This window comes from Drosophila sechellia, chromosome 3L (genome assembly GCF_004382195.2).
Source record: "Drosophila sechellia strain sech25 chromosome 3L, ASM438219v1, whole genome shotgun sequence".
NCBI lineage: Eukaryota > Metazoa > Arthropoda > Insecta > Diptera > Drosophilidae > Drosophila > Drosophila sechellia.
In genome coordinates this window covers 26,578,261-27,696,621 of record NC_045951.1, presented here as the reverse complement: position 1 = coordinate 27,696,621, position 1,118,361 = coordinate 26,578,261, and the positions used below count along the sequence as shown (strand labels likewise).

At 39.9% G+C, this 1,118,361-nt stretch overlaps 9 protein-coding genes and 5 pseudogenes across 12 annotated transcripts; 8 read left to right on the top strand and 6 right to left on the bottom strand.

Moving 5' to 3' along the window:
• Positions 1 to 18,070: 18,070 nt before the first annotated feature.
• Positions 18,071 to 18,827, top strand: LOC116800960 (cytochrome c oxidase subunit 2-like). The gene is given in 1 exon segment (XM_032717880.1): positions 18,071 to 18,827. A coding segment is annotated over 1 exon segment (699 nt). The 5' UTR covers positions 18,071 to 18,085; the 3' UTR covers positions 18,785 to 18,827.
• A 10,761-nt stretch (positions 18,828 to 29,588) lies between these two features.
• LOC116801010 lies at positions 29,589 to 31,671 on the bottom strand (annotated as a pseudogene).
• A 6-nt stretch (positions 31,672 to 31,677) lies between these two features.
• Positions 31,678 to 33,482, top strand: LOC116801009 (annotated as a pseudogene). Its single transcript, XR_004361715.1, has 2 exons — positions 31,678 to 31,682; positions 32,614 to 33,482. The product of XR_004361715.1 is annotated as an NADH-ubiquinone oxidoreductase chain 6-like (transcript).
• Positions 33,404 to 34,391, top strand: LOC116801008 (annotated as a pseudogene). The gene is made up of 2 exons (XR_004361714.1): positions 33,404 to 33,479; positions 33,555 to 34,391. The product of XR_004361714.1 is annotated as a cytochrome b-like (transcript).
• A 34,431-nt stretch (positions 34,392 to 68,822) lies between these two features.
• LOC6621246 (uncharacterized protein C3orf38 homolog) lies at positions 68,823 to 69,812 on the top strand. Its single transcript, XM_032718113.1, has 2 exons — positions 68,823 to 69,463; positions 69,809 to 69,812. The coding sequence occupies exons 1-2, from the start codon at positions 68,910 to 68,912 to the stop codon at positions 69,810 to 69,812; spliced, it is 558 nt and encodes a 185-aa protein (XP_032574004.1). The 5' UTR covers positions 68,823 to 68,909.
• Positions 69,813 to 69,836: 24 nt separating this feature from the next.
• On the bottom strand, positions 69,837 to 70,811 carry LOC116801006 (uncharacterized protein C3orf38 homolog). The gene has a single exon (XM_032718106.1). It carries the CDS (start codon positions 70,722 to 70,724, stop codon positions 69,837 to 69,839), a length of 888 nt encoding a protein of 295 aa, XP_032573997.1. The 5' UTR covers positions 70,725 to 70,811.
• An 8,145-nt stretch (positions 70,812 to 78,956) lies between these two features.
• LOC6620691 lies at positions 78,957 to 87,163 on the top strand (annotated as a pseudogene).
• An 11,349-nt stretch (positions 87,164 to 98,512) lies between these two features.
• Positions 98,513 to 99,194, bottom strand: LOC116801098. The gene is made up of 2 exons (XM_032718721.1): positions 98,639 to 99,194; positions 98,513 to 98,583 (listed from the first exon to the last, which is right to left on the bottom strand). Exons 1-2 carry the CDS (start codon positions 99,089 to 99,091, stop codon positions 98,572 to 98,574), a joined length of 465 nt encoding a protein of 154 aa, XP_032574612.1. The 5' UTR covers positions 99,092 to 99,194; the 3' UTR covers positions 98,513 to 98,571.
• Positions 99,195 to 143,778: 44,584 nt separating this feature from the next.
• Positions 143,779 to 805,490, top strand: LOC116800951 (myosin-I heavy chain). Of its 2 annotated transcripts, XM_032717811.1 has the most exons (12): positions 143,779 to 144,248; positions 297,010 to 297,125; positions 309,328 to 309,390; positions 354,502 to 354,609; positions 376,870 to 377,014; positions 392,997 to 393,571; positions 508,298 to 508,540; positions 571,616 to 571,981; positions 665,375 to 665,496; positions 686,660 to 687,179; positions 740,467 to 740,579; positions 805,427 to 805,490. In XM_032717811.1, exons 2-12 carry the CDS (start codon positions 297,012 to 297,014, stop codon positions 805,428 to 805,430), a joined length of 2,373 nt encoding a protein of 790 aa, XP_032573702.1. In that variant the 5' UTR covers positions 143,779 to 144,248; positions 297,010 to 297,011; the 3' UTR covers positions 805,431 to 805,490. The 2 variants fall into 2 exon arrangements, with proteins under 2 accessions (XP_032573702.1, XP_032573703.1); XM_032717812.1 differs by lacking the exons at positions 686,660 to 687,179; positions 805,427 to 805,490 and having other exon boundaries at positions 740,467 to 740,550.
• On the top strand, positions 184,024 to 186,664 carry LOC116800953. Its single transcript, XM_032717815.1, has 2 exons — positions 184,024 to 185,427; positions 185,483 to 186,664. Exons 1-2 carry the CDS (start codon positions 184,216 to 184,218, stop codon positions 185,492 to 185,494), a joined length of 1,224 nt encoding a protein of 407 aa, XP_032573706.1. The 5' UTR covers positions 184,024 to 184,215; the 3' UTR covers positions 185,495 to 186,664.
• Positions 599,543 to 606,266, bottom strand: LOC116800949. Its single transcript, XM_032717809.1, has 2 exons — positions 601,325 to 606,266; positions 599,543 to 599,886 (listed from the first exon to the last, which is right to left on the bottom strand). The coding sequence occupies exons 1-2, from the start codon at positions 606,192 to 606,194 to the stop codon at positions 599,615 to 599,617; spliced, it is 5,142 nt and encodes a 1,713-aa protein (XP_032573700.1). The 5' UTR covers positions 606,195 to 606,266; the 3' UTR covers positions 599,543 to 599,614.
• On the bottom strand, positions 610,348 to 611,164 carry LOC116800954 (vacuolar protein sorting-associated protein 41 homolog). Its single transcript, XM_032717816.1, has 2 exons — positions 610,655 to 611,164; positions 610,348 to 610,588 (listed from the first exon to the last, which is right to left on the bottom strand). Exons 1-2 carry the CDS (start codon positions 610,932 to 610,934, stop codon positions 610,386 to 610,388), a joined length of 483 nt encoding a protein of 160 aa, XP_032573707.1. The 5' UTR covers positions 610,935 to 611,164; the 3' UTR covers positions 610,348 to 610,385.
• Positions 805,491 to 1,011,235: 205,745 nt separating the features above from the next.
• LOC116800950 lies at positions 1,011,236 to 1,015,927 on the bottom strand (annotated as a pseudogene).
• Positions 1,015,928 to 1,080,163: 64,236 nt separating this feature from the next.
• Positions 1,080,164 to 1,081,772, top strand: LOC116800952. Its single transcript, XM_032717814.1, has 2 exons — positions 1,080,164 to 1,081,569; positions 1,081,625 to 1,081,772. The coding sequence occupies exons 1-2, from the start codon at positions 1,080,358 to 1,080,360 to the stop codon at positions 1,081,634 to 1,081,636; spliced, it is 1,224 nt and encodes a 407-aa protein (XP_032573705.1). The 5' UTR covers positions 1,080,164 to 1,080,357; the 3' UTR covers positions 1,081,637 to 1,081,772.
• The last annotated feature ends 36,589 nt before the right edge of the window (positions 1,081,773 to 1,118,361 follow it).

The window sequence follows — 1,118,361 nt, the reverse complement described above, 5'->3', positions numbered from 1 at the left end:
CGTCATCGGTACTTACATACGCTGGCCAACGAATCGCCAAAGCCTCTTATATACACTTATATATTTGAGCATACAATACCAACTACAATCCAATACATTCGCGTACTGTACCGCCTCGTTGGCATGGAATTAAACGCTGATCACCATGCCACTGTGGTATAAACAAACAAAGCACCAAAGTCTCTTTAATACATTGTACACTCAAACGTACACCGCCATACGTCGGCGAAGAATCAAAACATAAGCAAATATCATATTTCAAATCAAGCGAGGCTCATTCTGCGTACCACAGCGACAACAACGCTGCATGTGTAGTTACGCACCCATGTCTGGGTAGCTGAGGTAAGGGGTAAACGCTTGAATATCGTCAAGTGTTCTCGCCTTTCACTCTTCTACAATGGGTTGCTACGCTCATGTATTGCACATTCAAAATAACCAAGACAATGTACCAAAGAAGTCGACATATATATAAATATTTTGTTTCCCTTCATTGTGTAATTTTGTATATCAAACAAATACTAATATCAATCACATTGCAGAGCATAAAAGGAAAAATATAAAGCCAAAGATAGACACCTATACACATCATATATACACACCCATACACTCTAGTAAACAAAAAATTTGTTCATTATTTTTCGATCATACATAATATATTAAGTAACTCAAACTTAATGTCAAAAAAGTTCGTTTACAACCTTAGGAAGACTACACGTTCAGTTGTTGGAGTTCCACCAAACATTAATAGGCCCCCACACCCCGTTAGACGTCCTGACTCCCTTCCCCCGATTTCGGAAGAACCCAAATCAATACCTTCCCAAACCCCCATAATGGACTCGGGAAACGATTCTGCCCGTCCCACTCCATCCCCTCTGGCGCCCACTGTCAGTGGTCTTAGCTCCTTAATTTCAACTACGTTCAAGCCTAAAGATATTATGGCATTTGTTGAGCATTTGCCAACCTTTGATGGTACACCTCGTCAATTAGATAGGTTTATCACTAGCGTAGAAGAAATCCTGATGCTCATCAGGGGAGCTGACCAAACACCGTATGGTCTGCTCACTTTGAGGACCATCAGGAACAAAATCATTGATAGGGCCGACGAAGCCTTGGAACTGGCGAATTCCGCCTTGGTTTGGGATGAGATTAAAAACAACCTCATCCGCCTTTACTCGAGCAAGAAAAGTGAGGCCAACTTGTTAAGCGAGCTTAACACATTTTCGGACAACCTGACCTTGGGCCATCTGTTCTTTGGTATATCAAAGGTGAGAAGCCAACTCTTCTCCATACTCAAGAACAGCGAACACAACAACGCCGTTGTAGATGCAAAAAAGGTTGTCTACAACGAGGTTTGCTTTTATGACTGGTTTGAAGGAACCTCTCAAGACTTTCGTCAGCATAAAGTCCCCTTCTACACTTGAACAGGCATACGAGCAATGCCAAATAGAGCAGACCTTATACAGGGCACAAAACAAGCGAACCAACAGACCAGAGCAGAGACCCAATGGACCAGACAATAAAACCTACCGAAATAGCTACGACAACAATTACCGCGGCGGACGAAACGACCGAAATGACCGTAGGGGACCATACACTAACTCTAACTCTAGCCAAAATAGACCATTTAATTCACACAATCGCACACCCCAATCCGGCACCAATGACAACCTGGCCTTCCGAGCACCTTCACATAGTTTGAATAATATAGAGGAGAACCCTCAACCTGATTCAAATTTTCAACAAACGGCCTCGGGAAACCAACAGGGTACATAAGCCCAGCCACGCACAGCCCTTCGCTTCCTTTTATAAAAATCAAACTATGCCAGACAAACCCCCTGAAGTTTTTAATTGACACAGGCTCTACACACTCCTTCATCGACCCAAAATATGTCGACCCTAAACACGCCCATAACACTCAAAACAGCCCTGAACAGTTTTAAAATCTATCAAAACGTCTCTATACCATTTCCACCAGAATTCCAAATCACGGGCAAAATGAACCTTCTACCTTTCAAGTTCCACTCTTATTTTGACGGCTTGATAGGAATGGACTTATTATCTTACCTAAAAACAGAAATAGATTTACCTAACCTAAATCTAAAAACCCCAAGTACCATTATACCCTTATGGACCCACAGTAACTTAACTTCAAAAATATTTAATATCTCTGGACATACGAAAACTATTTTGCCACTACCAGTGGAAACCAAACAGGGCGACTTCTACATCGATTCAATTACAATCAATAATTACTTAATAATATCAGACGGGATTCATAATTCCCAAAACAATATTGCTAATTTCGTTATCACAAACTATAGCGAGATCGATCAGTTATTATACCTCGAGAGCCCGATAAAAAGCATGCCATACTCCACAGCCAACAAGGTTGAACTTTTTAGTATCACTTCAGACACCCCACAGCCCCAAAACTCCGCAGCGTTGCGGACGTCGATCACCTCTCCTCTGAAGAGAAACAAGGCCTACTTTCACTTTGCAAAAGTTATCTAGATATCTTCTACAATGAAGACAAATCATTGACCTTCACCAACAAGATTACACACACGATTAAAACCACGGACGACACCCCCATTCATACATCCATGAGGAGGAAGTCAAAAAACAAATAGAGGCAATGTTAAATCAGGACATTATCAAATCCAGTTGTTCCCCGTGGAGCGCCCCGTCTGGGTTGTTCCAAAGAAAATCAGTCCTACGGGAGAGCAAAAATGGCGTCTAGTTATCGACTATAGAAAACTCAACGAGAAGACTATATCCGATAGATATACGACAAAGCCAAAATTGCATTTACAGTAGAGGGGGGTCACGATGAATTCATTAGAATGCCGTTTGGCCTCAAAAACGCCCCAGCCACCTTCCAAATGGTGATGGACAATATTTTTGGAGACCTTATCGGAACTATTTGCCTAGTTTACCTAGACGATATAATAATTTTCTCAACCTCCTTACAAGAACACCTCATACACTTGAAAACTATTTTTGGAAGACTCAGATCTGCCTACTTTAAAGTACAACTCACCAAATCCTACTTCCTCAGGCGGGAGACAGAATTCCTTGGCCACATCGTTTCACAAGAAGGTGTTAAGCCAAATCCCAATAAGATCGAAGCCATAAAAAACTTTCCATGTCCCCACAGTAAAAAGTCAATTAAGTCTTTCCTAGGTTTGTTGGGATACTACAGAAAATTCATCAGAGATTTTGCGAGACTTACCCAACCCATGACAAAAAAATTAAAGGGTAACAATAAATCGATCATAATAGATGACGAATTCAAAAAGGCCTTTGAATATTGCAAAACTTTACTTTCTAACGACCCAATCCTCCAATACCCGGACTTTACAAAACCTTTTACACTAACCGCGGACGCAAGTAATTTCGCAATAGGAGCTGTCCTATCCCAAGGTCCGGTGCATAGTGATAAGCCCGTACGTTTTGCTAGTAAACCAAAGACACTAGAATAACAAGATGCGTAACGGCCATACATTCGTTTGGCACTATGCAGCCACTTTTTTTGTGAAGGCCAAATTTGCTCTCTTTCCGCTCGCTCACGCTGAGAGCGTAAGAAATGTAAAAATAGAATTTGCTTGCTTGTGTGAGTAAAAACAAGACACGAGAACGCGTATATGTGTGCGTGTTGTGCTAGAAGACGATTTTCGGGCCGAAATCAATTCTGATCGAAGAAACGAATTTACATATTTGGAGTTGTGGCCAATTTCGTAGCAATATGATGAAATAAAATAAAAATTCCCTGACTATTATAATTTTATAGTTTTTTATATTCGTTTGTTAAAATCGCCGCTCGAATTAGCTACCGTTTACATATTTATATTTTATTCTTATTTTATTTATATTATGTTATATTAATTAATTATTTGTAATATATGTAATATTCGGTACCCAGGGAACACCACGGGGAGGCCATTAGAATTGTAATGGGGTCCTTCGAGTCGTCTTGAAATATTTTAATGTATAACATTAAAACATTTCCATGTTCCCCAATTAAGTTATTTTTCTAACTATTGTTTTTTTTTTTTTTATATTTTGCGTCCAGTTTTCAGTCGCCAATTATTTAAATATAAATTTTTTTATTTATGAGATAGAATGCTGAGCTTAGCTTGCTTTTTTTGTTTATCAGCTATCACAGTCCACTTGCAATGCTTAAAAAGCAAAACTTTTATAAGTTTGTTTAACAAATCTGTTCTATGTGCATAACATTCATTATTTTCATAAAACCATAATGAGAAGGCACTACTTTCATTTGTGCACTTAATGCATTGCTCAACAATAAATTTTTTTATACACATTTGTTTTTTATTATTATTAAAAATATTTTCGAAAACTTTAATGTGTATTTTGCAAATATTAAAAAATAAATCAGATGGTGCCTTTAATTTCCCGAAGTCCGAGTCTATTGAGTAGTTTTTCTCATGTATGAAAAGCTCTGATGGAGCTGTTAAATGCTCGGTTTCTTTTAAAATTACCGATCTGCATTTATCCATATATATCCATATATCCAACAAAATATCTACTGGAAGTTAGTTCAATGGGTACATCATTGCACAAAAAGTTATCTATATTTTGGTCAAAGTACCTCTCATTGTCTTGCAGAATTTTGGAAAATGATACAGAGTATTCTTGTTGCTGTATTTCTTTTTTTCAATGAAAGGCTGAATTATTATCGAATCGAACTCTATTGGCAACATAACATCATCAATTTCATAAAAAATTATTAATTTTATTAATAAATAATAAAAATAATAATTTTATTAATAAATAATAAAAATAATAATATTTCATAATAATATTTCATAAAAAATAATAATACGTAGTAGAAAATAAAAATTAATAAAATAAATAAAAATATGAAAACAGTTCGTTGCAAAAGTCATATCGTCAGGCACGAAGTGCGGACACAAGCACTCAACAATCATTGCCTTATTAATTTTTCTCACGCCGCAAGCTGAATACCCTAATGACAAGTATTCTAATATAAAGTCATTTTCGAAATTTATTTTGTGATGTACATAGATTCGTCTATTACTATTTCTAAGCTTTATTTAAATAATAATAACGTTGAGGCCATGCAAAACAAGAATTTTTCGCATGGTGCCAATTGATAAAAAATAATATAGATTTACAGTCAACGAACTTCTAAGGTGAAGGGCATATTTTGTCAAATTTACAATACATGAGCATACGTGTGCACACATACAGTTGTATGCTATCACTGTAAGCGTAGAAAAGAGCTGTTTGCTGTAGCGCTCTCCGCTCTTTCTCTCTCGAACAAAAACTCAAGAGAGCCTGGAGCCACCTCTAGAGCCACGGCCAAAAAATCGCGTGCCAAAAATTTGTATGGCCGTTACTCATCTTGTTATTCTAGTGTCTTTGGTAAAACCCTGTCAACTGCGGAAACAAATTATTCCACAATTGAGAAGGAAATGCTGGCCATTATATGGGCGGTTCAATACTTCAGACCCTACCTCTTTGGCAGGAGATTCACCATAGTCACCGATCACAAACCATTAACTTGGTTAATGAATTTCAAACAACCAAATTCTAAAATAGTTAGGTGGAGACTCCAGCTTCAGGAGCTTCGATTTCTAAGTCGTCTACAAGAAAGGTTCTCAAAATGTAATCGCTGATGCTCTCAGTAGACCAGAGGCCTCTGTCAACCATAACGAAGCCCTATCGATTCCTCAAAATGTTTGCCCCATTTCAGAAAAACCCCTTAATGATTTTAATATTCAGCTCCTGTTCAAAATAACCCCAAATACAAATTACGCCACACTGACCCCGTTTAAACACAAACTTAGGAGGGAATTCTGTAAACCCGATTTTCAGTATGACGACGTAGTTTGCATTCTTAGGCAGTCGTAAAAACCAAACAAGACATGCGCGGTATTTGCTCCCGACCACATTTTGCAAATGGTGGAACAAGCCTACCAAACCTACTTCTCAGCCCACAGTAAATTTAAACTCATTAGATGTTTGATCTTCCTCCCCGAAATAACTGATTGTACGGAGATCGAAAAAATTATAACTGACTATCACTGTAATAGTAACCATCGAGGGATCGATGAAACATATTTACACATAAAACGACAACAGTTCTTCCCACATATAAAAGAGAGAAACATGTTTAAAATTAAAATATGACAGACAATCTCAAAAGATCACCTACCAAATACCCGAACTACCTTCAAAACCGTTGGACATCTTACATATAGATATTTATACCATTAACAAAAATTATAACCTTACTATTATCGATAAATTTTCTAAGTTTGCGGCTGCCTACCCTATAGCTAATAGGAATTGTATTAACGTAGTTAAAGCCTTAAAACATTTCATTTCTCAATTTGGTATCCCCAAAAAGCTGATCTATGATCAGGGAGCAGAATTCGCTAGTGATATGTTCAATAAGTTCAATAATTTAACATTGACCTACACGTTACGTCCTTTCAACAATCCTCTAGTAACTCTCCCGTTGAACGGCTTCACTCGACACTAACTGAGATTTACAGAATAATACTTGACGCCAGAAAACAACAGAAACTCAGTAGCGAACATGACGAGATAATGTCCGAAACCTTAATCACATATAATAACGCTATTCATTCTGCGACTAAACATACCCCCTTTGAACTATTTAACGGACGTACTCATATATTCAACCAAGCAATCCAGTTCAATAATGAACACGACTACTTAACAAAATTAAATGAATTTCGCGAGAAGTTGACGTAGTTAGGAGAACCCTAAAATTAAATGAAACCCGAACAGACCCTGTAGACCTACAACCAGACACTTTAGTCCTTAGAAAGAAAAACTGACGTAATAAGATTACACCCAGGTTTTCGATTACTACTAGGAATCAAAAACTACACAAATCATAAATTCGAAAAACAGTCTTGAAAAAGGACAAAAGCAACAACGTACCTAACCCTGATAATAACTGACCCCACTACCTCTTAACTTACCATTTCAGGTTCACCCTTGTGCCAACTCAGGCTATGCATGTCCATTATTTAAATGATAACACCCCTATAGCCAGGATAGAACTAGGGAAAGCCTTACTAATTGAAAGGTACAAAATAATTAGTCATGTAATTAACTTACAAGACTACAGCAGATGTATGGAACAATTTCATCTGACCATTAATAAATTTAACCCCGACTCCACTTTGACGGACTCCGTCACAATTTTAAAAGCCAAATTAACCCAAGCCCAAGTAAAGCTCAAAGCCCTTACACCATCATATAGAAACAAACGTGGTTTGGTTAACGGATTGGGTAGTCTAGTAAAGGTTGTTACCGGCAATATGGATGCCAACGACGATAAAGAAATACATGAAGAACTTGACAATATAAAGAAAAATTCCGAAGTCATTAATGACAATCTCCAAAAACAAGTAATGTTTAACAACGAAATACTTATAATTATAAATATCACGGACCATATAAATAATGAGCAAATTTTGATAAGCAAATTCTTTGATACCTCACCAAACAAAATCTACAAACACTTAAACTTACAAGATACCCTTCTGGAAGAAATACAATATTTAAATAGGATTAATTATAACATAGAATTATTCATTAACCACTTAAATGACTTAACAGAAAGTATGCTATTGGCGAAAATAAATATAATTCCCAAGTTCATCCTAAATGAACAAGAAATAGATAAAATAAAAACAATACTGGAAAAACAAAATATCACAGTCAAAAATGAACAAAGTATATATAATTTCCTACAAATGAATACGCTAAACTACGAACAAAAAATAATTTTTAATATCAAAGTCCCAATTTTTAAACAACCTTTTTATGCCCTCGCCAGACTAGTTCCATTACCAATAAATAACACATATTTTGTAATAACCCCAAATTACCTAGCTTATAATATTAATAATAAAAAATACCATATGACCCGTAAATGCCCCAAACTGGATAATACATTCTTGTGCGACGAGGACTTTTACGTTGATACACCACAGAACAACACATGCCTGGAACACCTTTTGAACGGAGAAAACAGTTCCTGCAATGTACGGGAAACCGGCCCCATCACCGACGTGTTCGAGGCAGAGAGAGGTTACATCTTCGCGTTCAACGTGAACAAACTGAAGTTATCCCTAACAAACGGCTCTGAGCTCTCAATAATGGGGTCAGCCATCATCAGATACATTAACGAAACAATACAGATTAACGGTATCGATTACGACGGCACGGTTGACACGTTCCCTGAACAGACGGATTTTGCTCTTCCCCCCATGCGAGAAGTAACTAGGAATATCACTATTACGGTACTAAGCCTAGAAAAACTGCACCTCGAAGCCACCCAAACAATGGATTAAATCCTGGCCGTCCATCACAATACCATACAGCACACCTGGACACTCTACACTCTGCTCGGATTGGTAGCGTCCCTAGCAGTCATCTTATGGCTGCACCGACGAACGAAACACATCGTCCACATCCACGAGGATCATCACGTACCAATCTACGCGCCATCCATACCTTCGCTATGACCGTCACTTCGAACTGGGGAGGGAGGAGTTACCACCCCACCCCCTAAACCCCCACGCCTCTAAACAAATCGTCGGACACTCAACCGGGAAGACGGCAACTGGAACACCTCATCCGGCCGAATGCTGACATTGCACACAAAGTTGCACTGCAACATTGTCCCCGGCTAGCCTAATGCCGAGTCGGCATGTTCATTATGTTTACAATTAAGAACCTATGTACTTATGTATAAGATGGAAACCGAGTACTCAAGTAGCCTCTTTCTGACAATAAACTCCACTCTGGTTTTGAACTTCAAGAAAGTCGGTCGCATTTTATTGAAAGTCCACATATATCTGCTGAAAGCTAAAAGCCCTCATACATTTACACATCATATCTTTGCAAAAGGCTCCACCCTCGAGTGCACGGACTTAACTCGCGCGCAGCCTCCAAACACAACCCAGCGCAGACGATTTTTTTGAAGCACTTTATCTGACCTACGCACAGCAGCTCATAAAACAGGCTAGCTCCTATTAACAGGTCAACACGCTGAGCTTTATGAAATTCCGGGTCGGCGAGCTGCAGGTTTTCTGGAATCTTCCAGTCCCCAATGTCCACATTAGAACTTGGCTGGCGATCCGTGATATTGGGAACGATAACTGCTGTTATGCTCGTTGAGAAGTCCGAAGTGACAGACCGAATCGCTATTCCTACCGAGAATCCATCAGTCGCGAAATTGAAATCCCCGATTCCAGTGACGGAGCCGGACGACCTCGACCTCTTAAGTTGCAGTGATTTGCAAACCGAGAGGTGACCAAGTGTTGACCGATTCTGCTCCAGAACGGTTGCAGTGGCTAGCAGCACAATGTCACTACCGAGATCCTGGGAAATTAGAGTAGAAGAAGTCGAAAGCGGGGCAGAAGGTTCAGTGTGGGAGCTTGAAGACACCGTAACATGTGGCTGCGAGGAAGGCGGACCATCTAGATGGAGCAGCGTATGATGCCTGATCCCACAGGTGCGGCAGCGGCTCGAGCTGCATTGCCTATGATGCAGCCAGCGATTTGCTCAGTGGTGCCCAAACCCTTCAACGTACGAATGTGAGCGTTAAATTTGTCCGACAATTCCCGAAGCGATGCCACTGAACCATTCCGTACTACCTTTAAACCCAGAATCTCGGTGATGTGCGCCTGAAAAACGAGACGCCGACTATCAAACCTTTTTTGAAGCAACTCTAAAGCCGCTTCGTAATTACTGTTTGAGATCTCCAATGATTGGATAGTTTCCAGGGCTGAATCCCTCAAACATGACCGCAGATGTTGAAATTTCTCAATGTTGGAGAGGTCTGAATGGCTGTCGATTATGCTCGTGAACACGGAGTAAAAATCCGCCCAGTTTGCGTAGCCTCCGCCAAACGTTGGCAGCTGCACAGGAGGCAACGGCATCGGCCTCGGCCGCGGCTGCGTTTGAGGACCACTACACTGGTGGGGCACAAAACCTTCCGCAAGCGTTGATTGCGGCACGAAATGCACATTGCGTTTGGCTATTTCCGCGCGCACACAAGCCTTGAATTCAACGATGAATTCATCGAAAGACTGGCTCATTTCACTGCCAATTTCGTCGAAGTCCAATTCCTCCAGTTCTGCATGCAGAACATTGAAGGCACTTTGCAGCTCATTAATATGCTCCAGCCTCACCGTAAGAGTGGGTTCGTCGTATCCGCTTAGCGTCTCATTAGACAGCGAAGTTTGTAGCCTCTTTAAAAAGGTCACCCTGTTTTTGTCACCTTCAGCGGGCATAGCAACAAATCGCCTTTAATTCGGTTCAGCGGGAAGATGAGAACAAAATAAATGCCGAAAATGCAAGCAGAGTCAATGCACGTAACGATATATGTAGCAACGTATGTATGTATATACCATATGTAATGCTAGCTCGCTTAAACACAGCCACTATCACCGAAATCACCACTCACTTGCTCAACCGATTGCGATTTAATGTATTTATATTTATTTATAAACGGGATAAGTGCATTAATTAATGCATGCAAATTAACACTATAACATCGGGGTCATCAATGCACACTGGTTTTTTATGTGTTTTTTTTGGCAGAAAGTCAAAAAATTTTTTTAACGGAATAAAAAAATTTATAGTTTCTTTATATTTAGGATAGTCTAATTAGATAAAAAAAAGTCGATTTTTACTTTTTTATGCAACACTGGCTTATTGTCCACCTCTCAAAGACAGGTGATTGTCGATAGCATGCGTAAGACAGAATTGGCGGCAAATCACTTTGCAACATTTGTGGTTAATATTTCCTCAGAGAATTAAAAAGTTTAAGGTGGTGTCATGGAAAACAGTAGGCCAGGTATGTAGATTTGTAGTTTAGTAAAATTTTTGTGTATGTTATATGTTTTTGTGTAGTTGTATCCTGTTTTGTTTATGTTCCTTTTTTATAGTCAACTTAACAAATGTAGCTGTGTTTCGTGGAATATAACTTTTGTATGGCAAACCACTTCAAAAGAATTTTAACGGCAAGTTATTAACTAACATGTGTATAATATTATACAACTAGTTTCATAGGCACCTTTTTGTTCCTTTTTGAAAAAATTACGTTTTTGTAGATGAATACTTGTTTGGGCATGCAGAGCTGCTAGACATTTGGAGCAACAATAGTCGCTCTGAGGATGCAGTTAGACAGCATATATTTAAAAAAAATTGGTCAGAATAATTTAAATGAATGTTGTATTTCATTGATAAATAAAAAAGTTAAGTCCTTTGATTACATAAGGAAATATTTGCCAGGTTGCAATAGATCGTTGGAGGTTGAAGAAAAAAACACTTCAAATGGCTGGCATCTAGTATTAGTATAATCGCTGATTGGAAAACTCCAAACAAAGTTGGTCGTCCAAAACTAGTTTATGAAAAGGCTAGTGCCATTAAAATTAGTAGACAATGAAAAAAAATAATTTGGATCAACAGATCGCTACGGTTTTGTCGTCCTTTTAAAATTGAATTTATTAAGGAAACTCGAGAGCTTATATTAGCAGAAAAAGAAAACTTGGATACCCAGATTTGTAATCTGCACATATATTTGCATAAAATAAACAACATTAAAATATTTGTAAAATATGTCGGTCAAATGACACTAATAGACGGCAAAGTCTTAAACATATTAACAGGATGTAACTCTTGCAAATGTTGCCCGATTTGCGGAGCAAAGTCAACGCATTTAATGAATGTGAATGACTTTAATTAAGATATTTTTGATGCTAAATATGATGCTTATATAATATAATTAAATATAGATAAAAATTTTTTTTTTTTGGTAAGGTAAATATTTTTATGGCATATCGGCCAGATCGTTTATATGGCAGATATATGAAAGCTGACCAAATCACTTGAAACTATGTGAATCATCTTGGGGGAAGAAAAGAGTAACACAAAACAAATTTGGTGAAGATAGGTCATCATTTCGAATTTCTGCCAAAAAAAACGCATAAAAAAACACATGTTTAGCTATTGAGCTTTTTCAATAGCTGTTGCGAATAATAAAAGCCGAAGAAAGTTTGTTTATTTTACGACACTGTTTATTTTGCGAATTGTTTACGGCAGCTAGGGCCGACAAAGAGCTATATCGAATGCACAAGTTTAGTCTTTTCCGAAACACGAAGAAGTGGCAATTGGCGGGACAGACAGCCGAAATGCAGCGCCCAAGCTTAACGTAGGTAGATAACAAAAAAGAACAAGGAATGAGCGCCGTATAGATAAATGCGTGCGAGAACAGCGGTTTGCACTATGGGCATCGCAACTGCTACCACTGCCTAATTCGGCTTACAATATTAAAGAGTATGAGATTAGTCTACTGCACAGTTTTGGCGACTACATGACCCAACATACGGTTCCAAAGATCTCTTAAATAAAAACAAGAAACAGAGGAATAAAGCTCAAACCGCTAGCTAAAAAACACATACCATATACGCACTAAATACTGCTTTAAATTTATTGGAAGAAACACGATATGAACTAATAGCACTGTCAACTAATGAAATAAATTTACAACCACAAGAAACTACTCAAATACACATTCAGACCAAAAGACCAGAGAGGGCTTAATGTAATTCTTCGAAACGTCCATCATGTTACAGACAAAGACGATATTATCAATCAAGGGCATAAAGTTATAAACTCTTCGGGAAAAAATACCTTTAACAGGAACAACTAATCAAACGACACAATAAAGTACAACAAATAACGTAGTAAGCTTAAAGACGCCAGCTATATTCCATGTCGAAGTCTTAAATAAAAACCTAGTAACTAGCCATCAATCCAACTCAACAACTCAACCTACTATTGTACCTGATATACAGCCTGCTTCAACTCAATTAAGCCAAACAGCAAAAAATGATTTTGACGAACTTAAACAAATGAAACAATTAATAGTCCAAATGACAAATATGATGAACATTTTCACGCTTTTATTATCTAGACTTGACAAATAAACATCTAACAATCGCCATCTGGAATGCTAACGGACTTTTAAGCCATTTACTTGAACTAAAAACATTCATACATTCATCATATAAGCATACGTAACTATTATATTTTCTCTACTAATCAACCGGACGGTAAGGCCCATGGTGATAATAATTAAATAAAGCATTAAGTGCATAGAGCTCGATGGATTCAAAAAGGACTTCATACAGGCAACTACCAAAGGCACTAGAATAACAAGATGCGTAACGGCCATACAAATTTTTGGCACGCGATTTTTTGGCCGTGGCTCTAGAGGTGGCTCCAGGCTCTCTTGAGTTTTTGTTCGAGAGAGAAAGAGCGGAGTGCGCTACAGCAAACAGCTCTTTTCTACGCTTACAGTGATAGCATACAACTGTATGTGTGCACACGTATGCTCATGTATTGTAAATTTGACAAAATATGCCCTTCACCTTAGAAGTTCGTTGACTGTAAATCTATATTATTTTTTATCAATTGGCACCATGCGAAAAATTCTTGTTTTGCATGGCCTCAACGTTATTATTATTTAAATAAAGCTTAGAAATAGTAATAGACGAATCTATGTACATCACAAAATAAATTTCGAAAATGACTTTATATTAGAATACTTGTCATTAGGGTATTCAGCTTGCGGCGTGAGAAAAATTAATAAGGCAATGATTGTTGAGTGCTTGTGTCCGCACTTCGTGCCTGACGATATGACTTTTGCAACGAACTGTTTTCATATTTTTATTTATTTTATTAATTTTTATTTTCTACTACGTATTATTATTTTTTATGAAATATTATTATGAAATATTATTATTTTTATTATTTATTAATAAACAATTATAATTTTAAAATTTTTTTTAAATTCGTTTGTTAAGATCGCCGCTCGAATTAGCTACCTTTTACATATTTATATTTATGTTAATAATTAATTATTATGTGTTAAATATATACACTACTTTTATTTGTGCACTAATGCTCAACAATAAATTTTTTTATTCACATTTGTTTTTTATTCTTTTTAAAAATATTTCAAAAACTTTAATGTGTATTTTACAAATATTAATAAAAAGATCAGATGAGGACTTTAGTTTTCCGAATTATTAAAAACTTAAGTAATAAAAATTAATAAAATAAATAAAAATATGAAAACTGTTTATTGTAAAAGTCATATCTGGAGGCTCAAAGTGCGGACACAAGTACTCAACAATCACTGCATTATTAATTTTTCTCACGTCGCAAGCTGAATACCCTAATGGCCAGTATTCTAATATAAAGACATTTTCGAAATTTATTTTGTGATGTACACAGATTCGGCTATTACTATTTTTAAGCTTTATTTAAATAATAATAACGTTAAGGCAATGCAAAACAAGAATTTGTCGCATGGTGCCAATTGATAAAAAATAATATAGATTTAAAGTCAACGAACTTCTAAGGTGAAGAGCATATTTACAATGCATGAGCATACATGTGAACACACACATACAGTTGTCTGCTATCACTGTATGCGTAGAAAAGAGGTGTAACTGTAGCGCTCTCCGCTCTTTCTCTCTCGAACAAAAACTCGATCGTATGGCGTTAAGCATCTTGTTATTCTAGTGTCTTTGCTACTACTGTATCGACCTCAGACAAAACGGGTCCAATAAATATATCAGTTTATTGCCCGCCTAAATTTAATAATACAAAAGACCAATACCTCGATTTTCTAAAATCGGTACTTGGCAGGAGGTGACTATAATGCCAAACACATAACTTGGGGGTCCAGACTTACCACTGCAAAGGAACGTCAACAGTATGAAGCAATTAGCACTGGTGTTCACACTATAAACTTGTGCGGACACTTAATGAGTTCAATTCGGGTGTTTGAATCTAACTGACTCGCTGCTGCGAGGGCTTCGCCTTTTATTCATTCTTACATAGGTTCTTATCATCGTCCTCACCATCGTTTTCGCTCCTTACAGTGACTAATGGACGCGAGTTTAGCACTGCTTCATATGTAAAGCTGTTTTCACCAATAACTCGGTTAGGTGATGCTTCACTGATTTTACACCGGCTTCCCATAAACCTACCATTTGGGGGCTTCCCGGGGGAATAAAGTGCCACTTGTTGCCTTCTTTTTCTAGTGTAGGTGCTAACTCATTATTGTTTTTAATGGCAGCTACATATTCTTTGTCCAATACTCTTGAAGCTCCCACGAAGTTTGTTCCATTATATGAGTCTATGTTCTCACTCTTGCCTCGTATTGCAAAGAACCGTCGAAGAGCCCCCAGGAATTTGTCTGACGAAAGGTCGCTAACAGCTTCCAGATGTATCGCTTTTGTTGCCTTTCAAACAAATACACTATTGTATCCTTTACACGTTTTTTGACCTCTTCCCTTTGAGCAGCGGTCTGGAACGGTCTGGCGGAGTCGATTCCAGTATTTTGAAACGAGTAATCAGCCGTTTCTCAATAAAGTGGTAAATTTCCCATCAGTTGACTGGACATATCTTGCTTATATCGTATGCATATGTTGGCGCATACTTCTGTAAGCTAGTGTATGTGCTAGAATATTTCACAAGAATAGTAATTTCATCATTTTGGGAAATCATTGGTATTTCATCATATTGCATTATTGCATACTGCGTTGCTATTGGTCGGCTTTATTTTTGTAGCTTTAGCATCTCCCGTTTCAGCGCGGCGGCAGCGTGTGGTCGCTGTCGCCGAGTGTGGTTCGAAGGTAAGCACGGAGAAGAAGTGAGTGACCTTCGGTGCCTTCGAAACTTGCTGCGTGAAATGGAAAGTAATAATTGTTGTCCGAAATCAGAAGTGGGATCACAACAATTCGGTACAAAGTTTACGGGCGATAGTCGAAAGGAAATAAAGAAAATAAAGTGGTAGCTGAATTATTAAAAGCGTCGGTGCCTGGCGTACGTTTTCACAACGAACCTAAAGATACGAGCAGAGCTACAACAACAACTCAGAGCCCACTTGTTCGTCAGAAATGCCGAAAAGAAAGTCAGAAAAAGAAAAAAAAAAGAAAAGAAGTCAGAAAAGAAGAGTCACAAAATGCAAACACCGATTAGATGCCATAGTTGTGGTAAACTCGGTCACAAGGCGAGAGAAACGAGACGAGACCAGGCGATAGCAGCGGCAGATCTAAAGTTACGTGTTTCAAATGTGGCAACGTTGGACATATTGCATCGGCAAGCGGTTTCCATTTTTTCTTTGATTCTCATTCCGAATGCTCGTTAATAAAAGAGACAATAAGCGAGAAGCTTGCCGGCAAGAGACGCCATGATCTTGTAGTTTTGAGAGGCATATTGTTAAGAGTAATTTGCAAATTCGGTCCAATTTATGAATTTAATCTTGAATTGTTATTTCACGTAGTTGATAAGAAATGCCTTAAATATGATATGATGATTGGGCAAGATATTTTTCAGCTTGGTTTGAGAGTAATGTTAAAAAGTAACAGTTTCAATTTTTACAAAACTTAAACGGTATTATCGATAAATGACGATAGCATTTTAAATAAGGTCGACTCAATTGCTAGTGATAAATCTAAACTTAATGCTATATTGGCCAAATTGTCAAATAGGCTTTGTATTGACTATCGTGAGTTGAACGCAAATACAGTGTCAGATAAGTATCCGTTGCCGTTAATATCAGACCAGATTGATCGCTTACGTGGCGGGAAATATTTTTCCAGTTTGGATATGGTTTTTATGGTTTTTATCAGATGCCAATTCACCCCGATTCTGTTGAGAGAACAGCTTTTATGACCCCTGAAGGTCAATATGTCTTTTTGGCAATGATGTTCGGATTAAAGAATGCGTCATCTGTTTTTCAGCGTGCCATAGTCCATGCCCTGGTGAATTTAGTTAATACCTATGCGGTTGTCTATATTGATGATGTGTTGATTGTCTCAGATTTTGAAGAGGAAGCGTTCGAAAGATTGGAGAAAGTGCTAAGCGTGTTATCAATGTCAGGGTTTTCTTTCAATGTAAAAAAATGTCAATTTCTGCGAAAGGAAATAGAACACTTCGGTTTCGTTGTAAAGGAGGGTGAACTGAAGCCAAATCCACGAAAAATTCAGGCATTATCTCATCTTCCAGAACCAGGTTCAATCACACAGATACGACAGTTCATCCTTCTTCAGGCAGTTCGTCCATAGATTTTCCGAAGTGATGAAACCATTGTACCAATTAACCACGTACCACGTTAGCAGAATCTAAATACCACTCTTATGAGCTCGAAACATTGGCAGTCTTTAATGCCATCAAGTGCTTGAGTGCCGTCATTACATAATCGGTAAACAGTTTAATGTGATAGGAATGCAAAGTATGATAAGGCCAGAGTTGATAAAAAGCATGCCCGTATGGTAAAATATAAGATTGGTGATCATGTGTTATTAAAGAGTGGAGAAAGACACCAAACTAAATTAGATCCTAAATACAAAGTACCGTTTCTTATAGTAGAGTTGCTAGATGGAGATCGTTACATGTTGAAATCATTAACGACTAAGCGAATGTACAAGTATCCACATGATAGTGTACGCAGTTTGCCCGATGAAAGAGAGACTCGTGAGTTAATAGAAGAGCTTGACGACGGCAACAGGGAAGAAAACGTAGAAAAAGTGTAAGATAGTGTAGTAGTGTAAGATAGCCAGACGATTGAGCTTGAGTAGTAGAGAGACTGTACTCTAATCGTTAAGTTGAAGAATATCCTACTAAGCTAATCTCTGATGAAATGTATGGTTGATAGCCAAATTGTTGGGTTTGTGCGGAAGACAGCGTTGACTCTAGAGGAGATTGAGAAAGTTTATCCCGCCAAACTAACATTTGAAAACACAAGAAGTGTAAGAAAATTTTCTAATTTGGGAAAGTTTAGTATAACAACGACAAGTAATTTATCCAATTCAATTAAATTCATCTATTGAATCATATCAAAATACTCCACCAGCTGAACATAGATATTCTGAATTACCACTTTTAACAAATTAATTTCTAATATGGCAGATTATTGCAATAGATTTAAGCTCTATATATAAAGTATTTTACTTTTATTAGAAAATAAATGTCTACATGAGCTAATTTAGGTTTACAAGATAGAGTTTCTCCTTTAATGGAACAATTAATTTTTTTCCACGACCACGCATTATTAATTTTAGTAATAATTACAGTATTAGTAGGATACTTAATATTTATATTATTTTTTAAAAATTATGTAAATAGATTTCTTTTACATGGACAACTTATTGAAATAATTTGAACTATTTTACCAGCAATTATTTTATTATTTATTGCTCTTCCTTCTTTACGTTTACTTTATTTATTAGATGAATTTAATGAACCATCTGTAACTTTAAAAAGAATTGGTCATCGATGATATTGAAACTACGAATATTCAGATTTTAATAATATTGAATTTGATTCATATATGATTCCAACAAATGAATTAACAACTGATGGATTTCGATTATTAGATAATGATAACCGAGTAATTTTACCTATAAACTCTCAAACTCCAGTTTTAGTAAAAGCTGCTGACGTTATTCATTCTTGAACAGTACCTGCTTTAGGAGTAAAAGTTGATGGTACACCAGGACGATTAAACCAAACTAATTTCTTTATTAATCGACCAGGTTTATTTTATGGTCAATGTTCAGAAATTTGTGGGGCTAATCATAGATTTATGCCAATTGTAATTGAAAGTGTCCCTGTAAATTACTTTATCAAATGAATTTCTAGAAATAGTTCTTCATTAGATGACTGAAAGCAAGTACTGGTCTCTTATACCATTTTATAGTAAATTAGCACTTACTTCTAATGATAAAAAAATTAGTTAAAACTATAACATTAGTATGTCAAACTAAAATTATTAAACATTTAATATTTTTTAATTCCACAAATAGCACCAATTAGATTAGATTATTATTATTTATTTATTTTTTGTATTACATTTATTTTATTTTGTTCTATTAATTATTATTCTTATATGCCAAATTCACATAAATCTAATGAATTAAAAAAAAATTAATTTAAATTCAATAAACTGAAAATGATAAGAAATTTATTTTCTGTATTCGACCCTTCAGCTATTTTTAATTTTTCACTTAATTGATTAAGAACATTTTTAGGACTTTTAATAATTACATAAATTTACTGATTAATACCTTCTCGTTATAATATTTTATGAAATTCAATTTTATTAACTCTTCATAAAGAATTTAAAACTTCTTCATTTTAATTTTATTTAATAATTTTATAGGATTATTTTCATATATTTTTACAAGAACAAGTCATTTAACTTTAACTTTATCTTTAGCTTTACCTTTATGATTATGTTTTATACTATATGGTTGAATTAATCATACACAACATATATTTGCTCACTTAGTTCCTCAAGGAACACCCGCTGTTCTTATACCTTTTATAGTATGTATTGAAACTATTAGAAATATTATTCGACCTGGAACATTAGCTGTTCGATTAACTGCTAATATAATTGCTGGACATTTATTATTAACTCTTTTAGGAAATACAGGACCTTCTATATCTTATTTATTAGTAACATTTTTATTAATAGCTCAAATTGCTTTATTAGTGTTAGAATCAGCTGTAGCTATAATTCAATCTTATGTATTTGCTGTATTAAGAACTTTATATTCTAGAGAAGTAAATTAATGTCTACACCCTCAAATCACCCTTTTCATTTAGTGGATTACAGTCCATGACCATTAACAGGAGCTATTGGAGCTATAACAACTGTATCAGGTATAGTAAAATGATTTCATCAATATGATATATCATTATTTTTATTAGATAATATTATTACTATTTTAACAGTATACCTACCAATGATGACGAGATGTATCACGAGAAGGAACATATCAAGGTTTACATACTTATGCAGTAACTATTGGTTTACGTTGAGGAATAATTTTATTTATTTTATCAGAAGTTATATTTTTTGTAAGATTTTTTTGAACTTTTATTCATAGAAGTTTATCACCCGCTATTGAATTAGGAGCATCATGACCTCCTATAGGAATTATTTCATTTAATCCATTCCAAATTCCTCTATTAAATACATCTATTTTATTAGCTTCAGGAGTCACTGTAACCTGAGCTCACCATAGCCTTATAGAAAATAATGATTCAAAAACTACTCAAGGTTTATTTTTTACAGTTTTATTAGGAGTATATTTTACAATACTTTAAGCCTATGAATATATTGAAGATCCATTTACTATCGCAGATTCAGTTTATGGATCAACATTTTATATAGCAACAGGATTTCATGGAATTCATGTATTAATTGGAACAACTTTTTTATTAGTATGTTTATTACGACATTTAAATAATCATTTTTCAAAAAATCATCATTTTGGATTTGATGTAGTTTGATTATTTTTATATATCACAATTTACTGGTGAGGAAGATAATTTATTATTAATTTCATTAATATTAATTAAACCAAATTTATTAATAATTATTTATCTATATAGTATAAATGTATATTTGACTTCCAATCATAACGTCTATTAATTAATAGTATAGATAATTTTTTCTATTGTTTTTATTGCTTTATTAATTTTATTAATTACAACCATTGTTATAATTTTAGCTTCAATTTTATCAAAAAAAAGCTTTAATTGATCGAGAAAAAAGATCCCCATTCGAATGCGAATTTGACCGAAAATTTTCGTCTCGATTACCATTTTCCTTACGTTTTTTTTTAATTACTATTATTTTTTTTTATTTTTAATGTAGAAATTGCATTAATTTTACCTATAATTATTATTATAAAATATTCTAATATTATAAGTTGAACAATTACTTCCATTATTTTTATTTTAATTTTATTAATTGGTTTATATCATGAATGAAATCAAGAGCTCAATGAAGCTGGGTTCGGAAAAATCGAATTTTTGAAATTTAAAAGCTGGAATCGTTTGCCCATTTTTTGCCCATGTTTGCCCACCAATTAGTTTTTTTTGCCCACGTCCAGTTTTTGAGATATGAATTTTCGAACAAGTTCGAAAATTTTCGAAGATCAAAAATTTCACTTTTTTCAAAATTTTTTTTTTTTAATCGCAATAACTTCGTTTGCCCACGTTTGCCCACCCTTTAGAATTTTGAAATTTTCGAAAATTTTCGAAGATCAAAAATTTCACTTTTTTCAATTTTTTTTTTTTAAATCGCAATAACATCGTTTGCCCACGTTTGCCCACCCTTTAGAATTTTGAAAAAATTTATACTTTAGAAAATATAAGACATTCAAGTTTACCTCGGTCTACTGAGAGAATAAAGCGTTTGACCATCTATTAAAACGAAATATTAACAATAAAAATCGTTTGCCCAACCATTATTATAAGTTTTTATCGTTTGCCCACCCTTCAAAATACTGTTTAAAAAATTTTTTTTTCGATTGCCCACACTTAAAAAATATCTAATTCCGTTTGCCCACCCCTTTAAAATAAAAATTTTCAATAAAAAACGTTTGCCCACCCTTTAAAAATAATTTATCTCGTTTGCCCACCTCTTAAAACTATAAAAATTCGATTGCCCATCCTTTAAAATAAGTTTTTTTTCGTTTGCCCATCCTTTAAAATTAGTTTATTTCGTTCGCCCACCCTTCAAAATTAGTTTATTTCGTTTGCCCACCCTTCGAAATTAGTTTTTTTTCGTTTGCCCACTCTTAAAAATAAAAAATTTCGATTGCCCACCTCTTAAAAATAAATAATTTCGTTTGCCCATCCTTTAAAATTAAATTTTAACGTTTGCCCACCCTTCGAAATTAGTTTTTTTTCGTTTGCCCACCCTTCGAAATTAGTTTTTTTTCGTTTGCCCACTCTTAAAAATAAAAAATTTCGATTGCCCACCTCTTAAAAATAAATAATTTCGTTTGCCCATCCTTTAAAATTAAATTTTAACGTTTGCCCACCCTTCGAAATTAGTTTTTTTCGTTTGCCCACCCTTCGAAATTAGTTTTTTTCGTTTGCCCACTCTTAAAAATAAAAAATTTCGATTGCCCACCTCTTAAAAATAAATAATTTCGTTTGCCCATCCTTTAAAATTAAATTTTAACGTTTGCCCACCCTTCGAAATTAGTTTTTTTTCGTTTGCCCACCCTTCGAAATTAGTTTTTTTCGTTTGCCCACTCTTAAAAATAAAAAATTTCGATTGCCCACCTCTTAAAAATAAATAATTTCGTTTGCCCATCCTTTAAAATTAAATTTTAACGTTTGCCCACCCTTCGAAATTAGTTTTTTTCGTTTGCCCACCCTTCGAAATTAGTTTTTTTCGTTTGCCCACTCTTAAAAATAAAAAATTTCGATTGCCCACCTCTTAAAAATAAATAATTTCGTTTGCCCATCCTTTAAAATTAAATTTTAACGTTTGCCCACCCTTCGAAATTAGTTTTTTTCGTTTGCCCACCCTTCGAAATTAGTTTTTTTCGTTTGCCCACTCTTAAAAATAAAAAATTTCGATTGCCCACCTCTTAAAAATAAATAATTTCGTTTGCCCATCCTTTAAAATTAAATTTTAACGTTTGCCCACCCTTCGAAATTAGTTTTTTTCGTTTGCCCACCCTTCGAAATTAGTTTTTTTTCGTTTGCCCACTCTTAAAAATAAAAAATTTCGATTGCCCACCTCTTAAAAATAAATAATTTCGTTTGCCCATCCTTTAAAATTAAATTTTAACGTTTGCCCACCCTTCGAAATTAGTTTTTTTCGTTTGCCCACCCTTCGAAATTAGTTTTTTTCGTTTGCCCACTCTTAAAAATAAAAAATTTCGATTGCCCACCTCTTAAAAATAAATAATTTCGTTTGCCCATCCTTTAAAATTAAATTTTAACGTTTGCCCACCCTTCGAAATTAGTTTTTTTTCGTTTGCCCACCCTTCGAAATTAGTTTTTTTCGTTTGCCCACTCTTAAAAATAAAAAATTTCGATTGCCCACCTCTTAAAAATAAATAATTTCGTTTGCCCATCCTTTAAAATTAAATTTTAACGTTTGCCCACCCTTCGAAATTAGTTTTTTTCGTTTGCCCACCCTTCGAAATTAGTTTTTTTCGTTTGCCCACTCTTAAAAATAAAAAATTTCGATTGCCCACCTCTTAAAAATAAATAATTTCGTTTGCCCATCCTTTAAAATTAAATTTTAACGTTTGCCCACCCTTCGAAATTAGTTTTTTTCGTTTGCCCACCCTTCGAAATTAGTTTTTTTCGTTTGCCCACTCTTAAAAATAAAAAATTTCGATTGCCCACCTCTTAAAAATAAATAATTTCGTTTGCCCATCCTTTAAAATTAAATTTTAACGTTTGCCCACCCTTCGAAATTAGTTTTTTTCGTTTGCCCACCCTTCGAAATTAGTTTTTTTCGTTTGCCCACTCTTAAAAATAAAAAATTTCGATTGCCCACCTCTTAAAAATAAATAATTTCGTTTGCCCATCCTTTAAAATTAAATTTTAACGTTTGCCCACCCTTCGAAATTAGTTTTTTTCGTTTGCCCACCCTTCGAAATTAGTTTTTTTCGTTTGCCCACTCTTAAAAATAAAAAATTTTAATTGCCCACCTCTTAAAACTAAATAAATTCGTTTGCCCACCCTAAACTCTTAAGAATAAATAAATTCGATTGCCCGCCATATAAACACGTGTATGCGCTACTTGCCTAGTTTTAGGATCTGCCTATATAACACGTGCAGACGCACAGGTGTTTGTGGGTTTATATAGACCCAAAATTGGTTCCGATTGCCAATCTTGCATAATTTTCAAAAACCACTTTATGATAGGGTCTGATTTTTTACCTGTAACAAAGGGTTACATTTTTTAGGAATGGTTTTTTACATGGCAGGTCACTTGTCGGTATTTGAAAATCGCTCTCCTCCTATTAGGTATAAAAGTGAAAAAGGGTTAAATTTTGTAAAATAATTCATTTAATTGTATTTTTAAACAACGCTTGCAAAGGACTTAAGATTGTAATTTCAACAACAATTATTTGATACACTTTTAAACAAAGCTTAAGTCTTAAAAATAAACATTAATTTTTCCGGGTGTATATCAAAATGTGGAGTGTCATTTTGGTATTCAGAGCTGAGAACTTTTTCCATTGCCTGCACATATCGTTGTGCACTTCCCAAGATCCAGTGACTCTGCGGCAATATGCAATGTAATGTCCAATTTCCCCTCCCATCGCAGGAACATATTCGATGGCACCACTTAAAATATATTTCTTTTCCTGTATTAAAATTTCCTCCGGTACTTGAAGTAAAGTGGTCGTTCCTGGTGTACCGTTATGATGAATCTGATGAAAAGCATCCATTGCAAATTCTATATCAAGTATGACATGCGGTCCTGGCTCCCTTTCAAGGATCTGTTGTCCGCCGCATATTTTGCATTCTCCATCCGTTGTTGCGAAAAACTCATCAATAAAAGGGATCACTACCTTCTGGACGTCGAGGTGGCCAACTTTTTCGACATCTATAACCTCCAGCCGATGAAGGATAGATTTTTGGTTCCCGCAATCATTGTTGTTTTGTTTATGGGTCCGATGACTTGACGCACTGGGTACTCCATTCAGTGCTTTTTCAATAAAAGACCCAATATTTGCGTCGCATTTTATAATCTGGTGTTTTTCTTCAAAAAAACTTTTTAGAACCAGACCTCTGTCGCAGTATAGACTGGACGAAACTCCCTCGACGGCATACTTTTTCACCAATTCTACCGTCAAGTTGTCAGTGTAGAAATCATCCAATTGGCTTTTGTAATAAAAATTGTCTATGTACGCGGTCGACAATATTTCCACGAGAGAGTCAAACGGACAAGTATTTTTGAATTGCAATAGTTGTTTGCCAATCCAGACGGGTCCCATTGATCCACCATTATGTAAAATTTCGTCCTGTTTCCTTCGATGTGGGCGATTGTATAATAATTCCACATTGGGACATTTTTTTAGATATTTTCCTCTTGGTCTTTCATTGGTCTGTTCAACGAAATCCATTTCCTTGTTTTCATCTTCATTGTCATTGTCTTCAGCATCATTTCCTTCCGTGGGCTTTATCGTTTTATTCTTCACCTTCCAGTTTTCTTCTTCTAAAAGGTATTCCACTTCGCTTTCTTCAAGTATTTCCTCCAGGAATCCCTTGGTTTCCTTACGGCACATTTTCTTAGGTGCGTTTTCTTTTATAAAGCTGGGAATTTTAACGGTCTTGCGTTTCATCGCGGCTCGTTCTAGCTTGCAAACAGCTTCGATGCATCGGATATGTTGCACCACGAATTTATCCGCTCTCACTGGTCGGTGGAATATGCTCATGTCCGTGTTTTTTAAATCCTTGAAATAGGCTTCCACAAGAGCCGAAGAGCCGACATCATATTTGGAACAGAACTTTTCCTTCATCACGTTTGTCCATAAAACAAAATATTTGCACAACTTAATTAATGGTGGCATTAGCTCGGGTAGGAAATACGGATTTGGGCGACAGTTGACCGAATTGCAATTTAACGCTTCTTCTTCGGCAGCGATTTTTATATTAGAGATAAAGTCCGTAACATCCTCGTCAATTTCCTCCTGGTCATCTGGTATGTATTTGTGAGAGCGTGAGAGCGGATAAATTCGTGGTGCAACATATCCGATGCATCGAAGCTGTTTGCAAGCTAGAACGAGCCGCGATGAAACGCAAGACCGTTAAAATTCCCAGCTTTATAAAAGAAAACGCACCTAAGAAAATGTGCCGTAAGGAAACCAAGGGATTCCTGGAGGAAATACTTGAAGAAAGCGAAGTGGAATACCTTTTAGAAGAAGAAAACTGGAAGGTGAAGAATAAAACGATAAAGCCCACGGAAGGAAATGATGCTGAAGACAATGACAATGAAGATGAAAACAAGGAAATGGATTTCGTTGAACAGACCAATGAAAGACCAAGAGGAAAATATCTAAAAAAATGTCCCAATGTGGAATTATTATACAATCGCCCACATCGAAGGAAACAGGACGAAATTTTACATAATGGTGGATCAATGGGACCCGTCTGGATTGGCAAACAACTATTGCAATTCAAAAATACTTGTCCGTTTGACTCTCTCGTGGAAATATTGTCGACCGCGTACATAGACAATTTTTATTACAAAAGCCAATTGGATGATTTCTACACTGACAACTTGACGGTAGAATTGGTGAAAAAGTATGCCGTCGAGGGAGTTTCGTCCAGTCTATACTGCGACAGAGGTCTGGTTCTAAAAAGTTTTTTTGAAGAAAAACACCAGATTATAAAATGCGACGCAAATATTGGGTCTTTTATTGAAAAAGCACTGAATGGAGTACCCAGTGCGTCAAGTCATCGGACCCATAAACAAAACAACAATGATTGCGGGAACCAAAAATCTATCCTTCATCGGCTGGAGGTTATAGATGTCGAAAAAGTTGGCCACCTCGACGTCCAGAAGGTAGTGATCCCTTTTATTGATGAGTTTTTCGCAACAACGGATGGAGAATGCAAAATATGCGGCGGACAACAGATCCTTGAAAGGGAGCCAGGACCGCATGTCATACTTGATATAGAATTTGCAATGGATGCTTTTCATCAGATTCATCATAACGGTACACCAGGAACGACCACTTTACTTCAAGTACCGGAGGAAATTTTAATACAGGAAAAGAAATATATTTTAAGTGGTGCCATCGAATATGTTCCTGCGATGGGAGGGGAAATTGGACATTACATTGCATATTGCCGCAGAGTCACTGGATCTTGGGAAGTGCACAACGATATGTGCAGGCAATGGAAAAAGTTCTCAGCTCTGAATACCAAAATGACACTCCACATTTTGATATACACCCGGAAAAATTAATGTTTATTTTTAAGACTTAAGCTTTGTTTAAAAGTGTATCAAATAATTGTTGTTGAAATTACAATCTTAAGTCCTTTGCAAGCGTTGTTTAAAAATACAATTAAATGAATTATTTTACAAAATTTAACCCTTTTTCACTTTTATACCTAATAGGAGGAGAGCGATTTTCAAATACCGACAAGTGACCTGCCATGTAAAAAACCATTCCTAAAAAATGTAACCCTTTGTTACAGGTAAAAAATCAGACCCTATCATAAAGTGGTTTTTGAAAATTATGCAAGATTGGCAATCGGAACCAATTTTGGGTCTATATAAACCCACAAACACCTGTGCGTCTGCACGTGTTATATAGGCAGATCCTAAAACTAGGCAAGTAGCGCATACACGTGTTTATATGGCGGGCAATCGAATTTATTTATTCTTAAGAGTTTAGGGTGGGCAAACGAATTTATTTAGTTTTAAGAGGTGGGCAATTAAAATTTTTTATTTTTAAGAGTGGGCAAACGAAAAAAACTAATTTCGAAGGGTGGGCAAACGAAAAAAACTAATTTCGAAGGGTGGGCAAACGTTAAAATTTAATTTTAAAGGATGGGCAAACGAAATTATTTATTTTTAAGAGGTGGGCAATCGAAATTTTTTATTTTTAAGAGTGGGCAAACGAAAAAAACTAATTTCGAAGGGTGGGCAAACGAAAAAAACTAATTTCGAAGGGTGGGCAAACGTTAAAATTTAATTTTAAAGGATGGGCAAACGAAATTATTTATTTTTAAGAGGTGGGCAATCGAAATTTTTTATTTTTAAGAGTGGGCAAACGAAAAAAACTAATTTCGAAGGGTGGGCAAACGAAAAAAAACTAATTTCGAAGGGTGGGCAAACGTTAAAATTTAATTTTAAAGGATGGGCAAACGAAATTATTTATTTTTAAGAGGTGGGCAATCGAAATTTTTTATTTTTAAGAGTGGGCAAACGAAAAAAACTAATTTCGAAGGGTGGGCAAACGAAAAAAACTAATTTCGAAGGGTGGGCAAACGTTAAAATTTAATTTTAAAGGATGGGCAAACGAAATTATTTATTTTTAAGAGGTGGGCAATCGAAATTTTTTATTTTTAAGAGTGGGCAAACGAAAAAAACTAATTTCGAAGGGTGGGCAAACGAAAAAAACTAATTTCGAAGGGTGGGCAAACGTTAAAATTTAATTTTAAAGGATGGGCAAACGAAATTATTTATTTTTAAGAGGTGGGCAATCGAAATTTTTTATTTTTAAGAGTGGGCAAACGAAAAAAACTAATTTCGAAGGGTGGGCAAACGAAATAAACTAATTTTGAAGGGTGGGCGAACGAAATAAACTAATTTTAAAGGATGGGCAAACGAAAAAAACTTATTTTAAAGGATGGGCAATCGAATTTTTATAGTTTTAAGAGGTGGGCAAACGAGATAAATTATTTTTAAAGGGTGGGCAAACGTTTTTTATTGAAAATTTTTATTTTAAAGGGGTGGGCAAACGGAATTAGATATTTTTTAAGTGTGGGCAATCGAAAAAAAAATTTTTTAAACAGTATTTTGAAGGGTGGGCAAACGATAAAAACTTATAATAATGGTTGGGCAAACGATTTTTATTGTTAATATTTCGTTTTAATAGATGGTCAAACGCTTTATTCTCTCAGTAGACCGAGGTAAACTTGAATGTCTTATATTTTCTAAAGTATAAATTTTTTCAAAATTCTAAAGGGTGGGCAAACGTGGGCAAACGATGTTATTGCGATTTAAAAAAAAAAAATTGAAAAAAGTGAAATTTTTGATCTTCGAAAATTTTCGAAAATTTCAAAATTCTAAAGGGTGGGCAAACGTAGGCAAACGAAGTTATTGCGATTAAAAAAAAAAAATTTTGAAAAAAGTGAAATTTTTGATCTTCGAAAATTTTCGAACTTGTTCGAAAATTCATATCTCAAAAACTGGACGTGGGCAAAAAAAACTAATTGGTGGGCAAACATGGGCAAAAAATGGGCAAACGATTCCAGCTTTTAAATTTCAAAAATTCGATTTTTCCGAACCCAGCTTCATTGAGCTGAAATCAAGGTATATTAAATTGATCAAATTAATTATATATAACAGTTAATTATAACATTTGATTTGCATTCAAAAAGTATTGAATATTCAATCTACCTTATTAATTGAATATGAAGCGATTGATTGCAGTTAGTTTCGACGTAACCTTAGGTAATTATTATACCCTTATTCTTTAATTGAAGTCAAAAAGAGGCGAATCACTGTTGATATAATTGAATTTTAAATTCCAATTAAGGAAGTATAGTGATTAAGTAAAAGCTGCTAACTTTTTTCTTTTAATGATTAAATTCCATTTATACTTCTATTTATATAGTTTAAATAAAACCTTACATTTACATTGTAATAATAAAATACTATATTTTTATAAATTACTAAAATTAATTTAATAATCTCCGTGACATCTTCAATGTCGAACTCTAAATATAAGCTATTTGGATATAAAAATAATAAAAAATTTATTAAAATTAAAATTCAAAATACAAACAATATTAAATAATTTTTTCAAGAATTATTATGTATTAAAAATAAAGTTTTAGAATAAGTAGATAATTTTTGATATAAATGTTGACCTCCAAAATATTCTGTTCAACTTTGATCAAAACTTTTTACAATTAATTGACCATAATTCAAAGGATAAAAAATTATTCCGTAAGTTCTAATATAAGGTATAAGTCATATAGACCCTAAAAAAGTTCTCAAATTATATAAAAACAAAGATTTATTTAAAAAATATAAATTTCTTTAAGAAATTAAATACCCAAATAAACCTCCTACAATACATACAAATAATGTTAATATTTTATATAAACAGGTAAACAAATTATATAGGGGAAAGGAAAAGTTAATCAATTTAATATTCTACTTCCAATAATTCTCATAATTAATAATCCTATTATTCCACGAAGTATAACTCAACTTTCATCACTTAATATATTTAAACTACCACAATTTAAATCCCCAGTTATTGAATAATAAACTAATCGAAATGAATATCTAACAGTTAAACCTGTAGAAAAATAATATAAAAAAAAATGAAAACATATTAAGATTTCTAATTCTAACAATTTCTAAAATTATATCCTTAGAACAAAATCCAGCTAAAAAAGGTATTCCACATAAAGCTAAATTAGATACATTAAAACAGGCTGAAGTTAAAGGTATATGAATTCTTAATCCTCCTATTAAACGAATATCTTGAGAATTATTTATATTATGAATAATATAAATAATAATGCTTTAAATAAAGCATGAGTTAATAAGTGAAATATAGCTAATTTAAAAAATCCTATAGACAAAATTCTTATTATTAAACCTAATTGAAAATAATAATAATAATTTTTTTAAAATCAAATTCAAAATAAGCTCCTAATCCTAATTTTCGTTATAGCAGCAAATATTAATTATATAATCTACCAATTATTATATTTCAAATTATTTTGTATAATTTCTAAATAAAAAATATAATTTCATCTACCATCAAGCAATAGCAAGAAGAAAAGCTACTTCTCTAAATCGATTAGATAAAGCAGTTAATATACCAGCATTATAAGATTTAATATTTTGAAAATAAATAACTAAACAATAAGAAACAAGTCCTAACCCATCTCATCCTAATAAAATTCTAATTAAATTTGGTCTAATAATTAATAATATTATTGATAAAACAAACATTAATACTAATATAATAAATCGATTAATGTTATTGTCATTTCTTATATATCCTTTTCTATAAAAAAATTACTAAAGAAGCAATTGTAAGAACAAAAGATATAAATAATAAACTTATTCAATCAAAAAGGAAAGTTATAACAATTCTTGAAGAATTTAAAGAAACTACTTCCCATTCAATAAAATAAATTATATTATTTAAGAAAAAATACAAACTTAATAAAAAACATGATAAACTAATAGAAATTAAATTAATAAATCTAATTCTACAAATTGATAAATATTTCACGATCCAAAATGAATTATTTCATATCACTAACACTACAAATTAGTATTTTTTTAAACTATTTAAATATAATCATAACATAAATGATTCTCTTTTTAAAATTAATAAATTTAAAGGTAATCAATGTAAAAATATTAATAAATATTCCCCAATTTTTCCTCTTCTAAATGAATATACTACAGAAAAAAATTTCCCATGTTGACTAAAAGAGTATAAATATAAAGTATAAGCAGCTCTAAAAAAAGATAAAAATGATAATATAATCATAGAAATTCAAGATCAAGAAACAATTCTATTTAATAAAGAAATTTCTCTTTAATAAATTTAATGTAGGAGGAGCTGCTATATTAGATGATCTTAATAAAAATCATCATAAAGTTATTGAAGGTATACAATTTAATAAACCTTTATTAATTAATATTCTTGGACTTCCAAGACGTTCATAAGATACATTAGCTAAACAAAATAACCCAGAAGAACATAAACCATGAGCAATTATTAATGTATAAGAACCACATAAACCTCAATAAGTCATAGTTAAAAGTCCTGATAAAACAATTCCTATATGAGCAACAGATGAATAAGCAATTAAAGCCTTTAAATCAGTTTGACGTAAACAAACTAATCTAACTTATACACCTCCTACTAATCTAATTCTAATTCAAACAAATCTATATTTCAAATTTATTAATTGTAAAAAAGCAATAACTCGTAATATTCCATAACCCCTAATTTTAATAAACCTGCTAATATTACCAGAAACCAGAAACTGGACCTTCAACATGAGCTTATGAGGTAGGTAATCATAAATGAACTAAAAATATCGGTATTTTTACTAAAAAAGCACATAATAAACAAAAATATAACAAATCATAATTAAACATAAAATTAATTATTAAATAAAAATGTATGGAACCAATTTTATTTATAACATAAAAAATACAGATCAGTATAGGTAAAGAAACTAATAAAGTATAAAACAATAAAAATACACCAGCTTGTAAACGTTCTAGTTGATAACCTCAACCTAAAATCAAAAATAATGTAGGAATTAATCTTATTTCATAAAATAAATAAAATATAAACAATCTTATTCTTGAAAAACTTAAAATTAATAATAATAATAAAATAACAATATTAAAAATAAATTTTTATAATTACTATATTTATTAATTCTTTCTCTAAATTAATCCATAAGATAATATGTCACAACCTAAAAAATAACAAATTTCTGATCAATAATTTATAAAATTATTTATTAGTAAAAAACTAAATCTAATAAAAAATATTATAATTTGTACCATTCAATATATATTATTTATAAAACAAAGAAGAGTTAAAAATAATAGAAAAAAAATAATTTTTAACATTATATAATTTTAAAAGATTGAAAATATTCATTACCAGTACGAATTATAGAAACTAAAATTGATAAACCTAAATCTCCTTCAAATACTCTAAATATGAAAAATATTATTCTAAAATAATTTTCATAATTTAATATATTTAAATAAATAAATAATATAAAAAATAATATTAAAACAATAAATTATAAACTTAAAAGTATTTAAAGTAAATGTTTTCGATTAGAAACAAAACAAAATAACCCTAAAAAAAATTATGGGTAAACTTCAATATAAAATTATAATCATTAGTTTTAATAGTTTAATAAAAACATTGGTCTTCTAAATTAAAAATAAGATTATTTCTTTTAAAACTTCAATAGAAAAGAAATTTCTTTTTCATTAATCCCCAAAATTAATATTTTAAATAAACTACCTCTTGAAATTATTCAATTAATACTATACTCATTAATTATTACTACTTCTATTATTTTTCTAAATATAATTCATCCACTAGCTTTAGGATTAACTTTATTAATTCAAAAAATTTTTTTATGTTTATTAATAACTAAATGTTTTTGATATTCATATATTTTATTTTTAATTTTTTTAGGGGAATACTTGTATTATTTATTTACGTGACATCTTTAGCTTCTAATATTTAATTTATCAATTAAATTAACTATATTTTCTTCATTTATTTTACTTTTTATAATAATTTTATCATTTATTATTGATAAAACTTCTTCTTCTTTATTTTTAATAAATAATGATATACAATCTATTATTAATATAAATTCTTATTTTATAGAAAATTCTTTATCTTTAAATAAATTATATAATTTTCCTACAAATTTTATTACTTTTTTATTAAAAAATCTTTATTAATTACCTTAATTGTTGTTGTAAAAATTACAAAATTATTTAAAGGACCTATTCGAATAATATCTTAATTAATGAATAAACCTTTACGAAATTCTCACCCTTTATTTAAAATTGCTAATAATGCTTTAGTAGATTTACCAGCTCCAATTAATATCTCAAGATGATGAAATTTTGGATCATTACTTGGATTATGCTTAATTATTCAAATTTTAACCGGATTATTTTTAGCTATACATTATACTGCTGATATTAATTTAGCTTTTTATAGTGTTAATCATATCTGTCGAGATGTTAATTATGGTTGATTATTACGAACCTTACACGCTAACGGTGCATCATTTTTTTTATTTGTATTTATTTACATGTAGGGCGAGGGATTTATTATGGTTCATATATATTTACTCCAACTTGATTATTTGGGTAATTATTTTATTTTTAGTGATAGGAAGAGCTTATATATGGTTCATATATATTTACTCCAACTTGATTATTTGGGTAATTATTTTATTTTTAGTGATAGGAACAGCTTTTATAGGATATTTATTACCTTGAGGACAAATATAATTTTGAGGAGCCACTGTAATTACTAATTTATTGTCAGCTATTTCTTATTTAGGTATAGATCTAGGTCAATGATTATGAGGTGGATTTGCTGTTGATAATGCTAGTTTAACTCGATTTTTACATTTCCTTTTATTTTACCATTTATTGTTCTTGCTATAACTATAATTCAATTATTATTTCATCATCAAATAGGTTCTAATAACCCTATTGGATTAAATTCTAATATTGATAAAATTCCTTTTCATCCATATTTGACATTTAAGGATATTGTGGGATTTATTGTATTAATTAGACCAAATTTATTAGGAGATCCTGATAATTTTATCCCAGCTAATCCTTTAGTTACACCTGCTCATATTCAACCAGAATGATATTTTTTATTTGCTTATGCTATTTTACGATCAATCCCAAATAAATTAGGAGGAGTTATTGCATTAGTTTTATCAATCGCAATTTTAATACCTTACCTTTTTATAATTTAAGAAAATTATATTTTGATCTATATTAGTTATAGTAATTTTATTAACTTGAATTGGAGCTCGACCAGTTGAAGAACCTTATGTATTAATTGGACAAATTCTAACTGTTGTATATTTCTTATATTATTTAGTAAATCCATTAATCACAAAATGATGAGATAATTTATTAAATTAAATAGTTAATGAGCTTAAATAAGCATATGTTTTGAAAACATAAGATAGAATTTAATTTTTATTAACTTTTACTAAAAAAAAATCATTATAATAAAGAAAACAATAAAATTTTAAATCCAATAAAAAATAATAAATAATTTAAAGAAAAAAAAAAAACATTTTCGAGCTAATTATATTAATTTATCATAACGAAACCGAGGTAAAGTACCTCGAGCTCAAATAAAAACAAAAGAAATAAAAGTTAATTTTACATAAAATAATAAATTAAATACATCACACCCTAACAAAATAACACAAAATAATATTCTTATAAATAAAATTCTTGCATATTCAGCTATAAAAATTAAAGCAAAACCTCCTCTTCTATATTCTACATTAAACCCTGAAACTAATTCTTATTCTCCTTCAGCAAAATCAAAAGGAGTCCGATAATGAAATAGTTAATCATACTAAAGCCATAGGAAGTAAAATAATTTAAAATCATATATAAACTTGCTAAAAAAAAAATAAATTATATTATAACTTCCAATTAAAAAAATAAAAGATAATAAAATTAAAGCTAAACCAACTTCTTAAGAAATAGTTTGAGCTACAGCTCGTAAACCTCCTAATTAAGCATAATTAGAATTAGAAGATCAACCAGCTACTATAACTGTATAAACCCCAATCTACTACAACATAAAAAAAAAAAAACCCCAATAAAAATCACATAAATAAATTCTAAATTTATTGCACTAATCTGCCAAAATAGTTTTATATTAATAATATTCTTATAAAAAATATTATTATTTTGATATTTGGTCCTTTCCTTTAAAATATCATAATTTTTTTAAAGATAGAAACGAACCTGGCTTACACCGGTTTGAACTCAGATCATGTAAGAATTTGAAAGTCGAACAGACTTAAAATTTGAACGGCTACACCCAAAATTATATCTTAATCCAACAACGAGGTCGCAATCTTTTTTATCGATATGAACTCTACAAAAAAATTACCCTGTAATCCCTAAAGTAACTTAATTTTTTAATCATTATTAATGGATCATTTATTCATAAATTAATGTTTTTAAAAATTAAAAGTTTTTTAAATTTTAATATCACCCCAATAAAATATTTTTTTTATTAAAATTTAAAAATCTTTATAATTAAAATATAAAAAAATATAGAGATTTATAGGATCTTCTCGTCTTTTAAATAAATTTTAGCTTTTTGACTAAAAAATAAAATTCTATAAAAATTTGAAATAAACAGTTTATATTTCCAACCATTCATTCCAGCCTTCAATTAAAAGACTAATGATTTGCTAACTTTGCACAGTCAAAATACTGCGGCCATTTAAAATTTTGAGTGGGCAGGTTACCCTTTATATATAATTCAAAAAGACATGTTTTTGTTAAACAGGCGAATATTATTTTTGCCGAATTCTTTATTTAAACTTTTCATAAAAATTAATTTTAACATTATTATATACTAATTATATCATTATTATTTAATTTTAATAATTAAAATTAACATTTTAATAAATAATTAAAATTTAATAAATAATTTAATTTATAAAATAAATTATAACATATTTTTTAATAATTGCTAATTTGAAGCATATATTTATTAAATTTATTTAATATTTTTAAAATTTTATTTTATAGCTTATCCCATAAAATATTAAAATTATAAACTAATTAATTAAATAAATAATTAAGTACATTTATAATTTCTAAATTAAATTTATTTCTTAAAAAACTAGATACCTTTAAAAACGAATAACATTTCATTTCTTATATAATATTATAAATAATTTTGTTACATTAACTTAAATATTATATAAACTCTTTTAAAATCGAGAAAAATAAATTTTTATTTTTTATTTAATAAACGCTGATATCAAGGTACAATAAATTATGTTTTCTTTTTAAATAAAATTTTTTCAAATTATTTCAATTTTCTTTTACAATACTAATAAACTATTATTAAAATTATTTTTTCTTTAAACAATACTAAAACTTTAAATTTTATAGTTATTTCTAATAATTAATAAAAAATAATAAAAATTAATAAATAAAAACTAAATCAATTTATATTGATTTGCACAAAAATCTTTTCATTGTAAATGAAATACTTTACTTAATAAGCTTTAAATTGTCATTCTAGATACACTTTCCAGTACATCTACTATGTTACGACTTATCTTACCTTTATAATAAGAGCGACGGGCGATGTGTACATATTTTAGAGCTAAAATCAAATTATTAATCTTTATAATTTTACTACTAAATCCACTTTCAAAAATTTTTTCATAATTTTATCCATATAAATAAATTTATTGTAACACATTATTACTTAAATATAAGCTACATATATAGTTTCTAGTGAATCTACTTGGAACCTACTACTTGGACTCTCAACATCCCCACGAATAAGCTTACAAATAAAGACTTCCAAGCATAGTTCTACGGCAAGCTAGGGATGGTAAATTAATTTAAATTAGTCTACTGGAATAAGGAGGTAATATATGGTTTGCATCCCAATTTAGGCGCCGCAAGGCAAAAAGTAAGAAGTTTTTTTGGACCGATTCAATGCGGTCCGAGTGGACTGCGTATTGTGGACTCCAAACAGGTGATCCGTACTCGAGAATCGGAGGGACTAACGAAATAAATAAGGTTTTAGTCAAGTAAGGGTAATCAAATTCCTTAGACCACCTTTTTATAAAACCAAGCACATCCCTGACCTTATTGACAATAGACGAAATATGGTCACAAAATTTTAGTTTTGGGTCCAGAAGAACAACAAGATCATCAACTCTTGTTATTCTGTCCAGAGTCGTGCGTATTGGGTTGGCACGACAAAAGGTCATAGCTTTACACTTGGAGCCATTTAAGGTCTAATATATTATCACGGCGTCATATTTTAAATCGGTCTAGATCGGATTGTAAGTCCAAATGGCAAGAAGTGTCCTACATAAGTACACGCGAATGTTTTATTATTAAGGGGAGGTCGTTAATGAATAAGGTAAAAAGAAGCGGACCAAGATGGCTCCCTTGTGGGACACCGTATGTGACTCGGAGAATAGAAGATAACGAATTTTTAAAGAGGACTTGTTATGTCCTGCCATTCAGATAGCTTGAAATCCAATTTAGAAGATCAACAGGGATACCTATAAAATCAAGTTTTTTTATTAGAATGTAATGATTAACAGAGTCAAATGCTTTACTAAAATCAGTGTAGATGACATCTGTTTGAAGATTATTTTTGAAACCCTGTATTACGAAAGAAGTTAGCTCCAAGAGGTTAGTGGTTGTAGATCTGCGTTTCATAAAACCGTGTTGACACGGTGATATGATTGATCTACAGAGGTGCTGCAAATGAGGAGTGATAACATTTTCGAAAAGTTTTGGGATAGCCGACAATTTAGAGATTCCTCTGTAATTGCTTGCATCCAGTTTGCTACCTTTTTTATGAAGAGGAATCACAAAGGACTCCTTCCATATATGAGGGAATTGTGAAGATTCCAAAGATAAGGTAAACAGTTTCAGTAGAGGCTTGCACAAGGCTACCGCACAGAATCTGAGCACACAGCCAGGGATTCCATCGGACCTGGCGAATAGACCGGTTTAACACGCTGAAGATCGTTAAGCAGTGAGCTTTCGTTTATAGTGGGGCAAAATATTATATTCGACTTAGATACCACATAAGAGTATGGCTGTTCGGAATGAGGTAAAGTTGAATATGTTGTTTGAAAAAACTTGGCGAATAGAGTGTAGTGTTTTCAAAAAATAGCGAGGAAGGGTAAGAACTTGTTTTTCGCTTAGTGCTAACGAAATTATAAAACTGTTTCGGATCCTGTGCAAACTGGAACTTACAACGGTTTAAATAATTTTTGTAGCACTGAGCATTAAGCACGGTAAAGTTTAACCGAGCACTTAAATATTTACAAAGGATGGACTGAGAACCGGTATTTTTAAATTTCATATAGAGTCTGGACTTTACATTTCTTAGGTGTGTCAACTCTTTATTAATCCAAGGAGGTTTAGAGATTGACGGATAGTACATCGGAACACAAGAGTCAAAAAATGATTTAATTGCGGTATAAAACATATTAATCGCATCCGCCATTATGTTGCAGGAGTAAAGATCGGACCAATTAAAGCCAGCTATAAAATTGTTTAGCCTCCGAAAATTTGCCTTGCGAAAACAGGGAATTCGCTTTGTTGACTTCTCTGAATTTACTTTTAATACCATACCTAAGTCGATTTCCACCTCGAAAGTATTACTTAAATATAAGCTACACCTTGATCTGATATAAATTTTTATTAAATTTATTGAATATTATTATTCTTATAAAATATTCTGATAACGACGGTATATAAACTGATTACAAACTCAAGTAAGGTCCGTCGTGGATTATCGATTACAAAACAGGTTCCTCTAGATAGACTAAAATACCGCCAAATTTTTTAAGTTTCAAGAACATACTACATACTACATACTACATTAGCAATTAATTTACATTTTAAATAAAAGGGTATCTAATCCTAGTTTTTTATTAAAATTTTTTAACTTCACTTATATTTTTATATAATAATTTAAATATAAAATTTCACTCAATATATTTAATTTTATTATTAACAATAAATTCAATTTAATTAATACTAAAAAAATTTATTTGTATTAGTGGTATAACCGCGACTGCTGGCACCAATTTGGTCAATACTTTTTAATATTGCTATTTCTAAATTTCTTTAATATAATTAATTACTGCGATTAAATTTTTATATTTATTTTAAAATAAATATAAAATCGTACCAAAATTTACATATAAATCAAATTAATAACTAATTTTTAAGCCAAATTAAAACTTTAAATTTTTATTTTGATTTTATAATCTATTTTTTTTTTAATAAATTGTGTCTGTTATTTTGTTAACATTGTTAACATTTGTTGTTATTTTATTTAATAATTACAAAAACATTTATAAATAAAAAAAATTTCAAAAATTAATTTTTTCTTTTAATTTATTAAATTTTAACAATTTATAATTAAAAAGAAAAATTTTACAAAAAATATATTTTTTTTAAATTAAAATTAAATAAATTTATAATTTAAAAATTAAAAATCTTTTTTAAAATTTTTTTTTTAAATATTAAAAAAAAATTAAAGTAAAGATTTTTAAAAAATTATAGACTTATTCTTTTCAAACAACTAAAAAAAATTTTTTTTTAACATTTATAAAATTTTTTTTAAATATTAAAAAAAAAATATTTTTAAAAAAAAAATTCTTTTATAAAAATATTATTTTTACAAAACTAAAAATTTAGGTTTTTTTAAAAAATTATTAAATATTTCATTAATAAATAAAAAATAATTTTATTTTTAATTAAAATTTTATAAAAAATAAATTTAATAAATAATTTATTTTAATCACTAAATCTGAAAATATAATATTTATAATGTTAATAAATAATTTATTTAATATATTAAAAAATTTATTAATATTTTTAAATTTTTATAATTAAAATAAACAATTTATCATTATATAAAAATAAATAAAATCAATTTATTATACATATATATATAATTTAATGTTTGCAATACTCATATGTGAAAAAATTATAATTTTATTTCACTGAATGATTAGAATTTTTTATTTTTGTTTGTAGTATGTGCCTATGCAATATTAGTATAAGAGCATTGCCCACTCGAAGGCAAAAAGTATAAGTGCATGGTCAGCATCCACACGCCGACCAAATGCATATTACATACGTACATACATATCTCGCTCTCCCGATAAGCTCAGATATAAGCTCAGATAAGCTCCGCCGCTGGCGTACCCGGCAGCGCAGCTACGCTAATTAGCCTAAGTCCAAATATATTGAATACTGTAAGATCAGACACTCTGTAGACCTTGAGCTGGCAGAACCATTTCTGCCTACTCTACTCTTGAGCTGGCTGAACCATTTCTGCCTACTCTAAGATATAAGAAGAAAAGTAAAGAAATAAAAAGGTGGCCTGACGGCTGCACTTAAGAACAAGGCAAACACGTGTTTTAACTTGGTGGACCTTTTTCTTTACATGGCGGCCGTGACAGTCGTCCAACGCTGGACGAATTGACCCAAGTTAGTGTCAAGACACACAAGGAATAATTAAATGGAACCAAAACTAGCCTAAGGAAGAAGGAAGAATTGACCAAGCTGGAATACTGGACTGGAAGAAGACACCTTTTCTTTACATGGAATTGGAATTCCCAAAACTAAGGAAGAATCTGAGTGAGTAGAGTTCTATTGAGTATGGGAAAACACCGTGGCGGTTTGAAAACTAAGCTGAATAAACGTATAGCCCACTTAAAGTGGCTAATATACGGTCAGCAAACGCCACCGGTTTGGTCGACAGCTCTAAAGCTACAAGCAGAGCTAGACCACTTGCGGGAATATCAGCAAGAATTAAGGACCCATAAACTCGAGAAAACTCACTCAGATAACATTAAAAATATACCCGAAATTAATGAAATTCCAAAACACCAGGCATGTCCAGCACCAGCACCAGCATTAACAAAGCCAAAAAAGTCCTGCCCCCCTGGCTGCGAAGGAATCTGGAGTCCCCACTGCCTGGGGACTTGTGAGCGTCCATCGACGTCTTCAGCGGCGAAGAAATAGACAGCAGCGAGGGAGTGTCAGCGTGCCACCCCCGGCGACGCCCAGCTGACACCCAACAGATAGACAGCAGCGAGGGAGTGTCAGCGTGCCAACCCCGGCGACGCCCAGCTGACACCTGATGAGCATCATCAACAGCAGAATATAATAATAAATATATATAAATATATAGTAAATATAAAATATACAGATAAGAAAAATTGTAAGAAATATTGTAAAACGGAGTATATACTATTATATGCCCTGTTAACCCAATATGGCCCGTGAAGCCATAGCTAGAATCAGGCAGGCAACAATGTAAAATACAATTTTTTTTTTACTCTTGCGAACATTGAAAGATTTTATAAATAGATAATTCCAAACATAAATGTCTATAGAGACAAATGAAATAAGTAAAACTGAAATCCAATGCATTAATAAAAATATACAAACTGCATAAAGTGTCTTAAGAAACGATACCGTAGCGCTGCTTACGGTATAGATAATATTTAAGGAAGATCTTTAATAAAGTCAATTATGAATGAAAAAACGAGAAAAATTATATGAAGAAAAAATAATAAATAAAAAAAAAATATAAAACGTAATATTGAATTTATCTGGATTAGAACAAAAAAAAATATACAAATGCATAAATTTGAAGTTATGAGTATACCAAAGCATGGACTGGGAAAAGCTTGTTGATCAGATAAAAGATCCAAATGAAAATTTCAGAAAATCCTATAAGTGCTTAACGCAAAACAGATCAATACAAGCTGTAACAATTAATAAGAATGCCCAAGTCTTGGTAAATAGTTATAATGAAATCAGAGAGTTGATCCAACAAAATAGAAAGAATTTGGAACGCAAACAGTGTGCTAAGGCTTTGGAACTACTGGTGACATTAAGAGGAAAATTAATACTTATAAAAAATAAATTCAGTCTCCAGATAGAAATTCCAACCATAGTAAACACCCCACTAAGAGCAAATTTGAATGAAGACAGCACTAACTCTGACGAGGAAGATAGGACTATAGTCAAGGAAGACATTAAAGAGGAAGATCTTCACGATCTAACTATACCAGCAAAATTAATGCTGAAGAACGACGATAAAACAAATAACGCAGCCGACTCCGAAAATAACTTAACCATGGCAGAAGAAGCAGCTGCCATTAGGTCTTACATTAGGGAAGTCGCTTGCACAGTGCCAGAATTTGATGGGCAAAAGATCCATTTACAAAGATTCATTAAGGCAATCAAATTGGTAGACCTAGCTAAGGGACCATTTGAAGACATTGCAGTTGAGGTCATTAAGTCAAAAATGGTTGGCACAATTTTGAACTCAGTTGACAATGAAACGACAATTCCAGCAATTATAAACAAATTGCAGAAAGTAGTTGTCGGTGAGACATCCAGTAATGTCAAAGCAAAGCTAGCAACAGTTCAGCAGAGAGGTAAAACTGCAACGCAATTTACCGCTGAAGTTGATAGCCTGAGAAAACTTTTAGAAGCCTCCTATATCGATGAGGGTATACCTCTAGAACATGCCACTGGTCTAAGCACCAAAGAGGCAATTGAAACCATGATACATCGTGCTGAGCACGAAAGTATCAAAACAGTACTGGAAGCAGGGACTTGCACCACTATGGATGCAGCGATAAGCGCATACATAAGAACGAGCACAAGAGTTACCGGTGACATCAATAAAGTGATGTATTTTAGAGGTAACAGACCCAACAGAGGATACGGAAATGCCAATAGAGGTAGTAACCGCGGTAGAGGCTTTAATAACAATAGTATTAGAGGCAACTACCATAACGGTTACCAAAATAACGGTTACCAAAATAACGGTTACCAGAATAACGGTTATCAAAACCGCTATAATGGAAATAATAACCGTTGTAATGGCTATAACAGAGGCCGTTATAATGGAAACAGAGGCCGTAACAACAGTCAGAATAACTACAACAGAAACAATGCCAATGTACGAGTAATCCAAGAACAGGAAAACTCGCAACACCCTTTAGGTACTCAGTAGAAGAAGATCATAGAGTATACACCATCAATTATAATCTCAACATATTTTCTACATTCATTCATGCCAAAACAGGCGTAAAACTAGTTTTTCTACTTGATACAGGTGCAGATATCTCTATTCTCAAAGAGAACTCTGACACATTTTCTAATATTCAAATAACCAATAAAATAAACATTCAAGGCATAAGCCAACAGAAAATTCAGTCTCGAGGACAGACTTTTATTGAGATACAGACAGGTAAATACATTATCCCACACGATTTTCATTTAGTAGATAAAAACTTTCCAATACCGTGTGATGGAATAATCGGAATAGATTTCATAAAAAAATATAATTGCCAAATCGATTTAAACCAAGAAGAAGATTGGTTTATAATTAGACCAAACAATTTGAAATTTCCAATATATATTCCCATAGCATACAGCTCTGGTATTAACACAACGTTATTACCAGCAAGATCCCAAGTTGTCCGAAGATTAATAGTATCATCAAAAGATGATAACATTTTAATTCCAAACCAGGAAATTCAAACTGGTATTTATGTTGCAAACACAATCGCAACATCAAGTAATACATTTGTCCGAATTTTAAATACAACCGATTCCGACCAATTAGTCAATATGGACACTCTAAAATATGAGCCACTTTCGAACTACAATGTAGTTCAGGCAAATAGTGAACACAGAAATAAAACTGTCTTATCTCAATTAAAGAAAAATTTCCCCGAATTGTTTAAATCACAATTAGAAAATATATGCAGCGAATATATAGATATATTTGCATTAGAATCAGAACCTATAACAGTTAATAATTTTTATAAACAACAGTTGAGATTAAAAGATGATGAGCCGGTATACACGAAAAATTATAGAAGTCCTCATAGTAGAAGAAATGCAAGCCCAAATTCAGAAATTAATAAAAGATAAAATAGTTGAACCATCAGTTTCACAGTACAATAGCCCTTTGCTATTAGTACCCAAAAAGTCAAGCCCGAATTCTGATAAAAAGAAATGGAGATTAGTAATAGACTATCGCCAAATTAATAAGAAACTTTTAGCTGACAAATTTCCACTACCGAGAATAGATGATATTTTGGACCAACTTGGTCGAGCAAAATATTTCTCCTGCCTTGATTTAATGTCAGGTTTTCATCAAATCGAACTGGATGAAGGCTCGAGAGATATAACATCTTTCTCAACCAGCAATGGCTCATATCGTTTCACGCGATTGCCATTTGGCTTAAAAATAGCGCCTAATTCATTCCAAAGAATGATGACTATAGCATTCTCCGGAATAGAACCGTCTCAAGCATTCCTTTATATGGATGACTTAATAGTCATAGGTTGTTCCGAAAAACATATGCTTAAAAACCTCACTGAAGTTTTTGGTAAATGCAGGGAATACAACCTAAAGTTGCATCCTGAAAAATGTTCATTTTTCATGCATGAAGTCACATTTTTGGGACACAAATGCACAGACAAAGGAATTTTGCCGGATGACAAAAAATATGATGTCATTCAGAACTACCCAGTTCCACATGATGCGGACAGCGCTAGACGTTTTGTAGCATTTTGCAATTACTACAGACGTTTTATCAAAAATTTCGCCGACAATTCGCGGCACATAACAAGATTATGTAAAAAGAATGTTCCATTCGAGTGGACAGATGAATGTCAAAAAGCATTCATACATTTAAAATCTCAGCTAATTAACCCAACACTCTTGCAGTACCCAGACTTCAACAAAGAATTTTGCATAACAACAGATGCAAGCAAGCAAGCGTGTGGCGCAGTTTTAACTCAAAACCATAATGGCCACCAACTCCCAGTTGCTTATGCATCCAGAGCTTTTACGAAAGGTGAAAGCAATAAGAGTACAACAGAACAAGAGTTAGCAGCAATTCATTGGGCAATAGTACATTTCAGACCATACATTTACGGAAAACATTTCACTGTGAAAACAGACCATAGACCATTGACATATTTATTCTCGATGGTGAACCCCAGCTCTAAATTAACTAGAATAAGGCTTGAACTAGAGGAATATAATTTTACAGTAGAGTATCTAAAGGGCAAGGACAATCATGTAGCAGATGCGTTATCAAGAATAACCATCAAAGAGCTAAAAGATATAACTGGAAATATATTAAAAGTCACTACAAGATATCAAAGTAGACAAAAATCCTGCGCAGGAAAAGAACAATTGGATTTGCAAAAGCAAACCAAAGAAATAGCTTCAGAGCCCAACGTATACGAAGTCATAGCAAATGACGAGGTACGAAAAGTAGTGACATTGCAATTGAATGACACGATATGTTTATTTAAACATGGAAAGAAAATCATTGCAAGATATGATGTTGGTGATCTTTATACTAATGGAATTCTTGATTTAGATCAATTTCTCCAAAGGCTTGAATTGCAAGCCGGTATATATGATATCAGCCAAATCAAAATGGCACCGTGGAAGAAAATCTTTGAACACGTTTCAATAGATAAATTTAAAAATATGGGCAATAAAATATTAAAGAATTTAAAAGTAGCGCTACTTATCCCGGTGACCCAAATAAATAATGAAAAAGAAAAAGAAGCTATATTGTCTACATTACATGACGATCCAATACAAGGAGGGCATACAGGCATTACAAAAACCTTGGCCAAGGTCAAAAGACATTATTACTGGAAAAATATGAGTAAAAACATAAAAGAGTACGTAAGAAAATGTCAAAAATGCCAAAAAGCAAAAACAACAAAGCACACAAAGACTCCAATGACTATAACTGAAACACCAGAACATGCCTTCGATAGAGTTGTTGTGGACACAATTGGTCCACTACCCAAGTCAGAAAATGGTAACGAGTACGCAGTCACTCTCATATGTGATTTAACAAAGTACTTAGTTGCCATACCAATAGCAAATAAAAGCGCAAAAACAGTCGCAAAAGCTATATTTGAATCTTTTATTCTAAAGTACGGTCCAATGAAGACGTTCATAACGGACATGGGAACAGAGTACAAGAATTCAATAATTACTGACCTGTGTAAATATTTGAAAATAAAAAATATAACATCAACAGCTCATCACCACCAGACAGTTGGAGTAGTAGAAAGAAGTCATAGAACTTTAAACGAGTATATACGATCCTACATATCGACGGACAAAACCGATTGGGACGTATGGCTTCAATATTTCGTATACTGCTTCAACACGACCCCATCTATGGTAGAACAAGTAATTTACCAAAACATTTTAATAAACTACATAGCATAGAACCAATATATAACATGGATGATTACGCTAAGGAGAGTAAATATAGGTTGGAGGTAGCATATGCTCGAGCAAGAAAACTTCTTGAAGCACACAAAGAAAAAAATAAAGAAAATTATGACTTAAAAGTAATAGACATAGAATTAGAAGTAGGAGATAAAGTTTTACTTAGAAATGAGGTAGGTCATAAATTAGACTTTAAATATACGGGGCCCTATAAGATAGAAAGCATAGGAGATAATAACAATATTACGCTACTTACTAATAAAAACAAAAAACAAATAGTTCATAAAGATAGATTAAAGAAATTTCATTCATGATTGAATTTAAACTTATATTTTCCTTAATCATTTATACAAATTTTCCATACACTACGTATATTTTTATCTTTGCATTACAAAATCAACTATTGTTGTTCAAACAAAAACACAAACAAAATAAAAATAAAAATAAAATAATTTGCATTTAATAATCAAAATAACTTCACTAGGTTACGTTATTTTTCAAAAGGAGGGAGATGTAGTATGTGCCTATGCAATATTAGTATAAGAGCATTGCCCACTCGAAGGCAAAAAGTATAAGTGCATGGTCAGCATCCACACGCCGACCAAATGCATATTACATACGTACATACATATCTCGCTCTCCCGATAAGCTCAGATATAAGCTCAGATAAGCTCCGCCGCTGGCGTACCCGGCAGCGCAGCTACGCTAATTAGCCTAAGTCCAAATATATTGAATACTGTAAGATCAGACACTCTGTAGACCTTGAGCTGGCAGAACCATTTCTGCCTACTCTACTCTTGAGCTGGCTGAACCATTTCTGCCTACTCTAAGATATAAGAAGAAAAGTAAAGAAATAAAAAGGTGGCCTGACGGCCTGCACTTAAGAACAAGGCAAACACGTGTTTTAACTTGGTGGACCTTTTTCTTTACATGTTGAAGAACACCGACCGATTACAATTAGGTCTCAAACTGAACTCATCTAATTATTCTGATTTGATTGACGTTCAAGCCTCGGTATCGAGCTTTTCTGATATGGACTTTGGACTTAAGGGATCTGATCAAGTGAAGAGAAAGTGCTTTGGAGTTGCTGACTTTAATTGTTTTTGGATTTCTCTTGGATTCTAGTGCATTCGCTCTTGGATACAAGTGCTCTTAGATTCTTATAGTTTTGTTTATTGAAATCTAATACTTTTGTTTTCGGGATTGCGAGTCCGAGCTTTGAACGTGGGGACATGACGATGGGGCTTAGGCAAGGAATGTTTAAATTATGGGACGGATGTTTAGTCTACCAGTGGGTGACTTATTTGGAGTTGGGAATTTTCCACTCAACCCAATCTTGAGGATCATATTATTCTTATCTGGAATCCATTAGGTACATCCGGAGTAGTGTAGGGTGTATTTGGGTGTGCTGTGTAGGCAGGTGCTTAAGTCTTAGGGACTTATGGATATGTCACTCCCCTAACCTTTGAATTTGGCCTGTCCTCAGGTCGTTAAATTTGGATATAGCATAATATTATTTCGTAGTTTAATATTTTCATTGACATTAGTTTCTATGTGCGGATGATCTTCTTTTTTTTTACAATATTTGACAATGATTTTCTTAGGTATATTTTTAAGCTAATAATAAAAGTTATAGTGTTTTACATGGGATTTTATCATTTCTTTTGTTGGTAAGTGATTTATTGGCCTTCAATTAAAAGACTAATGATTTTGCTAACTTTGCACAGTCAAAATACTGCGGCCATTTAAAATTTTGAGTGGGCAGGTTACCCTTTATATATAATTCAAAAAGACATGTTTTTGTTAAACAGGCGAATATTATTTTTGCCGAATTCTTTATTTAAACTTTTCATAAAAATTAATTTTAACATTATTATATACTAATTATATCATTATTGCTTAATTTTAATAATTAAAATTAACATTTTAATAAATAATTAAAATTTAATAAATTATTTAATTTATAAAATAAATTATAACATATTTTTTAATAATTGCTAATTTGAAGCATATATTTATTAAATTTATTTAATATTTTTAAAATTTTATTTTATAGCTTATCCCATAAAATATTAAAATTATAAACTAATTAATTAAATAAATAATTAAGTACATTTATAATATCTAAATTAAATTTATTTCTTAAAAAACTAGATACCTTTAAAAACGAATAACATTTCATTTCTTATATAATATTATAAATAATTTTGTTACATTAACTTAAATATTATATAAACTCTTTTAAAATCGAGAAAAATAAATTTTTATTTTTTATTTAATAAACGCTGATATCAAGGTACAATAAATTAAGTTTTCTTTTTAAATAAAATTTTTTCAAATAATTTCAATTTTCTTTTACAATACTAATAAACTATTATTAAAATTATTTTTTCTTTAAACAATACTAAAACTTTAAATTTTATAGTTATTTCTAATAATTTAATAAAAAATAATAAAAATTAATAAATAAAAACTAAATCAATTTATATTGATTTGCACAAAAATCTTTTCATTGTAAATGAAATACTTTACTTTATAAGCTTTAAATTGTCATTCTAGATACACTTTCCAGTACATCTACTATGTTACGACTTATCTTACCTTTATAATAAGAGCGACGGGCGATGTGTACATATTTTAGAGCTAAAATCAAATTATTAATCTTTACAATTTTACTACTAAATCCACTTTAAAAATTTTTTCATAATTTTATCCATATAAATAAATTTATTGTAACCCATTATTACTTAAATATAAGCTACATATATAGTTTCTAGTGAATCTACTTGGAACCTACTACTTGGACTCTCAACATCCCCACGAATAAGCTTACAAATAAAAACTGTTCCAAGCATAGTTCTACGGCAAGCTAGGGATGGTAAATTAATTTAAATTAGTCTACTGGAATAAGGAGGTAATATATGGTTTGCATCCCAATTTAGGCGCCGCAAGGCAAAAAGTAAGAACTTTTTTTGGACCGATTCAATGCGGTCCGAGTGGACTGCGTATTGTGGACTCCAAACAGGTGATCCGTACTCGAGAATCGGAGGGACTAACGAAATAAATAAGGTTTTAGTCAAGTAAGGGTCATCAAATTCCTTAGACCACCTTTTTATAAAACCAAGCACATCCCTGACCTTATTGACAATAGACGAAATATGGTCACAAAATTTTAGTTTTGGGTCCAGAAGAACAACAAGATCATCAACTCTTGTTATTCTGTCCAGAGTCGTGCGTATTGGGTTGGCACGACAAAAGGTCATAGCTTTACACTTGGAGCCATTTAAGGTCTAATATATTATCACGGCGTCATATTTTAAATCGGTCTAGATCGGATTGTAAGTCCAAATGGCAAGAAGTGTCCTACATAAGTACACGCGAATGTTTTATTATTAAGGGGAGGTCGTTAATGAATAAGGTAAAAAGAAGCGGACCAAGATGGCTCCCTTGTGGGACACCGGATGTGACTCGGAGAATAGAAGATAACGAATTTTTAAAGAGGACTTGTTATGTCCTGCCATTCAGATAGCTTGAAATCCAATTTAGAAGATCAACAGAGATATCTATAAAATCAAGTTTTTTTATAAGAAGGTAATGATTAACAGAGTCAAATGCTTTACTAAAATCAGTGTAGATGACATCTGTTTGAAGATTATTTTTGAAACCCTGTATTACGAAAGAAGTTAGCTCCAAGAGGTTAGTGGTTGTAGATCTGCGTTTCATAAAACCGTGTTGACACGGTGATATGATTGATCTACAGAGGTGCTGCAAATGAGGAGTGATAACATTTTCGAAAAGTTTTGGGATAGCCGACATTTTAGAGATTCCTCTGTAATTGCTTGCATCCAGTTTGCTACCTTTTTTATGAAGAGGAATCACAAAGGACTCCTTCCATATATGAGGGAATTGTGAAGATTCCAAAGATAAGGTAAACAGTTTCAGTAGAGGCTTGCACAAGGCTACCGCACAGAATCTGAGCACACAGCCAGGGATTCCATCGGGACCTGGCGAATAGACCGGTTTAACACGCTGAAGATCGTTAAGCAGTGAGCTTTCGTTTATAGTGGGGCAAAATATTATATTCGACTTAGATACCACATAAGAGTATGGCTGTTCGGAATGAGGTAAAGTTGAATATGTTGTTTGAAAAAACTTGGCGAATAGAGTGTAGTGTTTTCAAAAAATAGCGAGGAAGGGTAAGAACTTGTTTTTCGCTTAGTGCTAACGAAATTATAAAACTGTTTCGGATCCTGTGCAAACTGGAACTTACAACGGTTTAAATAATTTTTGTAGCACTGAGCATTAAGCACGGTAAAGTTTAACCGAGCGCTTAAATATTTACAAAGGATGGACTGAGAACCGGTATTTTTAAATTTCATATAGAGTCTGGACTTTACATTTCTTAGGTGTGTCAACTCTTTATTAATCCAAGGAGGTTTAGAGATTGACGGATAGTACATCGGAACACAAGAGTCAAAAAATGATTTAATTGCGGTATAAAACATATTAATCGCATCCGCCATTATGTTGCAGGAGTAAAGATCGGACCAATTAAAGCCAGCTATAAAATTGTTTAGCCTCCGAAAATTTGCCTTGCGAAAACAGGGAATTCGCTTTGTTGACTTCTCTGAATTTACTTTTAATACCATACCTAAGTCGATTTCCACCTCGAAAGTATTACTTAAATATAAGCTACACCTTGATCTGATATAAATTTTTATTAAATTTATTGAATATTATTATTCTTATAAAATATTCTGATAACGACGGTATATAAACTGATTACAAACTCAAGTAAGGTCCGTCGTGGATTATCGATTACAAAACAGGTTCCTCTAGATAGACTAAAATACCGCCAAATTTTTTAAGTTTCAAGAACATAACTATTACTACATTAGCAATTAATTTACATTTTAAATAAAAGGGTATCTAATCCTAGTTTTTTATTAAAATTTTTAACTTCAATGACATGGGAAAGCCACAGGAAATTAAAGCAGACATAGATTCAGCTTTTATGTGCATAGCTTTGCAAAACTGGTTAAGATCCGAAGGTGTTTAAATTTCTGTAACAACAAGTAAAAATGGTGTATCCGATATAGAAAGATTTCATAAAACCGTAAACGAAAAACTAAGAATTATTGGAAACGAAAAAAATATTGAAGATAGGTGTACAAAATTCGAAACAATATTATATGTATACAATCACAAAACCAAACATAATAGTACTAAACGATATCCAGCGGAAATTTTGCTATATGCAGGTAGTTCAGACTTTAACGTACAAAAAAACAAAATTGATAAGATAGAATACCTTAATAAGAATAGGCATAATTTTGAATTTGACACAAAATATAGACAGGCTCCAGAGTAAAGAGTAAAATTACTAACCCATTTAAGAAGACAGGAAAAATTGAACAAGTGGATAGTAAACATTTTGAAGAGACAAATCGCGGCAGGAAAATCGTACATTATAAATCAAAGTTTAAGAAACAGAAAAAATTCAATAAAAGTAAATACGATAATTCCAGAACAACCAATGAAGAGCAAGCTACACAACACATTCCTAATAATGCTTAGTTGCATCTTATCATTTACCACCATGGTTAAATGCAGCAATATCGATGTAAACCCAATAAGCGCGAAAAATGAATATCTTATATTCCAAACTGGAACAATGGAAATTCCAACCAGCTACGAATACCACTATTTGAGTATAAACATAACAAAGACAATGCGAATGTTCGAAAACCTAGTAACTGAAGCAAATGATTATCCCAATGTACCACAGATACAATATTTAGTCTATAAACTAAAACGGGAAATAAATGGTTTAAGAATTATTCAGCGAAGCAAAAGAGGTCTTTTAAACGTAGTAGGAAAAGCTTATAAATACTTATTCGGAACATTAGATGAAGACTTCAGGAAAGAGCTAGAAGAATTTCGGAGAAATTCGGAGAAAATTATGAAATGAAATTTTGATTATTTCCCACGTTCCTAGCGAAGTCACTAAAGTTCCGATATTTCAAATAGTTCCGTACCCAGATGAACATAACTATATTCTAACCGAGCAAATATTCGATAAATTTTATATATTCAATAACCAAGTATTTCATAAGGATACAGATAAAGTAATATTAGACAAATGTATTGTTGAACTTATAAAACAAGAGCAAACTCAATGCAAATACACTAAAACCCATAGAAATTTTCAAATAAATTACATAGAACCAAATATACTTTTAACATGGAATATTCCTGAAACAATTGTCAACCAAGATTGTACAAAACACTATTAAAATTAAAAATTGTACTATGCAAATAGATGAGTTCTTAATTTCAAATAATCTAGCAGATTTTACACAAACAATTTATATCACCAACAATGTTACACGCTTAGAACCAATAAATCACTTACCAACAAAAGAAATGATAAAATCCCATGTAAAACACTATAACTTTTATTATTAGCTTAAAAATATACCTAAGAAAATCATTGTCAAATATTGTAAAAAAAAAAGAAGATCATCCGCACATAGAAACTAATGTCAATGAAAATATTCAACTACGAAATAATATTATGCTATATCCAAATTTAACGACCTGAGGACAGGCCAAATTCAAAGGTTGGGGGAGTGACATATCCATAAGTCCCTAAGACTTAAGCACATGCCTACACAGCACACCCAAATACACCCTACACTACTCCGGATGTACCTAATGGATTCCAGATAAGAATAATATGATCCTCAAGATTGGGTTGAGTGGAAAATTCCCAACTCCAAATAAGTCACCCACTGGTAGACTAAACATCCGTCCCATAATTTAAACATTCCTTGCCTAAGCCCCATCGTCATGTCCCCACGTTCAAAGCTCGTACTCGCAATCCCGAAAACAAAAGTATTAGATTTCAATAAACAAAACTATAAGAATCTAAGAGCACTTGTATCCAAGAGCGAATGCACTAGAATCCAAGAGAAATCCAAAAACAATTAAAGTCAGCAACTCCAAAGCACTTTCTCTTCACTTGATCAGATCCCTTAAGTCCAAAGTCCATATCAGAAAAGCTCGATACCGAGGCTTGAACGTCAATCAAATCAGAATAATTAGATGAGTTCAGTTTGAGACCTAATTGTAATCGGTCGGTGTTCTTCAACAAAAATAAAAAATTCTAATCATTCAGTGAAATAAAATTATAATTTTTTCACATATGAGTATTGCAAACATTAAATTATATATATATGTATAATAAATTGATTTTATTTATTTTTATATAATGATAAATTGTTTATTTTAATTATAAAAATTTAAAAATATTAATAAATTTTTTAATATATTAAATAAATTATTTATTAACATAATAAATATTATATTTTCAGATTTAGTGATTAAAATAAATTATTTATTAAATTTATTTTTTATAAAATTTTAATTAAAAATAAAATTATTTTTTATTTATTAATTTTTTAAAAATTTATTACTTTTTTATTTATTTATGAAATATTTAATAATTTTTTAAAAAAACCTAAATTTTTAGTTTTGTAAAAATAATATTTTTATAAAAGAATTTTTTTTTTTTAAATATTTTTTTTTTTTAATATTTAAAAAAAAATTTTATAAATGTTAAAAAAAAATTTTTTTTAGTTGTTTGAAAAGAATTAGTCTATAATTTTTTAAAAATCTTTACTTTAATTTTTTTTAATATTTAAAAAAAAAATTTAAAAAAAGATTTTTAATTTTTAAATTATAAATTTATTTAATTTTAATTTAAAAAAAATATATTTTTTGTAAAGTTTTTCTTTTTTATTATAAATTGTTAAAATTTAATAAATTAAAATAAAAAATTAATTTTTGAAATTTTTTTTATTTATAAATGTTTTTGTAATTATTAAATAAAATAACAACAAATGTTAACAATGTTAACAAAATAACAAAATAACAGACACAATTTATTAAAAAAAAAAATAGATTATAAAATCAAAATAAAAATTTAAAGTTTTATTTTGGCTTAAAAATTAGTTATTAATTTGATTTATATGTAAATTTTTGTACGATTTTATATTTATTTTAAAATAAATATAAAAATTTAATCGCAGTAATTAATTTTATTAAAGAAATTTAGAAATAGCAATATTAATAAGTATTGACCAAATTGGTGCCAGCAGTCGCGGTTATACCACTAATACAAATAAATTTTTTTAGTATTAATTAAATTGAATTTATTGTTAATAATAAAATTAAATATATTGAGTGAAATTTTATATTTAAATTATTATATAAAAATATAAGTGAATATAATAAGTGAAAATCATTGAATATTTTGGTAATGGCTCTTTTTGCTTCTAGCCAATCTGTACTTTTTACTTCTACTAGGGAGGAAAATTTCGAATAAATATCAATACAAGAAAGGAAGATCTGGTTTCCCGTGAGATAAAAATCTATCACGTATTTTTCTCTTGTGTTAAATATTTCGGGTGTTCTTTCGTATGTCAGTTTTGTGTCTCTTTGTTCTGTTTTTGCCAGATTACAGATTTCACATTCATTTATAATATTTTGGATTAGCTTTTGACTATCAGAGTAATAGTATTTTTCTTTGAACCAATTAACGGTTTTTTCAATACCTGGATGTAAAAGTTCCTTATGTTTCTGTAGGATTAAGTCCTTAAATTCCGCATAAGTTAGTATGTCAATTAGCTTGCTTGTACATCTCAATAGTTTTGTGAAATTGTTAGGGCTTATGATTTCGGTAAATGCCCTCTGAAAAATCAGAAAATTGCACTTTTATTGGTGCACACATATTCCTTAATGAGGTTTTTGTCGAATTCAAGTGTCATCTCTTTATAGATTATTTTAATCTTTAATTTTTGAAAGAAGTGAGTGACTTCTTTTGTCACTGTCGCCTTTTTCTATCTCTATTTGTCTAGAGAAGAAATTAACTGGTCTCTCTGTTATGGATATATAATTAAAATTATCTTCATTGGCACTATGTATAGTTGCGTTTGCGCTGTTTGCGACTTCGCCAACCATGACTTCTTCTATCTTTGTGCGGGTAAGAGCATCCGCGACGAAATTTTCTTTGCCTGGAAGATATTTTATTTTATAATCAAATTCATTAAGTTTGATTTTCCACCTTTGTAGTTTCATGTTTGGTTCTTTGATATTATTGAGCCATACCAATGGCTTGTGATCACTCATTATTTCAAATGGCCTTCCGAATAAGTATGACCTGAAATATTTTGTCGCCCAAACTATAGCTAACAATTCTTTTTCAATAGTAGCATAGTTAATTTCGTGTTCGTTTAGCGTTCTGCTGGCATAACAAACGGGCTTATGGTTCTGTGATAACACTGCACCAATAGCTACATTACTTGCGTCAGTTGTTAGAGAAAAGGGCCTTGAAAAATCAGGGTAGATTAATATCGGGTCTGATGTTATCAAAACCTTTAGTCTATCAAATGATTCGATGTAGTCTTTGCATTTCTTATATATTACAGCACCTTTTTTTAATTTGAGGGTCATGGGTTTAACTATTTTTGCAAAGTTAGGAATAAACTTGCGATAGAATCCACATAATCCCAAAAATGATTTTATTTGTTTAGGTGTCTTGGGTAATGGAATTGGGTTAGGTTTTATGCCGTTTGTTGTGACAATGTGTGCTAGGAATTCAGTTTCTTTCTTCATGAATTCACATTTATCTAGCTGCAATTTCAAGTTGGCTTCTCTGAGTTTTTCAAAGACTTTCTTTAGAGATAAAATGTGTTCTTCCAATGAAGTAGAGTAAACAATAATATCGCCTAAATAAAATAAACAATCTTTGTAGATCAAATCTTACAGAAGATTATTCATGCATCTCTGAAAAGTAGCTGGAGCATTTTTTAGCCCAAAGGGCATACGAGCTTAGTAGAAAAAGCAGTTTTTGCAATAGAATTTTCATCCATCTGTATTTGGTGAAAACCTTTAGCTAGATCTATTGTTGTAAAGTATTGGCATCTACCCAATTTGTCCAATATCTCGTCCATTCGGGGAATGGGAAATTTGTCATTAACAGTTATCTCATTTAGATTCCTGTAATCGACTAACAACCTGAAGAGGCGTCTGCCTTCTTGGGGACCACCCAGATAGGAGAACAGTAAGGGTATTTTTATTTGCGAACAATCCCTTGTTCTATCATTTCTTTAATTTGTTTGTTGACTTCTTGGTCAACGCTTTGGGGGTACTTGTAGGGTTTACGTTATACTGGATCTTCATGTTGAGTCTGGATGACATGTTTAATTGTACTTGTGAAGGTCAAATTTTCGCCCTCTTTGTACTGAATGTCTCTATATTCGTATAGGAACTTCTTTAAACATTCAACTTTCTCTACATTTAAAAGTTCGAGTCTATACTCGTTACATTCGCGTAACTCATTGTTAATCGCGAAGTTGACTATATCGTCCTCAACGGACATGTAATCGAGATGTGTTACATCATTGTCCACTGTGTCACTAACAACATTTGAAATGAGGCATTTACATTATGCGGTCTCCTTCTTATTTTGTTGACGCTTTGGTTTAAGGCCCTTAGATGTGTTCTTAACCTTTTGCATCTTTGTATTGATTTTCTCCACTGGGGCAGAATCAATCATTTGATGCGGGTCAAAGCATTTGGATGCGGTCTTGCCCTTCTTTTCTACATACAAAAATTTAAATGTTTTCGAGCCTAAAATTACTCTATTATTATCATAGTTTATCTTAGCTTTTGTATCTTCTAAATACTTTCGACCTAACAGGAAATCATAATTGTCTGAAAATTTGTGGATATAGAATTTTTGAACAGACGGACAGACTGAAGTGGGTTTTATTATTATACTCTTCGTTAGTTTAATTGGCCCTTTAATAGTGTATACTGTTAGATTCTCTTCGTTTTCTTTTATATTGTCAAAATTTTCCCCTATAATATTTAATGATGATCCTGTGTCGATCATTCCTTTGTAAATTTTATTCTGATAACTTATTTCTACATAGGGACTGAGTGTCCGAGGCAGCTTGATGAAAATTTACATCCATTCTGCACTGGTCACTTTGACTCTGGGGTTGTCTTTTTATCGGTTTTTGACTATTAAAATTATTTGAAGTCGAGGGTTGGAAGTTAAATCCCTTCTATATGTGTCATAATTTCCTCTTAGATGATTTGGTATGAAACGAGGTGAATACTGGTTTTGATTTATACCAAAAATTGGTTCGAATTTTGAGGGGGTACTGTATTTCTAATTTCTCTATAAACTTACTGATGCTTCCTGGGTATGGTGTTTCTTCTAATTGCTTTATGATGGTTGTATATGGTCTGTGGTCCTTGAATGCCATTGCCAATGCTTCCTTTATGTCCATCCATGTTGTCGCTCTTTCCTGGGTTACGACTTCTAATGCTGCATCCACTAGTAACCGCTTCACTGCTCCATATACGACGTGTGCTTGTCTCGCATCTTGTGTTGGATATAAATTAAGTAATTGTTCTAGTTGATTCACGAATCCAGATAGTCTGCCAGGTGTGCCATCGTAGTAGTTTAATTCTTTTATTTGATTTAGTAGTTGAGGTTTTTAGGTATTTGGTTTTTAAACTATAAGTTTAAGTTTAGATTAAGGAATTGAAAGTTTTTAATTAACTTTGGTTCCGACCGAAGGGGATTTTATTTAAGTTCCACTTTCACGTAGATTCTTTTGCGGATCTCAAAATAATGTTATAATCACTGTTTTAATTCGCACATCCTGGATAGTTAGTTGTATAATCCTTCAATAGATCATCCTGTATATCCTTCAATAGATCACTACCGTACTAAAAGGACTCTTTATTTAACAGATCCTACCGACTGCGCCAATTAAATGTTTGCAATACTAATACGTGAAAAAATTATAATTTTATTTCACTGAATGATTACAATTTTTTATTTTTGGTGAAGAACACCGACCGATTACTATTAGGTCCCAAACTGAACTCATCTAATTATTCTGATTTAATTGACGTTCAAGCCTCGGTATCGAGCTTTTCTGATATGGACTTTGGACTTAAGGGATCTGATCAAGTGAAGAGAAAGATCTTTGGAGTTGCTGACTTTAATTGTCTTTGGATTTCTCTTGGATTCTAGTGCATTCGCTCTTGGATACAAGTGCTCTTAGATTCTTATAGTTTTGTTTATTGAAATCTAATACTTTTGTTTTCGGGATTGCGAGTCCGAGCTTTGGACGTGGGGACATGACGATGGTGTGAGGGCTTAGGCAAGGAATGTTTAAATTATGGGACGGATGTCCTGGTCTGGTTAATTGCATACCTAACTCTATATCTTCTATGCATTCTGTGAACTGTTGATGGTTGAATATAAGTATCGCAATTTGTTGGTTTAGTTCTTTTTCTAACTTGAGCTTATTAATTATGTCAATACCGCTGTTGATTATGTCGACAATCATATTTAGATCATGGCTTTTTACGGAGTCTTCTGACATGTTATTAATTTTTTCTTCTAGCTCTTCCCTGTCATCTTCATCTAATGTACCGAATAAGTATTTATAAGCTTTTCCTACTACGTTTAAAAGACCTCTTTTGCTTCGCTGAATAATTCTTAAACCATTTATTTCCCGTTTTAGTTTATCGACTAAATATTGTATCTGCGGTACATTGGTATAATCATTTGCTTCAGTTACTAGGTTTTCGAACATTAGCATTGTCTTTGTTATGTTTATACTCAAATAGTGGTATTCGTAGCTGGTTGGAATTTCCATTGTTTCAGTTTGGAATATAAGATATACATTTTTCGCGCTTATTGGGTTTACTTCGATATTGCTGCATTTAACCATGGTGGTAAATGATAATATGCAACTAAGCATTATTAGGAATGTGCTGTGTATCTTGCTCTTCATTGGTTGTTCTGGAATTATCGTATTTACTTTTATTGAATTTTTTCCGTTTCTTAAACTTTGATTGACATTATAAATGTACGATTTTCCTGCCGCGATTTGTCTCTTCAAAATGTTTACTATCCACTTGTTCAATTTTTCCTGTCTGTTTAAATGGGTTATTAATTTTACTCTTTACAAGTGGAGCCTGTCTATATTTTGTGTCAAATTCATAATTATGCCTATTCTTATTAAGGTATTCTATCTTATCAATTTTATTTTGTTGTACGTTAAAGTCTGGACTACATGCATATAGAAAAATTTCGTTTACGGTTTTATAAAATCTTTATATATCGGATACACGGTTTTTACTTGTTGTTACAGAAATTTTAACACCTTCGGATCTTAACCAGTTTTGCAAAGCTATGCACATAAAAGCTGAATCTATGTCTGCTTTAATTTCCTGTGGCTTTCCCATGTCATTGAATATTTTGGTAATGGCTCTTTTTGCTTCTAGCCAATCTGTACTTTTTACTTCTACTAGGGAGGAAAATTTCGAATAAATATCAATACAAGAAAGGAAGATCTGGTTTCCCGTGAGATAAAAATCTATCACGTATTTTTCCCTTGTGTTAAATATTTCGGGTGTTCTTTCGTATGTCAGTTTTGTGTCTCTTTGTTCTGTTTTTGCCAGATTACAGATTTCACATTCATTTATAATATTTTGGATTAGCTTTTGACTATCAGAGTAATAGTATTTTTCTTTGAACCAATTAACGGTTTTTTCAATACCTGGATGTAAAAGTTCCTTATGTTTCTGTAGGATTAAGATTTCACATTCATTTATAATATTTTGGATTAGCTTTTGACTATCAGAGTAATAGTATTTTTCTTTGAACCAATTAACGGTTTTTTCAATACCTGGATGTAAAAGTTCCTTATGTTTCTGTAGGATTAAGTCCTTAAATTCCGCATAAGTTAGTATGTCAATTAGCTTGCTTGTACATCTCAATAGTTTTGTGAAATTGTTAGGGCTTATGATTTCGGTAAATGCCCTCTGAAAAATCAGAAAATTGCACTTTTATTGGTGCACACATATTCCTTAATGAGGTTTTTGTCGAATTCAAGTGTCATCTCTTTATAGATTATTTTAATCTTTAATTTTTGAAAGAAGTGAGTGACTTCTTTTGTCACTGTCGCCTTTTTCTATCTCTATTTGTCTAGAGAAGAAATTAACTGGTCTCTCTGTTATGGATATATAATTAAAATTATCTTCATTGGCACTATGTATAGTTGCGTTTGCGCTGTTTGCGACTTCGCCAACCATGACTTCTTCTATCTTTGTGCGGGTAAGAGCATCCGCGACGAAATTTTCTTTGCCTGGAAGATATTTTATTTTATAATCAAATTCATTAAGTTTGATTTTCCACCTTTATAGTTTCATGTTTGGTTCTTTGATATTATTGAGCCATACCAATGGCTTGTGATCACTCATTATTTCAAATGGCCTTCCGAATAAGTATGACCTGAAATATTTTGTCGCCCAACTTTAGCTAACAATTCTTTTTCAATAGTAGCATAGTTAATTTCGTGTTCGTTTAGCGTTCTGCTGGCATAACAAACGGGCTTATGGTTCTGTGATAACACTGCACCAATAGCTACATTACTTGCGTCAGTTGTTAGAGAAAAGGGCCTTGAAAAATCAGGGTAGATTAATATCGGGTCTGATGTTATCAAAACCTTTAGTCTATCAAATGATTCGATGTAGTCTTTGCATTTCTTATATATTACAGCACCTTTTTTTAATTTGAGGGTCATGGGTTTAACTATTTTTGCAAAGTTAGGAATAAACTTGCGATAGAATCCACATAATCCCAAAAATGATTTTATTTGTTTAGGTGTCTTGGGTAATGGAATTGGGTTAGGTTTTATGCCGTTTGTTGTGACAATGTGTGCTAGGAATTCAGTTTCTTTCTTCATGAATTCACATTTATCTAGCTGCAATTTCAAGTTGGCTTCTCTGAGTTTTTCAAAGACTTTCTTTAGAGATAAAATGTGTTCTTCCAATGAAGTAGAGTAAACAATAATATCGTCTAAATAAAATAAACAATCTTTGTAGATCAAATCTTACAGAAGATTATTCATGCATCTCTGAAAAGTAGCTGGAGCATTTTTTAGCCCAAAGGGCATACGAGCTTAGTAGAAAAAGCAGTTTTTGCAATAGAATTTTCATCCATCTGTATTTGGTGAAAACCTTTAGCTAGATCTATTGTTGTAAAGTATTGGCATCTACCCAATTTGTCCAATATCTCGTCCATTCGGGGAATGGGAAATTTGTCATTAACAGTTATCTCATTTAGATTCCTGTAATCGACTAACAACCTGAAGAGGCGTCTGCCTTCTTGGGGACCACCCAGATAGGAGAACAGTAAGGGTATTTTTATTTGCGAACAATCCCTTGTTCTATCATTTCTTTAATTTGTTTGTTGACTTCTTGGTCAACGCTTTGGGGGTACTTGTAGGGTTTACGTTATACTGGATCTTCATGTTGAGTCTGGATGACATGTTTAATTGTACTTGTGAAGGTCAAATTTTCGCCCTCTTTGTACTGAATGTCTCTATATTCGTATAGGAACTTCTTTAAACATTCAACTTTCTCTACATTTAAATGTTCGAGTCTATACTCGTTACATTCGCGTAACTCATTGTTAATCGCGAAGTTGACTATATCGTCGTCAACGGACATGTAATCGAGATGTGTTACATCATTGTCCACTGTGTCACTAACAACATTTGAAATGAGGCATTTACATTATGCGGTCTCCTTCTTTTGTTGTTGACGCTTTGGTTTAAGGCCCTTAGATGTGGTCTTAACCTTTTGCATCTTTGTATTGATTTTCTCCACTGGGGCAGAATCAATCATTTGATGCGGGTCAAAGCATTTGGATGCGGTCTCGCCCTTCTTTTCTACATACAAAAATTTAAATGTTTTCGAGCCTAAAATTACTGTGTTATTATCATAGTTTATCTTAGCTTTTGTATCTTCTAAATACTTTCGACCTAACAGGAAATCATAATTGTCTGAAAATTTGTGGATATAGAATTTTTGAACAGACGGACAGACTGAAGTGGGTTTTATTATTATACTCTTCGTTAGTTTAATTGGCCCTTTAATAGTGTATACTGTTAGATTCTCTGCGTTTTCTTTTATATTTTCAAAATTTTCCCCTATAATATTTAATGATGATCCTGTGTCGATCATTCCTTTGTAAATTTTATTATGATAACTTATTTCTACATAGGGACTGGTGTGTCCTTCTGTGTCACTTGAGTGTCCGAGGCAGCTTGATGAAAATTTACATCCATTCTGCACTGGTCACTTTGACTCTGGGGTTGTCTTTTTATCGGTTTTTGACTATTAAAATTGTTTGAAGTCGAGGGTTGGAAGTTAAGGGGGTTATTTTGTTGGGCTTTTGTTAAATCCCTTCTATATGTGTGATAATTTCCTCTTAGATGATTTAGTATGAAACGAGGTGAATACTGGTTTTGATTTATACCAAAAATTGGTTCGAATTTTGAGGGGGTACTGTATTTCTAATTTCTCTATAAACTTACTGATGCTTCCTGGGTATGGTGTTTCTTCTAATTGCTTTATGATGGTTGTATATGGTCTGTGGTCCTTGAATGCCATTGCCAATGCTTCCTTTATGTCCATCCATGTTGTCGCTCTTTCCTGGGTTACGACTTCTAATGCTGCATCCACTAGTAACCGCTTCACTGCTCCATATACGACGTGTGCTTGTCTCGCATCTTGTGTTGGATATAAATTAAGTAATTGTTCTAGTTGATTCACGAATCCAGATAGTCTGCCAGGTGTGCCATCGTAGTAGTTTAATTCTTTTATTTGATATAGTAGTTGAGGTTTTTAGGTATTTGGTTTTTAAACTATAAGTTTAAGTTTAGATTAAGGAATTGAAAGTTTTAATTAACTTTGGTTCCGACCGAAGGGGATTTTATTTAAGTTCCACTTTCACGTAGATTCTTTTGCGGATCTCAAAATAATGTTATAATCACTGTTTAATTCGCACATCCTGGATAGTTAGTTGTATAATCCTTCAATAGATCATCCTGTATATCCTTCAATAGATCACTACCGTACTAAAAGGACTCTTTATTTAACAGATCCTACCGACTGCGCCAATTAAATGTTTGCAATACTAATACTTGAAAAAATTATAATTTTATTTCACTGAATGATTACAATTTTTTATTTTTGGTGAAGAACACCGACCGATTACTATTAGGTCCCAAACTGAACTCATCTAATTATTCTGATTTAATTGACGTTCAAGCCTCGGTATCGAGCTTTTCTGATATGGACTTTGGACTTAAGGGATCTGATCAAGTGAAGAGAAAGATCTTTGGAGTTGCTGACTTTAATTGTCTTTGGATTTCTCTTGGATTCTAGTGCATTCGCTCTTGGATACAAGTGCTCTTAGATTCTTATAGTTTTGTTTATTGAAATCTAATACTTTTGTTTTCGGGATTGCGAGTCCGAGCTTTGGACGTGGGGACATGACGATGGTGTGAGGGCTTAGGCAAGGAATGTTTAAATTATGGGACGGATGTCCTGGTCTGGTTAATTGCATACCTAACTCTATATCTTCTATGTATTCTGTGAACTGTTGATGGTTGAATATAAGTATCGCAATTTGTTGGTTTAGTTCTTTTTCTAACTTGAGCTTATTAATTATGTCAATACCGCTGTTGATTATGTCGACAATCATATTTAGATCATGGCTTTTTACGGAGTCTTCTGACATGTTATTAATTTTTTCTTCTAGCTCTTCCCTGTCATCTTCATCTAATGTACCGAATAAGTATTTATAAGCTTTTCCTACTAAGTTTAAAAGACCTCTTTTGCTTCGCTGAATAATTCTTAAACCATTTATTTCCCGTTTTAGTTTATCGACTAAATATTGTATCTGCGGTACATTGGGATAATCATTTGCTTCAGTTACTAGGTTTTCGAACATTAGCATTGTCTTTGTTATGTTTATACTCAAATAGTGGTATTCGTAGCTGGTTGGAATTTCCATTGTTTCAGTTTGGAATATAAGATATACATTTTTCGCGCTTATTGGGTTTACTTCGATATTGCTGCATTTAACCATGGTGGTAAATGATAATATGCAACTAAGCATTATTAGGAATGTGCTGTGTATCTTGCTCTTCATTGGTTGTTCTGGAATTATCGTATTTACTTTTATTGAATTTTTTCCGTTTCTTAAACTTTGATTGACATTATAAATGTACGATTTTCCTGCCGCGATTTGTCTCTTCAAAATGTTTACTATCCACTTGTTCAATTTTTCCTGTCTGTTTAAATGGGTTATTAATTTTACTCTTTACAAGTGGAGCCTGTCTATATTTTGTGTCAAATTCATAATTATGCCTATTCTTATTAAGGTATTCTATCTTATCAATTTTATTTTGTTGTACGTTAAAGTCTGGACTACATGCATATAGAAAAATTTCGTTTACGGTTTTATAAAATCTTTATATATCGGATACACGGTTTTTACTTGTTGTTACAGAAATTTTAACACCTTCGGATCTTAACCAGTTTTGCAAAGCTATGCACATAAAAGCTGAATCGTTGTCTGCTTTAATTTCCTGTGGCTTTCCCATGTCTTTTAATATTTTGGTAATAGCTCTTTTTGCTTCTAGCCAATCTGTACTTTTTACTTCTACTAGGGAGGAAAATTTCGAATAAATATCAATACAAGAAAGGAAGATCTGGTTTCCCGTGAGATAAAAATCTATCACGTATTTTTCCCTTGTGTTAAATATTTCGGGTGTTCTTTCGTATGTCAGTTTTGTGTCTCTTTGTTCTGTTTTTGCCAGATTACAGATTTCACATTCATTTATAATATTTTGGATTAGCTTTTGACTATCAGAGTAATAGTATTTTTCTTTAAACCAATTAACGGTTTTTCCATACCTGGATGTAAAAGTTCCTTATATTTCTTTAGGATTAACTCCTTAAATTCCGCATAAGTTAGTATATCAATTAGCTTGGTTGTACATCTCAATAGTTTTGTGAAATTGTTAGGGCCTATGATATCGGTAAATGCCCTCTGAAAAATCAGAAAATTGCACTTTTATTGGTGCACACATATTCCTTAATGAGGTTTTTGGCGATCTTTATAGATTATTTTAATCTTTAATTTTTGAAAGAAGTGAGTGACTCTTGTGTCACTGTCGCCTTTTTCTATCTCTATTTGTCTAAAGAAGAAATTAACTGGTCTCTCTGTTATGGATATATAATTGAAATTATCTTCATTGGCACTATTTTTTTTTTTTTTTTTAATTCGTTTATGGAATTTCCATTGTATGTTAAACTATATACAATAAAAACATTAAAACATTTAGGAGGGCAAATCCCGGACTCCCCGCGGTATGGCCGTGAAGCATTGCTTGCGAGGACGTTCAGGATATGCTCACTCGTGGACCCTCCTGGCTCTCTCGGCTCTTCTGAGCTCGGTGGTTATCGCTGCGGCGAAGCTGTTGACCGCTTGCCATTCCGCCTCCCCCTGCAGCATGAATGGGACTAGGTTGTCCGCATTCAGTCTGCCGCCAAGTACGGCTTCCAGAGAGCTCCGTTCCCTAGCGTATTTAACGCACGAGAAGAGAACGTGCTCAGCTGTTTCGCTCCGACCACCACCGCACCATGGACAGTCATCCGCATCCTCGTGTCCAAAGCGCTTCAGGTAGCTGCGAAAGCAACCGTGCCCGCTGATCAGCTGCGTTAGATGGAACGTATATGCCATGCTTCCGCTCTAGCCACGGCTTGAGGTTGGGTATCAGCTGCTGCGTCCAGCGACCCTTAGGCTCGTTGGTCCACCTGTGCTGCCATGTCTCCAGGGTGTGCTGCCTTGCTTCAGCTCGTATTGCTTTCTTGGCGCCGGGGGAGAGTCTTCGACCGTGGGTTTGGTTGAAGACCACTTCGTTTTCCTGCGCTAACAGGTCCAGAGGCGGTATCCCTGCGATCACCAATGCCGCCGCGTTGGAAACTGTTCTGAAGGCGCAGCAGACACGTAGGGCCGAGAGTCTGTGGGTAGCATTTAGGCCCTGGCATAGCTTTCGGTTCCAAGCGCTTTTGCCCACACCGGGGCGGCATATAGCATGGTCGCTCGGGTAGGCGAAGTATCCCGTCGTACATGATGTTCCATAGAAGCGGGCAGAGGACCGAGCCTTGCGGGACTCCACCGGTGACCTGGTGCCTGAAGACGCCTTCCGACGACTCGCACAGTAGACCCGATCAGAAAAATAATTGCGTATGATCTGACTAGGTAGGCTGGGACGCTGAAGCCAATTAGTGCTTCTAGGATCCGGTCCCATCTCGCTGTGTTGAAGGCGTTCCTGATGTCTAGAGTGACCATGAGGCAGTACTCTTTGCTGCCACCCTTCCATCTGGTGCCGTCAATTGCTTGGGCCGCTACTTCGACCACTCTGTTGACGTCGACGTGCCTTCCTGAATCCAAACTGGGACCGTGAGAGGTCACCCGCGTCGGCGATAGTCTCTCTGCCGAATGCACATCAGTTTCTCCAGGAGCTTGCCAGTTCCATCGATGAGGCATATTGGCCGGAACGATGAAGGCTCCTCGGGTGATTTCCCTGGTTTTGGGAGGAGAAGCAGCTTTTGGATTTTCCAGCAACTCGGGAAAACTCCTTCCTCCAGGCACTTGGTGAATGCCTTCGCAAACGAGTCTGGCTGGAGGTAGAGAGCAAGCCGAGCGCCCTGTCGGGATGCCGTCCGGGGTCCTTCAGCAGTTTTGCCAGCTCCAGGATCTCGTCACTGCTGACCGTGGCGTCGGATTCGACGTGGTCCCCTGTGGCTGGGTCGGCTGGGCGTAACCCATCCATCACAGGGAACAGGTGTTCCCCTACACTGCGGAGCTTCGCTGGGTCCAGTAGCTTAGGAGTCCTTGTGTACGCCTTCTTGACCACCACCTTGTAGGCACTCCCCATGGGTCGCTGTCGGCAGAATCGCATAGGTCGAGGAAGCATTTGCGCTCTCCCTTATGGCTATCTTAAGCGTTTTTCTGCGGGCTCTGTACTCGGAATGGCGTTTGGCAAAGGACTCCGCACCTCTCGCGCGTTGGTAGCGACGTCTGTCGGAGAGGCACTCACGACGAGCCGTCTCTATCTCCTGGTTCCACCAGTAGACAGGGGCTCTTTGTCGGCTATGCGACCTGCTCGATTGCATGCTGGCGTCGCACGCGGCCTTCAGCCGCCTCATCAGCTCCACTGCCGTCAGCTCGGCTCCTTGTCTGCTCGCCATGGGTAGGAACTGCTCTCGAAACACCTGCGTGTCCAGAGAGTCCGTCTTGTATTTAATCCTGGCCTGGGCTGGTGTCTGGGCTTGGGACGAGGGTGGGCATCCCAGGTCGCAGATGATGGCCAAGTGGTCGCTGCCAGTGTAGTCCTCGCTGAGTGTCCACCTCGCTAGCCTGTACGACGAGCCGCTAGTGAAGGTGAGGTCCACCACAGAGCCCAGTCCGGCGCGCCTGAACGTGTGCCGTTTTCCATGGTTAAGAAGAGCCAGGTCCAACGTCGCGAATGCCTCCAGCACCATCCTGCCTCTCGCATTGGTGGTTGAGCTGCCCCAGCTCTCTGACCATGCGTTGAAGTCGCCCGCTATTAGAACCTGGGTGCGGCCTCTAGCATCCGCTGCCAGTCTGTCCAGTGCCTGGCTGAATGCGATTAGGGTCAGGCTGGGAGCTAGGTATACGCTGTACACCCACCATCTGCCTACCCTGGCCCTAACAAATTCGATGTCCGAAAGAACATCGGTTATTTGCTGGGTTTCTCTGCTGCACCTCCAGATCGCTGCTTTCTTGGTGCGGTCGAAAGCCCAGTCTGGGCTAGCCGCCGTTCGGTAGGGCTCGCTAAGTAGCGCGAGCTCCACTCTGCGTTCACGCACCGTCTGCACTAGCAGGTCTTGGGCTGCCGTGCAGTGATTCAGGTTTAGCTGAATCAGCCGCATCATTGCAGTTCCTTTGGTGCTCCTTTACCCGCCAATGGGCACTTCCGGGTGCCCATTTGGTGGTTGGTCGCTTGGCTACCTCTGTTTGCGCACAAGAAGCACTTAGCTTCGTTAGGGCACTCGGCGGCTTTGTGTCCCGCGGTCCCCCATCTGAAGCAGCACTGGCTTCTGTCAACGGTGCTTCTGCAGTGGGCCGCTATGTGGCCTTCTTCCAGGCATCTGAAGCATCTTTGGCGTGGCTCCAGCTCCTTGATCAAGCATTGGGACCATCCTACCCTCAGCTTGCCACGCTTGATCAGCTGGTCCGTCAGATTGGCTGGGACAGCTATCACCGCAGTCTTCCCTCGGTACTGCGTTTGCCGGAGGCTCTTGATAGCCCTTGCTGCAGGGATCTCTGCCTGGGCCTCCTCCTGCTGCCTGGTGCCACGGTGCGTGTGCGAGATGTGATGCTGGGCCCAGTGAAATCCGATACGGAAAGCTCATTCTGGGCGAAAATTGTCAGTGAATCGAAATTAACAGAAATTTCGGAAATTCCGCTAGTTCAACACAATTTAAAACAACCTAAAATTGTCAGTGAAAACAGGGGAACAAAGGGATAAAAGTTCGTAGCGTGTGCGTGTGATAAAAGTTGAGTGGGTCTGTGAGAGTGTGTGTGCGCGCAAAAAGAATAGAGAAAGCAAAGCATCCCGAAGGAGTGGCACACAAAGTGTTTGCATAACTTAATAATTATTCGACATGATGATTTCAGACAGTCAGAAAAAAGGACTGCGGGAGTTACTTCTAAATGACAATAACTTAACTGTCCTGCTACAGTTGGCCAAATGCGCCACCAAAAATGTGTGCAAAACCGAAGACCCGGAGGAAGCCCTTCGTCTGATCACTACACACATTCCAGACATTTACGTACTGCTTTCCAAGCGCGCTATAACGAAGGAACTCCTCTTTACGTATTTGAGCAATCGACGCGCTGACGCAGCCACAGACTTTAGCAAGGCAGACCTCATAGAAAAGGTTATACAGTATTGGAAGCAGGAGCATCAATCAAGCATAGAGCTTTCCGGAGACCAGACATCCAGCTCACTTCATAATCAGAGCGAAGAGGATTATCCCATTAACAAGATTGCGCGCAAGTTCGGCGAGTGGTTCTTCGAACGCTTCAACGCAGACGCCCTCAGTCTGGTGGATTTGTGGGCAGATGCGACCCTACATCTCACGATCAGAGCCAGTGATGGAATCAATGAGTGGGAGTGTACGACGGCTGCCGAGGTGTTATCGGCAGAACAGAACATGTTCGAACAGAACATGTTCGTCCCCCGGCTCAGCTGCTACTGGCCACTTACGCCGATGACACTGCCATGCTGGCGTCTCATCCTTCACTGCAATCTGCCTCTAACGCAGTCCAGGAATGGCTGCACGCAATCGAAAAATGGACTGCCAAATGGAATGTGGCCATTAACTCCTCAAAGTCAGCCTGTGTAACTTTTTCCCTGCGACCCGGAACCTGCACAGATCTGACCTTCGATGGAAGCCCTATCACCAATGCTAGTTCGCACTGCTACCTAGGAGTTCATCTAGATCGGAGACTGACCTGGAGGGCCCACATCACGTCGGTCAAATCTAAGTCACTGGCGAAGCTAAAAAAGCTCGACTGTGAGTACAAAGTCAATCCTTAGGCAGAATATCTTGAGAAATCTTCAAGTCATCAGTGGATACAGGCAGCTCCAGAGCTGTGTGCAGAATTTCGCTCGAGCACAGATAGGGGGCTGGGGGCTGAGCTTCCCTTTTACGTAAGCACTTCACTTTTTTGGGTTTCCAGTTGTTGTCAGCCAAGGGGTCCCGCAGTAGCCCGAAGGCACATTCAAAGATTCCGACGCAGCTGTCACGGGAGTGCAGAGTGCCGCAGCAGATCACTAAGAACTGCCCGTACGAGTCCATTCGACCTTGAATTCCGGCGTGCGTCAGGTTCGGATTAAAGTAAAAGTCAAACTGCTGCTTAGCGCTCGTTAGTGCCGATAACACCTCGGCAGCCGTCGTACACTCCCACTCATTGATTCCATCACTGGCTCTGATCGTGAGATGTAGGGTCGCATCTGCCCACAAATCCACCAGACTGAGGGCGTCTGCGTTGAAGCGTTCGAAGAACCACTCGCCGAACTTGCGCGCAATCTTGTTAATGGGATAATCCTCTTCGCTCTGATTATGAAGTGAGCTGGATGTCTGGTCTCCGGAAAGCTCTATGCTTGATTGATGCTCCTGCTTCCAATACTGTATAACCTTTTCTATGAGGTCTGCCTTGCTAAAGTCTGTGGCTGCGTCAGCGCGTCGATTGCTCAAATACGTAAAGAGGAGTTCCTTCGTTATAGCGCGCTTGGAAAGCAGTACGTAAATGTCTGGAATGTGTGTAGTGATCAGACGAAGGGCCTCCTCCGGGTCTTCGGTTTTGCACACATTTTTGGTGGCGCATTTGGCCAACTGTAGCAGGACAGTTAAGTTATTGTCATTTAGAAGTAACTCCCGCAGTCCTTTTTTCTGACTGTCTGAAATCATCATGTCGAATAATTATTAAGTTATGCAAACACTTTGTGTGCCACTCCTTCGGGATGCTTTGCTTTCTCTATTCTTTTTGCGCGCACACACACTCTCACAGACCCACTCAACTTTTATCACACGCACACGCTACGAACTTTTATCCCTTTGTTCCCCTGTTTTCACTGACAATTTTAGGTTGTTTTAAATTGTGTTGAACTAGCGGAATTTCCGAAATTTCTGTTAATTTCGATTCACTGACAATTTTCGCCCAGAATGAGCTTTCCGTATCGGATTTCACTGGGCCCAGCATCACATCTCGCACACGCACCGTGGCACCAGGCAGCAGGAGGAGGCCCAGGCAGAGATCCCTGCAGCAAGGGCTATCAAGAGCCTCCGGCAAACGCAGTACCGAGGGAAGACTGCGGTGATAGCTGTCCCAGCCAATCTGACGGACCAGCTGATCAAGCGTGGCAAGCTGAGGGTAGGATGGTCCCAATGCTTGATCAAGGAGCTGGAGCCACGCCAAAGATGCTTCAGATGCCTGGAAGAAGGCCACATAGCGGCCCACTGCAGAAGCACCGTTGACAGAAGCCAGTGCTGCTTCAGATGGGGGACCGCGGGACACAAATCCGCCGAGTGCCCTAACGAAGCTAAGTGCTTCTTGTGCGCAAACAGAGGTAGCCAAGCGACCAACCACCAAATGGGCACCCGGAAGTGCCCATTGGCGGGTAAAGGAGCACCAAAGGAACTGCAATGATGCGGCTGATTCAGCTAAACCTGAATCACTGCACGGCAGCCCAAGACCTGCTAGTGCAGACGGTGCGTGAACGCAGAGTGGAGCTCGCGCTACTTAGCGAGCCCTACCGAACGGCGGCTAGCCCAGACTGGGCTTTCGACCGCACCAAGAAAGCAGCGATCTGGAGGTGCAGCAGAGAAACCCAGCAAATAACCGATGTTCTTTCGGACATCGGATTTGTTAGGGCCAGGGTAGGCAGATGGTGGGTGTACAGCGTATACCTAGCTCCCAGCCTGACCCTAATCGCATTCAGCCAGGCACTGGACAGACTGGCAGCGGATGCTAGAGGCCGCACCCAGGTTCTAATAGCGGGCGACTTCAACGCATGGTCAGAGAGCTGGGGCAGCTCAACCACCAATGCGAGAGGCAGGATGGTGCTGGAGGCATTCGCGACGTTGGACCTGGCTCTTCTTAACCATGGAAAACGGCACACGTTCAGGCGCGCCGGACTGGGCTCTGTGGTGGACCTCACCTTCACTAGCGGCTCGTCGTACAGGCTAGCGAGGTGGACACTCAGCGAGGACTACACTGGCAGCGACCACTTGGCCATCATCTGCGACCTGGGATGCCCACCCTCGTCCCAAGCCCAGACACCAGCCCAGGCCAGGATTAAATACAAGACGGACTCTCTGGACACGCAGGTGTTTCGAGAGCAGTTCCTACCCATGGCGAGCAGACAAGGAGCCGAGCTGACGGCAGTGGAGCTGATGAGGCGGCTGAAGGCCGCGTGCGACGCCAGCATGCAATCGAGCAGGTCGCATAGCCGACAAAGAGCCCCTGTCTACTGGTGGAACCAGGAGATAGAGACGGCTCGTCGTGAGTGCCTCTCCGACAGACGTCGCTACCAACGCGCGAGAGGTGCGGAGTCCTTTGCCAAACGCCATTCCGAGTACAGAGCCCGCAGAAAAACGCTTAAGATAGCCATAAGGGAGAGCAAGCGCAAATGCTTCCTCGACCTATGCGATTCTGCCGACAGCGACCCATGAGCCTTCATCGTTCCGGCCAATATGCCTCATCGATGGAACTGGCAAGCTCCTGGAGAAACTGATGTGCATTCGGCTTGAGAGGACTATCGCCGACGCGGGTGACCTCTCACGGTCCCAGTTTGGATTCAGGAAAGCGCGGTCCACCGTCGACGCTGTCAACAGAGTGGTCGAAGTAGCGGCCCAAGCAATTGACGGCACCAGATGGAAGGGTGTCAGCAAAGAGTACTGCCTCATGGTCACTCTAGACATCAGGAACGCCTTCAACACAGCGAGATGGGACCGGATCCTAGAAGCACTAATTGGCTTCAGCGTCCCAGCCTACCTAGTCAGGATCATACGCAGATATTTTTCTGATCGGGTCTTACTGTGCGAGTCGTCGGAAGGCGTCTTCAGGCACCAGTTCACCGGTGGAGTCCCGCAAGGCTCGGTCCTCGGCCCGCTTCTGTGGAACACCATGTACGACGGGATACTTCGCCTACCGCTGGTCGGGAGGAGCGAGATCGTAGGCTTCGCGGACGACGTGGCCTTGCTCGTTGTTGACAAGTATCCCGGCAAGGCCGAAGAAAGCTGTAACCAAAACATCAGGGCCATCGAACATTGGCTCAGTTCAATGGGGCTAGAGCTGGCGTCGGAGAAGACTGAGGCTGTCCTGATTAGCTCAAGGAAAGCGGTGGAGACGACCACTGTCGAAGTAGGCTGTACCAAGGTGTCCTCCTCTCGGGCAATCAAGTACCTGGGAGTCATGATAGACACCAGGTTTTCGTTCCGAGAACACCTTGCCTACGCTAACTCGAAAGCAGCAGGAGTAAATCGGGCGCTTTCAAATATAATGTTGAACTCCCGAGGCCCAAAACAGGCGAGCAGAAGGCTGCTGACGAGCGTCACCCGAGCGACCATGCTATATGCCGCCCCGGTGTGGGCAAAAGCGCTTGGAACCGAAAGCTATGACCAGGGCCTAAATGCTACCCACAGACTTTCGGCCCTACGTGTCTGCTGCGCCTTCAGAACAGTTTCCAACGCGGCGGCATTGGTGATCGCAGGGATACCGCCTCTGGACCTGTTAGCGCAGGAAAACGAAGTGGTCTACAACCAAACCCACGGTCGAAGACTCTCCCCCGGCGCCAAGAAGGCAATACGAGCTGAATCAAGGCAGCACACCCTGGAGACATGGCAGCACAGGTGGACCAACGAGCCCAAGGGTCGCTGGACGCAGCAGCTGATACCCAACCTCAAGCCGTGGCTAGAGCGGAAGCATGGCGATATTACGTTCCACCTAACGCAGCTGATCAGCGGGCACGGTTGCTTTCGTAGCTACCTGAAGCGCTTTGGACACGAGGATGCGGATGACTGTCCATGGTGCGGAGGTGGTCGGAGCGAAACAGCTGAGCACGTTCTCTTCTCGTGCGTTAAATACGCTAGGGAACGGAGCTCTCTGGAAACCGTACTTGGCGGCAGACTGAATACGGACAACCTAGTCCCATTCATGCTGCAGGGGGAGGCGGAATGGCAAGCGGTCAACAGCTTCGCCGCAGCGATAACCACCGAGCTCAGAAGAGCCCAGAGAGCCAGGAGGGTCCACGAGTGAGCAAATCCTGATCGTCCTCGCGAAGCAATGCTTCACGGCCATACCGCGGGGAGTCCTGGATTTGCCCTCCTAAATGTTATTATGTTGTATTGTATATAGTTTATCATAAGGATTCAATAAACGAATTAAAAAAAAAAAAAAACCAGCCAGCAGGAGCTGTGTTGTCTACTTTTCAACGCCCGCTCACGCCCACGACGCCTGGCTTTTCCGCTGTTCCTGCCTTGCTTTTCCGGGGCTGCGAAGGACAACGTGGCGCTTTGCGCGTTGCTCGTCTACTGAAAAATCGCCTCGGCTCCTCCGAAAATCCCTTAACCTTTGTGCTTTAAGCTCCCCGAAGGAGCTTTCCAAGCTGGCCCAAAGCTGAGCCACGCCTGCGCTGTGGCATGTAAAAACTTCTTCCCGGAGAGCGGTTTTCTCTTTGCCTCTCAGCTGTTTGGCGTCGCACGCGATTCCGGTCAGCTGACTGCCGCCGCCCGTGGCGATGCCGCTGCGCTGCTGCCGCGACGCCAGCGCCGACATGGACGTCTGCATCTGTTTGCATGCCAACCACTTGTGGCTGTCTGCCGCGTTGTTTTCGCATTTCCCACGCATGTGACTGAGCTCAAAGCTTTTCATACGGCTTGACCGCCGAGCGCTGCTTTACGCACCGGTTAGTCCGATAACTGATGGCTTTTAGAGCCGTAGGCAGTCGCCTGACTGGCTTAAATCTTTCCAAATTGACAGGCCGATAGCGAGCAATCTGCGTAAGACAATAAATGTGACTACGGCAGTGAGCTAGGTCAGTCCATGCAATATGTTGACAATGAAATTATAATGGTAAATTAAAAAAAGACAACTTTATGTACATACAAAGTAAAAACAAATCTTTCATACCAATGCAAAACATTTATAATACGATTATATAATTACTTATATTCCTAAGAATATATTTTATATTTAACACACACCTAAGAACTAAACGAAAACGATAAAAATGTTTCAGCTCAATCTAATTTGTTTAGATCTTCATATCTTCATATAATTACTTATATTCTTAAGAATATATTTTATATTTAACACACACCTAAGAACTAAACGAAAACGATAAAAATGTTTCAGCTCAATCTAATTTGTTTAGATCTTCATATCGTTATTCCAAGAGAAAATGTAAACATTTAATTGAATTTTACATTGGCTTTTCAAAGAGCAAATATGGAATTTCGAAATTCTGAGGAGCATTTGAAAATATAAATAAAAAATACATACATGCAAATTCAAGAATTAATCAGCACAAAATTTAGATATGGAAGCAGCTTTCACTAATTTGCTTACTTTAAACACTTTAAAAGCAGGGAAATACATAGTTAAGAATAAATACTGCTGCACAGAAAAAAAATTTGAAAAATGCTAGCATGAAATTTGAAAGAAAATATCGATCACTTAGCAAGGATTGCTATGCACTTATATCTTAAGGGTCGATTTCTTAATGTAACTATGAGTTGTATTATCTGTCAAAAAGGGCTAACATAAGATTTAGAAATCGCTTCTAACTTAATGTTATAAAAGAGCTTAGTGTTATGTTGTTTTCACGCAACAGTTTTTACGTTAATCGTTTGATTTTATCTTATTTTTTAATCTGAAGAAAACATAAAAAATTGAAACCGGAAAGTGAAGCTTTTATTTATCCTGTCTTCATATGCAACGCATTATTTTCGGCAGAGCGCATTCCTTTACTGCCAGGCCAAACTAATCTAGGTAAAACAGATTTTATGAAATGCTTGCATAGCTACTCGTAGTAGCTTTGCTACCCAAACAAAGGCTGGTCGAGGGGCCCACATTCGCTGGAGCTGCAGGCGAAAGTCGCACCCGGTGGGCGAAATCGCATTAAGCCAAAGACTCGGGGCGGAGGTGAAAGAAAGAGAAATCAAATCTGCACATGCCCGAGCCAAAAAGGCAAAACCCATGGCAGGCAGATGCACTCAAGTGGAGGCACAAAGGTGGCTTTATCGAATGCGCCACTACTAACCCAGCTAATTCGCAGCGCTGATGCGTAAAGCATGTCGAATGGATGCAGAAAGGGTTGGCCCAAGGAGAAGCCATAGCCATGAATGAAAAGAAAAGTTGAGCGAAAGTGCTGCGTTTTCCACTCGAAATGAAAAGAGGAAAAGCGGAAAAGCTTTCGCAAGCTCAGGGCCAGCTTTTTGGTCCAATTGCGGCGAACTTGAGCCAACATTTTCTCTCCAGCGCTCAGTGTTCGCAGACCGTTTTCGTTGCTCGGGCTGCTGCAAATGGAAATCGAAGAGCTGCCCACAGAATCCGCACAATTAATCATCCCAGCTTGTTATTTATATAAGAGAGTGTAAGTGCTTGTGGGCCACTTGGCCGTTTGGCTACTTGGTCGGGCTGAAAATGTGCACCTGGAAAAACAGATCCCACGGAAACCTGGCTGTGCCAGCTTCCGCAAACTGTGAAACGAAAACGAAAAATAGGCAAAATATCTCGCAGATACTGAGGGCCCCGTGTGTGTATCCACATTTTGAGTGTGATTTTGTTTAAGGTAACTGCCGGATTATTGCCTAATTTGATTGAAGCGCTCGTTGGCCAAATTTATATTCGGAATAAATTCGATTTAATTGCCGAACAGCGGTGGTCGATGGCCACAGCCACGGATTAGGCAAAAGTTTATTGTGAATAAAGCGTAATTGCTTTGTTGGCAAACAGATTTAGGCGTCATCCGGAGAATGTGAAAATTCTCGGCGCCCTAAGAATCAATTGATTGGAATGGCTGAGTTGGTGGCGCCGCCGCCTCCCCTTCATCCGAATTCCATGGTCCTTGTCGCTGAAGGTTGAGGTGGAGGTCCTCGTTTCCTGCCTTCACTCAGCTGCTTCCTTCCATGACTGCTAACGAGATGATCACATTTGAGCAGATGGCTGTGCCATGCCATGCTGAAGTTATGAATTTCTCATTTCCGCGGGTGAAGTGGTGGTGTCTTACCCAGAATTCTCGAGGCTAAAACCCCTGTCTTAACTGAAGTTTGGTGCGGAATTTCGGTAATTGTTATGCCAATCAATCTGATTAACTGGGACCACACAGCAATCAAATGGGTTCGTCCCTTAAGCATGTGCTCTGCTCATTAGTATGCAAATGAAGTATATCCCATAAGCCAATCTAATCACCAGAAACAAATATATTTGAACAATAAAATTGGGGAATTGTGAGTAAGTTTGGCGCGCCAAAAATAAACCAACAAATAAATAAATAAATAACAGGTTTAAGTGAAATATATAAAATAAACAGAACAACAATTTATGTTAAGCATAAATAAAGTTAATGTACAATCAATGGATATATAAAATTCTTTCTAAAAATAAGCAATCAGAAAAAAAATAACTGCTATGAATATATGATGATCTTCATAAAATCAGGAAATCCATAGTGAAGATTTTTGTTTTTATTCCTTGGACAACGAATTAAAAATGTGAAATGCGAATAGTATGCTTAATTGCACATATGCTGTCACAAGTTTTATTTGAACCAAGAAAGTGGGAAATAAAAGCCTGACATTGACGTAGAACATTGAACAACTTTCAGGAATCCTTCAAACAAAAATCTTAGCACAAACTTTTATGCCTTGCTTCCATGGAACTTGCCAAACAATGGAAGCATTTGCCTCATTCTATTGTGACTTAATATGCCAAAGTACATTCCTATTTGTTGTTCCCATTCGCCGAACAACCATTATGGATGGATAGCAAGGGGGAAATAAAAAAAAAGCATAAAAGCGTCGACACAAAAATCGTGAAAAGTGACAACTTTAGTTGGTACACTCTCAGAATGCGGACATCAAGGAGAAATGTTTATTGGAAATATTGGGCAGTCGACTTTAATGTCTCGACAAGGGTGGAAATATTACCCATACGCCGGGGTGTCCCACGATACAAAGTAATGTGGGGTGATTGACCGACTTTTCATAAATATTTTATAACCAGCTAATGCTGAAAGCCTTTGGAGCATTTGGCGACATTTTTGTGTCTTAGCGTGCAGCAGGGAAATCAATTAAGGAATTTAGATATAAATATTTTAGGCGCTTTAACGGAAATTGTTGTGTGTGAAACAACATAGGTTTGGAGAAATAAATAACCTACAATGTAATATTACTCGAAATGGGAATATATTAAAAAACATAAGTTTATTAAAAATACTGAACTCTCTATGAACTCAGTTATTAAACTAAAGATCTGGGACTTAATATGCAGATACAACAAACGTGCAACTTTTTTACAGTTTTTAAATTTAAATTTTCTGATATCTAATGTGCTAAGATAAGGCCTAGCTAATCCACTAATGTAATTGGATTATTTTTGAAATCATTAAGCGCTTGGGTTCAACATTCTAACTCTCGGTGGATTATTTTTGAATCAGACAGTAACGGTGCGTGTCGTCACTACGTGACCCGACGTGCTTCGTTTTCCCAATTCATATATTATTCAAAAATGGCTTAATGTCTAATATATTTCATAAAAATATAACCATTTTTAGAGTACATATATGGCTAAAACATGCATTTAACGCACGTTCATATACGATAATCATCCTGAGAGCGTTCTTTGTTTTCCCCCGAGATGTAAGCGAACTCACGTTGCTTTTGCCCTTTCCAATCCCCGCAGGACATAACGAGGCTGACAAATCAGTGCAATTAACTCGCGTAACCGACTGCGCCTCCAAACAATAGCTCCCAACTCAGGAAAAGCTACGGCCAGAGAAAAAGCAACAGGCGCAGGCACGTGGGGAGCATCGGGTGGAGAGCCATTGTTGCGCCACCTGGCGGCAGCTACTGTACACACTCGGCACCCTCGACTTGGATACCAATCCCTTCGCGAGCCCCTACCCACATAGGGCTTCAGACATGGGCGACAATATAATTGGCTCGGCGAGCTTCCTGCACTTGGGGAACATTGTGTCCCTCTATGCGGAGGGCAGCGTTTGCGGTTTCTTGAGCACACTCGGGTAAGTCCCATTGTCCCGGCTGAACGAGAACGTAACGAGTGTGCCACCCGGAGGTTAATCTCCTGTTGTTGAATACTGCACTAAACATCTGGTTTCTTTCGCCAGCCTGGTCGATGATCGCACAGTGGTGTGTCCCGAGCCCGGATACCTCTGCTGTCCGCCTAAGAAGTTCAGGGGTAAGACGGGATAACTTATAGTTGATATTCACTATATTTATGGTATATTTGCAGACTGCCTCATCAAAATATGCCCCATGAATCGCTATTCAACAACGCGCAGAAACAATTTTGGAAAGCAGCTAAGCAATCGGCCAGCTCCAATACGGATCCCAATCTTCTCAAGCGTTTGCATGTAAGCTCAAGAATATCTATAATATTTAGTCGTTTAAAAATGTATATTGTGTTTCACAGCATGCGGCGGAGATCGAGAAGAAACAAAACGAGACGGAGAACAAGAAGCTGCTGGGCACCTCAATCCAATATGGACGGGCTGTGGTGCAGCTACTGCATCTGAAGTCCAACAAATATTTGACAGTTAACAAGCGACTGCCGTCGCTGCTGGAGAAGAATGCCATGCGCGTTTATCTGGATGCCAACGGGAACGAGGGCTCGTGGTTCTACATCAAGCCCTTCTACAAGCTTCGCTCCATCGGCGACTACGTGGTGGTGGGTGACAAGGTTATTCTAAGTCCGGTGAACGCGGATCAGCAGAACCTCCATGTGGCAGCCAACTACGAACTGCCCGGCAATCCCGGCTGCAAGGAGGTCAACGTTCTAAACTCGTCGACCTCCTGGAAGATCTCGCTGTTCATGGAGCACAAGGAGAACCAGGAGCACATTCTCAAGGGTGGCGACGTGGTGCGTCTATTTCATGCCGAACAGGAGAAGTTTCTCACCATGGACGAGTACAAGAAGCAGTACCACGTCTTTCTGCGCACCACCGGACGCACCAGTGCCACGGCGGCCACCAGCAGCAAGGCGCTCTGGGAGATCGAGGTAATCCAGCACGACTCCTGCCGTGGCGGCGCCGGCGATTGGAACTCCCTCTACCGTTTCAAGCACCTGGCTACGGGACACTACCTGGCGGCCGAAGCGGAAATCGATGTGTCGGCCGGCGCGATGTCTGCCACTTCTGCATCAGGAAACGATCTGCATTTGGGCGATTGTAGCAAGGACTCTGGCCTCAGCTGCTCCACCATGAACTCTACCATAAACGGTATGTGGCATATAACCCAAATAACATGTAACTATTCCTAATTGTTATATCTTTCAGACAAGCCCAAGGGAAAGCAGTACCGCCTCGTGTCCGTTCCTTATTCTCCGGACATTGCCTCGGTGTTTGTTCTGGACGCCACCACAATGGCACGACCCGACAGTCTGGTCCCACAGTCCAGCTATGTGCGCCTGCAGCACATTTGCTCCAACACCTGGGTCCATGCCACTTCGATACCAATCGATGCCGACGATGACAAGCCGGTGATGTCGATGGTCTGCTGCTCACCCATCAAGGAGGACAAGGAGGCCTTTGCGCTGATTCCCGTCTCCCCGGTGGAGGTTCGCGACGGTTACCAGCAAGCTGGACAACGGCAGCATCTCCATCAACGAGCGACGGGCACTGATCTCGCTGCTGCAAGATATAGTGTACTTTATAGCCGGAATGGAGAACGAACAGAACAAGACAAAGGCTCTGGAATTCACCATCAAGAACCCAATCAGAGATCGGCAGAAATTGCTGCGCGAACAGTACATCCTTAAGCAGCTGTTCAAGATCTTACAGGGTCCTTTTCAAGAGCACACAGCCGGACATGGGCCGTTCCTGCGGTTGGATGAGCTCAGTGATCCGAAGAACAGTCCTTACAAGAATATCTTTCGTCTGTGCTACCGTATCGTGAGGTTGTCGCAACAAGATTACCGGAAGAACCAGGAGTACATTGCCAAGCACTTTGACCTGATTCAGAAGCAGATCGGATACGATATTCTGGCAGAGGACACCATCACGGCCCTACTGCACAACAACCGAAAGCTACTGGAGAAACACATAACGGCCGCAGAAATTGAAACCTTCGTCGGTCTGGTGGGGAAGAATATGCACAACTGGGACTCGCGGTTTTTCGACTACCTCTCAGACTTGTGCGTGTCCAATCGCACGGCAATCGCGGTCACCCAGGAGTTGATTCGAAAGAGCGTGCTAAGCGACAAGAACAAGGACATACTGATCGAGACGCAAGTAAGAGCACTGCGGACCGGATCCGGCCCAGCGCGCTGCTACAAGGGCACCTCCGAGGACGTGTGCCTGGCCACGCTCGCCGAGGACGCCGGCGACGATGTGAATCGGTCTGATGGGCAGTCTACGTCCACCACAACCACCTGGGACAGTGCCAGCCTGAACGAGGACGATGGCAGCCCATCTACGGGGGATAAGTACGAAATCCACCTCAAGTGGACGGGACAACCGGTGGGTACTTATACATCTCTAGTTTCAGTTACTTAAATTGCGTAATTTGTAAGATCAAAACTGAAGATGATATTAGTTCGCAGTTAGTAATTACCCATATTTTACCATTGACTTGCAGACATCCCGGTCCATGGCTGATTTGGCCAGTTGCGATGGCGGCGAGCTGGAGGCGGCTATTCTGAACTACTATCGCCACCAGTTGAATCTGTTCTCCAACATGTGCCTGGATATTGACTTAATCCTGAAGTAAGTCTGGAAACAAATGGAGCAACTGGCATTGCAAACCTTACTTTTTTGCAGATGCATGTCGGATGAAACCATGCCCGATTGATGTTGCACCTTCACGTGGATCGCGATCCCCAGGAACCAGTGACACCTGTGAAGTATGCCCGCCTTTGGAGCGAGATACCCTCGAAGATGTCCATACAGGAGTAAGTACGAATCGAAGTACGCTTGATTAGAGGTGCTATATATCTCTCCTCATGCAGCTACGATGGCAAGAACCAGCAGCCAGATAAAAACAAGCAAGCCTGTCGCGCCAAGTTCAACACAACCATCGCCTTTGTGGAGAACTACTTATGCAATGTGGCCACCAAGGTGTGGCTCTTCACAGATCAAGAACAAAACAAACTCACCTTCGAGGTAAGTCTGAACCCAGATGTGAAATATCAATTGGAACTGATCATTGAACTGCCTTTCCAGGTTGTTAAGCTCGCAAGGGATCTGATTTATTTCGGATTCTACAGCTTTAGCGATCTTCTAAGACTCACCAAGACGCTTCTGTCCATCCTGGACTGCGTCTCCGATACTTCGTCAGGTGCCTTTGCCAGCACGGATATTGATTGTAAGTCCTGTATATTCTTAAAATAATGACACCTTTAGAGTCTTAAGCTCTACAGAGGGTAAGACTTTTCAACTGCCTGAAACTCCGTAAAAAGTACCCTAAATATTATGGATATTGTATAAAACGTTTTTTCAATGTAAATGGCAAATATTCTTACCAGCTTTGAAAGATAATGGTTTTAAAGTGCCAACCATCTGTAATAATGAGTTGCTTCTTATGAAGATTAACCATATTAGTTATGGTGTAGATAAAACATACTCTTACTTCTACTTCATTTACTTACTCTTATTAAACCCCATTACTTGCAGCCGAAGGTGGAGTTCTACGCTCTATTGGGGACATAAACACAGTAATGACATCTTTGGCCCTGGGATCAGTTGGCCAGGCCATAGCTGTCAGCAGCAGTCGCAACAACAGGCACAGCAGACGCCTGGCAGCTCCAATGAGACCGATCCCCTAGATAGTGCCGAGTCTGTGGCCGCCGGAGCTGCCGCAGCCGCCGCCACCGCTTCCCGCCAGAAGAACATCGACCTGGAGTCCATCGGCGTGCAGGCGGAGGGAATCTTCGACTGCGAGCGGAGTGATGCAGCTAACCTGGACCTGGATGGCCAGGGCGGACGTACTTTTCTGCGTGTCCTACTCCACCTTATCATGCACGACTACGCTCCCCTGGTCTCGGGTGCCCTGCACCTTCTGTTCCGGCACTTCAGTCAGCGCCAGGAGGTCCTCCAGGCCTTTCGACAGGTGCGTTGCTAATTGTTATTTTGCTGTCATATCATCTTTGCAATATTTGTGGTCCTGGTGTGATAATATCTAAAGCTATAATAAGCAAGCGGTAGTTCCATATATTTATTCATAACGCACATCTATTTAACTATTCATCGATGCTCGCTTCATTTAATTAATGAGCTAGTTTAACCCGTTAGCAGTAGGTATCATAAAGTAAAAATTTATAAAATTAAAGATATAAAATGCTAAATATGTAGACTTATTTGCAACTAACTAACCAATTGATCTAATGCTCATTTCTGTCTTGTGTTTGCATGGGCTAACTCTCTATCTCTTTTTTAAATCGTGACTCTACCTTACTAATCCGATACCATTATACTAATATAATCGTATATTCACGGAATCGAACTCATGATCTAGTTTAAAAAAACACAACTAACAAAGTGGACTTACAACGCATACCGTACCGACCGATCTTTTGATTATGTACCCATGATTTTGAAGAACTCTCGCTTAACCAGGCAGTTCGAGACTAACCAGGCTATGTCCTCCGTCTCCGCTTTCAGGTGCAACTCCTGGTATCGGACAGTGACGTGGAGTCCTATAAGCAAATCAAGTCCGATCTGGAAATCCTTCGCCAGAGCGTGGAAAAGTCGGAGCTGTGGGTATACAAGGCGAAGGCCACCGATGAGTTGGTGGCCACCGACGCAGGCGGAGATGCTGTTAGCCTGGAGTACAATGCCGCCCTGTCGCAGGAGCAGCGAAACGAGTACCGAAAGGTCAAGGAGATTCTCATACGCATGAACAAATTTTGCGTAACTGCCTCCGGTCCTGGTTCGGTGGTCAAGCCACGCAAGCATGAGCAACGACTGCTCCGCAATGTTGGCGTCCACACCGTCGTCCTCGATCTCCTCCAGAATCCGTTCGACGAGAAGGACGACGAGCTGATGAAGGAGCTCATGTGTCTGGCCCACGAGTTCCTGCAGAACTTTTGTCTGGGCAATCAGCAGAACCAAGTCCTGCTGCACAACCACCTCGACCTGTTCCTGAATCCGGGCGTAAGTTCCTATTTTGCTTTTTCCAGTTACATATAAAACTTGCACCTTCACAAGAAGGATCCTTGATGGTTCTATTATTTGGCGCAGTTATAGGGAATCTGTAAAAGGATTCCAAATATTTATGCATTTTGTATGCGTTAGTATAATAATCTACATTCGATGTATGTGTTTCTTACGTACTTTTCTTAAAAGGAAGAAACTACTGATATCTTTCTTGTTCGCCGATTTCATATATATAGATTTAAGATTCTAAAAAGTTATTTCAATTCACTTTAGACTGGAAACAGATCTACAACCAAAACAAAAACTATTCACTGGAGAAAGGTTAATCTTTCCAATAATATATTCAAAGCTGCTATATATCCATTTGACATTGGATCTTTTAAATTAATAGGATGCCTTTATTAATTACAATTATAATTACAATTGCCAGTGTACCTATGCCACCTCCTAAAATGCTCGTCATTTTATGTATTATTGTCCAAGAAATGCGATTTTTACACTTGTTTGCCTTACAGATTCTGGAGGCGAAGACTGTATGCGCCATCTTCAAGGACAACTTGGCCCTGTGCAACGAGGTGACGGACAAGGTGGTGCAGCACTTCGTGCACTGCATCGAGATCCATGGCCGTCACGTAGCCTACCTGCAGTTCCTGCAGACCATAGTGCGGGCGGAGAACCAGTTCATCCGCCGCTGCCAGGACATGGTGATGCAGGAGCTCATCAACTCCGGCGAGGATGTGCTGGTCGTCTACAACGACAAGGGTTCCTTCAACCACTTCGTTCAGATGATGCAGCAGCAGATGCTGCGCATGGAAAAGCTCAGCGACGACAGCCCCTTGAAGTATCACCATGGGCAAGAACGTCTACACGGAGATTAAGTGCAACAACCTTCTCTCTCTGGACGACATAGTGACTATCATCTGCCACCCATTGTGTATGCCGGAGGTTAAGGAAGCCTACGTGGATTTTCTCAACCATTGCTACATCGATACGGAGGTCGAGATGAAGGAGATCTACGCCTCCGGGCACATGTGGAGCCTGTTCGAGAAGAGCTTCTTGGTGGACATCAACCAGCTCATCACGAACCCCACCGCCGCCAGCAACAAGACGCTCCAGGCGTACGTCCTGAATGGGGTAACCAATCTTTTGGGCAGCTTCTTTGCCAGTCCGTTTTCGGATCAGAGTGCCATCGTGCAGTCCCGCCAGTTGATCTTCGTGCAGATGCTACAGGCTGCGCACGGAATCACCCAGTGCCGCTGGCTGTCGCTAGGTGATTGTTTCAACGTGGAAAACTGCATCCGCACGCTCACAGAGTCGTCCAAAATGCGTAGCATCGCCCTGCCAGCCGAGCTGGAGCAGCCACAATGTCCAGCAAGACGGCTATGCTAACCCGACAGACCACTAAATGGCTGCTGGCCCCAAAGCAGCCCAAGTACGAGGCTCAGCAGGTGGCCAGTCTGATGCGCTGGGACCGCTCAATCATCGAGGGGTTTGAAGGACATAGTGTCTCTCTTGGAGGATCAACTAAAGCCGGTGGTGGAGGCGGAACTATCTCTGCTAGTGGATATACTGTACCGCTCAGAGCTGCTCTTCCCCGCCGGAACAGAGACCCGGAAGCGCTGCGAAAGCGGTGGATTCATCCGAAAGCTAATCAAGCACACCGAAAAGCTGCTGGAGGAGAAGGAGGAGCGCATGTGTGTAAAGGTTCTTCGCACGCTGCGTGAAATGATGGCCATTGATGTGAACTACGGCGAGAAGGGCGATGCACTGCGACAGACACTTTTGCTGCGCTACTTCCAGAGCAAAAGCACGCCCAGGTTGCCGGAGGATGAGGTTCCTCTTCTTGCCGCTCCTTTGATGGATCCTTCAAAGCAAAACCACCTAGTGACCCACGGACCAGGGGCGATGTATTTGCAGCGCGCGGGCAAAACGCTTCACGAGATGCAGAACCACTTGGACAGAGAAGGCGCCTCGGATCTTGTGGTCGAGCTGGTTATCAAGTCCGTTCATTCGCCCAATATTTTTGTCGAGGCTGTGGAATTGGGCATTGCACTTCTGGAAGGCGGCAACCCCATTATACAGAAGGGTATGTTCCAGAAGTTCCTCAGTGACGACTTCAACCAGGCCTTCTTTAAAGTCTTCTTTGAGAAGATGAAGGATGCACAGCAAGAGATCAAGTCCACCGTCACTGTGAACACCACCGACATTGCGGCTAAAGCCCACGAGCACAAACAGGACACCAATCTGGAGCTAGACAAGATCGCTCGCAAGCATGGCCTCAAGGGCAACGGAGTGGTGATCACTGAGGAACTAAAGCGGGAACTCCACAATGCCGGACTGGCAACGGCCCGTGCCTACGGGAATGCACGAAACATCCAATCCGGCGAGGAGAGCTCTGCCATCAGTGTGAACAATCCGCTGGAGGATATACTGGCCGAGAAGCTGGAAAAGCACAAGGACAGTCGGGATCAGCGGAACCAATTGTCAAACAAGGTGCTGGTCATACAACTTATCTTGCGGTTCCTTCAGCTGCTCTGCAAAAACCACTATCCGGACATGCAGAACCTGCTGAGGAACCAGAACAAGAAGACGAACAACAACCTGGTATCGGAGACTCTTATGTTTCTGGGCTGCATTTGTGGCTCCACGACCGGCGGCTTGGGCTTACTAGGCCTGTACATAAACGAGCATAACGTTGCCCTGATCAACCAGACGTTGGAGGCCCTCACGGAATACTGCCAAGGACCGTGCAACGAGAACCAGAACTGCATAGCCACGCACGAATCAAATGGGCTGGACATCATCACGGCGCTTATTCTGAACAATATCAATCCACTGGGCGAGAACCGCATGGATCTGGTCTTGGAGCTGAAGAACAATGCCTCCAAGCTGCTCCTGGCCATTATGGAAAGTCGGGGAGACAGCGAAAACGCGGAACGCATTCTTTACAACATGAACCCCTGTAGTATGTGCCTATGCAATATTAAGAACAATTAAATAAAATAGCATATTAACATATGGCAGCACTTTGTTGCTATGTTTATGTTTATGTTTATGCACGCAGTTAGGCCCAGGGCGGATGTAACATGATCGCCCACTCGAAGGCCACAAAGTATAAGTGAATTGCCCACTTGAAGGCCAAAAAGTATAAGTGCATGGTCAGCATTCACACGCCGACCAAATGCATATTACATACGTACATACATAGCTCGCTCTCCCGATAAGCCTAGATATATAAGATATACATAAGAACGCCGCTCCGCCGCTGGCGTACCCGGCAGCGCAGCTACGCGGATTAGCCTAAGTCCAAATATATTCAAAACTGTAAAAACAGATACTCTGTAGACGTTGAGCTGGCAGAACCATTTCTGCCTACTCTAAAATCAAAAGAATAAATTGAATAAATATAAAGTCAGCCCGACGGCTGCATTCAACTCAAAACGGACTTGTGTTCTTAATTGGAGTTCATCATTACATGGCGACCGTGACAGTCGTCCAACGCTGGACGAATAGACTGAAGTAAAAGAAACAAAAAACAAGCTGGAACTGGAACTTGGATTGGATTATCGGGCAGTGAGAGGCGAAACAGCGGCAGTCGTGCGGACATCTCTCTAGTCGAGAACTAAGATCAAAAGGAAAACTGGAATGGAATTGCCAAGGAAAAATCTGAGTGAGTAGAGTTTTATTAAGTATGGGAAAACACCGTGGCGGCTTAAAAACTAAGCTGAATAAACGTATAGCCCACGTAAGGTGGCTAATATACGGTCAGCAAACGCCACCGGTTTGGTCGAAAGCTCTAAAGCTACAATGCAGAGCTAGACCACTTGCTGCAATATCAGCAAGAATTAAAGACCCATAAACTAGAGAAAACTCACTCAGATAATATTAAAAATATACCAAAAATTAATGAAGTTCCTAAATACAAGGCATATCCAGCACCGGCACCACCACTAACTAAACCGAAGAAGTCCTGCCCCCCTGGCTGCGATGGAATCTGGAGTCCCCACTGCCTGGGGACTTGTGAGCGGCCTTCGACGTCTTCAGCGGCGAAGCAACAGACAGCAGCGAGGGAGTGTCAGCGTGCCACCCTCGGCGACGCCCAGCTGACACCAGATGAACATCAGCAGCAGTATAACATTAAATAAATGAAATAGATATAAAATATATATATAAGAAATTGTAAGAAATATTGTAAAACGGAGCATATACTACTATGCCCTGTTAACCCAATATGGCCCGTGAAGCCATAGCTAGAATCAGGCAGGCAATAATGTAAAATACAATTTCTTTCTTTTTAACGAACATTGAAAATTTTTTTTCCAAATATAAATGTCTATAGAGACAAATGAAATAAGTAAAAATAAAGATATAAATATATACAAAGAAGATTCAAAAAAAAAATTATAAAATTAGTATACCCAAAATGGGTCTAATAGATACAAAAACTGTGGACTCTACAGCCAATGTCATAAATAAAGTTGAAGTCCAAAATGCAGACTTGTTCTGGATAACCATAATACTAATTGTAATTGCACTAATTATGGTATCCAATGCATTAATAAAAATATACAAATTGCACAACAAGTGCCTTAAGAAACGATACCGTAGCACTGCTAACGGTACAGATAATATTTAAGAAAGATTTTGAAAAACTCAATCATGAATGAATTTGAAATTTGAATGAATTTTTGAAAAAAAAATAATAAATAAAAATACAAACGTAATATTTACTTTATCTAGATTAGAATTAAAAAAAAAAAAGAAATACAAATGCATAAATTTGAAGATATGAGTATACCACAGCATGGACTGGGAAAAGCTTGTTGATCAGATAAAAGATCCAAATGAAAATTTCAGAAAATCCTATAAATGCTTAACGCAAAACAGATCAATACAAGCTGTAACAATTAATAAGAATGCCCAAATCTTGGTAAATAGTTATAATGAAATCAGAGAGCTGATCCAACAAAATAGAAAGAATTTGGAAAGCAAACAGTGTGCTAAAGCTTTGGAACTACTGGTGACATTAAGAGAAAAATTAATATTTATAAAAAATAAATTCAGTCTCCAGATACAAATTCCAACCATAGTAAACACTCCACTAAGAATAAATTTGAATGAAGACAGCACTAACTCTGACGAAGAAGATAGGACTACAGTCAATGAAGGTATTAAAGAGGAAGGTCTTCACGATCTAACTTTACCAGCAAAATTAATGCTGAAGGACGAAGATAAAACAAACAACGCAGCTGACTCCGTAAATAAAGTAACCATGGCAGAACAAGCAGCAGCCATTAGGTCGTACATTAAGGAAGTCGCTTGCACAGTGCCAGAATTTGATGGACAAAAGATCCATTTACAAAGATTCATTAAGGCAATCAAATTGGTAGACCTAGCTAAAGGACCATATGAAGACATTGCAGTTGAGGTCATTAAGTCAAAAATAATTGGCACAATTTTGAACTCAGTTGAAAATGAAACGACGATTCCGGCAATTATAAACAAATTGCAGAAAGTAGTCGTAGGTGAAACTTCCAGTAATGTAAAGGCAAAACTAGCAACAGTTCAGCAAAGAGGTAAAACTGCAATGCAATTTACCGCTGAAGTTGATAGACTGAGAAAGCTATTAGAAGCTACCTTTATCGATGAGGGTATACCTCTCGAACATGCCACTGGTCTAAGCACTAAAGAGGCAATAGACACAATGATAAATCGTGCTGAGCACGAAAGTATAAAAACAGTACTGGAAGCAGGGACTTGCACCACTATGGATGCAGCGATTAGCGCATACATAAGAACGAGCGCAAGAGTTACCGGTGACATCAATAAAGTGATGTACTTTAGAGGTAACAGATCCAACAGAGGATACGGAAATGCCAATAGAGGTGGTAACCGAGGTAGAGGCTTCAATAACAATAGTAATAGAGGCAACTACAATAACGGTTACCAAAATAACGGTTACCAGAATAACGGTTACCAAAACCGCTATAATGGAAATAATAATAATAACCGCTATAATGGCTATAACAGAGGCCGCAATAATGGAAATAGAGGCCGTAACAACAATCAGAACAACTATAACGGAAATAATGCAAATGTACGAATAATCCAAGAGCAGGGAAACTCGCAACAGCCTTTAGGTACTCAGTAAAAGAAGATCGTAGGAGTATACACCATCAATTATAATCTCAACATATTTTCTACATTCATTCATGCCGAAACAGGCGTAAAACTAGTTTTTCTACTTGATACAGGTGCAGATATCTCTATTCTCAAAGAGAACTCTGAAAAATTTTCTAATATTCAAATAACTAACAAAATAAACATTTAAGGCATAAGCCAACAGAAAATCTCTATTCTTAAAGAGAACTCTGACAAATTTTCTAATATTCAAATAACTAACAAAATAAACATTTAAGATACAGACAGGTAAATACAATATCCCACACGACTTTCATTTAGTAGATAAAAATTTTCCCATACCGTGTGATGGAATAATAGGAATAGATTTCATTAAAAAATATAATTGCCAAATTGATTTAAACCCAGAAGAAGATTGGTTTATAATTAGACCAAACAATTTGAAATTTCCAATTTATATTCCCATAACATACAGCTCTGGTATTAACACAACTTTATTACCAGCAAGATCCCAAGTTGTCCGTAGATTAATAGTATCATCCAAAGATGATAACATTTTAATTCCAAACCAGGAAATTCAAACTGGTATTTATGTTGCAAATACAATCGCAACATCAAGTAATACAGTTGTCCGAATTTTAAACACGACAGATTCTGACCAATTAGTCAATATGGACACTATAAAATATGAGCCACTTTCGAACTAAAATGTAGTTCAGGCAAATAGTGAAAATAGAAATAAAACTGTCTTATCTCAATTAAAGAAAAAATTCCCCGAATTGTTCAAATCAAAATTAGAAAATATATGCAGCGAATATATAGATATATTTGCATTAGACTCAGAACCAATAACAGTTAATAATTTTTATAAACAACAGTTGTGATTAAAAGATGATGAGCCGGTATACACGAAAAATTATAGAAGTCCTCTTAGTCAAGTAGAAGAAATGCAAGCCCAAGTTCAGAAATTAATAAAAGATAAAATAGTTGAACCATCAGTTTCACAGTACAATAGCCCTTTGCTATTAGTACCTAAAAAGTCAAGCCCAAATTCAGATAAAAAGAAATGGAGATTAGTAATAGACTACCGCTAAATTAATAAGAAACTTTTTTAGCTGACAAATTTCCACTACCGAGAATAGATGATATTTTGGACCAACTTGGTCGAGCAAAATATTTCTCCTGCCTTGATTTAATGTCAGGTTTTCATCAAATCGAACTAGATGAAGGCTCGAGAGATATAACATCTTTCTCAACCAACAATGGCTCATATCGTTTAACGCGATTGCCATTTGGCTTAAAAATAGCGCCTAATTCATTCCAGAGAATGATGACTATAGCATTCTCCGGAATAGAATCGTCTCAGGCATTCCTTTATATGGATGACTTAATAGTCATTGGTTGTTCCGAAAAACCTATGCTTAAAAACCTCACTGAAGTTTTTTGTAAATGCAGGGAATACAACCTAAAGTTACATCCTGAAAAATGTTCATTTTTCATGCATGAAGTCACATTTTTGGGACATAAATGCACAGACAAAGGAATTTTGCCGGATGACAAAAAATATGATGTCATTCAGAACTACCCAGTTCCACATGATGCGGACAGCGCTAGACGTTTTGTAGCATTTTGCAATTACTACAGACGTTTTATCAAAAATTTCGCCGACTATTAGCGGCACATAACAAGATTATGTAAAAAGAATGTTCCATTCGAGTGGGCAGATGAATGTCAAAAAGCATTCATACATTTAAAATCTCAGCTAATTAACCCAACACTCTTGCAGTACCCTGACTTCAGCAAAGAATTTAGCATAATAACAGATGCAAGCAAGCAAGCGTGCGGCGCAGTTTTAACTCAAAACCATAATGGCCACCAACTCCCAGTTGCTTATGCATCAAGAGCTTTTACGAAAGGTGAAAGCAATAAGAGTACAACAGAACAAGAACATATTTTGAACATGTTCTGTTTGAACATGTTCTGTTTGAACATGTTCTGTTCGAACATGTTCTGTTTGAACATGTTCTGTTTGAACATGTTCTGTTCTGTTCGATCATGTTCTGTTCAAACATGTTCTGTTCGAACATGTTCTGTTCGGACATGTTCTGTTCCAACATGTTCTGTTCGAACATGTTCTGTTCGAACATGTTCTGTTCGAACATGTTCTGTTCAAACATGTTCTGTTCGAACATGTTCTGTTCGGTCATGTTTTGTTCAATCATGTTCTGTTCGAACATATTCTGTTCGAACATGTTATGTTCGAACATGTTCTGTCCGAACATGTTCTGTTCGAACATGTTCTGTTCGAACATGTTCTGTTCGAACATGTTCTGTTCGAACAGGTTCTGTTCGAACATGTTCTGTTTGAACATGTTCTGTTCTGTTCGATCATGTTCTGTTCAAACATGTTCTGTTCGATCATGTTCTGTTCGGACATGTTCTGTTCCAACATGTTCTGTTCGAACATGTTCTGTTCGAACATGTTCTGTTCAAATATATTCTGTTCAAACATGTTCTGTTCGAACATGTTCTGTTCGAACATGTTCTGTTCGAACATGTTCTGTTCGAACATGTTCTGTTCAAACATGTTCTGTTCAAATATGTTCTGTTCGAAAATGTTCTGTTCGAACATGTTCTGTGTAAACATGTTATGTTCGAACATGTTCTGTTTGAAAATGTTCTCTTCGAACATGTTCTGTTCGAACATGTTCTGTTTGAACATGTTCTGTTCGAACATGTTCTGTTTGAACATGTTCTGTTTGAACATGTTCTGTTCTGTTCGATCATGTTCTGTTCAAACATGTTCTGTTCGAACATGTTCTGTTCGGACATGTTCTGTTCGAACACGTTCTGTTCGAACATGTTCTGTTCGCACATGTTCTGTTCGAACATGTTCTGTTCAAACATGTTCTGTTCGAAAATGTTCTCTTCGAACATGTTCTGTTTGAACATGTTCTGTTCTGTTCGATCATGTTCTGTTCGAACATGTTCTATTCAAACATGTTGTGTTCGAACATGTTCTATTCGAACATGTTCTATTCAAACATGTTGTGTTCGAACATGTTCTATTCGAACATGTTCTGTTCGAACATGTTATGTTCGAACATGTTCTGTTCGGACATGTTCTGTTCCAACATGTTCTGTTCGAACATGTTATGTTCGAACATGTTCTGTTCGAACATGTTCTGTTCAAACATGTTCTGTTCGAACATGTTCTGTTCGATCATGTTCTGTTCGAACATGTTCTGTTCAAACATGTTCTGTTCGAACATGTTCTGTTCGGACATGTTCTGTTCCAACATGTTCTGTTCGAACATGTTCTGTTCTGTTCTATTCGAACATGTTATGTTCTATTTTGTTCGAACATGTTCCTTTCAAATATATTCTGTTCAAACATGTTCTGTTTGAACATGTTCTGTTCTGTTCGATCATGTTCTGTTCGATCATGTTCTGTTCGAACATGTTCTGTTCAAACATGTTCTGTTCGAACATATTCTGTTCGAACATGTTCTGTTCAAACATGTTCTGTTCGAACATGTTCTGTTCGGACATGTTCTGTTCCAACATGTTCTGTTCGAACATGTTCTGTTCGAACATGTTCTGTTCGAGCATGTTCTGTTCGAACATGTTCTATTCGAACATGTTCTGTTCGAACATGTTCTGTTCAAATATATTCTGTTCAAACATGTTCTGTTCGAACATGTTCTGTTCGAACATGTTCGAAAATGTTCTGTTCGAAAATGTCCTGTTCAAACATGTTCTGTTCGAACATTTTCTGTTCAAACATGTTCTATTCGAACATGTTCTGTTCGGACATGTTCTGTTCCAACATGTTCTGTTCGAACATGTTCTGTTCGAACATGTTCTGTTCTGTTCTATTCGAACATGTTATGTTCTGTTTTGTTCGAACATGTTCTTTTCAAACATATTCTGTTCAAACATGTTCTGTTCGAACATGTTCTGTCCGAAAATGTTCTCTTCGAACATGTTCTGTTTGAACATGTTCTGTTCTGTTCGATCATGTTCTGTTCGATCATGTTCTGTTCGAACATGTTCTGTTCGGACATGTTCTGTTCGAACATGTTCTGTTCGAACATGTTCTGTTCGAACATGTTCTGTTCGAACATGTTCTGTTCGAACATGTTCTGTTCGAACATGTTCTGTTCGAAAATGTTCTGTTCAAATATATTCTGTTCAAACATGTTCTGTTCGAACATGTTCGAAAATGTTCTGTTCGAAAATGTCCTGTTCAAACATGTTCTGTTCGAACATTTTCTGTTCAAACATGTTCTGTTCGAACATGTTCCGTTCAAACATGTTCTGTTCGAACATGTTCTGTTCGAACATGTTCTGTTCGAACATGTTCTGTTTGAAAATGTTCTGTTCGAACATGTTCTGTTCGAACATGTTCTGTTTGAAAATGTTCTGTTCGAACATGTTCTGTTCGAACATGTTCTGTTCGGACATGTTTTGTTCAAACATGTTCTGTTCGAACATGTTTTTTTTGTTCTGTTCGAACATGTTCTGTTCGAACATGTTCTGTTCGAACAGGTTCTGTTCGAACATGTTCTGTTTGAACATGTTCTGTTCTGTTCGATCATGTTCTGTTCAAACATGTTCTGTTCGATCATGTTCTGTTCGGACATGTTCTGTTCCAACATGTTCTGTTCGAACATGTTCTGTTCGAACATGTTCTGTTCAAATATATTCTGTTCAAACATGTTCTGTTCGAACATGTTCTGTTCGAACATGTTCTGTTCGAACATGTTCTGTTCAAACATGTTCTGTTCAAATATGTTCTGTTCGAAAATGTTCTGTTCGAACATGTTCTGTGTAAACATGTTATGTTCGAACATGTTCTGTTTGAAAATGTTCTCTTCGAACATGTTCTGTTCGAACATGTTCTGTTTGAACATGTTCTGTTCGAACATGTTCTGTTTGAACATGTTCTGTTTGAACATGTTCTGTTCTGTTCGATCATGTTCTGTTCAAACATGTTCTGTTCGAACATGTTCTGTTCGGACATGTTCTGTTCGAACACGTTCTGTTCGAACATGTTCTGTTCGCACATGTTCTGTTCGAACATGTTCTGTTCAAACATGTTCTGTTCGAAAATGTTCTCTTCGAACATGTTCTGTTTGAACATGTTCTGTTCTGTTCGATCATGTTCTGTTCGAACATGTTCTATTCAAACATGTTGTGTTCGAACATGTTCTATTCGAACATGTTCTATTCAAACATGTTGTGTTCGAACATGTTCTATTCGAACATGTTCTGTTCGAACATGTTATGTTCGAACATGTTCTGTTCGGACATGTTCTGTTCCAACATGTTCTGTTCGAACATGTTATGTTCGAACATGTTCTGTTCGAACATGTTCTGTTCAAACATGTTCTGTTCGAACATGTTCTGTTCGATCATGTTCTGTTCGAACATGTTCTGTTCAAACATGTTCTGTTCGAACATGTTCTGTTCGGACATGTTCTGTTCCAACATGTTCTGTTCGAACATGTTCTGTTCTGTTCTATTCGAACATGTTATGTTCTATTTTGTTCGAACATGTTCCTTTCAAATATATTCTGTTCAAACATGTTCTGTTTGAACATGTTCTGTTCGAACATGTTCGAAAATGTTCTGTTCGAAAATGTCCTGTTCAAACATGTTCTGTTCGAACATTTTCTGTTCAAACATGTTCTGTTCGAACATGTTCTGTTCGGACATGTTCTGTTCCAACATGTTCTGTTCGAACATGTTCTGTTCGAACATGTTCTGTTCTGTTCTATTCGAACATGTTATGTTCTGTTTTGTTCGAACATGTTCTTTTCAAACATATTCTGTTCAAACATGTTCTGTTCGAACATGTTCTGTCCGAAAATGTTCTCTTCGAACATGTTCTGTTTGAACATGTTCTGTTCTGTTCGATCATGTTCTGTTCGATCATGTTCTGTTCGAACATGTTCTGTTCGGACATGTTCTGTTCGAACATGTTCTGTTCGAACATGTTCTGTTCGAACATGTTCTGTTCGAACATGTTCTGTTCGAACATGTTCTGTTCGAACATGTTCTGTTCGAACATGTTCTGTTCGAACATGTTCTGTTCAAATATATTCTGTTCAAACATGTTCTGTTCGAACATGTTCGAAAATGTTCTGTTCGAAAATGTCCTGTTCAAACATGTTCTGTTCGAACATTTTCTGTTCAAACATGTTCTGTTCGAACATGTTCCGTTCAAACATGTTCTGTTCGAACATGTTCTGTTCGAACATGTTCTGTTCGAACATGTTCTGTTTGAAAATGTTCTGTTCGAACATGTTCTGTTCGAACATGTTCTGTTTGAAAATGTTCTGTTCGAACATGTTCTGTTCGAACATGTTCTGTTCGAACATGTTCTGTTCGAAAATTTTCTCTTCGAACATGTTCTGTTCGAACATGTTCTGTTTTGTTCTATTCGAACATGATCTGTTCTGTTCTGTTCGAACATGTTCTGTTCGAACATGTTCTGTTCGAACATGTTCTGTTCGAACATGTTCTGTTCGAACATGTTCTGTTTGAAAATGTTCTGTTCGAACATGTTCTGTTCGAACATGTTCTGTTCGAACATGTTCTGTTCGAACATGTTCTGTTCGAACATGTTCTGTTCGAACATGTTCTGTTCAAACATGATCTGTTCGAACATGTTCTGTTCAAACATGATCTGTTCGAACATGTTCCGTTTGAACATGTTCCGTTCAAATATGTTCTGTTCGAACATGTTCTGTGCAAACATGTTCTGTTCGAACATGTTCTGTTCAATCATGTTCTGTTCGAACAGAACAGAGAACAGAACATGTTCAAAAAAAAACATGTTCGAACAGAACATGTTTGAACAAAACATGTCCGAACAGAACATGTTCGAACAGAACATGTTTGAACAGAACATGTTCGAACAGAACATGATCGAACAGAACATGATCGAACAGAACATGTTAGAACAGAACATGTTCGAACAGAACATGTTTGAACGGAACAAGCTCGAACAGAACATGTTTGAACAGGACATTTTCGAACAGAACATTTTCGAACATGTTCGAACAGAACATGTTCGAACAGAACATGTTCGAATAGAACATGTTCGAACAGAACATTTTTGAACAGGACATGTTCGAACAGAACATGTTCGAATAGAACATGTTCGAACAGAACATGTTTGAACGGAATATGTTTGAAAAGAACATGTTCGAACAAAACAGAACATAACATGTTCGAATAGAACAGAACAGATCATGTTCGAATAGAACAGAACATACATAGCCGTATGTCTCCTGTTTTCTTTTTGACTAAAACAATAGGTGAAGCATATTCTGATTCACTAGGTTGAATAATTCCCTCTTTTAAAAAGTCATCTAATAGTTTTTGTAATTTTTTTTTTTCTGAGTAGGCAAGTCTTCTTAGGGCGCAGCTAAATGGTTTTGACGTTTCTAAACAAAGTTGTATTTCGCATTTGACTAAAGGCTCGGTAGGCTTATTAACGCTTAAGTAGTTGCGTTTAATAATCTCCTTTAAATGACTGTTTAAGGCTTGGTTATTGTTTTCGCCGCATATGAAGTTCATTTGCTCATCCTCTAAGTGATCAATGCTACAAATTTCTCTAACAGCTTCTTCATAACTGGGCACAACCGCAGCATAAAGTCCGGAATCCGTCGTGAAGTTGGCTAAAGGCATAACTGTTTCGATGACCGTTTTGCTACCTGCTTCGTTAAAAGTTTGACTAACTATACTACTCGCTTCGTTGGCTGTTTTACTAACTGTCTTATTAACTGTTTCATTATCCATTTGACTAACTGTTTCATCAACCTCTTCGTTAACTGTCTCACTAACTGTTTTGCTAACTGTCTCACTAACTGTTTCACTAACTGTTTCACTAACTAATTCACTAACTGTTTCACTAACTAATTCACTAACTGTTTCACTAACAATAGAACTGACTGTTTTACTATTTGCTTTTCTATATCTTTTACTATCGACTGGGTTGACCGATATCCTTCCCAAGGCGTCTGGATCCAGTTTCAACTGGCACGCTTCCATGAAATTTCGTCCAAGAACTACATTATGACTCATAGACTCGTCTGGGACCACGTACAAATAAAAATAACATTTAACTTTTTCTTTTATAATGTAACATAAGATTTTTCCATGTATTGTTAGTTGGCTTTTATTCAGCCCGAAATAGGTTTCTGAAACGGATTCTAAATTAATTTCCTTGGATACATTGCTTAACTTTGTAAATGATATTGGACTCCCTGTGTCTATGAGGCATTCTGTAATTAATGGGATTTTATAGCTATTGTGAAAAAAAATCTTGACAAGTCTTACATAATTGTTGATATTGGCGCTCTTGCGCTCCGGGCATTGTCCGACGAAGTGTCCAAATGCCGCACAGGCATAGCAGGATCCGGGCTCGCTCTTTGGCTTGAGACACTCCCTGGCGAAGTGCCCTTTGGAGTTGCAATTGGCACAACGTAAGTCCTTATTGGCTGCACCTCCTCCAGTAAGGCGCTTTGATGAACTGCTCCCTGTTTTGTGCTTCGGCAGACGGACTTCCGAGAAAGCCCGCAGAATTTGCATCGGCTCGGAGAAACACTGTATGCGCGCCTGGTTGCGCAACGCTGGTGCTGGGATTCCTTCAATGATGTTTTCCAGGTGCTCCTCTAGATCGATGTTGATGTCGTTGGCCAGCATCACCTTGTCCTCGAAGTAAACAGCAAATTTCTCATCCGGATGCCATTCGCGTTTTTGAAATGCGTTCCTCAGTTCCCCTTTTGACATCTTGACCTCGAATGTCAAGATTAACTGTTCGCACAGCTGGTCGGTCGATTCTAGGATGCGTGTGGCGCTTGCGTGCAGCCAGCGCTGTGCGTTTCCTTTTAGTTTGGCAATTAACAGCATGTGCATGCATCCGTCGTCCAAATTGTAAATCTTTCCGATGGTCTGAAACTGCGTGACCCAATTGCGCGCACATAAGCCGCCGTCAAACTCCATCGTTACCGCTTTTGCCAAGGCAAGCAATGTTGCAGGAGATTCCAGAAGCTTGTTTACATTTCGACTCTGGTGCTGAACAACACTACCAGCGGTTTCTTTTCCAACACTGGTATGACCCATATCGATGTTATCGGCGGCGATAGTCACCTTGGTGCTGTTAACATTGGCGTCGGTGCTGTTAACATTGGCGTCGGTGCGCATATGTTAACATTGCCGTGGTTTCCGTTGCTGTTGTTCTCGATGACGTCATTGATCTGGCGAGCATGAGCAGACTTGCTCTTGTTCGCGTCGTCGATATCCGCTTGGATCCTCTGCAGCACAGCCATGTTTGCCTCTATCTCGTCCCGAAGCTTTTTTAGAGTGCCTCTCTCTGCATCCACCAACGATAGCTGATCCAGATCGAGGTTCTCCGGGGATTCTGACTGCAATGACTGCTCGTCGAACGGGATCGTGCGTGTGTCTCCACCCTGTGGCTCTCTCTGCTTTGGCCAGGCTGCAGCTCCATCCAATTCCTCCACCTCTTCTGCTGCTGATCCGTTATTTGGCGGTGAATCGCCACGCGTTTCTGGGGAAATGGCCTGCAGAATGCCACCGAATGCCGCGTCTCGCGTATTCCTCTTTTTTTATGCTCTCTGAAGTGTGTATGCTTTTGTGAGTGAGCTAGGTATACATTCTTATCTCTTAATGCTAGCTTATAAGTAAGAGCGAGATAACAATAATATTCTTATTCCTAACGGGGATATGATCGTATGCTTCTCTCTGTCACTATGGGCTTCATACCTAAGACTATGCTACTACATGGTACAGTGGGCCTTATGAGTGTTCATCCTACCACAATAATTCGTTATATAAAAAAAAAAAAAAAAAAAAAAAAAAAAAAAAAAAAAAAAAAAAAAAAAAAAAAAAAAAAAAAAAAAAAAAAAAAAAAAAAAAAAAAAAAAAAAAAAAAAAAAAAAAAAAAAAAAAAATATTTAAAATAAGTAAGTACTTATGTTGTTTTGATAATAGACAATCAAAAAATATTTAATATTAATTAGCGGTTATTAACTACAACATGAAATTTATAACAATTGCTAATAAATATACATACCAAATTATGCTATTGGTGAAAGTTATAATGGTTTAGTTTCAATTATAAGTTCCCTCTGGAAGCCAATACGCTATATGACCTACGACGTAATTTTAGGAGCTATGCGAATGTACAATCAGCGAAAAGGATGTCATAAATCACCGACCATAGAATAAGAGGTTTGTATCCAAATAGTTCTTTATATTTTTAAAATAAGTTCTTATGTTGGTTTTATAATCGACAATCAAAATCAAAAAATATTTAATATTAATTAGCGGTAATTAACTACCAACATGAAATTTAAAACAATTGCTAATAGATATAAATTATCATTTTAATAGATTTTCAATATATTTATTAGTGTAGGTTTATTAATTATAATAGGGCACTTAATGAGGCGAATTGTAGGTACGTGGCTATGACCGACGCTTCTCATCTCCCAAAATCGACTGACTTAAGTATAGCAAGAGTTCTTATATCTAAAGCTTAACAAGTTACAGTTTCTTATAGGTAAAGCTCGATCTATAAATGGGAAAAACACTTGAGGCTTACGACTATATTTCGTCTGTTTGGTGATTGTGATTCTAAGACGAAGGCTTTCCACAGATTTTTTACAATTGGCAAATCTATTTGAAAGCGGATCTTACGGGTAACATTGGTTGTGCACTAAGTTCCCATACTGCCAACTTGGTACGGCGTTAAACCATCGAAGGGAAGGCAGCTCTGCGTATCTGGATGATCCGAGAAGTTCGTAAATGCTGCTGATTCTCCATGTCATGGGTTCGCAACAAGGTTCTGGAGATGATCGTACCGAACTTGGAAAAAATCTTTATTGTAACCGTCGACTTGTTGACGACGATGATGCTGATGTTGGTTGAACTAGTTGACCATCAAAACGTATGTGTTGAACGCACTCTGGATGGCGTCTGATGGCAGATATTATTCAGTTCGTCGTTTCAGTACCCAGGCGCAGAAATAGTTGCCGCATCTTTACGTCCTTAGCAGATACTACGTTGATAGATCTTAATTCCCTCTTCTACTCTTCTCATCTACTTAAGAGGTAGTTACAGTTTTAATACTAAAGTTTTGACAATAATTAAGTATAACAATTATAATTTTATAATAAAGTTCATTCAGATATTTTTGATATTAAAGTATGTAGTAAAACGCTTATTGATTGCAAGTATTGATTTTCCTATTTAGTTGAACAGAATCAGAAAAGATTAGTGTTTTTTTTTTTATCAGCGCTATACTGTTATTATGCCGTTTTGGTAATGCATTTATTTTCTATGGTAGTTTCAGGAAATATTTGTGGTTGCGTGGACTTTAAGTTTTTAAATCATTCGGGTCTAGCATTTCATCACATACCTTTCTAAAGGCATTTCATCACATAAACTTTTCTAAAGAGGATGAAGCGGAAATAATACAAAATGTTTAAAGATTAAATAAGTAGGATTTGACAAATATTTAATTGAAAAATTTTTGCAAACTCTTTTACTCGTGTCCAGATTTCACGTTTGTATTTTGCTAACTTGGCGATGGTCACAAAAGGAAAAGAAATACTAAACCTAGCGTAGTTTATTTTTATGAACGACCCTCCCTTTTATGAGGACCGTTGTCCCGAGGTCTGCTTTGATTAGTTCATCCCTATACCGTGGGCTTAGTTTATTTCCCAAGCGATTGTTTTGTTTTACCATGACCACCTCAAAGGTTCTGTCTAGTCTTGTTACATTTTCTCTTCTTAGCTGTTTTTGCTGAGCTTCGTTAACCATTTCTACTATCTCGTTAGCCAATTCGGGAGGAGTTGAATGAATAATGTCGATCGGTCTTCTATTGACTGAGTGCACCGTCTTATTGTATTCTATTGTTGCCTGAAGAATAAGGTTGACTGTATCATTCATTCCACTGTCAAGTTTCAGGCATCGAGCTATTTCTAAAAGCGTGCTGTGAAACCTGGAGGTGGAGGTGCGTTCGCTATGTCAACATTAAAACGATTTTTCAAAAGTGACTTGATTGACTCGGAATTTATGGACGGTTCATTGTCACAAAATATTGTCTTTGAATGGGGATAAAAGTTCATTAGTTGCATAATTGCAGGTTCTAAATCAGTTATCGTTCGAGAGCCGATTGGTTGCACAATAGCGAATTTGGAAAATTTGTCAATACATGTCAAAAAGTAATTCCTGTCCGTAGAAAATATATCAATATGCAATGTCTCGCCTACATGTGACGGAATAGGTGTTCTCCCGAGGATTTGCTTTTGCGGATGGCGGTCGTATTTGGCTTTTTGACAAACCAAGCACTTAGCAACAAAGGTAGCGGCTATTTGTGACATTTTAGGGAAAAAGTAGTATTGAAGAATTTGTTTTACATTCTCCTGTGCTGCCCTATGCGCTCTGTTGTGCTCCAAAGACACTATTTCCCGTTGCTCAGTTCGATTAAAAATGTCGCTAACCATTTTCATAGTGTGTCGGAAGGTCCTTGCTGGAAACTCATTTACAAGACTGTTTTGAATGAAAGCTAGTACAGGTAATTCGCAGTGTATCGCATTCACTACATCCGGCTTAACCACATCACGAATTCTTCCGATTAAGGTCTCTTTGTCTAGAAATTGTATTAGATGCCTTGTCTTGCTTCCGAAAATAACAAAAGTTCGAGTTGAGTCTGCGGTGCCCTCATCTATTACAATTTGGTTTCTAAAACAGTTAACCGGCTTGTCGATAGTTTCGATTGTAAAAGTCAATGAAATTTCGCTATGTATTGTTGCAATGTCTGACTGGGGTTCGTCCTCTAGGACATGAATAACCTGCCTGGATAGTGCATCGGCAACATAGTTCTCCTTGCCAGGTTTATAGAAAATTTTAGCATTATGTTCGTCTATAAACGCCTTCCATCTCTTGATTTTTGCATTTGGATTCCTATCTGACACGGCGTATGTTAACGGTTGGTGATCTGTAAAAATGTTTAAGTTTTTGACACCATATAGATAGTTCCTAAGAGACTTTAAAGCCCAAACGATGGCCAAAAGTTCTCGTTCATTTGTTGCGAAATTAAGTTCTCTATCCTGTAAAGTTCTCGAAATCATTGTAACAGGCTTGCCATCCTGTGATAAGACTGCCCCCAGGCCAAAATCCGAAGCGTCTGTTGTTAAGTCAAAGGCTTTTCTATAATCGGGATACAATAACATTACATTTTCGGAGACAAGAACATTTTTAAGCTTCTCAAAAGCAGAACATTGTCTTTCATCGAAAGAAATTGGTATCTTTTTAGACTGGCTTGCGGAAACCTTTCCGTTTTCACCCTTCAGAATGTCAGTGAGTGGTCTAGCAATAGAGGCGAAGTCCTTAATAAAGCAGCGGTAATAACTTGCTAGCCCTAAAAACGATCGAACACTAAACAGATTAGTAGGTTGATTATATTTCTGAATAGCCTCTACTTTGCTAGGACTGGTTGTGATACCTCCACTTGACACCATAAATCCGAGATACTCGACGCTTTCCTTGAAGAAAAACGATTTCTCTTTAGAAACCCTCATGTTTGCCTCAGACAGTCTGTCTAGTACCCAAGAAACGTCGTTTACGTGGTCCTCAATTCCGTTTGAAAATATTATTACGTCATCAACGTAAACGTAACATGACTTTCCTATACGGTCCCTAAGAACATCATCAATAGCACGTTGAAAAATACTTGGGGCATTTTTCAAGCCAAACGGCAAAAGGCAAAACTCGTATTTTCCATTTCCTACTGAAAAGGCAGTTTTCTCCCTATCCTTTTCTGCGAGAAGAATTTGGTGAAACCCCGATTTAAGGTCAAGGGTTGTACCTTTTTTATCGACTACCCAAACCGGATTGTTGTAAGGTGACGACGAGGGCCTGATAATTCCGTCCTTTAACAAAGCATTTGTCTCCTTATTCACAAAATCTGATACGCCCATGGGGTACGGATAGAGTTTTGAGTAAATGGGTTGGTCGTCCGCAGTACGTATTGTGGCAACAATGTTGGTATTATACGGCAGTGCTTCTTCCGGTTCCGCAAAGACGGCCAATCGGTTTCGAAGCATTGTATGGAATTTATTAGATATCTGATTTGGAACCACAATATTCTCTATGCTGGTGAAATTTACGCTGTCACATCTTAAAAACTAAAATATTCAACGTTTTGTTCTTAAAATCTAACGTTGCATTTCCCTGTTTCAAAAGGTCAAGTCCTATTATTGCGTCAAAACTAGAGAGACTTGGAAGAATAAAGAATTGAACAGATGTGTTAAATAGCTTAATAAAGCATTTCTGTTTGACGGTGTTGCAACCATGAAGCGATTTTACCGTGAATTTATTTTGTATGGTACCGGCATTATGTTTTTTAATTCAGGGAGGGGCTGTATGTAATTTTTCGAAGCCCCGGTGTCAATCAAAAGTTTTATGGTTCTCCCTGCTATCTCTCTTTCTATGTACGGTAGCAGGGATTTGTGGCTAAAAAATGAACATGATCGTAATTCACTAGTTCGTCCTCATAATCATCAACCTCCGCTTCTGCCTCCTTTTGATAACCGTCTGTGTCTTCCTCACATTGACCTTTCTCATGAGGTAAGTAGTTGATCCTCTGCTGTTTTGGCCCTGTAAACCGTGCACTGCCACTCGTTGGTCTCTTTGATGCTTGCGCATACCCAACATGTCCTGAGCCTGACTTGTGTTTTGCTGTTGGGGTTGCGATGCGAATTGATTTTGTGTTTGAAATGAATTTTGTGGTTGGGATGGCCTTGAATATTGTTGTTGAGATGGCCAAGAATTTTGCTGTTGGGATGGCCAAATATTTCCCTGAGTCGCAAATGGAGCTTGTCCAAAATTTCCAGTTCTTCTAGATCGCATGGATACATCAGGATTTGTTAACTGGACTGGATCTTGTCTTTGCTGGTTATCATAAGTATGCACCTGACGCTTGCTAAAATATGGGTTTTTAGTTTGCATGGGCATGATTGAATTTCTATCCTTATCGCTGTGCTTTTGTTCGATTTTCTGACCCCTGTCTCCAATATTTTTAGAATAAATAAGGGCGAATTGGTAACGCCCATGGTTCGACTCGACCTCTTGCGCTAAAGCGAGAGCAGTTGGTAAATCTTTTGGACCTTTTGCAAAAAGAATGTCGCTCAACGATTTCTTAGCTCCGGTTACAAATACACGTAACGCGTCCGCCCTGTACTTTTCATTCAGTGACATCGCCAAGGCACTATCAAATGTCATTATTGTCTTGTTGGTAAGTAGGGTCAGTTTTTTCTCGACTTCATCGTAGAATTCAGTAAGAGTCATGTCTCCCTGTCGCAATGTTGATAGCTCTTGTTCGATTAGATAGATCGGCCTTTTGTCAGAATATGTGAAATCAAGACGGCTGATAATTGCTTTGAAATGTAACGGAGTATTAAAAGAAGCCAATACTGTATTCGCTGGACCTTTTATTTTATTTCGCATAATACCAAGAGCTTGGTAAAATGTTGAACTACGAGGGACGTACTTGTAGAGGCGACTGAAGCAGTGGGTGAGAAAAATCTCGATGAATAATCGATAGGGCGGTCAGCTGTGACACACTAAAGTGAGGTCTTACTAGATGTAGCAAGAAGTAGCTAGAATATACTAGACTGGATGCAACCCTTATTAGCTGCACCCGATAAGTTTGGTATTATTCGGTTATCGGAGAAAAAGTGTTGTTCAGCTGATCGTGGTTTCCACCGATGGCCTACGCCTCGACTAATGTTTCCGGTTTGCCTCCTTTTCGATCTGAACAGTCAGCGCGTCAAGTTGCGAAAGTGCGTCGAAAAAATTTTAACTTGCGGTTATACGGAAATTTTTTGTCGCGCGAAATATCGAAAATACGGCGTTCCTTCGCCTATAGTGGTGCGCGAAATAAGTCCGGCGTGTGTTTCACGGCGATATTAAGCCGAAGAGATCGGCGTTTGTCACGGCCATCTCACCGCCGCTTTGCCGCCAAATCCTCGCTTCGACCGGGAAAAATTGCAGGTTAGTGAATTTCGAAATATTGGTGGACGGTAGTTTGATACGGGAATATAATCGCAGCCGAAATTGAAGCCCGGAGGGTTTTCGCTGGACATCTTATACTTTCGCATCACTGCCCGGGTCCCACGATTTTACGGAGCCGCCACCGGCGGGCAGAAGGAGAGACGGCAACTGCGCCAGGCCGAGTAGTGGAGCGCCTTTCCAGCAAGCCGGGGCGAAGGACCAGCCGCAGCAGCAGAACGGCGACCGCCTAAGCCGGGGCCACCAGGAGGGATCTTTAAACAAATAAAAATGCAGCCTAAGTAGTGCTTAGAGTGAATGGAATTTTTTTTTTGGCTTGATTGGCAGTCCAGAATGTCGAGATTAAATTAAATCAAAGTTGAATCGATCAAAATTTCTAATTATACGCTAAAATATGCCGAAAGCCAGACCTAACCTTGCTAGAGAGTATTAATCCAACCGGATCGCCATCTTGGACATAGAGTGGCAGAAATTAAAATTTTTCTATGTAGTTTAGGTTTAACGTTACGCTATAAGAATATGTACTCGAGTAGGAAACTCGGTCATGCTGGTTAATGATTTTTTCTTGGATTTAAATTGAATTCTTATTAGTGAATTAAAATTTTTATATAGTAAGTGATTTAACCTAAGCTAATTGATTTTTTTTAGAAGAGTTCTCTTTCGGAAAGTGCTCATTTAAATTTTCGAGTAGGGATTTATAAAAGTTTGATCGCAGTCGTGTAATCCAAAATTATGCCTCCTTATAGTGTTTGTGGGAAAAAAAAGCCACCTTTTCGTTTCAGCTCATCTGCGCCGGGAGATCGATCTTTCGCCGAGGAGTGAAAAGTTGAGTGAGTCTCATTGATAAAACTTTATTTTATTGGAAATATTCGGTAGTAAACCGATTAAATTTTGATAGAGGTCATCTTATATTGTATACACACTGCAAATAAAAAAAGTAATAAGAATGGAGTGGCGAGAGCAGCTATTTGAAATATAAAGAGAAAAAGACAAAAAAATAAAAAAAAAGATCTAACCGAATTTACTCGCGGCTCTCTCTCAAACAGAATTAATTTTTCTTCTCGTTAAAGATTCGTTATAAAGAAAACTCAAAGAAAAAATAAATAAAATTAATAATGCACAGAACGAGATAATAGAGAGAACGAAAATTATTAAAGATTTAAATGAAAGCTTTGTTCCTTCCAAAAAAACATATTTAGCCACTAGTAATTTTAACTTTTAATTGTAATGATCTCGAACATCGAATTGAACTACATTTTCTGATCTCGCAACTGAGAGAATAACCTTGCTTTAGATTCCTTTGAGTTATACAAGTCTGTATTTTTTTATATTTACTTGGTTCCTTTAGCATGTACTTATTTTTAGATATAAATATTGTTATTAATTATTAAGCATTGATTGATTTTGAAAATATGAATTTCTAAAAAAACCTAAATACTGACTCGGCTGATGTTTCTCCTGACGTAGGGCACTAAAGGGGCCACTAGAGCTATGCTCTTAAGGAAAGTGGTCTAAGGTAGGGTAGGGCAATGCGCGAACACGATTCCACCTGTGCTTCGCAGGCGAAAAATTCTCAAACTTTCCTACCATTCTAGAACTGTCCGCTTCCGAAGGTATTAATTTGCTTCCTCCGATTTTTGTATTCTAGCTCCTTCATTTTGTTGTTGTTGCAAGCACGCTCAATTTCTTGATCTTATTAATTGTTGTCTGTAACGAAAAGAGAGCTGTACAAGCAAGAGCACCACACCCATTGCCATGAGCTAGAGCCGGCCTCTAAAGCGTGCGCCCGCAAGTACAGGTTCTCCAGTCTTTCATCATTTTAATTCGTTATACGTTACAGTTTAGTTAAGTATAATAATAAATAAGATAAAGTGGCGCCCAACGTGTGGGGCCTTAGTGAGTTTTTTTTTTAATTCATTAAGACTCGCGAATTAATATCTTCAATCCTTTCTGTACATTTTCTGTCTCACTTCCAAAAATTTTTGTGTTTAGAATTGGTTGTGGAGTACACGTCAAGTCAATACTAATATTGCTGTCTGGCCATAACTAAGACTGATCCCAAAAATTTTCCTAAGTGTAGGAAAAGAAATGTGGATTTTGCTGAGTAAAACAGAGTAACAGTAACTTCGGTTAGGTTCCTGTCCCGGTTTTATCTACTTCCTTGAGCTAACTAAACGCTATTCTAAAAAAAAAGAGATCATAAACGTAACATGACGGAAAATCTTTGCGTTACTCAAGAGAAATGCAAGATCCTCATATAGTTGACGATTTTCCTATTTTTTACTATTCGTTTTAAATAAGATAGAGTTTCCTATAGGTTGGAATATTCGTGCCAAGGAAAAGGCACGATCCAGGACTTAACTGTTACACCTACTGGTGGTGTTGAAATTTAGTCTAACATGGAATATCTTATTTTAACGAAACTCCTTCTACGCCTTCGTGAGAATTTTGAGCCAAAATAATAGACAGCCCTACGAAAGGAGAACATCAAGCCAAGAGTTCAGTTTTATTATCTTTTCGAACCTTATCGTTGATATTTTACGTATAAGTTTATTCTATTTTTGCTCGCCATTTTGAAGCTGTAATTTTTCGCAAGTATGATGGGGTTAGACCGATCACCAACTAGGAAATCTACTAGTGTCTCAAACCCTGTCTGTAAATTATGTGCAGCCGAGATCAGCACACAAGATTTGTATGTGACAACCTGTCACCATGAATTTCACAGGGAGTGCATTGGCAATCATTTTAAAAAAAGTGAGATCTGTCCGAGGTGCAAACTAATCTGTAGGCCTCCAGCCGAAGCGACCGAAAGGGTAGGGAGAGAAACTCGCAGTAAAACTAAAAATCTTCCAGCCGCAACAGTAGACGGGGGTCCTTCGACATCAGCCAGCGGTGCTAACGCAAATGAAGCTAGTTCAAGCGCTGTAAGTGCTAATGCAGCTTTGTTAGCCATGGAGCGTAGGCTTCTAGCAACGTTGTCCGAGAAGATGGCTGATTTAGTACAAAACGCTATCACCTCAAGCATGCAGCGAATAATGCCCACTCCGAGTCCGGCTGTAGTCGTTACAGCTAGTGAAATGTCCGCTGATCACCCAAATGCCTATGAGAGGCAGTATTTAGCATCGCCAAATCCAGTTCCTTCTCCTCGAAGCGCTTCTTCCGATTTGTTTGATCGGCCATATAAAGTCGTCCACATATTAAATGGTTGGAAAATAAAATATTCTGGTGTAGGAGTGTCAGTGGACAACTTTATATACAGAGTCGAAGCGCTTACAAGGCAGACGTTGAATGGAAATTTCAACTTGTTATGTAGGAACATAAGTGTATTGTTTGAAGGCAAGGCTAACGACTTCTTTTGGCGCTATCATAAAGCCAACGGTGAAATTCTGTGGGAGAGGTTTTGCACAGCCCTACGACTGCAATTTCGACAGAGTCGCGACGATGGGGATATAGAAGAACAGATCAGGAATACCAAACAAAAACCAAATGAAACTTTTGATAGTTTCTACGACACGGTATCCGAGTTAGTTGACCAGCTAGAACAGCCTTGGACAGCCAACAAACTTGTCCGCGTGCTAAGAAATAACCTTCGTCCTGAGATCCGCCACGAAATTCTAAACTTAGATGTCCGAACGGTGTCGGAGTTGAGAGAGATTTGTAAGCGAAGGGAGGCATTCCTGGCTGACGTCAGAAGATGTAGTAGCTACGCGAAAGATACTCCGTTTAAACGTGAGATCTCCGAGGTCTGTCAGGAGAGTGAAGATGAGGTGAGGTCAACATACGGAGCTGAGAACGACATCGAAGCTTTTTCCCTAGTGTGTTGGAATTGCCGATTCGAAGGTCACCGATACCAAGAATGTGTAGCCGAAAGACGAGTGTTTTGTTACGGGTGTGGTGCAGCAAACACCTACAAACCAAGTTGTAGAAAATGCTCAAAAAAACTTCAAGGCCGGCATGTCGAAGTTGCCAGTCAAACCGAAGACTTCGAACGCTGCACGGAATCAGTCAACAATGACCGATCAGTAGAGAACACTGATAAAAGTGTGTCTCTACCCCTCCCTGACGTACCAATTAAACCGGCTATTAGACTGCTTCACAGCAAAATTTCGGAATTACGGAACGTCTGCATTTCGGATTCTAGAAAAACTCCAGCAATTCTTAAACGAAAATCTCGCAGTACTCGACGCTTGAAATTGTTCTTGAAGAATGTCAAAAAATGTAAGGCCAGTTTGGATTACATCAGTTCTATTCCGACAGGACCTCGAGACCCTCGACCGTTCTTACCGATTCGCTTACTGAATCGCCTGGTCTACGGATTGTTGGATTCAGGCGCATCGATTAGTTGTATTGGAGGAGGGTTAGTGCAAGCTGCGATGGAAGACAAGAAGCTTAAGTCGTTGATAGGAGAAGCTGCGACAGCCGACGGGAATTCTCAACGTATAGTAGGACTGCTAAAAATAGAAGTGGACTACGGTGACATCAAAAAGCTTTTGAAGTTGTATGTCGTGCCATCGTTAAAACAGGATCTCTATTTGGGAATTGACTTTTGGAAACTATATGACCTCCTTCCTGCTAATTTGAAAATAGCTGAGATATTGTCGCCTGAGCCCAACCAGCAAACGGTGGTGGATCAGCACGAATTATGTGAAGGTGACAAAGCCAAGTTGGCCAATGTAATCAACTGTTTTCCTTCCTTTAGCCAAGAAGGGCTAGGTAAGACGAATTTGGTCTCTCATTCATTCGATGTGGGCACCGCTAGGCCTGTGAAGCAACGGCATTTCCCTGTCTCCCCCGCCGTCAAAAAAGCAATGTATGCGGAAATCGACCGGATGTTACGCTTAGGGGTGATAGAGGAGTCTGAGAGTGCTTGGTCTTCGCCGATCGTGATGGTGACTAAACCAGGCAAAGTCAGAATTTGTCTTGACTGTCGCAAGGTTAATAGTTTTACGGAGAAGGATGCATATCCGTTACCCCAAATAAACGGGATACTGAGTCGTTTGCCGAGAGCTGAGTACATATCGAGCCTAGATCTGAAGGATGCATATTGGCAGGTCCCTTTGGATCCAAAGTCTCGGGACAAAACAGCTTTTAACGTCCCGGGTAGACCGTTATATCAGTTTAAAGTCATGCCTTTCGGGTTGTGTAACGCCACGAGCACTATGTCACGGTTAATGGACAAAGTAGTGCCGGCTCATTTGAGAAACGAGGTTTTTATCTATTTAGACGACCTACTGATAGTATCTTCTTGTTTTGAGAGCCATTTGAATGTACTGAGGGAGTTAGCCCTGCAGATAAAGCGCGCGGGCTTAACGCTAAACGTCGCCAAAAGTCACTTTTGTATGCGACGAGTACGCTATTTGGGCCACATAATCGGAGACGGTGGAATTCGCACAGAAATTATACCGTCACAGAGCAGGAGTGTTTGGCCGCAATAGTAGCTCTCAAAAACTTCAGAGCATACGTGGAAGGACTCCCTTTTAAAATAATAACCGACCATGCTTCGCTCAAGTGGCTAATGTCTAATCACGATCTAAATTCACGACTGGCGCGATGGCCATTAGCTTTGCAGAGATTCAAGTTCGAGATTGAACACCGTAAGGGTTCTTTAAATGTCGTCCCGGATACATTGTCTCGTGTAAACGAGGAGATTGTAGCCGCGATGGACTTGCAAGAAGACTTAATTGTTGATTTCGATTCTGAATTTTTCCAGTCCGGTGACTACGTAAAGTTGGTAGAGACCGTAAAGGAAAATACCTCGAATTTTCCTAATCTCAAGGTGGAGAGCGGGTTTTTATATAGAAAAGCCGAGCACCTGACTGGAGAACGAATGCATGACGAATACGCCTGGAAACTTTGGGTCCCCAAAGAGTTGGTATCGAAGATTCTGGCTCGCGCGCACGATAGTCCGTTAGCTGCGCATGGTGGCATACACAAAGCCTTGGAAAGAATACGGCGATATTACTTCTGGCCCGGTCTCGTTTCGGACGTGAGGGCTTATATTAGTGCGTGTGAGTTTTGTAAGAGTACAAAATCTCCAAATTTCACTCTCAGACCACCATTGGGAAAAGCGCCTGAGTCTCAGCGATTCTTTCAGCGTTTGTTCATTGATTTTCTCGGACCGTATCCTAGGTCTAGGAGCGGCAACATAGGTATCTTTATTGTCCTGGATCATTTTTCGAAATACGTGTTCTTGAAACCCGTAAAGAAGATTGATTCCAGCGTCGTCATAAAGTATCTGGAAGACGAGTTGTTCATGACGTTCGGAGTGCCCGAAGTGATACTGTCTGACAATGGTTCCCAATTTCGAGCTAGGACGTTCCAGAAACTTATGGAGAAGTACGGCGTTAAGCACACGCTGACCGCTGTTCACTCGCCTCAGGCAAATGCTTCGGAGCGCGTGAACAGATCAGTAATTGCTGCAATCAGGGCCTATCTGCGTCGCGACCAGAGGGACTGGGATGAGTTTCTCAGCCAAATATGTTGTGCGTTGAGGTCGGCGGTGCATTCTAGCATTGGTACCAGTCCCTATTATATGGTATTTGGGCAGCACATGATCACGTCAGGGTCGACGTATTCGTTGATCAGACGCCTAAATCTCCTGGACGATCGTTCTCTAAAGTTCGACCGGCACGAATCTTTCGAGATAATGCGGAAGCAAGCTGTTGATCAGATGAGAAACAAGCACAACGAGAACGAGAAGCGGTATAATATCCGTTCTCGTGTGGTATCGTTTGTCGAAGGGCAAGAAGTTTATCGGCGGAATTTCAAGCCAAGCTGTTTCCAAACCGGTTACAACGCCAAGTTTGGACCGACGTTCGTGAAGTCTCGAGTTCGGAAGAAGATCGGTAACGCGTATTACGAGCTGGAGGATCTCCAAGGACGAGTTGTGGGTACCTATCATGCCAAGGACATTCGGCAGTAAGGTGCTTCCAGTCGGTCTCAGCCTAGTGTGTCTATGAGTACCCTAGTCTGAGTATAGAGGGGGGTTTTGTAGAGGCGACTGAAGCAGTGGGTGAGAAAAATCTCGATGAATAATCGATAGGGCGGTCAGCTGTGACACACTAAAGTGAGGTCTTACTAGATGTAGCAAGAAGTAGCTAGAATATACTAGACTGGATGCAACCCTTATTAGCTGCACCCGATAAGTTTGGTATTATTCGGTTATCGGAGAAAAAGTGTTGTTCAGCTGATCGTGGTTTCCGCCGATGGCCTACGCCTCGACTAATGTTTCCGGTTTGCCTCCTTTTCGATCTGAACAGTCAGCGCGTCAAGTTGCGAAAGTGCGTCGAAAAAATTTTAACTTGCGGTTATACGGAAATTTTTTGTCGCGCGAAATATCGAAAATACGGCGTTCCTTCGCCTATAGTGGTGCGCGAAATAAGTCCGGCGTGTGTTTCACGGCGATATTAAGCCGAAGAGATCGGCGTTTGTCACGGCCATCTCACCGCCGCTTTGCCGCCAAATCCTCGCTTCGACCGGGAAAAATTGCAGGTTAGTGAATTTCGAAATATTGGTGGACGGTAGTTTGATACGGGAATATAATCGCAGCCGAAATTGAAGCCCGGAGGGTTTTCGCTGGACATCTTATACTTTCGCATCACTGCCCGGGTCCCACGATTTTACGGAGCCGCCACCGGCGGGCAGAAGGAGAGACGGCAACTGCGCCAGGCCGAGTAGTGGAGCGCCTTTCCAGCAAGCCGGGGCGAAGGACCAGCCGCAGCAGCAGAACGGCGACCGCCTAAGCCGGGGCCACCAGGAGGGATCTTTAAACAAAAATAAAAATGCAGCCTAAGTAGTGCTTAGAGTGAGGTTAGAGTGAATGGAATTTTTTTTTTGGCTTGATTGGCAGTCCAGAATGTCGAGATTAAATTAAATCAAAGTTGAATCGATCAAAATTTCTAATTATACGCTAAAATATGCCGAAAGCCAGACCTAACCTTGCTAGAGAGTATTAATCCAACCGGATCGCCATCTTGGACATAGAGTGGCAGAAATTAAAATTTTTCTATGTAGTTTAGGTTTAACGTTACGCTATAAGAATATGTACTCGAGTAGGAAACTCGGTCATGCTGGTTAATGATTTTTTCTTGGATTTAAATTGAATTCTTATTAGTGAATTAAAATTTTTATATAGTAAGTGATTTAACCTAAGCTAATTGATTTTTTTTAGAAGAGTTCTCTTTCGGAAAGTGCTCATTTAAATTTTCGAGTAGGGATTTATAAAAGTTTGATCGCAGTCGTGTAATCCAAAATTATGCCTCCTTATAGTGTTTGTGGGAAAAAAAAGCCACCTTTTCGTTTCAGCTCATCTGCGCCGGGAGATCGATCTTTCGCCGAGGAGTGAAAAGTTGAGTGAGTTTCATTGATAAAACTTTATTTTATTGGAAATATTCGGTAGTAAACCGATTAAATTTTGATAGAGGTCATCTTATATTGTATACACACTGCAAATAAAAAAAGTAATAAGAATGGAGTGGCGAGAGCAGCTATTTGAAATATAAAGAGAAAAAGACAAAAAAATAAAAAAAAAGATCTAACCGAATTTACTCGCGGCTCTCTCTCAAACAGAATTAATTTTTCTTCTCGTTAAAGATTCGTTATAAAGAAAACTCAAAGAAAAAATAAATAAAATTAATAATTCACAGAACGAGATAATAGAGAGAACGAAAATTATTAAAGATTTAAATGAAAGCTTTGTTCCTTCCAAAAACATATTTAGCCACTAGTAATTTTAACTTTTAATTGTAATGATCTCGAACATCGAATTGAACTACATTTTCTGATCTCGCAACTGAGAGAATAACCTTGCTTTAGATTCCTTTGAGTTATACAAGTCTGTATTTTTTTATATTTACTTGGTTCCTTTAGCATGTACTTATTTTTAGATATAAATATTGTTATTAATTATTAAGCATTGATTGATTTTGAAAATATGAATTTCTAAAAAAACCTAAATACTGACTCGGCTGATGTTTCTCCTGACGTAGGGCACTAAAGGGGCCACTAGAGCTATGCTCTTAAGGAAAGTGGTCTAAGGTAGGGTAGGGCAATGCGCGAACACGATTCCACCTGTGCTTCGCAGGCGAAAAATTCTCAAACTTTCCTACCATTCTAGAACTGTCCGCTTCCGAAGGTATTAATTTGCTTCCTCCGATTTTTGTATTCTAGCTCCTTCATTTTGTTGTTGTTGCAAGCACGCTCAATTTCTTGATCTTATTAATTGTTGTCTGTAACGAAAAGAGAGCTGTACAAGCAAGAGCACCACACCCATTGCCATGAGCTAGAGCCGGCCTCTAAAGCGTGCGCCCGCAAGTACAGGTTCTCCAATCTTTCATCATTTTAATTCGTTATACGTTACAGTTTAGTTAAGTATAATAATAAATAAGATAAAGTGGCGCCCAACGTGTGGGGCCTTAGTGAGTTTTTTTTTTTAATTCATTAAGACTCGCGAATTAATATCTTCAATCCTTTCTGTACATTTTCTGTCTCACTTCCAAAAATTTTTGTGTTTAGAATTGGTTGTGGAGTACACGTCAAGTCAATACTAATATTGCTGCCTGGCCATAACTAAGACTGATCCCAAAAATTTTCCTAAGTGTAGGAAAAGAAATGTGGATTTTGCTGAGTAAAACAGAGTAACAGTAACTTCGGTTAGGTTCCTGTCCCGGTTTTATCTACTTCCTTGAGCTAACTAAACGCTATTCTAAAAAAAAAGAGATCATAAACGTAACATGACGGAAAATCTTTGCGTTACTCAAGAGAAATGCAAGATCCTCATATAGTTGACGATTTTCCTATTTTTTACTATTCGTTTTAAATAAGATAGAGTTTCCTATAGGTTGGAATATTCGTGCCAAGGAAAAGGCACGATCCAGGACTTAACTGTTACACCTACTGGTGGTGTTGAAATTTAGTCTAACATGGAATATCTTATTTTAACGAAACTCCTTCTACGCCTTCGTGAGAATTTTGAGCCAAAATAATAGACAGCCCTACGAAAGGAGAACATCAAGCCAAGAGTTCAGTTTTATTATCTTTTCGAACCTTATCGTTGATATTTTACGTATAAGTTTATTCTATTTTTGCTCGCCATTTTGAAGCTGTAATTTTTCGCAAGTATGATGGGGTTAGACCGATCACCAACTAGGAAATCTACTAGTGTCTCAAACCCTGTCTGTAAATTATGTGCAGCCGAGATCAGCACACAAGATTTGTATGTGACAACCTGTCACCATGAATTTCACAGGGAGTGCATTGGCAATCATTTTAAAAAAAGTGAGATCTGTCCGAGGTGCAAACTAATCTGTAGGCCTCCAGCCGAAGCGACCGAAAGGGTAGGGAGAGAAACTCGCAGTAAAACTAAAAATCTTCCAGCCGCAACAGTAGACGGGGGTCCTTCGACATCAGCCAGCGGTGCTAACGCAAATGAAGCTAGTTCAAGCGCTGTAAGTGCTAATGCAGCTTTGTTAGCCATGGAGCGTAGGCTTCTAGCAACGTTGTCCGAGAAGATGGCTGATTTAGTACAAAACGCTATCACCTCAAGCATGCAGCGAATAATGCCCACTCCGAGTCCGGCTGTAGTCGTTACAGCTAGTGAAATGTCCGCTGATCACCCAAATGCCTATGAGAGGCAGTATTTAGCATCGCCAAATCCAGTTCCTTCTCCTCGAAGCGCTTCTTCCGATTTGTTTGATCGGCCATATAAAGTCGTCCACATATTAAATGGTTGGAAAATAAAATATTCTGGTGTAGGAGTGTCAGTGGACAACTTTATATACAGAGTCGAAGCGCTTACAAGGCAGACGTTGAATGGAAATTTCAACTTGTTATGTAGGAACATAAGTGTATTGTTTGAAGGCAAGGCTAACGACTTCTTTTGGCGCTATCATAAAGCCAACGGTGAAATTCTGTGGGAGAGGTTTTGCACAGCCCTACGACTGCAATTTCGACAGAGTCGCGACGATGGGGACATAGAAGAACAGATCAGGAATACCAAACAAAAACCAAATGAAACTTTTGATAGTTTCTACGACACGGTATCCGAGTTAGTTGACCAGCTAGAACAGCCTTGGACAGCCAACAAACTTGTCCGCGTGCTAAGAAATAACCTTCGTCCTGAGATCCGCCACGAAATTCTAAACTTAGATGTCCGAACGGTGTCGGAGTTGAGAGAGATTTGTAAGCGAAGGGAGGCATTCCTGGCTGACGTCAGAAGATGTAGTAGCTACGCGAAAGATACTCCGTTTAAACGTGAGATCTCCGAGGTCTGTCAGGAGAGTGAAGATGAGGTGAGGTCAACATACGGAGCTGAGAACGACATCGAAGCTTTTTCCCTAGTGTGTTGGAATTGCCGATTCGAAGGTCACCGATACCAAGAATGTGTAGCCGAAAGACGAGTGTTTTGTTACGGGTGTGGTGCAGCAAACACCTACAAACCAAGTTGTAGAAAATGCTCAAAAAAACTTCAAGGCCGGCATGTCGAAGTTGCCAGTCAAACCGAAGACTTCGAACGCTGCACGGAATCAGTCAACAATGACCGATCAGTAGAGAACACTGATAAAAGTGTGTCTCTACCCCTCCCTGACGTACCAATTAAACCGGCTATTAGACTGCTTCACAGCAAAATTTCGGAATTACGGAACGTCTGCATTTCGGATTCTAGAAAAACTCCAGCAATTCTTAAACGAAAATCTCGCAGTACTCGACGCTTGAAATTGTTCTTGAAGAATGTCAAAAAATGTAAGGCCAGTTTGGATTACATCAGTTCTATTCCGACAGGACCTCGAGACCCTCGACCGTTCTTACCGATTCGCTTACTGAATCGCCTGGTCTACGGATTGTTGGATTCAGGCGCATCGATTAGTTGTATTGGAGGAGGGTTAGTGCAAGCTGCGATGGAAGACAAGAAGCTTAAGTCGTTGATAGGAGAAGCTGCGACAGCCGACGGGAATTCTCAACGTATAGTAGGACTGCTAAAAATAGAAGTGGACTACGGTGACATCAAAAAGCTTTTGAAGTTGTATGTCGTGCCATCGTTAAAACAGGATCTCTATTTGGGAATTGACTTTTGGAAACTATATGACCTCCTTCCTGCTAATTTGAAAATAGCTGAGATATTGTCGCCTGAGCCCAACCAGCAAACGGTGGTGGATCAGCACGAATTATGTGAAGGTGACAAAGCCAAGTTGGCCAATGTAATCAACTGTTTTCCTTCCTTTAGCCAAGAAGGGCTAGGTAAGACGAATTTGGTCTCTCATTCATTCGATGTGGGCACCGCTAGGCCTGTGAAGCAACGGCATTTCCCTGTCTCCCCCGCCGTCAAAAAAGCAATGTATGCGGAAATCGACCGGATGTTACGCTTAGGGGTGATAGAGGAGTCTGAGAGTGCTTGGTCTTCGCCGATCGTGATGGTGACTAAACCAGGCAAAGTCAGAATTTGTCTTGACTGTCGCAAGGTTAATAGTTTTACGGAGAAGGATGCATATCCGTTACCCCAAATAAACGGGATACTGAGTCGTTTGCCGAGAGCTGAGTACATATCGAGCCTAGATCTGAAGGATGCATATTGGCAGGTCCCTTTGGATCCAAAGTCTCGGGACAAAACAGCTTTTAACGTCCCGGGTAGACCGTTATATCAGTTTAAAGTCATGCCTTTCGGGTTGTGTAACGCCACGAGCACTATGTCACGGTTAATGGACAAAGTAGTGCCGGCTCATTTGAGAAACGAGGTTTTTATCTATTTAGACGACCTACTGATAGTATCTTCTTGTTTTGAGAGCCATTTGAATGTACTGAGGGAGTTAGCCCTGCAGATAAAGCGCGCGGGCTTAACGCTAAACGTCGCCAAAAGTCACTTTTGTATGCGACGAGTACGCTATTTGGGCCACATAATCGGAGACGGTGGAATTCGCACAGAAATTATACCGTCACAGAGCAGGAGTGTTTGGCCGCAATAGTAGCTCTCAAAAACTTCAGAGCATACGTGGAAGGACTCCCTTTTAAAATAATAACCGACCATGCTTCGCTCAAGTGGCTAATGTCTAATCACGATCTAAATTCACGACTGGCGCGATGGCCATTAGCTTTGCAGAGATTCAAGTTCGAGATTGAACACCGTAAGGGTTCTTTAAATGTCGTCCCGGATACATTGTCTCGTGTAAACGAGGAGATTGTAGCCGCGATGGACTTGCAAGAAGACTTAATTGTTGATTTCGATTCTGAATTTTTCCAGTCCGGTGACTACGTAAAGTTGGTAGAGACCGTAAAGGAAAATACCTCGAATTTACCTAATCTCAAGGTGGAGAGCGGGTTTTTATATAGAAAAGCCGAGCACCTGACTGGAGAACGAATGCATGACGAATACGCCTGGAAACTTTGGGTCCCCAAAGAGTTGGTATCGAAGATTCTGGCTCGCGCGCACGATAGTCCGTTAGCTGCGCATGGTGGCATACACAAAGCCTTGGAAAGAATACGGCGATATTACTTCTGGCCCGGTCTCGTTTCGGACGTGAGGGCTTATATTAGTGCGTGTGAGTTTTGTAAGAGTACAAAATCTCCAAATTTCACTCTCAGACCACCATTGGGAAAAGCGCCTGAGTCTCAGCGATTCTTTCAGCGTTTGTTCATTGATTTTCTCGGACCGTATCCTAGGTCTAGGAGCGGCAACATAGGTATCTTTATTGTCCTGGATCATTTTTCGAAATACGTGTTCTTGAAACCCGTAAAGAAGATTGATTCCAGCGTCGTCATAAAGTATCTGGAAGACGAGTTGTTCATGACGTTCGGAGTGCCCGAAGTGATACTGTCTGACAATGGTTCCCAATTTCGAGCTAGGACGTTCCAGAAACTTATGGAGAAGTACGGCGTTAAGCACACGCTGACCGCTGTTCACTCGCCTCAGGCAAATGCTTCGGAGCGCGTGAACAGATCAGTAATTGCTGCAATCAGGGCCTATCTGCGTCGCGACCAGAGGGACTGGGATGAGTTTCTCAGCCGAATATGTTGTGCGTTGAGGTCGGCGGTGCATTCTAGCATTGGTACCAGTCCCTATTATATGGTATTTGGGCAGCACATGATCACGTCAGGGTCGACGTATTCGTTGATCAGACGCCTAAATCTCCTGGACGATCGTTCTCTAAAGTTCGACCGGCACGAATCTTTCGAGATAATGCGGAAGCAAGCTGTTGATCAGATGAGAAACAAGCACAACGAGAACGAGAAGCGGTATAATATCCGTTCTCGTGTGGTATCGTTTGTCGAAGGGCAAGAAGTTTATCGGCGGAATTTCAAGCCAAGCTGTTTCCAAACCGGTTACAACGCCAAGTTTGGACCGACGTTCGTGAAGTCTCGAGTTCGGAAGAAGATCGGTAACGCGTATTACGAGCTGGAGGATCTCCAAGGACGAGTTGTGGGTACCTATCATGCCAAGGACATTCGGCAGTAAGGTGCTTCCAGTCGGTCTCAGCCTAGTGTGTCTATGAGTACCCTAGTCTGAGTATAGAGGGGGGTTTTGTAGAGGCGACTGAAGCAGTGGGTGAGAAAAATCTCGATGAATAATCGATAGGGCGGTCAGCTGTGACACACTAAAGTGAGGTCTTACTAGATGTAGCAAGAAGTAGCTAGAATATACTAGACTGGATGCAACCCTTATTAGCTGCACCCGATAAGTTTCGTATTATTCGGTTATCGGAGAAAAAGTGTTGTTCAGCTGATCGTGGTTTCCGCCGATGGCCTACGCCTCGACTAATGTTTCCGGTTTGCCTTCTTTTCGATCTGAACAGTCAGCGCGTCAAGTTGCGAAAGTGCGTCGAAAAAATTTTAACTTGCGGTTATACGGAAATTTTTTGTCGCGCGAAATATCGAAAATACGGCGTTCCTTCGCCTATAGTGGTGCGCGAAATAAGTCCGGCGTGTGTTTCACGGCGATATTAAGCCGAAGAGATCGGCGTTTGTCACGGCCATCTCACCGCCGCTTTGCCGCCAAATCCTCGCTTCGACCGGGACAAATTGCAGGTTAGTGAATTTCGAAATATTGGTGGACGGTAGTTTGATACGGGAATATAATCGCAGCCGAAATTGAAGCCTGGAGGGTTTTCGCTGGACATCTTATACTTTCGCATCACTGCCCGGGTCCCACGATTTTACGGAGCCGCCACCGGCGGGCAGAAGGAGAGACGGCAACTGCGCCAGGCTGAGTAGTGGAGCGCCTTTCCAGCAAGCCGGGGCGAAGAACCAGCCCCAGCAGCAGAACGGCGACCGCCTAAGCCGGGGCCACCAGGAGGGATCTTTAAACAAATAAAAATGCAGCCTAAGTAGTGCTTAGAGTGAGGTTAGAGTGAATGGAATTTTTTTTTTGGCTTGATTGGCAGTCCAGAATGTCGAGATTAAATTAAATCAAAGTTGAATCGATCAAAATTTATAATTATACGCTAAAATATGCCGAAAGCCAGACCTAACCTTGCTAGAGAGTATTAATCCAACCGGATCGCCATCTTGGACATAGAGTGGCAGAAATTAAAATTTTTCTATGTAGTTTAGGTTTAACGTTACGCTATAAGAATATGTACTCGAGTAGGAAACTCGGTCATGCTGGTTAATGATTTTTTCTTGGATTTAAATTGAATTCTTATTAGTGAATTAAAATTTTTATATAGTAAGTGATTTAACCTAAGCTAATTGATTTTTTTTAGAAGAGTTCTCTTTCGGAAAGTGCTCATTTAAATTTTCGAGTAGGGATTTATAAAAGTTTGATCGCAGTCGTGTAATCCAAAATTATGCCTCCTTATAGTGTTTGTGGGAAAAAAAAGCCACCTTTTCGTTTCAGCTCATCTGCGCCGGGAGATCGATCTTTCGCCGAGGAGTGAAAAGTTGAGTGAGTCTCATTGATAAAACTTTATTTTATTGGAAATATTCGGTAGTAAACCGATTAAATTTTGATAGAGGTCATCTTATATTGTATACACACTGCAAATAAAAAAAGTAATAAGAATGGAGTGGCGAGAGCAGCTATTTGAAATATAAAGAGAAAAAGACAAAAAAATAAAAAAAAAGATCTAACCGAATTTACTCGCGGCTCTCTCTCAAACAGAATTAATTTTTCTTCTCGTTAAAGATTCGTTATAAAGAAAACTCAAAGAAAAAATAAATAAAATTAATAATTCACAGAACGAGATAATAGAGAGAACGAAAATTATTAAAGATTTAAATGAAAGCTTTGTTCCTTCCAAAAAAACATATTTAGCCACTAGTAATTTTAACTTTTAATTGTAATGATCTCGAACATCGAATTGAACTACATTTTCTGATCTCGCAACTGAGAGAATAACCAAATGAAACTTTTGATAGTTTCTACGACACGGTATCCGAGTTAGTTGACCAGCTAGAACAGCCTTGGACAGCCAACAAACTTGTCCGCGTGCTAAGAAATAACCTTCGTCCTGAGATCCGCCACGAAATTCTAAACTTAGATGTCCGAACGGTGTCGGAGTTGAGAGAGATTTTTAAGCGAAGGGAGGCATTCCTGGCTGACGTCAGAAGATGTAGTAGCTACGCGAAAGATACTCCGTTTAAACGTGAGATCTCCGAGGTCTGTCAGGAGAGTGAAGATGAGGTGAGGTCAACATACGGAGCTGAGAACGACATCGAAGCTTTTTCCCTAGTGTGTTGGAATTGCCGAGTCGAAGGTCACCGATACCAAGAATGTGTAGCCGAAAGACGAGTGTTTTGTTACGGGTGTGGTGCAGCAAACACCTACAAACCAAGTTGTAGAAAATGCTCAAAAAAACTTCAAGGCCGGCATGTCGAAGTTGCCAGTCAAACCGAAGACTTCGAACGCTGCACGGAATCAGTCAACAATGACCGATCAGTAGAGAACACTGATAAAAGTGTGTCTCTACCCCTCCCTGACGTACCAATTAAACCGGCTATTAGACTGCTTCACAGCAAAATTTCGGAATTACGGAACGTCTGCATTTCGGATTCTAGAAAAACTCCAGCAATTCTTAAACGAAAATCTCGCAGTACTCGACGCTTGAAATTGTTCTGGAAGAATGTCAAAAAATGTAAGGCCAGTTTGGATTACATCAGTTCTATTCCGACAGGACCTCGAGACCCTCGACCGTTCTTACCGATTCGCTTATTGTTGGATTCAGGCGCATCGATTAGTTGTATTGGAGGAGGGTTAGTGCAAGCTGCGATGGAAGACAAGAAGCTTAAGTCGTTGATAGGAGAAGCTGCGACAGCCGACGGGAATTCTCAACGTATAGTAGGACTGCTAAAAATAGAAGTGGACTACGGTGACATCAAAAAGCTTTTGAAGTTGTATGTCGTGCCATCGTTAAAACAGGATCTCTATTTGGGAATTGACTTTTGGAAACTATATGACCTCCTTCCTGCTAATTTGAAAATAGCTGAGATATTGTCGCCTGAGCCCAACCAGCAAACGGTGGTGGATCAGCACGAATTATGTGAAGGTGACAAAGCCAAGTTGGTCAATGTAATCAACTGTTTTCCTTCCTTTAGCCAAGAAGGGCTAGGTAAGACGAATTTGGTCTCTCATTCATTCGATGTGGGCACCGCTAGGCCTGTGAAGCAACGGCATTTCCCTGTCTCCCCCGCCGTCAAAAAAGCAATGTATGCGGAAATCGACCGGATGTTACGCTTAGGGGTGATAGAGGAGTCTGAGAGTGCTTGGTCTTCGCCGATCGTGATGGTGACTAAACCAGGCAAAGTCAGAATTTGTCTTGACTGTCGCAAGGTTAATAGTTTTACGGAGAAGGATGCATATCCGTTACCCCAAATAAACGGGATACTGAGTCGTTTGCCGAGAGCTGAGTACATATCGAGCCTAGATCTGAAGGATGCATATTGGCAGGTCCCTTTGGATCCAAAGTCTCGGGACAAAACAGCTTTTAACGTCCCGGGTAGACCGTTATATCAGTTTAAAGTCATGCCTTTCGGGTTGTGTAACGGTTGTGTCACGGTTAATGGACAAAGTAGTGCCGGCTCATTTGAGAAACGAGGTTTTTATCTATTTAGACGACCTACTGATAGTATCTTCTTGTTTTGAGAGCCATTTGAATGTACTGAGGGAGTTAGCCCTGCAGATAAAGCGCGCGGGCTTAACGCTAAACGTCGCCAAAAGTCACTTTTGTATGCGACGAGTACGCTATTTGGGCCACATTATCGGAGACGGTGGAATTCGCACAGAAATTATACCGTCACAGAGCAGGAGTGTTTGGCCGCAATAGTAGCTCTCAAAAACTTCAGAGCATACGTGGAAGGACTCCCTTTTAAAATAATAACCGACCATGCTTCGCTCAAGTGGCTAATGTCTAATCACGATCTAAATTCACGACTGGCGCGATGGGCATTAGCTTTGCAGAGATTCAAGTTCGAGATTGAACACCGTAAGGGTTCTTTAAATGTCGTCCCGGATACATTGTCTCGTGTAAACGAGGAGATTGTAGCCGCGATGGACTTGCAAGAAGACTTAATTGTTGATTTCGATTCTGAATTTTTCTAGTCCGGTGACTACGTAAAGTTGTTAGAGACCGTAAAGGAAAATACCTCGAATTTTCCTAATCTCAAGGTGGAGAGCGGGTTTTTATATAGAAAAGCCGAGCACCTGACTGGAGAACGAATGCATGACGAATACGCCTGGAAACTTTGGGTCCCCAAAGAGTTGGTATCGAAGATTCTGGCTCGCGCGCACGATAGTCCGTTAGCTGCGCATGGTGGCATACACAAAGCCTTGGAAAGAATACGGCGATATTACTTCTGGCCCGGTCTCGTTTCGGACGTGAGGGCTTATATTAGTGCGTGTGAGTTTTGTAAGAGTACAAAATCTCCAAATTTCACTCTCAGACCACCATTGGGAAAAGCGCCTGAGTCTCAGCGATTCTTTCAGCGTTTGTTCATTGATTTTCTCGGACCGTATCCTAGGTCTAGGAGCGGCAACATAGGTATCTTTATTGTCCTGGATCATTTTTCGAAATACGTGTTCTTGAAACCCGTAAAGAAGATTGATTCCAGCGTCGTCATAAAGTATCTGGAAGACGAGTTGTTCATGACGTTCGGAGTGCCCGAAGTGATACTGTCTGACAATGGTTCCCAATTTCGAGCTAGAACGTTCCAGAAACTTATGGAGCAGTACGGCGTTAAGCACACGCTGACCGCTGTTCACTCGCCAGGCAAATGCTTCGGAGCGCTTGAACAGATCAGTAATTGCTGCAATCAGGGCCTATCTGCGTCGCGACCAGAGGGACTGGGATGAGTTTCTCAGCCGAATATGTTGTGCGTTGAGATCGGCGGTGCATTCTAGCATTGGTACCAGTCCCTATTATATGGTATTTGGGCAGCACATGATCACGTCAGGGTCGACGTATTCGTTGATCAGACGCCTAAATCTCCTGGACGATCGTTCTCTAAAGTTCGACCGGCACGAATCTTTCGAGATAATGCGGAAGCAAGCTGTTGATCAGATGAGAAACAAGCACAACGAGAACGAGAAGCGGTATAATATCCGTTCTCGTGTGGTATCGTTTGTCGAAGGGCAAGAAGTTTATCGGCGGAATTTCAAGCCAAGCTGTTTTCAAACCGGTTACAACGCCAAGTTTGGACCGACGTTCGTGAAGTCTCGAGTTCGGAAGAAGATCGGCAACGCGTATTACGAGCTGGAGGATCTCCAAGGACGAGTTGTGGGTACCTATCATGCCAAGGACATTCGGCAGTAAGGTGCTTCCAGTCGGTCTCAGCCTAGTGTGTCTATGAGTACCCTAGTCTGAGTATAGAGGGGGGTTTTGTAGAGGCGACTGAAGCAGTGGGTGAGAAAAATCTCGATGAATAATCGATAGGGCGGTCAGCTGTGACACACTAAAGTGAGGTCTTACTAGATGTAGCAAGAAGTAGCTAGAATATACTAGACTGGATGCAACCCTTATTAGCTGCACCCGATAAGTTTGGTATTATTCGGTTATCGGAGAAAAAGTGTTGTTCAGCTGATCGTGGTTTCCGCCGATGGCCTACGCCTCGACTAATGTTTCCGGTTTGCCTTCTTTTCGATCTGAACAGTCAGCGCGTCAAGTTGCGAAAGTGCGTCGAAAAAATTTTAACTTGCGGTTATACGGAAATTTTTTGTCGCGCGAAATATCGAAAATACGGCGTTCCTTCGCCTATAGTGGTGCGCGAAATAAGTCCGGCGTGTGTTTCACGGCGATATTAAGCCGAAGAGATCGGCGTTTGTCACGGCCATCTCACCGCCGCTTTGCCGCCAAATCCTCGCTTCGACCGGGACAAATTGCAGGTTAGTGAATTTCGAAATATTGGTGGACGGTAGTTTGATACGGGAATATAATCGCAGCCGAAATTGAAGCCCGGAGGGTTTTCGCTGGACATCTTATACTTTCGCATCACTGCCCGGGTCCCACGATTTTACGGAGCCGCCACCGGCGGGCAGAAGGAGAGACGGCAACTGCGCCAGGCCGAGTAGTGGAGCGCCTTTCCAGCAAGCCGGGGCGAAGAACCAGCCCCAGCAGCAGAACGGCGACCGCCTAAGCCGGGGCCACCAGGAGGGATCTTTAAACAAATAAAAATGCATCCTAAGTAGTGCTTAGAGTGAGGTTAGAGTGAATGGAATTTTTTTTTTGGCTTGATTGGCAGTCCAGAATGTCGAGATTAAATTAAATCAAAGTTGAATCGATAAAAATTTCTAATTATACGCTAAAATATGCCGAAAGCCAGACCTAACCTTGCTAGAGAGTATTAATCCAACCGGATCGCCATCTTGGACATAGAGTGGCAGAAATTAAAATTTTTCTATGTAGTTTAAGTTTAACGTTACGCTATAAGAATATGTACTCGAGTAGGAAACTCGGTCATGCTGGTTAATGATTTTTTCTTGGATTTAAATTGAATTCTTATTAGTGAATTAAAATTTTTATATAGTAAGTGATTTAACCTAAGCTAATTAATTTTTTTTAGAAGAGTTCTCTTTCGGAAAGTGCTCATTTAAATTTTCGAGTAAGGATTTATAAAAGTTTGATCGCAGTCGTGTAATCCAAAATTATGCCTCCTTATAGTGTTTGTGGGAAAAAAAAGCCACCTTTTCGTTTCAGCTCATCTGCGCCGGGAGATCGATCTTTCGCCGAGGAGTGAAAAGTTGAGTGAGTCTCATTGATAAAACTTTATTTTATTGGAAATATTCGGTAGTAAACCGATTAAATTTTGATAGAGGTCATCTTATATTGTATACACACTGCAAATAAAAAAAGTAATAAGAATGGAGTGGCGAGAGCAGCTATTTGAAATATAAAGAGAAAAAGACAAAAAAATAAAAAAAAAGATCTAACCGAATTTACTCGCGGCTCTCTCTCAAACAGAATTAATTTTTCTTCTCGTTAAAGATTCGTTATAAAGAAAACTCAAAGAAAAAAATAAATAAAATTAATAATTCACAGAACGAGATAATAGAGAGAACGAAAATTATTAAAGATTTAAATGAAAGCTTTGTTCCTTCCAAAAAAACATATTTAGCCACTAGTAATTTTAACTTTTAATTGTAATGATCTCGAACATCGAATTGAACTACATTTTCTGATCTCGCAACTGAGAGAATAACCAAATGAAACTTTTGATAGTTTCTACGACACGGTATCCGAGTTAGTTGACCAGCTAGAACAGCCTTGGACAGCCAACAAACTTGTCCGCGTGCTAAGAAATAACCTTCGTCCTGAGATCCGCCACGAAATTCTAAACTTAGATGTCCGAACGGTGTCGGAGTTGAGAGAGATTTTTAAGCGAAGGGAGGCATTCCTGGCTGACGTCAGAAGATGTAGTAGCTACGCGAAAGATACTCCGTTTAAACGTGAGATCTCCGAGGTCTGTCAGGAGAGTGAAGATGAGGTGAGGTCAACATACGGAGCTGAGAACGACATCGAAGCTTTTTCCCTAGTGTGTTGGAATTGCCGAGTCGAAGGTCACCGATACCAAGAATGTGTAGCCGAAAGACGAGTGTTTTGTTACGGGTGTGGTGCAGCAAACACCTACAAACCAAGTTGTAGAAAATGCTCAAAAAAACTTCAAGGCCGGCATGTCGAAGTTGCCAGTCAAACCGAAGACTTCGAACGCTGCACGGAATCAGTCAACAATGACCGATCAGTAGAGAACACTGATAAAAGTGTGTCTCTACCCCTCCCTGACGTACCAATTAAACCGGCTATTAGACTGCTTCACAGCAAAATTTCGGAATTACGGAACGTCTGCATTTCGGATTCTAGAAAAACTCCAGCAATTCTTAAACGAAAATCTCGCAGTACTCGACGCTTGAAATTGTTCTGGAAGAATGTCAAAAAATGTAAGGCCAGTTTGGATTACATCAGTTCTATTCCGACAGGACCTCGAGACCCTCGACCGTTCTTACCGATTCGCTTATTGTTGGATTCAGGCGCATCGATTAGTTGTATTGGAGGAGGGTTAGTGCAAGCTGCGATGGAAGACAAGAAGTTTAAGTCGTTGATAGGAGAAGCTGCGACAGCCGACGGGAATTCTCAACGTATAGTAGGACTGCTAAAAATAGAAGTGGACTACGGTGACATCAAAAAGCTTTTGAAGTTGTATGTCGTGCCATCGTTAAAACAGGATCTCTATTTGGGAATTGACTTTTGGAAACTATATGACCTCCTTCCTGCTAATTTGAAAATAGCTGAGATATTGTCGCCTGAGCCCAACCAGCAAACGGTGGTGGATCAGCACGAATTATGTGAAGGTGACAAAGCCAAGTTGGTCAATGTAATCAACTGTTTTCCTTCCTTTAGCCAAGAAGGGCTAGGTAAGACGAATTTGGTCTCTCATTCATTCGATGTGGGCACCGCTAGGCCTGTGAAGCAACGGCATTTCCCTGTCTCCCCCGCCGTCAAAAAAGCAATGTATGCGGAAATCGACCGGATGTTACGCTTAGGGGTGATAGAGGAGTCTGAGAGTGCTTGGTCTTCGCCGATCGTGATGGTGACTAAACCAGGCAAAGTCAGAATTTGTCTTGACTGTCGCAAGGTTAATAGTTTTACGGAGAAGGATGCATATCCGTTACCCCAAATAAACGGGATACTGAGTCGTTTGCCGAGAGCTGAGTACATATCGAGCCTAGATCTGAAGGATGCATATTGGCAGGTCCCTTTGGATCCAAAGTCTCGGGACAAAACAGCTTTTAACGTCCCGGGTAGACCGTTATATCAGTTTAAAGTCATGCCTTTCGGGTTGTGTAACGCCACGAGCACTATGTCACGGTTAATGGACAAAGTAGTGCCGGCTCATTTGAGAAACGAGGTTTTTATCTATTTAGACGACCTACTGATAGTATCTTCTTGTTTTGAGAGCCATTTGAATGTACTGAGGGAGTTAGCCCTGCAGATAAAGCGCGCGGGCTTAACGCTAAACGTCGCCAAAAGTCACTTTTGTATGCGACGAGTACGCTATTTGGGCCACATTATCGGAGACGGTGGAATTCGCACAGAAATTATACCGTCACAGAGCAGGAGTGTTTGGCCGCAATAGTAGCTCTCAAAAACTTCAGAGCATACGTGGAAGGACTCCCTTTTAAAATAATAACCGACCATGCTTCGCTCAAGTGGCTAATGTCTAATCACGATCTAAATTCACGACTGGCGCGATGGGCATTAGCTTTGCAGAGATTCAAGTTCGAGATTGAACACCGTAAGGGTTCTTTAAATGTCGTCCCGGATACATTGTCTCGTGTAAACGAGGAGATTGTAGCCGCGATGGACTTGCAAGAAGACTTAATTGTTGATTTCGATTCTGAATTTTTCTAGTCCGGTGACTACGTAAAGTTGGTAGAGACCGTAAAGGAAAATACCTCGAATTTTCCTAATCTCAAGGTGGAGAGCGGGTTTTTATATAGAAAAGCCGAGCACCTGACTGGAGAACGAATGCATGACGAATACGCCTGGAAACTTTGGGTCCCCAAAGAGTTGGTATCGAAGATTCTGGCTCGCGCGCACGATAGTCCGTTAGCTGCGCATGGTGGCATACACAAAGCCTTGGAAAGAATACGGCGATATTACTTCTGGCCCGGTCTCGTTTCGGACGTGAGGGCTTATATTAGTGCGTGTGAGTTTTGTAAGAGTACAAAATCTCCAAATTTCACTCTCAGACCACCATTGGGAAAAGCGCCTGAGTCTCAGCGATTCTTTCAGCGTTTGTTCATTGATTTTCTCGGACCGTATCCTAGGTCTAGGAGCGGCAACATAGGTATCTTTATTGTCCTGGATCATTTTTCGAAATACGTGTTCTTGAAACCCGTAAAGAAGATTGATTCCAGCGTCGTCATAAAGTATCTGGAAGACGAGTTGTTCATGACGTTCGGAGTGCCCGAAGTGATACTGTCTGACAATGGTTCCCAATTTCGAGCTAGAACGTTCCAGAAACTTATGGAGCAGTACGGCGTTAAGCACACGCTGACCGCTGTTCACTCGCCAGGCAAATGCTTCGGAGCGCTTGAACAGATCAGTAATTGCTGCAATCAGGGCCTATCTGCGTCGCGACCAGAGGGACTGGGATGAGTTTCTCAGCCGAATATGTTGTGCGTTGAGATCGGCGGTGCATTCTAGCATTGGTACCAGTCCCTATTATATGGTATTTGGGCAGCACATGATCACGTCAGGGTCGACGTATTCGTTGATCAGACGCCTAAATCTCCTGGACGATCGTTCTCTAAAGTTCGACCGGCACGAATCTTTCGAGATAATGCGGAAGCAAGCTGTTGATCAGATGAGAAACAAGCACAACGAGAACGAGAAGCGGTATAATATCCGTTCTCGTGTGGTATCGTTTGTCGAAGGGCAAGAAGTTTATCGGCGGAATTTCAAGCCAAGCTGTTTTCAAACCGGTTACAACGCCAAGTTTGGACCGACGTTCGTGAAGTCTCGAGTTCGGAAGAAGATCGGCAACGCGTATTACGAGCTGGAGGATCTCCAAGGACGAGTTGTGGGTACCTATCATGCCAAGGACATTCGGCAGTAAGGTGCTTCCAGTCGGTCTCAGCCTAGTGTGTCTATGAGTACCCTAGTCTGAGTATAGAGGGGGGTTTTGTAGAGGCGACTGAAGCAGTGGGTGAGAAAAATCTCGATGAATAATCGATAGGGCGGTCAGCTGTGACACACTAAAGTGAGGTCTTACTAGATGTAGCAAGAAGTAGCTAGAATATACTAGACTGGATGCAACCCTTATTAGCTGCACCCGATAAGTTTGGTATTATTCGGTTATCGGAGAAAAAGTGTTGTTCAGCTGATCGTGGTTTCCGCCGATGGCCTACGCCTCGACTAATGTTTCCGGTTTGCCTTCTTTTCGATCTGAACAGTCAGCGCGTCAAGTTGCGAAAGTGCGTCGAAAAAATTTTAACTTGCGGTTATACGGAAATTTTTTGTCGCGCGAAATATCGAAAATACGGCGTTCCTTCGCCTATAGTGGTGCGCGAAATAAGTCCGGCGTGTGTTTCACGGCGATATTAAGCCGAAGAGATCGGCGTTTGTCACGGCCATCTCACCGCCGCTTTGCCGCCAAATCCTCGCTTCGACCGGGACAAATTGCAGGTTAGTGAATTTCGAAATATTGGTGGACGGTAGTTTGATACGGGAATATAATCGCAGCCGAAATTGAAGCCTGGAGGGTTTTCGCTGGACATCTTATACTTTCGCATCACTGCCCGGGTCCCACGATTTTACGGAGCCGCCACCGGCGGGCAGAAGGAGAGACGGCAACTGCGCCAGGCTGAGTAGTGGAGCGCCTTTCCAGCAAGCCGGGGCGAAGAACCAGCCCCAGCAGCAGAACGGCGACCGCCTAAGCCGGGGCCACCAGGAGGGATCTTTAAACAAATAAAAATGCATCCTAAGTAGTGCTTAGAGTGAGGTTAGAGTGAATGGAATTTTTTTTTTGGCTTGATTGGCAGTCCAGAATGTCGAGATTAAATTAAATCAAAGTTGAATCGATCAAAATTTCTAATTATACGCTAAAATATGCCGAAAGCCAGACCTAACCTTGCTAGAGAGTATTAATCCAACCGGATCGCCATCTTGGACATAGAGTGGCAGAAATTAAAATTTTTCTATGTAGTTTAGGTTTAACGTTACGCTATAAGAATATGTACTCGAGTAGGAAACTCGGTCATGCTGGTTAATGATTTTTTCTTGGATTTAAATTGAATTCTTATTAGTGAATTAAAATTTTTATATAGTAAGTGATTTAACCTAAGCTAATTGATTTTTTTTAGAAGAGTTCTCTTTCGGAAAGTGCTCATTTAAATTTTCGAGTAGGGATTTATAAAAGTTTGATCGCAGTCGTGTAATCCAAAATTATGCCTCCTTATAGTGTTTGTGGGAAAAAAAAGCCACCTTTTCGTTTCAGCTCATCTGCGCCGGGAGATCGATCTTTCGCCGAGGAGTGAAAAGTTGAGTGAGTCTCATTGATAAAACTTTATTTTATTGGAAATATTCGGTAGTAAACCGATTAAATTTTGATAGAGGTCATCTTATATTGTATACACACTGCAAATAAAAAAAGTAATAAGAATGGAGTGGCGAGAGCAGCTATTTGAAATATAAAGAGAAAAAGACAAAAAAATAAAAAAAAAGATCTAACCGAATTTACTCGCGGCTCTCTCTCAAACAGAATTAATTTTTCTTCTCGTTAAAGATTCGTTATAAAGAAAACTCAAAGAAAAAATAAATAAAATTAATAATTCACAGAACGAGATAATAGAGAGAACGAAAATTATTAAAGATTTAAATGAAAGCTTTGTTCCTTCCAAAAACATATTTAGCCACTAGTAATTTTAACTTTTAATTGTAATGATCTCGAACATCGAATTGAACTACATTTTCTGATCTCGCAACTGAGAGAATAACCTTGCTTTAGATTCCATTGAGTTATACAAGTCTGTATTTTTTTATATTTACTTGGTTCCTTTAGCATGTACTTATTTTTAGATATAAATATTGTTATTAATTATTAAGCATTGATTGATTTTGAAAATATGAATTTCTAAAAAAACCTAAATACTGACTCGGCTGATGTTTCTCCTGACGTAGGGCACTAAAGGGGCCACTAGAGCTATGCTCTTAAGGAAAGTGGTCTAAGGTAGGGTAGGGCAATGCGCGAACACGATTCCACCTGTGCTTCGCAGGCGAAAAATTCTCAAACTTTCCTACCATTCTAGAACTGTCCGCTTCCGAAGGTATTAATTTGCTTCCTCCGATTTTTGTATTCTAGCTCCTTCATTTTGTTGTTGTTGCAAGCACGCTCAATTTCTTGATCTTATTAATTGTTGTCTGTAACGAAAAGAGAGCTGTACAAGCAAGAGCACCACACCCATTGCCATGAGCTAGAGCCGGCCTCTAAAGCGTGCGCCCGCAAGTACAGGTTCTCCAGTCTTTCATCATTTTAATTCGTTACTCGTTACATAGTCTTTGAAAACTTTAAAAGCGACATGAGCCGCTTTTCTCCACGACACATATGTTTCACTTTTGCCCTCAAAATCTGGCAGAGATTTAATTATATCTAGAGGCTCGTTACAGACAACACCTTGTCTAATTTCAGCATCTACATATGTTTCCACCTCTGGGGTGTTCACTGTTAATTTCCCGATTCGCTCATTCATCTCCTGCAATTGCTTTTCAAATGATTGTTTTTGGACTGCGAGCGCACCGGCAACAGCACTCTCTACGATCGCTTTTAACTGAGCATCAAATTCCATTTCGCTAGTTGTCTTTGTTTTTGACCACCAATTATCTGATGACTTATTATTTTTTTCTGCTCTGTTTTGCCTACTTGCCTGGTGCGCTGACCATTTATCTAAGCTTGACACGAGGTTGTCTAAAAGGTTATCACTGTCACTCATGTATTTTTATTATCAATACTCTTTGCATAGGTTATGTAATAATAATAATATTTTTAATTCGTTCAATAAGCGTTTTACTTACAATATAATAATAGTGCTTAACAAACAATTTTAAGGTAGATGGTCTTAGTAATTAATATTATATTTTATATTTAGCCAATGCCGCTGGTTTTGTCTCCGGATCCTCCTTTTGTTATTTATTTATAATTATTCAGTTATCGTAGGTTTTTATATCCGTTTGGTCGCCAATTATCATTTTAATAGATTTTCAATATATTTATTAGTGTAGGTTTATTAATTATAATAGGGCTTTCGCGGTCTGCACTTAATGAGACGAATAGTAAGTACGTGGCGATGACCGACGCTTCTAATCTTGCAAAATCGACTGACTTAAGTATAGCAAGAGTTCTTATCTCTAAAGCTTAACAAGTTACAGTTTCTTATAGGTAAAGCTCGATCTATAAATGGGAAAAACACTTGAGGCTTACGACTATATTTCGTCTGTTTGGTGATTGTGTTAACTTATACATGACAATATATGCTAAGGTGAACACAAAATGTACTTCATAAAAATATTGACAATATAGAATTTTTAACATAAAATTCCAATTCGTAGGAAATCTACGTCCTGGAGATGATGTTCATGTATTGATGAAGTGGTTTTGAAAAAAAACACTTTGTTGATAAGTTCGCGCCGTCATCGTTATCTCAATCGAATGATGTCACGCGGACTCGATGTGGCATAAAATAAATAAATGACAAGCTCCACTCACACACATGCAAGCAGCAGACTCCACACACACATATACACACACACACTTCAGGGAGACAAAAGATTATCCCAAAGGCTGCAAACTGAAGATGGCACACACACACAATGAGAGAATAAGTAATTAAATTAGAAATTAAACTAAGCAAATGGAAAATTTTGCAAATAAAAATTTGTGCTCCCTTCTCCTCGATTCTCATTAGTGGCACGTAAGCTACACGGAACAGTGCAAATATTGTTTTTGTTTCTAGTATATATTTCTAGTGTTTGTCAACTTAATATTTTTAACATATATTTTCCGAATATTATTAGAATATTTTTAAGTAAACTTAATCTTTTTGGTATATTTTTAGTTTATAATTTTTGATAATTTTATATATAATGTTTTTTGAAATTAGGCCAGTTCTAGTCTTGGCCACGTCATCGTTAATGCTAATTAGTTTTGTTTTAATTACATGTACCCTCTGGGAGCCAATAAGCTAGATGACCTGCGATGTAGTTTCAGGAGCTGCGCGGATTTAAGATTAGAAAAAAGGATGACGTAAATCAATGACCAAAGAATAAAAGGTTCGTATCTGAATAATTCGTTATATTTTTAAAATAAGTAAGTACTTATGTTGTTTTGATAATCGACAATCAAAATCAAATAAAATTTAATATTAATTAGCGGTTATTAACTACAACATGAAATTTATAAAAATTGCTAATAGATATACATAACAAAATATGCTATTGTGAAGGTTATAATGGTCTAGTTTCAATAATAAGTTCCCTCTGGAAGCCAATGCGCTAGATGACCGATGACCTACGACGTAATTTTAGGAGCTATGCGAATGTACAATCAGCGGAAAGGATGTCATAAATCAAGGACCATAGAATAAGAGGTTTGTATCTAAATAATTCGATATATTTTTAAAATAGGTTTTTATATTGTTTTAATAATCGACAATCAAAATAAAAAATATTTAATATAAATTAGCGGTAATTAACTAGCAACATGAAATTAAAACAATTGCTAATAGATATACATGACTAAATATGCTAAGGTGTACACAAAATTTACTTCATAAAAATATTAACAATATCGAATTTAATATAAAATTCCAATTCGTAGGAAATGTACTTACCAGAGATGGTATTCATATATTGATGACGTGGTCCATTTGATATTAAGTCAGTTCTATTCTTGGCCACGTCATCGTTAATGCTAATTAAAACTTATTCCCATTGTGTTTACAAATAAAACTAAACTTGTAATGGTTTTCTTTTAATTTCATGTACCCTCTGGAAGCCAATATGCTAGATGACCTGCGATGTAATTTCAGGAGCTGCGCGGATGTAAAATTAGCACAAAGGATGTCGTAAATCAAGGACCAAAGAATAAAAGGTTCGAATCTGAATCAAAAAATATTTAATATTAATTAGCGGTTATTAACTACAACATGAAATTTATAACAATTGCTAATAGATATATATAACAAAATATGCTATGGTGAAAGTTATAATGGTTTAGTTTCAATTATAAGTTCCCTCTGGAAGCCAATACGCTATATGACCTCCGACGTAATTTTAGGAGCTATGCGAATGTACAATCAGCGAAAAGGATGTCATAAATCAAGGACCATAGAATAAGAGGTTTGTATCTAAATAATTCGATATATTTTTAAAATAAGTTGTGTTGTGTTGCGTAAAAAGTTGCATTATTTAACGTAAAAAAATTTTTAAATTACAACGTGCTCGTCAATGCTGTTGCTGCTTCGATTGACGTCTTGATGGACGTTTGGAATCGTCACTGCGCTCATTGCTAAGAATCTAATTTGAAGCAGGCTTTTTCTTTTTCAGGCCTACTGGCCGCCACGCCAGTAGGTATTACAAGGGAATTAACGCGGCACCAACGGTGGTACGCGCCGTAATTGTGACACACTCCACGCGAGGGCGTCTGGAAACAGGCTCTTAGTTAGGCCATGTCTCTGCTAAGAGTGCTGGCTAATCGTAGTTGGGCTTGAGCTGGTAACTCTCAAAAATTTCTACACCTCCGGGCCGGACTAAGGTGTCATTCGACCCGTGCCGAAAGTCTGCCAGGCTGGGGGTCCGTGTAATAACTAGCCCAGTCGATAACGGAGAGTCCGGGCAAGTGGCGTCCGCCCGGTCTAGTTAGCCTTACCCGGGTACAGCAGATCTCTGACCGGGCGGACCTTTTATTTCTCTGCAACTCGTGGGTACTATGAGCAATAGACCAAATAATTTTAAAATACCACAGGCCTTGACTGCGGGTAATCTCGCAAGACATTACGAGGACCGTCTCCTTGACGGAGAGCGGCCTACTTCGGTGGTAACTCCAAAAAATGCTAATAAACGGAATGCGCCAACGGCGCAAGCACGCCCAGTTGCGGGAGGGAAGTATCGGGCAGCCACACCGAGTCACTCGAATGTGGTCCAAGCCGGCCAAGCGGGACGGGCTAAAAACCCATTACCGCAACTTGGTCAGCCTGGGGCCCGGGATGACCCTAACCGTAAGGGGCTGAGCAGGGCCAGAACGAAAAGGTATCATAGTTACCTTCAGCAGGGCAAGTCACCCGCAGAAGCTTTGTCTCTGGCCAAGACACCGCAGCCGCTTGAGCAAAAGCCCAACTCTGCTTCGAAGCGGGCAAACACCACCCTGACGCCTCCGACGGAAACGCCTAAGAGGCAGAAGGTGGAGAAGAGCAGGCCACTGACTGCTCCCTTAGATGGTCCAAGTACCTCAAGGGCTGCAAAGGCAACTGAGCTACGCAAGCCATCATATGCGACCGTAACTGGGGCCATTAAGGTTGCGGTCGTACCAGAGGGGTACCCAAAGTCATCCTCAGCAGTGAGAACCTCTCACAGCTCGAGGACGCACTACTGGAGGAAATAGTCCTCTCCGGTTGGGATTCTCCAATCAAGTTTGGAGGAATCCACTTCAGGGTGGGCCACCTGATAGTGGACTGCCGCGACGCAACCACTGCTGAGTGGCTGCAATCAGCAGTCGCCAGCCTCAGTAAGTGGAGCGGTGTCTCCCTGGAGGTAAGGATGGGCGACGACCTGCCATCGTCACACAACATCACCATCTTCTGCCCCAGGACAGGGGACAAAACAACAAAGTGGGCCATGGAATTGATCAAGAAACAGAATGACTTGTACACTGAGAACTGTCGTCTCATATCAAGGAAGAATGAGGGTGGTGGCTCGCTCCTCAGCCTTGGCATTGATGCGCCAAGATTATATCTAGTGACCACAAGCTGAGCTTCAGGTTTGGAGACATCTAAAGAAGGCCAAAGCGATCAAATCCGGCACAAGACAGGTTGAGACTCCTCGAAATCCACCAGTCTCCGCGGAGAAAGAGAAGCCCAATAAGCTCTCCTAATCCAGCGAGGATCTGGCGGATGATGAGGATCTTGATGCGACCATCATTGAGATGGGGGATAAGACCCCGTTATCCTCTCAAGAGATAGGCATGGAACTAGACGTGCTGAGTAAGGAAGATGCGATACCGGTGGATGGTGATCTGGGTATCTCCAGATCAGCAACGCCGACGATGGAGCTGATCATCTAATGGTCGGAAGTACAGGGATAGCTCAGGTTAACATCCATAGCGCCAAGGCGGCCTCGGCTGTGCTGGCAAGGATGTTCACCAAACAACATCTTGGGCTAGCCCTGGTACAGGAACCCTGGTATAACCAGGGAATAAAAGAACTGTACGTGAAGAACGCCAAGGTAATTTGGGATCAACGGGCCTCTAGCCCTAGAGCCTGTATCCTGGCATGTAGAAGTATTAATTATTATATTCTTACAGAATTTCTCACGCGGGACTATCTACCGATCGTGGTAGAAGATGTGGGAGCAGCCAAGAAGACTGTGGTGGCATCGGTATACTTTGCCGGTGACGAGGCGTGTCCACCGCCCGATATCACTGCACTGGCAGAATACTGCAAGAGGACACACTCACCCATCATCATCGGATGTGATGCAAATGCACATCACGTGATATGGGGCAAGCGACGTGAATAAATGATGTGAATCACTCTTAGAATTTATTTTCTGCTTCTGCTTTATCTACTGCTCCCTTGGCGGAGCCAAGATGGAAGGAAAAAGATGCTCCATGGTGGAACTACCAATTGGAGAAATTACCGAAAGCGACCAGGCGTCTCTTTAACAAAGCAAAAAGAGAAGGCAACTGGGATGCCTACCAGAATAAACTGACCATGTATAACCATGAGATCATGAAAGCCAAACGAAGGAACTATAGAACCTTCTGTGAGGTAAAAGTAAACACATGTGAAGGCGCAAGACTTCACAGAGCAATCTTCAAAGGAGTGCCAGAATAAAATCAGGAGAAACTTGAGCTACTACTGGCAACTCACTTTCCGGGAAGCATGCTTCAAACGGATAGAAATACCCCGGTAACGGCACAAAGTAGACCGGGTGCTACTGTTTGGGCCAAAGCAAAATCAATAGTAACAACGGAGAGATTAAGATGAGCAATTGGTACATTTCAGCCCTACAAATCTCCTGGTCCAGATGGCATTCAGCCAATCCTGCTACAACGAGCGCTAAATCAGCTCGCAGTGCCGATCAGGAAAATACTGATCAGTCTAGCCTTAGGACACATTCCTACTGCCTGGAGTATAGCAAAAGTGGTCTTCATTCCAAAAGCTGGAAAGAAAGACATCACTGATCCGAAGTCGTTCAGACCCATCAGCTTGACATCGTTTTTGCTAAAAACGTTGGAAAAGCTAGTGGACGTCAGCATTAGAAGCACTCTGCTTGTAGAGCATCCGCTCCAACGGACGCAGCATGCTTACAGGGCGGGCAGATCAACTGATACTGCCCTATATCACCTGAAAAGCCTTATTGAGGATTTACTTACTCATAAGGAAGTGGCGTTATGTGCCTTCTTAGACATACAGGGTGCATTCGACAATACTTCCCATGAGGCTGTCAACGCATCCCTGGCAAGAAAAGGGCTACATGCAACTACCAGTAGATGGATCAAATCACTACTGGCATCTAGGCGAGCCATGGCCACTATAGGAGGACAGTCGTCCACAGTATCTACCACAAGGGGATGCCCCCAAGGGGGTGTCCTCTCGCCACTCTTGTGGAGCTTGCTGGTAGACGAGTTGCTGGACAGACTGACCCGCAGAAGTATAATTTGCAGGGCTATGCTGACGATATTGTCATTATAGCCAGAGGTAAATATGAGGAAACACTCTGCGATATCATTCAACTGGGCCTCAACATGACCAGCGAATGGTGCAAGGAAGTAGGCCTGAGCCTAAATCCTAGCAAAACTGTTATTGTTCCTTTCACAAATAGGTACAAGCTACAGAGAATGAGGGCAATAACCCTGTCAGAATGTCGCATAGAGGCCAGCAAAGAAGTTAAGTATCTTGGGATAACCTTCGACTCCAAACTTAGCTTCAAAACTCATGTCGATAACACAATTGATAAGTGCACCAGAGCACTTTTCACGTGTAGGAAAATTGCTGGAAAATCGTGGGGAACCTCACCACGCATAATAAGATGGCTGTACCTCATGGTAGTCAGACCCATACTAACCTATGGAGTAATAGCCTGGGGTGATAGAGCACGCCTTAGCACCACTAAGGTGAAACTTCATAAGTTCCAAAGAATGGCCTGCATATGCATGACAGGAGCAATGCGCACCTGTCCCACTGCAGCCCTAGAAGTACTAATGGAGGTAACGGCGCTTCATATCGTCATTGAAATGAAACGGAAAGCCACCCTAATAAGAATTAAGGGAGCAGGAAATGACTGCAACCTTACAAGAAAGGATGCTAATAGCCTAAAAAGGGATATCCCTTTACTGATGCAACCAAGGGATGAGATGCCAGCTGAGGTTCGCTCAGAACTTCAGCACTCATCTCAGTAATAAAAACAGTTGGACAACCCTGGGGAAAGTACACCCTATGAAACCACAAACAATAAAGTGGTATACAGACGGATCCCTCACCGACGAGGGAAGTGGGCTGGGGGTTGTAGGCCCCAGGTTAAAATACCACGAATCAATGGGCAGATACACCAGCATTTTTCAAGCTGAAGTCTGTGCTATTGGACGCTGTGCGGAGTTTAATTTGCAAAGGAACTATCGTGGCAAGGACATTGCTATACTGTCTGATAGTCAAGCAGCCATAAAGGCGCTCAGCAAAGCTAAGATAACATCTAAGCTAGTAAATGAAGTGAAGACAGCCCTAGACTAACTAGGAGCTGTCAACAAACTCACAATATGCTGGGTCCCGGGACACAGCAACATCCCGGGAAGTGAGCTAGCGGACAACCTAGCCTGGAAAGGGGCAGAGAACCCTCTAATTGGGCCCGAACCATTCTGTGGTGTTGGTCACCACAGAGTACTGGGCTTACTTAAGTCAATAGAGGAAGAAAAACGTCTATCCTGGGAACACCTACCAGGACTTAGGCAGTCCAAGATTCTCCTTCGTGAATATAACCACAAAAGATTCAAGACCTTAATGACACACGGGAAAAACACCGTGCGCATTTTAACTGGCCTTCTTACGGGGCACTGCCGACTTCGCAGTCATTTGCATAAGATTGGCATTGCAGACAGTGAACTCTGTCGCTTCTGTTGCATGGAGGAGGAGAGCTCTGCACATATTATATGTGACTGCACGGCGATTTCCATCAGGAGGAACAGACTCCTGGGCATGTATGTAGTCCCACGGGAAACAATTGCAGCCCTGAACTCCAATAAAATTCTGGCTCTTATACAGTGCATTGGACTTCAGAGAGATCTTTGAGTCATGAAGGGGTAGTACAATAGATCCTACTGTGTCGCAGTACACATAGAAACCCACTTAATAATAATAATAACATAATATTGCCCTGACTATTCCCCAAGTGTATTTATATAATATATAAGCCGTTTTATAGGCTTACATTTATATTTGTATTCATATACGTACTCAAAGTATATAATAATAATAGTACTAAAAGTTGAAGTATTTTTAAAGAATTGTAATACTTGTCGGAGAAGGGAATGATATTTTGAAATAGGCGCCCTATCGATGGTCAACTGTTCACGAGACTTATCGATAGGACGAGTTGTAATCGATTGTGAGATTTCAATAACATTGAGATCGAGTGTGGCACTGATAGTAGGGTGGCCGTGCGTGTCTATCGAGAAGAGAACGAGGAAAAGCACACACACACAGCGGCAAGAATCAAAAAGAGGAAAACTACAGGGACTCGCTTCACAATTTGGATTAAATCTACTCTCCGTCATACTTGTATAATACTATTCATTTAGTAATGTTAATGTTGGTTCTAATAATAATAGTTTAAGCATAAGCTGTCGTTTAGACTTTTTCTTAATTTATTATTATTTCGTTATTTTAACAGTTACGTTTAATCTATTTTATAAGTTGAATATAAATAGTTGAGCAAGCGGCCGATACTTGGCGCTGTTCCATAATACGGTTAATCAGCGAGAATCGAGTTGTGGAGCAGGTCCCAAACAGTGCTAAGCATAGGGTCCAAGGCAAAAGCCCCCTCATCATCGATTCGAATTGCAACAAATTGAATCCTTTTAAATAAATAAAAGAGAACACAAAATAGGGTTAAACAAAAATCGAGATGCCAAACAATCGTTTTCAGTTATCGCTGTGTTAAGTTCCTTGCCAACAATAAGTCCTGACGAAATATTGCTGGTTATTTATACTACTAATTTACTAAAGGAAAATGACAAGAATGGAAAGTGGAGGATGTTATATTCAAACATAAAAAAACAATATCTTGGAACAACTCAAATCAAACGGTAACATGTGATTCCTTTATTATAAAAATACCTAGTGAACAATATGTGTGAATTATTTTTTGGATTGCATTAAAAAAAAATATTCGAGACACACAAGGCTAAAGACAACAATTGGCTTGCGCAATTTATTTATTCCATTTTTATAATCGTTACTCGTGGAGTAAAGGGTATACTAAATACGTTGACAAGTATATAACAGGCAGAAAGAAGCGTTTCCGACCATATAATTCTTAATCTGGATCAAAAGCCGAATCGATATGGCCATGTCCGTCCCCAATATCTACCTATATCCCAGAAAAAGGAGGACATTTCGCGTTCGCAATCCCACCAGCTGAGTAACGGGTATCTGATAATCGGGAAACAGTACTATAGCTTTAGATGACTTCACAAAATACATTTAAAGATAAAATAAATTATAAAAGACTTAATGCCTTTAGCCAAATAGCTAAAACTCTTTTGGCATACAATTTATAAAATAAAATAGTAATAATTGTTTGGTTTCAGTAGCGTCGTGAGCTGATGATAATGGTGGCTTGAAATATTTTTGGTTTTTTGGATCTGTGCCTGGATCTGTCGGTTCTCACAAGCTTCGGCGGGAGTATAAGAATATTGATAACATATACTAGGTTGATGGAAGCAACATCTCACAAGACTCTGAAAGTGTAACATTGCTTCCCTAAAGATAGATCCTCGGACTTGCAAAACATATACTTTATTTTAACATACATAAATGTACATAGATTTTTACATAGAAGGTGTCAACAAATTATTCTTGAGAGATGGATTGCCACCCACTTATTATAAATCTCTGACTTAAAAAAAAATTATTTTAATTTTTTAAATATAATTGTGGAGATTGAAAAGCGTCAAGATACACTTTGAAAACACTTTCCCATCAGCTGAGCCGTATGCTAAACATCTATGTAGAAGATATGCGTTTTGCGCAGGACGTAGAATGCAACTCTTGTGTAAACACCCCTTACTCGTGTAAGTCCTGAATAAGGATACAACGTGTCTCTGCTATCGAGTTCTCTATAAGGGATTCGATCTAGTGTAAAAAGAGCCTAAAAATATGTTAGGTTATACAATCGAGATTTCTTAACTGCACGATTCTTTATAATTTCAACAAATTTGTCTTACCATAGGACCATATGCAAATGTTCTAATGCTTCAATGTGAATCTCTATTTTAACCTTAGTCTCAAGCATAGTTGGAGTGGTGGATATCTTTTCAATCCAAAGTCAATTTGTGAGATTAGAGTTGTTAAAGTTCTACTTAATAATTGTATATATAAAACTGAGTTTTTTGTATATCGGAAGACCCATTTGGAGAGCATTCTACATATCGAATTGGTTTGATAGAGGTATGTTTTTTATTTCCTTATGTATGCCGAACAAAGATACCATAACTGTTTTCAGTTCTACGTATTCATATGTAAGTTTTTAACGAACTATAATTATATTAGTACACACTCTGTCAACAATATAAAACAAAAACCGACAGGATATATTGTGGCTTAAACAGAGCTTTCTTTATTATTATTCCCAGTACAAATAAATTTTTTCAGCAAGCAGCGAACAGCACATCCGAACTTAAATAAGTGGTGTCTGACGCCACAATCTTAAAGTTTGTGTTTGGAATACAATGTTATATGCCAATGATAATTTTAAATGCTTACATTGTTACCACTTAGAACTAGCTTTTTTTAACTATAATGCTATTTATATTTATATCTTTTACCTTGGTATATTTACTATACCTGGGCGTGTAAAAAATATGGTTAATGTAAATAAAAAAATATATATTACATAGTGGAATTAAAAATTAATAATTGAAAATTTAAATGAATCCAAAGTATTTTCTTTAAAGTTACTAAAAACGTCTTTTAAAAAGGAATTTCGTCTGAAACGCTGAAAGCACTCCGTGTGTAAACAGGCCTTATGTTTCCTTTAGTGACGAAAGTTTAGTCTAGTTAAAGACACTAAAATAACATGCGTTACGCCATATGATTTTTTTCAGACGATTTTTTCGGGCTGGCTCTAGAGGTGGCTCGAGGCCAAAGACCCTAGAATAACAAGATGCGTAACGTCTATACATTGGTTTTGCATGCAGCCACTTTTTGGTGACGGCCAAATTGCCCTCTGTCCGCTCGCTTACGCTGAGAGCGTAAGAAATATAAAAATAGAATTTGCTTGCTTGTGTGAGTAAAAACAATAGACGAGAACGTGTATATGTGTGCTAGAAGACCATTTTCGGGACGAAATCAATTCTGATCGAAGAAACGAATTTACATATTTGTAGCAATATGTTGAAATAAAATAATAATTAAAAATTCATGTTGTGACTATTATTATTTTAAAGTTTTTTAATATTCGTTTGTTAATTGCCGCTCGAAGTAGCTACCCTTTACATATTTATATTTATTTTAATAATTAATTACAAACATACATATGTATATACATGTAGGATATTTATTGTTTAATACAATTGTTTATCTTAGCAATATTGTTATATTATGACAGTTTCCTTAATATATTAATTATATTCGGTATTAAATAAAAAGAAGACTCGTGCCAACTCTTGATCTCCGGACGTAAGACGACTACGCAACTTTGTCTTACTCCGGACACGACAACTTTTCGCTTTTAGATCTTTTTAACAACGACTTTCAACCCGACTTTTCTCTACTTCCACTCTCTCTATGCTTGTTCCATTTCTTATGACTACTTGCGCTCACGACGCTACCCTTTGCGATGATTATCGACCATCGACTATCGATAACTATTGTTACATTCGGCCATCCTGATCACTGTCGTCTGACCCAGACGACCATAGATCTTCCTCTGTAGACGCGTACTTCCATTGCTTCATATTTTCTGCACATGTTGCGGTTATTGTAGGGCCTTCCACCTGAGCTGCTTTCCGTACATCGTATCGGCCGGTTCTTTTTACTTTAGTTACTTCATATGGCCCGAGAAAACTGCTAGCTAGTTTTTTGCCAGTCACAGAGTTCGTTTAATAGCCATCCGATCTCCTCCTTTGCGTTTGCGATCATAGCCGTCTTTATACTTTTGCTGCGCCTGCTGAATATGTGTTTTTACCTCCTTGCGTAATTCAGCTCTCTCGGCGGTCAGCAACTTGGCCAGGTGCTCGCGCTCAGCCTTCAGACGCTTGAACTCCTCTGGGTTGCGATTGCTCTTCTCCACCAGCGCATTAGCACGCTGCCGCCACTTGATTGCCTCGGTGCGAGCGAGGTGTTCTCCACAATAATCTCCTCGATCTTCGATGTCAGTTCCTTGTTGCTGCACTGCAGCGGGAACAGTTCCTTTTCCACGCTGCTGATACGATCAGTGAGTTCGGCGGCGCCGAACGGAGCGTAACGCTCCGTTTCAGCAGCACGTCGCGCCCTCTCTGAGCTGGCCAGATCTTCAGACAGCTGTAATACTTCTGCCTCCAGGGCCTTGACCTTGCGCTCGGCCTCCTTGCTCAACGCCTGTAGTTCCTCCTTGACGGCCTTTGCTTCCTCGACGTCTCGCAGCGCGTCCTTGACTTGCGCTTGCAGCTTTTTCACTACGACGACTCGACTGGCAAAGTTCGATGAAGATTTGCGCACAATGCCATCCTGCAACCAGACGTCAACTTCTTTTCTGATCGACTCGGATTCCACAGCTGAGTGACGGCTTGGTTGATAACGAAATGGGCATTCAGCGTTGTTTTCGCCTGGCTTGTACTCTGCTATCATTGACTCGATCACCAGCTTATACTGTGGAGAAGCATCTATGTTACTACCAGTCTCAACAATATTGTATATACTTAGCTCTTTTGATTCAGCGCATTCCGGCTGCGCTGACGCCTTTGTAAAGGTGAACTCTCCGTCATTCAAAGTCACGCAGAACTGCGAAGCAAAGTCAAAGCCAAGTATTACGTCGTTCTCGTTCTTTGAAGTTTATTGCACAAAGACTGACATACGATTGACACATCGGATCCTGTGTCCACAAGGCAGGCGACCTCTGTACCGTTCAGCAAAACTACTTTCATGTGCTTATTATCTTTTATGACTTGAACACTTTTTACAGCTTGTGGACAATTTGAAGATATATGACCGCTGCCTGCACACTTAAAACATTTTGTTTCTGCCTTGCAGTCTTTTCTCATGTGTTCATTAGAGCCGCAGTTGTAGCAACAAATAATTTTTCCATCGGTTATATTTTTTCTGCCACCACTGTATTGCATTTGCGGTTTTCCGATAACACACTTGCTCTCGTACAACTCATATTTTTCCAACAGTTCGCTGTATGATTTGCTGCCGTACAATGCAAATTTTAACTCGCTTTTAATATCCAGCCCGTCAACCAAGCGCTGCAATTTTTTTCATTGTTAGCATGTATTCGTGCATGCTTTCGTCGCTCCTCTTCTTCCTGTGCGTCAACTTTGCATGTACATCGGCATTTTTAGATTTACAATTTCACAATTTTCTGAACTTTACAAATGGGTCAACTTTTTATTGTTTTATCGGTTGAGGCCCCAAATGTAGGATATTTATTGTTTAATACAATTGTTTATCTTAGCAGTATTGTTATATTATGACAGTTAGCTTATTATATTAATTATATTCGGTATTAAATAAAAAGAAGACTCGTGCCAACACTTGATCTCCGGACGTACGACGACTACGCGACTTTTACTCCGGACACGAAAACTTTTCGCTTTTAGATCTTTTTAACAACGACTTTCAACCCGGCTTTTCCCTACTTTCACTCTCTCTAAGCTTGTTCCATTTCTTATGACAACTTGCGCTCACGACGCTACCCTTTGCGATGATTATCGACCATCGCCTATCGATAACTATTGTTACATACATATATTAAATATATGTAATAATCCGTACCCAGGGAACACCACGGGGAGACCATTACAATTGTAATGGGGTCCTATATTTATATGACCTTCGAGATTATTTTTCACCTCTTATCGCAATTACTATATGCGCTTATATTTCCGAACTTTACTATTGCAACAAAACGACTTTAATTGAATATAAACTGGATTATAAAGCGAAAATTTCAAAAAATCGACGAGCTCTGCGTATAGTCAAACATAAGCAAACGGATTAAGAGAAAATAAAAGGAAAAACAAAAAGTTGCCGAGCTATTCTTCCCACGCAAAATTGCGGGCTATTTCAAAATATCAAATTGGAATAAAACAAAATAATTTAACTGAATCTAAATGGAATATTAAATAATAAAAATGAATAATTTACGTAGTAGGAAATAAAAATTTATAAATTAAATAAAAATATGAAAACTGTTTATTGCAAAAGTGATATCTTGGGGCTCGAAGTGCGGACAGAAGCACTCAACTATTATTGCCTTATTAATTTTTTACACGTCGCTAGCTGAATACTCGAATGACAACTATTCTAATATAAAGTACTTTTTGAAATTTATTTTGTGATATTATGTACATAGATTCGGCTATTACTATTTCTATGCTATATTTAAATAATATTAACGTTAAGGCAATGCAACATAAGAATTTTTAACATGGTGCCAATTGATCAAAAATAATATTGATTTAAACTTCTAAGGTAAAGGGCATATTTTGTCAAATATACAATGCATGAGAATACTTGTGCACACATACTGTTGTCGGTTGCCACTGTATGTGTAGAAAAGAGCTGATGGCTGTAGAGCTCTCCGCTCTCTTATTATTTTAATAATAATAAAAACAAGAATTTTTCGCAAGGTGCCAATTGATCAAAAATAATATAGATTTAAAGTCAACGAACTTCTAAGGTGAAGGGCATATCTTGTCAAATTTACAATGCATGAGCATACGTGTGCAAATTAATAAATCCTATCGTCCGGTGGTCCTCTCTTATAGGTGACTCCGTTGTATAGGTGTTATGCGTGTCGTCTCCTTTGGCTGGGCGAAGACGTCTTAGGAAGATTAGGATGGAGGGCGTGACTTTGCCCCCGTGGTCTTTCGATGGCCTTTTGGCTCAACGAGAATGTTTAATTAAAACAAGTGGTGTTTTACGGCCAAGTGCCGGAGTAGCTGGTCTTTATTCTTAAAGTGCAAGCTTAGAACTGAATACAAAAGAATATGAAAAATGTGGATCTACCCTAGCTTCAATGCATCACGCCATAAACCCATGGTCGGCAAGCCGACTCAGCATTTATGCAACACAGCTTGGTACCCCGGATAAGGGGTGTCCAATTGCTGTTGCTGACCGTTCGCAGCGCAGAGCGCTGAACTCCGTTGGGGCGCGTCAGCATTGTTTATATGTGGCAACTTAGTTGTTAACTACCCCCCCCTAAGATTTTGACCGTCCTCGGTTATATTAAGTTTATCGATGGTATGTTGTATCTCAGCGGAAGCTCGCCTTCTCCTTAGTGCCAGAAAAAGGATGAGCGAACCAATCAGACCAACGTTAAGGACTACTCCAGCCACGAACCAAAGTTTGGGGGAACCCGCGGCATCAACCTCGTCTTTGAACCCTTGGATAAAGCGCAGGTTGTCGTTGTTCATGCGGTGTAGCAGAGGCATGCTCAGTGCCGGGTCATGGCCGACGATGTTCAGTAGTGGCGATCTTGCTACGCCAGGCTGCTTGTCTATTGTTTTCCGGAAGTTTACGAACTCCGATCCGTTGATGATAGCTGATCGTTCGAATGTAACAAGATGTGTTCCTTTGACGAGTACCTCTGGGCCGCCGTCCGTGCTGATGCGGGCTGTTGCCTCGTTGATGATGACTATGCCGTCATCTATAGGCATTACTGCCCTAAGGTGGCTGGATTGCGTGTGGCATTGGGCTGTATTTCCCGCATGGAGTGAGCGGGCGCAGGTTTCGCGTCGAGACCGCTCGCAGAAGGTGCTGTGCGTGGTCTCCATGCATTCGGTGACCGAAAAGGTGTCTTCCTCGCACTCTGCTAGGATGTCTTCATCGAGTCGCAGGATTGTCTGGTAATGTGATACTGGGTATACGAGAACCTTCTTACATCTGACCTTCACCCTAGGATAGGCTATTAGTATGTGAATAATGCTATCGGACTGAAGAACCCTAATCTTAGAGGCTTCTAATAAGCTAACTATTGGAGTGTCTTGTTCAATTAATGAGCTTAAATCGGCATGATTAAGGATTGTGGGATTTACTATGTTAGCTTTTGCCAAAGTTATTGTGAGAATTAAATTTTGGATCTCTGTTGTCAGCATTCTATTTCTCGCTAGTAGTGCCTCGTACAGATGCGGGGTGTCGACCAAGTCGTTGTTTCGGGCTTTAATAATTTTGTTCACGGTGTCGGTCAGTTTGTTTATTTGTATTTGGGTTTCGGAATTTATATTAATTTGTCTGGAGTTGGAATCCACTAGCTGAGCTTCGGTCATTTTGATCTTTAGAAAATCTGAGGCGTCGGGAGTTCCCGCAACTACCTTAAGAGCCGTACCTAAGAAGTCTAGGCTTCTAGCGATACGGTGATGTATTTTTAGAACGGACAACAAGTTTATAAGGTGATCTGTATCGACGTCTAACAACTTTCGCATATGCGACTGTGGAAAGGAAGCGGACAATTTCTTTGTTTCATCTACCATGTAAATATAATCAGACAGGTTGCTCGAATGTCTCAGGCAATTACGATGCTCAAACACCAGTACATCTCCGTCTACGACGGGAATGTAGTTGGCGTGGGAAAAGTCGGTAATCCGAGCACTTGCCACTGCCAGGGTGATGAGTGTTATGAGGGCGAACCTGCAAACCAAACGTAGAATAAGACCACGGCATATTAGCTTAAATCAGGCCTACTACTGGAAATTTATATAAATTTGCCTCCTCGCCCTCTAAGTTTAGTTACTGCTATTTAAAGACGAATAAAAAAAACATAAGGAATATCTTAAAGCTAACTAAAAATGGGGGGACCTATTTTAGGTTGTCCTTATGGACCACCCTCCCCTTAATAAGAACAGACGTTCCTAGGTCTGCCTGCACTGTTTGTTCTGTGCACAATGGTGTCAGTTTGTTTCCAAGCCTTTTATTGTTTTTGACAAAAACCTCGTCTCCTACCTCAAAAACACGGTTTTGTCTAGCTGGGTTGCATCTTTCGATGTTGTTCTTCTGGGCCTTTATCAGCTTGTCTCTAACGCCTAGGCAGCGATCATCGGAACCCGAGTGGAGGATCTCGACCGGTTTCTCCTGAGTGACAGAATGTAGGGTCTTATTGTACTCTACCGTTGCCCTTAAGATTAACTCTGTCGTATCGCTGATTTTCTTGTCTAGTTTAAGACACCTGGCGATTTCTGTCAAGGTGCTGTGGAACCTTTCCACTTGGCCGTTTGACGAGCTGTGCAGAGGGGCCGCGTTCACAATGTCAATGTGGTAGCTATTCTTAAGTAGCGAGTTGACGGTTTCAGAGTTAAAGGCGGCTTCATTGTCGCAATATATTGTTCGGATTTTTGGGAACACATTTACGAGTTGAAGCAGGGGCCCCGTGACGTCCACTATTGTTCTGGACAGCACTGGTTGCACTATTGCAAACTTTGAGAATTTGTCAACGCATGTTAAGAATTGCTTCTTATCGGTTGAGAAAATATCAATGTGCAACATTTCGCCGGTATAGCTAGGTATGGGTGTCTCTCCGAGCTCCTGTTTTCTAGGGTGCCTGTCATATTTGGCCTTGGTGCATATTCTGCAATTTGCGACCACTTCCTTTGCTAGGCTGCTCATTTTGGGGAAATAATAGTCGCGCAGTACTTGCTTGGTATTTTCCTGAGCCGCCCTGTGTGCACGATTGTGTTCTGTCGTGATAATTTCCAACTGCTCATTTCTATTGGTAACGTCTATCACCATATTCTTACAGTATCGAAACTGCGTAGCCGGGAAATGAGAAATTAAATCGTGTTGAAAACTTGCCAGGGTGGGCAGATCGCAGTGTATCGCATTCACGACTTCGGGGTTTACTACCTCCTTCAGCGTTTCTAAAATGGTGCTTTTGTCGGTAAAATTGATTAAGTGGCGAGTTTTACTACGAAACAATACCAAGCTTCGCTTCAGTCGGAAACGTGCTTCTTCTATAACAATCTGATTTCTGAAGCAGTTCACCGGTTGGTGTGTCGTTTCGACCGTGTATGTCAATGACAGTTCGCTGTGAATAGTCGCAGCGTCTGACTGAGGCTCATTTTGCAGGGCATTGATGTTCTGCCTAGAAAGAGCGTCAGCCACATGGTTGTCTTTACCCGGTTTGTAGTGGATTTTTGCGTTATGGTCATCAATGTACGCTTTCCATCTTTTTATCTTCGGGTTTGGGTTCCGATCGGACACCGCGAATGTCAACGGCTGATGGTCCGTATAAATATTTATATCGCGAGTGCCGTAGAGGTAGTGCTGTAACTTGCCTAAGGCCCACACTATGGCCAACAATTCTCTTTCATTTGTGGCGTAGTGTGACTCGCTTTCTTTTAGGGTCCTGGAGATCATAGTGATGGGTCTTTTAACTTGCGATAAAACCGCACCAATACCGTTAGCAGAAGCATCCGTCGTTAGATCGAATGGCTTCCTAAAATCGGGGTATCTGAGAATTACATCTTCAGAAGCCAAGACGTTTCTCAGCCTCTCAAATGCATCTCTCTGCAAATCACCGAACTCGATAGGAGTTTTCTTGGACATGTGTTTGCTGATAGAGCCGTTTACTCCTTTCAGCAAGTCCGTCAAGGGCCTCGCGATCGCCGCAAAGTCCTTCACGAAGCAACGGTAATAACTAGCCAAACCCAGAAACGACCTTAGCTCATACAAATTTGTAGGCTCTGGGTATTCCTTTATGGCCTTTACCTTTTCTGGGTCGGTTTTTGCACCTCCATTGGTAACAATGAACCCCAGATATTCAACACTCTGCTTAAAGAAGTGTGTCTTTTCGCTGGATACCTTCATGTTGGCATTGCACAGGCTTTTTAAAACCCAATCTATATGCTTGACGTGGTCATTTTCGTTTTCGGAAAAAATAATGACGTCATCTACGTAAACATAGCACGATTTGCCAATTTGCTCTCGTAGGACGTCGTCGATCGCTCTTTGGAAGATGCTTCCCGCATTCTTCAATCCGAACGGTAACCGACAAAACTCATACTTTCCGCCGTTTACCGAAAAGGAGGTCTTTTCACGGTCATGTTCGGCCAAGTATATCTGGTGGTAACCGGACTTTAGATCTAACGTCGTAAAGTACTTAGCTTTTCCTAAGTTCGCCAGTATCATGGGGATGTTTGGCATTGGGTACTTATCAGCGATGGTCTTTTCGTTAAGTTTCCTAAAGTCTATAACCAAACGCTTATTTTTGTTCCCCAATTCATCGTGGCCTTTTTTGTCCACAACCCAAGTTGGGTTGTTGTACGGCGACTTTGAAGTTCTAATGATGCCTTTCTGCAGTAAGTCTGCGATTTCTCGCTTGACGAACTCAGACACGCCCATGGGATGCGGGTATAGCTTGGAGTATACCGGCTTATCATCTGTAGTGCGAATTGTGGCAACAACAGAGGTGTTAAACGGAAGTGCCTCGTCAGAGGCTGAAAACGCCTTAGATCTGCTTTCGATCATACCTCGAAATTGCGTCTTTACAGGCTCTGGTACGGCGATGTCATTTACGTTAGTAAAATTAACATTATCGCAATTATGATGCTGAAGCTTCTCAGAAACAGAACCATAATTTATCGTACCTTTCTTTGCGTCGAGTTTTGCTCCCACCTGAGCTAGGAGGTCAAACCCTACAATACCATCGAATGGTGACAGTGCGTCCAAAAGGAAGAACGCAGATGTTTTTCCAAAAATATTCATTAAACATTTTTGGTGAACCCTGTTAGAGCCATGAATGGAACTAACCGTGAAAGGGGAATCGACGGGCACCACATGTTTAAGCTCCTTTACGGGCTTGATGTAGTTTTTTGCCGCCCCTGTGTCGATTAAAATTTTTAGCTGCCTCCCTTGCAGCTGTCGTTCAATGAACGGCAGTCGGGAGCGTTCCCTAAAAAATTGATCTGATCATTTTCGTCAGATTCGTCATCTATCTCGGTAATGGCCGCTGCGGCCGCGCCATCATATTCGCTGTCATTTTTATCGTCAGCCTGTTGCATGGTGTTCTGCAATCTCTGACGCCTCTGACCTGTCAAGCGTGCGGAACCGAATCTTTTCTGGCCCCGAGCACTCTCGGCCTTGGCGTTTGTAGGCTGACCGCTTCCAAACGAGATCGGTTGCCTACGTTGGATTACAGTGGAGCCTAACTCCATAGGCTCAGGTGACTGATTCCGAGAGGAGTTATTACTTTGGGCAGAATTATTTTGCTTACCCTGCTTCTTGTAAAAATGGGGGTTTCTGCCTTGGCTATCCTCGGCCCTGCTGTATCTTCCCTGCGGCTCCCTTGAGCGGTTCCGATCTTTTCGGTGCTCATAAGTGCTTGCCTTGTCCTCTAAAGCCCTCGCATATGTGGCGGCAAAATTAGTGCGCTCTATGGTAGCCTCGGATTCCCTAGCCAAGGCTAAAGCTGAGGGCAAATCCTTGGGCTGCGCCGGCAAGACTATGGCCCTCAAGGGCTTCCTAAGACCGGCAATGAACGCGTGGAGAGCATCCTCTCTAACTTCATTGTTAAACAGAATAGCACTACCCGGTTCGTGAGTCATAACGATCTTGTTTGTTATTAACGTCAATCGTTTTTCTACCTCGTCATAATACTGCATTAGGCTAAGGTCTCCTTGCCTAACTGTTTCAAGTCCCTGCCGAAGTACACGCAGCGACGTTTTGTCCGCGTAGGTGCAATCTAGTCGAGCAATAATAGCATCGAAATTTAAGACTGTGTTATGGGCAACTAGTAGCCCTCTCGCTGACCCCCTAATTTTGTTTCTGATAATCGAGACGGCCTGATAATGCGCCTCGCTACCCTCATATCGTTTGAAGATTTCGTACGCGTCTACGGCTGACTGCCGCCATGACACATAGTCGTCCTGCTCCCCCGAAAAATCTGGCAATGTCTTCACAATGTCCAGCTTGACTCCGCATGGTATGTTAGGGTCTGGTTGTATTTTCTGGTATGCCTCTATTTGTGGTGCTTCTACACGCAAGCTCTGCATTTGTTTTTTAACTTCATCTAACTGTGCCTGGAACCTTTGATTTAGTCTGCTTTCCTGTTCGGCCAAAGCCTGGTTAACAGCTCCAGCTATAATAGCTTGTAGCTGTGCGGCGTCCATGGCTGCAGGGCTATCTGTAGTATTCGGACAAAAACCTACTGATTCTAAATCAAACTCGTCGTCACTATCGCGCTCGACTTTAATGTCTCTATATGCCGCCCAACTCATTTACCATTGGTTGACACCTCGCACATATATTTCACTATCTAAGTGCGCGAGAAATGGAAATCGACAAAATTTTCTTTCAAAAGAACAGGCTTGCGCAAAGGAATAATTTATTTACTATTTATTATTTATTATTTATTCCTTTGGGCAGCAATAGCTCACAGTAACTTGGGGTATGCAACGGTAAATAACACTTTGGTAAAAGTATGCAACGGAAATTCAACTTCCTAAAAGCACGCAGCAATAGCTCACAATAACTTGGGGTATGCAACGGTAAATAACACTTTGGAAAAAGTATGCAACGGAAATTCAACTTCCTAAAAGCACGCAACAAATTGTTAGCTTTCTATTTTTTATTTATTTAATAATCGAAGACTGCCGAATTAAATTCACTCATTGAACTTACATATTTTCCTCTCTTAACTACCCTGTTAAGATACTCTAGGTCCGTAATAAACGCTGGGCGCCAATTAATAAATCCTATCGTCCGGTGGTCCTCTCTTATAGGTGACTCCGTTGTATAGGTGTTATGCGTGTCGTCTCCTTTGGCTGGGCGAAGACGTCTTAGGAAGATTAGGATGGAGGGCGTGACTTTGCCCCCGTGGTCTTTCGATGGCCTTTTGGCTCAACGAGAATGTTTAATTAAAACAAGTGGTGTTTTACGGCCAAGTGCCGGAGTAGCTGGTCTTTATTCTTAAAGTGCAAGCTTAGAACTGAATACAAAAGAATATGAAAAATGTGGATCTACCCTAGCTTCAATGCATCACGCCATAAACCCATGGTCGGCAAGCCGACTCAGCATTTATGCAACACAGCTTGGTACCCCGGATAAGGGGTGTCCAATTGCTGTTGCTGACCGTTCGCAGCGCAGAGCGCTGAACTCCGTTGGGGCGCGTCAGCATTGTTTATATGTGGCAACTTAGTTGTTAACTTGCACACATACAGTTGTCTGCTATCATTGTATGCGTAGAAAAGAGCTGGTTGCTGTAGCGCCCTCCGCTCTCTCGCTCTCGAACAAAAATTCGAGAGAGCCTGGAGCCACCTCTAGAGCCACGGCGAAAAAATCGTGTGCCAAAAAATCAGTTGCGGTTTAAACTCCAGAGAGAACAGACGTGTTTTCATCGAGCTCCGTATGAAATCCAGAGTAAACATACGTGTTTTCATCGAGCTCCATATAAAATCAATTGATTTAGTGAAGTAAATAGTTAATAACATAAAATAAATCGAATTCGAAACGAAAACAGAAACCATAGAGTCAATCAAGAAGATCAATATTAACAAGACGTTCGGATACATAAACTTATATAAACTCCACCATTTTTACCATATGTGCAGCCTGTATCCTGACCTGCAAAAGAAGGAGCATCATTTTCGCCTCTGCCTCAGAAGACGTAGTCATCAAGTGAACAGACGTGTTTTCATCGAACTCCTTATAAAATCACTTGATTTAAGTGAAGTAAATAGTTAATAACATAAAATAAATAAATAAATCGAAAGCGAAAGAGACGCTTTTGGCAATGTTAAATTGCTTTACTATAAAATTTTCTGTGTGTAGAATAATAAACTCAAACTAAATAACAAATAAACAACGAACAAATCGATCGTTCTAAAATGAGCCAACGCGAATTGCGCGCTCAGCGGCAAAAAGAGCAAGACGAGCGCCGACTCTCTCTCTCTCTCTCAAGTACCCGTCGTGTCTGATGCCCGCGAGTACCAAATCATCCACCCGGTCAATGACCTAGCACCTGCAGAATGCAAACGCTTATGACTGCACAAAATGAACCCGAACGCACTGAGAACGTATCTCTCAAGCCCTCCCCATTCCAAACGGTGTCAAGTTTTTTATCTACCAGTACAGCAATCACGATATCTACTGCAACTGCACCTTTAGTAACTACAACTGCAACAAAAACTGCAACAGCTCCAACATCAACTCTATGCTCAAAACCGACAGCGGTGTAAAATTTTGCTGTACCAACAACAACAAAAGCAAAAGCACTCACACCGACTCTTGAAAGCGGAAGAGGACAAGAACCAAAACAAAACAAAAAACTTTTTCCAAATAAAGCAAAACGTAAGCCCACAACACAAGCAGACTGGTAATCAGCCGAAAATAAATTGCGCCAACGCCTCCAATGACTCAAGATCAAATAGGTTTGCACTATCGGATGACTGCGAAGTGCAGGAGCAGGGGCAGAAGAAGATAAAGCCGCCACCAATAAGCGCATCAAGTGCGCTTGTTAACAAACTAGCTGCAATTATCGGAGAAAACAAGTTCCATGTTATACCTCTTACTAAGGGTAACATACAAGAAACGATACATACAAGAACCGATCAGTGACCAAGTACCTGGACGAAGCTGGGAAAAGTTACTAAACCTATCAGCTGAAAAGTGCCAAAGGATTGCAGGTTGTCATTAAAGGAATAGAGTCATCAGTGACAGCATCCGAAATTATCGCGGCACTAAAGGAGAAGAACTTCAACGCCAAAACGGTGATCAACATTCTCAACAGGAACAAAGTGCCTCAGCCACTCTTTAAAGTCGAACTGGAGCCATCGAGTCAGAAAAACAACAACAACTGGCGAGGATGCATTGTTTACAAGGAACTCAAGAGTTGCCTAAACAAACGAGTGGATTCCGCTCGAGATCGTATCACACCAACAACTCACAAAGTAATGGAACCGACTACAACTAACATCCCTTCGTTTGCCAGCCACCGAACAATGCCAAATTCTTCCTTTGCAAGTGTACTAAAATCAGGGATCCAAGTACCGACAGCAGTCACCTCCACCGTCCAGCATAAAATTAACCAAATAAACACAAATAAACACACAGAACATGCAATAGCAGTCTATTGGCCTTAAAGCGATTATGCTCTCGATGCAGCAAACCATGAAAGACTTCATGACCTTCATGCAAGCTTATGAGGAACCAAAACATCCTTATTCAAATGCTCGTTTCTTCTAAAACAGGATAATGACTACCTTAACAATAGAACAATAGAACTTGCTCAGTTCTTAGAAGACAGAAACATTGAAGTTATGCTACTCTCAGAGACTCACCTTACCGAAAAGTACAACTTCCAAATACCAGGATATAAATTTTACTTTACGAATCACCCGGATGGCAAGGCCCATGGAGGCACTGGGATACTAATACGATTGCGAATTAAGCACCACCTTCTTGGTAATTGGCAAGAAGACTGCTTACAATGTACCTCTAATGTAAAGAAGAAGCGGCCGCACAACTAAGGTACATCGAGAATCTAACGCCCACAGGCACAAAGAACTCGTTGTGGAAAGATCACAGGAACCTACAGGCACCAACAGAAACGGTTGTACCTCTCCGTAACTCTAGTATTTCAACCAAATCCAACCAGTAACTCATTTACTCTCCCGCCATTAACTGCATCTGACTTAGCACCACAAGATCCTGTACAATTTCGGCCAAGCGAGATAACGAAAGTCACTAAAGAGCAACTGAAGACTGGAAAATCGCCTGGCTACGACTTAATAACCCCGAAAATGATCATCGAGTTCACAATGTGTGCAGTTCTACGAATCTGCTTGCTCTTCAACGCAATTACTAAAAATTTATGCTTCCCTCAAAAGTGGACGAAATCAATTGGGAAAAGAAAACGCAATTACTAAAATTTGATACTTCCCTCAAAAGTGGACGAAATCAATTGGGAAAGACAAAACACAGGCACAAAGATAAATACAGTTATTTGAAAAAGTGCTGCTGCTACACATCAGCCCCACCTCAAAACACACGACACACTCACATCGCACCAATTTGGTTTTCGGGCAAAACATGGAGCCCTTTAACCGCCAGTTAACCGCATCACAACAGAAATTCGTACTGCCTATGAACATCGTGAATACTGCACAGCTCTATTCTTAGTCGTTGCAGAAGCATTCGATAGAGTATGGCTTGTTAACAAACTAGCTGCAATTATCGGAGAAAACAAGTTCCATGTTATACCTCTTACTAAGGGTAACATACAAGAAACGATACATACAAGAACCGATCAGTGACCAAGTACCTGGACGAAGCTGGGAAAAGTTACTAAACCTATCAGCTGAAAAGTGCCAAAGGATTGCAGGTTGTCATTAAAGGAATAGAGTCATCAGTGACAGCATCCGAAATTATCGCGGCACTAAAGGAGAAGAACTTCAACGCCAAAACGGTGATCAACATTCTCAACAGGAACAAAGTGCCTCAGCCACTCTTTAAAGTCGAACTGGAGCCATCGAGTCAGAAAAACAACAACAACTGGCGAGGATGCATTGTTTACAAGGAACTCAAGAGTTGCCTAAACAAACGAGTGGATTCCGCTCGAGATCGTATCACACCAACAACTCACAAAGTAATGGAACCGACTACAACTAACATCCCTTCGTTTGCCAGCCACCGAACAATGCCAAATTCTTCCTTTGCAAGTGTACTAAAATCAGGGATCCAAGTACCGACAGCAGTCACCTCCACCGTCCAGCATAAAATTAACCAAATAAACACAAATAAACACACAGAACATGCAATAGCAGTCTATTGGCCTTAAAGCGATTATGCTCTCGATGCAGCAAACCATGAAAGACTTCATGACCTTCATGCAAGCTTATGAGGAACCAAAACATCCTTATTCAAATGCTCGTTTCTTCTAAAACAGGATAATGACTACCTTAACAATAGAACAATAGAACTTGCTCAGTTCTTAGAAGACAGAAACATTGAAGTTATGCTACTCTCAGAGACTCACCTTACCGAAAAGTACAACTTCCAAATACCAGGATATAAATTTTACTTTACGAATCACCCGGATGGCAAGGCCCATGGAGGCACTGGGATACTAATACGATTGCGAATTAAGCACCACCTTCTTGGTAATTGGCAAGAAGACTGCTTACAATGTACCTCTAATGTAAAGAAGAAGCGGCCGCACAACTAAGGTACATCGAGAATCTAACGCCCACAGGCACAAAGAACTCGTTGTGGAAAGATCACAGGAACCTACAGGCACCAACAGAAACGGTTGTACCTCTCCGTAACTCTAGTATTTCAACCAAATCCAACCAGTAACTCATTTACTCTCCCGCCATTAACTGCATCTGACTTAGCACCACAAGATCCTGTACAATTTCGGCCAAGCGAGATAACGAAAGTCACTAAAGAGCAACTGAAGACTGGAAAATCGCCTGGCTACGACTTAATAACCCCGAAAATGATCATCGAGTTCACAATGTGTGCAGTTCTACGAATCTGCTTGCTCTTCAACGCAATTACTAAAAATTTATGCTTCCCTCAAAAGTGGACGAAATCAATTGGGAAAAGAAAACGCAATTACTAAAATTTGATACTTCCCTCAAAAGTGGACGAAATCAATTGGGAAAGACAAAACACAGGCACAAAGATAAATACAGTTATTTGAAAAAGTGCTGCTGCTACACATCAGCCCCACCTCAAAACACACGACACACTCACATCGCACCAATTTGGTTTTCGGGCAAAACATGGAGCCCTTTAACCGCCAGTTAACCGCATCACAACAGAAATTCGTACTGCCTATGAACATCGTGAATACTGCACAGCTCTATTCTTAGTCGTTGCAGAAGCATTCGATAGAGTATGGCTGTATAGACTTATGTTTAAAATAATCTAACTGCTTCCTCAAAACATACATAAGTTTCTTAAGTCTTACCTAAATAAAAGAGTGTTCGCTGTTAGATGCAGTTCAAGCACTTCGAGCGATTGTACTATAGAAGACGGAGTGCCTCAAGGAAGTGTTCTGGGCCCAATTCTATACACCCTATACACGGCGGAAATCCCAACAAACTACCAGCTATATCCACATTCGCTGATGACACTGCAATACTAAGTCAATCCAGATGCCCAGTAGAAGCTACGATGCAACTAGCACGCCATCTTACTTGTGTAGAACTTACACACTTAGGTATTCATCTGGACAAGCGGCTCACCTGGCGGAAACACATAGAAGCCAAGACGACGCACCTCAGACAAAAAGCAAGGGATCTACACTGGCTTATAAACGTTCGCTCTCCCCTAAGCTTTGTGTACAAAGTCCTCTTATATAACTCCGTTTTAAAACCCATATGGACCTATGGCTCCGAGCTATGAGGCAACGCATCGAGAAGCAACATCGGCATAGTATCATTACTGGAGTTCCATGGTATCTTCGGAACGAGAATATACACAGAGACTTACAAATAAAACTTGTCATTGAGACAATAGCAGAGAAGAAAGTAAAACTACTATGAAAAACGAGCCTCACATCCAAATCCTCTTGCAAGAAAACTTATTCGAGTATGCAGCCAAAGCCGACTGCACCGGAAAGACCAACCAGCCCATCGTTAAATTTGTTAGGCCACACAGCACGAATTATTTCCTAAAATGATATTTAGTTAGCTTAGAATAAGATTTGAAAACTTATTGTTAGTCTCTTAAGCAAAAGGGAAGATTCAATAAATAAGCAAAACATGAAAAAAATCGTATGGCGGTACGCATTTTCTTATTCTAGTGTCTTTGCGACAACTGTATGTGTGCAAATTAAAATTGTTATTGCTTAATTATTTAAAACAATACTTTTTATTTTAATATAATTTTATATTTTCTGGTGATAAACTTTTACACTTACACTATTAAAAGACACTGGTTTTTTGCTTATCCTTAATTGGAAACCGTTCTCGATCTTGCCCCGAATCAGGCTGATCTTATAATTCTTAATCCTAATCCAATCAACCTCGTTCAAAATAGATTTTCTTCAGAAACATAATTGAACTTTCAATTATGTTTAGAATAAAATCTTTTTGCTGAAATTATTTCACTGCATTGTGGAACTGAGATTTGCTGACTGATGCAGTTAGATTGAAGCGCAATAAGTTGATCATGGCTTGGTCCCCAAGCAGAAACTGTGTTTACCTTAAGCTTGGTTATTTATCTTATCGGGTAGCTATGTGCTGGCAAAGGCAATGACAAAAACAAAGTCACAGGAAATGCCGCCGAGATTGGAATTTGAAATTTGTTTATAAACTGGGGTAGAGTGGTATGTTTACGGGTTGGATAACTCTCTCCCATCTAAATTGACGCTCCCCCTTCATTATGAATTTCGTTTATACGCTCTGTTAATTCTGTTAAAAATTCTTCCTTAGTATTTGGTTTCCTAGTTCTGGCTCTTTTTGTTTGGAAACAAATATAATATATCTAATTTTATTATTAATGTAGTGCTCAACTACAAAATGATTAAAATTAATAATATAAATATATATATGTATATATATATTTTTATATATCTATATATAATAAATAATAATTAATATAATAAATAATAAGTGTTGGTGACAAATAAAAGGCAAAGGCAATGCTGCTGAGATTGGAGTTCGAAATTTGTTTATCAAATGGGGCAGGATAATTTACATGTAAACTATGATGGTGATGGCAGCGCGATAGCACAGGCGGCAACACTGCAGGAAACTATCGATAGGATCAGGAGAGCAGTTGGCTGGAATGATCGAAGAAGCAGTTGCAGATCGTGAAGATAGGTGAAGTCGTCGCTAAGTAGTCAAGTCGTGAAGTTGCAGAAGAGAAGTCGAAAAGAACGCACATAAGACAAGAGTTGTGAAAAAGCGGATAAGTTGGTCGGTTTTTTCAGGAACGATTAGTCAAGTCGGACAGTCGTTGAAAGTAGAAGTAGTGTTGCGGGAAGTTCAGTCTGTCAAATATTACACATTTGTCAATTCTCTGAAACTTAACATTGTTATATTAAATAAATATTACATTAATATCACACACATATACATATAAATATACATATACTTATACTGACGTATTTGGGTGGTACCAAATACGGTTTTCTTTGAAATAATTGAAGTGGCCGGTTTCACTTCAATTATTTCAAAGAAAACAGTAATGCACTTTAGTGATTTTCCATAATGTATCCCAGCTGCGCAGCATCCGTTTCTAATAAATAATTCTTTGGCAGCGGCACTCAGACGTTCTTGTAAACATCCTAAAGCCTGAACAGATTTGACTGCTCTCTATGAACACTTCCTAATCTTAAGAACCCTAGAGCGAGGCTCTCCCGAAATACAAATATTGTTCAAATACTTCTCCTCAATCCAATTTGCATTTGATTTTTAGTCTTAAGCTGAGATCAAAAGAATAAAGACGTGAAAACTATATCTCCGATAATTTGTTATTTCTTAGCGTTGTCCTTAATCACGTGACGGGACGTTAGTTCAAATTAAAAAAAAACAACAATTTTACTGGCGCAGTCGGTAGGAAACAAAACTTATCCGAAAAAAGAACTTACGATTGGAAAATAAGTTAAAGTTTCCCAAAATAAATTCGTGAAAACTCTTCAATTTGGATTATAATTCCAATTCGGTTATCTAATAAAAAGGGGAAGTGAAATACGAAACAAAAACATTAAGTCCACAGGCAACTAAGTTTTAAAACCAACATATAAAAATAAAAAAAAGAACCGAAATTTAATAATGCAACAATAAATTAAAAATGTACAATAAAAAAAGTGAAACTAGAAAAATAATAAAAATAATAATAATAAATAATAATAACATTGAATCCGAAACAAAACAAAAAAAAAACACAAAATTTAAAAATTTTACAATAAAAATGTCACAACCAATTATTGCGACAACAACCGTGCAGCTTAAAGACATTTTGCCATTCAAGGGTGATCCAGAAACCCTTGACACCTTCGTCAGCAGAGTGGATTACGTAATTTCGCCCTACCAAACAAATGATGTCCGACAACAGAGGATTCTACTGGGAGCCATCGAAAGAAGCTTGTACGTACAGGTTACACGATCTAAGGGACTTCCGAGCATCGAAGATTGGCCTACCCTTAAAGCAAGAATCATCGCGGAATTTAAAACTCAAACACCAAACTACAAACTTCTAGAGAACTTCAGGGAGACACCATACAGAGGAAACCTAAGAGCATTCTGCGAAGAAGCGGAAAGACGACGTCAATTATTAATTTCGAAACTACACCTGGAAGGTAACCAATCGGATTTTCTTATTTATAATCAGGCTATTAAAGACTCTATTAAGATACTGATAAGGAAACTACCAATACAATTATTCACTATTTTTGCCCATCACGATATTACAGACTTAAGATCCTTAATTACCATTGCACAAAATGAGGGAATTTATGAAGAACACATTAATTTTGAATTTTATAAAAACCAAGAATATCGTAATAAAAATTCAAATTCTAATCAGAATTCGAAAGCACAAAAAATTAATACAAATGTTCAAACTCAATATCGACCAAGTTACTCACAATATTCCCAACCCTTCCAACCTAATTTTACTTTACGAATCACCCGGATGGCAAGGCCCATGGAGGCACTGGGATACTAATACGATTGCGAATTAAGCACCACCTTCTTGGTAATTGGCAAGAAGACTGCTTACAATGTACCTCTATAAACCTCCAATGCCATAATGGTTCTCTCTCTGGTGAAAGTTCTCTCTTCACAAGTTTGGTGAAAGGTTTGTTGCAGCTGGCGATTGGAATGCCAAGCACATGTACTGGGGATCTCGGATAGCGAACTCTCAAGGAAAACAGCTGTACAACGCAATCATCAAACCGCAACACAAACTTAACTATGTTTCCCTGGGAGCGCCTACATACTGGCCAGCAGATCCCATGAAGTTTCCCCCTGGAAACCAAGCAAGACATTGATCAGTTTGCTGGTGATATAGAATCAATATGCTTGTGCTTAAAAAACGACAACATCGAAGGGAGTGTCAGGAGCACACATCACCTGGCGCAAAGAGTAAATTAAAAGCAGCTTCTTGCAGAATTACTAAAGCGCTTAAGAAAGAAGAAGCGGCCGCACAACTAAGGTACATCGAGAATCTAACGCCCACAGGCACAAAGAACTCGTTGTGGAAAGATCACAGGAACCTACAGGCACCAACAGAAACGGTTGTACCTCTCCGTAACTCTAGTATTTCAACCAAATCCAACCAGTAACTCATTTACTCTCCCGCCATTAACTGCATCTGACTTAGCACCACAAGATCCTGTACAATTTCGGCCAAGCGAGATAACGAAAGTCACTAAAGAGCAACTGAAGACTGGAAAATCGCCTGGCTACGACTTAATAACCCCGAAAATGATCATCGAGTTCACAATGTGTGCAGTTCTACGAATCTGCTTGCTCTTCAACGCAATTACTAAAAATTTATGCTTCCCTCAAAAGTGGACGAAATCAATTGGGAAAAGAAAACGCAATTACTAAAATTTGATACTTCCCTCAAAAGTGGACGAAATCAATTGGGAAAGACAAAACACAGGCACAAAGATAAATACAGTTATTTGAAAAAGTGCTGCTGCTACACATCAGCCCCACCTCAAAACACACGACACACTCACATCGCACCAATTTGGTTTTCGGGCAAAACATGGAGCCCTTTAACCGCCAGTTAACCGCATCACAACAGAAATTCGTACTGCCTATGAACATCGTGAATACTGCACAGCTCTATTCTTAGTCGTTGCAGAAGCATTCGATAGAGTATGGCTGTATAGACTTATGTTTAAAATAATCTAACTGCTTCCTCAAAACATACATAAGTTTCTTAAGTCTTACCTAAATAAAAGAGTGTTCGCTGTTAGATGCAGTTCAAGCACTTCGAGCGATTGTACTATAGAAGACGGAGTGCCTCAAGGAAGTGTTCTGGGCCCAATTCTATACACCCTATACACGGCGGAAATCCCAACAAACTACCAGCTATATCCACATTCGCTGATGACACTGCAATACTAAGTCAATCCAGATGCCCAGTAGAAGCTACGATGCAACTAGCACGCCATCTTACTTGTGTAGAACTTACACACTTAGGTATTCATCTGGACAAGCGGCTCACCTGGCGGAAACACATAGAAGCCAAGACGACGCACCTCAGACAAAAAGCAAGGGATCTACACTGGCTTATAAACGTTCGCTCTCCCCTAAGCTTTGTGTACAAAGTCCTCTTATATAACTCCGTTTTAAAACCCATATGGACCTATGGCTCCGAGCTATGAGGCAACGCATCGAGAAGCAACATCGGCATAGTATCATTACTGGAGTTCCATGGTATCTTCGGAACGAGAATATACACAGAGACTTACAAATAAAACTTGTCATTGAGACAATAGCAGAGAAGAAAGTAAAACTACTATGAAAAACGAGCCTCACATCCAAATCCTCTTGCAAGAAAACTTATTCGAGTATGCAGCCAAAGCCGACTGCACCGGAAAGACCAACCAGCCCATCGTTAAATTTGTTAGGCCACACAGCACGAATTATTTCCTAAAATGATATTTAGTTAGCTTAGAATAAGATTTGAAAACTTATTGTTAGTCTCTTAAGCAAAAGGGAAGATTCAATAAATAAGCAAAACATGAAAAAAATCGTATGGCGGTACGCATTTTCTTATTCTAGTGTCTTTGCGACAACTGTATGTGTGCAAATTAAAATTGTTATTGCTTAATTATTTAAAACAATACTTTTTATTTTAATATAATTTTATATTTTCTGGTGATAAACTTTTACACTTACACTATTAAAAGACACTGGTTTTTTGCTTATCCTTAATTGGAAACCGTTCTCGATCTTGCCCCGAATCAGGCTGATCTTATAATTCTTAATCCTAATCCAATCAACCTCGTTCAAAATAGATTTTCTTCAGAAACATAATTGAACTTTCAATTATGTTTAGAATAAAATCTTTTTGCTGAAATTATTTCACTGCATTGTGGAACTGAGATTTGCTGACTGATGCAGTTAGATTGAAGCGCAATAAGTTGATCATGGCTTGGTCCCCAAGCAGAAACTGTGTTTACCTTAAGCTTGGTTATTTATCTTATCGGGTAGCTATGTGCTGGCAAAGGCAATGACAAAAACAAAGTCACAGGAAATGCCGCCGAGATTGGAATTTGAAATTTGTTTATAAACTGGGGTAGAGTGGTATGTTTACGGGTTGGATAACTCTCTCCCATCTAAATTGACGCTCCCCCTTCATTATGAATTTCGTTTATACGCTCTGTTAATTCTGTTAAAAATTCTTCCTTAGTATTTGGTTTCCTAGTTCTGGCTCTTTTTGTTTGGAAACAAATATAATATATCTAATTTTATTATTAATGTAGTGCTCAACTACAAAATGATTAAAATTAATAATATAAATATATATATGTATATATATATTTTTATATATCTATATATAATAAATAATAATTAATATAATAAATAATAAGTGTTGGTGACAAATAAAAGGCAAAGGCAATGCTGCTGAGATTGGAGTTCGAAATTTGTTTATCAAATGGGGCAGGATAATTTACATGTAAACTATGATGGTGATGGCAGCGCGATAGCACAGGCGGCAACACTGCAGGAAACTATCGATAGGATCAGGAGAGCAGTTGGCTGGAATGATCGAAGAAGCAGTTGCAGATCGTGAAGATAGGTGAAGTCGTCGCTAAGTAGTCAAGTCGTGAAGTTGCAGAAGAGAAGTCGAAAAGAACGCACATAAGACAAGAGTTGTGAAAAAGCGGATAAGTTGGTCGGTTTTTTCAGGAACGATTAGTCAAGTCGGACAGTCGTTGAAAGTAGAAGTAGTGTTGCGGGAAGTTCAGTCTGTCAAATATTACACATTTGTCAATTCTCTGAAACTTAACATTGTTATATTAAATAAATATTACATTAATATCACACACATATACATATAAATATACATATACTTATACTGACGTATTTGGGTGGTACCAAATACGGTTTTCTTTGAAATAATTGAAGTGGCCGGTTTCACTTCAATTATTTCAAAGAAAACAGTAATGCACTTTAGTGATTTTCCATAATGTATCCCAGCTGCGCAGCATCCGTTTCTAATAAATAATTCTTTGGCAGCGGCACTCAGACGTTCTTGTAAACATCCTAAAGCCTGAACAGATTTGACTGCTCTCTATGAACACTTCCTAATCTTAAGAACCCTAGAGCGAGGCTCTCCCGAAATACAAATATTGTTCAAATACTTCTCCTCAATCCAATTTGCATTTGATTTTTAGTCTTAAGCTGAGATCAAAAGAATAAAGACGTGAAAACTATATCTCCGATAATTTGTTATTTCTTAGCGTTGTCCTTAATCACGTGACGGGACGTTAGTTCAAATTAAAAAAAAACAACAATTTTACTGGCGCAGTCGGTAGGAAACAAAACTTATCCGAAAAAAGAACTTACGATTGGAAAATAAGTTAAAGTTTCCCAAAATAAATTCGTGAAAACTCTTCAATTTGGATTATAATTCCAATTCGGTTATCTAATAAAAAGGGGAAGTGAAATACGAAACAAAAACATTAAGTCCACAGGCAACTAAGTTTTAAAACCAACATATAAAAATAAAAAAAAGAACCGAAATTTAATAATGCAACAATAAATTAAAAATGTACAATAAAAAAAAGTGAAACTAGAAAAATAATAAAAATAATAATAATAAATAATAATAACATTGAATCCGAAACAAAACAAAAAAAAAACACAAAATTTAAAAATTTTACAATAAAAATGTCACAACCAATTATTGCGACAACAACCGTGCAGCTTAAAGACATTTTGCCATTCAAGGGTGATCCAGAAACCCTTGACACCTTCGTCAGCAGAGTGGATTACGTAATTTCGCCCTACCAAACAAATGATGTCCGACAACAGAGGATTCTACTGGGAGCCATCGAAAGAAGCTTGTACGTACAGGTTACACGATCTAAGGGACTTCCGAGCATCGAAGATTGGCCTACCCTTAAAGCAAGAATCATCGCGGAATTTAAAACTCAAACACCAAACTACAAACTTCTAGAGAACTTCAGGGAGACACCATACAGAGGAAACCTAAGAGCATTCTGCGAAGAAGCGGAAAGACGACGTCAATTATTAATTTCGAAACTACACCTGGAAGGTAACCAATCGGATTTTCTTATTTATAATCAGGCTATTAAAGACTCTATTAAGATACTGATAAGGAAACTACCAATACAATTATTCACTATTTTTGCCCATCACGATATTACAGACTTAAGATCCTTAATTACCATTGCACAAAATGAGGGAATTTATGAAGAACACATTAATTTTGAATTTTATAAAAACCAAGAATATCGTAATAAAAATTCAAATTCTAATCAGAATTCGAAAGCACAAAAAATTAATACAAATGTTCAAACTCAATATCGACCAAGTTACTCACAATATTCCCAACCCTTCCAACCTAATTTTAATCAATACATTCAACCATTTAGACCTAGCTATATACAGCAGATGACTAACAACCCACCAATGTGGCACGCACCTAATTATTTCAGACCCAAGGCATACATAAACACACAACCCATTATTCAAAAAAATCCTTTCCAACAATATCCCCACAAAGCCCAAATCCCCAAACAACGCATTTTAGAGGAAATACATACCCTCGACTACAACAACCCTCTACATATAAAAATACTAACTTCCCGATTGCTAAACGACTAAGACCATCGGACAGTGAACAAACTAAAATGTCTATTGACGAAATTAGATTCCAAGACGCGCATGAATTCGAACAAGTCCAACCTAATTATTACGAGCAACAGTATTATAACCAAATCAATAATCCGTATCAAAATCATGGCTTCATTAAGGAAGGGCAACAACAAGTCCAATCTGTACAAATTAATAACAAACAAAACCAAAATAATTCTGAACTAAACGAAAATTTTCGGTTAACAGCCCCGGACAACACGAATACATAAAAATAGTATACAAAGGGTGCTCACACAAATGCCTTCTAGACACAGGATCCACAATGAATATGATCAATGAAAATATATTTTGTCTTCCCATTCAAAATAGTAGATGTGAAGTTTTAACATCAAATGGCCCTATTACCTTAAACGACTTGATTATGTTACCCAGAAACAATATTTTCAAAAAAACCGAACAATTTTATGTGTACAGATTTTCTAATAATTACGATATGCTAATTGGCAGAAAATTGTTGAAAAATGCTCAATCAGTTATTAATTACAAAAATATTAAAGTTACCCTTTTTGATCAAACATACAAATTAATTACTTAAGAATCCGAAAGAAACCAAAATTTGTATATCCAAAGGACACCAGAATCAATTGCAAGCTCAGATCAGGAATCAATAAAAAAATTATATTTTTCACAGTTTCGATTAGATCACCTAAATCGTATGGCGGTACGCATTTTCTTATTCTAGTGTCTTTGCGACAACTGTATGTGTGCAAATTAAAATTGTTATTGCTTAATTATTTAAAACAATACTTTTTATTTTAATATAATTTTATATTTTCTGGTGATAAACTTTTACACTTACACTATTAAAAGACACTGGTTTTTTGCTTATCCTTAATTGGAAACCGTTCTCGATCTTGCCCCGAATCAGGCTGATCTTATAATTCTTAATCCTAATCCAATCAACCTCGTTCAAAATAGATTTTCTTCAGAAACATAATTGAACTTTCAATTATGTTTAGAATAAAATCTTTTTGCTGAAATTATTTCACTGCATTGTGGAACTGAGATTTGCTGACTGATGCAGTTAGATTGAAGCGCAATAAGTTGATCATGGCTTGGTCCCCAAGCAGAAACTGTGTTTACCTTAAGCTTGGTTATTTATCTTATCGGGTAGCTATGTGCTGGCAAAGGCAATGACAAAAACAAAGTCACAGGAAATGCCGCCGAGATTGGAATTTGAAATTTGTTTATAAACTGGGGTAGAGTGGTATGTTTACGGGTTGGATAACTCTCTCCCATCTAAATTGACGCTCCCCCTTCATTATGAATTTCGTTTATACGCTCTGTTAATTCTGTTAAAAATTCTTCCTTTGGTTTCCTAGTTCTGGCTCTTTTTGTTTGGAAACAAATATAATATATCTAATTTTATTATTAATGTAGTGCTCAACTACAAAATGATTAAAATTAATAATATAAATATATATATGTATATATATATTTTTATATATCTATATATAATAAATAATAATTAATATAATAAATAATAAGTGTTGGTGACAAATAAAAGGCAAAGGCAATGCTGCTGAGATTGGAGTTCGAAATTTGTTTATCAAATGGGGCAGGATAATTTACATGTAAACTATGATGGTGATGGCAGCGCGATAGCACAGGCGGCAACACTGCAGGAAACTATCGATAGGATCAGGAGAGCAGTTGGCTGGAATGATCGAAGAAGCAGTTGCAGATCGTGAAGATAGGTGAAGTCGTCGCTAAGTAGTCAAGTCGTGAAGTTGCAGAAGAGAAGTCGAAAAGAACGCACATAAGACAAGAGTTGTGAAAAAGCGGATAAGTTGGTCGGTTTTTTCAGGAACGATTAGTCAAGTCGGACAGTCGTTGAAAGTAGAAGTAGTGTTGCGGGAAGTTCAGTCTGTCAAATATTACACATTTGTCAATTCTCTGAAACTTAACATTGTTATATTAAATAAATATTACATTAATATCACACACATATACATATAAATATACATATACTTATACTGACGTATTTGGGTGGTACCAAATACGGTTTTCTTTGAAATAATTGAAGTGGCCGGTTTCACTTCAATTATTTCAAAGAAAACAGTAATGCACTTTAGTGATTTTCCATAATGTATCCCAGCTGCGCAGCATCCGTTTCTAATAAATAATTCTTTGGCAGCGGCACTCAGACGTTCTTGTAAACATCCTAAAGCCTGAACAGATTTGACTGCTCTCTATGAACACTTCCTAATCTTAAGAACCCTAGAGCGAGGCTCTCCCGAAATACAAATATTGTTCAAATACTTCTCCTCAATCCAATTTGCATTTGATTTTTAGTCTTAAGCTGAGATCAAAAGAATAAAGACGTGAAAACTATATCTCCGATAATTTGTTATTTCTTAGCGTTGTCCTTAATCACGTGACGGGACGTTAGTTCAAATTAAAAAAAAACAACAATTTTACTGGCGCAGTCGGTAGGAAACAAAACTTATCCGAAAAAAGAACTTACGATTGGAAAATAAGTTAAAGTTTCCCAAAATAAATTCGTGAAAACTCTTCAATTTGGATTATAATTCCAATTCGGTTATCTAATAAAAAGGGGAAGTGAAATACGAAACAAAAACATTAAGTCCACAGGCAACTAAGTTTTAAAACCAACATATAAAAATAAAAAAAAGAACCGAAATTTAATAATGCAACAATAAATTAAAAATGTACAATAAAAAAAAGTGAAACTAGAAAAATAATAAAAATAATAATAATAAATAATAATAACATTGAATCCGAAACAAAACAAAAAAAAACACAAAATTTAAAAATTTTACAATAAAAATGTCACAACCAATTATTGCGACAACAACCGTGCAGCTTAAAGACATTTTGCCATTCAAGGGTGATCCAGAAACCCTTGACACCTTCGTCAGCAGAGTGGATTACGTAATTTCGCCCTACCAAACAAATGATGTCCGACAACAGAGGATTCTACTGGGAGCCATCGAAAGAAGCTTGTACGTACAGGTTACACGATCTAAGGGACTTCCGAGCATCGAAGATTGGCCTACCCTTAAAGCAAGAATCATCGCGGAATTTAAAACTCAAACACCAAACTACAAACTTCTAGAGAACTTCAGGGAGACACCATACAGAGGAAACCTAAGAGCATTCTGCGAAGAAGCGGAAAGACGACGTCAATTATTAATTTCGAAACTACACCTGGAAGGTAACCAATCGGATTTTCTTATTTATAATCAGGCTATTAAAGACTCTATTAAGATACTGATAAGGAAACTACCAATACAATTATTCACTATTTTTGCCCATCACGATATTACAGACTTAAGATCCTTAATTACCATTGCACAAAATGAGGGAATTTATGAAGAACACATTAATTTTGAATTTTATAAAAACCAAGAATATCGTAATAAAAATTCAAATTCTAATCAGAATTCGAAAGCACAAAAAATTAATACAAATGTTCAAACTCAATATCGACCAAGTTACTCACAATATTCCCAACCCTTCCAACCTAATTTTAATCAATACATTCAACCATTTAGACCTAGCTATATACAGCAGATGACTAACAACCCACCAATGTGGCACGCACCTAATTATTTCAGACCCAAGGCATACATAAACACACAACCCATTATTCAAAAAAATCCTTTCCAACAATATCCCCACAAAGCCCAAATCCCCAAACAACGCATTTTAGAGGAAATACATACCCTCGACTACAACAACCCTCTACATATAAAAATACTAACTTCCCGATTGCTAAACGACTAAGACCATCGGACAGTGAACAAACTAAAATGTCTATTGACGAAATTAGATTCCAAGACGCGCATGAATTCGAACAAGTCCAACCTAATTATTACGAGCAACAGTATTATAACCAAATCAATAATCCGTATCAAAATCATGGCTTCATTAAGGAAGGGCAACAACAAGTCCAATCTGTACAAATTAATAACAAACAAAACCAAAATAATTCTGAACTAAACGAAAATTTTCGGTTAACAGCCCCGGACAACACGAATACATAAAAATAGTATACAAAGGGTGCTCACACAAATGCCTTCTAGACACAGGATCCACAATGAATATGATCAATGAAAATATATTTTGTCTTCCCATTCAAAATAGTAGATGTGAAGTTTTAACATCAAATGGCCCTATTACCTTAAACGACTTGATTATGTTACCCAGAAACAATATTTTCAAAAAAAACCGAACAATTTTATGTGTACAGATTTTCTAATAATTACGATATGCTAATTGGCAGAAAATTGTTGAAAAATGCTCAATCAGTTATTAATTACAAAAATATTAAAGTTACCCTTTTTGATCAAACATACAAATTAATTACTTAAGAATCCGAAAGAAACCAAAATTTGTATATCCAAAGGACACCAGAATCAATTGCAAGCTCAGATCAGGAATCAATAAAAAAATTATATTTTTCACAGTTTCGATTAGATCACCTAAATCAGGAGGAAACTTTAAAGTTAAAAGGCTTATTAAATAAATTTAGAAATCTTGAATATAAGGAAGGAGACAAATTAACATTTACAAATACCATTAAACGCGTATTAAATACAACACATAACTCCCCAATTTATTCGAAACAATATTCACTTTCGCAAACACTCGAAATTTATGTAGAAAACCAAGTACAGGAAATGCTAAATCAGGGATTAATTAGGGAAAGTGATTCACCATACAACAGTCCGGATGCTTCTGGCCTAATAAGTGTATGGTAGTAATTGATTATAGAAAGCTAATTGAAATAACCATACCTGAGAGATATCCAAAAAAATATTATCTTCATTAAATCCGATAAAAATAAACTAGAGCATTCAATAATATTCGGTAACTCCATTACCACAATTCAATATGATGTAATCACACTTGAAAAGGCCAAACAAATCTTACTGGATAACTTTATCCATAGCAATATTACCATTTATATTGAAAGCGATGTAGATTTTAAAATTATTCAAAGAGCACACATAGAAATTATTAATACCACCTACACAAAAGTAATTCGCAGTCTTTTCCTATCAAAGAACGTTGGTTCATACGCCGAATTCAAATAAATCACACTTCAATTACTTTTACACCCTGGTATACAGAAAATGACAAAATTATTTAAAGAAAATCACTTCTTTCCAAATAGCCAACTATTAATTCAGAATATAATAAACGAATTCAACATATGTAATTTGGCCAAAACAGAACATACACTGCTGGTCTTAGGTTAGAAGCACCATCGTTTTTTTTTTAAAGAAACTCAATTATTCATTTCCGTGGATGTTCTTATTATCCAAAATGCTTTTTTTTTAATCAAAGTTCGAATCATGTTTGAAAAAAAAATGCTCACAGCTGATTGATTTGCGAAAAAATAACGGTACATTTAAAGATTCTACAAATATCTTTAGCAATCCCACGTGTTTTCGGTTGGTCATTGAATTACACGCAGCTTAAATTTCTTCGTATTGCGAAGTGGACAAGTGTAAGCTTTTGTATTCAAAAGATACAAAAAATAAACAAATAAAGTGTTTCCGAGGTACATTTGAAGAAAAAATGGGTAAAGCTGCTGTTATGAGCTTATTGGAACGACATTGCCAAACGGATAAATTGCAGCTCCAGAACTGTTGACAGATATTTGAAGGATCCAGAGGCATATGGGAATAACTTCAAAGGAAAAATAAAGCACTATCAAAACAAGCAGAACGCCAAATTGTTAGAATTGCTTAGAATTCAGCTAAGTCTGCGTCTAAGATCAAGGAATTGGCCGGAGAAAAAGCAAGCTTATCAACTGTTCAGCGTACAATCAGAAATGCAAAACACCTGAAACGTCTAAAAATCAAGAAAAACCCCCCTTGAATGCAATACGCAAAGGAAAACGGCTTCAATTCGCGAAAGAATAAATGACGAGGACTGTCCAATCTGACACTCGTCTAAATGATTAACGTTCTGTTGTTTTTACTGATAAAAAATGTTTTAATTTAGATGGCCGTAATGGATTTCAATATTATTATCACGATTTGCGGAAAGGTGAGCTATATTTAAGTCGCCACCATAGCCGAGAAGGGGGAATAATGGTGTGGGGTGCTATCACATTTTATGGAACAATTGACTTGATTTTTATAAATCAAAAGATGAACGTCGATCGCTTCAAAACATTGTTGGAGTCCGTTTTTCCAAAATTAAAAGATCTTTTTCCTATTCCTTGGATTTTTCAGCAAGACAATGCTCCTATTCATAATTAAAGTAAAGTCTTTTATTTCGAGTCAAAAAGTAATTATCATGACCTGGTCACTATATTCTCCAGATGTTAACGTAATTGAAAATGCTTGAAAGTATACGAAGGAGGAAAGCAATACGAAGATAAGGAATTAAGGAAACGTTAACTGGAGCTATTAAACGAGCGAGATTTCCTTAAACTACATAGATTCCTTGAATCATTCTACGAAGGACCGGATTTATGAAGTTATAACTAACAAAGGAGGCCGTACTCATTACTGAAATCATTTTTTTTATTGCAAATAAATTTTTTTTTTTGGAGTAACTAATTCTATTTATTAAGATTTCAAAAGGAATCGTTCAGTAATTCCTCTGAACTTAACCTAATGTGTGATAAAGATAAATGAGACCAAGTGGTATCTTAATTATAAAGTACAAAAGAAAATGTAATATGTTATGTTATCCTCCGGGTAAGGAGATCGCTGGGGTGTACCCTCTTCAGTCTTCGGAGAGAGATGGGATCAGCTAGGATAGTTGCTAGTCGGTTCGGGTGGGCCATAAGCCTGTCGGCATAACGGCTGCTGTGGAAATTAAATTGCAAATAAATCAAATAGTAACGCCAAATAATAATTTAATTTAAAATCCAAATGCTTTTCCTTTAAAAATTAAAAAGCCAACGTGCGTCTATTCTAATGACCAAGAAAAGTTCGCCTTATTTTGACTAGCTTTAAGAAAATACGCATACAGTGAAAAACACAATTTTGTTAAATATGTATAATCATTTGAATATTATATTAAAAGTATCATTATATAAGAAATGTTTTTGCATTCCCACTTCTATTCTATCGTCCTTTGATAAGTAAAAAGTTGTATGCAACTTAACTTAGAAACACAAAAATGTCTTTAAAAATCACACCTAAACCGGAACATTGCCGAGAAAAATTTGTACATCTGAGGGAAAACATTGCATCAGTTGCATTGATATTTATTCTAAATTCGCTACACTCGATCAAATTAAAACTAATGATTTAATAGAATGCATAAACGCATTAATGCGCATTTTTAATCAATAAGGTAAACTCAAATTAGTAAAGGCAGACAGAGTCGTAGCTTTCTCCAGTTTAGCTTTGAAGCGATGGCTTGAAGGAGAAGAATTCGAATTACAGCTCCATACAGCAAAAAACGGGGTCGAAAAATTACACAAAACAATAAATGAAAAAATTCGTATAATCAATTCATCTTATGATGAAGAAGTAAAATTAAGCAAGATGGAAACAATCCTTTACCAAAGACACTAGAATAACAAGATGCCTAACGCCATACGATTTTTTGGAACACGATTTTTTCGCCGTGGATCTAGAGGTGGCTCCAGGCTCTTTCGAATTTTTGTTCGAGAGCGAAAGAACGGAGAGCGCTACAGCGAACAGCTCTTTTCTACGCTTACAGTGATAGCAGACAACTGTATGTGTGCACACGTATGCTCATGCATTGTAAATTTGACAAAATATACCCTTCACCTTAGAAGTTCGTTGACTTTAAATCTATATTGTTTTTGATCAATTGGCCCCATGTTTGGCATTGCCTTAATGTTATTATTATTTAAATATAGCTTAAAAATAGTAATAGTTGAATCTATGTACATACATAATATACGAAATTAATTTTACAAATAGCTTTATATTAGAATATTTGTCATTAGAGTATTCGACTTGCGACGTGTGAAAAATTAATAAGGAAATGATAGTTGAGTGCTTGTGTCCGCACTTCGTGCCTCAAGATAAAGAGTTTTCATATTTTTATTTATTTTATAAATTTTTTTTAGTCAATAGACTCGGACTTCGGGAAACTAAAGGCTCATCTGATCTTCTTTTTTAATATTTGTAAAATACACATTCAAGTTTTTGAAATATTTTAAAAATAATAAAAAACAAATGTGTATAAAAAAGTTTATTATTAAGCAATGCATTAAGTGCACAAATAAAGGTAGTCCTCTCTCATTATGGTTTTAAGTAAATAATGAATGTTATATATATTACACATAATTAATTATCAAAATATGTATATGTCGGATCTAAATCACTTTTATACTCGGCATCACTCTCTACCGCGTCGGCGTAACGTTTTTTTTTTTTTTTTTTTTTTTTTTTCGCACGGGTTCCACGGCCAAACCTCCCGCCCAACCGACCGAGGGGCGCTGCCGTGTATCGTACGGCTCGATTCGCGAGAAGATATAGACGCGATATAAAAAATAGAATAGGAACGAGGAAATGAATAGAACGAGGAATGGAATAACTATGTTAAATATTAGTGTTAGTAGGATCTAATTATGTAATAAAAAAGATAAAATCGATTGCTTTAATAGCGGCAGAGAGTCAAGATTACAGATAATAGGATAAAGTCTATTATAGTCAGAACATAAAACTCTGTAAGGGTCATGCAACTCATAATTAGATCTACAATGATTTAAGATAAGGGGTATATAGTTTCTAGTGAATCTACTTGGAACCGAGAAGTTAAGCCGACTAATCAAGTCGGGACTCTCAACATCCCCACGAATAAGCTTACAAATAAAGACTGTTCCAAGCAAAGTCCTACGGTTAGCTAGGGATGGTAAATTAATTAAAAGTAGTCTACTGGAATAAGGAGGTAATATATGGTTTGCATCCCAATTTAGGCGCCGCAAGGCAAAAAGTAAGTAGTTTTTTTGGACCGATTCAATGCGGTCCGAGTGGACTGCGTATTGTGGACTCCAAACAGGTGATCCGTACTCGAGAATCGGACGGACTAACGAAATAAATAAGGTTTTAGTCAAGTAAGGGTCATCAAATTCCTTAGACCACCTTTTTATAAAACCAAGCACACCCCTGGCCTTATTGACAATAGATGAAATATGGTCAGAAAATTTTAGTTTTGGGTCCAGAAGAACACCAAGATCGTCAACTCGTGTTATTCTGTCCAGAGGGCACCCACTTAGAGTGTAAGTCGTGCGTATTGGGTTGGCACGACAAAAGGTCATAACTTTACACTTGGAGCCATTTAAGTCTAATATTTTATCACGGCACCATATTTGAAATCGGTCTAGATCGGATTGTAAGTCCAAATGGCAAGAAGTGTCCTTGTACTGGAGGCATAATTTAACATCGTCTGCGTACATAAGTACACGCGAATGTTTTATTATTAAGGGGAGGTCGTTAATGAATAAGGTAAAAAGAAGCGGACCAAGATGGCTCCCTTGTGGGACACCGGATGTGACTCGGAGAATAGAAGATAACGAATTTTTAAAGAGGACTTGTTGTGTCCTGCCATTCAGATAGCTTGAAATCCAATTTAGAAGATCAACAGGGAAACCTATAAGATCAAGTTTTTTATTAAAAGGTAATGATTAACAGAGTCAAATGCTTTACTAAAATCAGTGTAGATGACATCTGTTTCAAGATTATTTTTGAAACCCTGTATTACGAAAGAAGTTAGCTCCAAGAGGTTAGTGGTTGTAGATCTGCTTTTTATAAAACCGTGTTGAAACGGTGATATGATTGATCTACAAAGGTGCTGCAAATGAGGAGTGATAACATTTTCGAAAAGTTTTGGGATAGCCGACAATTTAGAGATAATTGCTTGCATCCAGTTTGCTACCTTTTTTGTGAAGAGGAATCACAAAGGACTCCTTCCATATATGAGGGAATTGTGAAGATTCCAAAGATAAGGTAAACAGTTTCAGTAGAGGCTTGCACAAGGCTTCCGCACGGAATCTGAGCACACAGCCAGGGATTCCATCGGGACCTGGCGAATAGACCGGTTTAACACGCTGAAGATCGTTAAGCAGTGAGCTTTCGTTTATAGTGGGGCAAAATATTAGATTCGACTTAGATACCGCATAAGAGTATGGCTGTTCGGAATGAGGTAAAGTTGAATATGTTGTTTCAAAAAACTTGGCGAATAGATCGGCTATTGCCTGATCCGATGTAACCGTAGTGTTTTCAAAAAATAGCGAGGAAGGGTCAGAACTTGTTTTTCGCTTAGTGCTAACGAAATTATAAAACTGTTTCGGATCCTGTGCAAACTGGAACTTACAACGGTTTAAATAATTTTTGTAGCACTGAGCATTAAGCACGGTAAACTTTAACCGAGCGCTTAAATATTTACAAAGGATGGACTGAGAACCGGTATTTTTAAATTTCATATAGAGTCTGGACTTTACATTTCTTAGGTGTGTCAACTCTTTATTAAACCAAGGGGGTTTAGAGATTGACGGATAGTACATCGGAACACAAGAGTCAAAAAATGACTTAATTGCGGTATAAAACATATTAATCGCATCCGCCATTATGTTGCAGGAGTAAAGATCGGACCAATTAAAGCCAGCTATAAAATTGTTTAGCCTCCGAAAATTTGCCTTGCGAAAACAGGGAATTCGCTTTGTTGACTTCTCTGAATTTACTTTTAATACCGTACCTATGTCGATTTCCACCTCGAAAGTAGGATGATATTGATCTTCAGGTTGAGTAAGAGGTACTACCCTTTTGACGCGCTTAATTTGGGAGCGAGGCATGTCTGTCTTCTTCGGCGTTCAAAACTTAATGTGCAGAACAAACGTTGCAATAATGCGTAGAACCCACAATACCCGCAATACAAACACACTTTGGAGATTTACTTCACTCCACACACACACTAATGCCAACACACATTATGGCATTTTTGTCAATTCCTTGCTAGTCCCATTCTTAACGGGAATATCTCTCTCTCGCTCTCGCTCCCGCCCGCGACCAGACTACGTTCGGCAGAAACAGTTATTTGCCACGCTGTTGCGAGGTAGAGAATGCGTGTTCTAAGAATATGCAAAACTAAAAAAGTGGACACAAAGTAACAGAAAACGGTCGTTATACTTGAAATTAAAAATAAATCTGCGACACGGCCTTCCTGACCTTGCACACGTCCACGTGGGTTAATAATTCATTACACATTTTCTTCTTAATTCATTTACTTCATTATTATTTTATATGTTTATTCTTTAAGCAACTTAACACATTTCTTCCACGTTTCATTTCTTAGTTTATCATTTAATTTTAAGCCATGAGATCCGGATTACCACCAACTTTTATTCAGAACATACCAAAATCATATTGCTTTTCTGAGAGCGCCACTAGCGCGCGGTTCATCAAACCGGCCAGTCTATACTCTTATTGGCCTAGCTCTCAGCTTACAACTCGACTAACCGGCCAACATACATGGCACGCAGTTGACGCAGTCTATAAGCCGGCCAACTAACCAGCACCAACAATCGTTTCCGGGAATCGAACTAATCTGCAATGCAAATGCAAATGGCGAACCACATTAACGCGGGCACCCATCTGAAGAGAAAGTCGTCTTCGGAATCGATCCGAAGGTTTACAAAATCTTAATCAATTTCAAGATCCCAGCCCTCATTGGCTTGATCCATATCACAGCCCTCACTGGCTTGATCCATATCACAGCCCTCACTGGCTTGATCCATATCACAGCCCTCACTGGCTTGATCCATATCACAGCCCTCACTGGCTTGATCCATATCACAGCCCTCACTGCAGTGCACTGGCTTGATCCACACCGTCTTTTTCTGCACCTTCATCTTCTAATTCTGTGGTAATCCCCTTCTCAGGCTTACTTCGCAAAAATTCATTAGAATATTTATAAGTTCGATTATTGTTTAATGCTTTGAGCTTATATCTATCTCCTGGTAGTACCTCGGCCACCACAAATGGACCTCTAAACTTAGGATCTAGTTTGGTCTGGTGCCGCTCTTCATTTTTGAGTAGGACATGGTCACCAACCTTGTGTCTCACAACAGTAGCTTTGTTCTTGTCAAATCATTCTTTATCAATTTTAGCATTTTTTTCCATGTTACGTTTTGCTATTTCTCTAACTTTTTCAATATCGGTAGTATTTTTGTTGTTTACGATAGGTGTAAGAGCAAACGGCCTTGCTTCTTTTCCAAAAAGTATTTCTAACGGGCTAACTTTAGTCACTCTATTGGGCGTGCTATTAAGAGCCAGTTGAATTTCACATAAAGAATCCTGCCAAGATCCCTGGCCAGTTTCGACCGCAGTTAGCATGTATTTGAGAGTACTCATGACTCGTTCTACTTGGCCATTGGCACGACTAGCACCTGTGGCGATTAAATGCAACTCTATTTTCTGTGCAGAGCAGAAATCACGGAACGCTGTACTCGCAAAACTACGTCCTTGATCAGCGATCAATCAAGATCGGACACCAAATAACGATATTAAAGAACTTACTGAATTAATGCAACTTATAGTATCTAGCTTTATGGTATGGAAAAAAAATTTTGTAAGAGCACGATTATATATTCCTTCTGATAATTTTTGCCGCTAAGTTTCCCGGTAATATCGACATGAACTGTATGCCATGGGATGTCAATCTTAGGAATGGGATGCAGTTCGGCTTGTATTTTGCCAGACGGAGGCTTTGACAACCTGCAAGTAATGCAATTGTCCACAAATTTGCGAACGTATTTGGACATTTTATCAAACCAATAAAACTCGTACATTTTCTCAAGGGTTTTCTCCCATCTAAGGTGCATGATTGACTCGTTCACATTGTTGACAGCAGAATACCTAATGGCTTTGGAATTATATGCAGACAACGAGACTTTCCGTTTCTTTGGATTTTTCTAGACAGAGTCCCAGACCATAGTTCGTAGCTTTTAGCCAAATCTCCGGGCAATTCATCATTACGTAATTTAGACACAATAGAAGCAGTTTCTTCGTCTCTTTGCTGTTCAGCCAACAACCAGCCATCAGATATTTCTGTCAAATTGATATGCTTTTCCACTATACCTGCTGAATTCCTAACACTTTCTGGAACTGGATTCCGGGACAGAAAGTCAACATGGGCCATACGCTGTCCAGGTCTATACTCTATATCAAAATCAAAACATTGCATGTACGACCACCACCTATGAACCAAAGACACTAGAATAACAAGATGCGTAACGCCATATGATTTTTTGGCCGTGGCTCTAGAGGTTGCTCCAGGCTCTCTCGAGTTTTTGTTCGAGAGAGAAAGAGCGGAGAGTGCTACAGCAAACAGCTCTTTTCTACGCATACAGTGATAGCAGACAACTGTATGTGTGCATACGTGTGCTCATGCATTGTAAATTTGACAAAATATGCCCTTCACCTTAGAAGTTCGTTGACTTTAAATCTATATTATTTTTTATCAATTGGCACAATTCGAAAAATTCTTGTTTTGCATTGCCTTAACGTTATTATTATTTAGCTTAGAATTATTTATTATTAAGCTTAGAAATAGTAATAGCCGAATCATAATATCACAAAATAAATTTTAAAAATGACTTTATAGTAGAATATTTGTTATTAGAGTATCCAGCGTGCAACGTGTGAAAAATTATTAAGGCAATGATTGTCGAGTGCTTGTGTCCGCACTTCGTGCCTCGGACTTCGGGAAATTAAAGGCACCATCTGATTTATTTTTTAATATTTGCAAAATACACATTAAGGTTTTCGAAAATATTTTTAAAAATAATAAAAAACAAATGTGTATAAAAACATTTATTGTTGAGCAATGCATTAAGTGCACAAATGAGAGTAGTGCCTTCTCATTATGGTTTTATGAAAATAATGAATGTTATGCACATAGAACAGATCTGTTAAACAAACTTATAAAAGTTTTGCTTTTTAAGCATTGCAAGTGGATTGTGATGATAGCTTATAGACAAAAAAAGCAAGCTAAGCTCAGCATTCTCTCATAAATAAAAAAATGAGCGATATTTAACTAATTGGCGAATGAAAAATGGACGCAAAATATAAAAAAACAATAGTTCAAAAAATAACTTAATTGGGGAACATTAAAATGTTTTGTAGTAGGCTAGAGGTACGCATACATAAGTACAGTATAGCAACATAGTATATAAACATTAAGTGTATAAACATTAAGTCATGGTTCGCTTTCGGGTGGCATTCTCTCTGTTTCGCAACATCTCTGTAGCAACAAGCAGAGAGGCAGATCAGTAACGGAGAGGGAGTCAGTCGATTGCTGAAGTGGAAATGCAAAGTACAGAATAAAGTTAAGAGGCTAAATCCAGCATTACTGTTTTATTTAAATAAGAGGGTTTATAGTACCCCTACAATATCAGAAGTGGGCCGATCACGAGCCAAAAAGAAAAAAAAAAAATGAATATAAGCAATGCATCGACGGAGCAGTTAAAAGGGTGGTTGAGTGAATTAAAAGAACCGACCACGGGAACAAAAAGAGAATTGATTTTGCGTTTGAATAATTTAACAAACGAAAAGCAAAATCAATTGAAATTATTATTAAAAAGCGAGGAAGAATATTTCTACGGAAGCAGCAATAATAATGTTCAAAAAGGAAAAAGAAATAACGCAAAAGACGGAGAGCATAAAGAGGACGAAAGTAACGGCGAAGCTGGAGGTAGCAACGAAGACGGCGATGAGAAGAGCACTGCACGCAACAACAAAAGTAACGGCAAACATGACGACAGAAGCGGGGTACGCAGTTACAAGAACAACAGTGCAGACGGCGCCCGCAACAAAAACAGCGGCGACGGGAATAGCGACGAAAACGAAGTTGGCGGCAACGAAGACGGCGACGAAGATGGCAGCGGTGAGAAAAGCAACAAAGAATTTGACGGGAATAAACGAAATACAGTGGGACAAGCTGGGCAAAATATGGATTTATTATTGCGTATGGCAGCCGATGCAGTGAATGAATTTTCGGGAGATACATGTGCACGCAAATGGATCCTACAAGTGAAAAATATAGCCAGCGTTTATGGAATACATGAACCATATATAAAGATGTTGATCATCAGCAAGATAAAAGGAAAAGCATGCATGTGGTTGCATGCAGATCCAGAACGTGTATTGCTACCAACAGAGCAGTTGGCGGCAGAGTTTATATCAATGTTTGGTGAGAGGAAGTCAAAGTTAGAAACAAGGCGAAAATTTGAGGAACGAAAATGGACAGCTGGCGAAAGCTTTATTGCTTATGTAGACGATAAGGTGATGCTTGCACATGGAATAAAAATGGATGATGAAGAATTGGTGGCGCTCCTCATTGAAGGTATTCCAAATCAAATGCTACGTAACCAAGCCCGTATCCAATGCTTTGAAGACATCCAGCACTTAAAGCGGGCATTTGCGGAAGTGAAGCTACCGAAAATGGATGAAACAGACAAGAAGGTGGCATCGGTGAACAATAATGGCAGCACACTCTTGCGTTGTTTCAATTGCAATTCGAAGGGACACTGGACCAAAGAGTGCAGGAAGCCAAAGCGCGAAAAAGGGTCATGCTATGCCTGTGGTCAGATGGGGCACTTTGCAGCAAAGTGCCTGAAAAACAAGAATGTGGATGAAAACAATTACGTAAGATATTTTGAAATTAATTTTATGAACAATTCTAAATCAAAATTTATTACAGCATGCCTCATAGACACGGGAAGCCCCATTTCGTTCATAAAAATTAGTAAAGTACCTAAAGATGTTATTGGAGTACCAGTTTTAAGTTCATTTTACGGATTAAACAAAAGTTACTTGAAAACATATGGAAAAATATTGTGTTACATTATGAAAAATATGAATAAAATACATTTTAATTTAATAATAGTGGCAAACGAGTCTATGAGTCATGATGTAGTATTGGGAAGAGACTTTATGAAAGCATGCAACTTATGCTTGAATCTGGACACCTTGAAAATGATTACAGTGGATAAAATTGAAAGTCGATGTAACAAGAAAAGCGATAAAATGTTAGAAGAAACAAATATGTACAACAATAGTAAAACAGTTAGCGATAGTGTTAGTCAAGGTAGTAGTAAAAGTCAAATGATTAGTGACAAGGCTAAAAATAAATTAGAGAAAGCTGTCAATGCTGAAATAAGCACAGAGGAGAGGGAATTGCTTGAAATTAATGTAATAGATGACTCAATTGATTACAAAATAGGTGATCAGGTGGATCATAATATGAAATGTCAATTTATTGAGTTGGTAGAAAATTGTTATGTTAATAAAGAAAGACCGAATGAACCGGAGATTCGGTGTGAAATACAATTAAGATTAAATGACCCGAAACCGTTTAGTTGTTCTCCTAGAAGATTAGCATATACTGAAAAAGAAAAGCTGCAGATTATCTTAGATGAGTATCTAAAAAACGGAATTATTAAACCGAGTGATTCAGAGTATGCATCTCCGATAGTGTTAGTGAAAAAGAAAACAGGAGACCTAAGATTATGTGTTGATTACAGAAAACTTAACAAATCAATGGTCAAAGATAATTATCCTTTACCGTTGATTGATGATCTGTTGGATAGATTAGTAAATAAAACGATATTCTCGAAGTTAGATCTTAAACATGGCTACTTTCATGTTTTTGTTAATAAGGAATCAATGAAATATACATCTTTTATGACGCCTTTAGGACAGTTTGAATTTTTAAGGATGCCAATGGGGCTGAAAAATGCACCGGCGGTCTTCCAGAGATTTATTAATAGAATTTTCGAGGATATGATTAGGCAGGATAAAGTTATTGTATATATGGATGACATTATGATAGCTAGCAAAGGAATTAAGGAACATATGGAAGTACTTAGGGAAGTTTTTGACAGGTTGACGAGGAACAAATTAGAGCTGAGAATGGATAAATGTGAGTTTCTGCAATCGAGTGTACAATATTTAGGATTTTTAATAACAAGTAAGGGAATACAGGCCAATGACAAGGGAATAGAAGCAATTAGAGATTTTCCAATACCAGATAAGGTGCATGATGTCAGAAGCTTTTTAGGATTGTGTTCATATTTTAGAAGATTCATTAAGGGGTTTTCAACGATTGCAAAACCTTTATATGACTTATTGAAGAAAGACAAAGAATTTTCGTTTGAAGAAAAAGAGTTAGAATGTTTTGAGACACTTAAGAAAAAGTTAGTGGAAGCTCCAGTGTTAGGGTTATATTGTTATAAGGATGAAATAGAGTTACATACAGATGCAAGTGCACAAGGCTTTGGTGCAGTGTTATTGCAAAAGAAAGAGGATATGAAATGGCACCCTATATTTTATTACTCGAAAGCCACAACAAAGGATGAGGCCAAATATCATAGTTTTGAACTTGAAACATTGGCTATTCTGTATGCATTAAGAAGATTTAGAATCTATGTACAGGGAAAGAGATTTAAAATTGTTACAGATTGCAACGCATTAACTCTAACGTTAAATAGAGTGGAATTAAATCCTAGGATTGCAAGGTGGGCATTAGAACTATTAGAGTACGATTTTGAGTTAGTTCATAAAGCAGGAAAGCATATGCAGCATGTGGATGCATTGAGCAGAAATACGAACATATTAGTGATAGAAACTAATAGCTTTGAAGATAATTTAATTATTTGTCAAGCAAAAGATGAAAAGTTGAAAGATATTAGGAAAAAGTTAGAGAAAACGGAAGATAAAATTTTTGAAATGAGAAATGGTGTACTTTATAGGAAGGCAAATGGTGGAAGATTGTTGTTTTGTGTACCAGAAGAAATGGAAGAAAAAATTTTATATAAATATCACAATGAATTAGGTCACTTAGGGAGAGATAAGGTTATAGATGCTATTGTTAAGACTTATTGGTTTTCGAATATGAAAGAAAAAGTTATTAGGCATATAGGAAATTGTTTAGTCGGGAAAAGAAGAAGGAATGCTGCATAGCGTCCCAAAGGGAAACGTGCCGTTTGAGATAATACATATCGATCATTATGGACCGGTAGATAACGGTAGAATAAATAATCATCTGTTTGTAACAATAGATGGATTCACTAAATATGTTAGGTTATACGCAACAAAAACAACAAACACAAAGGAAGTAATTCTAGCTTTAAAGGATTATTTTAGATCATATAGCAGGCCGAAAGTTATAATATCAGATAGGGGGACCTGTTTTACATCCGAAGATTTTGCAAAATGTATGGAAGAGTATAATATTAAACACATAAAGATAGCGACATGTTCACCCCAGGACAATGGACAGGTAGAAAGAGTCAATAGAATAGTAGGGCCTATGATAGCTAAATTAACAGACATTGAAAAGGGATTGCATTGGGATGCAGTTATTGAAGACGTAGAATTTTCTCTGAATAATACCAAACAAAGAAGTGTAGCGGAATCTCCCAGCAAGATGTTGTTTGGAATTGAACAAAAGGGAAAAGTTGTTGATGAATTAAGACAAAAATTAGAAGAGTTAGATAATGTTAGTGAAATTAGAGACCTGAAAGAAATTAGAAGAAAAGGATCGGAATCGCAATTAAAAGCACAGAGGTATAATGAAAAAAGATATAATAATAAGAAAAAAGAAAGTACGCAGTACAAAGTAGGAGATTACATTATGGTTAAGAATTTCGATAGTACAGGAGGAGTTGCTAGAAAGCTAATACCTAAACATAAGGGTCCATATGTAATAGAGAAGGTATTGAAAAATGATAGGTTTTTAATTAAAGATGTTGAAGGTTTTCAGTTGGCGCGAAATCCATATCAAGGTGTCTGGAGTAGTCAAAATATTAAACATTGGATAGGGAGTAGAAAATAAATTTGTATAATTAAAGATAAGAAAAAAATATATATATATTTTAAGCAAATAGCGAATAAGAACAATGTAATACGTATAAGTTGAAAATTTCGACAAGATCAGGTGATCTTAAATGTCAGGATGGTCGAATTGTAGTAGGCTAGAGGTACGCATACATAAGTACAGTATAGCAACATAGTATATAAACATTAAGTGTATAAACATTAAGTCATGGTTCGCTTTCGGGTGGCATTCTCTCTGTTTCGCAACATCTCTGTAGCAACAAGCAGAGAGGCAGATCAGTAACGGAGAGGGAGTCAGTCGATTGCTGAAGTGGAAATGCAAAGTACAGAATAAAGTTAAGAGGCTAAATCCAGCATTACTGTTTTATTTAAATAAGAGGGTTTATAGTACCCCTACAGTTTTAATGTTAAACATTAAAATATTTCAAGTATAATTAATTATTAACATAAATATAAATATGTAAACGGTAGCTAATTCGAGCGGCGATTTTAACAAACGAATTTTAAAAACTTTAAAATTATAATAGTCAGGGCTTGCATTTTTAATTATTATTTTATATCATCATATTGCTACGAAATTGGCCACAACTCCATATATGCAAATTCGTTTCTTCGATCAGAATTGATTTCGGCCCGAAAATCGTCTTCTAGCACAAGTACGCACACAAATACGCGTTCTCGTCTCTTGTTTTTACTCACACAAGCAAGCAAATTCTTTTTTTTAGATTTTTTACGCTCTCAGCGTAAGCGAGCGGAAAGAGAGCAAATTTGGCCTTCACCAAAAAAGTGACTGCATAGTGCCAAACCAATGTATGGCCGTTACGCATCTTGTTATTCTAGTGTCTTTGTATGAACCCTGGGAGTTAACTCTATTTTTGTACGAGAGGCTTTAAGAGAATTGCAGTCGGTGAACACAACAAAATAACGGTCATGCAAGTAGTGACGAAAGTGTTTTATGGCGTTGTTGACGGCAAGAGTCTCCAATTCGTACGAATGGTAACTCGATTCTGCTGATGACGTCATCTTGCTAAAATATTCGATAACTCGAGGCTTCTTTTCAATTGCAACAAAATAGCTCCACAGCTATCGGCACTGGCATCAGTGTGAAGCTCGATAGCAAATTGTGGGTCAAATATAGTGAGAACAGGTTCATTAGTTAAAATAGATATTACTTGTTGCCGTATTTGCTCGTGCTCCAATTCCCACACAAATGTTTTGCTCTTGGAAGTTAAAGCGTAAAGAGGTTTCAGCAGTTGTGAAAACTTTGGTACAAATTGGCGAAAATACGAGGCGAGTCCAATAAATTGTCTTAATTGATTGATGGACCGCGGAAGTGGCAAATTAACAAGGGCTTGAATTTTTCTAGGGTTTGGTCGAATCTTCTATAACTTCAAAACCCAAATACTCTATACAAGACTTAAGAAACGAGCTTTTTGCAATATTAAAAGAAAGAATCCTGCTTGACTAGGTGTTTGCAATACTACTCGTAGCCTCTCAAGCGCCTCTTCCTTTGTATATGCAACTATCATTACGTCATCCATGTAGACAATTGCGTATGAGTGGGTAAGATCACCTAAGGCACGATTAATGGCTCTTTGGAACACAGCAGGGGCATTTTTGAGTCCGAATGGCATAGTCAAATATTCGAATTGGCCTTCTGGGGTGACGAACGCCGTCCGCTCAATTGAATTCGGGTGAATTTGGATCTGGTGAAACCCGCTTGCCATGTATATACAACTGAAAAACCTGGCACCACTCAGCATAGCGATCTGATCTGAAATAAGCGGCAATGGATATTTTTTGGATACTGTATTTGCATTAAGCAAAGCCTCCACACAGAGGCGGTCTGTACCATTTTTTTTTCGAACAAGCAACAGCTCGCAAAGGGGGAGTGACTAGGTCTCATAATGTTTAATTCTAACAGCTGTTGAATTAGATGCCGATCTTTTGCCTTTTCCTCTACACTCAACCTATACGGGCGTCTTTGAACCGTCTTAATTTGGTCGATCAAGCGAATTTCTAGCTGTCCTGTAGTCACACGGCTTTGTGGAATTCCACTAACAAATGAACCCGAATACTCTTGCAATATTGATAACAATTGGTCTCTATCAGATCCATGCACGTCGGTGTCAAGATTAGCCAAATCAGGATTGCGTTCAGAAACTTCAATGGGTAATATAGATTTTTCGTTAAACATAGTAAGAGCCTTTGATGTAATTGTCACGCCGATTCCCTGGCTCAAAATATCTCGACCAATCAGAGCGTCATACTTGATGTAATCGTCTAACACTACATGAAACAATATTTAAAATGAACGTTCACGTTCAATCACATTTTCCAGTTTCTGTAAAGTGCTACAAACCGTATTACTACCAATACCCTTTAAAATGACTACGCTGCTTATTCTAGTTCCAGACAGTATCTGCGAGGCGGCTTCTTTGATGAGTGAGCATTCAGCTCCGGAATCGAAACAGAATTGGAACGACTCACCAGATTGGAATAAAGCTCCAACGGGCTTGACTTCTTTTACAATGTTGGTTTTGTTAAATGACGAACGCTCCTGACGATCAGGACACACAGTAGAAACATGCCCATCTTTTCCGCACTTGTAGCAGGTCACAGTAGACCGGTCTTTTCCTCCTATGTAACCAGAGTGTTGTTTGCCGGGTTGCTGGGTATAGACTGCCTCTGTTTTCGAGCGACATTCCGCCTTTTTGTGGCCAGTTCTTCCGCAATTACGACACTTGATATGAGAATAGAGCTTAGCTCGTTTTCTTGGCGGCGCTGATGTATTGTTGGGATGCTGCATCAAACGAATAAGCTTTAAGTTCTTGTTGCAATTCGTTCCGAGTGTCGATATTGGTGTTAAAAACTAAACGCCTCAAACGTCTGTCAATTCCAGCAGCATGCGCCAGCGCAACGGATACTGCAATTTGTTCTACACTCAGCGACTTCCACCTGGCCATAAGCGAAGTAACCATTCGGCTTCCGTATAATGACAAGCACTCTCCTTCCATAGGGCATCCATTTAGCAGATTCATAACTGCTGCAGCTAATGTCTCCGTTCCCGCAAAATGTTGCAAAAATAATTATCGGAACTGAGTCCATGTTATGCCAGGAAAGCACGTCTAAGGCAGCCAATGAGATGGACTCCCTTCCAGCGACTTGCTGAGGGTCATCACAAGAGCGCTGCCGCCCAGTTGATTTTCGGACAATATGTAGTCCAGTGTTGAGCACCAGGATTGAGCGTCTGAGCCTGTGCGTTCAGGATTACGCAATCCTGGCAATCCTTTGGCAATACGACAGCATTTGAGTTTTTTGGGTCTCTTTGTGAGTTTTGCACTTCTTTTAACAGTTCAGAAAAATGGCGATTCTGCGATTCTAGAATTGTCACAAATACCTCGTTGTGATTTTGGACAGAGGACTAACGTTTCAAAGGCATACAACTATGATCAAGCAAGCAGTACAAGCTCTTATCGCCGAGAAACAAACTCTCATTGGCAAATAAAGTTCGCCTGTATAAATCCATCCTGACCCCAATTTGGAAGTATGCGTTGCAAATATACGGAATTACGGCCAGAACTAATCTGAATAAAATAAGAGTTGCTCAAAGTAAAGTAGTTAGATCACTATGTAACTCCCCCTGGTACATGAGAACCGGAGATACAGAAAGAGATCTTAATATTCCAAAGATAGGCGATGTTTTGAGGACCCTTGCGGAAAGTTATATGCGGCGACTAGGTTCCCACCCCAACACCCTGGCGAGAAGGCTTATCCATCCCCCGAAAAAAAGAAGGCTAAAAAGATTCCACACTACATGATCTCCCATCGACATATACATATACATATACATATACATATACATATACATATGCATATACATATACATATACATATACATATACATATACATATACATATACATATACATATACATATACATATACATATACATATACATATACATATACAAATATACATATACATATACATATACATATACATATACATATACATATACATATACATATACATATACATATACATATACATATACATATACATATACATATACATATACATATACATATACATATACATATACATATACATATACATATACATATACATATACATATACATATACATATACATATACATATACATATACATAAAAAAAAAATACATATACATATACATATACATATACATATACATATACATATACATATACATATACATATACATATACATATACATATACATATACATATACATATACATATACATATACATATACATATAATAAAAAAATACATATACATATACATATACATATACATATACATATACATATACATATACATATACATATACATATACATAAAAATACATATACATATACAATAATACATATACATATACATATACATAAATACATATACATATACATATACAATAAATACATATACATATACATATACATATACATATACATATACATATACATATACATTTGTCGAAAAAAATTCAGCAAAAACGTGGTCAGTGCTATTTTTGTTACCGCCTCATTTAGCGCCCTTTTGCAGAAAGTGCCCAAAAACAAAAAGAACCGTTACATTGAGAGACTAAAAATTTCTTGCTTAAAGAGACAACATATGGTACTTATTATTCATGCAATCGGACTTTAAAAAAAAAAAACATTCAATACCTTTTTTTAGGAAATCAACTTTCCACCTGCAGTAGTGCTATTATTTTAACCGCAGCTGTACATACACCAGTTATGAACCTTCTTCTTGCGCTCTTCGTCACACCCCCTCCCACCGGCCTGTCTCACACGCGCTTCCTCCGCTTACGCCACTTTACGATCTCTCAACCCCCACTTCACAACGCTGACTTCGTTCCCCGCCCTTATCCATCAGTACAACAATGTACCCAACAACCCGCCGGCTGCGATGTTCTGCTTCTGCAGACGACACTTAGTTGCAGCCTAACTACTGCGCCCGCAAATAACATTGGTAACGCGATCACGCTGCCGACGAACTGCTGCGTCGGCAACTTACGCCTGTTGCTATGGTGCAGAGGAGCCGCCGGACGTTGGATAAGCGACCGCCGACTTAGCACGGCTTATATTTCGGCGACTTGGCCGACTGCTATGCGGAGTCGCCCCTCACCCTGCCCCAGCAGCGAACGCTGCCTGCGATTCTGGAACCGTAGCTCTGATGGGAACCAGGCCCGGTCCCAGCCTTCAGTCTTTTACGGACACACGACCGAGGCACTAGCTGATCACTAATCAAACCTTAAAGAATCTAAAATAAAGTTAACTATAAAGCTGAACCCTGTCGACTATTATTCTGGAGAAACGCAGCATGTTAGCTGTTACATCAAGGTGAGGTATTCGGCAACGAGAGCCGAAAGCCCCGGTGCAAGTATGACATGCGTTAACTGGCGCCCGAACAGGGACCGGCAATGTCCGGCCGATAAAAATGACACGAATAAAAAATTGTGGAAATTTGTGCGCAAAAAATGTGGTGTGCATAAGTCAGATTAAGATCTGAAATTCATAAAGAAAAAAGAAGTGTTGCGTGAGCTGTGAATAAAATGATAAAATAGCAATTACCCGCTGCCGGGGGGAATTACGCCCATCCCAGGGCGCAACAAATATTGCATAATTCAATAAAAGGTGTAAAAATTTTAAAATAAAAATGTAAACCTATGTTGCGCCAAGACATAATCTAAGATAATAAAACAACGACCCGCCACCGGAGGACGCCACGTCGTCCATGCCGAGCGCAAAAGTTGTACTATGCCTATAACGTAACTAAAACACAATCAACCCACTGCGGCTTTACGGCTTGTGGAAAAATTTTTTTTTTCTTCCCCTAAATTGCCAATTCGCGAGTGCAAAAGATTGTGTGGGATAAACCAATAATTAACCGTTGCAGCAGTTTACCTGCGGGAAACAAAGTAATACGAGCGCCCAGCGTGATAAAGTGGTGTGTGGCAGCTTGTTGGATACGTTAAGTGGTGTGGAATGCACCCAAAAAAAACCGCCCGCTTAGTAGGCAAACAGCCAAAAGGGATACTACGGAACCACCGTGCCCAGTGCCGAAGTAAATTAGAGGTCATCAATAAAAGCCTGTAACAGCACGCACGCAAGAAAAAAATATTATAAAAATACACTACAAAAATTGTATAAACACATGCACAACACCACAATTCAAAAGAAAATAAATATAATACAATTTCCTCAATTTCCCGAGATAGAAGGAATAAAATACAAATTCTCTTGTACAACACACTAAGTCACCTTTTTTTTACTTATCCCAATAGAATATTCATACTGTAAGGGTACAACCTATAACGACGATAACCAATAAAGAGCATACAAGGGTGAGTGAAATATTTCATTAAATTTTATTGCCACATTTGCTAGATTCAGTAAAATAAAAAAATACAAAGAAAAACAGATATTCTTTTTTATCAGGTTAAAACCGTTGTCTCACATTTCCGTAAATTAGTAACGAATTCTATTACCCTACATACTTTCTGCATCTTTCCAACGCAAACTAGAAGTCGAAATGGAAGAGACCCTGCGTGCTCTTAGCGAGTCCCTCAATGCCTTGACCAGCGTGGTGACAGGCATTAAGGAAGATATTAGGAAGAATAATGATACGTTGGCTATTTTAGAGCAGGAGCGCGGGAACGCTAACCCTACGATCGATCAACCGCAACCCTAAGAGCTAAAAGAGCTAAAAGAGATATCGGTCCTCCCTGACTGCGTCAAAGAACTGCAAGCGTTCAAAGGACGGCAGGAGGCTTACCTGTCTTGGATAAATAGGGCACAATCAATATTGACCGACTATGACTTGATTAAAACCAGACCCCTGTATAGGGCAATTGTCTTGCATATTAGACAGAAAATAAGGGGACACTCCGACATGGCCTTGGCGGCCTATGGCGTCCAAGACGACGATTGGGACGACATAAAACGAGTCTTGGCGCACTATTGAAAAAGAAATGCTCGCGATAATTTGGTCATTGGACAACCTTCGGGCTTACTTATATGGTGCTGGTATTATTAAAGTATATACTGACCATCAAGCTCTAACGTTTGCCCTGGGCAACAGAAACTTCAATGCGAAGCTAAAACGCTGGAAGGCTCGTATAGAGGAACATAACTGCGAACTCATCTACAAACCTGGGAAATCTAATGTGGTGGCTGACGCGCTTTCACGCATTCCGCCTCAGCTTAACCAGTTGAGTACCGATTTAGATGCTAATCCAGAAGATGATATGCAGTCTTTGGCTACTGCCCATAGCGCTTCACATGACAGTTCACGATTGATTCCCCACGTTGAATCTCCAATCAACGTTTTCAGGAACCAACTCATTTTTGACACAACCAGGTCAGAATACTTATGCGAGCACCCGTTCCCAGGTTATACTCGCCATCTGATTCCTCTCAAAGATGGATCACTTGCCGATTTACCCAACTCGTTACAATCGTATCTACGACCTGTAATAATTAACGGCGTCAAAATCCCGGAAGCATATTTGCAACGTTTTTAGTCCATCTGCTTAGCGAATTTTCTTTTATACAAAATTCGGATAACGCAGCGCCTAGTGGCGGACGTGTCTGGCGCAGGAAATTTGTGAAATAATTGAAAAAGAACACCGTAGAGCACATAGGGGCCCTACGGAGATTCGCCTCCAACTTTTAGAAAAATGTTATTTCCCGCGGATGTCCAGTACGATCCGTCTGCAAACTTCCTCATGTCAGTGTTGCAAACTCTACAAGTATGAGAGACACCCTAATAAACCAAACCTACAACCCACGCCAATTCCTAACTACCCATGTGAAATACTTCACATCGACATTTTCGTGCTCGAAAAAAGGTTATACCTAAGTTGTATTGACAAATTTAGCAAGTTTGCCAAACTTTTCCACCTGCAGTCAAAAGCATCCGTACATTTGCGAGAAACTCTGGTGGAGGCCCTACATTACTTCACCGCCCCTAAGGTCTTGGTTTCGGATAACGAGCGAGTGCTATTATGCCCCACAGTGCTCAACTATCTTCGGTCTCTAGACATCAATCTAGACATCATCCAACCCAGAAGAGTGAAGTAAATGGTCAAGTCGAGAGATTCCACTCTACGTTCCTAGAAATTTATCGTTGTCTTAAAGATGAGCTCCCTACCTTAAAACCCGTTGAACTGGTACACATAGCAGTGGACCGCTATAACACTTCCGTTCACTCAGTAACGAATCGGAAACCAGCAGACGTTTTTTTCGACCGCTCGTCAAGGGTAAACTATCAGGGTCTGACAGATTTCCGGCGGCAGACTTTAGAGGACATCAGGGGCTTAATTGGGCATAAGCAAGTTAGAAGTAATATGGTTCGGAAAAAAATAGGGACGAGCCAAGGTCTTATAGCCCGGGAGATGAAGTTTTTGTTGCAAATAAGCAAATAAAAACAAAAGAAATAGCGAGGTTCAGATGCGAAAAGGTACAGGAAGGCAACAAGGTAACAGTTAAAACCAGATCAGGAAAAACTTTCCACAAATCTGATCTAAGAAATTGAGACGTGGTTTTCACATATAAAAAAGAAACGCGAAAAGAATAACAAAATTAATAAAAGTAGGTTGTGGCAGCTAATGAAATATTCCACCCATTCATACGCTAATTTAACACACATTGACGATATTAAGATTTTATAAAACTATATAAAAATATATAAATAAGAAATGAATTAAAAAATACTGAAAATATAAAAAAAGGTACAGAATATAAGACAAAAAAAAAAAAAAAAAAAAAAAAAAAATAAAAATATATATACACAAAATTTTTATTCTTAGAACAACTTAAACGACCAGATATTTACGAATTGTCTTTTTGTAAGCTCCATTTTTGCATGCGTAGTAAATCCTGCCCACGTTTACAAGTACGAGGGGCCGGTGATCCCCTTGCAGCACGGCGAAGTATGGAGAATCAACGGTGTTTTCAAACTGGCACACCTCGTCGATCTTGCAAGGATGAACAGACTGGCTGAGGAAATCGGACAAGAAACGGTTGCCTTGGCGGATAAGAGAGCCGAAGCTCTTGTCAACTACTACCTCAACACAGCTATGGAAGGAATCAAAAGGCTTTCCGGACGAGCGCGGCGCAAATCTCGCTCACTGGACTGGCTGGGGTCGGCTTGGAAATGGATAGCTGGATCTCCAGATGCTGCTGACTGGAACGCCGTCTTGGTTGCGCAAGGGACGGCTTCGAAGAACAGCGACCAACAATTAAGGATAAACGCGCGCTTGTTCGATGCAACACACGAATCCGTCGAGCAGCTAAACAACGTCATTGCAAAGGTGAATGCGGTGGACAACGATTTGTATACCACTACGACGGTGCTACACAAGTCCATTATCCTATCTAATCAGGTTTCCGAAGTCGTCAGAGCTTGCCAGTTGGCTAAAAGCGGCATAGTCGACTCAAATTTGCTGGACCATGGCGAAATTGAGACCATACTGAGGGAAGTGGACAACCTGCCATATAAGAATGTGATCGAAGCCATCGAGTTCTCTCGGCCAACCGTTGTAACCAATGGAACCTTGTTACTATACATACTAGCGTTCCCTAAGATTGCGGTTGAGAATTACCGCCTTATGCACCTGTGCGTGACAATAGGCAAAGGGAAACAGATTATACTGGAACATCATAAGCTAGCCACAAGCTCGAGCGAAACCTATGCGGTCCTAGGAGATTGCCTTTCTATTGGCAATACCACTGTTTGCCGGGAAGAGGAACTGCAAAAACTGGAGGAAGTATCCCTCGGCTAATGAAGGGCGGCCAGGCTAAATGCTCATATCAAAGAAGTAACCAACGAGTGGTTAAGCAAGTCGACGATGGAATGCTCCTCCTGACCAACTTCAACGGAACTCTGAGAACGGCCGCAAAGAACTACGACTTGATCGGCTCCTTTATCATCCAATTTGACAATGAGACGATAACGGTCAACGGCCAAAACTATTCCAGTTACTCGGTCAGTCATCTAATGGCGGTGCCGGCCGTATTGAGCCACATAACGGCCAGCAACTTTCAACTTTCCCTGGAATACGTCCACGACGTGAGCATGAAGAATTTGGAGAAGATGTCCAACGTGGCGAGTGAGCTACTAGCCTCTTTTCTCACCGAGGCGGCACTCGCTATCTGTATACTCCTAGGCTTTTATTTCCTATGGAAGAAGCTGATGTCCACCAAAGGCATGCCCGATGTCCGCGAGATTGCCGCAAACTTAGAAGCATTGGGCCAAACCGAGCTGGGCAAGGCTCATTAATCTGCGGGACGCAGATCTTGAGGGGGGAGGAGTTATGAACCCTCTTCTTGCGCTCTTCGTCAAGACAAAGATCAACGCTGAAACAACTTTAAATTGAAACACGAACAATTTCGGTGAATGTCTTTATTCCAGGAATGTCATCTTAAGACTACTGTACAGAGTTTTGATCGGCTCGAAGTGAGTCGCGAGAAACGGGAATGTCTAGTCAGTGTATTTGTGGGTGTGGGGTTTGGCTTTTTCTATATGTGTACAAAAGAACGATATGTAAGCAAAAATGTGAATTGGTTTCATGTGTTTGTGCACGAGCGAGATTGTATGTACAATGCTTGTAAGCGTAATATGTGAAGCATATTATGCTACTTCCCTCCCCTTAAAAGGAAGCTTATGCTTGTAATGGGCTTGACGCATATAATCTTGGTAATGCAGTTGAGTTCGTATCTTGTGTTTCTATAATTGTTTTTGTTATTTTTAGTTTGAAGTAGATACAAACTATACAAAAATGTGAGGCTAATGAGTGTACAATGGTGTTAGATTTATTTCGGGATTCAGCTGGTTTTCGTTTAACGTTATTTTTCCTATTTTGATTTTACATTGTTTTATTGTTATTATTTCGTTGCCGTTAAGTGTTACATTTTTTTTTTTTTTTGGCAATCTTGTTCTATAAAAGTATTTTTATATTCCAAGGATATTGTTTGGCTGTGTTCCAAATAAATATTTAAATTCTGTCTATTTGTCTGGTGTAAAGTTATTCCGCCAAGTTCACTTCGCATTTTATTGTATAAAAGGTCAATTTGGAGAATGTTAGTGTAATTAGATATTTTATTGTTAAAATAGTGGGTTAGGTTATCTATCTCATGTGTCTCGGAAAGGTTTACGCAAAGACAATGATGTTCGTATTCTGAAGGGATTTGAATTGATTTATGGGAAAATAAGACGTATCCATGATTAGTATCAATGTTGTTTATTTGAAGTTGTTGGGTTTGGCATACTTTTGTAAAGGTGAGGAGGGGTATTATGATGAACCAGGGGCCTGTGGAATGGGAAGTTTATTAATTTTTTTCTGTTTTTTAATTGGGTCTTTTAGTAATGTGTTTCTCTATTTCTATTGTTGATTTTGTAATGGTCTTCGTCAGTTTGTTCGACGTTCCTTGTTAATTTAAAAGGGTTTTCTAATTTCCCTTTTTGCAACGGTTCCTTTTTATATCTAGTGTCGACGTTGTATTTTGTTCGGTCTTTGTTTAATTCGTTGATTTTAATTTCTTTGTTGTGTTGTGTATGCTGTTTGGATGCTGTTGTCCAGCATAAATAAATATGTGGGCAGGAGTTTGTCCAGTAGTGTCGTGTTTGGTTTTGTGGTTGTAAATGTAAAGGATCGTTTCTACTTTACTGAGTTTACCTTCATTGTCATCGGAATTTTTTATAATACGGATTTTTTCGTTTATCGTTTTGTGGAGCCTTTATATATCTGCAACACCGGTTTTTGTAGTGTTGAGTTGTAATTCTACATTTTAAGTTTCGAGCCAACGTTTGAGGGCTAAGCTAGAAAATGCGCCATCTCTGTCTGCTTTTAGAATTTTAGGGTTTCCCAACTGATTGAATATGCGCATTAGAGCATTTTTACACTCTATACAATCTTTTGTTTTTATCTGCTCAAGGGTGGCAAATTTAGAATAAATGTCAATACAACTCAAATAGTTTTTTTTTTTTTTTAATTTATTTTTTTAGGCTTACGGGGAAGTCTTGAATTCCCTTTTTGTCCTTCTTATCTATTAATTCAGCCCATTTGGGCTCGCCGGCTAACTATAGTTAGCTTTTTCAAATTTACAGTAATTTTACTACAATTACTTAACAATCACATATAACAAATAGGATTTAAGATAAGCGTCAGCTTCTGCTGACCCTTGTCAAAGGAGATCGGGTAATGAGATCCCTCGGTTGTCTTCTATTGAGCCTCCTTGGTGGGCGAGATCTGCTTAGAGCGCTGGCCAGCCTATTTCTGTGGCGCTCCAGCCTGTCATGGTATCTGCTCCAGTGCTGGTTTATTTCGATTTTTACCGTTGCGAGTTTCAGGTCTCTGTGCAGGGTGGTGTTTCGAACAAACCACTCGCAGCCGGTGATAAGTCTTGCTACCTTATTTTGAATAGCCTGGATCCTTTTGATTTGGCTGTCGCATGCCAAGCCCCATATTTGGCACCCATACTTCCAGTTTGGTGCTAAGATCTGTTTGTAAATTGTCTTGGATGGCTTGTTGGATATTGACAATTTACTGCGCGAACAAAGTAGCCAGTAGTGCTTTGCCACCTTAGCACGTAGGCGTAGGCGCGTTCTGATGTCGGTCACATGCTTGGAAAATGTGAGTCTGCGATCCAGAAGCACTCCAAGGTACTTTGCTGCGTTCAACTGTGATACGGGGGCTTCCTCGATGTAGACGGGCGGTGGTGTTCTCCGCTTTAAAGTAAAGCAGACGTTGTTGGATTTAATACTATTGATGGCAATGTTCCAACGTCTTGCCCATTCCGAGAACCGGTATGCAAAGTCCTGGATACCATCGGCTGCGTCGTGCTCGCATCGGGACCTGTAGGTGACGCACACGTCATCGGCAAATGTGGCCAACATTGATTTCCCGTAAAGGCTTACATCCGGCTGCGGGATGTCGTGGCTATACAGGCAGTAGAGCAGGGGGCCGAGGACACTACCTCGTGGAACACCAGCTGCCACGTTGTACTCGGTAACTCAAATAGTGATTCCCTTCAGAGGAGTAGATATCTATTACAAATTTATCGCGGCAATGTTCGGGTTTAGGGGTGATTTTCATTGGCATTTTTGTATTTCGGTGTTCTGTTTTTGCTAAGTTACAAACTTGACATTCGTTAATTATATTTTGGATGAGGAGTTGGCTATTTGGGAAGTAGTATGTTTCGCTGAAAAGTTTTACAGTTTTCTGTATTCCGGGGTGTAAGAGTTTTTCATGTGTGTTTAGAATTAGTTCTTTGAAATTTGTGTGTGAATGTTTTTTAGTAAGATGAGGCTTCGGAAAATATTTGTATATCTTGGATTCATTGTCTCCTTATATTTATTTATTTATTATGATAGATAGAATAGTTTACAAAACTAGACTAACTTAGATAGTATAGCATTAGCTACTGGTCTTACAGCTATATTTATTTACAATGTTATTATATCTTAATTTAGTTAATATCTAATTTGCTAACTAATTGCTGGCTTGTTATGTACAATTGCCTGTTTTCTTTTTAGATTTTGTGGTATAGTTGGGTTTTTTTGAGAAAGAGTATGAGTTTTTGTATGTTATCTGGATTGGGTTTGCTAAGAAGGTCTAGAGGGTTGGTGTTGTTAAATATATCTTGTTTGGCTTGTAGGAGGGATGGGCATGAGTTTAATATGTGGCTTATTGAAATATCACCTTGTCAAAACGGACAAGTTGGTATTGAATTGGGATTTAGGTAGTGTTGGTGGGTTATGTTTGTATGTCCTAGTCGAAGTCGTATTATTTTTATTTGGTCGCGTCTGGTCCAATTTGGGTGAGATTGTTTGAGGTAATTGCATGTGTGTGAGGTGTTCGTGTTAATAGATTGGTACCATGGACTGCAGTTTATTATGTGTTCTTTCTGTTTTGTCGCAAGGTCGGTGTTGGGTCATGCAGCCGCCAAAACTGTGCAGTAGACTAATTTCATACTTGTTAATATTTAAGCCAAATTATCAGTAGCATGCCCATAGTGCAAACCGCTGCTCTCGCGCGCATTTATCTGTACGGCGCTCATTCCTTTGTTGTTGTTAGCTACCTACGCTAAGCTTGGGCGCTGCATTTCGGCTGCCTGCCCGCCAATTGCCTTTTCGTCGCGTTTCGGAAAAGACCAACCTTACCATTGTCGCTATCGTAGATTATCGCTATTTCGCAAAATAAAACTGTCGTAATAAAACAAACTTTTTCGGTTTTTTATTATTCTCAACAGCTATTGAAAAAGCTCAATAGCTCAACATTTGGTGACCCCGACGTGATCAGTGTTAATTTGCATACATTAATTTATGCACTTATCGCGTTTATAAATAAATATATATACATTAAAGCGCAATCGGTTGGACAAGTTAGTGGAGATTTCGGTGTGTTTAAGCGAGTTAGCATTGCGTACATACAAACATTGCTACACATATCGTTGCGTGCATTGACCCCGCTTGCATTTTCGGCATCTATTTTGTGCTCATCTTCCCGCTGAACCGAATCAAAGGCGATTTGTTGCGATGCCCGCTGAAGGTGAAAAAAACAGGGTGACCTTTTTGAAGCGCAAAGCCAATGCGCTGTTCAGCAGGTTGCAGAGGCTACAAACGTCGCTGTCTAATGAGACGCTAAGCGGATACGACGAATCCACTCTTACGGTGAGGCTGGAGCAGATTGATGAGCTGCAAAGTGCCTTCAATGTTCTGCATACAGAACTGGAGGAATTGGACTTCAACGAAATTGGCAGTGAAATGAGCGAGTCTTTCTATGAATTCATCGTTGAAGTCAAGGCTAGTTTGCGCGCGGAAATAGCCAAACGCAATGTGCATTTCGCGCCGCACTCAACGCTTGCGGAAGGTATTGTGCCCCACCAGTGTAGTGGTCCTCAAACGCAGCCGCGTCCGAGGCCGATGCCGTTGCCGCCTGTGCAGCTGCCAACGTTTGGCGGCGGCTACGCAAACTGGGCGGATTTTTACTCCGTGTTCACGAGCATAATCGACAGCCATCCGGACCTCTCCAACGTTGAGAAATTCCAACATCTGCTGTTGGTGCAGCGCGCGCATTTATGGGAGGACCTGCAGTCCCTAAAAACGCTGGGAAGAGTTTCCTCGTCTAGTCCCATATCATCGCTCTCGCCGTTCCTGGATCAATTTGGACTTCTTAGAGTTGGCGGTCGCCTCCGGAATTCGTCGTTGGACTTTGATGGCCGCCACCCGAATAACTGCCACATCTCGGCAGTTATTAACTCCACACCTTTAGTTCCCATTTCAGAGAACCCTGCCGATCTAAATGTCCTCACTCCGGCGCATTTTCTCAATGGTGGTCCGCCTTCGTCGTTTAACGAGCCAGATATAACGGGCCTAAACTATAATCGGCTTGACTCTTGGCAGCGCATCTCCTTTCTTCAGCATATATTTTGGTCGCGATGGAAGGAAGAGTACTTGACGTTGCTCCAGCAGCGTTCCAAGTGGCGCACCCCAAAGCCTGGCGCAGCCGTGGACAACGTCGTTCTTGTTAAGGACGAGAATCTACCCCCAATGAGATGGCCTTTGGCGAGAGTCATGCAGTTGATTCCTGGCAGAGACGGCGTCGCTCGAGTTGCAGAATTGAGGACCGCGTCTAGAGTAATAAGACGGGCAGTGAACAAGCTGTGTCTGCTCCCCCTTGAGGACTCTGTTGGAACACAAGCTTCCAACGGGGGGAGGATGTTGGGTCATGCAGCCGCCAAAACTGTGCAGTAGACTAATTTCATACTTGTTAATATTTAAGCCAAATTATCAGTAGCATGCCCATAGTGCAAACCGCTGCTCTCGCGCGCATTTATCTGTACGGCGCTCATTCCTTTGTTGTTGTTAGCTACCTACGCTAAGCTTGGGCGCTGCATTTCGGCTGCCTGCCCGCCAATTGCCTTTTCGTCGCGTTTCGGAAAAGACCAACCTTACCATTGTCGCTATCGTAGATTATCGCTATTTCGCAAAATAAAACTGTCGTAATAAAACAAACTTTTTCGGTTTTTTATTATTCTCAACAGCTATTGAAAAAGCTCAATAGCTCAACAGTCGGCTTTAAGGTGTTTTTTTATATCTGTGGTATTTATGTTTGGGGTGAGGATAAGTGGCATACTGCTTTCTGATTTTGCAGCTTGATCGGCTAGTTCATTTCCTTTTATTCCTGAATGGCCAGGAATCCACATTATTTTAATTTTAGGTGCGTGTTGCTTTATTAGCGATCGTAATCTGCTTGGGTAAAAATTGTTATTATTTGTGTTTTGAATTGAATCTATTGCTGATGGGGAGTCGGAAAAGATAATAAATTTGCCTCTTCGGTTTTTAGTAAGTTCTATTGCTTCTAGGATGGCGATTGTTTCGGAGGTGAGGACGGATGAATATGGGGCAGTATGCCGCATTTCAAGACGTCTGTCTCCGTTGTAATGGCGAATGATATTGTGTAATTAATTTTTGAACCGTCAGTGAATATGAAATTATGTGTTTTAAGGTTATTCTTTGTGTGTTCGTATACTTTTCTGTATTGATCTGGAGATGTTTGTTCTTTCTTGTGGATTCTGAGTGATGTGTCTATTAGATTGGGGAGGGTCCATGATGGCCTGTGTTTATGGCGTTTTATTGGTTTGTAGGGTAGATTAAGTTCTAGGCTAAGCGTGATTGTTCGGTCTATTGTTGATGTTATTTTCTTATTAGTTTTTTTAGGCTTCAAGAACTTATGTATTTGTGTGTTTTTGGAGAAGATTAGGTTTTGGGATAGTTTGGCTATTTGAAGGTCTCGTTTCATTTCTATGGGGGGAGTATTCGATTCGTAAAGTAAGTTATTTATTGGGGTAGAGCGATAGGCTCCGAGAGCTAGACGGATTGCGGAGTTAAATGGTGTTTTTATTTTGTTTAAAATGCTTTTGGGAGCATGGCCGTACAGAAACAAACCATACTCTAGTTTGGCTATAATTGTTGTTTTTGCGACATTAAGTAGTGTATGCGTGTTGCAATTAAATTTAAGACAAGATAGGCATTTTATTATATTTAGCTTGTTGTGTAGTTTGGGTAGAAGTAGGTTTATGTGTGTGTTCCATTTGTATTCGTTTTTTAAGGTCATTCCTAGAATTTTTAAGGAAGTAACGGTAGGAATTTGGATGTTGTTGCAGCTTATCTTGCATGTGCAGTGGTGTTTTCTGCATATGTGGAGGTGTTGACATTTGGATAGGGATAGCGATGCCCCTGAGTAGGAGCACCAATTTTCTATATCGTCGAATAGATTGTCTAGGTTGGAGTTTGTATTTGTGTTTTTGTTGAAATTTATTATAAGGAAGAAGTCGTCGGCGTATGCATTAAATTTAATTTCTTCATGTAAGGATATGATGTTGGATAATTTATTGAATGCTATGAGGAATAGTATTACGGATATGGGTGAACCTTGGGGATTCCGTTGAATAGGGGTAATGGGTTTGATGTATGATCGACGCGGACAGTTATTTTTCTGTTGCTCATGAAGTTTTTAATGTATTTTATTATTTTGGGGCCCGTTTTCCATTCCTGCAATTGCTGGATTATAGAGTGCACACCTCGATCGAAGGCTCTTGAAAAATCAAGAGTGACGAGGGAGGTGTGCATTTTTGACTTCGTTATGAGATAGTCTACATAGAGTAGACAGTCCGAAGTCGATTTGCCTTTTTTGAATTGGTTGTCGTTAATTAGATTGTTATATGTCACTAGCCACCAGAGCCTTTTCGCTATTATTTTATTAAGTGTTTTTGCTATACAGCAGTTGAGAGAGATGGGTCGGTATAAGGAAGTTTTCGTTTTGTCGGTGTTTGGCTTGAGGATTGGGATGATTAGGCTTGTTTTGTAGGCTTGTGGTATGTGGCTATTGAATATTTCATTAAATAGTTTTGTTATTCTGTTTTTTTGTCGTGTGGGAGCTATTTTTGATCATTTGATTCCATTTAGTCCTGGAGCACATCCTTTTAATGTTTGTAGGGCTGAGCTAAGTTCTAGATAAGTTATGTTTTCTTCTATGGTTTGGGCTATTGGAGAGGGGGTATAGTGATGTAGGTTATTTCTATATTTATTGTCTCCTTATAAGCTTTTTGAATTACTTCGAAAGATCGCTGTTTTTTGAACAGAAATAGTCGAGTAGATATCGTTTGGCTATTTCGGGGGTCATTTCTTCATACGAAAGGTGTATAATTTGTTTTTTGAAGTAAGTTTCTATTTCTGTACTATTGGAACCTTTAGTAAAGATGATTTGCCTTTTATATTGATTAATAGCTTTCTCTGATAGTCCGATCAAATTGTTACTGTCCTCTTCGGCACTATGTTGTGTAGATTCAAAAAAAATGTGTGCTCTATCTTTACTCTAGAAAGTGTGCTTGCTACGTAATTTTCCATTCCTTTTATATATTTTATGTCGAAGTCATATTCCGAAAGTATAATTTTCCATCTTGTTAATTTTGAATTAGGTTCTTTTAGTTTGTGTAGCCAGCACAAGGGTTGATGGTCAGAAGCTACTTCGAAAAGTCGGCTTAACAGATATTGTCGGAAGGTTTTAGTGGCCCAAACTATTGCTAATAATTCTTTTTCTATGGCGCTATAATTTACTTCATGTTCATTTAATGTTCTGCTGATGTAGCTAACAGGGTGTCCGTCTTGTGATAGAACAGCTCCTAAAGCTACATTGCTGGCATCTGTTGTTAATGTAAATTTTCTCTCGAAATTCGGTATTTTTAGGATCGAGTCTTCAGAGATTAATAATTTTAACTTTTGGAATGCTTCTAAGTATTCTGAACTGTTTATATCAATTGTTGCTCATTTCTTTAGGCACTTGGTCAGGGGTTTGGCAATGTCAGAAAAGTTAGGTATGAATTTCCTATAATACCCTGTGAGTCCTAGAAAGGCTTTCTTGGTAACGGATATTTTACTATAGCTTTTATTTTATCCGGGTTTGGTTTAATCCCGTCTTTAGTGATAACATGTCCTAAGAAAGTTGTCTCTTGTTTTAAGAATTCACATTTGTTTAGTTGTAATTTTAAATTTGCCTGTGATAATTTTTCGAAAACAGCCTGTAAGGCTTGAAGATGTTCTTCTAAAGATGTGGAGAAAACTATGATGTCGTCTAGGTCGTTGAAATGTAGCGGCCCAAATTAAGCCCAAATGGCATTCGCGTGTACTCGTAGTGTCCATATTTTGTAGAGAAGGCAGTTTTGACTATTGACTCTGAGTCCATTTCTATCTGATGAAAGCCCTTTGCAAGATCTATTGTTGTGAAATAATTTGACCTCCCTAGTTTTCCTAATATTTCATCTATGTTTGGTATGGGGTATCTGTTGTTTATTCTTATTTCGTTCAATTTCCTATAGTCTATTACGATATTACGATATTATTACTTTGTTGGATAATACCCTGTTCTAACATGTCTTGGATCTGTTTTTCTACCTCCTTTTCATATGTCTGTTGGAAACTATAAACTTTAGAGTAGACGGAGTATTGTGTGTGGTGTTGATAACATTTTTTTCTTGGTTTGTGAACGTGAGCGTGTCACCTTCGTGAAGTTGAATGTCTTGGTATTTTATCAGTAGGTTAATTAATTTTTGTTTTTCTTCTACGTTAAGGTGTTCTAATCGGAACAAGCTTTCTTGAAGTGTGGAGGTTTCTAAATAGGTGGGGTCCTGTAGAAATGAAGGGTCCATTTGGATATGATTCTTTTCTGTAATGTTATTACCGTCTTTTATCTTGTATATTTTGTTAAATAGGGTAGCAGTTTTCTTTTTATAATCGATTATTGCTTTGGCTTCGGAAAACAGTTTGCGTCCAATCAACATGTCATAATGATCCGAGAACTGGTGGATCAAGAACTCTTGGGCAATAGGGAAGTAGTTATTAGGTGGTATATTCGTAAGTGTGTTAATAATTAATGGGCCATTACTAGTGTGGATTAGATGATTGGTTTCTTGTATTGGCGTTTGAAAAATATTTCGCGTGAGCATATTTATCGTAGATCCTGTATCGATTAGACATTTCAATTCAGTATTATTATGTTTTATCATTATATATTGGTTTGATCCGGGGCTACTAACCGAAAATGTTCTGCTTGTTCAAGGTCATCTGGGTCGTTGTCATTTGTTGTTGGTCTTTCCTCTTCTGTTGTCTCTGAATTGTCGTAGTTCTGTTCAGGGGGATACTGAATTGATTCTGGGGTATAATTCCATTGGTAGGGATAAGGCTGAGGTTGTAAATATTCTGGATAGCAAGGATAATAGTAGTTATAATTATAAGGATTTTTGGGTTGATTAGACGTTACTTCCTGGTATCTTAGCTTTTCTGTGCTCATTTTAGACTGTCCACTGCCTGATGATCTCGGTCTTTTTATTGGGTTATTGGCTTGTACGTTTCTGTTTTGAGGATATGTTGTGGTCATGTTAGTGTGGCTAGGTCCAAATCGGTTTTGGTCAAAAATATTTTGCCTGTTAAAAGCTGGGTTTGGTCTGGGTACTTGTGACATGGGTATGTTAGATTGTGGGTAAATGGGTCTATTTTGATATTGAGGAACCAGGCTTGGGTTAAACCTGGGCATATGATAATGTGCTTGGTGATAGGGTTGATAGACGTTATTATAGAATGGTTGGAAGGGTACAAAGGGTCTAGTTTGGTTATTCATTTGTCTATTTTGGGGGTTGGTTGTTATTTTGTTTGGAATTGAAGTTGGCTTTATATTATCTTTACTTGAGGTTGGTGCCTCATAAAAACCTTTTTCTTGTAATATATTTATTAGTGATCTTAGGTTTGGAATATTACAGTTAACTATTCTGAGATAAATGTGGCTTGGAAGTTTTTGAATTAGATTTTCGATGCTGGTTTGTATTATTCTAGTTAAGAGAATGGTTTCGTTAGTATTATTTTCTAGTTCTAATTTACTTATAAGTATTTGTCGTTTTCTTTCGGCTTCTTCGAGGAAATGTTGAATGTTACCTCGATATTGTATGTTCCTGAATTCTTCTAGAAGTTGGTGGTTCGGTGCTTGGGGCTTGTAGTTAAGTATAAGCTGAGTCCTGAGTTCGCTCCAGCTGCTGAGGTTGGTTACTCCGAGGGTGCGGATAACATCGCCACTGATGTTCCGTTCGATGTGTCCAAAGATTATTAACTTTTGTCTTTCATCTGTGGTCTGATACAGAGCCAAGATGAAGTCGACGCGACTGATGACAGTAAACAGGGTGTTAGGATCTCCGTTGAAATACTCGATTGCGTGTATTGGTCTTTCGACTTGAATTATGTTTGAGTCAGACAATTCTATTTGTGCTGTTGGTTGCTGTTTGTTGGTTTGAATTTCTTTTGTTAGTGTATTTATTTAGGTTTGTGATTTGGATAGGATTTGTGTTCTCACTAATGGTTTGTATCTTTGCTTATAGCTTTTCGTATTCAGAGTGGGCACATAAAATCACGGTGCTATCAAAGAAACTAGAATTATTCTAGTGTCTTTGGTGCTATCATAAAGAATGAGCCGATAAAACAAAAGGCTCGCTTGCAGTTAGCTCTGAAAACAGAAATTGCTCACAAGCAACGTTGGGCGCGAAAGGCTTAATTTCCACTTATTTTCACTGTTATTATTATTGCTCGCTTATTTGTGGTTAAGTTTATTTGGTTTTCACTTGTTTAACTGTTATATTTAGTTTTTACTTAGTTTAACGGTTATTTTATAGTTCACTTAGTTGTAGTTACGTTTATTTAGTTTTGCGCACTTAGCTATTTAACTTTGTTTTGAGTAACCTTTTGTGGATTTACTACTCAGTGAATTCAAAGGGGTCTTCTTAAAATTTTATATAATTTTAAGTTTTTTCAATTTCACTATCACTCGGTTTGGGATATGTTGTTGGTTTTGAACTGACTGTACCGATTTACCGACGCGAGCTTTTGAAGTTGTAGTTGTAGTTCTTTATCGAACGATACACAGAAAATTGAATATGTTTAATATCGCATCAATTAGTATCATCCTACCGACTGCGAAACTTACGAAGTTATTAATTTCTTAGTCGAATAAATGATCCGTCAATAACAAAGATCAACGCTGAAACAACTTTAAATTGAAACACGAACAATTTCGGTGAATGTCTTTATTCCAGGAATGTCATCTTAAGACTACTGTACAGAGTTTTGATCGGCTCGAAGTGAGTCGCGAGAAACGGGAATGTCTAGTCAGTGTATTTGTGGGTGTGGGTTTTGGATTTTTCTATATGTGTACAAAAATACGATATGTAAGCAAAAATGTGAATTGGTTTCATGTGTTTGTGCATGAGCGAGATTGTATGTACAATGCTTGTAAGCGTAATATGTGAAGCATATTATGCTACTATATACATATATTAAATTTGTTGTTTTATTTTTGAGTCGAACTAATGTCCCGTCAGTTGACTAAGGACAACGCCAAGAAATAAAAAAAATAGTTTTTAGGAGAAATAGTTTCACGACTTTATTCTTTGGATCTCAGCTTAAGACTAAAAAACAAATGCAAATTGGATTGAGGAGAAGCCTCAAGAAGTAGTTGAACAATATTTGTATTTCGGGAGAGCCTCTCTCTTGGGTTCTTAAGATTAGGAAGTGTTGAAAGAGGGCAGTCAAATCTGCTTAGGTCAGGCTTTAGGATGTTTACAAGAACGGCTGCGCTGCCAAAGATAAACGAATGCTGCGCAGCTGGGATACATTATGGAAAATTACTAGAGTGCATTACTGTTTTCTTTGAAATAATAGAAGTGGCTGGTTTGGACCACCCAAATACGTCACTCCCCTTCCCTTAAAGAGAAGCCTATACTTGGGCTGGGATTGATGGATATAGTGTGGGAAATGGAGTTTCTTCTATTTCTGTTTGTTGTGGTGTGTTTTGATTTTGATTTTTTCTTATTTTAAGTTTTGCATACAGCATCATAAATGGTTTAAATGATACATATCTTAAATATAAGTACAACAAAATTAGTGCAATTATTACAATGATCATTCGTATGTAAAGTGTAATATTGTTCTCTGAAATCATCTCAACAATGTCGTTGTGTTTTACAATTTTTATTTCTGATATATAGTCATGTATACCCTTACATACCCTCTTATTAGATTAAGTTATGTTAGAATACACATGGCGCTAAGCTTTTTGTCTGAGCTTAGCTTTATTTTTAGTCAGTAGATAAGAAGACCTCGATCTGTACACATCATTGAATAAACCCTCAATTTGTTAAGCGAAACCTTTCGTTTTGTTTTAACCCCTCTTTAATCGACAAAGAAGTCGATGGGTGCTTAACTGAGGAGTTCAACCTTCAACCTACAGACGACAACGAAGTCGTTTCTGGAGGCAACGATCTTTTGGACACAACGGTCTCTGCTCGGAAGGCCCTATCAACCTTCCACATAACTGGCGACGAGGATCAACACAGAAAAAATAAGGAAACCAGCCATACGTCAAGAAATTCAATCGGAACCACAGTAAGCTGTTCTTATGTAATTTAAGTCCGGAAATCTTCAATACGTTAACCAATGCACGTGGCCGAGTATAAAGAGGAACATAAAACATAACTGGAAAGCTTTGGAACACCTGCATGTACGGAGTGACGAAACCCAACCTGGAGAAGAAGAACTTAAGCTGATAAAATTTTTTTTTTTCTTCGACAAAGCTCTTTATACTAGCTAAGATAAGAAACTAAAAGCTAACTATTAATACTTGCGAACCTCGAGAGAAAACAAAGAAATCTAAAATGAACGAAAATAGCTTAGCCGCATTTAACTCAACAATGAACTGCATCAAGTTAATACAAAATTTTGATGGTACTGATACAAATCAATTGCCAGATTTAATTACACAAATAGAAAATATCCTTCCTTCTTTTGATGTTTTCGACACGAATACAAAAAATATTTTGTTTGGCTTTATAAAAAATAAATTTGTGGGATTATGCAGGCCAGTGATTCATAGGCATGGAAATATGACAGAGTGGGAAAGTTTTAAACGTGTAATTCTGAAAAATTTCGGGGAAAAAGAAACAAGCGATGTCTTAATGGATATGTTAAAATTGTGTCGAGTGGAATCAACTATAGAAGAATATTATAACAAAATTAATGAAATTTCGAATAGGGTACACAACCGGATACTGATCCATGACGACAAAACATACACCACATTAGAAGTGAACCGAATTGCACTCCGCGTTTTTAGAGACAACTTGCCTGAACCTACAAAAACGTTAATATTCGCGAGAAACCCAAATTCCGTAGAGGATGCCTATAAAATCATTGAAGATGCTCGGCATCAAAGCTACACATTATACGGACCAATTCGAAGAAATAATAGGTACAATAAACCCAACTTCAGAACCAATTTCAGTAATGATAATAGAAATGTAAACGAACCAGTCGTTACAGAAAGAAGCATTGATGAAGCCAATAGGTTTCAACAAAATAATGTTGAACAACAAGAAAATTCAAGAACTGAAGGTACGCCTAGGGTAAATAATAGAAGGCAGGGATATCAATATCAATCGAATAATAGCTCAACTTCTAATTCTGCTCGAGTCTCAACAAATAGTCGAAATGTGCAAAGCTCTGAGCAAAGCAGGCGTAGTTTCGAGCCAATGGATATTAATCAATCAAGTGTAAATTTTCAGATAGAGGATCAAGACGAATACCATATATAGAAGTTCAAGGTAAAAAGAGGCCATTATTATTTATTATTGACACTGGAGCAGAATTCAGTGTAATAAATGATAATTTGTGTCACCCGAAGTGGAAAACAGACCCTCAAAGTCAGCCTGTGTAACTTTTTCCCTGCGACCAGGAACCTGCACAGATCTGACCTTCAATGGAAGCCCTATCACCAATGCTAGATCGCACTGCTACCTAGGAGTTCATCTAGATCGGAGACTGACCTGGGGGGCCCACATCACGTCGGTCAAATCAAAGTCACTGGCGAAGCTAAAAAAGCTCGACTGGCTCTTCCACTCAAGCAAACTTCAAATGAGCTCTAAGGCTCTTTTAATCAAAGCCATTCTCGCTCCAACGTGGAGTTATGCCATCCAGGTGTGGGGAACTGCCGCCAAATCCCAGCTTAATAGGCTCCGTGTGGTCCAGTCAAGAGCTGCACGTCACGCATCTGGGCTCCCCTGGTACGTGACGAACATAGTCATCGAAAGAGATCTGAAAGTTACCCTTCTTGGGGATCAGATTAATTTCCACAGCAGCCGTTATGCCGACAGGCTTATGGCCCACCCGAACCGACTAGCAACTATCCTAGCTGATCCCATCTCTCTCCGAAGACTGAAGAGGGTACACCCCAGCGATCTCCTTACACGGAGGATAACATAACATATTACATTTTCTTTTGTACTTTATAATTAAGATACCACTTGGTCTCATTTATCTTTATCACACATTAGGTTAAGTTCAGAGGAATTACTGAACGATTCCTTTTGAAATCTTAATAAATAGAATTAGTTACTCCAAAAAAAAAGGAAAACAGACATTGACATAGAAGTAAAAGCAATGGGAAACAAAATTAAAATAGGAAAATTATGCAGGTTTCCATGTTTTCAAGAATTTGAAGCTGAAGGTTATATTTGTGAATTTCTAGAGTATAATTTTCACAACTATTTCGATGGGCTAATTGGCTGTAACATACTTAATGACTTGCATGCAGTCATCGATTACTCAAACAAAAAGATTCAACTCAATAATGTTTATTTAGATCTTTTAGTTCAGGAAAACCACTTGGATCTTGGCATACATAACTTAATTCCAATGAACTTAATTTGTCCACAGGCCAGATCCTCAATAAATGAGCTTATACAAAAATTCGAACATATTTTTTACAAAGAAGGCCAAGACCTAAGTTTCACAAGTGAAATCAAACACAGGATTATTACAAAGAATGATCTTCCCATTTATTCGAAAACATACAAATACCCAGAAATTCACAAAGACGAAGTTAACCGGCAAATAGCAGAAATGTTAGATCAAGGAATTATAAGACACTCTAAAAGCCCATATAATAGTCCTTTGTGGGTTGTTCAGAAAAAAATGGACCAGTCCAATAAGCAAAAGTGGCGGCTCGTCGTAGACTACCGTAAACTTAATAAGGAAACCATTGAAGATCGATTCCCGATCCCAAATATAGACGAGATTTTCGACAAATTGGGCGACTGTAAAATTTTTTCAACTTTAGACCTTGCAAAAGGTTTCTATCAGATAGAAATGGACAACAAAGATGTGCACAAAACAGCCTTTTCAACAACCAGTGGCCATTACGAGTTCCTTCGTATGCCTTTCGGACTACGGAACGCACCTTCAACATTTCAAAGGCTAATGAATAATATCCTTAGCCCCTATACCGGACAATTTTGCATTGTTTACATGGATGACATCCTTATATTTTCTAAGAATATAGGGGAACACGTCAATCATTTAAGCTGTATCTTCAGCTGCCTATCTAAGGCAAATTTAAAACTCCAATCAGACAAATGCGAGTTTGCCAGAGAGGAGATTGAATTTCTCGGACATACCATTAATTCAGAAGGTCTAAAGCCAAGTCAGAAGAAAATTGACGCAATTTGTAAGATAAATTTACCGACAAACCAGAAACAAATTAAAAGTTTTCTAGGCATCACAGGTTATTTGAGGCGCTACATAAAAGACTACTCCAAAATTGCCCAGCCCTTAATAAAATACTTAAAGAAAAATTCTAAAATAAACACACATGATCAAGAATACGTAGAAGCTTTTCAAAAACTAAAAATCCTAATAACAAGCGATCCGATAGTCGTTTACCCAGATTTTAACAAACAATTCACGATAGTTACAGACGCAAGTAACTATGCATTAGGCGCCGTGCTCATGCAAGATAATAAAGTAATTTCTTATGCTAGTCGTTCTCTTAAAAATCATGAACTTAATTACAGTACAATAGAAAAAGAGCTTCTTGCAATCTATTGGTCAACAAAATTCTTTAAATATTATATTTATGGAAGAAAGTTTATAATTAAAACCGACCATAGACCCCTAGTTTGGCTTAATAATCTAAAGGAACCCAACCTAAAGTTACAACGTTGGAAAGTGCAATTAAACGAGTTTGATTTTGACATAACATTTATAAAAGGTAAAGAAAACGCTTTAGCAGACGGACTTAGCAGAATTGTCAAAGCATCAACAGAAGAGTATGATAAAAATGCCCAAACAAATATAGAAATTAATAACTTAGATATATTTATGCTAGAGAACACTAACACATTACCGGAAGTTACGCCTAAGACAAAAATTATAAATGAAGATTTCTCGAAAGATCTAATTCATATATTTGCCAACGATATTGACGATTTGGAAACTATTCACAGTGCGGACTCAGACGATCTTAATTTTATTAGTATTACAACTAATTGTCTAAACGTTTTTAAAATCCAAATACAAATAATAGAAGCGGAAAGCGATTTAAGTACCTTCAAAATTTTGCATAACAAGAAAATACGACATATCTTTAAATCAAGCGGAAATCAGGAAAATATGCTTAAGTTCATGCAAGAGAAACTGCCAGAAAAAGGCTTAGTTGTAATATTTTGTGAAAATTTAAGTTTATTTGTAAAATTTCAAGAAATTTATAGGCAGTATTTTTCAAGTAATAAAAATTTAAGAATTCTAAAGTCAGGTACATTGTTAGAAGACATAAATGATAAAGAAAAACTCCTGAAGATTATCGAAAACGAACACATAAAGAATAATCACAGAGGCATTAACGAAATTTTTATATCTATAAGAGAAAAATACTATTATCCAAAAATGCAAAAGTTTATTCAAAATTATATTAACAATTGTAAAATTTGTAATTTAGCCAAATATGATAGACAACCTATAAAATATAATTTTAATATTACAGAAACGCCAGATAAAATAAACGATATAATTCACATAGACATCTGGTATCCTAAAAGAAACATTATGTACGTTACATCAATTGACAAAATGTCTAAATATGCCACTGCTCAACATATTAAAGACAGATCTTGGATTTCTTTGCTTAACGCAATCAAATTAAGAATTCAATACTTAGGAAAGCCGAAAAAGATTGTAACTGATAACGAATTCGATATTGTCGTAATTAAGCAATTTCTCCTCGAAAATAACATAGATATACACTTTACAACTCCTTATAAGAAAACTGGAAACTCTGATGTGGAAAGATTGCACTTAACCCTAAATGAACATATGCGATTGTATAATGCTGATCCAAACAATTTTGACACTATTCAAGAAAATGTTTATAAAGCAATTGTTTGCTATAATAACACAATTCATTCAACCACAAATATTAGACCGATAGATTTATTTAATAATATACTTTGTCACGAAGACATCTCTAAACTATCCGAAAAGCTAGTAAGAAACAAACAAACTTTAAATGCAAAACAGGATAACATAAACGAGTCAAACTTCTCAAATATATTTGTAAAAAATAATCAAGTAGGAAAATCAAATCCAAAATATAAAGAAATAAGTAATTACACTCAATACGGTAACTACTTGATTAATAATAAAGACAATAAACGAAAAATCTATAAGGATCAGGTGAAACGGAAATATAAATATCAAAATGAAGATTGTGAAACCTAACATTTCTGTACTCCTATTATTTACATATGTATTACTTAATGAAATAATTTCAACCACATACTTGAAACTTACGCTGGGGGAGTCATGTATACCCTTACATACCCTCTTATTAGATTAAGTTATGTTAGAATACACATGGCGCTAAGCTTTTTGTCTGAGCTTAGCTTTATTTTTAGTCAGTAGATAAGAAGACCTCGATCTGTACACATCATTGAATAAACCCTCAATTTGTTAAGCGAAACCTTTCGTTTTGTTTTAACCCCTCTTTAATCGACAAAGAAGTCGATGGGTGCTTAACTGAGGAGTTCAACCTTCAACCTACAGACGACAACGAAGTCGTTTCTGGAGGCAACGATCTTTTGGACACAACGGTCTCTGCTCGGAAGGCCCTATCAACCTTCCACATAACTATATTAAGTGGTGTGTATAGTGGTGTCAAATCTATTTCTGGTTTTAACAGATTTTCACTTAATATTATTGATTTCCATTTTGCATTGCATTACTCTTATCATTTTGTTTCCTTCTATTTTTATAGTATTAATTAAATTTTTTAAATTTTTGTTAAGAATTGTTTGGGTTAAGTTCCAGGTTACAATTGTGTTTGGTTCTATGTATTTTATTATTTCGTTCGTGTGTACTGGCTTAAAATTATAAATAGGATTTAAGTGTTTAATAAAATTGGTGACACATTCATTTTTTACTTCTTTATTTTCGGTATTGTAAAAGTTTTTCATGTGATTGAAGTATGATTTCTTATAATTCGGCGTATGAACCAACGTTCTTAATAGGAAAAGACTGCGAATTTCTTTTGTGTAGGTGGTATTAACAATTTCTATGTGTGCTCTTTGAATAATTTCAAAATCTACATCGCTCTCAATATAAATGGTAATGTTTCTATGGATAAAGTGATCGAGTAAAATTAGTTTGGCCTTTTCAAGTGTCATTACATCATATTGAATTGTGGTAATGGAGTTACCGAATATTTTTGAATGCTCTACTTTATTTTTATCGGATTTAATAAAGATTATTTGTTTTTTGAAATAATTTATTGGTTTTTCTGTTAAATGAATAAGGTTGCTATTGTCTTCTTCTGCACTATGTTGAGTATCTTCACTATGATGATTTTCTTCAATTTTAATTCTTGATAATGCATCGCCAACTGAATTTTCTTTCCCTTTAATATAATCTATTTTAAATTGGTATTCGCTTAATCTAACTCTCCATCTTTCTAACTTAGCATTCGGTTTCTTTAAGTGATGAAGCCATCTAAGAGGTTGATGGTCACTGGCAATGAGAAATTGTCGCCATTGAAAAATAAAGTCGAAAAGTTTTTGTGGCCCAAACTATGGCGAGTAATTCTTTTTCCATAGCACTGTAATTAATTCGTGATAGTTAAGTGTTCTACTAATAAAATATATAGGATGACCGTTTTGGGAAAGGACAGCCCCGAGGGCCAAGTTACTTGCATCTGTGGTTAAAACAAATTTCTTTTCAAAATCAGGTAATTGTAAAATTAGGTCACGAATTATAAAAGCCTTAAGTTTTTCGAATGCCTGTACCATATGTACTCAAGTTTTTGTGTAACTATCTTTGCTCCTTTTTTAAGCAGCTGGTCATGGGTTTTCCTATGTCCGCGTAATTTGTAATAAATTTGCGATAATAACCTGTTAATCCAAGGAAAGCTCTTATCTCTTTTACTTTTGTCGGAATTGGGTATGAAACTATGGCATTAACTTTAATATGATTTGGTTTAATACCATCAGGGGTAACAATGTGACCAAGAAAGTTAGCTTCCTTTTTTAAGAACTCACATTTGTCTAGTTGCAATTTTAAATTTGCATACGTAAGCTTTGAAAAAACTAATTGTATTGAATTTAAATGTTCTGTAAGGGATGTTGAAAAAATTTTAATATCATCCAGATACACCAAACAGTGTTTGTTAAGCAACGGTCGAAGGTTATTATTCTTGCACCTTTGAAAAGTTTCCTAAGGCCTAAATGTTTCCTAAATTCCTAAGGCCAAATGGCATTCGAAGGTATTCGTATTGACCGCTTTTGGTGGAGAATGCAGTTTTTTTGAAATTGATTCTTCGTCCATTTCTATTTTATGAAATCCTTTTGCCAGATCGATCGTTGTAAAATATTGGTATTTACCCAGTTTGCCAAGAATTTCGTCCATATTTGGAATTGGATATCTGTCAGGTATGGTTATTTCATTTAACTTTCTATAATCAATTACTACCCTGTACTTATTTATGCCAGAAGCATCCCGTTTTTTTGGTACAACCCAAGTAGAACTATTGTATGGCGAATTACTTTCCCTAATTAATCTAAGGAAAACGAAGTGGACAACGCCAAGAAATAAAAAAATTGTTTTTAGGAGAAATAGTTTCACGACTTTATTCTTTGGATCTCAGCTTAAGACTAAAAATAAAATGCAAATTGGATTGAGGAGAAGCCTCAGTATTTGAACAATATTAGTATTTCGGGAAAGCATCGGAAAAGTGTTGAAAGAGGGCAGTCAAATCTGCTTAGGTCAGGCTTTAGGATGTTTACAAGAACGGCTGCGCTGCCAAAGATAAACGAATGCTGCGCAGCTGGGATACATTATGGAAAATTACTATGCACTCTAGAAATCTGTTTTCTTTGAAATAATAGAAGTGGCTGGTTTGGACCACTCAAATACGTCATTGTATACACTAGTGGGCATAAGTATTTAAACACCATTAGCTTGCAACTGCCGAGCTATGCTTTTTATAGTAATGTCAAATAAATAAGTAAACTATTGTTGATAAAACAAAGAGTGCCATCGCATTGATCTTTTGTTCGAAGAATATCACATTTGTGACTTTTTTTATATCATTTGAACATTTGTTCTTGATACCTTTTTTATTTACTACCTTTTTTATTTTTATTTTTATTTTATTCATAAATGTGTTAAACATAGGGACAACAAAGGAACTGAGCGAATTTATAAAAAATGAAATAATAATAAAGTATAACTTTGGTATTTCGGTACAAAATATCATTGATTATTATTACCAAATAAATAGATATAAAAAAAATCACACAACCAAAAACGTTGCGCGTAGTGGCCGACCACGTAAAACAACTCAAAAGGACGATGGGTATATTTTACTGATGTTTAAGCAAAATGTTCTACAAACTCCCCGATCGGTTGCCAAAGAACTAAAAGAAGGAGAAGAAATCGATATCAGTGAAAGAAAAGTTCGCAGACTTCTTAAGGAAGCCGATTTTGGAACATATTTTAGCAAAGTTATACCACTCCACCCCACAAATGAGTTAAAGCGCCTCGACTTTGCCAAAAAATATGTTGGTCAGCCTGCATCATTCTGGAACAATGTTTTGTGGAGCAACGAAAATTCTTTTGAGTTTCACTGCTCAAAAAAAAAATTTTTGTTAGATTACCGAAGCAATATCGGAAAAAAGTGGCACCAGTATGTCAGAGAGTAAATCATTCAGGAGGGTCTGTTATGTTTTGGGGATGCGTAGCCTTCACTGCCTTGGGAGATTTGGTTCCTGTTGATGGAACCATGAATCAAAGAAAATATTTAGATGTCCTTAATAATCATGCATTCCCCTCTTGTGATAAATTGATTGGAGAGTCCTTCATACTCCAGCAGGATAATGCTCCCTGTCATAAGGCCAAACTGATTACGAAGTTTCTGAAAAATGTTGGCGTAAACACATTGGATTGGCCACCTCAAAGTCCAGACCACGACATAATAGAAAACCTCTGGTCATATTTAAAAAGAAAAAGGCGTGCAAACTTATCTAGAAGTCGCGAAGAAACGATTTTGGAAATTCAAACCTTATGGAAGGATATTTCAATAGATTATATCTACAGCTTGGTACAGTCTGTCTTCAAAGGTGATAGACGCTAAGGGAGGGTATATTTTGTATTAATACATATACATATATAAGTTAGGTTTGGTCCTATTGTCTAGAGGTCCTTCCGATGGGTGGCTCCGGCAGATAGGTGTCCACGTAGATAATTGATCCTTTGGTCCTGATGTTAGTCAGGCGGAATGTCTTCTTACGCAGATTATGGTGGAGGGCGTGACTTTGCCCCCTTTGCTGGACACTGGCCTTCGGGCTCAGCGTGGATAAATTATATCAAATGCATTTGGTTTTACGGCAGAAGCCGGAGTAGCTTGTTCTTTATTTATAAAGTTCTCGCTTAGAACTGAATACAAAAGAGTGGAAAAATATGAATCTACCCTAGCTTTAATGCATCACGCCATAAACCCATGGTCGGCAAGCCGACTCAGCATTTATGCAGCGCATTTCGATACCCCGGAAGATGGGTATCCAATTGCCACTGTTGACCGTTCTTAGCGCAGAGAGCTGAACTCAGTTGAGGCGCGTCAGCATTATTTATCTGGAGCTACTTAGTTGCTAAGGTAATTTTAACGTACACTTATGCTCTGTTATTTGTTAACTACTCCCCCCTTCAGTTTATGACCGTCATCGGTTATATTGAGTTTATCGATGGTTTGTTGTATTTCGATGGAGGCTCGCCTTTTCCTTAATACCAAAAAAAGGATGAGTGAACCAATCAGAGCAACGTTCAGGATTACTCCAGCCGCGAACCAAAGTTTAGGGGAGCCCGCGGCGTCAACCTCGTCCTTGAACCCTTGGATAAAGCGCAGATTGTCGTTGTTCATGCGGTGTAGCAAGGGCATGCTCAATACTGGGTCATGGCCGACGATGTTCAGTAGTGGTGGTCTTGCTACGCCAGGCTGCTTATCTAATGTTTTTTTTTAAATTTATGAATTCCGATCCGTTGACTGTAGCTGACCGCTCGAAGGTTATTAGGTGCGTCCCTTTGACGAGAACCTCTAGGCCGCCGTCCATGCTGACGCGGGCTGTCGCTTCGTTAATGACAACGATGCCATCATCTATAGGCATTACTGCTCCAGGTGGCTGGGTTGAGTGTAGCAGTGGGCCGATATTCCCGCATGGAGCGAGCGGGCGCAGGTTTCGCGTCGCGACCGCTCACAGAAGGTGCTGTGCGTTGTTTCCGTGCACTCTGTGACCGCAAAGGTGCCTTCTTCACATTCCACCAAAATGTCTTCGTCGAGCCGTCGGATTATTTAATTATGTGATACCGGGTATATGAGGACCTTTTTACATCTGACCTTAACTTTAGGGTAGGCTATTAGTATATGGATAATATTATCGGACTGAAGAACTCTAATTTTAGCTGCTTCTAATAAACTAACTATTGGAGTGTCTTGTTCAATTAGTGATTTCAGATCGGCATGACTAAGGATAGTGGGATTTATTATATCAGCCTTAGCCAATGTTATGGTTAGAATTAAATTTTGTATCTCTGTCGTCAGCATTCTATTTCTCGCTAGTAGTGCTTCATACAGGTGCGGGGTGTCAACCAAATTGTTATTCCGGGCCTTTCGGTTCCAAGCGCTTTTGCCCACACCGGGGCGGCATATAGCATAGTCGCTCGGGTGACACTCGTCAGCAGTCTTCTGCTCGCCTGTTTTGGGCCTCGGGAGTTCAACAATATGTTTGATAGCGCCCGGTTTACTCCTGCTGCTTTCGAGCTAACGTAGGCTAGGTGTTCTCGGAACGAAAGCCTGGTGTCTATCATGACTCCCAGGTACTTGATTGCCCGAGAGGAGGACACCGTGGTACAGCCTACTTCGACAGTGGCCGTCTCCACCGCATTGAACTGAGCCTGATGTTTTGGTTACAGCTTTCTTCGGCCTTGCCGGGATACTTGTCAACAACGAGCAAGGCCACGTCGTCCGCGAAGCCTATGATCTCGCTCCTCCCGACCAGCGGTAGGCGAAGTATCCCGTCGTACATGGTGTTCCACAGAAGCGTGCCGAGGACCGAGCCTTGCGGGACTCCACCGGTTACCTGGTGCCTGAAGACGCCTTCCGACGACTCGCACAGTAGGACCCGATCAAAAAAATAGCTGCGGATGATCCTGACTAGGTAGGCTGGGACGCTGAAGCCAATTAGTGCTTCTAGGATCCGGTCCCATCTCGCTGTTTTGAAGGCGTTCCTGATGTCTAGTGTGACCATGAGGCAGTCCTCTTTGCTACCACCCTTCCATCTGGTGCCGTCCATTGCTTGGGCCGCTACTTCGACCACTCTGTTAACAGCGTCGACGGTGGACCGCGCTTTCCTGAATCCAAACTGGGACCGTGAGAGGTCACCCGCATCGGCGATAGCCCTCTCTAGCCGAATGCACACCAGTTTCTCCAGGAGCTTGCCAGTTCCATCGATGAGGCATATTGGCCGGAACGATGAAGGCTCCTCGGGTGGTTTCCCTGGTTTTGGGAGGAGCAGCAGCTTTTGAATTTTCCAGAAACTCGGGAAAACTCCTTCCTCCAGGCACTTGGTGAATGCCTTCGCAAACGAGTCTGGCTGGAGGTAGAGAGCAAGCCGAAGCGCTGATCGGGATGCCGTCGGGCCCGGGGGCCTTGCCGTCCTTCAGCAGTTTTGCCAGCTGGCTCCAGGATCTCATCACTGCTGATCGTGGCGTCGGGATCGACGTGGTCCCCTGTTGCTGGGTCGGCTGGGCGTAACCCATAAATCACAGGGAACAGATGTTCATCGCAGTAGCTTGTGAGTCCTTGTGTACGCCTTCTTGACCACCACCTTGTAGGCACTTCCCCATGGGTCGCTGTCGGAAGAATCGCATAGGTCGAGGAAGCATTAGCGCTTGCTCTCCCTTATGGCTATCTTAAGAGTTTTTCTGCGGGCTCTGTGTGTATTTAGTACGTGTTTAATTGTATTTGTAAAAGTTAATTTGTCTCCCTCCCTATATTCAAGATTTCTAAATTTATTTAATAAGCCTTTTAACTTAAAAGTTTCCTCCTGATTTAGGTGATCTAATCGAAACTGTGAAAAATCTAATTTTTTTATTGATTCCTGATCTGAGCTTGCAATTGATTCTGGTGTCCTTTGGATATACAATTTTGGTTTCTTTCGGATTCTGAAGTAATTAATTTGTATGTTTGATCAAAAAGGGTAACTTTAATATTTTTGTAATTAATAACTGATTGAGCATTTTTCAACAATTTTCTGCCAATTAGCATATCGTAATTATTAGAAAATCTGTGCACATAAAATTGTTCGGTTTTTTTGAAAATACTGTTTCTGGGTAACATAATCAAGTCGTTTAAGGTAATAGGGCCATTTGATGTTAAAACTTCACATCTACTATTTTGAATGGGAAGACAAAATATATTTTCATTGATCATATTCATTGTGGATCCTGTGTCTAGAAGGCATTTGTGTGAGCACCCTTTGTATACTATTTTTATGTATTCGTGTTGTCCGGGGCTGTTAACCGAAAATTTTCGTTTAGTTCAGAATTATTTTGGTTTTGTTTGTTATTAATTTGTACAGATTGGACTTGTTGTTGCCCTTCCTTAATGAAGCCATGATTTTGATACGGATTATTGATTTTGGTTATAATACTGTTGCTCGTAATAATTAGGTTGGACTTGTTCGAATTCATGCGCGTCTTGGAATCTAATTTCGTCAATAGACATTTTAGTTTGTTCACTGTCCGATGGTCTTAGTCGTTTAGCAATCGGGAAGTTAGTATTTTTATATGTAGAGGGTTGTTGTAGTCGAGGGTATGTATTTCCTCTAAAATGCGTTGTTTGGGGATTTGGGCTTTGTGGGGATATTGTTGGAAAGGATTTTTTTGAATAATGGGTTGTGTGTTTATGTATTCCTTGGGTCTGAAATAATTAGGTGCGTGCCACATTGGTGGGTTGTTAGTCATCTGCTGTATATAGCTAGGTCTAAATGGTTGAATGTATTGATTAAAATTAGGTTGGAAGGGTTGGGAATATTGTGAGTAACTTGGTCGATATTGAGTTTGAACATTTGTATTAATTTTTTGTGCTTTCGAATTCTGATTAGAATTTGAATTTTTATTACGATATTCTTGGTTTTTATAAAATTCAAAATTAATGTGTTCTTCATAAATTCCCTCATTTTGTGCAATGGTAATTAAGGATCTTAAGTCTGTAATATCGTGATGGGCAAAAATAGTGAATAATTGTATTGGTAGTTTCCTTATCAGTATCTTAATAGAGTCTTTAATAGCCTGAATATAAATAAGAAAATCCGATTGGTTACCTTCCAGGTGTAGTTTCGAAATTAATAATTGACGTCGTCTTTCCGCTTCTTCGCAGAATGCTCTTAGGTTTCCTCTGTATGGTGTCTCCCTGAAGTTCTCTAGAAGTTTGTAGTTTGGTGTTTGAGTTTTAAATTCCGCGATGATTCTTGCTTTAAGGGTAGGCCAATCTTCGATGTTCGGAAGTCCCAAAGATCGTGTAACCTGTAAATTTGTTAAACATAGGGATAACAAAGGAACTGAGCGAATTTATAAAAAATGAAATAATAATAAAGTATAACTCGGTACAAAATATCATTGATTATTACCAAATAAATAGATATAAAAAAAATCACACAACCAAAAACGTTGCGCGTAGTGGCCGACCACGTAAAACAACTCAAAAGGACGATGGGTATATTTTACTGGTGTTTAAGCAAAATGTTCTACAAACTCCCCGATCGGTTGCCAAAGAACTAAAAGAAGGAGAAGAAATCGATATCAGTGAAAGAAAAGTTCGCAGACTTCTTAAGGAAGCCGATTTTGGAACATATTTTAGCAAAGTTATACCACTCCACCCCACAAATGAGTTAAAGCGCCTCGACTTTGCCAAAAAATATGTTGGTCAGCCTGCATCATTTTGGAACAATGTTTTGTGGAGCAACGAAAATTCTTTTGAGTTTCACTGCTCAAAAAAAATTGTTTGTTAGTTTACCGAAGCAATATCGGAAAAAAGTGGCACCAGTATGTCAGAGAGTTAATCATTCAGGAGGGTCTGTTATGTTTTGGGGATGCGTAGCCTTCACTGGCTTGGGAGATTTGGTTCCTGTTGATGGAACCATGAATCAATAAAAATATTTAGATGTCCTTAATAATCATGCATTCCCCTCTGGTGATAAATTGATTGGAGAGTCCTTCATACTCCAGCAGGATAATGCTCCCTGTCATAAGGCCAAACTGATTACGAAGTTTCTGAAAAATGTTGGCGTAAACACATTGGATTGGCCACCTCAAAGTCCAGACCACGACATAATAGAAAACCTCTGGTCATATTTAAAAAGAAAAAGGCGTGCAAACTTATCTAGAAGTCGCGAAGAAACGATTTTGGAAATTCAAACCTTATGGAAGGATATTTCAATAGATTATATCCACAGCTTGGTACAGTCTGTACCAAAACGTCTTCAAAAGGTGATAGACATATACATATATACATATATCGCATTTATCTTCCCGGGAATCAAGCCGTACGATACACAGCAGCGCCCCTCGGTCGGTTGGTTAGGAGGTGTGGCCGTGGGACTCGAAAAAAAAAATAAAAAAAATAATGAAAACAGTCGTTCTACACGCTCTTTTGTTGTTTTTCAGATATACCTTTTCCCCAACGTCAAAAATTCGAACGATGAAGGCTCCTCGGGTGGTTTCCCTGGTTTTGGGAGGAGCAGCAGCTTTTGAATTTGCCAGAAACTCGGCAAAAACTCCTTCCTCCAGGCACTTGGTGAATGCCTTCGCAAACGAGTCTGGCTGGAGGTAGAGAGCAAGCCGAAGCGCTGATCGGGATGCCGTCGGGCCCGGGGGCCTTGCCGTCCTTCAGCAGTTTTGCCAGCTGGCTCCAGGATCTCATCACTGCTGATCGTGGCGTCGGGATCGACGTGGTCCCCTGTTGCTGGGTCGGCTGGGCGTAACCCATAAATCACAGGGAACAGATGTTCCGCTACACTGCGGAGCATCGCAGTAGCTTGTGAGTCCTTGTGTACGCCTTCTTGACCACCACCTTGTAGGCACTTCCCCATGGGTCGCTGTCGGAAGAATCGCATAGGTCGAGGAAGCATTAGCGCTTGCTCTCCCTTATGGCTATCTTAAGAGTTTTTCTGCGGGCTCTGTGTGTATTTAGTACGTGTTTAATTGTATTTGTAAAAGTTAATTTGTCTCCCTCCTTATATTCAAGATTTCTAAATTTATTTAATAAGCCTTTTAACTTAAAAGTTTCCTCCTGATTTAGGTGATCTAATCGAAACTGTGAAAAATCTAATTTTTTTATTGATTCCTGATCTGAGCTTGCAATTGATTCTGGTGTCCTTTGGATATACAATTTTGGTTTCTTTCGGATTCTGAAGTAATTAATTTGTATGTTTGATCAACTTTAATATTTTTGTAATTAATAACTGATTGAGCATTTTTCAACAATTTACTGCCAATTAGCATATCGTAATTATTAGAAAATCTGTGCACATAAAATTGTTCGGTTTTTTTGAAAATACTGTTTCTGGGTAACATAATCAAGTCGTTTAAGGTAATAGGGCCATTTGATGTTAAAACTTCACATCTACTATTTTGAATGGGAAGACAAAATATATTTTCATTGATCATATTCATTGTGGATCCTGTGTCTAGAAGGCATTTGTGTGAGCACCCTTTGTATACTATTTTTATGTATTCGTGTTGTCCGGGGCTGTTAACCGAAAATTTTCGTTTAGTTCAGAATTATTTTGGTTTTGTTTGTTATTAATTTGTACAGATTGGACTTGTTGTTGCCCTTCCTTAATGAAGCCATGATTTTGATACGGATTATTGATTTTGGTTATAATACTGTTGCTCGTAATAATTAGGTTGGACTTGTTCGAATTCATGCGCGTCTTGGAATCTAATTTCGTCAATAGACATTTTAGTTTGTTCACTGTCCGATGGTCTTAGTCGTTTAGCAATCGGGAAGTTAGTATTTTTATATGTAGAGGGTTGTTGTAGTCGAGGGTATGTATTTCCTCTAAAATGCGTTGTTTGGGGATTTGGGCTTTGTGGGGATATTGTTGGAAAGGATTTTTTTGAATAATGGGTTGTGTGTTTATGTATTCCTTGGGTCTGAAATAATTAGGTGCGTGCCACATTGGTGGGTTGTTAGTCATCTGCTGTATATAGCTAGGTCTAAATGGTTGAATGTATTGATTAAAATTAGGTTGGAAGGGTTGGGAATATTGTGAGTAACTTGGTCGATATTGAGTTTGAACATTTGTATTAATTTTTTGTGCTTTCGAATTCTGATTAGAATTTGAATTTTTATTACGATATTCTTGGTTTTTATAAAATTCAAAATTAATGTGTTCTTCATAAATTCCCTCATTTTGTGCAATGGTAATTAAGGATCTTAAGTCTGTAATATCGTGATGGGCAAAAATAGTGAATAATTTTATTGGTAGTTTTCTTATCAGTATCTTAATAGAGTCTTTAATAGCCTGAATATAAATAAGAAAATCCGATTGGTTACCTTCCAGGTGTAGTTTCGAAATTAATAATTGACGTCGTCTTTCCGCTTCTTCGCAGAATGCTCTTAGGTTTCCTCTGTATGGTGTCTCCCTGAAATTCTCTAGAAGTTTGTAGTTTGGTGTTTGAGTTTTAAATTCCGCGATGATTCTTGCTTTAAGGGTAGGCCAATCTTCGATGTTCGGAAGTCCCAAAGATCGTGTAACCTGTAAATTTGTTAAACATAGGGATAACAAAGGAACTGAGCGAATTTATAAAAAATGAAATAATAATAAAGTATAACTCTGGTATTTCGGTACAAAATATCATTGATTATTACCAAATAAATAGATATAAAAAAAATCACACAACCAAAAACGTTGCGCGTAGTGGCCGACCACGTAAAACAACTCAAAAGGACGAGGGGTATATTTTACTGATGTTTAAGCAAAATGTTCTACAAACTCCCCGATCGGTTGCCAAAGAACTAAAAGAAGGAGAAGAAATCGATATCAGTGAAAGAAAAGTTCGCAGACTTCTTAAGGAAGCCGATTTTGGAACATATTTTAGCAAAGTTATACCACTCCACCCCACAAATGAGTTAAAGCGCCTCGACTTTGCCAAAAAATATGTTGGTCAGCCTGCATCATTCTGGAACAATGTTTTGTGGAGCAACGAAAATTCTTTTGAGTTTCACTGCTAAAAAAAAATTGTTTGTTAGTTTACCGAAGCAATATCGGAAAAAAGTGGCACCAGTATGTCAGAGAGTTAATCATTCAGGAGGGTCTGTTATGTTTTGGGGATGCGTAGCCTTCACTGGCTTGGGAGATTTGGTTCCTGTTGATGGAACCATGAATCAAAGAAAATATTTAGATGTCCTTAATAATCATGCATTCCCCTCTGGTGATAAATTGATTGGAGAGTCCTTCATACTCCAGCAGGATAATGCTCCCTGTCATAAGGCCAAACTGATTACGAAGTTTCTGAAAAATGTTGGCGTAAACACATTGGATTGGCCACCTCAAAGTCCAGACCACGACATAATAGAAAACCTCTGGTCATATTTAAAAAGAAAAAGGCGTGCAAACTTATCTAGAAGTCGCGAAGAAACGATTTTGGAAATTCAAACCTTATGGAAGGATATTTCAATAGATTATATCCACAGCTTGGTACAGTCTGTACCAAAACGTCTTCAAAAGGTGATAGACATATACATATATACATATATCGCATTTATCTTCCCGGGAATCAAGCCGTACGATACACAGCAGCGCCCCTCGGTCGGTTGGTTAGGAGGTGTGGCCGTGGGACTCGAAAAAAAAATAAAAAAAATAATGAAAACAGTCGTTCTACACGCTCTTTTGTTGTTTTTCAGATATACCTTTTCCCCAACGTCAAAAATTCGATTTTGTCCAAACTGGGACCGTGAGAGGTCACCCGCATCGGCGATAGCCCTCTCTAGCCGAATGCACACCAGTTTCTCCAGGAGCTTGCCAGTTCCATCGATGAGGCATATTGGCCGGAACGATGAAGGCTCCTCGGGTGGTTTCCCTGGTTTTGGGAGGAGCAGCAGCTTTTGAATTTGCCAGAAACTCGGCAAAAACTCCTTCCTCCAGGCACTTGGTGAATGCCTTCGCAAACGAGTCTGGCTGGAGGTAGAGAGCAAGCCGAAGCGCTGATCGGGATGCCGTCGGGCCCGGGGGCCTTGCCGTCCTTCAGCAGTTTTGCCAGCTGGCTCCAGGATCTCATCACTGCTGATCGTGGCGTCGGGATCGACGTGGTCCCCTGTTGCTGGGTCGGCTGGGCGTAACCCATAAATCACAGGGAACAGATGTTCCGCTACACTGCGGAGCATCGCAGTAGCTTGTGAGTCCTTGTGTACGCCTTCTTGACCACCACCTTGTAGGCACTTCCCCATGGGTCGCTGTCGGAAGAATCGCATAGGTCGAGGAAGCATTAGCGCTTGCTCTCCCTTATGGCTATCTTAAGAGTTTTTCTGCGGGCTCTGTGTGTATTTAGTACGTGTTTAATTGTATTTGTAAAAGTTAATTTGTCTCCCTCCTTATATTCAAGATTTCTAAATTTATTTAATAAGCCTTTTAACTTAAAAGTTTCCTCCTGATTTAGGTGATCTAATCGAAACTGTGAAAAATCTAATTTTTTTATTGATTCCTGATCTGAGCTTGCAATTGATTCTGGTGTCCTTTGGATATACAAATTTTGGTTTCTTTCGGATTCTGAAGTAATTAATTTGTATGTTTGATCAAAAAGGGTAACTTTAATATTTTTGTAATTAATAACTGATTGAGCATTTTTCAACAATTTTCTGCCAATTAGCATATCGTAATTATTAGAAAATCTGTGCACATAAAATTGTTCGGTTTTTTTGAAAATACTGTTTCTGGGTAACATATTCAAGTCGTTTAAGGTAATAGGGCCATTTGATGTTAAAACTTCACATCTACTATTTTGAATGGGAAGACAAAATATATTTTCATTGATCATATTCATTGTGGATCCTGTGTCTAGAAGGCATTTGTGTGAGCACCCTTTGTATACTATTTTTATGTATTCGTGTTGTCCGGGGCTGTTAACCGAAAATTTTCGTTTAGTTCAGAATTATTTTGGTTTTGTTTGTTATTAATTTGTACAGATTGGACTTGTTGTTGCCCTTCCTTAATGAAGCCATGATTTTGATACGGATTATTGATTTTGGTTATAATACTGTTGCTCGTAATAATTAGGTTGGACTTGTTCGAATTCATGCGCGTCTTGGAATCTAATTTCGTCAATAGACATTTTAGTTTGTTCACTGTCCGATGGTCTTAGTCGTTTAGCAATCGGGAAGTTAGTATTTTTATATGTAGAGGGTTGTTGTAGTCGAGGGTATGTATTTCCTCTAAAATGCGTTGTTTGGGGATTTGGGCTTAGTGGGGATATTGTTGGAAAGGATTTTTTTGAATAATGGGTTGTGTGTTTATGTATTCCTTGGGTCTGAAATAATTAGGTGCGTGCCACATTGGTGGGTTGTTAGTCATCTGCTGTATATAGCTAGGTCTAAATGGTTGAATGTATTGATTAAAATTAGGTTGGAAGGGTTGGGAATATTGTGAGTAACTTGGTCGATATTGAGTTTGAACATTTGTATTAATTTTTTGTGCTTTCGAATTCTGATTAGAATTTGAATTTTTATTACGATATTCTTGGTTTTTATAAAATTCAAAATTAATGTGTTCTTCATAAATTCCCTCATTTTGTGCAATGGTAATTAAGGATCTTAAGTCTGTAATATCGTGATGGGCAAAAATAGTGAATAATTGTATTGGTAGTTTCCTTATCAGTATCTTAATAGAGTCTTTAATAGCCTGAATATAAATAAGAAAATCCGATTGGTTACCTTCCAGGTGTAGTTTCGAAATTAATAATTGACGTCGTCTTTCCGCTTCTTCGCAGAATGCTCTTAGGTTTCCTCTGTATGGTGTCTCCCTGAAGTTCTCTAGAAGTTTGTAGTTTGGTGTTTGAGTTTTAAATTCCGCGATGATTCTTGCTTTAAGGGTAGGCCAATCTTCGATGTTCGGAAGTCCCAAAGATCGTGTAACCTGTAAATTTGTTAAACATAGGGATAACAAAGGAACTGAGCGAATTTATAAAAAATGAAATAATAATAAAGTATAACTCTGGTATTTCGGTACAAAATATCATTGATTATTACCAAATAAATAGATATAAAAAAAATCACACAACCAAAAACGTTGCGCGTAGTGGCCGACCACGTAAAACAACTCAAAAGGACGATGGGTATATTTTACTGATGTTTAAGCAAAATGTTCTACAAACTCCCCGATCGGTTGCCAAAGAACTCAAATAAGGAGAAGAAATCGATATCAGTGAAAGAAAAGTTCGCAGACTTCTTAAGGAAGCCGATTTTGGAACATATTTTAGCAAAGTTATACCACTCCACCCCACAAATGAGTTAAAGCGCCTCGACTTTGCCAAAAAATATGTTGGTCAGCCTGCATCATTCTGGAACAATGTTTTGTGGAGCAACGAAAATTCTTTTGAGTTTCACTGCTCAAAAAAAAATTGTTTGTTAGTTTACCGAAGCAATATCGGAAAAAAGTGGCACCAGTATGTCAGAGAGTTAATCATTCAGGAGGGTCTGTTATGTTTTGGGGATGCGTAGCCTTCACTGGCTTGGGAGATTTGGTTCCTGTTGATGGAACCATGAATCAAAGAAAATATTTAGATGTCCTTAATAATCATGCATTCCCCTCTGGTGATAAATTGATTGGAGAGTCCTTCATACTCCAGCAGGATAATGCTCCCTGTCATAAGGCCAAACTGATTACGAAGTTTCTGAAAAATGTTGGCGTAAACACATTGGATTGGCCACCTCAAAGTCCAGACCACGACATAATAGAAAACCTCTGGTCATATTTAAAAAGAAAAAGGCGTGCAAACTTATCTAGAAGTCGCGAAGAAACGATTTTGGAAATTCAAACCTTATGGAAGGATATTTCAATAGATTATATCCACAGCTTGGTACAGTCTGTACCAAAACGTCTTCAAAAGGTGATAGACATATACATATATACATATATCGCATTTATCTTCCCGGGAATCAAGCCGTACGATACACAGCAGCGCCCCTCGGTCGGTTGGTTAGGAGGTGTGGCCGTGGGACTCGAAAAAAAAATAAAAAAAATAATGAAAACAGTCGTTCTACACGCTCTTTTGTTGTTTTTCAGATATACCTTTTCCCCAACGTCAAAAATTCGATTTTGTCCAAACTGGGACCGTGAGAGGTCACCCGCATCGGCGATAGCCCTCTCTAGCCGAATGCACACCAGTTTCTCCAGGAGCTTGCCAGTTCCATCGATGAGGCATATTGGCCGGAACGATGAAGGCTCCTCGGGTGGTTTCCCTGGTTTTGGGAGGAGCAGCAGCTTTTGAATTTGCCAGAAACTCGGCAAAAACTCCTTCCTCCAGGCACTTGGTGAATGCCTTCGCAAACGAGTCTGGCTGGAGGTAGAGAGCAAGCCGAAGCGCTGATCGGGATGCCGTCGGGCCCGGGGGCCTTGCCGTCCTTCAGCAGTTTTGCCAGCTGGCTCCAGGATCTCATCACTGCTGATCGTGGCGTCGGGATCGACGTGGTCCCCTGTTGCTGGGTCGGCTGGGCGTAACCCATAAATCACAGGGAACAGATGTTCCGCTACACTGCGGAGCATCGCAGTAGCTTGTGAGTCCTTGTGTACGCCTTCTTGACCACCACCTTGTAGGCACTTCCCCATGGGTCGCTGTCGGAAGAATCGCATAGGTCGAGGAAGCATTAGCGCTTGCTCTACCTTATGGCTATCTTAAGAGTTTTTCTGCGGGCTCTGTACGTGTTTAATTGTATTTGTAAAAGTTAATTTGTCTCCCTCCTTATATTCAAGATTTCTAAATTTATTTAATAAGCCGTTTAACTTAAAAGTTTCCTCCTGATTTAGGTGATCTAATCGAAACTGTGAAAAATCTAATTTTTTTATTGATTCCTGATCTGAGCTTGCAATTGATTCTGGTGTCCTTTGGATATACAATTTTGGTTTCTTTCGGATTCTGAAGTAATTAATTTGTATGTTTGATCAAAAAGGGTAACTTTAATATTTTTGTAATTAATAACTGATTGAGCATTTTTCAACAATTTTCTGCCAATTAGCATATCGTAATTATTAGAAAATCTGTGCACATAAAATTGTTCGGTTTTTTTGAAAATACTGTTTCTGGGTAACATAATCAAGTCGTTTAAGGTAATAGGGCCATTTGATGTTAAAACTTCACATCTACTATTTTGAATGGGAAGACAAAATATATTTTCATTGATCATATTCATTGTCGATCCTGTGTCTAGAAGGCATTTGTGTGAGCACCCTTTGTATACTATTTTTATGTATTCGTGTTGTCCGGGGCTGTTAACCGAAAATTTTCGTTTAGTTTAGAATTATTTTGGTTTTGTTTGTTATTAATTTGTACAGATTGGACTTGATGTTGCCCTTCCTTAATGAAGCCATGATTTTGATACGGATTATTGATTTTGGTTATAATACTGTTGCTCGTAATAATTAGGTTGTACTTGTTCGAATTCATGCGCGTCTTGGAATCTAATTTCGTCAATAGACATTTTAGTTTGTTCACTGTCCGATGGTCTTAGTCGTTTAGCAATCGGGAAGTTAGTATTTTTATATGTAGAGGGTTGTTGTAGTCGAGGGAATGTATTTCCTCTAAAATGCGTTGTTTGAGGATTTGGGCTTTGTGGGGATATTGTTGGAAAGGATTTTTTTGAATAATGGGTTGTGTGTTTATGTATTCCTTGGGTCTGAAATAATTAGATGCGTGCCACATTGGTGGGTGGTTAGTCATCTGCTGTATATAGCTAGGTCTAAATGGTTGAATGTATTGATTAAAATTAGGTTGGAAGGGTTGGGAATATTGTGAGTAACTTGGTCGATATTGAGTTTGAACATTTTTATTAATTTTTTGTGCTTTCGAATTCTGATTAGAATTTGAATTTTTATTACGATATTCTTGGTTTTTATAAAATTCAAAATTAATGTGTTCTTCATAAATTCCCTCAGTTTGTGGAATGGTAATTAAGGACCTTAAGTCTGTAATATCGTGATGGGCAAAAATAGTGAATAATTGTATTGGTAGTTTCCTTATCAGTATCTTAATAGAGTCTTTAATAGCCTGAATATAAATAAGAAAATCCGATTGGTTACCTTCCAGGTGTAGTTTCGAAATTAATAATTGACGTCGTCTTTCCGCTTCTTCGCAGAATGCTCTTAGGTTTCCTCTGTATGGTGTCTCCCTGAAGTTCTCTAGAAGTTTGTAGTTTGGTGTTTGAGTTTTAAATTCCGCGATGATTCTTGCTTTAAGGGTAGGCCAATCTTCGATGTTCGGAAGTCCCAAAGATCGTGTAACCTGTAAATTTGTTAAACATAGGGACAACAAAGGAACTGACCGAATTTATAAAAAATGAAATAATAATAAAGTATAACTCTGGTATTTCGGTACAAAATATCATTGATTATTACCAAATAAATAGATATAAAAAAAATCACACAACCAAAAACGTTGCGCGTAGTGGCCGACCACGTAAAACAACTCAAAAGGACGATGGGTATATTTTACTGATGTTTAAGCAAAATGTTCTACAAACTCCCCGATCGGTTGCCAAAGAACTAAAAGAAGGAGAAGCAATATCGGAAAAAAGTGGCACCAGTATGTCAGAGAGTTAATCATTCAGGAGGGTCTGTTATGTTTTGGGGATGCGTAGCCTTCACTGGCTTGGGAGATTTGGTTCCTGTTGATGGAACCATGAATCAAAGAAAATATTTAGATGTCCTTAATAATCATGCATTCCCCTCTGGTGATAAATTGATTGGAGAGTCCTTCATACTCCAGCAGGATAATGCTCCCTGTCATAAGGCCAAACTGATTACGAAGTTTCTGAAAAATGTTGGCGTAAACACATTGGATTGGCCACCTCAAAGTCCAGACCACGACATAATAGAAAACCTCTGGTCATATTTAAAAAGAAAAAGGCGTGCAAACTTATCTAGAAGTCGCGAAGAAACGATTTTGGAAATTCAAACCTTATGGAAGGATATTTCAATAGATTATATCCACAGCTTGGTACAGTCTGTACCAAAACGTCTTCAAAAGGTGATAGACATATACATATATACATATATCGCATTTATCTTCCCGGGAATCAAGCCGTACGATACACAGCAGCGCCCCTCGGTCGGTTGGTTGGGAGGTGTGGCCGTGGGACTCGAAAAAAAAAATAAAAAAAAATAATGAGAACAGTCGTTCTACACGCTCTTTTGTTGTTTTTCAGATATACCTTTTCCCCAACGTCAAAAATTCGATTTTGTCTAGTATGTCTTTAGTAATTTGAGTATTATTGCTAGTCTTTGAGCGTCGTTGGCTGAGTGTAAAGCATATTTTGGTTTTAAATTAGTGACTGAGTGTAATGTCTTACCATACTCTACTATATACTATAGTCAAGATGATCTCGACGGTGTCGACAACCGTTATGTCAATTTTAAAGCACCTAGCTATATCCGTTAGGGTGCTGTGGAATCGCTCCACTTGTCCGTTGGAGCTACTGTGTGAGGGTGCATTATCGATGTGAATGTCATATTGTTTTTTCCATAACGAAGTTACGGTCTTCGAATTGAAGGATACGATATTATCGCAGTATATTGTTTTGGTATTAGGAAAAAAATTCAAAATTTGTAGTATCGGGCTGCTTACATCAACTATGGCCCTAGAAGTAAATGCCTGTACCTCGTCAAATTCATTAGCATCTGTAATATCATTGACGAAGTTTTGCAATGCCAAACTTTGGTTGCTGGGAATGCCGTCACTAAGGCATGCTGGATGCAGTAAGTAAATAGCGTTAACAGCATCTATGTTTAGAACTTCTTTAATCAGTCCGAACAGTGAGTCTTTATTGTCAAATTGGATAATGCGTCAGTTTTTGGTACCGAAAACTATAAAACGTCGTCGTGAGGGCAGGCTTGCTTCTTTCAGGATTACTTGATTCATGTAGCAGTTTAAGGGCTTATCCAAAGACACTAGAATAACAAGATACGATTTTTTGGCACGCGATTTTTTTGCCGTGGCTCTAGAGGTGGCTCCAGGCTCTCTCCAGTTTTTGTTCGAGAGAGAAAAAGCGGAGAGCGCTACAGCAAACAGCTCTTTTCTACGCATACAGTGATAGCAGACAGGCATTGTAAATTTGACAAAATATGCCCTTCACCTTAAAAGTTCGTTGACTTTAAATCTATATTATTTTTTATCAATTGGCACAATTCGAAAAATTCTTGTTTTGCATTGCCTTAACGTTATTATTATTTAAATAAAGCTTAGAAATAGTAATAGCCGAATCATAATATCACAAAATAAATTTTAAAAATGACTTTATAGTAGAATATTTGTTATTAGAGTATTCAGCGTGCGACGTTTTAAAAAATATTAAGGCAATGATTGTCGAGTGCTTGTGTCCGCACTTCGTCCCTCCAGATATGACTCTAAAAATTGATAGTCTTAAACTTAAAAATGAGATAATGGAACGCAAGAGGATTAGTACAGAGAATGAAGAACTTCTACTTTTTCTTATTGCCCACTCTATAGACATTATGCTTGTTATTGAAACACATATGCGCCCTGGACTAAAAGTATACACTCCTGGCTATGAACAATATTATGCCAATCATCCAAGTAACACCGCAAAAGACGGTTCTGCAATCTTCATCAAAGCCAATATTCGCCACATTCAAAATAAATCAACAATGCGCACTGATTTACAAGTCACCAGTCTCGATGTACCAACGAGTGGTGATATTATCAAAATAGCTTTTGTATACCTTCCTCCAAATAAGCGTGGGACTAAAAACGATTTTGATCAGCTACTGATCACATTGGGCCCCAAGTGTTTAGCAGGAGGGGATTACAATGCTAAGCACCAATGGTGGGGCAACCTAAGGGCATGCAGTCGAGGAAAACGTCTACAAGAGGCCATAATAACTACTTCTAGCGAAGTTCTAGCTACAGGTGAACCTACCTTTTACTCATCTAACAGTAGACTGACGCCAACAGCTTTGGACTTTTTTATCGTAAATGGGGTGCCAATAAATAAACTTTCAATTGAAACAAAATACGATCTATCTTCTGACCACCTACCTATAGTACCGACATTAAGCCACACTCCCCAAAATAAATCCAGAAAGAAATCCTTATTAGCTCCCGGCTCCTCTGTCGAAACATTTAGGAATGTCCTAGACAGAAGCATTAACCTAAACATGGACATAAATTATCCAGAAGACATCGAAGTTGCTATAGTGATGTTCATGGACAAAATTCACGTGGCTGCTACACTTGCTACACCAGGAAGCAGAAATTCTCCTACCCAGAGTAGATGCAGTGTACTTCCACAAAACGCTCCAGTTCTCATACATCTCAAACGAAGAGCTAGACGAGAATTTTCCAGAACAGGATACGCAAGCGCTCACAACATTTACAAAAGGTTATCAAATCGTTTTAACAAAGTTCTGGTGAAAAACAAACAAGACCACTTTGCTGGAAAATTCAAGTCCTGATGAATCGACTAACTACTCGCTGTGGAAACTCACGAATAACCTTAAAAGACAAGTTATTCCTAAGGCTCCCATCAGAAATCCGGCTAGTACGGCTCCAGTCAGGAGAAGGCCGATATCTTTGCAAGCAGCTTAGAAGACAGATAGAAAAATAATGAGAACAGTCGTTCTACACGCTCTTTTGTTGTTTTTCAGATATACCTTTTCCCCAACGTCAAAAATTCGATTTTGTCCAAACTGGGACCGTGAGAGGTCACCCGCATCGGCGATAGCCCTCTCTAGCCGAATGCACACCACTTTCTCCAGGAGCTTGCCAGTTCCATCGATGAGGCATATTGGCCGGAACGATGAAGGCTCCTCGGGTGGTTTCCCTGGTTTTGGGAGGAGCAGCAGCTTTTGAATTTGCCAGAAACTCGGCAAAAACTCCTTCCTCCAGGCACTTGGTGAATGCCTTCGCAAACGAGTCTGGCTGGAGGTAGAGAGCAAGCCGAAGCGCTGATCGGGATGCCGTCGGGCCCGGGGGCCTTGCCGTCCTTCAGCAGTTTTGCCAGCTGGCTCCAGGATCTCATCACTGCTGATCGTGGCGTCGGGATCGACGTGGTCCCCTGTGGCTGGGTCGGCTGGGAGTAACCCATAAATCACAGGGAACAGATGTTCCGCTACACTGCGGAGCATCGCAGTAGCTTGTGAGTCCTTGTGTACGCCTTCTTGACCACCACCTTGTAGGCACTTCCCCATGGGTCGCTGTCGGAAGAATCGCATAGGTCGAGGAAGCATTAGCGCTTGCTCTCCCTTATGGCTATCTTAAGAGTTTTTCTGCGGGCTCTGTGTGTATTTAGTACGTGTTTAATTGTATTTGTAAAAGTTAATTTGTCTCCCTCCTTATATTCAAGATTTCTAAATTTATTTAATAAGCCTTTTAACTTAAAAGTTTCCTCCTGATTTAGGTGATCTAATCGAAACTGTGAAAAATCTAATTTTTTTATTGATTCCTGATCTGAGCTTGCAATTGATTCTGGTGTCCTTTGGATATACAAATTTTGGTTTCTTTCGGATTCTGAAGTAATTAATTTGTATGTTTGATCAAAAAGGGTAACTTTAATATTTTTGTAATTAATAACTGATTGAGCATTTTTCAACAATTTTCTGCCAATTAGCATATCGTAATTATTAGAAAATCTGTGCACATAAAATTGTTCGGTTTTTTTGAAAATACTGTTTCTGGGTAACATAATCAAGTCGTTTAAGGTAATGTTAAAACTTCACATCTACTATTTTGAATGGGAAGACAAAATATATTTTCATTGATCATATTCATTGTGGATCCTGTGTCTAGAAGGCATTTGTGTGAGCACCCTTTGTATACTATTTTTATGTATTCGTGTTGTCCGGGGCTGTTAACCGAAAATTTTCGTTTAGTTCAGAATTATTTTGGTTTTGTTTGTTATTAATTTGTACAGATTGGACTTGTTGTTGCCCTTCCTTAATGAAGCCATGATTTTGATACGGATTATTGATTTTGGTTATAATACTGTTTCTCGTAATAATTAGGTTGGACTTGTTCGAATTCATGCGCGTCTTGGAATCTAATTTCGTCAATAGACATTTTAGTTTGTTCACTGTCCGATGGTCTTAGTCGTTTAGCAATCGGGAAGTTAGTATTTTTATATGTAGAGGGTTGTTGTAGTCGAGGGAATGTATTTCCTCTAAAATGCGTTGTTTGGGGATTTGGGCTTTGTGTGGATATTGTTGGAAAGGATTTTTTTGAATAATGGGTTGTGTGTTTATGTATTCCTTGGGTCTGAAATAATTAGGTGCGTGCCACATTGGTGGGTGGTTAGTCATCTGCTGTATATAGCTAGGTCTAAATGGTTGAATGTATTGATTAAAATTAGGTTGGAAGGGTTGGGAATATTGTGAGTAACTTGGTCGATATTGAGTTTGAACATTTGTATTAATTTTTTGTGCTTCGAATTCTGATTAGAATTTGAATTTTTATTACGATATTCTTGGTTTTTATAAAATTCAAAATTAATGTGTTCTTCATAAATTCCCTCATTTTGTGCAATGGTAATTAAGGATCTTAAGTCTGTAATATCGTGATGGGCAAAAATAGTGAATAATTGTATTGGTAGTTTCCTTATCAGTATCTTAATAGAGTCTTTAATAGCCTGAATATAAATAAGAAAATCCGATTGGTTACCTTCCAGGTGTAGTTTCGAAATTAATAATTGACGTCGTCTTTCCGCTTCTTCGCAGAATGCTCTTAGGTTTCCTCTGTATGGTGTCTCCCTGAAGTTCTCTAGAAGTTTGTAGTTTGGTGTTTGAGTTTTAAATTCCGCGATGATTCTTGCTTTAAGGGTAGGCCAATCTTCGATGTTCGGAAGTCCCAAAGATCGTGTAACCTGTAAATTTGTTAAACATAGGGACAACAAAGAAACTGAGCGAATTTATAAAAAATGAAATAATAATAAAGTATAACTCTGGTATTTCGGTACAAAATATCATTGATTATTACCAAATAAATAGATATAAAAAAAATCACACAACCAAAAACGTTGCGCGTAGTGGCCGACCACGTAAAACAACTCAAAAGGACGATGGGTATATTTTACTGATGTTTAAGCAAAATGTTCTACAAACTCCCCGATCGGTTGCCAAAGAACTAAAAGAAGGAGAATAAATCGATATCAGTGAAAGAAAAGTTCGCAGACTTCTTAAGAAAGCCGATTTTGGAACATATTTTAGCAAAGTTATACCACTCCACTCCACAAATGAGTTAAAGCGCCTCGACTTTGCCAAAAAATATGTTGGTCAGCCTGCATCATTCTGGAACAATGTTTTGTGTTCTTTTGAGTTTCACTGCTCAAAAAAAAATTGTTTGTTAGTTTACCGAAGCAATATCGGAAAAAAGTGGCACCAGTATGTCAGAGAGTTAATCATTCAGGAGGGTCTGTTATGTTTTGGGGATGCGTAGCCTTCACTGGCTTGGGAGATTTGGTTCCTGTTGATGGAACCATGAATCAAAGAAAATATTTAGATGTCCTTAATAATCATGCATTCCCCTCTGGTGATAAATTGATTTGAGAGTCCTTCATACTCCAGCAGGATAATGCTCCCTGTCATAAGGCCAAACTGATTACGAAGTTTCTGAAAAATGTTGGCGTAAACACATTGGATTGGCCACCTCAAAGTCCAGACCACGACATAATAGAAAACCTCTGGTCATATTTAAAAAGAAAAAGGCGTGCAAACTTATCTAGAAGTCGCGAAGAAACGATTTTGGAAATTCAAACCTTATGGAAGGATATTTCAATAGATTATATCCACAGCTTGGTACAGTCTGTACCAAAACGTCTTCAAAAGGTGATAGACATATACATATATACATATATCGCATTTATCTTCCCGGGAATCAAGCCGTACGATACACAGCAGCGCCCCTCGGTCGGTTGGTTGGGAGGTGTGGCCGTGGGACTCGAAAAAAAAAATAAAAAAAAATAATGAGAACAGTCGTTCTACACGCTCTTTTGTTGTTTTTCAGATATACCTTTTCCCCAACGTCAAAAATTCGATTTTGTCTAGTATGTCTTTAGTAATTTGAGTATTATTGCTAGTCTTTGAGCGTCGTTGGCTGAGTGTAAAGCATATTTTGGTTTTAAATTAGTGACTGAGTGTAATGTCTTACCATACTCTACTATATACTATAGTCAAGATGATCTCGACGGTGTCGACAACCGTTATGTCAATTTTAAAGCACCTAGCTATATCCGTTAGGGTGCTGTGGAATCGCTCCACTTGTCCGTTGGAGCTACTGTGTGAGGGTGCATTATCGATGTGAATGTCATATTGTTTTTTCCATAACGAAGTTACGGTCTTCGAATTGAAGGATACGATATTATCGCAGTATATTGTTTTGGTATTAGGAAAAAAATTCAAAATTTGTAGTATCGGGCTGCTTACGTCAACTATGGCCCTAGAAGTAAATGCCTGTACCTCGTCAAATTCATTAGCATCTGTAATATCATTGACGAAGTTTTGCAATGCCAAACTTTGGTTGCTGGGAATGCCGTCACTAAGGCATGCTGGATGCAGTAAGTAAATAGCGTTAACAGCATCTATGTTTAGAACTTCTTTAATCAGTCCGAACAGTGAGTCTTTATTGTCAAATTGGATAATGCGTCAGTTTTTGGTACCGAAAACTATAAAACGTCGTCGTGAGGGCAGGCTTGCTTCTTTCAGGATTACTTGATTCATGTAGCAGTTTAAGGGTTTATCCAAAGACACTAGAATAACAAGATACGATTTTTTGGCACGCGATTTTTTTGCCGTGGCTCTAGAGGTGGCTCCAGGCTCTCTCGAGTTTTTGTTCGAGAGGGAAAAAGCAGAGAGCGCTACAGCAAACAGCTCTTTTCTACGCATACAGTGATAGCAGACAGGCATTGTAAATTTGACAAAATATGCCCTTCACCTTAGAAGTTCGTTGACTTTAAATCTATATAATTTTTTATCAATTGGCACAATTCGAAAAATTCTTGTTTTGCATTGCCTTAACGTTATTATTATTTAAATAAAGCTTAGAAATAGTAATAGCCGAATCATAATATCACAAAATAAATTTTAAAAATGACTTTATAGTATGTTAGGGTGATGGGGTTGCTGGTCCTGGAAATTTCCTAGTTTGCTGAAAATCGAACACTCGGAGAAAAGCGAACACTTGACTTTGTAAATGCGCGGGCGCGACCGGGCGTACGTTTATTGATCGTGGTAGTTATTTCACACTAAAGCTTATTCTAATGAGTTGGGTTCTCCCAAGCGCAGCGGAGACTCCTCGGAGACTCTGTGGTGAAGAGCGGGAGAGCGTGAGAGGGAGTGGGGAGCGTAAGAGGGAGCGGAGAGCGGGTGACAGTCCACACCCCGTAACTTGAACATTCCGCCCCCCTTGCAATCACTGGGGTTGCAACATAGCCATCCTACGGCAGGCTGCAGGCACCGGACACGATCCACCCAAACACAGTTTTTTGAGCGACCGGCATTCCCTCGTCGAAGGTCAGGAATCCGGATCGGATAACCTTAGGATAAACATCTGCTCCTAAGACCATGGAGACGGTAGCCGGCCGATGGAACTGGTCATCAGCCAGCATGATGTCCCGGTACTTGGATACTATGGTGTCGCTCAATGCCCGGACAGGTGTGCGGATCCGCACCCTGGGCTCGATCTTGAGCACGACCTCCAGCTTAGTATTCGCGTCGATCCTGGAGCGGATCGTCGTCGTGCAGACCTTCTCGTCGCCAACATTGGTCATCGGAAGCGTAAAGGCTGACGCCAACGAAGCGTCGATGCAGCTCATGGGGCTGCACGGATCGATCAGTGCTGCGGTCTCGAAGGTCTTCGTCCCGGTCTCCAACTTGACCAGCGCTGTGGGAAGGATGTTCACGCTGTGGCGTTGCAGCAACGACGAGAGCGATGGGCCTGGCGTGGTCGATTCCGGGCGTCGTGGCGATGAACTCCTACGCTGAGTTGGCGGATTGTGCCGGCGGGAACGTTGGGACGAGGCCGAAGCTGCTTGCCGGGTTGGCACCGGTTGGAGACGTGAGCGCGCTCGCGACCGCGACAACGAGCTAACCTGCTCGTGCATGTGGAGCAGCGTGTGGTGGGATCGGTCGCACTTCTTGCAACGATCACCGCTTCGGCAGTCTCCCGTGGAATGCTCGTGAGCGAGGCAATTGGCGCAGTATTTGTTAATGAGGACTGCTCGCAAACGCTTTTCAGCGCTGAGCTTTAGGAACCTCGCGCACTTCCGAAGAGGATGGATACCGCGGCAGACTCGGCATCGGTAGGATTGAATACCTCGGGTACGTCTGCTCTCCACGGCACGAGCACTGCGTGCGTTTTGTTGACGAGGGGCCATGCTGCGCGTAGTCGAATGTCGAATGGAGATCGAAAACGAAATGAAAAATAATGGATGATTAGTGGATGATAATGGATAGCTAGTGAACTACAACTAAGGACGATAGGAGCGCCTATTATTGTCGAGATTCGGAAGACTCCGTCGTCCTTGATGACGACCATGTCATCGATGCGGAGATTTGTGGACGGGGCCTGCCATTTGGAGCGCTTGTGGAGTTCTTTGAGGTACTCTTCTTTCCATCGCACACGGAACTGCTGATGAAGAGCTTTCAAATGCTGCCACCGATTAAGAATGGATTTCGTTTCCCCCTTTACTTCGGGTTCCACCGTGGACATAAGGGGTCCCCCGACAAGGAAATGACCTGGCGTCAGAGCCAGCAAATCTGTCGGGTCCTCAGACATGGGAGAGAGTGCCTGGAGTTAAGGCACGCTTCTATTTTTGCCAAGAGCGTGGAGAGCTCTTCGAACGTGTATTTTCGTGTGGCAGTGCATTTGTAAAATAGCGTCTTGAAACTTTTTACGCCTGCTTTCCAAAGGCCTCCCATATGGGGTGCCCCCGGAGGAATAAATTGCCATTGCATCTCTTGATGAATATAGGCATTCGTCACCGACTCTTTTACGGCTTGAAGGAAATCGCGGGAAAGCAGGGTGGCAGCGCCAACAAAGGTTTTGCCATTGTCTGATTGGACTTGACGTGGACACCCTCTTCTGGATACAAAACGAGAGAAAGCGGCAAGAAACTTCTCGGTCGTTAAGTCAGATGTAGGCTCTAAGTGGATGGCCTTGGTGGAGAAACAAACAAAAACTAACACATACCCCTTTGTAATAAGACATGCTCTTCCCGTATAGTTCTTTATATCGAACGGACCGGCGTAATCCATGCCCGTATACGTGAATGGTCGGGAGAACGATGCTCTTTCTTTGGGCAGGACACCCATCAGTTGGCTTTGCAGCCGCTTTTTGTGGATCACACATACTTTGCACGAATTAACTACTGCTTTCATCAGGTTCTTAATTCTCGGAATCCAGTATTTCGACCGGATGAGGCGCACCATTAACTGGTTACCACCATGGAGAGTTATGCGATGAGTGAAATTCGCAAGGAGGCGAGAAAGCAGGCAGTTGTACGGAAGAATCACTGGATGGCGTTCATTGTATTGAAGGCTTTCGGAAGCCGCCACACGGCCGCATGCCCTGATCAGTCCTTGCGGATCTAGAAACGGGTTCATGCTTAGGATGGCACTTGAACTTGGCACTGGACGCTTTTCACTTAGGCAGTGATATTCCACAGGGAATTCTCTGCGCTGAGTGTTCGAAATTAGGAACCGCTCGGCGGCGGCGATTTCAGTGGCCAGCAAATGCACATCAGATGAAGATGTCTGCTTCCTGCACCGCTGAATGAAGCGATGAACATAAGCAAGGACTCGTAGAGCTTTCTCTAGCTTGGAGAAACGTGACAACAACTCTTCAGAAGGAGCTTTTGCAAGATTGACTTTTAGAGCACGCTTTTCCAGGTCGGTCACCGGAGCGTTGTCGACCTGAGTTGGCCATTGGTTGCGTGGATTTTGCAACCAAGTCGGTCCGTGCCACCATAACTGGCTATCGGCTAGATCTTGGAGGGAAACTCCTCTACTTGCCAGGTCTGCTGGATTATGCTCAGATTGAACATGAGACCAATTCTCTGTTTTTGTGGCCTGGGCGATCTTCGTCACCCTATTGGCTACAAATGTAGTCCACTGGCACGCTGGCTTGCTTAACCATGCAAGCACTATCGTGGAGTCCGTCCAACAGTAAAGTTCGGAGTTAATCGTAGGCATCTGCGGAATGATGGCTGCAGCCATTTCGGAAAGCAATAACGCTCCGCACAGCTCCAGTCTTGGGAGCGAAACCGTTTAGACTGGTGCTACCCGGGTTTTCGCGGTTAGGAGTTGCACCATAATGGTGCTGCCCACTTCTACGCGGACATATATTGCCGCCCCATAAGCCTTTTGCCATGCATCGCAAAAGCCATGATGTTCGACCTTGAAATCTGGACGAAACGATAGCCAGCGTGGAATGCGTATCTGCTCTAAAACTGAATAACTTTGGAGAAAATTAAGCCATCGCTGAAAAAGCTCATTTGGAATGTTTTCGTCCCACCCAAGCTCCTGCAGCCAAATCTCCTGCATGAAAATTTTAGCTCGAACGATAAACGGCGCTAACCAGCCTGCAGGGTCGAACAATTTGGCAATTTGGGACAGCACTTGGCGTTTTGTAAAGGACGTTTCGATAGCCAACTCTGGCGGGACGAAGAAGAATTCGTCGGAGGTTGCTTTCCAGCGAATGCCGAGGGTTTTGGCAGTACTTTCTGCATCGATCTCGAGAAAATCAGTATTTAAGAGATGGTTGCTCTGAATGGCCGCTAAAACTTCCTTTTGGTTGGAGGTCCATTTCCTCAATGGAAATCCGGCGGAATTCAGAGCGTCTCGGAGCTCTTGCACCATGAGCTGAGCTTCTTCCGTGGAGTCCGCTCCGGCTAGAACATCATCCACATACATGAAATTTCGAATGACATTGCTAGCTTTTGGATGGCTGAGTTCTACGTCAGCTGCTAGCTGCTGCAGTACTCGGATGGCCAGGAAAGGCGCGCAATTGACTCCAAAGGTTACTGTTTTCAATTCGAAATCTCTGATTTCCCCTCTATGGTTACGGAAAAGTATTCGCTGGAATGGAGGGTGTTTCGGATCTACCCAGATCTGCCGATACATTTTTTCGATATCGGCGTTGAACACGTATCGGAAATAGCGCCACTTCAGAATTTGAATGGTCAAGTCGGACTGTAAGACAGGGCCAGCATGAAGGATATCATTTAAACTGGCACCATTCGATGAAGGGCTGGAGGCATTGAATACTACACGGAGTTTAGTAGTTACGCTCTCCGGTTTTAAGACGGCGTGATGTGGCATATAATAGGCGTTGCAATCATGGGCAGGAAGAACTTGTCGCATGTGCTTTAAGTCGAGATATTCCTGGATCACCGAATCGTATCTCGCTTTTAAGGCCTCATCTCTTTTTAGACGCTGCTCATTTCTTAAGAACTGAGCCAACGCGAAAGACCTAGAATGCCCTAGCCCGGAACCGATATGTTCTCGGTCGCGAAAGGGCAGAGTAACGACATATTTGCCGCACTCGTTTCTCGTGGTCGTTTGGAGGAAATTCTTCTCGCACATGGAATCGGATTCTTTTACCAACTTTGTTGGTATATCCTCCACCTCCCAAAATTTTGTGAGGAGTTTGTCCAGTGAATTATCGTACGCGTGGGAGATCTGCGTCGAAAAAGAGGAAATTCTGCTTTGGGCTGAGGTTGACACTGGCCCAGTTAGTACCCAGCCGAAAATGGTCTCTTGCCCCAAGAGAGAGCCACAGATGTTGGTTTTTGCTCCACTCAGAAGCACCGAAGGCAGGATGTCGGCTCCGATAAGTACATCTATTTGTGCGCTCTCATAGAACTTTGGATCCGCCAATGGAAAATCGGGAAGATCCCGAAGGAAATTTTGCGGAATTGGGTAGGAAGGCAGATTTCCGGCTAGTTGAGGGAGGACATAGGCCGTCGTCTCCAACTGCAACGCGGGCCTAGTCGGAGATCGGATGGTGAAACTGCAGAGCTTCTTGGACTGAGCAGCTACTGTTTGGTTTAAGCCCGAGACTTGGGCTTGAACCACCTGGAATGGCAATCTAATTAGATTGAACAGTCGCTCGGTTATGAAAGTCGCCTCTGATCCGGAGTCGATCAGGGCGCGTGCCTTAAAGTTAGTGCCAAGATGGGAAATATTGATTATGGCAGTGCCAAGAAGGATAGCTCTTGAGCCTGTGGCGAAATAATTCTGAACACCGGCTTGCTCATTTGGAACGAAATTGGCCTGATTAGCGGAAATTGGCCTTGCAGGATTTGAAGGGCTTGAATTGCTGGAACAGAGGTTGTTTCGGTGCAACAACGTGTGATGCCGGCCACGGCAAGTAAAACAATTGTGAGTGCTTTTGCACTCACGAAGCTGATGTCCCTTTGCGAAGCAGTTTAAGCATAACTGCTTCCGTTTAATGTAGGCTGACCGGTCGTCAACCGACATTTGGAGAAAACGCGGACATACTCGGACAGGATGGTTCTCCTTGTTGCACAAGTCGCAACTTTTCAATTTTGGAGCCACTCTCGTCTCATAGGAATTTAATTTTCTAGAGGGCCCACTTGAGTTTATCGCTTTGGAATGCGACTGACTCGGTACGGACGGTCTCACATCATCGATGGCCTCTAAGGTTCGATGACGTTCTGTAAGGAAGGTGTTCAGCTCTCCCCATGTCGGGATGTCGGCTTTCTTATGTAGCGACTGCTCCCATAAGGAGAGAGTTATCTTCGGGAGCTTGGATGAGCACAGATATACCAGCAGGCAGTCCCAGTTCTCAGTGTTGATGCCTGACAGTTCTAAGGCAGTCAAGCAACCTTGAACAGTACTTTGCAGTACCTTCAATGCCGCCCCAGATTCCTGTGGTATCGACTGCACATTAAACAGTATTTTCAATTGACTGTTTACCAACAATCGTTTATTTTCGAAACGCTCTATCAGGTTTTCCCACGCAGAGCGGAAACCCTCGTTGGTGAGAGGCGAAATCGAAACTATGGCATGCGCGTCGCCACTTGTTTTGGCATTTAAATGGAATAACTTTTCAACCGGAGTCAGCCGTGGATTATTGATATAAATGGCTGTGAAAAGATCCCGGAAAGTCGGCCAGCGAAGATAGTCGCCTGTGAAAACTTCTGTATCGCATGGAGGCAACCGACAGCCAGAGGATATGTAGGCCTGGGGCGCAGCGTTCGCGGTTGGGATGGACTGAGAAGTGCCCTGCTCGATTTTATCAACGAGCTGGGCAACACACCTTTCATAGACTGAATAGCAATAATTGTATTTAGCCCTGAGAATAGGCATGTTGCTTGCTGCCGCTTCGCCTGCTGACACAAGGCACTCTGAGCAGAGATCGTATTCCTTTTCAACCTTGTCCCATAGGGTTCGGACTTGGTCGCGACGGACGCCAAGCATCGTGACAGTTGGAGCTGCGGATTCCGGAGTGTTGATCTGAGCCTCAAATTCGCTTAAGCGGTCAGAAACCGAAATGAATTTGGCTAGCGCTAGATCTGAAGCAGCCATATTTTTAGCTATGCGCTGTACTGTGGCTTTGGATGGAGTAGCACAGTCGTCGGAAATCTGCGCAGGCGTTCTCACCGAAATGCTTGGGATTCTTGGACTCTTGGGCCCTTGTGGTGAAAAAATAGACCTGGGCTTGTCAGCGGACAATTTCTTCTTATCGTCCCCGATGGGCATAATCGAAGAAATACGAAATGGAAGGGAAGCGGTTTTGGAGCCCGGTCAAACTTTTGAAAAAGTAGACAGATTCCTCAGACTGCACTTAATAATTTAAGTGGTGTAAAATTTACGAAGTGGAAACGTCGTAGTTTAGACTGATCGGACAGGTGACTCGGAGTGAACAGCGAATTGTATAAATGACCTGTGATTTACGGTAATTGGGTCCACCTTATTTATGGTTGGAACCCTTGGAAATTGGAACACGGTGATATAAAATGTTTATTAGAAGGAAGAAAATTTTATTCTTTTATTTACAACTGGAAACGGAGAAAATGGAATGACTGGAATTGAAGTCTTTTCTCCGCGCTGTAAATACTTCTAAAACAACCACAAACTAATATCCCAGCAATACGAAAAGGAAATATTTGTCGGGTGAACGACTTGTATTTGGCCGTATTATTTATTTATGGATGATTATTTTTTTGAAAATTTTCAAAAAAATTTAAAAAATAATTTAATAAATATTAAAAATGTTTAATTTAATTTAAAATGTATTTATTGTTCGGAAATTAATTTGGAAATTTACGGAAAGACATTGATGGAAAATAAAACGCCTTTTCCGCGTCGGCACTTGGAATAAATTTTATTTGTGGTATGGACTTGCCGACGGGAAACAATCAAAACTTAGGTAAACTTTGGTTATACGCCTTTTCCGCGTCGGCACTTGGGAAACAGGCAATGTAAACTGTGGTTTAAAGGGAATGCAGATAATCTGCGCAATGTATGTCGCTAATATGTGTGATGTATATGGAGATGTGTGCGTATATGTATGTATATGGAGATGTATGCGTATATGTATTTATATGGAGATGTAATGCATGCAATGTATATGGGTAAATGGCGGGTAAATATTTAATTAATATTTTACTTGGAATGGCCAGAGGGTATGTGTTGTTTATTGTTGTATTTGAATGTATAGCGAATTGTGTTAAGCGGACTGCGGAGTTGAAGCAAAAAATGTGCGAAGTTTGCGAAAAGAATTTGGCTTGCGTTGGACACAGTGAAAACGAGAATAGAATTTTTGCCACTTTTGGCAGAGTGTTGGACTTTAGGAATTTTCACTGAACTTGGCACAAATTAATTTCACTTTCTTCACATTTGGAATTTTTCATTTTTTGGACTGAATGAATATTTAAATATATTCGGAAAATTGGGACTTAGAAATTTAGAACGGTGGGTAATATGGCGGCGCCCGTGAGAATGGATAAGTACTTTTCTTTAATTGCCTTTTGTCGGATAAATCCGTTTGATTTGACAATAAATCTCAGAAAATTGAACGAAATTGGATTTTCGAACCTTTTGCTGCAGACCGGCAATTAAAGGGGATGGAAGTTTCGTACTTATCTTATAAGTTGGTCGCTGGTGGACAAACATGAAAAATCCAGGATATCCGTCTTCGAAGGACCAAAATGTTGGGGTGCTGGTGTTGCTGGTCCTGGAAATTTCCTAGTTTGCTGAAAATCGAACACTCGGAGAAAAGCGAACACTTGACTTTGTAAATGCGCGGGCGCGACCGGGCGTACGTTTATTGATCGTGGTAGTTATTTCACACTAAAGCTTATTCTAATGAGTTGGGTTCTCCCAAGCGCAGCGGAGACTCCTCGGAGACTCTGTGGTGAAGAGCGGGAGAGCGTGAGAGGGAGTGGGGAGCGTAAGAGGGAGCGGAGAGCGGGTGACAGTCCACACCCCGTAACTTGAACATAGTAGAATATTTGTTATTGGAGTATTCAGCGTGCGACGTTTTAAAAAATATTAAGGCAATGATTGTCGAGTGCTTGTGTCCGCACTTCGTCCCTCCAGATATGACTCTAAAAATTGATAGTCTTAAACTTAAAAATGAGATAATGGAACGCAAGAGGATTAGTACAGAGAATGAAGAACTTCTACTTTTTCTTACTGCCCACTCTATAGACATTATGCTTGTTATTGAAACACATATGCGCCCTGGACTAAAAGTATACACTCCTGGCTATGAACAATATTATGCCAATCATCCAAGTAACACCGCAAAAGACGGTTCTGCAATCTTCATCAAAGCCAATATTCGCCACATTCAAAATAAATCAACAATGCGCACTGATTTACAAGTCACCAGTCTCGATGTACCAACGAGTGGTGATATTATCAAAATAGCTTCTGTATACCTTCCTCCAAATAAGCGTGGGACTAAAAACGATTTTGATCAGCTACTGATCACATTGGGCCCCAAGTGTTTAAGCACCAATGGTGGGGCAACCTAAGGGCATGCAGTCGAGGAAAACGTCTACAAGAGGCCATAATAACTACTTCTAGCGAAGTTCTAGCTACAGGTGAACCTACCTTTTACTCATCTAACAGTAGACTGACGCCAACAGCTTTGGACTTTTTTATCGTAAATGGGGTGCCAATAAACAAACTTTCAATTGAAACAAAATACGATCTATCTTCTGACCACCTACCTATAGTACCGACATTAAGCCACACTCCCCAAAATAAATCCAGAAAGAAATCCTTATTAGCTCCCGGCTCCTCTGTCGAAACATTTAGGAATGTCCTAGACAGAAGCATTAACCTAAACATGGACATAAATTATCCAGAAGACATCGAAGTTACTATAGTGATGTTCATGGACAAAATTCACGTGGCTGCTACACTTGCTACACCAGGAAGCAGAAATTCTCCTACCCAGAGTAGATGCAGTGTACTTCCACAAAACGCTCCAGTTCTCATACATCTCAAACGAAGAGCTAGACGAGAATTTTCCAGAACAGGATACGCAAGCGTTCACAACATTTACAAAAGGTTATCAAATCGTTTTAACAAAGTTCTGGTGAAAAACAAACAAGACCACTTTGCTGGAAAATTCAAGTCCTGATGAATCGACTAACTACTCGCTGTGGAAACTCACGAATAACCTTAAAAGACAAGTTATTCCTAAGGCTCCCATCAGAAATCCGGCTAGTGCGGCTCCAGTCAGGAGAAGGCCGATATCTTTGCAAGCAGCTTAGAAGACAGATTTAAGCCACTGAATCTTACTCCGGCAGAACAACGAGACTGAGTGCAAACACTCTTGGACCAACCTTTTCAAATGCCCCTTCCCACAAACCCTGTTACTTTGGAAGAGGTAGTAACGCAAATCAAAAAGCTCAAACCTAAAAAATCGCCTGGTGAGGACCTCCTAGATAACAGGACGCTTAAACTCCTTCCCACAAAGCTGTAGTTTTCTTAGTCCTATTGTTCAATAGCGCTCTAAGGCTGGGACACTTTCCAAGCAAATGGGAATCAGCAATCATAACGATGATTCCGAAGCCTGGAAAGCAACCCACTGAAGTAGATGCATATAGGCCCATTTGTCTTCTACCCGCGCTAGGGAAAATGTTGGAAAGGGTAATATTAGAACGCATCCTCAAACTTCCAAGCGTGAGCCAAGCTATTCCAAAGTGGCAGTTCGGTTTCCGAAAAAGTCATGGCACTCCAGAACAGCTACACCGAGTGACAAAATTTGCTTTGGATGCAATGGAGGACAAGATGTATACAACAGCTGTATTCATGGATATACAACAAGCCTTTGATAGGGTCTTGTATGATGATCTTCTAAGTAAGCTTAAGACCATTTTGACGCCACAGCTATTTCTTCTTATCAAAAGCATTCTATCGAACAGACAGTTCAGGGTGGTTGTCGATGGCGACAAATCGTCTACGCGTACAATCTCAGCAGGAGTACCCCAAGGCAGTGTTTTAGGCCCGACTCTTTATTCGCTGTATACTTCTGATATGCCGGATTCCTGGTGCTGTACAGAAGTTGAATACGAAAATGTTCTTATTGCAACCTACGCAGATGACACCGCGGTAATGGTCAGGAGTACAAGCATAAGTGATGCAGCCAGGGGCCTACAGGAATATGTGACGGCCTCCAAGAAGTGGGCAACGGAATGGAATATCGGCATTAATTGCAGAAAATGTGCTTGCGTCACATTCACAAAAAGGCCTTTGAACTGCTCTGGAATTTCCATGCTCGGCTCCACACTTCGACAGGAGTCCTTCTACAAATACCTCGGGGTGATTTTGGACACAGGACTAAAGTTTCAAACGCATACGACTATGATCAAGCAAGCAGTACTTTCAAAGGCTGCAAAAATGTCGTGGCTCTTTTCGTCGAGAAACAAACTCTCATTGGCAAATAAAGTTCGCCTGTATAAATCCATCCTGACCCCAATTTGGGAGTATGCGTTGCAAATATACGGAATTACGGCCAGATCTAATCTGAATAAAATAAGAGTTGCTCAAAGTAAAGTAGTTAGATCACTATGTAACTGCCCCTGCTACATGAGAACCAGAGATATAGAAAGAGATCTTAATATTCCAAAGATAGGCGATGTATTGAGGACCCATGCGGAAAGTTATATGCGGCGACTAGGTTCCCACCCCAACAGCCGATTTTGGAACATATTTTAGCAAAGTTATACCACTAATAACTCCACGAAATGAGTTAAAGCGCCTCGACTTTGCCAAAAAATATGTTGGTCAGCCTGCATCATTCTGGAACAATGTTTTGTGGAGCGATGAAAATTTTGTTGAGTTTCACTGCTCAAAAAAAAAATTTTTGTTAGATTACCGAAGCAATATCGGAAAAAAGTGGCACCAGTATGTCAGAGAGTAAATCATTCAGGAGGGTCTGTTATGTTTTGGGGATGCGTAGCCTTCACTGCCTTGGGAGATTTGGTTCCTGTTGATGGAACCATGAATCAAAGAAAATATTTAGATGTCCTTAATAATCATGCATTCCCCTCTGGTGATAAATTGATTTGAGAGTCCTTCATACTCCAGCAGGATAATGCTCCCTGTCATAAGGCCAAACTGATTACGAAGTTTCTGAAAAATGTTGGCGTAAACACATTGGATTGGCCACCTCAAAGTCCAGACCACGACATAATAGAAAACCTCTGGTCATATTTAAAAAGAAAAAGGCGTGCAAACTTATCTAGAAGTCGCGAAGAAACGATTTTGGAAATTCAAACCTTATGGAAGGATATTTCAATAGATTATATCTACAGCTTGGTACAGTCTGTCTTCAAAGGTGATAGACGCTAAGGGAGGGTATATTTTGTATTAATACATATACATATATAAATTAGGTTTGGTCCTATTGTCCAGAGGTCCTTCCGATGGGTGGCTCCGGCAGATAGGTGTCCACGTAGATAATTGATCCTTTGGTCCTGATGTTAGTCAGGCGGAATGTCTTCTTACGCAGATTATGGTGGAGGGCGTGACTTTGCCCCCTTTGCTGGACACTGGCCTTCGGGCTCAGCGTGGATAAATTATATCAAATGCATTTGGTTTTACGGCAGAAGCCGGAGTAGCTTGTTCTTTATTTATAAAGTGCTCGCTTAGAACTGAATACAAAAGAGTGGAAAAATATGAATCTACCCTAGCTTTAATGCATCACGCCATAAACCCATGGTCGCCAAGCCGACTCAGCATTTATGCAGCGCATTTCGATACCCCGGAAGATGGGTATCCAATTGCCACTGTTGACCGTTCTTAGCGCAGAGCGCTGAACTCAGTTGGGGCGCGTCAGCATTATTTATCTGGAGCTACTTAGTTGCTAGGGTAATTTTAACGTAAACGTATGCTCTGTTATTTGTTAACTACTCCCCCTTCAGTTTATGACCGTCCTCCGTTATATTGAGTTTATCGATGGTTTGTTGTATTTCGATGGAGGCTCGCCTTTTCCTTGTGTTCTGTCGTGACAATCTCTACTGCTCGTTTCTATTGGTAACGTCTATTACAATATTTTTACAATATCGAAACTGCGTAGCCGGGAAATGAGCAATTAAGTCATGTTGAAAACTTGCCAGGGTGGGTAGGTCGCAGTGTATTGCATTTACGACCTCTGGGTTCACGACTTCCTTCATCATTTCCAAAATGGTGCTTTTGTCGGCGAAATTAATAAAGTGACGAGTTTTGCTACAAAATAACACCAAGCTTCGCATTAGTTGGAAACGTGCTTCTTCTATAACAATTTGGTTTCTGAAGCAGTTTACTGGTTGGTCTGTTGCCTCGACCGTGTAGGTCAGTGACATTTCACTGTTAATAGTCGCAGCGTTCGACTGAGGCACATCTTGTAAGGCATTAATGTTCTGCCTGGAAAGAGCGTCAACTACATGGTTGTCTTTACCCGGTTTGTAGTGGATTTTTGCGTTATGATCATAAATATACGCTTTCCATCTTTTTATTTTCGGATTTGGATTTCGATCGGACACCGCGAATGTCAACGGTTGATGGTCCGTATAAATATTAATATCGCGAGCGCCGTATAGGTAGTGTTGTAACTTGCCTAAAGCCAACACTATGGCCAATAATTCTCTTTCATTCGTGGCGTAGTGTGACTCGCTCTCTTTGAGGGTCCTAGAGATCATTGTGATGGGTCTTTTGTCTTGCGATAGAACCGCACCGATACCGTTCGCGGAAGCATCCGTTGTCAGGTCGAATGGCTTCCTGAAATCAGGGTATCTGAGAATTACATCCTCGGAAGCCAAGATATTTCTCAGCCTCTCGAATGCATCTCTCTGCAAGTCACCGAACTCAATAGGAGTCTTCTTAGACATGTGCTTGCTGACAGAACCATTTTCTCCTTTCATCAAGCTTGTCAAAGGTCTCGCGATCGCCGCGAAGTCTTTAACGAAACATCGGTAATAACTGGCTAGACCCAAAAATGATCTAAGCTCATACAGATTTGTAGGCTCTGGGTATTCCTGTATGGCCTTTACTTTTTCTGCGTCGGTTTTTGCACCTCCATTGGTGACAATAAATCCCAGATATTAAACGCTTTGCTTAAAAAAGTGCGTCTTTTCGTTGGATACCTTCATGTTGGCATCACACAGGCTTTTTAAAACCCAGTTTATGTGCCTAACATGGTCGTCTTCATTTTCAGAAAAAAGAAGTCTTCATCTACGTAGGCATAGCACGATCTATTCCCGTAAGACGTCGTCGATCCCTCTTTGGAAGATGCTTCCCGCATTCTTCAGCCCGAACGATAATCGACCAAACTCATACTTTCCGCCGTTTACCGAAAAAGAGGTCTTCTCACGGTCATGCTCGGCCAAGTATATCTGGTGTTAGCCGGACTTTAAATCTAGCGTTGTAAAGTACTTGGCTTTTCCTAAGTTTGCCAGTATCATGGGGATGTTTGGCATTGGATACTTATCATCGATGGTTTTTTCGTTATGTTTCCTAAAGTCTATAACCAGACGCTTATTTTTGTTCCCCAGCTCATCATGGCCTTTTTTGTCCACAACCCATGTTGGATTGTTGTACGGTGACCTTGAGGTTCTAATAATGCCTTTCTGCAGTAAGTCTGCGATTTCTCGCTTAACAAACTCAGATACACCCATGGGGTGCGGGTATAATTTGGAATATACCGGCTTTTTGTCGCTTGTGCAAATTGTGGCAACAACAGAAGTGTTAAACGGCAGTGCCTCGTTAGAGGCTGAAAATGCCTTAGATCTGTTTGCGATCATGTTTAGAAATTGATCTTTTACATATTCTGGTACGGCGATGTCATATACGTTAGTAAAATTTACATTGTCGCAATTATGATGCTGAAGCTTTTCAGAAACAGAACCATAATTTATCGTACCTTTCTCTGCGTCGAGTTTTGCTCCCACTTGAGCTAGCAGGTCCAATCCTATAATACCATCGAATGGTGTTAGCGCGTCTAAAAGAAAGAACGCAGATGTTTTTCCAAAAATGTTCATCAAACATTTCTGGTGACCTCTGTTAGAACCATGAATGGAACTAACTCTGAAAGGGGAATCGACCGGCATCACATTTTTAAGCTCCTTTACGGGCTTGATGTAGTTCTTTGCCGCCCCTGTGTCTAAAAAATTTATCTGATCATCAGACTCTTCGTCTATCTCGGTAACGGCCGCTGCGGCCGCGCCTTCATATTCGCTGTCATTTTTTTCGTCAGCCTGTTGCATGGTGTGTTGCAATCTCTGACGCCTTTGACCGGTCATGCATGCGGAGCCAATTCTTTTGTGGCCCCGAGCACTTACGGCCTTGGTATTTGTAGGCTGACCGCTTTCAAATGGAGTCGGTTGCCTAAATTGAGTCATGCTGGAGCCTAACTCCATAGGCTCAGGCGACTGATTACGGTAGTTGCCCGTGTTCTGTGCAGAACTATTTTGTTGGGGCCTATTTTGCTTTCTGTAGAAATGAGGGTTTTTCCCTTGGTCATTTTCGGCCCTGCTATGTTTTCCCTGCGGGTCCCTTGAGCGGTTTTGATTTTTTCGGTGCTCATAGAGGAGTGTCTTGTCCTCCAAAGCCTTTGCATATGTGGCAGCGAAGGTAGTGCGCTCTATGGTAGCCTCGGATTCCCTAGCCAAAGCTAAAGCTGAGGGCAAATCCTTGGGCTACGCTGGCAAGACTATGGCCCCCAAGGGTTTTCTAAGGCCTGCAATAAAAGCATGGAGAGCATCCTCTCTAACTACATTATTGAACAGAATAGCACTGTCCGGTTCGTGTGTCATAACGAACTTGTTAGTTATCAACGTTAATCGTTTTTCTACGTCGTCGTAATACTGCATTAGGCTAAGTTCCCCTTGCCTAACTGTTTCAAGTCCCTGCCTAAGGACACGCAGCGACGTTTTGTCCGCGTAAGTGCATTCTAATCGAGCAATAATGGCATCGAAATTTAAGGCTGTGTTATGGGCAACTAGTAGCCCTCTTGCTGACCCCCTGATTTTATTTCTGATAATCAAAACGGCCTGATAATGCGCTTCGCTACCATAATACGGCTCGTATGTATGCGTCTACGGCTGATTGCCGCCATGACACATAGTCATCTTGTTCTCCCGTAAAATCCAGCTTGACTTCACATCGAATACTAGGGTCCGGTTTTATCCTTTCGTAAGCTTCTACTTGTGGTGCTTCCACACACAAGCTTTTCATTTGCTGTTTGATCTCATCTAACTGTGTCTGGAATGCCTGTTTCAATCTAACTTCTTGCTGGGCTAAGGCCTGGTTAACGGATCCAGCTATAACTGCTTCTAAATGGGCAGCATCCATGACTGTTGTGTTATTTGTCGAACTAGGCCGAAAGCCTTCTGATTCTAATACCCACCCGTCGTCACTCTCGTATTCGACTTTGATGTCTCTATGTGCCCAACTCATTTACCATTGGTTGGCACCTCGCAATTAAATTTTTCGAGCACGGTTGATTGCTATACGAGGTGCGATAATTACATGCGCGAGAAGTTGAATGCGACGCAAAGACAAAAAAAATTTTTTCAAAACGAAGGGTCTGTGCAAAAATATAATTATTTCTTATTAATTCACGAATGTGAAACAACAAGGTATGCTACACAATTCGATCCTGGTAAAAGTATGCAGTGCAAAATACCACTCTGTAGGGTATGTTATAGAATTTATACTTTAGGTATGCAATGAAAAACAACAAGATAATTTGGGGTATGCTTTCCCCCCGGCTCAGCTGCTCCTGGCCACTTACGCCGATGACACTGCCATGCTGGCGTCTCATCCTTCACTGCAAACTGCCTCCAACGCAGTCCAGGAATGGCTGCATGCAATCAAAAAATGGACTGCCAAATGGAATGTGGCCATTAACTCCTCAAAGTCAGCCTGTGTAACTTTTTCCCTGCGGCCCTATCACCAATGTTAGATCGCACTGCTACCTAGGAGTTCATCTAGATCGGAGACTGACCTGAAGGGCCCACATCACGTCGGTCAAATTTAAATCGACTGGCTCTTCCACTCCAGCAAACTTCAAATTTTTTTTTTTTTTTTTTTTTTTTTTGATGTTTTTATTATTTGATCAACGCACTGTTACCCATGCGGCAACTTAATTTGATCTGCTTAAATTATTTTATTTTACAATATGTCTTGGTTACTTAAGACTAACAGATTTTTAATCCTAAAAATGATAGGGAGAATTATAATAGTTGATATAACATAATAATTATTATTTATTTGATTATTCTAATGAATTTTAAAACTAAGACTTTCTAGGTCAAAACCAGGTCAGGGAGGTCATGAGGGTGGTGTCGCTTGAGTCTTCTTTTGACTCTAGTCCGAGGGTCAGCATTGACCACAGCTGCAGTTCCTATCTTCCTTGCTAGGCTGTTGGGGTGTACATTAAGCCTTTCTATATATTTTTGGGCGATGTTCTGGAGCTTGTCTCCTAATTTGGGCACCTTGAGGTCGCGTTCGATGTCTCTTGTTCTCATATACCAAGGAGCCCCCGAAATTCTTCTTAAGGTCTTCGCCTGTAAGATCCGGATCTTATTAAGGTGACTCTTCGCAGCAATGCCGTATACCTGCAGGCCGTAGTACAGGCAGGGGGCCAATATGGACTTGTATATATTGACCTTGCAGCCAAGCGACAGTTTGTTGCGTGGTGCAATGAGCCAAGACATCCGAGCAACCTTGGTCCTGAACGCTTGCTGAATATTTGTGATGTGCCTGCTGAAGGTGAGCTTCCTATCGAGGGTAATACCAAGGTATTTATAAGCCTGATGGTGTCTGATCAGTCTCCCATTCAGACTGACACCCGGACAGCTACCTGTTCGGTTGGAGAACGTCACATTGGCACACTTCTCAGCGTTGATGCGCACATTCCAGTTCTCAGCCCATTGCTGGAATGCATCCAGGTATTCCTGTAGACCAGAAGTGGCAGCCAGGATACTTTTACTATTCGTGAGCACAGCAGTATCGTCAGCGTAGGTGGCTATGAGCACATCTTCTTCGTCTACCTCTGTGACTGGTGAAATTTCAAATGAGCTCTAAGGCTCTTTTAATCAAAGCCATTCTCGCTCCAACGTGGAGTTATGCCATCCAGGTGTGGGGAGCTGCCGCCAAATCCCAGCTTAATAGGCTCCGTGTGGTCCAGTCGAGAGCTGCACGTCACGCATCTGGGCTCCCCTGATACGTGACGAACTTGGTCATCGAAAGAGATCTGAAAGTTACCCTTCATGGGGATCAGATCAATTTTACAAAGTTAGAAACAAGGCGAAAATTTGAGGAACGAAAATGGACAGCGGGCGAAAGCTTTGTTGCTTATGCAGACGATAAGGTGATGCTTGCACATGGAATAAAAATGGATGATGAAGAATTGGTGGCGCTCCTCATTGAAGGTATTCCGAATCAAATGCTACGTAACCAAGCCCGTATCCAATGCTTTGAAGATAAGCAGACAAGAAGGTGGCATCGGTGAACAATAATAGCAGCACACTCTTGTGTTCTTTCAATTGCAGTTCGAAGGGACATGGGAGATGGAGCACTTTGCAGCAAAGTGCCTGAAAAACAAGAATGGGGATGAAAACAATTACGTAAGATATTTTGAAATTAATTTTATGAACAATTCTAAATCAAAATTTATTACTGCATGCCTCATAGACACGGGAAGCCCCATTTCGGTCATAAAAATTAGTAAAGTACCTAAAGATGTTATTGAAGTACCAGTTTTAAGTTCATTTTACGGATTAAACAAAAGTTCCTTGAAAACATATGGGAAAATATTGTGTTACATTATGAAAAATTTGAATAAAATACACTTTAATTTAATAATAATGGCAAACGAGTCTATGAGTCATGATGTAGTATTGGTAAGAGACTTTATGGAAGCATGCAACTTATGCTTGAATCTGGACACCTTGAAAATGATTACAGTGGATAAAATTGAAAGTCGATGTAAGAAGAAAAGCGATAAAATGTTAGAAGAAACAAATATGTACAACAATAGTAAAACAGTTAGCGATAGTGTTAGTCAAGGTAGTGGTAAAAGTCAAAGGATTAGTGACAAGGTTAAAAATAAATTAGAGAAAGCTGTCAATGCTGAAATAAGCACAGCGGAGAGGGAAATGCTTGAAATTAATGTAATAGATGACTCAATTGATTACAAAATAAGTGATCAGGTGGATCATAATATGAAATGTCAATTTATTGAGTTGGTAGAAAACTGTTATGTTAATAAAGAAAGACCGAATGAACCGGAGATTCGGTGTGAAATACAATTAAGATTAAATGACTCGAAACCGTTTAGTTGTTCTCCTAGAAGATTAGCATATACTGAAAAAGAAAAGCTGCAGATTATCTTAGATGAGTATCTAAAAAACGGAATTATTAAACCGAGTGATTCAGAGTATGCATCTCCGATAGTATTAGTGAAAAAGAAAACAGGAGACCTAAGATTATGTGTTGATTACAGAAAACTTAACAAAACAATGGTCAAAGATAATTATCCTTTACCATTGATTGATGATCTGTTGGATAGATTAGTAAATAAAACGATATTCTCGAAGTTAGATCTTAAACATGGCTACTTTCATGTTTTTGTTAATAAGGAATCAATGAAATTTACATCTTTTATGACGCCTTTAGGACAGTTTGAATTTTTAAGGATGCCAATGGGGCTGAAAAATGCAGCGGCGGTCTTTCAGAGATTTATTAATAGAATTTTCGAGTGTAGGATAAGGCAGGATAAAGTTATTATATATATGGATGACATTATGAAAGCTAGCAAAGGAATTAAGGAACATATGGAAGTACTTAGGGAAGTTTTTGACAGGTTGGCGAGGAACAAATTAGAGCTGAGAATGGATAAATGTGAGTTTCTGCAATCGAGTGTACAATATTTAGGATTTTTAATAACAAGTAAGGGAATACAGGCCAATGACAAGGGAATAGAAGCAATTAGAGATTTTCCAGTACCAGATAAGGTGCATGATGTCAGAAGCTTTTTAGGATTGTGTTCATATTTTAGAAGATTCATTAAGGGGTTTTCAACGATTGCAAAACCTTTTTATGACTTATTGAAGAAAGACAAAGAATTTTCGTTTGAAGAAAAAGAGTTAGAATGTTTTGAGACACTTAAGAAAAAGTTAGTGGAAGCTCCAGTGTTAGGGTTATATTGTTATAAGGATGAAATAGAGTTACATACAGATGCAAGTGCACAAGGCTTTGGTGCAGTGTTATTGCAAAAGAAAGAGGATATTTAATGGCACCCTATATTTTATTACTCGAAAGCCACAACAAAGGATGAGGCCAAATATCATAGTTTTGAACTTGAAACATTGGTTCTTGAAACCATCCTGTATGCATTAAGAAGATTTAGAATCTATGTACAGGGAAAGAGATTTAAAATTGTTACGGATTGCAACGCATTAACTCTAACGTTAAATAGAGTAGAATTAAATCCTAGGATTGCAAGGTGGGCATTAGAACTATTAGAGTACGATTTTGAGTTAGTTGATAAAGCAGGAAAGCATATGCAGCATGTGGATGCATTGAGCAGAAATACGAACATATTAGTGATAGAAACTAATAGTTTTGAAGATAATTTAATTATTTGTCAAGCAAAAGATGAAGAGTAGAAAGATATTAGGAAAAAGTTAGAGAAAACGGAAGATAAAATTTTTGAAATGAGAAATGGTGTACTTTATAGGAAGGCAAATGGTGGAAGATTGTTGTTTTGTGTACCAGAAGAAATGGAAGAAAACATTTTATATAAATAACACAATGGATTAGGTCACTTAGGGAGAGATAAGGTTATAGATGCTATTGTTAAGACTTATTGGTTTTCGAATATGAAAGAAAAAGTTATTAGGCATATAGGAAATTGTTTAAGATGTGTGGCATTTTCACCGGAGTCGGGAAAAGAAGAAGGAATGCTGCATAGCGTCCCAAAGGGAAACGTGCCGTTTGAGATAATACATATCGATCATTATGGACCGGTAGATAACGGTAGAATAAAGAATCATCTGTTTGTAACAATAGATGGATTCACTAAATATGTTAGGTTATACGCAACAAAAACAACAAACACAAAGGAAGTAATTCTAGCTTTAAAGGATTATTTTAGATCATATAGCAGGCCGAAAGTTATAGTATCAGATAGGGGGACCTGTTTTACATCCGAAGATTTTGCAAAATGTATGGAAGAGTATAATATTAAACACATAAAGATAGCGACATGTTCACCCCAGGACAATGGACAGGTAGAAAGAGTCAATAGAATAGTAGGGCCTATGATAGCTAAATTAACAGACATTGAAAAGGGATTGCTTTGGGATGCAGTTATTTAAGTAGAATTTTCTCTGAATTATACCAAACAAAGAACCAAAACGTCTTCAAAAGGTGATAGACATATGCATATATACATATATCGCATTTATCTTCCCGGGAATCAAGCCGTACGATACACAGCAGCGCCCCTCGGTCGGTTAGTTGGGAGGTGTGGCCGTGGGACTCGAAAAAAAAAATAAAAAAAATAATGAGAACAGTCGTTCACACGCTCTTTTGTTGTTTTTCAGATATACCTTTTCCCCAACGTGAAAAATTCGGTTTTGTCTAGTATGTCTTTAGTAATTAGAGTATTATTGCTAGTCTCTGAACGTCGTTGGCTGAGTGTAAAGCATATTTTGGTTGTAAATTAGTAACTGAGTGTAATGTCATACTATACTCTACTGTGTACTATACTCAAGATGATCTCGGCGGTGTCGACAACCGTTATGTCAATTTTAAAGCACCTAGCTATATCCGTTAGGGTGCTGTGGAATCGCTCCACTTGTCCGTTGGAGCTACTGTGTGAGGGTGCATTATCGATGTGAATGTCATATTGTTTTTTCCATAACGAAGTTACGGTCTTCGAATTGAAGGAAGCGATTGTTTTGGTATTAGGAAAAAAATTCAAAAATTGTAGTATCGGGCTGCTTACGTCAACTATGGCCCTAGAAGTAAATGGCTGTACCTCGTCGAATTCATTAGCATCTGTAATATCATTGACGAAGTTTTGCAATACCAAACTTTGGTTGCTGGGAATGCCGTCACTAAGGCATGCTGGATGCACGCTAGTGACGGGAGGTTGCAGTAAAGTAACAGCATCTATGTTTAGAACTTCTTTAATCAGTCCGAACAGTGAGTCTTTATTGTCAAATTGGATAATGCGTCAGTTTTTGGTACCGAAAACTATAAAACGTCGTCGTGAGGGCAGGCTTGCTTCTTTCAGGATTACTTGATTCATGTAGCAGTTTAAGGGTTTATCCAAAGACACTAGAATAACAAGATACGATTTTTTGGCACGCGATTTTTTGGCCGTGGCTCTAGAGGTGGCTCCAGGCTCTCTCGAGTTTTTGTTCGAGAGAGAAAAAGCGAAGAGCGCTACAGCAAACAGCTCTTTTCTACGCATACAGTGATAGCAGACAGGCATTGTAAATTTGACAAAATATGCCCTTCACCTTAGAAGTTCGTTGACTTTAAATCTATATTATTTTTTATCAATTGGCACAATTCGAAAAATTCTTGTTTTGCATCGCCTTAACGTTATTATTATTTAAATAAAGCTTAGAAATAGTAACAGCCGAATCATAATATCACAAAATAAATTTTAAAAATGACTTTATAGTAGAATATTTGTTATTAGAGTATTCAGCGTGCGACGTGTGAAAAAATATTAAGGCAATGATTGTCGAGTGCTTGTGTCCGCACTTCGTGCCTCCAGATATGACTCCAAAAAATGATAGTCTTAAACTTAAAAATCGGATTATGGAACGCAAGAGGATTAGTACAGAAGAATATTCTATCGAACAGACAGTTCAGTGTGGTTGTCGATGGCGACAAATCGTCTACGCGTACAATCTCTGCAGGCGTACCCCAAGGCAGTGTTTTAGGCCCGACTCTTTATTCGCTGTATACTTCTGATATGCCGGATTCCTGGTGCTGTACAGAAGTTGAATACGAAAATGTTCTTATTGCAACCTACGCAGATGACACCGCGGTAATGGTCAGGAGTACAAGCATAAGTGATGCAGCCAGGGGCCTACAGGAATATGTGACGGCCTCCAAGAAGTGGGCAACGGAATGGAATATCGGCATTAATTGCAGAAAAGGTGCTTGCTTCCCATTCACAAAAAGGCCTTTGAACTGCTCTGGAATTTCCATGCTCGGCTCCACACTTCGACAGGAGTCCTTCTACAAATACCTCGGGGTGATTTTGGACACAGGACTAAAGTTTCAAACGCATACGACTATGATCAAGCAAGCAGTACTTTCAAAGGCTGCAAAAATGTCGTGGCTCTTGTCGTCGAGAAACAAACTCTCATTGGCAAATAAAGTTCGCCTGTATAAATCCATCCTGACCCCAATTTGGGAGTATGCGTTGCAAATATACGGAATTACGGCCAGAACTAATCTGAATAAAATAAGAGTTGCTCAAAGTAAAGAAGTTAGATCACTATGTAACTGCCCCTGCTACATGAGAACCAGAGATATAGAAAGAGATCTTAATATTCCAAAGATAGGCGATGTATTGAGGACCCATGCGGAAAGTTATATGCGGCGACTAGGTTCCCACCCCAACAGCCGATTTTGGAACATATTTTAGCAAAGTTATACCACTAATAACTCCACGAAATGAGTTAAAGCGCCTCGACTTTGCCAAAAAATATGTTGGTCAGCCTGCATCATTCTGGAACAATGTTTTGTGGAGCGATGAAAATTTTGTTGAGTTTCACTGCTCAAAAAAAAAATTTTTGTTAGATTACCGAAGCAATATCGGAAAAAAGTGGCACCAGTATGTCAGAGAGTAAATCATTCAGGAGGGTCTGTTATGTTTTGGGGATGCGTAGCCTTCACTGCCTTGGGAGATTTGGTTCCTGTTGATGGAACCATGAATCAAAGAAAATATTTAGATGTCCTTAATAATCATGCATTCCCCTCTTGTGATAAATTGATTGGAGAGTCCTTCATACTCCAGCAGGATAATGCTCCCTGTCATAAGGCCAAACTGATTACGAAGTTTTTGAAAAATGTTGGCGTAAACACATTGGATTGGCCACCTCAAAGTCCAGACCACGACATAATAGAAAACCTCTGGTCATATTTAAAAAGAAAAAGGCGTGCAAACTTATCTAGAAGTCGCGAAGAAACGATTTTGGAAATTCAAACCTTATGGAAGGATATTTCAATAGATTATATCTACAGCTTGGTACAGTCTGTCTTCAAAGGTGATAGACGCTAAGGGAGGGTATATTTTGTATTAATACATATACATATATAAATTAGGTTTGGTCCTATTGTCCAGAGGTCCTTCCGATGGGTGGCTCCGGCAGATAGGTGTCCACGTAGATAATTGATCCTTTGGTCCTGATGTTAGTCAGGCGGAATGTCTTCTTACGCAGATTATGGTGGAGGGCGTGACTTTGCCCCCTTTGCTGGACACTGGCCTTCGGGCTCAGCGCGGATAAATTATATCAAATGCATTTGGTTTTACGGCAGAATCCGGAGTAGCTTGTTCTTTATTTATAAAGTGCTCGCTTAGAACTGAATACAAAAGAGTGGAAAAATATGAATCTACCCTAGCTTTAATGCATCACGCCATAAACCCATGGTCGCCAAGCCGACTCAGCATTTATGCAGCGCATTTCGATACCCCGGAAGATGGGTATCCAATTGTCACTGTTGACCGTTCTTAGCGCAGAGCGCTGAATTCAGTTGGGGCGCGTCAGCATTATTTATCTGGAGCTACTTAGTTGCTAGGGTAATTTTAACGTAAACGTATGCTCTGTTATTTGTTAACTACTCCCCCCTTCAGTTTATGACCGTCCTCCGTTATATTGAGTTTATCGATGGTTTGTTGTATTTCGATGGAGGCTCGCCTTTTCCTTGTGTTCTGTCGTGACAATCTCTACTGCTCGTTTCTATTGGTAACGTCTATTACAATATTTTTACAATATCGAAACTGCGTAGCCGGGAAATGGGCAATTAAGTCATGTTGAAAACTTGCCAGGGTGGGTAGGTCGCAGTGTATTGCATTTACGACCTCGGGGTTCACGACTTCCTTCATCATTTCCAAAATGGTGCTTTTGTCGGCGAAATTAATAAAGTGACGAGTTTTGCTACAAAATAACACCAAGCTTCGCATTAGTTGGGAACGTGCTTCTTCTATAACAATTTGGTTTCTGAAGCAGTTTACTGGTTGGTCTGTTGCCTCGACCGTGTAGGTCAGTGACATTTCACTGTGAATAGTCGCAGCGTTCGACTGAGGCACATCTTGTAAGGCATTAATGTTCTGCCTGGAAAGAGCGTCAACTACATGGTTGTCTTTACCCGGTTTGTAGTGGATTTTTGCGTTATGATCATAAATATACGCTTTCCATCTTTTTATTTTCGGATTTGGATTTCGATCGGACACCGCGAATGTCAACGGTTGATGGTCCGTATAAATATTAATATCGCGAGCGCCGTATAGGTAGTGTTGTAACTTGCCTAAAGCCAACACTATGGCCAATAATTCTCTTTCATTCGTGGCGTAGTGTGACTCGCTCTCTTTGAGGGTCCTAGAGATCATTGTGATGGGTCTTTTGTCTTGCGATAGAACCGCACCGATACCATTCGCGGAAGCATCCGTTGTCAGGTCGAATGGCTTCCTGAAATCAGGGTATCTGAGAATTACATCCTCGGAAGCCAAGACATTTCTCAGCCTCTCGAACGCATCCCTCTGCAAGTCACCGAACTCAATAGAAGTCTTCTTAGACATGTGCTTACTGACAGAGCCATTTTCTCCGTTCATTAAGCTTGTCAAAGGCCTCGCGATCGCCGCGAAGTCTTTAACGAAACATCGGTAATAACTGGCTAGACCCAAAAATGATCTAAGCTCATACAGATTTGTAGGCTCTGGGTATTCCTTTATGGCCTTTACTTTTTCTGCGTCGGTTTTTGCACCTCCATTGGTGACAATAAATCCCAGATATTCAACGCTTTGCTTAAAAAAGTGCGTCTTTTCGATGGATACCTTCATGTTGGCATCACACAGGCTTTTTAAAACCCAGTCTATGTGCCTAACATGGTCGTCTTCATTTTCAGAAAAAATAATGACGTCATCTACGTAGACATAGCACGATTTGCCAATCTGTTCCCGTAAGACGTCGTCGATCGCTCTTTGGAAGATACTTCCCGCATTCTTCAACCCGAACGGTAATCGACAAAACTCATACTTTCCGCCGTTTACCGAAAAAGAGGTCTTCTCACGGTCGTGCTCGGCCAAGTAAATCTGGTGGTAGCCGGACTTTAAATCTAACGTTGTAAAGTACTTGGCTTTTCTTAAGTTTGCCAGTATCATGGGGATGTTTGGCATTGGGTACTTATCAGCGATGGTTTTTTCGTTAAGTTTCCTAAAGTCTATAACCAGACGCTTATTTTTGTTCCCCAGCTCATCATGGCCTTTTTTGTCCACAACCCATGTTGGATTGTTGTACGGTGACCTTGAGGTTCTGATAATGCCTTTCTGCAGTAAGTCTGCGATTTCTCGCTTAACAAACTCAGCTACACCCATGGGGTGCGGGTATAATTTGGAATATACCGGCTTTTCGTCGCTTGTTCGAATTGTGGCAACAACAGAAGTGTTAAACGGCAGTGCCTCGTTAGAGGCTGAAAATGCCTTAGATCTGTTTGCGATCATGTTTCGAAATTGATCTTTAACATGTTCTGGTACGGCGATGTCATTTACGTTAGTAAAATTCACATTGTCGCAATTATGATGCTGAAGCTTTTCAGAAACAGAACTATAATTTATCGTACCTTTCTCTGCGTCGAGTTTTGCTCCCACTTGAGCTAGGAGGTCAAATCCTATAATACCATCGAATGGTGTTAGCGCGTCTAAAAGAAAGAACGCAGATGTTTTTCCAAAAATGTTCATCAAACATTTCTGGTGACCTCTGTTAGAACCATGAATGGAACTAACTCTGAAAGGGGAATCGACCGGCATCACATTTTTAAGCTCCTTTACGGGCTTGATGTAGTTCTTTGCCGCCCCTGTGTCTAAAAAATTTATCTGATCATCAGACTCTTCGTCTATCTCGGTAACGGCCGCTGCGGCCGCGCCTTCATATTCGCTGTCATTTTTTTCGTCAGCCTGTTGCATGGTGTGTTGCAATCTCTGACGCCTTTGACCGGTCATGCATGCGGAGCCAATTCTTTTGTGGCCCCGAGCACTTACGGCCTTGGTATTTGTAGGCTGACCGCTTTCAAATGGAGTCGGTTGCCTAAATTGAGTCATGCTGGAGCCTAACTCCATAGGCTCAGGCGACTGATTACGGTAGTTGCCCGTGTTTTGTGCAGAACTATTTTGTTGGGGCCTATTTTGCTTTCTGTAGAAATGAGGGTTTTTCCCTTGGTCATTTTCGGCCCTGCTATTTTTTCCCTGCGGGTCCCTTGAGCGGTTTTGATTTTTTCGGTGCTCATAGAGGAGTGTCTTGTCCTCCAAAGCCTTTGCATATGTGGCAGCGAAGGTAGTGCGCTCTATGGTAGCCTCGGATTCCCTAGCCAAAGCTAAAGCTGAGGGCAAATCCTTGGGCTACGCTGGCAAGACTATGGCCCCCAAGGGTTTTCTAAGGCCTGCAATAAAAGCATGGAGAGCATCCTCTCTAACTACGTTATTGAACAGAATAGCACTGTCCGGTTCGTGTGTCATAACGAACTTGTTAGTTATCAACGTTAATCGTTTTTCTACGTCGTCGTAATACTGCATTAGGCTAAGTTCCCCTTGCCTAACTGTTTCAAGTCCCTGCCTAAGGACACGCAGCGACGTTTTGTCCGCGTAAGTGCATTCTAATCGAGCAATAATGGCATCGAAATTTAAGGCTGTGTTATGGGCAACTAGTAGCCCTCTTGCTGACCCCCTGATTTTATTTCTGATAATCAAAACGGCCTGATAATGCGCTTCGCTACCATAATACGGCTCGTATGTATGCGTCTACGGCTGATTGCCGCCATGACACATAGTCATCTTGTTCTCCCGTAAAATCCAGCTTGACTTCACATCGAATACTAGGGTCCGGTTTTATCCTTTCGTAAGCTTCTACTTGTGGTGCTTCCACACACAAGCTTTTCATTTGCTGTTTGATCTCATCTAACTGTGTCTGGAATGCCTGTTTCAATCTAACTTCTTGCTGGGCTAAGGCCTGGTTAACGGATCCAGCTATAACTGCTTCTAAATGGGCAGCATCCATGACTGTTGTGTTATTTGTCGAACTAGGCCGAAAGCCTTCTGATTCTAATACCCACCCGTCGTCACTCTCGTATTCGACTTTGATGTCTCTATGTGCCCAACTCATTTACCATTGGTTGGCACCTCGCAATTAAATTTTTCGAGCACGGTTGATTGCTATACGAGGTGCGATAATTACATGCGCGAGAAGTTGAATGCGACGCAAAGACAAAAAAAATTTTTTCAAAACGAAGGGTCTGTGCAAAAATATAATTATTTCTTATTAATTCACGAATGTGAAACAACAAGGTATGCTACACAATTCGCTCCTGGTAAAAGTATGCAGTGCAAAATACCACTCTGTAGGGTATGTTATAGAATTTATACTTTAGGTATGCAATGAAAAACAACAAGATAATTTGGGGTATGCTTTCCCCCCGGCTCAGCTGCTCCTGGCCACTTACGCCGATGACACTGCCATGCTGGCGTCTCATCCTTCACTGCAAACTGCCTCCAACGCAGTCCAGGAATGGCTGCATGCAATCAAAAAATGGACTGCCAAATGGAATGTGGCCATTAACTCCTCAAAGTCAGCCTGTGTAACTTTTTCCCTGCGGCCCTATCACCAATGTTAGATCGCACTGCTACCTAGGAGTTCATCTAGATCGGAGACTGACCTGAAGGGCCCACATCACGTCGGTCAAATTTAAATCACTGGCGAAGCTAAAAAAGCTCGACTGGCTCTTCCACTCCAGCAAACTTCAAATTTTTTTTTTTTTTTTTTTTTTTTTTGATGTTTTTATTATTTGATCAACGCACTGTTACCCATGCGGCAACTTAATTTGATCTGCTTAAATTATTTTATTTTACAATATGTCTTGGTTACTTAAGACTAACAGATTTTTAATTCTAAAAATGATAGGGAGAATTATAATAGTTGATATAACATAATAATTATTATTTATTTGATTATTCTAATGAATTTTAAAACTAAGACTTTCTAGGTCAAAACCAGGTCAGGGAGGTCATGAGGGTGGTGTCGCTTGAGTCTTCTTTTGACTCTAGTCCGAGGGTCAGCATTGACCACAGCTGCAGTTCCTATCTTCCTTGCTAGGCTGTTGGGGTGTACATTAAGCCTTTCTATATATTTTTGGGCGATGTTCTGGAGCTTGTCTCCTAATTTGGGCACCTTGAGGTCGCGTTCGATGTCTCTTGTTCTCATATACCAAGGAGCCCCCGAAATTCTTCTTAAGGTCTTCGCCTGTAAGATCCGGATCTTATTAAGGTGACTCTTCGCAGCAATGCCGTATACCTGCAGGCCGTAGTACAGGCAGGGGGCCAATATGGACTTGTATATATTGACCTTGCAGCCAAGCGACAGTTTGTTGCGTGGTGCAATGAGCCAAGACATCCGAGCAACCTTGGTCCTGAACGCTTGCTGAATATTTGTGATGTGCCTGCTGAAGGTGAGCTTCCTATCGAGGGTAATACCAAGGTATTTATAAGCCTGATGGTGTCTGATCAGTCTCCCATTCAGACTGACACCCGGACAGCTACCTGTTCGGTTGGAGAACGTCACATTGGCACACTTCTCAGCGTTGATGCGCACATTCCAGTTCTCAGCCCATTGCTGGAATGCATCCAGGTATTCCTGTAGACCAGAAGTGGCAGCCAGGATACTTTTACTATTCGTGAGCACAGCAGTATCGTCAGCGTAGGTGGCTATGAGCACATCTTCTTCGTCTACCTCTGTGACTGGTGAAATTTCAAATGAGCTCTAAGGCTCTTTTAATCAAAGCCATTCTCGCTCCAACGTGGAGTTATGCCATCCAGGTGTGGGGAGCTGCCGCCAAATCCCAGCTTAATAGGCTCCGTGTGGTCCAGTCGAGAGCTGCACGTCACGCATCTGGGCTCCCCTGATACGTGACGAACTTGGTCATCGAAAGAGATCTGAAAGTTACCCTTCATGGGGATCAGATCAATTTTACAAAGTTAGAAACAAGGCGAAAATTTGAGGAACGAAAATGGACAGCGGGCGAAAGCTTTGTTGCTTATGCAGACGATAAGGTGATGCTTGCACATGGAATAAAAATGGATGATGAAGAATTGGTGGCGCTCCTCATTGAAGGTATTCCGAATCAAATGCTACGTAACCAAGCCCGTATCCAATGCTTTGAAGATAAGCAGACAAGAAGGTGGCATCGGTGAACAATAATAGCAGCACACTCTTGTGTTCTTTCAATTGCAGTTCGAAGGGACATGGGAGATGGGGCACTTTGCAGCAAAGTGCCTGAAAAACAAGAATGGGGATGAAAACAATTACGTAAGATATTTTGAAATTAATTTTATGAACAATTCTAAATCAAAATTTATTACTGCATGCCTCATAGACACGGGAAGCCCCATTTCGGTCATAAAAATTAGTAAAGTACCTAAAGATGTTATTGAAGTACCAGTTTTAAGTTCATTTTACGGATTAAACAAAAGTTCCTTGAAAACATATGGGAAAATATTGTGTTACATTATGAAAAATTTGAATAAAATACACTTTAATTTAATAATAATGGCAAACGAGTCTATGAGTCATGATGTAGTATTGGTAAGAGACTTTATGGAAGCATGCAACTTATGCTTGAATCTGGACACCTTGAAAATGATTACAGTGGATAAAATTGAAAGTCGATGTAAGAAGAAAAGCGATAAAATGTTAGAAGAAACAAATATGTACAACAATAGTAAAACAGTTAGCGATAGTGTTAGTCAAGGTAGTGGTAAAAGTCAAAGGATTAGTGACAAGGTTAAAAATAAATTAGAGAAAGCTGTCAATGCTGAAATAAGCACAGCGGAGAGGGAAATGCTTGAAATTAATGTAATAGATGACTCAATTGATTACAAAATAAGTGATCAGGTGGATCATAATATGAAATGTCAATTTATTGAGTTGGTAGAAAACTGTTATGTTAATAAAGAAAGACCGAATGAACCGGAGATTCGGTGTGAAATACAATTAAGATTAAATGACTCGAAACCGTTTAGTTGTTCTCCTAGAAGATTAGCATATACTGAAAAAGAAAAGCTGCAGATTATCTTAGATGAGTATCTAAAAAACGGAATTATTAAACCGAGTGATTCAGAGTATGCATCTCCGATAGTATTAGTGAAAAAGAAAACAGGAGACCTAAGATTATGTGTTGATTACAGAAAACTTAACAAAACAATGGTCAAAGATAATTATCCTTTACCATTGATTGATGATCTGTTGGATAGATTAGTAAATAAAACGATATTCTCGAAGTTAGATCTTAAACATGGCTACTTTCATGTTTTTGTTAATAAGGAATCAATGAAATTTACATCTTTTATGACGCCTTTAGGACAGTTTGAATTTTTAAGGATGCCAATGGGGCTGAAAAATGCACCGGCGGTCTTTCAGAGATTTATTAATAGAATTTTCGAGTGTAGGATAAGGCAGGATAAAGTTATTATATATATGGATGACATTATGAAAGCTAGCAAAGGAATTAAGGAACATATGGAAGTACTTAGGGAAGTTTTTGACAGGTTGGCGAGGAACAAATTAGAGCTGAGAATGGATAAATGTGAGTTTCTGCAATCGAGTGTACAATATTTAGGATTTTTAATAACAAGTAAGGGAATACAGGCCAATGACAAGGGAATAGAAGCAATTAGAGATTTTCCAGTACCAGTTAAGGTGCATGATGTCAGAAGCTTTTTAGGATTGTGTTCATATTTTAGAAGATTCATTAAGGGGTTTTCAACGATTGCAAAACCTTTTTATGACTTATTGAAGAAAGACAAAGAATTTTCGTTTGAAGAAAAAGAGTTAGAATGTTTTGAGACACTTAAGAAAAAGTTAGTGGAAGCTCCAGTGTTAGGGTTATATTGTTATAAGGATGAAATAGAGTTACATACAGATGCAAGTGCACAAGGCTTTGGTGCAGTGTTATTGCAAAAGAAAGAGGATATTTAATGGCACCCTATATTTTATTACTCGAAAGCCACAACAAAGGATGAGGCCAAATATCATAGTTTTGAACTTGAAACATTGGCCATCCTGTATGCATTAAGAAGATTTAGAATCTATGTACAGGGAAAGAGATTTAAAATTGTTACGGATTGCAACGCATTAACTCTAACGTTAAATAGAGTAGAATTAAATCCTAGGATTGCAAGGTGGGCATTAGAACTATTAGAGTACGATTTTGAGTTAGTTGATAAAGCAGGAAAGCATATGCAGCATGTGGATGCATTGAGCAGAAATACGAACATATTAGTGATAGAAACTAATAGTTTTGAAGATAATTTAATTATTTGTCAAGCAAAAGATGAAGAGTAGAAAGATATTAGGAAAAAGTTAGAGAAAACGGAAGATAAAATTTTTGAAATGAGAAATGGTGTACTTTATAGGAAGGCAAATGGTGGAAGATTGTTGTTTTGTGTACCAGAAGAAATGGAAGAAAACATTTTATATAAATAACACAATGGATTAGGTCACTTAGGGAGAGATAAGGTTATAGATGCTATTGTTAAGACTTATTGGTTTTCGAATATGAAAGAAAAAGTTATTAGGCATATAGGAAATTGTTTAAGATGTGTGGCATTTTCACCGGAGTCGGGAAAAGAAGAAGGAATGCTGCATAGCGTCCCAAAGGGAAACGTGCCGTTTGAGATAATACATATCGATCATTATGGACCGGTAGATAACGGTAGAATAAAGAATCATCTGTTTGTAACAATAGATGGATTCACTAAATATGTTAGGTTATACGCAACAAAAACAACAAACACAAAGGAAGTAATTCTAGCTTTAAAGGATTATTTTAGATCATATAGCAGGCCGAAAGTTATAGTATCAGATAGGGGGACCTGTTTTACATCCGAAGATTTTGCAAAATGTATGGAAGAGTATAATATTAAACACATAAAGATAGCGACATGTTCACCCCAGGCCAATGGACAGGTAGAAAGAGTCAATAGAATAGTAGGGCCTATGATAGCTAAATTAACAGACATTGAAAAGGGATTGCTTTGGGATGCAGTTATTTAAGTAGAATTTTCTCTGAATTATACCAAACAAAGAAAAAAACACAGCAGCGCCCCTCGGTCGGTTGGTTGGGAGGTGTGGCCGTGGGACTCGAAAAAAAATAAAAAAAATAATGAGAACAGTCGTTCACACGCTCTTTTGTTGTTTTTCAGATATACCTTTTCCCCAACGTCAAAAATTCGGTTTTGTCTAGTATGTCTTTAGTAATTAGAGTATTATTGCTAGTCTCTGAACGTCGTTGGCTGAGTGTAAAGCATATTTTGGTTGTAAATTAGTAACTGAGTGTAATGTCATACTATACTCTACTGTGTACTATACTCAAGATGATCTCGGCGGTGTCGACAACCGTTATGTCAATTTTAAAGCACCTAGCTATATCCGTTAGGGTGCTGTGGAATCGCTCCACTTGTCCGTTGGAGCTACTGTGTGAGGGTGCATTATCGATGTGAATGTCATATTGTTTTTTCCATAACGAAGTTACGGTCTTCGAATTGAAGGAAGCGATTGTTTTGGTATTAGGAAAAAAATTCAAAAATTGTAGTATCGGGCTGCTTACGTCAACTATGGCCCTAGAAGTATATTAGCATCTGTAATATCATTGACGAAGTTTTGCAATACCAAACTTTGGTTGCTGGGAATGCCGTCACTAAGGCATGCTGGATGCATGCTAGTGACGGGAGGTTGCAGTAAAGTAACAGCATCTATGTTTAGAACTTCTTTAATCAGTCCGAACAGTGAGTCTTTATTGTCAAATTGGATAATGCGTCAGTTTTTGGTAACGAAAACTATAAAACGTCGTCGTGAGGGCAGGCTTGCTTCTTTCAGGATTACTTGATTCATGTAGCAGTTTAAGGGTTTATCCAAAGACACTAGAATAACAAGATACGATTTTTTGGCACGCGATTTTTTGGCCGTGGCTCTAGAGGTGGCTCCAGGCTCTCTCGAGTTTTTGTTCGAGAGAGAAAAAGCGAAGAGCGCTACAGCAAACAGCTCTTTTCTACGCATACAGTGATAGCAGACAGGCATTGTAAATTTGACAAAATATGCCCTTCACCTTAGAAGTTCGTTGACTTTAAATCTATATTATTTTTTATCAATTGGCACAATTCGAAAAATTCTTGTTTTGCATCGCCTTAACGTTATTATTATTTAAATAAAGCTTAGAAATAGTAACAGCCGAATCATAATATCACAAAATAAATTTTAAAAATGACTTTATAGTAGAATATTTGTTATTAGAGTATTCAGCGTGCGACGTGTGAAAAAATATTAAGGCAATGATTGTCGAGTGCTTGTGTCCGCACTTCGTGCCTCCAGATATGACTCCAAAAAATGATAGTCTTAAACTTAAAAATCGGATTATGGAACGCAAGAGGATTAGTACAGAAGAATATTCTATCGAACAGACAGTTCAGTGTGGTTGTCGATGGCGACAAATCGTCTACGCGTACAATCTCTGCAGGCGTACCCCAAGGCAGTGTTTTAGGCCCGACTCTTTATTCGCTGTATACTTCTGATATGCCGGATTCCTGGTGCTGTACAGAAGTTGAAGACGAAAACGTTCTTATTGCAACCTACGCGGATGACACCGCGGTAATGGTCAAGCATAAGCGATGCAACCAGGGGCCTACAGGAATATGTGACGGCCTTCGAGAAGTGCGCAACGGAATGGAATATCGGCATTAATTGCAGCAAATGTGCTTGCGTCACATTCACAAAAAGGCCTTTGAACTGCTCTGGAATATCCATGCTCGGCTCCACACTTCGACACGAGACCTTCTACAAATACCTCGGGGTGATTTTGGACAGAGGACTAACGTTTCAAAGACATACGACTATGATCAAGCAAGCAGTACTTTCAAAGGCTCCATCCCCCGAAAAAAAGAAGGCTAAAAGATTCCACCCACATGATCTCCCATTGAGATTATTATAATTATTTGTTCATGGAAAAGAAATCAATTAAATATTGTTAGAAATAACTTAATTTATAGGGTAATGTATAAGTAATTTATGTATTGGTATGCCTATGCTGTAAAATTTTATGTAAAACCTGGTCAAGCTGCCAAATAGGTAGCACTAAGCTTGTTTAATTCCAATTAATAAAATTTACAAAAAAAAAAAAAAGGTATGACTTGTAATAAGCAGTTTTCATAATTTTATTTATTTTATAAATTTTTATTTTCTACTACGTATTATTTTTATGAAATATTTGTATCTCAATGTAATGCCTTCTTTTTGGAAAATTTATGTTTAATTTCCTTTGTATTTGCTTTAACTGAATGACTTAATATGATGGATGTAAATGATCCATTTTTATTATTTAAAATGCGCATTATATTCAGTTGTTTTTCAGTTTTATATTTTTTATTTGGTCTATCGAATTTGATATTTTTAAAAAGCGCGCACTTTTGGGTATGAAGAAAAAGGTCTAATAAATATAGGACCCCATTACAATTGTAATGGCCTCCCCGTGGTGTTCCCTGGGTACCGATTATTACATAAATTACGCATAATTAATTAACATAACATAATATAAATAAAATAAAAATACATAAATATAAATATGCAACCGGTAGCTAATTCGAGCGCCGATTTTAACAAACGAATTTAAAAAGCTTTAAAATTATAATAGTCAGGGCGTGAATTTTTAATTATTATTTTAGTTCTTCATATTGCTACGAAATTGGCCACAACTCCAAATATGTAAATTCGTTTCTTCGATCAGAATTGATTTCGGACCGAAAATCGTCTTCTAGCACAAGTACGCACACATATACGCGTTCTCGACTCTTGTTTTTACTCACACAAGCAATCAAATTCTATTTTTAGAATTCTTACGCTATCAGCGTAAGCGAGGGGAAAGAGATCAAATTTGTCCTTCACCAAAAAATGCATAGTGCCAAACCAATGTGTGGCCGTTACGCATCTTGTTATTCTAGTGTCTTTGGTTTATCGGTAGTTTCAACGGTGTAGGTCAACGACAGTTCACTGTGTACAGTGGCTGCGTCAGAATGGGGTTCGTTTTTCAAAGCATTAATTTTCTGTCCGGACAAAGCGTGGACTACAAAATTTTCCTTCCCAGGCGTTGTGTTCTTTGATGAATGCTTTCCACCGTTTTATTTTAGCTATGTATTCCTCTCGGATACAGCGAAGGTGAGAGGCTGATAGTTAATTTGTAATTTCCCAATAGCCCAGACGATTTGTTGCGTAATTAACCTCGCAGTCTCTTAATGTGCGAGATATCATAGTGATTGGTCGTCCATTTTTAAGACAGTACCATACAAATACCGCTTGCTGAAGCATCGGTAGTCAAGTCGAAAGGGTGTTTAAAGTCTGGATATGTTAGTAATACATCTTCCGATGATAGAATGTCTCGCAAGCGCTCGAACGGTCTGCGTTGGGTCTCATCAAATTCAATAGCGACCTTTTTTGACACGTGCTTATAAACAGTGCCATTCTCTCCCTTAAGTATTGAGATAAATGGCCTAGCTATAAAAGCGAAGTCTTTACCAAAAGTTGTGTAATAACTACCCAGTCCAAGAGAGGACCTGAGGCTGAACAATTTTTTTGGTTCGGTGTATTCTTAAATGGATTTTACTTATTCTGGGTCTCTTTTGCCTCCGTTTGATGTAACAATAAAACCCAAAAAATCAACACTTTCCTTTAAGAATTTTTTTTTTTCAGGTGCCACTCATGTTGGCTTGGCACAGACATTTTAGAACTGTGCGTTGGGTCTCATCAAATTCAATAACGACCTTTTTTTGCATGTGTTTATAAACAGTGCTATTCTCTCCTTTAAGTAAGTTTATGGAGAAGGCAGTTTTTTCACGGTCTTTTTCGGCCATATAAATCTGGTGGTACCCCGATTTTAAGTCTAAGGTTGTAATAAATTTTGAGTTTTCTAAGTTTGATAAAATCATAGGAATACTTGTCATAGGGCGATGGTTCGTTCATTCAGTTTCCTGAAAATGATCACCAGTCGTTTTTTTTTCTATTTCCGTCGGCATCACCAACCCATGTTGGGCTGTTAAAAGGCGACGGATATTGCCATACCTTAACAGCAGTTTGACTTCTGTGTTAACATCCTCTTCTCCCATGAGGTAAGGATATAGCTTGGAATATACGGGTTCGTTAGTCTCCGTACGAATTGTGGCCAATGATCGGGGTTTTAGATAGAAGCGCCTTATAACAGTGCGAAAACACGTGTTTCCGTTTAAGGATCATTTTATTGAATTCAGCTTTCACCGAACTTGGGACTTCTACGTCATCGATATTTGTAAATTGTAATTTTAGCTGTTCCGATACGTTTCCATACCTAATTGCGTTGTTGCGTAGATCTTATGCCGCTCCGACCTGCGTTAGCCAGTCGAAACCTTTTATGGCATCAAGTGTACTGATGGTATCAAGTAAAATAAATGGGGCCGTTAAGCCAAATATGTGCATTAAGTACTTTTCTTTTTCTTAACTGGAACCATGAATGTAACTCACAGTGAATGGGGAGACGACAAGATTTATGTTTTTTAGCTCCTTTAGGGGCTTTACGTAATATGTTGCCGCTCCAGTATCTATGAGAATTTTTAAAACTCCCCGCCAGCCTTCGTTCAATAAAGGGCAAGCGGGACCTTCCTCTAAAAATTGGTAAGGTCGTTGGAGTCCTATGAGTTACTGTCGTTCTTAATCGCATTAAGAGCGGCGGCAGCCCCGTTTTCGTAATCATCTTTTGCATTGGCGGCTTGCTCAACACTGAAAGCCCTCTGGCGCCTTTGGCCAGAATTTCTTTCAGAGAAGTTTGATCTTTCAGGGGCATGTTTATTATTCCCCTGCCTAAAGTTCGAGGGGTTAGCTCCAAGAGGTTAGTCGTTGTTGATCTGCGTTTCATAAAACCGTGCTGACACGGTGATATGATTGATCTACAAATGTGCTCCAAATGAGGAGTGATAACATTTTCAAAAAGGTTTGGGATAGCCGACAATTTAGAGATTCCTCTGTAATTGCTTGCATCCAGTTTGCTACCATTTTTATGAAGAGGAATCACAAAGGACTCCTTCCATATATGAGGAAACTGTGAAGATTCCAGAGATAATGTAAACAGTTTCAGTAGAGGCTTGCTCAAGGCTTCCTCACAGAATCTGAGCACACAGCCAGGGATTCCATCAGGACCTGGCGAATAGACCGGTTTAACACGCTGAAGATCGTTAAGCAGTGAGCTTTCGTTTATATTGGGGCAGAATATTAGATTCGACTTAGATACCGCATAAGAGTATAGCTGTTCGGAAAGAGGTAAAGTAGAATATGTTGATTGAAAAAACTTTGCAAATAGATCGGCTATTGCCTGATCCGATGTTATCGTAGTGTTTTCAAAAAATAGCGCGGAAGGGTAAGAACTTGTTTTTCGCTTAGTGATAACGAAATTATAAAACTGTTTCGGATCCTGTGCAAATTGGAACTTACAACGGTTTAAACAATTTTTGTAGCACTGAGCATTAAGCGGAAAAGTTTAACCGAGCGCTTAAATATTTACAAAGGATGTACTGAGAACCGGTATTAGGTGTGTCAACTCATTATTAAGCCAAGGAGGTTTAGAGATTGACGGATAGTACATCGGAACACAAGAGTCAAGAAATGATTTAATTGCGCTATAGACACTGAGCGGTTGTTTATAGTTTTTTGTCCGTGAATTTCACTTTAAATTTAATTCGCAAACTTGCATTCGTAGCTGTGCTAAAGAGCACGCATTCTAAAATTTGGACTCTTCCTTGCAGAGTCGGCATGTGAACATCAACAAAGAACGGTGGATAAAGTGCGATAAATTTGAATTCTCTGCCCATTGGGCACCTCACCACGTGGCAGCCGCACAAGGGAGGCAACAAGCAACATACTTATTAGAAAAAAATAAATAGACCGGATTAGTAACTGTAAAATGGATACGAACAACGAAACTTCTAACTCTCAGCTTAGAAATAAGCCGATTGATTGTGAAGAAATGCGGCAAGTATCTGGTAAGTCTCCGCTGGATATCAGGATGGAGTTATTGAATCAACGATTTTCATGCACTGAATCTGTTAACCTAAGCACAATAACTACGACGATAACATTTACAAGTGCTACTTGCAATACTACATCTACTACAACTGCAGCAATCAGTAGGCCGAGCTCCAGAGAAAAAGCTGCTACTAGATTGTCTGATGCGCAAAAACTTCTGACGAAAGAGAGGAAGAGGAAGACCAATTTAACACCCAACCATAGCTCTAAACGAGCTGTCAGAGACGCGAAGCTGGAGCCATATCCAGCCACAAATAGTAATTCAAACTCAAACAATAGGTTTGCCATGCCATGGAATTGGACGAAACCAGTGATGGCATAGAAACTCCACAAGTTTGTCATGATGCCGCATCCACCTCGTGTGCATCGGCTGCTCCGAATATTCCTAATGATGACTGTGTACCAAATGTGACATCCAATAACCCACAACAGTATACTGATAAGCAGAATTCTTATAAACAATCAAAACCACCGCAAATAGTACTGAGCCTTACCAACCTTAATGATCTCTTTGAGCTCATTACGGAGGTCACTAGCATAGATAATTTAACAGTTAAAGTCAATCAAGGGGAAGCAGTGAGAATATTACCCAAAGACGCTGATACTTATAAAGCCATTGTTAATCTTTTGGATAATTCGGGAATTGAATTCCATACGTACCAAATGAAGAAAGAGAAGCCTCACAGAATAGTTGGGACTCCCCCATAGCACCCTAACCCACAAATTATCGACAGCTTGAAAACATATGGCTTTGATGTTCTACAAGTACATAACCCAAGATCCAGGAGAAATAGAGAAGAAAAACTTAATATATTCTTCATTTATATAAAGACCTGTGTAAAAATTAATGACATATACGATATTAACACAATATGCCGACAGAAAGTGCGGATAGAAAGAATGCATAAATCATCTGAAATTTCTCAATGCATACGTTGTCAGGAATTCGTCCACACAGCTAAATACTGTCGTCGTCATCCCAACTGTGCTCGATGTGGTGAAAATCACTTAACCAAGCTATGCGTACTTCCCAATGATCAACAGCCTATCTGTATACACTGTGGAGGAAATCACACGGCAAGTTACAAGGGTTGCCAGTTTTACCAGGAGTATCTTTGACGATCAATGGGCACTGTAAAGAAGCAACCACCTAAGCAAGCCAGGTTTGATAAAAGTGCAACAAACCAGCAACAACCCCAGCAAAAACAGCAGCATGCAATAGCTAGCACTCCCAAATATCATACTGGGAGCTTGTGCTACGCAGATATTGCAAGAAATGGCAATATAACAGCCCAGTCTCGTCTACATAATGTACAATTAAAGGGAACTAATATTAAGCAGCAACACCCGCTTGACGTTCAGTCAATATTGGCACAGCAACAGGAACAATTTATGAAGTGGCAGCAACAGCTTCAACAGCAAAAACAGCAGCAATTCCTATCGTGGCTACAGCAGCAGCAACAGGAGCAACAACAACAAAACAAGCTGAATAGTCAACGACTCGAAAGGCTGGAAAAAATGGTTTTTGAAATGGCCAATATGCTGAAGCAACGGACTGGGGATACATCGGCACCCCAACTCCATAGTAACGCTTTACCATCGCAATGAACCCTCTGAAGATTCTTATCTGAAATGTAAATGGTATTTCAGGTAAAGCCAGAGAAGTCGAGCTCTTCGCACACAACAACTGCATTGACATTCTTCTCCTTAACGAGATCAGACTCAACAGAGGGAACAAAGTTAAGATATATGGGTATAGCTTTTATCCCGCATACAAACCTTCAAGCCATAATCACGGAATGGGAGGGGCAGCAGTACTGGTGAGAAGCTCTCTTCGTCATTTCCCGCAAAGAGTTATTGAAACGAGAAGTATTCAGATGTCTGCAGTCAAGGTCTCCACCGGGCTGGGAGATATGGAATTTAGCGCGATTTACTGTCCACCAACAAATAGAATTGAGGAAAGGCACTTCAGTGACATACTTGTCTCTTGTGGACAAAGGTATTTTGTTGGTGGGGACTGGAACGCCCGACATTGGCTATGGGGTGATACGTACAATTCACCCAGAGGTCGGGAATTAGCAGAGGCCATTTCAGCCAGAGGTGCTTATATCCTTGCAACAGGTTCACCAACTAGATACCCACATGTGCCCAGTCACAGACCTACCTGCATTGATTTTGCTGTGTACCATGGGATAAACTTAGACAGAACTAGTATTTGCGAAAATTGGGATCTAGACTCTGATCATGTAGCCCTTGTTGCTACTCTACAAACAGAAGGTGCCTATGTTAGACCATGCTCTCGGTTAATAAACAGCCGAACTGATCTCCTTGTTTTTAGACAACATCTGGAAAACTCTCTGCAATTAAATACGGTTCGGAGCTCTAAGGAAGACATCGAGAACGCAGTAGACAGTCTAACGCAAAATATATATAGAGCTGCTTCTGCTTCTACGCCGTCTGAACCCGAGATACGCCCCAGAAGTTATGGTATTGTACTAACAAGGGAGGCCAGAGAACTTATCAGAACTAAGAGACGCCTTCGAAGAAGAGCAATTCGAACTCAGGATCCATGGGACAGAATCTTGTGGAACCGAGCAGCAAAGCAACTCAAAGTCATCTTAAGGGAACTCAGAAGTGATTTCTTTGAGCAAAAATTATCCTCCATGGACTACACCGTTGATGCAAACTATTCGCTGTGGAAGTGCACAAAAGCGCTTAAACGACAACCACTTCGATGGGTACACGTACGCTGTCCAGGTGGGGAATTTGCAAAAACTGAAGTGGAACAGGCTAATGCATTCGGCTTCCACCTAGAGGATCGCTTCACTCCTTACGACTTCGCCACGACAGAACAAATAAGACTCACCAGTACCTACAAATGCCATTGCAGATGTCTTGGCCTATTAAGCCAATAAGGATAGAAGAAATCCTTGAAATAATTAAATTACTGCCGAAACATAAAGCTCCAGGAATTGACAGGATTTGTCATGCCACGCTAAAGGTTTTACCTATAAAAGCGATAATATATATAGCACTAATCTTTAATGATATTTTAAGGATCCAAGTGTTCCCAAGACAGTGGAAAATGGCTGCTATTTTGATGATCCACAAGCCTGGAAAGCCTGAAGATGATCCTGAGTCGTATCGGCCTATAAGCCGCTTACCCTCCCTTTCTAAATTATGGGAGAGAATCAATAAAAAAACGACTAATCGAATAAACGACATTATAAGACAAGGCAATATCTTGCCGGATCATCAATTTGGATTTCGAAAGGGACACGGAACTATTGAACAGGTCCACAGACTGGTGAAACACATATTACAGGCTTTTGACGACTGCTAGTACTCCAACGCTGACTTTATAGATATGCAACAAGCCTTCGACAAAGTATGGCATGTTGGATTATTATGCAAGATAAAGACCCCTCTACCTGCGCCCTACTTCTGTATTTTAAATTCATATCTGGAAGAACGACAATTTAAAATCACGGTGAGAAATAGCTATTCCTCTACATACCCAATGAGAGCTGGAGTCCCACAGGCAGTGTTCTCGGACCGCTACTATATTCCTTGTACACTGCTGATATCCTTTGCCCGAATTTCGAACACATGGCAGCACCGAACAGGACTCTTATTGCAACCTATGCAGATGACATCGCAGTTGTATATAACTCGAGGGACAGCAGAGTAGCAGCTAACGGACTACAAGAATATATTAATGCTCTGGCAGCCTGGTGTAAACGGTGGAACCTAAAAATAAACCCACTGAAAACAACAAATCCGTGCTTCACATTAAAAACGCTTATCCCGAACACCCCTCCAATTCGGCTAGAAGGAGTTACCTTGACCCTGCAAGCAACATATCTAGGTATCACCCTGGATAAACGGCTCACCTTTGGGCCGCATCTCAAAAACACAGTAAAGAAATGTGGTCACAGATCACAACAGCTGAGATGGCTCATGAATAGAAGGAGCACTCTTTCGATGAGGTGCAAAAGAGCTGTGTATGCGCACTGTATCGTACCGATATGGTTATACGGGATCCAGATTTGGGGAATTGCAGCCAAATTATAATCGTATCCAGGTGATGCAAAATCACGCGTTACGACAAATAACCAACTGTCCCTGGTATGTACGTAACTCTACACTCCATAAAGACATCAATATTCACACAGTTGAGACACAAATTGGGAGACATACAAGTCGATATAGTGACAGATTACTGAGCCATAGCAGTCTTCTTGCAAGACGTCTCATCCCCGCTCGACCTCTGAGACGACTCAAACGGCAAGGCTTCGCCAAGACAATTGGGCAACAGTTAAAAACTCTTCATTTATGTTCCTACTTCACTTATTTTATTTTTATAGTGTTTGGTAATTCATAAGAATATTTCTCCACACTGTGATGTTAAGATACAATATTATGATGTACGGATTCTTCACTTAATAAATATTAATAAAAATAAATAAAAAAAAATTTCGCTATAAAACATATTAATCGCATCCGCCATTATGTTGCAGGAGTAAAGATCGGACCGATTAAAGCCAGCTATAAAATTGTTTAGCCTCTGAAAATTTGCATTGCGAAAACAGGGTATTCGCTTTGTTGACTTCTCTGAATTTACCTCGAAAGTAGGATGATATGGATCTTCAGGTTGAGTAAGAGGTGCTACCCTGGACAGAAACACACATTCAGGACCTGTTACAAAACATAGATCCAACAATCGACCAAGAGAGTTTCGAATATAATTAACTTGCGACAACGATAAGTCGAGCAAGCCGTCAATAAAGTCATGTTGTGCTAAAGAGAGAAGGATATTCGATTTTTCTTCAGGGGACCACATTGTGTCAGGTATATTAAAATCACCTAGAACTACCAATTGGTCCCTGTCAGACAGTTTATTCAAGATGGACTGGATAGCGGACAGATGATTCTGATATTCTGGGAATTCAGAAGATGGCGGAATATACGAGCACATAATATAAACTGATCTGTCGGAAAAAGACAGCTTTACACATAAGAATTCCGAGTTACGGGAATCGTCCAAAAGTAACTCCTCCGACGCGAGGGTAGATCTAACCGCAATTAAGACTCCACCTCCCCGTCTGGAGGGACGGTCAAACCTATATATAGTGTACATACCTGGGAAGACTTCGGAGTTAAGTATCTCCGGCTTTAACCAAGTCTCTGTGAGCACCATAATATGGGATGCAAATGAAAGACTATCACAATACAATTTGATTAATTTGCTACGCAAGGCTCTAACATTTTGATAGGAGATAGTAAGATTCGTTGTTAGTTTTTATGAAGACGAAGAGGCGGATGGTGCAGTGGTCTGGCCACTTGAGAGAAGTTTAATTCCCACGGGCCCCTTTTTCCTATTTTTGATCTTAGCTTCGAACTCTTTTACCACCATACTATCCGGCCAAAAATTCCCGAACATATGGTCGAAAAAAGATCGTTTGGGACAGTTATCTTGAAAGATGATATATCCCTAGCGTATGAGAAGTTAAATTTGTCCACTTTTATATTATCGGCTTTTGTTTTGTCTTGTATATAAGACAATACATCCGACGATGTTTGATCAGGGGAAAGCCGAGAAACGAAAATTTGTTTCTTTAGTGGAACCACCGCGAGGGGTTTTGGTGCTGCAGATTGTATTTCTGAAGCGCCAACTTGTGCCGGTAGTCCGGACTCAATGTTCCCTTGTGGTGGTAAACTAATCGAGACAGGTGGAATCACTGTTTGAGAAACCAGTGCAGATAATTCGGAATGTTTAGCAATCACAAGGTGGGGTCCCTCCACAGCGGATTGATCGGATAGCTCTGAATCTTTTTTAGCTGCCGATCTTAGCAATATTTTCGGTTTTGCTGCGATTGACAGCTGATCAGTTGTGGAGTCCTGTTGATCATTTGCCCGTGGTTGCGGGGCCTTAGGCAGCCTACCACCAGCGGCTATTTTGCGCTTTGGAGATTCATCTAATAACTTTAGGCCATTAACCTGTGAATTCAGCGCGTAAAGAAGATCGTCGGACGAAAACTAACTCTAGCTACGCCAAAACTGTTGATCAGTTCTTTCAAGCCACCTTTAGTTTGGCGCATAAACGATTTCATCTCGTTCGCAACCACAAGGCAAGCATCACAACAGTAATTTAGATTTTTACCCTTTGCTAGTTCATCACTTGTTCGGCTATTAAAACCAGCGCACTTAGTATGCACCATTCTATCACATAGACAACAAGTCATTTTTGGCTGCTCAGGTTTTATAACCTGGCAACAATTTTTATAAAAGCAGACAACATTTACGGTTTCCATGTTTATTTGAGATCAGACCACTGTGCACGAAAACACAAGATAAAAACTTTCAAGAACCGCACGAGAGCTGTGTGCACGCTGAGAAATTTAGATTTTGTGTGTGTGCGAAAGAGAGAGACAGAGTGAGAGCGAAAAGTGCAGTTTATGTGCATGCAAAAAAACAACACCAAACAGCACTGCGAAAAACGCACAAAAAGGTAGAGTAAAAATGCAAAATACTTTGTATATTTGTTTAAACTACTGAAGAAATCACAAAAGAATCACTCGCGAAGTGAACGGATCTTTAATAATTATATTTAAAATATATGATAATTAAAGAAGATTATTAAAAACCACGGCTGGTTTGACAAACACAAAATAAAGTTCGGGGCGCAAAAAAAACACGACCGTTCTCTTTGATAGCTAAAAGACGACATTAGAAGCTGTCATTTTCTTTTTATATTATGTGCTCTTATATTACTCCGTCTTCTGAATTTCCAGTCTCCAAAAGGTGCTTCTAGGGTAGTTCTAGATGATTTTAATTTACTTGGCAGAATGTGGTCCCCGGATCCTATGGGATCTCCGGATAAGTCTGATTGTTGATCAGATACGCAGACAGCCTGGCAACCCACTTAAACTCATTGTAGAGTGATCTCGCCAGTGCTTTTCCTCTCCGACGTCTAAAGAGGATTAAGCGTTAAAATATGCATAAATAATTTTTAAACAATGTAATCGTAATGTACTTTAACGGCATCAAACGGCATTGAATGACTCCGACGCAAATAGATTTAATTAAAAACAAGAGAGAATGCTATAGTCGACCTTCCAGACTATCACATACCCATTACTCAGCTAGTGTGAATGCGAACTCGAAATTTAATCAATTTTCTGGGATATCGATAGATATGGGTCTATGTACTAGTGTGGAACATTTTCGGCTTGGTAAACTTCCTGATTTGTATACGTCTCGTTTTGTTTATACTTTATTGATAATCGTGGAACTGTTCATCTGTCTCGATGTCTGTTGTAATCTAACTCGTGTTGATGGTGACTTCTTTTATGTGTCTACATACGTGTTTGCCCGCTGCCTTCTTTAATACTCTTAGTCGGCACTCCTGGTTTCTAAGGGGATAATAATTTCGGGTGTCGTTTTGTCGGTCGCTTTTTAAGCCTGTTCTAAATTCATTATACAAGTATAATCTGTTTTGATCGAATCGCTGTTGTCTGGACGGAAATGATTCTTTGTAAGGGGTCTGGTTGTCTTTGGATCTGCTTGGGATTTATGACGGAATTTTTGATTTTTGATTAGTATATGAGTTAAGAGAGTTGGTATATGGCTTTGGAATAATATCGAACTTTTGGAAATTGGGGGTTCATAAAGACCTTCTTGCTGGGCAATTTAATTAATAATAATAATTTTTGAACAGTTGAAATGTTATGCCTTGCTCTATCTATCAGGGAGTGAGCGATGAATATCATTCTTTATTGTAGTTGCCACTGCTTGTGTATACACTGATAAATTATTTTGGTTGTTTTCTAAAACTAACTTATTAATAATATTAGTTGACTTATCTTTAAATTCATCAAAGTCATCTTAAGGGAACTCAGAAGTGATTTCTTTGAGCAAAAATTATCCTCCATGGACTACACCGTTGATGCAAACTATTCGCTGTGGAAGTGCACAAAAGCGCTTAAACGACAACCACTTCGATGGGTACACGTACGCTGTCCAGGTGGGGAATTTGCAAAAACTGAAGTGGAACAGGCTAATGCATTCGGCTTCCACCTAGAGGATCGCTTCACTCCTTACGACTTCGCCACGACAGAACAAATAAGACTCACCAGTACCTACAAATGCCATTGCAGATGTCTTGGCCTATTAAGCCAATAAGGATAGAAGAAATCCTTGAAATAATTAAATTACTGCCGAAACATAAAGCTCCAGGAATTGACAGGATTCGTCATGCCACGCTAAAGGTTTTACCTATAAAAGCGATAATATATATAGCACTAATCTTTAATGATATTTTAAAGATCCAAGTGTTCCCAAGACAGTGGAAAATGGCTGCTATTTTGATGATCCACAAGCCTGGAAAGCCTGAAGATGATCCTGAGTCGTATCGGCCTATAAGCCGCTTACCCTCCCTTTCTAAATTATGGGAGAGACTTATTGCCAATCGAATAAACGACATTATAAGACAAGGCAATATCTTGCCGGATCATCAATTTGGATTTCGAAAGGGACACGGAACTATTGAACAGGTCCACAGACTGGTGAAACACATATTACAGGCTTTTGACGACTGCTAGTACTCTAACGCTGACTTTATAGATATGCAACAAGCCTTCGAGAAAGTATGGCATGTTGGATTATTATGCAAGATAAAGACCCCTCTACCTGCGCCCTACTTCTGTATTTTAAATACATATCTGGAAGAACGACAATTTAAAATCACGGTGAGAAATAGCTATTCCTCTACATACCCAATGAGAGCTGGAGTCCCACAGGCAGTGTTCTCGGACCGCTACTATATTCCTTGTACACTGCTGATATCCCTTGCCCGAATTTCGAACACATGGCAGCACCGAACAGGACTCTTATTGCAACCTATGCAGATGACATCGCAGTTGTATATAACTCGAGGGACAGCAGAGTAGCAGCTAACGGACTACAAGAATATATTAATGCTCTGGCAGCCTGGTGTAAACGGTGGAACCTAAAAATAAACCCACTGAAAACAACAAATGCGTGCTTCACATTAAAAACGCTTATCCCGAACACCCCTCCAATTCGGCTAGAAGGAGTTACCTTGACCCTGCAAGCAACATATCTAGGTATCACCCTGGATAAACGGCTCACCTTTGGGCCGCATCTCAAAAACACAGTAAAGAAATGTGGTCACAGATCACAACAGCTGAGATGGCTCATGAATAGAAGGAGCACTCTTTCGATGAGGTGCAAAAGAGCTGTGTATGCGCACTGTATCGTACCGATATGGTTATACGGGATCCAGATTTGGGGAATTGCAGCCAAATTATAATCGTATCCAGGTGATGCAAAATCACGCATTACGACAAATAACCAACTGTCCCTGGTATGTACGTAACTCTACACTCCATAAAGACATCAATATTCACACAGTTGAGACACAAATTGGGAGACATACAAGTCGATATAGTGACAGATTACTGAGCCATAGCAGTCTTCTTGCAAGACGTCTCATCCCCGCTCGACCTCTGAGACGACTCAAACGGCAAGGCTTCGCCAAGACAATTGGGCAACAGTTAAAAACTCTTCATTTATGTTCCTACTTCACTTATTTTATTTTTATAGTGTTTGGTAATTCATAAGAATATTTCTCCACACTGTGATGTTAAGATACAATATTATGATGTACGGATTCTTCACTTAATAAATATTAATAAAAATAAATAAAAAAAAATTTCGCTATAAAACATATTAATCGCATCCGCCATTATGTTGCAGGAGTAAAGATCGGACCGATTAAAGCCAGCTATAAAATTGTTTAGCCTCTGAAAATTTGCCTTGCGAAAACAGGGTATTCGCTTTGTTGACTTCTCTGAATTTACCTCGAAAGTAGGATGATATGGATCTTCAGGTTGAGTAAGAGGTGCTACCCTGGACAGAAACACACATTCAGGACCTGTTACAAAACATAGATCCAACAATCGACCAAGAGAGTTTCGAATATAATTAACTTGCGACAACGATAAGTCGAGCAAGCCGTCAATAAAGTCATGTTGTGCTAAAGAGAGAAGGATATTCGATTTTTCTTCAGGGGACCACATTGTGTCAGGTATATTAAAATCACCTAGAACTACCAATTGGTCCCTGTCAGACAGTTTATTCAAGATGGACTGGATAGCGGACAGATGATTCTGATATTCTGGGAATTCAGAAGATGGCGGAATATACGAGCACATAATATAAACTGATCTGTCGGAAAAAGACAGCTTTACACATAAGAATTCCGAGTTACGGGAATCGTCCAAAAGTAACTCCTCCGACGCGAGGGTAGATCTAACCGCAATTAAGACTCCACCTCCCCGTCTGGAGGGACGGTCAAACCTATATATAGTGTACATACCTGGGAAGACTTCGGAGTTAAGTATCTCCGGCTTTAACCAAGTCTCTGTGAGCACCATAATATGGGATGCAAATGAAAGACTATCACAATACAATTTGATTAATTTGCTACGCAAGGCTCTAACATTTTGATAGGAGATAGTAAGATTCGTTGTTAGTTTTTATGAAGACGAAGAGGCGGATGGTGCAGTGGTCTGGCCACTTGAGAGAAGTTTAATTCCCACGGGCCCCTTTTTCCTATTTTTGATCTTAGCTTCGAACTCTTTTACCACCATACTATCCGGCCAAAAATTCCCGAACATATGGTCGAAAAAAGATCGTTTGGGACAGTTATCTTGAAAGATGATATATCCCTAGCGTATGAGAAGTTAAATTTGTCCACTTTTATATTATCGGCTTTTGTTTTGTCTTGTATATAAGACAATACATCCGACGATGTTTGATCAGGGGAAAGCCGAGAAACGAAAATTTGTTTCTTTAGTGGAACCACCGCGAGGGGTTTTGGTGCTGCAGATTGTATTTCTGAAGCGCCAACTTGTGCCGGTAGTCCGGACTCAATGTTCCCTTGTGGTGGTAAACTAATCGAGACAGGTGGAATCACTGTTTGAGAAACCAGTGCAGATAATTCGGAATGTTTAGCAATCACAAGGTGGGGTCCCTCCACAGCGGATTGATCGGATAGCTCTGAATCTTTTTTAGCTGCCGATCTTAGCAATATTTTCGGTTTTGCTGCGATTGACAGCTGATCAGTTGTGGAGTCCTGTTGATCATTTGCCCGTGGTTGCGGGGCCTTAGGCAGCCTACCACCAGCGGCTATTTTGCGCTTTGGAGATTCATCTAATAACTTTAGGCCATTAACCTGTGAATTCAGCGCGTAAAGAAGATCGTCGGACGAAAACTAACTCTAGCTACGCCAAAACTGTTGATCAGTTCTTTCAAGCCACCTTTAGTTTGGCGCATAAACGATTTCATCTCGTTCGCAACCACAAGGCAAGCATCACAACAGTAATTTAGATTTTTACCCTTTGCTAGTTCATCACTTGTTCGGCTATTAAAACCAGCGCACTTAGTATGCACCATTCTATCACATAGACAACAAGTCATTTTTGGCTGCTCAGGTTTTATAACCTGGCAACAATTTTTATAAAAGCAGACAACATTTACGGTTTCCATGTTTATTTGAGATCAGACCACTGTGCACGAAAACACAAGATAAAAACTTTCAAGAACCGCACGAGAGCTGTGTGCACGCTGAGAAATTTAGATTTTGTGTGTGTGCGAAAGAGAGAGACAGAGTGAGAGCGAAAAGTGCAGTTTATGTGCATGCAAAAAAACAACACCAAACAGCACTGCGAAAAACGCACAAAAAGGTAGAGTAAAAATGCAAAATACTTTGTATATTTGTTTAAACTACTGAAGAAATCACAAAAGAATCACTCGCGAAGTGAACGGATCTTTAATAATTATATTTAAAATATATGATAATTAAAGAAGATTATTAAAAACCACGGCTGGTTTGACAAACACAAAATAAAGTTCGGGGCGCAAAAAAAACACGACCGTTCTCTTTGATAGCTAAAAGACGACATTAGAAGCTGTCATTTTCTTTTTATATTATGTGCTCTTATATTACTCCGTCTTCTGAATTTCCAGTCTCCAAAAGGTGCTTCTAGGGTAGTTCTAGATGATTTTAATTTACTTGGCAGAATGTGGTCCCCGGATCCTATGGGATCTCCGGATAAGTCTGATTGTTGATCAGATACGCAGACAGCCTGGCAACCCACTTAAACTCATTGTAGAGTGATCTCGCCAGTGCTTTTCCTCTCCGACGTCTAAAGAGGATTAAGCGTTAAAATATGCATAAATAATTTTTAAACAATGTAATCGTAATGTACTTTAACGGCATCAAACGGCATTGAATGACTCCGACGCAAATAGATTTAATTAAAAACAAGAGAGAATGCTATAGTCGACCTTCCAGACTATCACATACCCATTACTCAGCTAGTGTGAATGCGAACTCGAAATTTAATCAATTTTCTGGGATATCGATAGATATGGGTCTATGTACTAGTGTGGAACATTTTCGGCTTGGTAAACTTCCTGATTTGTATACGTCTCGTTTTGTTTATACTTTATTGATAATCGTGGAACTGTTCATCTGTCTCGATGTCTGTTGTAATCTAACTCGTGTTGATGGTGACTTATTTTATGTGTCTACATACGTGTTTGCCCGCTGCCTTCTTTAATACTCTTAGTCGGCACTCCTGGTTTCTAAGGGGATAATAATTTCGGGTGTCGTTTTGTCGGTCGCTTTTTAAGCCTGTTCTAAATTCATTATACAAGTATAATCTGTTTTGATCGAATCGCTGTTGTCTGGACGGAAATGATTCTTTGTAAGGGGTCTGGTTGTCTTTGGATCTGCTTGGGATTTATGAAGGAATTTTTGATTTTTGATTAGTATATGAGTTAAGAGAGTTGGTATATGGAATAATATCGAATAATATCGAACTTTTGGAAATTGGGGGTTCATAAAGACCTTCTTGCTGGGCAATTTAATTAATAATAATAATTTTTGAACAGTTGAAATGTTATGCCTTGCTCTATCTATCAGGGAGTGAGGGATGAATATCATTCTTTATTGTAGTTGCCACTGCTTGTGTATACACTGATAAATTATTTTGGTTGTTTTCTAAAACTAACTTATTAATAATATTAGTTGACTTATCTTTAAATTCTTAAAAAAATGGCCATAAAAGATTATAGTATACTCGTTTACTCTACTAGTAACGGCTATAATAAGGGCTATGTATTTTTTTGTGAATCTGCTTCGAATAGAGAAGTTAAGCCGGCTAACCAAGTAAGAACTATCAACTTCATATAAAAAACTTTTTGCCACGCCCACAAACCAACCAAGCCTCGGAAAAGTGTACTACAACCATCTAGGCAGCTTAATCTAATGATACATTTTTCTGAATGAATAGCATCAATGAGAACTTTCTTTATACATGTTAAGTCAAAACCCAGTCTTGCAGATATTGAGGGTGGTGACGTTTGAGTCTTCTTCGTGTTCTTGTCCGGGGACCTGCAATTCGCAGTGCCGCAGAACACTTTCTTGAGGAACGCCGGCCCCAATTAATTTTAGAAAAGACGTGCATCCATCGGTCGTCACTCAAAGTGGGCGTCCTTCCAAGAAACTTTAATCTTTTTAAAACAGCTGTGGTGTGAGGAGCTTCTGGACTTTGTGCAGGAGCCCGGGGTGTCCCACTCTATCGAATTCTTGCTGGATATCCAAGAATGTGGTGATCGCGTACTCTCTTCTTTTCATCGCCTCTTATCTAATTGACCACTCTATGGAGTTGTTCTGGTGTGCCTTTGACAGCATCATCGAATTTTTCCGAGGAATGAAAGACGGCTGATTGGTCTATAGGAGTCCTCCTCTGCCTTTTCCAAAACCTTCCGTCGAGTCCCTCATAGCAGAATTTTGACTAGAGTCGTACTTTTTTTTAATATTATTTTCCAAAAATAAGTAGTTTGTTGTTGCATCTATGCCCAGGATCTCCAGTAACTTTTCTATAAAAAGTTGTTTTCTATTTGCCAGTACGTTATGGAAGCGATGTGTAAGTCACTGAGAAATTTCCTGTATTCTGGCATCTCTTGATCTCGCATATTCATTCCTTACATTTCGGTGAAGTCGAAGTAGATTAGCTATTGTGGAGGGCTTGAGGGTGGTTGGAAACTTTATGTTATGGGTTATATGTTTGTATCTTCTTGTTAGCCGCAACAGTCTTTTCGATTAACTTAAGCATTTTGTCCATTCCAACATAAAAATCCAGAATAGCGGTTCCTGTGCCAGGAATTTATTTCCAAAGCCAAGATCTTGCTTTGATTCTTATACTCTCTAATATAGCTTAGCCATATTTGAGAAAAGTTGATCAAGCTTTGTCGGCGTATGAAATATTGCCTCTTACTGCTACATCGGCAATGAATCCGCCTGAGTAGTAATTTGAATTTTTGGCTTAGCACTTTGAATTAATAGGCCTTAGTCCTGTTTTAAGCTTTTTTGATTTTTCAATCCACACTGGGCAGACTTAAGAGAGGTAGAGAGAGAGAGTGTCATAAGTAATTAATGCATCCGTCGGTAGAGAATACATTCATATTTGTAACTTCTAACTTGGGGGACAAAAATTTGTTTAGTGCTTTCAAGAAAACCCCATCTTTACATTTCTTTTATTCAAGTCATTAGCGTTAGAGAGAATGCGTCCCAATTAAATGGAATATCCTTAGCTAGGATTCAAACGCAATATAAAAAATGCTAGAATATTATTGATATTGATATATATTGACATTTTTTTTACTAAAACACGCCTAATTTAAATTAACCTCTTTTTTTTTTAGATATGATGTCCATCGGTCGTAGAGTTGGTTTTGCTGATATGACAGCAATGTCAGAAATTGATGAAATTGGAATTAACCAAAATCTAAACGTTCGATACAACAGTGACATAATATACGTATCCTTAACTAGCCAACATTTTGATTTTTGTTTGTTAATAAATTTCTATGGAATTATGAAATTTTTGAAACTGCGATCTCGTCCAAATTCCGTCCAGCCTAATTAAATCACAAGAAATAACTTGGATGTTTCACTGTTTTATTTAACCTTTCCGTTTGCACTGCACTTAGTTATCTTTATTATGTTCAAGAGACGTTCGATCGGTTAATTGTCACAGGAAGAAGAGAAAAGGACAAACGCTTAACTATCGATATCTTATCATTTGTGTATGTAAAAGTTTTGTAATTAACCCTGCAGTTCCAGTCACAGACTCTACATCGCGGTATCATATTCATAGAAATTGGCAAAACCACTGACTTAATCCAAAACAAGAGAGAATTCTGAAGCCCAGTTCCCCGAGTATGAGATACCCATTACTCATCTAGTGTGAAAAGCGAACGAGAAATTTCATAATTTTTCTGGGATATCGATAGATATTGGGGAATAAAATGAGAAAAAATTCTTTAAAAGTGCGGCCGTAACCGGTTTTGGTGTCATTCTGGCGTTAGAGTGGGCGTGGCAAAACGTTTTTTCGTATATCGATAGAAGCCGAAATTTCATAATTTTTCTGGATATCGATAGATATTGGGGAATAAAATATAAAAAAAAAATAATAAAATTGTTCCAAAGTGTGGGCGTGACCGGTTCGGCGGCATTAGGGTCGCATTAATTGGGAAATCTATAGAAATTTACAAGACTAATAATATTATGATAAAATATAGAAAAATTGTTCAAAAATGTGGGCGTGGCAGTCTTGGGCGGTTTGTGAGCGTTAGAATGGGAGTTGCAACATGGGTCAGCAAACTTGCGCAGCTTCTTTGTCTCTAGAATCGGTATGCTGAATCTCAACTTTTATAGTTAGTGAGATCTAGACGCTCATACGGACAGAAGGACAAACGGACATGGCTAGATCGACTCGGCTATTGATCCTGATCAAGAATATATATACTTTATATAGTCGGAAACGCTTCCTTCTGCCTGTTACATACTTTTCAACGAATCTCGTATACCCTAGTATAACAAGATGCGTAACGGCCATACATTGGTTTGGCACTATGCAGCCACTTTTGGTGACGGCCAAAATTGCTCTCTGTCCGCTTTTATTTTGTTTATATTATGTTATGTTAATTAATTATGTGTAATATATGTAATAATCGGTTCCCAGAGAACCCCACGGGGAGGCCATTACAACCTTCGAGTCGCTTTTCTTCCCACCCAAAAGTTCGCGCTTTTTAAAAATTTCAAATTCGAATAGACCAAAAAAAAAAAATGTAACTGAAAAACAACTAAATTTAATGCGCATTTTAAAACTAAAAATAAAACACCAACACTTCCTCCCTTATCTAAATATTAAATTCGATATTAATCTCTAAAATTTAATCTCCCATTTACGGTACCGCCAGAAAACACTTAAAAATCGTATAAATACATGCAAAAGTTGCCAATAAGAGCTGCTCTAAGAGCTGCTAACAATAATTTTTTTATTGTTTTTACTTTGCTGTTATTTATTGACTTTTCTTAATTTCGAGACTAATATGAATGTATCAAATCTTATACTATAGCCTAACTAGAATGGAGCTGTAGAAATGGCCCTGACAAATTATGGCAGGTTGCAGGCGGGTTCGGTTGTATTCAAGTTCCTGGCGAGAGGACTTAGCGTATGTATGTTGTCTATGTTGGTTCTGCTCACGTTCCCCCAAATTGGCTTAAGAGGGGAGCTGTGGAGCAGAACCTTGTAGTTCAGACAGAAGCGCGGATCGGGTGTTAAAAATTCAGTGAAGGCTGCTGGTTTTTAGTTCCAGATGTAGTTTCTTGCATTCTATGTCTACGCCATGCATGACGTCTGTTAAAGTGGACGCCGAGATACGTTATTTCGTTGACTTTGGGGATCTGCGTGCTATTCAGGCAGAGCGGAGGGAAAGTTTGTCTGTTAGGAGTAAACGTTATGTTATTACATAACGTTACATGTTATTACATATGTGTTCTTCGGATTTCACTTGAACTTTGGTTTCGTGGATGTTTTCTTTAATAAGCGAAACAACATGGAAATTTTCATCCCCGACTAGCGCAACAATTTTGTTGATCAGGTCGTTTGAGCTTTTTTCCTTAATATAAATAGTTTGGGGCTTTGGTTTCTTTTGAGTCTTTTCCCATAGCTCTGCTTTGTTGTTTTCCGCCTCTTCTAAGATCGGTTTTAATTGGTGCTCCTTGCTTGTTCGTTACTTTTGTGGGTACGGTTAACCTTTGGCTTATTACCAGCCGTGTTTAGTGGGCAAAGCAAACGATTAATTTGCTTCATGATGTAGGAGTTGCGGTGAGCACAACAAGAGCTCGCAATCTTGTTGTCGACTGTCAGTAGAGCTCTTTGCTGATTAGTTTTCTACGTTAATGTCGCATGTTGAGAAGTAAGAGTAGCAGACCTTTCTTTGATTTACGGAGCTTCTATGCTCATTATTTGGATGCCTGCAAATTTTTTTTAATAAAAAATTAAATATTCACTCGAAAACAGATTCGAATTTGAATGCTTTCGCGGCCTATCAGATCACCGAGCTAAATTTTGAGATCCAAAGTTGCCGGCCGTCGTCGCTGCCTTTGGTTTGGTTTTTGTTTTGGTTTTCAGCTTTTTGGTTTTTGTTTTTTTCTACTTAACGATCCCACAGCCGATCTATATTTATTGTTGTTGTCTGGTTGGTGAGTTCTGATTCTGAATTTTTTGCTGGAGCAAAATTTGAACGCTTGCGAAATTGTTAAAAATAAATATGTTACTTTAAGAGCGCACGATTTTCCGCGACTAGCCGTCGATTTCGATTTTTGCTTCGCTTCTGGCCGGCAATAATAACAGAAAAAAGGCGAAAAAACCGCTGAAGCCGACACAGAAACAGAAATAAACTCAACACTCAGCGTTTCTCGGCGGGGGGAGGGGGGAGGTAGCTCTATAGGTATTACGGCCTCTACTGAAACAGTTTACCTTATCTCTGAAATCTTCACAGTTTCCCCATATGTGGAGGGAGTCCTTTGAGATTTCCTCCATAAAAAAGGTTGAAAATTGGATGCAAGGAATTACAGCGTCATCTCTAAATGGTCGGCTATCCCTAAGCTTTTCGAAAATGTTACTACTTCTCATTTGCAGCACCTTTGTATGCCAAATTTATCACCAGCAGCATGGTTTCTTCAAGCTGATGTCATCTACACTGTCTTAAGTAATTTAACTGTGTTAATCATTCTCCTCTAGTGAGGAAACTTAATTTATTAGACTTCCCTGTTGAATTCTTTTTTGTCCTTTTTATGAGAGTTTTTAAAGAAATGAGTTGACGATGTATGGGAAGCGATGGTGGAGAAAGAGAGGCGAGCTTAGATGCTCTCACAGCTTCTCTGAATTTATGATGATACAAAATATTGCACAGCTGGTTTTCAACAGTATCCTTACGATAAACTACCTCGCCGTCTGATGCGCGGCGTTGTTCCTTCGTTGTTCCGCGTCGCCTCGACAACGGATCCCGTGCCGGTTTCAATGAGACCTAGGATGTTATGGTGGCGTGGTCACAAGATTTAACGTCCGTTGGGTCGAACCAAATCTCTTCCGAGAACCGTCTTTGCAAACACCCGGAGCGCACGTCTGTTAGGAATGCTACTATTAAAGGACACCAACCAATGACTCCACATCCCCTTCTGACCTCTCCCGGACCTTGTCTTCTCCCTTATTCTCGCTGTATCCCGTATCTCCGTGCTGCTCTGCTCCGGCACTGCTGTTCCTGAAGGTCACTGACTAATCCCTAGCTGTTCTCGCTGACTGGTCTCTTTTTTATCGGCTGACTGTGAGTTCTCAATCCCGGGCACCTTCTTCATTGTCTCTGCGCGTTCTCACTTACGGTTTCTATGGTTTCAATATTTGCACATCGGTGTAGCGCAGATTGCTTCAGTATAAATTTGGTTCAAGTGTCATATATTAGTAATGCTTGTTGATGTTCAGCGATTTAGTAAATTTTATATGTGAGGCTTAGACTTGTATTTTATGTCAAATGATAAACCTAACAGAGCTTTGATATTTGTTGTTGGCGTTGAAACTTGGTGTTTTCCCTATATTTGGCTTATGCACTTTGTAAGTGATACCATCTCTTCCGAATTTCGACACCAATCACTTATTTCAGTAAAAATGGTATCCAAGGTAATAAATATATTTTTGTAGTCGTTTGCATAAGCTGTGTCAGCTGTGTTCTTTTTGTTTCTCATTAGAAAGAGAATAACTAAGAGAGGAGCTTCTTGCGAATTTACGTTGTGAAGTGGGAGTACTTTTGAGTGTTTCTCATTTACACGTACTCTGATTTTCCAATTGGTCATGAAATTTCAGACATATTTCATTATAATTGCCTTACAACCCGAAACCGTGAGCTGTTTGATTTTTAATTTCTCAAAGGCTTTCGCAAAGTCTAGACAGATAAGGGACAGTTTTTTTTTCGGAGACGGAGACAAATTTCCCCTTCTTGGAACCGAGCTATAAAGGAGATAGTGGTAGGATTCAATTGTTTGTTGCCTGCTCCTTGCTTATGGATAGGGATTACTGAGCTAGTTTTAAAAAATTGTGCAATATGTGATTTAAGTCATGTTTTTAAATCAATTGATTCAATAGCTAAGGCTCTTAAACTTAACTCCGAAGGCAGTCGTTTGACCTGATTTATTTTCTCCGCAAGGCTAGCTGTTAAAAGGGGACAGTACCCCACACTCTAAAATTTTAGCATGGACACCACTACGTTCTACTCTTGCAACAGAAGCCTGACGACATCATCGATAGTTATTTTATTCTGGAAGGACAATTGATTATGGATAGTCTTTTGCGCCGGATATTATCTGCCAATATTTACTTGTTTTTTATTATATATGTCGGAGCGCGACTCTTCGCATTCCAGAAATTCCTTCTGTGATTCCATATTTTGATGAAATTGTAATATTGCGGTAAAATTCTGACGAGCGCTACTGCAGAGGAACGAACAGCCTCTGCAGCTGAGTGAGGTCCGATCGGGTTGTCATAAATAGTGTGTTAGAGAGAGATGACAATGTTGTGCACGCCAGTGTGTATAGACATTAGAGAATATGATGAAGAAGGGACATGTAAGAAGATCCCTTCAGTGAAGTTTGACTGGTAGAGTTGATCGGAACTTGCTGCGCGGCCGCACCAAATCACAACGAAATGGATAAGACTCCTCCATTGCCGACATCAGAAGTGGTATCGCCTTCGCCACAAGAGCCCAGATGTGATCAGTATATGACTGCGTTGGAAGCACAAGACCGTAACCTCATGGAAATAATAAGAACCATGCACGCACCGAGAGCATCGGCGTCAGATGAAAAGTCCTTGCACGTCACACTGCCAAAATTCTGCGCTGACAGCGCTGAAGCAGATCCATCTGGATGGCGTTTGTAATAGCGTTGAGCAAAGCGTTAGAAGGCAGTGCATCGCAATGTCACAGATATGCTTCGCTTGGCATCACGTGGCCGCAATTTAAAGAACTGTTCATACAGCGATCGTAGGGATTGAGACGTCAGCTGCCATTCTCATGAACGTTTTGAACGGACGTCCAAAACCTGAAGAGAGCTTTGCCCAGTATGGAAGTCGTATCGTCACCTTGTTGCTGTCTAAGTGGAAGGCCAAGGATTTGGAAGAGATTGCGGTTTCGGTAGCATTGGCTCACATGGCAAAAATCGATAATAATTTGTTGCGTTGGGTGTTTACGACTAATATGGCTACGCGCAATGAGCTTCAGCAACAGCTGCAAGCTTACGCCTTCAAGAAACGTAACTACGAAGATGATTCTGGCCTAGAAAAAAAGAAGTCAAGAATGCAGTCGCAGATCAAGTGCCATTTTAGTGAACAAGTTGGCCACAAATTCGCCGAATGCAGTGCTCGAAAGGAAGGTACATCAAACACAGAAGGAAGAAGCTACAGAGGCGCACCTGGGTTAAAAGATCGTTCAAACATAAAGTGTTTTAAATGCAACGAAATGGGACATGTGGCGTCTGTATGCCCCAAAGCGAAATTAAGTGAGCCAAGTGGATTATTCTTTCAATTGGATGAGCCCTTTCCATTCTTTTTCGATTCGGGAGCCGAATGTTCTTTGGTAAATGAAAAATTAAGTAACAAATAGGCTGGCAAGAGAATTAACAATCCAGTTATTTTAAAAGAAATTGGTGACAATATAGTTAATATCGATACTTGCAAATACTATGAACACTCCGAATGTCTCAATTGAATTTAGAAATTTACAATAGTTTCATGTTGTAGTGGACAACTATTTAAAGCACGACATGATGATTGGCCGAGACATATTAAATCTTGGTTTCGGTGCATCGATTAACTCTGATAAATTTAGTATTTACAAATTCAAAGTTATTAATGCCGTTCAAAATAATGCACCTGCAAATAGTTTGGAAATACTTTTTGACATCAATACAGAATTAAGCGATAATGATAAATGTAAATTAAGAAATATATATATATAAGCGTGCTACCACAGGTGTATTGGAAATTCGTTGAAGTGACAAGAATAAAACTGTTCAAAGGCGCCCATACCGACTCAGCACAGATGAGAAGCTGTTAGTTAGAGAAGAGATGTAATTCGTCCCAGCAGTTCTCCATTTGCAAGTCCAATGTTACTAGTCAAGGAAAACATGCGAAAGAATGCACAGTACGATAAACAAAGGTTTGATAAAAACAAAGCAAAAGTAGTTCGGTATAAGGTAGGTGATCATGTGTTAGGCGAGGAGCGTCATCGAGTGATTAATGTACTGGATGGTGATACGATTTGAAGTCGTTAGTTAATAAGCGAATATATAAATATTTGCATGAATGACTAAGAGCGCTACCAGACAGACAATTTACAGCGGAATGTAATGGTGACTCCCTAGAGGGAAAAGAGTTTAAAGATGGCACTAGTGATCGTGCATCTGTGTCCCAAGAGGGGAAAAATTTGGCGAACGGCACGATTGAAATGAAAAAGAGTAATGACCGCACTATACCAACTAACTCGCAGGGACGAGAAGTGTTATGGCGGGAGTCAAGAGATGATTACTGCTCAGCTAACTCGCAGGGACGACCAGTGTTATGGCGGGGGTCAAGAGATGATGACTGCACCATAATAGCTAACTCGCAGGGACGAGAAGTGTTATGACGGTGTTATGGCGGGAGATTGGGTGTGAGAGAAGACACGCCAAGGTTAATATGAGAAATTAAAGTTATGGAAAATGTAAGTGGTTTGAAGTTTTGACATGTAAATTGGAGATGTCTTTATAACTAAGTCTGTAAAAGGCGAATAATTAAACGTGTTTACAGCGCAGAGGTTTATTGGTAACTGAATTTAAATTATGTATACTTGCTGCACACAGGCAGCGTCAAAATATGCGAACAAAAAGTGAACACTCAAAAAGGAATTAACCGTTGCTCGCAGGCGACTTGAGTGTTTGAGTACACGAGTATTTGAGTGATTCTTACATACATACATCGTTGTTCATTATACATATATGTTCATTATATATTCAACACTCCTTCTCAACGTTGTATGTTTACATATTCACTCAAAACATTCCCATTAGCTTAATACATCTATTATGCTTGATTCTACATAAGTTCTTTGTTAACACATCCGCTATCATGTCTTCAGTGGGAACATAACTAATGTTTACAATTTTATCCTTATGTAGCAAGTTTCCTTTATACTGTGTTACTTTATTGTTTAATGACAATTGTTTATAGTACACTTTATATTGTTTGATGACAATAGTTCTCGCTTATTATTATTTAATTGTTTGATGACAATTGTTTGGCTCTAGTTGCATAAGTATATAGCGCGATTGAAAAACTTGCGACTGCTCTCGTTCACCATTCTACTCGAAGTCCTCCTTTGGTTTTTTCCGTTAATAAGCGTTGCCACTGCGCGTTACTCTCTTGCTCTCTGTTTCATCGTTCATTTTAGTTCGCTGATCTGGTTCATTTCCCACACTTATATATATCTCTGACATGATGATACTTAATGTCAATGTGTTTGCTTCTTGCATGGAACCTAGGATTTTTAACTAAGCATTGCGAACTTTGGTTGTCGCTATAGATCCGCACAGTCTTGACATCTCCGAAACCCATTTCGGCAACCAGCTTCCTGATATAGACCGCCTCTTTGGCAGCCGAGGAGAGAGCTATATATTCGGCCTCTGTGCTGCTCAGAGCTACAATACTTTGCTTCTTGGATTCCCAACTAAAGGTAGCACCAGCAGCAAAAAACGCCAAAAAACCAGTATATGATTTGCGATCTGAAGAATAGTCAGCCCAGTCTGCATCCACGTAGCAGTGAATGCTCTGCCCAGTTCTTCTGTAGTGTAGTTTCTTCTCGGAAGTGCCCCTCAGGTAGCGTAAGATACGCTTGTCAGCCGCCTCGTGCTCCACAGTAGAATGCAATATGTCTGGTCGAATCGTCATCGCCAGATACAGAAGGGACCAGTCAATGACTGATAAGATTCCTTATTCACACGAATACTGCTTGGCTTACAAGTTTGCATTCCATAATCGTTAAGGAGTGTCTCCACATACTGCTTGTGGACCATTTTGATACTTCCAGTTTCATTCTCTCTCTCAATTTCCATGCCAAGGAAATGTTTAAGATCGCCGCCGTCGACCACTTCAAACTTTTTGCAGATAAGCAACTTGATCTCGTTTAGGTCATCTTTGTTGGAGCTCGCTATGATCAAGTCATCCACGTACACCACAATTAGACCCAGATTGTCATCAACTTTGCACGTACAAACAAGGTTCACTAGGACAAGGAGTGAAACCAATCTCCAATAGCACGGCATTCAGTCTCTCGTTCCATTCGCGTCCACTCTGTTTTCGCTACTTAGGTAGGCTGGCTTTAGGTTCTGGCTTTTGTTCAATACTTGCTAGCTCGTCATCGCCTGCCTCAGGCTCCACATTAGGAGGATTATTAGACAACTCACCAACCACAAGCGTAGATTTGCCTTGGAGTTCAACCAATTTTAACTCCGTTTCACCATGCAAGCCACTTCTGCCCAAGTCATCATCGAAAAACATGACGTCCCGCGCTTCGATCATCTTCCTCTTCTCATGGCTATACAGTCGATACGCCTTTGCCGTTTCGGAGTAGCCAACCAACTCTTCACCCTTCGGAGCAAACTTCGTCTTATGTGTCTTGTTCAACACGATGGCTTTGGCACCAAAGACACGGAGGTGCCCAACGTATGGCTTTCTTCCTGTCCATACCTCAAAAGGAGTTAAACCAGGCAACGTTGTTGTTTCTGCACGGTTCCTCAAGTAGGATGCCGTCTTGATCGCTTCGGCCCAAAAACTTTCATCAAGGCCAGCACACAGTAACATGGTACGGGCCATTTCACCATTTCCACCACAATGTTCTGTTTGCTCTCTTCGCTACACCATTTTGTTGGGGGGTGTGCGGCACTGTTAGCTGCCTTTTAATGCCACGACTAATAAGAAACTGTTCAAACAAGCCACTTAAATATTCACGAACATTGTCATTTCTCAAGATTTTCAATATTTTACCCGTTTGATTTTCAACAAATGATATGTATTCTTTAAATTTTTCAAAAACTTCATCTCGCGTTTTCATAAAATACACCGTTACGTATCTGGATTTGTCATCAATAAAGGTCACAAAGTAACGTGCACCACCATTTGATTTTTTATTAATCGAGCCACAAATATCGGTATGCACTAGACCCAGAATTTCTTTTGCGCGATTTTCACTGGCCTTTGGAAAATTCTTTACACTAATTTTGCCTTTTGCACACGACTCACAAGCAATGTTTTCGCTTCTGAAATTTAGATGTCCGAATCTATTATGCCATAATTGCGATGAATTTTTGTTTTGCACATTGCAACATTTATTCTTGGCATTCTCAAACAGAAACAAATTTTCACGTTTCTCTGCCTTTAGTATTACAGTTGCGTCATTCTCAATTACACTCTCGCCTTTTTCTGAGAATTTCACGCAAAAACCTTTTTCGATCGCCTTCGACAATCACATAAAATTATATTGATGTTCCTGTACATAAAGAACATCAACCAGCTTTATTTCGAATTCGCGCCATTTCACAATCACTGTGCCTCGGCCAACGGACTCAATACAGTAATTTCCCGCCAATAGAATACGCTCTTTATGTTCTTTAAATTCCGAAAAAATTTCTCGCTCACAACACAAATGAGCAGTGGCTCCACTATCGAGACACCATGTACCTCGCGACATTTCACTCACACTTGAGCCATAACACACTGCAGAATATGATCTCTGCTTTTTATTATTTTCAGTTTTTCTTTCTCTACAATTAACAGCTTTGTGGCCACGCTGCTTTTGACGTCATTCGTAGGAACCAATAACGGTTCGTATTGCTCTTCGAGGTAGGCTGTTCAACCCGAGTCACGTATGCCCTTTTCTCGAAAACTTCTTCGCACTCTTCGTTCACCCTAAGTCGTTCAGCTTCTTCGAGAAGCTTCAATTTTACAGTTGAAAACGGGGGCAAAGTATCGCGTGTTTGCATGGCAACTACCAATTTTTCAAAGCTTTTTGGAAGTCTAGTTAGCAGCATAATCACTTTTAGGTTATCACCTAGTAAAGTATTGAGTTCTTCCAATTTTCCACAAATTTTTACAAATGAATTCACATAGTCTGTCACATTATCACCTTGCTTCATTTTTAAGCGAATGAGTTTTTGATAGAGCTGCATTTGAATTAACGGTCCGACCGGCTTATGTATTTTTTCTAAAATGTTCCACGCTTCCTTTGCAGTCACACTCGACTTTATGTGCATCATTTGGGACGGTTTTAGATGCCAAATTATGCTCGACAGAGCTTTCGCGTCTTTAGTGTTCCATTTCGTAGGCTCTGGCGCATCATCGGGTTCCTTCACACTACCACATACCACGTCCCATAAATCTGAAGCTATCAGAACACTACGCATGGACATTGACAACATGTCAACATGCTCTCATAGAGCTTATCAATGTTGACCGTAACTCATTTTGAATTTTCTTTTTTCGTAAAGACAAATTCACTTTTAATAGTCACTTTCCGAATCTTCTTTTTCGTAAAGACAAATTCACTCGAGTTACCGCACCAAACTTGTGTCTGGGCCCATAACCTATTAAACGTGTTTACAGCGCAGAGGTTTATTGGTAACTGAATTCAAATTATGTATACTTGCTGCACACAGGCAGCGTCAAAATATGCGAACAAAGAGTGATCGCCGATTAGTAGCGAAACACTCAAAAAGGAATTAACCGTTGCTCGCAGGCGATTTGAGTGTTTGAATACACAAGTAATTGAGTTATTCTTACATACATACATCGTTGTTCATTATACATATATGTTCATTATATATTCAACAAGAATAAATTATGAGATGAATTGTCAATTAAGGTTTGTGTAAGCGGCTCTATACGTTAATAAATGTAACAGAGAAAGATATTTGAGTTTGTTAAATAAATGGGAGTTAAGTTGACGAAGTTGTGTGACTTGGGCTTGATTGGTGGATTAGACACACGAGGACGTGTGAAAGGTCAGGAAGGACGTGTGAAAGGTCAGGAAGGCCGTGTCGGAGCGCGACTCTTCGCATTCCAGAAATTCCTTCTGTGATTCCATATTTTGATGAAATTGTAATATTGCGGTAAAATTCTGACGAGCGCTGCTGCAGAGGAACGAACAGCCTCTGCAGCTGAGTGAGGTCCGATCGGGTTGACATAAATAGTGTGTTAGAGAGAGATGACAATGTTGTGCACGCCAGTGTGTATAGACATTAGAGAATATGATGAAGAAGGGACATGTAAGAAGATCCCTTCAGTGAAGTTTGACTGGTAGAGTTGATCGGAACTTGCTGCGCGGCCGCACCAAATCACAAAGTGAATAAACGAAATGAATGAGACTCCTCTATTGCCGACATATATATATAAAGCATTATCTCTTGTTTTTGTTAGTTTCATGCAGACATCTTACAAATACAACCCTTTTTTCACAGGTAGTATAAATACGGTAAGAACATATAAATATTGCAAAAGTTAATTGCGAAAATGTATTTATGTTCCAAAATGTTTAATTTATATTCCAACACTACCCGTGCAATAAAATTGGTTGTTCTATATTTAAAACCAATAGACTTATACCGGATCTATTCTTCTAGCTGTAAATCCTTATAAAACCATTAATATATTTAACAAGGTAAGCATAAAGCAAATACAATGTTTTTAACGTACTAATAAGTACTAATAAGTACTAAGTACTAATTTTAAGCAAAAGGTAAATACAGCAAACGACGTCGAATAGATCCAATTGCAGCCATTAAAGTACGAGAGACAAGGTTCTGCATCGATGCAATTTCTTTTTCTCTCTCCTTAATTTCTTAAATTATGATGTACCTTGCAGGACACTTTGTGTGCAAGCCAAATTATCCCCTTCCCTAACATTTTCGCGTTCTAATTGAATGTTATTATCTCCTCGGGCATACCTTTTTTATAGTGTCTACTCTAGGAGACATATATTATCTCCTTATTCCAGTAGACTACTTTTAATTAATTTACCATCCCTAGCTAACCGTAGAACTATGCTTGGAACAGTCTTTATTTGTAAGCTTATTCGTGGGGATGTTGAGAGTCCCGACTTGATTAGTCGGCTTAACTTCTCGGTTCCAAGTAGAGTCACTAGAAACTATATACCCCTTATCTTAAATCATTGTAGATCTAATTATGAGTTGCATGACCCTTACAGAGTTTTATGTTCTGACTATAATAGACTTTATCCTATTATCTGTAATCTTAACTCTCTGCCGCTATTAAAGCAATCCATTTTATCTTTTCTATTACATAATTAGATCCTTCTAACACTAATATTTAACATAGTTATTCATTTCCTCGTTCCTATTCTATTTTTTATATCGCGTCTATATCTTCTCGCGAATCGAGCCGTACGATACACGGCAGCGCCCCTCGGTCGGTTGGGCGGGAGGTGTGGCCGTGGGACCCGTGCGAAAAAAAAAAAAAAAGAAACTATAATACAATTTTATATTATGTTATAATTTGTAATTTCTATGCATCTACCATTCGATGTGAGCTGGCTTATAACATTAAAAAGTTCCCATAAAGGTTTTTTAAATAAATCTAAAGTAAAAAGAATAATAATATATTAAAATATAATATATAAAATATATATAATGATATTATTTACGAAGAGATCATTGCTTACAACAACAATAATGGGGAACTTCAAACATCATAATAGATGCGGTAAGTATTGTAGTTATTAACCTGTATATGGATATTAATGGAATGTATAAGTTAAAGGAATGTGTGTTTTTCTATGGGTTCATTTTACAAGGTGGTGTTTCCGACACTATTTGGTATATCAATTCTTTCTGTTTGTTCATATAATCGAGATCTCGGGAACTGTAACAGCATGCGGATTCCAGTATCGTGAACGTAGCAAGCTGCATAAAGCAGTCACTTTCCAAATTTTCTAATTGTTATACCCGTTACTCGTAGAGAAAAAGGGAATAGTAGAATAGTGGAAAAGTATGCAACATGCAGAAGGACGCGTTTCCGACCATAAAAAGTATATATATTCTTAATCAGGATCAATTGCCGAGTCGGTCTAGCCGTGTCCGTATGAACGTCGAGATCTCAGGAACTATAAAAGCTAGAAGATTGAGATACCGCATTCAGATTCTAGAGACAAAGACGCAGCGCAAATTTGTTGACCCACGCTGCCACGCCCACTCTAACGCCCTAAAAGCACATACAAATAACACTCCCACATTTTTGAAATTTTTTGGATAATTATTCACATTTTATTAGTCTTGTAAATTTATATGCATTGGCAACAAACTTTTTGCCAAACTGCCACGCGCACCTTTTTGAAAATTTTTTGGATATTTTTTCGCATTATATTAGACTTGTAAATTTCTATCGAATTGCTAAGGAACTTTATGCCACGCCCATTCTATCGCCTTAAAACCGTCCAAAACTGCAGCGTCCACATTTTTAAAAATTTTATGGATATTTTATCATAATTTTATAAAAACTTTTTGACACGCCCACACTTTTGAACAATTTTAAAATAAAATTTCTTTCGATATCCTAGAAAAATTATGAAATTTCGCGTTCGCATTCACACTCTGATAGTCGGGAAACTCGACTATAGAGAATGCTATAGTTTTCTTTTTTATCTTATAAGATCGTCAACCTCTCCTCCGAAACTAAGGAGGACGACGGGGGTCAGACAAAGACGAGGCCGTGCGGATGGCGAGAGCCAGGATGGCATACCGCAGCGTGCGACGAGCAACGCAGTCGCGCCGCTGACCGTGGACCCGGCTGATGAGCGGAAGTTTATGGAGGCACAGGTCGCCACGTTGCAGCGGTGGAGACACGGAAAGCGGATGCCGCCGAGGCCGCAAGGCAGGAGCGTTTGGATCAGCTGCAGAGGAAGGGGAGGCGCTACAAGCTCCACCGCCGCCGTCGTTGCAACCAACACCACCTCCGCAGCCGCCATCGGAGTTGTCACAGCCGCCTACGCAACCACCGCCGATGACGCAGCCGCCGTTGCAGCCGACACCACCGACGCAACCGAAGTTGCCGATATGAAAAGGAAGTGGGAACGCCGCTCGCCGATATCTATAACGCGATCGTGGTAAGTTTAAGCGGAGTTGCCAGAGACGAAAGGTGGTGAGCATCAAAGGAAGGCGAAAAGTTTAAATACAGAGCTGCAGACGAGGAGCAGACGGCAGCAAAAGATGGGAGCTCGAAAAGGGCGCAAGGATCGAGATGCCGAGTCGAGATGCTAAACGACAGGGTCTACTGGGATCAGTCTGCCAGGCTGATAACGAAGTGCGCAGGGTCGACAAGAGAAGAAGCGATGAAGCTGACACCGAAGCGAAGGACTGCCGGAAACACCATCTTTTCAAAAATTTCCGAAGGAAGGGGGAGATGTAAGCAGTCATAAAACTTCCCACATATCCAGATTCAGGGGAGCGGCAACAGCAACAGCGAAGACGGCTGGAATGCAAAAGGAGTCAAGGGCGGCGAACGGGAAATAATGGAGCTTGGATACCAGGAAAGCGGAGAGACCGTGGACTAACGGTACCGCGCTGGACTTTTGTCTCAAGCCGCCAAGGGTACGGGGGTCGAACGGCAACGGTACGGACTTTGGAGAAGCACAAAAAGGACGCACCGTGAACATACGGGACATTAGGTAGACCTTGTACTGGAGCGGGCCGTGCGGAAAAGGGGAAGTAAGGCGTCCTATAAAGGGGCGGCGCAAGCGCAGCTCGAGGCAGTTAGATATCGAACCGGCAAGAGATCCGCGAGTGAGAACAGAGAATGAGAAAGTGACGGAGATCGCAGAGGACGCAAAAGGAATCAGCCAGTGAGGGTCAGTCGGAGGGTCTCCATCATTATCATGTGGGAGTTTATTTTTGTGTTCCAAATTTTGTTTTATTTCGCACCCCGTTACTTGTAGAGTAAAAGGGTATACTAGATTCGTTAAAAAGTATGTAACAGGCAGAAGGTAGCGTTTCCGACTATATAAAGTACGCACAAAACTGCCACGCCCACACATTTGAAAAATCGTTCGAAATTTTTTCATATTATTATTTTTAGCAAGATTGTAGCAAGACTTATCACCGGCTGCGAGTGGTTTGTTCGAAACACCACTCTGCACAGAGACCTGAAACTAGCAACGGTATTTGGCGAAATAAACCAGCACTTGAGCAGATACAAATTTGAAAAAGCTAACTATAGTTAGCCGGCGCGCCCAAATGGGCTGAATTAATAGATAAGAAGGACACAAAGGGGATCCAAGACTTCCCCGTATGCCTTAATAAATAAATTAAAAAAAAAAAAAGAAAAAAAAAAAATAACAATAAGGTAATTAGGACCGGTGCACCACCGCGGTGGTCCGTCTTTATTTTGACAAAAATCGGAACTAAATGTAAAGTGAAAAATTGGGTGGTATTTATACCCCCCAGCACCGTCGCTGCTTCTGCTAGCGTCAGTGCCAACTCCGTTGCTGGCTCTGCCATCGTCGATCCCACTGATGCGCTCCAGACGCTGATCTTGCATTTATTGGCTACTGCAGGTGCACGGCCGGATGCGCGTGTAAGCCTTCGCAGATTGTTGTTGCGAATTCTTTTGGTGCTAACTTATATGTATAGTTCTTTCTATTCTTGTTTTATTACTTGTTTGTTGCTCGTAGAGTACAGGGGTACACTAGATTCGTTGAGAAGTATGTATGAGAACAGGCAGAAGGAAGCGTTTCTAACTATATAAAGTATATATATTAATGATCAGGATCAATAGCCGAGTCGATCTGGCTATGTCCGTCTATCCGTATGAACGTCGAGATCTCAGAAACTATAAAGCTAGATACTTAAGATTCAGCATTCATTCAGCATTTGCCACGCCCACTCTACCGCCCTTAAGCCGCCGAACTGGTCACTCCCACATATTGGAAGAATTTAAAATTTTTTTCTCATTTTATTCCTTAATATCTATCGATATCCCAGAAAAATAATTAAATTCACACTACCTCAGTAACGGGAACTCGACTATAGCATTCTCTCTTGTTTTAAATGTTTTCTTCCTTCTTTTTTTTCATTTCTTTACCGTAGTTTATGGTGCCATTTCTGGATGCAATTTAAGACTATTTTTCAACAGAAATCAAAAACGCTTGTGAGAAGGTTCAATACCTTAAAATGCAATTGTCATCATTTTAAACTGAACTTCAACCTCGACGGACGTGTTTTTAACAGAGCTCTGGTTAATATAGAAGTTTAAGTGCAAAATTCAAGCCCGAGTGCAACCATCATATAAAAGCGAAAAGACGCTAACACATATTTATATGAGTTAAAAAGCTTATATGTCTCTGTGAACAAGATAAACAAAAAACATTTGAAAACAATAAACAAAACAATCCTACGCTCAAAATCAGAAGCGAGAGCTTCAAGCTAAACAAAACAAAAACAACTCCTAACTCTCATTTACCCACATATCAAACTACACGAACAACTTTCAAAGCTTACACCCTCAAAGTGATGAAAGAGCGCGATCTTGCTCTCCAAAATTGGATAAACCCAACAGTTACTCTCAGAACAGCAGCGCAGAATGCGCTCCAAATTCATCTGCGCGTACACCAACAACAACTTCCGCTATACCAATAAACACACACTCAACTCTTCCGCTCACAGCAATTACGTTCTCAGCTCTCCCATTCTTAACTCTTTTGCGCTCAGCTACTTCAGAAACCAACAAATAGCAACAACAACTACAGTTTGCTATGATTCAAAGCCGATATGCTCCTCTTCAGCGAATATTATAACGCCCATAACCTCAATACCCGCTCCAACAACAATAAACAAAACTCAATCCTCTCTCCCAAACCAACAAAACGTCACAGAGGCAATCAGTCTCTAAACGGTTCCAAAGTTCTCTTAAATAACAACAAGAAACAGAGGAATAACGCTCAATCCGCTACCCAAAAAACACTCCAAGAGTACTGGCTAGCCGAGCCACACTCAAGCAACCGTTTTGAGCTATTGCACAAGATGATGAAGACGAAAACCAAACTGACAATGGGACAAATGCAACTATAAATACGAAAATGCAAATTGAGAACAAAAAAGCAAAACCGCCCCCTATATATGTTCAAAGTGTTTAAAACATATACGCACTAACTACTGCTACCCACCTAAATTTAATAATACTGTGGCGACCGGCATTGCCAACTACCAAGCATCGAGAGAGCAGCGACGGGACAGGCGCTAACGATCGGCCAGCGTCGAAGTGAGAGAAGGGATTATTCTGGTGCGAACTGCGAAGCGGCGTGGGTGTGCGAATATCATTTATCCAAATAAACCAACTCAATATAAGCGATAAACCCTAACGTGTATTACTGTGACTAAGCGGGTCATTACATTGGCGACGAGTGGAAAAATCGGTAAATAATAATAATAATAATAACTAAAACCTTGGTAAATTTGATTAATTGGGAAAAGGGCTCGAAATTTCGGTAAACGACTGGCGTGATATAGGCTGTGCGTGAGTGTGTGTGTGTGAGTGAATGGGCCTACCGGCATATACATACATGAAAATGTTAAGAAAGAGCAGAGAAGGAATAAGCTGCGTGAGTGCAGATTGCACGTTGCCAACATAAACTGACTTTAAGCACAAATCAGAATCAGTGATTCTGTATGCACAATTTTTCGCTCACTCTCATCCAACACACATGCACTCCGACAGATAGGCTGAGTGAAGAGATTACTCTTCGCAAGCTTAAGAGAAGGTGAGTTAGAGAGACACTCTCTAGCAACCAGGAGATTAAGAAAAATAACTAATAAGGCCGAGTAAAGAGTAATACTCTTTACAAGCTTGAAAGGTGAGAGAGAGAGAAATTTCTCTAGCAACCAAAGGGTTGCAAGGCCGAGTACGCATTATAAGCTCTAAATAGAGGAGCTGAGTAGTGGTACAAGCCAAAGCATATTTAGAAAAAAATAAAAGAAACAGAACACGAAAATATATAAATAAAAAAAAAAATTGTATAAAAGAATTTAAAAAAAAAGAGAAAAAAAGAAAATATTACAAGCTTTTAAGAAAAGAGCTGGGTAATCGGTTTGAGTTGTAAACAGAAGGTTAAAGGTCGGGTGGAGCAGTATTCTCTCCACAAGCCAAAAGAATTAATAAAATTAAAAAGGAAAAACGTAAACAACTAAACCCCAAATGTAAATTGGAGGTATTATTGAACTGAGACTGTGTAATAATTACAAGCTCCTAAGAGGGCCGGGTATTAATTACAAGTCAAGTCATAAACCTAATAATGTATTTTGTTGTAAACCCCAAGTCTAGGTCCCGTATTTAAAATGACCGACAGTGTCATTAAACCGTTTCTGTGCGAGGTGATCGACAAGGCAATCCTCCGAAATGAATGGGAGAAATGGTTGAGGGCGTTTACAATATACCTCGAGGCCGAGGGCATTGTTACCGAGAAGCAGAAGAGGAGTAAGCTACTGCTTTTGGGAGGAGTCCAGCTACAGTCAGTAGTATACTCCCTACCTGGTGCGCTGGTTGAGCCCAGCGACGGAAATAAAGAAGACATCTACAAAATCCTCATCGACCATCTAAATAAACACTTCTCACCGAAGCAGAACTCAACGTTTGAGAGACATCTATTCAGAGGCCTGACACCGTTGGACACAGAAAGCTTTGGGGATTTCTTGCTGCGACTCCGTCAACAAATGCAACGATGTGCATTCGGATCCTCAAAAGCGGAGATTGAGGATATATGTCTTAAGGATAAAATTATAGATGTGTGGGCACCTCTAGACCTCAAGAAAAGACTCCTGGGGAAGGAAAATTCACTAGAGGAAGTGATAGAAGTATGTCAGGTTGAGGAGCAGATCAACAAGGAATCAAAAGAAATGACATCAAGACCAATTGCGGAACCGATCTGTAAAATTGTACCTCGTAATTTCAAGCAGAGTGGGGAATGCCCCAGATGTGGAAAATTCGGACACACACACAATGACCCATCATGTCCGGCAAGAAATGTGACTTGCAATAAATGCTCGAAGCCTGGACACTATGCCAGGAAGTGCCGAACTAACTTGAACAGCCGATTCCCTAAGTCCCAAAGGAATAACCTGAAAAGGCCTCGCACGTATATACGATCTGTCGAAGAGGAGGCCACCAGCTCCAAACTGAAAAAGGGCGAGGCACATTGCTTTCGAGTGTCAAGCGAGGATGAAGAGGAGTTCATACGATGCCGAGTGGAAGGCCGTGAAATTCCTTTAATCATTGACTCGGGGTGCAAGTTTAACCTTATCAGCCACGCGGACTGGTCTCTGCTAGTGAAGAGAAAAGCCACAGTCTTTAACGTAAGAACCCATACAGAAAAGCAATTCCGAGCCTATGCCTCTAATAAATTACTTCGAGTAATGTGTATTTTCGAGGCCCCAATTTCCGTCGAGCCGGGTGCCGAAGGGATTGCTTCATTTTACGTGATTGAAAATGGAGAACAATCTCTGTTGGGCCGAGACACAGCTATCGAGTTAAAAGTCCTCCGACTGGGAAGAAACATTAACCGGATTGAAGAAATAGAGCCTTTTCCGAAATGGAAAAACATTGAAGTAAGGCTCTCTATCGATTATGACGTAAAACCCGTTCAACAACCGGTGAGACGAATTCCGGCAGCGCTCGAGGACAAAGTCATGGAAAAACTGTGCGAAGCCCTGAGTCGAGATATAATTGAACCAGTCAAGGGCCCGAGTGCTTGGATATCTCCCATCGTGCTTGCGTTTAAGGAGAACGGGGACATCCGCTTATGTGTCGACATGCGACTGGCAAACAAAGCTATCCTACGGGAAAACTATCCATTACCAACTTTCGATTGCTTTATGATCAGACTCAAAGAGGCGAAATTCTTCGCACGCCTAGACCTCAAGGACGCCTATCACCAAGTGGCCCTTGATGAATCGAGCCGGGAGATAACAACGTTCATAACCCCAAGGGGACTTTTCCGCTATAAGCGTTTGATGTTTGGAGTTAATTCTTCTCCCGAAATTTTTCAACGCCTTCTGGAGCAGATGTTATCTGCGGTACCTAACGCCATGAACTTCATCGATGACGTAATCATTTTTGGCGCAACTGACCTCGAAATCGACAGCGCCGTAAAAGAAGTATGCGAGATATTCCAGGAAAATAATGTCCTACTGAATAAAGAGAAATGCATCTGGAAGACAAGGAAACTAAAATTCCTCGGACATATTTTATCCGACAAGGGAATAGAAGTCGACCCAGAGAAAATTGACGTCATCCGATCTTCCAGAGACCCGAAGAACAAAGAGGAAACACGGAGCTTCCTCGGTTTGGTAACCTACGTCGGGAAGTTCATTCCGGACCTTGCAAGTCACACAGATCCTCTAAGAAAACTGCTGAAAACTGAAAACAAATTCACCTGGGGCGAAGCCGAGAAAAATGCTTTCAACAACCTTAAGAATCTCCTATCCAAGGTACCCAAACTATCATATTTCGATCCAAGGCATCGAACTCGGGTGATTGCGGACGCTAGCCCGGTTGCCCTTGGGGCTGTGTTATTGCAATTCAAAGTCGACAACGAACCATTAATAATTACCTTTGCTAGCAAGGCCCTGTCGGAGGTGGAGAAACGCTACTCCCAAACGGAAAAGGAGAGCCTAGCACTGGTTTGGGCAGTGGAGAATTTTATTACTTTCTGGCAGGCCTACACTTTGAACTCGTAACCGATCACAAACCCTTGGAAGCCATTTTCAAACCAACATCCAAGCCCCCGGTCCGCATTGAAAGGTGGCTGCTGCGACTCCAGGCATATACGTTCACCGTTATCTATAAATCCGGAAGAGACAACATATCAGATGCGTTTTCTCGTCTCTGCCAACTACTTACGGTAGAACCAATCGATCTCAGGACGGAATACAGCATCCTACGCGTCGTACAGAGCTCCATCCAAAAATCGATGACAATCTCAGAAATAGCAGAATCTTCCAAGAGGGATGAACAGATTATGGAGGCAATCAGTTGCCTGGAGAACGACTCCTGGAAGCCTGATAGTTCAGTGAGAGCTATCGTAACGAGCTATCAGAAGTTGGCTCGCTCCCCTTTTGAGGGGAAACCGCGTAGTCGTGCCAAGATCTCTAAGAATGAAAATACTAGAGTTAGCCCACGAAGGTCATCCCGGCGAGACAGCAATGAAACGCCGCCTGCGGTCCAAAGTATGGTGGCCACAAATAGACCGAGAGGCAGAAAAGTTTGTCAAAGCTTGCAGAGATTGTTGCCTGGTATCTCAAGACATCCGGCCACCCCCTATGGATAGAAATCCTTTTCCCACTGGCCCGTGGATTTGGGAAGCGTCGGATTTGCTAGGTCCGTTACCTAACAATGAATATGTTATAGTCTTTATTGACTATTTCTCACGATATATGGAGCATAAGTTTCTTAAAACCATATCTTCAACGACCCTGATAGAGGCAATGAAAGAAATCTTTTGTAGAGTGGGATATCCTGAGTACCTACGAACTGATAATGGACGCCAGTATGTTAGCGAGGAGTTTTCTAACTACTGCAAAGCGTGCGGCATTGAACAGGTTAGGACCCCACCGTATTGGCCCCCCGTTTGCTTGCTTGAGAACATGAACAGAGCCCTTGTGAAACGTCTAAAAATAGCATACGCAAATGGGAAAAACTATAAAGAGGAAATCCAAAAGTTTGTTTTGATGTACAATGTAACCCCACATGGAACAACAGGGTCAGCACCCACAAAGCTAATGTTCAGCAGAGTCATCCGTGACAAAATACCAGGCATTGGGGATATCTACGAGAAAACCTTAGACTCTGGGGAAAGAGATAAAGACATTATTGAAAAATATAAGGGAAAGCAGGCAGCCGACAAAAGAAGAGGTGCAAAGGAAGTCGATATAGAAGGGGGCGACAAGGTACTTTTGAAAAACGTAGTGTTCCCAAACAAACTTACATCAAACGTCGACAAGACGGAATTTACGGTGTTAGAACGACACAATAACATTGTGGTGATCGAAGGGGGTGGTAGAAAACTAACAAGAAATGCCTCACATCTTAAGAAAGTCCCGGCTAGCCAGACGTATCCAGCCTCCTGCCCAACGCCGCAATCAGATGCCAGCCTACCGGAATCAACACCAACTTCGGAGGTCGCAGTACTTCAGCCCACAGAAGGAGGCCTCGGGATCCAGCCACCCCTGCCGCCATTAAAGCTAAAACTCGTCAATAAAGGAGGGATGTGGCGACCGGCATTGCCAACTACCAAGCATCGAGAGAGAGAGAGCAGCGACGGGGCAGGCGCTAACGATCGGCCAGCGTCGGAGTGAGAGAAGGCATTATTCTGGTGCGAACAGAAGAAACATTCTTAAAGAACTATCGGACGCTATGATCACCTATATTAGAAACTTGTTTAAGGGAATCCTTCGATTGCAGTTCTTTCCCATAACTAGTAGGCCAAATTAAAGCAATTCCAAAACCAAATAAAAACGCCAATACTGTTAGCTCGTACAGACCAATAAGCTTATTACCTGTCCTCTCAAAAGTATATGAAATAGGACTGAAATAGGACTTATTTAATAGAATCGAGCCAACCCTAAAACAAAAAATATAATACCTCCTAACCAATTCGGCTTTTGGAAGCATCTTTCGACTGTCCAACAGGTCCATCGAGTAATTAACAAAATAACAGACGATTTTGACAAAAAGAAGTTTTGCTATGCTGTGTACTTGGACATTTCTAAAGCTTTTGACAAAGTATGGCACAAAGGACTGATGCATAAGCAAAGAAATATACTACCATATAAAGCTATATAACTTACAGATATTTCTATATTAAATACGACAATAAATGCTCAGATATTATGCCAGTGTCAGCGGATGTAGTGTGCTTGGGCCCATATAATATATGATTTACACCTGGATCAATGATTGCGAAGTTCGCACGCTACTGTGTTAATGTCGTCAAGCGCGTGCGAAAAAAAAGCTGCAAGTACACTACAACAAATCATGACACAAACAGTATCCTGGTTTGAAAGATGGGGTATCGAGATAAATAAAGACAAAACTCAACGAGTAATATACACAAAAAGATAACCCAAAAACTTCGCAATTAAAATCAATGACAATCAAATATTATTACACCCATTTGGCAAGTACCTTGGACTAACTATTGACTCAAAACTAACATGGAAACATGTTAAATAAACGAAATTAATAAACGAAATTAAATCAAAAACAAATTTCGGCAACTTAACTGGGTAATAGGAAAACACTCAAAACTAAAATTACTTAATAAAATTTTAATATACAAGGCGATAATACAACCAATATGGACATATGGAATAGAACTCTGGGGAACTGACAGTAAAGCCCACTTACAGCTAATTTAGCAAACGCAATCGAAAATGCTCAGAATAATCGTAAAAGCAAACATTTAAACATTAGAAACGAAGATATCCATAATGATTTAAACCTAGAAACATACAACGAAACTATTAAAAAAAAAAAACAGCAAAAAACGCACAAATCAACTACTTAGCCACCAAAACTCAAACTTGAGACACATACCGATGACAGAACTCAGAACTCCAACAGAATTAAATTATTAATGTATTAGCGTATGCTTGCACTGGGAAGGTCCGCTACTTTTCTTTTTCACATCTAGTCATGCAATCAACTTATTGTTATTTTTTAAAAACAGATTGTAATTTAAAAAAAATTTAAAAAATATTTATATATTTTATGAAAACCTGACATTAAATCAAAACAAGATAAGTAATTAGCACTTCCTAATTGGTCAAGAATATCATTATTCTTCTAATTTGGCGATAGTCAATTACTAAACGCTTATGGGTTAATCATTCTTTATCCTTATTTTTTGTTTGTAAAAATTGTTAGTTGATATCAGATCGGTTTCATTTCCGAAACCATTGGTGTTGGTAACACCATAATAATTGTAGTGAATTTGTCAGCATGTTCGGCTGTTAGGCCTTTATCGATATACGATGCTCAAATGTACATTTTTCGGCTGTCTTTCCTTTTTGCTTTTACCACTTCGTATCTTGCAATTTTTTTTATTATTGCATATAGACGACAATATCGTCTCATCTTATATTTTGTAATGAATTACTTCTACAATTTTAGATTTTATGAATTCGACTGCTAGGCTTCGTACAGTTCTTTCGTTAAATTGACTAGTATTAGCACAGTGACATATCTATTCAATTGGATTTTCTCAGCATTAAAATTTTGGAATGACATTTCAGATGTCTTTAATGTATGGCCGTTGGGTGACTACTTCATCTGCCACTGTGTCGTGTTTCCTTTCTATTTTGCTGGCGCTTGAATCTGAGTTTGGGTCCGCCAGAGTATTATTGACTGGAATTTTCCAATCCTGAGTAGAAATCGCTGATCAGCGACTATGTGAGGCAGCGCAATAGATTCAAGCCCCTATTTTGATTTACCAATGCATTAATTTTAAGCATTGAATTTGTAGTTTTTAATAAAAGCATTTGAATAATTCTTTCTCAAATCACATTGACTTGGAATCTGGATTTAAACAGCGCTAAGAGCATATAGCTTGATTGCTGCGGTATTAACATCCGCATTGTCCGATTTTATATCCAAATGCAACAAGGTATTGTGTTTCTTGTTATGGTTTTTTACAAAATATACACGTGAACTGGGTCTCAGCACCAGCGGAAGCACAAGTTGGGCCTTCAGAAATACAATCAAAAGCCAAAACCCTTCGCGGTGGATCCACGAAAGAAACAAATTTTCGTTTTTCGGCTTTCCCTTGATCAAACATCATCTGATGTATTGTCTTATATACTAGACAAAGCAAAAGCCGATAATATAAATATGGAAAAATTTGAATTTTCTTAACTTAGAGACTTTTTATCATTCAAGATACTGTTAATACTGCCATTTGTTCTGGTGACTTTCGACGAGGTAGTATGGCGGTAAAGGAGTTCGAAGCTAAGAATAACACAAGAAAGAATGCTATAGTCGAGTTCCCCGACTATCGGATACTCGTTACTCAGCTAGTGTGAATGCGAACCCGAAACTTCATCATTCGGTATCCATAGCTATTGGAAAGTAAAAAAAAAAATTTTAAAATTGTTCCAAAGTGTGGGCGAGACCGGTTTGGCGGCTTTAGGGCGTTAGAATGGGAGTGGTAAAAAGTTTTTTTGTAAATCGATAAAAATTTACAAGTCTATGACATTATGAAAAATATCGAAAAATGGTTCCAAAATGTCGGCGTGGCGGTTTTAGGGCGTTAGAGAGGGCGTAGCTAATTTTTTTTGCAAATCGATAGAAATTTACAAGGCTAAAGAAAATGTGAAAAAATATCAACACATTGCCACAAGCCATCATTAGAATTGAAAATATTACAAATCACATTAACCAAGAACAATAAATAATTAACAATTTCATTAAAAACCATTACAACAATATATGCAAAACATTAAATGATGAAAATAACGAAATACCCTTAATTCAATATATCACCAGAATAAACTTTAATATAGATATCTTAAACCATGGATGACTTAAACCATGGGATGCCAGGAACGAGCGACGGCGCTGACAGCTGTGTACACGAGCCAATTCATCGGAATTTTGAGGACTGTGAACGGCAGCGACAAATAGTTGCAGATCAGTAAATGCTTAATATTTCAGATTTAGGTTCTTTATTATTTCTTGTTAATTATTATAGAAATTTATTGTTAATTATTATACGAATTCAGACCGAGAGCTCAATAAAAAAGAACACAATTGGGTTTTTTATGTATTATTCAACGTTTTTGTTAATTCCAACAAAGGAAGAACTAGAGCCTTTGGATTATCACTATAGATAAATAGTTAAAGTGGGCTTAGCAGGGCTATCGTAATTGATAGCGTACTCAGAAATGAACTACTTTATAGAGACATGTTTGCGTTTATATAGGAAGATTGGGATAGCTTAAGCGCGAAGTTTAAGAGAATAAAGTTATAAACATCTGTTGAGCTATTGAGCTTTTTCAATAGCTGTTGCGAATAATACAAAACAGAAGAATGTTTGTTTTTACTACGACAGTTTTATTTTGCGAAATAGCGATAGCGACAATAAGTAAGTAACTCTTTTCCGAAGCACGACGAATTTGCAATTGGCGGGCAGGCAGCCGAAATGCAGCGCCCAAGCTTAGCGTAGGTAGCTAACAACAACAAAGGAATGAGCGCCGCACAGATAAATGCGTGCGAGAGCAGCGGTTTGCACTATGGGCATGCTACTGCTAATTTGGCTTAAATATTAACAAGTTTGACATTAGTCTACTGCCCAATTTTGGCGGCTGCATGACCCAACATCCTCCCCCCGTTGGAAGCTTGTGTTCCAACAGAGTCCTCAAGGGGAAGCAGACACAGCTTGTTCACTGCCCGTCTTATTACTCCAGACGCGGTCCTCAATTCTGCAACTCGAGCGACGCCGTCTCTGCCAGGAATCAACTGCATGACTCTCGCCAAAAGCCATCTCATTGGGGGTAGATTCTCGTCCTTAACAAGAACGACGTTGTCCACGGCTACGCCAGGCTTTGGGGTGCGCCACTTGGAACGCTGCTGGAGCAACGTCAAGTACTCTTCCTTCCATCGCGACCAAAATATTTGCTGAAGAAAGGAGATGCGCTGCCAAGAGTCAAGCCGATTATAGTTTAGGCCCGTTATATCTGGCTCGTCAAACGACGAAGGCGGACCACCATTGAGAAAATGCGCCGGAGTGAGGACATCTAGATCGGCAGGGTTCTCTGAAATGGGAACTAAAGGTCTGGAGTTAATAACTGCCGAGATGTGGCACACCAGCGTCCTCAGCTCGTCGAAGGTCAGAGCCGCCGTACCCACAGCGCGGTAGAAATGATGTTTGGCCGTTTTCACCGCTGCCTCCCAAAGTCCACCGAAATGGGGCGACCGTGGAGGGATGAACCGCCAGTCAATCGTCTCCGAAAGGCAAAAATTCTGAACGGAGCCTTGATGCTCGCTGCTGAGAAATAACCTTCGAAGCTCCAGAAGTTCATTTTTGGCGCCGACAAAGTTGGTGGCGTTGTCTGACCAAATTTGCTTCGGCTTCCGCCGGGTGCATATGAACCTCTTGAGTCCGCACAGAAACGCAGCTGTCGAGAGATCCTTGATCAGCTCCAGGTGCACTGCCTTGGTTGCAAAGCATATAAACACGCAGACGTAGCATTTAACAGCGGGCTTGTTGCGACTATCCGACTTGTGAAAGAAGGGTCCACAGAAGTCTATACCAGTCACCTCAAAAGCATGAGATCCTTCCAAGCGCTCCTTGGGAAGGTCCGCCATTATGTGCTCTATCAGCCGCGGCTTACTCCGGAAACATCTGATGCACCTGTTCACGGCCTTGGTAACCGTCTTCCTCCCCCCAATAGGCCAATATTGGGATCGAATTGCACCCAGAAGAGCCCGAGGTCCGGCATGAAGATTGCTTTCATGGTAATGCGAGATAATTGCTAGAGTCACCGGATGGGACCTTGGAAGGATTTTCGGGTGGCGGCCATCAAAGTCCAACGACGAATTCCGAAGGCGACCGCCTACTCTAAGAAGTCCAAATTGATCCAGGAACGGCGAGAGCGATGATATGGGACTAGACGAGGAAACTCTTCCCAGCGTTTTTAGGGACAGCAGGTCCTCCCATAAATTCGCGCGCTGCACCAACCGCAGCATCATATGAGTACCCTCTTGAAGGTGTGCGACGGTGAGCCCAGGATGACGAATTCCATTACAAAATTTGTAAATGTATGCAAATACTCGTTGCAGTGAGGGGAAAGAATTTGCGAATTTGGAGCTAGCAATTACATCCACGTACGGCGACTTTACGATGAACACACTTCGACGAAGCTCAAGCACCGGTTTGTCAGGACAAACAGCTGTTGGCCAATCTCTTTCAGGCTCCGTAAGATAGGCGGGTCCATGCGACCAGAGTGACGATTCGCTAAGCTCAGACGGCAGGGATCCTCTCGGCCTGGTCGGTCCGGTAATTACAAGGTGTAAAATCTTTTTGCAGCAGCTCTGCAAGGAAAAGCTGTCCTGGGATGAAAGCCTCCCGGAAACTCATAACACGAAATGGCTTGATATATGTCGCAGTTTTGAAATAATAAGTCATGTTAGTTTCCCTCGGTTTGTGTTTAGCGCAGAGTCTGATCTTGAGGTGCATGGGTTTTGTAATGCAAGCATTGATGCCTATGGAGCCTGCGTTTATGTGGTTTCTAAAGGGAATCAAAGTTTTAGCCATTTGCTTTGTTCGAAGTCGCGCATAGCTCCGTTGAAGACCATAACAGTACCAAAGCTGGAGCTTTGTGGTGCTGATCTTCTGGCTAAAATCATGAGGGATAGTTGGCTTGAAAGTATTTAAAGGACGCTACTATTGTTGGTGCGACTCGACGGTGGCACTTTCCTGGATCCGAGATCTTATCCTCTGGATAAGATGTCAGCCGGATTTAACGCTGTTGGAACATACCGCCAAGCCGTGACATCTGTCAGCTCCTGAATGGCAGCAACCCTATTTGCCACAAATATGTTGAACCTGGCGGGCTCATCTCGGATCCAGGAAAGTGCCACCGTCGAGTCGCACCAACAATAGTAGCGTCCTTTAAATAATTTCAAGCCAACTATCCCTCATGATTTTAGCCAGAAGATCAGCACCACAAAGCTCCAGCTTTGGTACTGTTATGGTCTTCAACGGAGCTATGCGCGACTTCGAACAAAGCAAATGGCTAAAACTTTGATTCCCTTTAGAAACCACATAAACGCCATAACCACATAAACGCCATAACCATAAACTTTCATCCCAGGACAGCTTTTCCTTGCAGAGCTGCTGCAAAAAGATTTTACACCTTGTAATTACCGGACCGACCAGGCCGAGAGGATCGTAAAATTTAGCAATCGCAGACAAAACAGAGCGCCTGCAGGGTCTCAGTGGCGACTGAAAGGCAGAGAACGAAAACAATAGCTGGTCGGAGGCGGGATCCCAAGCGAGACCCAAAGTTTTGGTGAAATCGCTACCATCTTCAAACTTCATGAATGACTCCTTGTCCTCGTCGGGCACACCCTCCAGCACAAGCGGAATGTTAGAGCACCATTTCCTTAGCTTGAGCTTGCCCTTCGCAAGAATGCCAGTCGTCTGTTGCATTATGCTGATAGCATCCTTTACCGTGCCTGAGCCGGAGATAAGATCATCCACGTAGAAATCACGCCGAAGGATTTCTGATCCAATGGGAAACGATGCCTGTTCATCGATTGACAACTGCTGCATAGCCCTTACGGACAAGAAGGAGGCTGGCTTGGTGCCGTAGGTAACTGTGTCGAGTTTGTATACTTGAAGGTCATCGATCGGGGAGTCCCTCCATACAATGCACTGCAAATAGCTATCTTCTTGCGAGACCCTTACACATCGGTACATTTTACATATGTCTCCTGTAACGGCAACTGGGTGTGAGCGAAATCGAATCAGGATGTGAAATAGCTTGGGCTGGATGACCGGGCCAGCCATTAACACATCGTTAAGCGAGTAACCAGTGGAAGTGGCAGCTGATCCGTCAAAGACAACGCGAAGCTTGGTGGTAGTGCTATCCTCCTTCATGACGCAATGATGTGGCAAAAAATATCGGCACGAGCTGACCTCGGAGGCGGGCACAGGCGACATATGTCCCAGATCACGATACTCCTTCATGAACGCCGCATATTTAACCCTCAAGCCAGGGTGCTTTGTAAGCTTCCTTTCCAGCGACAAGAATCTCCGCAAAGCCTGAGGATAGGAATCTCCTAAAGAGTCCAAATGGAGTTTTAGCGGCAACCGTACCGAGTAATCGCCAGCTGGCAGTCGGGTGTAATTTTTAACAAAGTGGGCCTCGCAATATAGCTCCTCCTTAGTGGCTTGAACTATTGGGCCGGGACAATTTTCTACATCCCAAAAGCGCTGCAGAAGTGAATCAAGTTCAACATCAATCCTGCTTTCCTTGCTGGCTGAAGAAGGAACGCGTGAAGCTATTAAGGCGCTACCGCAAGGGCGCGCGCAGCCTCCAGACACGACCCAGCCCAGACGAGTTTTTTGAAGCAGGGGCAGTCCTGGCAACAACTTTATCTGGCCTACGCACAGCAGCTCATAACACAGGCTAGCTCCTATTAACAGGTCAACACGTTGAGCTTTATAAAAATCCGGGTCGGCGAGCTGCAGGTTTTCTGGAATCTTCCAGTCCCCAATGTCCACATTAAAACTTGGCTGGCGATCCGTGATATTGGGAGCGATAACTGCTGTTATGCTTGTTGAGAAATCCGAAGCGACAGACCGAATCGCAATTCCTACCGAGAATCCATCAGTCGCGAAATTGGAATCCCCGATTCCAGTGACGGAGCCGGACGACCTCGACCTTTTGAGTTGCAGTTGATTTGCAAACCGAGAGGTGACCAAGTGCAGTTGAGAGCCAGAATCTAACAAGGCCCTGCAGGGAACGAACAGTCCCGACCGATTCTGCACTAGAACGGTTGCAGTGGCTAGCAGCACAAGGTCACTACCGAGATCCTGGGCAATTAGAGTAGAAGAAGTCGAAAGCGGGGCAGAAGTCTCAGTGTGGGAGCTTGAAGACACCGGAACATGTGGCTGCGAGGAAGGCGGATCATCCAGATGGAGCAGCGTATGATGCCTGATTCCACAGGTGCGGCAGCGGCTCGAGCTGCATTGCCGTAGCTGATGACCTGTCCTTAGGCAATTTAGGCAAAGTGCTAGTCTCTTTGCCTCGCGCAGCCGATCTACTGGCGCTAAGTCTCTAAATTGCGAGCAATAATATATGGCATGCTCTGCACTATGGCAAAGCATGCAACCAAGAGAATTTTGGGTGGTAGCAACTAGCGTCGAGCGATTTCTGGCCACCTGAACGCCTGGCGCATAGGTTGCCATGGCGCAATCCACGGCCTCCAAAGTCCTACATCGCTGCTCCAGGAATGCAGCCATCGATTCCCACGACGGAATAAGGTTGGCAAAGACCGGATCCTCCAGGCGCTCCTCCCACTTAGCTTGGCTCGCCGCATCCAGCTTTTGCAGCAGCACTTGCACTATGATGCAGCCAGCGATTTGCTCAGTGGTGCCCAAACCCTTCAACGCACGAATGTGAGCGTTAAACTTGTCCGACAATTCCCGAAGCGATGCCACTGACCCATTCCGTACTACCTTTAAGCCCAGAATCTCGGTAATGTGCGCCTGAAAAACGAGACGCCGGTTATCAAACCTTTTTTGAAGCAACTCTAAAGCCGCTTCGTAATTGCTGTTTGAAATCTCCAATGATCGGATAGTTTCCAGCGCTGAATCCCTCAAACATGACCGCAGATGTTGAAATTTCTCAATGTTGGAGAGGTCCGGATGGCTGTCGATTATGCTCGTGAACACGGAATAAAAATCCGCCCAGTTTGCGTAGTCTCCGCCAAACGTTGGCAGCTGCACAGGAGGCAACGGCATCGGCCTCGGCCGCGGCTGCGTTTGAGGACCACTACACTGGTGGGGCACAACACCTTCCGCAAGCGTTGAGTGCGGCGCGAAATGCACATTGCGTTTGGCTATTTCCGCGCGCACACTAGCCTTGAATTCAACGATGAATTCATCGAAAGACTCGCTCATTTCACTGCCAATTTCGTCGAAGTCCAATTCCTCCAGTTCTGTATGCAGAACATTGAAGGCACTTTGCAGCTCATCAATATGCTCCAACCTCACCGTAAGAGTGGATTCGTCGTATCCGCTTAGCGTCTCATTAGACAGCGACGTTTGTAGCCTTTGCAACCTGCTGAACAGCGCATTGGCTTTGCGCTTCAAAAAGGTCACCCTGTTTTTTTCACCTTCAGCGGGCATCGCAACAAATCGCTTTTGATTCGGTTCAGCGGGAAGATGAGCACAAAATAGAGGCCGAAAATGCAAGCGGGGTCAATGCACGTAGCTATATGTAGCAATGTTTGTATATACGCAATGCTAGCTCGCTTAAACACAGCCACTATCACCGAAATCTCCACTCACTTGTCCAACCGATTGCGCTTTAATGTATTTATATTTATTTATAAACGCGATAAGTGCATAAATTAATGTATGCAAATTAACACTGATCACGTCGGGGTCACCAAATGTTGAGCTATTGAGCTTTTTCAATAGCTGTTGCGAATAATACAAAACAGAAGAATGTTTGTTTTTACTACGACAGTTTTATTTTGCGAAATAGCGATAGCGACAATAAGTAAGTAACTCTTTTCCGAAGCACGACGAATTTGCAATTGGCGGGCAGGCAGCCGAAATGCAGCGCCCAAGCTTAGCGTAGGTAGCTAACAACAACAAAGGAATGAGCGCCGCACAGATAAATGCGTGCGAGAGCAGCGGTTTGCACTATGGGCATGCTACTGCTAATTTGGCTTAAATATTAACAAGTTTGACATTAGTCTACTGCCCAATTTTGGCGGCTGCATGACCCAACAACATCTATTCTCCAGAAAAAAGAGTTGTCTATTCTCCCGTAAACAGAGGAGCTCCCGAAAAATAGGAGTAATTTGAGAATCCTGAGACGATTGTGTGGGCGGGAGTTTTTGTTATTTCAGTTGACTCACCAAGTGATCGAATGTTTAGAGGACGTGGATTTTGGCTCGCCCCAGAGTCTAGACTTTGGACTTCGGACATTTGCACTTTGCTGTGCGTAAATGACAGCTAAGCATAATCGAAGGGCTATCGATCTCTGATTACATTTCGTACTTAAACATTATTGCGTGTGTGTGATTGTTTACAATGGTGTGTGGTCGGGTAGTTGTGGGTGTAGATATGTTACTTCCCCATCCTTAAGAAAAAAGCCTGTCCTCAGGCGTTTAGATTAGGGTACATTGCAGGGGTATTGGGGGGTGCAGTATTGTCTGCTTCAGGACTTATAATATTTTCATTTTTTAGGGTTTGATTTTTAAATTTTACAATTAACTTTTGGGTTATAGCTTTACATTTATAGATAAAGTACAATATTACAATAATAACTATTATGACTAATTTTGTAAGTGTTATTATTTGAAAGATATTATTCGTCTGATTGTGTTGTTCATTATTTCTTTTGCCTGAATGTATTCGAGTGTTTCAAGTTTTGTTACATTAATGTTTACATGGATAGTTTGAGTATAGTCTAACATTGTGTTGGTAATTAATATTTCTTCTAATTGGACAGAACAATTAAATGCTTTTATCATGTTATTGCCTTCTATTATAGTTTCTCTATTGATACAGTTTTGGTTTAAGATAGTCTTGGGAAGGTTCCAAGTTGTGATTATATTAGGTTCTACATATTTTATTTCAAAATCATAATTTGTTTTACTGTATCTACATTGCGTTGGGACCTGGCTTAGTATACCAGTTATACCATTATTTACAACCAAGCTTTGAGAACTTTCCGTGTAAGTTTGATTATAGTGAGAAAAATATTTGTCATGTATTGTTTCGGTTAGTATGTTACTTTTTCCGTCTAGGTAGGGTTTTATTTCAAAAACTGGAGCTTTAGTTATTTCTCTTGGAATGTGGGATATTACCAGAATTTCGTTCGTATCAGATTTAAGCCAAGCTGAAGTTTTGATATTAAGAAGTTTTTCAGAATTAACGTGGATTAATGAATCGTGTTTTAAAAGATTTGGATGAAAGATACTTAAGCGTGTCCGTTGCAAATCAAGCTTTATGTAAATTATAAGTCGTTGGTTTATTTTAGTTATATTTATTTACCACTCTCCCGTTAGGCCGAGGGTCACAATATTTGGGCGTTTATAATTACAAGGCGTAAGCCTCGGAGTTTGATTAAAAACTAACTTAAGAATTCGGTCCCGGTCCCGGTGTGGCTCCTGGTCTTTAGTAGGTGGTAGTTCAACCAAATGGTGGAGCACAATAGGAAGGTAGCAAGTATGGCGAAGGAATTGCTGAGGAGGGACCCCAAGGTGAGTTTCTCTCTAAGAGTCCCGATGTGGTGAAGGTTCCTCAGACTTAGTTCGTGGAGAAGTGGAAGGCTTAACCTATTCTGATGAGTCGTGACGTTTACAACGGCGATGACCGACACAGCAGGTTTTTTATCTGAATTTCCTAGCCGATTAATGTACCAAGTCCCATTGAGGGCTACCTTTTCGGTGTATGTTACCAGGTAGGTACCCGACACTTTCTGGTCTTTCCCTTGGCTGTCGGTTATGGTCACGTTGGCATCATTCACAATGAGAGTGCCGTGATCTACAATGGTCACTGGATCCAGGTGGCCGGGAAGTGCAGAACAGTGTGCAAAGGTCCCGGAGATTATCTGTTGAGCGCAAGTGCCATTCTGCAGTTCTTTGCAGAAAGTGGAGCCGACCGTCGTCTTGCAGTTACCGATGTTAATGTTCCGGGATCTGCATTCCGCCACCAGATTTCCGTCGTCGAAGTTCAAGATCTTGTTGTTGTGCTGGACCGGGAAGATTGTAATTTTCTTACATTTAATCTTAGGGTTAGGGAATTTAATTAAAAAGTGTAAAATTTCTGAGTTTTGGAATACGCTTATTCTAGATACTTCTAGTAGCTCTATTAGACTAATGTCAATAGGCTGTCTGTCTTTAAATTCGCCAATATCGGTTTCGTCTAAAATTGATGGACTTACAATGTTTAGTTCTGCTAGGGTTAAGCCCATAAGAATATTTTCTAAATCTGTAATAACAATTCTATTTTTAGCTAAAATGATCTCTAGTAAGTGTGTTTCTTTATCTGTTTCAGTTTTAGAAATTTGATTCATTGCTGTTGCAAGTTCATTCAATCGTGTTTGGAATTTGATATTTAATTCTGTTTGGCTTTCTTCTGTTCTATGAACTGCTCTTGATTGAATTTTATTTCTTCCCAATCGTTAAAGTCGGGGGTACCGGCAATGACCTTCCGTGCCGTTCCGATCAAATTTAAACTCCTAGCAGTCGTATGGTGGAATCTTAGAGTGGCTACTAATTTGCGAATGTCTGTCAAGACCGTCATAATTACTGGTGTCCGGTGGTCGTCTGTAAATGTCCTTGTCATTGTCTCTGTCTGATCGGCGAAGTCCTCGTACGTTGTTATGTTTGTCCGTACGATTCCCAGATGACGATTTCATTGTCCTCTATTGGGATGTAGTCTGCGTTCGTATAGTCGTTAAGTCGTACCGTCGCGTCTGTCTTAACAGCTATTAGTATAAGAATTAGAATTGGATACCGTAACCTAAAAATATATAAAATGATTGGAAACGGGGTCAGGACTCTTGCAAACATGTTTATCGTAGATTGTCCTTATGGACCACCCTCCCCTTTATTAGGACCGTGGTCCCAAGGTCTGCCTCTATGTGGGGAAAGCTCTAGTGGGGAAAGCTTGTTCCCTAATCGTTTGTTGGTTTTTAAGAACACCTTTTCGCCAACTTGATAGTCCTAGTAGGTTTACTTGATCAAGGGTCTTTTCCTGTGCTTGTTTAATTTTTCTGCTGATTTTTCCTTCGAATCCCGCAGACTTCGAGTGGATAATTTCTATCGGTTTTTCATTAGTTACTGAATGAATTGAATTGTTGTACTTGTTGGTTGCCAACAGAATCAATTCGGTTGTGTCATTTAGGCCAGTTTCCAGCTTTAAGCATCTGGCTATTTCTGCCAGGGTACTGTGAAACCTTTCTACATGACCGTTTGAGGTGCTGTGCAGAGGCGGGGCGTTGGAAATGGTGATATTAAAATGATTTAGCAACATTGTCTTAATGGTCTCGGAATTTAAGGATCTTTCGTTATCGCAGTAAATGGTTCTTATTTTTGGAAAGAAATTTATTATGTATAATAGGGGAGATTTTACGTCCACAATAGCCCTCGATGCGATGGTTTGCACTGTGGCAAATTTCGAAAATTTATCCATGCACGTAAGAAAAAGGGTTCCATCTATTGCAAAGATGTCGATGTGGAGGATTCCCCCACATAGGAAGGTATAGGTGTTTCTGCTACCGCTTGTTTGGATGGATGACGATTGTATTTAGCCATTGAGCAGGTCTTGCAGTTCAAAGTGGTTTCTGTTGCTAACCGTAGCATCTTAGGGAAAAAATAGTCCCTCAAGATTTGCTTTACGTTTTCTTGTGCTGCTCGGTGAGCTCTGTTGTGTTCTGTTATAACAATTTCTCTCTGCTCAGTTGCATCCGTTATGTCCTGCAAAAAGCTTTTCGCATGGTTGAAAGTGGTGCTTGGGAACAATTCAACTAATCGGTGCTGGATAAATGCCAAGATCGGAAGGAAGCAATGTATTGCGTTAACTACTTCAGCATTTACCACGTCTTGTAATGCATTAAGAAGATTTTCTCGTTTAGAAATCCTTATTATGTGTCTCACCTTGCTTTTAAACAAGATGAATGTGTCGACCGAAAAACTGTTTCCTTCTTCGATTATTATTTGATTTCTGAAACAGTTTACCGGGTTGTCCGTTGTGTCAATAGTGTAGGTTAGCGACTGTTCGCTGTGTATTGTTGCTACATCTGACTGTTCGTCATTTAGGACGTTTATCTTTTGGCGAGACAGCGCGTCTGCAACAAAATTTTCTTTCCCTAGTTTCGCGTTATGGTTTTTATCCGAGACGGCAAAGGTATGTGGTTGGTGATCGGTGAAGATCCGCAACCCTTTTACACCGTATAAGTAGTTTCGGAGGTTTTTCAGTGCCCAAACTATGGCGAGGAGCTCTCGCTCGTTGGTTGCATAATTTTTTTGACTATCTCTAAGGGCGCGTGATATCATTGTGATCGGGCGGCCGCCTTGAGATAGTACCGGTCCTAGACCAAAACCTGACGCATCCGTTGTCAAATCAAATGGTCTCTTAAAGTCTGGGTATGAAAGCAGAACGTCTTCCGATGCCAAGATTTCTCTCAACCTGTTGAACGTTTCTTTCTGTTCTTTGGTCATATCGATGTCGATTTTCCTTGACTGATATTTGCTTACTTTTCCATTTTCTCCCTTTAGGATATTCGTTAAAGGCCTTGCGATTGTCGTAAAGTCTTTTATAAAGCACCTATAGTAGCTTGCTAGTCCCAGAAATGATCTGAGTTCGAAAAGCGTTTTAGGTAAAGGGAATTCTTTTATGGCTTTGACCTTTTCAGGTGAAGTTCGTAGACCCCCTTGCGACACTATGAACCCCAAGTATTCAACGCTCTTTTTGAAGAACTTTGATTTCTCCTGGGATACTCTCATGCCTGCCTCCAAGAGTTTTCTTAAAACCCAATCCACGTCCTTAACGTGGTCTTCCTTTGTTTTGGAGAATATTATGACGTAATCTACGTACACATAGCATATTTTTGAAATTCCATCTCTTACGACATCGTCAATGGCCCTTTGGAAAATGCTTGGGGCATTTTTAAGCCCAAATGGTAATCTACAAAATTCCTATTTGCCGTTGTTTATTGAAAATGCCGTCTTTTCCCTGTCCTTTTCTGCCAGCTCTATCTGGTGAAAGCCTGACTTAAGATCAAGTGTCGTAAAAAATTTTGACTCTCCCATATTTGACAGTATTGTCGAAATTGTTGGGATAGGGTATTTATCGTCAACTCTTCTCTGGTTTAGTTAAAATCGATAACTAGTCGTTTCTTTTTTACCCCATTTTGGTCTGTTCCCTTATTATCTACAACCCAGGTCGGGTTGTTGTAGGGAGATTCGGATGGACTTATTACGCCGTCCGCTAGAAGTTGTTTAACACCCATACCCATGGGATGCGGGATGGATTTTGAGTATACCGGCTCCCCATCTGTTTTAATTGTGGCGATAGTATTTATATTGAATGGTAATGCCTCGTCTGGGTCAGCGAAGGCTTTGTGATTTTTAACTATCATTTTATCGAACGAGTTTTTAATAGCAATAGGAACGTCTCCATCATCGATTTTAATGAAGTTAACGTTTTCCCCTAGCAAACTGTATTTTTTCAGTTCCGTTACTAGTATTTAAAACATTTCCAGTAAAATCAAGTTTCGCATTTACTTGTTTAAGTAAGTCGAGACCAATAATACCGTCAAAGTCTTTAAGATTGTTCAGAATAAAAAAGGGTGTCTTTACGTTAAACACCGAAACTATACATTTTTTATCGATTTTGGTAAAGCCATGAATTGACTTTACAGTAAAGGGTTTTTCCACGACGCCTTTCAGCCCCGGGAGTGGAGTAATATAATTTTTTGAGGTGCCTGTATCTAGTAATAGTTTTATTTCTCCTCCTGCCACCGTACGCGTAATGTAGGGGAGCAGGGACTTTACCCTAAAAAATTGCAGGAGTCCTCTGCATCCAGCTCGTCACGTATTTCTATGGCGCTTGCCTGGGCAACGGAGTCATAGTCTTCTTCGTCGGTGTTTTCTTCCGGCATGAAGTTGATTTTTTGCTGAAACCGTGCCGACCGCCCTCTTTGCTATGTTGTGGTTTGTTTGGACCGGGAGGAAGGGTCAACTTCCATTGGCTCTGGCGCCGGTTGGCTTTGGCCATTACCTGTAACTGTTGTGTGGCCCTTGCTTAAAGGAACCGCTTTGATGGTTTGTTCCCTTTAGAGTTCTAACAAAATTAGGGTTCTTTTTAATCGCCCCCGAATTTTTGTTGGGTTCTCCGTATGACTGCGAACTTTTCCAATCTGCTTGTTTCTGGTTGTTTGGCCTATAGGCTCTCTCTTCGTTATGTCGGGTGAACGTGGCCGCGAAAATACTTCTGTCGTTACTTGACTCAGCTTCTTGAGCTAACGCCAATGCTGATGGCAAGTCCCGCGGTTGTGCCGGAAAAACGGAAATTTTTAATGATTTCTTTAAGCCAGATATGAACGCGTGTAAAGTCATCCCTGAGCTGTTCATTAAGGACGGCCGCTGCGGCTGCGTCGTGTGTCATTATTGTTTTGTTTGTAAGAAGCGTTAGCTTCCGTTCTATCTCATCATAGTATTTGAGTAGGGGTAACTCTCCCTGCCTTGAAAAACTTAATTCTTCTTTTATTACGTGTGCCGGAGTTTTTTCCGCATACGTGAAGTCTAAGCGCGCTATTATGGCGTGAAAATTAAATACCGTGTTAAATGATGCTAATACAGTAGACGCTGGGCCTCTTACTTTATTTTTTAGGATTCCGACGGCCTGATAATGTCGGCTGCTACCTTCGTAAGGCGCAAATATTCTGTAGGCTGCAGTGGCGGCGTGTCTCCAGGAAACATAATTTTCCTGTTTACCGTCAAATTCTGGAACAGACTTGACCATATCAAGGGGCTCACTACACTCAATGTTTGGATTCAATTCGATTTCTTGGAATGTCTGGATTTTCGGTTTTTTATCTTTAAGTAAACTTAACTCCCCCATAATTGTGATTAGTTTTGCTTCGAATAGTTCTTCCTGCCTTTGAAGTGCGCAGGCTATGGCAGCCTCCACATTCGCAATTTGTTCCGCCTGCATTTCTGTTGCCCTACTGTTTGACGATATTTCAATTTTATTTATTTCTGGCACTTTTTGTGTAAAAGTTCTAGGACTTCTTCGTCTGAGGAAATGTTCCCAGTATCCTATACATGAGACAGTTCTTTATGTCAAAAATTTTGCAGGTGTTATAGAACTAAATCAAGAGTTTGTAGAATATTAATTATAAGTATTTGTAGTATTTTTTAGCAAGAGTGAAATATCAAATTAATTTGTGGTTCGCTAAAATTTCAAATCCACAACTTGCTGGATATCATTTAGTTGGTGTATTTTTATTTTTTATTTTGGATTTTCTAGCACATGAGAATGTATTTATTAAGTTTTAAGCTCAATATTTTTCATTAATTGGCGAATTTTTAGACAAAAAGCCTACTCACATGTTAATAAATTAATTTTATTGTCGAGGTGTTTTGCCGACGGCTTTCTTTCGCCACCAGTACTGCTGCTGTCGTCGCTGCCGATGTCGCTTCTGCCTCTCTATTTGGTTAAGAATTTTCCGCTTGGTGAAAGTTGGGACTAAAATACTAAATACTATCGCCACAATTAAAACAGATGGGGAGCCGGTATACTCAAAATCATACCCGCATCCCATGGGTGTGACCGAATTCGTCAATGCAGAGGTTAAACAACTTCTAGCGGACGGCGTAATAAGGCCATCCGAATCTCCCTACAAAAACACGACCTGGGTTGTAGATAAAAAGGGAACAGACCAAAATGGGGTAAAAAAGAAACGACTAGTTATCGATTTTAGGAAACTAAACCAGAGAACAGTTGACGATAAATACCCTATCCCAACAATTTCGACAATACTGTCAAATATGGGAGAGTCAAAATTTTTTACGACACTTGATCTTAAGTCAGGCTTTCACCAGATAGAGCTGGCAGAAAAGGACAGGGAAAAGACGGCATTTTCAATAAACAACGGCAAATAGGAATTTTGTAGATTACCATTTGGGATTAAAAATGCCCCAAGCATTTTCCAAAGGGCCATTGACGATGTCGTAAGAGATGGAATTTCAAAAATATGCTACGTGTACGTCGATGACGTCATAATATTCTCCAAAACAAAGGAAGACCACGTTAAGGACGTGGATTGGGTTTTAAGAAAACTCTTGGAGGCAGGCATGAGAGTATCCCAGGAGAAATCAAAGTTCTTCAAAAAGAGCGTTGAATACTTGGGGTTCATAGTGTCGCAAGGGGGTCTACGAACTTCACCTGAAAAGGTCAAAGCCATAAAAGAATTCCCTTTACCTAAAACGCTTTTCGAACTCAGATCATTTCTGGGACTAGCAAGCTACTATAGGTGCTTTATAAAAGACTTTACGACAATCGCAAGGCCTTTAACGAATATCCTAAAGGGAGAAAATGGAAAAGTAAGCAAATATCAGTCAAGGAAAATCGACATCGATATGACCAAAGAACAGAAAGAAACGTTCAACAGGTTGAGAGAAATCTTGGCATCGGAAGACGTTCTGCTTTCATACCCAGACTTTAAGAGACCATTTGATTTGACAACGGATGCGTCAGGTTTTGGTCTAGGACCGGTACTATCTCAAGGCGGCCGCCCGATCACAATGATATCACGCGCCCTTAGAGATAGTCAAAAAAATTATGCAACCAACGAGCGAGAGCTCCTCGCCATAGTTTGGGCACTGAAAAACCTCCGAAACTACTTATACGGTGTAAAAGGGTTGCGGATCTTCACCGATCACCAACCACATACCTTTGCCGTCTCGGATAAAAACCATAACGCGAAACTAGGGAAAGAAAATTTTGTTGCAGACGCGCTGTCTCGCCAAAAGATAAACATCCTAAATGACGAACAGTCAGATGTAGCAACAATACACAGCGAACAGTCGCTAACCTACACTATTGACACAACGGACAACCCGGTAAACTGTTTCAGAAATCAAATAATAATCGAAGAAGGAAACAGTTTTTCGGTCGACACATTCATCTTGTTTAAAAGCAAGGTGAGACACATAATAAGGATTTCTAAACGAGAAAATCTTCTTAATGCATTACAAGACGTGGTAAATGCTGAAGTAGTTAACGCAATACATTGCTTCCTTCCGATCTTGGCATTTATCCAGCACCGATTAGTTGAATTGTTCCCAAGCACCACTTTCAACCATGCGAAAAGCTTTGTGCAGGACATAACGGATGCAACTGAGCAGAGAGAAATTGTTATAACAGAACACAACAGAGCTCACCGAGCAGCACAAGAAAACGTAAAGCAAATCTTGAGGGACTATTTTTTCCCTAAGATGCTACGGTTAGCAACAGAAACCACTTTGAACTGCAAGACCTGCTCAATGGCTAAATACAATCGTCATCCATCCAAACAAGCGGTAGCAGAAACACCTATACCTTCCTATGTGGGGGAAATCCTCCACATCGACATCTTTACAATAGATGGAACCCTTTTTCTTACGTGCATGGATAAATTTTCGAAATTTGCCACAGTGCAAACCATCGCATCGAGGGCTATTGTGGACGTAAAATCTCCCCTATTATACATAATAAATTTCTTTCCAAAAATAAGAAGGATTTACTGCGATAACGGAAGATCCTTAAATTCCGAGACCATTAAGACAATGTTGCTAAATCATTTTAATATCACCATTTCCAACGCCCCGCCTCTGCACAGCACCTCAAACGGTCATGTAGAAAGGTTTCACAGTACCCTGGCAGAAATAGCCAGATGCTTAAAGCTGGAAGAAATTATCCACTCGAAGTCTGCGGGATTCGAAGGAAAAATCAGCAGAAAAATTAAACAAGCACAGGAAAAGACCCTTGATCAAGTAAATAAAGATAGAACCTACAAGGACTATCAAGTTGGCGAAAAGGTGTTCTTAAAAACCAACAAACGATTAGGGAACAAGCTTTCCCCACTAGAGCTTTCCCCACATAGAGGCAGACCTTGGGACCACGGTCCTAATAAAGGGGAGGGTGGTCCATAAGGACAATCTACGATAAACATGTTTGCAAGAGTCCTGACCCCGTTTCCAATCATTTTATATATTTTTAGGTTACGGTATCCAATTCTAATTCTTATACTAATAGCTGTTAAGACAGACGCGACGGTACGACTTAACGACTATACGAACGCAGACTACATCCCAATAGAGGACAATGAAATCGTCATCTGGGAATCGTACGGATACTTGCAACACTCGGCAAACATAACAACTTCGACGACGGCAATCTTTTGGCGGAATGCAGATCCCGGAACATCAACATCGGTAACTGCAAGACGACGGTCGGCGCCACTTTCTGCAAAGAACTGCAGAATGGCACTTGCGCTCAACAGATAATCTCCGGGACCTTTGCACACTGTTCTGCACTTCCCGGCCACCTGGATCCAGTGACCATTGTAGATCACGGCACTCTCATTGTGAATGATGCCAACGTGACCATAACCGACAGCCAAGGGAAAGACCAGAAAGTGTCGGGTACCTACCTGGTAACATACACCGAAAAGGTAGCCCTCAATGGGACTTGGTACATTAATCAGCTAGGAAATTCAGATAAAAAATTCATCAGAATAGGTTAAGCCTTCCACCTTCCACCTTCCAAATACCTTCTACTTTAAAATCAATTATAAATTATTTAAATAGAAGCTCCTCACTGAAAGTTTGCTTTTGGAATGCAGAAATTACAATGCATGCAATTTCGCTTCACAAATGAACACGTGTGCATAACTTTAATTCTATTTTTAGAAAGTACCGTTAGGTTTGAAGCAAAAACTCGTTGTGGCTGGAAATATTTGGACTATTTGGAGACTATTTTTTTACTTTATGCGTAAATATATTTAGATGTTTTTTTTTTTATTTTTGGCCTCTGGCGGAACCACAGTGCACTGTCTTTTTTGAATGAAAATGTTTAAGCTTCACTATTGTTTCACTGATAGTGACTTGGGTGGTCACTATTTACAATATGTGCCAGTATTCTGGACTTGGCCATAAGTTTTTACAGCGAAAACTAATTTCACTTGTTCCACCTTTTCAGCTGCGTATTGTTAGACACGAATCATCATCAAAATAATTATTATATTCTTAAATCATAAAAAAGTACTTTTTTCATAAATAAGTTTCGCTGTCAAAAGAAACTACAAAAACTAAGAAAAAAATGTATACAATAAGTTTTGTTAAGTTTTCTTTTGAACAATGGCTAAACAATATTCATGATTTTCAAGCCAGGAAAACAACCACCAGAATTAAACTCCTATAGACCAATCAGCATTATGCCGTCCCTTGGAAAATTATGGAGTGGCTAAACCTTCACAAACTGCTAAAAGTTAATGCTCTTGTCAAAGCGATCACAAAATTCCAATTTCGGTTCCAGCGTGCCACACCAGAACAACTTCATAGAGTGGCCAACTTTATGGAAAGGAAAGACTACGCGGTAGCCGCTTTCTTGGACATCCAGCAAGCATTCGACAGTCTCCTCCAATAACCTCCAATAATAATTGCGCGATCTTGCCACACGTGATCCTTAGTCCTTGCACGCTCACCGGGACTGCCAGTCAAGGTATGACTTCGATGAGCAGGATGTGGAGCCAGGTAGCACTCGCTTTCTTCAGTGTAGGCCATGAGAACAAGCCGGGAACGCTGAGGTAGTATTCTTCACCAGCCACTACGTAGGACACCTGTTTGGGTTTTTTAGATCAGACTGTGTCCCAGCTCCGATGCCTCGCTGTTCGATAACATAGCCTCGAACAAGCCACTAGGGCTGAACGGGGGGTGCATTAGCATATGCTCTGCTGTTCCCTCACAATCGGAACCGGAGTAGATAGGCCCGAGAGCAGCCATGGTCCGTGAGGAACTGGGTTTGTGTGGGACCTTCACCCAAAACGTGAACTCAGGTATGAGCTGAAAAGACCACTTTCCCCGTCACGTTTGCCATCTGTTCTGCAACTCGCCTAGAAGCCACTCGTTGGCCCCTAGCCGGGAAGCGCCACCTCGCATTAGGCCGAGAGCCTTGATCGGCAGATCAATTGGCGGCAAACCTACCAGAGCTAGTGCCGCGTATTCGGTTATAGTCCTGAATCCTCTAATAAGCCTAAGGGCCATTTACCGTAGCAGCGAAGCCTTTGCTACCGCCACCAGTTTCCTGGCCGGATATCTTCGACCACCGACCTTGGGCATGAGTCTAGCCAATGAAGAAGCTTAGATTGCTGCGTTCTTGCTGGCGTAACTGGCGTGGTCCTTGCACGATAGTCTGTGGTTTATCATAACATCCAGGTACTTTAGGGACTCTTGGGAGGTCACCTGTGTCCCATTGACAGAGACTCGCATATTCTCCACCTTTTTCCTGCTGCTTAGTCGAACTGCCTCTGTCTTCTGAGCCTTATCTTGCAACGCTGCAATTGTTTTAGCGATTGTTGCAATTGCCACATCGTCTGCAAAACAGTGCAGCTCTACTCCCGAGGACAGTTTTCCAACTATGGCCAGTATGCATAGAGGGCGGTAGCTGTTTGCAACAGGACTAGTTTCTGGCTTTTCGCCCTTGTTGGAAAGATTCCGTCCAAAAGACATTGCTGAAAGGTGTCCCTGAAGATGTCTACCCAACGCCACTGCAATAAGAAATTTAGGAATTTCTGGCGTCTGCGAGACCCGAAAATTGCCTTTACATTTTACTGAGTGCCGTAGACGAAATCTTGCTGCTCAACCAGGGCCCGCAGGATTTATACCTATACAATTAAATGTCAAGCTTTAAACAAATATTTGATTTGCACAATGAATTGTTCATGCACAAATCACATCGGGGCCACATAAATTTTTAGCTAATGAGCTTTTTTATTCGCTGTTTTTAAGAAATGAGATAAAGATTTATTTGTAGCAACTGAAAATAAAACAAGAGAGAATGCTGTAGTCGAGTTCCCCGACTATCAGATAACCGTTACTCAGCTAGTGTGAATGGGAACGCGAAATTTAATCATTTTTCTGGGAAATCGATAGATATTCGGGAATGAAATAAGAACAAATTTAAAAATTGTTCAAAAGTGTGGGCGTGACCGGTTCGGTGGCTTTTTTGGCAAATCAGAGATTTTGCAGTTTTGTGCGGCTTGTGATCGTTAGAGTGGGCGTGGGTGAACAAACGTGCGCTGCGTCTTTGTTTCAAGAATCTATATGCTGAATCTCAACCTTCTAGCTTTTATAGTTCATACGAATAGACGGACATGGCTAGATCGACTCCGCTATTGATCCTGACCAAGAATCAATATACTTTATATAGTGGGAAACTTTCTTCTACCTGTTACATACTTTTCAACGAATCTAGTTACCCTTTTACTTTCCGAGTAACGGGTATAGATATATTTTATGAATATTTTGATCTTCCTTGGAGAAATCGAAATGATCTTGGACGGACACGTAACACTATCTTTTGGGACTTCCGAACGTGGAAGATTAACCTACCCTCAACGATTGACTATTCGCAGAAATTAAACCCCAAAGTACTAGAGAAATTCAGGGAGAGACCTTATCAAGAATATCTGAGAGCGTTCTGCAAAGAACTAACTTTCCGATTTCCAAACGACTAAGACCATCTGACAGTAAACAAACCAAAATGTCTATTGATTAATTGAGATTTCAAGGCGCTCACCTAGTTAATATGAGCAACAGTATTATGACCACAATCAAAACCATGGGTTCATAAATAAAGGGTCACAACAGGTACAATCCGTCCAAATTAACGACGAGCAAAATCAAAATATCTTAGGACCAAACGAAAATTTTCAGTTAACAGCTCCGCACAACACGAATACATACAAATACTGTATATAAAAATTCCTAGAAGCCACAGGATCTACGATAAATATGATCAATAAAAATATATTTCGCATTCCTATTCAAAATACAAGATGTGAAGATTAAAAATAGAATAGCCCCATTAAGTTTATTAGTTTACTCAGCAATAGTATTTTAAAAAGAAATGAACCACTTTATGTACACAGTTTTTCTAATATTAACGATATGCTTATTGCCAGAAATCTTAAGCATTTATAAATTACATAAATAAACAAACATTTTATTTAGTCGCCCGGGTCCTACGGCGCGGCGAGAATATAATGAATATAATGTAAAATAATTCTAATAAATATTAGTGTTAGTAGGATCTAATTATGTATTAAAAAAGTTAAAATTGATTGCTTTAAGATCGGCAGAGAGTCAAGATCACAGATAATAGGATAAAGTCTATTATAGTCAGAACATAATACTATGTAAGGGTCATGAAGCTCATAGTTCGATCTATAATGATTTAAGATAAGGGGTATATAGTTTCTAGTGAATCTACTTGATACCGAGAAGTTAAGCCGACTAATCAAGTCGGGACTCGCAACATCACCACGAATAAGCTTACAAATAAAGATTGTACCGAGCATAGTTCTACAGCTAGCTAGGGAAGGTAAATTAATTAAAAGTTTAACCAAGGGCTTAAATATTTAGAAAGGATGGACTGAGAACAGGTATTTTTAAATTTTGTATAAAGTCTGGACTTGACATTTCTTAGGTGTGTCAACTCTTTATTAAACCAAGGAGGTTTAGAGATTGACGGATAGTACATCGGAACACAAGAGTCAAAAAATGATTTAATTGTGATATAAAACATATTAATGACATCCGTCATTATGTTGCACGAGTAAAGATCGGACCAATTAAAGCCAGCAATAAAATTGTTTAGCCTCCGAAAATTTGCATGGCGAAAACGGTGAATTCGCTTTGTTGATTTCTATGAATTTACTTTAAATACCGTACCTATGTCGACTTTCACCTCGAAAGTAGGATGATATGGATCTTCAGGTTTAGTAAGAGGTGCTACCCTGGACAGAAACACACTTTCAGGACTTGTTACAAAACATAGATCTAACAGTCGACCAAGAGAGTTTCGAATATAATTAACTTGCGACAACGATAAGTCGAGCAAGCCGTCAATAAAGTCATGTTGTGCTAAAGAGGGAAGGATATTCGATTTTTCTTCTGGGGACCCCGTTGTGTCAGGTGTATTAAAATCACCTAGATCTACCAATTGGTCCAATTGGTTTATTTGGTTTGGTTTATGCAGATGTTCGGGGAATTCAGAAGATGGCGGAATGTATGAGCACGTAATATAAACTGATCTGTCGGAAAATTCTTAGGTACGGGACTCGTCAAAAAGTAAATCCTCTCACCGCAATTAAGACTCCACCTCCCCGCCTGGAGGGACGGTCATACATTTAGATTGTGTACATACGTGGGAAGACTTCGGTGTTAAGTATCTCCGGCTTTAACCAAGTCTCTGTGAACACTATTATATGGGATGCAAAGGAAAGGCTATCACAATACAATTTCGTTAGTTTGCTACGCAAGCCTCTATCATTTTGATAGAAAATAGTAAGAATCATTGTTAGTTTTTTGAAGAAGAGGAAGAAGATGAAGAGGCGGATGGTGCAGTGGTCTGGCCACGTGAGGGAAGTTTAATTCCCACGGGCCCATTTTTCCTATTTTTGATCTTAGCTTCGAACTCTTTTACCACCATACTATCCGTCCAAAAATCACCAGAACATATGGTCGAAAAAAGCTTATTACGGACAGTTATCTTGAAAGATGATATGTCCCTAGCGTGAGAGAAGTTAAATTTTTCCACTTTTATATTATTGGCTTTTGTTTTATCTTGTATATAAGACAGTACATCAGATGATTTTTGATCAGGGGAAAGCCGAGAAACGAAACTTTGTTTCTTAAGTGGAACCACCGCGAGGGGTTTTGGTCCTGCCGATTGTATTTCTGAAGTGCAAACTTGTGCCGGTAGTCCGGACTCAATGTTCCCTTGTGGTGGTAAACTAATCGTGACAGGTAGAATCACTGGTTGAGAGACCAGTGGAGACAATTCGGAACTTGAGCAATATCAGGGTGGGCTCCCTCCACAACGGATTGATCCAAATCGTTTTAGCTGCCGATCTTAACAACATATTCGGATTTGCTGCGAATGACAGCTGATCAGTTGTGGAGTCCTGTTGATCATTTGCCCGTTGTTGCGGGGCCTTATGCAGCCTACCACCAGCGGCTTTTTTGCGCTTTGGAGGTTCCTCTAATTGCTTAATACCATTAAACTGTGAATTAAGCGCGGAAAGAAGATCATCGGCTCGACGAAAAATATCTTTAGCTACGCAAAAACTTGTTGATAAGTTCTTTCAAGCCACCTTTAGTTTGGCGCCTAACCGGTTTCATCTCGTTCGCAACCACAAGGCAAGCATCACAACAGTCATTTAGATTTTGACCCTTTGCTAGGTCACACATAGCCAACAAATCATTTTTGGTTTCTCAGGTTTTATAACCTGGCAGCAATATTTATAAAAGCAGACAGCATTTATTATTTCCATGTTTGTCTAAAATCAGACCACTGTGCAAAAAAACAAAGGGAGAGTAAACAAAATACAATTACAAAAAAGGCAAAAGAGTTTGTTTATTAGTTTAAAGTACTGCACAAAACACAAAGAATCACCCGCGAAGCGAACGGATTTTTAATAATTATGTTTAAAATATATGATTATTATTATTGTTATGTGGGTTTCTATGTGTACTGCGACCCAGTAGGATCTATTATACTACCCCTTCATGACTCAAAGATCTCCCTGAAGTCCAATGCACTGTATAAAAGCCAGAATTTTATTGGGGTTCAGGGCTGCAATTGTTTCCCGTGGGACTACATACATGCCCAGGAGTCTGTTCCTCCTGATGGAAAGCGCCGTGCAGTCACATATAATATGTGCAGAGCTCTCCTGCTCCATGCAACAGAAGCGACAGAGTTCACTGTCTGCAATGCCAATCTTATGCAAATGACTGCGAAGTCGGCAGTGCCCCGTAAGAAGGCCAGTTAAAATGCGCACGGTGTTTTTCCCGTGTGTCATTAAGGTCTTGAATCTTTTGTGGTTATATTCACGAAGGAGAATCTTAGACTGCCTAAATCCTGGTAGGTGTTCCCAGAAGGACAGACGTTTTTCTTTCTCTGTTGACTTAAGTAAGCCCAGTACTCTGTGGTGACCAACACCACAGAATGGTTCGGGCCCAATTAGAGGGTTCTCTGCCCCTTTCCTGGCTAGGTTGTCGGCTAGCTCATTTCCCGGGATGTTGTTGTGTCCCGGGACCCACCTTATTGTGAGTTTGTTGACAGCTCCCAGTTTGTCTAGGGCTGTCCTCACTTCATTTACTAGCTTAGATGTTATCTTAGCTTTGCTGAGCGCCTTTATGGCTGCTTGACTATCAGACAGTATAGCAATGTCCTTGCCACAATAGTTCCTTTGCAGATTAAACTCCGTACAGCGTTCTATAGCACAGACCTCAGCTTGAAGTCTTGCGCCTTCACATGTGTTTACTATTAACTCACAGAAGGTTCTATAGTTCCTTCGTTTGGCTTTCATGATCTCATGGTTATACATGGTCAGTTTATTCTGGTAGGCATCCCAGTTCCCTTCTCTTTTTGCTTTGTTGAAGAGACGCCTGGTCGCTTCTCCAATTGGTAGTTCCACCTTGGAGCATCTTTTTCCCTCCTGGCTCGACCAAGGGAGCAGTTTTCTCTAAACGCGTTAGTAAGACACGAGTTAATATCTTCTACGGCGGCCGCCAGTTTTAGAGTGGTACGGAGTTTCCCGGTTACCCCAGAAGCTGGATTACGCAGTAAGGAGGCATTGAACCCCTCCCAGTTCGTATTCCTGGGATTGCGCCTACGCACGCTGCATTCTAGATTTAGCCCTATGTTAAAACGAATAATTCTATGATTTGACATTGACTCCTCAGGAGGTACGTGCCATGTCCAGAACCTCAGGTCTTACCCGGGTAACAAATGTCGGAAGATTGCAGACATATAGGATTTCTAGATTGTTATTAAAGATAAATTCTAAGAGTGACTCACCTCTTTGATATTACGTGATGTGCATTTGCATCACATCCGATGATGATAGGTGAGTGTGTCCTCTTGCAGTATTCTGCCAGTGCAGTGATTTCGGGCGGTGGGCACGCCTCGTCACCGGCAAAGTATACCGATGCCACCACAGTATTCTTGGCTGCTCCCACATCTTCTACCACGATCGGTACACAGTCCCGCGTGAGAAATTATGTAAGTATATAATAATTAATACTTCTACAGGATACAGGCTCTAGGGCTAGAGGCCCGTTGATCCCAAATTACCTTGGCGTTCTTCGAATAGAGTCCTTTAATTCCCTGGTTATGCCAGGGTTCCTGTACCAGGGCTAGCCCAAGATGTTGTTTTGTGAAAATCCTTGCCCGCACAGCCGAGGCCGCCTTGGCGCGATGGATGTTCACCTGAGCTATTCCTGTACTTCCGACCATTAGATGATCGGCTCCATCGTCGGCGTTGCTGATCTGGAGATGCCCAGATCACCATCCGCCGGTATCGTTTCTTCCTTACTCAGCAGGTCTAGTTCCATGCTAGCTCCTGAGAGTATAACGGGGTCTGATCCCCCATCTCGATGATGGTCGCATCAAGATCCTCATCATCCGCCAGATCATCGCTGGATTCCTCTGCCTCTTAGGCGTTTCCGTCGGAGGCGTCAGGGTGGTGTTTGCCCGCTTCGAAACAGAGTTGGGCTTTTGCTCTAGCGGCTGCGGTGTCTTGGCCGGAGACAAAGCTTCTGCGGGTGACTTGCCCTGCTGAAGGTAAGGAATATACCGTTCTGGCCCCGCTCAGCTCCTTACGGTTAGGGTCATCCCGGGCCCCAGGCTGACCAAGTTGCGGTAATGGGTTTTTAGCCCGTCCCGCTTGGCCGGCTTGGACCACATTCGAGTGACTCGGTGTGGCTGCCCGATACTTCCCTCCCGCAACTGGGCGTGCTTGTGCCGTTGGCGCACTCCACTCCACTCCACTTGCCCGGACTCTCCGTTATCGACTGGGCTAGTTATTACGCGGGCCCCCAGCCTGGCAGACTTTCGGCACGGGTCGAATGACATCCTAGTCCGGCCCGGAGGTGTGGAAATTTTTGAGAGTTACCAGCTCCAGCCCAACTACGATTAGCCAGCACTCTTAGCAAAGACATGACCTAACTAATAGCCTGTTTCCAGCCGCCCTCGCGTGGAGAGTGTAGTTGCACTTCCAGTAGTGTGTCACACCACCGTTGGTGGCGCGTTGATCCCCTTGTGATACCTACTGGCGTGGCGGCCCACAATATATGATAATAAAAGTAAATTATTAAAAGCTTTGGCTGTTTTGACAAACACAAAATAAAAATTCGGAGCGCAAAAAAACACGAACGTTCGCTTTGAAGCTAGAAAGCATTTTGACAAAACATACAAGTTAGATCACCTAAAGCAGGGGGAATCTTTAAAGTTGAAAGGTTTAATGAATAAATTTAAAAAACTTCAATATAAAGAAAGAGATACCATAAAACACACAATAAATACAACACATAACTCCCCAATTTATTTAAAAGAGTACCAACTTGCTTAAACGCACGAAATTGATGTCGAAGACCAAGTACAGGAAATGCTTAATCAGGGATTAATTAGGGAATGTAATTCGCCATACAACAGTCCTACCCAGGTAGTACCAAAAAACTGATGCTTGTGGAAACTCAATAAAATAACTATCCCTGACAGATATCCAACACCAAACATGGAAAAAATCCCTGGTAATATTTTACAACTATTGATTTGGCAAAAGGATTTTACCAAATAGAAATGGACCTAGAATATATATCTATCAGTATCTAAAACTGCATTCTCCACCAAAAAAGGACATTATGAATACATTCGAATGCCATTTGGCCTTAGGAATGCACCCGCTACCTTTTAAAGGAGCATGGATAATATCCTTCGACCTTTGCTTAGAGAACACTGTTTAGTGGATTTGGATGATATAATATTTGTCCACATTTCTTAATGAACATTTCAATTCATTACAACTAGTTTTATTTAAATCTTGCTGTTTAGCTATGGAGCTTTTTCAATAGCTGTTTCGAATAATAAAAAACCGAAGAAAGTTTGTTTTTATGACGACAGGTTTTATTTTGCGAATTGTTTGAGGCAGCTAAGGCCTAAGCTAAGTCTTTTCCGAAACACGACGAAATGGCAATTTGCGGGCAGGCAGCCAAAATGCAGCGCCCAAGCTTAACGTAGGTAGCTAACAACAACAAACAAGGGATGAGAGCCGTACAGATAAATGCGTGCGAGAGCAGCGGTTTGCACTATGGGCATCGCAACTGCTACCACTGACTAATTTGGCTTAAATATTAACAAGTATGAGATTAGTCTACTGCACAGTTTTGGCGGCTGCATGACCCAACATCCTCCCCCCGTTGGAAGCTTGGCTTCCAACAGAGTCCTCAAGGGGAAGCAGACACAGCTTGTTCACTGCCCGCCTTATTACTCCAGACGCGGTCCTCAATTCTGCAACTCGAGCGACGCCGTCTCTGCCAGGAATCAACTGCATGACTCTCGCCAAAGGCCATCTCATTGGGGGTAGATTCTCGTCCTTAACAAGAACGACGTTGTCCACGGCTACGCCAGGCTTTGGGGTGCGCCACTTGGAGCGCTGCAGAAGTGAATCAAGATCAACATCAATGCTGTTTCCCTTGCTGGCTGAAGAAGGAACGCGCGCAGCCTCCAGACACGACCCAGCCCAGACGAGTTTTTTGAAGCAGGGGCAGTCCTGGCAACAACTTTATCTGACCGACGCACAGCAGCTCATAAAACAGGCTAGCTCCTATTAACAGGTCAACACGCTGAGCTTTATGAAACTCCGGGTCGGCGAGCTGCAGGTTTTCTGGAATCTTCCAGTCCCCAATGTCCACATTAATCCTTGGCTGGCGATCCGTGATATTGGGAGCGATAACTGCTATTATGCTCGTTGAGAAATCCGAAGTGACAGACCGAATTGAAATTCCTACCGAGAATCCATCAGTCGCGAAATTGGAATCCCCGATTCCAGTGACGGAGCCGGACGACCTCGACCTCTTAAGTTGCAGTTGATTTGCAAACCGAGAGGTGATCAAGTGCCGTTGAGAGCCAGAATCTAACAAGGCCCTGCAGGGAACGAACAGTCCCGACCGATTCTGCACTAGAACGGTTGCAGTGGCTAGTAGCACAGGGTCACTACCGAGATCCTGGGCAATTAGAACAGAAGAAGTCGAAAGCGGGGCAGAAGGCTCAGTGTGGGAGCTAGAAGACACCGGAACATGTGGCTGCGAGGAAGGCGGATCATCTAGATGGAGCAGCGTATGATGCCTGATTCCACAGGTGCGGCAGCGGCTCGAGCTGCATTGCCGTAGCTGATGACCTGTCTTTAGGCAATTTAGGCAAAGTGCTAGTCTCTTTGCCTCGCGCAGCCGATCTACTGGCGCTAAGTCTCTAAATTGCGGGCAATAATATATGGCATGCTCTGCACTATGGCAAAGCATGCAACCAAGAGAAATTTGGGTGATAGTAACTAGTGTAGAACGATCTCTGCCCACCTGAACGCCTGGCGCATAGGTTGCCATGGCGCAATCCACGGCCTCCAAAGTCCTACATCGCTGCTCCAGGAATGCAGCCATCGATTCCCACGACGGAATAAGGTTGGCAAAGACCGGATCCTCCAGGCGCTCCTCCCACTTAGCTTGGCTCGCCGCATCCAGCTTTTGCAGCAGCACTTGCACTATGATGCAGCCAGCGATTTGCTCAGTGGTGCCCAAACCCTTCAACGCACGAATGTGAGCTTTAAATTTGTCCGACAATTCCCGAAGCGATGCCACTGAACCATTCCGTACTACCCTTAAACCCAGAATCTCGGTGATGTGCGCCTGAAAAACGAGACGCCGATTATCAAACCTTTTTTGAAGCAACTCTAAAGCCGCTTCGTAATTGCTGTTTGAAATCTCCAATGATCGGATAGTTTCCAGCGCTGAATCCCTCAAACATGACCGCAGATGTTGAAATTTCTCAATGTTGGAGAGGTCCGGATGGCTGTCGATTATGCTCGTGAACACGGAGTAAAAATCCGCCCAGTTTGCGTAGCCTCCGCCAAACGTTGGCAGCTGCACAGGCGGCAACGGCATCGGCCTCGGCCGCGGCTGCGTTTGAGGACCACTACACTGGTGGGGCACAATACTTTCCGCAAGCGTTGAGTGCGGCGCGAAATGCACATTGCGTTTGGCTATTTCCGCGCGCACACTAGCCTTGAATTCAACGATGAATTCATCGAAAGACCCTTATATAAAACCGAACCCTCTAAAAATAAAAGCCATAGCCTCATATCCAATTCCAAAAAATTAAAATAGATCAGAGCTTTTCTTGGCTTACCCGGATATTATCGTAAATTTATCCCAAATTACACAGACATAGCAAAACCAATAACCAAATGTATACAAGCAAAGATAGATGCACATAACCATGTCTACATAAAAGAATTTCATAAACTTATAGCTTTTCCAATTAACCGATTTCAAATGAAAATTTACCTCAACCACAGATGCAAGTAATTTATCCCTTACTTTCTTAAAATGGTCATCCCACATCCCTTATAACGAAATAAATTGCGGCGCTATCGAAAAAGAATTACTCGGCATAGTTTGGGCAACTAAAAGTTTTCGACATTATTAACTAGCACGACAATTTCTCATTGCTAGTGACCTGTTCTGCGCCGATGGTGAGGAAGCAGCAGAGGATGTAATAATGCACTGTTCCAGAAGAGAGAGAGCAGCTAAATGTGTTGACCCTAGTGCCTTGTTGGGGAGCTGGATCACAGAATCATCACTAATATGATGAAACGAGTACGATCTGTCGAGATGGCCAACAGAGCTGGTGTCTGAAACAAAACACGTGTATGGTGGCGGGAGAAGAATACTACCTCAGCGTACCCGGTTTGATGAAAAAGCAACTAATGGGTGGAAGGAGTAGCCCCCATGACCAGTTCTTAAGGAAGGGAGTGCGATCTGTCTTCACATCCTGCTCATAGAAGTCATACCTTAACTGCCAGTTCCCGAGAGCGAGAAAGGACTGAAGAGCACATGGAGGTTTTCGTTTTAGTACGTAGGCGTAATCCCGCTAGGGCCATCGTGGGAAAGGCGTCCGAAGTGTTGAGCGCAGACGATTAGAAGCAACATGAGCACGCGCATCAAAACTGACTTAATCCAAAACAAGAGAGAATGCTATAGTCGAGTTCCCCAACTATTAGATACCCGTTGCTCAGGGATATCGATATTGGGGAATAAATGAGACAAAATTTTAAAATTTTTCCAAAGTGTGGCCGTGACCGGTTTGACGGCATTAGGGCGTTAGAGTGGGCGTGGCAAAGGCTTTTTGGCAAAAAATATCCAAAAGTTTTTCAAAAAAAATGGGCGTGGCTGTTTTTAATGCTTGGAGCGTTAGAGTGGGCGTGGCAAACCAGTTTTTTGGAAAATCGATAGAAATTTACAGGACTAATAAAATTATGAAAAGTTTTCCAAAAAACTTCAAAAGCATGGGCATTCTCAACTACATTTTCCACCTGGCACAAGACCTGCTGGACTCCAATCAACGCACCAGGAGGCTGCACCGATCCCACCCTTTGGACCTCTCTGGGATTAGACACGCACATTTAAATTAAATTATATACATACATTATGATATACATCACACATACAATATCGACAGTTATTGTAAAGTTTTCGCAACAAATTATGTAATCTATTAATTCTCTACCGTTAAGTTTAGTCCTCAAATTTAATGATTGTCCGCGAAGGACAGTTTTAAATAAATAAACCAAAAAAAAAAAATTTGTTTTAATAGGATTATTATGATATTATGAATACACATAAACATTACTTACACGCTTTTAGTTGTAGATAATAAGACCCAGAACGTTTCGGACGCATGAATACACCTTGTTGTTAAAACTAAACCTATTCTTTAAACCTTTTTTATGCGACAAGGAAGGATGAGAAGGATGAAGGAGTTTTATTAAGTTCATCCTCCAGGCACAACGATATCTTACCTGAAGGCATCGATCGACTCTTTTTGGATGCACAAGTAACGACCCGAAAAGCGACGATCGATGCTTACATCTATCTAGACAAAGAATTCAAAGCTTGGAAGACAATTCTTAACCTTTCACAATTGTAACTATATTGTTACTAAATATTTATGAGGCTTTCTAATATATTAAACCAGTTTTATGTGAATTTAAGAATTGTTGCATTGGCATATGTTTTCTAGATTTAAATAATAAACCCCACTGGGAAACGCTATTTTTTTTCTATTTTAAGTTCAAGTTGAGTGGTCGCCTGTAAAAATATTGTTTATCAAATTGACATTTATAATTTAAAATTTCAGCAAACAATTTCTGAATATCATATGTGCAAGCTTGGAGATTTATCCCCGCATGTGTTTGCTGTAGCCGAAGCAGCTTATACCAGCATTGTCGATGATAATATTAATCAGGTAAGTTTTTATTTTTTTCACAAGACTTAACTTGGTTTAAATTGTATACGCACTATATAAAATCTGTCATAATTTTGCAACGCAAATAACATTTGCGACCATATGAAGTACGTCCTCCCGTTTGTGCACATACTCAGCTTTACAACTATAATCTTTCATCTTTCAAACATTTCCCAAAATAGTGAGCATGGCAAAAAGTTTGGGCGGTTTTAGGTCTTTAGAGTGGGCGTGGCAAAACAGTTTTTTCTACAAATCGATATAAATCCACAAGACTAATAAAAAAATTAAAAAATATCAAAATATTTTTCAATAGTGTGGGCGTGGCAGTTTTCGGAGGCTTGTGGTTGGTACCAACTTGCTCTGCTTTTATGTATCTAGAATCTGTATGCTTAAGCTCAACCTTTTATTTTTTATAGTTCCTGAGATCGAAACGTTCATACAGACAGACGGACATGTCCAGATCGACTTTGATTTTCATTCTGAACAAGAATATATATACTTTATATGGTCGGAAATGCTTCCTTATGCCCTTCACATACTTTTTAACGTAGAATAACGAAATCCGCAAGCTTACATCCTTCGTAACGCACAATGGCCAGTGCTAGAATGTCTCTTTTGGACTTACAAGCTCTTTAGGTATTGCAACTCCATATGTCTACGATCTAATAGCCCCGTCTGCAGTGAAAAAATGTGATCGACGGATTGAGTTCGTTTCATCTTTGTATACCCGTTACTCGTAAAGCAAAAGGGTATACATTGTAAAGGAGGCGAGGATGGAAATATTTGAAGACGGGCGCGTCGCGTTGGCGTTAACGAAAAAACTTCCAAATTTTCCAAAACTAGAGTCAACGTGGACGCCCCAAGGCCTTGGGTAAGGCCTTGGCCCCTTGCAAGGGTAACGCACTGCACTTGCGTCGTCGCCTCAAGCACTTACCTGTTGAAGTCTTATCTCCGGAGGTCCATGGACTGCCAGACGGCTCCGATCTCCAGGCCCATTGGATATGTCAGGGTTTGATAATTTTCGGAGCTTTCTCTTCTGTTTTTTCTCTTCGTCGCCTTTCTTTTTTGTGCAATGTAGGATGCAATGTCAGGCTAGCTGATCGCGCAGTCAGCTGAGGAACTAGTGTTGGTAAACGGCTTAAGCAGTCGATCACAGGTGGCGGTTCTCGGCGAATGCCTTCGCTACCCGCCAGAAGATCCGCAATTCGACAAAGGATCTTGTCGCTGATTATAGCATACTTTGTGGGTGGGGTTAGTAAAAGCCTTGGACGAATCGCAGCAGACCATCCCCAGCCAAAGAAAACACTGTTTTGCAGAAATGGACGCTCCTAACCCCGTTAGTGGCCTGAAGCAGCACACCCAAGCAGTCAAAGTATCTCAGTGGAAGATGCCGAGGGAGAAGAGATCGATACCTTCAAGACTGCAGGTGAAGACAGCGGAGCAAATCACGGCACAGCCAGCTGGAATCAAGAGCAGTGTTGATCCAGACACGTGGACGAAGGCGAAGACGAGGAAGAAGGCACGCCTGTCGCGCAGACCCTACGCAACGATAGTCGAAGCGAAGGGAAAGACCTACAGCGATTACATATCGATTGTCACCTCGATAGTGGGATGATATGGATCTTCAGGGTGAGAAAGAGGTGATACTCTGGACAGAAACACACTTTCAGGACTTATTACATCTTACTTACAAAAATCGACCAAGAGAGTTTCGAATATAATTAACTTGTGACAACGATAAGTCGAGCAATAAAGTCATGCTGTGCTATAGGGAGAAGAATATTCGATTTTTCTTCTGAGACCACATTGTGATAGGGATATTAAAATCACCAAGAACTACCAAATGGTCCCTAACAGACAATTTATTTAAGACGGATTGGACGGATATTCTGAGAATTCAGAAGACAGCGCAATGTAAGAGGTCGTAATTTAAACAGATTTATCGACAATTACAACTTTACGTACATTAAGTCTAAATTACGGAACTCGTCAAAATGTAACTCCTCTGACGGATGGTAGACCTAACCGCAATAGAAACTATTATCGGCTTTTGTTTTGTCTTGTATAAAAGAGAATACAGAGTTTCAATAATTATGTTTAAAAAATATAATTATTATATACATAGTAACGTAATTATGCCTCCTCATAATTCACTTATACAAAAGACCGACCGCGGTGGTCCGCCGTATCGATTCCTCGTTAAATAAACAAACATTACTCGATATTGCGCATCCACTCAAGCCGAAATCAGAACCCTGCCACTAGGCAGGCACATAGCCAAGTTATACATAAGAATTTTTTTTCATACGTATGCACATAAGCATAAGCAAGAAGCGCTCTCGCGCAGATCAAGTAAACAACTCACTAACCCAGTACATCTAAGATTTTTTCACACCGACTGTTTCAGCCTTAAGCTGATATTCAATCAATAAAAACGCAAAGCGGATTCATTCTGAGTTTTTATTTATTTCGGCGTTGTTCTTAGTTCAAATACGGATCATTTATTCGACTTAAAACAAAAACTATTTTACTGGCGCAGTCGGTAGGATACTAAAAAAGTATCCGAAAAAAAGAACCGCGAGTGGAAAATAAATTAACTTTTATAATCCGGTACTCGTGAACAATTACGCTTGTGATTTTCGTTACTTCAACTTGGATTATAAATCCATTTCGGTTGTCCTAATAAAGTGAAAGAAAACAAAGAAAATCCCGAAAACAACAAAACAAAGAAAAAGATTAAATTCATCCCATAAGTCCAACGGCAGGCGAAATAAACTACAAATAATAAAATTATATAAAAGTAAAAATTGTTTAACTAAGCTACCAAATAAGCAAAAATCAAAACAATAAAAAACTCCAGAAGACTAAAACGTAAAAACATAATAAACTCTATCTAAATAAAACTTAAAGAAAATAGAAAAAGGAACAGCCTAAGATTGCTGCACCACAACTCGTAACTCTAAACAAAAACAACCTAAAAGAAGCGCGAAGACAACTCAAAGACATTTTCCCATTTAATGGAGATCCCTCAGCGCTTTATACATTCATTAGTAGCGTGGATTACATCATAGAACTCTACACAACTAACGACTTGCGACAACAACGCATTCTACTCGGAGCTGTGGAACGAAACATAGATGGACAAGTAATAAGATCATTGGGAGACTTAGACTACAAGACGCACAAGAATATGGACCAACTGACCCAAACTGTAATCAACACTTTTATGAACAAGAGCTTCTTGACTACAATCCATACCAAACCCAGGCTGGCAGTAACCAACTTATGACGCCATCAGAATTAAATGAAAATATTTCTCAATCAAACGAGAATTTTCGGTTACCAGCCTCGGACAACACCAATACATAGAAATATGTGTCATGCCTCATTGACACAGGATCGACCATTAACATGATGAGAGAAAATTTCTTTAGTCCCCAATTCAAAACACTACATGCGAAGTTTTTACATCTAACTATGCCATAATACTAAACAAGTCTATTACCTTACCCATTAACAATGACTTTAGAAATTTGAACGAAATAACAATTCCAGATAGATATCCAATGCCAAACATAGATGAAATACTCGGTAAACTAGGACAGAGTCAATATTTTACAACAATAGATCTAGCGAAAGGCTTCCACCAAATAGAAATGGACCCAGACTCAATTCAGAAAACTGCATTCTCCACCAAGAGCGGACATTACGAATACGTTCGGATGCCATTTGGTCTCAGAAACGCACCCGCAATATTTCAAAGGTTCATGAATAACATTCTTCGACCACTGCTCTACAAGCATTGTTTAGTTTACTTAGATGACATAATTGTTTTTTCTTCATCGCTTGATGAACATCTAAATTCATTACGATTGGTTTTTAATAAATTGTCCGAAGCAAATTTAAAATTGCAATTAAACAAATGCGAATTCTTAAAAAAGGAAGCCAGTTTTCTTGGTCATATTGTAACTCCGAAAGGTATTAAACCAAACCCTCTTAAAGTGAAATCTATAGTTTCATACCCAATTCCAACTAAAGTAAAAGTGATCAGAGCATTCCTAGGACTAACCGGTTATTACCGCAAATTTATCCCTAATTACGCTGACATAGCAAAACCTCTGACACAATGTCTAAAAAAGGGAATGAAAATAGACACAAAAAATCAAAATTATTTAGATGCATTTGAGAAACTAAAAGCCTTGATAATAAGCGAACCAATTTTACAACTCCCCGATTTTGAAAAAAAATTCGTCCTTACCACAGATGCTAGTAACGTAGCCCTTGGTGCCGTTCTTTCTCAAAACGGTCATCCAATATCTTTCATCAGCAGAACACTAAATGAACATGAATTAAATTAAAGGAATTACTCGCCATAGTGTGGGCAACTAAAACTTTTCGCCACTACTTACTTGGACGACAATTCGAAATAGCTAGCGACCATCAAGCTCTTAGGTGGATACATACATTAAAATAACCAAATGCTAAACTCCAAAGATGGAGAACTAAATTACAAGAATTTCAGTTTACTATCGACTACATTAAGGGCAAACAGAACGTAGTTGCTGATGCATTATCAAGAATCAAATTGAAGAGAATCATTATCGTAAAGTCAACCAACATAGTGCAGAGGAACACAATAGTGAGCTTATTCATTTAACAGAAACACCAATAAATATTTTTAAAAAACAAATCATATTCGTTAAAACAGATCAAAATAAAGTAGAAAAGTCAACCTATTTCGGTAAATCAATTAATACTATCTTGTATGATAAAATGACAAGAGAAAGAGCAAAGCAATTTTTACTTGACCATTTCATTTACAAATACATTACCATGTATATTATGAGTGATGTAGATTTTGAACTAATACAAGCAGCACATAAAGAAATCAGACGGCGCATTCTCCAGCTTAGCCCTTAAGCGATGGCTTGAAAGTGAGGAGATTGAGTTACGACTTAACACAGCCAAAAACGGAGTAGCATATACAAGTATAGAAAGGTTACATAAAACAATAAATGAAAAAATACGAATAATTAATTCATCTAACGATAAGGAAGCTAAACTAAGCAAAATTGAAACTATTCTTTACATATACAATCACAAAACTAAGCATGACACTACTGGACACCTGCTCACATTTTTCTTTACTCTGGTCGACCAATTTTAGACACTAAAAAAATTAAAGAGACGCAAATAGAAAAAATAAATAGTAACAGACAAGAATTTGATATAGACACTCGATTTATAAAAGGTCCTCTACAGAAGGGAAAATTGGAAAACCCATTTAAAGCAATCGAAATTGTATAACAAATAGACTCCGATCATTATAAAATCACAAATCGAAATAGAGTCACTTATTACTCTAAAACACAGTTTAAGAAAAAGAAAACGTTTAATAAAGTCCCAATTTCAAAGGAATCTGGCGTATAATGATGATGTTACAAATTCAAATAAACAACATTGACACCAATCACGGCTATCTCCTTTTTTCAAGTAAACCAATTCAAATACCATTTGAACATCATTGCCTAAAAATTAATTTAACTGAAATTAACACTTTGACTACTTACTTTGGCCATAAAATACAAAACAACACAGACACACCCCACATGAAATATCTGTATAATAAATTGCTTAAAGAATTAAACAGAATAACTATTCACCAAAAAAATAGACAGAAACGCGGACTATTAAACGTAGTAGGTTCATCTCTTAAATTACTATTTGGTACACTTGATGAAAATGCAACTCTCACGCTTAGGACTTTTCAACCCAAAACTATTTACTTACGACAAATTAAATAACGTTAACAGCCAAAACATACTACTGATTAAAACATCAACATGGATGAATTTCAAAGACAACGAACTACTAATCATATCATACATACCCATTAACCAAACACTGATCAACACAATTAAAATTACCCCTTATACTGATCAGAACGGTTACCAGTTGAATTACTTAGACCATGAGTCTTACTTTGAAAATAAAAATAAAATCTTTAATCAAAAAAATGAAGAAATAAATAATGATTGCATCACAAACATAATTAAGCGTAAAAATCCAATTTGCAGTTTTATTCAAATCCCCACAAAAGAAATGATTAAATATGTTGAGCCAAATATAATTTTAACATGGAATTTAACTGAAACTAGCATAGTAGAAAACTGTCAAAAATTGAACAACAATGTCAAGATAAAGGGAAACAAAATTATTACTGTAAATCAATGCAGAATTGAAATCGAAAACATTATCTTAAGTAAAAAATATTTTACCCCGGAAATATACTTAACACCGTTATACGCACCACTGGATATAATTAAGACAAAGACGTTAAAACACGATGACGTTGTGAAAAAAAAAATAATACCATATTTTATATCATAGTAACACTTATTATTATTGTACTTATTATACTATACGGAATATCAAAATATGTAACCCAAAATCCATTTATAATTTTATATAGGAAAATAAGAAAACAACCGAAAACAAATCAAGAACAGCCTCAAGAAATGGAAATTGAACGAAATCCATTACCATCCATTATTGTACCCAACAGCATCAGCCGATGCATAGGCTTATCTTTAAGGGGAGGGAAGTAACGTAATTATGCCTTCCTTATAATTCACTTATACAAAAGACCGACCGCGGTGGTCCGCCGTATCGATTCCTCGTTACATAAACAAACATTTCTAGATATTCCGCATCCACTTAAGCCGAAATCAGAACCCTGCCACTAGGCAGGCACATAGCCAAGTTATACATAAGAATTCTTTTTCATACGTATGCACATAAGCATAAGCAAGAAGCGCTCTCGCGCAGATCAAGTAAACAACTCACTAACCCAGTACATCTAAGATTTTTTCACACCGACTGTTTCAGTCTTAAGCTGATATTCAATCAATAAAAACGCAAAGCGGATTCATTCTGAGTTTTTATTTATTTCGGCGTTGATCTTAGTTCAAATACGGATCATTTATTCGACTCAAAACAAAAACTATTTTACTATATAAATGAAATCATTGCAGGTTGAAAATCAAAAATTTTAATACTAACTCAGTGATTAATATCATGAACAAAAGTAAACAACCACTTTTTAAAGTAGAGGCGGAACCCGAAGGAAAAATAATACAAAAAACGAGGTACAGGCTGCATCTTTTGCATTCTAAAATCACTGTAGAAGAGTCGCATAAACAAAACCAACTGGTGCAGTACACTAATTACCAAGAACCAAAGCTTACTGCTTTTTGAAGTCAATCTGCGTTATTTGCTGTGGTTCGCTGCGAACCCAAAAAAACAAGGAGGATAGCTCAGTAAAGGCATTCAGGAGTTGCAAGACACAATCAAACTGACATGGTTTTATTGTCTTCAAAGAGCTGAAAATCGCATATATAAACGTTCCCCTTCTTATCAGAGCCACTCCTCTTTGCAATCCACAGATAAAACTACCATTTTCCAAATGCCACCTCTGCCTGCTTATAATACTATCTATCCCCATCATCTTCTTTGCAATCGCAAGAGTTTATAAAAACCAAAACACGTTGTCTACACGTTGTCGCTAAATATAGCAGAGTGGAATGCCAACGGCGAACTGACACAGTCATGTTGATATCTGAAACGCATCTAACAAAAAAACAACTTCTACATTCATCCTAGAGCTGCCGCAGGCAGTTGCGAAACCATAACGGTTTACAATAATCGGCTTTCAACAAAAAACAACAAAACAAACCGGGCTAAGTTCCCCTCCCCCCATCAGTCCTGACAGTACCATTAAAATACAGAAGAAGAGGGCGCACACCACAAGTACATCGAATAACTCTCCCTATCCAGCTCCAAACAATCGCTGTGAAAGTGCATCGACATCTGCAGGCACCAATTGATAATAAGATATATTAATAAGATGATAGAGGGAATGTGCGTTTAACTCTTGCGAATTAACTCTTTAACGCAATCGCGAAGCTAGAATATTTTCCGAAACAATGGAAAACGTAACACACTTAATGGCTTTCGGTAGAAGTCAATTTATTACCAACATTCCTTACAGTACTTAGTAGTCTGCCACACAGTGACACTCAGAGCCGCGCGGCCGTCAGCACTAGAGTAAACTGTCAGGAAAGAATAAAACATTACCAGCATCCTACATCCTACAATAAGCCTACTAACAAGCCTTTTGAAACTTTTCGAAAGTGTGCTCTATTTACGTTTTTAGACAAAAACACAGGTAAATCGAATCACGACAGAAATACGCAGTGCCTTTGAAAATAAAAAGTATTGCACTATGTCTGGACGTAGTTCACGACTTTGACAGAGAATGGCTCGATGGACTTATGTTTAAAATTAAACAACTGCTGTCGCAAAATACTCATAAGCTGCTGGAGACATACCTCTACAAACCCATCTTTGTATCAAGTTGCATCAACAGTGGGCCCAGGACTGCAACGTCAACGGTGTTGGGCCCTATTCTCTACACACTGTATTTATTGGATATTCCCACTAGCTCTCAGCTAACAACTCACACGTTCGCCGATGATACCGCGATACTCAGTCATTCCAGATCGACAGCAACTTCGAGGCAACTTCGAAGCTAGCCTGCCACCTGCTATTGGTGGAAAAATGTTTTGTAGGCTGGAGCAGTCGTATCAACGAGACGAAAAGCACACATGTTACCTTCACACTAAAACGATAAACCTGCACTTCCTTAGTACTACACAACGCACCTGTTCCACAAGCTGCTGAGGTAACGTGTCTGGACGTACAACTAGACAGGTGGCTTACGTGGCGTAGGCATATTGAAGCAAATGTAAAATGTAAACAAATGTAAAGCTTTTAACACTTGGTTTCCCTGGCTTGTCAACGCCCCTTTCTCCCCTAAGTCTCGACTACAAGGTTTTCATATACAACAATGTGCTTATGCCAATATGTCTGAGCTATGGGGCTACGAGTCTGAATGCAACCAACCTAGACATAGTTTAGCGAGCCCATTCAGGAATCCTGCTCACTATTACTGGGGCTCCGAAAAAACAAAAAAAATCCAAATTGCATGTCATGCTTGTCAACGCACATCCAACGCACGCCAGCGATAACCTAAATAGAGCCCGCCTACAACCAATTCAAATTATAGCCCAATTGTAACCTTATACAGATTAAGTTTAGACAACTTTTTATTAGCCTTAAAAGAGAAGATACAATAATAATAAGAAATTGGCAAAAAGTACATTTATATCGATTTGCCAAAAAAAACGCACACAAACCGCCCAAAATTGCCACGGCCACGCTTCTAAAAAAATTTTTTGATTATTTTTATTAGTATTGTAAATTTCTATCGAGTTGTAAACAAATTTTTGCCACGCCCATTCGTTTTATTGTTTATCTTGCCAATTTCTATCGGTATACCAAAAACACTGTTGCTACGCCCCTCCATTCACCTACAAAACGATCAAAACCGTCACCTCCACACTTAAATTTTTTAAAAATGTTTTCTCATTTTATTCCCTAATATCTTTTGATATCCCAAAAAATTTATGAAATTTCGCATTCGTATTTCGACTAGCTGATTAACGGGTATAGCCACGGGTATGGTACCACTAATTCCGGTTTAAAAGAGCGGAATATAAATTGGCGAAGAAACTTTAAGCAATGTAACTAGGACCCTAGAAAGCGCGGAGATCGTGAAACAACTGTGATCGCTGGACCTCACGCTATGGGAGGTGGCGTAATTGGATACACAAGAATGAAATTTTGTGTTACAATGAAACAACGGGAAAGTCTACTGAGAAAGAAGCACTGCTATATAGTTCAGCTATAAAAGGAACTCAACAAGTAATCCTACTTTGCATTATTCTATGCACCAGTTTATTATTTCGCTTTATTTAAGTATCTTTCATTCATATTTAAGTAACTTTTGACAATAAAAATTGATCATCTCCCTATCCCTATCCCTACTTATTTTGTTGGATAATGATAAATAAGAATGGTAAGAAGATAACATCAAACATTGCAACTGTAAAACTAACCATTTTTGAGTGTTCCAGGGCTGTGTACCCTTTATAGCATTGCAGAGGGGAAAGGGAATTCAGTCAGTAAATTTGTGACAATATATTCATATATATATATTTTATTCTTTTTCTATATATATATATATATATATATTTATATATATTCATATTCTCATTTTTAAAGCTTTTACTGGTAGTGCAGATGTCGGAATGATCCCGAAATATATCATAAATATATCATAAAGATGGAAGATATTGTATATATATTGCTTATAATATTGCTTATACATAAGTTTTTCGTCAAATTGGGAGTAAGCCCATGTATATTCTCATTCTTGGCACAGGGGTGTTAAGAGGACCATTATTTATAACGTCGATTAATATTGGAATTACTTAAACAATCAAAGAATCAAGTAGAGCCTTAATGTTGCAGTGAGTAACACTATGGTAAACAAACTCTCAACCATCCATAACATGATAACAGATGTTAACGAAATGATACAGTTTAGAAATAGCAACCGATGTAGAAAAAGTGAATAAGAATCAGGCAAAACTAAGCGTCATTTTCATTTTCTGTATAACTTTTATAAGCTTTACAATTCCATCTTGTTAGGACAGCTTGTTTTTGGGCGCTTTTAAAATTGTTTATCTACTTAGATCTACTGACACAGAAAATAATTCTTTGGCAACGGCACTTAGCCATAATTATTATAATTTTTTTTTTTTTTTAATGGGTGGTGATATTTTATTGAATCTTCTCTTGTTATATAGAGACTAACAATAAGTTTACAAATCTTAATATACTCACTTAATTATAAATTTATATTAAATCGTTACGTTGGATGTGCGAGTGATTATTCACTTCTAAAAGTGATTTGATAATTAGGGTGGCCTTTTTCCTTTGGTTGGGAAAATAATTGTTTTTAGCTATGACATTGAGCACAGTTTGGTAGCTCCATAATCATTTTTGGAGATAGTAAGTCATGGCCAAGTGCTTTTTTTTTGGATTGATAACTTTTACAATTTGGTTCGGAGGAAAATTCAGTGGATCAGTAGGTTCTAGTAACTGTCGTGCGTTGCGGACTCCGTTTACGTTTTAAAAAAAACGTAGCGATCCATAACAGTCTGCATGACCGAATTCGGGCGGCCACTTGGATTGCTCTTTGACTCACGTAAATCGGTAATTGTAGCTGTTAAGTGTTTTGCTTGCAATGCAAAAGCCGTTGAGGTCGTTGACAGAAACGTTTGAGTTGAAGAAACTGTTGCGGTTGTTGTTGTTGTCGATGCGATTGCAGTTGTGAGAGGCAACCGTGCTGGTAGTTACTGCAGCTAGGCTTAAGAAAGTAAGCTTGCCTACAATTAACGGAGTTTGTGAGTAATATGGTGTTTGGTTGCGGCATTGGAGAAGCGCACTCTTCGCTCCAAGATTTTTGAACTGTGCTTGGCAACGATGGAGAGCAAGAGTGCGCTCTCTGGGCTTGGAAGGGCTTGAGCGTTTCCGTAGAAACGAACGAGAAATATTGAAGAGGGCCAACGCTCGTCTTGTTCACGTTGGCGTTGCTCGCGAATTTCGTTCTCCATTTTAATTTCACTGATTTAGTGATTTATTTATTAGATGATTATTCATTAGTTTGAGAGCAGCACAAAACACGTCTGCACTCGCCGAATCCCTAATGACTAACTTAACCTTTATTGTAAGCAAATCTTGAAGCCAAGCGGTTTTTTCTGCTCTAAAGCTCACCTTAAGCTTAGCATCCATTCAAAAATTCACTAACATATTCTTAAAGCACTGAGTCATCTCCTCAATTTCACTTAAATTTGATTTTTAATAAAATCTTGTTTTTTTTTTTTGACAAAAATTCGATTACAGTCTTAGCAAAGACGTTAGAATAATAAGATGCTTAACACCATACGATTTTTGCTTCTTTTGGTGTTGGCTCTAAGGCTGTCTCCAGGCTCTTTCGAATATTTTTTCAAAAGCCAGAGAGCTCTGAGCAACCCAGTCCGAAGTTAATTATTTCGGAACACGTTCCTTCATAATTATTTTATTAAGTGGAAAGTTACAAATATGAAAGTTACCATTCCATTTTGACATTGAGACTCTCTTTCATAATTCCCTGAAGTGCTTCTGTAGGCATCCCTGAATGGCTTCTGGATGCCTTCCCCGAAATGCTTCTGTACGAATTCCTGAAAGCTTCTTACGAAAATATTTCATTTTTTATTTTTTATATTGATGATGGAGGTTTTTTTTTTAATTCGTTTATTGAATCATTAAGAAACTATTTAACTATTTACAATAAAACATTAAGGAGGGCAAATCCAGGAATCCCCGCGGTATGGCCGTGAAGCATTGCTTCGCGAGGACGATCAGGATTTTCTCTCTCGGCTCTTCTGAGCTCGGTGGTTATCGCTGCGGCGAAGCTGTTGACCGCTTGCCCTTCCGCCTCCCCCTGCAGCATGAATGGGACTAGGTTGTCCGCACTCAGTCTGCTGCCAAGTACGGTTTCCAGAGAGCTCCGTTCCCTAGCGTATTTATCGCACGAGAAGAGAACGTGCTCAGCTGTTTCGCTCCGCCCACTTCCGCACCATGGGCAATCATCCGCTTCCTCATGTCCAAAGCGCTTCAGATAGCTGCGAAAGCAACCGTGCTCGCTGATCAGCTGCGTTAGGTGGAACGTTATTTTGCCATGCTTCCGTTCTAGCCACGGTTGAGGTTGGGTATCAGCTGCTGCGTCCAGCGACCCTTAAGCTCGTTGTTCCACCTGTGCTGCCATGTCTCCAGGGTGTGCTGCCTTGCTTCAGCTCGTATTGCCCTCTTGACGCAGGGGGAGAAGCTTCGACCATGGGTTTGGTTGAAGACCACTTCGTTTTCCTGCGCTAAAAGGTCTAGAGGCGGTATTCCTGCGATCACCAGTGCCGCCGCGTTTTACACTGTTCTGAAGGCGCAGCAGATATGCAGTGCCGACAGTCTGTGGGTAGTATTTAGGCCCTGAACGTAGCTTTCGGTTCCAAGCGCTTTTGCCCAAACCGGGGCATATAGCATGGTCGCTCGGGTGACGCTCGTCAGCAGCCTTCTACTCGCCTGTTTTGGGCCTCGGGTGTTCAACATTATGGTTGATAGCGCCCGATTTACACCTGCTGCTTTCGAGCTTGCGTAGGGTAGGTGTTCCCGGAACGAAAGCCTGGTGTCTATCATGACTCCCAGGTACTTAATTGCCCGAGAGGAGGACACCGTGGTACCGCCTACTTCGACAGTGGCCGTCTCCACTGCCTTCCTTGAGCTAATCAGGACAGCCTCAGTCTTCTCCGGCGCCAGCTCTAGCCCCATTGAACTGAGCCAATGTTCGATGGCCCTGATGTTTTACAGCTTTCTTCGGCCTTGCCGGGATACTTGTCAACAACGAGCAAGGCCACGTCGTCCGCGAAGCCTACGATCTCGCTCCTCCCGACCAGCGGTAGGCGAAGTATCCCGTCGTACATGGTGTTCCACAGAAGCGGGCCGAGGACCGAGCCTTTCGGGACTTCACCGGTGACCTGGTGCCTGAAGACTCCTTCCGACGACTCGCACCCGATCAGAAAAATAGCTGCCGATGATCCTGACAAGGTAGGCTAAGACGCTGAAGCCAATCAGTGCTTCTAAGATCCGGTACCACCTTGCTGTGTTAAAGCGTTCCTGATGTCTAGTGTGACCATGAGGCAGAACTCTTTGCTACCCCCCTTCCATTTGGTGCCCTCGATTGCTTGGGCCGCTACTTCGACCACTCTGTTGACAGCGTCGACGGTGGACCGCGCTTTCCTGAAGCCAAATTGGGGCCGTGAGAGGTCACCCGCGTCGGCGATATCCCTATCTAGCCGAATCCACACCAGTTTCTCCAGGAGCTTGCCAGTTCCATCGTTGAGGCATATTGTCCGGAACGATGAAGGCTCCTCGGCTTCCCTGGTTTTGGGAGGAGAAACAGCTTTTGTATTTTCCAGCAACTCGGGAAGACTCCTTCCGTCAGGCACTTGATGATGGAGAAGGTGGTATTGTGTGTTTGCGAAAAATCCTGGAGTTACTGCGGTACTACCGCGAGGCTATGCTTCGCAGGCCGAGGATGCGCTCTCGATTCCTATTGTCTTCAGCGAAATTGCTGATTTGGCCCCAGAAAGTCTGGTCAATGATCATGCGTATTCCAAGGATCCTTAATGAAACCTTCCTGTCGCGGTCAAATTGCTGGAAATTAAAAATGATATGCTCATCCGGGATAATCGCGGCCCTTTGTCAACTGCTTGCACCGTCTTTGCCACCATTCCAAGCTATTAGTTCTGGCGTTGGCTTTTATGGCTTGCCTCTGAGCAATACTGGACTGTTCGCGATCTTCTTCACCTCGTCGTAGATCTCCTTTGCTTCCACGGCCAGCAAGTCTATAGGAAGAGTTTCAGCTATGACTTAAGCTGCGTCGTCCGATATCGTCCAAAAACCGGAACACAGCCTCAGGGCACACCGCCTGTGGACCTTTTCTCGGACGCTTCGGCCAATATCGCGGCTGAGTACAGTGCTGTCGCCCTGCAGACAGACTGCTGAATGAGTAGTTTATTCGCGCTAGAGCCCCAGTGACCCTAGCCGCCTTCCTGTTCGCTTCCGCCAGATGCTCTGTGAACGACAGCCAAGTGTCAAACATGAAAACCCCTAGGTATCTTATCGTTCGTGCCGACAAGACCGTGAAGCTTCCTACTCGGATGGTGGCTGGCTCTACCAGTTTGCGGCTCGGTCTCCGTTTTGTAGTGTGCTCTTTGGTGCAAATATATGCATTATCAAGGCTCCCAGCTTCTCGATCGCTATTTGCCACTATTACCAAGGCAATATCGTCCTTAGTTCTTCCTGATAGTGGCAACCTTAGCACCCCATCGTACATTGCGTTCCACAGCAGTGGCCCAAGTACTGATCCCTGGGGGACTGGTTACTCTGGTTACTCTGTGCTCAATTCTCCCTCTGTATCGTAGAGTAGTACTCGGTCGCTAAAATAGGACTTAAGTATGCCCACCAACGCGTCCAGTACACCTAGGTGCTGTCCTATGGTGACGTCCTGAGGGTCATCAGGGTTCGAAAGCCTTGTCCATGTGGTCGATCAGGCATATCGGTTTGCATAAAGATGGGCTGTCGGGAGGCTTATTTGGCTCCTTTTGTGAGGTACGGGCTAAATAACTTAGCGAGTGGTTCCGGGTGCCCATCTAGCCCTGGCGTTTTTCCCGGTGACCTTGGCGACCTAGCGGATTTCATCTGGTAGGAATTATAATAGCGATGTGTTTCCTGGAGCCGCGTGTTTCCAACTAAGTGGTTGCCACCTGGAGTATTACTGTTAATAAATGACATTTCTTACTCAAAAGCATTTTATACCTACCGCCAGGTTTATTTAGTCTCTTATTCCTTTTGCCAGCTTTATATTTTCGCTCGCCACTATAGAGCAGACGCAGACCACGTAGACGCTCACTAGGGGTCAGACGCTCCGTGGATTTTAGTGTTGGCTGTTGGTCCGCTCCTTGACCTTTGACACCTATACTTTCTAGTCCACCTTGTTGGTACTATTTTCAATAGGATTCCATGAGTTGCTGCCAAGGATTCCCGTCAACAGGCCAAGAAAGTATGCTATGATCAGCGACAAGATCCTTTGCCGAATTGCGGAGCTTCTGGCGGGTAGCGAAGGCATTCGCTGAGAACCGCCACCTGTGGTCGACTGCGGCAGTGCAGCCGCACCAAACCGGTAGCTTAAGCCATTTAGCAACACTAGTTACTTAGCTGACTGCGCGATCAGCTAGCCTGACATTGCATCTTTAGTGATTTTCGATAATGTATCCCAGCTGTGCAGCATCCGTTTCTAATAAAGAATTCTTTGGCAGCGGCACTCAGCCGTTCTTGTAAACATCCTAAAGCCTGACCTAAGCAGATTTGACTGCTCTCTTTGGACACTTCCTAATCTTAAGAACCCAAGAGCGAGGCTCTCCCGAAATACAAATATTGTTCATATACTGAGGCTTCTCCTCAATCAAATTTGCATTTGATGTTTAGCCTTAATTGATATCTGAATAAAGTATAAATAAAGTAAAATATAACTGCACCAAAACAATAAACCAAGAATATTTTTTAACAATAAATGTTATTAATTCAAAGCTTATGAAAAAACTCTTTGGCTAAACAGTGGCAATAACAAACATAGGGGGGAAAAATTACTCCGCACAAATTCAGATATCAAGCGGAGGGCCTGTCTGTGGTCAGAGCGAAACGTAGTCTGTAGAAAGAGAGTTTGGAAGATAGTTTGGAGAGACGGAGTCAGTAGAAAGAAAGCCTGTTGAGAAAGAGTGAGACGGCACAAATTTACATTTAAAATTAGCAAGGCTACGAGTCAACAACACAAGGCAACGAAGCAGCAGAGAAGCTGCAGCCGCGAAAGTCAATAGAAGGAAGATCGCTACGTCGAGACGTTCGGGAAAAGGAAAGCAAAGTCCGAGCACACGTGGGGCTAACGCGTTATAATCTCTCCCAGCGATAGCCTGGAGAGTCAGCCGTATAGGCAGCAATTCCCAGCTAGCACCCAGCAGCGCAGACCGCGTCGTTCAGGACAACGCGAGCCGCACGACATCAGAAACGAGGCCGTCGAACAGGCCCATCCAGGTCCGCCGCGTCGGCTTGAAGAAGGGGTTAGGTTGGAACGTTCGCCTTTCACTGGGCGTCTCGGTACAGGGAATGCGGCGTAAACCAGGCGTTTGCATGGAGCGTCAGAAGGCACTGAACAGGCGTCTGGCGGACCAGTCCGGACAGAGCAAAGGGCAGGAGGTTGCGGCTAGCAAGGCGTTTATCTTGAGAGCCCAGCACCTGTCTGGTTCCTTAGTCTGGGTACGGGGACGCTTCCCTAAGCCCACAGTACATCTCGTCGACACCAAGGTCGTCCACGACGGAGGAAAATCTCACCACTGGAGATCGAATTGAAGTGTAAAGCGAGCCACATTAAAACAAGCTTGATCACGTTTGCTATAAATTTGATGGGACGAACACACGACATCTTCTGAGCTAGCCGTGCGGTTCGTAGGGAGCAGACCAAACAAAATCAATTCGTTACGTCTGGCGCCCAAAACGTAATTATCCCGGCAGTATACTTGTGAGAAGCCAGCCATGTAAGCTATTGACGAAAGACTCGCCAGGACTGCAGAGAGACGCAAGGGCGTAAGTACGGAAATGAGAAGACTACGCCAGGTATAAACCAACTCAGCGGCAGTCAGTAGAAAAAATGTTGACGCAAATCCCGTATGAGCCTTGGGCAACAGTGTGTGCTGACTTCGTCGGACCATTGCCGAGGTCGAAGCACGGAAACAGTATGTAGTTGGTGCTGATCGACAGGTTTTATAAATGGACTGAGTTGCAAACAGCTAAGGCGGAGACGTTGCAGAAGCGTTTAGGGAACGCATAGGTACGAGGTCCTGTAAAAACAATGATAGCACAGGTTGCCGGACAGAACCAGAGGAATTGGTATAAAAGATGGCCCGAAATTATGATGTCTGTAAATTCCAGTGTACCAGAATCTACGAGCAACTCACCTGCATTTTTGACTCAAGGCCGCGAGCCGAGGCTACCGGACGGAAGGAAACGCCGAGAAGATGAAGGAAATCTTCGAGATAGTACGGAGAAACCTGGAGAGAGTTTTCCAAGATCAAACAAGACACTTATGTCTACGAAGAAGACAATGGAAGCCAAAGATTGGTGACGTCGTGCTTGTCAAAGAGCACCATTTGTCAAAAGCGGCAGAGGGATTTGCGGTCAAGCTGGCTCTGAGGTTCGATGGGTCGTACCAGATTGTGGACTTCGTATCGCCAGTGATATGGAAGGTCCGCCTTCGGATGGATAGAAAGGAAGGGACGGTAAACATCAAGGACCTAAGCCAAAGGATCAGGTGGAGGAGGATGGCGAGAAGAAGGACGCGGATCCAACGGGAGGAAATGGGGAAAGTATGCAATAGGACCAACAGTACCTGTGAATGGACGGAGCAAGTCATCTGTTGAAGCGTCGGTCCCAAGGCGAGAGACAACGGGAACATGTCGCGAGCAAACCACATAAGACAGGAGGAAAAGCGGGAAAGGTTGTGAGGAGAAGGAGTCAATACAAACGTTAGGCCGTCTAGCTGTCACTAGAGTCAACGGGGCCTATCGATTATTGAACACCGTAGAAAAGGGAGAGATGGTACGGATGACCGGGCAGCAACGTAAGGATGGGCGACTGTAGTCAGAGACAGACCGAGGCAGACTGAAGACCGTGGCCCGGAATACAGAGAGGTAGAAGACGTAACGGTGCTGGGGAGAAGACAAAGATGCCGAGGGAAATAAACGAAAGGACCAAGAGGAGACTCGAAAACCGAGGCATCGTGGGAAAGGCGTCCGAAGTGTTGGGCGCAGACGATTAGAAGCAACATGAGCACTCGCATCAAAACTGATTTAATCAAAAACAAGAGAGAATGCTATAGTCGAGTTCCTTAACTATCAGATACCCTACTAGTGGGATTGCGAACGAGAATTTTCATTATTGGGGAATAAAATGAGAAAAAATTTAAAAATTGCTTAAAAGTGTGGGCGTTTAGTAAACCGATAAAAATTGGCAAAACAAACAAAAAAACGAAGAAATATCTAAACATTTTTCAATAGTGTGGGCGTGACAGTTTTGAGAGGTTTTAGGGCGATAGAGTGTGCGTGGCTAAAATTTTTTTTAAAATCTATAATAAATAATAATTAAATATATCGATAATAATAATAAAATTATGAAAAAATATCCAACAATTTGTATAACCATTGCTCGTAGAGTAAAAGGGCATAAGGAATCGTTTCCAACCATATAAAGTATATATATTCTGGATCAGGATCAATAGCCGAGTCGATCTAGCCATGTCCGTCTGTCCGTATGAACGTCGAGATCTCAAGAACTATAAAACTATAAGGTTGAGATTCAGCATACAGATTCTAGAGACAAAGAAGCAGCGCACGTTTGTTGACCCATGTTGCCACGCCCACAAACCACACGAAACGTCTACACTTTTTAAATATGTGTTTATATTTTTACACAGTTTTATTAGTCTTGTAAATTTCTTTCGACTTGCCAAAAACTTTTTGAACAATTTTTAAATTTTTTCTCATTTTATTTGCCAATATCTGATTTTTATGAAATTTCGCGTCTGTTATGAAATTTTGAGTTCGCATTCACACTAGCTGAGGTATCTGATAGTCTATTGATAGTTCGACTATAGCATTCTCTCTTGTTAGATAATATTTTATATATTTCTCCAAAAAAGTAAATTCGTTTCTAAGAAAAGTCAAATATCATTCTACCTATAGCACAACGGCTTGTTTGACTTATCGTTGTCGCAAGTTAAATATATTCGACACTCGTTTGGTGTCCGGAGTAGCACCAAAGACACTAGAATTATTCTAGAATTATTCTAGTGTCTTTGGTGCTACTCTGGACAGAAACACAATTTCTGGACTTGTTACAAGACATAGATCCGACCAAACGAGTGTCGAATATATTTAACTTGCGACAACGATAAGTCAAACAAGCCGTTGTGCTATTGGTAGCACCCTTTACTCAATTTGAAGAGCCATATCATCCTACTTTCGAGGTGACAATCGAAATAGGTACCGTAATAAAAGAGAAATCAGAGAAGTCAACCAAGCGAATTCATGGTTTTTGCCATGCAAGCTTTCTGAGGCCAAGTAATTGTATAGCTGGCATTAATTGGTCCGATCCGTACTCCTGCAACATAAAGGCGGATGCCATTCAGTCATTATTTAACTCTTGTATTCCGAAGTACTATCCCTCAATCTTTAACAAACCTCCTTGGCTTAATAAAGAGTTGACACACCTAAGAAAAGTCCCGACTTTATAGAAAATTTAAATAAAAATATCGGTTCTCAGTCTATCCTTTCCAAATATTTAAGTGCTCGCATAAATGTTACCGTGCTTAATTCTCAGCGTTACAAGAGCTATTTAAACCGTTGTAAGTTCAGCTCGCACAAGATCCGAAATAGATTTATAATTTCGTTAACACTAAGCGCAAAACAATTTCTTACCCTTTGTTTAGGCAATGAGCTTTTTCATTGACTTTGAGAAATGGTGTGGCAATTTATAAACACGGTCAAGTTAATGTATCAGTTAATATTTCAGTTTTATTTCAATATATTTTGCCGCACAGGACTGTAGGGTATAAAACGAACGGCGGCAGTGCCTGTGCCAAACCGATTAAGAGTTAAATTGCATCACAGCAGTACCGGGGTAATCAACACTTAATTTGCAACTGATAGTGCTATGCAGAAGACAAATGAGCGAGTTTCACAAAATAAAGATTAAAACAGCTGTGCTTACTCTCTATTGAGAGAGATGATCATAGCATAAAGGGGAATGCAAAATCTATTGCTGCACAGAGCAATGTATAAGAGTGACAAATAAAATAACTCAAATTTATGATGAGATGCTGCTGGCTGCGGGCTGCATAACCAAACACCCTTATTCGCAGTTTTGGGAAAATACTACGGTAAAATCGGATCAGGCAATAGCCGATCTATTTTCCAAGTTTTTCAAACAACGTATTACCTTATTCCGAACGCGGTATCAAGGCCGAATCCATTATTTTGTCCCACTCTAAACGAAAGCTCACTGCTTTACGACCTTCAGCGTGTTAAGCCTGTCTATTCGCCAGGTCCCGACGGAATCCTTGGCTGTGTACTCAGATTCTGTATCCTAACCCTGCAATCTTCACAGTTCCCAAATATATGGAATAAGTCGTTTGTGTCTCCTCTTTATAAAAAAGGTAGCAAATTGGATGCAAGCAATTACAGAGAAATCTCTAAATTGGCGGCTATCCGTAAGATTTTTGAAAATGTTATCAATCCTCATATGCAGCACCTTTGTAGATGAATCATATCACCGTGTCAACTCGGTTTTATGAAACGCAGATCAACAACGACTAACCTCTTGGAGCTAACTTCTTTCGTAATACAGATGTTATCTACACTGACTTAAGTAAAGCATTTGACTCTGTTATTCTTTACCTTCTAGTAAGGAAGCTTGATCTATTAGGTTTCCCTGTTGATCTTCTAAATTGGATTTCAAGCTATCTGAATGGCAGGACGCAAAAAGTCCTCTTTAAAAATTCGTTATCTTCTATTCTCCGAGTCACATCCGGTGTCCCACAAGGGAGCCATCTTGGTCCGCTTCTTTTTACCTTATTCATTAACGACCTCCCCTTAATAATAAAACATTTGCGTGTACTTATGTACGCAGACGATGTTAAATTATGCCTCCAGTACAAGGATACTTCTTGCCATTTGGACTTACAATCTACACCGATTTCAAATATGGTGCCGTGATAACATATTAAACTTAAATGGCTCCAAGTGTAATGTTATGACCTTTTTCGTGTCAACCCAATATGCACGACTTACACTCTAAGTAAGTGCCCTTTGGACAGAATAACACGGGTTGATTAAACTTTTTTTCTGACCATATTTCGCCTATTGTCAAATAGGCCATGAGTGTACTTGGTTTTATAAAAAGATGGTCAAAGGAATTTGATGATCCTTACATGAACAAACCCTTATTAATTTTGCTAGTTTGGCCGTTATTAAGTATGCATCACCTGTTTGGAGTCCACAATTCGAAGTTCACTTTGACCTATATTATCTTTTTACTATAATAGACTTTATCCTATTTCCTTGACATTCTACCGCCATTAAGCAATTAATAAATATATCTGAAACATCCGAAATTTTTGGATATTATTTCATAATTTTAATTGTCTTGTAAGGTTCTATCAATTTGCCAAAAAACTTTTGGCCACGCCCACTCTTACGCCCTAAATCCGCCGAAAACTGCCACGGCCACGCTTTCGAAAGCGTTTTTTTTTATATCTATTGGCCACGCCCACTCTTATGCTTTAGCTGAGTAACGGATATCTGATAGTCGGGGAACTCGTCTATAGCATTCCCTCTGGTTTGGCAGTAATATGTTATATAAATTAATAATTTTCCATTCGTCTTATAATTATTAACTTTTACTAAGGTGAACATAATCTTTAAATGCTCGAACGGTAAATATCTGATTTATTTATCATTTTAATCATTGCACTTGTCCATAGCATTTAATCAATGTTTTGAAATATATATTTTTTAATACAAAACTACTTTGCAAAATATTTCATTGCATCATACAATAAACTTTTTTTCAATTATGTCGTTCTTATTATAGGCATGTGTTATATCTGGTGAATCTGGAGCTGGGAAAACAGAGAGTACCAAATTTATACTGCAGTACTTATGCACAATTACTTCAAACGTTTCATCCTGGGTACAGCAGCAGATTTTAGAGGCCAACACTATTTTGGAAGCATTTGGTAAACTACCTATTTTTTCAGATAAATAAATCTTTAAATATCGGCAGGGATCACATATCTGACCCTATACATTATATTTCATTACATTATATTTAATTAATTCATTAATTAATAATATATAGGTTTTTAATAGATACAAGATAGGTTTAGATAGGCTTTAATAGATACAAATCAAAAGCTTTTAATTAATTCAGCCAATTGATTGCTAACATGTCGACTTTGTAGAATACAATTAAGCTCTACGGCGCTTCAGCCGGGCAAAATTTTCGTTCGTAATCCATGCAGAGAATCTCTCTTGTACTCGCGCTTGGAGTAATCATTTAAAATTGCTCACGTATTTTTATTATGAACAAGAAAGAACTAAGGTTTATAGGTATTTGCGTGGAAGAGCGTAGAGAAATATTAATTTAAAAAAACAAGAGAGAATGCTATGAGTTTCCCGATTATCAGTACTAGTGTGAATTCGAACTCGAAATTTAATCATTTTTCTGGGATATCGATAAAAATGAGAATTTAATAATTATGTGGGCGTGACCGGCTTGGCGTCTTTAGTTCGTTAAAGTGGGCGTGGCAAAAACTTTTTTGACAAATCGATAGAAAATTACAAGACTAATTAAATTATAAAAAAATATCCAAAAATGGCTCAAAAATGTAGGCGCGGCAGTTGCTATAATAGTTCCTGAGATCTCGACTTTCATACGGACACGCGGACATGTATGAATTTCGGATCCCTCCGAACTTGTTTCACGCGGCGTGTTCCACACTGAATGAAATACAACCACAACACCCTATACACCCATAAGTGAGGATATGATGCACCGTAACTCAAACGTCGAACACGAAGGCTCTACCCTCGATATGGGTACCAACCACAGCCACCACGATACTCCCACCAGGGGGCCTACCTCAATGAGCAGTCTTAGATAGCTTCACAACCCGTCGTACCGAAAAAAGAGGCTCGGTAGGCCTCCTCCTTTTGCTCCGACAAGCGCTTTCGTTTATCGTACGGCTCGATTCGCGAGAAGATAGACGCGATATAGAAAAGAGAGCAGAGACGAGGAAATTAACATAATGTAAAATAACTCTAATAAATATTAATGTTAGTCGATCTAATTATGTACTAAAAAAGTAAAAATTGATTGCTTTAAGATCGGCAGTGAGTCAAGATCACAGATAATAGGATAAAGTCTATTATAGTCAGAACATAATACTCTGTAAGGGTCATGAAACTCATAGTTCGATCTATAATGATTTAAGATAAGGGGTATATAGTTTCTAGTGAACCTACTTGGAACCGAGAAGTTAAGCCGACTAATCCAGTCGGGACTCGCAACATCACCACGAATAAGCTTACAAATAAAGACTGTACCGAGCATAGTTCTACAGCTAGCTAGGGAAGGTAAATTAATTAAAAGTTTAACCAAGGGCTTAAATATTTAGAAAGGATGGACTGAGAACAGGTATTTTTAAATTTTGTATAAAGTCTGGACTTGACATTTCTTAGGTGTGTCAACTCTTTATTAAACCAAGGAGGTTTAGAGATTGACGGATAGTACATCGGAACACAAGAGTCAAAAAATGATTTAATTGTGATATAAAACATATTAATGACATCCGTCATTATGTTGCACGAGTAAAGATCGGACCAATTAAAGCCAGCAATAAAATTGTTTAGCCTCCGAAAATTTGCATGGCGAAAACGGTGAATTCGCTTTGTTGATTTCTATGAATTTACTTTAAATACCGTACCTATGTCGACTTTCACCTCGAAAGTAGGATGATATGGATCTTCAGGTTTAGTAAGAGGTGCTACCCTGGACAGAAACACACTTTCAGGACTTGTTACAAAACATAGATCTAACAGTCGACCAAGAGAGTTTCGAATATAATTAACTTGCGACAACGATAAGTCGAGCAAGCCGTCAATAAAGTCATGTTGTGCTAAAGAGGGAAGGATATTCGATTTTTCTTCTGGGGACCCCGTTGTGTCAGGTGTATTAAAATCACCTAGATCTACCAATTGGTCCAATTGGTTTATTTGGTTTGGTTTATGCAGATGTTCGGGGAATTCAGAAGATGGCGGAATGTATGAGCACGTAATATAAACTGATCTGTCGGAAAATTCTTAGGTACGGGACTCGTCAAAAAGTAAATCCTCTCACCGCAATTAAGACTCCACCTCCCCGCCTGGAGGGACGGTCATACATTTAGATTGTGTACATACGTGGGAAGACTTCGGTGTTAAGTATCTCCGGCTTTAACCAAGTCTCTGTGAACACTATTATATGGGATGCAAAGGAAAGGCTATCACAATACAATTTCGTTAGTTTGCTACGCAAGCCTCTATCATTTTGATAGAAAATAGTAAGAATCATTGTTAGTTTTTTGAAGAAGATGAAGAAGATGAAGAGGCGGACGTGGCCACGTGAGGGAAGTTTAATTCCCACGGGCCCATTTTTCCTATTTTTGATCTTAGCTTCGAACTCTTTTACCACCATACTATCCGTCCAAAAATCACCAGAACATATGGTCGAAAAAAGCTTATTACGGACAGTTATCTTGAAAGATGATATGTCCCTAGCGTGAGAGAAGTTAAATTTTTCCACTTTTATATTATTGGCTTTTGTTTTATCTTGTATATAAGACAGTACATCAGATGATGTTTGATCAGGGGAAAGCCGAGAAACGAAACTTTGTTTCTTAAGTGGAACCACCGCGAGGGGTTTTGGTCCTGCCGATTGTATTTCTGAAGTGCAAACTTGTGCCGGTAGTCCGGACTCAATGTTCCCTTGTGGTGGTAAACTAATCGTGACAGGTAGAATCACTGGTTGAGAGACCAGTGGAGACAATTCGGAACTTGAGCAATATCAGGGTGGGCTCCCTCCACAACGGATTGATCCAAATCGTTTTAGCTGCCGATCTTAACAACATATTCGGATTTGCTGCGAATGACAGCTGATCAGTTGTGGAGTCCTGTTGATCATTTGCCCGTTGTTGCGGGGCCTTATGCAGCCTACCACCAGCGGCTTTTTTGCGCTTTGGAGGTTCCTCTAATTGCTTAATACCATTAAACTGTGAATTAAGCGCGGAAAGAAGATCATCGGCTCGACGAAAAATATCTTTAGCTACGCAAAAACTTGTTGATAAGTTCTTTCAAGCCACCTTTAGTTTGGCGCCTAACCGGTTTCATCTCGTTCGCAACCACAAGGCAAGCATCACAACGGTCATTTAGATTTTGACCCTTTCCTAGGTCACACATAGCCAACAAATCATTTTTGGCTGCTCAGGTTTTATAACCTGGCAGCAATTTTTATAAAAGCAAACAACATTTACTGTTTCCATATTTGTCTAAAATCAGACCACTGTGCACGAAAACACAAGAAAAAAAACTTTCAAGCGAGCTGTTAAAAGAACCGCACGAGAGCAGTCTGTACGCTCAGAAATTTTAGTTTTGTGTGGGCTAAACGACTCTCCTCCTCCGGAACACTTCCACCGCGAACACTGCCAGCCGTTGAGTCTTCTCTTGATCATCCAGGACTCTCTCGAAGGTCCAGTTTTCGCCAAGGCGCTGCACTTCAAGGTCTCGCAAATCTGCATATAGGGGGAAATCGCACAATATGTCCATCCATGCGGTCCTCATATGGATCTTCACATGCGCAAGGAGTGGTATCGCTGAGGGCTCTCCCGTGCAAAAATGCATTGAACGCAGGAAAGACTTCCTCATCGAGAATCCAAAACATGGATCGCGATAGGCGAGAGTGATGGGATAAACCTATGCGTCACCCGTCCTGGTTCGCTGTCGTCGTCCCATCTGTTCTGCCAACTCTGCAGTAAACACTCCTCTAGACGAGTCTTCCTCTGCTCCCAGGTTAGACACGCAATGTCCTCGCCGTAAAGTCAGTCGTTCTCCTCCAGCGGGTATCCACGTTTTAGCTTGTATTTTACCGCTAATAACTTAGCAGCCAAGTCAAGCGGGGGAGCTCTAATAAGTACCTGCAGTGCCACTGCGGACACTGTTCGGCATACCGAAAGGCATCCAAGCAGGATTAGCCTCTGGCAGGAGCCTATTCGCCTCTGGGCAGCTACTTGTTCCGCGGTGTCATACCATACCGGGGTACCAAATAGCACACAAGTTGCCATGAGTCTGTCATATATGGTCTGCCTGGCTCGAGGACTGAACCCCCAGTGGGCTCGAAGCACACGTGCCAATGCTCTAACGACTCCGGTCATCCGCTGGCGAAGCGAAGCTATGTGCGTGAGGAATTTCATTCCTTCACTGACTGTGACCGCTCCAGCCAACCGCACCGTAGGCGCACGTTTCAAGGCATCTTTCAGCAGCATTATTACCGTCTTGCTGGTCGAGACGGCAACCCCAACTGGTCCTTTGAGTAGCGAGACAACTCGTGGGAACTTCCACTCGGCGGGAAAGTATCCCAATCGGATGCATAAGGAAAACAACGATGCTAGGTGTTTAGTTATGGCGCACCAGACTGCGCCTTGCAGATAGTGCTTTTAATGCCGTCCAAGCCGGGAGAGCGCCTGCTCTTCAACCGGGCACCACATACATCAACCTCGAATGCTGCACCCCAATCAGTGATCAACTCGCCATTCACGCGGAGGCACCCAATCTCCATGCATACGAAGGGTTTCCAGTCATTAATTTATGCCCTCCCAATGAGCTTGTTGTAGTTGGCTGAGGCACGCCTCAGCTCGACCACTACAAGCTCTACAGCGGCACCGTCAACACGACGCCTTCCATCTTGGAGGCGCAAAGGTCGGCAGTCCACCAACCTGTTCTCCTGCTGGGCGATCGAATCAACGTTCTTCCCAGCGCAATATCACATACATTATGTACTATATTGCGTAGGGTCGAAACTTGCTGGTCCATCGGCGACTCTGAGAAGTTTTCCGGCTTCTCTACTAACCATTTTCTCTTTGAACAATCGCCAACGTGCATTGGAGAAGTTCCAGGACGGCACAGGAGCTATGCTCTCAACTGCGAGCGCGGTAGTTGGTTCGGCCACAACAGTAATGATGTTGTGGTCACTCAATTCCAACTCGTCCACTCTCAACTCATATGTGGCCCGCATAGATGCTGCCTCATTGACGATTGTCACGTCGATATCACTACTAGCTCTGTAATTATCGAACGTGTACATCTCTGTTGACTGGCTTAGGGCGGCGACTCTTGCGCCCAGCATCCACTCTGACCGCAGCTCACCCCGTCTGTAGTTAACTTGGCCCTCGGCATGACGAGAGAGTTTGCCAAGCCACATGGGGGACACTGCATTTGCGTCGAGGCCCAGGATTGCGGGGGTGGTGCTGGCCTGCAGCAGGACTGCATCCATTTATGGGGGCTTTTGCACTTTGCCGCGGTGTGGCCTTGTTGCCCGCTCTAGCGGCAAACTTTATATTTTTGTCGGCATTCGCTGACCTTGTGTTCGAAACCCACGCATCTGTGGCAGGCGTAGGTGCGGACAAAGACACTAGAATAACAAGATGCGTAACGCCATACGAATTTTTGGCACACGAATTTTTCTCCGTGCCTCTAGAGGTGGTTCTAGGCTCTCTTAAATTTTTGTTCGAGAGAGAGAGAGCGGAGAGCGCTACAGCAAACAGCTCTTTTCTACGCATATAGTGATAGCAGACAACTGTATGTGTGCACACGTGCATACGTGCTCATACATGAGCATCATGCATAAACGTTCGCTTATAAACGTTCGCTCGCCCCTAAGCTTGGAGTACAAAGTCCTTTTATATAACTCCGTTTTAAAACCCATATGGACCTATGGCTCCGAGCTAGGGGCAACGCATCGAGAAGCTATATCGACATAGTACAGCGAGCACAGTCTCGGATTCTGAGAATCATTACTGGAGCTCCATGGTTTCTTCGGAACGAGAATATACACAAAGACTTACAAATAAAACTTGTTATTGAGACAATAGCAGAGAAGAAAGTAAAATACAATAAAAAACTAGTGCCACTCCAAATCCTCTTGCAAGAAAACTTATTTGAGTATGCAGCTAAAGCCGACTGCATCAGAACGACCAACCAGCCCAGCGTTAAATTTGTTAGGCCACACAGCACGAATCATTTCATAAAATGATATTTAGTTAGTTTAGAATAAGATTTGAAAACTTATTGTTAGTCTCTTAAGTAAAAGGGAAGATTCAATAAATAAGCAAAACATGGAAAAAAAAAATCAGCCTTTGTGGTGAAGTCCTAAAAAACCAGATTATAAAAATAGTTCAAAATGCAGACGCATATAGCGTTATAGCTGATGAAAGTGCTGATGTGTCTGGATCAGAGCAATTGTCAATAGAGTTGAGGTATTTCCATGAAGGCAAAAACGAAATCCATGAATCGTTTGTCGGGTTTGTGGAAATAAAAACGTTGGATGCAAAATCAATAGCTAATGCTATTGACGATTTCTTAACTAAAGCAGATCTCAATCCTGATAAATGCGTTAGACTTAGACTGGGAGGAGGGCGGTGTGCAGGAAATCTTACGCAAGAAATACAAGAAAGCTTTAGATGGAGTGAAAAATACAAAGCTATTAAACGTTTAAGGAAAATTTCGGCGATATAATGGAAGCTTTGAAAGTTTTGTCACGTGATGGCAATGCTGCAACCCGAAATAATGCCTTCTTGCTTTATAGCGCTGCTTCCAGAGTAACATTTATTATGCGTCTCACGATAATTGCGAAATACTCGGCGATGCTGGAGCCGGTAGTCAACGTGCTTCAATCAACGACTTTGGATGCGGTCAAGGCCTCTCAGCACATTAACCGCATAATACAACTGTTAAGTAGCCATCGAGATGATCCTGATAGTATAACGGATGAAGTATTAAGAGATGCAACAGTCGTTGCAGCGACAATTGGGTTGGAGGAGGATATGACATTACTTCCTCGTATATTTGGCAAGCAATGTCACAGAAATAACCATTCAGCTGAAAATAGCTCACAGTATTGGAGGAGGTCATTGATTATTCCTTACTTGGACTCAATTATTAGCTCACTCGATAGTCGGTTTTCCGATGAAAATAATGTATCATTTTCTTTGTTATATTTACATCCGGAAAAAATGCAAATAATATCAACAGACTCACTTATAACAAGTTGAAATTGAGCTTTGGCAACAAATGTGGCGCTGTAAGGAAACAAATGTATCTGAGATGACTGTTCTTGATACGATTCAGCACGCAAATTAATTTTATCCCGATATTTAAAGAGCTCTGAAGATTTTAATTGCTTTACCCTGTACAACTTGTACAGTTGAGCGATCATTTAGCAGCTTAAGACGTATAAAGACTTGGCTGCGAAGTACAATGGTAGAAAGTCGTCTTAATAGCCTGGCTTTGATGAGTATTCACCGACGACTAATTATGGACGATTTGGATGAATTCAATAACAAAGTTTTAAAAGAATTTAATAAAAACCCCAGAAAGTTATGTTTTTCCTAAGCTTTGTTTTATTAAAAGTAAAAATTGAAGTTAAAAAAACTTATTTGTTTTGTATTTACCCTTCACTCAAAAAGTGAATATTTAGTTAGGATGCGTCGCCGACGTTGCTTATACTTATTTGCACAGATGCCAAATATACCATAAAGCTGTTATATTCGAAAATAACTTAACCAAATTATGTCTCATGAATCCGGTTATCCAACCGCGATATAGGCAACAAAACTTGCCTAAAAAGGAGGAAGTGAAGGGTATCCGCTAGGGGTAGTCGCGGACCACTTTCCCACATTTAAAAAATTATAATTCTACTATCTGACACTATAATTCTACTATTCTGACAAAAAAGAAAAACAAACAAAAACGTATAAATAAAAAAATAATAAACTCAATAAATTAAATGAATTTTCAAAAAAAAAGAAGAAATAAAATAAAATTATAATAATCATAATTATTTAAACTATCAGCTATAGTATAAACCTTAGAAGAAAAAAAGAAAATGCCAACAAACTTGGCATCAGGTCATATGCCCACACATCGTTGGGAGCTCGTTGCTACCGAACAACAAGTTTGATGCGGTTCTTTTCGGCCTCGTGCCGCACGTCGGTGTGACGTGCAAATAGTGTCGGGGCAAACGGCTGATACATAATGCTGGTTGTATCGATGCGCTGGACGCGAATCGGTTCGTCGTTGAACAGGTCACTGAAGCAAGCCAAAACTATTTATATTGCTCAAAAATATAAGAAACAATAGCATACCACTACATTACAGAGGTTAAAAATTCTAACAACAAGGAAAGAAGTCTACCACTACACTACACGAATAACATAAGCAACCTTATAGTTAGTACCACACTGCTCTTACAGTACACCTTGACAACGTTCAATTTAGAGAGAATAACCATAAAGTAAAAGGCCGAATCACCAATCAAACAGTCACAGTTTAAATAGTAGAAAGACAAATTATTAGATGTCGACTATTGTGAAAGTCAAAACGCTTATCCGAAACACCAGAAGCAAGATCAGGGCTAGCAACAGTCTAACGGACTTTAGGGAAGAACCCGAACAACAAAAACTCCAGACTGTATTAAGGTTGCCTTCAACATAGTCAATGAATTCGTCAGCAAGCTCTACGTCACTTAATCAAGCGGCTATACCAATAGGTAACATGGACCTAGTTTCGTCTCTTAAGATTCCGAACATAATCCTAATGACGGCAACCCCAAACTACTTAGCGACTTCATTAATAACGTAGAACAAATTCTTCTATTAATCAGAGGAACCAATAAGACACCCTACGGTCAAATGCTTCTAAGGGCAATTAGGCAGAAAATCGAAGGAAAGGCCGACGATGATCACACATCCGGAGCCAACCTTAACTGAAATCAAAGACGCATTAATTTTGCATTGTTCCGACAAGCAAGACGAACAAACCAAAGACACTAGAATAACAAGATGCGTAACGCCATACGATTTTTTGACACGCGATTTTTTGGCCGTGGCTCTAGAAGTGGCTCGGGACTCTCTCGAGTTTTTGTTCGAGAGAGAAAGAACGGACAGCAAACAGCTCTTCTCTACGCATACAGTGATAGCAAACAACTGTATGTGTGCACACGTATGCTCATGCATTGCAAAATTTGACATAATATGACCTTCACCTTAGAAGTTCTTAGACTTTAAATCTATATTATATTCGATCAATTGACCATGTAAAAAATTCTTGTTTTGTATTGCCCTAACGTTATTATTATTTAAATATGGATTAGAAATAGTAATAGCCCAATCTATGTACAAAAGATACCAAAATAAATTTCACAAATGACTTTATATTTGTCTATAGAGTATTCGGCTTGCTACGTGTGAAAAATTAATAAGGCAATGTAATTGTTGAGTGCTTGTGCTCGCACTTCGTGCCTCCAGATATGACTTTTGCAATAAACAGTTTTCATATTTTTATTTATTTTATACATTTTTATTTTCTACTACTTATTATTTTTATGAAATATTTATTTCTCAATGTAATGCCTTTTTTTGGAAAATTTATTTTTAATTTCCTTTGTATTTGCTTTAATTATTTAGTATATTTATTAAGTCATATAACTTAATATAATGGATGTAAATGATCCATTTTTATTATTTAAAATGCGCATTATATTCAGTTGTTTTTCAGTTTCATATTTTTTTGTTTGGTCTTATTAACATAACATAAATAAAATAAAAATAAATAAATATAAATATGTAAACGGTAGCTAATTCGAGCGGCAATTTTAACAAACGAATTTAAAAAACTTTAAAATTATAATAGTCAGGGCGTGAATTTTTAATTATTTTTTTAGTTCATCATATTGCTACGAAATTGGCCAAAACTCCAAACATGTAAATTCGTTTTTTCGATCAGAATTGATTTCGGCCCGAAAATCGTCTTCTAGCACGCGTACTTGTCTATTGTTTTTACTCACACAAGCAAAAAAATTCTATTTTTAGATTTCTTACGCTCTCAGCGTAAGCGAGAGGACAGAGAGCAATTTTGGCCGTCACCAAAAAAGTGGCTGCATAGTTCCAAACCAATGTATGGCCGTTATGCATCTTGTTATTCTAGTGTCTTTGGTGCGGACCTGTGATCGGGCCGATAGCTGTGTCGACGTCATAGACGACGACCTTCGGCCTCTCGGCCGCATTCCGTGCCACATTGAGTCCGACTTCGGCGAATCTTTTTGAGTACGGATAATCTTACCACAACCTCGACGGAGCTCACGTACCTAATGGATCCTGAGGGAGGGTACAACCATCGTTGGAACCTTTTCGGATATAGCCTTCCCCGATAGCGCAGGGTCGTCGCACATCACTACCGCCAACCAGGTCTCAACGGGGTTCCTAGCCCGGGAGGCGGCGGTAGGAGCGAAAGCGAGAGCGGCTCCTTAGACAGCATCGTTTGGAGGCGGCATCAATCCAGATCCTCGTCCGTGCCTGCTTTCGGTCATCCGAAAGATCCACCGCACTTAAGCAACGCGTTACGCACAGTAAGAGACGATGAGCTCATCATATCTCTGCAACGCAGCGAAGTGAGCTGGATACTCGAAATCTCAGCTAAAATCGTTTCCCATGATGAGCATCTCCTCGCGTCGGGGACCGCGGCAGGGGCGGGATCAGCAGGCCTGACAACCAGTGCCTCTGCAGGGACGGTGGGGGCAACGGGTACGGGGGCATCATGGAGGGAGTCGGTGGCCGCCAGGGCAAGCCTCTTGGCTTAAATAAATCCGTCATAAATTATGTTAAAGTAAAATGGGAATATCAAAGGAGAAATAGCTACCAAATCACCCAATGCTACAATTGTCAGATGTTTGGACATGGATCAAGCCAATGCGCAGTCAAATCATACTGTTCAATCTGTGCAGGAAACCACAAAACTACTGAATGCCCGGAAGGAGCTGCTGTCGAATGTGCCAATTGTAATGGGCCGCACAAATCTAACGACCCCGGCTGCACTAGCAGGTTAAGTTATGTTAATGTAAGATCTCAATTCCAGTCAAATCGAGTAAGACCAAAAGCTAACTTCATTTCTAAGCCTCCGCAGCTGGACTATACTACAAATTTTCCAAACACTCTTAATCAATCTATTTTAAATCCAAACGCCACCTGGGTTAAACAAAATGTAACGTCAAATACGGGTGAAGAGCTTTTCTCTTTAGAGGAAATTAAGTCCTTAACATTTGATCTCATTAGAAGTTTAAGAAACTGCAAATCCAAGGCAGATCAATTTGAAGTGATAACACTGGCTTGCAAATTTTTAACATAATGTTAAACAATCGTTCAATATTAACTTGGAACGCTCGAGGCATTAAGAACAAAAAAGATGAGCTTTTTGATTTTCTTAAAAGAAAAAACACAGATATTTGTTTATTAACCGAAACTTGGCTAAATAGTTCAATTTCAATCAAACACAATAATTACTATTGCTACAGGTATGACAGATCTTGTAGAAGAGGGGGAGGGGTAGCTATAATCATTAAAAAATCTATCCGCCATACCTTGCTACCCCTTCCCAACACTAAAACTATAGAATCAATTGGCATACATTTTATTAATAATAATGGAATAAGTACTCCAATCTATTGCTGTTATTTCCCCGGAGGGAGAGCAGATTCTGCAAATAAGCAAGCAAATATTTTCAAATGATAATCGACTATTGTGTACACATTCGGGAAACTTTGTGTTAGGAGGCGACTTTAATTGCAGACATAGACTTTGGGGTTGTAACCGAGCCAACGCTTGGGGTTCAATACTAAATGAGTTTTTAATGTCACGTGGCTTGTCAGTTCATTTTCCTGACGAACACTCCTATTTGCCAGCGAGTAGTAGAAGTCAATCCTCTACACTTGATATTTTTATAACAAATAGCTTCCAATCATTAAACTATACTATAGCAGTCAATGATCTGGGCTCAGATCACCTCCCAGTCCAAACTTCTCTTCAATCAAACTTCACCAGAATCAAAAAATATTTTTTTGATATTACAAACGCAAATTGGATTGTTTTTGGTAGAGTTATCAACCAATTAATTCCAGAATGCGAATCCATTTCCATTCAAACACAAGCTGACATAGACAGGTTAATAACACATTTCAACCCAGTCATCCTTACAGCAAAAGAACGCTCCATTCCGAAAAAAGAAATTCGATTTGCCCAAAAAGCTGTTCCCCTCAACATATTATCACTAATTATGCGGAGAAATCGACACCGTCGAAATTGGATAAGGTACAGAAACAGAGCTGATCTGGTTCTAGTTAGATGGCTCAGCCAACTTATCAATTGCAAGTTATCCAAACTTAGAAATGAGCATTGGAATAACCTTTTATCCTCGCTCGAAAAAAATTCTTCCTTCTTTTGGAAACTAAAAAAATCTCCTGGTCTTGACAACATTGACAACATAAGTTTGAAAGCTCTCCCTAAAAAAGGGGTGAAGTATTTAACCTTGATTATAAATGGTTGCCTTCGCTTAGGTTATTTTCCACAGAAATAGAAACACTCCAGGTTATCCCCATTTTAAAAAAGAACAAGCCCCCAGAGTGTCCCACATCTTATAGACCCATAAGTCTGCTCTCTTCGGTTAGTAAAGTTCTTTAGAAAGTTATCAAAAAAAGGATTTTCGACTTTACTGAAATACTTCCTCCCCAGCAGTTTGGTTTTCGTCCTGAACACAATACTGCACACGCTCTTTATAGAATTAAAAAAATTGTTAAGTCGAACTTTAGTAGATCCAAATCCACAGGTATGGTCTTACTAGATATTAAAGCGGCCTTCGATTCTGTTTGGCATGAAGGTCTTGTTTACAAATTGAATCTTTTACATTTTCCGCCTAAAATTATTAAAATAATAAGAAGTTTCCTTAGTAACCGCTCCTTTGCTGTATATATATGTGATTATCAATCTCGAATATATAACTTAAGTGCAGGCTGTCCGCAAGGATCTTGTCTTTCCCCACTTTTGTACAATATATTCACCTCTGATTTCCCTGCCTTAAATGGATGTACTGCATCAATTTTTGCAGATGATACTGCAATTCTTTGCACTGGAACCCTTGCAAGTAATATTACAAATTCTCTTCAAGTAGCTTTTAATGCCCTTGTGGCATATTTCAATAAATGGAAAATTCTTGTAAATTCAGACAAAACTCAAGCTATATTTTTTACAAGAAAACGGAAAAATATTTATATCCCAACGAACAGAATATTTCTCAACCATGTGGACATAAATTGGGAAAACAATGTCCGATATTTAGGAGTCAAATTAGATAAAAAGCTTAATTTTTCAGATCACATTCAACATATTATAAAGAAAACAAATATATTAGTTCGCATTTTATACCCTTTTATAAATAGAAATTCTCGACTAAGCATAGAAAATAAAATGTACTTATTTAGATCTATTTTTCAGTCAAGAATTTTTTACGGGGCACCGGTTTGGGCCGATGTTGCTAATGTTCATATTTATAAAATTCAGGTGGCACAAAACAAAATATAAAAAATGATATTTAATCTTCCGTGGCATTACTCTACTGTGCAGTTGCACAACTTAGCTGGGATTGAACTGGCCTCAGAGAGATTGGCCAAATTACACACCAACTTTGTAAATAGAAACATTAATTCTAATTATTTACACCTTCAAAATGTTGAATATTATTGTAAGATATAAGTCTAGTTTTTAAGATAGTTTAAAATTATTAGTTTTAAGTTTATATATTAATGTTTCTTTATGGGGGTTTTTTGTACTTAAATTTTCCCCTCATTATAATCAATGATTAATCCCAATTTATCTTCTGTATAAAACATATTTCTAAGTAGAAAAGGTTGAAAAAGGCCTGTACTCTTAATGCTCATGTATCATAATCACTCACACTTGTGTAATATTGCAAATTTTTTATAAATAAAGTGTTCCATATATATATATATATATATATATATATTAATTGCAAATAACTTCCAAACCACTGGCTTTCTTCTCGCGAAAAACGAACACCACTTCCGTGGAGCACTGAACCACCGATTTATTAACTTTCCAAGTAAGAAAACGAAATTATTCGCAGTCTGAACACGAGCGTCTCGAAAACACGTCCGTCCTTAATCCATTCATTGGGAGGGAGAACGCATAGTGCAGTTTGTGTGCATACAAAAACAACACGAAACAACACAGCGAACAACGCACGAAGGAGAGAGTAAGCTAAACACAAATACAGAAAAGCAGAAGAATTAGTTAATTTGTTTAAACTAGTGCACAAATCAAAATAGATTCACTCGCGAAGCGAACGGAGTTTTAATAATTATGTTCAAAAAAGACCTTCACTGGTTTAATAAACCCAAATGTAAATTCGAATCGCAGAAAAAAACACGACCGTTCGCTTTGAAGATAGGAAGACGACAGTGATCATCCGACCTCTTCTCAGAACCACCTATGCCGACCAATGACTGCACTCTCACTTCTGACCCTGTGTTCTCTTGACCCGTGGATGCGTCGCTACGTTATTCAAAGTGTGTCCTCCCGTATGTATGGCTCCACGCGTACTCCTCGACCTCTGTGACCTTGACCGGATCGAGTCCAAAGTCCAGAGTTAGTTCACGATCTCTCCTCTTTGCGGGGGTCGAAGGTCCATTATTATCCGTTTGAACTGGCTTCCCTTGACTCCTCTCGCATTTTAGCCTGCTTCGCTGTTGCTATGCAGCCGTTAAAGCTAAATTCTTGGAAAAACAATTCTAATTACAGTTCATTAATTTCTATCAGAAAAAAATATATGTTGTTATAATGAGACATTTAGCCAAGTCCGAGGTAGTCAAGTCATTTTCTAGTATCAAGCATAATGTGCAAACAGACATGCAGGGATCGAAAGAGGTAACAGACATTTTTCCTTCTTGCAGCAAATGCAGCAAAACTTTTACAAATAAATGACCTATCAACATAATTCACTCAGAGATAATTGCGAAAATTTGGAGTATAGTTTAACAAGACAAGAAAGAACAGAAATTTCAATATGGTATATTTGCATTAGTTATTTTGAATTTGCAAAAGGTATTAATTTTGTTGCCAATAATTTTAAAGTGTTTATTTTTATTGAACTGTGCTGTATATTAAAAGTTATAAAATTTCGAAGAATATTTGGTTTTCAACTTTACAAAAACCTTTAAAAAATTCGCCACAAAGTGAGAAAAACGATGTTTTGATAGTTTTTCGCGGGTTCTCAATGTAGGTGTCCCAAAAAAAATTTTCGGTAAATCAATCAAAATTTGCAAATAAAAAATGGAAAAAGACGACAATTTAGGGCAGCTTGTGGGCGTTAAAACGGACGTGGGCAAATTGTGTTTAGCACAAACTTGCGCAGCTTATGAATAAGCTAAAAAGCGCCAAAAAACTGTTGATAAGTATTTTACCTTTTTTTTCGTTTCATTATTTGTCTTACTAATTTCTATCGGTACTTCTAAAACACTTAGGCCACTCCCTCTCTAACGACCACATCGGAAATTTTATGTTATTTTGTGTAAGCGACACTGCCACTGGTTGCAGAGACAGACTTCCATAACGAGCTTAAATCGTAAAAATCCTGATAAAAATTATTTTCCCTATTTTTTCATCACATTTGGTTATAAAAAAATATTTAAAATTTAATTTTAATTTAATTTTAGACAAATTTTACTATTTTGTATCTGATTAACTAAATCTTAAACTCAACACCTTATTTATCTGCAATGATACCTCGACTTCTATAAATATGTAAATACCACGAAGTGCTTTAACGTACTGTTACTACGTCAACCGCTAGCTTGTAGCTTCTTCTTATTTTTCCTCTTGTCTTAGTTTCACAGTTATTTCCCATTTCGCAATCAGATTTGTTGTGGGGTTCTTAATTCATAAGGAGGGGATTATAATATGTATAGTGGAAACGTCATATGGATTGCATATGCCACTATTTATACTTTACTTCTACATGTAAATCGCACATTTAAAATTAAAATTTTTCCTTACTTCCCTTTTATAGGAAATGCCAAAACAACAAGAAACGATAACAGTTCTAGATTTGGTAAATTTATGCAAGTTTGCTTCGACGACAACAACTGTATTAAAGGATGCGTAATTCTTGATTACCTGCTCGAACAATCTCGGATAACATTTCAAAGTGTAGGGGAACGAAACTATCATATTATGTATCAATTAGTAGCTCAAGGCCAAAAAAATATTGGCATAGCAAAATCCTTTCATCTAAGGCCACCTGAGTTTTACAAATATCTAAATACATCCAATTCTGAAAAAATAAATATGAACATAGAGTCAAAGAAGTTTGATGCCGTAACCATGGCGTTTACGGTTTTACAAATTCCCCAATTCGTTATAGATGGCGTTTTTAAAGTTCTCAGTTCCATTTTGTGGCTAGGTAATATAGAGTTTATAGACGTGGATGGAGAAGTCACCGACTTTTCAAGATCGGACCAAGAAGCGATATCGATTATATCAAACCTTTTGGGACTAAGTCGATGTGATTTTAAAAAGGTTTTATTAATCCGCCAAATAAATGTTCGAGGAAATATTACGGAAATTCCTTTAAAAATAAAAGAGGTAAGTATCATAGACGACTGGTCCTTATTAAAAATAATTAGTATAATTCTATCTGTATGAACGTCGAGATCTGAGAAATTATAAAAGCTAGATAGATTCTAGAGACATAGACGGTATGCAAGTTTGTTGACCCATGCTGCCAAGACTATTCATAAATGAAAGATGCATATTTCATTGATGCCTATATTGCGCAAGTTGTTTGTTCAGTACGTCCCGCCCAAAACGGCCCCATCCACACTTTTGAAAAATGTTTTGTTATTTTCTAATTTTTAATTACTTTTTAAAATTCCTAAAGATTTGACAATAAATTTGTTTTTTATTAATGGTACAAATTCTTGGTATACTAATATAATCTAGCTGTACAAAAACTGCGGAAACATGAATTGTAAATGATGGAAAAGAAATTATAGTATCGTTGTTTGTGATCGTCGAAAAGAATCAAAGTTTCTTTGTTCTTTGTCATAAAGTGTTATATTTTTAACCACCATGTTTTTAATAATCATTAATTACGGTCTTAATTTGATAAAAATAAAAAACCGTATAACACAGCCAAGAAAGGGAACATTTGGAATATTAAAAAAAAAAAATCAATTAGGGATATCGAAGGTGCGTTCTGGTTGATCATAAAATGTTGCTTTACAGTTAATAATAATTTGATCAAAATTGGAAAGCAGCATTTACCTGCCAAGGGAATAGTCATTCAATTTTTATTATTATTATATTTAGCCAAGTAGTTGTATAAAATAACAAAAAAACGTTATAATCGAGTTCCTAGACTATCACAAACCAATTACTCAGCTACTGACAGTGCGAGCAAGAAAGTTAAACATTCAGAAAATAAAAAACATTTCGAATATGTGTCAGTGGGAGCTTTTGGCTGTTTATAAGCGTTTGTTGAACAATTTTTTAACCATACCGATAGAATTGGAAAGTCATATATAAAAATAATTAAACATAAAAACATATTTAAAAAGTGTGAACGTGGCTTTGGGAGTCTTAACTTGATTATAGCGCTCCTCCTTGCTGAAATTGAGAATACTTTTTGAGTAAGAATGGAAGTGATGCTGTTGCCCTTTTTAGAGGGAATGTGTTTTATGATTCTTAGACCTTTAGACCTAGGATTTTAGTGCTATTGGCTTCTCGGATATTTATAGTGCCTTTACATACTGTAACGAACTGTTTTTATTGGCCCTGCTCGCTAAGAGTTGAAGAGGCTAGCTCAGAGAGTTTGTGTGTTCGTCCCACCAAAATTTATGATTTGTGTAAGAAGACAGAGTTTAAGTCTAAAGTAGCTTTATTCGAGTATTCTAAAGCGAATTCCTCCGGTGATCGCCGTCTGCTGCAGGGTGTATCGCCCATTGCTTAAGGCAACACTTGGCCTGGGATCACCTTTGCGCCCACTGACTCCACTTTCCATTCAAATACTCCAGTACCTTGTCATCTCCGACGAAGGACCACCTGCCGGCTGGAAATGGCTTAGGATGTAATGGGCAGGGTGTATACGAGTTAAGCCAACGCTCGGCGTGGGACCACCTTTGCTAACCACTGACTCCACTGACCCTTTCAACCACGCCAGGTCCTTGTTTCTCCACTCCAAGGATCGATCTTCACTTGTATTTGTCTCGTCTTTCCTTTTGTGACCTGCGCCTTTTTTCCCTACCCGACACTTTCACAGTTGGTTTGCGCTGACCGTCACTTTATCCGCGCGTTCTCACTTATTGACCTTCTCCGCGCGTTCTAACTTACTGTCTGTCTCGATCTGCGCTTGTGCCGAACCTAAATAGCCGCGCGAAATCCGGTATGGCCCCTTTTGCGCACGGCCCGCTCGGGTACAAGGTGCAACTAATGAGCCGTTAGTTTACGGTGCATCCTCTCACACTCTCCGAGGAGGAGGTGACGACCTCGACCGCGCCTTCGGTCTCCATTATCGGTTCGTAATCTCCTCCGGGTTGTGCCCTTCTGCTCCTTGTACCGATATTCTGTGGGACCTGTAACGGGGCTTTTCCGTCCGTATACTCCCCTTCCACGGAATTCGCAGCTGTGTGCGTTAACCTTTAACGGTTCTGGGCTTCGTACCCTTCCTGTCCCGCTCTCTCGCTTCAACGGGTCTGTGTGTGAGTGACTTCTTTCCTGATTCGATACCTTGTATAGTCTTCCTCCCTTCTTCGTCAATAGGTTTTTGATACTGTTTAACACTGGAAGTCCCCTGGCTCGCCGGCTCCCGTGCTTCCCGATTTTAAGTCGCTAATGTGAGCCGTCTTCAATTTCCTGGTTCCGTTGTGTCCTAGGATGCAGATAACCGAAGATGTGAAATTTTTTATTGTGAACGTCCCGTCAAACCTCGGCTCCAACTTCGCCGCGATGCCTTCAACGGCATTCGACAGGTAGTGCTCTTTGGCCCATACTATGTCCATTTCCTTGGGTTTCCACGGCCGATTATAGTGGCGCGCTTGATCCAGCTCGAAGACTTCATTTAGCTTCTCCGCGTTCTCCGCAGGCGTCTGTGTAAACCTGCCCGTCCCAGTCGTCCGGTCGTCGAATAACGAACAAAAGTTTAAGCTACAAGTGTTTACATAAATGCTTATGTTGTCCCAATTATGTCCGCGAAAATGCGGCAGTTCCAGTTGTTTATTTGAACTGTCGCAATTGACATCCTGTCCAGCGTTTTTGCTTATTTATTGAATTTTTCCTTTTGCTTAAGAGACTAACAATAAGTTTTCAAATCTTATTCTAAACTAACTAAATATAATATTATGAAATGATTCGTGGTGTGTGGCCTAACAAATTTAACGCTGCGCTGGTTGGTCGTTCCGGTGCAGTCGGCTTTGGCTGAATACTCGAAAAAGTTTTCTTGCAAGAGGATTCGAATGTGAGGCTAGTTTTCTTTATTGTATTTTACTTTCTTCTTTGCTATTGTCTCAATGACAAGTTTTATTTGTAAGTCTATGCCTATATATTATCGTTCATAAGATACCATGGAGTTCCAGTAATGATTCTCAGAATCCTAGACTGTGCTCGCTGTACTATGTCGATGTTGTTTCTCGATGTGTGCCCCATAGCTTGGAGCTATAGGTCCATATGGGTTTTAAAGCCCATACTCCAAACTTAGGGGAGAGCGAACGTTTATAAGCCAGTGTAGATCCCTTGCTTTTAGTCTGGGGTGCGTCGTCTTAGCCTCTATGTTTTTCCGCCAGGTGAGCCGTCCAGATGTATACCTAAGTATATTACGTTATCGGCTTGTGGAATGCGAGTGTGGTTGATTACCAAGGTTGGGAAAAATTGTTTGTTTAGGGTTAATGTTACCTGTTTGCACTTTTCTTCGTTTACTCGTATGTGCCAATCTGCAAGCCACAAGTTAGATGGCGTGCTAGTTGCATCGTAGCTTTTACTGGGCATCTGGATCGAATTAGTATTGCAGTGTCATCAGCGAATGTGGATACCGTTAGGTGGTAGTTTGTTGGGATGTCCGCCGTGTATAGCGTGTATAGAATTGGGCCCAGAACACTTCCTTGAGGCACTCCGTCTTCTATAGTACAAACGCTTGAAGTGCTTGAACTGCATCTGACGGCGAACACTTATATAGGTAAGACTTTAGAAGCTTATGTATGTTTTGAGGCAGCAGTTTGATTATTTTAAACATAAGTCTATCCAGCCATACTCTATCGAATGCTTGTGCAACGTCTAAGAATAGAGCTATGCAGTATTCACGATGTTCATAGGCCTACGAATTTCTGTTGTGATGCGGTTAACTGGCGGTTAAAGGGCTCCATGTTTTGCCCGAAAACCAAATTGGTGCGATGGGAGTGTGTTGTGTGTTTTGAGGTGGGGCTGATGCGTAGCAGCAGCACTTTTTCAAATAACTGTATTTATCTTTGTGGCTGTGTTTTGTCTTTCCCAGGCTTAGGGATCATAATTATAATTGATTTCGTCCACTTTTGAGGGAAGTATCAAATTTAAGTAATTGCGTTGAAGAGCAAGCAGATTCGTAGAACTGCACACATTGGGAGCTCGATGATCATTTTCGGGGTTATTAAGTCGTAGCCAGGCGAACTTTCTAGTCTTCAGTTGCTCTTTAGTGACTTTCGTTATCTCGCTTGGTCGAAATTCTACAGGATCTTGTGGTGCTAAGTCAGATGCAGTTAATGGCGGGAGAGTAAATGAGTTAGTGGTTGGATTTGGTTGAAATACTAGAGTTACGGAGAGGTACAACCGTTTCTGTTGGTGCCTGTAAGTTCCTGTGATCTTTCCACAACGAGTTCTTTGTGCCTGTGGGCGTGAGATTCTCGATGTACCTTAGTTGTGCGTTCTTCTTTCTTAAGCGCTTTTGTAAGTCTGCGATTGGTTTCCAGGAGGCTAGAAAAGCCGGTATGGGAACAAACATATTTTTTGTACCTCGCCCAGTTGGTCCTATTGCTTGTAAGCCTACACGGTCGATCGATGTGTTGTAGCTGGTACAAAAGATGAAAGAGCACCGGGCAGTGATCAGATGAGAGTTCTGGAAGTGCCTCAGCGGTAATCATTGATTGGGATATCCTTTTTGTGATGGCAAAGTCAATCAAATCTTGAAGCTTCTGCTGGCCAGTATGTAGGCGCTCCCGGGGAAACATAGTTAAGTTTGTGTTGCGGTTTGATGATTGCGTTGTACAGCTGTTTTCCTTTAGGGTTCGCTATCCGAAATCCCCAGTACATGTGCTTGGCATTCCAATCGCCAGCTGCAACAAACCTTTCACCAAACGAGTCAAAAAGTGTTCTGAATTTTTCCTCAGAGATTGTGAAGCGAGGTGGGCAATAGACAGCAGCCAGAGTGAGAGCGCCGTTATTGCATTGGAGGTTTATAGAGGTACATTGTAAGCAGTCTTATTGTTAATTACCAAGAAAGTGGTGCTTAATTCGCATTCCTATTAGTATCCCAGTGCCTCCATTGGCCTTTCCATCCGGGTGATTTGTAAAGTAAAATTTATATCCTGGTATTTGGAAGTTGTACTTTTCGGTAAGGTGAGTCTCTGAAAGTAGCATAACGTCAATGTTTCTGTCGCCTAAGAACTGAGCAAGTTCTAGCTTGTGCCGCGAAACGCCATTAGCGTTCCAGGTAGCTATTATTAAGGGAGTCATTATCCTGTTTTAAAAGAAACGAGCATTTGAATAAGGTTGTTTTGGTTACTCATAAGCTCTTGCATAGTTTCTTGTATGAAGGTCATGAAGTATTTCATGCTTTGCTGCATCGAAAGCATAATCGCTTTAACGCCAATGGGCTGCTGTTGCATGTTCTGTGTGTTTATTTGTTTATTTGTGTTTACTTGGTGAATTTAATGCTGGACGCTGGAGGTGACTGCTGTCGGTTCTTGGATCCCTGATTTTGGTACACTGGCAAAGGAAGAATTTGGCATTGTTCGGTGGCTGGCAAATGAAGGGATGTTAGGTGTAGTCGGTGCCATAACTTTGTGAGCTGTTGGTGTGATACGATCTCGAGCTGAATCCACTCGTTTGTTTAGGCGACTCTTGAGTTCCTTGTAAACAATGCATCCTCGCCAGTTGGCTGTGTGTTTTTCTTAATTGAACTGTCGTTTTTATTCTTAGGACAGTTTACAGTACTGTGGGCATCGCTGCAAACGACGCAGATGGATTTTAGGGTGCAGTTCGCTTTGGTGTGGCCATATCTTGGCAGTTGGTGCACTGCACAGGTTGCCTGCGCTTGTGTGGCTCTTCTACCGTTATTCTTCGGTGCAGTAAATGCTGTAGCTTATATATAGGATGTACTTCATTTTTGTTGTTTTCTGACTCGATGGCTCCTGATGACTCTATTCCTTTAATGACAACCTGCAATCCTTTGGCACTTTTCAGCTGGTAGGTAACTCCACCCAGCTTCGTCCAGGTACTTCGTCACTGATCGGTGGCTAGACTCATACTGAGTCTGCACTTTCGTTTCTTGTATGTTACCCTTAGTAAGAGGTATAACATGGAACTTGTTTTCTCCGATAATTGCAGCTAGTTTGTTAACAAGCGCACTTGATGTTTTCTCACGTATATATATTGGTGGCGGCTTTATATTCTTCTGCCCCTGCTCCTGCACTTCGCAGTCATCCGATAGTGCAAACCTATTTGATCTTGAGTCATTGGAGGCGTTGGCGCAATTTATTTTCGGCTGATTACCAGCCTGCTTGTGTTGTGGGCTTAGCTTTTGCTTTATTTGGGTGTAGCGATCCAGCCCTGTTTGAAAAAGTTTTTTGTTTTGTTTTGGTTCTTGTCCGCTTCCGCTTTCAAGAGTCGGTGTGAGTGTTCTTGCTTTCGTTGTTGTTGGTACAGCGGAATTGAACACCGCTGTTGGTATTGAGCATAGAGTTGGCTCATTTTAGAACGATCGATTTGTTCGTTGTCTATTTGTTTTTTTAGTTTTACTTTTTTATTCCACACAGAAAAAATTTTGTAGTATAGCAATTTAACATTGCCAATATCGTCTCTTTCGCTTTCGATTTAATTATTTATTTTGTGTTATTAACTATTCACTTCACTAAAATCAAGTGATTTTATACGGAGCTCGATGAAAACACGTCTGCTCACTTGATGACTACGTCTTCTAAGGCCGAGGCGAAAATGATGCTCCTTCTTTTGCAGGTCAGGATACATGGTAAAAATGGTGGAGTTTATATATGTTTATGTATCCGAACGTGTTGTGAAAATTGATCTTCTTGAATGACTCTATGGTTTCTGTTTTCGGTTCGAATTCAATCACCGTATCGTCATAAGTTTAGCCATTAATACTGACCGTGCAATTGTTAAATATTATCATCACTGACCCACTGATTGAGAAGGGTCTCTGGCAAGACGATGTGACGTTGCTTCTCACGGTGTTATATATGAAGATGTGGCGTTGTTCCACTTCCTTGATGATTTCTTACAGCCCGATGTCTTTAATTTCGCATGTTGGGGTTTGACCGTGGATTATTCCTTTGATGCACTGGATGTCGATTAGGTTGGTTTTTGATCGAGCACTTTCGCATATGTAAGTCGTGTGAACTTTCGGACACTCATCTTCAAAGTACGTAACTTGGTCGTTTTGATTATATAAAATATAATTAGGTGCTATTAAGAATTTAGTTTGGTGTTGTGGCAGATGGACCACTTGTGCTAATTGGAAAATTTGTGTCTTAAATATGGGTATTTTGACATGGAATATGTATGATTTATCGATATATGTTTCTAAGGTTAGCAATCTATATAAATGTTCTTCGGATTCTATTGTTATGTTCTGATTTGAGATAAATTTATTTATGGATTCATTTTCTGTTTCTGATAATATAAATGTAGGTATTATATTGAGTTTAGTTAGCAAAATACTTTCCTCAATGTTATCAATATGGTTTTGTAAAACATCTATATTGAAATTAATTCTAGCAATGTATTTCGTTGTGTTCGTCATTAAGTGTCTTATATATATTGTTATTGTAGTTTTTGATGAATTTGTTAATAATTGTTTGTTTTTGGTTTATGTGTTGTGTAATATTTTCAAATATTAAAGTAATTTCTTTGTTAAGTATATTTTGTTGAATAATTTTTTGTGTCATTTGATTTTCGTTTTCCTTAACAACGTTAAACTTATCATTTATATGTTGGGCGTCTTTAGCGTCCATATTTCCATTCACCAATCCTCTTTTTTCTCTTCTTGAGGGTATTAATGCTTTAATTTTGATTTTTAACGTGTCTACTTTTTCTTTCAAACCGCCAAAATCTTGTGAAAATTCTATTTGTCTCAGGTCGTTTAATGTCGTTTCGAATGTTTCTGTATTTTCAAGGAGGTCCTTTATATTAATTTTGTGTAATAAGTGTCTGTATGATTGTACCAGTCTTGCGTTTCCCAGGTCGATCTTCGCGATCTTGTCGTGTTCCTCCAACTGTTGAATCTTGATAAACTGTGCTTTTACGCAATATAATCTGGAAAAATATAATAGTGGTTACTATTTGGTTCTTCTTTTTATGGGATATAAACATCAACCCGTCCTTTTTAACAATATGTCCCGGGAATCGGGGCGGTATTTTATTCCTTCTATTGTCCTTTCTAAAAACTGTTTAATCTATTTTGATAGTTTATGGTTGGTTCCTATTCTCATTGCTCTAAGCTATGCGGTCCTTCATTTTATCGTCCATGTTCTTTTTAATGTTTGTGTAGATCGTATTGAAAAAGTCGTTCAGTCTTTGCAGGTAGTCGTGTTCGTTATTTTGAGAGATGTTTTGATTTATAATGGGCGGTCTTCCGAGGAAAAATTTGGAAGGGTGTGTATTTTGTTGTCGAGTGAACTGCCTTTTTATAAGTTATTAAGGTTTCAAAGATGCTGTCTTCGTGGTCACAAGAGATTGTTTCTGTTTTTCTTTTGTTTAGTATTATTCTGTACATTTCGGTTAGTATTGACCACTTCCATGAAACTTAGGTTGTTCCTAGCCTGGTACAATTCTTCTCATATAAGAATGTCTTCGGAAATTTGTGTTGTTTAGCACCAAAAGGCGCCGTTACCTATGCTAACGGGTTTTCTGTGTGCATTACGATTTTAAAGTGTATAGTTTCTAGATTTTTCCCATTTTTGAATATTAACTATTGCCTTCACTCTTTGTAAGATGTCCATACCGATTGGTGGAATCTGAAGAAAATTAGTTTGTTAGATGTAGTATATGGTAGACTTTCATGGTGGACTTCGTGCACGTTAAGTGTGGTTTTAATTGAAATTGGGTTTTTTAAGTTAATTCGGTCCGGGTTTAGGATTAATTCTGGGTTAATGAATGACATAATCGCCCCTGTGCCTAATAGGAATTTTAGAGGGTATCCGGATTTTAGGTGGATTATAATGTATGGCAAGGGGGACCCGGTCTCTCGTTTAATTAAGTACCCTGTTTGTTTCTCGAGGCACTTGGTAAAAAATTTGAATCCTCATCTACCTCGTTTGAGGTCTGTTCAATATTATTGAAAGTATTGAGGTATCAGGTCTGTTGTGCTCGTAATTACGGTTAGTTTGCATATTTTTTGGCATTATTGCCGATACGTTATTTCTTTTGTATTGATAGTTGTCTCTTAAATTCGAGGTGTATTGCTGGTAGGTCCTCTTTCTATCGTAGTCTTTTGGTCTGTGACTATCGTTTTGGTTCCCCTGATATCCTCTTTGTCGACTGTACTCTGGCTGCCTGTTTTCCAGCTTCTTCTTATTCTCTTGGAAATAAATGTCCCTTTATTTGATAGCCCATTCGAAGGCTTCTTGGAGGTTGGTAGGTCTTATAAACCTTACCGCTAGTCCGAGTGGGCCTTTGATATTTAGACAGGTGTCCGCAAAAAATATTTCTTTTTTCAATATATATTGGTTCGTATTCTTTAGTGTCGGTTAGCTTAAAAAAGGTCGTTTAAAGAATTTTTTGAATAAAGTTTGAATTGGAAGTTTAGAATCAGCGAGGTTATGTAGTTCTGATAAGAGAGTTTGTTCAAAGACACTAGATTAACAAGGTGCGTAACGGCCATACATTGGTTTCGCACTATGCAGCCACTTTTTTGGTGAAGGCCAAATTGGCTCTCTTTTCGCTCGCTTACGCTGAGAGCGTAAGAAATCTAAAAATAGAATTTGCTTGCTTGTGTGAGTAAGAACAAGAGACGAGAACGCGTATATGTGTGCGTGTTGTGCTAGAAGACGATTTTCGGGCCGAAATCAATTCTGATCGAAGAAACGAGTTGTTATTTGGAGTTGTGGCCAATTTCGTAGCAATATGATGAACTAAAAAAATAATTAAAAATTCACGCCCTGACTATTATAATTTTAAAGTTTTTTAAATTCGTTTGTTAAAATTGCCGCTCGAATTAGCTACCGTTTACATATTTATATTTATTTATTTTTATTTTATTTATGTTATGTTAATAAGACCAAACAAAAAAATATGAAACTGAAAAACAACTGAATATAATGCGCATTTTAAATAATAAAAATGGATCATTTATATCCATTATATTAAGTTATATGACTTAATAAATATACTAAATAATTAAAGCAAATACAAAGGAAATTAAAAATAAATTTTCCAAAAAAAGGCATTACATTGAGAAATAAATATTTCATAAAAATAATAAGTAGTAGAAAATGAAAATGTATAAAATAAATAAAAATATGAAAACTGTTTATTGCAAAAGTCATATCTGGAGGCACGAAGTGCGAGCACAAGCACTCAACAATTACATTGCATTATTAATTTTTCACACGTAGCAAGCCGAATACTCTATAGACAAATATAAAGTCATTTGTGAAATTTAATTTGGTATCTTTTGTACATAGATTGGGCTATTACTATTTCTAATCCATATTTAAATAATAATAACGTTAGGGCAATACAAAACAAGAATTTTTTACATGCAATTGATCGAATATAATATACATTTAAAGTCTAAGAACTTCTAAGGTGAAGGTCATATTATGTCAAATTTTGCAATGCATGAGCATACGTGTGCACACATACAGTTGTTTGCTATCACTGTATGCGTAGAGAAGAGCTGTTTGCTGTCCGTTCTTTCTCTCTCGAACAAAAACTCGAGAGAGCCCCGAGCCACTTCTAGAGCCACGGCCAAAAAATCGCGTGTCAAAAAATCGTATGGCGTTACGCATCTTGTTATTCTAGTGTCTTTGGTTTGTTCGTCTTGCTTGTCGGAACAATGCAAAATTAATGCGTCTTTGATTTCAGTTAAGGTTGGCTCCGGATGTGTGATCATCGTCGGCCTTTCCTTCGATTTTCTGCCTAATTGCCCTTAGAAGCATTTGACCGTAGGGTGTCTTATTGGTTCCTCTGATTAATAGAAGAATTTGTTCTACGTTATTAATGAAGTCGCTAAGTAGTTTGGGGTTGCCGTCATTAGGATTATGTTCGGAATCTTAAGAGACGAAACTAGGTCCATGTTACCTATTGGTATAGCCGCTTGATTAAGTGACGTAGAGCTTGCTGACGAATTCATTGACTATGTTGAAGGCAACCTTAATACAGTCTGGAGTTTTTGTTGTTCGGGTTCTTCCCTAAAGTCCGTTAGACTGTTGCTAGCCCTGATCTTGCTTCTGGTGTTTCGGATAAGCGTTTTGACTTTCACAATAGTCGACATCTAATAATTTGTCTTTCTACTATTTAAACTGTGACTGTTTGATTGGTGATTCGGCCTTTTACTTTATGGTTATTCTCTCTAAATTGAACGTTGTCAAGGTGTACTGTAAGAGCAGTGTGGTACTAACTATAAGGTTGCTTATGTTATTCGTGTAGTGTAGTGGTAGACTTCTTTCCTTGTTGTTAGAATTTTTAACCTCTGTAATGTAGTGGTATGCTATTGTTTCTTATATTTTTGAGCAATATAAATAGTTTTGTTTCAGCGTTAGTATAAATGGGTATAGAATTATATATTTTTAAATATAAATTTTTTATTTTTATTATTATTATTTTTTTTTTTTTTGTCTTTTTCATATTTTGTTTTACGCTTCAGTGACCCGTTCGAGTCGATTCGTGTTGCGTCCAGCGTGCGGAAGCGTCTGCTTGGCTTGCTTCAGTGACCTGTTCAGCAACGAACCGTCGCGTCCAGCTCATTATTTTTTCCTGCACATTGTATAATGTTGGTGCAACGGTCGGACCGCTGTTGTATCATACGCCAGAGTGACCCGTTCGAACAAGTTCGTGTTGCGTCCAGCGTGCCAAAGCGTCTGCTTGACTTGCTTCAGTGACCTGTTCAACGACGAACCGATTCGCGTCCAGCGCATCGATACAACCAGCATTATGTATCAGCCGTTTGCCCCGACACTATTTGCACGTCACACCGACGTGCGGCACGAGGCCGAAAAGAACCGCATCAAACTTGTTGTTCGGTAGCAACGAGCTCCCAACGATGTGTGGGCATATGACCTGATGCCAAGTTTGTTGGCATTTTCTTTTTTTCTTCTAAGGTTTATACTATAGCTGATAGTTTAAATAATTATGATTATTATAATTTTATTTTATTTCTTCTTTATTTTTTGAAAATTCATTTAATTTATTGAGTTTATTATTTTTTTATTTATACGTTTTTGTTTGTTTTTCTTTTTTGTCAGAATAGTAGAATTATAGTGTCAGATAGTAGAATTATAATTTTTTAAATGTGGGAAAGTGGTCCGCGACTACCCCTAGCGGATACCCTTCACTTCCTCCTTTTTAGGCAAGTTTTGTTGCCTATATCGCGGTTGGATAACCGGATTCATGAGACATAATTTGGTTAAGTTATTTTCGAATATAACAGCTTTATGGTATATTTGGCATCTGTGCAAATAAGTATAAGCAACGTCGGCGACGCATCCTAACTAAATATTCACTTTTTGAGTGAAGGGTAAATACAAAACAAATAAGTTTTTTTTAACTTCAATTTTTACTTTTAATAAAACAAAGCTTAGGAAAAACATAACTTTCTGGGGTTTTTATTAAATTCTTTTAAAACTTTGTTATTGAATTCATCCAAATCGTCCATAATTAGTCGTCGGTGAATACTCATCAAAGCCAGGCTATTAAGACGACTTTCTACCATTGTACTTCGCAGCCAAGTCTTTATACGTCTTAAGCTGCTAAATGATCGCTCAACTGTACAAGTTGTACAGGGTAAAGCAATTAAAATCTTCAGAGCTCTTTAAATATCGGGATAAAATTAATTTGCGTGCTGAATCGTATCAAGAACAGTCATCTCAGATACATTTGTTTCCTTACAGCGCCACATTTGTTGCCAAAGCTCAATTTCAACTTGTTATAAGTGAGTCTGTTGATATTATTTGCATTTTTTCCGGATGTAAATATAACAAAGAAAATGATACATTATTTTCATCGGAAAACCGACTATCGAGTGAGCTAATAATTGAGTCCAAGTAAGGAATAATCAATGACCTCCTCCAATACTGTGAGCTATTTTCAGCTGAATGGTTATTTCTGTGACATTGCTTGCCAAATATACGAGGAAGTAATGTCATATCCTCCTCCAACCCAATTGTCGCTGCAACGACTGTTGCATCTCTTAATACTTCATCCGTTATACTATCAGGATCATCTCGATGGCTACTTAACAGTTGTATTATGCGGTTAATGTGCTTAGAGGCCTTGACCGCATCCAAAGTCGTTGATTGAAGCACGTTGACTACCGGCTCCAGCATCGCCGAGTATTTCGCAATTATCGTGAGACGCATAATAAATGTTACTCTGGAAGCAGCGCTATAAAGCAAGAAGGCATTATTTCGGGTTGCAGCATTGCCATCACGTGACAAAACTTTCAAAGCTTCCATTATATCGCCGAAATTTTCCTTAAACGTTTAATAGCTTTGTATTTTTCACTCCATCTAAAGCTTTCTTGTATTTCTTGCGTAAGATTTCCTGCACACCGCCCTCCTCCCAGTCTAAGTCTAACGCATTTATCAGGATTGAGATCTGCTTTAGTTAAGAAATCGTCAATAGCATTAGCTATTGATTTTGCATCCAACGTTTTTATTTCCACAAACCCGACAAACGATTCATGGATTTCGTTTTTGCCTTCATGGAAATACCTCAACTTTATTGACAATTGCTCTGATCCAGACACATCAGCACTTTCATCAGCTATAACGCTATATGCGTCTGCATTTTGAACTATTTTTATAATCTGGTTTTTTAGGACTTCACCACAAAGGCTGATTTTTTTTTTCCATGTTTTGCTTATTTATTGAATCTTCCCTTTTACTTAAGAGACTAACAATAAGTTTTCAAATCTTATTCTAAACTAACTAAATATCATTTTATGAAATGATTCGTGCTGTGTGGCCTAACAAATTTAACGCTGGGCTGGTTGGTCGTTCTGATGCAGTCGGCTTTAGCTGCATACTCGAATAAGTTTTCTTGCAAGAGGATTTGGAGTGGCGCTAGTTTTTTATTGTATTTTACTTTCTTCTCTCCTATTGTCTCAATAAAAAGTTTTATTTGTAAGTCTCTGTGTATATTCTCGTTCCGAAGATACTATGGAGCTCCAGTAATGATTCTCAGAATCCGAGACTGTGCTCGCTGTACTATGTCGATGTAGCTTCTCGATGCGTTGCCCCTAGCTCGGAGCCATAGGTCCATATGGGTTTTAAAACGGAGTTATATAAAAGGACTTTGTACTCCAAGCTTAGGGGCGAGCGAACGTTTATAAGCCAGTGTAGACCCCTTGCTTTTAGTCTGAGGTGCGTCGTCTTGGCCTCTATGTGTTTCCGCCAGGTGAGCCGCTTGTCCAGATGAATACCTAAGTATGTTACGTTATCGGCTTGTGGGATGCGCGTGTGGTTCATTACCAAGGGTGGGCAGGTTTGTTTGTTTAGGGTACTTTCCTTCGTTTACTCGTATGCGCCAATTTGCAAGCCAATGTTCTACACAAGTTAGATGGCGTGCTAGTTGCATCGACTTAGTATTGCAGTGTCATCATCGAATGTGGATATCGTTAGCTGGTAGTTTGTTGGGATGTCCGCCGTGTATAAGGTGTATAGAATTGGGCCCAGAACACTTCCTTGAGGCACTCCGTCTTCTATAGTACAAACGCAAATTGAACGCTATTGAACTTGCAAAATGGCTTGACGACAAAAGAACCCAATACTCCGTGAAATGAATTTGAATTTGGCGGAAATAAAGTGCAATATTTGCAAAAGGCACCTTTTTGGCAACGTGAATACCAACCAACCATGGCGAATACTCTTCTAACCGAGCATAGTTGAATTTTCTTTTTAAATTCTTCGCGTCCATGGAAAAATCAAACGTCTTGGATGGTGTCTAGCATTTTTTGAGAAGTTCGGTCTTTTTTTTCGTAGGATAAGAGCGATGAGCGTCCAACATATCGGCCAATATTGTTTCCATTGCAATCATCCTGGGCTAAATCTTCCGACAAGCCTTGTCTTGCCATTTCGGTCGATGTGGCCGCAGGCCCTTTAGATATACTAACACCTAAGTCGGGAGCAGGCACAGCTGTCTCAATTTCGTTTTCCACTTTTTCGTCATCGCCATTGTTGTTACTTTCTCCACATCTTTCTTCACATAGCTTGCACTTTTTTGCTAAAAAGCCAACCAATAAAATATTTAGCCAAAACACAAACGACTCATACCCACGGCATTAACCATTTACTGCCATAAGGCTGCCTTATCTCAACGCTTTTACACGTTTATTGATGTATTATTATATACATACTTACCAAAAAATTTCTTATGTCCATTGCTTGTATGTGCTGGGCTTATACAACAAAATGTTTTTATTTCCAGAAATCTTTTCACAATTAACTTGATTTACAAACCTTGTACAACACTTTAAGACTAGCTAAGCGCGCTGGAAATGTGTAGTTGGATCAAGCTGTTACGGCACTTTTCCAGTCAACGCGCACAAACTCAATATCCAGTAGATATTGCGCATTCATCTTCCAACACTGGGAACTCTTAGTGAATGCGCTAGGTGCTTATGTATGGGAGAAAAAGAACAGTACATAGTGTAAATAAACAACGGAATCTTACTGGATAGGCAGCAAATTATGAAATTTCTTGAACATTCCTTTAAAATTTCCTTAACATTCCCCCCGCCGACGCCCTTGCTGAGTCGGCATTGCAACAAAGTGTGGTGATCACTTGAGATGGCATGGCGGGTGGTACCGAGCTGTGTATACACTGAATGGTCGATTCGGTAACTCGTTCGGCAGATTTGGCTCAATTCCCTGCGTGATGAATGCCGTCGAGTAACAAGTGCCTTCCGCCATACTTGTGTTTACCGCTAGCTGGAGCTCAGGCCAGTTCTCGTCCCATGTCTTCTGATCGACACCTGTGAACTGTGCGATCATTGTTTTGACGGTTCCTTTTGCCCTTTCCATTGGGGTTTCTTGAGGGGTATTTGGTGGCGCATCCCCAGCTCCTCCTAAAACCTCCTGAACGCGCTGATTGTGAACTGCACTACGTTGTCTGTTATCATCACATTGGGCACCCCGTACCTGCCCAATATCCGCTCTTTCGTAGTGTCTCGGTGGTTGCCCTTCGCAACGGGACGATCTCGGCCCATTTTGAGAACCTGTCCACCAGGACCAACAGGAGGTTGGAATTTCCTTGTTTTGACCGCGGCAAGGGGCCCACTAAATGTGCACACACGGTTGACCATGGTTCCTGTGGCACCTGGGTCAACATCATTCCAGCTGCCTGTAGTTCCGCACGTAATTCCTTATGTCTCGGTGCTTTTCCGGATATGGTATCGAGCTGCAATCCTAGCAATCGTCATGTGACTTCCCGCCGTCGGCATGTCGTGGTTCTCGGCCATGACGCGTTGCCTCTGCCCGGTCGGTACACACAGTTTCCATGATACTACATACTCGTTACCTGCCCGGTGAGGAATGTGTCGGTATAACCGGCCGGGTTCCTCCAAATAGTCCGGAAATTTCTGCGGATCTGCTCCATCTTCACCTTTCTTCGCATCTCCTCCGTCCCCTCGTCCACCTGCATCCCTGCATCCCTGCTGCTCACCTGTTTGATCATCGTCCTTAGCACTCTCTCTGCGGCTCGTTTCCTGCTACTTTGATCTGTCACGCGGTGGCCCAAGTATTGTAGCTCCTTCCTAAAGAACTTGAACTTATCCGCATTTACTTTTAGGTTTGCCGCCCCTAGCCTCCGGAACACTTCTTTCCGAATGGCATCACCTTCCATTGAAATAGGCCTTTTCCTGGCACCGTAAATGCTGAATCTGCCAGTAACCGTCCTTCAAGTCCAGACTGCTTATGTAATTCGCCTGCCTTAAATGGTCCCGGATGAAGGACGCGTCCTTCACGGACCTTGCGTTCATCTGTCGGAAATCCACACACAACCTCAATTGTCCCGTCTTCTTTTTCACCATCACTATTTGTGAAATGAACGGGCTCGATGCATCCTTTTTTTAATAGCTCGTCGACTTTGGTTTTGATATCTACCTGCATCTTAGGGTTCTTCGAGTAATACCGCTGTTTGACTGGTTGATCATCCTTTATTGTTATCTTGTGCACTGACACCGTTGATGTTAGTTGTAGCCTTCCTAAATCGGCTAACTCCGACCTAAGGTTGTCGTCAACATGCTCCTCCGAGTCTGCGGCTCTATCCACGATTACTTATGACAGTTTCTCGCGTGGCCTGCTTCGCCCCGCTATGCCAGCCTGTATCGTAACGCTCAGTCCGTCGCACTCCATCCTTGCTTCGACTTTCGTTGGGAAATCCCAACCCAGTACTAGAGCGTCGATTATGTTGTGGCGAGGCGTTTACCGATCTTGGGCAGCACTCCATGGTTCTCGGACCGATTCTCTCGCAGGACCAGCATAAATTGATTGGTCGGTTCCGGCATTCCTGCTTCCACTAGCCCTGGCCTCCGCACATCTATGGCAGGCTTGTGCAGGGTTTAGCACAAATGCACGCCGCACCGGGTCCGGCTCTCTCTCGATGTTGCTTTTCCTCTTGGCACCTCCTGCACACGTAGTTTTGTTGGTGGCCGGCCCAGTAAGTCTGGTCTAGGTCGAAAAGTTCCATTTGGGTCTCCAGCTCTTCGAATTCGTCGGTCAGGACCATCAAGGCATCCAGTTGTCGGCACTCGGACGGTATGAACATGCGCTGGGCTGTGGTGCTATTTTCCTTTATCTTCTCAAGAGTGTCCTTCGGCGACATCTTTAAGGATTGCATTAGGGTCTGCAAGTTCACATCTCTGCCTGAATACCTCTGGGCAGGAGAATTCCTGAAAGCTCTGTATTAACTCGTACCACGTCTCCCAGAACCTGTTGTTGGCAATACCCCACTTCAAGGCCCTGCCCTTCAGAAGTGCCGGCAATGCTGCATGTGTATATCAGAGAACTGTAGCAAGCCCACGGCACTCTAAGTGCACACGCTAAACAACGAGTGTCTGAGCATTTGGGTGTTTTTTGACACTCTATTTGCGGCAATAACAAACTGCACTATTTTTCCACACGGGTGTTTTCTGTTATTTGCAAAAGAGTGCCTGCTGTGTAATAATGCTACTGGTAAACAAACGCACACGCAACGACCGCCGGTCATTATTTGTATTCATACAATTTGTATGGGTGGAAGCGAAACGGTCTAAAAAATGAAGGGTGAAAGCGAACTCCCAAAAAAAAAAGGTCGTGCACATGCGTTTGCTTTCGATGCACACCATTTCGCACACCAAGAATATTTGAAATTGAAGAATTAAAAATGTCTTAATATAAATAATAATAAGCAAGTTTAAAAAGTAAAACAATCATGGTTCACCACAAGCTCATGTAAATATGTATGTATATATATTAGTATAGTTAGAATAGGGTCTATAAATATTTGGAATTTTGGTAAACGTTGGAAATTACGTTAATGCGTTTGGGACTTAGGGTTATTATTATTATCTGAAGGTGTGAAGGTGTACTCCGACCCAGTCGGATCTATTGTACTACCCCTTCCCCCTGAAGTCCAATGCAGTGTATAAATGCCAGAATTTTATTGGGGTTCAGGACTGCAATTGTTTCCCGTGGGCCTACATACATGCCCAGGAGTCTGTTCCTCTGATGGCAAGCGCCATGCAATCCCATATAAAAAAAAAAAAAAAAATATGTGCAGAGTTCTCCTCCTCCATGCAGCAGAAGCGACAGAGTTCACTGTCTGCAATGCCAATTTTGTGCAAATATCTGCGAAGCCGGCAATGCCCCGTAAGAAGGCCAGTCAAAATGCGCACGGTGTTTTTCCCGTGTGTCATTAAGGTCTTGAACCTTTTATGGTTATATTCACGGAGGAGAATCTTAGACTGCCTAAGTCCTGGTAGGTGTTCCCAGAAGGACAGACGTTTTTTTTCCTCTAGTGTCTTCAGTAAGCCCCGCACTCTGTGGTGACCCACACCACAGAAGGGTTCGGGCCCAGTTAGTTCTCTGTATGTGTCCTAAAGCTAGGCTGCTGATCAGTACTTTCCTGATCGGTGTTGCAAGCTGACTTAGCGCTCGTTTAAGCCGGATTGGCTGATACAGTCTGGACCCGCAGATTTGTAGTCTTCAGTAAGCCCCGCACTCTGTGGTGACCCACACCACAGAAGGGTTCGGGCACAGTTAGTTCTCTGTATGTGTCCTAAAGCTAGGCTGCTGATCAGTACTTTCCTGATCGGTGTTGCGAGCTGACTTAGCGCTCGTTTAAGCCGGATTGGCTGATACAGTCTGGACCCGCAGATTTGTAGGGCTGGAATGTACCAATTGCCCATCTCAATCTCTCCGTTGTTACTATTGATTTTGCTTTGGCCCAATCTTTATCCCTCTTGGCTCGGCCAAGGGAACAGTTTTCTTTGAACGCGTTTGTAAGACACTAGGTAATGTTTTCTACGGCGGCCTCCAGTTCTAGAGTGGTACGGAGTTTCCCGGTTACCCCAGTAACTGGATCTCGCAGTAAGGAGGCATTGAACCCTTCCCAGTTCGTATTCCTGGGATTGCGCCTATGCTCGCTACATTCTAGATTTAGTCCTATGTTAAAACGAATAATTCTGTGATTTGACATTGACTCCTCAGGAGATACGTGCCAGTCGCTTATATGCGAAGCCACTGATCTGCTAAAAGTGTAATGTCCAGAACCTCAGATCTTACCCTAGTAACAATTGTCGGAACATTGCCGATATTTAGGATTTCTAGATTGTTAATCAAGATAAATTCTAGGAGTCACTCACCTCTTTGATTAACGTCGCTGCTGCCCCATATCACGTGATGTGCATTTGCATCACATCCAATTATGATGGGTAAATGCATCTTCTTACAGTATTCAACCAGTGCAGTGATTTCGGGCGGTGGGCACGCCTCGTCACCGGCAAAGTATACCGATGCCACCACAGTCTTCTTGGCTGCTCCCACATCTTCTACCACGATCGGTAAATAATACTTCTACATGCCAGGATACAGGCTCTAGGGCTAGAGACCCGTTGATCCCAAATTACCTTGGCATCTTGGGCTAGCCCAAGATGTTGTTTGGTGAACAACCTTGCCAGCACAGTCGAGGCCGCCTTGGCGCGATGGATGTTCACCTGAGCTATCCCTGTACTTCCGAAAATTAGATGATCGGCTCCATCGTCGGCGTTGCTGATCTGGAGATACCCAGATCACCATCCACCGGTATCGCTTCTTCCTTACTGAGCAGGTCTAGCTAGGTCTAGCAGGTGCCTAGCTCCTGAGAGGATAACGGGGTCTGATCCCCCATCTCGATGATGGTCGCATTAAGATCCTCATCATCCGCCAGATCCTCGCTGGATTCGGAGAGCTTATTGGGCTTCTCCTTCTCCGCGGAGACTGGTGGATTTCGAGGAGTCTCGTCCTGTCTTGGGCCGGATATTATCGTTATAGCCTTCATTAGACCACAAACTGAGATATCTCCAATCCTGAAGCTCAGCTTGTGGTCACTAGAAATAATCTTGGCGCATGAGTTGTCATCAATGTCAAGGCTGAGGAGCGAGCCACTACACTCTTTCTTCCTTGATATGAGACGGTAGTTCTCAGTGTTCAAGTCATTTTGTTTCTTGATCAATTCCATGATCCACTTTGTTGTTTTGTCCCCTGTCCTGGGGCAGAAGATGGTAATGTTGTGTGACGATGGCAGGTCGTCGCCCATCTTTACCTCCAGGGAGACACCGCTCCACTTACTGAGGCTGAGCCACTCAGCAGTGGTTGCGTTGCGGCAGTCCACTATCAGGTGGCCCACCCTGAAGTGGATTCCTCCAAACTTGATTGGAGAATTCCAACCGGAGAGGACTATTTCCTCCAGTAGTGCGTCCTCGAGCTGTGAGAGGTTCTCACTGCTGAGGATGACTTTGGGGTACCCCTCTGGTACGACCGCAACCTTATGACCCCAGTTACGGTCGCATATGATGGCATGCGTACCTCAGTTGCTTTTGCAGCCCTTGAGGTACTTGGGCCATCGAAGGGAGCAGTCAGTGGCCTGCTCTTCTCCATCTTCTGCCTCTTAGGCGTTTCCGTCGGAGGCGTCAGGGTGGTGTTTGCCCGCTTCGAAGCAGAGTTAAGCTTTTGCTCTAGCGGCTGCGGTGTTTTGGCCAGAGACAAAGCTTCTGCGAGTGACTTGCCCTGCTGAAGGTAACGAAGATACCACTTCGTTCTGGCCCCGCTCAGCCCCTTACGGTTAGGGTCATCCCGGGCCCCAGGCTGACCAAGTTGCGGTAATGGGTTTTTAGCCCGTCCCGCTTGGCCGGCTTGGACCACATTCGAGTGACTCGGTGTGGCTGCCCGATACTTCCCTCCCGCAACTGGGCGTGCTTGTGCTGTTGGCGCACTCCGTTTAGGAGCATTTTTTGGTGTTACCACCGAAATAAGCCGCTCTCCGTCAAGGAGACGGTCCTCGTAATGTCTTGCAACATTTCCCGCAGTCAAGGCCTGCGGTATTTTAAAATTGTTTGGTCTATTGCTCATAGTACCCACGAGTTGCAGAGAAATAAAAGGTCCGCCCGGGCAGAGATCTGCAGTACCCGGGTAAGGCTAAGTAGACCGGACGGACGCCACTTGCCCGGACTCTCCGTTATCGACTGGGCTAGTTATTACACGGGCCCCCAGCCTGGCAAACTTTCGGCACGGGTCGAATGACCCTTAGTCCTGCCCGGAGTTGTGGAAATTTTTGAGAGTTACCATTTCCAGCCCAACTACGATTAGCCAGCACTCTTAGCAGAGACATGACCTAACTAAGAGCCTGTTTTCAGCCGCCCTCGCGTGGAGAGTGTAGTTGCACTTCCAGTAGTGTGTCACAATTACGGCGCGTACCACCGTTGGTGGCGCGTTGATCCCTTTGTGATACCTACTGGCGTGGCGGCATACTTATCAATTTACAAGAACGCAAATTTATTTTACAAATAACTATAAGAAAAAAAAATATATATATATTTATAAAATAAAATTAAAATTTGTACACAGTGATACGGTTTCCGTCGGAAAAATCAAGTAAACATGTATGTGTTTGTGTTGCGCTGCTTGTAAAACCCTTGCGACTTCGACGTATCATTGTAAAAAAAGAAACACTAAATAAAAAGAAAAAAACAATTAAATTATTTCAAGAAATATATTATACATATGTATATAAAAAGAAAAAAATACGAAAAATAATATACCCCCTCTCTCCAGCCACCCAGTACTGCAAAGACAGACAACACCGACCCAACAACAAAGGACTGAGGACCGACCAAAGATCAACGAATATCGGCCATACGAATACGGACGAATGCGTCGTTTGGGAGAAGCATACAACTTCATTTTCAATTTGAACTTCGAACTGATTTGATAAAAGTGACCTAATTGACTCGGAATTAATAGATTGTCATTGTCGCAATATATTGTCTTCGAATGTGGGTAAAAGTTCATTAATTGCATTATTGCAGGTTCTATGTCGGCTATTGTTCGAGAATCTATGTGTTGTACAATCGCGAATTTCGAAAACTTATCGATACATGTCAGAAAGAATTTTCTGTCTGTAGAGAAGATATCGATGTGCAACGTCTCAACAATTTGCGAGGGAATAGGTGTTCTCCCAAGGACTTGTTTCTGCGGGTGACGATCATATTTGACTGTTTTACAGACCGAGCAGTTACCCGCAATACTGGCTGCAAGCTGAAACATTTTGGGGAAAAAAAATTCTTGTAAAATTTGCTGAACATTCTCTTGTGCTCCTCTGAGCGCTCTGTTATGTTCGATTGTTCCTATTTCCCTTTGTTCATCTTTATTATAAATGTCGGTGACCATTTAATTAGTATGTCGGAATGTCGTTGCTGGGAACTCTTCTACAAGACTGTTTTGGATAAATGCCAGTATGGACAATTCGCAGTATATTGCGTTTGTTACATCTTGTTTAACTACATCACGGATTGTGTCGACTAAAGAATTGTAAAGCGTGTCTTGACCTATTCCCAAATATAACGAAGGTGCGAGTACGATCTGCTGTGCCTTCTTCGATAAGAATTTGGCATTGAACAAATTTGTTGGTCCTTGCATAACTATGGATAGCTTCTATTTTACTGGGATTGGTTGGATACCACGAATCCTAAATAATCGACCTTTTCTTTATAAAAAAATGAGATTTCTCCTTGGACACCCTCATGTTGGCCTTCAACAGTCTATCTAGCACCCAAGCAATGTGATTTAAATGGTCCTCGAATCGGTCTGAAAAAATAATTACGTCGTCCTCGTAAACGTAACATGATTTTTCGATTTCGTTTCAAAGTACGTCATCTATGGCACGTTGAAATATACTAGGTGCGTTTTTAAACCGAAGGGAAGTCTGCAGATGGATACCACATTTGGTATTGGATATTTGTCATCAACTGTCTTTGAGTTTAATTTTCGAAAATCTATTACCAACCTTTTTTACATATAACCCTTTTCAACTGTGCCTTTTTTGTCGACTAACCAAATTGGATTTTTATGTGGTGACAGCGAGGGTTTGATAATTCCGTCTTTTAAGAACGCCTTCGCCTCCTTATTCACAAAATGCGCTACACCCATTGGGTATGGATAAAGTTTTAAGTATATTGGTCGGTCGTCTTCAGGTAGCAATGATATTCGTATTATAAGACAGTTCCTCTTCTGGCTCTGAAAATACACCCATTCGGTCTCTTAGCATATCGTAGAATTTGTCGGCTGTTTGTTTTGGTACTACGATATCTTTAGTATCGGAGAAGTTTACGCTATTACATTTTATAAATTGAATTTGTTCGACTGCATTGTCGACCCTTAAAGTTTTATTTTATAAATCCAATATCGTGTTTTTCTGTATCAGTATGTCGAGTCCTAGGCGTCAAAGCTTGAGACGTATGGGAGAATAAAGAACGGCACGTCTTTATTAAACAACTTAAGGAAGCATTTATATTTCACTGTATTATAGCCATTAAGCGATTTTACGGCAAATTCTTTTTGTACCGGCATTATATATTTTCAAAAAGAGGCTGTATGTAGTTTTTTGAAGACCCAGTATCGATCAAAAGTTTTATGGTTCTCCCTGCTTTCTTTCTTGCTATGAACGGTAGCAGAGAACTTTGGCTAAAAAATTTACGTGATCATAATCTCTACGTTTGTCTTCAGCATCCTCAACTGCTGCTTCAGCTTCTTCTTCATAATCATATCCGACTGTCTCAGCTGGATCCACCTCATGATCTAGATGGTTAACTCTTTGCTGCTTTGGCCTGTTAACCTGCTTGTGCCACTATACGGTCTTTTCGCGGCCGCTGCAATCGTACTTATCTGTAGTTGCCACTTATGCTGTCCCGTGACATGTTTATTGCAGCCCATAAATAGAACATATTTATAGTTTGCCTACTTATGTCTAAACACATATTTAGACATTCTCCGGGGGGAAAAGTTTACGGCCAGTAGTCGTCTCTCATTTATGCGTTGCCTATGGATATAAATGACCAATATAATTATTATAATCGTTGTCAACCCTAGAGCCGTATGTCCGCTTGCCGTGTGGAAAATCAAGTCATCAATGTGTACCTTGTTATTTTTCAGAGTCTTTATGCGCATTTGAAGATTTTGCAGTTCATTAGTGTTGTTGACAATCAAGTGCTTCAGCGGGACCACATTCCACGTCTCCTTGTCGTCTATAATTCGTAAACTGGGAAAGATAGACATTTCAGACGCTGTCGAAATGACTTTTTGAGGAGTAATTATTGTTGTATCCCCTAATATTGCTGTGCATCCTGCAAGTAGTTGTATAATGACTTGATTGGGCAGTCTTATAACTTGATGCTGTTCGTTGCATCTTATATTAGCTGTTGTATTCCGAAACAGTCTAAATAGCCAACGGTTGGATCCACTTATCTCTTTGATGAATGAATTGCCTTGGAATTCCATCATTTCGCATGAGTTTGGCTTGCTTGGTTTCAATGGTGATATTTCGCAAGAGTGATCATCCGCGTTTTTCCATGCCCAATTATTTTCGCAAAGCCATGTTGTCGAATCCTCTTGTCTGCATTGGTTAATTTCCATTTCAGACATTAGGTGATATGCGTCTGCATTGAACGCAAAAAATTTTTGTCCACAGTGGTATTGGGATTACTTCAAAGAGATCCGTTTCCTGATTGTTATATATTGGAAATTTTGCTTCAATGAATAGGACATTATCCTTCAACATAGCTTGTGCCTTCATCAGTTTATAGATCAGTGGTAATTGTGTAACTGAATTTCCACCCGGTAGCATTTGTTTTCGTCCTAATTTTTGCTTAACTTTTTCGAGCTCCTCCAGCATTTTGTTAGGCGCAATTAGTGTAGGATGGATTCTTCCTTCACTAATGTCCGTTATCATTGAGATCGCTGTTGCTTGTAGGCTTTCTGCCTCTTCAATCCAGTTTCGCACTTGATTTGATAACATAAGGAATTTAATTGACTCCCCATATACCATAAAGTGCTCCTTCATGGTTTCTGCAATAATATTGACTTGTTGGGTCAGTTTTTCCAAATTCCGGTTTGCTTCTATCGTAGTTGTTCTTACTAATTCTTCCGTGGCATTGATGACTGAGGTCTGATTGTCAACATATTCCATTAGATGTTTTTCGTTTTTTTATGATCGTTTGCATATTTTCCTGTATTCTATTTGCATTTCCGATATCAAAGAACAGTATAAACCTTTTCTTTCGGTTGGTACAGTGCCGTAGTATTTTGTCTTTTTCTTTGATGTTGTCAATTTTTGTCCGTATTGTCGTGCCGAAGAAATCGCAGTAGTCCTTGAAGTCTCCCATTTTTTCGCAAACCAAGCGGGATTTTTCCAGGAAGTTCATTGATTGTTTTATGACATCAATATAGGCTTGCATCTCATAATAAAACAATAATTGCCAACTGGATGTAGCGACTTCAATTTTACCAATTTTGTTCACCATAACTGCAGCTTTTGCGTCGATGTCGTAAATTTTCCCAAGTTCTTCGGCCTGTTTTCGAGGTTCCGAATTATCTGTCACAGTTGTAGCTTGCAATATCAATAAACAGCATAGCACAGTAGCTATGCTTCCAGTGCGATTCCTTTTGTTTTTTTGGAACGCGCTGCCTAAGCTTCTGGTCCTTGCGTATTTGCATAGACTCCGTTTTAGATAAATTTTCCCAAGTTCTTCGGCCTGTTTTCGAGGTTCCGAATTTTCTGTCACAGTTGTAGCTTGCAATATCAATAAACAGCATAGCACAGTAGCTATGCTTCCAGTGCGATTCCTTTTGTTTTTTGGAACGCGCTGCCTAAGCTTCTTGTCCTTGCGTATTTGGATAGACTCCGTTATAGATGGCGTTGCAGCTCCAGCTGGTTTTGCTTCGTTAACAGGAAGTTGACAGATCTTGTTTAGCGATCTTTTTACTTCCCCATCATTTGTTTTAACCGTGACTACCCGGACTTTATCGTCTTGACCTTTAGTCGTACTAATGATTCTTCCCATTGGCCATTTTGCACGGTGAGTGTTCTCATGTTTTATAAGAACCAGCTGTCCCTCCTTCAGATTCGGCTTTTCTTGGCGCCATTTGGTTCGCTGTTGCAATGACTCCTCTTTCCATTTCTTCCAAAAATCACCTCTGATGCGTTGAATAAGCTTCCATCTATCCAAAGAGCTGATTGTCTTACTTTCGTCAAAATGTTCAGGAGCTCTAATTAGAGGTCTTCCCACCAGAAAATGACCCGGCGTTAATATGTCCTCACCATCGTTTTCGCTTCTTACAGTGACTAATGGACGCGAGCTTAGCACTGCTTCGATTTGACATAGCAGCAAAGCAAATTCTTCATATGTAAAGCTGTTTTCACCAATAACTCGTTTAAGGTGATGCTTAACCCATGTGGGGCCTTCCCGGGGGAATAAAGTGCCACTTGATGCCTTCTTTTTCTAGTGTAGGTGCTAACTCATTATTGTTTTTAATGGCAGCTAGAAATTCTTTGCCCAATGCTCTTGAAGCTCCCACGAAGTTTTTTCCATTATCTGAGTTATAGGTTCTCACTCTTGCCTCGTCTTGCAAAGAACCGTCGAGGAGCCTCCAGGAATTTGTCTGACGAAAGGTCCCTAACAGCTTTCAGATGTATCGCTTTTGTTGCCATACAAACAAATACACAAATGTATCCTTTATACGTTTTTTGACCTCTTCCCTTTGAGCAGCGAATCTGGAACGGTCCGGCGTAGTCGATTCCAGTATTTTGAAACGAGTAATCAGCCGTTACTCGATAAACTGGTAAATTTCCCATCAGTTCACTGGACATCTCTTGCTTGTATCGTATGCATACAATACATTCCCTTAAATATTTCTTTAAGGAATTTTGTATGCCAAATATCCAGAACTCCCTCTGAATATAAGTTCTCATAATGTTAATTCCGCCATGCAGAGTTTCTTAATGAGCATCTTTTGCAATTAACCAAGTCAAATGTGACTTATCCAGTATAATTGGATGTTTTACATTATAGGGTATCATTGCGTTTTGCAATCGTCCACCAACTCGAAGTACGCCATCACTATCCAAAAACGGATTTAATGCCTGTAACTTACTCTTTGGGTCTAATGGTCTTTTGTTTTTGAGTCGTCTGGCTTCGTGTCCAAAATCCAGCTGTTGTTGTATCTTTACCACGGCAATCTTTGCTAGCTTTAATTCCTCCACCGTAAGATGTGACGGCTGCTGCGATTTTCCTCTCAGCCTTGTTATGAAGCGTAATACATATGCCATTACTCTAAGAAGTTTGTCGTTCGATGAATACTTCGATAAGAGATGATTTTGAAGATATTCGGATTCTATCAATGTAGATACCACAACAGTTTCCGATTCCTTTTGAGTTGGTCAGTGTTGTGCATCTATAGCTAGCCAATTAGGCACTCTCCACCAAATTTCACAGATTTTAAGAGCTTGCGATGATATCCCTCTTGAAGCCACGTCTGCTGGCTTGTCTTCCGATTTAACGCAATTCCATTTGACATTGGGAATTAGTTTATTTATTTCTTCCACTCTAGTTCTGACGAACTTATCTTTGCTGCGCTTGTTCTGTATCCAAGCAATAGTAGTTTGCGAATCACTCCATGCATTCGTTGTGATCTTGTTGCTCCATATAGCCTGCACCTTCCCTAATAACTTTGCTAATAAATGCGCAGCACATAATTCCAACTTTGGAATTGTTTTCCTGTTTTTTATAGGATTTACTTTGCTTTTTGCTGCTAGCAAAGTAACTCTGTCGCCTACTTTTGTATACACAGCCGCTGCATATGCTTTCTCTGATGCATCGCAGAATCCATGTAGCTCCATAATACCTTTGGAGCAGCCAATCCAGCGTGAAATGCTAATTTCTTCTAAACATGATAGACCTTTAGCATATTCCATCCACCAGTTAGCTAAGTTGGATTCCAATTCAACGTCCCAAGTCATCGGAAACTTCCACAGTTCCTGAATGAAACATTTGCCTTGAATCGTTACAGGTGCCAACCATTCTAGTGGGTCGAAATTTCTGAACAGCTGTGATAACACTAACCGCTTTGTTAAGCTTGTTAGCATTGGGTTTTCTGCCGAAAACGTAAACGTATCCTTCTTCAGATCCCATTGAAGTCCTATGGTTTTGATCGATTCATTCTCCTCAATGCAGATTTTCTCCGTAGCAGCAGCAACCGTCGTCCTGAATGTCGGCTAAAATACGTTCGTCATTTGCAACCCATTTTCTCAGATGCATGCCGGCCTTCTCCATCACTTGCCTCAATTTCCTTTGAAGTTCATAGCACTCGTTGACTGTGTCTGCACCAGTTATGAGGTCATCCATATAAAAGTCGTCTCTAATTCTTTCTGCTAAGACGCTATCCTCTTGGCAAAAGCGATCTGCCAACTCTCGTAGACATCGGACTGATAAGAATGGTGTTGCCGATGTGTCATAAGTTACGGTTGTTAACATAAACTCACTGATCGGCAATTTTGGTATTCTTGGTCTTTCTCAGCAACCTTTATTTGGCGATACATTTTTTCAATGTCAGCTACCATAACATATTGCCCCTTGCGCCATTTAATTAGAATATCGAATATATCCTTTTGAATCTTAGGACCAGCTATAATAACGTCATTTAGGCTTAGTCCATTTGTCGTCTTTGCGGATGCGTCAAAAACTACTCGTAGCTTCGTAGTTAAGCTTCCCGGCCTGATGATTGCTTGATGGGGTAAATAGTATTTACCTTGGCCCGTTGTCTTTACAGATTCCATATGTCCCATCTTAAGGTATTCTTTCCTGAATTCGTTGTATGCAGCCCAGTTCTTTGGGTTTCTTTAAAACTTCTTTTCCATTTGCATAAGCCTTTCCATTGCCTGTTTGCGAGAGTCTCCAAGCTTTGCCTCTTGGTGGAATGGAATTGAAACCACAAATCTGCCTTCCTCGTTGGTGACAGTTGTTTCTTGGAATTTTCTTTCGCATTCTGCATTGTCTGTAATTGTATCATCGGTGTTGTTTATTGAAAGGTGCTCCAAGTGTGGAACACTGACATCCATAATGGGAAGATCCTAATCTTCACCCAAACTCAGCGAATTGAGAGCAAAGGCAGAAAGAGTAAACGCGAAATAAAAAGTCTTGAGCCGCGTGTCCGAACACGAAGAAGTTTTATTTGAAACTGAAACTGATACACATAAAAATGCCAGCTTCATGCGGCTGCTTATTTATTAATATATATACATACATACAGTTCATGTGTATGTATGTATGTTCTCATAGGCATGGGCATGGGCATAGCTTACATTCAACAGCCCTCCTCAATGCCAACATGTTTACAAAAATTAAAACAAATTTAACATTTTCATAAACCCATTATGCTTTCCCTTTGAAAGATTCTTTGTCATAATGTCTGCTATCATCTCATTCGTAGAAGTGTACTCTAACACAACGTGACCCTCTTTCATGACTTCTCTAATGAAATGATATCGAATGTCGATGTGCTTCGTCTTAGAGTGATGAACCGGGTTCTTCGCTAAGTGCTGCGCACTCAGGTTGTCGCCATGCATAACCGTCGGGGTCTTCAGATCACCGCATCCGATCTCCACTATTCTTCTTCGTAAAGCTATAGCTTCCTTGCAAGCCGTGGTCAGAGCCATATACTCGGCTTCAGTACTGCTCAACGCCACGCTCTGCTGCTTCTCGGACCTCCATGATACTGGTCCCCCAGACAGGAAAAACACATACCCTGTGTATGACTTTCGGTCCAAACGGTCGCCTCCCCAATCTGCATCCACAAAGCCGGTAAATGCCTGACCGCACTTTTGATAATGCAGCTTGACGTCCACAGTTGACGCCAAGTACCGGTGGATGTGCTTCACAGCCACCATGTGCTCAGAATGCGGGTCCTGGTTTCTCTGAGCCAACTTCGCCACCGAATGTAGTATGTCTGGTCTGGTAGTAAGCCCAAGCCACATTAGCTCACCAATTGTAAACTGATACTGCCCTGCGTCGACCTTCTGGCACTGCTCACCCGAGCACACCACTTGATGCCCTGCATCCAAAGGTGGTGTCGTCGCTGGTCTACAGTTCTCGCTGCCATATGCCCGCAATAGTTCCTTGATATATTGCGACTGGCCCAAAGTGATTTCTCCAAGGTCGCCATCTCGTTGCACCTCCATGCCTAAGAACAAATGCAGTGGACCCTTGTCCGTGCACTCGAAAGACTCTGAAATCTTGGCTTTCAGATCATCCATATCATCTCTTGACTGGCACGCTAGAATTAAATCATCAACATATACTAAGATGAGCATCAGATTACCTTGACCACTTTGCTGATAAAGACATGGTTCATGATTACAGGCCTTAAATCCCAAGTCTTTTAGAACACCGTCAAACTTGGAGTTCCACTCTCTGCCTGACTGCTTCAAGCCGTATATTGCCTTCCTCAGCAATAACACCTGGTCGGGATTAGCAGCATCTGTGTACCCTTGGGGCTGCTTCATGTACACAGTATCCTTTAGCTCGCTATTTAAGTACGCCGTGCATACGTCCATGTGATGCAAGTACAATTGCATCTCTGCTGCCAATGCCAAAATGAGCCTCACACTCTCGAGCCTGCACACGGGTGAAAAAGTCTCGAAGTAGTCCACTCCGATCTTCTGCGAACACCCCTTTGCTACTAGTCGTGCCTTGAAGCGCTCAATTCTACCAGAGATGTCTCGTTTCAGGGAATACACCCACTTGCAAGCCACACACCGGCGATTTCTTGGTAAATCAGCCAGCTTCCATGTCTCATTTGCAAGTAGCGCCTTGTACTCCAGGCCCATGCCTCTCCCCACTTTGCAGAATACTGCGAATTGATGGCCTCCTCATAGGACTTGGGAATTTCGACGTCGCTAGCCATCAACACGCCAAGTACATTGTATTGCTTCTTCGGGCGCCCTGGTCTGCCCGACCGAACAATCTTTGGCCGTCCAGGCCCCACATGTACTTCAGCTTCTTCTGCCTCAGCTGAACTCTCATAGTCGTCGCTGCTTCCCACGGATTCTGTATCGTCACCTTCCCGTGCATTCGAATCACTCTGCGGCTCCGGGTCATCATTTATTTACTACCATTTATTTACCAAACTACCAGACTCATCAAAAAGGACATCTCGCTTCTCGATCACACACCGCTTCTCTTTATCAAACAGACGGTACCCCTTAGCCGCTATTGAATATCCAATCATACGATATTCCTTTCCTTTGGATTCGAATTTGCCTTTATGGACTCCTTTGTCCAATGCCACTGCTATGGCACCAAAAACCCTCAAGTGGCTCACTGCTGGTATTTTTCCGGTCCACTCTTCCATAGGGGTTTTGCTTTGTTTTGACAAACTCACCACCATTATCGCTCCGGATACATTTTATCTTTCTACCTGTTTGTCGCTCGACCAGTTTCTTAAACTCGACAAACTTAGTGAAGACCTCGTCCTTCTTCCGCAAGAAATATACAAAAATCCGCCTGGACTTGTCGTCTATGAAAGTGAGAAAGTACTTTGATCCAGCAAGTGACGGTGTGCTAAATGGCCCGCACAGCTCCTCAGCTCAGCTCCTCGTTGTCTTCGGAAATGGTTGCACATGGATTTTTGCCAGCATGCACGTCTTGCATACTGCGTCTGGTTTGAAAACGACCTTTTCAACACCGTACACCATCTTCTTCCTCACCATCTCCTGTAGGCTGCTTGTATTCAAATGGCCATACCTTTTATGCCATAGTGAACCATCAGCATCAACGGCCGCAAAACAACTGTTATGTTTCGCTTGAAACATATACAAATTACCAGCTCTCATTACACGCAGTATTCGCTCGCCTTCCTGAATGACGTCAGCGTAATGTGGTCCAAAATTGACAAAAAATTTATACTGAGCTCTCTTTGTTTACTTTCTCGCGACGACCGTTCGCTTTAAAATGCCCGCGCTCTCCACAGTTATAACAAACTACGTCTTTCCTCTTCTTTGCGCTCGCCCGAGCTTCTCTCGCCGGCGCCTGTGGCTTATGTACTGCAGTAAATACCTTTGCGCTCTCCGTTTGTTTTTCTCTCTGCTGCTCCGCTCCTCCCCTTCTCGTGTCTTCCTCGATCAGCTTTATACATAGAGCACCGAAAGACGGCAGCTCGTCGCGCGTCGCAATGGCTCGACAGCAAAACAACACTGCGCAATTTCTCGGTGATACCAATTTCCACCGCATCAAGGGCATCAAAGATTTCCTTAACTTCTTTAATATGTGACGATATACTCTGCCCTTCCAACAAACGTTTGCTCAGCAACTTCTTATACAGCATGACCGTTCGTAACGGCCCTTTCGGCTGGTGGACATCCTGTAAAACTTTCCATGCCTCAGCCGCAGTGAGACACCCTTTTACATAACCAAGAAGACTTCACACTCAAGATGATCGTGGCTTTTTCATCTTGGGATTGCCAAGCACCTCCAGTATCAACCTCAGGTTTCACGAACTCTCCTGAAACCACCTTCCACAAACATGCGTGCACCAACACTGAACGCATCTGGATGCTCCACGTTTCATAGGAGCCATCCTCCAGCTTATCGATCTGATACAGGTTACTCATTCCGGAAATCTTGAGTAGACTCCAAAATCTAACTCCTGAGTTTCACTACACGTTTCTCCTAGGGCGCTGGGCCCATAACCTGTTGTTTATTGAAAAGGTGCTCCAAGTGTGGAGCACTGACAACCATAATGGGGAGATCCTAATCTTCACCCAAACTCAGCGAATTGAGAGCAAAGACTGAAAGAGTAAACGCGAAATAAAAAGTCTTGAGCCGCGTGTCCGAACACGAAGAAGTTTTATTTGAAACTGAAACTGATACACATAAAAATGCCATCTTCATGCGGCTGCTTATTTACTAATATATATACATACATACAGTTCATGTGTATGTATGTATGTTCTCATACAAAAATACATATGCACATGTGGGCATTGCTTATATTCAACAATCGGCTTCATCTCCCAGGTCCTTTAGATTTATTGTTTTAGTGGCACTTATTATTTTTTGCTTTGCTGCTCGAGTTATATTTCCGGACACAATACATCCAAATCTGGTTTTTGTCCCAAGATTCCATTCATGGTTTTGATTTTCTCCATCATAATCAGGTGAAATAGATCCACACCTATCACCATGTCAATTCTGCTTAGCTCGTTGAATCGTGGATCTGCTAGCCTGTAGCCCCTCCACTCTTTGTTGATATCAATATCAAACTTTTTGCTGGGAAGGGCTCTATGGAGTGTTGGTAAAACCAATGCTTCCGTTGATGTTTTGAAGCTGCTTGGAATTTTTGGTTTGATCGTCAGGTGGACGCTATTTTTGGATAATTGAGTAGTCTGGGAGATACCTTCGACCTTTATAGTACTCCTTATTCTGGGAATCCTTAATATTTGAGCTACTTCCTCTGAAATCAGCGTCTTCTGGGATCCACCGTCAATAAGCGCCTTGTTTTTCACTAAAACAACAGCTGTAGCCAATAGTGTGTCTTGGCCTTGCTTGAGGCTATTGCTGTTGATACTGCGTTTGTTGTCTTCGTGAAGAAGGCTGTTGTGTCCTTTGGAGCATCGATTGCATGTAATTTCCTTTCTGCAGTCGATAGCATTATGCTTTCCAAAGCATCTAAACACACATACTGTTCTTTTGAACGAGTTCTTTCCTTTTTCAATAGATTGTGCTCTGAATTTGAGACACTTTATCATATCGTGGCCATCCTTAGAGCAAAAGGCACACGATCTTACTTGCACTTGTAGCAAGCTGAGCGGTATTTTTGGTAATGACATTTACTGAGTTGTATTGTTGCTGAATAAACTCCAGTACGTCTTGCAAGGACTGAATAGCTCTTGCCTTTTTTACATGCTGTTCATACAGCTGCAAGGCTTCTGGCGAAAATTTACGCAGTAGAATTTCTTCTAAAATTACGTCAGCAGAGCTTTCTATTTTTCCTTTTTCCTTTATGATGAATATGCTCTCAGTCGCAGTATCCAAAAACTTCCTTAAGTTTTTCTCATCATGGGGCAGCAAGCACTCCAGTTCCATTAATTTGTTGAAGTGTTTGAGAATATTTTTCTGCTATTCTCATAGCGTTTGCAGATAAGCTCCCACGCTGCTGTATAGCTAGCCGCTGATCCCATTATCAAATGGCTAACCACCATTTGAGCTTCTCCTTTTAAGCAGGCTCTTAAATATCCCAGCTTCCTTGTGTTGCTGAGATCCTTCCTGCTGTCTATTAGCTCAGAGAACAGCTCGTAAAATGTTGGCCATTCCTTCGCATTGCCATTGAACGTTGGAAGGTCCACTTTTGGGAGTTCTGGCACGTCGTAGTTGGAACTTTTGAACTGTTCCAACTTCTGCTTGTATTCTTTGGCGTGATCCGTTGGAGGATTTTTGATTGGTTTTGATTGATTGGTCGCCCAGTTGACCTAGCTGTGCCTCGACTCACACTGATTGAGGAGGAAAAGCAAGAACACAATGTTTCACCTTATAGTCCTAGTACTTTAAGGCGTGGTCTTTTATTCTGTGTTTCTTACCACTGGTGGGGGAAACAACCGAATCACTCGAATAACCTTGCTCTTTTTACTTTGATGCGCTGGTTTTTTCTTCTGTGTTTCTTAGCACTGGTGGGGGAAAACAACAGAATTTCTCGAAGGACCAAAATGTTCACACTATACACTTGTGCGTACACTTATTGTTTGAATCTAACTGACTCGCTGCTGCGAGGGTTCTTATCATCTAATTATATAATGCAGCGCTTGTAAGACGCCGCAGTCTGCGTTGGTAAATGCAGCTGACTTTTATTCTTAAATCTATGTTTGAGGCCTCCCGCGTGGTCATATCTCTTGACACTCCGGCAATAGGCCGCTGCAATCGTACTTATCTGTAGTTGCCACTTATGCTGTCCCGTGACATGTTTATTGCAGCCCATAAATAGAACATATTTATAGTTTGCCTACTTATGTCTAAACACATATTTAGACAACCTAATTGTCTGCCATAGCTGGGTACAGACTGGCGTTTGCAAAAATAGAGGTTTTTTTTTCTGCTGAGGCATATTAGTATCCCTATCTCCTTCAGTTTGTTTTTTTCTGCCTTCTGGCCTCCGTCTCCTAAGCTTCTAGAGTAATTCAGGACAAATTGGTAGCGTTCGTGATTCGACTCAACTTCTTGTGCTAGAGCAAGAGCTGTTGAAAAGTATTTGGATGCTTTGGCAAGTAAGATATCGCTTAATGCGTTTTTAGTTCCTGTTATAAATACACGTAATGCGTCCAGCCTGTACTTTTCATTAAGTGACATCGCCAAATTATAGTTTAATTATAGTTCTATTTTTTTTTTTTTTTTTAACTATCGATTTTTTTTAACCTCGTTTCTGATGTCCTGCGGCTCGCGTTGTCCTGAACGACAACGCGAAGCTGTCGGTTCTCCTGATGTCCCGCTCTAATTTGTGCCGTCTCACTCTTTGTCAACAAGCTTTCTTTCTACTGACTCCGCCTCTCCAAACTATCTTCCAAACTCTCTTTCTACAGACTCCGTTTCGCACTGACCACAGACAGGCCCTCAGCTTGACAAATGAATTTGTGCGGAGTAATTTTTTTTTTGTGATTGCCACTGTTTAGCCAAAAAGCTTTTTCATAAGATTTTGAATTAATAACATTTATTGTTCAAAAATATTCTTGGTTTTTTTTTGAGCAGTTATATTTAACTTGCAAATTGGATTGAGACTGAGGCTTCTACTATTTGAACAATATTTTTATTTCGGGAGAGCCTCGCTCTTGGTTTCTTAAGATTAGGAAGTGTCCAAAGAGAGCAGTCAAATCTGCGTAGGTCAGGCTTTTGGATGTTTACAAGAACGGCTGAGTGCCGCTGTCAAAAAATTTTTTATTAGAAACGGATGCTGCGCAGCTGGGATACATTATGGAAAATCACTAAGGTGCATTACTGTTTTCTTTGAAATAATAGAATAATATATAATATAATAGTTTTGCATACAGCATCATAAATGGTTTAAATGATACATATCTTAAATATAAGTACAACAAAATTAGTGCAATTATTACAATGATCATTCGTATGTAAAGTGTAATATTGTTCTCTGAAATCATCTCAACAATGTCGTTGTGTTTTACAATTTTTATTTTTGTTATATTAAGTGGTGTGTATAGTGATGTCAAATCTATTTCTGGTTTTAACAGATTTTCACTTAAAATTATACTATTGATTTATATTTTGCATTGCGTTACTCTTATCATTTTGTTTCCTTCTACTTTTATATTATTAATTGAATTTTGGCAATTTGGTTAAGAATTGTTTGAGTTAAGTTCCAGGTTACAATTGTGTTTGGTTCTATGTATTTTATTATTTCGTTCGTGTGCACTGGCTTAGAATTACAAATTGGATTAAGGTGTTTAATAATATTGGTGACACCTTGATTTTCTACATCTTTATTTTCGGTAAACTTTATTTTCTTTTTCAAAATATGATTGTGTGTCCGTGTAATCTAGCTGATAGCCGTTTGAGTCTGGGTAAGGGATTATTTTAATTATGTTTATTAGTGAAAAGTAAATGGGTATGTAGGATATGATTAATAATTGGTTTATAACTGTAACGAACACACTCATAGAGAGTTGTCCACCCCAACACACTCTGTCTACTATTTTTACCGGCATGCTCAGGGAAAATGGGCGTGGGTTTTGTGTTGAGATGAACAAGAGTGTCACAGCTACAATACTGTAGACAGAGATACGGTAGATTCAAAAACGATAACCAAACGGTTAAGAAGCGGACAAGAAGGTGTACCTCTTGAAGATGAGGCCCAGATGTTATTGGCCTTATTCTATACCCACCCTACCTGTGAAATCCATTCGGACTCCACCCTAATACAACCACTGCTTTACATACCCTTTGGTGCCCAACAAGAAGTCAGATTAATTCATTTTGGACCCCATATAATTGAAGATAAATATAATATTCCGATACATTTTCCTAAACCTAATCCTTAAACTAAAAATTACGTTATTTACGTTAAGGAAATCTCTTATTGAGTAATTTTGCTTATCAACGATAAAGTAAAGGAAAAATAATTAAGATGGGAATGCAAATACTGGTATTTAAGTTTACATTATTGCTTTTGTTTGTTTGGCTTACTTTACATTAGAATTATGTATGATTAATGAATATTTATACTTTAAAATTCTTTAAATTAAGAGATCTAGATAAGGCAAGGTATTTTAATCACACTATTTAGGAATATCTGACTTTTTATATATACATGTGTGTTTTTATTATTTTTGTTCCGTACTCACGCACTTTCCATCGATGTCAGCAGGCCTGATGACTGTTGATGATTTGCTGTAGGTATTAATATAAATCGGGAAAATCACATATATATACTTGTCAGATCTCCTACAAGTTAAGCTAAATTAGAATTGTAGAAATTTATAAGTAAATATTTTTAGGTAAAATTAACACAAATATAAAAAAACTATTCTAAAGATACTTAATACTGGACACGATCATTCGTGTTGCGGCTGCTTCAGGTTCGCAGCATACGCAGCGACAAGGCCAGCAGCCTGGGGCTCGTGTTGTGCACAAATATTCTTGGAATGCGCACGGACGAAGAAGACACCAAGCTGACTTGTGCATAAAATGGATGCACGGCGATCTGCTTCTTGCGTGCGGCGATGAAGAGTAGAAAAAAAAGAACGCCAACTCTGGGGGGGGTGGGTTGACCTGCGATCTGTCGGCAGCAGAAGAGGACAAGCCCAGCTTTCCGCTGCACGCGGTGTGTGCTCCTGATGCCAGCAGTTGTAAATCTTTCTGCGATCGACGAAGCCACAGTAAGTTTCACGCGTGGTCAAAAGTTTGGCGAAAAACAATACAAACCGCCTTGACGACGCAGCCACTAAAACTTCTATCTCCAAACGTGGGACCGGCAGCGACGCAGTTAAAGGTAAACTATCACTCGGCAGTATTTGCCCTGAAAAACTATTTTCCAAACCACACGATGCTCGTGGATTTTTAATTATGGATTTTGCGTAAAGTTAAACTGCACTCGATCACGCCTTCACACAAAGAGAACGGAAGTATGCAAATCATATGTGACCGTAGCTTGCTACAATCCTACTCTGGAATTTTGTGGTATTTTTATAGGGCAATTTTCATTTTGGCCAGGATTTGAGTTTGGCTAAAATGGTTCGTCACCAAATAAGTGCGGTAGCACATATAAGGTTGCCATTTGGCTCGACTCCCACAACCACAGATTTGATTTTTAGTCCCTGTGACTAACAATAAAAACTGAACAAGGAGTCTGAACAAGAAGCAATTGCCAAATGTCCTTGGCATGAAATCTACCAATTTCCTTGCCGTTCATGTCCTCTAAGAGATATATTGATTGACCAATCCTTTCTTTGACTCGGGCCTTAACACCGACAGGAGAGAGTTTTGCGTTTAAATTATTCGCTGCATTACTTAGAACGAAATTTCTTTTAACAACTTCTTGACCAACCTCAAAAGATCGTGGTCGTGCTCGGAGATCGTAAGACTTTTGGTTTGTCTCATAAGCCTTATTCAAATGTTTGGCAATGTTGGAGCGAATTCTTTGAAATTCGTCAGTCCTTGATAATTTTACGTCACCTTCTGTGAGTAAATTAAGTTTGCGCAACAGTTTGTAGTCATTACCGTGGGATATCATGTGTTTACCGAAAACAACCTGATAAGGCGATATACCAATAGATTGGAGAATCGAGTTACGAAGAGAACAGTTGATGCTACTGAGGAACACGTCCCATTCGCGAAGGTCAGAGCGAATATAAGCTCTTAAAGCAGCGTTTATAGAACGGTTAACTCTCTCAGCTCCGTTGGATTGTAGAGCATCACTCACGACTGTTTCGGGTACACCAAAGCATGAAAATATTTCATCCCGCAATATACTGATGATCACTTTAGTGTTGAACTTTTTCACAGCTTTTAAAAAAGTAAATTTAGAAAAGTGATCCAGAATAATCAGTATACCAATGTTGCCGGATTTCGATCTGGGAAATGGGCCGATAAAATCAAGATAAAGTCTTTGAAAAATTGTATCGCTTTGCACTTGTGCTCCCATTGGTGGTTTTAAAGAACGATTGGGATATTTAGTGGTCTGACACGTCTCGCAATTTCGAATGTAGTCACGAACGTTGATAACCATGTTTGGCCAGTAAAAACGCCGTCTAATACGCTCTAAGCATTTAGCCATTCCACAATGTGCAGATGTTGGTTTATCATGAGCCGAACTTATTACGCTATGACGCAACGACTCAGGTACAAGCAATTTCCAGCAATCGTCTGGTGAAACGTCAGTACATTTGGGGAATGTTGCCCGATGATAAATATAGTCATCACTGACTTGAAAATCAGGTAATTTTTGAGAAACTAATTTATCTCTGAGAGCAGAGTACTCTTCCGATTGAAATGCACTGGAAGATAAATCAATTTCGGGATGGACTTCAAGGTCTATTGCAGCAATATCGTCAACATCCTCGAACGATCGAGACAAAGCGTCCGCAACCACATTTTCTGTTCCCTTGCGATGCTCGATTTCGAAGGAATAACCCTGAAGTTTGATAGCCAATCTTGCCAATCTCCCGCTTAAATCTGATTGGTTCATTAGCCATCGAAGACTTGAGTGGTCGGTGACTACTTTGAAGCTGTGACCGTCGATGTACATTCTGAACTTCTTAATTGCCAAAACTACAGCCATGCATTCGAGTTCTGTAACTGTATAGTTACGTTGGGCTTTATTCAGCTTCTTAGACATGAATGCTATCGGACGTTCACAACCGGAATCATCACATTGAGCTAGAACTGCACCCACTCCATGTAGTGAAGCATCACACTGCAGGGTAAATGGTTTGTCATAATTGGGGTGAATGAGACAAGGAGCAGAGCATAACTTGTCTTTGATATTGTCAAAAGCTTCTTGAGCAAGATCGTTCCAACTGAAGGATTTGCCACGCAACAGTTCAGTAAGATTGAAAATGACTGTGGAGTAATTAGATATGAATCGCTGGTACCAACCAGTCATACCAAGAAATCGTCTTACTTGTTTTTGGGTCTTTGGAACCGGAAAGTCTCTCACAGCAGCGATTTTGTTCGGATTTACTTGTAGTGTGCCTTCGCCCACCAGGTAACCGAGATAGTCTACTGTTTTCAGGCAGAACTGACTTTTCTGGACATTAATTGTCAATCCAGCTTTACGCAATTGGCTGGCTACTTCGGACAAATGCAAGAGATGGTCTTCGAAATTGTTTGACAAAACCAGCAAATCGTCGAGGTAGACTAACACATGCGATTTTAATTGATAGGGTATAACGAGGTCCATCAAACGGCACATGGTTTGTGGAGCGTTTGACAATCCAAAAGGCATTCTCTGGAACTGATAAAGGGGCCTATTTGGAACGGTGAAAGCAGTCTTGGCACGGGATTCTTGATCTAAACAGATCTGTCAAAAATCATCTTTGAGCTAAATTTTGGAAATGCAATGTACCGGTGGAAGACGACTTAGCAGTCCATCCATAATTGGGATTGGGTATGCGTCCTTTACTGTGACTGCATTTAATTTTCTTGCATCGAGACAAAATCGCACCTTGCCTGGTTTGATATGCAAGGTAACTGGAGATGACCAAGGCGATGAAGGTGCCTCTTCAATGACATCCATCTTAATCATGCGATCGATTTCTATGCACAAAAGTTTTTCTTTAGCAGGCGAAAGTGGATAAAATCGTTGTTTGATTGGTTTCGCATTGGATGTATCGATATTGTGCTCTATCAGGTTAGTCAATCCTAAGCCCTCGTTCTCGAACGATGGGAAAAAGTCTATTACTTTCTGCAATTTTGATTTTTGTGAATCAGACAATCGTACGCGAGTAGAGTCTTCTTCGGGTTCAAAGTTGATTTCGTTGGTCGAAACTATTTGTTTAATAGAAATTCCAAACGTATACCAGAAATCCATTCCGCATATTACGCTTTGCGTTATGGAAGGAACTATTATGAATTCGAAGTTATTATCAACTGAGTTGTAAGTCAAGGGAATTTGTATAGTGCCTGCAACATTTTGCGTTTGGCCATCAGCAGTTCGCACAACCGATTTAAATTTATTAAATGGCTTGCTTGATATTAATTGTTGTGCTAGCTCACCACCTATAACACTTTTGTTGGCGCCACTGTCTAGGAGAGCTAAATGCGATTGACCAAATATGTCAATATGTGTGAAAGGTCGAATATCTTTCTTATTTTGAACAATTGATGAAATCGTAAAACGGTTGAATAATCGTTTACGAATCCAAAACTTACGAATTCGCCGTGATGATCGGTGTTTTCGATGATGAAGTGAATTTTCCCTAAATATTTGTAATTTAAGATTTGCATTCTCCAGCACTTGCAAATGATATGGATTAAAAGTTTGGGATAATGTTACGTCAGGTTGAGTTGAAGGCAGAATGGAATCAACATCATTTGCCACAGAATTTGGTTCAGTTTGTATTTTCGAGGCTAACGGCGGACATTCGTTTTGTTCGCATAACGAATGCCCTGCTGAGAGTTTTCCGATGCCGATTTACATTTTGCGCAGTTGGGCTTATACACCTCCGGTGTTCCGCAACCATAACAAAAAATACGGCGTGTCTTAAGGCAATTCTGGTAACCGTGACCTGATTCATCGCAGTTCTAGCACTTAATTTTCTCAGGAGTCCTAACGACACAAATCTCGTCCTCAACATCCTGTTCTTCCTCAGACTGATCTTCGGAATCATCTTCCTGCAGAATTGCGTTAACAAAACGCTTGCTTGTGTTCGGACGTTGGATTGGCTTTGTCCGGGTGCTTCGAAAGAAATCTTCGTGACGATGACATTCTTTGCGCAATGTTGCTAAGTTTGGGGTGTCTATGTGCAGTAATTCGTGCTTGATCTCCGGTTTGAGATATGACGAACTTCTACAGTAATCTCACTGTCCTGCATTGGTTCACGAAGGGAATCTGCAATGGAAAGCATTGCATCCAAAAAGTCATCAAAATTTTCTGTGCTACCCTGTTTGCGGCGTCGCATAGCAATTTTAATTTCACGATCAGATCTCTGATCTTGATATCTTTCCTTTAAACGCCTACATAACACGTTCCAATTCATGTTATCCACCGATCTGTGAACACGCCAATAAAATGCTAAGGCCGGTCCTGCAAACAGTAAATTAGCGAAATAAGTTCGAAGTTTCCGTTAAGGCTTTGCGAAGTGAGACAATTTACGCGGTAAATAAAATCCTCAATGGCAATGTCGTTGGCTGAACCGCTGAATTTAATACGCCAATTTGATATAATATTGGAAATCCTATCAGGTCTATCCAAAGAAAGAATTCTTATTCTAGAAGAATATATAAAGTCTAACAATTCCTCTCGTTAGAACAAGAAAAATAAGCGATAAGATCAAACGATCAATAGTAGGCAAAAACGGTAAGATCCAACGATCAAAGATAAGCGAAAAAAGATAATGAGTACGCGCTAAGATCCAACGATCAACGCTAAGCGACAAAAAGATAAAAGTTAAGCGACCAAAAATAATACCTGCGGGTCTTACCCTTAGTAGCAAAGCAGTAGGTTGTATATTTCAATAGGTACGAAAAGCTAACGGGGTGTGCATACAGAGTTGTAAAATAAATGTCATTTATTTATTTATGAACTCTTACCACTTAGAAGAGTAACTAGCCGAATCTATCCAGCTAGAAAAATCTCGATCCTAAATGATAAGGAGGTAATTTTTGAATAGTGAAATCCTGGTATAGAACCGACTTTAAATCAGAACTATAATTCCTAAGAATCAATTACTCAAATTATAATGTTCTTTTTTAACAATAATGTTCTATTATTACCGAACTGATAGAAAAAAAAAACATATAAAAGCATAACATTTCCTCCGGTATGGCTCCGGAACTCTCCAGAGATCATAAATTCCAGGACGGAATATGAAATACGTAACTGAAACTAAAAGTGGATGGATTGTTTATTAACGGGAAGCTCGGTTGTCAAACGACAAGTGCCTAATCAGGCATCGGGCTGTCCCACGTTTGGGCGCCAATTATAACTGTAACGAACACACTCATAGAGAGTTGTCCACCCCAACACACTCTGTCTACTATTTTTACCGGCATGCTCAGGGAAAATGGGCGTGGGTTTTGTGTTGAGATGAACAAGAGTGTCACAGCTACAATACTGTAGACAGAGATACGGTAGATTCAAAAACGATAACCAAACGGTTAAGAAGCGGACAAGAAGGTGTACCTATTGAAGATGAGGCCCAGATGTTATTGGCCTTATTCTATACCCACCCTACCTGTGAAATCCATTCGGACTCCACCCTAATACAACCACTGCTTTACATACCCTTTGGTGCCCAACAAGAAGTCAGATTAATTCATTTTGGACCCCATATAATTGAAGATAAATATAATATTCCGATACATTTTCCTAAACCTAATCCTTAAACTAAAAATTACGTTATTTACGTTAAGGAAATCTCTTATTGAGTAATTTTGCTTATCAACGATAAAGTAAAGGAAAAATAATTAAGATGGGAATGCAAATACTGGTATTTAAGTTTACATTATTGCTTTTGTTTGTTTGGCTTACTTAAATTAGAATTATGTATGATTAATGAATATTTATACTTTAAAATTCTTTAAATTAAGAGATCTAGATAAGGCAAGGTATTTTAATCACACTATTTAGGAATATCTGACTTTTTATATATACATGTGTGTTTTTATTATTTTTGTTCCGTACTCACGCACTTTCCATCGATGTCAGCAGGCCTGATGACTGTTGAGGATTTGCTGTAGGTATTAATATAAATCGGGAAAATCACATATATATACTTGTCAGATCAGATGAAGAGTAGAAAAAAAAGAACGCCAACTCTGGGGGGGGGGTGGGTTGACCTGCGATCTGTCGGCAGCAGAAGAGGACAAGCCCAGCTTTCCGCTGCACGCGGTGTGTGCTCCTGATGCCAGCAGTTGTAAATCTTTCTGCGATCGATGAAGCCACAGTAAGTTTCACGCGTGGTCAAAAGTTTGGCGAAAAACAATACAAACCGCCTTGGCGACGCAGCCACTAAAACTTCTATCTCCAAACGTGGGACCGGCAGCGACGCAGTTAAAGGTAAACTATCACTCGGCAGTATTTGCCCTGAAAAACTATTTTCCAAACCACACGATGCTCGTGGATTTTTAATTATGGATTTTGCGTAAAGTTAAACTGCACTCGATCACGCCTTCACAAAAAGAGAACGGAAGTATGCAAATCATATGTGACCGTAGCTTGCTACAATCCTACTCTGGAATTTTGTGGTATTTTTATAGGGCAATTTTCATTTTGGCCAGGATTTGAGTTTGGCTAAAATGGTTCGTCACCAAATAAGTGCGGTAGCACATATAAGGTTGCCATTTGGCTCGACTCCCACAGGTTATCAATTTAATTAAACCAAGTGGATGTTTTAATGTTTAAAATGTTTTGGCTGTTCACATTCTCAAGTTTGTCATAGTTTAGTAATTTAAACAGTCTAAGTCTCGAAAGCTGCATAGCCATTTCCAAATCTTCTACGTATTCCGTAAATTGCATTAGTTCGAACAAAAGACTGTCAATGATGGTGTGGTTGTTTTCATAGATCTGTATCTTTTGCTTTCCATCATTTATCAATCGTATAGCTTCGTTGAGTTCATGTAATTTTACTGAGTTATGGACGTTGATTTCAAGTTTTTTCTGTATTTCGACTCGATCATTTTCATCTAGTGTTATAAATAGGTATTTAAAAACTGAGCCCACAATGTTAATTAGTCCCCGTTGGTTTCTATGTTTCAGGGTTATTCCGGCTATTTCTCTTTTCATTTTATTGTATAAAAATTTGATCTGGAGTGCATGGTAACCTGCTTGTAGTCTTTGCTCAAGATAGTCAACCACGATGTCTATTTCAGTTAAATTGATTTTTAAGCAATGATATTCAAATGATGATAAGGAGATATCCGTAGTTGGTGTCAATATTATTGATTTGAATATGCTGTCCTTGGACCGCTGTGATCACTATAAGCAACAGGGTCATCAGGTACCAGGTGCCTGTCAAATTTAGAGTTGATTATTTTTCAGTTGTTTTTTTTTAATTGTGTTTTCTAATAGTGCGTAACTTTATTTCTATTAGTGATTTTGAAATGGTCAGGGTCTGTCTGTTCTACATTTTTGGTTGGTTTAAATGGATTTTCTGATTTGCCTTTCTGTAGTGGACCTTTTCTGTAATTAGTGTCAATATTAAATTCCTCTCTGTCTTCATTTATTTTACCTATTTTCTTCTCTTTAATTTTTTGAGTGTCTAATATTGGATGCCCAGCGTATAAGAAAATTTGAGTAGGTGTCTGTCCAGTAGTGTCTTGTAAAGGATCTCTTGCTTAATTTTACTTCTTCATCATCAGATGAATTGATTATACGAATTTTTTCATTTATTGTTTTGTGTAATCTTTCGACGTCTGCTACCCCGTTTTTTGCTGTATTGAGCTGTAATTCGACTTCTTCTTCCTCAAGCCATCGCTTCAAAGCTAAACTGGAGAAAGCTCCGTCTCTGTCTGCCTTTAGTAATTTGGGTTTACCTTATTGATTAAAAATGAGCCTAAATGCGTTTCTGAATTCTATCCAATCCTTAGTTTTAATTTGCTCAAGTGTAGCGAATTTAGAATAAATATCAATGCAACTGATGTAATGTTTTCCCTCAGATGAATAAATATCTACTACAAATTTTTCTCGGCAATGTTCCGGTTTATGTGTGATTTTAAAAGGCATTTTGGTGTTTCTATGTTCTGTTTTGGCCAAATTGCATATGTTGCATTCGTTTATTATATTCTGAATTAATTTTCTTTAAATAATTTTGTCATTTTCTGTATACCAGGGTGTAAAAGTTTTTCATGTGATTGATGTATGAACCAACGTTCTTTTGGGTAGGTGGTATTAATAATTTCTATGTGTGCTCTTTGAATAATTTCAAAATCTACATCGCTCTCAATATAAATGGTAATGTTTCTATGGATAAAGTGATCAAGTAAACTTTGTTTGGCCTTTTCAAGTGTCATTACATCATATTGAATTGTGGTAATGGAGTTACCGAATATTTTTGAATGCTCTACTTTATTTTTATCGGATTTAATAAAGATTATTTGTTTTTTGAAATAATTTATTGGTTTTTCTGTTAAATTAATAAGGTTGCTATTGTCTTCTTCTGCACTATGTTGAGTAGCTTCACTATGATGATTTTCTTCAATTTTAATTCTTGATAATGCATCGGCAACTGAATTTTCCTTCCCTTTAATATAATCTATATTAAATTGGTATTCGCTCAATCTAACTCTCTATCTTTCTAACTTAGCATTCGGTTCCCTTAAGTTATGAAGCCAACTAAGTGGTTGATGGTTACTGGCAATGAGAAATTGTCGCCCTAGTAAATAATGTCGAAAGTTTTGTGGTTCAAACTGTGACGAGTAATTTTTTTTCGATAGCACTGTAATTTAATTCGTAATCATTAAGTGTTCTACTAATAAAAGATAGGATGGCCGTTTTGAGAAAGGAAAGCCCCGAGGGCCAAGTTACTTTCATCTGTGGTTAAAACAAATTTCTTTCCAAAATCAGGTAATTGTAAAATTGGGTCTCGAATTTTCGAGTGCCGCTATGTACTCAAGTTTTTGTGTATCTATCTTTGCTTATTTTTTTAAGCAGCTGGTCATGGGTTTTCTATGTCTGCGTAATTTGGAATAAATTTACGATAATAACCTGTTAATCCAAGGAAAGCTCTAATCTCTTTTACTTTTGTCGGAATTGGGTATGAAACAATGGCTTTAACTTTAATAGGATTTCGTTTAATACCATCAGGAGTTACCAAGAAAGTTAACTTCCTTTCTTAAGTATTCACATTTGTCTAGTTGCAATTTTAAATTTGCTTCTGCAAGCATTGAAAAAACTAACTGTATTAAATATAAATGTTCTGTAAGGGATGTTGAAAAAAATTATAATATTATCCAGATACACCAAACAGTGTTCGTTAAGCAACGGTCGAAGGATATTATTCATACACCAATGAAAAGTAGCGGGTGCATTCCTAAGGCCAAATGGCATTCGAAGGTATTCGTAATGACCGCTTTTGGTGGAGAATGCAGTTTTAGGAACTGATTTCTATTTGGTGAAATCCTTTTGCCAGATCGATTGTTATAAAATATTGGAGTTTACCCAGTTTGCCAAGAATTTTGTCCATATTTGGAATTGGATATCTGTCAGGTATGGCTATTTCATTAAGTTTCTATAATCAATTGCATCCGGTTTTTTGGTACGACCCACTATTGGGTCGACTATTGTTTGGCGAATTATTTTCCCTAATTAATCCCTGGTTTAGCATTTCCTGTACTTGGTTTTCTACTTCAATTTCGTGTGTTTGCGCAAGTGGGTATTGTTTCAAATAAATTGGGGAGTTATGTGTTGTATTTAGTACGTGTTTAATTGTATTTGTAAATGTTAATTTGTCTCCCTCCTTATATTCAAGATTTCTAAATTTATTTAATAAGCCTTTTATCTTAAAAGTTTCCTCCTGATTTAGGTGATCTAATCGAAACTGTGAAAAATCTAATTTTTTTATTGATTCCTGATCTGAGCTTGCAATTGATTCTAGAGTCCTTTGGATATACAAATTTTGGTTTCTTTCGGATTCTGAAGTAATTAATTTGTATGTTTCATCAAAAAGGGTAACTGTATCATTTTTGTAATTAATAACTGATTGAGCATTTTTCAACAATTTGCTGCCAATTAGCATATCGTAATTATTAGAAAATCTATGCACATAAAATGGATAAAGCAGCATTACGTTTTCGGATGTAATGACATTCTTAAGTTTTTCAAAGGCAGAACGTTGCTTAGTGTCGAGGGTAACTTGAATCTTTTTAGAGCGACTGGCTGAAACTTTGCCATTTTCGCCTTTAAGAATGTCACTCAATGGTCTGGCTATAGATGCAAAGTCCTTTATATAACTGCGACAATAACTCGCTAGTCCCAAAAAGGATCTCACGTTGAACAAATTTTTGGGTTCTTCATAGTTTTTAATACCCCCGCTGGATATTATAAATCCTAAATATTCGACGCTTTCCTTAAAAAATTTAGATTTTTCCCTAGACACTCTCATGTTAGCTTCGAACAATCTATCCAGTACCCACCGAATATGATCCACATGATCCTCTAGACTTTCCTAATTCATCCCTTAGTACATCGTCTATGGCACGTTGAAATATACTAGGCATATAACAATGCTTTCGTCTCCTTATTCACAAAATCTGCCACACCCATGGGGTAAGGGTAAAGTCTCGTGTATATTTGTTGATCATCTTGGGTACGTATGGTGGCAACAATATTTGTATTGTAAGGCAGTGGTTTTTCCGTCTCTGCGAAGACACCCACTCTGTCTGCCAGCATAGTGTAAAATTTATCAGCAATTGGCTTAGGTACGATGATGTCCTTAATATCGGTGAAATTAACGCTGTTACACCTTACGATTTTAATTGGTTCAACTGTATTAACAGTTTCTAAAGTTTTATTTTTTAGGTCCAATATTGCATTTGTCTGTGTCAGTGTGTCAAGATCTATTATGGCGTCGAAGCTTGAGAGCTCTGGAAGAATGAAAAATGGAACGTCTATATCGAATATCTTAACAATATCTTATTTAAGTTTTATTGTGTTGTAACCGTGATGCGATTTTACTTTAAATTCTTTTTGTATCGGCATTATATATTTTAGTTCTACAAGAGGCTGTATGTAGTTTTCCGACGACCCGGTTTCAATCAAGAGTTTTATGGTTCTCCCTGCAATTATCCTTTCAATGAATGGTAGCAGGGACTTTAGTCTAAAAAATTAACACTATCATGAAATGCAAGTTCGTCCTCACATTCCTCCACAGCCACTTCTGCTTCCTGTTCGTAATTTTCTGTATCAGCTAAATCTTCTTCGTAAGCTAGATGGTTAATTCTTTGTTGCTTTGGTGCTGTTTGCCTGCCAGTTCCACTATAGGGTCTTTTTGTTGCATCATAGCTAGCTTGCCCCTGCCCTTGCCGTGTGTTTTGTTGCTGAGGCGGCCAAGTGTTTTGATGAAAGGGTACGCTTTCCTGATGCAAGGAAGGTGACTGCCTGGGTTGGTATTGACCCGTTCTAATAGTTCTCCTTGATACGTCGGTGTCCATTAACTGATCATGCGCAGGTTTTTGCCCTGTTGATGAACGTTCGTATGCCAAGCCCTATCAGTTCGCTTTTTCTCAGCCTTCTGGCCTTCTCCTAAGCTTCTTGAATAGTTCAGTGCAAATTGGTAGCGTTCGTGGCTTGATTCGACTTCCTGTGCTAGAGCTAGAGCTGTTGGTAAGTCTTTCGGTCCTTTGGCAAATAGAATATCGCTCAAAGACTTTTTGTTTCCGTTATGAATACACGTAACGCGTCTGACCTGTATTTTTCGTTAAGTGACATTGCTAAAGTGGTATTGCATGTCATTATTGTCTTGTTTGTAAGGAGAGTAAGTTTTTTTTCAGCTTCGTCGTAAAACTCAGTCATTGTTATGTCGCCCTGTCTTAACGTCGATAACTCCTGCTCTATAAAATATACTGGCCTTTTGTCGGCGTATGTAAAATCGAGACGATTTATCATTGCCTTGAAATTCAGCGGAGTGTTAAACGACTCCAGCACAGTGTTTGCCCAGTTTTTTATTTTGTTTCGCATTATGCCAATACTTGATTGTATGTTGAACTGCCTTCGTAATTTTCGAAAACTTTAAAAGCGACATGGGCCGCTTTTCTCCACGACACATAGGTTTCACTTTTCCCGTCAAAATCTGGCAAAGACTTTACTATGTCTAATGGTTCAGTACATCTTACACCTGGTATAATTTCAGCATCTTTATAAGTTTCCACTTCTGGAGTGTTCACTGTAATTTTTTCCATACGCGCACTTATTTCTTGCAGCTGTTTATCAAATATTTCTTTTTGACTAGCAATCGCACCAGCAACGGCACTCTCCACTATTGCTTTCAACTGATCTGCCGATAAGTTCATTTCGCGAGCTTGATTCTTCTTTGACCACCAATTTTCTTCTCTCCCACTTCCCACACTTTTGTAAATGCTCTCGCCACCTATTCAAACTTGACTCTAAGTCGCCTAAAACTTCGTCACTTTCATGCATCTATTTGTCATTAATAACCTTCAATAACCTTCGTTAATGTAAAGGTCGTTATGAAAGTTTGAGATTTTATTAAGTAACCATTATACGTTGTACTTACAGAAGTTAAGTTAATCCTTTTTTTTCTTAATTAATAATATTTAGTGTATTGATGTTGATTGTTGATGTTGAAAGAAAATCCGCCGTTGAAGTCGGTTGAACGGAGTTTTGTTGTCTCGGGAAATGTAAGTGCGTAAACAGTATGTTGGGCGCCAGTTAATAGATTTGTGTTTTTATGAATGTCGTGGCTTTGGCCTACGAATTATATTTCGATTATATTTGAGCTTGTAAGTTTATTGAATAATAATCAATGTCGTGGCGACGACCGACGCGTTCGATTATCCAATTCGCTCTGCCCTTCTTTCTTAAGCTCGCCTTTGATCCCAAGCCAAAAGCTCGCCTCTTATCGTGAAAGCTTCAGGGCTTGTGTTGGCCTCTCTTTCTCTTTCTTCTTCGAAGAAAAGTAACGGCGTCAAGTTCGGAAGCAGCTGCAAGAAGGGGAGGTACGAAACAAACACCAAATAATTACCGTGAAACACCAAAAAACGGCGCAACAAATAAATACACGAAGCCAACCACAAGAGAAAAAAGAAGAAGCGGTGATGGAAAATCAAGTACAATTACAACAAATAATTCAGCTGCTGAGTTTGAAAATTCCATGAAGTGGCACAGAATACTCCAAAAGTCTCATTGGAGGGCTTCGGTAAAGTTGTGGCAGATTTTTACGGCGAGTCGGTGCCTGTCGAAAATTGGATTGAGAACTTCGAGTTGAATGCTGATGCGTATGGGCTAACGAGATGCAAAAATATGCGCAAGCGCGATCAAAACTGAAAAAGACGGCACAGTTGTTCATGAAATACGAGCTGGTAGGATCGTATGAAGAATGGAAAACAGCGCTTTTAACTAAGTTCAAACGAAAATTGGGAAGTTCTAAAGTACACGAGAAACTGGCAAATAGGAAAAAATTGCAAACGGAGAGTTTCCATGAATACATCTTGCAGATGAAGAAAATTGCCGCGCTGGGCCAAGTTGAAACCAAATCTGTAATACGTTATGTTGTGAATGGACTGATCATCAAAACCGAATACAAATTTATAATGCATACCTGTAATACATACCTGTATATGGGTGAAAGCAAGTCAAAAAAGCAGATTTACAGCAGCGGTCAACAACAGCATTATAACAACAGTAAAAAGACGGCTCGTTGCTTCAATTGTGGATCGTATGAACACATGAAGAAAGATTGCAATGCTGGAACGAAGTGCTTTAAGTGTGGTGCTGTGGTTCATATATCAACAAGTTGCCCGCAGTCAGTGTAATTGGTGCAATTGGTAAAGGATTCCAAACGGCTGAAGAACATTATACTAAATGGTATTGAAGTTGCGTGCCTGGTTGACACGGGTGCTGATGTTACGGTTGTGAAGCACTCGGTGTACATGAGGCTAAAAGATGTTGTGCTAAGTCCATATCGTTCTTTGTTGCGTGGCCTGGGCAAGGCGGGCACGGTGCCGCTGGGAGTTTTCGCTGGAGCTGTTCAAATAGACGATATGGAGACTGTGCAAAACTTCATCGTGGTAGCGGATGAAAAAATGGAAGATGATGCTCTCCTTAGATACGATTTTCTATCAAGGTTTCAATTTAAACTGGATGCAAATGGGTTTACGTTTTCGTCGTTTTCAGCTTGTCCTGAGGTAGCTGACATTAACCAGATAAGTATTCACGATTATGCTTGCACTGAAAGTAATGTGAATGCTCCTCCCCAGTTTGCACCGATGATACGGAAGCTGATAGACGAATATCCAACCTCGATGCTGGCAGAGTCACCTGTTCAGCTAAGAGTGGTGCCAGATGAAAAGATTAAGCCGTTTTGTCATCAACCAAGGCATCCTCCATTTGAAGCCGAAGCCGTTAAAAAACAAGTCGATGACTGGTTAAAAGAAGGAATCGTTCTACCACCTACTTCAAGCTTTGCCATTAGAACCGTCGTAGTAAAGAAGCTGCAAGCACAAGTCAAGGACGCGCTGCGACGCCGAGGAAGCAAGGCCCTAGAGGCAGAAGTATTACAGCTGACTGAAGATCTGGTCAGTTCAGAGAGGGCGCGACGTGCTGCTGAAACGGAGAGTGACGAATTGGCCGAAGAAATTGCCTACAATGCCAACAAAGGCTCCTTAATGATCGACGAGAAGCGCCGATTGGAAGCCCGCATTGCCACTCTTGAGGAGGAGTTGGAGGAGGAACAGTCCAATTTTGAGGTGCTCCTGGATCGCAGCCGCAAGGCGCAGCTGCAGATTGAGCAGCTGACCACTGAGTTGGCGAACGAAAAATCGAACTCTCAGAATAACGACAAATGGGCGCGCTCTGTTTGAACGCCAAAACAAGGAGCTAAAGGCTATGCTTGCCGAAATCGAGACAGCACAGCGCATTGCCACGCTAGAGGCCAAGATCGCCAACCTAGACGAGCAGCTGGAGAATGAGGGCAAGGAGAGGCTGTTGCAACAAAAGGCCAATCGGAAGATGGACAAGAAGGTTAAGGAACAAATACTGAAGGCTCAAGATATTTATAAAAAACAGTACGACAAGAAACGTAAAGGAGAAGTTGTATACAAAGAAGGCGATCTTGTAGCAGTAAAACGTACTCAGTTTGTTGCTGGAAAAAAGTTGGCAAGCGCTTTTCTAGAACCTTTTGGTAATAAGAGCTAAAGACAATGGCAGATATGAAGTTCGTAAAGCTGTCCAAGGAGAAGGCCCTAACGAGACGTATACGAGTGCTAATAAAATGAAGCTATGAAAGTTTACTCAGAACAATGAGGATCACATATCGTCTGGGACAGACGATGATGAGCATGATGGCCGAGTGATAGTGATGGCAGCGCGATAGCACAGGTGGCAGCACTGCAGGAAACTATCGATAGGATCAGGAGAGCAGTTGGCTGGAATGATTGAAGCAGAAGTGGCAGATCGTAAAAATAGAGGGAAGTCGTCGCCAAGAAGTCAAGTAGAAGAAGTTGAAATAGAGAAGTCGAAAAGAACGCGCATAAGTCAAGAGTTGTTGAAAAGCGAATAAGTCGGTCGGTTTTTCAGCAACGATTAGTCAAGTCGGACAGTCGTTGAAAGTAGAAGTAGTGTTTCGTGAAGTTCTGTCGGTTAAATATTACACATTTGTAAATACTCTTAAACTTAACTTTGATATAATAAATAAATAAATTACACTTATATTACATACATGTGTATTTAAAACAAAATGTGTGCATCATATTTTTTTTTTTTAATTCGTTTATTAGACATTAATATTCATGGGCGTCGCCAGGGTAGGGCAGGGGGGTGCAGCTGCCCCCCCTGTTCCTTAAAGGAATGTTTAAGAAATTTCATAATTTGCTGCCTATCACGTAACTTCCCGTTGTTTTTTTACAATATGTACTATTCTTATTCTCTTAGTCAATCTGCCTCCACTTCTATCGATCTGCTTCCCTTATAGAAGCTGTTTCATAGGTGCTTTCACTAAGAGTTTCCAGTGTTGGAAGATGAATTCTACGATCTGCCCCCCCTGGCTGATGGCCTAGCGACGCCCTTGTTAATATTAAAAATTAACAAACAAATTAAATAGTTAACAAACAGTAGCAGTAAGAAGGGCAAATCCAGAGACCCCGCGGTATAGCCGTGATGCATTGTTTCGCGAGGATGATCAAGATTTGCTCACTCGTGGACCCTTCTGGCTCTCTCAGCTCTTCTGAGCTCGGTGGTTATCGATTCGGCGAAGCGCTTGCCATTCCGCCTCCCCCTGCAGCATGAATGGGACTATAAAATATAATATAATATAATATAATATAATATAAAATAATATAATATAATATAATGTAATAAATAATATAATATAATAAAATATATATATATATATAGTAAAATTGTTGTTTTATTTTTAAGTCGAACTAATGTCCCGTCAGTTGACTAAGGACAACGCCAAGAAATAAAAAAAAATAGTTTTTAGGAGAAATAGTTTCACGACTTTATTCTTTGGATCTCAGCTTAAGACTAAAAATCAAATACAAATTGGATTGAGGAGAAACCTCAGTATTTGAACAGTATTTGTATTTCGGGAGAGCCTCGCTCTTGGGTTCTTAAGATTAGGAAGGGTTGAAAGAGAGCAGTCAAATCTGCTTAGGTCAGCCTTTAGGATGTTTACAAGAACGGCTGCGCTGCCAAAGATAAACGAATGCTGCGCAGCTGGGATACATTATGGAAAATTACTAGAGTGCATTACTGTTTTCTTTGAAATAATAGAAGTGGCTGGTTTGGACCACCCAAATACGTCACTCCCCTTCCCTTAAAGAGAAGCCTATACTTGTGCTGGGATTGATGGATATAGTGTGGGAAATGGAGTTTCTTCTATTTCTGTTTGTTGTGGTGTGTTTTGATTTTGATTTTTTCTTATTTTAAGTTTTGCATACAGCATCATAAATGGTTTAAATGATACATACATATCTTAAATATAAGTACAACAAAATTAGTGCAATTATTACAATGATCATTCGTATGTAAAGTGTAATATTGTTCTCTGAAATCATCTCAACAATGTCGTTGTGTTTTACAATTTTTATTTTTGTTATATTAAGTGGTGTGTATAGTGATGTCAAATCTATTTCTGGTTTTAACAGATTTTCACTTAAAATTATACTATTGATTTATATTTTGCATTGCGTTACTCTTATCATTTTGTTTCCTTCTACTTTTATATTATTAATTGAATTTTGGCAATTTGGTTAAGAATTGTTTGAGTTAAGTTCCAGGTTACAATTGTGTTTGGTTCTATGTATTTTATTATTTCGTTCGTGTGCACTGGCTTAGAATTACAAATTGGATTAAGGTGTTTAATAATATTGGTGACACCTTGATTTTCTACATCTTTATTTTCGGTAAACTTTATTTTCTTTTTCAAAATATGATTGTGTGTCCGTGTAATCTAGCTGATAGCCGTTTGAGTCTGGGTAAGGGATTATTTTAATTATGTTTATTAGTGAAAAGTAAATGGGTATGTAGGATATGATTAATAATTGGTTTATAACTGTAACGAACACACTCATAGAGAGTTGTCCACCCCAACACACTCTGTCTACTATTTTTACCGGCATGCTCAGGGAAAATGGGCGTGGGTTTTGTGTTGAGATGAACAAGAGTGTCACAGCTACAATACTGTAGACAGAGATACGGTAGATTCAAAAACGATAACCAAACGGTTAAGAAGCGGACAAGAAGGTGTACCTATTGAAGATGAGGCCCAGATGTTATTGGCCTTATTCTATACCCACCCTACCTGTGAAATCCATTCGGACTCCACCCTAATACAACCACTGCTTTACATACCCTTTGGTGCCCAACAAGAAGTCAGATTAATTCATTTTGGACCCCATATAATTGAAGATAAATATAATATTCCGATACATTTTCCTAAACCTAATCCTTAAACTAAAAATTACGTTATTTACGTTAAGGAAATCTCTTATTGAGTAATTTTGCTTATCAACGATAAAGTAAAGGAAAAATAATTAAGATGGGAATGCAAATACTGGTATTTAAGTTTACATTATTGCTTTTGTTTGTTTGGCTTACTTTACATTAGAATTATGTATGATTAATGAATATTTATACTTTAAAATTCTTTAAATTAAGAGATCTAGATAAGGCAAGGTATTTTAATCACACTATTTAGGAATATCTGACTTTTTATATATACATGTGTGTTTTTATTATTTTTGTTCCGTACTCACGCACTTTCCATCGATGTCAGCAGGCCTGATGACTGTTGAGGATTTGCTGTAGGTATTAATATAAATCGGGAAAATCACATATATATACTTGTCAGATCTCCCACAAGTTAAGCTAAATTAGAATTGTAGAAATTTATAAGTAAATATTTTTAGGTAAAATTAACACAAATATAAAAAAACTATTCTAAAGATACTTAATACTGGACACGATCATTCGTGTTGCGGCTGCTTCAGGTTCGCAGCATACGCAGCGACAAGGCCAGCAGCCTGGGGCTCGTGTTGTGCACAAATATTCTTGGAATGCGCACGGACGAAGAAGACACCAAGCTGACTTGTGCATAAAATGGATGCACGGCGATCTGCTTCCTGCGTGCGGCGATGAAGAGTAGAAAAAAAAGAACGCCAACTCTGGGGGGGGTGGGTTGACCTGCGATCTGTCGGCAGCAGAAGAGGACAAGCCCAGCTTTCCGCTGCACGCGGTGTGTGCTCCTGATGCCAGCAGTTGTAAATCTTTCTGCGATCGATGAAGCCACAGTAAGTTTCACGCGTGGTCAAAAGTTTGGCGAAAAACAATACAAACCGCCTTGGCGACGCAGCCACTAAAACTTCTATCTCCAAACGTGGGACCGGCAGCGACGCAGTTAAAGGTAAACTATCACTCGGCAGTATTTGCCCTGAAAAACTATTTTCCAAACCACACGATGCTCGTGGATTTTTAATTATGGATTTTGCGTAAAGTTAAACTGCACTCGATCACGCCTTCACACAAAGAGAACGGAAGTACAATCCTACTCTGGAATTTTGTGGTATTTTTATAGGGCAATTTTCATTTTGGCCAGGATTTGAGTTTGGCTAAAATGGTTCGTCACCAAATAAGTGCGGTAGCACATATAAGGTTGCCATTTGGCTCGACTCCCACAACCACAGATTTGATTTTTAGTCCCTGTGACTAACAATAAAAACTGAACAAGGAGTCAAAAGCAATTACCAAATGTCCTTGGCATGAAATCTACCAATTTCCTTGCCGTTCATGTCCTCTAAGAGATATATTGATTGACCAATCCTTTCTTTGACTCGGGCCTTAACACCGACAGGAGAGAGTTTTGCGTTAAAATTATTCGCTGCATTACTTAGAACGAAATTTCTTTTAACAACTTCTTGACCAACCTCAAAAGATCGTGGTCGTGCTCGGAGATCGTAAGACTTTTGGTTTGTCTCATAAGCCTTATTCAAATGTTTGGCAATGTTGGAGCGAATTCTTTGAAATTCGTCAGTCCTTGATAATTTTACGTCACCTTCTGTGAGTAAATTAAGTTTGCGCAACAGTTTGTAGTCATTACCGTGGGATATCATGTGTTTACCGAAAACAACCTGATAAGGCGATATACCAATAGATTGGAGAATCGAGTTACGAAGAGAACAGTTGATGCTACTGAGGAACACGTCCCATTCGCGAAGGTCAGAGCGAATATAAGCTCTTAAAGCAGCGTTTATAGAACGGTTAACTCTCTCAGCTCCGTTGGATTGTAGAGCATCACTCACGACTGTTTCGGGTACACCAAAGCATGAAAATATTTCATCCCGCAATATACTGATGATCACTTTAGTGTTGAACTTTTTCACAGCTTTTAAAAAAGTAAATTTAGAAAAGTGATCCAGAATAATCAGTATACCAATGTTGCCGGATTTCGATCTGGGAAATGGGCCGATAAAATCAAGATAAAGTCTTTGAAAAATTGTATCGCTTTGCACTTGTGCTCCCATTGGTGGTTTTAAAGAACGATTGGGATATTTAGTGGTCTGACACGTCTCGCAATTTCGAATGTAGTCACGAACGTTGATAACCATGTTTGGCCAGTAAAAACGCCGTCTAATACGCTCTAAGCATTTAGCCATTCCACAATGTGCAGATGTTGGTTTATCATGAGCCGAACTTATTACGCTATGACGCAACGACTCAGGTACAAGCAATTTCCAGCAATCGTCTGGTGAAACGTCAGTACATTTGGGGAATGTTGCCCGATGATAAATATAGTCATCACTGACTTGAAAATCAGGTAATTTTTGAGAAACTAATTTATCTCTGAGAGCAGAGTACTCTTCCGATTGAAATGCACTGGAAGATAAATCAATTTCGGGATGGACTTCAAGGTCTATTGCAGCAATATCGTCAACATCCTCGAACGATCGAGACAAAGCGTCCGCAACCACATTTTCTGTTCCCTTGCGATGCTCGATTTCGAAGGAATAACCCTGAAGTTTGATAGCCAATCTTGCCAATCTCCCGCTTAAATCTGATTGGTTCATTAGCCATCGAAGACTTGAGTGGTCGGTGACTACTTTGAAGCTGTGACCGTCGATGTACATTCTGAACTTCTTAATTGCCAAAACTACAGCCATGCATTCGAGTTCTGTAACTGTATAGTTACGTTGGGCTTTATTCAGCTTCTTAGACATGAATGCTATCGGACGTTCACAACCGGAATCATCACATTGAGCTAGAACTGCACCCACTCCATGTAGTGAAGCATCACACTGCAGGGTAAATGGTTTGTCATAATTGGGGTGAATGAGACAAGGAGCAGAGCATAACTTGTCTTTGATATTGTCAAAAGCTTCTTGAGCAAGATCGTTCCAACTGAAGGATTTGCCACGCAACAGTTCAGTAAGATTGAAAATGACTGTGGAGTAATTAGATATGAATCGCTGGTACCAACCAGTCATACCAAGAAATCGTCTTAGTTGTTTTTGGGTCTTTGGAACCGGAAAGTCTCTCACAGCAGCGATTTTGTTCGGATTTACTTGTAGTGTGCCTTCGCCCACCAGGTAACCGAGATAGTCTACTGTTTTCAGGCAGAACTGACTTTTCTGGACATTAATTGTCAATCCAGCTTTACGCAATTGGCTGGCTACTTCGGACAAATGCAAGAGATGGTCTTCGAAATTGTTTGACAAAACCAGCAAATCGTCGAGGTAGACTAACACATGCGATTTTAATTGATAGGGTATAACGAGGTCCATCAAACGGCACATGGTTTGTGGAGCGTTTGACAATCCAAAAGGCATTCTCTGGAACTGATAAAGGGGCCTATTTGGAACGGTGAAAGCAGTCTTGGCACGGGATTCTTGATCTAAACAGATCTGTCAAAAATCATCTTTGAGCTAAATTTTGGAAATGCAATGTACCGGTGGAAGACGACTTAGCAGTCCATCCATAATTGGGATTGGGTATGCGTCCTTTACTGTGACTGCATTTAATTTTCTTGCATCGAGACAAAATCGCACCTTGCCTGGTTTGATATGCAAGGTAACTGGAGATGACCAAGGCGATGAAGGTGCCTCTTCAATGACATCCATCTTAATCATGCGATCGATTTCTATGCACAAAAGTTTTTCTTTAGCAGGCGAAAGTGGATAAAATCGTTGTTTGATTGGTTTCGCATTGGATGTATCGATATTGTGCTCTATCAGGTTAGTCAATCCTAAGCCCTCGTTCTCGAACGATGGGAAAAAGTCTATTACTTTCTGCAATTTTGATTTTTGTGAATCAGACAATCGTACGCGAGTAGAGTCTTCTTCGGGTTCAAAGTTGATTTCGTTGGTCGAAACTATTTGTTTAATAGAAATTCCAAACGTATACCAGAAATCCATTCCGCATATTACGCTTTGCGTTATGGAAGGAACTATTATGAATTCGAAGTTATTATCAACTGAGTTGTAAGTCAAGGGAATTTGTATAGTGCCTGCAACATTTTGCGTTTGGCCATCAGCAGTTCGCACAACCGATTTAAATTTATTAAATGGCTTGCTTGATATTAATTGTTGTGCTAGCTCACCACCTATAACACTTTTGTTGGCGCCACTGTCTAGGAGAGCTAAATGCGATTGACCAAATATGTCAATATGTGTGAAAGGTCGAATATCGTTCTTATTTTGAACAATTGATGAAATCGTAAAACGGTTGAATAATCGTTTACGAATCCAAAACTTACGAATTCGCCGTGATGATCGGTGTTTTCGATGATGAAGTGAATTTTCCCTAAATATTTGTAATTTAAGATTTGCATTCTCCAGCACTTGCAAATGATATGGATTAAAAGTTTGGGATAATGTTACGTCAGGTTGAGTTGAAGGCAGAATGGAATCAACATCATTTGCCACAGAATTTGGTTCAGTTTGTATTTTCGAGGCTAACGGCGGACATTCGTTTTGTTCGCATAACGAATGCCCTGCTGAGAGTTTTCCGATGCCGATTTACATTTTGCGCAGTTGGGCTTATACACCTCCGGTGTTCCGCAACCATAACAAAAAATACGGCGTGTCTTAAGGCAATTCTGGTAACCGTGACCTGATTCATCGCAGTTCTAGCACTTAATTTTCTCAGGAGTCCTAACGACACAAATCTCGTCCTCAACATCCTGTTCTTCCTCAGACTGATCTTCGGAATCATCTTCCTGCAGAATTGCGTTAACAAAACGCTTGCTTGTGTTCGGACGTTGGATTGGCTTTGTCCGGGTGCTTCGAAAGAAATCTTCGTGACGATGACATTCTTTGCGCAATGTTGCTAAGTTTGGGGTGTCTATGTGCAGTAATTCGTGCTTGATCTCCGGTTTGAGATTATGACGAACTTCTACAGTAATCTCACTGTCCTGCATTGGTTCTCGAAGGGAATCTGCAATGGAAAGCATTGCATCCAAAAAGTCATCAAAATTTTCTGTGCTACCCTGTTTGCGGCGTCGCATAGCAATTTTAATTTCACGATCAGATCTCTGATCTTGATATCTTTCCTTTAAACGCCTACATAACACGTTCCAATTCATGTTATCCACCGATCTGTGAACACGCCAATAAAATGCTAAGGCCGGTCCTGCAAACAGTAAATTAGCGAAATGGGAAATAAGTTCGAAGTTTCCGTTCAGGCTTTGCGAAGTGAGACAATTTACGCGGTAAATAAAATCCTCAATGGCAATGTCGTTGGCTGAACCGCTGAATTTAATACGCCAATTTGATATAATATAAAGAAAGAATTCTTATTCTAGAAGAATATATAAAGTCTAACAATTCCTCTCGTTAGAACAAGAAAAATAAGCGATAAGATCAAACGATCAATAGTAGGCAAAAACGGTAAGATCCAACGATCAAAGATAAGCGAAAAAAGATAATGAGTACGCGCTAAGATCCAACGATCAACGCTAAGCGACAAAAAGATAAAAGTTAAGCGACCAAAAATAATACCTGCGGGTCTTACCCTTAGTAGCAAAGCAGTAGGTTGTATAATTCAATAGGTACGAAAAGCTAACGGGGTGTGCATACAGAGTTGTAAAATAAATGTCATTTATTTATTTATGAACTCTTACCACTTAGAAGAGTAACTAGCCGAATCTATCCAGCTAGAAAAATCTCGATCCTAAATGATAAGGAGGTAATTTTTGAATAGTGAAATCCTGGTATAGAACCGACTTTAAATCAGAACTATAATTCCTAAGAATCAATTACTCAAATTATAATGTTCTTTTTTAACAATAATGTTCTATTATTACCGAACTGATAGAAAAAAAAAACATATAAAAGCATAACATTTCCTCCGGTATGGCTCCGGAACTCTCCAGAGATCATAAATTCCAGGACGGAATATGAAATACGTAACTGAAACTAAAAGTGGATGGATTGTTTATTAACGGGAAGCTCGGTTGTTAAACGACAAGTGCCTAATCAGGCATCGGGCTGTCCCACGTTTGGGCGCCAATTATAAGTGTAACGAACACACTCATAGAGAGTTGTCCACCCCAACACACTCTGTCTACTATTTTTACCGGCATGCTCAGGGAAAATGGGCGTGGGTTTTGTGTTGAGATGAACAAGAGTGTCACAGCTACAATACTGTAGACAGAGATACGGTAGATTCAAAAACGATAACCAAACGGTTAAGAAGCGGACAAGAAGGTGTACCTATTGAAGATGAGGCCCAGATGTTATTGGCCTTATTCTATACCCACCCTACCTGTGAAATCCATTCGGACTCCACCCTAATACAACCACTGCTTTACATACCCTTTGGTGCCCAACAAGAAGTCAGATTAATTCATTTTGGACCCCATATAATTGAAGATAAATATAATATTCCGATACATTTTCCTAAACCTAATCCTTAAACTAAAAATTACGTTATTTACGTTAAGGAAATCTCTTATTGAGTAATTTTGCTTATCAACGATAAAGTAAAGGAAAAATAATTAAGATGGGAATGCAAATACTGGTATTTAAGTTTACATTATTGCTTTTGTTTGTTTGGCTTACTTTACATTAGAATTATGTATGATTAATGAATATTTATACTTTAAAATTCTTTAAATTAAGAGATCTAGATAAGGCAAGGTATTTTAATCACACTATTTAGGAATATCTGACTTTTTATATATACATGTGTGTTTTTATTATTTTTGTTCCGTACTCACGCACTTTCCATCGATGTCAGCAGGCCTGATGACTGTTGAGGATTTGCTGTAGGTATTAATATAAATCGGGAAAATCACAAGTTAAGCTAAATTAGAATTGTAGAAATTTATAAGTAAATATTTTTAGGTAAAATTAACACAAATATAAAAAAACTATTCTAAAGATACTTAATACTGGACACGATCATTCGTGTTGCGGCTGCTTCAGGTTCGCAGCATACGCAGCGACAAGGCCAGCAGCCTGGGGCTCGTGTTGTGCACAAATATTCTTGGAATGCGCACGGACGAAGAAGACACCAAGCTGACTTGTGCATAAAATGGATGCACGGCGATCTGCTTCCTGCGTGCGGCGATGAAGAGTAGAAAAAAAAGAACGCCAACTCTGGGGGGGTGGGTTGACCTGCGATCTGTCGGCAGCAGAAGAGGACAAGCCCAGCTTTCCGCTGCACGCGGTGTGTGCTCCTGATGCCAGCAGTTGTAAATCTTTCTGCGATCGATGAAGCCACAGTAAGTTTCACGCGTGGTCAAAAGTTTGGCGAAAAACAATACAAACCGCCTTGGCGACGCAGCCACTAAAACTTCTATCTCCAAACGTGGGACCGGCAGCGACGCAGTTAAAGGTAAACTATCACTCGGCAGTATTTGCCCTGAAAAACTATTTTCCAAACCACACGATGCTCGTGGATTTTTAATTATGGATTTTGCGTAAAGTTAAACTGCACTCGATCACGCCTTCACAAAAAGAGAACGGAAGTATGCAAATCATATGTGACCGTAGCTTGCTACAATCCTACTCTGGAATTTTGTGGTATTTTTATAGGGCAATTTTCATTTTGGCCAGGATTTGAGTTTGGCTAAAATGGTTCGTCACCAAATAAGTGCGGTAGCACATATAAGGTTGCCATTTGGCTCGACTCCCACAGGTTATCAATTTAATTAAACCAAGTGGATGTTTTAATGTTTAAAATGTTTTGGCTGTTCACATTCTCAAGTTTGTCATAGTTTAGTAATTTAAACAGTCTAAGTCTCGAAAGCTGCATAGCCATTTCCAAATCTTCTACGTATTCCGTAAATTGCATTAGTTCGAACAAAAGACTGTCAATGATGGTGTGGTTGTTTTCATAGATCTGTATCTTTTGCTTTCCATCATTTATCAATCGTATAGCTTCGTTGAGTTCATGTAATTTTACTGAGTTATGGACGTTGATTTCAAGTTTTTTCTGTATTTCGACTCGATCATTTTCATCTAGTGTTATAAATAGGTATTTAAAAACTGAGCCCACAATGTTAATTAGTCCCCGTTGGTTTCTATGTTTCAGGGTTATTCCGGCTATTTCTCTTTTCATTTTATTGTATAAAAATTTGATCTGGAGTGCATGGTAACCTGCTTGTAGTCTTTGCTCAAGATAGTCAACCACGATGTCTATTTCAGTTAAATTGATTTTTAAGCAATGATATTCAAATGATGATAAGGAGATATCCGTAGTTGGTGTCAATATTATTGATTTGAATATGCTGTCCTTGGACCGCTGTGATCACTATAAGCAACAGGGTTATCAGGTACCAGGTGCCTGTCAAATTTAGAGTTGATTATTTTTCAGTTGTTTTTTTTTAATTGTGTTTTCTAATAGTGCGTAACTTTATTTCTATTAGTGATTTTGTAATGGTCAGGGTCTGTCTGTTCTACATTTTTGGTTGGTTTAAATGGATTTTCTGATTTGCCTTTCTGTAGTGGACCTTTTCTGTAATTAGTGTCAATATTAAATTCCTCTCTGTCTTCATTTATTTTACCTATTTTCTTCTCTTTAATTTTTTGAGTGTCTAATATTGGATGCCCAGCGTATAAGAAAATTTGAGTAGGTGTCTGTCCAGTAGTGTCATGTAAAGGATCTCTTGCTTAATTTTACTTCTTCATCATCAGATGAATTGATTATACGAATTTTTTCATTTATTGTTTTGTGTAATCTTTCGACGTCTGCTAGCCCGTTTTTTGCTGTATTGAGCTGTAATTCGACTTCTTCTTCATCAAGCCATCGCTTCAAAGCTAAACTGGAGAAAGCTCCGTCACTGTCTGCCTTTAGTAATTTGGGTTTACCTTATTGATTAAAAATGCGCCTAAATGCGTTTCTGCATTCTATCCAATCCTTAGTTTTAATTTGCTCAAGTGTAGCGAATTTAGAATAAATATCAATGCAACTGATGTAATGTTTTCCCTCAGATGAATAAATATCTACTACAAATTTTTCTCGGCAATGTTCCGGTTTATGTGTGATTTTAAAAGGCATTTTGGTGTTTCTATGTTCTGTTTTGGCCAAATTGCATATGTTGCATTCGTTTATTATATTCTGAATTAATAGTTGGCTAATTGGAAAGAAGTGATTTTCTTTAAATAATTTTGTCATTTTCTGTATACCAGGGTGTAAAATTTTTTCATGTGATTGATGTATGATTTCTTTGAATTCGGCGTATGAACCAACGTTCTTTTGGGTAGGTGGTATTAATAATTTCTATGTGTGCTCTTTGAATAATTTCAAAATCTACATCGCTCTCAATATAAATGGTAATGTTTCTATGGATAAAGTGATCAAGTAAACTTTGTTTGGCCTTTTCAAGTGTCATTACATCATATTGAATTGTGGTAATGGAGTTACCGAATATTTTTGAATGCTCTACTTTATTTTTATCGGATTTAATAAAGATTATTTGTTTTTTGAAATAATTTATTGGTTTTTCTGTTAAATTAATAAGGTTGCTATTGTCTTCTTCTGCACTATGTTGAGTAGCTTCACTATGATGATTTTCTTTGTTTCGGATTCAATGTTATTATTATTTTTAAGTTTTCTAGTTTAACTATTTTTTAATGTAAATTTTTAATTTTTGTGTTGTATGGTATTATTAAATTTATATATTTTTCTGTTTTTTATTTTTATATGTTGGTGTCAAAACTTAGTTGCCTTTGGACTTAATGTTTTTGTTTCGTATTTCAATTCCACTGTTTATTGGATAACCGAATCGGAATTATAATCCAAGTTGAAGAGTTTTCACGAATTTATATTGGGAGATGTTTCGAGCACTGGACTATAAAATTTAACTTATTTTCCACTCGAAGGCTCTTTTTTTCGGATACTTTTGTATCCTACCGACTGCGCCAGTAAAATTGTTGTTTTATTTTTTTGAGTCGAACTAATGTCCCGTGAGTTGACTAAGGACAACGCCAAGAAATAGAAAAAATAGTTTTTAGGAGAAATAGTTTCACGACTTTATTCTTTGGATCTCAGCTTAAGACTAAAAATCAAATGCAAATTGGATTGAGGAAAAGCCTCAGTATATGAACAATATTTGTATTTTGGGGAGCCTCGCTCTTGGGTTCTTAAGATTAGGAAGTGTTTAAAGAGAGCAGTCAAATCTGCGTAGGTCAGGCTTTAGGATGTTTACAAGAACGGCTGAGTGCCGCTGTCAAAGAATTATTTATTAGAAACGGATGCTGCGCAGCTGGGACACATTTTGGGAAATCACTAAAGTGCATTACTGTTTTCTTTGAACTAATTGAAAAGAACTGAAAGATGAGAGTGGATGTGTTTGAAGATGGGCGCGTCGCATTGGCGTTCCCGGAAAAAATTCCAAATTTTCCAAAACTCCCAAATAGAGCCAACGTGGACGCCCCAAGGGTGACGCCCTACACTTACGTCGCCGCCTCAAGCACTTACCTGTTGAAGTCTAATCTCCGGAGGTCCATGGACTGCCAGCCGCCTTTTTTTTGTGCAATGTAGGATGCAATGTCAGGCTAGCTGATCGCGCAGTCAGCTGAGTAACTAGTTTTGCTAAATGGCTTAAGCTGGTGGGGCTGCACTGCGGCAGTCGACCGCAGGTGGCGGTTCTCAGCTAATGCCTTCGCTACCCGAAGCTCCGCAATTTGACAAAGTATCTTGTCGCTGATCATAGCATACTTTCTTGGCCTATTGAATCCTTGGCAGCAACTCATGGAATCCTATTGAAAATAGTACCAACAAGCTGGACTAGAAAGTAAAGGTGTCAAAAGTCAAGGAGCGGACCAACAGCCAACACTAAAATCCACGGAGCGTCTGACCCATAGTGAGCGTCTACGTGGTCTGCGTCTGCTCCATAGTGGCGAGCAAAAATCTGAAGCTACCAAAAGGAATAAGAGACAAAAAAAACCTGGAGGTAGGTATAAAAAAACCGCTAGGTCGCCAAGGACATGCCGTCGGGAAAAACGCCAGGGCATCCGGAACCACTCGCTAAGTTATTTAGCCCGTACCTCACGGAAGGAGCCAAATAAGCCTCCCGATAGCCCATCTTTATGCAAACCGATATGCCTGATCGACCACATGGACAAGGCTTTCGATCGCTGTATCAGCATCAAACTGCACGAAGTCATCTCCGCTGCAGAAATGCTTTTAGCTCAGCGAGATGGGACGTCACCATAGGACAGCACCTAGGTGTACTGGGTGCGTTGGTGGGCATACTTAGCAACCGAGTACTACTCTACGATACAGACAGTCGGAGAATTGAGAACCAGAGTAACCAGTCCTCCAGGGATCAGTACTTGGGCCACTGCTGCGGAACGCCATGTACGATGGGGAAGAACTAAGGACGATATTGCTTGGGTAATAGTGGCAAATAGCGATTGAGAAGCTGAGAGCCTTGCTAATGCATATATTTGCACCAAAGAGCACACTACAAAACGGAGACCGAGTCGCGTCCGAGTCGCGTCCGAGAAAAGGTCCTGCGTAAGGGGCCCTGAAATCGACGCACAGGGGTTGTGCCCTGACGCTGTGCTTCGGTTTTTAGACGATATCGGACGACGCAGCCCAAGTCATAGCTAAAACTATTCCTATAGACTTGCTGGCTTGGAGGCAAAGACGGCAGAGACGGTGCAAGCAGTTGACGAAGGGCCGTTGTGGCATTATCCCGGATGAGCATATCATTTTTAATTGCCAGCAATTTGACCGCGACAGGAAGTTTTCATTAAGGATCCTTGGAAAACGCATGATCTCGGATTAGACTTTCTGGGGCCAAATCAGCAATTTCGCTGAAGACAATAGGAATCGAGAGCGCATCCTCGGCCTGCGAAGCATAGCCTCGCGGGGGCTTCATACAGAAGCATTTTGGGGAAGGCAATCAGAAGCCATTAAGGGAATGCCTACAGAAGCATTTCAGGGAATTATGAAAGAGAGTCTCGGCAGCCAATGAGAATCAGGCACAACCCCTACAGGCGTTTAAGCTGAATCTGCTTATAAAGATTTTTAGGGTGATCCAATAATCACCCAAGACTTATACCGACTTAAGTTTACCCATTAATTGCTAACTTACAGACTATAGAGACAGAGACGCACCGCAAGTTTGTTTGGCCACGCCCACTGTAACAAAGTTTTTGAAAAACTTTGTATATTTTTTCAGAATTTTATTAGTCTTGTAAATTTCTATCGATTTGCATAAAAAAACTTTTTGCCACGCCCACTAACGCCATAATGCATAAACTTGCCACGACCACATATTTGAAAAATTATTGAATATGTTTTCATAATTTTATTAGTCTTGTAAGTTTCTATCGATTTCGTCGACTTTTTGGCTCGCCCACTCTAACGCCCTGAAAACGCCAGTTTTGAACAATTTTGAATTTTTTCTCATAATATTCCCTAATATCTACCGATATCCCAGAAAGTTTATGCTTTCACGTTTGCATTCCTAGCTGAATGGCTCTAGAGAATGGTTCGTGTCTAACAACACGCAACTGCAGAGTGGAAAAAGTGAAATCAGTTTTCTTATGGACAAGTCCAGAATCCTCGCATATAAATAGTAAATAGTGACCCCCCAAGTCACTATCAGTGAAATAATAGTGAATAATAGTGAAAAGACAGAGTTAATTTACTCGAAGTGGGGCTCCGCTGCCCAGCTGCCACGAGATCGCACAAACAGCTGTTTGTGATCTCAAAGCTCTACTAACCCAGGGTTCAAGTCTTGGCTAGAACCCTGGTGATTTGTTGCATACTTACAGTATGAATTATTTAAGTGAAACTGCTGCGGCTGATGAATAATTGGATACTGCGATTCTCTCGAGCCCGCAATGTGCTGCCCGGCGATATTGGCGGTCTGTATGACCAGCCCAGCACCAGTCACCAAGCTGCTATTGCTGCCGCTAGGCGAGATGCAGCCAACGCTGATACCACTAGCTCACTCAACAAGGAGCAGTCCAAACCACTCCCTATAGTAATGGAGGGAGTACACGACGTATGCCTGATGATGCAGCGCTTCGAAAATATAGTGGGCATAGAAAAGGTTGAGGCTAGGGCGTCAATAGGCGGTGTCCTGAGGCTCTACGCGGCTGACGCCAACACATTTCGCATCATAGTGAAATGGCTCGAGAAAGAAGAGTTCGAGATCCTCTGTTATCAGCTAAAAGAAGACAGGCCTTACAGGGTATACGTGAAAGGCCTGCACCACAGTACGCTACATCACCAAATCAAGGAAGAGCTGGAAAAGATCGGGCACAAGGTGCTCGATATACATACACCGCTAAGGCGAAACGAACCAGGTACCTCAAAAGCGTTGCCAGTCAACATGTTCTTCCTGAACATTGCTGCTGCGGCAAACAATAAGGAGATCCTGGCGGTAAAGGCACTATGCCATATGAGAGTACTTATTAAGCCTCTCCGCAAGCGTAACGCTATTGTCCAGTGCCATCGTTTGGCCACACAGCCAAATACTGCCGTTCGGCCCACATTTGTTTGAAATGTGCCGGCGAACACCCAGCCAAGTACTGTACTAGGCCACGCATCGAGCTGTGCACTTGCTACAACTTTGGTATAGCTTTCATGCAGCGATCAAGACCCAGAGGTGGAGTGGCTGGAAGAGCCGAGGTCAGCGAGCGACCAACTACACTGGCTTATCTGTAGGTAAGGAGATCCCCTCTTCTCGAGGCGGTATATCTTTTGCAGATGTGGCTAAAGGGTCCGTTCACCACAAGCAACCACTGAGCACCGACAACAAAATCAACAGCAACAGCCCAATGATAGATAGCCTCAGTCGTCAAAGGAGCCGCAGCCGGTTAATGTCGTCTAGGGGTGTACTCCAGCGCTCGACGGATTGAAGCCATCCTGCAGACGCTAAATGAAAATATTAATTCTTTGCGCTCGATTCAAGAGAAGCAGATGGAATTAATGATGATGATGAAACAACAGCAACAACAGTCACAGCAGCAGGGGCAGATAATCAATCTGCTCACTGCTCTCCAAGCGCGTCAAGCGCCATAATGATGCCGCTGCGCATCTTAGTGTGGAACGATGGCGTGTCCACGAAGCTGCCCGAAGTGGAATGCTTTGTGCGGCGCTACGAGATCGATGTCCTGCTACTCAGCGAGACTGTAAGGAGTCACAGGCACAAAAAATATTTGGATTTGAGTTCTACACTGCCAACGACCCAAGCGACGGTAACGCTAAAGATGGTGCATCGATCCTGGTCAAAACCAGCCTAGTCCACTTCCCTCTTACACTAATAGCCACTGACAAGGTGCAACTCGCGTCTGCAGGCATCGAGACGGGCCATGGCCCTGTCAATTTTGTGCGATATACTGCCTTCCGAGGTTCATATGGAGTACGGATGAATTTGAATGCATTCTGGATCAACAATGTTCCAAACTCCTCGTCGCGGACGACTGGAATGGCAGTAGAGGCTTCCCAGGCTCTATCGATTTTGCTGTCAGCAGGGGCATACTGGACATCCATGCTGAGATACGGTCCGTTGCTGAGCTCAGCTCCGACCACCTAAAACTCATAATTACCCAAGATGCAACAGCAAGAGCTTATCCCAAGATGGAGCGACTAATCGGTATCTTGAGACACTGACCTAGCACGATTCCATGAGCATCTTGAGACCTCTTTGAACGTGAGTACGGCGATAAACTCAGAAAGGGACCTAGAAGAAGGTGTAGACATTCTCACCCATAAGATCAAGGCTGCATCCAGACTGGCAACTCCTAGACCGGTGCAGAGGCCCACAGCAGCTAAAATACCAATTACCAGTGAGATTCTCCGCCTTATAGCTGAGAAGAGGCGTTTACGCAAAAGATGGATGAGGTCTCGCCACCCGCTGGAAAAAGCGGATTGGAACAGAGCATCGTGTGTTTTACATCGCGTCCTGGTTGAACATAAATCAGCTTGGTTCGATGACAGGCTTGCAAACACTGGTAAAGAATGTGACACGACGCACTCGCTATGGTGCATGGTGCCGGACTGATTTGGAGCAAGCCGAAGGGTTTGCTGTTCACCTCGCGGAGCGATTCCAGCCTCTGATCCTCGCCAGTCCCAGGATGTTGACGCGACTCACGACCAGCTATCCCAAGCGCTCCAAATGGACTTGCCGATGCAATCGATCACCGCCAGTGAGATTTCTGACGTCATCGCCAAACAAAACCACAAAAAAGCTCCAGGGCATGATACTATCTGCAACTCCACCCTAAAGGCACTATCGAGATGTGCGATCCTCTACATTACGTTGTTATTCAACGCTATGGTGAGGCTGCAATACTTCCCTCTACAGTGGAAGCTGGGTATTATTTCCATGATTCACAAACCTGGAAAGCCTGAAGAGAAACTTGGGTCCCACCGGCCAATCAGTCTCCTCCCTTCGATCTCGAAGGTGTTTGAGAGACTGATTGCTGCTCGGATGGTCAGGATTATGGAAGCGAAGGGTATCCTGCCCGAGCATCAGTTTGGTTTTCGTGCTGGACACTGTACGGTAGAACAACTACACCGAGTGGCCAAGGAGTACTGCAACGCACTCTTCCTGGATGTACGTGAGGCGTTCGATCGGGTATGGCACTCCGGTATCCTGCTTAAAATAAAGAAAACGCTGCCTGCACCATACTTCGGCCTCCTGAGGTCCTATCTTAAAAAGAGAAGATTTGCGGTACGATTCCACTCGGTCCTGTCAAATGAGCATAATATGGCAGCCGGAGTACCACAGGGAAGTGTACTTGGCCCGCTCCTTTACTGTAGCTATACAACGACATGCCTCGGCCAGACTTTAGCCTACCCGGGACGTCAATGTTGGCCACATTTGCTGACGACGTGTGTGTCACCTACAGGTCCTGCTGCGAACACGATGCTGCTGACGGCATCCAGGACTCCGCATCAACATTTGCCGAATGGGCAAAACGCTGGAACATTGGCATCAATGGTGACAAATCTGCGAATGTGTGCTACACGCTGAAATGAAAAACACCACCGGCTGTGCTCATCGATGGCACCCCTGTCCCACAGTCCAGTACAGCCAAATATCTTGGTGTAATCTTGGATCGGAGACTCAACTTCTCGAAGCAAGTGAGTGCGATGAGAGTGCGTATACGTGCAGCAACAACAAAGCACTTCTGTCAAATTAATTCGCGAAGTAAATTGTCACGCTCCAACAAGGTGACAATTTACAAGCAAATTATAGCGCCAATATGGAAGTATGGTTGTCAGATTAATTCATTTTGGACCCCATATAATTGAAGATAAATATAATATTCCGATACATTTTCCTAAACCTAATCCTTAAACTAAAAATTACGTTATTTACGTTAAGGAAATCTCTTATTGAGTAATTTTGCTTATCAACGATAAAGTAAAGGAAAAATAATTAAGATGGGAATGCAAATACTGGTATTTAAGTTTACATTATTGCTTTTGTTTGTTTGGCTTACTTTACATTAGAATTATGTATGATTAATGAATATTTATACTTTAAAATTCTTTAAATTAAGAGATCTAGATAAGGCAAGGTATTTTAATCACACTATTTAGGAATATCTGACTTTTTATATATACATGTGTGTTTTTATTATTTTTGTTCCGTACTCACGCACTTTCCATCGATGTCAGCAGGCCTGATGACTGTTGAGGATTTGCTGTAGGTATTAATATAAATCGGGAAAATCACATATATATACTTGTCAGATCTCCCACAAGTTAAGCTAAATTAGAATTGTAGAAATTTATAAGTAAATATTTTTAGGTAAAATTAACACAAATATAAAAAAACTATTCTAAAGATACTTAATACTGGACACGATCATTCGTGTTGCGGCTGCTTCAGGTTCGCAGCATACGCAGCGACAAGGCCAGCAGCCTGGGGCTCGTGTTGTGCACAAATATTCTTGGAATGCGCACGGACGAAGAAGACACCAAGCTGACTTGTGCATAAAATGGATGCACGGCGATCTGCTTCCTGCGTGCGGCGATGAAGAGTAGAAAAAAAAGAACGCCAACTCTGGGGGGGGTGGGTTGACCTGCGATCTGTCGGCAGCAGAAGAGGACAAGCCCAGCTTTCCGCTGCACGCGGTGTGTGCTCCTGATGCCAGCAGTTGTAAATCTTTCTGCGATCGATGAAGCCACAGTAAGTTTCACGCGTGGTCAAAAGTTTGGCGAAAAACAATACAAACCGCCTTGGCGACGCAGCCACTAAAACTTCTATCTCCAAACGTGGGACCGGCAGCGACGCAGTTAAAGGTAAACTATCACTCGGCAGTATTTGCCCTGAAAAACTATTTTCCAAACCACACGATGCTCGTGGATTTTTAATTATGGATTTTGCGTAAAGTTAAACTGCACTCGATCACGCCTTCACAAAAAGAGAACGGAAGTATGCAAATCATATGTGACCGTAGCTTGCTACAATCCTACTCTGGAATTTTGTGGTATTTTTATAGGGCAATTTTCATTTTGGCCAGGATTTGAGTTTGGCTAAAATGGTTCGTCACCAAATAAGTGCGGTAGCACATATAAGGTTGCCATTTGGCTCGACTCCCACAGGTTATCAATTTAATTAAACCAAGTGGATGTTTTAATGTTTAAAATGTTTTGGCTGTTCACATTCTCAAGTTTGTCATAGTTTAGTAATTTAAACAGTCTAAGTCTCGAAAGCTGCATAGCCATTTCCAAATCTTCTACGTATTCCGTAAATTGCATTAGTTCGAACAAAAGACTGTCAATGATGGTGTGGTTGTTTTCATAGATCTGTATCTTTTGCTTTCCATCATTTATCAATCGTATAGCTTCGTTGAGTTCATGTAATTTTACTGAGTTATGGACGTTGATTTCAAGTTTTTTCTGTATTTCGACTCGATCATTTTCATCTAGTGTTATAAATAGGTATTTAAAAACTGAGCCCACAATGTTAATTAGTCCCCGTTGGTTTCTATGTTTCAGGGTTATTCCGGCTATTTCTCTTTTCATTTTATTGTATAAAAATTTGATCTGGAGTGCATGGTAACCTGCTTGTAGTCTTTGCTCAAGATAGTCAACCACGATGTCTATTTCAGTTAAATTGATTTTTAAGCAATGATATTCAAATGATGATAAGGAGATATCCGTAGTTGGTGTCAATATTATTGATTTGAATATGCTGTCCTTGGACCGCTGTGATCACTATAAGCAACAGGGTTATCAGGTACCAGGTGCCTGTCAAATTTAGAGTTGATTATTTTTCAGTTGTTTTTTTTTAATTGTGTTTTCTAATAGTGCGTAACTTTATTTCTATTAGTGATTTTGTAATGGTCAGGGTCTGTCTGTTCTACATTTTTGGTTGGTTTAAATGGATTTTCTGATTTGCCTTTCTGTAGTGGACCTTTTCTGTAATTAGTGTCAATATTAAATTCCTCTCTGTCTTCATTTATTTTACCTATTTTCTTCTCTTTAATTTTTTGAGTGTCTAATATTGGATGCCCAGCGTATAAGAAAATTTGAGTAGGTGTCTGTCCAGTAGTGTCATGTAAAGGATCTCTTGCTTAATTTTACTTCTTCATCATCAGATGAATTGATTATACGAATTTTTTCATTTATTGTTTTGTGTAATCTTTCGACGTCTGCTAGCCCGTTTTTTGCTGTATTGAGCTGTAATTCGACTTCTTCTTCATCAAGCCATCGCTTCAAAGCTAAACTGGAGAAAGCTCCGTCACTGTCTGCCTTTAGTAATTTGGGTTTACCTTATTGATTAAAAATGCGCCTAAATGCGTTTCTGCATTCTATCCAATCCTTAGTTTTAATTTGCTCAAGTGTAGCGAATTTAGAATAAATATCAATGCAACTGATGTAATGTTTTCCCTCAGATGAATAAATATCTACTACAAATTTTTCTCGGCAATGTTCCGGTTTATGTGTGATTTTAAAAGGCATTTTGGTGTTTCTATGTTCTGTTTTGGCCAAATTGCATATGTTGCATTCGTTTATTATATTCTGAATTAATAGTTGGCTAATTGGAAAGAAGTGATTTTCTTTAAATAATTTTGTCATTTTCTGTATACCAGGGTGTAAAATTTTTTCATGTGATTGATGTATGATTTCTTTGAATTCGGCGTATGAACCAACGTTCTTTTGGGTAGGTGGTATTAATAATTTCTATGTGTGCTCTTTGAATAATTTCAAAATCTACATCGCTCTCAATATAAATGGTAATGTTTCTATGGATAAAGTGATCAAGTAAACTTTGTTTGGCCTTTTCAAGTGTCATTACATCATATTGAATTGTGGTAATGGAGTTACCGAATATTTTTGAATGCTCTACTTTATTTTTATCGGATTTAATAAAGATTATTTGTTTTTTGAAATAATTTATTGGTTTTTCTGTTAAATTAATAAGGTTGCTATTGTCTTCTTCTGCACTATGTTGAGTAGCTTCACTATGATGATTTTCTTTGTTTCGGATTCAATGTTATTATTATTTTTAAGTTTTCTAGTTTAACTATTTTTTAATGTAAATTTTTAATTTTTGTGTTGTATGGTATTATTAAATTTATATATTTTTCTGTTTTTTATTTTTATATGTTGGTGTCAAAACTTAGTTGCCTTTGGACTTAATGTTTTTGTTTCGTATTTCAATTCCACTGTTTATTGGATAACCGAATCGGAATTATAATCCAAGTTGAAGAGTTTTCACGAATTTATATTGGGAGATGTTTCGAGCACTGGACTATAAAATTTAACTTATTTTCCACTCGAAGGCTCTTTTTTTCGGATACTTTTGTATCCTACCGACTGCGCCAGTAAAATTGTTGTTTTATTTTTTTGAGTCGAACTAATGTCCCGTGAGTTGACTAAGGACAACGCCAAGAAATAGAAAAAATAGTTTTTAGGAGAAATAGTTTCACGACTTTATTCTTTGGATCTCAGCTTAAGACTAAAAATCAAATGCAAATTGGATTGAGGAAAAGCCTCAGTATATGAACAATATTTGTATTTTGGGGAGCCTCGCTCTTGGGTTCTTAAGATTAGGAAGTGTTTAAAGAGAGCAGTCAAATCTGCGTAGGTCAGGCTTTAGGATGTTTACAAGAACGGCTGAGTGCCGCTGTCAAAGAATTATTTATTAGAAACGGATGCTGCGCAGCTGGGACACATTTTGGGAAATCACTAAAGTGCATTACTGTTTTCTTTGAACTAATTGAAAAGAACTGAAAGATGAGAGTGGATGTGTTTGAAGATGGGCGCGTCGCATTGGCGTTCCCGGAAAAAATTCCAAATTTTCCAAAACTCCCAAATAGAGCCAACGTGGACGCCCCAAGGGTGACGCCCTACACTTACGTCGCCGCCTCAAGCACTTACCTGTTGAAGTCTAATCTCCGGAGGTCCATGGACTGCCAGCCGCCTTTTTTTTGTGCAATGTAGGATGCAATGTCAGGCTAGCTGATCGCGCAGTCAGCTGAGTAACTAGTTTTGCTAAATGGCTTAAGCTGGTGGGGCTGCACTGCGGCAGTCGACCGCAGGTGGCGGTTCTCAGCTAATGCCTTCGCTACCCGAAGCTCCGCAATTTGACAAAGTATCTTGTCGCTGATCATAGCATACTTTCTTGGCCTATTGAATCCTTGGCAGCAACTCATGGAATCCTATTGAAAATAGTACCAACAAGCTGGACTAGAAAGTAAAGGTGTCAAAAGTCAAGGAGCGGACCAACAGCCAACACTAAAATCCACGGAGCGTCTGACCCATAGTGAGCGTCTACGTGGTCTGCGTCTGCTCCATAGTGGCGAGCAAAAATCTGAAGCTACCAAAAGGAATAAGAGACAAAAAAAACCTGGAGGTAGGTATAAAAAAACCGCTAGGTCGCCAAGGACATGCCGTCGGGAAAAACGCCAGGGCATCCGGAACCACTCGCTAAGTTATTTAGCCCGTACCTCACGGAAGGAGCCAAATAAGCCTCCCGATAGCCCATCTTTATGCAAACCGATATGCCTGATCGACCACATGGACAAGGCTTTCGATCGCTGTATCAGCATCAAACTGCACGAAGTCATCTCCGCTGCAGAAATGCTTTTAGCTCAGCGAGATGGGACGTCACCATAGGACAGCACCTAGGTGTACTGGGTGCGTTGGTGGGCATACTTAGCAACCGAGTACTACTCTACGATACAGACAGTCGGAGAATTGAGAACCAGAGTAACCAGTCCTCCAGGGATCAGTACTTGGGCCACTGCTGCGGAACGCCATGTACGATGGGGAAGAACTAAGGACGATATTGCTTGGGTAATAGTGGCAAATAGCGATTGAGAAGCTGAGAGCCTTGCTAATGCATATATTTGCACCAAAGAGCACACTACAAAACGGAGACCGAGTCGCGTCCGAGTCGCGTCCGAGAAAAGGTCCTGCGTAAGGGGCCCTGAAATCGACGCACAGGGGTTGTGCCCTGACGCTGTGCTTCGGTTTTTAGACGATATCGGACGACGCAGCCCAAGTCATAGCTAAAACTATTCCTATAGACTTGCTGGCTTGGAGGCAAAGACGGCAGAGACGGTGCAAGCAGTTGACGAAGGGCCGTTGTGGCATTATCCCGGATGAGCATATCATTTTTAATTGTCAGCAATTTGACCGCGACAGGAAGTTTTCATTAAGGATCCTTGGAAAACGCATGATCTCGGATTAGACTTTCTGGGGCCAAATCAGCAATTTCGCTGAAGACAATAGGAATCGAGAGCGCATCCTCGGCCTGCGAAGCATAGCCTCGCGGGGGCTTCATACAGAAGCATTTTGGGGAAGGCAATCAGAAGCCATTAAGGGAATGCCTACAGAAGCATTTCAGGGAATTATGAAAGAGAGTCTCGGCAGCCAATGAGAATCAGGCACAACCCCTACAGGCGTTTAAGCTGAATCTGCTTATAAAGATTTTTAGGGTGATCCAATAATCACCCAAGACTTATACCGACTTAAGTTTACCCATTAATTGCTAACTTACAGACTATAGAGACAGAGACGCACCGCAAGTTTGTTTGGCCACGCCCACTGTAACAAAGTTTTTGAAAAACTTTGTATATTTTTTCAGAATTTTATTAGTCTTGTAAATTTCTATCGATTTGCATAAAAAAACTTTTTGCCACGCCCACTAACGCCATAATGCATAAACTTGCCACGACCACATATTTGAAAAATTATTGAATATGTTTTCATAATTTTATTAGTCTTGTAAGTTTCTATCGATTTCGTCGACTTTTTGGCTCGCCCACTCTAACGCCCTGAAAACGCCAGTTTTGAACAATTTTGAATTTTTTCTCATAATATTCCCTAATATCTACCGATATCCCAGAAAGTTTATGCTTTCACGTTTGCATTCCTAGCTGAATGGCTCTAGAGAATGGTTCGTGTCTAACAACACGCAACTGCAGAGTGGAAAAAGTGAAATCAGTTTTCTTATGGACAAGTCCAGAATCCTCGCATATAAATAGTAAATAGTGACCCCCCAAGTCACTATCAGTGAAATAATAGTGAATAATAGTGAAAAGACAGAGTTAATTTACTCGAAGTGGGGCTCCGCTGCCCAGCTGCCACGAGATCGCACAAACAGCTGTTTGTGATCTCAAAGCTCTACTAACCCAGGGTTCAAGTCTTGGCTAGAACCCTGGTGATTTGTTGCATACTTACAGTATGAATTATTTAAGTGAAACTGCTGCGGCTGATGAATAATTGGATACTGCGATTCTCTCGAGCCCGCAATGTGCTGCCCGGCGATATTGGCGGTCTGTATGACCAGCCCAGCACCAGTCACCAAGCTGCTATTGCTGCCGCTAGGCGAGATGCAGCCAACGCTGATACCACTAGCTCACTCAACAAGGAGCAGTCCAAACCACTCCCTATAGTAATGGAGGGAGTACACGACGTATGCCTGATGATGCAGCGCTTCGAAAATATAGTGGGCATAGAAAAGGTTGAGGCTAGGGCGTCAATAGGCGGTGTCCTGAGGCTCTACGCGGCTGACGCCAACACATTTCGCATCATAGTGAAATGGCTCGAGAAAGAAGAGTTCGAGATCCTCTGTTATCAGCTAAAAGAAGACAGGCCTTACAGGGTATGCGTGAAAGGCCTGCACCACAGTACGCTACATCACCAAATCAAGGAAGAGCTGGAAAAGATCGGGCACAAGGTGCTCGATATACATACACCGCTAAGGCGAAACGAACCAGGTACCTCAAAAGCGTTGCCAGTCAACATGTTCTTCCTGAACATTGCTGCTGCGGCAAACAATAAGGAGATCCTGGCGGTAAAGGCACTATGCCATATGAGAGTACTTATTAAGCCTCTCCGCAAGCGTAACGCTATTGTCCAGTGCCATCGTTTGGCCACACAGCCAAATACTGCCGTTCGGCCCACATTTGTTTGAAATGTGCCGGCGAACACCCAGCCAAGTACTGTACTAGGCCACGCATCGAGCTGTGCACTTGCTACAACTTTGGTATAGCTTTCATGCAGCGATCAAGACCCAGAGGTGGAGTGGCTGGAAGAGCCGAGGTCAGCGAGCGACCAACTACACTGGCTTATCTGTAGGTAAGGAGATCCCCTCTTCTCGAGGCGGTATATCTTTTGCAGATGTGGCTAAAGGGTCCGTTCACCACAAGCAACCACTGAGCACCGACAACAAAATCAACAGCAACAGCCCAATGATAGATAGCCTCAGTCGTCAAAGGAGCCGCAGCCGGTTAATGTCGTCTAGGGGTGTACTCCAGCGCTCGACGGATTGAAGCCATCCTGCAGACGCTAAATGAAAATATTAATTCTTTGCGCTCGATTCAAGAGAAGCAGATGGAATTAATGATGATGATGAAACAACAGCAACAACAGTCACAGCAGCAGGGGCAGATAATCAATCTGCTCACTGCTCTCCAAGCGCGTCAAGCGCCATAATGATGCCGCTGCGCATCTTAGTGTGGAACGATGGCGTGTCCACGAAGCTGCCCGAAGTGGAATGCTTTGTGCGGCGCTACGAGATCGATGTCCTGCTACTCAGCGAGACTGTAAGGAGTCACAGGCACAAAAAATATTTGGATTTGAGTTCTACACTGCCAACGACCCAAGCGACGGTAACGCTAAAGATGGTGCATCGATCCTGGTCAAAACCAGCCTAGTCCACTTCCCTCTTACACTAATAGCCACTGACAAGGTGCAACTCGCGTCTGCAGGCATCGAGACGGGCCATGGCCCTGTCAATTTTGTGCGATATACTGCCTTCCGAGGTTCATATGGAGTACGGATGAATTTGAATGCATTCTGGATCAACAATGTTCCAAACTCCTCGTCGCGGACGACTGGAATGGCAGTAGAGGCTTCCCAGGCTCTATCGATTTTGCTGTCAGCAGGGGCATACTGGACATCCATGCTGAGATACGGTCCGTTGCTGAGCTCAGCTCCGACCACCTAAAACTCATAATTACCCAAGATGCAACAGCAAGAGCTTATCCCAAGATGGAGCGACTAATCGGTATCTTGAGACACTGACCTAGCACGATTCCATGAGCATCTTGAGACCTCTTTGAACGTGAGTACGGCGATAAACTCAGAAAGGGACCTAGAAGAAGGTGTAGACATTCTCACCCATAAGATCAAGGCTGCATCCAGACTGGCAACTCCTAGACCGGTGCAGAGGCCCACAGCAGCTAAAATACCAATTACCAGTGAGATTCTCCGCCTTATAGCTGAGAAGAGGCGTTTACGCAAAAGATGGATGAGGTCTCGCCACCCGCTGGAAAAAGCGGATTGGAACAGAGCATCGTGTGTTTTACATCGCGTCCTGGTTGAACATAAATCAGCTTGGTTCGATGACAGGCTTGCAAACACTGGTAAAGAATGTGACACGACGCACTCGCTATGGTGCATGGTGCCGGACTGATTTGGAGCAAGCCGAAGGGTTTGCTGTTCACCTCGCGGAGCGATTCCAGCCTCTGATCCTCGCCAGTCCCAGGATGTTGACGCGACTCACGACCAGCTATCCCAAGCGCTCCAAATGGACTTGCCGATGCAATCGATCACCGCCAGTGAGATTTCTGACGTCATCGCCAAACAAAACCACAAAAAAGCTCCAGGGCATGATACTATCTGCAACTCCACCCTAAAGGCACTATCGAGATGTGCGATCCTCTACATTACGTTGTTATTCAACGCTATGGTGAGGCTGCAATACTTCCCTCTACAGTGGAAGCTGGGTATTATTTCCATGATTCACAAACCTGGAAAGCCTGAAGAGAAACTTGGGTCCCACCGGCCAATCAGTCTCCTCCCTTCGATCTCGAAGGTGTTTGAGAGACTGATTGCTGCTCGGATGGTCAGGATTATGGAAGCGAAGGGTATCCTGCCCGAGCATCAGTTTGGTTTTCGTGCTGGACACTGTACGGTAGAACAACTACACCGAGTGGCCTTTGAAAACAAGGAGTACTGCAACGCACTCTTCCTGGATGTACGTGAGGCGTTCGATCGGGTATGGCACTCCGGTATCCTGCTTAAAATAAAGAAAACGCTGCCTGCACCATACTTCGGCCTCCTGAGGTCCTATCTTAAAAAGAGAAGATTTGCAGTACGATTCCACTCGGTCCTGTCAAATGAGCATAATATGGCAGCCGGAGTACCACAGGGAAGTGTACTTGGCCCGCTCCTTTACTGTAGCTATACAACGACATGCCTCGGCCAGACTTTAGCCTACCCGGGACGTCAATGTTGGCCACATTTGCTGACGACGTGTGTGTCACCTACAGGTCCTGCTGCGAACACGATGCTGCTGACGGCATCCAGGACTCCGCATCAACATTTGCGGAATGGGCAAAACGCTGGAACATTGGCATCAATGGTGACAAATCTGCGAATGTGTGCTACACGCTGAAATGAAAAACACCACCGGCTGTGCTCATCGATGGCACCCCTGTCCCACAGTCCAGTACAGCCAAATATCTTGGTGTAATCTTGGATCGGAGACTCAACTTCTCGAAGCAAGTGAGTGCGATGAGAGTGCGTATACGTGCAGCAACAACAAAGCACTTCTGTCAAATTAATTCGCGAAGTAAATTGTCACGCTCCAACAAGGTGACAATTTACAAGCAAATTATAGCGCCAATATGGAAGTATGGTTGTCAGATTTGCGGCTTGGCCTGCGACAGCCAAATTCGCCGCATTCAGGCAAAACAAAATCGGCAGGACGATTACCGGCTGCGGATGGTACGTAGCCTTTACAACCCTGCACAAAGACCTCAAGCTAGCCACTGTCTTTGAGGCAATAAACATGCACTCTAGCCGGTACCATGACAGGCCCAGACGATGATGCTTATGTGGCTGACCGTCCTTATGCTCTTGTGAAATCTGTGGTTATGGATGATGAGGTTATAGTGAGGTTTATTTATGAAATCCCATGATCCAGACGACAAACACGCTTGTCGTCGTTTTGAAGATGCGAAAATATTAATAAGATGCACCGCAACTCTGACTCCACAATACTGTACGGCTGCCCTCATGCGGAAAGCCGACAATATTGCAGGTCCGACTCAGAAATCTCTTCAGCTTTTGCACACGAGCTAAAGAAACGTTTTCAGTTATTTGACTTTGCGAGCCGCGAAGATGTGGAAAAAGAAGAATAAGTTTGCCTTCACATTCAATAGCAACATGATAGGAAAGAAAAACCCGAGAACCTTGTCGAGACATATGGATAACCGCATTATCTTAAATGTACGAGAGAATATTTTTTGGCTAAATAATGGAAGTAAGGAGAGTGCAGAATATCATTCCCGCCAACCAATTTGCTTTTAGGCACCGTCATATTATTGCCAGAGCAAGCGTATCGAGTTGCACATCTTGAATGCCTTTGACACATCTTAATGCCTTTCTGCTGTTTTCCTTGAAGTAAAGAAAACCACTATTTCCGACGGGCCAATTTCCCCTTCTTAATCGAAGCGTTATGGTCGTGGGGAGAGGGGAAAGGTCAAACATCAAAAGTGTTCGTGCCTTCTTCAGGGAAGGGTACTGGGCCCCGCTTTAAATACTTTGTTCACTTCAGATCTACCTTGTCTTGTACCCAGCGATCACTCACTGATAACAGTCGTATCGCGCTTGCACGAAGTTACAGCTAATTAAATCTCGATTTATCTGTGATTTGCGTTATCTTTACACAGTGGGCACCGAATATAACGGTGCCGGCAAAAGACCGCCAAAAAAATAAGAAAGCACAGCACAAGATCAGCGTGCACTGCCCAATTGGGAACTTCATTTCCCCAAGAGGGGCAATAAAACTTTGCTTATCAGCAAACCTCTTCTGCTTTTGTTTTCGTTTGTACGCTTAACCAAATATGGAGTCACCATACTGCCCACGACAGCTTCTGTTACTTTTTCAGTAGCCTCGACCGCAGCTGGTTGCTGCTCAACTACCTGGTCATCTGGAGGTACTTTCTCAACTGGCAGTGGGCGTCTTATGGTTATCAGCACATTCATTGTCATTGTGTTTTTTTCTGTCTGCGCTAGTTGATTTTTGAATTTCCCTGAGAGGAGCTCTTCTTCACTATCACTTTGCGATTTGGTTTCCCTATATGGGCAAATTATTGAGAGGCCAAATATTTAATATATTAATTCGGCAGATAGTTTTGTTTACATTAATAGCCGGGTACTTGGCGTCTGAAAATTTTTATTTACAGACGGCTGATTGTAATTTATTGAACATTTTATATGTTAAGATTTTGGGTACAAAGGTTGTTTATTTTCTCCCTGTGTGATGTGAAGTTGTCTTAGACTTGATCAGCACACTTACATGTTTTTTGTGTCGTGGATTCTGTTTGGTTGGGCGCCAATTACGTTATCACTGGGAGATTATGTAATCACTGCGAGGTCCCACGTAGCAGTTCGTGAATGGCAGGCCTAGCGCTTAAACGGGAGTTATGATTTCCCACGCAACGGTCTTTGCACGGGATTGCTGGTTGTAGATCCAAATGTAGACTTAGGATGAAAGATTTTTAGGGTGATCCAATAATCACCCAAGACTTATACCGACTTAAGTTTACCCATTAATTGCTAACTTACAGACTATAGAGACAGAGACGCACCGCAAGATTGTTGGTCAATGTTGCCACGCCCACTGTAACGCCATAAACTGTCAGTCCCACATTTTTGAAAAACTTTTGTATATTTTTTCAGAATTTTATTCGTCTTGTAAATTTCTATCGATTTGCATAAAAAAACTTTTTGCCACGCCCACTAACGCCATAATGCATAAACTTGCCACGCCCACCTTTTTGAAAAATTATTTAATATGTGTTCATAATTTTATTAGTCTTGTATGTTTTTACCGTTTTCCTAAAAACCTTTTGGCTCGCACAATATAACGCTCTAAAGCCGCCAAACCGGTCACGCCCACACTTTTGAACAATTTTTAAATTTTTTCTCATTATATTCCCCAGTATCTATCGATATCCCCAGAAATATGACGAAATTTCACATTCACACTAGCGGGGAACTCGACTATGGCATTTTCTCTTGTTTTGTCCCTTATTATGACAGTGTATCGGCAAAGACACTAGAATAACAAAATGCGTAACGGCCATACATTCGTTTGGCACTATGCAGCCACTTTTTTGGTGAAGGCCAAATTTGCTCTCTTTCCGCTCGCTCACGCTGAGAGCATAAGAAATCTAAAAATAGAATTTGCTTGCTTGTGTGAGTAAAAACAAGAGACGAGAACGCGTATATGTGTGCGTGTTGTGCTAGAAGACGATTTTCGGGCCAAAATCAATTCTGATCGAAGAAACGAATTTACATATTTGGAGTTGTGGCCAATTTCGTAGCAATATGATGAAATAAAATAAAAATTCCCTGACTATTATTATTTTAAAGTTTTTAAATTCGTTTGTTAAAATCGCCGCTCGAATTAGCTACCGTTTACATATTTATATTTTATTCTTATTTTATTTATATTATCTTATATTAATTAATTATTTGTAATATATGTAATATTCGGTACCCAGGGAATATCACTGGGAGGCCATTACAATTGTAATGGGGTCCTATATTTATTAGGCCTTCGCGTCGACTTCAAATATTTTAATGTTTAACATTAATGCATCGCTCAACAATAAATTTTTTTATACACATTGTTTTTTTGTTATTTTTAAAAATATTTTCGAAAACCTTAATGTGTATGTCAGAGCACAATTATTATTCTCCATTTCGCGCAGCGAGTTTCGAACGCACCGAAGGTCTACACACAATTAATTTGTGTCACTCACTTCTTCTCCGTGCTAACCTTCGAACCACACTCGGCGACAGCGACCACACGCTGCCGCCGCGCTGAAACGGGAGATGCTAAAGCTACAAAAATACAGCCGACCAATAGCAACGCAGTATGCAATAATGCAAGATGATGAAATACCAATGATTTCCCCAAAATGATGAAATTACTATTCTTCTGGAATATTCTAACACATAATGCAATATGATGAAATACCATTGATTTCCCAAAATGATGGAATTACTATTCTTGTGAAATATTCTAGCACATACACTAGCTTACAAAAGTATGCGCCGGCATGTATTTTGCAAATATTAAAAAATATTTTAATTAAAAATTTAATTTCTCGAAGTCCGAGGCACGAAGTGCGGACACAAGCACTCAACAATAACAAGTATTCTAATATAGAGTCATTTTCGAAATTAATTTTGTGATGTACATAGATTCGGCTATTACTATTTCTAAGCTTTATTTAAATAATAATAACGTTAAGGCAATGCAAAACAGGAATTTTTCGCATGGTGCCAATTGATAAAAAATAATATAGATTTAAAGTCAACGAACTTCTAAGGTGAAGGGCATATTGCCAAAAAATTGTATGGCGTTACGCATCTTGATATTCTAGTGTCTTTGGTCTAGGCCTGTCTTCACTTCATTTACTAGCTTAGATATTATCTTAGCTTTGCTGAGCGCCTTTATGGCTATCAGACAGTATAGCAATGACCCTGCTACGATAGTGCCCTCGTCGGTGAGGGATCCGTCTGTATACCCCTTTATTGTTTGTGGTTTCATATGGTGTACTTTCCCCAGGGATGTCCAATTTTTCTTATTACTGAGCTGAGTGCTGAAGTTCTGAGCGAATCTATGCTCAGCTAGCATCTCATCCCTTGGTTGCATTAGCAAAGGGATATCCCTTTTTAGGCTTTCAGCATCCTTACTTGTGAGGTTGCAGTCACTTCCTGCTCCCTCTATTCGTATTAGGGTGGCTTTCCGTTTCATTTCAATGACGATATGAAGCGGCGTTACCTCCATTAGTACTTCTAGGGCTGCAGTGGGACAGGTGCGCATTGCTCCTGTCATGCATATGCAGGCCATTCTTTGGAGGTTATGAAGTTTCACCTTAGTGGTGCTAAGGCGTGCTCTATCACTCCGGGCTAATACTCCATAGGTTAGTATGGGTCTGACTACCATGAGGTACAGCCATCTTATTATGCGTGGTGAGGTTCCCCACGATTTTCCAGCAATTTTCGTACACGTGAAAAGTCCTCTGGTGCACTTACCAATTGTGTTATCGACATGAGTTTGGAGTCGAGGGTTATCCCAAAATACTTAACTTCTTTGCTGGCCTCTATGCGACATTCTGACAGGGTTATTGCCTTCTTTCTCTGTAGCTTGTACCTATTTGTGAAAGGAACAATAACAGTTTTGCTAGGATTTAGGCTCAGGCCTACTTCCTTGCACCATTCGCTGGTCATGTTGAGGCCCAGTTGAATGATATCGCAGAGTGTTTCCTCATATTTACCTCTGGCTATAAGGACAATATCGTCAGCATAGACTTGGCAAAGTATACCTCTGCGGGTCAGTCTGTCCAGCAACTCGTCTACCAGCTTCACAAGAGAGGCGAGAGGACACTCCCTTGGGGCATCCCCTTGTGGTAGATACTGTGGACGACTGTCCTCCTATAGTAGCCATGGCTCGATGGCTAGATGCCAGTAGTGATTTGATCCATCTACTGGTTGTTGTATCTAGTCCTCTTCTTGCCAGGGATGCGTTGACCGCCTCATGAGAGGTATTGTCGAATGCACCCTGTATGTCTAAGAAGGCACATAACGCCACTCATGAGTAAGTGAATCCTCAATAAGGCTTTTCAGGTGATATAGGGCAGTATCACTTGATCTGCCCGCCCTGTAGGCATGCTGCGTCCGTTGGAGCGGATGCTCTACAAGCAGAGTGCTTCTAATACTGACATCCACCAGCTTTTCCAACGTTTTTAGCAAAAACGATGTCAAGCTGATAGGTCTGAACGACTTCGGATCAGTGATGTCTTTCTTTCCAGCTTTTGGAATGAAGACCACTTTGCTATACTCCAGGCAGTAGGTATGTGTCCTAAAGCTAGACTGCTGATCAGTATTTTCCTGATCGGCACTGCGAGCTAATTTAGCGCTCGTTGTAGCAGGATTGGCTGAATGCCATCTGGACCAGGAGATTTGTAGGGCTAGAATGTACCAATTGCCCATCTTAATCTCTCCGTTGTTACTATTGATTTAGCTTTGGCCCAAACAGTAGAACACGGTCTACTTTTTGCCGTTATAGTTTCTATTACCTATAGTATATAGGATATAGTATAGGAGTTATCCTCCGTTCGTAGTCCCTGATTTCATTCTGGCACTACTTTGGAGATTGCTCTGTGAAGTCTTGCGCCTTCCCATGAGTTTACTTTTGCCTCACAGAAGGTTCTATAATTCCTTCGTTTGGCTTTCCTGATCTCATGGTTATACATGGTCAGTTTATTCCGGTAGGCATCCCAGGTCCTTTCTCTTTTTGCTTTGTTAAAGAGACGCCTGGTCGCTTTCCGTAACTTCTCCAATTGGTCGTTCCACCATGGAGCATCTTTATCCCTCTTGGCTCGGTCAAGGGAGCAGTTTTCTCTAAACGCGTTAGTAAGACATGAGTTAATATCTTCTACGGCGGCCTCCAGTTCTAGAGTGGTACGGAGTTTCCCAGATACCCAGCATTGAACTCTTCCCAGTTCGTATTCCTGGGATTGCGCCTACGTTCGCTACATTCAAGATTTAGCCCTATGTTAAAACTGATAATTCTGTGATCTGACATTAACTCCTCAGGAGATACGTGCCAGTCGCTTACATGCGAAGCCACTGATCTGCTGGAAAGTGTAATGTCCAGAACCTCAGATCTTACCCTAGTAACAAATGTCGGAACATTGCCGACATTTAGGATTTCTAGATTGTTATTCAAGATAAATTCTAAGAGTGACTCAACTCTTTGGTTCACGTCGCTGCTGCCCCATATCACGTGATGTCCATTTGCATCACATCCGATGATGATGGGTGAGTGTGTCCTCTTGCAGTATTCTGCCAGTGCAGTGATTTCGGGCGGTGGGTACGCCTCGTCACCGGCAAAGTATACCGATGCCACCACAGTCTTCTTAGCTGCTCCCACATCTTCTACCACGATCGGTACATAGTCCCACGTAAGAAATTCCGTAAGTATATAATAATTAATACTTCTACATGCCAGGATACAGGCTCTAGGGCTAGAAGCCCGTTTATCCCGAATTACCTTGGTGTTTTTCACGTACAGTCCTTTTATTCCTTGGTTATACCAGGGTTCCTCCTTCTCCGCGGAGACTGGTAGACCTGTCTCGTGCCGGCTTTGATCGCTTTGGCCTTCTTTAAACCACAAACTGAGATGTCTCCAAACCTGAAGCTCAGCTTGTGGTCACTAGAGATAATCTTGGCGCATGAGTTGTCATCAATGCCAAGGCTGAGGAGCGAGCCACCACCCTCATTCTTTCTTGATATGAGACGCCAGTTCTCAGTGTCCAAGTCATTTTGTTTCTTTATCAATTCCATGATCCACCTTGAATCCACCCTGAAGTGGATTCCTCCAAACTTAATTGGAGAATCCCAACCGGAGAGGACTATCTCCTCCAGTAGTGCGTCCTCGAGCTGTGAGAAGTTCTCACAGCTGAGGACGACCTTGGGGTACCCCTCTGGTACGACCGCAACTTTAATGGCCCCAGTTACGGCCGCATATTGCAGCCCTTGAGGTACTTGGGCCATCGAAGGGAGCAGCCAGTGGCCTGCTCTTCTCCACCTTCTGCCTCTTAGGCGTTTCCGTCGGAGGCGTCAGGGTGGAGTTTGCCCGCTTCGAAGCAGAGTTGGATCTTTGCTCTAGCGGCTGCGGTGCCTTGGCCAGAGACAAAGCTTCTGCGGGTGACTTGCCCTGCTGAAGGTAACGAAGATACCACTTCGTTCTGGCCCCGCTCAGCCCTTTACGGTTAGGGTCATCCCGTGCCCCAGGCTGACCAAGTTGCGGTAATGGGTTTTTAGCCCGTCCCGCTTGTCCGGCTTGGACCACATTCGAGTGACTCGGTGTGCCTGCCCGGTTCTTCCCTCCCGCAACTGGGCGTGCTTGTGCCGTTGGCGCACTCCACTCCACTCCACTTGCCCGGACTCTCCGTTATCGACTGGGCTAGTTATTACGCGGGCCCCCAGCCTGGCAGACTTTCGGCACGGGTCGAATGACATCCTAGTCCGGCCCGGAGGTGTGGAAATTTTTGAGAGTTACCAGCTCCAGCCTAACTACGATTAGCCAGCACTCTTAGCAGAGACATGACCTAACTCAGAGCTTGTTTCCAGCCGCCCTCGCGTGGAGAGTGTAGTTGCACTTCCAGTAGTGTGTCACAATTACGGCGCGTACCACCGTTGGTGGCGCGTTGATCCTCTTGTGATACCTACTGGCATGGCGGCTAAATTATTACAGTAAAACAATGCAGAATCGAAATCGAAAACATTATCTTAAGTAAAAATTATTTTACCCCAGATTTAGACTTAACTCCGTTATACGCACCACTGGATATAATTAAGATAAAAGCGATAAAACACAATGACGTTGTGAAACTAACATCAAAAAATAATAACTGTTGGGTCATGCAGCCGCCAAAACTGTGCAGTAGACTAATCTCATACTCTTTAATATTGTAAGCCGTATTAGTCAGTGGTAGCAGTTGCGATGCCCATAGTGCAAACCGCTGTTCTCGCACGCATTTATCTGTACGGCGCTCATTCCTTGTTCTTTTTGTCGGCTGTTTGTCCCGCCAATTGCCACTTCTTCGTTTTTTGGAAAAGACTAAACTTGTGGCAGCCCTAGCTGCCGTAAACAATTCGCAAAATAAACAGTATCGTAAAATAAGCAATCTTTCTTCGGCTATTTATTATTCGCAACAGCTATTGAAAAAGCTCAATAGCTAAACAATAACATAATTTATATTATCATAACGCTTATTATTATAGTACTTATTATACTATATGGCTTATCAAAATATGTAACCTATAACCCATTTATAATTTTATATACGAAAATAAGAAAACAACCGAAAACAAATCAAGAACAGCCTCAAGAAATAAAAATGGAACAAAATCCATTACCCCCTTATTGTACCCAACAGCATCAACCTAAGCATAGGCTTCAGTTTAAGGGAAGGAAAGTAACGAATTTATGCCTTCCTCATAATTCACATATATAAAAGACCGATAGCGGTGGTCCGCCGTATCGATTCCTCATTAAATAAACAAACATTTCTCGATATTGCGCATCCTCTCAAGCCGTAACCAAAACCCAGCCACTAGGCAGGCACGTGGCCACGTAGTACAAGTTAACACGCGCAGGGCCACAATCGCTAACTCCACGATAAGACCGGACGCGGCCGCAGTAACGTCAGCGCGACTGCAACTAAGTCGCGAAATATGACTCCTGCATTCCAACATTCTACTGCCCGGAGCGTGTGAAGCGCAATGTCAGCATTCTGCCGTGAGCGCTGTTTCAGAAGACGGGCTACTTCATATTAAGCTTAAGTTTTCTGTCTTCAGTTTAAAAACTCATCAGAACGCGCATAGTCGCATAATAAATCGCAATAACTAAAATTGTTGTCTGTTAATTGGCGCCCACGGCACTCTTATAGAACTCACAATATTTGTTCACCAGCCAAAGCTGTGACAAATAAACGGAAAAGTGCAAAGTGAAGTATTTTTTCCGACCAAGAACACAACAAACCAGCAAACAAAGTGAAAACAAGAATAAAAATAAAAAAGCTAAACAAACGGTTAAAACAACATACAAGTTAAAAAAAATAGAACCCCAACACGAAGTGTTGAGAGAGTAAAGAAAAAATCAACAAATCAAAAAGTGCACGCATCGGCAGTTTAAGCAGTTACCCAGAAATGAAATACATGTAAGTGATTTGTTCATTGTGCCATTATAAATGCAGAAAGATTTAGCGACAGTAGTTTAGAAGACTATATCCCCTCTTATCGTGAATACAAAAACCGCACAATGACGCAACAAGAATCAATACAGACTGACCTTCACATACGAAATTGTCTGGCAGAGCAAGCACAAATATTTGACCAAAAAATAGCAACTTTAACAGAACAACTGAACGCTTTAAAGGCTACTGCGCCAGAGGTGACAGCTTATAAGCCTATAGAAATCATACCAGAAGTTAGATGTGAAGAGCCCCTAGACATAGTTAAATCTATTCCTGAGTTCGACGGCAAACAAGAACATTATATCTCTTGGCGCCAAGCGGCCAACGCAGCATATAAAGTCTTCGAAGCTTATGACGGAAGTTCTAGGCATTATCAGGCTGTTGCCATAATACGCAACAAGTTTAGAGGATCTGCAGATGCGATCTTAGCATCATTTAATACAGTTTTAAATGTTCACGCGATAATTGCTAGACTGGATTTCACATATTCGGACAAAACTCCGGTTCATGTAATTCAACAAGATTTAAGTACTTTAAGGCAGGGTGACCAGCCCCTTTTCAAACTTTACGATGAAATAGAAAGAAAGCTGACGCTTTTAACTAACAAAACTCTCATGACCCACGACGCAGCTTCGGCAGCTGTGTTAAATGACAAATATAGAAACGATGCGCTTCACACAGTTTTTCCAGCCCAACCTCGAGACTTACAAACTGCCCTGGCATTAGCACAAGAGGCAGAATCAAATAACGAGAGAAGCATTTTTGCCGCAAACTTTGCTCGGCACATAGAGGAAAAAGCGCAAAAATCTGGGAATCAGAGGTCCCAAGGTTCGCGTCAAAACCCTCAGCAAGAGAGCGACGCTCCCACTATCTTTAGGAAAAATCCCCATTACCAGAAAGGTAACGGTCAAAAGCCGAACACTTAAGGTAGCGCTAGACAGAGATATTACCAGAAGCCACAAGAATCAACTCCCGAACCCATGGAAGTAGACACGTTATCAAGCTTTAGACAGCCCACTCAAGCAACAAATTTTAAAGGTGGTCATTCAGCGAAAAGTCGCCAATCATTGAACCACATACCCCAAGGCCAAAAAACCGACTTCGAAAAATTACATTAAGCCACTTCTAGGTCTGCCACACTGTGTGCCAGTCGACAAGCCATTCCAAGTAAAATCACTACATGGTCATACAAGAATTGAACGGAAGTGCCAAATTCAACTTTTTAAAACTAAAACATATTTTTTTTTTTACAAAATCTGAGTGATTTTCACGGCATTATTGGCCTAGACTTACTAAAAAAGATTAACGCCAATGTTGATTTCGAAAAAAATTGTATCACTTATGATCGCGGTTCAGAGCCAATCAAGTTTACAAAATGCCAGAACGTAAACTTCATTAAAATAGACGATGGCGATGTTCCTGAAGTCATTAAAGATGACTTTAACAAAATGATTAATAAAAGAACAGGGTCATTTGCAGATGTTAATGAGTCCCTGCCCTACAATATCAATACAGTTGCCACAATACGAACTAACGGGGAGCCATTATATTCTAAACTGTACCCTTACCCAATGGGCGTATCCGAGTTTGTCAACGCAGAGGTTAAACAACTTCTAGCCAATGTCATAATAAGACCGTCCAAATCACCTTACAACAACGCGGTCTGGGTTGTCGATAAAAAGGGTGTAGACCAATCGGGCCACAAGCTAAAGCGTATGGTCATCGATTTTCGTAAACTTAACCAAAAAACGACTGATGATAAGTACCCAAGTATTTCAACCATATTATCAAATATGGGCGAGGCACAGTACTTTACTACTCTTGACCTCAAATCGGGATTTCATCAAATCGAATTAGCGGAAAGGGACCGGGAAAAAACCGCTTTCTCCGTAAACAACGGAAAATATGAATTCTGTAGACTCCCTTTTGGTTTGAAAAATGCGCCAAGCATATTTCAAAGAGCCATTGATGATGTCTTAAGAGAGCAGTTAGGGAAAACCTATTATGTCTACGTCGACGACGTAATTATCTTCTCTAACAATAAAGAAGACCACGTTAAACACATCGATTGGCTGTTAAACAGTCTTCAGACGACTGGCATGAGGGTGTCTCAAGAAAAATCCAAGTTCTTCAAAAAGAGCGTGGAATATCTGGGATTCACGGTATCCCGCGGCGGGATTCAAACTTCGCCAAGTAAGGTTCAGGCCATAAAAGACTTCAAACCGCCAAAAACCTTGTTTAGTCTCAGATCATTTTTGGGGCTAGCAAGCTATTATAGGTGCTTTATAAAAGGCTTTGCCAACATCGCACGACCCCTAACGAACGTCTTAAAAGGCGAAAATGGTAAAATAAGTGCCAACAATTCAAGGAAAGTAAACCTTGAATTAACACATGATCAACTAAAGGCTTTTAATAGACTAAAAGACGTATTAGCCTCTGAGGACGTTATTTTAGCATACCCAAACTTTAAAAAAACCATTCGATTTAACTACGGATGCCTCAGGGCACGGTCTTGGAGCTGTGTTGTCTCAGGACGGACGTCCAATTACCTTGATTTCTCGAACATTACGAGACAACCAGGCACGTTATAAGATTTGTCGACCGTAACACACTTTTGCAAACAGTACAAGACGTCGTAAATGCCAAAGTAGTTAACGCAATACATTGCATACCCATTTTGGCATTCATACAACACAGTCTAGTAGAAGCGTTTCCGTCAACCACATTCCGACACTCCAAAAATATCGTGATAGACATTGTCGATAAAACCGAACAGAGAGAAATAATTATTGCAGAGCATAACCGAACGCACCGAGCAGCGCAGGAAAATGTGAAGCAAATTCTCCGGGACTATTTTTTCCCAAAGATGAATTCGCTGGCAACAGAGATTGTCGTAAACTGTAAGGTTTGTTCGATGGGTAAATATAATCGACATCCGGTCAAGCAAGCGATGATTGAGACCCCAATCCCATCATATGTTGGGGAAATATTGCATGTTGACATTTTAGTACCGACAAAACATTTTTTTTAACATGCGTCGATAAACTCTCAAAGTTTGCGGTCGTCCAATATATTACTTCACGCGCAATTGTGGACGTAAAGGCACCGATTTTACAGCTGGTAAACCTGTTTCCCAAAATAAGGATCATTTATTGCGACAACGAAAAATCTTTAAATTCCGAAACAATAAAAAATATACTAAACAATTTTGATATTCAGATTTGTAATGCCCCACCACTCCACAGCACCTCTAATGGTCAAGTGGAAAGATTCCACAGTACCCTTACAGAAATAGCCCGTTGTCTAAAAATAGATAAACACCTTAACGAAACCAGGGACATAATCATTTTGGCGACCATTGAGTATAATAGGTCAATTCACTCAGTAACAAACAGAAAACCGACAGAATTAGTTTACTCCGCCCCTTCGGACTTATTAAGAGAAACTAGGGATAAAATTGTACTTGCGCAAGAAAAACAACTTGGGTACATGAACCGAGATAGACTCCATAAAAAGTGTGAAGTAGGCGAAAAAGTATGGCTAAAATCGAACAATCGATTGGGTAATAACCTGTCACCACTGTGCACGGAAGAAGCCATTGATGCTGACTTAGGTACGACGGTTCTAATAAAAGGGAGGGTGGTCCATAAGGACAACCTTAAGTAAACCCAAAAAAAAAAAAAAAATTAAAAAAACAGATATAACTAAATAAAAAATTTCATCGCTTATAGTACTTTTAATTTTAATATTTTTGTTACAGGTTAGGATATTTGTGTGTGCTGGCTTCCGCAATCACCTTGACAATAACGACTATGAAACTTAATGACTATTCGCACGCAGACTACATACCTATAATAGACGGTGACTTAACGATATGGGACAGATACGGAGATCTCGGACACACTTCTAACATAACTTCATATGAAACTTATGTTGAAGATACCAGACGGCAACTGAACTACTTTCGAAAAGACCATATGCGAAATTTAATAACTACTGACTTGGGGCACATAGAATCACTAATAGCTACGATTAGGGTACACCATAGACATGCTCGCAGTATAAATCTACGAGGTACAGCACTCAAGGTAATAGCCGGAACCACAGACTTCGACGACTGGGAACAGATTAAATTTAAACAAGGGCAATTAATAGATTCAGCAAATAGACAGATCGAAATAAATACGAAACTTCAATCTCGACTAAACGAAATTACTAGGTCAATGAATGCAATAAGTAAAACAGACAACGCGGACTCAGAACACCTATTCGAAAGTATACTTGCTAAAAATATAATAATTATTACAAACCTAGAAGACTTGATACTGTCGGTAACTCTAGCTAAAATAAATTTAATAAGCCCCCTTATTTTGGATAGTGTTGACATTCATGAGCTGCCCAATGAACTTCTCACAAATACGAGCTTAGCAGATATTTTAAGAGTATCTAGCCTTTCAGAAGAACGATTTATTGTATTTCTTAATCAAATATCCTAAACCAGAAACAGTTTGTAAAAAAATTAACGTTTTCCCAGTTCAACATAATAAGATAATATTAGACTTTGAGAATAATAATGTAGTAGCCGAATGCGGTGCACGAATCTACGCCGTCAAGGAATGTAACGCAGCCATGAGTACCACCTTCTGCAAGAGATTGCAGAACCCGACTTGCGCTCAACAATTGGTGTCTGGAACCGTCGCACAGTGCACCACTCTCTTTGGCCATCTGGATCCGTTGACACTTGTTGAAGAAGGTGTCCTGATTATCAACGACGCAACCTTCAGGGTCGAAGATAGCCTTGGCAGCAGTAAGATGATCTCGGGAACCTACTTAGCCACATATAACGATCGTATATCTCTAAACGGCACCCACTACGAAAACCACCAGGGCGTCCTAAAGAAGAAAACCGCTGCGGCAGTGGCCTCTCAGATCAATGTGACTATCCATCGATCAACTAAGCTTGCCGTTCTTGCACGAGCTGTCGCTGCAGAACCTCCAACATATTGATAGTCTGAAATCTGACATCATTTCGAGACCCATTTTAAGCAGCGGCGTCACCATCGCCGTGGTCCTAATTGTTTATGGGATCATCCAAAGCATCCGTTACTGTCGAGTCAAAAGACGACACCCCGACTCCAGCATCGAGATGACGATACCTTCCCGAAAAGCCGAGGACGACTTTAACCTAACGCGGGGAGGAGTTAACACGCGCAGGGCCAAAATCGCTAACTCCACGATAAGACCGGACGCGGCCGAAGTAACGTCAGCGCGACTGCAACTAAGTCGCGAAATATGACTCCTGCATTCCAACATTCTACTGCCCGGAGCGTGTGAAGCGCAATGTCAGCATTCTGCCGTGAGCGCTGCTTCAGAAGACGGGCTACTTCATATTAAGCTTAAGTTTTCTGTCTTCAGTTTAAAAACTCATCAGAACGCCCATAGTCGCATAATAAATCGCAATAACTAAAATTGTTGTCTGTTAATTTACATAAGAATTCTTTTTCCATATGTATGCACATAAGCATAAGCGAGAAGCCAGTACATCTAATATTTTCTCACACCAATTGTTTCAGTCTTAAGCCGACATTCAATCAATTAAAACGCAAATTTCGGCGTTGATCTTAGTTCAAAATTTGAACTTCAAATACGGATCATTTAATCGGCTCAAAAACAAAAACTATTTTACTGGCGCAGTCAGTAGGATTAAAAAAAGATTCCGAAAAAAAAGAACCGTGACTGGAAAATAAATAAACTTTTATAATCCGCTACTCGTGAACAATTACGCTTGTGATTTCGGTATTTTTAATAAAGTGGAAGAAAACAAAGAAAATTCCAGATGAAATTCATCCCATAAGTCCAACGGCAGGAGAAAGAAACATTACAAATAATAAAATTATAGAAAAGTAAATATTTTTTCAACGAAGCTACCAAATAAGCATACAAAAAAATATACACCTAAATCAACTTATAAGTGCAGCAGAAAAAATCAAAACAATAAAAAACTCCAGAAGACAAAAACATGAAAATATAATAAACTCTATCGAAATAAAACTAAAACAAAATACAAAATGGAACAACCTAAGATTGCCGCAACACAACTCGTAACCCTAAACAAAAACAACCTAAAAGAAGCGCGAAGACAACTCAAAGACATTTTCCCATTTAATGGAGATCCCTCAGCGCTTTATATGTTCATTAGCAGCGTGGATTACATTCTAGAACTATACCCAACTAACGACCTGCGACAACGACGCATTCTACTTGGAGCTGTGGAAGGAAAAATAGATGGACAAGTAATAAGATCATTGGGACTACCAAACAGCGAGGACTGGTACACCTTGAGGTCAAGGTTAATTGTTGAATAGAAACCCCAAACGCCATGTTACAAACTTCTGGGAAATTTCCTAGAAACACCATACAAAGGAAGTTTACGAGCATTCTGCGAGGAAGCTGAAAGTAGGCGTCAACTCTAAATATCGAAACTACATCTCGAAGGTTATAATACCGACCTCATCATTAATGTGCAAGCAATAAGGGACTATATTAAGAGACTTATACGAAAATTACCAACTAATTTGTTCTGTGCTTTGGATCGTCATGAAATTCCGGATTTAAGAACCCTAATTAACATAGCACAACATGAGGGGATTTATGAAGAACACGCAAATGCTTATTATTATTAGGTGGGACACAGTCGGATCTATTGTACTACCCCTTCATGACTCAAAGATCCCCCTGAAGTCCAATGCAGTGTATAAATGCCAGAATTTTATTGGGGTTCAGGACTGCAATTGTTTCCCGTGGGCCTACATACATGCCCAGGAGTCTGTTCCTCTGATGGCAAGCGCCATGCAATCCCATATAATATGTGCAGAGTTCTCCTCCTCCATGCAGCAGAAGCGACAGAGTTCACTGTCTGCAAAGCCAATATTGTGCAAATGGCTGTGAAGCCGGCAATGCCCCGTAAGAAGGCCAGTTAAAATGCGCACGGTGTTTTTCCCGTGTGTCTTTAAGGTCTTGAACCTTTTATGGTTATATTCACGGATGAGAATCTTAGACTGCCTACGTCCTGGTAGGTGCTCCCAGAAGGACAGACATTTTCCTTCCTCTAGTGGCTTCAGTAAGCCCCTCACTCTGTGGTGACCAACACCACATAAGGGTTCGTTCCCAATAAGTGGGTTCCCGGGATGTTGTTGTGTCCAGGGACCCACCTTATTGTGAGTTTGTTGACAGCTCCTAGTTTGTCTAGGCAAAGACACTAGAATAACAAGATGCGTAACGGCCATACATTCGTTTGGCACTATGCAGCCACTTTTTTGGTGAAGACCAAATTTGCTCTCTTTCCGCTCGCTTACGCTGAGAGCGTAAGAAATTTAAAAATAGAATTTGCTTGCTTGTGTGAGTAAAAACAAGAGACGAGAACGCGTATATGTGTGCGTGTTGTGCTAGAAGACGATTTTCGGGCCGAAATCAATTCTGATCGAAGAAACGAGTTTACATATTTGAGGTTTTGGCCAATTTCGTAGCAATATGATGAAATAAACTAAAAATTCACGCCCTGACTATTATAATTTTAAAATTTTTTAAATTCGTTTGTTAAGATCGCCGCTTGAATTAGCTACCTTTAACATATTTATATTAATGTCGATAATTAGTTATGTGAAATATATATACACTACTTTTATTGGTGCACTAATGCTCAACAAAAAAATTGTTTATACACATTTGTTTTTTATTATTTTTAAAAATATTTCAAATACTTCAATGTATATTTTACAAATATCAATAAAAAGATGAGATGGTGCCCTTAGTTTTCCGAAGTATTTAAAATTTTAGTAATAAAAATTAATAAAATAAATAAAAATATGAAAACTGTTTATTGCAAAAGTCATATCTGGAGGCACGAAGTGCGGACACAAGTACGTCGCAAGCTGAATACCCTAATGACAAGTATTCTAATATCAAGTCATTTTCGAAATTTATTTTGTGATGTACATAGATTCGTCTATTACTATTTCTAAGCTTTATTTAAATAATAATAACGTTAAGGCAATGCAAAACAAGAATTTTTCGTATGGTGCCAATTGATAAAAAATAATATAGATTTAAAGTCAACGAACTTCCAAGGTGAAGGGCATGTTATGTCAAATTTACAATGCATGATGCTCATGTATGAGCACGTATGCACGTGTGCACACATACAGTTGTCTGCTATCACTGTATGCGTAGAAAAGAGCTGTTTGCTGTAGCGCTCTCCGCTCTTTCTCTCTCGAACAAAAACTCGAGAGAGCCTGCAGCCACCTCCAAAAATTTGTATGGCGTTACGCATCTTGTTATTCTAGTGTCTTTGGTAGAACTATGCTTGGAACAGTCTTTATGTAAGCTTATTCGTGGTGATGTTGAGAGTCCCGACTTGATTAGTCGGCTTAACTTCTCGGTTCCAAGTAGATTCACTAGAAACTATATACCCCTTATCTTAAATCATTGTAGATCTAATTATGAGTTGCATGACCCTTACAGAGTTTTATGTTCTGACTATAATAGACTTTATCCTATTATCTGTAATCTTGACTCTCTGCCGCTCTTAAAGCAATCAATATTAACTTGTTTAGTACATAATTAGGTCCAATTAAGATCCAAACAATTGACCGAACCATACAATGCGAAACTACATTAGAGGTAGTTAAATCTTTACCAAAGTTCACAGGTGAAATAACCCAATATGTAGGCTGGAGAGAAGCGGCAGAAACCGCAATGAGTCTATATAAAATTGAAAATGAACAATATTTTATCGCTTTAACAATTCTACGTAATAAAATCATGGGAGCAGCACACGATGCTCTAACCAACCATGGTACCGTTTTAAACTTTCAAGCAATTCTTTCCAGATTGGATTTTATTTATAACGATAAAAGACCAATCCATATACTCGAATCAGAATTAGGCATCCTTAGACAGGGACGCATGACCATTACAGAATTTTACAACGAAGTAAACAAGAAAATGACATTACTCATAAATAAAACTATAGACTTATGGAAAGGACAGCGTTAGAATTTTTATTTCTGGATTAAACGGTTGAATCTCAGTAACACTCTTCTCTCTTAACCCACCAGACTTGCCAAATGCTTTGACAAAGTGTCAAGAATTAGAGTTTAAGAACTTAAGAGCTCAATTTGGAAATAGGTATGATGGATTTAGGAATGAAAATAAAAATCAAGGAAACAACCTTAGATTTGCTTCTAGACAGAATATTACACCAAATAGAATAAATAATAATTGGCCGCAAAAACGGGAACTTGGGAGCAAATAACAATTGGAATTTTAATAATAATTCCAAAGTTCAACCACCACCAGAACCTATGGAAGTAGACAGCTCAATAAGAGTTCAAAATCGTCCGTATAAAAATTATAATCGTCAAAGAATAATAACAGCCAGTGGAATTATAATAATAACCGACACAATTTTAATATGATTTTCCAAGGAAATAATTATAGCCAATACCCAGCGCAAAAACACAATCAGTCCGAAACACACCCCCCGATAAAACGGGAATCAACGGGAACAGTCAACCAGCCAGCTCAAAAAACAATGAGGGTAAATAATATCAACGAGTGCCATTTTTTAGATCAGCACCCTATATACCCTATTATCCCTATTATCCCACCCTATATTATCATTTGATAAATATATTTGGGATACAACATTTATTCTATGAAATTCTTTCTAAAAGAACAAATTATAAGACCAAGTCGAATTCACCAGCCTTAGTAGTGCCCAAAAAAGGTCAAAACGAAGACGGATCTACAAAACATCGACTAGTTATTGACTATAAAAAATTAAACGAAAGCCCAATTCCTGACAGATACCCGATGCAAGATCCGTCTGTAATATTATCTAGCTTAGGGAAGTCAAAATATTTCTCAACAATTAATCTGAAATCAGGATTCCACCAAATTTTAATGAAAAATTCAGATATTGAAAAAACAGATTTTTCTATAAATAACGGAAAATTTGAATTCTTCCGTATGCATTTGGGTTAACAAACGCCCCTAGAATATTTCAAAGAGCAATGGATGACATATTGAGAGAACAAGTCGGAAAAACTAGTCATGTTTATAGGAGTCTTAAAACTGCCCACAAATCTCGTGTAGGGGAGCGGCATAGCAACAGCCGCGATGAAGAGCAAAGCGGAAAGACCGTGAATTAATGGTACCGCACTGGACCTTGGACTCCAGCTGGACGAACCGAAGAGGACGAACCGTGAAGTAACGGTACCGGTAAAATAATCTTTTCTAATACAATTGAACAACATTATACTGATTTCAAAAATTCAAATAATTAATATTTTACAACAAGCAAATATGAAAATTTCTCTAGAAAAATCTAAATTCTTTAAACATTAGAGAGCTTCGAAGTTTTCTAGGCCTCACCGGCTATTACCGTAATTTTTTTTTTTTTTTTTCGCACGGGTCCCACGGCCACACCTCCCGCCCAACCGACCCGTGTATCGTACGGCTCGATTCGCGTGAAGATATAGACGCGACATAAAAAAGAGAACAGGAACGAGGAATGGAATAACTTTGTTAAATATTAGTGTTAGTAGGATCTAATTATGTAATAGAAAAGATAAAATAGATTGCTTTAATAGCGACAGAGAGTCAAGATTACAGATAATAGGATAAAGTCTATTATAGTCAGAACATAAAACTCTGTAAGGGTCATGCAACTCATAATTAGATCTACAATGATTTAAGATAAGGGGTATATAGTTTCTAGTGAATCTACTTGGAACCGAGAAGTTAAGCCGACTAATCAAGTCGGGACTCTCAACATCCCCACGAATAAGCTTACAAATAAAGACTGTTCCAAGCATAGTTCTACGGTTAGCTAGGGATGGTAAATTAATTAAAAGTAGTCTACTGGAATAAGGAGGTAATATATGGTTTGCATCCCAATTTAGGCGCCGCAAGGCAAAAAGTAAGAAGTTTTTTTGGACCGATTCAATGCGGTCCGAGTGGACTGCGTATTGTGGACTCCAAACAGGTGATCCGTACTCGAGAATCGGACGGACTAACGAAATAAATAAGGTTTTAGTCAAGTAAGGGTCATCAAATTCCTTAGACCACCTTTTTATAAAACCAAGCACACCCCTGGCCTTATTGACTATAGACGAGATATGGTCAGAAAATTTTAGTTTTGGGTCCAGAAGAACACCAAGATCATCAACTCGTGTTATTCTGTCCAGAGAGCACCCACTTAGAGTGTAAGTCGTACGTATTGGGTTGGCACGACAAAAGGTCATAACTTTACACTTGGAGCCATTTAAGTCTAATATGTTATCACGGCACCATATTTGAAATCGGTCTAGATCGGATTGTAAGTCCAAATGGCAAGAATTGTCCTTGTACTGGGGCATAATTTAACATCGTCTGCGTACATAAGTACACGCGAATGTTTTATTATTAAGGGGAGGTCGTTAATGAATAAGGTAAAAAGAAGCGGACCAAGATGGCTCCCTTGTGGGACAGCGGATGTGACTCGGAGAATAGAAGATAACGAATTTTTAAAGAGGACTTGTTGTGTCCTGCCATTCAGATAGCTTGAAATCCAATTTAGAAGATCAACAGGGAAACCTATAAGATCAAGTTTTTTTATTAGAAGGTAATGATTAACAGAGTCAAATGCTAAAATCAGTGTAGATGACATCTGCTTGAAGATTATTTTTGAAATCCTGTATTACGAAAGAAGTTAGCTCCAAAAATTAGTGGTTGTAGATCTGTTTTTTATAAAACCGTGTTGAAACGGTGATATGATTGATCTACAAAGGTGCTGCAAATGAGGAGTGATAACATTTTCGAAAAGTTTTGGGATAGCCGACAATTTAGAGATTCCTCTGTAATTGCTTGCATCCAGTTTGCTACCTTTTTTGTGAAGAGGAATCACAACGGACTCCTTCCATATATGAGGGAATTGTGGAGATTCCAAAGATAAGGTAAACAGTTTCAGTAGAGGCTTGCACAAGGCTTCCGCACAGAATCTGAGCACACAGCCAGGGATTCCATCGGGACCTGGCGAATAGATCGTTTTAACACGCTGAAGATCGTTAAGAAGTGAGCTTTCGTTTATAGTGGGGCAAAATATTAGGTTCGACTTAGATACCGCATAAGAGTATGGCTGTTCGGAATGAGGTAAAGTTGAATATGTTGTTTGAAAAAACTTGGCGAATAGAATATTGCCTGATCCGATGTAACCGTAGTATTTTCAAAAAATAGCGAGGAAGGGTCAGAACTTGTTTTTCGCTTAGTGCTAACGAAATTATAAAACTGTTTCGGATCCTGTGCAAACTGGAACTTACAACGGTTTAAATAATTTTTGTAGCACTGAGCATTAAGCACGGTAAAGTTCAACCGAGCGCTTAAATATTTACAAAGGATGGACTGAGAACCGGTATTTTTAAATTTCATATAGAGTCTGGACTTTACATTTCTTAGGTGTGTCAACTCTTTATTAAACCAAGGAGGTTTAGAGATTGACGGATAGTCCATCAGAACACAAGAGTCAAAAAATGATTTTATTGCGGTATAAAACATATTAATCGCATCCGCCATTATGTTGCAGGAGTAAAGATCGGACCAATTAAAGCCAGCTATAAAATTGTTTAGCCTCCGAAAATTTGCCTTGCAAAAACAGGGAATTCGTTTTGTTGACTTCTCTGAATTTACTTTTAATACCGTACCTAAGTCGATTTCCACCTCGAAAGTAGGATGATATTGATCTTCAGGTTGAGTAAGAGGTACTACCCTGGACAGAAACACACATTCAGGACTTGTTACAAAACATAGATCCAAAAGTCGACCAAGAGAATTAGGAATATAATTAACTTGCGACAGCGATAAGTCGAGCAAGCCATCATTAAAGTCATGTTGTGCTAAAGGGAGAAGGATATTCGATTGTTTTTCTGGGGACCACATTGTGCCAGGTATATGAAAATCACCTAGAACTACCAATTGGTCCCTGTCAGAAAGTTTATTCAAGATGGACTGGATAGCGGACAGATGATTCTGATATACTGGGAATTCAGAAGATGGCGAAATATAGGAGCACGTAATATAAACTGATCTGTCGGAAAAAGACAGCTTTACACATACAAATTCCGAGTTACGGGAATCGTCCAAAAGTAACTCCTCCGACGCGAGGGTAGATCTAACCGCAATTAAGACTCCACCTCCCCGTCTGGAGGGACGGTCAAACCTATATATAGTGTACATAACTGGGGAGACTTCGGAGTTAAGTATCTCCGGCTTTAACCAAGTCTCTGTGAGCACTATAATATGGGATGCAAATGAAAGACTATCACAATACAATTTGATTAATTTACTACGCAAGCCTCTAACATTTTGATAGGAGATAGAAAGATTTGTTGTTAGTTTTTTGATGAGGATGAAGATGAAGAGGCGGATGGTGCAGTGGGTGCAGTGGAAGTTTGATTCCCACGGGCACCTTTTTCTTATTTTTGATCTTAGCTTCAAACTCTTTTACCACCATACTATCACGCCAAAAATCACCCGAACATATGGTCCAGAAGAGCTCGTTTGGGAAAGATGATATGTCCCTAGCGTAAGAGAAGTTAAATTTTTCCACTTTTATATTATCGGCTTTTGTTTTGTTTTGTATATAAGACAATACATCCGACAATGTTTGATCAGGGGAAAGCCGAGAAACGAAAATTTGTTTCTTTAGTGGAACCACCGCGAGGGGTTTTGGTGCTGCAGATTGTATTTCTGAAGCGCCAACTTGTGCCGGTAGTCCGGACTCAATGTTCTCTTGTGGTGATAAACTAATCGGGACAGGTGGAATCTCTGGTTTAGAGACCAGTGCAGACAATTCGGAATTTTTAGAAATCACAGGGTGTGGTCCATCCACAGCTGATTGATCGGATTGCTCCGAATCTTTTTTAGCTGGTACGAAATTATGCAAAAATTGTCAAACCTCTAACCAAATACTTAGGAGGAGATAATGGAAAATTTTCAAGGAGAATGTCTTCAAAAATAACAATACAGTGAGATGACCCAGCTTTTAAAGCTTTTAACGAACTTAAAGATAATTTAATAGCACAAGTGGAATTAGTTCAACCAGATTATAACAAAAAATTCACTTTAACGACAGACGCATCAGATGTAGCTATCTGAGCAGTTTTATCACAGGATAATAAACCAATTACTTTCATATCCAAAACTTTAAATAAAACCGAACAACTTTATGCCACAAATAAAAAAGAATTGTTCGCAATAGTTTGGGCACTTAAAAATCTCAGAAATTACTTATATTGTGTAATTGGTATAGAAATGCAAACAGACCATCAATCTTTTTCTTTCACAATCTCAGATAAAAACCCGAACGTAGAAATGAAAAGATGGTACTCCTTCATAAAAAGTTTCACCCCGAAAATAATATATAAGCCCGGAACAACTAATGTCGTAGCTGACGCATTATAAAAATAAATAATATTACTAACAGCGATTTAGAACAATCAAACTCAGATCAAAATTCACAGCATTTTGCCGAAAGTAGTTTTGATTATGTAATACAAGAGACCCGAAAACCGTTAAATCAGTTTCAACAACAACTGATATTAACAAAAGGGAGGTATACAATACATGAGTCATTGAATGTTTTGGATAAGACACGTCATATAATTGAATATGATAGGCCAGAAAACTTAATAGAAATATTAAGGGAGTATCTAAAACCAAACATAACGGTAGGAATTCATTGCACTTTAGAAGATCAATTATCATTAAAAAATAACTTTACCAACAAATTTCTTTATACTAAAATATTTCTACAAGACGTGGAAAATAATAAAGATAAAGCTAATATAATAGAAGAGACACATAGTCGAGCTCATAGAGGTTTAGAGGAAAATTACAAACAAATCAATAGATTATATTATTGACCACATTTATTCATCAAATTAAAGGAAAACTTAAACAAGTGTACAACTTGCAACGAAAATACCTATAACAGCCATCCAATCAAAATCCCTATTGGGGAAGCTCCTATTCCAACTAAAGAAGGAGAGAATTTACACATCGAGATTTATTAGCTTACCTCTGTTCAATTTAAATCCTTTGCACAAAGATGAAGACACAATGAAGGTCGTAAAGAAAAAGAATATCATGTAGGTCAAGTTGTTTATGAAAAGAAACACGGAGAAATAAATAAACTAAAAACTAGACACAAAAAACAGGTTGTTAAGGAAAACTTACCTATCAATGTTATAATCAATAATAGAAACAGAACTGTTCACAAAGACAACATTAAGTTTTAACAAATATAATATTTTTTTATTAAATTACAGAAAATGCTTTTCTTATTACTTTGAAATTCGTAATGATAACCACTTCAGAAATAATTGATTACTCCAATCACGAATTCTTCCTGTTAAAGGACAAATAGGATGTCCTTACCTATGAATCACATGCCGACTTATTCCACGTAACTAACTTAAGTTTTTAGAAAGAAATAATCAATCTAAAATCAGGATATGTCAGAAAGGATTCAAATATACGGATACAATGGGAATTTACTTACGAAATACAGATACTGGAATTAATTTTGTCACAACTGATACCAACTAGATCAAAAAGGGGGATAAATGAGTTAGGCACTGTTTGGAAATGGTTAGCTGGAACTCCAGATCACGATGATTTTATTAAAATACAGAATAAAATAAATGATTTAATTGAAAGCAATAACCAACATATTATTATTAATTCAAAATTGTTAAAAGAGATAAAATCACTTTCCGATAATTTTAAAAACATTTTTATTGATCAAGAATTGCCGTTACGAAAACATCGCTTACGTTTATTAACATTTGACTTACAAAACATTATTGATTCTATCACACTGGCCAAAATTGATTTATTCTACACAAATTTTAAATAATGAAGACATTAAAGAAATATTAGATCACGAACAACAGCATGAAATTATTGCAGACATAAAGGACATCTCCATATTCAAAATTGTATTGCATAAGGAACTCATAATTATTTATATAAAATACCCCGTTATAACAAACAGATGCGAAATTTACTATGCCAGATCCATTTCACATAATGATGGAAAATTACTAATAAGTAATCAGGTCGCAAAATGCTAAATTTTTAACAACTATTGCATTATAAGTAAAGATAAGACTTGTTTTACCCGCTTACTAAATGGAGAAAAATCAATTTGCACTAAAATTCTAGAAAAAAATAAGAATATAGATATCATTCAAGAAGGTCCCATTCTAATAAATGGAAATAATATTGTGAACGATTATCATTTAAACGTGTAATAGTAGTAGTAGTAATTGTATATAAGTATAGTAGTATAAGCCCCATTGCAATATTAGAATGTAAAAACTAATTATAAGACTCGCGAATGTAAATAGTATATACACACGTGCTGAATAAATGTAGAGTCAGTCGTCGTTGAACTGTCACGGAGCGCACACTAAAAACGGGTCATACTTAATAACATTCAACGACACTACTCAATAAATAATATTTCATACACCAATTCAGAAAACAAAATACTTGAGTACATAACTACCAACAACTTTAAAAACCTGGAAATATCAGATTATATAAAATCCAACAATTCAGAACATCCTCTTGACAAAATTAATATTTTAAACCCATTTATTGAAATTTACAATTGGAAAATTTCAATTTCATTTATATTATTAATTTTAATCATTTTGTATTTCTTTACTATATTAATAATAAAATTCAGATATTATATATTTGTAACCAAAAAAAAAAACGGCCAGAACTATAAAGACCAAAAAAGACCGAAAAAATCGAGTGCCAAAAAATCGTATGGCGTTACGCATCTTGTTACTCTAGTGTCTTTGGTTGTGGTGTGCAACTTGTCTGCTTCTACCAGTTGATCAAATTTTAAATGCGTTCACCTCCCAGGGTTACGCTGTGACTTATAATCCAAAGGTGAAATCACAGAATATTGACTCCTCTAAACCAGACCCAGGAAAGGCTTCTGTCCAGAACGTTTTATTTATTGGCATTAAACAGGATATTAATAACCGAGAAGCTCTACAAATATATAAAGTTGGCCGTCAAAGAGTCAGACTAGAACTGTTTGGCTTTGATCATACCCAAAACAATTGCACCAAGGACCCCAAATGTAGTAGATGTAGTTTGCCTCATTGGACTGGTTCCAGTCAATTCTGGAGTGCGTTTGGCATGCAAAACACGAGACAACTCATAAGGGCTGCAGAATATACGTCCAGAGGCTCAAAAGCCGCAAAACTGGAATCAACACTACTCCAATGGCCCGCGTAGAATACTCACAGCCCATTAGCAGCAACAAGCAACCAGTCATTCCAACCCCAACCGTGCGGCAGGGAACAACAGAGCACACGACCCGACGGACAATACTCCCAACAGCAGTGAAGTTCTGTCTCAAATGCAAGATACCAGACTATTCCAGATACTGATCTTCCTGTAACAAACGCAAGCCAACCTCAACATTCTAACAAATCATCATCTCAATGCAGCTGTCCATTGCTGGTCTCCAAAAAACCATCGCTCAGCTACTTGAGGAGATCAAAGAACTCAGATGTTTTAAGTCGTTGACGCAGCGCAATTAATGGCTTGTATACTACGCCTCGGAACCTGGAAGCTCGTAGCATTATCCCCAATGCTAATGAGCTTAAAGTGTTTCTTAGCACACACGAAATTGATGTTATGCTTATCTCAGAGGCATTCCTACACGCCGGATCCTACCTCGATATGATGGGTTACAGCTGCTATCGAGCAGATCACCCAGGTGGTCGCCCCGGAGGAGGAGCTTGTATTCTAATCAGGCAGGGATTAGTGCACTATCACCTGCATTCGGTCATCACTTACAAATGGCAAAGGTAAGTATTTCCACTAATTTGGGCGAAAGTGCGGTGTCAGCTGTGTATCTTCCTCCAGACCTGCCTTGGAATTCCTCTGAGGTTGATAATCTCATTGGTCAACATGTACAATAGTTTTCCATTGGAGTTGATTTTAACGCGAAGCATCATCTCTGGGGAATGCAAGAGACTTCATGATGTTATTTCCGGCAGCTCAACTCAAGTTCTGGCTACAAGCAGACCCACTCACTTCCCGTATGACACGAGGGATGTACCTTCATGTATTAACTTAATCTTGTAAAAAGTTATAGCTAGCAGTCTCCTATCAGTACGCGAAGAGTATAACCTATCTAAATACAGTAGACGATATCGAGAAAGCGGTTAAAACCTTAATAAGAAGATCAAAGATGAAGCCCAAATTGCAGTTTCTGGCGGCGCAGTTAACCCACGTGCGTAGCAGCATCGCTCTCTCTTCGGAAGCAGTAGAACTCTTAACTCTCAATAAACGTCTCCCGCGTGAGTTCATTAGGACCAATGACTTAACAATTGACAATTGACAGACTGTACTGAAGGATATCAAATAAGGTGAGAAAAATAAAAAAAAGGTACTGCCGATGAAAACTCAAAATTCGCGCTCTGGAAGCTCAGGAAGAGATTCCAGAGGACAGTTGGAGATGGCTCTTCCTGTAAAGTCTATTAAGGTCACGAAATTGAAAGATGATATCAAATCCCTTCGCAACAACAAGGCTCCTGGTGAGGATTACATCGACAACCGCTCCATCAAGCTGATGCCCCATAGAGCTTTGTTATTCCTTGTACTGATTTACGACTCTGTTCTTCGACAGGGACACTTCCCAGGCGTCTACACTGAGAAGACGAATATCGTTATACTCCATAAAAGTGGGAAGCCAGCAGAGGAATTGGACTTCTTTCGCCCAATAAGCCCACTTCCAGCATTTGGCAAATTACTTGAGAGGTGCATCCTGAAAGATTGCTCGAGTCACGAGAGGTCCAGAAAGCTATCCCAAAGTTTCAGTTTGGTTTTAAACTCAGGCATGGCACATTTGAGCAGGTAAACTGCATAGTGAACATTGTTCTGGAGGGTTTCCATGGAAAGGAGTACGTAGTTGGAGCTTATCTAGACATCCAGCAGGCTTTCGAAAGAGTGTGGTATGAGGGACTTCTGCACAAGCTCAAAAGCCTACTAAATCCTCAGCTCCTTTTGATAATAAAAAGCTTCCCTCACGAGCGCTCCTTTAAAGTTGTACAAGACGGGCTGCAGTCAATCCGGAAAAGTGTGTTTCCGTGACGTACACCCTAAAAAAAAGGCACATCACCAGGTGTGTTTCAGCATGGAGAGCTCCTCACACAATCGAACGCCCACAAATACCTCAGTGTCTCTCTTACGTTTCAACGCCATGTAACGGATGTAACTCGGCGGCAGTCGCAAATCTTGCATAAACTTTTAGGAGCGGCTTGATACATCCACACCAAAGACATTGAAAAAAAAAATGAAATTACCACGGACTGGCGATTTCATAAACAATCATCCAACCGCGTACGTAAATATATTGGGAAACCACCCGAACCAGTTTGCTCGAAAACTCCTGACGGGGAGACGTGTAATGGGACTGAGGGCGGGAAGGAGGCTCCACCATATTCCCGCTACAGATCTGCCAAGCAGTTATATAAATTAATTGCTTAAATTTAAATAGTAACAGTTGTCTACAAAGTAAAATAAAAAAAATTTACCCTGTCTTAAGTACCGGGCACGCTTTGGCAAAATATCAAGAATCACCGAGGAATTTTCGGACTTGTACGGTAAGTGGCCAAATAGATGGAACCTTTATATAAATGGAAAAAAATCGCAGCACTATAACTTCTCAATGAGAGGACAGATCCTTCCTAGGGTTTGATTCATGTCGTCGCTATCCCATAATATTCTTAAGTGCAGTACCTGGCTTTGATCCTAAACAAAAGACTTACCTGAAAACAGCAAATAACAGCAAAATGTCGTGCTAAGCTTAGAAAGCTCAGTTCAGCTGACCATAACAACACTACTATAAAAAAAAAAACGTAATAGCTAAAAACGTATGCGACTAAAACCTTTTGCTCACAATATTCAATAACCACACTATTCTACTTTTAGTATTTTTGTAACTCATTTTAATTTAGTGACTTATGTTTAACTCGTAAAAGCGAATATTTGGTAAAACCGCGGAGACAACAGCATCCAGACTCAAACAACATTGAAAGTTGTACGATAAAATGCACAAACTGCACCGAGGACCAAATCTCAAAAAAGTGCTTTTAATAATAAACTAATCTCCCTAAAATTCCTCGTACCATGCGCAAATCCTTCTTATCAACACCTTTAAACAAACTCAAACATGCTCAAAGCATGAAAGTCACAATAATAATGCAAAATAAACCAAATGAAGCCAGGGAACTCGAGTAACTCTTCCGGCACGGATGCAAACTTACGCTACCCAACTTCAGCACTAAACTATTTCAATATTAAATATGGAAATATTTGCACCTGTACAAATCATTCTCCCAGAAACAATTCCAAATTAAATATACATTTACCCTAACCACAAATGAACAACGTCCTTTTCCGAAGATAACTTACAAAAATTGCTTCCAAGTGACACAAATATTTGACATCCTTACTGGGGATCCCCTAAAGCCAACTAAAAATTAAACACCTTCGTATAGTTTTTTTTATCGCTCAGACTATAATCTTCCAAGCGAGAAGTCTCGACCCTCATATATAAATATTTTTCTTGTCTCTGGTGAAATAGCCGCGGAAACGTCTTTGTATTCTTATTTAATTTTCTCTAGTACTCCCACTTCCTTCACAGTAGCCAAATCCTCCCCCAACACTAAAAAAGATGACAGGAAACTTTTTAGCAATAAAATTATCCATTTCAACTCGTTATAAACGTAACGTTTACAAACAAGCTTTTTTTAAACCCCTGCACATAAATCTATCATAAAAAAACAAAACTTTCTCCTTAAGCAGTAATGATCCCTGGTGGGTCCAACAACTTTTTTGATTAAATGGAAAATGGTTAAGAGCATATAGAGTTTTAAAACCGTTAACCGATTCTACAATTAACCCTCAAATTAAATAAAAAAAAAGAGAGAATGCTATAGTCGAGTTCGCCGACTATTAGATACTCAGCCGTTGTGAAATCGAACGCGAAATTTCATAATTTTTCTGGGATATCGATATTGGCGAATAAAATGAAAAAGAAAAATTAGAAATTTGTCAAAAATGTGGGCGTGCAATTCGATAGACTATTATGCAATACAAGACTAATTAAATTATTAAAAAAGTATCGAAAAGTTTTCGGAATTGTGGGCGTGGCAGTTTTGGGCGGTTTTAGGGCGTTAGCAAAAAAAGTTTTTTTGCAAGTCGATTGAAATTTAGATGACTAACAAAAATGGGAAAAAATGTCAACACATTTTTCAAAAGAAAAGAGCTACATTGCTATATTTTAGTGATAGATTTTAACGAGGAATTTTCCGGATCTAGAGCAATTAGTATCTTTTTGTTAAAAAAAAAACTGGCGTCCACCTCTTTAAATGCAATAGAAATTCAGTAATTTATATAATCCATAATTCATATAATATAATGATTTATATAATGACTTACGAAGCCAATCAGAAAGGTTCTTTAACTATGCGCGGATGTATTTTTCGACTTTTGATTATATTTTAAATAATATGAGTAGTCGTTTGACGAAGAATTGGCCAAACAAAACAAAAAACGTGTGTTTTGAAAATAAACGGTAATTAAAGCACAGAATACAACAAAACAATCTGAGCGAGTTGAAGCGATACAGCAGGATGCAAACTGCTCTCTCGCTTTATTGCTTGAGCTTGCAACTCGCTTCGCTCTCACTCTGACATCTTCGGAGCGATTGCACTTTAAAATGCATGCAGTTTTTTAACTTCGATTCGCTTCTCGCGCGTAATCTGCCGTCAGCCTTATACAACCTTATATCTGTCCATGTCCGTCTCTCCGTATGAACGTCGAGATATCAAGAACTATAAAAGCTAGAAGGTTAAGTTTATGCATTCGGATTCTAGAGACAAAAACGCAGACCCATGTTGCCACGCCCACTCTTACGCCCACAAACAGCACAAAACTGTCACGCCCACATTTTTTTTAAATTGTCTACCGCCCTAAAGCCGCCAAGCCGGTCACGCTCACACTTGTGAACAATTTTAAAATTTCACATTATATTCCCCAATATCTATCTATAGATATTGATTAATTTAATTTTCACAGAAAATTTATGAAATTTCGCATTCGCATTCATACGAGCTAAGTAACGGGTATCTGATTTCTCCATCACATGATTTTACCGTTTAAAGCTATTTTCTGCGTTATCTGCGTGTCGATCGTCTATTACTTCACTTCACAACCTTGGGAGATATTCCGTTTTTTTTCCTATTCTTTATTTCTGTAACCCATAGAGGCCCCTCCTCAATCTCACTCACATTTGAAATCAGTCTTAAGTTGAAAGTTATACCGTAAAGTTCAATAAGTCTTAAACCGATATTTAATAAAAACCAAAACCGAATTTATTCAGTGTTTAATTTATTTCGGAGTTGATCCTAGTTTAAATACGGATCATTTGTTCGACTTGAAAAATAAAAACTATTTAACTTTCAGCGTTGATCTTAGTTTAAATACGGATCATTTGTTCGGCTCAATTAAAAAACTATTTAACTATATACATGTTCTTGATCAGGATCAATAACCGAGTCCATCTGAGCGTCCGTTGTCCGTCCGTATGGACTTCGAGATCTCTGAAACTATGAAAGCTAGAAAATTGAGATTAAATTTGATGACCTATGTTACCTAAAAACCCGCCGAACCTGTCAGGCCCATATTTTTTTAAATGTTTTTATATTTCTTAATTTTTTTATTAGTCTTAATTGATTTATCAAATAAACTAGATGCACACGGATGACAGTGCGATTGCTTTAGCAGAACTATAGCTGGAACAAGTAATGGAACAGCTGAATCCAACTGCGTATTACTGCCAAGATACATATAAATCAAAAGGAAGCTATCACATCTACGACTTTGAGATTCTCGACGTCGCACGGCGCCAATACAGGTTGACTTAAATTAGTAGGAATCGTAATTTTTATGAAAACGACATATTGTTTTCATGTTTAACTTCATATTTGATTACATTTTGCATTTCCTCGGTGAACACAAATCTAATGAGCGTCATGTAGTGATGTTCCCTAAAATTAATTATTTTTCTCTGTTTAACTAGAAATAATTATATATTTAATACATCTCTTAATGAATTCATTTATTTATAGGCTTTGGAAAATCGACATGCTTTGGCAAAAGCATTGTACTCAAAAACGTTTACATGGCTGGTTTCGAAAATAAATAACTGTACAAATCCAGGACAAGATGACGCTAAATTTCTTGGAGTTCTCGATATATTTGGATTTGAAAATTTTTCTCATAACTCATTTGAGCAACTATGCATTAACTATACCAACGAAAAGCTTCATAAGTTTTTTAACCATTATGTTTTCGCCTTAGAGCAATCAATCGTAAGTAAAAATTTATATATATCTAAACCAAGCAATACGATAAAATAAAAATTTTAAGATTAATAATAGTTCCTGAGAATGAACCCGGAGATAAACTACTCCAAACTAAAGCCGTCAAGTCCATTGTTATGAGCAAGTAATGTCACCAATACTCGGTTTGATGCTTGCTAAGGAGTGCGCGGATGATTTTTTAAATATTTTTTGCAATTCCGAAGGAAATTAGCATGTAATCGAAATATTTTATATTCTACCTTCTACCTGTTCTGCCCTATTACCATACGAGTCACGGTGTTAAACCCGGTAAACCGAAGTTCAGTACCATTGGTCTATGAAAGGGTACAAGGGACATCAACAGTGGCAGTTCGCAAGATAACATGCAGGTAGAAATCAACGCCAAAGTCGACGAGCTATTACAAAAAGGACGCATCGAGCCGTCTAGACGCCCTTACAGCTCACCGTGAAACCGTGATGAAAAAGAAAACAGGGCAGATAAACGCAAGGTCTGTGAAGGACGCGTACCCGATGTCGATGATAAACTACATCCTGGACCAGTTAAGGGAGGCGAAGAACATAAGCAGTCTGGACTTGAAGGATGGTTTCTGATTGATTCCGTTGGAAGCAGGGAGTCGGCAGTATACGGCATTTACGGCGACAGGAAAGGGCCAGTTTCAAAGGAAAGTGATGCCCGAAATGATATACTTGGGTCACCGCGTGATAGATCAAGGTATTGGGACGGATCCGGACAAAGTTGCGGCAATAGCACAACTGAAACCTCCAGAGAACGTAAAGGAGCTGAGACAGCATTAGGGTGTGGGGTCGTGGTATAGACGTTTCGTAAACGATTTTGAAACGCGAGTACAGCCCGTAAATGCTCTCCTGAAGAAGAAGGCAAAGTCGGAGTGAACGGACGCCGACCAAGATGCATTCGAGGCCTTTTGTAAAATGTTTATTTATCTTATGTAATTTGTGTTTATTTTAAAAGAATATTAGAGGTTCTGCTCTGTTCGAGTTTCTTTATATTAAAGTGTGCTGAGGCTGTATTCAGCTAACCCGCACATACATTGCTTATATCTATGTATTCTTACTTACATTTATACATATACATATGTAACTTAATAAGTCCTATAGTCCGGTGGTCCTCTATTACAGATGGCTCCGTGGTATAGGGTTGATGTGCGTCGTCTCCTTGGGCTGGGTGTTATCCAGGCGCAACGTCGACTCTCCTGAGTCCTCAGTAAGTCGGACTATTATGCCAGAGGTGAAGACGTCTTAGGAAGATTAGGATGGAGGGCGTGACTTTGCCCCCGTGGTCTTTCGATGGCCTTTTGGCTCAACGAGAATGTTCAATTAAAACAATTGGTATTTTACGGCTAAGTGCCGGAGTAGCTGATCTTTATTGTTAAGGTGCAAGCTCAGAACTGAATGCAAAAGAATATGAAAAGTGTGGATCTACCCTGGCTCCAATGCATCACGCCATAAACCCATGGTCGGCAAGCCGACTCAGCATTTATGCAACATAGCTTGGTACCCCGGATAAGGGGTGTCCAATTGCTGTTGCTGACCGTTCGTAGCGCAGAGCTTTTATTTTATATGTGGTAACTTAGTGTTTATGTATTGTTGACATGAATGTCTGTGCTCTTAGTTGTTAACTTGTATGCAGAAGGCATTGACCACTTGAGCTGCATGCTGAGCATGCAGCATTCCCACGCTCCGCGATCGGCTTATGTATAAGCGTTAGATCGTATTACTTGGGCGCTGGAGTGCTTACGTAGTTCTTGGTGATCTTTTGGGTATTTATATTTATATATATATATATATATATTTATATATTTATTTATATATTTATATTTTTTATGACAAAGTGTCACAATGTATTGACGCTATGTTATACCCAATCATTTATTGTATTGGTAGGGTAGATTAGCCCAATATGATACACTTTAAGCCCAGGCTGGTCGCCGACCAGAGAACCCAAAGCTCGCCCACACCAGATGAGGAGCCGCCACCACCGAAACTGCCGTCGCAAATTCCTTGACAAATTGCATGGCAACCACCGCAGCGACGGTGCCCCCGCATGCAGGCGTCGCGATCAAAGATGGAAGGAGGTGCCGGTGGAGGAGTGGCCGCTCTAAGTGTCCGAGGAGGCCGCGTGACAAGGGGCGCGGAAACGAAAGCAGCACTGGGCTAACATTTTCAAGATCGGCGGACACCGTTATCGCCTAAAAGTGCGACGGGATGAGGAGGTGAGAATCGTGAAGGCCAAATAAAAAACCGAATTGCAGAAAACGGGTGTATCATTGTTCACGGGAGGGTGCCACTGCACAACACTTGGGAAAAAAAGGTGCGAGTGTCATCCGCAGCAGCGAGAGGGGGTGACGGGCCGGCAAACGGGCCTCCGGGCCGCTCGGGACTAGGGACAGCCACCCCAGAGCATGATAGTACATACACACATAGGTAGAGCAAAAAACGAAAGAGAGAGGTGAGCCAATATTGCGGCATTTACGGTAAAAACCGCAACACTTACCATCATTAGGCTGCAACACCGAAACCGCCACTCGCCGATATCGATCACACGATCGTGGTGAGTTTCTGAGAAGTTGCCAGTCACGAAAGATCATGAACTTCAGAACGGAAGGCGTGAAGTTAAAATACCGAGCTGGTGAAGAGAAGCAGACGGCAGCAGAAGATGGAAGTTGGAGAAGGGCGCAAGGGTCGATGTGCCGGGTCGAGACGCCAAACGACAGGGTCAACTAGGGTGAGACCGCCGGGCTGATATCAAGGAGGCGCAAGTCGACGAGATGTGTTCGGAGCGGTGTGTGATATGGATCGAGATGCAGTGGCACTGCAGGTACTTGGCGGAGCTCCCCCGCTTGACTTGGCTGCTAAGTTTTTAGCGGTCAAGTACAAGCTGAAGCGTGGATACCCGCTGGAGGAGAACGACTGGCTATACGGCGAGGACACTACGTGTCTAAGCTGGAAGCAGAGGAAGACTCGCCTAGAGGAGTGCTTGCTGCAGAATTGGCAAAACAGATGGGATGACGACAGCGAACCAGGACGGGTGACGCACAAGTTCATCCCATACGTCACTCTCGCCTATCGAGATCCAAGCTTTGGATTCTCGATGAGGACGTCTTTCCTGCTGACAGGTCACGGGTCGTTTAACGCATTTTTGCAAGGGAGAGCCCTCAGCGATACCACTGCTTGCGCTTGTGGTGATCCATATGAGGACTGGATGCACATATTGTGCGCTTGTCCTCTATATGCAGATTTGCGAAACCTCGATGGACTTGGAGTGCAGCGCCTTGGCGAAAACTGGACCTTCAATAGAATCCTGGAAGATCAGCAGAGGATTCAACGGCTGGCAGCGTTTGCGGACGAGGTGTTCCGTAGGAGGAGGGGTATTTAGCCCAAAACTTCGCCGTGTGGTTAGCGGGCGAGAATACTTCCACAGCCCGCTATTGCTTGTCGTAAGAGGCGACTAATATAGCGACAGGTTCCTCTAACCATGCTTGTCGGAGCAAAAGGAGGAGGCCCACCGAGCCTCTCTTTCGGTACCACGGGTTGTGCTGCTCCAAGACTGCACATTGAGGTAGGCCCCCTGGTGGGAGTATCGTGGTGGCTGTGGTTGATACCCATATCGCGGGTAGAGCCTTCGTGTTCGACGTTTGAGTTACGGTGCTAGTTGCGCAAAACTCGGGTGCTGTGACCCAGAGATCAGTAGAGATTTTAGGTAGATCTCGCTCCTCAGCAAGGGGGAGTGCTTGCCCGGCAAGCAAGTACTCGAATTGCTACCGGGGTGGTCGCTATGTACATAGCTATAGCTTCCAGTCCGGGACGTTTGTCTGGCGTATCCAGACTCATGCACCATGTTGATACATGCACCACTTGTGGGTGTTCAGGGTGTCGTGGTTGTAATCCCTTCAGTGTGGAACACGCCACGTAAAACAAGTTCGGAGAGGTCCGAAAGTCACTGTCAGGGTCTACTAGGCTGAGACGCCAAGGCCGAGATCAGGAAGGTGAGATCCGATGTAGGATGGACAAGGGCGCGCGGATGTTCCAGACACCAAGTCGAGATGCTGAACGACGGGGCCTACTTTGCTGAGACTGCCAGGCAGAGAACAAAGGGCGCATGGCGGACGAGTGGAAGGAAGCTGCCTATGCAAGGAGGCGGAGGACCGTCGGATGTTAGGAGTCTTAAAACTCCCCACAAATTTGGGTGCAGAGGAGCGGAATAGCAACAGCAAAGACGGCTGGAATGCAAGAAGAGTCAAGGACGGCCAGGTCGAACGGTAATTAATGGACCTTGGACTCCATCAAAACGGAGAATCCTTGAACTAACGGTACCGCGCTAGACCTCGGACTCGAGCATGCCCAGGGCACACAGGTCGAACAGTAACGGTGCGGACTTTGGACATAATACTCGAATAAAGGTACTCGAATAAAGCTACTTTAATCTGAAACTCTGGCTTCCCCGTGGTCTGGCAATCAAACAAATCATAAATTTGGTGCGACGAACACACAAACTCTCTGATCTACCCGCTGAAACTCGTAGCGAGCAGAACCAAGAAACAATTCGTTACAACGTTAGAGCGTGCCAATATGGGACGAAAAACTTGCGCTGTGTCTTTGTAATAGAATCTGTATGTTTAATCTCTAGCTTTTATTTTTTCTGAGATCTCGACGTTCATACGGACGGACATAGCCAGATCGAATCGGCTATTGATCCTAATCATGAATATGTCGGAGATTCATCAGGACGCCCTTCTTGCTCTTCACTATTCTCGTTGTCTGCGCAACGTTTTCTGGCGCGTGAGCGAGGCATGACTGTTCTGCTCAATGATCGAAAACTGACTGACTCAATCTCTCTTCACAAGATCAGAATTATGCGTAGTTCTTAACTCTACACGCATTACCAACACATTTTGGAGACCCACTCCAGTCCACATACATCAATACTATGCACAACGCATTTTTCTGTACGCTTCCGTTATTCCTGCAGACATCTAATTCCCCCCGCTCATACCCGCGACCAGACTACGTTCGGTAGAAACTCTAACGGTTCTCTGCTGCGCATCAAAAGAATAAAATAGAATTCTTAGCGCGTGCCAAGCAGAAACGCGCAATTACTAGAAATGTCGTTCCATTTAAATGATCTGCGACACGGCCTTCCTGACCTATCACACGTCCTCATGTGTCAGTAATCCCTTAATATCGATCATCGTTAATTATTCATTAAGTTATTCTTCATTCTTTATTACTTCAAAACAAACCAATACACATATTTAAAACATTTTACTTATTACATTTAAGCCATGACATCCGGATTACCAACAAACTTTCAAGCAATCAATCAATCATTAAAGTTCTGGATTTCCAATACATTTTTCTACTAGCGCACAGTTTTTCAAACCGGCCAATCCATCTTTTGTTAGCCTAGCTCACAGTTTACACTCGACAATCCGGCCAACATACGTGGCACCCAGATGACGCAGTCTATAAGCCGGCCAGTTAACTCACACCACCAACCGTTACCAAATTTAAACTTAACTGCAACAAAATGGCGAACCACATTACTCGGGCACCCATGAGGTAGAGAAAGTCGCTTTGGAATAGCTCCGGAGGTTTACGAATACTTAATAATATACTCAAGATCACAGCCCTCACTGGCTTGATCACTGGCGTCTTCTGCGCCTTCATTATCAAACACTGTGGTAATCCTCCTCTCAGGCATACATCGCAAAAATTCATTAGAATATTTATAAGTTCGGTTATTATTTAATGCTTTGAGTTTATATCGATCTCCTGTAATACTTCGACCACTACAAATGGACCTTTAAACTCACAATAGAAGCTTTACTTTTATCGACTCTAGCTTTATCAATTTTGGCTTTCTTTTCCATGTTACGTTTTGCCATTTCTCTAACTGAGCCAACATCGGCAATATTTGCCCATAAGTATCTCTAATGGACTGACTTTAGTAACTCTATTGGGTGTGCTATTAAGGGCCAGCTGAATCTTATCTAAGGAATCCTGCCAAAATCGTGGTCCAGTTTCATCTGCGGTCATCATGGACTTTAGAGTACTCATGACTCGCTCCACTTGGCCATTGACACGACTAGCACCTGTGGCAATAAAAAGTAAATCCATTTTCTGTGCTGAGCAGAAATCACGGAATGCTGAACTAGCAAAACAACGACCTTGATCAGCGATAAGTCGGGAGGGAACACCGAACAACGATATAAAAGACCTCACGGCCTTAATGCAACTATCAGAGTCTTACTTCGTAGTATGAGAGAGATAGACAAATTTGGTAAATGCGTCTATCAACACAATTATACACTCCTTCTTCTCCCTTTTTCCGCAAAGTTTACCTGTAATATCCACATGAACCGTATGCCACGGGATGTCGATTTTAGGAATGGGATCAATCCCATTCGGATTGTATTTTGCCAGACGTATGTTTTGACAATCTACAAGTGATACAGTTGTCCACAAATTGGCGAACATATTTAGACATTTTATCTAACCAATAGAACTCGTACATTTTCTCAAGAGTTTTCTCCCACACAAGATGCATAATTGACTTATGTACGTTGTCGACAGCGGACCACCTAAACTGCTTTGGGATTATGGGCAGACATCGAGTCTTTCCATTTCTTTTAACTTTTCGGTATAGAGTTCCAGATCGTATTTCGTAAGTTTTGGCCAAATCCTCGGACAATTCATCGTTACGCAATTTAGAGATAATAGAAGACGTTTCATCGTCTTTTTGCTGTTCAGCCAACAACCAGTTGTCGGATATTTCTGTCAGATTTCGATTACGCCTATGGACTTCTTGACAATTTTTGGAACCGGATTCCGAGACAGAAAGTCAACATGAGCCATACGCTCACCTGGTCTGTACTGAATATCAAATTCAAAAGATAGGGGTCAGTTCTACCTATGTACGAGAGGCTTTAAGCGAATTGCATTCAGTAAACACAACAAAATGACGACCATGCAAGTAATGGCGAAAGTGTTTTATAGAATATAGAATTATAGACAGCTAGTGTCTCCAGATCATATGAATGGTAACGTGATTCTACTGAAGATGTCATCTTGCTAAAATATTCGATAACTCTAGGCTTCGGTGCAGAAAAATAGCGCCATAGCCAACAAAACTCGCGTCTGTGTGGAGCTCGATAGAAAATTGTGGGACGAATATAGTAAAGACGGGTTCATTAGTTAAAACACATATTACTTTTTGCCGTATTTATTATTATTATTAAGTGGGTTTCTATGTGTACTGCGACCCATTCTGATCTACCCCTTCATGACTCAAAGATCTCCCTAAAGTCCAATGCACTGTATAAAAGCCAGAATTTTATTGGGGTTCAGGGCTGCAATTGTTTCCCGTGGGGCTACATACATGCCCAGGAGTCTGTTCCTCCTGATGGAAAGCGCCGTGCAGTCACATATAATATGTGCAGAGCTCTCCTCCTCCATGCAACAGAAGCGACAGAGTTCACTGTCTGCAATGCCAATCTTATGCAAATGACTGCGAAGTCGGCAGTGCCCCGTAAGAAGGCCAGTTAAAATGCGCACGGTGTTTTTCCCGTGTGTCATTAAGGTCTTGAATCTTTTGTGGTTGTATTCATGAAGGAGAATCTTAGACTGCCTAAGTTCCCAGAAGGACAGACGTTTTTCTTCCTCTATTGACTTAAGTAAGCCCAGTACTCTGTGGTGACCAACACCACATAATGGTTCGGGCCCAATTAGAGGGTTCTCTGCCCCTTTCCTGGCTAGGTTGTCGGCTAGCTCATTTCCCGGGATGTTGTTGTGTCCCGGGACCCACCTTATTGTGAGTTTGTTGACAGCTCCCAGTTTGTCTAAGGCTGTCCTCACTTCATTTACTAGCTTAGATGTTATCTTAGCTTTGCTGAGCGCCTTTATGGCTGCTTGACTATCAGACAGTATAGCAATGTCCTTGCCACAATAGTTCCTTTGCAGATTAAACTCCGTACAGCGTTCAATAGCACAGACCTCAGCTTGAAAAATGCTGGTGTATCTGCCCATTGATTCGTGGTATTTTAACCTGGGGCCTACAACCCCCAGCTTACTTCCCTCGTCGGTGAGGGATCCGTCTGTATACCACTTTATTGTTTGTGGTTTCATAGGGTGTACATTCCCCAGGGTTGTCCAACTGTTTTTATTACTGAGATGAGTGCTGAAGTTCTGAGCGAACCTGTGCTCAGCTGGCATCTCATCCCTTGGTTGCATCAGCAAAGGGATATCCATTTTTAGGCTTTCAGCATCCTTTCTTGTAAGGTTGCAGTCATTTCCTGCTCCCTCAATTCTTATTAGGGTGGCTTTCCGTTTCATTTCAATGACGATATGAAGCGGCGTTACCTCCATTAGTACTTCTAGGGCTGCAGTGGGACAGGTGCGCATTGCTCCTGTCATGCATATGCAGGCCATTCTTTGGAGCTTATGAAGTTTCACCCTAGTGGTGCTAAGGCGTGCTCTATCACCCCAGGCTATTACTCCATAGGTTAGTATGGGTCTGACTACCATGAGGTACAACCATCTTATTATGCGTGGTGAGGCTCCCCACGATTTTCCAGCAATTTTCCTACACGTGAAAAGTGCTCTGGTGCACTTATCAATTGTGTTATCGACATGAGTTTTGAAGCTAAGTTTGGAGTCGAGGGTTATTCCAAGATACTTAACTTCTTTGTTGGCCTCTATGCAACATTCTGACAGGGTTATTGCCTTCCTAGCTTGTACCTATTTGTGAAAGGAACAATAACAGTTTTGCTAGGATTTAGGCTCAGGCCTACTTCCTTGCACCATTCGCTGGTCATGTTGAGGCCCAGTTGAATGATATCGCAGAGTGTTTCCTCATATTTACCTCTGGCTATAATGACAATATCGTTAGCATAGCCCTGGCAAAGTATACCTCTGCGGGTCAGTCTGTCCAGCAACTCGTCTACCATCAAGCTCCACAAGAGAGGCAAGAGGACACTCCCTTGGGGGCATCCCTTTGTGGTAGATACTGTGGACGACTGTCCTCTTATAGTGGCCATGGCTCGCCTAGATGCCAGTAGTGATTTGATCCATCTGCTGGTTGTTGCATCTAGTCCTCTTCTTGCCAGGGATGCGTTGACAGCCTCATGGGAGGTATTGTCGAATGCACCCTGTATGTCTAAGAAGGCACATAACGCCACTTCCTTATAAAGTAAAGTAAAGTAAAGTAAGTAAATCTTCAATAAGGCTTTTCAGGTGATATAGGGCAGTATCAGTGGATCTGCCCGCCCTGTAGGCATGCTGCGTCCGTTGGAGCGGATGCTCTACAAGCAGAGTGCTTCTAATGCTGACATCCACTAGCTTTTCCAACGTTTTTAGCAAAAACGATGTTAAGCTGATGGGTCTGAACGACTTCGGATCAGTGATGTCGTTCTTTCCAGCTTTTGGAATGAAGACCACTTTTGCTATACTCCAGGCAGTAGGTATGTGCCCTAAAGCTAGGCTGCTGATCAGTATTTTCCTGATCGGCACTTCGAGCTAATTTTGCGCTCGTTGTAGCAGGATTGGCTGAATGCCATCTGGACCAGGAGATTTGTAGGGCTGGAATATACCAATTGCCCATCTTAATCTCTCCGTTGTTACTACTGATTTTGCTTTGGCCCAATCTTTACCCCTCTTTGCTCGGCCAAGGGAGCAGTTTTCTCTTTGTAAGACACGAGGTAATGTTTTCTACGGCGGCCTCCAGTTCTAGAGTGGTACGGAGTTTCCCGGTTACCCCAGTAACTGGATCTCCCAGTAAGGAGGCATTGAACCCTTCCCAGTTCGTATTCCTGGGATTGCGCTTATGCTCGCTACATTCTAGATTTAGTCCTATGTTAAAACGAATAATTCTGTGATTTGACATTGACTCCTCAGGAGGTACGTGCCATGTCCAGAACCTCAGATCTTACCCGGGTAACAAATGTCGGAAGATTGCAGACATATAGGATTTATAGATTGTTATTCAAGATAAATTCTAAGAGTGACTCACCTCTTTCATTTACGTCGCTGCTGCCCCATATCACGTGATGTCCATTTGCATCACATCCGATGATGATGGGTGAGTGTGTCCTCTTGCAGTATTCTGCCAGTGCAGTGATTTCGGGCGGTGGGCACGCCTCGTCACCGGCAAAGTATACCGATGCCACCACAGTCTTCTTGGCTGCTCCCACATCTTCTACCACGATCGGTACACAGTCCCGCGTGAGAAATTCTGTAAGTATATAATAATTAATACTTCTACATGCCAGGATACAGGCTCTAGAGCTAGAGGCCCGTTGATCCCAAATTACCTTCGCCTGGTTATACCAAGGTTCCTGTACCAGGGCTAGCCCAAGATGTTGTTTGGTGAACATTCTTGTCAGCACAGCCGAGGCCGCCTTGGCGCGATGGATGTTCACCTAAGCTATCCCTGTACTTCCGACCATTAAATGATCGGCTCCATCGTCGGCGTTGCTGATCTGGAGATACCCAGATCACCATCCACCGGTATCGCTTCTTCCTTACTCAGCAGGTCTAGTTCCATGCCTAGCTCCTGAGAGGATATCGGGGTCTGATCCCCCATCTCGGGGGATCTCTGGTCGCATCAAGATCCTCTTCATCCGGCAGATCCTCGCTGGATTCGGAGAGCTTGTTTGGCTTCTCCTTCTCCACGGAGACTGGTGGATTTCGAGGTGTCTCGACCTGTCTCGTGCCGGATTTGATCGCTTTGGACTTCTTTAAACCACAAACTGAGATGTCTCCAAACCTGAAGCTCAGCTTGTGGTCACCAGAGATAATCTTGGCGCATGAGTTGTCATCAATGCCAAGGCTGAGGAGCGAGCCACCACCCTCATTCTTCCTTGATATGAGACGCCAGTTCTCAGTGTCCAAGTCATTCTGTTTCTTGATCAATTCCATGATCCACTTTTTTGTTTTGTCCCCTGTCCTGCGGCAGAAGATGGTGATGTTGTGTGACGATGGCAGGTCGTCGCACATCTTTACCTCCAGGGAGACACCGCTCCACTTACTGAGGCAGTGGTTGCGTTGCGGCAGTCCACTATCAGGTGACCCACCCTGAAGTGGATTCCTCCAAACTTGATTGGAGAATCCAAACCGGAGAGGACTATCTCCTCCAGTAGTGCGTCCTCGAGCTGTGAGAGGTTCTCACTGCTGAGGATGATTTTGGGGTACCCCTCTGGTACGACCGCAACTTTAATGGCCCCAGTTACGGCCGCATATGATGGCTTGCATACCTCAGTTGCCTTTGAAGCCCTTGAGGTACTTGGGCCATCGAAGGGAGCAGTCAGTGGCCTGCTCTTCTCCACCTTCTGCCTCCTAGGCGTATCCGTCGGAGGCGTCAGGGTGGGGTTTGCCCGCTTCGAAGCAGAGTTGGGTTTTCCCCTAGCGGCTGCGGTGTCTTGGCCAGAGACAAAGCTTTTGCGGGTGACTTGCACTGCTGAAGGTAACGAAGATACCACTTCGTTCTGGCCCCGTTCAGCCCCTTACGGTTAGGGTCATCCCGCGCCCCAGGCTGACCAAGTTGCGGTAATGGGTTTTTAGCCCGTCACGCTTGGACCACATTCGAGTGACTCGGTGTGGCTGCCCGATTCTTCCCTCCCGCAACTGGGCGTGCTTGTGCCGTTGGCACACTCCGTTTAGGAGCATTTTTTTGGTGTTACCACCGAAGTAGGCCGCTCCCCATCAAGGAGACGGTTCTCGTATTGTCTTGCGACATTTCCCGCAGTGAAGGCCTGCGGTATTTTAAAATTATTTGGTCTATTGCTCATAGTACCCACGAGTTGCAGAGAAATAAAAGGTCCGCCTGGGCAGAGATCCGCAGTACCCGGGTAAGGCTAAGTAGACCGGGCGGACGCCACTTGCCCGGACTCTCCGTTATCGACTGGGCTAGTTATTACACGGGCCCCCAGCCTGTTAGACTTTCGGCACGGGTCGAATGACCCTTAGTCCGGCCCGGAGGTGTGGAAATTTTTGAGAGTTACCAGCTCCAGCCCAACTACGATTAGCCAGCACTCTTAGCAGAGACATGACCTAACTAAGAGCCTGTTTCCAGCCGCCCTCGCGTGGAGAGTGTAGTTGCACTTCCAGTAGTGTGTCACAATTACGGCGCGTACCACCGTTGGTGGCGCGTTGATCCCCTTGTGATACCGTATTTGCTCATGCTCTAATTTCCACAAAAATGACTTGCTCTTCGAAGTAAGGCCGTAAAGAGGTTTCATCAGTTGTGAAAACTTGGGTACAAATTGTCGAAAATATGAGACTGGCCCGATAAATTGTCTCAACTGAGTGGCGGACTGCGGGTGTGGCAAACTTAAATGGGCTCGAATTTTCCTGGGATTCGGTCGAATCTCACCTACCTTTCTTTACCTCGTAACCCAAACATTCAACACAAGACTTAAGAAAAGAACATTTTGCAAAATTAAAAGAAAAACCAGCATGCGTAAGTGTTTGCAACACTATTCTCAATCTCTCCAAAGCTTCTTCTTTTGTGCGTGCAAATATCATTAAGTCATCTATATAAACAATGGCATACGAATTTTTAAGATCAGCTAAGGCAAGATTAATAGTTCTTTGGAATACGAAAGGTGCATTTTTAAGCCCGAATGGCATAGTCAAGTACTCGTACTGGCCTTCTGGGGTGACAAATGCCGTTCGCTCGACCGAATTCGGGTGAATAGGCATCTGGTGAAATCCGCTTGCAATGTCTATACAGCTGAAAAACCTAGCACCACTCAGCCTAGCTATTTGATAAGAAATTAGCGGCAAAGGGTAGTTGTCAAAAACGGTATTTGCGTTTAGCTCTCTATAATCCACGCAGAGGTGGTCAGAACCATTTTTTTTCGAACAAGCAACATAGGGCTCGCAAAGGGGGAGTGACTAGGTCTCTACACTCAACCTATATGGGCGCCATTAACCGTCTTATTTTGATCGATCAAGCGAATTTCTAACTGTCCCGTAGTCACACGGCTTTGTGGAATTCCAGTTACGAATGACCCTGAATACTTTTATATTATTGACAACAATTGGTCCCTATCAGGTCCATGCAGATCGGTGTCAACACTAGCCAAATCAGGATTTTTTTCGGAAACCTCAACAGGTAATGTAGACTTTTCGTTAAACATAGAAAGAGATTTTGGTGTTATTGTCACACCGACTCCCTGGCTCAAAATATCCCGACCAATCAGAGCGTCATTCTTAATATAATTGTGTAACACTACATGAAACAATATTTCATATGAACGTTCACATATCAAAACATTGACCAATCTCTGCAAAGTGCTACAAATAGTATTGCTACCAAGACCCCTTATTAGAACAAAATTGGAACGACTCACCAGATTGCGAAAACGTTCCTACAGGTTCAAAAACGGTACAGATGTTGACATCTTTTACAATGTTGTTTTTGGTACACGACGAACGCTTCTGACGATCAGGACATACTGTAGAGATGTGTCCAGCTTTTCCGCAGGTGAAACCAGTCAAAGTAGATTGGTCTTTAACTGATAGTTGCTCGCCGGGTTGCTGGACGTGCACTGCCATTGTTTTTGTGACCAGGCTTTCCGAAGTTGTGACACTAGAAGTAGGACTAAGATCGTTTTCCTGGCGGCTCTGATGAAAGGTGGCTCGGTCTAGCGTCAAATGAATAGACCTTCAGTTCTTGGTGCAGCTCGTTCCGAGTGCTGATTTCGGAAGTGAAAACTAAACGCCGGAAACGCCTGTCAATTCCAGCTGCATGCGCCAGTGTAATGGACACTGCGATTTGCTCCACACTCAGCGTCTTCCATTTGGCCATAAGCGAAGTTACCATTCGGCTTCCGTATAACGAAAGGCACTCGCATTTAGCAGATTCATAACTGGAGCCGCTAATGTTTCTGTTCCCGCAAAATGTTGCAGAAACAATTCTCGGAACTGTGTCCATGATATACCGGAAAAGCAATTCTGTGACAGCCAATGAGACGCGATTTGCTGAGGGTCATCACAAGAGCGATGCCTTCCATACCGTTTTCAGACAAGATGTAGTCCACCGTTGAACACCAGGATTGCGCGTCTGATCCCGCACGTTCAGGATTAAACCTGGGCAATACCACAGCAAACGACAAATACCACAGCTCTCTTTGTGAGTATTGCACTTGTTTCAAAAGTTCAGAAAAATGTTGATTTTGCCTCTAAAACTGCCAGCAAACCATTTTCACTGTTCAAAGTAGGTATAGGCGATGTCCACTTCTGATGTCGGAGATTCATCAGGACGCCCTTCTTCCTCTTCACTATTCTCGTTGTCTGCGCAACGTTTTCTGGCGCGTGAGCGAGGCATGACTGTTCTGCTCAATGATCGAAAACTGACTGACTCAATCTCTCTTCACAAGATCAGAATTATGTGTAGTTCTTAACTCTACACGCATTACCAACACATTTTGGAGATCCACTCCAGTCCACATACATCAATACTAATGCACAACGCATTTTTCTGTACGCTTCCGTTATTCCTGCAGACATCTAATTCCCCCCGCTCATACCCGCGACCAGACTACGTTCGGCAGAAACTCTAACGGTTCTTTGCCGCGCATCAAAAGAATAGAAAAGGCGGCTGCATGGCGACGTTACATTTTGTCATCAGCGAATGTAGATATCGTTAGCTGGTAGTTTGTTGGGATGTGCGCCGTGTATAGGGTGTATAGAATTGTGCCCAGAACACTTCCTTAAGGCACTCCGGCTTCTATAGTGCAATCGCTGTTCTGGAAGTGCCTCAGCGGTAATCATAGATTGGGATATCCTTTTTGTGATGGCAAAATCAATCAAATCTTGAAGCTTCATGGGATCTGCTGGCCAGTATGGAGGCGCTCCCGGGGAAACATAGTTAAGTTTGTGTTGCGGTTTGATGATTGCGTTGTACAGCTGTTTTCCTTTAGGGTTCGCTATCCGAAATCCCCAGTACATGTGCTTGGCATTCCAATCGCCAGCTGCAACAAACCTTTCACCAAACGAGTCAAAAAGTGTTCTGAATTTTTCCTCAGAGATTGTGAAGCGAGGTGGGCAATAGACAGCAGCCAGAGTGAGAGCGCCGTTATTGCATTGGAGGTTTATAGAGGTACATTGTAAGCAGTCTTATTGTTAATTACCAAGAAAGTGGTGCTTAATTCGCATTCCTATTAGTATCCCAGTGCCTCCATTGGCCTTTCCATCCGGGTGATTTGTAAAGTAAAATTTATATCCTGGTATTTGGAAGTTGTACTTTTCGGTAAGCTGAGTCTCTGAAAGTAGCATAACGTCAATGTTTCTGTCGCCTAAGAAGCAAGTTCTAGCTTGTGCGGCGAAACGCCATTAGCGTTCCAGGTAGCTATTATTAAGGGAGTCATTATCCTGTTTTAAAAGAAACGAGCATTTGAATAAGGTTGTTTTGGTTACTCATAAGCTCTTGCATAGTTTCTTGTATGAAGGTCTTGAAGTATTTCATGCTTTGCTGCATCGAAAGCATAATCGCTTTAACGCCAATGGGCTGCTGTTGCATGTTCTGTGTGTTTATTTGTTTATTTGTGTTTACTTGGTGAATTTAATGCTGGACGCTGGAGGTGACTGGTGTCGGTACTTGGATCCCTGATTTTAGTACACTTGCAAATTAAGTATTTGGCATTGTTCGGTGGCTGGCAGACGCAGGAATGTTAGTTGTAGTCGGTTCCATTACTTTGTGAGTTCTTGGTGTGATACGATCTCGAGCTGAATCCACTCGTTTGTTTAGGCGACTCTTGAGTTCCTTGTAAACAATGCATCCTCGCCAGTTGGCTGTGTGTTTTTCTTAATTGAACTGTCGTTTTTATTCTTAGGACAGTTTACAGTACTGTGGGCATCGCTGCAAACGACGCAGATGGATTTTAGGGTGCAGTTCGCTTTGGTGTGGCCATATCTTGGCAGTTGGTGCACTGCACAGGTTGCCTGCGCTTGTGTGGCTCTTCTACCGTTATTCTTCGGTGCAGTAAATGCTGTAGCTTATATATAGGATGTACTTCATTTTTGTTGTTTTCTGACTCGATGGCTCCTGATGACTCTATTCCTTTAATGACAACCTGCAATCCTTTGGCACTTTTCAGCTGGTAGGTAACTCCACCCAGCTTCGTCCAGGTACTTCGTCACTGATCGGTGGCTAGACTCATACTGAGTCTGCACTTTCGTTTCTTGTATGTTACCCAGCTTCGTCCAGGTACTTCGTCACTGATCGGTGGCTAGACTCATACTGAGTCTGCACTTTCGTTTCTTGTATGTTACCCTTAGTAAGAGGTATAACATGGAACTTGTTTTCTCCGATAATTGCAGCTAGTTTGTTAACAAGCGCACTTGATGTTTTCTCACGTATATATATTGGTGGCGGCTTTATATTCTTCTGCCCCTGCTCCTGCACCTTGCAGTCATCCGATAGTGCAAACCTATTTGATCTTGAGTCATTGGAGGCGTTGGCGCAATTTATTTTCGGCTGATTACCAGCCTGCTTGTGTTGTGGGCTTAGCTTTTGCTTTATTTGGGTGTAGCGATCCAGCCCTGTTTGAAAAAGTTTTTTGTTTTGTTTTGGTTCTTGTCCGCTTCCGCCTTCAAGAGTCGGTGTGAGTGTTCTTGCTTTCGTTGTTGTTGGTACAGCGGAATTGAACACCGCTGTTGGTATTGAGCATAGAGTTGGCTCATTTTAGAACGATCGATTTGTTCGTTGTCTATTTGTTTTTTTAGTTTTACTTTTTTATTCCACACACAGAAAATTTTATAGTATAACAATTTAACATTGCCAATAGCGTCTCCTTTGCTTCCGATGTATTTATATATTTTTTGTCATTAACTATTTACTTCAATGAATCAAGTGATTTTATTCGGTGCTTGTTGTAGTTTATAATTTATATTTCCTTTCTTAATAAATAAATAAATAGTCAAGTTTGTGTTTGAGTTTTATGTTTTATATTTTAAGTTATTTTCAACTGCAACACCAGCACCACGACCTACTCTCAGCAAAAAACGTACAAGAATGAGAAAACAAACAAAAAGTGTGGCCATTCATGTCAAATATAAAGTAGTGTTGTTTAACGTTATTTTTGTAGGTTGAATAGTATATTCCAACACGCCCCCCTCAAAAATAACGTCTATAATTAGAAACATAACAATAATATTCATTAGTAACTATCAAATGTGGGTGGTGTGCATTCTGGGATGTGTTAACTGATCCAGCATTTGCTGCGAGGATACGGGGAAAACCCAGAAAAACCCGATCAGATCATTGTAACAAAATATGTTTACAGGAATTTAAATTTGAAAAATATATATAAAAATTTCATTCAGCATTCGATTGGTCGTCTTGCAGCAAACCCAATTTGTCTCGTAACTCCACAAATCTCGCAGCAGGCAACGGTTTTGTAAATATGTCAGCCAGTTGATTCTCTGTAAAAATATACTCAAGACAAATCACATTATTCTGAACTTGCTCTCTGGCAAAATGATATTTAATATCAATATGTTTAGCTCGCTTATGACATGAGGGGTTGTTTGCTATGCTAATACAGCCTTGATTGTCTTCGTAAATTTTAATGGGGTTTTCTAGTTTAATGTTAATACTAGTTAATAAAAATGTAAGCCATAGAGCTTCTCTCACGGCTTCAAACAGGGCCATATACTCAGCTTCAGTTGATGAGGCTGCTACTGAGTTCTGTCTCTTTGTATTCCAACAAATGAGATTAAAATCAAACATTTTGAATAAATACCCTGGTGTACTTTTTCTATCAATTTCACTACCACCCCAATCAGAATCCACATAACCAATATTATTATTTTCAAATGCCAAGTTCTTTTTAAAAATCAATTTCATATCGATAGTGCCCTTCAAATATCTAAGAACTCTTTTTAAGTTCTGCCATAACTCGGAGTTATTTTTGCTACTATATCTGCTCAAGATATTTACTGCAGTAGTTAAATCTGGGCGTGTACAAAGCATTATGTACATTAAACATCCTATGAGGTTACGGCATGGGGTATTGCAGTCTTCATCTGAATTAAGTAATTCATAATTTATTTTACTAGGTAAAGGAGTACTAACTGCATTACAATTTTCCATGTTAAATTTACTTAAAATTTTTTAACATATGCAAATTGGCTTAAATAGATTTTATCTTCATGCATTTCCATCCTAATTCCAATAAAATGTTTTATTTCATTTAGGTCAGTCATCCTAAACTTTTCCATTAAATACCTTTTGAAGTTATTCATTCTTGTCATATCTCCTGTAGCTATAACCACATCATCTACATATAATAATACATATATGTTTTCATTGATGTTACCTTTGTCTAAAATATATATACAGCGATCAACTGAAGAGTTTACAAACTCACACTCTTTCAATGCTTGCTCAAATACTTCAAACCAGCATCTAGCCGCTTGCTTGAGTCCGTAAATTGCCTTATTCAATTTACACACATTGTCACTATTACACGATATACCTTGAGGAAGTCTCATATAAATTTCCTCTTTTAACGTGCCATTTAAGAAAGCTGTTTTTACATCCATTTGATGGACTTTCAAGTTATACCGTATTGCTAATGACAATATAAATCGGAAACTTGAAATTCTAGCTACAGGAGCAAATGTCTCTTCATAGTCTATTTGGTATTTTTTTTTTTGAGTGAATCCTCGTGTAACCAATCTAGCTTTGTATCTAATTGGATTTCCAAGTTCATTATATTTAACAGAAAATACCCATCTGCTATCTACAATATTTTTGTTTTCAGGCCTTTTTGTAATTGTCCAAGTATTATTAATTTTAAAAAACTCTGTATTAATGGCTTCTTCCCAAGAAGATTTATCATCCCTATATTGAATTTCATCAAATGAATTTGGGACATCGTTAAATATAGTGTGAGCATTTAGAACAACTTTATTTAGACTATTATCCTCTTCATTATAGGATATCTGAGGCTTAGTCTTTAATCTCTCACTTCTTCTATTAATAATTTCTATGCCATCATTTTTAGTTGGATTATCAATTCCAATTTCTTTTAAGTGCTCTGCTGTTTCACTTTCCCTACTCTCATTCGGGTTGCCTGATCCCTTACTTTCATTCAGGTGATCATCTCGCTTTCTTTTCTTACTCTCATTCAGAAAATATTTATTACTTTCCTTACTATCTTTCAGGAATTGTATGTTGTCGCATTCCTTACTCTCATTCGGGAATTCTGTTTGTATTATTTTCCTACTGTCATTTGGAAAATTTTTATTTTCACTTTCCTTACTATCTTTCAGGAATTGTATGTTGTCGCATTCCTTACTCTCATTCGGGAATTCTGTTTGTATTATTTTCCTACTGTCATTCGGAAAATTTTTATTTTCACTTTCCTTACTATCTTTCAGGAACACTGTTTCAAATTTAACAGCTCTAGAATTAACCATATTGGTTTCATCGACAACAACATCTCTTGCGACAATAAATTTTTCATTTACAGCATCCCACAACTTAAAACCATTGGGTTCATAGCCCACAAAAATACTTTTAAATGATTTATCATCAAACTTTCCTTGTTTGTTTTTAATATGCACATAAACAGTTGCACCAAACACCCTCAAATGTTTTAAGTATGGCTTCTTATTGTGCCACATCTCATATGGGGTCTTTGAACTATCAACTAGTGCTCTGCTAGGAATTCTGTTGATTAAATAAGTAGCAGTTAATACTGCTTCGCCCCAAAAGCTTTTATCTAGTTTTGCACCACTAACCATGGTTCGAGCTTTTTCCGTAATGGTTCTTATGGTTATTCTCTCAGAAACACCATTTAACTGAGGTGTATGTGGCACTGTTAAGTGATAAGAAATTTCTTTCTTAACACAAAATTGTCTCATCTCATTTGACAAGTATTCTCTACCATTGTCAATGTATAAACACACAACCTTTAAATTAAAATGAGCTTCACTCTTGGCTACAAAATCTTGAAACATGCTAAACACATCAGATTTATATTTAATTAAATAAGTTACACAATAATGTGTAAACTGATCAACAAAGATCACAAAATAATTTTTATCATCTAAAGTAACTGGAGTAATAGGCCCACAGACATCTGAGTGTACTACAAAAAGTGGTCTTTTAATATGGGTCTTATCTTTCAATTGTTTAAAAGGAAGTCTTGCCTGTTTACCATTTAAACAGGGTTCACAAATTTCACATGATAACTCTAAGTTGTTTAGAAGACTTTGATCACTAAACATATTCTTTCGTTTTATTTCTAATAATTTGCCATCGCTTATATGGCCAAACCTCTCATGCCATAAACGAAAATTATTTTTATGCTTAGCATTTATAGAATATGCTTGAAAATTGATCACAGGTACATTGTTTAACATACCTGAATTTTTGACAACCATTAACCCATTTTTCGAAATGGTTACACCGCTTTTGTCAAATTCGATCGACATTCCTGCCTTTTGGAGACGCTTTACGGACATCAAATTACCAGCAGCTTCCTTACAAAAGAGTACATCCTCCAGTGTAATCTCATGGTCATTCCGTAGTCAGACAATACCACGCTTAGTGGCATAAATAAATTCGCCTTGCTTGGCCACTGCAATCTTAAGTGGAGGCACAACCTCCACACTGTCGGTATACAGCGACTCATCATTTATAAGATGGTCACTAGCACCAGAATCAAGGACAAACCCGCAGTTATCCATCACTGAAGTATTATTCACTTCTTTTACCATAAACGCAATGCCGTGTGATGTTGCAGTTTGAACTTGTTTTTCATTTTCTTTATTTTTATTATTTAATATTCTTTTATAATGGAAGCAGTCTTTTTTAATGTGGCCTTCTCTGCCACAGTGGTGACACTTGACTTTATACTTTGAATTTCCCTTGAATATTTTCTTTGGTTTAGTTACCCGATTTTTAAACAAATTATTTTTATAAGTGTTATTTTTGTTGTGCACGATCGCGTTCATAACTTTCTTGCTTGTATCGTTGTGGTCATTTTTAATTTTAATTTCTTGATCCAGCAATCTATTTTTCACAAACGCCAATGTCAAATTTTCTTCAGATAATGTCTCTATCGCTGTAATAATTCCATCGTAACACGAAGGCAATGTGATCAGTAGATGAGAAATTTTATCCATCTCTTCTATTTTTGCACCAGCTGCCAACAATTCACTTATAAGTTCGTCAAAAATATGAAAATGGCTTAATAGTGACATCTCACTCGATAGCTTCAGAGAAAGCAAGCGTTTTCGCAGGGCCAGTTGCGACGCCAAACTTTTTCGTTCATAAACGGCGTCCAAATTCTCAAGAATCTGACGCGCCGTAATGTCGCTTGTTGCGAAATTTAAAAACGAGTCGCTTAGGTACTCTATTATTGTACTTTTTGCACAACGCTCTGCCTTTTTCCAGGAGTCATCTACCTCGTTAGGCATTAAACCATCAACTACTTTAAGCACATCTTGCTCGGCTAAAAGAGCCCTAATTCTAAATTTCCAAAACTTCTCGCCATCAAACGGCTTAATATTACGTTTAGCCTTGTCCATTTTTCACTCAAATTCTGAGAAGGAATTAATTTCACAAGAATGTGAAAAAAAATGCTATTTCACAATTTATTTTCACAATCTTTAATTCACAATTTAATTGTTTATTAGGCATGGACTGGGCCCATAACCTGTTGTAGTTTATAATTTATATTTCCTTTCTTAATAAATAAATAAATAGTCAAGTTTGTGTTTGAGTTTTATGTTTTATATTTTAAGTTATTTTCAACTGCAACACCAGCACCACGACCTACTCTCAGCAAAAAACGTACAAGAATGAGAAAACAAACAAAAAGTGTGGCCATTCATGTCAAATATAAAGTAGTGTTGTTTAACGTTATTTTTGTAGGTTGAATAGTATATTCCAACAGTGCTCGATGAAAACGCGTCTGTTCACTCTGGATGTTCACGGCTCACATTAAAATATGGTGCCGTGATAACATATTAAGCTTAAATGGCTCCAAGTGTAAAGTTATGACCTTTTGTTGTGTCAACCCAATACGCACGACTTACACTCTTAGTGGGTGCCCTTTGGACAGAATAACACGGGTTGATGATCTTAGTGTTCTTCTGGACCCTAAACTTAACTTTTCGGACCATATTTCGACCATTGTCAATAAGGCCAGGGGTGTGCTTGGTTTTATAAAAAGGTGGTCTAAGGAATTTAATGATCCTTACATGACTAAAACCTTATTTATTTCATTAGTCCGTCCGATTCTTGAGTATGGATCACCTGTTTGGAGTCCACAATACGCAGTCCACTCGGACCGCATTGAATCGGTAAAAAAAAAACCTTTTACTTTTTGCCTTGCGGCGCCTAAACTGGAATGAAAACCGTATATTTCCTCCTTATTCCAGTAGACTAAATTTAATTAATTTACCTTTCCTACCTAACCGTAGAACGATGCTTGGAACAGTCTTTACTTGTAAGCTTATTCGTGGTAATGTTGAGAGTCCCGACTTGATTAGTCGGCTTAACTCCTCGGTTCCAAGTAGATTCACTAGAAACTATATACCACTTATCTTAAATCATTGTAGATCTAACTATGAGTTGCATGACCCTTACAGAGTATTATTTTCTGACTATAATAGACTTTATTCTATTATCTGTAATCTTGATTCTCTTAAGAGCGGCTTAATGCAATCAATTTTAACATTTTTAATGCATAATTAGATCCTACTAACACAACAATATTTATTAGAGTTATTTTACATTATATTAATTTCCTCGTTTCTGTTCTCTTTTCTATATCGCGTATATCTTCTCGCGAATCGTGCCGTACGATACACGTCAGCGCCCTTCGGTTAGTTGGGCGGGACGTGTGTTCGTGGGAAAGAATCTGTATCTCAACCTTCTAGCTTTTATATCTCCTTAGATCTCGATGTTCATATGGACGGACGTACAGACACTCAGACGGACAGGGTCAGATCGACTGGACTCTATTGCTTTCGATGAAGAATATGAATGTCGATCCATGGCCTGTAGACTCCTCATTACAAGAGTCTTCCCCTGGTTTCTCCACGAAACGCTTTCTGGCACGTGGCATGACTATCCCTCTTTCTTTCATCACCAAGAAATGCCCAAAACTAAGCGTCCTCCTTTCTTATTCTCTTTCATACACCACTACACAGACATACCAAAGACACTAGAATAACAAGATGCGTAACGGCCATACAAATTTTTGGCACGCGATTTTTTGGCCGTGGCTCTAGAGGTGGCTCCAGGCTCTCTTGAGTTTTTGTTCGAAAGAGAAAGAGCGGAGAGCGCTACAGCAAACAGCTCTTTTCTACGCATACAGTGATAGCAGACAACTGTATGTGTGCATACGTGTGCTCATGCATTGTAAATTTTACAAAATATGCCCTTCACCTTAGAAGTTCGTTGACTTTAAATCTATATTATTTTTTATCAATTAGCACCATGCGAAAAATTCTTGTTTTGCCTTGCCTTAACGTTATTAATATTTAAATAAAGCTTAGAAATAGTAATAGCCGAATCTATGTACATCACAAAATGAATTTCGAAAATGACTTTATATTAGAATACTTGTCATTAGGGTATTCAGCTTGCGGCGTGAGAAAAATTAATAAGGCAATGATTGTTGAGGGCTTGTGTCCGCACTTCGTGCCTGACGATATGACTTTTGCAACGAACTGTTTTCATATTTTTATTTATTTTATTAATTTTTATTTTCTACTACGTATTATTATTTTTTAAGAAATATTATTATGAAATATTATTATTTTTATTATTTATTAATAAAAATATTATTTTTTTATGAAATTAAATGAAATAATAATAAATAATGAAATTGTTGAGCATTAGTGCACAAATAAAAGTATTTTTTTCAACATAAATTTTCAACATAATTATAAATATGTAAGCGGTATTCGAGCGGCGATTTTAACAAACGAATTTAAAAAACTTTAAAATAATAATAGTCAGGGAATTTTTATTTTATTTCATCATATTGCTACGAAATTGGCCACAACTCCAAATATGTAAATTCGTTTCTTCGATCAGAATTGATTTTGGCCCGAAAATCGTCTTCTAGCACAACACGCACACATATACGCGTTCTCGTCTCTTGTTTTTACTCACACAAGCAAGCAAATTCTATTTTTAGATTTCTTATGCTCTCAGCGTGAGCGAGCGGAAAGAGAGCAAATTTGGCCTTCACCAAAAAAGTGGCTGCATAGTGCCAAACGAATGTATGGCCGTTACGCATCTTGTTATTCTAGTGTCTTTGGACATACTGTGGTGAGTTTTACAGGACTCTATCCGTCCAATTCATGCCCATGCCAGACTGCGTTGACAGAAACTATTTCTGACTCGCTTTACGAATACAGAAGATAACCCAAACAATACAATTTGCCCAGCTTTAAGCAAATATAAAATGTACGTTATATTTGAAATTAAAAAGGAAGTTACGACATATACTTTATATGGTCGGAAACGATTCCTTCTGCCTGTAATAATCCCTCATCTTGACTGCAACAACTATCGGCTAGATTACAATACACACAATCATATTCTGAACGACGAAATTAAATTTATAATACCGCCCACAAACCGTTCCAACCTGTCACGTCCACACTTGTGACAAATTTATTTTTTATATTATTGTTTTTCCAATCAGGGCAGGAGTGTTTCAAATTTTCTCGTTCGTACTTCAATTATGGCCGCGCTCAATAGAACGGATGAAGCGAAAAAAGTTTTCACCGCTGAAATGCTTGCCGATGCGTTTCTACTGGATGATGTAGAAGGACGAGTTGCTGTGTATGGGGCTCACTCACATTCTCGGAATTTAGGGGGTGCGGTGCAGGAATATATGGTGCCTCCATTTACAAGAAAAACATCTGTGTGTACTCGTGCAGTCACGTATCTGATGGCCTCTCACGAAACCATTTAGACATAGCTGCTTCTTTTTGATGTAGTTGGAACGCGTGTCATATTTGGAGAAACGACGTGCACAATCTTACTGGATGGTTCTCCCGTTCTGTTTAGTACTGACTTCCTGATTAGAGATCTGATTATCATTTTTCGTAAAATTTTCTTTCTTCTTAGTGGTTTTAAAATTATAAATCTAGTTTTTAATGATCACAAAAAAAACATAATCTGGCTGGCGATTCTCCTGTCCTGAAATGTATAGTATGTATGTATAAAATGGTATCGAATTCACATTTTTCTTCTTTTTTACCTTGCATAAATTGAGGTTTTCATTGTTTTAACAAAGCTTTCTGCCTGCATATTTTAAGTTCTGCAGACGACCATTGTCTTCCGTTATCGCTCACTAACGTGTTTATTTAACCATGCTGACAAAATAATTGTATTAATTCGTTTTTAGTAAGCGCCGTAATTATTTCTTTTGTTTTGTATACTTCTGCGCCTTCAAATAAGAATCTATGATAACTAAGAAATAATAATTTTTTATTGGCCTGCAAAACCGATATGAACTCTACTCCCAATTGTGTCACTTGATTTCCATGGAATGATTAAACTTTTTTCTGAAGTATTTTGAAGTCAAGGCCCGGCCACCAGATATGTCTCTACAACTTACTCTTGAGACATACGCTATTGGTTTTAGTTTTTTGGCTGAAACCACACCGCTGCTAACATCTGCTGTTTATACTTTTACTATGGTTACCATGGGTTATAATGAACTAACAACTTGTCTAAGGTGATTTTAAAAGGCTTATAAGATTTCTGACGATTAAAATTCCAAGCAAATCTGATTTTAGGTTATTCAATACTGCTTTTAAAATTCAGATGTGTTCTTGAATATTTCTTCCTGTAATGGTTATATTGTCAACATTCTGAGTTCCCTGAAATAAGCTTTCCATGGTTTGAAAAATATCTGCCGCTGATTTAATTCCAAAAGGTAATCTAATTACTTTCAGTAATCCTCTGTGAATTTTTCTACTGTTTTCGCTTTTTGGGTTATTTTTCCTAATTCTTCCTCCGATGACAGGATCGTGCAATTTCTTTATTATTGCGCTTATCGTAGTTTCATCTTTTTTTTTTTTTTTGTAATGTGTTACTCATATGACTTTAGATTTTATTACTGCTACTGCTAGGGCTTCGTAAGGTCCAGTTCTAGCGCGGTAATTAATTTTTAGAAATTGATCTTTTTACCATTGAATACTTGAATGGCATTTGAAATAAGAAATATAAAATATCTACGTTTCTTGTTTCTACTTTATTTATTACATTTATAATTTTGGTAAATCAATGTTATATTTCTTAAATCTTATACCATTTATGAATGGCTTTCCCTGCTCTTTACCGTAAATTTAGTTTATATAATTTGATTTCATTAGTGTATAGCTTAAGAGGCCACCCTGCTTATCGGCAGAAATGGTTCCGCTCAAATTTACAATGTTTCTTAATATTTATAATGTGTTATTTTGTTTTTAATTGGTGTAGTTGATTTTCTATGTCAGCTAGGCGGCGCCGGAATTGGCACTCTGACACTCCCTCGCTACTGTCTTTTGCTTAGTGCTGCTGCTTCTGCTGATCCTGCCGTAGAATGGGCTCCAGATTCCCTCGCAGTCTTTAGGACATTTCTTCTTCAGCTTGGGTATCTTGCTCTCTGGTTAAAGATGTTTTGTTATGCTTATGTATGTTATGTTTTGTTTGTTATGTCTACATGCTGTAGTCCAGTTAGGTGGTTTTGGTGGGCTTATATTTGTGGCCCACTTTCAGTAGGCTATTCTTTATTGTATTTTTGTTTTTATGCCACCGCGTTTCTTGCCCACCGCACACTTATTTACTCTACTCGCTCAGACTTTTTGTTGTTTTGTTGTAAATTTTTTTCGTAGTCGTTGTCATAGATAGCAGCATCGTCGTGCCCGTTTCCATGAGCTGGGATCCAAGAATCATAAGTTAGGGAGATTTTTCATGCGTGGAATCCAGCTCATCCACTATGTAAGATGCGTGGCCGTTATCTTCATCCCCGCTCCGTTTTAAGTGGTCTTAAAAAATTTTTGGCCTTAAAGAAACTTGGCGTCGCCTTTACAACATGAAAGACCACAGGCTGCAGAAACGTTTCCCTCTGACTCGAATCATGCCGACGAAGCCTCTGCATTGCTTGGAACGTCTGCTGCTCTTCTTGCACAGAATCTTTGTAAAGATGTTGTGCTCCTGGCCAGCGCCACGGTCTTAGTGAGGAACCGTTTAGGAATTTTCGTTACTTTTTTTTTTTTTTTTTTTTATCGCACGGGTCCCACGAGGGGCGCTGCCGTGTATCGTACGGCTCGATTCGCGAGAAGATATAGACGCGATATAAAAAATAGAATAGGAACGAGGAAATGAATAGAACGAGGAATGGAATAACTATGTTAAATATTAGTGTTAGTAGGATCTAATTATGTAATAGAAAAGATGAAATCGATTGCTTTACTAGCGGCAGAGAGTCAAGATTACAGATAATAGGATAAAGTCTATTATAGTCAGAACATAAAACTCTGTAAGGGCAACTCATAATTAGATCTACAATGATTTAAGATAAGGGGTATATAGTTTCTAGTGAATCTACTTGGAACCGAGAAGTTAAGCCGACTAATCAAGTCGGGACTCTCAACATCCCCACGAATAAGCTTACAAATAAAGACTGTTCCAAGCATAGTTCTACGGTTAGCTAGGGATGGTAAATTAATTAAAAGTAGTCTACTGGAATAAGGAGGTAATATATGGTTTGCATCCCAATTTAGGCGCCGCAAGGCAAAAAGTAAGAAGTTTTTTTGGACCGATTCAATGCGGTCCGAGTGGACTGCGTATTGTGGACTCCAAACAGGTGATCCGTACTCGAGAATCGGACGGACTAACGAAATAAATAAGGTTTTAGTAAAGTAAGGGTCATCAAATTCCTTAGACCACCTTTTTATAAAACCAAGCACACCCCTGGCTTTATTGACTATAGACGAAATATGGTCAGAAAATTTTAGTTTTGGGTCCAGAAGAACACCAAGATCATCAACTCGTGTTATTCTGTCCAGAGAGCACCCACTGTAAGTCGTGCGTATTGGGTTGGCACGACAAAAGGTCATAACTTTACACTTGGAGCCATTTAAGTCTAATATGTTATCACGGCACCATATTTGAAATCGGTCTAGATCGGATTGTAAGTCCAAATGGCAAGAATTGTCCTTGTACTGGGGCATAATTTAACATCGTCTGCGTACATAAGTACACGCGAATGTTTTATTATTAAGGGGAGGTCGTTAATGAATAAGGTAAAAAGAAGCGGACCAAGATGGCTTCCTTGTGGGACACCGGATGTGACTCGGAGAATAGAAGATAACGAATTTTTAAAGAGTACTTGTTGTGTCCTGCCATTCAGATAGCTTGAAATCCAATTTAGAAGATCAACAGGGAAACCTATAAGATCAAGTTTTTTTATTAGAAGGTAATGATTAACAGAGTCAAATGCTAAAATCAGTGTAGATGACATCTGCTTGAAGATTATTTTTGAAATCCTGTATTACGAAAGAAGTTAGCTCCAAGAAATTAGTGGTTGTAGATCTGTTTTTTATAAAACCGTGTTGAAACGGTGATATGATTGATCTACAAAGGTGCTGCAAATGAGGAGTGATAACATTTTCGAAAAGTTTTGGGATAGCCGACAATTTAGAGATTCCTCTGTAATTGCTTGCATCCAGTTTGCTACCTTTTCTGTGAAGAGGAATCACAACGGACTCCTTCCATATAAGAGGGAATTGTGGAGATTCCAAAGATAAGGTAAACAGTTTCAGTAGAGGCTTGCACAAGGCTTCCGCACAGAATCTGAGCACACAGCCAGGGATTCCATCGGGACCTGGCGAATAGATCGTTTTAACACGCTGAAGATCGTTAAGCAGTGAGCTTTCGTTTATAGTGGGGCAAAATATTAGGTTCGACTTAGATACCGCATAAGAGTATGGCTGTTCGGAATGAGGTAAAGTTGAATATGTTGTTTGAAAAAACTTGGCGAATAGAATATTGCCTGATCCGATGTAACCGTAGTATTTTCAAAAAATAGCGAGGAAGGGTCAGAACTTGTTTTTCGCTTAGTGCTAACGAAATTATAAAACTGTTTCGGATCCTGTGCAAACTGGAACTTACAACGGTTTAAATAATTTTTGTAGCACTGAGCATTAAGCACGGTAAAGTTCAACCGAGCGCTTAAATATTTACAAAGGATGGACTGAGAACCGGTATTTTTAAATTTCATATAGAGTCTGGACTTTACATTTCTTAGGTGTGTCAACTCTTTATTAAACCAAGGAGGTTTAGAGATTGACGGATAGTACATCGGCACACAACAGTCAAAAAATGATTTAATTGTGGTATAAAACATATTAATGGCATCCGTCAGTATGTTGCAGGAGTAAAGATCGGACCAATTAAAGCCAGCTATAAAATTGTTTAGCCTCCGAAAATTTGCCTTGCGAAAACAGGAAATTCGCTTTGTTGACTTCTCTGAATTTACTTTTAATACCGTACCTAAGTCGATTTCCACCTCGAAAGTAGGATGATATTGATCTTCAGGTTGAGTAAGAGGTACTACCCTGGACAGAAACACACTTTCAGGACTTGTTACAAAACATAGATCCAAAAGTCGACCAAGAGAATTTGGAATATAATTAACTTGCGACAGGGATAAGTCGAGCAAGCCATCAATAAAGTCATGTTGTGCTAAAGGGAGAAGGATATTCGATTGTTTTTCTGGGGACCACATTGTGCCATGTATATTTAAATCACCTAGAACTACCAATTGGTCCCTGTCAGAAAGTTTATTCAAGATGGACTGGATAGCGGACAGATGATTCTGATATTCTGGGAGTTCAGAAGATGGCGGAATATAGGAGCACGTAATATAAACTGATCTTTCGGAAAAAGACAGCTTTACACATACGAATTCGGAGTTACGGGAATCGTCCAAAAGTAACTCCTCCGACGCGAGGGTAGATCTAACCGCAATTAAGACTCCACCTCCCCGTCTGGAGGGACGGTCAAACCTATATATAGTGTACATACCTGGGAAGACTTCGGAGTTAAGTATCTCCGGCTTTAACCAAGTCTCTGTGAGCACTATAATATGGGATGCAAATGAAAGACTATCACAATACAATTTGATTAATTTGCTACGCAAGCCTCTAACATTTTGATAGGAGATAGTAAGTTTTGTAGTTAGTTTTTTGAAGAGGAAGAAGATGAAGAGGAGGATGGTGCAGTGGTCTGGCCACGTGAGGGAAGTTTGATTCCCACGGGCACCTTTTTCTTATTTTTGATCTTAGCTTCAAACTCTTTTACCACCATACTATCCGGCCAAAAATCACCCGAACATATGGTCAAAAAGAGCTCGTTTGGGACAGTTATCTTGATAGATGATATGTCCCTAGCGTAAGAGAAGTTAAATTTTTCCACTTTTATATTATCGGCTTTTGTTTTGTCTTGTATATAAGACAATACATCCGACGATGTTTGATCAGGGGAAAGCCGAGAAACAAAAATTTGTTTCTTTAGTGGAACCACCGCGAGGGGTTTTGGCGCTGCAGATTGTGTTTCTGAAGCGCCAACTTGTGCCGGTAGTCCGGACTCAATGTTCCCTTGTGGCGGTAAACTAATCGAGACAGGTGGAATCACTGGTTGAGAAACAAGTGCAGACAATTCGGAATTTTTAGCAATCACAGGGTGGGGTCCATCCACAGCTGATTGATCGGATTGCTCCGAATCTTTTTTAGCTGCCGATCTTAGCAGCATATGTGGATGTGCTGCGATTGACAGCTGATCAGTTGTGGAGTCCTGTTGATCATTTGCCCGTGGTTGCGGGGCCTTAGGCAGCCTACCACCAGCGGCTTTTTTGCGCTTTGGAGGTTCCTCTAATTGCTTAATACCATTAAACTGTGAATTAAGCACGGAAAGAAGATCATCGGCTCGACGAAAACTATCTCTAGCTACGCCAAAACTGTTGATCAGTTCTTTCAAGCCACCTTTAGTTTGGCGCATAAACGATTTCATCTCGTTCGCAACCACAAGGCAAGCATCACAACAGTAATTTAGATTTTTACCCTTTGCTAGGTCATCACTTGTACGGCCATTAAAACCAGCGCACTTAGTATGCACCATAGCCACAAGTCATTTTTGGCTGCTCAGGTTTTATAACCTGGCAACAAATTTTATAAAAGCAGACAACATTTACGGTTTCCATGTTTAACTGAAATCAGACCACTGTGCGTGCACGAAAACACAAAACCAAAACTTTCAAGCCAGCTGTTAAAAGAACCGCACGAGAGCAGTCTGCACGCTGAGAAATTTAGATTTTGTGTGGGAGAGCGAAAGAGAGGGAGAGTGAGAGCGAAAAGTGCAGTTTATGTGCATGCAAAAAACAACACCAAACACCACTGCGAACAACGCACAAAAAGGGAGAGTAAACAAAACAAAGAGACGAAAAATGCAAACTACTTTGTATATTTGTTTAAACTACTGCACAAATCACAAAAGAATCACTCGCGAAGCGAACGGATCTTTAATAATTATGTTTAGATATATGATAATTAAAGAAAATTATTTAATAACCACTGCTGGTTTGACGAACACAAAATAAAAACCGGGGAGCAAAAAAAACACGACCGTTCGCTTTGAAAGCTAATAGACGAAGTGTTGTGCTCTGCTCGATTCAGAATCTCAGCTGCACCTCAGAACATCCCGATTCGGAAATCAGCTTCAACTAAAGAGGACAAGGTCGGCAGCTTGAGTCACCAGAATAGTCGATTCTAGTTTTGAGGCAGATGGTTCATCAGTAAACATTTCATTGCGATCTCAAACGTCTAAGTTCTCGACCAACATCACTGCTGTCATTGCCTCCAATATAATTGAATATACCCTATATATTTAATTCAGAGATTTATCGTTCTCAACGCATTGATTTACTGCTGTGTATCGGTCAAGTCAAGCTTCTGCCAGGATTGCCGCTAATGCAAGAGACAAGGTTGAAATGGATTTTTTCCGGATGCTGCAGCCGCTCGGTTTACACACTCATTATAATTGATAGGCAACCTACAACATTAACGGAGACGCCAGTGCTAGAATTTCATTAAAGAGCCTCTCTTGAAAAATCTCCGGATCAGGACAGCTATCTAGCTCACTCGCCTCGCTTTCACCCTTTATTGACCAAGATGACCTTCTTTGGGTTAATGGTCAAGACTTCAGAGAAGTCTTTGTTGGATTCAGTGAACGAAACCCAATCAGCGTACCGAGGTATCATACAGCGGCAGGATCGACAAAACGACCTGTGCCTACTGCCTCTAAGAAATTCTGTTGAAAGCCACGCTTCCACGGGGGGGTATGTTGGGCCACGCAGTCTTCAGCAGCACTGCTTAACTTATGTCTTCAATTATAGCTAACATTGGAGGCACAATTAGTCTGCGGCACCTCACACAGATCAGCCGCGTGAGAATCTGAGCACTCCTCTTTTGCGAAGTCTCTCTTGTCCTCTCTCGTACCTACACCTTTGGCTTAGCGTTTTTCTACGTTTTATTTTATTCTCGCTTTCGTAACCATGGACGCTCATGCTAAACTTAGCAAGGAAAATAAACATAACCGTTTAAATTTGCTACAAAAAATAAGTCGTATTTTTCTTAAAAAGCTATTAGAAATCTTACTAGCTCAACAAGCCCTAAAAGGCCTTTGGGAAGCAGGCGTATTATGTGTTCTATGTGTTTACTGTAAATCAAACTCCAGGGCGATTTGCTTATTACTAAGAATTCGATATATTTGCTGACCCTGAAGCCAGGTCAGCCAGGCTCTTCGCTGATGACCCGAATCTAATAAGACCGAGGATACAATGGTGGGGCCGCACGATGTGTCGTCCGTTAGGTGCAAGTTGGCGTGTTCGAATTTCGTCCCAGTCATGTCCAAGTACTTATCTATCCTACTGCTGTCCGCTCCTTGTTAAAGCTGCCAAGCCGACCATCGGCTGCAGTACACCAACGCAGTCCCCACCGTAGTTAATAAGGATATTGTGAAGCTGTTGCTGTCCCAGTATTTGGAAAAGTATGTGGTGCTCCTCTTTTACCCACTTGACTTCACCCCAAGAATGGGTTCATTCGGCTCCCATCGATTCTTTAAATTAAAAGGCTTTTTATTCTAGTAGGTTATTTTAAACAATTAACTTACCCTTCCTATACAACCGTAGATCGATCCTTTGAGCACGAATAAAATATAAAAATTATGAGGACAATTTGAACTTGGTTTTCTACAGTGCACAGCTTAACATAAAATAACAATTTGTTATAAATATTTACTTAATCACATGATATATATAACTCTTCTTAACATAAACTAATTGTAAACAATTTTATTATTGTGTTTAAAACCGTGCAAAAATAATTTCAGCTTACAGGTATTTATACTGTGCTTGTTTCTATTACTAAATTGTTTTACTCCATTATTTAATCTCTTATTTCTTATTTATATTTATCATTGCTAAGGGTAAATACATCACATATAAAATTATTGTGTTGAAATTAATTCCAAAATGAATATTTTTTTAAATTATTAAAAACTTGTTAAATACAAAAGCTATTGTGATTGTGGAACTTGAAACGTATAACAACAACGTAAACTAATATTAGTATTAACACCAGTAAAATAATGAAAATATACTTTAATTTGTCACTTTGTATATTAACAGAATTATGTGTCGTGTTCGCAGGCATTCCATTAGATTGTGTAGGTGGTGCGCTAATAGGACCTAGATATGGGTGCAAATATTCTGTAGTTAAGGCAATATCAGAGCACGAACGAAATTCTTCTTGTGGACCACATCCAATAGCTCCTATACTATTGCTACACATACCCCAATTATTGCCTGCAACATAACGCCATTGCAGAACACAGTGTTCACATGTACAATGTGTATTATTGAAATAGTTAATTTGATTATATTAACAAATTTTTATAAGAATTACGTTAAAATATCTTGCTGTCGAATATAGCAGTCACCCTTGTTATACCCGTTACTCGTTGAGTGAAAGGGTATACTAGATTCCTGTAAAAGTATTTAACAGGCAGAAGGAAGCGTATATATTATTGATCAGGATCAGTAGTCGAGTTGATCTGACCATATCCGCCTGTTCATCCGTCCGTATGAACGCCTTGATCTCACGAACTTTAAAGGCCAGAAGGTTTATATTTGGCATACAGATTCTAGAGACATAGACGCAACGCAAGTTTGTTGATCCATGCTGCCACGCCCACGCCCAGAATTGCCAATCCCACACTTTTGAAAAATGTTTTCATAGTTTATCACATTTATATTAGTCTTGTAGATTTCAATCAATATGCCGAAAATCTCTTTTCCACGCCCACTCTAACGCTCAAAATTGCCACGCCCACACTTTTTAAAAATGTATAGATTTTTCTTCCTTTCACCAACAACAACAATATTTACATTTTTTCTTTCATTCTCCAATATTTTGATATAAAATCACTATCAAATGCCACTAGCTGAGTAACGGATAGTCCGGGAACTCGACTATAGCTTTCTCTCTTGTTTTTTTTTAATATGCAGAATATGTTACTTTATATACCATATTTATATTTAAAATTGATATGCTTGGTAGTAGCTGATATCTGAATATTAAGCCACTCGATAAACACATTTCTTCTTGATTTTAATTCAAATTACTTACAAATGAATATGAATATAAATATGAATTAATGTGCAATTGAATCAGCAAAAAATGAAGGCAATGTACCACTTGACTACAAATAAATAAATATAAACGAAACTGAATTACCAAATAAATATTATTTAAATAGACAAATACCAAAATTTTAGTGTAAATGGAATAATGTTCTTAAAGCTATTTAATGGGCAAATGTCAAAATTTTAGTGTAAATGGAAGAATGTTTTTTATGTATAAAATATGTAACCCAAAACGTTTCCAACTTCCTGGAAAAAGTCATAAAAATTTAACTCATCAAATATTGTTATGCCTTCCGAGGAAAAGAGTTTTCATAGAGTACAGATTTTAAAGGTGCTTAACAGATTTAGTCAAAGCTGATCGAGGAGGAAAGAATAGTTTCGTCCGTGCTAAAATATTTAAATATTATTTAATCACGAAGCCCGACAGGTGCCAATTTTATCTAACAAGTTCTATTTATAGCTTTGCAATATTGTAAATGGCATATTTTTTTCAGGGGTCCTCTGTAACTAGTTTGGATTTGTGTATCACCAATAAAACTATTCAAAGCATTCCGTAGGTGATCTACAACATAAGCAAGAGAGAACGCTATAGCTCCTCCACTATCAGATACCTCTGTCAAGGCTAGTGGAATTGCTAAAACGAAATTTTAAAATTTTGTTTAGATCGATAAAAATGGGTAAGAAAATAATTAAATCAAATATGTCAAATTCATTTTCAAAAAAAATAGGAGTGTTAGTTTTCGGAAACTTGTGAGCGTGGGAGTGATCACATCAGTAAACATATTTGCGCTGTGGTTATGTCTCTGGAATCTATATGCTTTATCTCATACTAATCCGATCCTACCAATATAAACAATATCACAAACATGCTCGGTCCACGTTTTGAGAAGTCTTAAAACTCCCCACAAATCTCGTGTAGGTGCATGCACAAAGAAGACGCACCGTGAATTAACGGTACAAAAAGTGGACCTTGCAACCGAGCGGGCCGTACGCAAAAAACGAAATAACGGGATTCCTACGGCTTATAAGGGGCCGGCGCAAGCACGGATCGGGATCAGTCAGACAGACCTCGCGAAAAATTAAGTAGTGCGACGGAACGTGAAAAAATTAGTTCGGGAGTGAGAACGCGCGGACAAGTAACGAAGGAATTAACAGTGGAAGCGTCGGGCAGCAAGTGGCCCGCAGGCAGTGAAGGACGAGCGCTGCAAAGGAAGAGTGATTCTGGGAGTGGTGGAGAAGATACTGACGTGTCTGAAAGGGTCAGTGGAGTCAGTGGTCAGCAATGGTGGTCCCAGGCCGAGCGTTGCCTCGCCGTGGACGATACACCCTGCCCCATAACATCCTAAACCCATACCGACCGGCACGTGGTCTTCTGGAGAAGACGACAAGGTGTGTTCGAAAGGGACAGTGGAGTCAGTGGTCGGCAATGGTCGAGCGTTGCCTCGCCCGTGGACCATACACCCTGCCCCATAACATCCTAATCCCGGCCGGGCGAACTCGTCGTCCGTTGTCAAGGAGTACACAGGACAACGGAGGCAAGGCGTTGCAGGACAAACGCCGCAGGAGCAGCAAGATCGCCGGAGGAGTTATCCATAAGATTGTAGTATTCTACAATCGGCTATAATAAGAACCCTCTGCTTTTCCTTGGCCGGAAAATCACACAAATCATAAATTTGGTGGGACGAACGCACAAACTCTCTTAGCTAGCCGTTGCATTTCGTGACGAGCAAGGAAAGTCAGTTCGTTAAAACGTTTATATCCGGCAAGCCAAGTTCTGCCAAGATATCAGTTTACTAATATCATCATACGTTTCTTCGATTTTCTTAAGAACAGAAAATCTTATTGACACGCGCGTGCTTAATTTTTTAGTATTTACAGTTCCTGAAGGACGGACAGACGAACAGAAACTTTGATAAACTGACGGACATAGTCAGCTAGTGATCCTGATCAAGAATATATTAATTAAATAAATTAAATAGTCGAAAACGCTTCCTTCTACCTGATACCTGATACGTACTTTTTAACTAATCTACTATACCCTTTTGCTCTACATGTAAAAAGTTTGAGTGTTAGCAAGACGCAAAGCCAAGAGGCGTGAGGTTGATAGAGATAGAAAGAGGCGTGCCTAGAGGCTACCGCAACACGTCTGCATAGAAAACGAAAGAAGTATCCAATGTGACAGTTAAATAAATTCACCCGCCATAGTGATTTTGATACTTTTATGACTAAAGCACGTTTGAAATGATACCGCTAAAAAAATAAAAGTAAACATTCTTGTTCGAAAAGGAGATTCGAACAATACGCCACCTTTGGACGCTTTCTGGTTTTTGAAGCTAAATAAAACAGTCCACTAGTATAATTTCAATCAACAACAACACTCCACAACAAATTAATCGGATTGCGTAAAAAAATGTGTATCTGCCTATCTTTACAACATTTAAGGATTTGCTGCAATCGACAACGGATGAAGTGCTTTAGATTATTTGCCGAAAGCTGCGGGACATGCCTTTTATGCAGGCAACTACAAGCGGATATTTTGCGCCTTGGAGACAACTCTAACAGCTTATGACTATTGTTACCTGACGCCTTTTGTGTTGAGAGGAGACATTTATATATATTTTTTGATTTATTAAAAAAGCAAAGCTTATTTCGGGAAAGAGTGAAAGTGTTTGGAATAGATCTTAGTGGATTCCTAATTTAATTTATTTTTAGAGAATTCTAGTGTCGAGTTCCGTTACTCAGCAGTGAATGCGAAATTTCATAATTTATCTCGGATGTCGACAGATATCCGGGCGTTACCGGTTTGTTCGTTTGAAAGTTGGGGCGTGGGCACAATATTTTTGGTATACAGATAAAAATTGGTAAGACAAACAATAAAACGAAGAAAAATCTAAACAGTTTTTAAAAATTAGGGCGTCGCAGTTTTGGCCGGTTTTAAGTCGTTAGAACCGTTGCAGTGAATTTGGTTGAAATTACAAATGTTGAAACATAACACCCTTGCTTAAACGTGATGCACTGTAGTGTGTGCCTATGTAATATTAAGAACATTTAAGTATAATACCATACTAACATATAGCAGCACTTTGTTGCTATGTTTACGTTTATGTTTATGCAAGCAATAAGACCCAAGGCGGATGTAATATGATCGCACGCTTGAAGGCCACAAAGTATAAGTGCTTGGTCAGCATTCCCACGCCGACCAAATGCATAATACATACGTACATAAATAGCTCGCTCTCCCGATAAGCCTAGATATATTAGATATACATAAGAAAGCCGCTCCGCCGCTGGCGTACCCGGCAGCGCAGCTACGCGGTTTAGCCTAAGACCAAATATATTCAAAACTGACAAATCAGACACTGTGAAGACGTTGAGCTGGCAGAACCATTTCTGCCAACCAAAAATATAAGAAAGAATTCAGTAAAACCTAAGTCAGCCTGACGGCTGCAATAAACTACAAAAAGACTTGTGTTATTATTGGAGCTTCATTACAGCACAATTAAATCTTTATTTATATTTTTTCAAGTTTTAACAAACAAAATGCGTTTTGTTCGTATTTCGGAAACACAACCCGAAAGTTTCAACTTTGGTGTCACACTATACGATTTCTATTAGACAGAGGACCGTCATTTAACACTCTTTCTTCTTCCATCGCATATTAGTCTTATTTCAAAATGTGTATTTTGAATTTATCGTTCATTTGGGGTCTCTCATTACAAAACATATCTGCATTTAATTTAAATTCAAGCTAAGAGTGATTTTCGTTTAACATCTGAATACATCTTTTTTAACTTTTATCGTTCGTCACCATTCATCTAAAATTGGTATAAGTTAAAAATTTATGGATTTTTTATATATATTTGTTTATATTATTGTTTAGTCTTTTCGAGGTATTTTTCGCTATTTATCATTAAAGAATGACTAACGTGAAGATCGGTGTTAAGCAAAATAAAGTTTGTCCGTATACTTCATGTTAACACTGTTCGTTAGGTTTAAACTAAAATTCGGGCTACTTTTTGTTATTTGCCATTCCATAAAATGGGGTGAGCTTTAACTGACTCTGCTCAATTGACTACGGGTATATGTATAAATTATTGTTTATTTAACATCTCTCACATTCTTCAGATCTACATATATATATAGTTTTAATAACAAGGTTCGTTTTGGAAGTCACTCAGATGATAAAACATATGTCGACTCAATTTTGAGTTACAAGTCACTGCAAGGAACGGATTCCCTCTATTTCCCTTTTTGTATACAATATTTTTTCTTCTGATAGATATTTTTGGGAGACCAGTATTTAAAATTCGTTTTTAATTGTTCAAAAATTGTTTAACCGATCTGGATTAAACTTTTTGAAGACAATACACATATTAAACCGAATTACGATTTTTAGTTTGATGAGATGTTTACTTGGCAAATAATTGTCCTTAATGTTTTATGAATGTTCATATTGGTAATGATAAGGACAGAATTTGTATATTAGTTTGAAAGGGATGATTAACAGGCTGGCTCTAGTCATGTTCGTCTCCCTGTCCGTATGAACGTCAAGACCTTTAAAACTGATAAGCTAGAAATATCAAAAGTTAGAATTATATAGAACACTGTGTCTCATCGCCGGCAAACCAGCCAAAACTCCCATTCCAAACTTTTGATATAGTATTTTTTTTTTTCAGTTTGACTATTTGATCTGCGAATTTTAATCAGTGTACCCACATCGGCGTTAACAAGCCACCAAAAAAAACTTGGCTACACTTTTGAAAATGTTGTTTTTTTTTTTCATTTTCTTATGCAGTTTCTATCGATACGTCAAACGACATCGGGCTGTTTACTCCGTTGAGGAATTTTTTTAAGATGACGTACATTCCTCATTAGGGCTCGGCCCTGCCCTACAACTTTCACTATATTACCTTTCGTCTCTACCTTTTCATATTCAGTAGTGTCGAAGTTAAGAGTAAGCTTGTGGGGAAAAACTACATTTTTAAGGACCCTTTGTCTCCTACGCTGATAACTGCTTATCTTGCTCCCCTTCTCTTGTCTGCAATTTCCTTTCCCTTTTGCTTAACTATACAGTCTCTATCTTTTTCCACTGAATCAGAATGTTCGCCTACGCGATCTTGTATACCTGGGATCTTATCTCGAATGACTCGATTAAACATTAACTCAGTTGGAGCTGTGCCTGTAGTTCCATGAGGAGTGACATTATACATGAACGTGAACGATCGAATTTCATCCTTTCATTTCAACCTCACCATTGACCTGTGGCCAGTAGGGAGGCGTCGTAATTTGTTTAATCCCGCATGATTTACAATTGTGCCGGAACTCCGCGCTTACGTACTGTCGACCGCTATCCGTCCGCAGCTGTTTTGGGTACCAAAGTCTACAAAAAACTTCTTTACACGCGTCAATACGAGACTCTGATGTAATAGATCGCAAAAACTTGAATTCCATATATATTGAAAAATAACCGATTAAGACTATGATGTATTCGTTATATGGCAATGGGCCCAGAAAGTCTGTTGCCACTGCAAGCGAAGGACCGTTCGGAAATTCAGTTCTCTTCATCGGCGGCGGATCCTTTACAAATTTCTCGGCGTCTTTGTCTATTTGGGGCCACCACACTTTGGCTCCTAATCGCCGCTTCGTTGCCGATTCGCCTGGATAGCTTTCGTGTGCCAACGTCAACACGTTCAGCCTTAAATTTGATGGAATAACAATGCGAACTCCCTTCAACATAATTGTTCCCACAGTTAACAGTTCGAAAGTGCAGAGTTCCAATAACCCGGTTGGAGGCACATCATTGCGTCAACGATTTCTTCGTCATGAGTGCTCTTCTCGGCCAAGTCAGATATCTCAATCGAAGTGGGTACCCTGTTTTTAATTATCAAGAATATGCTGTGCTTGCCCTTTATATCGCAACACTCTGATGGTGCCTGTTCACACAGTCGTTATAAACGGACAGCAATATTTCCTTTCTCGGATTTGTATATAACTTTAAATTTATAAGCCTGGGGGCGCAATAGCCATGTTGTTTTATAAATTGTCTCTAGGGGTTTATGGTCGGTCACTAATTCAAACTACAATCCCAGTAATAAAAAATAATATCTCTCTACTGCTCAAACCAAGGCCAAACTTTTTTCTCAGTTTGAGAGTATTATTTCTCCAAATCGGTTAAGCTTCGACAAGCAAATTCAATTATTTTTGGGTCGTGATCATTGTTTACTTGTAATAATACTACCCCCAAAGCTACAGGGCTAGCATCTGATATCAATCTAGTTTTTTATCCCGTATTGGGGTCAAAATATAAGAGTTTTGGGATTTTAGTTAACGCTGACTTAAGTTTTTGAAGCCCCTGGTCTTGAACTAATCCCCAGATGAACTTCTCATCCTTCTTTAACAACTCACGCAGTGGTTCCGTCAAATCGGCCAGGTCTGGAATAAAGGAAAGACTCCGCGTCTCTTCTTTATTTTTGGGTGCTCGAAAGGAACCGAAATCATCTATTTAGTCAGGATCAGCCTGTATTCCTTTTATACGTTAAGATGTGTCCCAAAAATGTAATCGCCTTCCAAATAAACTTCTCATAGCTTAGGAATATATTATATTCTTTGAACGCATTACGAACTTTTTCGACGTTTATACCAAACATCAATCGCTTGTATCTGAACAGTCCTCGAGGTGTGATGAATGTGGTAATCGGTCTACTTGCTTCGGCCAGTTCCAACTGGTGATATGCGTCCTTTAGATCCAGTCGTGAAAATAATTTGGCGTTTCGTAGTTTAGTCATAAAGGATTCGAAAGTAGGCAGAGGATAGTTTTCACGAAGAATGGCTCGGTTGGCCAGTCGCATAACCAGACATAGCCGGACGTCGCCATTCGGCTTGAACGCAATTAAGATCGTGGAGATCCAACGACTGTGACAACTCACCGGTTCAATAATGTCCATGTGGGGGTCTTCTTCTAACTTAGCATTCACCTTGTCTTCCAACGCCACCGTAATTCCTCTCATTGGTGGTTTTACGGGGTCAACATCCGGATCTATTATTAGCTTAACGCTAACGCTTTTCCATTTTGGGAAATACTTTGAATAAATGATTTTTTCTTTTTCCACAAAATTTAACGTGTTTTTTGATTTAAAAAAAACGACATTTCATACTTGTACACCTGGTATGCCTCAAAGCCACCAATAACATTTCGTCTTAGGCATATCCCCTAAGATTAAGCACATTCGCGCGAACATTGAAAACTGCTGCATCCTTTGTTTTCAAAACCAACCAATCGTCTTGCGAGATCAGGTTGAACCGGGAACCGGAGTCGATTATTAATGCCACCAATTCGGCATTTAATCAATTCTTCATGTTTCTCGTAATGTTTATCCGCTTTAGCTCGTTACCCTCTTGGCTTGAATCTTCAATTCGATGTAATTTTCTGCGTTTGAAATTCTGATCGCTCGATTGTGGGTATGGGCGTTTTAGGATGGTTCGGCATTTGCTGGCAAAATGGCCCAACCAAGAGCACCGATTACACTTAATCTGTAGGGCCGGGCACGTATCTTCTTTATGGCCTGACCGCCCACACCTTCCACACTCGCTATTATGCAGTTTCCGTGGTTTCCAATTAGAAATTTTATTGACGATGTCCGGTAAATGTTTCGGCAAAATCAGATGTTACTGTTTATTTATTTCTTCATCTAGTTGACACGCGCTTATAACTTCGCTTAAGGTTTGTTCTTTCTTTGTTTTGTTTCGCCTTCATCAGGAGATATTTTTCTAAAAAGGGGGGTAGGTAGTGCGTATGCAACCGTATGCAGCTGCGTGACACCCCAGTGTAATAATTTCACTCTCTTCTGAGTTACTGAGTATATATATGTTGAAAGCTCGGAGCAAATTCATCTCGGAGTAACGCCTTATCCACATTCCCACAAAGGAATGGTTTAATTACAATATCCGCCATCACAAACAACCGTTATGTCTGAAAAACAAGCAATTTTTATTTTAATTGTATTCTTTTCCTTTTTGCTCAAACCCACTCTATTATCGCAAAATGATAATTGGCTATCTATGCTATCACAGAATGCCATTCTGTCTCAGTACTCGATCGCTGACCACTGTCAGACAAAATACTTATTATTAAACTTTTATCTATACACGTGTACAAATTATGAAATGCTATTATTATTATTTATTTTCGTGACGATGGCCGACGAAACAAAATAATGTTAGCAATTTCGTTTACTAGCGCTGCCTGCGCTAAATGAGTATTCAAGTTTCGATTTGCGTGGCGATGACCGGACCGACGCGTTTAATATCCAGAAATCAACTAACTAATACAAACATTATCTCATAAGCTATCCCTACATCTTGAGTCAAAGCTTCACTCTTATCTTGAAAGCTTTTGGGCGTTTGCATTTATCTCGGCAGGTTGCAATACATACATATGTACATACATACCTATACATCGCCAGCTTACCTCTGACTACTGTCAGATAGAATTTCGATTGTTTGCTTTTTTTTATTTATTTATTTTTTTTTAACCCTTGTTAAGAAACTGTAAGTTATCATAAGCAAGGTCAATGATACTGAACTGAATGCCAAGTGAGTACCCGGTCCGAATCTGTTGCGATAAATCAGCGGAATTTGCGGTTACTGTAAACGGACAACCACAGGTCCCCACAGGCGCAGCGTTAGCATTCTGGACGTGGTGGTGTGCGAAGTCACAAGGCGCAACGTTGACAGAAATAGCGGCAGAAGTGTCGCTATAAATATTTGAATACGAAATTGTACTTTAGTTTTAGACAGAGCTCAAAAGGGATCAGTCGTATTCTGATGCACCTAATAAAGAAGAATAATTATTATTTGAAATAACTTAATAATAGTTTAATTGGCGCCCAAAAGTATTTTGAAACCGAATCAAAAGAACTCGCGACGGAAAATTGCAAAGAAATTTATTAAAACGTACTAATAAAACGAAACAATTTTATTAGGCGTGCAATAATATAATTAAATTCGAAAGTATTTAATAAAAAAAAATTATTTAACAAGAACAAGAATCAAATTAACTGTGAAATCGTTTTATATAAAACATATAAAACAAAACAACAACAACGAATAACAAACATCAAAAAAACCCTAGTGCAACTGCACTCAGCGAGTGAAAAACGAAACCATGTCAAAACCGACACTAGTCGGCAAGTTATCAAGTTATATTATATCAAGTTATAGTGCTTAATACCGTTAACTAACGGTGCGAATATGATGGGCTAAGCAACGAACGAATATTTAGCACACAGAAAGCCAATTCTTATACGGTTTACCGTTTGCATTCTCTTTCTACTGATAAGAATGCACGCAGACAACTAATTTTTGTACGGCATAAGTATTCGGACAAACTCATTTAGTAAATGGCATACTGCTTTTAAGCACGTAATAATCGACAATTGTTTAAATTAAACATTTTTAATATTGAACTGTAATAAAAAACAAAAAATAAAACCCCACTGCAGCTTCACTGAGTAAGTCAAAAACAAAAGAAAAGAAACATATAAAACGAAAAATACAAAACCAGCCAAAGAAGAGCACAGAACAACGAAAAATGTAAGTGAGATGTTCATTGCCTTTTTTTCAAAGACAAATTAAATAAAAATTGAATCTGTCGATTGATTGGCCTAGTGAGAGTAATAGTAAACTAATACCAAAATTTTGTTCAGTATAATAAAAGCTATTGTTTCATACAAACGGACACGAATGTGTAGGAACTTGAATCGGAGTAATTCCAGTAGTGACGAAGACCTAGTTACAGGGAGAAAATTAAAAACGAACAAGTTACAATAATGAATACAGAACAATGCACAACAGGAAAACCCACAGCAGCACAAGCTGCGCAGGGTACACAGTTCGAAGCGATCTATCTAAATATGGTAGAAAAGGCGGTCAAGGCCGCGCTTGAACACCAATCGGCGGTTTTCGAACAAAGATTAGCTGACACGACACAGAATATGCTACGACAAATAGATACTCTGTCTATAAAATCAGAAACTCCAAAGGTAGTAGTATACGAGGCATCTAAAGTAATACCAGGGATTACGTGCGACGAACACTTAGATATCATAAAGTCCATCCAAGAATTCGATGGCAAACAGGAAAATTACGTTTCCTGGCGGCAAGCAGCAACGGTTGCTTACGAACTCTTTAGACCATATAATGGGAGTTCGAAACACTATCAGGCTGTTGCAATTATACGCAACAAAGTTAGAGGAACTGCCAATTCAGCACTATCCTCATTTAGTACGGTGTTGAATTTCGACGCGATTATAGCACGACTAGACTTCACATACGCACATAAAACACCACTGCGTGTTATACAACAAGAACTCGCAACACTGAGACATTGCGATATGCCCCTGCTAAAGTATTATGACGAGATAGAAAAGAAGCTAGCACTTCTAACCAACAAGACAATAATGTCACACGAGGAAGCAGGAGCAAAGATCCTTAATGAACAACATAGGAATGATGCTCTACATGCCTTCATTGATGGCCTGAAAAAATCCATCAAACAGACAGTTTTTTCGGCACGTCCAAAGGATCTGCCAACAGCCTTAGCATTGGCACAAGAGGCAGAAACGAGCAAGAGAGCTCTGTATTCAAAGCCGTCTATGCTAAACATAACGAAGAAAAATACCAGAAATCCTCGTCTCAAAAGAACCAAGAGTGGCGTAACAACGCACAGGGTCAACAAAATTCAGACGGCTCCAACTATCAAGGTAAAAAAACACATTTTAATAGGGGCCTGGACCTCGAGAAGTCCAACAACGGACCAAATAATCAGAAGGCTGGTAGTTCCAAACAATGCCACGCCCTCCCAAATAATCAAGGCTTTGAGCCTATGGAGGTTGATTCCTCAACACGCTGGAGGCAACAGACCCAGTTTAGGGAATATAATGACCAATCCATGCGTAGCAGACAAATACTGCATCACACGTCCCAAGAATCACAGAGACAGAAAGTTTCATCAGAATACGAATTGTTAGCACGCACAATGGCGCATCCGACGACGAACAGTGCAATTTTGTAGGGGAAACTCCATGCTACCGTACATTACAAGAACAGTAGCAGGGCAGAATATTAAGCTCCTGATAGATACGGGAGCATCAAAAAATTATATAAAACCACTTCCCTTCCTGAAAGCCATTGCACCAGTTCACAACCCGTTCCAAGTCAATTCTATACACGGGCATACGAAGATAGAGCAGAAATGCCTTATCTATCTATTGGGGACGAGGACATACTTCTTTGTCCTAAACAGTTTAAAAAATTTTGACGGCATTATAGGCCTCGATTTATTCAAAAAAAGTTGATGCAACCATTAATCTTGCAAGCAATTTAATTGCACACAAATTCGGCTCAGAGCCGTTACAATTTATGAAGTGTCAAAATGTGAACTTCATCAAAATTGACGGCAGTAATATTCCACTGGCGGTCAAAGAAAATTTTAACAAAATTATCAAACAAAGATCAAAAGCATTCGCGGATCCTAACGAATCCCTACCTTTCAACATAAAAACCGTAGCTACAATACAAACGGACGGAGAACCGGTATATCCAAATTTATACCCGTCTCCAATGGGCGTTGCTGATTTTGTCAACGCAGAGGTCAAACGACTTCTAGCGGATGGCATAATAACTCCGTCTAGATCCCCATACAACAACCCTATCTGGGTGGTTCACAAAAAAGGCCATAACGAAACTGGTCACAAGAAAAAACGTCTTGATTATAGAAAACTAAATCAAAAAACAATAGACGATAAATACTCCATACCTGCCATTTCCACCATACTGTCCAACATGGGTAAGGCTCAATATTTCACAACATTGGACCTTACTTCGGGCTTCCACCAGATTGAGCTAGCTGAAAGGGACCGAGAGAAAACAGCTTTCTCCCTTAATAACGGTAAATACGAGTTCTGTAGACTTCCATTCGGTTTAAAAAATGCTCCTAGCATTTTTCAAATAGGAAAAACATGTTACGTGTATGTTGATGACGTCATTATTTTTTCCGAAACAAAAGAAGACAATGTCAAACACACCGATTGGGTTCTGAAAAGTTTATACGAAGCTGGCATGAGAATTTCTATGGAAAAATCCAAGTTCTTCAAAGAGAGCGTGGAGTACCTGGGATTCATTGTGTCAAGTGGATTAAGAAGTGGATCAATGGATTAAAAACTTCGCCTGAAAAAGTTCAGGCTATAAAAAATTTCTAACCCCCAAATACTCTTTTCGGCCTCAGGTCCTTCTTAGGATTATCCAGTTACTACAGGTGTTTCATTAAAGGCTTTGCAGCCATAGCCAGACCTCTTACAGATATCTTAAAAGGTGATAACGGGAAAATAAGTGCCAACCAATCCAGGAAAGTTAGAGTAAACCTGAACTAAAGCCAACAACAAGCATTCGAAAGGTTGAAAAACGTCCTGGCATCAGAAGATGTGCTCCTTACATACCCAAACTTCAACAGACCATTTGACCTCACAACTGATGCTTCGGCACATGGACTGGGGGCGGTTTTGGCCCAGGACGGAAAACCGATCACAATGATCTTCAGGACGCTACGCGATAATGAGATAAACTTCGCGACTAACGAACGATAACTTCTTGCGATAGTCTGGGCATTAAAAAACCTAAGAAACTATCTGTACGGAGTCAAGAACCGCAGACACGCGCTAGACAACCACTCTGACTCGAACGAATCCGACAATGACTCCAACATTGCTAAAATTCACAGCGAACAATCTCTTACATACACAATTGAGACATCCGACAAACCAGCAAATTGCTTTAGAAACCAAATTATTATTGAAACACAGACATACCATCAGTTAAAACCTTTATAATATACAAGGACAAGCTACGACATAAAATCCAATTTACAGACCGAGAAAGCCTATGGCACACTGTACTGGACTCAGTAAATGCAAACGTTGTGAATGCCATAAACTGCGAACTCCCAATACTAGCCTTCCTACAACACAGACTAATAGAGACATTCCCCTACGACATTCAGGTATTGTAAATACTTGGTAACGGACATTACTGACAGATTAGAGCAAACTGAAATAATAACCACAGAACATAACAGAGCACATCTCGCAGCCCAAGAAAACGTCAAGCAGATATTGCGCGACTACTTCTTCCCGAAAATGAGCTGCTTAGCAGCTGAAGTGGCCATAAATTGTAAAACTTGTTCAAAGGCAAAGTACAAACGTCACCCTATCAAGCAAACACTAGGAAAAACCCCAATACCATCCTACGCCGGAGAACTTTTGCACGGAGATATATTCTACACAGACAAGCAACACTTTCTAACGTGCATTGATAAGTTTTCCATGTTCGCCATAGTTCAACCTATAAGTTCACGAGCAATCACTGATATCAAAGGCCCACTTTCTTTCTTGCCACAAAGACCATTTACTGTGACAACGAGAAATCCCTAAATTTAGAAACAATTCGCACAATGATACTTAATAATTCTAAAATAACATTAGCAAACGCCTCTCCTTTACATAGTAGATATCATACATTCAACACCAATCGAGCTAGAATCGGAAATCAAAGACAGAATCCGGGAAACCCAAGACAAAACACGTGAACAAGCCAACAAGACAAAAGCTCATCGAGAGTATTAAGTAGGCGACAAAGTTTGGTTAAAATCAAACAAACGGTTAGGTACCAAGCTAACACCATTATGCTCGGAAGAAACGATCGAAGCCGATTTAGGTACGACGGTTCTTATTAAGGGAAGGGTAGTACACAAGGACACTCTCAAATAAAAAATACGATAATTTCTTAATTACATTTTGCTTTTTACTAGGTTAAGACATTCTGTTATAGAAATAAACGTAGTATTTGGTTCCGGCAAGAACAATTGTTAGAGTCAGAAAAAAGACAGGTAGATTTAAACACCAAATTACAAAACCAATTGACAAAAACCTTAAATGATATCAACAAAGCCGACGAAATAGACACTGAACATTTGTTTGAAACAATGCTAGCAAAAAATATAATAATCATTACTAGTTTAGAAAATATAGTAACTTCACTCACCTTGGCAATAATCAATTTGATCAACCCCGTCATTTTGGACGATATTGATATAAAAAAATTAACAATGAACAACTCACGGATGCCAGCGTAGCTGACATTCCAGAAGTAGCCAAAGTTAAAGTTTTCTAGAACAATAATATGAAATATTTTTTAATTAAATTTCCAAACCCTAAGTTAGTCTGTAAAAAGATCAAAATTTATCCTGTTCAACATAAAAATACAATAGTAAATAAATAACCCAGGTCGACGAAGGTATCATCATCATTAATGACGTTGCCATAAGAGTCACTGATCAAAAAAGGCCTCAACCGAACAATCACGGGTTCTTACCAATGTTCCTAAATGGGACACTGTTCATCAACCACTACAAGTCTTTGAACTAGAAACCAGCACCATCCGTCGTGACTCAAGTCAACGTCACGAGCTACAAAAATTACCTTAGCCTGCTCTACCTCCATGAGATGAGCTTGAAGGTAGCCTAAAAGCCAAGTCAGTATTGTCGAGACCGATCGTAAGCAGTGTAATCACTTTCACCATCTCACTCGCCTGTTTCGGAATTGTTTACATCGCCTGTCGCTGGCTCGAACGAAAACGCCTAATCGAACCAGAGACAGCTCTTCAGAGACCCGAGTACGGCCCTCACTTAACTAAGGGAGGAGTTATCATAAGCAAGGTCAATGATACTGAACTGAATGCCAAGTGAGTACCCGGTCCGAATCTGTTGCGATAAATCAGCGGAATTTGCGGTTACTGTAAACGGACAACCACAGGTCACCACAGGCGCAGCGTTAGCATTCTGGACGTGGTGGTGTGCGAAGTCACAAGGCGCAACGTTGACAGAAATAGCGGCAGAAGTGTCGCTATAAATATTTGAATACGAAATTGTACTTTAGTTTTAGACAGAGCTCAAAAGGGATCAGTCGTATTCTGATGCACCTAATAAAGAAGAATAATTATTATTTGAAATAACTTAATAATTGTTCAGTTTGTACAGGCAATTTGCCTTTGACCGCTGTCAAATAACGTCACTTTCTAACGTGCATTGATAAGTTTTCCATGTTCGCCATAGTTCAACCTATAAGTTCACGAGCAATCACTGATATCAAAGGCCCACTTTCTTTCTTGCCACAAAGACCATTTACTGTGACAACGAGAAATCCCTAAATTTAGAAACAATTCGCACAATGATACTTAATAATTCTAAAATAACAATAGCAAACGCCTCTCCTTTACATAGCATATCTAACGGTCAAGTGAAAAGGTTTCATAGCACTCGTGGAGATTGCCCGTAGCTTAAAAGTAGATAAATTAATCGATGACACAATCGATCTAATCCTTTTAGCAACAACCGCTTATAATAGAATCAGTTACAAACAATAAACCAGTAGATATCATACATTCAACACCAATCGAGCTAGAATCGGAAATCAAAGACAGAATCCGGGAAACCCAAGACAAAACACGTGAACAAGCCAACAAGACAAAAGCTCATCGAGAGTATTAAGTAGGCGACAAAGTTTGGTTAAAATCAAACAAACGGTTAGGTACCAAGCTAACACCATTATGCTCGGAAGAAACGATCGAAGCCGATTTAGGTACGACGGTTCTTATTAAGGGAAGGGTAGTACACAAGGACACTCTCAAATAAAAAATACGATAATTTCTTAATTACATTTTGCTTTTTACTAGGTTAAGACATTCTGTCATAGAAATAAACGTAGTATTTGGTTCCGGCAAGAACAATTGTTAGAGTCAGAAAAAAGACAGGTAGATTTAAACACCAAATTACAAAACCAATTGACAAAAACCTTAAATGATATCAACAAAGCCGACGAAATAGACACTGAACATTTGTTTGAAACAATGCTAGCAAAAAATATAATAATCATTACTAGTTTAGAAAATATAGTAACTTCACTCACCTTGGCAATAATCAATTTGATCAACCCCGTCATTTTGGACGATATTGATATAAAAGAAATTAACAATGAACAATTCACGGATGCCAGCGTAGCTGACATTCCAGAAGTAGCCAAAGTTAAAGTTTTCTAGAACAATAATATGAAATATTTTTTAATTAAATTTCCAAACCCTAAGTTAGTCTGTAAAAAGATCAAAATTTATCCTGTTCAACATAAAAATACAATAGTAAATAAATAAGCCAGGTCGACGAAGGTATCATCATCATTAATGACGTTGCCATAAGAGTCACTGATCAAAAAAGGCCTCAACCGAACAATCACGGGTTCTTACCAATGTTCCTAAATGGGACACTGTTCATCAACCACTACAAGTCTTTGAACTAGAAACCAGCACCATCCGTCGTGACTCAAGTCAACGTCACGAGCTACAAAAATTACCTTAGCCTGCTCTACCTCCATGAGATGAGCTTGAAGGTAGCCTAAAAGCCAAGTCAGTATTGTCGAGACCGATCGTAAGCAGTGTAATCACTTTCACCATCTCACTCGCCTGTTTCGGAATTGTTTACATCGCCTGTCGCTGGCTCGAACGAAAACGCCTAATCGAACCAGAGACAGCTCTCCAGAGACCCGAGTACGGCCCTCACATAACTAAGGGAGGAGTTATCATAAGCAAGGTCAATGATACTGAACTGAATGCCAAGTGAGTACCCGGTCCGAATCTGTTGCGATAAATCAGCGGAATTTGCGGTTACTGTAAACGGACAACCACAGGTCACCACAGGCGCAGCGTTAGCATTCTGGACGTGGTGGTGTGCGAAGTCACAAGGCGCAACGTTGACAGAAATAGCGGCAGAAGTGTCGCTATAAATATTTGAATACGAAATTGTACTTTAGTTTTAGACAGAGCTCAAAAGGGATCTGTCGTATTCTGATGCACCTAATAAAGAAGAATAATTATTATTTGAAATAACTTAATAATTGTTCAGTTTGTACAGGCAATTTGCCTGTGACCGCTGTCAAATAATATAGTTAATCCTCATTAAACTTTTGGTTAATGTGTTTGTTTCTTTTCATCGGCCGTTTGCCTCTGACCACTTTTAGATAGAACATTTTTTTAAACCTTAGTTTTGGCAATCTGTCTCCCTCTGACCATTGTCATGGAATTTTATGTTAAAATATACATGTATGTATTTGCATACCCATGTATGTATGTGTGTGTTCTTGCGTGACACTCTTCCAGCAACTGAAAACAACGCAAAAGAGGCAGCAAAAAAAACGGAGCTTTGCAGAATTATCTTTCGTTAAGTGTCTACACGTGCATATTTGCACACGACTATTTAATTAGTTATTTTTTTTTTTTTAATCCTTCGCTTTAGTTTAATTTCAAAATGGTTTTACTTCGTCGCCAATTTAACAACCCGTTGTTTAGTAAACAACACACGATTCGGATTATCAACTTACATATTTATTATTCACTTCAGTGTGCTTGCTTCCATCTTCAAAGTCAAAACTTAACTAAGAAGTAATTATGTATAACAAGAAAGTAAGGTCATAGAGCGAAAGCGCGAGCTAGAGAGAGAGTTGGCCGTCGATCTTCATTCATTTAATTCATTTAATTGAATCGCTTAATATTTCGAAAGGTCTGCCAAATAAATATGATATAAAAAATTTGGTTTCCCAATAATTGCTAAGAGTTATTTTTTGATTGTTGCATAATTAATTTTGTGATCGTTTAAGGTTCTACTTAACAAACAAATTGGTTTATGATTTTGATATAGTACAGCTCCTATAGCAATATTGCATATTCGTAATTACCATTTTTGTTGATAATGCTGTCTTGTTTATTAAATCATTATACATATAAATTTGATGAAAACCTCTCGCCATTCAGTTAGTATGACATGAACTAAGCGGAGCGCTAGTGGTCCCGTTAAAGAGGGGCTACAGCAAAGTTTTGTCCCGACACGGTTAGGTTCCCATCAAACGTTGAAATAGTGAGGGGCGTGCCTTTGCCGTTGAGGCCTACTTTTCAAGCGGATGTTCGGTTATTAAAACACAGCGTGCATTTCGGAATCGCTGTAATTTCGCCCCGTTGGCTCCCGTCCCAGACCGGAAATCAATTGTTACATGGGTCACTACATTCAGCCAATATTACACGCAATACACGCATCTGCCCTTGGACTATCCGAGTGAATTCGGACCGGTATGTAAACATGCTACAGAACTTTTTTTCACACAGCGAGAATAGTTGGATTTGGGGGACAATAAGACGGTCCAACAGAACACACTTCAAGAGCATCGATGGCTGTTATAAGGGGACAACTTTCCAGATCGCCTTATCTCAATTAGAGGCGATTTGGAATGGCCGGCACGCTCTCCCGATATGTCCCCTTGTGATTTTTTTCTATGGGGTTTTGTGCACCCTGTGCATATGTGAACCATCCAAGAACCCTACAAGATTTGATAACCAACATCCAAGAAGAAATTGCCAAAATAACACCTGCTATGCTAACAAGAGTCACGACAAACGCCAGAAATCGGTTTACGCAATTTAAGGTTGAAGATTTCATCTTCAAAAAAATGTAAATAAAAACTTTAGACTTGTACCTACATTATAAAAATAAATAAATATTTTCCGATGCCTACAAAAGTTTTTATTTAGTTTTGAAAAGAGGAAATTCTGCTGCCGCATCCTGTATTTTGTCCATGCGTCGGATTGGAAATTTGTCATTGATTGTTAAATTACCATTGAAATGTCTATTAGCTTTCAAAGCGAACGGTCGTGTTTTTTTTTTGCTCCCCGGTTTTTATTTTGTGTTTGTCAAACCAGCCGTGGTTATTAAATAATTTTCTTTATTTATCATATATCTAAACATAATTATTAAAGATCCGTTCGCTTCGCGAGTGATTCTTTTGTGATTTGTGCAGTAGTTTAAACAAATATACAAAGTAGTTTGCATTTTTCGTCTCTTTGTTTTGTTTACTCTCCCTTTTTGTGCGTTGTTCGCAGTGGTGTTTGGTGTTGTTTTTTGCATGCACATAAACTGCACTTTTCGCTCTCACTCTCCCTCTCTTTCGCTCTCCCACACAAAATCTAAATTTCTCAGCGTGCAGACTGCTCTCGTGCGGTTCTTTTAACAGCTGGCTTGAAAGTTTTGGTTTTGTGTTTTCGTGCACGCACAGTGGTCTGATTTCAGTTAAACATGGAAACCGTAAATGTTGTCTGCTTTTATAAAATTTGTTGCCAGGTTATAAAACCTGAGCAGCCAAAAATGACTTGTGGCTATGGTGCATACTAAGTGCGCTGGTTTTAATGGCCGTACAAGTGATGACCTAGCAAAGGGTAAAAATCTAAATTACTTTTGTGATGCTTGCCTTGTGGTTGCGAACGAGATGAAATCGTTTATGCGCCAAACTAAAGGTGGCTTGAAAGAACTGATCAACAGTTTTGGCGTAGCTAGAGATAGTTTTCGTCGAGCCGATGATCTTCTTTCCGTGCTTAATTCACAGTTTAATGGTATTAAGCAATTAGAGGAACCTCCAAAGCGCAAAAAAGCCGCTGGTGGTAGGCTGCCTAAGGCCCCGCAACCACGGGCAAATGATCAACAGGACTCCACAACTGATCAGCTGTCAATCGCAGCAAATCCACATATGCTGCTAAGATCGGCAGCTAAAAAAGATTCGGAGCAATCCGATCAATCAGCTGTGGATGGACCCCACCCTGTGATTGCTAAAAATTCCGAATTGTCTGCACTGGTTTCTCAACCAGAGATTCCACCTGTCCCGATTAGTTTATCACCACAAGAGAACATTGAGTCCGGACTACCGGCACAAGTTGGCGCTTCAGAAACACAATCTGCAGCGCCAAAACCCCTCGCGGTGGTTCCACTAAAGAAACAAATTTTTGTTTCTCGGCTTTCCCCTGATCAAACATCGTCGGATGTATTGTCTTATATACAAGACAAAACAAAAGCCGATAATATAAAAGTGGAAAAATTTAACTTCTCTTACGCTAGGGACATATCATCTTTCAAGATAACTGTCCCAAACGAGCTCTTCTGGACCATATGTTCGGGTGATTTTTGGCGTGATAGTATGGTGGTAAAAGAGTTTGAAGCTAAGATCAAAAATAAGAAAAAGGTGCCCGTGGGAATCAAACTTCCCTCACGTGGCCAGACCACTGCACCATCCGCCTCTTCATCTTCATCCTCTTTAAAAAACTAACAACAAATCTTTCTATCTCCTATCAAAATGTTAGAGGCTTGCGTAGCAAATTAATCAAATTGTATTGTGATAGTCTTTCATTTGCATCCCATATTATAGTGCTCACAGAGACTTGGTTAAAGCCGGAGATACTTAACTCCGAAGTCTTCCCAGGTATGTACACTATATATAGGTTTGACCGTCCCTCCAGACGGGGAGGTGGAGTCTTAATTGCGGTTAGATCTACCCTCGCGTCGGAGGAGTTACTTTTGGACGATTCCCGTAACTCCGAATTCGTATGTGTAAAGCTGTCTTTTTCCGAAAGATCAGTTTATATTACGTGCTCCTATATTCCGCCATCTTCTGAACTCCCAGTATATCAGAATCATCTGTCCGCTATCCAGTCCATCTTGAATAAACTTTCTGACAGGGACCAATTGGTAGTTCTAGGTGATTTTCATATACCTGGCACAATGTGGTCCCCAGAAAAACAATCGAATATCCTTCTCCCTTTCGCACAACATGACTTTAATGATGGCTTGCTCGACTTATCGCTGTCGCAAGTTAATTATATTCCAAATTCTCTTGGTCGACTTTTGGATCTATGTTTTGTAACAAGTCCTGAATGTGTGTTTCTGTCCAGGGTAGTACCTCTTACTCAACCTGAAGATTCATATCATTCTACTTTCGTGGTGGAAATCGACTTAGGTACGGTATTAAAAGTAAATTCAGAGAAGTCAACAAAACGAATTCCCTGTTTTTGCATGGCAAATTTTCGGAGGCTAAACAATTTTATAGCTGGCTTTAATTGGTCCGATCTTTACTCCTGCAACATAATGGCGGATGCGATTAATATGTTTTATACCGCAATAAAATCATTTTTTGACTCTTGTGTTCTGATGGACTATCCGTCAATCTCTAAACCTCCTTGGTTTAATAAAGAGTTGACACACCTAAGAAATGTAAAGTCCAGACTCTATATGAAATTTAAAAATACCGGTTCTCAGTCCATCCTTTGTAAATATTTAAGCGCTCGGTTAAACTTTACCGTGCTTAATGCTCAGTGCTACAAAAATTATTTAAACCGTTGTAAGTTCCAATTTGCACAGGATCCGAAACAGTCTTATAATTTCGTTAGCACTAAGCGAAAAACAAGTTCTCACCCTTCCTCGCTATTTTTTGAAAACACTACGGTTACATCGGATCAGGCAATAGCCGATCTATTCGCCAAGTTTTTTCAAACAACATATTCAACTTTACCTCATTCCGAACAGCCATACTCTTATGCGGTATCTAAGTCGAATCTAATATTTTGCCCCACTATAAACGAAAGCTCACTGCTAAACGATCTTCAGCGTGTTAAACCGGTCTATTCGCCAGGTCCCGATGGAATCCCTGGCTGTGTGCTCAGATTCTGTGCGGAAGCCTTGTGCAAGCCTCTACTGAAACTGTTTACCTTATCTTTGGAATCTTCACAATTCCTTCATATATGGAAGGAGTCCTTTGTGATTCCTCTTCACAAAAAAGGTAGCAAACTGGATGCAAGCAATTACAGAGGAATCTCTAAATTGTCGGCTATCCCAAAACTTTTCGAAAATGTTATCACTCCTCATTTGCAGCACCTTTGTAGATCAATCATATCACCGTTTCAACACGGTTTTATAAAAAACAGATCTACAACCACTAATTTCTTGGAGCTAACTTCTTTCGTAATACAGGATTTCAAAAATAATCTTCAAGCAGATGTCATCTACACTGATTTTAGCATTTGACTCTGTTAATCATTACCTTCTAATAAAAAAACTTGATCTTATAGGTTTCCCTGTTGATCTTCTAAATTGGATTTCAAGCTATCTGAATGGCAGGACACAACAAGTCCTCTTTAAAAATTCGTTATCTTCTATTCTCCGAGTCACATCCGGTGTCCCACAAGGGAGCCATCTTGGTCCGCTTCTTTTTACCTTATTCATTAACGACCTCCCCTTAATAATAAAACATTCGCGTGTACTTATGTACGCAGACGATGTTAAATTATGCCCCAGTACAAGGACAATTCTTGCCATTTGGACTTACAATCCGATCTAGACAGCTTTCACATATGGTGCCGTGAAAAAATATTAAACTTAAATGACTCCAAGTGTACTCCAAGTGACTCCAAGTTATGACCTTTTGTCGTGTCAACCCAATACGCAGGACTTACACTCTAAGTGGGTGCTCTCTGGACAGAATAACACGAGTTGATGATCTTGGTGTTCTTCTGGACCCAAAACTAAAATTTTCTGACCATATTTCGTCTATTGTCAATAAGGCCAGGGGTGTGCTTGGTTTTATAAAAAGGTGGTCCAAGGAATTTGATGACCCTTACTTGACTAAAACCTTATTTATTTCGTTAGTCCGTCCGATTCTCGAGTACGGATCACCTGTTTGGAGTCCACAATACGCAGTCCACTCGGACCGCATTGAATCGGTCCAAAAAAACTTTTTACTTTTTGCCTTGCGGCGCCTAAATTGGAATGCAAACCTTATTCCAGTAGACTACTTTTAATTAATTTACCATCCCTAGCTAACCGTAGAACTATGCTTGGAACAGTCTTTATTTGTAAGCTTATTCGTGGGGATGTTGAGAGTCCCGACTTGATTAGTCGGCTTAACTTCTCGGTTCCAAGTAGAGTCACTAGAAACTATATACCCATTATCTTAAATCATAATAGACTTTATCCTATTATCTGTAATCTTGACTCTCTGCCGCTATTAAAGCAATCCATTAAAGCAATTTTATCTTTTCTATTACATAATTAGATCCTACTAACACTAATATTTAACATAGTTATTCATTTCCTCGTTCCTATTCTATTTTTTATATCGCGTCTATATCTTCTCGCGAATCGAGCCGTACGATACACGGCAGCGCCCCTCGGTCGGTTGGGCGGGAGGTGTGGCCGTGGGACCCGTGCGAAAAAAAAAAAAAAAAATTCTATAATGAACTACTAGTCTGAATTTACCGGTTTGTCTGCTTACCTGATGCATCGCTTTTCATTGGGATTATCCTGATTGGTGAGCAGTATGGGGATTTCGATTTACTGATTATTCTCTGATTTATCATTTTATTTATTTGTTAGGTTGTCTGATTGTTGGAAATTAACATTCATTCTTATCTGATCCCTCTCACTTTCTCTTCGATAGACATTTTTCGGGAGTTATACGATGTAGGTGTCTGGAAATTTATTGGGTTTTGCATTCTACCTTGGTGTACATTCCTTCTATTTTCTGAAAGTTTCATCTTAGTTGAGGTGGAATTTGATTTATATTTGGTACACCCTTAGGGTTTGATGATTGTATTGTGATTTTGTCTATAATGTGGATAATTGTGTTGTAATTTGGATAATTTCTTGGGCTAGTATTTTGATGGTGATAATTTTGGTTAAAATGATTCTTTGGATTATGATTATGGTAATTTTGGATTTATTTACTGAAGATTTTAGAAAAAAAAATTTTTAAATAAAATTTTCAAATCGGTTTTTATCCCAATAGCCTTAATTCATTGCTGCTTCTTTTAAGTTTCAGATTGTGGATATATCCGTTTTTGATAAAGCATAATAGGGTCTTTTAAAAATTTTCCTGTTAATGCAATTCTTGATAGTTTTATTTAGTGCATTGCTGTAAACTATTCTATTTGATTGATCTGCTTCTAAGTCTTACTTATTTATTACTATTGTTGCTCTTAATTTTAATTCCTTTGCGAACTTACTGATGCTTCCCTGGTATGGTGTCCTGTAAAGATCGCTGATGAGGTTATCATATGGTCTATGATCATTGAACTCCTTGATTAGGGCTGTTTTTGCTTCCATCCAGCTAGTTGCTTTTTCTTTGTTGATTATTTCTTGGGCTGGGCCAATCATCGTCTTTATAATGCGTGGGGTATAATTGTAACAAAAATTCGACTTCAGTATTATTATAACTGAGTCCTTTCGGGTTTCTGTCGTAATCAGGTATCTCCCTTACTTGATTAGGGAATTGATTAACATGGTTTTCAGAAAGTTGTTGTGGAACTGGAATTGCCATTGTATTCCTGTTCAATATGTGTTTTCACTTGCGACTTGAATGTTGTATTGACCGAATTGGATTTGTAAATACACTACCGAATTTTGTATCCACCAATTTTTGTTTTCGTAATTCTAACTTCTTCTACGCTTATACCCTGGTTTTGAGTTTTATTTTTTTGGTTTTAGAGTGATCTTTGGACTTCGTGACAATTACTCGTTTTGTTTATGGACCCGAATTTTGTTTATGAAGTACTGAAGTGTGAGAACGTACTGATAGTACGGCGGTGGCTAGAGAGCAATATTTACATGGTAATTTTTTGTTTCGCACTGGTCCCACGGCCACAGCTCCCGCCCAACCGACCGAGGGGCGCTGGCGTGTATCGTACGGCTCGATTCGCGAGAGGATAGACGCGATATAGAAAAGAGAACAGAAACGAGGAAATGAACATAAAGTAATAAATAATCATAAATAATGTAACTAAATATTAACATAACTGTAATAAATATTAGTGTTAGTAGGATCTAATTATGTACTAAAAAAGATAAAATTGATTGCTTTAAGAGCGTCAGAAGGTCAAAATTACAGATAATAGGATAAAGTCTATTATAGTCAGAACATAATTCTCTGTAAGGGTCATGCAACTCATAGTTAGATCTACAATGATTTAAGATAAGTGGTATATAGTTTCTAGTGAGTCTACTTGGAACCGAGAAGTTAAGCCGACTAATCAAGTCGGGACTCTAAACATCACCACGAATAAGCTTACAAATAAAGACTGTTCCAAGTATATTTCTACGGTTAGCTAGGGACGGTAAATTAATTAAAAGTGTCTACTGAAATAAGGGGGTAATATACGGTTTGCATCCCAATTTAGGCGCCGCAAGGCAAAAAGTAAGAAGTTTTTTTGGACCGATTCAATGCGGTCCGAGTGGACTGCGTATTGTGGACTCCAAACAGGTGATCCGTACTCGAGAATCGGACGGACTAACGAAATAAATAAGGTTTTAGTCATGTAAGGATCATCAAATTCCTTAGACCACCTTTTTATAAAACCAAGCACACCCCTGGCCTTATTGACAATAGTCGAAATATGGTCAGAAAAAAAGTTTAGGGTCCAGAAGAACACCAAGATCATCAACCCGTGTTATTCTGTCCAAAGGGCACCCACTTAGAGTGTAAGTCGTGCATATTGGGTTGACACGACAAAAGGTCATAACTTGGAGTCACTTGGAGTCACTTGGAGTACACTTGGAGTCATTTAAGTTTAATATTTTTTCACGGCACCATATGTGAAAGCTGTCTAGATCGGATTGTAAGTCCAAATGGCACGAAATGTCCTTGTGTTGAAGGCATAATTTAACATCGTCTGCGCACATAAGTATACAATGTTTTATTACTAAGAGGAGGTCGTTAATGAATTAGGTAAAAAGAAGCGGACCAAGGTGGCTTCCTTTTGGGAGCCATTCATAATTGTATTGCCTTTTTTATGTCTTACTCATAATTTGCAGTGTTTATATGTATGGTGGTATGTATAGTGATGGTGTGGGACATGACATAGGATTTTAGTATTTAATTGGCAACAAAGCTATTATTTTTAAGTGTGCAATTTTACATTGGATTTGACAGCTTTTGAATCATTTTTGTCTTTATTAGCTTATCACTTTCACATCCAGAACACTATCATCTCTCCATCCAAATGATTTGTTTTTCCCCGGTTCACATGCCGGTTGATAATTTTTAACTGCAATTAATTTTGGGGTTTTTAGTACACAAGCTATTTTTTTTTTGTGTAGGTAGTGAAGTTCTCTAGATTTTGCGTTAACTCGTTTTTTTGTAAGCTTTTGTTTTGCGATATTCAGTACATTTTTTCCCAGCAGGAATAGCTTACTCCGAACTTCTGGGTCGTCGCGGAGTAGTTTGCTTTGCTTCATGGGTAGCCAGTGTTTCCTCTTTTAAGGGAATCGATCGCCCAGCGATTTCATTCAGTGTAGTCTAAGATAAGAAACGGCGTGCCGGCGTGCACGTTTATGCACAAATGCTATTAGGACTCTTGTACGCTTGACGATCGTCGAAAGAGAGATGCTAGAACCCGTAGAAGACTTATCCAAAATTCCGAGTCACTGTTACCCAGTTCAATAGTCATGTTGCTGACGTTGCCAGATTATTATTATTAATCATTTTTATTAATTATTATATTATAGTGGTGATTTTAAAAATTCTTGTACATTTTTTACATGTTAAACGTTCCAAGTTTAGAGGAAAAACAATACCAAAACATCATTCTAAAAACAAAACAATTATACACTTAGACTTTCAAGAAATCTTTGCTTTTAAAAACTTTACCTATGGCATTTCCCTTATGGCTTATCACTCACTGGTTTCACTTTCAGTGATCTTCTCACTGACTCGCAGACCACCCCGGTCACGATTCGCGACCGTCTTCTACTCGGCCATCCTCGTTCACGAATAACTCACCGCGTGATTTAGCGACTAGTGCCGTACTTCGCTTGCGCCGTCCCTTATCGGTCCAAAGTCCAGCAACGTCCGGTTATAAATTACACAACCTCTGTGACCTTGGTCGGCTCGAGTCCAGCGAGGGACCGTTAGTTTATGGACTGCAATCTTTTCAGGGTCCGCGGTCCAGCATGCTTCGCTGTTCCTAGGCCGCTCTCCCGCTCCTAGACTTGTGGGGAGTTTTACGACTCCTTACAACTAGCAAGTGAATTATATTTTTACAAAATATAAAAATAATTTATAAGCAAGATATTTTTGATACGACAAATTGTAAAACAACAAAAAGAAACATTCATTTCTAGAATTTATCAACGGTGAACGGTTTTAAAATAAATTAAATTGAGTTACTATTAAATATAGAACAAATAGAAAGGGGAAAATGAATAATAATAATTTAAGTAAAATAAGCCTATAAATAAATTGAATTTTTATGTATTTATACCCGCTACTCGTAAAGTAAAAGGGTATACTAGATTCGTTGAAAAGTATGTAAAAAGCAGAACGAAGCGCTTCCGACCATATAAAGTATATATATTCTTGATATCAGGATCAACAGCTGAGTCGATCTGTCTGTACAAATTGGCAAGGAAAACAATAAAACGAAGAAATATCAAATCATTATTCAAAATTGTGGGCGTGGCAGGTTTTTGAGATTTGGGGAAGTGGCTTTTTTATACAAAAATTTTCAAAATTATAAAAATATGAAAAAATATCAAAAAACTTTACAACGTCTTTGAGCGGTTTGTGGGCGTTAAAGTGGGCTCGGCAACATGGGTCAACAAACTTTTGCGCCTATGTAGAATCTTTATGCTGAATCTTCTAGCTTTCATAGTTCCTGAGATCCCTACGTTCATACGGAGAGACGGACATGGCTGGATCGACTCGGCTATTGATCCTGATCAAGAATATATATACTTTATATAGTCGGAAACGCTTCCTTCTGCCTGTTACATACTTTTCAACGAATATGGAAAACCCTTTTACTATACGCGTAACCGGTGAAAATATCCAAAAATTGTTAAAAATGTGGGCATGACAATTTTGGGCGGTTTTAGGGCTAATTTTTTGCAAATCGATAGAAATTTAAAAAACTAATAAAAATGTAAAAAAAATATCAACACAACATATCACAACATATCAACGCGCGGCAGTTTTGTGCGGTTTGTGGGCGTTAGAGTGGGCGTGGCAACATGTGTCAACAAACTTACGCTGAATCTCATCCTCTTTGCTTTTATAGCTTGATCAACTCGGCTAATGATTTTGATTAAGAATATATATTTGTTATATAGTCGGAAACGCTTCAGTCTACCTGTTACATAGTTTCAACGAATTTGGTATACCCTTTAAGCTACGAGTAACGGATATAGAAACTCAATAGGACATACGTTACTTACAATTCTCGTCTCAATTTTCTATAGAAAAAAATTAAGTACTTTAATATAAGAAAACCTATTTTTATTATTTGTTATTCTTTATTATTAACAAATAACAAAAACTATGTAAGTTAATAAAATATAATTTAATTTCCATTCTAGTATGAACATGAAGGAATACACTTTAATCATGTGGAGTTTACAGATAACACTCCTTGCTTGGAATTACTAGAAAAACCTCCGCGATGTGTGTTCAAGCTACTGACAGAACAGTGTCATATGCCAAAAGGGTCTGATTCGGCTTTTTTAAGTAATATGCACACTGAGTTCGAGTCACACCTAAATTACATTAAAGGATCTGATCGCCGTCATTGGAAAACCGAGTTTGGAATAAAACATTATGCAGGTCTTGTAATCTACGCTGTGGGCGGATTTGTGGAAAAAAATCGAGATGTACAACAAGATGTAATGTTTGAATACATGAGCTGCAGCAAGGACGTGTTTATAAAAGATTTATCAAAATACCAGGTACCTATAAGTTAATATAAATATTTTAATTATTTTTCTACCCGCTACTCGTAAAATAAACGGGTATACTACTTCCGACCATATAAAACAAATATATATATACATATTTAATCAGGACAGACCTGTCTGTCTGTCTGTCGAAAGTCGATATCTCAGAAAGTTTAAAATAACGTATGTTGATTGTAAGGCGTACAGATTCTAAAGACATGGACGCATCATAAGTTTGTTGCAAGCACGTCCATTCAAACGCCCACAAACTGCCCATAACTGCCACTTTTGAAATTTTTTTTTTTTTTTTTTTTTTTTTTTTTTGTTGAGTCGGAGAACTTGACTATACCATTATCTCTTGTTTTGTAATTCATTTTGTATTAAGCTAATTTATATAAGATAAATTTCGAAAAATAGCACGCCTGAGTCTTGACCGAGCTGATATGACCTGGTATAAGGATGTCGTATTTTCGGACGAGAAGAAATTTAATCTGGAGGATCCAGACGGCTAAAGTCATTACTATCAGGATTTGCGTAAGAAGGAGCACATTTTGGACCGCTTCCACAGTCGGGGTGGAAGTCCCAGCGATCTTCCTACCCGGAGGATAGTATAACATATTACACAATAAGTAATTAATAACTAGACAAATTTTTTCCTTTTGTACTTTATAATTAAGAAACCACTTGGTCTCATATACCTTTATACACACATTAGGTTAAGTTCAGAGGAATTGACTGAACGATTCCTTTTGGGAACCAAAATAAATAGAGCCTTTGGCCAGTTTCCAAAAAAAAAGGGGTGGAAGTGTCATGGTAGGGGGCGCAGTATCCTATTATGGCCCCTGTGGATTCATGTTTTTAACACCAAAAATGAACGCGAAAGATTATAATTGTGTATTAAAAACTTCAATTCCCTAATTAAAAAACGTTTTTAGAAATCTAGAATGGAATTTTCAGCAAGAGAATGTGCCAATCTAAACTTCACGTTCGGTTAAAACATGGATTCAATGCGAAAATGTAAGAGTTCTGGAATGGCCACCATAGTCCCCATACCTTAATATAATAGAAAAGGTGTGAGGATGGTTGGATAAAAAGTTATACGATATGCCACTGAAGTGCCTCTTTAGGAATTAAGCTCGCCTGGTCTACGATTACGATTACCTACAAAAACAATAGATTCACTTACCAGTCGACTCATTATTAATTTCCTTTAAAAATATTATAATTTAAATATCCCATTTTTTTTTTAAATTAATCGAACAAACTTAAATTTTCGTAGGGGCATTATCCTGATGATCCAATTTTAATTTATCCATTTATGGATTGTTTTTCTTTTTTGTTTAAAGAAACGCCTCGAAACAACAAACTGCATTCCATTTAAACTTTTCATTTATAGAATTGTTAAACTTTAGAATGAAAAAAATGTGCAAAACTCAGATTCTAAATGTCTCTAATCATCACCTGATGGTGCGGAGTGTATATAGTAAATATGTGGAGTGCTTTTACCAGCTGTTTAAAGAATCACAAATCTACATTGATAGCAGAACGGAAACACTGTGTATGATCGAATTCAGTGGTTGACAGCAGTGCGGTGCTAAGTTTGTGTTTTTTTTTTTCAACGGCCACAGGGTGGTCCATAACCCCTCGCGTAATTACGCCCATCCATCGATAGTGACGATTTTCTCCACGATCGGATAAATATACACAAGTGACTAAATAATTGCTTAAAGAGATCTATTCAGAGCAAGACGATCAAAACCTAATTTTTTAATATGTTTTAAGGCCTTAGCCGAGTTAAATCCCCACGAATGTACGTGTTCTTAAGCAACCTAAGTCAGTATCACTACATTATGCATTCGTTATGTTAGTGGTTTTTTTTTTGATTTTCCTTAATATTTTCATTTACGAAATAATTGGTTTTGCTTTTTAAAATTGACCTGAAAATATATCGGCAAAGGTAAGAACGAAATATGAAACAGTGGAACATAAAATATAAATAAGTGTAAATAAACCCCCCGAAATAAAATCCTCAGTGCATATAACTAATATGAATTCAATAAAAATAGTGCATTAAATATAAGCCGAAAATATAACAACATCATTGGCAGCAAAACATAAAAGAATTATTTAAGCTTATTTCTATATATTGCACTTCATGAGTTATCAGAATTAGAGCTTAAAAATAAATTTAATATTTCAAAATATATATTTTCCAGCGAAAAAATTTGACATTGAAGTGAAACATAAAATATAAATAAGTGAAAATAAACCACCCGAAATAAAATACTCAGTGCATATAACTAATATGAATTCAATAAAAATAGTGCATTGAATATAAGCCGAAAGTAAAACAGCATTGCACACTGGGTTTTTATGTGTTTTTTTGGCAGAAAGTCAAAAAAAATTTTAACGGAATAAAAAAATGTATGGTTTCTTTATATTTAGGATAGTCTAGTTAGATAAAAAAAAGTCGATTTTTATTTTTTATGAAACACTGGCTTATCGCCCACCTCTCAAAGACAGCTGATTGTCGATAACATGCGTAAGACAAAATTGGCGGCAAATCATTTTGCAACATTTGTGGTTTATATTTCCTCAGAGAATTAAAAAAGTATCGTGTTTTGTTTATGTGCCTTTTTTACAGTCAGCTTAAGAAATGTAGCTGTGTTTCGTAGAATATAAATTTTGTATGGCAAACCACTTCAAAATAATTTTAACGGCAAGTTATTAACTAACAACTAGTTGTATAATATTATACACATGTTAGTTAATAACTTGCCGTTAAAATTATTTTGAAGTGATTTGCCATACAAAATTTATATTCTACGAAACACAGCTACATTTGTTAAGTTCACTATAATATTATAATATTATACAACTAGTTGTATAATATTTCCTTTTTGAAAAAATTACGTTTTGTAGATGATTACTTGTTTGGGCTTGCAGAGCTGATAGACATTTGGAGCAACAATAGTCGCTCTGAGGAAGCAGTTAGGCAGCATATATTTAAAAAAATTTGGTCAGAATAATTTAAATGAATGTTGTATTTCATTGGTAAATAAAAAAGTTAAGTCCTTCTTTGATTACATAAGGAAACATTTGCCAGGTTGCAATATATCTTTGGACAGGTTGAAGAAAAAACACTTCAAATGGCTGGCATCTAGTATTAGTATAATCGCTGATTGGAAAACTCCAAACAAAGCTGGTCGTCCAAAACTAGTTTATGAAAAGACTAGTGACCGACTTAAAAGAAAATTACCTTCGGACCTTGCGGATGAAAATAATAATTCTCTACCATTACTCTTGCATGCTGGTTCAGTTTCGGCTAAAAGAGGAAATGAAAAGGACATGGCAGTTGTATTAAAAGTAGCTGGTAACAGCGATAATATCAATAATATAAAAAGAAAAATGTTCTCTTCTGAGCCCGCACAAATGTCCGTCGACAATGCATTAGCCTTTTTATTTGAAAACGAATTTTCAAAAAGCCAATACATCAATTTAAAACGGAATACAAACGTACACGGCTTTGATATTTACCCATCATACATTTTGTAAAAATGTTTTTTTGGCCTATTATTTATTTATTTCCTTATTTATTAAATATAGATACAAAATTTTGTTTTCTTTGGTAAGGTAAATATTTTTATGGCATATCGGCCAGATCGTTTATATGGCAGCTATATGAAAGTTGACCAACTCACTTGAAACTTTGTGAATCATCTTGGAGGAAGTAAAGAGTAACACAAACCAAATTTGGTGAAGATAGGTCATCATTTCGAATTTCTGCAAAAAAAAAAACACATAAAAAAACTGTGCATTGGCAGCAACACATAAAAGAATTATTTTCTGGCAGTGTATGCTCGTGATTAAATTAAATATTTCCTCCTATTAGGAAAAAAATCTTTTGTTATGATGGCATACACTGAAAGAAATTTGTTTTGGTAATATTAATTCATTGTTTTCATTTCAATTAATATTCATGTTTATGTCTGTTGTATGTATGTATGTTTATTGTCTTTACACACACAAGCAAGTGCATACTATTTTTTGATTTTTACGCTCTCAATTTTATGCGAGCGGAGTGAGAGCAATTTTGTGCAAAACCATAGTGCAAAACCGTTACGCATCTTGTTATTCTAATGTCTGGATGGCATGGTTATTTAAATGGTATTTAAAATATGTTTCTTACCAATCCAAAACTGTACTGAAGGTACATGACTTAATACTGGACGCAGTATTGGGGGAGGCCGATTCACTTTTACGATTGATTACCTATCCATATAAAATCGAATATCTATCGATCCTCGAAAAGAGGAAAGAGCACACCTCTAAAAGGCTGGACGCGTATCGTTTTATCAGATAAATAAGACAACATTTAAGTTTTTCAGTTTTATTTCTTCTAACCTGTTTCTCACCATCTGTAATTTATTCTTCAGTGATCTAACGAGAGACTTAGTTCCCGACTCTACTAGGATCTCTCCAAATTTCCTTGCATCATCCTTGCCGTCCCCATTTCTATCTGGGCCAATGGCTCGTTCCCCTCCAAGGGTATTATTTCGAACCTGCTCTTCTCGGCCACGGCAATGCACCACCTGTAAAAATGTTATTCGTTTAATTTATTAATTCGTCGGATCTTCTCCTAGTGAATCTTCTGAGATTTGGTTGTTGTTAGTGTTAGGTCGTTGTCTTCCGATTTTCACTCCTAAATAACGATGGTATTGCTGCACATCTGAGGTGCAGTAAAGTTGACCTGTGTCTAAAGTTGGCATGTAATCAAATAAAAATTGTATGAATTGTTGGCGGCCGCGTGACACGACAGAAATATTTAAAGCTTTAAGAAAATTAAACATCCTTGGTAGTGGGGAACACGAAAAAGGAAGGAAGGCAGCGACAGGATCGAAGTGTTATCAAAAGAGAGTAAAACCGTTCCGGGGAAAGAAAAGAGTATAAAAATAAAGCAGATATATTAATTTAAGCTGCACAGATAAGTAAGTTACCTAAGTGTTAAAGGTAACTCACACCACAGGGCGAAACATTTTAAACAAATTTTAGGATTTAATTGGACAAGTCTCGAATTTACTGAAGAGTGTTGTAAAATGTGGCCGTGAGCATTCTACTATCGGATTAAAGGCTAAATGTGAAGGTCTTTTTATCTGCCAGATTCTTCTGCTCTTGGCAGTATGCTCGGGGATGCGCAATGGAGATCAGAGTTCTTTCTGCGTCTCGGATTTCTTCTCTTCTCAAACATATGCCAGTCTGTCACTGGATAAGTGTCGCTTTTCAGCCACTCTGGTCCGTGCCACCAGAGATAATTACCTGCCAATTCATGAAGTTATACGGCTCGACGGGCTAGATCGGCGGAGTTTTGTTCAGATCGAACGTGTGACAATAGTCGACTGGTGTCGCCTGCGTGATCTTGGCAACTCCGTTGGCCACGTGCCACTCTGACAAACGTGATCCAGTTGCAAACAGGATTTCGTAACCAGGCTAGAACAATAGTGGAATCTGCCCAGCAGCGGATATCTGAACGGGCGATTGGCATATGAGGAAGGGTTGCTGTCACCATTTCTGTTAACAGCATATTTTCATCAGATCCACTCTTGTGTAAGCTTTAAACAGACGAGTCAAAATCTTTTGCCCCATTTCGACGCGGATGTAAAAAGCCGCTCCATGGTTATCAAAGGCTAATACTAGACCCATGTCGGAACACGAAACTGTTTGGATCGAATAATCTAGTGACTTGGGACAAAACTTCTTGCTTTGTATATGAGGGTTCCGAAGCTATTCCAGGAGGGACGAAATAAAATTTATCGGACTTTGCCCTCCAACGAATAAAGGTTTGATGTCCACTTTCTTAACGTAAGAAACTAAGGGTTGAAACTTGGGGTTGCTTGCAACTGTCGAATGGAACTTTGGACTGCGTTCACGGAGTTCGCCCCCGTCAGAACGTCGTCGACGTACGTGTGCTGCTTAATGAATCGTCTGGCTTTTGAATACGGCACTTGGACGTTCTTTAACTGTTTGCAATTCGAAGTCTCGGATATCTCCTTTATTGTTCTGGAACAGAATTCTTTGAAATTGAGTTTGCTTTGGGTCGACACAGATCTTACGATACATTTTTGTAATGTCTGCACTGAAGACGAAATACGGCCACTTCAGGATATGAATCGTTAGATTGGATTGTAGAACGGGTCCAACATAAAGGATATAATTTAAGCAGGTTCCATTTGTCTTTCATATAAACCAGATCCAGATACTTCTGGATCACGCTGTTATATTGCTCTTATAGGGAAAAGTTTCTATTTAACGATTCTCGTTCTTAAGAAACTGAGCTAACGCAATGGACTCGAATATAGTAAATTGGATCCAGAATTCTCGGGGTCATAGAACGGGAGCGTCACTAGGTACCTCCCCTTTGAGTCTTTCTTCGTCGTTTGGATTAAGTTCCTTTCGCACTGAAATTAGACTCTTTTACCATCTTGACTGGTTGATCCACCTTCCCAGAACTTGCTAAGATGCGTGTCAAGCGAATCAGAGTCACCTATTTGTTGCACTTGAGTCGCGAATGTCATCCGTTTCGGATTACCATTGGTAATCGGCCCCGTTAGTATCCACCCGAAAATAGTTTTTTGACCCTCTAGTTTCTGCTAGAGGGTCTCGAAGGACACGAATGCTATGTACGGGGCGAGGATGGTGCCTCCCCTTACAAGTAAATCAACTGTGTGTGCTCGTGCAGTGGCCTCACGCGACACCATTTAGACAGAGCTGCTTCTTTTTGGTATAGTTGGAACGCACGTCAACTGATATTTGATGAACGGGATGGCACAATCTTACTCGATGGTTGTCTCGATGGATTGAAGGTGTGATTTCGGATGTGAACGTTAAAGTCTGTTCTCATAAGAAGAGGGTCAGCTTTGGCAGTTTGCTCGTGCGAAGGAAAACCAACCGCCAATCCCAGTTGTCAGTGGATATGTGAGAATGGGCTACCGCTTTTAAGCCCACCTGATTTGTGGACTTTAAAGCGTGACCAGATTCTTGGGATATTGAATTCAATTTACTTCGCCGCTTGTTTTTTTGAGGCGATGGAAAAGCTTCTCGACCGGTGTCAGCCTGGGGTTGATAATATTAATTGCCGTGAATACGTCCCGGAAAGTGGGCCATCGGAGGTGGTCGCGATGGAAGACTTCCGTATCGCAAGGAGGAAAGCGGCACCCAGACGAAATTAGCTGCTGGGAGGGTGCTTGCGGTGTTCTTCACGCTCACAGTTTCGCCGATTTGTGCTGCGCATGACTCGTATACTAAAAGAATAGGCATTGTGTCGATGGTTGGTTATAAGGCAATGAGGTCCGAGGTTTGTTTAGGTTTTTCTTTACTCAATTTGGATGTTTGGTTTTTTTATTTTATTATTTTACTTTTTTTTATTATTATATTTTGTTTTATTATTTTATTTCTTTTTATCTTTGTTTTATTAGTTGTGTATTGTATTATGGTATTTTTTTTTTTCAATTTTAAAGACAATAAAATATAGTCTATTTTATCACAATTATGCGTAGATCTTAACTCTACACGCAATATCAACACGTTTTGGAGACTTATTCTAGTCTGCATACACCAATACTAAAGCACACTGCATTTTTCTGTACACTTCCCGTTATTCGTGCAGAAATCTACTTCCCCCCGCTCCTACCCGCGACCAGACTACGTTCTCTGCTGCGCATCAAAAGAATAGAAAAGACGCCTGCATGGCGCGTGCCAAGCAGAAACACGCAATTGCTAGATATGTCGTTAAATTTTAAATGATCTGCGAAATATGTATATAGTAGCATATGTACCATAGGATAACACTTGACTATATATACTTACACACACAAACAACACACACACCCATACATAACTACATAGCAACTGCCATACACCAAATTATAGAATGCTTTAGGATATAAGTCATAAATTTAATAATTCCATAAGAACCCCAATTTTGGTGACAATAACAAATCCAGCTTGCCCTAATGTAAACATTAACATCCGCTGCCGAATCCATTATCCCCAGTGTGGGAACCGGTGCGAGAGAGCTGTCATCCAAGCAACGAGAGAGGCAATGGTACTCTCTCAGACCAATCACACTGATGGGCAATAAGAAATCAACCCCCGTGAGAGACAGACGCGCACGTATTGTGAATACCATTAATTACTAAATAAAGGATTTATTATATATATGTCGGAGCACAATTATTAGCCCTTCAGGCATCCATACTGTCTCTTTCAACAGCTTCAATAATTTCGCTACTGTCTCTTTCAACAGCTTCAACAATTTCGCTACTGTCTCTTTCAACAGCTTCAACAATTTCGCTACTGTCTCTTTCAACAGCTTCAACAATTTCGCTACTGGCTCTTTCAACAGCTTCAACAATTTCGCTACTGTCTCTTTCAACAGCTTCAACAATTTCGCTACTGTCTCTTTCAACAGCTTCAACAATTTCGCTACTGTCTCTTTCAACAGCTTCAACAATTTCGCTACTGTCTCTTTCAACAGCTTCAAATTGTTTTTTTAAATTGCTCCTTGTTATATGCTGCTGCAGCTGAAATACTCTGAACTGCACGTGCTCTTACTTCTTCTAGATCAATCTCATCTACCTCATCGCAAGGTGGAACCAACCCCAACGGCCGAGCAACTTTGCCAATAAACAATTCTAAAGGGCTTGCCTTTGTCACTCGACTAACCGTACAGTTTAATGCTAACTGAACCACACCTAATGCGTCTTAGTAAGTTTTTTAAGGTGCTCATAATGCGTTCTACTTGACCATTTGCTCTACTTGCACCAGTCGCAATCAAGTGCAAATTTATTTTCTGTTGCTACAGAAATCACTAAATCTACTGCTGGCAAAACACCTACCCTGATGTGCAATAATGCGATTTGGTACTCCAAACAGAGATATAGCCGAAATCACTGCACTTACGCAATTCTCTGCGTCAATTTTATGCGTGTGAGTTAAATAAAAAAATTTAGTAAAGGCATCTACTTGAACGATGATATACTCTTTCTGATCAGACTTGCCGCTTAACTTTCCAGTTATGTCGATGTGAACAGTGTGCCAAGGTATATTTACTTTTGGTATTGGATGAAGGCTAGCTTGAATTTTGCCCGAGGAGGTCTTTGACATTTTACACGTAATGCAGTTTTCAACGAATTTTCGAATATATTAGACATGTTATCGAACCAGTAATAGTCATAGGCCTTGTCTAACGTCTTCTCCCATCCCAAGTGCATGATTGACTCATGAATTTGGTTTATAACAGACCATCTAAATACCTTGGGAACAATTGATAAAGATCGAGTTCTACCATTTCGCTGAATTTTTCGATATAATATTCCTCCTCTTAACTCATAAGTTTTTGCAACTTCCTCAGCCAGAGACATGTCTTTCAATTTATTTACAATATTTACTATTTCGAAATCTTGACGCTGTTCAGCCAAAAGCCAATTACTTGATATTTCAGCCAAATTAATTCGTTTTTCAAGAACTTTGGGAGTTGTAATACTCAAATCAGCTAAAGGCACATTTCTTGAAAAGAAGTCAACATGCGCCATTCGTTTGCCTTCCCTATATTGTAAATCAAATGTAAATGATTGTAAATAAGACCACCATCTCTGTACTTTAGGAGATAGGTTTTGTTTTGTCCTTGAGGCCTTAAGAGAGTTAAAGTCAGTAAAGACAACAAAGTTTTTACCCAGTAAATAATGGCGAAAATGTTTCATTGCTAAAACAACAGCAAGAGTCTCCAGTTCATATGAGTGGTAACGTGACTCAGCCGGTAGAGCAGTTAACGCTGCAATTTTAAGCGAATTTGGCCGGATTTCACCTGCATTCACTTCTTATCCAAATATTGAACCTTTGACTTTAAAAAAGAAAATTTATTTATATTGAATGAAAATCCAGCTTTTGTGAGACAATCAAGAGTAATCTGCAACCTTTCTAAAGCTTCACTTTTCGTTGAAGCAGCCAACATTACATCGTCCATATAAACGACTACAAGTTTATTTGCAAGGTCTCCGAGATAGAAAGTCGACATCAAATTCAAAATATTGCAAGTACGAAATATGAGACTAGCCGGATAAATCGTCTAACACTATATGGAAAAATATTTTATATGAACTTTCACATATCAAAACATTGGCCAATATCTGCAAGGTGCTATAAATAGATTGCTACCAATACACCATAAAATAGCTTCGTTGCCCATTCTGGATTCAGATAGTCTCTGCGAAGTAGCCTCCTTGATGAGTGAACACTCGGCTTCAGAATCAAAACAAAATTGGAACGACTCACCAGATTGCGGAAACGTTCCTACAGATTGTCATCATTTACAATGTTGTTTTTGGTAAACGACGAACGCTTCTGACGATCAGGACATACTGTAGAGATGTGTCCAGCTTTTCCGCAGGTGAAACAAGTCAAAGTAGACCGGTCTTTCCCTGATGGTTGCTCGCCGGGTTGCTGGACGTGCACTGCCATTGTTTTTGATCGACAATGCGCCTTTTTGTGACCAGCTTTTCCTCAGTTGTGACACTCGAAGTAGGACTTAGCTCGATTTTCTGGCGGCTCTGATGTACTAGGTGGCTCGGTCGTTTTCAGACAAGATGTAGTCCACCGTTGAAAGCCAGGATTGCGCGTCTGCTCCCGCGCGTTCAGGATTAAGCCTGGGCAATACAACAGCAAACGATTCTTTTGGCTCTCTTTGTGAGTGTTGCACTTGTTTAAAAGTTCCGAAAAATTTCGATTTTGCGACTCCAAAATTGCCAGCAAACCATTTTCACTGTTCAAAGTAGGTATAGGCGATCCCACTTCTGATGTCGGAGCACAATTATTATTCTCCATTTCGCGCAGCGAGTTTCGAACGCACCGAAGATCTACACACAATTAATTTGTGTCTCTCACTTCTTCTCCGTGCTAACCTTCGAACCACACTCGGCGACAGCGACCACACGCTGCCGCCGCGCTGTAACGGGAGATGCCAAAGCTACAAAAATACAGCCGACCAATGATTTCCCCGAAATGATGAAATTACTGTACTTCTGGAATATTCAAGCACATCCACCAGCTTACTAAAGTATGCGCCGACATATATATATAGATATATATATATATATATATATATATATATATATTCATTACCGAAGCGGGTTAATATTTAATTTAAACAAAAAGTTACAAAAAAAATTAAAATATGTGTGCAATGTACAAGTTAACACCTGAAAGAGCATAAGTTGACGTTAACACTACCCTAGAAACTAAGTAGCTTCAAATAAATAATGCTGACGCGCCCCAACTGAGTTCAGCGCTCTGTGCTAAGAACGGTCAGCAGTGGCAATTGGATACCCATCTTCCGGGGTATCGAAATGCGCTGCATAAATGCTGAGTCGGCTTGCCGACCATGGATTTATGGCGTGATGTATTAAAGTTAGGGTAGATTCATATTTTTTCCATTCCCTTGTATTCAGTTCTGTTTAAGATACGAAAGCTTACGCTTCATCAATAAAACATAGCTCCGGCATTGCCGTAAAACCTTGTCTTATTATTGACATAATTACCGAGCCACAAGGCCGGTGATCAGAGAGGAAGTAAACTCTCCAACATAAACTTCGTAAGAAGACTGGTCCCACAACAGCAGTACCACTGCGTGATTCCAGGATAGCAGCTAACGCCGCTGGACTACACCTCAACCTGCCACGCCTCCTACATAGACGAGGGACAGGATAAGATAACTGGCGCCCAACGTTCATCAAGGACCTTGGAGTATCCTAACAGGATAGTTAAGAGGATAAAACATGTAAGTTTGATTAGTGAAGTCAATTCGGCAGCATAGGAATTGTTTATTAAATAAATAAAAAAGCCAAAAGCCTTTTTTGTATGCCAGTATTATTTCCACTGCATACTTTTACCAAAAAAGAAAAATTTGTAGCATACCCCAAATTATCTCGTTGTTTTTCATTGCATACCTAGAGCATAAATTCTATAACATACCCTACGGAGTGGTATTTTGCACTGCATACTTTTACCAAAAACGAATTCTGTAGCATACCTTGTTGTTTCACATTCGTGAATTAATAAGAAATAATTATTTTTTTTTTGCACAGACCCTTCGTTTTTCAAAAAAAAAAAAAAAAAAAACGTCTTTGTGTCTTTGTGTCGCATTCTACTTTTCGCGCGTGTAATAATTAATCGCACCTCATATAGCAATCAACCGTGCTCGAAAGAATTTAATTGCGCGGTGCCAGCCAATGGTAAATGGACACATAGAAACATTAAAGTCGAGTACGAGAGTGACGACGAGTGGGAATTAGAATCAGAAGGTTTTCGACCTAATACGGCAAATAACACAGCAGTCATGGACGCTGCCCATTTAGAAGCAGTTATAGCTGGAGCCGTTAGCCAGGCCTTAGCCCAGCAAGAAGTTAGATTGAAGCAGGCATTCCAGGCACAGTTAGATGAGATGAAACAGCAAATGAAAAGCTTGTGCGTGGAATCACCACAAGTAGAAGCTTACGAAAGGATAAAGCCGGACCCTAGTATTCGATGTGAAGTCAAGCTTGACATCGTAAAAACCATGCCGGATTTTACGGGAGAACAAGATGACTATGTGTCATGGCGGCAGTCAGCCGTAGACGCATACGAGATCTTCAAACCGTATTACTTGTATGGTAGCGAAGCGCATTATCAGGCCGTTTCGATTATCAGAAATAAAATCAGGGGGTCGGCAAGAGGGCTACTAGTTGCCCATAACACAGTCTTGAATTTCGATGCCATTATTGCTCGATTGGACTGCACTTACGCGCACAAAACGTCGCTGCGTGTCCTTAGGCAGGGACTTGAAACAGTTAGGCAAAGGGAGCTTAGACTGATGCAGTATTATGACGAGGTAGAAAAACGATTAGCGTTGATAACGAACAAGATCGTTATGACACACGAACCGCACAGTGCTATTCTGTTCAATAATGAAGTTAGAGAGGATGCTCTCCATGCATTTATTGCAGGCCTTAGAAAACCCTTGGGGGCCATAGTCTTGCCAGCGCAGCCCAAGGATTTGCCCTTAGCTTTGGCTTTGGCTAGGGAATCCGAGGCTACCATAGAGCGCACTACCTTCACTGCCACGTATGCAAAGGCTTTGGAGGACAAGACACTCCTCTATGAGCACCGAAAAAATCAAAACCGCTCAAGGGAGCCGCAGGGAAAACATAGCAGGGCCGAAAATGACCAAGGGAAAAACCCTCATTTCTACAGAAAGAAAAATTGGCCCCAACACAATAGTTCTGCACAGAACACGGGCAACTACCGTAATCAGTCGCCTGAGCCTATGGAGTTAGGGTCCACAATGACTCAATTTAGGCAACCGACTTCCTTTGAAAGCGGTCAGCCTACAAATACCAAGGACGAGAGTGCTCGGGGCCATAAAAGATTTGGCTCCGCACGCATGACCGGTCAAAGGCGTCAGAGATTGCAACACACCATGCAACAGGCTGACGATAAAAATGACAGCGAATATAAAGGCGCGGCCGCAGCGGCCGTTACCGAGATAGACGAAGGGTCTGATGATAATGATCAGATCAATTTTTTAGGGAGCGCTCCCAACTGCCGTTCGTTGAACGACAGCTACAAGGGAGGAAACTAAAAATTTTAATCGACACAGGGGCGGCAAAGAACTACATCAAGCCCGTAAAGGAGCTTAAAAATGTGATGCCGGTCGATTCCCCTTTCAGAGTTAGTTCCATTCATGGTTCTAACAGAGTTCACCAGAAATGTTTGATGAACATTTTTGGAAAAACATCTGCGTTCTTTCTTTTAGACGCGCTAACACCATTCGATGGTATTATAGGATTTGACCTGACCGTCCTAGCTCAAGTAGGAGCAAAACTCGACGCAGAGAAAGGTACGATAAATTATAGTTCTGTTTCTGAAAAGCTTCAGCATCATAATTGCGACAATGTGAATTTTACTAACGTAAATGACATCGCCGTACCAGAACATGTTAAAGATCAATTTCGAAACATGATCGCAAACAGATCTAAGGCATTTTCAGCCTCTAACGAGGCACTGCCGTTTAACACTTCTGTTGTTGCCACAATTCGAACAAGCGACGAAAAGCCGGTATATTCCAAATTATACCCGCACCCCATGGGTGTAGCTGAGTTTGTTAAGCGAGAAATCGCAGACTTACTGCAGAAAGGCATTATCAGAACCTCAAGGTCACCGTACAACAATCCAACATGGGTTGTGGACAAAAAAGGCCATGATGAGCTGGGGAACAAAAATAAGCGTCTGGTTATAGACTTTAGGAAACTTAACGAAAAAACCATCGCTGATAAGTACCCAATGCCAAACATCCTCATGATACTGGCAAACTTAAGAAAAGCCAAGTACTTTACAACGTTAGATTTAAAGTCCGGCTACCACCAGATTTACTTGGCCGAGCACGACCGTGAGAAGACCTCTTTTTCGGTAAACGGCGGAAAGTATGAGTTTTGTCGATTACCGTTCGGGTTGAAGAATGCGGGAAGTATCTTCCAAAGAGCGATCGACGACGTCTTACGGGAACAGATTGGCAAATCGTGCTATGTCTACGTAGATGACGTCATTATTTTTTCTGAAAATGAAGACGACCATGTTAGGCACATAGACTGGGTTTTAAAAAGCCTGTGTGATGCCAACATGAAGGTATCCATCGAAAAGACGCACTTTTTTAAGCAAAGCGTTGAATATCTGGGATTTATTGTCATCAATGGAGGTGCAAAAACCGACGCAGAAAAAGTAAAGGCCATAAAGGAATACCCAGAGCCTACAAATCTGTATGAGCTTAGATCATTTTTGGGTCTAGCCAGTTATTACCGATGTTTCGTTAAAGACTTCGCGGCGATCGCGAGGCCTTTGACAAGCTTAATGAACGGAGAAAATGGCTCTGTCAGTAAGCACATGTCTAAGAAGACTTCTATTGAGTTCGGTGACTTGCAGAGTGATGCGTTCGAGAGGCTGAGAAATGTCTTGGCTTCCGAGGATGTAATTCTCAGATACCCTGATTTCAGGAAGCCATTCGACCTGACAACGGATGCTTCCGCGAACGGTATCGGTGCGGTTCTATCGCAAGACAAAAGACCCATCACAATGATCTCTAGGACCCTCAAAGATAGCGAGTCATACTACGCCACGAATGAAAGGGAATTATTGGCCATAGTGTGGGCTTTAGGCAAGTTACAACACTACCTGTACGGCACTCGCGATATTAATATTTATACGGACCATCAACCGTTGACATTCGCGGTGTCCGAACGAAATCCAAATCCGAAAATAAAAAGATGGAAAGCGTATATTGACGATCATAACGCAAAAATCCACTACAAACCGGGTAAAGACAACCATGTGGCCGACGCTCTTTCCAGGCAAAACATTAATGCCTTACAAGATGAGCCTCAGTCGGACGCTGCGACTATTCACAGTGAAATGTCACTGACCTACACGGTCGAAGTGACAGACCAACCAGTAAACTGCTTCAGAAACCAAATTGTTATAGAAGAAGCACGTTTCCAGCTAAAGCGAAGCTTGGTGTTGTTCCGTAGCAAAACTCGTCACTTAATTAATTTCGCCGACAAAAGCACCATTTTGGAAATGCTGAAGGAAGTCGTGAACCCCGAGGTCGTAAATGCAATACACTGCGACCTACCCACCCTGGCAAGTTTTCAACATGACTTAATTGCTCATTTCCCGGCTACGCAGTTTCGATATTGTAAAAATATTGTAATAGACGTTACCAATAGGAACGAGCAGTTGGAAATTGTCACGACAGAACACAATCGTGCACACAGGGCGGCTCAGGAGAATACCAAGCAAGTCCTCCGCGATTACTATTTCCCCAAAATGAGCGGCCTAGCAAAGGAGGTGGTTGCAAATTGCAGAATATGCACCAAAGCCAAATATGACAGGCACCCAAAAAACAGGAGCTTGGGGAAACACCCATACCGAGCTACACCGGCGAAATGTTGCACGTTGATATCTTCTCAACCGATAAGAAGCAATTCTTAACATGCGTTGACAAATTCTCGAAGCTTGCAATAGTGCAACCAGTGCTGTCCAGAACAATAGTAGACGTCACAGGCCCCTTGCTTCAACTCGTAAACTTTTTCCCCAAAACCAGAACAATATATTGCGACAATGAGGCCGCCTTCAATTCAGAAACGATCACCTCTTTACTAAAAAACAATTACCACATTGACATCGTGAACGCGGCCCCGCTTCATAGCTTGTCAAACGGTCAAGTGGAACGATTCCACAGCACCTTGACAAACAGAAATGTTTTAAGCTAGATAAAAAAATCAGCGATACGGTAGAGCTAATCTTGAGAGCAACGATAGAATATAATAAAACAATACATTCTGTCACTCAGGAGAAACCGGTCGAGATCCTCCACGCAGGTTCCGATGATCGCTGCCTAGGCATTAAAGACAGGTTGATAAAGGCCCAGTAAATCAATATCGAAAGATGTAACCCAGCTAGACGAAACCGTGTTTTTGAGGTAGGAGAAGAGGTTTTTGTTAAAAACAACAAAAGGTTAGGAAACAAGATAACCCCATTGTGCACAGAACAAAAAGTGCAGGCAGACCTAGGAACGTGTGTTCTTATTAAGGGGAGGGTGGTCCATAAGGACAACCTCAAATAAATTCCCCCACTTTTAATTTACTTATACCATACCCTTTAATAGTAAGCTAGATTTTAGTAAAAACGCCGTGGTCTCATTCTACGTTGGATTGCAGGTTCGCCTTCGTAACGCTCATCACCCTGGCAGTGGCAAATGCGCGGATCACCGGCTTTTCTCACGCCAAATATATTCCCGTCGCAGATGGAGATGGTGTTTGAACAACGTGACTGCTTGAGGCACTCGAGCAACCTCTCAGAACTTATTAGTATGGTAGATGAGACAGAAAAATTGTCCGAGTCTTTTCCTCAGTCTCATATGCGCAAATTACTAGACGTTGATACAGATCATTTGAGAAACTTGTTGTCCGTTCTAAAAATACACCACCGAATTGCGAGGAGTTTAGACTTCTTAGGTACAGCTCTTAAGGTAGTTGCAGGAACTCCCGATGCCTCAGATTTCCTAAAAATCAAGATGACAGAAGCTCAGCTAGTGGACTCAAACTCCAGGCAGATTAATATAAACTCAGAGACTCAAAAACAGATAAACAAACTGACCGACACCATTAATAAAATTATTAAGGACCGAAATAACGATTTGGTTGACACCCCGCACCTGTATGAAGCACTACTAGCGAGAAATAGAATGCTGACGACAGAGATACAAAATTTAATTCTAACCATAACATTGGCTAAGGCTGATATAATAAATCCCACTATCCTTAGTCATGCCGATCTGAAATCACTAATTGAACAAGACACTCCAATAGTTAGTTTATTAGAAGCAGCTAAAATTAGAGTTCTTCAGTCCAATAATATTGTCTATATACTAATAGCCTACCCTAGAGTTAAGGTCAGATGTAAAAAAGTCCTCATATACCCGGTATCACATAATCAAATAATCCTACGGCTCGACGAAAACATTTTGGCGGAATGTGAAGAAGACACCATTGCGGTTACAGAGGGCACGGAAACAACGCACAGCACCTTCTGTGAGCGGTCGCGACGCGAAACCTGCGCCCGCTCGATCCATGCGGGAATCTCGGCCCACTGCTACACTCATCCCAGCCACCTGGGAGCAGTAATGCCTATAGATGATGGCATCGTTGTCATTAACGAAGCGACAGCCCGCGTCAGCACGGACGGCGGCCCAGAGGTTCTCGTCAAAGGGACGCACCTAATAACCTTCGAGCGGTCAGCTACAGTCAACGGATCGGAATTCATAAATTTAAAAAAAACATTAGATAAGCAGCCTGGCGTAGCAAGATCACCACTACTGAACATCGTCGGCCATGACCCAGTATTGAGCATGCCCTTGCTACACCGCATGAACAACGACAATCTGACAATATCCAAGGGTTCAAGGACGAGGTTGACGCCGCGGGCTCCCCTAAACTTTGGTTCGCGGCTGGAGTAATCCTGAACGTTGCTCTGATTGGTTCACTCATCCTTTTTTTGGCATTAAGGAAAAGGCGAGCCTCCATCGAAATACAAAAAACCATCGATAAACTCAATATAACCGAGGACGGTCATAATCTGAAGGGGGGAGCAGTTAACACCTGAAAGAGCATAAGTTGACGTTAACACTACCCTAGAAACTAAGTAGCTTCAAATAAATAATGCTGACGCGCCCCAACTGAGTTCAGCGCTCTGTGCTAAGAACGGTCAGCAGTGGCAATTGGATAACCATCTTCCGGGGTATCGAAATGCGCTGCATAAATGCTGAGTCGGCTTGCCGACCATGGGTTTATGGCGTGATGCATTAAAGCTAGGGTAGATTCATATTTTTTCCATTCCCTTGTATTCAGTTCTGTCTAAGATACGAAAGCTTACGTTTCATCAATAAAACATAGCTCCGGCATTGCCGTAAAACCTTGTCTTATTATTGGCATAATTACGATTAGTCAAGTCGGACAGTCGTTGAAAGTAGAAGTAGTGTTGCGTGTAGTTCTGTCGGTTGAATATTACAAACGTGCAAATACTCTTAAGCTTAACCTTGATATAATAAATAAATATTACACTCATATTACATTTGGGGGCTCAACCGCCGAATTAAGGTGAAACTGTGAGAATAACTCGCCTTAATGTGAAATTGCGTCAGAAACTGAAAATTAATGTGTATAAGTTAATAGATTTGTGTTTTTATGGATGTCGTGGCTATGGCCTACGAATTATATTTAGATTATATTTGAGCTTGTAAGTTGATTGAATAATAATCAATGTCTGTGTGGCGACGACCGACGCGTTCGATGATCCAATTTGCTCTGCCCTTCTTTCTTCAGCTCGCCTTTGATCCTAAGCCAAAAGCTCGACTGTTATCGTGAAAGCTTCAGGACTTGCATTGGCCTCTCTTTGCTGCTGGTTGAATGTGTTAATTCCTCCCCTTCTAAGACGAAGGCTGTCCACAGACTTCTTGAAAAGGTTAATGTGTGGTGAGGACATTGCCGACTACCTCTTATAATGGCTAAAGCGGTGACCGTAGTCAGAGTGTTGTGTACGTAAAATTGAGCAGGAGATGGCATCAAGTTGCGAATAGATTTGTGTGGCAATCGTCGATCAGCAGGATCTGGCTTCTGCAATTGGTTATGGCCATCAAAAGTAACAGCGTGTCGATGCCTTATTGATTCTTTAGAAACTACAAACATTACAGACTAGTATAATTGGATATAATATAAATATATAATATAATATAATATATATATATGAACTATGCACAGCGCTAATTGGTTAAGTTTATTTTATTATTTTTTTTTTTTTTGTTATTGAAAAATATTGGTAAAGGCTATTAATGACAATAGGTTTTTCCCAATTTCTGGATTCGAATTTTTTTCTATCTTCTAGGTAAGTAGACTTGCCAAAGATTTAATTAATTAAATGATTGCCAAATCCTTATTTATTTAAACAACAGATGTCTAGCGTAGATTATCTTTATGGACTACCCTTCCATTTATAAGGTTCCAATATCTGCATCAATCTTTTCTTCCTTGTACCGCGGGGATTTTATTTCCTAAGCGTTTATTTTGTTTTACCAAGACCGTTTGCCCAACCTGAAAAGTTCTGTCAGACCTTGATTCGCTCATCCTTTTTAACTGTATCCCCTGTGCTTTTTCAATTCTATTTGCTATTTCTTCTGCAAGTTCGGGAGGTATTGCATGAATAATGTCGATCGGTCTTTTGTTAGTGACTGAATGAACTGTTTTATTATATTCAATGGCTGCGTGGAGTATGAGGTTGACCGTATCAGCTAAGCCTCTTTCTAGTTTTAAACATCGTGCTATCTCTACCAATGTGCTGTGAAACCTTTCCACCTGTCCATTGGAAGTACTATGGAGTGGCGGTGCATTCTCCACTGTTACATTGAATCGGTTTAATAAGAGTGACCTGATTGATTGAGAGCTGAGCTGGTTCGTTGTCACAATATATTGTTTTTACACATGGATAGAAATTCATTAGTTGCATTATTACAGGTTCTATCTATTAGCTATTGTTCGAGAGTCTATCGTTTGCACTATCGCGAATTTGGAGAACTTGTCGATGCTGGTCAGGAAATACTTTCTTTCTGTGGAGAAAATATCTATATTTAATGTCTCGCCAATTAGTGAGGGAATAGGTGTTTTCCCAAGGACTTGTTTTCGAGGATGACGGTCGTATTTGGTTTTTCTACAGACTAAGCAGTCGCTTACAATACTGTGACATTTTGGGAAAAAAATAATTTTGTAAAATCTGTTTTACATTCTCAATGGTTTTCCCTTTGTTCGTCTTTGTTATAAATGTCGTTGACAATTTTTTTAGTATGTCGGAATGTCGTTCCAGGAAACTCTTCCACAAGTCTGTTTTGTATGAATTCTAATACGGGCAGTTCGCAGTATATTGCATTCGTTACATCCCGTTTAACCATGTCACGGATTCTGCCAACCATACATTCCCTGTTTCCGAATCGTATCAAATGTCTCGATTCATTTCTAAATATAACAAACGTACGGGTACAATCTGTCGTGCCTTCTTCTAAGACTATCTGATTTCCGAAACAATTGACTGGCTTATCGACTGTTTCAATGGTATATGAAAGTGAAATTTCACTATGAATTGTCGCTATATCTGACCGAGCGTCGCTTTCAACAGCATGAATGGCTTGTCCTTCCCTGGCTTATAGAAGATGTTAGCGTTATGTTCGTCTATAAACGCCTTCCACCTTTTAATTTTTGCGCTTTTTGTCAAACATTAGCGGCTGGTGATCAGTATAAATGTTCCGATTTTGGACGCCATACAGATAGTTCCTTAAACTCTTTAAGACCCATTCAATAGCTAGGAGTTCGCGTTCGTTTGTTGCGAAACTAAGCTCTCTATCCTTTAAAGTCATAGATATCATTATAATAGGCTTGCCGCCTTGAGATAAGACCGCTTCGAGGCCCAGTGCCGAGGCGTCCGTTGTCAAATCGAAGGGCTTTTTATAGTCTGGATAAAGCAGCATTACGTTTTCGGATGTAATGACATTCTTAAGTTTTTCAAAGGCAGAACGTTGCTTAGTGTCGAGGGTAACTTGAATCTTTTTAGAGCGACTGGCTGAAACTTTGCCATTTTCGCCTTTAAGAATGTCACTCAATGGTCTGGCTATAGATGCAAAGTCCTTTATAAAACTGCGACAATAACTCGCTAGTCCCAAAAAGGATCTCACGTTGAACAAATTATTGGGTTCTTCATAGTTTTTAATACCCCCGCTGGATATTATGAATCCTAAATATTCGACGCTTTCCTTAAAAAATTGAGATTTTTCCCTAGACACTCTCATGTTAGCTTCGAACAATCTATCCAGTACCCACCGAATATGATCCACATGATCCTCTAGACTTTCCTAATTCATCCCTTAGTACATCGTCTATGGCACGTTGAAATATACTAGGCATATAACAATGCTTTCGTCTCCTTATTCACAAAATCTGCCACACCCATGGGGTAAGGGTAAATTCTCGTGTATATTTGTTGATCATCTTGGGTACGTATGGTGGCAACAATATTTGTATTGTAAGGCAGTGGTTTTTCCGTTTCTGCGAAGACACCCACTCTGTCTGCCAGCATAGTGTAAAATTTATCAGCAATTGGCTTAGGTACGATGATGTCCTTAATATCGGTGAAATTAACGCTGTTACACCTTACGATTTTAATTGGTTCAACTGTATTAACAGTTTCTAAAGTTTTATTTTTTAGGTCCAATATTGCATTTGTCTGTGTCAGTGTGTCAAGATCTATTATGGCGTCGAAGCTTGAGAGCTCTGGAAGAATGAAAAATGGAACGTCTATATCGAATATCTTAACAATATCTTATTTAAGTTTTATTGTGTTGTAACCGTGATGCGATTTTACTTTAAATTCTTTTTGTACCGGCATTATATATTTTAGTTCTACAAGAGGCTGTATGTAGTTTTCCGACGACCCGGTTTCAATCAAGAGTTTTATGGTTCTCCCTGCAATTATGCTTTCAATGAATGGTAGCAGGGACTTTAGTCTAAAAAATGAACACTATCATGAAATGCAAGTTCGTCCTCACATTCCTCCACAGCCACTTCTGCTTCCTGTTCGTAATTTTCTGTATCAGCTAATTCTTCTTCGTAAGCTAGATGGTTAATTCTTTGTTGCTTTGGTGCTGTTTGCCTGCCAGTTCCACTATAGGGTCTTTTTGTTGCATCATAGCTAGCTTGCCCCTGCCCTTGCCGTGTGTTTTGTTGCTGAGGCGGCCAAGTGTTTTGATGAAAGGGTACGCTTTCCTGATGCAAGGAAGGTGACTGCCTGGGTTGGTATTGACCCGTTCTAATAGTTCTCCTTGATACGTCGGTGTCCATTAACTGATCATGCGCAGGTTTTTGCCCTGTTGATGAACGTTCGTATGCCAAGCCCTATCAGTTCGCTTTTTCTCAGCCTTCTGGCCTTCTCCTAAGCTTCTTGAATAGCTCAGTGCAAATTGGTAGCGTTCGTGGCTTGATTCGACTTCCTGTGCTAGAGCGAGAGCTGTTTGGCAAATAGAATATCGCTCAAAGACTTTTTGTTTCCGTTATGAATACACGTAACGCGTCTGACCTGTATTTTTCGTTAAGTGACATTGCTAAAGTGGTATTGCATGTCATTATTGTCTTGTTTGTAAGGAGAGTAAGTTTTTTTTCAGCTTCGTCGTAAAACTCAGTCATTGTTATGTCGCCCTGTCTTAACGTCGATAACTCCTGCTCTATAAAATATACTGGCCTTTTGTCGGCGTATGTAAAATCGAGACGATTTATCATTGCCTTGAAATTCAGCGGAGTGTTAAACGACTCCAGCACAGTGTTTGCCCAGTTTTTTATTTTGTTTCGCATTATGCCAATACTTGATTGTATGTTGAACTGCCTTCGTAATTTTCGAAAACTTTAAAAGCGACATGGGCCGCTTTTCTCCACGACACATAGGTTTCACTTTTCCCGTCAAAATCTGGCAAAGACTTTACTATGTCTAATGGTTCAGTACATCTTACACCTGGTATAATTTCAGCATCTTTATAAGTTTCCACTTCTGGAGTGTTCACTGTAATTTTTTCCATACGCGCACTTATTTCTTGCAGCTGTTTATCAAATATTTCTTTTTGACTAGCAATCGCACCAGCAACGGCACTCTCCACTATTGCTTTCAACTGATCTGCCGATAAGTTCATTTCGCGAGCTTGATTCTTCTTTGACCACCAATTTTCTTCTCTCCCACTTCCCACACTTTTGTAAATGCTCTCGCCACCTATTCAAACTTGACTCTAAGTCGCCTAAAACTTCGTCACTTTCATGCATCTATTTGTCATTAATAACCTTCAATAACCTTCGTTAATGTAAAGGTCGTTATGAAAGTTTGAGATTTTATTAAGTAACCATTATACGTTGTACTTACAGAAGTTAAGTTAATCCTTTTTTTTCTTAATTGTTTGATTGTTGATGTTGAAAGAAAATCCGCCGTTGAAGTCGGTTGAACGGAGTTTTGTTGTCTCGGGAAATGTAAGTGCGTAAACAGTATGTTGGGCGCCAGTTAATAGATTTGTGTTTTTATGAATGTCGTGGCTTTGGCCTACGAACTATATTTCGATTATATTTGAGCTTGTAAGTTTATTGAATAATAATCAATGTCTGCGTGGCGACGACCGACGCGTTCGATTATCCAATTCGCTCTGCCCTTCTTTCTTAAGCTCGCCTTTGATCCCAAGCCAAAAGCTCGCCTCTTATCGTGAAAGCTTCAGGGCTTGTGTTGGCATTTTTTCTCTTTCTTCTTCGAAGAAAAGTAACGGCGTCAAGTTCGGAAGCAGCTGCAAGAAGGAGAGGTACGAAACAAACACCAAATAATTACCGTGAAACACCAAAAAACGGCGCAACAAATAAATACACGAAGCCAACCACAAGAGAAAAAAGAAGAAGCGGTGATGGAAAATCAAGTACAATTACAACAAATAATTCAGCTGCTGAGTTTGAAAATTCCATGAAGTGGCATAGAATACTCCAAAAGTCTCATTGGAGGGCTTCGGTAAAGTTGTGGCAGATTTTTACGGCGAGTCGGTGCCTGTCGAAAATTGGATTGAGAACTTTGAGTTGAATGCTGATGCGTATGGGCTAACGAGATGCAAAAATATGCGCAAGCGCGATCAAAACTGAAAAAGACGGCACAGTTGTTCATGAAATACGAGCTGGTAGGATCGTATGAAGAATGGAAAACAGCGCTTTTAACTAAGTTCAAACGAAAATTGGGAAGTTCTAAAGTACACGAGAAACTGGCAAATAGGAAAAAATTGCAAACGGAGAGTTTCCATGAATACATCTTGCAGATGAAGAAAATTGCCGCGCTGGGCCAAGTTGAAACCAAATCTGTAATACGTTATGTTGTGAATGGACTGATCATCAAAACCGAATACAAATTTATAATGCATACCTGTAATACATACCTGTATATGGGTGAAAGCAAGTCAAAAAAGCAGATTTACAGCAGCGGTCAACAACAGCATTATAACAACAGTAAAAAGACGGCTCGTTGCTTCAATTGTGGATCGTATGAACACATGAAGAAAGATTGCAATGCTGGAACGAAGTGCTTTAAGTGTGGTGCTGTGGTTCATATATCAACAAGTTGCCCGCAGTCAGTGTAATTGGTGCAATTGGTAAAGGATTCCAAACGGCTGAAGAACATTATACTAAATGGTATTGAAGTTGCGTGCCTGGTTGACACGGGTGCTGATGTTACGGTTGTGAAGCACTCGGTGTACATGAGGCTAAAAGATGTTGTGCTAAGTCCATATCGTTCTTTGTTGCGTGGCCTGGGCAAGGCGGGCACGGTGCCGCTGGGAGTTTTCGCTGGAGCTGTTCAAATAGACGATATGGAGACTGTGCAAAACTTCATCGTGGTAGCGGATGAAAAAATGGAAGATGATGCTCTCCTTAGATACAATTTTCTATCAAGGTTTCAATTTAAGCTGGATGCAAATGGGTTTACGTTTTCGTCGTTTTCAGCTTGTCCTGAGGTAGCTGACATTAACCAGATAAGTATTCACGATTATGCTTGCACTGAAAGTAATGTGAATGCTCCTCCCCAGTTTGCACCGATGATACGGAAGCTGATAGACGAATATCCAACCTCGATGCTGGCAGAGTCACCTGTTCAGATAAGAGTGGTGCCATATGAAAAGATTAAGCCGCTTTGTCATCAACCAAGTCGACATCCTCCATTTGAAGCCGAAGACGTTAAAAAACAAGTCGATGACTGGTTAAAAGAAGGAATCGTTCTACCATCTACTTCAAGCTTTGCCAAGACGCCAAAACAAGGAGCTAAAGGCTATGCTTGCCGAAATCGAGACAGCACAGCGCATTGCCACGCTAGAGGCCAAGATCGCCAACCTAGACGAGCAGCTGGAGAATGAGGGCAAGGAGAGGCTGTTGCAACAAAAGGCCAATCGGAAGATGGACAAGAAGGTTAAGGAACAAATACTGAAGGCTCAAGATATTTATAAAAAACAGTACGACAATAAACGTAAGGGAGAAGTTGTATACAAAAAAGGCGATCTTGTAGCAGTAAAACGTACTCAGTTTGTTGCTGGAAAAAAGTTGGCAAGCGCTTTTCTAGAACCTTTTGGTAATAAGAGCTAAAGACAATGGCAGATATGAAGTTCGTAAAGCTGTCCAAGGAGAAGGCCCTACGAAGACGTATACGAGTGCGAATAAAATGAAGCTATGAAAGTTTACTTAGAATAATGAGGATGACATATCGTCTGGGACAGACGATGATGAGCATGATGGCCGAGTGATAGTGATGGCAGCGCGATAGCACAGGTGGCAGCACTGCAGGAAACTATCGATAGGATCAGGAGAGCAGTTGGCTGGAATGATTGAAGCAGAAGTGGCAGATCGTAAAAATAGAGGGAAGTCGTCGCCAAGAAGTCAAGTAGAAGAAGTTGAAATAGAGAAGTCGAAAAGAACGCGCATAAGTCAAGAGTTGTTGAAAAGCGAATAAGTCGGTCGGTTTTTCAGCAACGATTAGTCAAGTCGGACAGTCATTGAAAGTAGAAGTAGTGTTTCGTGAAGTTCTGTCGGTTAAATATTACACATTTGTAAATACTCTTAAACTTAACTTTGATATAATAAATAAATAAATTACACTTATATTACATACATGTGTATTTAAAACAAAATGTGTGCATCATATTTTTTTTTTTTTAATTCGTTTATTAGACATTAATATTCATGGGCGTCGCCAGGGTAGGGCAGGGGGTGCAGCTGCCCCCCCTGTTCCTTAAAGGAATGTTTAAGAAATTTCATAATTTGCTGCCTATCACGTAACTTCCCGTTGTTTTTTTACAATATGTACTATTCTTATTCTCTTAGTCAATCTGCCTCCACTTCTATCGATCTGCTTCCCTTATAGAAGCTGTTTCATAGGTGCTTTCACTAAGAGTTTCCAGTGTGGGAAGATGAATTCTACGATCTGCCCCCCCTGGCTGATGGCCTAGCGACGCCCTTGTTAATATTAAAAATTAACAAACAAATTAAATAGTTAACAAACAGTAGCAGTAAGGAGGGCAAATCCAGAGACCCCGCGGTATAGCCGTGATGCATTGTTTCGCGAGGATGATCAAGATTTGCTCACTCGTGGACCCTTCTGGCTCTCTCAGCTCTTCTGAGCTCGGTGGTTATCGATTCGGCGAAGCGCTTGCCATTCCGCCTCCCCCTGCAGCATGAATGGGACTATAAAATATAATATAATATAATATAATATAATTGTAAAATCCCAAATAAGAAGACTTTACTCGTTGAGTTTTTGTAAGAAACTGATTTTATTTGGAAATATCTTCGGTTTAAATAGGTGACATGAGAATCGCATCTTAAAGTAAATGGCCTACGCAGAGGCCTAAGTAAATAGTCCCCGTCTTATCGAGGTCCCACGCTCGGGCACATCTGCCTATCTTGAGCGGCGAGGACCTTATCTGTGGTCTCCCACTAAGGGACTATTTTAGGAGGCGGGGAACGATCTCAAGTGACTGACTCATGTAGTGTGCACTTAAATTACATGTTTTTGAGCAATGCACCCATGTCGCCTTAGATAACAAAATCCTAAATATAATTTATCGCTCTCGATTCATTTACATAAGATATGAACGGAGCCCAAAATTGTAAGTCTTTAAATATATTCGTGTTCATGTGTGAACATTCTGCCAAAGGGCCAGCAAGGCTGAGATGTACATTAGTATATTTATAACAGTAGTGGACTAAGATTTCAATGGGCCTAGTTTTTCTGGCTTTTAATTTTATTGGATTACAATTATGGTTTATATTATTTTTAATTCAACAATTTGTACTCAATTAACTTATTTTAAACATTTTGCTTTTTCTATGTAGAAGTACATTTTCTATTAAACAACGATATAGTGGACTGTATATTTTTATTTGTTATATTATTTTATTGTTTATTTACTATTGATATTTATAGTACTGGCAACGGACCTGCAAAGGTTATTGCTTGCATTCTTTGTTGCACAGCACATTTCCGTATGAAATATATTATTAATACTATCATTAGTATTAAAGCAATAATTAATCCAGCATGTCCGGAAATATGATGGAAATGTAAATCTTTCAATTTTTGATGGTTCTCTTTCATAAATTTAATTTCATTATTCAATCGTTCAAATTCCTCAGTATGATTTAATATTGATAGTTTCAGCGGATCCCAAATAATCTTCGGCACTTCACTAACTTCTCCTATATAAGGTGTTGATAATAATTCTTCACTTTCGGACTGAATGTTATGGTGGGCAACTAGAATTTTATCGTCGGTTCTTGCCGTACAATATGGCGCAATGCTTAAAACTCCTTGCTGAGGCAAATCAAACAATTCAATTTGAGAGCCAGTACATTGCAGACGGACTTTTGAATTCGCAGGAACCTTACCTGAGAATATTTGTATTTAGCCTACCGTGATTAATATCAATCAACAGGCTTATAATGCCTGCTTGAATTTTTTCGCCTTCTTCAATCAATGAGTGTAGCTGTTTCGTAATCATAAAGAATTTTATTGATTCCTTATAAACATAATAATTTTCTTTAAGAACTTCTGTCATGTTCTCAATTCTTATTTGCATACTTCTAAAATTGGAGTTAACATCTTCTGTTGTTCTCTTTAATAGATTAGAAGTTGAATCAACCACAGATGTTTGTTTTTGAATTAGTTTATCAAGGTTGTTCTGGTTATCTAACAAATTCTTCATATTTTCTTCTAATTGCTCTCTATCATCTTCATCCATTATACCAAATAAAATATGATACAAGGAACCCATAAATTCGAAAGGAGCACGCTTGCTTCTAGATCTAGACTGCATCATAAACAATTTATTGTTTTCTTCAAGTTCCGATAACTGACTTTGCATATTATCTAAGACTAGACTACATTGCTCTTCAAAGCTATGAAGTCTTTCGCAAACTTTCCTCATACTTTGTATAAGCGCATTACCCTTTGTTAACATTTTAAAATATGGATCCATTTTATAATAGATAACCAAATTCCAAGAAGTACTCACAATCTCAACATCTCCTAGCGGGTCTAGATATATTGCTGAGGTTTTATTTATTTTGTCTATAGAATATCTTGGTGCTATATCTTTAGGTAATGCGCTAGAAACTTGACAACTTAACACAAACAACAACATTGCCATAATGATTCCGATCTTGGACATTCCCGATGTCGCTCTAGTTCGTCTTTTTGGCTCTTGGTCAGCCTCATTTTTGTCAACAGACTTTATTCCTTCCAAGGGACAAATTTTAGTAATGGGTCTAGTGATATATCCTTCCTGCATCTTTACTTTAGCCACTCGGACCTTATCATCATTCCCCTTATGCACCTTTTCCACCTTTCCTAAAGGCCATCTTGCAGGATGACAATTCTCATCCTTCAATAAAACTATTTGCCCTTCTTCTATATTAGGAATTTCCTTTTTCCATTTATTCCTTTGCTGGAGCGTATGCAAATATTCACTTTTCCACTTAACCCAGAAATCTTTCTTCATTTTTTGGATAAGTCTCCACCTATCCAAATTTCCGATTTTTTCATCTTCCATTGGTTCGACTATTTCTAAAGGTGGTCTTCCAATTAAAAAATGACCTGGTGTTAAAACTTCTTGTTGGTCCTTCTCACTAACTATAGTGTATAATGGCCTTGAATTTAAGCATGCTTCTATTTGACATAAAAGAGTTGACATTTCTTCGTAAGTCAAAATAGTGTCGCCGATTATACGCTTTAAATGGTATTTCATTGACTTAACTCCAGCTTCCCAAATACCTCCGAAGTGAGGTCCTGCCGGGGGAATAAAATGCCAATCAATCCTGTCCTTTTCAAGCTGCGCTGCAATCGTTATATTTTCTTGTATTGCATTAAATAACTCTTGATCTAATTTTCTTGCAGCTCCTACAAAATTTGTTCCGTTGTCTGAATAGATATTGGAACATTTTCCCCGTCTAGCAATAAATCTTCTGAGTGCTGCTAAAAATGCGTCTGAAGTTAGATCGCTTACCATTTCTAAGTGTATGGCTTTGGTGGCCATGCAAACGAATACAGCAACGTATCCTTTAAATGTTTTTTGGCCACGATTTTTTGAACATTTAACATAATAAGGACCTGCGTAATCTATTCCAGTATTAAGAAACGGGAATGTCATCGTCACTCTATATTTTGGCAAGTTACCCATTATTTGCTGAGCTGTATTTTGTTTATACCTTGCACACGTTACACATTCTCTTAAATACTTTTTCAACGAATTTTTCAACCCGAAAATCCAATACTTTCTTTGGATATAGTTTCGCATTAGGTTTATCCCTCCATGCAATGTTTCCTTATGAGCATTTTTTATTAATAAGCTTGTTAGGTGGCATTTTTCTAAAATGATTGGATGTTTAACATTAAATTCTGCATTGGAATTTTGCAATCTTCCTCCAACTCTTAGAACCCCATCCTTGTCCAAAAATGGATTCAATGACAATATTTTATTATTTGTCTTGATTTCCTTTTTGATTTTAAGGCACTTTATCTCTTGCCTAAACTGGTATTCTTGTTGTTTCTTAATAACAACTGTTTCCGCTATTCTTATCTCCTTTACTGAAATAATTGATGAATAGGCTTTATTTCTTGTTTTCATCTGCACGAATCTATTTATGTATGCTATTATACGTATAAGTTTTTCTATACTGGAATACCTTTCTATTAATTCGTAAATAGGATCATCTATTTTGCCATTTAATACCGTATTTATTAAGACAGGTTCTTCTACAGACTGCTGCCGAGGCCAAAGTTCTTTTGGGTCTGCTAGCCATTTCGGACCTTTCCACCAAAAATCACAGTTGATCAACTGGTTAGAATCCACTCCCCTGGATGCTAAATCTGCTGGATTATCCTCTGACTTAACATGATTCCATTCAGTATTTTTTAATTTCCGAATGTCATCCGTTCTTCTTTTTATAAATTTGATCTTACTTTGACCACTGTTAATCCATGCTAAGGTAATCGTGGAATCACTCCAAGCATAGATCTCCATTATATTGTCAATTGATCCTTTTAGTCTTTGGATTAATTCACTAAGCAGGTGAGCTGCACACAGCTCGAGTTTGGGAATTGTCTTCCTATTTTTTATAGGGTTGACTCTACTTTTGCTAGCTATTATATTAACATGAGGTCCTACTTTAGCATAGACTACTGCAGCATATGCTTTTTCGGAGGCGTCCGCAAATCCGTGAATCTGAATGACTGAAGAACTGTTTGAATTAATCCACCTTGGGATTCGAATATTCTCTAACAATAATAAATTTTCTTTATATTTTTCCCAATAATTTTTATCTTCTATGGATAATTCCTGATCCCATTCACTTTTATTTATCCAAAGTTTTTGAATAAAAAGTTTTCCTGAAACCGTGACTGGTGCCAACCATCCTAACGGATCAAATATTTTTGCTAGCGTTGATAACACAACGCGCTTATTTATATTTTTTGATTCATCATTACAATTTACGCTGAACTTAAATAAATCATTTTGAGGTTCCCATTTTAGTCCTAAAGTTTTAACACATTCATTTTCGATAATCTTGAGAACCTTATTGTCCCCTGTGTCCTCCACAGTGGTTAATATTTTGGAATTGTTGGAAATCCATTTCCTTAAGTTGAATCCAACTTTCTGCAATTCATGGAGAATTAATGTTATTAATTTATTAGCTTCTTCTACCGAATCAGCTCCAGTCATTAGGTCATCCATATAGAAATCATTCCTAATTATTGCACTAATAACTTGGTTTTTACATTTATCTGCAATATCTACCAGAACCCTGGTAGCCAAATATGGTGCAGATGCAGTTCCGTAAGTGACTGTGGTTAATTTATATGTTTTAATTTTTTCTTTTGGAGAATTTCTCCATAAAATATATTGATATTTTTGATCATCATTATCTATTTTAATTTGTCGGTACATCTTTTCAATGTCTGCCGAAACAACAAATTCCCATTTTCTCCATTTAATAATAATGTCAAAAATATCTTTTTGAACTCGTGGCCCAACCCACATTATGTCGTTCAAACTTTTGTTATTCGTAGTTTTTGCTGAAGCATCAAAAACTACTCTCAATTTGGTCGTAAGGCTTGAATCTCTAATCACTGCCTGGTGCGGTAAAAAATATTTGCCTTCATCACTCACTTCAATCATGTGTCCTAAATCCATGTATTCATTCATGAATTTAGTGTAGTCAACCTTAAGTTTTTCATTTCTTTTTAGTTTTTTCTCCAGATTCATGTAACGAGCTATCGCTTGTTTCTTTGAATCTCCTAAGGTGACATCCTCCTTGAATGGAATTGACACAATGTATCGCCCATCTGAATCTTTTTTTGTCGTTTTGATAAATTTATTTTCACAGATTTCAGACTCGATATCATCTTTTTCTTCTTCTTCCACTTCCCAGTAGCGATCTAACTCTTTTATTTCTATTGTTGTGGCTACAATGGTTTCTTTTCCTTTGGATTTTTTACATCCAGAAACTATCCACCCGAAATCAGTTTTTTGCCCAAGGAGACCGTCTATTTTTATAACTCCATTTTGCAGAATGTGAGTATATACGTCTGCTCCAATGATTAGATCAATGCGACCCGGTTTATTAAAATCGGGGTCGGCTAATTTAAAGTTCTTCCATTTTTTCTGATCAACATTAATCGTGTTGACTGGAAGTGCCTTCATAAGTTTTGGGAGAATAATTGCTTCAATTTCTAAATTTTTCGGAGAATTTCTTATCGAAATAACCGCTTTGTGCTTGGAGATGCACGTTCCTGTGGAAGATACTCCACTTATTTCAGTATGAGACCGAAATTTTTTCAATTTTAGAATCTGTGCAGACTCTTCTGAAATAATTGTGCTTTGAGAGCCACTATCAATCAATGCTCTTAATTGTTCAAAGCCTCCATACCTCGACTTTACTTGAATCAAGGCCGTGGCCAACAAGGCTTGACCTGTTGTTCTACACGTATTCACTTTTTCTGGATTATGACCTGCAAAGTGAAGTAACGTGTGGTGAGGTTTACGACAAGTCGAACAAAGCTGCTCGCTTATACATTTTTTACCAAACGGATGCCTCAGACATCTTAGGCAAATCCCATTTTTTCTTACCCAGTCAGACCGTTCTGCTGGATTCATTATTTTAAATTTATGGCATTGAATTAAATAATGCCCTGGTAGTTTGCAATATGCACAATTGTCACTATAATTTTTATTCTTGTTATTATTAATCATTTTCTTTACAGGTTTTACTTCCTGTGAGAATGATGATATAGAATTGAGCCTTTGCTCTAAAAAGTCCATGACATCAGAAAGTGCCTGTATTTCTTTTGTCTTTTTAACATGGCTTTCATATAAATTGAGTGATTCTTTATTGAATTTCCGAAGAATTATGTGAGCGAAAATTGCATCCACATCTTCTGGTAATTGTGCCTTTAATTTTATAATATAAATTGACTCGTTAATCGTGTCAATAAATGTCTTTATTTGCTTATTGGATTCTAAATTTAAATTTGGCATATCCATAAGCCTATTCATATGATCTGAGAATATGTTTCTTTTATTCTCATATCGCTTGGTCAAAAACTCCCAAGTGGCTTCATAATTTTCTCCAGAGCCGAGCAGTAAATGAGTAACCACATTTCTGGCTTCTCCTTTTAATGCTGACTTTAGATAATTAAATTTGAGAGAAGGACTGAGATCCTCTCTCACATGTATGAGCTCTGTAAAGAGTTCATTAAAAAGATCCCATTCTTTGGAATCACCAAAGAAAGTGGGAATCTGTATTTTAGGCAGGGTTGGTAACTCCTCCGCCTTAACAACCGTCGACATTTCAGCTTTATTTATTGTGCCACTGAGTCGACTATTAATGGCTGTAAGAATATTTTGTTTGTCAAATTCAAGTTCGCTAATTTCTTCTTCGAATAGCGAGCTCTCAAAATGACTATTCACCTGTTCAATCAGGTTATCTATTTTATGCCATAAAAATTCAATTTTATTTTTCCTTATTTTAAGGAAATCTGGACTACTGTCTATTAGTTTAGACGTATCTTCTAGATATACTCGAAATTGGCCAACATTATTTCGAAATGCCTGCTCTACTTTTAAAGCGTTGTTTTGTGCTATACCCTCTTTTTCAGGGTGACCACACATTTCAAGGTTTAATGTAGGGGGAGGGTTTGATTTAGGGACAGTGTTTGATTTAGGGAAAGTGTTTTCTACCGACTCGCCCTTAATTTTTTCATTTTTATTTTTAATTTTTTCTAACACCATCATTATTAAATCATACTGCTTCGCGTTAAAATATTCATGATCGACAACGCCGATCTTTAACAAATTGCTATGATTAGCAATGAAACATTTTTGAAGCTCATTTAATTTTAGAATTTCTACATCTGTTAATGTTGGTTTTACTTCCAACTTTCTAATTTCCAAAATAATTTCGGACTGCTTCTTAAGGAATTGAATAGTCTTTTCTGACATCATTTTGAAAATTTTTTGTAATTTCTTAATATATATAGTACGTGTATATGTATTTTATATGTATTTATATATATATGTGTGTTTGGATAAACAGAAAATTCTTGTTTTGACTTAGCTGATGTCGTTGTTGTTGCTGCTGCTGTTGCTGCTGTTGTTGCTGCTGTTGCTACTGCTGTTGCTGCTTCTGCTGCTGCTGTTGTTGCTGCTTCTGCTGCTGGTAGAGGCTCCTTTGATGTTTAAAGATGATTTTTTTTGTTTATTTGGCACGTTTTATTATTTTTGTAGTCCAGTCAGTTTTTTTGTTTTTTAGCCATTTATTTCGGCATTTATGCTCTTTTGGCATATACACTGCACTCTATTTATGAGCTGATTTAATGCTATTAGAGCATTTATAAGGCACTGTTTTCAGGCACTTTTTATTTAATTTATGCTCTTATGGCATATACACTGCACTCTATTTATGAGCTGATTTAATGCTATTAGAGCATTTATAAGGCACTTTTGTTATGCACTTTTTAATTTCACAATTGCTGATGTATGGCCTCAAGCACGCCTTACCACAATTTATAATGGTACACAAAGCAACCTTTAGCTATAGACTATAAGGTGCTTGTTTTAAAACATAAAAGATTCTTTTGTATCTTTTTGCTTTTTATATTTATACTCTGTTCCTTACCTTTGGTAGGGGGAAACAAGAGTCACTTATTTTTGCTACCTTTAGCTGTAAGATGCTTAAAGGAGCTGGCCTTTCTCTGAGTTCCTTACCTTTGGTAGGGGGAAACTGCAGAGTCGATTAAAGGCTCGATTGACCAAATGTAAAATCCCAAATAAGAAGACTTTACTCGTTGAGTTTTTGTAAGAAACTGATTTTATTTGGAAATATCTTCGGTTTAAATAGGTGACATGAGAATCGCATCTTAAAGTAAATGGCCTACGCAGAGGCCTAAGTAAATAGTCCCCGTCTTATCGAGGTCCCACGCTCGGGCACATCTGCCTATCTTGAGCGGCGAGGACCTTATCTGTGGTCTCCCACTAAGGGACTATTTTAGGAGGCGGGGAACGATCTCAAGTGACTGACTCATGTAGTGTGCACTTAAATTACATGTTTTTGAGCAATGCACCCATGTCGCCTTAGATAACAAAATCCTAAATATAATTTATCGCTCTCGATTCATTTACATAAGATATGAACGGAGCCCAAAATTGTAAGTCTTTAAATATATTCGTGTTCATGTGTGAACAATAATATAATATAAAATAATATAATATAATATAATGTAATAAATAATATAATATAATAAAATATATATATATATATAGTAAAATTGTTGTTTTATTTTTAAGTCGAACTAATGTCCCGTCAGTTGACTAAGGACAACGCCAAGAAATAAAAAAAAATAGTTTTTAGGAGAAATAGTTTCACGACTTTATTCTTTGGATCTCAGCTTAAGACTAAAAATCAAATACAAATTGGATTGAGGAGAAACCTCAGTATTTGAACAGTATTTGTATTTCGGGAGAGCCTCGCTCTTGGGTTCTTAAGATTAGGAAGGGTTGAAAGAGAGCAGTCAAATCTGCTTAGGTCAGCCTTTAGGATGTTTACAAGAACGGCTGCGCTGCCAAAGATAAACGAATGCTGCGCAGCTGGGATACATTATGGAAAATTACTAGAGTGCATTACTGTTTTCTTTGAAATAATAGAAGTGGCTGGTTTGGACCACCCAAATACGTCACTCCCCTTCCCTTAAAGAGAAGCCTACAATTTTTATTTTTGTTATATTAAGTGGTGTGTATAGTGATGTCAAATCTATTTCTGGTTTTAACAGATTTTCACTTAAAATTATACTATTGATTTATATTTTGCATTGCGTTACTCTTATCATTTTGTTTCCTTCTACTTTTATATTATTAATTGAATTTTGGCAATTTGGTTAAGAATTGTTTGAGTTAAGTTCCAGGTTACAATTGTGTTTGGTTTATGTATTTTATTATTTCGTTCGTGTGCACTGGCTTAGAATTACAAATTGGATTAAGGTGTTTAATAATATTGGTGACACCTTGACTTTCTACATCTTTATTTTCGGTAAACTTTATTTTCTTTTTCAAAATATGATTGTGTGTCCGTGTAATCTAGCTGATAGCCGTTTGAGTCTGGGTAAGAGATTATTTTAATTATGTTTATTAGTGAAAAGTAAATGGGTATGTAGGATATGATTAATAATTGGTTATCATTTTAGTTAATCCAAGTGGATGTTTTAATGTTTAAAATGTTTTGGCTGTTCACATTCTCAAGTTTGTCATAGTTTAGTAATTTAAACAGTCTAAGTCTCGAAAGCTGCATAGCCATTTCCAAATCTTCTACGTATTCCGTAAATTGCATTAGTTCGAACAAAAGACTGTCAATGATGGTGTGGTTGTTTTCATAGATCTGTATCTTTTGCTTTCCATCATTTATCAATCGTATAGCTTCGTTGAGTTCATGTAATGTTACTGAGTTATGGACGTTGATTTAAAGTTTTTTCTGTATTTCGACTCGATCATTTTCATCTAGTGTTATAAATAGGTATTTAAAAACTGAGCCCACAATGTTAATTAGTCCCCGTTGGTTTCTATGTTCAGGGTTATTCCGGCTATTTCTCTTTTCATTTTATTGTATAAAAATTTGATCTGGAGTGCATGGTAACCTGCTTGTAGTCTTTGCTCAAGATAGTCAACCACGATGTCTATTTCAGTTAAATTGATTTTTAAGCAATGATATTCAAATGATGATGGTATCTGGACTGGCTTTTCAGAAAAAAGGAGATATCCGTAGTTGGTGTCAATATTATTGATTTGAATATGCTGTCCTTGGACCGCTGTGATCACTATAAGCAACAGTGTCATCAGGTACCAGGTGCCTGTCAAATTGAGAGTTGATTATTTTTCAGTTGTTTTTTTTAATTGTGTTTTCTAATAGTGCGTAACTTTATTTCTATTAGTGATTTTGTAATGGTCAGGGTCTGTCTGTTCTACATTTTTGGTTGGTTTAAATGGATTTTCTGATTTGCCTTTCTGTAGTGGACCTTTTCTGTAATTAGTGTCAATATTAAATTCCTCTCTGTCTTCATTTATTTTACCTATTTTCTTCTCTTTAATTTTTTGAGTGTCTAATATTGGATGCCCAGCGTATAAGAAAATTTGAGTAGGTGTCTGTCCAGTAGTGTCATGTAAAGGATCTCTTGCTTAATTTTACTTCTTCATCATCAGATGAATTGATTATACGAATTTTTTCATTTATTGTTTTGTGTAATCTTTCGACGTCTGCTACCCCGTTTTTTGCTGTATTGAGCTGTAATTCGACTTCTTCTTCCTCAAGCCATCGCTTCAAAGCTAAACTGGAGAAAGCTCCGTCTCTGTCTGCCTTTAGTAAATTGGGTTTACCTTATTGATTAAAAATGCGCCTAAATGCGTTTCTGCATTTTATCTAATCCTTAGTTTTAATTTGCTCAAGTGTAGCGAATTTATTTTTAAGGCATTTTGATTTTTAAAGGCATTTTGGTGTTTCTATGTTCTGTTTTGGCCAAATTGCATATGTTGTATTCGTTTATTATATTCTGAATTAATAATTGGATATTTGGAAAGAAGTGATTTTCTTTAAATAACTTTGTCATTTTCTGTATACCAGGGTGTAAAAGTTTTTCATGTGATTGAAGTATGATTTCTTTGAATTCGGCGTATGAACCAACGTTCTTTTGGGTAGGTGGTATTAATAATTTCTATGTGTGCTCTTTGAATAATTTCAAAATCTACATCGCTCTCAATATAAATGGTAATGTTTCTATGGATAAAGTGATCAAGTAAACTTTGTTTGGCCTTTTCAAGTGTCATTACAACATATTGAATTGTTCTTTTGTTTAGCACACCTCCCTCGCTCGCTTTCTTTACTATAATATTTACTTCTCCTATTCGCATCTTAAAATGAAAGAGTTAACAAAAAAAAAAATAGCTAAAACTAAGCTTATAGTGAAAAAGTGTTGAACATCAATAGTTATGGAATTTAATAGTTACGAGGATATGAAATTTGAAAGAAATTGTTTAACTTATTTGGGAAATATACGTTTGAAAACAAAGGGCGTAGGAAATTAAACTAAAGTTTAATTATCCTTAATTCCTCTAACAGGACGCCGGGATAATAGTTATGATGTCGATATGAACCTATTTCTCCACGGTTAAGTTCCAAAGGTTACACTCTTTGCAATTTTTCTGCAATTTACCTTGTATGCACGGTTTATGGTATACATGACCACATTCAAAGCTGGTTATACAATTAAAGTGTGTGCCTACCATCAGTAATGGACGGTGGCACAATGAGCACATTTGTTCGTTGGAAACCTGCTGACCTCGTCTTTGCGTGGTGACTATCTCCGAGTGAATTTCAAAATAGTCATTAAGTTGAATTTGTTGGGCAGAGGATAAAATTTCACCTTGAAGATTGTAGTGCCACAGCATTTTAATAAGTGATTGTCGTAGGTTTGGAATGTTCTGTCCCATTTTTATCTTTCCAACAACCACCGCTGGGCTAAAGTAGTCAACTATGCCGTCCAAAACTTTCGTCACGATTTCAGGATGATTGCTAAATTCATTAATAAGTGCATTCCAAAGATCGTTGTCATCGTGCTCCTTGCAAAACTCGATGGCCATTTCTATGTCTCTGATGCGGTGAATAATGATATTTAGTGCTTCGGCCGCTTCTACACCACCCATACAACCGAGCAGGTAGACTATTTCTGGATAAAAGTTTTCCTGTTTGCATATGACCAACGCCTCCTGAATGTCATAGTCCTTTGAACGCTTTAGAAAGGGCAATAGTTTGTTTCGATCGAAAATGGCATATAAGGAGATAAGTTTTTTTTGAAACACATTACTGGGATCCTTTTTAAGTAAAGAATCTAAGTACCAGTACAGATACTCTTGTTTGTGGTAATGGAGTTACCGAATTTTATTCAATGCTCTAATTTATTTTTATCGGATTTAATAAAGATTATTTGTTTTTTGAAATAATTTATTGGTTTTTCTGTTAAATTAATAAGGTCGCTATTGTCTTCTTCTGCACTATGTTGAGTAGCTTCACTATGATGATTTTCTTCAATTTTAATTCTTGATAATGCATCGGCAACTGAATTTTCCTTCCCTTTAATATAATCTATATTAAATTGGTATTCGCTCAATCTAACTCTCTATTTTTCTAACTTAGCATTCGGTTCCCTTAAGTTATGAAGCCAACTAAGTGGTTGATGGTTACTGGCAATGAGAAATTGTCGCCCTAGTAAATAATGTCGAAAGTTTTGTGGTTCAAACTGTGACGAGTAATTTTTTTTCGATAGTACTGTAATTTAATTCGTAATCATTAAGTGTTCTACTAATAAAAGATATAGGATGGCCGTTTTGAGAAAGGAAAGCCCCGAGGGCCAAGTTACTTTCATCTGTGGTTAAAACAAATTTCTTTCCAAAATCAGGTAATTGTAAAATTGGGTCTCGAATTATCAAAGCCTTAAGTTTTTCGAGTGCCGCTATGTACTCAAGTTTTTGCGTATCTATCTTTGCTAATTTTTTAAGCAGCTGGTCATGGGTTTTCTATGTCTGCGTAATTTGGAATAAATTTGCGATAATAACCTGTTAATCCAAGGAAAGCTCTAATCTCTTTTACTTTTGTCGGAATTGGGTATGAAACAATGGCTTTAACTTTAATAGGATTTCGTTTAATACCATCAGGAGTTACCAAGAAAGTTAACTTCCTTTCTTAAGTATTCACATTTGTCTAGTTGCAATTTTAAATTTGCTTCTGCAAGCATTGAAAAAACTAACTGTATTAAATATAAATGTTCTGTAAGGGATGTTGAAAAAAATTATAATATTATCCAGATACACCAAACAGTGTTCGTTAAGCAACGGTCGAAGGATATTATTCATACACCAATGAAAAGTAGCGGGTGCATTCCTAAGGCCAAATGGCATTCGAAGGTATTCGTAATGACCGCTTTTGGTGGAGAATGCAGTTTTAGGAACTGATTTCTATTTGGTGAAATCCTTTTGCCAGATCGATTGTTATAAAATATTGGAGTTTACCCAGTTTGCCAAGAATTTTGTCTATTATGGCTATTTCATTAAGTTTCTATAATCAATTGCATCCGGTTTTTTGGTACGACCCACTATTGGGTCGACTATTGTTTGGCGAATTATTTTCCCTAATTAATCCCTGGTTTAGCATTTCCTGTACTTGGTTTTCTACTTCAATTTCGTGTGTTTGCGCAAGTGGGTATTGTTTCAAATAAATTGGGGAGTTATGTGTTGTATTTAGTACGTGTTTAATTGTATTTGTAAATGTTAATTTGTCTCCCTCCTTATATTCAAGATTTCTAAATTTATTTAATAAGCCTTTTAACTTAAAAGTTTCCTCCTGATTTAGGTGATCTAATCGAAACTGTGAAAAATCTAATTTTTTTATTGATTCCTGATCTGAGCTTGCAATTGATTCTAGAGTCCTTTGGATATACAAATTTTGGTTTCTTTCGGATTCTGAAGTAATTAATTTGTATGTTTCATCAAAAAGGGTAACTGTATCATTTTTGTAATTAATAACTGATTGAGCATTTTTCAACAATTTTCTGCCAATTAGCATATCGTAATTATTAGAAAATCTGTGCACATAAAATGGTTCGGTTTTTTTGAAAATACTATTTCTGGATAACATAATCAAGTCGTTCAAGGTAATAGGACCATTTGATGTTAAAACTTCACATCTACTATTTTGAATGGGAAGACAAAATATATTTTCATTGATCATATTAATTGTGGATCCTGTGTCTAGAAGGCATTTGTATGAGCACCCTTTGCTGTTAACCGAAAATTTTCGTTTAGTTCGCGACAGCGCGAGCAAGACGAACGTCGGCTCTCAATTCAACGCAACAACGCGTACTTCTCCTACGTCTCACCGACAATCCCAAACGCAGACATCGAGCGGTCAATAACCCATAGCCCAAAAAACCTTATTCTACCAACAAATCAAGAAAGAGCGCGCTCCTGCTCCCCCGCTCTCCTAGCTCCGACAGAAGCCCCGCTACCTCCGCTACCTCCAACAACAACAGCTGGAGACAGACCGACAGCCCGCTCTACCTCGTTATCGGCTGCACCCGCTCACGCTCTGACTGAGTCAGCGAAAGCAAAAACGCAAGCAATAAACGGTACTGCTGCACTACCAACAAAACTAAACGAAAACGTAAACAAAAAAGCTGGGTCGACCTGGCAAACTGGAATGGACCGCTACATTACAATAAAGCGAAAGCTCAGCCCGGAAAAATCAGATCTGGAAAACAAGCCGAAAAATACACGCGACAATTCTACCTTGATCAAAAATGTAGCCCCTGCAAATACCAACAGATTTGCCTTGCTGGTAGATACCGCTGAGGACGTGCCGCTGGGATCCGTTGATATCGAACCGAAGAAAACAAAACCTCCGCCAATATACATCCGCGAGAAGAGCACAAGCGGTTTTGTAAATACTTTGATTGGCCTTATTGGAAAAGATAGCTTTCATATAATTCCCCTCGTAAGAGGTACTATCAATGAAATCAAACTTCAGACGAAAACGGAGGACAACTACAGAAAAGTCACAAACTATTTTACCGCACAAAAAATAGGCTTCTACACCTACCAGCTTAAAAGCAGCAAGGGTCTGCAAGTAGTCCTGAAGGGCATTGAGTCTGATGTTACGCCCGAAGAGATAACTGAGGCGCTAAAGGAAAAGGGATTTTACGCCAAAAGCGTGTTCAATATCAAAAACAGAAACAGGCAACCCCAACCACTCTTCAAGATTGAGCTTGAACCAGAAAACAAGCCTCTTAGAAAAAACGAGGTTCACCCAATTTACAAACTCCAGCTCCTTCTGCACCGTAGGATCACGGTAGAAGAGCCGCACAAACGTATCGCTCCTGTACAATGTACAAACTGCCAAGAGTACGGCCACACAAGGTCGTATTGTACACTTCGCCCGGTGTGCGTAGTCTGTGGAGATCTCCACGACTCCAAACAGTGTCAAACTAACAAAAAAAATGCATGTGAGAAAAAATGCAATAACTGTGGGGGCAATCACACAGCAAACTACAGAGGCTGTCCAATCTACAAAGAGCTGAAAACCCGTCTTCACAAAAGAATGAACACGGCGCGGGCACACCAAGGAACAGCTACGCTGATACCATCAGAGACAAATCCTGAAGTAATTTTCTCGAAAGCAGCAAGTTTCGCTCCCTGGCCTACATCCAACACTAACAAGACAACATTTGCAAACGTTTTAAAATCAGGTATGACGCCTCCAACCCAAAATTCCCGAACTCCACATGAAGTGTACACAAAATTAGACACACAACAAAACTATAGCCCAGCTGCGCAGCAGGAAACAAAAACTGAAGCTATGATCCAAGCCTTACAACAGAGCATGATGGAATTTATGACATTCATGAAGACCACCATCCAAGACATGATGCGTAATCAAAACCTTTTGATACAAATGCTTGTAGCCCAACAAAACAAATAAACAATGGCTACCTTACGCATAGCTACGTGGAACGCCAATGGCGTCTCACAGCGCAAACTTGAGCTAGCTCAATTCCTACATGAGAAGCATATCGACGTTATGCTTCTTTCGGAAACTCATCTCACAAGCAAATACAATTTCCAAATAAGAGACTACCATTTCTACGGTACAAATCATCCCGACGGAAAAGCACACGGTGGCACCGCCATACTCATAAGGAACCGTATGAAGCACCACTTTTACAAAGAATTTGCGGAAAATCATCTTCAGGCCACATCCATCAACATTCAGCTGGAAGACAACACTCTCCTTACACTAGCGGCCGTATACTGCCCCCCCCGTTTCACAGTATTAGAAGATCAATTCCTGGATTTCTTCCAAGCACTAGGGCCACACTTCATTGCAGCAGGCGACTACAACGCTAAACACACTCACTGGGGATCGCGACTTGTGAACCCAAAAGGAAAACAGCTTTATAAGACTATAATTAAAGCCACTAATAAACTCGACCATGTTTCCCCCGGGAGTCCTACATACTGGCCATCAGACCTCAATAAGCTGCCTGACCTGATCGACTTCGCAGTTACGAAAAATATTTCCCGCAGTTTGGTTAAAGCTGAATGTCTGCCGGATCTGTCATCTGACCACTCGCCTGTACTAATTCACCTCCGCCGGCACGCAGAAAACGTTAAACCACCATCCAGACTGACTTCCCACAAAACAAACTGGCTCAGGTATAAAAAATATATAAGTTCACATATTGAGCTAAACCCAAAACTCAATACTGAATCTGATATAGAGAGCTGCACGTGTGCATTGCAATCCATCCTTACTGCAGCAGCTCTTACTGCAACGCCCAAAATAACAAATAATACAATTAATTCAAAAAAGACCAACGTACAAATCGAGCAACTCGTCCACGTAAAACGACGCTTACGCAGAGAATGGCAATCCTCCAGATCCCCAACTGCAAAACAAAAGCTAAAAGTAGCCACACGGAAACTGGCCAACGCTCTGAAACAAGAAGAGGACGACGATCAGCGCCGATACATAGAGCAACTCACACCAACAGGCACAAAACAAAAGTCACTGTGGCGAGCCCTCTCAACTCTTCGCCCACCGACTGAAACCGTTTTGCCGATAAGGAATTCCTCAGGTGGCTGGGCCCGTAGTGATGAAGACAGAGCCACCACATTTGCCGCTCACCTACAAAATGTGTTCACGCCAAACCAGGCTACTAGCACATTCGCGCTACCGTCCTATCCCGTAAACTGCCACCAGCAACACACCCCAATTGTGTTTCGCCCTAAAGAAGTAACTAAAATAATCAAAGACAATCTCAGCCCGAAAAAATCCCCCGGCTGCGACCTTATAACACCGGAAATGATCATCCAGCTGCCACATTCTGCAGTTCGCTACATAACCAAGCTCTTTAATGCCATCACCAAACTTGGTTACTTTCCACAACGATGGAAGAGGTCGATTATCATAATGATTCCAAAGCCTGGTAAGAACCACACAGTCGCTTCATCTTACAGACCAATAAGTCTACTCTCATGTATTTCGAAACTATTTGAAAAATGCCTGCTGATCCGACTTAATCAACATCTGATATACCACAATATAATCCCAGCCCACCAATTTGGATTTCGCGAAAGCCATGGAACCATTGAACAGGTGAATCGTATTACAACGGAAATAAGAACTGCATTTGAATATCGCGAATACTGTACAGCAGTATTTTTAGACGTATCCCAAGCATTCGACAGAGTCTGGCTCGACGGCCTAATGTTTAAAATTAAAACATCCCTACCCGAAAGCACACACAAACTTCTAAAGTCTTACCTCTATAACAGAAAGTTTGCAGTGCGGTGCAACACTGCCACTTCCACTGATCATACAATTGAGGCTGGAGTCCCCCAAGGCAGCGTTCTTGGGCCAACATTATACCTCATATATACAGCCGACATCCCTACAAATAGTCGCTTAACGGTATCCACATTTGCCGACGACACAGCTATCCTTAGCCGTTCAAGGTCCCCTATCCAAGCCACAGCACAGTTGGCACTGTACCTCATCGACATTGAGAAGTGGCTCTCTGACTGGCGAATAAAAGTAAACGAGCAAAAATGCAAGCACGTGACGTTTACGCTAAACAGACAAGACTGTCCTCCGCTCTTGTTGAACAACATACCACTCCCGAAAGCAGATGAGGTAGCATACCTAGGAGTACACCTTGACAGAAGACTCACATGGCGCAGGCACATTGAAGCCAAAAAAACCCAACTTAAACTCAAAGCCAACAACTTACACTGGCTCATCAACTCTGGTTCTCCGCTCAGCCTAGACCACAAGGTCTTGCTCTACAATTCTGTATTGAAACCTATCTGGACCTATGGCTCACAGTTATGGGGCAATGCCAGCAACAGCAATATTGACATCATACAGCGAGCACAATCAAAGATCCTGAGAACCATCACTGGGGCACCGTGGTACGTTCGGAGTGAAAACATCCAAAGAGACTTAAATATCCCATCAGTTACCAACGCAATCACGGAACTTAAGGAAAAATACCATAGCAAGCTTTACACGCACCCCAACCACCTAGCGCGAGGTCTAATCCAGCTCAGCAGCCGTTCCCGACTCCGGCGAAAGGACCTACCAACCCAGCGAATAAATTATTAGGGCCGCTTAATCATAGAACAGTTGGAAAAATAATACAACTGTTCAAAAAATACTTGTTATAGTTAAGATTTTTAAACTTATTGTTAGTTCTTATACAAGAAGATTCAATAAATAAAAGAAAAGCAAAAAAAAAAAAAAAAAAAAAAAAGTTCAGAGTTATTTTGGTTTTGTTTGTTATTAATTTGTACAGATTTTACTTGTTGTTGCCCTTCATTAATGAAGCCATGATTTTGATACGGATTGTATTGATTTTGGTTATAATACTGTTGCTCGTAATTATTAGGTTGGACTTGTTCGATTCATGCGCGTCTTGGAATCTCATTTACTTTACTGTAATCGGGAAGTTTATTTTTTTAGATGTAGAGGGTTGTTGTAGTCGAGGGTATGTATTTCCTCTAAAATGTGATTTTTGGGGATTTTGGGCTTTGTTGGTATGTTTTTGAATTTGTTTGTGTGTTTATGTGTTGGTTGGGTCTGAAATAATTAAGTGCGTGCCACATGGGTGGGTTGTTAGTCATCTGCTGTGTATAGCTAGGTCTAGCTAGGTCTAAATGGTTGAATGTATTGATTAAAATTAGGTTGGAAGGGTTGGGAATATTGTGAGTAACTTGGTCGATTTTGAGTTTGAACATTTGTATTGAATTTTTGCGCTTTCGAATTCTGATTACAATTTGAATTTTTATTACGATATTCTGGGTTTTTATAAAATTCAAAATTATGTGTTCTTTTGTGCAATGGTAATTAAGTCTGTAATATCGTGATGGGCAAAAATAGTGAATAATTGTATTGGTAGTTTCCTTATCAGTATCTTAATAGAGTCTTTAATAGGCTGAATATAAATAAGAAAATCCGATTGGTTACCTTCCAGGTGTAGTTTCGAAATTAATAATTGACGTCGTCTTTCCGCTTCTTCGCAGAATTCTCTTAGGTTTCCTCTGTATGGTGTCTCCCTGATGTTCTCCAGAAGTTTGTAGTTTAGTGTTTGAGTTTTAAATTCCGCGATGAGTCTTGCTTTAAGGGTAGACCAATCTTCGATGTTCGGAAGTCCCAAAGATCGTGCAACCTGTCCGTCCAAGTTCCTTTCGATGGCTCCCAGTAGAATCCTCTGTTGTCGGACATCATTTGTTTGGTAAAGTGAAATTACGTAATCCACTCTGCTGACAAAGGTGTGAAGGGTTTTTGGATCACCCTTGAATGGCATAATGTCTTTAAGCTGCCGAAGGGCTTCAGCAAGGTTGTTGTCGCTCAGCGCAACTATTTGAGGTGCGGCAATAATTGGTTGTGACATTTATAAAAATGTGCCTTGTAAGATTTTTAAATTTTGTGTTTTATTTTTTTGTTTTGTTTTGGTTTCAATGTTTATATTATTTTTAAGCTTTCTAGTTTCACTTTTTTTTTATATTAAATTTTTGTGTTGTATTATTAAAATTCTATATTGTTCTTTTTTTTATTTTTATATGTTGGTTTTAAAACTTAGTTGCCTTTGGACTTAATGTTTTTGTTTCGTATTTCACTTCCACTTATTATTGGATAGCCGAATTGGAATTATAATCCAAGTTGAAGAGCTTTCACGAATTTATTTTTGGAGATGTTTCGAGCACTGGACTATAAAATTTAACTTATTTTCCACTCGAAGGTTCTATTTTTCGGATACTTTTGTATCCTACCGACTGCGCCAGAACAATTGTTGTTTTATTTTTGAGTCGAACTAATGTCCCGTCAGTTGACTAAGGACAACGCCAAGAAATAAAAAAAATAGTTTTTAGGAGAAATAGTTTCACGACTTTATTCTTTGGATCTCAGCTTAAGACTAAAAATCAAATGAAAATTGAATTGAGGAGAAGCCTCAGTATTTGAACAATATTTCTATTTCGGGAGAGCCTCGCTCTTGGGTTCTTAAGATTAGGAAGTGTTGAAAGAGGGCAGTCAAATCTGCTTAGGTCAGGCTTTAGGATGTTTACAAGAACGGCTGCGCTGCCAAAGATAAACGAATGCTGCGCAGCTGGGATACATTATGGAAAATTACTAGAGTGCATCACTGTTTTCATTGAAATAATAGAAGTGGCTGGTTTGGACCACCCAAATACGTCACTATATATATGTCGAAGAGTCATTAGGACGCCCTTCTTCCTCTTCACTATTCTCGGTGTCTGCGCAACGTTTTATGGCGCGTGAGCGAGGCATGTCTGTTCTGTTCAATGATCGATCACTGACTGCCTCAATCTCTTTTCACAAAATCAGAATTATGCGTAGTTCTTAACTCTACACGCATTCCCAACACATTTTGGAGACCCACTCTAGTCCACATACACTTATTATTATTAAGTGGGTTTCTATGTGTACTGCGACCCAGTAGGATCTATTGTACTACCCCTTCATGACTCAAAGATCTCACTGAAGTCCAATGCACTGTATATTTTATTGGGGTTCAGGGCTGCAATTGTTTCCCGTGGGACTACATACATGCCCTAGAGTCTGTTCCTCCTGATGAAAAGCGCCGTGCAGTCACATATAATATGTGCAGAGATCTCCGCCTCCATGCAACGGAAGCGACAGAGTTCACTGTCTGCAATGCCAATCTTATGCAAATGACTGCGAAGTAGGCAGTGCCCCGTAAGAAGGCCAGTTAAAATGCGCACGGTGTTTTTCCCGTGTGTCATTAAGGTCTTGAATCTTTTGTGGTTATATTCACGAAGGAGAATCTTAGACTGCCTAAGTCGTGGTAGGTGTTAAGTAAGCCCAGTACTCTGTGGTGACCAACACCGCAGAATGGTTCTGCCCCTTTCCTGGCTAGGTTGTCGGCTAGCTTCCCAGGATGTTGTTGTGTCCCGGGACCCACCTTATTGTGAGTTTGGTGACAGCTCCTAGTTTGTCTAATGCTGTCCACACTTTATTTACTAGCTTAGATGTTATCTTAGCTTTGCTGAGCGCCTTTATGGCTGCTTGACTATCAGGCAGTATAGCAATGTCCTTGCCACGATAGTTCCTTTGCAGATTAAACTCCGCACAGCGTCCAATAGCACAGACTTCAGCCTAAAAAAATGCTGGTGTATCTGCCCATTGATTCGTGGTATTTTAACCTGGGGCCTACAACTCCCAGCCCACTTACAGATGCTCAGCTGGCATCTCATCCCTTGGTTGCATCAGCAAAGGGATATCCCTTTTTAGGCTTTCAGCATCCTTTCTTGTAAGGCTGCAGTCATTTCCTGCTCCCTCAATTCTTATTAGGGTGGCTTTCCGTTTCATTTCAATGACGATATGAAGCGGCGTTACCTCCATTAGTACTTCTAGGGCTGCAGTGGGACAGGTGCGCATTGCTCCTGTCATGCATATGCAGGCCATTCTTTGGAGCTTATGAAGTTTCACCCTAGTGGTGCTAAGGCGTGCTCTATCACCCCAGGCTATTACTCCATAGGTTAGTATGGGTCTGACTACCATGAGGTACAACCATCTTATTATGCGTGGTGAGGCTCCCCACGATTTTCCAGCAATTTTCCTACACGTGAAAAGTGCTCTGGTGCACTTATCAATTGTGTTATCGACATGAGTTTTGAAGCTAAGTTTGGAGTCGAGGGTTATTCCAAGATACTTAACTTCTTTGTTGGCCTCTATGCAACATTCTGACAGGGTTATTGCCTTCCTAGCTTGTACCTATTTGTGAAAGGAACAATAACAGTTTTGCTAGGATTTAGGCTCAGGCCTACTTCCTTGCATCATTCGCTGGTCATGTTGAGGCCCAGTTGAATGATATCGCAGAGTGTTTCCTCATATTTACCTCTGGCTATAATGACAATATCGTTAGCATAGCCCTGGCAAAGTATACCTCTGCGGGTCAGTCTGTCCAGCAACTCGTCTACCATCAAGCTCCACAAGAGAGGCAAGAGGACACTCCCTTGGGGGCATCCCTTTGTGGTAGATACTGTGGACGACTGTCCTCTTATAGTGGCCATGGCTCGCCTAGATGCCAGTAGTGATTTGATCCATCTGCTGGTTGTTGCATCTAGTCCTCTTCTTGCCAGGGATGCGTTGACAGCCTCATGGGAGGTATTGTCGAATGCACCCTGTATGTCTAAGAAGGCACATAACGCCACTTCCTTATAAAGTAAAGTAAAGTAAAGTAAGTAAATCCTTAATAAGGCTTTTCAGGTGATATAGGGCAGTATCAGTGGATCTGCCCGCCCTGTAGGCATGCTGCGTCCGTTGGAGCGGATGCTCTACAAACAGAGTGCTTCTAATGCTGACATCCACTATTTATTCCAACGTTTTTAGCAAAAACGATGTCAAGTTGATGGGTCAGAACGACTTCGGATAAGTGATGTCTTTCTTTCCAGCTTTTGGAATGAAGACCACTTTGCTATACTCCAGGCAGTAGGTATGTGTCCTAAAGCTAGGCTGCTGATCAGTATTTTCCTGATCGGCACTTCGAGCTAATTTTGCGCTCGTTGTAGCAGGATTGGCTGAATGCCATCTGGACCAGGAGATTTGTAGGGCTGGAATATACCAATTGCCCATCTTAATCTCTCCGTTGTTACTACTGATTTTGCTTTGGCCCAATCTTTACCCCTCTTTGCTCGGCCAAGGGAGCAGTTTTCTCTTTGTAAGACACGAGGTAATGTTTTCTACGGCGGCCTCCAGTTCTAGAGTGGTACGGAGTTTCCCGGTTACCCCAGTAACTGGATCTCCCAGTAACGAGGCATTGAACCCTTCCCAGTTCGTATTCCTGGGATTGCGCTTACGCTCGCTACATTCTAGATTTAGTCCTATGTTAAAACTGATAATTCTGTGATTTGACATTGACTCCTCAGGAGGTACGTGCCATGTCCAGAACCTCAGATCTTACCCGGGTAACAAATGTCGGAAGATTGCAGACATATAGGATTTCTAGATTGTTATTCAAGATAAATTCTAAGAGTGACTCACCTCTTTTATTTACGTCGCTGCTGCCCCATATCACGTGATGTGCATTTGCATCACATCCGATGATGATGGGTGAGTGTGTCCTCTTGCAGTATTCTGGCAGTGCAGTGATTTCGGGCGGTGGGCACGCCTCGTCACCGGCAAAGTATACCGATGCCACCACAGTCTTCTTGGCTGCTCACACATCTTCTACCACGATCGGTACACAGTCCCGCGTGAGAAATTCTGTAAGTATATAATAATTAATACTTCTACATGCCAGGATACAGGCTCTAGAGCTAGAGGCCCGTTGATCCCAAATTACCTTCGCCTGGTTATACCAAGGTTCCTGTACCAGGGCTAGCCCAAGATGTTGTTTGGTGAACATCCTTGTCAGCACAGCCGAGGCCGCCTTGGCGCGATGGATGTTCACCTGAGCTATCCCTGTACTTCCGACCATTAAATGATCGGCTCCATCGCACTGTGGTCCAGAATTCGATTTTTTTGGCATAAACTCTAAAAATTGAGCTACAGACTTGAAACTTTGTACATTTTGTTGTTAAATCACAAATAGTTTGCACACAAAATTTGAAGTCTGTGCGACCACGCCCTCTCTTGCCTCCCATATTAACTACTTGTATGACTCAGGAGTCAACGAAATTTCATTTTTTTTAAATAAAAGTGTGTACATTGTTGTTTTAAAAATAATCGCCCTCTTCTTCTTCTAGCTCTACATTATAATTTTCCGAATCTGAACTCGAATCAGAATCAGAATGTGAGTCCAATATTTTGTCTGATGGATCAGTTTTAAAATTAGACTGTATTTCCAAAAGACTTATTACTGCCTTCGGAAGTGGTTTTTTCCTATTTTTTCTCTCTCTTTCTTTTAAACATATTGTTGATAATAGTGGGTCCAAGGAATCAATAGCTCTGTGGAAAATATCACTCATCGTATTGATCCGACTATTTTTCCTTGCATGTGATAATCGGTCCCTTTTGTAAAGTTTATTCCGGGCTTCACTCGCATTTTCGCCTAGGCATCCAAGTGGAACCAACGCCGAATTATTGATTTGATATCCGTGGACCAGTACTTTATGGATCGTTGGTGACATAGGATACCATGGATACGTTTGCATATATAATTGAAAAGTTATATCGCAAAAAGAACGAAATTTGTCGGAATTTATAAAATAGTTGGATGATATTGCTATTAAAATAATGTGAAACTTTTCCAAAAGATGTTCGTTAAAGCTGGTTATCGACGAGAATTTGGTACTTGCGAAAGCTCTTCTTGCCGTATTACCATCATTGCTATTGCCGCTGCCATTCTGCTTCGGCATGCTTACTCGAAGGCCCATTTCTCTCCACATTTCCTCCTGGATATATTTTTTTCGAATACTCATTTTAACCTTGTCCTCTCCTTTTATATGCCACTTTTTTATCTCAGCTCTGTATGATACGTTTAAAACAAATTCAAAAAAACGGATCCAGGCATGTAGTGGACTTACCCCAAATTGTAAAGCTTTTACTTTTGGTACAAAGGTTTCTGAACTAAAATTTGAAATTTTCAACATTTGTGTTGGGCTGACTCCACAGATCGGACAACATTGAGTAGATTTAGTGTCTGTTAATACGTTTAGGACTTTTCCATCTATAAGTGTCATGTGCATTTCATAGCTAACTTCTATGTCACGATTTTCATCATATTTATAAGTGAATGGCGTAAGATTATTAATTTGATTATCTAACTGATTTTTTTCCATCATTATGTGGACAGCAGTTTCCTTTATCAACTCAATTTTTAGAGGTCTGCAAAATCGAATGGACTGCGGTGCTCTGTTTATCCAGATATGCCGATCAAACGAATCTATAATTTGTATGGGTATGACAGAAGTTACAAATAAAGATTGATCAGAAATTGGTGTGCCAAGTGCTTCAGTTTCATATTTCTGCTTGTAAGCACTATGACCAGTTGTCCCATCAAATCCGTAGCTGCAAATTAATTTGATTTTAAAGATATCTGGAAATTCCTTGAAAACTTCAGATTGCAACTTAATTAATCTTTGCGCTGTATGATCCAATAGATTTTGTAATAGCACTTGAGCAGTGTTTTCCATTACTTCTATACCCTCTGGTCGGCACTGTAATTTAGCTTCGATCACTTCATTATACGGCAGATATATATCGCTGTTATGGCTTTTATTTAAAAGCCTGGTGCTTATATATTGCTGTTTTGTCAGCGTGTTTTCCAGGAGATAAGCTAGAGCTTCATCTGGTGAAAGAGGAGTTGGTTTTTGGCATTGAATTTGCATCCTCGATTCGCTTGGAAATTCTGGTGTTTTTAAAGTTTCTTTAAGAACAAAGGCAACGTCCCTCTTGCATTCTTTTCTAGCAGAAACAGTTGCTGCATGAATCAAAAGACTTGTGTCGTGGTCACTTTCACTTGCCAGATTCGATGCCAGTTTCCTTTTTAATCTTTCTCCTGCATTTTGGTAAGATAAGTTTCGGCGTCCCACTTGCTGGGGTGTCTTGGAGTTTTCAAAATCACTAACAGGAATTGTTATCTTAGACGCCATCCCCTTGGTATGTTTGGAAATAAATCGGTCTAGTGGTCTGTTACACTCGGGCAGTTTTTTTTTAATAAATAATTCAAAATTTACTATTTTTTTGTCAATCTCTTCTGTCTTTTTCGATTCCAGATTATTGTTGTTGATTGCGGAATAAACGTAATCTGAAACATAACTTATTTGCCTATTGTTACGCCTCCAAATGTCCAGGAGGTCGCTATGTGTGAACTCGAACTTGCCTATATAAAATCAAATTTTTAAGAAAACGAGCAAAAATGGGCAAAAGATATTACTTTACCGTGAAAGACAATAGTTAAAGGTACAAACTGACGTTTTTAACTTTTGTCAGAAATTGTCAGAAAATTAGTTATACTCCACGAAACACAGGGGACACGTTAGAATTTTCTGTTAAAATACACATAAATTGGATGTCACACAACATAAAAACAGTACAACTACACATATATTACATATATACGTTAAAAACATCATACCTTGACAATTATTTTCCATATTTTACTATAATTTTTGGATGCGTATTAACGATCGTACTACGTGCAAAAGTAAACAAATAATTTGGCGGGAATTGCATTCTCTCAATCAGCTGTTTAACACTTCAACTTTAAAAGCTCATAAAAAGATTTAGTGAAGCTTTCGGTCAATTTTGTTTTTGGTTTTTATTTACATGATCAATTTTCTATTAGAAAATAATTGCTAAAAGACGATATATTGACATAAAAATTTAGAGTTTATGCCAAAAAAAACGAATTCTGGACCATAGTGCATCGTCGGCGTTGCTGATCTGGAGATACCCAGATCAACATCCACCGGTATCGCTTCTTCCTTACTCAGCAGGTCTAGTTCCATGCCTAGCTCCTGAGAGGATATCGGGGTCTGATCCCCCATCTCGGGGGATCTCTGGTCGCATCAAGATCCTCTTCATCCGGCAGATCCTCGCTGGATTCGGAGAGCTTGTTTGGCTTCTCCTTCTCCACGGAGACTGGTGGATTTCGAGGTGTCTCGACCTGTCTCGTGCCGGATTTGATCGCTTTGGACTTCTTTAAACCACAAACTGAGATGTCTCCAAACCTGAAGCTCAGCTTGTGGTCACCAGAGATAATCTTGGCGCATGAGTTGTCATCAATGCCAAGGCTGAGGAGCGAGCCACCACCCTCATTCTTCCTTGATATGAGACGCCAGTTCTCAGTGTCCAAGTCATTCTGTTTCTTGATCAATTCCATGATCCACTTTTTTGTTTTGTCCCCTGTCCTGCGGCAGAAGATGGTGATGTTGTGTGACGATGGCAGGTCGTCCCACCCTGAAGTGGATTCCTCCAAACTTGATTGGAGAATCCAAACCGGAGAGGACTATCTCCTCCAGTAGTGCGTCCTCGAGCTGTGAGAGGTTCTCACTGCTGAGGATGATTTTGGGGTACCCCTCTGGTACGACCGCAACTTTAATGGCCCCAGTTACGGCCGCATATGATGGCTTGCATACCTCAGTTGCCTTTGAAGCCCTTGAGGTACTTGGGCCATCGAAGGGAGCAGTCAGTGGCCTGCTCTTCTCCACCTTCTGCCTCCTAGGCGTATCCGTCGGAGGCGTCAGGGTGGGGTTTGCCCGCTTCGAAGCAGAGTTGGGTTTTCCCCTAGCGGCTGCGGTGTCTTGGCCAGAGACAAAGCTTTTGCGGGTGACTTGCACTGCTGAAGGTAACGAAGATACCACTTCGTTCTGGCCCCGTTCAGCCCCTTACGGTTAGGGTCATCCCGGGCCCCAGGCTGACCAAGTTGCGGTAATGGGTTTTTAGCCCGTCCCGCTTGGCCGGCTTGGACCACATTCGAGTGACTCGGTGTGGCTGCCCGATTCTTCCCTCCCGCAACTGGGCGTGCTTGTGCCGTTGGCACACTCCGTTTAGGAGCATTTTTTTGGTGTTACCACCGAAGTAGGCCGCTCCCCATCAAGGAGACGGTTCTCGTATTGTCTTGCGACATTTCCCGCAGTGAAGGCCTGCGGTATTTTAAAATTATTTGGTCTATTGCTCATAGTACCCACGAGTTGCAGAGAAATAAAAGGTCCGCCTGGGCAGAGATCCGCAGTACCCGGGTAAGGCTAACTAGACCGGGCGGACGCCACTTGCCGGACTCTCCGTTATCGACTGGGCTAGTTATTACACGGGCCCCCAGCCTGTCAGACTTTCGGCACGGGTCGAATGACCCTTAGTCCGGCCCGGAGGTGTGGACATTTTTGAGAGTTACCAGCTCCAGCCTACTATGATTATGATTAGCCAGCACTCTTAGCAGAGACATGACCTAACTAAGAGCCTGTTTCCAGCCGCCCTCGCGTGGAGAGTGTAGTTGCACTTCCAGTAGTGTGTCACAATTACGGCGCGTAATTACGTTGGTGGCGCGTTGATCCCCTCGTGATACCTACTGGCGTGGCGGCCTACATCAATACTCATGCACAACGCATTTTTCTGTGCGCTTCCTGCAGACATCTACTTCACCCCGCTCCTACCCGCGACCAGACTACGTTCGGCAGAAACTCTAATGGTTCTCTGCTGCGCATCAAAAGAATAGAAAAGGCGCCTGCATGGCGCGTGCCAAGCAGAAACGCGCAATTACTAGAAATGTAGTTACATTTTAATGATCTGCGACACGTCCTTCCTGACCTATCACACATCCTCGTTTGCTAGTAATCACTTAATATAGATCATCGTTATTAATTCATTAAGTTGTTCTTCATTCTTTATGACTTCAAAGCAAACCAATAAAAATATTTAAAACATTTCACTTATTACATTCAAGCCATGAGATCCTGATTACCAACAACTTTCAAGCAATCAATCATAATTTTATTTTCTTCTCACATAAATTGTTAAAGTTCTGGATTTCCAATACATTTTTCTACTAGTTTTTCAAACCGGCCAATCCATCTTTTGTTAGCCTAGCTCACAGTTTACACTCGACAATCCGGCCAACATACGTGGCACCCAGATGACGCAGTCTATAAGCCGGCCAGTTAACTCATTCCACCAATCGTTACCAAATTTAAACTTAACTACAACAAAATGGCGAACCACACTCGGCGGCAACGTCGCGACGCATCGTTGTGCAACTAAACTGGCGACGCGTCGTTGTTGCCCCGCTCCACAAGTACTTGCAGAAAAACGACGGTAAACCGCAATGGAAAGACGCAAAACATAATATGATGAAATAATTCGAGTTCATGCGTAATCTTCTACTACTACTAATACTCCGACACGGCCATGCTGACTCTAACACGACCTCGTGTTCCATTCAATTGTCTTTTTATAATTTTATTATTATTTATTAATTTTTTTTTATTTACAAAAGATTTAATATTTCCATTTCAATTCGTATATGCTTATCAAGTTAATTTCACAAAACAGTGCCAAGCCTTCTTAACCAATATCTTTACATAATTTTTACTATAATGTAATTTTTAACAAAATCAATTATTCTTCTTCATTCAACATTACAAATTCAATGCCCCACACGCCATGATCAAAACAAACATCAGTTTGTTTTGCACTTGTGCTTGCATTATTTATCTGGTCTTGTTACTCTGCCATTTTCTTTGGCTAGCAGTAAATCTTTCATCACCTTTATTGGTGTGCTTCACTTTCTTCAGTGGCTTCAACATTTTCATTTTCGCTCACACACATTCAACTCCTCGGGCACTTGCCCCTCTGGCATTTTTCTCAAATCTTCATGTGCATATTTATAATTTCTTTTATTGGTTAAGGACTTTAAAATGTACCTGTCACCCCCCAGAACCTGTATTATTTCAAAAGGCCCCTTGAATTTTGGACTCAACTTGGTTTGCTGCCTCTCTTCGCTTTTAAGTAGCACAAAATCTATTTGTGTCTAAAAACTTTTGCCTTATTTTTATCAAATAGTTTTTTGTCATAAACTGCCGTGGCTAATTAATCTTATTTTCATTTCGCCAACTTTTGCTTAGTACATGGGATACCCTTTATAAGAGAATTTGAGTACCCTGCCAACAATGAATGTAGTTTTATTTTATCTCGGTCTGACCGAACGACAATATCAGAACCCTGATTTAATATCTCGCGACCAATAACAATATCGTTTTGCATATGATCATCGCCTATTACATAAAACAAAATTTCAATGCAATAATACACGATACTTAAAACCTGTACAGTACTTCATATTCCATTATTGCCTATGCCTTTTAACATAACAACATTATTAAATCTTTTACCAGAAAATTTAGTACTTATCTTTTCTTTCGGTAGCATTCAGCTCAAGAATCAAACTGATTTTGTTGATTCCTAAGTCTGCATTCAATCATTTCGTGTCCGAATTTTCCGCAGAAATGTCACTCTATAGATGACTGCTTTTGCCGTTTAGGATAAGTTTCTGTTTGTTGCTCCGTGGAACCATTTTTCCGTTTATTAAGAGTGAATGTTTTCAATTCGGACTATAAATCGCACTGGTTCGAACATTTGATGTAAAACTTAAACGCTGCAAACGGTTATCAACATTTGCCAGCAACGCGAGAGTGACGGACACAGCAATTTCTTCCGTTTCCATTTGGCGCCATTTCGTCGTTAGTTCTGTTACCATGCGGCTTGCACGGACTGCAAGACATTCGCCGTTAGTCGGTGGTTTAGACAACATATTTAGAAACATGGCGGCTGGTGTTTCTATAGTGTTGAAAGCAATGGATAAACAGTTCTTTAAACTCGGGTCAGGTCATGTCAGCGTAACACACGTGGGAGAGCCATTGCGAAGCGCTGCCCTCTAGTGCTGAACTTAATGCCACTACCAGCGCGCTGCCTCTTAATGCCACTTCTTGCAAAATAATTTCAACGGTGTTACACCACGATGAAGCGATTGCGCCAGCCTTGTCTGGTTTGAATTTGGGTAGTTGCACTTCGTTACTTTGCCCCGCATCAGATGCCGTTGTTTGTATGGTCCGCACAAGTTCAATTAAATTTGTATTTTGCATATCCATAATAGAACGCCATGGTCCATCTACTGATGAAGGTATAGGACCCGATCCCACTTCTGACCCGATCCTCCACACTATTCTCGTTGTCTGCGCAACGTTTTCTGGCGCGTGAGCGAGGCATGTCTGTTCTGCTCAATGATCGATCACTGACTGACAGAATCTCTCCTCACAGAATCAGAATTACGCGTAGTTCTTAACTCTACACGCATTACCAACACATTTTTGAGACCCACTCCAGTCCATATAAATCAATACTAACGCACACCGCATTTTTTTGTACGCTTCCGATATTCCTGCAGACATCTACTTCCCCCCGCTCGTACCCGCGACCAGACTACGTTCGGCAGAAACTCTAACGGTTATCTGCCGCGCATCAAAAGAATAGGAAAGGCGCCTGCATAGCGCGTGCCAAGCAGAAACGCGCAATTACTAGAAATGTTACATTTAAATGATATGCGAAATATGCATTCTAACAATGAACAAAATTGCAGCGCTTGGACAAGTCGATGTTGAGTCTATTATCGCTTACATAGTTGACGGGCTGGATATTAAAACCGAGTTCAAATGCCAACAATGCCAACAAGGGCTTCTTAATGATCGACGAGAAGCGACGATTGGAAGCCCGCATTGCCACTCATGAGGAGGAGTTGGAGGAGGAACAGTCCAACTCTGAGGTGCTGCTGGATCACAGCCGCAAGGCGCAGCTGCAGATTGAGCAGCTGACCACTGAGTTGGCGAACGAAAAATCGAACTCTCAGAAGAACGAAAACGGGCGCGCTCTGCTCTGCCAAAACAAGGAGCTGAAGGCTAAGCTTGCCGAAATCGAGACAGAACAGCGCCCTAAAGTAAAGGCGACAATCGCCACGCTAGAGGCCAAGATCGCCAACGTAGATGAGCAGCTGGAGAATGAGGGCAAGGAGAGGCTGTTGCAGCAAAAGGCCAATCGGAAGATGGACAAGAAGGTTAAGGAACAAATACTGAAGGATCAAGATATTTAAAAAAAACTAGCTAGCAGTTTTCTCGGGCCATATGAAGGAACTAAGGTAAAAAGAAACGGACGATACGATATATGGAAACTACCTCAGGTGGAAGGCCCTACAATAACTGCAACATGTGCAGAAAATATTTAGCTATGGAAGTACGCGTCTACAAATGAATATCTATGGTCGTCTGGGACAGACGACAGTGATCAGGATGGCCGAATGTAACGATAGTTATCGATACTCCGGCGTCGTGAGCGCAGGCAGAAGAGGAAGAAGCAGTTATAAAAAACAGCACAAGCATAGAGGGAGTGTAAGAAGAACAAAGCGAGTTGAAAGTTGTACAGTAAAAAGATCATGAAGCGGAAAGTTGTCCTGTCCGGAGTAAGGCAAAGTTGTGTAGTCGTCGTATGTCCGGAGATCAAGAAGTGTTGGCACGAGTCATATTTTTATTAAATTCCAAATATAATAAGCAAACTATTATAATATCAAAATATTACTAAGATAAACAATTGTTCTAAACAATAAATATCCTACATACATATATATTATAATTATTTTTTTTTTTAATATTTGTTTGTTTAATAAATTTGCGTTCTTGTAAATGGATAAGATAAGACCACAAGGCTAGCAGTTAAAATAGAAAAGTTCCTCTCAAAGTAAATAATAATCTTCTGCTACCCAGAGCAGCCAGCGAAGGAAGCCCTTCACCTCTGGAGGAATCGTGACGACCGTATCGCAAGACGGTGCGATCAATCTTTAAATAATTGGCGCTCAACTAGTGGTAAAAACCCTCACCAACACCGCACACACAGCTTCTAAATTTGCGGCAAGTCTGCTGTTGTTTGCATTTTAAGTATGTTAATACCTTTATGTACCACACAGAAGCGTTTAAAAAAATACATTGCTAATCAACGCCAATGGTAAAGGAAAAAACATCATTACCAACAAAAATTATTTTAAACAAAAAATTATTTTCAACAAAAAAATTATTTTAAACAAAAAAATTATTTTAAACATGGGGTAACGAGGTTGAGAAGATTTCATTCCATAAATGCAGTGACGTCAACTTCACTAACGTGGAGTGCGCAGATGCACCACCTTTGGTGAAGAAGGCATTTCTAAGGATAATCAAAAGCCGAAAAAACGCCTTCGCAGATCCCAACGAGGCCCCGCCGTATAACATATCGGTAGTGGCCACGATTAGAATGACTAGCGAAGAGCCCATTTACGCCAAATAATATCCATACCCCATGGGGGCAGCAGATTTCGTCAACAACAAGATCCAAGACCTGCTTGAAAATGGTATAATTCAGAAGTCGCTGTCTGCTTATAACAACCCAATATGGGTGGTTGATAAAAAAGGAACCGACGAGGCCGGCAATCAAAATAGACGACTAGTCATAGACTTTCGTAAGCTAAACGAAAGGACTATCCCGGACAAATACCCGATGCCAGATATCTCTATGATACTGGGCAACTTAGGCAAGGCCAAATTCTTTACGACACTGGACCTCAAGTCCGGGTATCACCAGATAGTCTTAACGGAAAATGACCGCGAAAAAACTTCCTTCTCCGTAAACGGAGGGAAGTACGAATTCAAGAGACTTCCCTTTGGCTTGAGAAATGCTGCCAGCATCTTCCAGAGAGCCATTGATGACATTCTCAGAGAGCAAATCGGCAAGACTTGCTATGTCTACGTCGATGATGTAATAATCATCTCAGAAAATGAGAATGCTCATATCCAGCACGTGGATTGGATTTTAAAAACCATAAGCGATGCAAATATGAGAGTCTCAGTAAAAAGGTCAAGTTTTTTAAAAAAAAAGCGTAAACTTTCTTGGCTCTGATGGCACCACCACCGACCCAAAAAAGGTCAGGGCCATAAAAGAGTTCCCCGAACCAAAAACTGTATTTGAGGTTAGATCATTCCTAGGTCTCGCGAGCAATTACAGATGCTTTATTAAGGACTTTGCAGACACAGCAAGGCCTATTTCGGACATCTTAAAGGATGGAAATTCTCTTTCATAAGAGAACCGTCCTATTACAATGATCTCGAGGACATTGAAGGATAGGGAAATGAACTACGCCACAAACGAAAGGGAATTATTAGCCATCGTTTGGGCGTTGGCCAAGCTGTGACACTATTTATATGCGGTGAAAGATATAACTATCTTCACCGATCATCAGCCATTGTCATTCTCGGTATCAGACTCTAACCCTAACGCAAAAATTAAAAGGTGGAAGGGTCGCATCGAGGAAACGGGTGCGAAGGTAGTATATAAACCGGTAAAAGACAATTTGGTTGATGATGCCTTGTCAAAAATAAGAAACGACACGCAATCAACTTCCCCGTAAAAGGAATCATTACTCAATGACCTTGCGGATGCAATAGCCCCCAAGGGGGTAAAAGCCCTCCATTGCGATTTGCACACGTTAGCAACGGTGCATGACGACTTAGTGCGGAGATTCCCGACTACAAAATTCTGGCACTGAAAAAACTGTGTTACACACATTTTTGGGGTCGAGGAAAGGAGGGAAGTCATATTAGCAGAACACAATAGGGCCCACTGGTCAGCCCAAGAAAATGTGAAACAGTTTCTCACAGAGTACTAATTCCCAAAAATGGCCAAACTGGCCAATGAAATTGTCCAAAACTGCAAAACGTGCGCGAAAGCTAAATATGATAGGCATCCGAAGAAACAAGAGATTGGCGAGTCACCGATTCCTCCTCATGTAGGAGAAATGTTACAAATAGATATTTTCTCAACGGATAAAAACATTTTCTCACTTGCATTGACAGCATGTGCCGTCAAGAACAATTGAGGATTTGAAACCGGCCATGTTGCAGGTCATGAATTTCTTCCCAAAGGCCAAGGTAATTTACGGCGACAACGAGCCATCGATAAAATCGCACACGATCACTGCCATGCTAGACAACCATTTTGGCGTCAGCATCACGAATGCGCCACCCCTTCACAGTGTCTCAAACGGGAAAGTGAAACGTTTTCACAGCACTCTAGAAAGAGTTAGGTTCACGGAGTGGCAGTTGACACAGTCAAACCAAAATTAATACTAGAATACAAAGTCGAATCAACCAATTAACAACCACTGTAAATCAAATCTTGCAAACACATAAAAATACCCAAATTGACACCGGCTATTTATATGAGACACTGCTGGCTAGGAATAGAATACTAATGATGGAGTTACAAAATTTAATGTTGGCTGCAACACTGGCGAAAAACAATATTGTCAGTCCAAATATCCTAGATCATGCTGACTTAAAATCAGTTTGGCTGACAGAACCCACAGATACCCCCATAGGGGATCTTATGTCCGCATCGTCTGTAAAAATATTACAATCCTCTGTAGTTGTCGCTTGTATTGAAACCAACTGCGCAATATTTCTTTTTATAATATTATTTTTATTTCAGTTTTCGAAAAATAACGTATAATATGAAGTTATTTTCAAGTATATATAATTTTTTTTTTTAATATGTATATTAGTATTCGAAATGACTGAGTAAAGAAATATATATTATAGATTGTATTTCAATATAGTTTTATTTTGCAAAGTAATAGTTTTGTATTATAATGATTTTATTAGATTTTTATTTGTGGTTGGCCAACCAAACAAAATGTATTAGGAATTAAAAATTTTTAACCTATCTTTATGGACTATCTGTTTTTTATTTTTATTTCGTATAATTGTAATGTTATCATTATCTCCTATTTCTGAAAGTAAATATGGTCCTAAATAATTATTTTCAAGTTTATGACCCGTTTCGTTTTTAAGTAATATCTTATCTCCTATTTTTAATTCAAAGTTACTAATATTTCTATCATATTTTATTTTTCTATCGGCTTTTGCCTTGTCTAACATATTTTTAGCTCTTCTATATGCTATTTCTAATCGTAGCTTAACTTCTTTTGAATAGTCATCCATGTTGTAAATAGGATCTATTCTGTCTATCCTGTTAAAATCTGTGAACTGTCTTGGTAATCTTCCAAATACTAATTCATATGGACAATATTCATGAACTACCGATGGTGTTGTGTTGAAACAATAAGTAAAATATTGTATCCATATATCCCAATCGGTTTTGTCAACAGATATATATGAGCGAACATACTCGTTGAAAGTTCTGTGACTTCGTTCTATTGTTCCTAATGTCTGGTGATGGTGTGCTGTTGAAGTAATGTTTTTTATCTTCATATATTTGCACAGGTCGTCTATAATTTGGTTTTTATATTCCGTTCCCATGTCCGTTATGATTGTTTTCATTGGACCGTACTTTAGAATAAAATTTTCGAATATAGCCTTAGCAACTGATCTTGCACTTTTATTTGGAATAGGTACCGTTACCAAATATTTTGTTAAATCGCAAATGATAGTAACAGCATACTCATTTCCGTTTTCTGATCTTGGCAGTGGACCCATGGTATCTATCAAAACTATATCAAATGCTGTTGCTGGCGTTTCTGTTATTGTCAAAGGTGTTTTAGTATGTTTTGTTGTCTTTGCTTGTTGGCATTTTAAACATGTTTTAACATATTTACTTATTGCCTTAGTCATTTGTGGCCAATAATAATAGTTTCTTATTTTCTTCAGGGTTCTAGAAATTCCTGAATAGCCTCCTTCTAACGGATCATCATGATATTTAGACAGTATTGCTTTTATTTGAACCTTATCATTTTTATCTATCTTAGTCACCTTGTTTAATAGCGCTATTTTTAAGTTTTTTAGTATTTTATTGCCCTTTTCTATAAAATTCTTTATAGTGACAAATTCGAAGATTTGTTCACTTGGTGACAATTGTGTTTGAATGATGCTATTTATTCTTGCTTCTTCATTAAGCCTTTGAAAGAATTGATCTAAATCGATTATTTCATTAGAATAAAAATTAGCCATATCAAAACGTGTTATAATGTGTTTTCCTCTTTTTAACAAGCACTTATGTTTGTCTATTTTGAGTATAACATATTTTTTGGCATCAATGTTATTGATTACCTGATAGATATTGGGCATTTTTATATTTTCTTTCTTATTTGGTTCATGCAATTTTTCACCTGCGCAGGTATTTTTCTGTCTTGTTGTAGATCTTGTTGTGACCTTTAGTATCTGTCTATTCATTGCTTTAAGTTCTCCGATGGTTATTCGGGAAAAAGCGTCTGCAACATGATTATCTTTCCCCTTGAGGTATTCTACAGTGAATTCAAACTCCTCCAAGTCTAGTCTCATTCTGGTTAATCTTGAACTGGGGTTTCTCATCGAAAAAAGATATGATAGTGGCCTATGGTCACTTTGTACTAAGAAATGCCTACCATATACGTATGGTCTGAAGTGATTTATTGCCCAGTGAATAGCTGCTAGCTCCTGCTCTGTAGTGGACTTATTACTTTCGCCTTTTGTAAAACTTCTTGAAGCGTATGCCACTGGTAGCTGTTGACCGTTATGGTCTTGAGATAGTACCGCTCCACATGCTTGTTTACTAGCATCTGTAGTTATGCAAAATTGTTTGCTGAAATCTGGGTACTGAAGGAGTGTTGTTTTCATTAATTCCCTTTTAAGAAATTCGAATGCCTCATGGCATTCGCTTGTCCATTCAAATGGAACATTCTTTTTATAAAGCCTCGTTAAGTGGCGTGATTTCTCAGAAAAGTTCTTAATAAATCTTCTGTAATAATTGCAAAATGCCACGAATCGTCTAGCTTCGTCTGCGTTTACTGGTTTGGGGTAATTTTTTATTACCTCATATTTAGAGTCATCTGGCAACATACCTTTGTCAGTACACTTGTGACCTAAATAAGTAACCTCTTTCATAAAGAAAGTGCATTTTTCTGGATGTAGTTTTAAATTATGTGGCCTACATAATTTGAAAACGTCGGTTAGATTTTTAGCATGTGCTTTTCAGAACAGCCTATGACTACTAAATCATCCATATACAGAAATGCTTGCGAAGGCGTTAAGCCTGAAAATGCAAGAGTCATCATTCTTTGGAAAGAATTTGGGGCTATTTTTAAACCAAATGGTAATCGCGTGTAGCGGTATGCTCCTGTTGAAGTTGAGAATGATGTTATATTTCTTGACCTTTCGTCTAATTCTATTTGATGAAATCCTGACATCAGGTCTAGGCACGAGAAATATTTTGCTCGACCTAATTGATATAGACTGGAGTTTTGTCATTTAATCTCAATTTTTGCTTATAAAAATTATTAGCTGATATGGTTTCTGTTTCAAAACCAAAAATATCGCTAAATTCTGTGCATAATTTTGTTAAATCGCTTTTGAATAACGATGGAAATTTAAGAAGTTTTAATACTTCTGAAGTTCTTTGTGCACTATTTTCTATATTTGCATTGTATACATCATAATCATCCAATGATTCGCTCTTTATATTTGCGCTGCTAACTATAGCGTATTTTTCAGTTGTATTTATAATTCGAATCAAGACGTTCTGAGTGTTTACGAGTGCACTTGCTATTATTATGCCAGGTTGGAATTCCTGGTTGGGGATGAGGACATGTGTGTCAGTAGATGTTAGCTGAATCTTTCGAATCACTTCTGATCTAGCTGGCAAAAAGTGAACCAATCTTCTTGGTCGTGGAATTCCAAAATACAATTGTATTTCTTTATGAAATCCAAACCATATACCATCCCCTGGTATAGGAAAATGGTCAGGTACGATATGGAATTCATATGGTATTGCTGCATTAGCCCTATTCCTGATATATTTGTTGTTGGATTTAAATCGTTAAGATTATTGTTTCTGCATTTAAGCAGGGAAATTTCTGCACCTGTATCTATTAAAAGAGTTACCCATGAATTGGTACTCATATTCTTTAATCGTATAAAAATGCTTAAATTGAGATTAATTTTGTATAATTTTACTGTAGATTGTCGCTCAAGGGGGGGGGCACGTTCGTTTTCCGATTGTATGTTTCGGACATTGTGGTATGACTTGTTTTATAGTTATGGTTTTGGTTACCTCTTGAGTAACGTGGAGGTTACTCTATTATAATTTTGGTTACCACCTCGTCCTCTGTTTCAACTATGGTAACCACCTCGGCCTCTATAATTGTTATTGTATGAGTTATAATTTCCTCGGCCATTACCTCTGTTTTGGTAATTTCCTCGGTAATTATTACCTCGATAGTGGCTTCTATTATTATAGAATAATACACTATTTGAATTACCGATCATTTCTGTACAGCAGTGTATGTATTTTTCAATCACGCTATTCATTGTGTTGAAATTTCCAGCTTCCAATATGGTTTTGAGCTTATCGTGCCCGCAATTCTTAGTCATTGCAGATATGGCTTCCTTTGTAGCGAATTTGTCTGCATTGTTTGAATCTAAACCATCATCTATATAGGCTGCTTCGAGCAACCCACGTAGGTTTTATATCTCCTTTGTATATTGCGCTGCAGTTTTGCCGCGTTGTTTTTTTTTTTTGATGACATCGGGCGATTCGCCTTTAACTGATGCTTTTAATACATTTATTATACCGATAATGGTCTTTTCATTTTCAACTTTGTGTGATAATGGACCAAGTATCTTTGTCTTGATTACCTCTACCGCTAGCATCTCCTGATCTCCTTTTGTCAGATCTGTTAGCCGGAGAGCCGTGATGAATCTATTTAAATTTAACTTTTTGCCGTCAAACTCAGGTATTGTGGACGAAATTTGTCGCACATATTTCCTTGTTGTGCGGCAGAGTCTGTCATTTTGGGTGTTTCCTGTATACTCGAAGTATTTGAATCTGAAAGTTCTTCTTCAAGTAATTCGGGTAATGTTATTACCGCTGGAATTGAAAGATCGTGGAGATCCTCTTCTTTTATTTATATTTCCGATTCTCCTACACTTTCAATATCCTCACCGATCTCAGCCACAATAGGTGTGCTTAAAATCGTTGGGATTGTAATATTTAAGTTATGCCTGTACTTCACGTTTAACAAGTTCTCACGGAACCTGTTTAGAAATTTTACGGATTGGGATAAATGATTTTTTGTTAGTCTTTTTCTTTCTCTGTGAAATAATTGGCGTGCTTCATTAAAGCATCTTACCAATATCTGTGCATGTTTGTTTAGAGTGTCTTGTTGCACTTCTCTATTTGGTGTCATACATTTAAAAGACTTGTCGAAAGTCGTTTTAATTTCTTTAAGCTCGTTTTTTATTTCTTGCCAGTCCATTTAAAGAGTATTATGGGTTTATCCGGCAGCCGAACTTTTTAAATTGTGGCCTCTCTTAAACATATGTTATCTTCTATTACCTGAGTTATTTTCACATATGGTAAGCTAACACCTTTGCCTTTTCTATTGTAGTGCAATGTAATAACTGACCAGCGCACAAGTCGAAGGTTTCCCTATATTCCTCTTCTAACTCATATACGCTTATATACGTATGAAATTTACTTAAGATCTGTATCGATCTTAGATTGAACAAAGGTTCCCTCATTCGAGTTTCTTCAATAATTTTTTCATTTTAGTTTTCTGATTTTAAAACAAAACTTTTGGATCATCTTAATTCAAAATACATTTTGTGTGGGTTTCTTATTTTTTTTTTTTTGTTTTTAAAAAAATTTATTTGTTTTTTCATATGTTTATATGAATCCTTAAGTATTTCTTTATTCATTCATCTTTTTATTCTTAAATTTTTAAATCTTATCCAAATTATAGAACGCTTCTTTATTATTATTATGTCTGACTATTGTCAGATCCAAACGAACGATATAATTTTTTTCTTATTTTTTTTTTTGGTTTTGGTTTATTTTACGTTAAAAATATTTTGTTTTGATATATATATATTTGTTACATTTTCCTGCCTAATTGTTGTATGGCTTTACGGGCCATTCTCTCATCGGGCAGCGCAGTGCATCGAGGGTGGTGTGCCACGCAGGGCAACAAAAAAAAAATATTTTTTTTTTCCGCAGCTCCTACTTGCTTCCGGTATTTTTTTTTTTGGCTGCACCTCCTCCTTCTGTCAGCTGGACGTCGCCGGTGTTGGCACGCTGACACTCTCTCGATGACGTAGTGGGCGGGCTGCTCACCACGTGGATGATGATGTCTTCATTTGGGGTTATGTGCCGGGTCTGCAATGCCTGCACGTATATTCACAATGTGGTGTGAAAATTGGTCCCTCGCAGTCGTTCGGGTAGCTTTTTTTTAATTCTGGCAGGCTTTTTGGCTGGGGAGTTTGGGTTTTATTAATTGTTAATGATTTTATTTGTTTTTCTGAGTGAGCTTTCGACCATTCGGGCGGTGGAGTGTTCGTATATAATAGCCACTTTATGTGCGCTATTCTCTTTTTTGCTTTATGCCGAACTCCGCCCCTGTTTTTACCCATCACACTAACACTCTACTCACTCAGATCGCCGTTACTCCGCAATTGCCGCCGTCTTGGTTGATAAGCCTCGAATGCCGTTTTGAAGTTGAAAATTATCACAAGCGGTTTCCTTTTGCTTCAGTGTCCTGTCACGGTCGCCATGTAGTTGCCGCTTGTATTAAAACCAACTGCGCAATATTTCTTTTTATAATATTATTTTTATTTCAGTTCTTAGGAGCAGGGAAGGTCCCGCTCCATTCGATTTTTATTTCTGTTTTTAGGAGCAGGGAAGGTCCCGCTCCATTCGAAGTCAAATCGTAATTGACTGCCTGATCTGCATACAAAGATTTCTTAGCCTAGGTCGGGATGCAGCGCTGCCGGCGTAGCCTGCAGCTTAGCGATGCTTATCTATGCTTATTATCAATGCTTATCTACGTTACAAATATATATATGCAGGTGAGAGCTTTGTATTACACATACACTAGGCCTTGACTGTATATGTACACATTGTAACGGAGTGCTACAATGTGCTTTTCAGTTATGATTATACAGTACAGTAATTAACCGATATGTGTGCATACTACACCTCTAACATAATACACATCATTATCAAATTCCCCAACATAAAATTATCCTGTAAGAAAGTCACTATTTTCCCGGTCACTTGCAAAGTGGTTATGCTGCGAAAACCCGACAACATCGTAGCAAAGTGTGGAGAAGAAGTCTATATAATCAAGGACTGCACCCCAACACCAAGTGCTACCTTTTGCCAACTATCAACGGGAACTACACGCAGGCGTTCTAGCGCATTGCGAGTCACAACGATCTACACCCGCTTACCGGCGTGGATGAGGGAATCATCATCATCAATGGCCGGCCAGCTAGGGTCACGGTGGACAACGGAACAGAAGTCTATCTACGTGGCACGCTTCTCATTACCTTCAAAGATCGCGTCGTGATAAATGACACCACCTTTATAAATCACGACAAGGCCCAAATACGAGCTCCAGGGGTAGCTAGTTCCCCATCGTTGAATATCACTGCCAACAGATATATTCTGAGTCTCCCCTATATTTACCAGCTGAGTGAACGTAACTTGGAGTTCATCAAAGAGTTCGGGAGAGAAATTGATACCAATTCCATCGCATAATATTTATCGCAGCAGCGATTGGTTGCGCATTGATTTGTATTGGCATCACCTGTCTACGCTTCATCGGAGCGCGAAGATCTGCAATCCAATTAAACGGGATGATCGCCGAATTAAGACCAGCCGATCACGGCCGTAATCTTGAAGGGGGAGTAGTTCACAAAAGCAAACGAACTAGAAAAGTTGGCTCAGTGTATGAAACATAATATCAAAGTGCTGAGCATTGGGCCGGAAACCGGTGCGCAGCCGGCAAACACAGCATATTTGCGTGGCCGCTGTGAGTCTTTGTTAGCTTTAAGAATCATTTTAAGTTCAGTTTGAATTTGCATTTACCAGAATAAAGAGCTGAAGCTCGTCAACTCCGACTAAGCGTCGTAAAACATATTTTTATTAATTACTCTGCCATACTACAAGGCTGGCAGTTAAAAGAGGAAAGTTCCTCTCAACGTAAATAATAATCTTCTGCTCCCCGGACTTCACGGAGCAGCCAGCGAAGGAAGCCCTTCACCTCTGGAGAAATCCTGACAACCACCATATCGCAAGACGTTGCGATCAATTTTTAAATAATTTACACATTTACTTCTTGCGCAGCGTATTCTGTATTTATGTATTTATTTGTAAAATAAATTTGCGTTTATGTAAATTGATAAGTGAAAATGATCCCGATGCCTTAACAGCGATTGTTTTACCCATATTCGGTCGTTAATCACACAACTAACATTTACGGTTGTTTTCAGAATTATAGAACTACAGCAACCATTCGCAGTGCAAATATTGGCTGATGCAACATAACCATAGTGATGAAATTACTATTCTTATGAAATCCGACACAAACAAACGGTCACCACGCACAGCAGTTTGAAATGTCAGAGAAAAGCTTTCAAAAAAAACAACTGAGCAGTTCGGGGTATGAAATGAGAATGATCTCTTTATTACAAAAGTTGCGTGCTTCTCCCAAATGCGTCTTCCTCTGAGCTCGTATTGGCGATCTTCGTTGAACTTTCGGTCGGTTCCCATTCCCTTGTTGTTGGGTCGGTGTTGTCTCTCTTTGCAGTACTCTGTGGCCGGAGAGAGGGGGTACTTTTTATTCAAGGTTATAGCCGAAAGCCTCAGAGAAGCTATTATATAACAAGCCCGCCTTCTCCAAGACAAAAGATATCGCGTTATATATCTCGAGAAAGCTGCATTAAAGCAAGCCATAGGTAGAATCAATAAGCTAGTAGCCTTTTGGGGAAATCGGCAGTGTAGTCCTTCAGTGTGACACTTTAGTCACCTTTTACGACAAGCAGGGAACGCTGAGGTAGTATTCTTCGCATCGACGCAGAACAAGCGTTGATAGGCCACAAAGCAGAAATGGTTTGCGAGGAACTGCGTTAGGTGGTAGTCCTAGCATTAGTGTTGGCACTCTGCTCAAACCGCCAACTCAGGGATAAGCTGGTAAGACCACCTTCCCCGTCGCGACGTTTGCCATCTGTACTCACCCAGCAGCCACTCGTGGCCGAGAGCATTGATCTTCAGATCAATTGGCTGCAAGCATGCTAGAGCTAGAGCTAGTCCGCGTCTTCGGATATGTTCCTGAATCCTGTAGTGAACCTTTCAGGTATGAACCCCTGTTAGTGGCATTGCTCCAGATTGGTGCAGAGTTTAGTATCGAAGGGTTTGCTACCGCCACCAGCAGTGGCCTGGCCTCTGCAATTGTTTTAGCGACTGCTGTAATGCCACATCGTTTCCAAAACAGTGCAGTTCTACTCCCACGGGCCTGTTGATGCCCAAGATCCCATCGTACATGATGTTCCACAAGATTCGTCCAAGTACCGAACCTTGGGGAACACCTGTTGAAACTCGTTATCTTTTTGGGCTTCCGTATACCATAGGACACGGTCCCTAAAGAAGCTGCCAACGACTATCCTCAGGTATTCCGGGATCCCCATACAGTTCATAGCTCCGAGGATTACGGGCCATCTTGGGCGGAGTTGAAGGCGTTCTTTACGCCCAGAGTCACTATTGCGCCGTCTTCCTTTCAGCCTCCTAGCCATCTATCACCAAAAGCGGTCTTGACGATGTTACTCCCGTCCGAGACAGCGTCCAGGGTACACTTTCCTTTCCGGAAACCATATTGCTGACTTCCTAGGCCGTTGATGTTCCCGGTGGTTGCGGAAGGTTCGAAGCTAAGATCAAAAATAGGAAAAATGGGCCCGTGGGTATTAAACTTCCCTCACGTGGGCGGACCACTGCACCATCCGCCTCTTCATCTTCTTCCTCTTCTTCAAAAAACTAACAATGAATCTTACTATTTCCTATCAAAATGCTAGAGGCTTGAGTAGCAAACTAACGAAATTGTATTGTGATAGCCTTTCCTTTGCATCCCATATTATAGTGTTCACAGAGACTTGGTTAAAGCCGGAGATACTTAACTCCGAAGTCTTCCCAGGTATGTACACTATATATAGGTATGACCGTCCCTCCAGACGGGGTGGTGGAGTCTTAATTGCGGGAGGAGGAGTTACTTTTGGACGATTCCCGTAACTCAGAATTCGTATGTGTAAAGCTGTCTGTTTCCGACAGATCAGTTTATATTACGTGCTCCTATATTCCGCCATCTTCTGAATTCCCAGAATATCAGAATCATCTGTCCGCTATCCAGTCCATCTTGAATAAACTTTCTGACAGGGACCAATTGGTAGTTCTAGGTGATTTTAATATACCTGGCACAATGTGGTCCCCAGAAAAACAATCGAATATCCTTCTCCCTTTAGCACAAAATGAATTTATTGACGGCTTGCTCGACTTTCGTTGTCGCAAGTAAATTATATTCTAAATTCTCTTGGTCGATTATTGGATCTATGTTTTGTTACAAGTCCAGAAAGTGTGTTTCTGTCCAGAGTAGCAACTCTTACTCAACCTGAAGATTCATATCATCCTACTTTCGAGGTGGCAATCGACATAGGTACGGTATTAAAGGTAAATTCAGAGAAATCAGAAAAGCGAATTCACTGTTTTCGCAAGGCAAATTTTCGGAGGCTACACAATTTTATTGCTGGCTTTAATTGGTCCGATCTCCTGTAACATAATGACGCATGCCATTAATATGTTTTATACCACAATCAAATCATTTTTTGACTCTTGTGTTCCGATGTACCATCCGTCAAGCTCTACATCTCCTTGGTTTAATAAAGAGTTGACACATCTAAGAAATGTCGGTTAAACTTTACCGTGCTTACTGCTCAGTTCTACAGGAGTTATTTGTAAGTTGTAAGTTCCAGTTCGCACAGGATCCGAAACAGTTTTATGATTTCGTTAACACTAAGCGAAAAACAAGATCTTACCCATCCTCGCTATTTTTTGAAAACACTTCGGTAACATCGGATCAGGCAATAGCCGATCTACTCACCAAGTTTTTTCAAACAACATATTCTACTTTACCTCATTCCGAACAGCCACACTCTTATGCGGTATCTAAGTCGAATCTAATATTCTGCCCCACTATAAACGAAAGCTCACTGCTTAACGATCTTCAGCGTGTTAAACATGTCTATTCGGCAGGTCCCGACGGAATCCCTGGCTGTGTGCTCAGATTCTGTGCGGAAGCCTTGTGCAAGCCTCTACTGAAACTGTTTACCTTATCTCTGGAATCTTCACAGTTTCCTCATATATGGAAGGAGTCCTTTGTGATTCCTCTTCACAGAAAGTAGTCGGATATACCAAAACTTTTTGAAAATGTTATCACTCCTCATTTGTAGATCAATCATATCACCATATCAGCACGGTTTTATGAAACGCAGATAAACAACCACTAACCTCTTGGAGCTAACTTCTTACGTAATACAGGGTTTAGAAAATAATCTTGAAACAGATGTCATCTACACTGACTTTAGTAAAGCATTTGACTCTGTTAATCATTACCTTCTAGTAAGGAAACTTGATCTATTAGGTTTCCCTGTTGATTTTTTAAATTGGATTTCAAGCTATCTGAATGGCAGGACGCAAAAAGTCCCCTTTAAAAGTTCTCTATCTTGTATTCTCCGAGTCACATCCGGTGTCCCACAAGGGAGCCACCTTGGTCCGCTTATTTTTACCTTATTTATTAAGGACCACCCATTAGTAATAAAACATTCGCGAGTACTTATGTACGCAGACGATATTAAATTATGCCTCCAGCACAAGGACATTTCGCGCCATTTGGACTTACAATCCGATCTAGACAGCTTTCAAATATGGTGCCGTGATATCATGTTAAACTTAAATGGCTCCAAGTGTAAAGTTATGACCTTGTGTCGTGTCAAACCAATACGCACGACTTACACTCTAAGTGGGTGCCCTTTGGACAGAATAAAACGGGTTGATGATCTTGCTGTTCTTCTGGATCGTAAACTAAAGTTTCCTGACCATATTTCGACTATTGTCAATGAAAGGTCTAAGGAATTTGATGATCCATACATTACTAAAACCTTATTTATTTCCTTAGTCCGTCCGATTCTTGAGTATGGATCACCTGTTTGGAGTCCACAATACGAAGTCCACTCGGGCCGCATTGAATCGGTAAAAAAAAACTTTTTACTTGGTATGCAAACCGTATATTACCTCCTTGTTCCATTATTAAATATGAGTTGCATGACCTTTACAGAGTATTATGTTCTGACTATAATAGACTTTATCCTATTATCTGTAATCGTAACTCTATGCCGCTTTTAAAGCAATCAATTTTAACTTCTTTAGTACATAATTAGAACCTACTAACACTACAATTTATTAGAGTTACTTTACATTTTGTTCATTTCCTCGTCTCTGTTCTCTTTTCTATATAGCGTCTATCTTCTCGCGAATCGAGCCGTACGATACACGGCAGCGCCCCTCGGTCGGTTGGGCGGGAGGTGTGACCGTGTTACCCCTGCAAAAAAAAAAAAATAATAATTCAGAAGTCGGTGTCTCCTTATAACAACCCAATATGGGTGGTTGATAAAAAAGGAACCGACGAGGCCGGCAATTAAAATAGACGATTAGTCATAGTCATTTCGTAAGTTAACGAAAGGACTATCCCGGACAAATATCCGATGCCAGATATCTCCATGATACTGGGCAAATTGGGCAAGGCCAAATTGTTTACGACACTGGACTTCAAGTCCGGGTATCACCAGATCGTCTTAGCGGGAAATGACCGCGAAAAAACGTTCTCTGTAAACGGAGGGAAGTAGGAATTTAAGAGGCTTCCCTTTGGCTTGAGAAATGCTGCCAGCATCTTCCAGAGAGCCATTGATGACATTCTCAGAGAAAAAATCGGCCAAACTTGCTATGTCTACGTCGATGATGTAATAATCTTCTCAGAAAATGGGAATGCTCATATTAAGCACGTAGATTGGGTTTTAAAAAACATAAGCGATGCAAATATGAGAGTCTCGTTGCTTTATTAGGACTTTGCAGCCATAGCAAGGCATATTTCGGACATATTAAAGGGCGAAAATGGAAGTGTAAGCAGACATAGATCGCGACACATCCAAGTACAATTCAATGAGGCGCAAAAAAATTCGTTCGAAAAACTGCGCAACATTTTGGCATCCGAAGATGTTATGCTCAGATACCCGGATTACAAGAAGCCATTCCATCTAACAACGGATGCTTCAGCCTACGGTATTGGAGTGCTTTCACAAGAGAACCGTCTTATTACAATGATCTCGAGGACGTTAAAGGATAGGGAAATGAACTACGCCACAAATGAAAGAGAATTATTAGCCATCGTTTGGGCGTTGGCCAAACTGCGACACTAGTTATATGCGGTGAAAGATATAACTATCTTCACTAACCATCAGCCATTGTCATTCTCGGTATAAGATTCTAACACGAAAATTAAAAAGTTGAATGGTCGCATCGAGGAAACGCCATAGAAGAACAGGACGCAGAATCATGTGTTGCAACCATTCACAGTGAGATTTCCCTCACCCACACCATAGAATCAACGGATAAGCCCCTAAGCTGCTTCCAGAATCAACTAATTCTAGAAGAGGCCCGCTTTCCGTTGAAACGCTCTTTCGTTCTCTTCAAAAATAAGAAACGACACGCAATCAACTTCCCCGTAAAAGGAATCATTACTCAATCATGTGTTGCGACCATTCACAGTGAGATTTCCCTCACACACACCATAGAATCAACGGATAAGCCACTAAGCTGCTTCCAGAATCAACTAATTCTAGAAGAGGCCCGCTTTCCGTTAAAACGCTCTTTCGTTCTCTTCTCTCTTCTTCTTCTCTTCTCTTCGTTCTCTTCAAAAATAAGAAACGACACGCAATCAACTTCCCCGTAAAAGGAATCATTACTCAATGACCTTGCGGATGCAATAGCCCCCAAGGGGGTAAAAGCCCTCCATTGCGATTTGCACACGTTAGCAACGGTGCATGACGACTTAGTGCGGAGATTCCCGACTACAAAATTCTGGCACTGAAAAAACTGTGTTACAGACATTTTTGGGGTCGAGGAAAGGAGGGAAGTCATATTAGCAGAACACAATAGGGCCCACTGGTCAGCCCAAGAAAATGTGAAACAGTTTCTCACAGAGTACTAATTCCCAAAAATGGCCAAACTGGCCAATGAAATTGTCCAAAACTGCAAAACGTGCGCGAAAGCTAAATATGATAGGCATCCGAAGAAACAAGAGATTGGCGAGTCACCGATTCCTCCTCATGTAGGAGAAATGTTACAAATAGATATTTTCTCAACGGATAAAAACATTTTCTCACTTGCATTGACAGCATGTGCCGTCAAGAACAATTGAGGATTTGAAACCGGCCATGTTGTAGGTCATGAATTTCTTCCCAAAGGCCAAGGTAATTTACGGCGACAACGAGCCATCGATAAAATCGCACACGATCACTGCCATGCTAGACAACCATTTTGGCGTCAGCACCACGAATGCGCCACCCCTTCACAGTGTCTCAAACGGGAAAGTGAAACGTTTTCACAGCACTCTAGAAAGAGTTAGGTTCACGGAGTGGCAGTTGACACAGTCAAACCAAAATTAATACTAGAATACAAAGTCGAATCAACCAATTAACAACCACTGTAAATCAAATCTTGCAAACACATAAAAATACCCAAATTGACACCGGCTATTTATATGAGACACTGCTGGCTAGGAATAGAATACTAATGATGGAGTTACAAAATTTAATGTTGGCTGCAACACTGGCGAAAAACAATATTGTCAGTCCAAATATCCTAGATCATGCTGACTTAAAATCAGTTTGGCTGACAGAACCCACAGATACCCCCATAGGGGATCTTATGTCCGCATCGTCTGTAAAAATATTACAATCCTCTGTAGTTGTCGCTTGTATTGAAAGCAACTGCGCAATATTTCTTTTTATAATATTATTTTTATTTCAGTTTTCGAAAAATAACGTTATAATATGAAGTTATTTTCAAGTATATATAATTTTTTTTTTTAATATGTATATTAGTATTCGAAATGACTGAGTAAAGAAATATATATTATAGATTGTATTTCAATATAGTTTTATTTTGCAAAGTAATAGTTTTGTATTATCATCATCATTGGTGGTTTTAAAATTGTAAATCTAGCTTTTAGTAATCTACCAAAAAATTATTTCGCTGGTGATTCTCCTGTCGTGCAATGTGTACAGTTTCTATAATCAATTAAAATCTGTAAAATGGTATAAAATTCACATTTTTACTTCCTACTTTTTTAACCTTTTTACTGCTGCCCAGGATCGGTGTCAGAACTCCAGACATGCTCCAGAAACGGTTCATCCGAATACCGCGTTCTGAGCGACGGGCAACCTATCCTCGATTTTTAGGACCACTGGTTGGATCACCTTCGCATAGGGAGGGAGGCGGTTAACGGCCGGTGAAAGCGTTCTTCCTCGAGACGAATATCTTTGAAATGGGACACTTCGGTGTCGCTCAGCGCTCGAATGGGTGTCCGGATCTTAGGTTGGGGTCGATCTTCAGGACGACATCTAGTTGGAAGCGTTTTTTTCGGGGCCGGATAGTCACCGAGCAAACCTCGTCGTCTCCCAGCTGAGAGTACAGCCGACGCCAACGACCGATCGATGCTACTCACTGGCATTCAGGTGTCGGTCATGGTCCTGGTCATGGCCCCGGTCAGAAGGTCCTCGAGCACGTGTTTAGCACGACGATGGGTGGAACCTCTTGGACTTCCGAAGTGGAATGATTCCCGGGAAGACTCGGCAGCGGTAGACTTGAATCCCTCCAAAATTAATCTTCAAGCAGATGTCATGTAAAGCATTCGACTCTTTTAATCAGTATCTGAATGGCATGACCTTCATCCTCAGGTCCTCTTTAAAAATTCTTTATCTTGTATTCTCCGAGTTACATCCGGAGTCCCACAAGGAAGCCACCTTGGTCCGCTTCTTTGTACCTTATTTATTATCGACCTCCCCTTAGTAATAAAGCATTCGCGTATACTTTTGTACGCGGGCGATGTTAAATTATGCCTCCACCACAAGGACATTGACCTTTTGCCGTGTCAACCCAATACGCACGACGTACACTCTAAGTGCCCTTTGGACAGAATAACACGGGTTAATGATCTTGCTGTTCTTCTGAACCCTAAACTAAAGTTTTCTGACCATATTTCGACTATTGTCAATAAGGCCAGGGGTGTGCTTGGCTTTATAAAAAGGTGGTCTTAGGAATTTGATGATCCTTACATGACTAAGACCTTATTTATTTCGCTAGTCCATCCGATTCTTGAGTGTGGATCACCTGTCTGGGTTCCACAATACGTAGTCCACTCGGACCGCATTGAATCGGTCCAAAAAAACTTCTTACTTTTTGCCTGGCCTGGTTAACGGCGGCTGGGGGGCTGCTAGCCCACCCCTCGCCACCGCCGGAACCGAGATTCCGTCACCCTGAGTGAGGGTTACCGACTACGAAAGGGGGATCTCGAAAGCCTGGAGCTCCTCCTGAACGGGTCGTTGCGTTCAGGGGGACTGCCACCACTGCGCTATCCATAAACTATAAGTTAGCCTACGGTTACCAGCACCAGAAGCACCAGCTTTACAAAGGGATCCCACGTAGCCCACGAACTTCCAGGCCTTTACCGTTGGAGGTTTGATCCGCCTCGACTCGGACACCAGAGCCTCTGCTTAGGCACCACAGAGAGAGGATGATTTTTGGTCTGTCCGCGAACATTGTGCCTTTTCCCCTTTTTTAATGAATGGTACGCTCCCAAGGAACTAGAATCAAATTAAAATTAAAGGTTTAAATTATATATAATAGTAATTGAACAGTAGTTAATCTGGCAACGCCTTATTCTCAAGATCACCCACTAAGCCAAGTTGGCAGAGCTAGTAGCTGTTTTATCAGCTGCAGAAAATTGCAAACTTATAGTTTTGCCATTTACCTGCAACAAGCGCTCATTTAACTCGCGTGAATGCTGCGCAAAGCTATGGCACGACCCCACCGTGTGGTTTTGTCAGTTTGCCGCACGCAACGGCCGACTCAACTCCGTAAATAACGAAAATTTCACTTGAATGAATTGTGCCTCTTCATGGGTCTTCGTGTGTATGCATGTTTTTTAGTACATGTTAAATTATGCCTCCACCACAAGGACATTGACCTTTTGCCGTGTCAACCCAATACGCACGACGTACACTCTAAGTGCCCTTTGGACAGAATAACACGGGTTAATGATCTTGCTGTTCTTCTGAACCCTAAACTAAAGTTTTCTGACCATATTTCGACTATTGTCAATAAGGCCAGGGGTGTGCTTGGCTTTATAAAAAGGTGGTCTTAGGAATTTGATGATCCTTACATGACTAAGACCTTATTTATTTCGCTAGTCCATCCGATTCTTGAGTGTGGATCACCTGTCTGGGTTCCACAATACGTAGTCCACTCGGACCGCATTGAATCGGTCCAAAAAAACTTCTTACTTTTTGCCTGGCGGCGCCTAAATTGGGATGCAAACCGTATATTACCTCCTTATTCCAGTAGACTACTTTTAATTAATTTGCCATCCCTAGCTAACCGTTGAACTATGCTTTGAGCAGTCTTTATTTGTTAGTTTATTTGTAAGCTTATTCGTGGTGATGTTGAGAGTCCCGACTTGATTAGTCGGCATAACTTCTCGGTTCCAAGTAGATTCACTAGAAACTATATACCACTTATCTTAAATCATTGTAGATCTAACTATGAGTTATATGACCCTTACAGAGTATTATGTTCTGACTATAATAGACTTTATCCTATTATCTGTAATCTTGACTCTCTGCCGCTCTTAAAGCAATCAATTTTAACCTTTTTAGTACATAATTAGATCCTACTAACAATAATATTTATTAGAGTTATGTTATTATTTAGTTACATTATTTATAATTATTTATTACTTTATGTTCATTTCCTCGTCTCTGTTCTATTTTCTATAACGCGTCTATCTTCTCGCGAATCGATCCGTACGATACACGGCAGCGCCCCTTGGTCGGTTGGGCGGAAGGTGTGACCGTGGGACCCGTGCGATTTAAATAAAAAATACAGGATATGTTCGGACAGATTTCCAACTATATCCACTAGGCATAGAGGTCGGTAGCAGTTTGCAGCATGTGCTGGTTACTTGCCTTTCGGCAACAGGACTAGTTTCTGGCTTTTCCACCTTGTTGGAAAGATTCCGTCCAGAAGAGAGTGCTGGAAGGCACTGCTTTAATAACAACTCCAGGAATACCATCTAGTCCAGGGGCTTTGTTGGGGTTGATGCGCTTGGCTGCCTCGACGACTTCAAGTTCTGTAACGCACGGGAAATCTGGGGCAGGGGCTACTTCAGTTGGCCATAGTGTGGTCTGCATTAGGAATAGCTCCCATACAATGATAGCCAGGACCCAAGGGTCAAATAACAAGCTTAAAGGCGAGGCCCAAGAATCACGGCGCTTCGGCCTCCGGTGTGCGTTTTCTTCTGAAAGCCTACATGAGCTACGCGTGGTGGGTAATGCCTCTGGCTCGTTGCGCCGTCCTCCTAGCCCTGAGGCAATCAGACCGTATTTGGCTTTGGGTGGCACCTTGCACTCATGCTTGCTCGCTGTTCTACTCTGCCGTCTCCAAGGCTTCTCCCTCTCGCATGGCCCACTAGTACCTAAAGAAACTCATAAAACTGGTCGGGACTGTCGCTAGGCGGAGCATAGCAGCTGTACATATGCACGTGTTTTACCTTCGCATATGCAATTCCCCGCATAGGTGATCAGTTCCTGTAGGATCATGGTGAGTATGAACTTCGGGTCCTCATTCTGGAGAGCCGTGGTCAGGTCCGATGTGGCATGTGGTCCATCGTCTTCGGAATCGTAGCGTAGTAGATTCTGTAGGAGCCAAGTTCTCCAGCTCTACAGCAGCACTGCAGTCGCTAGTTAACGGCGGCTGGGGGGCTGCTAGCCCACCCCTCGCCACCGCCGGAACCGAGATTCCGTCACCCTGAGTGAGGGTTACCGACTACGAAAGGGGGATCTCGAAAGCCTGGAGCTCCTCCTGAACGGGTCGTTGCGTTCAGGGGGACTGCCACCACTGCGCTATCCATAAACTATAAGTTAGCCTACGGTTACCAGCACCAGAAGCACCAGCTTTACAAAGGGATCCCACGTAGCCCACGAACTTCCAGGCCTTTACCGTTGGAGGTTTGATCCGCCTCGACTCGGACACCAGAGCCTCTGCTTAGGCACCACAGAGAGAGGATGATTTTTGGTCTGTCCGCGAACATTGTGCCTTTTCCCCTTTTTTAATGAATGGTACGCTCCCAAGGAACTAGAATCAAATTAAAATTAAAGGTTTAAATTATATATAATAGTAATTGAACAGTAGTTAATCTGGCAACGCCTTATTCTCAAGATCACCCACTAAGCCAAGTTGGCAGAGCTAGTAGCTGTTTTATCAGCTGCAGAAAATTGCAAACTTATAGTTTTGCCATTTACCTGCAACAAGCGCTCATTTAACTCGCGTGAATGCTGCGCAAAGCTATGGCACGACCCCACCGTGTGGTTTTGTCAGTTTGCCGCACGCAACGGCCGACTCAACTCCGTAAATAACGAAAATTTCACTTGAATGAATTGTGCCTCTTCATGGGTCTTCGTGTGTATGCATGTTTTTTAGTACATTTGCACAATTGGAATTAGGAACCAAATAATAATTGAATGAATTTGATGTGTAGATCTGCACGATTGGAAAAATGTCCCAAAAAATAATTGTATGTATGTGGGAATTGGGAATATTAAACCATATACATTGAGCACAACGAACGATCCTTCTGCCGGTCAAAGGCAATGAAACTGTATATGGCGGTCTGCAAACGGCTTGCACTAGGAACATTTCGAATATCTGTATGTACTTAGCTGTCGAAAACTATTCCTTGAAGATCCGGATACGAAGGACTATAAAATGCAGTGTTGGACTCAGAATGTGATTTGGAGTTGATAGCTCTTCAAGGGTATGTTTAAAGTTTACCGTCGTCGTGTAGAAGTGAGTCGTGAAACTCTAAATCCCTGCTTCCTGTGCCTTAATTGTAGAAAGGAAGTCTAAGGTGAGGACTTTATCCGCGTCCACAAGGGTCTTTCCGTTGCACTGTGGTCTAGAATTCGATTTTTTTGGCATAGCGTCAAAAAATTGAGCTACAGACTTGAAACTTTGTACATTTTGTTGTTAAATCACAATTAGTTTGCACACAAAATTTAGTCTGTGCGACCACGCCCTCTCTTACCTCCTATATTAACTACTGGTATGAGTCAGGAGTCAACGAAATATCAATGTTTTTATTTTTTTTTATAAAAGTGTGTATATTCTTGTTTTAAAAATAATCCCCCTCTTCTTCTTCTAGTTCTACATTATAAATTTCCGAATCTGAACTCGAAACGGAATCAGAATGTGTATCCAATATTTTGTCTGATGGATCAGGTTTCAAACCTGTATTTCCTGTATTATTGTTGATAATAGTGGGTCCGAGGAATCAATCGCTCTGTTGAGAATATCACTCATCGTATTGATCCGACTATTTTTCCTTGCATGTGACAGTCGGTCCCTTTTGTAAAGTTTATTCCGGGCTTCACTTGCATTTTCAGTTTTCTTTTTAATCTTTCTCCTGCATTTTGGTAAGATAAGTTTCGGCGTCCCATTTGCTGGGGTGTCTTGGAGTTTTCAAAATCACTAACAAGAATTCTTATCTTAGACGCCATCCACTTGGTATGTTTGGAAATAGTTGTCTGTTACACTCGGGCAGATTTCTTTTAATAAATAATTCAGAATTTACTATTTTTTTGTCAACCTTTTCTGTCTTTTTCGATTCCTGATTATTGTTGTTGATTGCGGAATAAACGTAATCTGAAATATAACTTATTTGCCTATTGTTACGCCTCCAAATGTCCAGGAGGTCGCTATGTCTAAACTCGAACTTGCATATATAAAATCAAATTTTTAAGAAAACGAGCAAAAATGGGCAAAAGATATTACTTTACCGTCAAAGACAATAGTTAAAGGTACAAACTGACGTTTTTAACTTTTGTCAGAAATTGTCAGAAAATTAGTTATACTCCACGAAACACAGGGGACACGTTAGAATTTTCTGTTAAAATACACATAAATTGGATGTCACACAACATAAAAACAGTACAACTATACATATGTTACCTACATAAGTTAAAAACATCATACCTTGGCATTTATTTTCCATATTTTACTATAATTTTTGGATGCGTATTAACGATTGTACTACGTGCAAAAGTAAGCAAATAATTTAGCTGGAATTGCATTCTCTCAATCAGCTGTTTAACACTGCACCTTTCAAAGCTCATAAAACGATTTAGTGAAGCTTTCGGTCAATTTTGTTTTTGGTTTTTGTTTATATGATCAATTTTCTATTAGAAAATAATTGCTAAAGGACGATATATTGACATACAAATTTAGACTTTATGCCAAAAAAAACGAATTCTGGACCAATGCATTGCCTGGAAGAGCCTAAAACTAAAATATCTTATATGTATATTTATTAGACTGGCCCTATAATATTTTTCTTTTTGTTTTCTAAGCCGCCGTGCAGAATTCATTTCTACTAGAGCCCAAAGCAACCTACAGTTTCATATTAAATAGAAATTTAGTACGAAACGCAAGAAGAATGTACCGATAATTTGCTCTTACAAGCACAATTTAAGATTTTGGCGAGGAAGTGGGTAAATCATTAAATCGAGAAATGTATGTTTTTTACATATTCCCTTGTTTTAGATCAGTAATGCACGTGCAATGGTCGTTCATTGGGATGGTAAACTAATGGATGATATTGTTGGTACACAAAAAGTAGATCGCATTGCAGTTCTGGTTAGCTACAATGGCATATCTAAATTTCTAAGTGCTACTACCATTGAACCTTCTACTTGCCTTCAAAAATGTTTATATAAAAAGCTTCTTTAATTTCATTGCCGACATCACATATATGAGCTTATTTTGAAAAGCGTTTTTGAGTTGAAGTATGCCTTAAGCAGTGCTCCCGAGGTACGTTTGTTCAACCGTTTCGCAGCAGCTTGGCCCAAGATAGACCAAAAGCTTTACAACTCGGGATTGGATGATCCTGTAATTCACATAATAATAACCCAGGACCAGGAACTTTCTCTTAAACAGTTTTGTAATTTGCAACTGCAGCTAAAATCGTATAGCAGAGCAGATTATCAGGAACTTCTTCATTTGTCACTCGCTTTTCTTGGAGAAAACTACACTTTTCGATGTTGCAGTTCAACGTCCAACGCCTGGTTGGAATTAGCGAGAGATGAATGCACTGCGAGATATTTGCTTATTTATTATACTTTTGTACATAAAAGTATAGTATGAATGTACAAATCAAATCAGTGCTCCAAACTTGGACTTGCAGTTTGTGAAATATGCCCTTATGACGGAGACATTGATATTGCGGTGCCTGAAAAAATAATCTCCAAAATGAAAAGTCATTCGTGGTATTTATCGCCGGAAGTAGCTGCCATAGCATTTTTCGATCCTTCAGTGACAGTTGCGATTGACTTGTGATGCAGCTCTAGTTACTTTTACAGTTACTTTTTCGATGCATTCGGGCTATTCAGCAGTTTCTTAAAACATGATCCACTAACCTGGACAGAAAATAACGATAATATTGAGTCATTTAATTTTTGTTCTCAGAAAAATGTGTTTGTAAATATTTAGAAATACATTAGCAATAATTAAATTAACACACTTTATTGGCGTTTATCGTTTTTATGTGCTTGAAACTTATTCTGGCTATAATCAGTTATACTGAATATTACAAATAAACAAAAGAATAAGTTGGTAAACTATTTTTAAAGAAGTTAGACGAAAAAAAGTTTACGTAAGAGTAATTTTTCCATATAAACCAAATTTTCCAACTTTGGGCCGATTTGGCGGCTATTATTCGGACATTATCCGATCGGCCCCAAATTTTGTGTAAGTTGTTTTGGGCCCTAGTAGAAATGAATTCTGCCCGGCGGTTTGAAAATTTTTTTAAGGGCCAGTCTACTATATATATATATTGATCGTAGAAAAAACGAAACATGATTCGAATGAGAATATGTATACAGAACGGGAGAGAAAGCTTTAGTCTAGTTCCCCGCCTATCAGATACCCGTTACTCAGCTAGTGTGAATGCGAACGCGAAATACTGGGGTATCGATAGATATTAGGGAATAAAATGAGAAATAAATTTACAAATTTTTCAAAGTGTGGGCTTGAGTGAGTTAGAGTGGGCGTGGGAAAAAGTTTATTTTCAAATCTATAGAAATTTACAAGACTAATAAAATTATGAAAAAATGTCGAAAAATGGTTCAAAAATGTGGGCGCGGGAGTTTTGGGCGGTTTTAGGGCGTTGGAGTTGCGTCTTTGTCTCTCGAATCTGTATGCTGAGTCTCAACCTTCTTGCTTTTATAGTTCCTGAGATCTCGACGCTCATACGGACAGACAGATATGACTAGGTCGAGTCGGCTATTAATCCTGATCAAGAATATATATAGTTTATATAGTCGGAAACACCTTCTTCTGCCTGTTACATACTTTTTAACGAATTTAGTATATCCTACCATATACGAGTAACTGGTATAAAAATTTATGAAATATAAAAAAAAAGGAAATGTGTTTCGTGAAACTTATCTCACTTTAATGCTATGTGATGAGATCTCGACGCGTTGAACCCTGGGTGTCACTAAACAAGTTGTTGGAATTATACAACATATGGAAGATTATACAAAAATCGCGAGAAGCAATTATATTGGGCGAGAACGAGCGATAAGCCACTGCATGCATCTTTAAGTGCAATCGCTCGAAAGGTGTCAGAGTGAGAGCGAAGCGAGTTGGGAGCTCAAGCGATAAAGCTTGACTAATTGCTCGATTTGTTAATTTGCCTTTCATAATAGGGATCTTTTGTGGAAGTTTGAGGAGTAGAATATTGGGCTGCTGCAACAAGAATGGATTCCCGTGTTGTGGTTGACTTGTCGATGTCGGATTCACTATTAAGTGTTATGCTTAGATCAATGTGTGAATTAATATTCCAAAATATTGATGACAACTGGGGAATGATCTAATACACCTCTGGCAGGCATTCGGATCTCAACAGGGTTCGAGGAATGTTTTTGGTGATTGCAAAGTCGATCAGATTAGACAGTTTGTTGATGTCTGTTAGCCAGTATGTTGGGCTATCAGGAGAAACATGGTCAAGTTAGTTGGCGGCTTTTATTATAGTGTTGTATAGATGCGTTTAGCGCTTAAGCTCTTCTCATGGATGAAATTTGGTGGAAGATTCTTCTATTTCGCAATTCCTAATGGCTCTGATGACAGGTCGTCAGTATTCTCTGCCAGGAGCTCGAACCTATTGGTTGAGTTGCTATTGTGTGATTTTTGGTTTCTTTTCCGTTTTTGCTGTTTTGAGGGCTTAGTTTCCTTTTGATAGTAATGTAGCGGTCCATACCTGTCTGCAAGGTCGACCCTACATTTTTATTTGCATTTAGCTGATGGCGGTGTGCAGCAGTTTCGATTTGTTTGTATACATAGGTTGCGGTCGCTGACCCAGTAGTTGACGAAATTAGGTGAGCTGTCGCTACCGTACCTTGTTGTTGTAACTGCCGTTGTGGTAGTAATTGAGGTCACTGTACTTGTCACTGTCGGTAAGCGTAGCGTAATTTTGGGAAATTTTGGAAAAGTTGTTGTAGTAGCTTTGAGTTGCTGTGATTGGTTACTCAACAGTAATATGAGAGAGAGCAAGAGCGCGCTTTTACTTGCTTTGTTGGTAGAAGTGCCTTTGCCGGGTTTAGGTTCAATTACCGCTCTCTTACTGCATTTGTAATAGTTTCGGGTTGTGCTGATATAAATGAGAAGTAAGCGTTATTTTTTTGCCGCCGTTCGTTCTGCTGTCGCTGTTATATTCGGATTTTTCCTTATTATTTGAGAATATTTAGGAAACACAAGCTATATTATTGCTTTCATCGCACTTTGTGTTTATTTCGCCTTATTTGTTCTGTTTAATACACTTTCACTACACTGACAAATAGATTGCTTTTCGCAGAGCACGTCCTACGCAGGGATTTCGTACTTGTTATTCAAATACTGTTACTCTAACTCTTCGAGCTAACGCAAAGAATCGCGGTACGGCTCAATAAAGTAAATTAGAAAATCAACAAGTGAACAGTTACTCTATTATCTAACCGACATAACTCTTCGAGCTAACGCAAAGGGTTGAGGTACGATTCAATAAAGTGAACAACAAATCAAATTTTGTGACAAAAAAAAATAGTGCAAAAAAATACGCACTCACACAACAAATACAACAAAATTAAGAACCCCAGCCAAAAGAGCTGAGCGAGTTAATAAAACAAATCAACAAATACGAGCGACGGGAAACAGCATATCGCAGCGGTCACCACACCACTTGATCGAAGTTCGAATTTTATATTTAAAAAAATGTAAATGAGATGTTCATTTATATTTTCAAATAAAGTAAATAAATACTAAGAGCTGTCTAGTGTGAGATTTTATTGTTTATAAAAACCAACTTAAATAAATTTCTGCCTGTTGCAATAAAGTGTTGAAGAGCCTCTATAAGCTTAAACAAAAAATTAATTCCGAAACGATTCGAGTCTTTTTACCAAGCGGACAAAGCGGACGACAGTAGTGGCTACGAACTAATAGCCTCATACTTAGAGCGGACTTTAGAACAAGAAAAAAAAATGTATACTGAACAGGTTGCCCGGATGGAGGCAAAGGTGCAGGCAGCCATTGAGCAACAAGCCCGCTAATTTGAGGAGAATATAGCCTCCCTGACAAACCAGCTTGGTAAAGCTAGAGTTTCTGCACCACAGATAGAAATTTTCCAAGAAGTTGAAATAGTGCCAGGGACCCGCTGCGACGAGCTTAGATGTTGCAAGGTCCATCCCGGAGTTCGACGGAAAGATAGAAAACTATGTTTCGTGGAGGCAGGCCGCTTCCGCAGCCTATAAAGTCTTCGAGCCATACGACGGCACTTCAAGACACTACCAGACAGTGCCTATAATCAGAAACAAAGTAAGGGGACCAGCAGATGCTGTGCTGGCTTCATTCAACACAGTGTTGAATTTTAAAGCCATTATTGCTACACCGGTTCACTTAATCCAACAGCAACTAAGCACGCTGCAGCAGGGCAACTTGCCACTACTGCAATATTTCGACGAAGTGGAAAAAAAAACTCACACTAATGACGCACTACTCCGTCGCAACAGCTATATTAAACGAAAAGTTAAGAAGCGACGTGCTTCACGTTTTCGTCTCAGGATTAAAAAATCTCTGAAGTGGGCAGTCTTCCCGGCGCAACCCATAGACCTCCCCTCAGCCTTAGCTCTAGCCCAAGAGGCTGAATCAAGAAATGAGAGAGTCATTTTCGCAGCAAATTTTGCAAAACACCTTCAGGAAAAACCCCAAAAACAAAATTCGCAAAAGTCTCAGAACTGGCGTCAGAACGCCCAACGCAAAGGAAGAAAATCCTCCAAACAGGAATCCCTACTTCCAAAAGAATCAAAAAGACAGAAATGACCAGCAAAACCCAAATAGCACAAAACAGCGCTTTAACAACCAAAAGTCCCAGGGGCGGGGTCCCGAGCCAATGGAGGTGGATTCCTCCTCGCGCTCCAGGCAATCCACTCAGGGTTACTGGAACAATCAAAAATACGGCGACCAGTGCATGAGGACCCAACAAAACCTAAATCATCTACCCCAAGAAGAGAGTAGCGGTGACTACGAGTCACGGTCACAGCATGAAACGACACAGGTCGAGGACGATTTGTCCGGAGTCGAAAGCTGTAATTTTTTGGCGGAAGCTCCCTGCTTCCGTTCATAAGACGAACGGTTGCAGGGCAAATTATAAGACTTCTGATAGACACAGGCGCCTCAAAAAATTATATAAAACCCCTTCCCGAACTGGCACATTGGGTGTCAGTTGACAGCCCTTTTCAAGTTAAATCAATTCATTGGCACACTAAGAAAGAGCAGAAATGCCCCATCCACCTTTTCGATGTAAAGTCCTATTTTTTCATGAGAGTCACTTAATGACTTTGATGGCATAATTGGCCTTGACCTGTTAAAACAGATCAATGCTCAAATAGATCTGACAATCAACGTCATTTAACATGGCCATGGGATGGAAAAAATCGAGTTCACTAAATGTCAACAGGTGAACCATATTCAAATTAATGACGCAGATGTCCCTCCTGCTATCAGACCCACTTTTGATAGTATGATCAAAAAAAATAATAAAGGCTTTTGCGGATGTTAACGAGTCCCTACCCTACAACATAAATACGGTTGCCACCATACCAACGGATGACGAACCAGTTTACTCAAAACTGTATCCGTATCCAAAGGGCATGTCTGACTTTGTCAATGCAGAGGTTAAACAACTTATAGCGAATGACATAATACGAGCGTCAAAGTCCCCTTACAATAACCCGATATGGGTCGTCGACAAAAAAAAGCATCGACGAAGCGGGTCACAAACAAAAGAGTCTGGTTATTGATTTTAGGAAACTAAATCATAAGACAACCGACGACAAATACCCTATCCCATCCATCCCAGCCATCGATGATGTGCTTCGCGAACAAATCGGCAGGATATGTTATGTTTACGTCGACGTCGTAATAATTTTATACAAGTCCAAAGAAGACCACGTCAGCGACATTGAGTGGGTCTTGAAAAACCTTAGGGACGAAGGCAAGCGGGTGTCCCAAGAAAAATCCAAGTTTTAAAAAAAAGCGTGGAATATTTGGGATTTACAGTGTGCGGGATTCAGTCCTCGCCCAATAAAATTAAGGCTATTAAGGACTTTTCCCCACCAAAAACCCTATTCGCTCTTAGGTCATTTTTAGGTCTAGCACGCTACAATAGCTGCTTCATAGCGGGCTTCGCCAACATCGCAAGGCACCTAACAGATATCTTGAAAGGCGAAAATGGCAAAGTAAGTGCCAACAAAATGAAGCCTTCGATAGGCTTAAAAATATACTGACCTCCGAAGATGTAATGTTGTCTTACCCAAATTTCAAGAAGCCTTTTGACTTCACAACAGACGCGTCTGGCTACGGACTGGGAGCGGTACTGTCTCAAGACGGCCGCCCGATTACAATGATCTCGCGAACACTGCGAGGTAACGAGGTAAATTTCGCCACAAATGAGCGAGAGCTTCTCGCCATTGTATGGGCACTTAAGAACCTCATGAATTATCTGTATGGTGTTAAGAATCTTAACATTCATACAGACCACCAGCCATTAACCTTTTCGGTATCGGACAAAAACCCGAATGCGAAAATAAAGCGTTGGAAAGCCTTCATTGATGAGCACAACGCAAACATAATTTATAAACCCGGAAAAGAGAATTTGGTAGCAGACGCTCTGTCTCGCCAAAATGTCAATGCACTAGTAGACTCAGATGTCGCCACCGTCCACAGCGAAGAATCCCTCACGTATACCATTGAAGCCACAGACAAACCGGTGAATTGTTTCCGTAACCAAATTATTTTGGAAGAAGGAACTATACCCCAACAGAAGACGCTTATTTTGTTTAACACAAAAACTCTTCACATACTACATTTTTCTGATCGCAGCACATTAATGCAAAGCATTAAAGATGCAGTAAATGCTGACGTAGTCAACGCAATTCATGGCGAGCTACCCATACTGGCTTTCTTCCAACACTGACTGGCATTCCCTTCCACCACCTTTAGATATTGCAATAACTTGGTAACGGACATTGTAAACCCAACGGAACAGAGGGAAATTGCGACAGCCGAACATAATCGCGCGCCCAGAGCAGGGCAAGAAAATGCGACTATGGGAATACTTTTTTCCAAAAATGAAAAAAAAAAATTGCTTAGGGAATACTTTTTTCCAAAAATGGGTCACTTAACTTCAGAAATAGCTACAAACTGTAGAATTTTTCACTGTAGAATCTGTACTGAGCAAACATGATCGGCACCCAAGAAAGCAGGAAATAGGGAAAACCCCGATAGCGTCGTTTGTCGGAGAAATGTTGCATATAGATGTTTACTCCACTGCCGGTAAATATTTTCTAACCTGCATCGATAAGTTTTCCAAGTTTGCATTAGTACAGCCTATACGGTCTCGCGCAATTGTGGATATAAAAGCACCACTTTTGCAACTTTTGAACATGTTCCCCGAAACAAAGGCAATTTAATGCGACAACGAGAAATCCTTGAACTCAGAAACCATTAAATCAATGCTCAGCAATAACTTTGGCATCGTGATTTCAAATGCCCCACCCTTGCATAGTCTCTCTAATGGACAAGTCGAGCGGTTCCATGGCACTCTTGGGGATATAGCACGCTCTTATAAGTTGGGATCACAAGTAGAGGACACCGTCGAAAACATTCTCCTTGCAACTTTAAAGTACAACAGGATAATTCATTCGGTGACAAACGAGAGACCCATAGACGCAATTAACGCAGCCTCCAAAGGTAGTACAGTGCATATCAAAAAAAAAAAATTGATTCAGCACAGCAAACGACACTTGACCAAATGAATAAAAAAAGGGTCTATAAGTCGTATTTGGTAGGCGATGGGGTTTGGATAAAAAACAATGAGACTAGGAAATAAACTATCACCCCTATTCACCGAGAGTATAGTGGAAGCAGACTTAGGTACGACGGTTCTTATTAAAGGGAGGGTGGTCCATAAGGACAATCTTAAATAGGCTTTTCACATTTGAAAAATCATGACAACTATTTTAAACTAATTACATTTTTTTTAGGTTATATCTTTTCAGTTTAATAATAGCAACCATGACATTGACCGAAGCGACATTGAGACTCAATGTCTACTCCCACGCGGACTATATGCCTATAGTTTCCGGAGACGTAACAATCTGGGACTCGTACACTTACTTGGGACACACGACGAACTTGACATCATTCGAAACTTACATCGACGAGACATGGAAATTAATAGACAACCTACCCAAAGACCATATGAGACAGGTACTGAAAACGGCCGTACAGAACATAGCCACCTTTATAACTTCCCTGACCGTTCATCACCGACAAGCACGTAGCATTAACATGATAGGTAGTTCCCTTAAGGCAATTGCAGGAACCCCAGATTTTGATGACTGGGAACAAATAAAATTCAAACAAAGTCAGTTAATAGAATCCGAAAGCATGCAGATAGAGATCAACACTAAATTCCAAGCAAGACTCAATGACGTTTCAATGGCCCTCAATGCAATTTTGAAACCAGAAGCAGATGTCGCATATTTTTATGCAACTATTTTGGCAAAGAATAGAATGATAATTACAAACCTTGAGGACTTAATCCTAACTGTTACACTTGCAAAAATAAATTTAATCAGCCCCCTTATACTAGACAGCATCGACATTAACGAATTATTAAATGAACAAATCACCAATACTAGTATAACCGACCTTTTAGAGGTATCCCATATAAAAGCTTTTCAAAATTTTGAATTATTGTACTTTCTGATCAAATATCCCAAACCTCTGTTAAGCTGTAAAAAAATAGATATCCTTCCTGTCCAGCATAATAACATAATATTAGATCTAGAAGAGGGTAATACGGTGGCCGACTGCGGAACAAAGACCTTCACTGTACGTGACTGCGCTGCTACTGTGAGCACCACTTTCTGCAGAAGACTACAAAATACTTCATGCCCGCCACAACTGGTGTCTGGAACTGTCACACACTGTGCCACACGCCCCGGTCACCTGGCGCCCGTGATAGTAATCGGAGAGGGCATCGCAGTAATAAACAACGCGACCATGAATGTAGGGGACAGCACTGGACACAGACAGATAATCGCGGGATTACGTCTCACTAAATGGCACCCGTTACGTGAACCACCGGGGCATCCTGAAGAAGAAACCTGCTGTATCCACGTCAGCCGTGGTCAACGTCAGAGAACATCTGAGCCTCCCATTTCTACATGACCTAACCATGAAGAATCTCCGCCAAATCGGGGATCTTTGAACAGGATTATTCCTACTCCTCCTGGGCACCTAGAAATTGTACCAGTGCAGAATGAGAAAGAAGAAACCCGAAGACGCGTTTCAAACTAGTAAGGGAGGAGTTAACACGCGCAAGCTTGAGTTTGCTGACAACGCTGCTACGCCGGATGCCGTCGCGACAAAGTTGCAGCCAAAACCAGAAACCCGCTGCCTGACCGCCCGTTGCAGACGCTTACACAACATTCAGCCGACTTTCCAGCGGCAGCGGCGGCTTCGTGGCCCTAAGGAGCTTGCCCTAAGTTTCAGTTTAAATTTTGTTCTCAAATTGTCACGTACAATTAATAAAAACAAATAAAGACACTTTAATAAAATAACCAGTCTTATTCTAATTTATATTCATAAATTCATGAAAAATTCATAATTAATAAATCCTAAATCATGAAAAATCAAATCTCGTAGTCGTACCAATACCAATAGTTTTTTCAGCGTATTTAAATATTTTAATTTAATAAATCGAAATACTAAATTCGAATACTGCTCCTTTTTTTAGGATATCCAATTCATCAATTCAAGTTATCCACGAGGATCATCGAAATCAAAATGCACTGTAAGCGATAATTTTCGCCATCAGTTACAGTCCCTTATAGATGTTCTCCAAAATACAAAGCCTTGGTAAGTTTCCACTTTCCGTTTTTATATACGTTACTCGTAGAGTAAAAGAGTATATTCACGTCGTTGTGTATATTCAAGTCGTTTCCGACCATATAAAGTTTATTTTTAAAACATCTGAACGATCTATTCGCCAAATTTCGCCAACAAATTCTTCGTTACCTCATTCCGAACCGCCATACTCTTATGTGGTATATAAGTCGAATCTAATATTTTGCCCCACTATAAACAAAAGCTCACTGCTTAACGATCTTCAGCGTGTTAAACCTCTCTATTCGCCAGGTCCCGATGGAATCCTTGGCTGTGTGCTCATATTCTGTGCGGAAGCCTTGTACAAGCCTCTACTGAAACTGTTTACCTTATCTTTGGAATCTTCACAATTCCCTCATATATGGAAGGAGTCCTTTGTGATTTCTCTTTACAAAAAAGGTAGCAAACTGGATGCAAGCAATTACAGAGGAATCTCTAAATTGTCGGCTATCCCTAAACTTTTTGAAAATGTTATCACTCCTCATTTGGAGCACCTTTGTAGATCAATCATATCACCGTGTCAACACGGTTTTATGAAACGCAGATCTACAACCACTAACCTCTTGGAGCTAACTTCTTTCGTAATACAGGGTTTCAAAAATAATCTTCAAACAGATGTCATCTACACTGACTTTAGTGAAGCATTTGACTCTGTTAATCATTACCTTCTAGTAAGGAAACTTGATCTATTAGGTTTTTCCTGTTGATCTTCTAAATTGAATTTTAAGCTATCTGAATGGCAGAACTCAACAGGTCCTCTTTATAAATTCTCTTTCTTGTATTCTCCGAGTCACATCCGGTGTCCCACAAGGGAGCCACCTTGGTCCGCTTCTTTTTACCTTATTTATAAACGACCTCCCCTCAAACATTCGCGAGTACTTATGTACGCAGACGATATTAAATTATGCCTCCAGCACAAGGACATTTCGCGCCATTTGGACTTACAATCCGATCTAGACAGCTTTCAAATATGGTGCCGTGATATCATGTTAAACTTAAATGGCTCCAAGTGTAAAGTTATGACCTTGTGTCGTGTCAACCCAATACGCACGACTTACACTCTAAGTGGGTGCCCTTTGGACCAAATAAAACGGGTTGATGATCCTGCTGTTCTTCTGGATCGTAAACTAAAGTTTCCTGACCATATTTCGACTATTGTCAATAAGGCCAGGGGTGTGCTTGGCTTTATAAAAAGGTGGTCTTAGGAATTTGATGATCCTTACATGACTAAGACCTTATTTATTTCGCTAGTCCGTCCGATTCTTGAGTGTGGATCACCTGTTTGGAGTGTCCACTCGGACCGTATTGAATTGGTCCAACAAAACTTAAGCTTATTCGTGGGGATGTTGAGAGTCCAAGTAGAATCACTAGAAACTATAAACCCCTTATCTTGACTCTCTGCCGCTCTTCAATTTTAACTTTTTTAATACATAATTAAATCCTACTAATACTAATATTCATTAGAGTTATTTTACATTATATTCATTTCCTCGTTTCTGTTCTGTTTTCAATATCGCGTCTATCCTCTCGCGAATCGAGCCGTACGATACACCGCAACGCCCCTCGGTCGGTTGGGCGGGAGGTGTGGTAAAGAAAAAAAAAATAAATAAACAAATGACGCTATAGTCTATTTAGACCATATTATAATTTCGAGTAAAGACGAAGAAGGCTTGGGAAAGCTGAAAAGAGTGCTGGTGGTGGCTGAACCGAACGGGTTCCGAATCAGATCGTACAGAGCAGTTTAGATTTTCTAGAGTACATCATGGAAAACGGTTCTGTCACACCCAGTAATGAAAAAACCCAAGCTGTAGAAAATTTTCATGTACCGTCTGATCGAAAGGATTTCTCGTCTTAACATCATATTTTCGAAAATTCGTTGGAGGATATGCGGTCATTTTGAGAAAATAAGTTGAATTTGAATTTAGAGAGTTGCAGAAGGTTGCATTCGAGCAGTTGAAAACAGCTTTCATCAGTAAACCAGTTTTTTCCATATCAAATGAAAACTGAAATCATTAAGATTGCTTATAGGCAAGGCCATTTTTCGGCGAAGAAGACACATGATCTGGTGGAGAAATCTTATTGAATTCCAAAGCTGAAAGATAAGGTGCTGAAAGTTGTTGGAAGTTGTATTGAGTGCATTTTAGTAAACTCAAATGCAGGTAGACAGGAGGGATATCTCAATCCAATTGATAAGGGAGACAAATCACTCATCACATATTATCACCAAAAAGAATGCATTCTCGAAGTACGTTTGGTTGTATCCGACGCGAAGTACTGAGGTAGAGGAGGTTAATTGTTTAGAGAGACATGCGGTAAATTTTGGTAACCCATTCAGGATTGTGTCAGACCGTGGTGCAGCTTTCACATCACATTTGTTCAGGGAATATTAAATAAATCAGCGCATTTAGCATTTATTTATCCCTATAGGTGTACCTTGGGGTAACGGTAAAGTCGAAAGAATGCACAAAATCGTGGTGCCGATGTTGTCAAAGATATGCCTAGAGAACCCTGAAAATGGGTACAAGCATGTGGGTAAAGTTCAACAATTAATAAACAATATCGAGCCCAGAAGCAAATAAGTGTCCCCGTTCAAACTACTAACAGGAAGCGCCGCTTCACCGTGTGTTCTTTACCAACTTCTCTGCGCGTTCTTACTCACAAAGTCCTTCTTTGCACGCTCTGTCTCACTGCTTCCTTCTACGCGCGGTCTGGTTCGCTTACTGTCTACTCCTCCGCCTTCAGACTGCGTTCGCGCCGGTACTCTCCTCGACTATCCTCGCGTACGTAAGGCTCCTCGCGTGTTGTGGCTGGCTGCCCCGAGCTGCACTGGCGCCGTCCCTTTATGGGCCGCGGAGATTCCGTTATTTCCCCTTTTGCGCACAGCCCTCTCGGGTACAAGGTCCAAATAATGTACCGTTAGTTCATGGTGCGTCCTCTCTGTGCATGTCCAAAGTCCACACCCTTAGCGTTCGACCTTCGTGCCCTTAGACGGATCCAATCCAAGGTCCAGCGCGTTACCGTTAGTTCACGGTCTCTCCGCTTTGCCTGTGCCCAAGGTCTATTAATTACCGTTTGACCTGACCGCCCTTGAATCTTAATGCATCTCAGCCGTCTTCGCTGTTGCTAGGCCGATTCCCTGCATCCAGATTTGTGGGGAGTTTTAAGACCTCACAGAACTTATTATTATTATCTTTCCTTGTCTAAGCTTCATTTTCTTGCTCTCTCTCTAGTACTCTCGTACCTGCTCCTTTGGCTTAGCGTTCTAAGACCAATAAAACATATCGTTTGAATTTACTAAATAAACCTCGTCTTTTCATTGCTCAAAATAGCTACTAAAAAGCTTATTAGTCCAGCATTTGCTGACCCCAACGTGATTTGTGCATAAACAATACATATGGCAAATCCTACAAATCAGTTTTAAGCTTTAAAACTTATTTTCATATTAAGCATATTAAGCAATTAATTAACATATTAAGCAATTCTCAGAAAATTAAAGTCAATGAATATTGGTTACGAAAGATTGCATATACATAAACAGTTATATTGTACGTGTGCATAGCCAAATAACAGAAGCTGCAGCTAATTTTTCTTTGCTTTTATTTTCCCACTTTATCCGAATTTCGAGTAGCTATTTCTGCCGTTTCGTTATTATTGCTGTTGCCAAAGTTATTGCTGCTGAAAGTTTTGGAAACGTTATCGCCGATGCAAACATAATGTATCTGCAATAATTTCGTTATATGACTTCGTTCTTTGTGTTAGGTTGGAGCTGATTGATGAGCTTTAGCAAACATTCGGAAAAGTTGTCGACGAGCTCCATGAAATCCAGTGCCAGTGAAGTACCGAACTCGGCATTGCTCCGTTTGGTTGTGGCCACAAGCGGCGTACGTTCAGGAATAGGGCACCGTCGCTGCCCCTCTTGAGCTTTCAAAGTTCGCTCGAGACTATGTCACCTTGGCCAACATGGGTCCACCCAGCAGAACGCTGCCACAATTCCAAATGCTTCAGGGCCAGTGGAGCACCGGAAGGCGGTGGTCGGGAGCACATATCGCAGGACAACGGAACAAGCTCCTCGGGACCAGGCCGGCAGAATAGGATGCCCGGCATTCCGTCCCAGCAGTAGCAATCGGAACAACAAGGATAAGTTAAGCAACCAGGCATCCAAAGGCGGCGTTCTATCTCCAGGATTTCCACAAACAGGACCCGGTGGATTGCTTAAGCCACCTTTCGCCATGTCACAGTCACCTTCAAAGGGTGTGGATCAACAAGGGCCACTCAGCGGCATAATGTCCCAAGAGCCACCGCCGATTCCTGGACAGGCAATGTAGTAACAGTCCGTGCAGCAGCACCCTCCACCGCGTTACACCAGCTTCCGCACCGGATTCCGGCCAACCAAACTGCTTCGGTAGATACCTTCATCCAGAAATGCCCGGAGCGCAAACCTCTGGGTTTGGGTTTCCCAACCTTTCACTAGTAAAGAAGCCGTAGAGTCTTTTATAAATTATGACATCCTCGTCACTGTGAGTTAAATTATGTTGATTACGGGAAAAATTTGCCAGTCCAGTCCAGCCAGTCCATAAATATTTCAAGGTGATTGTGCATTTAATCACATTAGCTTAAATATATCAAGCATCTGAAATGATTTTACCCCTAGCCTGTATCTTTTCTTGAGTACACAGAAAAAAATTATCTTCATTCCTAGCCGTTAGCATGATATCGTTCTTATTGAATAAAAATTTTGAAAAAATGATTTTTTTTTTTGTTGTAACTTCTATGCTACATACAGTAATGATAGGGACGCACAGTATCCAAAACAGGGTACAGGAAAACATTGATATAACTGTGTAGAAATATTGGTTTATCAAATGCAGCTATAAGCAACAACACAAGCACAACCGCGCGTGCTTCAACACAAGAGTTGACTCTAGAAAGCAGTGCACCGATTGTCACGAATATAATAGCAAAAACACGTCAGCATCGTCTTAGACCAACCACTTCAATCTTTCGGATGCCGTCCGTTTCCCAATCTCTGCATATCAGATCCCAAAATATTCTAAAAGTTTCAGTCATATTAATATCGCTGATTCCTAGAAAGCTAATTTATAACAGGCGTCAGGAAGCTCTAAAGCCACTATGGTAGAATCCATCCAGAAGTTTATAGCCGAAAGCCTCAGAGAAGCTATTATATAACAAGCCCGCCTTCTCCAAGACAAAAAATATCGCGTTATATATCTCGAGAAAGCTGCATTAAAGCAAGCCATAGGTTTTGGGGGAATTGGCAGTGTAGTACATGAGTGTAGTCCTTCAGTGTGACCCTTTAGTCACCTTTTACGACAAGCCGGGAACGCTTCGCCCGCCACCACACAGGACTCCTGTTTGGGCTTAGCCACCCACTCTGTTGGCCATCTGGTCTGATTGGAACTCTTCATCATATTAATGATTAGGCAGTGTCCCAGCTCGCATGCCTCGCTGTTCGCCAATATAGCGTCCTTAGCTGCTCCCTCTCCACCGTAAACCTGGAACAGTGCATTAGCACGTGTTCTGCTGTTTCTTCGAAATCGACGCAGAACAAGCGTTGGGCTGACTCTACGTGGCGGAACCGGAGTAGATAGGCCACAAATCACCCATGGTTTGTGAGGAACTTCGTTAGGTGGTAGTCCAAGCATTAGTGTTGGCACTCTGATCAAACCGCCATCTAAGGGATGAGCTGGTAAGACCACCTTTCCCGTCGCGACGTTTGCCATCTGTACTTACCCAGCAGGCACTCGTGGCCGAGAGCCTTGATCTCCAGATCAATTGGCAGCAAACCTGCCAGAGCTAGTGCCGCGTCTTCGGATATGTTCCTGAATCCTGTAGGGAAGATTACCTCCGGCAGACATTGCTGGAGAGTGGCCTTGAAGAAAAAAGGGTAAAATAAACTAAACATTCAAATTGAGAAAAGAAAAAAAACAACCTCCGATTTAAAAATGTAATAAAAAAATGTTTCGACATACTCATACATTGAACAAGGAATATAAATTTTTTCCGTGCATTTACTTGTATTTATTTATATTTACCGATTATTTTGCGCGGAGCGTCAAATTCCAGCGTTTACGTACATACAAATATATTAGCAAGTTTCCGCGTTATTCTGCGGTGTGCGGCAAACATCTACATACACTCATATATATTTGCAAGATTCCCGCGGAGTGATTTACATAGGCTTGCATAAGTTCACTTGCTTTCATCTCCTCTCACACACACTGCACTGACAAGAGCTGGGACACAAAAAAAAAAAAAAAACTCCAAGAACAAAAATTTTAAAACCTATAATATAATTATTTATTAATTACCGACAAATTTATAAGATTATTAAGTCAAGAGTGTGCCATCTCTTAAGCCGTTGACTTTGATTTGTGGATTCCAGCATCATGTCAGCTAATGGGTTTATTTGTTCATTTATCTTGTTCAGGGTTCTCATGCTGGATTTTGTAATTTCTTCTACCAGTGATGGCAGATTAAAATCTCTTTTGATTCTGGTATTCCGCACATAGAAAGGCGTATTTATTATCTGGCTTAGTGGTTTGTTCTCGGCCCTTTGCAACCCTTTGACGTTTGTGTATGAAGCTGCCCCACACACCTCAATGTTGTTATCCACGCTGGCCTAATTACCGCCTTGTACAGGAGGATCTTGTTTTTGATGGAAAGTCGATTTCTTCTTTAAAGCAACCAGTACATTTGCCCACTTTTTTTTATTAATAAGGTTGACCTTTCCCGTGATATGCTCTTTCTATGTTAGTGGCAAGGCCCCAAATATTTGGTTGTTATGACTGTGCCATTTATCAAAATAGGTAGAGAGATGCCTGTTCTTAGAGTGGCAGTTGTGTGTGTTGACTTGTCTACAATTATTAAGATGTTCCATCTCCGTAACCAGGAGTGCAAATTATCCAGAGTCTGCTGCAGTTTTTGCGTTGCTATAGCAAGCGTGTTGGCTGATACCAGAAATGCTGTATCATCAGCTTGCAAGTTATCCAACCTATCCAACCTTATCCAATATACTCTGCCCCAGTTGATAAAAAAATTTCAAACTCCAATCTCAGCAGCATTTCCTTTGCCCTTGTTTTTGTTTTTAGCCACCCGATAAGTAACCAAACTTAAAGTAAACACAACTTCCGCTTGGAGACCAAGATATGATCAACTTATTGTGCTTTAATCAAACTGCATCAGTCAGCAAATTTCAATTTTACAATGCAGTGAAATAATTTCAGCATAAATCTTTTATCCTAAACATAATTGAAAGTTAAAAAAGTTTGTAATGAAAAGCTTCTGGCCGAGGTTTATTGAATCAGTATTAAGAATTAGAAGATCAGTCTGTATCAGTCTGAATCGGAACGAGATCGTGAACAGCTTCCAATCAAAGATAAGCTATTAATAAAGTATCTTGTAATTGTATAAGTGAAAAAGTCTATCACCGAATAAATACTAAATAATAATAAAATTAAAATTATTTTTTTAAATAATTAAACAATAACAGTTTTAATTGGCGCTCAACGTGGGGCGCTGTACTTCAAGAGTTCTAAAAAATTTTAACACTTTGTGGAAAAATGAAAACATCCACATTAATCCAACGAATTCTAACAACTTCTGTGATAGTTATCGTGGAAAAACTTTAAAAAAAACTCAACACCAAGAAGAAAGGAAGAGCTAAGTGCAGTCCCTCGCTACAGCTTATTAAGCAAATTTAAGGAAGATCCAAATAGTTAATAATAAGGAGAACTAAAAGGAAGGAAGACTACAACGCAAAGTAATATCTTGTTTTGTTCAGCGAGTGGGAATGGAGTTGTAGGATTTTTAAATCCTAGACCTAAGACCTAATTTAAGCGCCCTTGCAAATGTTACGTTTCCGTTGGTCCTGTTTAAGTGGACATCAGGTGTATGTTTTGAGGGTATAATTGTGCTCGGCGATCCTTATATACAGGAAACCTCTGTAGCTTGCTGTGTGGTTACCTCCGCAGTTACTACACTTTTTCATACCGGGGTCAGCTTTGTTAGATGGGCAGTCAACAGAGCTGTGAAGATCACCACAAGCTACGCATACAGTGCGAAGGGTACAATAAGTTTTTGTATGACCATATTCTTGGCAATTTGCACACTGTATGGGTCCTTTGCGCTTATGCGGCTCATTAACAGAGATTCTATGGTGTATGAGATATGGCAGCATATAAATCGGGTGACTCTCGTTTTCTTCAATGCCCAAGAGTCTGGTTCAAGTTCGACCTTGAATAGAGGTTGAGGTTGTGTTAGTTTTCTGTCTTGTTATGTCACAATTTATTTATGATTTCTTACCCATTGAAGAATTTTGCGGTCTCAGTTTTCGCTTTATTTGTTTGTATTGATCTATACCAGTCTGTATGGTCGATAAACTTTTTTTGCTGAGGGTGCAGCACAAAGTGAATTTCTTTTTGGTGCTTGCTCAGCAGAACTAGCAGTCATCGTTGATCGGGCGTGTACCGGTAGAGTTGTTGTTTTTGTCGCAGCAGTTGTAACAGAGAAAGTTGATAAGCAAAGATTTTTAGCTTGCTCTTGCTCGGGCATTTCAACGGTCCCTTTAAAGGTTGATACAGAGCAAGACTGCGCTCTCTTGCTTGTTGTTGGTAATTCGTGGTTTTTGATTGGGTCGGGGGTGATTTACCGTACGACTAAGTACGCGTTGTATCGTTGCAGACAGAGGTGACGTTGGTCTTGCTCAAGTTGGCACTGGGCTTGAAGGTCTTTCTGACTTATTTTTTTATTATTTGATGTTATTGATATAAACGGTTTTTTTTTGCTAGGAATAAATTTATAATAAAGTCGGAATAACTTACCATGTTTATATGGATGATATAATAACCTTATCAAATACAATTGAACAACATGATGCTGATCTAATTCAAATAATTAAAATTTTACAACTAGCAAAAATGAAAATCTCTCTTGAAAAATCTAAATTCTTTAAATTAGAATCAGCATTTCTTGGTTATATTATTTCTCACAGTTCAGAAAGTGCAGCAACAACTATTATTAACAACGGGGAGGTATACAATACATGATTCATTAAGAGTTTTTGATAAAACCCGACATATAATCGAATATGACACACCGGAAAATATGGTAGGAATAAGGGAATATCTACCACCAAACACAACGGAATTTAGTGCACATTGGAAGATCTTATTCATATCTAAAACCTTAAATAAAACTGAACAACTATATGCCACGAATAAAAAAGAATTGTTAGCCCTAGCTTGGGCTCTTAAAAAGTCTCAGAAATTATTTATATGGAGTAATCGGTATAGAAATACAAACAGACCATTAATCTTCATCTTTTTTAAAAATAATTTTACTAAAAAATTTCTTATTACAAAAATATTTCTGCAAGACGTAGAGACTAATGAAGATAAGGCTATCATAATAGAAGAAACACAAAGACGAGCTCACATAGGCCTAGACGAAAATTACAAAACAAATCAATAGATTATATTATTGACCACATTTATTCATCAAATTAAAGGAAAACTTAAAAAATCAGCATCCAATCAAAATCCCTATTGGGGTAGCTCCTATTCCAAATAAAGAAGGAGAAAATTTACACCTCGATATTTATTACGCGCAAAAACTTATTTTCTTTACTTGCATTGACGCGTATACAAAATTCCTAGTAGTAAAAGAAATTCAAAATAAACTAAACATCGAGGATAAAGTATTAATATTCTTTATAATAAAATTAAAGGAACACAAAAACATTTCAAAATTTCTAAAGAACACTCAAGAAAAAAAGTTAGAAACACATAATGAAGGTAGTACGGAAAAATAATATCATGTAGGGCAAGTGGTTTATGAAAAGAAAAATTGCGAAAGGAATAAACTAAAAACAAAATATAAGAAACAGGTTGTTAAGGAAAACTTACCCAACAAAGAAATAATAATCCATAGTCGAAACAGAATTATTCACAAAGGCAATATTATTTATTTATTATGATAGAGAGAATAGTTTACAAAACTAGACTATCTTAAATAGTATAGCACTGGCTACAGGCTCTACAGCTATTTTGATTTTTTTTTTCTTTTCGCACGGGTCCCACGGCTGCCGTGCATCGTACGGTTCGATTCGCTAGAAGGCGTTATAGAAAAGAGAACAGAGACGAGGAAATGAACATAATGTTAAATAATAAATATATATTAGTGTTAGTAGGATCTAATTATGTACTAAAAAAGAGAGAGTCAGGATAACAGATAATAGGATAAAGTCTATTATAGTCAGAACATAATACTCTGTAAGGGTCATGCAACTAATAGTTAGATCTACAATGATTTAAGATAAGGGGTTTATAGTTTCTAGTGAATCTACTTGGAAAAGTAAAGTTAAGCCGACTAATCAAGTCGGGACTCTAAACATCACCACGAATAAACTTACAAATAAAGACTGTTCCAAGCGTAGTTCTACGGTTAGCTAGGGATGGTAAATTAATTAAAAGTAGTCTACTGGAATAAGGAGGTAATATACGGTTTGCATCCCAATTTAGGCGCCGCAAGGCAAAAAGTAAAAAGTTTTTTATAAAACCAAGCACACCCCTGGCCTTATTGACAATTGTCGAAATATGGTCATAAAATTTTAGTTTAGGGTCCAGAAGAACACCAAGATCATTAACCCGTGTTATTTTGTCCAAAGGGCACCCACTTAGAGTGTAAGTCGTGCGTATTGGGTTGACACGACACAAGGTCATAACTTTACACTTGGAGCCATTTAAGTTTAAAACGTTATCACGGCACCATATTTGAAAGCTGTCTAGATCGGACTTACAATGGTATTGTATCTTAATCTAATTAATATCTAATTGCCTAAATAAATGCTGTGTTTGTTATATACATTGCCTTTTTGTTTTCAGATTTTGTGGTATAATTAAGTTTTTTTTGGGGAAAAGTATGAGTTTTTGTATGTTAGGTTGGGTTTGTTAAGAAGGTCTAGAGGGTTGGTGTTGTTAAATATGTCTTGTTTGGTTTGTAGGAGGGATGGGCATGAGTTTAATATGTGGCTTATTGAAATATCACCTTGGCAAAACGGACAAGTTGGTATTGAATTTGGATTTAGGTAGTGTTGGTGGGTTATAGTATGTTTGTGTGTCCAAGTCGAAGTCGTATTATTTTTATTTGGTCGAGTCTGGTCCAATTTGGGTTGGATTGTTTGAGGTAATCGCATGTGTGTGAGGTTTGTATTAATTGATATTATGTTTTCTTTCTTTTTTGTCGCAAGATCGGCTTTAAGATGTTTTTTTTATATTTGTGGTATTTATGTTTGGGGTGAGGATAAGTGGCATATTGCTTGATGATTTTGCAGCTGGATCGGCTAGTTCATTTCCTTTTATTCCTGAATGGCCAGGAATCCACATTATTTTAATTTTAGGTGCATGTTGCGTTATTAGCGATCGTATGCTGCTTGGGTAAAAGTTGCTATTATTTGTGTTTTGGATTGAATATATTGCTGATAGAGATTCCGAACAGATAATAAATTTGCCTCTTCGGTTTTTAATAAGTTCTATTGCTTCTAGGATTCCGATTGTTTCGAAGGTAAGGACGGATGAATATGGAGGCAATATGCCGTGTTTCAAGACGTCTGTCTCCGTTGTAATGGCGAATGTTATTGTGTAATTAATTTTTTAACCGTCAGTAACTATGAAATTATGTGTTTTTATGTTATTCTTTGTTCGTATAACTTTCTGTATTGATCTGGAGATGTTTGTTCTTTCTTATGGATTCTGAGTGATGTGTCTATTAGATTGGGGAGGGTCCATGATGGCCTGTATTTATGGAGTTTTACTGGTTTGTAGGGTAGATTAAGTTCTAGGCTAAGCTTGATTGTTCGGTCTATTATAGGTGTTTTTTTCTTTTTAGTTTTTTAATGCTTAACAAACTTATGTATTGGTGTGTTTTTGGAGAAGATTAGGTTTTGGGATAGTTTGGCTATTTGAAGGTCTCGATTCATTTCTAAAGTGGGAGTATTCGATTCGTAAAGTAAGTTATTTATTGGGGTAGAGCGATTGGCTCCGAGAGCTAGACGGATTGCGGAGTTAAATGGTGTTTTTATTTTGTTTAAAATGGTTTTGGGAGCATGGCCGTACAGAAACAAACCATACTCTAGTTTGGCTATAACTGTTGCCTTTGCGACATTAAGTAGTGTATGCGTGTTACAATTAAATTAAAGACTAAATAGGCATTTTATTATATTTAGCTTATTGTGTAGTTTGGGTAGAAGTAAGTTTATGTGTGTGTTCCATTTGTATTTGTTGTTTAAGGTCATTCCTAGAATTTTTAAGGAAGTAACGGTAGGAATTTGGATGTTGTTGCAGATTATCTTGCATGTACAGTGGTGTTTTCTGCATATGTGGAGGTGTTGAAATTTGGATAGGGAAAGCGATGCCCCTGAGTAGGAGCACCAATTTTCTATATCGTCGAATAGATTGTCTAAGTTGAAATTTGTACTTGTGTTTTTGTTGAAATTTATTATAAGGAAGAAGTCGTCGGTGTTCGGCTTGAGTATTGGGATGATTAGACTTGTTTTGTAGGCTTGCGGTATGTGGCAATTGAATATTTCATTAAATAGTTTTGTTATTCTGTTTTTTGTTGTGAGGGAGCTATTTTTGATCATTTAATATGAAATTCTATTAAGTCCTGGAGCACATCCTTTTAATGTTTGTAGGGCTGAGCTAAGTTCTAGATAAGTTATGTTTTCTTCTATGGTTTGGGCTATTGGAGAGGGGGTATAGTGATGTAGGTTATTTCATGTATTTGTTTTACTGGGTTAAGTCCACAAATATGGCCCATATTTTGGATGAGGGAGTAGTGGGTTGGCTGGCTGAGATGAAAGACCTGGAAACATTTTTTTTTTTTACTTATTTAATTCGAACCTAAATTTTGCTTTTTTGCGTAAGTAATGGTGCGGTTGAATTTCTAGGCAAGTTGTTTTTGCTTTTGTAATTGGTCGAGGTGTTATTCCATCATGGAACCCTGTATTGATGCGTGTTAGGTGAGGATTGTTGAATGGAAAGATTTACGCTATAAAGAATAATTATATTGATTTTCTGTTGGTTTGTTGGGTAAGTGCGTTGAACTCAACCCAGTTGGCATGTTTCAGTTTAAAAAAGGGTCTGTTGAATTTTTGTGGATTGGTTGTTGGGAATAGTTTCTTGATAATAGGGAAATGGAACGCTTAAGTTTAAGGTTCTATTTGGATTCCCTGTTGCTAGTGTGTTAGTTTTTGTTCACAGCTTTGGCCTTTATTGTTGATGCTTTGAGGTTTGTAGAAAGGTTGTTAGACTTGTCTTTCGGGAAGGTTTTTATTTTTAGGTCTTCGGCGAGCTGTGATGAGAATGGCGTAGATGATTTTGTTGTAGGTGTGGGGTCAGTATCCATGTCTTCTAGTTTGCCGTAGCTGTGGTGGTGATGGAGTGGTTGGTTGGATAGTCAGGTTGTTTCGGCTGTTGTTGGTGTCTTAGAGTTATGCAACCCGTAAATATAGCAATCTGCCGCAGTTGATAAACACGTTTCAATCTTAGCAGCATTTCCTTTGCCCTTGTTTTTTTTAGCCACCCGATAAATAACCAAGCTTAAAGTAAACACAACTTCCGCTTAGAGACGAAGCCATGATCAACTTATTTCGCTTCAATCAAACTGCATCAGTCAGAAAATTTCAATTTCACTATGAAGCATAAAACTTTTATCCTAAACATAATTGAAAGTTCAAAAAGTTTCTATTGAAAAGCTTCTGGCCGAGGTTCAGTCTAATTCGGGTCAAAATCTAGAACGGTTTCAAATTAAGGATAAGCAATTAAAAGAGTTTCTTGTAATAGTATAAGTAAAAAGTCTATCACCGAATTATATTAAAAAATAATAAAATTAAAATTATTTTTTAAAATAATTAAATAGTAACAATTTTAATTTGCACGTTGTTTGGTTACTTTCCATTGTACATAGTTCCATCGGTACATCATCAGTATACATGGGTACAATGTCAGACCCAGCACACTTACCTTGAGGTACTTGCATTTCCTGTATGGGAGATTCTGCTCGGTTGTATCTTACAAGTATTATGTATAAAAGAAACATGTTTATAAAGAAACATCCATTATCAAGATATCCTTTTAGGACCAAGTAATAAGGTGTGGGAAGATAATGCTTTAGCTTATAAAGTAATCCTTGGAGTCACACTCTGTCGAAGGCTTGTCTAACATCTAGGAAAACTGCAGCACAATACATTTTGTTTTCAAAAGCAACCAAAATCCTGCTCACAGCTTATTGACACTGTTGAACAGTACCATGACCCTCTAAATCCAAACTGGTGGTCCAGTATGATATTTTTCTCCTCTAATATAGGCATTAGTCCCTTTATGAATTTTAGACAGGATAGATTAAAGGCTGATTGTAGGACGACAGTTTCACATTAGGCTTGCCCGGTTTTGGGATAACAATGACATCTGCCCATTTCCCCTGAGATGGAAAGTGTCGAAATCTAAGGCCTTGATTACTAATCACCATTAAAATTTCAATACAATTCGGTGGAAGGTGTTTATAGCTGCAGCGTCTTTTGCGGTCGTATCCTGGTGATTTCGTTTTCTTCAAACTGATGATTTCTTGTTGAATTTTATCACCAACATCCATGAACCGTATCGTCTCGTCTAGGGCGGAAGCTGCCTCTTAAGTGTAAAGCAAAAGCGTTTGCTTTTTCAACTGGTGCTATCCTATTTACTAGCCTCTTGAGGTATTCAGTGGCATTCCAAGCATTATGTTCAGCGTTGTTAGACTCAAGATCGATCAGATATGCTTCCAGAGATTTACTTTTGAGATCTATAAGCATTTTGTCAGATAAGGGTTTATGTACGAACTTTTAAGAGGTTCTTGGCCATGCTCTGATTCGAATACAGGTTGTAGCAAACAGAGATGGAAATTTCGGTATGTCCATTTCTTTGATTACGGCAAAGTCGAATAGATCAGGAATCCTTGTGCGGTCAGTAGGCAAGTAGGTGAGTTCTCCAGTTGAGTGGACACTGCAAGCTCTATCCCTAATACATATAAGAAGTATGATTCCGTTGGGATCCTTAACGTTCAATTCTCAGCCTAAAATAAACTTGAACCAAATTGTTCAACTGTTAGTATAGATCGGGATAACTTATTGTATACCGTTGCGGCAAGTATGCTGCTGGGACACAAAGTTTACCTGACCCCGTCAACAAATGAATCCTGGCACTTTGAAACCAGTCCAGTTGCACACGCTGTAGATCCTTATATTTTATACCACTCCTCACACCTAGTGTCTTTTGAGATAGTGCTCAACTTCGGGCTTGTTCCTCGACAAGCCGTTAGCATTACAGATTACTAAATATGTGTTTACGGTCATTGGGTGCTTCTCTGGCAGGAAAACATTTCCAGCATGATCTCCTTGAGCCTTGAGCACAAGCTTTAATCGAAATCGACCACGTGTTTAACACCCGCAGACCCAAGTCTACGGGCTAAATCATTCAGTAACCGCGAAGTCCTAGAAGCTGTGTCATTGCGGGATTCGATCCCGCCAGGTCAACATTTAGACAACGCGGCGTACGTCCTTCCAGAACTAGCGACAAACTGCCCGTATGGTACCCGATAAAATATTTTCTGCTCACTCCTGGGTCAAGAAAATGTTTTCGGGTGGGTTCTGCTAACGGTACCGATTTCCAATTTATAAGTACTGCGCGAACTACCTCGCTCATCAGCACTCAGGAGAAGTCTGTCGCCGCCAAGAGGGATACAAGAAGTGTGGAGAGAGCCACCACACCCCACTCAACATGCATGAGGAACTCCGCTACCCTCCGACAGTGCCATCGCTGCCACCAGCAAATCATTTGAACATCCACAAAAATATTTAACGAATATTTTGGAAAAAAGGGGCATGCCTCCTACTGAATGGCAAATAGGAAAAACTAAAATATTTTTGCGCAATGCGGCAAATGAGCTGTTGGAGACTAATCGAAAAGATAAAATTTATAAAATTGCCGTTATTATTCAAAAAATCTGGAAAAGACACTATTGCCACCCGGCTAGGAGACGACAAGGTTTGCTTGGTGACTAAACAAACAAACCGCTTGCAACTAGATGTCATCCTGAAGATCGACCCCAACTGAATGATCTGGGCACCTATTCCAGTGCTGAGCGACGCCGCAAGAAATTTAACGATATTCGTCTCGAGGACGACCAATTCCACCGGTCGGCAACCATCTTCTTCGTGTTGGGGTCAGACCTATATGCGAAGCTGATCTAACTGGGGTTTCTAGAAATCGAGATTGTTGCCCGACGCTCAGAACACGGTACTCGCATGGACCGCCTCTGGAGCATGCGTGGAGTGCTGACACCGATCGTGCTGCCCATCCGGTCCTTTTGCCTTTGCAAGGGGGGGAGGAAAAGTGTTCACGCCAGAAGTTCTGTCCGGCAATGTGAGCGGCCAGCACTTGCGCGAGAGCTTTCGCTCCGCTCTTTTCGTGTTCTTGCTCTCCCTCCTTCCAGCCGACAAGTTCACCACTCCGCGGTCCCGCGGCACTCTTTTGTATAGGCTTAAGTTAGTATTCATCCTGCAAAAAAATAAAGTCAAGTGAAGTGAAGCTACTCCGACGTCTTGTTCTTTCTGGGACTTATACCTGCAAAAGCAGCAACAACCAATCATCCAACTCTGCCCGCAGAGATCAACGGACAACCGACCCAATCCAGCGGCCGTATTATGTGGCATTATTCGCCTCCTCCACTTCAAAATCAAAACATTTTTGATGGCAGTAAGTGTTAACAAGCTTAAGCTGCATTTATGTCTCTTGAATCTGTATGCTTTTATAGTTCCTGAGATCTTGACGCTCATATATATCGACTCTCAATCCTGATTAAGAATATATACACTTCACATATATGGTCGGAAACGCTTCCGCCTACTTGTTACACACTTTTCAACTACTCCAGTATAGCATTTTACTCTACTCTACGGGTATAAGATTATAATTTTTATTAATTAACTTACGCTTCTTATTGATTAACGGTTGGTGGCTTGTTTGACTGTGACGCTTTTAAAGAGTGAAGCTTTTCATAAGATTGGTTTAAGTTTTTCATAAGGACCCTGAATATGCCACTATATATATAGGGACATATATGTTGTTGGGTCATGCAGCCGCCAAAACTGTGCAGTAGACTAATTTCATACTTGTTAATATTTAAGCCAAATTATCAGTAGCATGCCCATAGTGCAACCCGCTGCTCTCGCGCGCATTTATCTGTACGGCGCTCATTCCTTTGTTGTTGTTAGCTACCTACGCTAAGCTTGGGCGCTGCATTTCGGCTGCCTGCCCGCCAATTGCCTTTTCGTCGCGTTTCGGAAAAGACCAACCTTACCATTGTCGCTATCGTAGATTATCGCTATTTCGCAAAATAAAACTGTCGTAATAAAACAAACTTTTTCGGTTTTTTATTATTCTCAACAGCTATTGAAAAAGCTCAATAGCTCAACATTTGGTGACCCCGACGTGATCGTGTTAAGTTGCATGCAGTAATTAATGCACTTATCGCGTTTATAAATAAATATATATACATTAAAGCGCAATCGGTTGGACAAGTGAGTGGAGATTTCGGTGTGTTTAAGCGAGCTAGCATTGCGTACATACAAACATTGCTACACATATCGTTGCGTGCATTGACCCCGCTTGCATTTTCGGCATCTATTTTGTGCTCATCTTCCCGCTGAACCGAATCAAAGGCGATTTGTTGCGATGCCCGCTGAAGGTGAAAAAAACAGGGTGACCTTTTTGAAGCGCAAAGCCAATGCGCTGTTCAGCAGGTTGCAGAGGCTACAAACGTCGCTGTCTAATGAGACGCTAAGCGGCTGGAGCAGATTGATGAACTGCAAAGTGCCTTCAATGTTCTGCATACAGAACTGGAGGAATTGGACTTCAACGAAATTGGCAGTGAAATGAGCGAGTCTTTCTATGAATTCATCGTTGAAGTCAAGGCTAGTTTGCGCGCGGAAATAGCCAAACGCAATGTGCATTTCGCGCCGCACTCAACGCTTGCGGAAGGTATTGTGCCCCACCAGTGTAGTGGTCCTCAAACGCAGCCGCGTCCGAGGCCGATGCCGTTGCCGCCTGTGCAGCTGCCAACGTTTGGCGGCGGCTACGCAAACTGGGCGGATTTTTACTCCGTGTTCACGAGCATAATCGACAGCCATCCGGACCTCTCCAACGTTGAGAAATTCCAACATCTGCTGTTGGTGCAGCGCGCGCATTTATGGGAGGACCTGCAGTCCCTAAAAACGCTGGGAAGAGTTTCCTCGTCTAGTCCCATATCATCGCTCTCGCCGTTCCTGGATCAATTTGGACTTCTTAGAGTTGGCGGTCGCCTCCGGAATTCGTCGTTGGACTTTGATGGCCGCCACCCGAATAACTGCTGTTATTAACTCCAGACCTTTAGTTCCCATTTCAGAGAACCCTGCCGATCTAGATGTCCTCACTCCGGCGCATTTTCTCAATGGTGGTCCGCCTTCGTCGTTTAACGAGCCAGATATAACGGGCCTAAACTATAATCGGCTTGACTCTTGGCAGCGCATCACCTTTCTTCAGCATATATTTTGGTCGCGATGGAAGGAAGAGTACTTGACGTTGCTCCAGCAGCGTTCCAAGTGGCGCACCCCAAAGCCTGGCGCAGCCGTGGACAACGTCGTTCTTGTTAAGGACGAGAATCTACCCCCAATGAGATGGCCTTTGGCGAGAGTCATGCAGTTGATTCCTGGCAGAGACGGCGTCGCTCGAGTTGCAGAATTGAGGACCGCGTCTAGAGTAATAAGACGGGCAGTGAACAAGCTGTGTCTGCTCCCCCTTGAGGACTCTGTTGGAACACAAGCTTCCAACGGGGGGAGGATGTTGGGTCATGCAGCCGCCAAAACTGTGCAGTAGACTAATTTCATACTTGTTAATATTTAAGCCAAATTATCAGTAGCATGCCCATAGTGCAACCCGCTGCTCTCGCGCGCATTTATCTGTACGGCGCTCATTCCTTTGTTGTTGTTAGCTACCTACGCTAAGCTTGGGCGCTGCATTTCGGCTGCCTGCCCGCCAATTGCCTTTTCGTCGCGTTTCGGAAAAGACCAACCTTACCATTGTCGCTATCGTAGATTATCGCTATTTCGCAAAATAAAACTGTCGTAATAAAACAAACTTTTTCGGTTTTTTATTATTCTCAACAGCTATTGAAAAAGCTCAATAGCTCAACATTTGGTGACCCCGACGTGATCGTGTTAAGTTGCATGCAGTAATTAATGCACTTATCGCGTTTATAAATAAATATATATACATTAAAGCGCAATCGGTTGGACAAGTGAGTGGAGATTTCGGTGTGTTTAAGCGAGCTAGCATTGCGTACATACAAACATTGCTACACATATCGTTGCGTGCATTGACCCCGCTTGCATTTTCGGCATCTATTTTGTGCTCATCTTCCCGCTGAACCGAATCAAAGGCGATTTGTTGCGATGCCCGCTGAAGGTGAAAAAAACAGGGTGACCTTTTTGAAGCGCAAAGCCAATGCGCTGTTCAGCAGGTTGCAGAGGCTACAAACGTCGCTGTCTAATGAGACGCTAAGCGGATACGACGAATCCACTCTTACGGTGAGGCTGGAGCAGATTGATGAGCTGCAAAGTGCCTTCAATGTTCTGCATACAGAACTGGAGGAATTGGACTTCAACGAAATTGGCAGTGAAATGAGCGAGTCTTTCTATGAATTCATCGTTGAAGTCAAGGCTAGTTTGCGCGCGGAAATAGCCAAACGCAATGTGCATTTCGCGCCGCACTCAACGCTTGCGGAAGGTATTGTGCCCCACCAGTGTAGTGGTCCTCAAACGCAGCCGCGTCCGAGGCCGATGCCGTTGCCGCCTGTGCAGCTGCCAACGTTTGGCGGCGGCTACGCAAACTGGGCGGATTTTTACTCCGTGTTCACGAGCATAATCGACAGCCATCCGGACCTCTCCAACGTTGAGAAATTCCAACATCTGCTGTTGGTGCAGCGCGCGCATTTATGGGAGGACCTGCAGTCCCTAAAAACGCTGGGAAGAGTTTCCTCGTCTAGTCCCATATCATCGCTCTCGCCGTTCCTGGATCAATTTGGACTTCTTAGAGTTGGCGGTCGCCTCCGGAATTCGTCGTTGGACTTTGATGGCCGCCACCCGAATAACTGCTGTTATTAACTCCAGACCTTTAGTTCCCATTTCAGAGAACCCTGCCGATCTAGATGTCCTCACTCCGGCGCATTTTCTCAATGGTGGTCCGCCTTCGTCGTTTAACGAGCCAGATATAACGGGCCTAAACTATAATCGGCTTGACTCTTGGCAGCGCATCTCCTTTCTTCAGCATATATTTTGGTCGCGATGGAAGGAAGAGTACTTGACGTTGCTCCAGCAGCGTTCCAAGTGGCGCACCCCAAAGCCTGGCGCAGCCGTGGACAACGTCGTTCTTGTTAAGGACAAGAATCTACCCCCAATGAGATGGCCTTTGGCGAGAGTCATGCAGTTGATTCCTGGCAGAGACGGCGTCGCTCGAGTTGCAGAATTGAGGACCGCGTCTAGAGTAATAAGACGGGCAGTGAACAAGCTGTGTCTGCTCCCCCTTGAGGACTCTGTTGGAACACAAGCTTCCAACGGGGGGAGGATGTTGGGTCATGCAGCCGCCAAAACTGTGCAGTAGACTAATTTCATACTTGTTAATATTTAAGCCAAATTATCAGTAGCATGCCCATAGTGCAACCCGCTGCTCTCGCGCGCATTTATCTGTACGGCGCTCATTCCTTTGTTGTTGTTAGCTACCTACGCTAAGCTTGGGCGCTGCATTTCGGCTGCCTGCCCGCCAATTGCCTTTTCGTCGCGTTTCGGAAAAGACCAACCTTACCATTGTCGCTATCGTAGATTATCGCTATTTCGCAAAATAAAACTGTCGTAATAAAACAAACTTTTTCGGTTTTTTATTATTCTCAACAGCTATTGAAAAAGCTCAATAGCTCAACATATGTTTTAAACTTTTCAATGAGTGTGTTGTATAAAGGACATGTCTATAGATTTAACCATAATTTTTCTCTCTAGGTACGTTCGTTGTATAAAACCTAATTTGCAAAAGCGACCAAATAACTACAACAGCTCTTTAGTTCTCGATCAACTAAAATATCTTGGAGTTGTGGATATTATTCGAATAAGAAGAGAAGGATTTCCAATACACTTTAGTCATGAAGACTTTGAAGTTAAATATAAATGTCTTATCAAGAATAAATCATTTGAACATCCACAAAAATATTTAACGAATATTTTGGAAAAAAGCGGCATGCCTCCTACTGAATGGCAAATAGGAAAAACTAAAATATTTTTGCGCAATGCGGCATATGAACTGTTGGAGACTAATCGAAAAGATAAAATTTATAAAAATGCCGTTATTATTCAAAAAATCTGGAAAAGGTACTATTGCCAAAAATCGTTTTTACGCAATAAACAAGCTGTTCTGAGAATACAGCATGCGTATAGGGGCTGGAGATTAAAAATTCGTTTTATGAGAATGCGGCGTAGTGCTATTGTCATTCAAAGTCGACTCCGCGGAGTTTTTGCTAGAGAGGTGAGACTTTTTTATAAAAAATATTTTATACTTAATAAACTAAAATAATTATTTATAAATAATTTAATATGTGGGAAATTCTTATCTCATATATTTAGGTCTTTCGGTCAGCATAAGCACAACAATCTTCAGTAAATTTGAAACTTGTCTAATTTAATCGTAAAATTTGTTAAAATTTTTCGCCCTGTGGTGTGAGTTACCTTTAACACATAGTAACTTACTTATCTGTGCAGCCTAAATTAAAATATCTGCTTTATTTTTGTACTCTTTTCTTTCCCCGGAACGGGGAGAGAGCAAACCTTTTGATAGCACTTCGATCCTGTCGCTGCTTTACTTTCTTTTTTGTGTTTCCCACTACCAAAGATTTTTAATTCTCTAAAAGCTTTAAATATTTCTGTCGCGTCACGCGGCCGCCAGCAATTCCTAAAATTTGTATTTGTTTACATGCCAACTTTGGATACAGGTCAACTTTACTGCACCTCAGTTATGCAGCAATACCATCGTTATCTATGAAGATCAGCTGTGCCGAGCTCTCCCCTCTCGCTCTAGTACTCTCGCACCAACACCTTTGGCTTAGCGTTATGATGTTCTCTCTGCAATTAAAACGCTCTAGCGAAATAAATAAGGTTTTAGTTATGTATGGATCATGAAATTCCTTAGACCACCCTTTTATAAAAACTAGCACACCCCTGGCCTCATTGACAATAGTCAAAATATGGTCGGAAAATTTTAGTTTAGGGTCCAGAAGAACACCAAGATCATCAACCCGTGTCATTCTGTCCAAAGGGCACCCACTTAGAGTGTAAGTCGTGCGTATTGGGTTGACACGACACAAGGTCATAACTTTACACTTGGAGCCATTTAAGTTTAATGCGTTACGTTACGGCTATATATTTGAAAGCTGCCTAGATCGGATTGTAAGCGCAAATGGCGCGAAATGTCCTTGTGTTGGAGGGATAATTTAAAATCGTCTGCATACATAAGTACACGCGAATGTTTTATTACTAGGGGAAGTCGTTAATAAATATGGTAAAAAGAAGCGGACCAAGGTGTCTCCCTTGTGGGACACCGGATGTGACTCGGATTTCGCATTTTTAAAGAGGACTTTTTGCGTCCTGCCATTCAGATAGCTTGAAATCCAATTTAGAAGATTAACAGGGAAACCTAATAGATCAAGTTTCCTTAATAGAAGGTAATGATTAACAGAGTTAAATGCTTTACTAAAGTCAGTGTAGATAACATCTGTTTGAAGATTATTTTTGAAGCTCTTTATTACGAAAGAAGTTAGCTCCAAGAGGATAGTGGTTGTTGATCTGCGTTTCATCCACAAAGGTGCTGCAAATGAGGGGTGATAACATTGTCAAAAAGTTTTGGGATAGCCGTCACTTTAGAGATTCCTCTGTAATTGCTTGCATCCAGTTTGCTACCTTTTGTGTAAAGAGAAATCACAAAGGACTCCTTCCATATATGAGGAAATTGTGAAGATTCCAGAGATAAGGTAAACAGTTTCAGTAGAGGCTTGCACAAGGCTTCCGCACAGAATCTGAGCACATAGGAATACCTATTCCATCGGAAGCTGGCGAATAGAACGGCTTAACACGCTGAAGATCGTTAAGCAGTGAGCTGTCGTTTATATTAATATATATATATATAGTGACATATCCATAAGTCCCTAAGACTTAAGCACATGCCTACACAGCATTCCCAAATACCCCCTACACTACTCCGGATGTACCTAATGGATTCCAGATAAGAATAATATGATCCTCAAGATTGGGTTGAGTGGAAAATTCCCAACTCCAAATAAGTCACCCACTGGTAGACTAAACATCCGTCCCATAATTTAAACATTCCTTGCCTAAGCCCTCACCCCATCGTCATGTCCCCACGTTCAAAGCTCGGACTCGCAATCCCGAAAACAAAAGTATTCGATTTCAATAAACAAAACTATAAGAATCTAAGAGCACTTGTATCCAAGAGCGAATGCACTTGAATCCAAAGACGATTAAAGTCAGCAACTCCAAAGCTCTTTCTCTTCACTTGATCAGATCCCTTAAGTCCAAAGTCCATATCAGAAAAGCTCGATACCGAGGCTTGAACGTCAATCAAATCAGAATAATTAGATGAGTTCAGTTTGAGACCTAATTGTAATCGGTCGGTGTTCTTCAACAAAAATAAAAAGTTGTAATCATTCAGTGAAATAAAAATTATATTTTTTTCACATATGAGTATTGCAAGCATTTAATTGGCGCAGTCGGTAGGATCAAATAAAAATAAAGAGTCCTTTTAGTACGGTACTGATCCATTAAAGGATACGTTATACAACTATCCAGGATTGGCGAATTAAAACAGTGATTCTAACATTATTTTGAGATCCGCAAAAGAATCTACGTGAAAGTGGAACTTAAATAAAATCCCGTGCGGTCGGAACCAAAGTTAATTAAAAACTTTCAATTCCGTAATCTAAACTTAAACTTATAGTTTAAAAACCAAATACCTAAAAACCTCAAAACTTAAAATTCAAAAACCAAATACCAAAAACCAAAAAATAAATACACCATGTCGGTTCCACAATTATCGGGAATCCATTTAAACCAACTACTTAATCAAATAAAAGAATTAAACCACTACGATGGCACACCTGGCAGACTATCTGGATTCGTGAATCAAGTAGAACAACTACTTAATTTATACCCAACACAAGATCCGAGACAACCACACGTCGTATATGGAGCAGTGAAGCGATTACTAGTGGATGCAGCATTAGAAGTCGTAACCCAGGAAAGAGCGATAACATGGATGGACATAAAGGAAGCATTGGCAATGGCTTTCAAGGACCACAGACCATATACAACCATCATAAAGCAGTTAGAAGAAATCCCATACCCAGGAAGCATCAGTAAGTTTATACAGAAATTAGAAATACAGTATTGGATTATATTCGATAAGTTAGAATTAGAAAATGATCCCGTTGATAAATCAAATTATACAGACATGTTGAATAGGACTGTCAAAGCTGTAATAGATCGAAAACTGCCGGATAGAATTTATATGACATTGGCACGTAAAGATATTGACACCATTTGTAAATTAAAACAAGTATCAATGGAGGTAGGACTTTATGATGCTAGTCCAGAAAATCACCGTCCAAATAGATCAGAAGTGAACAAACATAGGAACAGGGGAAACTATAATCAAAATAATAATCAAAAATATTACGGTAACAGAAATCACAATTATTATCATTCTGGCATGAATCGGAACAGTAATACACAAACCCCTCAAAATTCGAACCAATTTATACCAAATCAAAACCAGTATTCACCTCGTTTGACACCAAATCATCTAAGAGGAAATTATCACACATATAGAAGGGATTTAACACAAGCCCAACAAAATAATGCCCTTAACTTCCAACCCTCGACTTCAAATAATTTTAATAATCAAAAACCGATAAAAAGACAACGCGAGAGTCAAAGTGACCAGTACAGAATGGATGTAAATTTTAATGAAGCTGCATCGGACACTCAAGTGACAGAGAAGGACACACCAGTCCCTATGTAGAAATAAGCTATCATAATAAAATTTACAAAGAAATGATCGACACAGGATCATCAATAAATATTATAAGGGAAAATTTTGAAAATATAGAAGAAAACGAAGAAAACCTTACAGTATACACTATTAAAGGTCCAATTAAACTAAAGAAAAGTATAATAATAAAACCCACTTCAGTCTGTCCGTCTGTTCAAAAATTCTATATGCACAAATTTTCAGATAATTATGATTTCCTGTTAGGTCGAAAGTATTTAGAAGATACAAGCAAGATACAGCAAAGATAAACTATGATAATAATACAGTAATTTTAGGCTCGAAAACATTAAAATTTTTGTATGTAGAAAAGAAGGGCGAGACCGCATCCAAATGCCTCGACCCGCAGCAAAAGATTGATTCTGCCCCAGTCGAGAAAATCAATCCAAAGACGCAAAAGGTTAAGACCACATCTAAGGGCCTTAAACCAAAGCGTCAACAACAAAAGAAGGAGACCGCATCATCTAAATGCCTCATTTCAAATGTTGTTAGTGACACAGTGGACAATGATGTAACACATCTCGATTCCATGTCCGTTGACGACGATATAGTCAACTTCGCGATTAACAATGAGTTACGCGAATGTAACGAGTATAGACTCGAACATTTAAATGTAGAGGAAGTTGAATGTTTAATGAAGGTTATATACGAATATAGAGACATTCAGTAAAAAGAGGGCGAAAATTTGACCTTTACAAGTACTATTAAGCATGTCATCCAGACTACATGAAGACCCAGTATACCGTAAACCCTACAAGTACCCCCAAAGCGTTGACCAAGAAGTCAACAAAGAAATCAAAGAAATGACAGAACAAGGGATCATTCGCAAATCGAAATCCCCTTATTGTTCTCCTATATGGGTGGTCCCCAAGAAGGCAGACACCTCTGGGAAACAAAAATTCAGGTTGGTAGTCGATTACAGGAATCTAAATGAGATAACTGTTAATGACAAATTCCCCATTCCCCGAATGGACGAAATATTGGACAAATTGGGTAGATGCCAATATTTTACAACAATAGATCTAGCTAAAGGTTTTCACCAAATTCAGATGGATGAAAATTCTATTGCAAAAACTGCTTTTTCCACTAAGCATGTGCACTATGAATATACTCGTATGCCCTTTGCCCTTTAAAAACTGCTCCAGCTACTTTTCAGAGATGTATGAATAATCTTCTAGAAGATTTGATCTACAAAGATTGTTTAGTCTATTTAGACGATTTTATTGTTCATTCCACTTCATTGGAAGAACACATTTTATCTCTAAAGAAAAACTGAGAGAAGCCAATTGGAAATTGCAGCTAGATAAATGTGAATTCATGAAGAAAGAAACTGAATTCCTAGGACACATTGTCACAACAAACGGCATCAAACCTAACCCAAACAAAACCAAAGCGATCACAAACTTTCCATTACCTAAGACACCTAAACAAATAAAATCATTTTTGGGATTATGTGGATTCTATCGCAAGTTTATTCCTAACTTTGCAAAAATAGTTAAACCCATGACCCTCAAACTAAAGAAAGGTGCTGTAATAGATATGAAATGCAAAGACTACATCGAATCATTTGAAAGACTAAAGGTTTTGATAACATCCCTTTTCTCTAACAACTGACGCAAGTAATGTAGCTATTGGTGCAGTGCTATCACAGAACCATAAGCCCGTTTGTTATGCCAGCAGAACGCTAAACGAACACGAAATCAACTATGCTACTATTGAAAAAGAATTGTTAGCTATAGTTTGGGCGACAAAATATTTCAGGTCATACCTATTCGTCAGGCCATTTGAAATATTGAGTGATCACATGCCATTAGTATGTCTCAATAATATCAAAGAGCCGAACATGAAATTACATAGGTGAAAAATCAAACTTAATGAATTTGATTATAAAATAAAATATTTTCCAGGCAAAGAAAATTATGTCCCGCACAAAGATAGAAGAAGTTATGGTTGGCGAAGTCGCAAACAGCGCAGACGGAACTATACATAGTGCTTATGAAGATAATTTAAATTATACATATATCCATAACGGAGAGACCAATCAATTTTTTCTCTAGACACATAGAGATAGAAAAAGGCGACAATGACACAAGTGTAAGCCACTTCTTTCAAAAACTCCAGATTAAAATAATCTATAAAGAAATGACACTTGAAATCGCCAAAACCCTCATTAAGGAATATGTGTGCACCAAGAAAAGGGCAATTTACTTCCCTATTGATGAAGATTTTCTGATATTCCAGAGGGTATTTACCGAAATCATAAGCCCTAACAATTTCACAACACTAAAAAAATCACGAAGTAATTGATATACTAACTTTAATTGGTTAAAAGAAAAATACTATTACCCTGATAGTCAAAAGCTAATTCAAAATATTATTAATGAATGTGAAATCTGTAATCTTGCAAAAACAGAACATCGAGACACAAAATTGACATATGAAACAACACCTGAAATATTTAACACAAGGGAAAAATACGTGATAGATTTTTATCTCACGGGAAACCAAATCTTCCTATCTTGTATTGATATTTATTCGAAATTTGCCTCCCTAGTAGAAGTAAAAAGTAGAGATTGGCTAGAAGCAAAAAGAGCCATTACAAAAATATTCAATGATATGGGAAAGCCACAGGAAATTAAAGCGGACAAAGACTCAGCTTTTATGTGCATAGCTTTGCAAAACTGGTTAAGATCCGAAGGTGTTAAAATTTCTGTAACAACAAGTAAAAATGGTGTATCAGATATAGAAAGATTTCACAAAACAGTAAATGAAAAATTAAGAATTATCGGAAACGAACAAAACATTGAAGATAGGTGTACAAAATTTGAAACAATATTATACGTATACAATCATAAAACCAAACATAACAGCACTAAACGATATCCAGCAGATATTTTTCTATATGCAGGTAGCCCAGATTTTAACGTACAACAAAACAAAATTGATAAGATAGAATACCTTAATAAGAATAGGCATAATTTTGAAGTTGACACAAAATACAGACAGGCTCCACTTGTAAAGAGTAAAATTACTAACCCATTTAAAAAGGCAGTAAAAATTGAACAAGTGGATAGTAAACATTTTGAAGACACAAATCGCGGCAGGAAAATCGTACATTATAAATCAAAGTTTAAGAAACAGAAAAAATTTAATAAGAGTAAATACGATAATTCCAGACCAAGCAATGAAGAGCAAGATACACAGCACATTCCTAATAATGCCTAGTTGCATATTATCATTTATCACCATGGTTAAATGCAGCAATATCGAAGTAAACCCAATAAGCGCGAAAAATGGATATCTTATATTCCAAACTGGAACAATGGAAATTCCAACCAGATACGAATATCATTATTTGAGTATAAACATAACAAAGACAATGCTAATGTTCGAAAACCTAGTAACTGAAGCAAATGATTATCCCAATGTACCACAGATACAATATTTAGTCGATAAACTAAAACGGAATATAAATGGTTTTAAAATTATTCAGCGAAGCAAAAGAGGTCTTTTAAACGTAGTAGGAAAAGCTTATAAATACTTATTCGGTACATTAGATGAAGACGACAGGGAAGAGCTAGAAGAAAAAATTAATAACATGTCAGAAGACCCCGTAGAAACCCACGATTTAAATATGATTGTTGACATAATCAACAGTGGAATTGACATAATTAATAGGCTCAAATTAGAAAAGGAATTAGGCCAACAAATTGCGATAATTATATTCAACCTTCAACAATTCACAGAATACTTGGAAATATAGAGTTAGGTATGCAATTAACCAGACTAGGAATCTTCAACCCAAAATTATTAAAACACGATTATTTGAGACACGTAAATTCGGAGAAAATGCTAAAGATAAAAACATCAACTTGGCTCAAGACAGATACGAATGAAATTTTGATTATTTTCCACGTTCCTAGCGAAGTCACTAAAGTTCCGATATTCCAAATAGTCCCATACCCAGATGAACAAAATTATATTCTAACCGAGCAAATATTCGATAAGTTTTATATATTCGATAACCAAGTATTCCATAAGGACACAGATAATATAATATTTGATAAATGTATTATTGGACTTAAAAAACAAGAGCAAACTCAATGCAAATATACTAAAACCCATAGAAACTTTCAAATAAATTACGTAGAACCAAATATACTGTTAACATGGAATATTCCTGAAACAATTGTTAACCAAGATTGTACAAATAACCAAATAACAATCTCAGGAAATAACATTATAAAAATTAAAAATTATACCATGCAAATAGATGAGTTTCTAATCTCAAACAACCTAGCAGATTTTACACAAACAATTTATATCACCAATAATGTTACACGCTTAGAACCAATAAATCATTTACAAACAAAAGAAATGATAAGAGCCCATGTAAAACACTATAACTTCTATCAAATTATTTGCATTACAACATTTATCATCATGATAATTAGTTTGACTCTGTATTTAGCATATAAGTTTAAAAATATACCTAAGAAAATTATTGTCAAATACTGTAAACAAAAAGAAGAACATCCGCACCTAGAAACTAATGTCAACGAAGATATTCAGCTAGGAAATAATATTATGATATATCCAAATTTAACGACCTGAGGACAGGCCAAATTCAAAGGTTGGGGGAGTGACATATCCATAAGTCCCTAAGACTTAAGCACATGCCTACACAGCATTCCCAAATACCCCCTACACTACTCCGGATGTACCTAATGGATTCCACATAAGAATAATATGATCCTCAAGATTGGGTTGAGTGGAAAATTCCCAACTCCAAATAAGTCACCCACTGGTAGACTAAACATCCGTCCCATAATTTAAACATTCCTTGCCTAAGCCCTCACCCCATCGTCATGTCCCCACGTTCAAAGCTCGGACTCGCAATCCCGAAAACAAAAGTATTCGATTTCAATAAACAAAACTATAAGAATCTAAGAGCACTTGTATCCAAGAGCGAATGCACTTGAATCCAAAGACGATTAAAGTCAGCAACTCCAAAGCTCTTTCTCTTCACTTGATCAGATCCCTTAAGTCCAAAGTCCATATCAGAAAAGCTCGATACCGAGGCTTGAACGTCAATCAAATCAGAATAATTAGATGAGTTCAGTTTGAGACCTAATTGTAATCGGTCGGTGTTCTTCAACAAAAATAAAAAGTTGTAATCATTCAGTGAAATAAAAATTATATTTTTTTCACATATGAGTATTGCAAGAATTTAATTATATATATATTAATATATTAAATTAATATTAAATTCGACTTAGCGGTATGCATAAGAGTATGGTTGTTCGGAATGATGTAACGTAGAATATGTTGGCGAATAGATCGGCTATTCAAAGAATAGCGAACAAGGGTAAGAAATTATTTTTCCTTATAACAAAATTAAAAAACTGTTTCGGATCCTGTGCGAACTGGAACTTACAACGGTTAAAATAATTCCTGTAGCATTAAGCTGAGCATTAAGCACGGTGAAGTTTCACCGAGCGCTTAAATTTTTGGAAAGGATGGACTGAGAACCGGTATTTTTAAATTTTGTATAAAGTCTGGACTTTACATTTCTTAGATGTGTCAACTCTTTATTAAACCAAGGATGTTTAGAGATTGGGGGATAGTACATCGGAACACAAGACTCAAAAAATGATTTAATTGCGGTATTAAACATATTTATGCCATCCGTCATTATGTTGCAGGAGTAAAGATCGAACAAATTAAAGGCCGTGCGCATACCTGGAGGGTTACCACTTCAAGGTCATCACGGACCATATAGCTCTGAAGTTGATGAATAACATCGAAAATCCGTCCGGCAGGATAGCGAGATGGGCGTTGGAGCTGCAACAGTACGATTTCGAAATCTCGTACATAAAGGGCCAGCTGAACATCGTCGCCGACGCGCTTTCAAGACAACCACTGCAGGAGACGAGCCGAAGAGTGAGCGTGGAGGACGACGAACAACCGAGAGAGCAGCAGGGATGTAGGTGGTTGGAGGAGATGCAAAGAAACATGAAGCAGCAGCCGCAAAAATTTCCGGACTATTTGGAGGAAGACGGCAAGCTGTACCGGCACATACCGCATCGGGCGGGCAACGAGGAGGTGGCATCGTGGAAGATGTGTGTACCGATCGGGCAGAGGCAGCGCGTCATGACCGAAAACCACGACATGCCAACTGCGGGACACTTGGGAAGCCGCAAGACGATTGCCAGGATTGCAGCTCGGTATCATTGGCCAGGAATGCATCGAGACGTAAGAAAGTACGTGCGAGACTGCGAGAGCTGCATGAAGTACAAGCCAGCTACAGGCGGCCGGGAAGATGTTAACACAGGTGCCGGAAGAACCATGGGCAACCGTGTGCGCAGATTTCGTGGGCCCCTTGCCACGGTAGAAGCATGGAAATTCTATGCTGCTGGTCCTGGTGGACAGATTTTTAAAGTGGACCGATATCGTCCCTATGAGAAGGGCGACTACTGAGACGCTGCGAAAGGCTGTTCGAGAGCGAATAGTGGCCAGATACGGAGTGCCCAAAGTGATGATCACAGATAACGGCGTGCAGTTCACAAGTAGGGCGTTCAGGAAGTTTCTGGAGGAGCTGGGGGTTCGACACCACGGAAAGGGCCAACAGGACCGTCAAAACAATGATCGCGCAATTCACAGGTGCCGATCAGAGGACATGGGACGAGCACTGGCCGGAGCTGCAGCTGGCGGTTAACACAAGTGTGGCGGAGACCACAGGATACTCGCCGGCGTTCATAACGCAGGGAAGGGAGCCGAGGCTGCCCAACGCGTTGTTCGACGAAAAGACGACCGGGACCGGCAAGTGCACCCAGACACCAGCGGAAAACGCGAAGAAATTGAAAGAAATCTTAGAGCTGGTGCGGAGAAACATGGAGAAGGCGGCACAGGATCAGGCGCGCCACTATAATCTCAGACGGCCGTAGAAACCCAAGGTGCGGGACACAGTATGGGCCAAAGAGCGCCACTTTTCAAAGGCAGCCGAAGGTTTCGCAAAATTGGCACCGTGACGGGCCGTACACGATAAAGAAATTCACGTCACCAGTAATATGCGTCCTCGAACACAAAACAACCAAGAAAGACAAGACTGCACACATCAGCGATCTGAAGCCGGGAAGCGCGAGCGCCGGCGGGCCACGAGACTTCGAGGAATAAACAAAAACAAAAGAAAAACAACACAAAACGTTGGGGTGAAAAGGGGGAAGACGATACAAGGTATCGATACGGATCAGATCAACAACACACACACACACAGGCCCGTCAGAGCGCGAAAGCGGGACAGGGAGGGTACGCAGCCAAGAACCGTTAACGGTTAGCACACACACACAGCTGCGAATTCCGTGGGAGGCGGGTATACGGACGGGAAAAGCTCCGTTACCGGTACAGGCCCACGGAATAACGGCACAAGGAGCAGAAGCAAAACCGAGATTTTGTCGCGGAGAGTACGGCTCGAGCCGGTCTTTTCAATTCGAGATCGTCATGGCAGCACACGTTTTTCACGCCCGGGGAGTACGACAGACCGGCGCCGGGGAACAGCCCGGGGCGATATGGAGTAGGGATTCCGATTCCTATCTCCAGCTCCTGGCGTCACCCCTGGTGTCGCGATCTCCATCCCCGGGGAGTATGGAGGACACGGAGGAAATTCCGGACGTCGAACTCGAGGACGACCAACCGATAACGGATACGGAGGGCGCGGCCGAGGTCATCACCCTCTCTTCGGAGAGCGAGGAAGACGATGACGGAGGCGAGACGGTCACGCCGGAGGTGTCAGACGAGGATGAGACCGCGCTGATGGCCAAGACGCGGATGGCTTACCGAAGCGTCCGGCGGGCTACACGTACGGAAGAAGGCCGAGCGTCGGAGTGTTAACGGAAGGAGCTCGGAAGTGAGCGGTCAAGTCAGAAGGAAAGGAACAGTGCAAGCATCGGGCGGCAAGAAGCCCGAAGGACGCGGAAGGACGATCACCACAAGCAAGTGAAGATCCTGGGAGTGGATGAGAAGGATCTGGCGTGTCGTAAGGATCAGTGGAGTCAGTGGTCGGTACAGGTGGTCCCAGGACGAGCGTTGCCTCGCCCAAGGACGATACACCCTACCCCATAACATCCTAAACCCAGACCGACCGGCGGGTGGTCATCTAGAGGAGACGACACCGACGTAGCGGTTTTGAGAAGGACAGTGGAGTCAGTGGTCGGCAAAGGGGATCCCAGGACAAGCGTTGCCTCGCACAAGGACGATACATCCTGCCATATAACATCCTAGTCCCGGCCGTGCCGACTCGTCGTCCACGTCAAGGAGCAAGCAGTACCACGGAGTCAAGGCGTTGCAGGAGAAGCGCCGCAGGAGTTGTGAGATCTCCGAAGAAATTATATATGAAACAGTAGAATAAACGGCTATAATAAGAACCCATTGCTTTTCCTTGGTCGGGTAATCATACAAATCATAAATTTGGTGGGACGAACGCACAAACTCTCTGAGCTAGCCGCTGCAATCCGTAGCGAGCGAAATAAGAAAATTAGTTCGTTACACCAGCTATAAAATTGTTTACCCTCCGACGATGTGCCTTGCAAAAACAGTGAATTCGCTTGGTTGACTTCTCTGATTTCACTTTTAATACGGCACCTACGTCGATTGTCACCTCGAAAGTAGGATTATATGAATCTTCAGGTTGAGTAAGAGGTACTACTCTAGACAGAAACAAACCTTCAGGACTTGTTACAAAACATAGATCCAATAATCGACCAAGAGAATTTAGAATATAATTTACTTGCGACAACGAAAGTCGAACAAGCCAACAATAAATTCATGTTGTGCTAAAGTGAGACGGATATTCGAATTTTCTTCTGGGGACCACGTTGTGCCAGGTATATTAGAATCACCTAGAAATACCAATTGGTCCCTGTCAGAAAGTTTATTTAAGATGGATTGGATAGCGGACAGATGATTCTGATATTCAGAGAATTAAGAAGACGGTGGAATATTCGAGCACGTAATATAAACTGATCTGTCGGCAAATGACAGCTTTACGCATATTTAGTCTGAGTTACGGGACTCGTCAAAATGTAACTTCTCCGACGCGAGGGTAGATCTAACCGCGATTAAGACTCCACCTCCCTCCCTGGAGAAACGGTCATACCTGTATTTTGTGTACATACCTGGGAAGACTTCGGAGTTAAGTATCTCCGGATTTAACCAAGTCTCTGTGAACACTATTATATGGGATGCGAAGGAAAGGGTATACAATTTGGTTAGTTTGCTACGCAAGCCTGTAGCATTTTGATCAGTTCATTCAAGCCACCTTCAGTTGGCGCATAAACGATTTCATCTCGTTCACAACCACAAGGCAAGCATCACAGCAGTAATTTAGATTTCAATAACCTGGCACCAATTTTTATAAAAGCAGACAACATTTACTATTTCCACGTTTTTCAAAACTTTCAAGCGAGCTGTTAGAAGAACCGCAGCAGTCTGCACGCTCAGAAATTTTAGATTTTATGTGGGAAAGCGAAAGAGTGAGGGAGTGAGAGCGAGAGAATAGGTGCACAGTGCAGTTTATGTGCATACAAAAACAACACCAAACAGCACTGCGAAAACACAAAGATAAAAAATGCAAAGGAGTAAGTTTATTTGTTTAAACTACTGCACAAATCACAAAGAATCACTCGCGAAGCGAACGGATCTTTAATAATTATATTTACAATATATATATATATATATATATTTTTTTTTATGAAAATTATTAAAAACCTCGTCTGGATTGAAAAACACAAAATAAAATTTGGAGCGCAAAAAAAAAAGGAACGTTCGCTTTGAAGCTAGGAAGCTTTTTTTTATCAGTCGCTTTCGTTTACTTGTACAAAGCGCATCGACTTAAACTCTCTCTCAAAACCCAATAGAAACTTATCGTCCGAAATCGCTATATAAACGTCGCCTGTTCATTGCTTTAAAAAGCATATAAAAAAGCTTAACATGTGGTGACCCCTATGTGATTTGTGCATAAACAATAAATAGTGCAAATCATACAAAACAGTTTAAAGCTTTATTTTTAATTTATTCTCTATTTTTTCTGAGTCCGTTGTCAGACAACAATTTGTGTCTGCAATATTCAGACAAAGCTAAAGACAGTTAACATTAAAAGTAAATCCGTTGGTTACGTAAGATTGGATATACATAAAGAAATTTATTTGTACGCGTACATAGCCAGATAACGTAAGCTGCCTTTAATTCTTTTTTGCGCTCATCTTCCCGTTTAAACCGAATTTTGATTCGCTGTTTCTGCCATTTCGTTGTTGTTGCTGTTGCATGACTGTTGTTATGGAAACGTTACCGCTGATGAAAACTGGGTGGCATTTTTAATGCACAAGGCGGCTGCAATGTGGAATTTCATTTCGTAAGTTCATTCTTCATGTTGGGTTGGAGCTGATTGATGAGCTTCGAAGGAAAATTCTCAACTAGCTCCCATAAATGGATGTTGGGGAAATTGAAAGAAATTTTCAACGGAGACGGTTCCCCAAGCCAAACAGCCCATCTCCTTAGTCGCAGGCAGATTAATCCCATGAAGATTGTGAAAGGCTTTCAATCCAATGCCGTCCAAGCATAAGTAGTTCTTTTGAAAATACCTTTGACGATGACTCATTATCGCCCAAGTACTTGTCCAAAAGGTGGATCCGATGCGTTAGGCAAAATATGACGTGGCAGTCTGTGGGACCGGCCATAGATCCGGCCTTCTTGCCACAAGTCTGATCCCGTTGAATTGTACCTTCTGTAATGATTCTGGGCTCTCAATATATGTTGCCAGAGCTTTAAAAATATGTCCCCAGATGATCGATTCCGAGAGGCAAAACGGTTCGCACTTGGCCTAAATTCCCTCAAGACTGGTCATCAAGGGAAGCGGTGCAACTCCATAAATTGAAGAGCATGCCGATCTAAGCATCACACCCTGATTCACCTGGGAATCTTGGCTTCGCCTACACCACATGAAAGATTTCAGCCTCAAGAATCGCTTGACACTGACTTGCATCATCCCGAATAACCCTCTTTCTTGCCTAGAACGTCTGCTGCTCAACTTTCACATCTTGTTAAAGATGTTGTGCTCCTATCAACCGTATCATTCAGAACAGTTCAGGATTCTACTAGACCTTATTCGCACCTATTCCCAAATCATCTTCAGCTTAAGAGGACAAAGGCGGCAGTTTGTATTATCGGAATATGGGACTCTGTTTTTGAAACAAATGGTTCGTCAGTAAAAATTTCAATGAGATTTCCAACATCTACCGACCGTCATCACTGCTGTTATTGCCTCATTGAAATTCAGCCGTGCCTAAACATTGACATTGGCAACTGGAACATACTCCAAAACCTTAAACTCGCGGACCCACAGTTTAATCGTTCTCAACGTTCTGTTTTAAACCCGTCTCTTCTACGAAGTGCAGTGCGTCGATCAAGTCAAGCTTCTGCCAACTGACTCAAATAGGCCGGGTTGTTTCTGGAGGTTTGTACGAACGGTTGTAATTAGTCAACAACTCAATAAAATAGTTCGACTTCCTACGACCCTATTTCGAAACCATAAGCACGCGTTAAAAGCGTTGGTTGAGGACCTCCCGTCGCTCACATACTTTAAGGTACCTCGATACATTGCAGCTCCCTTCCAAGAAGTTCAACTGCACGGGCTTGCAGACGCCTCCACGCAGGCCAACTGCGCTATTATTTACGCACGGGTCGCATTTGGTGCCAGTTTTTAAATTACTCTCGTTGTTGCAAAAACTTGGTTAAAATAGAATAGTTATCACTATCCACGGAGTTAGTTCGGACTCACAGTGTCGTAATGTTCCTACCTAGGAGAATCCTGCCTAACACGCGATTTAACCCCAGCATAGCTGTCGCATCATAAGCTATAGTGGAACGGGTCAAATTGGCTACAACAATCCGAAGACAAGTGGCCCAAGGACAAAAAAACGCACTGTATTTGCTAATAAATTTTGCCGGCTTCAAGCAAAACATGCACTCCCTAAAACCAACAAAGTAAGCTAGCTGTCACCATTCAAAAACGCCCAATGAATCATGAGGGTTTAAGGGAGACTAAGAAACGCATTGCAACTACTCAACAACGTACCAAAACTCTATCAGTTCACGGATCTAATAATAAAAAATGCTCACTTCAATGAGTACAACTCACCTGGTTAATCGCATAAGAACAGTTTTGGATTTTCAAAGGCAAGCAAGCGGTGAAAGAGGCATTACGCCTGTGTGTGTCCGCTTTAAACATGGTCCCAATCCCTCTTGGCAGCTTTTGTGTGATTTCGCGTTTCACGGTGTTAATCGCCCCAAAAGAGCCTTTGAAGGCACTGGGTTTGGTAACAGAGGCGCAATCGAGGTCAAACCCATCTTGGTTCGAAAGGACACAATACATGTAAAGCATACATAGCATATGTCGTATATTCCTTTTAATTTAAAATTGTAACGAACGATTTATATTTGCTTTAAGCTGGGCACATTGTTTTGTTACGATATTTCTTCTGTTTTCGTGAAGCGAGGCAGAAATAGTTTCTGATAACGCAGTCTGGCATGGGTATGAATGGGACGGATAGAGTCCGGTAAAACTCACCACAGTGTGTCTGTGTAGTGGTGTATGAAAGAGAATAAGAAAGGGGACTCTTAATTTTGGGCATTCTTGGTGATGAAATAGAGAAGGTCATGCCACGTGCCAGAAAGCGTTTCGTTGAGGAAACAAAGGCGGACTCTTGTACAGACCATGGATCGACATCAGAAGTGGGATCTCCCAAGCCTGAAAACTTTTTTTTAATTTTTAAAATTTTTGTTTTTTATTATTTTTCTTTAAATTACAATCTTTTTTTTTTTTTTAAATAACAATAAGTAATTGGTTGACTAGATGTGAAGAATAAAAGAAGCGGCCCTTCCCAGTGCAAGGATACGCTAATACATTAATAATTTAATAGTTTAATTCTGTTGGAGTTCCGCGTTGTAATCTTCTTGGTTATAACTCTGTCACCGTTATTTGTCTTAAGTTTGAGTTTTGGTGGCTAAGTAGTTTATTTGTGTGTGTTTTTTGCTGTTTTTTTTTTAATAGTTTCGTTGACTGTTTCTATGCTTAAGTCATTATGTATATCTTCGTTCGTTGAATTAGCTGTAAGTGGGATTTACTGGCAGTTCCCCAGAGTTCTAGTTTTGAGTGTTTTCCTATTAGCCAGTTAAGTTGTCGAAATTTGTTTTTCATTTCATTTCGTTTATTTAGAATGTGCTGTTTTCAATAGTTAGCCCAAAGTACTTGGCATATGGGTGTAATGATATTTGATTGTCATTGATTTTAATTGCGAAGTTTTTAGGTTGTCGTTTTGTGTATATTACTTGTTGAGTTTTGTCTTTATTTATCTCTATACCCCATCTCTCAAACCAGGACACTGTTTGTGTCTTGATTTGTTGTAGTGTACTTGCAGCTGTTCTTTCGCACGGACATTAACACAGTATCGTCTGCGAAGTTGGCGCTGAAATATCGGAGGTATAAATCAGGTTAATATGGGCCCAAGCACACTACCTTGGGGAACACCCGCTGACACTGGCATAATATCTGAGCATCCATTGTCGTATTTAATATAGAAATATCTGTCCGTTATATAGCATTGAAGGATGGTATATAGGTTATATGGTAGTATATTTCTTAGCTTATGCAGCAGTCCTTTGTCCGATCTTGTGTTAATAGTACAGGATGATGAACTGTGTTTTCCAGCGCACTTTACGCAAGTAGGGTCTTTGGTGCAGTAATTTTTTGTATGTCCATATTTTTCGCAGTTTGTACATTGAGGAAGTGTTCGCTTTGGTCGCGGTAACTCAAAGATTACTTTGCAATGAAGTAGGTGCTCAATTTTATAAATGTCTTTATTATTGTCTTTCACTTTGAGTTCAATAGGGAATAGAGGCAATGGTAGATTGGAGTCGTAGCGAGGGATGTTGTGTAAATTTATAACTTCATGCCCTTGCTGGGCTAGTTCATTGATTATATCATCTTTGTCTGTAGCATGATGGATGTTACGAAGAATTACTTTAAACCCTCTCTGGTCCTTTGGTCTGAATGTGTAGTATTTGGTCGATTTATCTTTTAGTAGTCTTAAGTCTCTTAATATGTTGTGATAGTGAGTAGTTTCTAGTGGCTGTAGTTGAGTGGCTAGTTGTAGTTCATTAGTTGATAGTGTTTCTTCCAATGAATTTAAAGCAGTAGTTAGTGCGTATATGTTTTCAACATTTTGAACATATATAGGGGGCGGATTTGCTTTTTTGTGCTCAATTTGCACTTGCGTATTTATAGTTGCATTTGTCCCATTGTCTTGGATGAAGACGAACATCAGCTTGTGCTAATAGCTCAAAACTGTTGCTTGGAGTGGCTCGGCTAGCCAGTACTCTTAAAGTGTTTTTTTGGGTAGCGGTTTGTGCTTTATTTCTCTGTTTAATGTTGTTATTTAAAAGGTCTTTGGAACTGTTTGGAGACTGATTGTCTCACTAGCAGTAGTGTTTCCAAAATTTAGCCCCGATCGCAGCATCATGGTGGTCAACAGTGGATTATATTCTAACAATATAACAATAACAATACAATAACAATAATCTAGCGCTCTAACTACACTTAGGGAAAAGTCCGTTTCACCCGATTTGATTTCTGAATGTAACTTTGATTTGGCTTATGTCGATACTGATATATCTGGATCAGGCAAAGATAAATTGTTATCTTTATTACTTGACTATGCTTCATAGTTCATTCTTAAGTGGTATTCCACAAAGCCGCATGTCTACGGGACAATTAGAGATTCGTTTAACTCATCCATACAAGACAGTCCAAAAACGCCCATATAGGTTGAGTGTGAAGGAGAAAGAAAAAGTTAGATGTTTGATTCAACAATTAATGAGTGCCAACATTATAAAGCCCAGTTCCTCTCCGTTTGCGAGTCCAATACTACTGGTTAAAAAAGAAACGACACACAGACGGTCTGACTTCAGAGAATTAAATTCGAACAGAGTTTCCGATAAATATCCGTTGCCACCTATTTTTGATCAGAAAGCTAAGTTGAGTGGCGCTAAGTTTTTCTCGTGTTAAGATATGGCAACGGATGGCGAGAAAACAGCATTCGTGACTCCAGAGGGACAATATGAATTTTTGGCAATGCCTTTTGTGCTTAAAAATGCCCCTTCTGTTTTTCAAACAGCGATAAATTGTGCTCTAGGTGATCTTAACCATAAATACGTCATTGTTTATATGGACGATGTACTAACAGCTGCCAGCACTAAGGAAGAAGCTTTCGATAGATTACAGGTAGTTTTGCAAACACTTATTACTGTCTGATTTTCTTTTAATATGACCAAATGGTCTTTTCTTAAATCGCGTATTGAGCATTTGGGTTTTGAAATTGAAGCAGGTGAGGTGCGTCCAAATCCTAGAAAAATACAAGCTCTTGTTGATCTGTGACACAGTTGAAACAGTTTATTGGGCTAGCTTCGTACTTTCGCCAGTTTGTGTCTAAGTTCTCACAATTGCTAAAAACTTTTTATGCTTTAACATCGGAGGCCATATTATTTGCATGGAATAGAGAGCACGAGCAAATACAAAAGAAAGTAATTACAATTTTGACTAATGAACCTGTCCTGATAATGTTTGAGAGATATCTGACAATTTAAAAAAGATGAACAGGTATCGTCTATTGTTTCTTAGTTGCGTAATAACGAACTCAGTAAGGAATTGGCTAAAACATACGAGTTGCGGTCAGGGATACTATATCGAAAGATTCAAAGGAACGGGAATACCCCTCCTATTATACCAATGTCGTTTAGGTGGTCTGCTGTTAATAATGTACATGAAGCCATTATGCATCTTGGTTGGAAGAGAACCCTTAATAAAATGTATGAGTACTATTGGTTTGAGAAAATGTCCAAATATGATTTTAATTTTGTTGACAAACTGCATCACTAGTAGGTTGTTGAAACCATCATCTGGCAAAATTCAAGCTGAATTGGATCCGATTCCAATGATCGATATACCGTACCATACCATAGATATTGACATAACAGGGAAGCTTAGCGGTAAAAATGACCAAAATGATTGTGATGTTTGATGGATTTACTTAATTTGTTTACTTTTCCCATACAATAAAGTTGGATACAGATAGTTGCATTAAGGCCGTCTAATATCATTATTTGGTTTGCTTTCTCGTTTAGTTGCTGATCAAGGCCGTAGTTTCTATTGCTCTATGTTTAGAGATTTTTGTTCTGCTCAAAAAATTGATCTTCACTTAAATGCAACTGGCGCTAGTCTTGCCAATGGTCAGGTGGACCGTGTTATGAGTACACTTAAATCATTCTTAACTGTAGCTGAAACAGGACAGGGGTCTTGGCAGGACGCTTTGGGTGTGGTTCAATTGGCTAAAGTTAGCCCATTAGAGTTACTTATTGGTAAAGAAAAGATACCATTTGGTCTTGTACCTATTGTGGAAAAAGTTACTACTGTTGATGTCCCAGTAGTCCGAGCAATGGAAAAAATTAACATGGAAAAGAATGCCAATTACGATTAATTTAGATTTGACAGAAATAAAGCAACAGTTGTTAAACATAAAGTCGGGGACTACGTACTGCTTTAGAACGTAGAGCGTCATCAAACTAAATTAAATGCCAAATTTAGAGGTCCATTCTTGGTAGTTGAAACATTACAGGGGGATCGGTATAAACTTAAAGCCTTGAATTATAATCGCACTTATAATTATTCCCATGAATTTTTGCGAAAAATGCCTGAGACCGGGATTGCCTGAGAGTTTGAAGATGACCAAGGTGATAATAAAGATGGCCTAGGTCAAGCCAGTGAGGGCTGCGACATTGAAAATGGTCGTTGTGGTAATGAAAGCGCCACAGGTCGAGCAAGTGAGGGCTGCGACTTTGAAATTTAATGATAAGAAAATGTAAACTTCTAGATAATTTTTAAATAGTACGGCTCTCTGCATATATGGGTGCCCATAGTGATATAGTTATTTTTATAGTTTATAGTTTAATGACAACTGTGAGCTATATGGGTTGACCGGTTTATTAATAACTGTGTCTCATGGCATGGATATAAAGAGAAATGTTGAGTAATGAGTATTCGTTTCAAATATTTATTGTGAGTGAGTACAATATTACTGCAGAGTCTCAGAATAAGAGAAAAAATCGTCTAGGTACCGCAACCAAAAGAGGGAGACACAGTGCATTGACTTTATTACATACATATTTTTAACACTCCCTCTCAATGCAATATGTCAACCCTTACAGATATTATTTTTTATCTTAATTATCTTAAATCAAAATACATTTTTCTGTTGGTTTGAACCCATCCCTTGGAAACACTTTTCATGTTTAAATCTATTCAAATTCTTGGTTAGAACATCTGCTATCATGTTTTCTGTGGGTACATAATTAACTTCTATTATATTGATCTTATACAGTTCTCTTATATAATAATATTTTATGTCTATATGCTTACTACGTGCATGGAAAATGTCATTTTTCACCAAGCACTGGGCACTCTGGTTGTCGCTATAAACCTTAGATGCCTGGGTTCCACCAAAAACCCATTTCGTTGACCAATTTCTGAACATACGAACGAATCTCTGGTGCCACTTTCTCATTAAATTTGTCTGTGCAACGAAACATGCCCTTTCAACTTTTTTCATTTTTAAACAGAAACAAATCAATTTGCAGTTCAGCAACCAAAACAACTTTATTCTTATCATTTTTTAAAATTCCGCGCCTGTTTTCGAACGATACACGAGTCCGTTTTTAATTGCCTTCGACACCGACATAAAATTGCATTGTAATTTTTTTACAAAGAGTACGTCGATCAATTCAAATGTTGAGTTGCGCCAGGCTATTTTAACTGTACCACGGTCGTCAGCCATAATATACTTATCGCCAGTCAAAAGAATGCGCTCTTTATGCTCTCTGAAGTTTTTAAAAATCGATATCTGTGCGATGGCACAATAGAGCCGTTGCTCCTGAATCAAGGCACCACATATTTTTTGGCAATTCGCCAAGCTGTACAGGTGAACAGAGCACAGAGAATGATTTCTCGGTATTTAAGTTTTTGCTCTCTCTATGTTTTCCTTACCTTTGCCTACAGTTTACAGCTTTGTGGCCGCTGCGACCACAGTTCCAACAATTTGCTGTTCTTTTCCCCTTAAGCAGTTGCTGAATATTTACTTGCACACTCTTCTTAATGTCACTTTTCGGTTTTTGTTTCGCAGACCGAATTCCAAATCCACTTTGTTTGCTTTTTGCTGAATGTTCTTCATTTGCCATACGCCTTTGCCCTTCCTCTTGTAATTTTATTTTTAACATTTTCAATGTGGGCAACTCATCGCGCGTTTCTATTGCAACTACGAAACTTTCAAACGATTCCGACAAACTGGATAACAGGAGAATACTAAGGATCTCTTCTTGGATCACCAACATATACGTCGTGCCGGTCCTGAGGGAGTCTAGATTTCACTAAGTCTTTGCCATGCCTTAATGCATAGCATTATACTTGCTAATTCTTTTTCGTCTTTCGTCTTTAGCTCAGCACTATCACTTTCGTTTTTAACCACACGTCCACACACTACTCCCCATAATTCCGCATGAATTAGGACACTCTTCATTTGTACAGCCCACGCACTGTAGTTTTCATCATCAAGTTGATTAATTGATGAACTCATTTTTACTTCGATAATTTTTCGATGTTAAATCCCTGAATCACAATTTTTAAAAACTGCAGAATATTCTAATTCGCTTAGAACTATTCACTTTTATGTCCGCGTGGGCTGGGCCCATAACCTATTCGTTTCAAATATTTATTGTTACTGATCTATATTACAATATTACTACGTAGGCAGCCAAACTACAAGCTAAAGAGAGTCTCAGAATAAGAGAAAAAAGCTTCTGGGTACCGCAACAAAGAGGGGGAGACACAGTGTATTGACTTTATTACATACATATTTTAAACATTGAGAGATGTTTGTTGATATTCTAAGAAAGAAAAAGGAAGAAAGCAGAGAAAGCAAAGGGAAGGGTAAATGTATTTTGAGTTACCTACAAATTGTAAACACACGAGGACGTGCGTAGGTTAGGAAGGCCGTGTCGTATATTCCTTTTATTTCAAATTGTAATTTTGGTATTTCTTCTGTATACGTAAAGCGAGGAAGAAAGTTTCTGTCAACGAAGTCTGGCATGGGCGTGAATGGGAAGGATAGAGTCCGGTAAAACTCACCACAGTGTGTCTGTGTAGTGGTGTATGAAAGAAAATAAGAAAGGAGGAGGCTTCGTTTTGGGCATTATTTGTAATAAAATAGAGAAGGATAGTCATGCCACGTGCCAGAAAGCGTTTCGTTGCGGAAATAGGGGAGAACTCTTGTAACGAGGAGTCTACAGACTATGGATCGACACAGACATCATTTGTGTAGCAATTAAAACAATTCATTTAGAGATGGTCACCGGTCTCACCGCACAATATTTCTCTGGGCACTGCAACGTTTTATCAACCGAAGAGGACTGGTACATATACACATGTACAGCGACTGCGGTAATAATTTTATCGCTGCAGATAAGTCCCTACAACTGTTGAGCAAGGTCTTCCGCCAAGAAGTGAATTATGTGGTGATTAACTCAAGAAGCAAATTCAGTGGCACATTAACCCTCCACACAGTCCAAATTTTGGAGGATTTTCTGAAGCAAATGTTAAAGGAGTAAAAACTTACCTTCATCGTACGATTATCTTATCCGGCTCGAGTTAAAGAAACATACACCAAACAACGCTGGTCGCTCATATATCTTCGTTCTTATTCCCATACATTAAGTACAATTATTTTCGTTTTAGTTCAATTCATAAATGCTTATGGAGCGTTGTTATACTTGCGATCGAAGACTAATGGAGAATCGAAAGTCCATCTGCTCTCTGCCAAGTCAAGAGTATCTCCACTAAAGGCCTTAACAATTCCAATCGTAAACGTCATGGAATCCATAGATTTTAATTGCGCTTCAGGTCAAGTCAGGTCAGATCAGGTTGGTCAGTCTCGTCTACTGTGTTGGCGTGGGTACGACATATTCGTATAAAATTCAGGAGATGACGAAAGACATGACTTGGCATCACGTTCCGACGAACTTAAACCCGGCAAACGTCGTGTCGCGAGGATGTACCCCGGAGAATTGCTAGAGTATTCCCTTTAAACTAACGAGTCTCCATTTCTTTCTCAAGTCTCGTCGAATTGGCAGTCCCTGTTACATGCAGTAAATGATTTGCCATAGAGCCGTTCTGCGGCTCTTATTAAACCGCTTGCATTGATAATTTATCGAACTTTAAAATTTCTCACCTCTTTCGATAAGTTGCAGCCCGTATTTGCATACATTCGTCGTATTGTCTCAAAGTACAGATTTAAATCTATGGCATTAAAAGGCCGTCTTTCAGTGGAGGAGATCAATTTGGGAACTGTACCTTTTTGTAAGGAGCATGCAGCAGGACCACTTGGCAAAAGAGTATTAGACAAATTTGAACGCAGGACCGTAGGCGTTGCGTTCCACATTACAGCAAAGGTTCTGGCCAGATGCAACAAATCTTCTGGAAAAGATGGATCTGCGAGTATTTGTCCCTACTGCAAAAAAGGAGCAAATGGCACGTCGATACGTATAACATCAAGGTTAGAAGGATAGTTTTGCTCCTCCTTGACGTGGCTGCTTGGGCGGATCCAGGAATTCTTACCAGGCGGGTACGGCACCACCAGAGTAGCTATGGTCCGTGCAGCTAGAAGTCTAGTCAAGAGAGCTGCCGCCTAGTTGGAACCAGATAACTGCAAGAATGACATTTTTTACCACTCACACTCAAAAATTTTTAGTCCCTGGTGGCACTCACCGCTCACATCGAGGGTTCACATCGCGGGTTCGTGTGTTTGTAGAGGCGACTGAAGCAGTGGGTCATAAAAATCTCGAAGAATAATCGATAGGGGGTTGGCGGTCAGCTGTGACACACCAATGTAGGGTCATACTAGATGTAGTAAGAAGTAGCTAAAATATACCAGACTGGATGCAATCCTTATAAGCTGAAGCCAATAAGTTTGGGATAATTCGGTTATCGGGAAAAAGTGTGGTTCAGCTGATCGTGATTTCCGCCGATGGCCTACGCCTCGGCTAATGTTTCCTGTTTGCTTTCTTTTCAATTAGAACAGTCGACGAGTCAAGTTGCGAAAGTGTGTGTTGAAAAGATGTAACTTGCGGGCATACGTGTTTTCTTGTCGCGGGAAACATTGGAGTACTGCGTTTCTTCGACAATAGTGGTGCGCGAGATAAGTCCGGGGTGTGTTTCCCGGCAATATTAAGCCGAAAAGATCGTCGTTTGGCGCAGCCATCTCACTGCCGCCTTGTCGCCAGACCCTAGTTTCGACTGGGTCAATCACAGGTTAGTAAACTTCAGAAAACGGTGAACTGTGGTTTGATGCGGGAAATCACAGCTGAAATTGAAGGCAGGAGGGTCTTCGCTTGGCATCTTTTACGTATCCGCATCACTGCCCTGGTCCCACAGTTCTACGGGGCCGCCACCGGCGGGCAGAAGGAGAGACGATAACTACGCCAGGCCGTGAAGTGGAGCGCCTTCCCAGCGAGGAGGAGCGAAGGACCAGCCGCAGTAGCAGGACCGCAACCGCCCTAAACCGGGACCCTAGGAGGATTGTTTAAAAACATAGCCAAAAGGCAACAACTCCGAAAGTGAGGTTAAAATAGGCGAAAAATTTAGCGGGATTTAGCCCGGAATATACAGTGCCCAAATGGAAGTTACATTTCTAGCGCGATTGGTAGTCCAAAATGGACATAAAGAAAATTAAAAACTATAGTGAGTTTAAGTTGATCTAAATTCTGAATTTATGCGGGAAAACGCTAAATATCTGGGCTAACCTGTACTTGGATGTATTAAGTCCCGAACCGCCTTCTTGAACGTAGAGAGAGAAAGAAGTTAAATTTTTTTTTGTAATTTAAGTTTAACAACAAGCTATAAGAATATGTACTCGAGTAGGAGACTCAGTCATGCCGTTTGGTAATTTTTCTTGCATTTGAATTGAATTCCCGTTAGTACTTAAAATTTTTATATAGTAGGTAAGCTAACCTAAGCTAGTCATTTCTTTAGAAGAGTTCATTTTCTGAGAGTGCTCCTTTGAATTTCCGAGTAAGAATTCATTAGAGTTCGTTCGCAGTCGTGTGATCCAAAATTATACCTTCTCGAAGTGGTTGCGGAAAATGCCACTCTGTCGTTTCAGCTCATCTGCGTCGGGAGATCGATCTTTCGCCGAGGAGTGAAAAGTTGAGTGAGTTTCATTTATAAAACTTTACTTTCTTATTGGAAATATTCGGTAGTACACCGATAAAATTTTGCTGTAGGTCATCATTTTTTTTTTATGGCATGCCAAGTATCATACATTTTATACACACTGCTAATAAACAATTAATACTAATGGAGTGGCGAGAGCAACCGTTTGAAATATAAAGAAAAAAAAAAGAGAAAGGAGAAAATCTAACCGAATTTACTCGCGGCTAACTCTCAAACAAAATTAATTTTTCTTCTCTTTAAGGATTCTTTATAACGATAAAATCAAAAAAAAAAAAATAATAATTCATGGAACAAGATTATAGAGAGAACTCTAAAAATTATTGAAGATTTAAATGAATGCTTTGTTCCTTCCCGTAAATATATTTAGCCGCTAGTAACTTTAACTCTTTAATTGTAACAGTCTCGAATATCGACTTAAACCTTCTTTTTCTGATCTCGCAACTAAGAAAAACCTTTCTTTAGATTCCTTTGAGTTACTCTAGTCTGTATTTCCATATTTACTTGTTTCCTTTAGTATGTACCTATTTTTTAGATATAAACATTGTTATTAATTATTAAGTAACGATTAATATTGAAAATATGAATTTCTAAAAACTTAAATAATGACTCGGCTGATGTTTCTCCGGACGTAGGGCACTAAAGGGGCCACTAGAGCTATGCTCTTAAGGAAAGTGGTCTTAGGTAGGGTAGGGCAATACGCGAACACGATTCCACCTGTGCTTCGCAGGCGACAAAATTCTCAAACTTTCCTCCCATTTCAGAACTTTCCGCTTCCGAAAGTATTAATTTGCTTCCTCCGATTTTGTATACTAGCTCCTTCATTTTGTTGTTGTTGTAAGTACGCTCAATTTCTTGGTCTTATTCATTATTGCCTGTAACGAAAAGATATCTGTACAAGCAAGACCACCACACCCAACGCCATGAGCTAGAGCCGGCCTCTAAAGCGTGCACCCGCAAGTACAGTTTGTGCTCGGACCCGAATCGATATGGCACTCTGCGTCGCGGGTGCCGACCACACTCGCCACTCATAACGGGGGAAAGAGAATGCAGACAGTCAGAAAAAGGCAAGTGACCAAAAAGGGGATCGCCAGCGGCTAGTCATACGTGCATAGGTGCTGCGTACCTGCAGATCTCTCTCTTTTCGCCCTACTTTCTTCTCTCCCTAAAGTTGTCGCATTATCTCTTCAGGCAAACAACTTTGTAAGCTTATGTCTATGGGTTTATATTTTGAAGCCAAGCTTTCGCTTAGTCTAGTCAGAATCTCCGAATAAAACAGAGCATATGTATACATTAATGTAACCTATTTGTCCGTTCTTATTAATCGTAACCCTATGTGTTGCATATCGGTTGTTTTCCCCATGAGATCTAATTTTTATTGCAGTCTGGAAATCGGTCTTGTTATTATTTAAAATCGTTTAAACAACCCGCATTTTATAGCTGTCGCAGGCAATTTGCCTTCAAGAACAACAACAACAAAGTTAATGGTCCCGTTCAATCTCGGTGACGCTTGTTACATCTACAATTTCGCAGTAAATTAAAGGGTGTTTTGTGCATCTGGCGCTTTCAGATATCTTCTTTTATTTTATTTTTTCGTGTAACAGAATAATATCTGGTACGGAAAATATGTAACGGGGTCAAAATTAATCCCCAAGTGAAGTGGACTTCTACCGAAAGTTTTATCTATGCTGCGGCAAATGTACTCGATGAATTTTTATTTAAACACTGATACGGTTAATCAGTTTGATGAATCTGACTTACTGACGCGAGTGGAATGGATCAATTCCCTAAACTTGATTCGGGGCAGACATCGTTGGAAAATTTTGGATCTTGAGTGACTATCGATATGAACTATCCGCAGTTATCATGAAAGTGAAAGGAAAACTAAGCCGAGAATTAGCTGCTCATTGCAAGTCGCAATTGCTGGCCTCAACCGCTATTAAACATCTATTGCTAACAATGCGGATCTTCCTTTTCGAACTAGGAAGCCTCGGTTGCCAAATCTGGAAATTGATCGTTTTCATGGATCCTATTCTGATATGCCGCATTTTCTCGGAACTTTTACAACAGTCATCGGAAATGAAGATTATCTAAGTGACATTGAAAAATTTCCATATCTACGGTGGAGCTTAGGCGGCGTGGCACTAGAGGCCATTCGCTAGCTCGAACCTTCGAAGGCCAATTATAAAAGACTATGAATTTCCTGATTAATCGATTTGATAATAAAGTTTTACACTTTCAGGCACACGTTCAATGCCTCACCATTGCGTAAATAAGCAGGAGAGCAAGAGCACAAAGCTTCGTGTCGTGTTTGATGGATCTACTATAACGACTTCTGGCAGCTCTTTAACCGACTTACTTCTTGCAGGGCCAACAATTCAACAAAAAATTTGTAATATACTGCTTCTCTTCAGATTTTTTAGATTTTCAGATTTTTCACTTTGCAGTGAGTGTCCAAGGATGCGTTGAGTGTATTTAAATTGAACACTGTGACTTATGGATCCAAGCCAGCTGCCTGGCTCTTAGAGCCAGCTTAAATATGATGAGGAGGAATTTTCAGTTGGAGCACAAATTAGCAGGAGGTAATAGAAGCGTCAGTTCTCTCCTCTTTCCACAAACGAAGTGTTCTTTACTTTTTATTCCGGTCTACTCACTGGCATTGGAAGGCTCTTAAATTGCGTAGCGACGACTGCGAAAACAGGCAGCGTCAAGGCATCATCGGCATTCTTCCCTTTGTTGGGCTGTTCCACCCCAACAATCCTCAGCATGCAATTGTGCTTGGGCAGGAACTCCAGTAGGAAATTGAGGATGTGCTCTTGCAGCAGGAAGATACCCACATAGCGACCACTGTTCCTGATGTACAAATAGAAAAATTGAATTCCTTCGATCTCAGACTGTGCACATTACCCACCTCATGGCTCTAAGTATTTCCTTGGAATAGTTTCCCACCACCGCTCTCGTTTCAGGTTCATCGTCGACAAAAAGAGCATTCAGCGTTCCCTTGTGCAACGACACCGAAAAGCTTTCATCCGGAAACGTCATTGCTGTCGCGTCGATGTGCAGGAACTTCATATCTCGGCGCGATTTGCCCTTCAGTTCCATCATTTTCTTCACAGCCATGGAAGAGGAAGGGAAAGTTACTTATACGTCCAAACTCTAGATCTAATACATATTGGATGAGAAAGTTATATGTCCGGTGGCACATGCTGCTGGCATATAATGCTTATTACGGAAAATTCAGTTGTGGGTGCACTTGTTGGATTGCTTAGTCCGACGGCCAAGTGTGCCTCCGTCGAGGCGGGTTTGGGGAGAATGTTTTGTAGGGCCTCCTAAATCCGTGCCCTAGCCTCATGATTAGCCGAGGGTGGATTTCCTTATGTGTAGCTTCCACATAGAGTAATAATGTTGTTTTCAGGCATTCCAGGCTTTATACCTTTCGCCAGGTTTTGGATATTCTGCCGGCCGAAGCGGCGTCAACAGTCAAGGCCACGTAGCCGCCCACTTTGGGTCACACGCGCCATGGTTTAAGGCGAAAGGGTGTGAAGGGGAAAGTTTCACCGGTGGGAAATATACCGCACTAACTCGGTCGCCAGGTCTCCGTGTTGTATCCGTTGAACCGTACAATGTTAAGAAAGGGGCTTCTAGAAGATTCCTTTTAAATGTTTCAATACACTATAACTGTGTCTTTTTGTTCCAGATCGTATAGGGGCTTTGCTTTTGTCGAAAAATCTTTTACACATCGTCTAAAATAGAAGCATAATCGAAGAAAACTCTGAACTTCGTACGTTTTTGTCGGTACCGGAAAATCTCTTTCTGCTCTTACGGATGTTTTGAGTCTGGTTCAGTACTATATTTAAAATTCAAGGTTATAAACAAACTTCAAATTCCAATCTCGGCGGAATTTCCTTTGGCATAGTTTTTGTCATTGCCTTTGCCATCACTTAGCTACTGTTCAACTGGCTGCATTCTATCATATAGGAGTATTTATAGTATAGTATAGTATTTATAGTATATCTAACTCAAAGTTGCCGTCATAATAATTTTTCCACTTAATGCGATGTACGCAACGAGACCTTTGCAAATCTCTGCAACAGCTGCGCAGACGTGTTAAAACATTGCATGTGTGCCAGTTGTGCCACATTGTGACAGTTTCCATTTGCGCTCTTGAAACTTGCGTCGAGACTATATTTTGCTCTTCTGACTGTGGAAAGCTTCTCCAAGTTGACATAGAAGTTCCTGAACCGGCAAAGTCAGCAAACGTTTGGAGGAGTGCAACGAAATTTGAGCATGGTCCTTTAACTTGGACATCACAAGCATGCGAATGGCATCTTTACATAGATTAAACATCTTTGTGACCAGGTTGAGATTTTTTGATCCATGTGTTGACTTTGAGTTTGTTTTTAGAAGCACCGTCGAATAACTGAACCATTTCCTTGTCCATTGCTAGCAACGATCTAATGAGGCAGCACTGTTTCATATTCAAATTTCAAAATGTCGTTTTCCAATTGGAGCAACTTTAATCGACGTTGCATGACGTCTAACTGCGTAGAAACTTGCCAACTCCCAATCGCGGTGGTTGTTAAATGTTAAAGGGTTGGCATCGTCATGAGCATTTACGTTTGCAGCGTTGGTATTGTTTTCGCTATTTGTCGGCGCACCTCCGGCGGCGTGTTCGATCTTACCATGTCGTCGTCTGGAGTTGACTCTCCGACGTTGCTGTGTTCCAAATTGTTGTTAGCACCTCCAGCTTCCAATTCACCAATCGCCGTACAAGCTCTTCGAGGTTCAGGGGGCATCCCGTTTTTATTTATGCCTATTATGGTTATGCTTACTTAGTTTTTCTACCCAATTGCGCAATTCCGCTTTATGTATGTACAATAAATGTGCGAACGTATAACTTAGTGTGACTGTTTGTTATATTAGTTAGGATGTTTACTACAAATTATTCGTAGAGATTTCTATGTTGATGTTTTAATCTCTGGAGGGGACTCAGTTGAGGAGATGATAGAAATTCGTCGTCAGGTGAAGAAACTACTGTCGCGTGGCCACTTTCCAATCCGTAAATGGTGTTCGAATGAGTAAACAGCCCTGGAAGGAAAGTCTGACTGCGACAAGGAACAGTTAATTAAATTCCATGATGGATCGGATATCGAAGCATTGGGATTAGCCTGGAATCCGGCTTGAGATAAGCTTCTATTTAATTTTTCCGAACTTCTGTGTACTTATTTCGGCGGTTATTAGAAGCGTATTTTAACTTTTGAACTTTTGAGCCATCCAAATCTCCCGGCCACTCTGTCCACTTTCAGAAAATGCTGAAAGTCTTGAGGTGCTAGCGCCGGCGCATTTCCTAACTGGTTTCAGCTACTCAGCTTCACATAGGCCACAGTCACAGCAATTGGAAACGGGTGACCCAAATGCAATAACACTTCTGGAGAAGGTTGCGCTGCAAGCATTTGTCCCTACTGCAAGAAAGGAGCTAGTGGCGCGTCGATACGTCGAACATCAAGGTTGGAAACATAGTTTTGCTGATGGAGAACAACATTCCGCCGTTGACGTGGCAGCTTGGACGGATCTAGGAAGTCATACCAGGCGGGTACCGCTCCACCAGAGTAGCTATTGCAGAGATCTGTAAGATGTAACGTGTAACGAATAAAAATGGTGAAAGACTGGAGAACCTGTACTTGCGGGCGCACGCTTTAGAGGCCGGCTCTAGCTCATGGCAATGGGTGTGGTGGTCTTGCTTGTACAGAGCTCTTTCGTTACAGACAACAATTAATAAGATTAAGAAATTGAGCGTGCTTGCAACAACAACTAAATGAAGGAGCTAGAATACATAATCGGAGGAAGCAAATTAATACCTTCGGAAGCGGACAGTTCTAGAAAGGGAGGAAAGTTTGAGAATTTTTCGCCTGCGAAGCACTGGTGGAATCGTGTTCGCGCATTGCCCTACCCTACCTTAGACCTCTTTCCTTAAGAGCATGGCTCTAGTGGCCCCTTTAGTGCCCTACGTCAGGAGAGACATCAGCCGAGTCAGTATTTAGGTTTTTTTTTTTAGCAATTCATATTTTCAAAATCAATCAATGCTTAATAATTAATAACAATATTTATATCTAAAAATAAGTACATACTAAAGGAACCAAGTAAATAAAAAAACACAGACTAGTGTAACTCATAGGAATCTAAAGCAAGGTTTTTCTCTCAGTTGCGAGATCAGAAAAGTTAGTTCAATTCGATGTTCGAGATCATTACAATTGAAAGTTAACAATACTAGTGGCTAAATATATTTTCAGAAAGGAACAAAGATTTCATTTAAATTTTCAATAATTTTTGTTCTCTCTTTAATCTTATTCTGGGAATTATTAATTTTATTTATTTTTTTGAGTTTTCTTTATAACGAATCCTTAACAAAAAAAAAATTTAATTCTGTTTGAGAGAGAGCCACAAATAAATTCGGTTAGATTCTTCTCTTTCTTTTTCTCTTTATATTTCAAATGGCTGCTCTCGCCACTCCATTGTTATTACGTTTTTTATTTGCAGTGTGTATACAATATAAGATGACCTCTAGCAAAATTTATTCGGTTTACTACCGAATATTTCCAATAAGAATAAAGTTTTATCAATGAGACTCACTCAACTTTTCACTCCTCGGCGAAAGATCGATCTCCCGGCGCAGATGAGCTGAAACGAAAAGGTGGCTTTTTCCACAAACACTATAAGGAGGCATAATTTTGGATTACACGACTGCAATCAAACTTTTATAAATCCCTACTTGAAAATTTAAATGAGCACTTTCCGAAAAGGAACTCTTCTAAAAAAAAATTTAATTAGCTTAGGTTAGATCACTTACTATATAAAAATTTTAATCACTAATAAGAATTCAATTTAAATCCAAGAAAAATCATTAAACCGCATGGCCGAGTTTCCTACTCGAGTACATATTCTTATAGCTTAACGTTAAACTTAAACAACATAGAAAAAATCTTAATTTGTGCCACTTTATGTCCAAGATGGCGATCAGGTTGGATTAATACTCTCTAGTAAGGTTAGGTCTGGCTTTCAGCATTTTTTGTAAATTTAGAAATTTTGCTCGATTTAACTTTGAATTAATGTAATTTCGGGCATTCTGGACTGCCAATCAAGCAAAAAGAAAATTTTCCATTCACTCTAACCTCACTTTAATGTCTACTTAGGCTGCATTTTTATTAGTTTAAATATCCCTCCTGGTGGCCCCGGCTTAGGGCGGTCGCTGTCCTGCTGCTGCGGCTGGTCCTTCGCTCCGGCTTGCTGGAAAGGCGATCCACTCCTCGGCCTGGCGCAGATGCCGTCTCTCCTTCTGCACGCCGGTGGCGGCTTCGTAAAATCGTGGGACCCGGTCAGTGAAGCGAACGTATTGGATGCCCAGCGAAAACCCTCCGGGCTTCAATTTCGGCTGCGATTATATTCCTGTATCAAACTACCGTCCACCAATATTCCGAAGTTCACTAACCTGCAATTTGTCCCAGTCGAAGCTAGGATTTGGCGGCAAGGCGGCCGTGGGATGGCCGTGACGAACGCCGATCTCTTCGGCTGAATATCGCCGGGAAACACACGCCGGGATTATTTCGCGCACCACTATAGGCGAAGGAACGCCGTATTTTCAATATTTCGCGCGACAAAAGTTTCCGTATAAACGCAAGTTAAAATTTTTTCCGACGCACTTTCGCAACTTGACGCGTTGACTGTTGATCGAAAAGAAGGCCAACCGGAAACATTAGTCGAGGCGTAGGCCATCGGCGGAAACCACGATCAGCTGATCAACACTATTTCTCCGATAACCGAATTATACCAAACTTATCGGGTGCAGCTAATAAGGGTTGCATCCAGTCTGGTATATTCTAGCTACTTCTTGCTACATCTAGTAAGACCTTACTTTAGTGTGTCCCAGCTGACCGCCCTATCGATTATTCATCGAGATTTTTCTCACCCACTGCTTCAGTCGCCTCTACAAAACCCCCCCGCTACACTCAGACTAGGGTACGCATAGGCACACTAGGCTGAGACCGACTGGAAGCACCTTACTGCCGAATGTCCTTGGCATGATAGGTACCCACAGCTCGTCCTTGGAGATCCTCCAGCTCGTAATACGCGTTGCCGATCTTCTTCCGAACTCGAGACTTCACGAACGTCGGTCCAAACTTGGCGTTGTAACCGGTTTGGAAGCAGCTTGGCTTGAAATTCCGCCGATAAACTTCTTGCCCTTCGACAAACGATACCACACGAGAACGGATATTACACCGCTTCTCGTTCTCGTTATGCTTGTTTCTCATCTGATCAACAGCTTGCTTCCGCATTATCTCGAAAGACTCGTGCCGGTCGAACTTTAGAGAACGATCGTCCAGAAGATTTAGGCGTCTGATCAACGAATACGTCGACCCTGACGTAATCATGTGCTGCCCAAATACCATATAATAGGGACTGGTACCAATGCTAGAATGCAGCGCCGACCTCAACTCACAACATATTCGGCTGAGAAACTCGTCCCAGTCCTTCTGGTCGAGACGCAGATAGGCCCTGATTGCAGCAATTACTGATCTGTTCACGCGCTCCGAAGCGTTTGCCTGAGGCAAGTGAACAGCGGTCAGCGTGTGCTTAACGCCGTACTGCTCCATAAGTTTCTGGAACGTCCTAGCTCGAAATTGGGAACCATTGTCAGACAGTATCACTTCGGGCACTCCAAACGTCATGAACAACTCGTCTTCCAGGTACTTTATGACGACGCTGGAATCAATCTTCTTTACGGGTTTCAAGAACACGTATTTCGAAAAATGATCCAGGACAATAAAGATTCCTATGTTGCCGCTCCTTGACCTAGGATACGGTCCGAGAAAATCAATGAAGAACCGCTGAGACTCAGGCGCTTTTCCCAATGGTGGTCTGAGAGTGAAATTTGGAGATTTTGTACTCTTACAAACCTCACACGCACTAATATAAGCCCTCACGTCCGAAACGAGACCGGGCCAGAAGTAATATCGCCGTATTCTTTCCAAGGTTTTGTGTATGCCACCATGCGCAGCTAACGGACTATCGTGCGCGCGAGCCAGAATCTTCGATACTAACTCTTTGGGGACCCAAAGTTTCCAGGCGTATTCGTCATGCATTCGTTCTCCAGTCAGGTGCTCGGCTTTTCTATATAAAAACCTGCTCTCCACCTTGAGATCCGGAAAATTCGAGGTATTTTCCTTTACGGTCTCTACCAACTTTACGTAGTCACCGGACTGGAAAAATTCAGAATCGAAATCAACAATTAAGTCCTCTTGCAAGTCCACCGCGGCTACAATCTCTTCGTTTACACGAGACAATGTATCCGGGACGACATTTAAAGAACCCTTACGGTGTTCAATCTCGAACTTGAATCTCTGCAAAGCTAATGCCCATCGCGCCAGTCGTGAATTTAAATCGTGATTGGACATTAGCCACTTGAGCGAAGCATGGTCGGTTATTATTTTAAAAGGGAGTCCTTCCACATATGCTCTGAAGTTTTTGAGAGCTACTATTGCGGCCAAACACTCCTGCTCTGTGACGGTATAATTTCGTTGTGCTTTGTTCAGCTTCTTCGAAACGAAAGCGATAGGACGCTCGTCACCTTCTTCAGACACTTGTACCAGCACGGCGCCCACGCCAGACTTGCTAGCGTCGCAATGTATGGCAAACGGCTTTGCAAAATCCGGACTACACAGGACTGGAGCTTTGCTAAGACACTCCTTGAGCTTGCTGAATGCTTCAATTGCCTCCTTCGTTAGTGCAAACTTCCGCTTCGTGGTCATCAAGTCAGTCAATGGTGCAGAAAGTGTCGCGAAGTTTGCGACGAATTTCCTGTACCATCCGCACAATCCCATGAAACTGCGCAAGCCTTTCAAACTTTTAGGCAATGGAAAATCGGTAATCGCGGCCACCTTTTCAGGGTCTGTGCGAATTCCACCGTCTCCGATAATGTGGCCCAAATAGCGTACTCGTCGCATACAAAAGTGACTTTTGGCAACGTTTAGCGTTAAGCCCGCGCGCTTTATTTGCAGGGCTAACTCCCTCAGTACATTCAAATGGCTCTCAAAGCAAGAAGATACTACCAGTAGGTCGTCTAAATAGATAAAAACCTCGTTTCTCAAATGAGCCGGCACTACTTTGTCCATCAACCGTGACATGGTGCTCGTGGCGTTACACAACCCGAACGGCATGACTTTAAACTGATATAACGGTCTACCCGGGACGGTAAAAGCTGTTTTGTCCCGAGACTTAGGATCCAAAGGGACCTGCCAATATGCATCCTTCAGATCTAGGCTCGATATGTACTCGGCTCTCGGCAGACGACTCAGTATCCCGTTTATTTGGGGTAACGGATATGCATCCTTCTCCGTAAAACTATTAACCTTGCGACAGTCAAGACAAATTCTGACTTTGCCTGGTTTAGTCACCATCACGATCAGCGAAGACCACGCACTCTCAGATTCCTCTATCACCCCTAAGCGTAACATCCGGTCGATTTCCGAATACATTGCTTTTTCGACGGCGGGGGAGACAGGGAAATGCCGTTGCTTCACAGGCCTAGCGGTGCCCACATCGATCGAATGAGAGACCAAATTCGTCTTACCTAACCCTTCCTGGCTAAAGGAAGGAAAACAGTTGATTACATTGACCAACTTGGCTTGATCACCTGCACATAACTCGTGCTGATCCACCACCGTTTGCTGGTTGGGCTCAGGCGACAATATCTCAGCTATTTTCAAATTAGCAGGAAGGAGGTCATATAGTTTCCAAAAGTCAATTCCCAAATAGAGATCCTGTTTTAAAGATGGCACGACATACAACTTCAAAAGCTTTATGATGTCACCGTATTCCACTTCTATTTTTAGCAGTCCTACTATACGTTGAGAATTCCCGTCTGCTGTCGCAGCTTCTCCTATTAACGACTTAAACTTTTCGTTTTCCATCGCAGCTTGCACTAACCCTCCTCCAATACAACTAATCGATGCGCCTGAATCCAACAATCCGTAGACCAGGCGATTCAATAAGCGAATCGGTAAGAACGGTCGAGGGTCTCGAGCTCCTGTTGGAATATAACTGATGTAATCCAAATTGGCTTTACATTTTTTTACGTTCTTCCAGAACAATTTCAAGCGTCGAGCACTACGAGATTTCCGTTTAAGAATTGCAGGAGTTTTTCTGGAATCCGAAATGCAGACGTTTCGTAATTCCGAAATTTTGCTGTGAAGCAGTCTAATAGCCGGTTTAATTGGTACGTCAGGGATGGGTAGAGACACACTTTTATCGGTGTTCTCTACTGATCGGTCATTGTCGACTGATTCCTTGCGGCATTCGAAGTCTTCGGTTTGACTGGCAACTTCGACATGCCGACCTTGAAGTTTTTTGAACATTTTCTACAATTTGGTTTGTAGGTGTTTGCTGCACCACACCCGTAACAAAACACTCGTCTTTCGGCTATACAATCTTGGTATCGGTGTCCTTCGACTCGGCAATTCCAACACACTAGGGAAAAAGCTTCGATGTCGTTCTCAGCTTCGTATGTTGACCTCACCTCATCTTCACTCTCGTGACAGACCTCGGAGATCTCGCGTTTAAACGGAGTATCTTTCGCGTAGCTACTGCCTCTTCTGACGTCAGCCAGGAATGCCTCCCTTCGCTTACAAATCTCTCTCAACTCTGACACCGTTCGGACCTCTAAGTTTAGAATTTCGTGGCGGATCTCAGGACGAAGGTTATTTCTTAGCACGCGGACAAGTTTGTTGGCTGTCCAAGGCTGTTCTAGCTGGTCGACTAACTCGGATACCGTGTCGTAGAAACTATCAAAAGTTTCATTTGGTTTTTGTTTCGTATTCCTGATCAGTTCTTCTAAGTCCCCATCGTCGCGACTCTGTCGAAATTGCAGTCGTAGGGCTGTGCAAAACCTCTCCCACAGAATTTCGCCGTTGGCTTTATGATAGCGCCAAAAGAAGTCGTTAGCCTTGCCTTCAAACAATGCACTTATGTTCCTACATAACAAGTTGAAATTTCCATTCAACGTCTGCCTTGTAAGCGCTTCGACTCTGTATATAAAGTTGTCCACTGACACTCCTACACCAGAATATTTTATTTTCCAACCATTTAATATGTGGACGACTTTATCTGGCCGATCAAACAAATCGGAAGAAGCGCTTCGTGGCGAAGGAACTGGATTTGGCGATGCTAAATACTGCCTCTCATAGGCATTTGGGTGATCAGCGGACATTTCACTAGCTGTAACGACTACAGCCGGACTCGGAGTGGGCATTATTCGCTGCATGCTTGAGGTGATAGCGTTTTGTACTAAATCAGCCATCTTCTCGGACAGCGTTGCTAGAAGCCTACGCTCCATGGCTAACAAAGCTGCATTAGCACTTACAGCGCTTGAACTAGCTTCATTTGCGTTAGCACCGCTGGCTGATGTCGAAGGACCCCCGTCTACTGGTGCGGCTGGAAGATTTTTAGTCTTACTGCGAGTTTCTCTCCCTACCCTTTCGGACGCTTCGGCTGGAGGCCTACAGGTTAGTTTGCACCTCGGACAGATCTCACTTTTTTTAAAATGATTGCCAATGCACTCCCTGTGAAATTCATGGTGACAGGTTGTCACATACAAATCTTGTGTGCTGATCTCGGCTGCACATAATTTAAAAACCGGGCTTGAGACACTAGGAGATTTCCTAGTTGGTGATCGGTCTAACCCCATCATACTTGCAAAAAAAAATTAAAGGTTCAAAAATAGCGAGCAAAAATAGAAAAAAACTTATACGTAAAAATATCAGCGATAAGGTGCGAAAAGATAATAAAACTGAACTCTTGGCTTGATGTCCTCCTTTCGTAGGGCTGTCTATTATTTTGGCTCAAAATTCTCACGAAGGCGTAGAAAGAGTTTCGTTAAAATAAGATATCCCATTTGTTAGACTAAATTTCAACACCACCAGTAGGTGTATCAGTGAAGTCTTGGATCGTGCCTCTTCCTTGGCACGAATATTCCAGCCTAGAGGGAACTCTATCTTATTTAAGACGAATAGTAAAAAAAAAAAAGGAAAATCGTCAACTATATAAGGATCTTGCATTTCTCTTGAGTAACGCAAAGATTTTCCGTCATGTTACGTTAATGATCTTTTTTTTTTTTTTTTTTAGAATAGCGTTTAGTTAGCTCAAGGAAGTAGATAAAACCGGGACAGAAACCTACCCGAAGTTACTGTTACTCTCTTTTCCTCAGAAAAATCCACATATCCTGTTGCTACACTTAGGAAAATCTTTGGGATCAGTCTTAGTTATGGCCAGTCAGCAATATTAGTATTGGCTTGACGTGTACTCCACAACCAATTCTAAACACAAAAATTTTTGGAAGTGAGACGGAAAATGTAATGAAAGGATTGAAGATATTAATTCGCGAGTCTTAATGAATTTAAAAAAAACTCACTAAGGCCCCACACGTTGGGCGCCACTTTATCTTATTTATTATTATATTAACTAAACTGTAACGTGTAACGAATAAAAATGGTGAAAGACTGGAGAACCTGTACTTGCGGGCGCACGCTTTAAAGGCCGGCTCTAGCTCATGGCAATGGGTGTGGTGGTCTTGCTTGTACAGAGCTCTTTCGTTACAGACAACAATTAATAAGATTAAGAAATTGAGCGTGCTTGCAACAACAACTAAATGAAGGAGCTAGAATACATAATCGGAGGAAGCAAATTAATACCTTCGGAAGCGGACAGTTCTAGAAAGGGAGGAAAGTTTGAGAATTTTTCGCCTGCGAAGCACTGGTGGAATCGTGTTCGCGCATTGCCCTACCCTACCTTAGACCACTTTCCTTAAGAGCATGGCTCTAGTGGCCCCTTTAGTGCCCTACGTCAGGAGAGACATCAGCCGAGTCAGTATTTAGGTTTTTTTTTTTAGCAATTCATATTTTCAAAATCAATCAATGCTTAATAATTAATAACAATATTTATATCTAAAAATGAGTACATACTAAAGGAACCAAGTAAATAAAAAAACACAGACTAGTGTAACTCATAGGAATCTAAAGCAAGGTTTTTCTCTCAGTTGCGAGATCAGAAAAGTTAGTTCAATTCGATGTTCGAGATCATTACAATTAAAAGTTAACAATACTAGTGGCTAAATATATTTTCAGAAAGGAACAAAGATTTCATTTAAATTTTCAATAATTTTTGTTCTCTCTTTAATCTTATTCTGGGAATTATTAATTTTATTTATTTTTTTGAGTTTTCTTTATAACGAATCCTTAACAAAAAAAAAATTTAATTCTGTTTGAGAGAGAGCCACAAATAAATTCGGTTAGATTCTTCTCTTTCTTTTTCTCTTTATATTTCAAATGGCTGCTCTCGCCACTCCATTGTTATTACGTTTTTTATTTGCAGTGTGTATACAATATAAGATGACCTCTAGCAAAATTTATTCGGTTTACTACCGAATATTTCCAATAAGAATAAAGTTTTATCAATGAGACTCACTCAACTTTTCACTCCTCGGCGAAAGATCGATCTCCCGGCGCAGATGAGCTGAAACGAAAAGGTGGCTTTTTCCACAAACACTATAAGGAGGCATAATTTTGGATTACACGACTGCAATCAAACTTTTATAAATCCCTACTTGAAAATTTAAATGAGCACTTTCCGAAAAGGAACTCTTCTAAAAAAAAATTTAATTAGCTTAGGTTAGATCACTTACTATATAAAAATTTTAATCACTAATAAGAATTCAATTTAAATCCAAGAAAAATCATTAAACCGCATGGCCGAGTTTCCTACTCGAGTACATATTCTTATAGCTTAACGTTAAACTTAAACAACATAGAAAAAATCTTAATTTCTGCCACTTTATGTCCAAGATGGCGATCAGGTTGGATTAATACTCTCTAGTAAGGTTAGGTCTGGCTTTCAGCATTTTTTGTAAATTTAGAAATTTTGCTCGATTTAACTTTGAATTAATGTAATTTCGGGCATTCTGGACTGCCAATCAAGCAAAAAGAAAATTTTCCATTCACTCTAACCTCACTTTAATGTCTACTTAGGCTGCATTTTTATTAGTTTAAATATCCCTCCTGTTGGCCCCGGCTTAGGGCGGTCGCTGTCCTGCTGCTGCGGCTGGTCCTTCGCTCCGGCTTGCTGGAAAGGCGATCCACTCCTCGGCCTGGCGCAGATGCCGTCTCTCCTTCTGCACGCCGGTGGCGGCTTCGTAAAATCGTGGGACCCGGTCAGTGAAGCGAACGTATTGGATGCCCAGCGAAAACCCTCCGGGCTTCAATTTCGGCTGCGATTATATTCCTGTATCAAACTACCGTCCACCAATATTCCGAAGTTCACTAACCTGCAATTTGTCCCAGTCGAAGCTAGGATTTGGCGGCAAGGCGGCCGTGGGATGGCCGTGACGAACGCCGATCTCTTCGGCTGAATATCGCCGGGAAACACACGCCGGAATTATTTCGCGCACCACTATAGGCGAAGGAACGCCGTATTTTTAATATTTCGCGCGACAAAAGATTCCGTATAAACGCAAGTTAAAATTTTTTCCGACGCACTTTCGCAACTTGACGCGTTGACTCTTCAGATCGAAAAGAAGGCCAACCGGAAACATTAGTCGAGGCGTAGGCCATCGGCGGAAACCACGATCAGCTGAACAACACTATTTCTCCGATAACCGAATTATACCAAACTTATCGGGTGCAGCTAATAAGGGTTGCATCCAGTCTGGTATATTCTAGCTACTTCTTGCTACATCTAGTAAGACCTTACTTTAGTGTCTCCCAGCTGACCGCCCTATCGATTATTCATCGAGATTTTTCTCACCCACTGCTTCAGTCGCCTCTACAAAGAGTGTCATTTTTTACCACTTGGCTTCGTAGAACAACTCGCTGTCATCGTATTTGGTTCCTTCTATAAATATGGAACAGTTTATATGGTTTATTATTGTCGTTCCTTCAATGAGGAATGGTTCAGCACAACTTGGCTCAGCACTTGTTTGATTTTTGCTGATAAAAACGATCCATTGTTGCTCCGGTTCCACTACTGTCTCGTCTGTGTTAATAATTTTTGCCTCGCAAATAGGGTTCATTCCTTGTATTACTTGTTTTATACATTCTTTGTTGTCCATGTTGTTCTCCGCAGCTCTTAGGGCATTTTTCTTGAAAACTTATCATATAATTAAATTTATCATCATATAATATAAATTTAGGTAGCTTAGCTTGATTTATTTTTCTTTGTAACGGGGTTATTGAATCGTTTGAATCTGCGTCTCGTAAGTTTTGTAGGCTTGATTCTAATTTGTTGAGGTTGTTTGTCAAATCGTTTAGCTCTATTATGTGTGCCACAGAATTAAATGTTTTAATGATCCTTGCTTCTCCCAGGATGATCTCTGCTAGGGGGTATTGTCTTTAACATGCTGAACATGAAGCAGTTGAGCTGCTATCATGTGTAATCTGTAATGATATTTTTATATTTTAATTACTATTTCGTCTAGTTGTCTTTTTAATTTTTGATTTATGTATTTTCTGCCTTTTGTTTGTTGTGTTACACCGTTGTCATTAGTTATTTTGTGCTTAGTGAATCTGGGAGTTAACTTATTTCTTCTATTTTCCTTTCTGAAAATAGTATCTCCCTCCTGTACGTTTTCGCGTTTCAAGGTCTTCCTTTATTTAAGTTTATAACTGGTTCCTAAAACTGTCCAGTTCCCTCAGGTAATCTTGTTGGCTAACTGCCTTGTAAGATTGTTCGAATATGTGTGTTCGTCCTGTAAAGACTTCGTATGGGGTAAACTTGGTGGTCGAGTGTATTGCGTTGTTGTATGTCACAAATGTTTCTGCTAACATTAGGTCATGGTCTAAGTTGAGTCTTAATGTCTTTTTCTTTTCGAAAATGATCCTATAAATTTCAGTTAGAGATGAGTGTAATCTCTCTACTGGGGCGTTGCTACTTGATTGTTGGAAAGATGTTATATGTAAATTTATCCTGTATTGATTGCAGAGTTCTTTAAAAAGAATTCCTGCAAATTCGGGACCTTGGTCGCATACTATTGTCTTAGGGATTCCATGGGTTTTGAAGAAAAACATCATATGTTTAGTGATGTTAATGGAATCCCGAGATGGAATAGTGTAACCCTCCGCGAATTTTGAAAATTTGTCTATTATGGTTAAGATGATTTTTTTGTTAATCGAGTTAGATCTATACTCAATGCACAATGTATAGAGGTTTATTGGGAGTTTCTGTTAACTGAAATATTTGTTTTTGGGGCTGTCTATCATACTTGAGGGTTTGACAAATGTCACATTTGTTTAAAAGCTGAGATATCTTCTCTTTTAAACAGGGCCAAAAATCTGTCGCTTAATGTGACTAAAAGTTTCGTCTATACCCCTATGATTGTTCTTGATATGATAGTCCGATATGTACTCTATCTGTTCTTCCGGAGTTCTGAGTTCTTTTAGAAAGGTTGTGTATCTTATAATTTTGTAGGATTTATTTGAAGCGAAAAATGTTGCATACATTTTTTGCACTGATTCGAAAATTGTATCAGTGGTGTAGATTATCTTGTCTTGTTTGATCTTAACACTGCCTTTAATATGTCTATCATTGTTTTGTCATCAAACAAGGGCCTAGAAATAATTCTTTTGATTTTATTTTTAAAAGGTGCTTCCACCGAGTCGTTTGCGCACTCTGCATTCTTTAATATAATTTGGATTGCAAATTCATTTATAGGTCTGTTAGAAATTAAAATTTTTGTATTGGCAGTGATTTGTCTAGTTTCGTTAGTGTTGAGCTCCATGACAATTCTACTTAATGCATCTGCCACCACATTTTGAGAACCTTTCTTATATATAACTTCACAGTCATATTCTAGGAGTTGGAGCTTCCATCCCACTAGCATAGAATTAGGTTATTTAAGGTTTTTTAACCAAACTAGAGGCTTGTTATTTCCGAATAAGTATGGTCTAAAATATTTTACTGACCACACTATTGCCAGTAGTTCTTTTTTGATAGTGACATAGTGCGTTTCGGACTCTGATAATGTTCTACTTGCGTAAGCTATTGGTCTGTCGCTTCCTATAGCTCCTTGAGATAGTACAGCCCCTATTGCTACGTTACTAGCATCGGTAGTTAAGATGAACGGCTTAGTGAAGTCGGGGTACCGCAGTATGGGGTCATTACATCTGCCTTCCCTTTTAATTGCTGGGTTAAAGGTTTAGTGACCCTAGCGAAATCTCTGATAAATCTTCTATAATAGCCTAACAATCCCAAGAATGATTTAATTTCTTTTCTAGTCTTGGGTATAGGGAAGGCTTTTATAGTTTCAATTTTCTTTGTGTTTGGCTTGACGCCCTTCTCGGTGTTTTTAGAAATTCCCACTTATCGGGTTGAAGTTTTAGATTTGTCTGAGTAAGCTTCTTGAAAATAGCCTTTAGGTGGTCGATGTGTTCCCCTAAGGAAGTTGAGAATACTATTATATCGTCTAGATAAATTAAGCAAAATTTGCCGTTGAAATCAGCCAAGACATTATCCATCACCCTTTGAAAAGTTGCAGGTGCGTTAGATAAGCCAAAAGGCATTCGGACAAATTCGAAGTGTCCGAATACTGCGGAGAACGCTGTCTTAGATCTATCTTTAGGGTCTACTCAATTTGGTGGTAACCACTAGCTAGATCTAGGGCTGAAAAATACTGAGCTCTGCCTAGTCTGTCTAAGATTTCGTTGATGTGTGGCATTGGGTATCTGTCTTTGATTGTCTTTTCATTTAGTTGTCTGAAATCTACAACTTTCTCTTATTTAAAGCGTCCAATTTCTTGGGGACCAAAAAAACCGGAGCACTCCAAGGTGAATGACTGTGCTTAATTATGTCCTGCTCTAGGAGTTTGTTAATTTGGTCGGTTATTTCTGTCTTTTCTGAAGGACTGTATCTGAAGGGTCTCTTGTGTACCGGGACTTCGTCAGTGGTAGTAATATTATGCTTAACTACATTGGTGAAGGTTAATTTGTCTCCTTCCTTGTAAAAGATATTTGGGAATTGTTTGCATAACCTCTTGAATACATTTCTTTCTTCTGTGTTTAAGTGTTCTAGTCTTAGCTTACTGTTTCCTTCTTTTTCTTTGTCCGAGCATACCGTGCCATGATCTTTAATGTCGTTTATTATTAAAAATTCGTCCGTGTTAAAATGATTTACTTCTATTGGTGACTCTAGATATAATTTTTCTTGCTTCTCCGAGTAGTTTGTCACTTCCATGCAACTATATTAGTTGAGGGCCGTGTATAGACCACCGGTAATAAACATGTTTTCTGAAATCTTTTGGTCTTCGCATAAAAATGTACCTTCTTGAATTGTAACGGGTATTACCAATTTCTTGGATGCTTCTTCTATATTGAATAATTCTGCTTTTTGTTTTACTTTTTGAAATAATGTCATAGTAAAATTGGGTGTAGTTAACGTTTTTCTTGGTATGTTTATCACTCCTGAAATTTTATTTAATATGTTCATCCCTATAAGACCGTCAAAATAGTAGTGGAATTTGAAGAGTAATAATGGAAAGGTATTGTTACAGTTGTATTTGCATTTAACGAATAGTTTGATTGTAGCCATTTTGTTTACGTCCTGAGAGCCTAGGGCTGTGGTAATTAAAATAGGTGTTTCTAGCCTTTGTTGGTTATGTTCCTCAATAAGTTCTGGATAAATGAATGAAGAAGTGGCACCCGTGTCCACAAGAAATTGTAGTGGTCTATTTTGACCGAAGTTAATCAATATATATAGTAAGAAACCTCCAACTTTAAATTTTTCTAAATATCCCGTCTGTCCGACGAGGCTTTTATTAAAAATTTACGTCGTCAATATTGTGAAGTTCTTTTCAATTTGCGGTTTCTATGTGGTTAAGGGGGTCTGTCTTTGTGGTCCCTAGCTTCCACAATTTCGTGGGTATTGATTGCTTTTGTCATAGTGTTTCCTTTCATCTTCTTTTGGCATTATAGCCTTCATTTTGGTATAACTTCTGTCGTTGTCTCTGAATCTTGAGTGATTTAATGTTTGATCCCTAGATCTAAAGTTTCTATCAAAGTCTGGTCTTTTATTAAATCTCTCGTCTCGAGGTCTGTCGTATCTACGAAATTCTTTCCCATTATAATTGGAACAACTTGGTCTTGAACTCGGTGTTTGTTTAGACCAATTTTCTATCATAAAGATATCCCTTTCCTTAATAGCCACATCGAAGGCTTCCTGTAGACTTCTAGGCTTAAAAGTTCTGACAGTAGCCCCAATTGGTCCTTAAATGCCGTGTATATAATGTATATAATGTATATAAGCAAGTCTTCTCAAACAATTCCTTTTTAAATTTTAGGGCTGCCCTTTCTATTTCTGTGTTTTCAATGATTCTATTGTATGTTGCTCTGATATCTAGAATTCGTTCATAGAATACCTGTAGTGGTAACCTCTTGTGAACCAGACCGTGTAATTCGAAATTTAAAGTTTCCTCACATCTTTTGTCAGCGAATTTCCCTATTAAGGTTTCTCTGATGTCATCCCAGTTTAATCCTATGCCTGATGATATTAATAATTCATTCGCTTTTCCCTCTATTTTGTTTCTTATTGCCCTCAACAAAAACTGACCATATGGAGTTTTGTCCGTGCCTCTTATGAGAAGGAGGATTTCTTCGACCTTATTTATAAAATCATTTAGGGTAGCTGGATTCCCTTCATAAGGGATAAGGTAACGAATACCATCCGGAATCTTTAGGGATTGGCAAATGTCTTGAGGGGAAATCAGAGGTAGTGGTGGAGAAAACTGGCTTGTCCCCGGTGAAGTACTCATTGTGCTTGGTGGGTCACTAGAGGGGGGTCTATCAATTGATTGTAAGGCAACCTGATCTTCCCTAACGTCTGATAAACTTGCACTCAAACGAGTCCTACTTCTAGTTGCAGGAATGAGCTTTTTAACTTTTCCAATCTTAAACATTTACTTCCTTTAGAGAAATCTTAATTTTTAACATAGTGTTGTTTGTATGTTTATGTTTATGAGTGTTTAAGTCTTAAATATATGTATTAAATATATTAATATATATGTAATATATGTGTGTGTGCATATGTATACTTAATTAATTGTATGTGTATATGTGTATTTAGTTAATTGTTGATTGTTGACTGTATTCGTCGTGGTGATGGATTAATAGTCCTCGTGTAGAACTGTAATTGAAGATGCATTAATATATGTCTATAATTTGTATATTTATGTATATCAATATGTATTAGAGAGAGGGAGCAAAAATTTTCTTTTGTTTAATTATTTAAGTTTGACAGATAACTTTGCCGCATTGGTTATTCGCCCTGAACAAGCAATGTCGGTTAAATCAGTTTGTAATGATTGGGAGTCAACCACGTCACGAGTGTCGATTTTTGACCACACTATTGCCAGTAGTTCTTTTTTGATAGTGACATAGTGCGTTTCGGACTCTGATAATGTTCTACTTGCGTAAGCTATTGGTCTGTCGCTTCCTATAGCTCCTTGAGATAGTACAGCCCCTATTGCTACGTTACTAGCATCGGTAGTTAAGATGAACGGCTTAGTGAAGTCGGGGTACCGCAGTATGGGGTCATTACATCTGCCTTCCCTTTTAATTGCTGGGTTAAAGGTTTAGTGACCCTAGCGAAATCTCTGATAAATCTTCTATAATAGCCTAACAATCCCAAGAATGATTTAATTTCTTTTCTAGTCTTGGGTATAGGGAAGGCTTTTATAGTTTCAATTTTCTTTGTGTTTGGCTTGACGCCCTTCTCGGTGTTTTTAGAAATTCCCACTTATCGGGTTGAAGTTTTAGATTTGTCTGAGTAAGCTTCTTGAAAATAGCCTTTAGGTGGTCGATGTGTTCCCCTAAGGAAGTTGAGAATACTATTATATCGTCTAGATAAATTAAGCAAAATTTGCCGTTGAAATCAGCCAAGACATTATCCATCACCCTTTGAAAAGTTGCAGGTGCGTTAGATAAGCCAAAAGGCATTCGGACAAATTCGAAGTGTCCGAATACTGCGGAGAACGCTGTCTTAGATCTATCTTTAGGGTCTACTCAATTTGGTGGTAACCACTAGCTAGATCTAGGGCTGAAAAATACTGAGCTCTGCCTAGTCTGTCTAAGATTTCGTTGATGTGTGGCATTGGGTATCTGTCTTTGATTGTCTTTTCATTTAGTTGTCTGAAATCTACAACTTTCTCTTATTTAAAGCGTCCAATTTCTTGGGGACCAAAAAAACCGGAGCACTCCAAGGTGAATGACTGTGCTTAATTATGTCCTGCTCTAGGAGTTTGTTAATTTGGTCGGTTATTTCTGTCTTTTCTGAAGGACTGTATCTGAAGGGTCTCTTGTGTACCGGGACTTCGTCAGTGGTAGTAATATTATGCTTAACTACATTGGTGAAGGTTAATTTGTCTCCTTCCTTGTAAAAGATATTTGGGAATTGTTTGCATAACCTCTTGAATACATTTCTTTCTTCTGTGTTTAAGTGTTCTAGTCTTAGCTTACTGTTTCCTTCTTTTTCTTTGTCCGAGCATACCGTGCCATGATCTTTAATGTCGTTTATTATTAAAAATTCGTCCGTGTTAAAATGATTTACTTCTATTGGTGACTCTAGATATAATTTTTCTTGCTTCTCCGAGTAGTTTGTCACTTCCATGCAACTATATTAGTTGAGGGCCGTGTATAGACCACCGGTAATAAACATGTTTTCTGAAATCTTTTGGTCTTCGCATAAAAATGTACCTTCTTGAATTGTAACGGGTATTACCAATTTCTTGGATGCTTCTTCTATATTGAATAATTCTGCTTTTTGTTTTACTTTTTGAAATAATGTCATAGTAAAATTGGGTGTAGTTAACGTTTTTCTTGGTATGTTTATCACTCCTGAAATTTTATTTAATATGTTCATCCCTATAAGACCGTCAAAATAGTAGTGGAATTTGAAGAGTAATAATGGAAAGGTATTGTTACAGTTGTATTTGCATTTAACGAATAGTTTGATTGTAGCCATTTTGTTTACGTCCTGAGAGCCTAGGGCTGTGGTAATTAAAATAGGTGTTTCTAGCCTTTGTTGGTTATGTTCCTCAATAAGTTCTGGATAAATGAATGAAGAAGTGGCACCCGTGTCCACAAGAAATTGTAGTGGTCTATTTTGACCGAAGTTAATCAATATATATAGTAAGAAACCTCCAACTTTAAATTTTTCTAAATATCCCGTCTGTCCGACGAGGCTTTTATTAAAAATTTACGTCGTCAATATTGTGAAGTTCTTTTCAATTTGCGGTTTCTATGTGGTTAAGGGGGTCTGTCTTTGTGGTCCCTAGCTTCCACAATTTCGTGGGTATTGATTGCTTTTGTCATAGTGTTTCCTTTCATCTTCTTTTGGCATTATAGCCTTCATTTTGGTATAACTTCTGTCGTTGTCTCTGAATCTTGAGTGATTTAATGTTTGATCCCTAGATCTAAAGTTTCTATCAAAGTCTGGTCTTTTATTAAATCTCTCGTCTCGAGGTCTGTCGTATCTACGAAATTCTTTCCCATTATAATTGGAACAACTTGGTCTTGAACTCGGTGTTTGTTTAGACCAATTTTCTATCATAAAGATATCCCTTTCCTTAATAGCCACATCGAAGGCTTCCTGTAGACTTCTAGGCTTAAAAGTTCTGACAGTAGCCCCAATTGGTCCTTAAATGCCGTGTATATAATGTATATAATGTATATAAGCAAGTCTTCTCAAACAATTCCTTTTTAAATTTTAGGGCTGCCCTTTCTATTTCTGTGTTTTCAATGATTCTATTGTATGTTGCTCTGATATCTAGAATTCGTTCATAGAATACCTGTAGTGGTAACCTCTTGTGAACCAGACCGTGTAATTCGAAATTTAAAGTTTCCTCACATCTTTTGTCAGCGAATTTCCCTATTAAGGTTTCTCTGATGTCATCCCAGTTTAATCCTATGCCTGATGATATTAATAATTCATTCGCTTTTCCCTCTATTTTGTTTCTTATTGCCCTCAACAAAAACTGACCATATGGAGTTTTGTCCGTGCCTCTTATGAGAAGGAGGATTTCTTCGACCTTATTTATAAAATCATTTAGGGTAGCTGGATTCCCTTCATAAGGGATAAGGTAACGAATACCATCCGGAATCTTTAGGGATTGGCAAATGTCTTGAGGGGAAATCAGAGGTAGTGGTGGAGAAAACTGGCTTGTCCCCGGTGAAGTACTCATTGTGCTTGGTGGGTCACTAGAGGGGGGTCTATCAATTGATTGTAAGGCAACCTGATCTTCCCTAACGTCTGATAAACTTGCACTCAAACGAGTCCTACTTCTAGTTGCAGGAATGAGCTTTTTAACTTTTCCAATCTTAAACATTTACTTCCTTTAGAGAAATCTTAATTTTTAACATAGTGTTGTTTGTATGTTTATGTTTATGAGTGTTTAAGTCTTAAATATATGTATTAAATATATTAATATATATGTAATATATGTGTGTGTGCATATGTATACTTAATTAATTGTATGTGTATATGTGTATTTAGTTAATTGTTGATTGTTGACTGTATTCGTCGTGGTGATGGATTAATAGTCCTCGTGTAGAACTGTAATTGAAGATGCATTAATATATGTCTATAATTTGTATATTTATGTATATCAATATGTATTAGAGAGAGGGAGCAAAAATTTTCTTTTGTTTAATTATTTAAGTTTGACAGATAACTTTGCCGCATTGGTTATTCGCCCTGAACAAGCAATGTCGGTTAAATCAGTTTGTAATGATTGGGAGTCAACCACGTCACGAGTGTCGATTTTTGTTAAAAAAAAAAAAAACTAGCACAATTTGTTCGAACATCAACACAACCGCTCGACGCCAGTGTGTCGTAGCCGTTGAGCTGCTCTCGAACCCACACTCAACCGTCGGCAATCCGTAATTTGGTTATATCGAACTCAATTTACATGCAGCCAACAGGTCGAGGCCAACTTCACACAGGTTTGACGCGGTCCACTTATTATGCTCCAACCAACGAGCCTCAACCACACACTTGTAACACATTTTGAATACAACATAAATGTTCATTTTTGTTTTCTTTTTGATTTAAATCATTTCATAAAGATTTTACACTTAAAGATTTATTCTGGTCACTATAATTGTTCTATTTGAACTTTTATGTAGCCAGACACTTGTGTATTCTGATTCTGACCAATGTATTTCTTCTATTTGAACTCCTACATGGTCAGACACTCTTTGTTTTATTTGAGAAAAAAATAAAAATTCTCATGTAATTTCACTGTATTGCATCATAACAATTCTTGCTGTGTATTCTTTTTGAACAATTTTATATGATAATTTTATTTATTTTGTGTAACTTGTATGTGTATTGGCATTTTGTAGTCTGTATGTGTATTGGCATTTTTTTCTCTCACTCTACTCACTTGAATACAACTATGATGAAAGGGAGTTGCATTAGTCCAGTTTCCGACTGCGCCAGTTACAATATTATAGTAGCGATTCCAGTTAGCTGCTGGTAAGATATTTTCCAGGTCTCCCAAGAATACTTCGCTGGGTAGTTTAATTATTTAAGTAATTTTATTGTACATGTCAATATCTAGAATGCTTTCTGTCCAGAAGTTAGCTTAAGGCTGACTCTAATATATGAATATGTATACTATGCTTGGTGATCGCGAATCTGCTGACCCATCAGATTTGGGGAATGTCTCCGATTTTCTGAGCTGTTTCCGCCGACAATGTTGCAACATGAGAGTGCGACGAACTAGCAGCTCTGGTGTGAGGGTTTTAAGAAGACGGCGGAGAAGACGTAGACTGCTGATGTGGTAAGAAGAGAGGACAACGAACTAACAGTTTTGGCGTGGAGGTTTTGGGGGCGGGGGTGTAGATGTAGGTACTGCTGATGTGGTAACTCGCGCACCCGAATCAATACGGCACTCTGCGTCGCGGGTGACGACCACACTCACCACTCATAACGGAGGAAAGAGAAGGCAAACAGTCAGAGAAAGGCAAGTGCCCAAAAAGGAATGAGTGACAAAAACAATCATGGGTGTCCCGTAAACACTTGTGTGTTTCGTAGACCCTGGAGTGTCTCTATGGAAAAATAATGAAAAGTGTTACCCTTAGCCAGTAGCGCTGCAGCTGAGAGAATGTTTTCCAGAGCTGTTAACTGCTATTTACTGAAAAACGAAATAGATTATGTCTAAAAATAGCCTCATATTTTTGCATTCTTGCAAAAAACACGAAATAGACGTTCCTTGTTTATATATTGTATTTTAGTTCTTAACTTTATAAATGTATAATTTTTCTTTTTAAAAAAAAAAAAAAAAAAAGGTTTTGAATAGTGTTAATTAAGTATACAAAAGTAAGTATAGCCAGCGCCTAGTCATGCGTGTACAGGTGTACCACCGTAGCTGCAGAGATCTTCAAGTCTCTCTTTTCGCTAGAGAGTCATTACTTATTATACATTTAAATTTTTTTTTCTCCAACGGGATGAAATTCTTTTGACGGTCAAATGTTAATGCAATACTGTATGCTGGTCCCACTAATTCCGAATTCCATCCATTAGCACTGGTCTTTGATGGAGCTTAATCAGAAAAAATTGAATTCAGTGCATGCTCTGTTGGTCGAGTTAATCCACGTTGAAAGTTGTAAAAAATAATCGCACGAAAATGTTTACGCTTTATTTCCGTTTTTGGGTGAGATGGTAAGTAACATGAAACATGATGTCAAACCCTTAAAATGTCAAGCATTGCGATAGAGGTACTAAACTCTCCTGTCTAACTTCTCATATACTTATATAGCTAAATCTAAAATAATGTTGCCATGATAACTTATATCAGAACAAACAAAATAACAAGGGAGATAGATATACCGATAAAAATTGAAATAGAATAAAAAAATTAAGGTATTGCTCGTTTTGTGGCATAAAATTTTTTGCAATTCGATAGAAATTTAGAAGGCTAAGAAAAATATCATAACATCAAAACATTTTTCAAAAGTGTGGCCGTTCAATCTACTACCATTTATAGTTCCTGATATCTCGACGTTAACCCGGACGGACAGGGCGTGATCGACTCTTTTATATAAACTTTATACATACATTATTAAAAATTGTGGGGGCGGTATTTTTGGGGTTTGTAGAGGTTAGAGGGCGTGTTGACATGGGTCAAGAAACTGGCGCTGTGTATATGTCTCTAGAATCTGTATGCTTAATCTCAACCATCTAGCTCCTTTAGCATATTTTAATAAATGATTTGTCTTAACGTTTTAGGTAGCAGCAGCATTAAAAGAAATGAAGCGCGTTGATGAAGAATTAAAAAAGAGTGATGGAATCTATGAGCAATTAACCAGCATCAACACAAAAACTCTTGCTGATTGTGAGAGGTACGTATCATTTTATGGTCAGCTAAATTAAGAAGGAAGAAGTCTCTTAGCGCTGTAGTTTATTACCACGGAAATGACGTCAACGTTGTTTTTTTCCTTAGATTTACGAATTCTGAAGTCCCAGAGTTTTTCTTCATTGTCTGAATTGGCGGAGTTGGTTGGTTATTCATCACTTAAACTAATGAAAACAGTTATCAAACACCGAAGATTCCCCTACATCATTATCGATATAAGCCTAAATAAATATGTTAAGCCAATACAACCCAATCAATAATTTCAAATGGCTTAATGGTTTAGTTTCCGAACAATTAAATTATGTTCTTTGATATGTCCGTACACTAAATCTTTTCTCGACACACTATTATTATCATTTAAAAGAAATCCATGATCTAAATCTAATATGGGGTATGAATCTACAAACTAAAAACTAGACAAATGATAAATCGAAATCGAAACATTTTTCAAAAGTGTGGGCGTGACAGTTTTAGGCGGCTTATGGGAGTTGCAAAGTTTTGTGGCAAATCGATAGAAATGTACAAGGCTAATAAAAATATGAAAAAATCTATAGAAAAATATCAAATATAAAAACATGTTGCAAAAGGGTAGGCGTGGCAGTTTTGTGCGGTTTGTAGGCGTATGAGTGGGCGTGGCAAACATTATTTTTGGCAAATCATAAAAATTTACAAGACTATTAAAAATATGAAAAAAAAGTGTGGGAGTGGCGGGTTTGTGCGGTTTGCGGGAGTGCGTGTGCCAAAAAGTTTTTGGCAAATCGATAGAAATTTTTAAGACCAATAAAAATATGAAAAATATCAACAACTTTAGAAAAAGTCTGGGAGCGGTAGTTTTGGGCGGTTTGTGGGAGTTAGAGTAGGAGTATTAACATGGGTCAATACACTGGCTCTGCGTCCATGTCTCTACAATTCTTTAACCTTCTAGCTCGTACAGGTCCTGAGATCTCGATGCTCGATACTACGAACAGGGCCAGATCGTCTCGGCTATTGATCCTGATCAAGAATATATATTCCTATATATACTATATAAATATATACTCGGAAACGTTTTCTTAACCTGTTACAAACTTTCAACTAATCTAGTTTAAGATAACTAAAGTTAACGTCCACGGACGGCCAAATAAAATAAGCGACAGTAACGGAATTCTGCTAAGTAAGCATTATGTTGTGGCATGCAGCATACTTGCGTGGCCGCTTGAACATGAACCCGCAACGATATTTGTTGCGGTTTCACTTTTAGCTTCTGTCTTAATTTTGCATTTGCTGCAAATAAATAATGACAAAAACAATCACTCCGTCTTTTTACTGCGACGTTAATCGTCAAACATAATTACCTAATCATTATAGTTACTCCAGTGCACTAATAATTTATACCCTTTTACCAAAGGCACTAGAATAACAAGATGCCTAACGCCATACAAATTTTTGGCACGCGATTTTTTGGCCGTGGCTCTAGAGCAAACAGCTCTTTTCTACGCATACAGTGATAGCAGACAACTGTATGTGTGTACACGTATGCTCATGCATTGTAAATTTGACAAAATATGCCCTTCACCTTAGAAGTTCGTTGACTTTAAATCTATATTATTTTTTATCAATTGGCACCATGCGAAAAATTCATATTTTGCATTGCCTTAACGTTATTTTTATTTAAATAAAGCTTAGAAATAGTAATAGCCGAATCTATGTACATCACAAAATAAATTTCGAAAATGACTTGATATTAGAATACTTGTCATTAGGGTATTCAGCTTGCGACGTGAGAAAAATTAATAAGGCAGTGATTGTTGAGTGTTTGTGTCCGCACTTCGTGCCTCCAGATATGACTTTTGCAATAAATAGTTTTCATATTTTTATTTATTTTATTAACTTTTATTACTTAAATTTTTAATACTTCGGAAAACTAAGGGCACCATCTGATCTTTTTCTTAATAATTGTAAAATACACATTAAAGTTTTTGAAATATTGTTAAAAATAATAAAAAACAAATGTGTATAAAAAAATTTGTTGTTGAGCATTAGTGCACAAATATAAGTAGTGTATATATATTACACATAATTAATTATCAACATAAATATAAATATGTTAAAGGTAGCTAATTCGAGCGGCGATCTTAACAAACGAATTTAAAAATTTTTTAAATTATAATAGTCAGGGCGTGAATTTTTATTTTATTTCATCTTATTGCTACGAAATTGGCCAAAACTTCAAATATGTAAATTCGTTTCTTCGATCAGAATTGATTTCGGCCCGAAAATAGTCTTCTAGCACAACACGCACACATATACGCGTTCTCGTCTCTTGTTTTTACTCACACAATCTATTTTTAGATTTCTTACGCTCTCAGCGTCAGCGAGCGGAAAGAGAGCAAATTTGGCCTTCACCAAAAAAGTGGCTGCATAGTGCCAAACGAATGTATGGCCGTTACGCATCTCGTTATTCTAGTGTCTTTGCTTTTACTCTATGAGTTGCGGGTATAAACACAAAAGAAAAACCTATCCTATATATCTATCCTATATATCTATCCTATATATACCTATATAATTATTGTGTGTATAATGTACTGCTGGGATTAGGCAGTTTCTATTCTGTCAAAAGTTAAAATTCTCGTATTGGGAATAAATTACTGTAGTGGTGCCTTGTGTATCCCTGAACCAGCGCTTCAATTAAATAAATAGTTTGACCAAAGACATTAGTATAACAAGATGCGTAAAGGCCATACACTGGCTTTGCACTATGCATCAGCCACTTTTTTGGTGACGCCCGCTGAGGGCGTACGAAATCTAAAAATTGAGTTTGCTTGCTTGTGTGAGTAAAAACAATAAACGAGAACGTATATATGGGTGCGTAGTTAAGCTAGAAGACGATTTTTGGGCAGAAATCAATTCTGATCCATGAAACGAATTTACATATTTGGAGTTTCGGCTAATTTCGTAACAATATGATGAAAAAAAAAAAAAAATAATAATTTTTTTTAATAGTTTAAAAGTTTTTTAATATTTGTTTGTACGAATTAGATATTTATATTTATGTTAAAAATTAATTATATGTAATATAGTAACGTACTTATGCCTTCCTCATAATTCACATATATAAAAGACCGATCGCGGTGGTCCGCCGTATCGATTCCTCGTTAAATAAACAAACATTTCTCGATATTGCGCATCCACTCAAGCCGTAACCAAAACCCAGCCACTAGGCAGGCACGTGGCCACGTAGTACATAAGAATTATTTTTCCATATGTATGCACATAAGCATAAGCAAGAAGCCAGTACATCTAAGATTTTCTCACACCAATTGTTTCAGTCTTAAGCCGACATTCAATCAATTAAAACGCAAATTTCGGCGTTGATCTAAGTTCAAAATTTGAACTTCAAATATGGATCATTTAATCGGTTCAAAAACAAAAACTATTTTACTGGCGCAGTCAGTAGGATTCAAAAAAGATTCCGAAAAAAAACAACCGCGACTGGAAAATAAATAAACTTTTATAATCCGCTACTCGTAAACAATTACGCTTGTGATTTCGGTTTTTTTAATAAAGTGGAAGAAAACAAAGAAAATTCCAGATGAAATTCATCCCATAAGTCCAACGGCAGGAGAAAGAAACATTACAAATAATAAAATTATAGAAAAGTAAATATTTTTTCAACGAAGCTACCAAATAAGCATACAAAAAAATATACACCTAAATCAACTTATAAGTGCAGCAGAAAAAATCAAAACAATAAAAAACTCCAGAAGACAAAAACATGAAAATATAATAAACTCTATCGAAATAAAACTAAAACAAAATACAAAATGGAACAACCTAAGATTGCCGCAACACAACTCGTAACCCTAAACAAAAACAACCTAAAAGAAGCGCGAAGACAACTCAAAGACATTTTCCCATTTAATGGAGATCCCTCAGCGCTTTATATGTTCATTAGCAGCGTGGATTACATTCTAGAACTATACCCAACTAACGACCTGCGACAACGACGCATTCTACTTGGAGCTGTGGAATGAAAAATAGATGGACAAGTAATAAGATCATTGGGACTACCAAACAGCGAGGACTGGTACACCTTGAGGTCAAGGTTAATTGTTGAATAGAAACCCCAAACGCCATGTTACAAACTTCTGGGAAATTTCCGAGAAACACCATACAAAGGAAGTTTACGAGCATTCTGCGAGGAAGCTCAAAGTAGGCGTCAACTCTAAATATCGAAACTACATCTCGAAGGTTATAATACCGACCTCATCATTAATGTGCAAGCAATAAGGGACTCTATTAAGAGACTTATACGAAAATTACCAACTAATTTGTTCTGTACTTTGGATCGTCATGAAATTCCGGATTTAAGAACCCTAATTAACATAGCACAACATGAGGGGATTTATGAATTTATTATTAGGTGGGACACAGTCGGATCTATTGTACTACCCCTTCATGACTCAAAGATCCCCCTGAAGTCCAATGCAGTGTATAAATGCCAGAATTTTATTGGGGTTCAGGACTGCAATTGTTTCCCGTGGGCCTACATACATGCCCAGGAGTCTGTTCCTCTGATGGCAAGCGCCATGCAATCCCATATAATATGTGCAGAGTTCTCCTCCTCCATGCAGCAGAAGCGACAGAGTTCACTGTCTGCAAAGCCAATATTGTGCAAATGGCTGTGAAGCCGGCAATGCCCCGTAAGAAGGCCAGTTAAAATGCGCACGGTGTTTTTCCCGTGTGTCTTTAAGGTCTTGAACCTTTTATGGTTATATTCACGGATGAGAATCTTAGACTGCCTACGTCCTGGTAGGTGCTCCCAGAAGGACAGACATTTTCCTTCCTCTAGTGGCTTCAGTAAGCCCCGCACTCTGTGGTGACCAACACCACATAAGGGTTCGTTCCCAATAAGTGGGTTCCCGGGATGTTGTTGTGTCCAGGGACCCACCTTATTGTGAGTTTGTTGACAGCTCCTAGTTTGTCTAGGCAAAGACACTAGAATAACAAGATGCGTAACGGCCATACATTGGTTTGGCAAATTGCAGCCACTTTTTTAGTGAAGGCCAAATTTGCTCTCTTTCCGCTCGCTTACGCTGGGAGCGTAAGAAATCTAAAAATAGAATTTGCTTGCTTGTGTGAGTAAAAACAAGAGTTTCCGGCCCAAAATCAATTCTGATCGAAAAAACGAATTTACATATTTGGAGTTGTGGCCAATTTCGTAGCAATATGATGATATAAAATAATAAATAAAAATTCACGCCCTGATTTTATAATTTTAAAGTTTTTTAAATTCGTTAAAATCGCCGCTCGAATTAGCTACCGTTTACATATTTATATTTATGTTAATAATTAATTATATGTAATATATGTAATAATCGGTACCCAGGGAATATCACTGGGAGGCCATTACAATTGTAATGGGGTCCTATATTTATTAGGCCTTCGCGTCGACTTCAAATATTTTAATGTTTAACATTAATGCATCGCTCAACAATAAATTTTTTTATACACATTGTTTTTTTGTTATTTTTAAAAATATTTTCGAAAACCTTAATGTGTATGTCAGAGCACAATTATTATTCTCCATTTCGCGCAGCGAGTTTCGAACGCACCGAAGGTCTACACACAATTAATTTGTGTCACTCACTTCTTCTCCGTGCTAACCTTCGAACCACACTCGGCGACAGCGACCACACGCTGCCGCCGCGCTGAAACGGGAGATGCTAAAGCTACAAAAATACAGCCGACCAATAGCAACGCAGTATGCAATAATGCAAGATGATGAAATACCAATGATTTCCCCAAAATGATGAAATTACTATTCTTCTGGAATATTCTAACACATAATGCAATATGATGAAATACCATTGATTTCCCAAAATGATGGAATTACTATTCTTGTGAAATATTCTAGCACATACACTAGCTTACAAAATGCGCCGGCATGTATTTTGCAAATATTAAAAAATAATTTAATTAAAAATTTAATTTCTCGAAGTCCGAGGCACGAAGTGCGGACACAAGCACTCAACAATCACAAGTATTCTAATATAGAGTCATTTTCGAAATTAATTTTGTGATGTACATAGATTCGGCTATTACTATTTCTAAGCTTTATTTAAATAATAATAACGTTAAGGCAATGCAAAACAGGAATTTTTCGCATGGTGCCAATTGATAAAAAATAATATAGATTTAAAGTCAACGAACTTCTAAGGTGAAGGGCATATTGCCAAAAAATTGTATGGCGTTACGCATCTTGATATTCTAGTGTCTTTGGTCTAGGCCTGTCTTCACTTCATTTACTAGCTTAGATGTTATCTTAGCTTTGCTGAGCGCCTTTATGGCTATCAGACAGTATAGCAATGACCCTGCTACGATAGTGCCCTCGTCGGTGAGGGATCCGTCTGTATACCCCTTTATTGTTTGTGGTTTCATATGGTGTACTTTCCCCAGGGATGTCCAATTTTTCTTATTACTGAGCTGAGTGCTGAAGTTCTGAGCGAATCTATGCTCAGCTAGCATCTCATCCCTTGGTTGCATTAGCAAAGGGATATCCCTTTTTAGGCTTTCAGCATCCTTACTTGTGAGGTTGCAGTCACTTCCTGCTCCCTCTATTCGTATTAGGGTGGCTTTCCGTTTCATTTCAATGACGATATGAAGCGGCGTTACCTCCATTAGTACTTCTAGGGCTGCAGTGGGACAGGTGCGCATTGCTCCTGTCATGCATATGCAGGCCATTCTTTGGAGGTTATGAAAATTCACCTTAGTGGTGCTAAGGCGTGCTCTATCACTCCGGGCTAATACTCCATAGGTTAGTATGGGTCTGACTACCATGAGGTACAGCCATCTTATTATGCGTGGTGAGGTTCCCCACGATTTTCCAGCAATTTTCGTACACGTGAAAAGTCCTCTGGTGCACTTACCAATTGTGTTATCGACATGAGTTTGGAGTCGAGGGTTATCCCAAAATACTTAACTTCTTTGCTGACCTCTATGCGACATTCTGACAGGGTTATTGCCTTCTTTCTCTGTAGCTTGTACCTATTTGTGAAAGGAACAATAACAGTTTTGCTAGGATTTAGGCTCAGGCCTACTTCCTTGCACCATTCGCTGGTCATGTTGAGGCCCAGTTGAATGATATCGCAGAGTGTTTCCTCATATTTACCTCTGGCTATAAGGACAATATCGTCAGCATAGACTTGGCAAAGTATACCTCTGCGGGTCAGTCTGTCCAGCAACTCGTCTACCAGCTTCACAAGAGAGGCGAGAGGACACTCCCTTGGGGCATCCCCTTGTGGTAGATACTGTGGACGACTGTCCTCCTATAGTAGCCATGGCTCGATGGCTAGATGCCAGTAGTGATTTGATCCATCTACTGGTTGTTGTATCTAGTCCTCTTCTTGCCAGGGATGCGTTGACCGCCTCATGAGAGGTATTGTCGAATGCACCCTGTATGTCTAAGAAGGCACATAACGCCACTCATGAGTAAGTGAATCCTCAATAAGGCTTTTCAGGTGATATAGGGCAGTATCACTTGATCTGCCCGCCCTGTAGGCATGCTGCGTCCGTTGGAGCGGATGCTCTACAAGCAGAGTGCTTCTAATGCTGACATCCACCAGCTTTTCCAACGTTTTTAGCAAAAACGATGTCAAGCTGATAGGTCTGAACGACTTCGGATCAGTGATGTCTTTCTTTCCAGCTTTTGGAATGAAGACCACTTTGCTATACTCCAGGCAGTAGGTATGTGTCCTAAAGCTAGACTGCTGATCAGTATTTTCCTGATCGGCACTGCGAGCTAATTTAGCGCTCGTTGTAGCAGGATTGGCTGAATGCCATCTGGACCAGGAGATTTGTAGGGCTAGAATGTACCAATTGCCCATCTTAATCTCTCCGTTGTTACTATTGATTTAGCTTTGGCCCAAACAGTAGAACACGGTCTACTTTTTGCCGTTATAGTTTCTATTACCTATAGTATATAGGATATAGTATAGGAGTTATCCTCCGTTCGTAGTCCCTGATTTGATTCTGGCACTACTTTGGAGATTGCTCTGTGAAGTCTTGCGCCTTCCCATGAGTTTACTTTTGCCTCACAGAAGGTTCTATAATTCCTTCGTTTGGCTTTCCTGATCTCATGGTTATACATGGTCAGTTTATTCCGGTAGGCATCCCAGGTCCTTTCTCTTTTTGCTTTGTTAAAGAGACGCCTGGTCGCTTTCCGTAACTTCTCCAATTGGTCGTTCCACCATGGAGCATCTTTATCCCTCTTGGCTCGGTCAAGGGAGCAGTTTTCTCTAAACGCGTTAGTAAGACATGAGTTAATATCTTCTACGGCGGCCTCCAGTTCTAGAGTGGTACGGAGTTTCCCAGATACCCAGCATTAAACTCTTCCCAGTTCGTATTCCTGGGATTGCGCCTACGTTCGCTACATTCAAGATTTAGCCCTATGTTAAAACTGATAATTCTGTGATCTGACATTAACTCCTCAGGAGATACGTGCCAGTCGCTTACATGCGAAGCCACTGATCTGCTGGAAAGTGTAATGTCCAGAACCTCAGATCTTACCCTAGTAACAAATGTCGGAACATTGCCGACATTTAGGATTTCTAGATTGTTATTCAAGATAAATTCTAAGAGTGACTCAACTCTTTGGTTCACGTCGCTGCTGCCCCATATCACGTGATGTCCATTTGCATCACATCCGATGATGATGGGTGAGTGTGTCCTCTTGCAGTATTCTGCCAGTGCAGTGATTTCGGGCGGTGGGTACGCCTCGTCACCGGCAAAGTATACCGATGCCACCACAGTCTTCTTAGCTGCTCCCACATCTTCTACCACGATCGGTACATAGTCCCACGTAAGAAATTCCGTAAGTATATAATAATTAATACTTCTACATGCCAGGATACAGGCTCTAGGGCTAGAAGCCCGTTTATCCCGAATTACCTTGGTGTTTTTCACGTACAGTCCTTTTATTCCTTGGTTATACCAGGGTTCCTCCTTCTCCGCCGAGACTGGTAGACCTGTCTCGTGCCGGCTTTGATCGCTTTGGCCTTCTTTAAACCACAAACTGAGATGTCTCCAAACCTGAAGCTCAGCTTGTGGTCACTAGAGATAATCTTGGCGCATGAGTTGTCATCAATGCCAAGGCTGAGGAGCGAGCCACCACCCTCATTCTTTCTTGATATGAGACGCCAGTTCTCAGTGTCCAAGTCATTTTGTTTCTTTATCAATTCCATGATCCACCTTGAATCCACCCTGAAGTGGATTCCTCCAAACTTAATTGGAGAATCCCAACCGGAGAGGACTATCTCCTCCAGTAGTGCGTCCTCGAGCTGTGAGAAGTTCTCACAGCTGAGGACGACCTTGGGGTACCCCTCTGGTACGACCGCAACTTTAATGGCCCCAGTTACGGCCGCATATTGCAGCCCTTGAGGTACTTGGGCCATCGAAGGGAGCAGCCAGTGGCCTGCTCTTCTCCACCTTCTGCCTCTTAGGCGTTTCCGTCGGAGGCGTCAGGGTGGAGTTTGCCCGCTTCGAAGCAGAGTTGGATCTTTGCTCTAGCGGCTGCGGTGCCTTGGCCAGAGACAAAGCTTCTGCGGGTGACTTGCCCTGCTGAAGGTAACGAAGATACCACTTCGTTCTGGCCCCGCTCAGCCCTTTACGGTTAGGGTCATCCCGTGCCCCAGGCTGACCAAGTTGCGGTAATGGGTTTTTAGCCCGTCCCGCTTGTCCGGCTTGGACCACATTCGAGTGACTCGGTGTGCCTGCCCGGTTCTTCCCTCCCGCAACTGGGCGTGCTTGTGCCGTTGGCGCACTCCACTCCACTCCACTTGCCCGGACTCTCCGTTATCGACTGGGCTAGTTATTACGCGGGCCCCCAGCCTGGCAGACTTTCGGCACGGGTCGAATGACATCCTAGTCCGGCCCGGAGGTGTGGAAATTTTTGAGAGTTACCAGCTCCAGCCTAACTACGATTAGCCAGCACTCTTAGCAGAGACATGACCTAACTCAGAGCTTGTTTCCAGCCGCCCTCGCGTGGAGAGTGTAGTTGCACTTCCAGTAGTGTGTCACAATTACGGCGCGTACCACCGTTGGTGGCGCGTTGATCCTCTTGTGATACCTACTGGCATGGCGGCTAAATTATTACAGTAAAACAATGCAGAATCGAAATCGAAAACATTATCTTAAGTAAAAATTATTTTACCCCAGATTTAGACTTAACACCGTTATACGCAGCACTGGATATAATTAAGATAAAAGCGATAAAACACAATGACGTTGTGAAACTAACATCAAAAAATAATAACTGTTGGGTCATGCAGCCGCCAAAACTGTGCAGTAGACTAATCTCATACTCTTTAATATTGTAAGCCGTATTAGTCAGTGGTAGCAGTTGCGATGCCCATAGTGCAAACCTCTGTTCTCGCACGCATTTATCTGTACGGCGCTCATTCCTTGTTCTTTTTGTCGGCTGTTTGTCCCGCCAATTGCCACTTCTTCGTTTTTTGGAAAAGACTAAACTTGTGGATTCGATATAGCTCTTTGTCGGCCCTAGCTGCCGTAAACAATTCGCAAAATAAACAGTATCGTAAAATAAGCAAACTTTCTTCGGCTATTTATTATTCGCAACAGCTATTGAAAAAGCTCAATAGCTAAACAATAACATAATTTATATTATCATAACGCTTATTATTATAGTACTTATTATACTATATGGCTTATCAAAATATGTAACCTATAACCCATTTATAATTTTATATACGAAAATAAGAAAACAACCGAAAACAAATCAAGAACAGCCTCAAGAAATAAAAATGGAACAAAATCCATTACACCCTTATTGTACACAACAGCATCAACCTAAGCATAGGCTTCAGTTTAAGGGAAGGAAAGTAACGAATTTATGCCTTCCTCATAATTCACATATATAAAAGACCGATAGCGGTGGTCCGCCGTATCGATTCCTCATTAAATAAACAAACATTTCTCGATATTGCGCATCCACTCAAGCCGTAACCAAAACCCAGCCACTAGGCAGGCACGTGGCCACGTAGTACAAGTTAACACGCGCAGGGCCACAATCGCTAACTCCACGATAAGACCGGACGCGGCCGCAGTAACGTCAGCGCGACTGCAACTAAGTCGCGAAATATGACTCCTGCATTCCAACATTCTACTGCCCGGAGCGTGTGAAGCGCAATGTCAGCATTCTGCCGTGAGCGCTGTTTCAGAAGACGGGCTACTTCATATTAAGCTTAAGTTTTCTGTCTTCAGTTTAAAAACTCATCAGAACGCGCATAGTCGCATAATAAATCGCAATAACTAAAATTGTTGTCTGTTAATTGGCGCCCACGGCACTCTTATAGAACTCACAATATTTGTTCACCAGCCAAAGCTGTGACAAATAAACGGAAAAGTGCAAAGTGAAGTATTTTTTCCGACCAAGAACACAACAAACCAGCAAACAAAGTGAAAACAAGAATAAAAATAAAAAAGCTAAACAAACGGTTAAAACAACATACAAGTTAAAAAAAATAGAACCCCAACAGGAAGTGTTGAGAGAGTAAAGAAAAAATCAACAAATCAACAAGTGCACGCATCGGCAGTTTAAGCAGTTACCCAGAAATGAAATACATGTAAGTGATTTGTTCATTGTGCCATTATAAATGCAGAAAAGATTTAGCGACAGTAGTTTAGAAGACTATATCCCCTCTTATCGTGAATACAAAAACCGCACAATGACGCAACAAGAATCAATACAGACTGACCTTCACATACGAAATTGTCTGGCAGAGCAAGCACAAATATTTGACCAAAAAATAGCAACTTTAACAGAACAACTGAACGCTTTAAAGGCTACTGCGCCAGAGGTGACAGCTTATAAGCCTATAGAAATCATACCAGAAGTTAGATGTGAAGAGCCCCTAGACATAGTTAAATCTATTCCTGAGTTCGACGGCAAACAAGAACATTATATCTCTTGGCGCCAAGCGGCCAACGCAGCATATAAAGTCTTCGAAGCTTATGACGGAAGTTCTAGGCATTATCAGGCTGTTGCCATAATACGCAACAAGGTTAGAGGATCTGCAGATGCGATCTTAGCATCATTTAATACAGTTTTAAATGTTCACGCGATAATTGCTAGACTGGATTTCACAAAACTCCGGTTCATGTAATTCAACAAGATTTAAGTACTTTAAGGCAGGGTGACCAGCCCCTTTTCAAATTTTACGATGAAATAGAAAGAAAGCTGACGCTTTTAACTAACAAAACTCTCATGACCCACGACGCAGCTTCGGCAGCTGTGTTAAATGACAAATATAGAAACGATGCGCTTCACACATTTATCTCAGGCCTGAAGAAATCTCTAAAATGGGCAGTTTTTCCAGCCCAACCTCGAGACTTACAGACTGCCCTGGCATTAGCACAAGAGGCAGAATCAAATAACGAGAGAAGCATTTTTGCCGCAAACTTTGCTCGGCACATAGAGGAAAAAGCGCAAAAATCTGGGAATCAGAGGTCCCAAGGTTCGCGTCAAAACCCTCAGCAAGAGAGCGACGCTCCCACTATCTTTAGGAAAAATCCCCATTACCAGAAAGGTAACGGTCAAAAGCCGAACACTTAAGGTAGCGCTAGACAGAGATATTACCAGAAGCCACAAGAATCAACTCCCGAACCCATGGAAGTAGACACGTTATCAAGCTTTAGACAGCCCACTCAAGCAACAAATTTTAAAGGTGGTCATTCAGCGAAAAGTCGCCAATCATTGAACCACATACCCCAAGGCCAAAAAACCGACTTCGAAAAATTACATTAAGCCACTTCTAGGGCTGCCACACTGTGTGCCAGTCGACAAGCCATTCCAAGTAAAATCACTACATGGTCATACAAGAATTGAACGGAAGTGCCAAATTCAACTTTTTAAAATTTTAAAAATGAGTGATTTTCACGGCATTATTGGCCTAGACTTACTAAAAAAGATTAACGCCAATGTTGATTTCGAAAAAAATTGTATCACTTATGATCGCGGTTCAGAGCCAATCAAGTTAACAAAATGCCAGAACGTAAACTTCATTAAAATAGACGATGGCGATGTTCCTGAAGTCATTAAAGATGACTTTAACAAAATGATTAATAAAAGAACAGGGTCATTTGCAGATGTTAATGAGTCCCTGCCCTACAATATCAATACAGTTGCCACAATACGAACTAACGGGGAGCCAGTATATTCTAAACTGTACCCTTACCCAATGGGCGTATCCGAGTTTGTCAACGCAGAGGTTAAACAACTTCTAGCCAATGTCATAATAAGACCGTCCAAATCACCTTACAACAACGCGGTCTGGGTTGTCGATAAAAAGGGTGTAGACCAATCGGGCCACAAGCTAAAGCGTATGGTCATCGATTTTCGTAAACTTAACCAAAAAACGACTGATGATAAGTACCCAAGTATTTCAACCATATTATCAAATATGGGCGAGGCACAGTACTTTACTACTCTTGACCTCAAATCGGGATTTCATCAAATCGAATTAGCGGAAAGGGACCGGGAAAAAACCGCTTTCTCCGTAAACAACGGAAAATATGAATTCTGTAGACTCCCTTTTGGTTTGAAAAATGCGCCAAGCATATTTCAAAGAGCCATTGATGATGTCTTAAGAGAGCAGTTAGGGAAAACCTATTATGTCTACGTCGACGACGTAATTATCTTCTCTAACAATAAAGAAGACCACGTTAAACACATCGATTGGCTGTTAAACAGTCTTCAGACGACTGGCATGAGGGTGTCTCAAGAAAAATCCAAGTTCTTCAAAAAGAGCGTGGAATATCTGGGATTCACGGTATCCCGCGGCGGGATTCAAACTTCGCCAAGTAAGGTTCAGGCCATAAAAGACTTCAAACCGCCAAAAACCTTGTTTAGTCTCAGATCATTTTTGGGGCTAGCAAGCTATTATAGGTGCTTTATAAAAGGCTTTGCCAACATCGCACGACCCCTAACGAACGTCTTAAAAGGCGAAAATGGTAAAATAAGTGCCAACAATTCAAGGAAAGTAAACCTTGAATTAACACATGATCAACTAAAGGCTTTTAATAGACTAAAAGACGTATTAGCCTCTGAGGACGTTATTTTAGCATACCCAAACTTTAAAAAAACCATTCGATTTAACTACGGATGCCTCAGGGCACGGTCTTGGAGCTGTGTTGTCTCAGGACGGACGTCCAATTACCTTGATTTCTCGAACATTACGAGACAACGAAGTAAACTTTGCAACAAATGAGAGGGAACTCTTGGCCATTGTTTGGGCCCTAAAAAATCTTCGGAATTATTTATATGGCGTAAAGAATTTAAATATCTTCACGGACCATCAACCGTTGACTTTTGCCATGTCGGATAGGAACCCAAATGCGAAGATAAAACGCTGGAAAGCTTTTATTGACGAGCACAACGCAAATATTTTTTACAAGCCTGGCAAAGAGAATTTCGTGGCAGACGCCCTATCTCGCCAGAATGTAAATGTACTCGAAGATTGCCCAAACTCTGATATTGCCACAATACATAGCGAAGAATCTCTTACCTATACTATCGAAACGACCGAAAAGCCTGTAAATTGCTTTAGGAACCAGATCGTAATTGAAGAATCTAACGCCCCATCAGTTAGATCTACTATTTTGTTCAGGGAAAAAACCAGGCACGTTATAAGATTTGTCGACCGTAACACACTTTTGCAAACAGTACAAGACGTCGTAAATGCCAAAGTAGTTAACGCAATACATTGCGACCTACCCATTTTGGCATTCATACAACACAGTCTAGTAGAAGCGTTTCCGTCAACCACATTCCGACACTCCAAAAATATCGTGATAGACATTGTCGATAAAACCGAACAGAGAGAAATAATTATTGCAGAGCATAACCGAGCGCACCGAGCAGCGCAGGAAAATGTGAAGCAAATTCTCCGGGACTATTTTTTCCCAAAGATGAATTCGCTGGCAACAGAGATTGTCGTAAACTGTAAGGTTTGTTCGATGGGTAAATATAATCGACATCCGGTCAAGCAAGCGATGATTGAGACCCCAATCCCATCATATGTTGGGGAAATATTGCATGTTGACATTTTTAGTACCGACAAAACATTTTTTTTAACATGCGTCGATAAACTCTCAAAGTCGTCCAATATATCGTCCAATATATTACTTCACGCGCAATTGTGGACGTAAAGGCACCGATTTTACAGCTGGTAAACCTGTTTCCCAAAATAAGGATCATTTATTGCGACAACGAAAAATCTTTAAATTCCGAAACAATAAAAAATATACTAAACAATTTTGATATTCAGATTTGTAATGCCCCACCACTCCACAGCACCTCTAATGGTCAAGTGGAAAGATTCCACAGTACCCTTACAGAAATAGCCCGTTGTCTAAAAATAGACAAACACCTTAACGAAACCAGGGACATAATCATTTTTGTACTTGCGCAAGAAAAACAACTTGGGTACATGAACCGAGATAGACTCCATAAAAAGTATGAAGTTGGCGAAAAAGTATGGCTAAAATCGATCAAACGATTGGGTAATAACCTGTCACCACTGTGCACGGAAGAAGCCATTGATGCTGACTTAGGTACGACGGTTCTAATAAAAGGGAGGGTGGTCCATAAGGACAACCTTAAGTAAACCCAAAAAAAAAAAAAAAATTAAAAAAACAGATATAACTAAATAAAAAATTTCATCGCTTATAGTACTTTTAATTTTAATATTTTTGTTACAGGTTAGGATATTTGTGTGTGCTGGCTTCCGCAATCACCTTGACAATAACGACTATGAAACTTAATGACTATTCGCACGCAGACTACATACCTATAATAGACGGTGACTTAACGATATGGGACAGATACGGAGATCTCGGACACACTTCTAACATAACTTCATATGAAACTTATGTTGAAGATACCAGACGGCAACTGAACTACTTTCGAAAAGACCATATGCGAAATTTAATAACTACTGACTTGGGGCACATAGAATCACTAATAGCTACGATTAGGGTACACCATAGACATGCTCGCAGTATAAATCTACGAGGTACAGCACTCAAGGTAATAGCCGGAACCACAGACTTCGACGACTGGGAACAGATTAAATTTAAACAAGGGCAATTAATAGATTCAGCAAATAGACAGATCGAAATAAATACGAAACTTCAATCTCGACTAAACGAAATTACTAGGTCAATGAATGCAATAAGTAAAACAGACAACGCGGACTCAGAACACCTATTCGAAAGTATACTTGCTAAAAATATAATAATTATTACAAACCTAGAAGACTTGATACTGTCGGTAACTCTAGCTAAAATAAATTTAATAAGCCCCCTTATTTTGGATAGTGTTGACATTCATGAGCTGCCCAATGAACTTCTCACAAATACGAGCTTAGCAGATATTTTAAGAGTATCTAGCCTTTCAGAAGAACGATTTATTGTATTTCTTAATCAAATATCCTAAACCAGAAACAGTTTGTAAAAAAATTAACGTTTTCCCAGTTCAACATAATAAGATAATATTAGACTTTGAGAATAATAATGTAGTAGCCGAATGCGGTGCACGAATCTACGCCGTCAAGGAATGTAACGCAGCCATGAGTACCACCTTCTGCAAGAGATTGCAGAACCCGACTTGCGCTCAACAATTGGTGTCTGGAACCGTCGCACAGTGCACCACTCTCTTTGGCCATCTGGATCCGTTGACACTTGTTGAAGAAGGTGTCCTGATTATCAACGACGCAACCTTCAGGGTCGAAGATAGCCTTGGCAGCAGTAAGATGATCTCGGGAACCTACTTAGCCACATATAACGATCGTATATCTCTAAACGGCACCCACTACGAAAACCACCAGGGCGTCCTAAAGAAGAAAACCGCTGCGGCAGTGGCCTCTCAGATCAATGTGACTATCCATCGAGATCAACTAAGCTTGCCGTTCTTGCACGAGCTGTCGCTGCAGAACCTCCAACATATTGATAGTCTGAAATCTGACATCATTTCGAGACCCATTTTAAGCAGCGGCGTCACCATCGCCGTGGTCCTAATTGTTTATGGGATCATCCAAAGCATCCGTTACTGTCGAGTCAAAAGACGACACCCCGACTCCAGCATCGAGATGACGATACCTTCCCGAAAAGCCGAGGACGACTTTAACCTAACGCGGGGAGGAGTTAACACGCGCAGGGCCAAAATCGCTAACTCCACGATAAGACCGGACGCGGCCGAAGTAACGTCAGCGCGACTGCAACTAAGTCGCGAAATATGACTCCTGCATTCCAACATTCTACTGCCCGGAGCGTGTGAAGCGCAATGTCAGCATTCTGCCGTGAGCGCTGCTTCAGAAGACGGGCTACTTCATATTAAGCTTAAGTTTTCTGTCTTCAGTTTAAAAACTCATCAGAACGCCCATAGTCGCATAATAAATCGCAATAACTAAAATTGTTGTCTGTTAATTTACATAAGAATTCTTTTTCCATATGTATGCACATAAGCATAAGCGAGAAGCCAGTACATCTAATATTTTCTCACACCAATTGTTTCAGTCTTAAGCCGACATTCAATCAATTAAAACGCAAATTTCGGCGTTGATCTTAGTTCAAAATTTGAACTTCAAATACGGATCATTTAATCGGCTCAAAAACAAAAACTATTTTACTGGCGCAGTCAGTAGGATTCAAAAAAGATTCCGAAAAAAAAGAACCGTGACTGGAAAATAAATAAACTTTTATAATCCGCTACTCGTGAACAATTACGCTTGTGATTTCGGTATTTTTAATAAAGTGGAAGAAAACAAAGAAAATTCCAGATGAAATTCATCCCATAAGTCCAACGGCAGGAGAAAGAAACATTACAAATAATAAAATTATAGAAAAGTAAATATTTTTTCAACGAAGCTACCAAATAAGCATACAAAAAAATATACACCTAAATCAACTTATAAGTGCAGCAGAAAAAATCAAAACAATAAAAAACTCCAGAAGACAAAAACATGAAAATATAATAAACTCTATCGAAATAAAACTAAAACAAAATACAAAATGGAACAACCTAAGATTGCCGCAACACAACTCATAACCCTAAACAAAAACAACCTAAAAGAAGCGCGAAGACAACTCAAAGACATTTTCCCATTTAATGGAGATCCCTCAGCGCTTTATATGTTCATTAGCAGCGTGGATTACATTCTAGAACTATACCCAACTAACGACCTGCGACAACGACGCATTCTACTTGGAGCTGTGGAATGAAAAATAGATGGACAAGTAATAAGATCATTGGGACTACCAAACAGCGAGGACTGGTACACCTTGAGGTCAAGGTTAATTGTTGAATAGAAACCCCAAACGCCATGTTACAAACTTCTGGGAAATTTCCGAGAAACACCATACAAAGGAAGTTTACGAGCATTCTGCGAGGAAGCTGAAAGTAGGCGTCAACTCTAAATATCGAAACTACATCTCGAAGGTTATAATACCGACCTCATCATTAATGTGCAAGCAATAAGGGACTCTATTAAGAGACTTATACGAAAATTACCAACTAATTTGTTCTGTACTTTGGATCGTCATGAAATTCCGGATTTAAGAACCCTAATTAACATAGCACAACATGAGGGGATTTATGAATTTATTATTAGGTGGGACACAGTCGGATCTATTGTACTACCCCTTCATGACTCAAAGATCCCCCTGAAGTCCAATGCAGTGTATAAATGCCAGAATTTTATTGGGGTTCAGGACTGCAATTGTTTCCCGTGGGCCTACATACATGCCCAGGAGTCTGTTCCTCTGATGGCAAGCGCCATGCAATCCCATATAATATGTGCAGAGTTCTCCTCCTCCATGCAGCAGAAGCGACAGAGTTCACTGTCTGCAAAGCCAATATTGTGCAAATGGCTGTGAAGCCGGCAATGCCCCGTAAGAAGGCCAGTTAAAATGCGCACGGTGTTTTTCCCGTGTGTCTTTAAGGTCTTGAACCTTTTATGGTTATATTCACGGATGAGAATCTTAGACTGCCTACGTCCTGGTAGGTGCTCCCAGAAGGACAGACATTTTCCTTCCTCTAGTGGCTTCAGTAAGCCCCGCACTCTGTGGTGACCAACACCACATAAGGGTTCGTTCCCAATAAGTGGGTTCCCGGGATGTTGTTGTGTCCAGGGACCCACCTTATTGTGAGTTTGTTGACAGCTCCTAGTTTGTCTAGGCAAAGACACTAGAATAACAAGATGCGTAACGGCCATACATTGGTTTGGCAAATTGCAGCCACTTTTTTAGTGAAGGCCAAATTTGCTCTCTTTCCGCTCGCTTACGCTGGGAGCGTAAGAAATCTAAAAATAGAATTTGCTTGCTTGTGTGAGTAAAAACAAGAGTTTCCGGCCCAAAATCAATTCTGATCGAAAAAACGAATTTACATATTTGGAGTTGTGGCCAATTTCGTAGCAATATGATGATATAAAATAATAAATAAAAATTCACGCCCTGATTTTATAATTTTAAAGTTTTTTAAATTCGTTAAAATCGCCGCTCGAATTAGCTACCGTTTACATATTTATATTTATGTTAATAATTAATTATATGTAATATATGTAATAATCGGTACCCAGGGAATATCACTGGGAGGCCATTACAATTGTAATGGGGTCCTATATTTATTAGGCCTTCGCGTCGACTTCAAATATTTTAATGTTTAACATTAATGCATCGCTCAACAATAAATTTTTTTATACACATTGTTTTTTTGTTATTTTTAAAAATATTTTCGAAAACCTTAATGTGTATGTCAGAGCACAATTATTATTCTCCATTTCGCGCAGCGAGTTTCGAACGCACCGAAGGTCTACACACAATTAATTTGTGTCACTCACTTCTTCTCCGTGCTAACCTTCGAACCACACTCGGCGACAGCGACCACACGCTGCCGCCGCGCTGAAACGGGAGATGCTAAAGCTACAAAAATACAGCCGACCAATAGCAACGCAGTATGCAATAATGCAAGATGATGAAATACCAATGATTTCCCCAAAATGATGAAATTACTATTCTTCTGGAATATTCTAACACATAATGCAATATGATGAAATACCATTGATTTCCCAAAATGATGGAATTACTATTCTTGTGAAATATTCTAGCACATACACTAGCTTACAAAAGTATGCGCCGGCATGTATTTTGCAAATATTAAAAAATAATTTAATTAAAAATTTAATTTCTCGAAGTCCGAGGCACGAAGTGCGGACACAAGCACTCAACAATCACAAGTATTCTAATATAGAGTCATTTTCGAAATTAATTTTGTGATGTACATAGATTCGGCTATTACTATTTCTAAGCTTTATTTAAATAATAATAACGTTAAGGCAATGCAAAACAGGAATTTTTCGCATGGTGCCAATTGATAAAAAATAATATAGATTTAAAGTCAACGAACTTCTAAGGTGAAGGGCATATTGCCAAAAAATTGTATGGCGTTACGCATCTTGATATTCTAGTGTCTTTGGTCTAGGCCTGTCTTCACTTCATTTACTAGCTTAGATATTATCTTAGCTTTGCTGAGCGCCTTTATGGCTATCAGACAGTATAGCAATGACCCTGCTACGATAGTGCCCTCGTCGGTGAGGGATCCGTCTGTATACCCCTTTATTGTTTGTGGTTTCATATGGTGTACTTTCCCCAGGGATGTCCAATTTTTCTTATTACTGAGCTGAGTGCTGAAGTTCTGAGCGAATCTATGCTCAGCTAGCATCTCATCCCTTGGTTGCATTAGCAAAGGGATATCCCTTTTTAGGCTTTCAGCATCCTTACTTGTGAGGTTGCAGTCACTTCCTGCTCCCTCTATTCGTATTAGGGTGGCTTTCCGTTTCATTTCAATGACGATATGAAGCGGCGTTACCTCCATTAGTACTTCTAGGGCTGCAGTGGGACAGGTGCGCATTGCTCCTGTCATGCATATGCAGGCCATTCTTTGGAGGTTATGAAGATTCACCTTAGTGGTGCTAAGGCGTGCTCTATCACTCCGGGCTAATACTCCATAGGTTAGTATGGGTCTGACTACCATGAGGTACAGCCATCTTATTATGCGTGGTGAGGTTCCCCACGATTTTCCAGCAATTTTCGTACACGTGAAAAGTCCTCTGGTGCACTTACCAATTGTGTTATCGACATGAGTTTGGAGTCGAGGGTTATCCCAAAATACTTAACTTCTTTGCTGACCTCTATGCGACATTCTGACAGGGTTATTGCCTTCTTTCTCTGTAGCTTGTACCTATTTGTGAAAGGAACAATAACAGTTTTGCTAGGATTTAGGCTCAGGCCTACTTCCTTGCACCATTCGCTGGTCATGTTGAGGCCCAGTTGAATGATATCGCAGAGTGTTTCCTCATATTTACCTCTGGCTATAAGGACAATATCGTCAGCATAGACTTGGCAAAGTATACCTCTGCGGGTTAGTCTGTCCAGCAACTCGTCTACCAGCTTCACAAGAGAGGCGAGAGGACACTCCCTTGGGGCATCCCCTTGTGGTAGATACTGTGGACGACTGTCCTCCTATAGTAGCCATGGCTCGATGGCTAGATGCCAGTAGTGATTTGATCCATCTACTGGTTGTTGTATCTAGTCCTCTTCTTGCCAGGGATGCGTTGACCGCCTCATGAGAGGTATTGTCGAATGCACCCTGTATGTCTAAGAAGGCACATAACGCCACTCATGAGTAAGTGAATCCTCAATAAGGCTTTTCAGGTGATATAGGGCAGTATCACTTGATCTGCCCGCCCTGTAGGCATGCTGCGTCCGTTGGAGCGGATGCTCTACAAGCAGAGTGCTTCTAATGCTGACATCCACCAGCTTTTCCAACGTTTTTAGCAAAAACGATGTCAAGCTGATAGGTCTGAACGACTTCGGATCAGTGATGTCTTTCTTTCCAGCTTTTGGAATGAAGACCACTTTGCTATACTCCAGGCAGTAGATATGTGTCCTAAAGCTAGACTGCTGATCAGTATTTTCCTGATCGGCACTGCGAGCTAATTTAGCGCTCGTTGTAGCAGGATTGGCTGAATGCCATCTGGACCAGGAGATTTGTAGGGCTAGAATGTACCAATTGCCCATCTTAATCTCTCCGTTGTTACTATTGATTTAGCTTTGGCCCAAACAGTAGAACACGGTCTACTTTTTGCCGTTATAGTTTCTATTACCTATAGTATATAGGATATAGTATAGGAGTTATCCTCCGTTCGTAGTCCCTGATTTGATTCTGGCACTACTTTGGAGATTGCTCTGTGAAGTCTTGCGCCTTCCCATGAGTTTACTTTTGCCTCACAGAAGGTTCTATAATTCCTTCGTTTGGCTTTCCTGATCTCATGGTTATACATGGTCAGTTTATTCCGGTAGGCATCCCAGGTCCTTTCTCTTTTTGCTTTGTTAAAGAGACGCCTGGTCGCTTTCCGTAACTTCTCCAATTGGTCGTTCCACCATGGAGCATCTTTATCCCTCTTGGCTCGGTCAAGGGAGCAGTTTTCTCTAAACGCGTTAGTAAGACATGAGTTAATATCTTCTACGGCGGCCTCCAGTTCTAGAGTGGTACGGAGTTTCCCAGATACCCAGCATTGAACTCTTCCCAGTTCGTATTCCTGGGATTGCGCCTACGTTCGCTACATTCAAGATTTAGCCCTATGTTAAAACTGATAATTCTGTGATCTGACATTAACTCCTCAGGAGATACGTGCCAGTCGCTTACATGCGAAGCCACTGATCTGCTGGAAAGTGTAATGTCCAGAACCTCAGATCTTACCCTGGTAACAAATGTCGGAACATTGCCGACATTTAGGATTTCTAGATTGTTATTCAAGATAAATTCTAAGAGTGACTCAACTCTTTGGTTCACGTCGCTGCTGCCCCATATCACGTGATGTCCATTTGCATCACATCCGATGATGATGGGTGAGTGTGTCCTCTTGCAGTATTCTGCCAGTGCAGTGATTTCGGGCGGTGGGTACGCCTCGTCACCGGCAAAGTATACCGATGCCACCACAGTCTTCTTAGCTGCTCCCACATCTTCTACCACGATCGGTACATAGTCCCACGTAAGAAATTCCGTAAGTATATAATAATTAATACTTCTACATGCCAGGATACAGGCTCTAGGGCTAGAAGCCCGTTTATCCCGAATTACCTTGGTGTTTTTCACGTACAGTCCTTTTATTCCTTGGTTATACCAGGGTTCCTCCTTCTCCGCGGAGACTGGTAGACCTGTCTCGTGCCGGCTTTGATCGCTTTGGCCTTCTTTAAACCACAAACTGAGATGTCTCCAAACCTGAAGCTCAGCTTGTGGTCACTAGAGATAATCTTGGCGCATGAGTTGTCATCAATGCCAAGGCTGAGGAGCGAGCCACCACCCTCATTCTTTCTTGATATGAGACGCCAGTTCTCAGTGTCCAAGTCATTTTGTTTCTTTATCAATTCCATGATCCACCTTGAATCCACCCTGAAGTGGATTCCTCCAAACTTAATTGGAGAATCCCAACCGGAGAGGACTATCTCCTCCAGTAGTGCGTCCTCGAGCTGTGAGAAGTTCTCACAGCTGAGGACGACCTTGGGGTACCCCTCTGGTACGACCGCAACTTTAATGGCCCCAGTTACGGCCGCATATTGCAGCCCTTGAGGTACTTGGGCCATCGAAGGGAGCAGCCAGTGGCCTGCTCTTCTCCACCTTCTGCCTCTTAGGCGTTTCCGTCGGAGGCGTCAGGGTGGAGTTTGCCCGCTTCGAAGCAGAGTTGGATCTTTGCTCTAGCGGCTGCGGTGCCTTGGCCAGAGACAAAGCTTCTGCGGGTGACTTGCCCTGCTGAAGGTAACGAAGATACCACTTCGTTCTGGCCCCGCTCAGCCCTTTACGGTTAGGGTCATCCCGTGCCCCAGGCTGACCAAGTTGCGGTAATGGGTTTTTAGCCCGTCCCGCTTGTCCGGCTTGGACCACATTCGAGTGACTCGGTGTGCCTGCCCGGTTCTTCCCTCCCGCAACTGGGCGTGCTTGTGCCGTTGGCGCACTCCACTCCACTCCACTTGCCCGGACTCTCCGTTATCGACTGGGCTAGTTATTACGCGGGCCCCCAGCCTGGCAGACTTTCGGCACGGGTCGAATGACATCCTAGTCCGGCCCGGAGGTGTGGAAATTTTTGAGAGTTACCAGCTCCAGCCTAACTACGATTAGCCAGCACTCTTAGCAGAGACATGACCTAACTCAGAGCTTGTTTCCAGCCGCCCTCGCGTGGAGAGTGTAGTTGCACTTCCAGTAGTGTGTCACAATTACGGCGCGTACCACCGTTGGTGGCGCGTTGATCCTCTTGTGATACCTACTGGCATGGCGGCTAAATTATTACAGTAAAACAATGCAGAATCGAAATCGAAAACATTATCTTAAGTAAAAATTATTTTACCCCAGATTTAGACTTAACTCCGTTATACGCACCACTGGATATAATTAAGATAAAAGCGATAAAACACAATGACGTTGTGAAACTAACATCAAAAAATAATAACTGTTGGGTCATGCAGCCGCCAAAACTGTGCAGTAGACTAATCTCATACTCTTTAATATTGTAAGCCGTATTAGTCAGTGGTAGCAGTTGCGATGCCCATAGTGCAAACCGCTGTTCTCGCACGCATTTATCTGTACGGCGCTCATTCCTTGTTCTTTTTGTCGGCTGTTTGTCCCGCCAATTGCCACTTCTTCGTTTTTTGGAAAAGACTAAACTTGTGGCAGCCCTAGCTGCCGTAAACAATTCGCAAAATAAACAGTATCGTAAAATAAGCAAACTTTCTTCGGCTATTTATTATTCGCAACAGCTATTGAAAAAGCTCAATAGCTAAACAATAACATAATTTATATTATCATAACGCTTATTATTATAGTACTTATTATACTATATGGCTTATCAAAATATGTAACCTATAACCCATTTATAATTTTATATACGAAAATAAGAAAACAACCGAAAACAAATCAAGAACAGCCTCAAGAAATAAAAATGGAACAAAATCCATTACCCCCTTATTGTACCCAACAGCATCAACCTAAGCATAGGCTTCAGTTTAAGGGAAGGAAAGTAACGAATTTATGCCTTCCTCATAATTCACATATATAAAAGACCGATAGCGGTGGTCCGCCGTATCGATTCCTCATTAAATAAACAAACATTTCTCGATATTGCGCATCCTCTCAAGCCGTAACCAAAACCCAGCCACTAGGCAGGCACGTGGCCACGTAGTACAAGTTAACACGCGCAGGGCCACAATCGCTAACTCCACGATAAGACCGGACGCGGCCGCAGTAACGTCAGCGCGACTGCAACTAAGTCGCGAAATATGACTCCTGCATTCCAACATTCTACTGCCCGGAGCGTGTGAAGCGCAATGTCAGCATTCTGCCGTGAGCGCTGTTTCAGAAGACGGGCTACTTCATATTAAGCTTAAGTTTTCTGTCTTCAGTTTAAAAACTCATCAGAACGCGCATAGTCGCATAATAAATCGCAATAACTAAAATTGTTGTCTGTTAATTGGCGCCCACGGCACTCTTATAGAACTCACAATATTTGTTCACCAGCCAAAGCTGTGACAAATAAACGGAAAAGTGCAAAGTGAAGTATTTTTTCCGACCAAGAACACAACAAACCAGCAAACAAAGTGAAAACAAGAATAAAAATAAAAAAGCTAAACAAACGGTTAAAACAACATACAAGTTAAAAAAAATAGAACCCCAACAGGAAGTGTTGAGAGAGTAAAGAAAAAATCAACAAATCAACAAGTGCACGCATCGGCAGTTTAAGCAGTTACCCAGAAATGAAATACATGTAAGTGATTTGTTCATTGTGCCATTATAAATGCAGAAAAGATTTAGCGACAGTAGTTTAGAAGACTATATCCCCTCTTATCGTGAATACAAAAACCGCACAATGACGCAACAAGAATCAATACAGACTGACCTTCACATACGAAATTGTCTGGCAGAGCAAGCACAAATATTTGACCAAAAAATAGCAACTTTAACAGAACAACTGAACGCTTTAAAGGCTACTGCGCCAGAGGTGACAGCTTATAAGCCTATAGAAATCATACCAGAAGTTAGATGTGAAGAGCCCCTAGACATAGTTAAATCTATTCCTGAGTTCGACGGCAAACAAGAACATTATATCTCTTGGCGCCAAGCGGCCAACGCAGCATATAAAGTCTTCGAAGCTTATGACGGAAGTTCTAGGCATTATCAGGCTGTTGCCATAATACGCAACAAGTTTAGAGGATCTGCAGATGCGATCTTAGCATCATTTAATACAGTTTTAAATGTTCACGCGATAATTGCTAGACTGGATTTCACATATTCGGACAAAACTCCGGTTCATGTAATTCAACAAGATTTAAGTACTTTAAGGCAGGGTGACCAGCCCCTTTTCAAACTTTACGATGAAATAGAAAGAAAGCTGACGCTTTTAACTAACAAAACTCTCATGACCCACGACGCAGCTTCGGCAGCTGTGTTAAATGACAAATATAGAAACGATGCGCTTCACACAGTTTTTCCAGCCCAACCTCGAGACTTACAGACTGCCCTGGCATTAGCACAAGAGGCAGAATCAAGTAACGAGAGAAGCATTTTTGCCGCAAACTTTGCTCGGCACATAGAGGAAAAAGCGCAAAAATCTGGGAATCAGAGGTCCCAAGGTTCGCGTCAAAACCCTCAGCAAGAGAGCGACGCTCCCACTATCTTTAGGAAAAATCCCCATTACCAGAAAGGTAACGGTCAAAAGCCGAACACTTAAGGTAGCGCTAGACAGAGATATTACCAGAAGCCACAAGAATCAACTCCCGAACCCATGGAAGTAGACACGTTATCAAGCTTTAGACAGCCCACTCAAGCAACAAATTTTAAAGGTGGTCATTCAGCGAAAAGTCGCCAATCATTGAACCACATACCCCAAGGCCAAAAAACCGACTTCGAAAAATTACATTAAGCCACTTCTAGGGCTGCCACACTGTGTGCCAGTCGACAAGCCATTCCAAGTAAAATCACTACATGGTCATACAAGAATTGAACGGAAGTGCCAAATTCAACTTTTTAAAACTAAAACATATTTTTTTTTTTACAAAATCTGAGTGATTTTCACGGCATTATTGGCCTAGACTTACTAAAAAAGATTAACGCCAATGTTGATTTCGAAAAAAATTGTATCACTTATGATCGCGGTTCAGAGCCAATCAAGTTTACAAAATGCCAGAACGTAAACTTCATTAAAATAGACGATGGCGATGTTCCTGAAGTCATTAAAGATGACTTTAACAAAATGATTAATAAAAGAACAGGGTCATTTGCAGATGTTAATGAGTCCCTGCCCTACAATATCAATACAGTTGCCACAATACGAACTAACGGGGAGCCAGTATATTCTAAACTGTACCCTTACCCAATGGGCGTATCCGAGTTTGTCAACGCAGAGGTTAAACAACTTCTAGCCAATGGCATAATAAGACCGTCCAAATCACCTTATAACAACGCGGTCTGGATTGTCGATAAAAAGGGGGTAGACCAATCGGGCCACAAGCTAAAGCGTATGGTCATCGATTTTCGTAAACTTAACCAAAAAACGACTGATGATAAGTACCCCAGCCCAAGTATTTCAACCATATTATCAAATATGGGCGAGGCACAGTACTTTACTACTCTTGACCTCAAATCGGGATTTCATCAAATCGAATTAGCGGAAAGGGACCGGGAAAAAACCGCTTTCTCCGTAAACAACGGAAAATATGAATTCTGTAGACTCCCTTTTGGTTTGAAAAATGCGCCAAGCATATTTCAAAGAGCCATTGATGATGTCTTAAGAGAGCAGTTAGGGAAAACCTGCTATGTCTACGTCGACGACGTAATTATCTTCTCTAACAATAAAGAAGACCACGTTAAACACATCGATTGGCTGTTAAACAGTCTTCAGACGACTGGCATGAGGGTGTCTCAAGAAAAATCCAAGTTCTTCAAAAAGAGCGTGGAATATCTGGGATTCACGGTATCCCGCGGCGGGATTCAAACTTCGCCAAGTAAGGTTCAGGCCATAAAAGACTTCAAACCGCCAAAAACCTTGTTTAGTCTCAGATCATTTTTGGGGCTAGCAAGCTATTATAGGTGCTTTATAAAAGGCTTTGCCAACATCGCACGACCCCTAACGAACGTCTTAAAAGGCGAAAATGGTAAAATAAGTGCCAACAATTCAAGGAAAGTAAACCTTGAATTAACACATGATCAACTAAAGGCTTTTAATAGACTAAAAGACGTATTAGCCTCTGAGGACGTTATTTTAGCATACCCAAACTTTAAAAAAACCATTCGATTTAACTACGGATGCCTCAGGGCACGGTCTTGGAGCTGTGTTGTCTCAGGACGGACGTCCAATTACCTTGATTTCTCGAACATTACGAGACAACCAGGCACGTTATAAGATTTGTCGACCGTAACACACTTTTGCAAACAGTACAAGACGTCGTAAATGCCAAAGTAGTTAACGCAATACATTGCATACCCATTTTGGCATTCATACAACACAGTCTAGTAGAAGCGTTTCCGTCAACCACATTCCGACACTCCAAAAATATCGTGATAGACATTGTCGATAAAACCGAACAGAGAGAAATAATTATTGCAGAGCATAACCGAACGCACCGAGCAGCGCAGGAAAATGTGAAGCAAATTCTCCGGGACTATTTTTTCCCAAAGATGAATTCGCTGGCAACAGAGATTGTCGTAAACTGTAAGGTTTGTTCGATGGGTAAATATAATCGACATCCGGTCAAGCAAGCGATGATTGAGACCCCAATCCCATCATATGTTGGGGAAATATTGCATGTTGACATTTTAGTACCGACAAAACATTTTTTTTAACATGCGTCGATAAACTCTCAAAGTTTGCGGTCGTCCAATATATTACTTCACGCGCAATTGTGGACGTAAAGGCACCGATTTTACAGCTGGTAAACCTGTTTCCCAAAATAAGGATCATTTATTGCGACAACGAAAAATCTTTAAATTCCGAAACAATAAAAAATATACTAAACAATTTTGATATTCAGATTTGTAATGCCCCACCACTCCACAGCACCTCTAATGGTCAAGTGGAAAGATTCCACAGTACCCTTACAGAAATAGCCCGTTGTCTAAAAATAGACAAACACCTTAACGAAACCAGGGACATAATCATTTTTGTACTTGCGCAAGAAAAACAACTTGGGTACATGAACCGAGATAGACTCCATAAAAAGTATGAAGTAGGCGAAAAAGTATGGCTAAAATCGAACAATCGATTGGGTAATAACCTGTCACCACTGTGCACGGAAGAAGCCATTGATGCTGACTTAGGTACGACGGTTCTAATAAAAGGGAGGGTGGTCCATAAGGACAACCTTAAGTAAACCCAAAAAAAAAAAAAAAAATTAAAAAAACAGATATAACTAAATAAAAAATTTCATCGCTTATAGTACTTTTAATTTTAATATTTTTGTTACAGGTTAGGATATTTGTGTGTGCTGGCTTCCGCAATCACCTTGACAATAACGACTATGAAACTTAATGACTATTCGCACGCAGACTACATACCTATAATAGACGGTGACTTAACGATATGGGACAGATACGGAGATCTCGGACACACTTCTAACATAACTTCATATGAAACTTATGTTGAAGATACCAGACGGCAACTGAACTACTTTCGAAAAGACCATATGCGAAATTTAATAACTACTGACTTGGGGCACATATAATCACTAATAGCTACGATTAGGGTACACCATAGACATGCTCGCAGTATAAATCTACGAGGTACAGCACTCAAGGTAATAGCCGGAACCACAGACTTCGACGACTGGGAACAGATTAAATTTAAACAAGGGCAATTAATAGATTCAGCAAATAGACAGATCGAAATAAATACGAAACTTCAATCTCGACTAAACGAAATTACTAGGTCAATGAATGCAATAAGTAAAACAGACAACGCGGACTCAGAACACCTATTCGAAAGTATACTTGCTAAAAATATAATAATTATTACAAACCTAGAAGACTTGATACTGTCGGTAACTCTAGCTAAAATAAATTTAATAAGCCCCCTTATTTTGGATAGTGTTGACATCCATGAGCTGCCCAATGAACTTCTCACAAATACGAGCTTAGCAGATATTTTAAGAGTATCTAGCCTTTCAGAAGAACGATTTATTGTATTTCTTAATCAAATATCCTAAACCAGAAACAGTTTGTAAAAAAATTAACGTTTTCCCAGTTCAACATAATAAGATAATATTAGACTTTGAGAATAATAATGTAGTAGCCGAATGCGGTGCACGAATCTACGCCGTCAAGGAATGTAACGCAGCCATGAGTACCACCTTCTGCAAGAGATTGCAGAACCCGACTTGCGCTCAACAATTGGTGTCTGGAACCGTCGCACAGTGCACCACTCTCTTTGGCCATCTGGATCCGTTGACACTTGTTGAAGAAGGTGTCCTGATTATCAACGACGCAACCTTCAGGGTCGAAGATAGCCTTGGCAGCAGTAAGATGATCTCGGGAACCTACTTAGCCACATATAACGATCGTATATCTCTAAACGGCACCCACTACGAAAACCACCAGGGCGTCCTAAAGAAGAAAACCGCTGCGGCAGTGGCCTCTCAGATCAATGTGACTATCCATCGAGATCAACTAAGCTTGCCGTTCTTGCACGAGCTGTCGCTGCAGAACCTCCAACATATTGATAGTCTGAAATCTGACATCATTTCGAGACCCATTTTAAGCAGCGGCGTCACCATCGCCGTGGTCCTAATTGTTTATGGGATCATCCAAAGCATCCGTTACTGTCGAGTCAAAAGACGACACCCCGACTCCAGCATCGAGATGACGATACCTTCCCGAAAAGCCGAGGACGACTTTAACCTAACGCGGGGAGGAGTTAACACGCGCAGGGCCAAAATCGCTAACTCCACGATAAGACCGGACGCGGCCGAAGTAACGTCAGCGCGACTGCAACTAAGTCGCGAAATATGACTCCTGCATTCCAACATTCTACTGCCCGGAGCGTGTGAAGCGCAATGTCAGCATTCTGCCGTGAGCGCTGCTTCAGAAGACGGGCTACTTCATATTAAGCTTAAGTTTTCTGTCTTCAGTTTAAAAACTCATCAGAACGCCCATAGTCGCATAATAAATCGCAATAACTAAAATTGTTGTCTGTTAATTTACATAAGAATTCTTTTTCCATATGTATGCACATAAGCATAAGCGAGAAGCCAGTACATCTAATATTTTCTCACACCAATTGTTTCAGTCTTAAGCCGACATTCAATCAATTAAAACGCAAATTTCGGCGTTGATCTTAGTTCAAAATTTGAACTTCAAATACGGATCATTTAATCGGCTCAAAAACAAAAACTATTTTACTGGCGCAGTCAGTAGGATTCAAAAAAGATTCCGAAAAAAAAGAACCGTGACTGGAAAATAAATAAACTTTTATAATCCGCTACTCGTGAACAATTACGCTTGTGATTTCGGTATTTTTAATAAAGTGGAAGAAAACAAAGAAAATTCCAGATGAAATTCATCCCATAAGTCCAACGGCAGGAGAAAGAAACATTACAAATAATAAAATTATAGAAAAATAAATATTTTTCCAACGAAGCTACCAAATAAGCATACAAAAAAATATACACCTAAATCAACTTATAAGTGCAGCAGAAAAAATCAAAACAATAAAAAACTCCAGAAGACAAAAACATGAAAATATAATAAACTCTATCGAAATAAAACTAAAACAAAATACAAAATGGAACAACCTAAGATTGCCGCAACACAACTCGTAACCCTAAACAAAAACGACCTAAAAGAAGCGCGAAGACAACTCAAAGACATTTTCCCATTTAATGGAGATCCCTCAGCGCTTTATATGTTCATTAGCAGCGTGGATTACATTCTAGAACTATACCCAACTAACGACCTGCGACAACGACGCATTCTACTTGGAGCTGTGGAATGAAAAATAGATGGACAAGTAATAAGATCATTGGGACTACCAAACAGCGAGGACTGGTACACCTTGAGGTCAAGGTTAATTGTTGAATAGAAACCCCAAACGCCATGTTACAAACTTCTGGGAAATTTCCGAGAAACACCATACAAAGGAAGTTTACGAGCATTCTGCGAGGAAGCTGAAAGTAGGCGTCAACTCTAAATATCGAAACTACATCTCGAAGGTTATAATACCGACCTCATCATTAATGTGCAAGCAATAAGGGACTATATTAAGAGACTTATACGAAAATTACCAACTAATTTGTTCTGTGCTTTGGATCGTCATGAAATTCCGGATTTAAGAACCCTAATTAACATAGCACAACATGAGGGGATTTATGAAGAACACGCAAATGCTTATTATTATTAGGTGGGACACAGTCGGATCTATTGTACTACCCCTTCATGACTCAAAGATCCCCCTGAAGTCCAATGCAGTGTATAAATGCCAGAATTTTATTGGGGTTCAGGACTGCAATTGTTTCCCGTGGGCCTACATATATGCCCAGGAGTACATGCAAGAAGCGCTCTCGAGCAGATCAAGTAAATAACCCTCTAGCCCAGTACATCTAAGATTTTCTCAGTCTTAAGCCGACATTCAATCCATAAAAACGCAAAGCGGATTCAATAAGAATTTGTATTTATTTCAGAAACAAAAACTATTTAACTTTATTTGTAATAATCGTGACGCAGGGAACCCCACAGGGAGGCCATTACTTGTAATGGCCTTGTAATGGGTACTGCATTTATATGACCTGCGAGTTTATTTTTCACTACTTATCGCAATTACTATTTGCGCTTATATTTCCGTACTTTTCTATTGCAACAAAACGACTTTAATTGAATATAAAATTGATTATATAGCAACAATTTCAAATAATCGATTAGCTCTGCGTATAGTCAACTTCAAGCAAACGGGTTAAGACAAATTAAAGGGACAAAGAAAAAAGTTGGAGAGCTCTTCTTACCACCCAAAAATGCGCGTTTTTTTAAATATCAAATTGGAATATAGCAAAATAATTCAAATGAATCTAATTTAAATTTTAAATAATACAAATGGGTCATTTACATGCATTTTTATTAAGTCAAATGACTTCATAAATATACTAAATAAATGAGTACGTACTAAATGAGTACGCGTGTAAGTTGTGCAGAGGCGGCGTTCAAGGGGGCTTTGTCTATCATTGGCCTCACACATACCTGGGAAATTCTCACTAATATTATTTCAATCATTAAACAGCTTTGAGTAGCGTTACAGCTTCAAACCCCCTTGCAAGCTGAATACTCCAATGACAATTATGGTAATATAAAGTTATTTTTGAAATTTATTTTGTGATATTTTGTACATAGATTCGGCTATTACTATTTCTAAGTTATATTTAAATTATTATAACGTAAAGGCAATGCAAACCACGATTTTTTTTTACATGGTGTCAATTGATCAAAAATAATATTGATCTAAAGTCTTCTATGGTTAAAAGCATATTTTGTGAAATTTACAATGCATGAGGATACGTGTGCACACATACAGTTGTCGTCTGTCACTGTATGCGTAGAAAAGAGCTGTTCGCTGTAAAGCTCTCCGCTCTCTTGCTCTTGAACAAAAATTCGACAGAGCCTGGAGCCACCTCTAGAGCCACGCCGAATAAATCGTGTGTACAAAAATCGCATCTTGTTATTCTAGTGTCTTTGATATCTCTAAATATCGAGTGTTTTTTACTGCGGGTTTTGATTTTTGTTTAAAAAAAAGCACTAATTCACCTTACTCATTTTGTTCCGTTCTATTACGGTTTCAGGGAAATAGTAGTAAGAACCAATTAAAGACCAGACCAAAAAAAGGGAGGCGTTTGTCCAGTGTAAGCCTTTGGTTTGAAAAGGCACGAGGAATCTATGAGGTTATTCGCAGCATTGTTTGATAATGTCCTGCAGGGATTATGAAGACTTTTAATTAGTTGTGCTTGAACTTAATTATTAAGTCGTTCGCTTCGCGAGTCTTTTATCTCTTTTAATTTGTGCGCTAGTTTAAACAAATTAACTAAATCTTCTGCTTTTCTACCTTTGGGTTTTGTTTACTCTTTCTTTCGTGTGTTGTCCGCAGCGCTCCACAATATGTGTGCAGGGGTCTGTCCAGTCCCAGTTGGGAGTAGCACGGAAAAAGTATTACAAAGTGCTATTTTATCACAGAACAAAGAAAGATTTATTTTTTCACATTGAAGAATATTGGCAGAATCATTCATTGAAGAGAATAGAGCTGCACTACAAAGCATTTAGATGTACTCTTTTGAAAATGATAAGGAAAAATAAAACCCAAAGTTCGCCCCTTGACAACAACTGTGTTTTGTCTAGACACAACAGATACAGAATTACTAGTGTTGAGCTATTGAGCTTTTTCAATAGCTGTTGCGAATAATAAAAAAAAAAACAGAAGAATGTTTGTTTTTACTACGACAGTTTTATTTTGCGAAATAGCGATAGCGACAATAAGTAAGTAACTCTTTTCCGAAGCACGACGAATTTGCAACTGGCGGGCAGGCAGCCGAAATGCAGCGCCCAAGCTTAGCGTAGGTAGCTAACAACAACAAAGGAATGAGCGCCGCTCAGATAAATGCGTGCGAGAGCAGCGGTTTGCACTATGGGCATGCTACTGCTAATTTGGCTTAAATATTAACAAGTTTGACATTAGTCTACTGCACAGTTTTGGCGGCTGCATGACCCAACATCCTCCCCCCGTTGGAAGCTTGTGTTCCAACAGAGTCCTCAAGGGGAAGCAGACACAGCTTGTTCACTGCCCGTCTTATTACTCCAGACGCGGTCCTCAATTCTGCAACTCCAGCGACGCCGTCTCTGCCAGGAATCAACTGCATGACTCTCGCCAAAGGCCATCTCATTGGGGGTAGATTCTCGTCCTTAACAAGAACGACGTTGTCCACGGCTACGCCAGGCTTTGGGGTGCGCCACTTGGAGCGCTGCAGAAGTGAATCAAGATCAACATCAATGCTGTTTCCCTTGCTGGCTGAAGAAGGAACGCGTGAAGCTATTAAGGCGCTACCGCAAGGGCGCGCGCAGCCTCCAGACACGACCCAGCCCAGACGAGTTTTTTGAAGCAGGGGCAGTCCTGGCAACAACTTTATCTGACCGACGCACAGCAGCTCATAAAACAGGCTAGCTCCTATTAACAGGTCAACACGCTGAGCTGTATGAAACTCCGGGTCGGCGAGCTGCAGGTTTTCTGGAATCTTCCAGTCCCCAATGTCCACATTAATCCTTGGCTGGAGATCCGTGATATTGGGAGCGATAACTGCTGTAATGCTCGTTGAGAAGTCCGAAGTGACAGACCGAATCGCAATTCCTACCGAGAATCCATCAGTCGCGAAATTGGAATCCCCGATTCCAGTGACGGAGCCGGACGACCTCGACCTCTTAAGTTGCAGTTGATTTGCAAACCGAGAGGTGATCAAGTGCCGTTGAGAGCCAGAATCTAACAAGGCCCTGCAGGGAACGAACAGTCCCGACCGATTCTGCACTAGAACGGTTGCAGTGGCTAGCAGCACAGGGTCACTACCGAGATCCTGGGCAATTAAAACAGAAGAAGTCGAAAGCGGGGCAGAAGGCTCAGTGTGGGAGCTTGAAGACACCGGAACATGTGGCTGCGAGGAAGGCGGATCATCTAGATGGAGCAGCGTATGATGCCTGATTCCACATGTGCGGCAGCGGCTCGAGCTGCATTGCCGTAGCTGATGACCTGTCTTTAGGCAATTTAGGCAAAGTGCTAGTCTCTTTGCCTCGCGCAGCCGATCTACTGGCGCTAAGTCTCTAAATTGCGGGCAATAATATATGGCATGCTCTGCACTATGGCAAAGCATGCAACCAAGAGAAATTTGGGTGGTAGCAACTAGCGTCGAACGATCTCTGGCCACCTGAACGCCTGGCGCATAGGTTGCCATGGCGCAATCCACGGCCTCCAAGGTCCTACATCGCTGCTCCAGGAATGCAGCCATCGATTCCCACGACGGAATAAGGTTGGCAAAGACCGGATCCTCCAGGCGCTCCTCCCACTTAGCTTGGCTCGCCGCATCCAGCTTTTGCAGCAGCACTTGCACTATGATGCAGCCAGCGATTTGCTCAGTGGTGCCCAAACCCTTCAATGCACGAATGTGAGCGTTGAACTTGTCCGACAATTCCCGAAGCGATGCCACTGACCCATTCCGTACTACCTTTAAGCCCAGAATCTCGGTGATGTGCGCCTGAAAAACGAGACGCCGATTATCAAACCTTTTTTGAAGCAACTCTAAAGCCGCTTCGTAATTGCTGTTTGAAATCTCCAATGATCGGATAGTTTCCAGCGCTGAATCCCTCAAACATGACCGCAGATGTTGAAATTTCTCAATGTTGGAGAGGTCCGGATGGCTGTCGATTATGCTCGTGGACACGGAGTAAAAATCCGCCCAGTTTGCGTAGCCTCCGCCAAACGTTGGCAGCTGCACAGGCGGCAACGGCATCGGCCTCAGCCGCGGCTGCGTTTGAGGACCACTACACTGGTGGGGCACAACACCTTCCGCAAGCGTTGAGTGCGGCGCGAAATGCACATTGCGTTTGGCTATTTCCGCGCGCACACTAGCCTTGAATTCAACGATGAATTCATCGAAAGACTCGCTCATTTCACTGCCAATTTCGTCGAAGTCCAATTCCTCCAGTTCTGTATGCAGAACATTGAAGGCACTTTGCAGCTCATCAATCTGCTCCAGCCTCACCGTAAGAGTGGGTTCGTCGTATCCGCTTAGCGTCTCATTAGACAGCGACGTTTGTAGCCTCTGCAACCTGCTGAACAGCGCATTGGCTTTGCGCTTCAAAAAGGTCACCCTGTTTTTTTCACCTTCAGCGGGCATCGCAACAAATCGCCTTTGATTCGGTTCAGCGGGAAGATGAGCACAAAATAGATGCCGAAAATGCAAGCGGGGTCAATGCACGCAACGATATATGTAGCAATGTATGTATATATGCAATGCTAGCTCGCTTAAACACAGCCACTATCACCGAAATCTCCACTCACTTGTCCAACCGATTGGGATTTAATGGATTTATATTTATTTATGAACGGGATAAGTGCATTAATTACTGCATGCAACTTAACACGATCACGTCGGGGTCACCAAATGTTGAGCTATTGAGCTTTTTCAATAGCTGTTGCGAATAATAAAAAAAAAAACAGAAGAATGTTTGTTTTTACTACGACAGTTTTATTTTGCGAAATAGCGATAGCGACAATAAGTAAGTAACTCTTTTCCGAAGCACGACGAATTTGCAACTGGCGGGCAGGCAGCCGAAATGCAGCGCCCAAGCTTAGCGTAGGTAGCTAACAACAACAAAGGAATGAGCGCCGCACAGATAAATGCGTGCGAGAGCAGCGGTTTGCACTATGGGCATGCTACTGCTAATTTGGCTTAAATATTAACAAGTTTGACATTAGTCTACTGCACAGTTTTGGCGGCTGCATGACCCAACAACTAGCTTTTTTTAGTTATATTTTAATTTAACAATTACAATTTAAAAATTGTTAATATGAATATACATATTTTTTTAAAATACATAAATACCTTTTTTCTAACAAAAACCATACATTTTCTTACACTGCCAGACGCTATATTATTGATAGCCGTAGTAGAAGGGTCAAGGTACTTACGAAGTGAAAACTAGATCAGGTTAGGTAACAAATGCAGAACCCAAATGTGGAATCACCCCAGGTAGAAGCATATCAGTGAATTGACTTTAAGCCAAACGTTAAATGTGAGTTAAAACTTGACATTGCAAGCCTACGAACTTTTAAAGTCAAACATAGACAGCGAGGCAGACCACCAAGCTTTAATAATTATTAGAAAATTATTATTATTAGAACGCTACTGGTGTCCCATAACACTGTACTAAACTTCGATGCAATTATCGCATAATTGGACTGCACTTATGCGGACAAAACATCGTTGTCGTGTCCTTCGACAGGGACTGGAAACGGTCAGGCAAGGAGAACTTACCTTGATGCTGTACTACGACGAGGTAGAAAAACGATTGCCACTAGTGCCGAATAAAATCGTTATGACATATAAACCGGACAGCGCTGTTCTGTTCAATAATGAGGTTAGAAATGAGGCCCTACAAGCGTTCATTTCGGGTTTCAGGAAACCTTTAAGAGCCATAGTATTTATCCTCAGCCTTGGCTTTAGCTAGGGAATCCGAAGGAGCGCACCGCCTTCGCAGCCATGTATACAACGGCTGTGGAAGAATAGGCATTCATCTATGGGCAGCGAAAGAACCAAAACCGTTCGCAGGAAATTCAGGGAAGAAGTAGAAGGGCCGAAGATGGCCAAGGATAAAAAAAAGTAGGGCCCAACATAACACTTCTGTTGTTGTCACAGTTCGCACAAGATTTAGATATAGATTATTGAAAATGATCATGTTAGGCATATCGATTGGGTTTTAAAAAGCCTGTGTGATGCCAAGATGAAGATGTCCAACGGAAAAAAACACTTTTTTAAGCTAAGTGTTGAATATCTGGGATTTATTGTTACCAATGGGGGCGCAAAGACTGACCCACAAAATGTAAAGGCCATAAAGGAATACCCAGAACCGACAAATCTCCTAGAGCTAAGACCATTTTTGGGCATAGCCAGTTACTACCGTTGTCTCGTTAAGGACTTTGCTGCGATCGCGAGCCCTTTGACAGATTTGCTGAAAGGAGAAAATCGCTCCATTAGCAAACACATGTCAAGAGGTTAAGAAATGTCTCGGCTTCCGAAGATGTAGATCTCAGATACCCTGACTTCAGGAAGCCATTCGATCTAACAACGGATGCTTCCGCGAACGGTATCGATGCGGTTCTATCGCAAGATAAAAGACCTATTACAATGATCTCTAGGACCTTCAAAGAAAGCTAGTCACACTATGCCACGAATGAGACAGAATTATTGGACATAGAGATATGTTCTTCCTGATCATTGCTGCTGCGGCAAATAATAAGAAGATCCTGGCAGTTAAGACATTTCATATGAGAGTAGTTATTGAGCCCCTCCGCAAGCGTAACGCTATCGTTCAATGTCATCGTTTCCAGAAGTTTGGCTACACAGCAAGATACTGCCGTAAGACCCATATTGTACCGGCGAACACCCAGCTAAGGACTGCACTAGGCCACACATCGAACTGTTCACTGGCTATAACTGTGGTAGACAGCATCCTGCTTACAAAGGTTCCACCAAACTGCAGCTATTTAGACCCAGAAGGATAGTGGCTGGAAGAGCCGAGGTAAACAAGCGACCAACTACACAGGGCTTATCTGGAGGTAGACAGATCCCTTCTTCTCGAGGCGGAATATCGTATGCAGATGTTGTTAAAGTTCGACATAATCAATCACTGAGCCTGGTGCAATAGCAAAATAATAAACAGCAACAGTCCAAGGACAGAAGCCTCAGTCGTCTAGGGATACACATCAGCGCTCAACGGATGCTAGCATCAGCATTGAATCCATCCATGCTAAATGAAAATATTAATTCTTTGCGTTCGATTCAAGAGAGGCAGAGGGATTTAATGATGTTGATGACGAAACAACAGCAACAACAGACACAGCAGCAGGAGCAGATCACCAATCTAATCACCAATCTGGTCTACAAGCGGGTCGAGTGCTGCGCATGCCGCTGCGCATCTTAGTGCGGAACGCCGATGGCGTGTTCACGATGTTCACGATGCTGCCTGAAGTGAAATGCCGAAGACAAATATTTACCCAATATCCAATAATAAATATCCAAAAAAATTTTAAAAATGTGGGCGTGCCAGATTTGGGAGCTTTTAGGGCGTTAGAGTGGGCGTGGCATAAAGTTTTTTTTTGCGAATCGACAGAAATTAACAAGACTAATAAAATTATGAAAATATATCCAAAAGTTTTTCAAAAGTTGGAGTGGGCGAGCAAAGATTTTTTTTACAAATCGATGAAACTTTGCAAGACTAATAAAAATGTAGAAAAATATCAACACATTTATCAAATGTGTGGGTGTGGCAGTTTTGTGCGGTTTGGCGTTAGAGTGGTCTTAGCAACATGGGTCAACAAGCTTGCGGCCTTTGTCTCTAGAGCCTTTATTCTGAATCTCAACTTTCTAGCTTCTATTGTTCCTGAGATCTCAACGTTCATACGGACAGGCGGAAATGGCCGGTGCCGATCTCTGGCATGCACCGATTCACTGTTATATATATAAACGTATAGAAATTTACACGAGTAATTTTCGCTTCCTAGCTTCAACGCGAACGGTCGTGCATTTTCTTCGCTCCTAAGTTTTATTTTGTGTTTGTCAAACCAGTCGAGGTTTTTAATAATTTTCTTTTATTACCATATATTGTAAACATAATTATTAAAGATCCGTTCGCTTCGCGGGTGATTCTTTGTGATTTGTGCAGTAGTTTAATCATATAAACAAACTCTTTTGCATTTTTTGTCTTTGTATTTTGTTGTCTTTGACATACATATCATCTTTCAAGATAACTCTCCCTAAAGAGCTTTTTTCGGCCATATGTTCTGGTGATTTCTGGACTTTAAACACCATTTCGACTTGACTACCGATGCTGGAGCAAGCGAAATCGGTGCGGTGCTGTCCCAAAAGGGACGACCAATAACTATGAAATCTCGCAAATTTAAAGACTACTAGGTTAATAGCGCAACAAACGAAAGGGAGATATTATCAATCGTCTGGACCCAATATATCAAAATTACCTATACGGCACCAGAGAGATCCGAATTTTTACGGACCATCAGCCTCTCACCTTCGCTGTATCCGAGAGGAATACAAATGCTAAAATAAAGCGATGGAAAGCTTTCATCGAGGAACACAACGCCAAAGTGTTCTATAAGCCTGGAAATGTATATTTTGTAGACAACGCTTTGACCCGTTCTGACGCAGCCACTGCGCACAGTAAACTTTCGTTGACCTACACGGTCGAAGCTACCTTGGACTCCAACAGGAATCAAATAATCCTGGAAGAAGCAAACCAGCCCTCATGTCGACGTTTTATAGTTTTCCGTACCAAAAGCCGACACATTATCCAATTTGATAATAATGACTCCCTTTTCGGACTGATTGAAGAAGTTGTAAACATAGATGTTGTTAACGCTATTTACTGTAACCTGCACACACTTGCATGCATCCAGCATGACTTAGTGACGGACTTCCCAGCAACCAAATTTTGGCATTGCAAAAACTTCGTAAATGCTATCAGAGATGCTAATGAACAGAGAGAAATTATTATGTGCAAGCAAAACCGCGCCCAAAGGTCTGCCCAGAAAAATGTTAAACAAGTCCTCCAGGATTACTATTTACCAAATAGGCCATGTATCCCAAGAAGCTGGATGGGTGTCACAACAATACCCTTATATACGGCCGAAATGCTGCAAATAGACATCTACTCCACGGATAAGAAGAATTGATTTAATCTCCCGGCTTCTTACAGAAATGCCGGAATTATACTGATAACGTTAACTATATTTAGCGCTTGAGTGACAGACTACTCGCACTCCCAGTATATTCCTATCACGGCCGGTGTTGCACTGGTGTGGGAACAGAGAAATTTGTTTTGGCCTTCAAGAATCTAGTAGTAATAATATATAATAATAGAGTCAAATAATAGGAAGGTAGTCATAAACACAAAATAAAATTAATAAATTAACAGAGGCAGTTAACAGAATTATTCAAGCAAAACAAAATAACATGGTTGACACTCCTGACTTGTATGAGGTACTGTTGGCTAGAAATATAATATTAATAACCGAAATTCAAAATTTAATGCTTACCGTCAAACCCTGCTACTCAACAAGGCTCAGTCTAAACCACCTCCTATAGTACCCTCCATTACTGAAGTAGACGACATATGCCTGATGATGCAGAGCATCAAAAATATAGTGGACATAAAAAAGGCTGGTGCACAGGCACCAAAAATATTTGGATTTGAGTCCTACACTGCCAACGACCCAAGCGACGGTAACGCCAAAGGTGGTGCAGCGATCCTGGTCAAATGCAGCCTAGTCCACTTCCACTACACCAAGGTACCTAGATGAAGCTATTGACACTCTCACCCATATAATCAAGGCTGCAGCCACACTGGCAACACTTAACCCTAATCCGGGACAGAGGCCCTCAACAGCTAAAATCCCGATCACCAGAGAGATTCTGCTCCTCATAGCTGAAAAGAAGCTCTAACGCACAAGATGGATGAGGTCGGGTTACCCGCTAGCGGACTTGAAAAGAGCAAGGAGTGTGCTATATCGCGCCCTGGTTGAGCATAAGTCAGCTTGGTTGGACGACAGGCTTGCCAACACTGGTACCGAATGTGCACTCGCTATGATATGCTATGCGCGCTATTAAAAAACGCAATTGGCTAATAGTAGTGGTGCATGGACCCAAGTGCAGCTGTCCCAAGCGCTCCAAATGGACCTGCCGATTCAACAAATCACCCCCAGCGAGATTGCCGACGTCATCGCAAAACAAAACCCCAAAAAGCTCCAGGGCATGATACTATCTGCAACTCCACTCTAAAGTCACTACCAAGTTGTGCGATCCTCTAAATTACGTTGTTATTCAACGCTTTGTTGAGGCTGCAATATTTCCCCCACAGTGGAAGCTCGGTATCATCTCCATGATCCTCAAACCTGGGAAGCCTGAACAGAGCCCTGTGTCCTACAATCAGTCTCCTCCCTTCGATCTTGAACGTGTTTGAGAGACTGATTGCCACTCGGATGGTCAGGATTATGGATGCCAAGGGTATCCTGCCCGAGCACCAGTTTGGTTTTTGTGCTGGAGCAAATTTGCTCAAGCAAATTCTATCGGCTTTTGAAAACAAAGAGTACTGCAACGCACTCTTCCGTGTACGTGAGGCGTTTGATCGGGTGTGGCACTCCGGTATCCTGCTAAAAATAAAGCATACGCCGCCTGCATCTTACTTCGCCCTCCTGAGGTCGTACCTCGAAAAGAGAAAGTTTGCGGTTCAATTCCATACGGCTCTCTCAAATAAGCATGATGTTACCGCCGGAGTACCACAGGGTCCTGGGTACTTTACTTTACTGCTTGTACAGCTATGACATGCCGCGGCCAGATGCTAGCCTACCCGGGTGTCAATCTTGGCCACATTTGCAGATGATGTGTGTCACCTAGAGGTCCCGCTGCGAACACATTCGGGGAATGAGCAAGGCGCTGGAACATTGGTATCAATAGGGACAAATCAGCAAATATGTGCTACACGCTTAAACGGAGAACACTACCGGCTGTGCTCATTGATGCTACCCCTGTCGCACAGTCAAACTCAGCCAAATATCTAGGAGTAATCCTGGATCGGAGGCTCACCTTTACAAAGCATGTGAGTGGGATGAGAATGCATATACGTGCAGAAGTGTTAAAGCTCTTTTGGTTTATAAATTTGCTTGTAAATTGTCACTTTCCAACAAGGTGACAATTTACAAGCAAATCATAGCTCCAATATGAATTAAAAAAAAAAAGTTCTCTAAGTTTGCGATAGTACAACCAGTGCTGTCCAGAACGATAGTGGACGTCACAGGTCCATTGATTCAACTTTTTCCCCAAAATCAGAACAAAATATTGCGACAATGAGGCCGCCATCTGTTCTGAAATGATCACCTCTTTACTGAAGAACAGCTACCACATTGATAATTTGAACGCTGCCCAAATGTCTTAGGAGGAAAGGGGGAAACGAGCCTCCGTCGAGATACAGCAAACAATTGATAAGCTTAGAATAACCGAAGACGGTCATAAATCTGAATATATATAATTCCGCAATTAAGTAGTTTCACATAAACAATACCCTAGCAACTAAGCAGCTTCACAGTTCAGAGCTCCGCACTAAGAACGTCCAGCAGCGGTAATGATACATTGGAGCTATTGTCAAATTATGCTTCGATATATTTCTGTACCTTAGTTCTGTTCAAGACCCGAAAGCTTACGCTTTGGTAATAAAACATTGCTCCGGTTTTAGCCGTAATAATTTTGTCTATCACTGATATAATTACTAAACACAAGGCCAGCGATTAGGGAGGAAAGCAACTCCCCAACGTAACCATCCTAAGAAGACTTCATTAAAACAAAGTTGCAGTTGCACTGCAAGACAGCACGGACAGCTGCTTTCCACAAATCTGGGTGCAGCAGAGCAACCTAGCGACAGCCAGACGGCTGGAGTGCGAGAAGTGTCAATGGCGGTCAAGTCAAACGGGAAATTATGGACCTGTTTTCTAACTGCAACTTTTCTATATTATTCCTAGCCTCCTCGAGCATCTGTTTATGCTCTCCGTCCAACTCCTGTAACAAAGACTGCTGAATCAGTTCTTTAAACACTGAACTGTCAACACTTCACATGTTGCTAATAGTTTGAACTGTGACACTTTAGTACTTCTGGGCTGTTCGTTGTCAATTGCAAAAAGTCAATAACATGTATGGTAACATCTCATGGGTAATATGTCTCTGTTGTTATTTCGAAAACTAGTTTTGTTGGTCTATGTTCTGTCTTTGCAAGGTTACAGATTTCGCGTTTAGAATTATAATCGGGAAAATAGTTAGTTTCTTTAAATAATCGTATAATTTTTATACCAGGGTGTAACAATTTAGAATGTTGAGTAACAATGAATTGTTTAAATTCATGATAAGACATAAAATTCATTTAACTTTATGATTCTTTTCAGAATTTTCACGTTACTATGTGGGTAAATGGTTTCTCGATATACTTTTTGAAAAACTAAAAAGTCTTTATCGTTTTCCAGATAAATATCACTGTTATTATTTAAAAAGTATTTAATGAGGATATCTGTTGCCTTTGTCAGGGTCATGTCAGTGTATTTGATGGTCAGTTTTGTTTTGAAAAAGTATTTCGTTGTCTATACTTGCTCTACGGTATCAATTTGTCTTGCAATATAGTTTATTGGTTTTTCCGTAATTTCAATGTAGGTTTCGTGCTTTCTGATGATGTTGCAGCTGTTGAAATATTTTCTACATCGCCCATGTTTTTTTCAATTTAGACGCGAGACAAGGCGTCTGCTACATGATTAGGTAAAGCTCCTATTTTAGAAATATTGCCAGAAGTTTTGCAATCTTAGCAAAATCTGGATATTTTCGATTGCTTTAACTTTCTCTTTATTAGGTCGTATGGACTTATAATATGACCTAAGAATTTTTTTTTGTTTTTTTTTTTAATTCGAATTTGTCCAGTTGTAGTTTAATATTGGCCTCTTTAAACCTTTCTCACTGAGTCTAGGTGTTCGTTCAGAGATGTTGAATCTAAATATCTAAATAAACAGGGAATGCCTGTTAATAAGGTCTTTTAGGACGTAATTTATGCATCGTTGGAAGGTTGCAGGAGTATTTTTAAGCCAAATGGCATGCGAGTATACTGATAGTGACCATGTTTGGTTGAAACGCCGTTTTGGGTATAGACTTATGGTCCATTTCGATTTGGTGATTACTTGCAAATGCTTGTATATAAACCGCTATATTATTGCAGTCATCTTCTAATGCTTACTTATTTATAATTACAGTTCTAATTGTTCACAGAATAGACGTAAGTTGTTACCTTTAAAAGGTGTGCGTAACAACCTTCCTAGTAGTTCCTCCAGGGGCGTCGGAGTCTTAAATTCCGTGATTAGGGCGTATTTTAAAGTTGTCCATTCGTTGTGCATTCCTAATTGGGAAACCTTTTCCGCATCTCCGACAATTTGAAGTTCGATGGCTCCAAATATGAGTGCCTTCTGTCGAATGTCTTTCGAAGAGTATAAGTTCAACAGGTATTCGATACGTCTAATGAACGAGCTGAGACTTGATGGGTCTCCAGATAATTGCAATATTTGGCGTATTTGCCGAAGTAATTGAGACAGATTTTCCGCTGTTAACGCCATTTTAGTTTTATTTATAAGTTAGTTTCTGTTCTTGTTCACAGACTGCTACAGTATGTCAAGACTTATGTCTTAGCGAACTGCATTGTGCACCTTTTAAGTGTATTACGCCTTAGTGGCTGTCTCAGTTCACGAAGCAGGCCACAAAACAAGTGCGGATACCGATTTAAGTCACTTTAAACAAACCGAAATCACTTTTTTGCGGCCAATTCGCGGGTACAATCAGAAAAGATTAGGTGGTCGTACAACTTTTCTCTATTCTCTTAAAGGATAACGAGCTTACTAGAACTTTTTCAGTATCCTACCGACTGCGCCAATAAACTTTTTTGGTGATTGATTTAATTAAAAAAATATATTTTTCCTTTTATAATCTTTGTTTGATAAGTTTTCACCAGAGGCCAGTTATGAACTAATTTACATATGTATTCTTTCGGCCCAACAAAACTTTTTCTGAGGATTTACAAAAGTCTTTTATGCTCTACTTAGCTTTATATTTCAAGCTTATCGGATCATTAAGCTTGTTACCGTTAAGCAGTTGGTGTCTTCGGAGAATGTTGTTTTTGAAGTTTTTGAAGAGTGAAGCTTTCCAAAAGATCGGCATTAGCTTTTTATATATAGAGTGAATATGTCACTATATAGACTTAATGGTGATCGGACTAAACGAGTTCTCTTAGAACTACAAATATAAATCTTGTGAACACCGCTGGTGAATTTTATATGCCAAAGGGCACGTACAAAAACTCGTGTTGTCCATTCTGTGTAACAAATGAGGGATACTTTTGGGAGTTAGCTTCTACCGGAACATGGAAATACCCGTTGGGTAAATCCAATGTTGTGAAAATTTTTCCTCCTTGTTATTTCTCGATATCGATACGATAGGTGAAGCGCACTCCAAAGAACTGTGCCTATAATCTTTTGGTCAAGATATTATTGAACCTTCTTGTCTACTACCTTCTGCTCAGTGAAATCAATACGTCGAGCATGTTGAAACACTGTTGTTTCATCTGTAAGTACGATTTTCATCTCGACCGGAGAATTAACGTTTCTTTTCGGCCTTTACTCTTCTATCATACGTTCTACAACACTTCGTTTCGAATGTGGCAAATGTGAAAACTTTGTGTCAAGCTTGTCTGCTGTTTGCTCTATAGATATCATGCTTAAGCTCTGAAAATCGTTCAGCAACTCGACGCATGAACTGTGCCCGGCTCTCCATCTTCGAGCTGCTTTTTGAGCACTCGCTCTATCTGCCTGTCTTGGTATGAATTCAGTACCATCCTTTGTAATTTTCATGTCTACCATTAGTAAAAGAGTTCTATCTAAAATCACATCGAATTTCGTGTCTAAGTTGAGATCTATGTCATCTATTTAAACTGGATTTTTTAGGCTCACAAACATTACGAAAAAACTTCCTCCGATTCCAGTTGTAAGAACGATCTAAATAATAGACGTCTACAATTACCGAATTATAATATTAAACTGAATTTATTTTGCATAAGTCCTAGCCTAGGTAGCTAACAACATTAAATTCGTAAAACTATTTTTCTACAGCCAAACTCGTCGCCGGGGCAATATGGGGACCAACCGCTCACAGGAGGTTCAATTGAGTATTTTCTAGTGTACAGATAATTTGGTGTTAAATTATGTTACATGTAACGAAATAAAGTGATGGAAGGCAAGGGAGCCTGTACTGACGGGTGCACGCTTTATAATCCGGCTCCAGCTCGATATCGTTGGTGGTAGTGGCTTTGCTTGGACGGATACTGTTTCGCTACAGACATTAATGAATAAGATCAAGAATTGAGCGTGCTTGCGACAAAAAAATATAGAAGGTAGTATACAAAATCGGAGGAAGCAAATTAATTAAAATGGAAATTATATGCCCTATGTCCGGAGAAACATTAACCGAGTTCAGTATTTATATTTTTAAATATTAATTTCTATATTCATTTTGGTGACTTATAATTAATAACAATATTTATTATTAATATTTAACTAATATTAATTAATACATAATAAATTTGATTTATCCAAGGTAGGGTGTTAGATCAAGACTTATTTATGTAAGTTAAATGAAAAGAAAACTTATAATTAAATAGATGCATTGACTAGTTTCTAAATATATTATAAATCAAGAAAATATAATTTAATTTAATTTTACATATTTCAGTTTTTTCAGTGTTGATTTTCTTAATTTATTTTAATTTTTTACTTATATCTATTTAGCTTCTATGATTTTCCCCGGTGCATATTTTTTTTTTGTTTTTTATAATTACTTTTTTTTTTTGTAATTTTTCTCAGTGTGTTTTGTATATTATTTCCAATATAAATATTAATGCAAATAAATTTCAATCAATTTTAATCCTCGGCGAATAATCGATATCCCGGAGAAGATGAGCTGAAATAAAAGCGTGGCATTTTCCACGAACACTTTGAAAATATACGAACACATACAAATATTTATTGTGACTGATCTAGAGTACATTATTATTGCACGTAGGCAGCCAAACTACAAGTTAATGGGAGTCCTAGAATAAGAGTCCGGGTACCGCAACCAAGAGAGGGAAAGACAGTGCATTGACTTTATTGCATACATATTTTCAACACTCCCTCTCAATGCAATATGTCAATATGCAATATTATTTTTTATCTTGGCCAGTCCAAGAAAGGACCTGAGGCTAAACAAATTTTTGGTTCGGTGTACTCTGGAATGGTTTTTACCTTTTGCGGGTCTGTTTTGGCTACGTTTGATGTAAATATTTTTTCTTGTGCCACTCTCATGCTGGCTTGGTGTAGACATTTTAGTACTGTCTCAATGTGGTCAGCTGCATTTACGGAGAAAATTATTATTTCGTCTACATAGACATAATAAATTTTCCCGATGAGGCTTCCCGACCTGAGGCTAAACAAATTTTTGGTTCGGTGTACTCTGGAATGGTTTTTACCTTTTGCGGGTCTGTTTTGGCTACGTTTGATGTAAATATTTTTTCTTGTGCCACTCTCATGCTGGCTTGGTGTAGACATTTTAGTACTGTCTCAATGTGGTCAGCTGCATTTACGGAGAAAATTATTATTTCGTCTACATAGACATAATAAATTTTCCCGATTTGTCCGCGTAGCACATTGGCAATCTCCCTTTGGAAGATGCTTCCTGCATTCTTTAGTCCAAAGGGTACACGGTACTTTCCTCCGTTTATGGATAAGGCTGTTTTTTCACGGTCTTTTTCGGCCAGATAAATCTGGTGGTACCCCGATTTTAAGTCTAGGGATTTTAAGTTTGCCTTTCCTAATTTCGCTAAAATCATAGGAATACTTGTCGATGGGCGATGGTTCGTTCAATCAGTTTCGTGAAATCGATCACCATTCGTTTTTTCTGTTTCCGTCGGCATCAGTTCCTTTTTTGTCAACAACCCATGTTGGTCTGTTGAATGGCGACCTAAAAGGCAGGATAATGCCAGCCTTTAACAGCTGTTTGATTTCTGTGTTAACAAATCCGCTGCTCCCATGGGGTAAGGATATAGCTTTGAATATACGGGTTTGTTAGACTCCGTACGAATTGTGGCAATGATCGAGGTGTTAAAAGAAGGCGCCTCATTAGGATCATTTTTTTGAATTCAGCTTTCACCGAGCTTGGGACTTCTACGTCATCGATATTTGTGAAGTTCACAGTATCGCATTCGTGGTATTTTAGCAGTTCCGATACGTTTCCATACCTAATTGCGTTGTTGCGTAGATCTAAAGCCGCGCCGACCTGCGTTAGCAAGTCGAAACCTATTATGGCACCGAAGGTCTACACAATTATTTTGTGTCACTCACTTCTTCTCCGTGCTAACCTTCGTACCGCACTCGGCGAGAGCATCCACACGCTGCCGCCGCGCTGAAACGGGAGATGCTAAAGCTACAAAAATACAGCCGACCAATAGCAACGCAGTATGCAATAATGCAAGATGATGAAATACCAATGATTTCCCAAAATGATGAAATTACTATTCTTGTGAAATATTCTAGCACATACACTAGCTAAGGTTAGTGACGTTAAGGGCATCAGCCCTAGCCTCTGTATTAAGCAAGGTGGCTCTTTCATCATCATATGTCATGACAATTTTGTTTGTAACGGGGTTAATTTTCGTTCGACCTCATCTTAGTACTGCATTAGGGTTTGGTTGGTTGACGGACCGATTCAAGTCCCTGTCGTAATAGGCGCAAGGATGTTTTATCTGTATATGAGCAGTCTAATGTAGCCAAATTGGTTTTAAAATTAAGCACTGTGCTGAGCGAAACTAGCAGCGCACGCGCTGGTCCTTTAATTTTGTTTCTAATAATTGTAACGGCCTGGAAGTGACCGCTAGTGCCCGGATAATTTTTAAACAATTCAAAAGAATCAGTGGCCGATTGCCTCCATGCCACGTCATTCTGAGTACCAGTAAAATCTGGAATTCGCTTTACTATGTGTAAAGGTGTATCGCACTGTGCTGTTCCCGGCTTTACGGCTACCCTCTGGGCGGTAGCCGTATGTATGGACATATCATATTTCAAGATAACTGTCCGAAACGAGATTTTTTCGACCATATGTTCGGGTGATTTTTGGCCGGATAGTATGGTGGTAAAAGAATTCGAAGCTAAGATCAAAAATAGGGAAAACTTCCCTCACGTGGTCAGACCACTGCAACATCCGAATCTTCACCTTCTTCCTCTTCTTCGAAAAACTAACATCTAATCCTACTATTTCCTATCAAAATGATACAGCCTTGCGTAGCAAACTAACCAAATTGTATTGTGATACCCATTTTTTTCGCATCCCATATAATAGTGTTCACAGAGACTTGGTTAAAGCCGAAAATACTTAACTCCGAAGTCTTCCCAGGTATGTACACTATACATAGATATGACCGTCCCTTCAGACGGAGAGGTGGAGTCTTAATTGCGGTTAGATCCATCGCGTCGGAGTAGTAATTATTTTACGAGTCCCGTAACTCTGAATTCTTATGCGTACAGCTGTCATTTTCCGACAGATCAGTTAATATTAGTTGCTCGAAAATTCCACCATCTTCTGTATTCTCAGAATATCAGAATCATCTGTTCGCTATCCAATCCATCTTAAATAAACTGTCCGACAGAGACCAATTGGTAGGTCTAGGTGATTTTCATATACCTGGCACAACGTGGTCCCCAGAAGAAGAATCGAATATCCTTCTCCCTTTAGCACAACATGACTTTATTGACGGCTTTCTCGATTTATCGTTGTCGTAAGTTAATTATATTCGAAACCCTCTTGGATCTATGTATTGTAACAAGTCCTGAAAGTATATTTCTGTCCAGGGTAGCACCTCTTACTCAACCTGAAGATCCATATCATCCTACTATCGAGGTGGCAATCGACATAGGTACGATATTAAAAGTAAACAAAGCGAATTCACTGTTTTCGCAAGCAAATTTTCGAAGGCTAAACAATTTTATTGCTGGCTTTAATTGGTCCGATCTTTACTTCTGCAACATAATGACGGATGCCATTAAAATGTTTTATACCACAATTAAATCATTTTTTGACTCCTTGGTTTAATAAAGAGTTGACACACCTAAGAAATGTAAGGTCCAGACTTTATACAAACTTTAAAAATACCGGTTTTCAGTCCGTCCTTTCTAAATATGTAAGCGCTCGGTGCTTAATGCTCAGTGCTACAGAAATTATTTAAACCGTTGTCAGTTCCAGTTCTCACAGGATCCGAAACAGTTTTATAATTTCGTTAGCACTAAGCGAAAAACAAGTTCTTGTCCTTCCTCGCTATTTTTTGAAAACACTACGGTTACATCGGATCAGGCAATAGCCGATCTATTCGCCAAGTTTTTTCAAACAACATATTCTACTTTACCTCATTCCAAACAGCCTTACGCCTCTTACGCGGTATCTAAGTCGAATCTAATATTTTGCCCCACTATAAACGAAAGCTCACTGCTTAACGATCTTCAGCGTGTTAAACCGGTCTTTTCGCCAGGTCCCGATGGAATCCCTGGCTGTGTGCTCAGATTCTGTGCGGAAGCCTTGTGCAAGCCTCTACTGAAACTGTTTACCTTATCTTTGGAATCTTCACAATTCCCTCATATATGGAAGGAGTCCTTTGTGATTCCTCTTCACAAAAAAGGTAGCAAACTGGATGCAAGCAATTACAGAGGAATCTCTAAATTGTCGGCTATCCCAAAACTTTTCGAAAATGTTATCACTCCTCATTTGCAGCACCTTTGTAGATCAATCATATCACCGTGTCAGCACGGTTTTATGAAACGCAGATCTACAACCACTAACCTCTTGGAGCTAACTTCTTTCGTAATACAGATGTTATCTACACTGACTTTAGTAAAGCATTTGACTCTGTTAATCATTACCTTCTAGTAAGGAAACTTGATCTCTTAGGTTTCCCTGTTGATCTTCTAAATTTGATTTCAAGCTATCTGAATGGCAGGACGCAAAAAGTCCTCTTTAAAAATGCTCCATCTTGTATTTTCCGAATCACACCCGGTGTCCCACAAGCGAGCCACTTTGGTCCGCTTCTTTTTACCTTATTTATTAACGGCCTCCCCCTAATAATAAAACATTCGCGTGTACTTATGTACTCAGACGATGTTAAATTATGCCTTCAGCACAAGGACGTTTCGCGTCATTTGGACTTACAATCCGATCTAGACAGCTTTCAAATATGGTGCCGTGATAACATATTAAACTTAAATGGCTCCAAGTGTAAAGTTATGACCTTTTGTCGTGTCAACCCAATACGTACGACTTACACTCTAAGTGGGTGCCCTTTGGACAGAATAACACGGGTTGATGATCTTGTTGTTCTTCTGGACCCTAAACTACAATTTTCTGACCATATTTCGACTATTGCCAATCAGGCCAGGGTGTGCTTGGTTTTATAAAAAGGTGGTCCAAGGAATTTGATGATCCTTACATGACTAAGACCTTATTTACTTCGCTAGTCCGTCCGATTCTTGAGTGTGGATCACCTGTTTGAAGTCCACAATACGTACTCCACTCGGACCTTATTGAATCGGTCCAAAAAAACTTCTTACTTTTTGCCTTGCGGCGCCTAAATTGGGATGCACACCGTATATAACCTCCTTATTCCAGTAGACTACTTTTATTTAATTTACCTTCCCTAGCTAACCGTAGAACTACGCTTGGAACAGTCTTTATATGTAAGCTTATTCGTGGTGATGTTGAGAGTCCCGACTTGATTAGTCGGTTTAACTTCTCGGTTCCAAGTAGATTCACTAGAAACTACATAACCCTTATCTTAAATCATTGTAGATCTAACTATCAGTTGCATGACCCTTACAGAGAATTATGTTCTGACTATAATAGACTTTATCCTATTATGTGTAATTTTGACCTTCTGCCGCTCTTAAAGCAATCAATTTTAACTTTTTTTGTACATAATTAGATCCTACTAACACTAATATTTATTAGAGTTACCTTACATTATTTTCATTTCGTCGTTTCTGTTCTCTTTTCTATATCGCGTCTATCCTCTCGCGAATCGAGCCGTACGATACATGGCAGCGCCCCTCGGTCGGTTGAGCGGGAGGTGTGGTACCGTGGGACCCGTGCGAAACAAAAAAAATATATAAATATATTCTAGGGTGACTTATACCGACTTAAGTTTACTCATTAATTGCTTTAACTTATACCTTGGCCCGCATGTAATTTTCTTGAATTCAAAGAAACCGCCAGTGGTGATAAATGCGGCGAATCTTTTGCTTTCTGGAGCGATTGCAATTTGATAGTACCCGCTGTTTAAATCGAGCGAAGTGAAATATCGAATTGTTATCGCATCTGTAAGCCGTTCTTCGATAATAGGCACAGAGAAGTATTCTTTTTTTGTCAGGACTACAGGACTGGCATACTCGGATGTTGGTTTTTTGAATAATATCATGGCGCAGCAATTCTTCGATTATTCTGTTTAACGTTTCACGTTTTGGCTCGGTGATTGCAAAACAAGTTGGTTGCCTTCAATTTCGATGCTATATTCAACAGCTAATGCATATTGAATTGGAGTGGGCGGAAAGATTCCTGTGGTTGTGGTTGCTGCGGCTGCTGCTGATTTTCCCAGAAGTTAAACGCCCGAGATCGACTTCACAAAAATTTCGTACTTTATTCACGCACTTGTAAATTACGACTACCTTAACACTAACAGTGGAAATACCGCGGGACCGCGGAGTGGTGAATGCCTTGCGGGAAGGGAGGAGAGCGAGAGGAGAGAAGGAGAGCGCGAGCAGCGGTGCTTGCGAGCCGTGGAGGAGCTTCGAGTACAAGCATTGGCCGCTTACACTGCCGCTCAACTGTTTGCGCCCTTCTGGCATGAACATTCTCCCCCCCCTTGCGTAGGCAAAGGTATCCCTGGCCGGCTAGACATCAGGATCGGCCTCTTCATTCCGTGCACGCTCCAGAAACGGTCCATCCGAACACCGTGTTCTGCGCGACGGGCAACCCATCCTCAATTTTTAGGAACCCTGGTTGGATCAAGTTGGCATATACATCTGATCCCAACACGAGGGAGACGGAGGCCGGCCGGTGGAAGCGCTCGTCCGCGAGACGAACACCGTCAAACTTGGCCCTGGCGGCGTCGCTCAGAGCTCGGATAGGTGTCCGGATCCTTAGGCTGGGTTCGACCTTCAGGTGGTCTCCTCCACACTTCTTACATCCCTCTTGGCTTCGGCAGTCTCCTCCTGAGGCAGTTGAGCAGTACTTATTAATAAGTACTGCCCGAAGGCGCTTTTCAGCGCTCAGTTTGTGGAACCTGTTGCACTTCCGAAGAGGATGGATTCCAGAGCAGACTCGGCAGCGGTAGGATTTAATACCTCGAGTACGTCTGCTCTCCAACGACTGGGTGGCACGAGGACGAGGAGCCATAATTGGAGGAAGTGAGTAAGTCTTGTGGACAGGGCGTTTTATGGTGCCGCGAGACGTACGGATCTCAACGACTCGAATGCGGTCGTCGGCTCCTGGAAAGGCAGAAACGATTCTGCCGAGCCGCCATTCGTTCGGTGGTAGATTGTCCTCCTTGACAACTACCATATCGTCGGCTTGGAGGTTCCTGGTCGGAAATTGCCATTTGTTTCGTTTATGGAGTTCTTTAAGATACTCCTCTTTCCAACGTGCACTAAACTGCTGATGTTGTGCCTTGAGGTGTTGCCATCGATTTATTATCGACTTGGCTTCGCCCTTTATCTCGGGTTCCGCCGTGGAAAGCAACGGCCCTCCAATAAGGAAATGGCCTGGTGTGAGGGCTAGCAAATCTGAGGGATCTTCGGACATAGGGGAGAGGGGTCTAGAGTTGAGGCAAGCCTCAATCTTCGCGAGAAGCGTCGCCAGCTCCTTAAATGTATATTTGCGGACTGACGTCGATTTAAGGAACAGGGTTTTGAAGCTTTTCACCCCTGCTTCCCACAAACCCCCCATATGTGGAGCCCCTGGTGGGATGAATCGCCATACGAGTCCCTGATGGCTATATGCATCAGTCACGGACTCTTTGATTGCTTGGAGAAAGTCCCTGGAAATCAAAGTTGCCGCCCCCACAAAGGTCTTACCATTATCCGAATGGACCCGCTGAGGACAATCGAGCCTCGCTACGAAACGAGCAAAGGCCGCTAGAAATTTCTCGGTTGTTAGATCGGAAGTGGGTTCCAAATGGATAGCCTTCGTGGAAAAGCACACAAACACACAAACATATCCCTTCGTTATGAGACACGCTCTCCCTGTATAATTTTTTATTTCGAAAGGGCCGGCATAATCGATACCCGTGTAGGTGAACGCCCTCGAGAAGGAGACTCTATCTGTCGGGAAATCGCCCATCAGCTGTGTTTGGAGTCTCTTCTTGTAAATCGTGCAAATCTTACACGGATTGACCACAGCCTTCACCAGATTCTTGATTTTAGGAATCCAATACTTCGATCGGATCAGGCGTACGATCAATTGACTACCGCCATGAAGAGTAATCTGGTGAGTAAATTGGACGACGAGGTGCGACAGTCTACAGTCATAGGGGAGAATAATCGGATGACGTTCATCATATTGCAGGGTTTTGGAGGCAGTGAGACGACCGCACGCCCTTAAAAGGCCGTGTTGGTCAATGAACGGGAACAAATTCACCAAAGGACTTGACACTGGAAGAGGCCTTTTCTCGGTCAGATGTTGAAGCTCTTGGCCATATGCTCTGCGCTGCGCAATGGAGGTCAGAGTTCGTTCTGCCCCTCGGATCTCTTCACTTGTAGGGCGTGAATTGGGCAAAAACGAACCTTTGCGGCAGCGTTTAAGGAAGCGTTGAACATAGACCAGAACTCGCAGGGCCTTGTCCAATTTGGAGAAACGTTCGAGAAAGTCGATGGACGGGGCCTTGACAAAATGCACATTGACCGCGCGCTGCTCTAGCTCTGTCACTGGAAGAGAGTCGCTTTGAGATGGTTTTCTGCCAATTCATGTAGGGATACGCCTCGACTGGCTAGATCGGCGGAGTTTTGTTCTGAGCGAACGTGTGCCCAACAGTCGACTGGCGTCGCCTGCGTGATCTTGGCAACTCTGTTGGCCACAAATGTGGTCCAGTTGCACGCAGGCTTTCGTAGCCAGGCTAAGACGATTGTGGAATCTGTCCAGCAGCGGATATCTGAACTGGCGGAGGGCATGTGCGGAAGGATTGCTGTCACCATTTCGGTTAACAGCACGGCAACACAGAGCTCTAGCCGAGGAAGGGAGACGGTTTTTACCGGGGCCACTCGTGTTTTGGCTGTAAGCAGGCGAGTCAGGATCTTTTGCCCCATCTCGACGCGGATGTATATAGCCGCTCCATAGGCTCTCTGAGAGGCGTCACAGAAACCGTGGTGCTCTATGATTACCTCAGGCTGGTACCAGATCCATCTCGGAACGCGGATCTGGTTGAGGTCGGAATACTCGTCTAAAAACGATTGCCACCGCTGACACATTTCAGTGGGAAGCTTATCGTCCCAGCCTAAGTTTTGCAACCAAATCTCCTGCATGAACATTTTTGAACGGATTATGAACGGAGCGAGCCACCCGGCAGGATCGAACAACCTAGCGATTTGGGACAAAACTTCTCGCTTTGTATAGGAAGGTTCCACAACTATGTCTGGAGGAACGAAATAGAATTGGTCGGACTTTGCCCTCCACCGAATACCGAGCGTCTTGGCCGTGCTTTCGGCATCGATGTCGAGGAACTCGCTATGAAGGAGGTGTTCGGCCGGGACGTCTTTAAGGACGCTTTTGTTGTTCGAGGTCCACTTTCTTAGCGGAAACCCGGAGGCACTTAGGGCTGCTTGCAACTCTCGAATTGAACTTTGGGCTTCGTTTACGGAATTCGCCCTTGCCAGAACGTCGTCGACGTACATGTGCTGCTGGATGATGCGGCTGGCATTTGGAAATGGCACTTGGATATCCTCTGCCAGCAGTTGCAAGACTCGAATGGCGAGGAAGGGGGCGCAGTTGACCCCGAAGGTAACTGTTTTTAGCTCAAAGTCTCGGATATCTCCTTCCTTGTTTCGGAACAGAATTCTTTGAAACGGGGTATGTTTTGGATCGACCCAGATCTGACGATACATTTTCGTAATGTCTGCACTCAAGACGTATTGAAAATAACGCCATTTCAGGACCTGGATCGTTAGATCGGATTGTAGGACTGGACCAGCATGAAGAATATCATTTAAGCTGGTCCCATTTGCCGACGGACTTGAAGCGTTGAATACAACGCGAAGCTTTGTAGTGGTGCTTTCGGGCTTAACTACCGCGTGATGAGGAAGATGATACGAGGGAGAATTGTGAGTCGGCGGAACTTCTTTCATATGACCCAGATCCAGGTACTCCTGGATCACGCTGTCATATTGCTCTTTTAAGGGAAAGTCTCTTTTTAAACGATTTTCGTTTCTAAGAAACTGAGCTAGCGCAATGGACCTTGAATATCCGAAATCGGATCCGGTATTCTCGGGATCCCGGAACGGGAGCGTCACCACGCACCTCCCGCTTGCGTCTTTTGTTGTTGTTTGGAGGAAGTTCCTTTCACAATAGGAGTCCGACTCTTTTACCATCTTTACTGGTAGATCCTCCACCTCCCAGAACTTGCTGAGAAGCGTGTCGAGCGAATCAGGGTCGCCTATTTCGTGCACCTGGGTCGTGAAGGATGCGACCCGTTTCGGCTTACCCTTGGAAATCGGCCCCGTTAGCACCCACCCGAAAATAGTTTCTTGGCCCAGGAGCGAGCCGCAAATATTTTGTCGGGTGCCATCCATCATTATGGATGGTAGAATGTCAGCCCCGATCAGTACATCAATTTGAGAGCTCTCAAAAAAGGTAGGATCTGCCCAGCGGAGTGCGGGCAGGTCCTTCAAAGAATTCCGAGGGATCGGATAGGAGGGCAGTTTGCCTGAGAGCTCCGGAAGGACGTACGCTTCAGTGTCTAGCTGTAGACCTGGCTTAGTAGGAGAGCTAATCCCGAAGTGACACAGCTTCGAGGATTTCGCGGAGACCGAATGATTTAACCCGGAGACTTGGGTCTGGGTGTTGCGGAATGGCAACTTGATGAGGTTGAACAGGCGTTCTGAAATGAACGTCGCCTCGGATCCCGAGTCGATTAAGGCTCGGGCTCGGTAGTTCGTCCCCAAATGGCACACGTCAATCATCGCTGTGCTCAGTAGGACGGCTGAAGTGCCGGACGCGAAAAAAGTTTGCACCGCTGAGGTGCTTGCCGATGCATTTCTGCTAGAGGGTCTCGGAAGTTGCTGTGTAGGGGGCGAGGTTGAGGAACTCGCATTTTCGGAATTTGGGGGGCTGCGATGCAGCAGCGTATGGTGCCTGCCCTTACATGTAAAGCAGCTGTGTGTGCTTGTGCAGTCACGTAGCTGGTGACCTCTGGCAAAACAATTTAGACATAGCTGCTTCTTTTTTATATACCCGGAGCGCGAGTCAACAGACATTTGAAGAAAACGCGTCCACAATCTTACCAGATGGTTCTCCTTATAACATAAGTCACACCCTTTCTGTTTGGTGCTGACCTTTGTCTCGAAGGATTGAAGCCTTTTTGGAACTGCCTGAGTCGGTTTCATATCTTCGATGGCTTCCAATGTCCGATACCTTTCGCTCAGGAAGGCATTCATTTCTTCCCAAGCTGGGATCTCGGATTTGGTAGTTAGCGACTGTTCCCATAAGGACAGGGTCTGCTTGGGCAGTTTTCTCGCGCAAAGGAAAACCAAGAGACAATCCCAGTTTTCTGTGTATACCTGGGAATGCGCTAGTGCTGTTAAACACCCCTGAATCGTGGATTGTAGCTCTTTTAAAGCATGACCAGATTCTTGCGAAATTGAACTCAAGTTAAAAAGGAGCTTGAGCTGGCTGTTGACTATAAGTCGCTTGTTTTGGAACCGATCTCGCAGCGCCTCCCACGCCGAAGCAAAACCATCATTCGTGAGAGGAGATTTCGCCACGATGGCTTTTGCTTCGCCACATGTTTTCGTAAGGAGGTGGAATAGCTTCTCGACCGGAGTCAACCTGGGGTTGTTTACGTAAATTGCCGTGAATAGGTCCAGGAAAGTGGGCCATCGGAGGTAGTCGCCATCGAAGACTTCCGTGTCGCATGGAGGTAAGCGGCAGCCGGACGAAATTAGCGGCTGAGAGGTTGCTTGCGCGACTTGAGGCGTTGCTCTGTCGATTGTTTCGCCAATTTGTGCTGCACATGACTCGTATACTGAGTAGCAGTAGTCATATTTGGCCTGGAGAATAGGCACTGTGTCGAGGGATCCTTCTTGGGCCATTAGGTCAGAGCATGTTTCATACTCTCGCACCTGTTGCAGACGGACTTGTACCGTGTGTAGGGACGGAGAGGCTTGATCAGGAGTGTTGATCTTCGCTTCGAAAAGGCTTACGCGATCGCTGACGGCGATGAATTTATGCAACGCTGCGTTTGCGGGCGTTGGCTGCTCAGAGGATGCCATTTTCTTTGTGGTAGAGCGTGTGACGCGGAGCAAATCAGTCCCGACAGCGGAGGGACTTTCGGATTTTCTCGATAGAGAAGACTCACTAGACGCTCGCGTCACTGGTCGGGAAATGACCAACCTAGGAGTTGTCTTCGAACTGGTCGATGGCAAAACCTTTGCTTTCGGAGTGGGAGTCGCGGTTTTGACCCTGGGACTAACGGACTTGGGTGCTGGCTTACCGCAAGTGGACAGCGGAGATTGCGGGTTGAACTTTTGTTCTTTTCCAGGTGCGGGTGTCTTTTTCTTGTCTCCCTCTAGGGGCATGCTCAGCTATGCCCTAAGAGAAGGAAGTCAAGAAGGCCTGCACGCCGCAAAAAAAAATGTGGAATTGAAAAAAAGAACCAGATACAGAGGGAACCCAAATCTGGATGGACAAAGGATCCCGTCGGAATTCGGGAGAAAGTTGCACTTGGGATCTGGAGATTGGAGCACGAAAGAAACAAAAATCGCAATCTTTGTGAAATAAGGCCCAATAGATCTTCAATCAACAGGAAAAAGCTTAAATGAAGCACAATATAGCTAAAATTCAGTGTGAAAAAAAAGCTAGGAGGATTCACAAAAAAAAAAACCAACAGCTGGAGTGAAGTCCACAGGAAGATATAGCTATATTGGTGGTCTAGAAAAACAATAGCTCAAATTTATATATAAAAAAAACTATGAATTGCAATTTCTGGAAAAATAGCTTAAAAAAATAGCTACCAGCTGGAGTCTGGATAATAGCCAAGGATTTATAAAAAATCGCTACCGACTGGAAATCCCGAAAAAGCAAAAAAAAAAATAGCTAATATATAGAAAATAGCTAGAAAATAGCTATAAATATATATAAATTTATAAAAAAAATAGCTACCGGATTTAGAACCACAACGGAGTAATCGCGACAATTTTTTTATTTTAATTTAGGAACCATAAATAGGAGCCAGAAATAGCTTGTAAAAAATTATTATTTGGCTTAAATAATTATTAAATAATCGATTCATTTTTTTTCTTTTTTATTTTTTAAATTTTTCTTTTTTTTTTTTTATAATTTTGTCGTCGGACTTTTTTATTTTATTTTTATGTCTCGATTGTAGGGTATTCTCTCGTCGCTATGCGCCGGTTTCTGTCAGGGCAATAAAGAACAAAGAGGAGACGAAAGTACTTGCGCTTGGCAAGTCTATGTAAGTCGCGACTGTGTGTATGTGAATATGTATGTATTATTTGGAGTTTAGACATAAAATTTGTTCTTAATATTATTTATTATTGTTCGGAAATTAATTTGTAAATTTACGGACAAAAATTGATGGAAAATAAAACGCCTTTTCCGCGTCGGCACTTGGAATAAATTTTATTTGTGGTATGGATTTGCCGACGGGAAACAATCAAAACTTAGGTAAACTTTGGTTATACGCCTTTTCCGCGTCGGCACTTGGGAAACAGGCAATGTAAACTTTGGCACACTTTGGTTAAAGGGAATGCAGATAATCTGCGCAATGTATGTCGCTAATGTGTAATGTATGTGTGTAATGTATGTATGCGTATGTACAATTTTGAATTCATTTTAGTTGACTTTGTCGTTTGTATATTTTAATGAGGCAAAAAAACAGCAGTTTAGCAGCGGACTATAATAGTGAATTTTGGACAGTGTATATATATATATATATGTATATGCGCTTGGATACCAGCGGATCACCGTGAGACGAATTAGGGGGCCGGTATTGGCAAAGTGCTTGTTTATGCACTTAGAAAAAAAGAAGTAATCACGGTGGCTGGGCGCATGTACTTATATATTTTCACTTTTCACTTTATACGGATGGACGGAAAGAATGAACGCCGTTGGAAAAACGAAAATGGCGACCACGGACGGAATAGAATTTAAAGCCGTACTTATCTTGATTTTTTCCGCAAGGAGTGCTGGCAGGATCAGGATTTATCTCGAAGCTCGAAGGACCATGAATTGGAGTGGGCGGAAAGATTCCTGTGGTTGTGGTTGCTGCGGCTGCTGCTGATTTTCCCAGAAGTTAAACGCCCGAGATCGACTTCACAAAAATTTCGTACTTTCTTCACGCACTTGTAAATTACGACTACCTTAACACTAACAGTGGAAATACCGCGGGACCGCGGAGTGGTGAATGCCTTGCGGGAAGGGAGGAGAGCGAGAGGAGAGAAGGAGAGCGCGAGCAGCGGTGCTTGCGAGCCGTGGAGGAGCTTCGAGTACAAGCATTGGCCGCTTACACTGCCGCTCAACTGTTTGCGCCCTTCTGGCATGAACACATATGAATAAGAATTTTGCAGCTGCTGTATTACAATCTTCTCATTATCGCACCTCAAATTTTACAAAAGCTTTAGTAATTTGTCGTGAGTGAGCAAAGGCTTTGAATTGCGTTTTTCCTTTCGAATTTTGCTTGTCTGTTGTCCACTTTAAACAGGATGTCCGGTTAAACGATGACATCTTCGCCCAATAGGAATTCGCTATATATATTTGCTCTGTGAGTTCCGTCGATCGCCAAATCAAGTGTAATAGCTTCGTATAACGTGCGTTTCCCTCCGAGATATCCTTTTTGGTCATAGTACAAAAACAACGTTCAGCGTCTATCCGATCTGCAAGTGATTTGGAGACAAGGCTGGATTGACTACCTGTGTCTAGAAAGGCATTGTAAGACTTGTCTGGTATTGATGGTTCGTTTTCGAAACACAATCGTCGTAATTTACTGCTCCCATTTGACACTTTCGGTTTACTGCAGTTTTCGTTGTTCGGATTAACTTTATTGCATGTCCTACATCTGTGGCGTTTTTGGGGCATTGGGCACTGATTCGATATATGTTCTAACCCCTGGCAGTTGTAGAACTTAATCCCCGTTTTGGTCGTTGTACTCGTCTGTGTTTCATTCTCCGATTTTGTTTTCTGATAAAAACGTTTTTGAACCGAATTGTCGCTGACGTTACCTCGATAGATAAAGGAGCTATATGCCAGTACGCATTTGCTTCATGGTCTCGGAAGAAGTTGCAGCTATGTTTGAAGTTCACGATGCTCCTAACCACCTCGTCTACCCATTGGTGTATTTTCTACACATCAAATAAAAAATTCTCAAAGTTTGCTGTGACTCAGCCAATTTTCTCAAGTGCAATCGTAGACATCGAAAACCCAATCTTGCAACTTATAAATATTTTTCGCAACAATAAGTGTTAATGTTGTATATCTAATAGTGTGTATATAATAGTGTATTTATTGCGACAATGAAAGGTCTCTAAGTTCTGTGACGGTAAAATCTACAAACGGTCTTCAAACGGTCAAGTCGAAAGTTTTCACAGCACAATAGCAGAAAATGCTAGTTGTATGAAACTTCACAAACAGATAAGCGGCACTGTTAGTCTGATTCTGCTTACAACAATCAAATATAGTAAAACAATTCATTCGTAACAATACAGTAATTTGGAAAAAGGACTGCAGATAACGTATAGACTAGTAAAAGAAAAGTCAGAAAAATCGAACAGGAAAAAAAACGGTAAAAATATGAGTAATAGGATTTGGCTTAATTCAAAGAAACGCCGACCCCACTTTGCGTTAATAGCGTAGTGAAAGCAAAAATAAGATATTACTGATACTAGGAAATACGCATAGAATTGAAATTAAAATTTTGACTTCTTCATTTATCTTAGACTAACATTAATACTCGTAGCGTTTTTAATGCCGATCCTTACAGCTGCAACAGTAATATTGACACACTTATTTAAACAGGACAACATACGTAAAGTACTGCTCACTGACCTTGGACACATCAAAACACTAATTACGACACCTTAGGTCAACAATAGAAACGCATGTAGTATAAAATTCCTGGGGACAGCTCCGAAGGTTGTATTTGATTTGATAATCGTTTGATAATATACGTAGGCGCCATCATCATCAACGATGCTACTGTAAACATCTCAGGCTAGTCGAGCTCATCGTATTCTATCTCCGGAACCTACCCGGTGAACTTTGACGACGCTACACCAACAACTATGGTGTCTTTAGAGGAAATGAACCTACAAGCAAACGCTAGGAAAACCGAGTACGCTCTTCACTTAGTTGAGGGAGGAGTTAACACAAGCTAAGTTAAATCGGGTAAGCCGGATGCTCGTGCAACAAAGTTGCAACACCCAACGGCCTAATAACTTGATCCGCACAAATGGCAGCCGGCAAAGAAGGTCACGAGGCGCACGTTCAGCAGATCCGTACGCCAAGTGGTCGCCGCAGCACGGCAAGAGGCGCATCGTCAGCGTTCTGCCGTGACCCTTCTAAATGTAAGCTTAAGTTAGTTTTTAAGACAATCATAATCAGATCCAAAGTAATCATAATAAAGTCTAAATAACTCAAAAACTACTTTGTTAACTTGTACGCGCCTTCAATATACTCTCTTTTCATTGCGTTTTAACTATATTCATATTACATATAAGTTTAACATTATTACGCCGTTCCGCTGCCGTCGTAATCGACATCTCGCCATGCGGCTTAGCCTGAATACCTAAAAATTTGTAGGTGACTTTCACATAAATCGTTTAACCGGAGCAGACGCATTTCTGCTGTTACAAAATAAATTCCCAACTAGTAAATAATAAGACCAAAACTGACTTTAAAATGTCCAGTATCAACAATATAAAAGAAAGTTTAGTCTATTCTCTCCTGAACTTAAAGGAGTAGAAAGATGTATGGGGTTTTATAAAACTTCAAGATATACACTAAGATAATAGATTTTTTCTGTGTAATATTTCAGATTAATACAAGAAGAACTAAGTGTGCTGGCTCATATTTCAGATAACATTCGCGCCTCAGCTAAGCCACATTCCGATAAGAATGATTTTGAAAGCAATACTGCGAGAGCTTCAGTTCAACAGGACACCGTTAACCTAGACAATATGTTTGCTTTTTTATGCGAATCAAAGGGATCATTTGATAATGCACTTATTAAAGAAATAAATGACAACTGGGACAACTTGGTTAAAAATCTTGACGAAGAAGTAAGTAAAGTTAAAGATTTATAAACGAACAATGCTTATAATAATACACTGTTTTTAAAAGAAAATATTGAAATTTTATTGGAAAGAAAACTGCACAAAAATCTGTGTTGGAATAGGTAACACCAACAGGTTATAAATGACAATTCTGTATATAGCTCTTTACCCTTTAATATATCTGTACTGTATATCGGGTACAACTTAGAATTATAAAGTCGAGACAAGATTAGACATTTAACATACTAGAGAAACTTACTAGAGAAACACAGAACAACAATTTGTTCTTCATGATTAGTTAAAATAATATTTATTTTTTGGAATATCGGTAGAAATTGGGAAAAGAAATACTAAAATGAAAGAAAAATAACAAATTTTTCAAGAGTGTGGTGTGACAGTTTTGGACCAAACAGTTTTTTGCAAATCAACAAAAATTTACAAGGCTAACAAAAAAATTGATCTTTAGAGTAGACGTGGCGAATAATGTTAGAGGAACCGATATAAACTGACAAGACCAAAAACGAAATCAGTAAATTACCAGGAGTTAGGAAAGGAATGTATCAAATGCTGAACCCTTGCTAGAGTGCACCGCGCAGCACGCTGGAACCTTAGTGCAACCGTACTGTACCATCTCTTCGGAAATTGTTGATTAGTTATATATGCTATGGGTGCCACAGATACGAAGTCAATGCAGAACAAATTCCGCTGCTAATAAGTAAATGTGACCAGATTCTCTTCGTACCGGTAATCAAGGGCATCGCCAGGGTATGGCAGGGGGTCGGTCATGTTTACTTATGTTTATGATTATTTAGAAAGCAGTAGATATCAGCAATAAACGATATTTTGCTTTGTCAAATTTGTTAATTTCCCCTACAGTCGAACAATCATTAATATTGATTGTTAAATGCAGAGTGGAAGGAATGACCATAAAAACAGGTCGCTGGGCTAACTGTGCAGATTGTCCCTCCTAATAGTGTACTGATCTAGGGATGATGTATTATGATAAAGTGGGGATGTTGGTTATTGAATTTTTGTCGAACTCTGAATGGTAAGTCAAGAAGGTACCATCACTTAATCCGTCGACTTTGGTTTTTGGATTCTAGCATTAAGACAGCATAGTGGGTTGAAATGTTCGTTTATCTTGTTCAGGTGTCTCATGCTGGATTTTGCTATTTTTTCTACCACTGATGGCAGGTAAAAATCTCTTTTGATAGTGGTATTCCGCACAGGCGCATGTATTATCTGCCTTATCTCCCGGATCTTTCACACCTTTTGATGTTTGTGTATGAAGCTTGTTTTGATGGAAAGTTTACTTCTTCTTTTAGGCAACCAGTACATTTGCTTAGTATTTTGATTTATAAGCTTGACCTACCCCGTAATGTCTTCTTTCCATCTTAGTTTATTATCAAGGGTGAGCCCTGTTGCCCTGTTGGGTTCTGTGGTATGACTGGTATGACTGCGGTATGACTGTGGTATCACTCTTAGAGTGAAAGGTGTGTGTGTCGATTTGGAATGGACCGCTACATTACAATAAAGCGGAAGCTTAGCTCTAAAAATTCCGATACAGAAAACAAGCCGAAAATATTCGCCACAATACCACCTTGATCAACAATGAAGCGCCCGCAAACACCAACAGATTCGCTTAGCTGGAAGATACCAACGAGGACGTGCCACTGAAATCCGCCGATAACGAACCAAAGAAAATAAAGCCTCCCCCAATTTAAATCCGCGAGAAAGAGCCTGATGTAAATCCCGAAGAGATAGCTGAAGCGCTAAAGGAAAAGGGATTTTGGACCAAAAGCGTACACAATATCAATAACAGAAAAGAGTGGTTGCGGCCACTCTTTAATATTGAGCTTGAACCAGAAAACAAGCATCTAAAGAAAACGAGGTTCATCCAATTTATAAACTCCATCTACTCCAGCAACTTAGGATTACAGTAGAAGAGCCGCATAAACGTAACGCTCCTGTACAATGTATGAACTGCCCAGAATAAGGCCATACAAGATCGTATTGCACACTTCGCCCAGTGTGTGTAGTCTGTGGAGATCTTCACGTCTCCACACACTGCCAAGCTAATAAAGAAAATGCAAGCGCGAAAAAGTGCGGTAACTGTGGGGGTATTTACATAGCAAACTACAGAGGCTGTCCAATCTACAAAGAGCTGAAAACCCGTCTCCACAAAAGAATGAAGACGGCACGGATACACCAAGGAACAGCTATGCTTACACCATCGAAAACAACTCCAGAAGTACTTTTTTCGAAACCAACAAGTATCGCTCTCTGGCCTATAGGCCACTAATATACCAAGCACTAACAATATAAGTTTTGCAGACGTTTTAAAATCTGGCATGACTCCTCCAGCCCAAAACTCCCAAACCTCACATGAAGAACACAAAAAATTGGAAACACAACAAAAGGAAAACAGACTTTTGTTGAAGCCACTAATAAACTTGATCATTTTTACCCTGTGTCATCTGACCTCAATAAGCTGCCTGACTTGATTGACTTCGCAGTCACGAAAAATATTTATCGCAGTTTGGTTAGAGCTGAATGTCTGCCAGATCTGTCATCTGTACTAATTCATCTCGCCTGTACTAATTCATCTCAGCCGGTACGCAGACGTAATCATAAAACCACCTTACAGACTGACATCGCACAAAACAAACTGGCTCAGGTATAACAAATATATAAGTTCACACATTGAGCTAAACGCAAAACTCAACACTGAATCTGATATAGACAGCTTGACAGGTCCACACGGACCGCATTGAATCGATCCAAAAAAACTTCTTACTTTTTGCCTTGCGGCGCCTAAATTGGGATTAAAACCGTATATAACCTCCTTATTCCAGTAGACAACTTTTATTTAATTTACCTTCCCTAGCTAACCGTAGAACTACGCTTGGAACAGTCTTTATATGTAAGCTTATTCGTGGTGATGTTGAGAGTCCCGACTTCATTAGTCGGTTTAACTTCTCGGTTCCAAGTAGATTCACTAGAAACTACATAACCCTTATCTTAAATCATTTTAGATCTAACTATCAGTTGCATGACCCTTACAGAGAATTATGTTCTGACTATAATAGACTTTATCCTATTATGTGTAATTTTGACCTTCTGCCGCTCTTAAAGCAATCGATTTTAACTTTTTTTGTACATAATTCGATCATACTAACACTAATTTTTATTTTAGTTATTTTACATTATATTCATTTCCTCATTTCTGTTCTACACGATATATACGATACACGGCAGCGCCCCTCGGTTGGGCTGTACAGCCGTATTTCTAGACGTATCCCAAGCATTCCACAGAGTCTGGCTAGACGGCCTAATGTTTAAAGTTAAAACAACTTTACCCGAAAGCAAACACAAACTTCTAAAGTCATACCTATGTGACAGTAGGTTTGCAGTGCATTAAAACACTGCCACTTCCACTGACCACGAAATTAAGGCTGGAGTCCCGCAAGGCAGCGTTCTTGGGCCTACTTTATACTTCATCTATACTGCTGACATTCCTACAAACAGTCGCCTAACAATGTCCACGTTTGCCGACGATAGAGATATCCTTAGCCGTTCAAGGTCCCCAACCTAAACTACAACACAGCTGGCATTGCACCTCATAGGCATTGAGAAGAGGCTCTCTGAATGGCGAATAAAAGTACAAGCACGTAACATTTACGCTAAACAGACAAGATTGCCCACCACTTTTGTTGAACAACATACCACTCCCGAAAGCAGATGAGATAACGTACCTAGGAATACACCTTGACAGAATACTCACATGGCGCAGGCACCTTGAAGCTAAAAAACGCATTTAAACTCAAAACCAACAACTTACACTGGCTCATCAACGCTGGCGCTCCCCTCAGCCTGGACCACAAGGTCTTACTCTATAATTCTGTATTGAAACCCATCTGGACCTATGGCGCACAGCTGTGGGGCAACGCTAGCAACAGCAATATTGACATTATACACCAGCACAATCAAAGAACCATCCCTGGGGCACCGGGGTACGCTCGGAACGAAAACATTCAAAGAGACTTAAATATTCCACCAGTCATCAATGCAATCACAGAACCTATGGAAAAATATCATAGCAAGCTTTCCTCACACCCCAACCACCTAGCGAGAAATCTAACCCAGATCTGCAGTCGTTCCCGTCTCAGACGAAAGCACCTACCAATCCAGAGAACAAATTTTTAGGGAAGTTTAATCTCAGAACAGTTGGAAAAATAAAGCAACTGTTTAGAAAAATTTGTAATAGTTGAGATTATTAAACTTATTGCAAGTTCTTATTCAATAAGATTCAAAAAATATATTTTTTTTTTTCTTAACTTATTGGGTTATTTATTGGATCTTCTCTTTTTGTGAGACTAACAATAATTATTCAAATCTTATTATTTAACTTATATTAATTACAATGTGAAGTAATTGTATTAGTTAGAGACGGCCCTAGGATTTCTTTGCTGGGCTGGAGAATCTTTGCGCTTCAGTCGGCTCTGACTGTAGACTCGCGTAAGCGACTTCGCGAGAGGATTTTCGTGTGCGGCGAGCTTTGCTTGATGTTTACTTTTTTTCATCTGAATTTCCTCATTGAAGGTTTATGTGGAGGTCTCTATGGATGCTTTCACTGCGTAGGTACCATGGTGCCCCAGTGATAGTTCGCAGAATCGTGGACTGAGCTCGCTGTATGATTTCAATGTTGGTTTTTGAAGCGTTTCCCCATAGTTCACAGCCGTATGTCCAAATGGGTTTCAGCACGGTATTGTAGAGGAGTACTTTGTATTCCAGACTAAGGGGAGAGTTGTAATTAATAAGCCAGTGAAGATTGGCTGCTTTAAGCTTCATATGAGTCCTCTTAGATTCTATATGTCGCCGCCAGGTGAGGCGTCTATCTAGGTGAACGCCGAGATATGTTACAACGTCTGCTTGTGGGATAAATGTATTGTTCAGGGTACAGGGTGGGCAGGTTTGTCTGTTCAGTGTGAAGGTTACATGTCTGCTTTTGGTCTCGTTTATCTTAATGCGCCAGTCCGCAAACCATCTTTCCACTATTTTAAGATGGCAGGCAAGTTGCTCTGTTGCCTTTGCTGGGCATCTAGATCGGCTAAGTATTGCGGTATCGTCAGCAAACGTAGAGGTTGTGAGCTGGTAGTTTGTAGGCATGTCTGCTGTGAATAGGGTGTAAAGAACGGGGCCCAGTACACTACCTTGGGGGACTCCAGCATTGATAACGCGGTCGTGTGAAGTCGAACTGTTACACCTGGTTGAGAACACTCTTTTGAAGAGATAAGATTCGAACACTTTGTGCGTGTTCTGGGGAACAAGTTTTGTTATCTTGTACATTAGTCCTTCCAGCCAGACTCGGTCAAATTCTTGTGCAACATCTAAGAATATAGCTGAACAGTATTCCCGGTGCTCAAAAGCGGTACGAATTTCGTTTGTGATGCGATTGACCTGTTCGATCGTTTCGTGATTTTTGCGAAAGCCAAACTGATGCGATGGTATTGTATTTCGCCTTCTTAAGTAGGGAGTTAGTTGTTTTAAAAATGCCTTTTCAAACAGTTTCGAGAGACACGTTAGGAGACTGATTGGTCTGTAGAATGAGGGTTGCGTTTTGTCTTTGCCCGGCTTGGGAATCATTACTATAACCGCCTTTTTCCACCTTTGGGGATAGTATCCAAGTTTCGTAATAGCGTTGAAGAGATGGCATAAGGTCAGAACCGCACACGGTGGGAGTTCTATGATCATTTTTGGTGCCACCAAGTCATGTCCAGGAGATTTTTTGGGATTAAGATCTTTTATGATAGATGCTATCTCACTTTGGCTGAATGTTACTGGATTTATAGGGGGCAAGCTTTTAGTTACTACAGGGAGGACAAATGAGTTGCTAGCAGGATTTGGTTGGAATACTTTCTGAAGGTGATCGGCGAACGCATTAGCTCTATCTTCGTCGCTGCGTATCCAGCTTCCAGAGGGACCTCACAGTGGAACGACTGTTTCTGCCGGTGACTGTATGCTTTTATGTGCTTTCCACAAAGGGTTCCTTTTGCTGGTGGGCGATAGTTGTTTGATATGTAGATGCTGGGCGTTGGCTTCCTCAAGTTTAAGTGCCCTGGTTAGTTTACGTGTTGCTATTTTTAGATGTTCTTTAGCCGTTGGGGATCTATGATTCTGCCATTCTCTTCTTAGTCTTCGTTTTTCAAGTACTAGCTGTTCGATTTCACGATTTGTCTTGCTATGATTTGTCATTTTGTGTGTGTCTGGAGGTGTAGAGGCCTTGGCTGCAGCAACAGCCTCTATCGATTTGACCAGGCGATCAACATCCTCGTCGGTGGATACTGTTTGAGTTGGTTCCATGTGAGTACAAACATATTTCGCGTACCTTGCCCAGTTGGTCCTGTTGCCTGTCAGCCTGTAGGGCCGCTCAGTTATATGTGGTCGGTGCCAGAAAGTAAGTAGAACTGGAGAGTGATCAGATGATAGTTCTGCAAGTGACTCGGCCGTAATATTTTTTCTTGGAATCTTTCTTGTTATTGCGAAGTCAATGAGATCCGGTAGCTTATTTGGATCTGCTATAAATAAATATAAGCAAAGTTAAAAAAAAAGAAATATTACGATGTTCCATCTCAGTAACCAGGACGGCAAGTTATACAAATTCTTCTGCAGTTCTTGCGTCGCTATATATATATATATAGTAGCATAATATGGTTCACATATTACGCTTACATAAGCATTGTACATACAATCGTGCACATGCATAAACACATGAAACCAATTCACATTTTTGCTTACATATCGTTCTTTTTGTACAAATATAGAAAAACCAAACCCCACAAATACACTGACTAGAGATTCCCGATTCTCGCGACTCACTTCGAGCCGATCAAAACTCTGTACAGTAGTCTTAAGCTGACAATTCTGGAATAAAGACGTTCACCGAAATTGTTCGTGTTTCAATTTAAAGTTGTTTCAGCGTTGATCTTTGTCTTTGTTACTGACGGATCATTTATTCGACTAACAAATTAATAACTACGTAAGTATATAGCTGTTCGGCTGTACCATCAGCATTTTTGCACATTGTTTGGTTACTTTTCTTGGTCATCGTCATATCAGCAGTATACATGGAGTACAATATGGGACCCAGCACACTACCCTGAGGTACTTCCTGTGTAGGAGATTCTGTTTGTTTGTATCTTACATATAATCGTATATTATCGAGATATACTTTTAGGACCGTGTAGTAAGGTGTAGGCAGATAATGCTTCAGCTTTTAAAGTAATCTTTGATGCCACATTCTGCCGAAGGCTTCTCTAAAATCTAGGAAAACTGCTGAACAATCCATTCTGTTTTCAAAAGCATCCAAAATCCTGCTCACAGCTCTCTGACACTGCTGAACAGCACCATATGACCACTTCTAAAGCCAAACATGTGGGCCGTAATGATATTCTTCTCCTCTAAAATTGACATTAGTCTCTTTTTAGACAGGATAGTTAAAAGGCTATTTGTTTATGATGATTTCTTGTTGAATTTCATCACCAACATCCAAGTACTGTATTGTCTAGGGCTTCCAGCTAACACGGGTCGAACTGGAAGCTTCCTCTTAAGTGTTCAGCAAAAGCGTTTGCTTTTTCAACTGGTGCTATCCTCTTCACTGGCCTCTTGAGGTATTCAGTGGCATTCCAAGCATTATGTTCAGTGTTGTTAGACTCAAGATCGACCAGATATTCTTCCTGAGATTTACTTTTGAGATCTATAAGCATTTTGTTGAGTTCTTTACATGCATCTTGTCACTGCGGCGTCTGCTGATCTGCCAGACCATCAGTCCGATGATCTGCCAGACCCTCCTCAGTCCTCTCCTCTCCTTACCATGGTAGCTAAATCTGTTGACCAGAGGTTTTCGTGTTGCCGCTCTAGGGACTTCAACTGCTGGTGTTGCAATATTCGCTGCCAGGTGAGACTCTTTACCGTATCATCAATTTCCTCCGGAGCTTGTATTCCCGGCTAAGGATCTACGTGTTCTTTCAGGCACCTTTCGAAACTGCAGATATTTGAAACTCCAGCTCCTCATATTTTATACCACTCCTCACAATTACTAAAGCTCCTCCTCTGATCCTGTCTGCGGGGTGCATTGCACTTATTACGTCATAGCCAGTGATTTGAAATACAACCTCGGGTTTAAATGTGTCTTTGAAACCAGCTACTACTTCGGGCTTGTTCCTCTTCTGGCAGGAGAACATTGCCATCCTCATCTCCTTGAACTGGCCGAACATGGTGCTCATCATCTGTTCCATGCTCTTCATCAGATTTTTCTCCATCTCTGCCTCCCAAACACTAGGATCATGTTGATTGGACTTATGGCTTTAGTTCTTCACCCCTGAAACTATAATTGGGGGAGGTTTTGGGGGAATTCTTTTGTTCTTGAGATTCATCCATTCTTTCTTTGCCGCTCTCAACAGACAGTGTGGCAAATCGATTTTTGGGGTTCTGACTCCTGGGTCCTTGTACTTGTCCTTAACCTCATGGATCTCCTTAGCCGTCTTTTGCGGGAAAATGAAACCACCGTCGACCTCACCACCCTCTGGTTTGGAATAGCTGCTGTACACGAAAAACTCCAAATATATTTATTTTTTGTCTACAGTATGAACTTTTTCGGTTGCTCGTTTAGGATCCGGTGTAGCGGACTGCTGTGTCATCAGCAGGTGTTGCACTTAAATGGTTTCGATTAGATATGGTAATTGCTGTAAGGCTGGGCATAACTGCAGTGAAAATGAAATACAATGTTGGCCAAAGAAACTTCCTTGAGAAACGACTGCCTTAAGGAACGTAGGGATGACTTACATCCATCGGCCGCGTTCTTTCGAGAAACTTTTAACAAGTTGAAACCGTTGTGGTGTGAGGAGTTTCTTGACTTTGTGCAGGAGCCCTGGGTGCCACATGTAGTGTGCTTGATTTAACTCTATGGTATACTTGGGATTTGATTAATCTTTTTAAGGCGGAAAAGAGGGTTAACACCCCCCACCCACCAAGCCACAATAAACATTTTTTTAACTTAATATATTCTTCCGTAGTTATTTCAAGGTTAAAAATTAGTAATTTTCTTATTCCTCTCCACTATGAGAATCATTCAAATTCGTCTGCATTTTCAAATTCGACAACAATTCAATGACTTCTCGCCGAAGAGGTAGTCGCCTATATTTTTAGTGCGCCTGACAAAATTTATAGGTGAAGTATAGATGCTTCTTTGAAACACATTTCTAATGTTCGAAATTTGACTGTGCTTTCTGGCATAATGAAGTCTGTCGGACATGTAAATTTTATTTCTACATTCTGTAGCCTCTTCGCCAAAATAACCGACTGGAAGAACTGTGTTTTCAAAAATATGTTTCGGGTGAACCAGAATCTTGTGAACGGATTAATCAAATAAAGTTGAAGTGAGAACAACGACCTTATTAAGTTAAGTCCAATTAGTTACAAGCTGTAAGTCCCATTGCATTGCGGATAAAGAATATGGTCAGAAGCACTTTTTTCTACCTGTTACATAATTTTCAACAAATCTAGTATACCCTGTTACTCTCTACGAGTAACTTGCATAAAAATAAAGTAACGAGGAGCGACTTAATTGCCGAGCGTGCATTTAGGTGCCGTAAAGTTTAACTCGTTCAGAAGTTGGCATGTAAACAAATAACAATTTTAGGAATTGCTGTCGGCTGCGTTACCCGAAATACTTCCCCCATTGGATGTGTGATTTGCAAAAGAATTCCTGATGGGCAGCAGACAATCCTCGCTTCGTAGATCCTGCCGCAGTATGTTCCTTCGTAACGCTGTAATTCGGTCACTGAATCCAACGAAGACTTTTACAGCTGACCCGAGATGGAAGGCCATCTTGGTCCACAAAGGGTGAAAGCAAAGTACGTGAGCTACATGGCTGTCCTGATCCTTTATTGTGCGGAGATTTTCCAAGTGAGGCTGTTCGAAGAAATTCCAGAACTGGCTTCTCCGTTGATGCTGTTTATGGTCAATAAATTATGGAGTCCGTGCCGAGGGACTGATCCGGAAACATCCCATCCCATCCCAACCGTGCGGCAATCCTGACAGAAGCTTGACTTGACCGACGCACAGTAGTTTGAAGTAGGGACTTCAAAATCTATCAGTAAATCTATGCGTTGAGAATGATTAAACTCTCCGTTCGCGAGCTTAAGGTTTTGGGTATGTGCCAGCTGCAAGTGTCAATGTTTAAGGACTTTTAATTATATTGGTCGAGTAGTTAGACGTTCAAGAGAGGAAGAGAAGAAAACTTCGTACCGATATTTTTCGGTATATACCCTAGTTAGATAATGGGGAACAATTATGCCAATGAATACAAGATTATGAGAATATTACAGTGGAGAAAATAAATAAATAAACCAATAAATAAAGCGATACTAGATAATACGTTTTTTGAATACTTGGAAATCCACTGATGTCTATTATAATTCATTTTGGCAAACATTTAATTTTATTGATTTAATTTAATTTTCAATAATTTTCAATTATCATTTCAATTATAAATGTATAAAGTAAATATCTGTTTAGGGATACACTTAAAAAAAAGAATTTTGTTAAGCATATCAACTAAATATTTGTCAATTAGAATTATAAATATCGTTTACGAAAACTACACAGCTACCCTAAAGTTTCATCTCCCATTATAGGGTATCAAGAAGACATATAATTCCCCCACCAATTTTCTTACCTATCCTTTGTTATTTCCCTTTATCGATCCAACCATCCGCATGTGGTTTTTATTTAAGATTTGTAAACTTTCGAGCGCATAAGTCAAGAATTTTACCGACTATATAGCCGGAACCAACACGTGCGACAATCCTTGAACACACTGTATTTTATGCTACAATAATCTTAATATGGCCCCGAAATGAAAACAAATTAAATTTATTTACGTCCTTTGACCTTTTTCATTAGATCGAGCCGTAGATCCCTAAAATGCTAATTAATCACAAGCGTCAGGAAGGTCTAAAGTAGTCGCGGCTTCTCCCAGCATGGAAGAATCCATCCAGAAGGTTATAGCCGAAAGCCTCAAAGAAGCTATTATATAACAAGCCCGCCTTCTCCAAACCAAAAGATTAGTAAAAGCTTTTTCTGATGGCCTGTAAATAAATTACGAGGCGAACATAGATAACTGAAAAGAGGAGGTATATTACTGAAGAGCAACAAACAAGTCAGCCACAATAGTGCCTCAATGCTGGGTCTCCTGGGTCTATTCACTCGGGAAACCATTTGAATGTGGGCTTAGCATCTGTAGACAATCGCCCTAGAAGTCTGGCATGTCGACAGAAGATTTGATATATCGCGTGAAAGCTGCAACAAAGCAAGCTTTAGGTGGAAACAATAAGCTAGTAACCTTTTCGAGGGAATTGTCAGTTAATAATGGTTTTAGCGCTACCATAAGAGTGAATCAAGTACAATTGGAAAGATTTATGCTCAGTCTTACGTGGACAATTTAAAGATTACAGAACAGATACGCAAACCGATGCTCTAGCCGATAGACTTTTAGAGCCAATGAGCAGTCAGCATTAGTGCTGACTGCGACCAAAAATGTTTTGGGGGAAAACAACTTATATGCCACCCTTAGGTTTATAATTATTAAAAACGCACAGATTGGTTGCATTAATATATATGTAGGATATTTATTGTTTAGCTCAATTGTTTATCTTAGTAATATTTTGATATTATATTTGTATTATTTAATAAAAACACTTCTTGATCTCCGGACATACGACGACTACACAACTTTGCTTTACTCCGGACACGACAACTTTCGGCTGGACGATCTTTTTACTGCACAACTTTCAACTCGCTTTGTTCTTCTTCGACTCCCTCTATGCTTGTCCTTTTTCTTATAACTGCTTCTTCCTCTTCTGCCTGCGCTCACGACACTACCCTTTGCGATGATTATCGATCATCGCATATCGATATGTATATATATATGTATGCTCAGTTTTATTCGGTTATGAAGACTACCGAAGCAAAAGCTTGGCCTCATCATATACCTATATGAATACAAAGTAGCTTAGGTGGATAGATAACGCGACAGTTTCGGCGAAAAAGAAGCTTGAAGATTGCAGCAGGTACAGTGCTAAACATATGCGCGCATGGCTAGGCGCGGGCGATCTGCTCCAAACAAAACCTTTTACCTGCTTTTTCAGAATCAAATAATTTGAGGCAGCTTCTGGTTATAAAAATATTTACGCCATTTAATCCGAGCGCGAGAAATATTTATACAAACGGTTGAGAAGGTCAAACCTATTCCAGTCCTAGCCAATTCTCAAAGACAGGTTCATGACATTTTCGCTCCCGTTTCTTTGCCTTTTTAAAACACTGTGACGACAGTCATAAGTGCGTTGGGCTGTATTAATGCAAACTAACTGTTCACACTATACACTTGTGCGTGTACTCGCTGCTGCGAGTGCTTCGCCTTTTATTCATTCTTACATAGGTTCTTATCATCTAATTATATAATGCAGCGCTTGTAAGACGCCGCAGTCTGCGTTTGTAAATGCAGCTGAGTTTTATTCTTAAATCTATGTTTGAGGCCTATGACCGCGCTAATCACCTCCCGCGTGGTCATATCTCTTGACACTTCGGCAATAGGCCGCTGCAATCGTACTTATCTGTAGTGACATGTTTATTGCAGCCCATAAATAGAACATATTTATAGTTTGCCTACTTATCATGTCTAAACACATATTTAGACACATGCCTATGGAACGTAGGGAAAGGTATGCTAAATTTGTAGTCGTCAGTGTTTGCCTTATGGATGAGAATTTGATTTTTAAAAGCATTAATGGGTACTTCCATACTAGGGATGAGGTTATGGCTTGAACTCTGGTCGCTATGTTGCGGTTGGTGATCAGTGATTTTTTTTTTATTTTCACTTTCGCTTTACCGTACAGATAGTTGCGTAACGCTTTAAGGCCCTATATAATGGCCAACATCTATTTCTCGTTAGCTGCATAATTTTCTTTAGCTTTGGAGAGAATTCGTGAGATGAATGCGATAAGTTGATTGTCCTGTGAGAGAAGTGCACCAATGGCATAGTTTGATGCATCGGTGGCGAGGTGGAATTCCTTTTTGAAATCGGGGTATTTAAGTATAACGTCTTGTGATATTAAGGAATTTTTTACTTTCCTAAATGCATCTATGGCTTCTTGGTTAAGGGTTAGTGCTTTAGTTAATGCTGCTTTCTTGCTTACGTGTCCATCGTCCCCTCTTAACAGTATGGTGAGTGGCTTAGCAAGTTTTGCGTAATCCCTTATAAATCTCCTATAGTATCCTGATAGGTCTAAAAATGATCTGAGATCTCTTATTGTCCTTGGGGTAGGAAAATTAGCTATTGCCGAGACTTTGTCAGGATTGGTGTCAATGCCTTTATCGGATATTACGAAACCTAGAAATTCAACTTTACTTTTGAGAAACTCGCATTTATCGAGTTGGCATTTAATATTGGCAGTATATCGTCTAATGCTCGTTGGAAAATGGATGGAGCATTTTTAAGACCGAAAGGAAGGCGTGTGAACTCATATTTGGCATTATTTATAGAAAATGCGGTTTTCTCTATATCTGTGGATTTTAGTTTTATTTGAGAACGGAAAAAAGTTTGTTGTTACCCAATTGGGCAAGCACTTCATTTATCTCGGGGATAGGATATTTATCAGGTATTGTTACTTTGTTTAGTTTTCTATAATCTATTACCATTCGGTATTTCCTTTCATTTGAAGCGTTAATGGGTACTTCCATACTAGGGATGAGGTTATGGCTTGAACTCTGGTCGCTATGTTGCGGTTGGTGATCAGTGATTTTTTTTTTATTTTCACTTTCGCTTTACCGTACAGATAGTTGCGTAACGCTTTAAGGCCCTATATAATGGCCAACATCTATTTCTCGTTAGCTGCATAATTTTCTTTAGCTTTGGAGAGAATTCGTGAGATGAATGCGATAAGTTGATTGTCCTGTGAGAGAAGTGCACCAATGGCATAGTTTGATGCATCGGTGGCGAGGTGGAATTCCTTTTTGAAATCGGGGTATTTAAGTATAACGTCTTGTGATATTAAGGAATTTTTTACTTTCCTAAATGCATCTATGGCTTCTTGGTTAAGGGTTAGTGCTTTAGTTAATGCTGCTTTCTTGCTTACGTGTCCATCGTCCCCTCTTAACAGTATGGTGAGTGGCTTAGCAAGTTTTGCGTAATCCCTTATAAATCTCCTATAGTATCCTGATAGGTCTAAAAATGATCTGAGATCTCTTATTGTCCTTGGGGTAGGAAAATTAGCTATTGCCGAGACTTTGTCAGGATTGGTTTCAATGCCTTTATCGGATATTACGAAACCTAGAAATTCAACTTTACTTTTGAGAAACTCGCATTTATCGAGTTGGCATTTAATATTGGCAGTATATCGTCTAATGCTCGTTGGAAAATGGATGGAGCATTTTTAAGACCGAAAGGAAGGCGTGTGAACTCATATTTGGCATTATTTATAGAAAATGCGGTTTTCTCTATATCTGTGGATTTTAGTTTTATTTGAGAACGGAAAAAAGTTTGTTGTTACCCAATTGGGCAAGCACTTCATTTATCTCGGGGATAGGATATTTATCAGGTATTGTTACTTTGTTTAGTTTTCTATAATCTATTACCATTCGGTATTTCCTTTCATTTGAAGCGTCGAGCTTCTTGGGAACAATCCGCACAGGTGAATTGTACGGAACAAGATGGTCGTATTACACCATTTGCTAAAAGTTCTGAAATCTGTTTATTAGCCTCGTCTTTAAGAGACATTGGATATTGGTAGAACTTAGAATATACGGGTCTTTCATTGTTCGTGCGTATTTCTGCTATCACGTTAGTGGTGTACGTCAATTTTTCGTCTGGTTTTGAGAATAATTTGGGATAATTTTCCAGTAGATTTTCTAACTTATTTTTTTGTTGATCGGACATATGGTCTGTACGGGGGCTAATATTATTAAGTGAGTCACACTTTTTTTCTTTAATAATTACTTTTACGTTGTCTATACTTTTACGTTGTGTATAGTTCGATTGTGTGTGAATTACTGCTTTAAGTTCTTTTTAAGTGTCGTTGCCGAGAATGGCGTCAAAAGATTTTAAGGTCCACAAAAAAAATTTTAATACGCACATCTCGAATATAGGTGTGCCATTCTATAGTGTGTAATTTTAACGTTAACTCCAACTGTAACAGCTTGAAATGGTTTCTCGGTTGGAGCAGGGTTGCTAACTAAACTAGGTTTAATATAGTTTCTATTAGATCCTATATCAATAGGTATTCTCAAAACTTTTGCTACTACTTTCACCTCGAAATAAGGTAAGGAGGAGCTATTTACTCTAAAAAATGAAGGTCGGCGTATTGTTCTTGTCCTTGTTCTTGGTATTCGTCTAATGTTTGTCCGTATTCGTTTGAGTCTGTTTGGCTGTACGCTAATTGTTCATATTCTTTTTGTTCATTATCTGCGTTCTGGTCATTGCTACTAGATGTAGTAGTGTCGTCATTCTGTTCGTTACTTTCTATATAGCAAGTACGTTGTAGTTTGTCATCCTGTGGAAAAGCGGGAATGGGGTTTCCTGGTCGTTTACCCATTTCCATATTCGGTGGTCTGTTCATATAGTTCACTTGTCTTGTCCGGATGCTGGGATCCACGTCCATAGGCTCAGGACGAGGCAGCGGTTTTGGTGCCGTGGGGCGATTCGGTACGAAAGTTGGGTTTGGTGTGAACGACTGTCTTGCGTATAATTGTTGTGCGTATAGTTGTTGTACGTATGGTTGTTGTATTTCTGCTTGGTAGTTAAATAATGTCATGTTGTGCATAGGTGTGCTGTATTATTGAGCTATTGGTACTCTTTGAGGCATGTTCTGAGTTGCTCGAGGAATTGAATTATTCAAGTATTGGGTTTTAGGCATTGGTATCAGTTTTTGGTTTGGTCGAAAACCCGTAGACTGAATTTTGTATGTAGCATAGTTTGATCGGTATGTTTGGTTCTCAATTTTCAAACACAGATACAAAGCTTGAGGAAAATCTTCAGGCTCTTTCATTCCAAGAAGGCGAGGTAGATAAATGCACGAATAAAAGTGTATAGAGCTTTATCTCTGTAAAGCTTAGTCATCATTTGTTCTCGCGAGATAATTCCATACAACCAACTTTATTCAGTAGTAAGGACATGTGACGGTAAACTACCTGATGGAAGTCCTCTACTGTTGATTGACACCCTGAGTAAAAGTTGTCAATTGGTACTCCAATGTACTCAAATCGCTCTTATCTGCGTAGTGCATTGTTAAGCACTTTGAAATTGCATTCCAATCTAGTGGCACGTTATAGGACTCTAAGGCTGTATCTGCATTGCCAACAATTTTGTTTCTTATGGTATGTATTATACCGAGATATTTAGCAGTGCCTTGTAGTGCCGCGTAGTTCTCTATGATTCTATCTACTCCCTTTTTCCATAAACTAAACTCTTTGCGTTCGCCTGAGAACTCTCGGATGCTTTTAACTACATCCGGTATTTTGCCTAGGTCGTTAAGATTTGCCCGATTTTCGGGCTGAATAATTTGGTTTGGTACGTCTAAGAAGTCACTATTCGGGTTATTTTGTTCTCTGATTAATTTGGGAACCTGAGAAGCATAGCTTCTGAAACTATTCTACTAATGTGTGCGTTAAGCTCTTTTTGGTTCATATTGACTCTGTTTTGTTTTGTCAGGCTTACTGAAAGAGTGGGGGGTCTAATTAAGTTGTGAAGATTTGCCATTAACGGTCACGGAAATTTGGAATATTTAAAATGTATTAATTTAAAATTTAAAATGTATTAAGTGTATGCATTGTATTAATTCAGGTTAGTACATATAGAAATCTTAAATGTTTGTTCAAAAAATTTGTTTGTTTTTAAATATACTTTTTTCTTTGTGAAAGTGATTCAACAAAATTCCGAAATATTTTCGTTAAAAAAAAATTGTTTTCCTTCTACTTTGGAGGGTCCTCGTGGGAATCGCAAAGTTGGAAATTGTTATACTACAGTCTTTTGAATCAGTTGGTTGTTTATAATTTTACGGTGTGTTATTAATTTATTTTGGTTGATCATTTCACTTTCGTTTTCTTATAACTATACTTTTTTTCTTTATAAATTTTGTGTAATTTGTGTTATTAATTTTACTTTGAATTTTTGCTAAATTTGTATTGTTAATATTTTCATTTTACTTCTGTATTTTAAATTCATATCTGGAAGAACGACAATTTAAAATCACGGTGAGAAATAGCTATTCCTCTACATACCCAATGAGAGCTGGAGTCCCACAGACAGTGTTCTCGGACCGCTACTATATTCCTTGTACACTGCTGATATCCCTTGCCCGAATTTCGAACACATGGCAGCACCGAACAGGACTCTTATTGCAACCTATGCAGATGACATCGCAGTTGTACATAACTCTAGGGACAGCAAAGTGGCAGCTAATGGACTACAAGAATATATTAATGCTCTGGCAGCCTGGTGTAAAGGGTGGAACCTAAAAATAAACCCACTGAAAACAACAAATCCATGCTTTACATTAAAAACGCTTATCCCGAACGCCCGTCCAATTCGGCTAGAAGGAGTTACCCTGAATCAGCCCCTGCAAGCAACATATCTAGGTATCACCCTGGATAAACGGCTCACCTTTGGGCCGCATCTAAAAAAGACAGTAAAGAAATGTGGTCACAGATCACAACAGCTGAGATGGCTCATGAATAGAAGGAGCACTCTTTCGATGAGGTGCAAAAGAGCTGTGTATGCGCACTGTATCGTACCGATATGGTTATACGGGATCCAGATTTGGGGAATTGCAGCCAAATCGAATTATAATCGTATCCAGGTGATGCAAAATCGCGCATTACGACAAATAACCAACTGCCCCTGGTATGTATGTAACTCTACACTCCATAAAGACCTCAATATTCACACAGTTTTTTTTTTTTGTTTTTTTTTACTTTGCTTTTTTATTTATTGAATCTTCTTGTATAAGAACTAACAATAAGTTTAAAAATCTTAACTATAACAAGTATTTTTTGAACAGTTGTATTATTTTTCCAACTGTTCTATGATTAAACGGCCGTAATAATTTATTCGCTGGGTTGGTAGGTCCTTTCGCCGGAGACGGGAACGGCTGCTGAGCTGGATTAGACCTCGCGCTAGGTGGTTGGGGTGCGTGTAAAGCTTGCTATTGTATTTTTCCTTAAGTTCCGTGATTGCGTTGGTAACTGATGGGATATTTAAGTCTCTTTGGATGTTTTCACTCCGAACGTACCACGGTGCCCCAGTGATGGTTCTCAGAATCTTTGATTGTGCTCGCTGTATGATGTCAATATTGCTGTTGCTGGCATTGCCCCATAACTGTGAGCCATAGGTCCAGATAGGATTCAATATAGAATTGTAGAGCAAGACCTTGTGATCTAGGCTGAGCGGAGAACCAGAGTTTATGAGCCAGTGTAAGTTGTTGGCTTTGAGTTTAAGTTGGGTTTTTTGGCTTCAAGTGCCTGCGCCATGTGAGTCTTCTGTCAAGGTGTACTCCTAGGTACGCTACCTCATCTGCTTTCGGGAGTGGTATGTTGTTCAACAAGAGCTGAGGACAGTCTTGTCTGTTTAGCGTAAACGTCACGTCCTTGCATTTTTGCTCGTTTACTTTTATTCGCCAGTCAGAGAGCCACTTTTCAATTTCGATGAGGTACAGTGCCAACTGTGCTGTAGCTTGGATAGGGGACCTTGAACGGCTAAGGATAGCTGTGTCGTCGGCAAATGTGGATACCGTTAAGCGACTATTTGTAGGGATGTCGGCTGTATAGATGAGGTATAAGGGGAACTTTGGGACCCCCTTTGGGGGACCTTGGGGGACTCCAGCCTCAATTGTATGATCAGTGGAAGTGGCAGTGTTGCACCGCACTGCAAACTTTCTGTCATAGAGGTAAGACTTTAGAAGTTTGTGTGTGCTTTCGGGAAGGGATGTTTTAATTTTAAACATTAGGCCGTCGAGCCAGACTCTGTCGAATGCTTGGGATACGTCTAAAAATACTGCTGTACAGTATTTGCGATATTCAAATGCAGTTCTTATTTCCGTTGTAATACGATTCACCTGTTCAATGGTTCCATGGCTTTCGCGAAATCCAAATTGGTGGGCTGGGATTATATTGTGGTATATCAGATGTTGATTAAGTCGGATCAGCAGGCATTTTTCGAATAGTTTCGAAATACATGAGAGTAGACTTATTGGTCTGTAAGGTGATGGCATTAAAGAGCTTGGTTATTTAGCGAACTGCAGAATGTGGCAGCTGGATGATCATTTCCGGTGTTATAAGGTCGCAGCCGGGGGATTTTTTCGGGCTGAGATTGTCTTTGATTATTTTAGTTACTTCTTTAGGACGAAACACAATTGGGGTGTGTTGCTGGTGGTGGTTTACGGGATAGGACGGTAGTGCGAATGTGCTAGTAGCCTGGTTTGGCGTGAACACATTTTGTAGGTGAGCGGCAAATGTGGTGGCTCTGTCTTCATCACTACGGGCCCAACCACCTGAGGAATTCCTTATCGGCAAAACGGTTTCAGTCGGTGGGCGAAGAGTTGAGTGGGCTCGCCACAGTGACTTTTGTTTTGTGCCTGTTGGTGTGAGTTGCTCTATGTATCGGCGCTGATCGTCGTCCTCTTCTTGTTTCAGAGCGTTGGCCAGTTTCCGTGAGGCTACTTTTAGCTTTTGTTTTGCAGTTGGGGATCTGGAAGATTGCCATTCTCTGCGTAAGCGTCGTTTTACGTGGACGAGTTGCTCGATTTGTACGTTGGTCTTTTTTGAATTAATTGTATTATTTGTTATTTTGGGTGTTGCAGTAAGAGCTGCTGCAGTAAGGATGGATTGCAATGCACACGTGCAGCTCTCTATATAAGATTCAGTATTGAGTTTTGGGCTTAGCTCAATATGTGAACTGATATATTTTTTATACCTGAGCCAGTTTGTTTTGTGAGAAGTCAATCTGAATGGTGGTTTCAAGTTTTCTGCGTACCGGCGGAGGTGAATTAGTACAGGCGAGTGATCAGATGACAGATCCGGCAGACATTCAGCTTTAACCAAACTGCGGGAAATATTTTTCGTAAATGCGAAGTCGATCAGGTCAGGCAGCTTATTGAGGTCTGATGGCCAGTATGTAGGACTCCCGGGGGAAACATGGTCAAGTTTATTAGTGGCTTTTATTATAGTCTTATAAAGCTGTTTTCCTTTTGGGTTCATAAGTCGCGATCCCCAGTGAGTATGTTTAGCGTTGTAGTCGCCTGCTGCAATGAAGTGTGGCCCTAGTGCTTGGAAGAAATCCAGGAATTGAGCTTCTAATACTGTGAAAGGGGGGGGGGGGGGGGGGGGGGGGGGGCAGTATACGGCCGCTAGTGTAAGGAGAGTGTTGTCATCCAGCTGAATGTTGATGGATGTGGCCTGAAGATGATTTTCCGCAAATTCTTTGTAAAAGTGGTGCTTCATACGGTTCCTTATGAGTATGGCGGTGCCACCGTGTGCTTTTCCGTCGGGATGATTTGTACCGTAGAAATGGTAGTCTCTTATTTGAAAATTGTATTTGCTTGTGAGTTTGCGCTGTGAAACGCCATTGGCGTTCCACGTAGCTATGCGTAAGGTAGGCATTATTTATTTGATTGTTCGGCTACAAGCATTTGTATCAAAAGGTTTTGATTACGCATCATGTCTTGAATGGTGGTCTTCATAAATGTCATAAATTCCATCATGCTCTGTTGTAAGGCTTGCATCATAGCTTCAGTTTTTGTTTCCTGCTGCGCAGCTGGGTTATAGTTTTGTTGTGTGTCTAATTTTGTGTGCACTTCATGTGGAGTACGGGAATTTTGGGTTGGAGGCGTCATACCTGATTTTAAAACGTTTGCAAATGTTGTCTTGTTAGTGTTGGATGTAGGCCAGGGAGCGAAACTTGCTGCTTTCGAGAACATTACTTCAGGATTTGTCTCTGATGGTATCAGCGTAGCTGTTCCTTGGTGTGCCCGTGCCGTGTTCATTCTTTTGTGAAGACGGATTTTCAGCTCTTTGTAGATTGGACAGCCTCTGTAGTTTGCTGTGTGATTGCCCCCACAGTTATTGCATTTTTTCTCGCATGCATTTTTTTTTGTTAGTTTGACACTGTTTGGAGTCGTGGAGATCTCCACAGACTACGCACACCGGGCGAAGTGTGCAATACGACCTCGTGTGGCCATACTCTTGGCAGTTTGTACATTGTACAGGAGCGTTACGTTTGTGCGGCTCTTCTACCGTGATCCTACGGTGCAGCAGGAGCTGGAGTTTGTAAATTGGGTGAACCTCGTTTTTTCTAGGAGGCTTGTTTTCGGGTTCAAGCTCAATCTTGAAGAGTGGTTGGGGCTGCCTGTTTCTGTTTTTGATATTGAACACGCTTTTGGCGTAAAATCCCCTTTCCTTTAGCGCCTCAGTTATCTCTTCGGGCGTAACATCAGACTCAATGTCCTTCAGGACTATTTGCAGGCCCGTGCAGCTTTTAAGCTGGTAGGTGTAGAAGCCTATTTTTTGTGCGGTAAAATAGTTTGTGACTTTTCTGTAGTTGTCCTCCGTTTTCGTCTGAAGTTTGATTTCATTGATAGTACCTCTTACGAGGGGAATTATATGAAAGCTATCTTTTCCAATAAGGCCAATCAAAGTATTTACAAAACCGCTTGTGCTCTTCTCGCGGATGTCAATATACATCCGCATTTTGTTTTCTTCGGTTCGATATCAACGGATCCCAGCGGCACGTCATCAGCGGTATCTACCAGCAAGGCAAATCTGTTGGTATTTGCAGGGGCTACATTTTTGATCAAAGTAGAGTTGTCGCGTGTATTTTTCGGCTTGTTTTCCAAATCTGAATTTTCCGGGCTGAGCTTTCGCTTTATTGTAATGTAGCGGTCCTTTCCAGTCTGCCAGGTCGACCCAGCTTTTTTGTTTACGTTTTCGTTTTGTTTTGCTGGAATATTTCTCCACACTGTGATGTTAAGATACAATACAAATGATGTACGGATTCTTCACTTAATAAATATTAATAAAAAAAAAAAGTTTTTTCTAAGACTATTTAACGAGTAAGTTATTATTTCCATCCCTCCCGATCGTCTGGATTTTGTCCTGTTTGCTCTCTCCACTAAAGATCCAGGTGCGATACTTCTTTCGGAAGGTTCCGTGGGGACGGGCCTTGCACGGCGTTGGTCTTTGTAGGCGATGAGTTGCCTTTGAGTTGCTTTTAGGGCCACCACAGTGGGTGGGAGTCTTCCCTTGATTTAACGGAGTACGGTTATTCGCGACTTACACTTTTTGTTTTTCGTCACGACGCGAGCGTAGTGGCGTTTTGCTCTTTTATTCGCTTTTTGCTCTGTTATGTTATATACCGGTCCCTGTTCGGGCGCCAGTTAATTTATTAGTTTATTGATGAAAATAAAAATATAAATTTTACAAATTTATTTTGGGTACTTTATTGATTGTGTTTAAAGTTAAGACTAAATTAAAGTTCTACTCTAGTTCCCTAATCTGGCCTTTTGTGAATTTGGTGTGGCGGTGGCGGCAACGGTAGCAGCGATGGTGCAACGACGGTGGCAGCGACGAATCAAAATTTGACAACAGCATCAATGCAATATGTACAAGTTAACGACGGCGAATGATAATGAGCGACTTAATTGCAGAGCGAACAGCAGAACGCTAAGATAAAGATGTAGTTACGATAGTACAAGAGAGCGAGCGCGAAAGAGGGGAGCTTAGGTAACGGTGATATTGGCTTAGAGATATTGATCCCAGCTGCCGGGCGAGAATACTACCACAGTCCGCTGTTGCTTGTCGTAAGAGGCGACTAATACGGCAATAGGTTCCTCTAAACATGCTTGTCGGCGCAAAAAAAAAGCCTCACTTTTCAGTTATCCAAGACTGCTTATTGAGGTAGGCCCCCTGGTGGGAGTATCGTGGTGGCTGTGGTTGGTACCTATATCGCGAGTAGAGTCTTCGTGTTCGATGTTTGAGTTATGGTTGCCCAAAACTCGGGTCCTGTGACCCAGAGATTAGTAGAGATTTTAGGGAGATTTCGCTAAGTGAGGGGGAGTGCTTGCGCGACAATCAAGTACTAGAATTGCTACCGGGGTGGCCGCTATGTATATAGGTATAGCACATGCATCATGTGATCACTTGTGGGCGTATAGGGTGTAATCCCTTCAATGTGGAGTACGCCACGTAAAATAAGTTCCGATAGATCCGAATGTCATACTCTGCACAGCTAAGGCGCCGTAAAGATTAACTCGTTCCAAGGTTGGCATGTTAAAAAATAACAGTTTTATACATATTAATCCTAAACGGATAAACCTGTACTTATCATTTTGGATACCTATGCATAGCGTTGGGGGGAAATCCCATCCTTTTGAAATGTGTTAGATTGGACTAAACTGGGTGCCTAGACGAGAGGACAAGCAAAATTAGGACCACGTAAATTGTATCATACAAAAAAAATAAATACCTATTTAGCAGTTTGCTACCTTTTTTTGTGAAGAGGAATCACAAAGGACTCCTTCCATATATGAGGGAATTGTGAAGATTCCAAAGATAAGGTAAACAGTTTCAGTAGAGGCTTGCACAAGGCTTCCGCACAGAATCTGAGCACACAGCCAGGGATTCCATCGGGACCTGGCGAATAGGCCGGTTTAACACGCTGAAGATCGTTAAGCAGTGAGCTTTCGTTTATAGTGGGGCAAAATATTAGATTCGACTTAGATACCGCGTAAGAGTATGGCTGTTTGGAATGAGGTAAAGTAGAATATGTTGTTTGAAAAAACTTTACGAATAGATCGGCTATTGCCTGATCCGATGTAACCGTAGTGTTTTCAAAAAATAGCGAGGAAGGACAAGAACTTGTTTTTCGCTTAGTGCTCACGAAATTATTTAAATTCTAAAATATCTTTATTAAACCAAGGAGTCAAAAAATGATTTAATTGTGGTATAAAACATTTTAATGGCATCCGTCATTATGTTGCAGAAGTAAAGATCGGACCAATTAAAGCCAGCAATAAAATTGTTTAGCCTCCGAAAATTTGCTTGCGAAAACAGTGAATTCGCTTTGTTGATTTCACTGAATTTACTTTTAAGATCGTACCTATGTCGATTGCCACCTCGATAGTAGGATGATATGGATCTTCAGGTTGAGTAAGAGGTGCTACCCTGGACAGAAACATACTTTCAGGACTTGTTACAATACATAGATCCAAGAGGGTTTCGAATATAATTAACTTACGACAACGATAAATCGAGAAAGCCATCAATAAAGTCATGTTGTGCTAAAGGGAGAAGGATATTCGATTGTTTTTCTGGGGACCACATTGTGCCATGTATATTAAAATCACCTAGAACTACCTATTGGTCCCTGTCAGAAAGTTTATTCAAGATGGACTGGATAGCGGACAGATGATTCTGATATTCTGGGAATTCAGAAGATGGCGGAATATAGGAGCACGTAATATAAACTGATCTGTCGGAAAAAGACAGCTTTACACATACGAATTCTGAGTTACGGGAATCGTCCAAAAGTAACTCCTCCAACGCGAGGGTAGATCTAACCGCAATTAAGACTCCACCTCCCCGTCTGGAGGGACGGTCAAACCTATATATAGTGTACATACCTGGGAAGACTTCGGAGTTAAGTATCTCCGGCTTTAACCAAGTCTCTGTGAGCACTATAATATGGGATGCAAATGAAAGACTATCACAATACAATTTGATTAATTTGCTACGCAAGCCTCTAACATTTTGATAGGAGATAGTAAGTTTTGTAGTTAGTTTTTTGAAGAGGAAGAAGATGAAGAGGCGGATGGTGCAGTGGTCTGGCCACGTGAGGGAAGTTTAATTCCCACGGGCACCTTTTTCTTATTTTTGATCTTAGCTTCAAACTCTTTTACCATCATACTATCCGGCCAAAAATCACCCGAACATATGGTCGAAAAGAGCTCGTTTGGGACAGTTATCTTGAAAGATGATATGTCCCTAGCGTAAGAGAAGTTAAATTTTTCCACTTTTATATTATCGGCTTTTGTTTTGTCTTGTATATAAGACAATACATCCGACGATGTTTGATCAGGGGAAAGCCGAGAAACAAAAATTTGTTTCTTTAGTGGAACCACCGCGAGGGGTTTTGGCCCTGCAGATTGCATTTCTGAAGCGCCAACTTGTGCCGGTAGTCCGGACTCAGTGTTCCCTTGTGGTGGTAAACTAATCGAGACAGGTGGAATCACTGGTTGAGAAACCAGTGCAGACAATTCGGAATTTTTAGCAATCACAGGGTGGGGTCCCTCCACAGCTGATTGATCGGATTGCTCCGAATCTTTTTTAGCTGCCGATCTTAGCAACATATGCGGATTTGCTGCGATTGACAGCTGATCAGTTGTGGAGTCCTGTTGATCATTTGCCCGTGGTTGCGGGGCCTCAGGCAGCCTACCACCAGCGGCTTTTTTGCGCTTTGGAGATTCATCTAATAGCTTAAGGCCATTAAACTGTGAGTTAAGCGCGGAAAGAAGATCATCGGCTCGACGAAAACTATCTCTAGCTACGCCAAAACTGTTAATCAGTTCTTTCAAGCCACCTTTAGTTTGGCGCATAAACGATTTCATCTCGTTCGCAACCACCCTTTGCCTTTTACCCTTTGCTAGGTCATAACTTGTTCGGCCATTAAAACCAGCGCACTTAGTGTGCACCATTCTATCACATAGCCAACAAATCATTTTTGGCTGCTCAGGATTTATAACTTGGCAGCAATTTTTATAAAAGCAAACAACATTTACTGTTTTCATAATTGTCTTAAATCAGACCACTGTGCACGAAAACACAAGACCAAAACTTTCAGGCGAGCTGTTAAAAGAACCGCACGAGAGCAGTCTGCACGCTGAGAAATTTAGATTTTGTGTGGGAGAGCGAAAGACAGAGAGAGAGTGAACCATGGCTGGTTTAACAAACACAAAAAAAATACCGGGGCTCAAAAAAAAAAAAACACGACCGTTCGCTTTGAAAGCTAATAGACGATTTTTTTTTTTGCTATCAACATGCACAAATATAACCGGTGGAGGTTAGAATTAAACATTTTGCAATTAATACTTATATTCACTGTGCTTCTACTACTTCTACTTAAATTTTCATCCCAATTACGTTGGTTATGGTCTAATTATCCTTTGATGGCTGATATCACGGATCTATTGACTTTTTCCGAAGTATTTGCCTTGGGAGAGTAGAGCGCGGTATAGCTGTAGAGAATTTTATACGATTTCCGGGCTACCAAAATAAGTGAAAAGTTCTAAGTATCTTCTTACAGCCTCTGACGAAACTTTTCGCAACAGTTTCAAATAAGGAAATTTAGATAGCTAATCACCACAAAGGTGCCATCATTTCAAAACTTACTACGGGGATACGGTCCCAGAAAATCAACAAACAATTTTTGAAAGAAACGCTGAGGTTGTCCTGTGTGGCCCATTGGCGGTCTCATGGTCTGATTTGGATGTTTAGTGGCCTTACGGGTGTTACTTGAATTAATGAAGTCCTTAACGTCCATAACACGTTGGGCCAATAGTAAAAGCGTCTTAAAAGTTCTAGCTTCTTATTTGTTCCTCCATGAGCATGGAGTCGATTGTTATGGCCTGCTTCCAGTGTAGATGACACCAGAGGTCGTGGCACCCAAAGCTTCTTTGACCTTGAAGTCAGGCATGGCAGAATTACTTTCTTGTATTCTGACCTTTAGCTCCTCGTAATCGGCAAATGTGAATTCTGGCGATGATAAGTCGACTATTAAACTGTTAAGCGCCATGGATGTATTTTGGGTACCTTTTCGATCTGAAATAATTGTGAAGTCCTGACCCTCGACATAAGCCATAAACTTCTTTACTTTCAAAACAGCGGCTTAGCATTCCTTTTCAGTAACAGTATACAATAGCCTTTGACACTTGTTCAGTTTTTTTGTTTTTTTAAATAGCGATTGTCACTTCATTCTACTGTACTGTTAGTTTGCATTAATACAGCCCCAACGCACGTATGACTGTCGTCACAGTGTTTTAAAAAGGCAAAGAAACGGGAGCGAAAATGTCATGAACCTGTCTTTGAGAATTGGCTAGGACTGGAATAGGTTTGACCTTCTCAACCGTTTGTATAAATATTTCTAGCGCTCGGATTAAATGGCGTAAATATTTTTATAACCAGAAGCTGCCTCAAATTATTTGATTCTGAAAAAGCAGCTAAAAGGTTTTGTTTGGAGCAGATCGCCCGCGCCTAGCCATGCGCGCATAGGTTTAGCACTGTACCTGCTGCAATCTTCAAGCTTCTTTTTCGCCGAAACTGTCGCGTTATCTATCCACCTAAGCTACTTTGTATTCATATAGGTATATGATGAGGCCAAGCTTTTGCTTCATCGGTTGCGATGATCGATAATCATCGCAAAGGGTAGTGTCGTGAGCGCAGGCAGAAGAGGAAGAAGCAGTTATAAGAAAAAGGACAAGCATAGAGGGAGTCGAAGAAGAACAAAGCGAGTTGAAAGTTGTGCAGTAAAAAGATCGTCCAGCCGAAAGTTGTCGTGTCCGGAGTAAAGCAAAGTTGTGTAGTCGTCGTATGTCCGGAGATCAAGAAGTGTTTTTATTAAATAATACAAATATAATATCAAAATATTACTAAGATAAACAATTGAGCTAAACAATAAATATCCTACATATATATTAATGCAACCAATCTGTGCGTTTTTAATAATTATAAACCTAAGGGTGGCATATAAGTTGTTTTCCCCCAAAACATTTTTGGTCGCAGTCAGCACTAATGCTGACTGCTCATTGGCTCTAAAAGTCTATCGGCTAGAGCATCGGTTTGCGTATCTGTTCTGTAATCTTTAAATTGTCCACGTAAGACTGAGCATAAATCTTTCCAATTGTACTTGATTCACTCTTATGGTAGCGCTAAAACCATTATTAACTGACAATTCCCTCGAAAAGGTTACTAGCTTATTGTTTCCACCTAAAGCTTGCTTTGTTGCAGCTTTCACGCGATATATCAAATCTTCTGTCGACATGCCAGACTTCTAGGGCGATTGTCTACAGATGCTAAGCCCACATTCAAATGGTTTTCCGAGTGAATAGACCCAGGAGACCCAGCATTGAGGCACTATTGTGGCTGACTTGTTTGTTGCTCTTCAGTAATATACCTCCTCTTTTCAGTTATCTATGTTCGCCTCGTAATTTATTTACAGGCCATCAGAAATAGCTTTTATTAATCTTTTGGTTTGGAGTAGGCGGGATTGTTATATAATAGCTTCTTTGAGGCTTTCGTCTATAACCTTCATGCTGGGAGACTTGTGATTAATTAGATTTTTAGGGATCAGCGATATTGATATAACTGAAAGTGTTAGAACATTTATTTTGGGATCTGGTATGCAGAGATTGGAGAACGGACGGCATCCAAAAGATTAAAGTGGTTGGTCTAAGATTTTATGACGATATATTCGTGACAATCGGTGCACTGCTTTCCAGCGTTAACTCTTATGTTGTGAAAAGTAGGTTTGCAGTTTGTTGCGTATAGCTGGACTTGATAAACAAATATTTATCCACAGTTATATCATTGTTTTCCTGTGTCATCCGCTTGTATCGATTTTGGGTACTTTGCGACCCTGTCATTACTGTATGTGTGTAAGTCACATAAATGTTACACCAAAAAATGAATCCTTTTTTTTAAATTTTAATTCAACAAAAACGATATCAGAGTCATACTAACGGCAAGGAATGAAGATAATTTTTTCTGTCTACTCAAGAAAAGATGCAGGCTAGGGGTACAATGATTTCAGAACCGTCAAATGTAAACATACATATTTTCAACACTGGGTACATAATTAACTTCTCTTATATTGTTCTTATACAGTTCCCTTATATAATGATATTTTATGTCTATATGCTTACTACGTGCATGGAAAGTGTAATTTTTTACCAAGCACTGGGCACTCTGGTTGTCGCTGTACACCTTAGTTGCCTGGGTTTCACCAAAACCCATTTCGTTGGCCAATTTCTGAACATACGCCATTTCCTTCGCTGCCATGGAAAGTGCCACATACTCTGACTCTGTGCTGCTTAGAGAAACCACTGATTGTTTCTTTGAGTCCCACGTAAATGCAGCTCCTGCAGCAATACATGACCATCCAGTAAAGGATTTTCGGTCCGTGGTGTCACCAGCCCAATCCGCGTCAACATAGCAATGTATAGGCACACCAGTTACACTCGTAGTGTAACTGCAAATCAGCTGTGTCCCTCAAGTATCGCAGAACTCGCTTTGCACCGGCTTGGTGCTATTTATGTGGGTCAGCGTTCCGTTGTGATAGTTTAATAACCGAATGCATAATATCAGGTCGAGTTTTGATTGCCAGATACATTAATGAGCCAATCAGCGATTGATAGCTGACTGGATTCACCTTCTGACAATCGGACTTGTCACATTTTACTTCAAAGTCTGCTTCTAGTAGGATGAGATTCTGCTTACAATCCTGCATTGAGTAATCATTGAGAAGGCTCTCAATATACTGCTTGTGTCCAATCCTGAAGCCACCAGTTTCTCCGTCACGTTCAATTTCGATACCCAGGAAATGTCTTAGCTCGCCCCCGTCTACAACATCGAATTCTTTTGAAATTAATGCTATAATATCTCACAGTTCCTCCTTGCTCACCTTGATCACGTACACTACAACAAGGTTCTTACTTTTGCTAGAATTACAGGTGTAAACACATGGCTCGCTAGGGCATGAAGAAAACCCAATCCTTTTCAGTACGTCATTCTGTAGTTTATTCCGCCGCTCTTCGGCCGCTCTGCTTCAGTCCATAGATACATTTGTGAGGCCTCAGCACCATCTTTGGATATTGTTCATCGATGAATCCCTCTGGCTGCCTCATATATTCCGTTTCGTGAAGATCACCATTCAAATATTCAGACGAGACGTGCATTTGGTGCTTGTAGAGTTCGTTTTTCACCACCAAAGCAATTAGTAGTTTGATTGATGAGTAGCGTGCTACTGGTGAGAACGTATCCGTGAAGTTAACGCCGTATCGCTGAGCGCACCCTTTTGTGACAAGTCGAGACTTAAAGCGCTCGACCTTGCCCATCTTGTTACGCTTCACTGCAAAGACCCATTTTGACCCAATGGCCTTCTAACCAGCCGGCAAATCCACCAATGACCAGGTTTTATTTGCACGTAGGCCCTCCAACTCCTTCTGCATTGAGGTTCTCCATTCCTCAGAGTTTCTTATGGTTAAAGCCTCCTTGACGCTTGCCATTGACCACGTCGTATTGTTTTCGCGGTCTTCCAGGTTTACCAGTGTAAATCTTCTTCGGCCGTCCAGGTCCTCTGACTTCGGTGGCTTTATTGTCTTCAGTGGATGACGCTTCTCCCTCTGAATCGTATTGCTCGACAGACGCAACGTCGTCATCGTGTTTATCTGACACCTGGAAAACATCATCTTGTTTCTTACCCTCAGCAACACAGACTGGAAGGTGCTGCATCTCCACAAGTTGAATATCGGGAGAAGGTACTGTTTGCCCTGCCGTCATACCATCATCCTGGTCGTCTTCAAATACAATTACGTCACGAGCAACACAGACATTCTTCCTGGTGGGATTGAACAGAAGCAGAAGAAGATCCCTTAGAAGCATCAGAGTGTCCAACCAAAATATTTTCTTCGCCCGTCGCAGTAAACTTCTTCTTAGTGGATTTGTTCAGCAAGATAGCCTTCGACCCAAATATCTTCTGATGGGACACATATGGCTTTCTTCCAGTCCAAGACTCGAACGGTGTTACATCAGATAATGCTGAAGTCTCAACGCCATTGCGTAGATAAGCAGCAGTATTGATAGCTTCAGCCCATAGTGAGTCGCCGACGCCTGCGTGAATCATCATAGTCCTTGCCATCTCGACCAGGGTTCGGTTAGCGCGCTCGGCTACACCGTTTTGTTGTGGGGTGTGCGGTACCGTCAATTGTCTCTTTATGCCGTTTTCTGTCAAGATAGATTGAAACGCTTTACTCGAATACTCATGCCCGTTGTCGCTTCTTAATGCTTTCAACTTCTTGCAGCTTTGGTTTTCGGCAAATGCTTTAAACTCCTTGAATTTGGCCAGTATTTCATCTCTCGTCTTTATGAAATACACAAACATGTATCTCGATTTGTCATCTACGAAGGTGACAACATAGCATGCACCTCCAACAGACGTCGCTTGCATTGGACCACAGATGTCACTATGCACTAGCTCCAGTACTTCATTTGTGCAATTTCCAGAGGCTTTTGGGAAACTCTTCACACATATTTTGCTTTTTGCGCAACTCAAACAGTCACTTTCTTTTGCGCCACTTAAATATTTTTTCTTTAGTCCGAGTACCATTTCTTGTTTGATCATTTTGTTCAAGCTCGCAAAGTTTAAATGACCAAATCTCTGGTGCCACTTTCTCATTAAATTTTTTTGTTCAACGAAACATGCACTTTCAACTTTTCTTTCATTTTGGAACAGAAACAAATCACTTTGCAGTTCAGCAATCAAAATAACTATCTATCATTTTTTAAATTCCGCGCCTGTTTTCGAACGACACACGAAATCCGTTTTCAATTGCCTTCGACACCGACATAAAGTTGCATTGTAAATTCTTTACAAATGATGAGTTGCGCCAGGTTATTTTCACTGTACCACGACCGTCAGCCATAATATACTTATTGCTAGCCAAAAGAATGCCCTCTTTATGCTCTCTGAAGTTTTTAAAAATCGATATCTGTGCGATGGCACAATAGAGCCGTTGCTCCTGAATCAAGGCACCACATATTTTTTGGCAATTCGCCAAGCTGTACAGGTGAACAGAGCACAGAGAATGATTTCTCGGTATTTAAGTTTTTGCTCTCTCTATGTTTTCCTTACCTTTGCCTACAGTTTACAGCTTTGTGGCCGCTGCGACCACAGTTCCAACAATTTGCTGTTCTTTTCCCCTTAAGCAGTTGCTGAATATTTACTTGCACACTCTTCTTAATGTCACTTTTCGGTTTTTGTTTCGCAGACCGAATTCCAAATCCACTTTGTTTGCTTTTTGCTGAATGTTCTTCATTTGCCATACGCCTTTGCCCTTCCTCTTGTAATTTTATTTTTAACATTTTCAATGTGGGCAACTCATCGCGCGTTTCTATTGCAACTACGAAACTTTCAAACGATTCCGACAAACTGGATAACAGGAGAATACTAAGGATCTCTTCTTGGATCACCAATTGGATTTCTTTTAATTATTCGACAACCGCACAAAAATTGTTCACATGACTTGATACAACTTCTGTTTCAGACATTCTCATGTGCAACAACTGCTTTAGCAAACATATACGTCGTGCCGGTCCTGAGGGAGTGTGGATTTCACTAAGCCTTTGCCATGCCTCTACAGCCGTCTCACAGTTTTTTATATGGTTAATTTGGGATGTCTTAATACATAGCATTATACTTGCTAATGCTTTTTTGTCTTTAGCGTCGAACAAAGCCTCCCACCGCTTCGTTACATCTCCACGATTGCAATCGTGGATTGCAATCGATTGTCACAAGTTTGACCCGGTGGTTACGCCACCTTATGCCATGCCACAGCCACCTTCACAGCGTATGGGTTGGCCAGGCGCCACTCAGCGGCATGATTGCTTCTGCAGGCAATGCAGCAGGAGCCTCCCCGCGTCAACACCCACAGCCCCATCAGGATCCGCAGCACCAGCATCCACACCAAATTCCTGCCAACCAAACTGCCCCCTTTCGCATGACGGCGTGGAATCCACCCCGCCAGTAATGTACCGAAGAAAGCGGCTTACGATGGCGGTCCAGTTCTTTGGCATTTCAAGCCTGAACGGCCTGTTGACCTTGCAACTATTTACGACAGCAGCTGTTATACTGTCGACGGCATCCCTACCATGACAACGAAAGCCCAGTTAACATAATTGGTGATTCCTACAAGTCTACTTCCCTTTTACACGACATAGAACCTCCGACGCATGGCTTTCCAAGAGAGAATTACTCAGTTAATAACATAATACACTTTAATTTTAAACATAACAAGAGGAAATGCTATAGTCGAGTTCCCCGACTAGTAGATACCCGTAACGCAGCCAGTGGAAATGCGAACGCGAGATTTCATCATTTTAATATGTTTTTAAAATGTGTTCAAAAGTGGGTGTAAGGAGGGGAGTGGTCAAATTGTATTGGCATATCAGTAGAAATGTGGTTTGTGGGCGTGGACAGGGCGTGGAAACAAATTTGAGCTGCGCTGAAGTCTCTGGAAGCCGCATGCTTAATCACAACTTTCTAGTTCCTGAGATCGAGGCGTTCATTCAGACAGATGGAGAGACAGACGGCCAGGGCAAGATCGACTCTGCTATCGATCCTGATCAAGAATATATTTACTTTATATGGTCCTAAACGCTTTCTTCTGCCTGTTAATACTTTTCAACGAATCTCGTATACCCCGTTTCTCGTAGAGTAACGGGTATAAATGCTCAATGGGTTAACTTGAATGATATATAACCCTAATGTATAATTATAACTTCTTTGCTTTTTAGATAGAATTGTGTATACACACCGAAGACAGTTTTGATAGCCAAGAAACGGGAAAAATTTTTACAACTAAGTACGTCCGGACGCTTCCAGAACCAACTGTACCGCCCCCACCACCACCGGTATCTATACGCGCGAATTTAAATTCTGAGCCAATATATGAGGCAATAAACTTATACAAGCTAACAACAAAAAAAGAAATAAAAAAAGAAAAGTATATGTTACTTGATTACAAAAGCATTAAGGATAACAGTAAAAAGCCTTCTTCTTCTTCTGTTTTTGTAAAATATCAAATTGATGAACGTGAGAATAGACGAAAACAAAGAGTGGAAAAAAAAATTCACGAACTAACATTAATTGATATTCACAAAGATATTCACATCGATGATTCCTTTTACAATATTTTGGAATTCGCGGAAAACTATTTTAATACTCATCACCTTTCAAGTGATTGTAACATTACACAAATGGAAAAATGTTCTGATATAACGGCAAAACACGAGATGACAATGTTTTCTAAGTCAGACAAAATTCCAACGTCGCATATACACATGTATGATCCTGAGAATGTTGTATTGTCGTGCAGCATGTTTCGGGTAAGTATCTTTTAACCATATTTAATATTGCAAAATTCTTCCTATATCACAATCACATTATGGTTTCAGTATTGAACAATTCAATGAGAATTTGTTTTCATTAAATGTATGTTTATATTATGATTATTATTATTTGGATTATTAATTGTCGACGATAGAAATGGAAATTAGTATTTTTTAAGTGAACTAGTCCAAATGTTAAAGGATTTTTAGACCAAATGTTTCTGGGCATACTCCTTTCGCCGTTGTAATTTACCGCCAAAAATGTAGCTTTTCATTGACCCGCGAAAACTAGGAGGACATACTGCGGTAAAGTACGTCACGAAGTTGCTAATGTGTATGGGTAAACGTAGCTTCTTATAGAATAAAACGAACCTACTACCACAATATAGTCTGCCCTTTTCTTCGGGATCTACAGTAATGAAGTAGCCGCTTAAGGCAACTTCGAGCTCGAGTTAAGTCATGCGAGGTTTGGTAGTTTTAATTAAGTCGGTCTACCAATTTACACGACTCTTCCGCCTAAATTTGAAAAAAAGTCGTGAAAGTCCGAGCAAATCTATGCCTCAAAGGGTGAGTAAGAAATCTAAACATTAAAAACACGAAACACTGATTATTATTATTATTAAGTGGGTTTCTATTTGTACTGCGACCCAGTCTGATTTTTTGTACTACCCCTTCATGACTGAAATATCTCCCTGAAGTCAAATGCACTGTATAAATACCAGAATTTTATTGGGGTTCAGGGCTGCAATTGTTTCCCGTGGGACTACATACATGCCCAGGAGTTTGTTCCTCCTCATGGAAAGCGCCGTGCAGTCACATATAATATGTGCAGAGCTCTTCTCCTCCATGCAACAGAAGCGACAGAGTTCACTGTCTGCAATGCCAATCTTATGCAAATGACTGCGAAGTCGGCAGTGCCCCGTAAGAAGGCCAGTTAAAATGCGCACGGTGTTTTTCCCGTGTGTCATTAAGGTCTTAATTCTTTTGTGGTTATATTCACGAAGGAGAATCTTAGACTGCCTAAGTCTTGGTAGGTGTTCCCAGAAGGACAGACGTTTTTCTTCCTCTATTGACTTAAGTAATCCCAGTACTCTGTTGTGACCAACACCACAGAATGGTTCGGGCCCAATTAGAGGGTTCTCTGCCCCTTTCCTGGCTAGGTTGTCCGCTACCTCATTTCCCGGGATGTTGTTGTGTCCCGGGACCCACCTTATTGTGAGTTTGTTGACAGCTCCCAGTTTGTCTAGGGCTGTCCTCACTTCATTTACTAGCTTAGATGTTATCTTAGCTTTGCTGAGCGCGTATATGGCTGCTTGAATATCAGACAGTATAGCAATGTCCTTGCCACGATAGTTATAGATAGATAGATTAAACTCCGCACAGCGTCCAATAGCACAGACCTCAGCTTGAAAAATGCTGGTGTATTTGCCCATTGATTCGTGGTATTTTAACCTGGGGCCTACAACCCCCAGCCCACTTTCCTCGTCGGTGAGGGAATTGTTTGTGGTTTCATAGGGTGTACTCTCCCCAGGGTTTGTCCAATTGTTTTTATTACTGAGATGAGTGCTGAAGTTCTGAGCGAACCTGTGCTCAGCTGGCATCTCATCCCTTGGTTGCATCAGCAAAGGGATATCCCTTTTTAGGCTTTCAGCATCCTTGCGCATTGCTCCTGTCATGCATTTCTCTTTGGAGCTTATGAAGTTTCACCTTAGTGGTGCTAAGGCGTGCTCTATCACCCCAGGCTATTACCGCATAGGTTAGTATGGGTCTGACTACCATGAGGTCCAGCCATCTTATTATGCGTGGTGAGGTTCCCCACGACTTTCCAGCAATTTTCCTACACGTGAAAAGTGCTGTGGTGCACTTATCAATTGTGTTATCGACATGAGTTTTGAAGCTAAGTTTGGAGTCGAGGGTTATCCCAAGATACTTGCCTCTGGCTATAATGACAATATCGTCAGCATAGCCCTGGCAAAGTATACCTCTGCGGGTCAGTCTGTCCAGCAACTCGTCTACCAGCAAGCTTCACAAGAGAGACGAGAGGACACCCCCTTGGGGGCAACCCCTTGTGGTAGATACTGTGGACGACTGTCCTCCTATAGTGGCCATGGGTCGCCTAGATGCAAGTAGTGATTTGATCCATCTACTGGTTGTTGCATCTAGTCCTCTTCTTGCCAGGGATGCGTTGACAGCCTCGTGGGAGGTATTGCCGAATGCACCCTGTATGTCTAAGAAGGCCTATAGCGCCACTTCCCTATGAGTAAGTGAATCCTCAATAAGGCTTTTCAGGTGATATAGGGCAATATCAGTTGATCTGCCTGCCCTGTAGGCATGCTGAGTACGTTGGAGCGGATGCTCTACAAGCAGAGTGCTTCTAATGCTGACATCCACTAGGTTTTCCAACGTTTTTAGCAAAAACGATGTCAAGCTGATGGGTCTGAACGACTTCGCATCAGTGATGTCTTTCTTTCCAGTGATTTCGGGCGGTGGGAAAGCCTCGTCACCGGCAAAGCCGATGCCACCACAGTCTTCTTGGCTGCTCCCACATCTTCTACCACGATCAGTACACAGTCCCGCGTGAGAAATTCTGTAAGTATATAGTAATTAATACTTCTACATGCCAGGATACAGGCTTTAGGGCTAGAGGCCCGTTGATCCCGAATTACCTTGGCGTTCTTCACGTACAGTCCTTTTATTCCTTGGTTATACCAGGGTTCCTGTACCAGGGTTAGCCCAAGGTGTTGTTTGGTGAACATCCTTGGCAGCACAGTCGAGGCCGCCTTGGCGCGATGGATGTTCACCTGAGCTATCCCTGTACTCCCGACCATTAAATGATCGGCTCCATCGTCGGCGTTGCTTATCTGGAGATATCCAGATCACCATCCGCCGGTATCGTTTCTTCCTTACTCAGCAGGTCTAGTTCCATGCCTAGCTCTTGAGAGGATATCGGGGTCTGATCCCCCATCTCGATGATGGTCGCATCAAGATCCTCATCATCCGCCAGATCCTCGCTGGATTCGGAGAGTTTATTGGGCTTCTCCTGTAACGAACTGATTTTCTTTATTTCGCTCGCTACTGATTGCAGCGGCTAGCTCAGAGAGTTTGTGCGTTCGTCCCACCAAATTTATGATTTGTGTGATTGCCCGACCAAGGAAAAGCAATAGGTTCTTAATATAGCCGTTTATTCTGCTGTTTCTTATATTATATCTTTGGAGATCTCACTACTCCTGCGGCGCTTCTCTTGCAACGCCTTGCCGCCGTGGTACTGCTTGCTCCTTGACGTGGACGTCGAGCCGGTCCCGGCCGGGGCGCTCTTCCTGGGACTACCTGTACCGACCACTGACTTCACTGTCCTTCTCGAACCCGCTACGTCGCAGTCGTCTCCTCTGTAAGACCACCCGCCGGTCGGTCTGGGTTTAGGATGTTATGGGGTAGGGTGTATCGTCCTGGGGCGAGGCAACGCTCGTCCTGGGACCACCTGTACCAACCACTGACTCCACTGACCCTTATGGACACTCGGGTTCTGGCCTTTTCTTCTGAAGGTCCTTCTGCCGGCCGGAACGGATTTATGATGTTATGGTGCAGGATGTATCGTCCTTGGGCGAGGTAACGCTCGTCCTGGGACTACCTTTGCTGGCCACTGACTCCAATGATCCTTACGACGCGTCAGATCCTTCTCCTCCACTGCCAGGATCTCCACTTGCTTGTGGTGATACGTCCTTCTGAGTCTTTCGGGCTTCTTGCCGTCCGATGCACTGTTCCCTTCCTTCTAGCTTGACTGCGCGTTCACACTTCCGAGATCCTTCCGTTAACACTCCGACGCTCGGCCTCCCTCCGCACGCGATCTCTCTGTCTCATTAACTGTCTCTTCTCCTCCGCCTTCAGACCCCGTTCCGACTGCGCGCTAACCGCGCAACTCGCGACGGTACTCTCCTCGACTATCCTCGCGTAGGTACTCCTCGCGTGTTGAGACTGACTGCCACGAGCTGCACTTGCGCCGTCCCTTCATAGGCCGCTGGGGTCCCGTTATTTCCCCTTTTGCGCACGGCCCGCTCTTGTACCCGAGTCCAACAGTTGTACCGTTAGTTCACGGTGCGTCCTCTTTGTGCACGCACCGTTACCCGTGGACCTCTGTGCCCTTGGTCAACTCGAGTCCAAGGTCCAGAGCGGTACCGTTAGTTCACGGTGCGTCTTCTTTGTGCCTGTCCGACATCCGCACCGTTACCGTTCGACCCCTGTGCCCTTAGCCCGCTCGAGTCCAAGACCAAACGGGGTACCGTTAATTCACGGTCTCTCCGCTTTGCCCTGGCAGCCTTGCATCGCGGCTGTTGCTGGGCCACTCCCCTACACGAGATTTGTGGCGAGTTTAAAGACTCCTCACACTCCTTCTCCGCGGAGACTGGTGGATTTCGAGGAGTCTCGACCTGTCTCGTGCCGGATTTGATCGCTTTGGCCTTCTTTAAACCACAAACTGAGATGTCTCCAAGACTGAAGCTCAGCTTGTGGTCACCAGAGATAATTTTGGCGCATTAGTTGTCATCAATGACAAGGCTGAGAAGCGAGCCACCACCCTCATTCTTCCTTGATATGAGACGCCAGTTCTCAGTGTCCAAGTCATTCTGTTTCTTTATCAATTCCATGATCCACTTTGTTGTTTTGTCTCCTGTCCTGGGGCAGAAGATGGTGATGTTGTGTGACGATGGCAAGTCGTCGCACATCTTTACCTCCAGGGAGACACCGCTCCACTTACTGAGGCTGGGGACTGCTAATTGCAGCCACTCAGCAGTGGTTGCGTTGCGGCAGTCCACTATCAGGTGACCCACCCTGAAGTGGATTCCTCCAAACTTAATTGGGGAATCCCAACCGGAGAGGACTATCTCTTCCAGTAGTGCGTCCTCGAGCTGTGAGAGGTTCTCACTGCTGAGAACGACTTTGCGGTACCCCTCTGGTACGACCTCAACTTTAATGGCCACAGTTACGGCCGCATATGATGGCTTGCGTACCTCAGTGGCCTTTGCAGCCCTTGAGGTACTTGGGCCATCGAAGGGAGCAGTCAGTGGCCTGATCTTTTCCACCTTCTGCCTCTTAGGCAGACGCTCTCCGTCAAGGAGACGGTCTTCGAATTATCTTGCAACATTTCCCGCAGTAAAGCCTGTGGTATTTTAAAGTTTTTTGGTCTATTGTTCATAGTACCCACGAGTTGCAGAGAAATAAACGGTCCACCCGGACAGAGATCCGCAGTACCCGGGTAAGGCTAACAAGACCGGACGGACGCCACTTGCCCGGACTCTCCGTTAGCGACTGGGCTAGTTGTTACACGGGCCCCCATCCCGGCAGACTCTCGGCACGGGTCGAATGACACCTTAGTTCCACACCGGAGGTGTGGAAATTTTTGAGAGTTACCAGCTCCAGACCAGCGAAACACTGATAAAACACTTCTTAATAAGTTGCGAGAAAAAGCACGCCTCAATTTTGCTCGAGCTCATATGACCTGGTCTAAGGAGTGTCATTATGACGTAGTTTCGGACGAGAAGAAATTAAATCTGGATTAACCAGACGGCTATAGTCATTACTATCAGGATTTGCGTAAAGGGGAACACATTTTGGATCACTTACACACAGTCTGGTTGGAGGTGTTTCTAACAGTTTTTAACTCCAAAAATGAACGATAGGGATTATAATTATGTATTAAAATCGTCATTGCCTCACTTTAAAAACGATTATGGAAATATAGAATGACATTTTAGGCACGAAAATGCCGCAATCCACACGGGACGTTCGGTAAAAACATGGATTAAATGCTAAAATGTAAATGTTCTGGAATTGCCACCATTCTCCACAGACCGTAATATAATAGAAAACGTGTGGGGATAATTGGCTAGATAGGTATTCGGGGGTGGTGAACAAGATGCCACTAAAGAGGAATTGATCACCGGAATCAAACTCGCTTGGTCTATGATTACTTTGGACCTATAAAAAAAATTAAATTCCCAGACGAATCAACTCCGAATGTGTGAAGTCCTTGAAAACAAAGGAGGATGAACTCTTTATTAATTTTCTTTAAAAATATCGGAAATGAATCGGACAAACTTAAATTATGACCCAATTTTGATTTACCCGTTTATGGATTGTTTTTCTTTTTAATTTAAATAAAAGCCTCTAAAAAACAAAGTGCATCCCATTATACTTTTCATTTTTAGTATTATCCAACTTCTGAATGAAAAAAATTCCAAAACTCTAGTCTAAACAGTTTTCTGAAATCTCACATCAAAGATCAAATGATGGTCAGTGTATGAATATATTAATTTTTGGAATATATACAAATTTGATAGTGTAAAAATGTTGAAAGTTTTGATAAAAAAATATTTTTACATAAAAATATTAAAATATAAGGATGTATTTTCGTAAATAATATGAGATCTTATAATATACAAAATATAGACGAAATATATAATATATATATATATAGTTAAATAGTTCTTTAATTGAGCCGAACAAATGATCCGTATTTAAACTAAGATCAACGCTAAAAGTTAAATTGTTTTTATTTTCCAAGTCGAACAAATGATCCGTATTTAAACTAGGATCAACTCCGAAATAAATGAAACACTGAATAAATTCGTTTTTGGTTTTATTGAATATCGGTTTAAGACTTATTGAACTTTACTGTATAACTTTCAACTTAAGACTGATTTCGAATGTGAGTTAGATTGAGGAGGGTCATCTATGGGTTACAGAAATAAAGAATGGGAAAAACGGAATATCTCCCAAGGTTGTGAAGTGAAGTAATAGACGATCGACACGTAGATAACGCAGAAAATAGCTTTAAACGGTAGATCAGCAACTGATAAAATCATGTTATGTTAGTTTAATCTTGGGAGATGTTCTTGGATGATTACGTTGAGGAGAGCCTCAGAGAGCAGACGAAACTGCTAGGTCAGGCTTGGGAATCTGTTTACAAGAGCGGCCCAGTTTGGGTGGCGCGAATATTCAATTAACTGAGCTGGCCAGCCTGCGTGGCATATATGTTTATCGTGATGAGTTGGCGTGAATACGTCACTAAATATATTTGCGGTATGCAAAATTTAGGGTTGTATATTTATGTCGCTAATGCGTAGTACTTAATTTTAATCCAAACTGATTTGTTGGGATCTTTAATTTGATTCATTAATGTATGCCAATCAAAAACAGCTCAAAAAAAACCTAGTCAACGGTGGTCGTATTGCTGACTCTACAATGTAGTGGCTGGACGCCGCGGCATGCATGCAAGCATAACTGAGTGTCCATAAACACACGTGGTCGGTTGATAAGTGTGAAACTTAATAAGTCCTATAGTCCGGTGGTCCTCTTTTACAGATGGCTCCGTGGTATAGGGTTGATGTGCGTCGTCTCCTTGGGCTGGGTGTTATCCAGGCGCAACGTCGACTCTCCTGAGTCCTCAGTAAGTCCGGCTATTATGCCAGAGGTGAAGACGTCTTAGGAAGATTAGGATGGAGGGCGTGACTTTGCCCCCGTGGTCTTTCGATGGCCTTTTGGCTCAACGAGAATGTTCAATTAAAACAATTGGTATTTTACGGCTAAGTGCCGGAGTAGCTGATCTTTATTGTTAAGGTGCAAGCTTAGAACTGGATACAAAAGAAAAGTGTGGATCTACCCTGGCTCCAATGCATCACGCCATAAGCCCTTGGTCGGCAAGCCGACTCAGCATTTATGCAACATAGCTTGGTACCCCGGATAAGGGGTGTCCAATTGCTGTTGCTGACCGTTCGTAGCGCAGAGCGGTGAACTCCGTTGGGGCGCGTCAGCATTGTTTATATGTGGTAACTTAGAGTTTACGTATTGTTGACATGAATGTCTGTGCTCTTAGTTGTTAACTAATTAACGCCAGGCTGCTTGTCTATTGTTTTCCGGAAGTTTACGAACTCCGATCCGTTGATGATAGCTGATCGTTCGAATGTAACAAGATGTGTTCCTTTGACGAGTACCTCTGGGCCGCCGTCCGTGCTGATGCGGGCTGTTGCCTCGTTGATGATGACTATGCCGTCATCTATAGGCATTACTGCCCTAAGGTGGCTGGATTGCGTGTGGCATTGGGCTGTATTTCCCGCATGGAGTGAGCGGGCGCAGGTTTCGCGTCGAGACCGCTCGCAGAAGGTGCTGTGCGTGGTCTCCATGCACTCGGTGACCGAAAAGGTGTCTTCCTCGCACTCTGCTAGGATGTCTTCATCGAGTCGCAGGATTGTCTGGTAATGTGATACTGGGTATACGAGAACCTTCTTACATCTGACCTTCACCCTAGGATAGGCTATTAGTATGTGAATAATGCTGTCGGACTGAAGAACCCTAATCTTAGAGGCTTCTAATAAGCTAACTATTGGAGTGTCTTGTTCAATTAATGAGCTTAAATCGGCATGATTAAGGATTGTGGGATTTACTATGTTAGCTTTTGCCAATGTTATTGTGAGAATTAAATTTTGGATCTCTGTTGTCAGCATTCTATTTCTCGCTAGTAGTGCCTCGTACAGATGCGGGGTGTCGACCAAGTCGTTGTTTCGGGCTTTAATAATTTTGTTCACGGTGTCGGTCAGTTTGTTTATTTGTATTTGGGTTTCGGAATTTATATTAATTTGTCTGGAGTTGGAATCCACTAGCTGAGCTTCGGTCATTTTGATCTTTAGAAAATGTGAGGCGTCGGGAGTTCCCGCAACTACCTTAAGAGCTGTACCTAAGAAGTCTAAGCTTCTAGCGATACGGTGATGTATTTTTAGAACGGACAACAAGTTTACAAGGTGATCTGTATCGACGTCTAACAACTTTCGCATATACGACTGTGGAAAGGAAGCGGACAATTTCTTTGTTTCATCTACCATGTAAATATAATCAGACAGGTTGCTCGAATGCCTCAGGCAATTACGATGCTCAAACACCAGTACATCTCCGTCTACGACGGGAATGTAGTTGGCGTGGGAAAAGTCGGTAATCCGAGCACTTGCCACTGCCAGGGTGATGAGTGTTATGAGGGCGAACCTGCAAACCAAACGTAGAATAAGGCCACGGCATATTAGCTAAATCAGGCTTACTACTGGAAATTTATATAAATTTGCCTCCTCGCCCTCTAAGTTTAGTTGCTGCTATTTAAAGACGAATAAAAAAACATAAGGAATATCTTAAAGCTAACTAAAAGTGGGGGGACCTATTTTAGGTTGTCCTTATGGACCACCCTCCCCTTAATAAGAACAGACGTTCCTAGGTCTGCCTGCACTGTTTGTTCTGTGCACAATGGTGTCAGTTTGTTTCCAAGCCTTTTATTGTTTTTGACAAAAACCTCGTCTCCTACCTCAAAAACACGGTTTTGTCTAGCTGGGTTGCATCTTTCGATGTTGTTCTTCTGGGCCTTTATCAGCTTGTCTCTAACGCCTAGGCAGCGATCATCGAAACCCGAGTGGAGGATCTCGACCGGTTTCTCCTGAGTGACAGAATGTAGGGTCTTATTGTACTCTACCGTTGCCCTTAAGATTAACTCTGTCGTATCGCTGATTTTCTTGTCTAGTTTAAGACACCTGGCGATTTCTGTCAAGGTGCTGTGGAACCGTTCCACTTGACCGTTTGACGAGCTATGCAGAGGGGCCGCGTTCACAATGTCAATGTGGTAGCTATTCTTAAGTAGCGAGGTGACGGTTTCAGAGCTAAAGGCGGCTTCATTGTCGCAATATATTGTTCGGATTTTTGGGAACACATTTACGAGTTGAAGCAGGGGCCCCGTGACGTCCACTATTGTTCTGGACAGCACTGGTTGCACTATTGCAAACTTTGAGAATTTGTCAACGCATGTTAAGAATTGCTTCTTATCGGTTGAGAAAATATCAATGTGCAACATTTCGCCGGTATAGCTAGGTATGGGTGTCTCCCCGAGCTCCTGTTTTCTAGGGTGCCTGTCATATTTGGCCTTGGTGCATATTCTGCAATTTGCGACCACTTCCTTTGCCAGGCTGCTCATTTTGGGGAAATAATAGTCGCGCAGTACTTGCTTGGTATTTTCCTGAGCCGCCCTGTGTGCACGATTGTGTTCTGTCGTGATAATTTCCAACTGCTCATTTCTATTGGTAACGTCTATCACCACTACAGTACAGTATCGAAACTGCGTAGCCGGGAAATGAGAAATTAAATCGTGTTGAAAACTTGCCAGGGTGGGCAGATCGCAGTGTATCGCATTCACGACTTCGGGGTTTACTACCTCCTTCAGCATTTCTAAAATGGTGCTTTTGTCGGTAAAATTGATTAAGTGGCGAGTTTTACTACGAAACAATACCAAGCTTCGCTTCAGTCGGAAACGTGCTTCTTCTATAACAATCTGATTTCTGAAGCAGTTCACCGGTTGGTCTGTCGTTTCGACCGTGTAGGTCAATGACAGTTCGCTGTGAATAATCGCAGCGTCTGACTGAGGCTCATTTTGTAGGGCATTGATGTTCTGCCTAGAAAGAGCGTCAGCCACATGGTTGTCTTTACCCGGTTTGTAGTGGATTTTTGCGTTATGGTCATCAATGTACGCTTTCCATCTTTTTATCTTCGGGTTTGGGTTCCGATCGGACACCGCGAATGTCAACGGCTGATGGTCCGTATAAATATTTATATCGCGAGTGCCGTAGAGGTAGTGCTGTAACTTGCCTAAGGCCCACACTATGGCCAACAATTCTCTTTCATTTGTGGCGTAGTGTGACTCGCTTTCTTTTAGGGTCCTGGAGATCATAGTGATGGGTCTTTTATCTTGCGATAAAACCGCACCAATACCGTTAGCAGAAGCATCCGTCGTTAGATCGAATGGCTTCCTAAAATCGGGGTATCTGAGAATTACATCTTCAGAAGCCAAGACGTTTCTCAGCCTCTCAAATGCATCTCTCTGCAAATCACCGAACTCGATAGGAGTTTTTTTGGACATGTGTTTGCTGATAGAGCCGTTTACTCCTTTCAGCAAGTCCGTCAAGGGCCTCGCGATCGCCGCAAAGTCCTTCACGAAGCAACGGTAATAACTGGCCAAACCCAGAAACGACCTTAGCTCATACAAATTTGTAGGCTCTGGGTATTCCTTTATGGCCTTTACCTTTTCTGGGTCGGTTTTTGCACCTCCATTGGTAACAATGAACCCCAGATATTCAACGCTTTGCTTAAAAAAGTGCGTCTTTTCGATGGATACCTTCATGTTGGCATCACACAGGCTTTTTAAAACCCAATCTATATGCTTGACGTGGTCATTTTCGTTTTCGGAAAAAATAATGACGTCATCTACGTAAACATAGCACGATTTGCCAATTTGCTCTCGTAGGACGTCGTCGATCGCTCTTTGAAAGATGCTTCCCGCATTCTTCAATCCGAACGGTAACCGACAAAACTCATACTTTCCGCCGTTTACCGAAAAAGAGGTCTTTTCACGGTCATGTTCGGCCAAGTATATCTGGTGGTAGCCGGACTTTAGATCTAACGTCGTAAAGTATTTAGCTTTTCCTAAGTTCGCCAGTATCATGGGGATGTTTGGCATTGGGTACTTATCGGCGATGGTCTTTTCGTTAAGTTTCCTAAAGTCTATAACCAAACGCTTATTTTTGTTCCCCAATTCATCGTGGCCTTTTTTGTCCACAACCCAAGTTGGGTTGTTGTACGGCGACTTTGAAGTTCTAATGATGCCTTTCTGCAGTAAGTCTGCGATTTCTCGCTTGACGAACTCAGACACACCCATGGGATGCGGGTATAGCTTGGAGTATACCGGCTTATCATCTGTAGTGCGAATTGTGGCAACAACAGAGGTGTTAAACGGAAGTGCCGCGTCAGAGGCTGAAAACGCCTTAGATCTGCTTTCGATCATACCTCGAAATTGCGTCTTTACAGGCTCTGGTACGGCGATGTCATTTACGTTAGTAAAATTAACATTATCGCAATTATGATGCTGAAGCTTCTCAGAAACAGAACCATAATTTATCGTACCTTTCTTTGCGTCGAGTTTTGCTCCCACCTGAGCTAGGAGGTCAAACCCTACAATACCATCGAATGGTGACAGTGCGTCCAAAAGGAAGAACGCAGATGTTTTTCCAAAAATATTCATTAAACATTTTTGGTGAACGCTGTTAGAGCCATGAATGGAACTAACCGTGAAAGGGGAATCGACGGGCACCACATGTTTAAGCTCCTTTACGGGCTTGATGTAGTTTTTTGCCGCCCCTGTGTCGATTAAAATTTTTAGTTGCCTCCCTTGCAGCTGTCGTTCAATGAACGGCAGTCGGGAGCGTTCCCTAAAAAATTGATCTGATCATTTTCGTCAGACTCGTCATCTATCTCGGTAATGGCCGCTGCGGCCGCGCCATCATATTCGTTGTCATTTTTATCGTCAGCCTGTTGCATGGTGTTCTGCAATCTCTGACGCCTCTGAACTGTCAAGCGTGCGGAGCCGAATCTTTTCTGGCCCCGAGCACTCTCGGCCTTGGCGTTTGTAGGCTGACCGCTTCCAAACGAGATCGGTTGCCTATGTTGGGTTACAGTGGAGCCTAACTCCATAGGCTCAGGTGACTGATTCCGAGAGGAGTTATTATTTTGGGCAGAATTATTTTGCTTACCCTGCTTCTTGTAAAAATGGGGGTTTCTGCCTTGGCTATCCTCGGCCCTGCTGTATCTTCCCTGCGGCTCCCTTGAGCGGTTCCGATCTTTTCGGTGCTCATAAGTGCTTGCCTTGTCCTCTAAAGCCCTCGCATATGTGGCGGCAAAATTAGTGCGCTCTATGGTAGCCTCGGATTCCCTAGCCAAGGCTAAAGCTGAGGGCAAATCCTTGGGCTGCGCCGGCAAGACTATGGCCCTCAAGGGCTTCCTAAGACCGGCAATGAACGCGTGGAGAGCATCCTCTCTAACTTCATTGTTAAACAGAATAGCACTACCCGGTTCGTGAGTCATAACGATCTTGTTTGTTATTAACGTCAATCGTTTTTCTACCTCGTCATAATACTGCATTAGGCTAAGGTCTCCTTGCCTAACTGTTTCAAGTCCCTGCCGAAGTACACGCAGCGACGTTTTGTCCGCGTAGGTGCAATCTAGTCGAGCAATAATAGCATCGAAATTTAAGACTGTGTTATGGGCAACTAGTAGCCCTCTCGCTGACCCCCTAATTTTGTTTCTGATAATCGAGACGGCCTGATAATGCGCCTCGCTACCCTCATACCGTTTGAAGATTTCGTATGCGTCTACGGCTGACTGCCGCCATGACACATAGTCGTCCTGCTCCCCCGAAAAATCTGGCAATGTCTTCACAATGTCCAGCTTGACTCCGCATGGTATGCTAGGGTCTGGTTGTATTTTCTGGTATGCCTCTATTTGTGGTGCTTCCACACGCAAGCTCTGCATTTGTTTTTTAACTTCATCTAACTGTGCTTGGAACCTTTGATTTAGTCTGCTTTCCTGTTCGGTCAAAGCCTGGTTAACAGCTCCAGCTATAATAGCTTGAAGCTGTGCGGCGTCCATGGCTGCAGGGCTATCTGTAGTATTCGGACAAAAACCTACTGACTCTAAATCAAACTCGTCGTCACTATCGCACTCGACTTTAATGTCTCTATATGCCGCCCAACTCATTTACCATTGGTTGACACCTCGCACATATATTTCACTATCTAAGTGCGCGAGAAATGGAAATCGACAAAATTTCTTTCAAAAGAACAGGCTTGCGCAAAGGAATAATTTATTTACTATTTATTATTTATTATTTATTCCTTTGGGCAGCAATAGCTCACAGTAACTTGGGGTATGCAACGGTAAATAACACTTTGGTAAAAGTATGCAACGGAAATTCAACTTCCTAAAAGCACGCAACAAATTGTTAGCTTTTTATTTTTTATTTATTTAATAATCGAAGACTGCCGAATTAAATTCAATCATTGAACTTACATATTTTCTTCTCTTAACTACCCTGTTAAGATACTCTAGGTCCGTAATAAACGCTGGGCGCCACTTAATAAGTCCTATAGTCCGGTGGTCCTCTTTTACAGATGGCTTCGTGGTATACTAACCTGGAAGGTATGCCAACTCAATCTACGGTCTCCAGCTTAATGGTGACAATCAGCAGCAACACCAATGCAAGTGTTACCTGCACTATTTCTAACGTACAGGCCAACATGATCTGTACTCCTACATACACCGATTGCACAACCGTGACCACTACCATTTGCCCAACTACGCCTTATGACAATGACTGCCGACACCTCTGTCATCACTGCCCAATAAGCCATCTAAAGCGAAATGCCCCTTTCAAGCACATGATCGTACTGTCAACAGGAAACGAAAAGGCGTGTCTCAGCCCCCATTATCTATCCTCACCCCTTCTCCAAGCCGTAAAACTAAAAGGCAGGCCACTATGCCACTCAATAAGGAGGCCTCTACCTCCACTGCAGCAGCATTAAATAACAATCGCTTCGCGCTTTTGTCTGCTGAAGCGGAGAATATGGAGCAAGACGTGTCGGATGCTGATTCTGACATTGAAGACTCTGCTGCCCGAGATGGTGATGGACAATCCGCTAAATATAGCAAACCCCCAGCCATATGCGTACCAAGTGTAAGTGATCCGGTCACCTTGGAACGGGCTCTTAATCTGAGTATTGGCTCCTCAAACTACTACATCCGCACCTCTAGATTTGGTGTATCCAGAATCTATACAGCCAACTCTGATGCTTTCCGCACCGCTGTAAAAGAACTAAATAAGTTAAATTGTCAATTCTGGCATCACCAACTTAAAGAAGAAAAACCCTACAGAGTAGTGCTTAAAGGAATTCATGCTAATGTTCCTAGTTCGCAGATAGAACAAGCATTTAGTGATCACGGCTATGAGGTCCTTAATATCTATTGCCCCAGAAAGTCTGACTGGAAGAACATTCAGGTAAACGAAGATGATAATGAAGCTACAAAAAACTTCAAAACTAGACAAAATTTGTTTTATATTAATCTTAAACAAGGCCCGAATGTTAAAGAGTCTCTTAAGATAACTCGACTTGGCAGATACAGAGTCACTGTTGAGCGCGCTACACGTAGAAAAGAACTGCTACAATGTCAAAGATGCCAAATTTTTGGACACTCTAAGAACTATTGCGCCCAGGATCCTATTTGTGGTAAATGTAGTGGTCCCCATATGACCGGGTCCGCTTTGTGCATAAGTGACGTATGTCTGTGTGTAAATTGTGGTGGTGATCATGTCTCGACAGACAAAAGCTGCCCTGTCAGAGCAGAGAAAGCCAAGAAGCTAAAACCAAGGTCCAGGCTACCGATGACTAATAATATTGCCACACTCAAACCTCCACAACGTTCTTCAAGCGGTTACATACCAGCTGAGGCATTAATTGCTCGACGCAACACGACTCAATCTAGGGTTCGTGCTACTGTGCAGGCTGAAGTTATACCAACGTCGGACAATAGCCTTAACAATAAATTTATGGCGTTAGACAACTCCATTCGGGCCATCAATACGAGAATGGACCAACTATTTAAGCTTATACAAGAAACTGTAGAGGCTAATAAAGCTTTCAGAGAACTGGTTCAGGTTCTAATTACACGTATTCCTAAATGACCCAACCAACCTTAAAAATCGGATTGTGGAACGCTCGCGGATTAACAAGGGGCTCTGAGGAGCTTCGGATATCCCTCAGCGATCACAATATAGACGTAATGCTTACCACGGAAACACACATGCGAGTTGGTCAGCGCATCTATCTCCCAGGGTATCTTATGTATCACGCCCACCACCCCAGTGGCAACAGTAGAGGTGGCTCTGCAGTCATCATAAAATCTAGACTTTGTCACAGCCCTCTGACACCTATCTCTACTAATGACAGGCAGATAGCGAGCGTGCACCTGCAAACATCGGTTGGGACCGTCACTGTAGCTGCTGTATATCTACCTCCAGCAGAAAGATGGATAGTAGATGACTTCAAATCCATGTTTGCTGCGTTAGGCAACAAATTTATTGCTGGTGGTGATTACAATGCCAAACATGCATGGTGGGGGAACCCAAGATCCTGTCCTAGAGGTAAAATGTTGCAAGAAGTCATTGCACATGGGCAATACCAAGTTCTGGCTACGGGCGAACCCACTTTCTACTCTTACAACCCTTTGTTAACACCATCAGCCCTTGATTTTTTTATAACCTGTGGGTACGGTATGGGCAGGCTAGATGTACAAACTCTCCAGGAACTCTCGTCGGACCATCTTCCTATTCTGGCTGTATTGCACGCTACGCCGTTAAAGAAACCACAACGCGTACGACTACTTGCCCATAATGCTGACATAAACATATTCAAAACTCATCTTGAACAGCTGAGTGAGGTAAATATGCAAATTCTGGAGGCGGTGGACATTGATAATGCCACAAGCCTTTTCATGAGCAAACTAAGTGAGGCTGCTCAGCTTGCTGCACCGAGAAATCGGCATGAAGTAGAGGCCTCCAGACCACTTCAACTTCCTCCCAGAATATTGGCACTGCTCAGGCTAAAACGAAGAGTTCGAAAAGAATATGCTAGAACAGGTGATCCCCGCATGCAACAGATCCACAGTAGACTGGCCAACTGCCTGCATAAGGCCCTTGCTCGAAGAAAGCAGGCCCAAATAGATACCTTCTTGGATAACTTGGGTACTGACGCGAGCACAAATTACTCACTGTGGCGTATCACGAAACGGTTCAAAGCTCAGCCCACCCCAAAATCAGCAATCAAAAATCCGTCTGGTGGCTGGTGTCGCACTAGCTTGGAAAAAACTGAAGTGTTCGCTAACAACCTTGAGCAACGTTTTACACCCTATAACTATGCACCGGAAAGTCTCTGTCGTCAGGTTGAAGAATATTTGGAATCGCCCTTTTAAATGAGCCTGCCTCCGAGTGCTGTCACACTGGAAGAAGTGAAGAATTTAATAGCCAAGCTGCCACTTAAGAAAGCTCCTGGAGAAGATCTTCTTGATAATAGAACCATTAGACTTCTCCCAGATCAAGCATTGCAGTTCCTTGCCTTAATATTCAACAGCGTTCTTGATGTTGGCTACTTTCCGAAAGCTTGGAAATCGGCGAGCATAATTATGATCCATAAGACTGGAAAAACACCGACAGACGTTGACTCGTACAGGCCCATCAGCTTACTCCCATCTCTGGGTAAAATTATGGAGAGGCTGATCCTAAACAGGCTGCTCACTTGCAAGGATGTTACCAAAGCGATTCCCAAATTTCAATTTGGCTTCCGGTTGCAGCACGGTACTCCTGAGCAACTACATAGAGTAGTGAACTTTGCTCTGGAAGCTATGGAAAACAAGGAGTATGCAGTAGGTGCCTTTCTTGATATTCAACAGGCATTTGACAGAGTCTGGCACCCTGGGCTCCTGTACAAAGCGAAGAGGCTGTTCCCGCCGCAGCTATAATTGGTTGTTAAAAGTTTCCTGGAAGAACGCACATTCCACGTCTCTGTTGATGGGTACAAATCGTCAATCAAGCCAATTGCAGGTGGAGTTCCTCAAGGAAGCGTTCTTGGCCCAACCCTATACTCAGTTTTTGCTTCGGACATGCCTACTCACACACCAGTCACAGAGGTAGACGAAGAAGATGTGCTCATAGCCACCTACGCTGACGATACTGCTGTGCTCACGAAAAGTAAAAGTATCCTGGCTGCCACTTCTGGTCTACAGGAATACCTGGATGCATTCCAGCAATAGGCTGAGAACTGGAATGTGCGCATCAACGCTGAGAAGTGTGCCAATGTGACGTTCTCCAACCGAACAGGTAGCTGTCCGGGTGTCAGTCTGAATGGGAGACTGATCAGACACCATCAGGCTTATAAATACCTTGGTATTACCCTCGATAGGAAGCTCACCTTCAGCAGGCACATCACAAATATTCAGCAAGCGTTCAGGACCAAGGTTGCTCGGATGTCTTGGCTCATTGCACCACGCAACAAACTGTCGCTTGGCTGCAAGGTCAATATATACAAGTCCATATTGGCCCCCTGCCTGTTCTACGGCCTGCAGGTATACGGCATTGCTGCGAAGAGTCACCTTAATAAGATCCGGATCTTACAGGCGAAGACCTTAAGAAGAATTTCGGGGGCTCCTTGGTATATGAGAACAAGAGACATCGAACGCGACCTCAAGGTGCCCAAATTAGGAGACAAGCTCCAGAACATCGCCCAAAAATATATAGAAAGGCTTAATGTACACCCCAACAGCCTAGCAAGGAAGATAGGAACTGCAGCTGTGGTCAATGCTGACCCTCGGACTAGAGTCAAAAGAAGACTCAAGCGACACCACCCTCATGACCTCCCTGACCTGGTTTTGACCTAGAAAGTCTTAGTTTTAAAAATTCATTAGAATAATCACGAAAGACAAAATTCTAAGTCGCGGAGCAAAATCAAAATTTTGCTAAAAAATATTCGTTGGTTAAATTGTGCCGAAGAAACTCCCGCGAGTTATTAACAAACAAAATTCACGGTCGGCTAGCATCGCCCATTGGTGGATCACATTTTCTGTCAGGCCAGCCCGCAGAAAACCTTCTTTGGAGTGCTGACGTGGATTCCCCAGTAGCCCAGGCAAAAAGGACAACATTCACCCAGCCAGGAGGAGTGACCGCAACAATTCTATGATAATTAAATGCAAAACAGCAATTTCATCGAAAAGGAGAAGGAAAAGTAGAAGTAGAACGCCTAGAACTAACGGAACTACAGAAGAGCAACACGGATAACAGTTAACAGTGCAACCCAAAACGTAACGGCAGAGGTAAAGACGACGAACGGCATAGAACGGGTGCGTGAACCAAAGCGCAGACAACAAGGAAAAAAAAGAACAACAACAGCACAGCCGTAGCAGCAGCAGCAGACCGCCAAAAAGAACAGGAATAAGAACACGTTGACGACGAAGAAGCTGAAGCTGAAACAACCGAAGAGGAGGCAGAGAGACTACAAGAACCTGGAAAGTACACTGGAAAAAACATCAGCAATTTAAAATTCAGGCATCCACCCATAATAAAACATAAGTATACCAAAAAAAAAAAATTAAGTATTTTATTATTATTATATTATTATTATAATAATATTATTATTATTATATTATTATTATTATATTATTATTATTATATTATTATTATTATATTATTATTATTATTATATTATTATTATTATATTATTATTATTATTATATTATTATTATTATTGATATTATTATTAATACTATATTTTCAACCCAGTTCCTAGAGATCTTCTGAAAGGAAAATTTTCCTATTTACTGTTCCTTTCTGGTACACTGTTCTCAAAGCAAAATAACCGCGGTGAGCTAAATTTTTATTGCATGCAAAAAAAAAAAATAAAAATAAAAATAAAAAAAAAACAAAAACAAAACATAAATAAGCAAACACATACACACGCATTCCATATTTTCTGCCCACAACTTTTGTTAAGTTCAAATTGGTTTAGGCTTGTTTTGTGCAGGTGTTGTCCGAATTAAAAATCAGTATGACAAACCCTAATAATATAATAAGACCATCAGCTTTTAGATCAAATGAAAGACCGGTGCCCTCAGAAAGACACGATCTGCCTGAACTGCATCACGTAGTCATGAGTGTCGAACAGTTGACAGCATTAATTGGCCAAACGGTGGCCCAAGTTTTACCTGGACTGATTAAACAAATGAATAACAATACTCTTGACTTTACTGACGTGAGCGACCAGGTCGTCGAGCCCGAATACAGAAATAATTTAGCGGACTTTGACAGGGTGCCTGATATCGTAAAATCGATCAGGGAATTCTCTGGAAATCCAGCAGAATTTGGGTCTTGGAAAAAGAGCGTTGATAGAATCATGGAGACTTATACCCCATTTGTGGGTACTCCAAAATATTATGGTATACTTCATACCATAAGAAATAAAATTGTTGGAAGTGCTGATGTGGCACAAGAGTCCTACAGCATTCCGCTGGACTGGAAGGCCATGTCGAGATGTCTCACTCTGCATTACGCAGATAAACGGGACATAACTACCTCGGATGTCTTGGCTCATTGCACCACGCAACAAACTGTCGCTTGGCTGCAAGGTCAATATATACAAGTCCATATTGGCCCCCTGCCTGTTCTACGGCCTGCAGGTATACGGCATTGCTGCGAAGAGTCACCTTAATAAGATCCGGATCTTACAGGCGAAGACCTTAAGAAGAATTTCGGGGGCTCCTTGGTATATGAGAACAAGAGACATCGAACGCGACCTCAAGGTGCCCAAATTAGGAGACAAGCTCCAGAACATCGCCCAAAAATATATAGAAAGGCTTAATGTACACCCCAACAGCCTAGCAAGGAAGATAGGAACTGCAGCTGTGGTCAATGCTGACCCTCGGACTAGAGTCAAAAGAAGACTCAAGCGACACCACCCTCATGACCTCCCTGACCTGGTTTTGACCTAGAAAGTCTTAGTTTTAAAAATTCATTAGAATAATCAAATAAATAGTAATTATTATGTTATATCAACTATTATAATTCTCCCTATCATTTTTAGGATTAAAAATCTGTTAGTCTTAAGTAACCAAGACATATTGTAAAATAAAATAATTTAAGCAGATCAAATTAAGTTGCCGCATGGGTAACAGTGCGTTGATCAAATAATAAAAACATCATCGTTCAAATACTGAAAAAAAAAAAAAAAAAAAATTGGGCAGCAATAGCTCACAGTAACTTGGGGTATGCAACGGTAAATAACACTTTGGTAAAAGTATGCAACGGAAATTCAACTTCCTAAAAGCACGCAACAAATTGTTAGCTTTTTATTTTTTATTTATTTAATAATCGAAGACTGCCGAATTAAATTCACTCATTGAACTTACATATTTTCTTCTCTTAACTTCCCTGTTAAGATACTCTAGGTCCGTAATAAACGCTGTGCGCCACTTAATTAGTCCTATAGTCCGGTGGTCCTCTTTTAGAGATGGCTCCGTGGTATAGGGTTGATGTGCGTCGTCTCCTTGGGCTGGGTGTTATCCAGGCGCAACGTCGTCTCTCCTGAGTCCTCAGTAAGTCCGGCTATTATGCCAGAGGTGAAGACGTCTTAGGAAGATTAGGATGGAGGGCGTGACTTTGCCCCCGTGGTCTTTCGATGGCCTTTTGGCTCAACGAGAATGTTCAATTAAAACTATTGGTATTTTACGGCTAAGTGCCGGAGTAGCTGATCTTTATTGTTAAGGTGCAAGCTTAGAACTGAATACAAAAGAATATGAAAAGTGTGGATCTACCCTGGCTCCAATGCATCACGCCATAAACCCATGGTCGGCAAGCCGACTCAGCATTTATGCAACATAGCTTGGTACCCCGGATAAGGGGTGTCCAATTGCTGTTGCTGACCGTTCGTAGCGCAGAGCGCTGAACTCCGTTGGGGCGCGTCAGCATTGTTTATATGTGGTAACTTAGTGTTTATGTATTGTTGACATGAATGTCTGTGCTCTTAGTTGTTAACTTGAATGCTATGTCCCTATGAGCTGGTGTCGGTTTCCGCAGTTGGCTCAAGCGGTACACTTTCCACTCTTAGCCCAGCACACAGGACGTATTATCGGCCGCATTTATATAAGTTATTGCCCTGCAATTGATTCTCTAACATCTTGTGGTTCAACATAGTTCTGCGTAAACACAAGTGCCCAAAACGCTGACCAGAGGTCTGCATAGTCTCCGCTGCCATCAACGCCAACGAACGGTTAAGCGCGACATCAACACTTCTCCGCTGCGCCGCGGCCGACGCCCGCTGCGCCGCTGCCGACGACTTCACTTGATTGCTAGGGACTTAGGGAAACATTTTGTCCGCTAGTTTTAGTTTCAAATGATAAATTGCAATAAACGGTCGCTTGCGATCTTCAAAATCAAATCAATAAACTGTAATTATTAACTGGCGCCCGAACAGGGACCAGCGAATAAACGCGAACGAAAGACAAAATTCTAAGTCACGGAGCAAAATCAAAATTTTGCTAAAAAATATTCGTTGGTTAAATTGTGCCGAAGAAACTCCCGCGAGTTATTAACAAACAAAATTCACGGTCGGCTAGCATCGCCCATTGGTGGATCACATTTTCTGTCAGGCCAGCCCGCAGAAAACCTTCTTTGGAGTGCTGACGTGGATTCCCCAGTAGCCCAGGCAAAAAGGACAACATTCACCCAGCCAGGAGGAGTGACCGCAACAATTCTATGATAATTAAATGCAAAACAGCAATTTCATCGAAAAGGAGAAGGAAAAGTAGAAGTAGAACGCCTAGAACTAACGGAACTACAGAAGAGCAACACGGATAACAGTTAACAGTGCAACCCAAAACGTAACGGCAGAGGTAAAGACGACGAACGGCATAGAACGGGTGCGTGAACCAAAGCGCAGACAACAAGGAAAAAAAAGAACAACAACAGCACAGCCGTAGCAGCAGCAGCAGACCGCCAAAAAGAACAGGAATAAGAACACGTTGACGACGAAGAAGCTGAAGCTGAAACAACCGAAGAGGAGGCAGAGAGACTACAAGAACCTGGAAAGTACACTGGAAAAAACATCAGCAATTTAAAATTCAGGCATCCACCCATAATAAAACATAAGTATACCAAAAAAAAAAATTAAGTATTTTATTATTATTATATTATTATTATAATAATATTATTATTATTATATTATTATTATTATATTATTAGTATTATATTATTATTATTATATTATTATTATTATATTATTATTATTATTATATTATTATTATTATATTATTATTATTATTATATTATTATTATTGATATTATTATTAATACTATATTTTCAACCCAGTTCCTAGAGATCTTCTGAAAGGAAAATTTTCCTATTTACTGTTCCTTTCTGGTACACTGTTCTCAAAGCAAAATAACCGCGGTGAGCTAAATTTTTATTGCATGCAAAAAAAAAAATAAAAATAAAAATAAAAAAAAAACAAAAACAAAACATAAATAAGCAAACACATACACACGCATTCCATATTTTCTGCCCACAACTTTTGTTAAGTTCAAATTGGTTTAGGCTTGTTTTGTGCAGGTGTTGTCCGAATTAAAAATCAGTATGACAAACCCTAATAATATAATAAGACCATCAGCTTTTAGATCAAATGAAAGACCGGTGCCCTCAGAAAGACACGATCTGCCTGAACTGCATCGCGTAGTCATGAGTGTCGAACAGTTGACAGCATTAATTGGCCAAACGGTGGCCCAAGTTTTACCTGGACTGATTAAACAAATGAATAACAATACTCTTGACTTTACTGACGTGAGCGACCAGGTCGTCGAGCCCGAATACAGAAATAATTTAGCGGACTTTGACAGGGTGCCTGATATCGTAAAATCGATCAGGGAATTCTCTGGAAATCCAGCAGAATTTGGGTCTTGGAAAAAGAGCGTTGATAGAATCATGGAGACTTATACCCCATTTGTGGGTACTCCAAAATATTATGGTATACTTCATACCATAAGAAATAAAATTGTTGGAAGTGCTGATGTGGCACAAGAGTCCTACAGCATTCCGCTGGACTGGAAGGCCATGTCGAGATGTCTCACTCTGCATTACGCAGATAAACGGGACATAACTACCTTGGAATACCAAATGTCAACTTTGGTTCAAGGCCACCAGCAGTCGGTGGAAGACTTCCACCAGGACGTCTACAAAAATCTGTCGCTTATTCTAAATAAAGTCGGCTGCATGCAAATGAGCCGAGAATCCGAGCACTTTGTTACAAAAATGTACAGAGAAAAAGCTCTGGATACTTTTATCAGAGGCCTTCGAGGAGATTTACCTCGCCTTTTGGCAATAAAAGAGCCAGCTGATCTCCCCTCAGCTTTACATTATTGCCTTAAACTTGAAAATCAAACTTTCAGGTCAAACCATGCGGCGAATAAGGGTCAACAGTCGAGTTTCAGAGGAAACGAAAAACCCATACCGGCACCCCGCAATTTTCAGCCCTCGAATGCCTTTGGCCATCGACAGCCTCCACCGGTCCCTCCACGACATCCCATGAGGAGACCTCCACAATATTTAGGCCAGCCATTCCCGGCGCCAAGGCAACATGTGTCTAACTTCGGTAATGCACCGTTCATTCCACCCCGACAAAACTATCAACAGCAATGGCAACAATATAATGCCCCACCCCGTCCCTTTGCGACCAAACCACAACCAAGACCAGAACCAATGGACGTGGACGTGTACAGACGCGAAACATTAATTATATGAATAGACCACACTCGGACATAAACAAACGACAAAAGAACTACAACATCCAAACAGTGAACATGAGACAGCCAAGTATTGAAGTAACTGGGTCCAGTTCAAGCATGACAGGCTATCAACGGTCGATGCAAGATTATGAAACCCAGAACAATATAAACGGCACACTAAATGAATACTATGATGGACAAATAGACAATTTGGACAGCGAACAACGAGACCACGTGTTGCATTTTTTAGAGTAGAAGACTCCTCACTACCATACTTCGAATGTAGAGTGGGGAGTGGAAAGGTTTTAAGGGTTTTGATTGACACAGGCTCTAATAAAAATTACATCCAGCCCAATTTGGTGACGAACGCGATACCAAATAACAAGCCTTACATAGCTGATACTCCAGGCGGTGATGTAAAAATATCGCATTACAAAAGAGCAAGCCTTTTCGATTTCGAAATAAAATTTTTTTTATTACAAACGCTGAAGACTTTTGACGCCATACTTGGCAAAGACACAATGAAGGGAATGGGAGCGCAAATTGATTTGAAGAACCTAACCATGACACTGGAAAACGGGAAAAGAGTTGTTCTCAAAGAAAAACAGTTCGAGGCTGTTAGCACAATTAGTCCGAGAATAAAACACTTAGAGGTAGAACAGAGAATAAAATTAAATAAAATAATTTATTCGTATCCAGGTCTCTTCGCAGACCCCAATCAAAAACTAACCTACACAACAAGTGTAAGGGCAGCAATCCGAACTATATCGGATACGCCAATATACTCAAAATTCTATCAGTACCCAATGTCTCTTAAAGACGAGGTACACAAACAAATTTCCGAACTTTTACACGATGGAATCATTCGATCCTCAAGGTCACCTTACAATTCACCAGTGTGGATTGTACCAAAAAAACTCGACTCCTCTGGCAAGAAAAAATACAGGGTGGTAATTGACTATCGGAAACTTAACATGGTAACGGTAGCGGACAGATACCCTATCCCTGACATTAATGAAGTGTTGGCCCAATTGGGAGACAACAAGATTTTCTCAGTGCTCGATCTGAAAAGTGGGTTTCATCAGATTCTTTTAAAGGAATCTGATATCGAAAAGACCGCCTTCTCCATCAATAATGGAAAATATGAGTTTACACGACTCCCATTCGGTCTGAAAAATGCACCGTCAATTTTCCAGCGCGCACTGGACGATATTCTTCACGAACATATGTTTCATTTATATTGACGACATCATCATCTTTAGTAAAGATGATGAAACACATTACCAGAACCTTGACACTATTTTCAGAACTCTTCAGCAAGCCAACATGAAATGTCAGTTGGATAAATGCGAGTTCATGAAGAGAAAAGTGGAGTTCCTAGGCTTCGTCGTGTCCGACAAGGGCATTGAAACCAGCCTAACCAAGGTACAGGCAATCTCAGACTTTCCAATTCCAAGGACACTCAAAGAACTGAGATCATTCTTGGGATTATCCGGATATTACAGGAGATTTATTCCTAACTACGCTAAGTTAGCAAAACCACTTAGCTCGCTTTTGAGAGGGGAGGATGGTCGAATTTCCAAGACATTATCGTCAAAAAAATCCGTCTCCCTTAATCGCGAAGCAATAGAAGCCTTCAAGAAATTGAAGAGCAGCTTGGTTTCTCCAGACGTATTACTCCACTACCCGGACTTTAAGAAAGAATTTCACCTAACAACGGTTGCTTCCAATTTCGCAGTAGGCGCTGTTCTTTCACAAGAGAACAGACCCATCTCATTTTTATCGAGAACACTCTCGAAGGCGGAAGAAAATTATGCCACGAATGAGAAGGAAATGTTAGCCATTATCTGGGCTCTAAAAAAGCTAAAAATTTACCTTTACGGTAAAGCAAAGGTGAAAATCTTTACTGACCATCAGCCTTTGACCCATTCTCTCAGTAGTTGGAATGGGAATGCGAGGATTAAAAGATGGAAAGCATACCTTGAGGAATATGACTACGAAATTTTCTATAAACCAGGCAGAGAAAATACTGTAGCCGACGCTCTGTCCAGAGGACCGACAGTCGAACAGATTAACACAGTAGCCTCAACAATGCACAGCTCCGACAGTTCGAGCCATGGGCTGATACCTAGCGTTGAAGCCCCGATGAATACATTTAAGAATCAAATTTTCTTCAGGAAGTCCGAGTCAGAGAATTACTCATTTAGCATTCCATTCCCGACATTCCAAAGCCATTTAGTAGAACGTAAATTGCTCACACCTGATAGTCTCTTGTCAGATTTGAAGGAATATCTCAACCCATCCGTGATTAATGGAATTTTCACATCTGAGGATGTAATGGGGAAAATACATATTCTCTGCCCAATCCATTTTCAGGGTTTTAAGATTAGATTCTGTCAAACTAAAGTCAAAGACCCTGCTAACGAATCCGAACAAGAGGAAGAAATACTTAGGACACATAACAGAGCACACAGAAATGCTGTGGAAAATAAAGCTCAGTTGTCCGAAAGAGTATACTTTCCTAAAATGAGGAAAAAAGTTTCGGCTATCGTGAATCAGTGTTTGGTGTGTAAGACTGCTAAATATGACAGACATCCCACGCATCCAGAAATAAGACAAACTCCCTTGCCAGAATACCCCGGACAAATTATTCATATTGACATCTACTCGACAGAACGACATTTGGTGCTCACGGCGATTGATAAATTTTCCAAACTGGCCATGGGAAGAGGTATCAAATCCAAAGCTGTAGAAGACATTAGGAAAGCCCTAAGAGATATCGTGTTTTATTATGGAGTGCCTAAATTAATAGTAATGGACAATGAAAAGTCCCTCAACTCAGCCTCTATCAAATTCATGTTGACAGACCAGCTGGGTATTGAGCTCTACAAAGCACCTCCGTATAAGAGTACAGTAAATGGACAGGTAGAAAGATTTCACTCCACACTCTCTGAAATAATGAGATGTTTGAAAGGAGATGGAACACATAGGGGCTTCGAGGAACTTCTCGATAGAGCCATCTATGAATATAACTACACTGTCCATTCTGTCACAAAAAAAAACGACCTCTAGAGGTGTTCTTCGGCAGGATAGCTAGCGTAGCTCCAGAAAAATATGAACAAGCTAGACTGGACAATATAGACCGACTTAGGCAAAAACAGGAAACTGACATAGAATACCACATCCGGACAAGAAAGCCCATAAAGACCTATATCAAAGGGCAAGAAATTTTCGTTAGGGTTAATACAAGATTAGGTTCTAAGTTATCAAGTAGATTTAGGAAGGAACTAGTTAAGGAAGACCGAAGTACCACAATATTAACAGAATCAGGGAAATTAGTACATAAAAGTAACATAAGATCATGATTGCTTTCAGAATAATTACTGTGGCCACATCGATAGACAAGTAGAACATAGAAACATTAAACATACTGATTAACGTAACCACGAGAATTAAATTTGAAACGATTCGACTTTGACAGATGAGTTGGCCATAGGTTTGCAGAATTAGATTGGGCTCGTGAAAGAAGAGATTGCGTTGTGAATGCGTTTCTGCGGAGCGAGTTTAAATTGAATGAGATCAGTAGCCTACTTGAAAACAATATACCGATTTCTGCCTTGACGGTCAAATAAATGTTAAAACTTTCACACGTTCTCGCTTTACACAACGGAACTACAATTTGAATGCCATTAAAATCTCCATATTGAATCAGTTAATTCCTTATTTCTTATATTTTAAAACATGATCAGTAAAGGAAACTAATAATAATAAATAAATAATAATTTAATTTGAATAATAATAAAATTTACCAATTAAAGACGAAATGTACGGAATCAATGCCTTCTGCAAAGGTTCCAATGGTCTAAAAATATGTAGATATAAATTCATTAGTAATTTAGTAAAAACCAGAATTTTTAATAGAAGCAATCAAGTTGTCAATGCAGAACACATCCGAGTTGCACAAACCTCGAACGCACGCAACAATAAACACCTGGCATCCAAACCATTAATGCGGTGCCCAAACCACCACGAATCACCCCACCAACGATGCGACTCAACAACATTCTGTCCTTATGATGACCGCTCGAGGACAAGCGTCAATTAAGAGGGGAGGAGTTATTGCCCTGCAATTGATTCTCTAACATCTTGTGGTTCAACATAGTTCTGGGTAAACACAAGTGCCCAAAACGCTGACCAGAGGTCTGCATAGTCTCCGCTGCCATCAACGCCAACGAACGGTTAAGCGCGACATCAACACTTCTCCGCTGCGCCGCGGCCGACGCCCGCTGCGCCGCTGCCGACGACTTCACTTGATTGCTAGGGACTTAGGGAAACATTTTGTACGCTATTTTTAGTTTCAAATGATAAATTGCAATAAACGGTCGCTTGCGATCTTCAAAATCAAATCAATAAACTGTAATTATTAACTTATATATGCATGGCGGTTGTTGGGGCACTGGCATTTGTGGAGCACTGGTTTGTTATACATATTTTTCTCGCAGTTTGACTATATTTTAGGATGTTATCTGGTAGGGTGTATCGTCCTGGGGCGAGGCAACGCTCGTCCTGGGACCAGCTGTACCAACCACTGACTCCACTGACCCTTATGGACACTCGGGTTCTGGCCTTTTCTTCTGAAGGTCCTTCTGCCGGCCGGAACGGATTTATGATGTTATGGTGCAGGATGTATCGTCCTTGGGCGAGGCAACGCTCGTCCTGGGACTACCTTTGCTGGCCACTGACTCCAATGATCCTTACGACGCGTCAGATCCTTCTCCTCCACTCCCAGGATCTCCACTTGCTTGTGGTGATACGTCCTTCTGAGTCCTTCGGGCTTCTTGCCGTCCGACGCTTGCACTGTTCCCTTCCTTCTAGCTTGACTGCGCGGTCACACTTCCGAGATCCTTCCGTTAACACTCCGACGCTCGGCCTCCCTCCGCACGCGATCTCTCTGTCTCATTAACTGTCTCTTCTCCTCCGCCTTCAGACCCCGTTCCGACTGCGCGCTAACCGCGCAACTCGCGACGGTACTCTCCTCGACTATCCTCGCGTAGGTACTCCTCGCGTGTTAAGACTGACTGCCACGAGCTGCACTTGCGCCGTCCCTTCATAGGCCGCTGGGGTCCCGTTATTTCCCCTTTTGCGCACGGCCCGCTCTTGTACCCGAGTCCAACAGTTGTACCGTTAGTTCACGGTGCGTCCTCTTTGTGCACGCACCGTTACCCGTGGACCTCTGTGCCCTTGGTCAACTCGAGTCCAAGGTCCAGAGCGGTACCGTTAGTTCACGGTGCGTCTTCTTTGTGCCTGTCCGACATCCGCACCGTTACCGTTCGACCCCTGTGCCCTTGTCCCGCTCGAGTCCAAGACCAAACGGGGTACCGTTAATTCACGGTCTCTCCGATTTGCCCTGGCAGCCTTGCATCGCGGCTGTTGCTGGGCCACTCCCCTACACGAGATTTGTGGCGAGTTTAAAGACTCCTCACACTCATTCTCCGCGGAGACTGGTGGATTTCGAGGAGTCTCGACCTGTCTCGTGCCGGATTTTATCGCTTTGGCCTTCTTTAAAGCACAAACTGAGATGTCTCCAAGACTGAAGCTCAGCTTGTGGTCACCAGAGATAATTTTGGCGCATTAGTTGTCATCAATGACAAGGCTGAGAAGCGAGCCACCACCCTCATTCTTCCTTGATATGAGACGCCAGTTCTCAGTGTCCAAGTCATTCTGTTTCTTTATCAATTCCATGATCCACTTTGTTGTTTTGTCTCCTGTCCTGGGGCAGAAGATGGTGATGTTGTGTGACGATGGCAAGTCGTCGCACATCTTTACCTCCAGGGAGACACCGCTCCACTTACTGAGGCTGGGGACTGCTAATTGCAGCCACTCAGCAGTGGTTGCGTTGCGGCAGTCCACTATCAGGTGACCCACCCTGAAGTGGATTCCTCCAAACTTAATTGGGGAATCCCAACCGGAGAGGACTATCTCTTCCAGTAGTGCGTCCTCGAGCTGTGAGAGGTTCTCACTGCTGACGGCCGCATATGATGGCTTGCGTACCTCAGTGGCCTTTGCAGCCCTTGAGGTACTTGGGCCATCGAAGGGAGCAGTCAGTGGCCTGATCTTTTCCACCTTCTGCCTCTTAGGCAGACGCTCTCCGTCAAGGAGACGGTCTTCGAATTGTCTGGTATTTTAAAGTTTTTTGGTCTATTGTTCATAGTACCCACGAGTTGCAGAGAAATAAACGGTCCACCCGGACAGAGATCCGCAGTACCCGGGTAAGGCTAACAAGACCGGACGGACGCCACTTGCCCGGACTCTCCGTTAGCGACTGGGCTAGTTGTTACACGGGCCCCCATCCCGGCAGACTCTCGGCACGGGTCGAATGACACCTTAGTTCCACACCGGAGGTGTGGAAATTTTTGAGAGTTACCAGCTCCAGACCAGCGAAACACTGATAAAACACTTCTTAATAAGTTGCGAGAAAAAGCACGCCTCAATTTTGCTCGAGCTCATATGACCTGGTCTAAGGAGTGTCATTATGACGTAGTTTCGGACGAGAAGAAATTAAATCTGGATTAACCAGACGGCTATAGTCATTACTATCAGGATTTGCGTAAAGGGGAACACATTTTGGATCACTTACACACAGTCTGGTTGGAGGTGTTTCTAACAGTTTTTAACTCCAAAAATGAACGATAGGGATTATAATTATGTATTAAAATCGTCATTGCCTCACTTTAAAAACGATTATGGAAATCTAGAATGACATTTTAGGCACGAAAATGCCGCAATCCACACGGGACGTTCGGTAAAAACATGGATTAAATGCTAAAATGTAAATGTTCTGGAATTGCCACCATTCTCCACAGACCGTAATATAATAGAAAACGTGTGGGGATAATTGGCTAGATAGGTATTCGGGGGTGGTGAACAAGATGCCACTAAAGAGGAATTGATCACCGGAATCAAACTCGCTTGGTCTACGATTACTTTGGACCTATAAAAAAAATTAAATTCCCAGACGAATCAACTCCGAATGTGTGAAGTCCTTGAAAACAAAGGAGGATGAACTCTTTATTAATTTTCTTTAAAAATATCGGAAATGAATCGGACAAACTTAAATTATGACCCAATTTTGATTTACCCGTTTATGGATTGTTTTTCTTTTTAATTTAAATAAAAGCCTCTAAAAAACAAAGTGCATCCCATTATACTTTTCATTTTTAGTATTATCCAACTTCTGAATGAAAAAAATTCCAAAACTCTAGTCTAAACAGTTTTCTGAAATCTCACATCAAAGATCAAATGATGGTCAGTGTATGAATATATTAATTTTTGGAATATATACAAATTTGATAGTGTAAAAATGTTGAAAGTTTTAATAAAAAAATATTTTTACATAAAAATATTAAAATATAAGGATGTATTTTCGTAAATAATATGAGATCTTATAATATACAAAATATAGACGAAATATATAATATATATATATATAGATAAATAGTTCTTTAATTGAGCCGAACAAATGATCCGTATTTAAACTAAGATCAACGCTGAAAGTTAAATTGTTTTTATTTTCCAAGTCGAACATATGATCCGTATTTAAACTAGGATCAACTCCGAAATAAATGAAACACTGAATAAATTCGTTTTTGGTTTTATTGAATATCGGTTTAAGACTTATTGAACTTTACTGTAACTTTTCAACTTAAGACTGATTTCGAATGTGAGTTAGATTGAGGAGGGTCCTCTATGGGTTACAGAAATAAAGAATGGGAAAAACGGAATATCTCCCAAGGTTGTGAAGTGAAGTAATAGACGATCGACACGTAGATAACGCAGAAAATAGCTTTAAACGGTAGATCAGCAACTGATAAAATCATGTTATGTTAGTTTAATCTTGGGAGATGTTCTTGGATGATTACGTTGAGGAGAGCCTCAGAGAGCAGACGAAACTGCTAGGTCAGGCTTGGGAATCTGTTTACAAGAGCGGCCCAGTTTGGGTGGCGCGAATATTCAATTAACTGAGCTGGCCAGCCTGCGTGGCATATATGTTTATCGTGATGAGTTGGCGTGAATACGTCACTAAATATATTTGCGGTATGCAAAATTTAGGGTTGTATATTTATGTCGCTAATGCGTAGTACTTAATTTTAATCCAAACTGATTTGTTGGGATCTTTAATTTGATTCATTAATGTATGCCAATCAAAAACAGCTCAAAAAAAACCTAGTCCACGGTGGTCGTATTGCTGACTCTACAATGTAGTGGCTGGACGCCGCGGCATGCATGCAAGCATGTCTGAGTGTCCATAAACACACGTGGTCGGTTGATAAGTGTGAATGCTATGTCCCTATAAGCTGGTGTCGGTTTCCGCAGTTGGCTCAAGCGATACACTTTCCACTCTTAGCCCAGCACACAGGACGTATTATCGGCCGCATTTATATATATGCATGGCGGGTGTTGGGGCACTGGCATTTGTGGAGCACTGGTTTGTTATACCTATTTTTCTCGCAGTTTGACTATATTTTAAATATTTGTGCGAGACGCACTATCGACGGTCGGTGACCGATTGTCGCCTAAATGTGTTTCCAATTTTATATAGCACGCACTTTTTGTACCCGTTACTCGTAGAGTAAAAGGGTATACTAGATTCGTTGAATAGTATGTAACGGGCATAAGGAAGCGTTTCCGACTATATAAAGTATATATATTATTGATCAGGATGAATAGCGGAGTCGATCTCTGTCCGTATGAACGTCGAGATTTTAGGAATTATTAATGCTAGAAAGTTGATATTAAGCATGAAGATTCTAGAGACAATGCCCACAAACTGCACAAAACTGCCATGCCTACACTTTTAAGAACTGGGTTTATATTTTTTCACATTTTTATTGGTGTTATAAATTTTTATCGATTTGCAAAAAAAAAACTTTTTACCACGCCCACTCTAACTCACTCACTCCAAAGCTACCAAAGCGGTGACTCCAACACCGTGGAAAACTTTTTAAATTTTGTCTCATATTCTCCCCAATATCTATAGATATCCCCTGAGTGCTAGTTTTTTGTTGTTATTTAACAGGAGAGAAGAGTTTCTGCACTGTTTAAAATTCTTTAAGCTAACCCGCTTATATCTATGTATTCTTAATGACATTTATACATATACATGTAAAGATAGTTATCGATATGCGATGATCGATAATCATCGCAAAGGGTAGCGTCGTGAGCGCAAGTAGATATAAGAAAATAGAAAAAGCATAGAGAGAGTGGAAGTAGAAGAAAGCGTGTTGAAAGTTGTGTAGTTAAAAGATCTTAAAGCCGAAAGTTGTCGTGTCCGCAGTAAGGCAAAGTTGTGTAGTCGTCGTAGGTCCGGAGATCAAGAAGTGTTGGCACGAGTCATCTTTTTCTTAAATACCTAATATAATAAACAAACTATCATAATATCAAAATATTACTAAGATAAACAATTGAGCTAAACAATAAATATCCTACATACATATGTATGCAGATGGCATGCATATGTTATGTGTAGCTTGACCACTTAAGCTGCACAGTGCATGCTCAGCATTCCCACGCTCCACGATCGGCTTATGTATAAGCGTTAGATCGTATTACTTGGGCGCTGGAATGCTTATGTAGTTGTTGGCGGTCTTTTGGGTACTTGTATATTTATATTTATTATGACAAAGTGTCACAATGTATTGACGCTAAGTTATACACAATCAATCGGCAGTGCCCCGTAGGAAGTTCAGTTAAAATGCGCACGGAGTTTTTCCCGTGTGTCATTAAGGTCTTGAATCTTTTGTGGTTATATTCACGAAGGAGAATCTTAGACTGCCTAAGTCCTGGTAGGTGTTCCCAGAAGGACAGACGTTTTTCTTCCTCTATTGACATAAGCACAGTACTCTGTTGTGACCAACACCACAGAATGGTTCGTGCCCAATTAGAGGGTTCTCTGCCCCTTTCCTGGCTAGGTTGTCCGCTAGCTCATTTCCCGGGATGTTGTTGTCTCCCGGGACCCACCTTATTGTGAGTTTGGTGACAGCTCCTAGTTTGTCTAATGCTGTCCACACTTTATTTACTAGCTTAGATGTTATCTTAGCTTTGCTGAGCGCCTTTATGGCTGCTTGACTATCAGGCAGTATAGCAATGTCCTTGCCACGATAGTTCCTTTGCAGATTAAACTCCGCACAGCGTCCAATAGCACAGACTTCAGCCTAAAAAAATGCTGGTGTATCTGCCCATTGATTCGTGGTATTTTAACCTGGGGCCTACAACCCCCAGCCCACTTCCCTCGTCGGTGAGGATCCGTCTGTATACCACTTTATTGTTTGTGGTTTCATAGGGTGTACTTTCCCCAGGGTTGTCCAACTGTGTTTATTACTGAGATGAGTGCTGAAGTTCTGAGCGAACCTGTGCTCAGCTGGCATCTCATCCCTTGGTTGCATCAGCAAAGGGATATCCCTTTTTAGGCTTTCAGCATCCTTTCTTGTAAGGTTGCAGTCATTTCCTGCTCCCTCAATTCTTATTATGGTGGCTTTCCGTTTCATTTCAATGACGATATGAAGCGGTGTTACCTCCATTAGTACTTCTAGGGCTGCAGTGGGACCGGTGCGCATTGCTCTTGTCATGCATATGCAGGCCATTCTTTGGAGCTTATGAAGTTTCACCTTAGTGGTGCTAAGGCGTGCTCTATCACCCCAGGCTATTACTCCATAGGTTAGTATGGGTCTGACTACCATGAGATACAGCCATCTTATTATGCGTGGTGAGGTTCCCCACGATTTTCCAGCAATTTTCGTACACGTGAAAAGTGCGTTGAAAAGAGAGTTATAAGAAATATATTTCAAACAATAACATTTATAACATTTTAAGATGTACTATCTTCTTAACCGATTTACTAAAAACACAGGACCATGAGTTTTAAATTAACAGATACAACACAAATAATAATCATAGAGGTACAGACGAATTCGTTGCTCACATGAAAAGATAATTCTATTTTCCAAATATGAAATAAAAAACTCAAAATTTGCTCAGACTATAAATAATTGCGATGTCTGTCACACCTTTAAATATTACCGCCACCCCCCAAATATTAAATTCCAAGTAACCGAAACACCTACCAGCCTTTAGATATATTACACACTGATTTATATATGTCGGCGCATACTTTTGGAAGCTAATGTATGTGCTAGAATATTTCACAAGAATAGTAATTTCATCATTTGGGAAATCATTGGTATTTCATCATATTGCATTATTGAATACTGCGTTGCTATTTGTCGGCTGTATTTTTGTAGCTTTAGCATCTCCCGTTTCAGCGCGGCGGCAGTGTGTGGTCGCTGTCGCCGAGTGTGGTTCGAAGGTTAGCACGGAGAAGAAGTGAGTGACACATAATAATTGTGTAGACCTTCGGTGCCTTCGAAACTCGCTGCGTGAAATGGAAAGTAATAATTGTGCTCCGACATCTGAAGTGGGATCACCACACATACAAAACAATTCGGTACAAAGTTTACGCGCGATAGTCGAAAGGAAATAAAGAAAATAAAGTGGTAGCTGAATTATTAAAAGCGTCGGTGCCTGGCGCACGTGCTGTTTCCGCGACTCTACCGACATTCAACCCCGAAGCTGCTGACGTCGACGCAGCTGCATAGTGCAAAACGGTTAATACGATTCTGTGTGAACATCCTCAAGAAGGCGCATCTTTGGTGATAATGCTCAGCAAATCACTTCTCGGCAGTGCATCGCAGTGGCTTTCGCAAATTTGTTTTCCTGGAATGCGCAACGAGACAACGGCTGCAGTGTTGCTGAACATGCTGAATGGACGCCCAAATCAACATAAATGCCTTTCGGTGTACTCCAGCCGTTTGGTTACAACTTTACTGACCAAGTGGAAGAAAATGACGCACGAAGAGATTGCGGTATCATTGGTCTTGGCACATACAGCACCCAGACTTCAGCATTTGGTTTTCACAACGATCGTAAAGACACGAGCGGAGCTACAACAACAACTCAACTCGTCAGAAATGCCCAGTTCGCTGGAATAGAGCAAGGTTCCGAAAAGAAGAGGCACCAAATGCAAACATTTGTGATAAACTCGGACACAAGGCAATGGAGTGCCGAAAGATAAGAGTAGAAGAAAGGAAAGAGAGAAACGAGACGAGACCAGGCAATAGCAGCGGCAGATCTAAAGTTACGTGTTTCAAATGTGGCAACGTTGGACATATTGCATCGGCGTGCGGGAACAGCAACAGCGAATATAACCATAGAGAGGAGAGTCGACACGTGTGCGGTAATTCAGCAGAACGGGACAGCAATATAGTTTTGTGAGCGGCTTCCATTTTTCTTTGATTCTCGTTCCGAATGCTCGTTTATAAAAGAGACAATTAGCGAGAAGCTTGCCGGCAAGAGATGCCATAATCTTGTAGTTTTGACAGGCATAGGCGACAATGTTGTCAAGAGTAATTTGCAAATTCTGTCCACTGTAAAAATTTCTGAATTTAATCTTGAATTGTTATTTCACGTAGTTGATAAGAAATGCCTTAAATACGATATGATGATTGGGCAAGATATTTTTCAGCTTGGTTTTGGAGTAATGTTTAAAAGTAACAGGTTCGATATTTACAAAACACAAACGGTATTGTCGATAAATGACGATAGCATGTTAAATAAGGTCGACTCAATTGCTAGTGATAAATCAAAACTTAATGCTATATTGGCCAAATATTCAAATGGGCTTTGTATTGACTATCGTGAATTGAACGCAAATACAGTGTCAGATAAGTATCCCTTGTCGTTAATATCAGACCAGATTGATCGCTTATGTGGCGGGAAATATTTTTCCAGTTTGGATATGGCCAGTTGTTTTTATCAGGTGCCAATTCACCCCGATTCTGTTGAGAGAACAGCTTTTGTGACCCCTGAAGGTCAATATGACTTTTTGGCAATGCCTTTCGGATTAAAGAATGCGTCATCTGTATTTCAGCGCGCCATAGTCCGAGGCCTGGGGAATTTAGTTAATACCTATGCGGTGGTCTATATGGATGATGTGTTGATTGTCTCGGATTCTGAAGAAGAAGCGTTCGAAAGATTGGAGAAAGTGCTAAGCGTGTTATCAATGTCAGGGTTTTCTTTCAATGTAAAAAAATGTCAATTTCTGCGAAAGGAAATAGAACACTTGGGTTTCGTTGTAAAGGAGAGTGAACTGAAGCCAAATCCTCGAAAAATTCAGGCATTATCTCAACTTCCAGAACAAGGTTCAATCACACAGATACGACAGTTTATTGGCTTATCATACTACTTCAGGCAGTTCGTCCCTAGATTTTCGGAAGTGATGAAACCATTGTACCAATTAACTTCGAAATTAAATGATTTCAAATGGGAAAAACAACATGAGGAAATTCGGCAAAGAATCATTAAAGTCCTGATCAGTGATCCACTATTAATAATTTTTGACCCCAAATTTCCGATTGAATTGCATACGGATGCGAGCGCAAATAGTAATTGGCGCTATGTAATTGCACAAAGTAGAAGGAAAAAGCAGTGTAATCAAGTATTATAGCAAAAGCAGAATCTAAATACCACTCTTATGAGCTCGAAACATTGGCCGTCTTTAATGCCATCAAGCACTTCCGTCATTACATAATCGGTAAACAATTTACTGTGTATACAGACTGAAATTCTATTAAGGCGAGTCAGGACAAGGCGGTATTGACCCCGCGAGTGCATCGATGGTGGTCATTCATGCAACTCTTTGAGTTCCAAAGTTCCAAATTGCTCATGTTGATTGTTTATCAAGGAATCCTGTAGCTGTAGAAGCACAGCCAAATACAAGTAAAGCTGTTAAAGTACGAGTTGACTTGGCAACTATCACACACAACTGGTTAGAATCCGAGAAGCATCGCGATGAAAATATATCAAATATGTATATATATATGGAATGTTAATAGCAGTAGAGACTAGCGAACTAAAGAAAACATTAATAGGAATGCAAAGTATGATAAGGCCAGAGTTGATAAAAAGCATGCCTGTGTGGTGATCATGTGTTATTAAAGAGTGCAGAAAGACACCAAACGAAATTATATCCTAAATACAAAGGACCGTTTGTTATAGTAGAGTTGCTAGATGGAGATCGTTACATGTTGAAATCATTAACGACTAAGCGAATGTACAAGTATCCACATGATAGTGTACGCAGTTTGCCCGATGAAAGAGAGACTCGTGAGTTAATAGAAGAGTTTGACGACGGCAACAGAGAAGAAAACGTAGAAAAAGAATCTGATAATGAGTTGTAAGCGGATTGGTATCCAAATGGTCGAGTTTGTGCAGAAGGGAGCGTGTACTACAATTGGAAAGTGTATAGCCTGCTAAACTGACATTTGACGACTAGTGTAAGATAGTCAGACGATTGAGCTTGAGTAGAAGAGAGCCTGTATTCTAAGCGTTAAGTTAAAGAATATCCTACTAAGCTAATCTCTGATGAAATGTATGGTTGATAGCCAAATTGCTCGGTTTGTGCGGAAGAGAGCGTTGACTCTAGAGGAGATTGAGAAGGTTTATCCCGCCAAACTAACATTTGAAGACACAAGAAGTGTAAGAAAATTTGCTACGGAAAGTTAAGTTGAATGATATGAGTGATGAAGTCAAGCGATATATTAGTAAAATGAAGAATAAAGAGATATAATGAAGTTTATGTTGAGTTAAGCAACACGAGGACGTGTTATAGTCAGGAAGGCCGTGTCGGGAATTTACTTGGTTTAAAAGATTTAATGTTAATTACAAATAAATGACGATGAAAACGAATGAGAAGAGAGAGAGAGCGCTATATTGAGAGAGCGCGTGTATGAGAGTTTCTGCATGAGAGCACTGTGGGGAAGAGGAGAGCAAAAATCCCTGCTGAGCGTGGCGCAATGGGAGGTGAGGAGGAAGAAGAAACAAGAAGATGAAAGACAGTAGCGAAATGATTGAAGCTGTTGAAAGAGACAGTAGCGAAATGATTGAAGCTGTTGAAAGAGACAGTAGCGAAATTATTGAAGCTGTTGAAAGAGACAGTATGGATGCCTGAAGGGCTAATAATGAAATTTGTAATTATAATGTAAGCACAAGTGCAAGGCAAATGTCTTGATCGTGGCGTGTTGCCCATTAGATATGAATATGAAGAAAATGAATTATGTTAAAGAAAATAAGTTTGTATTGGAAATTTAAATTTGAAAATTTGATTGGTTAATTTGCTAATATTTTTTTTTTAAATGATGTAAAAATAGTTTTACAATAAAATTATAGAGAACGAATCATTTTGGTAATATTTCACGCGGACGTGTAAAGGTCAGGATGGCCGTGTCGGCGCATACTTTTGTAAGCTAGTGTATGTGCTGAAATATTTCACAAGAATAGTAATTTCATCATTTTGGGAAATCATTGGTATTTCATCATATTGCATTATTGCATACTGCGTTGCTATTGGTCGGCTGTATTTTTGTAGCTTTAGCATCTCCCGTTTTAGCGCGGCGGCAGCGTGTGGTCGCTGTCGCCGAGTGTGGTTCGAAGGTTAGCACGGAGAAGAAGTGAGTGACACAAATTAATTGTGTGTAGACCTTGACCTGCGATCAAGGGGCTGAATACAATTCAAACTTTTTCAAGGATTTTTGCAAACAATATAATAGAGAACGACATGTCACGTCCCTTCAACAATCTTCTAGTAATGCCCCAGTCGAAAGACTGAATTCTACACTCACTGAAGTGTATCGAATCATACTGTATGAAAAGGAAAAAAAAGTACAGATAGACCACGAGGAGATTCTAACAATAACGCTATACAATCGGCTACTAAGCTGACTCCTTATGAACTGTTTTCGGTACGTACATATGTATTCTAGCAAACCATTAAATTTGACGATGAGTGCATGACTATCTGCAACATTTGAACGAATTCCAAAAGTAAAGTATGTGAACTAGTTCAAAACAACAAGGTTCATAACATTGGTTAGTTAAATCAAGAAAGGAAAGACGCTATCCAGGTAGAAACAGAAGACGTAGTATTTCCCAAGGAAAATAGACGCAATTAGCTCACCCCTAGATTTTCAAAACAGACTGAAAATACTGATGAGGGCTTTACTTTTACTACAAACAAAAGACAAAAAAAAAACACAAATCTGATATTAAGACCAAATAGAACACAAGAGAATTCCAAATATAACCTGAATAATAACAAACATACATGGATAAAATAAACAGAAGACTCGAAGTGCTAAAGAAATAAATAAAGTACATAAATATCAAGATTAAATTTTGGAATGTACAATTAGAATAAACGCTGATATAGATTTGAGTATGTTACACTTAAATAGAAGTGCAGAAACCTTATTAGTGCGAAACTAAAAATAATTCCTAAGTTCCTAAAGAATTAGGTGACACTACACCTTCCCCACTCCCCCGAAACCGTCCAGATCCCGCTGAATGACAACGGCATCAAGGGCCACAACAACAACAGCTCAGCAGACCACATGTTTTCTTTTGTTCCATTCTGTACTTGTTGTTAATTATGTTATTAATTATAATAGAACAAAACAGCGACTCGAAATTCGGTTCAAGCGGGAAGGTGAGTGCAAAGAAGAATTAGCGGCAGCTACCGTTATTTGGCTATTTAAGTTAGCACCAAAAGAATTCGCAACAACAATCTGCGAAGGCTTACACGCGCATCCGGCAGTGCACCTGCAGTAGCAAGATCAGCGTCTGGAGCGCTTCCGAGCGACGATGGCAGAGTCAGCAACGGAGTTGGCACTGACGCCAGTAGAAGCAGCGACGGTGCTGGGGGGTATAAATACCACCCAATTTTGTACTTTAAATTTAGTTCCGATTTTTGTCAAAATAAAGACAGTAAGTGCACCCCATAGGCTGCCCTGATTACGATACGATAAAGCGCAAACCCGTAAGAGCACCCCATAGGATGCCCCGGTTCGCGAACGATAAAAACAACAAAAACAAACGAAAACAACAAATCTGTAAGAGCACCCAATTGGCTAACAAGATCACCGTGGGACGGATCCTGCAAAGAAAGGACTCACTCACATCACCCTGAAGGCTATCGGCGCAGACAACTGGACGGGAGTGTTACGAAGGTACCCCGGTAGCCCCCAGGAGCAAAGAGGAAGAATACCAATTAACCGGTTCAGGATGTATTTTATACTGTAAGTTAAGCAAGTTAAGAGATAAGAATAATAAAAAACAACTGAAAAACATACAAAATCTATACGAAAAGTGAAAATATAAATTTTTTAACATACAAAAACCTATAGGAGAAATAATCCAAACATATAAAATATAAAATAAAAAGTAATGGAAAAAATATTTGTAAAACACACAAAATTAAAATTAAAATTTAAAATTTTCTAACAAAAATTAAAGGAAAAAATATTTGAAACATACAAAATTTATATGAGATAAAATTTTTTTTTTTTAATATTTGAAAAACATTTAAAATCTATACGATAAATACTTTATTTATACAAAATATAAAATTTTCGAACAAAAATTAAAAACATACAACATTTTTACGAGAAAATACAGAAAAAATACAGAAATATTAAGAAAAAATATTTTATAAATAATCATAGCAAACCCAAACAATCTAATTAGGCCTGCCCTACTTAATAATAACACAGGCCCCGAAGTAAACCAAGCCCTTAACGTAGCCCATAGACAAATTCAGGAAATAGTAGAGAGAATTTTGAACCAAAAATTAAAATCAGACACTGCACCACTACTTGATCAAGCAATCCATATCAATAATGTTAATATGAATGAATTAGAAGGAGTCCCAGATAAAGTAAAGTGTTTAAGGGAATTTTCTGGCCAAGCAGGAGAATTTAGCTCATGGAGAAAAAGCGTAGAGAGAATATTAAAAATATATTCATCATTAGCAGTATCACCCAAATATTACTTTATGTTATCAGGAACAAAATTGAAGGCAACGCAGACTCAGTCCTTGAGTCTTACAACACCACACTAAATTTGACAGCACACTACGCGGATAAACGCGATATGACAACACAAGAATACCAAATGACCTCGCTGGTGCAAGGAAATCAAAGTACAGCAGATTTCTGCCAGCAAGTTTATACCCACCTATCTCTTATTTTGAACAAAATTACTTGCATGGAAATGGGAAAAGAATCAATGGATCTTTTTGCCAAATCCTACAGAGACAAGGCACTTGACACCTTCGTCAGAGGCCTGAACGGCGACTTGCCCAGACTGTTGGGAACCAAAGAGCCCGCAGATCTCCCATCAGCACTTTAGCTATGCGAGAAATTGGAAAACCAAAAATTTAGAACCAATTACGCAAATAATAGCCAAACCCATTTAAGAAAATTCGAAGGCCCTGGTAAGGGACCACCCCTTTGAGGGGTTTTACAGAGCCCTTCTGACTGTGTGCGCTGCGGACGTACAAATAACGGACTACACTAATTCTGAAATTGTGACACTGACTACAGGACTAGCCAGGGTTCAAACAGGGATCTTTCGATTAATCCATATTATTGACATTGAGGAATATGAAAAAATAAACCAGACAGCCTTAATGAAATTAAAAACTTACGACCCAATCCTATCCTTCATAATAGAGGAAGTCAGGATTTCTAAAAACCTAATCAATAGCTAGAAGATCAGGAGTATAAAGATAAAATATATAGATCAAATAGGTAGTGCTTGGGAATGGCTGGCTGGATCCCCAGATATCAGAGATTTTGATATAATTCAAGAAAAAATAAATTCAGATTTAACTAACAACGATAACCAGGTTATTCTTAATAGACTTATCATTGACAAAATAAATAAAATCATTCTGGCCAATAGAAATTTAATAAACTGCCTAAAATATGAAGGAGTCGCTCAAAGGGATACTATCATTACATTAATGTTTTTTTTTTTTTTTTGTAAATTTTATTAATTGGAATTAAACAAGTTTACTGCTACCTATGTGGCAGCTTTACCGGGTTTTACATAAAATTTTACAGCATAGGCATACCAATATATACGTTACTTATACATTACTTTACAAATTAAGTTATTCTAACAATATTTAATTGATTTCTTTTCCATGAACAAATAATTATAATAATCTCGATGGGAGATCATGTGGGTGGAATCTTTTTAGCCTTCTTTTTTTCGGGTGGCCTTCTCGCCAGGGTGTTGGGGTGGAAACCTAGTCGCCGCATATAACTTTCCGCATGAGTCCTCAATACATCGCCTATCTTTGGAATATTAAGATCTCTTTCTATATCTCTGGTTCTCATGTACCAAGAGGAGTGACACAGTGATCTAACTACTTTACTTTGAGCAACTCTTATTTTATATTCCGTATATTTGCAACGCAGCAGATTTCTGCCAGCAAGTTTATACCCACCTATCTCTTATTTTGAACAAAATTACTTGCATGGAAATGGGAAAAGAATCAATGGATCTTTTTGCCAAGTCCTACAGAGACAAGGCACTTGACACCTTCGTCAGAGGCCTGAACGGCGACTTGCCCAGACTGTTGGGAACCAAAGAGCCCGCAGCACTTTAGCTATGCGAGAAATTGGAAAACCAAAAATTTAGAACCAATTACGCAAATAATAGCCAAACCCATTTAAGAAAATTCGAAGGCCCTGGTAAGGGACCACCCCTACCAAGAAAATCCGTACAACAATTCTCAAACGCAGGTCGACAACCATTCATTCCACACTTGGCTTATGTTCCACAGACCCCTAGAATAACTCATTATGTACCACAACAACAATATGGAGGGAATTATTAACAACACTATGGCAACCTACCAACAAAGCCACCAAGACCATCGGTCCCAAAGCCATAACCTAGGCCAGAGCCTATGGACATAGATAGATGTATGCAGACAAAACAAGTTAACTACATGAGCAGACCCAGATTTGGACAGCAAGAAAAGAGACCCTCACCACAAGGACTAAACGGACTGCCAGACAAAAAAAAGAGAAATTTTCATATAAACACCGCTAGCGAACAAACTACAGAGTACAACGATAAACCAACAGGAACTGATGAAGCAACTCTCAATGAATACTATTCAGAAATCTCAGATTTCGAGCAGAATACAGACGAGGCAGAATATACTGAATTACATTTTTTAGAGTAGAACCCTCTTCGTTACCCTACTTCCAATCTAAAGCAGGTAATGGAGAGCTGATCAACATTCTGATAGACACCGGATCCAACAAAAATTACAACCAACCAAGATTAGCTAAACACCAATTAAAAACAACCAACCCTTTTTCGTTAACTCTGTGGGCGGAACAGTTCTTATAACACACCATACAATCGCCAATACTTTCGACCTAAAAACTACTTTTATTAAATTTTTTATACTACCCTCCTTAAAGATCTTCGATGCCATTATCGGAAACGATACACTGCGCGAAGTAAATGCCCAAATTAATATGCAAAAGGGGTATATTTCAATACAGAATAAAAAAAGAATTAAAATAAAGCAGAAAACCTCACGCGAAGTCAACAAATTGGATACTCAAGTAGAACACGCTACAGAAACTCAAAAGAAACATTTAAGAACTATTTGCTCAAAGCCCCTTACAGCCCTTTTAAGAGGGGAAAAGGGCCGAGGCCGTATTTCAAAAAATGCCTCAAACAGAACGCTAATCGACCTGGACGAAAACGTTAGGGAAGCATTCAATAAACTAAAACAAACTCTAGCTTCCGAAGAAGTCATGCTGGCTTATCCAGATTATAGTGAAGAATTCCAATTAACCACCGATGCCTCATATTATGTCATAGGTATTACCTCAGGAGGACAAACCAATAATGTTTAATTCTAGAACCATAAGTAAGGCAGAAGAAAGTGACGCACCGAACAAAAAAGAAATGCTGGCCATAATTTGGTCAATACAAACTCTTCGAAATTTGTTGTATGGTCCAACCAAAATAAAGATATCACGAGTCTCTCACACACCCAACCAATCCAAAAAGCCGTAACGATCAAATGAAAAGATTGAAAGCAATTTTAGAAGAATACACCCACAAACTTTTGCACAAACCTGGCAAGGCAAACGTGGTAGACCTCCCTTGCAAACGCATGGAGAACTAAATGCTATGACAGAAACCGTGCACAGTAGTTTCAGCTCTCCCGAAAAACTAATACATATGGCAGAAGAACCAATAAATGTGTTTAAAATTCAAATACTGCTATCTTTAGGAAATAAATCTTACAAATTTGAAATTGTTTTTCCAGCATATCACAGAACCAATATTCAATTCAGAAAATTTGATACAAATTCTAAAAGAAAGACTCAATCCGTGCGTCATAAATGGAATCTACACGGACGAGGAAACCTTAGGGAAACTACAAGAAATGTATCCACTTTTTAATAATTACAAAACCAGATTCTCTAATAAAATAGTTACACCCCTGACCGACGAAAATGAAAACGCAATTATATCCGAACACAGGAGAGCACACCGCAATAGCAGCGAAAACAAATAGCAGCTGTAAGAAAAAGTATATTTTCCACAAATGAGGGCTAAAATCACAAAAATAACGAAGGAGTGTCAGACCAGCAAAGAACAAAAATACGAAAGACACCCAAATAAGCCAGAGCTACAGAGCACGGCAAATTATTCATGTCGGCTTTTATCTCACATGTAAACTCACAGCAATAGATAAATTTTCTAAATTCGCACAAGCTAAAATAGTCAATTCACGAGCAACCCAAGACATTAAACAGCCACTGAAAGAAACATTAATAAACTTCGGTATTCCTGAAGAAGTGATAATAGATAACGAAAAGTCCCTGGATCAGGTCCTATAATGCGGATGCTGCAAGACCAGTTCAATATAAAGTTCTATAAAGCACCACCCTACAACAGCTCAGCCAACGGTCAGATCGAACGCTTTCATTCAACTCTTTCAGAAATTATTAGACAGCAAAAAGCCGGAAAATTACACAATTCATTAAACGACCTTATAGAGAGATCAGTTGTCAAATATAATTATTCAATACACTCAACCACAAGCAGGAAACCGGTCGATTTATTCTTTGGCAGAAAAGTATCTCTGGACCCTAAACTACTACAAACAGAAAGACAGAAAATTACGGACAAAATCAAGCTCACGCAAGAAAAAGATCTAGCTCACCATAATAAAAGTAGGAATCAGATAAAAATTACTGTCCTGGACAAGAAATATTCATACAAAACAATAAAAGATTAGGAACAAAGTTGTCACCCAGAGACAAAAAAAGAAATTGTCAAGGAAAACAGAAACACTACAGTACTAGCAGAAAGCGGGAGAATAATTTGTAAAAAACTAATTCGAAATTAAACACCGTCATTTACAGAGCCCTTCTGACTGTGTGCGCTGCGGACGTACAAATAACGGACTACACTAATTCTGAAATTGTGACACTGACTACAGGACTAGCCAGGGTTCAAACAGGGATCTTTCGATTAATCCATATTATTGACATTGAGGAATATGAAAAAATAAACCAGACAGCCTTAATGAAATTAAAAACTTACGACCCAATCCTATCCTTCATAATAGAGGAAGTCAGGATTTCTAAAAACCTAATCAATAGCTAGAAGATCAGGAGTATAAAGATAAGATATATAGATCAAATAGGTAGTGCTTGGGAATGGCTGGCTGGATCCCCAGATATCAGAGATTTTGATATAATTCAAGAAAAAATAAATTCAGATTTAACTAACAACGATAACCAGGTTATTCTTAATAGACTTATCATTGACAAAATAAATAAAATCATTCTGGCCAATAGAAATTTAATAAACTGCCTAAAATATGAAGGAGACGCTCAAAGGGATACTATCATTACATTAATGTTTTTTTTTTTTTTTTTGTAAATTTTATTAATTGGAATTAAACAAGTTTACTGCTACCTATGTGGCAGCTTTACCGGGTTTTACATAAAATTTTACAGCATAGGCATACCAATATATACGTTACTTATACATTACTTTACAAATTAAGTTATTCTAACAATATTTAATTGATTTCTTTTCCATGAACAAATAATTATAATAATCTCGATGGGAGATCATGTGGGTGGAATCTTTTTAGCCTTCTTTTTTTCGGGTGGCCTTCTCGCCAGGGTGTTGGGGTGGAAACCTAGTCGCCGCATATAACTTTCCGCATGAGTCCTCAATACATCGACTATCTTTGGAATATTAAGATCTCTTTCTATATCTCTGGTTCTCATGTACCAAGAGGAGTGACACAGTGATCTAACTACTTTACTTTGAGCAACTCTTATTTTATATTCCGTATATTTGCAACGCATACTTCCAAATTGGTGTCAGGATGGATTTACACAGGCGAACTTTATTTGCCAATGAGAGTTTGTTTCTCGGCAATAAGAGCCACAACATTTTTGCAGCCTTTGAAAGTACTACTTGCTTGATCATAGTCGTATGCGTTTGAAACTTTAGTCCTGTGTCCAAAATCACCCCGAGGTATTTGTTGTAGAAGGACTCCTGTCGAAGTGTGGAGCCGAGCATGGAAATTCCAGAGCAGTTCAAAGGCCTTTTTGTGAATGTGACGCAAGCACATTTGCTGCAATTAATGCCGATATTCCATTCCGTTGCCCACTTCTTGGAGGCCGTCACATATTCCTGTAGGCCCCTGGCTGCATCACTTATGCTTGTACTCCTGACCATTACCGCGGTGTCATCTGCGTAGGTTGCAATAAGAACATTTTCGTGTTCAACTTCTGTACAGCACCAGGAATCCGGCATATCAGAAGTATACAGCGAATAAAGAGTCGGGCCTAAAACACTGCCTTGGGGTACTCCTGCTGAGATTGTACGCGTAGACGATTTGTCGCCATGGACAACCACACTGAACTGTCTGTTCGATAGAATGCTTTTGATAAGAAGAAATAGCTGTGGCGTCAAAATGGTCTTAAGCTTACTTAGAAGATCATCATACAAGACCCTATCAAAGGCTTGTTGTATATCCATGAATACAGCTGTTGTATACATCTTGTCCACCATTGCATCCAAAGCAAATTTTGTCACTCGGTGTAGCTGTTCTGGAGTGCCATGACTTTTTCGGAAACTGAACTGCCACTTTGGAATAGCTTGGCTCACTCTTGGAAGTTTGAGGATGCGTTCTAATATTACCCTTTCCAACATTTTCCCTAGCGCGGGTAGAAGACAAATGGGCCTATATGCATCTACTTCAGTGGGTTGCTTTCCAGGCTTCGGAATCATCGTTATGATTGCTGATTCCCATTTGCTTGGAAAGTGTCCCAGCCTTAGAGCGCTATTGAACAATAGGACTAAGAAAACTACAGCTTTGTGGGAAGGAGTTTGAGCGTCCTGTTATCAAGGAGGTCCTCACCAGGCGATTTTTTAGGTTTGAGCTTTTTGATTTGAGTTACTACCTCTTCCAAAGTAACAGGGTTTGTGGGAAGGGCTATTTGAAAAGGTTGGTCCAAGAGTGTTTGCACCCTGTTTCGGTGCTTTGCCGGAGTAAGATTCAATGGCTTAAATCTATCCTCTAAGCTGCTTGCAAAGATATCGGCCTTCTCCTGACTGCAGCCGCACCAACCACCAGCCGGATTTCTGATGGAAGCCTTAGGAATAACTTGTCTTTTAAGGTTATTCGTGAGTTTCCACAGCGAGTAGTTAGTCGATGCATCAGGACTTGCATTTTCAAGCATTTAGTCAAAGTAGTCTTGTTTGTTTTTCACCAGAACCTTGTTAAGACGATTTGATAACCTTTTGTAAATATTGTGGGCGCATGCGTCTCCTGTTCTGGAAAATGCTCGTCTTGCTCTTCGTTTGAGATGTATGAGAACTGAAGCGTTTTGTGGAAGTGTACTGCGTCAACTCTGGGTAGGAAAATTTCAGCTTCCTGGTGTATCAAGTGTCGCAGCCACGTGAATTTTGTCCATGAACATCACTAAAGCATCTTCGATGTCTTCTGGATAATTTATGTCCATGTTTAGGTTAATGCTTCTGTCTAGGACATTCCTAAATGTTTCGAGAGAGGAGTTAGGAGCTAGTAAGGATTTCTTTCTGGATTTATATTGGGGAGTGTGGCTTAATGTTGCTACTATAGGTAGGTGATCAGAAGATAGATCGTATTTTGTTTCAATTAAAAGTTTATTTGTTGGCACCCCATTTACGATAAAAAAGTCCAAAGCTGTTGGCGTCAGTCAAGTATTAGATGAGTAAAAGGTAGGTTCACCTGTAGCTAGAACTTCGCTAGAACTAGTTATGATGGCCTCTTGTAGTCGTTTTTCTCGACTGCATGCCCTTAGGTGCTTAGCATTGTAATCCCCTCCTGCTATACACTTGGGGCCCAATGTGATCAGTAGCTGATCAAAATCGTTTTTAGTCCAACTTATTTGGAGGGAGATACAGAGAAGCTATTTTGATAATACCACCACTCGTTGGTACATCGAGACTGGTGACTTATAAATCAGTGCGCATTGTTGATTTATTTTGATTGTAGCGAATATTGGCTTTGATGAAGATTGCAGAACCGTCTTTTGCGGTGTTACTTGGATGATTGGCATAATATTGTTCATAGCCAGGAGTGTATACTTTTAGTCCAGGGCGCATATGAGTTTCAGTAATAAGCATGATGTCTATGTGAGCAATAAGAAAGAGTCGAAGTTCTTTATTCTTCTGTACTAATCCTCTTGCGTTCCATAATCCGATTTTTAAGTTTAAGACTATCATTTTGTAGAAATCAGAACGTGGACTAGATCACGAAAAGCTTTGTTGGACTCAATTGTTCCCATGACTAATTTGAAAAGTTGATCCAATCTGGTTAATGTCCAAGATTGCCTTCTCGAGAGTGGCAAGGTTCCTGTTAGAGTTGTATTGCTCCCCAGTATTTAGAGTGATTGTGTTCTTAGCAGGAACGCTGTAGTTGTTTTCAGCTTTAGTTCTTGTTATGTCAGCATAGGAGACTCCATTTCTGACAGCTGACGACGACGCGTATTGTACATGGCGGATTTCATTATTTCTGTTAATGGTGTAGTTGGGTGGTCTAGGCCCTGGCTTTTATTTTTTACTCAATTCTATTCTGACTTTGCAGCCTTTAAAACTGGCAGGGTGATTCTCCATGCAGTTTGCACATACTTAATGATTGTTTAAGTGTGTCTCACATGATTTTGAACCGGTAGGATGCTCACCCACACAATTCCCGCAAACTGGCCAAAATTTTGTCAATTGCAACATTGAGCTATGTCCTTGTTGCGAGTAGCCTTCTCCACTGTAACCCTGTGCCTTCCAATACGGCTTACTTTTAGAGACTCGGCAACATTCGGAGTCGGCTTAAGATTTACAAAGAACAGATTTTGTCTAGTTTGTGCGATAATGGCTTCTTCGTCGTCATTTCCACCAGCCAAGATTTTATAAGATGTTCAGTACAACGAAGCCTTTGTCTGTGAAGCAGCGTTCTATTTCTTCTCTTGGAACAGTTGACTGTATGTTCTTCAGCACCAGCCTATATGGTTTTTCCCACGGAGTTGATGATGCCAAAACTGGCAATTCAGGGCAGTCAAGTTACGAAGTAGACTCGAGATATTCCTGATCTGGAGGTACGTAGGTCGTATTTTTCTTCAGAGATTACCTGGTTGAGGGTGCTTTCTAGCTTACTGATACTGTTAACATTAGGTTTTGGAGCTGCCGTTTGACACGGCTGGTCGATATTTGAATTGTTAGCGCTCAGTATCCATATCATCGGTAAGGCTTATTTCTTCAGCCAAAGGTGCGAAACGGTTTTTGCACAGACTAGTTGATGGGGAAGCTTGTTTTGTTTTCCCCATAGACGCACGGGAAATGGTTTCTTTGCTTTTTTTCAATAGTGTAGGATCTTTTGCAGAATCGGTAGGGTTCCGCTTCCTGCGTCCAGAAGGGGGGATGGTCTGAAACGAGCACCCAAGACGGGAAACCTCTGGTGAAGTAGTATAACCTGTGGACATAACTGAAGCAGTTCTTGTCGAAGCAGTACTTGTCAGAGCAGTACTTGTCGAAGCTCCCACAGTGTACGTTGATGTTGTTGAACAAACTAGAGAAGTGGTAACTGTATTAGTTACTGTTGAAGCAGAGCTGGTTTTACCAAGACTTCCTTGTGAAAGGCCATAAGAATCGTATTGCCTTGAGGCAATCATGGCTCGTATCTCTCGAATCGGTTCAGCTCTTCCGAGAGCGGTGGACTAGAAGGTGTGTTTTTATCCATTTAATAAATAACTAAATTTTCAACTCGGAAAAAATAGAAATCATTTTCTTATCTCACGCCGGCCTGTGCGTTAGCAAGTGAGAGATAAGTCACCAGCCTAATGGGCAGGGTCGTTTTCAGTTTCGCTCTGGTGTTTACTGTTTTTGAAAAGTCCACAGAGAGATGGGCCCAATGGGCACAAATTGCAAGTTTAACGGACCTTATCCACTGTTGTTTGTTGTTGTCCATATGCCGACTCTGCAAGGCAGAGTCCAAAGTTTAGGATGCGTGCTTTTTCGCACAGCAACGACTGCAGGTTTGCGACTAAAGTTAAAGATATTTATAATATTATTTTCGAAATTTTTTTTTAATTTTGATCACCGAACTTTACTGACGTATCGATCGAATGACATTAATGTTTCAAATTCAATTCATTAGTAATTCATCTTGCCTATCAAATCTCCTAAAAAGTCGCCCTGCCACCTGCATAAGAATCAACAACCAACACATCCCCACAATTGATGAAATCGCATCCGGAGTTATCTTACTCAACAAATTCAGCGACAAGATCTCAGTCAACGGAACAACGTCAGCACTTAATCATTTCGTCATTTGTCATTAAATTCATCAATACCACCAGAGAAATTAATGAACAAGCATTTAGGAACAAGTACACCGTACACCATCAGCCTATGCCGGCAATCCTCCAAACCGAGATGACAATTACCTAGAAGAGAAACTATCACTAGAATTCGTCAAGGAACTTAATGTCAATAATACTAAAACCTTGGAGCTGGCAAAAACAACCTCCCACACAGCCGATGTTCACGCCGGAAGGGCGCAAACAGTTTAGCGGCAGTGTAAGCGGCCAATGCTTGTACTCAAAGCTCCTCCATGGCTCGCAAGCACCGCTGCTCGCGCTCTCCTTCTCTCCTCTCGCTCTCCTCCCTTCCCGCAAGGTATTCACCTCTCCGCGGTCCCGCGATATTTCCAATGTTAGTTTTAAGGTAGTCTGAATTTTCAAGTGCGAGAATAAAGTGCAAAAGTTGAAGTCGATCCCGGGCGTTTTAATTTCTGGAGGAATCAGCTGCAGCAGCCGCAACAACAAGTTTTTTTTCCGCCCACTCCACTTCATGGTCCTTCGAGCCGTATGCTTCCTGATCCTGCCAGCGCTCCTTGCGGAAAAATCAAGATAAGTACGGCTTTAAATCCTATTCCGTCCGTGGTCGCCATTTTCGTTCATTCTTTCCGTCCATCCGTATAAAGTGAAAAGTGAAAATATATAAGTACATGCGCCCAGCCACCGTGATTACTTCTTTTTTTAAGTGCATAAACAAGCACTTTGCCAATACCGGCCCCCTAATTCGTCTCACGGTGATCCGCTGGTATCCAAGCGCATATACATATATATATACATTTTGTTTTTTTTAAAAAACACTGTCCAAAATTCGCCATTATCGTCCACTGCTAAACTGCTGTTTTTTGCATCAATAAAATATACAAACCACAAATTCAACTAAATTAAATCAAATATACATATACATATATTCAGCAAAATTTTACATACACATAAATATACATATCCATACATATCCATTGACATACATATATTCCAATAAAATTCACATCTACATATATATAAGAATAACTCCATAGATTTAACCAATTTAATACACAAATAAAATATATTACCAAAAATAATAAATAATATCGAATCCGAACTGAGAACAAATTTTATCTCTTGGCTCAAAATAAAACACAAATCTCGACATACAGAATAAAATAAAACCTGAACTTTTTCTTCCGAGATTACATTACAGATGTTTCTCCATACATAAATACATATGGAAAGTCCGCTATTAAACTCCAACTAATACATACATACATACACACAGTCGCGACTTACATAGGCTTGCCAACTGCAAGTTCTTTCGTCTCCTCTTTGTTCTTTATTGCCCTGACAAAAACCGGCGCATAGCGACGAGAGAATACCCTAGAATCGAAACATAAAATAAAATAATTAAGTCCGACGACAAAATTTAAAAAAAAAAAAAAAAACTGACCCGATTATTTAATAATTATTTAAGCCAAATAATAATTTTTTACAAGCTATTTCTGGCTCCTATTTCTGGTTCCTAAATTAAAATAATAAAATTGTCGCGATTTTTTCGTTGTGGTCCTAAATCCGGTAGCTATTTTTTATAAATTCAAGTTTATAGCTATTTTCTATATTACTAGCTATTAGCTATTTAGCTATTAGCTTATTAGCTATTAGCTTTTAGCTATTTTTTTTCGGGATTTCCAGTCGGTAGCGATTTTTTATAAATCCTTGGCTATAATCCAGACTCCAGCTGGTAGCTATTTTTTTTTTTTTTTTTTTTAGCTATAAATTTCGGGATTTCCAGTCGGTAGCGATTTTTTATAAATCCTTGGCTATAATCCAGACTCCAGCTGGTAGCTATTTTTTTTTTTTTTTTTTTTAGCTATAAATTTGAGTTATTGTTTTTCTAGACTCCAATATAGCTATATCTTCTTGTGTACTTCACTCTAGCTGTTGTTTTTTTTTTTGTGAATCCTCCTAGCTATTTTTTTCACACAGAATTTTAGCTATATTGTGCTTCGTTTAAGCTTTTTCCAGTAGATTGAAGATCTATTAGGGCCTTATTTCACAGAAATTTGTATTTTTTTTTCTTCGTGCTCCAATCTCCAGATCCCAATTGCAACTTTCTCCCGAATTCCGACGGGATCCTTTGTCCATCCAGATTGGGGTGCCCTCTGTGTCTGGTTCTTTTTCAATTCCACATTTTTTGCGGCGTGCAGTCCTTCTTGACTTCTTTCTCCTAGGGCATAGCTGAGCATGCCCCTAGAGGGAGACAAGAAAAAGACACCCGCACCTGGAAAAGAACAAAAGTTCAACCCGCAATCTCCGCTATCCACTCGCGGTAGGCCAGCGCCCAAGTCCGTTAGTCCCAGGGTCAAAACCGCGACTCCCACTCCGAAAGCAAAGGTTTTGCCATCGACCAGTTCGAAGACAACTCCTAGGTTGGTCATTTCCCGACCAGTGACGCGAGCGTCTAGTGAGTCTTCTCTATCGAGAAAATCCGAAAGTCCCTCCGCTGTCGGGACTGATTTGCTCCGCGTCACACGTCTACACGCAAAGAAAATGGCATCCTCTGAGCAGCCAACGCCCGCAAACGCAGCGTTGCATAAATTCATCGCCGTCAGCGATCGCGTAAGCCTTTTCGAAGCGAAGATCAACACTCCTGATCAAGCCTCTCCGTCCCTACACACGGTACAAGTCCGTCTGCAACAGGTGCGAGCCTTATGGGACAAATTGGAAAGAGAGTACGAAACATGCTCTGACCTAATGGCCCAAAAAGGATCCCTCGACACAGTGCCTATTCTCCAGGCCAAATATGACTACTGTACTCAGTATACGAGTCATGTGCAGCACAAATTGGCGAAACAATCGACAGAGCAACGCCTCAATTCGCGCAAGCACCCTCTCAGCCGCTAATTTCGTCCGGCTGCCGCTTACCTCCATGCGACACGGAAGTCTTCGATGGTGACTACCTCCGATGGCCCACTTTCCGGGACCTATTCACGGCAATTTACGTAAACAACCCCAGGCTGACTCTGGTCGAGAAGCTATTCCATCTCCTTACGAAAACAAGTGGCGAAGCAAATCTCCTCTCACGAATGATGGTTTTGCTTCGGCGTGGGAGGCGCTGCGAGATCGGTTCCAAAACAAGCGACTTATAGTCAACAGCCAGCTCAAGCTCCTTTTTAACTTGAGTTCAATTTCGCAAGAATCTGGTCATGCTTTAAAAGAGCTACAATCCACGATTCAGGGGTGTTTAACAGCACTAGCGCATTCCCAGGTATCCACAGAAAACTGGGATTGTCTCTTGGTTTTCCTTTGCGCGAGAAAACTGCCCAAGCAGACCCTGTCCTTATGGGAACAGTCGCTAACTACCAAATCCGAGATCCCAGCTTGGGAAGAAATGAATGCCTTCCTGAGCGAAAGGTATCGGACATTGGAAGCCATCGAAGATATGAAACCGACTCAGGCAGTTCCAAAAAGGCTTCAATCCTTCGAGACAAAGGTCAGCACCAAACAGAAAGGGTGTGACTTATGTTATAAGGAGAACCATCTGGTAAGATTGTGGACGCGTTTTCTTCAAATGTCTGTTGACTCGCGCTCCGGCTATATAAAAAAGAAGCAGCTATGTCTGAATTGTTTTGCCAGAGGTCACCAGCTACGTGACTGCACAAGCACACACAGCTGCTTTACATGTAAGGGCAGGTACCATACGCTGCTGCATCGCAGCCCCCCAAATTCCGAAAATGCGAGTTCCTCAACCTCGCCCCCTACACAGCAACCTCCGAGACCCTCTAGCAGAAATGCATCGGCAAGCACCTCAGCGGTGCAAACTTTTTTCGCGTCCGGCACTTCAGCCGTCCTACTGAGCACAGCGATGATTGACGTGTGCCATTTGGGGACGAACTACCGAGCCCGAGCCTTAATCGACTCGGGATCCGAGGCGACGTTCATTTCAGAACGCCTGTTCAACCTCATCAAGTTGCCATTCCGCAACACCCAGACCCAAGTCTCCGGGTTAAATCATTCGGTCTCCGCGAAACCCATTTATTGAAATTTACAAGTGGAAAATTTCAATTTCATTTATATTATTAATTTTAATCATTTTGTATTTCATTACTATATTAATAATAAAATTCAGATGTTATATATTTGTAACCAAACAAAAACGGCCAGAACCAGAAAAACCAAATAATGATGTAGAATTTTTAACAGAATTAAATGAGCGTTTGAATGAAATTAATAATGAAGCGGGCGCGTCATTTTAGAAGGGGGAGAGTTATCCAACCCATGAACATAGCTCCCTTCCACAGTTTATAAACAAATTTCAATTCTCAATCTCGTCGGCATTTCCTTTGTCTTTGTTTTTGTCATTGCCTTAGCCAGCACTCAGCTACCCGCTAACATAAGCAACCCAAACTTAACGTAAACACAGCTTCCACGGCCGACTTATTGCGTAACAATCAAAAACTGCATCGATTAGCATAATTGAATTAAACAATGCAGTGGAATAATTCTAGCATAAAGCTTCTATCGAAAGTTCGGTAATTTTCCAAAAGAAAAGCTTCTGGCCGAGGTTGATTCGATTAGGACTTAGAATTTGAAGATCAGTCTGAATCGGGACGAGATCGTCAACAGCTCGAAGCTAAAGATAAGCTACCAACAAAGTGTCTCGTAATAGTATAAGTGAAAAGGTTTATCACCAAATAAAAGTTAAATAATAAAAAATAAAATTTATTTTTTTAAATAAATAAAGAGGAACAATTTTAATTTACACACGTTCTCGTCTCTTGTTTTTGCTCACATAAGCAAGCAAATTCTATTTTTAGATTTCTTATGCTCTCAGCGTAAGCGAGCGGACAGAGAGCAATTTTGGCCGTCACCAAAAAAGTGGCTGCATAGTGCCAAAATAATGTATGGCCGTTATGCATCTTGTTATTCTAGTGTCTTTGCTTTAACTTTGCCAGAAGATTGCAAACACTATGTGTTGTCCAACAACGTACTCAGCAACAACAGCGAATTAATTGAAGTTAAGGCTTTAAACAGCTTTGCAAGATTTGCACCATATATTGGTTATACACAAATCAAGTCGGAGACACCAAATGTTGAGCAAATAAGCTTTTTTAAGCAATTTTAAAGCTATAAATAGAAGAGGTTTATGTAGCGATTTCGAAGAATAAGATTTTATTGGGCTTAGCGAACGAGATTGTGCATCGATGCACGGCAAATGATAATGAGCGACTTAATTACAGAGCGAACAGGAGAACGCTAAGGTAAAGATGTAGTTGCGATAGTACAAGAGAGCGAGCGCGAAAGAGGGGAGCTTAGGTAACGGTGATATTGGCTTAGAGATATTGGTCCCAGCTGCCGTGTGGTTAGCGGACGAGAATACTACCACAGTCCGCTGTTGCTTGTCGTAAGAGGCGACTAATCCGGCAATAGGTTCCTCTAAACATGCTTGTCGGAGCAAAAGGAGGAGGCCGACCGAGCCTGTTTTTCTAGGGTATCCAAGACTGCTCATTGAGGTAGGCCCCCTGGTGGGTGTATCGTTGTGGCTGTGGTTGGTACCTATATCGCGAGTAGAGCCTTCGTGTTCGATGTTTGAGTTACGGTGCTGGTTGCTCGAAACTCGGGTCCTGTGACCCAGAGATCAGTACAGATTTTAAGTAGATCTCGCTAATCAGCAAGGGGGAGTGCTTGCCCGGCAAGCAAGTACTCCAATTGATACCGGGTTAATCACCCAAATAAATAAGTTCGGATAGATCCGAAAGTCACACTTTGCACAGCTGAGGTGCCGTAAAGATTAACTAACAATTTTATGAAATGATGGCTTGACTTGACCGGCGCACATCAGTTCGTAGAAAACAGTGGCGTAATTCACTAAGTCTATGCATTGAGAACGATGAAACTCTGGATCTTGGTATGTGCCAGCTGCAAGTGTCAATGTTTAAGGACGGCTGACTTTTAATTATATGATGTTGGTCGAGTCGTACCGATATATTTCGGTATATACCGAAGCGTACATGTATTGGTATTCTAAAGTGTGGGCGTGGCAGTTTAGTGCGTTCGAGTAGACGTGGCAAATGTTTTTACCAGATCGTTAGAAATTTACAAGACTAATAAAAATATGAAAAAATATCAAATAATTTTGCTAAAGTATGGGCGTGGCCGTTATGGGCGTGTTGTGCGAGTTAGAATGGGCGTTGCAAAAAAAAATTGATGAAAATGGATAAAAACCTACAAAACTAATAACACAATGGCAAAAATATAGTGGTATATAGCTTATATAAGTAAGCCCAGTACTCTTTGGTGACCAACACCACAGAATGGTTCGGGCCCAAGTAGAGGGTTCTCTGCCCCTTTCCTGGCTGTGTTGTCCGCTAGCTCATTTCCCGGGATGTTGTTGTGTCCCGGGACCCACCTTATTGTGAGTTTGTTGACAGCTCCTAGTTTGTCTAGGGCTGTCCTTACTTCATTTACTAGCTTAGATAATATCTTAGCTTTGCTGAGCGCCTTTATGGCTGCTTGACCGACTTTGCAGATTAAACTCCGCACAGCGTCCAATAGCACAGACTTCAGCTCGAAAAATGCTGGTGTATCTGCCCATTGATTCGTGGTATTTTAACCTGGGGCCTACAACCCCCAGCCCACTTCTCTCGTCGGTGAGGGATCCGTCTGTATACCACTTTATTGTTTGTGGTTTCATAGGGTGTACTTTCCCCAGGGTTGTCCAACTGTTTTTATTACTGAGATGAGTGCTGAAGTTCTGAGCGAACCTGTGCTCAGCTGGCATCTCATCCCTTGGTTGCATCAGGAAAGGGATATCCCTTTTTAGGCTTTCAGCATCCTTTCTTGTAAGGTTGCAGTCATTTCCTGCTTCCTCAATTCTTATTAGGGTGGCTTTCCGTTTCATTTCAATGACGATATGAAGCGGTGTTACCTCCATTAGTACTTCTTGGGCTGCAGTGGGACAGGTGCGCATTGCTCCTGTCATGCATATGCAGGCCATTCTTTGGAGCTTATGAAGTTTCACCTTAGTGGTGCTAAGGCGTGCTCTATCACTCCGGGCTAATACTCCATAGGTTAGTATGGGTCTGACTACCATGAGGTACAGCCATCTTATTATGCGTGGTGAGGTTCCCCACGATTTTCCAGCAATTTTCGTACACGTGAAAAGTGCTCTAGTGCACTTATCAATTCTGTTATCGACATGAGTTTTTAAGCTAAGTTTGGAGTCGAGGGTTATCCCAAGATACTTAACTTCTTTGCTGGCCTCTATGCGACATTCTGACAGGGTTATTGCCTTCATTCTCTGTAGCTTGTACCTATGAAAGGAACAATAACAGTTTTGCTAGGACTTAGGCTCAGGCCTACTTCCTTGCACCATTCGCTGGTCATGTTGAGGCCCAGTTGAATGATATCGCAGAGTGTTTCCTCATATTTACCTCTGGCTATAATGACAATATCGTTAGCATAGCCCTGGCAAAGTATACCTCTGCGGGTCAGTCTGTCCAGCAACTCGTCTACCATCAAGCTCCACAAGGGAGGCAAGAGGACACTCCCTTGGGGGCATCCTTTGTGGTAGATACTGTGGACGACTGTCTTCCTATAGTGGCCATGGCTCGCCTAGATGCCAGTAGTGATTTGATCCATCTACTGGTTGTTGCATCTAGTCCTCTTCTTGCCAGGGATGCGTTGACAGCCTCGTGGGAGGTATTGTCGAATGCACCCTGTATGTCTAAGAAGGCACATAGCGCCACTTCCTTATGAGTAAGTGAATCCTTAATAAGGCTTTTCAGGTGATATAGGGCAGTATCAGTTGATCTGCCCGCCCTGTAAGCATGCTGCGTCCGTTGGAGCGGATGCTCTACAAGCAGAGTGCTTCTAATGCTGACATCCACCAGCTTTTCCAACGTTTTTAGCAAAAACGATGTCAAGCTGATAGGTCTGAACGACTTCGGATCAGTGATGTCTTTCTTTCCAGCTTTTGAAGACCACTTTGCTATACTCCAGGCAGTAGGTATGTGTCCTAAAGCTAGGCTGCTGATCAGTATTTTCCTGATCGGCACTGCGAGCTGATTTAGCGTTCGTTGTAGCAGGATTGGCTGAATGCCATCTGGACCAGGAGATTTGTACGGCTGGAATGTACCAATTGCCCATCAGTAGCACACGGTCTACTTTGAGTGTTACCGGGGTATTCCCATCCGTTTGAAGCGTGCTTCCCGGAAAGTGAGTTGCCAGTAGTAGCTCAAGTTTCTCCTTACTTCCTATAGTATAGGAGTTATCCTCCGTACGTAGAGCCTGATTTGATTCTGGCACTCCTTTGGAGATTGCTCTGTAAAGTCTTGCGCCTTCACATGTGTTTACTATTGCCTCACAGAAGGTTCTATAGTTCCTTCGTTTGGCTTTCCTGATCTCATGGTTATACATAGTCAGTATATTTCGGTAGGCATCCCAGTTTCCTTCTATTTTTGCTTTGTTAAAGAGACGCCTCGTAGCTTTCGGTAACTTCTCCAATTGGTCGTTCCACCATGGAGCATCTTTTTCCCTCTTGGCTCGACCAAAGGAGCAGTTTTCTCTAAACGCGTTAGTAAGATACGAGCTAATATCTTCTACGGCGGCCTCCAGTTCTAGAGTGGTACGGAGTTTCCCGGTTACCCCAGAAGCTGGATTACGCAGTAAGGAGGCATTGAACCCTTCCCAGTTCGTATTCCTGGGATTGCGCATACGCTCGCTACATTCTAGATTTAGCCCTATGTTAAAACGAATAATTCTGTGATCTGACATTGACTCCTCAGGAGATACGTGCCAGTCGCTTATACGCGAAGCCACTTATCTGCTGGAAAGTGTAATGTCCAGAACCTCAGATCTTACCCGGGTAACAAATGTCGGAACATTGCCGACATTTAGGATTTCTAGATTGTTATTCAAGAGAAATTGTAAGAGTGACTCACCTCTTTGGTTTACGTCGCTGCTGCCCCATATCACGTGATGTGCATTTGCATCACATCCGATGATGATGGGTGAGTGTGTCCTCTTGCATAAATAATAATAAGTGCTGCATGCCTTTTTTTTTTTTTTTTTTTATGCTAATTCTATTTATTAAGGTTTCAAAAGGAATCGTTCAGTAAATCCTCTGAACTTAACCTAATGTGTGATAAAGATAAATGAGACCAAGTGGTATCTTAATTATAAAGTACAAAAGAAAGAAAAATCTAGTCTAGTTATCAATTACTTAATATGTATTGTGTTATATTATCCTCCGGGTAAGGAGATCGCTGGGGTGAACCCTCTTCAGTCTTCGGAGGGAGATGGGATCAGCTAGGATAGTTGCTAGTCGGTTCGGGTGGGCCATGAGCCTGTCGGCATAACGGCTGCTATGGAAATTAATCTGATCCCCAAGAAGGGTAACTTTCAGATCTCTTTCGATAACCATGTTCGTCACGTACCAGGGGAGCCCAGATGCGTGACGTGCATCTCTCGACTGGACCACACGGAGCCTATTAAGCTGGGATTTGGCGGCAGTTCCCCACACCTGGATGGCATAACTCCACGTTGGAGCGAGAATGGCTTTGATTAAAAGAGCCTTAGTGCTCATTTGAAGTTTGCTGGAGTGGAAGAGCCAGTCGAGCTTTTTTAGCTTCGCCAGTGACTTAGATTTGACCGATGTGATGTGGGCCCTCCAAGTCAGTCTCCGATCTAGATGAACTCCTAGGTAGCAGTGTGATCTAACATTGGTGATAGGGCTTCCATTAAAGGTCAGATCTGTGCAGGTTCCGGGTCGCAGGGAAAAAGTTACACAGGCTGACTTTGAGGAGTTAATGGCCACATTCCATTTGGCAGTCCATTTTTCGATTGCATGCAGCCATTCCTGGACTGCGTAGGAGGCAGTTTGCAATGAAGGATGAGACGCCAGCATGGCAGTGTCATCGGCGTAAGTGGCCAGGAGTCGCTGAGCCGGGGGGACTTCGGTGTTGTTTGCGGGAGATGGCATGTCAGCAGTGTAGAGGGTGTATAGGAAGGGCCCAAGAACACTTCCCTGTGGAACTCCTGCGTGAATCTCTTCCAGGCTGGATCGAGCATCACGCACTGCAACGTCAAACGTCCGATAAGAGATGAACGATCTCAGGATGGCATTTGTGCTCGAAGTAGGGAGCAGGAAGGAGAGCTTTCATCTTGTATAGAAGGCCCTCATGCCACACCTTGTCAAACGCTTGCTTCACGTCTAGAAAGACGCCGACCGTGTAGAGTTTGTGCTCGAAGCCATGCGTAACCTGGTTGACCAGTCGATGTATTTGTTCAGGGCAGCCGTGGGACTTCCTGAAACCAAATTGGTGTGGAGGTATGTGGTTCACTACTTGCGGCAGTTCCATAGGCGGACTAAGAGTATTCTCTCAAAAATCTTAGAGAAAGTTGATAGCAGGCTGATTGGGCGATATGCATCGATCTGCGTTGGCGGCTTTCCGGCTTTGCCTTGGAAAGTGCCCTAGCCTTAGCATAGCATTAAAAATTTTTACTAAGGCTAGGACTCCTTTGCGTGGCAGAGACTTCGCAGCACGGTTGTCGATGCTATCGTAACCAGGGGTTTTCTTGATGTGAAGCGCCTTCAGCTGCATCATGACTTCCTGCGGTGTAGTATGCCTAATGGGGCGAGCCGGTACAGTCGGAGCGTCCAGAAAATTATTGATTTCTACGCGGTTAGAGTCGTCTGGTAGGTTGAAGGGCATGAAGGTGGAGGTCAGGTGCGAAGCAAATGCTCTCGCTTTTTCATCGTCCGTCTTGAGCCAGAGGCCACTTTGACTCAGGACGGGAGATTGAAACATCGATGTTTCTTGTGAGCCTCCATAACGAGAAGTTGCTGTTGTTATCTGGGCCGGTACCCTCCAGCAGGGTATCCAGATTTTCTCGTTGGGTTCTGGCTAGCAAACGATGCAGTCTGTTTGTGGTACTAGAGTATTGCTGCTTGATGCTAGGATCTCCTGTGGCGATATACCGTCTCCTGAGGCGCCTTTTGTGGGAGAGCAGCTCCCTAGCCTCCAAGCTCAAGATGGGAGCCCTCCTTGCGGTCGTGTGACGAGCTTGATGTGGGGGAGGTGTGGCCCTCCGTGCTGCTTCTGCGATTGTGGCTACGAGGTAATCTATATATGTTTCCAGACTATTGCGGGTGTCAATGGGGATGTTGAGATCAACTGTGGCCTCGATGTGCTCCTTGAAGGCCACAGTATTTGCAGTAGGTGACAGCATTTTAGTGACACCTTTGAATAGCTGGGCGTCTTCATCCAGCACAAACAGCAGGGGGAGATGGTCAGACGACAGTCAGCGTTTGCACGTTGATTTCTTGCTGTCTGAATCCTTTGGAGATCCCGAAATCGATGGCACTTGGAGTGACACTTGTTCGAAAGGGATAGCAAGTAGCTTCTCCAGTTGCAACGATGTCGATACCTTTGCCCGCCAGAGCGGAGAACAGCACCCTGCCTCTAGTGCACATCCTGTAGTTTCCCCACCATCTGTGCTTTGCGTTCCAATCACCTGCCGCTAGGAACTTTGTGCCAAATTGAGCGATGATCAGCTCAACGTCAGCCTCTGTCCACCTGAGGTTAGGAGGGCAGTATACTGAGGCAATGTTAAAAGTACCCCTGCTTGCCGTCAGCTGGATAACTGCTGCCTGGATGTGATTTTCCGACAGGGTGGAGAAGAGTTGATGGGAGATGAGTGATCTAATAAGGATCGCCGCACCTCCGCGTTGGCTGTCATCCGGGTGGTTGGCAGTGTGGAGGGTAAAGCCAGGAACTCTGAAAGTGGACCGGGAAACGAAATGGGTTTCCGACAGCAGGTGGATGTCGATTTCGTGAAGCTCGATGAAGGCGAGGATCTCATTGGTCTTCGAGGAGGCCCCATTGGCATTCCAAGCTGCTATCTTAAGAGGACCCATATTGAGCAGCAGGAGGGAAGGTGCGATTTTGCAGGAGCAGTTGCATTAGTGTTTCAACTAGAGACATCATCCTGTCAAGCCTAGAAAACAGCTGTTCCAGTTTGGACTCAAGGTTGGCGCTTGCAGGGGGGACAGTAACGGCAGTCTTGTCGACGGGCTGACTTCCTCTGACTATACTAGCAAAGGAGGTCTTTCCAGACATGTGGACTGGGGGACTGGGTTGGTGTACTCCTCTTGCAGGACCAGAAACAGAGGGTTCATTGACCTTCCGTTGATGTTTGCGGTTAGAAGCCTCTAGCAGGTATTTTTTGCAACCTTTAAAGTTGGCTGCATGGGGGCCGCCACAGTGAAAACAGAATCTGGCCTCGTCCTGTTCCAGCTTGCACTCTGCAGTGGGGTGATTTTCTCCGCATTCTCTGCGTATATAGTGCCGAGAACAATATGCCTTGGTATGACCATAGCCTTGGCACCTGTGGCATTGAATCGGTTCCGATTGCTTACGGGGTTCCTCCCAAGTTACCCTGTGCCTGCAGACAACCGGTATGCCCATTACTTGGTTGTTGTTCTCAGCTTTTTTGAGGTCAATGAACCTCATATTAAGAGGAAGAGAGGTAGCCTTGTTGCGCGGAGTATAAATCCGTACAACATTATGTCCTTCGTTCTGGAGGGCTGCGATGATATCCTCCGATGGGACCCCGTGGTGAATATTGCGCATGACAATCTTGTAGGGTCGGTCCTCCGGTAGCTGATGGTGATGGAAAAGGGATCCTTTGTCGAGAAAGTGCCGGGCCACCAGCCTGTAGCTTTCTGGGGAGTTGCACTGAACAGCGCAATCTCCCGAATTCAGGGCCTTGATCGTATAGGAGTCTCCCACCAGAGCGTCCAGCTCGCCGCGAAATGATGTGAAGTTCACCACATTGGGAAACATCATTCTAGGTACCTTAGAGTGACGGTTTGATTTCGGGGCTGGTACAGTTTGGTGAGCACCTTTCAGCTGTTGTTTTTGTCCTGCTTTCCTAGCGGCACGGTTGAGGGCGGTATTCGAGGAGCATGGCTCGTCGTTGTCACTCGAAGATATCTCGCCCAGGACCATATCTTCCTCGTCGCTAAGGGCTTGGAAGCGATTGGCAGAGATTTTTGCCGGCTTATCAGATGCCACCTTTTTTACCATTTTAGGGGAGAGGACCGCGCCTGCTCTCTTTATAATTCCTTTATTCCTAGATTTAAAGGAGACATCCTGAAAGCCGGTGGTAGGTTGTGGCTTCGCAATTGAGCTGACAGATGCACTGTTGTGAGTTGTACTGGCAGCAGTAGTGCATACGTTGGCACTCAAGGAGGAGGTGAATATGTACGCAGACGAGATAGTCGAGCTGGTGGAGGTCAGTGTGAAGGTCGAGCTGCAGTAGGTGTTAGAAGTACTGGTAGTATCGAAGGATGGATCTTTACTTAGCCAGCTCTTTGTCAATTGCTCCCGTATCTCTTTAGGGCCAGCGCCAGCAATTAGCTTCATTGACTCATAATCGGTAGATTTTCGCTGTGGATGGTTATCCATATTCAAAAAGTGCTTAGTCACGACCGCGTGGCCGCTGGGCAGCGGAGCCCCACTTCGTGCAAACAAATTCACAGTCTTTATTATAAGTTAAAGTCGTTAAGTTCCACTACAGTATCACTGATAGCGACTTAAGGGTCACTATTAACAATTTGTGCCACTATTTTGGATTTGATTTTAGTTTATAAATTCACGAACAAAAACTATAAGCATACCTTTGTATAACCAAACATTTTCATTGCATACTTTCAACAAATAAATAATTTTAGCATACTTTGGTATAATTTTACTGCATACTCTTTCTTGCCACACCACTTGGCCGATCAAATGTGCTCGGCAACAGTATATTTGTGATGTGCCAATCAACAACCAATGAGTTGGGCACATAACTACAGAAGTTTTAAGGTAGAATACGAAAGCAAGGATAGCTGGGACGAGGAGCAAGTAGGCCAAGCATTAGGTCAGACATTGGATAGGGCTCCGGTACATAATACCATGGACCCCAATCAGATTCAAGCCCTTATCGACAATGCCGTCAGACAGGCATTGTCGCAACAGCAATCCCACTTCCAGGTTCAACTAAATTCCCTAGCTGAGCGGGTACAGAGTTTGCAGGTGGAAGCACCGCAAATCATAACATATGAAAAAGTGGCTTTGATTAAAAGAGCCTTAGTGCTCATTTGAAGTTTGCTGGAGTGGAAGAGCCAGTCGAGCTTTTTTAGCTTCGCCAGTGACTTAGATTTGACCGATGTGATGTGGGCCCTCCAAGTCAGTCTCCGATCTAGATGAACTCCTAGGTAGCAGTGTGATCTAACATTGGTGATAGGGCTTCCATTAAAGGTCAGATCTGTGCAGGTTCCGGGTCGCAGGGAAAAAGTTACACAGGCTGACTTTGAGGAGTTAATGGCCACATTCCATTTGGCAGTCCATTTTTCGATTGCATGCAGCCATTCCTGGACTGCGTAGGAGGCAGTTTGCAATGAAGGATGAGACGCCAGCATGGCAGTGTCATCGGCGTAAGTGGCCAGGAGTCGCTGAGCCGGGGGGACTTCGGTGTTGTTTGCGGGAGATGGCATGTCAGCAGTGTAGAGGGTGTATAGGAAGGGCCCAAGAACACTTCCCTGTGGAACTCCTGCGTGAATCTCTTCCAGGCTGGATCGAGCATCACGCACTGCAACGTCAAACGTCCGATAAGAGATGAACGATCTCAGGATGGCATTTGTGCTCGAAGTAGGGAGCAGGAAGGAGAGCTTTCATCTTGTATAGAAGGCCCTCATGCCACACCTTGTCAAACGCTTGCTTCACGTCTAGAAAGACGCCGACCGTGTAGAGTTTGTGCTCGAAGCCATGCGTAACCTGGTTGACCAGTCGATGTATTTGTTCAGGGCAGCCGTGGGACTTCCTGAAACCAAATTGGTGTGAAGGTATGTGGTTCACTACTTGCGGCAGTTCCATAGGCGGACTAAGAGTATTCTCTCAAAAATCTTAGAGAAAGTTGATAGCAGGCTGATTGGGCGATATGCATCGATCTGCGTTGGCGGCTTTCCGGCTTTGCCTTGGAAAGTGCCCTAGCCTTAGCATAGCATTAAAAATTTTTACTAAGGCTAGGACTCCTTTGCGTGGCAGAGACTTCGCAGCACGGTTGTCGATGCTATCGTAACCAGGGGTTTTCTTGATGTGAAGCGCCTTCAGCTGCATCATGACTTCCTGCGGTGTAGTATGCCTAATGGGGCGAGCCGGTACAGTCGGAGCGTCCAGAAAATTATTGATTTCTACGCGGTTAGAGTCGTCTGGTAGGTTGAAGGGCATGAAGGTGGAGGTCAGGTGCGAAGCAAATGCTCTCGCTTTTTCATCGTCCGTCTTGAGCCAGAGGCCACTTTGACTCAGGACGGGAGATTGAAACATCGATGTTTCTTGTGAGCCTCCATAACGAGAAGTTGCTGTTGTTATCTGGGCCGGTACCCTCCAGCAGGGTATCCAGATTTTCTCGTTGGGTTCTGGCTAGCAAACGATGCAGTCTGTTTGTGGTACTAGAGTATTGCTGCTTGATGCTAGGATCTCCTGTGGCGATATACCGTCTCCTGAGGCGCCTTTTGTGGGAGAGCAGCTCCCTAGCCTCCAAGCTCAAGATGGGAGCCCTCCTTGCGGTCGTGTGACGAGCTTGATGTGGGGGAGGTGTGGCCCTCCGTGCTGCTTCTGCGATTGTGGCTACGAGGTAATCTATATATGTTTCCAGACTATTGCGGGTGTCAATGGGGATGTTGAGATCAACTGTGGCCTCGATGTGCTCCTTGAAGGCCACAGTATTTGCAGTAGGTGACAGCATTTTAGTGACACCTTTGAATAGCTGGGCGTCTTCATCCAGCACAAACAGCAGGGGGAGATGGTCAGACGACAGTCAGCGTTTGCACGTTGATTTCTTGCTGTCTGAATCCTTTGGAGATCCCGAAATCGATGGCACTTGGAGTGACACTTGTTCGAAAGGGATAGCAAGTAGCTTCTCCAGTTGCAACGATGTCGATACCTTTGCCCGCCAGAGCGGAGAACAGCACCCTGCCTCTAGTGCACATCCTGTAGTTTCCCCACCATCTGTGCTTTGCGTTCCAATCACCTGCCGCTAGGAACTTTGTGCCAAATTGAGCGATGATCAGCTCAACGTCAGCCTCTGTCCACCTGAGGTTAGGAGGGCAGTATACTGAGGCAATGTTAAAAGTACCCCTGCTTGCCGTCAGCTGGATAACTGCTGCCTGGATGTGATTTTCCGACAGGGTGGAGAAGAGTTGATGGGAGATGAGTGATCTAATAAGGATCGCCGCACCTCCGCGTTGGCTGTCATCCGGGTGGTTGGCAGTGTGGAGGGTAAAGCCAGGAACTCTGAAAGTGGACCGGGAAACGAAATGGGTTTCCGACAGCAGGTGGATGTCGATTTCGTGAAGCTCGATGAAGGCGAGGATCTCATTGGTCTTCGAGGAGGCCCCATTGGCATTCCAAGCTGCTATCTTAAGAGGACCCATATTGAGCAGCAGGAGGGAAGGTGCGATTTTGCAGGAGCAGTTGCATTAGTGTTTCAACTAGAGACATCATCCTGTCAAGCCTAGAAAACAGCTGTTCCAGTTTGGACTCAAGGTTGGCGCTTGCAGGGGGGACAGTAACGGCAGTCTTGTCGACGGGCTGACTTCCTCTGACTATACTAGCAAAGGAGGTCTTTCCAGACATGTGGACTGGGGGACTGGGTTGGTGTACTCCTCTTGCAGGACCAGAAACAGAGGGTTCATTGACCTTCCGTTGATGTTTGCGGTTAGAAGCCTCTAGCAGGTATTTTTTGCAACCTTTAAAGTTGGCTGCATGGGGGCCGCCACAGTGAAAACAGAATCTGGCCTCGTCCTGTTCCAGCTTGCACTCTGCAGTGGGGTGATTTTCTCCGCATTCTCTGCGTATATAGTGCCGAGAACAATATGCCTTGGTATGACCATAGCCTTGGCACCTGTGGCATTGAATCGGTTCCGATTGCTTACGGGGTTCCTCCCAAGTTACCCTGTGCCTGCAGACAACCGGTATGCCCATTACTTGGTTGTTGTTCTCAGCTTTTTTGAGGTCAATGAACCTCATATTAAGAGGAAGAGAGGTAGCCTTGTTGCGCGGAGTATAAATCCGTACAACATTATGTCCTTCGTTCTGGAGGGCTGCGATGATATCCTCCGATGGGACCCCGTGGTGAATATTGCGCATGACAATCTTGTAGGGTCGGTCCTCCGGTAGCTGATGGTGATGGAAAAGGGATCCTTTGTCGAGAAAGTGCCGGGCCACCAGCCTGTAGCTTTCTGGGGAGTTGCACTGAACAGCGCAATCTCCCGAATTCAGGGCCTTGATCTCCTATACGATCAAGGCTCTCCCACCAGAGCGTCCAGCTCGCCGCGAAATGATGTGAAGTTCACCACATTGGGAAACATCATTCTAGGTACCTTAGAGTGACGGTTTGATTTCGGGGCTGGTACAGCTTGGTGAGCACCTTTCAGCTGTTGTTTTTGTCCTGCTTTCCTAGCGGCACGGTTGAGGGCGGTATTCGAGGAGCATGGCTCGTCGTTGTCACTCGAAGATATCTCGCCCAGGACCATATCTTCCTCGTCGCTAAGGGCTTGGAAGCGATTGGCAGAGATTTTTGCCGGCTTATCAGATGCCACCTTTTTTACCATTTTAGGGGAGAGGACCGCGCCTGCTCTCTTTATAATTCCTTTATTCCTAGATTTAAAGGAGACATCCTGAAAGCCGGTGGTAGGTTGTGGCTTCGCAATTGAGCTGACAGATGCACTGTTGTGAGTTGTACTGGCAGCAGTAGAGCATACGTTGGCACTCAAGGAGGAGGTGAATATGTACGCAGACGAGATAGTCGAGCTGGTGGAGGTCAGTGTGAAGGTCGAGCTGCAGTAGGTGTTAGAAGTACTGGTAGTATCGAAGGATGGATCTTTACTTAGCCAGCTCTTTGTCAATTGCTCCCGTATCTCTTTAGGGCCAGCGCCAGCAATTAGCTTCATTGACTCATAATCGGTAGATTTTCGCTGTGGATGGTTATCCATATTCAAAAAGTGCTTAGTCACGACCGCGTGGCCGCTGGGCAGCGGAGCCCCACTTCGTGCAAACAAATTCACAGTCTTTATTATAAGTTAAAGTCGTTAAGTTCCACTACAGTATCACTGATAGCGACTTAAGGGTCACTATTAACAATTTGTGCCACTATTTTGGATTTGATTTTAGTTTATAAATTCACGAACAAAAACTATAAGCATACCTTTGTATAACCAAACATTTTCATTGCATACTTTCAACAAATAAATAATTTTAGCATACTTTGGTATAATTTTACTGCATACTCTTTCTTGCCACACCACTTGGCCGATCAAATGTGCTCGGCAACAGTATATTTGTGATGTGCCAACCAACAACCAATGAGTTGGGCACATAACTACAGAAGTTTTAAGGTAGAATACGAAAGCAAGGATAGCTGGGACGAGGAGCAAGTAGGCCAAGCATTAGGTCAGACATTGGATAGGGCCCCGGTACATAATACCATGGACCCCAATCAGATTCAAGCCCTTATCGACAATGCCGTCAGACAGGCATTGTCGCAACAGCAATCCCACTTCCAGGTTCAACTAAATTCCCTAGCTGAGCGGGTACAGAGTTTGCAGATGGAAGCACCGCAAATCATAACATATGAAAAAGTCTCTGTTAACCCCGAGATTAGGTGCGAAATTCCCCTTGACATAATAAAATCGGTACCGGAGTTCTCCGGTACCCAAGACGAGTATGTGGCCTGGAGACAATCGGCCATATACGCCTACGAGCTGTTTAAACCATACAATAGCAGCAGTGCCCATTATCAGTCTGTTGCCATATTAAGGAATAAAATCCGTGGCGCAGCCGGGGCCCTACTCGTATCCCATAATACGGTATTGAACTTCGATGCCATCTTGGCCAGGTTAGACTGCACGTACTCAGACAAAACATCCTTACGCCTGTTGAGGCAAGGATTGGAAATGGTTAGGCAAGAAGACCTACCATTAATGCAATACGACGATGAAGTTGAAAAGAAGCTAACGCTTGTAACAAACAAAATCGTAATGACGCATGATCAAGAGGGTGCTGACCTGCTCAATGCTGAGGTCAGAGCCGACGCCCTGCATGCTTTTATTTCAGGGCTCAAAAAGTCCCTTAGAGCTGTGGTCTTCCCGGCGCAACCCAAAGACTTGCCATCTGCACTGGCTTTAGCTAGAGAAGCAGAGGCAAGCATAGAGAGAAACATGTTTGCTAACTCCTACGCCAAGGCCGTAGAGGAGCGAGCGCATTCGGCGGCAGACGGCAAGAGCCGTTTCCAGGGCAAATCAAATAAACTTTAAAGATGCTAATCGACACCGGCGCGGCAAAAAACTACATTAGGCCCGTAAAGGAGCTAAAAAATGTGATGCCGGTCGCCAGCCCTTTCTCGGTGAGCTCAATATACGGCTCCACCGAAATCAAACACAAATGTTTGATGAAAGTCTTCAAGCACACCTCCCCATTTTTCCTTTTAGATTCTCTCAATGCGTTCGACGCTATCATAGGCTTGGACCTGTTAACACAGGCCGGGGTAAAGCTCAACCTTGCAGAGGACTCCCTAGAGTACCAGGGCTTCGCTGGAAAGCTTCACTATTTCAGCTGCCCCAGTGTTAATTTCACTGATGTAAACGACATTGTTGTACCTGACTCCGTTAAAAATGAGTTCAAGGATACAATAATAAGGAGGAAGAAAGCCTTCTCCACGACAAATGAAGCTCTTCCTTTTAACACCGCTGTCACTGCCACAATTCGGACAATTGATAATGAACCGGTGTACTCAAGAGCGTACCCAAATCTTATGGGTGTCTCCGACTTTGTGAACAACGAGGTCAAACAACTGCTGAAAGACGGCATCATCAGGCCCTCAAGGTCTCCCTATAACAGCCCGACCTGGGTTGTTGACAAAAAGGGGACCGACGCCTTCGGGAACCAGAACAAGAGGTTGGTCATTGACTTTAGGAAGCTAAATGAGCGAACTATTCCTGACCGGTACCCGATGCCTAGCATTCCCATGATTTTAGCGAATCTGGGCAAGGCAACCCTTGACCTGAAGTCAGGGTATCATCAAATTTACCTCGCAGAACACGACCGCGAGAAGACATCGTTCTCGGTGAATGGCGGCAAATACGAGTTTTGCCGTCTGCCTTTCGGATTGAGAAATGCAGCATTTTTCAAAGAGCCCTAGACGATGTACTGAGAGAGCAAATCGGGAAAATATGTTACGTCTATGTAGATGATGTCATAATTTTCTCAGAAAACGAGTCCGACCATGTCCGCCAAATCGACACTGTGCTGAAATGCTTGATCGAGGCGAACATGAGGGTGAGCCAGGAAAAGACAAGATTCTTCAAAGACAGTGTTGAGTACCTCGGCTTCATAGTAAGCAAGGACGGGACTAAGTCCGACCCAGAAAAAGTAAAGGCCATTCAGGAATACCCTGAACCCAAAAGTGTCTACGGTGTTAGATCATTCCTTGGTTTGGCCAGTTACTACAGAGTCTTCATCAAAGACTTTGCAGCCATAGCTCGCCCGATAACTGACATCCTGAAAGGGGAAAATGGCTCGGTGAGTAGGCATATGTCTAAGAAGATTTGTGTGGAGTTTAATGAAACTCAACGCATTTCAAAGGCTTCGTAACATTTTGGCATCAGAGGATGTCATACTCAAATACCCCGACTTTCAAAAGCCCTTTGACCTCACCACAGATGCGTCAGCTAGTGGCATCGGTGCGGTCCTTTCGCAAGAAGGTAGGCCGATCACCATGATTTCCCGCACCCTGAGACAGGCTGAGCAAAATTATGCCACAAACGAAAGGGAATTGCTAGCCATAGTATGGGCCTTAGGTAAACTGCAAAACTTTCTGTACGGCTCTAGGGAAATCAACATATTCACCGACCACCAGCCTTTCACGTTCGCTGTTGCCGACAAAAACACGAACGCTAAGATTAAGAGATGGAAATCCTATATAGACCAACACAATGCCAAGATTTTCTACAAACCTGGCAAGGAAAATTTCGTGGCAGATGCCCTGTCCAGGCAAAATCTTAACGCCTTACAAGACGAACCCCAGTCAGACGCTGCGACTATTCACAGTGAGCTGTCCCTGACCTACACGGTCGAAACCACAGATAAACCCTTAAATTGCTTTAGGAACCAGATCATTCTGGAGGCAGCACGTTTCCCGCTTAAGCGAAGCCTAGTGCTGTTCCGAAGCAAAACTCGCCACTTGATCAGTTTTACTGACAAGAGTTACCTGTTAAAAACTCTCAAAGAAGTTGTTAACCCTGACGTCGTGAATGCTATCCATTGCGACTTGCCTACACTGGCAAGCTTCCAACACGACCTCATTATCCACTTCCCAGCCACTCAATTCCGTTACTGCAAGAATGTCGTGTCAGATATAACTGATAAAAACGAACAGTACGAAATTGTCACTGCAGAGCACAACCGTGCACACAGAGCCGCGCAGGAAAATATCAAACAAGTCCTTCGAGACTACTATTTTCCAAAAATGGGCAGCATGACAAAGGAAGTGCTTGCTAATTGCAGGGTATGTACCCAAGCAAAGTACGACAGGCACCCGAAAAGCAAGAGCTTGGGGAAACGCCCATACCCAGTCATGCTGGCGAAATGGTGCACATTGACATATTTTCAACAGACAGGAAGCTGTTCTTGACGTGCATTGACAAATTCTCTAAGTTTGCAGTAGTGCAACCGATCGCATCTAGGACAATAGTGGACATCACTGGCCCCCTATTGCAGATTGTTAACCTTTTTCCCACCATCAAAACAATCTATTGCGACAATGAGCCCGCTTTCAACTCAGAGACAATCACGTCAATGCTCAAAAACAACTACGGCATCGACATTGTGAACGCGCCTCCTCTGCACAGCGTGTCCAATGGCCAAGTTGAACGATTCCACAGCACCTTGGCAGAAATAGCCAGATGCCTGAAGTTGGACAAAAAGACAAATGACACAGTAGAGCTAATCTTGAGAGCCATGGTGGAATACAACAGAACCGTGCACTCAGTTACTCGTGAGAGACCAATTGAGGTTCTTCACTCAGGGACCCACGAGCGCTTCCTGGAAATCAAGGCAAGATTAGCAAAGGCTCAGCAAGACAGCATCGGAAGATGCAACCCTTCCCGGCAAAACCGTGTGTTTGAGGTAGGGGAACACGTGTTTGTAAAGAACAACAAGAGGTTAGAAAATAAGCTAACCCCACTATGCACGGAACAAAAAGTGCAAGCAGACCTGGGAACGTCTGTTCTTATTAAGGGGAGGGTGGTCCACAAGGACAACCTTAAGTAGGCACCCCCCTTGCAGTTAGTTAGTAGGTTACTTTAAGAAAGCCCGAGCACTACAGTCTCACCCTATATCTAAATTCCAGGTTTACCATCACGACGCTCATTACACTGGCATTAGCGAATGCACGGATCACCGACTTTTCGCATGCCAACTACATCCCTGTCGTAGATGGTAACGTGCTGGTTTTTGAACAGCGTGACCTCTTAAAACATTCAAGCAACTTGTCCGAATTCGCTGTCATGATAGACGAGACAGCAAAATTATCCGAGTCCTTTCCCCAATCGCATATGCGTAAGCTACTAGAGGTCGATACGGACCACCTTAGAACTTTGTTGTCCGTCCTTAAGGTCCATCATAGGATGGCCAGGAGTCTAGATTTCCTAGGTACAGCTTTAAAGGTAGTGGCTGGCACTCCCGATGCCACGGACCTTCTAAAAATAAAGATTACTGAGGCGAAACTAGTTGAGTCTAATTCCCGGCAGATAACCATAAATTCCGAAACCCAGAAGCAGATTAACAAGTTAACTGACACCATTAATAAGGTGATCCGTGCCCGTAAAAGCGACTTGGTTGACACTCCACACTTGTATGAAGCGTTATTGGCAAGAAATTGGATGCTGTCTACTGAAATTCAAAATTTAATTCTCACTATTACTTTGGCCAAATCAAACATTGTAAATCCCACGATTCTTGACCATGCCGACTTGAAGTCTCTTGTAGAACAAGACCGTGACACCGTCGCTCGGCGACAATATATATATATATGTAGGAAACGCATATAAGCGTCGCTGCGCTGCAGGCTATGCCGGCAGCGCTGCTCCTCGACTTAGGCTAAGAAACCATTGTATTTAGATCGCCAGATTATTGACGAATTAACTTCGAACGGAGCGGGACCTTCCCTGCTCCTACAAATTAAATAACAATAAAATATATTATCAACTAAAAACCGCCATTCACCGAGAACGATGTCTTCTCGCGGTCGTGTTCCGCGAGGTAAATTTGATGATACCCTGACTTCAGGTCAAGGGTAGTGAAGAACTTTGCCTTGCCCAGATTCGCTAAAATCATGGGAATGCTAGGCATCGGGTACCGGTCAGGAATAGTTCGCTCATTTAGCTTCCTAAAGTCAATGACCAACCTCTTGTTCTGGTTCCCGAAGGCGTCGGTCCCCTTTTTGTCAACAACCCAGGTCGGGCTGTTATAGGGAGACCTTGAGGGCCTGATGATGCCGTCTTTCAGCAGTTGTTTGACCTCGTTGTTCACAAAGTCGGAGACACCCATAAGATTTGGGTACGCTCTTGAGTACACCGGTTCATTATCAATTGTCCGAATTGTGGCAGTGACAGCGGTGTTAAAAGGAAGAGCTTCATTTGTCGTGGAGAAGGCTTTCTTCCTCCTTATTATTGTATCCTTGAACTCATTTTTAACGGAGTCAGGTACAACAATGTCGTTTACATCAGTGAAATTAACACTGGGGCAGCTGAAATAGTGAAGCTTTCCAGCGAAGCCCTGGTACTCTAGGGAGTCCTCTGCAAGGTTGAGCTTTACCCCGGCCTGTGTTAACAGGTCCAAGCCTATGATATCGTCGAACGCATTGAGAGAATCTAAAAGGAAAAAATCAGTAGTAGATTTCCTAAAAACAGCCTCGTCTCTATTATTTGAGTACGACGGCAAAGCAGAAAACCTACAGAGTTTCAAAGACGCTCTGAACTTGTTAGATTCGATAAAAGGAGAACATGAGACTTTAGCAGTCAATGTCATTAAGACCAAACTAAAAGGTCATGCTAGGAATCTCATTAGCACGGAAAATACTATACAGGAAATTAAAGATAAACTCTCGCGAACAGTAAAGGGGGAATCTGTTGAGGTACTCTCTGCAAAATTACTAAATCTGCAGCAAAAGAACAAAACAGCCAACCTTTACACGCAAGAGGTGGAGCAATTAACAAAAGCTCTAGAAGGTGCTTATATTAGTGATGGTTTGAAACCAGAACTTGCAAACAAATATAGCACGACACAAGCCGTCAAAGCAATGACGAGGAATTGCTCGATTGATAAAGTAAAAGTTATCATGCAAGCAGGCACGTTCAACAGCATGAACGATGCCATATCTAAATTTATAGACAGTTGCACAGAAGCAACTGGACATTCCAACGCTTTTCTGTTCTACCAGAATCAGACTCAGCGCGGTACATACCGCGGTCGTTATAACACAAGGGGCCGCCCTTATTACAGAGGCGGTCATCGTTACAACAATACCAATAATAATAAAACTTTAGAGGCCGTGGCAACTCGAACCGAGGCCAAAACAACAATAATCAGGGATATGTAAGAGTAGCCCAAAATAACTCGGGAAACTCCGAACACCCTTTAGCTGCTCATCAATAAATAGACACAAGGTTCACACAATTAATCTTAGCCAAAACATATTTGTTAATTTTGTCACTGTAGAAACAAATAAGAAACTTGTCTTTTTAATAGACACAGGTGCAGATATTTCTCTTCTAAAAGAAAATTCTGATATCTTTAATGATATCCAAGGCAACAATAAAATTAATATTCAAGGAATAGGACAAGAATTAATTCAATCCAAAGGATTAACTTCAATTGAGATACAGACAGGCAATTACATAATTCCACACTATTTTCATATAGTAGATTCACATTTCTTAATCCCATGTGATGGAATATTAGGAATTGATTTCATAAAGAAATTCAATTGTCAATTGATTTTAATCAAACAGAAGATTGGCTCAAGATGAGACCAACTAATTTGAATTTCCCAATATACGTTCCAATAACATACAGCTCTGGTAATAACTCAATAATTCTACCAGCAAGATCCCAGGTTGTCCGAAAAATACAACTATCCTCAAATGAAGATAATGTTTTAATAAAAAACCAGGAAATTCAAAAAGGCATTTATGTTGCAAACACAGTTGCAACAACCAAAAATGCATTTGTCCGATTGCTGAATACAAATAATAAAGATCAAATAGTAAATATAAAAGATCTACAATATGAATCACTTTCGAACTATGACATAGTTCAAACCAATCCTGAAGCAAGAGAAAAAACTGTCATGTCTCAATTAACAAAAAATTTTCCACCACAATTCAAATCTACACTAACAGATTTATGCACCAAGTATAGCGATGTATTCGGACTTGAAACCGAATCAATCACAACAAATAATTTCTACAAACAAAAGCTAAGATTGACAGATGATGAACCAGTATATATTAAAAATTATAGAAATCCTCATAGTCAACTTGACGAAATTCAAGTACAGGTAGAAAAATTAATTAATAACAAAATAGTCGAACCGTCTGTGTCCCCATATAACAGCCCACTTTTGTTAGTTCCAAAGAAATCTCTTCCTGGTTCTGACAAGAAAAAATGGCGATTAGTAATTGACTATCGTCAAATTAATAAAAAATTGTTGTCCGATAAATTCCCACTACCTAGAATTGATGATATTTTAGATCAACTAGGTAGAGCAAAATATTTTTCATGCCTAGACTTAATGTCAGGTTTTCATCAAATTGAACTCGAAGAAAGTTCAAGAGATGTAACGTCTTTTTCAACGAGCAATGACTCATATCGCTTCACGCGATTACCATTCGGTCTAAAAATAGCACCAAATTCTTTTCAGAGAATGATGACTATAGCTTTCTCTGGACTTGAACCTTCTCAAGCATTCCTGTATATGGATGATTTAATAGTTATTGGTTGTTCCGAAAAACATATGGTTAAAAACTTGACTGATGTTTTTGAGAAATGCAGGAAATACAACCTAAAGCTACATCCAGAAAAATGTTAATTTTTCATGCATGAAGTCACATTTTTGGGACACAAATGCACAGATAAAGGAATCTTGCCAGATGACAAAAAGTATGACGTCATCAAAAATTATCCAGTCCCACACGATGCGGACAGTGCTAGACGATTTATTGCATTTTGCAATTACTATAGACGTTTTATCCAAAATTTTGCCGAATATTCTCGTCACATAACAAGATTATGTAAAAAAGATGTAAAATTCGAATGGACAGCTGAATGCCAGCATGCCTTCGAACATCTCAAATCGGCATTAATTAATCCCAACTTATTACAATACCCAAATTTCAGCAAAGAGTTTTGCATAATAACGGATGCAAGTAAGCAAGCTTGTGGAGCTGTGTTAACTCAATGCAAAAAAGGTCTCCAACTTCCAGTGGCATATGAATCAAGAGCGTTTACAAAGGGTGAAAGTAATAAAAGCACAACAGAACAAGAATTGGCAGCAATTCATTGGGCAATAACTCATTTCAGACCATATATTTATGGTAGACATTTCACTGTCAAAACAGACCACAGACCACTTACATACCTGTTCTCTATGATAAATCCGAGCTCTAAACTAACTCGTATGAGACTTGAATTAGAGGAGTATAATTTTACAGTTGAGTATCTAAAGGGAAAAGACAACTATGTAGCCGATGCGTTATCAAGAATAACCATCAAAGAACTACAAGAAATTAACAGAAATATAAAGAAAGTCACTACAAGATATCAAAGTAGACAAAAATCCTGCGCAGGAGATATAGAAATAGAATTGCCTAAGCAATCTATAGAAAAAGCTTCAAAGCCCAACGTCATCAAAAATGACGAATTACGTAAAGTAGTGACCTTGCATATAAAAAATATGCTATGTTTCTTTAAACATGGTAAGAAAATTATTGCAAGATATGACGTTAGCGATTTATATACTAATGGAATACTTGATTTAGGTCATTTTTTCCAAAGGCTTGAAATGCAAGCCGGTATAAATAAAATCAGCCAACTCAAAGTGGCACCGTGGGAAAATATCTTTGAACATGTTTCAATTGATAATTTCAAAATAATGGGCAATAAAATATTAAATTCATTGAGAGTAGCGCTACTCAACCCGGTGACCCTAATAGAAAAATTAAAAGAAAAAGAAGCTATATTGTCTACATTTCATGACGATCCAATACAAGGAGGTCACACAGGAATCACAAAAACCTTGGCCAAGGTCAAAAGATACTATTACTGGAAAGGTATGTCTAAAGATATAACTGAGTACATTAAAAAATGTCAGAAATGCCAAAAATCAAAAGTGACAAGAAATACAATAACTCCTTTAACAATAACAGAGACCCCAATAAAAGCTTTCGACAGGGTGATAGTGGACACTATAGGTCCGCTACCAAAATCAGGAAATGGCAATGAATATGCAATCACACTAATATGTGATTTAACTAAATATCTAGTTGCCATACCAGTTGCAAACAAAAGCGCAAATACTGTCGCTAAAGCAATTTATGAATCTTTTATTCTAAAGTACGGTCCAATGAAGACGTTCATTACGGACATGGGAACAGAATATAAGAATCCAGTTATAAATGACTTGTGCAAATATCTTAAAATAAAAAATATAACATCAACTGCACATCATCACCAGACAGTTGGAACGGTCGAAAGAAGTCACCGAAGTTTCAATGAATATATACGTTCATACATATCTGTTGATAAAACTGATTGGGACGTATGGCTTAAATATTTCGTATACTGTTTTAACACGACCCCATCAATAGCACATAACTATTGTCCATACGAACTTGTCTTTGGTAAAACAAATAATTTGCCAAATCAATTTAATAGCATAACTAATATAGAACCCATATATAATGTAGATGATTAAGCTAAGGAAAGTAAATATAGATTAGAAGTAGCCTATAAAAGAGCTAGAATTATGATAGATAAACATAAAGAGAAAAATAAGAAACTTTATGATCAGAAAGCAAGGAACTTAGATATATTAGTAGGAGATAAAGTTCTATTAAAAAACGAAACAGGTCATAAGTTAGACTCCAAATATACAGGTCCGTATAAAGTAACGGAAATAGGAGAAAATAATAACATTATAATAACTAATAATAAAAATAAAAAGCAAACTGTTCATAAAGACAGATTAAAAATTGCGACGTCGTAAATATTTATAGTATGATCATACATAGGCATAAAAATAAAAATAATAATAATAATAATAAAAAAAAAAAAAAAAATTTTTTTCTTTTTGAGGTTTTACTTAAAAATTCTCACTACATAGATGTACTTAAAAACAATCATAACACAATTTTTAATAATGTATAAACTACCTTTAAAATAACTTCATAATATTACGTTATTTTTCAAAAGAAGGGAGATGTAGTATGCACACATATCGGTTAACCACTGTATTCATAATATACAATCACATTGTATCACTCTGTTGCAATGTGTACATAAACAGTTCAGCCCAAGCGTATGTTGAGGGCAACGTACCTAATTTGCATGATCAGCAGTACTCACGCTGGCCAAGCGCTGACCGCTAATATGTGTGCCTATAGCACCCCTCCTCCAGCACCGTCGCTCGGCGACAATATATATATATATGTAGGAAACGGATATTAGCGTCGCTGCGCTGCAGGCTATGCCGGCAGCGCTGCTCCTCGACTTAGGCTAAGAAACCATTGTATTTAGATCGCCAGATTATTGACGAATTAACTTCGAACGGAGCGGGACCTTCCCTGCTCCTACAAATTAAATAACAATAAAATATATTATCAACTAAAAACCAATCTTTTCTACGTGGGGCGTAACTACGCCGGGATATAATTACATGGCGACCGTGACCGTATCAGCTTAATAGAAGCCTCCAAGATTAGAGTCCTCCAGTCCGAAAACAGTATTCATATTTTAATTGCCTATCCCAGAGTCAAGTTCAGTTGCAAGAAAGTCGCCGTTTACCCTGTATCCCACCAACACATCATCTTACGCCTCGACGAGGATACGTTGGCCGAATGCGAACATGACACCTTTGCGCTGACAGGATGCACTGACACCACACACTTCACGTTCTGCGAGCGGTCTCGGCGCGAAACTTGTGCGCGCTCACTCCACGCAGGGAACGCAGCCCAATGCCACACTCAACCCAGCCACTTGCAGGAAGTAACTCCCGTAGATGACGGCGTTGTGATTATCAACGAAGCTTCAGCTCGCGTCAGCACCGATGGCAGCCCAGAAGTAATGGTCGAAGGAACCCACCTGGTGACCTTCGAGAGAACGGCGACCATCAGTGGCTCCGAGTTCGTGAACCTACGGAAAACATTAAGCAAGCAGCCAGGCATTGCGCGCCTCCCATTGCTTAACATCGTCGGGCACGACCCCGTGCTCAGCATCCCTCTGCTACACAGGATGAATAACGAGAACCTGCTCTCCATCCAAAGCTTCAAGGATGACGTGGAATCTGAAGGTCCGCCTAAACTCTGGTTCGTAGCTGGTGTGGTCCTAAACATTGGCTTAATTGGCTCCTTCGCACTTTATCTGGCATTAAGGAGAAGACGAGCCTCCATGGAGATACAGCGTACCATCGACACTTTCAACATGACCGAGGACGGTCATAAACTTGAGGGGGGAGTAGTTAACAACGCATAACATAATCCATAGCAACTAAGTAGCTCTCCATATAGAATGCTGACGCGCCAGAATGGAGTTCAGCGCTCTGCGCAAAGAACGCCCGGCAACGGAAGGCTGGTTGCCTCACGCTGCAAGAAATGCTGAGTCGGCTTGCCGACTCTTCTCGATGGCGCGATGCATTGCTGTTAGGGTAAACTTAGCTCCATATTTTGTAAACTCTTCAGTCTTAGTTTTGCACCACAATAAACCAGAACGTGCTCCGGCTAAAGCCGTAAATAACAATTGTTTTAATTACAAAGATTGCTACGCCACAAGGCTAGACAATAAACCAAAGGGGGCGAAGTCAAGCCCTCCAACCTAATCTTCAGTAGAAGACTCCGACCAAAGTCGTCCTACCACCGCTGTAACCTTGAGGGAGGAATCTCTGGACATCGCGGGAAAACACCTTTTCATAATTTATATTCCCTAGGTGAGCCCTGTAATTTTACGGCCTTAAACAAAAAATTTAATTAATAAAAATTTAAACATTAATAATAATAAGAGTACAGTTCAAAAATTAAACCTTATCTACTTAAATATTAATATTAATGTGGATATAAATATAAATATTAGTTAGATCTAATTATGTATTAAAAAAGATAAAATTTATTGCTTTAAGAGCGGCAGAGAGTCAAGATTACAGATAATGGGATAAAGTTTATTATCCACAGCATATTACGAAACCTATAAATTGATTAAAGCTTTATTTTTTATTTTTAGGAACTCTGTAAATATATGCGTGGTGAACTTAATGCAGAGCGTGAACTGCAGATTATTCAGTATATTGTTGGATTGGGCATTGAAAGGGAGGAATTACGAGACGAAATATTCATTCAATGCATTCGTCAATCAAGACACAACCCAAATATTGATTGGACAGACCGAATTTGGATAATTTTGTGTCTTTCCATTGTAGCTTTTCAACCGAGTAAACTTTTATTCAGGTAAGGGATCGTCTTATTTTAATATAAACCTAAGGCCAAATTAATCCCTTTCAATTTTTGCGAACTTGCAATATAGTTATAACAACTTCTCATCAATTTTTTTAATTGCCGTTGCATGAAATTTGTGTAATTTAATTTATATTCATTCGAACAAATTTCCTTCAGAACTAAAGAATAAATTTTAATTTGTCGCCGTTCCTGTATATAAAAGTTTTTCCCCAAAATATCACAAAGTAAACCATATTATTTGGCAATATATGTATGAGGATGACGGGGTGGCCAATTTCATATAAAATACGCTGAAATCTGTCCATGAGGCTATGCTCTCAGCAGCTCCGGGCTCCCGTTAAGAAAGTAGACATTTAATGTAATAGATTTTTCTAACATCTTTTCCAAATTGACGTTATCCACGTGGATTCCGAAACAACGAGAAATCGAGTGTTATATGGTAGAAGCTATTTACAAGAGTTAGAAAAAGATCAAACCGAAAAGTGTCAGAAGTGGCATGATTTTGTGGTCTACTATACTATCGCTTACGCTGAGAGCGTAAAAAAATCTAAAAATAGAATTTGCTTGCTTGTGTGAGTAAAAACAATAAACGAGAACGTGCGTACATATGTGTGCGTATTTGTGCTAAAATACGATTTTCAGTCCGAAATCAATTCTGATCGAAGAAACGAATTTACATCTTTGGGGAGTTTTTTGGGCAATTTCGTAGCAATATGATGAAATAAAATAATAATTTAAAATTCACGCCCTGACAATTATAAATTTAAAGTTTTTTAAATTCGTTTGCTAAAATCGCCGCTCGAATTAGCTATCGTTTACATATTTTTATATATGTTGATTATTTGCAATTATATGTAATGTATAAAACATTAATTATTTACGTAAAACCATAATGAGAAAGCACTTCTTTCATTTGTGCACTTAATTCATTTCTCAATAATAATCTATTTTATACACATTTGTTTTTTATTATTTTTAAAAATATTTCAAAAACTTTAATGTGTATTTTACAAATATTAAAAATTTATTGCAAAAGTCATATCTTGAGGCATGAATCGCGGACAAAAGCACTCAACAAGCCTTATTAATTTTTCACACGTCGCAAGCTGAATACTCTAATGACAAATATTCTACTATAAAGTCATTTTTGAAATTTCTTTTGTGATATTATGATTCGGCTATTACTATTTCTAATCTATATTTAAATAATAATAACGTTTAGGCAACGCAAAACAATAATTTTTTAAATGGTGCCAATTGGTTAAAAATAATAAGATTTAAAGTCTAAGAACTTCTAAGGTGAAGGGCATATTTTGTCAAATTTACAATGCATGAGCATTGGTGTGCACACATACAGTTGTCTGCTATCACTGTATGTGTAGAAAAGAGCTCTTCGCTGTAGCGCTCTCCCCCCTCTCTCACTCGAACAAAAATTCCAGAGAGCCTGGAGCCACCTTGTGTGCCAAAATAGTGTCTTTGTTTTGTCGCTTATTTTCTAAATTCATTTATATATATTATATTATATATTTTATAATATATGTGGGAAATGAATCAGATCAAAAAACTAAAATGAACGATGAAACGGAGAGCAAGAGAGTAACGCGCAGAGGCAACGCTTATTAACGGAAAAAACAAAAGAGGCAGTGGGAGTAGAATGGTGAACGAGTGCAGTCACGAGTTTTTCAATCGCTCTATATACTTATGCAATTAGAGCTAAACAATTGTCATTAACAATAAAGTAACACTATAAAATAAATACATAAGCAAGAACTATTGTCATTAAACAATATAAAGTGTACTATAAACGATTGTCATTAAACAATAATGTAACACTATAAAGTAAGCTACAATTTTGGGGGCTCGTCCGGGAAGGCCCAAGTTGTGTATGCATAAGTGCGAATTTAATGAGTGCGAGCGAGACAGGACGTGACGCCGCATCAATTAAAAGAAAAACGACAGTCGCTTCAGTAGCAGAAGAAGCAGAAGAAGAAATACGCCGCCACATATACGATGGCGATCGAGCGACAACAGCGACGAGAGAAGCGAAGCAGGAGGAACGAAAGTGGCGAGGACAACGAAGAGGCGAAAACGACGCTGCAAGTTGTGTATCGCTTGCTGTTAACATAGACTTAACAGAGTTGGCTGAGTAGTGTTGAAAACTTTAAAGAGTGGAATGGATCGGATTCAAATTCTTGCGTTGCGCGTTGATGACCTACGAAATAAGCTGTCTGAGTTAAATTTTCAGACAGTGGTACTAAAAGCATGCTGCAACAGCGGTTCCTTGCTCTCTACAGATTAAACAATGAACAACAAAACATTTCGGACGATGAGTCAGTAGCAACTGCACCAATGATGACAAATGAAAATATGGTTTACTCTAAAAGACGTCGAAGGTAGTATTTCTGAATTCTCAGGTACTATAGGTAGTGTTGATGTTGATCGGTGGATAAATGAGCTAAAAGAATGTGGGACTACAGTTCAGTGGAACCAATTACAAATGTTAGTGCTGCTGAGGTGCTGCTAGATCGTTTGTCAAAAGTCAACAAAACATTCGAAGTTGGGAAATATTGAAAACTGTATTGCTAGATGAGTTCGAAGTTAATGTCTCATCAAAAGAAATACATCGAAGATTAAATAGACGGCAAAAGAAAAAAGATGAGAGTTTACATGAATTCTTGTACGCACTGATGGAAATAGCTAAGCCAGCAAAGCTTGAAGATGAGAGTATTACAGATTATTTCATTAGTGGCATTCAGGATTCCCCTGCAAACAAAGTAGTGCTGTATCAAGCAAAAACATTAAAAGAGCTAAAACTTAGTTTGGATGTTTACAAAAAAGTTTGTAGTTCAAGCAAGTCATCAAACAGGCCTGGATCATTCGTTGATAAACAGAGTTCTGAGTCCAGGAAGATTAGCAGTGACAACAAGACACGTAAATGCGGTGATGATACCCATTTGCTAAAAGATTGTAGGAAGAAAGATTTTGTTTGTTTTACGTGTAACCAACCAGGATATCGCGCATCAGAGTGTAAAATAGATGGAAAAGTTAAGCAGGATCAAAATACAAATGTCGTACAAGATAGGAAGGAAGAGTTAAAGCCATTAAGCATTTTCACTCCTTCAGGTTTAGAGTTGAAAACTGTGCAGTATAAGTCAATGATGTTTCAAGGATTAGTTGTCCTATACGCAGAAGTGTTTATACTAAGTTGGGCAGAAATAAGTTGACGACAGGCTTAGCGAAGTGTTTGACTGGCATAGGTGATAGCCAGGTGCTTACATTCGGTAGCTTTGTAATTTCGGTTGAGGTAGATGGTATAGACATGCAAGTTGAATTTCACGTAGTTCCTGATGAGGATATGGGTTTTGATTCGATTTTAGGAAGAAAAATCTTAAGCAGCGTTGATATGAAAGTAACCAAAGGTGGCACAGAGTTTATCAGTCGAATTGTAAACCAAAAAAAGGTTGAGAATCAGAGAATCCAGCCATTGGACAAATGATCATGTGCTGAGTTGTTTGTTGAATTCAAAAGTATGTGCAAGTTGGGGGTGGAGCAGGCTGACATATTTGATGAGGTTGATTTATCACATTTGAGTAGTGTGCAAAAAGAAGAAGCTTTAAGTCTAATTGGAGATTATAAGCCAATTCGAAATTGTTCGACACCAGTGAAGATTAAAATACTGTTAATCGATTATTTACCAGTATTCCAACAACCAAGACGTTTGGCAGAGTGTGAACAAAAGATTGTGGATGATCAAGTTCAGGAATAGTTGCGAGACAAGATTATAAAGCCGAGTGTGTAGGAATACGCATCACCAGTGGTGCTTGTTTCGAAAAAGAATGAGAAAAAACGATTGTGTTGTGACTATCGGAAATTAAAAGAAAAGATATTTCATGATCACTTTCCAATGCCGCAGGTTGACGTTGTTATCGAAAAGCTTCAGAGTGCTTTGGTGTATACGACTTTGGATTTAACTAACGATTTCTTTCATGTGCCCGTTGAGTTGGAATACCAGAAATATACCTCCTTTGTAACACAAAAGGGACAGTACGAATTTCTGTATGTGCCCTTTGGTATTACAAACTCACCTGCAGTTTTTACTCGATTCATAATGGCAGTCTTAAGGGAACTAATAAACAGTGGAGATGTAGTAGTATACATGGACGATGTGATTGTGCCCAGTAAAAATGTGTGTGAAGGATTGGTAAAGCTGGGGAAGGTGTTAAGTGTTGCCAGTGAAAATGGATTAAAAATAAATTGGTCGAAATGTCAGGTGTTGCAAGAGAAAGTTAACTTTTTGGGGTATATAGTTGAGTGTGGTACTATTAAGCCTTCTGGAGAGAAGACAAGTGCTATCGTTAATTTTCCGTTGCCAAATGATAAAAAAGGTGTTCAAAGATTCTTAGGATTGACGTCGTATTTTCGTAGATTTGTCAAAGACTTTGCAGTGACTGCTTAGCCTTTGTCGGACCTGTTAAGGTAAAATACTAAGTTTAAATTTGATGTGCTGCAGAAGGTAGCGTTTGAACAGTTGAAAGTAGCCTTAACTAATCCCGTATTGAAATTGTACAATCCTAAATTTGAAACGAAAATCAATACAAAATATGGTTTCGGTGGTGTATTATTACAAAAAGACCCAGAAGATTGTTTGTTTCATCTGGTTCAATACATGAGTCGTAAGAATGCGAAGAAAAGTATCATTCTTATGAGCTTGAGGTTCTTGCAGTTATCGGAGCATTAATGAAGTGGCGTGTGTATGTGTTAGGTTTGAAATTTAAGATTGTGACTGACTGCAACGCGTTCACTATGACGATGAAGAAGAAGGACGTTCCTTTGAGGGTAGCTAGGTGGGCATTATACCTTCAAGACTTTGATTATCAAATAGAACATCGCTCAGGGACGAGAATGAGACATGTAGAGTACCATGTTTTATGCTGAGCGATACTGTTGTACATCGCTTGAAACAAGCACAATTACTCGATGAATGGACGAAAGTAGTGACAAGCCTTGTAGAAATAAAAGGGTATGAAGATTTTTATATAGAAAACCAAATACTTTTTAAAGATCCTTATCGCGAGCTTGTTGTTGTACCGTCACAGATGGAAAATAAAATAATCACAATTGCTCATAGGCAAGGACATTTTGCTGCGAAGAAAACGCAAGATTTAGTTGAGAAATCTTACTTCATACCAAAACTTAAAGAATAGGTTGATCGTGTTGTGGACAGTTGTGTGGAGTGTATTGTATTTAATTCGAAAGCTGGGAAGAAAGAATGTTTCTTGACCGCGATTGAAAAGGCAGATGGACCGTTGAAAACGTATCACATTGACCATGTTGGGCCAATGGAAATGACGAGCAAGCGCTACCACCACATTTTAGCTATGGTCGACGGTTTTTCTAAATTTGTATGGTTGTATCCCACCCGTAGCACAGGAGCAGAGGAAGTTGTAAGTTATCTAGAGCGTCAGGCTACTAATTTTGGAAATCCCTTACGTATTATCTCTGATAGGGGAACTGCGTTGACTGCACAGACATTTAAGTTGTATTGTGAGGAGCAGAAAATTCAGCATCTAGTGATTACAACAGGTGTACCGCGTGAAAATGGTCAGGTTGAGAGAATTCATAAGAAAGTAGTGTTGATGCTGTCAAAGTTAAGTCATGGGAGTGCAGGAGACTGGTATAAGCATGTCAGTAAAGTGCAGCAAATAATCAATAGTACACCGCCTAGAAGCACTTTAGTGTCGCCTTTTAAAATCTTTACTGGCACTAAAATGCGTCTTCCGAATGATCCGAAAACATAAAACAGTTGCAGACAGAAAATAAGAGGGTTTTCGATTTAAAGCGCAATGGTGAAAAAAATTATAAAATAGATGATTTAGTAGCTATTAAGCGTACTCAGTACGGAACTGGGTTAAAATTGAAAGGAAAATTTCTAGGACCTTACAAAGTCGTTAAGATAAACAAGCACGGAAGGTATGACGTAGAAAAACTCGGAGACGGCGATGGACCTTTTAAGACATCGACAGTCGCAAAATATGTGAAGCCGTGGAGAAATTCATTCGGGTCGAATCAGGAGGGCCGATTGTGGGAAATGAACCAGATCAGGAAACTAAAATGAACGATGAAACAGAGAGCAAGAGAGTAACGCGCAGTGGCAACGCTTATTAACGGAAAAAAGAAAAGAGGCAGTGGGAGTAGAATGGTGAACGAGTGCAGTCACGAGTTTTTCAATCGCTCTATATACTTATGCAATTAGAGCTAAACAATTGTCATTAAACAATAAAGTAACACTATAAAGTAAGCTTACTACATATATTATATCTGTTTATTTCATTATTTTCTCTTACTATCTATTTATGGTTATTATATATGAATGTGCAAATTCTGCGTCACAATCTCCTTTAAGTGATTGTAACCTCATACCATGAATTTATTGTTCATTAACGACAGGTCTTAAGAGCAAGAGAGAATGCTATAGTCGAGTTTCCCGACTATCATATAACCGTTTCTAAGCTAGAAAGAACGCGAACGCGAAATTGTATAATTTTTCTGGTATATCGATAGATATTGGCTAATAAAATTTGAGAAAAAAAATTTTTGAAATGCGTGGGCGTGACCGTTTTGGGCGTTTTGTAGGTGAAATGAGGGGCGTGGCTACGATGAGAAAAACATTTTTCAAAAGTGGCCGTTTTTAATTTAAGTTTCACCATCACCGAAAATATCGCAGTCCGCATCCTACTTGAGAAACGTTATCAATACTCTTTCGTGTATTGTGTTCGCAATGTTGATTTATTTGTATTGAATAGAAAAGGACTAGAACATCTTAACTGTGACCTTGCCACTATGGTCCGATTTCGAGAAAATGTTAAATTGCCGATATCAGGCCAAAACGATCCCAAGGCTTTAGTTATGTGCCGCTCACCTTCTCGCAGATCTCTGCCATAGAATCAAACCCTAAGTGAAAGTTCTATCGAACGAATTGTATACTGGTCGGATTCTAAAGTAACTCTTCATTGGATTCGGTCTCATCCATCATCGTTGTCAAAATTTACGAATGGTCAGAAGAAGCTACATGAAGGCATGTTCCCATAGAGCTCTTATCGTTTCTAGGGGGTGTGACGTCGACCAAATTGGGCGGTCAATCTGCTTCACTGGACCACTATTTCTGCGGGACGAACAGGATAACTGTCCGTGAAATGTGAATTTTAAGCTGAATGATGAAGTTTTGAGTCAGGAAGCAACGAAGACTGCGGTCGGACTTACCCCAAACTTCCAATTTGCTGGATGCGCTTAAAGTGTTTGCTTATATGTTCCGCTTTACAAGAAAATGCAACGACAAGAGTATAGTTTTCGACGAAACTCTGTCAGCGACTGAATACAGTAAAGCTTTTTAATCATTATAGATTATAGTTCAAATAGAAATGGAAAGAGTTCGTAAAGACTCCAAGTTTTCAACGATTGAACCGATTCGTTCATGAGGACTCAGGCACAACTTTTCGTTGTTGCGAGTTGGGGGCGACTAGCTAACGCTCCTATATCATACGGTGCCAAGTTTCCCTTGCTGATAACGAAACGCTTCCAATTTATACAGAGCTACACCATTCAAATTGTTATGTCGGCCCGCGAGCACTTGTGAGCCTCGTATTTGGTTCGTAAACACTCAGGAACTTGTGAGCATCGCATTTGGTTCGTAAATGCTCATGAACTTTGCAGTCAGACAGTTCGATCATGTGTGCGCTTTTCTAAATACACATTATGGGAAATCTTCCCGCAGATAGACTGCGAGATGAACTCGCGGCGGCTTGGAGCTCTCAGCCAGGACCCAAGCGACGGAGACGCGGTCACTCCCGAATACATGCTGACAGGTCGGCATTGAAGAACCAGCACTCCGGATCCCGGATCAGGTCTCAGTTACTTGCGGCGATGGCGGCTTGTCCCGTCAGTCAGGCAAATGTTCTGGCGGCGATGTTCGGAGCAAGTTCGGAGCAAGTGGCACCACCAGCAGGACAACGCCGAGGAGGGACAACTTGTCGTCGTGACAGTGGGTGCTGGGAAGAATCATCGCGACGCACGCATTAACATTTAATTTCACACTTATAATTGTTTTATTTAACTCCTTTTCTTACTCATCATTTCTTAAAGTGTATTATAACCCTCAGCAGCCGGTTCGCGCTCTAATGCCGCAAAGCATTGCTTAGCGCTATCTTCTAACCGCCTATTCCGCCGCCTCCCTCCTCACCAGACCCGGACCAGCGCTAGCCGCTCGCGGAGAAAACGATGACATTCAAAAATGACGCCATAGACATTCTCCAACATCCCTTCGCCGCACTGCGGGTTGCAGTCGTCTGTGTCGTGAAGCGCTCAGATCTCTCGTTATGGGCGCTCTTCTTCGGAAGTGAAGCCTTTTGGTTTCCTGCACTAGATCTCCAAGGGAAACCTGCCTAGCGATGACAATATCGTCCGATATTGTGCGAAAAGCACAAGCTGTCCTCACCGCGTATAGTCAGTAGGTCGCTGAGACGCCGCGGATGTCGCAGCAGCTTCAATCGCTTCAGTGTCGGACAAATCCTTAGCGACTAATATAAGTGCCACGTCATCGGCAAAGCCCACGATCTCAGTGCTTTCCAGAGCAGCGGACCCAAGACAGGACCTTGTGGGACTCGGCCGTAAGCTCGAACACTCTAGAGCCCGATGTCGATTCCAGGACGCGCACCCGATTGATAAAGTAGCTGCTTACGACCTGCACCAAGTTCCCTGGACCTTAAAGGCCTCGAGTGACTCCCAGTCAGCCGTATTAAACGCGTTCCGGATGTAGAGAGTCACAACCAGGCAGTACTTTTTCGTACCATCCTTCTACCTGGGGCCTGCAGAGACTCTGGCAGCCATGTTGATGACTGTCGATATCGCGTCCAGCTTCGTCAATCATTTCCGATTCGATTTCCATTTTCTCCGCTGCTGCATTCGCGCGGTCCGCAACGTCGACCTTCAGGTCGTGGAGAGCGGGGGCGAACTCCTCTAGACACATGGTGTCCTTAAGGTAGGCTTAGGTTGATGCATGGTAGCCCTACCGTCGAGTGGTCTTATACCACTACATTTCTACATGGATCGCTTCGTACACCTCTTTGAGGCGTGCCAGTAGACCGCTAACGAACGTGAGGTCGATTATGGTGAGCACCTCTCACCACGACGTTACTATGTCCTCGTATACCTATATGGATGCATTGCCGTTCGATCGGAAACCCACCACCAGTTAAGTTGAATCAGTTTCATGAAGGAGATTTCTAGCGAGTATACCTGCATCCTAAGGGCATTGTTGCCACCTATTGATGATTCGTGTTCTTTTTGCAGGAGGCGATGCAAAAATAGGAACTGGGCTCATCGAAGCACCCTGAGGCCTTGTGTCCCGACTCTCCGTACCTAACACTTGTACCACTCCTGGCTCATCTCCAGGCATCTATAACACCGTCGCGGCACACCTGCAAGCTGGCTGTCATTCCTTCTGGTGACTATGGCACGGGTCTCGATATAAGATTTCCCGTGCGCTTGGATGATTACGGCTTCCGGGTGTGAGCGAGATTTGTCCGGGCTGTTTTTGTGAGCTGTCTCCTTGTGACCGTGCGCCACTCGTTTTCGCTTATTAATAATAAATATAATAATAATAATAATAATAATTACTTATTATTATAATTATTATTATTATTTTATATTATATATTACATTATTATATTATTATATATTATATTATTATATTTTTTTTTTTTTTTTTTTTTTTTTATTTATTATATTATTATATTATTATATTATTATATTATTATATTATTATATTATTATATTATTATATTATTATATTATTATATTATTATATTATTATATTATTATTTATTATATTATTATATTATTATATTATTATATTATTATATTATTATATTATTATATTATTATATTATTATATTATTATATTATTATTTATTATTTATTATATTATTATATTATTATATTATTATATTATTATATTATTATATTATTATATTATTATATTATTATATTATTATATTATTATATTATTATATTATTATATTATTATATTATTATATTATTATATTATTATATTATTATATTATTATATTATTATATTATTATATTATTATATTATTATATTATTATATTATTATATTATTATATTATTATATTATTATATTATTATATTATTATATTATTATATTATTATTTATTATATTATTATATAAATAAAGAAATAAATAAATAAAATAAATTTGGGCAATAATATAATCTATTGACTTGTTTGTAATTTTCGTCTAGTCCTCTATGAGCTCGACTATGTGTTTCTTCTATTATAATCCTTATCTTCATTCCTCACTATGTCTTGCAGAAATATTTTGGTAAAAAGAAATTTGTTCGTAAAATTATTTATTTAAGGTAATTAAAAATGAGAAAGATCTGCTAATGTACAATGAATTCCTGGCGGTATATTTAGTGCTAGAGATTCTCTTAATATTACTACTAATTTTCTGGTGTATCATATTCCATTATATATCGTGTCTTATCAAAAACTCTCAATGACTCCTGTGTTTGAAATTTATTTAACGGTTTGCGGGTCTCATGTATTACATTTTCAAACTACTTTCAGCAGAATGTTGTGTATTTTGATATGAGCTTGATTGTTCTATGTCGCTGTCTGTAATATTATTCGAGATAATGCGTCAGCTACGACATTTGTTGTTCCGGGCTTATATATTATTTTTGGATTAAAACTTTCAATGAAAGAATACCTCTCTTCTTTTTTCACGTTCGCGTTTTTATCTGAGATTGTAAAAAAAATAAAGTTTGATTACTACCGATTACTAACCGATTACTCCATATAAATAATTTTTAAGATTTTTAAGAGCCCAAATTATGGCTAAAAATTTGTGTCGTAAAGTTGTTCGGTTTTATTTAAATTTTGAATTTGAAAGTATTTGGCGTGATAAAACCGATCTGAAAGTGAATTTTTTGTTATAATCTGGTTGAACTAATTCAACTTGTGCCATTAAATTATCATTAAGTTCGGTTAGGGCTTTTACAGCTGGGTCATCTGACTGTATTTTAATTTTTGTTGACATTCTCCTTTAAATTTCTCCTCCTAAGTATTTGGTTAAAGGTTTGGCAATTTTGGCATAATTTCGGGCAAACTCTCTAAAAACTCTCTAATGTTTTGTGCAGTCGGATACTTCATAATTGTGGAAATTTTTTCGGCATCTGTTTTGATTACATTGTAAGAAACTATATAACCAAGAAATGCTGATTCTAATTTAAAGAATTTAGATTTTTCAAGAGAGATTCTAATTTTGCTTGTTGTAAAATATTAATTATTTGAATTAGAATTAAATGATACTGAATCATGTTGTTCAATTGTATTTGAATTATATCATCCATATAAACACGGAAAGTTTTTCCGACTTGTTCTCTTAATATATCATCCATTGCTTTTTGAAATATTCTAGGGGCGTTTGCGTATACGTGGCATACGTAAGAATTCAAATCCAAATCAATTGTTGAGAAATATATTGTTTTTCCTAAGCTAAATTACATTACAGAAGGGTCTTGCATCGGGTATCTGTGTGGTATTGTGTTATCGTTCAATTTTTATAGTCGATAACTAGTCGATGTTTTATAGTTCCATCATCGTTTTGACCCTTTTCGGGTACTACTAAGACTGGTGAATTATAAGGGCTTCTACTTGGTCTTATAATTTGTTCCTTTAGCATTCTATCGATTTCATTATTAACGAAATCTGAAACTGACATAGATAAATATATCATTGTCACTGTTTATTTCTCCACCAACATCGGTTCGGAATAAAAGTGGCATATTTATTTTAGAATACTGCTTATCAGTTTTATTCATAATCTTATTTTCAAAATCTTTTATTTGATTTGAAATTAGTATTAGATTATACATTTTTTCTTTGACGGAAAATTCAACGATGGTGTGTTAATGATTTCTGGATCCCAAACTATTCGATTTTTTTGTTGACGGATAATTCAACATCGGCATTCTCAGGATTTAGTGATCCCAAGCTATATAAACTTCCTTCTCTCATTACCGTTTCCGATTTAAATACTTTTACAGTGCTGCCTAAAAACGCTTCTGACTTTTTCACCTGCACACAGGATTGAGAAAATGTGGTTGGCAAAACATGGATCTGATAGAAGGAAGGATTTTCTGGTCTTTACTTTACTTTACTTAAAGTATTTTTTTGTAATATATTCTTTTTATGGAAGAACATTTTTTCCTCAAACAGAAATTGTTATTTTCGTCATTGTCATAAAATTCGAGCTTTTCCTTTTTTCCATTATATTCCATGATACCCTTGTCTGTATCTATTTTAGCTCCAATTTTCTTTAATAGATTGTACCCAATTAATAAGTCGGATTCTAAACATTCTAATTCATAAAATAGATGTTTTGTTTCAAATATTGTGAATATATGGTAATATTTTTTAATTGAGTATCCATGAACTCGTCCTGTGTCAACGAATAATTTTAGTTGTTTTTTTGTATTCTATCTATTCTTGTTATATGAGGTATTCCTCTGTAGGGTTCTGATCTAAAAAATGATCTTCATCAATGTTATTATTCTCAAACCTTTCTGGGCTGGTTGACTTACGGTCCCAGTTGCTTCCCTTTTAAATGGGACTTGCAGTTCGGATTCGTGTGCTTGATATTGATTAAAATTATTTCCTTGCGAAAAATTTTTGCAATCCTGTCTAATATTATTGTATAGCTCCTTTTATAATTATTATTCTGACGATAATAATTATTGTTCGGACGATTTTGGTAACTTATGGAACTATCCAACTGCATTGGTACCTTAGAATTGTTATATAAATTTCCAAAGTTCCAGTTTGTCGGCCAATTATTATTCTGATTATTATTCCAATTATTATTTATTTTCTGATTTTATTTTATATTTTATTTTTTGATTTTTATTTTCATTCCGAAATCCATAATACCTTTTTGTAAATTGGGATCGAAAGTTGTTAGACTCTAGTTCTTGACACTTTGCCAGAGCATTTGTCAAATCTGGTGGGTTTAGGGAAAGGAGTGTTTCTGAGATTAAGCCGTTCTATTCAGAAGTAAAAATTCTAACAGCGTTGCTCCTAATTGTTTTATTCTTTTCTTTGGTTATTTCGCAGTCTTTTCCATATGTCATCATATCATAATTTCATTTTCGTACTTCGTTGTAGAATTTTGTAACGCTTAAGCGTCATTGTCTAGTTCTGATTCGATAATATGGATTGGCCTTTTATCGTTTTAAATAAAATCCAATCTAGAAAGAATTACTTGAATGCTTAAAACTGTACCATGGTTAGTTAGAGCAATTGGTCAATTGCTTGGATTTTATAATCCTCTACTACGTTTCTGCTAGCGTTTAACTTCCCTTCTATCCCTTCAATTTTTCTGGTCACTTGTACATTTATTAATCGGTTAATTAATTCCATAGTCAGATTGGTGGCTCTGGATATCCCGCCCGCAGAAAAGGATGGTGCTGAACCTCCGGTTGCCATTGTTTAATTTAAGTTTTCAAAATTATTTATTTAATTTTCCAGATTGTTTTCTTTAATTGATTTTGTAATGTTTAATTTTGAAACTTTATCTACCTGTAAATTGCTCTTATTTTATTAATTTCTTTTAAAGACTTTATATTATTTTCTGCTCTCTATACTTTCCGTTGGAGTCTTCCTTCCGTTTAGTTGTCCTGATTAATTTCTGTTCGTGTCTTCTTTCAGCTTAATTGTCCTGATTATTATCTGTTTGGGTCTTCCTTCAATTTTTTGTTTTTAGCTGTAGCGAGGGATTGCCCTCAGCTCTTCCTTCCTTCTTGGTGTTGATTTTTTTTTTTAATATTTTTGGTTGTAGATTTTGGTTTGTTTTTATTTGTGTTTTTAGTTGAATCTGATTTTTATTATTCTTGTGTTCTTGTTATTTTTATTAAGTATTCAGTCCACCTTTTTAAATATTAAATTCTTAATTGGATTATTGAAATAATTAATTTCCAATTTATTTTTAAAAGATCACTGTCACAGTAGTTAGATGTCGTTGTATTAATGTGGGTGTTTTAATTTTTCCACTTAAAATGTGAGTTTTTAACTTTTGAAGTACACCGTCTCACGTTGGGCGCCAATTAAACTTGTGACTGTTTAATAATTTAAACAATATAATTTGTATTTTTTTATAATTTAATATTTATTTGGTGATGGACTTTTTCACCTATACTATTACAAGACACTTTTTAATTGCTTATCTTTGATTTGAAACTGTTCACAATCTCGTCCCGGTGTAGACTCATCTTCTACATCTTAATCCTAATCCACTCAACCCCGGCCAGAAGCTTTTCTTCTGGATTTTCTTTTCTTTCTTCTTTTCAAATATGTTTAGGATAAAAGCTTTATACTGAAACTATTTTACAGCATTGTGAAATTCAAATTTGCTGACTGGTGTTTAATTTAAGTTTGGTTTATTTATCGGGTGGCTAAGTGGTGGCGACAAAGACAAGGGCAAAGGAAATGCTACTGAGATTAGAGTTTGAAATTTATTTATCAAATTTATGGGTTGGATAACTTGCACATGTGCATTGTAAATTTGACAAAATATGCCCTTTACCTTAAAAGTTCTTAGACTTTAAATATATATTATTTATGATAAATTGGCACCATGTGATTAATTCTGGTTTTGCATTGCCATAACGTTATTATTATTTAAATACAGCTTGGAAATAGTAATAGCCGAAAATATGTACATTATATCAGAAAATAAATTTCAAAAAAGGCTTTATATTGGAATATGTTTCATTATTCAGCTTGCGACGTGTGAAAAATTAATAAGGCAATGATTTTTTACATGTTTAATTGGGTGAAGTGACCAGAAAAATTGAAGGGATAGAAGGGCAGTTAAACGACCTAGCAGAAATGAAGTGAAAGATTTCAAAATCCAAACAACTGACTCAACTATAAAATGCGATACTATCCTAGAGGTAGTTAAATCTTTAGCATAGTTCAGAGGTGAAATAACCCAATATGTATGCTGGTGAGAAGCGGCAGAAACTGCCATGAGCCTATATAAAATTCAAACCGAAAAATATTTTATCGCTTTAACAATTCTACGTAATAAAGTAAAAGTGCTCGTGTCCGCACTTTGTGCCTCAAAATTTGACTTTTGGAATAAACCGTTTTCATATTTATATTTATTTTATAATTTTTTTTTCCGCTACGTATTATTTTTATGAAATATTTTTCTCAAGGTAATGACTTCTTTTTGGAAAATTTATGTTTTAAATTACAGTAGTTATAATAATTTACTTTGCATTTGCTTTAATTATTTAGTATATTCATTAAGTCATTTGACTTAATATTAAGGTATGTAAATGATCCATTTTTATTATTTAACATTCCAATTAGATTTAGTTGCATTAGTTTGTTATATTTAAATTTAGACCGTGTGCTACTGATTGGGCCAAAACAAAATCAATAGTAACAAAGGAGAGATTGCATCAGATTGGTACATTCCAGCAGCCTAGCTTTAGGACCTACGTACTGCCTGGAGTATAGCAAATGTGGTCTTCATTCCTGGAAAGAAAGACATCACTGATCCAAAGTCGTTCAGACCCATCAGCTTGACATCGTTTTTGCTAAAAACGTTGGAAAAGATAGTGGATGTCAGCATTAGAAGCACTCTGCTTGTAGAGCATCCGCTCCAACGGACGCAGCATGCCTACACGGCGGGCAGATCAACTGATACTGCCCTATATCACCTGAAAAGCCTTATTGAGGATTCACTTACTCATGGAAGTGGCGCTATATGCCTTCTTAGACATAGAGGGTGCATTCGACAATACCTCTCATGAGGCGGTCAACGCATCCCTGCAACAACCAGTAGATGGATCAAATCACTACTGGCATCTAGGCGAGCCATGGCCACTATAGGAGGACAGTCGTCCACAGTATCTACCACAAGGGGATGCCCCCAAGGGGGTGTTCTCTCGCCTCTCTTGTGGAGCTTGCATGTAGACGAGTTGCTGGACAGACTGACCCGCAGAGGTATACTTTGCCAGGGCTATGCTGACGATATTGTCATTATATCCTCACCACGCATAATAAAATGGCTGTACCTCATGGTAGTCAGACCCATACTAACCTATGGAGTAATAGCCTGGGGTGATAGAGCACGCCTTATCACCACTAAGGTGAAACTTCATAAGCTCCAAAGAATGGCCTATATATGCATGACAGGAGCAGTGCGCACCTGTCACACTACAGCCCTAGAAGTACTAATGGAGGTAACGCCGCTTCATATCGTCATTAAAGTGAAACGGAAAGCCACCCTAATAAGAATTGAGGGAGCAGGAAATGACTGCAACCTTACAAGAAAGGAAGCTGAAAGCATAAAAAGGGATATCCCTTTGCTGAACTTCAGCACTCATCTCAGTAATAACAACAATTGTACAACCCTGGGGAAAGTACACCCTATGAAACCACAAACAAATAAAGTGGTATACAGACGGATCCTCACCGACGAGGGAAGTGGGCTGGGGGTTGTTGGCCCCAGGTTAAAATACCACGAATCAATGGGCAGATACACCAGCATTTTTCGAGCTGAAGTCTGTGCTATTGGACGCTGTGCGGAGTTTAATCTGCAAAGTCGGTCAAGCAGCCATAAAGGCGCTCAGCAAAGCTAAGATATTATCTAAGCTAGTAAATGAAGTAAGGACAGCCCTAGACAAACTAGGAGCTGTCAACAAACTCACAATAAGGTGGGTCCCGGGACACAACAACATCCCGGGAAATGAGCTAGCGGACAACCTAGCCAGGAAAGGGGCAGAGAACCCTCTAATTGGGCATGAACCATTCTGTGGTGTTGGTCACAACAGAGTACTGTGCTTATGTCAATAGAGGAAGAAAAACGTCTGTCCTTCTGGGAACACCTACCAGGACTTAGGCAGTCTAAGATTCTCCTTCGTGAATATAACCACAAAAGATTCAAGACCTTAATGACACACGGGAAAAACACCGTGCGCATTTTAACTGGCCTTCTTACGGGGCACTGCCGACTTCGCAGTCATTTGCATAAGATTGGCATTGCAGACAGTGAACTCTGTCGCTTCTGTTGCATGGAGGAGAAGAGCTCTGCACATATTATATGTGACTGCACGGCGCTTTCCATGAGGAGGAACAAACTCTTGGGCATGTATGTAGTCCCACGGGAAACAATTGCAGCCCTGAACCCCAATAAAATTCTGACTTTTATACAGTGCATTGGACTTCAGGGAGATCTTTGAGTCATGAAGGGGTAGTACAATAGATCCTACTGGGTCGCAGTACACATAGAAACCCACTTAATAATAAAATACACATAAATCTTTTTGAAATAGCTTTAAAAATAATAAAAAACAAATGTGTATAAAAGAAATTATTGTTGATCAATGCATTACGTGCACAAATGAAAGTAGTACTTTCTCATTATGGTTTTATGTAAATAATGAGTTTTATATATTACACATAATTAATTATCAACATAAATATAAATATGTAAAGAGTAGCTAATTCGAGCGGTTTTAACAAACGAATTTAAAAAAAAAATTCAAATTATAATAGTCAGGGCGTGAATTTTTAGTTATAATTTTATTTCATCATATTGCTACAAAATTGGCCAAAAGTCCAAATTTGTAAATTCGTTCTTCGTTAAGAATTGATTTCGGCCCGAAAATCGTATTCAAGCACAAGTACGCACACATATAAGTTAACACAAGCAGTTCTCACGGAGTGAAACTGCTGAATTGCAGGCCATATCCGGTGGTCTGCACGCGCACTGAACAAACTGCTGATCGCGTACTCCAGGTGCAATTGCCCCGAGCCCGCACGGAGCACTCGCGGAGCGAGTGATCGGGCTGACGCAGAAGTGCTGACCTGGCCTTCTGCCAGCAGTTCTGCTGCGGACCAGAGGCCTGGAGTTGAACCGGGAACGAATTCTTAAGTTAGTTATAAATCATACTCCGAGGCTTACGCCTTGTAATTATAAATACCCAAATATTGTGTCCCTCGCCCTAACGGGAGAGTGGTAAATAAATATAACTAAAATAACCAAACGACTTATAATTGGCGCCCGAACGTAGAAATCGGACTCACGCGAGACGGAATTCGCGTACAAAAAACAATCACCCGAAGTGAAAAAAAAAGTGGAAAAACTAAAATCACAAAAATTAAAATTCCAAATAATTGGACCGATCGAAAAACCACCCGAAAGGAAAAAACACAAGTCCCAACTTTCACCAAGCGGAAAATTCTCAACCAAGAGAGGCAGAAGCGACATCGGCAGCGACGACAGCAGCAGTACTGGTGGCGAAAGAAAGCCGTCGGCAAAACACCTCGACAATAAAATTAATTTATTAACATGTGGGTTATATAAATATAATACGTTATATTAATAATAAATACGTTCTCATGTGTTAGAAAATCCAAATAAAAATAATAAATAAAAAATACACCAATTAAATGATATCCAGCAAGTTGTGGAGTTGAAATTTTAGCGAACCACAAATTAATTTGATATTCAACTCTTGCTAAGAAATACAACAAATACGTATAATTAATATTCTACAAACTCTTGATTTAGTTCTATAACACGCGCAAAATTTTTTACATAAAGAACTGTCTCATGTATAGGGATACTGGGAACATTTCCTCAGACAAAGAAGTCCTAGAACTTTTACATAGAAAAGTGCCAGAAATAAATAGAATTGAAATTTCGTCAAACAGTAGGGCAACAGAAATGCAGGCGGAACAAATTGCGAATATGGAGGCTGCCATAGCCTGCTTCAAAGGCAGGAAGAACTATTCGAAGCAAAACTAACCACAATTATGGGGGAGTTAAGTTTACTTAAAGATAAAAAAACGAAAATCCAGACATTCCAAGAAATCGAATTGAATCCAAACATTGAGTGTAGTGAGCCCCTCGATATGGTCAAGTCTGTTCCAGAATTTGACGGCAAGCAGGAAAATTATGTTTCCTGGAGACAGGCCGCCACTGCAGCCTACAAAATATTTGCGCCTTACGAAGGTAGCAGCCGACATTATCAGGCCGTCGGAATCCTAAAAAATAAAGTAAGAGGCCCAGCGTCTGCTGTATTAGCCTCATTTAACACGGTATTTAATTTTCACGCCATAATAGCGCGCTTAGACTTCACGTATGCGGACAAAACTCCGGCACACGTAATAAAGCAAGAATTAAGTTTTTCAAGGCAGGGAGAGTTACCCCTACTCAAATACTATGATGAGATAGAACGGAAGCTAACGCTTCTTACAAACAAAACAATAATGACACACGACGCAGCCGCAGCGGCCGTCCTTAATGAACAGCTCAGGGATGACTTTACACGCGTTCATATCTGGCTTAAAGAAATCATTAAAAATTGCCGTTTTTCCGGCACAACCGCGGGACTTGCCATCAGCATTGGCGTTAGCTCAAGAAGCTGAGTCAAGTAACGACAGAAGTATTTTCGAGGCCACGTTCGCCCGACATAACGAAGAGAGAGCCTATAGGCCAAATAACCAGAAACAAGCAGGTTGGAAAAGTTCGCAGTCATACGGAGAACCCAACAAAAATTCGGGGGCGATTAAAAAGAACCCTCATTTTGTTAGAACTCTAAAGGGAACAAACCATCAAAGCGGTTCCTTTAAGCAAGGGCCACACAACAGTGCAGGTAATGGCCAAAGCCAACCGGCGCCAGAGCCAATGGAAGTTGACCCTTCCTTCCGGTCCAAACAAACCACAACATGGCAAAGAGGGCGGTCGGCACGGTTTCAGCAAAAAATCAACTTCATGCCGGAAGAAAACACCGACGAAGAAGACTATGACTCTGTTGCCCAGGCAAGCGCCATAGAAATACGTGACGAGCTGGATGCAGAGGACTCCTGCAATTTTTTAGGGTAAAGTCCCTGCTCCCCTACATTACACGTACGGTGGCAGGAGGAGAAATAAAACTATTACTAGATACAGGCACCTCAAAAAATTATATTACTCCACTACCGGGGCTGAAAGGCGTCGTGGCAGCGGAAAAACCCTTTACTGTAAAGTCAATTCATGGCTTTACCAAAATCGATAAAAAATGTATGGTTTCGGTGTTTAACGTAAAGACACCCTTCTTTATTCTGAACAATCTTAAAGACTTTGACGGTATTATTGGTCTCGACATACTTAAACAAGTAAATGCGAAACTTGATTTTACTGGAAATGTTTTAAATACTAGTAACGGAACTGAAAAGATCCAGTTTGCTAGGGCGGAAAACGTTAACTTCATTAAAATCGACGATGGAGACGTTCCTCTTGCTATTAAAAACTCGTTCGATAAAATGATAGTTAAAAATCACAAAGCCTTCGCTGACCCAGACGAGGCATTACCATTCAATATAAATACTATCGCCACAATTAAAACAGATGGGGAGCCGGTATACTCAAAATCATACCCGCATCCCATGGGTGTGACCGAATTCGTCAATGCGGAGGTTAAACAACTTCTAGCGGACGGCGTAATAAGGCCATCCGAATCTCCCTACAACAACCCGACCTGGGTTGTAGATAAAAAGGGAACAGACCAAAATGGGGTAAAAAAGAAACGACTAGTTATCGATTTTAGGAAACTAAACCAGAGAACGGTTGACGATAATTACCCTATCCCAACAATTTCGACAATACTGTCAAATATGGGAGAGTCAAAATTTTTTACGACACTTGATCTTAAGTCAGGCTTTCATCAGATAGAGCTGGCAGAAAAAGACAGAGAAAAGACGGCATTTTCAATAAACAACGGCAAGTACGAATTTTGTAGATTACCATTTGGGCTTAAAAATGCCCCAAGCATTTTCCAAAGGGCCATTGACGACGTCCTAAGAGATGGAATTTCAAAATATGCTACGTGTACGTCGATGACGTCATAATATTCTCCAAAACAAAGGAAGACCACGTTAAGGACGTGGATTGGGTTTTAAGAAAACTCTTGGAGGCAGGCATGAGAGTATCCCAAGAGAAATCAAAGTTCTTTAAAAAGAGCCTTGAATACTTGGGGTTCATAGTGTCGCAAGGGGGTCTACGAACCTCACCTGAAAAGGTCAAAGCCATAAAAGAATTCCCTTTACCTAAAACGCTTTTCGAACTCAGATCATTTCTGGGGCTAGCAAGCTACTATAGGTGCTTTATAAAAGACTTTGCGACAATCGCAAGGCCTTTAACGAATATCCTAAAGGGAGAAAATGGAAAAGCAAGCAAATATCAGTCAAGGAAAATCGACATCGATATGACCAAAGAACAGAAAGAAACGTTCAACAGGTTGAGAGAAATCTTGGCATCGGAAGACGTTCTGCTTTCATACCCAGACTTTAAGAGACCATTTGATTTGACAACGGATGCGTCAGGTTTTGGTCTAGGAGCGGTACTATCTCAAGACGGCCGCCCGATCACAATGATATCACGCGCCCTTAGAGATAGTGAAAAAATTATGCAACCAACGAGCGAGAGCTCCTGAAAAACCTCCGAAACTACTTATACGGTGTAAAAGGGTTGCGGATCTTCACCGATCACCAACCACTTACCTTTGCCGTCTCGGATAAAAACCATAACGCGAAACTAAAACGCTGGAAGGGAATTATCGATGATCACGGCTCCAAATTGGTCTACAAACCAGGCAAGAAAATATTGTTGCAGACGCGCTGTCTCGCCAAAAGATAAACGTTCTAAATGACGAGCAGTCAGATGTAGCAACAATTAGCTAACAGTCGCTAACTTACACTATTGACACAACAGACAACCCTGTAAACTGTTTCAGAAATCAAATAATAATAGAAGAAGGAAACAGTTGTTCGTGGTGAGACGTGGTAAATGCTGAAGTAGTTAACGCAATACATTGCTCCCTACCGATCTTGGCATTTATCCAGCACCGATTAGTTGAATTGTTCCCAAGCACCACTTTCAAGCATGCGAAAAGCTTTGTGCAGGACATAACGGATGCAACTGAGCAGAGAGAAATTGTTATAACAGATTTCGAGCAGCACAAGAAAACGTAAAGCAAATCTTGAGGGACTATTTTTTCCCTAAGATGCTACGGTTAGCAACAGAAACCACTTTGAACTGCAAGACCTGCTCAATGGCTAAATACAATCGTCATCCATCCAAACAAGCGGTAGCAGAAACACCTATACATTCCTATGTGGGGGAAATCCTCCACATCGACATCTTTACAACAGATGGAACCCTTTTTCTTACGTGCATTGATAAATTTTCGAAATTTGCCACAGTGCAAACCATCGCATCGAGGGCTATTGTGGACGTAAAATCTCCCCTATTACACATAATAAATTTCTTTCCAAAAATAAGAACCATTTACTGCGATAACGAAGGATCCTTAAATTCCGAGACCATTAAGACAATGTTGCTAAATCATTTTAATATCACCATTTCCAACGCCCCTCCTCTGCACAGCACCTCAAACGGTCAGGTAGAAAGGTTTCACAGTACCCTGGCATAAATAGCCAGATGCTTAAAGCTGGAAACTGGCCTAAATGACACAACCGAATTGATTCTGTTGGCAACCAACAAGTACAACAATTCAATTCACTCAGTAACTAATGAAAAACCGATAGAAATTATCCACTCGAAGTCTGCGGTATTCGAAGGAAAAATCAGCAGAAAAATTAAACAAGCACAGGAAAAGACCCTTGATCAAGTAAATAAAAATAGAACCTACAAGGACTATCAAGTTGGCGAAAAGGTGTTCTTAAAAACCAACAAACGATTAGGGAACAAGCTTTCCCCACTATGTTCAGAAGAAACCATAGAGGCAGACCTTGGAACCACGGTCCTAATAAAGGGGAGGGTGGTCCACAAGGACAATCTACGATAAACATCTTCGCAAGAGTCCTGACCCCGTTTCCAATCTTTTTATATCTTTTTAGGTTACGGTATCCCATTCTAATTCTTATACTAATAGCTGTTAAGACAGACGCGACGGTACGACTTAACGACTATACGAACGCAGACTACATCCCAATAGAAGACAATGAAATCGTCATCTGGGAATCGTACGGACTCTTGCAACACTCGACAAACATAACAACGTACGAGGACTACGCCGATCAGACAGAGACAATGACAAGGACATTTACAGACGACCACCGGACACCAGTAATTATGACGGACTTGACACATATTCGCAAATTAGTAGCCACTCTAAGATTCCACCATAGGACTGCTAGGAGTTTAAATTTAATCGGAACGGCACTGAAGGTCATTGCCGGTACCCCCGACTTTAATGATTGGGAAGAAATAAAATTCAATCAAGAGCAGTTAATAAGAACAGAAGAAAGCCAAACAGAATGAAATATCAAATTCCAAACACGATTGAATGAACTTGCAACAGCAATGAATCAGATCAGAACTGAAACAGATAAAGAAACACACTTACTGGAGATCATTTTAGCTAAAAATAGAATTGTTATTACAGATTTAGAAAATATTCTTATGGGCTTAACCCTAGCAAAACTGAACATTGTAAGTCCATCAATTTTAGACGAAACCGATATTGGCGAATTCAGAGACAAACAGCCTATTGACATTAGTCTAATAGAGCTACTAGAAGTATCTAGCATAAGCGTATTCCAAAACACAGAAATTTTACACTTTTTAATTAAATTCCCTAACCCTAAGATTAAATGTAAGAAAATTACAATCTTCCCGGTCCAGCACAACAACAAGATCTTGAACTTCGACGACGGAAATCTGGTGGCTGAATGCAGATCCCGGAACATCAACATCGGGAACTGCAAGACGACGGTCGGCGCCACTTTCTGCAAAGAACTGCAGAATGGCACTTGCGCTCAGCAGATAATCTCCGGGGCCTTTGCACACTGTTCTACACTTCCCGGCCACCTGGATCCGGTGACCATTGTAGATCACGGCACTCTCATTGTGAATGATGCCAACGTGACCATAACCGACAGCCAAGGGAAAGACCAGAAAGTGTCGGGTACCTACCTGGTAACATACACCGAAAAGGTAGCCCTCAATGGGACTTGGTACATTAATCAGCTAGGAAATTCAAATAAAAAACCTGCTGTGTCGGTCATCGCCGTTGTAAACGTCACGACTCATCAGAATAGGTTAAGCCTTCCACTTCTCCACGAACTAAGTATGAGGAACCTTCACCACATCGGGACTCTTAGAGAGAAACTCACCTTGGGGTCCCTCCTCAGCAATTCCCTCGCCATACTTGCTGGCTTCCTATTGTGCTCCACCATTTGGTTGAGCTACCACCACCTAAAGACCAGGAGCCACACAAAGCCAGGAGACAACAATGATGTGGAGCAAGTGGGTCACCGGGACGGCGACCTCTTAAAAGGCGGAGAAGTTAACACAAGCAGTTCTCACGGAGTGAAACTGCTGAATTGCAGGCCATATCCGGTGGTCTGCACGCGCACTAAACAAACTGCTGATCGAGTACTCCAGGTGCAATTGCCCGGTGCCCGCACGGAGTACTCGCGGAGCGAGTGATCGACCTGACGCAGAAGTGCTGACCTGGCCTTCTGCCAGCGGTTCTGCTGCGGACCAGAGGCCTGGAGTTGAACCGGGAACGAATTCTTAAGTTAGTTATAAATCATACTCCGAGGCTTACGCCTTGTAATTATAAATACCCAAATATTGTGACCCTCGCCCTAACGGGAGAGTGGTAAATAAATATAACCAAACTAAACAAACGACTTATAATTTATACACGATCTCGTCTATTGTTTTTACTCACACAACCAAGAAAATTCTTCCTGTCCTGCAGTATGCCGCCAAATATATGGTGCGTATCATGTAGAAAAACTATAATTTGTTTTTCCACTGCACTCTTCATGTGAACATCCTAAGACTCCAAAATCAGCATCCAAGCATTTTTTCTTTGCCGCGTTCACCAAGTTGCTTCGTTATTCTTAACAAAATGCACATGAAGTGAGAATGATCTGACGATGTTGGGGGAGTGAGTGAAGTGAGAATGATCTGACGATGTTGGGGGAGTGGTCAATTGCTTCTACCGAATATGATACGGAAAAAGGTATTAAATACGCCAGCAGATATCACATGAAATTAACAAACGAATACACTATTGTATAAAACTTAAATATTTTCACAATACAAGTAATAGGTATCAGACATTTAAGTAGCTGAAATATATAATTTTTTTTTAAATTGTTGTAAAATATTTGTTAATACATAATTTATAAATTTTACAGATATTTCGTTTCCTTTATAAAAAAAAGTATGATTGATTTAGATGGAAAGCTGCGGCAATACTCACAATGGTGCTTTGATAACTGCAAAAGTACCAAAGTATCAACACGGATGTATCCCCCATCAAGTGTCGAAGTTGCGGTAAGTCTTAAAATTGCAATTGCCCTAAACGACATACACGCTGAGTGCAACAGAAAAAAACCTATTTGAAGAGATTTATTGCAGAAAGCTTTAAGTCTGAGACAATAGTTTGGGTAGAAAAGGACGAACGGACAGACGAATACTGCCTTGAAAACTTCAGTGTAAAATTAATGTAATTTTTGCGTAGGTATTTTAAATTAAAAACAAAACCAGAAAATAACAACGGTAAACGTTGTTAGTACTGATTTTGCAATCAAAATGGACTACCCTTGGAAAAATAAAACGAAAAAAAAAATATTTTTATAACTTGAACTTTTTGAACTTTGGATGAGATTAGGCATCCGGATACTAGTTGCGCCTACGTTTGCTGAAGACTGTTGCCACGCCAACTGTAACGTTTACAAATGGCCAAAAACTGACTCGCCCTCATACGATTTTTCGGCGTGGCTCTAGAGGTGGTTCCCGGCTCTCTCGAATTACAGTAATAGCAGACAAATGTAGTGTGCAAGTTAACAACGAACTCCCAGGTTAGCATCAGCAGGCCTATTTTTATTCCTCCTATTAATATTAATCATTTTATTACCCATAATTTATTAATATTAAGCATTTAATATTATAATTATTACTCCACTCATGTATGGTCCACCCTAAATTGGGTCCACCCTAATTGGCCCGAGAGCTGAGCCAACATATTGCGCCCTTATGGGCCGTGGCTTTGTCCGATTGGCTAGCAGCGATCGTATGACTTCTGCAAAATGTGCATGGTCAGCGGTCTGCCACGGGCATCCGGTCATGCATGAGCTTTTGTTAGTACTTAAGTTCAGTTCTGATTTTATATTCAATTAATAAAGAGCACAAGCTCATATAACGAAACTCCGGCACTTAGCCGTTAAACCTTTTTATTACAAAATATAGCGGCTGAGTCTCTAGGCCAGCGGTATTGAAGGACAGTCTCCTTCCAACGTAATCATCCTATTTCATCATAGAAACAGGACGGCCAACCGGCCCCCCACTGGACAACCAGCAACAGCCAACCGGCTACTCCCACGCCACTTAATAACTTGCACACGTAAGCTAATACATTGTAAATTTGATAAAATATGCCCTTCACCTTAGAAGTTCTTAGACTTTAAAACAATATTATTTTTGATCTATTGGCACTATGTGAAAAATTCTTGTTTGGCATTGCATTAATGTTATTATTATTTAAATATAACTTAGAAATAGTAATACCCGAATCTATAATACATAATATAACAAAATAAATTTCAAAAATGACTTTATATTATAACATTTGTCATTTGAGTATTCAGCTTGCGACGTTTGAAAAATTAATAAGGCAATGATTATTTCATGATTTCATTTTCTATTACATATTATTTTTATGAAATATTTTTTTCTCATTGTAAAAACTTCTTTTTGGAAATTTTATGTATGAAACAGTATGTTGTAATAATATACTTTGCATTTGCTTTAATTATTTAGTATATTCTTTAAGTCATTTGATTTAATATTAAGGTATGTAAATGATCCATTTTTATTATTGAACATTCAAATTGGATTCAGTTTAATTATTTTGTTATATTCCAATTTGATACTTTTTTAAAGTGCGCAATTTTTTATTTTTTATTCTCAATAGACTCGGACTTCGGGAAACTAAAGGCACCATATGATCTTTTTTTTTAATATTTGTAAAATACACATTAAACTTTTTGAAATAGATTTAAAAATAATAAAAAACATATGTGTATAAAAAATGTGTTTAAAAAAATTTAAGATTATAATAGTCAGGGCGTGACTTATTATTATTATATTTCTTATGATCTGAGCGTAAGCGAGCGGACAGAGACCAATTTTGGCCGTCACCAAAAATGTGGCTGCATAGTGCAAAACCAATGTATGGCCGATACGCATCTTGTTATTCTAGTGTCTTTGTTAAAACTGTGGCCTGATACGTCGCCGGGCTGAATTTAATTTGGATTGGTTAAATTTTTGATGGACCCATTGTTAACAAGTTTGAAAATTGTGTATGTGTGCTGTCCACGGTAAAGGCGTGTGAAATATTTACAACTAGGGTGCCGCCGATCGTGAGAATGATTTATATCGCCTAAGGAGTTTAAATGTTTATGTCGTATTGATTTGAATAACTCCCACAGTAGGCTCTGGACTTATGTAAGAACTTATGGAATAATGTGTAACTCGTGATATACACGTAATTGACTGGGTTTGGTGTCTTTGCGTATACATCACTCAGCCCTCCATTAGAATATTCAACATCCGTGCTAAATTTGAAAGACTACTTTTTGACTTACTGGGCACTGATAGGTAAATATGATGTAAGTGAAATTGCTTAAAATTTTAGCAATTTGGGTTCATATAAAGTTACATTCGTTGAGATTAAGAATACAGATTCTAGATATTTTTTTCATAATTTTATTAGTCTTGTAAATTTATATCGATTTGCCAAAAACTGTTTGCTGAGCCCATTCTAACGCCCTAAGACAGCCCAAAACAGTCGCGACCCACTTTTTAAAATCGTTAGATTTTTCTTCGTTTTATTAATTGTTCCTGAGATCTCGACGTTCATACAGACAGACGGACATACGGACAGAAGAACATGGCTATATCGACTCGTCTATTGATTCTGATCAAGAATATATATACGTTATATAGTCGAAAACGCTTCCTTCTGCCTGTTACATACTTTTCAACAAATCTAGTATACCCCTTCACTCTACAAGTAACGGGTAACGGGCTCGCAACATTTTGCAAAAGTGTGGGGGTGCCAGTTATGGCAGTGGGAGTTGCAACATGAATCAACAAACTTGCGCTGCGTCTGTCTCTGGAAACTGCTTCTATAGTTCCTGAGATTTTGACGTTCATACGGACGAACAGACGGACAGTCAGATCGACTCGGCTATTGATCGTGATCAAGAATATATATGTATACTTTATATGGTCGGAAACACTGCCTTTTGCCTGTTACATACTTTTCAACGAATCTAGTATATATGAATAAACAGGTTGTAAGCCTCGGGAAAAAAGTACAACACGAAAAACATACATGAAAACATTTTTAAGTAAATTTGTTCTACTATATGACACTGCAAACTTTAAGGACACAGATCTAAATGTTTTTTTAGTGACCACTCCTCGAGGTCGATTTAAGAATTACGAGAATGTCATTAAATTTTTCAGTCAAGTCACTTCCTCAAAATCAAGTTCTTCGAGCTCGTTCGGAATTTATCTGAATGCTTGCTGAAGCTCCTCGATCAGCTTCAACCTCACATGGGGAACGGACTCGTCAAACGAACCTAATGCAGAGCTTGATAAGGAGTCCACTAAACGTTCCACTCCGTTCCCATTGCAGTCTATGAGCTGTGTTTTAGAGAGTTTATTCAGCCACAGCTGCCATAAGAAATGCCTTTAACTCGACACAGTTATGTTTTAAAACAAGGGCAAAGGCGACAAAGACAAGCGTATATGTAATCCTGCTATATTTATGGGTTGGATAACTCTGCCCCTTCTAAAATGATTAAAAATAATAATATAAATGACATTGATATTTTCCAATTGCAAATTTCAATAAATGAGTTTAAAATATTAATGTTTTCAAAAGTAAGTTATAACTAAATTTCAATAAATGAGTTTAAAATATTAATGTTGTCAAGAGTAAGTTCTGAGTTGTTGGATTTTATATAATCGGATATTTCCTGATTCTTAAGTGGTTGTTAGTGGTTATGTACTCAAGTGTATTGTTTTCTAAAGTGGTGTATGAAATATTATTTATTATAGTTGTGCCGTTGAATTTTATTAAACATGACCTGTCGAAATGAGAATTGTTTCCAATTAGTAAAATGGCACCTTCTTGAATGATGTCTATATTCTTATTTTTTTTTTCTCGTTTTTAGTGCAAATTTATTTGTCTCCATTTAGTAAGCGGATGAAACAAGTCTTATCTTTACTTAAGATACCATAGTTAAAACTATATTTCATATAAAGTATATTCGCATTTTGCGACTTTTTACTTATTAGTAATTTTCCATCTATTTGTAATATGGATCTGGCATAATAATTTACGCATCTATTTGTTACTACAGGGTATTTTATATTAAATAATTAAGAGTTTTTTTATGTAGTACAATTTTAAATAAAGAGATATCCATTTATCTCTTAAATAAAAACAAGAAAAAGAGGAATAAAGCACAAACCGCTACCCAAAAAGAGTACCGGGTAGCCGAGCCACACTCAAGCAACCGTTTTGAGCTATTAGCACAAGCTGATGAAGACGAAAACTAAACTGACAATGGGACAAATGCAACTATAAATACACAAATGCATATTGAGCACAAAAAAGCAAAAGCGCCCCTATATATGTTCAAAATGTTGAAAATATATACGCACTAACTGCTGCTTTAATTTCATTGGAAGAAAAACGATATGAACTATCAACTAATGAAATAAAAATACAGCCACTAGAAACTACTCACTATCACAACATATTAAGACTATTAAAAGATAAATCGACCAAATACTACACCTTCAGACCAAAAGACCAGAGAGGGTTTAAGGTAATTCTTCGTAATGTCCAGCATGGTACAGACAAAGAAATAGCTCAGCAAGGGCATGAAGTTATAAATTTACACAACATCCAGCGCTACGACACCAAACAACCATTGCCTCTATTCTCTATTGAACTCAAAATGAAAGACAATAAAAAAGATATTTAAAAAATTGAGCACCTACTTCATGGCAAAGTAATCTTTGAGTTACCGCGACCAAAGCGAACACTTCCTCAATGCACAAACTGCCAAAAATATGGAGATACAAAAAATTACTGCACCAAAGACCCTACTTGCGTAAAGTGCGCTGGAAAACCTGGCTCATCATCCTGTACTATTAACACAAGATCGGACAGAACAAGCATTAAATGTGCACTATGCAGTGAAAACCACACTGCAAACTATAAAGGTTGTATGGTGTACAAAGCACTACAAATCCAAAAATACCCAACTCTTCGGAAAAAAAGAATACCTGTAACAGAAACAACACATCAAACGACACAATAAAGTACAACAAATAACGTAGTAAGCTTAAAGACGACAGCTATATCCTATGCCGAAGTCTTAAATAAAAACCAAGTAACTAGCCACAAACCCAACTCAACAACTCAACCTACTTTTGTAACTGATAGCCTGCTTCAACTCACTTAAACCAAACTGCACATAATGATTTTGACGAACTTAAACAAATGATGAAACAATAGCCCAAATGACAAATATGATGAACACTTTCACGCTTTTATTATCTAAACTTGACAAAAAGAACACCTAACAATCGCCACTTGAAATGCTAACGCACTTTCACGCCATTTAATTGAACTAAAAACATTCTTAAATGAAAAGCAAATTGACGTCATGCTCATTTCTGAAACACACTCAACTGAGAAAACTTATATAAACATACCTAACTATAATATTTTCTCTACTAATCACCCGGACGGTAAGGCATAGACATAGTGCATAGAGCACGGTGGATTCAAAAAGGACTCCATACAGGCTACTACTATATCGACCTCAGACACAGCGGCTCCAATAAATATATCTGCAGCTTATGGCAAACGTAAATTTAATAATACAAGAGACCAATACGTCAATTTTCTAAAATCAGTGGTAAATCGGTACTTGGCAGGAGGTGACTATAATGCCAAACACATAACTTGGGGGTCCCGACTTACTACTGCAAAGGGACGTCAACTGTATGAAGCAATAAGAAACAATACTAGCCGTGCTCTAAGCACAGGAGAGCCGACTTACTGGCCAACTGACACAAATAAACTACCGGATTTAATTGACTTCTGCAATACAAGAAATCTAACATGCGAGAACCTAACAATAAAATCATGTCTAGACGTCTCTTCCGACCATTCCCCAATATTAATTACATTAGATCGTGGGCTAGAAGAAAATGAAAACGACTCCCCTTTATTTAACCACAAAACAGAACAGAAGAACAGAGGAACAGAACATGGAAATAAATATCTCTCTAAAGACAAACAACTAACTGGACTCTGCAGTAGCATATTTAAATGACAACACCATTTAAGCAACCGGAGAGGACTATTTCCTCCAGTAGTGCGTCCTCGAGCTGTGAGAGGTTCTCACTGCTGAGGATGACTTTGGGGTACCCCTCTGGTACGACCGCAATCTTAATGGCCCCAGTTACGGTCGCATATGATGGCTTGCGTACCTCAGTAGCCTTTGCGGCCCTTGAGGTACTTGGGCCATCGAAGGGAGCAGTCAGTGGCCTGCTCTTCTCCACCTTCTGCCTCTTAGGCGTTTCCGTCGGAGGCGTCAGGGTGGTGTTTGCCCGCTTCGAAGCAGAGTTGGGCTTTTGCTCTAGCGGCTGCGGTGTCTTGGCCGGAGACAAAGCTTCTGCGGGTGACTTGCCCTGCTGAAGGTAAGGAATATACCGTTCTGGCCCCGCTCAGCCCCTTACGGTTAGGGTCATCCCGGGCCCCAGGCTGACCAAGTTGCGGTAATGGGTTTTTAGCCCGTCCCGCTTGGCCGGCTTGGACCACATTCGAGTGACTCGGTGTGGCGATACTTCCCTCCCGCAACTGGGGTTGCTTGTGCCGTTGGCGCACTCCACTCCACTCCACTTGCCCGGACTCTCCGTTATCGACTGGGCTAGTTATTACGCGGGCCCCCAGCCTGGCAGACTTTCGGCACGGGTCGAATGACATCCTAGTCCGGCCCGGAGGTGTGGAAATTTTTGAGAGTTACCAGCTCCAGCCCAACTACGATTAGCCAGCACTCTTAGCAGAGACATGACCTAACTAATAGCCTGTTTCCAGCCGCCCTCGCGTGGAGAGTGTAGTTGCACTTCCAGTAGTGTGTCACAATTACGGCGCGTACCACCGTTGGTGGCGCGTTGATCCCCTAGTGATACCTACTGGCGTGGCGCCCTAGTCAACCAATTACTTATTGTTAATTTAAAAAAAAAAAACAGATTGTAATTTAAAGGAAAATAATAAAAAATAAATAAAAAAAAGAGATATCCGTTAGTCATTTATTTTATTCTGTATTTTAATGAAATCATCGTCAACTGGATGTCCGGGTTCCAGCTAACCATTTTCAAACAGTGCCTAATTCATTTATTCACCTTTCTGATGTAGTTGATAGTCGAAAAATTCGTGATTGGAGTAATCAATTATATATAAAGTTGCTTTCATATCATATATAAATTATAAGTCGTTTGGTTATTTTAGTTATATTTATTTACCACTCTCCCGTTAGGGCGAGGGTCACAATATTTGGGTATTTATAATTACAAGGCGTAAGCCTCGGAGTATGATTTATAACTAACTTAAGAATTCGTTCCCGGTTCAACTCCAGGCCTCTGGTCCGCAGCAGAACCGCTGGCAGAAGGCCAGGTCAGCACTTCTGCGTCAGGTCGATCACTCGCTCCGCGAGTACTCCGTGCGGGCACCGGGCAATTGCACCTGGAGTACTCGATCAGCAGTTTGTTTAGTGCGCGTGCAGACCACCGGATATGGCCTGCAATTCAGCAGTTTCACTCCGTGAGAACTGCTTGTGTTAACTTCTCCGCCTTTTAAGAGGTCGCCGTCCCGGTGACCCACTTGCTACACATCATTGTTGTCTCCTGGCTTTGTGTGGCTCCTGGTCTTTAGGTGGTGGTAGCTCAACCAAATGGTGGAGCACAATAGGAAGCCAGCAAGTATGGCGAGGGAATTGCTGAGGAGGGACCCCAAGGTGAGTTTCTCTCTAAGAGTCCCGATGTGGTGAAGGTTCCTCATACTTAGTTCGTGGAGAAGTGGAAGGCTTAACCTATTCTGATGAGTCGTGACGTTTACAACGGCGATGACCGACACAGCAGGTTTTTTATTTGAATTTCCTAGCTGATTAATGTACCAAGTCCCATTGAGGGCTACCTTTTCGGTGTATGTTACCAGGTAGGTACCCGACACTTTCTGGTCTTTCCCTTGGCTGTCGGTTATGGTCACGTTGGCATCATTCACAATGAGAGTGCCGTGATCTACAATGGTCACCGGATCCAGGTGGCCGGGAAGTGTAGAACAGTGTGCAAAGGCCCCGGAGATTATCTGCTGAGCGCAAGTGCCATTCTGCAGTTCTTTGCAGAAAGTGGCGCCGACCGTCGTCTTGCAGTTCCCGATGTTGATGTTCCGGGATCTGCATTCAGCCACCAGATTTCCGTCGTCGAAGTTCAAGATCTTGTTGTTGTGCTGGACCGGGAAGATTGTAATTTTCTTACATTTAATCTTAGGGTTAGGGAATTTAATTAAAAAGTGTAAAATTTCTGTGTTTTGGAATACGCTTATGCTAGATACTTCTAGTAGCTCTATTAGACTAATGTCAATAGGCTGTTTGTCTCTGAATTCGCCAATATCGGTTTCGTCTAAAATTGATGGACTTACAATGTTCAGTTTTGCTAGGGTTAAGCCCATAAGAATATTTTCTAAATCTGTAATAACAATTCTATTTTTAGCTAAAATGATCTCCAGTAAGTGTGTTTCTTTATCTGTTTCAGTTCTGATCTGATTCATTGCTGTTGCAAGTTCATTCAATCGTGTTTGGAATTTGATATTTCATTCTGTTTGGCTTTCTTCTGTTCTTATTAACTGCTCTTGATTGAATTTTATTTCTTCCCAATCATTAAAGTCGGGGGTACCGGCAATGACCTTCAGTGCCGTTCCGATTAAATTTAAACTCCTAGCAGTCCTATGGTGGAATCTTAGAGTGGCTACTAATTTGCGAATATGTGTCAAGTCCGTCATAATTACTGGTGTCCGGTGGTCGTCTGTAAATGTCCTTGTCATTGTCTCTGTCTGATCGGCGTAGTCCTCGTACGTTGTTATGTTTGTCGAGTGTTGCAAGAGTCCGTACGATTCCCAGATGACGATTTCATTGTCTTCTATTGGGATGTAGTCTGCGTTCGTATAGTCGTTAAGTCGTACCGTCGCGTCTGTCTTAACAGCTATTAGTATAAGAATTAGAATGGGATACCGTAACCTAAAAAGATATAAAAAGATTGGAAACGGGGTAAGGACTCTTGCGAAGATGTTTATCGTAGATTGTCCTTGTGGACCACCCTCCCCTTTATTAGGACCGTGGTTCCAAGGTCTGCCTCTATGGTTTCTTCTGAACATAGTGGGGAAAGCTTGTTCCCTAATCGTTTGTTGGTTTTTAAGAACACTTTTTCGCCAACTTGATAGTCCTTGTAGGTTCTATCTTTATTTACTTGATCAAGGGTCTTTTCCTGTGCTTGTTTAATTTTTCTTCTGATTTTTCCTTCGAATCCCGCAGACTTCGAGTGGATAATTTCTATCTGTTTTTCATTAGTTTCTGAGTGAATTGAATTGTTGTACTTGCTGGTTGCCAACAGAATCAATTCGGTTGTGTCATTTAGGCCAGTTTCCAGCTTTAAGCATCTGGCTATTTCTGCCAGGGTACTGTGAAACCTTTCTACCTGACCGTTTGAGGTGCTGTGCAGAGGCGGGGCGTTGGAAATGGTGATATTAAAATGATTTAGCAACATTGTCTTAATGGTCTCGGAATTTAAGGATCCTTCGTTATCGCAGTAAATGGTTCTTATTTTTGGAAAGAAATTTATTATGTGTAATAGGGGAGATTTTACGTCCACAATAGCCCTTGATGCGATGGTTTGCACTGTGGCAAATTTCGAAAATTTATCAATGCACGTAAGAAAAAGGGTTCCATCTGTTGTAAAGATGTCGATGTGGAGGATGTTTGGATGGATGACGATCGTATTTAGCCATTGAGCAGGTCTTGCAGTTCAAAGTGGTTTCTGTTGCTAACCGTAGCATCTTAGGGAAAAAATAGTCCCTCAAGATTTGCTTTACGTTTTCTTGTGCTGCTCGAAATCTGTTATAACAATTTCTCTCTGCTCAGTTGCATCCGTTATGTCCTGCACAAAGCTTTTCGCATGCTTGAAAGTGGTGCTTGGGAACAATTCAACTAATCGGTGCTGGATAAATGCCAAGATCGGTAGGGAGCAATGTATTGCGTTAACTACTTCAGCATTTACCACGTCTTACCACGAAAAACTGTTTCCTTCTTCTATTATTATTTGATTTCTGAAACAGTTTACCGGGTTGTCCGTTGTGTCAATAGTGTAAGTTAGCGACTGTTCGCTAATTGTTGCTACATCTGACTGCTCGTCATTTAGAACGTTTATCTTTTGGCGAGACAGCGCGTCTGCAACAATATTTTCTTGCCTGGTTTGTAGACCAATTTGGAGCCGTGATCATCGATAATTCCCTTCCAGCGTTTTAGTTTCGCGTTATGGTTTTTATCCGAGACGGCAAAGGTAAGTGGTTGGTGATCGGTGAAGATCCGCAACCCTTTTACACCGTATAAGTAGTTTCGGAGGTTTTTCAGGAGCTCTCGCTCGTTGGTTGCATAATTTTTTCACTATCTCTAAGGGCGCGTGATATCATTGTGATCGGGCGGCCGTCTTGAGATAGTACCGCTCCTAGACCAAAACCTGACGCATCCGTTGTCAAATCAAATGGTCTCTTAAAGTCTGGGTATGAAAGCAGAACGTCTTCCGATGCCAAGATTTCTCTCAACCTGTTGAACGTTTCTTTCTGTTCTTTGGTCATATCGATGTCGATTTTCCTTGACTGATATTTGCTTGCTTTTCCATTTTCTCCCTTTAGGATATTCGTTAAAGGCCTTGCGATTGTCGCAAAGTCTTTTATAAAGCACCTATAGTAGCTTGCTAGCCCCAGAAATGATCTGAGTTCGAAAAGCGTTTTAGGTAAAGGGAATTCTTTTATGGCTTTGACCTTTTCAGGTGAGGTTCGTAGACCCCCTTGCGACACTATGAACCCCAAGTATTCAAGGCTCTTTTTAAAGAACTTTGATTTCTCTTGGGATACTCTCATGCCTGCCTCCAAGAGTTTTCTTAAAACCCAATCCACGTCCTTAACGTGGTCTTCCTTTGTTTTGGAGAATATTATGACGTCATCGACGTACACGTAGCATATTTTTGAAATTCCATCTCTTAGGACGTCGTCAATGGCCCTTTGGAAAATGCTTGGGGCATTTTTAAGCCCAAATGGTAATCTACAAAATTCGTACTTGCCGTTGTTTATTGAAAATGCCGTCTTTTCTCTGTCTTTTTCTGCCAGCTCTATCTGATGAAAGCCTGACTTAAGATCAAGTGTCGTAAAAAATTTTGACTCTCCCATATTTGACAGTATTGTCGAAATTGTTGGGATAGGGTAATTATCGTCAACCGTTCTCTGGTTTAGTTTCCTAAAATCGATAACTAGTCGTTTCTTTTTTACCCCATTTTGGTCTGTTCCCTTTTTATCTACAACCCAGGTCGGGTTGTTGTAGGGAGATTCGGATGGCCTTATTACGCCGTCCGCTAGAAGTTGTTTAACCTCCGCATTGACGAATTCGGTCACACCCATGGGATGCGGGTATGATTTTGAGTATACCGGCTCCCCATCTGTTTTAATTGTGGCGATAGTATTTATATTGAATGGTAATGCCTCGTCTGGGTCAGCGAAGGCTTTGTGATTTTTAACTATCATTTTATCGAACGAGTTTTTAATAGCAAGAGGAACGTCTCCATCGTCGATTTTAATGAAGTTAACGTTTTCCGCCCTAGCAAACTGGATCTTTTCAGTTCCGTTACTAGTATTTAAAACATTTCCAGTAAAATCAAGTTTCGCATTTACTTGTTTAAGTATGTCGAGACCAATAATACCGTCAAAGTCTTTAAGATTGTTCAGAATAAAGAAGGGTGTCTTTACGTTAAACACCGAAACCATACATTTTTTATCGATTTTGGTAAAGCCATGAATTGACTTTACAGTAAAGGGTTTTTCCGCTGCCACGACGCCTTTCAGCCCCGGTAGTGGAGTAATATAATTTTTTGAGGTGCCTGTATCTAGTAATAGTTTTATTTCTCCTCCTGCCACCGTACGTGTAATGTAGGGGAGCAGGGACTTTACCCTAAAAAATTGCAGGAGTCCTCTGCATCCAGCTCGTCACGTATTTCTATGGCGCTTGCCTGGGCAACGGAGTCATAGTCTTCTTCGTCGGTGTTTTCTTCCGGCATGAAGTTGATTTTTTGCTGAAACCGTGCCGACCGCCCTCTTTGCCATGTTGCGGTTTGTTTGGACCGGAAGGAAGGGTCAACTTCCATTGGCTCTGGCGCCGGTTGGCTTTGGCCATTACCTGCACTGTTGTGTGGCCCTTGCTTAAAGGAACCGCTTTGATGGTTTGTTCCCTTTAGAGTTCTAACAAAATGAGGGTTCTTTTTAATCGCCCCCGAATTTTTGTTGGGTTCTCCGTATGACTGCGAACTTTTCCAACCTGCTTGTTTCTGGTTATTTGGCCTATAGGCTCTCTCTTCGTTATGTCGGGCGAACGTGGCCTCGAAAATACTTCTGTCGTTACTTGACTCAGCTTCTTGAGCTAACGCCAATGCTGATGGCAAGTCCCGCGGTTGTGCCGGAAAAACGGAAATTTTTAATGATTTCTTTAAGCCAGATATGAACGCGTGTAAAGTCATCCCTGAGCTGTTCATTAAGGACGGCCGCTGCGGCTGCGTCGTGTGTCATTATTGTTTTGTTTGTAAGAAGCGTTAGCTTCCGTTCTATCTCATCATAGTATTTGAGTAGGGGTAACTCTCCCTGCCTTGAAAAACTTAATTCTTGCTTTATTACGTGTGCCGGAGTTTTGTCCGCATACGTGAAGTCTAAGCGCGCTATTATGGCGTGAAAATTAAATACCGTGTTAAATGAGGCTAATACAGCAGACGCTGGGCCTCTTACTTTATTTTTTAGGATTCCGACGGCCTGATAATGTCGGCTGCTACCTTCGTAAGGCGCAAATATTCTGTAGGCTGCAGTGGCGGCGTGTCTCCAGGAAACATAATTTTCCTGTTTACCGTCAAATTCTGGAACAGACTTGACCATATCAAGGGGCTCACTACACTCAATGTTTGGATTCAATTCGATTTCTTGGAATGTCTGGATTTTCGTTTTTTTATCTTTAAGTAAACTTAACTCCCCCATAATTGTGGTTAGTTTTGCTTCGAATAGTTCTTCCTGCCTTTGAAGTGCGCAGGCTATGGCAGCCTCCATATTCGCAATTTGTTCCGCCTGCATTTCTGTTGCCCTACTGTTTGACGAAATTTCAATTCTATTTATTTCTGGCACTTTTCTATGTAAAAGTTCTAGGACTTCTTCGTCTGAGGAAATGTTCCCAGTATCCCTATACATGAGACAGTTGTTCATGTAAAAAATTTTGCAGGTGTTATAGAACTAAATCAAGAGTTTGTAGAATATTAATTATAAGTATTTGTTGTATTTCTTAGCAAGAGTTAAATATCAAATTAATTTGTGGTTCGCTAAAATTTCAACTTCACAACTTGCTGGATATCATTTAATTGGTGTATTTTTTATTTATTATTTTTATTTGGATTTTCTAACACATGAGAACGTATTTATTAAGTTTTAAGCTCAATATTTTTTATTAATTGGCGAATTTTTAGACAAAAAGCCTACCCACATGTTAATAAATTAATTTTATTGTCGAGGTGTTTTGCCGACGGCTTTCTTTCGCCACCAGTACTGCTGCTGTCGTCGCTGCCGATGTCGCTTCTGCCTCTCTTGGTTGAGAATTTTCCGCTTGGTGAAAGTTGGGACTTGTGTTTTTTCCTTTCGGGTGGTTTTTCGATCGGTCCAATTATTTGGAATTTTAATTTTTGTGATTTTAGTTTTTCCACTTTTTTTTTCACTTCGGGTGATTGTTTTTTGTACGCGAATTCCGTCTCGCGTGAGTCCGATTTCTACGTTCGGGCGCCAATTATAAGTCGTTTGGTTATTTTAGTTATATTTATTTACCACTCTCCCGTTAGGGCGAGGGACACAATATTTGGGTATTTATAATTACAAGGCGTAAGCCTCGGAGTATGATTTATAACTAACTTAAGAATTCGTTCCCGGTTCAACTCCAGGCCTCTGGTCCGCAGCAGAACCGCTGGCAGCAGGCCAGGTCAGCACTTCTGCGTCAGGTCGATCACTCGCTCCGCGAGTGCTTCGTGCGGGCACCGGGCAATTGCACCTGGAGTACGCGATCAGCAGTTTGTTCAGTGCGCGTGCAGACCACCGGATATGGCCTGCAATTCAGCAGTTTCATTCCGTGAGAACTGCTTGTGTTAACTTATATATTAATGGTGTTGGAAGTAATAAGAAATACATTTTCTGCAATTTTAAAAGAAATATAATATTTGTTAAAACAAAATTCTTCCTTTATGCAACGAGCTAATTCTGTGATTGTTGAATAAGTGAGACACAATGCCAACTACCCATGCGCTTTGTGAAGGTGACGTTTGCACATTTGACAGCATTGATGCAGATGTTCCACAACTCTGCCCAATATTGGAATGCGTCCAAGTACTCTTGCAGTGCGTATGAGGCCTTTATAATGCTGTCGCTTTTTGTCAGTGTATGTTGCAATCAGCACAGCTTTACGATCTAATCCAGTGACTACTGTATGGGTGGGTATATCCGCGGAGAAGATGGAGTATATGAAGAGTAGGACCTAACACACTTCCTTGAGGTATTCCGGCTTTGATGGCTTTAATAGATGAAGTGCATGCATCAGTCGTCACACAAAAAAGTTCGTCCTAACAAAAAGCTCGTCACAAACTGGGGTGTTAGTATTTTTTTTGCTTTATGTAGAAGTCTAGGATGCCCCACTCTATCAAAAGCTCGTTGAATGTCCAGAAAAGCTGCTACCGCAGCTTTTTTTCTAGGGCTTCTGGTGCAAAATGGAAAACTCTATGGAGTTGCTCGGGTGTTCCATGTTGAGTCCGGAATCCCAATTGGAAATCTGGTATCGCCAATACCACAGGCTCAACATCACGCATCTTGTTGAGAATTATAATTTCCATAATTTTATTAAGGGAAGGGAGAAGGCTGATTGGTCTATACGAGTCTACCTCTGCTGGCGTTTTCCCTGTTTTCAGTATCCGGATTATGTTTGCAGTCTTCCAGACTTTTGGGAAATAACCCTCAAGTAAAGCACTGTTAAAAATGAGTACCAGAAATCGCAGAGCTTGATTTGGTAGGATTTTTATCGTTTCGTTATCGAGAAGATCATCACCCGGTGCTTTTTTGACTTCAACAAAGAAACAGTTCTTCTATGTTGTTTTATTCTTTGGGTCAGCACTTTATGGAGCCGATTTGATAACCTTCTGTAGATCTGCTGGATTCAGACATCTCCTATTCTTGCAAATTCCTTTCTGACTTTTCGTTTGAGGCGAAGGAGGTAGGGGCGGCTGAGCAAAGGCTTGCGTATTGCGTGGAGTACTCGGAGCAGCATGTGCTGCTCCTTCTTTCTGTTTTTCCATAAAAAAGCTTATGGCGATGTCAATACATTCTGTACCCTTAATTTCCTTGTTTAAGTCGACAGGTGATCCTTGAAAGTCTCGACATGAGTACCAGGAGCTAGGAAACGGGAGCGTAGAGGCTTCTTCAGTGGCATGGCAGTGGCATGTAGATCAGCCAGGAGAGGGTGCTGATGAAAGATGATGATGAAAGATCGTACAGAGTTCGGATGTTGAATCTATTCTTGGAGTAGCCCTTGGTTACAAAAAAAATCTAATACGTATGGAGCTACCTGTGTGTTGGAGGAGAAAAATGTTGACTCTCCAGTTGGCAAAATTTAGTAGTGGCCGTTTGCGACTACATGCTGTATGAGTTTGCTTCTAGCAGGCTCTTGAGTTTCCTCACCATTTATGTTGGGCATTGTTGTCTCCACCTGCTATAAATTTGTCACCAAGAGTTACGTAAAATGCAACAATATAAGCTTTTATCAACCGCTCGCTGGGTGGGAGATACACCGATGCTAAAGTAACCGTTCTCTCTGAGGTCTGCAGCTGCACGCTTGCTACCTGCCGGTCGTTGGTTCAGATTGGAGGTTAGGGACAATGATTCAAGGAAGAGCGCACTATGACAGTGGGTGGCGTGGTAGGTGGAGTAACCAGGTAGGGAGATGAGTTGTCCTTCCCGCATGTGTGTTCCAGTGGCAGGCATGACATCAATATTTTGCATTCTGAGGAAAAGCTGAAGCTCCTCGGAGTGCCTAGCTAGTCCTCATGCGTTCCACAATCCGATTTTTATTATTTGTTGGGTCACTTTGACGTCCGTGATATGAGCATCTTAACTAGTTCTCTAAAAGCCTTGTTGGATTATACAGTCTCCTCAATGAGTTTGAACATTTTGTCCATTCTCGAGTTTATATCTCGAATGGCGCTCTCCAGCGCCCGAAACTTTTTTTCAAGGCCTGAATCTTGTGGTGAGTCTAATTCGCTGTGTTGTTGGTGAGTCGCAAGTGAACCAAATTGAGGACCTTTGGGCCCTGTAATATAGGCGTATGAAATATTGCTTCTGATGGCCTCAGCCGGAATGAATCCGTGAGTAAAGCTTTCACCTTTTTTAGAGCTAGAGTTGCAATGAGCAACAAATGTAGGATGCCTTGGGTTTGGCTTGAGCTTCTTCACTTTTTCAATTCTGACAGGGCAGTTTTTGTCAGTTGCAGCTTGCTCACCACCGCAGTTGATGCACAAATAATTGTCCCTCGTGCATAGCGTAGAGCCAGTTGCTTGGGGCCTAGCACACTTGCCACAGATGGGATTCTGGAACAATGTGGCATCTCAGAAATTGCAGCACTTCTTACACTAGTATATGAGTTTGTAGTCGAACAGCTAGCTTGGGTCCACGACCCAAGTGTCGGTAACATTGGTATTACTAAAGCGTCGTTTCGGTTGAGCTTATCTATGATAAGTCTGTCACCACCGCTGTGCGGTGGCTAAAAAATATAAATTTTGCGCGTGCACTGTAAGATTGGAGGAGTTGTTGATGTATCACTACAAAAGACTAGGCAATCGCGAACGTCCCTGTGGAACGAAGGCTAGGCAGAGACGGCTCTGACATAGCGCAAAATTTTTTTGATTTAGCAAGAGAAAACACAGATAATTGGCTATTCACAGCGACATATCACTCTTTTTGTTGCTTTGGCGTGGGGAAATCGTGGAAGTAATTCTATTACTTTATTCTCGATGCTTAGTTTATTTTGAATTTCTTTAACTACTAGGAAATCTGTGTGGTATTGTGTTATCGTTCAATTTTTATAGTCGATAACTAGTCGATGTTTTATAGTTCCATCATCGTTTTGACCCTTTTCGGGTACTACTAAGACTGGTGAATTATAAGGGCTTCTACTTGGTCTTATAATTTGTTCCTTTAGCATTCTATCGATTTCATTATTAACGAAATCTGAAACTGACATAGATAAATATATCATTGTCACTGTTTATTTCTCCACCAACATCGGTTCGGAATAAAAGTGGCATATTTATTTTAGAATACTGCTTATCAGTTTTATTCATAATCTTATTTTCAAAATCTTTTATTTGATTTGAAATTAGTATTAGATTATACATTTTTTCTTTGACGGAAAATTCAACGATGGTGTGTTAATGATTTCTGGATCCCAAACTATTCGATTTTTTTGTTGACGGATAATTCAACATCGGCATTCTCAGGATTTAGTGATCCCAAGCTATATAAACTTCCTTCTCTCATTACCGTTTCCGATTTAAATACTTTTACAGTGCTGCCTAAAAACGCTTCTGACTTTTTCACCTGCACACAGGATTGAGAAAATGTGGTTGGCAAAACATGGATCTGATAGAAGGAAGGATTTTCTGGTCTTTACTTTACTTTACTTAAAGTATTTTTTTGTAATATATTCTTTTAATGGAAGAACATTTTTTCCTCAAACAGAAATTGTTATTTTCGTCATTGTCATAAAATTCGAGCTTTTCCTTTTTTCCATTATATTCCATGATACCCTTGTCTGTATCTATTTTAGCTCCAATTTTCTTTAATAGATTGTACCCAATTAATAAGTCGGATTCTAAACATTCTAATTCATAAAATAGATGTTTTGTTTCAAATATTGTGAATATATGGTAATATTTTTTAATTGAGTATCCATGAACTCGTCCTGTGTCAACGAATAATTTTAGTTGTTTTTTTGTATTCTATCTATTCTTGTTATATGAGGTATTCCTCTGTAGGGTTCTGATCTAAAAAATGATCTTCATCAATGTTATTATTCTCAAACCTTTCTGGGCTGGTTGACTTACGGTCCCAGTTGCTTCCCTTTTAAATGGGACTTGCAGTTCGGATTCGTGTGCTTGATATTGATTAAAATTATTTCCTTGCGAAAAATTTTTGCAATCCTGTCTAATATTATTGTATAGCTCCTTTTATAATTATTATTCTGACGATAATAATAATTGTTCGGACGATTTTGGTAACTTATGGAACTATCCAACTGCATTGGTACCTTAGAATTGTTATTTAAATTTCCAAAGTTCCAGTTTGTCGGCCAATTATTATTCTGATTATTATTCCAATTATTATTTATTTTCTGATTTTATTTTATATTTTATTTTTTGATTTTTATTTTCATTCCGAAATCCATAATACCTATTTGTAAATTGGGATCGAAAGTTGTTAGACTCTAGTTCTTGAAACTTTGCCAGAGCATTTGTCAAATCTGGTGGGTTTAGGGAAAGGAGTGTTTCTGAGATTAAGCCGTTCTATTCAGAAGTAAAAATTCTAACAGCGTTGCTCCTAATTGTTTTATTCTTTTCTTTGGTTATTTCGCAGTCTTTTCCATATGTCATCATATCATAATTTCATTTTCGTACTTCGTTGTAGAATTTTGTAACTCGTACGCGCCATTGTCTATTTCTGATTCGATAATATGGATTGGCCTTTTATCGTTTTAAATAAAATCCAATCTAAAAAGAATTGCTTGAATGCTTAAAACTGTACCATAGTTAGTTAGAGCAATTGGTCAATTGCTTGGATTTTATAATCCTCTACTACGTTTCTGCTAGCGTTTAACTTCCCTTCTATCCCTTCAATTTTTCTGGTCACTTGTACATTTATTAATCGGTTAATTAATTCCATAGTCAGATTGGTGGCTCTGGATATCCCGCCCGCAGTAAAGGATGGTGCTGAACCTCCGGTTGTCATTGTTAAATTTAAGTTTTCAAAATTATTTATTTAATTTTCCAGATTGTTTTCTTTAATTGATTTTGTAATGTTTAATTTTGAAACTTTATCTACCTGTAAATTGCTCTTATTTTATTAATTTCTTTTAAAGACTTTATATTATTTTCTGCTCTCTATACTTTCCGTTGGAGTCTTCCTTCCGTTTAGTTGTCCTGATTAATTTCTGTTCGTGTCTTCTTTCAGCTTAATTGTCCTGATTATTATCTGTTTGGGTCTTCCTTCAATTTTTTGTTTTTAGCTGTAGCGAGGGATTGCCCTCAGCTCTTCCTTCCTTCTTGGTGTTGATTTTTTTTTTTTTAATATTTTTGGCTGTAGATTTTGGTTTGTTTTTATTTGTGTTTTTAGTTGAATCTGATTTTTATTATTCTTGTGTTCTTGTTATTTTTATTAAGTATTCAGTCCACCTTTTTAAATATTAAATTCTTAATTGGATTATTGAAATAATTAATTTCCAATTTATTTTTAAAAGATCACTGTCACAGTAGTTAGATGTCGTTGTATTAATGTGGGTGTTTTAATTTTTCCACTTAAAATGTGAGTTGTAGGCGGCGCGAGTTCCGTTTTATATTTAACTTTTTATCGTTAATATTTTTTTTAACTTTTGAAGTACACCGCCTCACGTTGGGCGCCAATTAAACTTGTTACTGTTTAATAATTTAAACAATATAATTTGTATTTTTTTATAATTTAATATTTATTCGGTGATGGACTTTTTCACTTATACTATTACAAGACACTTTTTAATTGCTTATCTTTGATTTGAATCTGTTCACGATCTCGTCCCGATGTAGACTCATCTTCTACATCTTAATCCTAATCCACTCAACCCCGGCCAGAAGCTTTTCTTCTGGATTTTCTTTTCTTTCTTCTTTTCAAATATGTTTAGGATAAAAGCTTTATACTGAAACTATTTTACAGCATTGTGAAATTCAAATTTGCTGACTGGTGTTTAATTTAAGTTTGGTTTATTTATCGGGTGGCTAAGTGGTGGCGACAAAGACAAGGGCAAAGGAAATGCTACTGAGATTGGAGTTTGAAATTTGTTTATCAACTGGGGCAGAGTGCTATATTTATGAGTTGGATAACTTATATACTTTTTATAGTCGGAAATGCTTCCTTTTGCTTGTTAGATACTTTTCATCGAATCTAGTTACCCTTTTACTCTACGAGTTAGCGGTATTACATGAAAAAGACAGAGAGTGTGGAAAAAGTGGACGTGGCAGTTTTGCGCGGTTCGTGGCCGTTTGAGTGGGCGTGGGAACATGCGTCAACAAACATGCTCTTCGTCTATGTTTCTAGAATCTGTATTCTTAATCTTACCGCTTTAGCTTTTACAGTTCCTGAGATCTCCATGTTCATACGGACGGACAGACGGACAGGGGAAGATCGAGTCTGCTACTGATCCTGATAAAGAATATATATACATTATATGGTGGAAACCAAAAACAGTAATAGTGTTATGTGTTCCTCTATTTCTGAATGGTCAGCATTCTTATGTTGCCCAGCTTCAAGCACATACTTGAATGGAATAAGCATATGCACATACAGCATGCGTTCCTTAGCAAATCAAAAAACCATCTACATAGGTAATATAAAACGCAGTAGTTTTGTTGCTGGTCAGCAGCGCAGCCCTTCGATTTAATGCTTTGTTTTAAGCAAGTTACGTGATAAAATTAATTCATTCATTGTCGTTTTGCGCTCTTAGCTTATCGGAACATCAAGAGACGCGCTACCCTGTATTTGTCGAGAATATTCTTGTCAGCGTCATATCGCACACACTCTTACGTTCCTCGTAAAGCACTCACTTTGCTTTTCTCATAGCTTCTCGCTTCGTTTTTCGCGCGCACTCAGCCTTAGGAACAATTAAGGCTTACCAAGTCACCGAGAGTAATAACGAAAATTCACTGGCCAGTTTAAAATCAGTTTACGATAACAAAAGATTAACCTTTATAATTTAAGTTTCACCATTAGACTTCCGAAAATATCGCAGTCCGCATCCTACTTGAGAAACGTTATCAATACTCTTTCGTGTATTGTGTTCGCAATGTTGATTTATTTGTATTGAATAGAAAAGGACTAGAACATCTTAACTGTGACCTTGCCACTATGGTCCGATTTCGAGAAAATGTTAAATTGCCGATATCAGCATTTATCAGCTGAAGAAGACAACTTATTGTCGAGCACGCCACGTAATCGTAGCTTATTTTCGTGTTCCTCCACCAACAGCAAGCCTCATCAAACTTGTGATGGCTAAGTGGTGAAGTGATGGTTAATATGGCGGAAAGGAAGTTTCAACTCATAGTGAGGAGAGACCCCTATGAATCCTTATGATTATACAAGCCCAACACCGTATGGTACTGCACCAGCCCCATTTCTGGGTATACGGTGTTTAAAAAGGTTGAGTGAGCCATTTCCTAGAGCTGCCGACGTCATTGGATCCGACTTTTAAGTCGATGACATGGTAACTAGTGCTGCATGCGTAGATGAGCTAAATACAATTAAGTCTATGTTCCTAGCAAAACTGTCAGTTTAAGCTTATAAATTATATTCAAAGTCGAAAGTAGCGTAGACCAAGGCCAAAACGATCCCAAGGCTTTAGTTATGTGCCGCTCACCTTCTCGCAGATCTCTGCCATAGAATCAAACCCTAAGTGAAAGTTCTATCGAACGAATTGTATACTGGTCGGATTCTAAAGTAACTCTTCATTGGATTCGGTCTCATCCATCATCGTTGTCAAGATTTACGAATGGTCAGAAGAAGCTACATGAAGGCATGTTCCCATAGAGCTCTTATCGTTTCTAGGGGGTGTGACGTCGACCAAATTGGGCGGTCAATCTGCTTCACTGGACCACTATTTCTGCGGGACGAACAGGATAACTGTCCGTGAAATGTGAATTTTAAGCTGAATGATGAAGTTTTGAGTCAGGAAGCAACGAAGACTGCGGTCGGACTTACCCCAAACTTCCAATTTGCTGGATGCGCTTAAAGTGTTTGCTTATATGTTCCGCTTTACAAGAAAATGCAACGACAAGAGTATAGTTTTCGACGAAACTCTGTTAGCGACTGAATACAGTAAAGCTTTTTAATCATTATAGATTATAGTTCAAAAGCACAAGTATCAAATAGAAATGGAAAGAGTTCGTAAAGACTCAAAGTTTTCAACGATTGAACCGATTCGTTCATGAGGACTCAGGCACAACTTTTCGTTGTTGCGAGTTGGGGGCGACTAGCTAACGCTCCTATATCATACGGTGCCAAGTTTCCCTTGCTGATAACGAAACGCTTCCAATTTATACAGAGCTACACCATTCAAATTGTTATGTCGGCCCGCGAGCACTTGTGAGCCTCGTATTTGGTTCGTAAACACTCAGGAACTTGTGAGCATCGCATTTGGTTCGTAAATGCTCATGAACTTTGCAGTCAGACAGTTCGATCATGTGTGCGCTTTTCTAAATACACATTATGGGAAATCTTCCCGCAGATAGACTGCGAGATGAACTCGCGGCGGCTTGGAGCTCTCAGCCAGGACCCAAGCGACGGAGACGCGATCACTCCCGAATACATGCTGACAGGTCGGCATTGAAGAACCAGCACTCCGGATCCCGGATCAGGTCTCAGTTACTTGCGGCGATGGCGGCTTGTCCCGTCAGTCAGGCAAATGTTCTGGCGGCGATGTTCGGAGCAAGTTCGGAGCAAGTGGCACCACCAGCAGGACAACGCCGAGGAGGGACAACTTGTCGTCGTGACAGTGGGTGCTGGGAAGAATCATCGCGACGCACGCATTAACATTTAATTTCACACTTATAATTGTTTTATTTAACTCCTTTTCTTACTCATCATTTCTTAAAGTGTATTATAACCCTCAGCAGCCGGTTCGCGCTCTAATGCCGGAAAGCATTGCTTAGCGCTATCTTCTAACCGCCTATTCCGCCGCCTCCCTCCTCACCAGACCCGGACCAGCGCTAGCCGCTCGCGGAGAAAACGATGACGTTCAAAAATGACGCCATAGACATTCTTCAACATACCTTCGCCGCACTGCGGGTTGCAGTCGTCTGTGTCGTGAAGCGCTCAGATCTCTCGTTATGGGCGCTCTTCTTCGCAAGTGAAGCCTTTTGGTTTCCTGCACTAGATCTCCAAGGGAAACCTGCCTAGCGATGACAATATCGTCCGATATTGTGCGAAAAGCACAAGCTGTCCTCACCGCGTATAGTCAGTAGGTCGCTGAGACGCCGCGGATGTCGCAGCAGCTTCAATCGCTTCAGTGTCGGACAAATCCTTAGCGACTAATATAAGTGCCACGTCATCGGCGAAGCCCACGATCTCAGTGCTTTCCAGAGCAGCGGTCCCAAGACAGGACCTTGTGGGACTCGGCCGTAAGCTCGAACACTCTAGAGCCCGATGTCGATTCCAGGACGCGCACCCGATTGATAAAGTAGCTGCTTACGACCTGCACCAAGTTCCCTGGACCTTAAAGGCCTCGAGTGACTCCCAGTCAGCCGTATTAAACGCGTTCCGGATGTAGAGAGTCACAACCAGGCAGTACTTTTTCGTACCATCCTTCTACCTGGGGCCTGCAGAGACTCTGGCAGCCATGTTGATGACTGTCGATATCGCGTCCAGCTTCGTCAATCATTTCCGATTCGATTTCCATTTTCTCCGCTGCTGCATTCGCGCGGTCCGCAACGTCGACCTTCAGGTCGTGGAGAGCGGGGGCGAACTCCTCTAGACACATGGTGTCCTTAAGGTAGGCTTAGGTTGATGCATGGTAGCCCTACCGTCGAGTGGTCTTATACCACTACATTTCTACATGGATCGCTTCGTACACCTCTTTGAGGCGTGCCAGTAGACCGCTAACGAACGTGAGGTCGATTATGGTGAGCACCTCTCACCACGACGTTACTATGTCCTCGTATACCTATATGGATGCATTGCCGTTCGATCTGAAACCCACCACCAGTTAAGTTGAATCAGTTTCATGAAGGAGGTTTCTAGCGAGTATACCTGCATCCTAAGGGCATTGTTGCCACCTATTGATGATTCGTGTTCTTTTTGCAGGAGGCGATGCAAAAATAGGAACTGGGCTCATCGAAGCACCCTGAGGCCTTGTGTCCCGACTCTCCGTACCTAACACTTGTACCACTCCTGGCTCATCTCCAGGCATCTATAACACCGTCGCGGCACACCTGCAAGCTGGCTGTCATTCCTTCTGGTGACTATGGCACGGGTCTCGATATAAGATTTCCCGTGCGCTTGGATGATTACGGCTTCCGGGTGTGAGCGAGATTTGTCCGGGCTGTTTTTGTGAGCTGTCTCCTTGTGACCGTGCGCCACTCGTTTTCCCTTATTAATAATAAATATAATAATAATAATATAATAATAATAATAATAATAATAATAATAATTATAATAATAAATAATTATTGTTATTATTATTATTAGGATTGTAACTCGCGCAAGAGGCGAAGCGATAATATTGGGCAAGAGCTAGCGATAAACCACTGCATGCATTTTTAAGTGCAATCGCTCAAAAGATTTCAGATTGAGAGCGAAGTGAGTTGCGAGCTCAAGCGATACAGCGAGAGCAAAGCGAGAGAGCAGCTTGCAACCTGCTTTATCCCTTCAACTCGCTCAGAGCGTACGATATTTTTGTTGTTTTCTGTGCTTTATATTTATTATATTATTGTTTTGTTTTGTTCCATTTTGTAATTTATTTACTTAATTTATAAATTTTTGACAAGGAATGATAGGGTGTTTAACAAAATATGGCCAATTCTGCGTCAAACAACTAATAATTTATTTAAAATATAATCAAATGTCGAAATAGACATCCGCGCATAGTGAAAAAACCTTTTTGAGTGGTTTCGTAACTCAATATATAAATTATTGAATTCGCCTTTATCATTTCTTTTGCAGCATACCCCGCCAATTTTTTTTTTTTTTTTAAGGAAGATAATAGTTGCATTGATGCAAAAAATTCCTCGTCCGAATCCATCACGTTCCTCGCAAGGCACTCACTCTGCTTTTCTCATAGCTTCTCGCTTCGTTTTTCGCGCGCACTCAGCCTTAGGAACAATTAAGGCTTACCAAGTCACCGAGAGTAATAACGAAAATTCACTGGCCACTTTAAAATCAGTTTACGATAACAAAAGATTAACCTTTATAATTTAAGTTTCACCATTAGACTTCCGAAAATATCGCAGTCCGCATCCTACTTGAGAAACGTTATCAATACTCTTTCGTGTATTGTGTTCGCAATGTTGATTTATTTGTATTGAATAGAAAAGGAGAAGAACAGCTTAGCTGTGACCTTGCCACTATGGTCCGATTTCGAGAAAATGTTAAATTGCCGATATCAGCATTTATCAGCTGAAGAAGACAACTTATTGTCGAGCACGCCACGTAATCGTAGCTTATTTTCGTGTTCCTCCACCAACAGCAAGCCTCATCAAACTTGTGATGGCTAAGTGGTGAAGAGATGGTTAATAAGGTGGAAAGGAAGTTTCAACTCATACTGAGGAGAGACCACTATGTTTCCTTATGATTTTACAAGCGCAACACCGTATGGTCAAAGACACTAGAATAACAAGATGCATAACGGCCATACATTGGTTTGGCACTATGCAGCCACTTTTTTGGTGACGGCCAAAATTGCTCTCTGTCCGCTCGCTTACGCTGAGAGCGTAAGAAATCTAAAATTAGTATTTGCTTGCTTGTGTGAGTAAAAACAATAGACGAGAATGTGTGCGTACTTGTGCTAGAAGACGATTTTCGGGCCGAAATCAATTCTGATCGAAGAAACGAATTTACAAATTTGGAGTTTTGGTCAATTTTGTAGCAATATGATGAAATAAAATAATAATTAAAAATTCACTGACTATTATAATATTAAAGTTTTTTAAATTCGTTTGTTAAGATCGCCGCTCGAATTAGCTATATATAATATATATACACTACTTTTATTTGTGCACTTAATGCTCAACAATTAATTTTTTTTTGGCAATAAGAGTGCTTACAATGTATAACGGTGCTCTCACTCTGGCTGCTGTCTATTGCCCACCTCGCTTCACAATCTCTGAGGAAAAATTCACAACACTTTTTGACTCGTTTGGTGAAAGGTTTGTTGCAGCTGGCAATTGGAATGCCAAGCACATGTACTATGGATCTCTGATAGCGAACCCTAAAGGAAAACAGCTGTACAACGCAATCATCAAACCGCAACACAAACTTAACTATGTTTCCCCGGGAGCGCCTACATACTGGCCAGCAGAAGCTTCAAGATTTGATTGACTTTGCCATCACAAAAAGGATATCCCAATCAATGATTACCGCTGAGGCACCTTCAGAACTCTCATCTGATCACTGTCCGGTGCTCTTTCATCTTTTGTACCAGCTACAACACATCGACCGACCGTGTAGGCTTACAAGCAATAGGACCGACTGGGCGAGGTACAAAAAATATTTTTGTTCTCATACCGGCTTTTCTAGCCCCCTGGAAACCGAGCAAGACATTGATCACTTTGCTGGTGATATAGAATCAATACTTGTCGCAGCAGCAAAAGCGTCAACTCCACAAGACAACCATGTATGCAGTATAAAGTTTAACAAGACAAGTAGAGATATTGAACTGCTTGTGCTTGAAAAACGACGACATCGAAGGGAGTGGCAGGAGCACAGATCACCAACGCAAAGAGTAAATTAAAAGCAGCTTCTCGCAGACTTACAAAAGCGCTTAAGAAAGAAGAAGCGGACGCACAACTAAGGTACATCGATAATCTTACCCCCACAGGCACAAAGAACTCGTTGTGGAAAGATCACAGGAACTTACAGGCACCAACAGAAACGGTTGTACCTCTCCGTAACTCTACCGGAAACTGGTCTCGCAGTGACACGGACTGAGCAAGTGTCTTCGCTGATCATCTTAAAAAAGTATTTCAACCAAATCCAACCACTAACTCATTTACTCTCCCGCCATTAACTGCATCTGACTTAGCACCACAAGATACTGTAGAATTTCGACCAAGCGAGATAACGAAAGTCACTAAAGAGCAACTGAAGACTGGAAAGTTCGCCTGGCTACGACTTAATAACCCCGAAAATGATCATCGAGCTCCCAATGTGTGCAGTTCTACGAATCTGCTTGCTCTTCAACGCAATTACTGAAATTTGATACTTCCCTCAAAATTGGACGAAATCAATTATAATTATGATCCCTAAGCCTGGGAAAGACAAAACACAGCCATCATCATACAGGCCAATAAGCTTACTTACTTGTCTATCCAAGCTATTTGAAAAAATGCTGCTGCTACGTATCAGCTCCCACCTCAAAACACACAACACACTCCCATCGCACCAATTTGGTTTTCGTGCAAAACATGGAGCCATTGAACAGGTTAACCGCATCACAACAGAAATTCGCACTGCCTTTGAACATCTCTTAGTCGTTGCACAAGCATTCGATAGAATATGGCTGGATGAACTTTAAAATAATCAAACTACTCCTCAAAACATACATAAGCTTCTAAAGTCTTACCTATATAAAAGAGTGTTCGCGGTTAGATGCAGTTCAAGCACTTGTGTAGAACATTGGCTTGCAAATTGGCGCGTACCAGTAAACGAAGAAAAGTACAAACAGGTAACATTTACCCTAAACAAACAAACCTGCCCACCCTTGGTAATGAACCACACGCGCATCCCACAAGCCGATAACGTAACATACTTAGGTATTCATCTGGGCAAGCGGCTCACCTGGCGGAAACACATAGAGGCCAAGATGACGCACCTCAGACTAAAAGCAAGGGATCTTATAAACGTTCGCTCTCCTCTAAGCTTGGAGTACAAAGTCCTCTTATATAACTCCGTTTTAAAACCCACATGGCTTCGAGCTATGGGGCAACGCATAGAGAAGGAACATCGACATAGTACAGCGAGCACAGTCCAGGATTCTGAGAATCATTACTGGAGCTCCATGGTATCTTCGGAACGAGAATATAAACGGAGACTTACAAATAAAACTTGTCATTGAGACAATAGCAGAGAAGAAAGTAAAATACTATGAAAAGCTAGCCTCACATCCAAATCCTCTTGCAAGAAAACTTATTCGAGTATGCAGACAAAGCCGACTGCACCGGAACGACCAACAAGCTCAGCGTTAAATTTGTTATGGCACACAGCACGAATCATTTCATAAAATGATATTTAGATAGTTTAGAATAAGATTTGAAAACTTATTGTTAGTCTCTTAAGTAAAAGGGAAGATTCAATAAATAAGCAAAACATGAAAAAAAAGAACAAAATTAAAGGGAATAAACAATGTAACAATATGGAGGGCAAATCCAGAACCCCCACACGGTATGGCCAAAGACACTAGAATAACAAGATGCATAACGGCCATACATTGGTTTGGCACTATGCAGCCACTTTTTTGGTGAAGGCCAAATTTGCTCTCTTTCCGCTCGCTTACGCTGAGAGCGTAAGAACTCTAAAAATAGAATTTTCTTGCTTGTGTGAGTAAACACAAGAAGTATCCCGTCATAAAGAGCGTTCCACAGAAGCGGGCAAAGAGCCGAGCCTTGCGGGACTCCACCGGTGACCTGGTGCCTGAAGACTCCTTCCGACGACTCGCAGAGTAGGACCCGTTCCGAGAAGTCGATGCGAATGATCCTGACTAGGTAGGCTGGAACATCGAAGCCAATTAATGCTTCTAGGTTCCGGTCCCACCTTGCTGTGTTGAAGGCGTTCCTGATGTCTAGTGTGAGCATGAGGCAGTACTCTTTGCTACCCCCTTTCCATCTGGTGCCTTCGATTGCCTGGGTCGCTGCTTCGGCCACTCTGTTGACTGCGTCGACGGTGGACCGCGCTTTCCTGAAGCCAAACTGAGTCCGAGAGAGGTCGCCCGCGTTAGCTAAATCCCTCTCTAGCCGAATGCATAACAGTTTCATCAGGAGCTTGCCAGTTCCATCGACGAGGCATATCGGCCGGACCGATGAAGACTCCTCGGGTGGCTTCCCTGGTTTTGTGAGGAGCAATAGCTTTTGTAACTTCCAGCAACTTGGGAAGACGTCTTTAGTCAGGCACTTGGTGAATGAGTACGCAAACGAGTGTGGTTGGAGGTAGAGAGCAAGCCGAAGCGCCCTGATCGGAATGCCGTGTGCCAGCTCCAGGATCTCCTCACTGCTGACCATGGCGTCGGCTTTGACGTGGTCCTCTGTGGCTGGGTCGGCAGGGCGTAACCCTTCCCTCAAAGGAAACAGATTTTCCGCTACACTGCGGAGCATCGCTGGGTCCAGTAGCTTGGGAGTCCTCGTTTATGCCTTCCTGACCACCACCTTGTAGGCACTTCCCCATGGGTATCATAGGTCGAGGAAGCATTTCTGTTTAGCTATTGAGCTTTTTCAATAGCTGTTGCGTATAATAAAGAAAACCGAAGAAAGTTTGTTTATATTACGACACTGTTTATTTTGCGAATTGTTTAAGGCAGCTAAGGCCTAAGCTAAGTCTTTTCCGAAACACGACGAATTGGCAATTGGCGGGGCAGACAGCCGAAATGCAGCGCCCAAGCTTAACGTAGGTAGCTAACAACAACAAACAAGGAATGAGCGCCGTACAGATAAATGCGTGCGAGAGCACCGGTTTGCACTATGGGCATCGCAACTGCTACCACTGACTAATTCGGCTTATAATATTAAAGAATTTGAGATTAGTCTACTGCACAGTTTTGGCGGCTGCATGACCCAACAATTTCATAATTGTATAATTCATTGTATTTCCTAATGACTTGGGCTGCTATCTGGGCTGTGGTTTTCAGCCACAGGGTTACTACAAAAAAAATGTTTTTTTTTTATTTGATTTTATTCTGTTTTTTATTTTTCTTTGATTTTATTTCCACAATATTTTTGTATCTTTTTCTTTTATTATTATCCATATTTTGTTTTTCTAAGTATATCCCTATAAAATTGTATACTTTAATCTGACTTCAAAGCGAACGGTCGTGTTTTTTTTGTGCTCCGATTTTTATTTTGTATTTGTCAAACCAGCCGAGGTTATTAATAATTTTCTTTTAGTATCATATGACTGATTCTTTGTAATTTGTGCAGTAGTTTAAACAAATATACCAAGTCTTTTCATTTTTCGTCTTTGTGTTTCGTTTACTCTCCCTTTTGTGCGTGCAGAATCATCTGTCCGCTATCCAATCCATCTTAAATAAACTGTCTGACAGGGACCAATTGGTAGTTCTAGGTGATTTTCATATATCTGGCACAACGTGGTCCCCAGAAGAAGAATCGAATATACTTCTCCCTTTAGCACAACATGACTTTATTGATGGCTTGCTCGACTTATAGTTGTCGCAAATTAATTATATTCCAAACTCTCTTGGTCGTCTGTTGGATCTATGTCTTGTAACAAGTCCTGAATGTGTGTTTCTGTACAGGGTAGCACCCCTTAGTCAACCTGCAGATCCATATCATCCTACTTTCGAGGTGGCAATCGACATAGGTTCGGTATTAAAGGTAAATTCAAAGAAATCAACAAAGCGAATTCACTGTTTCACAATTTTATAGCTGGCTTTAATTGGACCGATCTTTAGTCCACTCGGACCGCATTAAATCGGTCCAAAAAAACTTCTTACTTTTTGCCTTGCGGCGCCTAAATTGGGATGTAAATCGTATATAACCTCCTTATTCCAGTAGACTACTTTTATTTAATTTACCTTCCCTAGCTAACCGTAGAACTATGCTTGGAACAGTCTTTATATGTAAGCTTATTCGTGGTGATGTTGAGAGTCCCGACTTGATTAGTTGGCTTAACTTCTCGGTTCCAAGTAGATGGAATGGCTTCTTGTAATCCGGGTATCTGAGCATAACAATGTGTCGCGATCTATATCTGCTTACACTTCCATTTTCGCCCTTTAATATGTCCGAAATATGCCTTGCTATGGCTGCAAAGTCCTAATAAAGCAACGAGACTCTCATATTTGCATCGCTTATGTTTTTTAAAACCCAATCTACGTGCTTAATATGAGCATTCTCATTTTCTGAGAAGATTATTACATCATCGACGTAGACATAGCAAGTTTGGCCGATTTTCTCTCTGAGAATGTCATCAATGGCTCTCTGGAAGATGCTGGCAGCATTTCTCAAGCCAAAGGGAAGCCTCTTAAATTCCCACTTCTCTCCGTTTACAGAGAAGGACGTTTTTTCGCGGTCATTTCCCGCTAAGACGATATGGTGATACCCGGACTTGAAGTACAGTGTCGTAAAGAATTTTGCCTTGCCCAATTTGCCCAGTATCATGGAGATATCTGGCATCGGATATTTGTCCGGGATAGTCCTTTCGTTAACTTACGAAAGTCTATGACTAATCGTCTATTTTGATTGCCGGCCTCGTCGGTTCCTTTTTTATCAACCACCCATATTGGGTTGTTATAAGGAGACACCGACTTCTGAATTATTATTTTTTTTTTTTTTGCAGGGGTAACACGGTCACACCTCCCGCCCAACCGACCGAGGGGCGCTGCCGTGTATCGTACGGCTCGATTCACGAGAAGATAGACACTATATAGAAAAGAGAACAGAGACGAGGAAATGAACAAAATGTAAAGTAACTCTAATAAATATTAGTGTTAGTAGGTTCTAATTATGTACTAAAGAAGTTAAAATTGATTGCTTTAAAAGCGGCAGAGAGTTACGATTACAGATAATAGGATAAAGTCTATTATAGTCAGAACATAATACTCTGTAAAGGTCATGCAACTCATAGTTAATAATGGAACAAGGAGGTAATATACGGTTTGCATACCAAGTAAAAAGTTTTTTTTTACCGATTCAATGCGGCCCGAGTGGACTTCGTATTGTGGACTCCAAACAGGTGATCCATACTCAAGAATCGAACGGACTAACGAAATAAATAAGGTTTTAGTAATGTATGGATCATAAAATTCCTTAGACCTTTCATTGACAATAGTCGAAATATGGTCAGAAAATTTTAGTTTAGGGTCTAGAAAACACCAAGATCATCAACCCGTCATCAACCCACCATATAAATCCAAATGGAGCAAATGCCTCCTTGTGCTGGAGGCATATTTTAACATCGTCTGCGAACATAAGTACACGCGAATGTTTTATTATTAAGGGGATGTCGTTAATAAATAAAGTAAAAAGAAGCGGACCATGGTGGCCCATTGTTGGATACCAGATGTGACTCGGTTAATACAAGATAGTGCATTTTTAAAGAGCACCTGTTTTGTCCTGCCATTCAGATACCTTGATATCTAATCTAGAAGTTCAACAGGAAAACCTTATAGATCAAGTTTCCTTACCAAAAGGTAATGATTAACAGAGTCAAATGCTTTTCTAAAGTCAGTGTATATGACATCTGATATATGGTGAGACGGTGATTTGATTGATCTGCAAAGGTACTGCAAATGAGGAGTGATAACATTTTGAAAAAGTTTTGGGATAGCCGTCAGTTTAGAGATTCCTGTGTAATTGCTTGCATCCACTTGCTACCTTTTTTGTGAAGAGGAATCACAAAGGACTCCTTCTATATATGAGGAAACTATGAATATTCCAGAGATAAGGTAATCAGTTTCAGTAGAGGCTTGCACAAGGATTCCGCACAGAATCTGAGCACACAGCCAGGAATTCCATCTGGACCTGGCGAATAGACAGGTTTAACACGCTAAAAATCGTTAAGCAGTGAGCTTTCGTTTATATAGTGCAAAATATTAGATTCGACTAAGATACGGCATAAGAGTATGTCTGTTCGGAATGAGGTATCGAAGTATATGTTGTTTGAAAAAACTTGGCTAATAGATCGGCTATTGCCAAAAAATAGCGAAGAAGGGTAAGAACTTGTTTTTCGCTTAGTGTTAACGAAATTATAAAACTGTTTCGGATCCTGTGAGAACTGTAACTTACAACGGTTTAAATAATTTCTGTAGCACTGAGCATTAAGCACGGTAAAGTTTAACCGAGCGCTTACATATTTAGAAAGGACGGACTGAGAAGCGGTATTTTAAATTTTGTATAAAGTCTGGACTTGACATTTCTTAGGTGTGTCAACTCTTTATTAAACCAAGGATGTTTAGAGATTGGCGGATAGTACATCGGAACACAAGAGTCAAAAAATTTAATTGCGGTATAAAACATATCAATGGCAACAGCTATTATATTGCAGGAGTAAAGATTGGACCAATTAAAGCCAGCTATAAAATTGTTTAGCCTCCGAAAATTTTCCTTGCGAAAACAGTGAATTCCTTTGTTGACTTATCTGATTTTACTTTTAATACGGTACCTATGTCGACTATCACCTCGAAAGTAGGATGATATTGATCTTCAGGTTGAGTAAGAGGTGCTACCCTGGACAGGCAAAAGTTAAGACTATCACCCAGCATCCAAGATAAATGCAAGCGCCCAAAGCTTTCAAGATAAGATTGAAGCTTTGACTCAAGATGTATGGATAGCTTAGGAGATAATTATTGTATTAGTTAGTTGATTTTGTGGATATTAAACGCGTCGGTCATCGCCATGCAAATCGAAACTAGAATACTCATTTAGCGCAGACAGCACTAGTCAACGAAATTGCTAATATTTCATTGTTTCGTCGGCCATCGTCACGAACTGGCATCATTTAACACGCTACTGAATTTTAAGGCAATGATCAATCGTCTTGATTTAACGTATGCCGACAAAAGACCGATTTATATAATCGAGCAGGAGTTATCAACGTTAAGACAGGGCGACATGACACTGACCGAATTCTACGACGAGATCAAGAAAAAAATGACTCTTCTTACGAACAAAACAATAATGACATGCGATAGCGCTTTGGCGATGTCACTTAATGAAAAGTACAGGCTGGACGCATTACGTGTATTTATAACAGGAACTAAAAAGTCACTAAGCGATATCTTATTTGCCAAAGCACCCAAATACTTACCAACAGCTCTTGCTCTAGCACGAGAAGTTGAGTCGAATCACGAACGCTACCAATTTGCCCTGAATTACTATAGAAGCTTAGGAGACGGAGGCCAGAAGGCAGAAATAAAAAAAAACAAACTGAAGGAGATAGGAATACTAATATGCCTCAGCAGGAAAAAAAACCCTATTTTAGCAAACGCCAGTCTGTACCCAGCTATGGCAGACAAGTAGGTCAAACAACAGATCAAAAGCCAATTCAGTCTGTAGATACTGACGTATCTAGGCGATCCATTCGAACTGTTCAAAGCCAATTTAGACAGCCACCACTCTTGAATCAGGGTACCTTACCTTTACATCAAAATATTTGGCCAAATCAGCAGCAGACTACCTGGCCATCTCAGCTACAAATGAACAATGAGCATGCCGCGAAAAGACCGTATAGCGGCACAAGCAGGTTTACAGGGCCAAAGCTGCAAAGAGTAAACCATCTAGATCATGAGGTGGATCCAGCTGAAATAGTTGGATATGATTATGAAGAATTAGCAGGAGCAGCAGCTGAGGATGATGAAGACGAGACGCAACAGGTTGGGGACACTTTCATGGTAAAACTTAACAAACGCCTTGGAAACAAACAGACATTGGGGCAAGTGCTCTTATAAACGGAAAGGCTGTTCATAAAGACACTTTACGTTAGGATTATGGTACTATCTGGCCTATTAGTCTCAGAATAAATTATGGTTTTGCAAAAGTTTAATTTATTAAACATTTGACAATTCTACATCAATATTTCTTTATAATTTTTCACAATAGAGGAGCGTTCGCCCCATAGGTAAAACCTAAAGGTAATTGTTAGAACTATCCATTTCAAAAACTTTCAATAAAACCTATAGCACATTTTTGAGTTAAATATGAGACATATCAATAATAACCTTTCCCTATACTTTGAATTTAAACAAACCCTATTTAACCAATTAGCGTTCAACGTAAACCACAGTAACGGATCAAATTGTATCACGACTTATAACTTTCTTTATTCTAGCTTATATTTTTGTACTTTAATATAAGCCAATACTATTATCACTGTATAAATGAATTTATATTAGTAAAATTTTTTATTTTTTTATTTTTATTATTATTTATTAAGTGAAGAATCCGTACATTATAATATTGTATCTTAACATTACAGGGTGGAGAAATATTCTTATGAATTACCAAATACTATAAAAATAAAATAAGTGAAGTAGGAACATAAATGAAGAGTTTTTACTGTTGCCCAATTGTCTGAGTCGTTTCAGAGGTCGAGCGGGGATGAGACGTCTTGCAAGAAGACTGCTATGGCTCAGTAGTCTGTCACTATATCGACTTGTATGTCTCCCAATTTGTGTCTCAACTGTGTGAATATTGAGGTCTTTATGGAGTGTAGAGTTACATACCAGGGACAGTTGGTTATTTGTCGTAATGCGCGATTTTGCATCACCTGGATACGATTATAATTCGATTTGGCTGCAATTCCCCAAATCTGGATCCCGTATAACCATATCGGTACGATACAGTGCGCATACACAGCTCTTTTGCACCTCATCGAAAGAGTGCTCCTTCTATTCATGAGCCATCTCAGCTGTTGTGATCTGTGACCACATTTCTTTACTGTGTTTTTGAGATGCGGCCCAAAGGTGAGCCGTTTATCCAAGTTGATACCTAGATATGTTGCTTGCAGGGGCTGATTTTTAATGTGAAGCATGGATTTGTTGTTTTCAGTGGGTTTATTTTTAGGTTCCACCGTTTATACCAGGCTGCCAGAGCATTAATATATTCTTGTAGTCCGTTAGCTGCTACTCTGCTGTCCCTCGAGTTATATACAACTGCGATGTCATCTGCATAGGTTGCAATAAGAGTCCTGTTCGGTGCTGCCATGTGTTCGAAATTCGGGCAAGGGATATCAGCAGTGTACAAGGAATCCCACTGCCTGTGGGACTCCAGCTCTCATTGGGTATGTAGAGGAATAGCTATTTCTCACCGTGATTTTAAATTGTCGTTCTTCCAGATATGAAGTTAAAATACAGAAGTAGGGCGCAGGTAGAGGGGTCTTTATCTTGCATAATAATCCAACATGTCATACTTTGTCGAAGGATTGTTGCATATCTATAAAGACAGCGTTGGAGTACTCGCTGTCGTCAAAAGCCTGTAATATGTGTTTCACCAGTCTGTGGACCTGTTCAATGGTTACGTGTCCCTTTCGAAATCCAAATTGATGATCCGGCAAGATATTGCCTTGTCTTATAATGTCGTTGATCCGATTGGCAATAAGTCTCTCCCATAATTTAGAAAGGGAGGATAAGATAAAATAGCATTAAAGATTGGTGCTATATATATTATCGCTTTTATAGGTAAAACCTTTAGCGTGGCGTGACAAATCCTTCCAATTCCTGGAGCTTTATGTTTCGGCAGTAATTTAATTATTTCAAGGATTTCTTCTATCCTTATTGGCTTAGTAGGCCAAGACATCTTCAATGGCATTTGTAGGTACTGGTGAGTCTCTCTTATTTGTTCTGTCGTGGCGAAGTCGTAAGGAGTGAAGCGATCCTCTAGGTGGAAGCCGAATTCATTAGCCTGTTCCACTTCAGCTTTTGCAAATTCCCCACCTGGACAGCGTACGGGTACCCATCGAAGTGGTTGTCGTTTAAGCGCTTTTGTGCACTTCCACAGCGAATAGTTTGCATCAACGGTGTAGTTCATGGAGGATAATTTTTGCTCAAAGAAATCACTTCTGAGTTCCCTTAAGATGACTTTGAGTTGCTTTGCTGCTCGGTTCCACAAGATTCTGTCCCATGGATCCTGAGTTCGAATTGCTTTTCTTCGAAGGCATCTCTTAGTTTTGATAAGTTCTCTGGCCTCTCTTGTTAGTACAATACCGTAACTTCTGGGGCATATAGGCTCAGACGGCGTAGAAGCAGAAGCAGCTCTATATATATTTTGCGTTAGACTGTCTACTGCGTTCTCGATGTCTTCCTTAGAGCTCAGAACCGTATTTAATTGGAGAGAGTTTTCCAGATGTTGTCTGAAAACAAGGAGATCAGTTCGGTTGTTTATTAACCGAGAGCATGGTCTAACATAGGCACCTTCGGTTTGTAGAGTAGCAACAAGGGCTACATAATTGGAGTCTAGATCCCAATTTTCGCAAATACTAGTTCTGTCTAAGTTTATCCCATGGTACACAGCAAAATCAATGCAGGTAGGTCTGTGACTGGGCACATGTGGGTATCTAGTTGGTGAACCTGTTGTAAGGATATAAGAACCTCTGGCTGAACTGGCTTCTGCTAGTTCTCGACCTCTGGGTGAATTGTACGTATCACCCCATAGCCAATGTCGGGCGTTCCAGTCCCTACCAACTAAATACCTTTGTCCACAAGAGACAAGTATGTCGCTGAAGTGCCTTTCCTCAATTCTATTTGTTGGTGGACAGTATATCGCGCTAAATTCCATATCTCCCAGCCCGGTGGAGACCTTGACTGCAGACATCTGAATAGTTCTCGTTTCAATAACTCTTTGCGGGAAATGACGAAGAGAGCTTCTCACCAGTACTGCTGCCCCTCCCATTCCGTGATTATGGCTTGAAGGTTTGTATGCGGGATAAAAGCTATACCCATATATCTTAACTGTGTTCCCTCTGTTGAGTCTGATCTCGTTAAGGAGAAGAATGTCAATGCAGTTGTTGTGTGCGAAGAGCTCGACTTCTGGCTTTACCTGAAATACCATTTACATTCCAGATAAGAATCTTCAGAGGGTTCATTGCGATGGTAAAGCGTTACTATGGAGTTGGGAAGGCGATGTATCCCCAGTCCGTTGCTTCAGCATATTGGCCATTTGAAAAACCATTCTTTCCAGCCGTTCGAGTCGTTGACTATTCAGTTTGTTTTGTTGTTGTTGCTCCTGTTGCTGCTGCGGTAGCCACGATAGGAATTGCTGCTGTTTTTGCTGTTGAAGCTGTTGCTGCCACTTCATAAATTCCTGTTGCTGTGCCAATATTGACTGAACGTCAAGCGGGTGTTGTATTAGTTCCCTTTAATTGTACATTATGTAGACGAGACTGGGCTGTTGTATTGCCATTTCTTGCAATATCTGCGTAGCACAAGCTCCCAGTATGATCTTTGGGAGTGCTAGCTATTGCATGCTGCTGTTTTTGCTGGGGTTGTTGCTAGTTTGTTGCACTTTTATCTAACCTGGCTTGCTTAGGTTGTTGCTTCTTTACGGTGCCCATTGATCGTCGAAGATACTCCTGATAAAACTTGCAACCTTTGTAGCTTTCCGTGTGATTTCCTCCACAGCGTATACAGATAGGCTATTGATGGTTAAGTGATTTTCACCACATCGAGCACAGTTGGGATGACGACGACAGTATTTAGCTGTGTGGACGAATTCCTGACAACGTATGCATTGAGAAATTTCAGATGATTTATGCATTGTGTTAATATCGTATATGTCATTAATTTTTACACAGGTCTTTATATTAATGAAGAATATATTAAGTTTTTCTTCTCTATTTCTCCTGGATCTTGGGTTATGTGCTTGTAGAACATCAAAGCCATATGTTTTCAAGTTGTCGATAATTTGTGGGTTAGGGTGCTATGGGGGAGTCCCTTAACAACTATTCTGTGAGGCTTCTCTTCCTTCATTTGGTACGTATGGAATTCAATTCCCGAATTATCAAAAAGATTAACAATGGCTCTATAAGTATCAGAGTCTTTGGGTAATATTCAAACTGTTTCCCCTTGATTGACTTTAACTGTTAAATTATCTAGGCTAGTGACCTCCGTAATGAGCTCATAGAGATCATTAAGATTGGTAAGGCTCAGTACTATTTGCGGTGGTTTTGATTGTTTATAAGAATTCTGCTTATCAGTATACTGTTGTGGGCTATTGGATGTCACATTTGGTACACAGTCATCATTAGGAATATTCGGAGCAGCCGATGCACACGAGGTGGATGCGACATCATGACAAACTTGTGGAGTTTCTATGCCATCACTGGTTTCGTCCATTTCCATGTCTAGCATGGCAAACCTATTGCTTGAGTTTGCAAGTAGCACTTGTAAATGTTATCGTCGTAGTTATTGTGCTTAGGTTAACAGATTCAGTGCATGAAAAGCGTTGATTCAATAACTCCATCCTGATATCCAGCGGAGACTTACCAGCTACTTGCCGCATTTCTTCACAATCAATCGCCTTATTTCTAAGCTGAGAGTTAGAAGTTTCGTTGTTCGTATCCATTTTACAGTTACTAATCCGGTCTATTTATTTTTTTCTAATAAGTACGTTGCTTGTTGCCTCCCTTGTGCGGCTGCCACGTGGTGAGGGGCCCAATAGGCAGAGAATGCAAATTTATCGCACCTTATCCACTGTTCTTTGTTGCTGTTCATATGCCGACTCTGCAAGGCAGAGTCCAAATTTTAGAATGCGTGCTGTTTTGCACAGCTACGAATGCAGATTTGCGAATTAAAGTTAAAGTGAAATTCACGGACAAAAACTATATAAAACCGCTCAGTGTGACCAGCTCTCACTTTCATAATAGTTAAATACTTTAAAATTCATTAAGCAAATCATCAGCATAAGAGAAAGCCCTTAAATCTCGCTTGGCATTACGGCGTATCCTATTATTGCAACTAATTTTATTTCATCAACAACTGCACAATCAAACTATCACCTACTACCCACCACCAGCTGCTTTATTCATCGTGAGGACCATGACTACACCACTGACGTGAATTCGCCGATAACTTTAAAATCTTAAGAAGTCTGAAGACAGCCTCAGTCTTAGTAAGGGTGGAGTTAAGACTATCACCCAGCATCCAAGATAAATGCAAGCGCCCAAAGCTTTCAAGATAAGAGTGAAGCTTTGACTCAAAATGTAGAGATAGCTTAAGAGTTAGTTGATTTCTGGATATTAAACGCATTAGTCATCGCCACGCAAATCGAAACTAGAATACTCATTTAGCGCAGACAGCGCCAGTCAACGAAATTGCTAAAATTATATTGTTTCATCGGCCATAGTCACGAAAATAAATAACAACAATAGCAATTATAATTTACACACTTTCAGGACTTGTTACAAGACATAGATCCAACAGACGACCAAGAAAATTTCGAATATAATTAACTTGCGACAACGATAAGTCGAGCAAGCCGTCAATAAGGTCATGTTGTCCTAAAGGGAGAAGGATATTCGAATTCTCTTCTGGGGACCACGTTGTGCCAGGTATATTAAAATCACCTAGAACTACCAATAGGTCCCTGTAAGAGAGTTTATTTGAGATGGATTGGATAGCGGACAGATGATTCAGATATTCCTGGAATTCAGAAGATTGCGGTATATACGAGCACGTTATATAAACTGATCTGTTGGAAAATGACAGGTTTACGCATATGAATTCGGAGTTACGGGACTCGTCAAATAGTAACTCCTCCGACGCGAGGGTGAATCTAGCCGCAATTAAGAATTCCAATGCGATTTCGGTACCAACAGGTACCTATATAACCGGTGGAGGTTACAATTAAATCTTACTGTGAACTTTACGACTTTTTAACATATTTATGATTTTTTTTTATTCTCTCGAGAAAATTTTGAAATGCCGTACCCGCGAGCTTTAAAAGAGACTATTATAAGTTAGGAATAAGTCCGACAATTTAGAGTTGATTACTAAGTGGAGAATATAACGAAATGCTTAATCCGAACGCATATGTAATATCGGATAATTTAAAGGGGCCTTGAAAGCGGTGGAAGCAGTGGAAAACGGTTTAGAAAGAATAATCAAAACACAAGTTACTATTAGGGTTAAGTTCATATTGAATTATTAAAATCAAGCGTACTACCCATTCTACTATACGATCTTACTATACGAGTAGCGGTGTATAACTAGCAAATAACAAGTTCCTTAGAGCATAAATAAAACAAGATAGAACACTATAGCAGACCTCCCCGACTATCAGATACCCGTTAACCAGCTAGTCCAAGTAAGACAAAAATTTCAACATCTTTAAAAAATATCGGTAAAAATTGGGGGAAACAAAATTAATTTGAATGCTCTAAGGTGCAGACGGAATATATTTAGTCTGTTCTTTTTCTTCAGAGTGGGCGTGAAGTGTTTTCGGCGTATCGATGAAAATTAGCAAAACAACTGATATAATAATAAACAATCAAATCATTTTTCAAAAGTGTGGACTATTATTATTATTATTATTATTATTATTAAGCGGGTTTCTATGTGTACTGCGACCCAGTATGATCTATTGTACTATCCCTTCATGACTCAAAGATCCTCCTGAAGTCCAAACTGTATGAATGCCAGAATTTTATTTTATTTAAGATCTTGAATATTTTATGGTTACATTCACAGAGGAGAATCCTAGACTGCCTAAGTCCTGGTAGGTGTTCCCGGAAGGACAGACGTTGTTCTTCCTCTATTGACTTGAGTAAGCCCAGTACTCTGTGGTGACCAACACCACAGAATGGTTCGGGTCCAATTAAAGGTTTCTCTGCCCCTTTCCTGGCTAGGTTGTCGGCTAGCTCATTTCCCGGGATGTTGTTGTGTCCCGGGACCCACCTTATTGTGAGTTTGTTGACAGCTCCTAGTTTGTCTAGGGCTGTCCTTACTTCATTTACTAGCTTAGATGTTATCTTAGTGTTGCTGAGCACCTTTATGGCTGCTTGACTGACTTTGCTTTAAACTCCGCACAGCGTCCAATAGCACAGACTTTAGCTTGAAAAATGCTGGTGAATCTGCCCATTGATTTGTGGTATTTTAACCTGGGGCCTACAACCCCCAGCCCACTTCCCTCGTCGGTGAGGGATCCGTCTGTATACCACTTTATTGTTTGTGGTTTCATAGGGTGTACTTTCCCCAGGGTTGTCCAACTGTTTTTATTACTGAGATGAGTGCTGAAGTTCTGAGCGAACCTGTGCTCAGCTGGCATCTCATCCCTTGGTTGCATCAGCAAAGGGATATCCCTTTTTAGGCTTTCAGCATCCTTTCTTGTGAGGTTGCAGCCATTTCCTGCTCCCTCAATTCTTATTAGGGTGGCTTTCCGTTTCATTTCAATGACGATATAAAGCGGCGTTACCTCCATTAGTACTTCTAGGGGTGGAATGGGACAGGTACGTATTGCTCCTATCATGCATATGCAGGCCATTCTGTGCAGCTTTTGAAGTTTCACCTTAGTGGTGCTAAGGCGTGCTCTATCACCCCAGGCTATTACCCCATAGGTTAGTATGGGTCTGACTACCATGAGGTACAGCCATCTTATTATGCATGGTGAGGTTCCCCACGACTTTCCAGCAATTTTTATACACGCGAAAAGTGCTCTGCTGCACTTATCAATTGTGTAATCGACATGAGTTTTGAAGCTATGTTTGGAGTCGAGGGCTATCTTAAGATACTTAACTTCTTTGCTGGCCTCTATGCGACATTCTGACAGGGTTATTGCCTTCATCTTCTTTAGCTTGTACCTATTTGTGAAAGGAACAATAACAGTTTTGCCAGGATTTAGGCCCAGGCCTACTTCCTTGCACCATTCGCTGGTCATATTGAGGCCCAGTTGAATGATATCGCAGAGTGTTTCCTCATATTTACCTCTGGCTATAATGACAATATCGTCAGCATAGCCTTGGCAAAGTATACCTCTGCGGGTCAGTCTGTCCAGCAACTCGTCTACCAGCGAGCTCCGCAAGAGAGGCGAGAGGACACCGCCTTGGGGGCAACCCCTTGTGGTAGATACTGTGGACGACTGTCCTCCTATAGTGGCCCACTACTAATGAAAACATATATTCTCTTCAGACGTCAGAGGGAAATAGGGACGACAAAGTCATTCGCCGACGTGTTCGGGTGGCCGCTAATTCTGTCGTCATATCGGTTGCTGTGGAAGTTTATTTGGTCTCCCAGTGCACTGCAGTGGGACAACTTTTAAGTCCCTTTCGATGACTCGGTTGCTCACATACCAGGGTAGCAAATATGCATCGTGCCGCTCGCGAAACTATTGACATTAAATATTATTCGACACAGATTTTCTCCATTTGCTAGTCCTCTCATGCAGGTTTGAAAGAAAAACGGTTCTGATCGATTACCGAATATTGAAGTGAACACAATTGCAAATAAGTTACCATGCTTCTTCCTACCAAATTTCTGTATCAAATTCGATTCAGCGAGTTATAGTCGTGTCCCTTAGATTGTTTTTAATTGTCAATTTTGTCACCGGTAATTCGTCCCCCCTCAAGACGAAAAGTCAACGGCCATTAGAAAATTAGGGTGTACAGGTGGTTTCTACGACGTAGATTATTTGTTGTTAGGTGATTTACGGATTATTTGGCCGGTCATAAATGAAAAATTAAATCCCACATAAAATAGTACGGAAGTTTGCGTCTGAATTGTATAGGCTGAAGTTAGCTGTTCAGTTACAACAGCGTCTTTGCCAGAAATTGGTACAAGTTGACTTTTTACTCTATTTTGAATTTTTCTCTCTTAGGCGCTATATATATTACGAAGTGTCATAGATCGGCTAAAGAAGTTTTTTTTTAGAAATTTAAGAATGATTTTTCTTATTGAAATTTTAGGATTTTGTATTATAAAAACATTGCATTTGATGAAAAATGGTAGAAATAGTGTTTTTGGTTATTATTTTTTTTTTTTTCGCACGGGTCCCACGGCCACACCTCCCGCCCAACCGACCGAGGGGCGCTGCCGTGTATCGTACGGCTCGATTCGCGAGAAGATATAGACGCGATATAAAAAAGAGAACAGGAACGAGGAAATGAATATAATGTAAAATAACTATGTTAAATATTAGTGTTAGTAGGATCTAATTATGTAATAGAAAAGATAAAATCGATTGCTTTAATAGCGGCAGAGTCAAGATTACAGATAATAGGATAAAGTCTATTATAGTCAGAACATAAAACTCTGTAAGGGTCATGCAACTCATAATTAGATCTACAATGATTTAAGATTAGGGGTATATAGTTTCTAGTGAATCTACTTGGAACCGAGAAGTTAAGCCGACTAATCAAGTCGGGACTCTCAACATCCCCACGAATAAGCTTACAAATAAAGACTGTTCCAAGCATAGTTCTACGGTAAGCTAGGGACGGTAAATTAATTAAAAGTAGTCTACTGGATCCCAATTTAGGCGCCGCAGGGCAAAAAGTAAGAAGTTTTTTTGGACCGATTCAATGCGGTCCGAGTGGACTGCGTATTGTGGACTCCAAACAGGTGATCCGTACTCGAGAATCGGACGGACTAACGAAATAAATAAGGTTTTAGTCAAGTAAGGATCATCAAATTCCTTAGACCACCTTTTTATAAAACCAAGCACACCCCTGGCCTTATTGACAATCGACGAAATATGGTCAGAAAATTTTAATTTTGGGTCCAGAAGAACACCAAGATCATCAACTCGTGTTTTTCTGTCCAGAGAGCACCCACTTAGAGTGTAAGTCGTGCGTATTGGGTTGGCACGACAAAAGGTCATAACTTTACACTTGGAGCCATTTAAGTTTAATATGTTATCACGGCACCATATTTGAAAGCTGTCTAGATCGGATTGTAAGTCCAAATGGCACGAAGTGGCCTTGTACTGGAGGCATAATTTAACATCGTCTGCGTACACGCGTACACGCGAATGTTTTATTAATAAGGGGAGGTCGTTAATGAATAAGGTAAAAAGAAGCGGACAAAGATGGCTTCCTTGTGGGACACCGGATGTGACTCGGAGAATAGAAGATAAAGAATTTTTAAAGAGGACTTGTTATGTCCTGCCATTCAGATAGCTTGAAATCCAATTTAGAAGATCGACAGGGAAACCTATAAGATCAAATTTTTTTTATTAGAAGGTAATGATTAACAGAGTCAAATGCTTTACTAAAATCAGTGTAGATGACATCTGTTTAAAGATTATTTTTGAAACCCTGTATTACGAAAGAAGTTAGCTCCAAGAGGTTAGTGGTTGTAGATCTGCGTTTCATACAACCGTGTTGACACGGTGATATGATTGATCTACAAAGGTGCTGCAAATGAGGAGTGATAACATTTTGAAAAAGTTTTGGGATAGCCGTCACTTTAGAGATTCCTCTGTAATTGCTTGCATCCAGTTTGCTACCTTTTTTGTGAAGAGGAATCACAAAGGACTCCTTCTATATATGAGGAAACTATGAATATTCCAGAGATAAGGTAATCAGTTTCAGTAGAGGCTTGCACAAGGATTCCGCACAGAATCTGAGCACACAGCCAGGAATTCCATCTGGACCTGGCGAATAGACAGGTTTAACACGCTAAAAATCGTTAAGCAGTGAGCTTTCGTTTATATAGTGCAAAATATTAGATTCGACTAAGATACGGCATAAGAGTATGTCTGTTCGGAATGAGGTATCGAAGTATATGTTGTTTGAAAAAACTTGGCTAATAGATCGGCTATTGCCAGAAAATAGCGAAGAAGGGTAAGAACTTGTTTTTCGCTTAGTGTTAACAAAATTATAAAACTGTTTCGGATCCTGTGAGAACTGTAACTTACAAAGGTTTAAATAATTCCTGTAGCACTGAACATTAAGCTCGGTAAAGTTTAACCGAGCGCTTACATATTTAGAAAGGATGGACTGAGAAACGGTATTTTTAAATTTTGTATAAAGTCTGGACTTGACATTTCTTAGGTGTGTCAACTCTTTATTAAGCCAAGGAGGTTTAGAGATTGACGGATAGTACATCGGCACACAACAATCAAAAAATGATTTAATTGTGGTATAAAACATATTAATCGCATCCGCCATTATGTTGCAGGAGTAAAGATCGGACCAATTAAAGCCAGCTATAAAATTGTTTAGCCTCCGAAAATTTGCCTTGCGAAAACAGGGAATTCGCTTTGTTGACTTCTCTGAATTTACTTTTAATACCGTACCTAAGTCGATTTCCACCTCGAAAGTAGGATGATATTGATCTTCAGGTTGAGTAAGAGGTACTACCCTGGACAGAAACACACTTTCAGGACTTGTTACAAAACATAGATCCAATAGTCGACCAAGAGAGACTCCACCTTCCCGTCTGGAGGGACGGTCATACCTATATGTAGTGTACATACCTGGGAAGACTTCGGAGTTAAGTATCTCCGGCTTTAACCAAGTCTCTGTGAGCACTATAATATGGGATGCAAATGAAAGACTATCACAATACAATTTGATTAATTTACTACGCAAGCCTCTAACATTTTGATAGGAGATAGAAAGATTTGTTGTTAGTTTTTTGAAGAGGATGAAGATGAAGAGGCGGATGGTGCAGTGGTCTGGCCACGTGAGGGAAGTTTGATTCCCACGGGGACCTTTTTCTTATTTTTGATCTTAGCTTCAAACTCTTTTACCACCATACTATCCGGCCAAAAATCACCCGAATATATGGTCGAAAAGAGCTCCTTTGGGACAGTTATCTTGAAAGATGATATGTCCCTAGCGTAAGAGAAGTTAAATTTTTCCACTTTTATATTATCGGCTTTTGTTTTGTCTTGTATATAAGACAATACATCCGACGATGTTTGATCAGGGGAAAGCCGAGAAACAAAAATTTGTTTCTTTAGTGGAACCACCGCGAGGGGTTTTGGCGCTGCAGATTGTGTTTCTGAAGCGCCAACTTGTGCCGGTAGTCCGGACTCAATGTTCCCTTGTGGCGGTAAACTAATCGAGACAGGTGGAATCACTGGTTGAGAAACAAGTGCAGACAATTCGGAATTTTTAGCAATCACAGGGTGGGGTCCATCCACAGCTGATTGATCGGATTGCTCCGAATCTTTTTTAGCTGCCGATCTTAGCAGCATATGTGGATTTGCTGCGATTGACAGCTGATCAGTTGTGGAGTCCTGTTGATCATTTGCCCGTGGTTGCGGGGCCTTAGGCAGCCTACCACCAGCGGCTTTTTTGCGCTTTGGAGGTTCCTCTAATTGCTTAATACCATTAAACTGTGAATTAAGCACGGAAAGAAGATCATCGGCTCGACGAAAACTATCTCTAGCTACGCCAAAACTGTTGATCAGTTTTTCATCTCGTTCGCAACCACAAGGCAAGCGTCACAACAGTAATTTAGATTTTTACCCTTTGCTAGGTCATCACTTGTTCGGCCATTAAAACCAGCGCACTTAGTATGTACCATTCTATCACATAGCCAACAAGTCATTTTTGGCTGCTCAGGTTTTATAACCTGGCAACAATTTTTATAAAAGCAGACAACATTTACGGTTTCCATGTTTAAATGAAATCAGACCACTGTACACGAAAACACAAGACCAAATCTTTCAAGCGAGCTGTTAAAAGAACGGCACGAGAGCAGTCTGCACGCTGAGAAATTTAGATTTTGTGTGGGAGAGCGAAAGAGATACAGAGAGTGAGAGCGAAAAGTGCAGTTAATGTGCATGCAAACAACAACACCAAACACCACTGCGAACAACGCACAAAAAGGGAGAGTAAACAAAACAAAGAGACGAAAAATGCAAACTACTTTGTATATTTGTTTAAACTACTGCACAAATCACAAAATAATCACTCGCGAAGCGAACGGATCTTTAATAATTATGTTTAAATATATGATAATTAAAGAAGATTATTAAAAACCACGGCTGGTTTGACAAACACAAAATAAAAACCGGGGCTCAAAAAAAAAAACACGACCCTTCGCTTTGAAAGCTAATAGACGTCTTAATAGACGTGTTATTGGTGGTTTCAACGAAGTAAACACTATGTTTCGCGATTGACCATGCCATGCGTGTGTATTTAATTAAAAATGTAAATTATTGAATAAACGTCAAGGTAGTGTGGGTACAGTAGGGGGCAAATACTACCAAGCCACGCTTACTGCTAATATTTCTGGCAATGGCAAAATTATCAAGTAACCAGGAAACAATTGGGAGTTTCATTCATATAACAGTAAGCATTGCTAGTAATGTCAGTCGCGGACTAATTAAATTTGCATATAGGTAACTAAAAGAATGACCTGGACTTATCCAATGCAGTAGGCGTCGATATTATATCGTGTACGATTTGAACGCAGCCATTGAAACGTTTTACAAACGTTTAACAGCATCTACTCTACGTGGCCATATATTTCACAATCAGGGCATAAGAGACCATGTGGGAGATTCAAATGGATGTACAGCAATTATCTTTGTCAAACAACCCCTTAGCGGATCTATCAGATGCGGATCGAAGCACAAGGGAAGCTGGTGCGGCCAGCAGACGCAGCAGACCATTAACTGGCAAGCAATAATAATAGAGACAAGAGAGAGGAAGAACCTGGAATGCACATCAGCATAGGAATTGCACTAAGGTCGAGTCGCAATAACCCAAAAAATCGGCTCGAACAAAGATTAGATACTGACTCAGTAGTAGATACGTCTAGGGCAGAGAACTTTAAGGAAATATATAGTGTAGTGCGTGCAGCCAGGCAAGAACAGCAACATAACTGTAACAACCCGTTCTTTTAATAAACAACAGACTTTTCGGATTATCAACTTATTTTTTTAATTTCACTTCAGTATGCTAGCTTCCTTCGCCAGAGTCAAAACTAAACTATAGTAAAGAGTTATTATGAATATCAATAGAGTACCGTCATAGAGCGAAAGCGCGACCGCGAGAGAGAGAGTGTTGGCCGTCGATCTTCGCTCAGCATCATGGTGCATCCCACCAGCTTCAGCTTCAGGGTATCCATGTTGTGTGGCTCGTTCTCTTCCGGGGTCGGCAAGCTTGGTGGTGCATCAGGATCCAGAGTCTGACCCGCATTAAGCATAGGTAAGGGGTCAATGTTAGGCGCCTCGGACTGTGTACTCCGATGGGGAAGCTTTTTAAGATGACTTACATTCCTCATAAGGGTTCGGCCCTGCCCTACAACTTTCACTATATTTCCTTTCGGCTCCACCACTTCGTAGTCAGTAGTGTCGAAGTTCGGAGTAAGCTTGTGGGGAAAAACTACATTTTTAAGGACCACTTTGTCTCCTACGCTGATATCTGCTTCTCTTGCTCAACTTTGGTTGTCTGCAATTTCCTTTCCCTTTTTCTTAAATATACAGTCTCTAACTTTTTCCGTTGAATCAATAAATTTGCCTACCAAATCTTGTATGCCTGGGATCTTATCTCGAATGACTCGATTAAAACTTAACTCATTAGTTGAAGCTGTGCCTGTCGTTCCATGAGGAGTGACATTATAAATGAACGGAACGATCGAATTTCATCCTTAAGATTCCTTTTGTGCAGATGCGCTATTTTCAGACGTTTGACGATTTTCTAACTCGCCATGATTTACAATAGTGCCGGAACGGAACTCCGCGCTTACGTACTGTCGACCGGTATCAGTCCGCAGCTGTTTTGGGTACCCAAGTCTAAAGAACACGCGTCTACACGTGTCAATAAGTGACGCTGACGTAATAGATCGCAAAAACTTGAGTTCCATATTTCTTGAATAATAATCGATTATGACTTAGATGTATTCGTTATTTGGCAATGGGCCCAGCAAGTCTGTTGCCACTGCAAGTCAAGGACCGTTCGGAAATTCAGTTTTCTTTATCGGCGGCATATGTGGCCACAACACTTTGGTTCTTTTTTGCCGCTTCATTGCCGATTCGCCTGGCTGGCCTTCGTTTGCCAACGTCAACACTTTCTGCATTAGGTTAGATGGAATAACAATGCGAACTCCCCTCAAAATAATTGTTCCCACCACTGACAGTTCATGTCGGAATGGGTACAGTTTACTTGATAGTGCAGCGTTCCAAGAACCCTGTGGGAGGCACATCATTGCGTCAACGATTTCTTCGCCATGAGTGCGGTACCCAGCGTTGTTAATTATTAAGAGTATGCTGTCCCGTAATATCGTAACACTCCGATGGTGTCTGTTCACTCAGCCGTGATAAACGGTCAGCAATATTTTCTTTCCCGCATTTGTATATAACTTTAAATTTATAAGCCTGGAGGCGCAATAGCCATCTTTCAATCCGTGCTGGCGGTTTTGATGTTGGCTTAAATTTGTCTTCAGGGGCTTATGGTCGGTCACTAATTCAAACTCCAATCCCAGTAAGTAAAAATAATATCTCTACTGCCCAATGCAGTAGTAGTGCCAAGCTTTCTTTCTCAGTTTGGGAGTATAGTTTCTCCACCTCGGTTGAGCCTCGACTAGAAAATTCAATTATTTTTGGGTTGTAATAATACTGCCCCCAAAGTTAAGGGGTTGGATCTGCTATGAATCTAGTTTTACTATTGGGGTCAAAATAAGAAAGACTTGGGATTTTAGCTAAAGCTGACATAAGTTTTTGAAACCCCTGATCTTGAACTGGTCCCCAGATAAATTTCTCACCCTTCTTTAACAACTCACGCAGTGGTTCCGTCAAATCGGCCAGGTCTGGAATACTTGTATATTTTCCCACGTAGGTAGGAAACTCCGCGTCTCCTCTTTATTTTTGGGTGCTCGAAAGGAGCCGATAGCAGCTATTTTTTCAGGATCAGCCTTTATTTGTTGAGATGTGTCCCAAAAATTTAGTTTTGATTGTCTTCCAAACACATTTCTCATCGTTTAAGAGTATTATTATATTCTTTAAACACATTACGAACTTTTTCGACAGCAGCATCATGTTCCTGTTCGCTGTGTCCAAAAATTATTAAGTCGTCGATATAATTCATTACGTTATCGCACGGTGAAAGAAGTTCCTCGAGTCGTCTTTAAAAATTTAAAAATGCTGTTGAGATTGTACGAAAATTAAAAGTTGTTCGTGATATTGCAGAGCGTGGCGTTAAACTAATGAATTATTATAACAAGAAATTAACAACTGAAGAGCTCGAATATTACAAATTATTACAAGTTGTCAAAGAGTATACAAAGAAGTACCCATTTAGAAGTAAGAAATCGCTTAACATGACCATGAGACCCTAAGAATTCGCACTTTCGCAAATAAGCCGAACCCTAGTGTACAAGTTAACACGATTCGATCATTCGATCGATACGTCAGTAAAGTTCGGTGATCAAAATTAAATAAAAATTTCGAAAATAAGATTATAAATATCTTTAACTTTAGTCGCAAACCTGCGGTCGTTGCTGTGCGAAACAGCACGCATCCTAAACGTTGGACTCTGCCTTGCAGAGTCGGCATATGGACAACAACAAACAACAGTGGATAAGGTCCGTTAAACTTGCAATTTGTGCCCATTGGGCTCATCTCTCTGTGGACTTTTCAAAAACAGTAAACACCAGAGCGAAACTGAAAACGACCCTGCCCATTAGGCTGGTGACTTGTCTCTCACTTGCTAACGCACAGGCCGGCGTGAGATAAGAAAATGATTTCTATTTTTTCCGAGTTAAAAATTTAGTTATTTATTAAATGGATAAAAACACACCTTCTAGTCCACCGCTCTCGGAAGAGCTGAACCGATTCGAGAAGATGAAGAAAATCTCTGGACATACTCCAGCAGAGATACGAGCCATGATTGCCTCAAGGCAATACGATTCTTATGGCCTTTCACAAGGAAGTCTTGGTAAAACCAGCTCTGCTTCAACAGTAACTAATACAGTTACCACTTCTCTAGTTTGTTCAACAACATCAACGTACACTGTGGGAGCTTCGACAAGTACTGCTCTGACAAGTACTGCTTCGACAAGAACTGCTTCAGTTATGTCCACAGGTTATACTACTTCACCAGAGGTTTCCCGTCTTGGGTGCTCGTTTCAGACCATCCCCCCTTCTGGACGCAGGAAGCGGAACCCTACCGATTCTGCAAAAGATCCTACAATATTGAAAAAAAAGCAAAGAAACCATTTCCTGTGCGTCTATGGGGAAAACAAAACAAGCTTCCCCATCAACTAGTCTGTGCAAAAACCGTTTCGCACCTTTAGCTGAAGAAATAAGCCTTACCGATGATATGGATACTGAGCGCTGACAATTCAAATATCGACCAGCCGCGTCAAACGGCAGCTCCAAAACCTCCTCCAATATGTGTTCCTAATGTTAACAGTATCAGTAAGCTAGAAAGCACCCTCAACCAGGTAATCTCTGAAGAAAAATACGACATACGTACCTCCAGATCAGGAATATCTCGAGTCTACTTCGTAACTTGACTGCCCTGAATTGCCAGTTTTGGCATCATCAACTCCGTGGGAAAAACCATATAGGCTGGTGTTGAAGAACATACACTCAACTGTTCCAAGAGAAGAAATAGAACGCTGCTTCACAGACAAAGGCTTCGTTGTACTGAATATCTACTCCGCACGGAAGCCTGGCTGGAATAAAATCTTGGCTGGTGGAAATGACGACGAAGAAGCCATTATCGCACAAACTAGACAAAATCTGTTCTTTGTAAATCTTAAGCCGACTCCGAATGTTGCCGAGTCTCTAAAAGTAAGCCGTATTGGAAGGCACAGGGTTACAGTGGAGAAGGCTACTCGCAACAAGGACATAGCTCAATGTTGCAATTGACAAAATTTTGGCCACACCCGGAATCGCTGTCATTTAAGCCCAGTTTGCGGGAATTGTGTGGGTGAGCATCCTACCGGTTCAAAATCATGTGAGACACACTTAAACAATCATTAAGTATGTGCAAACTGCATGGAGAATCACCCTGCCAGTTTTAAAGGCTGCAAAGTCAGAATAGAATTGAGTAAAAAATAAAAGCCAGGGCCTAGACCACCCAACTACACCATTAACAGAAATAATGAAATCCGCCATGTACAATACGCGTCGTCGTCAGCTGTCAGAAATGGAGTCTCCTATGCTGACATAACAAGAACTAAAGCTGAAAACAACTACAGCGTTCCTGCTAAGAACACAATCACTCTAAATACTGGGGAGCAATACAACTCTAACAGGAACCTTGCCACTCTCGAGAAGGCAATCTTGGACATTAACCAGATTGGATCAACTTTTCAAATTAGTCATGGGAACAATTGAGTCCAACAAAGCTTTTCGTGATCTAGTCCACGTTCTGATTTCTACAAAATGATAGTCTTAAACTTAAAAATCGGATTATGGAACGCAAGAGGATTAGTACAGAAGAATAAAGAACTTCGACTCTTTCTTATTGCTCACATAGACATCATGCTTATTACTGAAACTCATATGCGCCCTGGACTAAAAGTATACACTCCTGGCTATGAACAATATTATGCCAATCATCCAAGTAACACCGCAAAAGACGGTTCTGCAATCTTCATCAAAGCCAATATTCGCCACAATCAAAATAAATCAACAATGCGCACTGATTTACAAGTCACCAGTCTCGATGTACCAACGAGTGGTGGTATTATCAAAATAGCTTCTCTGTATCTCCCTCCAAATAAGTTGGACTAAAAACGATTTTGATCAGCTACTGATCACATTGGGCCCCAAGTGTATAGCAGGAGGGGATTACAATGCTAAGCACCTAAGGGCATGCAGTCGAGAAAAACGACTACAAGAGGCCATCATAACTAGTTCTAGCGAAGTTCTAGCTACAGGTGAACCTACCTTTTACTCATCTAATACTTGACTGACGCCAACAGCTTTGGACTTTTTTATCGTAAATGGGGTGCCAACAAATAAACTTTTAATTGAAACAAAATACGATCTATCTTCTGATCACCTACCTATAGTAGCAACATTAAGCCAGACTCCCCAATATAAATCCAGAAAGAAATCCTTACTAGCTCCTAACTCCTCTCTCGAAACATTTAGGAATGTCCTAGACAGAAGCATTAACCTAAACATGGACATAAATTATCCAGAAGACATCGAAGATGCTTTAGTGATGTTCATGGACAAAATTCACGTGGCTGCGACACTTGATACACCAGGAAGCTGAAATTTTCCTACCCAGAGTTGACGCAGTATACTTCCACAAAACGCTTCAGTTCTCATACATCTCAAACGAAGAGCAAGACGAGCATTTTCCAGAACAGGAGACGCATGCGCCCACAATATTTACAAAAGGTTATCAAATCGTCTTAACAAGGTTCTGGTGAAAAACAAACAAGACTACTTTGACCAAATGCTGGAAAATGCAAGTCCTGATGCATCGACTAACTACTCGCTGTGGAAACTCACGAATAACCTTAAAAGACAAGTTATTCCTAAGGCTTCCATCAGAAATCCGGCTGGTGGTTGGTGCGGCTGCAGTCAGGAGAAGGCCGATATCTTTGCAAGCAGCTTAGAGGATAGATTTAAGCCATTGAATCTTACTCCGGCAAAGCACCGAAACAGGGTGCAAACACTCTTGGACCAACCTTTTCAAATAGCCCTTCCCACAAACCCTGTTACTTTGGAAGAGGTAGTAACTCAAATCAAAAAGCTCAAACCTAAAAAATCGCCTGGTGAGGACCTCCTTGATAACAGGACGCTCAAACTCCTTCCCACAAAGCTGTAGTTTTCTTAGTCCTATTGTTCAATAGCGCTCTAAGGCTGGGACACTTTCCAAGCAAATGGGAATCAGCAATCATAACGATGATTCCGAAGCCTGGAAAGCAACCCACTGAAGTAGATGCATATAGGCCCATTTGTCTTCTACCCGCGCTAGGGAAAATGTTGGAAAGGGTAATATTAGAACGCATCCTCAAACTTCCAAGCGTGAGCCAAGCTATTCCAAAGTGGCAGTTCAGTTTCCGAAAAAGTCATGGCACTCCAGAACAGCTACACCGAGTGACAAAATTTGCTTTGGATGCAATGGAGGACAAGATGTATACAACAGCTGTATTCATGGATATACAACAAGCCTTTGATAGGGTCTTGTATGATGATCTTCTAAGTAAGCTTAAGACCATTTTGACGCCACAGCTATTTCTTCTTATCAAAAGCATTCTATCGAACAGACAGTTCAGTGTGGTTGTTGATGGCGACAAATCGTCTACGCGTACAATCTCAGCAGGAGTACCCCAAGGCAGTGTTTTAGGCCCGACTCTTTATTCGCTGTATACTTCTGATATGCCGGTTTCCTGGTGCTGTACAGAAGTTGAATACGAAAATGTTCTTATTGCAACCTACGCAGATGTCACCGCGGTAATGGTCAGGAGTACAAGCATAAGTGATGCAGCCAGGGGCCTACAGGAATATGTGACGGCCTCCAAGAAGTGGGCAACGGAATGGAATATCGGCATTAATTGCAGCAAATGTGCTTGCGTCACATTCACAAAAAGGCCTTTGAACTGCTCTGGAATTTCCATGCTCGGCTCCACACTTCGACACGAGTCCTTCTACAAATACACCGGGGTGATTTTGGGCAGAGGACTAAAGTTTCAAACGCATACGACTATGATCAAGCAAGCAATACTTTCAAAGGCTGCAAAAATGTCGTGGCTCTTATCGCCGAGAAACAAACTCTCATTGGCAAATAAAGTTTGCCTGTATAAATCCATCCTGACCCCAATTTGGAAGTATGCGTTGCAAATATACGGAATTACGGCCAGAACTAATCTGAATAAAATAAGAGTTACCCAAAGTAAAGTAGTTAGATCACTATGTAACTCCCCCTGGTACATGAGAACCAGAGATATAAAAAGAGATCTTAATATTCCAATGATAGGCGATGTATTGAGGTCCCATTCGGAAAGTTATATGCGGCGACTAGGTTACCACCCCAACACCCTGGCGAGAAGGCTTATCCATCCCCCGAAAAAAAGAAGGCTAAAAAGATTCCACTCACATGATCTCCCATTGAGATTATTATAATTATTTGTTCATGGAAAAGAAATCTATTAAATATTGTTAGAATAACTTAATTTGTAAAGTAATGTATAAGTAACGTATATATTGGTATGCCTATGCTGTAAAATTTTATGTAAAACCCGGTAAAGCTGCCACATAGGTAGCAGTAAACTTGTTTAATTCCAATTAATAAAATTTACAAAAAAAAAAAAAAAACATTAATGTAATGATAGTATCCCTTTGAGCGTCTCCTTCATATTTTAGGCAGTTTATTAAATTTCTATTGGCCAGAATGATTTTATTTATTTTGTCAATGATAAGTCTATTAAGAATAACCTGGTTATCGTTGTTAGTTAAATCTGAATTTATTTTTTCTTGAATTATATCAAAATCTCTGATATCTGGGGATCCAGCCAGCCATTCCCAAGCACTACCTATTTGATCTATATATCTTATCTTTATACTCCTGATCTTCTAGCTATTGATTAGGTTTTTAGAAATCCTGACTTCCTCTATTATGAAGGATAGGATTGGGTCGTAAGTTTTTAATTTCATTAAGGCTGTCTGGTTTATTTTTTCATATTCCTCAATGTCAATAATATGGATTAATCGAAAGATCCCTGTTTGAACCCTGGCTAGTCCTGTAGTCAGTGTCACAATTTCAGAATTAGTGTAGTCCGTTAACTTAATTTGTAGTAATGTTGCTTGTAAGTAATGTATAAGTAATGTATATATTGGTATGCCTATGCTGTAAAATTTTATGTAAAACCTGGTTAAGCTGCCACATAGGTAGCAGTAAACTTGTTTAATTCCAATTAATAAAAACTACAAAAAAAAAAAAACACGAGCAAGTCAGAGGGGTGCAACGACCCGCGAAAGTGCCATCCAAACGTATTAAGAATACTTAGATACAAGCAATTTATGTGCGGGTTAGCTGAACCCAACATCAGCACACTTTGGGCATTCAAATAAAAAACCTCAAACAGAGCAGAAGCTCTTCTGTCCTTTTAAATAACAACAAAATACTTTAATCAACTAGCATTTACATGGCGACCGTCACAGTGTCCAGTGTTTAAACTGTTGTGCTAATAATTACAGTCGACTAATCTTAGTTCGACTATAAATTAAATAAATTAATAAATAAATATGACAATATAAAACCTAATAATTGATGGCGGAAGAGCCACAATTCTTGACGGGTGTGACCACCGAACAGAGGGACTTGCCGACGCTGCAAGAGGCCTTGCAAGAAAATGCAGCCGATGGACCCCGACCACTTATAATAACCAAGTACCGGGAAAACACGAGAAAAAGTCACATATAAAATAACACAAAAGAAGTGGATAACGAATAAAACTGCTACAGCAACGACGACTGGTCAAGGAGATGACCCAATTAGGGAAGGACGAGGCATCCAAACAACAAAAACGCAAACGGGCTGCATAAATGCCAATGCCCCAATTTGCCTTAATTTTAATTTCTAAACCCAAGCCGAGGCGGGACACCGCTGCTTGGAAAACACTTATATCTGTTCGGCTTTTTACTAACAATGCGGTTGCACAATTTTCTTTTTAATTCTAAACAAATATGTGAGACACCCACATTTATTGACAACTAATATTTCCACGTCTCTGGTACTAAGAATATATATAATCAGCTGAAAAAATTTTTTTTTTGTGAAATGACAAAAATATAAGAATTCTTATCTTCATTAAATACAACATTTTTTTTACTTTTATTTTTTATTTTGAGAAGAAAATACTTTCCCTTCTTTCAAGAAAAACTAACAAATAGAACATCTAACTTTTCTTTTAACGATCCGTTTCATTGAATATATAAAACCACATAATGGGATGGTTTAGCGATTCTAGAGAAGCAAAAAAAAAAATACTGTCAATGTAGTGCATAATGACAAAATAATAGACCACAGGGACGATATAAATTCGTCGCGCATCTTATTATTGATCATAACAATAGTGTTAGTTTTACAATTTTTGTTTACAATTTATATCAAGCAAAATAAAATTATTAAACAGCGATATATGAGTAGAGCAAACCATTTAGATCACATTTAAACAGAAACACGATGAATAGGAAATTCCAATTCAAGAATGGAATGGAGTGAAAAAGCGAAACGTATAGACAAATTTCGCTACAAGTTTGATAAATCGTAAAAATGCATAAATAAGCATGCAGTAATAAAAGCAAAAACAATGAAAACCCATACAGAGATAGTAGTGGGAGAATACAATAATATAGTTATGGTACGGACATTGACAGAATTTATCAAGAAATTATCATTGACAGAATTATCTCTGATACCAGAGTTTGATGGTAGGCACGAAAACTTACAAAGTTTTTTAAATGCTCTAGGTCTATTAGACACTATAAAAGGCACGTCGTCTCATGACAGCTATAAGCCTTATAAAAACTAAACTTAAAGGCCATGCCAGGAATATTATAAGTAATGAGCAGACAATTGCTTCAATCATTACCCAACTGTCAAGTGCAGTAAGAATCGGTAGAAGTGATATCTGCCAAGCTTCTCAATCTACAACAGAGAAATAAAACGGCTAACCAATACACCCAAGAGGTGGAGAAACTGACAAAGGCCCTTGAAGGTGCCTATATCAGTGAAGGTCTCAGACAATCCTTAGCAAATAAATACAGCACTACTTGTACAACAGCTGTAAAAGCAATGACACAGAATTGCTCCATTGATAAGGTAAAACTTATCATGCAAGCAGGCACATTCACAAACATGAATGATGCCATCTCCAAATTTGTAAACAGTTGCACAGAGATAACAGGTCAAAGTAACACAGTACTCTATTATCGACGAGGTGCAAATAACAATAATAGAGGAGGCCGAGGTTATAATCGTGGCAGAAGTAGCAACCACAACAATTACAACCGAGGCAGCAATTACAATAGTAACAATACTAATAACTATAAAACCGTGGAGGAAGACGAGGTCAAAACCATGACGTAAAATACAATCATTAAATGCAAAAGTTCATTCCATCAATTATAATCTAAATATATTTGTAACTTTCTATAATCATTCAACTGAAAATATACTAACATTCCTCATAGATATTGGTGCAGATATCTCACTTTTAAAAGTAAATTCTGATAACTTCAAAATTCATAATGAAAAAATAATAAACAAATAATATTCATAATGAATAAAATAATAAAGTCTCAAGGAACAACCTCAATATAACTTCAATCATCAAAATATATTATTCCACAATTTCATTTGGTAGACTCAAAATTTTCCAGAGCAATTTAAAAGTCAATTAACTGAATTATGCACAAAGTATAGTGATGTGTTCGGACTGGAAACCGAACCAATATCAACAAACATTAAGATTTAAAGATGATGAACCTATTTATTTAATATTGAAGAAATTCAAAAACAAGTAGGGAAAATAATTAACGTCAAAATCGTAAAACCGTATGTATCTGATTACAACAGTCCACTCTTGTTAGTTCAGAAAAAATCATTACCGAATTCAGAACAAAAGAAATGGCGATTAGTAATTGACTATGACAAATTTCCACTCTCAAGAATTGATGACATTTTGGATATACTTGCTCGAGCTAAATACTTTTCATGTCTTGACTTGATGTCAGGCTTCCATCAAATAGAACTCAGCTGAAGAACAGCGCAAGATGATTTGTAGCATTCTGCAACTATTATCGTCGATTTATAAAGAACATTGCCTATTATTCACGGCACATAACTAGATTATGTAAAAAGAATGTTCCTTTTGAATGGTCAAGCGAATTCCAAAACGCATTCGAATACCTTAAAGAAAAGCTTATGCACTTATGTTCGCAAAGAATTTTGCATTATAACGGATGCCAGAAAACAAGCTTGCGGAGCGGTTCTAACTCAGAACCGTAACGGGATTCAGCTCCCAATAGCTTATGCATCACGTTCATTTACAAAAGGAGAAAGCAATAAGAGTACAACGGAACAAGAACTAGTGGCAATTCACTGGGCAATTACCCATTTCAGACCATACATTTACGGCAAACATTTCACTATTAAAACAGACCACAGACCATTGACGTATCTATTTTTTTTTTTTTTTTTTTTTTTTTATCGCACGGGTCCCACGGCCACACCTCCCGCCCAACCGACCGAGGGGCGCTGCCGTGTATCGTACGGCTCGATTCGCGAGAAAATATAGACGCGATATAAAAAATAGAATAGGAACGAGGAAATGAATATAATGTTAAATAATAAATAAATATTAGTGTTAGTAGGATCTAATTATGTAATAGAAAAGATAAGATCGATTGCTTTAATAGCGGCAGAGGGTCAAGATTACAGATAATAGGATAAAGTCTATTATAGTCAGAACATAAAACTCTGTAAGGGTCATGCAACTCATAATTAGATCTACAATGATTTAAGATAAGGGGTATATAGTTTCTAGTGACTCTACTTGGAACCGAGAAGTTAAGCCGACTAATCAAGTCGGGACTCTCAACATCCCCACGAATAAGCTTACAAATAAAGACTGTTCCAAGCATAGTTCTACGGTTAGCTAGGGATGGTAAATTAATTAAAAGTATTCTACTGGAATAAGGTTTGCATTCCAATTTAGGCGCCGCAAGGCAAAAAGTAAAAAGTTTTTTTGGACCGATTCAATGCGGTCCGAGTGGACTGCGTATTGTGGACTCCAAACAGGTGATCCGTACTCCAGAATCGGACGGACTAACGAAATAAATAAGGTTTTAGTCAAGTAAGGGTCATCAAATTCCTTGGACCACCTTTTTATAAAACCAAGCACACCCCTGGCCTTATTGACAATAGACGAAATATGGTCAGAAAATTTTAGTTTTGGGTCCAGAAGAACACCAAGATCATCAACTCGTGTTATTCTGTCCAGAGAGCACCCACTTAGAGTGTAAGTCGTGCGTATTGGGTTGGCACCACAAAAGGTCATAACTTTACACTTGGAGCCATTTAAGTCTAATATGTTATCACGGCACCATATTTGAAATCGGTCTAGATCGGATTGTAAGTCCAAATGGCACGAAGTGTCCTTGTACTGGAGGCATAATTTAACATCGTCTGCGTACATAAGTACACGCGAATGTTTTTTTATTAAGGGCAGGTCGTTAATAAATAAGGTAAAAAGAAGCGGACCAAGATGGCTCCCTTGTGGGACACCGGATGTGTCTCGGAAAATAGAAGATAAAGAATTTGTAAAGAGGACTTGTTGTGTCCTGTCATTCAGATAGAAGGTATTAGAAGGTAATGATTAACAGAGTCAAATGCTTTACTAAATTCAGTGTAGATGACATTTGTTTGAAAATTATTTTTGAAACCCTGTATTACGAGAGAAATTAGCTCCAAGAGGTTAGTGGTTGTTGATCTGCGTTTCATAAAGCCGTGCTGGCACGGTGATATGAAAGGTGCTACAAAAGTCCTGCAAATGAGGAGGGATAACATTTTCGAAAAGTTTTGGGATAGCCGACAATTTAGAGATTCCTCTGTAATTGGACCTGGCGAATAGACCGGTTTAACACGCTGAAGATCGTTTAGCAGTGAGCTTTCGTTTATAGTGGGCAAAATATTAGATTCGACTTAGATACCGCATAAGAGTATGGCTGTTCGGAATGAGGTAAAGTTGAATATGTTGTTTGAAAAAACTTGGCGAATAGATCGGCTATTGCCTGATCCGATGTAACCGTAGTGTTTTCAAAAAATAGCGAGGAAGGGTGAGAACTTGTTTTTAAAAACCGGGGAGCAAAAAAAACACGACCGTTCGCTTTGAAAGCTAATCTATTTTTTTTTTTTTTTGCTATGACTAATCCCAGTTCTAAATTAACTTGCGAATAACCGAATTTATTTGTTTACCAAAACGAGAAAATAAAGTTATTGCAAGAATTGATGTCGATTTATATACCAATGGAATTCTAGATTTAGGTCAGTTGTTCAAAAGGCTTGAAATGCAAGCCGGTATGCTAAAAATCAGCCAACTCAAATTGGCACCGAGTGAAAAAATCTTTGAATCCATTTCCATTTCGGGAAACGGACAGATAGAAATAAACGTCAAAATACAATTGCAATTAAACACACGGACCTCATCCATGAATTCTATTTTAAAATTGGACAACTTAGATACAGAACATTTGTTCTGTCTCTGTATCGAGACGACAAAAAACCGTGTTGTATTTTAAGAACTTAAAAATTTAATACTTGCAATCACCCTTTCCAAATTAAACATAATAAGTCCAATAATCTTGAATGACGTTGACGTAAAGGAGATTGAAAGTAAACATCCCACAAACATTAGCGTGTCAGATATTTTAGAGGTAGCCAGCATAAAAAAATTTCAAAATCGAGACCTATTGTACTTTTTAATAAAATTTCCAAAGCCTTTGTTAAAAATGAAAATAAAATCTTAGATTTCGAGGACGGTAGCACGGTTGCGGACCAGGATATTTATCAAAATGTCCAGCGCGTCAGCAGATCAAGTTCTGCAGTGCAACCAGAGAAAGTGCCAAGGCATATTTCTACATTTCCGTCCGACGGATCCATGGATGGAGGCCGAGGCGTTTTTATATCGCGTATGGGCGCTGCAATAATGAAACCTAAATAGAGATCTTGTAAATTTCAATTTTCAATTTGCCAATAACTTATAGCAACGCCCACTCATACACCCTAATTTTAAATAATAAATAAATAAATAAATCATTGTAGATCTAACTATGAGTTGAATGACCTGTAAAGAGGATTATGTTCTGACTAAAATATATTGTTATCTATTATCTGTGTTGGGGTGCTGGGGGTTGCTGGTCCTGGAAAATTCCTAGTTTGCTGAAAATAGAACACTCGGAGAAAAGCGAACACTGGACTTTTGTAAATGCGCGGGCGCAACCGGGCGTATCTTTATTGTGCGTGGTTAGTTTTTACACTAAAGCTTATTCTAATAAGGTGGGTTCTCCCAAGCGCAGCGGAGACTCCTCGGAGACTCTGTGGTGAAGAGCGAGAGAGCGTATTATTGCCTATTAGCGTATTAGCGCCTATTATTGTGGAGATTCGGAAGACTTCGTCGGCAAAAGCACCACTTTTGCCACTGGACGTTTAATAACTCCACGTGCAGTACGGATATTTACTACACGGACGTTGCCGTCGGCTCCTGGGAAAACAGACTCAATTCTGCCGAGCCGCCACACTGGCGTCAGAGCCAGCAAATCTGTCGGATCCTCAGACATAGGAGAGAGCGGCCTGGAGTTAAGGCACGCTTCTATTTTTGCCAAGAGCGTGGAGAGCTCTTCGAACGTGTATTTTCGTGTGGCAGTGCATTTGTAAAATAGAGTCTTAAAACTTGTTACGCCTGCTTCCCAAAGGCCTCCCATATGGGGTGCCCCCGGAGGAATAAATTGCCATTGCATCTCTTGATGAATATAGGCATTCGTCACCGACTCTTTTACGGCTTGATAGAAATCGCGGGAAAGCAGGGTGGCAGCGCCAACAAATGTTTTGCCATTGTCTGACTGGACTTGACGTGGACACCCTCTTCTGGATACAAAACGAGAGAAAGCGGCAAGAAACTTTTCGCTCGTTAAGTCAGATGTAGGCTCTAGGTGGATGGCCTTGGTGGAGAAACAAACAAAAACTAACACATGCCCCTTTGTAATAAGACATCCTCTTCCCGTATAGTTCTTTATATCGAACGGACCGGCGTAATCCATGCCAGTATACGTGAATGGTCGGGAGAACGATGCTCTTTCTTTGGGCAGGACACCCATCAGTTGGCTTTGCAGCCGCTTTTTGTGGATCACACATACTTTGCACGAATTTACTACTGCTTTCATCAGGTTCTTAATTCTCGGAATCCAGTATTTCGACCGGATGAGGCGCACCATTAACTGGTTACCACCATGGAAAGTTATGCGATGAGTGAAATTCGCAAGGAGGCGAGAAAGCAGGCAGTTATACGGAAGAATCACTGGATGGCGTTCATTGTATTGAAGGCTTTCGGAAGCCGCCACACGGCCGCATGCCCTGATCAGTCCTTGCGGATCTAGAAACGGGTTCATGCTTAGGATGGCACTTGAACTTGGCACTGGACGCTTTTCACTTAGGCAGTGATATTCCACAGGGAATTCTCTGCGCTGAGTGTTCGAGATTAGGAACCGCTCGGCGGCGGCGATTTCAGTGGCCAGCAAATGCACATCAGATGGAGATGTCTGCTTCCTGCACCGCTGAATGAAGCGATGAACATAAGCAAGGACTCGTAGAGCTTTCTCTAGCTTGGAGAAACGTGCCAACAACTCTTCAGAAGGAACTTTTGCGAGATGGACTTTTAGAGCACCCTCACACAGATTGCACAGATTGAACATGAGACCAATTCTCTGTTTTTGTGGCCTGGGCGATCTTCGTCACCCTATTGGCTACAAATGTGGCCCACTGGCACGCTGGCTTGCTTAACCATGCAAGCACTATCGTGGAGTCCGTCCAACAGTATAGTTCGGAGTTAATCGTAGGCATTTGCGGAATGATGGCTGCAGCCATTTCGGAAAGCAATAACGCTCCGCACAGCTCCAGTCTTGGACCGTTTTGACTGGTGCTACCCGGGTTTTCGCGGTTAGGAGTTGCACCATAATGGTGCTGCCCACTTCTACGCGGACATATATGGCCGCCCCATAAGTGTTTTGCGACGCATCGCAAAAGCCATGATGCTCGACCTTGAAATCTGGACGAAACGATAGCCAGCGTGGAATGCGTATCTGCTCTAACACTGAATAACTTTGGAGAAAATTAAGCCATCGCTGAAAAAGCTCATTTGGAATTTTTTCGTCCCATCCAAGCTCCTGCAGCCAAATCTCCTGCATGAAAATTTTAGCTCGAACGATAAACGGCGCTAACCAGCCTGCAGGGTCGAACAATTTGGCAATTTGGGACAGGACTTGGCGTTTTGTAAAGGACGTTTCGATAGCCAACTCTGGCGGGACAAAGAAGAATTCGTCGGAGGTTGCTTTCCAGCGAATACCGAGGGTTTTGGCAGTACTTTCTGCATCGATCTCGAGAAAATCAGTATTTAAAAGATGGTTGCTCTGAATGGCCGCTAAAACTTCCTTTTGGTTGGAGGTCCATTTCCTCAATGGAAATTCGGCGGAATTCAGAGCGTCTCGGAGCTCTTGCACCATGAGCTGAGCTTCTTCCGTGGAGTCCGCTCCGGCTAGCACATCATCCACATACATGAAATTTCGAATGACATTGCTAGCTTTTGGATGGCTGAGTTCTACGTCAGCTACTAGCTGCTGCAGTACTCGGATGGCCAGGAAAGGCGCGCAATTGACTCCAAAGGTTACTGTTTTCAATTCGAAATCTCTGATTTCCCCTCTATTGTTACGGAAAAGTATTCGCTGGAATGGAGTGTGTTTCGGATCTACCCAGATCTGCCGATACATTTTTTCGATATCGGCGCTGAACACGTATCGGAAATAGCGCCACTTCAGAATTTGAATGGTCAAGTCGGACTGTAAGACAGGGCATGAAGGATATCATTTAAACTGGTACCATTCGATGAAGGGCTGGAGGCATTGAACATTACACGGAGTTTTGTAGTCACGCTTTCCGGTTTTAAGACGGCGTGATGTGGCATATAATAGGCGTTGCAATCATGCGTAGGAAGAACTTGTCGCATATGCTTTAAGTCGAGATATTCCTGGATCAACGAATCGTATCTCGCTTTCAAGGCCTCATCTCTTTTTAGACGCTGCTCATTTCTTAAGAACTGAGCCAACGCGAAAGACCTAGAATGCCCTAGCCCGGAACCGATATGTTCTGTAACGACATATTTGCCGCACTCGTTTCTCGTGGTCGTTTGAAGGAAATTCTTCTCGCACATGGAATCGGATTCTTTTACCAACTTTGTTGGTATATCCTCCACCTCCCAAAATTTTGTAAGGAGTTTGTCTAGTGAATTATCGTACGCGTGGGAGATCTGTGTCGAAAAAAAGGAAATTTTGCTTTGGGCTGAGGCTGACACTGGCCCAGTTAGTACCCAGCCGAAAATGGTCTCTTGCCCCAAGAGAGAGCCACAGATGTTGGTTTTTGCTCCACTCAGAAGCACCGAAGGCAGGATGTCGGCTCCGATAAGTACATCTATTTGTGCGCTCTCATAGAATTTTGGATCCGCCAGTGGAAAATCGGGAAGATCCCGAAGGAAGGAAGAAGATCCCGAAGGAAGGAAGATCCCGAAACTGCAGAGCTTCTTGGTCTGAGCAGCTACTGTTTGGTTTAAGCCCGAGACTTGGGCTTGAACCACCTGGAATGGCAATCTAATTAGATTGAACAGTCGCTCGGTTATGAATGTCGCTTCTGATCCGGGATCGATCAGGGCGCGTGCCTTAAAGTTAGTGCCAAGATGAGAGATATTGATTATGGCAGTGCCAAGAAGGATAGCTCTTGAGCCCGTGGCGAATAATTTTGAACACCGGCTTCCTCATTTGGAACGAAATTGGCCTGATTAGCGGAAATTGGCCTTGCAGGATTTGAAGGGCTTGAATTGCTAGAACAGAGGTTGTTTCGGTGCAACAACGTGTGATGCCGGCCACGGCAAGTAAAACAATTGTGTGTGCTTTTGCACTCACGAAGCTGATGTCCCTTTGCAAAGCAGTTTAAGCATAACTGCTTCCGTTTAATGTAGGCTGACCGGTCGTCAACCGACATTTGGAGAAACCGCGGACATACACGGACAGGATGGTTCTCCTTGTTGCACAAGTCGCAACTTTTCAATTTTGGAGCCACTTTCGTCTCATAGGAATTTAATTTTCTAGAGGGCCCACTTGAGTTTATCGCTTTGGAATGCGACTGACTTGGTACGGACGGTCTCACATCATCGATGGCCTCTAGGGTTCGATGACGTTCTGTGAGGAAGGTGTTCAGCTCTCCCCATGTCATGATGTCGGCTTTCTTATGTAGCGACTGCTCCCATAAGGAGAGAGTTATCTTCGGCAGCTTGGATGAACACAGATATACCAGCAGGCAATCCCAGTTCTCAGTGTTGATGCCTGACAGTTCTAAGGCAGTCAAGCAACCTTGAACAGTACTTTGCAGCACCTTCAAGGCCGCCCCAGATTCCTGTGGTATCGACTGCACATTAAACAGTATTTTCAATTGACTGTTTACCAACAATCGTTTATTTTCGAAACGCTCTATCAGGTTTTCCCACGCAGAGCGGAAACCCTCGTTGGTGAGAGACGAAATCGAAATTATGGCATGCGCGTCGCCACTTGCTTTGGCATTTAAATGGAATAACTTTTCAACCGGAGTCAGCCGTGGATTATTGATATAAATGGCTGTGAAAAGATCCCGGAAAGTCGGCCAGCGAAGATAGTCGCCTGCGAAAACTTCTGTATCGCATGGAGGCAACCGACAGCCAGAGGAAATGTAGGCCTGGGGCGCAGCGTTCGCGGTTGGGATGGACTGAGGCGTGCCCTGCTCGATTTTATCAACGAGCTGGGCAACACACCTTTCATAGACTGAATAGCAATAACTGTATTTAGCCCTGAGAATAGGCACGTTGCTTGCTGCCGCTTCGCCCGCTGACACAAAGCACTCTGAGCAGAGGTCGAATTCCATTTCAACTTTGTCCCATAGGGTTCGGACTTGGTCGCGACGGACGCCAAGCATCGTGACGGTTGGAGCTGCGGATTCCGGAGTGTTGATCTGAGCCTCAAATTCGCTTAAGCGGTCAGAAACCGAAATGAATTTGTCTAGCGCTAGATCGGAAGCAGCCATATTTTTAGCTGTGCGCTGTACTGTGGCTTTGGATGGAGTAGCACAGTCGTCGGAAATCTGCGCAGGCGTTCTCACCGAAATGTTTGGGATTCTTGGACTCTTGGGCCCTTGTGGTAAAAAAATTGACCTGGGTTTGTCAGCGGACAATTTCTTCTTATAGTCCCCGATGGGCATAATCGAAGAAATACGAAATGGAAGGGAAGCGGTTTTGGAGCCCGGTCACACTTTTGAAAAAGTAGACAGATTCCTCAGACTGCACTTAATAATTTAAGTGGTCAAAAATTTACGAAGTGGAAACGCCGTAGTTTAGACTAATCGGACAGGTGAATCGGAGTGAACAGCGAATTGTATAAATGACTTGTGATTTATGGTAATTGGGTCCACCTTATTTACGGTTGGAACCCTTGGAATGTGGAACACGGTGATATAAAATGTTTTTTAGAACGAAGCAAATTTTATTCTTTTGTTTACAACTGGAAAACGGAGAAAATGGAATGTTGGAATTGGAGTCTTTTCTCCGCGTTGTAAATACTTCTAAAACACCCACAAACTAATATCCAAGCAATACGAAAAATAAATATTTGTCGGGTGAAAGACTTATATTTGGCGGTGGATGGTTATTTTTTTTTTTTTTAAAGTTTTCAAAAAAATTTAAAAAATAATTAAATAAAATTTTAATTTATTGCTCGGAAAACAAAACGCCTTTTCCTCGTCGGCACTTGGAATAAATTTTATTTGTGGTTTGGATTTGCCGACGGGAAACAATTTAAACTTTGGTAAACTTTGGTTACACGCCTTTTCCGCGTCGGCACTTGGAATAAATTTTATTTGTGGGTTGGATTTGCCGACGGTAAACTTTGGTAAACTTTGGTTACAAGGAATGAAGATAATATGCGCAATGTATGTCGGTAATATATGTGGATATAATATATGTAATGTATATGGAGATGTATATGTATATGTATGTATATGGAGATGTATATATATTTACGAATTCAGACCGAGTGTTTAATAAAAAAAAGAACACAGGAGGTTATTTTATTTATTATTAAACGTTTTATTATTTCCAGTAAAGGAAGAACTAGAGCCTTTGGATTATCACTAATCACTAGGTTGGATAATGGACTTCGAGGTTGAAGTGGGCTTAGCAGTGTTATCGCGATTGATAACGTACTCAGAACTGAACTGATGTATGGGGACATGTTTGGGTTTATATAGGCGGATTGGGATAGCTTAAGAGCGAAGTTTAAGAGAATAAAGTTATCAACGTCTATTCTCCCGGAAAGAGAGGTGTCTATTCTCCCGTTAAGAGAGGAGCCCCGAAAAATAGGAGTAATTTGAGAATCCTGAGACGATTGTGTGGGCGCAAGTTTTTGTTATTTCAGTTGGCTCGCCAAGTGATCGAATGTTTAGGGGACGTGGACATTGGCTCGCCCCAGAGTCTAGACTTTGGACTTCGGACTTTTGCACTTTGCTGTGCGTAGATGAAAGCTAAGCATAATCGAAGGGCTCTCGATCTTTGAATACATTTCGTACTTAGACATTAATGTGTATGTGTGATTGTTTACAATAGTGTGTGTGGTTGTGATTGGGGAGTTGTGGGTGTAGATATGTTACTATATACTTGTAATGCATGCAATTTATGTGAAACTAGCGGGTAAAATATTTAATCAATATTTTATTTGGAATGGCCAGAGGGTATGTGTTGTTTGTTTCGTTGTTGTATTTGTATGTATAGCAAATAAAATTGTATTAAGCGGACTGCGGAGTTAAAGCAAAAAAAAATGTGTTGCGAAAAGAATTTGGCTTGCGTTGGACACAGTGAAACGAGAACTGAATTTTTGCCACTTTTGGCAGAGTCTTGGACTTTAGAAATTTTCACTGAACTTGGCACAAATTAATTTCACTTTTTTCACATTTGGAATTTTGCACTGTTCGGACTGGATGAATATTTAAATATATTCGGAAAATGGGACTTAGAAATTTAGAACGGTGGGTAATATGGCGGCGCCCGTGAAAATGGATAAGTAATTTCCTTTAATTGCCTTTTGTCGGAGTAATCCGTTAGATTTGACAATAAATCTTACAGCAAATTGAACGAAATAGGATTTTCGAACCTTTTGCTGCAGACCGCCAATTAAAAGGAATGGAGATTTCGTACTTATCTTATAAGTTGGTCGCTGAAGGACAAACTTGAAAAATCCAGGATATCCGGCTCGAAGGACCAAAATGTTGGGGTGCTGGGGGTTGCTGGTCCTGGAAAATTCCTAGTTTGCTGAAAATAGAACACTCGGAGAAAAGCGAACACTGGACTTTTGTAAATGCGCGGGCGCGACCGGTCGTATCTTTATTGTGCGTGGTTAGTTTTTACACTAAAGCTTATTCTAATGAGTTGGGTTCTCCCAAGCGCAGCGGAGACTCCTCGGAGACTCTGTGGTGAAGAGCGGGAGAGCGTAAGAGGGAGTGGAGAGCGTAAGAGGGAGCGGAGAGCGGGTGACAGTCCAAACCCCGTAACTTAAACAACCTGTATCAATCTGTAATAAATCAATTCATACTTTGGTGACACATAATTTGATTTTGCATTAGTATTATATATTTTATATAGTAACGTATTCATAAATTAGCACTGTCCAAAGAAAAAATATTATGCTGAGTGGTAAAAACCACACAATCCTCATCCAATCATTGTATACAACTTATATCCCAAGCGGCCGATCTCTCTCCCGAAATAATATAAGCAAATTGGGCAATAAGTGACATTTTCACATATATGAAATACAGAGTGGCGAATCCCACGCAATGTCCACAATCCACATTCGCGAGCAGTATACAATCAATATCCCAAGCGTGCGATCTCGCTCCAGAAATAATGTAAACAAAAGGGAAGTATAAGAAAGACGGGACAATTAGTTCATTATTATTATATTTATTGTACCCGTTACTCAAAGCTTATACTCTTCTAGTATACTAGATTCGTTAAAAAGTATGTAACAGGCAGAAAGAAAAGTTTCCGACTATAAAAAGTATATATATATTTTTGATCAGGATCAATAGCCGAGTTGATCTAGCATTACATGCTCTCGAGCGTTTGCCCGATATACGGGGCGTTGCTGGCGAGGGTGCAAGCTAGACACTAATGTTTAGCTTCATCCAAGCGAACTGTGGCCGAGGCCGAGCTGCGACCATCGAGCTCGGAGTCCGACTCAGGAGATCGGAGTCTATGTTCGCGCTGGTGCAGGAGCCGTATCTCGGCGGGGACGGAATGGATGTGCTGCCTGAAGGAATGAGAATTTTCATCGATCGGCGAGGGAAGGCAGCCATCCTAGTGGATCACCAGGAAGCCATCTGTATGCCAGTGGAGACCCTCACCACAGATTATGGCGTATGTCTGGTCGTGAAAGGGAGTTTTGGCTCAATCTTCCTTTGCGCCGCATACTGCCAGTATGATGCACCTCTGGAACCGTACATCCGGTACATGGATGCGGTCCTGCTGCAGGCCAGCAGAACCCCCGCAATCCTGGGCCTCGACGCGAATGCAGTGTCCCCCATGTGGCTTAGCAAACTCTCTCGTCATGCCGAGGGGCAAGCTAACTACAGACGGGGTGAGCTGCTGTCAGAGTGGATGCTGGAGGCAAGAGTCGCCGCCCTAAACCAGTCAACAGAGGTGTACACGTTCGATAATTACAGAGCTACAAGCGATATCGACGTGACAATCGTCAATGAGGCAGCATCTATGTGGGCCACATATGAGTGGAGAGTGGACGAGTGGGAATTGAGTGACCACAACATCATTACTGTTGTGGCCGAGCCAACTACCGCGCGCGCAGTTGAGAGCATAGCTCCTGTGCCGTCCTGGAACTTCTCCAATGCACGTTGGCGATTGTTCAAGGAGGAAATGGTGAGTAGAGCAGCCGAACTTCCGGAAAACTTCTCAGAGTCGCCGTTGGACCAGCAAGTTTCGACCCTGCGCAGTATAGTACATAATGTATGTGATATTGCGCTGGGAAGAAAGTCCATCCGATTGCCCAACAGGAGAGCACGTTGGTGGACTGCCGACCTCTGTGATGCAAGGCGCGAAGTCCGGAGACTTCGTCGCCTACTTCAAAATGGAAGGCGTCATGATGATGATGCTGCAATAGAGCGTGTATTGGTCGACCTGAGGCGGGCCTCAGCCAACTACAAGAAGCTCATTTGGAGGGCGAAAATGGATGAGTGGAAACGCTCCGTGGGAGATCATGCCGACGACCCATGGGGGCGCGTCTACAAGATTTGCCTAGGCCGCAGGAAGTGCACGGAGATTGGGTGCCTCCGCGTGAATGGCGAGATGATCACCGATTGGGGTGACTGTGCACGAGTGCTCCTCCGCAATTTCTTCCCAGTTGCGGAGTCCGAAGCACCGACTGCCATCGCGGAGGAAGTCCCACCGGCCCTCGAAGTATTCGAGGTTGATGCATGTGTTGCCCGGTTGAAGAGCAGGCGCTCTCCCGGCTTGGACGGCATTAATGGCACTATCTGCAAGGCAGTCTGGCGCGCCATACCCGAGCACCTTGCATCGTTGTTTTCCCGATGCATCCGATTAGGATACTTTCCCGCTGAGTGGAAGTGCCCACGAGTTGTCTCGCTGCTCAAAGGGCCAGATAAGGACAAATGTGAGCCCTCCTCATATAGAGGAATATGCTTGCTACCAGTCTTTGGTAAGGTGCTCGAGGCCATCATGGTGAATCGTGTGAGAGAAGTTCTTCCGGAAGGCTGCAGATGGCAATTTGGATTTCGCCAAGGACGATGTGTGGAGGATGCTTGGAGGCACGTGAAGAGCAGTGTTTGTGCCAGCCCGGCGCAATACGTGCTCGGCACATTCGTGGACTTCAAAGGAGCATTCGACAACGTCGAATGGAGTGCTGCACTCCGCCGACTAGCCGACTTGGGATGCCGGGAGATGGGCTTGTGGCAGAGCTTTTTCTCCGGCCGAAGAGCAGTGATCCGAAGCAGTTCCGGTACTGTGGATGTACCGGTAACTAGAGGCTGCCCGCAGGGGTCAATCAGTGGCCCATTTATCTGGGACATACTGATGGATGTACTGCTTCAGCGTCTCCAGCCGTATTGCCAGCTGAGTGCATACGCGGATGACTTGCTGCTTCTCGTCGAGGGAAATTCCCGAGCTGAGCTAGAGGAAAAAGGTGCAGAGCTGATGTCCATCGTAGAAGCGTGGGGAGCGGAAGTTGGCGTTACCGTCTCGACCAGCAAGACGGTAATAATGCTGCTGAAAGGTGCCTTGAGACGTGCGCCTACGGTAAGGTTTGCTGGAGCGAACCTTCCGTATGTGCGTAGCTGTCGGTACCTTGGCATCACGGTCAGTGAAGGAATGAAATTCCTCACGCACATAGCTTCGCTTCGCCAGCGGATGACCGGAGTCGTTGGAGCATTGGCGCGTGTGCTTCGAGCCGACTGGGGCTTCAGTCCTCGAGCCAGGCGGACCATATATGACGGACTCATGGCACCTTGTGTGCTGTTTGGTGCCCCGGTATGGTATGACACCGCCGAACAGGTAGCCGCCCGGAGACGACTAGCCTCCTGCCAGAGGCTAATCCTGCTTGGATGCCTTTCGGTATGCCGAACAGTGTCCACAGTGGCACTGCAGGTACTTGGCGGAGCTCCCCCGCTTGACTTGGCTGCTAAGTTTTTAGCGGTCAAGTACAAGCTGAAGCGTGGATACCCGCTGGAGGAGAACGACTGGCTATACGGCGAGGACACTACGTGTCTAAGCTGGAAGCAGAGGAAGACTCGCCTAGAGGAGTGCTTGCTGCAGAATTGGCAAAACAGATGGGATGACGACAGCGAACCAGGACGGGTGACGCACAAGTTCATCCCATACGTCACTCTCGCCTATCGAGATCCAAGCTTTGGATTCTCGATGAGGACGTCTTTCCTGCTGACAGGTCACGGGTCGTTTAACGCATTTTTGCAAGGGAGAGCCCTCAGCGATACCACTGCTTGCGCTTGTGGTGATCCATATGAGGACTGGATGCACATATTGTGCGCTTGTCCTCTATATGCAGATTTGCGAAACCTCGATGGACTTGGAGTGCAGCGCCTTGGCGAAAACTGGACCTTCAATAGAATCCTGGAAGATCAGCAGAGGATTCAACGGCTGGCAGCGTTTGCGGACGAGGTGTTCCGTAGGAGGAGGGGTATTTAGCCCAAAACTTCGCCGTGTGGTTAGCGGGCGAGAATACTTCCACAGCCCGCTATTGCTTGTCGTAAGAGGCGACTAATATAGCGACTGGTTCCTCTAACCATGCTTGTCGGAGCAAAAGGAGGAGGCCCACCGAGCCTCTCTTTCGGTACCACGGGTTGTGCTGCTCCAAGACAGCACATTGAGGTAGGCCCCCTGGTGGGAGTATCGTGGTGGCTGTGGTTGATACCCATATCGCGGGTAGAGCCTTCGTGTTCGACGTTTGAGTTACGGTGCTAGTTGCGCAAAACTCGGGTGCTGTGACCCAGAGATCAGTAGAGATTTTAGGTAGATCTCGCTCCTCAGCAAGGGGGAGTGCTTGCCCGGCAAGCAAGTACTCGAATTGCTACCGGGGTGGTCGCTATGTACATAGCTATAGCTTCCAGTCCGGGACGTTTGTCTGGCGTATCCAGACTCATGCACCATGTTGATACATGCACCACTTGTGGGTGTTCAGGGTGTCGTGGTTGTAATCCCTTCAGTGTGGAACACGCCACGTAAAACAAGTTCGGAGAGGTCCGAAAGTCACTGTCCGTATGAACCGTATGTACAGACCAGCAGCCAATATCCTTCTCGGTATCGGACAAAAGCAGAATGCCAAAACAAAGAATTGGAAGGCCTTTGTCGGTGAGCACAACGCAAACATTATTTATAAACCAAGAGAATTTGGTAGCGGGACGCTCTGTCTCGAAAAAATGTCAACGCATTAGGGGATTCAACAGACCAGATTATTATGGAAGAAGGGACTATTCTCCAACAAAAGACGTATACTTGGTTACAGATGTGGTGAACACAACGAAACAAGCGCAACGAAACAAAGATCTGAACATAATCACTGTTGATTTAATAAACTTTTTTATTAGCTATTATAAAGCTATGATAAGTCGAGGTTTATGTAGAGATCATACCGATATCTTTTTATATTGGTCTTAGCAGCGAGATTCTGAAGCGAGATTCTCACAGCTGATCTGCATAGATAAGGATGATATTGCCGCAGAGTACATCTGTCTCCAAAATTGGCATATTTACAAAAGATTAATCGTATAAAGTCGGAAATAGCCGCAAACCGTAGAATTTGTGCGCTGAACCCAATATCTATGTAAAACTACTTGGTTGCTGTGGAGCTTCGGTTGTTAAATTGCATAATATGCGGTTGCGGTGTTACTCACACCGCAACGTCTGTGCGCGTGCGACATATACAATACAGAAAAATATGCGGCGGAAAAGTACACACTCAAAAACATACTCCGTCTCTTTCACGCGCCTATTGTTTGCACATTCCTTTTCAGCTCTGTGTTTAGTTCTGTAATTTGTACTATTTTTTATCTAAATCCATGAATATTAATAAACCATTTGTTATTTAAATATAATCTGTATTAATTTAAATACCTACGAAACCAAACATTTTCGTGTTGTTTTTGCACACACAATTGTATATGCGGTGCCTGTTGTTTGCATAAGTAAAAAATCAACCAAGTAGCAGATACCTGCGCTCATATTTGGCGCCACATAGAAGGAGTGCACAGAAGAAACGAGTAAAAAAACAACGCATAATTTTTAGATGCTGTGCTTTGTGACGCAAGTCTACAAAATACTGTGTGTGTATGCCGGAGAAATGTTTAGCCAAATTTTCCAAGTTCGCATCAGTACGGCCTATACGACCTCGGGCAATCATAGATTTAAAAGCAGAACCATTAAATATTGGCTCATCATTTGCTTTGGTATTAAGATTTCAAATACTCCACCATTGCATAGCTCTTATAACGGACAGGTCAACCAGTTCCAGTTCACTCATGGGGATATAGCATGATCTTATAAGTTGGAAACACTGTAAAGTACAACAGGTTAATCCATTCGGTGACAAGCGAGAGACCCATAGACGTAATTCACGCAGCCTCCACAGACAAAGCAGTGTGCATTAAGGAAAAAATCGCATCAGCCCAGCAAAAGACACTTGACCAAATTAATAAAAATAGGGTTTATAAGTCGAATTTGGTGGGCGACAGGTTTTGGTTAAAAAACAATAAGAGATTAGGAATCAGACCTAGATACGGCGGTTCTTATTAGTGGAAGGATTGTTCATAAGGACTTTTGAAAATCATGGTTCGATGCAATGCCCTAGACAGCAGTTTTCTTATGGTTCAAACGAACTTAATTAAAAACAAATTATAACAAAAGATTCTTTTTAACGATATAATTTTTATAAGCTGATGCCTGCTTAGGTTTTAAACAATTTGGCCATTGCTCGGTGACGCCGTGTTGCCAAAATTGAGCTTGTTAACGGTGGTGTTTTTGCTCTTAGCCGCGAGCTCTCTGAAAACTTTAGTATGCTGCCAAGATGTTGGCTGGCCAACAATGTACTGTGTACAATCGTCTTTTTAGTACTTATAAGGACCCATTTCTTTTCCAAAGTGCCGACTTTTATACCCTCACTGGACGCCTTCAAGCCAGGAGAGGCGCGAAACTTTCCACTCAATTCGTTTTCTCCCCCACATAGCCACCGATTTTCCGGTTGCGAATGCAGCTGAACTAATCGATACGTTTCGATCTGTGTCGCTAGAAACTAATTGTTACATACATTTGCCGGTAAAAGCGGCCATAAAAATCGTCCCCACCAAAATTAGGTGTTGAACGCTTGGTTACCAGGACTGATACCGACAGTAGCCATCTATTGTCGTATGTCTTGGCTTCTTATTTGCCCAGGAATTTGCCCTGTATGGGTTCTAAGTCGTAGTTCGTACCACCCAGCGTTCTTATTATGCGAGCCGTTAGAAATCTGAGACAAAACTTAGCGTTGTAGCCTTCTGAAAAGATACTTTGTTTAAAATTTTTGCGAAATACTTTTGTCCCTCAACAAAGTTGTAGCACAAAGACTATATTGTCGCTTGTTTTTCTCATAAGGTTGCTGAAGGACGTCCCTGGCTCGACATTTCAAGCAAGTCCTATACTATATTCGTTAAAAATAATGGTAAAAGAATACGTTTCTGTTCATATATAGTATATATATTCTTGATCAGGATCAATAGCCGAGTCGAATTGGCATTGTCTATGAAGCTAGAAGGTAGAGATTAAACATACAGATTCTAGAGACAAGGCCGCAACGCAAGTTTGTTGACCCATGTTGCCACGCGCACTCTAACTCTAAACCAAAACTTCCACGCCCACACTTTTGAAAGATGTTTTAATATTTTTTAATTTATAGATATGCCAAAAAACTTATTGCCATGCCCACAAGCCGCCTGAACGTGTTGATATATTTTGTAAATTGTAAATTTCTAACGCCCAGAATCAACCTTTCAAACCCACACTTTTGAAACATTATTTGTACATTGAAAATGTAAAAATTTATTTAAAAGAAATTTTAGTATATGTTGGAGATGCTGGATCTATGTGATTGGAGGGCGATGCAATCGTCTAGGATGTGGGGAATTGTCATGGTGTCAATATTGCAGAAACAACATTGCAATGCCAATCGTGCAGTATGGTGCAAAACTTTTTGGATTTAAGATACTCTTCTCTGATACTTATATACTTTCAATATTTGCTTCTAGGTATAGGTTGTATGTCGGTGTAGAGCAGAAGGCTCCTGGTGCTATCCGCAGAGCTGAGTTTATTAGGGTTTTAATAGGTTATAGTATTTTGTTGATGTGCCGTATATGGGTAATGCGAAGTCTATTTTGGGTATGCACAGACTTTTTATTATTTGTACCATGTTGTGTAGATGGCTATAGTATTTTCCGCTGGAAAAGCATTTGATAATGTTTAGCTATTTATAAAGTATTCTTATGTGAGATTTAAACTTATATCAAAGGATAAACCTAAGAGAATGAGATCGTTTACAGTATATATATATATATATATATAGTTCACAACCCCAATCCGTGAGTGGTTTTCTGATTGTGTGTAACACTAATTTCGCAAAGTCTAGAGATATGATGGACAGGTGTCTGTTTTCGGAAGGGGATCTGTTAAAAATAAGTCTGTTATTTGTGACAAATTGAATTGAATTGGGATTGAATTGTTGTTTTTTCTCCTCCTCCTTATGGATACGGATTACTGTGCTGGTTTTATAAAATTGAGGGATATGTGATTTTAGAATGTTATTAAAAATTTTCACAATTCTGTTTTTTCCGATATGGCCACGTGTTGTAACATTGTGTAGATAATCCTGTCAAGACTTGGTGCGTGGCCTTGAAGACTATTTATGGCGTATGTAAGTTCTATGAGACTTATGTCTTTTGTGGTAGGCACACATATTGGGTACCCACTGTACCCAAATGTCAAAATCCTTTGATCTTACAAACACATTATAGCACTTTGTTGCAATGCGCACAAATAATAAACACTTCGGCACAAGTGCAAGCGTACTGCGAGCATACACTTGAAGGCCACCAAACATAACTGCATAGTCAGCAATCTCACTCCTACCATGCGTGCGTATTTCACTCCTCCCACTCCAGCGCCGTCGCTAGGCGACAATTCGAATAAACATATATATAGTGACATATCCATAAGTCCCTAAGACTTAAGCACATGCCTACACACCACTACACATACACCATGTACACCCAAATACACCCCCTATGTACCCAACAAATATCATATAAGAACAAATTGTCATAAGATCCTCAAAACCAAGGTTGAATGGAAAAAACCCCAAACCATAATGGACTGTCATAAGATCCTCAAAATCAAGGTTGAGTGGAAAAGCCCCAACTCCAATAATCACCCACATGTAGACTAAACATCACGTCCCCACGTTCAAACTTCGGACTCGCAGTCCCGAAAACAAAAGTGTCAAATTATAAAGCCAAAGCCCTTGTATCCAAGAGCAAGTGCACTTGATCCAAGAGAAGCATAAAACAATTAAAGTCAGAAACTTTTTTCTCTTCACTTGATCATATCCCTTAAGTCCAAAGTCCATATTAGGAAAGCTCGATACCGAGGCTTGAACGTCAACCAAATCAGAATAAGCAGATGAGTTCAGTTTGAGACCTAATTGTAATCGGTCGGTGTTCTTCAACAAAAACCATATTTGTAATTATTCAGTTAAATAAAATTATATTTTTTTAACTTATGAGTATTGCAAACACTTAATTGGCGCAGTCGGTAGGATCTAAAGAAAAAATAATAAGAGTCCTTTTAGTACGGTACTAATCCATTAAAGAGATACGTTATATGACTAACTATCCAGGATTAGCGAATTAAAAACAGTGATTCTAACATTATTTTGAGATCCGCAAAAAATTCTACGTGAAAGTAGAATTTAAACAAAAAAATCCCGTGTGGTCGGAACCAAAGTTAACTAAAGACTTTCAATTCCGTAATCTAATCTAACAACCCAAATACTTAAAAATTTAAAAAACTACAACCGAAGAAAACAAATACATCATGGCAGTTCCACAATTATCAGAAATCCATCTAAACCAACTATTAAACCAGATAAAAGAATTAAATCATTACGATGGCACACCTGGAAAACTATCTGGATTTGTAAATCAGATAGAACAACTACTCAACTTGTATCCAACACAAGACCCTAGACAAGCACATGTCGTATATGGAGCGGTGAAGCGAATATTAGTGGACGAAGCACTAGAAGTCGTGACCCAAGAGAGAGCTACAACATGGATAGAGATGAAGGAAGCACTAGCAATGGCATTCAAGGATCACAGGCCATATACAACCATCATGAGACAACTAGAGGAAACACCATATCCAGGAAGCATCAGTAAGTTCATAGAAAGACTAGAAATACAATATTGGATTATATTCGATAAGTTAGAGTTAGAAAATGATTCCGTTGTTAAATCAAACTATACAGATATGTTGAACAGGACTGTTAAAACAGTAATAGATCGAAAATTGCCGGATAGAATTTACATGACATTAGCACGCAAAGATATTGATACTATTTACAAATTAAAAAGAGCATCAATGGAGGCAGGACTTTATGATGCTAATCCAGAAAATTACCGTCCAAACAAATCAGAAGTGAACAAACATAGGAACAAGGGAAACAATAATCAAAATAATTACCAGAAATATAACAATAATAGAAATCAGAATTATTATCATTCTGGCATGAATCCGAATAATAATACCCAGCCACCTCAAAATTCAAACCAATTTATACCAAAACAAAATCAGTATATACCCCGTCCTATACCAAATCATTTAAGAGGAAATTATCATGCATATAGAAGGGATTTGAATCAAGCCCAACAAAATAATCCTCTTAACTTCCAACCCTCGACTTCGAATAATTTTAATAATCAAAAACCAATAAAAAGACAACGCGAGAGTGAGAGTGACCAGTACAGAATGGATGTAAATTTTCATCAAGCTGCCTCGGACACTCAAGTGAAAGAGAAGGACACACCAGTCCCTATGTAGAGATATCCTATCATAATAAAATGTACAAAGGAATGATCGACACAGGATCATCAATAAATATTATAAAGGAAAATTTTGAGAACCTAAAAGAAAACGAAGAAAATCTAACAGTATACACTATTAAAGGTCCGATTATACTAAAGAAAAGTATAACAATAAAACCCACTTCAGTCTGTCCGTCCGTTCAGAAATTCTATATCCATAAATTTTCCGACAATTATGATTTCCTGTTAGGTCGAAAATATTTAGAAGATACAAAAGCAAAAATAAACTACGATAATAATACAATAATTTTAGGGTCAGAAACATTCAAGTTTTTGTATGATGAAAAGAAGGGCGAGACCGCATCCAAATGCCTCGACCCACAACAAAAGATTGATTCTGCTCCTGTGGAGAAAATCAATCCAAAGATGCAAAAGGCTAAGACCACATCTAAAGGCCTTAAGTCAAAGCGTCAACAACAAAAGAAAGAGACCGCATCACCTAAATGCCTCATTTCAAATGTTGTTTGTGACACAGTGGACAATGATGTAATACATCTCGATTCCATTGACGACAATATAGTCAACTTCGCGATTAACAATGAGTTACGCGAATGTAACGAGTATAGACTCGAACATTTAAATGTAGAGGAAGTTGAATGTTTAAAGAAGGTCCTATATGAATATAGAGACATTCAGTACAAAGAGGGCGAAAATTTGACCTTCACAAGTACAATTAAACATGTCATCCAAACTCAACATGAAGATCCAGTATACCGTAAACCCTACAAGTACCCCCAAAGTGTTGACCAAGAAGTCAACAAACAAATTAAAGAAATGATAGAACAAGGGATTATTCGCAAATCAAAATCTCCTTACTGTTCCCCTATCTGGGTGGTCCCCAAGAAGGCAGACGCCTCTGGGAAACAAAAATTCAGGTTGGTAGTCGATTACAGGAATCTAAATGAGATAACTGTTAATGACAAATTTCCCATTCCCCGAATGGACGAAATATTGGACAAATTGGGTAGATGCCAATATTTTACGACAATAGATCTAGCTAAAGGTTTTCACCAAATACAGATGGATGAAAATTCTATTGCAAAAACTGCTTTTTCCACAAAGCATGGGCATTATGAATATACTCGTATGCCCTTTGGTTTAAAAAATGCTCCAGCTACTTTTCAGAGATGTATGAATAATCTTCTGGAAGATTTGATCTACAAAGATTGTTTAGTTTATTTAGACGATATTATTATTTATTCCACTTCATTGGAAGAACATATTTTATCTCTAAAGAAAGTCTTTGAAAAACTGAGAGTAGCCAATTTGAAATTGCAGCTAGATAAATGTGAATTCATGAAAAAAGAAACTGAATTCCTAGGACATATCGTCACAACAGATGGCATCAAACCTAACCCAAACAAAACTAAAGCGATCACAAACTTTCCATTACCTAAGACACCTAAACAAATAAAGTCATTTTTGGGATTATGTGGATTCTATCGCAAGTTTATTCCTAACTTTGCAAAAATAGTTAAACCCATGACCCTTAAGCTAAAGAAAGGTGCTGTAATAGATACGAAGTGCAAAGACTACATCGAAGCATTTGAAAGACTAAAGGTTTTGATAACATCAGATCCGATATTAATCTACCCTGATTTCTCAAAACCCTTTTCTCTAACAACTGACGCAAGTAATGTAGCTATTGGTGCAGAACCATAAGCCCGTTTGTTATGCTAGTAGAACATTAAACGAACACGAAATTAACTATGCTACTATTGAAAAAGAATTTTTAGCTATAGTTTGGGCAACAAAATATTTTAGGTCATATTTATTCGGAAGACCATTTGAAATAATGAGTGATCACAAGCCACTGGTATGGCTCAATAATATCAAAGAACCTAACATGAAACTACAAAGATGGAAAATCAAACTTAACGAATTTGATTATAAAATAAAATATCTTCCAGGCAAAGAAAATCATGTCGCGGATGCTCTTTCCCGCACAAAGATAGAAGAAGTCATGGTTGGCGAAGTCGCAAACAGCGCAAACGCAACTATACATAGTGCCAATGAAGATAATTTGAATTATATATCCATAACAGAAAGACCAATCAATTTCTTCTCTAGACAAATAGAGATAGAAAAAGGCGACAATGAAACAACAAGTGTAACTCATTACTTTCAAAAATTAAAGATTAAAATAATCTATAAAGAAATGACACATATATAAATGAAAAATTAAGAATTATCGGAAACGAACAAAACATTGAAGATAGGTGTACAAAATTTGAAACAATATTATACGTATACAATCATAAAACGAAACATAACAGCACTAAACGATATCCAGCAGATATTTTTCTATATGCAGGTAGCCCAGATTTTAACGTACAACAAAACAAAATTGATAAGATAGAATACCTTAATAAGAATAGGCATAATTTTGAAGTTGACACAAAATATAGACAGGCTCCACTTGTAAAGAGTAAAATTACTAACCCATTTAAAAAGACAGGACAAATTGAACAAGTAGATAGTAAACATTTTGAAGAGACAAATCGCGGCAGGAAAATCGTACATTATAAATCAAAGTTTAAGAAAAAGAAAAAATGCAATAAAAGTAAATACGATAATTCAAGAACAACCAATGAAGAACAAAACACACAGCACATTCCTAGTAATGCTTAGTTGCATCTTATCATTTATCACCATGGTTAAATGCAGCAATATCGAAGTAAACCCAATAAGCGCGAAAAATGGATATCTTATATTCCAAACTGGAACAATGGAAATTCCAACCAGCTACGAATACCACTATTTGAGTATAAACATAACAAAGACAATGCTAATGTTCGAAAACCTAGTTACTGAAGCAAAAGATTATCCCAATGTACCACAGATACAATATTTAGTCGATAAACTAAAACGGGAAATAAATGGTATAAGAATAATTCAGCGAAGTAAAAGAGGTCTTTTAAATGTAGTAGGAAAAGCTTATAAATACTTATTCGGTACATTAAATGAAGACGATAGGGAAGAGCTAGAGGACAAAATTAATAACATGTCAGAAGACTCCGTAAAAACCCACGATTTAAATATGATTGTTGACATAATCAACAGTGGAATTGACATAATTAATAGGCTCAAATTAGAAAAGGAATTAGGCCAACAAATTGCGATAATTATATTCAACCTTCAACAATTCACAGAATACTTGGAAATATAGAGTTAGGTATGCAATTAACCAGACTAGGAATCTTCAACCCAAAATTATTAAAACACGATTATTTGAGACACGTAAATTCGGAGAAAATGCTAAAGATAAAAACATCAACTTGGCTCAAGACAGATACGAATGAAATTTTGATTATTTTCCACGTTCCTAGCGAAGTCACTAAAGTTCCGATATTCCAAATAGTCCCATACCCAGATGAACAAAATTATATTCTAACCGAGCAAATATTCGATAAGTTTTATATATTCGATAACCAAGTATTCCATAAGGACACAGATAATATAATATTTGATAAATGTATTATTGGACTTAAAAAACAAGAGCAAACTCAATGCAAATATACTAAAACCCATAGAAACTTTCAAATAAATTACGTAGAACCAAATATACTGTTAACATGGAATATTCCTGAAACAATTGTCAACCAAGATTGTACAAATAACCAAATAACAATCTCAGGAAATAACATTATAAAAATTAAAAATTGTACCATGCAAATAGATGAGTTTCTAATCTCAAACAACCTAGCAGATTTTACACAAACAATTTATATCACCAAAAATGTTACACGCTTAGAACCAATAAATCATTTACAAACAAAAGAAATGATAAGAGCCCCATCAAATTATATGCATTACAACATTTATCATCATGATAATTAGTTTGACTCTGTATTTAGCATATAAGTTTAAAAATATACCTAAGAAAATTATTGTCAAATACTGTAAACAAAAAGAAGAACATCCGCACCTAGAAACTAATGTCAACGAAGATATTCAGCTAGGAAATAATATTATGATATACCCAAATTTAACGACCTGAGGACAGGCCAAATTCAAAGGTTGGGGGAGTGACATATCCATAAGTCCCTAAGACTTAAGCACATGCCTACACACCACTACACATACACCATGTACACCCAAATACACCCCCTATGTACCCAACAAATATCATATAAGAACAAATTGTCATAAGATCCTCAAAACCAAGGTTGAATGGAAAAAACCCCAAACCATAATGGACTGTCATAAGATCCTCAAAATCAAGGTTGAGTGGAAAAGCCCCAACTCCAATAATCACCCACATGTAGACTAAAAATCACGTCCCCACGTTCAAACTTCGGACTCGCAGTCCCGAAAACAAAAGTGTCAAATTATAAAGCCAAAGCCCTTGTATCCAAGAGCAAGTGCACTTGATCCAAGAGAAGCATAAAACAATTAAAGTCAGAAACTTTTTCTCTTCACTTGATCATATCCCTTAAGTCCAAAGTCCATATTAGGAAAGCTCGATACCGAGGCTTGAACGTCAACCAAATCAGAATAAGCAGATGAGTTCAGTTTGAGACCTAATTGTAATCGGTCGGTGTTCTTCAACAAAAACCATATTTGTAATTATTCAGTTAAATAAAATTATATTTTTTTAACTTATGAGTATTGCAAACACTTAATTATATACATATACATATACATGTATATATATGATATTCATAAGCACCGCTCCGATGCAGGCTACAACGGCAGCGCTGCTCCTCGATACTTTTATACTGTAGATCCTAAGATCACTTACGACTTTCGATACCTTCCCTGCTCCAGTCTCTCCAAATACAAATACGTAACGCAACTTACACTGCACAAGTGTTGTTATTTAAAAACCAAAACGAAATCTATTGGGACTTGTTATACAAGTCTTGTGGCTGCTGTGTGTGGAGAGTTTAAGTAGTGCATTGTATTTAGTTTTCTTTTCTCTTCCTTAAATGACGATTAGAATTTAATATCTTCTGAGAGAGTGCGTTGGCTATTTCTTCTGGGCAAATAAGGAAATTGTCGATGTTGATGTCTGTGGTTCCATGTTTTTGTGTGGCCTTGTATAGTCCACAGAGCTTTCTTATGTTACTCTAAATTTCTTCTGGTCTTGATTATGGGGAGATTGTGGTAGTGAATCTGAGGAGACTCTCAGACTTATAGGATTTTATTTTTCTTCTATATTGGTTTCGTTTAATTTTTGGTATTCTATTAAGTTGCTCGTAGACATTTTTCCATTGAAGGTCTTTCCTAAGATTCTCGGGCTTTTTATTTCACCAATTATGGTGGGTTTTTGGAGGCATTGTTTGCGGGATGCTTTTTTATGCGCATTGAATGATGATTTTGCTTATATTATTTGCTTCTTGGTGTGTTTGATTATATTGATTTATATTGATTATATATATTTGATCCCTTTCCGCTTTACATGTAACAAATCTTTGGGTGTTTTTTTCTTTTTTTCTACGCTTCATACTTCAAAGCGAACGGTCGTGTTTTTTTTAGCTCCGATTTTTATTTTGTATTTGTCAATTTTTCTTTTAGTATCATATATTGTAAACATAACTATTAAAGATCCCTTCACTTCGCGAGTGATTCTTTATGATTTGTGCATTAGTTTAAACACTAAGTCTTTTGCTTTTTTCGTCTTTGTGTTTGGCTTTCTCCCTTTTGTGCGTTGTTCGCAGTGTTGGTGTTTGGTATTTCGTGTTTGTTTTTTGCATGCACATAAACTGCACTGTGCATCTATTCTCTCGCTCTCACTCTCTCGCTCTATCGCTCTCCCACACAAAATCTAAAATTTCTGAGCGTGCAGACTGCTCTCGTGCGGTTCTTTTAACAGCTAGCTTGAAAGTTTTGATATTGTATTTTCGTGCACAGTGGTCTGATTTTACACAAACATGGAAACAGTAAATGTTGTCTGCTCTTATAAAAATTGCTGCCAGGTTATAAATCCTGAGCAGCCAAAAATGATTTGTTGGCTTTGTGATAGAATGGTGCACACTAAGTGGGCTGGTTTTAATGGCCGAACAAGTGATGACCTATCAAAGGGTAAAAATCTAAATTACTGTTGTGACGCTTGCCTTGTAGCTGCGAACGAGATGAAAAGCTGATCAACAGTTTTGGCGTAGCTAGAGATAGTTTTCGGCGAGCTGCTGATCTTATTTCCGCGCTTAATGGCTTAAAGCTGTTAGATGAATCTCCAAAGGGCAAAAAAGCTGCTGGTGGTAAGCTGCACAAGGCCCCGCAACCACGGGCAAATGATCAACAGGACTCCACAACTGATCAGCTGTCAATCGCAGCAAATCCGCATATGTTGCTAAGATCGGCATCTAAAAAAGATTCGGAGCAATCCTATCAATCAGCGGTGGATGGACCCCACCCTGTGATTGCTAAAAATTTCGAATTGTCTGCACTGGTCTCTCAACCAGTGATTCCACCTGCCTCGATTAGTTTACCACCACAAGGGAACATTGAGTCCGGACTACCGGCACAAGTTGGCGCTTCAGAAATACAATCTGCAGCGCCAAAACCCCTCGCGGTGGTTTCACTAAGGAAAGAAATTTTCGTTTCTCGGCTTTCCCCTGATAAAACATAATCTCTCGTCGGAATGAGTTACTTATTGACGATTCCCGTAACTCTGGATTCTTATGCGAAAAGCTGTCATTTTCCGACAGAACAGTTTATATTACGTGCTCGTATATTCCACCATCTTCTGAATTAGAGTTTTAGAATCATCTGTCCGCTATCCAATCCATCGTAAATAAACTGTCTGACAGTTACCAATTGGTAGTTCTAGGTGATTTTAATATACCTGGCACAACGTGGTCCCCAGAAGAAAATTCGAATATCCTTCTCCCTTTAGCACAACATGAATTGATTGACGGCTTGCTCAACTTATAGTTGTCGCAAGTTAATTATATTCGAAACTCTCTTGGTCGACTGTTGCATCTATGTCTTGTAACAAGTCCTGAAAGTGTGTTTCTGTCTAGGGTATTCTTACTCAACCTGAAGATCCATATCATCCTACTTTCGAGGTGGCAATCGACATAGGTTCCGTATTAAAGGTAAATTCAGAGAAATCAACAAAGCGAATTCACTGTTTTCGCAAGGCATATTTTCGAAGGCTAAACAATTTTATAGCTGGCTTTAATTGGTCCGATTTTTAGTCCACTCGGACCGCATTGAATCGGTCCAAAAAAACTTTTTACTTTTTGCCCTGCGGCGCCTAAATTGGAATGCAAACCGTCCTCCTCCTTATTCCAGTAGACTACTTTTAATTAATTTACCTTCCCTAGCTAACCGTAGAACTATGCTTAGAACAGTCTTTATTTGTAAGCTTATTCGTGGTGATGTTGAGAGTCCCGACTTGATTAGTTGGCTTAACTTCTCGGTTCCAAGTAGATTCACTAGAAACTATATACCCCTTATCTTAAATGATGTTAGATCTAACTGAGTTGCATGATCCTTACAAAGTATTATGTTCTCACTATAATAGACTTTATCCTATTATCTGTAATCTTGACTCTCTGCCGCTCTTAAAGCAATAGATTTTAACATATCTATTACATAATTAGATCCTACTAACACTAATCTTTATTAGAGTTATTTTACATTATGTTCATTTCCTCGTTTCTGTTCTCTTTTCTATATCGCGTCTATCTTCTCGCGAATCGAGTCGTACGATACACGGCAGCGCCCCTCGGTCGGTTGAATGATGTTGACGTGAATTGCTATGCAGCTTGCTAACTTCGATGCATTCTTGAAAAACTTTGAGGTAGTTGGAGTTGCAGCGCATTAGGAGGTGAATATGTTGACGTAACTGGACTCCTTCGTATCCTATAAATAAGAATTCCGGGAGGTTTGTTAGTTTGTAGGTGTTAAGACATCTGGCCGGTTTCAGTTTTTTGTGGCGAGATTAAATTTGTGGATTTTTTAACGTCTACTTTTTGTGATCTGAGAAATTTGTGAGAAGCTTATTTTGTTTTGTTTTCATCTGAGCGTCGGGGAACTCGTCTTTCAATATATACTCCAATATCTATTAATGTGCCAGAAAGCTGGGGATCTCCAAATACCTTGGTTATCAGAGCCCTGATCGCGGATTCCTAACGATTCGCAACTTGTTTCGTTTTTTTTTTTTTTTTTCAAATTTATTTATACCACTGAGGCATGCGGTGCTGTCTTAAGTTCTCAGTCCTCTTTTCTGCTTATATCATTCATTAAGGGGCTTGTTCCCTATATTTAATTCATTGAGCTGATGTTTCCTCTCATTGTAAAGATTACTTATGTTATTTTGCAAATGGTTATTATTTTTAAATTTAGGACAATGTGTACAAAAAGTTTCACTCGCCCTTTTTACTTCCTTTATGGTATTTTTCTGTAATAACGTCTTACCGGATTCTGAAAATTTTTTTTTTTTTTGAACCTTCTCCATTTCAAGACTAACAATAAGAATATTAAATCCAATTTAACCTAAATTGCAGGCATATAGACTGGAGCAGTAAAATTGGCCCTGAAAAATTTAGGGCTGAGTTGGAAACCCGATACAAGTCCCTCACGAGGGAATTTGGGGGGCAGAGAGTTTTTCATTGGAGGACGATTTTTCTTGTCTATTTCACCTTTTACTATGTGAATGTATAGATCGGGCATTTATAATCCACTGTAAGCTGCTGGCGTTTACTTACTGCTTTTATTTTACTTTTACTTACTGCTTTACTGCTGGCTTCGCCATGTTAGACGTCTGTCGAGGTGAATGGCAAGATCCTTTTTTCGTTGTTTTGGGGGACCTGCGTTCTATTCAGGCAGACACTTCTCGACAACTGTGTGGTGGTTGGCGGGGTTGTTGCAACGGCTGGGCATCTGGAGTGGCTGAGGATCGCAGTGTCGTCAGCGAAGATAGAACAACATCCACAGTCGGCCACTCGTGTGAATATCCGGGGTGTATAGGACAAAATGAGTTGGACCAAAAGCGCTGCCTTGTCGGACATTTTTTTGTTACACATAACTGCAAAGTCTCTGTTGTAGAGGTACGAATAAACGAGTTTATGAATGTACACAGTCAAGTGTCTTTTAATTTTATAAATGAGACCTTTGAGCTTGCTCGAGATACATGAAGGAATATCGCACTGCAATATACACTATGGTAGAAGGCTGTGCGAACTTTTGATGTTATTCTGTTTACTTGCTCGAGAGTTCAATGTTTTTCTCTAAAGCCAAATTAATGGGCTGGGATGCGCTTTTGTAGGTATTTTTAGAATAATTTAGACAGCCATGATAATAAACTTATTGATGATGAAGATTACGGAATCGTGTAGTATTATGACTTTATTGTCATCCTTTGCTGAAAGTGGTGTTTGATTCATTCTGTGATTAATATGCCGGTTCCGCGGTGGATTTTGCCACCCTGGTGATCTGTGCGGTAGAAGGTATAACCCCTTATGTGGAGGTATCTCCCTGCGAGCTGCGTTTCAACCAGTAGGTTGGCTTCGATGTTGTTTTACATTTAGGAACTGCGTTATTTCAAGTTAATGGCCTGAAATTCCGTTCCCATTCGAAATAGATTTACGTAGGTAAGACAATTATTATTTGGATTGTTGTGCTACAGGCAACTGAATCACCATATTGTGGTTCTGAGCAAGGGCTTCCATAGTCGATTTCATAAATGTTGCATGGTAAAAAACATAGTTTCCAAATTGCTTTGTGGCTGTCCTGGGACTGTTGTGACGCTTGCCTTGTAGCTGCGAACGAGATGAAAAGCTGATCAACAGTTTTGGCGTAGCTAGAGATAGTTTTCGGCGAGCTGCTGATCTTATTTCCGCGCTTAATGGCTTAAAGCTGTTAGATGAATCTCCAAAGGGCAAAAAAGCTGCTGGTGGTAAGCTGCACAAGGCCCCGCAACCACGGGCAAATGATCAACAGGACTCCACAACTGATCAGCTGTCAATCGCAGCAAATCCGCATATGTTGCTAAGATCGGCATCTAAAAAAGATTCGGAGCAATCCTATCAATCAGCGGTGGATGGACCCCACCCTGTGATTGCTAAAAATTTCGAATTGTCTGCACTGGTCTCTCAACCAGTGATTCCACCTGCCTCGATTAGTTTACCACCACAAGGGAACATTGAGTCCGGACTACCGGCACAAGTTGGCGCTTCAGAAATACAATCTGCAGCGCCAAAACCCCTCGCGGTGGTTTCACTAAGGAAAGAAATTTTCGTTTCTCGGCTTTCCCCTGATAAAACATAATCTCTCGTCGGAATGAGTTACTTATTGACGAGTCCCGTAACTCTGGATTCTTATGCGAAAAGCTGTCATTTTCCGACAGAACAGTTTATATTACGTGCTCGTATATTCCACCATCTTCTGAATTAGAGTTTTAGAATCATCTGTCCGCTATCCAATCCATCGTAAATAAACTGTCTGACAGTTACCAATTGGTAGTTCTAGGTGATTTTAATATACCTGGCACAACGTGGTCCCCAGAAGAAAATTCGAATATCCTTCTCCCTTTAGCACAACATGAATTGATTGACGGCTTGCTCAACTTATAGTTGTCGCAAGTTAATTATATTCGAAACTCTCTTGGTCGACTGTTGCATCTATGTCTTGTAACAAGTCCTGAAAGTGTGTTTCTGTCTAGGGTATTCTTACTCAACCTGAAGATCCATATCATCCTACTTTCGAGGTGGCAATCGACATAGGTTCCGTATTAAAGGTAAATTCAGAGAAATCAACAAAGCGAATTCACTGTTTTCGCAAGGCATATTTTCGAAGGCTAAACAATTTTATAGCTGGCTTTAATTGGTCCGATTTTTAGTCCACTCGGACCGCATTGAATCGGTCCAAAAAAACTTTTTACTTTTTGCCCTGCGGCGCCTAAATTGGAATGCAAACCGTCCTCCTCCTTATTCCAGTAGACTACTTTTAATTAATTTACCTTCCCTAGCTAACCGTAGAACTATGCTTAGAACAGTCTTTATTTGTAAGCTTATTCGTGGTGATGTTGAGAGTCCCGACTTGATTAGTTGGCTTAACTTCTCGGTTCCAAGTAGATTCACTAGAAACTATATACCCCTTATCTTAAATGATGTTAGATCTAACTGAGTTGCATGATCCTTACAAAGTATTATGTTCTCACTATAATAGACTTTATCCTATTATCTGTAATCTTGACTCTCTGCCGCTCTTAAAGCAATAGATTTTAACATATCTATTACATAATTAGATCCTACTAACACTAATCTTTATTAGAGTTATTTTACATTATGTTCATTTCCTCGTTTCTGTTCTCTTTTCTATATCGCGTCTATCTTCTCGCGAATCGAGTCGTACGATACACGGCAGCGCCCCTCGGTCGGTTGAATGATGTTGACGTGAATTGCTATGCAGCTTGCTAACTTCGATGCATTCTTGAAAAACTTTGAGGTAGTTGGAGTTGCAGCGCATTAGGAGGTGAATATGTTGACGTAACTGGACTCCTTCGTATCCTATAAATAAGAATTCCGGGAGGTTTGTTAGTTTGTAGGTGTTAAGACATCTGGCCGGTTTCAGTTTTTTGTGGCGAGATTAAATTTGTGGATTTTTTAACGTCTACTTTTTGTGATCTGAGAAATTTGTGAGAAGCTTATTTTGTTTTGTTTTCATCTGAGCGTCGGGGAACTCGTCTTTCAATATATACTCCAATATCTATTAATGTGCCAGAAAGCTGGGGATCTCCAAATACCTTGGTTATCAGAGCCCTGATCGCGGATTCCTAACGATTCGCAACTTGTTTCGTTTTTTTTTTTTTTTTTCAAATTTATTTATACCACTGAGGCATGCGGTGCTGTCTTAAGTTCTCAGTCCTCTTTTCTGCTTATATCATTCATTAAGGGGCTTGTTCCCTATATTTAATTCATTGAGCTGATGTTTCCTCTCATTGTAAAGATTACTTATGTTATTTTGCAAATGGTTATTATTTTTAAATTTAGGACAATGTGTACAAAAAGTTTCACTCGCCCTTTTTACTTCCTTTATGGTATTTTTCTGTAATAACGTCTTACCGGATTCTGAAAATTTTTTTTTTTTTTGAACCTTCTCCATTTCAAGACTAACAATAAGAATATTAAATCCAATTTAACCTAAATTGCAGGCATATAGACTGGAGCAGTAAAATTGGCCCTGAAAAATTTAGGGCTGAGTTGGAAACCCGATACAAGTCCCTCACGAGGGAATTTGGGGGGCAGAGAGTTTTTCATTGGAGGACGATTTTTCTTGTCTATTTCACCTTTTACTATGTGAATGTATAGATCGGGCATTTATAATCCACTGTAAGCTGCTGGCGTTTACTTACTGCTTTTATTTTACTTTTACTTACTGCTTTACTGCTGGCTTCGCCATGTTAGACGTCTGTCGAGGTGAATGGCAAGATCCTTTTTTCGTTGTTTTGGGGGACCTGCGTTCTATTCAGGCAGACACTTCTCGACAACTGTGTGGTGGTTGGCGGGGTTGTTGCAACGGCTGGGCATCTGGAGTGGCTGAGGATCGCAGTGTCGTCAGCGAAGATAGAACAACATCCACAGTCGGCCACTCGTGTGAATATCCGGGGTGTATAGGACAAAATGAGTTGGACCAAAAGCGCTGCCTTGTCGGACATTTTTTTGTTACACATAACTGCAAAGTCTCTGTTGTAGAGGTACGAATAAACGAGTTTATGAATGTACACAGTCAAGTGTCTTTTAATTTTATAAATGAGACCTTTGAGCTTGCTCGAGATACATGAAGGAATATCGCACTGCAATATACACTATGGTAGAAGGCTGTGCGAACTTTTGATGTTATTCTGTTTACTTGCTCGAGAGTTCAATGTTTTTCTCTAAAGCCAAATTAATGGGCTGGGATGCGCTTTTGTAGGTATTTTTAGAATAATTTAGACAGCCATGATAATAAACTTATTGATGATGAAGATTACGGAATCGTGTAGTATTATGACTTTATTGTCATCCTTTGCTGAAAGTGGTGTTTGATTCATTCTGTGATTAATATGCCGGTTCCGCGGTGGATTTTGCCACCCTGGTGATCTGTGCGGTAGAAGGTATAACCCCTTATGTGGAGGTATCTCCCTGCGAGCTGCGTTTCAACCAGTAGGTTGGCTTCGATGTTGTTTTACATTTAGGAACTGCGTTATTTCAAGTTAATGGCCTGAAATTCCGTTCCCATTCGAAATAGATTTACGTAGGTAAGACAATTATTATTTGGATTGTTGTGCTACAGGCAACTGAATCACCATATTGTGGTTCTGAGCAAGGGCTTCCATAGTCGATTTCATAAATGTTGCATGGTAAAAAACATAGTTTCCAAATTGCTTTGTGGCTGTCCTGGGACATGCTGAGCGTTTTCCGAGTGGTGGCTAGAGTGTTTTTTCCATGTTCGTAAAGCCTTGGAGTAGGAGAAGCCCTTAGTGGTGCTTAGCGGACCGAATAATGATCTGTCTGCTTTGGCAAAAAATACGTCTGGCGTTGTTTTTGGGTTGGGACTCATGGGACTCTTCAGCTTCTTATAGACCGCACAGCCCCTGTAGTTTGCCGTTTAGTTTTCTCTGCAGCTTCCGTCTTGATGGGTCTCCTGGCAAGTAATGCATTGAACAAGTCCGTTGCGTGTGCCCTTCAATTTTTTTTTGGGGCTTTGCTATCTGGTTTGAGCTTGATCTTAAAGTGACTGCCATGTTTTGTGCCTGCTTATTAAGATGCTTACATTTTTGTCGCAGAATCCCTTGTCTTTAAGGGTTTAAAGAATCTCAGAGGGGGCGACGTAAGGTTCGATTCCTTTTAGTACAACTTGCAGTCCCTTGCCTCTTTTTAGTTGATAGGTGTAGAAATTCTTTTTTGTTTCCTCCAGGTAACTGAAGAAAGTGTTCTTCGGATTTCGTTTGAAGTTCTGTTTCGTGAATGTTTCCTTTAATTAGCGGAACAACGTGGAAATTCTCATCCCCCACCAATGCAACAATTTTGTTAACTAAGTCGTTAGGTTTTTCCCCTTATTAATAGGTTAGGACTTTGGTTTCTTTTTGGTCTTTTGCCCCTGCTTGGTTTATCTCCGCTTCTGACCATATGGAAAATTGGTTGTCATTCATCCCAAGCTTGTTCATTGAATTTGTTGTGTAACGAACTGTTTTTCTTATTTCTGCTCGATACGAGTTGTAACGGCTAGTTCAGAGAGTTTATGTGATCGTCCCACCAAATTTACGATTTGTGTGATTGCCCGATTGCCCGACCAAGAAAAAAAAAGGTTCTGATAAAAGTCGCTTTATTGTATTGCTAGTTGTTGGAGCATCTCCCATCGAAACCGGCGACGGTGGCGTTTGGCATTGAAAGCTCCATAATGTAGGAGCAGAATGACTTAGCAAGAGCTCGCCCTCTTGCTGTCGACGGTCAGTAGAGCCAGGTTGCTCTTTGTTGATTTGTATTCTACGATATCGCGTGCTGAGAAGTAAGACTAACAGCCATTGATTTGATTTTGGGAGCTGTAACGTGTAACGAATTTAACTGATGCGGGCGCACGCTTTATAGGCCGGCTCTAGCTCATGGCATTGGGTGTGGTGGTCTTGCTAGTACAGATCTCTTTTCGTTACAGACAATAATGAATAAGATCAAGAAATTGAGCGTGCTTCCAACAACAACAAAATGAAGGAGCTAGAATACAAAATCGGAGGAAGCAAATTAATACTTTCGGAAGCGGACAGTTCTAGAATGGGAGGAAAGTTTGAGAATTTTTCGCCTGCGAAGCACAGGTGGAATCGTGTTCGCGTATTGCCCTTCCCTACCTAAGACCTCTAGTGGCCCCTTTAGTGCCCTACGTCCGGAGAAACATCAGCCGAGTCAGTATTTAGGTTTTTAGAAATTCATATTTTCAATATCAATCGGTACTTAATAATTAATAACAATATTTTTATCTAAAAATAAGTACATACTAAAGGAAACAAGTAAATATAGAAATACAGACTAGTGTAACTCAAAGGAATCTAAAGCAAGGTTTTTCTTACTTGCGCGATCAGAAAATGTAGGTTTAAGTCGATATTCGAGACCATTACAATTAAAGAGTTAAAGATACTAGCGGCTAAATATATTTTCAGGAAGGAACAAAGCTTTCATTTAAATCTTCAATAATTTTTCGTTCTCTCTATAATCTTGTTCCATGAATTATTATTTTTTTTTTTTTTTATTTATTTTTTGAGTTTTCCTTATAAAGAATCTTTAATTAGAAGAAAAATTAATTTCGTTTTTTTCTTTATATTTCAAACGGCTGCTCTCGCCACTCCATTATTATTACTTGTTTATTAGCAGTGTGTATACAATATATGATGACCTCTAGCAAAATTTTATCGGTTTACTACCGAATATTTCCAATAAAAAGTAAAGTTTTATAAATGAGACTCACTCAACTTTTCACTCCTCGGCGAAAGATTGATCTCCCGGCGCAGATGAGCTGAAACGAAAGTGTGGCTTTTTCCACAAACACTTTAAGGAGGCATAATTTTGGATTACACAACTGCGATCAAACTTTTATAAATCCCTAGTCGAAAATTTAAACGAGCACTTTCCGAAAATGAACTCTTCTTAAAAAAATTTTATTAGCTTAGGTCAGTTCACATACTATATAAAAATTTTAATCACTAATGAGAATTCAATTTAAATCCAAGAAAAATTATTAAACAGCATGACTGAGTTTCCTACTCGAGTACATATTCTTATAGCTTAACGTTAAACTTAAACTACATAAAAAAATTTAACTTCTTTCACTCTATGTTCAAGATGGCGATCCGGCTGGATTAATACTTTTGAGTAAAGGTTAGGTCTTTTAGCGTTTTTACGTATAATTAGGAATTTTGATCAATTTAACTTCGATTTAATTTAAATTCTGGTATTCTGGACTACCAATCAAGCAAAAATTTTCCGTTCACTCTAACCTTACTTTAAGCACTACTTAATTTGCATTTTTGATTAATTTAAATATCCCTCCTGGTGGTCCCGGCTTAGGGCGGTTGCGGTCCTGCTGCTGCGGCTGGTCCTTCGCTCCGGCTCGCTGGGAAGGCGCTCCACTTCACGGCCTGGCGCAGTTACCGTCTCTCCTTCTGCCCGTCTCTCCTTCTGGCGTCTCTCCTTCTGGCGGTTCCGTAGAACCGTGGGACCCGGGCAGTGATGCGAACGTAAAAGATGCCAAGCGAAGACCCTCCGGCCTTCAATTTCAGCTGCGATTATATTTCCCGCATCAAACTACAGTTCACCATTTTTTGAAATTCACTAACCTGTAATTGACCCAGTCGAAACTAGGGTCTGGCGGCAAGGCGGCAGTGAGATGGCTGTGACAAACGCCGATCTCTTCGGCTTAATATCGCCGGGAAACACACACCGGACTTATCTCGCGCACCACTATAGGCGAAGGAACGCAGTACTTCCGATATTTCGCGCGACGAGAAAACACGTATGACAGCAAGTTAAAATTTTTCAACGCACTTTCGCAACTTGACTCGTTGGCAGTTCTGATTGAAAAGAAAGCAAACCGGAAACATTAGTCGAGGCGTAGGCCATCGGCGGAAACCACGATCAGCTGAACAACACTTTTTCTCCGATAACCGAATTATCCCAAACTTATCGGGTGCGGCTAATAAGGGTTGCATCCAGTCTGGTATATTCTAGCTGCATCTAGTAAGACCTTACATTGGTGCGTCACAGCTGACCGTCCTATCGATTATTCATCGAGATTTTCTCACCCACTGCTTCAGTCGCCTCTACATAGCTTCTACGCTCAGTCTTTTGATCGATGCTCATTAATACAAGCATGTATGTATTTCCCATGTCGCTTAATATTATTAGATTAAATATGCAGTTATCTGAATCAAACAGGAGTTATTTATCTATTGTTTTAAATCGATTACCGTCTTTTCGCACTATTTGGATAACTCCAGTATTATGAACTTGGAAATTTATCTAGTTCATCCACTTCCAATATACTTGAAATTACGACTTAACTACTTTTTTTTTGCTTAGATTGTTACATTGAATGTTTAGTTGTAAGGGTGTTGTGCTTGATTGTTTCCCGTTTGTATGTTGTATGGTTAATTTTCCTTTCTCTACTTCCGGGTAAGATAATTATTTTTCCCTTTTTGGTTTTTCGCCTACAAACATACAATCCACTGCACATTTTTTCTGATTGATTCTGCCGCAGCAGGTTCGCTAATTACACTAGTGGGCGTAATATTTTGACACCATTAGATGCAAATGCTGGGCAATGCTTTTAATAGTACATACTGTAACAGATCTCTATGTACTTATTTACCGTGGCGTGTTCCAATCAAAGGATTACAACCAAATTAAGCGCTGAACCACCGCCAACCCATTCGCCGCTCTTTGGTACATCCTTTCCTGCCGCCTATGGAAGAGAATGCCAGCGTACCGCATATACAGTCTCATTGCCTCTCGCGTCCGTGTTACTAGAGAGACATCCCAAATGCCATTTGTGCGGCTTTTTCCGAGCCCATTGAGGTCTCGGAGATCCGCATATAGGGGGCAATCGCATAGCTCGCGTTGCCAGTCTTCACAATCCGCATCGCATAGACACACGGGCGTCTTGTTCAAACCTCTATTATGTAGGAATGCGTTCAACGATCCGTTGCCTGTCAGCAAGAATCCGGCGTGTAGTGAAAAACCGAAGTCTCGATCGCTGAAAACGAATCTTACTTCTGGGAGGAACCGATGAGTCGGCCGTGTTCCTCAGGGTTATACCATCTGTGCTGCCATGCGTTATGTAAGCATTCGTTCAGTCTCGCCATCTTGTGAATCCAGCCTAGAACTGACAGGTCCTCGCCATACAGCAATTCTGACGTCTTCAATGGATAGTTCCGTCGAAGCTTTACTCTGACCGCCGCGCACATAGTACAGTCAAATAAAAAGCAAACGTTTTAAGAAAGCCGATTTTGAAACATATGTTAGCACAGTTATACAACTAATAACTCGATGAAATAAGATAAGGCGCGTCGACATTGCCAAAAAATATGTTGATCAGCCTGCATCATTATGGAACAATGTTTTGTGCAGCGATGAAAGCTCTTTTGAGTTTCACTTATGGAAGGTGCTGTTTTAATGGGTGCTATTTTGATGTTTAATAAAAGAAGAGCTTGGCTTCTGCTCTGTTCGAGGTTCTTTATTTGAATAATCAAAGTGTGCTGAAGTTGGGTTCAGCTAACCCGCACATACATTGCTTATATCTATGTATTCTTACTTACATTTATACATATACATATGTATGCAGAAGGCATTGACCACTTGAGCTGCAAAGTGCATGCTCAGCATTCCCACGCTCCACGATCGGCTTATGTATAAGCGTTAGATCGTATTACTGGGGCGCTGGAGTGCTTACGTAGTTTTTGGTGGTCTTTTTGTATATTTGTATATTTATATTTATTATGACAAAGTGTCACAATGTATTGACGCTAAGTTATACCCAATCATTTATTGTATTTTTAGGGTAGATTAGTCCAATATGCTACACCTCCCTTTTTAAAGAAATGACGTAATATATGTAGTCATTTAGTTCTCAATATTAATATTGTGTTTAGAAAGGAAAAAAAAATTTTTTTTTTTTTTGTCTCAAAGCATTTTTGTATAATGACAGAATAATACAAAAAATTTATGTTGAATTACGATATTTTTGGATTTACGTTTAACTTTCTTAGAAGGAAAAATAATTAAATTTTTTTTTTTTGTGGTTTTTTTTTTTTTTTGTTTTGAGGTTGATCAGACCTTTTCTTAAATGAAATGAAACGTTTCATTGATTATATATTTTTAGTCTATCCTTATGTACTTTTTGCTTCTTTTGTTTTGTATCTCTAATTACTATGTTATCTCAGTCTTCTATGGTTTCTACAGTATAAGGGCCTAGATATACTGGATCTAACTTATGACCCGATTCGTTCCTTAGTATAACTTTATCTCCTATTTTTAATTGAAAATCTGAAGTTTTCTTATCATAAAGTTGTTTTCTATAAGACTTAGCTTTTTCTAACAAAAGTCTAGCTCTTTTATATGCTATTTCTAATCTAAATTTTATTTCCTTTGAGTAATCTTCTATATAATACAGTGGTTCTATTCTATCTGTTTTATTAAAATTTGCGAACTGCCTTGGTAATCTTCCAAAGACTAGTTCATATGGACAGTAATTATGCATGACTGATGGTGTTGTGTTGAAACAATATGTAAAGTATTGTATCCAAACGTCCCAATCAGTTTTATCTCCAGAGATGTATGAACGAATGTATTCATTGAATGTTCTATGACTTCGTTCGATTGTCCCTAAAGTCTGGTGGTGATATGCAGTGGATGTAAGATTTTCAATCTTCATATATTTACACATATCTTGAATTACATTGTTTTTATACTCGGTACCCATGTCCGAAATGAACGTCTTCATTGGACCGTACTTTAGTATAAAATTTTCGAATATAGCTTTTGCGACAGTATTTGCGCTCTTGTTCGCAACAGGTATGGTTACTAGATACTTCGTCAAATCACATATTAGTGTGACGATGTATTCGTTGCCATATTCTGATTTCGGTAGTGGACCAACTGTGTCCACTATCACTATATCAAAAGCATTTGTTGGGGTTTCTGTGTAAGTCATTGGGGTCTTTGTATGTGTCGTTGTTTTTGACATTTGGCATTTATGACATCTACGTATGTACTCTTTTATATGACGAGTCATATTTTTCCAATAATAGTGTCTTTTTATTTTCGCTAGCGTTCTTGTAATGCCTGTATGACCTCCTTGAATTGGATCGTCATGATATGTAGACAGTATCGATTGTATCTCTTTTTCAGTTTTTATAATGGTCACCGGCTGGAGTAGCGCTACTCTTAATGATTTCAATTTTATATTGCCCATATTTTTGAAATTATCTATTGAAATGGTTTCAAAGATTTTTTCACTCGGTGCCAATTTGAGTTGGCTGATTTTTAGTATACCGGCTTGCATTTCAAGCCTTTGGAAGAACTGACCTAAATCAAAAATTCCATTGGTATATAAATCGTCAACATCAATTCTTGCAATAACTTTATTTCCTCGTTTTAGTAAACAAATAGATTCAGTTATTCGCAAGGTCACTACTTTTTGTACTTCATCATTTGTTATGACTTCGTGTACGTTGGGCTTAGATACATTTTGGATACTTTGCCTAGGCAATACTGTACAGTTTTCTTGTCTACTTTGTTGCCTGGTAGTGACTTTCAGGACTTTATGTTGCATGTCTTTGAGTTCCTTTATATTTATACGTGAGAGTGCGTCTGCTGCAAAATTATCTTTCCCCCTTAGGTATTATACTGTGAAGTCGTATTCTTCAAGCTCTAGCCGCATGCGAGTTAACTTGGATTAGTCATAGAAAATAGGTACGTTAATGGTCTGTGGTCCGTTTTAATGGTGAAATGTTTGCCAAATGTATGGTCTAAAATGGGTAATTGCCCAATGAATTGCCGCTAGTTCTTGTTCCGTTGTACTCTTATTGCTTTCTCCTTTTGTAAATGAATCCCGTTACGGTTCTGAGTTAGAACCGCTCCGCAAGCTTTTATACTAGCATCCGTTATAATGCAAAATTCTTTGCGAAAATCAGGATATTGTAATAGTGTGGGGTGCATAAGATTTTCTTTAAGGTATTCGAATGCGTTCTGGCATTCGCTTGACCATTCAAAAGGGACATTCTTTTTACATAATCTAGTTATGTGCCGTGAATAGTCGGCGAAGTTCCGTATAAATCGACGATAATAGTTGCAGAATGCTACAAATCGTCTTGCACTGTCCGCATCATGAGGGACAGGATAATTTTTGATGACGTCATATTTCTTGTCATCTGGCAATACTCCTTTGTCTGTGCATTTATGACCTAGGAATGTCACTTCGTGCATGAAAAATGAACATTTTTCTGGATGCAACTTTAGGTTATATTTCCTACATACATTAAAAACGTCAGTTAAGTTTTTAATCATGTGTTTTTCGGAACATCCTATCACCATTAAGTCATCCATGTAAAGGAATGCCTGAGAGGGTTCTAATCCCGAGAATGATATAGTCATCATCCTCTGAAATGAATTTGGTGCTATTTTAAGACCAAATGGTAATCGCGTGAAGCGATATGAGCCATTGCTCGTTGAAAAGGATGTTATATTTCTAGAGTTTTCCTCAAGTTCTATTTGGTGGAAACCTGACATCAAGTCAAGGCATGAAAAGTATTTAGCTCGACCTAGTTGATCTAAAATGTCATTAATTCTAGGGAGTGGAAATTTGTCAGAAAGAAGTTTTTTGTTTATTTGACGATAGTCAATTAGTAATCGCCATTTTTTCGCTTGTGAATTTGGTAATGATTTTTTTGGAACTAGCAAGAGTGGGCTGTTATACTCAGATACAGACGGTTCGACGATTTTGTCGCTTATTAATTTCCCTACTTGTTTTTGAATTTCCTCAATATGGCTATGCGGTCTTCTATAGTTTTTTATATAAATGGGTTCATCATCTTTAAGTCTTAATGTTTGTTTATAAAAATTATTTGTTGATATTGGTTCGGTTTCCAGTCCGAACACATCACTATACTGTGTGCATAATTCTGTTAATTGATTTTTAAATTGGTCTGGAAAATTTTTCTTTAGTTTTGAAAGTATTTGTTCGCTTCTATTTTCAGTGTCGGTATTATGAATGTCATAATCTTTTAGATTTTCATATTGTATTTTATTTACTTTGACCACTTGGTCGAAATTAGTTGTATTTAGAAGTCGAACGTATACATGTTTGGATGCTGCTATTGTATTTGCAACATAAATCCCATTGTGTATTTCTTGATTAGGAACAAATATGAAATTATTTACAACATTAATGTCTATTTTCCGAATAACTTGTGATCTGGCTGGCAGAAGAACTGTATTGTTGCCAGCGCTATATGTTATCGGAACATATATTGGATAATTTAAATTTTGGGGTCTAATTATAAACCAGTCTTCACTTGGTTTGAAATCTAGTTGACAATTGAATTTCTTTATAAAATCAATGCCTATTATTCCATCACATGGTATTGCAAAATTTGGGTTTACCAAATGAAATTCATGTGGAATAATATATTTTGTTGATTGGAGTTATATTAAGGTTGTTCCTTGAGACTTTATCACACCTTGGCCTATGCCTTCGATGTTTATTATTTTTTCATTTTGAATTATGAAGTTATCAGAATTTACTTTCAAAAGTGAGATATCTGCACCAGTATCTATGAGAAATGTTAGTTTATTTTCAGTTGAATGATTATAGAAGGTTACGAATATATTAAGACTATAATTGATGGAATGAACTTTTACATTTATTGGTTGTTTCCTAAAGGGTTCTGTTAGTTTTCCGACGTATTTTGCGCGGTTCTCACACTGCTATTATTATTATTACCATGGTTGTAGTTTCCGCGGCCCCTCCCTTGGTTTTGGCCTCGCCTACCTCCACGGTTATTATAGTTATTATTATTGTTGTTATTGCTGCCTCGGTTGTAATTGTTGTGGTAGTTATTTCTTCCACGATTATAACCCCGGGCGCCTCTATTATAATTATTTGCACCTCGTCGATAATAGAGTACAGTGTTACTTTGACCTGTTATCTCTGTGCAACTGTTTACAAATTTGGAGAAGGCATCATTCATGTTTGTGAATGTGCCTGCTTGCATGATAAGTTTTACCTTATCAATGGAGCAATTCTGTGTCATTGCTTTTACAGCTGTTGTACAAGTAGTGCTGTATTTATTTGCTAAGGATTGGCTGAGACCTTCACTGATATAGGCACCTTCAAGGGCCTTTGTCAGTTTCTCCACCTCTTGGGTGTATTGGTTAGCCGTTTTATTTCTCTGTTGTAGATTGAGAAGCTTGGCAGATATCACTTCTACCGATTCTCCTTTTACTGCACTTGACAGTTGGGTAATGATTGCAGCAATCGTCTACACATTACTTATAAGGTTTCTTACATGGCCTTTAAGTTTAGTTTTTATTAGGCTTATTGCTGTCGTTTCATGTGTGCTCTTTAAGCTATCTAGTAGACCTAGAGCATCCAAAAAACTTTGTAGATTTTCTGGTTTACCATCAAACTCTGGTATCAAAGATGTGGCTAGCCTGATAAATTCTATCACTGTCTGTGCCATTTCAGAAATTGTTATTGGTTCAGATTTAAATTCAATTCGGTCGCTTCCTTCTAGCGTTTCAATGTCACTATCGGACTCAGCGCCGCTTGATTGAACAGATTCGTCTAGTTCTTTGAACTGGTCTGTGTTGAATTCAACCAATTGACTTAGACTTTCTGGTACATCTATCAAAATATGCCTTCTTTTTCTGATGTTATTTAATCTTGTGTTTAGGGATTTTATAGCCCTTAAACATTTGTTATTATGTTCAGATGTGAGCCTATTTGCATATTTATTTACTAATGTAACTATATTATTATATTCTCCTACTAATATTTCTATATGATTTTTCAAAGTTTCGGATTTTATTACTGCGTCTCTATTGATACATTTATAAGACCTATCGAACCTGAAGCGAAATTCGTCTATTCGTATCGCTATTTCGCTCCATTCCATTCTTGTCGTTAAAAAAAAGTTTTTATTAAGCTTTCTTCTAATCCATATTATTTTTTTTTTAAATCTGGTCTGAACGATTTGCCCTATTTATATAACGTCTTTTGATGATCTTGTTATGCTTAACATAAATTGTAAGCAGAAATTGTAGAAGTAGTACTATTGTAATGATCGGCAATAAGATCCACAACGCATTTATATCGTCTGTGTGATCTATAATTTTTACGTTATTAACTACGTTGGCAGTATTGTCCATTGCCTCACTAGAATCGCTAAACCATCCCATTTTTTTTTTTTGTTTATTTTCAATGAAACGTTTTTTTTTTTTTATTTATGAGTTTTTTTTCATTATTATGATATTAATTTATTCTTCTAGAAAATCAAAAATAAAAAAATGTTAACGTTTAATGCAGATAAGAATTGTTATATTCTGTCATAAAAAAAATTTTTTTGAAGCTGAATATATATATACTCAGTAGCGGAGACGTGGAAATATTAGTTGGTAATAAATGTGGTTGGCTCACATATTTGTTTACAATATAAAAAAAAATTCTCCAACCGCATTGTTAGTAAAAAGCCTAACAGATATTAGTGTTTTTCAAGCAGCGGTTTCCCGCATCGGCTTGGGTTTAGAAATTAAAATTAAGGCAAATTGGGGCATTGGCATTTATTTATGCAGCCCGTGGATTTATATATGTGACTTTTTCTCTTGTCTTGCCCGGTACTCACTTATTTTGAGTGGGTGGTGTCCATCGGCTGGATTTTCTTGCAAGGCCTCTTGCAGCGTCTGCAAGTTCCTCTGTTCACTGGGCACAGCCGTCAATAACTGTGGCTCTTCCGCCATCAATTGTTATGTTTTATGTTGTCATATTTATTTATCAATTTATTTAGTTTATAGTCGCACTAAGATCAGTCGACTCTAATTATTAGCACAACACTTTAAAGTATTTTGTTGTTATTAAGAAGAAGAAGAGAATAGCTTCTTTGGTTCCTTCCTTTCCTGACTCGTCCCTTCGCGGTGCTGTTTTAATGGGTGCTATTTTGATGTTTAATAAAAGAAGAGCTTGGCTTCTGCTCTGTTCGAGGTTCTTTATTTGAATAATCAAAGTGTGCTGAAGTTGGGTTCAGCTAACCCGCACATACATTGCTTATATCTATGTATTCTTACTTACATTTATACATATACATATGTATGCAGAAGGCATTGACCACTTGAGCTGCAAAGTGCATGCTCAGCATTCCCACGCTCCACGATCGGCTTATGTATAAGCGTTAGATCGTATTACTGGGGCGCTGGAGTGCTTACGTAGTTTTTGGTGGTCTTTTTGTATATTTGTATATTTATATTTATTATGACAAAGTGTCACAATGTATTGACGCTAAGTTATACCCAATCATTTATTGTATTTTTAGGGTAGATTAGTCCAATATGCTACACACTGCCCAAAAACAAATTTTTTTGTTCGATTACCGAAACTATATCGGAAAAAGGTAGCATCAGTATGTCAGAGAATAAGGCATTCAGAAGGATCTGTTATGTTTTGGGGTTGCGTAGCCTTCACTGGCTTGGGAGATTCGGTTCCCGTTGATGGAACCATGAATCAAAGAAAATATTTGGATGTCCTTAATAATCATGCATTCCCCTCTGGTGATAAATTGATGGGGTAGTCCTTCAAACTCCACCAAGATAATGCCCTCTGTCAATCATAACACCAAACTGATTACGCAGTTTCTGAAAGAAATTAGCGTAAGCACATTGGATTGGCTACCTCAACAGACCTCAACATAATATAAAACCTCTAATCATATATAAAAAAAGACGTGCAAAATTTTCTAGAAACGGTTTTGGAAATTCAATCCTTATGAAAGGATATTTTAATAGAAATATTCACAGCTTAGTACAGTCAGTTTAGTTGAACGACGATGCGTCGCGACGTTGCCGCCGAGTGTGGTTCGGGTGTCGTATAGGCTTTTAGAAGACGAGCAGGGCAGTATGCTTGAGTGATCGCCTGTGAATAGTTCGAAACGCGCTACGCTCTAATGGGAGACGAGCATAATTCGACAAATATATTTCTTATCTAATTAGTTATGCCCACTATTCTATACCCGTTATTCAAAGAATACTAGTTATTCATAGATACTAGATTCGTTGAACAACATACTAGCAACATTTACAGACGAAGAAGGAAGCGTTTACTTAAGAAACATAACCCTCAAAACTCGAGTCGATCTGGCCACGTGCGTCTGTCCTTATGAACGTCTGGATCTCAGGAACTATAAAAGCTAGATGGTTGAGATTAAACATACAGATTCTCGAGAAATAGACACAGCGCAAGTTTGTTGACCTATGGTGTCATGCCCACTTTAACGCCCATAAACCGTCCCAAACTGTCACGCCCACGTTTTCGGATATTTTTCAAAAAGTTTTTGGCACGCCAATTTAACGCCCCAACCTGCCACGCCCACGCTTTTGAACAATATTTTAATATTATTTCATAATTGTCGATTAAATTTCCATCGATGTTTAAAAAAACTTTTTGCCACGCTCACTCTAACGCCCTAAAGCCGCCGAACCGGTCACGACCACACTTTGGAACAATTTTTACATTGTTGTTCATTTTATTCCCCAATATCTATCGATATCCCAGAAATATTAGTTGAGTTACGGGTATATGATAGTCGGGGAAGCCTACTATAGCATTTCTCTTGTGTTTTCTTTTATTTTCATATGTGAAGAGCGGTATCCCCACCACAGCATGTTATTCACACAGAATCAAATTTAAATTAGTATTATTATTAATATAATAATATAATATAATGCAACAGTATTTTTAATTTTAAATTTTCCTATACGTTATTTTATTATTTTATTATTTTAAATTATGTTTTTTTCTTGTTTTTAACATGTGCATTCTATAATAATACTTTTTTTGTATCTTTTGACTTTTTTTGTTTTTCATACGTTAGTAAAGGTACCACATTACGAAAAAGTGATGTTGGCATAGCAGAAGAAAGTCGTGTCGAAGAAAGCGATTTTAGGCTTCCAGACCAACATTGTTGCTGTTCTCAAAATGCTAGCACTGCATTTTTCTGTGGGGCCCAGAGAGAAGTCGACGTAGCCCTCCAGTCCCGCTGTTAGCGCTGAGGCAGGCAATGCTATTCCATTCGCTGACGTTAAGCCACTACCACTATCGCTCTGTCGTTGCTGTGGACTCGACCGTTATATCGGATCTATAATAACAAAGATGATTTTATGGTTTAGCGCGTACATTGTTGTAGCCACATGAACTTCTGCTGGCACGATGGGGGGTAGCGGAAAAGGGTTGTTTGATCGGTGTAAGCCTATATATGTACATATAGTAAAATTGTTATATTTTTGAATCGAACTAATGTCCCGTCAGTTGACTAAAGACAACGCTAAGAAATAAAAAATTGTCGGAGAAATAGTTTTCACGTCTTTATTATTTTGATCTCAGCTTAAGACTAAAAATCAAATGCAAATTGGATTGAGGAGAAGCCTCAGTATTTGAACAATATTTGTATTTCGAGAGAGCCTCGCTCTTGAGTTCTTAAGATTAGGAAGTGTTCAAAGAGAGCAGTCAAATCTGCTTAGGTCAGGCTTTAGGATGTTTACAAGAACGGCTGAGTGCCGCTGCAAAAGAATTCTTTATTAGAAAATCACTAAAGTGCATTACTGTTTTCTTTGAAATAATTTAAGTGGCCTGTTTGGACCACCTAAATACGTCACTATATATCCAGTTCGAAAAGCACTTTCAGTCAATAACATTCAATTCGTAAGTGAAAAGAATAATTTGTGTAGGCCAAAAGCGTCTACCAAAGATTTTGTTTGCTGGGCAAAGGCAGCTGTGATGGCTTCCAAAATAGCTGACCTTATGCTTTCAGCCATTGCTGTATGAAAATCTGTCGGAGGTTCAGACGCAACTAAAGGCTTTTCTTGGTTATTTGGATTAGGCACCATGGTTTTGAGGTGGTGTCCTTCTTGCCTGGCATTAGGCAAAGTTACTACGCCCAAAGGTGCTCGCGGATCTTTAGGTTTTGACCCAGAGAGTTGGCTTTTTAGGTCCGCAGAAAAGTTTTCGGTAGATGGTAAGGACAGGGAGCTAGAGCAGACAGGACAGATTTTATTTCCCCGATTCGGTTGTGAAACAAGTTCGGTAAAATTCATGTCCGCAACTTTTTGTAAGAATTTGGCTAGGATAAGAAATAGTTCTAGAGCAATTATTTTCTACCATATTTGTTAAATCTTCAGCACTGTGTGCTAGGGGTATTTCTAAAAAGCCTATGATTTAAAACATCCTATACTAACAACTTAAGGATAAATATTAAAATAAAATAATAGATATTGGGTATATTAAAAAACAAGAGAGAATGCTATAGTGGAGTTCCCCGACTATCAGATACCTGTTACTCAGCTAGTGTGAATGCGAACTCGAAATATCATAATTTTTCTTTTCTTGATTCCGCATTCAAACGCAAAGTCGAAAGGTTGTGTGTCAAGTGAGCCACTCAAGTGATAGAAATACGGTAAACGGTCAGTGAACGGGATGCAAGTTCGCTGAAACATATATTGTAATTCTTTATCTTAAAAAAAACAATACTTAAATAATTAAATAATAAAAATATGAGGCAGAACTCGCTCTCAATTCAACGCTCTCAATTCAACGTAACAACGCGGAGATTAAAAATTGGAAAAATGGGCCGGTGGGAATTAAACTTCCCAAATGTGACCAGACCAATGCACCATCCGGCTCTTTATCTTCTTCCCCTTCAAAAAACTAACATCTAGTCTTACCATTTCCTGTCAAAATGCTAGATAGAGGTTTGTGTAGCAAACTAAATAAATTGTATGCTGACAGCCTTTCCTTCGTATTCCATATAATTGTGTTTGCAAGCACTGGGTTAAAGCCGGATATACTTAACTCCAAAGTCTTTCCGGGAATGTACACAATGGGGGACTTGTATCCCTCCAGACAGTGAGGTGTAGTTCTAATTGGTAAGGTCTACCCTCACGTCAGAGAAGTTAGTTTTTGACGTAACTTACCGTCGTTTTCCGGTAGATTTGTTGATATCTCGTGCTCTTACATTCCGCCGTCTTCTGAATTCCCAGAATATTAATTAAGTTAATTATATTCTAAACTCTCTTGGTCGATTTTGGGATCTATGTTCTGTAACAGAGTGTCCTGAACATGTGTTTCTGGCCTGAGTACTCTTACTCAACCTAACGATTACAAACCTGAAGAAGGATAATATCCTACTTTCGATGTGACCATCGACAGTTGGAAAGATGCAGTTGGAAAGTAAAGTAGCTTAGCTAGCAGTAGAAGATTTGGATGGTGTTTTCTTACGCTCTATACCCGCCCTCCTGGAAATATGTTGAAATCAGTCATAATTTCCCCTTTATTGCAAACTGTTTCCCCCCTCACGCGACCTTGTGTAGATATAATCAATCATGTTATTCTTTACCGTGATGTTCTCCATTTACTTATTAATCTCTGAATATCTTCTAGTAACTAATAAATATAAAACCGCATCGAAGCCGAACGATTGTGTGTCAAGTGAGCAACTCAAGTGAAAACGTGAGTCAAGTGAGTTTAAGTGAACGGCTAATAATATAAAATAAATATTTAATCCGAAAGCGTAAGAGACGCTTTATGCGATGCAAGATCGCTCTCAATTCAACGTAAAAACGCGTACTTTTTTATGTCTCCGCGACAACTGCAAATGCAGACAACGAGCGGCCAATAACCCATAACCCAACGAGCCTTCTTGTACCAACAAATCTAGAAAGAGCGCGCTCTTGCATTCCCGCACTCTTGCTCTCGCGCACTTCTAGCTCCGACACAAGCCCCGCTATCTGCAACAACAACAACTGGAGCAATACCGACAGCCCGCTCTACTTCGACGTTGGTCGCACCCGCTTACGCTCTTACTGAGTCAGCGAAAACAAAAATAAAAGCGCAAGAGCCAAACGGTACAGCTGCACAACTAGCAAACCAAAAAGCAAACAAAAAAGTTGGGTGGCCCTCGCAGACTGGAATAGACCGATAAATCACAATAAAGCGTAAGGTTATCCCAAAAATTCCAATACAGAAAACAAGCCGAAAAATATACGCGACAATACTACCTTGATCAACAATGAAGCGCCCGCAAATAAGAACAGATTCGCTGTGCTGGCAGATACCAGCGTGCCACTGAAATCCGTCGATAACGAACCAAAGAAAATAAAGCGTACCCCAAATTAACATCCGCGAGAAGAGCACAAACGGTTTGGTAAATTTTTTGATTGGCCTTATTGGAAAAGATAGCTTTTATATAAAACCCGTCGTAGGAGGTACTATCAATAAAATCAAACTTCAAACGAAAACGAAGGAAAACTACAGAAAAGTCAGAAACTATCTTACTGCAAAAAAACGTGCTTATACACCTACCAGATTAAAAGTAGCAAGAGTCTACAAATAGTACTGAAGGGCATTGAGCCTGATGTAAAGCCCGACGAGATAGCTGAAGCGATAAAGGAAAAGAGATTTCGCACGAAAAGCGTACACAATATCAATTACAGAAAAAGGCAGCCGCAACCACTCTTTGATACTGAGCTTGAACCAGAAAACAAGCATCTAAAGAAAACGAGGTTCATCCAATTTATAAACTCCAGCTCCTCCAGCAACTTAGGATTATAGTAGAAGAGCCGCATAAACGTAACGCTCCTGTACAATGTATGAACTGCCCAGAATACGGCCATACGAGATCGTATTGCACACTTCGCCCAGTGTGTGTAGTGTGTGGAGATCTCCACGTCTCAACACAGTGCCAAACTAATAAAGGAACGGTTACTGTGGGGTAATCCCACGCCGCTCACCTACAAAATGTATTTACGCCAAACGAGGATACTAGTACATTTGCGCTACCGTCTTAAATGTTTAAAGTTAAATCAGCTTTACCCGAAAGCAAGCACAAACCTATGTGAACAACAACACTGCCACTTCCACTGACAACGAAATTAAGTCTGGAGTCCGCCAATTGAGAAGTGGCTCTCTGACTGGCGAATAAAAGTAAACGACAAAAAATGCAAGCACGTGACATTTACGCTAAACAGACAAGATTGCATATATTGTAATTCTTTATCTTAAAAAAAACAATACTTAAATAATTAAATAATAAAAATATGAGGCAGAACTCGCTCTCAATTCAACGCTCTCAATTCAACGTAACAACGCGGAGATTAAAAATTGGAAAAATGGGCCGGTGGGAATTAAACTTCCCAAATGTGACCAGACCAATGCACCATCCGGCTCTTTATCTTCTTCCCCTTCAAAAAACTAACATCTAGTCTTACCATTTCCTGTCAAAATGCTAGATAGAGGTTTGTGTAGCAAACTAAATAAATTGTATGCTGACAGCCTTTCCTTCGTATTCCATATAATTGTGTTTGCAAGCACTGGGTTAAAGCCGGATATACTTAACTCCAAAGTCTTTCCGGGAATGTACACAATGGGGGACTTGTATCCCTCCAGACAGTGAGGTGTAGTTCTAATTGGTAAGGTCTACCCTCACGTCAGAGAAGTTAGTTTTTGACGTAACTTACCGTCGTTTTCCGGTAGATTTGTTGATATCTCGTGCTCTTACATTCCGCCGTCTTCTGAATTCCCAGAATATTAATTAAGTTAATTATATTCTAAACTCTCTTGGTCGATTTTGGGATCTATGTTCTGTAACAGAGTGTCCTGAACATGTGTTTCTGGCCTGAGTACTCTTACTCAACCTAACGATTACAAACCTGAAGAAGGATAATATCCTACTTTCGATGTGACCATCGACAGTTGGAAAGATGCAGTTGGAAAGTAAAGTAGCTTAGCTAGCAGTAGAAGATTTGGATGGTGTTTTCTTACGCTCTATACCCGCCCTCCTGGAAATATGTTGAAATCAGTCATAATTTCCCCTTTATTGCAAACTGTTTCCCCCCTCACGCGACCTTGTGTAGATATAATCAATCATGTTATTCTTTACCGTGATGTTCTCCATTTACTTATTAATCTCTGAATATCTTCTAGTAACTAATAAATATAAAACCGCATCGAAGCCGAACGATTGTGTGTCAAGTGAGCAACTCAAGTGAAAACGTGAGTCAAGTGAGTTTAAGTGAACGGCTAATAATATAAAATAAATATTTAATCCGAAAGCGTAAGAGACGCTTTATGCGATGCAAGATCGCTCTCAATTCAACGTAAAAACGCGTACTTTTTTATGTCTCCGCGACAACTGCAAATGCAGACAACGAGCGGCCAATAACCCATAACCCAACGAGCCTTCTTGTACCAACAAATCTAGAAAGAGCGCGCTCTTGCATTCCCGCACTCTTGCTCTCGCGCACTTCTAGCTCCGACACAAGCCCCGCTATCTGCAACAACAACAACTGGAGCAATACCGACAGCCCGCTCTACTTCGACGTTGGTCGCACCCGCTTACGCTCTTACTGAGTCAGCGAAAACAAAAATAAAAGCGCAAGAGCCAAACGGTACAGCTGCACAACTAGCAAACCAAAAAGCAAACAAAAAAGTTGGGTGGCCCTCGCAGACTGGAATAGACCGATAAATCACAATAAAGCGTAAGGTTATCCCAAAAATTCCAATACAGAAAACAAGCCGAAAAATATACGCGACAATACTACCTTGATCAACAATGAAGCGCCCGCAAATAAGAACAGATTCGCTGTGCTGGCAGATACCAGCGTGCCACTGAAATCCGTCGATAACGAACCAAAGAAAATAAAGCGTACCCCAAATTAACATCCGCGAGAAGAGCACAAACGGTTTGGTAAATTTTTTGATTGGCCTTATTGGAAAAGATAGCTTTTATATAAAACCCGTCGTAGGAGGTACTATCAATAAAATCAAACTTCAAACGAAAACGAAGGAAAACTACAGAAAAGTCAGAAACTATCTTACTGCAAAAAAACGTGCTTATACACCTACCAGATTAAAAGTAGCAAGAGTCTACAAATAGTACTGAAGGGCATTGAGCCTGATGTAAAGCCCGACGAGATAGCTGAAGCGATAAAGGAAAAGAGATTTCGCACGAAAAGCGTACACAATATCAATTACAGAAAAAGGCAGCCGCAACCACTCTTTGATACTGAGCTTGAACCAGAAAACAAGCATCTAAAGAAAACGAGGTTCATCCAATTTATAAACTCCAGCTCCTCCAGCAACTTAGGATTATAGTAGAAGAGCCGCATAAACGTAACGCTCCTGTACAATGTATGAACTGCCCAGAATACGGCCATACGAGATCGTATTGCACACTTCGCCCAGTGTGTGTAGTGTGTGGAGATCTCCACGTCTCAACACAGTGCCAAACTAATAAAGGAACGGTTACTGTGGGGTAATCCCACGCCGCTCACCTACAAAATGTATTTACGCCAAACGAGGATACTAGTACATTTGCGCTACCGTCTTAAATGTTTAAAGTTAAATCAGCTTTACCCGAAAGCAAGCACAAACCTATGTGAACAACAACACTGCCACTTCCACTGACAACGAAATTAAGTCTGGAGTCCGCCAATTGAGAAGTGGCTCTCTGACTGGCGAATAAAAGTAAACGACAAAAAATGCAAGCACGTGACATTTACGCTAAACAGACAAGATTGCCCACCAGTTTTGTTGAACAACCACTCCCGAAAGCAGATGAGGTAATGTACCTAGGAGTACACCTTGACAGAAGACTCACATGGCACAGGCACATTGAAGGTAATAAAAACCCATCTCAAACTCAAAGCGAACATCTTACACTGGCTCCTCAACGCTGGATCTCCCCTTAGCCTGCACCACAAGTTCTTACTCTATAATTCTATATTGAAACCCATCTGGACCTATGGCGCACAGCTGTAGGGCAACGCCAGCAACAGCAATATTGACATCATACAGCGAGCACAATCAATAATTCTGAGAACCATCACTGGGGCACCGTGGTACGTTCGGAACGAAAACATCCAAAGAGACTTAAATATTCCACCAGTCATCCATGCAATCACATAACTTATGACAAAATATGATACCAAGTTTTCCTCACACCCCAACAATCGAGCGAGAAATCTAACCCAGCTCAGCAGTCGTTTCCGTCTAAGACGAAAGGACCTACCAACCCAGCGAAGAAATTTTTAGGGACGTTTAATCTCAAAACAGTTAGAAAAAAAAAAAACAACCGTATAGTAAAAATTTGTGTTAGTTAAGATTTTTAGAGTTATTGTTAGTTCTTATTCAAGAAGATTTAATAAATAAAAGCAAAGTTAAAAAAAAAGACATTTCTGGGATATCAATAGATATTGGGGAATAAAAATTGTTCAAAAATGTGGGCGTGACCGGCTTGGCGGCTTTAAGGCGACAGAGTGGGAGTGAGAAAAAAATAAATAATAAAATTATGAAAAAATATCAAAAATTTAGGAAAAAGTATGGACGTGGGAGTTTTGGGCGGTTAAGTTAAAGCAAAAAGTTTTTTTGAAAATCGATAGAAATTTACATGTCTAATAAAAATGTGAAAATATATCCAAAAAATTTTCAAAAGTTTGTGCGTGACAGTTTTGTGCGGTTTCAGGGCTTTAGAGAGGACGTGGAAACAAACTTAGCTTCGTCTATGTCTCTAGAATCTGTATGCTGATTCTCAACCTTCTAGCTTTTATAGATCCTGAGATCTCGACGTTCATCCGGACATGGCTAGATCGACTCGACTATTGATCCTGATCAAGAATATATACATATTGTATGGTCGGAAATGCTTCCTTCTACCTGTTACATATATTTCAACGTATAAAGTATACCCTCTTAGCCTACGAGTAACGGGTATAACTAAGAATCACTTTTAAATAATCTGGGAATAAGACAAGTCGATAATAATCACTTTGGAGAAATTAATAAAAGAAACAATACAGTTCAGTTTCAATACAATTTTAAAAAGAATGTTAATGAAAGTAAATATCAATAGAAATCATAATATTATTAATGACGACGAAATCCAATATCAACGCAAAATATCAAAATCAATACAATTAAAGCGCAAAACGCGACTAAATGATATCATTATTTAAAGTCTTTCTTTAAGCTAAAGGCCAGTCCAGTTTAAAATTGCTGGATCAGTATTGTGTTCTTTAGAGTAGGCGTGGCAACATAGGTCAACGTTTATGTCTCTAGAATCTGTATGCTTAATCGCAACCTTCTAGCTTTTATAGTTCCTGAGAGCAAGACGTTCATGCGGACAGACCGACATTCAAACAGACGGACAGACGGACAGACGGACAGACGTACATGGCTAGATCGTACATGTGGTAACCGGTGCGAGAGGGACTGGAGAGCGAACACTGAAATAGGCAAACCTTCACTCTCTGAGATAGAACCTGAGAGCACTAGTCTTCTGAGAGTTGGCAAAGGCAGCAGATAGATAAACCAAAGTTGTGTTAGAAATCAAGTGATTAAGTATTCAATAAAAGACATCTCATATAATACAAAACTGTTGAGTTATTACACTTTATATGGTTACAAGCTTTTCAACGAATCTAGTATACCCTTTTACTCTACGAGTAACGGGTATAATAAGTTGAAATACATAATAATTATATGTTTGGTTGTTTTGCATAAGAAAGACTATGCATGCATTATATTATATTATATTATATTCTGTCATTTTATTTTTTAGGCTATGCGCCGCCTTGGAACAATAGTGTGCAGATTTTTTTTCTTAGACGCACGCACCAAAGCAATTGATGTACACCCGACAGATACGGCTGGTGACGCTGTACAGAAGCTGGCTGAAAAACTCAACTTAACTACTACTGATGGGTGGGCTATCTATCAGAATCGCCCAGACGGTGAAGAACACATTAAAAGTTATGACTATTTGTATGATATAATATCATCATGGGAAATGAAACAAGCTACATATGCAAGCACAAAGAAAACAACAAATGGGTCTTCGTCAGGTGAAAATCGATTTGTTTTTAAGAAAAGGCTTTTTAAATCAACTCATGAACTATCACAAGATCCTGTCGAAGTTAGCATGTTATATTCACAAGCAGTTCACAGCGTTGTAAAGGTAAGTAATATATGCGTGGTACCATAGTGCAATAATAGTTGATTTCTTCAGTCGTGCATCACCGAAAATCATGAACATTTTCAATTTTTCATTGTTTAAAGAAGCAGGTAATACCCAAATATTATATATAATATATATATATATATCGCAGGCATTGGCATCCCCTTGTCATCTTGAATATAAGGAAGGAGACAAATTAGCATTTACAAATACCATTAAACACGTACTAAATACAACACATAACTCCCCAATTTATTCGAAACAATACCACCTAAATACCACCTAAGCTAAATGAAATAACCATACCTGACAGCTATCCAATTCCAAATATGGACAAAGTTCTTGGCAAACTGGGTAAACGCCAATATTTTACAACAATCGATCTGGCAAAAGGATTTCACCAAATAGAAATGGACGAGGAATCAGTTCTGCATTCTGCAATTGTTGTCTGCTGCAATTATTTCCCGTGGGACTACATACATGCCCAGGAGTCTGTTCCTCCTGATGGAAAGCGCTGTCTGCAATGCCAATCTTATAAAAATGACTGCGAAGTGCCCCGTAAGAAGGCCATTTAAAATGCGCACGTTGTTTTTTCCGTGTGTCATTAAGGTCTATAATCTTTTATGGTTATATTCACGGAGGAGAATCTTAGACTGCCTAAGTCCTGGTATGTGTTCCCAGAAGGACAGACGTTTTTCTTCCTCTATTGACTTAAGTAAGCCCAGTACTCTGTGGTGACCAACACCGCAGAATGGTTCTGCCCCTTTCCTGGCTAGGTTGTCGGCTAGCTCATTTCCCGGGATGTTGTTGTGTCCCGGGACCCACCTTATTGTAAGTTTGGTGACAGCTCCTAGTTTGTCTAGGGCTGTCCTCACTTTATTTACTAGCTTAGATGTTATCTTAGCTTTGCTGAGCGCCTTTATGGCTGCTTGACTATCAGACAGTATAGCAATGTCCTTGCCACGATAGTTCCTTTGCAGATTAAACTCCGCACAGCGTCCAATAGCACAGACTTCAGCTTGAAAAATGCTGGTGTATCTGCCCATTGATTCGGTGTATTTCAACCTGGTGCCTACAACCCCCAGCCCACTTCCCTCGTCGGTGAGGGATCAGTCTGTATACCACTTTATTGTTTGTGGTTTCATAAGGTGTACTTTCCCCAGGGTTGTCCAACTGTTTTTATTACTGAGATGAGTGCTGAAGTTCTGAGCGAAGCTGTGCTCAGCTGGCATCTCATCCCTTGGTTGCATCAGCAAAGGGATATCCCTTTTTAGGCTTTCAGCATCCTTTCTTGTAAGGTTGCAGTCATTTCCTGCTCCCTCAATTCTTATTAGGGTGGCTTTCCGTTTCATTTCAATGACGATATAAAGCGGCGTTACCTCCATTAGTACTTCTGGGCTGCAGTGGGACAGGTACGTATTGCTCCTGTCATGCATATGCAGGCCATTCTGTGCAGCTTAGTTTCACCTTAGTGGTGCTAAGGCGTGCTCTATTACACCAGGCTATTACTCCATAGGTTAGTATGGGTCTGACTACCATGAGGTATAGCCATCTTATTATGCGTGGTGAGGTTCCCCACGACTTTCCAGCAATTTTTCTACACGTGAAAAGTGCTCTGGTGCACTTATCAATTTTGTTATCGACATGAGTTTTAAAGCTAAGTTTGGAGTCGAGGGTTATCCCGAGATACTTAACTTCTTTGCTGGCCTCTATGCGACATTCTGACAGGGTTACTGCCTTCATTCTCTGTAGCTTGTACCTATTTGTGAAAGGAACAATAACAGTTTTTCTAGGATTTAGGCTCAGGCCTACTTCCTTGCACCATTCGCTGGTCATGTTGAGGCCCAGTTGAATGATATCGCAGAGTGTTTCCTCATATTTACCTCTGGCTTTAATGACAATATCGTCAGCATAGCCCTGGCAAAGTATACCTATACGGGTCAGTTTGTCCAGCAACTCGTCTACCAGCAAGCTCCACAAGAGAGGCGAGAAAACACCCCCTTGGGGGCAACCCCTTGTAGTGACCATGGCTCGCCTAGATGCCAGTAGTGATTTGATCCATCTGCTGGTTGTTGCATCTAGTTCTCTTCTTGCCAGGGATGCGTTGACAGCCTCATGAGATGTATTGTCGAATGCACCCTGTATGTCTAAGAAGTCATGTAACGCCATTTCCTTATGAGTAAGTAAATCCTCAATAAGTCTTTTCAGGTGATATAGGGCAGTATCAGTTGATCTGCCCGCCGTGTTGGCATGCTGCGTCCGTTGGAGCGGATGCTCTACAAGCAGAGTGCTTCTAATGCTGACATCCACTAGCTTTTTCAACGTTATTAGCAAAAACGATGTCAAGCTGATGGGTCTGAACGACTTCGGATCAGTGATGTCTTTCTTTCCAGCTTTTGGAATGAAGACCACTTTGCTATACTCCAGGAAGTAGGTATGTGTCCTAAAGCTAGACTGCTGATCAGTATTATCCTGATCGGCACTGCGAGCTAATTTAGTGCTCTTTGTAGCAGGATTGGCTGAATGCCATCTGGACCAGGATATTTGTAGGGCTAGAATGTACCAATTGCCCATCTTAATCTCTCCGTTGTTACTATTGATTTTGCTTTATCCCAATCAGTAGAAAACGGTCTACTTTTTGCCGTTACAGTTTCTATTACCTCCTATAGTATAGGAGTTATCCTCCGTTCGTAGTCCCTGATTTGATTCTGGCACTACTTTGGAGATTGCTCTGTGAAGTCTTGCGCCTTCCCATGAGTTTACTTTTGCCTCACAGAAGGTTCTATAATTCATCCCTATAATCTATAATGCATCCCAGTTCTTTTCTCTTTTTGCTTTGTTAAAGAGACGCCTGGTCGCTTTCCGTAACTTCTCCAATTGGTCGTTCCACCATGGAGCATCTTTATCCCTCTTGGCTCGGTCAAGAGAGCAGTTTTCTCTAAACGCGTTAGTAAGACATGAGTTAATATCTTCTACGGCGGCCTCCAGTTCTAGAGTGGTACGGAGTTTCCCAGATACCCAGCATTAAACTCTTCCCAGTTCGTATTCCTGGGATTGCGCCTACGTTCGCTACATTCAAGATTTAGCCCTATGTTAAAACTGATAATTCTGTGATCTGACATTGACTCCTCAGGAGATACGTGCCAGTCGCTTATATGCGAAGCCACTGATCTGCTGGAAAGTGTAATGTCCAGAACCTCAGATCTTACCCTGGTAACAAATGTCGGAACATTGCCGACATTTAGGATTTCTAGATTGTTATTCAAGATAAATTCTAAGAGTGACTCAACTCTTTGGTTCACGTCGCTGCTGCCCCATATCACGTGATGTCCATTTGCATCACATCCGATGATGATGGGTGAGTGTGTCCTCTTGCAGTATTCTGCCAGTGCAGTGATTTCGGGCGGTGGGAAAGCCTCGTCACCGGCAAAGCCGATCCAACCACAGTCTTTTTGGCTGCTTCCACATCTTCTACCACGATCAGTACACAGTCCCGCGTGAGAAATTCTGTAATTATATAGTAATTAATACTTCTACATGCCAGGATACAGGCTCTAGGGCTAGAAGCCCGTTTATCCCGAATTACCTTGGTGTTTTTCACGTACAGTCCTTTTATTCCTTGGTTATACCAAGGTTCCTGTACCAGGGCTAGCCCAATATGTTGTTTGGTGAACATCCTTGCCAGCACAGCCGAGGCCGCCTTGGCGCGATGGATGTTCACCTGAGCTATACCTGTACTCCCGACCATTAAGTGATCGGCTCCATCGTCGGCGTTCAGATCACCAGATCACCATCCGCCGGTATCGCTTCTTCCTTACTCAGCAGGTCTAGTTCCCTGCCTAGCTCCTGAGAGGATAACGGGGTCTGATCCCCCATCTCGATGATGGTCGCATCAAGATCCTCATAATCCGCCAGATCCTCGCTGGATTCGGAGAGCTTATTGGGCTTCTCCTCTCTGCGGAGACGCTTTGGCCTTCTTTAAACCACAAACTGAGATGTCTCCAAACCTGAAGCTCAGCTTGTGGTCACTAGAGATTATCTTGGCGCATGAGTTGTCATCAATGCCAAGGCTGAGGAGCGAGCCACCACCCTCATTCTTTCTTGATATGAGACGCCAGTTCTCAGTGTCCAAGTCATTTTGTTTCTTTATCAATTCCATGATCCACTTTGAATCCACTCTGAAGTGGATTCCTCCAAACTTAATTGGAGAATCCCAACCGGAGAGGACTATCTCCTCCAGTAGTGCGTCCTCGAGCTGTGAGAAGTTCTCACTGCTGAGGACGACCTTGGGGTACCCCTCTGGTACGACCGCAACATTAATGGCCCCAGTTACGGCCGCATATGATGGCTTGCGTACCTCAGTTGCCTTTGCAGCCCTTGAGGTACTTGGGCCATCGAAGGGAGCAGCCTGTGGCCTGCTCTTCTCCACCTTCTGCCTCTTAGGCGTTTCCGTCGGAGGCGTCAGGGTGGAGTTTGCCCGCTTCGAAGCAGAGTTGGATCTTTGCTCCAGCGGCTTGGGTGTCTTGGCCAGAAACAAAGCTTCTGCGGGTGACTGGCCCTGCTGTTGATAACGAAGATACCACTTCGTTCTGGCCCCGCTCAGCCCTTTACGGTTAGGGTCATCCCGTGCCCCAGGCTGACCAAGTTGCGGTAATGGGTTTTTTGCCCATCCCGCTTGGCCGGCTTGGACCACATTCGAGTGACTCTGAGCGTGCTTGTGCCGTTGGCGCACTCCGTTTAAGATCATTTTTTGGTGTTACCACCGAAGTGGGCCGCTCTCCGTCAAGGAGACGGTCCTCGTAATGTCTTGCGACATTTCCCGCAGTCAAGGCCTGCGGTATTTTAATGTTTTTTGGTCCATTGTCTATTGTATCCACGAGGTACAGAGAAATAAACGGTCCACCCGGGTTTTTTTTTTTGCGAGCCCACAATCAGCTATAGGATGTAAAAGAACCGAAGAAAATAATACAAATTTCAAGTAACCAAATGTGACGATGGCGTTAAAATATTATTTAATAATAGTGTTCGGTGCGGCGGTAACATAAAATTAATAAACTAAAAGTCCAAAAGAGCAGCAACAACAAATATACTCGCAAATTAAATTTTCACTTTAACACCAACATCAAAGCAGCAACGAAGATCATCTGTAAAGATCTCCAACAAAAGCAGCACATAAGTTAGCTTTTAATATGTTTAATATACCTATTAAAATTATATCAATATGCTGTCTGAAACAATAATTAAGCTCCTAGAAGCACAGGCAAGCCTAACAAGAGAAATAGGTGTGATTGAAGCTGGTCAATTAAAACAAAATTCTCTCTATGCGTCCTTGTTAAAATGTGGAGTGGTCGATCATGACTATTTCAATAAAAAAAGTTTGAAGATATTTGTAAAGTTATTTCTGGAATATAAATAGATCTTAAGAAAATATAAAGTCATATCAAATATAAAGAGTCAACATACCCCCTCTCTCCGGCCACACAGTACTGCAAAGAGAGACAACACCGACCCAACAACAAGGGACTGAGAGCCGACCGAAAGTTCAACGAAGATCGCCAATACAAGCTCAGACGAAGAAACATTTGGGAGAAGCACACAACTTTTGTAATAAAGAGATCATTCTCATTTCATACCCCGAACTGCACAGTTTTTTTTTTTTGAAAGCTTTCCTCCCTCGGCGACAGGATTGTAACTCAGGCTTCATGGAGTAAGGCTTTATGGAGTAAAACAAACAGTAAAATAAAAGAATAAAAAAAAAGAGTTAAAATAATAAGTTCTACAATAAATACGTAAACAATCTATCCTTCGGTGAATCAGTCGAAGATCTAGAATTTGACGTAAAAATATTTTAAACATCCTAAACGAAAAGTTGAATTCTTCCAAAATAAAAACCGAAATGAATAATTGGAAAAGGATAACCTGTATAACCAAAAATACAAGTTCCTACCTTTACTGGAGAAGTCAAATAGTGGGACTTATTCTTTGAATTATTTAAAGAAATATTTCATGCAAGAGATGACTAAGCAAATTTTAAGTTTAATTATTAAAAAACCGCTCTCAATGGAGTATGGTAGCTCACTTGCTAACAGGCTTATGCCGTAGCTCCTCCTAGGATCTCCTGGTCCTCACCGCTCTACTTCTTGTAATCATTACATTTGTTTCATTTTCGTTACTTATTTCAGTATTTGTTACATTTGGTTTTTTTCATTTACTTTAGACTTTTGATTTTCTTTATCTTTTTTCTTATCTGTATTTTTATTATTTGATACCGAATTCTTTTCCCGAAGCCATGGTTTAATATTATGAGCCGCCCATATTCCATTGTATGGTTTCCACATCTTTGATACTATACCTATCATTATCTAGTACTTTGGCGATTTCATAGGGGCCTTTATATTTGGTTATTAATTTCCTAGGCGCTCCAACTGTTGAATCAAAATTCTTGACCACAACGTAGTCTCCTAATTTATATTTATTTGCTTTTAGTCGTTTAGCGTCAACATATTTCTTGTTATAGTTCTGTACTTTTTCCTGCGAAACTTCTGCATTTTTTCTAATTTTCTCTAAATAAATTTCTTTTCTTTCTAGCCTTGTCTCCAATACATTTTCATTTAAACAATCTAGATTTGATTCACTCCAAACAGCATTATACTTGGGTGCTCATTTATGCTTCTGTGCTTTGTATTATTCATTGCATACTCTACTTCTTCCAAAACTTTGTGCCACTGTACGTTTTTTTCTACATCTACGAGCTTACTAATCATGGGTCCTAGGTCTGTATTTATTCGCTCAACGTGTCCATTTGCTTGTGGTGAGCCTGTTGCAATTTTGACGTGCTTAATGTTTCTTGATTCCAAAAATTCTTCGAATATATCTGATGTAAAACACTTCCCTCTGTCTGAAACAATGGTCGTTGGTCTACTATACGCTCTAAAATAATCACTTAAGGCTTCCATTACTTAGTTTGAGTTTGTTGATTTCGCTGGATACAATCTTACAAACTTTGTGCATCCATCAACAATTACTAATACATGTTTTTTCGTAGAATTCTTTTGATTTACCGCACCATAGTGATCTATATGTATGACTTCAAAAGGTGTATTTCCCTTCGGTACAATGTTAATACCATCTTGTTTACCATTTCTTCCTTAAAATGCTATACATTTAAGGCAGTTCTTAACATGCTCATCTGCTTTACTTCTAGCACTTGGAAACCAATAACTTTTACCGACCATTTCCGTAACTTTGTCGTTCCCTACATGGCCTACATGGTTTCAATTGTTTTCACACCGTCGTCATCTGCTTTAATACCCTTCTCTGATATTATATATCCTAAATATTTCACCTCACTTTGGAAAAACATACATTTATCGATTCGCAGCTCTAATTTGTTTTTAACTAATCGCTCAAATACTTCTTATGGCTTGGTGATCTTCTATATTCTTTGTCGCTATTATTATGTCATCAAGTCACTATCAACTATCAACTATCACTTTCTTTTCCCTAATCATGTCATGTCAAATACTTTGTTGATGAACCTTTGAAAAACAGGCGGAGCATTTGTCAGCCCAAAAGGCATTCTAGTGAACTCATACTGTCCTAGTGGCGTGGTAAATGATGTATACTTTATCGATTCTTCGTCCATATAAATATGGAAGTATCCATTTTTTAGGTTTAACTTCGAGAATACAACTTTGTTTGCTAGGGTATCTAATAAATCATCAATTAATGACATCGGGTATCTAACTTTCACCGTGATCTTATTAAGTTTCCTATAGTCTCTGCACATCCGAATGCCACCCAATTTCTTTTTTACCAATACAATTGGCGAACAATACTCAGACTCACTTTGTCGTATAATACCATCTTTTGAATAACCATCTAGGATTTCTTGTACTTTTTCTTTCTCTACATATACCAGAGGCCTTGGCGAAAAACTAAACGGCTTGTCTTCTTCTAACCTCAGATTCATTTCACATTTTATAATCGGTTCACTCGGTTTTTTTGGTTTAATGTAATATCTTTGTTTAAAATTTAATTGTGAACCTATCTCATATACCTTTTCATTTTCATTGTAATCAATTATTGTCTAAATATGTGTTAAGACATGATAAGTAGGCAAACTATAAATATGTTCTATTTATGGGCTGCAATAAACATGTCACTGGACAGCATAAGTGGCAACTACAGATAAGTACGATTGCAGCGGCCTATTGCCGAAGTGTCAAGAGATATAACCACGCGGGAGGTGATTAGCGCGGTCATAGGCCTCAAACATAGATTTAAGAATAAAACTCAGCTGCATTTACAAACGCAGACTGCGGCGTCTTACAAGCGCTGCATTATATAATTAGATGATAAGAACCTATGTAAGAATGAATAAAAGGCGAAGCACTCGCAGCAGCGAGTCAGTTAGATTCAAACACCCGATTTGAACTCATTAAGTGTACGCACAAGCTTATATTGTGAACATTTTGGTCCTTCGAGAAATTTTGTTATTTTCCCCCACCATTGGTAAGAAACACAGAAGAAAAAACCAGCGCATCAAAGTAAAAAGAGCAAGGTTATTCGAGTGATTCGGTTGTTTCCCCCACCAGTGGTAAGAAACACAGAATAAAAGACCAAGCCTTAAAGTACTAAGACTATAAGGTGAAACATTGTGTTCTTGCTTTTCCTTGGCTGATCAATCAGCTGTGAGTCGAGGCACAGCTAGGTCAACTGGGCGACCAATCAAAAAATCCTCCAACGGATCACGCCAAAGAATACAAGCAGAAAGTACAAAAAAGTCACAGTGATTGTTTTCTCAATTATTATTCTCAATTAATGGAACTGTAGTGCCTGCTGCCCCATAATGAGAAAAATTTAAGGAAGTTTTTAGATACCTCGACTGAGAGCATATTCATCATAAAGCAAAAAGGAAAAATAGAAAGCTCTGCTGACGTAATTTTAGCAGAAATTCTACTGCGGAAATTTTCGCCAGAAGCCTTACAGCTGTATGAACAGCATGTAAAAAAGGCAAGAGCTATACAGTCCTTGCAAGACGTCCTGGAGTTTATTGAGCAACAATACAACTCAGTAAATGCCATTACGAAAAACACCGCTTAGCTTGCTACAAGAAAAGTGCCAGTTAGATCGTGTGCCTTTTGCTCTAAGGATGGCCACGATATGATAAAGTGTCTCAAATTCAGAGCACAATCAATCGAAAAAAGAAAAGAATTCGTTCAAAAGAACAGCATGTGCTTTAGATGCTTTGGAAAGCATAATGCTATCGACTGCAGAAAGGAAATTACATGCAATCGATGCTCCAAAGGACACAACAGCCTTCTTCATGAAGACACAAAACGCAGTATCAACAGCAATAGCCTCAAGCAAGGCCAAGACACACTATTGGCAACAGCTGCTGTTTTAGTGAAAAACAAAGCTGGAGGTTACAACGAGTTGAGGGCGCTTATTGACGGTGGATCCCAGAGACGCTGACTTCAGAGGAAGCAGCACAAATATTAAGGATTACCAGAATAAGGAGTACTATAGAGGTCGAAGGTATCTCCCAGACTACTCAATTATCCAAAAATAGCGTCCACCTGACGATCAAACCAAAAATTCAAAGCAGCTTCAAAACATCAACGGAAGCATTGGTTTTACCAACACTCCATAGAGCCCTTCCCAGCAAAAAGTTTGATATTGATATCAACAAAGATTCAACGAGCCAAGCAGAATTGACATGGTGATAGGTGTGGATATATTTTCCCTGATTATAATGGAGAAAATAAAAACCGTGAATGGAATCTTGGGACAAAAAACCAGATTTGGATGGATTGTGTCCGGAAATATAACTCGAGCAGCAAAGCAAAAAATAATAAGTGCCACTAGAACAATAAATCTAAAGGACCTCGAACGCTTTTGGGAATTGGAAGATGAAGCCGATGATACAATTACAGACAATGCAGAATGCGAAAGAAAATTCCAAGAAACAACTGTGACCAACGAGGAAGGCAAACAGGCAATGGCAAGGCTTATGCAAATGGAAAAGAAGTTTCAAAGAAGACAAAGAACTGGGCTGCATACAACGAATTCATGAAAGAATACCTTAAGATGGGACATATGGAATCTTTAAAGACAACGGGTCAAGGTAAATACTATTACCCCGTTAAGCAATCATCAGGCCTGGAAGCTTAACTACGAAGTTACGAGTAGTTTTTGGCGCATCCGCAAAGACGACAAATGGTCTAGCCTAAATGACGTTATTATAACTGGTCCTAAGATTCAAAAGGATATATTCGATATTCTAATTAAATGGCGCAATTTGCAATATGTTCTGCTAGCTGTCATTGAAAAAATGTATCGCCAAATTAAGGTTGCTCAGAAAGACCAAGAATACCAAAATTGCCGATCAGTGAGTTTATGTTAACAACCGTAACTTATGACACATCGGCAGCACCTTTCTTATCAGTCCGATGTCTACGAGAGTTGGCAGATCGCTTTTGCCAAGAGGTCCTAGCAGAAACAATTAGTGACGACTTTTATATGGATGACCTCATAACTGGTGCAGACTCAGTCAACGAGTGTTATGAACTTCAAAGGAAATTGAGGCAAGTGATGGAGAAGGCCGGCATGCATCTGAGAAAATGAGTTGCAAATGACGAACGTATTTTAGCCGACATTCAGGACGACGGTGCTACGGAGAAAATCTGCATTAAGGAGAATGAATCGATCAAAACCATAGGACTTCAATGGGATCCGAAGAAGGATACGTGTACGTTTTCGGCAGAAAACCCAATGCTAACACGCGTAACAAAGCGGTTAGTGTTATCACAGCTGTTCAGAAATTTCGACCCACTAGGATGGTTGGCACCATCCTCAAATGTTTCATTCAGGAACTGTGGAAGTTACCGATGACTTGGGACGTTGAATTGGAATCCAACTTAGCTAACTGGTGGATGGAATATGCTAAAGGTCTATCATGTTTAGAAGAAATTAGCATTTCACGCTGGACTGGCTGCTCCAAAGGTATTATGGAGCTACATTGATTCTGCGATGCATCAGAGAAAGCATATGCAGCGACTGTGTATACAAAAGTAGGCGACAGAGTTACTTTGCTAGCAGCAAAAAGCAAAGTAAATCCTATAAAGAACAGGAAAACAATTCCAAAGTTGGAATTATGTGCTGCGCATTTATTAGCAAAGTTATTAGGGAAGGTGAGCCATATAGCCTGAAGGAGTGAGAACCTATACTCAGATAATGGAACAAACTTCGTGGGAGCTTCAAGAGTATTGGACAAAGAATTTGTAGCTGCCATTAAAAACAATAATGAATTAGCACCTACGCTAGAAAAAGAAGGCATCACATGACACTTTATTCCATTAGTCACTGTAAGGAGCGAAAACGATGGTGAGGACATATTAACGCCGGGTCATTTTCTGGTGGGAAGACCTCTAATTAGAGTTCCTGAACATTTTGACGAAAGTAAGACAATCAGCTCTTTGGATAGATGGAAGCTTATTCAACGCATCAGAGGTGATTTTTGGAAGAAATGGAAAGAGGAGTATCTGGTGTCATTGCAACAGCGAAACAAATGGCGCCAAGAAAAGCCGAATCTGAAGGAGGGAAGGAGGCAAAATGGCCAAAGGGAAGAATCATTAGTACGACTATAGGACAAGACGATAAAGTCCGGGTAGTCACGGTTAAAACAAATGATGGGGAAGTAAAAAGATCGCTAAACAAGATCTGTCAACTTCCTGTTAACGAAGCAAAACCAGCTGGAGCTGCAACGCCATCTAAAACGAAGTCTATGCAAATACGCAAGGACAAGAAGCTTAGGCAGCGCGTTCCAAAAAACAAAAGGAATAGCACTGGATGCATAGCTACTGTGCTATGCTGTTTATTGATATTGCAAGCTACAATTGCGACAGAAAATTCGGAACCTCGAAAACAGGCCGAAGAAGAACTTGGGAAAATTTACGACATCGACGCAAAGGCTGCAGTTATGGTGAACAAAATTGGTAAAATTGAAGTCGCTACATCCAGTTGGCAATTATTGTTTTATTATGACATGCAAGCCTATTTTGATGTCATAAAACAATCAGAGGACTTCCTGGAAAAATCCCGCTTGGTTTGCGAAAAAATGGGAGACTTCAAGGACTACTGTGATTTCTTCGGCACGACAATAAGGACAAAAATTGACAACATCAAAGAAAAAAAATATACTACGGCACCGTACCAACCGAAAGAAAAGGTTTATACTGTTCTTTGATATCGGAAATGCAAATAGAATACAGGAAAATATGCAAACGATCATAAAAACGAAAAACATCTAATGGAATATGTTGACAATCAGACCTCGGTCATCAATGCCACGGAAGAATTAGTAAGAGCAACTACGATAGAAGCAAACCGGAATTTGGGAAAACTGACCCAACAAGTCAATATTATTGCAGAAACCATGAAGGAGCACTTTATGGTATATGGGTAGTCAATTAAATTCCTTATGTTATCAAATCAAGTGCGAAACTGGATTGAAGAGGCAGACAGCCTACAAGCAACAGCGATCTCAATGATAACGGACATTAGTGAAGGAAGAATCCATCCTACACTAATTGCGCCTAACAAAATGCTGGAGGAGCTCGAAAAAGTTATGCAAAAATTGGGACGAAAACAAATGCTACCGGGTGGAAATTCAGTTACACAATTACCACTGATCTATAAACTGATGAAGACACAAGCTATGTTGAAGGATAATGTCCTATTCATTGAAGCAAAATTTCCAATATATAACAATCAGGAAACGGATCTCTTTGAAGTAATCCCAATACCACTGTGGACAAACGGAACAAAGCTTATTCCGAAATTGAGTTCTAAATTTTTTGCGTTCAATACAGACATAAACGCATATCACCTAATGTCTGAAATGGAAATTAACCAATGCAGACAAGAGGATTCGACAACATGGCTTTGCGAAAATAATTGGGCATGGAAAAACGCGGATGATCACTCTTGCGAAATATCAACATTGAAACCAAGCAAGCCAAACTCATGCGAAATGATGGAATTCCAAGGCAATTCGTTCATCAAAGAGATAAGTGGATCTGTTGGCTTTTAGACTGTTTCGGAATACAACAGCTAATATAAGATGCAACGAATAGCATCAAGTTATAAGACTGCCCAATCAAGGCATTATACAACTACTTGCAGGATGCACAGCAATATCAGGGGATACAACAATAATTACTCCTCAAAAAGTAATTTCGACAGCGTCTGAAATGTCTATCTTTCCCAGTTTACGAATTATGTCACTGGACAGCATAAGTGGCAACTACAGATAAGTACGATTGCAGCGGCCTATTGCCGGAGTGTCAAGAGATATGACCACGCGGGAGGCCTCAAACATAGATTTAAGAATAAAACTCAGCTGCATTTACCAACCAGACTGCGGCGTCTTACAAGCGCTGCATTATACTTGTATAATTAGATTATAAGAACCTATATAAGAATGAATAAAAGGCGAAGCACTCGCAGCAGCGAGTCAGTTAGATTCAAACACCCGAATTGAACTTGTGAACGCACAAGTTTATAGTGTGAGCAAAGTCTGAAGATATTGCCAAGACAGCCTTCACTGTAGAAGGAGGACATTACGAGTTCGTGCGTATGCCCTTCGGTCTTAAGAACGCTCCGGCAACATTTCAAATGTGATGGATAATATCCTAGGCGATTTAGTCGGGCCCATCTGCTTAGTCTATTTAGATGACATCATCATCTTATCACCCTCCCTTTAGGAAAACATTTTACACCTTAAACAAGTCCTCACCAAGTTAGAAAAAGCCAATTTTAATGTACAATTATCCAAATCTAACTTCCTCCGCAAAGAGATAGAATTCCTAGGGCATATAATTACGAAGCAAGGCATAAAACCAAGCCCCAACAAAATCTTAGCCATTCTAAACTACCCGTGCCCCAAGAACAGGAAAACTATTAAATCCTTCCTGGGCCTCCTAGGGTATTATCAAAAATTAATAAAAGACTTTTCCCGTTTTACTAAACCACTGACAAAACAACTGAAGGTTAAGAAACCCGTAACAAAAGACGACGAATACCTAAATGCTTTCGAATTTTCAACAACCCTACTCTCAAACGACACCATACTTCAGTACCCAGACCTCTCCAAAAATATCATATTAACAACAGATTTAAGCAACTTCGCCCTTGGAGCCGTCTTGTCTCAGGGTACACTTCAAAACGATAAACCAGTCTGCTTCGCCAGTAGAACCCTCAATGACACCGAGATAAACTACTCGACCATAGAAAAGGAAATGCTGCCGATCATTTGCGCCGTACAGTATTTCAGACCATATTTGTTCGGCAGGCAGTTTACTATCGTAACGGACCAAAAACCCTTAATTTGGCTAATGAATTTCAAAGAGCCTAACTCAAAAATCATCAGTTGGCGGCTTCAACTGCCAGAGTATGAGTTCGAGGTAGTTCACAAAAAAGGCTCCCAAAATGTCATAGCCGGCGCATTAAGCAGGGCAGACGCTAACTTGAACCACAACAAAACGGACCTGCCCCTAACCTACCCAAATCTGATTCTAAAGGCCTCCCCAGACATCGAGCACCAACACTTACAACCTTTAAACATAAAATTAAAAGAGAATACTGCCAACCCTTATTCGACTTCAATACTCAAACAAACATTGAAAACTAACAAGACATACGCCGTCCTCGCCGACAAAACCACTCTTAAAGTACTAGAACAAGCATACGCCATATATTTCTCTACCAACCCAGGATTTAAACTAATTTGCTGTCCTCCCTTAAGGAAATTACGAGTACACAAGAACAAGATATAATCATCTAGGACTATCATACCAATAACTATCACAGAAGCATCGACTAGACCTTTCTTCACTTAAAACGCGAATACATTTTTCCACACATGAAGAACAAGATTTCACAATTAATCAATCAATGTGAATCTTGTATAAGACTTAAATACGACAGACAACCCCAGAAAGTCTCATTCTTAATTCCCCCAACATCCCAAAAACCCCTTCATATAGTCTTCTATAGTATTTACTGCATCAATAAAACATATAATCTGACTTTGATAGACAAATTCTCTAAATTCGCTGCAGCATACCCTATCGAAAACCGTGACTCCCTAAACGTAGTAAAATCATTAAAACACTTCATAAGTTTATTCGGGATTCCAGGACAGATAGTGTATGACCAAGTTGCCGAATTCTCTAGCAATTTGTTCAAAACATTTTGCTCACAATTTAAAATTTTCCTACACGAAACATCGTGTCAACAATCTTCAAGCAATTAACCCGTGGATCGCTTACATTGGACCCATACAGAAATCTACAGAATAATTTCAAACACTCGAAAAGGCCCAAAACTACCAATCGAACACGATGAATTACTGTTCGAAACACTTATCACCTATAATAATGCGATCCATTGCGCAACCAAGCAAACCCCCTATGAACTATTCACCAGCAGAACCCACACATTTAACATAGACATTGATTTTAACACCGAACACGACTACCTTGACAAACAAGAACAGAAAAATTAAATTAAAATAGAACATCCGCATCCAGTAGAACCTAATAATATTGTTTTAAGGAAAGAAAACAGAAGGAATGAGGTTACACCCAGTTTCGGCGCAACACACACATCGTCCATTATTCTCCAAGACATAACCTACGCGTTGTTACGTTGAATTGAGAGCCGGCGTTCGTCTTGCTCGCCCTGACGCTGAGCGCTAGTGTCGTTCTGGCCCATATTTTTATTATTTAATTATGCTCACTTGACACACAACCGTTCGGCTTCGCGTTAAGTGATCTACTGTGAGGAGTGTGAGAGGAGTAACTTATGTTAAGTTATACAATGTTTAAATGATAAGACACATTTTTGAGTTATGTCTTTTATTTGTAGTAGGCTAGAGGTACGCATACATAAGTACAGTATAGCAACATAGTATATAAACATTAAGTGTATAAACATTAAGTCATGGTTCGCTTTCGGGTGGCATTCTCTCTGTTTCGCAACATCTCTGTAGCAACAAGCAGAGAGGCAGATCAGTAACGGAGAGGGAGTCAGTCGATTGCTGAAGTGGAAATGCAAAGTACAGAATAAAGTTAAGAGGCTAAATCCAGCATTACTGTTTTATTTAAATAAGAGGGTTTATAGTACCCCTACAATATCAGAAGTGGGCCGATCACGAGCCAAAAAGAAAAAAAAAAAAATGAATATAAGCAATGCATCGACGGAGCAGTTAAAAGGGTGGTTGAGTGAATTAAAAGAACCGACCACGGGAACAAAAAGAGAATTGATTTTGCGTTTGAATAATTTAACAAACGAAAAGCAAAATCAATTGAAATTATTATTAAAAAGCGAGGAAGAATATTTCTACGGAAGCAGCAATAATAATGTTCAAAAAGGAAAAATAAATAACGCAAAAGACGGAGAGCATAAAGAGGACGAAAGTAACGGCGAAGCTGGAGGTAGCAACGAAGACGGCGATGAGAAGAGCACTGCACGCAACAACAAAAGTAACGGCAAACATGACGACAGAAGCGGGGTACGCAGTTACAAGAACAACAGTGCAGACGGCGCCCGCAACAAAAACAGCGGCGACGGGAATAGCGACGAAAACGAAGTTGGCGGCAACGAAGACGGCGACGAAGATGGCAGCGGTGAGAAAAGCAACAAAGAATTTGACGGGAATAAACGAAATACAGTGGGACAAGCTGGGCAAAATATGGATTTATTATTGCGTATGGCAGCCGATGCAGTGAATGAATTTTCGGGAGATACATGTGCACGCAAATGGATCCTACAAGTGAAAAATATAGCCAGCGTTTATGGAATACATGAACCATATATAAAGATGTTGATCATCAGCAAGATAAAAGGAAAAGCATGCATGTGGTTGCATGCAGATCCAGAACGTGTATTGCTACCAACAGAGCAGTTGGCGGCAGAGTTTATATCAATGTTTGGTGAGAGGAAGTCAAAGTTAGAAACAAGGCGAAAATTTGAGGAACGAAAATGGACAGCTGGCGAAAGCTTTATTGCTTATGTAGACGATAAGGTGATGCTTGCACATGGAATAAAAATGGATGATGAAGAATTGGTGGCGCTCCTCATTGAAGGTATTCCAAATCAAATGCTACGTAACCAAGCCCGTATCCAATGCTTTGAAGACATCCAGCACTTAAAGCGGGCATTTGCGGAAGTGAAACTACCGAAAATGGATGAAACAGACAAGAAGGTGGCATCGGTGAACAATAATGGCAGCACACTCTTGCGTTGTTTCAATTGCAATTCGAAGGGACACTGGGCCAAAGAGTGCAGGAAGCCAAAGCGCGAAAAAGGGTCATGCTATGCCTGTGGTCAGATGGGGCACTTTGCAGCAAAGTGCCTGAAAAACAAGAATGTGGATGAAAACAATTACGTAAGATATTTTGAAATTAATTTTATGAACAATTCTAAATCAAAATTTATTACAGCATGCCTCATAGACACGGGAAGCCCCATTTCGTTCATAAAAATTAGTAAAGTACCTAAAGATGTTATTGGAGTACCAGTTTTAAGTTCATTTTACGGATTAAACAAAAGTTACTTGAAAACATATGGAAAAATATTGTGTTACATTATGAAAAATATGAATAAAATACATTTTAATTTAATAATAGTGGCAAACGAGTCTATGAGTCATGATGTAGTATTGGGAAGAGACTTTATGAAAGCATGCAACTTATGCTTGAATCTGGACACCTTGAAAATGATTACAGTGGATAAAATTGAAAGTCGATGTAACAAGAAAAGCGATAAAATGTTAGAAGAAACAAATATGTACAACAATAGTAAAACAGTTAGCGATAGTGTTTGTCAAGGTAGTAGTAAAAGTCAAATGATTAGTGACAAGGCTAAAAATAAATTAGAGAAAGCTGTCAATGCTGAAATAAGCACAGAGGAGAGGGAATTGCTTGAAATTAATGTAATAGATGACTCAATTGATTACAAAATAGGTGATCAGGTGGATCATAATATGAAATGTCAATTTATTGAGTTGGTAGAAAATTGTTATGTTAATAAAGAAAGACCGAATGAACCAGAGATTCGGTGTGAAATACAATTAAGATTAAATGACCCGAAACCGTTTAGTTGTTCTCCTAGAAGATTAGCATATACTGAAAAAGAAAAGCTGCAGATTATCTTAGATGAGTATCTAAAAAACGGAATTATTAAACCGAGTGATTCAGAGTATGCATCTCCGATAGTGTTAGTGAAAAAGAAAACAGGAGACCTAAGATTATGTGTTGATTACAGAAAACTTAACAAATCAATGGTCAAAGATAATTATCCTTTACCGTTGATTGATGATCTGTTGGATAGATTAGTAAATAAAACGATATTCTCGAAGTTAGACCTTAAACATGGCTACTTTCATGTTTTTGTTAATAAGGAATCAATGAAATATACATCTTTTATGACGCCTTTAGGACAGTTTGAATTTTTAAGGATGCCAATGGGGCTGAAAAATGCACCGGCGGTCTTCCAGAGATTTATTAATAGAATTTTCGAGGATATGATTAGGCAGGATAAAGTTATTGTATATATGGATGACATTATGATAGCTAGCAAAGGAATTAAGGAACATATGGAAGTACTTAGGGAAGTTTTTGACAGGTTGACGAGGAACAAATTAGAGCTGAGAATGGATAAATGTGAGTTTCTGCAATCGAGTATTTAGGATTTTTAATAACAAGTAAGGGAATACAGGCCAATGACAAGGGAATAGAAGCAATTACAGATTTTCCAATACCAGATAAGGTGCATGATGTCAGAAGCTTTTTAGGATTGTGTTCATATTTTAGAAGATTCATTAAGAGTTTTTCAACGATTGCAAAACCTTTATATGACTTATTGAAGAAAGACAAAGAATTTTCGTTTGAAGAAAAAGAGTTAGAATGTTTTGAGACACTTAAGAAAAAGTTAGTGGAAGCTCCAGTGTTAGGGTTATATTGTTATAAGGATGAAATAGAGTTACATACAGATGCAAGTGCACAAGGCTTTGGTGCAGTGTTATTGCAAAAGAAAGAGGATATGAAATGGCACCCTATATTTTATTACTCGAAAGCCACAACAAAGGATGAGGCCAAATATCATAGTTTTGAACTTGAAACATTGGCTATTCTGTATGCATTAAGAAGATTTAGAATCTATGTACAGGGAAAGAGATTTAAAATTGTTACAGATTGCAACGCATTAACTCTAACGTTAAATAGAGTGGAATTAAATCCTAGGATTGCAAGGTGGGCATTAGAACTATTAGAGTACGATTTTGAGTTAGTTCATAAAGCAGGAAAGCATATGCAGCATGTGGATGCATTGAGCAGAAATACGAACATATTAGTGATAGAAACTAATAGCTTTGAAGATAATTTAATTATTTGTCAAGCAAAAGATGAAAAGTTGAAAGATATTAGGAAAAAGTTAGAGAAAACGGAAGATAAAATTTTTGAAATGAGAAATGGTGTACTTTATAGGAAGGCAAATGGTGGAAGATTGTTGTTTTGTGTACCAGAAGAAATGGAAGAAAAAATTTTATATAAATATCACAATGAATTAGGTCACTTAGGGAGAGATAAGGTTATAGATGCTATTGTTAAGACTTATTGGTTTTCGAATATGAAAGAAAAAGTTGTTAGGCATATAGGAAATTGTTTGAGATGTGTGGCATTTTCACCGAAGTCGGGAAAAGAAGAGGGAATGCTGCATAGCATCCCAAAGGGAAACGTGCCGTTTGAGATAATACATATCGATCATTATGGACCGGTAGATAATGGTAGAATAAAAAAACATCTGTTTGTAATAATAGATGGATTTACTAAATATGTTAGGTTATACGCAACAAAAACAACGAACACAAAGGAAGTAATTCTAGCTTTAAAGGATTATTTTAGATCATATAGCAGGCCGAAAGTTATAGTATCAGATAGGGGGACCTGTTTTACATCCGAAGATTTTGCAAAATGTATGGAAGAGTATAATATTAAACACATAAAGATAGCGACAGGTTCACCCCAGGCCAATGGACAGGTAGAAAGAGTCAATAGAATAGTAGGGCCTATGATAGCTAAATTAACAGACATTGAAAAGGGATTGCATTGGGATGCAGTTATTGAAGACGTAGAATTTTCTCTGAATAATACCAAACAAAGAAGTGTAGCGGAATCTCCCAGCAAGATGTTGTTTGGAATTGAACAAAAGGGAAAAGTTGTTGATGAATTAAGACAAAAATTAGAAGAGTTAGATAATGTTAGTGAAATTAGAGACCTGAAAGAAATTAGAAGAAAAGGATCGGAATCGCAATTAAAAGCACAGAGGTATAATGAAAAAAGATATAATAATAAGAAAAAAGAAAGTACGCAGTACAAAGTAGGAGATTACATTATGGTTAAGAATTTCGATAGTACAGGAGGAGTTGCTAGAAAGCTAATACCTAAACATAAGGGTCCATATGTAATAGAGAAGGTATTGAAAAATGATAGGTTTTTAATTAAAGATGTTGAAGGTTTTCAGTTGGCGCGAAATCCATATCAAGGTGTCTGGAGTAGTCAAAATATTAAACATTGGATAGGGAGTAGAAAATAAATTTGTATAATTAAAGATAAGAAAAAAAAAAATATATATATTTTAAGCAAATAGCGAATAAGAACAATGTAATACGTATAAGTTGAAAATTTCGACAAGATCAGGTGATCTTAAATGTCAGGATGGTCGAATTGTAGTAGGCTAGAGGTACGCATACATAAGTACAGTATAGCAACATAGTATATAAACATTAAGTGTATAAACATTAAGTCATGGTTCGCTTTCGGGTGGCATTCTCTCTGTTTCGCAACATCTCTGTAGCAACAAGCAGAGAGGCAGATCAGTAACGGAGAGGGAGTCAGTCGATTGCTGAAGTGGAAATGCAAAGTACAGAATAAAGTTAAGAGGCTAAATCCAGCATTACTGTTTTATTTAAATAAGAGGGTTTATAGTACCCCTACATATTCATGTCTTTTGGGGCCCAATTTATGGATTTTATAGGCAACCTTATCGTTTGCACTTCCAACTTTTTGGCAATATTATTTATTTAAATATGAAATTTCAAATTGTTATATGGTTATTATATTTATCTGTGGGCAGATAACCGCCTTTAACAGCGTCCTGAGTGCGCCACTGACCTGATAGCACATATATCCATTTGGGGTGCCGAGCATAACACAATCACAACCATACTTTATATGAGATGGATACAAACATTTTTTTATTTAAGTGTACGCACAAGTTTAAAGTGTGAACATTTTGGTCCTTCGAGAAATTCTGTTGTTTTCCCCTAGTGCTGTTTTAAAAGTAGTTTGGAGTCGAAGGTTATCCCTAAGATTTTTAAGAAGTTTACATCTTTTATTGTGCGGCTGTTAAAGACAATGTCGGAAAGGTTGCAACGTTGTTTCCGACAGATATGTAAAGTTTGGCATTTTTCAATGGCAAGAGAGGCCCCAGAGGTTGCTCCCCACAAGTTAATTTCTTGCAATATTTCTAAGAATTTTTGTAAAGATTATTGCGTCGTCTGAGTATAGTGAGATGTAAATATCTTTATGCCGAGTTACAATGTCATTTATATCTTCGATAGCTATCATAAATAAAACCACCGGCGAACCCTGCGGGATTCCATTGTGTAAAATGTGGGAGTTCGATGTGACATGAAGTCATGAAGGCTTTAATTAGGTTATAAAGCCGTGGACATATGCCCCGGCGCTCTAGTCTGCAAAGTACGGCGTGAATCCCCACGCGATCGAAGGCTCTTGCAAAATCCGTCGCCAAGATAGAGACGTGATTTTTGGTCGAAAAAGCGTTTGACGCGAAGTGTTGGATACGCAATAACGCGTCCATCGTGCTATGATTTCTTTTAAAGGCAACTTGATTATGGGAAATTAGATTGTGGCGTTTAATGAACCATATAAGTCTTTGTGCTATTATTTTTTCTAGTGTTTTTCCCAGACAGGATAACAGAGAAATTGGACGGTAGCTGTTAATATCGAAAGGAGGTTTGTTTGGTTTTGAGATAGGGATAACGGTAGCCGATCTCCATGCATGTGGGTATTTTCCAGTGTTTAATATTTGATTAAAGATGTCCAAAAGTTTTGTTTTTAGGTGCGGTGATAGGTTTTTGAGCATAGTGTATGATACTCTGTCGGCCCCAGGGCTTTTCCCTTATGATTTTGCTACTGAATTTTCTATTTCAAGCAATGTGAATTTGTAATCTAAGGATGTAGCCGATGGGGAAAGTGAGTCGATGGCAAAAGGCTCTGAAAGATACCGATTTTTTTCTTGTATAAGTTAACACAAGCAGTTCTCACGGAGTGAAACTGCTGAATTGCAGGCCATATCCGGTGGTCTGCACGCGCACTAAACAAACTGCTGATCGCGTACTCCAGGTGCAATTGCCCGGAGCCCGCACGGAGCACTCGCGGAGCGAGTGATCTGCCTGACGCAGAAGTGCTGACCTGGCCTTCTGCCAGCAGTTCTGCTGCGGACCAGAGGCCTGGAGTTGAACCGGGACCGAATCCTTAAGTTAGTATTTAATCATACTCCGAGGCTTACGCCTTGTAATTATAAATACCCGAATATTGTGACCCTCGCCCTAACGGGAGAGGGGTAAATAAATAGAGCGAGAGCAAGACGGAATTCGCGAACAAAAAACAATCACCCGAAGTGAAAAGAAAAAACGTGAAAAAATTAAAATCACCAAAATTAAAAATTCCATAAATTGGACAGATCGAATCAAAAAACCACCCGAAAGGAAAAAACTCAAGTCCACACTTTCACAAAGCGGAAAATTCTTAACCGAATAGAGAGGCAGAAGCGACATCGGCAGCGACGACAGCAGCAGCAACTGGTGGCGAAGGAAAGCCGTCGGCAAAACACCTCGACAATAAAATTAATTTATTAGCATGTGAGTAGGCTTTTTGTCCAAAAGTTCGCAAATAAATCGTGAGCTTAAAACTTAATAAATACATTCTCATGTGCTAGAAAATCCAAAATAAAAAATAAAAATACACCAATTAAATGATATCCAGCAAGTTGTGGAGTTGAAATTTTAGCAAACCATAAATTAATTTGATATTTAACTCTCGCTAGGAAATACAACAAATACTTATAATTAATATTCTACAAACTCTTGATTTAGTTCTATAACACCTGCAAATTTTTTACATAAAGAACTGTGTCATGTATAGGGATACTGGGAACAGACGAAGAAGTCCTAGAACTTTTACACAGAAAAGTGCCAGAAATAAATAGAATTGAAATATCGTCAAACAGTAGGGCAACAGAAATGCAGGCGGAATAAATTGCAAATATGGAGGCTGCCATAGCCTGCGCACTTCAAAGGCAGGCATAGGGCTCTAAAAGATACCGATTTTTTTCTCGTATATATTCTGCTGAAAAATTTTGGTCAGAATAGTATTTAAACCAATATAGGGCAAACTCTTCGGCGATATTAAATGATCCAGTTAGCGTACCTGAGTTGGATTTGATATATTTGAACGGTGTGGAAGGGATGCCGGCTAGGCGTTTTATATCGGACCATACTTTTTTTGTAGAAGATACTGGGGAGATTTTGGAAGTACATTTTTCAAGGGAGTAACGTTTGGCCGAAAGTACGGTTTTTTTGAAAAGGCCGTTTGTTTTTTTGTATCTGATAAGGTTTTTGTCATTCATATTGGCTTTGTAGGACGAGAACAAGCATTGCATTTGGTCCCTAAGCTGTTGAGGGTTAGCGTTCCACCATGGCACTTTGGCTTTGTGGATCATTCCTTTCGTTTGGGGAATACTGCAGTTTGCAGCTGCTCGTATGACTTGTCTGTATGTATGAATTGTCATGATTATGTATGAATTGTCATGATTAAAATTAAAGTTTTTTTTTTTTTTGTTGGACTATTATTAATTTGTGATGTATGTATATGAAAGTAAGGGTGAGAGGATCAGGACTAGGAGTCGGGATCGTCCATAGTGTTATCTGATTCTGTTGTGTTGATTTTTCGTCGTCGTCATCGTCCTAATAGAGCATTTGCTTCCGCCCTGAGGGAGCGAGATCGTTCAATGCATGTTTTCAGTTTACTTGTTGTTCTTAAGTAAGAGAAATCAGTTTTGGCAGAGGAGCTTGGGGAGGAAGTAAGATTCTCTTCGAGATCTGTGTACATTTTGAGATTTTAGTTCCTCAACAATTTCGTTTTCTGGAATGTTAATAAGAAAGGGAGCGTAAATGGTGCCTTTGACAAAGTTAAGAGTGTTGTGGAGCTTGCGCTCGATATCGCATAAGCCAGGTAAAGAGGTCACTTTGATAAATTTGTCACTTACATCCCTGGAGTTAACCAGCAAGAGAAGGTTACCATCGCAAACATTAGAGATGGATGTGATGTCTTTGCTGATATACTTAAGGGCTCTATGGACGGCAAAGCAGTTATAGTCGGATATGGTTTTCGGAGAGTTTTTTGATGAGACCACTAAATATCTCGGATTTTTGCACTGCGTTTCAGGGAGGTCTGGGAAATCAACTTGTAATTTCTGAAAGGATCTTTTTTTCTTAGCTTTGGGGCTAACGCTGAGACTGGCAAAGCGATTATCCCCCAAATTGAGTGGCCCGGGCGCCATGGTTAATAAATTTATGGATATTGAATGTTTTTTGATTTGCACGTACGCGTTGATAAGAAGATTTTTCAAGGGAGTAACGTTTGGCCGAAAGTACGGTTTTTTTGAAAAGGCCGTTTGTTTTTTTGTATCTGATAAGGTTTGTGTCATTCATATTGGCTTTGTAGGACGAGAACAAGCATTGCATTTGGTCCCTAAGCTGTTGAGGGTTAGCGTTCCACCATGGCACTTTGGCTTTGTGGATCATTCCTTTCGTTTGGGGAATGCTGCAGTTTGCAGCTGCTCGTATGACTTTCGTCTTTTGTGCGACTTGCTGATATAGGCAACCGTCAGTCCAATATGCTGCTGCTTTTTCGCAACTTTCATTAAAGCGTTTCCAGTCTGTCTTGTATTTAGGCAGGGGTAAAGTATAATCGGGACGGGTAGGCGTGTTTATTTGGAAGGTTATGAGTTATGGGTTATGGTTACTTCCATTGAGATTATCTGATATAGACCAGCTGCACAAATGGGCTATCTGTGGAGAACCCCATAGTCCTTCCATGAGTTTGGGTCATCCAGGAGTATTGTGGATCCATTAAGATTTTGTAGAATCTCTTATATGTACGAGGTTGAAAAGATTTGACTTGGTGGGATGCACGCATTAACAATATTAATGACCTGTTCAAATTAAGGCTGCAATGCGGAGCAGAGTATGCTGGAGTTAATGTTACGGTATGTATGTGGGACATTCCTTTTAATAAGAACACCAATGCCTTTTTGGCTGAGGGGTTATAAGAAAAATTGTGGAAATAACCACTATATTCTTTGGGGCAAATAAAATTTGTAGAATTGCATGGAAAGTTGGTTTCCTGCAAAAATACAATATCGGGTGCGTGGTCTTTTATAAGTAATGTCAGTTCGTTGTAATTATTAAAAATGCCGTGGATGGTTCCATTGTAATATAGTAATTGTCATGATTAAAATTAAAGTTTTTTTTTTTTTTGTTGGACTATTATTAATTTGTGATGTATGTATATGAAAGTAAGGGTGAGAGGATCAGGACTAGGAGTCGGGATCGTCCATAGTGTTATCTGATTCTGTTGTGTTGATTTTTCGTCGTCGTCATCGTCCTAATAGAGCATTTGCTTCCGCCCTGAGGGAGCGAGATCGTTCAATGCATGTTTTCAGTTTACTTGTTGTTCTTAAGTAAGAGAAATCAGTTTTGGCAGAGGAGCTTGGGGAGGAAGTAAGATTCTCTTCGAGATCTGTGTACATTTTGAGATTTTAGTTCCTCAACAATTTCGTTTTCTGGAATGTTAATAAGAAAGGGAGCGTAAATGGTGCCTTTGACAAAGTTAAGAGTGTTGTGGAGCTTGCGCTCGATATCGCATAAGCCAGGTAAAGAGGTCACTTTGATAAATTTGTCACTTACTTCCCTGGAGTTAACCAGCAAGAGAAGGTTACCATCGCGAACATTAGAGATGGATGTGATGTCTTTGCTGATATACTTAAGGGCTCTATGGACGGCAAAGCAGTTATAGTCGGATATGGTTTTCGGAGAGTTTTTTGATGAGACCACTAAATATCTCGGATTTTTGCACTGCGTTTCAGGGAGGTCTGGGAAATCAACTTGTAATTTCTGAAAGGATCTTTTTTTCTTAGCTTTGGGGCTAACGCTGAGACTGGCAAAGCGATTATCCCCCAAATTGAGTGGCCCGGGCGCCATGGTTAATAAATTTATGGATATTGAATGTTTTTTGATTTGCACGTACGCGTTGATAAGAAGATCAAGAAGATAAGATGATAAATATCAAAGTAACGGCGATGGTAATTACGCGATAAGCAAAGCGCACACAATTGGAAAGACACAGACTTCCGCACTCGAAGAGAGATAGTCGGTGACTGACGCACAAGTTTATAGTGTGAACAATTATTAATAGTTGTTTTTTAAAATTATTTTGTTCGTCTGTGTTTGTCTCATAATGACTTTTAAATTCTTTATTTTTATTTTGATTTTCCTCACTTTGATATTTACTTTGATTTGCTTTACTTTGATTTTCTTTTCTTATATATTTACTTTGATTTTCTGTACTTTGATTTCTTTTGTTTATATTTTTATTTTGATTTTCTTCAACTATCAATCTTTTTTAATTTCAGATATTTTTTTATGTTCATTTTCAATTACAATTTTGGCCTTTACTCTTGCTAAAAAATCCCTTCCTAATAACAAAGCATATCCCATAGATTCATCATCCACGACATATAGTAACATAGGAGTATCTTTATTTGAGAGCTTAACTGAACATTTTACGCTTCCACAAATTTGTAATTTACTTAAATTTTATCCAACGTAACTTAAAAAGGTAGTCTTTTCCATTTTTATTTGACTTGGTATAAAAAGTTTTTTAACAATACTTATCGGGCTGCCAGAATCTATGAGACATTCTATGAAAATGGTGTTCAGCATATTATTCTTTGTACAAAATGTTAATTCAATATATCTTACATAATCGTTGTCTCCGCCCTTCGACTTCTTGTATTGGTTGCACTCCTTAGCCACATGTCCTTGCAAGCCATGGGCTTCTGATAATCTCCTGCTTTATGGTCTTCTGGTAACTTGGGCTTAGGAACGTAGCCCAACTCAACGTTTCTCATTCATATCACAAGATCCCTTTACTTTCTTTCTTTTGCACGCACAGAGCTTTTATTTCTTGGGGCTTATACTACTATACTTATATACAATTACTACTACTACTACTACTACTACAAAATCATCTGAATATTTATGTTATCATTCTTGCAAAACTAATGAGGGGCTTACCAATTAAAACATTAGATGTTAACAAATCAAAGTGGATGAAATATACATTGGCGGACCCTCACTTTAATAAACCAAGTAGAGTGGATATTATTATAATGTGATCCCTGTACAATTGTAAATAAGCGAATAGTATTATCCTCAACTGTGGCTGGACAATCAAAAATGGGATCAAAACTTTTCAGATCCAAATGCCAAAGCATGGAATGCTTTCAAAGAAAACTTAACATCTTTAGAAAGTGGGTTAAGTCCCAAGATAAAATGCCGGTACAAAAATTAATGGAATCTCTTCCCCGTTGTAAATCTTAATGTGGAATCTTCTTCGATGATTATAGCTAGCAAAAGCAAGGTTAATCCGAAGAAAAATAGAAAAACTATCCTTGAACTAGAACTGCACATCTTGTCTCAAAATTATTAGATAGAGTCAGGACAGCAATTGTAGGTGAAACGAAGGTATATGGCTGGAGTGATTTAACAATCACACTTGCATGGATTAAAAATGGGAATAATAAAGACAAATTTATTCGACGGCGAACTGACGTGTTAGGACAGAAGACAACCCTGCAGACATAGCATCTAGGGGTGTAAAACCAGAAAAATTACTAGACAGTAGAATTTGGGGGATGGAACCTCAATGGTTCGCCAAACCGAAAGAATACTGACCAAAAGAGGTTGAATTAGATGGTATTATTGTCAATACTACATTAAGAGAATCCCCAAACAATTTAATTCTATCACTATTAGGGAAATACTTCTGTATTCGAAAATTAAAGAAAGTTATTGCATATATTTTAAGATTTATTGAAATGAAATTAAAAATAAATCAATTACCACCCATCTTACACTAAATGAACCAAGGGTTGCATATAGAACACGGTCCCAATAGATTAGGTTTTATAAATCACAACACTGGTATTCATGTATTATATATTTTTATTTAGAGAGAGATTGTTGCAGGCAAGGTCGGCTCCAATCGAACTATCTTTTGTAAGTCATCTTAAGATCTACAGTATAAATGGTTCTTAGCCTAACTATAGGAGCAGCGCTGCCGGCATAGCCTGCGCTGGAGTGGGAGGATTGCTATTTGTAAACGGTGCTACAGTCGTGATGCTTTGATTAAACTTCCTTTATTACGACCTTTCTGTTTGAACGCCGCGTCTTATTTTTTTTTTATGATCCGTGAGTATGTGTGTTAGTGAGCTAGGTATGCATTCTTATAGCTTAGTGCTAGCTTCTAAGTAGGACCGAGATGACAATATAATTCTTATATCTATCGTAAACTATGCTACTGCATGGTAGAGTGGGCCTTTTGAGTATCCATCCTACCACAAATGTGTTTGTAAGTTAAACGGATGTTGACATATGGGTACAGTAGGTACCCGATATGTGTGCCTACCACAATTAGATGCAGACATAGACAGCGGCGTATTACGTGATCGATCGAATTGTAAAGTAGCTAGTCGTGGACCTATTTGTCATCGTTTTCGGCCTCAAAGTAGGCACGTTAATTTGCTCTTCTAGAGGACTGGAATAATCAAGCATGCTCCGGAAATCGTAATTTTTTTTCGAATTCGATTTGGACAAAATCTTTCGATTTCGTTTTTAGGTGCTCTAGTTTTCGCAAAATTCGCTTTGTTTAAGCTGTTTTCCAGACAATAGAGCGGCCAACTTTTTCACAGTTTTTATTCCGATCGCAATTACTTATTTACTTCACTTTGACCATTTAGGTAATTAAATTAAATAGCATTATATACAAACATCACTTTTGGCCCTCATGGGAATTAATTAATGAATTATTTTATATTTTATAAGCATTTATACCCGCGTGTTACGTTTCACCAATAGTATGGCAGTCTTCCCGATAACTTTTGTCGACGAACTGAACTCTTACCAAATATTTTGTTGGTCAAATTTGAGGTGGGGTCAGAAAAAAATTTGTTATAATATAACTAAGTGGCTGAATGATCTTGTGGTGATGCGGAATAAACATTAATAGACCACTGAAAAACTATTGTTTTCCATTTGTGAGTGAGATCTGATTTGATATTAAAAAGTCATTCACTTTTCATTTCGGCCACACAAAAGCGCCCGTTTTACAAATCGAAAAATTTTTACGAATTCGAAAGCCGAAGCACCGATTGTAAATCGTAAATTCTTACGAGTTCGATTACCGGAGCATGTTTATTAATCACAGGATGTTAGATAATTCTCCAACTGGTGGGAGGACACTTGTCCCTCTCTGGTGCTTTGAGTAGCGAGGCAACTCGTGGACACTTCCACTTGGTGGGAAAGTATCCCAATCGGATGCATTGGGAATACAACGCTGATTGGTGCTGAGATAAGGCGCGCCAGACTTCCTTGAGGATAGTACCATTAAAGCCGTCCAAGCCAGGAAAGCTCTTTAACCGGACAACACAATCATTAACCTCGAATACTTCAAGGATCGCTGGGACTTCCATCACGATGGCAATCAGTGCTTCTGAAACAATTGCGGAGGGGCGCTTGTGTACAGTCACCCCAATTGGTGATCAACTCACCGAGTCTCGCGAATTAGATGATCAACAGCTGACCGAAAAGCTCATCTGGCAACACATGCTGTCCGCAATGGAAAATTTGCAATAAATGCTTACTCCTAATTAAGTACTAATTAGGAAAAGTAAAAGGGTATATTAGATTCGTTGAAAAGTATGTAAGAGGCAGAAGGAAGCGTTTCCGACTATATAAAGTATATATATTCTTGTTCAGGATCAATAGCCGGGTCGATTCAGCCATGTCCGTCTGTCCGCATGAACGTCGAGATCTTAGGAAGTATAAAAGCTAGAAGGTTGAAATTCAGCATACAGAATCTGGAGACAAAGTCGCAGCGCAAGTTCGTTGACCCATTTTGCCACGACCTCTCTAACACAAACCCACACGATTGTGTGATATCAATATTTTTGACAAATATATGCAGCTTTAAATAAGAACCACATGCCCACTCTCGTAGAGTAAAAGGGTATACTAGATTCGGTAAAAAGTATGTAACAGGCAGAAGGACTCGTTTCCGACCACATAAAGTATATAAGTCAACACAAGCCAACGGACTAGAACAGTTGGCTCAGTGTATAAAACGGAAAAAAACCTGTGCGCAGCCGGCAAATACAGCATATTTGCGTGGCCGCTGCGAGTCTTTGTTAGCTTTAAGAATTATTTAAGAATTATTTAAAGCTTCAGTTTGAATTTTCATTTACCAGAATAAAGAGCGGCAGCTCGTCAACTCCGACTAAGCGTCGTACAACATATTTTTACTAATTACTCTGCCAGACCACAAGGCTGGCTGTTAACAGGGGGAAGTTCCTCTCAACCTAAATAATAATCTCCTGCTCCCCGGACTCCCCGGAGTAGCCAGCGAAGGAAGCCCTTCGCCTGTGGAGGATTCCTGACGACAACAGCACCGCAAGACGGTGCGATCAATCTTTAAATAATTTATATATTATTGATTAGGATCAATAGCCAAGGCGATCTGGCCATTTCCTTCTGTCCCTATGAACGTCGAGATCTTAGGAACTATAAAAGCTAGAAGGTTGGGATTCATAAGGATTCTAGAGACATAGACGCAAGTTTGTCGACCCATGTTGTGTTGATATTTTTTCATAATTTTATTAGATTTGTAAATTTCTATCGATTTACACTCTCTAACTACCTTAAACCGCCAAAAACTGCCACGGCGACGTTTTTGAAAAATGTTCAGATTTTTCTTCGTTTTATTGTCTGTTTTGCCAATTTTTATCTGTTAACCAATAACACTGTGGCCATTCCACTCCTTTCACCTACGAAACGCACAAAACGGTCCCGAAAACACTTATAAGCCATTTTTAAGTTTATTCGACTTTTATTCCCCCATTTCTATCGATATCCCAGAAAAATTATGAAATTTCGCGTTGGCAATCCCACAAGCTGAGTAGTCGTTTTTCTTTTCCTCCATATTTCTTTTCATAACATCAACATTATAGGTAACGATTAAATTTAATACCTAACTCACGTTTTCCTTACTTCTGTATTTGATTTGTATTTCATCGTGCTCAGGAAAAAGTAAAGTTAAAACAAATAAAGTTAGTATAAATATTGCAAAAATTGACTTGAAAAATTGTTGAATATCTGTTCGAAGTAGCATATTTATTATAGAATGCTTTTCATTTTTTGTTCATAATCTTTTTTTATCTTTTATTTGATTTCTGTTGTAGTTTATAATTTATATTTCCTTTCTTAATAAATAAATAAATAGTCAAGTTTGTGTTTGAGTTTTATGTTTTATATTTTAAGTTATTTTCAACTGCAACACCAGCACCACGACCTACTCTCAGCAAAAAACGTACAAGAATGAGAAAACAAACAAAAAGTGTGGCCATTCATGTCAAATATAAAGTAGTGTTGTTTAACGTTATTTTTGTAGGTTGAATAGTATATTCCAACACGCCCCCCTCAAAAATAACGTCTATAATTAGAAACATAACAATAATATTCATTAGTAACTATCAAATGTGGGTGGTGTGCATTCTGGGAAGTGTTAACTGATCCAGCATTTGCTGCGAGGATACGGGGAAAACCCAGAAAAACCCGATCAGATCATTGTAACAAAATATGTTTACAGGAATTTAAATTTGAAAAATATATATAAAAATTTCATTCAGCATTCGATTGGTCGTCTTGCAGCAAACCCAATTTGTCTCGTAACTCCACAAATCTCGCAGCAGGCAACGGTTTTGTAAATATGTCAGCCAGTTGATTCTCTGTAAAAATATACTCAAGAAAAATCACATTATTCTGAACTTGCTCTCTGGCAAAATGATATTTAATATCAATATGTTTAGCTCGTTTATGACATGAGGGGTTGTTTGCTATGCTAATACAGCCTTGATTGTCTTCGTAAATTTTAATGGGGTTTTCTAGTTTAATGTTAATACTAGTTAATAAAAATTTAAGCCATAGAGCTTCTCTCACGGCTTCAAATAGGTCCATATACTCAGCTTCAGTTGATGAGGCTGCTACTGAGTTCTGTCTCTTTGTATTCCAACAAATGAGATTAAAATCAAACATTTTGAATAAATACCCTGGTGTACTTTTTCCATCAATTTCACTACCACCCCAATCAGAATCCACATAACCAATATTATTATTTTCAAATGCCAAGTTCTTTTTAAAAATCAATTTCATATCGATAGTGCCCTTCAAATATCTAAGAACTCTTTTTAAGTTCTGCCATAACTCGGAGTTATTTTTGCTACTATATCTGCTCAAGATATTTACTGCAGTAGTTAAATCTGGGCGTGTACAAAGCATTATGTACATTAAACATCCTATGAGGTTACGGCATGGGGTATTGCAGTCTTCATCTGAATTAAGTAATTCATAATTTATTTTACTAGGTAAGGGAGTACTAACTGCATTACAATTTTCCATGTTAAATTTACTTAAAATTTTTTTAACATATGCAGATTGGCTTAAATAGATTTTATCTTCATGCATTTCTATCCTAATTCCAATAAAATGTTTTATTTCATTTAGGTCAGTCATCCTAAACTTTTCCATTAAATACCTTTTGAAGTTATTCATTCTTGTCATATCTCCTGTAGCTATAACCACATCATCTACATATAATAATACATATATGTTTTCATTGATGTTACCTTTGTCTAAAATATATATACAGCGATCAACTGAAGAGTTTACAAACTCACACTCTTTCAATGCTTGCTCAAATACTTCAAACCAGCATCTAGCCGCTTGCTTGAGTCCGTAAATTGCCTTATTCAATTTACACACATTGTCACTATTACACGATGTACCTTGAGGAAGTCTCATATAAATTTCCTCTTTTAACGTGCCATTTAAGAAAGCTGTTTTTACATCCATTTGAAGGACTTTCAAGTTATACCGTATTGCTAATGACAATATAAATCGGAAACTTGAAATTCTAGCTACAGGAGCAAATGTCTCTTCATAGTCTATTTGGTATTTTTGAGTGAATCCTCGTGCAACCAATCTAGCTTTGTATCTAATTGGATTTCCAAGTTCATTATATTTAACAGAAAATACCCATCTGCTATCTACAATATTTTTGTTTTCAGGCCTTTTTGTAATTGTGCAAGTATTATTAATTTTATGAGCATTTAACTCTGTATTGATGGCTTCTTCCCAAGAAGATTTATCATCCCTATATTGAATTTCATCAAATGAATTTGGGACATCGTTAAATATAGTGTGAGCATTTAGAACAACTTTATTTAGACTATTATCCTCTTCATTATAGGATATCTGAGGCTTAGTCTTTAATCTCTCACTTCTTCTATTAATAATTTCTATGCCATCATTTTTAGTTGGATTATCAATTCCAATTTCTTTTAAGTGCTCTGCTGTTTCACTTTCCCTACTCTCATTCGGGTTGCCTGATCCCTTACTTTCATTCAGGTGATCATCTCGCTTTCTTTTCTTACTCTCATTCACAAAATATTTATTACTTTCCTTACTATCTTTCAGGAGTTGTATGTTGTCGCATTCCTTACTCTCATTCGGGAATTCTGTTTGTATTATTTTCCTACTGTCATTCGGAAAATTTTTATTTTCACTTTCCTTACTATCTTTCAGGAACACTGTTTCAAATTTAACAGCTCTAGAATTAACCATATTGGTTTCATCGACAACAACATCTCTTGCGACAATAAATTTTTCATTTACAGCATCCCACAACTTAAAACCATTGGGTTCATAGCCCACAAAAATACTTTTAAATGATTTATCATCAAACTTTCCTTGTTTGTTTTTAATATGCACATAAACAGTTGCACCAAACACCCTCAAATGTTTTAAGTATGGCTTCTTATTGTGCCACATCTCATATGGGGTCTTTGAACTATCAACTAGTGCTCTGCTAGGAATTCTGTTGATTAAATAAGTAGCAGTTAATACTGCTTCGCCCAAAAGCTTTTATCTAGTTTTGCACCACTAACCATGGTTCGAGCTTTTTCCGTAATGGTTCTTATCATTCTCTCAGAAACACCATTTAACTGAGGTGTATGTGGCACTGTTAAGTGATAAGAAATTCCTTTCTTAACACAAAATTGTCTCATCTCATTTGACAAGTATTCTCTACCATTGTCAATGTATAAATACACAACCTTTAAACTAAAATGAGCTTCACTCTTGGCTACAAAATCTTGAAACATGCTAAACACATCAGATTTATATTTAATTAAATAAGTTACACAATAATGTGTAAACTGATCAACAAAGATCACAAAATAATTTTTATCATCTAAAGTAACTGGAGTAATAGGCCCACAGACATCTGAGTGTACTACAAAAAGTGGTCTTTTAATATGGGTCTTATCTTTCAATTGTTTAAAAGGAAGTCTTGCCTGTTTACCATTTAAACAGGGTTCACAAATTTCACATGATAACTCTAAGTTGTTTAGAAGACTTTGATCACTAAACATATTCTTTCGTTTTATTTCTAATAATTTGCCATCGCTTATATGGCCAAACCTCTCATGCCATAAACGAAAATTATTTTTATGCTTAGCATTTATAGAATATGCTTGAAAATTGATCACAGGTACATTGTTTAACATACCTGAATTTTTTGACAACCATTAACCCATTTTTCGAAATGGTTACACCGCTTTTGTCAAATTCGATCGACATTCCTGCCTCTTGGAGACGCTTTACGGACATCAAATTACCAGCAGCTTCCTTATAAAAGAGTACATCCTCCAGTGTAATCTCATGGTCATTCCGTAGTCGGACAATACCACGCTTAGTGGCATAAATAAATTCGCCTTGCTTGGCCACTGCAATCTTAAGTGGAGGCACAACCTCCACACTGTCGGTATACAGCGACTCATCATTTATAGTATATGATGGTCACTAGCACCAGAATCAAAGACAAACCCGCAGTTATCCATCACTGAAGTATTATTCACTTCTTTTACCATAAACGCAATGCCGTGTGATGTTGCAGTTTGAACTTGTTTTTCATTTTCTTTATTTTTATTATTTAATATTCTTTTATAATGGAAGCAGTCTTTTTTAATGTGGCCTTCTCTGCCACAGTGGTGACACTTGACTTTATACTTTCAATTTCCCTTGAATATTTTCTTTAGTTTAGTTACCCGATTTTTAAACAAATTATTTTTATAAGTGTTATTTTTGTTGTGCACGATCGCGTTCATAACTTTCTTGCTTGTATCGTTGTGGTCATTTTTAATTTTAATTTCTTGATCCAGCAATCTATTTTTCACAAACGCCAATGTCAAATTTTCTTCAGATAATGTCTCTATCGCTGTAATAATTCCATCGTAACACGAAGGCAATGTGATCAGTAGATGAGAAATTTTATCCATCTCTTCTATTTTAGCACCAGCTGCCAACAATTCACTTATAAGTTCGTCAAAAATATGAAAATGGCTTAATAGTGACATCTCACTCGATAGCTTCAGAGAAAGCAAGCGTTTTCGCAGCGCCAGTTGCGACGCCAAACTTTTTCGTTCATAAACGGCGTCCAAATTCTCAAGAATCTGACGCGCCGTAATGTCGCTTGTTGCGAAATTTAAAAACGAGTCGCTTAGGTACTCTATTATTGTACTTTTTGCACAACGCTCTGCCTTTTTCCAGGAGTCATCTACCTCGTTAGGCATTAAACCATCAACTACTTTAAGCACATCTTGCTCGGCTAAAAGAGCCCTAATTCTAAATTTCCAAATCGCGTACTTCTCGCCATCAAACGGCTTAATATTACGTTTAGCCTTGTCCATTTTTCACTCAAATTCTGAGAAGGAATTAATTTCACAAGAATGTGAAAAAAAAATGCTATTTCACAATTTATTTTCACAATCTTTAATTCACAATTTAATTGTTTATTAGGCATGGACTGGGCCCATAACCTGTTGTAGTTTATAATTTATATTTCCTTTCTTAATAAATAAATAAATAGTCAAGTTTGTGTTTGAGTTTTATGTTTTATATTTTAAGTTATTTTCAACTGCAACACCAGCACCACGACCTACTCTCAGCAAAAAAACGTACAAGAATGAGAAAACAAACAAAAAGTGTGGCCATTCATGTCAAATATAAAGTAGTGTTGTTTAACGTTATTTTTGTAGGTTGAATAGTATATTCCAACAATTTCAAATTATTTTCAGATTATGAATTTTTTCGTTGTCGAAAAATTCAACGACGGCGTGTTCAGGATTTGTGGATCTATCTACTACTATCTATCTACTATTCGATTCTTTGTTGACGGATAATTGAACGTCGGCGTGCTCAGGATTCTTTGATCCCAAGCTATATAAACTTCCTTCGCCCATTACCGTTTCGGTTTTAAATACCTTTTGTTCATCAAAGTATTTTTTTATAATATATTTTTTTAATGGAAGATATTTTTTTCTCAATTAAACACAAATCGTTTTTTTCCTCATTGTCATAATATTCGAGGTATTCCTTTTTCCCATTATATTCCATGATACCGTTTTAGCTCATCTATTTTAGCTCAAATTTTCCTAAGTAGATTGTACCCAATTATTAAGTCGGATTCAAAACGTTCTATTTCATAAAATATATGTTTTGTTTCAAATATTGTTAATATATGGTAATATTTTATAATTGAGTATCCATGTATCCATGACTGTAGATACTCTCTTGTAAGTTGGCAATTCTTTTTCATTTTCATAGATTCCCGTTTTGATATAGCAAGATGTGGCTCCTGTGCCAATTAATATTTTTTGTGTTTTCTTTTTTGTATTTCTGTATATTCTTGTTACATGAGGAATCCCCCTTTCATTTAAATAATGATCTTCATCAATGTTTTTTATTCTCATTCCTTTCTGGCCTGTTTGTCTCAGTGGCTTCCTTTTTAATGGGATTTGAGGTTTTATTTTTCTGTCTGTTATTATTATAGCCCCGTTTATAAAATTTACTCTGACGATATTAGTTATTATTCGGACGATTTTCATTCCATATACCTTACATGCATTGGTTCTGTTTGGAGTTGTACATTAGAATTGTTACCTGACTTCTAATTATTTTTTTATCCAAAGTACCCGTTTGGCTGTCAATTACTATTCTGATTATTATTCCAATTATTATTCATTATATTTGAATTCTTATTACTCTGTCTCGGATCTACTGGATTAAGTCTTAGGTTGTTTCCCTGATTTTTATTTTCATTCCTAAATCCATAATACCTATTTGCAAATTGGTATCCAGAAATAAAAATTCTAGGAGCGTTACTCCTAAATGTTTTATTCGTTTCCTTTGATATTTCGCTGTCTTTTCCATATGTCATTATAGTTTTATTTATGAGTACTGTCATTTTCATGTTTACTTCGGTGTGGAATCCCTACATAAGGATGCTTAATGCTTAAGTCTTTTATCGTTATAAATAAAATCCAATCTGGAAAGAATTGCTTTGAAGTATAAAGCTGTACCAAAGACACTAGAATAACAAGATGCGTAACGGCCATACATTCGTTTGGCACTATGCAGCCACTTTTTTGGTGAAGGCCAAATTTGCTCTCTTTCCGCTCGCTCACGCTGAGAGCATAAGAAATCTAAAAATAGAATTTGCTTGCTTGTGTGAGTAAAAACAAGAGACGAGAACGCGTATATGTGTGCGTGTTGTGCTAGAAGACGATTTTCGGGCCAAAATCAATTCTGATCGAAGAAACGAATTTACATATTTGGAGTTGTGGCCAATTTCGTAGCAATATGATGAAATAAAATAAAAATTCCCTGACTATTATAATTTTAAAGTTTTTTAAATTCGTTTGTTAAAATCGCCGCTCGAATACCGCTTACATATTTATAATTATGTTGAAAATTTATGTTGAAAAAAATACTTTTATTTGTGCACTAATGCTCAACAATTTCATTATTTATTATTATTTCATTTAATTTCATAAAAAAATAATAATTTTATTAAGAAATAATAAAAATAATAATATTTCATAATAATATTTCATAAAAAATAATAATACGTAGTAGAAAATAAAAATTAATAAAATAAATAAAAATATGAAAACAGTTCGTTGCAAAAGTCATATCGTCAGGCACGAAGTGCGGACACAAGCCCTCAACAATCATTGCCTTATTAATTTTTCTCACGCCGCAAGCTGAATACCCTAATGACAAGTATTCTAATATAAAGTCATTTTCGAAATTCATTTTGTGATGTACATAGATTCGGCTATTACTATTTCTAAGCTTTATTTAAATATTAATAACGTTAAGGCAATGCAAAACAAGAATTTTTCGCATGGTGCCAATTGATAAAACATAATATAGATTTAAAGTCAACGAACTTCTAAGGTGAAGGGAATATTTTATAAAATTTACAATGCATGAGCACACGTATGCACACATACAGTCGTCTGCTATCACTGTATGCGTAGAAAAGAGCAGTTTGCTGTAGCGCTCTCCGCTCTTTCTCTCTCGAACAAAAACTCAAGAGAGCCTGGAGCCACCTCTAGAGCCACGGCCAAAAAATCGCGTGCCAAAAATTTGTATGGCCGTTACGCATCTTGTTATTCTAGTGTCTTTGGTTGAACCAAAGACACTAGAATAACAAGATGCATAACGGCCATACATTCGTTTGGCACTATGCAGCCACTTTTTTGGTGAAGGCCAAATTTGCTCTCTTTCCGCTCGCTCACGCTGAGAGCATAAGAAATCTAAAAATAGAATTTGCTTGCTTGTGTGAGTAAAAACAAGAGACGAGAACGCGTATATGTGTGCGTGTTGTGCTAGAAGACGATTTTCGGGCCGAAATCAATTCTGATCGAAGAAACGAATTTACATATTTGGAGTTGTGGCCAATTTCGTAGCAATATGATGAAATAAAATAAAAATTCCCTGACTATTATAATTTTAAAGTTTTTTATATTCGCTTGTTAAAATCGCCGCTCGAATTAGCTACCGTTTACATATTTATATTTTATTCTTATTTTATTTATATTATGTTATATTAATTAATTATTTGTAATATATGTAATATTCGGTACCCAGGGAACACCACGGGGAGGCCATTAGAATTGTAATGGGGTCCTATATTAATTAGGCCTTCGAGTCGACTTGAAATATTTATAATTAAAAAATTATATAATATATAATTTTTTTTTATATAAAAATTATTATAACTACTGTAATTTGAAACATAAATTTTCCAAAAAGAAGACATAACATTGAGAAATAAATATTTCATAAAAATAATAATTATTTTTTAATTTCATAAAAAAATAATAATTTTATTAATAAATAATAATTTTATTAATAAATAATAAAAATAATAATTTTATTAATAAATAATAAAAATAATAATTTTATTAATAAATAATAAAAATAATAATTTTATTAATAAATAATAAAAATAATAATATTTCATAATAATATTTCATACAAAATAATAATACGTAGTAGAAAATAAAAATTAATAAAATAAATAAAAATATGAAAATAGTTCGTTGCAAAAGTCATATCGTCAGGCACGAAGTGCGGACACAAGCACTCAACAATCATTGCCTTATTAATTTTTCTCACGCCGCAAGCTGAATACCCTAATGACAAGTATTCTAATATAAAGTCATTTTCGAAATTCATTTTGTGATGTACATAGATTCAGCTATTACTATTTCTAAGCTTTATTTAAATATTAATAACGTTAAGGCAATGCAAAACAAGAATTTTTCGCATGGTGCCAATTGATAAAACATAATATAGATTTAAAGTCAACGAACTTCTAAGGTGAAGGGCATATTTTGTCAAATTTACAATGCATGAGCACACGTATGCACACATACAGTTGTATGCTATCACTGTATGCGTAGAAAAGAGCTGTTTGCTGTAGCGCTCTCCGCTCTTTCTCTCTCGAACAAAAACTTAAGAGAGCCTGGAGCCACCTCTAGAGCCACAGCCAAAAAATCGCGTGCCAAAAATTTGTATGGCCGTTACGCATCTTGTTATTCTAGTGTCTTTGGCTGTACCATGGTTAGTTGTGTGTGCTGCGCCCATGATTTTATTACGTAGAATTGTTAAAGCGATAAAATATTGTTTGCTTTGAATTTTATATAGACTCGTGGCATTTTCTGCCGCTTCTCTCCAGCCTACATATATTGCGCATTTGTGCATGCATTTGTGGACTCACATTTACGGTTGTTCTCAGAACTATAGAACTACAACAACCATCCGCAATGCAAATATAGACTGGTGCAACATTACCATAGTTATGAAATTCCTATTCTTAAGAAAAAATAAACAAAAAGCATCCCAATACTCTCTCAAATACGCACACCAAGTGCTCTCCGACACAAACAAACGGTCACCACGCACAGCAGTTTGATATGTCAGAAATTTTTTGTTTTTGATTAATTTACCATTTTTAATTGGTAACATTTTATGCGTTAAGGTGTTTGGATGATCCCGGTGCCTTATCAGCGACTGATGTACACATATTCGGTCGCCTGTGAAGCAATTTGTACTTGGTTTCCTTTATTTCTTTTGTTTTATTTGCACTTGCACGTCATTATGTTTCAATAACATTTTATTTAATTTCCTATTTCACCACTCACTAAAATCCCCACAACCACTGCCGTCACATGTTCCTCACCTCTTTAGAATTAGAACGATAAGCGTAGTGGGCAGTGTTAATACCTTGTCCGTTGACCGGCTGCACCAGTTACAATTCTGTGGTAACTCCTCCCGAGGGAGGAAAGCTTTCAATAAAACAACTGTGCAGTTCGGGGTATGAAATGAGAATGATCTCTTTATTACAAATGTTGTGTGCTTCTCCCAAATGCGTCTTCGTCTGAGCTCGTATTGGCGATCTTCGTTGAACTTTCGGTCGGCTCTCAGTCCCTTGTTGTTGGGTCGGTGTTGTCTCTCTTTGCAGTACTGTGTGGCCGGAGAGAGGGGGTATATTGACTCCTGTGCCAACTTTTTTGGGTCACTTTATATTTTCTTAAGATCTATTTATATTCCAGAAATAACTTTAGGGTTCGCATATGTACTCTTTTTGGGTTTCAATTACTTTAGAAATATCTTCAAACTTTTTTTTATTGAAATAGACATGATCGACCACTCCACATTTTAACAAGGACGCATAGGGAGAATTTTGTTTTAAAATTATCTAATCTAAGGATTACATCACTAGTTAATTGACCAGCTTCAATCACTCCTATTTCTCTTGTTAGGCTTGCCTGTGCTTCTAGGAGCTTAATTATTGTTTCAGAGAGCATATTTATATAATTTTAATAGGTATTTAATAGGTATTAAAAGCTAACTTATCTGCTGCTTGTTGGAGGTCTTTACAGATGATGCTTCGTTTTAACGCCAACGTCACACAAACAACCGTGTATAAGCAAAGAAATATGGTTAGTTGTAATTTGTATTATTTTCTTCGGAACTTTTGCATCCTGTAGCTGATTATGAGCTCGCAAAAAATAAAGTTTTAAGGTTCTCTGCTAAAATCTCTGAGTTTCTTACTATTGGTGTAAATATTAGCAGTCTGTATGTGATGATCGTGCGCTCGCAACAAATCAAACTTAAAGGTGCTGGTGTTCTGGGTCTGAGTCTCTTACCACTGGTTGGGGGAGACAGCATTGTTTGCTCGAAGGGCCAAAATCTAAGATCGATCTAAAATAAAGAGGTCTTCATTTGCAGAATTTATTTTATTTAAGTCCTAGCTTAGGTAGCAAACATGAAATTTAAAAAACTACTTATCTACAGACCAACTCGTTGCATTTTTTGCCACGCACACTCTAACGCCCTTAAAAACGTTTAAATATTTTTCCATAATTTGATTAGTCTTGTAAATTTCTACGAATTTGTAAAATAAAAAACTATTTGCCATGCCCACTCTAACGCCCTAAAACCGCCCAAAACTGCCACGCCTACACTTTTGACCCATTTTTCAATATTTTTTCATAATTTTATTAGTTTTGTAAATATTTATCGATTTGCAAAAAAAATGGACACGACCTAAAACCGCCTAAAACTGCTACGCCCACATTTTTGTACTATTTTTCGAAATTTTTTTTAGTTATGTAAATTTCTACACTTTCAAACAATTTTTAATTTTTTCCTCAATATTTAACGATATCCCGGAAATTTATGAATTTTCGCGTTCGCATTCTAGCTAGCTGAGTAACAGCAAAGACACTAGAATAACAAGATGCGTAACGGCCATACAAATTTTTGGCACGCGATTTTTTGGCTGTGGCTCTAGAGGTGGCTCCAGGCTCTCTTAAGTTTTTGTTCGAGAGAGAAAGAGCGGAGAGCGCTACAGCAAACAGCTCTTTTCTACGCATACAGTGATAGCATACAACTGTATGTGTGCACACGTATGCTCATGTATTGTAAATTTGACAAAATATGCCCTTCACCTTAGAAGTTCGTTGACTTTAAATCTATATTATTTTTATCAATTGGCACCATGCGAAAAATTCTTGTTTTTCATTGCCTTAACGTTATTATTATTTAAATGAAGCTTAGAAATAGTAATAGACGAATCTATGTACATCACAAAATAAATTTCGAAAATGACTTTATATTAGAATACTTGTCATTAGGGTATTCAGCTTGCGGCGTGAGAAAAATTAATAAGGCAATGCACTGTGGTCCAGAATTCGATTTTTTTGGCATAAACTCTAAAAATTGAGCTACAGACTTGAAACTTTGTACATTTTGTTGTTAAATCACAAATAGTTTGCACACAAAATTTGAAGTCTGTGCGACCACGCCCTCTCTTGCCTCCCATATAAACTACTGGTATGACTCAGGAGTCAACGAAATTTCATTTTTTTTAAATAAAAGTGTGTACATTGTTGTTTTAAAAATAATCGCCCTCTTCTTCTTCTAGCTATACATTATAATTTTCCGAATCTGAACTCGAATCAGAATCAGAATGTGAGTCCAATATTTTGTCTGATGGATCAGTTTTAAAATTAGACTGTATTTCCAAAAGACTTATTACTGCCTTCGGAAGTGGTTTTTTCCTATTTTTTCTCTCTCTTTCTTTTAAACATATTGTTGATAATAGTGGGTCCGAGGAATCAATAGCTCTGTGGAAAATATCACTCATCGTATTGATCCGACTATTTTTCCTTGCATGTGATAATCGGTCCCTTTTGTAAAGTTTATTCCGGGCTTCACTCGCATTTTCGCCTAGGCATCCAAGTGGAACCAACGCCGAATTATTGATTTGATATCCGTGGACCAGTACTTTATGGATCGTTGGTGACATAGGATACCATGGATACGTTTGCATATATAATTGAAAAGTTATATCGCAAAAAGAACGAAATTTAATATGGCAATGGTTGTTGACTGCTTGTGTCCGCACTTCGTGCCTGACGATATGACTTTTGCAACGAACTGTTTTCATATTTTTATTTATTTTATTAATTTTTATTTTCTACTACGTATTATTATTTTTTATGAAATATTATTATTTTTATTATTTATTAATAAAATTATTATTTTTATTATTTATTAATAAAATTATTATTTTTATTATTTATTAATAAAATTATTATTTTTATTATTTATTAATAAAATTATTATTTTTATTATTTATTAATAAAATTATTATTTTTATTATTTATTAATAAAATTATTATTTTTATTATTTATTAATAAAATTATTATTTTTATTATTTATTAATAAAATTATTATTTTTTTATGAAATTAAAAAATAATTATTATTTTTATGAAATATTTATTTCTCAATGTTATGTCTTCTTTTTGGAAAATTTATGTTTCAAATTACAGTAGTTATAATAATTTTTATATAAAAAAAAATTATATATTATATAATTTTTTAATTATAAATATTTCAAGTCGACTCGAAGGCCTAATTAATATAGGACCCCATTACAATTCTAATGGCCTCCCCGTGGTGTTCCCTGGGTACCGAATATTACATATATTACAAATAATTAATTAATATAACATAATATAAATAAAATAAGAATAACATATAAATATGTAAACGGTAGCTAATTCGAGCGGCGATTTTAACAAACGAATATAAAAAACTTTAAAATTATAATAGTCAGGGAATTTTTATTTTATTTCATCATATTGCTACGAAATTGGCCACAACTCCAAATATGTAAATTCGTTTCTTCGATCAGAATTGATTTCGGCCCGAAAATCGTCTTCTAGCACAACACGTACACATATACGCGTTCTCGTCTCTTGTTTTTACTCACACAAGCAAGCAAATTCTATTTTTACATTTCTTACGCTCTCAGCGTGAGCGAGCGGAAAGAGAGCAAATTTGGCCTTCACAAAAAAAGTGGCTGCATAGTGCCAAACGAATGTATGGCCGTTACGCATCTTGTTATTCTAGTGTCTTTGGTAACAGGTATCTGATAGTCGGGGAACTCAAATATAGCATTCTCTCTTGTCAAATTTACGCAATGAGGCGAACAATTTATCTTGTATACAATGTCAAGTTCATGTGTGAACAATTAATATCACACAACAGTAAACAATGTTTGGAAGAAAATAACAATATTTACATGTTCGTAGTGTATAAACGAATCTACGTGCCATTTAGCTAGAACAGATACAACATAGTTAATACATCATCTACTATATGAAACAAATCATAGGCACATGGAATATTTTGTCATTTTAGCAATAAATACTCTTAGAATTTATATGATAGAATTAGAATAAAATATTTATTCTTGATAAGGACCACTAGTCGAGTAAAGTTATTGTATTTATTGTTATGTTGAGCCCACTTTTGTTCCCACAAATTTAAATTTCAATATAACCGGCAAAGGGTTGAGCTGGCAAGCTATCACGAAAAGGATCCCTGCATCTTTTTTTTGTGTGTTATCTACATATTTTTCGCACTGAATAATTTGCTACTTTCTTGTTTTTATTTTCAACAGATGAGTTTCCAGAACTTATTTTTAATTCATTCGCAGAAAGACGAATTCCCGGTCAGTGAAAAGGTGGCGCTTCAACTAGCAGGACTTCAAGCTCAAGTAGCTTTAGGAGATCCATCCAATCAGCCAAAACCGGAATATTACTCAGATATTAACAGCTTTCTGCCTATAAGAATATCCAAAACAAGGGAACAACAATTTTGGATACCAATTTTAGCCCAAGCCCACCGGCAATATGGATCCTCAAGAAATGCATTGACAGCTAAAGTGTTGTACCTAAGTTGCGTAATGCAATATCCTCTGTACGGCACAACAATGTTTAATGTTAATTATAAGGGATATTGGAATTTGGCAAGTAATATTATTCTTGGAATACATTGTGATGGAATAATGTTTATTAATCCTGAAGATAAATCTGTTGTGTTCCAATTTAAATACGTGGATATAGAATCCATTTTATTGGATCCAAGCGATAGTTTTATAACTATATCACTTAATCGAAGCGCACAACTTTTAAAAAGCTCACTTGATGGAAGTTCTGTTATAGAGTCACAGAAATGTTTTGTATTTGAGACACCTCAAAAGAACGATATAGGATCTTTAATCATTTCGTACTACCCTGCGCTGTCTAACTGGATCTTAAATAATTTGGAGTGTTCAAAAAAATATAAGGGAACCACCAAAGAAGACAGATTGAGACTCTATCAAAATGTTGTTTTGTGTAGAAGACACTTGGTGGATATGAATATAGTCAAAAAACCGCATGATTTCGGAGGTTTTCTAAGAAACACCCTAAGACGTCTGTCAAAGCATCGATTAGAAAAATTAAGATCGGAGGTGGGGTCTAACACGCAAGAGCATGGCGAAACTTACAAAGGTTTTTCGCACACGTTTTGGGCATTTAGTAAACAACAAATCCCGTTTTGTATAAGTACAATATCTGATCAAGAAGAGACTCTAATGGTGCAAGTATTTGATTCAATATTAACCTATTCTGGACTTGGATCATCAGGTAAGTGTTCAAAAACTTTTAAGGATAACTTTTTAAATTACTTAAAACGAAAGCTATAAAAATCAAAGCTGTAAGATCATCTGATGCAAATCGGGGTCCATCGAAGGATATATAGAAATTATTTAAAGATTGATCGCACCGTCTTGCGATGCTGTTGTCGTCAGGAATCCTCCAGAGGCGAAGGGCTTCCTTCGCTGGCTGCTCCGGAGAGTCCGGGGAGCAGACCGCTCTTTATTCTGGTAAATGCAAATTCAAACTGAAACTTAAAAGGATTCATAAAGCAAACAAAGACGCGCAGCGGCCACGCAAATATGCTGTGCACGGGTTTCCGGCCCAATGCTGGGTCAACACTTTTATATTATGTTTCATACACTGAGCTAACTGTTCTACACCGTTGGCTTGTGTTAACTACTCCCCCTTCAAGATTACGGCCGTCTTCGGCTGGTCCTAATTCGGCGATCATACCGTTTAATTGGATTGCAGATCTTCGCGCTCCGATGAACCGTAGACAGGTGATGTCAATACAAATCAATGCAGAAAAAATCGCTGCTGCGATAAATATTATGCGATGTGAATGATTGGTATCAATTTCTATCCCGAACTCTTTGATGAACTCCAAGATACGTTCACTCAGCTCGTGAAGATAGGGGAGACTCTGAATATCTCTGTTGGCGGTGATATTCAATGATGGGGAACAAGGTACCCCTGGAGCTTGTATTTGGGCCTTATCATGATTTATAAAGATGGTGTCATTTATTACGACGCGATCGTTCCGGACTTCTGTTTCGTTGCCCACCGTGACCCTAGCTGGCCGGTCAATGATGATGATGATTCCCTCATCCACGCGGGAACGCGGGTGTAGGTCGCTTGGTTGTGACTCGCAATGCGCTAGAACGCCTGCGTGTAATTCCCTGGCGCATGAGCTTTCCATTGATAGTTGGCAAAAGGTAGCCCACGGTGTCGGGGTGCAGTTTTTGATTGTATGAACTTATTCTCCACACTTTGCTACCATGTTGTCGGTTATTCTCAGCATAACCCCTTTGCAAGTGACCGGGAAAATGGTGACCTTACAAGACAATTTTATTTTGTGAAATTTGATAATGAAGTGTATTATTTTAGAGGATTGAAATATTTTTACAGACGATGCGGGCATAAGATCCCCTATGGGGGTATCTGTGGGTTCTTTCAGCCAAACTGATTTTAAGTCAGCATGATCTAGGATATTTGGACTGACAATATTGTTTTTCGCCAGTGTTGCAGCCAACATTAAATTTTTTAACTCCATCATTAGTATTCTATTCCTAACCAGCAGTGGCTCATATAAATGGCCGGTGTCAATTCGCGTATTTTTATGTGTTTGCAAGATTTGATTTACAGTGGTTGTTAATTGTTTGATTCGACTTTGTATTCTAGTATTAATTTTGGTTTGACTGTGTCAACTGCCACTCCGTGAACTTAACTCTTTCTAGATCGCCTGCATCCGGCGTCCCCGCTACCACATTTAGCATTGAGCCCAGAAAATCTAAATTCCTTGCTATTCTGTGGTGGACTCTTAACGAATCTAGCGTGTCCCGTAGGTGTGAGGTATCCACTTCTAGCAACATGTGAGACTGTGGAAACATTTCGTTCATGCTGCTTGTTTCTTCTATTACGCGCATGTATTCCGAAAGATTTGCTGAGAGGGTCACGTACGCGAGCTCCTCCCACACCAGGATCTCTCCATCTATTATGGGGATGTACCTTGCTTATGAATAGTTAGTGATGTGCGCTGACACCAATGACAGTGAGAGGAGGACGAAAATTCTGCGCCTGTGGAAATGTATTTTTTAGTCGCTTTTTCTTGTTCGCTGAGGTTTATCCCATCACCAATTATTTTTGTCCTAAAACTAAAACATCGTGGCTTTGGCAACGGACTTAATGTCTATTAAATGGAAGTTTGCCAAACGGCTGATAATAGGTAGTAATAATAAAATGGTTAAAATTCAGCGAGAGAGTCATGTTAAGTTGCCTTTGTGGACCGCCCTCACTTCAATGAGGACCGTGGTCCCCAGGTCTGCTTGTATGGTTTTTTCCTCACACAAGGGAGTGAGTTTATTGCCAAGCCTTCTATTAGTTTTGACCAAAACCTTTTCGCCCACTTCGAAGACTCTTTTTTGTCGAGATGCATTCTCTCTAGACCTTAGCTCATCTTGGGCACTCTTAATTTTGTCAGCAATCCGTTCCTGTGTGTCGTCCATGGATTCTTGTATTGCGTCGACTGGCCACTTATCGATGACCGAATGGATTGATTGGATATATCTGATAGAGACTAACAAGATTATTCCCACAGTATCACTTATGCCCTTGTCAATTTTTAGGTACCTGGCGAGCTCTAGTAGAGTGCTGTGAAAACGTTTCACTTTCCCGTTTGAGACACTGTGAAGGAGTGGCTATTCGTGATGCTGACGCCAAAATGGTTGTCTAGCATGGCAGTGATCGTGTGCGATTTTAACGATGGCTCGTTGTCGCAGTACCTTGGCCTTTGGGAAGAAATTCATGACCTGCAACATGGCCGGTTTCAAATCCTCAATTGCTCTTGAAGGCACATGCTGTCAATGCAAGTGAGAAAATGTTTTTATCCGTTGAGAAAATATCTATGTGTAGCATTTCTCCTACATGAGAAGGAATTGGTGACTCGCCAATCTCTTGTTTCTTCGGATGCCTATCATATTTAGCTTTCGTGCACGTTTTGCAGTTTTGGACAATTTCATTGGCCAGTTTGGCCATTTTTGGGAAGTAGTACTCTGTGAGAAACTGTTTCACATTTTCTTGGGCTGACCAGTGGGCCCTATTGTCTTCTGCTAATATGACTTCCCTCCTTTCCTCGACCCCAAAAATATCTGTAACACAGTTTTTTCAGTGCCAGAATTTTGTAGTCGGGAATCTCCGCACTAAGTCGTCATGCACCGTTGCTAACGTGTGCAAATCGCAATGGAGGGCTTTTACGCACTTGGGGGCTATTGCATCCGCAAGGTCATTGAGTAATGATTCCTTTTACGGGGAAGTTTATTGCGTGTCGTTTCTTATTTTTAAATAGAACGAAAGAGCGTTTTAGCGGAAAGCGGGAATCTTCTAGAATTAGTTGGTTCTGGAAGCAGCTTAGGGGCTTATCCGTTGATTCTATGGTGTGGGTGAGGGAAATCTCACTGTGAATGGTCGCAACACATGATTCTGCGTCCTGTTCTTCTATGGCGTTTCCTCGATGCGACCATTCAACTTTTTCATTTTCGTGTTAGAATCTTATACCGAGAATGACAATGGCTGATGGTTAGTGAAGATAGTTATATCTTTCACCGCATATAACTAGTGTCGCAGTTTGGTCAACGCCCAAACGATGACTAATAATTCTCTTTCATTTGTGGCGTAGTTCATTTCCCTTTCCTTTAATGTCCTCGAGATCATTGTAATAAGACGGTTCTCTTGTGAAAGCACTCCAATACCGTAGGCTGAAGCATCCGTCGTTAGATGGAATGGCTTCTTGTAATCCGGGTATCTGAGCATAACATCTTCGGATGCCAAAATGTTGCGCAGTTTTTCGAACGAATTTTTTTGCGCCTCATTGAATTGTACTTGGATGTGTCGCGATCTATGTCTGCTTACACTTCCATTTTCGCCCTTTAATATGTCCGAAATATGCCTTGCTATGGCTGCAAAGTCCTAATAAAGCAACGAGACTCTCATATTTGCATCGCTTATGTTTTTTAAAACCCAATCTACGTGCTTAATATGAGCCTTCTCATTTTCTGAGAAGATTATTACATCATCGACGTAGACATAGCAAGTTTGGCCGATTTTTTCTCTGAGAATGTCATCAATGGCTCTCTGGAAGATGCTGGCAGCATTTCTCAAGCCAAAGGGAAGCCTCTTAAATTCCTACTTCCCTCCGTTTACAGAGAACGTTTTTTCGCGGTCATTTCCCGCTAAGACGATCTGGTGATACCCGGACTTGAAGTCCAGTGTCGTAAAGAATTTGGCCTTGCCCAATTTGCCCAGTATCATGGAGATATCTGGCATCGGATATTTGTCCGGGATAGTCCTTTCGTTAACTTACGAAATGACTATGACTAATCGTCTATTTTAATTGCCGGCCTCGTCGGTTCCTTTTTTATCAACCACCCATATTGGGTTGTTATAAGGAGACACCGACTTCTGAATTATTATTATTTTTTTTTTGCAGGGGTAACACGGTCACACCTCCCGCCCAACCGACCGAGGGGCGCTGCCGTGTATCGTACGGCTCGATTCGCGAGAAGATAGACGCTATATAGAAAAGAGAACAGAGACGAGGAAATGAACAAAATGTAAAGTAACTCTAATAAATTGTAGTGTTAGTAGGTTCTAATTATGTACTAAAGAAGTTAAAATTGATTGCTTTAAAAGCGGCATAGAGTTACGATTACAGATAATAGGATAAAGTCTATTATAGTCAGAACATAATACTCTGTAAAGGTCATGCAACTCATATTTAATAATGGAACAAGGAGGTAATATACGGTTTGCATACCAAGTAAAAAGTTTTTTTTTACCGATTCAATGCGGCCCGAGTGGACTTCGTATTGTGGACTCCAAACAGGTGATCCATACTCAAGAATCGGACGGACTAAGGAAATAAATAAGGTTTTAGTAATGTATGGATCATAAAATTCCTTAGACCTTTCATTGACAATAGTCGAAATATGGTCAGAAAATTTTAGTTTAGGGTCCAGAAGAACACCAAGATCATCAACCCGTCATCAACCCACCATATATATTGAAAGCAGTCTAGATCGGATTGTAAGTCCAAATGGCGCGAAATGTCCTTGTACTGAAGGCATAATTTAACATCGTCTGCGTACATAAGTACACGCGAATGTTTTATTACTAAGGGGAGGTTGTTAATAAATAAGGTAAAAAGAAGCGGATCATGGTGGCTCCCTTGTTGGACACCGGATGTAACTCGGAGAATACAAGACAGAGAATTTAAAAAAAAAGGCCTTTTTGCGTCCTGCCATTCAGATAGCTTGAAATCCAATTTAGAAGATCAACAGGGAAACCTAATAGATCAAGTTTCCTTACTAGAAGGTAATGATTAACAGAGTCAAATGATTTACTTAAGTCAGTGTAGATAACATCTGTATTATGAAAGAAGTTAGCTCCAAGAGGTTAGTGGTTGTAGATCTGCGTTTCATAAAACCGTGCTAACACGGTGATAGGATTGATCTACAAAGGTGCTGCAAATGAGGAGTGATAACATTTTCGAAAAGTTTTGGGATAGCCGACAATTTGGAGATTCCTCTGTAATTGCTTGCATCCAGTTTGCTACCTTTTTTGTGAAGAGGAATCACAAAGGACTCCTTCAATATATGAGGGAATTGTGAAGATTCCAAAGATCAGGTAAACAGTTTCAGTAGAGGCGTGCCCAAGGCTTCCGCACAGAATCTGAGCACACAGCCAGGGATTCCATCGGGACCTGGCGAATAGACCGGTTTAACACGCTGAAGATCGTTGAGCAGTGAGATTTCGTTTATAGTGGGGCAGAATATTAGATGGCTGTTCGGAATAAGGTAAAGTAGAATATGTTGTTTAAAAAAACTTGGCGAATAGATCGGCTATTGCCTGATTCGATGTTACCGTTGAGTTTTCAAAAAATAGCGAGGAAGGGTAAGAACTTGATTTTCGCTTAGTGTTAACGAAATTATAAAACTGTTTCGGATCCTGTGCGAACTGGAACTTACAACGGTTTAAATAATTCCCGTAGCACTGAACATTAAGCTCGGTAAAGTTTAACCGAGCGCTTACATATTTAGAAAGGATGGACTGAGAACCGGTATTTTTAAATTTTGTATAAAGTCTGGACTTGACATTTCTTAGGTGTGTCAACTCTTTATTAAGCCAAGGAGGTTTAGAGATTGACGGATAGTACATCGGCACACAACAGTCAAAAAATGATTTAATTGTGGTATAAAAAATATTAATGACGTCATTATGTTGCAGGAGTAAAGATCGGACCAATTAAAGCCAGCAATAAAATTGCCTCCGAAAATTTGCCTTGCGAAAACAGTGAATTCGCTTTGTTGATTTCACTGAATTTACTTTTAATACCGTACCTATGTCGATTGCCACCTCGATAGTAGGATGATATGGATCTTCAGGTTGAGTTAGAGGTGCTACCCTGGACAGAAACATACTTTCAGGACTTGTTACAATAATATATTTAACTTACGACAACGAAAAATCGAGAAAGCCGTCAATAAAGTCATGTTGTGCGAAAGAGAGAAGGATATTCGAATTTTCTTCTGGGGACCACGTTGTGCCAGGTATATTAAAATCACCTAGAACTACCAATTGGTCCCTGTCAGACAGTTTATTTAAGATAGACTGGATAGCGGACAGATGATTCTGATATACTGATATACTAAGAATTCAGAAGATGGCGGAATATACGAGCACGTAATATAAACTGATCTGTCGGAAAAAGACAGCTTTGCACATAAGAATTCGAGGTACGGGAATCGTCCAAAAGTAACTCCTCCGACGCGAGGGTAGACCGCAATTAAGACTCCACCTCCCCGTCTGGAGGGACGGTCAAACCTATATATAGTGTACATACCTGGGAAGACTTCGGAGTTAAGTATCTCCTAGACTATCACAATACAATTTGCTTAATTTGCTACGCAAGCCTCTAACATTTTGATAGGAGATAGTAAGTTTTGTAGTTAGTTTTTTGAAGAGGAAGAAGATGAAGAGGCGGATGGTGCAGTGGTCTGGCCACGTGAGGGAAGTTTGATTCCCACGGGGACCTTTTTCTTATTTTTGATCTTAGCTTCAAACTCTTTTACCACCATACTATCCGGCCAAAAATCACCCGAACATATGGTCGAAAAGAGCTCCTTTGGGACAGTTATCTTGAAAGATGATATGTCCCTAGCGTAAGAGAAGTTAAATTTTTCCACTTTTATATTATCGGCTTATTATAAGACAATACATCCGACGATGTTTGATCAGGGGAAAGCCGAGAAACAAAAATTTGTTTCTTTAGTGGAACCACCGCGAGGGGTTTTGGCGCTGCAGATTGTATTTCTGAAGCGCCAACTTGTGCCGGTAGTCCGGACTCAATGTTCCCTTGTGGTGGTAAACTAATCGAGCCAGGTGGAATCACTGGTTGAGAGACCAGTGCAGACAATTCGGAATTTTTAGCAATCACAGGGTGGGGTCCATCCACAGCTGATTGATAGGATTGCTCCGAATCTTTTTTAGCTGCCGATCTTAGCAACATATGCGGATTTGCTGCGATTGACAGCTGATCAGTTGTGGAGTCCTGTTGATAATTTGCCCGTGGTTTCGGAGCCTTAGGCAGCCTACCACCAGCGGCTTTTATGCGCTGTGGAGATTCATCTAATAGTTTAAGGCCATTAAACTGTGAATTAAGCGCGGAAAGAAGATCATCGGCTCGACGAAAACTATCTCTAGCTACGCGAAAACTGTTGATCAGTTCTTTCAAGCCACCTTTAGTTTGGCGCATAGACGATTTCATCTCGTTCGCAGCTACAAGGCAAGCATCACAACAGTAATTTAGATTTTTACCCTTTGCTAGGTCGTCACTTGTTCGGCCATTAAAACCAGCCCACTTGGTGTGCACCATTCTATCACAAAGCCAACAAATCATTTTTAGCTGCTCAGGATTTATAACCTGGCAGCAATTTTTATAAAAGCAGACAACATTAACTGTTTCCATATTTGTCTAAAATCAGACCACTGTGCACGAAAACACAAGAAAAAACTTT

Bases quoted from the DNA above. Each gene is read 5' to 3' on its own strand.
- LOC116800951 (XM_032717811.1), top strand. From the start codon at position 297,012: ATGATGTCCATCGGTCGTAGAGTTGGTTTTGCTGATATGACAGCAATG. The intron at 297,126-309,327 runs GTATCCTTAACT...TAAAACCAATAG, and splicing joins ACAACAGTGACATAATATAC to ACTTATACCGGATCTATTCT. The intron at 508,541-571,615 runs GTAAGTAAAAAT...TTTCCATTCTAG, and splicing joins TCGCCTTAGAGCAATCAATC to TATGAACATGAAGGAATACA.
- LOC116800952 (XM_032717814.1), top strand. From the start codon at position 1,080,358: ATGAATATAAGCAATGCATCGACGGAGCAGTTAAAAGGGTGGTTGAGT.
- LOC116800953 (XM_032717815.1), top strand. From the start codon at position 184,216: ATGAATATAAGCAATGCATCGACGGAGCAGTTAAAAGGGTGGTTGAGT.
- LOC116801006 (XM_032718106.1), bottom strand. From the start codon at position 70,724: ATGATGATTTCAGACAGTCAGAAAAAAGGACTGCGGGAGTTACTTCTA.
- LOC6621246 (XM_032718113.1), top strand. From the start codon at position 68,910: ATGATGATTTCAGACAGTCAGAAAAAAGGACTGCGGGAGTTACTTCTA.
- LOC116801098 (XM_032718721.1), bottom strand. From the start codon at position 99,091: ATGTCAAAAGGGGAACTGAGGAACGCATTTCAAAAACGCGAATGGCAT.
- LOC116800949 (XM_032717809.1), bottom strand. From the start codon at position 606,194: ATGATGTCAGAAAAGACTATTCAATTCCTTAAGAAGCAGTCCGAAATT. The intron at 599,887-601,324 runs TTAGTGAGAAGG...ATATAGGAGAAG, and splicing joins AAGGCCATTATACACTATAG to TTAGTGAAGTGCCGAAGATT.
- LOC116800954 (XM_032717816.1), bottom strand. From the start codon at position 610,934: ATGGGTGGTGTAGAAGCGGCCGAAGCACTAAATATCATTATTCACCGC. The intron at 610,589-610,654 runs GTGAAATTTTAT...ACTCGGAGATAG, and splicing joins GTGGCACTACAATCTTCAAG to TCACCACGCAAAGACGAGGT.